Here is a 1,153,433-nt window from a genome sequence, read left to right as displayed (position 1 = left end):
GAGTTCATTAAAAAGAGGTCTCCCCTACATGAAATACTAAAGGGAATTCTGCAGCATGAAAGGAAAAGACAAGAGAGAGAGACTTGGAGTAGAGTGTAGAAATGAAGATTATCAGTAAGGGAAACTAAAAGGGTAAAAAAAGAGAGAAAAAAGATATGACATATAAAAATGAAACAATAAAATGTTTGAAGCAAGTACTGCCTTTACAGTCATAATATTATATGTTAATGAATTAAACTCCCCAATCAAAAGAGATAGATTGGCAGAGAATATAAAAAGTTATTATGCAACTATATGTTGTCTACATGAGACTCCCCTTAGACCCAAAGACATGAATAGGTTTAACGTAAAGGTTGGAAAATATATTCCATACAAACAGTAACAAAAAAGAGCTGGGGTTGCTATAATTATATCAGAAAAAAATAACCTTTAAATACAAAACTGCTATGAGACAGAAAGGACACTATATGTTAATAAAAGAGGCAATCCACCAAGAAGTAATGACAATCATAAATATCTAAGCACATAACCATGGTGCTCCAAAATACACAAGGTCCAAACTGGCAAAAATGAAAGGAGAAATAGATGACACTAGGATAATAGTTGGAGGCTTCAATACACCACTGTCATCAATAGAGAGAACATCTAGACAGAGGATCAATAAGGAAACAGAGAACTTGAATAATATGATAAATGAAATGGATCTAACAGACATATACAAAACATTTTATCCCTAAACAGCAGGACATACATTCTTCTCAAGGGGTCATGCATCATCCTCAAGGATAGACTACATGTTGGCTCACAAAACAAGACTCAATTAATTTAAAATGATTGAAGTTATACATAGATTTTTCTCTGACCATAATGGAATGAAGCTGGAAATCAATAATAGGTGGAAAACAGAAAAATTCACAAATACATGGAAGTTAAATAACACATTCTTAAACAATCAGTGGGTCAAAGAAGACACTGCAAGAGAATTCAGAAAATATCTCAAGATGAGTGAAAATTTAGAGCACTAAATGCCTACATTAAAAAAGAAGAAAGAAGTAAAAATCAAAAACCTAACTAAACACCTGGAAGAAATAGAAAAAGAACAGCAAACTAATCCTGAAGCAAGCAGTAAGAACAAAATAACAAAGATTAGAGCAGAAATAAATAAAATTGAAAATTAAAAAAATAGAATTAACAAAACCAAATTTTGTTTATTTGAGATCAATATAATTGGCAAACTCTTAGCTAGACCCACAAAGAAAAAGAAAGGTAAGATGCAAATAAATAAAATAAGAAATGAGAGGGCAGACATTAGTACTGACCCACAGAAATGAAAGTGATTATAAAATGATACTATGAAGAACTGTATGCCAATAAATTAGACAACATAGATGAAATGAAAAAACTTCCTAGAAACACATGAACACCTATACTGACTCCAGAAAAAATAGAAGACCTCAACAGACCAATTACAAGTAAAGATATTGAATCAGTCATCAAAAACTTTCCGACAAAGAAAAGCCCAAGACCAGATGGCTTCACAGGTGAATTCCACCAATCATTTCAAAAAGAATTAATACCTAGCCTGCTCAAATTCTTCCAAAATATTTAAGAGGAGGGAACAATACCTAATGCATTCTATGAAGCTAACATCACCCTATTACAAAGGCAGATAAAGATACTGTTGAGATAAGAAAATTATCTAATGAATATAGATGCCAAAGTCCTCAATGAAATACTTGCAAATCTAATCCAACAGCACATTAAAAGAATTATACACCATGATCAGCTGGGTTTTATCTCAGGTATGCAAGTATGGTTTAGCACAAGAAATCAATTAATGTAATAACACCACATTAACAAATCAAAGGGCAAAAACCACATGATCATTTTGATTGAGACAGAAAAGGCATTTGACAAAGTCCTACATCTTTCCTTGATTGAAACACTTTGAAAGATAGTAATAGAAAGAAACTGCCTCAACATGATAAGGGTCATATATGAAAAACCCACAGCTAACATTGTACTCAATGGTGAAAAATTGAAAGCTTTCCCTCTAAAATTGGTAACAAGACAAGGATGCCCACTGTCACCACTATCATTTAACACTTTGCTAGAAGTTCTAGCTAGAGCAGTTAGGCAAGAAAAATAAATAAAAGTCATTTAAATTGGAAAGGAAGAAGTAAAACTTTCACTATTTGCAGAAGAAATGATCCCAAATATAGAAAGTCTGGGAAAATCTACCAGAGCTAATAAATGAGTTAAGCAAAGGGGTGGGATACAAGACCAACACAAAAAATTGGTAGTGTTTCTATACACTAGTAAGGAGCAATCTGGGGAGGAAATGAAGTAAAAAAAACAAAAAACAAAAAACAAACAAACAAAAAAACATTTAAATTAGTAACTAAAAGAATCACACATCTAAGGATAGATCTAACCAAGCATGTAAAGGACTTGTACACAGAAAACTACAAAACATTGGTAAAAGAAATCAAAGAACACCTAAATAAATGGAAGGACATTTAGTATTCATGGACTAGAGGACTAAATATAGTTAAGATGCCGATTCTACCCAAATTGATTTACAAATTCAACAAAATCCCAATCAAAATTCTAATAGCCTACTTTGTAGAAATGGAAAAGCCAATTATCCAATTTATTTGGAAGGGTAAGTGGCCCCAAATAGCCAGAAAACACCTTGAAAAAGAAGAGTGAGGTTGGAGGACTCACTTCCCAACTTTAAAGCATATTACAAAGCTACAGTGGTCAAAACAGCATGGTATTGCATGGAATTGAATTGAGAGTTCAGAAATAGATACTCACATCTTTGGACAATTGATATTTGACAAGGATGCCAGGTCCACTCAACTGGGACAGATTAAGCTCTTCAACAGTTTGTGCTGGGAGAACTGGATATCTGTATGCAAAAGAATGAAAGAGGACTGTGCTGTCTTAAATCTATTATGTACCCCCAGAAAAGCCATATTCTTAATCCAATCTTGTGGGGGTAGACCTATTGTGGATGGGATCTTTTGATTAGGTTGTTTCCATGGAGATGTGAACACACAATTGTAGGTAGGACCTTTAGATTAGATTATTTCTATGGAGATGTAACCCTTCCAATTCAAGGTGGGTCTTAATTAGTTTACTGGAGTCCTTAAGAGAGCTCAGGGAGGGATATAGTGCTCAGAGTCGACACAGACTCAGATGCTTGGGGCCAAAGACAGAAAGACATTTGGAGATGCTAAGCTAAGAGATGAAGCCCAGACTTTGCACTGGAGAAGATAAGTGAGAACCCAAAGACACTTAGAGAGAAACGCCCTGGGACAAACAAGCAAGGATGCACAGAAGCTGAGAGAGAGAGGCTAAGACAGAAGCCCAGAGACATTTTGGAGAAAGCAACACAACCTGGGAGCAAAGGACCAGAAGATGCCAGCCACATGCCTTCCCAGCTGAGAGAAATGTTCTGGACACCATCAGCCTTTCTTCAGTAAGGGTATCCTCTTGTTGATGCCTTAGTTTGGACACTTTTATGGCCTTAGAACTGTAAATTTGTGAACTAATAACCCCCCACTATAAAAGCCAGTCCATTTCTGATATATTGCATTTTGGCAGCTTTAGCAAACTGGAACAAGGACCCCTATCTCATACCTTTTACAAAAATTAACTCAAAATGGATCAAAGACCTAAATATAAGAAACAAAAATATAAAACTCCTAGAAGAAAATGTAAGGGAAACATCTTCAAGACCTTGTGGTGGGCAATGGTTTCTTAGATTTCACACCCAAAACACAAGCAAGGAAAGAAAAAAATAGACAAATGGGACCTCTTCACAATTGAAAACTTTGGTGCTTCAAAGAACTTTGTCAAGAAAGTGAATAGGTAATCTACTCAATGGGAGAAAATATTTGGAAACCATGTATCTGGTAAGGGTTTAATTCTAGTAGCTATAAAGAAATCTTACAACTCAACAATAAAAGAAAAAAAAATTTTAAATAGGCAAAAGACTTGAATAGACATTTTTCCAAAGAGGAAACAAAACGGTTAGGAAGCACATGAGAAGATGTTCAACATCACTAGCTATTAAGGAAATGCAAATCAAAACCACAGTGAGATATCATTTCACAACTACTAAAATAGTCACTATTAAACAAACAGAAAAGGGTGTGGAGAATTAGGGACATTCAGTCACGCCTAGTGGGAATGTAAAATGGTGCAGCCACTTTGGAAGACACTTTGATGGTTCCTCAGGAAGCTATGTATAGAATTACCATAAGACCTGGCAATCAGGCTACTAGGTATATACCCAAAAGAACTGAAAACAGGGACTTCAACAGACATTTGCACACTCTATTCATAATGGCATTATACACAATTTGCCAAAAGATGGAAGCAACTCAAGTGTCAATTAACTGATGACTGGATGAATGAAATGTGGTATATACGTACAATGGAATATTATTCAGCTGTAAAAAGCAATGAAGTTCTGATGCATGTGACAAAATGTATGAACCTTGGGGACATTATGTTGAGTGAAATAAGCCAGACACAAAAGGACAAATATTGTAAGATCTCACCATTATGACTTAATTATAATAAGCAAACTCATAGAATTATAACCTGGAATTTAGATTACTAAGGGATAGAATGGTTGTAGAGAATGTGGAGCTAACTTAATTTGTGCAGAATTTCTATTTAGATTGATGGACTATGTTTGGAAATGGATATTGATAATGGTAGTACATTATTGCGAGTGTAATTAACAGCACTGAATTATGTTTGTGAATGTGATTTAAATGGGAAATTTTGGGCCATGTATCTTACTAGAAGGAAAGTTAGAAAGCAAAATACCGGGTCTGTAAAACACAGCAAACCTTGTTGTAGACGATGAACTGTGGTTAATAGTACAAATATAACAATGTTGCTTCCTGAATTATAACAAATGTACGACACTATTTCAAGGTGTTAATAAAAGAATGGTATATGGGGAAAATACACCTAATATAAACTATGGACTCTACTTAATGTTAATTTTTTAATATTCTTTCATCAATTGTAACAAAGGTACCACACTAATGCAAAGTGTCAACAATAGGGGGTATATGGGAATATTGTATTTTTTACATGACTTTTCTGTAAACCTACAACTTCCCTAATTAAACAAATTAAAATAATTTTTAAAAAACATTATGCTATGTGAAAGAAACCAGAAACAAAGTACTACCTATTGTATGATTCCAATTATATAAAATATAAACACATTTATAGAAATTGGATTAGATTAGTGGTTATGTAGGACTGGGGAAGGATAGAGTGATTGATTAGTGACTGCTAAGGGGTATGCAGTTTTTCTTTTTGAAATAATGAAATAAGTGTGAATGCATAACTGTGATTATACTAAAAGCCACTGACTGTACACTTTGGATGGGTTTTATGGTATGTGAATATACCTCAATAAAATAGCTTTAAAAATTTCACATAAAGAAGAGCAAACTGAATCCTCAGTAACCCTGGGCACCCATATGTTTTAAACTCATCCTATGACCAGGCTGACACTTTGGCTTTTATTTCTTCATCTGCTCAGGTGGCGAAATATACCCCTTGCCTATTTTTGAAGTGAGGATTAATGAGATGAGATTTTTAGATGAATTGAAGTGTACCAAATAAGTATTGTAATTTTTCAAGGAAAATATGGGTATTTGTATCATGTATGGTAATGGAAATGGAAATTATTTATTCCAGAGACCCTGGCCACATTATTGTTTAATTATTTGCATCCTGATAAATGATTTGCATGCTTAAAGTGTATTCCCAGAACAGCCTTTCCAAAAGTTTCTCTATAGTTATACTATCAGGTGTATATGATACCATATGATACAAAGATATCAAACCTCAAAGAGTCTTTGGAGTAAACTACCCTTATTTTCCTTTGCAATATGCTTTTAGGGAATTAGTGAATGTTTTATTTTAAATTTGTCAGCTTAGTGCTTACCAGTTTTTCCTAGCTCAATGGGATTTTTCCATCTGTTTATTACTATTATTTTTACTCCTTCCAAAGTTATACCACAACTAGTTACCTTCCTTATTGACAGGATGAGCTGAAGGGCCTTTCTATCTCTGTTAGAATGAAATAAAGATTCAATCGCCTGATAGAAGATTAAGTAATACTCTGTTAGAATTCTTTTCCCACTCCAGTGTTTTGCATTTGACTTTTATCCCTATGCATCCAAAAAAGGAAAACAGAAAAGGAAGCTCTTCTTTAGATTGCAAATAAGGTTTTGCCTATTTGAGTGAATTTCAATGCTTCTGTACTTCTCTCAAGTAATAGTCATTATTCTGATCTTCCCAGAGATAGCATTCCCAATGTCTACCTGGATTCAGCTACTACACTGACAGCACACATTTGATTTGAGATTCTGTAGATATATATTGCAAATAAAAATAAGTTGATCCTCTCAAGGGTATTCTTACACCAGCTAAAATATAACTTGAAAGGTTAGTAGGGAAGGGGTTAGTTCCCTAAGGGAAAAGCTGGTTCCCTCTACTTGCTTGTTGGAGGATGAATCCGCTAATTGGAAAACTAGAAGTTCTGGGGATTTGCAAGTGGAACAGGTGAAAATGTAACTGGTGATAATTAAAGGCTAATTATCTTCAACCCACAATTGGCCACAGGAGGTTCTTTAGAGCCACATAAAATGAGAGCCTGAGAGAAAAAAAGCAACATAGAGAATTCCATACAATTCATTTAGTCACCTGTGCTACTAAATATAAGCAGGGATTGAACCTGTTTAATCATCGATGCTTGATGCCTCCTTTACCCTCCCAGTTACCTACCCTCCCAAACCTTTTCAAGGGTTAGAACACATAGTTTCTGTTAGCATTAACAGGATTTATCTAGTTTTAGGTCCCTCTGTTGTTTAGAAAATAGACACCTCTCTGAAATTTTGAAGAAAACAATTTTTGACATGCAGAGTAATTGTTTTAACACTTCCGGAAATGTCAGGGATATGAACTGCAGATAACATTTTTTATCAATGGTTTGTACAGTATCAAGATCAAGAAAACATAGGCTCTTTACATTTCTGGCTGCATTTGGTTTTAATTAAACACATATCTTAAAAGTGATTCTAGAAAACTTTCTCCAAGAGGATCCACAGTTGGGTGAAGTAAGAGGAGCACCGGTCAAGAGAAATGCTTTGGCAGAATTGTCATTCCAGGAGCAGGGGCTTACTGAGTGCTTCTCTGGCACAGTAGGGGGCACATCATGTACCCCTTACACTGCTGCTTCCTCGTGAGCATCTAAGCAGGTCAAATAACTGCCTATCCTCTCTCCTGGCACCTTTCCCCCCATCCACATGGCCCCTCAGAGAACTAAAATATTCCTGCATGACCCTACTCGTCCCTGACTAGAGTTGAGTGATCCAGAAATAAGCACCAGATCCAAGCCAGGAATATCAGGAAGTTCCCTAGACCCTTTCAAAATGGATCAGAGTGACAGATGTAATCAGTCTCTGGTGGCAAAAGTCTTATGGCATAAACTCAGAAGTTATCAACCACTGTATCTTCTACCATGTGGAGAAAGCTGGTGTAAAGCTGACAAGCAGACAGTAGCAAAAACTAGAGAATAGAGAAGGGAAGTCTTGCTGTCTTTTTAGCCCCCTAGGCTTTTCGGTTCCAAATACATCGGTCTCCCCAATGATTTGGTCATTCAACCTCTCTTTGGATAATGAGCCAAAAATGTCCTTTTTGATTAAATTAATTCAAGTTAGGTTTCTGACATTTCAAATTGAAAGACTTCTAAATGAAGTCACTTGTAATAGAATATAATTTAGGAATATTTACCAAGGTTTTTCGTATGTGTTGTTGTTGCCAATCCACATTTGTCTTACCATCAACAGAACAGAGCATTATCTTCTTTGGCTGAGTCCTAGTTTAATGGGAAGGGGAAACAAGCCAAGTGGGCTTGGAGAGGTCTAAGAACAATGGGGATTTACTTTTTGTCACCCTGGTGATAACTGAGATGGCACCAAGATTTCCAGAGAAGTCCTTTTGTAGTATAGCCATTGTGGAAAACAATCTGGCAGTTCTTAGTGAAATTAAGTGAGAGTATACTTCACTATCCAGCAATCCTATTCCTGAGCATGTATACCAGATTCACAAGCATGTTAATTTCTACATTGCTTGTGGTTATAGGAAATGGGCCACAACCTAGTCATCTGTCTCTAGGGAGGTATATAGTATATAAGTTTAAGTTGAACCATATGAAAAATGTCAATTTCATATAATGCAACCTACTACAAGGTGGTGGACATATGTTATGCAGCAGATAAAAACAATAAACTAGATCTTCCTACAGTGACATGGATATATCTTAAAACAAACATATATAGATAGATAGATAGATAGTTATAGATATATAGGATTTATAGCATAGTGCCACTTACATAAATTAAAAACACATAAGCCGAAATACACTGAATATCTTTCAAGAATAAATACATATAAATGATACCTATCACAGTTAATGGGGTTCCTATTAAGGGATGGAGATAGGAGCAGGAATCTGGGACAAAAAAGAAAGAAAATACAACAGAAATGCCTTACCTGGACCACTGATGTGCCATGGACTGGAGAGTGTGATGAATTCAATTTTCTGCACCTAAGGTCTAATGACAGCAGGAGTTCCTGAAAGTCAAGGAGAGAGAAAGAAAAAGGAAAGCTCCCTGCACCAGCATGGGGCCTCAAAAGAAAGCAGAAATGAGAGGAAACGTGTCTAAGCAGGTGACATGAAACAGTTATCCAAGTATCCCATAGTGCTGGAAAAACTTCTGTCATTTACCTGAATGTTTTCCAGCCTTCTAAAGGGACAGAAAGGACCAGGAATAGCTGACAGGGTCATGCCAGACTTAAGTGGCTGAGGCCTCTTTGTGGTGACAGGGGGACACCATCAGGTGGCATGGACCATAGAAGCTAGGCCACGGTGGGCTGTGGATAGGAGAAGTTGATGCCATAGGAAATAAGACCAGTGATCAAAGACCTGACATTATGATTTACATCTCTACAGAGTCCAGAAGAGGCCAAAGGCTGCCCATGGTCAAGAAATTGCCTGTATTCTCACCATCCATGCCCCTACCTAAATCGGATGGATTACACTAAATCTCCTAATTTAGATGAAATCTGGGGACAAGGGAGAAGAGGCTGTCCTTTGTTTGATGAAAAACCAGAAATGACTAAGTAACATTAATTTGACTGCATTTACTTGGCAGAAACTTGAGTGAGTTGTAAATGGGGGCTTAAGTTATAAATCACTTTTTGTAATAGAAAAACAAGGAAAGTTCAATTTTGCACATTTATGTTTTTTAATTGAAATTTATAACTCATAATGTACATGTGTTCCAGTACTCACTGCCAGTAACTCCTTACAACTATTAAATTTATCTGTCTATAAATTTGTGTTGAATATAGCATATAAGTTTTTACTTACTATGAAATATTTTTTCATGGAGATATATTATTGTCATGCTAGAAACAAAGTTGGACGATTTAATTTAATAGACGTGCCACTAGTATTTTAAAATAAATAATGCATTCATTATAAACTGATATGTCAAAAGCTAATTATGATTCTTGGCTGGTTCTTCACACAGGCAGACTCTTTTAAAAAAAATTTGGAGTGTGCTTTGCAGTTGGAGAAGAGTAGTTCTGCAAATGTGTGTAATACATTAAAGACGAAAGGAACCTCCTTTTAATTAATGGCACAGCTCTAACTTGATACAACTAGAGCAGTATCAGGGCAAGCCAGCAATGTCTCCCTCCTTACATTCCATTTCGTGTTTGCCTTCCATGAAATTTTCTCAGGAGAATACATCCTGGAGTTCAGAGTTTCTGAGTCCAAAGCACACACTTAGAGGACTGAACTAAAAAAAAATTTAGTGCCAAGTGGAAAGATTTGAAAATGCTGATAGGAATAGAAAATCAAAGGAGTATCCCTGGGAGTACATCATTGATTTATAAAATTACATTCAGCTGTATAATCCATCTCAGTTAATATTCAAAGCTGCAATCTAGTGAAGAGAACACATGACATAAGAATGCTCTGACTGAAGTCACTTTAGAGGTGATTGGCAGCCCTGGTGCTCGGACCCAGTGAAACCCTCGGGGAGCCCCCAAAGCTCTGCAACACCCTAAGACTTGGCCAAGCACTTTGAAATGACTGAATAGTAAGTAGTTAAAAAAGGGCAATAACAATAAAACTAATGCCAAGAACAGATTTTTATTTAAATATTAATATGTGTTCAGCCATTAAGTCACATCACTTCATCCATCTTTCCAGCAACTTTAATCCCCACATTACAGATGAACAAACTATGGCTCTGATAGGGTAAGCCAGTTGCCAGTATTACTAAGCTAATTAATGGCAAAGTTGGGATAGCAGTATAGGCTGTCTGGGTCTAAATGTCTGAGCTATTGATCACTTACACTATAGACATTTACATCGGGCAACTTCTTGGTCAGAGATGATGTTGATAGAGAAGAAAAGAAAAACTAAGAAAAGAAGAGGTTTTCTTGGAAGGGCAATGGATGTTGATAGTTCAGGACATGTTATGTGTGAAGTGATTGTAAGATTTCCAGATAGATTTAATTAAGGAATTAGACACAGGGATCAGGAATTCAAGAGAGAGTTTGAAGACATATATTTGAGAGTAACATAGAAGAGATAGTTGAAACCAAGAGTGATATTACATGGAGAGTTAGTCTAAAAAGGGAGGTAAGATAATACAGCCTTAGAGAATATTGGCATTTGAAGAGTGTTTGGAGGAAGAGAATAAGGAAAGAGTAAATTTTTAGACAGCTGGGGAGAAGAAAGTATATAAGCTTGTTGAGGGCAAGACTTTTTCTTCTTCTGTTTTGTTCGCTAATGTGTATGTACTAAACACCTGAAATAGTGTCAGGTACATAGTAGAGGCTTAAGAAATAATTGTTGAAAAAATACTCTAATCAACATCAAGAGTTGCAAGGAGGGAATTATTCTTTTTAGTGTATAGGTAGTGTCTCATTAAAATACTCATTTCAGAAACCTAAATTCATCATAGTCTACATGCTTACAACATTTTTCACACAGTATTTTAAAGGAAGTTAATTGTACAATTTCCTATGACTAAAAATAGTAAATATTTCAGGTATTTCTATATACTTAATATTTTTCAAAAAAGTTTTTTAAAGGAGATAATTACACAATTTCCTGTGAATAACAAATACTAAATATTTATCCATTTCCTCACTAAAAATTCATTTCCTAATGGGAGTCATGGTGGAGTTAACTAATTTATGAAGAAATAAAAGGCTTGAGAATTCTTTTAGCTTTTAGCCTTAAATGTGCCCACTTTTATACACACCTACATGTTAGAGTGTTTTCATAAATTGTTCAGTTGGCCTATGATTTATGAGGCAATTAATATGAATTTAGGAATTATCTCCTTCCCAAAAAATGCATCATAATTTGTATCTAAGTAACAACTGTTTCAAAACAGAAAACCATTGTCATCATTCAGTTGTGTTGGCTGACAAACCTGGAGTAATTAATCTTTGTTTTCACTGAATATTTTATTAAATTAATTTTCAAAAATTTGTGCAAATTAGTTTTAAAAAAAGCTTTTATGTGTGACAGTGAAATGTAATGAAATGTACCCAGGCCCAGACACAACCATCTACCAAGATTTGAAAAATGAACTGCTTTTTTAGTTTTTGACCCAACAAAATCCAGGGGAAAAGGAGTTTGCCAAATGAATAGACAAAGACATGTTTGCGATTATATACTTGTACACATAGTCACTGTTCACCTAAATTTGTTCAAGGCACTGTGGCATGAAATATGTCAGGCTTTGAGGACAGACAAACCTATCTGGCACTTTCTAACTGTCTGACTTTGAACACATCATTTCACTTCTCTGAACTCTTGTTTCCTTACTCAGAAATTGGGCTATGTAAATGCCCATTGCAAGATTGAGCAATAAGTTCCATGAAGACCTAAACTACATCTTTCTGTTCAACATTATAGATCTAGTTCCTAGCATAGTAGTAGTTTAATAAATACTTGTGTTTGTGTTTGATGAATATGCAGGACAATATGTACACACTGCCCGGCGCACAGAGAGTACTCAACAAATGCTGCTTCAATCTCCTCAATTATATACATCAGACTGTCTCTCCCAAATATTTCTGTTACTGGAAACAATATGCATCTTAAGCTTGAATTGTCAAAATCCCCTTCTCAATCCCCTAGTACCTCTTTTCCTTTGGAAATGCAACACCTCTTACATGACAAATAATATCGTTAGTCATCATTTAATGCCCTAATATAATGCTACCCGAATACTGCCCCCAACTCTTTCACAGTAGCAGTAATTACTTTCTTCATTTCCATTAATTCATATGACATCCATAAATTCAGGGTTTAATTATCATAATAAAGTTGAGTTTACCAGTGTTTTTTGGTTAAATAGATAACAAGGCCTGTCAGGCATCCTCACTTTGGTTGTCATGCAAAACATACGCCTCCTCCACAGTAAATTCTACTTATGGTTCTGTTGTCAACAGCAAGTGGTAAAATGAAATACACACTGATTGTTATTGAAATTAGGACAACCAACAAGAAAGATTACAAGTTTATTATCTTACATTAAAACTTTTATAAAATTGAAGTAGTGACACGGTTCAATTTAGCTTTGCATAGAACTATTGATCCTGATTTTTGCACAAAGTCCTTTTGGACGAAAACTCTACACAGAAAATCAATTTGCTTAAAATGCTTCTTTTTATACATAATAGCTTACTCACAGAGGACTGAAATTCTGCATGCGAATAACATTGCAGACTCCTTGCCAATCACTAGAAGCACTATGTAAATTATAATTGGAATATTATGGCAAAAACCTGGAGGCCACAATCCTTCCACAAGATAACTGAATGTCAATAATGATCCAGGAAAACATTTAAAGCTGTACCTCAGTGTGAATATAAATGTTCTGAAATTTAACTTTGAAAGTGTTTCTATTCATTGTGCACTGTACATTCATCCATATATGGGTGAATACAAGCAAGCAGCTACACACTGGAAGCACTTTGGTGCCATATACAAACTTGAGTTTTAGGATTAGAAATACTGTATTCTATCCTAGTTCCAGAAGTATCACTAACTAGCAGCCAGACTTTATGAATTTGAGTGGTTATTTAGCCTCTTTGAATCTGTTTTTTTGTGTTTGTTTGTTTTAAATTTATAAAATTGGAAAGTCTCTCCCAAAATCTGAAAGATTCAATTTCATCAAGAGTTATCTCAACATTTCACAGCTTAAAACTACATATTTTAAATGTTCTTGAAAACAAATAAAAGAACAAATTATTGATTTATTAAAGCTTCAAAGACAAGGCAATAAAACAAGAATCGGGGCATCCACACAGATTTACTTACTCAGAACTTTTAAAAACATATCCTGTTTCATGTGTATTCAAGATAGATTTATTTTATAAATTTTATTTTAGATATAGATTTATTTTAGAAATAGAAATATAAGATCCTATATGGTATTTTCCATATGGTTTAGAAAATAATGTATATTAATTAATTAAATTTAATGAGAAACTTGGAAACAACTTCCAGAATCTGACAAATAAGATTTTTCTATCTGAGTCTGTATCTGTCTTATATGAACTCTAGGATATTAATATGTATTTATAATTTATCCTATGAAAGCTAATGAATTTAATGAATGATAGTACGATATTGACTGTGATTTTAAATATTAATTCCCACTGTAACAAAAATATGTTTACCATGTTCCCTTTAGTTCATCTGGTATAGACTAACTTCCTCTGATATGTCACACAAATTGTATTCCAACTGTAAGGGAGACAGTATAGATTCCATGCACAGATATAAAATATACTCCATAATACTATGCATGAGTGTTCCAATTTGTCTATGATCTGCTTCCATTCAATTTCCTTAAAGCTAATTTCATAAGCATTTTCCCATAAAGATTTAATTGGTAGTGTCTCTGCACTACATATCTAATTATTTCCTACTATACCATGAATATGACACACTTCTAGCCTCACATACCCTAAAGGATTTCAATTAATTCTAGCTTTTGTGAACAATTAGAAAGTTAATTCCTGACCATTGTGCAAAATGCCTAATTTGTATATGTCTAAAGAAATGTGATCTAACATAATCATATTTTACTGGAGCCCAAATAAAGGATGTAAATGTGTTATTGAAAGGCAAATCTTATAAAATTGAAATTTGTTTTTCTTCCTGAGAACAGTTTCTTCAAAAATTATCAGAAACCAGGATTATTCCATTTTATCATGCATAAGGGGGAACAACTAATCCTTTAATTCTAGAAAATAATGGATACATTTTAATATGTTTTTTAAAATTTGATATTAACATAACATAAAGAAACTAGATATTTTTATCAACTACAATATAATATATTAATGAGAAAGTACACTGTCTAAATATTTATAATTTTCTAAATAAATCAGTAACTCAGTAAAAAAAATTAGTACAGTCAACTTGCTTAGCTTATTTGAATAAATAGAATAATGATGGAGAATCTGGTCTCTAGATAAGACTGATCTGGGTTTCTACCTAGCTCTGCTGCTTACTGTCTATGGGAATGTGGGCACATTTCTAATCTCCAAAATCTTAGTATCTTCCCTCTAAGAAATGCAAAATGAAAAAAAAATATTTCTTCATTGGGTTCCTTATAATGGTTTAATAAGATAATGTTTGTAAAGTTGTTAGAAAAGCACCAAGCACCAAGCACTTATTATGTAGGTCAACAGTGAGTAGCTCTCACCCCACAACACCCATTCTGGAGGTGTTCCTAGTTTGGAGGGAAATTTATACAAAGCAAGCACAATGACAATAACCCTGACTGATTCAAGTTAGTCTAGTGTGGGCATGAGATATTAGAGGTGATCCCCAAACCAAATTCCACTCATGGCCCTAGTACAAGGCCACACTCTCTCATTCACCTTACTCTCCAAGGGTGATTAGTGTTTGAACCAGACTCCCTGGGACACCTGGCTCACAATCTCAATAGTCAAATTCCTACTCAATCATCATCTAGCTATACTTCATCTCCCTGTGCTCTATTCAGTATAACCTTGGTCTCATAGAATTTCATGTCGATATTTAACATTCCTCTCCAGCAGGAAATTCTTCTTTATAATTGAGCAAATTCTCCTGATGCAATTAAAGATCATTTGCCCTCTTGTTTAAAATTCATATGGATAAAGCTGGTCAGCATTCTTGGAATAAGAAGTCTTTATACACTTAAATACCAATATTAAGAATGTGACAGCAATCTTAAGAGTTCAGCCTTATGTAATTTTGGCATTATTCCAAACACAAACGAGAGTCTGTTCTATTCTTAAGTTTCAAAAAAAAAAAAAAAAAGATTTTCAACTAGTATCTCAAAATTCATTTAGTTAGGAAATTTTAACCTATGCAAAATTTAAATCCTTTTGTCTACAATGTAAACCTATTCTCCATTGTTTTGTTCTCAACAGATGTGAAGAACAGCTACTCATTGTTCTGTCAGTAGTGTTTAACCTTCTGTAAATTATTTCTCTTTTCTCCTAGTCTTCTATAAAAAGCTACTTGCCTTCTTTAAAATGTCTATGTTTGTAACAGCTCCAAAATACACATGTAAATTGGGATGTACTTAAATAGGAACATTTAATAAAAACACTGAAAACAGATAATTCCCCTGTTCAGTCTCATCATGTGCAACTGGTTGCTATTATATATTGAGAATTTTATATATATAAATACATTCCTGCTTAATATTATGTCATACACACTTCATTTTGAGCAGTTGTTAATAGCAACTCATTTTATTTTTATATTCCTCAATTGTGTTTCATTACATGATTTTAGAATTATTTTACAACACATTATTAGCTTGATTAATTTCATTCTCATAGCTTGAAAATATTTCTAGTTATGCTGTAGTCTAGCTCTTTTGGAATATATTCTTTATTTTAGCATAGGAAAGAGATTGTCCATTTTTCTTAATAGACAAAGTCCCCTTGTAGCACCTCACCTCCTGCTGGTTTTTCAAAATTAGAAGCACCTTCACTCAGTTCACCTAATTAGAATTCCCTCATCTTCCTGACATTCCTTGATCTATCCACAGTTACTCTGTGACTCATTGTCCCTGTAATTGTATCCATTTTCCAAAGACTCTACTACGGTTTCCTTCCTTGAGTAAAGAAAAGAAAAACTGATCAATATCTGTCTCTGAATTTTTACTTTCACTTGAGTATTGCTCTCTTGCTCTGAGTCAGTTGGACCTGGAATTCACAGAGCTAAGAAGCCAGGTGATAACATAGCCAAATCAGCATCAACATAGAAAAACAGAAGTGTTCACTTTTCTTTCAACTCTCCTCTTATGCCAATCTTCCTTAACTCAGAAAGCATCACTATTCTTTCATCAACTTTCCAATTAAAGCCCCCAGAATTATTTTGTCTTTTCTCTATGCTTTACCACTAAATCCATTTAATTGCCAAATGCTGTTTTGTTGTTGTTATCTATTCTAAATACCTACTGTTGTTTTTCTGCTTTCTTTCCCTGTGTTCATAGACTTAATATAGGCTTTGATCTTCCATCTAAGTAACCATACAGTGAATGTTGAAATTTAGTCAATTTGCAGCACTCTCCTGATCAAACCTCTCCAGTGCTCCCTGTTATGCATAGAACAGAGCACAATTAAGATGATCTATAATGCTCCGCAGAAGTTGGATCCTCCCACCCTTCAGACAGAATCACATACTCTTCTCATTCTTTTCCTATATTTCAGCCACCAGGTCCTGCACGCCCTTGTACATCAGTTAGTTTTAACTTAACTAGCTTGGGGATCAGGGCCGTAGAACAAGCTCTTTGGCCTACGCTGGGGGCTCCCTGGTGTCATTTATCAGCTGAACCGCCACCTACTCAGAGAAGCCTCTCCTGACCTCAAAATTGAAAACAGCCACACCTTTCCCCTCCAATAACTCTTTATTATATCACCCTATTTCATTTTCTTTGTATGGTACTTATCACTTTCTGAAATCACCTTGTCATTTACTTGTACATTATTTGTTTACTTTTTATTTATTATTTATTGTTATGCCTTATTTACTATTAATATTGCTTATCTCATTTTTTATTGTGTCTACTTTAGAATTTAAGTTCTATAAGAGCAAGAATCATGACTTTCTTGTATCTCTAATACAGTACCAAGCTGGAAAATACAACATGCCTGAGAAAATGCTAAGAATCCTGTAGGCACTCAGTAAATATATTTTACTGAGACTAGCAAATAGATATTGGGGAATTGTTAAACACAATCCCATTATTGGATACTAAGAAAACTTTTTTGCCTTCAGATATGTTATGGTCTTGTCCTTCTTTTCTCCTTAAACATGTTCACTCTTGGTTATTTTTTCTCTATGATGGCTTATTAATCCTCAAAGTTCATCACTTTGGTATAGAGTATAAAAAAGTGGGGAAGAGTTCAAGTCTTCCAAAAGGGAGAAGAGAAATGAAAAAAAGTAGTTTCAGTGGCTGAGAGATTTCAAATGTAGTTGAAAGGTCATTCTGAAGGTTATTCTTATGCATTATGTAGATACCTCTTTTCAGTTTTTAGTGTACTAGAATAGTTAGAAGGAAATACCTGAAAATGTTTGACTTTAATCCAGTAACCTTGATTCTTCAAGATGAGTGTATAACTATATAGCTTATATGGTGTGAACATGTGATTGGCACAACCTTGTGAACTGCACACCCTTTATCCAGTGTATGGACAGATAAGTAGAAAAGTGGGGACAAAAAAGTAAATTAATAAAAGGGGGGTGTTTGGGGTACTCTTTTTTACTTTCATTTTTATTCTATTTTTATTTTTATTACTTTTTTTGGAGTAATGAAAGTGTTCAAACATTGATTGTGGTGATGAATGCACAACTATATGATGATACTGTGAACAATTGATTGTACATTTTGAAAGATTGTATGGTATGTGACTATATCTCAAAAAAATTGCAGGAAAAAAATCCTGCTAAACAATAAAAAAGAATCAATTTTTAAAAAAAGAGTTCAAGCTTATGTTAGAGGAACTAAATATGAATACATTGAGTGATCCACCTTTACCCTTTTGATTTAAGATACCATCTTTATCAAATAGTAAAGTACCTAATGTATATTCAGTGGTGCTAGACATCCTTTCTTTGATTTTCTTAATTTTTAGTTTTTAGAGTTTTCCTTTCTTTGTATTAGACTGGGCAAGCCACTTGCTATAACAAACATCAACCCTTTATTGGCTTAAAAAAATAGACATTTATTCCTAACTCACATAATATTTAGTCAGTAGTAAGGGGAACTTTGTTCCATGCAAGGATTTAGACTTTCATTCTTAGCTTCTCAGAGGCCCCTCCATTATTCAAGGGATAGAAAAGAGAAGAGGTAGAGATTCATGTAGGAGGTGTTTATGGGCTACTCCTAAAAATGGTGCACATAATATCTGGTGCATATTCTAATGACCAGTCACAGACACCTGACCTGCAAAGAAGGCTAGGAAATATAGGCTTGCTGCATACCTAAGAAGGAAAAATTAAAAAAAAATAACGTTTTGAAGGGAGATCACATATCTGTGTCTGCTACTTTTTTTTTATTTTATTGAAGTATAGTTTATATAAGATAAAAATCACCCATTCTAGTGTAAAATTCCATGAGTTTTGACAAATGCATACAGTATTGCTACTAATACTGCACTCAAGATTTGTAACACTATCATCACCCCCCAAAAATTCTCTTGTCTCCCTTTATAGTCAACACTTCCCTCCATCTCCAGTCTCTGGAAATGATTCATCTGTTTTCTTTCTCTATAGTTTGGCCTTCTCCACCCAAATTTAGTCAAAGTATTAACTTTCTGATTGTTTATTTTTGTAGCATTAAACATGCTGATACTTTCTGGCACATTTGTCAACCTGAATTATGTCCTTAGGCTACTGAGTCTTAAGAATAATGTGCTCAGTGTAATTATTATCTTTCCTACCTTCTTTTCCCATTAACATTTAATTTTTATAAGTTATAGCATTTCTACTTTGAAATAATATATAACTTTGCCTTGCTCTTTCATTCTCATGTCCACATTTATTTTAATCTCAGTCCTATAGTTAAATATGTTCTATGCTCACCACCCATATTTTCTCTACATATTCTCAGTCATTTCTCAGTTGGCTGAGGTTAATGCTTTGGTAGATTCTTCATGGGACATTTGTGAAAACAACATTATTTATGTTCTTCCATATTTAATACTGTTTTTTTCCCCATAACTTATTCACTTGTAGGCAGCTTAAGTTAAAAATCCTTGTTGCACACTTCCTTTCTTAGAGTGTCCGGGCATTTTACTCCATTTTCTACTGTATTGTGTGTTCTGTTTTTAGAAATCTGAGGCCAAAATATTTTATTATTAAAAATGACTTGATACCTGAAACTATCAAACTACAACCCAGAACCCATGAATCTCGAAGACAGTTGTATAAAAATGTAGCTTATGAGGGGTGACAAGGGGATTGGGAAAGCCATAAGGACCACACTCCACTTTGTCTAGTTTATGGATGGATGAGTAGAAAAATAGGGGAAGGAAACAAACAGACAAAGGTACCCAGTGTTCTTTTTTACTTCAATTGCTCCTTTTCACTCTAATTATTATTCTTGTTATTCTTGTGTGTGTGCTAATGAAGGTGTCAGGGATTGATTTGGGTGATGAATGTACAACTATGTAATGGTACTGTGAACAATCGAAAGTACGATTTGTTTTGTATGACTGCGTGGTATATGAATATATCTCAATAAAATGAAGATTTAAAAAAAAAAAAAAAAAAAAAAGACATAATGCTGAGCAAAATAAGCCAGGCACAAAAAGAGAGATATTGTATGTTATCACTAATGTGAATTCTGTGAAAAATGTACAATGTTTTATACTGTAGAATGTAGGGGACCTAGAGATACCAATTAGTGGAGGGGGAATGATAATCTAATAAGAACAGATAAACTATGGAGGGTAATCTCAATGTTATGGGAATGCTCAGGAATGATTATGGTTTGTAAACTTTCTTGGATATAGTAAGATCATGTTGGAAGCAATAGAGTTATTTTAGGTTTTTTTTTTCTCTTATTCCTTTGTTTTCTTAGGGGTTGTTAATTTTCTTGGGGTATGGTAGGAACATGTTGGAAGCAATGTAGTTATTTTAGATTATTTGTTTTTCTTACTCCTCTGTTTGGACATGGTTTATTAATTTTCTTGGGGTATGGTAGGAACATATTGGAAACAAAGTAGTTATTTTAGGTTATTTTTTTTCCTTAATCCATTGCTTTGTTTGAAATGTTGTGGGGTTTTTTTGGTTGTTGTTTGCCTGTTTGTTTTTAATTTTTTGATAAACAAAGTTAAAAAATTGAAAAAAAATCAGTAGAAAAATGGGAGTAAAAACTAAATGACAAATAGGGTGGGATGGGGGGATGGTTTGGGTATTCTCTTTTCACTTTTATTTTTTATTCTTATTCTGATTCTTTCTGATGTAAGGAAAATGTTCAGAAATAGATTGTGGTGATGAACGCATAACTATATGATCATACTGTGAACAGTTGATTGTATACCATGGATGACTGTATGGTTTCTGAATATATTTCAATAAAACTGAATTAAAAAAAAAAAAAAAAAAAAAAAAAGCAGTCAACAAGGCTCCAAGCTTGGTCTATGTGAAGATGCACATAAGTTGGTGGAAGAATGCACACTTGGTCCAGATCCATCTCTAGCCTGGCCAAGGTCTGTTTGACTTGGCTTTGTCGTCACTGTATACAGTAAAATGGAAGAGTCACAAAAAAAAAAAAAAAATTACTTGAAACATTCACCAGAATACTTAAAATTAAAAGACTGATCAGACCTCTCGCCTCTGATCCTTCTTTTATTTGCAAGAGTGCCCGCATGTTCCTCTTCCGTGCATATCTAATAAATTTTCTACCTGCTTACACTATGCTGTACTGTGACCTTGAATTCTTTCTCGTGGCATGGCCAAGAACATGGAAGCCCAAATCCAGCAACAACGTGTCTGCTGGTCTCTCCCTTCTCGTCTGGGTTTCATTACTTTCAGCCTACTACAACAGTTTAATATTTTGCCGGCTTGAGGCTTACCTCATTGGCATGAATCTGTGGTTAGTCCTGGAACTGCTCCACCTTCCCCTGGAGCCTCCTTCAACTTCTCTGACTTCTGGGCCAGAAAACCTACTAGATTATCCCACTCTTAAGAGGACAAGAAAGGTGATGCCTCCACATTTTCTCTGTTGCTTCTTTGGAACTCAGAATGAATCCACTCAGATTGACTATAAGCACCAGGACTTACTTGAGAACCTTATTTCCTCCATGTCTGCCAAAGTCACAAAGACCTGCAGTATTTCCTGGTTGCCATCATAAGTGGAATGTTTGGACAACTCTCATGGCTTTTTCTACTCCTGTTTCCTGAGAAGAAAACAGAATATCTGGGAAGGAGAGAGAGCCTACCCTTGGTATCTTGGCATCCCCGATGGAAGGGCTCCAAGAGACATTTCCAGGAACAAAAACTTGGACCCTGAGCATACCCATTACTTCTTACTTACACCTTCTCACTCCACACTGGGTGACCCCACTCTCAAGTGAGGGCCATACTCCTTCCAACCAGATGCTTTGCCTCTACACATTTTGCTACATTTCCTTCTTTTCTTTCTTCCTTCCATCCATCCTTCTACCCATTCATCTCAAATTGATGACTTACTATGTGCCAGGCTCTGTGCTAAAAACTGACTCTAAAGACAAGAAAGAACAGTCCCTGCCCTCAAGGAGCTTCCAGTCCTGTGGAAGAGGCAGACACAGGCATAAATAACTGTAATACAGTACAGAGGCTAACGTGTGCCAAGAAACCGTGAGTGTTTAGAGGAAGAACATCACCTCCAGCTTTCACCTCCTGTGGTAGACATTCTCTTAAGGTGGCCCATGTAATCCCTACCTCCTGGTGTTCACAACAATGTGATCCTCTATAGTTCTGTATCTATGGGACCCATAACTTGCTTCTAATCAATAAAATACAGCAAAGGTGACAGGATGCATGCAATTACATGTATGTGATCACATGATTATGTTACATAAAATTGCAGTGCCCATCTTGCTGGAGTCTGTCTGTCTCCCTTGCTGGCTTTGAGGAAACAAGTGGCCATGTTAGGGAACCCCACGTGACAAGAAACTGCAGACAGGAGCTGAAGGCAGCCTCTAGCCAACACCAGTAAGAAACTAGAGCCCTCAGTCACACAGCCACAAAGAACTGAATTCTGCCAACAACCTGGGAAGAGAATGCTTCCACAGATAAGCCTCAGATGAGAGCAAGCCCCAGCTGACACCTCAGTTGCAGCCTTACGAGACCCTAAACAGAGGACTTATTTAAGCCATGCTTGAAATCCTGACCCATAGAAACTGTGAGATAATAAATATGTGCTGCTAAAAAAAAAAGGCTGACCAAATATCAAATGTCAAGGATGTGAAACAACTGGTACTCTTATAACCCCATGATGCTGGTGGGAAGATCAAATAGCACAACAACTTTGGAAGAGAGTTTGTCAGTTTCTTTTAAACATGCACCTATTTTTTAGCCTATCAATTCCAGTCCTGGGTATTTACCTAATACAAATGAACACATGTCTATAAAAAGACTTGTACAAGACTATGCATATCCATAGCAGCTATATTGACAATGGTCAAAATCTGGAAGCAATACAAATAGCTTCAGCAGGTGAATGGATAAAACATTTTGAAATATTCACACAATGGAATACCACTCAGCATTATCACAGCATAGATAAATCTCAAAAATATTAGGTGAGGGGAAAAAAGTCAAGCACAAAATGGCACATGCTGTATTATGGCATTACATGAAGTATATAAGATGATAGAAACAAGAACAGTAATTGTTCTAGATGATATTAACTGGAAAGGGGGAAAGGCATGAGAAAAATTTTAGATGGTCTATTCTATATCTTGATTGGAGTAGTTATTAAATGAGTACATATTTGTCAAAAATCATTAAATGGTACCTGCCAATTCTCTGTACAGTATGTAATTTACTTCAGTTAAAATAATGTTAGGCAAAAAAACAGGTGATGATCTTTTGCCTTGTTTGCTGTGGTAATTTGAAACTATTATGTACATCAGAAAAGGACATTTTCTTTTAATCCATTACTGAGAGTGTAGACCTGTTGTATGTGGGATTTTTTATTAGGTTATTTCAGTTGAGACCTGCCCCAGGGTGGGTCTTAAACCTGTTACTGGAGTCCTTTATAAGAGGATAAAGGAGAACCTAAGATGGCGGCTAGGGGAGACAGGGCAAAAAAACACCTCCGTGCAAAATACTAGATAAAAGCCAGAAAGTGACCCAGAACACCAGTTCCAGTGATGCACCAGCTAGACAAGCTCTGCTAAATCCACAGGGACCGTGCATTTGGTGAAACCGGGAGTCTGCATTCTGAAATGAGTGAGTGAGCCAGCTGAAAGTCCAGCGGCCCAGCTGTTGTGTGGCGAAACCATGGGTTGGTGTTTGGAGATGGGCTAGTTCTTTAAAAAAAAAAAAAAAAACAAAAGTGGCTGCGGATATGGCAGCGAGAATGGCGCAGTGAAGCACGGCAGAAGCGGGCTGTGCCAACACCTCAGTGTCTGGCGTAGAGGATAGCCCTTCCCACACCCGCTGCTGATTGTCTTGGGGCCAGGGGAGCAGAGGGGAGCCAAAAGGAGAAAGAAACCATCCCCCTTGCAGCCATCTCCCCGACGAGCTGGGGACACTCCTGCCTGGGGCCGGACCAACAGCCCAGAGCCACACCAAGGGTCCCAGTGTGACAAGGAGTGTTTCCCACAGCACCATACATGCATTACAGTATCAGCCGTGGACAGTGGCCTTTAGTGCACCCACAGCTAATTGTCCTGGAGCTGGGAAGGCGGAGCTGTGCAAAAAGGGGGAAATTAACATGCGTCATTCAGCCATCTTTACAGAAGGCTGGGAACACCCCTGCACAGCCCGTGGCCCAGGGCTTCCCTGGTGGGCCAGTGTGCACTTGTGACGTGGCACAGACTTCCCTCAGCAGAGGTCCTGGAAGAGCATGGCTGGGAAGGGGGACTCGCTCAGAAATCCCAGGGACCATACACCACTACCAAGGACTTGTGGGTCAGCGGCAGAGACAATCTGTGGCAAGACTGAAATGAAGGCTTAGACTCTTGCAACAGCCATAAATCTCCGGGAACACCTGGGAGGTTTGATTATTAAAGCTGCCCTGCCTCCCTAACTGCTCAAACACACACCACTCATTCAGGATGGGCAGCACCAAAAACACACCCAAACTTGGTGCACCAGCTGGATCCCACAAGAATCAGACCCCCACACACCACAAAGACAAAGTTGGGGAGAACTGACTTGAAGGGAATAGGTGACTCGCGGATGCCATCTGCTGGTTAGTTAGAGAAAGTGGATGCCACCAAGCTGTAGATCTGACAAATTAGAGACTGGTATTTTTTATAACCTGAAAGAACCCTATCAAGTAAAGCAAATGCCAAGAGGTCAAAAACAACAGAAAATTTTAAAGCAGGCAATATGGAGAACCCAAACCCAAGCACCCAAATCAAAAGATCAGAAGAGACATAGTACTTGGTGCAATTAATCAAAGAACTAAAGACAAACAACAAGAGCATGGCACAGGATATAAAGGACATAAAAAAGACCCTAGAAGAGCATAAAGAAGAAATTGCAAGAGTAAATGAAAAAATAGATGATCTTATGGAAATAAGAGAAAGAAAAACAGGGAAAGCCAACTAATTCACTTAATGAAATAAAGATAAACTTGAAATATAACTGGAAAAATATAGTAAAATAATAAATTAATCACACTTATGTATGTAGTTTCAAAATCCTAATTAAAATTTAGCAAAAAATATCATGAATGGAAAAGAAAAACAAAAATACTGAATCTCAACAAAATGAGGCTTATCCAGAAATAAAAGAATATTTAAATCTCAGTACATGATTCATGCAATTCATCTTAAAGAAATAGAACATATCATTTTTGCTAAATAATATTTTTAAAAGTCAATATATTAATGGAAACAAGCAATAACTCTTAGAAACCAGGAGGAAAAACAATAACTCTTAGCAAACCAGGAATTAAAGATTATCTTTTGTTTTTTACAAACATTGCCCCTTCCCTCCCATTCCCCCATGACTTCTAATCTACTTTCTATAAAAGGAGATTATTTTAACCATGAATCCAATCTGTCATAATTACAGGAAACTCTAGTAGTATTCCTTTTGAGACTTGGAACAGGAGAAGAATGCCAGGTATTAGTTTTACCATTTAATATTTTCCTGGAATTATTACCCAGTGCATTGACACAAGAAAAATCAATACAAGTTACAGGAATTAGAAATGAAGATATAGTTACTTTCTTCATGAACGAAAGTGAAAACAAACTAATTATCTATATACAAAATTGAAGAGAATCTATAAGTAACTAATAAGAGTGCTCTATCCTACTTTTTGGAAACACAATCAATGCAGAAATATTAGAGCATTCCTATTTAGTCACATTAACTATTTCCACAGTTAATAGAAAAGATTCTATTCAAATAACAGCAAAAACTATGCAGTACCTGATTATAAATCTAGTTAAATATGTGCAAAACTTTAAGGATATTCATAGGAAACAATTTTGAAAGAAGCAAAAGAAGATTTGAATAAATTTAGAAGTGTATCGTGTTCATGGAAGACGTAATAGCAAAGAAATGTCCTATTTTTAAAAATAAATCTATATATTCTCTGAAGTTCCAATCTAAACCCACTAAATATTTTTCATGGAACTTGACAAGTTGATTCTAAAGACCATAAATAAAATCACAGTGTTGAGAATAGTCATAAAAGTATGCAAAACAAGTTCAAGAGGGAGGATTTTTCATAACTTCATATTAAGATTTTTATAAAGCTATAAAATTAAGACAATTTCATATTAACATAGAGGTAGAGAAATGATAAAGTGATCAAACAGAGAGTTGAGAAACAAAGCCAAATATTCAAACATATATGGGATCTTGGAAAACCATTTGAAAATGTTTGGTAGAAAAATGACTAGGCAGTTTATATATATATATATAATTTATAAATTATATTAAAAATAAACTATGCCTGTCATAACAGAAACAAAAATCAGCTCCAAATAAATTACAGAATTAAATAAGGAAAAGAAACAGTAAACACATTTGAAAAAATATAGAATATCTTTGTGCCATGAATGTATAGAAGAATTTCTCCTACACACACACACAAATGAGAAAAGTAGTAAATTTTACTACATTAAAGTAAAAAAGAACAAAAAAATCACAAAAATAAGAAATGGACAACATAATGGGAGAAATAGTTGGAAACTGTCAAATAAAGAACATAACATTACTCAAAATAAATATTTGAACTCCCAAATATTGGGAAGAAAAAGACAAACAGCTCATTTTAGAGCTGCAAAATATGAACAAGCAAATGAAAGAAGAGGTACATGCAATGGTGAATAGAGAGTCAATGTTTCACTTCTTTTTTTAATTTTTACAACCCTCTGTACATGCAAAAATCATTCTTAGTTTGATAGGTGTATAACAAAAAAGGATGCAGGATATATATGGCTCATAAGCAACAGTTTACTCGTCCTGCTTTACAGTAAGTTTCTACAGAGGTTCTAACATCTCACCCTCAATGACTATAGGCTACTTATTGAGACCAACACTCCATTAACAAAGTCATTGAACCATTAACAAAGTCATTGAACCATTAACGCCACTCCTAGGATTTTGATGCAACACATGGGTGAATATAGAGATACCAATAAATTCTTCATTATGCAACCCCATACTTTTTCCACTTTGGTCTCATGCCACACATGCTCCCTAGGTTCCTCCCAGTACAAATTGCCAAGATCCTGCAACTTTTCAGAGTTCATCTTCTCCCAGGTCAGGCTTTCTACTCCTCTGTCTGGACTATGTTGTATTTAACTCACATTATTTTCTAGGAGGCAATGAAGGGTGGAGGGAGTGTCTTGAGGATAATCAAAGACCCCTTGTCAGGTATCCACCCCAGATGAAGTCGTCATATGCAAATGAAGGGGGATACTGTCATTTGGGAAAGGAAGAGCTATTTTTACAGGCAAAGAAGTTTAGGGACAATTAGGATTCAAAGTTCTCAATCTACTCTATGTCTTAAATTTCCCCAAACCAAGCATTAGAGCTCTACTCCTTCCAAATTAGTGCCTTTACTTTAGGATAAGAAACCTGGCTGTTCAACTATTAATTAGAAATGGAATTCTACAACCCTTATATTTAGGGCGTCAGTTTAGTCCTTATCCATCTGTCCTACGGCTACACGAGAAAAGACCTTCCATGAAGGCTACCATGAAGGATTTTTAATTTTACTTCCCTAAGTTGCCTTGGAAATTTAAATTTTAAGTTTATATTTTGTGTGTGTGTATGCTCTCCTAGAATGTCAAATGTAGGCCATCAACACCACTGTCTTGCTAATCACTATTCTGTTATCAGTGCTACAATATGGGTGTTGGAGTGCTATCAGTGATATATATTCCAGACAAGAGAAAGTTTAAAGAAAAAAAAGGAAGGATAAAAGGGTATTTTTCAAGCTGAGTCAACAACCTTTAAGCAGCCTTATCAGAAGTACAGCAAAGTACTTTTTTATACCTCACTGATCAGAATTAAGTGCATGGGAAGATGGGAAATAGTTATAGGTGAGCACATTGTTAACGAAATAAAATAGGAGGGTGGGGTAAAAAATTGGGAGGGAGGGCTTAATTCTTTCTTTAAGTCATTAAAAAAATATTGAAGTGACTATATCATTGAAACAGACATGTACTCTTGCCCTAATCTAGCTTACAGTCTTGTAGGAATTAATAAATCAAATAAATATGAATAACTGAGATGTGTTACAAAAGGAGAAACACATTGGTATGTGAACATATTAAAAGAGAACTTTATTCTACCAGTTGAGATTTTCATAGAAATATCCAACAGAATAAGTTTGATAGATAGTCAAAAAGGGGATGGGGAAGCAACAGGAATGGCTAATCGAACTTAGATAGCTTGCTTTCAAGCATAGCAACTCCACAATTTCAAGAATTTTCTAGCAAATTTAGCAAACCATAGTCTATGGAATCAGAAAAACCAAAAGATGGTAGAACTTCGCCATGGTTAGAGATTGGCTGAAAGGATGTCTAGGCAGAATTGGGAAAGATGCAGAAGTAAAAAGGGCTAACAATTTGGGAGTATAAGAGAAAGGTAAGAGGTCACAGGACATGAATGCATAATACTGAAAGAGAAGAAAAACTGAGAAATAAAGAAATTGAGAAAAGAGAAAGAAAGTGTAGAATTGGAGATGAGTGACAAAAATGATTCCATGTGAGGCCAAGTTCCTTCCAGCTCATGAAAGAGTGGTATAATTAGAGGTCTTTTGATTTGAGGACATTAAGAGACTCTATAGAAATCTTCTGTTATTTTCCAGCCATGATGGAGTAAGTAGAACTAGATTTACCCTACTACCTACAACAACAACAAAAACTGGATAGAATGAATGAATTATTTTCAGATATTGGACAGTAAACAATGCAGAACAGTGATCCCTGAGATTGTTCCAGCTAGTGATTGGAAAAGTATCCAGGCTGTAGTACAGGGAAGAGGAACCCAGTTGTAGCCCAGCAATCATCCTGAATCGTGGAGACAGTAAGAAATAAGAGGCTCGGAGACCAAGGTAGCTGGAGTTGAGATTCAGAGTACCACAGAGGAGAGAGCTGCCTAGAGAAAACTACAGAAATCTGCAGATGGTTCCCCTAAAGTCTTTGTGTACTGATCAGCCCATGCATGTAAGGAACCTACATGAGGTCTGGGAAAGAGCTACTCCAAAAGAGGAGAAGGAATAATCTGTGGAGATTAGTCAGGGCTGGGAATTATGAGTTCCCACAATCAGTAGTGAAAAACATAATTGACAGGGTGTAAGGTGTAGTATTCAGAAGAGAATTGTCTCAGAAATCAGCCAAAAATGGCCATAGATTAAAGGCTACTCTGGTATCACCATTCTAAATTTAAAAACAAGCCTCAAAAGAATCAAAGTTGGAGGACAGGCATTATCTGATTTCAAGACCTTTTAAACCTCTGCAGTATTCAGTGTGGTATTGGCATAAAGATAGACAAATAGATCAATGGGATAGAAGAAAGAGTGCAGAAATAGAACCACACGTATAAAGTCATTTGATTTTTGACAAAAGTGCCAAGGCAATTCAATGGGAAAAGATAATATTTTCAACACATGATGTTGGAACAATTGGAGAGGAAAAAAAAATGGAACATTGACCCTTTCATCATACCATACACAAAATATTAAATTGAAATGGATCATATAGGTAAGAGCTAAACCTATAAAACGTCTATAAGGAAACCTAGGAGAAAATCTTAGTGACCCTGGATTTGGAGATATCCTTAACTACAACACCAAAACATTAAATATAAAACAAAAAAAAAACCAATAAATTGGACTCATCAAAATGAAAAAAAATTTACTTTTCAAAAGACTTTGTTAAGGAAATTAAAAGACAAGTTACAGACTGAAAAATGTTTGCAAAACATATGTCTAACAGAAGATTTGTATCTAGAATATATAAAGGACCCTTACACTTCAATAATAAACAGGCAACACAATAAAAAATCAGCAAAATTTTTGCACAGAAATTTCAACAAAAAACATGTGCAGATGGCAAACAACACATGAAAAGATGCTTGGTACCGCTGTCATTAGGAAAATGTTAATTTAAACCACAAAGAGATGCCACTACATCCCCACTAGCATGGTCAAATTTTAAAAGTCTGACTGTACATAATGGAACACTGTACATTTCCCCCAAACTTTGGAAAACAGTTTTGCAGTTTCTTAAAACACTTAACATACTCTGACCCCATGACTCAACCATTCCATGCCTAAATATTTTCCCAAGAAAAATGAAATCCATAAGTCCACACAAAGACATATGAATATCCATAACAGGTTCATTTGTAATGACCAAAAATTGGAAACAACTCAAATGTCCATCAACAGGTGAGTGGAAAACAAATTGTTGTGTATCCATACAATGGAATAATACTTAGCAATAAAATGGGATGAGCTATTGATACAATTCCACAATATGAAATGTTGTGTATGTATCGAGTGGAAAGAATCAGACACTGCTCCCTCACCACCATCCCTAAAAAGGAGTACATACTGTGTGATTCAGTTTATATACACTTTTAATAAATGCAAAGTACTCTAAAATGATAGACCATTAGTTGTCTTTGGGGAGGCAGGTAAGGCAGGGAAGAGGAGAAGAATGGTATTATGAAAGAGCACAAGGAAACTTTTGTGGTTGTTGAATATGTTCATTATGTTTATTGTGGTGATGGTTTCACAGACATATACATATTCCAAAGGTTATCAAATAATAGCCTTTATATATATACGTATGTATTTTAAATTTTATACTTCAACAAAACTGAAAGAAGAAACTATTTTCAGAATGTTGGCTCATCAATAACTCAAATTCTATAATTGTATAGAGTATGACAAGAAATGGACTGAATAAAGAGAAATACAGAAAAATATATTAAAGTACTGCAAAGACTTAAGTCATCATGTTAAGTGAATTTCATCTGACAAATCAGAAAATATTGATCATGAAAATTAAGATATGATTTCATAAGAAGAAGGTATGGATTTTAGAAGAAAGTTGTTGAAAGTTATGGGTAAAGTTGAAAGAGGGAAGGTGAATGAAGGGCAGTAGTTTCCACGAGTTCATTGATTAATTACAGACTTGACAGAAATTCTTAATTTCCTTACCTGAAAATGGGTTAATACCTACCCTATACCTTTTTTTTTTTTTACAATTAGTTAACATGAGCATTTAATGTCCTTATTATACTATAATTATGCAAAACAAATGCTATCACCATCTAACATGAATGTGCCCTTTATATAAAAGCATTTTAAAATTTATTATCTATTTGTTCAATTGTTTGTAGAGGTCAGACATGAGAATTTACCTTGTGTAGAGTCAGATTCATTAAGCTTAATGGTAAAATAGTTTACTACTGTGGTAGCATGTAATTGAAAACACTATCATTTACAAAAGTGAATTTAAATGTTACAGTAACTCTTGCCAGATTAGTTAACCTTAAAAGCAGTTTCTTTCAATGAAGTGCTAAGATCCTAGTATCTCATTTTATCAATTATACAGTCATTAGATCAACAAACACATTGCTGTCAGAAATATTTTTGGAGTGTATTCAAAGATTGCATCTATTATCTGACCTTTGCCTCAAAAATCATATCCTTCTGACTCGCCTAGTCAGTATATTCTTCATGGTGAAACAAAGATCTAGTCGGTGTGATAGCATAAATATTCAAATCCCAAAACGTCAATGAGAGATTGCACTGAAATGAAAATAAAATATAGCTATATACAAAATAAGGTGGTAATTACACATTAATAAAAATGTACTAAAACTTCAAATAATAAAGAAAAAACACACTACACAATCTAAAGAATACAGTGTATTCATTCATTAAAACAAATATGTGCCAGGTACTATACTAGTCACTTGGAAGATATCAGTGGGGAAACGAAGACAAAATTCCTGCTTTAGAGGGGTTTATATTTTAACAGAGCAATGATAACAATAAATAATATATTAAGAAGTGAAACATATAATATTCTAGAAGGTAGTAAATTCTGTAGGAAAAAATAAATAGAGCAGGAAAAGGGGAACCAGGAGGACATGCAAGGAGGTAGAGGTTGAAATTTTCAATAAAGGTTAAAGTTAAAGAGCAAAATCTTGAAAGAAGTGAAGGATTTAGCCATGCAGATATTCAGGCAGGGTGCAAAAGCCTAACGGTTCCTACAGTGTTCTCAGAGAGCAAAGAGGCTGAGTGGCTGGAGAGAAGGAAGCCATGGGGAAGCAGTAAATGGGAAGGTCAGAGAGGTTGGTTGTGGGGACAAGATCAGGTAAGACTTTGTGTGCCATTGGCTTTGACTGAGTGAAATAGGGACTGTTGTCAAAAGAAGGACATGATCTGATTTCCATCTTAAGAGAATTACTCTGGCTGCACTGTTGGAAATAGAGTGTTAGGGAGATCCAAATGGAAATGGGAAGCTGGAAGTCTATTGCAATAATGCAAGTGAGAGTTGATGGGGCTCAGACTGTAATGGCAGCAGTGAATACAATAAGAAGTTGTATTCTAGATATGCAGAATGTAGAGCTGACAGTATTTTATAATGGATAGGATGTGGGGTATGAGGGATAGAAAGAATTAAGTATAAATCTATAGGTTTTTTTTTAGCCCAAGAGACTAGAGAAGAATAAAGCCATCATTAATAGAGGTGTGAAAGATTTTGGATGAAGCAGGTTTGGGGGTCACACTTCAGGAAAACCAGAATACGGGAACTTCCATTTTATTGAGTGTGTACTTCATGTCTTGCACTATACTGATGATAGATATCCAGCAGTGAACAAAGCATAGTTCCATTCCCAGAGAGCTAACAGACTAGTGGCAGATTAATAAAAACAATTTCCTGAAAAGGAAATTGTCTGTGAGGATTTTTGCCTAACATCTATAACATCATCAAATCTTGGAATATTAAAATGTAAAGACCCAGTATAGCTAAATTTAGAACAAATTAGAGCCCTTGACCTGATCATTAGTGTACTTATGAAGCTAATAGAATTCATTATTAATACTAAATAACAAGAAAGTATAACATCAAGTTAACATATTAAATTTTCTCAAGTGCTTTCTTAGCTTATGTTTTATATTTCCAAGTATTAGCACAAGCTAAAGATATTTCCCAAAATGTGTAAGTAAGTGCATGATGTAAGAGAAATAAAATAATAAATGAAATTACTAATTTGAGAAAATATTCCTACGTTTGATGTTGATCAAGTTTGGAAGGCCAGAAATTGAATGGATGATGCATTTAACTCAAGCTATCTTCTAAAACATAACATTTCATTTAGATTATGGAATAAATTTAAGATTATAGTAGAAATTTTGGAATACAAAGGGAAACACAGAGCTCTGAAAACAAAACAAATTCATTTTTAATCCCATCTCTCAGGATTAACTACTGCTAATATTTTTCTATTTCTCTTAAGATACCATGTGTTAAATGACTATTTCTAAGTCAATGTACAAAAACCCCACACACTTTCATGTTACAATTTACCAATTTATCTCAGAGATGTTTTGGAAGAAAAGAATGAATTATGCCTTTAGGTCACATTTTGATGAAAATTAAGGTAAAAATACTCATTCTAAAATAAAATGTTATTGTAAGAAACACATTTCCAAGGCAAGTATCTCTCTAAAATAAAAAGAATTTGCTATTTCAATCCAAATAATTGTCATTATGTGAATATTTCAGTTTCTTACAAATTTTTTGGCACACATTCTATACTTCAATTGAAATAAACCTCAGTGTTTAATATCTATCTTGTCAGCATTGACTTTTTACCATATAAGATCTTAAAATGTATGATTTGTATTAAGCAGTCATTTCATCCAATTAAAATGTTATGATTAATGTATATTGGTATATATAAGCATGTATACTCCTAAGTACTTCTTTCAGTCACTTGTCAAAGCTAAGTTAATATAATACTTATAAATATAGAGAGCATTATGTAGTTCAATATGTGCCTGACTCTCTTCTAAGTACTTTCTTATTTATTAATTAATGTGAACCTCATAACAGCTCAATGAACTAAGTACTCTTATTATTACCACTTTACTACTGAGGAGAAACAACTCATAGAGAAGTTGAGTGCCTTCCCCTAAGTCACACAGATATGAAATGGCACTGGGTTTCACAAATGGCTATTGGACACTAGAATATGGGCTGTTACCTGTGATGCCCCACTTCCTTGTATTGTATCGGTCAATTTCTGCTTTTTCTATGGAAACGTATTTTTCAAATGACAGTTGTTAAATCTATGTAATTGCAAATAATTACCATCACTCTTAACTCAAAGTCTAGATTTTTAGCCTAAACGTTCTCTGTGAACTTTCTTTTCAGACAATTTATACTTACCAATTGCATTTTACATTTACACAAGCAATTTACATTTCTAATTTTTTCATTAGATCCCAGAAACTTTTCTTAGATTTTAGCACCTCCTGTTATTTTCCAGTATTTATATATTCATGATTTTCCCCCTCAGGCTTGAAAATAAGTTATTTGTAATTCAGCTTTTCTAGTAGCAATTAACAAGTCATTACACTAAGTAAACTAGCTCCATTGTTTCTTAGGGGACTCTTATGTGCTGTACATTATCTTGGTGCTTAAATAAGAAATCGAAGGCATGTCTCCTTCTCTGGAAGAATTTATAGTCTAACTGAAAAATAGACAACCTCTCTTCACAAATAAAAACTGCCATACTAGCATTTCTCAGTTGTTTGAAACACACAATGACTTTCAAGGTTATGCAGTGAATAAAAACTGTGGTTGATGTGTAACTCCTGGTTCACTCACGAAAACATCACACTTTTTTTTCTTTGATATAATACGGTTTTCAACATGTTAGTGAATGAGAGCATTGTCCATACAGAAATCAATTTGAACTGCCCCTACCATTTTTTTCTTTTTAAAGTGTATTGTGGTAGATTGAATTGTGTACGCCAATTTGGATATGCTCTTGGTCTTGGTCTACCTTCTGGTGAGTATGGACCCATTATAAGTAAAATCTTTTCAAGATGTTACTTCAGTTAAGGTGGGGCCCAACTGAATAAGGTAGATTTTAATCTGGATTACTGGAGTTCTTAATAAGCAGAGTGAAAGTAAGAAAGCTGGAAGTCACTGGAACCCTTTTTCTGTCACGGAACAGAAAAGCCAAGGACTAAGGATTGCTGGCAGCCAGCCCCGAAATGCCACAATCTACCAGGAGAAAGCTTTGCCTTGCTGACATCTCAATTTTATTTCTCCTAGCCTCAAAGCCATGAGTCAATAAATTTCTGTTGTTTAAGCCAACTCATTTTATGGTATTTGTTTTAGGAGTTGGAAACTAAACATATATAACTTTTCTTGATTTTCTTTGTTACTAACACATTATTTGCAACTATATCTTGGTTTTGCACAGCCATAAAGTCTTCACTGAGAAGATGAACTTTGAAGGATGTGTATCTTGAACCTTTTGCTGAAATAATACTTTTAAGTTCTATGGTCTCTCCTGTACTTAAACGAAGTATTCTAAAATAAACCATCTTTTAATTTTGTAATTTGCCTAAACAACAAACATCCCATATTAATTTCAAGAATATCCAATGAACTAGTTATATAGCTCTGTATTCAAAACAAGTAGTTTATTGAATTAGTGTTTTACGTATTGATGTGCATAGCTTAGAAAGAGCTTTAACCTTACTAATGATATCATCTGTCTCAATAAACAATATATTGGTGAATATATATGCCCCCTCCACTCCCTTTAGCTTCTCTGTCAGCATTTCCAAAGATGCTCACTCTCTGTTGACAAGCAATTATTAACTACAAAAAAAAAAAAAACTATTTGGAGATGATGTTCAATAAGAAGCACTGGGTTATTTTAAAAAGAACTAAATAGTTGACAGTGTTTTGTAAATTGAAATTATCTTCATCCCAAATGAAACATTTATAACTACCACAATACAATCATTTGCAAATCATAAGTTTGTAGGGAAAAAAATCACTTATTCTAATGAAGAAAATATTTTGACTATTGAGTTCAGCAAATAGAGTTGCACATTAAAAGATTTCATATCTATACCAGGTTTTTTTCTTTAGGTATATTTGGCAGTCTATAGTCATAGGAAATCTAGAAAAACAACTAGATAAGGTTGACAGACTTCCCTTTCAATACTGATTTAAAATCTAATCATGGAATTTTTCATTGACACTTGTATAGTTCTTAAGGCAGTGTTTCTCAGTTGGTCTATATTCGTGGAAATTTTCCTAATTCTGGAATTTTCTGTGGATACCTAGAAGGAATTAAAAGAGTTTAAGAACACAAAAAAGTCAGCAGTGATTATTGTGCAGTGCAATCACTACAACAGCTGAAGAGTATCTGGCAGTTTCTCTTGTCTAGGACACCCTTCCACAGGCTGGGCCCCCTGGTCTTGCTTGAATAAAGTAGTTACTGACCTGCCTGGCTCTTTTATGTCCTCAGGAAGCAATCACTGAATTTGGATCTTTCTGCCCATGGGGACTTGATGTTACACAACCCTCTTACGTTTTATTCTCAACTAGTTATAACCTTCTTAGGGTACCTTATGACCTAATTGACCCAATACCATCATACTCTGTGTTACCGGCTGTAGTATAAGTAAATTTTAAACAGTGATCAAATTTTTGCAACTATAAAGGCTGTGGCATACTTCAGGATCCAGGGAGAACCAATGGACTAAGGTATAGTCTAAGCTGTATATTTTTTCCTTAACAGAGTTTTGTGGACAGTTACAATTTGCCCTATAAACATATCCAAAGCCTAAATGTATTCTGAATGTCTCTCAAAGGTCTATTTTGATACCTTCATTAGCTTTCCTTTTGACCCAGTTTAAGTCTTCCAGTGTTGAAATTTGAAGTCCAGATGACAGATTATTTCATGTCTAATACTTCCATAAATTTGTAAGCATGTGGTATAAAGATCTGGATACTAATTTAATAGAAAATTAGCCTTTGATCTTAGTGCTATAGAAGGCAGGGTGCCAGTCTTAAAATTTATGTGGACCCCTATAAAAGATTTGAGAATAATAAAACACAGCTTCAAATTCTCATGATAGTCATAGGAAACCAACAAGAACAAAAAGTTTCTATAATTCTTGATTGTTCTCCTTAAATGATTATACCCAAAATCAATAGTTTTTATTATTAATGAAGAATACATACCTTAAAACAATGAAATAGTTCAGTTTTATATCTCAGTGGTTCAAATCTCTAGTTTCGTATTCTTATTGGCAGTAGAAAACAGGATAATATTTTCAAGTATCTTCAGGACAATTAGAAATTATAACAATTTAGGTTCATGCATTTCAATTCATCTCAACAGTTTTTAAGTATAACTCATACACAATGTAGGTATAATCTATTACATAGAATTAAATGGTGAATAAAGTCAATTTCTATTCTCTAGAAACTAACGATATTCTGTGGACTTTAGGGTCAGGTCATGGAGCAAAGTTAGAATGTGTCCTGTTTGTATTTATAGTTAAATTTCACATGCTCAATCTAAAATTAAATTGCTTATTATCCTCAATCAAGATTCTATGAAGATAATATCAATTATGATGTTGTCAATCATGATTATATGAAGATACAATCCTTCACAATTGTATGAAGAGAACATTGAATCTTCCCAAAAGGATCAGGGATGCCTGCATGAAGTTGGAGTCACTTAGGATGGACATGGAAAAAGGATTTCCAAGGATAGAAGAATAGCAAGAACAAAGGAATAGAAAGGGGGAAAATGTAGGGCATCTTATAGAATAAGTAGTTCAGTTTACTGGAGATTATAGTATGTATGGGGGAGTACCAAGGGAAAAAAAGAGAGAGAAACTTTAAAGTTACTGGAAAGAAATATTTTCCCATCCTTGAATTCATATTTGAAAACAAAATTTTAGTTGTATAGACAGCAGGAATCCAATTAGGTTTGAAAAAAGGAATGCTAGAATTAGAGTTGTGTTTAGAAACAGAACTATACCTACAGAAGTAAATTTATTTTTCTAGAGTGAGAAGATAGAGAAATCAAGGAGGTCTGCAAAGAGATTATTTTAATTATCCAGAAGAGAAATAATGAAGACTTGAATAAGCCTTACCTTGGTAGGACTAGAGAGAAAGAGGTGGATATTTTAAAAATATGGAAGAGATGTCTGAAGACAAGTATCTAAACATCACGAGACAACATGGAATGAAGAGTTACGGATAACCTTGAGGTTTCTTTGACTGAGAGAATTCTGCTAATATTATAGAACCTAGGGAATCAGAAGCAGAAGCAGGTTGTGAGAAGATTGGCTGAGTTGATTTTAAAGCCTCCTTAGGATCTGAGGCTCTAAGACAGATGAAGACAAGCAGTGTAGAGTCAGGAATCATCTGAACAGTGGTCTTGTGCAGTATAGGCCTGCTACTGCCAAACCTATCTTCAGTATTCCCTGAAGCATTCATTGGTCAATAAATTTATCACAGAGCTGCCCACACATTTTTTCGTTGGGTTTTCACTGCAATGTAAAATAGAAATTATATAATTCCTCTTATTTCATTGAATTTTGCATTCATGATTTCAAATTGGAAAAATGCAACTTCTTCCTTAAGTCACTTGAAACTTAGAGGATTACAAGTTTCTTAGGAACTTGTTTTGAATGCCTATTCTACTCCCACTAACACAAGTAGCATGATTCTGAGTAGGTTATTTAAATACTTTCTTAATTTATAAAATACGAGTACTAATCTCTACCTTGCCTACCTCATAAATGCACATTATTATTAAATGAGGCATGGTATGTAAAAGTATCTTTGCAGTGTAAGCACTATTGGAATGTAAGAAGAAATTATTTTCTCTCTCAACTTCTAGCTTGCATTTCCATGTTAAAATTTTAGGTAACTAGATGGTGGGTACTTTATATGCCAGGTGCCAGGCCTCAAATAAGCTACTATTGGGGCTCAGTAGGTCATGAAACAGAAACCAAGCATGACGATATTGTGCGCATGGGCTATGAGACCTTGGGCAAGAGGCTACTTATACTGAGCCTCTGTTCCCTCCTCTGTAAAACTGAGGTGATGGTAGAACCACTCTCATAAAGTTATTGTAACTACGGAGTCTTCAGATATATTATCTATAGACTATTATTGTGATGGGTTCAAACTTTTAGTCTCAAACTTGGAGTTGCAAAAATGCAATTTTATTTTCTTTAAAATTAAAATTAACTCTTAAGCCTTTATTTCAGCTTTTGGCAACAATATTTCTCATCGTTTCAAGGCAAAAAAATCTGTTCTGGTTTAAAACGAGTTCAATTCAGAATTTTTGCTCAGTTAATTAGGGTTTCCTCTCCTCGTCCCTTTGCATTTATTCATCTCTGTTACTTAATTATAGCCCTGGCATTAGGTCAAGTCAAAGGTGTCTGCTCCAGATACCCACATGCCATCCTCCATCTTGCTGGTCTCCACTTTTGTCTAACATGTTCATCCTGGTACTCATCCTTTTGCACTAACTGCTGACATCCATTATCATTGTAACTTCTGGTCAAGAAGTCCACATACTGTTTCTTTTTCATACTCACCTCTATTGATCAGCTTAGGCTAAGTTTTGCTGCAGCAACAACCCCCAAAATACAGTGTCTTACCCCTTGCTCAGGCTGCTCATTCACCTTAGGTCAGTAGCATTTCTGCTTAAAGTTAATCTGTATTACAAGATACAGTCCAAAGGAGTGGCTTCTATCAAGTGCTTGGCTAATTTCATAGTACAAGGAAAAGAGAGATGGTGGAGCAACATATTGGATTTTAAAGCTTCTGGTACAAAGTAGCTTATATCACTTCAATTTATACCTCTTTGACATTAGGAAATGACAAGGCTTAGTCTGATTTCAACAGCATAGGGAATTTTAATCATTTTTGGAGAAGGAACAGCAAATTTTTTAAATAATGCAATCTACCCCCAACACGTCACGTTTTTTTGGACCCCCCAGATCACTCTCTAGAATAATCATACCTCTCTCAGGCAGCCACATACACTGTTCTTGTGCACTGCCATGCCATGGTCAGGTGAGCAGGATTCTGGGGCTACCCTCATTACATCTGCCTAGACACAACAGAGAGTGAAGTTCTAGACTGGTAGGGATGTACATAGATTCACACTCTCAGATTTCCACTGTTGGAACTCAGATGTCTAATACAGTTTCTAGCATAGAAGATTTTACAACAGGCTTGTCTCTAAATTTGCAGGGCCCAAGGCAAGAGTTCAAATACAGTCTCACATAGCACATGTCCAAATATTGAAAAGTTATCAGATATAATAATAAACTGTTACAGAAAATATGTTCTAAATTTCCACTTTGACAAATAGATCTTCATCAAGTCCAAGAAGCCTAGTATTTCAACAGAACATGGTGGAACAGAGAGAGCCTGCTTAACCCTAGGACACAAGCCCATTTTGAGGGGACTTCCCTTTCTACCTCCAGTTCTGCCACACTGTAAGAGGCCTCATGCCCACACATTAGGACATTCCAGTGAGCCTTTACAGGATTAATCCACATTCCCTGCAAATGGCTGCCCTTTGGCAGCCCACAGTTCTAGAGGCATACTCACCAGCAGTGTGGTCTGTCTTTAGGAGGGTAGAAATGGGGGAAAGGTCCACATAGGCCTTGGAAACAAGCTCAGTGACATTTGAGCTAGAAATTCAGAGGCCCTGGGACTTGTAGCTGAGCCTAGAAGAAGGGACATGGGCTCTGGGTGAGCACATCCCTTTGGACCTTATGACCTCTTCCCATGGGGTATAGCCAGATTTGGAATTTGATAGTTAGTTGATAGTGCCCAGGTGTATGGTCAAGCAAGCACTGGCCTGTTACTACAAGGACATTTGTGGTTGGTTAAGAAATCAGAAGGCTGGTTTATTAAATCACCAGTCAACTGAATGCTTCTGTGGCTGATTACATCAATGAAGGGAGCATCTTCCACAATGAGAGAATTCCATTAGCTGGATTTAATATAATCAGTTGAAGATTTTTAAGGGAGAAGAGACAGAACTTCCACTTCTTCAGCAAGCCAGCCTCTCCTGGGGGATCCATTGAAGACTCTCATCAGTGTGCCAGCTTGCAGCCTACCATATGGAATTTCTCTTCTTCAGGTAGCCTGCCTCTCCTGGGGAGTTCATTGAAGACCTTCATTGAACTGCCCTATGGAATTTGGACTCATGCATCCTGCCCTATGGAATTTGGACTCGTGCATCCCCACAGTTGCATGATTCTGTTTCCCTAGAGAACCCTGACTAATACAAGGGCCAAAGTGGACATGAGTCAGGTGGACTCTCAGCTAGGGTCTAAGAGTGCTACAGTGCTCAATAAAAGTCTGCATAAATTTTAGACCATATAAGCATAAGTTATGCCTGTATCAAAGTATATTTTCACATATTTGCGTATGTTAGTTATAGAATCTAGTCCTAAAAAGAATCTAACAGACTACCTTTGAAGGATATCTGCTCTTTCCAGCTGCAGGAACTGATGCCCTTAGTTGGTATGATTAGCCTCCCCTGATACCTAAGCAAAAGTGACCCAGGCAAGGAGTATTTTAAGAAAGCCCTGTCCATTCTACAAAATATCTATTCTTTTTGATAAAAAAAATCCCTGAGCCATTCTTATAAATGATTGTTTCCTTTAGTACTTTTAAAAGATGCCTTTATTTACAGAACTGTGCACTCTTTAAAGACCTCTGTATCTAATATGTAAAGTAATGTCAATTTGTCTTTGCAAATAACTTAATGCAAATTCTGACTTTTGTCTAAGAGCATGATACTAACTTATCAGCAGGATGTCCATGTCAGTGTGATAGATCACTAGTGACTTATCTGCATTCCTTGGCATGATCGTGTGAGAAGGGAGATTCCTTTTAAACACAGCTGACCAAGATTCAAGGGATGTGCTTACGGCCATGACAAAAAGGTTTCGCTCGGGTGAATTTAAGTGAGACCGGAAGGGTGGCCCCGGTACCCAAACTTCAAATTCTCTGCTCTAAATACCATCACTTACACAATTGCTTAAATGAATATGTGACACTTATGGTTAGGCAAGCAAGTTTTCTTTAGAAAAGCATAGCATAAAAACACTTTACAAATGTGAGTTATCACACAAGTTTGAATTCTGCCTGGTTCCAGAATATCTGTTTTTCAGTATCTTATCACTCACCACAAAGGCAGTTTTTAAGAAACTGTTTGGTTTATCTGATGTGTAGTTAAGTTTTGGATTCTTAATCAGGGAAAACATGAAATAGAAAACCTTCCATGTAACCAAGCTGAAACAAAAAAGAATTACTTTTCCCTAATGAAATGTTTTATTTCCTTAGTTTACTGTTTCATTAATTTCCCAACTTCATTTTATGCTGATCTAGATTTTAGTAGTTTTCCCTGAACACAACTTGAACAAATGATGTTTGGATTAATTCAAAAAAAATTGTGTGTCTGCATTATGAGAGGATTTTTCCTATAGGTAATGGTACTGGGTAACAGTAAAAAACAATTGATATTTCTACTGCTATGGAACTGTTATATTAGAGGTGGGGTAGGGAAGAGTAAATCAGGTAAAAGAAATAAGAATTGAACATAGCAATAATTACTGTGAAGAAAGTGAAAAGGTTTATGTGACAAAGCATGAATGGGGGACCCACAACACCCTCTCTGAAGAGGTAATATTTGAGCTTAGAACTTAATGAGAAAGATGAATTGAAAGTAACATGTAAAAATTTGGAAGGAGGCTCTGACACTAGAGCGCACATCGGCACAAAAGCCTGAAAAAGGGACCAGTTTGTTGTGTTCCATGATTGGAAAAGGAAAGTCATTGTGATGAGGATATAATGAAAAAAAGAAAGTGTCATAGGAAATGAGTAAAGACTAAGACACAGGAGTCAAAGAAATTAGGGTATCCTAATTGATTAGTAGGCTATCACAGGAGGATCCTCAGCTAAGGAGGAATGTGGTACAGTATATACTTTTAGGACATTGCTTTGGTTTCTGAGTGTAGAATGAATTTAGAGCCATGGTGTGAGGCAGTGGGTGAGAAAGCAGGATAGCGCTCAAAGCAGGGAACCAGCTAGTGCACCATTATAGCTTACAGTTTGGATCCATTTCTGACTTTGGGTCTTCCCAGTTAGAAAACTACAACATCATCCAAACTCTGTGTCCATTCACTTTTCTTCTTGGCCTTTGACCTGGGTTCATAGTTCAAACCTTATGTATTTCTTGGTCAAGGACATCTTCCCTCTTATCTGAAGTCTGTCATGAGCTCACTTGCATTTCCTGCCAATATTCAGAACTCCTCCTCTGACCCTGTGTGCAGAGATGTGCAGAATTCTCCTTCTGGAAAAGGCAGCAAAGCACACAGCTATGCACCTGGTGTTTCCAGGTCCTGATGTCTAGATGGATGAGAGTATTTACAGAAGCCACACACTGTTTTCCAGAACTTGCTAAATATTCAAGAGCATATATGTGGTCTAGTGATGTTAGTTCATGGGCAGATGTATTTTACTTTTCACTTTTCCTGACTTAGTCATTAAAAGTCTTTAAACTATAATTGATGAAAAATTAATTTTGTGATCATGGAAATTCTTTCATGGTATGAAAAAGCAAAACAGTCAGAATTTTTCCTCAGGTTTCCCCCTTCTTCCTACCTCCCTCCTCCCCCCCCCCCCACAAAAATATGGGATGCTGGCAGTTGGTAGTACTAAAAAGTTTAGGAACATGCATGTTTTTCAATTTAGTTATCTATTCTTATCATACAGGTCCAGTTTAATTTCTGCAACATCACTTTTGTTGTCAGTTATTACTCTTTCTGAGGTAGAACACTTAGTGGTTTTGGTCCAGTCAATAACTACTCTGGTATTAAAATGGCTTATAAATGCAGACATTCATGTGTGTTCCTTAAACCCATTTCTGGCTGGATGTCTCAGCTTGCCTCTTTTTTAGAGCCATGGTGGTGGTCAACTCCATAGGAATATTTATGGGAAAAAAAGTGTCAGGATTTAATGTACACAGTAAGGCATTTCTCACTTCTGGAAGATGCTGAGTAATTTCTACATTTCCTTTCTTCAAAAATGACCTCATTGTGATTTCTGTACTTTCAGAGATGGATATTTATGGCAGAAATGAGGTTGTAGTTTAGATGGAAAACAAACCATAATTAGGAAGAATTTCAATATTGTCATGATTTCCAATAGATGCTCTCTCTGACTCAGATCTTGAGCCTTTCAAATTATTGAAAGGAACACTTGTAACATCATTTGTACCATCACATCTCAGTAAGGAATAGAAAAAGGAAAAAAAAAAACACTTCAGGCTATCTTTCAGAAATATTCATTGTATTTAGAATTAACTGTTTAATTTGGGGGCAAATATCATAAATGTTAAAATTAAAAAGTCGAATTGACATTTGCTAGCCTCTGTCATGATAGTCTTTTTCCTTTCTTAGGACAGCTGGCTCTTTCTTAAGATTGAGTCCAAATAACCAACCATTCATTTTAGTTCTCTAGGAGGCACTACTTTTTTAAAAAAATTAGTCACATAATTCACTATATGTCAGACTATTTATCAGATATAAACTTGTGTGTTTAAGACTCAGCAACATACATCATGGTGGTTTGAAGCTGTCAGTACCCCAGAAAAATATATTCTTAAATCCAATCCATTCCTGAGTGTAAACCCATTGAAAGTTACACCTTTTGATAAGGTTACTTAAGTTAAGGTGTGAACCATCTCATGTAGGTTGGGCCTTAATCCTATCAATGGAGTCCTTTATAAATGGAATGAAATTCATACAAAGAGAGAGAAAGCTACAGAAGCAAGAGCTGAAAGCAATGGAACCCAGAAGAGAAGGGAGACATCAACAGACACAGCCACATGCCTTCCATGTGGCAGAGGAGCCAAGGATCGCTGGCATCCAGTCTTCAGGAAGAAAGCATTGCTTTGATTATGTCTTGAGTTGGACATTTTCCTGGCCTCAAACTGTAGGCTAATGAATTCCCATTGTTTAAGCCAAGCCATTTCATGTTATCTGCTTTGAGCAGCCTAGGAAACTAAAACATCATGTATTGGCTTGTTCCTTAACCCAAGCTCAGTCTAGAAGAGTGTTATCTTTTACTTCCTTTTTTTCAGTGTCTGGAGGTTGCAGAGAATAAACTGTTTTCACTTGGGACCAAGGACAGTTCCTGGTGGCTAAGACTGGGCTGAATTACCAGCTGACCTGGTAGCAATCTGTTAAAATTGGATTTAATGAGTTAAGAAGCATCAAGCTTGTTTAAGTGGTTAGACGTTAGCCCTGTCACTCTGGATAATATCTACACTGAAATTTCTTCCTTGCAGAACAAAATTGTATTGAAACCTAAATGACTGACTGGTTGGGCTGAGATAACAAAACCCAGAAAAGAAGGGGGAACTAAAGACAAGCAACTAATAAAAGAAAACAAGGACATATTATGGATGGTTGTGATGGGGTAAACATACCAATCATGGAATTCTAGGAAGAGTTCTACTGGGAGCTACTCTGAAAACCTTTTGTCCCAAAGTTTAGAAAGAATTATTTTGGGATGTGGTCTCTAGGACCTTTCAATTCATGCTATATCTAGTACTGGGAATGGGTCAAAACATACTTTTCTCATTGCACACTAAAATCCTATGTGTACTTAAAGCAGAAATGTAATACTTTTATATACATTTTCCTTCAAATCAAATTTTTCCTATATCAGTGGTTATGCCAAAGAAACACATGCCCAAATTCTTTATTCTTTATTTTTCTACCTCATTCTTCCCTACAGGCAAATGTTCATGTTATCATCTAGGTTTGGAAGGCAATTATATGTTTTTGGATGCTTATGATTCAGGTTCTGTTTAAATTGTTTTGTTTTGGATTTGATAAAACTCCAAACACATTTTCTCAGAGTATTTTCCCCCTAAGGACAAATTCTACTGTAAAACAGATTTTTTAACAAAGACATTACAAAATTTAGATTTTGGAATGTGGAAAATGTTTGGAAATGTATTAAAATAGGACTTGGGTGGTAGAATCATACCTCTAAGTGAACAAAGGAAAACAGGGCATATGACATTGTGTTATCTCAGAAATAGTAGAAATGTGTCAAGTGTCAGTAATAGCTGGTATCTGGCTCAGGGACATATGTCAGATAGATAAGGTAAATATGTGAATGCTCTCCTTAGGGCTCTGTATTCAGTGCCCTGCCCCCATATGTGGTGGTAGAGTAAAAACTCAGGGAGTGTGCTGATTTGAAGCTGCTATGTACCCCAGAAATGTCATGTTCTTTTTTTTTAAATACATTTTTTTGTGAACTTTAACATATATACATACAAGTGATAACTTTCAAAGTACGACTTAACAAATACTTAGAGAACAAATTTCAAAGAATATCATGGGGGGACTTCTGGAAAGATGGTGGAGTAGGTGAGGTGGAACAGGCTTCTTCTCCCTGAAAGTAACTAAAAAGGACACCAGGGACTGTGGTTTCAGGCTGTGACCAGCCATAGAGGGTCCCGCACAGTATGTGGAGGGGACACTGACAAAAATGGAGGCGACAAAGTGGTTGGAGGGACACGTGTTCCAGACAGAGGGCCTCTCAGCCCACAGCAGCAAAATCACTGCCAGGCAAGGAAGTGAGCAGAAGCTCTCCACTCCTGTGCACCTACCTTGACAGTTTTCTGGGGGGTAATCCTCCATGTCAGATAGCAGGGAAACCAGGAGGCAATGTTTCTTCTCCCCTCATGGAAGTCCAGGGAGGAGGGTGTGCAATGGCAAGAAATGGGGAAGGGAGAGGTGCCATACTGGCAATTAGGAGACCCTCCAACACCTCAGAGACTTTTGGGTGCAAGGAAGGCAAAGAACTGGTAGGCAAGGCCCATGTTCCATCTGTGGGGTGCCTACCTGCTCAGGGCCCACATCTGGCAGCCCCAAGACAGGCATTCTGCAGTGTACCAGCTGGTAGGTTAGGGAAACTGCACTCCAGCAAACCAAATAAATTGTAAATGCTCAAATAATTCTGCACTTCACAAAATAACCATATCAAGACAAGAAAATGCCCCAAAGCCAACAGAATATTACCAAGAACTTGAAGGATCTAGAAGCTGTGGACAAGCCAAACCAACAAATTAAAAAGCCACAAGAGACACAAAATTTGGAGCAATTACTTGAAGAAGTACAAAAAAAAATCTCCAAAACAATTTCAATGAGATAGCTAAAGACATAAAGGAAATCAAGGAGACTCTACAAGAGCATAAAGAAGAATTTGAAAGAGTAAATAAAAAAAAAGTAGATCTTGTTGAAATAAAAGACACTGTGACTCAAATTAAAAATATACTAGAGGAGGAGGGGCAAGATGGAGGCATAGAGAGGAATGGAATTTAGTTAGTCCCCTGGATCAACTAATAAACAACCAGGAACAACTAGTAAATAATTTGGAATAACTGCTGAGAGACAACTGTGACTGTCCACATATCATACACCAACATGGATTGGGAGTAATGCCTGAGGCCATAGCATAAAATCTGTAAATAAAAGCTATGGCATTGTGCTGAGAGCCCCTCCCCCATGGCAGTCTGAGCTGCAAAACCTTGCTGTGGTAGAAACAAGCTGCACTCTCCAGGCGGAGTGAGCAAATATAGCTCAGCTGAGCTCCAAATGGTTTTTGTTTGTTTGTTTTGCTTTGCTTTTTTTGGTGGAGGGTTGTCTCACACTGCCTGGGCTTGATAAAATCTGCCTGGAGTACCAGCCTCAGTCCAGGCTCTAAATCAGAAACTCTGGTGCCTGGGAGACTCCAGCAGCAATCCTTTTTCATTTATTTTTTTTTGAAAAAATGTCAGTCTTTATAAAGAATACAAATTGGTTTTACAAATAGGGATACAACATAATTATTAAATCAGGAGGAAAAGAGCAAATAGGCAGTACAATTTCTTTCAAAAAATCTTCATAATAATAACAGGAGAGTCAACATTTTATGTAAACACTAGGTTAGGCTAAATAAGTAGAGGTAAAAATGACCTATGTGTTCCAGCAGCCTTGCAGCAATGGGATTCAATCAAGTGAGAATTGCCTGTGTCAGAAATGCTTTCCATCCTAAGTAGTTTCTCAGATGATTTTTTTTTTTTTTGGCACCATTTTAGTTCTGTTAGAAGTAAATGCAAACTTGGTAAATGTTAAGAAATTGCCAATGGCATAATCATAATCATACAAACTTCCCATATGCTATAATTAAAGCTACTCCTTTTTCTAGTAATTTGGGGTGGTATAGAAAGAGAAATTTCTTCAGTCTAGTCATTTTTTTTTAGTTTTACCTCAGATACTGTCTTTGTTTTAATTAACAAATGTGGACTGCTGAATACAGGCTACAAACCCCCAACAATTAGGCAGAGGCTTTTCGTGACAAGTGACCTTAAAAAACCAAAAGACTCATCTGACCTGGGAGGGGGTGCCCAGAAGACCAGGGGTTACTTCTGGCTGATGAGTGAATATGGGAGCCGTGTACTGACTCCAAAAGGGGACTTTCTGTCCCTTTCTCTCTCCATGAACCTGAGAGGCTCAGAAGAGAGAGAACGTTAGTCATTTTCAGTTCCCAACAATCTGACAAAGATAGGGGAAGAGATAGAGTCAGAGAGACAAGAATTCAAATGCAGATGAAAACTCCCAAGAGGATTTCTCTTCTCTAAGAGTAAGGAGGTGGGGCCCAGTTTTTCCTTCAGAAGCAGACCCCAGAGCCTAGGGGAAAACAGCCAAAAAAGAAACTGAAGTGGCCACACCTCCTTACACTTTACACCAGTTGGGAATGACAGGCTGACAAGCACCACCTGCTGGGAAGGTTATGAAAAGCACAGCGACTGGAAACTTCACAGGAAAGTCTGTCATTCCTCTAAGATACACCCTGAATATAGTCCCATTCTGAGACCTGAACCCATTCTGGTCTGGGAAAATCGACTAGGGTAACCAAGGAAACCAGGTACCTAGACAACAGAAAACTACAATCTGTACTAGGAAAAATGAAGATATGGCCCAGTCAAAGGAACAAACTTACAACTCAATCAAGATACAGTGGAGATATTGATTCACTGTAGTGAAGCAATCTACTAAAGATTTTCAAAGAAATATGCTAAGTGAAACAAAAAACCAAATCAATGAGTTCAGGGAAGACATAACAAAAGAGACGAAGGCTATAAAGAAAATGCTGGGAGAACATAAAGTAGAAATCGAAAGTTAAAAAAAAAAAAAAAACTGGAAAATCCATGTAAATGAAAGGCACAACACAAGAGATGAAAAACACAATAGAGACATACAACAGCAGATCCCAAGAGGCAGAAGAAAACACTCAGGAACTGGAGAACAAGACACTTGAGATCCTACACACAAAAGAACAAATAGGAAAAAGAATGGAAAAATATGAGCAACGTCTCAGGGAATTGAAGGATAACATGACAGGCATGAATGTATGTGTCATAGGTGTCCCAGAAGTAGAAGAGAAGGGAAAAGGGGCAGAAACAATAATAGAGGAAATAACCAATGAAAATTTCCCATCTCTTATGAAAGACGTAAAATTGCAGATCCAAGAAGCACAGCATACCCCAAACAGAATAGATCTGAACAAACCTATGCCAAGATACTTAAAAGTCAGATTATCAAATGTCAAAGACAAAGAGAGAATCCTGAAAGCAGCAAGAGAAAAGCAATCCATCACGTACAAAGGAAGCTTGATAAGACTATGTGTGGATTTCTCAGTAGAAACTACGGAGGCAAGAAGGAAGTAGTGTTATGTCTTTAAGATACCGAAAGAGACAAATTGTGAACCAAGAATTCTATATCCAGCAAAACTGTCCTTCAAATAAGAGGGAGAGTTCAAGATATTCTCTGACAGACAATGAGAGAGTTCATGAACAAGATACCTGTTCTACAGGAAATACTAAAGGGAGCACTACAGACAGATAGGAAAAGACAGGAATGAGAGGTTTGGAACACAATTTGGGTGATGGTAGCACAGTAATGTAAGTACACTGAACAAAGATGACTGTGAGTATGGTTGAAAGAGGAAGGTTTGGAGCATGTGGGACACCACAAGGAAAGAGGAAAGGTAAAGACTGGGATTTATAACTCAACAAAACCTAGAGTGCTCAACAATTGTGATAAAATATACAAATATGTTTTTGCATGAGGGAAAACAAATGAATGTCAACCTTGCAAGGTGTTAAAAATAGGGTGGTTTGGAGGAAAAATACAATCGAAGCAAACTAGAGACTATAGTTAACAAAAGCTTTGTATTATGCTTCTTTTAATGTAACAAAGGCAATATACCAAAGCTAAATGCTTATATCAAGGAGACATAAGGGAGTGGTATGGGACTCTTGGCATTGGTGAGTTTGTCTGACTATCATTCTACTTTAGTTTAATTCTATCTTTCCTTTCATTACTTTTTAGTGCCATGGCTTTTTTCTTACTTTTTCTTTTTTCTCTTTACCTTCTTTGACTCTTCTTCCTTCTTTGTGGGAGAAACAGAGATGTCCTTATATAGAGAGTGGTGATGGTGGTGAATAAATAAATATGTAACTATATGGGGAACCACTGAGTGTTTACTTAGGATTGAAAAGTATGATGGGTGAACAAAACTGTCTTTAAAAAAATGAGTTGATGAATAAACCTTGAGGACACTACACTGAGTGAAATAAGTCAGACACATAAGGACAAATATTGCCTGGTCTCACTGATATGAACTAATTATAATATGTAAACACATAGACATGAACTTTAAGTTGACAGGATATAGAATGAGGCTAAAGAATGGGGAACAGCTGCTTATCATAAGCAGAATGTTCAACCAGGCTGAACCTAGTGTTTGGAAGTGGACAGAAGTGACAAGGCACATTGTGAGAATAACTAACAGTGCTGAATGGTACATGAATGTGGCAGAAAGGGGAAGCTTAGAGTCACATAGGTCACCAGAAGGAAAGTTGGAGGTTAAAAGATGAGAATGTATAAAACAGTGAATCTTGTGGTGTACAATCCCCATGACTGTACACATATTAGAAATCTCTTTCATGAACTAGAACAAATGTATGACACTATAACTAGAAGTTAATAATAGAGGGGTACATAGGAAAGAAATTCACCTATTGCAAATTATGTACTACAGCTAGTAGTATTTTAACATTCTTTCATCCACAGTAACAAATATACTATAGCCATACTATGAGCCAATAATGGAGAGGGGGTAGTTAGGGTAGGGAAAGAATTGAGCTTTCTTTTTTGTCTTTCTTTCTTTTCTGGAGTAATGAAAATGTTCTAAAAATTGGAAAAAAAATTAATTGTGGTGATGGATGAACAGCTGTGTGGTGGTGCCATGGGCAATTGATTGTGCACTTTGGATCTTGGGATAATTGTATGGTATGCAAAAAGTCTCAATAAAATTAAATTTAAAATTACATACTAGAAACAAACAATAGATTTGAAGAGGCAGAAGAAAGGATTAGTGAACTTGAGGACAGAGAAATTGAATGTGAGCACACAAAATAACAGATATGAAAAAAAAATCAAAAAATTTGAATGGATCTCAGCAAAATGACAAACTACATAAAGCAAAAAAATATAAGACTCATTGGTGTCTCAGAATGACAACAGAAGGGTAAAGGGCTAAGAAGAGTGTTTCAAGACATAGTTGAGGAAAACTCCAAACCTTCTAAATGACAACAATATGCAAATCAAAAATGCCAATGAACTATAAATAGAACAAATCCAAATAAACCTACTCTGAGACATACACTAATTAGATTGTCAAGTGCTGAAGAGAAGGAGAAACTTTTGAAAGCAGTAAGAGAGAAGTGATTCACCACATACAAGGGAAACAATATAAGACTATAAGTACTGACTACTCAGCAGGCACCATGGAGGTGAAAAGGCAGTGGTATGACATATTTAAGATTGTGAAAGAGAAAAATTGCCAGCCGAGAATTTTTTATCCAGCAAAGCTTTACCTCAAAATTGAGGGAGAGTTTAAAATTTTCACAGCCAAACAATTGCTGAGAGAATTTGTTAACAAGATACCTGCTCTGCAAGAAATTCTAAAATGAGATCTACCAGCTGAGGAAAAAAAAAAAGGAGGGAGAGGTCTGGAGAAGAGCACAGATTTAAAGAGTATTAGTAATAGTAACTTAAAGGAAAAAAAAGAGAGAGAAAAAAATAGGTCTAACAACTAAAAACCAAAGGATAAGATGGCTGGTTCAAGAACTCCCTTCACAGTAATAACTTTGTGAAAGAACTAAAAGATACAAACTGGTAGAATGGTTTAGAAAATATGACCCATCAATATGCTGTTTACAAGTGACTCATCTTAGACCCTGTGACACAAAGAGACTGAAAGTGAAAGGATGGAAAAACATATTCTATGCAAACTGCAATCAAAAGAAAGCTGGGGTAGCTATACTAATATTGGACAAAATAAACTTTAAATGCAAAGATGTCATAAGAGACAAAGAAAGACACTATATATTAATAAAAGGGGCAATCCACCAAGAAGAAATAACAATTATAAATGTTTATGCAACCAATCAAGGAACTCCAAAATACATGAGACAAACATTGACTAAACTGAAGGGACCAATAGACACGTCTACAGTAATAGCAGAAGACTTCAATACACCACTCTCTTCTCTCTTCTACAAATAAAACAACTGGACACAGGACCAACAAGGAAATTGAGAACCTAAACAATATGACAGAATTAGATTTAACAGATATATAGAGAGATTGTTAAATTCCAAAGTACCAGGATATACAGTCTTCTCTAATGGCTATGGAATGTTTTCCAGGATAGATCATATGCTTGGGTGCAAAACAAGTCTTAATAAATTTAAAAACATTGAAATTATTCAAAGCACATACTCTGACCACAATGGAATCCAACTAGAAATCAACAATGACCAAAGAAACAGATCCTTCACAAATACATGGAGGCTAAACAACACACCCCTCAACAACCACTGGTTCAAAGAATAAATTGCAAGAGAAATTGGTAAATATCTAGAGATGAATTGGTAATTATCTAGAGATGAATATCAAAACCTGTGGGATGCAATGAAGGCAGTGCTGGGAATGAAATTTATAGCTCTAAATGCCTATATCAAAAAGCAAGAAAGAGCTAAAATTCAAGACCTAACTGAACAGCTGAAAAGGCTAGAGAATGATCAGGAAACTAACCCTAAAGCAAGCAAGTGAAAAGAAATAACAGAGATTAAAGCAGAAATAAATGAACTGAAGAAGAGAGACAGAAAAAGAGAGAGAGAGAGAGAGAGAAAGAGAGAATAAATAACACCAAAGGTTGGTTATTTGAGAAGATCAACAAGATTGACAGACCCTTAGCTAGACTGACAAAGTCAAAAAGATAGAAGACCCAAATAAGCAGAATCAGAAATGAGAAAGGGATAATTACTACAGATCTCAAAGAAATAAAAAAAAATCATAAGAGAATACTAGACAATTTAGAGGAAATGGACAATTTCCTGGAAACACATGAACAACCTAGACTGAAGAAGAAACAGAAGACCTCAGCAAACCAATCACAAGCAAAGAGATCCAATCAGTTATCAAAAAGCTACCTACAAATAAAAGCCCAGGGCCAGATGACTTCACAAGGGAATTTTACCAAACTTCCAAAAAAAAAAAAAAAAAAAAAAACACAAAAAAAAAAAAAAAAAAAAAAAAAAATGGCACTGTTCCTGCTCAAACTCTTTAAAAAAAAATGAATTAAAAAGGAACACTACATAATACATTTTATGAATTTAATATCACTCTGATACCAAAACTGGATAAAGACACTACAGAAAAAAAAAAAAAAAAGAAAAAGAAAAAAAGAAAACTGTAGGCCAATATCCCTAATGAATATAGATGCAAAAATCCTAAACAAAATACTTGCAAATCAAATCCAAAGGCACATTAAAAGAATTATACACCATAACCAAGGGGTTTCATTCCTGGCATGCAAGGGTGGTTCAACAGAAGAAAATCAATTAATGTAATTCAACACATTAACGAATCAAAAGCAAAAAATCAAATGATCATCTTGATAGATGCTAAAAAAGCACTTGACAAAATTCAACATCCCTTTTTGATAAAAACACTTCAAAGGGTAGGAACTGAAGGAACCTTCCTCAATATGACAAAGGATATATATGAAAAACCTACAGCCAGCACGGTACTCAATTGTGAGAGGCTGAAAGCCTTCCCCTTGAGATAAGGAACAAGGCAAAGATGCCCACTGTCGCCTCTATTATCCAACATTGTGCTAAAAGTTCTAGCCAGAGCAATTCACCAAAAAAAGATAGATATAAATGTTATCCAAGTTGGAAAGGAAGAAGTAAAAATGTCATTATTTGCAGATGATATAACCTTATATTTGAAAAATACTGAGAATTCAACCACAAAGCTACTTGAACTAACAAAAAATTCAGCAGAGTGGCAGGATATAAGATTACTGCACATTAAGTTGATAATGTTCCTATATACTATAATGACCTATCTTAAGAAGCAATCAAAAAAAAACAAAATACCATTCATAAGAGCAACTAAAAAAATCAAGTACCTAGGAATAAACTTAACCAAGGATGTAAAGGATCTCTAAACAGAAAATTACAAAATTTTACTAAAAGAAATAAAAAAGGACCTAAATAGATGGAAAAATATTCCATGCTCATGGATAGGGAGACTGAACATTGTTAAGATGTCAATTCTACCCAAATTGATCTACAGATTCAATGCAATTCCAATCAAAATTCCAACAACCTACTTTTCAGACTTGGAAAAGCTAGTTATCAAATTTATTTGAAAGGGAAAGGGGCCTTGAATTGCCAAAAATATCCTAAAAAAGAAGAATGAAGTTGGAGGACCTACACTTTCAGACTTTGAAGCCTACTCTAAAGCTATAGTGGTCAAGACAGCACGGTATTGGCATAAAGATAGACATAGTGACTGAAAGTTCAGAAATAGAACCCCAAATATATGGTTGACTGGTTTTTGATAAGGCCCCCAAATCCACTGAACTGTGACCAAAGAGTCTCTTCAACAAATGGGGCTGGGAGCACTGGATAGCCATAATAAAAAGAATGAAAAAAGACCCTTACCTTACACCCTATACAAAAATTAACTCAAAGTGGATCAAAGACCTCAATATAAGAGACAGTACCATAAAACTCCTAGATCATGTAGGGAAACATCTTCTAGACCTTGTATTAGGAGGTCGCTTCTTAGATCTTACACCCAAAGCACAAGCAATGAAAGAAAAAATAGATAAATGGGAACTCCTCAAAATCAAAAGCTTCTTTGACTCAAAGGAATTTGTCAAAAAGGTGAAGAGGCAGCCAATGCAATGGGAGAAAATATTTGGAAACCATTTATCTGATAAGAGCCTGATATCTTGCACCTATAAAGAAATCCTACAACTTAAAGACAATCGTACAAACAGCTCAATTATAAAATGGGCAAAAGATATGAAAAGACATTTTTCTGAAGAGGAAATATAAATGGCTAAAAAACACACGAAAAAACACTCATCTTCACTAGCTATTAGCGAGATGCAAATCAAGACCACAATGAGGTATCGTCTCCCACCAATAAGAATGGTTGCCATCAAAGAAACAAGAAACTGCAAATGCTGGAGAGGATGTGGAGAAATTGGAACTCTTATTCGTTGCTGGTGGGACTGTATGATGTTACAGCCACTCTGGAAGACAGTTTGGCAGTTTCTCAGAAAACTAGGTATTTAATTACCTTATGATCTGACAATTGCACTTCTTGGTATATACTCAGAAGATCTGAAAGCAGTGACATGAACAGATGTTTGTACACTGATGTTCATAGCAGCATTGTTCACAATTACCAAGATGGAAACAATCCAGCACCCTTCAACAGACCAGTGGATAAACAAGATGTGGTATATACATTTGATGGAATATGAAGCAATAAGAAGCAACAAGTTCCTGAAACATATGGCAACATGGATGAGGCTTGAAAATATAATTCTGAGTGAAATAAGTCAAGTACAAAAGGAGAGATATAATATGTTACCACTTCTATGAACTATCTGAAAAATGTAAAATCAATATCTTATACTATAGAATATTGGGGACCTAGTGATAGATAGTAGCTAGTGAGGGGAAATGATAATCTAATGTGTTCAGATATGTTAATGAAGGTGAATTCGAAGGTATGCTAATGGATGAGGGTGACAATTGTTTGTTAATAGGATTATAAGTATCAGAGCTATATTGAAGGTGAATAGGATTGCAAGATGTTTAAAGGCATGTTTCCCACAAATCAGTACCATAAATATAGATAGGTGCTTGCATGATATATTTCTAAGATATGACACGAGCACAGAGTTGACAACAGAAGGGTATATGGGAAAAATCTACATATTGCATGCTAGGTACTACAATTAATAGGAATATCATACTGGTATTACACAAATATTAGGGACAAATAATAGTTGATAATAATTAAGGGCTTCTAGATGTTTTGGGTCATGAGAATCGTTTAAAATGGAGAGTGATGAGGATTGTACAACTAAGTGATGATAATGTGAGATATGTATGGACTATCATGGACATAACCTGTACTATGTGAATTTAGTAACCCCCTACTTTATAACTCAAGCCCTTGATATTGAGGCTTGCTTGGGTGAAGCTTATGGTTGCAAAGGGAAGGCTAAGTCCACCTATAATTATGCCTAGGAGTCACCTCCAGAGACCGTCTTTTGTTGGTCAAATGTGGACTCTCTCTCTAAGCCTAACTCTGCAAATAAACTCATTACCCTCCCCCTCGATGTGGGACAGGACCCCAAGATGAATGAGCCTTCCTGGTGATGTGGGACATGGATTCCAGGAATGACACTGACCCTGGCATTGTGAGATTGAGTATACTTTTTGACCAAAGGGAGAAAAAGAAAGGCAGCAAAATAAGGTTTTAGCTGCTAAGATAATTTGAATAGAGTCAAGAGGCTGTTCTGGAGGTTATTCCTATGGAAGCTTCACCTAGATATGACAATGAGCACAATATGATAAGCGCAAGTCAACAGTAGTCCTGAAAACTTGAAAGAATACCCAGATCCTTATCAGAGATTCTATAAAAGTTTCACTCACTCAATTTATTCTTCAGAAACTTAAATCTTTCAGAGAGCTCCTATGTTAGCTTAGTCCTAAAACCCAGAGACAATAGCCTCTTCAAGAGCATCAACCAGATATGTTCCCTTTGCTCTAAAGTTGACACCCCTTTTCAACATGAACAGTTTAGGGTGGTCACTGCCTAGACATCTCTGAAGATGGGGAAAGTGATTAAACTAGAGGAAGGAGTAGCAACAGACAAGAAGGAATTTAACAAAGGATTATGAATACTGAATCTTTATATACAATTTTCTTTTTCTCAGTTGCTAGAGTATTATAGCTAGAAGGAAAGAATTGAAAGGGTGGAACTGTAGCACATAGCATCCTTTGAAATTTGTTCTATAGCTACTTGTTAAATTGTAATTTAAAAGCTATACCTTTTTGTATATATGTTATATTTTACAATAAGGAAATAACTGAAACTATGGTACTAAAACTCATAACAACTTTGGAAATTTCCTATATATCTACTTGTTAAATCATACTTTGAAAGATATTACCTTTTATATATATGTTATATTTCATAATAAGGAAAGAACTGAAACTGTGGAACTGTAACCTATAACATTCTTTGAAACTTGCTCTCTACTTGTTAAATTGCACTTGGAAAGTTATTATTTCTATGTATATATGTTATATTCTACAATAAGAAAATGATAAAAAAAAAAGAATGTCATGGGTCACAGTTCCACAGCTTCAGCTATTTCCATCATTGTAAAATATAACACACATACAGAAAGGTGTTAACTTTTGATGTACAGCTCAACAAGCAGTTATATAAGTAATTTCAAAAATTGTTATGGGTTACAGTTCCATAGTTTCAGTTCTTTCCTTATCATGCCAAATAGGGTATATACAGAAAGGTGAAGACTTTCAAAGCACAAGTCAACCAGTAGCTATAGAGCAAATTTCAAAGGATGTTATATGTTACAGTTCCACCATGTCATTTACCTCTTTCCAGCTATTCCATCTATTCCAACACATTCCAGCTATTCCAAATACCCCAGTACTCATAGACCATTGTCAAATCTTATCTTACTTTTTGCTACCCCTTTCTCTCAATCTCTTTCTCCATCTTCAGAGGTGTCTAGGAAGTGAACACTCGAACTTATTCATATTGAAAGGGGGTGTCGACAGTATGGGGAAGGGGACTGCATCTGATTGTCGTTCTTAAAAAAAGCTGTTGTCTCTGGGTTTTAGGACTTGTCTGGTATAGGAACACTCTGGTGGATTTAAGTTTCTGAGAGATAAAACTTAGTGAGTGAATCTTTTATAGAATCTCAGGTAGGGACCTAGGTATTTGGGGACTACTTTTAGCAAAGCCATGGCATACTCAGGCCATTTGGGATGTCTAGCTGGAGTTTGCATAAGAGAAACCTCCAGGATAGTCTCTCAACTCTATTTGGGATCTCTCAGCCACTGTGACCTCAGCTTGTTGCCTTTCTTTATTCCCCCTTTTGTTCAAGTAGGCAATCTATTACTTCTATTGTTGAAGATGCATAATTTAATGCAAGTACTGTAGTGGGATAAGTGTGCACTATAACATTATTAATGAATTAGTTTTCCAATTTCAAAACTAATTAATGCAGTGGGAAATTCTGAATGTTGGCTGTGGACTCTGGATCAATTTTCCTCTATCAATATTTGCTTCCAATCCAGTTCATGTTTTACTACAAATGACCTTAAAGAAAGAAAATCAGTATCTGTAACTTACATGTGTGTTCTTTTAAAATGAGGAGTCAGCCTAGGCTGGGATTGTGCTATGGTAACAGATAACCCTAAAATTTCAGTGTTTTAAAACAAGAGCTTCTTTCTTGTTCATGATACATGGGAATTGAAAGTAGGCAAGATGTGTCTTGGACATCATGCTCAATAGAGAACTCAGGTGTGCCAGTTTGAATGTATTATGTCCCCCAAAATGCCATTATCTTTGATGCAATCTTGTGTAGGCAGACAGATTAATTAGATTGTAATTCTTTGAGAGTTTCCTTGGTGATGTGCCCTGCTCAACTGTAGGTGATTACTTTGATTGCATGATTTCCATGGAGTTGTGGCCCTGCTCATTCAGCTTTGGCCTTGATTAGTTTACTGGAGCACTATCTAAGCTCAGACAGAAGGAGCGCACTTGCTACAGCCAAGAGGGACACTTTGAAGAATGCACAGGAACTGAGAGAGGAGCTGCAGCTTACAGACATTTTGGAGACAACCTTTGAAAGCAGTCTTTTGCTCCTGAGAAGCTAAGACAGGACAAACACCCCAAGAGCAACTGAGAGTGACATTTTGGAGAGGAGCTGCAGCCTAGAGAGGAAAGTCCTGGGAGAAAGCCATTTTGAAACCAGAACTCTGGAGCAGACACCAGCCGTGTTCCTTCCCAACTAACAGAGGTTTTCCAGATGCCATTGGCCATCCTCCAGTGAAGGTATCTGACTTTTGATGCATTACCTTGGACACTTTATGGTCTTAAGACTATAACTGGGTAACCAAATAACCCCCCTTTATAAAACCCAATCCATTTCTGGTCTTTTGCATTCCAGCAGCAATAGCAAACCAGAACATGAGGCTAAACCAAAAGCTACCTTTTTCAACATTGTCAATCGCTGAGCTGGAAGGAAAAGTGCTCTGTGGGGAGCAATTAAAATATTGTAGCCTACAAATAACACGTGTCAATTCTGCTTACACTTTGGCCACAAGTAGTCACATGGCCCCATCATAACCAAGGGAAGAAGAGGGAAGAACAGGAGTTTTGTTGGGCCTTGTGCCGATTGCAGCAAGGACAATTCTACCCTGTGCCCTAAAGATGGGGAATCGGAAATATTCTGATAATCACTTTAGTGATTACTACAGCAATCCACCACAGACCTTTACTAAGGCTTTCTGTGGTCTGCTTAATTGAGTTTCAAATACATGGTTCCTTCTGGACAGCCTTCTGAGAAATCAGTCCCTGAGGGAAGGCTAGAAGACAAAAGACTGCTGAGCCAAGGAGGGAAAGGGAGAGCAGAGAACCACAACCTCCTTTCTGCCTTGCATTCTGATTAGCTAGAAAATCCAGGCTGGTGTTGGTATTAGTCGCCTTTCTGACACTTGCACAATAGCAACTCCATGAAATGAATTGCCCCAACATATATCCCAACACTGTAGAGACAGAGCATTTTGTTGCATTATGTCTCTGAGATTTCCTGCAGGAGAAGTGAGTTTATCAGTCACTTTTCTGGCATTCACAGTCTTCTGCTTCTCTGTGAAATACTTCAACACCAGGAAATCAAAAACCATTAATAATTTTTCATTTGGAAAGTAGAACAGACTGAAATAAATTTCTGAGTCATCCCTTGGCTTTGCTCAAGGGAATTCCTCTGGCCCTCTCCCATGCAATTGGATTTCATGAAATATGTTAACCATAATCTCAACCTCACTATTAGGCACATGTGTCTACCTTCAACTGGCGACATCTAACTGCTGCACTCTGAGCACTCATCAAGGGTATAAGCTTGAGCTCATTGCTTCTGAAAATTATCAAGAATTCTGCTAAGCCTTTTACTTCCTTCCTTTTAACAACTTTATTGAGGTATAATTGACATACAATAAACTACAAATATTTAAAAGGTGCAATTTGATATGATTTGACTTCCATAAACACCAGTGACACCACCACCTTGATCACAAGAGTGAACATATCTATCACCCCCAAAATTTCCTGGTACCCCTTTATTATTCCTCACTCCAGGCCTCTCTCTTTCCAATCCCCAGGCAATGAATGATCTACTTTCTGTTACTCTAGATTAGTTTGCATTTTCTAGAATTTTATATAAATGGAATCATACAGTATGCACTTTCTTCATCTGACTTCTTTCACTCAGCATAATTATTTTGAGATTTTTCCGTGTTATTGTATGTATCAGTGGTTGATGGCTTTTTTTGCTAACTAGTATTCCATTGTGTGAATATATTTTATTTGTTCATCCATTCATCTTTTGATGGATATTTGGATTGTTTCCAGTTTTTCACTAATAAAAACGAAGCTGCTATGAACATATGTACACAGGTAGACATATGCTTTTATTTCTCTTGGGAAAATGCCTTGGCATGGAATGGTTAGATCCTATGGTAGGTGTATGTTTAGTTTTTTAAGAAATTTCCAAACATTTTTCTAAAATGGCTGCACCATTTTACATCTACCAGCATTGTATAAGACATCCAGTTTGTTCACATCCTCACCGGCTTTTGGTATAATCAAACTTTTTAAATATTAGCCATTCTAAAAGGTGTGTAATTATATCTCATTATGGTTTTAGTTTGCATTTTCCTGAGACTAGTAATGTTGAACATTTTTCTAGGTGCTTATTTGCCATCCAAATATTGTATGCTAGCAACAAAACACTCAAAATGACAATTCTACCAGTAAAGAAAATTTGTCACAATTCCCTATTTTTTTTTTTTTTTTTTTTTTTTGTGGGCAAGTGCAAGTGGGAGGGCTCCAGACATCTGGTTTTCTAATCATCAGTGCATGCCTCTTTCTTAAATGGCTGAGAAACTTTTTGAGTCCTTCAAAAGTACAGTTATTCAAACATAGAAGGACTCAGGAGTCTTACTTATTTCACTTTATGTGACTGTTATGATTTGGTGGTGTTTGTTTGTTTACTTTGGTATTCAAAGCTTACTGAAGAAAAGCGGCAGTAGTTCTCATATACCCAGAAAAATAGCCGAAATTTACCTGTACTTTGCTGACTTTCTTTCTCCATAAGCAGTTTTGTTGTTGGAATTTGTCAGGAATTTTTAATTTCCTTGGAAGCGTTGACTTTCATGCTAAGTGCAAAGAGGGAATTCTGAACACCTGCATTTTGTATACTTCTGTATAGAAATAATAACATCCTGCTTAAAGAATGAAGCTGTTTCCTCTTAACCCTGGTACAAAACTAAACTACAATCCCAATCTTGTAGTCAGGTCTGGTCATGTGACTGGATTTCAGCTAACTGAATTGGAATGGATGTGATACATGCCACTTTCATACCTAGCTCATAAATGCCCACCCTGTGGGATTTTCAATGTTCTTTCACCTTCCTAGACGATCATGTTATTAATGTTGAAGATGGCAGATCAACAAAATGGAAGGAGACTGGGTTCCTTAATCACCATTTGGAAGAGAACCACATGTCGGTCAGGAGCAGCAGTTTGGTAGATCACACGAATGGCTTCCATTGTCTTACACCTCTGAAATTTGTGGCTTTACTCCTACAGCAACTAGCATGACCCTTACTAAAATAGAAATCATTAGAATCAGAAAGATGTGTAATCAGAAAAATTGAGTAATAGGTTTCTCAATTTTTCTACTGGTGCTTCTATCTCCTTGTTCGGACTTCAGGCTTTAAGCCCTTGATGTAATGCTAAAGCCCGCTGAGACGATAGTGCTTGGAGTTTAATTGAAAGGAGTAACTACTGTGCAACAGTCCTTTTAATCAAGATGTTAAAAGGAAACTTTATTAAGCTGTGATTGAATATATAAAATTAAGATGTAATGCATTTTAAATATATTAGCTCAAATTATAAAATATTAAATTAAGATTTAATATATTAAATTAAACACAGATTAAACTAGATTGAAAAAAAAATACTTTAAAAATCTCAAATACACCAGAGGAGTTATTAACCATTTTATTTAAAAGTGAAAGTCTGACAAGTACCAGGGCGATAAAAGTGAAATATTGAGGAGAAACTAGCCATGCTGGGCATACAACAGTTGCTCCACTTTGTAAATGAGAATATCAAAAGACTGAAGCTGAAATTTGGTTCTGAATTAAAGTACGTGAGAATAAGAGCAAAAGGTAATGACATCCACCAGATCCCATGAGACCCCAGTGGCAGTGTCATCCCTGGTGATGAGCACATGGCTCACCTATTTAGAGCTGTTATCTTTTCCTATGCCCATCATCAAAGTCTCTTGGAAGTGATTTTGTTGTTTGTGATTTCATGAGACAGCCTGGCTCTTCACAGATACTGACACTTAGGTCTAGCAGGAGACTTTCCACAGGAGGGAAAATAGGATGATGGGGTATCTAAAACCCAGAAAAATGTCAACTGAAAAAATAAAAAAAGAAATAACAGAAGACTCTATTTCTGTTCTTTAGTCCTGAGGAGAAATAAATGCAAACCTACATTTATGCTGATATTAGTAAGTGTCAGGGACAAAAACCTTTAAATAAATTTTAGCTTATCCTATTTTCACAACAGTCCTATAAGAAAAGTGTTCTTTTTCCAAATATACAGATGAGGAAATTAAAAATCAGAGAGGATAAGTCATTTTCCAGGGATATAACATCTAGAAATTGATGGAACCAGACTTTGTCTTAGTGAAAAGCACACATTTTCCATTAATGTCATACTATATATGTGTGTGCTTGTGTGTGTATGTTGGGCTACAAAAGTGACTGGTATAAATGGCTGGATTCCATCCATAAATTCAAGCAGTTTCTCTAGATGTCAAGTCACTATGCATAATCACTAGGAATTAAATTAAAATAATGATGATAATAATAAATAATAATCACAGCATTTATCATTTATTAAGCACTTAATGGTGTGAGACACAATGATAAATACTTTGCTTGCAAAAATTCATTTGATCTTCTAACAACTTTATGAAATAAGCACTATCAATACTTCCATTCTGTAAGTGAGAAGCCTAAGACTTAAATTAGGAAACATGCCCAAGGTCACAAAGTTTTTAAGTCTCAGAGCTGGAATTCAAACTCCGGACTATCTATTCCCTCTCTACTCCTTGCTCAGGTGGTTCCTTCCTGAGTTCCAATGTCTTAGCACCAACAAGCAACAACAGGTTGATATCCATGGGTGGACATTATCAGGCTGACCTGATATTTGTATCTTAATTCTGAAAAAAGCAATAGAGATACTTTTGGGTAGTATTGCAAGTGCCACACAGGTGAATAAAATCTGTTTTTTTTTTTTAAATATGCTTACTTACTTCTTTGTGTCACTTTTTTCCACTTCACCAAAGGTTATCAATTAATTATTAAATCTCCATGGCCTCTTTTTAAACCTGATTGATTTCCACTACATTTAACATAGTCAAATATCTCATTTTCTCAAAATTCTCTCCTGACCTTCCTTCCAAAACACTCATTTTCCTGGTTTTCCTTCTACCTTTTGGATTGTTCCTTTTCACTCTTTTCACCATTTTCATTTACCCAACCTGGTCAATATATTTCAGTGCTTCTGCATCTGATCTTCTGCCTGAGATATTACATCTCTTCCCCTTGGGTACTATCAGTATACATAATAATGACACTGTTTCTTCTCTGTTGTTTCCCATCTAGGTCAAAGGCATAGCCTTCTAGACAGTCCTTTTGGATGACCTCATCTGCTCCCATGTTTCAAATCTATATGCAGCTATTATATCTATCCTGACCTCTAAAGCCAGATTCCAATCCCTGAATCTTAGGATATTTAGATGTTAACATCTGGATGTAAAGTGTGATATTCTCCAAAGTGATCTCCTCCTAACTAGGGTATGGTTAGGAACACGCACTCTGTAGCCCGATTCTTCATTTACTAGCTGTGACTTTGGACAAGTGAAAACATCTCTATGCCTCATTTTCTTCTGTAGAATGGGAGTAGTTACACTACCTACACCAGAGTCTGACGTGCCTAGACCTAGGCTGACCAACTGATTTGTCTTTGTTAACTCTGGGTCTGATTCCCCTCCATGTCCTATACCAGCATATCTCTGAATTGACACTGTTTTGAATCAGAGCTAACATACTAATAGCCCAAATTTACCATGGCTATCTGCTCATCATCAAATGTTCTACTTTAGGCATAATGGTTTATCAACTGAATTTCTCTGATCCCAGGAAGTGCTTTTTCTAATTTGTTACTCATACTCATAAAAGGTGAAAACTTGAAAGTTCAGTCATTTGGTTCATATGCAGTAAAATGTCTGTTGCAGCAACCTGTTACCTGAGAATGGCTTCATTCAGTATAGTAATGCACCTGTGAAAGAATATAGTCTCTAGATTATAAAGAACCTTCTTCCTATTTTCATGAAGAAGACCAAATTCAAATTAGTTCAAAGTTGATTACACATACACATGCACGCATACAATTTCCATTTTGGTTTCACAGTCAGAAATGCACCTACTTGCCTTATTTAATTCGGTGTTGACTGCTTACCTCACTCTGACTTAGCTGTAGTGTATACCAAAGCTTTAATATTCTACCAGAAGCCCCCAATCCAAGTGCCGGCATTATCCTTTATACTTGCAGTTGTCACCTTCTTCAACATCAAATTTTAACATAGTTCATTTCCTTAAAAAAATGAAAAGATATAGAAGATACTTCTTCAATGCACTCATGATGACTTAGCCAATCATAAAATATTTATCAAATGTATATATTGAACAAGGCATCGTAAAATCGTTGGCAGGGAACAGATGCAAAAAGAACCCTCAAAATTCTGTAGCTTGAAACTTCAAGTAATGTATCTTGAACACATTCCCACATGGTTCTTGATCCCCTTGTAGTAAAATGAAAAATATCAGTATCCACAAATTAAGACAGAGATGTAATTTCAAGAAATTTTAAGTAGCTATCAATGCCTCTGGATAAATTTTAGTCACAAAATATTCAAGTCTTGACCAATAACTCTAAGATATGAAGTATGATTTAATTAAGTTATTAATATATAGTTCTTTTGCTGAACATTGTCAAAGATTGGTGGTTGTGTGCAGGTGGCCCTTTAGCTTTTAATGTCATCCCACCAAAACTTTACCCACAAATATCTAGACCAGTTTATCTACTATATATTTTTCTGCTTCTCTGTCTAAAAATGGAAGAAGGTAGAGTATTGTTTAAAAAGTTACCATAAGGCCACTTCTGGTTATGACATAAAGACATTTCACATTTCTCGAGTAGAGAGATGAAAGGGGAATTATTCACTAGTTGATCATAACTTGGCAGAAAATTGCTAAGTATACAAAAAGCTATTTAAGAACAGAGAAAAAATCTTATTAATGAAATGTCACAAAATATCACGGTTCATTAGTCCTAACTTCCTGATGCCTACTGAACTAACTATAGACTTTTAAATAAATGGTTCCTTTATGCAAACATTATTAAAAATACCAAAAATCTTAATTAACAAGTTCTCTAAATATGACAATTAATAATTATCGAAAAAAGTAATTTTAAAATATCTAAAAGCATCTTACTATAAGATTACAATATGCAAAAATACCTAAATTCAACCAAATTAATTATTATGAAGCAACTAAGCTTTAATTTTAATTCTTGGATTTACTGAACTCAAGAATGTATCTGGCAACCTGTTTATGTGTTATTTATGTTGTAATTAAAGCTGTAAATGTATTCATAAGCACATTTATAAAAATTTTAATGGCACGTGTTTAGAATTTTTGATTTTGTTAACACTGAAGTTAAGAGAAGGGTAAAAAAAAAAACCTTGGAAGTACTATGCCTTTTATCTTCTATCAATTTTAATTCATTTCCTTGTAGTACCTAAGTAAGCCTTATCTTAGTGTTACCATGATTTTTCTTATTGCATAAGTTTCCATATGAACGAGACTTTTCTACTACCTAAGTTTAGGTGTCTTAATCTTTATTGAACTTTTAGTAATATGAGATTAGCTTTAAAATTAAATAAAACAGTGGAATCTTTATGTGAAAATATCCAGGTCTGATCATACCAGCACCATTTCCTTAATTTTGCTCAGAAGCAATAAGGGGAAAATAATTTACTACTTTCCCTTTCTTTCTTTCTCTTTCTAATAGTCTATGTACTAAGTCACCTAGAAATGGAATGAAATAAACAATAAATATTTCTTAGTTATAAAATCAAAGGAAAATATTGTTGACTCTGTAAATTATTTTTCAATCTTCCCTAATAATATCATTTTCACTTTAACATATGCCAGAAAACTAAAATATACCATGAATAATAATATCTCTCCTGAGGATTTCTCTGCATCTACTTTTCATAATTATTTTCTCACATATACACCACCAGGGACCATCTTGCTTATAAGGATTATAATTATAAACATCTTGCTTATAAATATTTTATTTAAAAGAATGAAGTCATGCCTATATCTTTTTTTATGCCATGTAAATATACATATACTTGTATATCAATATCACAGTTCAGTAGTTGCTCACTTAACTAGAGTATTTCTGCTTAGAACAACATAGACTCATATATTCAGAACTTAAGCCTGGAGTTCTGTATCTCAAAATGTAATTTGAATAATAGAAATCAAACTTTTCATTTAGTTTTAGTGGCAAAGCTATTTTCAGGGTCGACGGTGCAGCATTTGCTTAGCAACAAAACTTGCTTCCATTTCATTTTAGAAGGCCTGATCTAGTTAAAAATTTTATATGTATTTTGGCAGAAAGAAAGGTTATCACAGATGTATGCCTTCAGTTTGCAAGAGTGCTTGCAAAAATGTGGCTGTCTGAGCTGAGATCACCGTATCAGATGGTGTAGATATCATTAAAACATTTCCTTTGTGTTTTGTTTAGATGATACTCATTCTATAGTCTGAATATAAAAGCTCATGTCTTCAGGAAAATCTAGAGATAGTTTTCAAAAAGAAAGCCTTCAGAAATTCAGATTTGGCTTGTGGGATTAAGAAGGTAACTGAGGCTAGATGAAATATTGAGTTAGTAATTAGAAAATCAGCACCAATGATCTGAATAAGCGATGTTTACCAAGGAATCCCAAGGAACAGGCTGGCATCAGTAGATGCTCAATAAATGTTTGTTGAATAAATGAACAAATAACTACTCAAGGCTAAAGCAGGCAAAGTTTGATTTACACAGTGTTTGTCTTGCTCTTTTTTTACACCCACTCTGCTTAGAACTCCACAAATGGATAGGTGTAGCTAGGAAGAAGGAAATCACGGGTTCACAAAGCTCTCAATTGTGCAATGGCACAGATGTTAAAATTAACAGAGATTTTTATAGGTACCTTCAGCATATAACACTGAATTTTTTGTAAAGGCAAAAGAAAGTTGTTCAAAAAACTCTCAATTGAATTCTGTGATGCAAAATGAAAATAATTGTGGAAGTATGATAGAAAGTAGTGGATTGCAGGATAAACATTGCCAACTGTTCTCTTGCCCCTGGGAAGTTCAGTATTCACCATTGAGACACACACACAAAGTAGCGACATCTTATATAGTTTAAACAGACAGTTTAAAGGCAGCAGAAACAGAAATAAAATGAAGAATAATTACATTTAATCAAAACAGGATTTTTATCACAGTTGGGAATTTGGTGTGGAGTAGAATGATGAGTAAGGCAATGTGTTAGAAAACGAGTCTGCAGGAAGGTGAAAATTAAAAAAAAAGGAGGGGGAATATTTGTAAACATAAAAATTTGGTGCACCAAATTGTGCAAGGTTTGGAGGAAAATGTAGCATCAGTTGACTCTTTTTTAAGTTCAAGAGTTCACCTTTATTGTAGAACTTTATTTCAACTCAGAAATAAAAAGATACTATGTGGAAAAATAGTTATTAAATGCCATGAAGCAACACTATGCAATATTCAAGGCACAAATTGGAGAAAAGGAATGTATCCAATTGAAAATGTAGGGGGAACTGTGGTGGCAGAAAGTAATTATTCAAATTGGAATCTGTCCAGAATATTGAAGCTGGAAACAGGAGCCATGCAGAGCTCATTACATGAAGTTTGGAGAAAATATATACAAAGCATTTGTGTGAGAGCATGGAGTCATACAAATGCATGTTAGTGACTGTAGATGGCCAGCACACTTGTTTAATTCCACATGAGAAGGTGTTTCTGCGGTTTGTTATACTTTGAGTCAGAAACGAAGACTATTATAGTACTAATCACTGTTCAATAACTGAAAGAGAGTCATTGGATAGCTATTCGCACTCATAAAACAAATCTATCATGTATTTTTTGAGAGACCAAATTTTCTAACCGAACGTCAAGCCCAGCTTCAAACGGATTTCTCTTTGAATAACTAAGCATACATATAAGAAACAAAAAAGAAGGATTAAAATGAAATGTTCTCATAAGAGAAGATATTATTTTTCTTATTTGCATTATGATATACTCCGGTAACAATTAGATACACAATAAAATAAGATTTTTATGTGTTTTTCAATATTTCAACATGTTTATTTTATGAGGACAAAAAGTATAATTTATTTCCAGGTTACCAGAAGGGGCTTTAATGTACATGAATCATTTTCTAATGGTCTCATTATGAAATCAGAGCTGTTAAGCCTTCTTAATATATGAAGGGAGGAAAACCTAGAGGTTCTTGAGTCAGACACCCTGAGTTGAGTCTAGCTTTGCCAAGCAACTAGCAGTTTACCTCTCTGAACTTCAGTCCCCTCATCAGGAATATTTCAATAATAGTATTTAGTCCCACAGGGTTGTTTTGAGAATGTGACAGCTTGTGGTAATTGTTCAATAAATGCTGTGCTGGTACTCAACTAACAAATTATTACTGACCAGCACTGGGCCAACTGCCAGAAACAAAAATAATACACAACTTCCTTCCCCTTTAGAAGTCACTTTCATGTTAAAAAAAAGAGACTGACCAGCAGTTACAATGCAATGAGATAAATTAATAAATACAGCCCTGTCCCTAGTGCTTAGGGGGCCTGGATTCTATATGGAAAGAAAATTCCAAAATCTTCTTCCCATCATAGACTATTCCTCTCTTGCAATTTTCTTGTCCAAAGTGCTACAGTGATCACAGTGGCAATGAGACTGTGTAAAAGTCAAATGAGCTCAAAGCAAATGCCAGCTCCTTTGGAGGTATGAGGACATGGAAAATTTCCATTCCTGTAAAGCTGTGAGATCATGTCTGATTTAAGTCTCAATCCTAAATAAAGCAGGCCTCAAGCTGGTTTCATGCCTGGAGTTTCATGTCCAATCCCTGTAATGAGGTGATAAGGCCTATATCACAGTTAGTCAGTAGCAGGCAATGGCAATTAATAGGATTGCACTGACCTGGAGATGGGCCAACCTGGCAAAAAAAAAAAGGATTAAGAAGTAAATGAAGTGAACAACCATGAACCAGCAAATAGGGCTTAATGGATAGTACAAGTCAGTGAGGCAAAAATGGGCCAATATGCCCTCACTGACTTTCACTGCCCATTGAGCTGCATATTCCTCTTGTGCTTTCTGATACATTTATCTTGGCCTAGGCAAGTTGTCCAGCTGTCATCTTGAGGACAATTCCACTGACCACAACAGCTCCATGAATGGCTAGAGTGGACTGAAGTATAATTCGATCTACAAAGCTCTCTTTCAGGCATTTTAATGTGATGTTCTGATGACTTGAAGAGTCAGAGAAAGAAATTCCAATAAGTTCTTAAAAGATCATATTGGATAAGGAGACTTTAATGAGAAGAATGTTAGTAAATATTCTGGACGTCCATTCAACTTGAGTATTCTGCTTTATTTATAAATAGTTCATCAAAGTAAATGAAAACAATCTACCATTTTCCACTAGTTCTGAATTATCCATAGTAGAAGTGCTAAGTGATTCCTGCTATCCAGAAAAAATACACCTTGATGACCATGTGTTGTTCACTAAATTATGATAAGAGGAAAGCCATGCAGTTACACACATTCTAAAAATAGATAAACTTTAAAGTGGCAAGTAGGCAAATTTTTCATGGTGCCAGGAAACGAAGCAGTATTTCCATCTGTAAATCAACCCTACCTATCCTCTTCTACCCTCTATTCTTCTGTCACCTTCTCTTGTCTCCTTTTGACCGCCCTATTTCTTTTTCTTTTGCTCTATCTCCCCTCTCTTCTTCTTCTTCATCCCTTACTAAATGCTTTCTTCTTTCTTATTCTTCCTAATCCAAAAAGTAAATTAACTACCCACTACATCAAAAGCCGATCAGGGAAATTCACATTTTTGCCTAGGATTATTCAGTGATTATGTTCCAGATAATTTCCCCATAACCCTAAAATATATGTTAATTATTAGAATGAAATCACTTCTGATATTTTACAGGGAAAAACAAAAATCTCTCTCCAGTTTCAAGTGAAACCATATATCTTATCATCAACCGAAGTCAAGTTCCATGTTTTTAAAAGAAACTCAGATGAGACCAAAAAAAAAAAAAAAATAGGTTACCTACATAGTATGAGTATTTTTATTAAGTTTATAGAAGTAGACAACATGCAAAGAGAATTATGGTTGATACTTACCTCAGATTGAATCTTCCTATGGAAGAGGACACATCAGAACCTTCACAGTTCAGAGTCCTTCATCATCACAGGCAGTAGAAGGAATCCACCTTGTCACCATTGCTGCTTGAGGAAGCTTCTGAGTTTCCTTTGGCTGTGCTGGAAGGTCAGACCCTACTTGGCTGATGAAAGCTAATGAGATTCCAGCCTGATGTGAAAAGGCTGCAGACCTGAAAAAGACTTTTTTTTTTTCAAGCTAATAAACAGGTATTTTTCATGAGTCCAGTGAAATAATTTATTTCTCTAGTTGCCATTGTAAACAATACGTCATTAAACTTTTTGGCAGCATGCACACAAACTAAGAAATGATCAGGGAAAACTGGTGAATCTACTACTTGGCCATAAATCTGTGATTCATATGTTTTGTTTAACTATTAACAAGCCAGAAAAAAAAAGAAAGGGTATGGGTAGGTCATGTATGTCACATGGATGTCATATTACCTTTGGTTATTAGGTCTCTCCCTGCCTATGCTTTGCTTCCCAATAGACCATTTTTCTCCCCTTCCATCAAGTAGCTTTGCATTTCTTAGATGTACCTGGGAATCACAAAACCATGTGTTATGGTGCTTTGTTGGGGCTACTACTACTACTGCAGCCAGTAGAAGAGATACAGGGACATTCCAAACTCTACAAAGTGCTAACTGCAGCTTGCTAAACAAAAAAAAAAATTCAGGCTCATACTAGGTTATGCATTGCAAGGCACCATTCATCTGATATGTCCTCATTTGTTTCCATAGCAGCATGTATAACATATCACACTCATATTGTTACCATCCAAAACACTGAGCAGCACACAAGCAAATTTCCAGTTAGAGTCTCCTCCTGGGACACCTGGTGATAACTAAACTTCCAAACACAGAATAACTTTGCTTTAACAAAACAGGAATCTTTTGTGTTGAAATGATCTTAGTTTTTTTGGCTGGATTAATTTATCCTAATATGGACCTTTCTACATATTTTATCATTCCCTTAAACTACTCTTAATATTCTCTGAATCAGGCTCCATTTCTCTCCTTCCTCCTTATCCTACCCATTACATCAGGTTTTCTTCCTAAAAATACAAATTTTGTCTGTATCACTCCTCTACTTGTAAACTATTAATGGTTTCCTCAATGCCATAAAGTTCAGAAGCCTTTGCTTGACATTTAAAATTTTCTACCATCTGGCCTCAATTTGCCTATTGTTGTTGCCTAATTCCTGGTACTTCTCAGCACAAATCTTCTTCAAAGTAGTCTAATCATTGTTTCCCTATCATCCTAATTTCATACCCCTCAACAAAACACCCCAGGAATTTCCTGAATGCCAATTTTCTTTCTCCTTGCTGGAAATAACTCCCCCTTTCCCTTTCTGTGTACCTTATTCCGTGCACCTTCCGTGCACTTGGTCTGGAAGGATTGCTCCTCATCTGCTTAGCTCGTAGGGGTAGTAGAATCCTCTGGGAAGTGTGGTAACGGAGTGGAGAGCAGACAAAAATCTAGGAACTAGAAAGAGGGATGGGTTTTAGTTCCAGTCCTCCTACAAAGCAATAACATGACCTTGAATGAGTCACTTACCCCCCCTGCTTCTCTATTTCCTCATTCTTAAAATGAGCTTAAAAGTAACTGCCTTCCATAACTCATATATAAGAACATGTCTGAAAAAGGTATTTTGAAAATAATAAAGCACTCTTTGAATTTAACATATGGTAGTTTTCTTCTAAACAACTGGCATTTCCTTTGCACTTCTAAAATGTCAGCACTTTTCTACCTAATGCATAACAACCTTATGAGAATGTAACTATTATTATTCATATCCTGTCCTTACCACATCCTCATTACTTCCCCCCAGAGTAATATGAGGTCTTCATCAGCCTCAAGAGTTTGGGATGAAAACTGGGCCTATAAGGCCCAGTCACTTCCCCTCTCTTTTAAGGGTAGACCTACCCTTAGAAAGAATGGTTTCTCAATTGCTACTGATCAAGGGGTCAATTTGGCCATGAAGATCCTGTACTCGTGATGGAGGCTTTTGAATGCTGGGAAATGCTACCTAATTTTGAGTTTCAATTTTGGGAAGCTGGTTTATCTGCATATATAAGACACATTAGCCAATGTCAGCTATATCAGTAATAAAGTTGATATTGTTGTCTCCCATTTGCCTTTCTCTTTTGTCTTATTTTTCAACTGGTTTACAATTCAGGTGTGGAACATGGGAGTTCTTTACTAGCCCCTGAAGCCTCAAACATTTTTCCTATTGTAATTATGTTTACACTATGACGAATTAAAATATATTTCCCATCATGAACAGTTCTATATCACTGTATCTGTGTTTCTTAAGGAATATTGGGTATATACACAAATCTGCACAGAGAAGTTGCTAACTGTAATTATGAAAAAAAAAAGAAAGAAACATTCTGAATCTGCTAAGACACCAAGGGGAATCGTGGTCTCCCTCACCAATGAAAATCACTGTTCTGGTACTTGAATTCTTTCTAGGAGAGAAGAAACATAAACTCACTAAGTTGAAGGTTATCATATTGGAATCTTCAAATTCTCCAGGCAGTCTCTTGCTCAAAAATTTTATTTCCACAGATCCTAACATACTATGTATCTAGTATCTTTTTCATATGACACATGTTTCATGGATCAGCTTATTTCACTTTCCATTGAAAATAAGCGTCTAATGCATATATTGTTGTTTTTCTGCTTTATTAAGTTAAACATTAAGCACAGTGGAAGACAAGTTTAAGTTGAAGTGTCATAGCAGAATGTATCTATTCACTAATCAAACATGATTATAAGTGGCAGAAGGGGTTTGCATTTTCATTTCATAGCATTATAGTGCTATAAAACATATAAGACACTAAACAAATTGCAGTCATATTAAAATATACTTTCAGTGAGAGATGGGAAAATAGTTTCCCATCACTCTATAATTACAATTCTAGGATTTCACTAAGGAACAATCCCAGGGTATCAACTTTTGTTTGAGAGTTTTCATTTTTCATATAGGTTTTCTGTATTTCAGCCATTTTTAATTTTATTTCATCTGGAAAAATATGAGACAATCATAAATGGTATATTATTGCTCATTTCTTTAGTCAATTCTTCATATTGAACTAAAATATTTTTCACCCACATGGATTATGAGTTCAAAACTTTGACAGATATCCATAAATACTTTATATACAAATTATATATTTTTTTTCTTAACCTTAAGAAAGGTAATGCAACTGATGAACTATTTGTAAATATAGAGTATAGAAAATTAACAAATATCTATTGGGTAACTTATCTGTATAAGGTATTGTTATAATACTGTGAAAATTTATGTTCCAGTTTGCTAGTGCTGCCATTATGCAAAATACCAGAAATGGATTCGCTTTTATAAAGGGGGTTATTCAGTTACACAGTTACAGTCTTAAAGCCATAAACTGTCCAAGGTAAGGCATCTATAATAGGGTACTTTCACTGAAGGATGGCCATTGGCATCAAAAACCTCTGTTAGCTGGGAAAGCATGTGGCTGGCATCCGCTTGCTCCCAGGTGGTGTTTCATGTTTCATAATGGCATTTTCCAAAATGTTGCTCTTGGGGTGTTTTGTCCTCTCTTAGCTGCAGCTGCTCTTCAAATTGTCACTCTCAGTTGCTCTGCAGTCCTTCTGTCTGTGAATTATTTTATAGGACTCCAGTGATCCAATTAACACCCACCCTGAATGGGTGGGGTAACGCCTCCATGGAAATTATCCAATCAAACATTTCACTCACAGTTGATTGAATCACATCTCCATGCAGACACTCAATCAAAGAATTTCAATCTAATCAACACAATATGTCTGCCTCCACAAGATTGCATCAAAGATAATGGCGTTTTGGGGGCCATAATACATCCAAACCAGCACAATTTATTTCCACAATTTAGTTTCCACTCAAAATTTCTCAACATCTTCAAAACCTTTATTAAGTCACTCAGTTAACTAAGATACCATGTGGCACCTTTATATTAATTCAATATTCTGCTTTAGTAAGCATTTGAGATTCAATATGTCCCCAAAAGTTATGTTCAATTCCTAACCTCTTGTCTCATGAATGTGATCCTATTTGCAAGTAGAATCTGTGAGGAAGTTATTAGTTGAGAGAAGGATGAACTGCATTGGGTGGGTGATTATGACTGGCATCTCATAAGGGAAGGAAATTTGACAGAGAGAGAGATTACTGACAAGCCACCACCAGGACCCTACAGACTTCAGAGAATGCATGGCCTTTGACACCTCAGTTCAGACTTCTAGCTTCCAAGACTGTGAGACAATACATTTCTGTTGTTTTAAGCTTCCCAGTTTGTGGTACTTTATTACAGCAACCATGGGAATCTTAGACAGCATACGTGAATGATTTCTGTCCTTCATTATGTATATGTATGAGACAATGTTTTTGTATTGAATAAAATGTATCTAACATCTCTCTTTGCACTCACTCTTTCTCTCTATATATGTGCTTCATCTTCAAAATGTATGTAACAGCTGTCAAGTTTATTCAATAAAAAATGTTACTGGACATACTTTTGCATTTATTACAGTACATTTCTATTCTGATGATACTAAAAGTGCAATGACAATAATTTGAGAGCCTGAATTTTTAAATAAACTGTTCAAAAGGTATTACATTGGAAAAGTTTTGATACAAATGGTACAGGCTAATCAATATGGTTAAAAATTATGCCAAACTTACACACCACTTTTCCGTCTTTAATACATTTGGGGAAAAACTCAAAAACTTTGAAAAAAATATGTGAATTTATAACAGAAGGAAAAGAAGATCTCATTAAAAGAAGTAAGAGAGTCCCCCTCATTCAAAAATTTCAACAAATATTTATTCAAAGGCTTCTGGCATGCCTGATAAAAAATTTAAGAAAATTTAAGAAATTAAAAAACTGACCTCAGGTAATTATTTTTTCCCCATTTTGCAGAATTTATTTCACTGGGTTATACTGCTTAAGGTTCCATCATTTAGAAATACACCACACTTAACAAAATGCTTCTGTATTGTAGCCTTGATTCTTGAAGACAATTGTATAACTATATAGTTTATACAGTATGACTGTGTGATTGTGAAAACCTTGTGACTCACACTCCCTTTATCCAGTGTATGGACAAATGAGTAGAAAAATGGGGACAAAAATTAAATGAATAATAGGGAGGTATAGGATATGGGATGTTTGGGTTGTTTTTTTTTACTATTATTTTTATATTTTTGGAGTGATGAAAATGTTCAGAAATTGAGGTGATGAATGAGCAACTATATGATGATACTATGAACAATTGATTGTACACTTTGGATAATTGTACGGTATGTGAATATCTCAATAAAACTGCATTTTAAAAAGGCTTCTGTATTAATCAAAAATCTTTTTCTATTGAAAGTGACTGAAACCCTCCTCAAATTCTGAGAGAAAATTGGCCCTCACCTTCCATTCCCACTTCTTTCTAATGCACCTTTCTCTATAGTAATGGTTGCAAAGCTAAAAACTGCATTTCTCAGACTTCTTTGAACCTTGGCTTCTGGGTGCAAAAGAGATGATTCCAATTAGATGCACTCAGAGGACACTGAGGAGATAGAAGTGGTAGGAATGAGCTCCAGTCAAACACGTAAACTAGAGTAACCGGAATTTCCCCAAGGAAATTTTGGGTGCCATTACTCCAAGAGGGAGAAATACGTGCTTCAAAGCCAAAAAGCAAATGTCCACTGTATCTTTTCTTTAAAACACAAGCATTTCTGGCAGGATTATGATTTTAAGTCACTTATATGTTAGTTGCAATTTGCTCAATCAGATCATATTCTTTCTCATTTTCAATATAAATGGTTAATATCAAAGAATTAATTTAAAATATTCATTAAATTCCTATCATGCTGCAGGAATTTAATGTATAATCGCTAGTATTCTGTAGAAATTGCTCTCAAAAATCTTACAAATCAATAGTAAGGCAAGTTCATAAATCATTACAAGTAGAAAATAATACTATTTTAATAGAAGTAGAGAAAAAATGCTATTTACTGAAGGAAGAGTTACCTGAAGTGGAGAAATTGAGGAAAGGTTCACGGAAACAGTGACGTCTTAGAGCAACCTCACAGGCTAGATTGGGTTTTATCTCATGGAGATTGGAAGAGATCATCACATGGAAACGGTAAATGCAGTGAGAATAATTTACCAAGAACTGTGTATGAAAGGATTTTCTAAGAACTGAAATAATTTCTTCAAAATTACCTTTTCAAAGCCATATGTAGAATAATGACACAGGAATTAAAAAGAAGGAATGAAAAGAATAATTGGAGAGGATAATTCAGCAGGACTTGGTGATTTGCTGTTATTTCTGTTTGTTTTATAATTTATTTATACCTAATTTCATCATAAAAAGGATATGAGGTGGCTGGCCTGGCAATTGAATGGATATGTGCAGCAAGTGAGAAGGAAGAGACAAAGATGACATTCAATAAACATTTGTTGAAAATGAACTAATTTATTGAGTCTGGGTGAATGGGCAATGCAAATGCCATTAGGAGAATTGGGCAAATCAGGATGGAGTTTATTTGTAAAGCTAATGGAAGGAAGGGAGGGGAGGAGAGGGGAGGGAAAAGGATGAAAGAAAGGGGGAAAAAGACAATTTGGTTGCCTTGTGGAACTCTTTACAAACTGTGGCAAATGGTCCCTGTAAACTTCAGTTGTGGACAGAGAGCCCAGTTGAGCAGGGCAACTCATTTCCCTACAGGTGGAACTGATTTGCTTTAGCTACAATGGGACCTACCAATACTCCGTCTTATGTCGCCATAATCAGAACAGTGTTTTGAGCCACATAGGGGCAAGAGGACTTACATTTCATTCTAACAGGCATATCACACTTTCCTTTCCCTTTCTCTCAAAACATGTATTAATGGCCACCCTTCAAGACTCTGGACACCTGTCAATGTCATTGCAAAGATCATCCAAGAAGAAGATTTGGACATTCCATTTGTGAAGCAGCAGATTCAAAATAGTCAAAGCAATGCATCAATATTTTTTAAGTGGAAGAAATAGTCCAAATATTCTAGTAGTACATGTAGGAGGCAGATAGTAGTTGGACTTTGTAGTTTAAAAACAAATAAACACATAAATAGGTTAGAAGGTTAAGAGATATGCTCAGAGTAGCAGGGCAGCTGAAATTTGAGGCATAAATCAGACCTGTTTGCTGACTAAAATCTATGTTTCCTGCTTTGTCCACCACCACGCTTCATACCCAGGCTTTGCCCATAAACAGCAATACAGAAAGAATACACTTATCCTGCTCAATGCTACACAAAACATCTGCAAAGCTGATAATTCTGTTTGGAAGGTTTAGCACAGGGATTACAAATCTAAACTCAAGTCTATAGAATCCAGACAGTCCCAGCCATATGCTTTGTATGGTAATTTAAGCCTTGGTTTTCTCATCTGCAAAATAGTTCTTCATATGATAATATGTTCTTCATATGATAACTAATGTTTACAGAGAGCATGCTGTGTTAAGTGTTGAGCATAGCACCTCAACCCAGTGTGTGCTCTGAAATCAACCATTATTATTCCTAATAAGTTCTTTTTGCTGATAAAAGATATTTCTCTTTTTTTCCTGAGAGATAAGGCTCCAGTTTTAAATACAACGTTTGCTTGTAAATAATTAGCAAGTTTGCAGGGCTCACTATTGTTCATTTTAAAAAGAGTAGTCTCTAACAACAATAAAATAATAACAACAACACTGCGTGGCTTAAATCTTTCACGATTCACTCAAGTATGGTGATTTGGGAAGGATACTTCATTCTCCTTGGATCTAAAAACCAAAATGGGCTCAGCTGCAGACCAAGTATAATATTCAAGTATTTTAAGACTGCTGAATGGGAAACACTGAATAGTGCTTGTGTGATTAATTTCATTGATTTCTATAGAAATGCAGTACTTAGCATCAATCAGTACTGTAGTTCAGTAGATCAGGGAAGTTTACTCTTCCTTTGAAATTCGCAAGGAATATACAGCACAAAGTCAACTTTTTAAGGGTTAGAATGATGATTTACCAAAACTAGATGATACAACATCATCCATGTTCTTTCCACTATTTTAAACAGATTAGACCATCCCATAACCCAACTCTGTGTTTTCAGTCTTACCTTACTTGAAGATTATACTGTGCAATTACTTGCAAACAACTATTGATTACTTTAAAAATAAATAGGGATGCATTACATGGGTTTCTCCACTGTTTCTTTTTTTCCAAAATGGTTTGCTGTCTTCTAGTTGAAATAGTGATGTCTTGTACCTGGTAGATGATAAGCCATTCACTAAAAAAAAATATGGATGCTATTAAAGTAATCAAAAAGCTTAAGTAGAAAACTAGTGGTTAATGGATCCTCATACATAACAGACATGAAACTTGGTGAAACTTTAACTCAATCTATCTTTCCATCTATCAGTCTAATTATTTCCATGGCACCTATGATCAAAGTCATTTAAACAAACTGACAGATATTAGTATTTCAACATAATAAATGGCTGAAAAAAGTTTTCCTCTGTCTATACTTCACTGGAGCCATACTGGGAGTGTCTTAGCGTTAATGACATAATGTCCATAAAATACTCTGAGCTCCTTGGAAGAGAGTCATTACAGAATCCAAAAGGCTAAATTTTTATGCTTACCTTGTTTTCACTTTGGGGTGTCTCTCCTTGCCAACTCAAGAGACATTTGGCCAACTACCTGCTCTCAACAATTTAATAGCCATTATGCTCAAAGTCTAGCAATATTTTTTATTATGCCAGAAGAACAGCAATCTGAGGATTTGTTCTTCAACCTTCCAGTACCAAAGCAAGGCTATTCATAGAGATAAAAGCTGAAGCAAATTGCATGCTTATACTCCTACTTCCATGAAGATCATCATCAGTCAGTGACCAATAGTGCAGTGAGTAATCAATAATTCCAAAATATTTTTTAATAACATTTTCAAGCGTTTGCTCAGATATATGTTAAAAATATAGAACTATTTTCTCAGTGTTTTTCTTATTGTCAAGACTTGCTGATAAAATAAGGATTTACTTTTGTTACGGTATCAGAGGTACTCAGAATTTGAAACTGAAACTCCCAACTGACTGCTCTATTTTCTCTTTTGTATTATACTTGCTCTACTCATTTGTTCTTGTAAGATGATATTAATTAAACAAGTCTCCAGGACAGAGTTCTAGCTATCAGTTGTTGTCCCTTTGCCTTTAGTCATGAGAAATAACTGGTCTTTTTGTCTTTCAGAACCTGTAGCTGATTGAGTCATGCATGCAATATTGAAGGTCAAATGACAGGTCAAATATAGGGCAGCCTGTGGGGCCTTGGTGGATTCTAGGACTCACCCTCACCCGGTCATTGTTACAGAAGTAATATAGAATATTCCTCAAATTTAATCCTTAATTGCTCCTCAGATAGACTTCAGCAAAGCTTTCTCAGGCTTCTGTGGGATTCCATCAAGTTGAATAAACAGGCAATTAATCATTTCATAAGGATTTAGCCACTTGAAGTTTTGGGGCAGCATTGTTTGGATTTTCCATTTGATAATGGAAATGTCTCTGATTGAATAATGTAGAAGATGTTCACTGGAATGTAAGTAAGCTATCTCATTGATTTATTCTATCAGTGATGCATTCAGCTGACACATATTTGCATTCAACAAATACATTACATATTCATCTCTTCCAAGTAACAGAAAACTTTTGTTACAACAGGAGACTGAAAATTTTCATGACAAGCTTAAGTTTCTTCTTTTGTTTGCTACTTCAGATATAGGTCATCAGAGCTAACCTATTTTAAAATGTTGTAATTTTCAGAAATTTTGTAAGTTTTCAGGTGCCTGGAGGTCTTAGACGTTATTTCCATCAAATTCTTTTAATCTGACTTTTTTTTTTTTTTTTTTTTTTTTGCTTTTTTGGCTTTTTTGGCTTTTTGCTGTAATGACATATCAGAAGGCTAAGTGGATACCACTAAAAAACACACTATTTCACTTTTAGGTTCATTGATGTTTTTCAGGTCAACAGATTGTTGAAAGTATTTTGTAATGCATTCATTGCAACAGAAGACCAATGTATGTACAAGCAGGAAGCAGATGCTTTGTTTTTTAAATCTCCTCCCATCCTCTTCAGCTGTCAACTACAAGTCTCCTGTGTACCACTACTTGTTTTTGAATAGTAATAGCAAAATTACTACCAAACCCTCTAGTGTCACACCATGGCCAAAGATCAAATGTCATGGTATGACCATAAATATGTCATACACATTAATTACAAGAGTAAAACAGTTTTGGGATAAGATTATATTTCAAAATCTATTTACTTGGGCAATTACCTGTTGCATGATGTCAGATGACCCTCAGGGTTTCCCTCACAGAGTCCCTCTGTTGTTTCTGGAATGTGTGAGGAGTGGTCATATGCATTGCAAAGTCTGATGGCCATCGTGCTCTCAAGTCATCTCAGGTGCAAATTGTAATGTTTTGTTTTGTTTTTTTTTCTCTTGTGCAAACATGCTCTTAGTATATTTGGAGGAAATGGGACATAGAATACATCATTAATATTGAAAGACAGTCAACAGAGATTTGATTTAAACAAATACTCCATTATGGTGCTCTCTGTAGCAAATTCTATAATTAAAAGTTTTTTTATATTCAATTTTATTGAGATATATTCACATACCATAGAATCATCCAAAGTATACAATCAATTGTTCACATTACCATCATATAGTTGTTCATTCATCACCCCCATCTATTTTTTTGAACATTTTCCTTGTACCTGAAAAAGTAAAATTAAGAATAGGAAAAATTAAGAGTAAAAAAAAGAGAACACCCACATCGTCATCCCCCCCTGCCCTATTTTTCCTTTAGTTTTTTGTCCCCATTTTTCTACTCATCCATCCATACACTGGATAAAGGGGAGTGTGATCCACAAGGCTTTTCCAATCACATTGTCTCCCCTTATAAGCTACATTGTTATACATACATCTTCAAGAGTCAAGTCTATGGGTTGCAGTTTGTTAATTTCAGGTATTTACTTCTAGTTATTCCAATACTTTAAAACCTAAAAAGGGTTATCAATTAGTGCATAAGAGTGCCCACCAGAGTGACCTCTCGACTCCATTTGAAATGTCTCAGCCACTGGAACTTTATTTTGTTACATTTTGCATCCCCCTTTTGGCCAAGAAAATGTTCTCAATCCCTTGATGTTGGGTCCAGAATCATCCTCGGGAGTCACGTCCCACGTTGCCAGGGAGATTTACATCCCTGGGTGTCAGGTCCCATGTAGGGGAGAGGGCAATGATTTCACCCACCAAGTTGGCTTAGGTAGAGAGAAAAGGCCACATCTGAGCAACAAAGAGTTATTCAGGGTGAGACTCTTAGACACAATTATAACCAGATTTAGCCTCTCCTTTGCAATAACAAGCTTCATAAGGGCTTGGCCCATCATCCTGTCAGTCCTCAGTGTTTGTGAGAACATCAATAGCTATCCAAGTGAGGAAACCCAACACCTCTGAATTTTCCCCCAGCTCCTCAGGTGGGCTCTGCATATATTTTTTTTCATTGTATTTTTTTCAATTAACTTTATAAGAAAATTAAAAAAAAAAACAAAACAGACAATAAAAAATATTTCAAACAAAAGCAAAATAAAGAAATAAGAAAAAACTAATAACCTATAATAACTACATTACTTCCAACATGTTCCTACTCTACCCCAAGAGAATATTTAGACTATAACTCAGCAAAGGAATAAGAAAGACAAGTAACCTAAAATAACTACATTTCTGGGAACTTGTTCCTACCATTCCCCCCAGATATTAACAAACCATAGACATTCCTGAGCATTCCCAGAATATTAAATTTACCCATGATAACTTATCTGTTCTTATTAGATTATTGTTTGATGGTCATCGTGATCTGAAGTCATCTCAGGTGTCAGTTGCACTGCTTTTTAATCATTCACTTCTCCCTTTGGTTGTTACTTGGTACTATCCATTTGCCACAGATGAAAATTCTTCCATTTTATGAATTCTACATTTCAGGTAGGTTAGATGTTGGTTTTCTGCCCAAACTAAAGAAATCTCATCAGGTTGGGAAATAAAAATCAAGAAGGCATAGTTATATATGTTACTAGAATAAAAATTTTTAAAACAAAACAAAAAAACATAGGACTGTACAACACAGTGAACTGTAATGTAAACCATGTACTATAGTTAATAGTACAATTATAATAATACTATGTCTTCAGTTGTAACAAATGTACGACACTAATGCAAGTTGTTAATAATGGGGGAGGCTATTTTTCTATAAAACTACTGCTTCTTTAATCAAAGGAAAAAGGAAGGTATTGAAAAAATGTTTGAGGAACATTTGAGTTTGAAGTTGAAGCTCATGGACTTCTGCTTTTGCAACTGATCTGTTGAAGGTATTTGAAAAAGAAGTGTAAATGGAGAATTAGCAGAGACTAACAGGCCTGAGGAGGGGGTGGCTACAAATCTTGGCTGTTTTCTTACAAAGAAAACAGCTTGGTATTGAGAAAGCTTTCCCTTTTTATAGAAAAATCAATAAAAATCATTTGTTACGTACACTTTGGTGGAAGGGACTAACATCTAGGTGAAGTCAAAAGTGAATCAGTTTTCTTTCACAAAATTGTGGAAGACAGTAAGAAGCAAAGTTCATCTTATTCTTTAGTCAAGAGATGTGGCAGAATTCTGGAATGTAAGGTTGCTCAAAAACATCTGTAATTGTCAGCACTTAACCTATGGGAATAAAACCTTTTTTGTAAAAATGATTAGATTTTCTGGGCTTCAAACAAAGTGGCAGCATCTTAATTACTTGAAACATAACTACCCCGGTTGAAAACAAAATATTCAAGGTGAAAACAAGCAGTAGAATTAAGCAGTGTTATTTCAACTTTGTAACTGAAGCATTATCTTATCACAGTATTATCCTGAAATGGAAAACTGAATTTGGGTTCATCAGTATTCCTGAATGAAAATAAGGAAATTGTGGGGATTTTTTAGAACCTTCCTTTTATTTTAAACAAAATTTCATGACCATGACTTAAAAATATTTTGCAGAAGATAAAAGACTTTTACTATTTTGATTAACACAGGCTGATTCTGAGATTTATAACTTATTGAACTTTCTATGCTTAAAACATTTAGGTTAATTTATTTAAATAAATGATTGGATTGTTCTTCTGTTACTGCCTCAGTTGTGCCTGCTTGAACTTTATTTTCCATAAAGTACATTTAGTAATTAGCTGAGTACATCTAAATGCAGTTTGTCTTGAATAAGAAAATCTGAAGATAAATAGCTGTAAACAATTAACTAAGTAGATACATCTCTAACAATGCTAAGGAGAGACACAAAGCTGAGAATTGAATAGATATGAGAGTAGCAAGAATTGAATATTGATTCAGAACTTTAGTTCAGAGTAAACACATCTGCCTATCTTACTTGTTATTTGTTTCATGTTTTTAACCAGGCCAAAACCAAACAAACAAAAAAATGACAAGAAAACCTTTGTCATTTTAACATATAACTGCCTCCGTATCATTTTAGCAATCCTTGTTGCTATATAATGATAACAACCCTGGCCCATGGCTATAGATACCCAGATTTTCCACACCATTTCAGGACACACCAGGCAAAATAGGGCCCCTATCTCTAAATCCCAGACCGATTTTGCAACTGGTAAGACTCTAATTCAGACGAGAATTCTTCCATATAAATCTGTGGCAGAAAACATTCGTAGTCCAATGCAGTTCCAGAGCAACTTAGGTGGCCCAAATTATGAGGATACCATTTAAAGGTTGCCTCATAGCTCTATTTAACTCAAGGATGTAAAACAGGAAATCTGGAGACCTTATTCGAAATAAGGTCAATAGCCTTGTTTTCCCAAAATCCTTCAATAGCCTTATTTCACCAAAATCCTTCAGAGTAGGAATTGAGCTATTATTGGGTACAAAGTAGGTTCCATTTCCTCTGTGCCCTTCTTGAGATCCCCATTTCACTAAGTGGTCAGACAACCAAAGAACCACAGTGAACCTGAAAGTTTGGGCTAATGGCCATAAGAAAATCCATTATACATATTTACCTCTGTGGGATTTCACCTCTCTCATAATCTCTGATATTGTTCATGTTCTCAGGCTGAATGCTCAGCATGTATAAATATCATTATACTTTATTGTTTTCCACTGAATTACAGAAAGATTTATTCAAATTGGGAAACTAGAGCAGGAAAATTACAAGAGTAATGGATCATGGACCAAAGTTCCTGAGGATTGAAAATAGGATTGTTGTTAAACTATGGACATAGGAGAAAAAGGAAAATAGGTTTCGAGCAAATCATGAACTGCTGCAGATTTTTTTCCATTCTTCCAGTATATTAATTGTTTCCAAAATAATATAGCAAAAACCATTCTTACATATTGTAATATTGTTGGGAAGCTCTTAGAATGATCCTTTCTCTATCTGTAGATAAAATGCATAACATGCTGAAGTGCCAATAAAGGGATTTTATAGGACTCAATGCTCTGAGTTAGATTCTACTCAAAAGTAGTTACCTCTTTTGACAGGAGCCCTAGTTCTGAAGACAAAAAAAGTCATATTTTTTCTTGTGGAAATTCTTTATTCTTCTCTGACATTTTACCCTATTGCCCATCTCTCTTCCCAGCTATTTGGTTAGTTCTGCAGCTTAGTTTGATCATGCTTAACACAGTGAGAGATCAGACAAAGCTGGTTTTCTCCTTTTGGATCATTTACTGCAAAATGTTCTAGATCCTACTAAGTTGCAGGATTCCTCTGACAATTGCACACGAGAAGCATCTTTTGACATGTCTTTATCTTTAAACTCCCTTCTAAATATTAAGAGTGAATGCATATGGACTGAGAGATCAAATATCCTGAATGAAATGTATTTAGCTCTAAGTCTTGTGGCATCTTATTAAACATACTTCAGGTAACTCATAAATCACACAAAGGCATATAAATGTATATATGTGTATTTGTATATGAGATACACGGAAGTTAAAAATTGCTTCTAAGTCTGAAAGTATAATGTTTTTAATATGCCTTTGTTTAATCCATTAGAAAATTAAATTTGTTTTGAAATTTTCTCTATGTAATAGGCAAGATATATTGATGTAGTTACTCTATTTAAGCAAATGCTTAGATATTTGAGTTTTTCACCTTTCGATTTTTGGGGGTGTGTTTGGTAGATGTGTGCTTTATGTTTTACCATTGAATATGCATCTTATGATCCTTGCAAATGGAGAGTATTTCTAATTCATGTTTAGCATCATTTTTGATTCAGTGTTATGCCAACATAGCTCCTAAGAAGCCATCATTAAATAAATATATACCTAAATAAATTTGACTTCTTAAGTTGAAATGTTTCAAAATTATTCTAGTCAGTTCAGGTAGGGTAGAAAGTTCTATATGACAAGATTTTTAAAACACATTCATGTTCTGTTATAAACTAATATCCACATTACAAAAGAAAATTGTAGAAAAGAGATACAAATTTTAATTACTGAAATCCTATCCCCTCACTGTTAGTATGTCTGATGTACTTTCTTCCAGCCATTGCATTCAAAAACAGACTGTTTTCTTAATGATAACTCCTCTGGGCACATAGCACAGAGAAAAGTAACAATCCTCTGCTGTTTGAGGAAACTTGAGCTCTCTCAGAGTAACTTTCTGTGCTACTAGCTAAAATGTCCCTTATATCTCAGCACTGTCTGTAACCAGGACCATTATGGTCCCACTTCAGACATCACGCTGCACCTATTATCTCGTTTTGCCCTGTTGTCATCTCTTTTGATTTCCATTTCTTTCCAACTTGCCTCAATTAATTAGCAGTTGATCTGATAAACAGCTTTGTGGCATGATTTTAATGGAAGAAGGCTAATGAGGAGGGTTAATATGTCTCATCCTCCCAGGTAAAGATAAGCTTCTTAACAGAGGCTTGTGGGTAATGGTGTCATTTCAAATGTCATCCTGGAGCGAGGAATCCCTGCAGGCAATCTCTGAACACATTAATAGTATGTATTGTACCCTCATCGGGTATAAAACCCTGTACTAGGATCCTGTAGTACTTGCAAAAGAATAATCAGAGTCTCTGATTTCACTTAGATGGCAATTTAACACCAAGAAAGTTGTATGTCACATCGGTTAAAAAAAAAAAGGGTGGGAAGAGTAAAAGTGTTGTACAAAGAGCTGTGGAGTCAAAGTCAAACACACCTGCATTTGAATTGCAGCTTTATGATGTACCAATTCTGGTGGGGTCACTAAGATTTTCAGAGTCTCATTTTCCCACATATGAAAAGCAGCAGCAGCAGCAGTAGCATTATTGCAATAGATGATAGTTAATGAATGTTTACCATATTGCAGGCATGCTCTTTAGTGCTTTGCAAATGTTAACTCACTTATTCCTTACAGCAACTCTTGGAAGTAAGTATTTCCCCTTTTATAAGTGATGAAATTGAGGCATAGAGGATTAAATAACCTGTCCAAGACCAGGCAGTGAATAAGCTGGGGAGCCAATATTTGATCCCAAGCAGTTTGATCCAATATCTGGATTTAACCTTGATTCTACACTGCCTTTTGAGATCTTTGCGAGAGTTAAATAAAATAACATGTATAAGCTACCTAGCAAAATGCAAAGCCATAACTTCTAAATACCCCCTGGTTCCCCAATGAACTGTGAAGTTTGCAAAAGAGAAAGGTTTACTTGAAAGTGAAACTTGACTTGTGGCTTAGCAGGGGAAAAGGCAATGAAAAGTTGTTCTACTTTTTCTGAGATACAAAGAACTTTTCCGTGAACCTTACTGCACTTCTCTGGATATGAAATTCTTCTTCCTTTTCAGAGTACCTTAATTCTATTCCCAAACAAGAGCATGTTATCCTTCAAATTATTCTACTGAGAGTTTAAAAGATAAAACTGTAAGGTCATTCCTTAGAAATAGTAACAGCTGGGATATCCAGATTTCAACATCGATTTTAGAATACAATTATTTTTGCAAAATACTTGAAGGCAAGGATTATTACTCCTTTTGTTTTTCATTCATATTTTTTTATCAGGAATGTTTATTCATTGAGTAAACATTTATTTATTCATTGTTGATATTTATTAAGCACCTACTATATACCAGAGACAGTACAAATTACTGGGAATACAAAGACATCAACTTATTCACATTGCATTACCACAGGGACGTTTGTGGTTCTTCCTGGTTTTCTATTCTTCTTGAGCCAAGATTATCTCAGTTTGGTTTTGAGAAAACAAGCCGTACTTCTCACTCTTAGCCATGTGATTTAGGAAAACCTGGTATAATCTCCCATGTTCTATTACATGGCATCTCTGGCAATGATCTGTGCAGAGCTTGGTAGGTGAATTAATCCTACCAAATCCTATTGTATTTTGGGTCAAAGACATGGATTTCCTCACACAAAGGGGCGTCACATCCCAGGAGCTTCCAGCAGACATATTTCCATCCTGAGGAAAGCTTACCTTAGTATGAAACCAATCCCATAGATTCCAGAGTGTAAGTATGTGGGGGAAATACAACAAAAACATGACCTTGATGCTATCATTAAAATGCTGTAATAAGCTATACCTGAAATTTCATTTACCTAGTCCTTTCAGTTAGTCCTTTTATTAAAGTAAATTCATTCTATTATTTAAGCCAGTTGAATTTGGATTTTATTTTCTTAGAAATAATACATGTCTTATGCTATAAATTGCTGGTGTGACTATGATCTAAATGTAGCCCTGAGATGCTAGCTAAATCAGTTGTCCTCAGTCTCAAGAGGTCCTGGTATGCATTTTTAGCTCCCTGGATCTCATTGGTACTCAGCTAGTTAGCTACAAAGTATCAACTAATTAGCTTTTTTGCCATTGTTTGGGGCTTTTAGTTTGGGTTTTTAAAGGTGTGTTTTGCTTTTGTTTTGTTTTCTGGTATGGTTGCCAGAGAGAAATCCGAGAAATCTAAACATCTTTATAACTAGTTGGAATGGTTCAGTTGGATATAGCACTTTTGACAACCAAGGACTGAATAATAAGAAACTCCTGGACTGATGTCCTTGGAGATATCTTTAAAGGCATTACACTGTATCTACTATTGTTAAAGTGTCCTACAATACTCTGGCTATCTTAGGAAGAAGAATAACCAAAAGGGGGAAAAAAAACATTTTTTTCTCTATTTTCTCTGACTTCTTCCATTTTTCTCCCCCTCACTTACTCTACCCAACTAAAAACACTAAATCTTTTTTTTTCCTTGAATAAGCCAAGCATGTTCCCACCTTGGAACTCTTAAAGCTCTACCTGGCTCTTCCCTCTATCTGGTAGACAGTTACTTCGATGATGCTGCTTGTTTCTTGTTCCTCTAGATATCCAAAAAGTTCTCTCCCTTGCTTTCCTAAAGTCTTTGCTCAAATATCACTTTCCTATGAAGTGTTGCTGCCATCCCACTTAAAATTGTAAGCACCCCCCTGCAAACCAGCCATCTCTACTCCTTTCCTGCCTTATATTCTCTATAGCATTCATCACCATTTAGCACACTATATACTTTACTTCTTTAATTGTCTCTACCCACTAGAATGTAACCATGATGAGGGCAGGATTTTTGTGTTTTGGTCACAGCTTATCCCCAATGCCTACAAGAGTGCCCAGCACAATTATGTGATAAATGCAAGTTTGTTAAACAGAAGAATCTGACCTTACACCAAATGGAATTATTGATATTCCTAGATGCCACACTGAAGGAAAGCCTCTAACAAGGAGGAAAAAATAGGAGATAGATTTGAGTTACATGTTGAGAAAAATTACACATGAAAAAAGATGAAAATAATTAAGACTAAAGGGGCTATGGTTGAAATATGAAATATTAGAACAAGGAATCATGCCTTAGAGTTTGAAAAAACATACTGTATATGCATTATTTGGAGTGGGCAAGGAAACAAGACTTTAAAGGGTAGATTGCAATATCATGAAAAAGTGTCTGCAAAGTATAATTCCTGTGTGAATAAAGACCAGTTTAATGGTGAGAAGCCTGAAAACTTGCAAGCCTTTCCTTCAGTGAGCCAGGAGCTCTCAAGAAGCAAAGATTTCACTTTGTCTCTCCCATAGATGGTTCAGAGGAAGGATGACGTTTGAAATAGCTCCTCTCTTGGGAATAAAATCACAGGACTGGATTTCAGTTTCCAATTCCTGTCTTCAGAAAAGAGTCAGGAACCATCAGCAAGGGAATAAGGCTATAAGAATTTCATAGGCATCTGTAACCATCATCACTTTCCGAAGTTTGTTATTTTCATCTCCTCAATATTCTTCTCAGAGGAATTAACAGTAAAACCCTTAGATCAAAAGAGGTCTGTGTAATTCTGTTGAAGGTAAGTGAATAAAGGGTCAAGCTGGCAAGACTTCACAAGCTTCTTCCTTCCTTGTTGGTGGATAAAGAACTCCCAAAAGATAGAGAGGGTGGAGTGACTATCTAAAAGAGAAGAAAACTGGCTGAGTTTCTCCAGCATGGAGCAAGGAAAAAAAGAGGTCCTTTTGAGATGGACTTGAAAATGGTCCTTGAGTTGTGCTGTGGAAACATCTTTAGTTCTACCAGCATTTAGAAATTTATCCCCTCTACAAGATAAACAGTTCATATGAAAATGTGTTTAAAGACAGTTTTACAAACCTTTGTGTTATAACTGATGTTAATGCATATTTTAAGCAAATGAATGAAATTTGGTATTCTTTTTGGAGTGTGATGTTATCCAAAGCATCTTTAAGTGCCTCATAACATACATTGGTGACATCAGAGGCCAAATCATAGACTGACTGGATGATTAACCAGTTTGACCAAGTATGGTACATATGACCTTCTATGATTATGTTAAATACTACTTTTAAATGAATATAACAGTGGAAAGCTAGGCTAGTATTTCCTTGGTAGAAGGAAATGTTTCTAAATAAAGCAAAATATTAAATGCATTTGATAATGAAGCAAAATGTTGAATCTCTTCTCTAAAAATGTTCAGAACAATACCTTGACACACCAGTGTCCACAAATGTTATCACCACCTCTTGCCAAATTTGCCAAATGCGTTATTGATGGTGTATCTCTATATAATACTGATAGAACAGTGGTTCTTAATCCGGAGTGATTTTACCTCCCAGGGAACTCTTGGCAATGTCTGGAGGTATTTGGGGATGCTACTGGCATCTGGAGGATAGTGGTCAGAGATGTTCATAAAACATCCTACAATGCACAGGACATCCCTCCCAACAAAATATTCTGTTCAAAATGCCAATAGTGCTGAGGTTGAGAGACACTACTCATAGACAATTAGGCTGTGAAATTAGTAGAATTAAATCAAAACAAAAGTAAAAACCTTCATACAAATGGTATGTCTCAGTTTTAAATTTTACTACAACTTTTACTTTCCAGGGAAATTTTCTTTTAGGTTCACATCATAAAAAGAATGCAGTTGCTTTCAATTTTGTATTATTTAACAATTAATTATATAGCATTTAAGCATATGGTGTCCCCCCCAAATTCTATTAATACATTTTCATTTCTCCCCCATTAATAGAAAAATGATTCTGAATCCCTGGATGGAATGACTCCATGATGTTCTAACTTCTGGCGTGCACATCTAGATACCACATTTTAGATGATCAGTAGCCTGCAGGCAGGTCAAAGCTTTGGTCTCATTGAAGCTTTTCAACAAACAATTTTGTTTATTGACTTCTTGAATGAAAAAATTCTTAGGAAAACTGGGATAGCAGGAAGTGAAGTGCTAAGCAAGGTCTTACACAAACCTGTTGTCTCATGTTGGAATAAATTTTCGATAAAGTGATGAGATGTCTTGTATGGCTGGCCAGACAGATTCCTTGAATGCTGAGACAGGTCCCCAACAATAAGGAAGTGTCCTATCAATCTCTGAGTAGTGTAAAAATATACACGTGTAACTATTCATCCCTAGTTGAGGATTGCTGGTAAAATAATTTGGCCCACTCTTTCAATGCAAACAACTGCAGATACATTCCAGTGTGTCATTTTCAATAAAGACAGGTGGCCTGCTGGTTCTTTAGAGCAGAACTCTGCTTTGTGCTGTGAATAAGATGTAAGCCTCAGTTAAACCTCACATATGTATAAAATATTTATGGAGACATAAATTGGAGACTCTTCAACTGACTTTATATCAAGCATTCCAATTCTCTGCACATTTTGTAGCGTTGTAGTATAGTCCCTCCTTTTTTCCCTAGAGTGCCAACTATTAAAATTTGAATCAGTTACTGGCATGAATGTTATGAATTTTCTCACTAGCAACTGAATTAAGTGGCAGTGCTAATACACAGATAAAGTACCCTGAGTCCCATTCCAAGCCCCAATGATTCACTGTATTCTCTTAATGTTTGCCATTTCATGTGTCACCACTTGTACACCCACCCACATGTTCTTGCAGCAATAAGCCTATGGTTTTGGAGAAAGCTTTTAGGAAGCCAAGCTGGGGTAGTGAAATTATGGAAGATTTGTGTGAGAAGATTCAAAATGATGGTTCTGAAATTGGGGTAGCCTCTCTTCTGGTTATTAATACAGCTATTGGAAACAAGTTTCTCTTCTGTGTTGTCAGTTCCACATTTACCTTGCCAGCGGATAAAGATTAAATAGCTACCAGTCTGTACAACTCAAAAAGGATCATAATCTTGACCCCTGAGCTTATTGTATAGAATTTATTGCTGTGCTAAAATTAACCAAGGTCAACATAGAGAGGCTTTGGATCCAAGACCCATCTCCTGAGGTAAACGGGCACTTGTAAGCTTATGTATATCTGGTAGATGGATGAATGGCATAAAATTGGTCTGAATTTAAAAAATCCTTAATATTCATTCCAATTTTAAAACCAAAGTCAGTCTCTTCAGATTCTTCCCACTACTGTGTGTTCATCAATGTACAAACATACAGGCTTAGGCTGAATTTCCTGTATTCCAGCCCTTAGGAAATACCTCTAGATCCTTGCAAGATGTTACTGTTCCATGTATTGCTTTCTATAACTCTCAATATAAGTCTGGGGACAAGGAGATAAAATTCTACTTGAAAGTGATAGTTTATACAAGCAGCTTATAGCAAAGTCTTAATAGGGGAGTGTAAATATACTATTTCCCCAATTGCTATTAGTCTTGCTATAGTAAATTTTGATGTCTCAACTCTTAAAGAAAGGAGGAGAGTCCCCCAAACTCTGGGCACTTTTGACAATTAAAACTTGATTCAACCCACTTTAAGACTTCAGTCTTGCATCTGCTTCATAGATCTCCTACTTCAAAAGAGGCTCAGCTTCTAGCTTGAAGAGCATGAGTCAAGTCAGAATCACCTGTTGTGCTTTACATACTTCCCCTCCTACCTCCTTTTTATGGTGTTGAGTTAGGGAAGAGAGATAGAAGAAAATGAACTTACATTGTGTTTTGTAACAGGACAAGAGTGCTGCTGTTTCTTTAGCTAGTATTGATAGGCAGTGTGCTCCGTGTCATAACTGTCCAAATACTGACCCTCGTGGGCTGAGAAAACATCCTATGGGCAGCCCGATGGAGCTTCCTCAATACTGGCTCAGACTCAAGCTTGGGCTCAACTCTTCCACTCCAGCCTCAGATACTGAACAAGAGCTAGTGGGGTCTCCTCACCCAGTGTGGGGAACCAGCAAGACAACAACTCAAACTCAGTTAACTTCTATAACGTCCACAGTCTGAAAGGAAGTTCAAATACTAGTACTCGCACCATGTCATATAGTAGAGTGCCAGCTGGAATGAAGGGTTACCTACCATCTTTTGTTTTTGTCTTTGACTTTAACCAAGGGAAAAGTCATATTCGGCATCCTGTATTATTTAAATAGGAGAACTTCAGGAGACATTATTAACGTAGCATCAAATAGCCTGATATAAATGACAGCTCCACAATTTACTGTGTGATTTTGACTGAGTAACTTAATGTTTCTGAGCGTAAGTATCCTCAAATGTAAAACGGTAATAATGATGATTCCGGCTTTATAGATTAGCTTAGCTATACAGATATGTTAGTTTAGCTACATGCATGGCAAAAAATTATTTTTTAAAATTCAGATATCTGTTTATGTGTTAAGATTAAAGCTTCAACAACATGTAGCAAAATGGAAGCAAAGTTTTATTTCTGAAATGATTTCACAACTAGATATTTTCTACTAATGGCATTTATTCTTCTCTGAATGCCTTTCAAACAGAGATTTAAAAAAAAATACTTCTTATTTCCTTGAAGAAATTGTAGTTTTTAAATGACGTAAGCATAACAGCATTTTCTCAGACTTTATTATACCTAAGTATCACTCACAAAACGCATTTAAAATGCATTTTTTTGGTACAACCCTCACATAGTCTGATTTAATAGAATTACAATGGGGACAGGAATCAACATTTTTACCAAACACTTCCCTGCTTCCCAGGTATCTGATAAATGTGACCATTAGATCACATTTAGAGAAACACTGTTTTAAGATGAATGCGAAAATTTTTCTCACTAAGGGATTTCTGTGAATATTGGCAGCTAGGTACACCTTAATTTGCAAGGAATGCCTTGTATTTGACAAAGAGAAAAGACAGGGACTATGAAATTAAAGTTTTGAGCTGATCACTGATTCTGTGAGAGTTACAGAAATTAAGTGATTTTAAAAAAGACTGATAATATTGTATACTTATGCATGGGCAACTCTATTACAAAAAAGGTGTTTCTTAGAGGGTACAGAGGAGAAAACCAACCTCAAAAATACTGCACCACAAAATTATAACTATACCTAGGGGGGAATGGAAAATCTCTACTTTTGTTGTACAAATAATAGACATAGTAAAAAGAAGGAAAAATTATAAAAACAAATTTTTTTTCCTAAGCATTCTGTTTCTTACAAACTTTTTTATTATATTTCTTCTCTTTATATTAAATAAGGTGGCACATTAATAGGTGCTATGCTAAATATTTGCCTGGAAAATATTGAGATTCTCAATTTAAATCTGCAATAGTCTCCCTGTTTCTGGCTATTCTTCTCTTACACATTTCCTGGTATAAGAGCATTTCCCTTGTGCCAGGAACATCTGGAAAATCTCTTTAATATTTTGATACAAATGATTTTTTTTTTTCTTTTTGCATCTCCACCCCTCCCTCTCCCTAACCATCAACCCCCATAGTGCCATTCCCCAACAGGCAAATTGAATGAAATATCCCTGCTCCCAAGTAAGAAATAAATTGAAATGGCCAGTGATAATAAACACACCAGGGATGATAATATTAGAATTTTTAAATAAAATGATGAATTATCTAACCGCTTTTTATGCAGGAAGGAAATGATAGCACAAACAAGCAGATCTTTTGTTTAAGGCAAACTCCCCCTGGTCTCTGATTCAGGCAAAACAGTTCCATCATCCAGAATTCCCTGTGGGGAATGCAAGTGAAATTTAGTTGAAGAAGTCTCAGCTTCTTCTGAAAGTCTGTAGCAACCCATGATTTTGCAACTGGGCTTATTGTCATTTAAAATAATTTTGGGTCTAAGCTAGAAAATTTGTGTTCTCTAGCTCAGGATGATTCCCCATAGCACCTAAAATCAGGAGTAGAAGCATTATATAAAACTGACAAGTTTGTTCTTGTGTCTCTTCATGTACAAAGCATAATTCAGTCCAGTAGTGAGCATGCAGCATTCAGACTACCAAAGGCATGTGTGAACCTTATGTTTTTCTGCCCTTTCCCAAATTTGAAAAGTGATATCTATCTCTTCAAGAGGATAAGTGTTTTCCTAAGTTAAAGAAATTCAGTTCAGGCTTGGCCTGCATTTACTCTATGGAATTCTTCAAATACATACCAGGCTAATGAAGGCTACACTATGGTGGGCTAGATTTTTTGATAAATCTCAAATTCTTCTTTGATCCTGATAACCCACAAATGTTCAGCATGAGTGAGTTTTCATGGTCAGTGTGCAGTGATTTTGATATTTTTCTTAAGCTCTAGCCCAATGTGGTTTATTTTACTGATGTGGATGGTATGCTTAGAACTAAGAAGCAGGAAAAATTGGAAACAGCACAAGGCTACAAGATCTGACATATAAGGCACTTTTTCCCATTTAACAAAGAGTCTGCATCATTTACTTGTGGCTTCAAGGGCTCTTTCTTTGTCTGTGAGTTTATTTGAAATAAAACAAACAAAAGCTCAGAGAACTCTTCTTCATTTATTTGGCCAGTCCCTATCTACATTCTTTTATGAAGCAGGAGCTCTTTCTGCTATTGTGCCAAAAGCTCCTGACCAGAGACTAGGTGTCTTTCTATACCTGGGACTAGAAATCAGGTATCTTCTCAATATCTGGGACTAGAGACAAGGTGTCTTTCTATCGTCTGGTAACAGGAGGCCCAAGAAGGATGAAATGAGGTAGAATGAAGGTATATAAACTGACATGCACCAAAACAATTACCTTCTCTTTATTATTTTTTAATAATAAAAAATAGCAACTCCTGATAAATGCATTGTAAACCCAAAGTCCTTCAGTTTTTCCTGAGTTAGAACATGTCCTATTTGTAGGATTCAATGGAATTCAGGATTCAAATGGAAACAGAGAAATGTACCCTTATAATTTATAAACTATAAAGTAACTTACTCTGTGCTTACATTCATATACTTTTAGAAGACAAGATAGTGGTTACCTCAGGAAGGGTAATAGCTGGAAGGAAGCAAGAGGGAAGCTTCTGGGATGCTGATCGTCTTGTGTTTCTTGATCTTGGTGTTACTTACATGGGAGTATTCAGTTTGTAAAATTTGTTTAAATTGTATATTTTTGATATGTTCATGTTTTGTATACTATACTTCAATAAAAAGAAAAAAATATATATGTACACACATACATACATATATATATAATCTCGTGTTTCTCAACCTCAACATTATTGGCATTTGGACCAGATAATTCTTTGTTGTGGGAACCGGCCTGTGCATTTCAGAAAGTTTAACATCCTTGGCCTCTATCCACTTGATGTCAGTAGACACTCCCCTTCCTATTGTAACAATTAAAAAACATGTCTACACATCATCAAATGTCCCATGGGAAACAAAATCTGGAGAACCTCTGAGGAAACCTAACATTGTGAAAGACTGTAAGTGAGGCATCTAGAAGAAATAATTCTGTAAGATAAGATTATTATAGCGTAATAATGAGGAATATTAGCAGACTTAGAAAAAATTATCTGGATTGGCCTTACTGGAAATTCATGCTGTCTTCATAATTTTTGAAGTTTATTATGGCTTTGATATGCCATTTTCCCCACTGCTTGATGTTCATACATAGCTTCTATAAATCAAATACAGCCAATTCAAAATTGCTTTTGACAACTGATTGATTGATTAATCTCCATTTTGAGCAGAATAATTGGAAAGAAAAAGGAACCCATTAGAGGGCCAAATGATTTACAGAAACAAGAGGGCTCAAAATTACCTGCAAGGTAAATACACCAGGGTATTCTCAGTTCCAATAACAAAACCTGACTTTATAAATGGCTGTGGAAAAAGATAAGTAAGTAATGGAAAAGAATGAAAGTTGTCAAATCTCTGGGCATGAAGAGTTTCTAATACAAGTTCAGATTGTTCACAACAACTGATAAAATTAGTAGTAACTAGGTTATTACAGAGACAAGCCAAACAAGCAATTCTGAGATAAAGTACTGTGGATAATAACGAGGCAAACAAAAGGGTGTTTAAAAAAATGACATTAATATTCTAGGCAAATACTTTAAAAGACTGCAGCACCAGACTCACACATACCGGCAAATCTTGATAACTCTTTTTATTAGGACAAAATACTTTCTGTTTAAAGGGCATCTAACATGTTTTTGTTTGGTTTTTGTTTTTGTTTTGTTTTTTTGCTGTGTATATATTTTTAAGAAAACTTAAGTTTTGAAAAGAAAAATAATGCCATCTGAATTCAATGCTTTACCAAGAACTGTTTATCAATGTTTCATTCTGTGCACTCAGAGCATAAATGCTTTCCTTTTTCCCGAAGCCAGATTTGGATCACTCACTTGAGCAGGGCCTGGGGGAGAAACACAGTGTGTATGATGAGCTGATTAATTACCAGAAATCAAATGCCTTGCAGTCAGGAGCTCTGTGTTTGAAAGAAAGCACTAGGACTGGAGCAGTGGTGATGATCCACATGTATGCTTGGACAGACAGGAACACTTCAGGGACCAAGTTTCACTGTGGCCTGAAACAAAGGACTTAAGAATGATTGTTTATCCTTGAGAGCGTGACCTGTGCCTATTTTTTTTTTTTTAACAAGAGCTTTCGGAGTATGATTTTTAAAGTAAAAGAACCTTTATTCATCAACCTCAGGATTTTGTCATCTTAAAAAAACAAACAAACATGATTTTCTAAATGCTTTTCCATCCCCTTTCACATTCTCCTGGTTAGAGGATCTCCCAGGTTATGTCTAATTAGTAATATACTACACTGGTAATGACAGGAGGTCAACACAAAGACGTCCATGGGATAGTCTTCCAATTATGAAGAAGTCAATAGTTAGATATAAAGATATGCATAGAAAAAATATATTCTTCCTCGAATTTGAAATATAAAATCAATTATTCAATAGCAACAATATTATTGAGCTCTTATTACAGACAGGAAATACCACTGTGAAGACTCAGTGTTTGCCACAAGAAACTTAAAATTTGTTGAATGGAAGAGAAGTCTTCACGAGATATTTATTTACAAAGAAGAATATAATGTACTAAGTTGCTCAAAAATACATGCTCTTTGAGTGGTTTCGTGTACCTTTTAGAACTTTCTGTTTCCCTTTATTGTCCAAGTCACATGGTTTATTCGTCATCAATTTGTCCCAATGTGGTCACTTTCAAACCTTTAAAACATTATATTAAATGAGAACTAAATAGTGAAGTGCTCAGATTATTTATTTTTAAAACGGATTCCATAAGCCCTGTGTGAAAACATAGGGATTTTTTTTTTTCATGGTTCACAAATAAGCTTTAGTGTCTGGAACTTTTTGACATCTTATTTGGGGTCTTAAATGCATTTTCTGCTTGACTGTGCTTTTCTCAACATCAAGGTCACAGGCTGAGTGTTGTCCAATAAGTGTGTTTTTATTGTCATAATCTAACAACTGTATTAATACCTACTGGGTATCTTCACTAATCATCACAATGCTACTTCACTCTTTAGAGACATCCTTCTTCTCTGCAGCCACCACCAAACCATAGGATAGCTTCTAAGAATCTCTCACATGTCTCTTTATTGTTGCATCAACTCACCATCTCTGAAACTGTTGTTTTTTTAAAAATCTTTAACAATCCCTTAACGCTTTATGCACAAGAGTGGGAATATGGCTTGTAGAAATCATTAAATATATGTAAGGTAGCTAGGAAAATCAGCACATGCCCAGAGCCTACATGATAGCAGTGTGTCTGAATCAAACTTCTTTTCACCATTCCACTGCTATATACTCATATGATTAGGGAGTATGCTTGGTAATTTGTACACACTGCTTTGTGTTTCTCTAAAACTAAGTACCATCCATCTATATGCACATTATGATTCATATGTGAACATCCACACATTTACAGAATGTATAAAGAGGGCTAATTTCCCAGCATGGGTTTTTATTCATAATTAAAAGCCTTTTCTTTAAAATGTAATATAAGGCATATTTCAATCTTAATTTAATAAATGAGTCAACCATCTTCCTCCATACTTTTTCTTTTATTTTTAGCCTATGAATCTTCCTTTTCATCTATGCTTCCTTTATTACTATGAAGTCATGAATGTATGTACAAATATACTATCTTTCAAACAGATGATACAATTCCCTTTATTATTTTATTATTATCATATTTTTGTACACAGAGACAGAAATAAAAGCAAAGAGATTTGAAAACTTTGCTTTGGAAAGAACTGAATGTTCTGAGGCAAGCTGCAATATCCACATTGACTACATTCATTAATCAGTACCATTTTTCTACTCTGTTTTGTTTACCTAAACCCAAACTGTCATTTTTACAAAAGTTAAGAATCATTTGTGTGCACTGTTCAGTCTTGTATATGATCAATAATGTGCTTTCTCCTTCACCATTCAAAAATGAATGTATCAGAGCCTTGGGGACAATATACCTTGAGATAAAGTTTAATGCTATATATACCATTGTCCATAGCTCCTCTACTGGCCAATACAGTATCCTCCTTCTCTATGATGAACAGCAAAATATTTAATCATAGTAACATAGGACATATTTTTGAACTGCTTCCTTTCCTTGGAGGGAGAAAAGTTACAAAGCTATGATAATCAAACTAACTTCCTTCACTGTGCTTATACAGTAATTACTTTGAAATATAAACCTTAAAGTGAGAGAATGGAAATTAGAAGATAATCTATTATTGTATTTACTACTAGTATCTACTTTCTTTTTCTTTGAAATTATTAAATCCCCTAAAAGAATTTGTCTTCCCAAGGAGGGGGGGAGAAAAAAAATCATCAACCATTCTAAAAATAGTTTAAAAATAGACTAAGGAACAATTCTTGCCTTTTGTTTTTGACTTGCTGCTCTTGTTGAGAAATGTTGTTGTATTAATTATGCAGATGTGGTGGAAACAAAATGAAGTATGCTCTCTCAGACATAAGTGCACCTGAAAAAGGTCAGGTTTATAGGGCCTGTCATATTTTGTGGTTCTAATTGTTGAAAAGGTAGGAAAAGCCTTATGCACAAGAACTCTTCTTTTTAAGTGTTCTTTCTTCACATTGTTTATAGCCACAATTAAATCAACAAAGAAATGCAGACTCATAAATCTTCATTTGATAAGATGCTTCAAATAATTTTTAAGCACCTACCATGTGCCTTCACTGTTAGAGTTCCTGGCATCTCAATGGGAACAAGGCTTCTTGTCATTAGAGAATATATATTCTTGTGGGATGGGAGGTAAATTGAAAAATAAAATTATTTTTAGATAGTGACAAGTACTATGAAGAATGTAGATAACTAATAGAATAGGCCTAGATGGGGGGAGTCCTATTTAGGGAAAAGTAGTAAGGCAGGCAACTCTGAAAAGATTATATTGAGGCTGAAATCTGACTGATGAGATGAGCTCACCAGGCAAATATCTAGAAAAAGAGCATTCTAGACTTGTGGAACAACAAGTGCAAAGGCTGAGAGAAAATAACTATTTTGGCATGCTTGAAGGAAAGAGAGATGAATAAATTGAACAAGTGCAAAACAGAGGGACTAAAGTCAACAAGTTAGGTAGGAGCCTTGAAAACCATGGTAAGAAGATTTGATTTTATTCTAATATAAAATCCAAAGCCATTGGATGGCTTTAAGTAGGAGAGTGCTATGGTAGGGTTTATATACTTAAAATACTCACTTTAGTGCTGTGTAGAAATGGTACTGTAGGGAAGCAAGAACAGAGATCAGGAAGCTATTGCAGTAGTTCAGGTAAAATATGATAGTAACTTGAACTTGGGTGGTTAAGAGTGAAAATGATGAAAGTAGAGTAGTTCATGAATTGCTCTATGATAGAGCCCAAAGGATTTGCTGATGGGTTGGGTGTAAGGTGTGAGAGAAAGAAAGGAATCTAGATTAGTTCCCTAAGATTTGACCTGGGCAACTTGGCAGATGACAGTTTCATATGGGGAGGCAGGAAAATCAAGAGTTCTGCCTCCTGAAACAAGGATGCCCTCTATTAACTAAGAATGATTCAAGCATGAAACTGTGGTAGCTGTTTGGACACTTTCAAGAGTGGAGCTTCAGTACTTTCAGGGAAGTCCTAAGCACATTACATGCCTAAACACAATTAATTCCCACAGCACTCCCGTGAGAAAAATGCTGTTATTATATTCTCTGTGCAGATAAGAAAATTAAGATTTAGAAAGGTTACATAATTTGTGCAAAACAACATTAAAACAAACAAACAGACAAAAACCACACAACTTTTATGTACTGAGAATTCATGCCCATATCTGGCTGACTCCAGAGCCCAAACTCTGAAACTGTATATTAGATAATATTGTGGGAATTTCCTCTTTATATTGAATTGAAATTTGCCTCCTTACATCTTCACTTTATTTCAACAAATATTTTTTATTGCTTTGTGCAAATCATGTGCTATTAGAAGTGCAAAAATGAACAGTATATGGACATATGTAGCCAAAATTCCATACTGCTGCTCTTTATTGTGAAAATTTCATGGCTGCTGCATAGGTTAAAGGTAATTTGTTCAAGATCACACAAGTAATGTATGATGAGGCCATAAACAAAGACTAGGGAAGACAGATTTCTGACAAGGAAAAAGTCCGCAGTATTGGAAAAAATTTTACCAATAAGATTCCAAGGCAGTGACATCATCAACATGATAATGTAGACATCCCCTGAAAAAGTCTCCCCAGAGAATCAGCAAATAAAAAGACAAATCTCAATTATTTAGAATTCTGGAGGATATTAGAAACTGAAGAAGGACTCCACAAATGCCAGCTCAAAGAAAAAGAAAAGATCAGGTTGGAAATTTCTGTCCTGGACCCACTGGTCTATACCTTTCCCTCTCACTCAGTCACACACAGCTTGGGAGATGCCCAGAAGCAGCAGCCCAGCTCCCTCCTGCCACTGAGGCAGACCATAGTGCCATTCACAGCAGAAAGTTAGAACCCTATGCATATCCAGGCACAAGGACCCAAGTCCACAGAGACCAAGGATGGAACACAAGCCTCTAAGTGATATTGCATACAAAAGGAATCCTGGGGAGGGGGCAGGGGTAGAGGAAAAGAAAGAGACCATGGCAGAACTGTTGACAAGAGATGGGCTCACTCAAAACAGTGTCTGTTGGCTGGACAACATAAATGCAAAACAGACTTTTCTGGACTGACCCAAATTACTGGATTGACCTTATCTGGATCCCTGGGGCAGGATACCCTAACAGGGAAGAAACCAGAGACAGAAAAACCTCAGAGAAAATTTTAAGTGGAGTTGTTAAACTGAACTTCTGTAAGACAGGACAGATAACAGAACTGGAAAGTGTAAGGAAAAGGGGACAGTTAGTGTTTCAGTTTGCTAAAGCTGCTGAAATGCAATATATCAGAAATGGGTTGGCTTTTTCAATGGGGCTTTATTAGGTTACAAATTTACAGTTCTAAGATGATGGGAATGTCCAAAGTAAAACATCAAGAGGAAGACACCTTCTCTGAGGAAAGGTTGCTGGCATCTGGGGTTCCACTGTGAAATGGGAAGGTAAATGGCAACATCTGCTTATCCTTCTCTCCTGGGCCTTGGTTTCAAAATGGTTCTCTCAGATTCTGTGGGTACTTCTTGCTTCTTCCAGAGCATTTTCTTTCTAAGCTCTCTCTCCATGAGCTCTTTTAAAAGACTCCAGTAAAGGATTAAGACCCACCCTGAATGGGCTGGGTCACATCTCCATGGAAACAACCTAATCAAAACATCCCACCCAACAATAGGTCTGCCCCCACAAGAATGGATTAAAAGAACATGGCAATTTCTGTGGTACATAACAGTTCCAAAGCAGTACACTTAGTGAAGAAGATAATAGAAATATATCACAGGTGTTTGGGAGATAATTTGGTACAGAAACAAACAGAACAGTTGAAAGATAGTGGGAGAAGGAACAGAGGAAAGAAAGCTTTCTCCTAGAGGTGAAACAATTGCAGAAAAAGTACAATCTTAAAAAGTGTACCACATACCCAGAGCAAGAATCAGATGAAGAAGAACTTGGAAACTCTGATCAGTTAAACATGGACTATTCTAAAGGTCTAGATTAAGTAGAACCAAGTTTCAGAGAAGAACCTTAACTCAAAGCAATCAACAATAAAACCCTACATGAGAGAGAAACTGACCTTCAGAGTTAACTCATCAATATAATCAGATGCTCAGACATCAGCAAAGAATTACAAGCCATACTAAGAAATAGGAAGATATGGCTCAATCAAGGAACAAATTAAAACTTCAGAGGAGACACAGAATTTAAGACAACTAATCAAAGAAGTCAAAGAAATCTCCTAAGGAGGTGAAAGAATATATGCATAAAGAGATAAAAGATATAAAAAGACAATGTGTGAGCATAAAGCAGACTCTGAAAATATAAAAAGAAACAAAATAGAAATTATAGGATGAAAGGCACAATAGCAAATATTAAAAACACACTAGAGGAAGACAATGCAGATTTGAATAGGCAGAAGAAAGAATCAGTGAACTAGAAGACAAGACAATCAAAATCTTACTGACAGAAGAACAGAGAAAAAAAAGAATGGAAAAAATTGAGCAGTGGCTCAGGTATTAGCGACAGCATGAAGCATGCAAACATATATGTCACAGGTATCCCAGAAGGAGAAGAGACAGGAAAAGGAGCAGAAAGAATATTTGAAGAAATAATGGACAAAAGTTTCCTGATTCTTATGAAAGATATAAATATACATGAACAAGGAGTGAGTGCAGTGTACTCCAAACAGAATAAATCCTAATAGATTTACTGAAAGACACATACTAATCAGAATGGCAAATGCCAAAGATAAGCAATATTCTGAAAGCAGAAAGAAAAAGTGATTCATCACATACAAGGAATCCCCAATAAGACTTTAAGTGCAAATTTCTGATCAGAAATCATGGAGACAGGAAGGCAGTGGTGTGATATATTTAAGGTACATAAAGAGAAAAACTGCCAGACAAATTTTTTTATCCAGCAAAATTGTGCCTCAAAAATGAGTGAGGGTTTAATATATTCAAAGATAAGCAGAAACTGAGACAGCTCATCAAGAGACCTACCCTACAAGGTATATGAAGAGGAATTCTGCAGGCTGAAAGGAAAAGACAGAAGAGAGGTTTGGAGTAGTGTGAAGAAATGAAGATAATCAATAAGAGTATCTAAAAGGGTAAATGCAAAACCCAATAGTACTTTATCCTCAATATACAACTCTACTTTTTAAGGCTTTTAAAAGTCAGAATACAATTGAATAAGTAAAAGGCATATTTTCTGATAATGAATGTGCAAAATATGTTGTGGAAAAGTGGGATGAAAACAACATAAAGAGGAGAAACAAAGGGATATGGGAACAGAGAGTGTATATACTATTGAAGCTAAGTTGGTATCTTTTCAAATTAGTAGGTTATATGTGTAAGTTGTGTAATAGAAACCCTAGGATAACCAAAAAGTAGATATTTAAAAATATGCATAAAATCAGAAATGAGAAAGGTATCTGTCAGATACATCACAAAAGATCAATTATAAAGAAAAGGAGGGTGCAATAAAGGAAAAGAGAGACAAAAAAAAAAAAAAAAGATATGACATATAAAAGCCAAAGGACAAAATGGCTGAAGTAAGCACTGCCTTTATATATATTAACACTTAATGTTAATGGATTAAACTTGCCAATCAAAAGACCTAGATTGGCAGAGTAGATATAAAAGCATTATCCAAATATATGTTGTTTACAAGAGACTACCTTAGACCCAAAGATACAAATATGTTGAAAGAGAAAAGAATGAAAAAGGTACTCCATGCAAATAGTAAGCAAAAAAGAGCTGGGGTTGCTTTAATAATATCAAACAAAATAGACTTTAAGTGAAAATCTTTATAAAAGCAAAGAAGGATGCTAAATATTTATAAAGGGGACAATCCATCAAGAAGAAATGACAATCATAAATATTTATGCACTTAACAATGGTGTGCAACATATGCAAGGCAAACACTGGCAAAACTGAAGGGAGAAATGGGATGGTGGGATGTTTTGGATGTTCTTCTTTACTTTTTATTTTTCTGCTTCTGTTTTTTAGTAATCAACATGTTCAAAGGCTGATTGTGGTGATGAATGCACAACTATATGATGATACTGTGAACTATTGATTGTACATTGTGGATGATTGTATGGTATGTAAGTATATCTCAATAAAATTGTAGGGAAAAAGATAAAAAATCTGAAGGGAGATATAGATATATCTACAATAATAGTTAGAGACTTCAATACACCACACTCATCAATAGATAGGATATCTAGATAGAGAATCAATAAGGAAACAGAGACCTTGGATAATATGATAATGAACAAGAGCTAACAAACATGTACAAAACATTGCATCCCAAAAGAGCAGGATATATTCTTCTCAAATGCACAGGGCTCATTCTCCAGGATAGACCACATGTTGGATGACAAAACAAGCCATAATAAATTTAAAAGATTGAAATTGTAGAAAGCATCTTCTCTGACCATAATGGAAATCAAAAACAGGTAGATAACTGGAAAATTCAGAAATATTTGGAAGTTATAAGAAGAAATTACAAAGGAAATCAATAAATATCTTGAGACAAATGAAAACAAGAACACGACATATCAAAATTAATGAGATGCAGTGAAAGCAGTATTGTGAGGGCAATTTATAGCCCTAAGTGCTTACATTAGAAAAGAAGAAAGAAGTAAAATCAAAGACCTAACTGCACATCTAGAGGAAATAGAAAAAGAACAGCAAACTGATCCTAAAGCAAGTAGGAGGAAAGAAATAACAAAGATTAAAGCATAAATAAATAAAATTAACAAACCCTTAGCTAGGCTGACAAAGAAAAAAAGAAAGAAGTCACAAAAAGATAAAATCGGAAATGAGAGGTAGGATGTTACTACTGACCCCAAAGAAATAAAAAGGATCACAAAAGGATACTATGAACAACAGTATGCCAGCAAATTAGACACTCAAGATGAAATGGACAAATTCCTGGAAACACACAAACAACTACACTGACTCTAGAAGAAATAGATGTCAACAGACCAATTACAGGTAAGGAGATTGGATCAGTCATCAAAAACATCCAAACAGAGAAAAATTCATATCAGATGGATTCACAGGTGTAGTATACTAGTCATTCAAAGAATTAATACTAGTCCTGCTCTAAATTTTCCAAAAAAAAAAATAACAGGAAGGAGTCCTACCTAACTCATTCTATGAGGTCAACATCACCCTAGTACCAAAGCCAAATAAAGATACCGGAAGAAAGAAAATTACAGAACAATTTATCTTATGAATATAGATGCAAAAATCCTCAGCAAAATACTTGCAAATTGACTTCAAAAGCACATTAAAAGTATCATGCACTGTGAACGAATGGGTTTTATCCCAGGTGTGCATATGTGGTTCAATATAAGAAAATCAATTAATGTAATACACCACATCAACAAAAGGAAAGGGAAAACATGATCATCATAATCGATGCAGAAAAGGCATTTGACAAAACCCAGCTTCCTTTCTTGATAAAAACACTTAGAAAAATAGGAATAGAGGGAAACTTCTTCCACGTGATAAAGAGCATATATGAAAAACCCACAGCTAACATTGTACTCAATGGTAAAAGACTAAACACACTCCCTCTAAGACTGGGAACAAGATAAGTATGCCCACTGTCACCACTATTATTTAACATTGTGCTAGAAGTTCCAGCTATAGCAGTTAAGCAAGAAAAATAAATAAAAGGCATCCAAATTGTAAAGGAAGAAGTAAACCTTTACTATCTGCAAATTACATGATCCTATATATAGACAGTCCCAAAAAATCTACAACAAAGCTACTAGAGCTAATAAATAAGTTCAGCAAACTGACAGGATACAAGACCAACATGCAAAAATCAGTAGTGTTTCTATACACCAGTGGGGAGCAATCTGAGGAGGAAATCAGGGAAAAAAAAACTCATTTATATTAACAACTAAAAGTATCAAATATCTAGGACTAAATTTAACCAAGAATGCAAAGAACTTGAACAAAGAAAGCTACAAAACATTGTTAAAAGAAATCAAAGAAGACATAAAGAAATGGAAGGACAGTCTATGTTTATGGATTGGAAGACTAAATATCATTAAGATGACAATTCTACCCAAAATAATTTACAGATTCAACACAATTCAAATCAAAATTCCAACAGCCTACTTTGGAGAAATGGAGAAGCAAAATGCCAAATTTATTTTGAAGAGTAAGAGAAACCAAATAGCTAAAAACATCTTGAAAAAGAAGAACGAAGTTGGAGAACTCAATCTTCCTGAGTTTAAAGCTTCTTACAAAGCTACAGTGGTCAAAACAGCATGGTACTGGTGCAAAAATAGATACATAGTCCTATGAAATCAAACTGAGAATTCAGAAATAGGTCCTCATTTCTACAGCCCATTGATTTTTGACTTGACAATGCCCCCACATCCACTCAATTAAGAAAGAATAGTCTCTTCAACAAATGGTGATGGGAGAAGTGGATATCCATACACAAAAGAAAGAAGGTGGACCCTTATCTCACACCATATACAAAAATTAACTCAAAATGGATCAAAGACCTAAATATAAGACAAGGACTATAAAACTCACAAAAGAAAACATAGGGAAGCATCTTCAGGATCTTGTGGTATATAATGGTTTCTTAGAGTTTATACCCTAAGCACAAACAATGAAAGAAAAAATAGATAAAAGGGACCTTAGCAAAATTAAAATCTTTTGTGCATCAAAGGACTTGGTCATGAAAGTGAAAAGACAACCTACTCAAAGGGAGAAAATATTTGGGAACCACCTATCTGATAAGAGTTTAGCATCCAGAATATATAAACAAATCCTACAACTCAACAATAAAAAGACAAAAAAAATTTAAAAATAGGCAAGAGACTTGAATAGGCATTTCTCCAAAGAGTATATACAAATGGCTAAAAAGTACGTGAAAAATTGTTCAATGTCACTGGCTATTCAGGAAATGCAAATCAAAACCACAATGAGACATCATTTCACACTGACTATAATGGCTACTATTAAAATAAAGAGAGAGAGAGAAAATTACAAGTGTTGGAGAAGATGTGGAGAAATAGGAAGTCCCATTCACTGCTGATAGAAATATAAAATGATGCACCCACTGTGGAAGACAGTTTGGCATTTCCTCAGGGAGTTAAGTAAAGAATTACCATACAACCTAGCAATCCTGCAACTGGGAATATATCCAGATAAATTGAAAGCAGAGACTCAAACAGATATTTGTACACTGATATTTATAGCAGCATACTTCACAATTGCCCAAAGATGGAAGCCACTTAAAGTGTTGTATATGCATGCAATGGAGTATTATTCAGCCATAAAAAGGAATGAAGTTCTCATACATGTGACAGCATGGATGAACCTTGAAGACATTATGCTTAGTAAAATAAGACAGGCACAAAAGGACAAATATTGTATGATCTTACTTGGATGAAATAATTTGAAAAACAAATTAATAGAGTTGGAGTGTAGGTAACCAGCTGATAGATTGGGGGTACAGAATGTGTAGTTATAGTTTGATTTGTACAGAATTTCTATTTAAGTTGATTGTAAAGTTTTGGAAATGGATGGTAGCAATGGTAGCACAATATTGTGATTGTAAAAATCAGCACTGAATTACATAGGTGAATGTGGTTAAAAGGGGAAATTTTAGGTCATATATATGTTATTAGAATTAAAATTAAAAGATAGGGGAGGAGGGGCAAAATGGCAGCATAGGGAGGTGTGGAATTTAGTTTGTCCTCTAACGCAACTAGTATAAAACCAGGAACAACTAATAGTCTGGAACAACTTGTGGGGAACATCCATGACTGGACACACATCACACAACAGTCTGGAATAGGTAGAAGGGCTGGGATTGCAGCAGAGAACTGTAAGTAAATCTCCCCAAACTGTGGAGCTGGCATCCCTCCTCTACTGACATGGCAGGCTGAGCTGAAACATTTCCCTATGGAAAAAAGAAGCAGTCTGCTAGGAGCAAGGGAAAGCAACTCAACCAAGCTCCAACTGTAGTACCAAATTTGGACTACTGAATACAAGTTATGAGTACAGATAAACCCAGAGCAAGCAGGAAAGGAAACCAGAAGTCTCTCCCAGAAGAAAGGAGAAAGGACTGACAGAAAAAAATAATAATAATAAATAAAAACAGATGCTTTTGGAGACAGCTGAGCTCAGAATACTGGGAAATGACTGTGTCCCAAGAAAAGGGGCACATAGAACTGGGTACCAATTCTGGTCGACCAGTGAAACTGCAGGAATGAGGAATGGCTCTGAAAGGGGGATTTCTTTCTTTTTTCTTTTTTCTCTCATTCTAAGTAGCTCATTAGAGAAAGCCTCAGGCATTCTCAACTGTCAGTGGTGACTCAGGCAAGGGTAGAGTTAAAACAGTCAGGGAGACAAAGGAAGATGTTACATGTTGGAGATAATTCCCTAAAGGTCATATTTTCCCTAAGAAAAGGGGGTGGGGCCAGATTAAGTGGCTGCCCTCCATCAGAGAATTCAGACTGCAGCACTTGGGGAGGGGGGGAATAAAAGAGAAACAACGTAGACTTGGCTTCTGACACCCTCAGCCACTGGCAAGGACAGGGTCTGCTTAGAATTAAAGGCACCACACCTCTTTATACCAGTGGAGCTGTGGGCTGATAAGTGGCACATGCTGGGCAGGATAGGAAAAGCACAGAGTCTAGAGGCCTCACAGGAAAGTCTGACAACCTTCTAGGTCTCATCCTCAGGGAAACTGGATACTTAATACAGCCTCCTCCTGAGACCTGGGCCCATATGGTCTGGGAAAATCTGACTGGGGTAAACAAGGAAACCAGATGCCTAGACAATGAAAAATTACTAGTCACACTAGGGAAAAATGAAGATATGGCACAGTCAAAGGAACAAACTTACACTTCAAATGAGTACAGGAGTTGAAACAACTAATTAAAGATGTTTGAACAAATCTTCTAAATCAAATCAACAAGCTGAAGGAAAATGTGGCAAAAGAGATGAAGGCTGTAAAGAAGACACTGAGTGACCATAAAGAAGAATTCATAAGTTTGAAAAACAAACAGCAGAACTTATGAGAATGAAAGGCACATTAGAAGAAATGAAAAACACAATGGAGACATACAACCAGAGATTTGAAGAGGAAGAAGAAAGAATTCAGGCACTGGAGGACAGGACATCTGAAATCCTATACAAAAAAGAACAGATAGGGAAAAGAATGGAAAAATATGAGCAGCGTCTCAGCAAATTGAATGAAAAAAGGAAGCACATGAATACATGCATCATGGATGTCCCAGAAGGAGAAGAGAAGGGGAAAGGGGCAGAAACAATAATGGAAGAAATAATCACTAAAACTTTCCCATCTCTTATGAAAGACATAAAATTTCAGACCCAAGAAGCTCAGGAATAGGTCTGAATAGACCTTCTAATACACTTAATAATCAGATTATCAAATGTCAAAGACAAAGAATTCTGAAAGCAGCAAGAGAAAAGTGATCCATCACATGCAAGGTAAGCTTGATAAGACTATGTGCAGATTTCTCAGTAGAAACCAGAGAGGTGAGAAGGCAGTGGTATGATATATTTAGGATAACAAAACAGAAAAACTGCCAATCAAGAATTCTATATCTGGCAAAACTGTCCTTCAAAAATGAGAGAGAGTTTAAAATATTTTCAGACAAACAGACACTGAGAGAGTTTGTGAACAAGATACCTTCTTTACAAGAAATACTAAAAGGAACACTAAAGGCAGATAGGAAAAGGCAGGAGAGAGAAGTTTGTAGAAGAGTGTAGAAAAGAAGACTATCAGTAAGGAGAGAGAGAGATAAAGAAAGAAAGAAAATAAGATATGACATATAAAATCCAAAAGACAAAGTGGTAGGCAGTACACATTACATTGAGTGAAATTAGCCAGAAGCAGAAGGACAAATACTATATAGTCTCACTAATGAAATAACATTAATGAGTGAACCTAGAAAGTTAAAGTTGAGAACACAGGTTATCAGGAGATAGAAAGAAGGTAGAGATCAGGCATCTGATGTTGAATGTTCAACAGGATTGTTTGTATAGATCCAGAAATAGATAGCACAATGCTGTGTGATGGTAGCACAAAATTGTAAGTACTCTGAACAAAAATGAATATGAGTATGGGTGAAAGAGAAAGGGTAGGGGTATGTGTAATACCAAAAAAAAAGATAGAGGCTAGAGACTGGGACTGTATAACTAGTGAAGCCTAGAGTGGTCAATCATGATGATTAAGTGTACTAATATGGAATGGTTTTACATGAGGGAGAACAAATGAATGTCAACATCGCAAGGTTTTGAAAACTGGATGATATAGGGGAAAAAATAAAATCAATGCAAACTAGAGTCTATAGTTAACAGTAACATTGTAATATGCTTCCATTAATTGTAACAAATATGATAATAAATGTCTATAAGAGGGGGATATAGGAGAGTGGTATGGAATTCTTGGTATTGTTGTTGTTGTTCTATGAACTTTTCATTGGATTTTATTTTACTTCTTTATTTTATTTTATTTTATTATTCTATCTTTTTCATTCATTTTTTTTTCTCCCCTTCCTCTTTCATTGAGGAAGAAATGGAAATTTCCTCATATAGATTGTGGTGGTAAATGCATAACTATGTGACTATACTGGGAGTAATTGACTGTTTACTTAGGATGGATGGTATGGTATATGAATAAAACTGTCTCAAAAATAAACATAGGGATACAAGTGCTGGAGAAAATGTGGAGAGAGAGATGTACCTATTCACTGTTGGTGGGGAAGTAGAATGGTGCAGCCCATCTGGAGGGCAGTGTGGTATTCCCACAGAAAGCTGAATACATACAGTGTTGCCATATGGTCCTGAAACCCTGTTATTGATTGTATACTTGGAGGAGGAACTGAGAGTGGGGACACAAGTGGACATTTGCACACTGGTGTGTGTGGTGGCAGTATTCACAATTTGCAATAGATTGAGGTGGCCTAAAAGTACATCAACTGATACCTGTGAACTGTGGTGTATACATACAATGGAATATTGAGCAGCAGTAAGAAGGAATGAAGTTATCAGGTATACAACAAGGTGAATAGACCTTGAAGACAGTAAGTTGAGTAAAATAAGCCAGAAGTGAAAAGAAAAACATTATAACACCTCACTAATTGGACTAACAATAATGTGAAAACTCCAAGAATTGAATCTGAGAGCATGGGTTATCAGGGGAAGGCTTATGTAAAGGTTCGTGGATTGTTAGCTCTTATACTAGTCACATCTATTCATGAGTCGTAACAGTTATTTCTAAATTCTGAGATGCACAGCTGTTTCTGTGTGACCTGGTCAGTCCCCAGAGCTTTGAGTGTCTGTGTGGCACCTGGAACTCAGAACCAGAGTTTGGCAGCTGTGAGTGTTGGCCTTACCCCATGCAGCAACTGTTAAAGAGGTTGAAAAGGAGATCAGGCTTCAATTGGAGAAATGAACGAAATGGACTTAGTTGAGATTGGGGTAGATCAGACTAAAGGTTAGAGGATGATATTAACTGTGTTTTAAAACTTCAGCTTGTGTGTGCAACCAAAGGAAGAGATGTTTATTTGGTGCAAAATCTATATTTTCTGTAGCACACTGTATAACTTAACTTGTATGGTCAGTTTACTCAAACACCATAATTACATGGAACCTTGAATACAGACTGAGATCTGGTTGGTTTCTACATGTTAGCATGAAGCCCTGATACATCCCTGAGTGATTTGGGCAGAGAATAAAAAGTATTTGCAAAGCCCTCTTGAGGGACTGGGGGAAAATGTGGAAATATTAACCTTCCCTAGCTGGGGAATTCTTGATATTCTCACAAGCACTGGGCACTGCCAGTTAATATTCTGAACCCTCAATCTTGGGGCTTGCCCTTATGAAGCTTGTTACTGCAAAGGAGAGACTAAACCTACTTATAATTGTGTCTGTGAGTCACCCCCAGAGAAACTCTTTTGTTGCTCAGATGTGGCCTCTCTCTCTAGGCAAACTCAGCAGGTGAACTCATTGCCCTCCTCCCTATGTAGGACATGACTTCCAGGGGTGTAAATCTCCCTGGAAATGTGGAGCATAACTCCAGAGGATGAGCCTGGACCTGGCATCATAGGATTGAGAAAGCCTTCTGGACCAAAAGGGGAAGAGAAATGAAGCAAAATAAAGTTTCAGTGGCTTAGAGATTTTAAATGGAGTTAAGAGGTCATTCTGGAGGTAACTCTTTTGCATTACATAGATAACTCTTTTAATTTTTTGTTTATTAGAATAGCTAGAAGGAAATATCTGAAACTGTTGAATTGCAATCCAGTATTCTTGATCCTTGAAGATGACTGTATAACTATATAGCTTATATGATGTGACTGTGATTGTGAAAACCTTATGGCTCACACTCCCTTTACCCAGTGTATGGACAAATGAGTAGAAAAATGGGGAAAAAGACAAAATTAATAATAGGAGAAAGGAGGCATTTGGGCTGTTTTGGGTGTTATTTTTTACTTCTATTTTTATTCTTATTTTTATTTTTTGAAATAATAAAAATTTTCAAAAATTTATTGTGGTGATGAATGCACAACTGTATCATGATACTGTAAACAATGGTACACTTTGGATGAGTATATGGTATACAAATACATATCAATCAAACTGCATTAAAATATTAAAAGATAAAACATAGTTCTGTATAATACCATGAACCCTACTGTAAATGATGGATTATAGTTAATAGTAAAAGTATAAAGAATTTTCTTTCATGAATTATAAAAAATGTATTACACTAACACAAGATGTTAATAATAGGGTGGTATATGGGAAAAATACACCTAATGTAAACTATGAACTATAGTTAATAGTACAATTTTAATATTCTTTAATCAGTTGTAACAAAACTGTTGCAACACTAATGCAAAGTATCAACAATAGAGGGTATATGGAAATGTAGTATTTTTATATGATTTTTCTGTAAACCTACAACTTCACTTATTTAAAAAAATTAAATAATTAAAAAAAAAGAAATTCCAAGGCAAAAAGTAATTCCCAAGTCCTGGGGAGGAATGGACTTGGATTCAGGAGTTTTGGCCATAAGGATCAAGGTAGAATCCAGAAAGAAGATCCAATATCAAAGGGGACTGCCAGCAAAACTGCCTTTTGGCTCTCTCCTGTACCCACTACTAAAGAACATAAATTTCCAGACCCAGGGTAGAATGCTGTTTCAAGAACCAGGGATGGCACTTAATTTGCTGGTTGGCTGTTGAATGATTCCATGGATTGGAAAGATGCTGTTTCAGGAATCATTCATCCAGGTGGAAGGAAATTTACCCTTTTATGCAAAGCAACTACAGGGGAAATCCTGCTTCTGTCAGGCTACGGAGTGCCAGGTCTGAGGCTGGGTAGACTCCAGCTGAGCAGCACCACTTGATACAAAGAGGAGGACTGCCAAATGGACATGAAATCAAATTTTCACTAGTAGATCTGTGAAATATTTGATAACTTTGAGCCTCAGTTTTATCATATATTTAATGAAAATAATCATTTATACCCCATTAAAATGTTCACTCATTCAAGAAATATTTTTGATTGCCTAGTATGTGATAATTAATGAGATGACACTTGTAGGATATTGAGATGAAATAAATTGAATTATTTTCAGAAATCCGAGCTGCTGAGACTGAAGGAATGGATGGTTTATATTTTTATTTTAGAAGTGGGCTGATGTTCATATATTTCATAATGAGTGGGTTGTTTTTTCATTAGATTCTCTTTAGAAAGAGATTTCTTTCCAAAAGGAGTTTAAAGTATCCCCTTCAATTATGATAAAGTGGATACTGTTGCTCACTGTAGGTCAGGCAAGGCAGAGCACTGGGAATTGAAAGAGAAAAACAATTTTAGGGCCCATAAGTTTCTAAGAAAATAAAACATTTTACAGTGCTTGGAGGAAGAATAAACCAAACAATACCATAAAAGTGGCTTATGGTACTACTCCAATTCCTTAGGTGAGGAGACTGAAATATGTATATCTGGACCATACCTTGTAATATATTAATATGACATTAAATTATTTTTTACTATCACTTTCATTAGTTAATTAATTCAACAGATATTGTATTAGTACTTACCAGGCTTCAAACACTGTGCTGGACGTTGGGTACAATGCTGGGACAAGATCTTTTCCCTCTTGGGGTTCACAGGGTGATGGGGAAGTCAAACATGTGAATTGCATATCCAGATAAGTGGAAGGAAGAAGAGACTAAAACTCAGTGGGAGAGAGTGACAAGGAAGACCTAACTTAGACTGAATCATCTAGAAAGGTTTTTCTATGGAGGCAAAATAATTAAGCTAAAGGGCTTGATCAAGCAAAGAGTTAGGGAAGGAGGAAAAACCTGCAGGCTGTCTGGTCTGGTCAAGGACCAACTTGATGAATTAAGGGAATTGAAAACAAAGGGTGTGCCAGAAGGGAGGTGACAGATGAAGGGAAATGAATTTGAGGAGGATGGGCAACATCTTGCAAAGCCTTATTAAGATATATGGGTATTTTAGTTTGTTTCTAAATGAAGAGAAACCAAGAATGTGGCATAATCTGACTTTAAAGAGAACACTGGCTGTTATGTCAATAATAGATTCAAAGGGAGCAAGTGCAGATATAGAGAGACTTATTAGGCTATAATTTCACATGAGGAATGCTGATGACTTAGGCTAAGAAAGATGGTGGCAGTGGAGATGGAAAGGTGTAGATTAGACTTTAATTTTGAAGGTAAAATTAGCAGAGCTTAGTGGTGTATCATTGCAGCTAATCAAGGAGATGAAGCTGAAAAAAAAGAGGCTTGAATCAATGGTAGGTAGAAATTTGGCATCATTAACTCATTATTCTGATTCAATTATTTTTATTTAAATGTTTTATTCTTTCTCTCATTTTTGGCCAAAGGAGAGGCACTTTCCTTAACGACTTCATACAAAGAGAGTGGTCAAGGCTTTGTGCCTTGGAAAACTTTTCTCCTTTGTCCCATGGAAAAATTGGCAGGGTTCTCATCTCATCCCCCCAGCTCTGACCCATAGAGAAGGACTTCTCTGCAGGGAACATGCAGGAGGTGTCCAGTTCAGAGGAATATAGTACTGGCCTGACCTGGGAGTAGTGGGGCTGGATTTCCCAGGAGTTGAGAAGGTTCTTTTGACAATATTGACAGATGCCCATTGTAGTGGGTTGAAGTGCGTATCCCAGTTTGGACATGTTCTTGGTCTTGTTCCACATTCTGGTGGGTGTGGATGCATTGTAAATAGGGTCTCTTGAAGATGTGATTTCAGTTAACTGAATCAGTTTGGGCTTTAATCTGGATTACAGGCATCTTTTTTAAGGAGAATGAAATTCAGACCCAGAGAGAGAAAGCCACAGGAGAAAGCCAGAATTCAACGAAACCCAGAGGAGAAAGAAGACCTTGCCCAGTGCATTGTCATATGACAGAAAAGCCAAGGAGCTAAGGATCCCTGATAGTCAGCTCCAGAATGACACAGGCTTTGTGAAGAAAGCATCACCCTGCTGATGCCTCGATTTTAGATTTCTTCTAGCCTCAAACCCAAGAACAAATAACTTGGCCATTGTTTAAGTCAACCCAATATATGTTCTAGCAACTGAAACTAAGACAAAATGTAAAGACATAAAAGTGTTTCAGAATTACTAACCCAAATGCTGTCTATGTGAGAAACAAATTTTCCAAATGCAAATTTTAATTCAGCAAAAGATTCAACCAGTTTCAAACACAAATAGTGTTTTTCTGTATTCTTGTAACACCTACCTGCCAATGTCACTTCTATCCTCTCCTATCCCTCCCTACAATATAGTAAGTCCTGTGGAGCAGCAGTCTTCAAACTTCTTCATTCATGTACCCCAAAAATAATATACTAAATGGTGTTACTATACAATATGGGAAACTATATTCCTTACACATTAAATTAATATTTTCATCATAAATTTAAATAAATTTAATTCTGATAATAGGGAATAGAAAATATTAAATACTGAAGATAAAAAGAGAAGACAGTCTTTAATTGGAATACATATCATGATGTGATTAATAGAATAAGTTTTAAAAAGCACAGAATTTGAAAAGAGCACATAAAATTTTTATGTTAAAAAATTTGTTCAATGTATCTTGAAACTTTTGGTAGTTCCACCAAAGATTCCAGTTACATTTAAGAGAATCAGTGACACTAATCTCTCTACTGTGTTGGCTGTTCTGAATTTGGAGCATCCCCAAATGGGCCCAGATATCCCAATTCTAACATCAAGCTTTATCCTGAACAGAAATATGCTTAAGACTAACAAAGAGAGGCAGTCCTACAGCTGTAAAGGGCCTTGATTAATTACTAAAGAGGCGTCCTCCAAACACATGAGGTCTTTATACCCCAGGGTAATGTTTAGCAGCAAATTATGGAATGGGTAAAGGACATCTCTCTTTTGTAAAGTAAAGAAGGACTAATGTAAATGCAGGTTTCTTCCCTGGAAAATCAGTTTTAAGAAAGGCTACATATGAAGGTTGAGTTTCTGAAAATGAACTGCATTAAAAATATCCATGTATGCATACCCCTAAGAGAGTCTTTACTTAAAGCCAATTTGAAGACCCTTGCTGTGTATCATACTGCATCTAGTATGCAACTGATCTCCATTCTTATATTTCCAAAGTTTGAGATTTGACTGACTTGAGCCTTCACAGGACTGCCTTATTATGCTAACTTTTGTAGCTGGTGTCCATTTCCAAAGCTTCCTCTCTTACAGAGACAAATTGAGTAGTAATTTATATGATGAATACATTAAACCTTGGTATGAAAGATGACATATAAGGAATAGTACACTGTTTGGCATACAGTAGAAGCTTAATAAATAAATAGAATAGATAGAGCAATGTACATAAATCTAATCTACTCAAAATCCTCCCAGCATTTTTGCATATGAAAATATACACATGTAAAATATGAACAAAAACAATCCTCTATACTGTGACCGCTATGCATTTTATAAGTTCTGTCCAATTTTGGGGGATTCGGTGGCTATTTCTGGTATGATTGCATTTTCAAGAGAAATAACATTTTTCCTTTTTTTCTTTTTTCTTTCTGGGTTTTGTTTAGCTTTGTTTTGTTTTTACTTTATAGCATTATCTTTCTTGGAGCTATCCAATCACTCAAAGAAGAAAATAAAAACAAAGAGATTTTAGTCTAGTTATTAAGAGAGTGCAAAAAAATAAGATTCAGCATTTTTATTTAATAAGTATTTTTCCCTCTCTGGAGCAGAATATGTTGGAAAATTTTTTTTAAGTTTATGTCTTATTTTTGCTCCTTTAGAAATAAGAAATTGAGCTTAGGTCCTATGAGGTAAAAAGATGGTGATTAAAATATGTCCCTAAGCATAGCTGATAGATTTTTAAATGTTCTATTAATCTGTCATATATGTATTTTGTGTGTGTGTCATGTGTGTGTAAGCATGATTTCTTACATGTGCACTTAGATTAAATGAGCGTGGACATTTCTATGCCATACCTTTTGCCGATTTGAAACTCATTCTGAACCTGCTCTTCAACACAATACATTATCTTACCAAAGTTTTCCATATATATATTTACCAATTAGAATAGATACTGAACTCATTTTTGTGATATCCAAGTAAATTAGTTTTCACTGGTTGTGTTGAATAATAATCTCAAAGACCCTTCCTCTCTTGCATATTTGACATGAATTGGAATCTATTTTGGAATTAGCCCAGAATTCAAGTTTGGGTATATTAGAGTGGTTTAATAGGATGGTTAATTAAGTTTTGATCCTCTTGAAGCCTTTTTCTAAGAAAAGCCTATAAAGTATTCATTTTATTATGAGCAGCTGGTTGACATACCAATGGCATTTATTAAGCATGTTGTATGAAGAGAATACAAGGAGCTAAATAGGATTGTGAAGGAAGTAAAGGATTTAATCTTTTGTTAAGGAGGTTACTATCTAATAGAAAAGACAAGTATAGTATCTATTGATCTCAATGTTTCCCACCTATATAACCATTATCAGAAGTGACCATATGCATGAAATCAAAATAATAATTAATCAAGAAGGCTTAAAATTTGAAGGATAAGAAAAGAGGATTAGAGAAAGTGCTCACAGAAGGACGTTAAACATGGTTTACTGTCTGCTTGATTAAGCCTGGTTTATTGGTTCAGTGGATATAAAATTGAAAAAAGCTAATCATAGAGCATAAAATACTTTGATGGGTCCCCTATTTTATACTTTGACTTTTAAGACATAGCCTTCCAAAATCATTCGCCCAGTTAGGAATACACCTATTTAAGATTTAAAGTAAAATGTGGAAATATATTTCATATACTTCAGGTATATGATGGTTAATTTCATGTGTCAACTTGACTAGATTACAGTGTCTCCTTGTCTGGCCTGATTGTTAGCGTGAGGGTATTTCATAGATGGGTTAGCATCTACAGCCACCTGATTGCATCTACTGGCTGACTACATCTAAAATTAAGAAAAGAAGTTGCTCTCATCAATGAAAAGGAGTCTCTTCATCCAATCAGTTGGGGGCCTTAAAGCCAGAACTGAAGATTCCAGAAGTCAGAAAGAATTCTTGTCTCTACTTCAGCTAGCCAGCCTCTCCTGGGGAATTCAATCTCACCTTCATTGGAGTTTCCAACTTATGGCTGTCCTATGGAATTTGGACTTGCAAATCCCAGCGGTTGCATAAGCCAATTGCTATAATTAATCTTGTAATAGTTACATGATAGATTAAATAGATGATAGATAGAGAGAGAGAGAGCTAGATAGATAGATATTCTGTTGGTTCTGATTCTCTGGAGAACCCTGACTAACACAAAGTCCAATCTCCTTCTCAGTTGCTACATTAGAAGCTGTTCACAGTGGTATTCGATCTGTGGAATAAGAGAAAAAAACAATGGTTTAAAGAATTATGGGATCCCCACCAAAAATTTGTCCCCTAAAACAACTGTTACCACACACTCTTGCTCATAGACACACAAACTTACCTACATTCTGTTGCCTTATTTATTTAAATTCTTGGAGTTCATTTTAACTTCTGTACTCCAATTATCTAATTTCCATTTTCATTACTCAGTAAGGGTCTGATCACCCTAGATGTTACACAACCCTCTTGAACATGGGAAAAAATAACCTTTTGTGTCATGATGCCTACTTAAACCTAACTTGAAAACACTGTAGGGGATGCCTACTCAATAAGCATCCACTCATTTGACTGGAGGACAGAGGAGACTAGTGCCATATCCGGAGGCAAAATTGCATATTCATCACTTTTTCAAATTTGTATATACAAATTAATTTATCCATGTTAAATTGCTCAGTGAAGCCTTTCTCAAGAATCCTGTGGAGTCTAAATGATAAAAGGGAATGAAAGGACTCCTTAAAGTTGTAAGCTGCCCTAAGCTGGTCCTTCACTTTGGCCAAATGCAGTTAAGCACACAAGACTCTCTTATATAGCAAGTAAAGATGCAGGGACATTATGAGTAAATGTTATGGTGCAGCATGACCCTCTTTGTAAAGTCTGAGGTATGCATAACAGCTGCTTTCATGACAGAAACATCTTCCAATAAAGTAACTCCTGTTTGTGACTTCTCAGTAGGTCTTGAGTTAAATGTAGTATGTTCTGAATGGTATTTTAAGCAAATGAGTTAGAATAGATTATTATATTTCAATTATTGTATTTGATACTCTAGTACTTCCTAGAAAAAGAAGATTGAGGTTAGATGTTGTATTTTAGACCTAGCCCATCAGGAAATATTACTGGAGACCTAAGGAATGGGTTCCACAACAAAGACAGATGTGGAAAGACTGACAATATCAAGCACTGCCTACATGTCAGATTTGTACTGGGCCAGCCCTGGAATAATGATACTTGGTAGCTGATCATTAAATCTTTGTTGAATAAATGAATGACTTTAACCTCAGAAGACTATATTTTGCCTAAAACCTCTAGGGTTACTTCAAATAAACGTAGAATTAAACCGAAGTGACCATTAGAACTGATTAAAACTAACAACCATTATCAGGAAAACTTTGTCTGGACATCTGCAGCTCCACACTTCTAGTCTTCACTATTTCTCAGGTGGGACAGACAGCATTCTACAGAACTGCCATGGTTGTGGGTGGAATACAAGTTTAAATACATAGATTCTGATCTCAAAAGACCTTTGTCTTGGTTAACTGACCTAGTTGGGGAGAAACGACAAGTTAATAAAAGTATAAGTTACAGAATCTGATGAAGTGCCAAGCATGTGTTAAGACAAGCTCTGTAGGAGTTCAGAGGTGAGGCTGTACTGAGGCAGGGGGTCAGGAGGCAGGGATGGAGAGTGTCTGGAGGCTTGATAGACACTGCAAGGTTTGGACTTGAAGCACTGATAATAATCAGAGGGCTTGAGTCATAAGAACAGAGAAATTCCAGGCCAAAGAATGAATGAGCGAGCAAAAGCACTTATGTGTGAATGCATTAGATGTGTTCAGAGACTAATGAATATATCTGTCTAACTACTGCAGAGGATTTGTAGAAAATGAATTTTTAAAAATGTTTAGCAAGGTAGCTGGAAGCACATGCTAGCCATTGCATACAAATTTTTGCACTGTTCTAAGAGAATCTATTCCACCTCTAGCCTCTCCTAAAGGGATAGGTCTAGCCTACCATGTTTGCATTAGGTGACCCAAACCTGCCCTTCTTTCTCTTTCCCTTTCACTTCCTCAACTGATTGGATCCTGACATGCTGGATGAGTCAGAAATCTGGAATAGGAACGTTGTGAAACTAAGTCACTTAGCTCTTGGAAGCAAAACAGCAAGGTCATGCAACCAGGATAATTGTCATAGCAATCCAAAGGCATATGGAAGCTGAATTCATGGGGTAACAGAGGAAGGATCCTGAAGAGGAAAATTAAATGAATGGTGAGATGGAACCAAAAATACAGAAAAATACAATGGTATAATGTTTAATAGTGTGGTGTCTGGAGCTAAACTGCCAAAAGTCAATCCTAGTTCTCCCTCAATCCTAGTCTCTCTCCTACAGGTGCTGCAATATTGGGATAATTACTAATCATCTCTGTAGAGGATGAAGTAAGATCAGTAATGCCTACATTTGGATTGATGAAAATTAAAGGAAATAACTACAGAAAGTGCTTAGAACAGTGCCAAGCACACAGTGAGTAATGTTAGCTTTATCATTAAACTATGATTTTCCAATCTTGCCTTTATTTCTGGCATATGGTCCTTATATCCTTAAAATTAATTCACCCCTCCAAAAACACTATTTGTTTTTCACTGAGCTACTTTGAGCAGTTTTCTGTTCCCTGCAACCAAATACTTCCCAACTTGAATGACCTGAAAAATAAACTTGAGGCAGACAAGAAAGTCCTTAAGTATTAGGCTAGGAACCTTGAATTCAGACACTGATGTTTCCTTCTTCAATCAACCCATTTCCCAGAATTCACACGTGTACACCCAATTTCCTATTGCCAACAATATCCAATTTGGTGAAATGAAAAAAACTTACCTTAAAAACATAGCAAATCTTTTCATGTTTTTTGCTTTTTCTGAATACAGTTTGAATTTAGGAACTTTGGTGAGCATTTTCTATATTTTTAAAGATTCTTAATAATAAAGAAATTTAATCTAGTCTTTTTTTATGTTGTCATCACAAACCTCCAGTATTCAAGAAACCCAGTCTAACTTTTCATTTCTAGCCAAATACAAGAAACTCAAGTTTTCTGAAGTGGTTTATTCAGGGATTTGTGAGTTCTTCAGTGATCTGTAGCAATGTATTATACTCAGATGTGCTATCACTTTCCAGGTAGACTCCCTGATGGGATCTGGAGTGCATTTTAGCATGCTATTTTAAATGGTTTTATTAAAACAATCAGTTTTCATCAGCTGTTAAATGATATTCCACTTTAAGTATTTTTGCTATTAATTTTGGAGAGACAACTTTTCAAAATTGAATTATTTTTAATTTTTATCTCAGATCTTCATGTGATTTATATTCAGGGAAGAAAATAGTGATCTTAGTATGACCATCTGCAATGGTTTGTGAGTAAAACCAGAAGTCTATAAAGTTGATTATTCTTGATGAATGAAAAAATATAAAGTAGTCATATTTCTAGTATTACAGCTTGATTTGAATATGACTTGAAAAATAAACTTGAGGCAGACAGAGTATGTTAACCATTCATTCATTTCACCCACATTTATTGAGCACGGATTAAGCACTGAAAGAAGTAAGATCAGTAAGACAATATTCCTTGACTCATAGGGCTTTTATTTAGAGAATAATATGCTTTACTTGTATTGTGTTAATTGACTATGAATTATTGAGTTTTGTTGTATGTTTCTGCTCAAACATACCTTGAAAATTCTTATTGCCCTCAAAATAGTTGTGCTCTAAGGGAGCGATATAAAGATATCATAAAAGTTTTGCCTCTGTTACATGAACATATGGCACAACCAGCTCAAAACCCAATTTTTATAAGTTTAGTTTTTATTTAACTGATTCTTTTTCCAGTTTTGTTTTCCACTTTTCTTATGAAGTTGATCATCAATCAAATCAAAAGTATTGAAATGTTTAATAGAATAAGTATTTAATATCAGTTTTCCTTTGCAAAGCTAATCAAAACAATTACAGCAGCTCTATGATAGCAGGAAAAACAGACTTCTCAGCAATCTCAGTCAGAAATGAAATCTTCATACCTATATTTGCTGTATATCCTTGGTATCTTGGCTGCTAATCCATGCCCATCTGTTTAGATGGCAGGTTGCCAACTCATAAGTTGGCTGGCCTCTTGTAGTGTGACATGAGTTCCAGCCAATGATAGCTAACAAAATGCTTCAGGAGGCAGCTCTTCCTATAGGAGGTCCTCTCTCATGCCAAAGTCAGAGAGGCAGTTGGCATCATGCATCCATTTAAACTTTGTTACACCTGTTGACACTTTTGTGCCAAAAGCAGACAATACAACAAATGAACAACAGAAAACACAAAGGATTTAATGAAGCTTAAAAATAACACCTCTTACCCTCCTACAACTAGATGCTCAATTTCGCTGCTGATTAGTTGCACAGTTGACTTTTAATTAATAGTAAGTGAGAATAGCCTTCTAAGTGACCAGAAAAGATTTGCAGTAAGGGATCCTACATTTCCAGGATTTGGGCCCTTAATGCCCTATATTGTGCAATGCAGTGAAAGTCAATAATTACACTAAATATACCTCTTTTGTCTATAGTTTTAAAAAATTGCAAGCATGTGTCAATCAAAGAAGGTCTGCTTTAAGACTGCTTTCTTTTAATGGAAATAAGGTAATTACCTCAATGACAGGCTCCCAAATGCACTGAATTACCTAGATTGTCTCTTTCCTTGAACAGGTTAAGGTTCTTTGGTGGGACAAGGTATTGTAACAGTGTCCCAGAACCTCATTTTAACAAACATCAGGTGATAATGTAAAAAAAAAAAAAAAAAAAAAAATTGGTATTCCAATAAAATTTTATGTTTAAAGATAATAATAAAAATTATAGAATTTGTTTATGTTTGTGTGCATTATTCATATTGTTTTAATAGCCTGTGACTTATGGAGGTTTGCTGTATGTTTTATCATGAACATATCCCTAAAATATGTTTCTGTAGATAAAATGAATTGTGTTTCAACAAGTGCTTAATTAAGACAATACACAACCCACCCCTACTCCCAAGCTTCTCCTTGGACTGACATAAGGCCAGTCAATTTTCTACACAATATCTTAGGAAAGATTCTGAAAAACAGGAAAGTTATTCACCTGTAATAATAATGATAGATTGTTGATAAAATTAACAAGGCATCATGTCACAAAGGTGGTTGGGAATGGAATGGTATCTATTTCCCTGACATGGCCAGCAAGGATTGAAATGATCTCTTGCCTGTTACATAACTAGCCTAAAAACAACAACAAACAATAACAACAACTAGCATTTATTGACATAATTTTTTTCCAGACTTCTATGCTAAATTCCTTAAACTCACCTCAATGAATATTCAGAACACCAAATGAAATAATATTATCTCCATTCACAAATAAGCAACCTAAGTACAGAGAGATTAAATAATGTGCCCCAGTGCAGCAATGAGTGACAGAGTGAAGCTTCAAATCTAACCCGATTGATGTTTGAACCACCACTTGCAACCAGTGTATAACTCCATCTCTTCTCTCGTTGCCTTTATTTCACACTGTGGGTTCCAGCTTTTACTCAACCTTTTAAAGTTCTTCCAACACTGTTCTCACTCAAGCCCAATTCTAAAGCCTGGACTAATTCCCATCAACCCCTCTTCCCCCTATTCACTTCTCAGGTCTGAAGATTGATGTCACTCCCTTCCTTGTTTTGATATCACTTCCCTCTTTGATTCTTTAATTTTAGATTCAGTGTTTCTTTCAAGTGGTCCCATTGTACCTCTGTAAAAGAATCTTTCATTTATAGAGAAAGTGAATGAATAATGTCTTCTTCCAATCTAGATCATAAGTGTTTTGAAGGGGAGGAGTCCATCGAACTTGTTCACTTTGCATCGGCAGCACCTAACATAGCACACAGCACCTAATAGATGCCCTTTATGTATTTTATCTCTCATTCAGTTATTCAGCTTCTAATATATGATAGGCAGTGCTCTAGATCCTGGGGATGCAACTGTGAACATGACAGATAAAATTCTTGACCATGTAGAGCTTATTTTCACGTTGGGCACTGGGCTAAATAATAAATAAAATAAGTAAATCATGCATTAGAAAGTGATAAGTGCTATGGAGAAAAATAAAACAATGAAGTGGGACAGAGAAAGTGGTGAAGTGCAGTGAGGGTTTTATATAGGGAAGTTTCACAGAGAAGGTGACATTGGATAAAAGACTGAGTAGATGAAGTTTAATGATATCTGGGGAAAGACCTGCTCAAAGCAGGAGGAAAATCAAAGTGCTTAAAGCAGGAGCATGAATTGACCTTTGGATTTAAGCCATATTGTGATCATTGGTGACCTTGACAAGAGGAATTTTGGTGGATTGATAGGGGGAACATGACTTGTGTGGGGATAAAGAGTAGAGACAACAAAGAGTTTATCTATAAAGGGCAGCAGAGAAATGGTAGTTGGAGGAGGAAGGGAATTCACAAAATGAATTTTTTAAAGATAGATGGAACACCATGTTTTTATGATGGTGAGGAAATTCCAGTAGAGAGAGAAAACTTGATCATATGGAAGAAAGGAAAGGATTACTAGAGCTAAATGCTTGTATACGTGGGAAAGAGGGTGACTTTACATAGACAATTAATTAGTACTTTAAAAAGATAGAAGTTTGTTTCTCTTCCATGTAATGGTTGAGGTGAAAGCATTTCAGACCTGTGATGTTGGCACCACAGTGGAAGGCTCTCAGGCAAAGATGTTTCTTGGCTTATGTCTTGGCCACTGGTCAGCATTGTCCAAAGTGGCTCTTAGTCACATTCTAGCAAGAAGGGAATGGAAAAATGAGGGTGGTGGTGCATGCTTTTTCTCTTTAAGGTCATGGCCCAGAAGTGGCTTATATTACCTATACCACCATCCTATGGAAGAACGTAAGTACAGATACACATCTAATTGCAAAGACTATTGAAAATGTGATCTTTATTCAAGTATATGTGACTATTTAAAATTTATGGTTTCTTTTCCCATAGAGGAAGGACAGTAGGGATTTGGGGAGAGGGGACAACTGCCTGTCTCTGCTGCATGTAAGATAAAGTTAGTCCGTGTGTCCAGTAGGAGACATTTTCATGCCTTAGGAGAAATAACTTCTCACATGAAAGGACATCAAGTCCACACTTACCCAACACCAAAACATACAGAATTTTTGTCAAAAATATTTTTAGCTCTCATCCATATCATAAATGAAATTGGTCAAACTGTTGTTGGGAAGGTAGTATAGTTGGATAACAAAAGCATGGGCTTTGGGTCAAACAGATTCAGGTTGGGACCACAACTCTCGTACTTATTATTTGTGTGACATTAGTGAAGTTATGTTACTTATATAAGCTTTAGTTTCCTCATGTATGAAGTAGCATTAATAATAATGCCTGCCTCATTTGGTTGTAAGAAAGGCTGAATGTTAAGTAGTTAGCCTATACCTGGCTACATTAAGTCCTCAGATATAATAGCTTAATATGTCAAAACTCCATGTGTAAAATTGGAATCAGCAGTTTTGATTTTGTTTGAGCATCTAAATGACAGTGTTCAGTCTATCATGTGCTTTTGATTCTAAAATTATTGTGAAGATAGTATAAATTATGAGGAAGTTCTGAGAGATGACAGTAACAAGAGTTGCCCAATCATTCCTCTATGAAATATTTTCTGACATTTCCTGCCCACTTAGGAGATCCTTTCTGAATATGTCTTTGAGCTGTTTATACTGCAGGTTGTTAACAACAGCAATTGTTAAATCACATGGTGATTTTTCTATTTACATATTTTCCCATTAGAGACTAAGCTTCTTGAGGACAAAATTGCATCATTTTAATGTGTATTCCCATTGTGTCAAATCCTGGCATGGAGCATATGTTCAGTAAGGAATAAGCAATGAATGACTGGAGTCCTATTAACAAAGGATGAAGGAAAATCTTTGTTTAAAAACTCCAAATGATCAAGTGGCTTTTTTTGAAATCCAGTTTCTTGTTATTTCACAGGAAGAATCCCGATTTCCCCCATTCAGTGTTGTGACACAAAATATCACTATAAAAATATCATGTAATTGTTTTAGCCAAAACTGAAATTCCCCAGCATTGGAACAAGTCATCATTGTTCAAGCTTTTTGTTTACTTTTTTATGAAAACATTTAACTTTCACAAAAGCAGGAAGAATGATCATGAATTTCCACATGCTGAAAATATTCTGCAAAGGGAAATAGCACAGACCTTGCCCACATAAACAGCAGGTACGAACATAAGGACACTGTCTGGCATTATAGAGACATCCCTGTAGTGTGTACTTCACAGTTAAACTCTTGAGGTTTTCTGAGTAAAATAAAAAATAAATAAAATTGTTTTCTTTGATGACCCCAGCAAGCCTACTCAACAACCTCCTGGGCACACGAGCAACTGACAGCTAATTGGTTTACAAAAATAGGTAAAATACAAGTCACTGATTCTAGACTCAATGCAGGAATTATTTTTCCCCTCTCTCCTCTTTTCCTTATAAATCAACCTTTATTCATTGGTGATCGTCTAATGGTTAATTCCATCATTTATGAGTGTTTTTCCATTTGGATAACTAAGTAAATGCCTCTGATTAATTCACTGAAAGTGCTTATCACCCACCTTCAGCAATTATCAACATTTCATCTATCTTTTCATCTACCTCCTCTCCTTTTTTTGTTTTACTTATTTGTTCCTAGAATATCTTAATACAAACCCAGACATCATCATTTCACCAAGTCATATCTCAGAACACATCTCTATCAGTCAAATATTTTTTAACCAAATCATGATACAGATATTACAACAAATAATGTTAACAATTCCCTATTAGCATAAAACATTCTATGATGTTCAATTTTTCCTATTGTTTAAATAGTTTCTTTCTACAGGTGGTTTGCTTGAAGCAGTTTTGAATTTCTTGAAGTAACAATTCAATTTCATCCAACTTCCTAACTTTATTACCAGTTTATGTGCATCTTGGAATGTTATTAGTTTATCAGGTTCATTCCATGCATTACTAGACTTATTTGCCACCTAGTACATTGGCCACTTTGTAAAGCTGAAGATCAAAATTTTGGCTCTAATTTTAGATGCCCAAAAACTATAGTAAATACTACAGTTTTTGATTTTTTTTAAAAAAAGGATGATATAGGTAAATTAGAGACAGAGATAGATTAGACGGATAGATGGATAGATAGATAGATAGATAGATAGATAGATAGATAGATAGATAGATGTAGTCTATAAAATTATATAGAATTGTGTTAAAATTCTGGCTCTATTTTACACAAGTTTTTTGACTAAGGGACTTGTGCTGGTTTGAATGTATTATGTCCCCCAAAATGCCATTATCTTTGATGTAGTCTTGTGTGGGCAGACGTATCAGTGTTGATTGGATTGCAATTCTTTGAGTGTTTCTGTGGCGATGCGCCCCACCCAACTGTGTGTGATGACTCTGATTGGACAATTTCCATGGAGGTGTTACCCCACCCATTCTGGGTGGGTCTAAATTAAATCACTGGACCCATATAAATGAGCTGACAAATGGAGGAAACTCAGTGCAGCTGTGAGTGACATTTTGAAGAGCAGCTGAGAGTGACATTTTAAAGAGAAGCTACAGCCAAAAGGGACACTTTGAAGAATGCACAGAAGCTGAGAGAGGAGCTGCAGATGAGAGACAGTTTGAAGACGGCCATTGAAAGCAAACTCTTGTCTGGAGAAGCAAAGAGAGGACAAATGCCCCAGGAGCAACTGAGAGTGACATTTTGAAGAGGAGCTGTGGCATAGAGAGGAACATCCCAGGAGAAAGCCATTTTGACACCAGAACTTGGAGCAGACACCAGCCACATGCTTCCCAGCTAACAGAGGTTTTCCGGACACTGCTGGCCATCTTCCAGTGAAGGTACCCAATTGTTGATGCCTTACCTTAGACATTTTATGGCCTTCAGACTGTAACTGTGCAATCAAATAAAACCCCTTTTATAAAGGCCAATCCATTTCTGGTGTTTTGCATTCTGGCAGCATTAGCAAACTAGAATAGGACTCATTCTCTCTGGGAATCATTTTATCCATTTGTAAAATGAGGATACTGTCTTTGTAATGTTAGAATTAAATGAAATAGAAAATATTGACTTTTTCATTTAAATCCTGACCTGTGGGATACATAGTGTATTTTAACCAAAGTAATACTCCTTTTAGATTGTAGAGGACATTAAATAGTATATCCTATGAGGTAGAAACTTTGTATCACTCACAACTTTATCCTCAATGCTAAGCACAGTACCTAGAATATAAGGTGCTTAGCAAATATCTGTGAATGATTCTGTGAGTCCATTGGTGGCAGTTTTTACAAGTAGTATTAAAACAAGGCACACTTATTGTGAGAACAATTAACAGTGCTGAATGGTGTGTGAATGTGGTAGAAAGGGGAAGTTTAGAGTCATGTATGTCACCAGAAGAAAAGTTGGAGGTTAAAACATAGAAATGTATAACGCAGTGAATCTCATGTTGGACAATGTGCATGATGAACTGTACAAATATAAAAAAGTTCTTTCATGAACTACAACAAATGTATGACACTATTACAAGGGGTATATGTGGGAAATGTGCCTATTGTAAACTATGGACTATAGTTAACAGTAATATTTTAATGCTCTCTAATCAACAGTAACAAATGTACTACACCAATACTATGGGTCAATAATAGGAGGGATAAGGAGTATGGGAGGATTGAGGTTTAATTATTTTATTTTTATTTCTTTCCTGGAGTAATAAAATTGATCATGGGGTTGTATGCACAACTATGTGATGATACTATGAGCCAGTGATTGTATATTTTGGATGGTTTGTATGGTGTGTGAATATATCTCGGTAAGATAAAACTGTAATTCTAAGTTTCCTGTTAAGTAGCTACTGCTACTAGGCAGGCCCTCCGCTTCATTATTTTTGGCTAACAGTGAGTGATTCCTTATCTTTGTTTATTATATCAGGATGGCCTAATTGATATCATTTGCAGGCAGTTTGCACCAATGCCAAAGGGCTTGAAGGTGTGCAATGGAATATCCTTGTGTTTCTTCTGCCTATTGTACTTGATTAACCTAGCAATTCACTATAACCAGCCCAGAGGATCTGTTTTCATCTGAATTGTGATGCACATTGCTTCAAATAAATAGCCACATCAAGCACCACATCCTTACTGCTGGGAAACCTCTACAGCTAAGTAGAGAGATTCTGGAATGCTGATGCAAATGTCTGAGAGGTTGGTTGTTTATCTGTGACCTCGCCAGTCAATCAGTGGTACTGAAGAATGGAAACTACTACTTCGCAGAATATTAGCTTAATTTTTTTAAAAGGTCCTATTAATGAATCAAAAATGAATTATCTTACATTGAAACTTCAGTCCTTTTGCCTTATTCCAAATATTACATTCTATGTTTGAATCAGTAGTATTTCTGATGTGATATGGTGTAATCCGATGGCCTGAAAAGGTTCACATTTTTGGTGCTAACTACTTATAAAACTTGCCCTCCATTGCAAATTCTTGTCTGTACTACTTTTAAAGCTCTATTTGAAAATTAGCACTTACCTCCAAAAGAAAAAATAAGATATAAATAATTTTCTGAGAATCCTTCAGGAAAAAAATTACAATAGGCTTTTTTAAAAATTCCCATCAGTTATAAATTACCAATTCTGCATTATCGACTTGCCTGCTTTAAAAGAAAGAAGGGAACAATAGAACTTGTTTGTAAACTATGATTTGTATTTGTGCTCAGGTTAGGAAGGAAAATGTATTTTTTAAGTGTATGCATTCCACAGATTTCACTTTCACTAAAAACCCTTTCCTCCCTTCATGCAGCAGGATAAATCTCACTTTTACCCTGAAGGGAAGCTACATTCCAGAAAAAGAAGAAATCAACTAAAAAACAAAACAACAACAAAGGAGACTACATGTCTGATGGTTTTTACTTTTTTCAATGACTTTTTACTAAGAAGGAAAAATTTGACTTTCTCTCTGGGTGAGGTTTTTATGGCTATTTTTTAGTCCATATTTATTACACTTTTATTAACCTCAAAAACAGTTACCATGGTAATAGTTCCATTTATATCTAATCTTAGAGTTGAATTATAGAGAACCTTCCCACTGGGTTACATACAATGCCATTTGACGGTTTCATCCAGCCTATTTAAAATAGCAATTATTTTAAATACTATCAAGTTGTTACATTCTATTCATGATTTTTCTTTTGTAACTCTCAAATTAGTGAAATCTTTTGGCATGTAATTTTGGAAGTACTGTGCTTAATTTCAATACATATTCTTTAATGATTTTTTCTTATTGCTCTTCTTTATATGAACACTTTGTAAGTATAGACATAGGTAACAGTTTGTTTTCTTTTATAACTTAATGCTCAAAAGGACTTATCAAAAAACAATTATTTCAACATAAAATCTGTATTAACTCATTATATTAGCAATATCTAAGGAAATTCAGATATAAGGAAATCACTTTCTCTGAAATATACTCGTAACTTATGGAAAAGAGTCATAAATAAATGAAATGTGACCACAGATCCACAGGTTTTAAAGGAAATTTGATAGAACATCCAGTTATTCTCCCAATTCCAATCTGAACAGAAATTGAATCATCCCATATGGCAGGTTTCTAGAGTACATGCCCTAAAGAAGACTCCTCCATGATAATATACTTCAATGGTTTACAACCCTTATTTCCTCAGAAATCCTTCTCAAGATTAAACTGAAGTGCATCTTGCTGCCATTTTACTACCCCTCCCCTGGTTATATTTGCTCATTGACATCTATAGAATACTACTTAATTACGGAAAGAACTTGCAAAGTCTTCAATATGATTTAAATTGAAATTTTGCTAACTGTAGCAACCTGAATATGAAAAAATGTAAAGATACCAGGCAATGACAAATGGGACTATAAGAATAAAGATGAATCTACCTACTGGAGAGCCTTTAAAAATGGTGACTAGAAGTACTATTTAGAAATGTTCAAAAGTCTTATGATCAATTGTAAAATAATAGAAAAAGGAGACTGTAAAATAACAGAAAAAGGAGACTGTAAAATTGCAGCAAAGTGTTATATAACCATGTTTAGAACCATGTGAATATAGATCTTTGGAACAAGATACATAAAATGATAACTGCTGGCATAAAAATTGAAATGTGAGATTTTATTTTTTTATAATAAGAAAAGAAAAAAAAATGTAATGTATGTGGCAAGGACTATGTAAAGCTAACTCAATATCCATTTCTAACTTTTTCTCTTGTTTGCCTCCACTTTAGAGGCTGAACAAGCCAAATACAATGAAATCCTCCCAGCTGCCTATGAAGGGAGTAATGACTATGGAACAAAGTCGTGGAAAGTGACACATAAGCAGAAGTCTGCCAAAATATCAGAGAAAACTTGTGCTTTCCTGTTTGTTTGTTTGTATGTTTGTTTGTTTGTTTGTTTTTTAAAAGGACGGAGGGGCAATATGGCAGCATAGAGAGGAGTGGAATATAGTCAGTCCCCTGGAACAACTAATAAACAACCAGGAACAACTAGTAAATAATTTGGAATAACTGCTGGGGGACAACTGTGTCTGTCCACACATCGTACATGAACCTGGATTGGGAGGAATGCCAGCATAAAATTTGTAAGTAAAAGCTGTGGAACTGTGCTAGGAGCCCCCACCCACATGGCAGGCTTAGCTGCAAAACCTTGCTATGGTAGAAACTAGCAGCACTCTCCAAGTGAGTGAATATAGCTCAGCTGAGTTCCAACTGGGGTTTTAATTAACAAAAGTGGACTGGTGAATACAAGATATGAATCCCCAACAAGCAGACAGAGGCTTTTCATGATGAGAAGACTCATCTGCACCAGGAGAGGGAGCCCAGAAAACCAGGTGTTACCTCTGGCCAACAAGTGAAACTGGGGGGCTGTGTACTGGCTCCAAAAGGGACTTTCTGCCCCTTTTTCTCTCTCTCAACCTGAGGGACTCAGAGGAGAGAGCTGCAGCCATTTCCAAGTCACAGCGCTCTGACACAGACAGGGATGGAGATAACAGAGTCAGAGACACTATTCAAATGCAAATAACTCCTTAGGGGGTGTATCTTCCCTAAGAGTAAGGAGGTGGGGCCCAGCTTTCCCTTCAGAAACAGACTCCAGAGCCTGGGGAAAAACAGCCAAAACAGAAACTGAAGGGGCCACATCTCCTTACACCAGTCAGGAGTGACAGACTGACAGGTGCCACCTGCTGGGCAGGTTAGGAAAAGCACAGCAACTGGAGACCCCACAGGAAAGTCTGTCATTCTTCTAAGATACACCCTGAATATAATGCCGTTCTGAAACCTGAACCTGTGCTGGTCTGGGAAAATCTGATTGGGTTAACCAAGGTAAGCAGATGCCTAGACAACAGAAAATTAAAATCTACACTAGGAAAAATGAAGATATGGCCCAAAGGAACAAACTTACACCTCAATCAAGATACAGTTGAAATATTGTTTCACTTTAATGAAACAATCTATTAAAGACTTTCAAAGAAATATGCTAAATCAAACCAAAAAACAAATCAATGAGTTCAGGGAAGATATAACAAAAGAGGTGAAGGCTATAAAGAAAACACTGGGCAAACATAAGGTAGAAATCAAAAGTTTGAAAAAACAACTGGCAGAATCTATGGAAATGAAAGGCACAGCACAAGAGATTAAAACACAATGGAGACATACAACAGCAGATCTCAAGAGACAGAAGAAAACACTCAGAAACTGGAGAACAAGACACCTGAGATCCTACACACAAAAGAACAGATAGGAAAAAGAATGGGAAAATATGAGCAATGCCTCAGGGAATTAAATAACAACATGAAGCACATAAATGTATGTGTCATTGGTGTCCCAGAATGAGAAAAGAAGGGAAACAGGGCAGAAGCAATAATAGAGGAAATAATCAATGAAAATTTCCTATCTTTTATGAAAGACATAAAATTACAGCTCCAAGAAGCACAGCATACCCCAAACAGAATAGATCTGAATAGACCTATGCTAAGACACTTAATAATCAGATTATCAAACATCAAAGACAAGGAGAGAATTCTGAAAGCAGCAAAAGAAAAACAATCCATCACATACAAAGGAAGCTTGATAAGACTATGTGCAGATTTCTCAGTAGAAACCATGGAGGCAAGAAGGAAGTGGGGTGATATATTCAAGATACTGAAAGAAAATACCACTAACCAAGAATCCTATATCCGGCAAAACTGTCCTCCTAATATGAAGGAAAGTTTAAAATATTTTCTGACAGACAATGACAGAGTTTGTGAACAAGATACTTGTGCTACAGGAAATACTAAAGGCAGCACTACAGACAGATAGGAAAAGACAGGAGTGAGAGGTTTGGACACAATTTTGGGTGATGGTAACACAGCAATGTAAGTACACTGAACAAAGATGACCATGAGTATGGTTGAAAGAGGAAGGTTAGGAGCATGTGGGACACCACAAGGAGAGAGGAAAGGTAAAGACTGGGGCTGTATAACTCAGTGAAACCTAGAGTGCTCAACAATTATGATAAAATGTACTAACATGTTTTTACATGAGGGAGAAGAAATGAATGTCAACCTTGCAAGTTGTTAAAAATGGGGTGACATTGGGGGGAAAAATACAATCAATGCAAACTAGAGAAAAAAAGACAACTATCCGTAGTCCTTCATTCCCCACCCACACACCTATATTTCCAGCTTTGAGTAGAGACTGAATGCCTGAACTGGAGCCTCTGTCTGAGAACTATGAGACAAAATCTGATGCTGGTCTTGATATCATTTAGCTACTCAATCAATACCAGTAATGTCTAGACTTCTTGTAATGGTAGAAAAGTAAACTATTTGTTTTCAGCCACTACAGTTCATATTTTATGTTTCTGTGCCGAAATAATGTCTCTTTGATACAATATGGTATGTACAATTTCAATGTCATTGTGAGTTTATCTTTGCACTTCTATATGAGAAATCTTCTAACAAATTTAATCCTGCCCCCAAAATTCTTGTAATTCAGGGTAACTAGAACACTTTTGGCTTAAATTTATTGGAGGTATGTTATTTTCTATTATTACTTTCAATAAGCAAAAGAAGAGGAAAGATTTTCCCTTGTTGTAATTTCACATATAGTTAGCTCTTACAAAGAATTTGAAGATGAACAAATAAATAAATCTCAAGTCAATGAGGTTATATGCCACTCAGTTTTACATAATAAAAGAAACAACCTTGGTAAAACACAATTATGATTTACCAAAAGAAAGTCACTTGCATTTGAGTATTTTTGTTTTTGATACTCTTTTACTAGGTTACCACTTTGAAATCATCATTAAGCATGCTCTTTGGAAGATATTTGGGTAACTAGTAAATTATCATTACTGGCATTTACATTGAAGAAGTTCGTCCAAAGTATGTATAAATTATCATTACTGGCATTTACATTGAAGAAATTCATCCAAAGTATGTATATTTCTTATGGATTACTGGGCCATGTTAGCATTAGCTAACTTGATAACGTAAGTTACAGTGTAAGTGATAAAATAATTATGAGATTCCATGCATTTGTTGAGGAATCAATAGCAGAAAAAGAACATAATAAGCCAAGAAAATGCCCTCATTTTTGAACAGCCTTTTGAACTATATTAAAATATGGGATTGCTATTTTTATTTTAACAAGAAAAAGGAGATACTTTCATAATGGAGGTAAGACTAGGATCCTATACAAAATGAAGTATTTCTAACTCCTAGTACCTGTTTCAGTCTTTCTGCCAAAGAAGCAAATGAAAATACTGCTCACCCATTACTGCTGAAGGTTTTTCTGAAGATCATTCAAGCACAGGACTTCCAATGGAATTCTAATACCAATCTGCCTACAACCATTTTGTTTTCCTTGGTGAAATCCGAGGGTTGTGTTTCTTCATCAGCGACATTAACATTCACTTTTCCAACTTTATGCACCTCAGAACAACCTCTTATTCTCCCTCTGCATCTAGCACGCTTGAGAATTGGAAATCCACAATCTCTGGAAATGTTCAAGAGTTAGAATAAAATGCTTCAAAGAAAAAAATCTGAGTTAAAAGATCTATTTCCACTGATATTTTTAAAAAACTTTCTAAATTGCCCTTTGATGCTATCTTTTTTCTTTGCAAAAGGGCATATTTTCCATTCCATTGTATGAGTATTCCTGGAAGATCCTTCTCTTCCTGGTGAAAGTCTAGTGTTGAAGAGTAGTTTCCAAGCCAGGATGAAGAATTCTTACCACAAAAGAGAAAGAGAAAGTGGAGGTATTGGATGGAATTTGATTTTAGGCTCATGGTTACACCAGGCAGTGCTTAAAATATTTTCTTCATTAAATTTTTCAGCATTTAAAAAATATTATTTTACAATTACATACTTATAATCTATTTGTAATAAAACAAATTTCAATTCAGTTTCCAAGGTATATGAAAATCATCTCAATTCATTTACTCTTGTCAACATTTCTCACATGAAAAATAAAGCTAACAAAAAAAGACCAGCAAGGAAGGCACCTGAGAGGAAAATGTCTTGCATTTGAATATTACCTATTTGGGGATCAAAATGTCCCTTTCAACTACAACAGATATCACCAATAGCATGTTCAAAGATGTTTAATTATTCAGTAGCTCACACATAATTTGAAAATCTCCTTTGCTCCCTAGTACTTGCTACAGTACTAACCTACTGAAATATTTATATCACTGCAGGTATGAATAGGCTTACATATTGATGTTTGTATTCCAATAGGTATTAATAAGTTAAACTGATTTTCACTGCCAGGAAAATCAGGTATTTTTTTCTTAGGAACATCTGATGAAGGCAATATATGAAAAATTTGGCACAGGTAATTCTAGGCAAAAAAGAAAACAGTCTTCTATGTTCTTGTTAACAGATAGTTGGTGATGTTTCTGAGTTTTAATAAGCAACATAAATCTTTCTATTAGATAATCTTTAATCACACCTGAGGAATGGGAAAAAAAATGTTCTTCTATAACAGGAACAATGGCTGAATGTGGAATAAAAATTGAGACGACTTTCAGCAAGGAAAAAGAATTCTAGCTGCTGTGTCATCTCTAGCATTTTTTTTTTTTTTTTTATTAGCCACTGGGGTAAATTGAGGGAGGCAGAAGGAAGAATAACTTAAATATATTCTAGGTTCTAATTATCCTGATTGGAAAGGTTTTTGAGTCGAAAATGTGTCAAATTTAGAACTCCAAGAGAGGGTATTTTTCTACTATACTGTATATGAGAGATAAAACAGTATCAGGTAAAATGGGTATTGCTATGTTTGTAAACTTTATTAGAAATTAGCTGTTTCTAAGGAGCTAAAACTGTTCAGCTGATGCCAAGATTGCAGAAGGGATGAGCCTTTGTATTTTGAGAGAACAACGAAACCATAGAGTAGCAGCCAAATTTTGAAGAGAAGTCTAAATGCTGTTTGGGGAAAAGATGACTGAATGAATTACCAGTGGCTGTTTGTCACCTCCCAAAGCTCTGCTCCAGAAAGACAGTACTGAATAGCTTTTATAATCTTTTTTTCTTATCCTTTTCTTTCAAATCAAGTCAAGCAGAATATAGTTAAAGGCTTAATTTCTACTGAAATCTTCTGTGTGAAATTAGACCTTCCGAATCCAATTTTTCCCAGTCTCCTTTTTTTTCTTTCTAAATAATAATTAATCAGTGTTCAACTACTTGACTTTTACATGGTACAGCCTTTGAGACCTTACTGACTTGCTGAGGTTTCAAGGTGCATTGTTCAGAATGTTCTATGACCCTGTATGTCTTGTTAGTATTAGCAAGGCTACAATTAGAAATGGGGAAAGTGAACTGTAGAATGTTCTTCTGGTTTACCATATTAAACAAAATTATTCAATTTTTTATGTGAACCTACACAAGGTATAATGGAAATATACTTCAATGCTTATATTATACTTAAATATACTTCTATAGCTATGATTGAAATTTCATTACCAATGATTGGTGCTTGAAGGTCTTCAGATGAGATATATCCTTTTATGACTACCAAGCAGCAAATAAAGGAAAGCATTGGCAGAGATCCATTTATTTTATCAGAGCAGACAAATATATAATTCAGAACCAAAATATTTGTTTTAACTATTAGTTCTTTTATAATCTATAGGTTTATATTAAGTGCAAATTCTGAAATCAAACTAAAGTTTTACAGATGCAGGCTAGAAGCAGAAGATTTTAAACTGACTAAATTTGAAAGCCATACTACTTTAAAAATTGTTTTACAAGAGTTTGTTTCTTAATTTTAATCAAATATCAAGCAACCAATTAAACCAATTTAAGGAAGGAAATTACAGTGTTCTATCATTAATTACCAATAATAAATTAAAGACTTGTGTATAATCCAGAGAAAACTGAATCAAAAGACTCTGTGTGGTTTTAAACACATGTTATCTCTACCTTACCTGCTCCAAGAATTTGCAACTCACTACACACATGTACACACAAACGCACACATAATAAAAGATCAGATGGTAATTTAAAAAATCAAAAAATACTGGAAATGAGGAGTTTGTCTTGACAAGGGCTTATAAATATAAAATTATTGGCTACTTATTTTGATCTTTATTCTTGTGTTTGATTTTTATTTGTGATGAGCTCTGACCTATTTCTAGTATTTTCTCTCCCCCCCCAAATTTTTTGACCCTTAATGAGATACAGCACCCCCTGCAATCTTAAACACCTCTTCTAATTTTACATAGACAGAAATTCAGTATGCAATATATTTTACAAATGCTTTTCTCAATATCTTAGTGTGTGTCTTAATTCAAATACTTCTTGAATAAGTCCACTAAGATCTTTCTTTTTTCTATAGATATAACTTAGACTGTAAGTTCTTTGAGTGGAGAAAACACGTTATTTTGGTCACTATTCTATCCTCAATGCCTAGGAAACTGCACAATAGAGTACAGGTGATCCATAAATAAATGTTGCATAAAAAAAAATAGGGATTGATCATATTCCTAGCAAATAGACAATATTATTATTTTTCCTTTTTGGAGATAAACTGCTAATATTCTTCTTAGACCTAATCTATACCTACTATGTAAGAAAGCATTTATACAATTTAGTTAGACCTAGCTGTTCTCATGATTTTATTTTATTTTGCTTTCCTACATTTTCTGGTTGTTGTTTTTTGATGTTGTTGTTGTTTTCTGCAATGATGATGTATTGTTTTTGGCATCGGAAAAAACAACTAAAATTTATATAATGGTTAGAACAATTTAAAAAGGAAAAATCTGGAGAAAATATATCTGTTACCTAGAAGGAAGGTAGTTTAAATAGATTAAGAAATCAAAAAGAAAATGGTGCAACTCAGGTATCTACTCTTAACTAACCATGAGAATTTTGCCCATTCCATTTTTAGTGTAATTTTTCCAATGCAGAAATTGCTATTTAATAGCTGTCCCATAGAATTGCCATAAGTTTCAAATTAGATAAAATTAATATAGCTAGCACTGTTTTTGAAGGGAGTAAGCATTTGGAGGAGGAGGAAAGGATAGGGAGGAAGAGAGGAAGGAGGGGGAGGAGGGAGAAGGAGAAAGAAGAGGAAGAAGAAGAAGAATAATCAATAATTTTATATATTATTGCTTTTTCTTTCCCCTTGCAGCTATAAAGAATGTATCTGAATTATCTTTGTTATTCTGGGTTCTTTATTTTTATACACTACTACTACTATTTATAGATATCTCTGATGTCAAATTATGTATTCTACATTTTTAAAAATCTCACTTAATCATTAAATGTGCCCTGTGAGACGGATACTTTCCCATTTTACAGATGAAGGAGCTGAAAATCAGATTTAACTAATTTGCCCAAATTCACACAAAGTGGAGAAATTTAGAATTTAAACTCTAATCGTGTTATATATACATCACTTTTGAAATCTTGAAATAATTTGTTTTCATTTTAAATCTTTTATTTTTTGCCCTTCTAAAGGATAAAGCAAAAAATGTTTAAAACATACATTTGAGGATACAATATGGACAGCAGCAGAAAACACAATTTCAAACTCTTGGTTTTTTTCAGGTTACATTACAGGTATTTGCTTAAATTCAAAAGAGGCAATAATCTTTTTGCAAAGATTTCAACCAAAATAGGAAACAATATTGTTTTAAGTCATCTCACTTCAAATACGGAACATCTCCTCCATTAAAAAATTCCTTTTAATTCTTGCCAAGATGGATATTATAGATTATTCCATTGTTGTTACTTTTGAAATATAAACAAAACCAGGAAAGTAATGAAGAAAACAGTGTACATTTTTTATTCAGATTTTGTTACTTTTATTAAGTTCTCATTGTGTATAATTTTTTCATTTCATTGGAAAAATAATTCCTATTTTCAATACACTTCTCTTTCTATGCCTAAAGGAATATTTTTGACTGCCTAGTATATCTGCAATGATGGATAAAAGCAAAAAGAAATTCTAATTTGCTGCTTAAAAGTCAAACAAAAAGAAATTCTGATTTGCTGCTTAAAAGTCAAAGTCATGAGTAAAATATTGTTTAACCAGTGAATTTTTAAAAATTTTTTATAATTCTTCCCATATTTTAAAAATTATTTTTATTTATTTTTAGTTACCTTTAAGTTAATGTACAGTGTTTCCCAATAAAAGTATAAAATTTATATTCTTCTCTTACCTTCAGTGGTTTTGTAGCTATTGATAATTGGTCACCACATTTGTAAAATTGCCCTTTTCTCAGAAATCTTTTCCTTTTTCAAACAAACAAATACAACTGACATGCATTTTCTTGGTTTAGTCTGTTCTGAAGCTTGAAATAACTTGGAAGCAAACAACTGACCTAATCATCTACACAGTGGAGGTATTTAACAAACAACGTACGATGTCTGTCTTGCTTGACTACAAAATAGAAGCGCTCTGCTGTGTTCTCCTGTTCATGTAGAAGTCATTGCAGTGACAGCATATTACATTAACTATCTGCCTAACACTAATAGATCCTTACATCAGAGACAATGCAATTTGGTGGTAGGGGTTATTCAGTGCAGAAAGGAAATTAAAGCATTCAGAATCTTTTCTGCAATTTGCATTTCTTTTCTTTAAAATAGTTAGCTTTTGGCTTCCTGTTGGTTTTCTTTTGCAAGGTGTCTTAGAGTTCTCCTGGGAGTTGTGGGAGATGGCTGGGGAGAAAGCAGAGCAGGGGATATATTTCATTAAGAATAAAAAAGGAAACAGATAAGCTCTGCTTTCAAAACTACAATATAGGGATAGATATATATCAATGACCTCGGGTGCCCCACCTGAATGACCAGAAAGAAAAGTTACCTGTAACTTTGGGCTGCCGGGCTATGATAAACTATAAAGGGCTTCTGTTCAAAGATGATTTAATACTATTAACAAAGAAAGAAGTCAGCAGGGCATATCCTTTGGAGACTAATATTCCTTATATCTAAAATTCAGCTTTGGTTGAGGACTCCAAAAAAAAGTCTTTAGAGATTGGGAAACTGCAAGTTTGGGCAGTGGAATTTGACAAGCGTGGCACTTTTTGCATATCAAGCATGCCAAGTAGCATTCAGAGAATCCTGGTTGCTTGTAGTTGTTGCTAAATTTCAAGTTATTTAAAAACACACAACTCTTTTTAGATTTTAATTTGGAATACATTTTAAAGCAAGTGAATGGTGAGGGGACAGGGAGTGTAGATCACAAATTGAACACTTTGAAAGCAGAAAGCAATAAAGCTTTCCTAATTTTCCTAGAACCAGGGGGAAAAAAAGTAATTTAAAGTAAGTTTTAAATCCTAACAATAGTACAGATAAGTTCTGAATATATGTCACATAAATGAAAGTTTCTTTCTCTTCAGGATAAATTCCCAAAATTCTTTCTTGGAATCTACTATTTTGAGGTTCCTAAGTTCCTTCTGCCTGAATAGGAAATTTGAACTCCAGTTTACATAGTTAGCATCTATTGACTTTTGTTTTGATTTAGACTTCTGACAGTATTAAAATCTTATATGTAATGTACATGTGTCTATACATATATAATTCATTATAATATGCAATACAAACCTTAATTCTATGAACAAATAATGCCTTTCCTTAGTTGAAAAAGAAAAGAAAATAATAAATGTTATTAAAAAAGAATCAATTTGCAAAATACAATCTGATATTCTGGATAGAAAATATTTGAGACTCTGCTATATCAAATAAGTTACTTTTGTATAATAAAAGATACTTAATTTTGCTCAACTACATGCAATTAAAAAAATCAACTTCTCATGCAGTTAGTTCAAATGTAAATATGTCTACATTCTAAAACATTGAAATAAAAAATATATAATTATTGTATTCCTTCATAATCCAAGGTACTGAAGGAAGATATAAGGATTGATGATTTTGCAGGAAATGTTTTTCAAGTGTCTATGTGAATAGACAAATACAACGGTATTAAGGTCTACTTATAAAAGTATTTCTTACCCAAATATCTTTTAAACCTTTGCCTTCTTTTCTGAAGGTGGGGAAAAAATGTTATTGGACATGCATGAAATAAAATGGTCTGATGAAATTTCCATTCACAGACTATTTAACTTGTTACTTAAATTGTTTGCATGTTAGCAAAAACATTTTAAAAAACTCTCCTGGACATAGAAAAAAATCTGCTTCAGGAATAATTTAGCACAACATTCTATTTGGCTAATATTTTCTAACATGAAATAAAGGCATTAAAATCATAAGTTATTTCTTCTGTAAGAATGTTTGTGATTTTGTAAAGTATGCCTTGCTGATCAAGCCAGCTTTATTTGTCAGGCAGGTTTTTGGGCATAAGCAGTCTAGATCTTTGGAGCTGGAGATTCATACTTGGACTTTTCTGCTTCTAAACTCTGTTCTTTAATCTATTAAAACAGGTCCCAATTTTCCCTGAACTTCGGTAACCAGAGCATCTTCCTCATGAATTAAATAAATTTATGCATGTAAAGAGTTTGTTAGTTTGCCTAGGGCATATTAAATACCATAAATATTTTCTGTTTTTTTTTCTGGAAGCATTTGTTTTACAAGTGGTAAATACTAACAGCTAATTAAGTTTGTGTTTTTTAATTCCCGTAATTTGTTAGTAATTGAAACAAATGTTTGCACATGTTGTTATTTAATATATGCATTCCATAGGATCAGAAGAAATATTTTTGTCTATTATTGATGATATGTGCACTAAAGAAGTACAAAAGGCTCAATGGTTAAAGGTTTGTCTAATTTGCCTCTATTCCCATTCATCTTTCTTGACCATTTTTCTCTCCTTTTTAACTTTGGAGGGAAAAAGTTGATGGCTTTTAACATCTCTCTGTCTGTCCACCTTTTACTTATCAGTTTATTTCTGAGGTGCTTATTATTGTTCTACTGAAGCTCTATCTAGGAAACATTGCAAACTTTGGAGAATCCAGGTTGAAAAGGGAAATTGCAGAAGGCCTAGACTTGGTAAATCCAAAGGGAAAGAACTTTCAGGCATGAGGATCTTTGTTGTCTAGTGAGATAAGAGGACAAAGAAAACATAAAGAGCTTGAGCCAAGAGAGTTCTGAGAAACAGGAAGAAAATACAATATTTAAGTAGAGTTGTCAAATCCCTGGGAGTAGAAGGAAAATTAATGCCACCTCTGCAAACCAAGTAGTTTCCCAAAGAAGACATGCCTCTAATCAAATCTTTACTGATTTGAAAGTTGTCTTTGAAGCAATGTTTTCCATTTGTAGAGGCATGTTATACTATGTATTTTAAAATATTTTTTTAAGTTTTGCATTTGAAAATTTCATAAAGAGACTTTTTGCTTGAATATTTTCTATAGGAAGATATAGGTTAATTGGATTAAAAGTAATTTAAAGCAGTGGAATGTCCTTCAAAAATAAGCTTAAATATTTTGCCTACTTATCAAGATCATTTCAAAAACAGATATTATCATTATTATCATTATTTATTACTATTATTTTTATTATTCACTGAAGGTCACTAGAATGAGCTTCTTCCTGACAAAATAAAATAAAGTAACTTAAAAGAAAAGGACTCAAATACTCTGCCTCCCCAAATACCATACACACTGGAAGAATATAAGGGAATATACATTATTTTCATAAGACAGATGTATTATATGGCTTTGTTTACATATATTTAGTAAACAATGAGGGCCTTTGGCACAATAACATATATTTTAAGTTTTGCAAAATTTAAAATTCTATACCCATTTTACTGCTTTTCAAAAAAAAATATCTTCATGGATTTGTTGTAATGCTTTTAGGGATTCTCTACAGAGCCTTGAGCTATTTGGGTAAGGTGACATTGTTATATTTTAAAAGTGCATTATTATTTAAAGAAGGAAAACTAATTTCAATTCTTTAGCTATTAACTGCAAACATTCAAAATGAAGAAAAAAAAATCTTTAAACTTTTGACCAGTAATTTTGCAAAAACAAGCTTTTGATGGTGTTTATGATAATTGTTGCTAATATTTGTACTCCCTTTTTAAATTGATACAGATTTTTATTTTATATATTCTCTAACTTAACCAGTATTTTATTTCCTTGCTCAGAAATATTGATGATTTCCACTGCTTTCCAAAGGCTGTGCTCATACTCTTTAATTGATCTCTAGATCATGTATCCTCCTTCCTTTCTAGTCTCATTTCTTGCTACAGCTTCCACTGTGCCCTTGGCCACAGAAACCATCATTCCACCCTACTCTAAACCACATCACCACTTCACATGCTCTTGCAGGGCTTTTTACCTGCACTTATTCCCTTCATCCTGAAATGGTAAACCTTCATCTACAGTCCCTGAAATCCTCCTAGTTTCTTAAGACTCATCTAAAATGTCATAGTCTCCAAAAATCTCTGTGCACATACTTAGAAGTTCTCATACTCCACATCCCTGTTCAGGTTCTCTACTGCATTATTTTACACACTTTATCTCATATTGTAGTTAGTTCTCCACATGCAACTCACCCTGAATAAATTCATTGGAATTTTTGCCTAAATTTATTTGTATATGTCATCATTATATTTTCATTCTTACATCTGTAATTTCAAAGTAAATGCAGTTCCCCCCTCCTGTTAATGTAAACACTAATTGAGATGAGTACTTTCATCCTGGGTGTTTAAATAAAATTATGTTTAAAATAAATTTCTGACCAAATTTATAGATCCCACGTGCAGGTTTTGTGTGTAAAAGAGAGAGAATATTGAGTTTTCACTAATTGCACTTTCTGTGAGCCAGGAACTGTGATATCTGTTATGTAAACAATGCCTAATTTATTTTTGACAAAAACTGTATGCATCAGTTACTATTGTAATGAATAGATGAACCCTGGGCAACTGAGGCTCATGAAAGTGAGATAACTGGACTGAAGTCACAGCTAATCTAAGTGCCAGAGGTAAGATTCAAGTGCAGATCTAGGGAGTTATGTAAAGAATTAGAGTGAACTGCAAAGGGTATGTGAGGAAGAAAGGAGGAGGAAAGGGAGATTGGAAAAAAATGGAAACAGGCAGACATAACCAGGGTAAAAAGAGGGTGATGAACTTTTGAACCCTGCTAGTACACAAAGCATACAATAACACCCACCCACCCAATTCCAAAGGTAATACAATCACAGTTCTGAGAGTAAATAATGTCTAATCCCACCAGTGTGTAGTTCAAATAAGAACTTTGTTTCATTGGTATTAGACCGCTATTTTTCCAGTTGTTTCTGAATCGTTTAATTATTTGTATCATCAGAATTGCTCTGGGCTTTGGTGCTGCTAAAGATAAGGTTTAAAACTTTAATCTTGCAATGAAGAACACCTCACAATGAACCAAGGACATAGAATTGTCTAATACATGCTTTTAAATAATAATGGCATTTTCCACTTCTATTTCCCAAATGTAAATTGTGTTTAATTATTTAATGTCAATTAAATAATTCTAGTTGATATGAAAAATTGAGTAAAATAATTATTTTTAAAAATTAAAAAAATAATTTTTTATACCCATTTACTTCATAGTACACAGCTAAGAGAAGAGAAAAACACAGTTGCTGCCTTGTCTTTTTAATATATTCTGGTCTATCTAGCATAGGTTGTTTATTCATTGAATTTTTATCATTTTTAATATTTAATACTATACAAATTTGGCAACTTGCACCAAAATGTAAGAATCATTTTCAGAAAAACAGTGCATAAAAGAAGAGCTATTGTTCACCCTCTTGTCTTTGTCTAAAATATTACCAAGACAGAGGAAAAATCACGTATAAGAAAATATGATGATGAAAAACATACACATGTACTAATAATGGTAACCCTAGCTAACTATGCTAATGTTTACCAATTGCTTACTACTTACCAGCATTTGCTGTGGATTCAGTTCCTCCTCCCTGTAACCTTAGAAGTTGGCTCTATTATTACCTTCCCTTTTTACAAAAGAGAAAAAAAGAGTCATTTGTCCAAGATCATTTGTCTAAGATGCCACACTAGCAATTGTTAGAGCTACGAACATTATACAAGGACACGGGACTTCCTCTGTGGAATATAATTCTTTGTTATTTAAACAAATAAAAATTATGTTTCCTATTCAATGTTCTTGATTTACTGCTTAAGTTATTTAAAAATCATAAATAATAATAAATTAAACTATGAAACTGTTATAAAGTAAATTGAAGGAATTCTCTGTAATACAGGGCGTTTGTTTTTGTCACACAATCTGGCCACACAATGTCAGATTTAGATATATCTATAGAATTTAATTGAAAGCCCAATATATATTACAAAGTTGACGATAACTATTTAGGGGTAAAACAGGCTAGGAACGAATAAGCTATGGAAGAAGATATTATGCTCTACATAGATCGAAATATTACAATTTCATGCATTAGGATTCCTGTATCAAAAATTTTGTATTATATTTAAGGATATTGAGAAATCGAATTTGAAGTATCTTATATAACAATTCTTCTGTATCAATACTGTAAATTAACTGCAGTGTACAAGCAGTGTGAAGCAATTTGTGAAAGTATTTGAGTTATATTTTGGGAAAGGATACAGGTGCTTTCATACATACATACACACACACACATGCCTTCACACATATAAGTCTAATATTTCATTCATATAATATATATCACTTATTTGTGAAATGAATAAGCATACAAATACTTTGCATACATTCTATAAATATATTTTATTACTATATAGTTAAGCATAATATATTTTAATTACCTAATAAATGCATATAGTATGAAATATATGTTATATCTGGTTTACCTGTGAATTGCTTTATTTTTTCCTGTATGTGTAGTAAACACACATATGCACACCACACACACACACAAAAATGTGTCATAATTCAAACATAGCATTGTATGATGTCTGTAATCAAATGGATATTTACCATTTGTAATTTTTTTTGGAAATTACAATAAACTATTGGCCCAGTTTGGTATCTTCACTGGGAATATTTGTTATCTCCAAGCATCAAAGGAAATTTTTAAATATTCTTAAAAACAATCAAAACGCATTTGGAGTTATTTTTAGTATGGTAGGAAGGGAGAAATATTTTGTCCTTAACACTGAAGATTTAATCCTTGTAGGATTACTTTTCGTAACCCTTATGTCATTGTTTTAGTTTGCAGAATTAACTTGAGTTTGTTCAGCTAATATCCTGCCATCGTAAAATGTTACAGCTCCTTTTGACTTGTCCTTAACTTCTTAATTCAGTGACCGTCACTCTTAAATTCCAAAAGATTAGATTATACCATAAGAGAAGCTTTTGATTTTTCACTTCTACTAAGCACTGTACACAATTTCATCATATTGAAAAGTAAAGTAAACATAATAAAATATAAAAGCAAAGAGTTTTTTACTGGGAAATCATCAATGGTGGCATAAACTTAAAAAATAAAAAATCTCTATTAATATCCCAGTATCTAGCATAGTGCTTCACTTGCAGTAAATACAAATAAATATTTATTGAATAAATGTATTTTATGTGAATATAAACTTCATTCAAACCTAGATGAGCAGAAAAAATCTGTAGATAGAATTTGCTTCTGCTTTTACGGTAACTCTAAATATGTGTTAAAGAAGAAAAGGTAACATTTTAGAAGTGAAGTAAGCAAATAAAGTTTTTTAATAATCTTGTCATTTTAAAACCTCTAAAATAATCGATAAATCAATTAAAAACAGTTCCAAATGTTTCAAGAAGTTCAGATACTATGCAGCTATGTTTAAACCAAATATTTGCCATGAAAGATATGAAAGAATAAGTATCAATCAAATCACTGTCTGTGGAAGGTAAATCATAATTTTGAGTAAAATATTTCATTAACACATATGTTTTTCTCTTTTCTTAAATCTATAAAATGTTATTCATCATTATTGTAGTGTATATGATATTTTCTCAGGAAATGCCAAACGTCAACGCTGCATCTTCCAATCCTGTCCTTTCATTCTATAATAAAAATAATTATATACTTAAAATCAGTATAATCCTTTAGAGTCAAATTTCTGCAACTGTAGGATGTTTGTGAACCTAAATGTCTGTACTTTTGCATGTCCCATTCCTCAATAAGACATGTTTTCCTTATCACTAAAGACAGGGAAACCAGGAGCAATACTTTAGGTTTCGTACTGAGTCTTTGACTTAATTCAGACATTATATACTACTGGCAAAAATAAAGATGAACTGGTATTTGGAGTAGGGTAAATTAATATATTTAAATACAATTCAATTTGAATTTATTTTACAAATTATTCACCTCTTTTTTGTTTGTTTGAAAGTATTCTCTTTATATACCTTAGAATAAATTATAATTTTCCATATAACCAGAATGCTATATTTAAAATTTGCACATTTCATATTTTGCAGTTGGGACCCAGATTCTATCTATAAATTTGCATTTTACATTTCTAATCTCAAGACCACAAACGACTATCACAAAAATATCATGCTAATTAATGAATGAGTTAATAATTCTTTCTATAGACAATGACTACTATGCTTGCTTCAGATCAGCTTTTCCTACACTATTTCTCAAAGATAATATAGTTTTATTTCCTTTCTCAGAGTGTCTTAAAAATTTTGGTACAATGACTTCTAAATAGTACTTTTTGTGTGACTACAAAATACAATTCAAAACTAAACATGATACTAACTTGCTCAATGTTATGATTATAAACTGTATAGTATTTCCTCCAAGAGAAGCAAAATGATAGGAGTTCTCTGACAATTTATTAAAAATTACCCAGCACACTATAGGAATGACATATTGCCCTTGACATTTGATGGGTGATTTATATTTTCAAATCAAGTAGATATCCAATCAACATACAGAAATAGCATCACTTTTCAGAAGAAAAAGTAAATCAAGATGATCCTTTTAGAATCACATTTCTGCAGTCATAAGGTATTTATGAACCTCAGTATCTGTATTTGTGCCTGTCCCATTACTGAATAGAATGTCATTTTCTTATTGCAAAGACATGAAAGTTAGGACTTATTATCAGGTGTTCATGTTGAGTCTTCGACATAATCCAGACATTAGATTTGTCTTTTTTATCATACCTTATTAATAAATTTAATAATCAATCATTTCCCTTTTAGAAGTTAAGACCATTTTCTGAAAAGTTTTGTGCTGACAGATGTAAAAATCTTGGAATTTTTAAATGCATGCAAATTTACTTTTTCGGGTATCTATGTTTCATAACTTTTGGGAATGAGGCTATAAAATAACAGTTATTTTTTAAAGTCAGTACCTTTAATGGAACCTGGAAGGATTTTCACTGCCATGTTTTAGAATAACCATTTGTGTTGACTTGAGTTTGCAGAATGTTAACACAAATCACAAGCAATGGAAGAATGAATAAAATGCAACAGTGACTGGAATAAACAAGTAAAAATTTGGAAAAGTCAAAGGACTCCACAAACTAATTGCTGTTAGTAAACCTTAAAAAGTTAACACTGGTATATCTTGTTCTTTTGTGATTGTTTTATGCTACCTGATGTAAACTCAAGCAAATAAGACCTACTGAATAGCTGGTTGTCTCTATGGCATTTCTCAAAAGAAATGTGACAATTCCAGAAGAAGCCGTTCCATACCATTTACTTGGCCTTTCATATACATGGTAAACTTACAATTCCTGTCAGTACTCATGCCACCTCCACACTTCAGTAAACCTTCCTGACATGTGATTTTGTAATGTACTATGACTCTACTAAATTAAATGTTAAAATGTTGCCTTTCTCCTGTTATAAAGCATCCTCAACTTCCTGGGCCTTGTTTTTCAGTCTCTCAGTCTTTTTTTTTTTCAACTAAAAAATTGTTCCCAAGGTTTTTATTTAACTCCTTGAAAACATAAGCGCTATTATTAAAAGACATTCCTATTAATAGCTAGTAGTGATTTACTTACTTTGGTCATGGCAAGTCATTTTCATAATAAAGTTCAAACTTATTAGCATGACTTGGAAATCCTTGATGATGCTGACTTTGCTTTCCTGTTTAGGCTCATCTCTCATGACTTCATCTGGAATTACATTCCACGCAATGCCAAGAAGGATTCATGTGCCTCCTCACTTTCAGGTCTTAGAGAATGCTGCTTCCTCTGCTCAGGACATTGGAGACCCATCTTATCACACTCAAATCCTCACACATACTTTTGCTTGGCTAACTCCAACACACTCATCCTAAACTGATAAGGCACTTTCTCCTTAAAGAGGTCACTGACCTTAAAAACAAAAAAAAAGTTTATTGCCATGCAACTATATAAAAATAGAAAGAATGATATAATGAACCCCAGGTACCTGTCAACAAGTCTAAGTAGTTTTCAGCATTCTGCCATTCAACAGATCATGGTATTTGCCACACTATATTTTAGTTGACTATTTTCTGTATTACCCCTGAACTCTAACTTCAATCATGGGTGGAACCAAGTCAGTTTAAGTCACTATTTTATACCTATTGCCAAACCAGCCTAGTATCTGGCGCAGGTCCAGTTCTCTAAATATATTAAGAATCCATAGGCTTAGGTTGACAAGAGGAGCAGCCTGTGGAACATACTGTGGAGACAACTAGTATCCAAAATAATTCACAACCAACCTTCTTTTCACTATTGATTGATTTATAGTATCTATCTCCTTTAAAATAATTTAAGCATATATATATATACATGCATACATAAATATACAAATATTATATACATTGACACACATATATGTATTTTACACAGGTAAGCTGTCTCAAAATATATGATATATTTTTTGAGGCAGCTCACCTAACACAAAACTAAAATAATTGAAGCTTACAAATCAGGAAACAAAGCTGATAATGTTTTCTAATAGTGTGACTAACATAGATACTTCAAATGAACACCAAAATTTGCTCCTGAGCTTCTTGATAGTCACAGCATAAAGGAGTTCCGTATGAAATATAATTCTAATTATCAGAAAAAGAGATGCTAGGCTTTTGAAAGGGGGTGTACCTTAAATAATAGATGTGATTTAGTTCGCATAATTTACACAGGAGATATTTGAAATTATTAGCATAACTTCGAAAAAACTTAGGTTATTACTTCCTATTATTACTTCAAAGCCGATTATGTCCATGCTATGAACATTTTCTTTTTCAATACAAATAGAGAAGGAAAGCATAAAAGATGCAGAATTTAATTTTAATTTAGTAAGAAATAATGGGATATACATTTATTTAAATACATAGACTATTCCACATGATTTTTAATAGTATTGGACAGTTCCATAAGTTGGGTATCTTAATTTTTGTTCTCCCTGATTAACTTGTCTATAAGTCACCCTAATTACCCAAGACTGATAATTGGCATTCAAAAGGTAGCAGAATGCACCTGCCACTTTGACCACTGCTGACCTTCACCATGGATTAACTAAAAAATCCATGTCAGACAGCTAATTGAATGAAGCCATGGTCTTGTAAGTGGTAATGGTTATGATTAGTGTGCAACATACTACATAACAATAATGATGTAATCTGGATCTCAATAGACCTCAAATTGAAGTCTAAGGTGTCATATTCTAATGAAAAGGAGAATAAATGAGAATAAGAAAACTTTAAATGGACAAACAAAACTCCCTTGTTCCTATCTCCATAAAAAGAAATATTCAACTGGATTTGAGAGGTTGGTGGGTGTTATGCTGCACCCTTGTACTTGATAGCTCATTAAGGTAGATAGACCTGTCAGCACTCTTTTCATTTCAGTCTGAGGAGTTATTCTTCATTTGCAGCAGGGAGTAAGAAGTAGAATTGGAACTGCTGACTGCTGCCTTTCTTAGGAGCCAGTGAATTGTGTTTCAATGAGGTACACGCTGAGCATGGCATGTGGATGTGGAGTGGCTTACCAGTACTTTTTTGTTGCATGTTTTCAGAGCCATTACTGTAATGAGATTAGTGATGCACAAGCAGATCATGCTTTCTTTAGACATTACACTTTGTAGACAAGTGACAAATATGAAGTGAGCAGCCAGAAAATGTCATTTGATAAGAAAACATGACGAATGGTGTTCTGGCTAAGCACACACTGTGTGCAGGAAGGAAGAGCTTTTGTGGGATAGATGAGTCCTGCTGGGCTCTCAGCCCTAGTGCTCTCAGATAAAAAAGAAAGCTGGCCCTGTGTGAAATTTACTCCTGACTCCGGAGCCTATTCCATGCTTGTTAGGATATGACATCTTGTAAATCTGCAGCAAGTCATGTTGCTGAATCTGTAAATGAGAAAAATGAAGCCTTTCATGGCAAATGCGTTGGCCCAGTGACCAGCTTACTAAACAGCAGAAAATGAACATGTGTCCAGAAATGCAAAGAAAGACCTCAGAATGTACTGTCAGTCTAGGATGCTCTTTATGCGGTTGTATTTCTTGGATTCCACTGTATCCTGTGGGGTGTAAATGGGTTGCACTTCTGTTATTCCTTTCTGTAGATTCATATATTTACTGTGTAAGTGATACTTGACGTTAATGGTGACTAGAAAACTGCTTAATGGAACTCAGGAGCAGATCTGAGAAATGGCATTTGGGCTACCAATAGAGTTATTAGAATGGTCACAGATTTGCATCACGGATGCTACATTAACCTTGCAAGTGCACCAACTAATTCCACGAAACCTGGTGTGTTTATACTGTATCCTATCAGTAGGTTTGCAAGCTGTCTGCAATAAAACTGAAGTCACGTTTGGGACTATTACAGGTGCAGCATATGTCTCCTATGTGTAACCAGTGTGAAAGGTAGATGGAATGTTCTTTTTTCTTCAGCAGATACAAAAGCTATGCTAAGAAATGTGTTTTCAGTTGGAGTAGAGATATTGATGAACAAGAAAATTCAAGTTCCTGAACCAGAAGATTAGGAATATGCACAATCAGCAAAAACTGGAAGGGAACATCTTGATTATGGAAAATACAATGAGGTCAGCGGTAATCTCATCAACGTGCAATGCCCAACTTTGTCTTCGTCTTTCAGGATATTCAGGATATTATTTTCAAAATGCAAGTTTGAATTGTTATTAAATGTTTTGAATAACAAGTTCAAGCTAGAGATTTATCCAGCATGTGGAAATTAAAAAAACAAAAAAAAAGGTCATGGCTTGAAAATCATTTAAACTCATTTAAAAATATTGCTTGAAAATAATTTCCTGGAAATTATGCTTGTATTGTAATTATTGATTCCAATCCAATGAATTGAACACATTTAAAATAAGAGGTTTCTCAATTTACTTAATTAAGGTACTAAGGTCAGATTCACATGAAAAAAAATCTGTGTACACAAAATTCCTTTTCCAGCACAGTGGTTTATTTTTAATTATCTATTATTTCCTCATCTGATTAAAAAACACCTAGTAATAAGAGCTTTTTCCCTCTAAAAAGAAAACAATATCACAAATCAAATATTTCACTTTACAAAGTTTTGAAATCAGAATTTAGGGGCGTGTCTTCAAATACTATTTACTCTGATTCTAACTCATTATTTTTTCTCTGTATTTTGTATTCATAAGACACATTTCTATACTCTGGCATATACATATAAATATATCTTTGATTTTGTTGGTCTTTCAGCTAAGTTGCAGACAATAAATGCAAATCAAAGTTGAATAAATAGTGCAATCTATTATTTCCCAAAAAAGTTAGCTTTTTCATTACAGCAGAAATTTGTTAGAATTTCCAGACAAATCATAGAAGAGTCAAGTTGACCACCAGTACTCATTAGAAGTTAATTAAAGCTTTAGGGTGGTTTACAATATTATAGATCAATATGAAATATACTAACCTAGATGCTTGGCCAGAAACTATCATATTAACTGTCTGTGGCTTTAGATAATTCCCAAGATCTTTCAAACCAATGGACCACAAGTGTAATTTAAAGATTGCCAAAATATATTTTACTATGCATTTGATACCTAAAATTTAACATCCTTTTTAATCTGTAACTATTTTAACACATCTAAAGAAAGTTCATGCATATTTATACCTGAAATTTAATTCAATTATTAACTCTGCTTTACCTACAAATTTCATAACCCTATATATGCATCCCTGGATAATATTCACGCTAGTTGGATTGCAATGCATCTTGCACAGAATAGTGCATTAAGCATAAAAGAACTGCCAGCTATACTTTCTACTTTGCTAACCTGTCAGTATTTTTGTAACAGTTTTGAGGGAGGGGAAGGATGTGCATATAAAAACTCATAAGAAAGCAGCTTTATGAAGGGCAGTGCATGGGGAGAAAGCATTAAAAATCCAAAAGGATTTTAAAAATAAAGCATAGCTTGTATGACTTAAGTCACTCAAGGCAGAAACAAAACCAATTTTTTTAAAGCTATGGTACACAATCAGTATTACATCTAACAGGGATAAAGAAACAGTAAATACTACAAAGTTTGAATCCCTCACTATCCAAATATACTTATCTTCTTGTACTAGTTCAATTTCCCTTAGCATATTAATCGAAATTTAAGATTCATCAAGAAAATAGGAAGTTTGATATAAAGTTTGAGGATAAAGAGCAAAATCTTCTCTTGTAAGGATTACTTCAAGGAAAACACTTTATTTCTGGAAAAAAAATTGATAAAATTAATTGGTGTAAAGTAATATTCCCAAGGATATAAATGGCCACCATATTACAAGTGGTTATAAAAGTCATATCTGGGCTTTAGGAATATACTTCTATATCTCAGATAAAAAATCTTTTCAAAATCATCCCCACCACTTTTAAATTTGAAATCTTTTTTAAAAGTTGGATGGGTAAAAATAATATTGTTCTTAGCAAGTAAAGTTTCGTATATTCATGGTGCTTGTATTAATAATTTAATTTTGTTCAATTTTGTGCACTAAAAATGGAAACACCAGACATTCTTCAGAACACATTATTGTAAAATGTTAAGAAACATAAGGAAGTCTTACAACAAATCCACTTGCATTCCCACCATGCACCTAATCAAAAGAACAAGGAACCATTATCACTTATAGGGGCAGATTGTTCACAATTACATCTGCATGGTGGAAAGAACTGCACTTATGTGCTTTAGTGAGCAAACAGTTTAGATGAGACATATCTGGCCTATGTCAAATTTAGTTCTAGACCAGGTTATTCACAACAAAGGCCATGACGCTAGTAAAAGATTGTTCCCTGACAGGCTCAGTGTCTCCCACAGCATCTCTCCACTGCTATTACAATCACCTTAAATCAAACGACCTTCATAAATTTAATTATATACTACAAGTCTTTAGGGCTGAAAAACAAAAATGTAAATAATCATCTTAGTTTTGAAGTAAGTGTGTATCAACTTTGAAAATCTATGATAGTCACATGTTTTATTTCTTAAAATTTGAAGAAATGTGTAATTTTCTGGGAAATACTAATTTAATGTACTTTAAACTTCTGTGTATTTTTATAGTTCTAGCAATCAGTCTGTGTCTACTTGAAACCAAGGAATTATTTGATGAAATTGATCATCTCCTATGTGATTAAAAAAGAGAAACAATGTAGCTACATCTACTTGCTGAAAAATTATTCAGTCTGAAAAATTACTTGGGCAATAGCCCATATTTTAGAAATGACTGAATTTCTGACAGGAATAATCAGTTCTTACTTTTCAATATAATGGTATATCCAAAAGATTATAATTTTTCATATTTTTAAACAACTGAAAATCTGCTTAAACTTACATTAAATACATTTTTAAAAACTCTAATATTTATTCTTTTGATCACAATCTGCTTTTTAAAAAGTTTCTTTTCTTATTTTCCCCCTTACTTTACTGAATTGGATGGTATTTTAGATCTCTTAACTAAGACTTCTTGTTGACCAAGGTAATTTTAAATTTTCTTAAACTGAAGCTTATGTTCCTTCTATATTTTTATTTAATCTCATTTGTATATTATATTTACACATTTTTTCTTTGTTTTCTGAGAGTGCACAACTCTTCTGTGGATAGCAGGTTCAAAAAAATTTATTACTTAATTGCAACTAGTGTATGTATTTAAAGTTAAAAATCATTATGATTTTATTTATATCAAATATAAATATATAAAGTTGTTATATATGAGTAGTCTAAATTACTAAAATAAACACACACATCTCTCTTGTTGTGCAGTTTCCTGTTATTTTTGCTTTTTTCTTTGTTTGTTTGTTGTTAACTTAGCCTATAAATCTACTCCATGTTTTAAAAAAAAAACTTTTCTATGAATTTTACTCATTACGTATCTCAAGGAGGATATTTTTGTTAAAATCATCAAAGCTTTTTCTTTTAGTCTTCTTAATACAGGTATAGGTGCTACCAATCAACTAACAAATTCAGAAAAAAATCTAGTTCATACTATTTCATCCAGATGTCTAAAATTGAAAAGGCACATTTAATTTCTATTTTCTCAGCTTTTTGGGGTTTGGACCATAGACTGCAAATTGGTTATCATAGCAAAAACACTAAAATAAGTATCCTTCATGCCTCCCTTCTGATTCCGTGACATATCTTCAGCCTGCTATTGAGGTAAACACAATTCTTAAATACTTATGTGGATGTTAACAAAAATGAAGTAGGGCATTGCTCCGTGAAGGGGTCAGGGAAGGGAGGGAGAAAGAGAAAGAACCTTCTCTATAATGCTGCTAGCAAGGCTTTATCTTTATGACACTAATGATAATCCCTTGTGTAATTAACTGTAGAGTGGTTATGCATGCAGCATGCAGCCCATGACAAGCCTCATAGAAAATACATCAGCATAGCCACAGGTGAATTCGTTTAGCGAGATTAATGACTGCGCCTGAATTTTAATGTCTGAAAAGGGATGGAACACTGAATCCATAATTAAAAAGTTGAATGACTGGTATGGTTTGTTTAACATCACAAATTTCAATGGAAGAGTTCTGTATTCAAATGAAATATGCAAAAGGAAACTTTCCTTAGAAAGTGATGAAGTAAGAATGAAAAGCAAAAATGTTTTATGTGCTTTACTCTATGTAAATCGATACATGAATCAGTTGCTTTGATATGGATCAAATGTGGCATAATTAGGCTCTTTTCTGTTTACAGTGAATGTGAAGTAAAGAGTTCTTAAGAACATGAGCTGACATTACCCTCGAACCAAGAGAAAGTCAGAGTAAGGGAGCAGTAAAACTGACAATCTTATTCTTTCCTTAATGGGAAGCAGTTTCTTCTTCATTATTATTACACAAAGTTTTTAATGACGAGAAAGTAACCTTGAAAAACAACTTGGTGATGCCATTCCCAGAAGGGTCTTAACTATGCTTTGCAAACTTTTACTGAGTTTGTTAAAGCTTGTTGCAGACAGATTTTCAATCACAATTTTGATCTCCTTTTTTTAAGACTAAGAAGGGGCAACGGAAAGCACGACTAGGGTGTTCTCTCTAGAAGAGAAGGAAATGATTCAAGTGAGTTACTTATCCTCAGGGTAAGAATAGTTAAAAACTGATGTCACATAAGAATGACATAAAATATTACTTTGGCCACTGTTTCCAACTTTTAAAATATTTTCCTATAATTTTCTAATTCCAGAAACAGCTTTAACAAATTCTGATTTGGGGGAAAAAAGTATCCAAGGAATAGAGTGACATAATATCATTGATCTATCCCAGTCAACAATTGACCTAAGTAGTGTAGATGCATATCCAAATTATTTTTTGCTTTTTTAAAAAACTACTTAGTTTTTATTGTCATAATGTGGGATTTTTTCTTCCAAAACTAAGAATATATCTGGTAACTTTATACTAGCCATAGTTTATACGTTGTCTGCATTTCTATTTGTTCTTTGATTCAAAATGGAAATACCACAGAAAATTTACTATAAAAGAAATCAAAGCACATGTAAAATTCCTTCGCCTTTTTATTTTCTAGGTCAGAATGCTGATCACATCCATGGCAAAGTAGATTTTGATGCTCCTTAGCTTCACACGTTGCCTGCTGTACCACTTTTTCTGCCAAGTGAAAGCATGGCTTTTAGTTCTGTGTGCTTTCCAAGGGAACACAGTTTTAATGAAATGCCACTTAGGAATATTTGTTACTTCCTGTAAAAGCTTCTTTCATGGTTTTGTGTGTGTGGAAAAAAAAAAAAAAAAAAGCCTCTTAAAAACGTTGTAGTTGTAACTGTTTCCAGTACTCCAAACAGAAGAGGGGAAGAAAAAAAAGAAGGAAACTCCAGTTTTCACAGATGCATCAGATGTTTTTAATAATGAATTGAAAAAAAATATGCGTTCCATGGACGGCTCGTGTCTCCGAGATACATTATTAAGAAAGTTTATCGCTGCTGATTTCCTTTAGATAAAATTGCCTGTGCCAGAGTGTGAAACAAAGTTATTGGCACATGAACTGTAAATATTTTTCAGAGATTGGGTTTAGTTTTAAAGTAAACATAGACATTTTAGCATAAAGCCAAAACTGAAATGTAAAGAAATGCTAATGATTTGGCAGCCTTTGTCTGCTGAATTCAGTTAATCCGATAGAAGTCAATCTGCAGGATAAGGTTGGAGGAGGTTTAAGGATTAGTAGTGTTAAATACCAGGTAAAATAATTTACAAAGGTGTCCACTAAAGCTGCCAGCAAAATGTTGACGGACAAATAAGGGTTGAGTCTCGATCTGCCCAGAGCTATTCAAATTAAATGTCAGTTAATAATGTCTGTTATAATTTTAGTAAGTAAAATTCTTCAAGTTCAGTTATCAGGCTTTTTCCCAGTTAGGTACCTAAATCTTTTCCCAAACTCATTTAAATCCTCATCACTAAAAGCTCAGCATAGTTTCAATGGCTTCAAAACCATTGCTGTCCTTGTAATTTTCTGAAATTCCAAGAAGCCACGTTTATTCCCACATGAATTAAATCAGAAAAGATAAGGAACTTTCCAACAGAAAAACTATTAAGGATTGAAACAAATCCTTAACACTTAATACTCTTAAGTAATTTATTGCAATTGATTTAAAACTGTCATTCAGAGAGAATGATTGTCAAAGGGGGCATTATTTTTAAAAAATTCACTGAAATACTGCCTTTGGACCATAATGTGAAATAACGCTAAAAATAATATTCGTAAGTATGTAAATTTATATGTACTTTTAAAGTAAATATATATTTGAGATTTCCTCTAAAGATCTTATGTTAAATCCAGTAGTTTCTAATAACTCTTAGAAGAACAATACAACTCTCATGATACATGATAAATTCCTACATCTGTGGCATCTTACTGTGTTCATAAACCAAAACCTGCCACATGCAATCACCTAGGGGATAGGATTTGAACCATTCCCCTTATGGAATGAAGGGATAATATGTTTGCATGTGGGTCTCCCTACCTCTTTCTCTCTCCAAAGCTCAACACTAATTTTTGACATGCAAATATGTACATTATTTTGAATATAGCTTAGAGCTCTTATAATATTTACAGTCTAACTAGAAGACATGCCTATATTTTGATGAAATAATTTAAACACATACATATGTATAAACATAAACATATATGTATGTATAGTTAGTTGTTTTTTAGAAGTACAGAATAAATACAGCAAGTTTTCGCTTTAACTCTGAAAAGTAAGGAGAATGGCACTAGGAAGTAAATACTAATAATTATTGATTATTATTTGCCAGTCACTATATTGGAGGCTTTAAACTTATCTCATTTTGTCCTGAAAATATGCTTGTTATGCGTTTTGTATTAGTTCCATTTTATAGATAAGAAATCTACATTTAAATGTCTTTCTAGTTTTAAAGTGCTGTGTTAAACACAATAAAAAGCTTTTTTTTTTTTTTTTTTTTTAAATTTGCTGTATCTATACCCACTCTTTTTAACTATCTGTCATTGGCTAAGTGAAGAGCAATGAAGTCTTTACTCTAAAATTCTGTAATATTTGTCCTGGAGTTTGTTGGGAGGTTTGTTATGCCATTTGTAGACAAACCTGTGGCAGTGACTGCATAAATAAGCAACTGCATTAAACTGTAACTGCTTTCTCTCTCTGACAGCGATATAACTGGATATGAAGTTTGCAGCACTCACAAGCCACCCTTTCAGTGCTGCACGTAGAAGGCAACAATAGATGTTAGCAACATTTATGGAAACAAACCACAAAGTAAATTAATCAACAAGTTGTTATTTTATTTAGGAACAGGCAAGAATGTGTTTGTTGTTGTTGGTTTTGTTTGCTTGCTTTTAAGCAAACAGGACACAAATTTTGTTTTCCATCAAGCCTTTATCCTGTCTCTCTTCTTTCATTCCAAGTTTGAAGTCCTCAGAGAACTAAGCAAAATGTAAATGACGGTTTCCTTCGTGTGGAAGGATTCCTTTTCGTTACATATTTTGCATGTCTGTAAAATGAAAGCCATTTAAAGATTCAGGGATGAGAGCATGTTTGTTTGTTTGTTTGTTTGTTTTTGACATTTAAAAAGCTTAAAATCAGTACAATTTAATTGTAAATCTAGATGGTGGATATGTGAGTGTTTACTGAAAAACACTTTCAACTTTTCTGTATGCTTGAAACTTTTCGCAGTAAAACGTTGGGTAGGGGAAAACATCAATACAATTAAGTACAACCTAGAAATTATACAGCAAACTGCTAACAGTGATTATCACCGGGAAGGTAGAAATTAATACGACTTTCCCATCATCTGTATTGTTTATATTTTTGGGCAATTGTTTGTGCTAGCAGAAAAAAAGTTATTTGCATTTTATATATTAAGGAAGATACATAGGAAAAGTCATCAGTAAAAGAGAAAATGGATAAACTAGACTGGTTTAAAATTCTGAATCTAAAAAAAAAAAAATTCTGAATCTTTTTGATGCAGAGTGTAAAGGAAAATGATGTCACTCATGTTTGGAGAGGTTTCTTCCCCTGAGTCCTGTTAGAGGAATTATTTTTTTAAATTTAATTAGGGCCAGATAATGAAAAGGTAAAAGAACAATCACAAATGGGGTCTGTTGACACTCTATTATGTGCAAAACTCTGTAAGAGATACGTTGGAGATATATGTAACTTTTCCCTATCTTCAGATTGCATATGTTCTAGTCACAGAGATAAAGCTAACATTTAAAATCAGACTCATTAAACAAAAAGTCAGAGAAGGGTGATCAGACAGAATTAATGTATTTGAAGAAAACTACAGGCGAGGGTCTGAGACTTGAAATACGCCTGAAAACATTTAAACATTTAGATTAGCTTGTCATAACCATTGTTAGGTTGCAATCTATTTTTCTCTCCAGATTTTTTCTTCTATGAAAAAAATACATATCAAAATATATCTATATAGATAGATATCAGGATCATACTACATAAGTGATTTTGTATCCATTTTTGTAAGTATGAATAACATGAGAACTTACTGAATATTTTTCAAACTATGGCTTTTAATTGTTACCTGGTATTCCACCATGTGGGCATATATCATTTTATTTTCAATTTCTTATTTTGTGGAATCATGCCTCGTCAGCATTTAATGAGTATTCTCATGTTGACAAATATCCTTATAGTGAATATTTTGTTATGTTTATATAGCCAAATTCATCACTCTTTTCTTTACTGTTGGTTTTACCTTTGCTTTTATCTTGGAGGTCTGGGATAATGCATGATTTTTATATCATAGATGAGGTTTAGCAACAGATGCTCTGGCTTAAGGAAAAGTCACATATGAAAATCAATTTCTACAAGAGATAGAACTGTGAACAAATTCTTCATTGTATAAGAAAGATGTCCCACAAGGTCTCTTTAAATAGAGAGGACTTAAAGTATACTTCTACTTATAACATTTTAATGTATTTGCTGTAATGTGTAAATTAGTATTGATGCATACACTGAGTTTTTTTTGCTATATATATTTTCTAAAATTTCTTAATTAAAAATTAATTGATACAAATACCATAAACTTTACTTCTAAGTAGTTTTGAATTGATTTTGTTAAGAATAAGCTCCGGTGCATTCTACACCAAAATTATGCTGAAAATTATTTTACTAGCATCCTCAATCCAAACTATTTATATCCAGCATATCAGAAATTCATGCATTAAGGATTAATTGGAAAATAAATTATTGTTATAAATGCAGAGACTGAGTAGGCACTTCCAGGAGGAAAATCCTGTATTGTCATCATGCTTTCCCTGGTAGTGGAAGTATGATATTTCTTTTAAAGATTTAATATTTTTCCAAACATAGCTGTATGAAAAAGCTAAAGTACAGCACTTCCTGTGGAACCATTTGTCATTTACCTACATTTACTGTGTTTACTGTCCTCTGTGTATTGCTAAACTTCACTTTTAATAGGAGAAAATAGGCCTTAAAAGGAAAGCAGTATTTTCCTGCTGAGCCAGAAACTATTTGTATTCCTCTTTCAAAGCCTGCTAGAAGCATGTAAAATGCATCTTGACCAAAGGAGACTGTATGAATATTCATGTGTTTTATGAATCACAGAGTTGAGGCCGTATGGTTTTCCCATTTATCAATTACTGGTTTAGGATTATCCAGCCGAAGAGCTGAACTGATTAACAACGCTCTTTTTGTTTGCTTGGTGTTGAGGTGAAACAGCCCAATGACAACTGTATTATTTCTTGCCTCTTCAGCTGTCCACACTTGTGCAATAAGCTTAACATCCTGTCAGGTTTCATCATGTATCCTCTTTATTATCACGTTGTGAGAATTTGTATGGTTGTAAATCAGAATGACTTTTTAAAGTTTAATTTCTCATTACAATAAAGTCCCCATGGTTGCTACATCTAACAAGCATGACTAACCATGCCCATCATATGTGAGCTCAGGTATACTTGGTATCTGACTGGAAAGTTAAAGTTTTAAAAGTTACTGCCACAGACAGTCGAGAGAAGCAGCTGCACGGAGAGCTGACTGTTGTATAGAATTTGGGACAAATCGGACAAACTTGCCTTGATTGACCAAGTTAGCCTATTTGTTTTAAGTTTAGTCCGCATTTGTAGTTTTTCTTTTCTTTTTCCCTTTAACCTCCTAGTTTAGTTACTGTTTAAAATGTTCACTAGACCACTTCTTCTAGGACTACTGCTACTATTATTACAATTAGAAAGATAACAGTGAGTCCTTTCACGGTTTGAGGACTTTGCTTTTCAGAAACTCTAAATTCTAAACTCTGAAAAAGTAGTTAGTAACCTAGAGGATTGATTTCTTTCCATCTCTCTCCAATTTTTCTCCCTCCTCCCTCCAACTCCGGGTTTCCGCCTCTCCCCCTTCTTCACGTTTATTTTCATTAGTATGCAATGGTAGGTTTTAATGGAATAGTGTGAAAATAGGCAAAGCCTAAAGGGGCTTTCTTGAGTATATTTTCATTTTAAATGCTGAAAAAGCGATTTCTTTTTTCGAGAGAACAATGAACCTGCTCATCCAGTATTTAGCAGCTTAGATGTAGATTCAAACTTCTCCGTTTTGCCCTGCCATGCATTGATTCTTCTTTATCCCTTTTTCTGTGTCTTTGTGGTTTAGTTTGCTGTCTTTGACTAGTGTCATCTATTTTAGTTTGTGTGTATTTGTAAACATCCCCATGCTTTGTTCTCTTCTCAAGTGATAGCCAGTTCAATTGTATAAAAAACTATATCTGTTTATATTTTGAATTATTTCTTAGATTCCTTTTTTTTTGCAAATGTTAGGAAATTAGACTCCCCTTACATTGTACTGAATATCCATCCCAGTGCAATCTGAATGAGCTGGCATTTGAGGTCTTTCTTTTACTGTATGCAACTTTTACTACCAACCTATTTGGAAAAGAGCCAGAGAAGAGAGAGAAACTGCTCTGTACTTGAGTTGTGTACAGTTGACACCTCTACTGAAGTGTGGGAGAATCTATATTTCTTGGTGAATCTGGGACTACATAGGAGACAAGTTAGCGCCTTCTAACTCTGAGGAATTCCTCAAACTGCATTTGCTGACAAAGAGTCTCTGAGTGATTGATAATTTACCCTATGAAGCAAACCTGATACAAACCCACACAGAGTAGTACTCTGTCCCATCAAGACAGACTTTGTCAGTGCTGTTGAATTCCTTCTCTCAGATCCGAGCATATCATTCCACTCAGAATATAAGGCCTGGGCTTTCTAGGATTCTGAAAATTCTGTTTGTGAAGCAATGAACAGTGTCAAATTCTTTGTTCAACATCCTGAACACCAAGTTTCACATTGTGAGTTCTGTTTTTCTGGTTTCTAAATCCTGAGTGGTTGCATGCAGTATACATGTGGGATGGAGATTAGAAAGATTCTTTCTGCATTAGTTCTTATTCCTTCTACAGCATGTGCTTTCCTCAGTGAGTGTGATTTAAAGTAATACTCAAATATATCCATTTTCATTTTTTCTGAGTGAATTACCTTATTTGATTTACATTTTACCAAATATGCTTCTAACATTAAATAAGATCATGAATTCCTTACCAAGATAGAATGAATAAAACACAAAGTAGGTAAATGAACATTAAGAGAGTAAAATAACGGGCAGTAGTTTTCAATATTGGGATTGTTTTTCAGTAAGGTCAACATGTTCTATTGTCTTCCTTTCTCATATGCTTTTCTCTTCTACTTGTTTTCATACCTATATTATGGAACATATAAAAAATATCAACAGCAAGAATCCTATATTTCTACATTGCCATCTTTATAATTCAAAATCTTGCAAATTACTGCCACTAATTCAGCTGCTTAGAGTGAAAAATAATGTATAATTTCCTTACAATTTTCTACATGATAAATTGCTATTTCAGAAGAAGCTGTATTCAGCAAACCATAATGGAAAAAGTTGGCTTAAGATTTTTAAGTTCATGAACTAATAAGTGCAAAATTTAGATAAATGATGGCAAGTGTAAAATCAATCTGAAGCATGAACCCAAACCTCTGAAAAATGCAAATATGTCCTCTCTACTTATATTTACTTTTTATTTGTTAGTAAGCAGAGACAACTCTCAGGTGTTGATTTCTTTGATGCTTTGGAATAAAAATCCTTTTTTTGTTGTTGTTGTTCAGTTTGAAGCCATGATTGGGTGCATTATTCCAAGAGACAAATAGTACTTTCAATTCTGCTAAATATATGATACTAAATGAGTTACTGAAGACATACTGTGTTCAGTGCATAACACAGAAGAGATGCTAAAAGTAACAATTTGAAAAAGGTATAAATAGAAGCACTTGCTGGTTTGTAGCTATAGATTGGCAAATGACTCGCCAGAGATTTAACAGTGAGAATGCAATCTAGCCATACTGGAGGCTTCTCCCACTTCTAATATTGGCAGTTGCTCCTACCTGTGGGTGGACAAAATTCCGGATGTGATCATTCAACACGGAAGCCCTACTTTCTCAATCTTCTTCCTATTGGGAGTATTAAAACTGAAGTTCTACAGAGAAATTAAAATAGAACTTGTCATATCATCTTAAAAGTAAACTATTGTTTTAAGCCAAACAAATCCCAATATACTAGAGCAACAAAATTAACAGCAGAGAAATGAGAGCAGACTAACCCATCTGAAAGACATGCTATTTAGGAATAATACATATTTAGACAGCCCAGGTTTTCAAAATATCATAAGATTATAAACATGCTTAGTCTGTAAATTCAAATGGCGAATCTTTCTAATAGCAGTTCCAGGATGAATACTGATTCTGAATATTAAATACAGTCTGCTGCAGGCATTTTGCTAAGCCCATGAATCAGTAAGATATCTGTCCTGTTTGACCATCCAGGCCTTGAATATTAAATAGGAAAGCTTTAAAAACGTGGGTCCTATATGCTTTCATTTTATTGAAGACAGATGTATTTTTTTTAATGAATCAAGACTACAAGTATTGATTCTATCAAAGACTTCTGGGTACATTAACAGAAAAGAGATGCTCATGATCTCATGTCCCACAACATAATGTGTCCATATAATCCATGTAAGCCATGTATATTTTATGCAATTATTGATGAGAAAAGGGATCCCTTTAAGCCTTTGCTCATTATATGATGTTCCTCCACCATCTTTGTATCTTGTTGCATTGAGGCTTTTCTAAGTGGTTGCTGGATCATATACCTATTCAGCTTTTCTACCAACATCTTCTCGATTCATAGATTTTCCTAAAGCTTGCAGCCAGTCGCTATTGTAATTGACCCCAGTGCTTTCTCCTCTATACCCCTTCTCATCCTACCTTGGTTCCACAAACCAAATCATTGTTGAAGTGTCAATTAAACATTCACAGGCTGCTGCTTTGCAGAAAAATTGGCAGTAAAATAGAAAAGCTGATGCCATCATCAAATTTTTATAACACTTCTGAATGAAGTTTACAATTTCAAGGCCAACAATCTACAGCCAAAAGTAAGTTGTTTTTGTTTATGTTTTCTACTTCATGAAACTACTTTATCACTGCTCAAGTTTTTTTTTTTAGTGCTAGTGATGTTTAAGTCATTTCCTAAAAGAATAATTTCTATCCATTTTTATCTTGATCATTTGTAAACAATTTTGGATAATATCTATGTATCAGTCCTGATACATAAAAAATACCTTATAAGCATTTGTCAAATGAGTGAATGAAGAAAAGGTTTTCATTTGACATTTGGGGTTTTCTTTTCACAAATAAAGCTTTTAATGAAATAAATATGGAGAAGTATTACCAAATCTGTATGTATACATGCCACAAAATACTTGGCTGTTACTATTTCTTTAAGCATTAAATGTACTTTTTGCCTCCCATGTTTATGAGACAGCAACAAGTCTTTAATCTTGGCATAATGTCAAAAGATAGAAGTCTTTGCAAAAAGAAAGGGGCCTTTTTTCATAGCAATACTCTAAAAGGAAGAAGGGATTGGTGGTTTCCATCTGTGTGCTACTTGTTTGAAGGCAGACAGTTACTTAGGGCTCATTGTGTGTGGTTTGAATGGCTAAGAATAGATATGTTCAAAACATAGATATCAATGTCTTAAAAGCCACTCATGGGATAGACAACAGCTTCTTCTTTAAGCCACTTAATTTTTTGTCTTGAAATTAATATTTCATTATTCCTTGGAGCACTTGACATGGTCTTTATGGTTTAAAGATGTACAGCAATCACCATACAAGCTAATATTAAACTGTGTCTTCAAAACCCATGGAGGGAAGGTGCTGGAACTAAATGCTTTAGCGCATAACTGAAGTAATTAACTGTGGTAGACAGATTTAATGCTATAATGGTTTATTTTAAACAAGGACAAAGGTAGGGAGGGGCAGGGCAAGAGAAGGAATGAATACAGTGGAAAAGTAAAAAGTTAAATAAGTGTCATTGTTGCAAATGTCAGGAACAGGGACTTCCTGCTTCTTTCTGTGCTATCAGGTTCAAAGCTGTTGATTTAGGGGCCTGCTGGTAAACATGCTTTTTTATAACTTTGACTCATCCATATTTCACACAAGAGACTTCATAAAAGAGACAGATTTATAATTTTCTGTCACTGAATTCAAGATTGCCAATTATTTCTTTATTGAAATTTTTGCATCCTTTACTAGAATAGGTATTCATAGCTTTATAGACCTTTTCTTTTTCTCCAGTCACTCAAATTAGATCTATGAAGCCTAAGAGTTTTTCTCCTGCAGCAACTCACAAAAACATTCTGCTTCAAATTCGTAGTGCCTCAATCAAGATAATTATTTCCAGGAACACGCCACAAGTTTTAAAATTTATATGCTTTAATAATACTATATTCTTAGGTTATGTAATGATTTTGCATGAATATAAAATGAAGATGTTCAAGAGCAGGATACAGTGAAAGCTTAAAGATCCCTTTGTAGATAATTGGGCACGCATATTTAAAATTTTAACTTTGCGTACAATCCAATATTTAAAACTTTCCAAACGTTATCAACAGAGTACTTTCAGAACAGTAATTCTGTTGAAATATGTAGACATAGTACAGAATTTTAACCCAGATATTACATAGTGAAACTGAAAAAATGAGGATAGGAAAATCTATGAAATATGCATGATCTTTTGACCCAGGGAGCTCATGGGCAATGTCTACAAAAGGATAAACAATATGTCATATCATCTTCTATAGGCACTAACCTCTGTCTTGATAGCTTCATCTCTAGAGTAGTTCTACTACATGGGGCAATTTGTTTGAGTGTTAAAAAATATGACCTGGCAAATTTGCTGTGTAGTAATCTGGGAAATGGTTAATACTGGAAGAAAAACTATCTGAAATAAATTTGGAAGAAGCTGGCTTCTCCTTTCAACTTGAAGAGAAGAGTGATGAGCTCAAAGGAGTAGACTCAGGGTTATCCAATTCTTTGACTTTTGAAGACTGCTGAGAAGAGCACCGAGCTCTGAGCAGTTACAGCCACTACCTTGCCAAGGTAAATGGTCTAGGAGCAGAGTAGAGGCTGGATTTCAACCCTCAGGTTTCTAGATGCCTTGTGCCAGCACTGCTTCCACAGCCTAACGCTGCAGCCCCTTATAAAGCCCAGGCAATTCAATACTAAGTGCAGGTACAGAAAGAAGACTCAGATACCTTTTTTCAGACACCCCACCTGTTATCCTATGCACACTCAACATATACTAATCACTCAGAATGTGAATGTTCAACAGATTTGCTGAATAAATAAATAAAATAGAAGCAAATGTCTATAAAAGCTGAAGAACCACAAATTACTCTCTAAAAGTGAAGGAATATTCAGACCTATACACCAAACTAAATGTTTATATAAAATATATATTCATGTTTATAGTTTATGTAGTGATAAAACTGTACAATGTCACATTCAATATCTTCAAGTTGATCCTCCCAGCAACTGTGTGAGATAGACAGAGTCTGATATTTTCATCTGAATTTTAAAACAAAGGACAGAGGTTCAGAGAGATAAAGTGGCTTGCATGAAGTTGCACAGCTGGTAAGGTAGGAACACACATAGAACTCACCTTCTGAGTACAAAAAGACACAGAAAGTACTATCACTATTCACAAGAGAGAAATTAAATATTTTGAATTTATCTGAGAAGACTTCATGGAATGATTGAAAGCTGAAGCTTTTGCTGTCTATTGATGGACAGTAGAATCCACAGGAAAAATGAAGTGGTTTGCTACAGCTGTGTTAGTGTTTTGTTTTGTTTTGTTTTGTTTTTTAATCTTTTGGGCATTTTCAAAATGTACAGAAACACATTAATTTTGCCATGTTTCTCAAATTTCACTGTTTGTGTAGATGTGATTATGTGAATGTATGTGTGAGGGTATGTGTATAATTTGATATTGGATGCAGGAAAAATTAAAACCCATTGAAGGAATTCCAAATTAGAATAGCTGGATAAAGATTAAAAAAGGTATCTTTGTGGTGAAAATTTCTGATAAAGAAGATAATTTTAAGAAAGTTTCTAAATAATATTATACAATCATTTCTTATCCTTCTCATAAAAAAAAGAGAGTTTTCGTAGACTACCATGAAAAAAAAAAGGGGGCCCACATATGAATGCCTCCTAGTTAAATCATTTTTTCTCTCATCTTTGTCCAAAATTTTAAAATACAAAAACCCTAAATTTCATGGACATAAAGGCTACATACTATATTAAGATGTATAAAATTCAAATGCTAAAATTTTTGAAATGTTAAATGTAGCACAAGAATTGTACATATTCTATTTTACGAGTGATAAGTGTACTGTATATGTAATTATACACATCGCAAATGAATTGAAATTGTGAAATTCTGAGTTTTTCTTTATCCTTAATGGTAAATTGATTTTATATTTTAAAAACATAAATATTATAAAGTACAGTTCAAAGGCTTCTTATAGAGTCAAATTTAGTGATACAAACTCCAAGTTGCTGGAATGTCAAAACCACAATATAACTTGAAAGTAACAAAACAGCAAATCAAGGCAAGAAAATAACAATGCACTTTATGTAAAATATTTTGCCCAATAGTACCCTAGAGTGGGAGAGAAAATTGCTGGACTGTGACATTCACATATTAGTGTTTATGAACATACTAAAAGAAAGATCTGGGATTCACAAAGTCCATCTCAGTCCACTTATTTTTCATCAGTTCTTGGGTCCTTCACTCTATCTTCTAAACAACATACTGAAAAGAAAAGGGGAGACATATAATCAGTGAAGGTTTCAGGATTCATTTTTGAGAAATAAAATCAAGTAAACTCCCTTATATTTTCTAATGTGTAAAACACAATATATTGCATTCTAACTTCTCTTGATGCATTGATTTCATTCCATGTTATTATAGGACAATTTGGCAACTATGTTTAAAGCACAGAAATCTTACATATCAATTTTCATCTGTTTTAATGGCTTAAGAACATGCAGCAATTTTTAATTACTTTTGAAATGAGACACAATAATGCCTAAAGAACAATGAAAGAGAAATCTGGGTGGTAAGAGTTCGAAATGTCAATAAATTAAGCACTTCTGGGTTTCTAACTCTACATTTTTCAGATTTCTTTTTTGAGGAGAAATCTTCTTTTACTCTATTTCTTTCCCTTTTTCATAAGATTTAAGAAATCCTCCGAGGATTCTGCAAGCTCCTTTCGGGGGCTTTTCATAATGACGTCTGCAGGCTGATACTTCAGGTGACTGTGAAATCTTCTTCATACAAGTCAATTGAAATTACGCCGACAGTAATCATGTTGAATTTACCCTGAGAATAGACAGAGCAAATAAATATGTATAGGATCAATTTTTACATTCAATTAAATATTTGCATTTTACGCAAATAATTAACATGAGGATGAAAATTATCTTGTGAAGTGCATTATACAAATTTATATAGCATGCATTGCTTTACCAGGGTTAAAATATTAAAATTATGCCTGATATGCACATGTGGAAACAGATCCTAGGAATGAAACATTTATAGTAAACATCCATATGTTTTAGTAAACACAATTGCTTGCTTTCCAGAGTAGGCAAACGTGAATTCTTTAAACAGTTAGAAAGAATTAAAATAGTCACTCTTTTTATATTCCTTAAAGAAAAAAATAACACCAAGTAGCATGCATTGCATTTGTAACAAAATAAAAATAATGAAAATAATAATGATAAGCACTTATTGGGGCTTAATAAATTTCTTTTTTTATACTGCCAGCACACTAAGCTTACAATTTAGGCCTGATTATACTCAAATTTTACATAAGTCTGACCTTAGAAGAGAGGCTATTTAGTTGTTTTTGGATGAGAAACTGATCTGGTGGAACTTAAGACAAAGCCTTAAAGAAATAGTCAATTATAATAACAGCTAACACTTACATAGTACTTGCCATGTTCCAGGCACTGTTTTTGTTTTTTTTTACTTCCCACTCTTGTTAAGGTTTATGATTTTTACAAAATACAAAGTATTACAAACAGAATTGGGAGTGGGCAATTGCATACACCTGTGTCTTTGGAGAGTGGGAAATTGTCTGCATATGTGTTTTTAAAGTACTCTTAATTTTTTTGTTTTTTTTTGTGTGTTTTTTTGTTGTTTTTTTAATTCAGTTTTACTGAGATACATTCACATACCATATAATCATCCATGTTGTACAATCAGTTGTTCACAGTACCATCTTATAGTTGTGCATTCATCACCCCAATCTATATTTGAACATTTTCCTTACCCCAGAAAGAATCAGAATAAGAATAAAACATAAAAATAAAAAGAGAACACCCAAATCATCCCCCCATCCCACCCTATTTTACAGTTAGGTTTTGTCCCATTTTTCTGCTCATCCATACATACACTGGATAAAGGGAGTGTGATCCACAGAGTTTTCACAATCACACTGTCACCCCTTGTAAGCTACATTGTTACACAATCGTCTTCAAGAGTCAATGCTACTGGATTAGAGTTTGGTAGTTTCAGGTATTTACTTCTAGCCATTCCAATATATTAAAACCTAAAGAGTGTTATCTACATAGTGCATAAGAATGTCTACCAGAGTGACCTCTCAACTCCATTTGAAATCTCTTAGCCACTGAAGCTTTATTTTGTTTCATTTTGCATCCCCCTCTTGGTCAAGAAGATGTTCTCAATCTCATGATGCTGGGTCCAGATTCATCCCGGGAGCCATATTCCAGGCACTGTTTTAAGTGTTTTCCATGTGTTAACTCAGATAATCTACCTTATGAGATTGATCCCATTATTGTCTCCATTTTACTGACAAGGAAACTGAGGCACAGAATGATTAAAAATCTTGCCTAAGGTTACACAGCTAGTAGATGGCAGCAGGGACACAAATGCAGGGATTCAAGGGTAGACATTACAGCTCCAGGATCTGTCTTATCCATGCTTTGGTTTAGATGCAGTTTCTTCAGCTTATGTCACAAGCCTCTTTTTACTATACTTTCCTCTCTGTGTAGAGTATTGGGATTCCCTCCCTTTCAATTAGGGAATTTCCTGTCATAGACCCTTCACATTTTCAGAACTTCATCATCTCATGAGTTCCGGGAAATAAATTAATGTGCCATTCATTAAAAGTGTACTTTTCGGGTAGCTGCCCCTAGTTAATGTAAGATCTTTTAGACTATGTCATAAATTTGTTAGTTTATCTCTTCAGGAGAAAAACATGGGGAACAAGCAATACTTAAAGACATTATTATGAAGAGTAATGAAAACGGTTTCTGTGAAAAAGTTATAGGAATTGAGCAACAGTTAAAGCAAGGAAAGGGGAACTAAATAAACTCAACTGCTTTGTAAGTATCCTGCCAGTATCTTAGAACTGTCACATCCCTAGGCAGCATTTCAGAAAAGTACTGCCAGGGCCCCGAAAATGCCTCTTCCAACATCATTTGACTGGCAGGTTTAGGATGCTGGCCATTTTCTAATCCCAAGCCAGATAAGACTTAGCATCCAGAGGAAGCACGAAACCAGCCAATTTAGGTATTGCTCTCACTTATTTTACTTAAGTGTGGCTACATTTATTACAGCTGTGGGAGCAAAATTCCTAAGTCTCTTGCATGTCTTTCTAATCTGAAGTAAAAGGCCAAAAGAAAGAAAACGGCTTTTTTGGGGCACAAGTGGCTATGCATCTTAAAACCTAGCACTGGAGCCAAATCTCTTTGTTCTTGGGCTGAGCTTCATCTAAAACTTCCAGATATGATTTTTGAAATACCTTTTACCCCTAGCCTCACATCTTCTAGCTTTGGTTCTCGATATAACTGCTTCTCAAAATTCCTCAAACCTCTTTTTAATAGAAATTCTATAATAATTACTTTGAGCTTCTTCTAGACATATTAAAATGTTACTAAATTTTTAAGATACTCACCCAATTTTCACCATAAAATAGTGATAAATGTGTGAGCACCTAAGTAGGAACAGCACTACTTGTTGTATTGAACCCTATACAAAAATTGACACAGTCCCATTCACTTGCACAAAATTGAGTTAATACTGCATGACATTTAAAACCTTGCCCAAATTTTCAGGATTTCTATTTGGTAAAAACACTGCTTCAATATCACCACTGGTATTTCTTATCACTATCTCCCTACTATCTATACAGACCTTTGCAGTTAAGCTGGTGGAAGAAGAGGGGGTGGTATTTGACAACCCAGGGCACAGCAAAAGAAGAAACAAGTTTAGGAGAAAATCATGGTCCAATTTCCTTTCCAAGAAAAGTTAGCAGGACCATGGGAGTTGGAGGAAAAACTGGGCCTGGGGATAACAAGAGTCAAGGCAACCTGGAATGCTCCTCTTTGCTTACTTGGATCTCTTCCCTGCTTTCTTCCCTCCTGGTTGCACTTTAAAATTCATTGTACTGTTGTAAGTACCTAATAAATTGTAAATGTATTGTGTAAATGTTAATAATATTCTTTATACACTAGGATTTAGGGGAAAACGATCTCTGTTCCCATGGCTTGGTTTTCTTTCCCTTCTTCTATGCACTTTACCAGGCCATCTGTATCTTGCCTGGGGTTTTTTCACCCTGGCCCTGTCTTTCTTCACTGACAGTTTTACATAGTCCTACTCTTGAGGCAAAATTTGGCTCCCAGCTTATCTGAGTCCCCTTAATGCTTGGTATATGGCTTTTTTTCAGACAGGATTTCTGATTATCACAATTCTCTGCTATTGGGTAGTTTTTAACAAAATAAGTTGGCAATTCTCAGCTAATTGCCAGATCTGTCAAAATGAATTTTAGTTTCTTTTGCTAAAATAAGGGGAAAATAAGCATTTGAGTCAATGTCTAAGATATACTAGCGGACTCATTTAGCCTTAATTATTTAAATCTTTAGAAGGAATTGATTTAACTCCACTTAAATATATTATTCATGCAAAATTTCATCTTTAGCTAGCCATCAATACGTTCGCTCATATGAAAGACGTCTCTGTAATTAGTCTTATCCCATATAATGGAAAGATACTCTTCAATATGTTTTCCCATACCAGATCAATTCTTCACTCATTCTTTGCATTCAAATGCAATGCTTTTTTTAACAAGTTCCAATCTGTCAGTCTCACTAAAATTCCTCTAATAGCTTTTGACCAAAATGATTTTTTAAATCTTTTATTGTGCCAGTCATTGCACTGATAATAACAGCTAGTGCTTTCATCATCATTATCTTATTGAGAGAAATAAATGAGCTGTTTGCAAAACACTTTGAATAGTGTCTTACCTGTAATAAAGTTCAATATATTCTATCATTATTAATATCATCTCATTGAGTCTTCCCAATAGCCCAATAAAATAGAAAATATTATGATCCCAATTTACAGATGAAAACCCTGAGAGGTGACTTGTCATTGATCAAACAGCTAGTAATTAGTGCTGTCAGGACATAATTGCAGCCATCTCTGACTCAAAAGCCCATGTTTTAAATGAAGCATATGGAAGATTCCACCAAATTTTGCATACTTTTCTATTCACCTGTCCTTTTACAGCTTGTAAATTTCAGAAGAAGAAATATAAACTCATCACCAAAGTGCTTCAGACTAAGAGGAATGATTAAAAGAATTAAAGAGTTACGTGTATACTGACAGCCTTTCAATGAAAACTATTCGATCACAACAAAAGACTCCATACACAGCCCATCTATCCTACCTGATCACTTCTTCCAGGGGAAAATGAATTCAGTGATTCAGTGATAACAATAAAATGTCATCATCTAAGCAAGTGAGCAATGAAGGACGGAAATTATGTAGACATCTGTTTTAGCAATAGGGGGTATAGATTATTCATATTCAAATCACAGTGCATTGGGATTGAATGCTTTGGGGATATTGCAATCTAAAAATACTCTTAGATCAAATACACATGACTACACACTGCAAGCTTAACAAAACATCTGATAAGAAACTGGAATGGTAATGATTAAGCTAGATGAAAAATTAATTTATAATTAAAAAGCAAGGATAATAGCAATTAAAAATCCTGGCCGACTCAAGACACCATTTCTGGTTCACTAGTAACAATTTGTTCTTCCACTAAACAGAGGGAATATTGTCAAGCATTGTCAACACTTCTGATTATAAAACTGAATTAGTCTTCAATAAACTGCTCACTTGATATTTTTGGTTAATAAATACTAAATGGTAATATCATAGGTTACTAGTAAAATAAAATAAAAACCTCTTAGTTATAAATAATCATAAGATAAGTATTAGAATATAGCCTGCTACTTTCTTAAGGATAAAAGGGAATACCTGCAAATTAAATCAATTTGAGGCTCTTCTGGAGGTCTCTTAAAGCCCACCTTTGGGCCCCAGAACATTCTGTGAGGATCAGTGCTATAGAAAATATTTATGTTCCTTTCAAAGGGAGCAAAGTTAAACGACCCTTCTCATTTCGTCTCAATTTATGCTATTTTTTTAAACAACAGTAATTGTTTTTTAAATATCCTGGAACCATGGTGGGCTTTATGGCAAACACAGTAGATAAAATTTCTTCTGAACTTTGAAAAATTCCCCTTGCACCACAACTTTATTTCTCTCCCATCATTCCTCATTTAGTAAAATGGAATCACCATCAACACAGTGAATCAAAACTCTCTTCTCTTTTTTCCGCACATCCAGTCCATGAGCAAATGCTGTCACTTCTGTCTACAAAACGTATCTCATATTTATTCACTACCAGGTTAGTCTAAGTCACGGTTTCTCTTGAGTTCCTACAATAGCTGCCTGATTGGATCCTCAAGTTCCACTTGCGCTTCCCTAATCTCTCTGCTATAGAGTAAGTTTTCAAAAATGAAAATCAGATTGTAACATTTTGAGGGTCTCAACCACCCATGACTTCCCATAACACAGAAAACCAAGGTCCTTCACAATCTGTTTCTTTAGCATTCCTCATCCTTATCCCCCACTCTTCCTCTCCTACTCCCTTTGAACAGTCATATTGCTCCCTTGCTAACCCTCGAACAAAGCAGGAATGCTCTCATCTCTGGGCATTTATACTTGGTATTCTCTCTGTGTGGAATACTTCCCTGGAAATATGTACATGACTTGCAGGTTTGCTGCATTTAGTCTCATTCATATGTCACTTCCTTTGAGATCTCTTCACTCAAGAGCCTCTCCAAAATGCACTCTTCATCAATTTTCCTTTCCTTAGTCTACTTCGTGTTTTTCATCTTTTTGCTTATCACTATGTAACATGATGTTAGACATTTTATTGCTTAAATGCTTATTGACTGTCTCCCCTGCTGCAGTGTGAGGCAGGGACTTTGTTTTCTTCATCTCTGCATCCACAGCTCCTAACAGAGTTCCTAGAATAAAGAGCTTGTCCTTAAATGAATTCACGTCTATTTACAATCCAAGCTTAGGTCATAGTTGGGACCAATTTAGATCATTGCCTAATGCCACAATCAAGTAGCCCATCATTGGAGAGTTTCTCTGGAATTCTTCTTACTTATTTCTAGTACTCCTGATGCTTCTATAGGCTCCTAAGACCCAGTAACCATTTCTAATCTAGGGTGAAAGCAGGAGGTGACAGAGTGGATTTCAGTTCCTCCCCCTCATCTAGCTTGACATCAGCATTCCAGATTTAGTCTATTATTAGAAAAGGAGAGTTATCGCCTCACAGTCACCCCACCCCATTCCCACTTTCAGAGATCTGAACCTCCACCAAAGTGTCTCTTACTCATAATTCTAAATGACATCTATTGTAACCACACTCCACCCCCATTTTTTGCTGCCCCCAGGGAAGAAAATAAATTTTAAGAGCCTGAAACTTTAAAAATCCTCTGCCTTTATTTCATATGACACTTTGACTTGCTAGCTAGAAGGATTGCAAATTGGAACTGAATCATGTTTTAAATGAGCTAAACAGATTCCAGTAGGGGAAAAATTATTTAAAAGACATATCCAGGCAATATCAGCAAATCTAATCACAATAACTTTTTCAACTTCTTAAAATTGAAGAGGTTGGATTTTTTTTTTAAAGAGCCATAACTACAGCTATAGCAAGTCTACCTGCTTCTGCCCTTGACCCCCTACAACCCTTTCGCAGCTGTCCCAATGATGCTTTAAAGAATGAGTCATAACATTCCACTTTCCTGCTCAAAACCTTCGGATGGCTTTTCATCTCTCTTAAAGTAAACTACAAAGTCCTTACTGCGTCCCACAAGGTCATAGATCATGTGGCCCCCACAGCCTCTGATATCATCTCCCTCTTCCTCACACTGGTTTCCTGCTGTTCCTTGAACATGCCCGGCGTGCTCCTTCCCCTGGGCCTTTGCACCTGAAATTCTCTCAACCTGGAATACTTCCTCCAGATATTTGCATGGCTCCTTTCTTTCCCTCTTTGGGTCTTTGCTGAAATGTCAGCTTCTCAGTGAAGCCTTCTCTGGCCACCCAAATTTACCATTGTAGCCCTCACCCCAGCATTCTTTTCTTTCCATTTGTTTCCATAATATTATATACATTTACCTACCAATCAGTTTGTTCCAGCTTCTACCTGATTAAAATATAAGCTACACAGAAGGCATTTTTGTCTGATTTATTCTGATTTTTGTGCCTGATACACAAAAGCTAATAAATATTAATTTAGCTATTATGAAATACTATATAATATAAAGTATTAGTTTAAATATCAGCTTTCATATATATACATAATATATATATTTAAATACCCATGAAAGAACCCTGATGTAGTTTCAATCATTATCTCCATTTTGAAGATGGGAAAACTGAACCGTAGAAAGTTAGGTGAATCACCCAAGTTCACACAGCGGGTTTTGGGGGCAGCAAGTGCGGAACTCAGAATGGATCATCTCCAGAAGCAACGTTCTCAATTATTACACCAGTATAACACACTTCAAAAGCATTAACTGCATAAAGGAAATACAACAACAAAAAGGTGCCATTAATGAGATGTGCAGGTTTAGGAGTATTTGCTCTCCCTTGTGTGTGGAGTTGCCTGTATCTTGTGCTCAGAGAGTAAAGGCATCTGTACGTGTAGATGTGCTGAGAAGAGAATTACCATTCAAGAGCTAAGTCTGGTAGTTTGAGAGGTTTGTTTGTCATCATTGTTTATTATTTTTATTGTTGCCTTTGAAAACAACTTATTCACTGTTGGCCTACGCAGTCTTTTGGTGATAAATAGGACCATTTTCTGCATTGCGGTACAGATCTCAATATGGATAGAGTAAGAGGCATGTCCTTTCTATTTTGCTATTTAATCCATTTGTGAGGCTACTCTGTTCATGCTGTGGAGGGAATGATTGGTTGTCTAATTTTTGTAAAGGATTTACAAATATACCTGAGGTGATATTTAGGTAAAATTGGAGATATGCCGGACAAATTGTGAAGCATGAAACAGAACATTCTGGTGAACTGATGAGCCCCCCAGGCACATCACAGAGAGCGTTATGGTTTTCTTCTTTAAAGTAGTTTCCAGATATTCTGTTATCATGGCAATTCTTCTCAAAGTCTGAATCCTCAGAGTGACCTTTTCCCTGAACTGCCCAAAATAGAAACTTCACTCCATCTCTGCCTGTGACAGGAATAAAACAACCCAAATATTCATCTGCTTCCCAGTTTATACAGTCCATGATAGAATATCATCATAACTTCTTTCCTAAGTAGAATACCCATCCAATTAACCTTGAATATTTCCTAAGAAAGCTCACAATGGAACAGATAATTGCACGGTTGTCAAAAATTATGGCTAACCAGGTAAAATAGACCCCTGTAAAATAATTCCTAGCAAAAGATTAACATTTACCACGTAGCATTAATGAAACATAATTGTAAGATTTTTAAATAAATAACTGGAAAAATAATAAACATTCATTGCATACAAATATGCAACAAAATGAACTAAAATTTGTAGAAAAAATCATTAAATATAATATGTTTCTGAATTTCACATAGGAATATATCTTACCATATAGAAATTATTCTCTCTATATACTTGCTAAAGAAACAGAACAGATGAAAGAAAATGCTTTTCTTCCCCCTTTGTGGTGTCACAATGTTATTCTATGCCCAGATTTCTACAATATCCCCTCACTAAAGGTTAAAGCCTTAAAGGTTCATTCTTCAGTAAGAAATAGTAGGGAAAACCTTCCACACACATAGACACAGAAAAAATTGCTAAAGAAAGGGAAAAAAGCCCCCTTGACAGATAAGCAATAGCTCTGCTTACACAGTAATTTATGGTAATATCAGAAAGCTTTTGATAAAATTTCATACATATTGCAGGGTAGGACATTGGAGAAGATAAAGGACTCAAAGAGATAAGGGAAAATTAAACCATTTATAAGAGGGGGAAGTATCTTGTAAAAAAAAAATTTGGCAATTGGTTTTGATAGTCATGACAATTTATGTAATTTCTATATGGATTGGACACTTGCTATCTGTAAAAGTGGCAGCCTAACATTTCCTCTATTGCTACAAAAAGTCATTTTTAAGAACAATAAATATGGAGAGTTTTTTTAAAAAAATATATGTACAAAACTATTGTAACCCATCTGGTAAGTTTGTGAGCTAATTTTCTATCATGTCTAGTTTAGACCTTTTAAAGTCTTATCTGCATTTTATTTGCTAGCAAATCAATTTTCCAATAAAATAATTTTGCCTTTGGGGTATTATAATCAAAAGCAATTTAAAATATATTTCTATAAATATTGAATATGGAATATTTCTATTCATACTGATATGTGGTAAATAAATGAAGAAATATTCACATAAGTTGCTACTTTTTTTGTTATCTGAAAAATAATGAGCCTTAATTTACATAATTCTCCTTCAACTTCTAAGCCCTTATTAAGGTCAAAGTTGAATATAATATATTATTCTAACAAATTTTATACTGTGAATTTTAAAGCACTATTTGATGCCCTGGTTTCACTTTCTGTATTAAACAAATATAAGTGGCATCATGAAGAACTTTGAAATGAGCTTTTTTATATTCTTCAAGACCAGTTTTAATAAAATGGCCCTCCTTCTTCTGAACTTTAATATATCTTTGGCATGCTATTGTCATTCTTAATCAATGATTTCTAAACTCAGTTTATGACAACAGCTACTGTGGAGACCTTTTTAGGAAACAAAAAAATCTGTCATTCAAAAAGAGCATATTAGAAGGACTCTGTTACTTGTTTTAAAAGAATACAAAGAGGAAAATTCGGAAAAAGAAATTCAAGCCTGTCTCTGTTCTCTCTGACAAATCTCTCCTGAGACAGAGGTTTAAAGAGTAGTTCTGGAAACTTCTTAAACAATATATATCCTTGACCGTGATGGCTGACCCTTTCAAGCTGGCTGATGCTACTCAATGAAGATGCAATCAGAACCTGAAGTCACTGCTTTGAGTTTCTAAAGTATTTTTGTGAAAATATTTTGTGAGAGGGAGAAGCATATTTTAATGCCATTCACATGTTTTCCTGAGAATGAAAGCTGATCTGCAAGGGCGTTGAAAGTATTACAGGCTAATTTCATTGCAATTTCAGGGCCTGGGAGGGAGACTGGAAGGACCAGGAGATGGGTGGGAGTTCAAGAGCATTGAGGTAAATACTGTTGACCCATCAGAAAATCACTAAGTGCTGGAACCCACTCTAGAAGGCTCATGTTTTAGCCTTTACAGCAATTGTGCAGCTCTCTTGAAAATTTACACTGTCATTTTATTTATAATAGATGTCTCTTAAAGCAAACATTTTTACTTTATACTATACAAATCTTACAGAAAATTGCAAACATAATGTGGAGTTTTTGGTCATGCTGTAAAAATCTACAGCATTTTCTATAATGGATTGTGAACAAGAGGGAAAAAAAAAGCCTGATACCGATCTAAGGCTGAAGGAGAAAGGGTAATCAAAACAAGGCTTCTGCAGATGCTTTTATAAAACTTGTTGTAAAAGAAAAGCCAAAAGTTGAAACTGTGGATTAAAACACCTAAATTAAATCATCTTGTATTCAAAATACATTCTGCACCTCAGAACAAAGTGACCAGAAGCCAGTAGAGGCCTTAAGAATGGCACAAAATTGCCTGTACAGTCCACTACCTGGACTATGAAAGAGTAAAGTTTTCTTTGCAATCTCTTAAGTAAAAATTTTACTCATTTCTTGTGTATATCCAATGAAAAAGAAAACCTAAGCATGCAATTCATTTTTCCAGCTAGTTCTGAATTGTAGTTCTCTCATCACTCAGTTTTGACTACGGTGACTTACCTGTATGCCCTGTGGCTGATCAGCAATTGGTAAACTGGTAGAGAAATTTTAGCATCTGAATTTTAGCTGTTAATATAAAAATATATAGTGCAATTAAAGGAGAAAATAAATCCTGCCTGGAAAGTCACACTGGGAAATATAACTAGGAATAGAAGGAGAGATATTACAATTTTATATAAATGAATGTCAGCAACTTTAATTTTCCAAGGAATAGTCTATCCAGGTACAAATATTTACTCTTGTATTTGTTTTCCTAATTAGCCGAGCTCAAAAACGAAGAATTATATAAATTTTAGAAATTGAAATCCAGACCCGTAAAACCTATATTTCTGAGAATGCACTGTTCATTATGCATGGTTTGTAACAATACACATTTCAAAAAGGAAGTCATTAAAGTAATGCGGCTGTTATGTTTTCACAGCCCTTTGTGAGAGTTTAACCAGTACAACAGCATAATCTCTCTGGACTCTGAAAACACAAATCCATGACAAGGACATGAGATTGATGGAATTTGTAATCATGTATTTTTACTTATGTAATAAATTTGTAATTTCAAGGGCATTATTCAAAATGACCCTGCTGCATTACAATGTGTGGATTTCTATCCTGTTTTGCATTAATGTCTGGTGGGAAAATTTTACACTCCTAACAATTTGCTGTTGGTGCTTCAGTAGGTTGCTTACAATTATAATTCTGGTCACAGATAAGGGTTAAAATATCTCTAACCTTTACAAATGTATTATGTAGCACCACTGACATAGCTTTTATTGCAGATAAAATCTATGACAAATTTTCTGTATGACAGAAGGGGAACATGATTTCATATTAAATTCTGATGGTAAAGACATATTTCTCTGCTTGTACTTATGAAATGTTTTGGATATAGTAACAATGGGCAATACTGTCTCTTCCATTTCATCAATAAAATCTCAAAATCCACTTAATTTTTATTGGTCTAGAGCTTCAGTATATATTTCTTAAACACAACTGAAGAACCTACAAAAAATATCCAGAATTCAGCTCATTTCTAACCTTGCTGATAAAACAGACAAAACATTCAGCTGGTAAGACATAATGAAAAGCAGAAAGAGGAGGCCACAAAAAAAGCTGGAAATTGAGTGTTGCCATGAAGGTGTAAGAGCTTGTGCAAAAGTTTCTCAAATATAAGTGTCAAGATAATGGTAGGTCCCACTGACAATCATTTAAAAGAAAGAATAAAGCCTATTATATTAACTTTATGGAGTTATAAAAGCACTTGAGTTTTCAAGAAACCACAGACTTGTAAAATGTTCCTGACATTCCATCAAAAAATTGGTGTTATGACTTTGTCATAATACATAATCATATAGTCAAGGAATGATTGGAAGTAAATCCATAATAACAGATTTTTTTAACAAATTTCACATTACATTCCAGACATCGTCTTTCTCCCTTTCTTTCCTTAGATTTAATAAAGAGACAGACAAAGAAGTACATTGTTTCTCTTGATCTCACTTCCTGACAATTTCTTGGAAAAGATGAGAATTCTGGTTGGTCCACATTTGCTCAGGTTTTGTGGTTCTGAAGAGCTTCAAGGTAAGTCCATATCTGATCACCCAAACTACCAAATATTATTCACCAATGTTACTGTGATGATTAAGTTCACATGTCAACTTGTCTAGGTTATGTGTGTCCAGTTGTTTGGTCAAGTAGGCATTGATCTGATTGTTATTACTGTGAGGATATTTTGTGGACTTAAATCATAAATCAGTCAATTGCTTCTATAGCTGGTTACATCTACAAGCAACAATAGAGATTGCCTTCAGCAATGAGAGAGGGTTCATCAGTTGAAGGCCTTAAAGGGAGAACTGATGATCAGTAGTAAGAAAAAAATTTCTCTCCACTTCAGCCAGCCAGTTTCTCCTGGGGAATTCATCAAAACTTTCATTGGAGTTCCCAATTCATGCCCTGCCCTATATATTCAGAATTGCCAATCACCACAGCTGTATGAGCCAATTCCTATAATAAATCTCATAATATCTTGCTATTTCTGTTTCTCTGGAGAACCCTGACTAATATAAGAGTGAGGTCTTCAGAAAGAATCTAAGGGATGAAATTTCTGGGTTGGTACTGGGGTTTTGGGAGTTGGTTCTCTAATCTGATTAAATTACAAACCACTAATGACTCTATTTCCAATGATCAAGAGGGCACTGATGGTACATGGTGTGAACTGGCAATAAAGATATAAGAAATATCACCGTAGAGTATTGCTACTCAAATGCTTATAAGATGCAAAGCTCTGGGTGACAATATATTCAATACTTTAACAGAGTTTTGTGGAGTTAAGATGTATATTGATGTTGACTGGTTGCTCTTAAATATACGATCTATAGTTGTTAAAGAAACAGATGAGCTCAATGCTTCAAATTCCCACCTCGAGTGTGCATGAGGTTTCTATGTGTGCCCTGAATGAAACTTATTTCTTGTAGCCACTGACTTGAGATTTCTGAAAACCAGCCCCAGAGTCTTGTTGTGCAAGTGGATGAATAACAAGGTTAATTGAGCTCCTAAACTTGCAGGGTGGCTGCTGTTAAAGGGAAAGCATTGATTGAAATAGAATAGGATCCCTGAAAATTAGAATGGGGACATATGGGCTGATAATCATGACAGTAGTTATCATTAACCTATATGCCACTAATGATGATCTAGATGCTACTGAGCCTCCCTTGTCAGATAAGCCTGTAGGGATCTGCCTTGAGGAATCAGTCACCTGACCTCTAGGCTGCCCTGAGGAATCAGCCATCCTACCTCCCCCTGAAGTGATTAACCCTGCTATGCCTGATACACCTGCAAATACCTCCACTGAGGAAACAGCCTTCACACCTCTGTCTGAAGAGGTTAACCTTGTTTCACCAGATGAAACTGTAATGGAATGCACTGAGGTAGTTGGCTGCAAAACACTGCTAATTTCTCTTATGACCCACTCCTACCACCCATCCTTTCTTCCAGACATATAACTAGACTGAAATTCCAACAGGCTCAAAAGATGAGGTATATAGTGTATGGCCCATGAGGAATTGTGTTGTACTTAAAATAACTGCATGAGTTTTGCAATTTATGCAGACAAAAAATCAGAGGAATATCTGTGGTTATTAAGGATGTGAGATAATGGTGGAAAGAACATAAAGTTGAATTACCTGAAGTCAAAATGCCAAAACTACTCTAGCATAATGTAGATTAGGGGATATAAGGGCTTAGACAGACTGGAATGTTAGAGTGGATTTATCATGTAACACCTGCTCTCCCACCCCAGAAATGTCTAGAGGACATATGTTTCACCAGGACTACAAAGAATAAATTTGTGAAAGCAGCTCCATCATTCCTGAATAGCTGTGTCATTGTTCTTCTCTGTAGGTCAGCTATTATTGTGGGAATTGCTGCCACTGAACTTGTTTACTTAAACAGAATGGGGATGACCAGATCCCAGGTTGGAAGGAGTCAAGTGGCAGTTATTACTTGCCAAAGACAATTTGAGCACAGCTACCATAATGGACAGCAGGGTCAAAGCAGTAATCAGAATAGTCTGACTCACAGAGATCTATGGAATTGTCTAGTTGATGATGGGGTATCTAGAAGTGAAATATATGAGCAGTCTACTAAATTCTTATTTCATATGTATAAGCAAAAGAGTTCTAGACCAAGTAAATAAAATTCTTACTTAAATCACAAAAACAGAGATTCACAGCTCTTAAATCAATTCCTAGACTTCAGGCAGTTTACAGACCCAGAACTCCTTGAATTAAGGGAAGGCTAGTCTTGTGGAAAGACCCAGCTGCCTTCCCCAAAGGGACCTATGGCCTTTTACCAGGATGACAGTGCAATAGGGAAACATCATTTTGGGGATTATTAAACACTGGCTGTGAACTGACATTAATTCCAGGAGACCCAAAACATCACTGTGGCTCAATAGTCAGAGCTGGGACTTAGAGAAGTCAGTTGATCAATGGAGTTTTAGCTCAGGTCCATCTCACAATGGGTTCAGTGGATTTCAAACCTTTTCTGTGGTTATTTTCCCAGTTTCAGAATATGTAATTGGAATAGATATACTCTAAGCAACTTGTAGAATCCCCACCTCAGTTCCCTGACTTGTAGAGTGAGGGCTAGGATGATAGGAAAAGCCAAGTGTAAGCTATTAGAACTGTCTCCATTTAGCAAAACAGTAAATCAAAAGCAATAGTGCATTCCTGGAGGAATTGCAGAGATTAGCGCAATCATCAAGGACTTTAAGGATTCAGGGGTACATCCCACCACACCCCCATTCTAGTCTTCTGTTTGGCTTATGCACAAAATAGATGCATCTGGGAGGATCACAGTGGAGTATCCTCAGTTTATTCAGGTGGTGACTCCAATTGCAGTTGCTGTTCCAGATATGGTATTACTTGAGAAAATCAACACATCCCCTGGTACCTGGTATGCAGCTATTGAGCCAGCAAATGCTTTTGTCTCAATACCTGTTAGTAGAGACCACCAGAAGCAATGGTCTTTCATCTAGTAAGGTCAGCAATGCACCTCCACTATCCCACCTCAGGGGTATATCAATTTTCCAGCTGTATGTCATAATCTAGTCCACAGGGACCTTGATTGCCTTTACTTTGCACAAGAAATCATACTGCTCCATTATATTGATGACGTCATGTTGATTGGACCTAGTGAGCAAGAGATAGCACTACTCTAGACTTATTGGTAAGGCATTGGCATGTCACAGGGTAGAAGATAAATCCAACAAAAATTCAAGGGGCCCTCCACTTCAGTGAAATTTCTAGGCTCCAGTCGGGTAGGGCATGCTGAGTTACCCCTTATAAGGTGAATGATAAGCTGTTGCATTTGACCCCTTCTACAACCAAAAAAGGGACACAATGCCTACTTAGTTAGATTTTGGAGACAACATATTCCTCCTTCATTTAAGTGTGCTGCTCCAACCCATTTACTGAGTGACCTGAAAAGCTGCTAGTTTTTAGTGAGGACTAGAACAAGAGGAGGCTCTACAACAGGTCCAGGAGGGCATGCAAGCTGCTCTACCATTTAAGCCATATGATCCAGCAGTTCCAATGGTGCTTGAAGTTTCAGTGGGAAATAGAGATGCTCTTTAGAAACCTTGGCAGGCCCACACAGGAGATTCACAGTGCAAATGCTTAGGATTTTGCAGTGAAGCTTGCCATCCTCTGCAGATAACTACTTTTCTTTTGAGAAACAGCTTTTGTCCTGCTACTGGGCCATTGTAGAGACCTAATGCTTAACCATGGGTCACCAAGTTATCATGAGACCTGAGTTGCCTATCATGTACTGGGTGTTGTCTAACTCACCAAGCCAAAAGTCGGATGTGCACAGCAGCATTCCACCACACAATGTCATGTATGAGATTGGGCTCAAACAGGCCCTGAAGGCACAAGTACGTTACATGAGGAAGTGGTCCAAATGTCAATGGCTACCATTACTGCCACATTGCTTTCTCTTTCCCATCTCACAGCTATGGCCTCTTGGGGAGTTCCCTATGATCAGTTGACTGAGGAAGAAAAAACACAGCCCTGGTTTATAGAGATCTTCATGATATACAAGTACCAGTGGAAAGTGGACAGCTTTACCACTACAGCCCCTTTCTCGTACATCCCTGAAGGACACTGGTGAAGTGAAATCCTCCCAGTGGGCCAAGCATCAAACAGTGTACCTGGTTGTTCATTCTGCTTGTAAGGAGAAATGGCCAATGGTTTTGCTAGACGGTCAAGGACTTGGAAAGAACATGATTGGAAAATTAGTGACAAAGAGGTCTGGGCTAGAGGTAGGTGGATAGGCCTTTCTGATTGGGTGAAATTATTAAGACATTTTTGTCCCTCACCAGAGGGTGATTTTAACAGAGGAGAGTATTAATAATCAAGTGGTTAAGATGAGCCATTCTGTGGATACTAGTCAGCCTCTTTCTCCATTCACTCTCATCATTGCCCAATCGACTCATGAACAAAGAGGTCATGGTAGTAGGGACAGAGGTTATGCAAAGGCTCAGCAACATGTACTTCCACTCACCAAGCCCGACCTGGCTACAGTCACTGCTGAGTGTCCAATCCGTCAGCAGCAGAAAACACTCAGTTCCTGATATGACACCATTCCCTAAGGTGATCAACTTGTTACCTGGTGACAAGTTGATTACATTGAACCATTTCAATCATGAAAGGAGCAACATTTTGTACTTAGTGGAACAGACACATATTCCAGATATGGATTTGCCTTCCCTGCATGCAATGCTTCTGTCAAAACTACCATCCATAGACTTACTGAATGCCTTACTCACCATCATAGTATTCCTTCTGAACAAAGAACCCACTCATAGCAAATGGAGTGTGGGAATGGGTTCATGGAATTCACTGGTCTTACCATGATCCCCATCATCCAGGACCTGGATTGCAAGAACTGTGGAATGGTCTTTTGAGGAATGGTCTTTTGAAGTCTCAATCACAGTGCCAACTGGGTGACAATACCTTGCAAGATTGGGACAGTGTTCTCCAAGATGCTGTACATGTGCTGAATCAGCATCCACTCTATGGTGCTGTTTCTCCCATAGCCAAGATTCATGGGTCCAGGAACCAAGCAGGGAAATGGGAGTGACACCATTCACTATTACCCCTAGCTGTCTACTAGAAAAACAAATGAGTTTCCTGTCCCCATTGCCTTAATCTCTGCTGGTTTACAAGCCTTAGTTACAGAAGTGGGACTATTTCCACCAGGAGACACAACAATGATTCCACTGAACTGGAAATTAAGACTGCCACCTGGCCACTTTGGGATCCTCTTGCTCTGAATCAGCATGCAAAGTAGAGAATTACGGTACTGGCTGGGGTGACTGATCCTGATTATCAAGGGAAATAGGACTTCTCCCACACAATGGTGATAAAGCAGAGTTTGACTGGAATACAGGAGATCCCTTAGGGTGTCTCTTAGCACTACTATGCCATGTGATTAAAGTCAACGGAAAACTGCACCAACCCAATCCAGGAAAGACTACTAATGACCCAGACCTTTCAAGAATGAAGGTTTGGGTCACTCTACCAGGCAAAGAACCAAGACCATCTGAGGAGCTTGCTGAGGGTAAAGGGAATATGGAATGGGAAGTGAAAGAAGGTCATTATAAATATGAGTTACAGACCATGTGACCAGTTGCAGAAATAAGGAGTATAATGCTTATGAGTATTTCTTGTTTTGTTACATTCAAATATATAATATATCTGTGTTTTCTTCCCTATTGTATCTCCTTATCATTTAACATAAGTTGTATTAACTTCTTGTCATAGTATTTAAGTTACAGGATATCAGGTTTAGGAGTGAATATTATCCAAGGTGTTGCATCCTTTTCTGGGGAAAGAGTGCATTCCCAGTTGTACACAGGACAGTTGAATCATGTTAGCTCAAAGGATGACTGTTAAAGTTTCTATTTAGAGATTAAGTATGGTGTAAGGAGATGGGTATGGGTGCCAAGTTGACAAACGGTGGACTGTGAGGTTAAATTCATGTGTCAGTTTGGCCAGGTTATGGTGTCCAGCTGTTTGGTCAAGCAAGTACTGGCCTACTTGTTACCATGAGGGGATTCAGTAGATTTAAATGATAGTTGATTGCATCTATGACTGATTGTATATTCAATCAACAAAGGAAATTGCCTTCAGCAATAAGAGAAGTCTCATTCAATCAACTGAAGCCCTTTAAGGGAGAACTGATGTTTTCAGCAGTAAGAAAGAAGAATTTCTGTCTCTACTTCAGTCAGCCAGCTTCTGCTGGGAAGTTCATCAAAACCTTCATTGGAGTTCCCAATTTGCAGCCTGCTGTATGAAATTTGGTCTATCTAATCCTCAAAGACATATGAGCCAACTGCTGTAATAAATCTCATAATATTTACATCTATCTATCTATATCTATACCTATCTATCTATCTATATATCTGTGTATCTATCTATATCTATAGCTAACTATTTTCTGCCATTTGTTTCTGTTTCTCTGGAGATGACTAAATAATACAGTTACTCAGAAGAAAGTAGCTCTTTAAATTACCAAGATGCCTCACAATATATCCAGGACTGCATAAATTGTGTTTAAGATTCTTAGGGATCTGCTGAGTTTGAGTCTCTATGCATTGCTTTCTCTGTACCTTACTAGAAACTTTCCTAGACCATTTTGCAAATAGACCTTTAACCAGAAGATTACCTGAAACCAGACCCAAGTTTAACATATGGAGTAGCCAACAGTCACATTAAAATGCCAAAAAAAGAGAAAGAAAGGATAAAAGGTAACACGTGGTTTTAATTTAATTTATTTATTCTTTCAATTTATTTTAAAACAATATCCTTGTCCACTGCCTAAGCCTTTGGGCACATGTGCATAATAAAAAACATTGCTGAGCATAAATAATGCATATTAACTGTGTCTATTAGGATTCTCCAAAATAGTCCATCAAAATGACTTATTTTAGAGTCAGGAGTCTCAAATTGAAAATCTATTAGCAAAATAGTTCTATTAAATTGTATGATATTTCAACCATCAATTAATTACATTTATATCCAGCTCTATAGTGTAATGACTTCATAATATTAATTGAGATTTTAATTTAAGAAGAGAACTTCAACATTTGCTTCAATTTTTAGTGTTTAATGGTTTTTCCATATTTAGACTTGTTCCATTTTCTAGTCAAACAACTGGTCATTTCAAACGCTGTATTTTTTAAAGAGCTTTTCCTCTAAATTGACCAATTTAATTTGCCTTTGTGCAGTAAAGAAGCCTAGCATTAGAAAAATCTACAATTAAACTAAAAGTTATAACAGAATAATGTTTGATTTTGGCCATGCACTGTTCACATTGGCCATGACCAGTAACTTTATTTTTATACATAATGGAGTTGGAGTTTCCTATGGCTAAAGCCAATAATGGGGTTTTAAAATAAAGAATTGTCATACTTGACATGAGTTAATAAACCAACTAAGATACGGAAAAGCAAGTATTTTATACTTGTTTAATGCTAAGTTGATTCTTTCCCACCATCAACCAGTTTTACATCGGTTCATTGCAACTAAGAAGTTACACTGGCTCCAAAAATGCCTGAGTCTGGATCTCAGCTCCTCTGTAGGCAGCTCGTCTATCTCTCTGTGACTCAGTTTCATTTACAAGAAAAAGATTGGTGATTAAACGATGTGGTAGACGTAACATGCTTAGAACAGAGTCTTGCACAAGTACTCTCTCAATACATATTTCCTCCCATTATTATAATTCAAGCTTTGCACTTTTAACATGTTATATCCCTTATCTGAAATGACCTCCTCCTTCTGTATCACCTTTTTAAATTCAACAGTTTCTTGATGGCTCAGCTGAGCACCAGCCCAAGGTGATCTCTCTCTTCTCATGTTGACCTTTTATTCCAAATCACAGTTGAAAATATATTATTCTAGAAACATTTCTTTTATCAATAAAGGACAAGTTGCTTTAGAAAGGGGATGGGGTGTTATATTTATTGTGCCCAGATTTGCCACATAATACATGCCCTATAAACATATCACAACTGAAGCTACACAGACCCTAGAGTTAACCACCCAGTTTGTGACATCCTTTATCTTTCCTGGTCAAGTTAGAGAATCACTCTGTTTCAACAAAGACCTCGTATTTTTTTTATTTAGTTTATTTTTGTTTCCTTTGTTTGTGTTTTGCTTAAAAAAAAAATAACTCATGTTCCTTTAATGGTGACTCCATATAATTCTGTATTTAGATTGCACAATATACATTCTTACACACTAACATTCTTTGCATTGAATCCAACAAGGACCCGCATTATATAGTTTTGTTTTTTTTTTCTTCTTTAATGCAATTTCCAAAACAGGTTATACATCTTCATGTTGCATTTCAAATATAAATATAGATTCAGCCTTTCTCAATTCTCTGAAGCCAATATCTACATGTCTACTATTATTGACACAATAAAGGGCTAAAATTATGAGGCATAGTGTTTGCATTCCTGCAATTCTCATTGGCAACATGGCAGCTCCAAGTATTTAAGATTTATATATCTATTTTATTTAAGCCATTAAGTGAGTGGCTTGGATGAAGGGAATGTACTTGGCTGAATGATTAGATGCCTGGAAGATGATTACTTAAATTTTTTAATTACCCCATATTAGTAAAAAATCTGCTTGCATATTAAAATGAAATCCCAAAGAATGTGATTTGACTGCTTATTTTGTTTTCTCACTTTGCTAAAAACATAGCTCTCATCTAGTTATAATTCTTTTCTCCTCATCATAAACCAGAGTCCTTTAGTTCTTCCACTGTGTCATAAAAGATTCAATAAATTCTGATTTGCATTTCAAATTCAGCTCTTTCTTTAGAAGGACATCAGATTCGATGACAATTACATCACTAATCTCTTTAGTACTGACAGTGGGAAGCCAAGCTCAAGTGCCTTCTGACTGCAGTCCTAAAGATGGAAGGTCATATAATGCTCTTCTTTATCAGTAATAGTTAATGTGTTTTGGTGAATTCTTCATTTCTTTTTAATTCATCAATATGTGCTCATTTAAGCCATTTACTTTGGTTAGTGGTTTCACATTATTTGTCTCCTTATATTAAGAAATGTGCTTCCCATTATTTTTGCAAGAACAAGAGGAAACTTTCAGTGTGACTGGCCACAGTAATTTTTGTTGTTGTTATTATTGGTATTCTTGTGGAATTATTACTTGAGGAAATTTTTTCCATCTTGTTTTCAGGGGTATTTTTTCATTTTGTTGTTATTGCTGTTGTTAAAAAAAAAAAATCAAAATGACCAAAATTTTGCAAGCTGAATATTTTATGTATTCATATATGAGTGTTCGTGTATATGTAAAACATATACCAATATTTTTAGAACTAATAACAGGAAGACAAATCTATCTCTTTAGTAAATACTTTCTAAATTAACCATTGTTATTCTAGATTGCGCATAATTTATCCTATGCTTTCAAAGACTTGTCACAGTTGCAGTCAATTATATTGCATTACATTATATTTATGCATAGTTGCATAAATTATTTTTCTAATAACATGTTGCTGACTGTGGTTAAATAAATAATATAGATATGAATGGAAGTCATTATAACAACTTACTACAGATTTTAATAAAAAAGCGACTTTCAAATATCCTCCTATGCATATTACATGGGCACAAATAGAAACTGAAGAGAGTATTTTTTTAAAAAATAAGTAATAACAATTTCCAAACTATTTAGTTATAATATATGCAAGTAGAATAATTTTCTTTTATTTGAAGAATGGAGTTTTCAATTAACAGACTTTTCATATATCAAATTATTTGAAATCCTAATTTCTTTAGTCAATTTAAAACAGAATTTTTAGATGTTTGCGTTATCCAGGCAGTAGCTATGAATTGGTAACCATTTTTAAATAATTTTACAACTAATAAGATTTTTTTGAAAAATTTTTTATATTAGAAAGTATAGGGGCAAGGGTATGTGGGGAAGCACAACCAGATCACAAAAGTAAAGCACAGATGTCATTTCTGTATGTAAATCAATTTCTCTGCTTTGAGTGTACTGAACTGGTTCAACCAAATTGCTATGATAGACACATACAATTTCAAAGATAAAATAGGTAATAAGCACTTTTTATTCAAGATAAATAAAAAGTCAGATAATTTAACATATTTTGACCAAGAAATTCCATTTTTATAGCAGCATAAACTGTTCAAAATAATCAAATCAAACATTTGATGTCACCCACCATTTCAGTTGAAATGTAATGATGTGTATGTGTGTGTGTATATAGATAAAAGTGTAGAAAATTTTAAAAAGCTTAGTGTTAAAGGCAAACCAACTACAAAACAAAACTGAAAATTCAGCGTGAAAGTATATCTAGGTTAATCTAGTGCAAAATGTCTGGCCAAATAAGGACTAGGTAAATGAATACACGGAGCAGGAAGGAAAAGAGCAGGGGAGAGAGGAAGGAAGAGGAATTTAAAAATTGATTAAATAAATAAATATTCATTTGTTAAAAATAGTGTTGATCCTAATAATGTAATAAATAGTAACTTTTTGTGATAAAAAAATTTTAGATTCACACTAACATAAAATTAGATAAAAGTTTCTTTTCTTCCCTCTCTCTTCCTACCTAAATCCTTTGAACATTTTTAAGGGAATAAATCATGAATTTTTCAGTTAGTAATTTGGTGTATAACTGAATGATAAAATAAAATACATTTTGTTAAATGTTAAAACGAGACTATATGAATTTGCCTGTATCACTTTATATTAAAAAGTCTATTTTGTGAGAGAGAGAATAAAATTGAACTTGTGTGATGAACTGAAAGTAACATTTTTATTTCTTGGAATCTATCTGATTATAGAAAAAAATATCAGCAATGAGTTCACAGTACATAAATTAACTGTCTAGTTGTTAATAACACCCATAAAATTGTGTCCACTGACACCAGAATAGCTAAATGGAAAAAAAAATCTACATCATTATCTAAACCATACCCATTCATCCAGATATTAAGAAACACTGAGCTGTTTGATATCTTCAGATTAAACAAATATCTAAATGTTTGGTATCTTCTTGACCAAATAGCTGAATAATTGACTGAATTTTCCAGCAGGATGTATTAACATTATATAGATACAACCAATGAATTACTGTACTTTAAAAAGGCCTGGATGAGTTCCAGGAAGACATATATAGGCACAGTCTGATAGGAATTTTTTACTAAATGTGAACTGAAGACTATAAGTGCGGGGGGGGGTTAAGTTTTCTAATTTTCTGGAAAAAAAATATGTATACATACATTTTTTGTGCAAAATTACCTCCTTCCCTTCAATATATGTAGCCAATGAAAGAGACCAGAAAATGACTCTTAGTGGAAAAATAATAGATCAATGGGAGGACATAGCTGGCAAGCAATAGAAGAAATGGTTGACAGGGCATAAACAGAAAGACCCCAGAGGACAGAAGTGTGTAGGAAAAGCTAGTCATGGATGAAGGGGTTTGTGGGAGTATACAGATTTGGAGAAGACAGACTGTACTGAAAACAGACCGTATCTATTTCCTAGTTCTAAAATACACACATTCACTTGTTCTGGTGCCCTGGATTTCAATATTCTAGACATTAGCTATTACCGTGTTGCTTTGAAAAAGTGCAGAAAGGTAAGCAGATCACAAGTCTCACACACTGAATTAATCAGAAATCTCTGCCTAAATAACTGCCATGGAGAGTTTAAGAAAACATCATTTCGGATGTGTTTTCTTAGGTAGAGGCTAAAATGAAAAGGTAAAGGTTAATATGCCCCAGAGTCAAAAACTATTTTAATGTGCTCCCAGCTATTCACTTTGTAATTTTTCTGCACTTGTAGATTTAGACAGAAAAATAAGTAACTAGAGGAGAAGAATTACTGTCTTCAAGAGAATTCAAGAAGTTAGTTTCAGAAACAGATTTGTATGGACAGACTTTCATGGTAATTCCTGTTTTTTCAAGGAAGAATGTTGGAATTACATAAGTCACTGTTCACACCATTGTTTCACTCTGTCGAAGGAGCTGAGCAATGAATACATCTTTTAAAAACCAGAGCTGCTGCAAATCCTGCAACCACCAACTAGCCACAAAACTTTCCTCCAAAAGTACTACCATTTATTTGTACTTACAGAAATCAGTTAGATGCCTCATGGGCAAGACCTTTACTTGTATATAAATAATAAACACAATGAAAATATGAAATAAACAGAATATAACAATGTTCCGTTAGGCTGCCCATAAGCCTTAGTAGCTTTGTTTTAAAAAAATTCAAACCTTTCCCTTATTGTCTTAAATTCATAATTTTGTGCTTACGTCACCTAAGGAACTTAGCAGACAATCAAACACCTTAAATAACCTAGAGAACAGAAAATAAGTGGATCCATATTCTAGGAAGGTGTCTGAGAAGTGTTTGGTCTATGGTGGTGCTCAACAGTATTAAAACAAATAAGTTACTTATAAAAATAATATTATTAAGCATATTGAACTGATTTTAGTGTAACAGTTTCAAATGTTTTCAACCAGGGACTTCTCTAACATTCAACTGAGTTTCATAGAATTTGCTTTTTGTTTCATTTGCCTTCATACCCCAAGGCCAATATTTAAAATAACTCCAGACTCAGGTTCCCTATATCATCCTCATCTGTGTCCCCTAAGACATTTCTTTTTCCCCAATTCTACCTATATCCTTCACCCATCAAAAGAACTACCCATCTCGTTTTCATTTGCATTACATTCTCACTATGCTGTCCTTGAAATCCAGTCTGTGGGACATGTTCCATGTGAAAGTGTTGTAATTAGATCCTTCTGGTTCATTTGGTAATAAACCCATCTGGATTTGATCCAACATGCACTAGCTTTATACCAAATCCTGACCTATTATGGCTTGAATTACACTAAGGTCCCATTCTACGTTCTTTCTAACTTGAATTGTTCGCAGTCATTCAAGGATTTTAAGCAACAATCTATGAAAACTGTTGACATAAAGATAATTCAGTTAAATGACAGATTATAAAGTGTGACTTTCTTGGGGCACTCTTAGGGCCAAAGACAAATAACTAGGTTTTCATCCTCTTGCTAATTAGGACAGTAGTTCTCAAACTATTTTAACCGGTGCTCATTTAAACAGGCAAATGACTCTGAAATTCACTTCCCACTCCTGTTCTTATTTTCCATTGGATAAATTACTCCTTAATAGCAACGAAATGTCAGTCACTGTACAATTATACCTGGGGATGGAGGTTAGGGTTAGATTGTGTGGGTGATTCCTATATGAATCACAATATGGATCTTAGAGTCTAAATATTATAAGATTAGAAGACAGAAAATTAATGATAAAATTATGCATTGTGTCCCATAATAGGATGAGCTAAATAGACAAAACACAACAAAATGGATAACGATGTGGTTAAATTAGAAAGAACTTATAAATAGAAGCCAAGAATGGTAACAATTGAAATTTATGACCAGTTTAAGACGGGCTTCACAGCATTTGCATCAAGCAGCTTTCCTGAGGATAGTGGAAATGTCACTCACGTCCAGGAGCGTCTCAGGATTGTTAAGAACTGTGTGGCAGCCAGACTACTTAGCAAAAAGAGAAATAACATCCAGCAATCCAGGAATATATGAAGTTTGTCTTATAAATACTCAATCATGGTAACCTTGAATAAGTTACATAGTATTTTACTAGTAACTAGCTTTAGTTGTCCATTAAGATAAAGTCCTATGGAATTGTCTGTCACTGTGTCAAAACAACGAAAAAATGAATTCACATCATTGCAGCAGTTCATAGTGGACCTAGGAACTTAATTTGAAAAAAAAACTGCTTGAGTCCATAGCTTTTCAAAAAATTAGATGTAGTTTTTTTTTCTGCTTTGGTAATCTAAAAATTCATCAGTAATCATATTTTGGATCATCTGGATGACAACCCAATAACCAAATACAATAATTCATTTTTGGCTCCCAAATATTCATTTGTGTTTAGAATATCTCTGGATCAAGTGGTGCCCTTTTATCTCCTAAGGCCAACAAGGGATGTACTTTATAGATAAGTGAAGGTTAGCGAGTGTATAAGGGCCAACCTATGTCATTTGAAATCCTGATAAAGATTTCTTAATAGTTTGAATACAAAAAATTGTGAGAGTTAAGTTATAATAAGCCACAAGATAGCATTGACACTCAAAACTAAGGACCTGATTGTCATTTATGTTGTGAGCAGCAATATAAATTCCACAGAACAACTCCATTTGTCCATTAAATTAATGATCTTAATTTAAATGTTATTAGTTCTGTAGTTTAACAAATTAAACTTATAAAATGGTTTTTCTTATACTTAGTTATATAAAGGCTATAAGCATATAGAGTTCCTACCTATTATGTTTAAATGTGTTTAAGTAATACTATAATAAGAATAATTAAGTCAAAGCTTAGGGTCATTAAGAAACTTTATTTTAAAAGGAGGTTTACACAATGCTGCCCTATTTGGTGGTATAAAGAAGCAGCTATTTGACCTAGTCACAGTTTGTCACAGCTAATCCCTAAAAGAGCAAATACATAAGATGAATGGAGCAGGCTGAACCTGGGGAGAAAATGGGCACACAGTGATAGGGAGAGAAATTAGGAGACATTTCTGTGCTTAGCTGGGAGGATTAGGGTAGGGAATTGCTGAACAAAAAGCTTCCCCACACCCTTTGAAGATTTCTAGAATAATACCTCCATGAAAAACCAAGCAGCTGGCAGTACCTGGTTCTTCTAAAGAGTTTTATAAAGATCTCAAAACAGCTTCCTCAAACTTCCAGAAATTTCCCATTTTGCCAATTCTCATTTGTCCTCATATCGATCAAATACCAAGTCTGTTCACCTTCAAACTCTTATATCATAATTCTCCTCACCCTTTCTTGTGTCTCTACAATTAGTATTGTATATTACAATATATTATTGTTATATTACAAAAACAAAAACAAAAACAAAAAACAAATGTGGCAGCCTTCTCGGTCACTTCGTAAATGGACTGGAGCAATAATCCTAAATGTGCAATATGCTGCCTCCAGGATCTGAAAAGGACTACCAGGAACTATATTTACTTCCTAGAAGGAGGAGTATGAGATACAAGAATGTGTTCTTTACTTTGGAAGGGATGTTCTGGCATACACTGGACCCCTAAATTTGCCACGTCAAATCTGGCATTTCTACTTCTGCTTATTTCATGTCTCCAAAATCTGTTCCAACAGTACATTATCACTGTCTTTTGGAGTTGTGTATCTTGTAGCATGCGGAATTATCCCCATATTGATAATCTTTCCCTTATCAAATTTTATGTTCTGACCCTTTGTTCCAGCATCCTCAGGATTGAATCCCATATATATTCTCCTAGCTGCTACCAATACATGTAAGCTAGGTACTAAACCTCCTTCAAGGTATACTTCTTTTCCTTTCTTAGCAAACTCAGCACTTACTTACCAACCTAATTTACTGTTGTGATTTAACCCTATTTATAGGTCTAGTGGCCAGGAGGAGGTAGGGTTAGATGCAGAGGGCATGGATGCTTCCAAAGCAGAAACCTCTGCATCATCCTCAGGCAATAGCCTTTAAATGGAAAGAGTGGGCCACTTCTGCAGTTGCAGAGAGTTCAGATAATCTAAGGATTCAAGAATTTTAGCACATAAACCCAAATGTCCAGAATCCATATATCACCTTGTGTACTGGTTTGTATATATTATGTCCCCAGAAAAAGCCATGTTCTTTGATGCAATCTATGTGGGCAGACGTTATTGGTGTTGATTAAATTATAATTCTCTGACTGTCCATGGAGATGTGACCCACCCAACTGTAGGTGATAACTCTTCTTGGATAATTTCCATGGACATGTGGCCCTGCCTATTCAGTGTGGGCCTTGATTAGTTTACTAGAGCACTATATAAGCTCAGACACAAGGAGCGAACTTGACACAGCCAAGAGGAACACTTTGAAGAATGCACAGGAGCTGAGAGGCTAGCTGCAGCTAAGAGACATATTTTGAAGACAGGCGTTGGAAGCTGACACTGACATTTTGGAGAACGCCATTTTGAAACGCAACCTAGGAGCAAGCAGATGCCAGCCACATGACTTCCCAGCTAACAGAAGTTTTCAGATGCCATCGGCCATCCTTCAGTGAAGGTACCCTGTGTTGATGCTTTGTCTTGGACACTTTATGGCCTTAAGACTGTAACTTTGTAACCAAATAAATCTCCTTTGTAGAAGCCAATCCATCTCTGGTGCTTTGCATTCCAACACCGTTAGCAAACCATAACATCTTGACATAGCATGTTTGATAAGGTAGAGAATTCAGCTTTCTCTAGAAATTTTTTGTTCTTAAAATTAAGACTTTCAGCTTCTTCTGCCTTCCAACCACAGAAGAGTCTTTTTCATGCTGCCCAGAAGGCTTAGCTTATAGTTGGTGGCTACTCTCAGCTTTCCATTGGCTTTCTCCAATGCATAGATTGCCCCCACCTTCCTATGAACTGCCTCACAACTGTGTTGTCCTTGTCTGTGACACTCTCTATCTTCTCTGTATTTATAGATTACTCTTTCCTTTCATATTTAAAATGTCTTGGATGCAGAATTTGAATCTGATTTATCTTTGAGTTTTTTACTAAGTCTATTCCTGTACTTTCTCATTGTGTAGTCAATATTTGTTTCATATTGCAAACTCATATTTATCCTCAGATCCCAGTTTCCAAACTATTTATTCAAGAAACTTTCCCTAATCTCCTGGATTCAGGAAGGTTATGGGTGTACCAAACAACTTGCACTTGCCTCTCATTGTATTTATTACGATTCTACTTAATTTGATACAGTTGTTGTTTAATAGGTCTCCACTGCTAGGAATAAAAATTCACGAAGGCAAGATCACCTCTCCTGTTCACTATTTTATCTACAGAAATTAGCACAGTACCTGGTGTATACTTGGTTGCTTAATAAATAGGCATTGAGTGAGTGAAAGGATGCATGAATTAATGAATGAATGAGAATTCCTTTCAAAATAACAGCTGCTTGGTAAAGAATGAAAACAAACTGACATTCTTCCATGGACTTGAGTTAGTTAATGTTCTTGCTGTCCCCTTAACCCCTTGCCAAGATCAGCAACATCAAGGGGCTGCTTTGATGAGGAACTGAAGAATAAAAGTATTCAGGTATTTTGATTGTGGGGTAGAGCTGAGTGAAAGCCCCTCCCCCCATGAGCTGGTCATGTGGAAGACCTTGAACCCCTGAGATTTAGGTTAGGATAAGAAGCACATCTGTATGAATGAGGGATGTGGGGAGTGAAATATAGTGTTGAAACCAAATTTAGCCTTGTTTGCTATTTGACTACATCTTTCCACCAATTATCAGAGGCCTACATTTGAGCCATCTCAGGACTCTGATATCTAAGTCACCTCCCTTTGCTTTTAGAAAACAGAGCAAGAGGAACAATGCCCCCATAGGCATTTTTTAAATATGTAAGTTTCCTGCCTGGGTAGCATTGGGGGCAATAAGAAGCACAAGTACTCTCTTCTATAGACTCACAATGAATTTCCTATCACAGTTGACTCATGAACTATGTGTTTTTATACATGTAAATGTATAAGTTCCATGGGTCAATATTTGTTATTTCATTTTAGTATTTAACTTCTTATTACATAAAGCACAGACTTTGGCATCAGAATATCTAGGTTCTAGTACTGCCTAAACTAGAAAGACCATAAAATGAGCTGTCTTTGAAAAATCACTTGGTCTCAGTTTCTTCATCTATAAAACTAAAAATAGGAGAGCTGCCATATAGAGATACTGTAAGGAACAAACTAAGAAATCAGTATAAAAGCACTTTGTATGTGGTAAGTCACCATCCCTGTGATTAGTTGTGATAGTGACAAAGCCATACTCAAAAAATAATGTTGCCAAGGCATTTATTAATATGGCTGCAGGCTTCTTTTTTTCCATACTTTATTTGGGAGAGTTAAAAGATGTGATCAAGGTTTTGGAAGGGAGCCCCTAGTACTAGCAAGGTACTAGCACAGGCACTCAGAACTGCCTGCTGACTGACTGATTGATGTTCATGGAAATTAGACTAGAATTTTTGAGGCATTTTCAGTAGATGTAAAAATAGATCATCACCAAATACCATTTACAATGCCTCCTTTCTTACTGTGTATTGAGATTTAGTATGTAATTGGCTTACTTCTCCAAGTCAAACTACATATTCAGACCTAATCTTATTTCTCATAGTCAAATATAACTTTATTTTTTACATCACTTCTTTATGAAGGGATTCTTAGGGACCACTGCTTGGTCACTGGGTGACTGCATATAAAGCACAGGCTGAGCATCAACAAAGCTATCTTCTCGCCCCAGCCCTTCAAAGTGGTGCTATGAGTTTGGGCATGCCACTCAATATTCTGTGCCTGTGCTCAACTATAAAATTGGGAATCTATTTCAACTAACATTTATCTAGCACCTCTTACAATCAAGGGATAAACAATAATGCCAGGATGTCTTTTGACAGTGGCACAGAACTTAATATCAGTGTTTCATTTTGGAATCTTGTGAATTGTTCCTTCCACTCTCAAACAATTCTCATCACTTTTCTCCATCTTTCCTTCACTCACTTGCATATATGTGTACATGTCTGTGTCCCCCCACTCAAATAAAAACTTCCTTTGAGTGTAGGAACTCTGTTATAATCTTTTTATTCTTTTTACCTCCTATTTGCACCCTCAGCATTCAACAAAGCAGTTTACACACAGTAGGTACTAGTGAAATTTTAAGAATATAAAAATATTAATAACTATTTTCAAAGGAGGAATTAGGTTAAGTGTGATAACAGAAGTTTGAGGAATGTACTCTGAATAATTATTGTTTATTGATTTTCTTTTATATTATTTCATTTAAACCTGGAAATCAATTTTATAATTAAATACACTCATTTTGCATATAAATAACTCAAATTCAGGGTAATCTAATAATATGTAGATTAAACATGGATTTAAATACAAGCAGGGACAATTCTGAATCTTATAATATTTCATCAGAATCATTTTGCTCAGGGGGAACACATAGGAGAAAGAATATGTCCAAGTGAGAAGGATTGGAAAAGGTTTCCTAAAAATGGTCACATTTGAGATAGATCTTGAGATTGGATAGGATTCTGACAAACAGAAATCACAAAAACATATTCTGAAAAGAGGATTTAAATAAAGGCCAGAGCAGGATTGGGGAACAAGTAATTCTTACGGGCTATAGTTTACAGTCTGAGGATCACAGTCAAAAAAATATTTTGATAATAATATCACTAAAAAGTATATCTATTTCTATTATTTGAAAAACATATATATTAAATTACATTAGTCCCTGGCTCACAATGTTCCAAAGACTTCCCATTTCATTCAAAATAAAATCCAAAACACTTGCCGTGTAATCTTCATATCTGCCCCTCTGACCTCAGTAGCTACCACTATTTCTATTTCACTCGATTCCACCCACATTAGCCCTCTTGCTACTTTTGAAGCCCACCAAGGCCCTACTTCACTGCCACTTCTTGGGCTTGAAAATGTCTTTCCCTAGAAAATTTAGGTCTTGATTTCATAATGCATTCCAATTTCAGATTAAATGTCTTCTCATAAAAGAACTTGTCTAGTCAAGCTATCTAAAATAATAGCCCCCTTCACTCCCTAAATCTTCATTCAGACTTATTTTTCTTCATATTACTTGTCTTTATCCAAGATTAAAATAATTTCCAAGGACATCAAAAACAAGGAAAGTCTGAGAAACTGTCACAGCCAAGAGTTGTCTAAGGAAACATGACAACAAAATGTAATGTGGTAGCCAGGATGGGCTCCTAGAATAGAAAAAGGACATTATGTAAAAACTAAAGAAATCTGAATACAGCATGGGCTTCAGTTAATAACAATGTATAAATATTGGTTCATTAATTATGACAAATGACCATAGTGCTAATGTAAGATATTAACAATTGGGGAAACTGGGTGTCTTAGAACAATACCTGGCACATAACAGGTATTTGATAAATATTTGTCTAATTAGTATTATTACCTGTTTCATTTATACCTCACAAGGATCCTAGATGGGCTCCACAATTTTAAGTAATAATTGCTAAGTTAGAAAGAGCAAGTGTCAGATGCAAAATCCAGACTTAATTCAAACCAATTCCAGTGTCTGTGAATTTAATCAGAAGTTTGAAAAAGGAAATTTGAACAGCGTGCTGGGTGGTCCCACAGTCCCACAGATCTGTATCTTGCTTCAACAGTGTTTGAATAGAATGGACCCAGGGCCTATCCACCTAGTCCCCAATCCCCACCCCCACTCTTCAGCTTTGGACCACTCTCCAACTTCCTCTCCAGTTGCAACCTATGGGACCATTTTCTCAGCCATCCCCTGTGTTCCAGTTTGCTAAAGCTGCTGGAAATGCAATATACCAGAAATAGATTGGCTTTTATAAAGGGGATTTATTAGCGTACAAATTTACAGTTCTAAAGCCATAAAAGTGTCCAAACTAAGGCATCAAAAAGAGGATACCTTCACTGAAGAAAGGCTGATGGCATCTGGAACATCTCTGTCAGCTGGGAAGGCATGTGGCTGGCATCTTCTGGTCCTTTGCTCCCAGGTTGTGTTGCTTTCATCTTCTGATTCCAGTGGCTTCTCTTTAAGTGTCTATGGGTTCTCACTTGGCTTCCCTGGGGAAACTCTGGGCTTCATCTCTTAGCTTAGCATCTCCAAACATCTTTCTGTCTGTATCTCTGACAGTCTGGGTCTATGTCAACTCTGAGCTCTGTCTCTCTCTCCCTGAGATCTCTTCAGGAATCCAGTAAACTAATTAAGACTCACCTTGAATGGGCAGGCTCATGTCTCCATGAAAATAATCTAATCAAAAGGTCCCACCCACACTTGGGTTGGTCACATCTCCATAGAAACAACCTGATCAAAAGACCTCACCCCCAGTAAGTCTGCATCCACAAGTTTGATTTAAAAGAATATGGCTTTTCTGGGGTACATAATAGATTCAAACCAGCACACCCTGCTTCCAGGAACAGCGAACACTATTTTTTATTGCTAGCATCTCATTGTCCACCAACCGTGAGCTCCCAGATCTGTCCAAATTATTCCACTGATGTGGAGGCCTCCCTCAACTGCCTGGTCAACCTGCAACTGTGGGCTTCCTCTCTCTGGGCTCCTATTTCCATGGTGATGATATGGCCCTGAAGGGCACTGACCTTTGCTTCCTCAAGTTGGCCAAGGAGAAGTTCATGGGCCCCAAGCATCTCTTGAAGATGCACAACCAATGCAGTAACCATGCCCTCTTCCAAGGGACAAGCAGAAGCCATCCCAGGATGAATAAGATAAAACCTTGTATGCCATAGAAACCACCATGGGACTGGAAAAGAAACTGAACCAGGTCCTTTTTGATCTGCATGCCCCGGGGATCTACCAATTCAGAGCCTCTTTTCTGTGACTTCCTTGACAGCCATTTCCTAGATGAGGAAGTGAAACTCATCAGGAAGATGGGCAACCACCAGACGAACTGCCCATGGGGTGGGCAAGTAGCACTTGGAAAGGCTCACCCTCAAACACGACTAGGAGCCTCCAGAATCCAGAGACCTTTGGAGGCTCCCTCTGCATTCCCCTGGCATCCAGGCTTCTGCCTGAGCCCTTCCCTCCAGCAGGAGGCATGTTTTTAACCAACTACCTTGGAGGCCTCTAAACAAGCCATGGACCAAGTATAAATGATAAAGCTTTTCGCAGCCCTCCAGAAAAGGAAATTGGAATACTGAATTTGTATTTACTGAAGGTGCAGTAGGGAACCATGGAAGGTTTTGAGAGGGATAGTAGCAGAGCGGTTCTTCAAAGTGAAGGATGGGTTAAGAAGGGCAGAGCCAGTGGTGGGAAGTTCAATTTGAAGATTATGACAATGGCACAGATTAAAAGAAATGAGACCTAAGTTCGATGGCAATGGGAATAGAAAGAAATGATTGGAGTAAGTGCAAATCTGGTCTAAGAATCTGTGGGTCTGACAATTGATTCAAGGTAGTGAGCAAGGAAACAAAATCAAGATGAAAGAGAAGTTTAGAAACTGGATGTTGAGAAGAATGTTAGTATAATTAATTGGAATGAGGAATAGAAAATCCTCCCTGATCTTCCTATACATCTACACATTTCATTTGGTTGTCATATACAGCAAATGAAATATAAATATAGGAAATCCCTTGGAAAAGTTAAAATCACTAGACAAAATATAAATTATTTTCAAAATGAATTTTTTAATAAGATTTCTCAGTGAAAAGCTAGAGCGGGAGTTTATTATGCCATCTTAGTATATGCTTAGCTTTATTTGACAGAGTATTGTGAAAGGTTTTCTTTGTTTCATGTCTCAGGAACAAAACTTTGATGATAAAAAAAAAAGCCCTGTAGAAAGCATATTGAGACCTCTGATCTCCACATAAATCTTGGGTTATTAAATGATAATTATTACTATTACTTAGTATCTATATGAGTCCAACAGTGAACCATACAACCTACAGAACAAATGAATGGTGTTACCCTGGAGCAAAGTAATTTTTTTATGATCAATAGTCTATCATTAGCATAATGTTTATATTATGCATTTGCAGACTTTTTATCACCTGTATTGTGGTTTATAAATATTAACCTATTGATCTTTGCTGCTCTTCCATCCGCTATAAGAGTTTCTGATAAACAGCATCATTTCTATATAGGTGAAGGACAAAACAATAAAGCAAATCTCTAGACATCTGATGACTGGACAAAGTTGTAGAAAAATTCAGAATCCAAGGTTGTCTAACCATATAAATTCCTCAAGCTTTCCTAGAAGCTTACCTCTTAGCTTATCCATAAAATCCTAACAGATAATGTGTTCTCTTTTAAATAAAAATGTAGAATGAATCCTATAACATAACATAAATGTTACCCAGAATTGTGACTTGTGACACATATGTTTTACAAATTATCAAATAATATGCTGAAAATGTACTTGATTTGTTTCATAAAAATCTACTGCCATTTATTTTCTTTGCTGTTTTCTCTTTCAAGGTTCAGCAGCAATTTATTAAGCAAGATTTCCTGTATTCTTCCCTGGAAATGTGTGTGTTTGTTTTTTACATTTTGGGGGGAGTTCATTACTCTGGGTAGTAATCTAATTTCATGTGGGTAATGAAGATCAGCTCTTTGAATGACCAAAATTATATACCCTCAAAATAATAAAGAAGCCTAAGAAATCCATTACTTTTCTTGAACTTTGTTTTACTCAGTTAGCGTGGATTCCTAATAGAAAGCTTTATTTGGTCCATTATTTCTTTAATTCATTTCGCTAAAATAAACCTGACACAAGAGGCCTGGGACCAGCATTTGACTATATTTAATGAAAATCTGAAGCACAAAAGCACTTCAATTATTCATGTTTCCTGATTTATACTGAAAAATGGGTGCACATATATGTGTTCCTTTGATAGGGTTCAAATTAGCAGTGAGCTTTTGAAAATCCAATCCTTAGTATCTTCAACAAATGTCTTTTTACCAGCTTATCTTGAGCAAAACAGAGACTTTTAAATCAAACTTCTATTTCATCTATTTCTTTCTTTATTACTGAAATGAATAAAGTAATTTTGTATGAAAACTTAAACACTTATCAAAATTGGGAAGTAATGAGTACAACAATAAAACCATTTGTTAGAAGCTTCGTATATTATTATATTCTGTTATTATGACTGGAGTGATACGTTTGTCTTTTTAGAGGGAGTTACATGGCTTTCTTAAACCAAGAACCCAGGCATAAGTCATGTTTGTGCAAGGCAAGGATCAAAAATTATGGCCAGTTGAATTCAATGAAATTTGTTTATGCAAAGCAGCTTTAAAATGAAGAACAAACAGCCCCCATTTTACCACTTGCAACACAAAAAAGATTCTTAGTAACAAGTCTGATAAATTCACATTTGGCTCCATATGGTCATTTATCCTCCCTATGTCTTTGAAAGTAAAATACTGTGAAGGCAGCATTTGAGATTTTGGTGACAGATTACTTTTCTCAATGGAATCAAAGACTGTGGCCATCTGCAATGAAATAGATGAGCCACAGCTGGCTTTCATAATAATCAATCCTGATTGCAGCAGAACTGTGGCACTTCTGGATTGATTGTGAGGACCTGCTGTGACAAACAATACTGACCAATTCAGTCACGTTGACAACCAGTCATTTCTCATGTTTAGATACGGACTCTACCACATGTCAACAGAGGGAAGGGAAGAATTGAAAATCATCCAATAGACTTGATCAATAGTAGAACCTGAAAATTAAGAAAATCCTTAAATTACATTTGGCAACTAAACTACCCATATGATATGACAATATGGAGACTACATCTACAGTATATCAGTAAAAATTTTACCAGGGATTTCTGTCATTGTCTCCATTATCACAACTCCTTCTGTGTGAATAATTGACCCCTTGACTCCACATTTTTTCTTAGGTTCCCCAAGCATGAGTGATTAGACCAGGAGTGGATCTCTAATGAAAAGGCAGACAGTCTACTGGCATGGAAGTTCCTTAGGAAATTGTGGCCTAAGCCAATCAAATTCTAGTTTGGGTATAAGGAATTGAGCATCTAAGACAGCAAGTTCATTAGCTTTGGAAAACTAGGCCTAAATGTTATATAACCTTCAGTATGGGGTAAGCCATTATAGACCAAATATCAGTAGTAGAGAAGGGAAAATATTGCTAATATATACTGACTACTATGCCAGGCACTATGCTGAATGTTCATCATCCATTATCTCCTTTAACCCTCACATCACTATTAACACTATCAGAAGATGCTTTATACAACTGAAGAGAAATCTGAAATTTGGAGAGTTTAATTCATTTTCACCCATTGTACAGGTGGAAAATAAACACGGAAATGAAGCTCAGTTCTGTTGAACTTCTCTTGATTACTCAGCTGTACAACTGGGAATCTATGAGAAAGATGAAATAGAAGTGACCTTACCACATATCCCAGAGAGTGTGGCCTTCTTTCCCTTACACCTCCAAGCTGCCGTTCCCACAAGGTCTAAATATTCATTGATCTCTGTCCTAACATTCTCATGAACTCCTACTGCATCTCTAGACTGATAGGGTGAATTTTTTTTACCTTGAGACAAACAATTCTAAACAGAACAGAGATCATTATATTTTAGATCTATGGGACATAATACCTTGGTCTTAGCTATCTAGGTAATTAAAGCAAAGGTATATTTGTCCTCATTTCTTTCAGACATTCATTTCAATTTTTAATTCACTTTGATTTCAGAGATTTGATCTTAGCATTGCTGTGTTTTTCTGAACACAGGATAAGTAATTATCTAGTGACTGTAAGTAATGTGAAATTTCGGTTTTGTCAGCAATTTTCTACTTTTCAATTTAATAAGAATACCCAAGACCAACTCAGAAGAGGTTAGTTTATTTATTATTAATAATGGCCATGCTATTTGAATACGTATAGGCTTCCTCCATATTGTGAAATCAAATTTTAAACCCCTTCCAAAAGACTAGGTCACTAATGGCTCCAGTCCATTATAATGTTGCAATCATGTAAATGAGTGCCCTGTTTGGAGATAGCAAAACCAGTCCCTTTTCCCACTCTTTTAGCAATGGGTTAAATTGTTATTATAATAGGACTTGGGGGGTTTATACCCAAACTTCTCTCCTCAAGGCCTGAATAAAACTGGAAATTATAAAGAAGGTCTGGATTATTCAGATAACCCCCAAATTTCTGAAGAAGCTGCTTTCTTACATAGGAGTTACATTCAAAGAAGAATAAAAATTCCGTATTATTTTACAGTGAACTTCATTTGTGCATTTCAGTCCCCTGATTTCATTGTCTCAGGTTGTGTGTGTTTGTTTTGTTGAAGGAGTTTAAGTCCATTGCCAAATTTGGTAAATTCAAGTTTCAGATGTTCAAAGGCCAGATCCTCCAACAGCCCATCCCAAGTCCTGTGGTTTAGTGTGGGTTGACCTCCATACTGTCTGGGAGTCTATCAGCATTTGCTTGTTCCATGTTCCACAAGCAGACAGTACAATAAGCGTTTCTTTTCCAGAGAGTCAACTATTGCTATGTTTGGCAGTAGTTAACTGTTTAAGAAAATCTAGTATACTGAAAGAGCAATTTAAGGTGTATAATGAAACACAGAAATATTTCCTTAACATTTTCTATTACTTTCATAATGTTTCACTATCATTCTCCCTAAAATTGTTTCTCTTTGTTTTTAAAGGTGGGGGGAGGGGAGAAAAGTTTATTTACTGCAAAAATATTGTGTCTGTTATTTTCCTTGATATTATTCACAAATTCTGTGTCATTATAGATAAATTGCTGAAAAGATTTGCAAATAATCTTGTCTTGATTGCCTTAAACTCATTCACTGCATTTTTCCCTCAGAATAATGCCCTCACTATAATGGAATTTCAAATATATTAACAGATACTGCCATTGATCTTTCTTCCTGTTTTAAAAAAAAACTATTAAATATGTATGTTGTTTTCATATAAATAAAATACATAGCCACCATTTAAATATATATATACATTTATATAATTCTACTTATTTCTATAGCATATTGTTAAGGAATAATGACACGTTTTGTATTTCTTTGAGTTGTAGGGCTTCTGTTACGACAAAACAAACAAAGCCTACCTTTTTAAAAAGGCACAGATATAATATATGAACTATTCATTGAACATGTGTGGACTGGAATGTTAAGTATGAGATTCTCTTCTTTCTTAGAGTTTTGTCCAAAGTTCCAAGAGTCAAGATCAACATGCCAGAACTTCTATGCAAGACACATTAAAAGATTGTGAAACTGGTTTAGTAACTTGAAGGTATGTATAAATAAGTCAGGAGATTGATAGAGGATTTCTTTGAAGGTTGTTGTGAATGGGCCCAAATGAAGGGGCCTTCAAGACAGCTATTCAAAACACATGTCTCCGGGAATTGAGGAGCAGCTGCAGGGAGAAGGCTAAAGGAAAGTGGTTGACTTAGCAGAACAGAGAGGAGTAGTGCCTTCAGACGGAGGTGCCTATTCTTCCACAGATGGGGGTGGTGGGTTCAAAAGTGAAGGACAAGAATTTTGTTTGTTTGTTCAAAAGAAGCTTTAAATTAGATCAGAGAATTAAACTTTGGTAATAAACTGAACTAGATTTTAGAATCTGAAAAATGAGATCAGAAACATAAGGAGATATGCCCAAGAGATCATATTAGGGCATAGAAAAGTGATTTCACTGAGTACATTCAAAGAGAAATTGAGGAAAAGAATAAAATTGTTTTCTACTACTATCCTACCAAGTCCAGCTCCTTCATTATATACATACATAGAAACGTCTAATCGGGATTAAACCAAATGTATGCCGATAAACATACACATACACATATATGAACACATATGTATATTAAAGAAGCACACATATATGAACATATATATATATTAAAGAAGTGAGTCTACCAAAGTTATTATGCATATGCACTTCAATTATTTTCAGAAATATTCATTTAATTCTGGTTCGGTTAATATTATAAAGGTAAAACAGAATAAGGGAGATAGAGAGTGACAAAAAGCGAGTGCTAACAGGAACAGTGTCTCTAATAAGGTGCCGTATGAATAGAGATCTGCCTAAGCTGATAGACTATACCTACAATTTAGGGGAGTATCTTTCTACACAGAGGATGCAGCAAGGACAAAGGCCTGAGACCTGCACCTGCTTATCATGTTCAGGGACCAATGAAAAGGCCGGGGGAGTGGAATGGCTGGAAGCAGAAGAGAGGTCTACAGGGTGTGGTCAGAGATATACCAGGTCAAGTAGGGCCTAATAAAAAACGGAAAGGACTTTAGATTCTACTCTGAAGTGAACAGAGAGCTTTGGAGATTTCTAAGTGAAGGAGTAGCATGATTTGATATACATTTTTAAAGGCTCACTTCCACATGTTTTGATTTTCTTAATTACTGTGTATGTTTTGGGGTTGGCAGGGTGTGCCCTGTCCAGTCGGCCACATTGTGCTATGCCTATTGTCTAAAACTAGGCCTGCTTCGTGCATTTACTTTACCTGCTTAGCCCTGAAGGCACTCAAAATTTATAACCCTTATTCCAGGCTCTTACATTTTCTGCCTCTTACTACACAATAGGAAAACACTCATGAAACATAAACTCAAGCTGCTATCCTTCATGTTTTCTTTTCTTCTTTGTTGCACCAGGTTTCAGCAGACATTGCCAAGTTCTCGTTCTGAATTCTGAAGCAATTCTAAATATTTTGAGTCTTCTGGGGTCCCCTGTGGCATTCAGGATCATTTAGGGCTAAGAAATTAGCTACTCCAGAAGGTCTTAAGCTTTTTTCCAATTAGAGAGCAGTTGGTTCTAGAGATCCTTTTAATATATCTTGAAGAACAACCAGGCAAAAATGGAACAGGATTTATGCCCAGCCAAGGACATCCCTAGGGAATGGGGAGCCCAGCCAGAAAACATGATAAAATGTACTCTTTGACTCCAAAACTTATTGTCATAGAAATAAAATCAGTTGAAAATTCACTTCCAAGACAGACTTGAAGAAGGAAAGAAATCTCCAAGGAGCAGCCTAAATATGTTTAGAAGTGGAAAGAAAATGGTGCCAATTTGTTCCAGTAATGGCATGTGGGAGGGCTAAGTTGTGACTCAAAAAAGAATTTCAGGTCTCTTTTTCTCACAACCTCCCCTCCCTTCAACTTCCTCCTTGAGTCTCAGGTACGGCAGGGGAGTTCAGGACTGCTACTACCAAACCAGTACCTGGTAGATACTCCAATTTCGCATTACACAATAGCTCAAATAAGTCATATTTTGGCATTTAGTTTACTCTCTTAAGAGATTCCCAGACCTGGTTTTATATACTCCAGAATTGAGTTCATATAGTCTATATAATTCCCAAAGCAAATTTAATTATTATTTGCTCTGTTTAATATGTGTTACCAGTTAGATTCATTAAGCGTGTACTAGGTGTTAAGTACTCTAGGTCCTGGCTGTTAAGTCTTAGATAAAAGAAGATTAATAGGAACCATTCTGCCCTTGATGAGTGCATGTCCTAGTAGAGTAAACAGAACTATAAATAAATAAATGGTGATGTGGTCTATTAACTGTTATTACAGAGGTAAAAATAAAGTGTGGACACAGAGAGGACACTATCTTGCTGATGGGAGAGGATCACATGAACAATCTAGCACCACACTTTTCACTTGTCACTTTATATTTTAACACATACTAGAATTCAAGAAAAAATAATTTCATGTGTCACAAATCCTAAAGGTTGTAAAGGTAAGATGGCAGAAGGGCTTCAAATGACATCTTAAAGAACTTGAATTGCATGCTATAGTAATGGGAATCCACTAAGGGTGTTTTTAAGCAGATAATTTACTTGATTGTAATTACACTTCCTCATTCATATCTCTAAGCCAGGGTTCTCGTATGAGCAGATTCATATATCCAACAGTCTGCATTCTTCACATCTGCAAGTGGATCTCTCAAGGGTCTTGCAAACATATTATGTTCAAAATTTTCCATTCCCTTCCAATCTAGTTCTTATGTTTCACTGAAAATGACCTAACCAGGATATGAAAGCCAGAAACTTGGAAGTAATTCTTGAGTTTTCTTTTTCCCTCATTCCCCCATCACCACACCCTGTTTTCACCCCTATTCTAGATTGCCTTTGAATCTGTACATTCCTATATATTTCTGTTACTATCATCCCTAGTCCAATCCACCCTCATACTATACCTCTAGTATGGAAATAACTTCATCTTGGTTTTCCCACTTCCACTCATGCCTTGTGTTCCGGTTTGTTAATGCTGCCATTAAGCAAAATACCAGAAATGGATTGACTTTTATAAAGGGGGTTTATTTTGTTATGTAGTTACAGTCTTAAGGCATAAAGTGCCCAAGGTAAGGCAGCAACAATCAGGTACCTTCACTGGAGAATGGCCAATGGCATCCAGGAAACCTCCGTTAGCTGGAAAGGCTCGTGGCTGGAGTATGCTCCAGCATTCTAGTTTCAGAATGGCTTTATCCCAGGATGTTCCTCTCTGGGCTGTTGCTTATTCCTAGGTTGCATTCTCCAAAATGTCTCTGCAGCTATCAAAGGCCATCTTCAAAATGTCTCTCTAAATTGCAGCTCCTCTCTCAGCAACTGTGCGTTCTTCAAAGTGTCCCTCTTGGCTGTAGCAAGCTCGCTCCTTCTGTCTGAGCTTATATAGGGCTCTAGTAAACTAACCAAGGCCCACGCTGAATGGGCAGGGCCACACCTCCATGGAAATTATCTAATCAGAGTTATCACCTACAGTTGGGTGGGTCACATCTCCACAGAAACACTCAATCAAAGAATTGCAATCTAATCAACACTAATACATCTGCCCACACAAGATTGCATGAAAGATAATGGCATTTTGGGGGACATAATACATCCAAACTGGCACACCTTGCCTCAGTCCATCTCCTACAGCAGCCAAGAGTGATCATAACATGAAAACTAGATGAAAACAATCCACCCTACTCCCACCCCATCCTGAGGCAATGGGGATGCAACCCCTCCAAGGTCTTCATATTGTACTTGGAATAAAATTCAGAATTTTACTTTTACTTCAAGTTCCAGAACAGTCTGGCTTTCTTACCTTTCCAATTATACTCAGCCACTCTCTTCCTCAGTCTAAGTTCTAGACCTAGTCTTCTTTTAATTCCTAAGTATGTCAAACATTTTCCCATTTCAAGGTATCATATATGATACTTCCCCTTCCTGCAGTGTTCTTTTCTCCACCCCTCATATGGTGACTTTTCTTATTCTTCAGCTTTTAACTTAAATCTTATCTTGACTGCTCTCTGGCCCCCACTTATTTATATCATAGTACCTAACCTGTATCCTTCATAGCACATTTCACAGACTGTAATTAGTTAGATTAGATTAGATTAGATAGATAGATAGATAGATAGATAGATAGATAGATAGACAGATAGCTATAGATACATAGTGTTCCGGTTTGCTAATACTGCTGTTATACAAAATACCAGGAATGGATTGGCTTTTATACAGGGGGTTTATTTGGTTATAAAGTTGAAGTCTGAAAACCAAGAAAATGTCCAAATGAAGGCATCAACACAAGTATACCTTCACCGAAGGAAGGCCAATGGCATCCGGAAAACCTCTGTTAGCTGAGAAGGCATGTGGCTGGCATTTGCTGATCCTAGATTATGTTCCAGCTCCATTCTCAGCTCCTGTGCACTCTTCTAAGTATCTCTCTTGGCTGTAGCACTCTCCAAAATGTCACTCTCCGTTGCTCTGAGCTCCTTCTGTCTGTGAAATCTTTTTATAGTACTGCAGTGATTTAATAAAGACCCACCCTGGATGGGTGGGGTAACACCTCCATGGAAATTAACCAATCAAAGGTCTTGCCCAGTTGATTGAGTCACATCTCCATGGGAATACTCAATCAAAGATTGCAACCTAATCAACACTAAGATGTCTGCCCCCACAAAATTGCATCAAAGATGATGGCATTTTGGGGGACATAATACATCCCAACTGGCACAGACAGAAATTTCCATGTTAACATTGCCTTCCTCATTAGTCCACTGCAGTCTCCATGAGATCTTTTTTGTTCACCACTGTATCCTCAACATTAGGAGCCCAATAAATTTTTGTTGAATTAATAAAACGCAATTTTTTCTTTTGTTCATCACTTTTCTTTGAAATTATGGAACTAATTTGCATGAATTTCTGAATTATTTTATTTAGATATCTAAAAAACCCACCTTTCTACTAAGTACCAAGAAGCATGAACTAGATACCACCCCATCCAATCTCTTTTCACTGCAAAGCACCAAAAGAGCAATATCACATGACATTTAAATGCTATAATATGGGGTTGTTGTTTTTTTACTCCAATTGTCCACTGAAGTTTTTATATTCCCATATATGATAAATTTCCAGATTTATTGAATTTTTAAATTAAATATATATTTATTCACTATATTCTGCATAAAAAATAGACAGACAGTTGTCTGCTTCTCCATTGTTTGTGTCTTGACCAAAAGAAAAATAGTAATTCCACTTAAACCTTGTTTTAATATATAAAATAGTACAGTTAACTTTTAATTTCAATCACACATATGCATTTTTTTCTAGTGATATTTCACCCCTGGCTTCTAGCCAAAACATAAGGGAAAAAAAAAAAAACCAAAAACCTGTTCTTTCTATCCTTGTAGAATTTTAAGACTTAGTTAAAAAAAGAAAAAAAAGAAAAAAAAAGGACCAATAATCTTTTCAGAGATCCTGTTTGGGTGCTATTCCTAGGCTAATTTTGCAGACCAAGATATTTGGGTAATCCTGGTATGCCAGGGATAAGCAATTGAGGATTCTTATCTGAAACAAACCCAAATTCCATTGAAATACTCATGTTAGACATTGGTTTAGTTGAACTGATTCTACTTCTGGAATACAGTCTCTCATTTATGTTCCTGCTGATTGCTTATACTTTCATTTCAGCTCATCCTTCCTTTACAAAGAATAGAAGTATCGTCCCACTGTTGGTTGCTATGCAAACATCTCTGGAGTTGCATAAAGAAAGCAAAATTACTAAAACTATATAGTATTGATACAGTGATAATAGCTTTGGAAGTGTTTATTATTCATGTTTACCCCTTGAATGATGAAAGATAATACAAAAGACGTCTTATGACTCTTTATTTATGTTGTCCTACACATTTTAGAAAAGGAATACTGCTATATAAATATACACACATACATATACACATACATATAACATTTTAATAGGCAAATAAAGTTGATATTGACAGTATAGCCCATGGTCTCCTACAGAGTAGAAAACTTGACAAAGCATGAACTGGCAAAACTATTGCAAACTCTGTGTTTATAACACCAGGCATCCATGTAATAGCTGCTGAGCAGTTACCAATCTGTAAGGATAAGCCCTAAATTCAATGAAAATCCCACCTAATAGAGTCAGAGAAGGACACCTCTTTTGTATCCTTCATTCCAAGACCTCTTTGCATGCACACCAACCTTTTGATCCTGTTGCCTTCAAACCTTCTAAAAAGCCACTCAGTTTCAACTTGCATTACCTGTTGCTAGCACTGTTGCTGCTATTCCCTCATTACTATTTCACACAGTACTCTGGAACCTAGTATGAAGTCAAATATAAAGTGACAAGTGAAAACCAAGGGGCTTCAAAGTACAAATTGTATATGATCTTCTTGCCATAACAGAATAGTGTCATTGTCTTGTAAAATTAGAGCATCTATGTTCTTCTACCCCAGAGAATAGCAGCATGGATTCTCTTCTGTAGCTAAAAGGAATTCCTGAGTGATTTGGAAATGCTCCCCAGAAGAAGTAGGGGAAGTGGGGAGTTCCCAAATTCTCCATATAAACACATTCCTCAAATGGTAAACATCTCATTTGTTAAACTGAACAGTTATTTACTGGGCATTGATCCTAAATGCTGAGCATAGGGCAATGAGTAAAGTCACAAATCTAACTCTTGTGGCACTTAACATTATCACTGGGAGAGACAGATAAAAGCCAGTGAATAAGTATAAAATATATTGGGCCGGAGCATAAGTACTGTGGAGGAAAGAAGGCAGAGAAGGGAGTTTAGGCTGGGTGGGAGATCAGTGATGGACAGTGGAAACAATTTTCATAGACTAATCAGGGAAGCTTTCAGTATATGAAAGACATTTTGGAAAAGTCCTGAAAGACTCATGCAGATAGAATATCTGGCGGGGGGGGTGGCGAGGAGGGGCATGCTAGGTAGAGTAAATGCAAAGACCCAAAGAGGTCACATACTTTACATGTGTTGGAGGAAGAGCTAGAAGGTCAAAGTGGCTCAAGAGGAGAGAGTAATGAGGATAGCATAGGATGTGTCAGAGGATCAAGCATAGGGGGCAAGAAGTCCAGGTAGGGACATACAAGTCAGTGTAAGAACTGTGGCAGTTATGCTTTTTTTTGAATGGTAAAAGAAGCCATGAGATGGTTTTGAGTAGAGGAGTAGGTGAAAAAAGTTTATAAGGAAGTAGGGAGACAATAGGGCAAAATCCAAGAGACTGTACGAAGCTACAGAAATAATGCAGGTGAGTATGTGGCTGCAGTAATGAAAGTGGTGAGAAATGGTTGGATTCTGGCTATTTCTGATGATAGAAGTGACAAAATTTACCAAGGATTTTATGTGAGATGTAAAACAGAGTAGATCTAGGGATGAATCTAAGTTTTTTTTTCGCCTGAATATCGTTAGTTACATTGATTGCATATGACAGAAATGCCTCCTTTGCTATAAACCTTTTATATCACCTGGGTCAAGGTCATTAGAGAGCTGCTACTCCTCTTTCAAGTCTCATGTTGTATTTCATTTCATTCTGGCAGCCTTCCCTGACATCAATACATCGGATTAACATGTGTCTACTCTCCGCATGCCAAATTTATCCCTATCATAGCTCCTTTCTTCATTTGCATTGATTTGCTTTTGCTACACAACAAACTACCCCAAAAGTTTATGGCCAAAACAAAACAAAACAAAACCAACAGTATTTAGCTCATGCAACATGTATTTAGCTCATGAGTTTGCAGGTTGGCAGTTAGCTTAGCTTCTGGTCTGCAATTAGCTTGTAGGTCAGCAATGGTCAGTTTGTGTATGATGGCCTCATGTAAGATGGCCGAGATGACTGGGCTCTCTCTCCATGTGGTCTTTCAACCTCCAGCAGGCTGATTGGTCTTATTTATACAGCACTCAGTATTTCTGAGTGTGAGAGCAGCAGCTGCAAGGCATCTTGAAGCCTAGGTTCACAACCAGCACAATTTCTCTTCTGTCACATTCTTTTGGTCAAAGGAAGTCATAAACCCTTCCCAGATTCAAGAGATGAAGAAATTGACTTCACCTATCTATAGGGATTACCAAGTATTGTTGCAATTTTTGTAATCTACCGCATCATTTAATGTAATTACTTGTTTTGATGTCTCTCTTCCAGGCTGTAAACTCCACCAGGCAAGGAAACAGGTCTCTTTGTTCACCATTGTATCCCCAGATAATAGACCTTGAATAAATACTGGCTAAAGTAATGACTGAGTGAAAAAAATGAATGTGTGAGAGAATCAAATAGAGGACAAACTAAAATGTCACTCAGTCTGCAAATGTTACGATCATTTGATCTGCCTCCATTCTCTTGAGTTCTACAGCAGAATCAGCATACACTCAATATCTATAGCCTGTTCTTTGCAAGCAGAACAAATTATTGCTTCAAGCAAAAGTCTGAACAAGGGTGGTCATGAGCAAGAGGTGGTCAAATTAAACATCATTTCTTAAATTTTTTAAAAATTACAAATATTTGGGATCATTTTAAAGGGAGTTAGTTATTCATTTCCTTTATATTAGCCTAGAACAATGAACGCTTTTAGTTTTCTTTGGAGTAGTTTTATTTCTACAAGCAGCTTAGCAATATACTTACTTCTTGAATTATAGCAGGTGTTATGTAGACTCATTTTTCTTTAAGTTTAAGAGTTCAGGTAAATGTCTTCCTTGCATAAGTCACTTGGATCTCTTTAGGAATGACTTGCAGAAATAAAATTTTTCAAAAGCATTCTTTTCTTCCCTACTGGTGTTAATCTCAGAATCTAAAATGCAAAGGGTTCATTAATGGCAATATGCCTTTATCGTTAAGCAATGCCATTGTCTGGGAAACTGAATGTTTTACAAATGGAATACAGTGGCAAGTTATTATCCTTCTTTTTGCAGTGGAAACATATAAATGTCTTGGTGATAGAGATAAGAATTGAATTTAAAATCCCAGTATCCAATCATTTTCTCTAATGACTTCATCCTAAAGCTCCATCAATTTTTCTTTTATACTCCATATACCACAAAGAATTCACACCACCAACCAGGAAGCTCCTTTCAGTCTCTGTAACATCTTTCAAACCCTCCTTAATGTGAACTTCTTTCATCACTGAACCTGAACATCTTCCAGAGCCTTATTGTTCTAAGTACATCGTGTTGTTTGTGCTGCTTGTCTGTCTGTTGCTGTTAGTCTAATAAGTCTATTGGACAATTCAATGCTGTGTTTGGTAAAGTGCCTGTATCTATGTTTTGTGCTTAGTACACAGGAGGTGTGGAAACAAAGGAGCAAACTGCAAAGCAATTCAGTGAAAGCAACTCCTGGAGAACCTTTAACTCTCCAAAGAATCTTTTACTGTTCTAAGCCAAAAAACATCTGGGAAGTAGAAATATGGTAAGCCACTGTCCAGGAGTCCAATGAATATATTGAAGACTGAGAGCTCAGTTTTTTGGAAGTTGAAGTTGAAGAGAAGGAAAAAGAAAGAGAGAAAAATTAGTGCTGCCTCAAGTAAAAATTGTTGATTATTAGGACTTGTGTCAGCTGGGAAGCAGACACAGAGGAGTTACGTGTGTAAGCATTTTATCAGGGCTTATGCCTGTGAAAGTTAAAAGATGGTGGAACCAAGGTTGGACAAGGAAAACCCCTTGTCCACAAAGCAATTGTAACAGACCACAAAGCAATTGTAACAGAGTCTTGGCACAGGGAGCCTGGGAGCTGAGATTTCCTATTAGAGGAGTCCTGTATTAGGCAGAAATGGCAGGCCTTGGTGCACCATTATGCTTAGTTGTTGCCTAAGGGGCTCCATTGGAGGTGAATCCCGGAGGTGCTAATAGCTGGAGGCTGTCAACTAATTTCACTCCTTGCAGTAGAACAGCAAAGTTTTTACTTAAATGGACATTCAAGCAACATAATTCCTTGGTAGCCAAAGAACTTTAAGTAGTTTTTAAGTATTTTGGAACAGATGAATGTTGATTTAAACCACTCTTCCCACCACCAACTGGGGAAGATGGTGTGGGACTGTAATACAAAGATAATTTAAAAGAATCCGAATGTATTAAGTCATTCTGTTCATCAGTATAATTTTTTAATCATCTGTAGCTTGGGTGCCCTTTTTGGAGGTTTTCCTTGTCATTGTGCTTATGGGAAATTGACAGTTATTAATTGTTTTTAAGGTTGAACCAGTCCTTATTAGAATTCAAACAAATTTCCCACTGCTGGGTCCAATATGTATGTAATCATTTATCTTACAGTGAATTTTACAGTAAGTGTAGTATTTACAAGAAGCAATTTGTCATTCCTGGGTTAAGCACAGAATTTTCAATATTTTCTGGATAAATATGTCAAAATAACTAAGATTCAAGCAGTAGAAGAGAACAGGAAGTTTATAATACAGCATTTATATTAGGGATGGGAGGCTCACTATCTGATTTGGCTCTGTTTTCGTTATTGTTTTTATAAATATGATTTTCCAATTATTAACCCTCATTAGTATTAATGGCATCAATGCTGGTAATCCGCCTCACTAAGGATTTCAAAGTGCTGTATTTTTTATATGCTAAATGAGTTTTAGCGCTCCAGCAGTGATTCCCATCATGATTTGCTACACCCCAAATTCTCCAAACACAATTAATTTTAATTCATATATGAATATGCTCTACAGCACTTTGGGTAAGGGAAAGGGGTGACAGGCAACACAAACAATTTTGGATTATTTCAACTCCCTGAAGACTAAAATCTCTAATCTAATTGGCACTATACCCCCTTTTTAGTTCCAGGGATAGCACTCTTTGCCATTTGTTTCCAGTCGTGGGTACCTAGATGAACACACACAGGAGGCAAACAGAGGCAGAGGAGGGACAAAGGTTCAAGGCCAAGGCCCAGGAGGTACAAATGATCTATCATGCTCATGCCCTGTGTCTCCTTTCTGGGACTGGCTCCCCAACTCCTTCCTACCATTCCAGTCACATCTTCCCCATTCCCCACTCCTCCATAAATCCTGCTACTCTGGGCTCAGAGCCTGTAGGACTGCCAGTTATTACCCTCTGCTGGCTGTGTTCTCTCAGGCTGCCCTGCCTCTGTGAGAGTCTTCATTCAACCTGGAACACATCTGTAGCTTTCTCCTCCTTCATCCCTTACTTGCTGGACAAAAAGTGGCATACTCTGGAAAGGCCTCCTTAGTTATCCTAAGTGGCTTTTGCCTTCTTTCTTCCATGTTCTTCTCCGCACAGATGTCCAGAATTAGAATCAATCTTTTACATATCTGTTGCCATCATCCCTACTAGAAAGTGGGAGTGGGGACCATATATTTTCATGTATGTAGCCTAGATTCTTGCTAACAAAACACTCAGTGCATTTTTGTTGAATGGATAAATGAATGGATATTTGTTCCTCATTCCACTGTATAAGGAAGCCAGCACCTCCATGCTTTTCTCTGAGTGGTTCTGCAGGTTCCCTCACATACTGGTGACTCCATTGCATACAAGCACAGGTATAGCACCACCCTCACTAGGACTTCATCTCTACACAATGTTAGAGACACTGAATTAGCAGTGTCTCTACCCTCATTGAAGTCTGGCTTTTCCTTAGCATGCTGATCTTCAGCTAACTACAAGGAAGAAAGCATCTCTAATAGAATAATTAAAACTACTATGAATTCATGTGTTACTCTAAGTGCAAATTTGTTAATGTGTTAATTCTCCCAGTGGTATGTGCTTTGAAAAAGAGAACAGGACAACAGTTAAACATCAAAATGAACTCCTAATGATGGCATTTCAGGAAACAGGAGAGGACAGATGGGAAGATATTTCTGAACCAGGGAGCTTCTGGGTACCCTTCATGTTGTACTACACAAGCCATTTCCTATTCCCGTGCAGAAGGTTGGATCTGCTGCTGCAATGCTCTCTAACTCTCCTGAGAATGATATTTCTATTTCTGTCTTTCACAGGATGGTAGAGGCACCATTCCTTCTGACTGTCAGGGACCAGAAAGGCCTCCTCATACAATAGCCAGAAAAATCCAGGAGCAGACAGAGACTCCATCTTCTCTTTTTCTACCCCACAATAGTACTTCCCAGTTCAGAGAGAAACAATCAAGTTCGGTGGGCAGTTATAATAATAGTAACAATAGTTTACACTGATTGCTTACCCCAGTAACAATAGTTTACACTGATTGCTTACCCAGGTGCTATGCTAAGCCTTTTCCTTTATTCCTTACATCAGCCATATAATAAAAGTCCTTTTATTATTCCCATTTTACAAACAAGTTAAATAACTTGGCCAAGGTCTCAAAGCTGATAAATGTCTGTGTCAGCACTGGAGCCCATAAAGTTATGACTCATATCCTTCCAGAAGGCACCTCCTAGCATAAAATGACACCTGAATTGTTTTTGGATGTCAATATGCAATCTAGCACTATTAGTACTGTTATTACTATCCTATACATGATAAGACATTTACATCGTATTTGTTTTTGTATTCCTTTTATTTCATGAGGGTACCAAAATATTATAATTTCTTAATTCAATTTTTACTGGTATAGGGAATATAAATGTTGTGCCATTTTTTTTCAATATCTTTTCCACAAACATTTATGAAACATCTAAATTACATAAAGGACAATTTCCAGTACACAGAGAGATTTTTAAAAGGATATGGTCCCTGACTCCAAGGACTTTACAACCAGAAAAGTAATATTAAGACCTCAATAGCATTCCAACTCTGAGCTGCATCTTTTGTGCAAGCTGTATCCAAATGGTTATAAAAAACCTGACAACTCACCCATCCACTCAGAGAGCAATCAGACTATTGGATGTCAGAGACATGAAATAACTATTGTCTTCACCCCTTCACTTTCAAGCAATTGTTTTCTAAACACTGTTATAATCACTAAGTCTGCACACTTCAGAAATTCTAGATCTGCACTAAATCTCATAGAAATACGTGTTGGCATTTTTCTTGAGATTTCTTTCAAAGTATCACATCAAGTTCTTGTAAGTATTGTGTGTTTAAATTCTTTATCCTTCCTGACAGATTGTGGAGTTCCAACAGTAGTGAAATTCTAATTGAAGTCCTTACTACCCTCTGCAAGTATTGTTCATATTTTTAAATGCCATTTGTTAAAATATACTTAAGTTCCGTCATTTGGATCACACCAAGTTATTGCTAACTGTTTCCATAAGGCCATGATCAATTCAGTCAACCAGCTGGTTTGACTGATTTTTCCTTTGAATTGACCTAATTGCTTGGCTGTTTGGGCATCTGCAGACACTAGAGCACAAAGAGGCTTCATGTTAACTTACTAAATGCGGGTGATTCTTTTCTTCTGAGATCTCCCATGGACTTACTGAGTGGCTGCTGGCAAGGGTTACAATCATACTCCCCCTTTCCTCTTTCTCATTTTAAAAATAAGAATTGGAACGTATAACAACCCCAAAAGCTCAGAATATCCTAATAGAGAAAGTAAGTAATAAGTGTATATTTGAAGATACATCTGCATTGTATAGAAAGAGAGATTTCTTTTATTCTGAAATGCCAGTGAGAAACGACTTGAAAAAAGAAAAAAAAATTAGCAACTTAAAGGGATAAAAACCTCTCTCCCTTTGAGTAGTACATTTGGGAACTTTCAGATAATTAATCATTAATAAATACTCAAATAATATTTTTTTTTACATTGCAGTATACACCACTAGCACTTTAAAAATTAACATGGATTAATTTTCTTTCATATAAATATTCCACTTAACAAATTGTCTACATTCTTTCTCTGACATCCGTGCCACTCAAGTCAAAGCACTGGTCTCATTCAAAACTCAGTTTTATCCAAAATTGTTTACCTGGCTACTTATAAAAGATTTGAGGTATGCCATCTAAAATCCCGATGGTAAAACGGAAAGAATCATAAAATTTTCAAAAAAATCTTATCAGATCGAGCATCGGCTGCTCTGGGTATATTTTTCCCTATGATTAACCAGTTCTTAATGACAGCATTTCTTATCTTACAACTGCGACATGAAGAGGGAGCTGTAGCTCTTCGGAGACACAAGTTCTCCAAGAACCAGCTTATCCACGCTCTCCGATCTCGTGTCTGTTTCTCTTTCTCTCTCCCTCTCTTGCGCTCTCCCTCATTCATTCACCCTTCCATCTTTTTGCCATTGTGCCAGCTCCATTTAAATGTATCTGTTCAAGGGGAGATAATCCATGCAAAGCAGGAGCAGTGGCTTTCAATGCTTGGTTCACAGAGAGGACTCAGCTTGAGGAGGTCACTCGTTCACAGCCGCTCCTCCCATTATATTTTTCCCCTATTGCAGAACTGCTGTATGTATACAGTGACTGAAAGGACTCAATTCACTGCAACTGCTGCCTGGTTTTACTTACAACTTTTTTCTTTATATATATAAAGGAACTTACCTCCATCTGTCTTTTCAAGGTAGGAAGTCTGATTCTTCTAAAGACGTGTGTAATGCCTCCACTGTCTGCTCATTATCAAATGTCACTTGAATGCTTTATATTGTTGCTGGCATTAGGCACAAATGCTGTGATTCCAGGTGCCTCACGCTTTTGTTACTTAATCGTATAGGTACAATTGTTTAAGCGCCGGTATTGTAATGTTTATTTTCCCTGCAGCCAGATTCAGTTTTACAATGCCTGAAAGATTATAGAGTGTCCGCTCTCTAATCTAGAAATACAATCCTCTATCAAGTTTTCCCTCTTGAAAAAAAAAAAGAAAATCTCTCAATATGTTTTAATTTATCATGTACCTGGCCGAAAATAACCCTGTGTAATAGTCAACCGTGTTAAGAATTTTTTTTTTTTTTTTTTTTTTTTTTTTAATCTGGAACCTTCCTGCAGTGTTTTCTGTGAAGGGGGGGAAAAACTAACTGTTGAAATGTTTTTTAACAACAGCAAGAAAAGGATGCATTTTACTTTATTCTGCTCCAAAGCAAGAGGCTGAAGGCCTTATTGCTAACAGGCCTGTCAAATAGATTTATTCTTCGCAATTCATAAATTGTTACTAGGCTATGCAGAAGTATTACAATTGGTTAAGATTCAGTTAATGCCAATGTACATGCTATTATTTATTGTTTTAAGAGTGAACCTGCATTATAAAAAAGTTTAATGTAACAAGGCTAAAAAACCACCTTATATTTATGTAATATTGCTTGGTATCTTTTTAAAGAATGATTTCAATAGTCAAATGGTTAAGTTTTGATTAAAAATGTGTGCAAGAGGTGAACAGCTGATTTATGAAGGCAATTCCTGGGCTTACGTTACTTCATATGTGTTTCCTTGCAGTTGTGTATAATAACATTTGAATCATCCCTTAGTCATTTCAATTTTAAAACACACTAAAATACTATAAAACTACAGGCTCAAAAATCTCTTTTTAGTTAGTACAAATATAATTAAAACATTCCTGTTGCAATATAGATTTCAATAAATGTAATATGTCTTTGGAAGTACTCCTTATTAATATAATTTTACATTGATTACCTTATTTTTCTAAGGTTTTGACATGCTGCTATGACAAGACTATTTAATCTCTTGTATAGGATAGAAATGAACCTAAACAGTAAACAAAGTTGACAGTCCTGAAAAGAAGAAAAAATTATCCTCCGGTATACTGAATAGTTCTGATGACATAAATCTTAGATTTCATCTTCTAGGTAGATACTTGTAGTTAGTAGAGTTTGAGGGGAGAAAATTTATTATCCATATAAAATATCCCAGTGCCAAAAATGTGCAGTTCTTTTTCTTTTTGATACAGTCTTCTATTGAAAAAATGCACTCTGATTTTTGAGTACAGTACAAGGCATGAAGCCCTGTCATTGTTAGCATAAAGAAGACATCTACACAAGTATTACTGTGCAGAGGGCAATCTTCCCGTCTCTGGCATTTGTTAGGTTACTGTACATAGAATTTAACAGATAAATATGTTCTGCTTCGTGGCATTTTAGTGATCCTATTGGTATGCAGGCTACTCGGCTAGGATAGCAACAGAAAAAAACAGATATATGTTTTATAGCAGCAGATAGTAAAAGCCTTCACATTGAAAGAAGAATAATTTGACTTATTTCTTATGCAGTAATTGGAATTTCTTTAAAACTCTTTGAAATACTGAGTTGTAAAGGAAATTGAGTCTTCCCAGGAAGGGCTAATTGAATTTATTTATTTGAACCATGTAGTTGTCCATGAATATCTTCTTCACATACCCTGTCACCGGAGGATTCCATTCACATTTTCAGCATTACAGGGAAAGAAAAGGATTCCTCACTGATGGTGAAGAGTGATTCCTTCATGTTTAAAACCAGTTTGAGAAAAGCACCCTTCTCAGGAAAACATTATCAAATGGAAAGGTGTGTGGTATTGCCTAGTTCTGTGAACTTGAGACCAGTGTGAAACTAAAGGATGCCCTCCCAGAACAAAGGATTGCCATGAAATACTCTGTCAGCAGGCAAGCTAAGGATGAATTTAAAAAAAGTGGCCGAGGAGATCTTTTGGGGACCGAGACAATGCAAACAACTAGGCATTCTCTTTCCAACCCAATTACCAGTATTTGAAAGATATGAGGGCAGTTCCCATGGAATCAAAGTATCATTTCAGAGTTATTTTAAAAGTACATATTTCATAGACTTCCACATTTGTTTGCAAACCTCCTAGAAAACTCTCCAAGGACCTAACTTCTATGCATTGTCAGGTTTTATACTGTGCATTCTAGATGAAATGGTCAGAGCCTTTAATTCCCATGGGTTTCTTGTGCTTCATCTGTAAACTTGCCATTCCTCTAGTAACTCATTCAAGCAACTGTTCAAGATGTTACATTTTACTCCGTTTTAGTGTGCCTTGCAGCAGAATCTATAGAACCGGTAAAACTTGTAGCTGTATATAATACCATGTTCTTATCCCCACCTGCCTCTTTTCTGTTGGTTTTACTGAGTACAGTTAAAAAGATAAATTATCATCTTAAAATGAAGCTATGGAGGATGCTAATAGTTCTCTGTAACTTCAGACGTGCTCAGTAGTGCCAGAGAAACTTGCAACCATGCTTAAGGGGAAATGATGCACTTCATCACAGACATTCAATGCCAATATTACACATAGACATTCAAAATTCCTCAAGAAGAATTCTATCATGCCATATATATTTTCTAAATCTTGGAAGCTATTGCTATGTATAAACTGATTATAATTATCAGTGAAAATTCAGCAGCTACTAATTACTTTGCCTGTATAGATTATTTTAATCTGCACAATACTAGGAGATGAATGGAATCATCATCCCCATTACATAGATAAAGAGACTGAGGTACAGGGAGGGTAAGTAACTTAGCCAAAGGCCACACAGTTGTGTTAGAACTGGGAACTGAACCCATTTATTCTGACCCCGGCTTTGATGAATAAATATGCAACTCCCCCCCCACCCACCTGTATCAAAATCAGACTTATTCATCTATTTGCAGAATTGATTCAAATATCTGAGTTTGATTTTTCAATTCTTTTCATAGTTCCTCACTTTTATACATATTACCATGATAGCAGTTTTTAAAAGTTCTTTCATTAGTGCATGCCAGGAATGGTTACTTTTTCAGAACATTTATCTTTTACCTCAAGGAGTTAAGAAATAAATCAGATCTGTAATTGACTGACTTGTCTACTGACAGCCTTTGAAAAGAACCTCCCCCCCTTTTTTTTTCTGTCTAAAGAACAAGATTGACATCTCTTTATATGTTTGGAATTTTTCAGTGGTGTAAAGTGCTTGGTAATGATGGAAATTAACCCGAGGCTTTATCTAACTACCTTTCCTAGCAACTCCATTGAAGTTCTGGTAACAGCTAAAATTCTGATGCAAACAACTGTTCACATCAGAAAAAATACATTCTTCTGTCTTGTCATACTTTTCTTCAAAATCTCCTGGGTAGTAAAAGGTGGCCCATTTCCTTGCACTGGATGTATTTGAATGAAAATTTCCCCAGGTGAAATATGCCAACACATTAGAAAAGTAGATAAAGAAAACAAATGAAGTGAAAATGCATCTTTAACTGGACAGACTGTGAAACACTGAACATAGTTATCTGTCCTTGTGTCAGAGGATGTTATCTCCTTAAGGAGAAACAAGCAAGAACAGGTCTATACAGGGAAACATTTGTGGCTTTTCTTCTGTCTGTTTATTTGGGATAGCCTTACACTGTTTTTTTCCTCCTCGTATGAGAAGATGAACTATTATACACAGAATCTGATTCTAAGACTGTGCTCGTTTAACCAGTGGATACCAAATATCTAATGTAAAAAAAAATCTGAATAGCATCAACACAAAATCAGATGGCAGAAATGTGGAGAACATGGGCAGCAGCAATTGAGCAAGCCACACTTTTCTCAAGTAACAAATGAAAAACAATTTTGATGCCTTTCTGTGATACCAGCATTCTTTGTAGATCTTATTTGAAGTTATCAGGCAGATAGACTGTCCTATATATCCAGAACACCTATCTCCTGGTAAACAGAAAGCCAGAGAACCTATCTGTAAAGTTATTTTAACATGTCAGTTTTACCCAGATTAGCTAAATTAGACCTGATCATTGGTATAAGCAATAATTTAAATTTGTGCTTACCCTGCCATCTTCTCTCGCTGAGTGAGTTTCTTAGCTTGTAAGACATTCCTTTCAGATTTGATTTCACCATTATTTGGTTGATATTCCCACCTTGAAAGAAAACAAAGGAGGAGACAGGAGAGAGCAAGGGATGGTGGTTATGAGCTGAGTATTGATATAAACATTCAGAGAAGTTAACTGACCTACAACCATTTGAAGAATGTGTCCCTCATTGCGAAGTTCTTTAGCAGTATAACTGAATTCCCTATCTAAAAATATGCCACTTTTCTGAAATAAAAGATCAAATCAAAAGATTTTTCTTACTGAAGTAGGTTTGTGATAGGAGGAGCAATATTCAGACAACGTAAATCTTAAATGTATTAGCAATTGGTCCAGATCGACCAGTTCTCAACACATCAGAACTCAAAAGTAAAACTTCACTAGCTAATAAGATCTATAATCTGGAAAACAAAATCAAAATCTGCACAAGCCTTAAACCAAGATTGTAAAGTCAGGTGTTTCTTTTCTTTCTTTTGCTGTTTTAATTGCTATTGTTACATATATATATATATATATATATATATATATATATATATATATATTTTTTTTTCACTATCTACAGTCATATAGTTTTTTTTCCTATCTATGTATGTGTGTGTGTGTGTGTGTGTGTGTGTGTGTGTGTGTGTGTGTGTATATTTCCTATATATTCCAGTTGTCCCTTCCACAATCATTGAAACCTCTTCCCTACATATTCATAGCACCTAAGTTTACACCACACATCAGCCTCTAACTATGTTCTTTTTTTCATATTTCCCAAGCTGCTTTATGGGTCATATGTTCATATCCCAAGTAGCTTTATAATTTACTTGGGGGATAAAAATTATGCTTTTTCAGTGTCTGTCACAGATTGTTTCAGTGCTGAAACCAGAGCTGATTCTTGCTTAATATTTGAATGATTGATTGAATTTTAAAAAGAAAATATAGTTAGCTTAGGTTATATATATTTCTAGATTCGTTTCAATAGGGAACAGAGGAACATCCATCTATTCAAAACATTTCTTAATATCTAGCTATCTTCCAGACACTGAAGCTATGCTCTGACATCATATGAAAGTTTGCTCAATTTTTAAAATAATAACAGGAAAAAATATTATTAATGGATAAAATAACATACATTATGATTTCTTTAATATTTTGGAAGTTAAAAAAGATGGGTAAGAGACAACTGTTTAAGAAATAAGAGGAAAGGGTGAAAACTGGAGGAGAAAGAGATAGATAAAGGGGAAATAAGGCAATTTAAAATGCAGTGGAGAAAGGGGAAGAGAGATGTTTTGAAAGAAAAGGAGAGAGGAGCTTAGAAGATATTAAAGAATCTTGAGCTTGAATCTCTTATTGGCCATAGTTTATAGCTCTTTAACTTCTATCATTAAATCTTCATATACTATAAATGGAATGGAAATAGTAATTCATCTCAAAGAGAAATTATTCTTTGGCCTGAAGCTTTGGCTCCCTGGGAATGAATAGACCAAGAAAGTTTGAGGCCCGAAGTAAGAAAAAGAGCAAAAAGGAAATAAGGTGGCTTTTAAGACAAACTATAGAATAATCAGTCCTATAAGAACTCCCATGGATGAGGCTTACAACAATAAATCAAAAGGAATTTGGCAAATTCAATCTTACCCAGGCTGAGATCAAAGGAGCTGGTTTCAGGGCATCTTCAAAGGTACAATGAGTGTCAACCAAGGACACGTCTAGAAAAAGGCTGTGATGTGTGGAACAAGACATGGGTCCCAGGAAGCAACATTGGCAGGAACAAAGTAAGAAAACACAGTTTGGGGTCAACCAACTTGGGTAGAAAGCATGTCTCCTGATACATGTCTCTCTTCTGAATGTCAGAGACCAGGGGAAACATAAAGCTCTCAGTTTCTGGGAAGATACAGGGTAAAGGACAAAACGTGGCTTATACTACTCACTGGGGTACTCTGGCCTCATGCTAGTGGCATTTTGTTGTCTCAGCTCTCAGCCATTTCATTTTTCATCCCCCAACCATGGGTATTGTTAGATAATTTCTGCAATTCTTCCAATTAGCAAGTAAAACACCATTGCATACTGGCTACCAGGATTTCACTGGATTCAGAGAAGGACAGAGCAACCTGCAGATGATTGCTGATGCATGTTTCTAATTGATGAAAGGGATCTAGGACTGTGGTTTAAACATCCTCACTCACGATTGGAAAACAAAAATCAAAGGAAATTAAAATCAGGTGGATTAGATTTACAGAGGAAGTATTCTGAAAAAAAAAAAAAAGAGCAGAGGCAGACAGACATGGTTTGGAATTCCAGTTGATGAGAATATTATTTAGTCTGAGTTTCAGCTTCCTTGTCGGCAAACTGGAAATAAAAATACCCACTTCTCAGCTTTATAGTCAAGAAATGAGATAATGTCTGTTATGTTAAGAACAATGTTGAGCATTGTTTGGGGTTTGGGGTCAACCAACTTGGGTAGATATTGTTGAGCAATATTTGAAAGTACTTCCCAATCCTCAGTTAGTTTTCTGTCCAAAATCAAATTTGCATTACCCTGGATCCCACTTACAGACATATGTATTTAGATGTTTCACGGCTTAATTTTATTTTACAGTCAAGCAAAGAAAAGAGATCTGATGCTAACTGTTACTGAATAATCACAGTATACAAGCATAGTCGTACTTAAAATTCTTAGGACTTCGCATGGTGAGGCTGATCACAGCCTTCAGTAGCATATCCTTAAAAAAATGATTCTTCTTATGCTGGGGGTTATGTTTATAATTTGATTAAAATTAATACTTTCACCTAACTCTGCTTCTCACGTCCTGATTTAATATCCTTAAGGCCTGATGCCTATTGATGACCTGTATTAATTTGTATGGCTCTTAAAATGGTTTGCCTGTCAGTGCTTCTAGGTATTTCGGCGATGGGTGCTAGATACAGAGCTTGCTCAATTTCCTTCTGAGAGTTTGTATCTGTGCTAACCCCTGTGAGTTTCAAATACCTGGTTTAAAAGCCAGATTGGGGACCCTGGGAAGAGTTAACTATGAATTAGCAAAACATAAAATCGATCCTAACAGGACCCTTCATTTCTGGCTTGTGTATGAAGTGACCATAGAGCACATACCAGATGAGAAGCAGCATTAGGGCATGAGACAATCAGGAGGATATTTCACAGGTTTGTAAGATTTTTCTAGTTTCTTTGGAAACTATGTAAATGAATTCCTTAAACGCAGACTGCCATTGATTTTTCCTGATGTTCATTGATTCCCTCGTCATTGCTTCATGTATGTGTTCTCCCAAAACATCTAGTATCAATAATCCTCTCCCTCAACTCTGTCCCCAATCCATTGTAAGTATATCATTAAAACCTGTTTAATTTTCTATGAAAGCTTATATTAAGTGCACTTTTAGTGTAATTATGTCAATAGTGGAAGATAAACATGTATTAGGCAGTGCAAAATGCTGATTATCTGTCAGGGTAAATCTGTTTATTTCAGAAATAGCAATCTGACAACCCCCTGGTGTTAATCGTGAAAGTACATGCTCGTGCCAGGTACACTTTGGTGGGGTGCTTACAGCAAAAAAGCTCTCAAAGGCTTCCTGCTGTGACATAAGCGTCATCATATATAAGCCTATGTACATGTGTACCTATATAATAAAACACAGACAGGGAGACCATGTGTTTTAAACATGTGCAGTATTCCTAGATTTTAGTGTTTTTGTATGTATAGAAAACAAGTATGATTTGAGAAGCACCAGTTTGCATTAACAGCACTGTGTAGGATGAAATGGCTTGAGAAAGGACAGCATGGATTATAGGATTAGGCTGTATTTTAGCTTGTGCCCAGGGCAGGTTTGCCCTCAGTAATGTCAGCTCAGAACCATTCGTATTAATCCACAGAAAAAGGGAAGAGCCAGCGGAAAGGAGGGAGTCAGGAGTGGTAGGACTGGCAAAATGCTTCTTTTATTCTTTTAGAATTTTTCCTATATTTTCTAAATTTTCTAAATATCCTAGACACACTACCAATTGCCAGCTGCTACTAGGCTTGAAGTTCCTTTTTAATATGATAAAATAGTATAAGGAAGCCATGCCATGGCTGAATTTCACCAGGTTTTTGTGCAGCAGAAAATGAACTGAAATGAAAATGAGTGAAATATCCAGGCACAGTTTGCCAAACCCTCTGAAAAATAATTTTGTCTGACTTTGTTATATTGTGATAATTTCCTGAATGCCATAACATGCTGAGTAGAATAATAAAAATTGATATGTGTATTGACATTTCAGTTTTCTAAATAGAAGCAGAGAAAATATAAACAGCATTTGGTCTTTGCAACTCTTCCAACCAACCATTTGTATGCTGACTAATTCACTTACTCTCAAATACCTCACTCGGCCTCAATACAAATGTCTCCTGAAATAATTTCTCACCAGTAGATTATGCACATCTTCAATTTGATTCAGAATTTACATGTGTAGTTTGCATATTTTTGCATCAGAGTGTCTGCTTTAAATTAGATAAAGGTCACTGTCATTCATAATCAAGAAGAAGGTGGATTAAAGGTCATGATTCAATAAAAAAACTGATTAGATGTACAGATTTGTTCATGTGATTCAATATCATTGGATAAGTGGAAATCATGAGTCAACAAATTAACCTCAGTATGATGGGTGACTTGCTTCATTGCAATCAAAAAGTATATTCACAGGTTTTTTCCCACATACATAACTTGTTTGTCTCTCTGTAGCAGTGACAGCTATTTCTGTTAATACTTTTACCACTGGATGTCTTTTGTAATGTTATCTGGTTTTCAGAATGATATAAATGACAATTTTATCTGCAAAATAAAGTAGCAAGTTATAAAGAATTAATAATAGACAGTTGTGGATTTGAAAGTCCCTGAGGACCTTAGTTACTTCTACCACTTTTCCCTGAGGTTGTTCCTAGTTCTTCCTCTCTTTTTAAAGGATGGAGCTGTCACCGCACATTTCTTCTCATATATAACTATTTCATACCTCTCACGGACACTTAGCAGTCCCTCTAAACCCTTCTAATCTTGACATCTACTCAGTATTTCTACCTGTGGTTGGAATGGATAAGTATAAAATAAATGTAGCTAGTGCCAGGTAATTAGGTTTTTTCCTATTTGTTGAACTATTTGAGGTATGTTTAACAATGACTTGAATAAATGGAAAGCAGTTGAAAACAAAAAAATGCTAAAGTTCATTATGTATTTATTTTGCCCATAAGTCTTAATCTGAAGACCCGAAAGAAGATAATCACTACACTAATTTTTTTTTTATGTTTGGAGGTTTGGTGTGAATACTCAGGTGTTAACTACACAATGCTTACTATCACAGATCGCACTGCTATTACCACAAAGTCAGGTGTCTGATTTCCTCATCATGCAATGTTTCTTTTTCCTTCTCACTTGTGCTTTTTATTTTAGGGGGAAATTTACTTTCTTTTCTAAATTTTCTGTCTACTCTATTTGCTATATTAGTATCTATGTACTACTGGCATAAGAGCATCTACCAAAAAAGAAAGAAAGAAAGGTAGAAATAGAGATAGAGACAGAGACAGAGACAGAAAGAGAGAGAGAGAGAGAGAGAGAGAGAGAGAGAGAGAGGAAGACAGAGAGAGAAAGGGAAAAGAAATGTAGAAAAAGAGGCACCACCTTTTAATTTTTCCAAAGAAAATCAAACATTTTTAAAGGAACTGTAAAGGTTAAATGGTTTAAGCAGATTATAATTAGTTAATTTTGCTAAACATACATTGGATCAATTTTACATTATTTTAATTACCTTTTGGAATAAATGGTTTGGTGAACAAATTCACTTGATGTTCAGGATCAAACAAAATTACCTTTCCTCTGGGTAGGCTTAAATTTCAAAAAATGATTTGGAAATGACCTCCTTTGCTTTCATCTAAAAATATCTTTGGATTTAGAAAATGATTAAAGTTGGATATATTGTGTTTAAAGCCAATCATATTTCATCATTTTCAAAGCTCTTCTCTCTTTTAAAGAGGAAAATTATGAAATTTCACTAAACAGATGTTCCTCCTTTAAGGAAATCATGAAATTCATGCAGCATCATGATATTTGTAAGGTTGTTTCAGCTCTTATTTCTGCAAGAAGACATATATTGGATTCTGGTAAGTTTGTGATGAAGTGTTTTCTGACAAGACATAGAAATGAAAGCTATACTCTAGATGATCATTAAACATCATGGCCAAATCAGAGATTTTCAGATTTATGTCTCTGTGGCATGTAGGGTGTGTGTGTGTGTGTGTGCATGTGCACACATACATGCACCCATATCCGTACGTATAAATAGGCAGTCTCTGAATTGTAAACACCAGTGATCCAAGGTAGTCAGAAAGTACATAAGAATATCACATACCTATTTCTTATCCACCCCAATTTAGAGCACCTAAGGAGCAGCTTGTTGAGAGAATGCAAATATAATTTGCCCTTTCTTTGACAAGGTGGAGTTAGTAAGTTATTCTATTACTCATGGGTACCTATCTCTTTTTGCTTATACTAGTGGTTTTCAACCAGAGGGGATTTTGCTCCCCAGGGGATATTTGGAGACATTTTTGGTGTGGACTGGGGAGAGTGATACTTATGTTATCTAGTAGGTAAAGCCCAGGAATGCTGCAGTCTATACCATAAAGAACAGTCCCCAAACAAAGACTTACCTGGCCCAAAGTGTCAACAGTGCTGAGATTGAAAAACCTCCTTGGATAGGAAAGAGGCAAATGTTTCTTCATTTCTCTCTCTCTCAATACTACAGCTCCTCCCTCCCCATTCCCACTTCCACATCATCCCTACCTAATTGGACTAACTCTTCTAACTAACACTCCCCCCCCACCCTGCCCAGAACTCTAAGAACATATATCCCCTTATTTGGGAGGGCTCTACTGACTGGTCATCTAATTTGATGGCACTCCTTTGTGTTGCCATGCCATTGGACATATCATACGAGTTATCCCTCTGAACACTCATGATTGGTTTGATATTCTGTATCCCATACTAGGCAATAAATCTCATTAGAGTGGTACTTTGTATCACTAAAATCTAGCATAGTTTATGGTACACAATAACTTTTTTATTAAAATTAGTTATTGAATGAAGTCAAGTTTACCTCTACAAATAATATTCTACATGGTGTTTGAATTTAGTTTAAATAATACTAAAGATATTACTTCAGGCTTTAGAGGTTAAATTGATAAATGTAGTTCCTGGCCTGAAAACATAACTATTTGAAAACAAAAAACCTTTTGAAAAACAACCATTTGATAGTATGGTGTTGGTCTATTTATTTATGTCTATATTACTGAATGTGCTTTAAAACATAATTATATGTTTATGAAACATGGCATGATTATATATGTAGCTAGAGTAGATAGCTAGCTAGCTAGCTAAATAGACAGACAGATTTCAATAAGGTATACATTTTGATGAAGACACTCCAGGACAGTATCATGAATATATATACATGTGCCCAAATGAAACAGATTTCTACATTTAGATCAGTAAATATTTCCAAACTCCAATGACTTCATATTTAATATAAAGTACACAAAATATTATATTTGCAATAAGATAGGGACAAGCACCTTCCAGTTCTAAAGGACATGAGGCCTTTAATAAAATCACTGATATTTCTATGTTTTATGTTTTCTAAATTTCCATGTTTTAGATTATAGATATGGTTAATATGTCAAAATATGAAAATACATCTGTACAATTGAATAATAAGTAGACTGGTTAATTTGTTGATTGACAGTAATCATTACAAGTGTAAGACTACCATTCATATCACTTGTTACATCTTTCAATAGTAATATTGATGATTCTGCATTTTGGCAATGAATGGTATAATCTTGTTATTCTTCCATGAAGAGAGAGTCAAGTCAAAAATCTGGCATATCTCTGACTAATAAAAGTCAATGTAAACCATTAATTTAGATAAATACCAAAGATTTACTTCAATAGAGCTTAGAGATTAAGAGTGTGGCTTTGGAACTGGAAAGATCTATGCTCTAATCGTGGCTCTGACATTTAGAAGCTGTGAGACTTTAAACAAGTTACTTACTTAACCCTCTAATCCTCATGCTCACCTATAAGATTGGGATAATACTAATATCTACTAATACCTACCTCACATGGTTGTTGTGTAGATAAACGAAATGGTATATAAATAGAATTTAGCACACAGACACATAAGTGTATTCAGTAAATGGTGACTATTACCAATATAGTAGTAATTGCAGGAATAGCCATGGTATAACAGCAATGGTAGGGCAGTCTGAACCCAGGGATTTTTTTTAATAATCTAAGAAATATACCTAATAGTATTTCCGTAACTTAAAATTGGATTTATATTGGAAAAGCTATTTTAATTTAAAAAATTCTTCTCATATGTTTTCCTCTTGTAATCCTGTATCAATCAAAAATATATTTAGCATAACACATGCCCTATAAGCCCACTCACCTCTCTTCAAAGGATTCCTTTTTCAACTATTCTAAACTTCTCTCTCTTTTTTTCTTACCTCTCTCCTTCTACTACATGTAACTTTCATTTCATCTCCATTAATTTGTGGTGGTATTTGTTTGTTTGTTTCAAAGAATTTTGATGGCACATTCTGAGCTTGCATTTCTCCAGTAAACCCATCAACATTTTGTCTATGTCCCCATGCTCAGCCATGGCTCATCAGAACAACATAATCTTAAATACAAACCCAGATTTTTGCATGTTTTTTTTTTTTTTAAATTTTTATTGTGGTAACATTATTTACAAAATTTCTCATTTTAACCACTGTTCAGTTTGCTAATGCAGCCGTTAAGCAAAATACCAGAAATGGATTGGCTTTTATAAAGGGGGTTTATTTAGACATAAAGTTACAGTCTTGAGGCCATAAAGTGTCCAAGGTAAGAGGATACCTTCACTGAAGGATGGCCAATGGCATCCGGAAAACCTCTGTTAGCTGTAAAAGCACGTGGCTGGCATCTGCTCCAGAGTTCTGATTTCAAAATGGCTTTCTCCCAGGATGTTCATCTCTAGGCTGCAGCTCCTCAAAAAAGTCACTCTTAATTGTTCTTGGGGTGTTTGTCCTTTCTTAGCTTCTCCAGAGCAAAAGTCTGCTTTCAAAGGCCGTCTCCAAACTGTCTCTGTAAGCTATAGCTCTTCTCTCTGCTCCTATGTGTTCTTCAATGTGTCCCTCTGGGCTGTAGCAAGCTCGCTCCTTCTTTCTGAGCTTATATAGTGCTCTCATAAACTAATCAAGGCCCAAGCTGAATGGGTAGGGCCACACCTCCATGGAAATTATCTAATCAGAGTTATTACCTACAGTTGGGTGGGTAGCATCTCCATGAAAACAAAGAATTACAATCTAATCAACACTAATACCTCTGCCCACACAAGATTGCATCAAAGATAATGGCATTTTGGGGGACATAATACATTCAAACTGGCACAACCACTATCAAGTATACAATTCAGTGATATTAATTTGCATTCACCCTATTGAACTCCCATCACCATCATCCATTGCCAAAATGTTTTCATCATCCCAAACAGAAACTCTGTACCCATTAAGCAGTAACTCCCCATTCCCCACTCCTCCCTCCAGCCCTTGATAATGTGGAATCTACTTTCTGTATCTGAATTTTCTTATTCTAGGTATTTCATCTAAGTGAAATCATACAGTATTTGACCTTTTGTGCCGAGCTCAAATACATTCATCATGATGTCTTCACTGTTAATCATGTTGTTGTGTGTCCCAACACTTCATTTCCTTTTTTTTTATTCAATTTTATTGAGATATATTCACATACCATACAATCATCCAAAGTGTACAATCAATTGTTCACAGGACCATCATATAGTTGTTCATTCATCACCCCAATCTATTTTTTGAACATTTTCCTTGTACCAGAAAAAGTGAAAATAAGAATAAAATATAAAAGTAAAGAGCACCCAAAACACCCCCCCCATTTTTCATTTAGTTTTTTGTCCCCATTTTTCTACTCATCCATCCATACACTGGATAAAGGGAATGTGATCCATAAGGCTTTCACAATCACATTGTCACCTTTTGTAAGCTACATTGTTATACAATCATCTTTAAGAGTCAAGTCTACTGGGTTGCAGTTTGATAGTTTCAGGTATTTACTTCTAGCTATTCCAATACTTTAAAATCTAAAAAGGGTTTTCTATATAGTGCATAAGAATGCCCACTAGAGTGACCCCTCGACTCTATTTGGGATCTCTCCGCCACTGAAACTTTATTTTGTTTCATTTTGCATCCTCCTTTTGGTCAAGAAGATGTTCTTAATCCTGCAATGTTGGGTCCAGAATCATCCCCAGGAGTCATATCTCATGCTGCCAGGGAGATTTACACCCCTGGGACTCAGGTCCCACATAGGAGGGAGGGCAGTAAGTTCACCTGCCAAGTTGAGTTAGCTATAGAAAGAGGGTCACATCTGAGCAATGAAGAGGTACTCAGGGGGAGACTCTTAGGCACAATTATAAGCAGGTTTAGCCTCTCCTTTGCAGTGATGAGCTTCATAAGGGCAAGTCCCGTGATACAGGGCTCAGCACATCAAACTGCCAGTCCCCAATGTTTGTGAGAACACCAGCAACAATCCAGGTGATGAAGCCCAACACCTCTGCATTTTCCCCCAGCTCCTCAAGGAGGCCCTGAATATATATTTTTATTCTCTGTCCAAATTATTTTTGGATGTGTCTCTATTTCACACTAACCTATGCAAACCTACCAGGTCTCACTTCCTATTAGAAGTTCCATTTAATTATGGTATTTGAACAAACTGTACAAGTTAAATTCTTTAGGAAATATAGATCTTGCACCAACTAAACATCTCTTCCCTTGGTCTCACATGGAATTTGAAGTTTTAAAATGCATTGGCCCGATTTGCCCTAGTCCTAACCGCATCTGCTTCATTCATATCTCTAATTGAAGTCTGGATTCTTTTTCAGCTTTTTTAACAGTTGCTATATGTGCTAATACTGACATTCATATCTTCCGAGTTCTAGCTCTGAGTTTCAGGTGTCACACAGACACCCAAATTTCCAGGGATCAATTAGATTATACACAAAGGGATCAGCATCCTGGAATCTGGAGATAGCCATTACAATTCAAGAATAGATGTGACTGCTGTAAGAACTTACAGTCTAGGTACCGTTACAATAAGTTTTACCCTGCTTTGTAGTTAATCCATATTGGTGAGGCATTATAGTGTTTGCCTTTGTTTCCAGTGTAAGGGAACTACTGTCTACGGTTTCCATTCACCTTGTTGCACATCTCACAGCTTCATTCCTTCTCGCAGTAGCTCAATATTTCCTTGTAAGCAAACACAGCAGTTCACCATTCTGTTTCTCAGTCAACGTACCCTTAGGCCACCTCCACCCTTTGCAAATCGTGTATACACTCTCCATAAACACCAGTGTGCAAATGTCCATTCATGTCTCCCAGATTTTTTTTTTTAACAGAGTGCACCATAAGATAGGAGATGCAATGAGATATGCAAATTTCTCATGAAACTAGGCGAATTCCATCTCTTTCTTTCCCATTGATCCCAACAAGCCAATGTGTCAACTTGCGTTTGAGAATAACATTTCTACTGGGCTGATCGTAGAGGTGGTATTCATCAAATGTTTTCTGAATGAAAATGGAATTATGAACATTTCTAGTGAGTGGTCTATAAAGGCTAAAATACTCATGAGTGAAATTATCCTGATGTTTTCTTAAAAATTGCATCCCATTACTATTATTTCTTGGAATAAGGCAACAATTACAAAGGAAAATGAAACCTACATAACATTTTGTCTTCTAGGCCTTCCAAAGTCATTTCTTTAAATAATTCTTTTAAAGGCTGTATGAACATGTACAACTAAATTTCATAAGATACAGTGATTACATGACTTTAACAATTTTAACTTTTTACATTTAATATTAAAATAATGAGGCACAACACTCATTAAAAAACTTAAGGAAATAAAATGCTTTTGAGTATCTTTGGATGGACTACCACCCTTCTATCATCATATCTAAAAAGTAAATGCTGAAAAAAAAATTGTAAAGCTTATTTTAAAAATGTGTTAATATTTATATAAGATACCTATCTATATGATAGAGATAGATAGATAGATAGATAGATAGATAGATAGATAGATAGATAGATAGATGGATATTGATAGATAACTAGAGTGTGAGTCTTTGACCCCTACCTGGGAATGAATGGGAAAGGAGAATTGTTCTCCCTTGCTGCAACATAGATTTCTATCTTTGGCTATCTCCTTTTCTACATTGAATGTGAATAAAGTAAATATATTTGTCTAGATTATGTATGAAACAAAATTGAAAAAATATAATCAATACCATACCTGACAGAAAGCAATAAAATATAACTTAGAACAGGAAAAGTACATAATTATTTACCTCAGTTAAAAACATTAAACATACAATTTTAGAATGGGGCTTTCTAGGTAGAAAACTTAGTTCAGGAGAAAAAGATCTATGGGTTTAGTTAATCCTAAATTTAATGTGTCCTAATGGTGAGATATGCCTTTTAAAAAAAGCATAACACCATCTTAGGTTAAATTAATAAATATTTTAAGTAAGACAGTGGAAAAAAATTGTTCCATTACATTTTCCAACTGGGAGCACATTGAATGTGTTGCAATAGGTCCTCTATAAGAGAACATTAACAAAACACAGTGAGTAAAAAATATAGGTCCAGGTTGGTGAGGGTTTCAAAAACCATTTCATATGAGAAACAGTGAAGGAATTAGAGTGCTTGGCCTAGAAAAGGGAAGACTAAGGGGAGATATAATGAAAAATTGACAAAAGATCGCTATGGTTATTCTTCAACAAATATTTATTGACGCCTACTCTGTAGCAAGCACTGTGCTTAAATATGAGGCAGGAGAAAATAAAAAAATGGCTCCATTTCCTTTATCCCTTTGTTAATGTGCTTTAGACTCAGGAGACAGCAACACACTTTAAATAAATAATCATGCATAATAAACATTTGGTAAGAAAATAGTGATAAGAAAAGAAATGAAAGGCTGCAGTGGAAAAAAATAAACTGATCTGATTTAATTGAGATGGGGCAAATAGGGAAGACTTCTCTAAAGAAACAACTTTTAAATCGGATTAATAAAAAGGGAGGTGGGAGAAGGACACTCCAAGCAATGAGAATCACATACGCAAAATCTCATAATCAAAGCCCTTAAGGTGGAAAAGACCTTAGTAAATGTGAGAAATGGAAGGAGAGTGTGACTAGAGCATAATACCAAATGAGAAGAGAATGGCGTGAGAAGAAGGACAGACGGCCCTAGCCCTTTGAGGCCGTGTTAAGACTTGAAGTCTAAGTGCCAGGAGAAGCTCCCAAGCAAATGTAAGCTTGAGGAGTAAGGTAAGGAAATATGCTTTTTACAAAGATCACTATGGCTTCGTGTGGATAATCTGTTGGAGGGTGGCTAGAGGTGGTGAGTTTAATTGATATGCTATTGCTGTAGAAGAGTCAAGAGAAAAGGGTCATTTGGACTCAAATGGAAGAGATGGAGATTGAATGGAAAGAGAGATTCAAAAGATATCTTGGAGTTAGTAGCAACCAAATTTGATGATGGATTGAATGTGATTGGGGAGGAGGAAATATGGTTTAAGTAAGACCCCTTTTTTTCTGGCATGAGTAACAAGATGAGTTACTTAGGAGAGTGGTGAAGAAACTTTCAGACAGAAGTTCCAGAGCTTTGTTTTGGAAACAATAAGTTTGAGAAGCTGAATCAATTGTTAAAAACAAAACAATCAATAAAACAAACAAACAAAAAAACCTGTAAATATAATTTTCATAGTATTTGGGTAAATATTTGGTGAACTATCACACAGAAGAAAGAGCAGAATTATTTTGTGTTCAAAATACTAGATCCACAGCCACAATGTCAAATCTGCAAGGAGGTCAATTTCAACTCGGTCCAAGGAAGAACTATTTTTAAGACGTAGACTATCTAAAAAGATGTGAACTGCTTTAGAAGGGGATAAGTTTCCTCTTACTGTTGCTGTACTGGCAGACTAAAGTTTACCAGAGAGTTTTGTGGGTTTTTTTAACAAAACAAAAACCAAGATTTCTGCACTGCATGGAAGGCTGTTCTTGAGTCTCTTTCAAAACAACTATCTTCGATTCCAGATACCAAGTTTTAAAACTTTTAGAAGACAACAATGAAGATTCTGACTCAGGTCACTGCAGGTGTTCAGTAAGCCATTTAATTGCTGATGGCTACTGGGCACGTACCTAGCATCTTTCTACCATTAATTATTGATTGCATTAAGCAGCTGTTGGTTCTGTACTGAAACATGTGCTCCTCCCCTCCCGGGTGACTGAAGGGCAGTTCCATGCTAGTAGCGGACTGCAAAGGTTAGAAGCCAAGAGTTCTCTTTCATTATGACCCTAAACTCTCCCCATGCAAATGTTACTCATTTACTATGGCTTACTTTCCGGCTGTGCAGAAACACAGCCTCAAGCCTCCTTCTCAACCAGCACTCGCAGACAATCAATACCCACTGTTAGGCATTGCTATTGGAGATGATATTCAACCCAGTTATCATCCCTGCTCAACCTCGTGAATCACAGTTCTCAAGAGTCTCTACCCTCACTGGTTCTAAGGGGATGTGAAGCTGTGATGATTTCTTCTAGGCCCATAGAATCTCACTAGGAATTCATACCATTTGCCAGTCAGAGCAATCTTTGTTTTGCCAAAAGAACTGCTGCTGCAATAAGAAAGAAGAGACCTTTACTAGCAGTATAACAATTCATGAATTGGGTAACACCAGGTAAAAGCAGATGTTCCAACATGTTCGGGGGGGCATTGGAAATTTATAGTGCAAAAAAAAAAAAAAAAGTCAGTGCTGGAGTTGTGGTTGTCAGCCAAGTTCTATTCTAGAGGCTTATTGGAACATGGAGGCATGGAGGCAATAGGAAACTTGTTTGAAGCTATTGGTCAGAGCTTAGGCTTCTGTTTCTTGTCCTATTTCTACTAAGTTTTAAGTTTTGCTCTCCGAGGCACACATGCCTGACGTCTGATTGCATCAGTGCAGGATGTCCGTCTTCACACACCTCCTTTGCAGGGAACCATTTTGTAACCCAGGGCCTCAAAGTTAATTTAGAGTTCCTTTCACAGTTTCCATTGAGAGTGCTTCATTTTTTTCTTCATAAAGGTTTGTAAATTCAGTGCTGTCTATATAAACAGGTGCAGGTAGGAAGATCACCTTATGGTTAAGTTTGACATAATATGTTGGTATACAAGCCTGCCTTAAAAGGAGAGTGGGGAAAGTGGTGGGGAGAGAATTGGCTGCATTGCCAACCACCCGTGATAGACACTGTGCTTCAACACAGCCAGACATTTGGGGGAAAGCATCCCAGCCCTTAGGAAAAAAAGACATGTTTTTCTTTTCAATATACTTTAGTCTTCAGTAATAATTATGTGTTTGTGATTGTGGTTCAGGGATAGTACCTTTCACATTAGAGTTCAATTTAATATATCTAGAGCTCTTTAATAAGACAGTCTGTTAAGTCTAGGGCACTGACTGATTAATAAGTTGGTTCAAATAGACTTTCATTTGGGTCTCAGGAATAAATGTTCTGTCTAGTTGATAAATTTCCACACTAAACACAAACGTTGTTATTTGTCATATACTAACTGTTTTAATGGGCCATTCTTCATGATCTTTAACATTATCAATTGGTCTCTAGGACTCAGATGTCTCACTGCAATCCAGCTATGTTCAAAAATCTAAGTTTAAGTGAACTACAATATAAAGGAAGAAAAAAAACATTAATTTGCTCAAAGGACAGAAGTATATTAAGCATATTAATGAAGATGGGAGCAACAAGCAGTGACTCAGGGCTGTTATTTTTCGCCACAGCAGAAATATAGTAATCAATCCAGACAGTAATGTCTTCAGATCCTCAGGTTTTAATAAAGGTAAGCTCTAGGAATTCTTTTTAGGCTTTCAGACCATTACATCTTGAACCATCAGAAATAATCAGATATGTTTCAAATCAGCTGGGAGATAAACTAATCGATTTCATACTTGTAAAACATAAACTCTAGAGGTAGCTTAATTTTCACACTCATCATTTGTGATTATTTTTCCAGTTTCTTCTTGCTTTAAAAACGTCATCAAACTCTGATTTCCTTTCAGCAGACTGGCAGGCCCAGACCACTTAATACAAATAAAACCCAAAATGCTTAGAAATGAAGTGAGTTGTTTTTTAAAGAGGTTCAGGACAAGCACTTATGTCCTAAGAGTACAAAGGGATATGTCTACTTCTTTATCTGATAGTCTCCAGTGGCAACATTAGCACATCGATGTTTTATGCATTTCATACATAATGCTCCATGTGAATATAAAATCCAGACTGTAGAGCTGAATTAAGTTTGCTGAGAACAGAATGGGGCGAGGGGGAAGGACATGCACTATTGAGAAAAAATCATCCCATTCCTTTATCTTCCAGGAGATCTGTAGAAGCCTTTCTTTTGGAAAGCGCTCAAAGACAGATAAAATGTGATAATAAAGGTTCACTATCTGAACAGTTCTGCCCTAGAAATAGTGCTTTGGAAATGCAAGGTGGGAAAGAAAGGCAGCTTGTGCCAGAAACTGATTAAATTTCAGTCATCTTTCCAAAGCAGTCCCTAGTTGCTTGTAAAATGCTCCATGTAATTACAGTAACTATGGGTTTAGAGGAATTTACACATTAGCCCATATCATGGGACTTCCTTTGTGGGTGCATTTCTACTTTAAAATCAATATCTCTAAAATAAACTTTAATAAGATTTATTAATTTTATCTTCATGGACATTTTAAAAGTCAATATCAAATATCTTTGTCCAGATTCTTCTTGGCATTTGAAGAAGCTTAGATATAATCAAATGTCATGCCCTCTGTATGTTAAATGATCATTGTTCTAATACTTTGCTCTTGTATACAACTTAGCCCTAGTATAAACTTTGAAAGTGTTGAGAATCAATACCAAAGACCAATTAAAATGTGTGGGTCATCCTGATACATGATTTCAGTGCTGTGTACAAGGCCCATTAGTTGCATCTTGAGCTATATTATCTTGCTCAGTGTTAGTTAGATTTGAATAATCCAGGGAAGTAGTTTGTCAGCCCCAGCTAACCCTGCACCATGGCAGCTAAAATCACTTCTTTGAAATAATCTATAGGCTTCAAGAAAAAAACAAAAAGGCTTTTAGAAAGTAATGTCCTAGAGAAGAACAAGACTACTACCTTTTACTTAAAGTACAGTAAGCAGAGTTTATAGGATACCACAGATATCTTTTTTCCTTTACAGAAGAAACTAAGCTCCAGAATTTATTTACAGTAACCTTCAAAAGAGAAGAATCCCCACAAACTACACACTCAATGTTAGGTCGCTATAATCTCAATCCAGAGAAAGGTGTATTTATATTTTTCATTGGAATGATAGCTTTTGAGGAAGCCAAATGTTAAGATCTTCATTTACACCAGGATAATTCTATCAGTATAGCATAGAGGAAACATAGAATTGTGTTACTACCTGAAAATGAAAACTGATTTAATCTTAATCTTAAATCTCAGACATTTGGAAAGGAAAGGTCAAGTTGCCCCCCACCTCAAAAAAAAAAAAAAAGCAAAACATAGCCTTCGTACTAGATACTAGACTGCAAGCTTATTGAAAGCAATAAAAAGGAGGTCTCCCTTTTTTTCTGTCCCTACTCCCTCATCTTCTATAATGTTTAGTTTCTTGCCATATGGCTTCTGTGTAATCAATATTTTTTTGCTCTCCTGGAAAACATAGTATAGAATGCATTCATAATATTGAAAATGAACTGTACTGCTAAGGCTTACCTTAACAGGATAATTTAGTAGTAAGCCACTGTAAAAAGCACACCATTCCTCTTGGATAAAGGGGACGGTGGAGAGGACAACATTTCAATACTTGCTTGTAAACAGCTATACGGTTATAAGAGCTCCTCAATTCCAATATCTTTATCCACCCAATAAAACAAATAAACTATCTCCAACCACCCTACTCTCTCTCCCAAATACAGAAAAATGCTATTTGACAGGGCATTGGCTGAAAACAGCAAAGGGCACAGAACTACTTAATGACCCTTTTACAGACTGCCCTTTATCTGGACCATTTAAGAGAGGTTTTGATTTCCTTTGTTATTTTCTGGTAAAGGATAATTTACGTGATCTATAGAGGACCTTTTGATCTATATTAGGATTGGACTTAGCTGAACACAATGTAAAACCCAACTAACAATGGCCTAAAGCAGACAGTTTCTTTTTCTTTCATGTAAAAGAAGTCTGGAGGTAATCTGTCCAGAACTACTACGAGGGGTCCGTAGGTGTAAACCATTGTTTGTGCTCCTACTGTCTTTGGGCTCTGCCACCCTGAGTGAATGGCTGCTGTTCTTAAGGATGCCTTTCGGTGGCAAGATAGCACGAAAGCTCTAGCCATTATGTTCCTTTTCCAAATAGCAGAAAGGGGAAGAGAAAGAGGGCAACAGAGTCATCCTGTTGCATCTTCTCAGAAGCCAACTCACCAATACCATACAACCGGAGACTCATATTTATATCTCATTCTCCACCCCTATTTTAAAGGAGGCCAAGAGAGAGTTTTATAGGCAGATGTGTTGCTGTTACCAACAATATTGGGATTCTGTGACTTAGGAAATGGAGGAGAATATGTATTAAGTGGGCAATTAATAGTCTCTGCTGCAGTCTTTAAATTTCCTGCTTAAGTGTGTTCCCAAGGTGACAAATTTGGGGGACCTCAAATCTAACACAAATATTTCTCCAAAAAACTTCATGGAGATTCTGTTAGCTAAGATCTTTTAGCTTTTTATGTCTGCCTAAGGAACACCATATCTTAGAAGTAAAAGCTCTATATTTAAAGCTAAATTTTCAAATGATTTTATTTAATCAAAACTGCTCAAACTACAAACTATTTTTTAGGTTTCAATCTATTCAACTTTTTACTTCTGAAACTTTGATGTGAATGCACCTATGGTTTAAACGACTTTTATTGTTCAAACGTTAAGAAATTCAGAGAGAAAAAATTGTTGGTTTCACTCTCTAAAATGCTCCTATTCGGCTTTATCTGAAATATTGTAGTTACCAGCACATTAATACATTTCTCTAGAAATTGTGATCTTACAAACTAATTGTTATCCTGTCAACTCTACTGGATTTCCTTCTTTTGCTTTGCACATTTCTGATGATCTGTTTTTAAATATTTGAGTCAGTGTGATAGAAGGGAAGTTATTCTTTTGATTATTTGCTCTTAAATAAATGGCAATATTTTCAGTATTCTAAGAAGCTTTTTTTGTTTCTAGCACAAGCTAATAAACTCATGAGATTAAAGACTACTAAAATATTGAGTTTTCCTGACCATGTTTAGTATCTCATCTTCATGATGAGAATGACCAAAACTATCTAAAATATGTTGCTGTTTTATAGAAAAATAGGGTCACAGGATAATCTCCAATACTGACCCAATGGGATTAATTCAAACAGATTTCTAAAACTGTCACATACCACTGAATAAAATACATGTGGTCTATCTCATCTGCAGGTTGTATATGATTAAAGAAAAGGGAGGTCACACGTTTTATATTAACACATATATACACACTTCCTTGGAAATATTCTAGTCCTGGGAAACATATAGAGAATGGAAATTTAACTTCCATCCAAGATAATCTAACATATTTTACTTGATCAGAGTCAAAGTGTGCTACAGAGGTTAGCTAAGTTTTCTGGAAAATGTGGATGTCCTTGGGTCAGAAATTATTATTTTAAACTGGACTATCCTTAAAATTCAGTCAAATAAATGGATCTCTCTTATTATACTATGCCACTGTTAACTAAGTATACAAATGCTGTTAACCCCTGGCATACCTGATCACCGTCGCTATCAGCTCCCAACAGGTGCATCAGTCATCAGCAAATGTATTCTAACTGTGCCCTGGAAAGAACTGTTTCACACCTTTGGAGCTGACATCTGCACCATGTAGAAGTGCAAAAAAGTTGTTTAAGATGTGTTTACTGATACCTTCTATGTGCACTTCAGAAAATATATAAGGATTGCTCTGAAGATCTTTTTGAGGAACCCAAAACACATATTAATAACTGTCATTGCTAACCTTTTAAATTTTAACAACACAGAGTAATTTGGTTAAGTATGTACCTGACTAAATTATAAATTTCACAATTTGCATCTTAAATTTATATGCAGGCCCCATAGTGCCTAGCCCACTGCCTGGTAGATTGTCTGCTCTCAATAAATATTTGGCCCCATAGTGCCTAGCCCACTGCCTGGTAGATTGTCTGCTCTCAATAAATATTTGATGGTAATAAGTATTTTACTTTACATCTACACCACACCAAACATTGAGTTGATGAAAAGAGGAGGATTTTTGAAGTTTAGAACCCTTTACCTCCCTGCACTCGTGCCCTGTTCAATTGAATTTTAAATATATATATATATATATATATATATATATATTAAGGTAGTATGAACTATTCTGAATAATAAGAACTATGTAAAAATGCTAAAGTCATGAGGTAAATTAGAGAGATTTCACATCTGCAAGTAAAATAGATGGTTTGAGAAATAATTCATATTACCAGTTAGGCTCTGAAATAATGATTAGATAAATTTTGACTCCTTGGGATGTGCTATTTTTTCTTTATATTTTGGGACCTGGGTATCCAGGCAGTAGAGATATAGAAAATATATCAAGCCCCAGGCATGATAAAGCAATGAATAATTACTCATCTCTTTCATGATTACTGCCTCTATGTTATATTTATTTCCCACAAAATAATTATTAGCTTTATATAAATAATATACTCTATTCCCTTGCTAGTGGAAAATGATGTTTGACATTATGGAAAGGTCAGGTTTCATGAATGGGAAACCACAATGAGCATTGCCTTTAAGGATTATTGAATTAAGAGATACATGTATTTGACAAAGTATAGAAATCAAATAGCTGTCATGTTAACAGTGCCCTTTTACATTCCATAGATTTATTGGCATTTACTAAATATATAAAAAAATTGAAACTTTGAGTGCTTAGTATGCATTATGATGTAAAACCTAATATCACTTCACTGAAGATTACATAATAGCAGTCTAACCAGGATAAATTCACCAATCAGATTAGAATGTAAATTAAACAAAGATATTTAAGTTTAGAAAGCACAAAAAATTAGTTGTTACTTATGTCAGCCAAGTCATAGAGCCTTTGTTATACCCACATACGCAAATCACACAACTCTTTCTATGGGTAGAGCTTAAGTCATACTTGATGTTTTGATATCACAATGGATTCTGCAATTCCCAAGGATGCTTACTGCTGTAGATGCATGGCAGTAGCTTTCCAGCTGAAATGAGGAGGAAAAAAATTGCCATGCCACTCTGTACCTTTCACTGAAGAGCAAATTCATAATGTGGATTATGTTCAGAATGATCAAAGGATCAAATTAAATGCATGCATTCAAGATTCAAAAACATGTATTCTCATAACTTCATCTTTTATTATTATTTTTTCTCATAGACAATATAGTTTCTGCCCTTAGTTCTGGGCTCTTCCATTATTATCAGTATATTTGATAAGCAAAAGGAATACTTTTTTGCAGAAATCGAAAAAAATAAAATATCAAATCTTTATAGAATTTTCATAGTGCTTCATATGCCAATAAAGTTGAGTAACTAACTAATGGGGGCAACTGAATTTCTATTCATCAGATTTAGTGCTCTCCATGTTCCAAGAAGTTTAGAAACATTACGTTCAGAACTCCTCATGGAAATAAAATTTAGTACAGGTAAATGTTCTTGTTTACTATTGCCTGAATGATTATGTGACCTTTCAAAGTTATACAAGCTTGAAATATAACTAAAGTGTCAGACTCCTCTGAGGAAACATACATTTAAGTCTGTATTGATAATACTTTTATATGAAATTGAACCAAACACCCATCACATATGCACCATTTGCCTTGCTTTCTCTGGTATTACATCAAAGCAAGAAAGTTGGTTTTTAAAGGAGGAAAGGAGAGAGATTTCATCTAAACAATTTGAACACACCTGAGTTCAGACAAGGTTTGTGGTGGTTTTTTAAAATTTCTTTTATATTTTTAGAACCATATGTTTCTTTTTTCTTTCCTCAGAAAAAAATGAATCATCATGGGATCATAATATTTTACATTCAAGTGAGTTTGAGTTCGTATGCCATAAAGAACAAGCCCTGAGAATTAAGAAACTAGTTTCTAAATGAGCTCTACCTCCATATGGTCCGGTTGTATAACTTAGGGCAAGTCACAAAACCTTTCTAGACCTTGTAGACATTCACAGCGCTGTGAAGTGAGGATGTTGGAATAAGTCATTTAAGGAGTTTATGCTTGGGCTTTGCTTAGCATCTAATAGTGTCCAACCACTACATGTAGGACCCAGAAAGAGATAACCCAAATGCATAGATTGTTGTTGTTGTTGTTGTTGTTGTTGTTGTTGTTGTCCTTAGCTGGGATTCATACTGAATTTTGAATTTACAATCCTACCCAGAGAAAGTAGGATGAAAAAATGTAGAAACACTATGAACCCACCTTTTATGTTTCCTTCTTAGAAAGTGAGTCATAGTTGAGTCATAGCACCCAGCCCTTAGCTGCCTTTACCCTGGGCACCTCCCTCGCCTTCCAGAACTGAACTGAGACACACACACACACACACACACACACACACACACACACACAGATGTCACTACCAATTCTAATGGAAAGTTATAAGTAGGATATTGTTCTGAGATAATCCATCCCCCTGGAATATATTTTTTATTCAATTTTATTGAGATATATTCACATACCATACAATCATCCAAAGTGTACAATCAGTTGTTCACCATACCATCAAATAGTTGTGCATTCATCACCCCAATCTATTTTTTGAACATTTTCCTTGTACCAGAAAAAGTGAAAATAAGAATAAAATATAAAAGTAAAGAACACCCAAAACACCCCCCACCCTATTTTTCATTTAGTTATTTGTCCCCATTTTCCTACTCATCCATCCATACACTGGATAAAGGGAGTGTGATCCATAAGGCTTTCACAATCACAATGTCACCTCTTGTAAGCCACATTGTTATACAATCTTCAAGAGTCAAGTCTACTGGGTTGCACTTTGATAGTTTCAGTATTCACTTCTAGCTATTCCAATGCATTAAAACCTAAAAAGGGTTTTCTATATAGTGCATAAAAATGCCCACCAGAATGACCTCTCGACTCCATTTGGAATCTCTCAGCCACTGAAACTTTATTTTGTTTCATTTCACATCCCCTTTTGGTCAAGAAGATGTTCACAATCCCACAATGCTGGGTCCAGTTTCATCCCCGGGAGTCATATCCCATGTTGCCAGGGAGATATACACCCCTGGGAGTCAGATCTCACATAGGGGGAGGGCAGTGAGTTCACCTGCCGAGTTGGCTTAGCTAGAGAGAGAGAGAGGGCCACATCTGAGCAACAAAGAGGCACCAAGGGGGAGACTCTCAGGGACAATTATAACCAGATTTAGACTCTCCTTTGCAGTAACAAGCTTCATAAGGGCAAGTCCTTATGATAGAGGGCTTGGCACATCAAACCGCCAGTCCTCAATGTTTGTGAGAACACTGGTAACAATCCAGGTGAGGAAGCCCAATATTTCTGCATTTTCCCCCAGCTCCTCAGAGAAGCCCTGAATATATATTTCTATTCTCTGTCCAAATTACTTTGGGATGTGTCACTATTTTACACTAACCTATGCAAACCTACCAGGTCTCACTCCCTATTAAAAGTAATTCCATTGGTCAGTATATCTATCCTTATGCCAGTACCATGCTGTTTTGACCACTGTAGTTTTGTAATATGCTTCAAAGTCAGGTAGTGTGTGACCTCCCACTTCGTTCCTCTTTTTCAAGATATTTTTGGCTGTTCGGGGTACCTTGCCCTTCTAAATAAATTTGGTTATTGGTTTTTCTATTTCTGCAAAGTAAGCTGTTGGGATTTTAATTGGTATTGCCTTGAATCTATAAATCAGTTTAGGCAGAAGTGATATCTAAATTATATTTAGTCTTCCAATCCATGAACTCAGAATGTTCTTGCATTTTTTTAGGTCCTGTTTGATTTCTTTGAGCAGTTTCTTGTTGTTTTCTTTGTATAGGTCTTTTGTGGCCTTCGTTAAGTTTATTCCTAAATACTTGATTCTTTTGGTTGCTATGGTAAATGGATTCTTTTTCTTGATTTCTTCCTCTTGTTGCACATTGCTTGTGTATAGGAACACTACAGATTTTTTCATGTTGATCTTCTAGCCTGCCACTTTGCTGTGTTCATTGATTAGTTCTAATAGCTTTGCTGTAGATTTTTTTGGATTTTCTACATATAGAATCATGTCATCTGCAAAGAATGAAAGTTTTACTTCTTCCTCTCCAATTCGTATGCCTTTTATTTCTTTTTCCTGCCTAACTGCTCTGGCTAGAACTTCCAGCACAATGTTGAATAACAATAGTGACAGTTAGCATCTCTGTCTTTCTCACCTCTTGTTTTTCTGTTTCTTGCCCTGTCTCTATGTAGCCTTTTAGTGTGAGGGTCTCCTCAGATATGGTCAATCCCAGTCAGGTTTTTCCAGTCCAGAGGGGCCCAGGTCTCAGGAGGAAGGTATGGAGTTTCCTTGAGAATGAGACCCTCCTGTGAGGCCTTTAGACTCTGTGCTTCTCCTATGCTGTCCAGCAGGTGGTGCTTGCCAGCCTGCAGCTCCCCCACCAGCATAAGGAGGTATGGAGCTGTTATTTCTCCTGATGACCCTGATCCTGTCGGGGCATGGCTGACTGAAGCTGTTTCTAATTCCAGCCCCTGGGGTCTGAGTTCCCCAAAGGACAGCTGCCACTGGAGCTGAGCCACCCACCCCTTTTCTTGGGGAAGCTATGGTTTTTAGCAAATTTTGTCCACCACTAGATTTATTGCCTTGTCTCTCAGAGCTATCTTAGCTCTGCTCTTGTCTGGGCCCAAATTGCAAGTTTTTGAGGCTTTCTGTAATGGGCTACTTAGAATAGTTATTGTAAAAAAAAAAGAGAGAGAGAGAGAAATATTAAAAAAAAAAAAAAAAAAAAAAGGAAAAAAGAAAAAGAAGGGCCCAGTATAGACTATTTAAAGAAAAGCCCTTTAATTCAGTCCTTGCAGTTCTGATGGGCTACTGAAATACAAAAAGACAAGGATATGGAGGTGATTGAGGGACAATCAAGAAACCAGAAAAACCAGCTTTTCAGAGAAGGGCCCTGTACCCCTGGGTTTGCATATATGCCCGATTCTGTTTGAGCCCAGCCCTACTCTGTATTATGTTCACCCCCAACTCCAAAAGTCTCCGTTTTTATTTTTACTTATTTTTATTTTTTTATTTTTTGCTGTTTTTGCTAGCCCTATCTCTTCTCCATTGGGCTGACTGTTCCCAGATTCTCCAGTGTCTGGTCTCAGTTTATCTATGGTTGGAGTTTTTGTTCAGCATTGTGAGTTTGCAATCAGTTCTGTAACTGCAGTTCTCCCTCCTGGTTCTCAGCATGGATGGCCCCTCCTCCCTCAGGATTGTGCCTGGCAGGGAGGGGCGTGGGACCCCTGGCCATGAGAACTTACAGATTTTGCTGATCTCAGCTGCTCCAAGCACTCATGAGTGTTGAATGATGTATGTCCAAACTCAAATTCCTCTGCGGTGTCCAGTCCACAAAGTTCCTGGCTATCTACCAGCTGCCCCAGAAGAGTAACTAAGACCCACACCTCACCACTCTGCCATCTTACCCCGCCTCTCCCCTTGGGATATTTTGACTCTGAACCCTATCAAGGATCTTTTTTTTCTGCCTCCTGCCCCAGAGTTCCATTTGAGTAGTCTAAGTTTGGATAAGAGTATCTCAATATTTACATTTCCAATGACATCTTTAAGCCTTTCAAATTTAAAGCAGAGTGATTAGATGCACAGCTCTGGAGTCAGTCTTGTCCATTTCTTAGTTTGCCATTTATTAGCTGTGTAACTGAGAAAGTTATTTAGTTTCTCTAAGTCACACTTTCCCCATTTGTGAAAGAGAACAGAGAACAGGATTCTTTATATCTCTCCATTCTTCACAGAGTCTTCCATAACAGAGTCAGTCTTTGGCCCCATGTAGCCTTATTTCTATAATCCCTACTCTTTCTCACTACATTGCCTCCCAGCCACCCCATTGTGCCACACTTCCTCCCAATTTCCATGACAGTGATTATCTCTTTGATTTTTCTGATACTTCCTAGAACAGAGCCTAGGGACCATCTGGAATAAGGACTTTTTATTCCTCAAGTACAAGAAAATACAACTTGGATTTGGCATACATTTGAGACCCAATAAAGACTAGTTTCCTTTCTTGCTTTTAGGAGCATCCAGCATAGCACTGTGCCTTGCCCAATACGGACATTTAATATATGTCCAATAAACAAAATCTTCACTTGCTTATTCCCTCATAAGTCAGAGCATGGAGGGTGGCTAGTTGCAACATTTTCCTTAACCACAATGGCTTGCCCAAATCACTATGGTGGGAAGTAGGTTACCCAATCACATGGTCAGAAATGCAGAGAGGTATACCTGGGAAAGAGGTGGAGTTCTCCGCTTTAATTCATCCACCCATCCTTTCATCCATGCAATGAATCTTTACTATTATTATTGACCAGTGAATAATTCTTAGCTCTTACAGATGTTCTAGTAAGGTGAGATATCAATAAATAAGCAAACAAATTTTTTAAAAACATTTAATATCTGATGGTACGTGTTTAGAAGACAGGTTTCTAAAGGGTGATGTGATAGAGTGGGTAAAGTGGAGGGCTACTTCAGGTAAACAAGAAGACCTCTCCGAGGAGGTGACTTTGAGCTAGGATCTAAATGACGAGGAGGAACTGTCACAGAAAGATCTCAGGAGAGAACATTCCATTCAGAGGTATAGAAAGTTAAAGGAAGGCCCTGAGAAAGGCTTGAGCTTGGATTATTTGAAAAAGAGAAAGAAAATCAACGTGCTTGGTGCCAAATGATCCAAGTTGGGTGGATATTGCTAGATGAGGTCAGAGAGGTGAGTAGGGCAAGACCTCTTCAATAAAGGATTGAGAGGCAGAGAAAAGAAGAGGATTTGGTTTAACATAAAGCATGGCTTTTCAGCACATTTGGTTTCAAATCCCTTTTCTACTCCTTGCTAATTATGAGAACTGGGGCAAGTTATTTAACCTCTCTCTGAGCTTCAGTTTTAGTCAGTAGAATGGAAGTAAAAATAACTACTCCTCACAGGTCTTCTAAGTGTTAAATGAGATCATGTATATCCCGATATTATCATTTTAGTGGCTTAAAAGAGATGCCAATTTTACACATATGATTTTCTAGCCAATAAAATTGACACATTAGGTGAACATATATCTCTCCAAAGGTCTAAAAAAAACAAGCAAACAAAAAAAAAAAAACCTAAGGAAAGTGGTTTGTTAACGTTCAAATGGAGTCATCAATGGGTGGTGGGATTTCAGATGACTTTTATTGTCATTCTTTTTTTTTTAATATGGCCTATTAACACTTTTATTTTCCCAGAATTGGCACTTGTAAAAAATGGTTGCTCACCTCTGCCTGAAGTCATTATCACACATTGATTATCAGTCAGCACCTTAGAGGGATTAGTTGCCAGTCAGGGAGAATAAGAATCCACAGAGAATCGATGTGTGGAGGATAGGGGAGGCTGAGAGTCAGGGCAAAGTGTTTCCAAGAAAAAGGAAAAGAAAGATATCTATGGTGAGGAATAATGAGGCAGGGTATGTCAAGAGCTTAACATGTTCCTTGACTCAGTACATTTTCTAGTACTATTGGTGAGCCCCCCTCACTTGTGATTGACTACCACCAATTCCTTTTAATAACTGAGTCCTCACCATAGATATCTGTACATTCCTGCCTTTTTTAAAGGTTCATATATGCAAGAGTTAAAATATGAAAGCAAATTTACTTGAATCCAAAGCCTTATAAATAAGATAACTATATGTTTTTTAAAAAAAATTGCGTATGACTGTGCATTATAAAAAAACTCATGAATCATTTTGATCATCACAAAGTATCTTATTGAATATCATTGTCTCATTTTGTAGATGAAACTGCAAAAGTCACAGTATGCAAGCAATTTAAATCCACATAACCAGAACTGGGTCCTGAACCACAATTTCTGATTCCTAGTCCAGTGTCTTTCCAGTAAATCACATTGCTTTCATTCATTACTTGATTGCATACACAAAAATACCGAAGTTAGGTCTATATAAACCAAGCTCTCGCCCCCAAACCAAAGACAGCTCTTGTTTACATAAGCACACAATTTAGTGCATGAGAAATAAAATTTGTATGCACAAAAGAACTTAAGATCCCTTTCAAATATAGGCTTAAACATAATTTGCATGTATGATTGCATCAGCTCCCTCACACATCCCTCCCACCTCCATTTTCCCCTAACAATGGTCATTCTAAATCAGTTTTGGGAAGGGAATATGATGTTTGTATTTCCTGCACCACTGGTCTCAGTTTTTGCTGATTTCGAGATTTGATCATGCATTCATTCATTCATTTGTTCATGCATTCTATATTTGTTAAATCCTACTTATGGCCAAACTTCTCCCATACCAAGCACTGGGGATATAGAGGTAAAAAAGATACCATCTTTCCCTCACGGATCTTACCAATTCTTATAATGTTGAGTGGAAAAGCTTTGGTTCAATCAATAGCAAAATTAGTGGGAATCTAGGATTCCCAAATTTCCTAAGTATTCCTTCTTTTCAGCAAGTCCTTGTTTTAAGGGCTTCTTCACTGTAGCTATTTGTAAGACAAGGAGAGATTATTATCTTAGCTCTGTTGTGATGACCTTCACTTTATCAATCTTTTCATTCCCCTTAATGATCGGTGGGCTTGTCAGAGTTTCTCCTCTACTCTGCCAATCTGCTGCTTGCAGCCTTGTGTCACCTCCCTTTCTTGCCTGTACCATTCTAAACAGAATTTCTGAAAATCTTTTGTGCAAGCTACAATAATGCTGCTTTTTATAAATATACTGATAAAAATATGAATTTGACTTATTTTGATACTAATCAAAGATTAGAAAAGGGACTAGTTCTACAGTAGCTCATTGTATCTCTGTAAGCCCTCAGTCCACTCTTCTTCATCCCTATGATAAGGTTTGTATTATGGGCAGGACTGTGTCCCCCAAAAAACATGTTGAAGTCCTGAGCCTCAGTACCTCAGAATGGGACCTTATTTGGATATAGGGTTGTTGGGCAAGTTAAAATGAGGTCCCACTGGTGTAGGGTGGGCCTTTAACCAAATATGATTTGTGTCCTTATAAGAAGGACAGAGGACACACTGACAGACACAGAGAGACAAGGTGACTGTATGGCGATGGAGGCAGAGGTTGAGTTATGCCACAAGCCAAGGAACACCAAAGATTTCCAGCCACTGCCAGAAGCCAGGAGAGAGGCATGGAATACATTCTTCCCTACAGACTCCAGAAGGAACTTGACTCTTCCAAGTACTTGACATTTGACCTCTAGCCAAAATACTGTCTATTTATTCTGGACAACAAATTTCTGCTGTTTTAAGCCATCCAGTTTGTGGTTTGTTATAGCAGCCCTAGGAAACTAAGACAAGGTGATATTAAAAATATTCAACAACCAGAATCCTGGCAAATCAGGACAAACATTGGCTGTAACCAACCAATACCCTGTTCCAATGCATGCAGGCTAAACATCAGCTGTGCCTAATGTGAGAATAGCCCTGAGCCTGCCCCTGCAGCCATATGCCCCATCATTATGCTCACTCTGTTCACCTCCCCTCTTTAAACACCCTTCCTATCAACGCTTTGGTTTTTCAATTTTTGTTTTGCCCATTACCCAATAGCAGCAGGACATTTATTATGAAATTACATACTTTCCTCTGTAGTTGGGTTATAAATTGTCCACAAATGTCTACAGATAAGACTATTAACAGACTCTTCACTGCATGTTGATTAAGAATAATTTTCCAGCTTTTACTATTAGCCAGATGCAGAAACAGGTGAGACTGTAGAGGAACCAGTTTATTGTATGTATTTCCTTGATCTTCCATCTGAGCTCAGGATATTTCTTCTTTGTCTGGGTAATTTTCTTGTGATCTGTGCCAGGTCCCTGAGGGTGTTAATTGGAAGTGCTGCTGGTCCTATATATGGCTGTCAACACACAGTGTTATTTTGTCAATACCAGGAACCAGATGAGTGGGGAGATGATTCGCCTGGCCTTGAGAATCTTGACCATTTGATCCTCTTCTGAACAGAGTTCACAAGCCTTTGCATCCTAGCACTATGTCATTTTGGCTATCTTTGTGTCATCCTATATCATCCCATCACTGTGTCATCCTAGTGTCAACCTAGCACTATGAGATCACTTAGAGAAATCACCATTTGCTTTATACTAGAGGAGACCAATTTTACCATGTGTTTACATTGTTGCCAGTATATGGTTTTCTTGCAAGTTCGTCTCCAAGTTATTCCACTGTCCAGGTCTACTTTGTTTTATACACTGCTCTGCTCTTTTTTCAGAATGATTCCCAGAGCATTGGATTGTAAAATGGTCAGTCACAGTCATCTGAGGTTCCATGAAGTAAGTTAGGAATTCTGTGAGCTGCCAAAGTCTTCTGTCAGATAATTTGCAAAAATTCTTGGGTCTGTGAAATATTACTCTCAAATTTCAAATTTTTTTAAATCATCTTCCCTAAGTAGGAAAAATAATGTACCTGATTGCTTAGATGATGAAGGTGGTGCTGATCTCACAATAAAGACTCTTCTTGACATACAGAATAAACTTTTTTGGCATCCGGTCTAGACCAGGAACTAGGAAAAGAACAGAGGGTACAAGGATCAATGAATATACGGTGCCTACCATTGAGCCCACAATGATAGAAATTAAGCGGTTTAACTTTAAAAAAGGCAGGAATGTACAGGGTCCCAAGAAGCTCATTTACAACTGCAAAAGTTACTTCAGGCTAACTGTACCCTAAACCTGGAAATTTAATAAGAATTACTAGTAATCACATAGCATTCAGCACGTACCAGATAATGTTCCGAGTAAATCTTTACTCAATCCTTAGGGAGTATTGCTATCTTTTGTAGATGAGGAAATTCAGGCAGAGAGAAATTCTATCACTTTGACCCAATTTGGACAGCTTGCAAATGGCAAAACTTGAAACTGAACCCCGAATCTTAAAATGCCCTCTTCTTCCCCTTCTTTTGAGAATTTTCTTCTATCTCCCACCTCATTACTCACTATTCTGTCTGGAATGCTCTTCTCCAACTTCTTGGTGGCACTGATTCCTTCTCATCCTACAAAACTCAGCTCATGGTTTACTCTCTTCCTTTAAATTTTAGTCTATTTTATATTACCCTCTTCTGTGTATCATAGTCCCTTGTGTATATATGGGTGTATAATAACTGAAATTTATTGAGCATTAATATGTCAAACATTAAGACCTTTCCACTGATTATTTTGCCCCATCTTTACAACAGTCCTATAACTCACTTAAAGAATAATAAAACAGATATAATTAAGGAACTTAATATTAAATTAATCAATCAATTAATTAATGATAACTGACAAGTTAGGATTCCAATTCAGACATTCTGTCTCTAAACCCCCTGCTCTTAAGCACCACATAAATATGTATGTTGTACACACATGAGCACATACAAAATTTTAATTATAATACTTGCTACATTGTGTTTCCCACACTTACTGAATGTGCCTTGAGAGCCAGAGCCATGAAATATTTGATTTTGTGTTCCCAGTTCCTACCACAGTGCCTGGCAAATAAATAAAGTTTGAATTTTTAAGTGCCATAAATCTTTCTGATTGTTGCCCATTGGTACTCTTCTCTTTCGTCTTTACTCTAACACTTTTTTCATGGTATGCCCAGGACTTCAGTCTCAATCTTTTCACTGTAGAGGAGATTCACTGCTATGGCTTGAGTTCCCATTTGTACCAATACTGACCTCTCCTAGAATTTGTCCTTCTCCCTACCTTGTGCCTACTGATCCTTCTGCCTAGCATGACTTTCTGTCCTTTCTCTGACCTGAAAACTCCAAGTTATTCTTCTGAATTCGGCTCAAAGATGAGCTCTGTTGGGTTCATGTGTTCCTTGCTATATACTTTTATTTCCGTACTTGTATGGTACCAGGACTTGAGATTTGCATCATGTTTTCATATCTCTTCCCCCAGGACACTATCAGAAAGAACTGTGCTAGACTCATTTCAATATGTCAGTGCCTGAAAGAGAGTATCCCATACAGTGTGCTCAAAAAATCATTAGTAAATGAATGAAGTAAAATCTGAAGAATATATTTTGAGTAATGCCAGCAAGATGCTTTTCATTGGGAAGTTATGTGTTAATATTCTATCAATGTTTTCTAATGAGAGTAATTTGAAGCCATCACAAATAGTATGTTAACAATTTTTAAATATAGATTTAATGTAAGAAGATTGATATTTTATTCTGTCTTCTTATGCCTTTTCAGTGTATAATTCACAATAGGAGGACACAATTAATCTTATCACTAATACCCAAGACTCTGCTTTTTGAAGAGTCAAAACCATCTGCCCAACTTTTACTTGCCCTGGGTCACGAGTCCACATTCGTGCTTCTAGTATAGAAGCATTTTTTTTTTCTCTATTAGGGTAGCAGGTCATCTGATTGGACTTTGCGTGGTCCTAGCTGAATAGGAAGGGAATTAAATTGCAGTGTCAAAGGAAATTACTCATTCTAAGAAGCAGTCACACATTATCTATGGCCAAAACCATTTCTGACACTCATTTATGATTAAAATTAAAAGTAAGAAAGAGGGGGCAGTTGGCAGCACTTACATGACAATAAAAATGTGAGGACCAAATTAAATCGATGGTACCAGTCTGTGGCTCACCAGATAAGAAAGTGGTTTTCTCAACAGTGTTTTAAAATTTAGAGGTGTTCCCAGTGAGACAAGGAGAAGAAATGTGTGTCCTGATGGAGAGGGTCCAAATAGAACTTCCTTCTAGAAAAAACCTCCTTAGGGTTAATGCTGATAAGTTCAGATCACACAGCTTCTCACAGGAAGTTGTTAAGAAACAAAGGTCTGAAGCCTAGAGATCTTAAAGCAGAAACATTCTCCGAAATATGCTCATTCCCCCCATTATCGATAAGACTGTACTATAACTTCTCTGCTTAATTTTATTTTTACCATAGTCCCAGTCATATATTTGAAATATGTTTACATGTTCTAGGGTAGTGGGTGGTTATAAGTGGTAGAAAAGATATTAATTTCCTAATGATGCATTCCTGAAATCATATGGAGGTGAGGTGAAATGCATGCATTAAGAAATTTCAAGATTATACAACCTGACTTAAAAATTGTGCTGAATCTTATGCCTGTGGAGGAAATTAAATTAAAACATTAGATTTAAAAGGAAGCTCAATATTGATCGTTAGGAGTAAAAATGTTTTTTGAAAGGCCGCGGAACTATTTTAGTTCCTGGAACAAATATAGGAACAAAAATAGTTTAAACAAAAAAGGCTTCTAGATTTATTTAAGACATGTCATTTCTTTGGCCTCTTCACACAGGGCATCCAGAGAAAAAATGATTTAGCAGCTGGGCTATTTGCCTTTTCTGAAAACTGTGATTTGTTTCTGATATAGGCCTATTTTTATACTTTTATTTTATTGCCTGACGCTTAAACACTTAAGAGTTTTTTTTTCTTCAAACATCAGTTTTCTCAACCTAGCGAGCCTTTATATTCTCCTTGTAAAAGCAGGCTCTTTTCGAGTTTGAGATAATGTTTTACTATTTATTTTATTCTGATTCTTAAGCAGTTTAAGGGAAGTGATGCTTATGTTTACTTTCATGTGATCATACTAATAGATGGTTCTATTTTTCCATAAAAATATGGTGGCGGATCTCACTGGGATTTATTTGCATTTATGAATCTGTTATGTACCTGTCTGCTAAAACCCATCAGCACTAATGGAGAATTAGTACAATTACTCTAGTAAATGCTGGTAACTGTATCTACTTCAGTTCAAAATTTGAATGAGAACAAATATAAATTCAATTTGTACATGTTTTATTTTTCTTTAGGCAGTGTGAATTATAACATAAATTAGCTATTTCCTGAGAAACAAATAGAAAGTGGTCAGTGGCTAAGGTTATTCAGGCAACTGTGTTCAACTCAGACTGCAGAGCTGACTGTCTCTGTAAGTGAAACAGAAATTTCTGAATTAGTGACAGTCATATTTCTTGGACTCTAAACCTGCAAAAGAAAGATTGTTCTGGGCCCATCCAGAAAGCTAGAATTATAATATAACTAATATAGGTATTTAAGAATTGATAACCATTTTAATAACAGCCTAAAATTCCTGCACAAGTTTTTCCCCTTGGTAAAACTCCTTATAAATATCCAAGTGACTCTATTAAATAATATCACTTTAATGTCCACATATTTTAGATCCTGTGTCCATGGAAATTACAAGAATACCAAGGAATTACAATGTCACTGAAATTGACCAAACCCAATTAGATATCTATTCTGATTTTATCACGTGTTCTTTGACAATTTTCTAGTCATTTTATGATGATTTTTGGAAAAAGTCGAATGATCTCATCTGAATTTGGCTATGCTACTAAATGATATCAAGCCACCTTTACTATGAGTCATGGGTCACTTCATCAAACAAGTGACAGCTGAAAAATACTTTCCTCTGGCAATTGGATATAATTTTAAATAGATTCCAGTGGAACTCAAATTTACTTGGCTCAATCACTTCAGCAGGGTAAAAAAAAAAATCAGAGTAGTCCAATCAATCTTAATTTTCCATTAACTTTATTTTTCTTAATTGAGTTCTTAATATATATATTAAGCACTTTACATTTAATATCTTACGCTATCCTTATGATAGCCTGTTGAGGTCAATATTATTATCCCCCTCATTATAGATACATGAAAAAACAAAAAAATCAAGTCTCAGAAATGTTAGCCAAATTTTTCCTGACCTATAGCTACTGAGTTGTGAAGTTTAAATTTGAGTTCAGTAATTTCTCCTTGTAAAGTCTGGCTGTTTATTACAATATCAGTTTTTCCCAAATTGTGCTGTGTTGTATTAGGGATGTTAATAGCTATTCTACAAAAAAAAAAAATGCAGATAACATTTTTTACTAAAATAAATGTTTCAAATTATATATGTAAGGAAAGTAAGTATACTTACAGAGTTGTATTTATATAATAATCTTTCTTTAATAATAAATTATTTGCTTATGGATGTTTGTGAATAATAAAAAATATTTTTAAAAGTCCAGTGAAAGATGAACACAAAATTCAAAACTGTTTCCTCAGGTGGAAAATAATCATGTGATAGTTTATGAGAGTAAAACACAAGAAAATGTAAGTTATTGTCAAAAATCTAGTTCCTGGGTTGTCACAGGTGATCATCATATTGCAAAGAAAATTTAAATGTAAGTGAAGGCCAACTGTATGCCAACAGTGACAGTGTGTCATAAACTAAGGATTATTGTTAATCTAATTTTGTGTGATTGAATTTAGGGGGATGGGAGAAAAAGAGAGGGAGGTCAAGCAGGTGAGAGAGGAGAAAGAGGGAGGGAGGGAAAAGGGAGGAAGGGAGGAATTGTTTGCCATATTGAGAAACCTGAAAATTCAAATTAGCCATCATCTGATTGTCAAAAGGATGGTGTTCAATTTCACATTAAAGCTTGGGCAGCTTTTACGAAGTACCCTGCATATTAATTTTGGAACTGTTCTGTATTTTGTCTTTTAACATCAATGTACATCTGTGGTCATTAATTTTTATCTTATATTAGATATACAACATAAATTTTCCCTTGATTTTGCAGTTGAAAGGACACTTTAAGCAAAAAAGACTTTTGGGTCTGAATCAAATAAGCAAAATTAGAACAATTAAAAATAAGGTCAACAAACTTGGTCTTTAATTTCTCAAAAATCACAAAGTAATTGTTCTACATGACAGAATTATTTTTGAAGAGCTCTAATTCACTGTGCAGATCATGTAATTAGTGATTTTCTTCCCTTTAACAATCTGTTCTTGTATCAAAAAAAACTGAATGATTGCAATCATTTTCTCATTAAAAAGATCATTTTTCTTTGCATGTAAAACTTTCCCCATAAATGTAAAATCAGTTATGGTTTATATTTTATTTTATCTTAATAAAATTTATTGTTCTGTTCTTAAGAAAAAAGTGATTTATTTTCTCATGTTTTTACTGAGTTTGGGGCTCATATAAAGTTTGTATGTGCATTAGTTATCTATTGCTGTATAACAAATTACCTTAAAACAACAATAAACATTTTATATTTCTCATGGTCTTAAAGGGTCAGGAGTCTGGGAGTGGCTTAGCAGGCACCCTGGCTCAGGGTGTCTCATCAGATGGTAGCCAAAATCATATGCAGTCATCAAAATGCCTGACTGGGACTGCAGTAGTCATGTGCTAGAGGTGGTTCAAATAGTTCACATGAGCTGATTGATTGCTAAATATTCTGGAATTTTGCAAGCCTGCTGTTAAATTCAGTCACTATTAAAACTTAAATTATATAAATTTAAAATTAAATAAATGACAAAAGCAAAAGTAATAAATGTTCAAACTTACAATTTCCTAATTATTTTACTATGTTTTTCTATAATCTATGTTTTTGAGGTTATTTACTTCTTTTGTATCTATGGTGGAAATGTTACATAGTGGGGTAGTGCATATCTCTTGCCAACTTCATATTCAGTGACATCCCATTGGTAGAATGAAATTTGCCACAATGAGAGTATTTATACAAGGGTAGTGGGCAAAAGTTACATGCAAGTCTCTAAACTTAGGTCACATACAAGAAAAGGAGAATTGGGAGAGATTTCTCTCTCTCTCTCTTTTGCTACTCTTTTCCAAAATGATATATTTCAACTCAAGAGCAGTTGTTAGTATTCTACCAATGCATAATATCACAGTATTTAAAGAACCCCATGGTCAAATAAGTTTGAGAAGCAGTACATTCTGCTACATTATCCTCTCTATTTGTAATCCCCAAAAAAGTCTTCTTAGAAATAATTAGAAGACTAATAATGTTTTTGATAAAATATCAGAGAGAGAATAGGCAAATTATCCATTAATGCAAGAATGAAAAATATAAATACAGATATAGAATCATTTTCCCTTTATAAATATTAATGTCACAAAATCTGTATAGCATCTGGAAAACTCAGGTGAACTGCTTTTGGTCTACATACCATAACTGCCCTAGATTTAGAAATATTTCGTGAAAGAACAAAAGAGAGTGGAAAGCAGGAGGGAAAACAGGATAGAAGGGAGGAAGAAAAAATCCCTGTATATAAAGGGTAAAATTTAATGCTGAGGAAATTTTTTCACTTATATTCCGAAGTTCATTTTTAAAAATGTAGACATTTAATTGAGTTTATGAAGTTTGAAATATTCATTTTGTATTCTATTCAATTACCTGAGTACCATTTGAAAAGATCTGAGCTTTTGTTGGATCTGCTCTTGAATTCTGAATTTTATGAATAAATAATTTTTTTATATCTCTAGCCTCTATTGTTTCACATTTGATTTTCCGTGACAAGATATAATACAGCAGTGGCAATGCTTTGGTTTTTCATAACAGATTCCACAGCAAGTTTATTAAAGTATTGTCTGTTAACCGAAAGCTAAATCACATGCTGAAAAATATGACAGGCATTTGGTTGGGGTGGGGGTTGTGGATGGGTTAAAGGGAATGAAGAGAGGGATACTCACCTGGGAATACTATGCTTCCTACCCAAGCTTTGTGAAATATTTACAAAATGAAAGTTATCCATCATGCTTGTGTAGAAATAGGTCACAGTCACATTTTTTCAATTGTTACAATCCTTTTCACTAACGTAAATACCCACTCCACATTTTTGGCACTATAATCTCATAATCAGAAGGAACAACTTGGCAAACCACCATTATCTTAAGGATGAGATTTTTACTCAAACCTGCCATACTCCATCCACATCCCAGATTCAATCACTGCAGAATCAGAGTCAAAGCCAGGCAGAGACCTGCACCCAGGGCTGCCATCTCTATGGGTCACGTCATCTTGCTTTCCCACAGCTTTCCATGAAATCGCTTCTTCCTATTCTGAACACCTGTCATGACAACATATTATCACTGTAAGAGCTTCATAAAGAGTTGCCACATAGGAAAATGTGTGGACATGGGGGACACAACCATTTCCACTTCCCCTATAGCTAAGATTCTATATCCCCTCCAAACATGCATCAGTGATTCGATTCAGTTACTAGTGTTTTAAAATAGGATAGTGACAAAAGCATCTTCTGAGATTGCAATTTCCCTTAGTACAGTGCAGAATCTAAGTTCTGAAAAGTAACCCCTCTCCTTTACATCTGCTCCATTTCTCTGGCCTTAAAAACTATAATTAATCAGGGGGAGGGGTGGAATGGGAGGAAGAAGACAACATTATTTAAAGCTTGGGGTGATTTCCCTGAGCCTGGCTGAAAGAAACATGAATTGAGAGCCAGATTACAGAAATGCAGAAAAAAAAAAAAAAAACAAAACAGAAGGAAATGATAATGAACAACAGCAAAAATGCTCTTGCAATGAATGGGTTTAAAAGACTAGTCTTCCTTGCTGTTCTTAAAAAATAAAAAGAAGTTTTGAAAATTAGTACAACATAAAATATGAAGTGGCCCAACTAAGCTTTTCCAGTGTAATACTGGGAAACAGTAAACAATTACATTATATAAACCAGCCATCTGAGCAGAAATGATAATTAAAGTAATGCATCTGTATGCTTCATTGATCTATGAATTTGTTTAATGATTCTTGTTTAGAGTAGCAAAAGCTATTATGCATTCACTGATTTTAAGAGACACTATATAACTGCATGACCTTTTGCTGCACCAGTGGAAATAATCTGCAGCAATACTACCAAAGATTCAAATGGTCACAGTGACTTTTGATTACACTTTAAACCATATATTTTTTTCTTCATTGAAAAAGTTTTATGGTGTGTATTCATAACTATTGATTGTTTTGGAAAGAATCATGGCACCTGAACAAAACTGCCTCCCAAGAGCTAGGGTTAGGCTTAAATCAATGCAAGCAAAGGCATTAACCATTGTAGGGATCTTGGCACCAGACCCCAGCACAGGTCTCACTCCCCAGCCACTGCATGGGGTCTGTTTATTGCTAGGTGCTGCTGGTCAAATGCTAAGTAGACTGGGGTGTTCATTCTCATGAGGGAATTTCTGTGTGTTTACGGTGTTCAGTTTCAAGCTGATCTTTCTATTCATGTTGTTTTGTGGTATAAATGTCCTTGTTTGTTTTCATCTCATTTTAACTTGGGAGCCAGTAAACCTTAGTACACAAGCTAACCTGAGAAGGAAAAATAGGAACTTAAGGCTGAGTGATGACAAGAATGACAGGAATGTAGGAATGGCATTAGTGTTCTGAATGTTGAGCTCTTTAAAAGCTTCCTTCTCTTTCTTTCTCTCTCCTTTTCACCCTGCACCCATCTCTCCAAATATCCAAAGAAAGAGACAGTAAAGAGAGACCAGTTTTGCAAGTTGCATATACACACATACCAGCATTCATTCATTCAATTAAATCCAAGCATTCTCTCATTGGCATGTCCATGCTTGACTGGAAGCAGATAAAAGAAAAATATAGGAGCAACTAACTTGCCATTATAGATCAGTCCACACATTTATCTATTTCTATACCTTGCCTCTGGGAGTGTCTAGTTTCTGATGCTTCATAAAAGGGGAAAGGGGTGGATGAAACAAAAGAAAAAAACACTTTCTTCAACTATGCTTTAAATGCTCATTCCCTGGTCAGGAGAGCACTTCCACAATCTTTTATTTTCGTGCTTTTTAAAAATCTTTTTTTATTCTGTATATCTTGTCCCATATCAAACTTAAATTAATTACAGCAAATCACATCTGAGTAATCCCTGAAATATTTTGGCAAACTTATTGGGCAACTTTCTTTCTTTCTTCTTGTTTTGAGATCTATCTTTGTTGAAAAGCCGATTGTGTTATTAGGAATGGATTTTTAGGAGAAAAACAACAAAGAACACTATACGATAAATAACTCTTTTTGCCTTTACAAGCAAATAGCTATAACTATGCCACATGCCACTTTATCATAGGAAGCATTGTAGTAAATGATGCAGTGATTCACCGTATCTGAGAATGTTCTGATAATAACGTGTACTTACTGCTATGAGAAATCTGCACAGAAAAGTGTATGCAAGAGTTTGAGATTGATTTTATCTGCAAAACTTTTTTGTCCTATAAACTAAAATTAAAGTGGATCTTCAAGGACTTTAGTAAAAATTACCATAAATCATTCTTGAGGAAATTTGAAAAGAATTGCTAAGATTTAAATCTAAAGAAAAATTGGTAAAGAAGCCAATGTAATGACATCAAATATTGAAGAGAAATCAGATGAAAAGATCTGAAAATAGAATTCTTTTCCTAAATATAGAAAAGATTGAATTCCAGTAACAAAATTTTGGAACCAGATTGTATGGATGTATAAAGAAAGCACTGAAATGTAGTCTACCAAGATAAGAATTTTTGGTAGCAAAATTTAATGACAATAAAGCAGGGTTACAATGTTTGGCAATGTTTATTTTTCATATTGCAATTAAAATTTTTAGTTTTTTCTGTTTGGGATTTTGCTTACAAATGTGGATGTGTGGAGGTGACTGAGATGAAATATTAAATAATATGTTTTACATGATGATTTTGTATCAATAAATGGGTTTTATATCTGCTTATTTCTGATGATAGAAAGAAACATTTTGTCTCATTTTTATTGACGTGTCTCAAAGGGATGGTTTTAAACAAACAATGCCCATTACGTTTTCACTGATTTTCATGAATAAATGCAAAGTTACAAAAAATAAAAAAATAAAAAAATTTAAAATCTGGAACATATTTCCCACCAGATCATGACAATTTAAAACTTGGTCACAATTTGACCCTAAATTATTTGACAATGTCCCCTTAAGCCTTTTAAGGGTCATTTAGCATTTCCATTACAAATCTCAGCTTTCAGAGGTTTAAGGCTTGGTAGTTTAAAGTTGCAGGAGTCTGGAACTTATACAAGTTGTTAGACCAGATGTTTTTTATTTATTTGTGTGAGTTCCCGACCCCCTCCCCCACCTCTCTTTTCTGGTTCTCTAGAAGTGTTTCTAAAACTTCCAAAACACACACAAACGAAATTCTTTTGGTATTTTTTTTCTGCACCAGAGCTATAAATACTTTCATTTGAAAATATATATTTAAGGAGATGCTTCCCATCCCATTATGAAAATAAGTCAACCTGATTCCAAAAGCTTTCATATGTATTATGACAAGGACAATAAATCAAGATGAATTTTAAGGAAAAGAAATGAGAAATAGCAATCTGGAGATACTAAGCCAAATTGAAGTAATCTTATTGAATGGACTGGTTATTCAGCACATGTACGATGAAAAAATGATTTCCTATTAATTATGGAAAAGTCCCTGATATCACTTATCCAGTGTGTAAAACCTGCAAGTTTGTGGAAGGAGGTTTGAATCCTAGAGGGAAGGTGCTGAAGACTCATAATCAAGTTCAAATTAAATGATATTTTTAGTGTTACATTTGCTGCCAAAAAAGTATTCCTGTTACAGATGCTGCTTGCTTTTTAAGAACCTGAATGACTGCACAGGTGACAAAGTTATAAACCCTTTCAAATAACTGACAAGTGTCTAAGTCAGTTTAAAAAGATTAAGAGTGGCTCCCTTGTTCTAAAATTATACAAAAGTGCCATTTCACTTTTCAAGCAATTTGAAAGCCATTCATTTCAGTGGCAGGTAGCCAAAACACAGAAGCTAGAGAATGGCAGCAGAGATGTCATATAGGCCTACACACAAGTTTTCCAAAGGGTTATGCTAGTTCTAACCTCAAAGGTACATCCTCAATTGGTTGTATAGAGAAAGGAGTCACAGCAAAGATCTGTGTTAGGTACATGTACGTGGAGTAGACTATAGCTCGCACTGAATCACCTGCTGATTGCCATTCCTTGACTGAACTCCTGAGTCTGGATGACAATGTTAAGTAGTTGCTGGGGACAGTGTAGAATTTGCATCATCTCAGACATCTGTGGTCAAAGTCTCAGAGGACATTCTGATTGACCGTACCTGAGTTATAGTTTATGAAGCCTTCTTGCAGTTTATTTACCTCTGATGTGTCAATTCAAATGCCACAAAACCTTAACAAAATACATGCAAGTTTTGAGGACTTCCAGGGAAGATGGCAGAGTAGAAAACTCCAGGACTCACTCCTTTACAGCTAATAAACAGGCAGGAACTGTCTGAAACAACTGTTCTGGGGCTCTGGAGGCCAGAAGAACACTGTACAGCATCCAGGGAAGAGTGGAAGGAAGAAGCTGATAAACTACTGAAAAGAACTATGTAGTCTATAGTAGTTCTATCTGCTTGGTAGCTGCTGGTTCTCATCCCCCACTCCTGTAGTGGACCATCTCAGGATCCAGTCCCAGGCTAGATGCTGCTGTTAGAAAGTGACATAAAAATCATTTTCCCCAAGAACAGGGTGGAGGTATGGCTGAGCACTGATCATGGCTTTTGATTAGTGTATTAGAATCACTGGGGACTGGCTTTCAGCTACTGTTTCAACCCGCCCTGGAAAAAGATGGTGGTGGCCATTGTTTCAACCCCACCCCCAAAAGGAAGGAAGTGGTGGAGTCTTGAGGACACAGTGCCTCCTCAGGGCTGTGGGGAACAATTTGCTGAAAGGTGCCATATGCTGGGCAGGCCAGGAAAAGGCAGCTTAGGGGAGCCCTCAAAAGGATTTTGGTGTCTTTCCTGACCCATTCCCAGGAAAGGCCACTTTGTAGCCAGTCTGTTCCCCCTTCATAGGTTCTTGGCTGTGCTTTGGCTGCAAAATATTGACTTGGAAGGCCTCTCCAGGGTGAACCTCCACCCAGAATTTGCCCTGCAGGTAAAAGCAGCTAGAGACAACAAAAGGAGTGTTAAAAAACTATAGAGGAAAAAAAAAAACAAACACATCAAATTCCCAGAGAGGGAGCAGTGGAAAGGAAGCCTTCTCCTTGAGGTGAAACAATTGCAAAAACAGTGCAAGCTTAAAAATTGTACTGCATATCCAGGGCAAGAATCAGATGAAGAAGAGCTGAAAAAAATCCGATCAGTTAAATGAAGGCTGATCTAAAGGTCTAACATAAGTTGAACCAAGTGTCAAAGGAGAGCCTTAACACAAAGCCAATCAACAAAATAACCCTAGGCAAGAGAGAGAATCTGGTCTTCAGATAGTCAGATGTCTAGATGTCAGTAAAAAATTGCAAGCCATGCATAGAAATAGGAAGATATAGCCCAGTCAAAGGAACAAATTAAAACTTTGGAGGAGACACAGAATTTGGAACAACTAATCAAAGATGATCAAACAAATCTCCCAAATCAATTCAAGGAGATGAAGGAAAATATGGCTAAAGAGATAAAGGATTGTATTAGTTAGGGTTCTTTAGGGAAACAGAATCAATGAGAGATATCTGTAAATATAAGATTTATAAAAGTGTCTCATGCAACTGTGGGTATACACGAGTTCAAATTCCGTAGGGCAGGCAGCAAACTGGCAACTCCAATGAAAATGTTTGATGAACTCCTCAGGAAATGAACTGGCAACTTCAATGAACTCCTCAGCAAACACTTAGCTGGTCAGCCGAAGAAGAAGTGAAGGTCCTCTATCTGTCTCCCTTAAAAATCTTCAACTGATTGGATTAAATCCAGCTGACTCATTCTTTCATTGTGGAAGACATGCCCTTCGTTGATGTCATCAGTAACAGCTGCAGCCAACTGACTGATGATTTAATAAACTGGCCTGTTGGTGTATTAACCAGCCACAAACACCCTCACAGCAACAGTTTGGCCAGTGCTTGCTTGACAAGACAGCTGGGTACCATCTCCTGGCCAAGTTGACACATGAACCTTACCATCACAAGGATATTAAAAAGACATTGTATGAGCATAAAGAATTTGAAAGTATTACAGGAAACATAGAAATTATGGGAATGAAAATCACAATAGAAGAGATTAAAAATACACAGAAGGCATACAACAACAGATTTGAAAAAAGAAAAAGAAAAAATCAGTAAACTAGAAGACAAGACAATCAAAATCCTACAGACAGAAGAACAGAGAGAGAAAAGAATGGAAAAAATGAGCAAGTTCTCAGGGAATTGAATGACAAGCACAAAGCACACAAACACATGCATCATGGGTGTCCCAGAAGGAGAAGAGATAGGAAAAGGGACAGAAAGAATATTTGAGGAAATAATGGCCAAAAATTTCCCAACTCTTATGAAAGACATAAATACACATGTCCAAGAAGTTCAACATACTCTAAACAGAAAAAATCCTAACAGACCTACTCCAGGACACATACTAATCAGAATGTCATATGCCAAAGATAAAGAAAGAATCCTGAAAGTGGCAAGAAAAAAGTGATTTGTCACATAAAAGGGAACCACATTAAGACTATGTGCCTATTTCTCATCAGAAACCATGGAGACAAGAAGGCAGTGGTATGACATATTTAGGTAATGAAAGAGAAAAACTGACAGTCAAGAATTCTTTATCTGGAAAAACTGTCCTTCAAAAATGAGGGATAGTTTTAAATATTCACAGATAAACAGAAACAGAGAGAGTTCATCAACAAGAGACCCACCCTATAAGAAATACTAAAGGGAGTTCTGCCAGCTGAAAGGAAAAGAAAGGAGAAAGAGGCTTGGAGTAGAGTGTAGAAATAAAGACCATTAGTAAGGGTAATTAAAGGGTAAAAAGAGAAACAAAAAAATAAAAAAAAAGATTTTATATAAAAAAAAGGAATAAAATGATTGAAGTAAGTATTGCCTTTACAGAAATAACACTGAATGAAAATGGATTAAACTCACCAATCAAAAGACACAGATTGGCAGAATGGATAAAAAAGTATTACAAAAAAAAAAAAAAGTATGTTCCAATGATATGCTGTCTACAAGAGACTCATCTTATACCCAAGGATACAAATAGGTTGAAAGTGAAAGTTTGGGAAAAGATATTCCATACAAACAGTAATCAAAAAAGAGCAGGGGCAGCTATAATGATATCAGACAAAATAGACATTAAATATAATACTGTTATAAGAGAAAAAGAAAGATATTATATATTAATAAAAGTAACAAATCCACCAAGAAGAAATAAAAATCATAAATATTTATGCATCTTACCAGGGTGCCCCAAAATACATAAGGCAAACACTGGCAAAAATGAAGGGGGCAATAGACATCTCTGCAATAATAGTTGGAGACTTCAATATGATACTTCCATCAATAGATAGAACATCTAGACAGAGAATCAATAAAGAAACATATTTTGAATATTATGATCAATGAACTGGAACTAACAGACATATACAGAACAATGCACCCCAAAATAGCAGGATAGATATTCTCCTCAATATCTCATGGATCATTCTCCAAAATAGAACACATATTAGGTCACAAAACAAGTCTCAATAAATTTTTAAGATTGAAATTATACAAAGCACTTTTTCTTATCATAATGGAATGAAGCTGGAATTAAATAACAGGTGAAGAACTGCAAAATTCACAAATATATTCAAGTAAAACAATGCACTCTTAAACAGTCAGTGGGTCAAAGAAGAAATTGCAAGAGAAATCAGTAAATATCTTAAGATGAATGAAAATTAGAACACAACATATCAAAACTCAGGGAGTGCAGTGAAGGCAGTGCTGAGAGGGAAATTTATAGCCCTAAATGCTCACATTTAAAAAGAAGAAAGAACTAAAATCAAGACCTAGCTGCACACCTGGAGGAACTATAAAGGAAACAGCAAACTAAATCGCAAAGCAAGCAGAAGAAAGAAATGATTAGAGCAGAAATAAATGTAACTGATAATAATAAACAATAAAGAGAAGTAACAAAACCAAAATTTGGTTCTTTGAGAAGATCAGTAAAACTGACACACCCTTAGCTAGACTGACAAAGAAGAAAAGAGAGAAGAGGCAAATAAATAAAATCAGAAAAGAGAGGGGGGCATTACTACTGACCCTACAAAAATAAAAAGGATGATAAGAATATACTATGAACAACTGTATGCAAACAAATTAGAAAACTTAGATGAAATGGACAAATTCCTAGAAACACATGAAAAACATACACAGACTCTCAAGGAGTTAGAAGATCTTAACAGGCAAATTACCAGTAAAGAGATTGAATCAGTCACCAAAAACTTCCAAACAAAGAAAAGCCCAGGACCAGATGGCTTCACAGGTGAATTCTACTAATAATTCCTAGAAGAATTAATACCAATTATGCTCAAAGTCTTCCAAAAATTTGAACAAGAGGGAACACTCCCTAACTCATTCTATGAAGTCATCATCATAATATCAAAGAAAGATAAAGATACTACAAGGAAAACAAATTGCAGAAAAATTTGTCTAATGAATATAGATTCATAAACCCTCAACAAAATGCTTGTAAATCTAATCCAACAGCACATCAAAATAACTACATACTGTGATTAAGTGGGTTTTATCCCAGGTATGCAAGGGTGGTTCAACACAAGAAAATCAATTAATGTAATATACCACATTAACAAATCGAAGGGGAAAAAAACATGTGATCATCTCAACTGATACAGAAAAAATATTTGACAAAATCCAGCATATTCTCTTGAAAAAAAATACTTAGAAACCTAGGAATAGAAAGACACTTCCTTCACATGAAAATGGGCATATTTGAAAAACCTGCAGCTAACATTGTACTCAATAATGAAAGACTGAAAGTTTTCCCTCTAAGAGTTGGAACAAGACAAGCATGTCCACTGTTATCACTGTTATTCAACATTGTGCTAGAAGTACTAGCTACAGCAGTAATGTAAGAAAAAGAAATAAACAGAAAGGAAGAAGCAAAAATTTCACTATTTGCAAATGACATGATCTTATATAGAGAGAAAGTCCTGAAAAAGCTACAACAAAGCTCCTAGAGCTATAAATGAATTTAGCAACATGGAGGGGTAAAGACCAATATGCAAAAATCAGTAGTGTTTCTATACACTAGTAATGTGGTTGAAAGTGAAATGGAAGTGGTGATGGTAGCACATTATTGTGAGTGTAATCAACAGCACTGAACTATATGGTCGAATATGGTTAAAAGAGGAAGCTTTAGTATGTATGTATTACTAGAATAAAAATTAAAAGTAAAACAGAGGACTGTACAGCACAGTGAACCCTATTGTAGATGATGGACTATAGTTAATAGCACAAGTGTAAGAATGTTTTTTCATGGATTATAACAACTGTATGATACTAATACAAAGTGGTAATAATAGAGTGGTATATGGGAAAAAATACACTCAATATAAATAATGTAAAATACAACTATTCTAAAAGTCTTTCATCAATTGTAACAAAGACAATTATTGTTAAACAAACAAACAAAAAAGCAGTACAACTATAAAAAAAAAAAGTGCTATCATCAATAGTAACAAATGTTCCACACCAGGGCAAGGTATTGGTGGTGGGGTGGTGTGTGCGGGAAACATGTATTTTATACAAGATTGTTTTGAAAATGCACAACTTCTCTAATTAAAAAAAAAATACATGCAAGTATTACTCTATCTTTCCTCCTCACCCAGCGTATTTAAGATAAATCTTCAAACAACCTGCTTAAACTCTAGCTGTCCAAACTTGAGTTAGAACAGCCTGAACTAGTTTAAATAATAGTGGAAGACTTAGGTCAAGCATAGTGCTAGTTCTGGGGATACCAAAGTGGGAAAGAAAGACAATACTGTAAAACTTGAAAAGTTCTTTCAAAGTTCTACCTTAATGTTTTTTAAGCCAAGATATGCTAAGTGTGATGGAAAATTGGTATTTTTTAAAGCTCCCTTATTAAGTCTCATATACCTCTCTAGTGATAGCCATTCATTTGAATCAAGAGACTTTCAATGCAGAAAAGGAGAAAAACATGTAAGTATGTATACAGAGTTAGAACAGTAGCAAAGAAAGTAAAGGGAAAATAATGTTTACATCTGACTGGTTGAGTCAGGAGACTTCACAAATGAGATGACACTTAAACGTAGTCTTTCAGAAATAGGAATAAAAGGTGGTAGTCAGGTCAATGAGTAGGAAGCAGGGAGTGGGATAGGAAACAACACAAAATTTTTTTTAAATATTCAAAGAAATGGTAGTGATGGAATATAAATTGAGTGTTGGGGCATGCAAGGATTACTGGAATTAAGGAGAGTTAAGGTAATGATTGCTTACTACATGTCAGGCAATGTTCTGTGTTTCTTATGTGTATAATATTAATTAATCATCATGAGACTCCTATGGCTAGGAGTTATTATTAACCTTACCCTACTTGCTACACTTTGCACCCAAAGTCCTTCTACAAGACTATGCACTTAACACTACTAAAACTGACTAGTAGCAAAAGATGAGGTTTGTCTGCCTGGGAAGGGACAATCAAGAGCCTCACTTGGCATGACGAACAGTCCAGATTAGATCCTTTTATTCTGCAGTTGTTAGGGAGCCTTTGAAGATTTTTGAGCTGGTGAATGCCATAGTTGGATTTGCTTGTTATCAGAATCAAGGATAGACTGATGAGGAGTAAACTTGGAAGGAGAAGGACCATGGTTTAGGATAGAGTTTCTGATGATGGGACCTCTGAGAGCACCTGAGCTCTGAAAAAATTCAGATTGTCAGGCTCCATACCACACTCACAAGTGAGAATTTCTGGAATAATAAGGAAAACAACAAGAATGATAGAGAAAGAGTAATGGATTTGAAGAGAAATTTGGAAAAAAGTATTTGAATGATATGAAGATTAATCAGCTATGGAAAGATGTGGAAGAGGGAAAAACCTAAGCTGACTCCTACATTTGTGCCTAGAGGCTCACTGGAGAGCAATTTCTCCAAAAAAATTAGAGAATACAAGTGGGAGAAAAGAGTAAAGTGGTATATTTCGATACAATGTGGACATGTCAAAACTGCTTGATTCTGGAGCTCACAAGAGAAGTCTTGAGCAAAGTTACAGTTTGGTAGTTGCAGTGAACAGATGGCAGTTGAAACCACATGAAAAGATGTGGGTGTCCCAGAATAAAACGTGGAGTAATAAAAGAGGGTGAGGCATTAATCCCTGGAAAATGTAGCATGTAATGAGTGGATATCAAAAGAGGAATCTGAGAAAGACCCAGAGAAGTAAGAGAGAAAATGGAGAGTAATAGACCCCCAGTACTATAATATGATATTTGGGAAGTAAGATAAAATGATGCTAAAGGGCATGGACTGTGGAGTCTGACACATCTAGATTCAGAATTATTGGATAATTACTATGAGCCAGGCACCGGGTGAGTACATTATGTGCATTATATGATTTAATCTTCACAAATAGCTGTAAAATGAAGCTACAATTACCATTCTCATCTCACTGATAAGGGAAAAAAAATATTAGAGAGATTAAGGAATTTGCTCAAAGTCTCTAAAGTAATTAACGATGAAACTAGGATTCCACTTTTTTCTCCAGAGCCTAAACTCCTAATCATATGCTAAACTATCCCATAAATCCATACTACAAATACAAGGAGATGTATCTCTTCTTGAACATTGTATTTCCTTACACCTAACACAGTACCTGAAACAGAGTAGGTTCTCAGTAAACATATGTTGAATGAAAAAGAATTGATGTCTGTGTGTCTTTTCTTTCATTACCACTCCCCCCTCCCAAAATGCCTTTCCACTAACTTTATTTGAAACCACCACATGGCTAAACCCACATTCACATCATAAAGCCTTCCCTGTTAACCTCATCCAAAGACAGACCATCTTTCCTGTACTCACTCATTCATTGTCTTGTCTTGTATAAACAAATCTCTTTTTGGGTTCTTATATCTTGCTTCACAAGGTAGCTACAAGCTACAAGGACAGAGGTATATTCCTAAATTTCTCACATCAACTATCCCATGTCTTTTACCAGTTAGGTCTTAGTAAATCTTTGCTAATTGATTTAACTAATTAAAATTAGGATATTAAATGGCACTTAACCCATGGCTGTTTCACAAATACCATGATCCTCCTTTCATCTTTTTCAGAAAGATACCACAGGATATAAAAAATAGACTTTCAGGAAAACAACTGTATAGGGAAAATATACATGCTGGATAGTCACAGTTACTCTCTCTATAATGCTCTTTGCTACTTAACATTGTAGCAAATGGGCTTTTCTTACGTTTTAATAAATCCAAATTTCCATAGTTTTTCTCTCTTAGGCATTTCAAGCTATATCAGATTGAAACTTGGCATGCAATATAACTCCATATAAACTTGTTTGGACTTATGGCACAAAAAGAAAATTACTAAATACTTTAGGTGCCTGGAATAAGATAAAAAATAAAGGGGAATAATTGTCCTTAAAGGTAATGTAATGTCCTCTGGCATTTGGAAAAGAAGCATTGCAGCACCAGAAAGTGTATAGCAGAGGACAAAAAGCAGAAACCTGCATGGGAAGACCAGATGTGATTAGAACCAGGTTCACCCTGGACCCACAGCTTTGCGTGCTCTTACATCCATAGCAGCATCTGAATTCCACAAGTGCTCTGTGGACAGCAAGGGCCTCTTTTTATCTGCCATTACCCAATGAATGGTGACCTCCTCCTTCCCAGCCCACCTTGCCTGCTTCTTTTTAATTCCTGGATTAGACTGTTAATCTGCATTTATAAAGATAACATTCACAACTGCCTAAGACCTTTATCTTGTGCAAAATTTAGAAAACTGTTTATTTACTGCCACATGACATGTTCCGTCCTCCTTTTCTTTTTATCTTGGATAGGGTATGAACATTGTTTGCTTTAGGAATCCTAACCAAATGACTACCAATTGAAATAAAATTATTCCATTGAGTAATGATTGGCCAGTGGGTAGAAATAAAAGGACCTGAGGTAGCACTGCAGGACAATTCTCAAATATTTCTCCTGCTTCCACCCCTAAAAGTTAAAAAATTGCTCTCCTTAGTCAGATTTAAAATTAAATAATGGAAATAGTGTCATCTCTAACAAGGATGTTAAAAAAAATTAGCATGCTAAATTCAACATAAAATTTCACAGAAGGTTAAGTAATACTTTATAAAATACCAGCTTCTTTCATAGAAAAATAAAAAAGAGGAGATGTTATAGATTGAATCATAATCCCCAGAAAGTCATTTTCAGGTCCTAATACCTGGTCCTGTGGATATGAACTCATTCATAAATAGAATTTCTGAAGATGTTTTTAGTTAAGGTGAGTCCAAACTGAATCAGAGTGATCCTTAATCCAATATGACTGGAGTCCTTATAAACAGAGGATATTTTTTTTAACATTTTTATTTTGAAATATATGTGCAGAAAAGTGAAAAAATTCAAAGTACAGCTTAACAGGTAGTTATAGAGCAAATTTAAAAGTATAGTATGGGTTACAGTGCCTCAATTTCTGGAGTTTTCTTCTGGCTGTCCTAATACACTAGAAACTAAAAAGAAATATCCATACAATGATTCAGTACTCATAATCATTTGTTAAATCCTAACCTCTCTGTTACAACTCCTTCCTCTCATTTGATCATTCTCTAAATCTTCGGGGATATTTGGACAATGACCTTTCTAACTTCTTCATGTTGAAAAGGGGTGTTGACATTTTGGGATAGGAGAATGCAACTGGTTGATGTTCTGGGAGAGACTGGTACCTCAAAGTTTTAGGGCTTATCTGGCAAAGGAACAATCTGTTTGTTTTAAGTTTCTGAGAAATAAACTTAATTTAAGTAAAACTTTTATAAAGTCTTAGAAAGAGCCCTGGGTTTTCTTAAGGGTTTTCAGGATTACTGTTGGTTGGGGCTTGACATACTGTGGCAATTTGCAATATCTGACTGAAGCTTGCATAAGAGTAACCTCCAGAATGACCTCTCAACTCTATTTGAGATCAACAGAAGAGATTCGAACATTTTGAGTAAGAGACAGAGGGAAAGAGAGAGACAGCCATATGACAGAGGCAGATTGCTGGCAAGCCACGACCAGAGCTCCACAGATTTCAGGGGAAAAAAAATATGATCCTCCTGACCCCTTGATTCTGGACTTTCGTCTCCCAAACTCTGAGAGAGAAATTCCGGTAAGACAACTAGTCTGTAGTATTTTGTTACAAGAACACTGGTAAACTAAACGAGGAGGAGTTCTCAAATCACATCAAAAGAAGGCAGGGTACAATGAAAAAAATATGGGCTGATGATCAGTCATGTATTCAACTTCTGTCTCCTCGGCTTACTGTCTGACCTTGGACACTTCACTGCGTCTGAAACTAATTCGGGAAAGGTGGGATGGATGAAGAAAATTAGAAAGCAGGAAAGTATAAGGAGAAAGAGGTGAGAGGATCACATCCTACTCTTTGTGAAGGAATCCCTGGTTATTTTCTCAGTGTTATAGAATGCTGTATAGGAGAGTCCCTTCTGACAGAAGCCTTCTAAACATCTTCTCAGAGGGGTGCTTCTGTCTGTCCTCAGAGGAGCATTAACGTTTCCTTTGGAAGCCCATTAAAAAGTCACAGCTTTTCTTTTATCTAAGGTACTAGGTCCTTAAAGCTCATCTGTCCAAGGGATGGCTAAATAATGGCTACACACATCCAAAGACTTTATGAGAAAGAAGTGTAAACATAGCAAGACAAGTTTTCCCAGGTTGACCCTCCTCTTCATTCTGAAGCAAGAATCCCTGAAAGAAGAGCACTGAGAGTCTTTGAGCTTTATTCACATTTTGCCTTACCCCTTGTCTCCTGATTTATATTCATAGGCTGTGAAAGACTAATGTTCTGTGATCTTGCTCCCAGACTCCCTTTCTCTTCAATTTTTAGGTTATAAGCATCATACACCTGGAAAGTACACGTGCCTCTCCCACCCCCATGATTTTTCAGTGCAGCCTCTTTTGCATCCAGTTGATTACTTTGCTAAACCCTATATCTACTAAAGTCAATTATCTTTATCCTTTTACTAGCTGATTCTTTCAAAGTTCCCAGCATATTGGTTAGAATATAATTTATTTTTTTGTTTTTATCCTTGTATTTTTTGTTAGTATAATGATGTTGTGGAAAAAATACTGAACTTGGTATAAAAAAAATGTTAACCTGATTTTGAATATTTTTCTAAAAACTCAGACATGGTTTATTATTTAATCTTTACAAAAATGATATGAGAGAAAGCATATTAACACTATTTGATAGATGAAATAAATGAAGCTTGTTGAGGGTAGAGGATGGGTAGAGGTGGTATGGGAGGCTAATTAGTAATTTGCCCAAAGTCCTACAGGCTTAATAAAATCCTTACACAAACCTAGCTCTACTTGACTCTAATGGGCATTGCCCTTTTCACCAACTATTGTGCCTCTGAAATTATTTAAACTTCTTAAGCTTTAATTCATTCATTTATAAAACGAAGGTGCCAATTTCTGTATATCTCAAAATGATGTTATGAAAAATAAGTGAAAATGCTTGATAAATATTAAAATATTATAGGGATATGATATAATAATAAAGTAAATTGGCACATACTGAATAACAATCATTTTCCTATGAGCCATTTATAGACATTAAACTAAAGTCACTTATTACTATTAGCCTTGTTAACACAGAAGAATCAAGCCACTAAATGTGGAAATTAGACTTCTAATTCCCTTGTCTTCATAACTTATTTTTTAATTACAAAAGCTCACTTATGGAAACAGGGTAAATTTTACACTTTTTAAACTGTGCAATAGAGGGTGAATTTCCAAGGCAATGTGGGAAAAGACAGATTGATCATAAGCAGATATGAGAATATTTTTCCCATATCATGTGAATAAGGTCCAGTGACAGAAAACAATGACCTCGGCCTTTCTTGAAATGAATGTGCCTTGATGACTAAGTAGAAGGTGCCATTGGATGCCCTATGTACTCAGGGTAAAGTACAAGCATTGAATCTAGATTTTGTGGGAGCTGATAGTGCCCTAGATTTTTGTTGTAGTAAATTTAGCCTGAATCCTGAATAATCACAATTCAAAAACAGATTTGTGTGCAGGACAAACTCTGATTTTGTGCTTAATTTCTTCAAAGAGGCAGCATATGACATTTTCTTTCTGGTGTAAATTTCTTTGATAGTTTAATTTCCAGTGGTACAATTAAAAATCAGTCTGAATGAAACAGACTTGTTTTCATCTTGCATTTTTGAGATTCCAAAATTCTTGTCACTTTTGAAATCATGAAAATATTTATATTAAGCACCTAGTGTTGTCCTGGCCCAGATACAATGATGAGAGAAACAAACCTGTTTAAATTAAGGAAAGCAAGATATTAATCAAATAATTAAACATATGTATAAGTAGAAATTTTAATAAATGTTTTGAAAGAGAATTACCAGCGGATTTGAGAGAGATCTACTCAGGGAGATCAAGGAGGGGTCCCTGAAGAAATGATGTTTGTGCTGAGATCTGAGGAATGGTCTAGAGTTAATTAGGAGAAGAGAATGGAAGGCCAGGAAGAAAGAATCTAAGAATCCAGGGGAAGGAGAACAGCATATTTAAAAGCCTTTGGTTCTACCAAAGAGATGAAAAACAAATCTATGTAGTTGGGGGAAAGGGGATGTGGAGGCATGACATGTACAAATGGAGGTCAGATCATGCTTAGTTGCAGACACTTCTGGCTAAGAACAATAAATACGTAGGCTTTCAAAATGACTGTGTTAGCTTAATAGTTACATTTAATTACTTCATTCCTGATGTATTTGAGTGCCAGCCTTTGTGGGACATTATGCTGAAGGGTAAGCTGTAGATCCAGCAGTGAACAAGACAGAAATGGCCCTCAGCCACACAGAGCTTACAATCTATGGTTCCTAACCACCTCTGGTTACCTGTGTTCTTCAAAGGAGAAGGTAACTCTGTGCATTGATTAAAATTCTAAATTTCGGTGAAGCCACGAAAATGTTACATTTTATTTATTTTTTATTCATTCCTTCCTTCCTTCATTTGTTTTGTATCCTCCATTCTGAGAAAACTGATGATGCCTTTGAAATTAAATACATTTCTGATTACGTCTTCAAATAGAGGCTTCACAAACCATCTCCACATACAGATTACTATGTGGGCCAATTCATAACCAAAATTCCTACTCAACCAAAATATATTTTTTACAAGTCAATATGCATGTCTGTGAGAGAACAAGTGAGATAGGAAACTATATCTTTTACACTAAATTTCTCAGATATGGTCTAAGCATCTATTTTACAACTAGATTACAGGCATCTCCAGAAATCTAGATGCAGGTTTCCATTAAGTGTGAGAGGAACTCCCCAGGAGTACACAGTGATTTTTGTCAGGTGGATAGTTAGATCAAATCATTCAAAGTGTGGAGCTCATCAAATTGTGATCATTGGAAAGTGCTGATTGCTTTTTTTGGTTATGAAGTTTTAGGCTATATCCCTAATATTTTCTCCAGGCTATATCCCTAATATTTTCTCCAGTCTTGTGTCGCTGATCATACAAGGAAGAAAGTGAGAGAGCGTGTGAGTATATCGCCTCTCTCAGGTGGTGAATGAGAGGAGGGAGCTGGACTAGCTTTACTTGAAATCTGGGCCTTAATGATTGCACATAAGTAATGTCAGCTTGGTACACAATGTATAGCATTAAATTTAATGCATTTTTTTTTAGTTGGCATGACTATTGTTAACATGACTATTGTTAACATAGCTGCCAGAGTTATCATTTTATAATAATAACCAAATTGTGTCACTCCTTACTTAATCTCTCTTTGTTACTCCAATTACTCTCTTTATTGTCTCTAATTACTTTCTATTTGAAAAAAATGGGACAGCCAACAAGACCTCCCAAACTCTACATGGTCTACTCTTTGCCTAGTTCTCCCACCTCATTTCATACCATGCTTCCTTTTTGTGCTATAAGCTTCACTCGTGTAAGTTACTTTACTATTTCTTGAATAAATCAAACAGGGTCTTTGAACTTGCTGTTTCCTCTGGTTAGAACTCAATGCCCCCACATCTTTGCTCTACTGTTTTTTTTTTCTTTTCTGTCATTTAGGTCTCACCCCCAATATTATTTCATCAGAGACCTTTCTCAACCACGAATATGATGTAGTATATTGCCCATCTAAATCACTCTCTGTAATTTTATCCAGTTTTATTTTATGCACTGTTCTTACTATCCTTCTGATAAGGTGCTTACTTTCTGTCTATTCCAAGTAAACTGTAAATTTTATGAGAACAGGAATCATGTCTGTATATTCTTCTTGTCTATATTTCCAGTCCTTGGAAAACAATCTATAACTATTTATCAAATGGAAAGAAGGAAAAGAGAAAATACACAGTATGTCCAATAAAAAGTTGGTATTCCTGAATTTTCATATCCACTCTTCATACTAAAAATAGTGCTAGGAAAAAGCGTTTTGCTCAAAGCATCCCAAAAACATTTTAATGCAATCTAGGGATACTTACTTAATATCTGTTTGGAACAACTGAGTAGTAAATCTGTATATAACAGAGAAATACAAATTAAAAGATAAACAGAAAAAAGAAAGTCCTAATTTTGCACTGTTGGGCAATGGTAGTTGCATTACCTTGTTTCTTTTTAGTTTTTTTTTTTTTTTTTTTAAAAGGACAGCAAGCCACAATGACAACTCAAATGCACGTTTATTCTGTTGTGTATCATTCATTAGATGGTATGCTGGGCTGCATTTTCACTGTGAGGATTATACCCTCTGAGTGGAACTCCATTGATTTCAAAGTCTCTAAGCTCCCATTTTGGAGACTTCTGAGTGCAAATATTATAATGCCATTTGGGATACTCTAATGTGCTTTCTAGAAAAGTAGTCTCTCAGTAATACTTAAATTTACCCTGATTGGGCTTCGGACTACATTCTTGCAGAGAAAAGATGGCTCTGCTAGCTTTTATGCTTTATTTTCAGCGTTTTAAATTTGACAAACCTTATCAAAATTCTTGCCTAGGACTTTATTGATTCTAAACAAGGTGGAACAAAACCTTGAATAGATCTTTTGGGTAAGCGCTCCCTAAGAACAAGGACCCAACATTATAGATCACTGTATTTGTAACAAAGGAAACGGGTACATTTGAAATAGTAAGGGAGTTTTTGGAAGAATAGATAAATAAATGAATGAATAAATGAATGAATATTAATTTCTAATTTCTTAATAAGAAAAATAGCCCTGGCAATCTTATTTTCCACTTTAGACATCAGAGAATGAAATAGAAACTTGTTTTATAAGTCCAAAAGGGATAAACACTCTAGTCCTTGATCTACTCATAAAACAAACATTTATTAACCACTTGTTATTTGCAAGGCATTGGAATGAGCAAAGAACAATTAAAAATTTTTCTGCCTCCAAAGAAAACCTACAAGAGACACCATGTGAAAGCCCCTACCTATCTTTAGAACTTTTTCCTATCTCCCCAACACTAATTTCCTGCTCTGGTTAAGCACACTTTGTTTTTTTTTTTGTTTCTTCTGTTTTTTTTTTAGGAACCAAATTCCCCTTTAGTGCTGTCCTCCATTCCTGAAAAGCCTTGGTCCTCCTGATCTGTTTATCTAAGGATAAGGAGTTGATTCTTCAAGATTTAATAGACAATATCTCTGGATTGAGGCATCCCAAGAAGCTACACGTTAGGTGGGATTGTTTTGACCCTCGGTAGTATTGCTTTCTCCAACATACTTTAGTGTGATGTATTAGGTTTTCATTAAGAGTTCCTATAGTAAATAGCTGTGGGAATCTCACCTTAACATCTAATGTGGGGAAGTTTTTGAAGCTATTTTTTCCTACTATATCACTGTGTGTCCCTTTTCTCTATAAAGTTGCACATGGGAAGTGGTTTTTTGTTGTTTTTTTTGTTTTTGTTTTTTGTTTTTTTTTTCAAAACAGGTAAATCCTTGCTTCTCCCGAAGAATTCTTTTCATCTTGTTTGAGGTTAATCTTTTAACTGTTGTAGCTGACTTTTTTATTATTTTTTGACTATTAGAAAGCCTTAAGTCAGAAATACAACCAACCTTTAGTCATTACATGGTATTGTATTGCCAACTTCTCCATAAGGGATGAAAAAATAGGAAACTCCAAATTTATATGTAAAATTTCTAAAACTGGAATAAAATTTCAAAAATACATAAGGCATATTTTTCACTTTTTGCAGAGAATAAAGCAGTGATCAGGACAGATTAAAAACTACCTGTCTTCATAAAACTTATATTCTTTGTATTTTTCCATACTATTTTTTTAACTAAAAGAAGTAGTGAAATAGTGCCCATCTTTTGGTTACTTAAATAATCACATATTGCTTATATTTTGTGATATTTTCTTATAACTTGTTTAGTTGTAAGATCTTTCCATGTTATTAAAATCTCTTCTCAAATGATCAAAAAATATTCCATTAGTGGACATACCATAATTTACTTAACCAATCCCAGCATATTAAGTAAGTTGTTTCCTGCTTTTTAATAATTATAAACCTGTACTATTTGGGGAATATCAATCTGTAGAATTTTCCACCACTTTTCCTGTTAGATTATTCCAGTCACATGTATATTACCACTTTATTGTATACACCATAAATGTATTCTTTCATTTAACACCATTTATATACTGCTATATATATTTATATACTAGAAGTTATTTATTAAGCAAAATGAATACTGTAAGTCATTTAAAGTATTTGGATGTAATTATTAATGTGAAAAAATTATATTAAAATAAGAAGACTTAACTTTAGTAATGTGTAGTATTACTGACAGTCATAAAGATCCACAGTAGGCAACTTTGATTTAATCTTGGAAAAAGAGGCTCTCTGTGATATTTCAAGAATACCCTTGCTACAGTGAAGCATGCTAAAGGGTAACTCCGTCATTATTCAAATTAGGCTATTAATGAGTCAATCCTGTGGTAATCCAGCTGAATAATTTTTTCTCTAGAGATGTCTGTACATAACAAATTTTCCATAAAGTTGGACAGTTTTCAAAAAAAAAAGTGTTCTAGTAAAGAATTACCCTCCCTCCGAGGAACCACCAAATTCATAAAATTCTCACATATAAAGAGTCACCAGAGAATTCGAAGCTATGTTAGCCTTATGCCTAAAATTGGTTCATTTGTTGCTGCTAACCAATAAATTCATTTTGTAGCAACAATATTTTAAAGGAGTTTTGTTTTATTTAATTTTTCCCACTTCAGAGAGTAAACTCTTCTGTTTGCTAAGTTAAGAGATTCTCTGAAATATAAATAAGAAGATAAATTTCTGCTCTTGTCTTTGCTGAGAATACTATAGCCCAATAATGGAAACCTATAAATACTTAAACCATAATATATTCCTCAGGCCCCTATGTAAATACTCCATTAATGCATTCTTATCTCTAATAAGAAATGAAAAATCTCTTCAACTAAACTCTATTGTAAATGATTTTATTAAGGTCATTTAATATTGTTGGGTAGCTCTGTTGGGTAGCTCTGTTGTCCAGACACAACCATTCTTAGCATGAAATATAGTAAAACTATTCTTTGAGTACTCAAAAAGTTAAAATTGTACCTTTTATTACTACTGTAAAGGAAGAAAATCATTAAGAAAAATTCTAAGCCATATACCTACAGTAAGTCAACATAATTTTTCACAACCAATAGTATCTTTGCTGAGCCAAGAACAAAAGGATATTGTACATTAATATTTTAAATCTTTAAATCTTTTATTCATCTTATATTTGGATTGGACAATCAATTGCTCCCTGCTTTTATCTGCTTTTATTTGTTTCTCCATCTATTTGACAGTGGACTCACTGGGACTGGAACTCAGGTAGGGATATACTGAAAAAGCCTAACTGGTCTTCTCATTGGGAACTTCCACCAAAGAAGAATACTAAAATTTAACCAAAATACAGTTTCTGTGAGGTCAGTTAAACAGGATCAAGCCAAAAAGAGACAGCAAATCATGAATTGGAAGGTGAAGTAGTGATTTAGACAGTGAGCCACGCTGAATCAGGGTGGAAATTGAAGAGAAGACTGGTAGAATGCAAAGTTGACATGAGGTGAAAAGTTGTTGAAGGGCAGAGAAAGTACGGAATGAAACTTACAGATACTAATCTTCTACTTGTCCTTCCATTCATATTACTAGTTTAGATGTCCCACATGCTCCCTCAGGGTAGATATTAACAAAGGCCATATAAAGAACCCGCCCTCTTCACATCATGGTTTTCCCCAATATCTTAGTGCCCATTTCTATCAAGACTAAAGGAAATCAAGTGCTTTTCTTCTTTTTCAAATCAAAAGAAATGAAAGTCTACAGCTTTGGGAAATAAAGGACATCTATTTATGGCAATGAATTATCTAGTAATATGGATTGGAAACAATAGTGGAGGATCTTTATTTGATGAACACAATGCCCACAAGTATGATTTAGGTGCCATCCACATTCCAACACCCTTGTTCAATTTTGGCAGTTTTTCAATCAAAGTAGAAATCTTGTGGATGTTAAGCAGGGCCACAGATTTTGGAGTATTCAACATTGAGTGATGTCTCCATCACTGACTAGCTATCTGATTTGCAGCACTTAACCTGATTCTCCCAAAGCTTGATTTCCTCATTGGCAAATGAAGTAAAATGCCATAAAGAATTGTTTTAAAGCCTAAATGTGTCCATTAACATAAATGGACACTATTTGCACAGGGAAGACTCTCCATAGGTTCTTAGAGAACAATGGTTTCTTTCTATTCCCTGCTACTCCTGTATTTTTCTTTTCTTCTGCTGAATAGGCAACACTTTAGGGATAGTATATTGTGTTTAACAGGTATCTCACACCTTCCTCTTTAAAATACCTATAAAAGTCTTTAGAGACTGGCTTTTTCAGATGTCAAACATTTCCTGTGTTTTCCTTTTTGAATAACGACTGAAATGGTCACTATAATAATATTTGAGAAAAAGTCTTGTAGGTAGAAGGAATCCCATGCATCTCCATCACCTTCATGAGCTCTTTATTAGGGAAGTCACCTGGATATGATGCATATGGCTCCAGAAAAAGAAATAGTAAATCCAATTTGGCAAGACGTCCTCTTTCTAAAATCAAATTCATTCAAAAAAGCAGGTTCAGTGCACAAATATTTATATGAACATGCCAGAAACCCTAAAAAAAAAAAAAAAGTCACCAGAGAATAGTAAAACAAAGGGCTGTAAAATTCAATGCAGAATTTATTTTATACAGATGTTTTCTTTCTTCACTATTGCCGTCTTTATGCTTTTCACTAACCCAGGATCGCATACTCTTTAATACAGACCAAGAAGATATTTCTCTATTAATCTCTTATACTCTCCAACCTCTGATTTAACATGGGAATATATTTTGCATTAACCTAAATTTCACTCTTGGACTGTGGATTCAACTAATCTTCTTTTGAAATAAAAGAATATGAAATGCCTCAATATTTAAGGTTTAGCCTTATGTATCTCTTTTTAGACTTTGTAACAGATTTGTTTCCTCTCTTCAGATTAATGGTTTGGTTTTTAAAAGCCTCTGATTGCTTCAATTCTATGGTACAAAGCTCTCTTCATTTTTCTTCTACTTCTTTGATCACTTATGTTTCCTCTTCTCCTGTCTATACTTAAGCGTTATTGCATCACTGGTGTTTTATCATCAGCTCTATTCTCTTTTTATGCTACATATTTTCCTGAGATCATCTTAATCACCCTCTGTATTAGTTAGGGTTCTCTAAGGAAACAGAACCAACTGGAGGTATCTGTAAATATGAGATTTTATAAAAATGTCTCAAGCAACTATGTGGATACACAAGTCCAAATTCTGCAGGGCAGGATGCATGAGTCCAAATTCCTTAGGGCAGGCAACAAGCTGGCAACTCCAATGAAGGTCCTCAGTGAACTAACTCCTCAGGAGAGTCTGGATGGCTGAAGAAGAAATAAATGTTCTCTCTCTTCTAGCTGATTGAATTCTCTCCATGTGGAAGGCACACCCTTCATTGATGTAATCAGCCACAGATGCAGTCAGTTGACTGATGATTCAATAAAACAGCCTTCTGATTTATTAACCAGCCACAAATGTCTTTGCAGTAACAGTTAGGCCAGTGCTTGCTTGACCAGACACTGGGTACTATCACCTGGCCAAGTTGACACATGAACTTAACCATCACAGTCCACCTCTTGTCATCTTGGCAGTTATACATATCACTTTAAACCATACTTAATCTCTAAACAGAATACAATAACAGACCTATGTTTTGCCTAACAATACTCAGCTGTCCTGTGCACAACCAGAAATGCACTAAATCTCTCCAGAATAGGGAGCAAGTCCTTGGGTAACATTCACTCTTAAACCTGATGTCCTATAACTTAAATACTATGAAATGAAAAATACAACTTATGTCATATGATAAGGGGATAAGATAGAGAAGAAAACAAAGATATTTGGTTTATGGACAAATACAAACATGCTCATAACAAAATGAGGAAATTTTCATGCCATCATAATCCTTGTTTGTGTAGCTGGTCATGTGGTGGTAGTTCATATTTATCACTACCTTCTTCCACTACCCATTCCACATTCCCTTTACCCTCAGCAAGCACTTCAGCTGGCCACAGTTCTTTGCCTGGTGGGGTGACCCAAACCTTCATTCCTGAAGTTTCTGGGCAGTTGGTAGTCCTGCCTGTATTGAGTTGTTGCAGTTTTCCATTGACTTTAATCACAGGGCATGGTAGTGCTAAGAGACGCCCTAAGGGATCTCCTGTATTCCAGGAAAGCTCTTCTTTACCTCCACTGTGTACATGCAGACGTATTTTCCCTTGATAGTCAGGATCAATCACCCCAGCCAGTACAGTAATCCCCTTCCTTTCCTGTTGATTCAGATGCATGAGAAGCCAAAAGTGGCCAGGTGGCAGTCTTAACTTCCAGTTCAATGGAATTATTGTTGAATCTCCTGGTGGGAGCACTCCTCCTTTTGGAACTAAGACTTGTAGACCAACAGAGCTTAAGGTTGCAGGGACAGGAAGCAAAAATTTTCCTAGTGAATCACTAGGAGTGATAGTGAGTGGGGTCACTCCCATTTCTACCCCTTGATTCCTGGACCTGTGAAACCTGGCTATGGAAGAAAAAGCACCATGGTGTGACACTGAATCAGAGCATATGCAGCCTCCTGGAGAACACTATCTCAGCCCTGCTAGGTATTGCCACCTAGTTGGCACCATAATTCAGTCTTCAAAAGGCCATTCCCCCATTCTATCAACTCAGCTACCTCTGGATGATGGGGAATATGGTAAGACCAAAGAATTCCATGAGCATATGCCCATTCCCTCACTTCATTTGCTGTGAAGTGTGTTCCTTGATCAGAAGCAATGCTGTGTGGAATACAATGATGGTGGATAAGGCATTCCATAAGTCCACAGATGGTAGTTTTGGCTGAAGCATTGCACACAGGGAAGGCAAACCCATATCCAGAGCATGTGTCTATTTCAGTGAGAACAAATCACTGCCTCTTCCGTGATAAATCCACTCTAACATTCCAATCTCTCTAAGCCTTTGTTCCCCTTCCTTTACATTATACCAGGGCAGTTCTGGAATTTCAACCTTAGGTAATGTTGGCTACCTTTTTATCCATGCTTCAGCCAACCACCCAAACTGTTAATGCCCTTTCTAACCCCTCAAGCTGCAACACTGGATGCAGGATCTCTGCTCAGTGGGCCTATTTCAATAAATTCAGCCTGATCCAACTTTATATTCCTTCCATCATAATCCCACACCCTTAATATTCATTCCCACACATATTCCCCTGATTTCTGTCTACATAAATTGGAAAACTCATACAGTTCTTTTGGAGTATAGCATATTTCCTCATGGATCACACTTTGTACCTCACCCTTTGGGGTCTGTTGGGACTTTAGTCTAGTTATAGGTCTTGAAGGAAAGAGTGGTGGTGAGGTTGATCATGAAAAGAATTAGAAGTATCCTTCAAGCCAATGATCTCAGGACATTCTGTTGTGGTTTCATCTGATGAAAAAGAATTAATCTCTCCAGACAGAGGAGTGAGGGCAGCTTCCTCAGGGCAGGCTATTACAGGTTTAGCAGGCACTGAAGGGTTAATATCTTTAGGTGAAGGTTGGATGGCAGGCTTCTCAGGGCAGACTGGAGGTTGGAAATCTCTTTCCTCAAGGCTCGCTGGAGATTGCATAGCTGTCTCCTCAGGGCAGACTGGAGGTGGCAGAGTGGGGAGGGGGCTGCTGTTTCTTCAAGGGCAGACCATTACAGGTATATCTAGCAAAGATGCAGCAGAATCCAGGGATCCAATGTTCCCACTGCCACTAGTATCATCCCATATATCCCCATCCCAATTTTCAGGATCTCATTCTTTTCCAATCAATGCCTTTACTTTAATAACAGACACCTTGTGAGGTTGAGATTTTAGTTTACATTGGAAATCTGCTACTCACACAATGAAACTCTGGGTCTAGTCTTCAGAGATCTCAAGTCTGTAGCCACAGGAAATAAGATTGTCTTTCAGGGTACACATAGAAACCTTTACATCTGTCATATGGCATTTAAGTTTCAAATCTGAAGTCTTCAGCTCATCCCTTTCTCTTATAACTTTACCTAGTATCTAAGAACAATCATCCAATATAATTATTCCTCTTAACTCCACAAAACTCTGTTAAGGTGTTGAAAACACTGTCACCCAGAGCCTTGCCTTATACAAGAGAATAATTAGGAGCATCAAACAGTGATATTTTGCATATCTCCATTGCCAACTTGCACCATGGACTGTCAGTGACATCTTGATTATTGGAAATGGAATCATTAGTGCCTTTGAATCTAATCAGAGTAGAAAACCAATTGTAAAAGCCCATTTTAAGATTTGGTTTCTCAAGAGCCACTCCGCTACCAAACTCTGTCCCAGTTTGCTAAAGCTGCCATTATGCAAAATACCAGAAATGGATTGGCTTTTATAAAGGGGGTTTTATTTGGTTGCAGAGTTACAGTCCAAAGGCCATAAAAGTGTCCAAACTAAGGCATCACCAATAGGGTACCTTCACTGAAGAACTGATGATGGCATCGAGATAACTGCTGTTAGCTGGGAATGCACGTGGTTGGCCCTGGGTTTCTGGTTTCAAAATGGCTTTCTCCAGAACATCTCTGGGCTTGTCTCTGTTAGCTTCTTGAGATCAAACTCTGGGCTAGCATCTCCAAAGCTGTCAGCAGCAGTCTGGGCTTATGATGGCTCTTTTTAAAGGACTCCAGTAAACTAATCAAGACCCACTCTGAATGGGTGGGGCCAAATCTAATCAAAGGTATTACCCACAGTTAGGTGAGTCACATCTCCATGGAGACATTCAATCAAAAGTTTCCACCCAACAAGATTGGATTAAAAGATCAAGGCTCTTTATACAAGACATGATGTATACAAACTGGCACACCCTCTAAATGCGTATAATTTATAAATTATACTTCCATGAACTTTCTTCCAAGTTCTAGACCCCTATTACCAACAGTATAGTTCCATTTAGTTATTTTACGGTCACATAAATTCAAAACGTTCAGCAACTTTTCTGCTGTAGTCAGGCAACAATTCTTTACTCCTTTTTACTTTCCTGCCTTATTTAATCATTTACCACATCAATTTTTTTCCTTAATATATTTTAAAAGGGTTCACTATCTCCTCCTCCATTAACCACTTCCTTAGTTAAGCTGTCCATGTTACTCCTTGCCCCGTTCCTCTCTATTCACCACACACCTGCTGGAGTGATTGATGTAAAATACACATCTGGACATATCAATCCATTGTTTAAAACCCTTTATTGACTCTCTGAAAAAGCCAAAACTCCAAGAATGGCTTTCAAAGCCCATTACTATCCAATCTCAAATTGTTTCAATGTCTGTCGTTAATGTCTCTCCTTTTCATCCTTTACATTCCTACAATAACAAACTGATGGCAGCCTGTCCCACTACTTCTATGCCCCCACTTTCCCAACACATCATTGTTTTACATCCCTCCATCCCATTGAATATACTTCCCTGCTGTATGCAAAGCACTCACTGACATCTCCATTTAGGGAGTTCATTCTTATTTTTTAATTACTTTTCAGGCATAACTTTCCTTACAAAACCTTTCCTGCCACAAAAAAAAAATCCTGCAAGACAATAGCATCCCCACTCCCACCAGAAAATATGAATCTTCTATATATTTTCAACATTGCATCTAACATATATTTTGTTGCAAGAACCCAAAATAACATAATAATTTGAGTGATAGAAGAAAATAAACGTTTGTAGTAGTATGTAGGTGTGAGAGAGAGACAAAGAGACAACAAAAGAAATGCAGGAAGAAGGAGAGAATGTAGAAGCCTACATTTGGGGATTCTAAAATTCAATATTTGGTAATAAGAATAAAATATCATTAAAATATTTACAGTTTGGGCTATAGTTTCTCCTTGAAACAATGCGTTACTAAAGAATTACCAAAAGAAAACTGCTGAGTATTTATAATCAGCAATAGTATAAAGATCTTAATTCATGTATTGATAGCTTAGTTGTAGTTGGTCTTTCACTTGTTTAATGGGTATTTTTAAATTATTAAAGTATTAAATACAATATGCAATATATTTAACTTAATGCATTTTTTGATAAATGACAGTTAATATATGGTAATGTATTATTACTCTTCATCTAGTTGTGTCAGAGATGAAAAAGAATGTGTCTATATGCATACTTAAAAACGCGTATTTACACACACATATACATGTAAACACACATGCTCATTTACACTTTCAGTTACCTGAGACTTCCACTTGGCACAATGCAACATTTCCAGGATTTTTTTGTTGTTGTTTGTGTTTGGGTTAAAGGATTTCTCACAAAGCATTCAGATATAGTCTACTTCTGGCAAAATGCATGCTTCCCTATACAGGGCTATTGTTCAGCTTCTGGAAGCAATCTTGCTTCAACTGAATGGATGACCTTATTCTGAAGTGATTGGCTCATTTGAAAGGCCATGTATACTCATTTTTCCATGAGAAAAAGAAAGCGACACTAAATCAATTTTTATTTCCTATGAACATAAAAAATAAGTCTTTAGCTCAGAAAAGCCATGGCAGAAAAACATGTTAAATAAAACAAGCAATCATGGATCTGAGCACTGATTTGCATGAAGCACTTTTAATCTACAGGAATTGCTAGACATTTCATTTTGGGATTAGGTATTTTAATTTGTTTCATTATCACTAAGATTTTTGGAAGTATTGCAAACTGGACAACAGCTTGTACTGATTTTCAAAGTCGATGGAATAACCTTGAGAGTTTCTTCCTTACAGAGTTGGCATCAGTTAGCCAGTTCCGTTGTGCCCCATACACTACCAAAGTTCCTCTCTGTATTAGTTCTACCTTCACCTGCCAAAAGAGAAGAAAACACACAGCTTCCTTTATTCTATGGTGAAACAAAATGGTTTGGACACAATTTGGAAGAGGACTGCCAGAAAAAACAAAAAAGGGCTTTAACTTAATAACGTTTCCATACATTTAGGTGCTCTTCTAGAATATATGACTTTAATTGATTTTTACCTTTTTATGGAATACAACTGGTATTGTAGAAATTGGACTTTGGCATTGACCCAGAATTTTAAAGGAAATATATAAAACTTTATAACATTCAAAACTATTAAATCAATGCTGGAGGGATTTATTTTTCTTTTTACCTTTCACAAAATAGCACAATGCTTGATCTTAACAGAAAATAAACCTAATTTTATCTGAGGTAATGCTTTTGTCTGTTTTATCTGAGATAAAATTCTAAACAAGAAGATTCATTAAAACCATACTGTATACCAAAGAAACTGAAATAATTGCTATTGTTTCCATAATAAAATTATTGTATTCACAATATTCTTTGTACAACTCAATATAAGCATCTTAAAGATACTTGTGTGTTTTGTTCTCAAAAGCCTGCACCACCTTACCCCCAAAAAAGTTTTCATGTATTAAGCACTGAAGATGGTTAAAACTTGACTTGTCCTCAGAATGCTTAGGGCAGAGTATTTCAGAAATTTTGAATGACTCAAATACTTTTAGGAACACACTGTAGCTCTTAAAATCATCTCATCTCTCATTAAATATGATATTTCCCACTTGTGGCTTTTAAAAAACTTCACTTGTATGTAATAAATTATCATTTTGGAGATGCAAAAAGAATTAAGTATAATAAGTATAATGGAATCATTGATATTAAGATGAGAAAAACGTATTAAGTCTATCCTTTGAAGTCTTATGAAGGACAGTTTTCAATATAGTGTGCGACTTAGTGAGTTCTCTAGTCTAGCATTTAATGGGAATTTTCACTATGTTAATAAAATGTTTTTAAAATTCTATTTGGGTCATGTGTACCCAAGCAAGGCAGATTTACTGAAAAGTGGAATAAGTTCTCATTTTCCATAGTTCATTAATATTGGCCTTGAGTGGAAAAGGCATCATCTTTAGGGTCTTCACCACCCACAAAACCATTAAATCAGCCAAGGCAACTAGAACCAACCACTTCTCCCTTTATTGCTTGTTTGGACCATGATCATAGGGATACAACTTTAGTATTCTGCACAAATTAGAGTAGCTATTGCCTCAAATGCTATTTTTATATACTAAATTAGGTTGGAATAGCATAAGGCAGAGAAATAACCTGGAGCTAGAGAAAGACAATTAAAAGTAAGGAGAGTAAGATAGTTAGAAAGGAAAAAAAATAAATAAATGGAAAGGATGAGTTTGTGGAATTAAACTAAAAACATTAAACATGTCTATTAATATGATCACTTGCTTATTGTGAATATAAAATGAGATAATAAATGTAAAGCTTTTAGCACCATACTTGAATTAGGGTAAGTATTCCATAATTAATGAGCTTTGTTCCTTATAAATGAGTCTCTATCATATGCTACAAGTAAACTGAAATATAGCATAATTTCAGCCTTAAGTATCTATGATAGTTTCAATAGTAATTGCTTACCAGGAAATGTACAGGCCATTTTTCAGGAAGTATGCCATGGTTTTGAGTGGGGAAAATCATGCACTTGATCATGGATTATTTGATTCATTCATCCATTCATTTATTCACTCTTTCAATGAATACATATGGACCAAATTATCAACCTGGCATTGTGTTAGTTACTGGACTTACAGAAAAAGGCAGAAAAACTCCCTATGCTCAAAGTCTAGTGGCAGTTTGAGATATCTAAAACAGACAAAAAAGAAAAAAGAACAAAGGAATAACTGCTGAAACAGAAGTCTGTTGTGGGTACAGCTGAGGGACAGTCATGAGAGAAGGACGGCAGCAAGAGGCTTAAAAAACTAAGGTCTGTCTCCTCCCTTTAGTGAGCTGGAAGTATAGAGATCTGAGATGTCACATACCAATGTGAAACAAAAAACCTATCAATTGTTTATGTGACATGGGGGGCCATCCTTAAATCTGTGATGTCAGTGGAGCCTTACAAACTCTGCATCAATCAATTTAAAAATCAGAAGACCATTACGGCAATACTTCATTTAATGAATTATCTGAAGAGCACATTGAATAAAGCCAAACCCTGTTTAAAAAAATTTTGATCAAAAATCTTGATAAATCAGTCAAAGAATGTTGGTACATGACAGTGCATCAGAGAACTTAGAAACCACGTTCCTTCTAAGATTTAAGAAGCTGGGCAATGCCAAAGTATCCCACTTTGTGTTACGATGGCAAAGTGGGCAAATACAGGGGAGAAATGCTCATGCAGCTAAGTTTGCTTTTCCCATTTTGACCCTACTTTGCTTGCACCAATCCAACCTGGAAAGTTTATCTGTTACTGGATTGGTTGAATATAATTTAGTTTGAGTAAGTTTCAATATGTTACCTCATCAGATGTTTACTTTCTTTGCTATGGCTCTTGGAGTAATCAATTCATTGATTAGTTTGTTTTTTGTTACCCAATCTTATTCCAAAAATATTTTGAGGTAACTAAGTTTCTAATAGTTAAATAATAAACTTTAACTCCTGTTCAAATAAGGTACATCACAGGCAGATAGGGAGACGTTTTCTTTCCATAGAGGGATCTGTGAAACCAAACTATACCCATCTACTTATATGTATGACTATGGCACACAGCCTTATAATATATTTCAATATTATTTTGGTTAATCACTCTGTCCTCTGTTCTCCAAAATCACCTTGGCAAAATTTTTAATAGACTTTTTTCTTTATATAAGTGTCTTATTTCAGTGGTTCTCAAACTTTATTCTGTATCAGAATTACATGGGGGAGGGGAGGACTTGTTAAAATACAGCTTCCAAAAGTTTGTAATTCATTATGTCTGGGGTGGAGCCCCAAAATTTGCATATGTGACAAGTTCCTCAGTGAAGCTGATGCTGCCAATTTGAGTATCATACTTTGAGAGCCACTGTTCTATCCAATACTGATTATAGAACCTGTCTTACTTCTCTAGAGATCTTATGAAAGTGCATAATAAGTATTGAAAACACTGAATGAATCAGTGAACAATTGACCTTGTTTACTCCTTTTAGGAGGAAAGGGTAAATAGATCCTGATCCCAATTTTCAAAATGTTGGCCTTTGAAAAACTCTAAGTTGAATGAACCTGGAAGCAAGACCATAGTGATTGCTGAAAACTTAACCTAGAAATGTCAAACAGCATTTCAATTTTCAATTTCCCCAATGATAGACAAATGAGCTTCACTTAAATCTTTGGAAGACTCAAAACATATTATTAAAGTGATAGGTTGTGAAAACCTAGACAGTGAAGCAGTAAGCACATGAATCTTATGGGTTCATAAAAAAAATAAAATAAAATAAGCAATTTTTTCCCTTAGTAATGTTATTTATGGGGTACATCAGGAAAATACAATAGGCCTAAGGCATTTAGGATCACAACCAAGTCTTGCTTCTCACACATAACCTAGAAAACAGGTAAATTAGATTCCCAGAAAATTGGTTGTAATGAGGACCTAAATGATTATACTGATGTCAGCCTGAAAGATGATCTCTAGTGGAGTGGCACAAGTGTGGCATGTCTTTACTTAACTATAAATGTTTGTTTTCACCAAGTTTTGGGATGATGACATACAGGTTGGGCTACCACAACTGCAGACAATTCAAAGCTTGGAAAAAAGGAAATGATTTAGGAGATAGAATGTGGATATGACAGTATCTGGACAATATGATGCAATAAACTGAAGCAAAGATTATATATTTTTTTATATTTTTATAAATATAAAAATATTTATAAATTATAAATATTTATAAAATATAAATATTATATTTAATAAACTTTATAAAGTAAAAATATAGTAGGTCCAAAAGGTTAATCACATAAACCTCAGATGGCACATTATTAGTTTAATAATTGCATGCATGAGAAAGGTTGATGAACAGCAATAGGTTTAATAGGAGTCAAAAATATATTGGGACCACTTTCAAAATTATATATATGCATATATAATAATATGTCTCAATAATATATATGAATCTTTATACCTTAGCCATACTGAAGTAGACATGTATTGTCTATGTGTGTGTGTCTGTGTGTGTGTGTATGTACACACATACACAGGGAGAGAGAGAGAAAGAAATGTAGCATCATAACGAGTAGGATAGAATTAAATATCCCTTCTGACACCATGGTAGTTAGATTAATCATATTAATCAGAGTACTTAATTGTATCCTTTATACAGTTATTGATTCATTATTAAAGCATACAGCAAAATAACAACATAATACATTGAAGGGAGTGGAAAAATTTAAACTCATAAAATGCAATGTTGCCTTGCTAGGAGACTAATGAAATGACTGGGACAAGCCTGTCCAGCTAATCCACTGACATTGCTTGGGGTCTAGGCACGCAATTCAAATATGTGCAAGTACCAGCTATGAAAGAAGTTGTCTACTCTGACTTACATATCCTTGGGGGCCATTAGGGATCCTGGGACTTCCTGAGACTTCCAGCACAGTGAAAGCTATTTCAGATCTCTTCTGATTATATGGTACCCATTTCATTGACTCCATCAAGGAAGATGAGACAATTGAGTACTGAAGTCCCAGAGATCTATCCTCTGTCTCACTGCTTCCTGAGTCAAGGATGCTTGTTCTTTTCTTAGTTGCCCCTCATTGGAGAGCTGGAGTGGGTGGAAGGCCATGCCCATTGCCAATCATATTATGTCTGCTTTAATGTTTTCATGAGAGGCAGTTATCAAGGGTTTTTGTTCCATACACCATGCTAGCTCCTTAGGCCACACAGTTAACAGGACATTATTTCTGTCCTCAGGGAGCTAGCAGTCGATTAAGATGTGAGTACAGGTAAGATTTAGTTTGACACATGTTTTAGTAAGTGCTTACAATGTGCAGTGGTGGCAACACTGACCACTCAAGTCTAGCAGGGGGAGTCAGGGAAGTATTCACAGAAGAGGTATCTTTTAAGCTCAGAATTAAAAGATGAGAGATGCTTGCTAGAAGATAAATTATCATATTTTGCCATTCAAAGCCAGAAGATGAAGCCAAATAATTAAACAGGACCCAATTATGAAGGGCTTTAAATTTCATACAAAGATATTTAAGGTAATAAACAGTAGAAGGAACTGATCATCTATAATAATATATGTGTATAAGCAAGAGGAGGAATTTTATCAATTAAGAAGCCATGATTCAACTAACTGCAGAAAGAATTATCAGCGGAACATCTGTCTTTTCAAAAACATCTATTCAAATGGAAAGAACATAATACTGCTTGCAGGCATATATTTAGATGACCATCTTTAAGTGAGTCTAACATTCTACTATTAGTTCTAGGATGAGAGAATTTTAAAGTGGAACGTTGCAAGGATATCAACACATGGAATCATTTCCCATTATTTACCCAGCTTTCTAACTTGAATGACTCTTTGGCTATGCTTAAAAGTCATCCCATAGTAAATGGAATTTCCAGACCCCCTCTTATAAAGTCTTGCATTAGATATATGGCATAATATAGTGGCAGCCTCAGGGAAAAATCCAGCTCTGGATCCATCACTTAATGATTTTTTTTAAATGTATCCTTGATGCTATTTTTAAAAGCAGAAATATATCATTTTACATTCTGTTAATTAGAATATTGGTCCTTATACTTAACATGTTCAGTAAAATAAATGAATTCATTTTTTTTAACATAACAACCATCTCATTATCAACACAGCAATGAACACCAGCTTCCACCTGTGGGTGGATTAGCCCCCACCAGTTATGGCATTGGTTTTGATATGTCTTCCCTTTTTAGACTGAACATTATAGTTATCCTGAGCCTTTCTTCCTAGGTCAATTTACAAACTTTTAAAATTCAATTTTAATCAGTTCAAAACTGTAGAGTCTAAAGCTGAGCATACTACTTATTGCTAACCTATTCCAGGGAACTGTTGGGCATTTACCCAGCTGCCTGTGGGGTAACTTTTACCTTTCACTCTTTTCCAGCTCTGAGACAGGAACAGCAGAATGCTGCCAATCAAGGAAACATTGCCGAGTGGCCTGGTAAATCTGGGCATTTTTCCAGCCTGCTTTGTGAAGGCAGCCCAAACTCCGCAGTGTTTCCAGAATGCCTGACTGGGTTGACTAAGCCTATAGTAATTTCACACAATTATAGGTTATAGCCTTGTTAATAGAACAGAATCTCAATACTTCTTCCATTCATTCTCCCCTTCCTCTCTCCCTCCCTTTCTCTTCTCCTCTCATTCTCTCCTTTCCATATATACATTATGCATCCCCCCAGTATTTTGCTCTTTGGCATGAGCTCCACTTTATTTATGTACTACAAGAGAGATTAAGCACCGCAGAAGAATTGGTTGGCCTCTTCACTGGGACCCAACAAGAGTGAATGTGGGCTGCAATTCTTGGAGGCGTAAGGGGTTCAGGAAGGTGTTGCCAGCACTAACAGAACAATGCATAGGCCAAGAAGATAAATGCATAACATTGTATAGTTTTAACCAGAAAACAATCAAACTGGGACAAAGAAACAAAGAATATTTTCAGAAAAAAAAAATCCATCATCAACAAATATATATTGTTTCTCTGGAATGAAGGTAATAAAAATATTATGGTAAGCTTACTCTGAGAGCTGAATGAACAATTAATGCAAATATACAGCACATTGTCTGGCATTTAATAAATGCCCAAAATGGCACCATCACTAGGATTACTATTATTGCCATCCTCATCCTTTAATTATTATTGAGTATAAAAATGAGTAAAATCATAAATTAGGACCTATTTTTTGGTGAAATCATATCCAGATAGCAGTCCCTATTTCACAGATGTTGTTTGGTATACACTCATACTAAGAAAGGTGCTATCCCTGAAGCAGTTTACATTTGAAATCCACAAATTCATGGAGACATATCACCTGTGAGATTACTGGAGGGGACCTTGTTATGCATCACCAGCCTAGGTCCAGGTTGACCTTTAGACTTTCTTTTGGTGTAACAAATTTAAGATTGGACAATATGTGCAAATATTTACTTGCCTGGTAATTTTTCTTCATTTAAAAATATTGTACTTTAAAATGATTTTCCCTAATTTTAAATAAAACTTCTAAAAGAGAAGAATGGTGCATTATCTTTACCCAACCCTAGCACCACATATCTCAGAATGTTAATGTATTTCATTTCAAATTTTTATACATTTTTCAGAGTTGCAATAATAATATAAATGTGCTATCATACCATGCTTTTTCACGTAACGTAAATTACAGTGATTAAGAGCAGGCTTTGGCATCAGAATGTTCAGGTTCAAAACGTGGCTCTATTGTCCATTAGCAGTGTGGTATTTTTGAGTCTCCTAACTTTCCTGAGATTCGCTTTCCCCTTATGTGAAAAAAATGAGGTAGTAATAACAGCAAGGACAACAATATTTACCTCATTGTAAAAACTAAATTAGAGAATCCGGGTAAAGTGCTTCCTGAAATGCCCAGGATGTAGCACTCGATAAATGTTATATACATTTTAAGAGTTGCCAAGTAGTTTCTAATCATTTAATTATCCCTTACTGGTAGGCATTTAGTTAATTCTAATACTTCAGTATTATAAATGATACTTAGGTATCACTCTTAGCCGTTTAACATTCTTCGACTCAACTAAAGGAAATAATGTCATACTTGGCAGGTTTCTTCTCCATCCATGCTCTCTTTTCTTCCCCACCTCCCAGGCACCTGTCCCAAGGCCAACTTATGCCAGAAAACTGCAGAGTATAGCAGGTCAAGAATAGGCTTTCTTCTGTCAACCCATATCTCACACTTACCCTAACACACAGAAACCTGTGGAAACTATGAAAAGTTGTGAGCATGGAGAATGAGTTAGGAATCTACTCTCCTCTTTCTTTAGAAGCTCAAGCTACAGAAACAAACTGTAACTCTTTTTTTCCAATTTAAGTTTAATTTGCATTTCTTTGACTACTAATGAGGTGAACATTTTCCCATATGTTTGTTTACTAGTTGTATTTCTTCTTTTGTGAATTGTCTGTTCATGTCCTGTACCAGTTACTCATGAATTTATATGAGCTTTTTTTAAAAAAAATTACAAAGCTCTTGAGCCTCTATCAAATATAGAGTGAGGATATTGCTTTTGAAATAAGGACTTTTAATGTTTATAAACCAAACTTTTTGGCATTTTTTCCTCTACTGTTGCTTTTTAATCATTTTTAAATTCATAGTCATCTCATATCCAAAAATCTAACTATTTACTTTTATTTTATATAGTTTAACAGTGGTTTGATTTTTTTTTTCCATTTGAACATTTTTATCCAACTGGTACTTATTTTGGAACATAATATGAGGTGAGTAAATACATGGACTTTTTTCCCAATTGCTAACCAATTTATCCAATGCTATTTTTGACTAAGCCTTGTTTGCTCCATTTTATTGATTTGCAAAGACTTTCATATAGAATATTACTATACGTAACATTTATCATTTATATTTATTATGATTATAAACTTATTATAATAAATAATTACTATTTATTATTTTCCCTTTAGCTGTCTACTTTTAAATCAAAACCATGCATTTTCTTATTATAAGTTTATAATGTGTTTTGTTGTTTTGTTTTTGTGGTGGTTAATGGTTGCTTTGAGTTTTCTGTGGTAGTTTTACCTGTTTATTCTTTCCAAGTGAATGTTAGAAATGATGTCTTGAATTCCCCAAAAGTATTTTATTTGAATTACATGAAACACGTAAATAAATGTTGAAATTACCTTAAATTTATAACCAATGAGCTTCAGTTATCTCTTTCCAAATCATGTTTTGTCCTTAATTATAAACCCCAAGAAAATTTTAAATTTTCTTTATATATGTCACTTATATAGACATTAGCTATATTTCTAATTTTCTTTATATATGATTTAGGGATTTTTTTTTAAGATTATTCCTAGATTAGTGATATCTTTTATTGATACTTTGATTGCTATTTCTTTTTAAAATTATATTTCTAACTTTATATTAAATATAATTGTATTTTCAGTTACATTCATAATCTTCTGTTTTATATGACTCTTTGGGCATTAAAATTTTGCCCAATAATTATACCCTATTTTTGGTTTCATGTTATATTGTATTGGTCAGAAGTCCTCAAATAATAGTAAAAAATAATGATGGTAATATGCATCTTGTTTTATTAATTTTTATGGGACTGCCTCTAGGTTTCACCATTAAATAAATACTGGCTGCTGGTTCAAACTAGAGATTCTTTATCATTTTCAAGAAATAGTCTCCTCTTCTTTTTATGGTTTTCAAGAAGAATATCTGTAGAAATTTTTAGTCTCCTTCTCAGCACCCTTTGACATAAACATATGATTTTCTTTTAATATATTGATTTACTATTCCCTGTTAATAGATTTTATAACAACAAATCATGCTTCCTCTCCTGAGATTAAACCTCAGGTAGATTGTGGTAAATTATTTTTCACAACATTCCATGACGGACTTATAGCTTAAGAATTTAAACAATAATAATGGTTGTATCAAATATTTCCCTAAAGTCTGCTCTATAATCCCACATGCCTTCCTTTAGCCACCAATTTGGTAATCCTATAAAAAAAAAATTGAGCTTGTCGACCTGATTTGTGCCAAGGGAGGTCACGCCCTTCCTTGGTATGATTTCTTTGTCCAAAAGTGGCTTAATATTGTTCCAATGTTTTACTAATCATTGACATAAATGGATCTTGTAGATATTCTTTCCAAATATTGGCCTAACTGAGTGTTTCTATGCTTTTTTTAGGTTCTAAATAAGTCTCAATATAGCATGGCGTACATTATATAATCATCATTATATAGTATTTTTTCAGGGAAGTTATTCTGCTGCTCAACAACAGCAATCCCTCAGCTCTCATAGCAAATCACATAACATTCATAGTTATAATGCACGTTTTGTTCTCCTCTGCTGATTAAAAAAAATTGAACATATGGGATATTTCAATATCCCATTATTATTGAGGCCACTATTGTTAGTTGAGTTTAAAATAATAGCAATCTGCATATTCATTAAGTAAGGAATAAACCACAATAGGGGTAGCTGTTGTGAGTTGACCACTTGTTAGGCATAGTGTGTGCTGTGACCCACAAATACCTGAGATAAAAATGAAACATGTTCAAAAGCATGCCATTGTCTATGCTATTTGCTTTTTAATTAGAAAGTTTAAAATTTATTTTTTAAGATTGAAAGAAATTATGAAGCCCTGGAATAAAACAGAGGCAAATAAAAGACATAAACTCAGAAATGAATTTGATCAAAGACAAAACTGCATTTAAACATCCTGGTTCCATTACCCAAGCTGCAAGTCTGCTAAAAATAAACATAGTAAAAAATGAAGAGAAAATTGGATTTCTATAATTGTTCCTATCTTAAGATCCCAGGATTATTAGAAGTAATAGGAAATATGGAAGATTTTATTAAGTGTGTAGGGAGACTCCATTTTGTTCATCTGATAATTATAAATCTTGAATGTTTCCATAAGGACTCCAACTAACATTAATTCAGGGATGTCTGTATTTATTTTTTAAAATCCAGGATCTTCCGCTAAGATAACTCCCTAATTGCTTTACTTACATGTTTTAGCATTCACAATTGTCTATTCAGTCATTTAGCCCATTTGTATTGACCACATGCAGCAAGTCAGGTATTGCCACAGGCTATGGGATATACCAGTGACGATATTTCCCCATGTTCCTGATATTTTTATCATCTACTGCATCTGCTCTTTTTACCTATCACTCCAACTGCCTCTATTGAATCATTTTGGAAGAAAGTCTAGATATAGAGTTTATTCCTTTAGAATTATTCTAAATTATACTCAACTCTTCTAATATTTCTTTTAAATTGATTTTAGTTGTTTTTCCTGGTGATTGACCTGAGCTTCTACCACTGAAACACCTCTCTCAAATGCACTAAAATTGCTTTAAAGGGGATACCAACATTGGTAGATTAAATATTTAAAATAGGCTTTTGGATTGTGAGTATTCCATTTCAGTGTGTGTGAGTGTGAGAAAGAGGGAGAGAAAGAGAGAGAGAGAAAGAGTGAGTGTATGCGTGTGGTTATTTAACAACAAAATGTTCCCTAGAGAATAGTTTGTCAACGATGCTCAACTTCCCTGTTCATTAAAGAAATGAAGATTAAAACAAATATGAAATACCCTTTGTAAAAGTGTAAAGGTTTTTATATTACCCTCTATTGACTAAGTCTTAGGAAAATAGCCTCTCTCCTACACTGTTATTGGAAAAGTAACTTGCTACAACATTTTTGGAGAGGAATTAAATGGTGTCTATCAAAATGCAAAAACCCTTTTACTCAGTATTTTCGTTTCCAGGAATTATTTTATATGAAAACTCTCACATAAATGTGTAAGGATATATGTAAAAAATGCACAACATGGCTTTGTTTGCATAGAAAACAATTAGAAACAACCTAAATACGTATCATTTGGGAACTGGGTAGATAGTTCTCAACAACGGCGTGTCATTCAGCCCTTGAGCTGAGAAAAACCGGTATGTATTATATGCTGGGAAATGTATTTTAGATGTTAAAAAATAAGTTGCTCAAGCATAATACAAATCTCCTTTGCATAGACAAAGTGTGTGTGTGTGTGTGTGTGTGTGTGTGTGTGTGTGTGTGAAAGAGAGGAGGGGAGGCGGAGAGAGAGAGGTAAAGGGAGACAGACAGACAGACAGACAGACTAGAAAACTGCCAGAAAGATATTTAAGAAACTCTTAACGCGTGTTACCTTGTTCAGGAGAGTGGTAGAAAGAAATAGGTCTTTCTTTTTTACTTTTTCTTTTTTACTTTTTCTTTTTTACTTTTCACTTTGTTCAATTCCCGTATGTTTAATTATTTTTACAACTTTAAATTAATTTTTAAATAATGAATCATTTGTTTCTCCTTTTTGAATGGTATAAAATAACAAGTTTATAACAGATGTGAAATTAGAATTATTTCAACCACTTTCATTATAATTTCATATATTATGCACTTTAAAAGAAGTTTTACTTGTATGTGATCTGAAACATTTGACTACCTTCTGAAGATTTAGAACATTATAACTGACGAAGTATTAAATATGCTTCCAAAATGTGGCTTTAAAAGGTTATTTCATAATAGATTATAAATTATAAATTATAAATAGATTAAAGTAAAAGAAACAGCCAAGTTATCAATTTTATCCACTCACCTTAAGAGTAAAAGGTTTCAAAAATAATTTTAGACATATATAATCTCTACAGAATGTTATGCTTGTGAAACAATCACTTCACTTTCTTCTTATTTACTTTAAACCTCATTTCCCCATTGCTGCCATACCTCCACAGTTATCCAACAAGATATCAAGTTTATGGTCACTTCTAGATATGTTGCCTGTGGTCAGGTAGGCTTTGATAAATATATAAAAAGAGAGCATAGTATTCCATTCCTTTGTTCTTCTGCTACAGCTGAAGAGAATACTTAAATTTTATCAATAATACTTCCACTTTTTTTTATTATATGGTCATATAAAAGTCATGGTCCTATAAATTTATTTAAAACCCACTATTTTTCTTTAGTGAGATACAGCTTCGGGGCTTGAGCAAGTACTGGAAAAATCACAAAGCTTTGTGAATATAAGCCTAGCATGGAAATATCATTTTTAGACTGGCTTTATTTTCCAAAGTTGAAATACATTCCAAATGCTATATGAAATCAAAGGCTAGGAAGATGTTCATGTTAATACATTTGTGAAAATTTGATCTTTTCATAATTTCTGGTTGACGTCAAGTAAATTAAATCAAAGGAGAAAGGCAGATGAAATATTATATCAATGAGAAATAATAAACACAAAAGTGATTTAGCTAAGACATGGAGATAGTTCCTAATATGTAGGGCTATTAAATGTTGTTTTGGGGACAGTGGCAAGGAAAAAATCTTTAAATATTACTTTATGAAACTAGAATGCCTGCCCTGGAATTAGAGAAAGTTATTGTAATCATTTAGGAGAACAAACAAGAAAACGAGTTAAGAATGTGTTGATAATTAAATATGTGCTACATTTCATTATGAACTAAAATAAAAACTAAAGCGTTCTGCAAAATTTATACCAAGATGGTTCCCTGCCAAAAAACTAAAGAGATGATTCTACTTTTCTAATCTAGAGTTACTGCTAAGTAAACATGAAGATTTACTCAAAGCAAAAATGGGAATGGTTTCTGGAATTATTGCTAGAGAAAATGAAAGGTCTTCAGAATCCAGGAAAATAAGTGTTAACTTGAAGTCTGAGACTACATAGCTGAATATATTTCTATAATTGGCTAATGTCCTCCAGGAAATTGTGGCTAATTACAAAAAAAAAAAGAAAAAAAAAAAAGGCTCTAGAGCAATCTTAATTTGTTTTCTGTTTAAATAGCACAATCTATTGGGTTTGAATGTCTGTAACTTGAAAAAAATTTTTTTTTTTCCTGAAAAAGAGTCCTTTTCTTTACCATAAAAAATGACAAGTACAAGGTCAAATTCAAAAGTAATCTAATGACATGTCTGACTATTCTTCTGTCTAAATGAAATAAAACAGACACAGTCTCTTTTATAAAGGATTTAATAAAATAAATCTAGTAAGCAGGAAATCATTTCGTTTAGTTTAGTTGATTTGGCCTTGGTTTCAAAGGTGACCAGCAGCCCTTAGTTTGTGGTAAGGTGGTAACTGAGCTAGTTTTATTTGCTAGCTTCCAGTATGTCTTCTTTCACAGCCTTCACTGTATTTATGCACCAAAACATCCTCAAAGTATTTCTTCTTTCTCCCCAGTTTGATAATAGACATAATAACAGATCCCCAAATACGAGCAGATAAATATAATATTGTTCATCGTGATTTTCCTTGCACCATCCTAGAAGCCAGCATTGTCTTTGTCATGGGAATGCACATTTTTGGTGGACATGCCTAACAAAAGCATGCATATTGGGCTAATAAATACATGTTAAAAGAAACAATGTGATATGTATATACTAAGTTTAAAAGGTCCTTTCCCAACTTGATGCAAACAATTGGTACTAAATAAGCACTCACTGAATCAATGATTATTATGAAATATGGCTATTGCTACAACTTTCATTAATAGAACACACTTTGGAATTACACCCTGTTAGATCTTATATCATCTATACTGTCCTTGATGCTGTCTTTTTCTACTTTGTTGTCTATAAATATTCCATCTATATTGTATGAGGACAGCTGAGACCAAACTTTTGTCATTACCTTGAGGAAGTGTTAGGCAATAAGCTACAAATATTAGACAGCTATGGCTTTTTTGGAATTGATTTTGATATAGTTCTAACTTTAATGGAAGTTGGTCCTTATTTTCAGAACTAACATCAGCTAGCATTGCTTGTCATTTGAGATCCCACTGCAAGTTACTTGTTCTCTAGAAACTGATAAAGTTGGCAAAATCGGTCATGGATTGGTGTATATTAAGGCACTTTGGACTTATACTATACCAATATGAATTATCATTGTTGCTTTTGGAGTCTGTGCCAAACCTTGTAGAATATTTTGTTCACCACTATTTTTCTAATTTAATTTGAGAGCACAGAGAAGCAGATTAGACCACCAAGGTACTTCTGTTATAGAGGTAAGCTTTTAGAAAATAAGGAAAATAAATTAAGAAATGTTTCTTGTATAAGTGCTGAATCACTCAACTGGTCATTTTATTTTTTGTGATATAACATAGAAGGTTTTCTTTTTAAGTAGTTTACATTTGTCATTTACTCCCATGTAAGGCACTGTTCCACGTGCTTCAAATCCTTATTTAACCATTCAACAATCAATCATATGTGGTACTATTATTATCCTCTTTTACAGAAGAGGAAATGAAAGCTTAGAGAGATGAAAATAACTTATTCTGTGTCATATGACCAAACAAGTCTCAAAACCCACAGTTTTAACTACCAGGATTAGTTCATCTATTCGAAGTTGATAACCAACTTCTGTATGCTGGGACTGCATTTCATGATGACATAGGCAGGTCTGACTTTCTTTCTATTTATCCTGCCTAGAAATAGGGGTGGGAGGACTGCTGGAATCTATGGATTTGTGTCTTTCTTCAACTGAAAAAAAAATTCTCAACCCTTTTTCTCTTTAAATAATGCCTCTGTTTCATCCTCTCTCAACTCTCCTCTGGAATTCTAAAATGTATTAGAATTCTTTATTCTATGCTCTATATGTTTACCTTTCCCTTCATATTTTACATCTTCTCCTTTCTCTATGCTTTGTTCTGAAAAACTTGTATGTCCTACTATCATCTCTGTTTTATGTGCTGTTAAATCTGCATGTTAAGTTTTAATTTTGATTATTGATGTTTTCTTTCCTAAAAAAAATTTATGTGGTACTTTATCACATATTACTATATTACTTTTACTTTTTATAGTTTTTATAGCTATATACTTTTTATAGCTCCTGTTCTCAACAACTTTTTATAGCTCCTGTTCTCGACAACTCTTTTCAAATTTCTCTTTTAATTCCTTAAGTTTGATGATAATAGTTTCAGACTGTGGTGGATAATTACATTATCTGAAGAAAGTAGGTCTATCTCTTCTGACCAATGTTTCTCCTGGTTCTCACTCATAGTACCTTGTTTCCTTGTGTGTTTAGTCATATGGATTCCTTGAGGCCTAGAATGGAGGTGCCTTCCCCCCAAAGAGAATTTATGTTGATTTCTGCCAGACACATTGGGGCAGTAAGTGTCTGGGACCACCTCAAATCAAGTTCATAGATTGAAGATCCCTGAACCACCAAAGCAATACAGCATGAAGGCTGAAAATCTGTAAAAGTAAAGTGGGAGCTACAACTTCTCTGGGACAGTTTTTCTCTTTCCTTTCCTCTCCTACTCCATGATGTGCCAAACCCAACCTCCCTACTATCTCCTGGGAGTAGAGGATGAAGGATAGAGGTACAGTTACTACTGGCTCCTTTGGGGACTTTGGGGGTCACAGATCAATGTAAGATGTCATTTTACACTCTGGAAGATCCTGCCAAAATTATAACTCCAATTTGGCAGGATGAAAAAATACCATTGGGGTACTACAACTTAAGTACTTCATTGCTCTACTTGCTTATATAGAATGCCACTTTTTCTTAGATTTTTATTCTGTAGATCTTACTGTTTTGTCACCTCTTAGATGCTTTTAAGAAAACTTTTTAACTCAGAATTTTTAGTTGCCTTCAGCAAGGTTTTTCTCAGTAATGGAACTGCCCATTATTGAAAATAGAGACCTGTAAACAATGGAGACCAGGTCTTTTTCATAATAGAGATTACATTCTAACCAGAGAATCATAGCAAACAGAAATAAGTAAAAAGACAAAATTATTTTGAGTTATATTAAGAGCAGTGAAGGGAACAGAAAATGAGCTGACATGGATAACAATGGAGGGCTGCAGAGGAGGGGAATATTGCATAATAGCTTACTATTTTTCCTAAATTTAAAGTAAACTTGAAAAATCAACAATAACCTATAAAGGAACCTCAGATTATATAGACATTAAATTAAAGGCCTTATGAAAAATGACAGGCAAGGTATGATTTAGCCTGTAAAGAGGTCTCGATCGGGAGTCAGGATTTCAGGGATTGGTCCCGTTTGTCATTTAGCTACTGAATGTTCTTGTGAAAGTCATCTAACTTACTTAGTATAATTCAGCCATTAACTAACTGTACATTTGATGATTATCTATGAATACAAGGCACTGTGTTAGGCACTGGATGGGAGTAGTCAAGAAAGGGAATGCAAAGATGAGCAAAGCACAGTCCCTGCCCTTCCTGTAGTGTGTGTGTGTGTGTATATGCACACAAAATTTCACATCAGTAAATCTGAATTGTAATTCCAAATCTGTAGTTAATTACCTTGCTTGACCTTGAGTAAATCTCTTAACCAAATGATGTGATAAAATAGGTCGAGGCAGTGGTTTTCACAGTGGGCTCCCTGGAACATTAAGTGTTTTGTGGAGCCACCGTTCTACTCCCTCACCTGCACTATACGTGCTGCCCCAGAACAAGGGAAGAGGGGAGTTCTGAACCTTCATTCTGGACTCAAAAGAAGAGTTCTGCTTATATCTATTTTAATATTAGGCTTTCCTATAAACTTGCTTGAGCAAGTTCAGCTAACAAACATTTTAAATACCATGGTTAATTGGCTTATTTGTTTGTTTGTTGTAAAAGGTAAATTACATGATGTCTGTATAAGACTGGTATTCATCTTGGTGACCAAATAACTTTGGGAGAGCTGCAGAATTACTACAAAGTGTATGGACATAGAAGTATCTACCAAATGTTAGACATTAACACATTAGCAGAACATATAGGTCTTAGGCAAAGGAAAACACATACACACACACACACACACACACAGATAATACATACATAAGTATATTATTTTATTTTTAAGATACATATAATTTATGCACATGAAGGGAAACTTTAAATCATATAATAGATTATGGTATGAAAAACAAATGCCCCTCTTTCTATCACATTCATTTCAATTTACTGTATATTCTTCCAGTATTTTTCCATACACATAGCAACAGATATGTGTAGTTTTTTCTTATACAAAGGAATTATACTATATGTTCCATGCTGCAATTTGATATTTTACCAGTATATCTTGGACATTTTTTTCTGTATTGGTATATATTGATCTACTGCCCTCTTTTATAGTTCTACATAGTATTTCATTAAATGAATTTGCATAATTTATTTAAACAGTCCACTATGGATGGGCATCTATCATGTTTTCACAATCAGTTTTCAGTTGTTTTGCTATTACAAAGATCCTGCCACAAACACCCTGTATATTACCAGTTTTGAATATATGTGGAAGATGCTTCAGCAGCTGCTGTGTCATGTATTTTCTCAATCAAGAGATAATTCAAGTGCAAATACTCACGAAAAGTTTTGACACTTAAAAGGAAGTCCTCATCCTAAAACGGTTTGATAACTATTGAGTTAGGAATTTGTTTTATATTTTAGTTTAGCTTATGCTGTGTTGAATTATAATAGGCAATCAAATTTGTTAACAAATGACACAAATGAATGCCTTCATCTGGAATTCACCTAAATTGATTCATTTATGCAGCAAACTCATTTTTTTTTTGAGCACTTATTCTGTGCCCAGGATTGGTGAGACAGGAATAAGTTGTGACCCTGTGCTTACATTGCTTGTACTAGAGACAGCCATGTAAACATAAGTTGCAACACACTGTATCAAGTGTTATCATAGAAGCAGTCTGTGTGATTTGGCTATTTTAATGTAAACACTGAAAATGATGAATTAGAGCTGCTACTCTCTCTACCAATGTATATAGTGGCTCTCCAGGCATTTTCAGTAGCTGTTCCATGTTTATTACAGAAGGGAAAATACAGCAAAGCAAAAGCAGAGAACTTGGCAAATAAGCATCAGTTTTCATGTACTTAGCAATCATTTCCTATCTGTGGCTCACATATTTTTCCCTCTAAAATAAAGGTAGGATTTATCTTTCTACCCTTACCTCTCTGGCAAGTTTTTTGCTCCTTTATTTATCTTTATGTGTCCTTTGAATGCAGCCAAGCTTTATTCTTACAGATGTCTTTATATGGCAATCTCAGACTAACACCAGCCAGAATTTAGCCACTTAGACTTCACTCTCTATCCAAACATATGCCACATTGAATGCTATTTAATGTTTTTTCGCTGATCAGAAGATGCCTATCTGGCTTCCTTTTCTCTGAAAGAGAAATAGAGATGATCTAGGAGGAAGTATTTTACTGTGGTGAATGAAGTCTAGGAAGACTTCTAAAAAATAATAATAATAGCTACCATTTATTAAACCCTAACCACCAGGATAAGTATTTTATCTGTTGTACTAAGTACGTTACATATATCACCTTATTTAATTTTCATAGCAATAATTATCCCCAATTTACTCATGAGAAGCATGAGGCATGCAAGAAGGTAACTCACCAAGTCAACCTGCAAACTGCAGAGTCAAGATTTATATCCAGGTCTAATTACATTGTCCTTACCCTGTATCATGACACTATACTGCTTCCTCAATTAAAGGTTGATTTCAAATATGAATAGTATTGATATCTCTAAACCATTGTAAAAGCACCAAATACATACCTCTCTCCTTCCCCACCTCCCCATGCCCCAAAAGCAACTTATCTTGTTTTTAAGAGGCAACCTCCTGCCTGAACACAAATAAAAATAAAATTTATTTCAGGAAAAAGGTTTTGAATATATTTGAGATATTTAAGTTTCATACCTGCCTTCTCATGTAACTTTGCTGCCTTAGGGTCTTTAAGGATACTAAGTCTCATCTATCTTTACCAATTTCTACTAAATTATGCTGTAGGGGCAAGCTAATGCTAACAAAAAAAGCTAGCTTGACAGATAAAGCCCCAAGGAAGCAAAATAAAAAAAAAATTATCTATATTAGAAAAGTATTAGTCTAATCCCACATCCCAAAAATGTCATACTTGGATTAACCAATCTCCCTTAGATAAGCAGGATATAAATTAGCAATGGAAGACTTGGTGCAACCTCTCTGCTGAAAGCATAGTATTAAGAGAGCATGCCCAATAGTATTAGGGAGATACATGTTTGACTATGATCTTGAAATCCAGTGGGAAACAGAGTGCCAACTTGCACAGTTTCTTTTTATTAGTTCAGCCTCTCTTGCTTATACAATGTGGTGGGGCTAAAACCATTCACATTTCATAAAGTCAATCATCTGGTATAGACCACACCTATCACTGAATTAGAAAATCTTTTACAAAATCTTGCTCTGATATTGTCTTAATTTGCTAATGCTGAGGAATGCAAAACACCAGAGATGGATTGGCTTTTATAAAAAGGGGGTTTATTTGGCTATACAGTTACAGTCTTAAGGCCATAAAGTGTCCAAGGTAACATATCAGTAATCGGGTACCTTCACTGGAGGATGGCAAATAGTGTCCGGAAAACCTCTGTTAGCTGGGAAGGCACATGGCTGGCGTCTGCTCCAAAGTTCTGGTTTCAAAATGGCTTCTCCCAGGACATTCCTCTCTAGCAAGCTTGCTCCTCTTCAAAATGTCACTCACAGATGCATTCCGTTCAGTCTCTTTCAGTCAGCATGTTTTATATGGCTCCACTGATCAAGGCCCACCCTGAATGGGTGGGGTCACACCTCCATGGGAGTATCCCACCAAAGTCACCACCCACAGCTGGGTGGGGCACATTCCAAGCAAATCCAACCATCACCAAAACGTCTGCCCCACAAGACCACAAAGATAATGGCATTTGGGGGACACAATACATTCAAACCGGCACAGATATGATCCATCTCATCCTATTGATTCATGATGTTTTTCTCAAAGCAGACGAGTGTAACTTTGTATGTCCCTTCTTACTGAATCACACTTCTATAAAATTGCTACCCTCTTTCATTGTTTGTACACATTTTTGATTGTCTGATAACATCTGCACATGGTAGCGTAAACATCAACATTGTTGATGTTTCCAAACATTTATAAGTTCCAGCTGTTTATCCTTTTCTCTACAATAGAGATCTAACATTACAAAGGGAGAGAAAGAAAAAATATATAGCTAGTTCCCCAGTGTCTCATTACAGAGGAGATGAAATGTTTGGTAAAAAACAAAACAAAACAAAAATGCTATTAACAATCACACTTTTAATGAATCAAAAATTCTCAGAAAGCAATATTTAAGTGTTCTCAGCTGACTTTATCATTTTTAGGGAAAGATCTCTCAGACTAGTTATGTGTTTGGTGATTAAGCCTCAGTATACAGAAGGTTCAGATAAAACACGAAACTCCATGACCCAGAAAAATCACTGTATATATGTTAAATTTCATAAGAGGCATTTTCTTTAAGAACTTTCAAGAACATTTAGAGAGTAAGCACCCATTATTTCATAGGTGTGGTCATAAAGAACCAATCAGCTCCTGTTCTTATTGCCCTCTAAATGGAACACATACCAGTTTAACTTCTGGTAAGGAATATTCTACAAGTTTTTTCTCCCTTTTTAATTATTTGAGGACTACTGTCTGCTTTAATTTAGAAGTGGGGAAGAAATACCAATGATAAGCACATGTGAATCAAGAAGTAGGAAGAAGCTATCAATTGCCCACCTCCATCAGGTAAGAGACTCATAAAATCATCTCACAAAGTTTACTGTTGAGGGGAGCTATACCAAATGGACATATTAGAATTTAAACAGGGAATCTACCCCATATAATAAATATATACCAATCAACCAATTAATAATTGAACACCTATTAGGCTAATACCACTCTCCTGCCCATTTTGACAGTGTTTATACAGCCAGATTTCTGAGAATATTTTTCAATCTATTTCAGGAAATTTCTTAGTCACCCATGAAGTAATTAAGCAGCAGCATCTTCAGCTACTTGCCCTAACTCACTATGCATTAGGGGATTCTCTACTTAGGTCAATAAAACCCATATAATTCGATCCCATTTTGAACTTTTAAATTTAAAAATAAAACAAATCAAAATATATATTATGCCTATATCCCTAGAAACATCCTGCCCTAAAAGTTAATCACCCTTCAGCCATACCAAAGAAACAATCGTCTTCTGCAATTCCAAGAGGAGTAAATTAATGGATATTGCATTGGCAACAGAAGACGTAGTAGATGACAAAGTTCCCAAAACAGGTAACCAAATTAGTCCCTTTCTTCTTTCTCAAATACCAGTGAAATCTAAATGAGAAGATAACTAACTCCCAATACCACTATGTTCTAATAGGATCCTCTCTGTTTCTCTTAGTCTGGTGTTATTCCCATTGAGTGTGTCATACACACAAACAGACAACACAGTGTCTTTGGGAAATTGAGGTCAGGAGGGAATCTGCCACTCTGCCTGCTAGGCTCCCTAGTATGTTATTTCACCTGCTGGGTCCAGAAACTTCTCTACAGAGTTCAACACAGAAAGTGCTTCCTTGATTAATTACATACGATTTGTTGCACCCACGGGTCACTGGGTGACTTCTTGAAACACAGCAAGATAATCTACCATATAAAGGTGATATTACTACTGCAACCAACCCTCCTGGTATACACTGTTCTATACTATAGGTTCTAACCACAGCCAGCTTGTTTTGATAAGATTACAGAGAAAGAACTCAACTCAAACTTCAAAAACACTGTGAAAATCTAAGGAAAAAAAAAAAGCCTCTTGAAATCCCTATACAAACAAAATGAAACAAAATGGTTACTTTGTTTTTTGTTCTTAAGTTGTTCTTGTTTTTTCTATTGTCTGAAAATTTCCAAGTGTTTTCTTTTGTCCATGTTTACTAGTGAAGCAACCATGAAACTGCATTATTTGCAGTGCATTCTTATTTGCACAGCTTCCAAAATGCTACCACCAGTATGCAACCAGTATTTATTTGAATAACTCAAACACCTCCTTCCCCCTTCCCTCCCATCAGCCTTGTCATAGGCCAATGACTTTCCTTTATTCTTTCAGCAAACATTTTATGAGCAGCTATTCCACTCTATGCTAGGTACCCTCCTAGGTGCCAATAATCAGACGATGAGCAAACCAGAAACAATTCCTACATTCACAGAAATTTCAATGAAGGGGAGAAAGAAGATGGCGGCATGGAGAGGAATGGAAGTTAGATAGTCCCCCTGGAAAAACTAATAAACTACCAGAAACAACTAGTTAATAATCTGGAATAACTGCTGGGGGACAAATGTGACTGCCCACACATCATACACCAACCTGGACTGGGAGGAATGCCTGAGATCACAGCATAAAATCTCTAAGTAAAGACTGTGGACCCATACCGAGAGCCCCTCCCCCATGGCAGCCTGAATGCAAAACCTCGCTGTGATAGAGAGCAGCACGCTCTGAACAAGCAAATATACCTCAGTCCAGCTTAAACTGGGGTTTTTATTAACAAACATGGACTGCTCAATACAAGCTACAAATCCCCAACAAGCAGAGGCTTTTAGTGATGAATGACCTCAAAAGAGCCAGAGGACTTCTCTATGCCGGGAAGGGGAGCCCAGAGGACCAGGTGCTATCTCTGGCTGGCGGGTGAAGCTGGGGGGACCGTGGACTGGCCCTGAAGCGGGGCTTTCTATCCTTTTTTCTCTCTCTCAACCTGGGCGGCTCAGTGGAGAAAACCACAGCCATTTTCAGTTCACAGCTGCCTGACACAGACAAGGATGGAGACAGCAGAGCAGAGAGACAAAGAGCCTATTTAAACACAAATGAAAATTCTCCAGGAGTTGTGTATTCCCTAAGAGGAAGGAGGTGGTGCCCAGCCCTACTACCAGCCTCCCATTCAGAACCAGACTCCAGAACCTGGGGGAAAACAGGCAAAACAGAAACTAAGGACTAAGGGGGCCACACATCCTTACACCAGTCAGGAACTACAGGCTGACAGGTGCCACTGCTGGGCAGGACAGGAAAATCACAGAGACTTGAGGCACCACAGGGCCTACCAATCTTCTAAGACACATGCTCAGGGAGACCTCATACTGAATATTGCCCCCTTCTGAGATCTGAGCCCATTCTGGTCTGGGAATACCTGATTGGGGTAACCAAGGAAATCAAATGCCTAGATACCGGAAAACTACAACCTAAACTAAGAAAAACGAAGTTATGGCCCAGTCAAAGGAACAAACTTACACTTCAGTTGAGATACAGGAATTGAAACAACTAATGCTAAATCAATTCAAAAAGTTTAGGGAAGATACGGCAAAAGAGATGAAGTGTATAATGAAAACACTGGGCATACATAAGGTAGAAATCGAAAGTTCGAAACAACAACTGGCAGAATCTATGAAAATGAAAGGCACAACACAAGAGATGAAAGACACAATGGAGACATACAAAAGCAGATCTCAAGAAGCAGAAGAAATCACTCAGGAACTGGAGAACAAGACACCTGAAATCCTATACACAAAAGAACAGATAGGGAAAAGAATGGAAAAATATGAGCAATGTCTCAGGGAATTGAATGACAACATGAAATGCATGGATGTACATGTCATGGGTGTCCCAGAAGGAGAAGAGAAGGGAAAAGGGGCAGAAGCAATAATAGAGGAAATAATCAACAAAAATTTCCCATCTCTTATGAAAGACATAAAATTACAGATCCAAGAAGCACAGCATACCCCAAACAGAATAGATCTGAATAGGCCCACATCAAGACACTTAATAATCAGATTATCAAACATCAAAGACATAGAGAGAATCCTGAAAGCAGCAAGAGAAAAGCGATCCATCGCATACAAAGGAAGCTTGATAAGACTATCTGTGGATTTCTCAGTAGAAACCATGGAGACAAGAGGAAGAGGGGTGACATTTAAGATACTGAACAAGAAAAACCACCAACCAAGAATCCTATATCTGGCGAAACTGTCCTTCAAACATGAGGGAGACTTTAAAATGTTTTCTGACAAACAGACAATGAGAGAGTTTGTGAACAAGATACCTGCTCTACAGGAAATACTAAAGGGAGCACTACAGACAGATAGTAAAAGACAGAAGTGAGAGGTTTGGAACGCAATCTTGGGTGATGATAGCACAGCAATGTAAGTACACTGAACAAAGATGACTATGAGTATGGTTGAAAGAGGAAGGTTGGGAACATGTGGGACACCAGAAGGAAAGAGGAAAGATAAATTCTGGGTCTGTATAACTCAGTGAAACCTAGAGTGCTCAACAATTGTGATAAAATGTACAAATTACATGAGGGAGAACAAATGAATATCAGCCTTGCAAGGTGTTAAAAATAGGGTGGTATTGAGCTAAAAGTACAATCAATGCAAACTAGAGACTATAATTAACAGAAACATTGTTTTATGCTTCCTTTAATGTAACAAAGGCAATATACCAAAACTAAATGCATATAACAGGGGAACATAAGGGAGGGGTATGGGACTCTTGGCACTGGTGATGTTGTCTGACTCTTTATTCTACTTTAGTTTAATGCTATCTTTCCTTTTGTTGCTTCCTAGCTGTCATGTTTTCTTTTGTTTTCTCTTTCTTTTTTCTTTTTCTTTTGTCTGTCTACCTTCTTTACTCTTCCTCCTTCTTTGTGGAAGAAATGGAGATATCCTCATATAGATAGTGGTGAGGGTGGTGAATACATAAATATGTGGCTATATAGGAAACCATTGACTGTTTACTTAGGATGGAATGTATGGGGTGTGAACAAAACCGTCTTAAAAAAAAAGAAACATTGAGGACACTATATTGAGTGAAATAAGTCAGACACATAAAGACAAATATTGCAGGGTCTGACTGATATGAACTAATTATAATATGTAAACTTACAGACATAAAATATGTTACCAGGATATAGAATAAGGCTAAAGAATGGGGAGTGTTTGCTTATTATGAGCAGAATGTTCAACTAGGGTGAACTTAAACGTTTGGAAATGGACAGAGGTGATGGTAGCACATTGTGAGAATAACTAACAGTGCTGAATGGTGTGTGAATGTGGTGGAAAGGGGAAGCTCAGAGTCACGTATGTCACCAGAAGGAAAGGTAGAAGTTAAAAGATGGGAATGTATAAAACAGTGAATCCTGTGGTGGGCAATGTCTGTGATTAACTGTACAAATATTAGAAATATCTTTCATGAACTAGAACAAACGTATGACACTATAACTGGAAGTTAATAGTAGAGGGGCATATAGGGAGAAAAGTATACCTGTTGCAAACTATATACTACAGTTAGTAGCATTTTAGTATTCTTTCATCAACAGTAACAAATGTATTATACCAATACTATGAGTCATTAATGGAGGGGGGTTGGTTAGGAGTATGGGAGGATTTAAGTTTCCTTTTTTTTTTTTTTTTTTTTGGTCTGTATTTCTTTTCTGGAGTAATGAAGATGTTCTAAAAATTCAAAAAAAATAATTGTAGTGATGGATGCACAGCTGTACAATGGTACCATGGGCAATTGATTGTACACTTTGGATTTTTGGATAATTGTATGGATGTGAACAGTCTCAATAAAAGTAAAATAAAGTGAAGTAAAATAAAATAAAATAAAATAAAACAAAATAAAAATTCAATGAAGAGGAGAGGATGCTCATTTTTGAAGCAATCATGTTTGAAATGTGTGATAAAAACTGTGACAAGCATAAAAACGGAACTTTTCGTCCAGTTGAGAGAAGACCTAACCAGTGGGACTGAGCTATGCAGAGGCATCTGTAAAAGTGTCATTGATGAAGTGCTATCGGTAATGAGCAACTAATCCCAAAATTATAACAATAAAAAATAAAAGTATGCATTGGAATTCGTATAACACTTTTCCTTTAATGTCTTTAATGATGATACCTCTAGATTCCCATATCAAAAGTAGCATTACCTTCAAGGAATTTAATAAATATGTACTCTTAGAAAGGAAAAATGGGTTTAAAAATTAGAGTTGCTGGGGACAAAAAAGCACAAGTCTACCGTTTAAGCTTATGTGTTCTATATTTTGACCATTTATCTAGCATGCTTTCCTAGGATAACAGAGATTATAGTCAGTGAAGTCAGTGTCTTTGATTTTTATAAGAAGATAATAGTTTCTTATTCAATAGTTGAATTTTCATGGGTAGACCTCACTTTGCCCATGCTCACTATGCAACCTGGTGAAGCATGTGACCTCTGCTATCTGACATACAGAATACCATTCTCCTTGTCACCACCTACTAGCTGTTTGATCTTAGGTGAGCTGTATAAAGGTTAGGGGCCTCAGGTACCTAGTTTTGTGAGAATTAAATGAGAATATTTTAATAGACATCTATATAGGGCTTAGTATGTCCCAGACACTGTTCCAAGGATTCTCAATATTTACTCAATTAATCCTCATAACAAACCTATGAGGAAGGTTCTATTATGCCTTTTTAACACATTTTCCATAATAGAAAATGGAGGCACAGAAAAGCAAGGTTACTTAGCCAAGGTCATGCAACTAGTATGAGGCAAAGCCCAGAATCAAACTCAGAGCTCACACTCTTAGCTACTTCACTCAGGAGCTGAATGAATACATACAAAGAACTGGCGTATTGTAAACCATGAAAAACATTAATCACTATTCTGTCTTTCTCTGTATCCACGTTCCTCTTAGCCATCATTCCAAATTTCTCCAGACTAATAGTTTTCTCGAGATGGAAAATTAGATCTCCTCTTCTTTCATTTCTTCTCTTTCTCTTCCATCAAAATTATCATACTCTCCCTTTCTTTCTCTCATGTGTGCTCTCATTACCTCCCTCTTACATATAGATATATGGCATCTTATTTTTTATTTGATTACAATAAACCAGTAGACAAATCATTATTACTGTATTAAACTTATAGATTTGTATACTATCTGAATTTGATGGAAATGTGGCCTTTTGCAAAGATACAAAAAACCTAGATTACATTCCAAGACAAATTTTCAGGTATTCCTCAATAGTGTCAAGGTTTCAATATTGGGATTAATCATTCATTGTCTTTTCAGCATAGTAATTACTATACAAGTTTGTGCCTCAAAATACACAAATTGTGCTGTATTTTATGAGTTTCAGCAATGAGCCTAAAAGCATATGTGAGTGTTTTCTGAGGAATGCCCACTCTGGGAGGGGTGCTGGGAGGATATGCTGAAAAATAAATTTCACTGAGATATTATCACTTATTAAGCACCACAAGAAATTTAAAAGAATGTAATCTATTCTTGGCATTTGCCAATAATTCTGCGTTAATTTAGAATTGAACAATTTATTTTGGATAAGACAGGATCTGATTCAAATCTACATCTACATATTCAGGAAAATACTTGAGATTTTGAAATTTACTATTTCATACCTTGAACAAAATATTATAGGCCACATTCTCAAAATAATCATAGAAGTACTATTTTCATAAGGTATTTTTCAACTTCCCAAAAAGTTAAAAAAAATCAACCCTATAATCTCTCCCATTCCCCTTAAAAAGCCATTATGGAATTATGACTATAGCATATAAGGCGATTGTTCTTATATATAATGATTTAATTTCATTTCATTCCTTTTTAAATCCAATAAAGTGTTATCTTGTCATGAAAAGTTATAAAATTTTAGTCCTCTAGAAAAAGATTTTAATTAATCTGAGGTTTCAGATACATGTTTAATCTATTAGTAGAAACTTTTCCCATCTCTGTTGTAATTATGTTGAAAAAATTTAAGGAGAGGATTTTAAGAATCTTTGCCCACATATTCAACACATTTGAATACTGTTCTCTTTTACTGAGAAGAGACCAAGAGGAAGTACACTGTTAGTTGCAGCATGAAAGATTTAGGCTAGAGAGAGAAATGGCCTCCAGTAAAGTTTTTACATCATAGAATATTTTTCATGAGTGGAAATCACAACTTTCTGTGTTGAGTCTTCACAATGGAATTTTCACCTTTCAAATACCATTTAGCTTTAACACTGTTTTGAGATAAGGTCTGACTGAATGACATGGCCAGCATCTTTTGATCCCTCCCCTTGAAGAACCACAAAGGACCATAATAGCATCAACTTAGAGTGAAGTGAGGTCGATTTTGGTAAAACATCTGAAATAGACGCATCTTAAATAGTAACACCTGGTGTACAAGCAATCCCAAGGAGTCTTTGCTCTCAGGAGATTCCCCAACCCAGTTTTCCACCACCCAAGAGGCTTAGATACTACAGCTGAGGTCAGAGGAACTCAGCGATGGGTCAAGCCTCTGGGCTGTTCTTTAAATAAAATTGCTTCTCTGACTTTCCTCATTCCCAAGTTGTGAACCCAATGCAATTTCAACTATTCCTATCGATATTTTTCTGTTAATTAAAAATAACAAAGGATATTGTTGTCTGAGAGGAGTTATGCTCTCCGTGGTGGATGCCACCAGAGGCCAGAAATCACTGACTTTGGGGAAAGCGGAAGTCTGCTCCCCAATCAGCAACATCTGTGATATGAAAAGGGGACTCCAGGGGTTAAAACCAATTTAAGCGTGTCGGTCTCCAGGCAAATGCCACAGAATCTTGAGAAACAGCTTGTGTTGAGGGAGTGTTGAATGGAAATAAGCTCAATCAACCTTCCAGTATGGATCACTGAGAACATCAGAATTTAAAATTTACTTACTTACTTATTGATTGATTGATTGTGGGGGAGGAGGGATTGGGAATTGGGATGGTTTTTTTTTTTTTTTTTTTTTTTTTTTTGGTTATGTTTCGTTTGGGCTCCTTATTCCTTGTATGGTGTCACTTGAAAATATGTGAGTTTCTGTGAGATACATTTCCTCCCATTTAAGAAATCTTGGAAGAGAAGTTTATTGCCACCATCTGTACTTGGTTTAGGAGAGCTTTGATTAATAAGGACCACCCTATTGTTCATTTGTTTGACATGTGGAAATATTTGTAATCTGTTTCTGGCGAGAGAGATTTCAACAAGGACCTGTCTTGACTTTCAAACCCATGTTGCCAATGAAAACCAGTCTCCTGAATCCGGAGGTCAGTGGGGAACAAGCAAAGGTGTTTTATCGTCCGCTCCCCCCTCCCCTCAAACACCAACACCTGTTAGAAGTGAGGTTGAAATGATCCTGTTGGAACTCTGGGAAGGAGACACAATTCCAACCTGAAAGAGGCTCTGATGTATGGCGTATAATGAGAGCTGGAGACTGCCCACTGTTACACATCATTATCATTCAGATCATGAAAGAAAATGAAATGGTTCAAGCAGATAACAGCTGTTTTTATTCTGCTTTTCAAAGATTCTCTTAAACAACCTGATCTCATTGCTTTTATTTAAGGGTGAACACCCAATTGTAAACATAGGAGAGATGCATTCTCATGATGTCAGTAATAAAAGCATGTATAAAGCAGCATGTGTATTCTGGAAAGCTAACTAACCATTAAAGCCAAGAAACATAGTCTGGCACAAATCTTATTATGTGTCTGAGAGGACTTGATGGTATGCACATAAGAAAATGTAATGAAACAGCAGGAAGGAAAAAAAGAAGGGCGGGGGAGGAGCCAGAGGGTTGGGGGTGCACAGTTTCATATCTGTGAGATGTTAGCAAAATCAGAGAAAGGTAAAGCTGTCAAGATCATCTGAGAAAGGGGCTAGCATAGCAATTAGAAATACAAGCAATTTTGTTTCTGTTTCACTATATGCTGTATTGCAGAATCACCTCATTGGATTTTTATCTATTAGTTACAGAGAATGAGGCTGTTAGCAAGACACACAGGAAAAAAGAAAAGGCTCAGTCTTCCTTTTATCAAGAGTTCAGATCTCATTTGGGGCAATGTACATCTATTGTGTTTGTAATTGCTGTGATCATTATCATAAGCATTTGGTCTAGCTTGTAGAGGAATTCAGTACCACATATTGCTCATCAGAATTCTGTAAAAATAAAATTGTTTACAAGGGAATTTTGACAAAGTAAACCTTATACAAAGCCAGTTTAATAGATAGTTGTCATAATTTTTCATATTTGCAAAAATATAGCAAGAAAATAAGCAAATCTCTCCTAGATACACTATGAACTGGCGATGCTCATTTTTTAATGTTTTCCTCTCATTGCAATACAATGGATGTCACCCCTTTTTAAATGGGTCATATGTGTTTTATTAAAGTAGAAATAAATCATTTCTTTACTATAATGGATAATAAATTTTTTTGTGTCTGAAGAAAACATATGTATATATGTGTGTGTGTATATATATATATAAAGTTTACACATATTGCTGATTTATGAACCACATAAATTATAATATTAAGCCAAAAGATGAGTACAACAAGCAGTATAAAATTGGGAATTTGCTCTTCTTCTGCTTCAACTTGTGCTTAAAAAATAAAAGGCATAAAAATGTCAGCTCTACAGATTTGCTGCTAAAAAATCCTTGTTCACCTATGCATAAATGCAGCCATCCCCAAGGGTGTGCAAATTTACAAAAGCAAATTAATCTGTTACCTGCCCAATAAGCAAACTATAATGTATACAGAAATTGAACAATATAAACTATTAAATATGAGATGGTTTTAGACAGCTCTGCCAAAGGAAAACTATAATGCATAGTTGGGGTTCCTAAATTATAGCTGTTTTTTCTGCTGTTAGATGCTCAGTAGTTTATGTGGATAAGACCAAAGAAATGAAGCAGCAATGACTGTCTTATACCAATACATGACTTTCTATTTCTTTTAATCAAATAGAAAAATATGAGGAAATGAATGCTCTTTTGAAATAGTCTTTCCAGTTCTGTAAGAACCAATGTTCAGATTGAACTGCAAAAAGTTTTTCATCAATGTGAAAAATGCTGATTCCTTGAACATGTGTTAAAAGACAGCAGTTGCACAAGAAGGACAAATAACAAATAGGCCTAATAACTTAAACTAATATTCTATCCATCATTGGCTATGACTGTGTTAGTTTTCCGAGCTGTGAATTACTTGGTTTCCAACCTCTGTTCTTTTTCTTTCCTCATCAGCAACTACATAGTGGTCAGGGGTGTATCTACTGCTAAAATACAAGTAAAAATAAAAGGAGAACGTAAAGAAGACCCTTAGCACCCTGGGGAAGAACACAAAAAGCATGCACATTTATACTGGTTAGCAGCTCTAAATATTTGATGTATAAATGCTTTTAAGCAATCAACCAAAATAAATATTTTGAATCTGCAAATATATCTTGAAACACGGAAGCTGCGTAGGTTAGGCCCAGGGTACAGCTTTGAAATTCAGAAGATTGCTTCTATTTATGGCATATTAAATAGTCTCATGGCTACTTAATATGAATTTGAATGCCAAATGAATATCGAATTTGGAGGCTGAGCACCAAGTGACTTCAAACATCTATGAAGTGAAAATATCCCTGTACCAAGGTGTGCTACTGTGTTGAAAACAATTGTGTGACCAATGGTTTTCTTGCTTTCTTGCTTTCCTTGCTTCTTCTGATGGGAGCGTGTGTACGATGGCTTTGTGAATCTTCATTAACCAAATCACCAGTGGACCTCCACATTTTTTGAAAGTTCATGCAAACAAAATTACATCTTAGCATCTCAGAGGAAGAAATCTGTAATCTGTTACTGAGGAAGATAAATTTCACGTTCCCACTTCTCAAGGATTTGAAGTAATCCAAAATCAAGTAAGCAGAGACACTTTGAAAATCTGCCCCTTTACCCCCACCCCCCATGTCTTTGGTATATTAATGACTACAAGATGTTCAATGCATATTTGAGCAGTAAGAAGAACCTGCTTCCCAAAGGGCAAAAGAAACTGAGAACAGACCCAGAGGAACAATAAATTAGTAGACAGATCTAAATAGCTCTGAATATCATTACGTACCAATGCTTACTAAAAAAGCTTAGACTATTGACGGGTCCTACCTCAAAGTCAGTGCAAGCCTTTTCTTTCATTAAGACTTCTAGGGCATGACTTATTTTTCATAAACAATATTTTTCCTAAATTGGAATTCATTCTATGATGCTAACAATTAGCATTCTACGATGACTTTTCTTTGTCGTAGTCATAAAATGTTTTACTAGCCAACTAAGAAAAACAGAGCAAAGAATTAAGAGAGAAGGGAGATTCACATTAGAGGCCATGTATGGAATTTAGGTTCCTCTTTAAAGGATGGGGTAAAACAAAAATGTCCTGCTTTCAAAATGCTTATTCCGATTTTGAGGAACATTTGCCCAGATGCCAGTCTTTCCTTCGTTTACTTTTCTTTCAGTTGTCTCATTTTTCCTCCACACATCCATGATGCAGATTAGCGCAGGCTTCCAAGCCCCAGGCATCAAAGGAATTAGGTCAAACCCAGAAGAAATCAGGTTGTAGGCAAGAAAAAAATTTTAATAAAATAGAAGCTATGCCAGTATGAAATGTCTATACTCCTTCAGGCAGACTCAGAAGCCCTGTCCTTAGATGTAACAGCATTAAGTAATTGGTATGTGGGAGAAAAGCAGAGAAGATGCTTGAGAGACCAAAGATTTTAACAGTATTAGCAACATGAGGGTATGTTGAATTTATTTAAAGCCAGGCTGTACATACTGCTTGGGTTGGCTGGGTTCTCAGCCTTAAAACAATATTTGCAACTAAAAATAATTCTAGGGAAAGATGTACAATATCTGGTTTCCTAAAATTCAGGTTTTTTAAAAAGTCATTTTATATTTGTATTCCACTGGAGACTAGTGGCCTTTTAAAGCATATATTATATCTCTACAGGAAATTCATGATATGTTAACATATTTAATGCTTATTTACTCAAACAGCATTATGTCCTCTTCTTTTGGATTATTCTTAGGACAAAAAAGTAGAGAGAGGTTTTATTAGAAAATGTCCATCCCTACTTCATTCTCCAGATGACCATTTTAGTTGCCATTATTACAGCTTCCAAAATGATTGGAGGAGTAATTCAAATTCAACCTATCACATTATCCAAGGGCATTCTGTGAATAGCTGCAACCCAGAGCAAGCTCTGGCAAACATGCAAAGCCAGCCTATCAAAGTCAGCAATAACATTCAAGAGTGTTTTCCAGAGTTAGCGAATGCAGATGAGAATATTTAAATGAGATCTCTCAAACTATAGAAAGTATTTTGGGAAAGATATTTTTTACAATTCTTAGATTAGTCATTATATATTTTCTAAGCATTTAAAAGCGCTTTGGAGATGATGAAATAAACCCTTGGGTAACGCCATGCATATTTACACATTATCATCCTACTTGATCCTACCAGTGGCCTCAAGAGGGAGACACTGGTGCTGTTAACATCCCCTTTGTGATAAGAAACTGAGGCACAGACATCAAGCAACTTGCCCAAGGCCTCAGAGTTGCCAGGTGACAAAGACATAATTTAAACCCAGAGCATCTGAATAAAGTCCTAATGGTTCCTCCGTCTTGTTGCTTCTTAAAACGAAGGAGTTTTTTAGCAGTTTTATTGAGATACATTCACATACATACAATCCATCCAAAGTGTACAATAAATGACTTTTTGTATAATCAGAGAGTTGTGTCTTCATCACCACAATCAATTTTACAACATTTTCATTACGCCAAAAGAAAAATCCTATACTCCTTAGCAGCTACCTCTCAATCTCTCTATCCTTCCCCAGCTCTACATAACCACTCCTAATTCTGTTTATATAGTTTTATTTATATTTATATTTTATATAAACGGAATCTTACAATATGTGATACTTTGTGTCTGCTTGTTTTAAATTTCACATTCAGTTTCTGAAAATAGTAAATATCAGGTTGTTGTAGCTCTCAGGCATCCCTTCAAAACCAGTATAAGAGTGTTCTAACCAAGGAAAAATATTATCCTAGCTAACATATACTGAGAGAGAATTTTGTGCCAGACAAACAGATGTTTTTCATGTATAAATCCATTTAATACTCACTATAAGAGATATGCTATCATGCTGAATTTATAGAAAGGGAAACTGAGGCAGCAAGAGATTGAATGATTCCCTCCCCCACCCCCACGTTATCAGGTAGGAAGAGTAAGAGAAGTTCCAGGGCCTGGATATGTAACCACTAAGCTCTAAAGCCTCCCCAAGGCATTGCAACTGAATCATTATGCCCTATTGTATGTAAAGGATTGGAGTTTTTAAAAATGATTATTTGTGAATATAAATGAATACCAATTATCAAGGACACTTCACATATGCCAATCCTTTCGTCTAGAATTACCTTTCTTCTTCACTATCTACCTAATTCTTAATACTTGTGTTTTAAAATTCACTTTTACTATCAGATCCACCAGTCTGCTTAACATGCCCTTCTAAAATAATAAGGTAGTGCTATCAGGGCATCTATCATGCTATGTTGTATTGATGTGCTTGACTCCCTCCCCAACTGATCTCTAAGCTCAAGGGAAGGGACTCCATCCTCTATTTGGTCTTTATATCACTAGTAATAGTGCTTGTCATGTAGCAGGAACCCAAAATAGGGTGGATACATAAATGAATGGATGAAATAACTAAATGACTTATAAACACTTGGTTGGGGCATGTATTCATCATACATATCTAGGAAATGTATGAGTCTGTCCAATGTACGTGCCAATGTTAAATAGAAGGAGCTTCCTGGTCATATTTCCAAAAAAGAGAAATATTTTTCAAACCCAATCATTTTCCTATCTTATCTTTAAATACTTTTCTTTCTTTTATTGTTTCCTTATAATGGCCATTAATGATGACTCAGCAAGCTCACGATAAAGTCACACTTACAAGTTTTCTCCACTGTTTTGTTGGTGTACATATCATAGTTTTTGAGCTTGATTTCACACTTCTCAAATCAGACACTGGATCCCCGGTTATCTTTGGGTAGAGGAACGTATTACACTTGCTGCCTCTCTAGCTGGAGCCCTCCACGTCCATCAGCCATTTTCCTGGCAGGGGCTACTTAAAGACTTGGCCTCTGTTACCCCTACTAGATTTAGCGATGAAAGCAGCATGCAATCCTAAATCTACTGCCAAGTATGAATTTTCTACTTCAGAACAGATATATCATCCAGGTCCTAACAAGAAACAGACCACATAATATTTCTAGTAATTTTAATATTATGTCCTCTCCAAGCATCAGATTGTATTTACCTACCTGGCAGAATAAGAAAAAAATGTTTTCCTCATCAATAACCACATTAATTTTGCCTAAAAAAGACATGGAAACTGTAGCCTACTGTCATGGATGCCTTTATGATACAGTTTATGAATGTAATACTTTGTTTAAAATGTAGTTATTGGAGATACATGCTCCCTTAGAGATTTGTGTTTGTTTCTTACCAGAGAAAAATTATCCACTGCTTTGAGAGTTGCATTAGACAATTTCTTGTCAAAATTTGAAAATATAAAGGCAAGTAAAGATTGGCCTTTCTATGTGAGGTTCGCTGATTTTTGTCAAGAAAAAAAGTTTACTGGATTTCCTTTTACACCATCAGACAGCTTTTCATTTGCATCAGATAGACTTATTATTTTCCACAGTGGCATAATTTATCCATCCATTGATTCATCAGATATTTATGGAGAGCCCACCATGAGCCATCCAATGAGGCTGCTGGTCACAAGTAGTACAATGTATTTTCTGAGTACTAGTAAAAAATGTTATTTTCCTCTTCCCGATTTTTGCCTCCAGTGACTTAGTGCTTATGACAACGGACCACATGCACAAATCTCCAAAAAAAATAATATTGGGGGAAAATATATGTGTATGTGAATATATTTTAATTAATAGCAACAGTAGTCCCCCAGCTTACATAATGTTAAACTACTAGAGATTTGAGTCAGCTAAAGAACACGTAAATTCAAATTGTTGATTGTTACTACGGAATGGCGAGAAGGGTGGCTGGAGTCTTGCCATCTTCTGGTTATACGCAAAACCTTTGCTTGATTCATGCTTTAAAATTTCTTAATAAATCAAATATGTGTTTATGAAATTTAGGAACTGCCACAGTATGTGTGTATGTGTATATACATATACACACACACACACACACATACACACGTGTGTTTGTATTTGTATGTGAATATATATTATATATGTGTGTGTATGTATGTGTTTATACATATATTTAAAACCATAACAATGCATTCACCGAGGAAGTATACCCCAAATTCTTTAGGATGCAAACAGCAGGGGAAATAAATTTGAGCTAGAGGGCCACTAAGTGTGAGAAGTTTGTACAAAAATCATCAAAACTTCTAAAGACTCCCAACATAAGCTTCTAAGCCAAATTAGAAATTATATGTTGGAAAATGTTTCCAGGTTACCAAAACATTCTTTACCTCTGGCTCGCTCTGTGCTGTCTCATCCTCTTGCAAGTCTCATCCTGATGCTTCTTAAACATGCTTCACCTTTCTTTCTCCAGTTTCAGGGTAGAAAGGGTCTCTTTAACTCCTGAAGACAGTAAATCACGGTTTGTGTGGTGGTTCTCAAAAGAGTCTTAAAGGACTGAATTGGATGCTCTACATAGCACCCTTGCCAAAAGAGTTTGGAAATGACTTCCAGCTTCCCACAGTAATAAAATGGCACTGTTTGGCATCTTAAAGGTAATAAAAGTGATTTTTTTTTCTATTCTAGTAAGTGAGAAGAGAGGCCTGGTTGTTTTAAAAACTGATTAAAATTCATGTGCTTTCCTCAAATTATGGAGCATGATATGAGCACACTCAGGTGAAGCTCAGACCACCTCAGAACATTATTATACCCGTCTCTAAGGGCAAACAGGAAGTGCTAGTGAGTAGGTGAGGGAGACAGGGAAGGAGTGGTGGGTCAGGTGCTGTGAAGACTGAGGCCGAGATTCAGTAGGTGGCACTCTTCCCTCTGAGTCAGTGAACGAATTCCTTGTGCTATTGGGAGGGTATTGTTTTGCTTGAAGGAAACGTCTTGGAAGTTCCTAAGTGGTTCTGGCACTGTTAACAGCTGCTGAGTCTAGTCACAGACACTGGCTGCATTTTGGTGATGGGAAAAGCTCTAGAAAACAGGTTTCGTGACTTTGAAGAAGGAGGCTTATGTAAGGCTTTATTGTCCTTTGTATATAAGGTTTTTAAAAACTCGGTTTCATTCTCCTTGCTGTTGTCAAAGGAAAATCCATTGTCATTCCTATTTGACTCATAGGGTCTAGGAGGAAGTTTGATCATCTTCCATTTCCCATCTGGTTATTCATAAGGCACCTGCAGCTCAGTGATTTCTCCTAGACTACACAGTGTTACCAACTCACAACAAACATTTTGTAAAGGAAGACCACCTTTTGGAAAAGGAACTGACCTGACCATTTGTTAGTGAACAAAAGGAACAGAATATAGCTTTCTATCCCCTATTTTGACTGTACCAGAAACGTACATTTAAATTACTCTAACAGAATAGAAAAGACAGATACTTTTTACATATAGTCCGACCCACATTTGTCTTTGTTTTACTCTGCAATTAGAAGGATATTACAAACAAATTAGTAGTGTCACAGAAGAATTTCTAATGACTTGCTGCTTTCAATTATTACCAAATACCTTCATCTACCCATCACATTCTTAATTAAGAGACACTAGTGTGCATGTGTTTATATAATTTCTTTATTAAAATTACAGAATAGTGGCCTCCATAGTTAGGGGCTAGCTCATTAATTAAGTAGACAAAACTGTTAAAGAGGTTCAACAGATTATAACAAAAGAAGCAGGATGTAGATCACTCAGTTTAACAATAGCAGGGAGGAAGGGATCCCTAACAAAAGATATGATAAGAGGAAGAGGAAATATTACTGCTGCTCATAGTGCTTGTCTGTAAACACTGGAGTGTTTATTAAGCCTATGACAGCTCAGTCTAACAAAGACAATGAGAGGTAAATGTTAATGCCTTTTGCTCACAAATACTCCCAATGAGTATGACCCAAATCAGAACATCCAACTTCAGTCATAAAAGGGAAACTATTTCCTTCAGGGCTAGCCCAGAGATATAAATGGAAGCAGCATTCCGGCAGTTAGTCACTGTCCTTTACTTCAAGTAAGTTATTTTCCTGTTAAATTATGTGATATCTTCAAGCAGACTCATGGCAGAGATTTAAGAAAGAAAAGTGTAGTCCCTGATACACCACAGATCGTCAATAAAATATTGCACAGCACATTTTGCCCTCATCTCTTTGCCTGTAATTTAGCTATTTCTCTAAGTATTTTAAGCTCTGAGCTTTTCATGGTCATGATCATGTCTTATTTTACTACTCAAAGAGTAGGCAGTCAATAAGTATTTGCTAAACGAATGAATAAGTGAATAAACATGTGAAAACTGGCCTCTCATTTTTTCTCATTGCTAAAATGTAAGTGATCTTACTTTAAGCAAATATGTAAGGGTCAGAACATGAATGTCCTTGATTTGTTCATAGTTTAATAAATTTATCCCTAAAATACAGACACTGTACTGTGCTTGACCTACACAAGCTTCCTGCTTGAAAAGAAAAGAAAAGAAAAAGAAAAAAAACTTTTAATAGCTTGCAAAATCAATATCTGTACCTCATATTAGCAGGGATTTATTAAAAAGTTCATGTTTATACTAAAGTTTTCCCCCACCTTGCTGCCTCATCTCTAACTTAAACTTAAATTATCAATTTACCTTTCCATGTTCCAAATATTATTGTATAATTGTACTAGATGAAATAATCGATTTCCTTTGACTACCTGTAATTGAGATTTCCTATTTTAATGTGTATATTTTCCATACAGATGTTGTCTTTCTGTCATTGTTAAAATTCCATTAATCCATTTAACATATATTGGTTGAGTCCCTACCATGTGCAAGATAATCTACTAAGAGCTGGAATGCAACAGAAAATATTCAGCTTCTCTTTATTCCAAATGTTAAGAATTACCTAATCCTACTGATCGTTCTTAGGCCAAAAATACAGGCTAAAAACTTAACTTTTAAGAGAGTGGTTCTGAAAGTTGCCCATGCTTAAGTAGCATCTGCGACTATGTTTGGAGAAAAACAGTTTCTGAATTTCATTTCCCTGGAAGCAGGCTCAGGAGATTTGGCATAGAGCCCAGGAATCTGGAGCATTTCTAACAATGTTCCCAGGTAATTCTGAGGCTAGTGGTCTTCAGAACATGTATTAAGAATCGCTGCGTAAAGAGTTAAGGAGGTTTTTCTTTCCATGCCATGATTTCTTCTAGGTACAACAAATATCTCCCTTTACTTTGTCTTTATTTTTTCCTCCAAAATACAATGTAAAATTTCCCAAACTATGTTTCATAACTACAACAGAATCTATTGTGACCTAAGAGAAGTACTATAAGGTTATTTTATTCATATAAAAGGGACAGGGATAAACGTGATTTTAAAAAAAAAATGGGAAGAAAAATACCTAAATTGCCATTGTGTAATTCTAAATTGGTAGAACTTAATGATGATAACTCATGGGTGTTGGACATTAACTTTGATTTCCATTTCAAATCATTTTCAGAAATTTCTATTAGGTGCTTTTTTAAATGCTTTCTTTTTATCATTTTCCCTTCAAAATACTCCCTCTGGTCCCAGTGAGTTTTTCCTATGACTTGAGAGGAGAATAAGAGAGGTGAGATGTTTCCTTACTATGTCAATAATCTTTTCCCAGAGCCTCCCTGCATGGATTGTTTCTCTCTACAAGTCCCTGCAGCAATGTGGTACTAAGTCATTGGTGAACACAGCAACATTATTTAAGGTTAGGGCAGATAGAAGTTCTGTGACTATACTTATTCTATTAGGGTTCAACATTCTCCCACAGAAATGTTATGTTATTTCATAATTTGGGCTGCAGACATGGTTTACTTGCTACTAGGCTTGATAGGTCATTTCTTTAAGAAGGTTTGATACATTTCTAATCTTTTCTAATTTGAACATTATCATTGTGTGATCTGGTGATTAAAAAAATATGTCAGTCTACTTTAGAACATTTCAGCTGATAAGAACCCTAACTACCCACACCTTCAATCAAAAGTGACACTACGTGGACACTTACTTTGCATGAAAATATAACCTCTATTTTTGTCTCCCCTTTTATAAAAAAAAAAATTAAGAGGCTTACTTGGAAACAACTCATGGTACTAGTCAATTGTGTAATACTTGGTTTTGTTGAGTGTTCTAGCTACATTCATCTGAGTAATTCAGCTCACTAATGACTGAAATCTATTCAAGATATTTGTGAAAATATAGTGTCCTATTGTAGCTACCCAACAAGTATGTTAGGGTTATCAAAATGGAATGAACCAGAATATCTCCCCCTCTAAAAACAAACAAAAGAAGGAACAGATTTTTATTTTCACAGTTTTAAAAGGCTAAATAAACTTGAAACACCATTTTAAAATGTACACTTCCACATGATAATATGCCCTTGGGCCTGGAAGCAATTATAATAAAATTTTGTGGAGTAAATCTCCCACTGTTTCTCTGGTGGCATTTCTACCATGGTTCAAATTAGACCTCCTATAAATCTTGGTATTGAGCAAATAAGGAAATAAAAATCTCACAAAATACCTGTCTGTGTTCACTCTGAAAGAATGAATTTGGATAAGATTCCAAATCAACCTTTCTAACTTGTGGATTTGATACATTCATACCTATTTCCAACTTGCAGCAACTTATCTAATTTTTCAATGTTAAGATAGATTTTATACATTGATCTTTCATTTCCAAATGGAATCATGATAATTTTGGCCAAATTCTCTATACTCATTTATCGGTTTCCACATGTGGAGTGCTCTTAGACATTGCAAATAAACAAGCAACTAAAAGATTTTCTCCACAAATAACGATGAGGGTGAGAATCCAGGAATCTAATGCACTGGACCTATGGTAGATCAGGCAAAACTCCTCAAAAGTGAATAAAGGAACTTTCTGTAACTAACTTTAGAATGGTAAATGGTAAGGGGGAGCACATTTACACTTTTGACTGTTTCCTTTTCAGCAACTTCATACAGAAAGTCTTATTTATCTTTTAAAATGTCATAATTGCATAATTATAAATATTATATTATTTATGGAATGACAAATACAAAGTACTAAATGCCATCAAACTTTGGAAACTGCATAAATACCTCTAGGACAGTATCTTTCAAATGATACATAGAGGTAAATGCACATCCTTTGAAACCATGAGCAAAGCTTAAAAAAAAAAAAAAAATCTTTAAATAGGAAAATCCCTTAAGGAAAGGATTGACCCTGGCTTTAAGAATGAAACAGGCTAGAGTGAGTGAGAGGGGACCCATACAGTAGTTTTAGTCTGTCTAGTCCCATCAGACTGGACACCTCTAAAGTATATTTCTCACAGTGAAAACATCTGGTCCAACTGCCTTCTCTGTCTTTTAGGAATACATTTTTGGAAATGTATTCTTGGTCTACTATAAGCAGTCAAGGGATTAGACATAATCATAACTGTGCAACAGTGGTTGTTTGGCAGGCCTATAATTATAATGAAAGTTCATAATCCTCTTCTTTCCTTGGAAATATGAACATACAGATGTTAGAACTTTAACCAAAAAAAAAAAAAAAAAAGAAAAGAAGAAAAACGGGGGAAAAAAAAGAAGCACCCTAGCTTATAATCTGCTTTTCAGCCACTCACCAATAATTCCAAAGTGAAAATATATTGAGTGAAGAAATGCTTTTGATGCAAGGAAAAAAAGCATCAAAAACATTTTATGTGTTAACATTAATATCAACATTCTCATCAGCATATTGATATCATCCTCCCTTCAAAAGACTTCAATCTCGTTAGATGTCTGTCCCTTATGCCTTAGTTTTATAAAAGACTTTTTGTTTTAAGTAATTAATCTGTATCTCTCTTCTCTCTCGCCTCTCTTCCTCCCCGCTCCAATCTATTTAAATATCTACATAGATATCTTTTAAAATCAGACGAAATAAGCCTTTTCAAATACCTTAACAGAAAGCTCCCACACTAATAAAAGCAAATACAAATGATAAGAAAATGAATTTTTCTTCCTGTTTGAAACCAGGGACAACTCTACTCTTCTAATCAGGTGATTTTCCATATGCTTTCTGAGTTTTCTCAGTGTTCTTTCGATAATGAAATAAAGTGCATTGTCTTATCATCCAAAGTTCCAGGGTGAAGTAAACACAAGGAATTTTGATTTGAAAATCTCTGTCTGGCATAATTATACATTCTATCCAGGACTCCACTGATGGGAAGTAAACTGTTTTTCTCCTTCACTTGTGCTTAGGGGAAAGGCCAGATGGGTCCAGTAGCTAAAGCTACAAAAGATGTTCTCCTAGGTCGTTGGTGGGAAGTTCAGTGTTATTGCATCCCTAACAGCAGCTGCTTCTGTTTGAACTCAGGGTTATGAGAGATGAACTACATTAAATGGTAAATCATTAAATATCAGCTGAGTAAAAGCACTGTGGTGCGTTTCCCAGCTTAAATCACTAGCATCTGTCTTCTCACATGCAAAGAGTTGCTCTTTACAATCATGCAGTGAAACACTGACATAGAGGCCAAGGCTAAAACCACACAAAAACCTCAAATAGCATCTTTTGGGTTTTCAGTTAGTGAGTAAATGATCATCAGCAAATGTTCAGCGATGGTACTAAAGCACAACATTGCATTTAACATAGCTATAAAATATTTAGGAATACATAATCCCTTGAGAGCCCTCATTTTTCCTCCTGTTATGTGTGTATTCTTCAGGAAAAGAAAAACAACAGCTTAAATTATGTCCACCTAATACCTTATATTTATTGCAAAGCCTAAAATTTGCTGGTTTCCTTTTGCTATTGATCCTCCTCTTATGGGGATGTGACCATAATAACTGGAAATAAAGCTTATACTGATTCAAAACTAAAGTTTTACCGATAATGGATGCTGTACAGTAGGGCTTCCGGGCTGTTGCAAAAATTAGATACTTCTCATCTACTTGAATTAGGCAGCAGAATAATTTCAAATGGCAGTTATAGCTATAAAATTCCACTCTGCTTGCCTTAGATTTATAGGAGTACACTCACAACTGCAAGCGCTTACCATAAGAAAACGGTCTTCCATTATCTGCGTGCAGCATGTGCTTTCAGGGTGCTTTGCTCCACTGTGGGGTTCTCATCTCCACAAAAGTGTTTGAGCTGTCATTACAATGTCATGCTGGATGGCCAGAAGTGGGCTCGTGGCAAGATATTGGAGGTAGCCACAGAACATCTGAATCACAAATTCTTTTTTGCTCCCCTGAATATATCATCATAGAATAAAAAGCAAATGAAAATGTAGAATTCACTTTAAGGTTTCCAATTAGTCATCTCTCTTTGGCAGAAGATAGACTTCAGGGACTCCTACTTTCAAAATTTGGGACAAAAACACGGTGTTTAATTGCAGAGATTATGTTCTACCAGTCATTTTTATGTTTTGCCAATCATTTTTTTTTATGGCATGCTTATTTTGAAAGTGTATTCTGTCATGTCATCCCTACACTTGTCGCAACTGGGAACATATTACCTTCTAGAGACTAGAGAAGGAGGTTCAATAACATTTTCTTAGTAGTTTTACCCGTAGCCTCATTTCACTCAACAGATGAAGGAAGAATTTTCTTTAATTTATATTCATATTAAAGGAAATCATTAAATTATATTTATATTAATTATAAAACAAATGAAATTCTGAGGGGTAAATTATTTGCTAATGCCGTACTTATTACAAAGATACATGAATCCCTCAAAGGATCACACATTTTTGTATCTCTCAAGCTTCCTTTTTGGGTAAGTATTGTATGTGGTATTTTAAAAAATTTAAAGGTACATTTCATTATGAAAATAAATCTTATTTGCCATTGCTTTTTTTTAATTAGTGCCTATATTCAGTAGAAATATCATGGAATATCTTAGATTCACAATATTGTACTATTGTTTACGGAAGAATCAATTATAATCTTATGGGAAATTATGAAAATATAGAAGGCCATCTTACAGTATGATTTTGGGCAAATTATTTATCAACACTGTACCACCATTTTCTCATAGGTAAACTAATAATACTGCCTATCTCACATTTTTGTGGGGCCAAAATATAAAATATGTGAAATACTTATAATGTCTGCACATATTAAGCTCTTACCATAAATGAAATTTATTTTTGTTCCAAAACACATGTAACGTATTTTGAATCTTCCTATTTAGTTAATCATCTTTCCTATAGCCTCCATCCCTGCTGCACCTCCTCCCCCATGAATTTACTAAAAAAGACTCATTTTTAGAGCTTCTGATTGCATGCTTTTTATCTACTGGAAATCTTTCAAAAAGCAACCATTGAAACCAAGTTGCAAATATATTAACAGAAAATATATAAGACATGTGGCTACCTCTTCTGGGATATGAATAGACAAACAGAAAATGTCAGAATGTCATATTTTAGAAGAAATATAAATCTTCACAAACTGCTGGACATGATTTTGCCAACATGAAAAAGGAAAGACAACAATTTTGACAAAATTAAACTTAATCCTGTGGGACATAGTTATCCCCATGTTGGCTGCTTTCAAGATTTTATGGGCCTATATTCATATTTAGGTCAAACTAAAGATAGCGAAGTATTCTTTAGCAGCACTAGAGGGTAGATTGAGCTGGTTAGTGGGCATGCCCAGGACACTATCTGTCTAGAAACAAAGGAGCAGGATGCATACCTATTATTCAACACTATCCTGTCATTGTATTAAAATATGTACATCCTGACAGACCTGAATGTTCACTGGACAGCACTGAGGCTCTGGAAACTAGAAAAGTGTGTAACTCAGAGTAACAAACACAAGTCAGTCATATGGAATCTGTGATTCAGATTCTTAATACTGAACCGTCTGGCACAATTACAAGAATTGTTCACATTGTTTGGCATCTTTTGGTCAGATTCCTATTATTTTCTTTGTCTCATAATGATATTCTACACATATATGTACTGATAAATAATGAAGGGAGAGGTTTAAGTATTTCATGTTAAAATGCTACCTGAAATGTAAAAAGAAACTACTTAATTCCTAAACCACTTAGACCAATTTCATCAAAGATTATGTCATTCAACAAGTTATATCATTATGAAACCACAGTGAAATTGCTCTTTTTAAAAAAATATAAAGCCATTCTTTAAGGAGTTTTACAAAAAAGACTGATGGTAAGATATTGGAGATAGCCTGATGAAAAAGTAATCTATCTACCAATGTATCAGGCTCTCTATATAGTCAGCCATTCTTATATATAGCAGTTAAAAAGTTTCAAAGGACAATACATTTTAGTATTATATTGCACATTTCATTTCCTAAGGGTACTTCAATTTGTCTTCGTTTCTGGAGGAAGATGAATTTTGTCATTGAGCATTCCAGAACCATGTTGCTTGAAAAGAGTCAGTTGCATGCCAGCATTAATGGAAGTCCTGAGCTCAGGCATCAGAAGAACATCCAAAAAAGGATGAAGCATCACCTCACAAGTGCCATCTGTTGAGTGTTTTCCCGACAGCTGTATCTCTGGACCATCACAAGTGCAGATAATCACAAGAGGCACGAAGAAAGTACACAGCCGTCAGACATGGAGGAAAATTCCGTGTTCCTCTGTGAAACAATATTGCTTTTAATTGCACCATAATGATTTTCTAACAGACAACAATGGTATGTAGTGTAGTCTTAGGGCTGATTTAAAGCACACAATAAACCACAGTGCAGCTGAAAAACCAATTGAGACTTCTTAGTGCCAGGAAGGTTTTTGTCCTATGTGAGTACTTAAGAGCATTTTCACCAGCTCCTTTGTCCACAATCCACTTTTACCAAAAATAACTCCCTCTAACATTGTGCCTGGACAATCTTTTAAAGTAAATGAACATGTTTTAAATTTCAAATATCAAAAAAATTAAACCTTGGTTTAATTTTTAACCTTCAAGATACATGATCCTAAAATAAGACAAGTTCCTAGGCTGTGTGATGATCCAAAATCTCACTCTTGCTTTTTTTAAAACCACTTAACATTTTTATTCTTACCCTTCATTGTAAAAGTCTGCCCAACCGTCGTCTGTCTTTACTTCTTACAAAGATTCTCTGGCGTACAGGTTGAGATGATGCCGAGATGGTGGAATTGACTGGTCAGACACTGAAACCCTTGGTTTTTTAATGGGGACAATTAATAACAACTCTAGCAGCTGCTATTATTTGAGGATTCAATATGGGGCAATCAGTCCTCTCAATTCTTTATGTGTTTTGGCTTAAAAGATTCTAGTCAAACTTCACTTTACGCCTTAATACTCTGTTGCTGGGAATTCAGTTGTCAGAATATGACAGATTAATCAGCAGAAGCTTTAAATCCCCTCAGCTCTGTTTCATTCTGTAACAGAAGAAAGAAAGAGAGAGAGAGAAACAAAGAGAGAGGGAGAGAACAAGAGCAAGAAAAAAAAGGAAAAGAAAGAAAAAATGAAGGAAACTTGAAAAATAAAACCTTTCCATTTATTCATCATTATTATAATGACCAATATATATAGACCTTATCATATATATATATACACACACACACACAGCATAGACTCATGCACACATCTTGCATGTATGTATTCTAAACTCTCATTTTCTTCCCCTACTGCCAGTTCTCATTCATTTAGATACCACCTTAATACTACTTCTCACTATTACTCAGAAGAATGGCATCAAGAAAGGATATCGGACCCAAATGCAAAAAAGAAAATTATGTGCTAATCTTGCATTGGGCTCATTCTCTATTTTGGGGGAGGAAAATTCTGCACCAAAATGAGCCCCACATGCCTAGAATTGGTATTTTTAAGGAAAAAAGTCTGAACCACCTTTCCTGGACCATGGATAGCCCAAAATTTGGAATAAAACATTTGAAGCCTACTATCTATATTTATGAATGATCCATAATACATTTTAAAAACAGCTTTTTCTACAATGATGCACTCTTCTTGGTAGTAAGTCTTGTCAGTGAATCTGACTTCCCAGGTCCATCACTTTAGATTGTGAGAGATAATAGTTAATCCCTCTGTCACCTGGAGGCCACTGTACCTTTTTTTTATTATTATTTTTAGCCAATGGATATTTGTACTCAAATAGTAGATAAAACATTCTCTTGTTTAAACAATGGCATACACAATTCAAAATATGTGAAGAGACACAAGGATAAGAAGGCATGCCTAATTTATGTAATTCAGTATTTTGGGGAGGGCATAAATACAATTTAACCCTGCATTAGGAATAATTCTTGCCCCTAAATCAGTAATCAGGCACAATTTCAGCCACTATCATTGTTTGCCGGTCCCAAGATACATAACTTTCCTTGCTGCTATTGGAAATCAGTCGCTGTAACGAATGCATGCACCAAATGTCTACTTCCTTCAGTTGTGCCCTGATCTATGCCGCTAGGGTCTCTTCAGTCTCTTTCTTAAAACAATGGTTTCCATACACCAAGCAGGGCAGGTTCTGCAGACATTTTCTCTGGTCCACGAAAAAAATGAAAAAATAAGGACTATGAAATTGTACACACAGATTAATGGAACAAATATGTGCCAACCAATATTTTGGGTGGTGAGGAAAAGCAGTGAACAAAGGATTGAAAGCTCATGACTTCATGGACTTAAGGTTGTAAGTGGGAGAGAGTGATCATAAGCAAACAAACAAGAAAAGTAAAGCAAGTCGGAGGAATGGAGAGGAATGGAAGTGGAGAAAGGGGAGGGTTTGTTGGTCTAGGGTCAACTCTCCAATGTGGTGAGAGAAGCCTACCTGTTGTATTTAGGTTAGAGTGAGCACTCAGCAAATATCTCAGGGAATAGATTTCCAGTCAGAGTAATGGCTGGTACAAAGGCAATAAGTTGAGAAGGGGCTCGCCATGTTTCAGGAAACTGCTCTTTCTGAAGCTCTTTGTGGTATTTGGTATAGAAGTTGCCAACTCTTTATTCTTAAGCTGTCTTGTATTGCCCCCCTGCCCCCCCCCCCCAACCGCTCACTTCTTACCATGTCCCTCCTTTTAAGAAATGATGTAAGATTTCAATGTTGGTTGTTGTTTGTCTTCGTTTTTTCTATAGCCTTACTTGGCAATATAAAATGTTGGCAACCTTAGCCGTGATTTTTTTTTTTTTTAACTGATTCATGAAATCCAAAACTTTGTAAAATGCTGCCTAAAGACAACATGTGCTGAAAGTGCCAAATCTCCCTCTTTATCCATGGAAAACTCCATCGTAAACGGCTCCTGAGTATTCATTTGTTTGTTTGTTTTACTAAATTTGACACTTCTTATTTTCCAGGTTTATTCTGAAAGAAAAAGAAATGCTGTCCCCCCAAATTCACATTTTATATGTTTGGTTTCTTTTATTTTGTTTTAACATGAAAAAGTGGTAGTGAAATTTATCCCTGATACTTTCATAAAACAGCATGTCAGCAGAACAGGTACAGTGAATGGGGCCCTCCCAAGATCTTTTATAGTCTGACATCAAAATTAAATTGGGATGTTGAGAACATCTGGGCCTCTCGCCTCCTCTCTCTTCCCTCAAGATTTCTAAGGGATATCCGTGTTTGTTTTGTGTTTGTGTTTGGGAGTAGAGTAGGGAGTTTGGAGCAACATTTTCTTTCTTTCTTTTTTTTTTTTTTTTTCCTTTTTCTTTAAGGGAAAAAAGAGAAAACCAGATATTTTCAAGGAAATTGACTACTAGTGGCCAGTATAACAAAGAAACCCCACTAAGCCTAACCACAACCTGACAGAATGAAAAGTGATTCCAGAGCTGCCACTCACCACAAATCCCCATGAAACATGCCAGGAACCAGCTGAAAGCAGTAGAGAGGCTGCTTCTGAAGGGCCACAAATGTGGCCCCCAGAGAATTTTCTGGTCCCATTCAAATTCAAAGTTGTAAAGAGGGGGAGGGGTAGAAACTGGAGAAAGAGTTAGCAGCCCTGTGATCACTTTCAGGGTTATGATTGAATTGATTTAAAATGCAAAACCGCATTCCATTGCAAACAGACAAACTGGAAACAGAAAGGAAATGGGATTTCACTTGGTGATTTTCAACTTTAGGATTGAAATGGGGATGGGAAGAAGAGCACTATTTATTTTTCCAGAACGGAGATTGCCTGTTCTTTTTTGTAAGATCAGTGAACATGGACTGATATATTACTTCTTTCGGGCTTTGATGCTAATAAGGCATATTTCCCACAGAATCTGACAGAAAGGATGAATACCTTGCCCTGCTAATGGTTAATTTGTGGTGGCATGTGTATTTCTTGAATGTTCATGAAGTTTCCTAATTCATCAGCACACAATTGGGCTTTTTTCCTCCCTTTAAACAGAATGAAATGCCGAGAGGCCAAGAGGTGATGCTAGAGATTCAGGGTGTCCTATTATCCTTAGCCGGTGTTTTTACCACCACAAAGTTATTACTAATTTTTTTTTTCTACCTCAAGAACAAAAATTGTTCTTCAGCAAATAATTTAGTACTGACCACACTTTAAAATGTTTATTGCTGTTGAATCTGTCACAGATTCCATCAAGCCACAGAGATGCTAATCTATCCCATGTATTTGAAACTCCTCTGGGAAACATATATTTGGGCTTACTACTGAGTGAACATGACTGCTAGGATTATGGAGACCATACATAGTGAAGAAAAGCAGCTTCGCTTTTCTGACTGGAAAGTAAACAATAGGGCGATTGTCGGCTTACGCTTGGGAGCTAACAGCCCTACTGCTGAGGAGCTGGATGTAAAAACCACGATCAGCAAGCAGTCTTGATGTTTGCTTCTTGGAGCTGGATGTTGTCAAGGATTCAGATGAGCCACCCCAGTGAGTATGCAGGAAACAAAACAGGATATTCTTGTTTAAGGACTGCTTTCTGTAATTATGTTGATTTTTTATGCAACACTTGAACTTTTAAAAACTCAAGGATGCATAAGTACTCCAGAGGAGAATAAATGATTGGGATTTTGTCTTAAGTGAAATGCGTTCTTAACAAAAATTAACTTGTTTGTATTTGTGATTGGGTCTGTGAATTAAGTACTCTTAGGGCTATGTCTGGTTTGTACCCTTCCCTTCTCTCCCGCTACCCCTCCTCCCCATTTTCAAACAGGAGGTCAAATTGTCTTTGGAACACCACATTTCCTGCTTGAAAAAGGCACTGGATTGTATAATAATCTGACAGGAAAGTTTCAAGAGTATCAGGAGTTTCCCCTAGACAGCTTGAGATGGCAGGGGGTGGGGAGGTGGGAGCGGGTGCAGCATCTATTAACTTCTTTCCTTTGAGCTATCATGAGCTGTTCTATTGTTGTATATACAAACTCTTCAGAATGCAGATAGCTAAACTAAACTGTAAATACTCTGAGGAAAAACTTCTTTAGGAATGTGTACCATGGGCTTGCTTGGTATAGTGTCTTTTTATCTGTCCTTCCTTGCTGAGGAAGGAACATTTGGCTCAGCAACTTGCTGGCTAATGCTATCGTGCTACAGACATCCGGTCACTCCTTTCCCATCCAAATATCAGTTCTGGGTATTAGGCTAGGGATGTAACATATTTGAATGCCAAGAAATTTGATTTTGCGACAATTATTTGCCCTTTAACAAAATTACTTTGCGCTCCTTTAATTTGATCAAAATGGCATGCAATTTCCTATTTCACTTGAATAATTTTCATAATTTTATAACACAATGAAAGGATTATAGATTAGTGCAGGTCAATCTCCTCCATATCCTCCTTATTTTTCTTAAGATTCCAATCCACCAAAGGTCATAGACAACATAATGTTTCCGGGCCAAGGGCACTAGAGGTCCCTTTGCTAAATAAAGCACACTGGCAGGCAATCACGTTTGAGTGGAAGTGTGCCCTGAGTTTTAACCACTGTGATTCAAGGAAAAAAATGAAATGTAAACTAGTCAGCACCTGCCAGATTTAGTCAGGGGCACCCTGCAAATTGCTATTCCCACTCTAGGAGTAAGACTCTGTGGGACAGAATTTAAGATGGTGCTTTGGGGTCCACCTGCCTGGGTTTTAATCCAGATTCCTCCAGTTGACAAGCAAATTACTTAAATCTTTCTTTCCCTTGACTTTTAGTGAAAAAAAGACATTATAATTGTTCCAAATATTCATTGCTGCCTAACAAACACCCCAAAACTTGGTGGCTTAAAACAGCAATTTATTATTTTCTCTCACTTTTCTGTTGGGTTGACCGGGCTCAGTTGGGAAGTTCCTACTTGGGATTTGTGATTCTCTTGCCTTCAGACAGTGTCGGGAACTGAATGCTTTTGATGGCTTGACTGGGCTAGCCATACAACAAGTTTCGTTCATATGCTGATTTTGGCTGAGGGCTCTGTTCCGGTGGTTTGTACCCCATGTGGTGGACTTTGTCACAGCATGGAAGCCTTAGAGAAGCCTGACTTCTTACATGGCAGCTCAGAGCTCCAACAGAGCAAGGCGGAAGTTGCTAGTCAATTTAAAGCCTAGGCCTGGACCTAGTATTTTATCAGTTTGGCCACACTATTCATCAAGCAAGGCACTAGAACCAGCTCAGATTCAAAGGGAGAGGAATTGGACTCCATCTTCCAATTAGTGGAGAAGTAAATAATTTGCTGCCATCCTCGATCCTCCACAAACATATCTAACACGTAGAGTTTTGTGAGGATTAAAGGAATTAGTCTATGTAAAGTACTTAGCCCAGTGTCTGGCATGTGTAATATATTTTTAATAAACTGTCAGTTATTATTATTTTCTAGATCCTTAAACTTTCTTCATTGCATTTATCACTATCTGACTTTTCTCTCCCTCCCTTCCTTCCTTCTTCTCTTTCCCCCTCTCTTCCTCTTTTCTCTTTCCTTCCTTCTTTCATTCTTTCTCTTTCCTACCTTCTTTCTCTCTTTCTTTCTTTCATATGCTTATTGGCTTTTCCTCACACAGATAGGGACTTTACAATCATAGGGACTTCATTTTTTTTCCAGGGCCTAGAACAGTGTCTGATACGTAATGAGTGCACCATAAATATTGGTTGGATGAATGAACAAAATGAGTGAATAAATGAATGATACCTTAGTGAAAATAGAAACTGGAGGAAAAAAACAGTTTTGATTTTTGGCTGTGGAAGATGAGATTGAGGATAGGATTGGGGGAAGTAGTTAAAAGTGGAGAGGTTGACATTTTGATTTATTTAAATGTATTTAAAGTTAGCATCAAAATCATATCTCATATGGAGCAGTTTTTAACTGAAACTGCCCAAGGACACAACAAAATATATGACCCAGGTCTATTTTACCTCCCAAATAGCCTACTACAACCAGCACAATTAGGAAACTACACGTTGCCACCCATGGGCCTCAGAATCTGACAGCGCTGGGCTTGAATCCCAGCTGTGCTGTTTAATTGCTGTGTGACATGAAAAGATTTTTTGACTTCTCTGAGTTGTAAAATCAGACAACAAGGCATACTTCATGAGATTCCTGTGAGAACTAGACACGGCTGACAAAGGGTTTCAAAAACAATCCTGGACACAGTTGATAAAAATGTACCAATCCCCGAAAATATTATTAAGGCAACTTTATTGAAGTGAATTTTCTTATACTTTATAGACCTTGCATGGTTTTTCAATTTTCACTTTTCAAAAACTCATCTTTTGTTTCCAAATACATTAAAAATATTAAAGTAACACTATGTTCACTTTTTACTAACTCAACATTCAATCTGTGACTATATTGATCCATAAATCTACTATTTTATCCCACTAGTATTTGACACAGGAAGTGAAACAGAATATTGAATAAGTTTAACAACCCATGTTAAAAATAAATATTTTTATTTATCAAGAGAAATTGTGTCATCAAGGGAAGTAAACATCATGTCCAAAGAACAGCTTCCTAGAATTGAATGGGAAATCCCCCACCCTCAGCCCCCATGGTGAGGATGTCCAAATGTAAATTTCTTAATCAACAGATGGTGGTTGTTGGGAATTGACCAAATTCAAAACACTCAGAACTTTGGGGAGTTTTTAATTGGAATTCACTTTTCTTTGTTTTTTTTTAGGGCTCTCAGTATTTCAAAATAAACTTTTTGACCAAGATGAACTGATAAACATAACATTTTTTTCCTCAAAATACTGAGGATATATATATATATAATCAATTCAAGATTGGCTATTTATAGGTATGCACACACACTTATAAAGTCAAGGTGGGTAAATTGGACAGGAATTTTGTCTATTTTTTTGTTTTAGAAAAGCTGAGAAATATTTCTTACATTGAAAGGCTGCTATAGGACACATGGAAGATGGAAGATAGACAAAGGATAATGTAATAGAGAATCATACTTCTTTTAAGTAAAATATTCAGCACTAATGCTACATACTGCTGGAGATAGACAGTACAACTTACAATCTGTTTTCTAATCAGCAAAACATCAGAACAAGCACATAGCAGGCACAGCTCAGTCCTCCTGAGTAAAGGAGAATGTACTTGCAGAAATCACAGTATAGTATAGTAAAATTTAATTGATTTGTTTCCAGGACAAAATGTACAAATGCAAGACTCATAGGTTTAATTCCAGACCTCTGGCAATACTAAAATTACATATATTTAATGTGCCTGACAGACAACAGTTGATTAGTAAATATTAGTTTTCTATCTTTCCTTCTTTTGAACTATTTTTTTCCCTCCCTTTTTGTGTGTCTGTTACCATAATATCTGGACTCCATAACTAAGAGTGTTGTCACCTGTGCTGGGTCACCTCCTTGTGGTCCTTTTTTCTCAGGTAAACAAGGCTGACCCAATTAGGCACTAACCAGTGACAAGTGATTGTCTCCATCAAGGACTTATATGGGGAGACCAGAGGCCCAGATAATTCATATAAGCATTTCCATCCTTTCATAATTAAACTCTTCAGGATTCATGTATTAGAAAGACATGTATGCCAGTGCATGGTCTGCTTAGTGAACCCTATCTACCAGGAACTGGAGAAAACTCTTGTTCCCTATCGGGATTTGAGTGAATCAGATTGTGTAAGTCCTCTTATCCTTAGGCAGATATTGACATTCCATGCCATGGCCCTTTTTACTATGCAGGGTGCTGGCAAAAGTCATTTGTTTGGTTTTCCCCCTTTGCATACCTTACCCCTTCCAAAAAATGTCTACAATTTCATTCTTTAAAATAGTAAATCCATATGGTAATAATGCTCAATGAAATGTGTTCACAAACATTTACCTATTTCTTTCATATTGGTAGTAATGATAACTAATGCCTATAGTTTGACTTACAATTTGTTCAATATGTCAACCAAGACAACACCCTTCAGAGGAATTTCAGTGTCCAGACTATTATTTAGCCTAATGAACAAAAATATTGTTGCTGCCTAACTTAAAAAGAGTCATTGCAAGGTTTAACAGACAAGTGGGTATCTACAGTGTCCAGGAATCACAAATGTACAAACAAGAGAACTCATTTTTATCTACTGTTTTTACCAAAAAAAAAAAAAAAAGGAATGCTTTTTTTCACACTAGACAAACAGCAACTGGTTTAGTCTCGTAAATTTACATATCCTACGTGGTGTCAGTATCCAGGCAGATTAGATTAGCAGGCCTTGTGTTATCATCCAAGGGAAAAAAGGGAAAATATACCCAAAGTCATCTGGTTAATTGGAGGAGGTGGGGAGATGAAGTTGCTTCCATTTACTTCTTTTGGAACAGTTGCAAGATCCACAAAATCTGTTTTCAGCTCACTCATTCATCCTGTTGGATGTGTGCTGTATTTTCAATTTAATGATAATTGCCCTTACCATTTCTTTGATAATTGCCCTCTCTATTATCATTTATGGAGATTCAAATTATAAATCAAGACAAGACAGCCAGAAAAATATTATGATTGTCCCTTCTGAGGCCACAGCAAACTCAAGTAACACTGCCAAAGCCTGAGTGCTAAAACTATTTTCATTTGCATGTTTCTGAACATTTTATTTTAGGGTCCAATGGTTTTTCTAAAGAGGAGATTGCACAACAATAATAGAACTGAATGATAATGTATATAGAGAATGTAAATTTAGCTTCGATTCAATAGTTATAAACTTGTATTTGAAACAGCAACTTGCTCTCCTGTTTGAAAGCAAAGGTGAAGAGTCAGCCACAAATGTTTGCTATTAATCACAGATGCCGCTGTGGAAGATGTTGCTAGCCCTGCCTCCCACAAGCTCCCTCCTCTCTCTATTCTTGGCCTACTTGGGGAAAAAAACTGCATTCTTCTCACTGAATATGCTTGCTGATCAGTGAGATGTGTGGAAAGAAATGAGCATGCTTTTACCTAGGATTCCAGAAATCATCTTCCAAAATAAAAGCAGAAAAAAATCTTCGACACAGCAAATTGTTTTTGAGATATTAATGGTGGTGTGCTGGAGCCTGATGCTTATGAAAACCTATTGTTAAATTTTCAGGAATTTGGGGAGCTGTTTTTGCCCTGAAGAGTCTTTATTAAAAACCAAATTATATACATTAAGAATGAAATATATTTTATCACAAAGGTAATAAATACACAAAACTCATCACTTCCTAATTAGTTTAGTAAATTTAGTGAATTCAATGTTCTTGAGGTTGTTTTCATCTGTCTGAAGGATGCCCAGATCTCTAGCTCTAATTCCTCCCCTAATTTTTTAATCTTATAGTTCCAACTACTTACTGCCATCTCTGTGAGACTTTTTAACACATCAAATACAATGGACCACACCCAAATTCATCCTTACCTCATCAAACATCTTCTTTCTTTTGGCATCCATATTTCTGTTAATAGCATCCCAATTTCTTCAATGAGGCTCCCAGTTTCTAATTTATCTATGTCTCTTCCCTCTCGCTTACTGTACGTTTTAGCAGTTGCCAGTTCCTATTGATTGTGTCTGAAGTAACTCTTGCATCTTTTTCTTCCTTTTAATTCCCACTGCTACTACCTAGTTTAGGTTCTCATTCATCTCTTTCTTGTCTGGGCTATAACAATAGCCTACTATCCGATTTTCACAGCTTTACACTCAGCTTAAACATAACAAGAAGCATTCTTTTAGAGTTAAACATGCTGCTAACACATGTTCTCTGTCTGTCCCTCTCTCTGTGTTACTTGTGTGATGTTGTCTGTCTTCCCTTTGTAAGAACAGAGACCTGGCCCAACTAGTTCATCTCTGCATCCTCAACACCTAATAGTACCTAGAAGGTGCTAAAAATATTTGTTGGGTCAGTCATTGATTAAATCAGTTGTCTCTCCTTGCTCTGATCTATAATACACATACTTCATCTACCTAAATTGGATTCCCGGTTAATTTACTCCCCCGTTCAAACATCATCAGCACCTCCCAATTGATTGCCTACTATCAAATTGCCCCATCCTGGAATATGAAGTCCACGTTTATCTCTATGAACCCTCCATTCCACTTAGAATATTCTAGATGAATGCTGGGCTCAGGAGTTGTGGTTTTTGTGATTATATTATCAGGAAATTACAATATTAGTTGTGATTTCAAAAGGTTGCTCAGGCTATAACATGCAGAACAATACAGAAAGCAGAAGAGCTAATTTTTCCCTGTCAATAATACCTCATCCTGAAACACGAGGTGCATTGAGAAGTTTACCATCTTACTCTAGGCATGAAGAAACTAGTCATGGAAAAGAGATGTGCATTTTTACGTAACAAAAATATTAAGCCTGTAGCTTTTCCTCAAATTTTTTCTAATTTCTTTTTTAGATGTAAAAGACACCATAATGTGATACTGTAGCTTTCCTCCATTTTACTATCCTCCCTTTTACCTATTTCACTTCACTTCTTCTCTAGATGAGATGCCGTTAGATGTACTTTTTCTCTAAACTGGCTTTTTAAAATTCTTTAATCCTTGATTATTGTTCTTATTTTATTATATACACTTCTTGCAGTGTAGACACACAATGGCACCCTTTTCATTTGCATCTTGATGATTAAAATATCGCTTACATATTACTGGAACATATTTTTTCTTGGATCTCGTAGCTATCCCCCTCACACACAAACACACACACACAAATTACAGTGTAAAGAACATTCTTTCTAAATAAGTTTTTAAAGTCCTGACCTTGTATTTTTTAACATTGATACTACTACAACACAAGGAAAAAGAGTTACTCAGACATCTGACTTATTGAAATGTTAATGTTTTGAAACCTGGGAATTTTTCCAATTTTTCCAGAGAAAGTGATTTCAAAATTTGAGGAAACCATATAAAGAGCAATGTTGTTCAAAATAGTTTTGTTTTTTTTTTCCAACAACTGTAATAAGGGTAACATTCAAGGCAGTCTAGCAAATCCCATTCTGATAAACAAGTCATTCTCAAGCTTTGACAAAAATAGCTTATTTTGCAAAATTGGCTACATTTGGTTAATGCTGCCCTTTATAGGTTTATGAACATTAAAGTCCTATATGTAAAAGGGGAATATAGGAATTACTTCTATTGCAATAATACTTAAATTTTCTGATATGGTGTTCATTGAACCTTTTATTACATAACTAAACTCTAAAGAAATTTTGAAATTTCTTCAAATCCTACATTTTCAAATATGAAGTCCTACTTAAAAAAAATAGAAGTCTGACTATGAGTTTGAAAGCTATATTCATTACTACAAATAACAATTACTCTGAATAACTTTGTAATTCACATCTACAAAAAACTGAACTTTTTATTACAGATGAAAATATATGCCTGCTTCACAAAATTATGCAATCAAGTGTCCATCATTTCACTGAAATGTTAATCTTGTGCCCATTCCTTACCACAAAAATGGAGAAATTGGCAAGAAAAACACCTAAAGTGGTATTTTCTTCCTTTCGCATTTTCAACCATAGCCTAAGATTGTATCCCAGTCTGTAATTGTACTTAACCAAGGGCAGACAAGAATTAGAGATCAATCTGTCTAGGAAATTTTCCTGTTACTCTTTGTGGAACTTTTGCAGCTTTATTGGACTCTAACCATAAAACATGGTGCTAGGGCACAAAATACAGTGTATGAGAGATTTGCCCTACACTGCATCCAAGGGCTGTCATTTTGATACTGTTTTGCTAAGAGCAGGGTCTTATCTGTGAAACCTGGTGAGAGCATTCAGGCAACGTCACATTGTGGAAGGAATGTGTCCATTGCTCATCCACCATTTTAAGGCCAAATTTTGCAACCTCAGTCAGCAATCCAGTCACAGCCTTTGCACTCAGAAAGTACTTCTTCATCCTGTGCCATTCCATGACAAACTTACAGAATAAGCTGAAAAACTAAAAATTACTGGTCTCCAAAAATGTATTCTTTTGCTCTCTCACTAGTAATTTACATAATGTGTAACAGGTCTGTATTCTTCACAATGTAGGTCAATAAAGGATATTAGTGATATTTACAAACCTCTTTAAATTCAATAAAAACTAATAATTAGTTGTTACAATTATAAAATCTTAAAATGGTTAGCTCACCTTTAAATTCTATCGTTCAAAAAAAGTTCACTAATTTTTTTTTTATTTTAATAGGTAGTCATTTCTTGATAAGCTTTCTTGATGAACCTTATTTCAGTTTTAGGTCAGATTCAGTACTTTTTTCCTATTGTATGTTTGAGACTTATCTGATGGAAAATTCACCCATATACATTCTATTTAATTAGGAAATGATTTTTAAGTATTCAGAACCTATATAAATATTGTGACTTTTAAAGACCAAGCTGAACAAGAGAGCAGTAATTAATTAACAGGTGACAAATTGGCTTCACCATTCACTAACTGCTGCATCTCACCATTCCTATTCTAAGTTAGCTTTTTACTGCCTACAAAATGTTGTTGACTGGAGTATGAACACTCAAAGCAGAGGGAAAGATATTTCTTGGTAGCCAAATAAATACTAACTGCTTGAATAGTAATAGTTAATAAATAATAAATATGTATGCCATTAAAAATAAATGAGGTAAATTTAATATATTCATTGCATTAAAAGTGAAATGAATGCTTATATGCTATAAAGTTGGGATGGTCTGGAATCCTCCAATCACGCTTCTGTTGCCAGGGTAGGTGAGTCTCAGAGAGTGAGAAGAAATCAGGAGGCCCATGTATGGCTGGAGTTTGCAGAAGCTGAGAGAAGCGGACAGTAGTTGCTGGGGGAGGGGAGTGTAGATCCTGTCACCAATATATCAAAATTAAAGTTTCTTCTTCTGCCACCAATGGTAAGCAGACACTTGCATTGCTTCTGGGAATATAAAGCATTTCTTTTGGATCTTTTATCATTGGCAGTTGATACCAAAGCAAGTCAGGTAAACTTTTCCTTAAGCTTTCAGGAAAGAATAATTGACCGTTGAAAAAGAACGACTTTCAAAGACCATTAGAGCAAACAAAAATATTTGTATAATCTGTGTTTTTAATATATGACCACTTCAAAATTGAGGGATATAATTACCTAAGAGTAAAGAAAATTCCCTGAGCCATTTTATTTTTTATGTTTAAAATATTTCTTGAGTTCATGTTAATATTAACTTCATAAACTCCTCTTATTTTGGTATATTCATTGCAGACGAAAGCACTCAACCTCCCTTCTACCCGTAAAGACTACCTTCTGACTTGCCCTGACATCTGCGTTTTCCAGAGAAACAGAGGCTCAGCTTTTAAGGGTCGGAGTTTGACCCTTTCCCTCCCACTACTAGAGCACAAAGACACGGGGTTCCTAAGCGATGGTGGCAGCTTTCCAATGGCTAACCTATACTTTTACATTTAAAGTAAGCAGGTGGCATCAATGGACTATCTAATGACTAACAAGATAAGAGAGCAATTGACCTTTTTATTAACCCGTTTCCTCAGATGGGTGGCAGCCTGTTCCTTCCTCCTGGGTTCAGTTGTGTTGCTCAGTTCCAGGAATCAGTTTAGACGCTTTCCCTTTTGGTCTCAGCAAATACCTAAAGCACATGGGGCAAAAACGCTGATATTCCTTCTCACCTAAAATTCTGCCCTCTCCTTACTACCAAATTGGTAAATGCCTTCATAATTTCAGTCTGATAGAAAATAGTATTTTGTTCACATGCTAATGTATCTGCAGTTCTACTGATATTTTTTTTGTGCTGAATATGGACGATGGGTTTGTTTGTCTTCCTTCCAGGTCACAGACCACTTACCCTAAACCCGACAACTAGTTCTGAAGGGCATGGAGCCTACATAAATTCATAAGGTAAATGATTAACTTCAAAACAAGACATACTGGATTCAATTATAGAATGAATTAGAGCATTGTGTAAGTGTGTTGTGTTTTATCTATTGGTGATTTTCTAAGTTATGATATTGGGTCATCTTTAAGTAGAGGGCAGAAGAATGATCCTGGGTAGGGCTTGGGGAAGAAGCCAAGTCTGTGGTTCCCTCTCCTCATAAGGCAGGTTATCTGTTGGTTGTTGCTTAAGTCTGGCTACGTATCTTGCAAAGTATTCTCGTGATCTTAAGAGAGTCCTGCTTTAGAGTGTCCCTGGACATCACAAATCACATGGTCAAATGGAGATTGATTAGAACTGTCATTTTCATATGAGGAAGCCAGGATTATTAAGATGCATTCCTTAGCAGAAGTAGGAAGAGGCACAATATTACCCATTGAATCTGCTTCTACCAGAGTTGGTGTTAGATGAAGAAGTATGGGGTAAGAGATTTGTGGAAGGCAGCCTCATATTTCCACTTCTTTGAATCAGGGTCATCATTTGCTTTCCTGGTTGTTATTAAGGAATTGTATATTCCTAAGTGCTATTGCTTCTATATTAAGGTGAACTCATACAAGATCTTTGATTCTAACTATAGCAAAATGATTAAAAGCCTAGGCTTGGGAGCCAAATTGTCCTAGTTCAAATTGTGGTTCTGCCATGTACTAGCCCTGTGAACAAAGGCTTCAGTTTTCTCATCTGCAAAGTGGGAAAAACAATAATATCTACTTCCAAGAGCTGAGGTGTAGTCTACACAAGTTAGTAGATGTAAAGCACTTAAATATTGCCTGGCACCTAGTGAGCACTAAATTTACTGAGAAACTAAAATGCTTTTGTTCTACCTGCTTACTTTATTTGTTTCACTTTCTCAATTCTCCTTTAGTCCACAAATTTGGTGACGGTGAGAATTATTAAGGGAGTCAAACTCCTTATTCCCTCTTAGCAGCCTCTCTCCTGAAGTATTACCCCTTTCATGTAAATACCAGGAAGGAAAATAATTGGCATCCCATTGTCCTTTAAAGGGGTCCCTGCTAGCCCTAGGTGGTGTGACGTGTAAAATGACCCAAGAGCAGGGCGCCTGCCAGCTCGGCGCACAGTGTAGTCAGAGAATCAATTAGAAAGCTCCTCGCCATTGCAGAAACATGCAAACATCAATTGGCATAGAATTTCAGGAAGCAGAATAAAAAGGAACCTACAAAACAAAAAGCCTTTCAGGGGGATGGAGTCACCATTTCTCTAAATCACAAGCGGATGATTATGATCACTATTAGAGCTTAATGAGCCTGTATATGGCTAATGACTTCATCCCTCCAGCAGATTTGCCAATAATCCACGTTTCCACTGGCATTCGTCCTTCTCTCCTAAGAAGCAATGCTATGGTGCTAATTGGTCAGAAGAGAACAAGTCATTGGATTTCCCCCTCCTCCATCAACAAAAGCATATTTCTCAATTCTACCATCAACATGTTTCCTTTGATGATTAAAGGTATCAGCTCAGATAAAAAAGAAAATAAAATCAGGGTATTGTAGAATCCTGGAACACCTGACTTCACTTCAAAATTAATTAATCATTAACTGGTTTCTGACCTGCTTTTCTTGCCTCCAAATTGTCATTGATCACTATCTTATTTCAAAAGATAATTTTAAAGATAACATATGGAATTGCTCTTTTAACACAATAAAAGTAAGGATATCATTTGTTTCAATTAAGTTAGATGCTTGGTATAAATGCTGTCATTTATTATGCCATATTTTTATTTTAATAACCCAAATGTAGAAGATGATATTTATAAGGTTTGAACAAGTTATCTGCTGAGCCATTTTAGAACTATTAACTAGAAGAAGTCAGGCCTAAGTTGATGTTAGAATCTTTTTTTTTTTTTTAAATTAACAACACTATTACAATGTTTGGTGCTAAATCATTTACAAGGGCAAAACTGATGATATCTTGTGAAGAAAAGGTATTACTAATAGGTTATTTATTGGAAGAGAGAAATTTTTTGTAAGAACAATAGATACCATTTCCATCATGATTCTTACTTGAATTTTCATGTGAATATGTCTTTCATTTTTCAATTTTCAAAATATAATCTAGTAAATATAATAGAGCATAAAGGTATATACTATTAAAAGCAAGGCAAATAATAGTTACCAGAAAAGGGATAATGTAACCTTTAAGACAATACTTTTGTGTAATACTTCTAGAAATTCTACATTATTTTATGTTTCAATGTTCCAGCATAATTTTTCTGGGGTCTTTATGCTATAAATAAACTATGATTGCTATGGTAATGTAAGGAATATGAATGGATAGTGTCTATTCCCTGTGACCAGAATTTCAGCAGAGTATCATGGTTAAAAATACATAGCAGGGATAGCATTTCTGGGTTCTAGTCCCAAATCTGCATCTGTACTCTCTAAGTGATCCTAAGCAATTAACATTGATCTGATTAAAATTTTTGAGATACAATTTGGAGAAATGGATAAAGGGACCTCAAGAATGAAGGCTGATTTTTAGAAAAAACTTCCAAGCCACAAAAATGTTTAGCAGATTGTGACATGCACTAAATCCACCTTCTGCTGTGGACCTTTCCTTACAACTATCCGCCTACTTCCCTTGCCTCTCTGATCCCATCATTTCAAGAACGAAACGGTTAGTTTAAAATGGATCCTCATCATATTCACTGAAAACTAAAAGTCACTAGAAATTGCAAGCAAAATTTAATTTTTAGTGTTATTTTCTTAATGTTAGGAGAAATTTAAAAAAAAACTGATAATTTTTTGGAGGTCTATTATGTGTGCAAAATTGTTCAACAAAGATGTATAAAGAAAATGTAATGTGTGGCCCATACTCTCTGTAATTTATCTGTATAGGTAAAATTGACATATGAAAAATAAATATTAATGTTAGAAAAAATATATATGCTCAACTTATTATTATAAATTCTGAATTTTGTAGGAGTTCTGAGGGAAAAGGTGGCATCCAGGATGGGGTTTAGTAATGAATAGAATTTGGATATGTAGTGCTTCTCTGGGTTAAATAACCAGTGATACTATGGATTTACATTATCCAGGGTCCATGTAATGAGCTGTTTGACCACTTAAAGCAGGCAAAAGACTGATTGGTAGGGCTTGTAAGTCCTAGCAAATAAGTCTTTCACTTTTCTCTATCCAGTGACAGCATGAATCCCCAGCTTAGCTGAAGTTGGAGGCTCTCTCTTCACACCGTAACAGTGAAGATTGCTGGATGGGTGGAAAGAACTAATTCTCTCCTTGAGAACAGCTGAGTTCAGCCCTTTAAAGGCCAAAGTTGGGCTTGGGTACAAAGTCCACTAACTAATACCGTCTCCTTGAAATAAAAACCCAGAATCTGTGACCTTCTCTACTTGATGTATTGACTTCATTAGCTCTCCCCACAGGCCCTCATCAAGCTGCTTTTATTGGGTTTCTGACCAGCCCCAAAATGAACCCGTTGAAAAAGCTGGTACCATTGACCTTGACAGAGAGGGGTTTGAGAAGGAAGAATAGTCTATTTCAGACTAAGTACTATGAATTAACCATTTGCATCTAAGAAAAAACGACATCATTTTCAGATTAAAAATCCAAATGCTTGAGTCACTCAAAGGAAGCTAAAAATTATACATTGGTCTTGAAATGAAAAGTCACATTGTGTTGTGAAAGTAAATTCTAAGCATATAGATGAGATTGATAATCCTAGCTACCATTTATTCAGTTTTTTTATATGCCTGGTATTCAGTTACATTCTTTATTTGATGTATTATCCCATTTGATTCTCACCAAGTTTGTATTTAGAAGGTGGTATTATTCTTGGTTTAAAGACAAAGAAATGAGTCTCAGAAAAGTAATTTGTGCAAGTTTAAGAAGTAGCAAGTGGCAACACCAGGATTTGAATCAACGTCTTTCTGAGGTCAAAGACCATCTCTTTCCATTATGTGTACTGCCTTTCAGACAATGCTGCCTAACAGTCTAATGATGCTTTAGTTATATACTCAGGTATACCAGGAAGCTGGCTGAGTTGACAGTTTTATTGCATGTATGTGCATTAACATCAACCCATACTTATTCTTTAGTCCCATGAAGTCAATGAATGTTTTTCAAGTAGATGGGCTCCAGATTCAGAAAAATCAATGAATATTTGAGTAAGCAAGTGAATCATGAAGAGTAAACGCATTATAGGTGCTTTTTCTTGGAAGTAACAAGAAAGCTATAGTGTTTATAAAGAAGGCCCAATGCCAATGACTTAGAACCCCCAAAGTAGAAATCAATCTGACTCTTTGTTAGGTTGATTTTTCTCATGCCATAAATTTCTTTCCCAATGAAGTTTCTTAATTTTGACATTCAAAATACAGAATCCTGTTCATGGTTCTTTACATTAAAATTCAAGGCCCATTTACTTGCTAATGTCTTCCATTTATTATTCACTTTCATGTGAGGTTACTTTGCTTGTTTTCACAGTTTTCATGCTTCTACACACTTTCTAACAGACTTTTCTCATCTTCCATTGATCTTACCTTTCCTTCCTCATGCCTATCAAATATTCACTGGACTCAGCTTCCAGGATCTGAAATTCTGATTTTTCCCAAAGCTTTCCTGATTAATTAGGTATAAAACACTACAGTGCTTCTATGGAAACCATTTTTCCTATATAGCCAAAGCATTACCGGTGGTAAAATGTATTCATACTGTACACAGCAGTACTTTCAATTTTAAATTGCATTTTTCACTTATCTGTTTTCTTATGGTTATAGTAGAAATGCTATTGTAGAAAATTTGTAAATATCAAAATATACAAGGAAGGAAATAAAAGCCATTGTTTATGCTAAAACCCAAAGAACAGCATTATTAACATTTTGTTGTATTTCTCTCTATCCCTATTTTTTTTCAACGCATTTGGTTGCCCTTTAACTTAAACTCTTCCTGCCTTAATATATTTTTGTTCTGCTTTCTTTCCCCTAGAATCAGAACCACTTAAATTTGGATTCACTCAGGTCCCTGGATTCATCAGTGCCAAGATCTGACAGTTAGTAATCTAGTGAAGCATTGACTTGCAGAAGCCTAGAAGTATTCATATTTCTGGGCTTGTTTACAAAGATATAACTCCTATATGGTCTCTTGGGTGCAAATCCTGGGTAATTCTTCTCTTCCCCTCCATCCTATATCAATTTCTCTTAAATTAAAACTATCCTTTTCTTTATAAGCCAAAGATGCTTCATTTTTATAGAGGCTAAGAAAATATATTAATATTAAATAATAAAACAGTGCATATCGTTATAAAATAATACTTCTATCTTCTTGATTCCTATAAATTATAGATCTAAGAAATTATTTTGTGTTCATGTTGTGTTGTAAATTCCCTCTGTATGTCCTCTCCCCTGTTTGGGCCCATGTCAGCTGTATGGAAGATGAAAGTTTCTTGTTCAGTTTGCACCTTCTAGGTAGCTAGCCTTTAATTGGTATTTTTACCAGCTCATTTAATCAAGACCTCACTGGTTTTTATCTGGTGAACATACATTGTCTGAAATCTTAACTTTCTCCTTCTGGCTTAAGTGCCCATTTTTTAGTTCAAATTTTTATCATTTACCCCTTTAGAAAGGACTTTGCTCATTGACAATTGCTATGCATCACATTTCTTCCACCTATCAAAAATAATGTTTGATTATTACACCCTGTATTTGGGCATTTAAACAGTTTTGTTTTTGTCTTTGTTTTTTTTAAAAAAGTGCATTTAAAATATGACCCTCACTGGAGAAACGACATTACACAGTCTTGCTGAACATCTTTCTCAAAATTCCCCTAATACAAAATGTGTCCCCAGCACCCAGCACAAGTATGTCATCATTAGCTTTTTTTAAATGAGTAAATAATGAACTTCCAGGCATCAAAGCCCATCTTCCAGCAGACAGGAGTGCTGACTTGGAGCTAAAGTTTTCCATGTTTGGATGAGATGCAAAACCCTTCATTCTGCAAAAATATGGAAAATCGCTAAGTATATTCATGCATCTATAGTGTAAATTTTATAGATGAAGATAAAGGAGCTAAGGTTTGCAGCAATGAGGACAAGCCTGAGAAATGAACAGTTGTGAGTTGTGTGAACGGTGAGATTTCTACAATAAGGTTCAAGAAGACAATTGCGAAGTGTCAGGACAATCAAGATACCATATGTATTAGTTAGGGTTCTCTAGGGAAACAGAATCAATGAGAGGTGTCTCTGATTATCAAATTGTAAAAGTGACTCACGCAACTGTGGGTATGCACGAGTCCAAATTCTGTACAGCCGTCAACAAACTGTCAACTCCAAGGAAGATGTCCGATGAACTCTTCAGGAAAAGTACCGGCAACTGCGACGAACTCCTCAGGAAATGAACTGGTATCTTTGACAAACGTGTTCGATGAAGTCCTCAGGAAACGAACCGGCAACTTCGATGAACTCCTCAGGAAATGCTTCACTGGGCAGCTGAAGAAGAAGTGAAGGTCCTCTATCTGTCTTGCTTATAAGTCTTCAACTGATTAATTGGATCAAATCCAACCAATTGCATTCTCTCATTGTGGAAGGCACGCCCTTTGGTGAGTCATCAGTCACAGCTGCAGTCAATTGACTGATGATTTAATAAACCAGCCTGTTGGTTTATTAACCAGCCTCAAACGTCCTCACAGCAATTGTTAGGCCAGTGTTTGCTTGACCAGACAGCTGGGTCACCTGGCCAAGTTGACACATGAACCTAACCATCACAGTCCACCCCTTGTCAACTTGGCAGAGTGGCCCGTACCAAAATCTGTTCTGGTTTGCTAATGCTGCTTGAATGCAAAACACCAGATATGGATTGGCTTTTATAAAAAGAGGGTTTATTTGGCTACACAGTTACAGTCTTAAGGCCATAAAGTGTCCAAGGTAACACATCAGTAATTGGGTACCTTCACTGGAGGATGGCCAATGGCATCTGGAAAACCTCTGTTAGCTGGGAAGGTACGTGGCTGGCGTCTGCTCCAAATTTCTGGTTTCAGAATGGCTTTTTCCCAGGACGTTCCTCTCTAGCAAGCTTGCTCCTCTTCAAAACGTCACTCACAGCTGCACTAAGTTCCTTCTCTTTGAGTCAGATCATTTATATGGCTCCACTGATCAAGGCCCACCCTGAATGGGTGGGGCCATGCCCCCATGGGAATATCCCATCAGAGTCATCACCCACAGCTGGGTGGGGCACATTCCAAGCAAATTTAATCAGCACCAAAACGTCTGCCCCACAAGACTACATCAAAGATAATGGCTTTTGGGGGACACAGTACATTCAAACTGGCACACCATACTATTTTAAACTGCAGGGATTCTGCATCACAGCAGATATTGCCAACAAGAGGAGTGTGTTTTCTTGAAGTCTGAACTAATTCCCCTTGTTTTATGCTACTGAATGGTTCATGCGCTCTGGGATCCCCAGGGGGTAAGGGGAAGAAACAAATTAAGTCAAAACTGTGAAGACTTGTTAAAACTACAAGGTGTATCTCGCTCTCTTATTGTCATATGATACTTCGGGAGAAAAAAAAAGTCTCCGGGAATTCCACCATGACTGACTCCATAACAACACACACATGATTAAGTCAAACTTTGAAACATGCAATGAGAGTACAGGGCAAACCAAATAATATGCAGTAGCATAAACTGATCATGGTTTCCTTTCCTGGAAACTGTGTTGCACAAGAGTGAGAAGTAGATGAAAAAACTCCAGGTAAAACAAAGACATCTCTATGTAAATCAGTAAATTTATTGATTAATGAAGAGCCCAGACTTTTCTGTTAAGCACTTTATACGCAGTGATTATGAACATGTCCCTCCATAACAGTTGCCACTAAAGAGTTCCAAGGGGCAGCTCATATATGTGCCTAGAGAAAAAAGGAAATAGAAACATTTTTGAGTTTTGCACCACATAACATATGCAAAAACACACCCTCTCTTAATCCCTTTCTATAAAACTTTATTTATGTAGTTGTAAATTGGAAAATCTCAACCATAAAACTGTATACTAGTAAATATATAATGTTTTAGTGGACTGGTGACTGTGGCTGGTTTGCTTATTTTTGCTTTTCCTGGAAGCAAATGATGTGAAATGATAGGGAATCCATATCTCTAAAGCTAAAGAATAGCTCCCAGTCATTTGTGACACCATTAGCTATGTTGCGATGTCCCTTAAAGACAAAACACATAAAAGTTCTCATGTCACTTACCATTGTGTCAAGGAGAAAACCAAAATGAACTTGCAAAGTCATGCACCAGCTCAATTTTGGAAAGAAAAAAAATCTTCCTTTGAAGGAAATGAAATCAATCCCCAGTTCAAATTAAATTTAGACTATTCTGTGAAGCTCCAATACACAGCTCGAATATCAATCAGTACTTACGGACTTAAGGTACAGGCAAATAATGTTTCATTTAAAAGAAACTGAATGAGGATTACTGACAGAGAAAGTTTTGATGCTATTTTGTCATTAGTTAAATCAAGCCATTATTGGTTCTGTCTTGAACATCTCTATCCTCCATCGCCTTTTTTTTTTTTTTTTTTTTTTTTTCTTGTTTTTAAATGCAGTAGGAGCCCTTTGCCTGATTGGGCTTGTGTCTTCATCTTATTAAAACCTTGTCATGCAAATGTATCATAAGTGTAGCCTGAAGACCTCTGTCTCATGCAAAATTTAGCTTAAATTCTACTGGCATGAAATACTTTGTTATGCACAAACCTTCTGTTTGGTTTGCTGACATTCTTCTTAGTCGGCTCTCCTGGTGATTCATTATCTTGTGATATAGATTTCCAAGTATCATCTTTGTATTGATTTTTATATCTTTAATAACCACTCCACAGAAGATGGCTCCACTGGTGTCATTGATCGCATCAAAAATTCAAGGCTTACAGAAATACTAGAGGGCTAATTGGTAGCAGAACATTTCAGACTTAATCTTAATGCAGTCTTAATCTTCTGCATTAAACCTACCTGAAGGTTTCCTCTTGGAGTCGACAAAGGGAAGTTTAGTGCTCAGTTGAAAAACACCAGGTGAAAGCATGCAAGACCATCACAATAAAAGGACTACAAACTTGAAAATGTCATATGACAAACATTTAGAAATTAAGAAGATTCCTTTCATCTGGGGCTTCCACACTTGTAGTGTTTCTTGCTTTCCCTTTCTATTGCCCCTGGCTTTCCCAAGCCAGATTTGTTTATACATTTTGAAACAGAAACCTTCAAAGGAAAGTCCCCATAATTCTCTACCACGTGCCACCCTGGTGTTTCATAATTTCCCACTTTAACAAATAGAAGGTCTTCCTCTGCAAAAACACAGAGTGAACATTATGTGTGCTTTAGTGACTTCAAACAACAAAGCTAGGATTGTTGATGTAAGGCCAGAAAACCCAGACACCCACTATATGAGCTGATGTACCTTTCTAGCGCCTTGTTTGCAGAGCAACTAGGACTGCTTTAGGTAATCAGAAACTCGAACCAAGGAAGCAGGTAGTTGCTGCAAACCTTAAGGGTAACTTGATCATGAAGTTGAAACTTGGACATTTTATTCTTTCAAAAAAAGTGTTTGAACATCCTCTATGCCAGTCACTGTATCAAGCACAGATGAGTGGGACCTGGTGCCTGCTGTAAGAGAAACTTATTTTCAGTAGCCTGGGGTTGGAACAAAGACAAGGGCATGTAATATAACTAAGAGGCAGGATATAAAAGGATTAACAATGTGGGCTTGGGAATTGGCTGGACATGGATTCTGTTTCACCTTCAACACTGTGCTCCGTGGCACAGCAAAAGTCACTGTCTCACTGAAAAATGACAACCATTGAAAGTTTTTCCCTGTGAGAATAAAATGTGGCCATGCATGCAATCCCCAGTACTGGGGATATTGTCATGTTCCACAATGGATTAGAGAACTGTAAGGGAGGAAGCATGGTTTTTGTTTTGTTGTGTTTTTCTGTAGGAGTTGACATCATTTAAGAAGAGGTGACATTTAAGTTGATAGATTTTAGAAGTTTAATAGCAAAAAAGGAGAAATTTTTAAAACGGGGTTTTGGCAGGGTTTAGAACAAAGAGTATAACACATGCCCTAGTCTGGTATTATCATAGATAGTCATCACATTATCAAATATTGAAGGAAATTTGGAATTTTCAACGCATTTGGAATTAGAGTGAAGATTTTAGAGAGTCTGCAAACAGGAAAGAATGAATCAAGAATGGAGACCATAATGAGCCATTTTTTATATTGAACATGTGGGTACTTGGATCTTGGGATTCAAAAACTTCTTTCATCAGAATTTATAATTGCAAATTTCAAAGTTTCTAATTTAAAAAACGAGTCAACTTCATAAGCAAAAGAAAACTAAATAAGTGAGGCTTTGTGCAAGTAATTTAAGTACAAATGCACTGTTAGAATTTATTCCTGAGATTACCTTCAAAGTGATACTTACTATTTAAGTGTGGATTTTAAACACTCTACTTAGAATATGGTATTTAAAGAAATGGCACATGCTTGTATTATACAATTTTTTTATTTATTTAAATTGTTATTCCTGTTTAAATTGTTATTCCTGGATCTAGACCTTAGATACATACTTGCTTATGAAATTTCAATTTGTACTTTTATCACATCCTCCTTTCCTTATCAGGCTACTGTTCTCAACCAAGGAGAGCAAACCATTCTCAAGCAGTTGCATAACAGATATTTTGACTTCTTCAAGTGTATCTGCCTTCTGAGCTGCCCTCCCTCAAAAGAGGTTCTGATTCTACTATAGTTTCTTAGAGAACTCATCATCCCACTTCCCTGCCTCTTCCTTTTATCCTTTACTTTCTTTCTCCTTTGTTGTATTTCCTCCCATTTCCTTCCTTCCTATCTTTTGTTCTTTTTCCAAGCTTCTACCACTTTTCTTCTACCTCATTTCTCAATCTCTTATTCTCCCTTCCTCCCTTTCCTTTATGTTATGACCCAAATAGAAATTGAGTGCACAGAGCTGTAAGTTTGATTCAAATGTTTTTTACCCTTTTGGATATTTTAAATAGCAGTTAAAGGGTCCCCCATGTGGTGCTGTTCTAGTTTGCTAATGCTGCCATTATGCAAAATACCAGAAATAGATTGGCTTTTATAAAGAGGTTTTATTAGGTTACAAAGTTACAGTCTGAAGGCCATAAACATGTCCAAACTAAGGCATCAACAACAGGGTACCTTCACTGAAGGAGGGCCAATGCCATTCGGAAATTGTTAGCTGGGAAGGCACGGAGCTGGCGTCTGCTTGCTCCCAGGCTGCATTTCAAAATGGTGTTCTCCAAAATGTCTCTAGGCTTGGCTTCTCGGAGCAAACTCTAGGCTAGTATCACCAAAGGGTCAGCAAAAGTCTACTTTCAATGGCCGTCTTCAACATGTCTCTCTAAGCTGCAGCTCTGAGGTCCTCCTGTTTGTGCTCTTATAGGGCTCCGGTAAACTGATAAAGACTCATGCTGAATGGGCGGGGCCACACCTCCATGGAAATAATCTAATCAAAGGTATTACCCACAGTTGGGTGAGTCACATCTCCATGGAAACAACGTAATCAACACTAAAACATCTGCCCCTACAAGATTGCTTTAAAGAACATGGCATTTGGGGGGACATAATACATCCCAACTGGCACAGGTGCTAAATTCATTTTCCATTTATTACAAGAAAGGAACATGACATAAAAGGAAAATTCTGCTACATTCAGACTCTACAAAATTCTATGAACTACTTTTTCAAGTGCTGAGAAATTTCCTTTTTCCCCTTAATTTTGACTCTTTTCTTTTCTGCAGTAAAACAAACTATTAAAAGTCTCCATGGTCTTCAATATAGAAAAAATAATTTTGGTCAATAGTAAGTTAATGAACATGAGCATCATTTTTCCATTTTGTATTTTAAATAAACTTCAAAATACTACAAAAAGAAAATATGGTTCTCAATTCTTAATACACTGGAAGAGAAAAGACTTTCAACACTAACTAGCTTATTATTTTTCCTTTTTTTTTTTTTTGCAGTATATATCTATTCTCTATCATTGTCAGGAAATTAAATTTTTACTAATTAACACTATAATACTATCAACAGTATTTGATTATTGACCAAAAATCAAAGAATCAGAATGTAGTAAAATGCCACTAACAAAAACATATATTTTTAATTTTCCTTTTGATTAAATTCCTTTTTAATAATTACAAAAACTATATAAGTGAGATTTAACAGAAATTTCCAGCCAAATGAATTTTTAAAATTGAGTTTGTATATAAATCTTACATTTTCATAGCTTTCACTTTTAGGGCTTTCTTCTGGTCACAGCTAGGCACATGTTATACTCTCCAAATAGAACTTCCATGTCATCATTGCACACTGGGAGCCACATTTGGAATCATTATTGATCCCGTTTTTGAGAGCAAATTAAACCATGCCTTTTAATTCGTCACAATGAAATTCAGGGAATGTCAAGTTATCAAACTGGATATCCAAGGAACAAAATTGACATCCTAGCTTCCAGTCAAGTAATAACAATAACTACTATGGTTTGACCTTTCATTTGCAGTGTCTAGACTTCTTACAAAGTCCCAATATGAGAAATACTTATCTTCATTTTACAGATGAGAAAACCAAGAATCAGAGAATTAAGCTACATTGCCCAATTTCACAAAATTAGTAATTACACCATACAGACATTCAGTTCTAACCATTTGCCAAATAGCAATGTCCTACAAAACAGCAATTTGCCAATGGTGCATAAGTGTATAAAATTAATAATTTTAAAAATATATATCAGGGTTTGAGGTAGTACATCAAAGACTGGCTTGTTTGATGTGTACTGGAAATTATTTTGTAAGCATTTCACACCAGATAACTAAAGTAAATGTTTGTTTATTTTTTTTTTAAATCAAAACATCTGATTCACCTCAGCCAACTTAAGAGAAATTCATGAACTGATCCATTTTCAAAGTTAAAACAAAAACTGTATAATTTTACTTTAAAGGACAGACATTCCCAATGTCTGCCTTTGACAGGTTATGTTATAATCTCCTAAAACCTTTAAACTTTCAGATTTCCCGGGCCCCAGAGCACACTACACAGTCAGAATCTTTGGCAGTGGATCTGCAGAAACTGAGTATTTAACAATTTTCCACCACCTACGGAATATGCCTCTAGGGTTTGAAGAGTCAACCCTTTTGCTTTCTAAATGACAGACATAATGGTCAGAACAGGACGAGAAACTTTTGATCTTGACTCCTACCAAGGAGACATTTTCTTACCAAATTGCCTCAGAATGCTGAGCTGCTAACTAGGCAAAAGACATGTAAGATAAAGGCAAGAAGAAACATTTACATGGCTTAAGTCTTCCTGGCAAAATTGCCGGAGATTTCACCGATTCAGGACCATCCATCTATCTTGCAAGCCTCAGTCAGGTGTATATTTTATATCTTGTTCAAAAGGAAACAACAGTAATTGGGTAGATGAATGATGGCATATGGTCAGGATTTAGATGAGTGAATACTTGCACCTGGAAATCAAATATCAGCACAAGCAGACAGACCCCTCCTGTTTGCCCATGACAGCATCCACCTAATGGACAGGAGAGACGGCTGCCAGATCAAACGCAATCCAGATGTCCCTTCTGTCTCCTCTTCCCCATACAACCTTCCATTGTTTTCTTTTTCCTTTGACAGTGTTTACACATTTTTAAAAGAGGAAAGGGGGTCTAGAAAATAGCACTAAACGTGTTAAGAGCAGAACAAACACATTGCCCACCAAGCAGTAAAAGCTTTTTTTGGAAAACTAGTTTGTTTTGGTCTTTTAAAAGGTTTTATTTTCATTATCCTTTTCAGGAACATATCAGATTTTTGTAGCAAAACTTCATCAACTATGTAAAAGAAGAAGGTGTCCTTTTCTGCTTAATTTTCGGATTGGCTAAGGTCATTTTTGAGAAAGTGCCATCTCACATGTCACAGACTGCCAATAACATCCCGGTTGCCTGCACCAATTCTGACTTTTACATACTGTTAACTGTCAGTTTATCACATTTTATACTGAAATCCAGTGTGTTGGCTTGGGGTCGTTCACTAGCAAAGAATCTTGTTTTGGTTTTTCAAAATACTTTCCCCCCTCCCTTAGACATGTCATGTAAACTCTGTACTGTGATATCTGTATGTACCTCAGAGAGATAAAATATTGCTAATGTGTCAATGGCTTCTGATCACTCTGCCATGGTGATTAATCATTCAAAATTTCCCACATAAAAATAGCTTTATAAAATAAAGAAAAGAAAGAAAAAACTGTCCAGGAATTAAGGAATGAAATGAAAGTGAAAACTGGCCAGTAAACATGAATTTTTAAAGCAGAAAAGAATAGCCAATAGGTTTACAAAAAAAGAAAAAGAAAGGGAGAGGCGGGCAGAGAAGGAGGGAAGGAGATAAGGAAAACAGGAAAGAAGGGAAAAACAGAAGAAAAAAGAAATGAAAAATTTGCCTTATTGGTCTGTAATTATACTTCACAGTATGTAGACAAAATGCCCACATAGAAGTAAATTTAAAGAAATGAGAGCTGTCAGTTCCTGATGATTAACTCTTTTCCTACGTGAGCTAAAAATGTGACATTCAACTTAAAATTATTAGGCACATAGTAGTCTGTTTCTAATTTTTGCTCCATTATTCTATTACTAGAATTGGACCTTGTTCACAGTAGCACCTTGCCCCCAAGGATCTCCAAATATATTACTGTTTAAATATTTGATTTTTATCATTTTTTTTTGTCAGTCAGGAGCTAAGAAAGCTTTCCATATTCTGAAAAACAGAACATTGCTTTTATTTTTTAGAAAATCATTTATCAGTGGGAGGTTAAAGAAAATTAAGAAAGAAAAATAAAGCAAGTCATATAAACTTAATAAAAAATATAAATGATCATGGTTTTCAAGTGTGTCTGTAGCAAGGGGCAAATTGCCATCAAATACTGTTGGACTTGAATTCTTACTCCCTTCTTTACTAGCTACACCCCTGCTCTCCCTGAGGCACAATTTCCTCCTTGGTAAAATGGATATCATAGTTTCTGTGAAGTTTACACCACACAGGAGAGAAAGTGTTTGGTACTCAATAAGCCCTTATTAAATGTGATTTCTCCTTGTTAAAAAAGGTTTTTCTTCAAAATTTTCCTATTTGTTTTAGATGTTGGTTTTCCAAACTAATTACTTTTGTCCCAAAGCTGTCCAAAGCCTCAGCCCTGGAAACCCAAACCTGCAGCTGTTGTCTGACTTCACAACAAGAAGACGTTCTCCTCTGGCCTCTTTCCCCATCTCACTGAACTATAAAGGTGTCCCATGTTGCCAACAATTGGGTCTTGTTTTATTTGTCATGGATTCTTTCTTTGTGAGATAGTTACCTAAGTTAGTCAATAAAATATATAGACAGCAAATGAACTAGAAATGCAAAATCCCCTGCCCCGTTGGATGAGGTAGTTTTGAGGCTATTAGATTGTTATGTTTGTGAAGACAGTTTAAATTCTTTGCAGAAGAGTGTTCTTATTGCAATTATTTATAACCGGCAAGAATGAAAATATCACCACTGTTCTCATTAAGAGAAAATTGTATTAAAATCTACTTTAAGCCTGTTTCTCAAGACGCAGATAATGTGGGGGAGAAAAAGGTTTTTTTCTTTTTTTATATACTTTTTGCAAAATGCTTTGCAAAATGAAAGCAGACAAAAATAAATCCTCGCAGTACTTCTATGTCTATTGCAAGAACGTGAGAGCACACACACACACACACACACACAAGGATATTAGTAGTATGTCCCATCAGGAAATCTTGAAATGATTGATATTTAAAATGTTACGGTCTCAGGTGGAAGCTCCATGAAGTACAGATTTACAATAGTTGCATTTTTCCTTCATTTTTTTTCTTTTCCACAAACATACAATATAGACCTAAGGTAGTTACTGGGCTAGCTAGCTTTCTTTTTCTCTAAGTGTCTTCTGCATCCTCTCTCTACCTCTTCTCACTACCCAGCCCCAATTTGTACACACATTCACACCCCACCTACCACCCTGGTCCTCCCCATCCCTAGCAGTGTTAAAATAGAAAAGCATCTGAGTGTCTGGATAGCCTATCAGTTTACTAAGGTTCATTTTAGCTAATCCAGACATCCCGCACAGCAGGGGGAAAACTGCTGTATCTAGTGAAACAAGAGCATGAATAATTAAAACTCTGTTATTAATGAACTTCCAGTCGTTATGTAAATGAAACTGATTTCAAGTCTAATTTGTCAGCCTGGATTCTTTTTCTGTTCTCCCTTTGTCTAGGACAAGAACTCATCATAATGGACTTGATAATAAAGCACTAGTAGACATGCTGTGTGCAATGCCCATCTGAGTTGGAGTTTTTAGCATGGTTAATTGATACAGTTACTCCAGAACAAGTCTATAAGGCATTTTGTATGGCTCCAAGTTTTAAAAGCCGCTCTTTTTTCTCTTTGACAGAGCTGCCTATTCTTTGCACATACCTCATTATCATTTACCTTTACATGAGGGGTGGCATATAATTACTGCCTAGTAAATAGTTTCTTTTGCAATATCCGTGATGTTCAAAGACAGCAGAGTTCAAAAAGGTCCAGGGGAAGGGAAGTCTGTAGTCTTCCAAGAATGACAAATAGCCACCAGAGAGAAAAGAAAAGAAAAGAAAAAGGAATACTTGACAAAGCACAAGACCACTAAGTACCAGTCGCTCACTGTTCCTCCATCAAGAGTCACTCATGCTATTGGTGGCATTGTCGAAGAGATACCCTGATGTCTGTGGTCACATATTTCAGCTACATTGTTTAGATCCACTGTATTGCCTGTGAAATCATTCACTATTAAGTTGACAACTTCAGATACTACCATCTGATTTCCTATAGTTACAAATATTTTACACAACATAAAAGCAATTAATTCCTTCAACAGAAAATTATTCAGCAGTGTCAGCTCATTGAGGATTTACTGAACTGGACTCTTTAGACAGGCATTTTGGGAGTGCTTGCTATATGATCTTTAGGCTAAGTGTGTAAATTAGATAGCAGAAATCAATGACTATTTTGGATATTTAGCTCAGGATTTTATCTTTTTAAGGCAAAGTGTAAATTAAATATTAGAAACTGATGTTTTGTATATCTGTTGCATTAAAATAGTTAATTTTGCTCCATATGAAGGAGAAAAAAAAAAGTTCTCCATGCAGAAAAATTCCTAAATCTTTTAAGCTGCAGATAATAAAATGATTCTTTCTAATCTAATAGATTTCATTATTGGAATCATAGTGCAAAGTGATATTAAGAACTGAAAAACTTTTCTTGATCCTCCAAATATTGGTGTGCCAAATCTTAGGTAGTGTTAGATTCCTATATCAGTATTTACAGTTCCTTTGTATTGTTGAAATTGGGGAAGTGTTGTTTGCATTGTTTAGCTCTGCTATCTTTTGTTATTTTGTACCATTGCTCTGTTTATAGTACCAAAGAGTAAATAGTATCCTAATTACTTCTTTCCAAAAAAAGAAAAAGGGACATCTCAGCCTCTGAGATGATTTAACCAATTATAACCTGAATGATATAATTGATCTTGCAGGGATCAGTCATCAAACTGAACTCACACTTTCAGTCACCTAGAATGTGACTGAAATAAATAAATGCTGCTGAGCTAAGAAATAGAAATAAAAATTTGAAAAGGAAGCAATCCAGGGAGAGGGAAAAAGACCAGTTACCCAATACTTATGACCCACTATGAAAGGTCTTCTTATTGAAGAACATATCATGTACAAAATGCAGAAAGGGTCTGAGAAGCATTCAAAAAGTAAATTGCAGGAAGTCTGTAGATATGATGTTTCAAGGAATATCCTCTTCTTTTCTTTGTCCAAATGGCAAATTATTACATACCCCCTGCCCACAGCCAGTGTTGTCAAATGCAAGGATCTGGTTATAATTTGATTTTTTTTCTTTCTCCTGGATGCAGTATGTAGCAATCCATGCCTCAATTTCTCAGCCAGCAAAAGAATACAGTTCTTCCAAAACATGCCTGGTTTTTGTGGTGTCGAAGAATAAGTTGAAGGTGCAGGTTTTCAGTTCCCTGCGATTTCACAGGAACTTGATTAGACCCATGGCATCACAGCAGGGGCAGCACCATTTGATGTCTGGTGGTGCCCAGCTCAAGTGACTGCCCTACACATATCTGTAAGGCTTGCACTGAAGAGGTTTCATCTCCACCCTGCTTTTGCCAGACCTTGCTATACCCACCATTCATGCTTATATTTTGATAAACCATTGAATTCCTCAAAGCCAATCTGAACCCAACAACCACCTACATTAAAAGACAAAAACAACCCAGTGACAAGCCTAAGATACATGATGGCATGTAAAAAAATCACACACACACACACACACTCACACACACACACCATATCTTTCTGCTTTCTGTTGCTAATACGGTTCATGTGATTAGCAATCCTGTTCATTCTAATTCCAATCCAACAACAGAAGAACTCATAAAAACACGTAATCTGAAATTAAAGTCAATTAAACTACATTACTTCTTTGGAAAGTTAAAAGGAAAATACATGTAGGTAGTAGAAAACAATTATTGTATATTCCCAGGCCTGTTCTTATAAACTGGAAAAGTAATCAATCACTCTAGAGATTTCTACAAGGTAATTACTGTTTATTCTTTAATGATAGTTGCCGTCTTCCTCCTCTTCCTTCACACTAGCCCCCTGCAGGTGCCACCTCGCAGAAAGCAAATAAGCTGCAGTTAAAAACAAAAACAGAAACGGAAGAAAGTTGGTGTTCTGCATAATGTGGACAATAAGACTGCTGAACTCCATCCCCCCTGTGAACCTGAGGCTACTTTACTTTATGGTCCATCATAACTGCTTCTCAGTAATAAATGCCACCATGGCAGGGAGAGGGGTGCACTGCTGCACAGGGAGAATTAACGGAAAATATCTTTCTCGTGGATGTTCAGTCACTTATAAAAGAACGAAGTTTGAAAATAATAACCAGCTGAAAAAGAACATGGGCCAATTAAGATTTTTAAATGACTACCGTCCAAGTCTCTTCTTCCTCTTTAAAAACAAAAGGAGAAAAAAAAATAAAGAGTACAAATAAATGCTGCTGCTGTTATTGAAGGCCAAAAGCACTAACGGAGAGATTTCACAGCACTTCAGTCAGAGCCCGGCTAATGAATATAAGTTACCTTAGCCGGTTTTAGCTGACTTTGAAATTAAAGTCTCAAACCCTTGCATGCAGAGAGAGCTGGACTTGAGCAAAATGGACTTAATAAACTCCATTGTGCGTTTAGATCCCCAGTGAGATTTCCTGCCCATTCGTGAACAATCAGTATTATTTTTTCAGTGACTGGTACTTTTGTGAGCAAGATTGGGGTTTCTGGGAGTGATTAGCACTTTTCATCACTGATTGACAGGTTCAAACAGAAATGAGACAATAGGAGGAGTCATTAGGAATTCAAATGTAAGGTTGGTGTTTGCAGGCTTGGGGACTGATTTTAATAGAAAGGAACTATACATTTTAGGAAAGGAATTAATGTTTAAAATGTTAACTTATAAGGTATAAATTAACCTATTCAAAAAGTGTTTTTTTCAGAATTGAAGTTAATAAAAAATAATAATGGAAATGAAATAGCCATAATTTAGGTGTTTTTTTTTTTCTAGCCATGTTGTCATCCACAGATATATTCATCTCCTTGCTTTAGATATTTAAAAACTGAAGGTTTAAAATCTTAGAGAAATCTTCAGTTGTAAGGGTTTAGGTTTGGTTTTCTCATCAGTTGAAAATCTTTTAGAAAACAGTAAGTATTGTTTTTCTAAAAAAAAAAAACGTAAGATGAAGCTCTCCATTACATCCGGGGAAGATACCTCAGGGAAATAATTATGGTGAATGATTCTAGCATTGACCAGTAATTGATAATTGGCCACAAATAATTAGGGTAGAATATCTTCACTGGTGTAAATTATGCTAATAGCTCAGCCTTGTCCCTAGGTGCTGATGTTGGTTTCTTGTAAGTAATTTTGTTTTAAATTCACATTATAAATTTAGCATACTATACTTGAAAATTTAATCTTGTTTGGCATCAAAGTAAAGGCAGATAACACAGAATTAAACAAGGCTAATTGAAGAAGAAAAATAAGACACACCATAATTTTCCAGTATTTTTAAATAAGGGTTGACTTCTTAAAGGAAAAGAAGTTTCCTGTGACAGCGCTGAACACAAACTGTATTAGAAATGCAAATCCAAAGCAGAACAAAATGTGTTAATTGAAGGCACCTCACAAACTTGAATGGAGCATTTTTGATACCTCATAAATTTTTAATATTTAAAGGACAATAGCATAAATCCAGTACTCTGTGCATGAAATAATCACTGCATCAGATTTTTATGCACATCCTGTGAGTAGCTCAGCATTCACGTTGCAGTTTTGAATATGTTGTGACTAATTTATGCCAAGTTTTCATCAACCTAGCATTTTTTTTTCCTTTTTTTAATTGACATACAAAGGTCTGTAATTCATGTGCTCAGTATGCTAATACACTGAGGTAAGAGCAGAAAAACCAATGTTATCACAATAACTAAAATAAACTCTCAGGGAGTCTGGGTGGAAATAAGGGGTCGAGAAAACAAGTAAATTCCAGTGAGTGGCTAGTGTCAGAATTAGTAAACCACACTTCCATGTCATGAGACAATTTCTGTCACTCTTTTTTTTTTTCTGACCAATCCATCCAGTACCTCCTTTTCAATTTCCTTTGAAAATTTCAAAATTTGCAACTATCGATGGTTCCCACACTTCTACTGTACATTGGAATCACCTGGGGATCTTTGAAAAGTCCTGTTATGCATCACACATTAACATCCTGATAAGCCTTCCCAACACAGACATTATGGTTTCTTCGAGTGGGGTGCAACCAGCACATCGAGAAATTTTATAAGCTCCTCAGATGATTCTAATATGCAGCAAAACTTAAGAAACACTGTTATATACACTTTCTGCCTCAGTTTTCTCTAATGTGGTCTGAAAAGACACCACCTATTCTCATGCGTAGTTATTAAAAGAAATGCTTCTTCATCTTGCAGCTGATTTCAGGCACGAGGCTCCTTGAGCTGCTGTCTTTTCTGAGGTGGTGCACATCGCCAAACCTAGTGCTTCTGCCAGCTCGCTTTCAGCCTCTCATCCCCTCTCAATTTCTTTCTTATTTTCCCTTTTTATACTCTATCATCCCCTAAATTACTACAGATCAACTGTTATCCCTCTGAGTTTTCAGCGCTTATTCAATTTCCTATCTTTAGTTATCTTTGGTATCTTATCGCCAGTTTAAACATGAAAAAGGTTCCTTTTCAATGTTACCTATTTCTTCCCCTTTATCCAAAAACCCACAGGCAGGCTCTATTCCTTTCTTCAATCTTCATCCAAGGGCTAAGTTAAGACTCTTTAGTGATTTTTTTACCTCATTATAGTAGACTTCTCTGTTTCAGACTCTGGTTTTCTGTCTTCTTCCAACAGGCTCATGGCTTTGCTGTACAAAATGCTGCAGTCAGACTTCTTGTCATATCTCTTGCTGGTTATGAAAACCTTGTCAGTATGTTACTTAAAACACATCCTATCCAATTCATCTCTGTGTATTCTCTTTTCCCAAAGGTTCTTCAGTGCCAAGCTAATTCCAAATTCTAGGTCTGGATGAGAGTCAGCCCTGTAGATTAATAACAATGCTTAATAAATGCAAAGGAGTGTGTGCATGGGGCTGTTCCAGAACATGAATGACCAAGGGTCTCTTTATGTTCCCTAAAATTATTTTACACCCTAGAAACACATTTATTCTTTCACCGTTATTCTTTTTCCTTTCCTCAACTCATTTTGTCCAGATTCACATAGCTGACTTCCGCCAGGATCATCCAAAGAACCAGGAAGGAAGACGTGGGTCTAATAATGCAAGACATAAATGCCTGTGTTCTATTTTTTTCTCAGATTACACAAATTGGACATGTATTTGAAAAATTCCAGAAAGAGTGGCTGGCTTTTCTCCTTCCATGTAAGGATCTGTTTCCTACATAAACCAAGTTTCATAAAATCTACTATAATCCCTGTTTTTGTCCCCCAAACCTCCCATCTACCATTTCATCAGATTCTACACCCAGCTTCTCCCTGCCTCCCCTCTTCTCTTTCTTGTCTCCATGCTTTCTTTCAAGTTTTATATTCTCATTTGCCAGTGAGTTACATTCTCAACTCCCTCTTGTAAATTTACTTCTTGCCATGACACTTTTGTCTGACAGCTTTTCAAATAAATCTTCTTCCGGAGGAAAAGAAATAAAACTTTTTTTTAAGTCCAGGAGATAGATATTAGTGAGACAATCCTATTGTTCTTTTTGGATGTATTGTATTTCTGAATCATTTAATACACATATGTGTCATGTGATTATGTACATTAAGACCTGGATGTAGGAACAATCATGTCTGCAAATTAACATGCAAGGAGAATTGCTCAGGAATCAAAAAGCAAGATTCAGTTGTCACAAAAGAATGAAATTTAAAACAAAAATTTTAACTTGCAAGTTAAAAGGAGTGATACAATTACTTTTAATTTATTAATTTTAAATGAAGTCCTTAACCTATAAAACTACTTGTACATTTATATTGCTAAGAGTGGCTTTTCTGGGTTTGGACTTTGGAGTTGGACAAATCTACAGTTTTGCTAGCTGTGTAACCTCAGCAAATTATTTAAGTGTGATAGTCTGTTTCCTCATTGGTGACATAAAGGTGTACATGACATTTTATTCAAAGGATTTTTGCAAGATCTAAATGAGATAAGATCTGCTAAGCCCATTCCAAGGCAAGACATCAGAGAAATTCTGTAAATGGCAGTTGACAATGTTCCTATTTTTATGCCTTGGTAAACCTGTCACCAAGTATCTGGGTATTTTGCCTATATTTCTTTGGCAGCTATAATATGATTTGTTCTTCACATCAATCCAAATCAATCCCTAGCATGTAACATATCAGTGCAAGCAGACTTTATACTTTCCTTAGCACTATTCAGTGTTATGTATACTTTGCCCCTTTTTCATACAACAGATTTTTTAATGGGAAAACATAATACAATGTTTCATGCACTTTCAATATCTGTTATCAGCCTCTGTAGCCACTAGATGTCAATACAATGTTTATCTGGAGAATGTAATAAAGATTCATTAGTATCATATTTAATGAGGAAATAATGTATTCCCTTTGCAAGACATCTTAATATTAAAGGGATTCAGAGTATTTTACCATAATATTTATGGAATTCACTTCACCAACAACTGAAATGCTTTACTATATCCAGGTATAATCAGTTGTTGAATAGAAACATGGAGTCTTAAGCCTGAATAGAATTAAAATAGCTAAGAAAAACATATATAGGCAGCATGTAATTGCCCTAATTGAATATTTCCAAGTACCCTGCTTGCAGAAAGAACATTGAGATCTTTTTTATTGAAAAGCTCAATAAGATCTAGATTTTATATTTCATTTTAAAGGTGGCACCTTACCTTATCGTTGTCACAATAGTAATTCAGAGAGAAGAAATAATCTAAGGTATTTCTAAAATCCTTTCCTTTAGGACATTGGCTATTTTATTAGTGATTTGGCTAAGGATAATTTAAATTCCTGTCAAAACTCAGCTTTAGGAGGCTTGGATATTTACTTATCAAACTTTAACTCTGAAATCACAGTCAATAATTTTTTCCTGAGCACATAAATATTTTTATTATTTTTCAAAGTACTATAGTGATATAAAGAAATGTAATTCAAATCTCCTTTCCTTTGAAGGTAGGGTGTCATGACTTAAATGCAAAATAGGAAGAAAATCATCTCAAAAACAAACAAATAAAGAAGAAGAAGAATGATATTATCTTTACCTAGGGATGATACTAGATGTATTTTTCTGCAACCCCAGCTTTGCCTGATTTTCTCTGAATGTACATTATTTAACCTATTTGTTCATGACTGAGATATTTTTCAAGGACAGGAAAAGAAGATCTATTACGTTTATTGTCTGACTCCCCCATCTGAATTTAATTTAGAATTTAAGCTCCAGGAGGACAGTGTTGATTTTTGTTGTTTTCACTTACGTATTCCAAAGGCCTAAAATAGTACCTGGCACATAGTAGTTGTAAAATAAATATTGGTTGACTCAATGAATAAATGAATCTGACATACTATGATTGAAGGCAGTACTGGGAGGGAAAAATGCTTCAATTAACTCTTCAATAAACTGTACACTTGTGTTAGGAAAAGCAATGCCTATGTCATTTAGTGAGCCTGAAGTGGCTGGTAGATAAGGGGAGGGATTGCGGTCAGTTCAGCAAATGCAGTCCATTTTAAAAATTATAGAGTATAGTCAAATCTCTGCATGATGCTATATTATCAAGAACTGTTTTAAATTTTCCTTGTGAATAGACTCATATTAAGTTTTGTGGTGCTTAAAATATTTCCAGTGCTTTGGAGTTATTGAACCTTTTTCAGTTAGTAAGAGCCTTAGTGAAATTTCTTCTGTCATTCATGGCCAATTACCTTTGTTTTTTCAATTACTGGTCATTTTGCTTGAGATTGAGTTTTGAGTATGATGAACACTTTTCATCATTATTAAGGAGATTGAAGTGACAGTGAGAAATGTCATAACCATGATGAAGATACATACTGCCACCTGGGTAGTTTCTAAACTTTACTAACAAAACACCCTATTAGTTGGTATGTGGTCACTGCTTGGAGTACCCAGAGCTAAAAGCAATTAGGATCAGAATGATTACTCCTATGGGCTCCTAAGAGTTCACTGATATCAGGTACTCAGATATCAGGTACCCATAATAAGGATATAACAAAATGTAAAATATCTAGTTTAAAAAAAAAAATCTGTGCCAGAACATTTTTATAAACTCTACTAGTGATATAAATCTTTATTGTCTCTCCAAGTGGAAAACGGTGATGATCATTTTATTGGGGTATGTGAAATTGACTATTATGCACACATAGTCAGTTCTCTGCCTCCTCCCCAGCACAGGTTGATCAGCTCAGTTTTCATTAATGTTGTCTATGCCAAGACAGCTCTTCCCCTTTCTTCACTGCCCAAAGTCCTTGCTCAAATGTGCCAACTCGTCCTTTCGTGACATAGATGAGATTTTTTTCAAAAGACTTTTAAAACATTTGGGCATATTTAAAAATATTTTGTAAAAGGGAATTAGCAACCTCTGTTTTTTAATTTCATGGTTTGGCCAGTTTCCATCTAATATGTTCCATCATCTGATGCATGGTGGAAAAAGAATGCTGCAACATTTAATAATTTTGTAAATGATTCATTTTTTTTTTAAGGAGAATAACAGCAAGCAACTCATACTAGGTGGGGTATGCTGAGAGAGGAGAAAGGCAGAGAAGTACAAAAGGCAAGGAAAGCAGTGAGGAATAAAGATTGGGATGAGTAGATCAAGTGGCTAGAGAAGGAACAAAGAGTAGAGATACTAAGTTATCGTCAACTCAAATGTCAATTTGGGTTAATAATGGCTTTACTGGAGCAGGTTATTTAGAAAACTTTTGAGGCTATCACAATCTCTGTGGGAAAGCCTGCCATGATCAGTTATCTCTGGCATGGGCACAGGTAGAGTGAAGAGGTGTATAAGTACCATGTATTTCCATTTCAATTCGAGAAGGCAAAGACCTCTGTTACAACACGACAGCCAGTGAGAGAAACCAGAGCTCCAATCAGTATCAGAGAACCATTGAAGAACTAGGTCTGAATTTATTTTTTCCACCGAAGAGAAAACTGTTCACATTAGACTAAAATAAATATATGGTTAGGAAATAACATAAACTGGGAAAAGGAAGAGAGTAAGATCATTTGACTATTTCTGTGCAGTTCATCACTTTGAGGTCTGCATCATTAAGCCTTAAAATACTGCAAACATGATTGGTAGGACACTTTAAGTGAAATTATAAGAACTATGGAGAATAGCAAAAGTGCCAGAAATCTGGGTATGAGGCAAATAGTATTCCAGTGCTCAATAAAAAGAGAGAGAGAGAGAAAAAAAATGGGTTGTATTTACCAAAGAAAAATGTTCTTCTTTCTTTCCAAAGTGGATGCTTTTGCCTCTCCTTATGCCAAGATCCTTCTTCCTTCTCTTCCCAGACAAATTTATTGAAGAATAGTGTACCTAGTTAACCAATTTTTCTTCTCACATCAACCTCCTTACAATAGATTCCACTCCCTTCAATGAATTCCACAAAGTTCCAATTTAAAAGATTTCTAAATGTAGACTCTTCAGCAAATCAATTATTAAACACTTCTCATTACACCTTATTTCATGTGACGTCATATTAGTTTAATATATAAGACCCTATGTTTCTTTCTGCAGTCATCCTACATCTTTCTCAAGCTCCTATTCTTCCCCCTCTCCCTCAAACCCTGCTCTGACTATAGGTATTCTACTAGATTCTGTCTTCAGCTTTCACATGTCAAATGCTTGACTTGGAAATTCTATTGACACTCATCAATTAAATTGTATTCTTCAATCAGCCCAAGTCTACATGCCTAGTCCAGACCCCTTAAATTTTGATCTTGTATTCCAGCTGTCCAGTGGAAATATCTGTGGATGTCTTACACATCCCTCATTTCAACTTGTCCAAAATAAAATTCTTCTCTGTTCACAACCCTCCTTTCCTTCTATTTCCCATATTGGTTGACCATTGCTGCTGACCCCTCTTGAACCAATATTATATACCTACCATGCATTGTGCTGCACCTTTACATGTGTTATATTATAAAATACATGCAACAACCCTCTAAAATGGACTAGTATGCACATTTTAAAGATGAAGAAAAGGAGGCATTAAGAGATTAAGTAACTTGCCCAAAAAAAGACACTTGGCTAATAACTTTTGAAGATAGGACTCCAACCTAGGTCTGAGTATCTAGAGAGCCCAAAACATTTTCATGCCAGCATGAAGAAAACATGTATAACTACATGGAAGTGGATTTATTCTACGGAGGGCCAAACTGGAATTAGTGAACAGAAATTATGTGGCTATAGATTTCAGACAATTTATCAAAGAACCTTTTGAAAAGGGGAGTTATTCAGCAATGAAACAATTTGCCTGACAAAGTAATAGCTTCAGACTCAGGAATGTTGCATAAAAGCCTTTGGGATGGAGAGGAATTTAGACTACACAGACTCCTCAAATTCACAGCAGATTAATATTCTCTGGCACTGCTTCAATTTGTGTAATAGTTTCAGTAGCCTGCTTAAAAATGAAAAACTAAACTAAGATGCACGTGAACATTTAATAAATATACTGCATATTGGATGATCAATGTACTTTATAATGAACAGTCTAAAGTCATAAAGCATTTGTAATCTGAAGTGCTAATTTTAAATAGAAAGAGTCTCTCTCTTTATTTTCATGATTTAGCTGCTTTACGTCATCATCGTGTTCTCTATTTTGAAAAGCAGCTACCAGGGCTGCTGCAAATATTTTTAAATGATCCATCACTATAATGTAATCCTGGATACAGCATCATCTTGTGTGGTTTGGATAGGATGAGGGGTGAAAAGTGTGACTGGAATAAATCTGATGCTATGTTTCAAAACTAAAGAGAATCTTTCTCCTATGTTTAGGGGTGATTTTTGCTTTTTTCCCATGGGTATAATATATCTGTGTTTTATGAGGCTTGGATTTTTGTTTGGTTTTATTTATTTATTTATTTATTTTACATAGATGTTAATCTGTTGTTCTGCTGCAGCTTCCTTTTTTTTGAATCACTTCTTTCAGGAAGGGTTTGTGCTCAACGCTTTCCATCATGTAATAATTATTCCTCCGGAGAATTGGTAAATAGGTGCAAAGGGCAGGGGACATCATCATCTCCAACGAAAACCATAGTGGGAGAAATACGAAACATAAGGTACCATATAAGAGATGCTGGAATTCATGCTTGGTTCAAGTGACTGGACAGGTCCTGCTATAAGCCCAGGCAGGCTGTATCTGATTCTGCAGAGGCCACTGGCAGGTGCCTACAATGAAACTCTGTTCATCCACTTTAATTAGCACCTCATCACTTTCAGCTTAGTGTCACCCAGCTGGCTAGAGCGAGATGACACCTCCAGCTTGAACTGGGCTCCATTCCATTTTCTTGGAGCTCATCAAGACATGTGGTGCTTTCTGTAAGTGCAGCTGGTGCTGGCACTTTCACTGTAAATTTAAATCTCTGTTTGGAAAAAGGTGATAAGAACAGTTTGTTTCAAGTCCCTGGTGTTTAAGCCTTAAGCAATTCCCAGCAAATACATTCAAGGCTCCTTCTGGTTTGATTGGCTACATTCGTAGTCTTCTTCTTAATAGTAGCAGTGTTCAGATTCCCCTTAATGATATGTACCCCAAGGAAGGCTCTACTCGGGCATCACCGTTTCACTGCAGTTCAGAGTTTGTGCTGATTGCTTTTAGCATTTTTTTTTTTTTTTTTTTTTTTTGCTTGTTGATCCACACAAGTTATGGGAAAAATACTGGCATCTGTATGCATTTATCTGAGGTTTTCTTTTTCTTTCTTTCTTGTTTCAATGGGACAAAAAAAATGGGATACTTACTTGATGCATTCTATTTTATTACAGTTCCTTCTCAATAACACAGTGTTACTATCCAAGACTGCATGTGAGCTACATGTGAGAGCTTAATGGTCTTCAGTTTTTCTATACAGTTATTGTACCAACAGTATTCAACTCATTTCTTCATAAATTATCTTGACATACATCACCATGTAATGAAAAGCATTATATAAAATAACATTTTAATCTATTTATAAGCAGTTTGTATATTTCTTGACTTTTGTCTACAAGATTGAGCAAGTTAATTAAAATATTTGCCTTTTCTTTGAATTTTTCTTAAATGCTATTACATATACTCTCTAGGCATCAGATACCTAAGTTTTAGAGACAGGGAATGAAATCATTCAAATTAAAATTACCTCATACTTATGTATGCCAAGCAACCTACCAAAATGTCTTCATTTATTCTCTCAACTTCAAGATCACCCTTTTACTGTCTTCGTTATGTCATAATAATGCCTGAAATTGTGTTCAAAGTGTGTCTTATGGATTATTATCTAATTTGGTTCTCATAACAATTCTAAATTTTATAGGTAAGGAAACTGAAATTCAGACAAGCTAAGTGGTGGTCTGGGGTCACACAGCTGATGACAGCAGAGGCAGGGCCAGAGCCCATATCTGTTACATGGCCCAAGCCTGGCAACCAGCAAAATGGCTCTAGACCGACCTGCCTTCGTCCAGATTCTCTTGCTTTGTCAACTACCAACAACAAGTACTAGGAGGCCTTAGGTAAAAGCACGGGCCTCTGATCTGATCATCCAATTATTGATTGGCCTAGTGGTCGAACTTCTCAGAGACTAGTTTTATCGATGTAAAATAAAAAAATAAAAAAATCATACCAAACTTACCCAACAATTGGGAACAGCAGATAAGGTAAAAGGTCAAGTTTCTAGCACAACAAATGTTAGTTTCCTTCATTTTTTTCTTTTTACCAAAAAAAAAAAAAAAAAAGAATGTAATTACCTAGTCTAGCATTACCAGATTACCAGATGAAACTAACATATTCTCATTCAGTCAATTAAGTACTATGATGATGTTTATCCTGACAATCTGTCCTGAAGCAGAGCAGTATTTCAAGGTATCAGTTTTTCATTTCAGAGCATATAGCATATACCCACCTTCCCTCAGTATAAAACTACAGATGGGAAATATTTTTTAAATGGCAGTAAGTATAAATAAACATATTAGGCAAAGGAAGTATATATTTTTTAAAAACTTTACTTGAATCATTATAATAGCATGATAATACTAGATCAATAGTTATAGCTAACATTGCCTATACAACTATTAACTGTCTTTTATAAACTCAATTTACGTTCACCACAAAATGACCTGATGTATAATTTTATTATACCCATTTTGCAGGTGATGAAACCGAGGTGTAAAAAAGCCAGGTTATCCAGTGCAAGGATGGTTATCAGTCTGGTGATAATGACCACACTCAATTATCACAATATATTGCTCTAAAGTAATTTAACTGCTAGTTGTAATAGTAATTTTATCATCACATATCCTACAGTCATGGAGAGATGCTTCCTGAACTTGTGTATTCCCAGAGAGTTAGAACATATGTATATTTCAGCATTTGTCATTTTTTTACTTGTTAAAATCAGTCTTGTCAATAAAACTACTCATTAAATTTGAAGAGTAGATACAAATTAAAGAAATATAATTCAAACTTTGGATGACACTAAAAATATCTGATCATTAGAATGTTTTCCAATTATTTCTATCAGTGTCTAGTGACAATTATTTTAAACTTTAAAAATAATTGCAGATATTGGAAAATTATTTGTGAAACTAATAGTGAAGCTAATTGAGATTACTAAATTAGGAAATTCTGTAAGCTGTCAATAGGGAAATAATTGCACAAAATTCAGGCTTTAGAAAGCACAACTTTCCTGTTCAGATTCTCCCAGATGTAAAATCACATGAGAAATATTTTTCCCCTGAGGTTAAGCATTGATTCTATAAAGAGAGAGGAATGAAACTGGAAGAGTGCAATAATCACCATCATTTTTAATGCTGTAGTCATCCTCTTGAGATTGTTTCTGGCATCTCTGGTGAGACTGCAGGGAGGATCTGTTTCCCTCAGCTCAGGAGATCTTGTGCAGATGGACAAATGCCTTGGGGCCAGGAGGGAAATGGCTAGGAGGCTTGATTTGGAGGAGAACCAAAAGTTGTGTTTTGTTAATCTGGGTAACCTCATTTTCATCTCATTTAACTAGTGGGAGTTAATTGAACTACCTGCTGAGATCTCTGGCACATAGCTAAATAAGGTGAAATGAGGTTACAGTGTTTCCTAACCCACTTTTGTCCCCATTCACAGTATGAGCTGGTTTTTAAAGAGGGTCAGAAAGCCTTTGAAAATGGCAGGTTACCTTCAACTACTTTAAAGCTACATCTATGTAGATTCCTTGTCATCCAACTCCCTAACTCCACCCCTCCCTAAAGGATTAAATGTTCAGTCCTTCCCTATTTCTTCCACTCCATCTCATCCAGATCCACTTCCCATCTTTTCAAGCCATTACTGGCATATACTTAGGATCTTCCCATCCAGATCTGTGTGTTCTGTGGAGGGTACCAGACACAATTTGTCCACAACATGTAGTCTCTACAACTCTTTGTCTTATGACAGACCTCACTAATCCCCCCTTCAGCCTGGAAAGACTCTACAAGGACAAATGTTGCCTTGACAAATAAAAATCAAACCCAACAACTTATAATCTTTCTCAATATTGAACTGACTGATATTTAGCACTGCTATAACTTGTTTAATTAATTATTTAGCTTTAGAAGAAACAGATATTGGTTATTTCTGACATAGAGATACCCCCTCCCCCCAACAAAAAAAAAGTTTTAATAAAACACCATTTTCTGCATTGTTTTCTCTTGGAGAAGTGCTGTTGGAGTATTTGTTTCATTGACTCAGTATTCCCTTAAAAACATATTATTCTTTTACTATTGAAGTAATATATGTTTATTATAGAATTTTTTTAAAATCAAAAGTGTATAAATAATCACTACCTTTTTTCTTGTCCTGAAACTGCACATATAAATTACTATAAAGAAATGAGGCATATATCCAACTATACCTCATTTTGCCTATGCAATTATGAAATTGAAGCCAAAATGATGAAATTAGGCTTGTATAATAATTGCCATGAATTTCACTTTACATCCTAAGAATTCACCAAGTAGTTTTTCCTTTTAACCTGTGTTTTCAACACTGGGTACTTTATGCCAGTAGAATAATAATAATTATAAAACCATTAAAATAATTCACAGTGTGGATATATCTTTACTTTGTATTTATGAACACAGCAGACATCACATAGTATTCAGTTTGTAAATATAATATAAATACTACCTTCTCATAGATTTATCACTTTAAGCCTTATCCTTGCAGTATACATATACTTACATTTTACATTAAGGAAGTATATGGGGACTTATTATAGACCACTCTAATTTTATTTAAATTGGTCACAATCCCTTCAGTGGTGCCTCCTGCCCTCTCCAATCTACCCAAGTTTGTGTTTGTTTCTTTCTTCTTATTTGGTTTGTCTCCACTTACTGTAGAAAATTTACTACCAAATGACACCATGAGACGGGACAAGCAATCAAAGTTGAAGTGATGGTGTCTTTTATATTGAGTCTTAACCCATTTTAAAAAAAACATCATAGTTATTATATCTAACAAGATAAGATATGTGAGTCAGTCAAGATGAAGAATATGAAGCAGTTAAGATGAGTGCTCAAGCCTCCCTTTGAATTTAGCAGCAAAGACAGTACTGACAAATAATGGAATATTCCTAGGGTCAAGAACAAAAAGGGAAAAGAAAAATGTGCATATTAGCCAATCATTATCTGATAAACAGTGATTTCCATTTCAGGATAATTCAATTCTTTCAGTGATAACACTATATAAAACTCAAAACTGCAGTAAAACAAAACAAAACAAACAAACAAACAAAAAAGGGTTAGCAGTGTGTAAACAGAATCAAGAGACTGGGAACAGCTGCCTTATCCACATTTCCACATTCCACTAGTAACAAAATGATCAGAGTATGAATAAGAGGGATGTTGACCAGATGACTTTTTATGTTGGATATAATACAGTGTTTGAGCTTAAACAAGGTGTTTTCAAGCATGTTTGCTTCCATAAAATTTTTAATAGACATATGAAAATGGAAGGCACGTGTATAACAATTATAATATAAACTCGTTTGAAACTCTCCAGAATAAGACTGAAAGTTCTCTAAAACCATGGTGTCTCTAATTTTCAAAAGACTAAATCAAATCCCCAAACCAAAGCAATTACGATGGAGTTAATTAAGAAAACTTTGTTGCTACATTTGACCATTTTAAAAGGGAATGAGTATAGGTTTTCATGATTTGGGTAAGACTTCAATATTAGGTGGCCATCTCCCTTCACCAGAGGTATATGTACACCTGCTGGAGACTATTTATACACACATACTATGGGAGAATATACCCCCTGTTGATCTGGTTTTTATAAGTCTAAATTAAAGAATGAAAGTCAAAGATTAATTGATAAAATCACCTACCAGATGAAAACCAAAAGCCTGCATTTCCTTGTTAAATGTGAAGATTTAAAGCATGCATTCTTAAATCTTAATCTCTCTCAAAAAATATATTGGACTACAGAGAAACAAAACAACTGCCCATGTCAACAGATCATTTTATTTGGGCTCCAGGTTTCTGGATGAACTTCAACACAGACCCTTGTAGACATCTGAACTCCATAAATCCACAGGTGTTTAAGTAGCCCTACAGGTCGTGTCAGATAGCAGACTTGTTCCACTATGACTTTACAAGGATTTTGTACTGGCTGTGTAAACAACACTTGCAAAGATTCCTCTTTACTGCTGAGTAAGATCAGTAGCAGGAAGAGCCACTTTGGAGTTTTCTTCTGTAAACTATGATGTGGTTCAGTTTTAGTTCAGTTAAGAGTCATACATATTAAGTTATCTTATGTATAACATAGCAAGCATTTTAGTTCTTTGATTCATGGTCAGGACAACTTAACACATAGCACAGCCTCTTAAAGGAGAAAACAGCTGTAGGAGGGAAATGTATGCTGCTAACAATTTTCCACCTTTCCATGTACTGTACTAAGAAAATAATTTTGAAATACCCAAATATCATTTGTTTGATACTCTTTATAACTAGAGAGTTTGCCTATTTGCAGTTACCCTTCTCGTGAGGGGAATTTTAGTGACTTAGTATAAGCAAATAAGAGATTCTGTCTGTAAAATTTCTAGAAAAATCTAGTTTTGCCTTTGATTTGTTTCTTTGGTTTTATTTTAGTAATTAATTACAAGACAGAAACCTAAATCAGGGAGCAAATCCAGAGGAAAAACTAAAATCTTCATTGCTAGCTAGCTGTTCTGATTTGCTAATGCTGCCATTGTGCAAAATACCAGAAATGGACTGGCTTTTATAAAGGGGATTTATTACATTACAAACTTACAGTTCCAAGGCCATAAAAGTGTCCAAACTAAGGCATCAACAAGAGGATGCCTTTACAGAAGAAAGGTCAGTGGCGTCCAGAACACCTCTATAAGCTGGGAAGGCACATGGCTGGCATCAGCTGTTTCTTTGCTCCTGGGTTCTGGTTTCAAAATGGCTTTCTCCAAAATGTCTCTGGGCTTCTGTCTCTCTTAACTTCTCTCTCTCAGCTCCTGTGCATCCTTGCTTGTTCTCCCAGGGCATTTCTCACTAAGCATCTGGGGGTCCTCTCTTAGCTACTCCGGGGCAAACTCTGGGTTCATCTCTTAACTTAGCATCTCCAAACATCCTTCTGTCTGCATCTCCCAGTATCTCCAAGTGTCTGGGTCTGTGTCGACTCTTAACTTCTCCTGGGGGTAAACTCTGGATTACATATCTTAGCTTCTCTCCAGAGTGTCTCTCTCGGTTCCTCTGAACCCCTTTTCTCTGGGAGCTCTTTTAAAGGACTCCAGTGATCTAGTTAAGACCCACCTGGTAGAGGCAAAGATCTAATCTTTTGATTAGATCATTAGAAATGATCTAATCAAAATGTCTCACCTGCAGTTGGGTGGGTCACATCTCCATGGAATCAACCTAATTAAACCAAATGTCCCATCCTAATCAAAAGACTAATAAGTCTGCCCCCACAAGATTGCATTAAGAAACCTGGCTTTTGTGGAGGACATAACAGATTCAAACCAGCACACTAGCAAGCTGTAAGTTCCCAAAATCTCTGCCATAGCATGAAAAATATACAATATGAGTTGAATCCTATGATAAAACTATGATATTCAAATGTCCCTCAATAGAATAATATTAGTTCGATTTAGATTGGGAAATTGAGTCTCAAGAAGACAAGAAAAGGGTTGAAAAGAGAAACTGTGTTCTTGAAGAGAAAAATTAAGGTTTCCAGTGTCTAAGTGGTATATAGTAATTATAAACTGGGGAAAGAAATAAAAAACATTTGGGAATTTTCAAGATCAGAAGAATTAAAAAGGAAAATAGTTGAGGCCTATGAAAGGAAAATTCTTATAAAGGTATAATTAACTGAAATAAAAAGTCTAGCAGCTCCATGTTGCTCCTAATTGAAGATCTAGTGTTTTTAAAAACAGGTTTATAATAGATTTCTGTCACATACTAAAATGGTATACTTTTAAGTATATTTGATATTGAAGCAGAATAAAACATGAACATCAAAATGTTCCTTTATATGGTCTAAATAATATTTCTGGGTCTCGGTTTAAATACAGTATTTTATAAAAAGGTGTTTCTAGGCTGCCTCAAGAACAAGCCTCCTAGGGAAATAATCATTCATTAGACAGCACTGCCATAGAGTACCGAAGAGTCTTGTGAGCTTTCCACATTAAGAAGGTTGCTAAGGAACACTGTCCCTGCCTACACGATGAATAAACAAACATTTGGGAAAGAAAGAACGAGATCCACTCAAGTAAACGTTGATTAGCAGTCCAGTCCAGCTTGATTCGCCTATCAATGAATCATGTATAAATGATGAATCAAGTGAAGGACTGAAGATCAAAGACTATCAGCATGTAGAAGTAAAGACTCAGAGTTAACCATCACAAGACGTCTGCTGAGCTAACACCTTTGCCTGTTCAACACCCTCGTCAGGGTTTGTGTGCATTTACAGCTTCAACAGATTTTGAGCACCTTCTATATACAAGACACTGGGCTAGCTTTTCTATGAAAATTTGCTTAAATTTTTCCTTTGAAAGTGCTCAAGAAGAGGAAAGTGTAATTTCTGAGAGGAGTTTGGTTTTGGAGTTTGGAAACCAGGCAAGAGTTATTTGAAACCTCGTCGAGCAAATCAGATGATAATGCATATGTGATCAAACCTGATGTGTGCACATCCCTCTCTCTGGTCCTTGCTTTATTTTATTGATATCATTTGTTTAGAAGGCTGATGTTCCCACTCAACTACAAGCTTCTCAAGGTCAGGAACCAAGTTTTTTGTTTTTCCTATTTCAACTCCTAGCACATTGCCCATTGGTAAAAAGAGCTAATGTTTTTGTGTGGTTCATAATTGCTCTGAAGGCAATCCTAAAGAAATTTGCAAAGCATTGGCATCTTTGTAAATAAGAATTAACTATTTTGGAGGAAAAAGCGTACACATGCTGGGGTTTTAAGAGCTAAGTCCAGTTATTTAGAGGTCAATGCAGAATATCTCCTACAAACTGACAAAACTTGAATAAAATGTATCATGCTAAAAGGTAGATGAGAATTATTTAAAATGGATATTGAGCTATACAGTTTATTCATTATTTCCTTTTTTCTCCCAGAATACCATATTCATATATGGATTCTGAATTTATTACTTGCCTCTAGAGTTATAGAAATCTTCCCTCATGCCATTTGTTTATTTGGGCAGCACATGGAGATGTATTTCTCATGCTTTGGACATATGAGTTAGAAAAGCTGTCCCATGTTTGGCAGATTTCCAAATGATTGAGTACCTTTACTTCTACTTCTAATTTGTGATTATTGTTTAATGAGGGGAAAAAAATAAACTTCATCAAAATGTATACCTGTTTGAAAGTATTCAAGACATTTACAAATGTAGTGGGAAGTGATAAGGCTAGCTAGATGGAATTAATGGGCAGATTAATTATTGTATGGATTTAAAACAAAGAAATTTAAAAGAGACCAAATCACACCTGAAGTTACAGCAGTATAAATCCTTTTGAAGATATATTAGAAAATGGGGAATATTGTAGAAATACAAAGAAGTTAAAGTTGTATATTCAATACCACTATCAACTCATATAACCATTTAAGATTTTACTCTACAGAGTCTGAGGCAGAAATTATCTGAATACTCATTGATTAAAAAATGGACAGGCTGAAGAGATGTAGAAATATGCATACACATGCCACTCTAAAATACATTTGCCTCACAAATACGTAGAAACTGATGATTTCTTACCTATACATAGTATCATATTTAATTTGGTGATACAGTTAAATAAAGATGATGTATATTATGTATTAATTATAACTGTTTTGTTTGTTTATGATAGGAAATAAAAATGACCAATTCTCTGGTGATATTTCTTTCATCCTTTTTCCAAACTAATGTTTTAATACCTTTGACCTAATATGTTGAATATATGCATGCCTTGCATATGTTATTTGAATTATTTAAAAAAAGGAAGAAGAAGAAAGGCAAGAGATAAATGTTCAGCATATATAGGAGAAGGCATTTTTACATACATTTATTTGTAAAATGACTGAAGTGAAGAGTACTTTAAATTCTAGTCACCTTTTAAATATCAATTTTCAAGTAGTTTTGTGTATATTCCATGGTTCAAAATCAGATAAATGTAAACAACTTTATTCTGATAATGACAGTCTATTGACCCAGATCACAAGGGAATGAGAAATGTAGTAAAACATGGAAACACTTAGATTATTGCTAGAAAAATGTGGTTTGTAGATGAGAAATAGTTGGGCCTAGATGTACATAATAAGACATGTTTCTATTAGCTGAAAATCATCGCTATGCAATATTTCAACTTAAATTAAGAATGCATCATTTCTAAACTTGGAAAAACTGATTTCAAGTGAATAAAATCATCATCAAAGTTGTACATCATATTCAATATTCAAAGTTCAGAAAGAAGTTTGAAACAGCAAGGCATTTAATATTGCCACCCAGATACTATTCTGAACTGCTGATGCAGAATGTACTACTGACGTCAATGGGAAATTTGCCTATGTAGGAGCTGATGAATACACTTCCTTTTAGGATTTCTTCCTCTATCCAGAAACAAAATAAGAAGGTCATTTGTTTTTGGAATACAAGAGTATGTGAGCAGTATAAAATGACCATGGATCATAACTTCATGAGATTGAATACATGATGTACATATATGTACATAGGTATGTATTTATCAGAAATAAATATAAAAGTACATCTAAGTTATACAGAATATGTGCAAAAGAGAAATGAAAAACCTTTTTAAAGAAAATGTAATCCTAGCACTAGCAAGAAATTCTTGCATCTATCTGCTATACAGCTCTAACCATTATAGAAGGCAGGGTCATGCAGCATCAAGGAGATCTGTGAAATGTACATAAGGAGCAAACAAATGTAAAAACCCGAAAAAAAAACCTAAATTCACTAGCCTGATAATTAAGCAGATGCAATATCAAGTTGTCCTGCACATTATAATTACAGTAGCCAACAGTCAAACTCCTAGGGAAAGAATACTTGCTGTCCATCAAACATAGGGCAATGGTTGCATAAATATTTCTCTCCATATATCACTGGCTACTTGCTTATCTGTAATTTCAGATCTTTGAAATTTTATCTCATGAAATATTAAGATATACTTGTGCTCTTCTATTTTTAGTCCTATTTCTCAAAAGTGTTCTATTTGTAAAATACATCAAAAAGGAAGACAGAGTGGTTGTATTCTTCTTCCCTTTGTTGAGATATGTGGAAGGAAGGGAGTGGAGGCTATTTTGGGTGAGAGTTTATCTCTGGTCAGCTGAAACACATCCGTGAGGTAATTTTTATTTAAGTCTTGGCTTTGTCACTCAGATTGTAATAAGTCAGAACTATCAAATAGAAATCAGAACACAAATCAATAATGGTTGCTGGAGAAAATTCACGAAGATGAATGGCATTTCTCAGGCAGGAGGGGAGTGGTCAGTGGTCATTCACAGCACAAGCCACTTCACCAGAATTTTGGGCCACTGCACCATGCATTTGTTCAAAAACCCCTGCAATTTTCTGTTAAAAACACAGGGGCAACTGCGTTACTCTCAGATTCTATATGTAGAGAAAATCAGAGTAGTGATTGGGTGGATAAGACAAGAACAAGGCACTTTTTAAAGCAATTTTACTTTAATAGCTCTCTTCACTTTTAAATGAGCTGAATATCAAAGAGTGTCAACACTCCCAAACTTATGTCTCCTTCATGTTTTGACAATGTGCAGTGACCTAATTGCACCAAGTTTTGCAAACTCTCTAGCCTAAATGCCAATTCTGCATATTAAGTTAGCTCTGTCTTGCAATGGGTGTCAGAATCTTGCTGATTTTCACTCACTAAAGTCTAAGACGTGCTGCAATCAATCAGCAACATTCTTAGCAATTTATCCATCACACGTAAACTGAAACAAGATGCAGTGTCCCGTTTTCAAAATACAGTCTATAAACTCATCATTTTAAAATGTGTAATTGGGAAGCCCTGGGTCCCTCTTCTGAAGGTGGGCAGTTTACTTTGAAATGGGTTTTCCCTGGGCAAGATCAAATACCATGCTAAAGCCAAACCATAAAATAACTTTCCCATCATGTGCAATGTGTTTCATGGGAATAAAAAATAGTTATATGAATTTATGGGTGGAAAAACCTTAAAGATCATGTATTGCATTCATTTTATGCCACCACTAAGGTGACAGAAGCTCAGAGATTAAGTAGCTTCCCTATGGGCACACAGCCCTTTGGTGGATGGCACCCAGAGGTGCTGATACCTAGTCAACCATTCTTGTCAGGACACCTACATGTTACTGAATAAAGTATACATCAACACTCCTCTTTTAGAAATTCTCTCTTTTTCTTTATACCATTTTACTTTTTCCCCTTGGAAAATTCAGAATATTTTCTCGGAAAACTTTGTTTTAATACATCAGGAACCTTAACCTTCCCTCCCTCCCTCCTTCCTTCCTTCCTTCCTTCCTTCCTTCCTTCCTTCCTTCTTTCTTTCCTCTCTCACTTGCTCTCTCTCTCTGCCTGCCTGCCTGTCTGTCCTGCTCAAGGCCATTAATAACAAAAGTGTTCAGAACTGACACTTTCCAAGTAATGAAGCTGCTAACCTGCATTACCATCTATTCTAGTTTGCTAATGCTGCAGAATGCAAAACACCAGAGACAGATTGGCTTTTATAAAAAGGGGGGTTATTTGGCTGCACAGTTACAGTCTTAAGGCCATAAAGTGTCCAAGGTAACACATCAGTACTAGGGTACCTTCGCTGGAGGATGGCCAATGGCATCCGGAAAACCTCTGTTAGCTGGGAAGGCACATGGCTGGCATCTGCTCCAAAGTTCTGGTTTCAAAATGGCTTCCTCTCAGGAAGTTCCTCTCTAGCAAGCTTGCTCCTCTTCGAAATGTCACTCACGGCTGCACTCAATTTCTTCTGTTATGTCAGCTCATTTATATGGCTCCACTGATTAACTTAGACCCACCCCAAATGGGTGGAGCAACACCTCCATGGAAATTATCCAATCAGAGTCATCACCCACAGCTGGGTGAGGCACATTCCAAAGAAACACTCAAAGAATTACAATCTAATCAACACTGATAAAGTCTGCCCACACAAGATTACATCAAAGATAATGGCCTTTGGGGGACACAATACATTCAAACTGGCACACCATCTTTACTTAATAAAATTAATCTGCACATGTAAACCCTGAGTATGCAAGTTTGCACTTAGAATGCATCAGAGAACCACATTTGTGACACAGATAGATAACTGTTAACTCCTTTTAAGCTTTCAAATGCCTTACAATGTCAGAGTAAAGAATCTGAAAAGTGCAGATCTTATTCAAATGAATCAGGATATAGCAGATGGTTGAAGAAGGCACACAAGCAAGAAGGAAATCTCCTGTTCTCCCTTTCTGATTGCTTTGCCCACCGAGGAATAAAGATTCAAAGAAAATCAGTAATCATGGCGGATGTCATTAGCATATTCCCAATAAGGGAACTTAAATAAAAAATTCCCAAAGAAAATGAATGACTGCTTGAAGATCAATGGGTAAAGAACACAATTCCAGCTGCCTCCCTTCTCCCAAAATGTGAGAGATTTAAGACTTTTAAAAATCAAAGTATGTAAAAGAAATGTGCAAATATTCATTGTTGTTTAAACTGATGATGATCATTACAAGCAAAATAAAGCAGGTATATTTGCAATTTTGTCAATGATTATAATGCTTCAGTACCTAATGTTTCACCTTTCTGATTAACTTCCATTTGGGCTGCAACAAAATCCAAAGACCTATGAAAATACTGAATAGCTTTCTTTTACTCACCCCTTTGAAATGGAGGATTAACCAAGCTGTAATAAAGCACCTTTTTGCCTTATTGTAAATTCATGTGTTAAAGTATATTTCCCCCCATACCTGACGATCAGAAATCAGTGAAGTAACTCAACTTTTCTAAAGAAAAATTTGCATGAAAAATTTTGAAGAGGGCAAAAATTTCTAACTTGAGTTATTAAGGACAATGTGCCCATGAAGAGAATATTTTGAAAGATGTGCTTTTGATTAAATGCTAAGCAATAAAATAAGAGATGCTTATGTAAGGTCATATGTTTCAGACCTAAAGAGAATTTGTCATTGGGATACATTTCTCATTACTTCTTTCTCTGGTTTCTAGAATTCTAGTTATGGAGGTGATATGTTTGTGGAGCTGATTATTTAGCCCTCAAACATGAGACTAAATAGTCTTCCCTTTATGGGAAGTCACCAAATATACAAACATTTTTATCAATAATAAATCTCCCTAGTAAATGAACTGTGAGACAATATTGTCAGGTCTTCTTGTTAAATAGAGAGGGTCTAGGGTATTGCCATCATTGATTAGACCAGTAGGAGGCAGATGGTTAAATAACACAATAGGATATGTCACAATAGTTTTAATTTTATTATTGAAACCCAAACTTTCAGTGGCGGTAGACAGATTGCCTTCATTTTTCATCCATAAACCAACCATCTTGAACATTTCATCAAAAAGAACTTTTTTTTTTACATTGGCATTGCAACCAATAAAACCTTTTATGCATGGCAAGTTGGCAGAAACTATTAATAAAATGTCTGTCAACTACGCATCTCTTTTTCTCTTGAGCAAAAAAGGGGAAAAATCATTAATTACAGTTTCTGTCACACACAAAAGACACAATGATTGTTCTGGTTTCTTAACAGACTGAATTCACCTAGTGACCACCTCTTCTGTTGAATTTGAAAAGGGATGAGTTCTTACCATATAAACAAAAAGCTACAGCGCTCTCCTGACACATTGCCTGTGTCTGCCTGGGCAACAAATGTGGTATTTTAGGTTGACTCTGAAAGGAGGATTATGAATATGGATAGAATGCAAATACTTCATCTATCTTAATCAGAGTACAGGAATTCAAGCTGTTGAGGAAAAAAAAAAAAGGCCTTAGAATTCCCATACAAGGAAAGAAATTTTATAGAGCTTATTGAATTTAGAAGACAGAGATTAGAAATGAACTTAATGAATCTGTTCATCAGAAGGCAAAGCAACAGACTTAGCAACAAGTGTAGATCAATTACCCTGATAACAAATAAATATAATGAATTTTCAGTGTGGGAAACAACTGTTCAACACCATGAAAAAAGAAAATTTGTTTTTTTCCTTTGTGTGTTTGATTTATGCTGCCTTTCTACATGATACATTTTTTATCTTCTATTAACCACTTTAAAAACCCTCTCCTTCCCCCTAAAATGATCTTTCCTCCCACAAGTTTTGCAGTGTGTTGTACATACAAGAAAAGAAAGAGCCTAACTTGACAATTTTTGTGACCAAATATAGAGGCAAAAGGGCCAGGAATGACTTGTTTCGGTTCCTGCTGCATTTGCAACAGGATTGTAGCAATAACACCGAGTAGAAAGTTGCCAGTTTTCTTTATTATTTCAATTTGTCTGCTCCAAGTAAGTCAATAAAAAGGTCTAGGTAGCTGGGTTGGCTTTGTCTAGGCTCCCCATTTCCTTTCACTTTTAATGGATTCATTTGCTTCAGGCGCTAGAGTATTGATATGCAAGAGGTGACTTTGTTTATTTAAAGAAACTTTTCAATTTAGTGTACTTCTTAATATGAACACTAATAATTACAAGTCCATGCCACTATGTTTTTTTTCTCTGTGCTATAATTATTTTATGAGGATAACTCAAGTATTTCGTTATCTATGCAGGGTGGGAATAAGTCTAATTTTATGGAACAACAAAGTTTTATAATAATCTATTACCCTTAGAGGATAAAAATAGTTATAGGTTCTTCATCTACAAGTTTATTACAAGTTTTGGTTGTGACATATCTAAATTCAAATCCTAGCCCCATTTGTTATTAAGCAAGTCATTTAACCTCTCTTTGCCTTAGTTTGTTCATTCTCAAAAGAAGGAAAATACCAGTATTATCTCATAAAATGATTAAATGATTTAAAGCTTATAAAGTGCCCAGAATGCTACCAGGACATAGTTTAAGTGCTATATACTTTTTAGCCAATATTATTAATTGTTCTCTTTTTATTTTCTCCAAACCAGATGTGAAAAGATGTGAACTAAATTTAAAATTGAAAAGATTAAAGCATAGACTAGATCTTGACTCAGAATAGTTGTGGTACAAATTTTAATAATAACTTTATCAAATGAAAGTATGAACAACTCATTATGAATGGAGATAATATGAGCAATTATTCCAGTGGCAGGTTGAGGACAATAGAGAACAATACCATCATTTTTTGTTCCAAGTATGTGTTTTTCCTCTCAGTAAGAACAAATGACTACAATAATCAGGCCAGTAGCATGAGTGATATTATCTTATATATAAAGTTAGAATGCATGGTAAGAAGTTACAAGGTTCTTTCTTACTCTATCTGGCATATGCACATATTTTAGATATACATATATATGTCATCTTTGTAATCTTTTTTTAAAAACTTTTATTGAGTAGAACTTTTTATTACCAATGGTTAAAAATGTCATGATATAAATCTGGCAAGCATTCAGAACCATTTAATCTTTCATCAAAGTTTAATCAGAAGAGGTTTATATCTCTTTTGTGCATTGTCAAGTGCCCACCATAATTTGTCTCCTCCAAACTGGACTGACAGATTGAGTGAATAAGCAAAGAGCTGGAACATTTGAGTATAATTGCAGTGTCAGCACTGTTAACTATATTTATGAGAAGAGAGTTAACACTATGACATTAATAATTTCATCAGATTACACATGTTTGCTTGACAAACAAGCAAGCAATTTTCTTTATATTATCTGTGACTAGTGCCATTTTCAGCTGGAGAACAGCCATGGATTCCAGTTTTAAAAGAAAAATAAACTACCAAAACACTATTCAACTTGTGTTGTTATGTTTGGGGGAGGGGGAAAAAATAAGTCTTTAAATATTTGCACTGAGCCAGACTTTATAAATCCTGGTTTCCTGTCAATAAGAAAGGGGAAAAAAAATGGTTAGGAACATGCAACAAAAAAGAAGGGCCAGGAAGTATAATAATTGTGTCTAGTTGTACTGTAGTTCAAAAATAGCTTCAGGCAGAGACATGAAGTCTTTTAGTTTGCCTTGACTTTTTAAACCACTAGATGCTCACCTGCAGTGGTTTCTGTGATTTGTGGTAGCTTACCAAAGGCACAGGATAATAAAGACAGTTTGTTACCCTCTAATTTTGGAGGGGCATAACACATGAAGCTTGTACAGCAATCTCTTACCTACATATTTCACTCCATAAGGGGAAACAATAAGAGAGAACATGACATGTATTAGAGAAGTAAATTACAATGTTGTGCTCTTTGGTCCAATAAACCATTGTGGGCTGTCGTGCTCCTGACTGCTGAAGTGTTGTTTTATGCTACAGCTTAATCAGCTGGGTCTAGGCTGTGCTTTCATATGCCGGTGCCTTAGGCAGAATAAATGCTATGATTCACACCCATGATCACAGGGGCCTAGATGGTGAGGCCCACACATCTGCCATGTAAGTTATTGGCCAGGGTGATGGATCTCCTTGCACTTAATTTAGAAGACGGACTGAGACTTGAACCTGATTGTTAAAATTATCACAAAACATTGGGCCACCTGTTTGTCTGATTTAATAGGAGCATCTTGCTGGTGTTGGTTCTAACAAAGGTAATGTTTCATCATTTGAGCTAGGATGTATGCCCTGGCGAGAACTGTGCAGGCAGGAAGTATCTGTATTTATGAGCTTACATGAGGCAGCAGGATGTGAACCTGAACACAAAAAGTTAAGATATATTGATACCATCACTAGCAAACCCCAAAACAAAGCCCACCACTTCTATAAATACTCACGTAATTGGGTATTAAAAGCAAGAGAGTATTTGGCCTACCGTTAAAAAAATCTGATAATAGTTTAACATTTACTTTCATTATTCTTATAGCAATAGTTATTGTTAATATGATAAAAAATAGTATTATAAGAACAGAAGATTAGACAGATCAACAGATGATAGATAGACAGATAGATAGATATGTAACCTCCAGTTACAAACACATAGAAATGGACTATTAAAATATACCCTGGGAAAATAAAATAATAGATCTGGTTAGAAAGAAAGACTAATGTATCCTTGAGCAAAAAAAAACAAAAAAACTCAACTCTGTATCAGTCACTTAGACGTGAAATTACCAGACTTTTATTTAGAATGAAGGGAAAGAAATATTTTTGAAGAGTAATATGTTCAAGCCAGGCTCCAAATTCCTATGTATTGGATTCATATCCATTGTCTATTCCCAGAGACCACAGGTGCTCATTAGCACTATCAAGACTGTACTACTGTTTCAGGGACAAAGTTCACTGTTGCTGCAATGTTAATTGTTTAGGGATATATCTGATGCCCATATTAAAGAAATGCAAATGTGGAAGTATCTGGACTTATAAAATTTATTCTATTCTCTTCCCTTCAAAACATAGCACATTAACCCTAAACTATTAGGAAAGTTTTATGGGTTTTTATCAAGGACATCTGAATTTGTCTAGAAGTGCTTCCCAATAACTGATAGGTATACTCTTCTGCAATATTTCTGCTATGTGATTTTACTAGCTCTCTGGGTCAGCTCCGCTGCATGTTGAGAGAGCAGTGCAAGTTATTTCTGCTTAAGGCTGTAACTTGAAATCCCATTTTAGTAATAGATCATATTCTGTTTTGAAAATATGCTGTATGCCTTATAATGTTTGAATTTTGGGTCATGCAGCATGGTACACACCATGTCTCTTTGTTTCTACATTAACATCAAGTACAGTTGTAAGATCCAGGAACCTAGAATCAAGAAAATAACAGGTTTTGTTTTAATTTTTTTCACCTACTTCAGTTTTTGTTCTTTTAAAATGGGATCAATATCATTACACTATTGCTGTTAAAATCATTTAGAATATACCAGATTAAGCACAACATGGGGCTAAATATTGTACAAAGATCACTACATGTCAATCGGGTCCTTTCCTTCCTTCTATAAGAGTTCTTGTTCCTCTTCTTGAGAAAGACACACTGGTGAGTCTGCAGAATTATAGGAAATCCAGAACATAGTAAAAGCAACCAAAACAGGAACATTCACTGTGGCATTTGCATCAAACACAAGTCAACAGTAAATTTATTTTAGTGTGAAATGCAAGATCATGTTGAAACTGGAAAGAGCTGGGTCATGAAGGCAGCACCTTTCTAATCAACTCAAGAAAGGCTGCCTCATAAAATATTAAGAACTTGAAGGGGAGGGGTAGATTTTTCTCTGGTAAAAGGTTGATTTAGAATTCTGTGAGGTCAATAAATTACCACTTAACGTGACATTTCCCAAAATGTGTTCCAAAGAATACTTGTTCTAAGAGGGGAAAAAATAAAAAGTTTCATGGTCCAATTAACTTGTGCATTAAATCTCTGTTGGAGTTTGACAATGGATGTTGAGCTATCAAAGGCCCTACTAAATCCTGTAGTAAAGAAAACAGTTTAGATTTGTTTAATCCAGTCTTCCCCAAACTTACATAACCTCCATCCCCTCCTTTTCTTCCTATACATTCATTTATCTAGCAAATGTTTACGGAGCATCTACTCCAGGCCACGTAGTATTCTAGACCCTACAGTGAGGAAAACAAAGGCCCTGCCTTGATGAACAATATTTTTAGGAGACAGACAGTGAACTAATAAATCAAATACGGCATATAACATGTCAGAAATAGTTAAGTGCAATGGTGAAACATTTAAAATTTGCAAGGGAAAAGGGTTTGTTGTTTTGTAGAGGGTGGTCAAGAAAGGCTTGCTTCTCTGATAAGGGGCAAGATGGAATGAGCTAATTTGGTAATTTGCTGAGAGACCAGTGGAAGCCCTGGAGGAATATGAGAGCTAATTCTCCTCTACTGGATGAGCCCCTTACCACTTTCTCCCCAACAGAAGGAAACTTAATATTGATGGGAAACTTCTACGTGGTGGCACTAGCATTAAGGAATTCTAATAAGGGATTGATTTTACCAGTGTGGATGGGTAAATTGCTCATCTTTTGAAAGCAAATTAACTCTTTGAGGACCCTAGGGTATTGCTTATTTACTAAGTCATTTGCAAATTGTTGACTCCTGGGCTTCTAATTAGTGGCATTCTCCTTGGTGATCCTGTGTTTTGAAAGTGGTTACTCACCATTTTGCAATATATGGTGGCTGATTACTTTCCTCCTCAGGAAGGAGACAGCACATGGGAATAGCTGGTCATACATCATCTGTCATAACCAGAAAGAGATCCATCAAGTTGCTGAGCTGTGTTGAGTGTAACAATGATAGGGGACTGACATGTTTGCTGCCAGATTCAAACTCTTGATATCCTAAGAAGGTGCTGCATTTTCTCTTGTTATCAAGATTGAATGGCAATGCTTTGAAGATAAAATAATTTAGAAAGGATTTAAAGTTTATGCTACCTGGGGATATATACACATCCTCATAGAAATATTTCCTACTTTTAGAGCAAGCTATGTAATTTGTGGGGTTCAGAGCAGAATGAAACTGTGGGGTCCTCTGTTCAGAAAGCAGGGGGAAAAGTGGTGTTAAAGGGAGGCTGAGCTGGCCAGGCAGAGTGGGCACAGAATCCTTGGAGATGCTGAGGTGGTGTTTATAATGAGCTGAAGCGATTTCCTGGATTTGGGAGTATAACTTTCAACCTGCATTGTGCTGAATTTGTTGAAACAATCTTTGGTAGATTGACTCTTCCACAACTGCTTTGTGCTAGCATCCTTGGAATTGCTGGGAGATATATATTTTACCAAGCAATATTTGAACAACATTCCAAAGATCAGAAGTTGAAATCGGCCCAAGAATTAGAAGAGAAGTTAATACTACTGTAATGATTACTTAAAGTTCCATTGAAATTATATTTTGACTATAAATAATCTAATAAAAACTTTTCAAATATATTCCAAACATAAGGAGGGAAATGGTTTTAAAGGTACTGTGATACAAAGCTCTTTTTCCTTTCTTCCGAGTTTCTTTCTCCAGATTTGTCATGGGTTTTTTTGTTTGTTTGTTTGTTTTAAGAAATTTTATTTTGAAATAAATTCAAACTTACAGGAACAGTAGGAAAAACAGTACAAACCCCACACATAGAACTCTGGCATACCCCAACCCCCCTCCCCCGATACCCCGATCCACCACCTTTAACATCCTGTCACACCACCATTTCTTTCTTTCCCTCCCTCTCTCCCTATCTCTCTCCCTCCCTATCAGCCATCATCTACTGCTCTGTCCTCTGAACATATGAGAGCAAGTGGCACACATCTTTGAACAAACAATATAATTCACATATACCTTTCCCATGGACAAGAACATTCTTTTATGCAATCCCATTAAGCACAGCCAAGAAGTTCAAGAAATTCAACATTGATACAAAGCTTACATTCTGTATTTCCTTTTTTTTTTCCTTATGTCCCATCTGTGTCCCTTTGAGCCTCCTCTCCTCCATCCTCAGATCCCATCCAGGAGTACCCTTGGCATTTAATTGTCATCTATTTAGACTTTTTTTTTTTTTTTTTTCAATTGTGAAAACATATATACAGCCTAAATCTTCCCGTTCCAACCCCTCCCTAGCATTCCATTAGTGGAATTAATCATATTTAGAATGTTTCAATGCTGTCACCTCCCCCCCATCCATTTCTAGAAGTTTCCCTTCACCCCAAACAGAAACCCTACACTCATTTCTTAACTCCCCATTGCCCCTTCCCCCACCTCTCATAACCCATACTCAACTTTCCATCTCTATGGTCATATTCTCTGGTACTTTCTTTGTGTTTACCATGGGGCTTAAATTTAACCTCTTAAATCTATAACAATATTGTTTTTCTTTGATACCAACTTAACTTCAATATGACACATAAACTATGTTCCTATACTCCTCCATTCCCCCACCTTTATGTAGTTCTTGTCAAAAACTACATATTTTACATTGAGTCTAAAACCACTGATTTATCATTACAGTTTACGTATTTTAGATCCTGTAGGAAGTAAATAGTGGAGTTACAAATCAAGAATACAGTAGTATTGGTATTTATATTTACTATGTGATCTTTACTGGTAATCTTTATTTCTTCATGTAGTTTTAATTGTTCAGTGTCCCTTCCTTTCAGGCTGCTCAACTCCCTTTAGCATTTCTTATAGGAGTGATCTACTGGTGGTGAAGTCCCTTAGCTTTTGATTATCAGGGAATGTTTTCATCTCCCCCTCATTTTTACCCTCCAGGTGTTTGTGATTTCTCCAAGTCTCTGATGGTTGTTGACTTCTATTTGTATTCCATTGTGGTTAGAGAATGTGCTTTGAACAAATTCTTTTTTTTTTTTTTTTTTTTTAAATTTATTGAGGCTTGTTTTATGTCCCAGCCTATGGTCTATTCTGGAGAAAGATCTGTGATCACTAGAAAAGAATGTGTGTCCTGGTGATTTGGGATGTAATGTTCTATATATGTCTGTTAAAATTCTCTGTATCTCTTTCTCCTTTCTTTGTTTCTCTGTCGGTAGGGCTCCCTTTAGTATCTGAAGTAGGGCAGGTCTTTTATTAGCAAAATCTCTCAGCATTTGTTTGTCTGTGAAAAATTTAAACTCTTCCTCAACTTTGAAGGAGAGTTTTGCTGGATAAAGTATTCTTGGTTGGAAATTTTTCTCTCTCAGAATTTTAAATAGGTCATGCCACTGCCTTCTCGCCTCCATGGTGACCGCTGAGTAGTCACTACTTAGTCTTATGTTGTTTCCTTTGTATGTGGTGAAGTGCTTTTCTCTTGCTGCTTTCAGAACTTGCTCCTTTTCTTCAGTATTTGACAGTCTGATCAGAATATGTCTTGGAGTGGGATTATTTGGATTTATTCTATTTGGAGTTCGCTGGGCATTTATGCTTTTGTATTTATATTGTGTAGAAGGTTTGGGAACTTTTCCCCAACAATTTCTTTGAATACTCTTTCTAGACCTTTGCCCTTTTCTTTCCCTTCTGGGACACCAATGAGTCTTAAATGTGGATGTTTTATTTTATCTATCCTATACCTGAGATCCATTTTGATTTTTTCAATTTTTTTCCCAATTCTTTCTTTTGTTCTTTCATTTTCTGTTCTGTGGTCCTCGAGGAGGCTGAGCTGTTGTTCAACTTCCTCTAATCTTGTATTGTGAGTATCCAGAGTCTTTTTAATTTGGCCTACAGTTTCTTTTATTTCCATAAGATCTTCTATTTTTTTATTTACCCTTGCAATTTCTTTTTTATGCTCTTCTAAGGTCTTCTTTATGTCCTTCATATCCTGTGCCATGCTCTTCTTCATGTCCTTTATATCCTGTCCCATGCTCTTGTTGCTTGTCTGTACCTCTTTGATTAACTGTGCCAAATATTGTGTGTCTTCTGATCTTTTGATTTGGGTATTTGGATTTGGTTTCTCCATATCATCTGGTTTTATCATATGCTTTAAGATTTTCTGTTGTTTTTGGCCTCTTGGCATTTGCTTTACTTGATCCCTAATTTGACAGAACTGCAGCTTGGTGGTGTACACTTTCTCTAACTAACCAGCAGATGTCATCCGTGAGTCACCTATTCCCCTCAAGTCAGTTCTCCCCAACTTTGTCTTTGTGGTGTGTGGGGGTCTGATTCTTGTGAGGTCCAATTGGTGCACCAAGTTTGGGTGTGTTGGTGCTGTCCACCCTGAAGGTGGGGTATGTGACTGGGTGGTTAGGGAGGCAGGGCAGCTTTAATAATCAAACCTCCCAGGTGTTCCCAGAGATTTAAGGCTGTTGCAGGATCCTAAGCCTGCATTTCAGTCTTTCCACAGATTGTCTCTGTCACTGACCCACAAGTCCTTGGTATTCATGTCGGGTCCCTGGGATTTCCTAGTGATTCCCCCTTCCCAGCTGTGCTCTTCCAGGACCTCTGCTGAAGGAAGGTTGTGCCATGTCACAAGTGCATGCTTGCCCACCAGGGAAGCCCTGGGTCTGTGGGCCATGCAGGGGTGCTCCCAGCCTGCTTCAAAGATGGTTCAATGGGATGCGTTAACTTTCCTCTTTTTGCAAAGCTCTGGCCTCCCAGCTCTGGGACAATCAGCCATAGGTGCATTAAAGGCCACTGTCCAAGGCCGATATTGTGGCATGTATGCAGTGCTGCGGGAAAAACTCCCTATCACACTGGGTTTCTTGGCGCAGCTCTGGGCTGTGGGTCCAGCCCCAGGCAGGAGCATCCCCCGCCCACTGGGGAGATGGCTGCATGGAATGCGGTTTTTTTTCTCCTTTTGTCTCCCCTCTGCTCCCCTGGTCTCGAGACAATCAGCAGTGGGTGTGGGAAGGGGTATCCTCCATGCCAGACATTGAGGTGTTAGCCCAGTGCACTCCTGCTGTGCTTTACTGAGCAGCTCTCCCTGTCTTATCTGCAGCTGCTCCCAGGCTTTTTTTTTTTTTTTAAAGACCTAGTCCATCTCCAAATGCCAGCCCACCATTTCCCCACACTGCAGTGCAGCTGCTGGACTTTCAGCTGGCTCACTCACTCGTTTCAGAATGCAGGCTCCTGGTTTCACCAAATGCACGGTCCCTGTGGATTTAGCAGACCTTGTCTGGGTGGTTCTATGCTGGAAGTGGTGTTCTGGGTCACTTTCTGGTTTTTATCTAGTATTTTCCATGGAGGTGTTTTTTTGCCCTGTCTCACCTAGCCGCCATCTTAGGTTCTCACTGTCATGGGGTTTTATATTTGCCATTTAATGTCATTCTAAGTAAGAAACAATTTAAATTATTAGCATGAATGTTACCATTCATGATTATATGGTGCAATGCCAATTTTAAATGCAAATATAAGCATTGAGCTCATATACAGAACCACTAAAATTACACAATTCATATTCATAGCTCGTACATTCATATGTGTTTCATTCTTATCAGTACAGTGGAAACACTATACAAAACTAAACTGTTTTTATTTCACTTCTTGATAAGTGCACATTTTGCAACATCTTCTGCCTTCAGCTTACTGACAAGTAAGGAAGTACTGAAAAGAATAGGAATTTTGGGTTGCCCTGTCTTTTAGTTTTATGTCCTCATTTTCAGTGTAAGTGGTTGGCTAACATAGGGAAGTAGCATGAGTGAGAAAGGATATGCAGCCTTCCTTGTTTGCTCATGTTTTGTTGAACTTCATTGCCTTCTTTCTGTATTTGAAGCAAGTTCTGGTTTGAATGGGAAGCAAGGTCTTTTGGAGCTGCCAGAATCCCCACTTTATTAGTTATGAATGCACCACACTTACCTTGTACTTGGTGTCACTGAACTCCCATACCCTATGTGTCCACCAAAATTCTGCGCTCATGAGGCATTGCAAATGCTAAATGTGAAGGGAAGGCAAGGAACAATAGACACACATTGCACATGTCTCCTCTGCCCAAGTACATCCTCCATTGTCCCATCAGATTTCACTTAGAAAACCCAAGGCCGAAGATAAAATTACTAAGAATTTCGAGATAGCAACAGCAGAGCACTAAAGCAAATGTGGAGCCCTTCTGAGCATGAGGCCCTATACATAGTTTGCACAACCATGAAGCTGGTTCTGCCATCTTTTCCCAGAGCATACCAATAGGCAATGTAGGAATCACAAATGAGGGTACAATCATCTCATAAGGAATGTTACGAGTTCTGTTCTTTCATTTATTTTCTAGGTGTACCTCTGACATAACCTTTAGATGGTGAAATATTCACCAAGAATATATATTACGAATTAGTTTGAAAATAGCTTCAGGACTTAGTTTGAACAGTCTGCCTCAAGAAGCTCTCAGTTCGCATGTCCTTTTTCTTTAGGCTCAATTCAAAAAACTTTTGATCCGCTAATGGATGGCTCATCCATCTTTTAATGCATGCAATATAGCTCCTTCTTTCTCTCTTTTCATGCTAAAATCACATTTTGATTAAAGTTGCTCTAGCTTCCTCCTTTCTTTCAACTATTGCCACACTTATTGTGTATCAAATCCCTGTCTTTCAAAATGATTAAAATCTAGAGTAACAGAATACTTCAACTGCCAAAATTAATTGAAGATCAATGCACAAAAATGCACAAATCCAAGGAGTCTGCTAGTAATTCTGACCACCCATTAGCTGCATCTTAGGGTCTGGCTGCCTTTGCTTCTTTTCATGGGGACAATGTAATTCTCATTCCACTCAAGGTGTACTGTCTTCCTTTCATGAGAAATCCCTTAGGAAAAAAAAGTATATAAGTGGCATGGCAAAAAAGGTGCTGCTTGTAGTAGTACAAAACAAAAAGCTGCTTCCCAGCATGTTCTTTTCACCACTCCATCTGCCATCATCCATTGTACTGACCTTCTGCCCTATTCAGACATGTACTTCGTAACCGATGTGGAATATGCAGCATTTTGACACAAAGTTCATATGAATTTACTGTAAATGAAACCTTGTGCCTGCCTTCATTGTGGTAGAAATCATATTACCAGATTCCTAACAAGAACCATTATGATGTTAGAAACTGTTAAAAAAAACATGAATGAAAAAAAAAAAAACAACCCTTTACTCAGAACCTGAAATACTAGTTCAAATAACAAAGCCCTATTTTCCTTCTTTTATGTAAAGCAAAGGATTAACAACTGGCACGAAGCTGAACTGACACCCTGGCTCGCTGTGCCTGGCAGCCTCTCTATTGAATGTTTGCATCAGCCATTTCTTGTGTGCAAACAGGAGGAACTTGTTCACGCAGCAGCCACTCTGAATGGTATGCAAGGATTTAATGAAATACATGCTCAGGACAACTTTCTTAATTCTTGCAAGCCTCCAACCCTTTCATTACACGTAGTCCAGAAAAGAAAGTTTCTGGAGCTTGTTGTATATTTAGTTTATAGTCATCCAACAAACACCACTGTTGGGAGAAAAAGTTAAATAAATGATGGTAATAAACAGTCTGGCAATACCCACTGATTAAACTGTGATGATGCCTCTTTAGAAGTCAAAGGAGTTATCCTGTTAATGAACTAAATTAGACTGAACTAACATTCATGTTAATAATTATTACTTACAGAGCTAGCTGTGTTTGGAGTGATGATGATAATGTGAAAGCTGAATATACTAATAATATTTCTCAGGTGCATCTACTCCAGTTTAAAGCAGATTCAACAAGAATCTGAAGTACCACAGTGGCCCAATTTTGAAGACTAGAGGGAATTTTTCAAAGTCAGGATGGTAGATTAGGTCCTAGGTGAGTAATGAAAGGAAGACTGAAAAAACAAAACCCCTTATTAGAACCAGGAGTGTTAACCTGACAAACACAGTCATTCAAAATATTTAATACCATATATGAAATACATGTGGTACTCATTTTCCCTTAAAATGAGCCATGATAAAAGACAATTTTATATTCTCAAGGCTAGAACCAGAGAAGAGATGCATTGGTGATAATATTGATTTAAAAAATTTACTGTAATGTCGTTATTAGACATAGGTTATAGTTACAATGAAAACTGAGAGGTGCTTTTAATCCCCCGGGGGGGGGGGGAGTTATGTTGGCTCCTTTTTGTCATTGTCATGGTGTAGAAAGAATGAAAAATACTTTGGCATATTTCATTATTAGTACCGTGAATAGTTTGAACTCTCCATTATTGGGGTTGTCTTTTTTCATAGTCAATGCCTTTTTCAGCCTCCTTTTAAAAAACTATTTGACAAGGAAAAAATAGCCTTCTTGGTTTGATATGTGAGTATGTACAAGTTCACACAAGTTTTCACAAGGAAGTAAAAGAAGAGTATGCCCTACAAGCTTAATCATACTAAGTCTAAATCCAATCAAAGCTTCAAATTTTAACTATAGTTTAGAGCTAAGTATCAACAATGAACAAAGGAAATATGGAGATATTTCTTGATCGTGGACAAAAAATAATAATAAATAAATAAAATCTATCCCTACCCCTCAAAATAAAATTTAAATTGTATCTAAAACAATATGAAATATCTCAGCTACAGCCAGATACTGTCACTAGACCATTTTGATTATGGAATAACTCCTTCTAAAATAAGCAATCATAAACAATAAAAATTCTACTGGTACCTTGGGGATGTTGGCTCCCTTTCACTTAAGAATGTATCTGAAGAAGACCGGCATTTTCATAACCCAGATGGTTGGGAGGTTTACAATTGCTTCTTTAATATTTCAGTTCTCTAAAAGTATGGCTGTTAGTAATCATAGATAACTTGCACCTTTATTTGCTTTGCTTAGGGGGACAGAAGTGGCCAAAGACTTTTTCTTTAAGTTAGTAATCTCACTTTTCCCATCAAAGTTTAATTATTTGAAATGATTATATTTTCTACATATTTCTTATGTTCTGCTTTGTCTTTTAAGGCTGGCAAGGTGAGTCAAAAAGAAAATGTTATGTGAATGTTTGACTTTGACCCTATTTGGAACAAATTCTAGAAAAAACAATGTTCTCAAAATTATTTTTTATTAAAGATTTATGAAATATGTCGATAGGCCTTAGTGAATTAAGCAAGCATGTTTTTTCAAATTATTTCAGTAAATGGTGGGGAGGAATTTTTTTTTAATTGCAACATTTTATAATAGCATTTTCCATTTTTTCATGGGTGAATGCTATCTCTTTAATATCTGGGTGTTTGTCCATAAGGTATGTCTGTGTGAATTTAGTATGGGCTTTCCCTCATTGTGTTAACTGAGCATATGAAGAGATTTGAAACACATCTACATTTTAATATGTGAACTTCTAGCCTGTTGTGTACAGTCTTCTACACTTTATAGTGTGATGTTTCACATCAATTAAAAAAAGATGAGAGAATGGTTAGTTGAAGAGTTTGTTTCCTTGTAATCAACTGTAAAGAGGCCAAGGTCATTTAACAGGTCTTCTTTCTTTTTTAGCCAGGAAGACTATGTGAATGCAAAGTACTTTATTGGTGAAGAAATTAAAATTATAAAAATTCAGGCTTTAAGAAGTGCAAAATCAGGGCTGTGTCGGAGCAGGGACAATATAATTGTGGTATGGATTCCCATATGGGACTAAATTATCTAGATTTTAGTAATATCAGCAGTTCTGTGTAGTTGCTGGAATGCTGCCAATGTGCCATATTTGCTTCATTTTTAAAGATGGTTCTGATTCTACACAATTTTAAATATGCAGAAAGCTAAAATTGTTCAGGGTAACTTAGTGGCACTTCTTAGATACATGTCTTTATATGTCTGGAATTTTATTTGACTATTAAGCAGGAAGTGACACTGATATTTTTCTAAACAAAATGCCATTCATTATTATTTCTATCTAGGCTATAAAATCTTCCCAGTAGGAGAAAAAAAAATACCCTCTTCTGTGAGTACATATCAAGGTTGTCTTCCTTTACAGTGTACCATTCAGTAATACTGTTTTGTAGCAACTCAATAAAGCTGATAGTTTTTCTGGGTAATTACCCACAGCCCCCTGCAGGACAAATTAGCATTCATGACCTGAATAATGCTTACTAGAAAGAGTTCAATGGAATTTACTTAATCAGAATCATTGCTTTCTCTTGGCTAATTTTTTTTTTTTTTTTTTTTTTTTAACCTGGTCTTCAATGCCTGCTAAAAGCAAATATCTTTCAAGGCAGTGTTTGGTACCTCACAGAGAAAAAAAGCATGAGTGTTAAAATTTGTAATGTATTTGGGGTCTTGGAAAAATCAATACATTACATATACTGGGTAAAAAATTGGAAAATGAATATTTTATATATACTGAGTAAAAAATTGATATCCGTTTTTCTTAAAATTTTCTAATCGAGTTTGTATGTTTTTTTCTCTTTTTGATGCTTATGGTTTTAGAAAGGAAAAGAAAGTTTGTGCTTTTTTTTCTTTTTCTAATATGCCTTAACAGTTTCTCAGTTTGTTGAGGACAAAGTTAAACTATTGGTTGTGATTTCTGGGTAGAGACTTTGCAATCTGTTTTCTTCGGTATCAAAAATTAGAGAACTTTGTAACAATGGATGTTGTTTTTGATGATTTTGTGTAGAAACCCTACACACAATGTAGTTACTGGGATAATAGTTATTAGGAATGTAGTCATTAGGATATTAGAAGAAATGGAGAGGTGGAAAATAACATTAATTGAGCTTCTACCATGTGCAAAACAGTTTGCCAGGTAAACAGTTTATTCTACGGCACTAGTATTTTCATATTTACAAAAGAGGAAAATGAGTTTCAGAATTTAAGGTACTTATTCCAGTTTATATAACTAGTAGAGAGCAAAACCAAATGCAATTCCAGCATTGCCTGAATCAAAATATGCTTTTTTTGTTTGTTTGCATCTTTATGTGTAATGATATTGCATTTTTATAAAGTTAAGATAATGAAGTCCTAAATCAATTCCATTTACTCAGTATCAAATTAGGGAAAGATTCCTAACCTAGAAGAGATATTTCTACAGTGCAGTTGTAAATCAGTGTGTTTGAAGGACAGTCCACAGCAACCATAGGTAGGAGCAGACATTCTGATAAGAAAAATACCCCATTTCTCACCCTTCCAGTTAACTTCTGTGAACTTCCACAATTCAGCAGAGCAAAAGGCAGGTATGAACTACCAAGACCTGGTGTTCCCCAGTGGAACATGACTGAGAGTTGGGAAATAGTCCAGTCAAATCAAGCTAAAGGACAAAGGTATCAGATATGATCCAAAAATAACAGAGCAAAACCAGGATGGTCCTTCAAAGCTTCTACGTAACTCTGTAGGGTGGGGAGATTTGTCTTGAGGTGTATTTGCATAGCAAGGTCACAGTTTTTACTTAGGTGGTATGGCTGTTGGGGTTTGCATATTGTCTTTGTTTAGAGTGTATTTATTGGAGGTGACTTGGGGGATTTGATGGAGTTTGTGTGGGGTAGTTAGAATCCCAGAAAGAAAGCTCTTCGATCCTTCACTGATTTGATTCTACACCTCAAATGTATTAAAACAGCAATAAAACAGAAAAGGCAGATTCACGCATTCAGGCCCCTGTGTAACGCAGTGCTGAACTGAATTTGGTACTTAATTAAGTTTCCCAGGGTGCAAAATGGTTATCCCATTTCTAAATATAAATAAATCAAAATGTTTTTTCAACTTTGGGGGTTTCAGAAAACCCGCAACACATTTTTGCACAGATTTTCCTTTCAAAACTAGAATATTGCAAGGAAAATTCAATCCATCTGTTTCAGATTTACTTTCAGTTGTATCAAAATCTTGTGTTGCAATTGACATTTGATGTTCATGAAGTTTTCTGAATGCTTTTTATTTGCCTTAACTCAAGAACAGAAAGTTGATTTGTCAAGCTTATATGTACCAAAAACCCCAAAATATTAAATTTGTGTTGAAGACGACAAACTTAAAATCTGCATCAAGCATTAAATTTAATAAAATGTTTGTCTTGCCATCTCTACAACATTGTGTACTTACAGACATGCATATGCCTAGCAATATGGAATATATAGATATACTTTTGATGTTTATACGGTAAAGAGAAAGTAAGACAATAAAAAGCAACAGGGTCAAATGTTTTTTATTCTGGAATTCTTTCCTGCTTGAAATTTTCACAGTATGTTGTTTATAATTTATTGCAAAAATTATGTGTGTTGACAGGCTATATCTGATTTTTTTTCCATCCTTCAAAAATCTCCATTCAGTGCCTGGTTGGCACACGTCCAGTGTGCAGAAGAATTACTCTCTGGTCAGGGGCATGCCCCTTTATATTGCCATGCAGGTGGACGACACTAGGAGGAGGAGAGGCAAGACTGAAAATAAATAATTTAAACTGAAATATTAGGGTGTTAGCATTAGGGGTTGAAATGTGTTCCCCAAAAAGATATGTTCAAGTCCCAATTCCTGGTCCTATGAACGTAACCTCATTTGGAAATAGGCTCTTTGAAGATGTGATGAGTTAAGATAAGGTCTGCTTTAATCCAGTATGGCTCATGTTCTTAAGAAATAGAGGAAAATTAGGATACAGAGACAGACACAAGAGACAAGACAGCCACGTGAAGATGGAGACAGAGATGGAAGTGCTGCAGCTGCAAGCAAAGGAACACCAAGGATTACCAGCCCACAGCCAGAAGCTAGGAAGAGGCAAGGAGAGATTGTCTTCTACAGGTTTTGGGGGGAGCATGGCCCTGCCGACATTTTGATTTCAGACTTCCAGACTCCGGAACTGTGACACCATAAATTTCTGTTGTTTTAAACCACCAGAAACCAAGACATTTAGGAATAATGGTGTAAAAGAATCTGCATTTGTGGCTGTTACCACTATTTTAGATGTTGCTAAAATGACTTCTTCCCTATATTCAAGGCTGATAATATAATTCTGGCTCTGCTTACAGCATGGTACTGATGCTTCCCAATTGGAATCAGTTTGGAGAAGGGCATCACATTTCTAAAAAGCCCAGAACATCAGGGAAAAAAGTCCTCATTAGCCCAACATAAGTAAATCTTGTGACATTTGTTTCTGAGAGTGTCAGCAGACAGTGTAAGAATGGACTATTCACTTTGTTATATGATTTGTATGCTCAGCCTCTTTTTTAGTTTTTATTTTTACATTGAATGTTTTTTTCTTAGAACAAAAATGATATATATTCAATATAGAAAAGTGAGAACATGTATGTAACCAAAAGAAGAAAATAAAAATTGCTGAAATCTCACTTCACAAAGATAACTGCCACTAACATTTGTCATATGTCCCTTCATTGTATTTTCTATACATAATCATGAGTGCATTATACCTTTTTAAAAAATAGGGTCATACAGCATGGGATCATTCAGCATGTACCACATTATTCAGTGGCAGTACAGAACAGTAGAAAATTACATTTAATTTTAAAAGGCTGTATAATATTCCATTGTTGGAATCAAATATTTAATTACCCATATTGACACATATAATTATTACAATATAGTTGTGCTTGTGCCGGTTTGGATATATTATGTACCCCCCCCCCCCAAAAAAAAAGCTGTGATCTTTTAATCCAATCTTGTGGGATATTTGGAATAGGTTGTTCCCATGGACATGTGACTCACCAAAGTGTAGGTGATAATTTTGATTAGATTATTTCCATGGAGGTGTGGCCCCATCTATCCAGCATGGGTCTTGATTACTTTACCAGAGTACTTTAAAAAGAGCCACACAGGCCCAGACGCTTGCTAATACTGAAGCTTAGACATGCTTTTAGATGCAGACAGAAGGACATTTATCTAAGAGATGAAGCCCAGAGTTTGCCTGAAAGAAACTAAGAGAATACCCTCAGATGCTAGAGAGAAATGTCCTGGGAGAAAGCCATTTTGAAACCAGAACCCCGGAACAGATGCCAACTACGTCTTCCCAGCTAACAGAGGTTTTCCGGACACCATTGGCCACCGTTCAGTGAAGGTACCCTATTGTTGATGCTTTAGTTTGGACACTTTTATGGCCTTAGGACGGTAACTTTGTAACCAAATAAACCCCCTTTATGAAAGCCAATCCATTTCTGGTATTTTGCATAATGGCAACATCAGCAAACCAGAACAATAGTCATTCAAAATTGTAATTTCCTGCTTGTTCCAGGATGTTGGTTACATAAAGTAAATAACATCTTTACTTTAAATCTTTGCCAACATCAATAATTATTTCCTTAGGATAAATGTTCAGAGGTGAAATTACTGGTTAAAATGATAAGGGTTTTGAAGCATGTTCCAGTTTGCTAAAGCTGCCATTATGCAAAATACCAGAAATGGATTGGCTTTTATAAAGGAGATTTATAAAATCCCTTAGCTTCTCCTGGTGGCAAACTCTGGATTACATATTTTAGCTTCTCTCCAAAGAGTGCCTTCTCTCCATGGACTCCCTTAAAATACTCCAGCGATCTAATTAAGACTCACACGGAATGGGCGGGGTCACACCCTCCATGGAAATTATCTAATCAAAAAGTCTTACCTACATTTGGGTGGGTCACATCTCCATGGAAACAATCTAATCCAAAGGTCCTACCCTAATCAAAAGACTAATAAGAGTGCCCCCACAAGATTGCATTAAAGAACATGGCTTTTGTGGGGGACGTTATAGATTCAAACCAGCACAAAGCATATTTACAAAAATAGGCATGCGCTTTACATTTTTTTTCTTTCAGTGGATTTATGTCTGTGTCTGCATGCCCTCACCTGATCCTTGTCTGTACCAATAGCCCACCTTTTCAGGATGGCTGAAAGTTGGAGATGTAGAATAGGGTGGGTGGCCATAAGAGAAAATTTGGCTGAGGAGTTCAAAGAGGCTTAAATACATGCTTGTTCCTAGACTACATCTGGGTTTTAGGTTTCTGCATTTCCTTCATTTTTCTGCATTTTCCTACATTACATTCCTGCATCTTACTAAAGGCTTTTATCACTCTTCCAAAGTATCCCTGACCTTCAGTCAGGTGCAGTACTATGAGCTAATGTGTTTTCCATTATGCAAACCATTTTTATGGTGAATCCTAGTAGTTTGATAAAAAAAATATTTAATTTTCATGAAAACTTATGAGTCCATTATCGGTTAACTTCTATTTTGAGCCTTTTGTTTTAAAGGGATGACCCTCTGTGACATTGCTGTCAAGTGAATAAGAAATAAAACACTCAATCCCTACTTATGAAACAAGGTAGGAGACCTAAAAGGAAAAAATTATATATATATTATATATAAACTATGTATTTCAGATAAAGAGCCAAAGTTTATACCCTACACCTCTATTTACTCACTTTCATGACAGTAAGCAAATGACTCAAACTGTCTGAACTTTGGTGTCCTCCTCTGCCAGATGCTGATAATAATTGCTTTGTGCCATTGTATAAGAATTCAGTGATGAGGGTGAAGCATCTTATATACAGTAGGTGCTTAAATTGTAGATACTTTAGACATATTTATACAGGGAAGGTGAGGAGTATTCATTGAAGGCCATCTTAAATGCTTTTAGCCCATCTCAGGCAGAGACAATATCGACTAAGAATTGGGTTTTGCTGCAAGTAACAGAAACTCCCAAAGAAGAACAGCTTCTGAGACTAGGTTTTTAGAAAGAGAATGGAGAACAATCAGCAATGAGCCCTAAGCCAGGAAGGCAGGCTTAGAAATAGGTGAAAGGAAATAAAAAGCAGGAGTGCAATGTAAAGACACAGAGAGGGAGTTGAAGGCTTTTTATAAAATATTAGATAAGCACATCAAAATATCACGTTCTTCACAGCTTGACCTATGAATAGCTCTGATTGCTCTCTTCTCTTTAGTCGTCAACACCTGTGAATATGTCTGATCACACGTAGAACTTTATATCAATACACATATCAGCACAGTAGACCACAAAGAAGAAAGTTAACCCAGTCTGTGTTTGATGCACTGTTAGATACTGCTTCAAGATCCACATTCTGTGAAACTCTGTGCAGCTGTATTAGGACGCATCATCCAAAGAAATAGGAAATGTGGCCCCTTCACCAGGCTGCTATTCAGCTGAGAGTCTTCTGACTTGATGTGTAAGGAGTTAGGATAGGGGCACTCATTTAAACTTTTTTTTTTTTCTTTTTTTTTTTTTTTACACAGTAGAGGCAGTGTGGCATTGTGGTTTTCTAGAACCAGACTGCCTAGGTTCAAATCCACTGTGACTTTTGAAAAGGTATTTAACGTCTCTGTGCCTCAGTATCTTCATCTATAAAATGGCCATAATAATGGTATTTATCTCCTAAATTTGCCATAAGATTAAATGAGTTAATAGAATTTAAGTACTAAGGGTTGTGTCTAGAACCTAGAAGTATTTGCTTTATTGAATTGAAAGCATTCCTTTTTTCTTTCTCAGATATTTTCCTTAGGTACTAATAATATCTCATATTTCCAAGGTGATTACCTATTTACTTATTTGAAGTAATAGGCCATTTTTGTTATCCCCATCTTATCAATGGACAAATGTAGTCAGAGAGATTATATGGCATGCCCAATGTCACAGAGAAGGTGTCAAGGCAGAGACCTAAATCTGGATATTTGAAGACGAGTTCATTGAACTTTCAATTATTCCACATTGTTTTCTATTTGGAAGATAAAGGTTCAATATCATGGCAAAATGAGCATTATCTCAAGATTATTTCCGTTTACATGCATTCACAGTTCCTAAAAGCTGAATCTATCTTTATGTATAACTCAGGTAAAGAGTGTTTGGCTTCCTGATAGCTATGTAATATCTTTGCTATAACAGAAAGAACACAACTTATCCAACTAATAGTCAGTGACCCAATAATTATAATTCTAAAAGTATACCTGTTCTAGTTTGCTAATGCTGCCAAAAAGCAAAACACCAGAGATGGATTCGCTTTTATAAGGGGGGGTTTATTTGTTACACAGTTACAGTCTTAAAGCCATAAAGTGTCCAAGGTAACACATAAACAATCGGGTACCTTCACTGGAGGATGGCTAATGGTGTCCAGAAAACCTCTGTTAGCTGGGAAGGCAGGTGGCTGGCATCTGCTCCAAAGTTCTGGTTTCAAAATGGTTTTCTCCCAGGACGTTCCTCTCTAGGCTGCAGTTCCTCAAAATTGTCACTCTTAGTTGCCCTTGGGGTGTTTGTCCTCTCTTAGCTTCTCCAGAGCAAGAGTCTGCTTTCAACGGCATCTTCAAACTGTCTCTCATCTGCAGCTACTCTCTCAGTTTCTGTGCATTCTTCAAAGTGGCCCTCTTGGCTGTAGCTCCTCTTCAAAATGTCACTCTCAGCTGCACTGAGTTCCTTCTGTTTGTCAGCTCATTTATATGGCTCCAGTGATTTAATTTAGACCCACCCTGAATGGGTGGGGTAACACCTCCATGGAAATTAACCAATCCAAGTCATCACCGACAGTTGGATAGGGCGCATCTCCACGGAAAACACTCGAAGAATTACAATCCAATCAACACTGGTACATCTGCCCACACAAGATTACATCAAAGATAATGGTGTTTTGGGGGACATAATACACTCAAACCAGCACAATAACCTAATAAAAGAATCCTATGCACAGAAAGAAAAAAATGTTGTATAAATGACTGTTAGTTTAGACATATATAATAGCCAAAAACACACACACACACAAATAAACTAAATATTCTTGGTAGAGGATTGGTTAAGTAAGCAATGATACATCAACTCAATGAACTAATGATAGCCATAATACCTACCATATATTGAACACCCAGTAGACACTTCTTTCAAATAGTGTCTCTTTTGTTTCTCTAAGACTTGGGCATTATTGTCACCTCCACTTAATTACATAGATAATGCTGTAAGGGCAGATACAGCTAGTTACTCCTCTTTCAGCTATTCCTGTTCTTTTTTCTTGCCATTGGAACTCTGATTTTGAGAAGTAAGGTGCCAGTTCCAGCAGATGAACCAGGGATAGTCTAAGCTTTAGAGTGGTCCCAATTCCCTCTGCAGGTAATAAGTCTTAAGTCTAGGGATAGGCATATGATACCATTCTGATCAATAAAACTTAAAAATAAACTTGCTAGGGGCTTCTTAAAAATAGCTTCCTCCCTGCCCTTTTTTTCCCCTCCTTTTTCTGCTCTCTTTCTTCCAACTTTTGAACACTTTTATATGAGTGGATGATGGTGCAGGCTGAAGCAGCTATTTGGGGAGCATGAAGGGATTAGAAGCAAAATGATGAGAAGAATGAAGTAAACAAGGAATATGCTATAGGTTCCTAATGACTGGAGTGAGCTGCCAAGCCACCCTGGGATTGCCTGTCTTTGGTTGTTGGTTGTGTGTGTGTGTGTGTGTGTGTGTGTGTGTGTTAAGAGACAATATACATTTCATTAATTTAATATTTGGTACTAAAACCAAATATATTAATTAAGATTAGGTAAAGCTGTGAGTGACTCAGAAACCCCAAACTACCTGGGACTTAAACATACATAAAAGTCTCTCTCATAAAGGCAATAAGGGAAAAATATGGCAATCCCACAAAAGTCCTCAGAGACCCAAGGTTTTCTACTTTTCTATTCTTCCATCCCAAGGTGTGCCTTTATCACTGGGACTAAGATGGCTGCTTGAGCTCCAGCCTTCATGTATACATTCCAGCCACTAAAAAGATGGAAGGAACAAGGGACAGAATGATCCCTCACTCCTAAGCTAATACCAGGAAGTTTCAGAAACCATTTCACTCACCACACATTAGATAGAAGAGCTAGCTGCAGTAAAGGCAAGGGAATATCATCTTCATTTTGAGAGGTCATGCACTCTGCTGAGTATCAGCAATTCAATCAGTAGCGAAAAAAGGGCATCTAGAGGGGAGACACATACAGTTGATGACCTCCCTACATCTGTCTGACTCTAAAGCCATGCATTTATTGCTGATTAAACTATATAATCTTATAGTTTATAATGTCTCTTATAGCTGATTAAACTATATAATGATGTAGAAAATCTATTATATTATTTTCTATATTCTATTTTTAAACTATCCTACAATTTTAATATATTTTAAAAGAAAAACGTTTTTAATATGTTATACAGGATAAAATTGTGTATAGAATATATATAGTTAAAATTATGTTTTGAAAAGACTGGAAAGAGAGATTAGTTTGAATTTGGAAACAAACAAACTGGAGATTTGTTCCTATATTTTCCTATTTTCAAGCTTCTTTCTTTAGCAAATAATAAGTTTATAATGAAAAATCTTATACTCACATAAATATATACTATGTTAAAATCATATAAACCACCTAGTCAGAGAACCTTTTTATATATAGCTACTAAGTAGAGTCTGTAAGTGGTGGATTTTATGTTGAAGAAAAATGATAAATAGCATGTCATTTGATGCTTCATAATTTTTGGTTTTTAACTTTCTGGGTCACTGATTTCTCAAAGAGTTTTCATTCTTTCCGCACATTAGTTAGGTGATTGAGGAAGGTGTCAGGCTACTGAGACATGGGAAAAAATGATGTGGAGGAATTAAATTCTTCTTTTCTTTTGGCTGAGTATACAATATATGCTGTATGATTTAGTAGTCCTTTCCCTGAGTGTATTAACCTCTGTCTGCTATGGTCAGTGTTGAGAAGACACTGGCATTGGCAATGAGATACATAATTTTATAAAGTATTTATCAATTTAATAAAGTCAATGCTAAGAATTGGTGGCATGGTAAGGACTGAGAAACATACAAAAAGGGGGGAAAGAATTGCTTGTTCATTATGTTTAAGAAGTAGGCTGAGATAGGGATAGGAAGAAACATTATTAGAGGAGTATTGTGAACATAATATGTCAGTTCAAGAGATCTTCATCTCCGTTCAGTGAGTACATGTGCATTCGCTGCTTAAGTGATATCAGGAGTTGCCAGCAGCACATATCAAGGAGGAATAGAATCCCAAGATTAGACTTTACTATAAGTATTGCACATCTTAAATTGTATTATGTATATGGTTTAAGCTGTACTTTTATTATCTTTTATGTTTGCATTCTTGTTGACTTTTTAAGGGAAAAAAGGGTCAAAAACTTAATTTTTAAAATGATTTAAACCAGTGAATTAGCATGTAGTGATGATAAGATATATCCATTCTATATTTTAACCACTTAAATTGTTAGAAGTACAATAAGGCTAACTGTTATTTAGTTTTTATCCATTTCACAGTGCAACAAATTGAGTCTATAAGCTTTACTCTAATTCAACAAGAAGTCTATGGCTCATAACTAGAAATTTATTTACATTCAAAAGTTCAATAGAAATTTCATCTCAGAATATGTTCTAAAGAAGACATGCTACTTTTCAATTTTCCAATTATGTCATTCAAAAATTATTAAGTGATTGAAAGTACAATAAAAGTTTAGCTTGCAAAAAGCGATATATAAAACAAAATACCTGGGAAAAATTTAACAAAAAATAAACTCTATATGACAAAAATCTTAAAAAGCTACTGAAGGACAGAAATGACTTCAACAAATCGAAAGTCATGCAATGTTCTTGGATAAGAAAACGCATCATAAGGATGTGAACTACCCCTAAGTTCATCCAGAAAATATATATGGTGGACCTGATACAAAGTATCAATCAAAGTATTTTTGAACTAGATAAGCTGATTCCAAAGTTTATGTGAACTTCATATAAACTTTGAGAGGGGACTAGACCTTCCAGTTATTAAAACATATTTTAGTTGCAATAATTAAAACATGCAAACACACAGAGAAATATGATATAAAAAATTCAGAAAGACACAAAAACCTATCCATAGGAAAAAAAGATGAATTACTTTATAAGCAACATTGAAAAACTAAGGAAGCTATTTGGAAAAAAATAATTTGGATCCATAACTTACCCATACTGTGCAACAACATTTTTAATGATCCAATAAAACACAGGCAACAGAATGTACAGAAATCTCGTAGAATAAAAGTACATTTAAATAAAACAGAAGATGCTCCAGCTCACTCATAAACTGAGAAATTTCGCAAATCAAAATCATCCTGAGTTTTTTTTTCACAGATTAGCAAAGACCCAAAATTTCAGTACCAAGCTATGTTGGTAAGGATGTGGAGAAAACATGAAAACATACAAACCCTTTGAAGTTCAAATAATACTCCTAGGAATTAATCTGACAATGTATCTACAACTATATGCACCCACGTGCAAAACCACATATATAGATTGTCATAATAGGAGCTGTTATTTGTAAAAGTTAATAAATAAAAACACTTCAATATGAGACAGTTTAAAGATATAATTGAACAACCACACTATATAATATTTATGCAGATGTAAGAGAGAATAAGGAAGCTCTTTATCTACAACTATAAAACATTGTCAATATATATAAATGACAACGAATCCAAAATGCAAAACAGTATACAAATTATGATAACATTTTAGTTGAAAATGGACATAGGGAGATATACGCATTTGCCTAGAATAGCTTTGTGTAGATACACAAAACCTGAAAAATTATTTATCTTCTGGGAATAAAACTTGGTGGCTAGGGGTTTGGGGTAATAAAGAGACTTCTCACACATTTTGTACTTTTGAATTAGAACATTGTGAGTAAGGATTACTATTCAAAAAAATAAATTAAAATACAATTAATTTTAAACACCTTAGCTTGTGACCGGCAGTCATACTTCAAATGCTACTGGTTTCAGGCACATATTTTTTAATTAAAAGGAGAGTAACTTGGTTTGTGTTGGAGCCAGTTCGCCTTAAACAAGGTTTAAAATCTAACTACAAATTAGAGAGGCAGGGTTAAAAAGTACCCAGAAAGAGCCTCACATTTTACACATGTAAATATGTCAGCATGGGACTTGAAGTGTACTTTCCAACATAATTTGTAAAATGCCTTCCCACCTTCAGTGCCATTGTGTTTGGGGCTTGAAATCAACTCTGATGGGAGTATGTACATCAAGGAAATTGTCAAAAACCACAAATAAGGGATTTATTTTATTTTTTAAATTAATATTATTTTCATTTTTCTTTGGAGAGCCAATTTTTAGACCTTAACCAGAACATCACTGGTTAGAATATTCTAATTCTTGCCACAGTTTCCTTTGAGACCTTGTGACTACTTGGCTTCACTTTTCTAAAATGTGGTTTGTTACTTATTAGACAGTGATAAGAGATGCATTACAAAGGAGGGGCGGGATAAGCACTACGTGAGTGGACTGCTAATAGTTTTAAAAAATCCTCATCTTGATACCCATTGACACCCATTGAGAAAGAGTGAGAGTGTGCAGACGTCACTTTGTATCTTTCCAGCTTAAGGAATCGAAAATGTTCTATTTCTCATTGTTAGAAAATTACATACAGGCTAGAGAAATAAAATCAGGCAGATTTCCAAGCTTATTTTTGTCTCCTCGTATCATATAGTGCATCTCACTTAATATTTGCTTGTTTTATTAATAATTGAAAGCAACTTTGCAACACATAGGCATACAAAATAACTTTTGACCCTATGGGAATTAATGTCTAGTGACAGTGGTCCACAAATGATACAGCTTACAATAAAAACTCTGGTCAGCTATTTTGCACTTTTACTATGTACTTCACGTATTTCCTTATGAGGGTACTCCCCCTTCATATGGAATTTGTATAACAAATTCATCTATTATAACTTGGTAGGTAGCAAACTACCTATAACATAAGTAGATATATGGCAAGGATGTAAAGTTAACCTTCATTAATAAATATAAAGAAAGAAAAAGCAGAAAATCATTATGCACCATCTAAGGAAAAGTACTAGGAGTGTAAAGAAAAAGAAATGTAATGTTTAACATCATTCTGTGTTAAACTTTTATAAGTCCCAATTAGGGTTCCTTCCTTATTGAAGTTTTTCTCTGAAGTAAATATATGTTTAAGAGGCAGGAAGATCTCATTGTTCAGGAGTGTCTGTATTTTTTCTACTTCAAAAACAGCTCCTGCTTTATGTAAATAAGCCTATTTTTACCAAGCCTATGTCAGTATTGCCCAAAGGAAAGTCTATTTCAAATATACAAACCTCCATATTTGGGAAATGAAAATTAAATCAGATATTTTTGTCTATTGTTTGTTATTAAAATTCTAGCATAAGTTTGCCCAAAGGCAGAGCTGGCACACAGCACACCTACTTATACTGCTGTAATGCACATATTTATTTTATTTGAAAGAATTGTATTGACCATTTCAAAACTCCTCTGGCTGCGACAATCTCTGGCTATCAGTTTAATGGATACGTCTTAGTGGTATTAAAATCAAAAGCCAGCAATCTTTAAATTGTATCTAGTTGTAAAACTTGGAAAAGCAAAAATTAAAATCAATATATGAAAATCAGAATGTTCTCATTCAAGAAATTCAAATTGAGCATTTAATCCATTAGGTACTTCAAGGATCACCAATGAATTGCCAGGATGTTTCTGACTTTTAGGAACTTTAAAGGCAAGGCAGATCATTTATCAGCTGTAGAAACTTGAGCAAGTCACAATTCCTCCCTGTACCTCACTTTCCTCTCCCCAAAATGTTGTTAATTGGATTAAAATAAGGAATATTGATAAGCAAAATGAGTGATCCAATAAAATGCTATAAGAATTAGAAAGGGGGCAATTGAGAGTCTTTAAAATAAAAACATCTTTATTCATATTGATATTCTGAACACCTAGCATAATGCCTGGCATCTAGTAAGTACTCAATAAGCATCTGTTGCAGGATTAGAGTGAATTCGGCTTGTGTAGGTGGAAAACCGTAAGGATAAAATAGAAATTTAACTCCATCTTGAAGAATGGGCAGGATTTGTATTGGTGGTGAAGAATAAGAAAGAATATTATGGTGAGGAAAATAACAGAAGCCAAACCCTGGAGAGGAAAAAGAGGAGAGGGTTTTAAGATGATAATGAATAAGATTTGTAGACTAGAACTAAGAACACATGGAGACCAAAAATGAAATCTAAATGTTGCTAGGAAAGGTGAAAAGCAATTTATGAAGAGTCTTGAAAACCAAGCTGAGGAGTGCCGACTTTATTAGGTAAGTAAATGAGCAGTGGTGGAAAGACATGATGAAAAATGCTGTTTTAGGGAGTTAACTTGGCAATGGTTGGGGATAGAATATAAGGAAGGGGCTGAGGCCCCACGAGGGAATGTCAATGCAGCAAAGCAACTGTTGCTATGGTGCAGAGGTAAAGGGCAATGGAAACAAGAGAACAGAATTGGGAGAAATTATAAAATAAGAATCCAGACCATGTAGTGACTTTGAATATGGCTCATGAGGATGAGGGGCCAGAAGAATAGGATAAAGGTGGTGATAGTAATGAACTGTAGCAACATGGACAGCATGTTTCAGATGGGTCCTGTGGCACTCTTCCAAGAATAATTGCATTATTTGTTACAATGAACAGTCCAGTATATATTAGGCACAATTAGGTATTTTAGGTCATCTGTACTAGGTGCTATGGAAAATACACAGGAAATAAGTCTATGACATGGATATCCTCAAGCTGCTGATTAAGATAAATATTAAAGATATTAAGAGCAACATGTATTAAATATTTAGTATATAACTGACACATTAAACACCTGTTTTGTTTAATCCTCACAAGAACTTCATGAGGCAGGTACTACAATTTATCCCCATTTTACTTCTGAGGAAGCTGAGTTTTCCAGTGGTTAATTAACTTACGCTATGTTAATAGAGCTAGTAAGTAGCAGATTCAAGAATAAAACCCTGGCAGTCTGACACCAAAGCCCACCACTGTACCACATATGAGTTCCATACACGGGAGTATTTAATGGGTAACCTAAGACTAAACGTTATTGAGGAACAAATGCTGTGGTACCCTGAATTTTGTTTTAAGGCTGGAAGGAGAGATGGGACTTACAACAAAAATTGAAATTGCATAAGCAGCTACAAAGGTAGGAATGGTTTTAAAGTGTCCAAGAATGTTCAGAAGTAATGAAAGAAAGAGAGATGAAGGGGGAAATAGGGGCCAGATTATGGAGACAGGGCTAAAAGGCAGGAACAGAAACATGACTCACTATACACTATCAGTCAACTAATAAATACTTACTGATGACCAATCATCCTTCCAGGAGTGGCAGGGCCAGGAGTTCAGGATGATTTGGAGTCGTCCCCCCCGCCAACCTCATATTTTCCAAGCTTCAGCTTTATCAGCATACCAGTAGGGGCCCATGATACAGTCCATCAAGGTCTGCAATTTCCGATCATTTCAAGCTACGTCTTATTCAGGATGGCATGGACTCAAAAACGTTCCTGTGATCTTCAGCATCACACTTGACTTCAACATATTTAGTCTTACTGCCCTAGGACAAAACCTTTAGAGGCTCTGGGTATTGTGAAGAGAGTAATATTTTTAATATCTAGGATAGACTGAAGAGGTGTTTAGAGAGATAGGGTCCCAGCACTCTCTCTGATTCATTCCTGGGTTGCAATGATTATTCATTGAAAGAAGGAAAAATCTTTGAGAAAGTATTCTAGTAAGCTAAGTTTGAGGCAAGAAGGACCTGTGCTGGTTGAAATAGGGAACTAGGAATGTATCAAAAGACAATATTGATATGAAAAATCAACATAATAGATTGGATATATAGTGAAATAAAGAAAAGTCATGGACCATACCAAGTTTTTGAACCTGTATGTTAAAGAGGAAGTAATATATAACTGACAGAAATTCCAAGAATTAGAAGTTTCTTTAGGGTAGGAATTATGTCCCATTCTCTGTTGCCATTTGGAAACTAGCAGTGTGCTTAATACCAGTAGACAGGCAATAAATAATTAGGGTGTTCAATAAATAATATGTTAATTTTAAGAAGAAAACCAAACTCTATATTCTCAAGCTGTGAGTCTCAACTCAGAGCAATGATATTCACTGCTGGGAACTCATGCCTTAATGAGCCACTGTTATGGATAGAATTTTGCTATACCTTTTAATAAGTTAGAGTAGGGAAAAACAGAAAGAAAAAAAAATTGAGGACTACCGCCCTATGCCTGGTACAAATGCCTAGCAGCATTCTAGATTTCAGGTTAGCGCTAGACTTGTTCCCAGAATGAAGGGTCTGGGTTACCTATTAGCTGGACTCCTGAAACCAATACAAAGGTGGATTTATCATGATGCTAAGGAAGGTCAAGATTCAGGGCCTGTCCTTTTCTTGGATCACTACACCTACCATTTTGTGACTTCATAATATTTGTATAAGCTACAGACCACACAAAACCTGTATCTACCTCTGAATCACTAGCCATATACATTAGGTCCAGCTGATACACACCCTTACCCCTACCCCCCCAAAAAAAAAAAAAAATTCTAGCCTCCCTTTTGCTTTTTCATCATCCGAGACTTTGCAACCTAGACTGGATTGAGTTAGAACTGAGTTTGAGTTCTATTTATGCCACTTACAAGCCCCATGACTTTGGTCCACTATTTCATTTCTCTGTGCTTCAGTTTCATCTACTAAATGGGAATACTAATAAATACCCTTCAGGTTCTTATAAAGATTAAATGTGTTGTAGGAATTCAATAAATCACAGCTCTCTTATTATTATGAATTTGTCCAATAGTCCTTCTACTCATTTCTCCCATTTTTTATAATTAAAAGATTGTACATAATTGATATTTCTGTTACAAATCCTAAAGAGCCTACATTAAATAAGAATAGCATAACTTTTCCTTCACTTTTCAAGTTACCCTCCTAAGAGGATTCCAGATACATGACGTACAATAGTTATCTTTTATTATTATTATTATTATTATTATTGCATTTCTGCATCCTCAATATCCATTGAGTGTAAGTCTAACTTAAGCACTCAACTTTTATGAACAGCAATCTGGTCTGCAGAAATTAACTTCCTAACAAATTATTCTAAGGAATTTTTCAAGCTGAACAACAAAAAAAAAAAACCTCATAAAATAGTTTAGTTGTCATTTTTTTTACCATCTGAAAACCAAAAAGAGTCATGAAAACTGCTGAATGCAAGAGCATAATTTGAATCATAACAATCAACAACTAAAGAGTAATACCTGCATAACCATCTTTTTCGAGAAAAGTGGACTCTCACATACTTTTGGCTTTAAATCAGTACCCGTGAATTTGCCTCCCAACTCACCTAATCATTATAGTATTCCAGCACTGGAAAAATAATTCCCATTCTTTTTTAAGGTCTGAGGATTCCTTTCTAATGCCAAAAGCTTTCTCAGAACCACAACAGAAAGCTATATAATTTACATATCCTTAAGTTTTGAAAAACACAAAATAACAAAATCTACTCTGAATTCCATAATGCTTTTAGATGAATTTTATCTGAGTAATCTTAATAGCAGCTACATACATTCAAAGCATAGCAATAAAAATGTGTGTAAGCTATACAATTTATTCTGTCTACAGAGCTTGCCCCCTCCTTCCACCTGCAAACTCATCCCAGGAGTCTGAGGAACACCAGCTGAGAATCATTGTTTTAGGCACTTCAGAGTCAGCTGGCAAAATGTCTTTGGTCCTTCCTGTGAGTCTCCTTCCTGCCCTAAGAGAAAATCATAATATGGATAAAGAAAACAGAACACATGTAACCAGTCTCCAGACAGCCTCTCCACAAAAACCCAAGGACTCTTTTATGGAATATCATAAACTCAAATTCTATTTCTTATCCTGCCATCCATTAAAACATGGGTGAGCCTTGACTACTTAGCCACAGTGGCCATCATTTTCCTTACCTGCTGATTAGGAGTTATATTAGAAGATAATACCTTTTTTATCTGCAGCACGCTTTGCCAGAACTAAAGCTCTTTCACATATATTACCTCATTTTATCTACACAGCACCTTTGAGCTAAGACAAAACAAATAATATTCTTTCCATTTTTCGGATAAGGGAATTAAGACTAAGAGATCCAATGGCTTGTCTAAATTAGATAATTAGCATTTGAGGCAGATGCCTAGCAATGCCTTCTGATTCTTGAACTATTGACTTTCTGACTATACCACTCTGAACCTTCTACTTCTATTAATCTTCAGTGCTAAGAATCATGTCTGTGGTAGAATGAATGTTGTGCCCCCTCAAGGACATGTCCTTCATCTCCATCTGTGTTTTGAAGATATTTTTAGTTAAGGTGGGCCAACTGAATCAGACTAGGTCTTGATGCATATTACTGAAGGCCTCATAAAGTTAAGAAACCAGAGGCAAATCAGAGAAGTCTGCAGGGAGAAGCAGTTGGAAGTCAGCGGAAACTGGAAGAGCTAACACAAGGAGAGAATATCATCATGTGATGGGAGGCAGAGATACAAGTCAAGATAGCTAGCAGCCAGCCCCAGAATGCTACAGACTATAATAGAAAGCAAGTCTTCCTGATATCTTGACTTTGGACTTCGAGCCTCAGAAATGTGAACCAATAAGTTCCTGTTATTAGGCACATCTATTGTGTGGTATTTGTCATAGCAGCAAAGCAAACTAATACAATGTCTCACCTAAGATGTCTGCATGGTTTGTGCCTGAGAATATTTCATGTCTGGTAAGTATAATGTGACTATTCTTAAATAATTTTTTCAAAGGTCACAGAATCAAATCTAAGTTATGTTTAAAGATTCTTTATGAGCTCAAATACTAGATGAATGTTATGATTTTTATTTCAATGATGAGAACATATATTCAAATACCTTCTTCCTTCTCACTTTCCCTTCTTTTTTTTTTTTAACCCAAAATCAGCAGTGTTGCTGATGCTAATTTTTTTGGCATCTTGGAATGAATCTTGGTGATTTGAAATAGCTGCTACTGAGCTGTTGTTTGGTACTTTAGTCCAAGTCTTCTCTAAGTGTGTACAACATAGAAAGAGTTCCTTTCTGAGGACTGAGACTCTAAGCTTCAGGACATGTTGAAGGGTTTTGTTTTCCCAGAGCTGCCAAGTTTCTTTGAAAGGACTGAAAAGAAGCAACAAAGGAAAATGTGAGAGTCATTTAAAAATTTTTAAAATATCTCTCTGGTTCTCCAGCCTTTTCAAATTAAAGTTCTGCTCTTAACCATTCCACAAATGACTTTATCTTTGGAGTATTGCTCTATAAAAATATGGCACTTCTTCGTGTGCGTGTGTGTGTGTGTGTTCTTTCTTTTTCTTTCTTTCAGTCTTTTCTCTGAATGATAAAGGTTTATCAGAAACTGACAATTTCTTATCTTTTGAAAGAATTGAATTTGTAATAAAACTGGTTTGATCTAAAAGGAAAGATGGAGGGGAAGGGGAAATAAAAGTAACATTGGATGAATAATAAGGGAGAAGCAGCAGACAGCAGACCAAAATTGTACTGCAGACAATGTTTAAGTGATTACTTGGGGTTATGTGTTTCTAAAAGCAACATATAAATGCATAACAGGATTTTGGCAGATGAAATTGTGTGGTGTTTACTTTAAGGCACTCGATGATAAACAGTTATTTAGTACAAGTAGTATGCCTGATGGTGAATTAGATATGGTCCCTGCAAAGTAGGTTTGAAATCTAAATACAAATTAAAGAGGCAAGGTATAAAATACCCTGAAAAAACCTAGCATCCTGCACATGTGAAAAATATCATCAGGGTATTCTTAGTGTACTTTCTGGCATAATTGGTAAAAGTTCTTAACTGCACACACAAACATTGTAAGTAGAGTCATATTTACCCAGATTGAATATGTGCACAGATGAAAACACATGAAGTTCAATGTGCAATTTAAGGGTGATACATTACGTTGCTAAATATAGGCATCCACCTGAAAATTGCTACCTTTACTGCTCATCTCCCTTACATTTTTAATTACATTCAACTTCCCTTTTAAATTACAAGTTTGCATAAACATGCAAACATTTGTTGTTTCTAAATAATAAGTGCAATATATATTTGAATGAAATTTCCTCTAAATGGTCACTTTTTATTTTATATGAGGTTTCTGTAGTTGCTGTTTGCTTACTTTATGAAAATATTTTACTACATTATTTTAATTTTCAAAATGGAAAATTGAAGGGTCTTTGAGAAAAACAAACCAAATGTTTCATGTGAACAATCGTTTCACATTGATGTCTTGAAGCAAGAAAGATTTCTGCTATTTATTTACCAGAGATGAGTACAGATAATTTCATTGTGCATCGATTTTCACTAAGGAGGGAGGAAGTGTGGTCAGCTAAAACAAAGCACTGAAATGGGAAATCAGCAGCCACAACTTGTATTCTCATCTCTATCTTTGGAATTTGCTCTGACTTTTAGAAACTCACTTGGCTTCTAAGAGCCCAGATTTTGTTTCTTTGTTTGTTTTTTCCTTTGGTTATTGTTTAGGGTTTTGGAATAATGGTCAGTCTTACCGATAGAATTTTTGAGCTCTTTTGTTGGGGTATTTTAATCAGTCTGATCTATATACACAATATACTGATAAAATGGGAAGTAATACAATTGTACACCACATTTATTAGAGCCTATTGTGTGCAAGACACTGAGCTAGAAACTGAATAAATGTAATTTGGTCCTTAAATCACAAAATAATTATGAAATTATCTTTATGTGAACATACAAACTACCCTGTGCACTTTAAATACAAAGAACGCCTGTGTTTTAGAGAAACATTTATTATAGGCATAAACATTTCAAATTCCTTGACCCAATCTGTTTTTAAATCTGTAGAATATGTCCATTGTATATATTTGAAAACTTAGCATAAATTTTATGTTTATATATGTATATTTACATGTGTATATAAATAGTTTTTTTAAAAAACATCATGCCTATGCAGGAACACAAACTTCTGTGTCTTAAAATTATGAATTAGACTTTATAGTATCATTCTTTCTAATTAAAAAGATTTTATTTTTATTAGGAATGAACCTTCTGCTTTTTTCTGTTCTCAGGTTTTTTTTTTTTAAATCTGTTCTCTCTCCTCGGTTACTGTGAAAGAAAAAGAAAGAGAAAAATAAATAAAGTAAAATACCCCTTTCAAATTGATGTTTTTTGATTCATGCTGGGTTTTTAAAAGTTATTCATTTATCATTGAAAATGTTCTCAGGACTGGATATTTAACACGAAATTTTGTGAATTGTACTAGATTTTATTCTATTTTGTGCTTCTCATCTATATCAGACAGGAACTAGTTCAGTCACTGTAACAAAGAAACCTCAAAACACAGTGGCTCAAACCAGATAAAAATTTATTCTCTCTCAGATAACAGTGTGCATAGGCAGGATAAGTTGGTATATGGCATCTTACAGTGCCAGGGACACATCGTCCCTCTGTTTAGTCACTCAGCCATCCCTAAAATGTGGCTTCCAGCTCCTAATCAAAGATGGCTGCTCCATCTCCAGCCATCTCATCTGCATTCAGCCAGGAAAAGAGAAAGGGGTAGAGGGATGCATGCTTCTTTCTTTTGAAGACATAATCTGAAGTTTACCCACTTAACTTCTGAAATGATGCCTAGTAGATATTCACGCACAGCTACACTAGAACCTAAATATAAGGTCTCTGTGGCTACAGTAGTCTTATGCAGCCTCACACAAGGATGTCATCTTGATGACTCATTACAGGCAACATTGCTGTGAGTGATGTGATTTTTCCAAAATGGTGCACAATTCTTACTAAAGTTTGGAACATGACAACCTGAAAGCTTTCCTCAATTCACATGGTATTTGCATTTTTTGAAAAATCAGTGTGTTAAAATAATGCAAAATAAAAATTAAAAATTTTCTGTTGAATGTAAAACAGAATTAGGTTCTAGGCCTGTATAATTATAAACAGATTTTTTCACCTACATAAATGTCTAGCAGACTATTTGAAAGTCTAGAGAGATGTAGATCAATTCTTTATTGTGTGAGACTGCCTCACTCTTTGTAGGACATTTAGCATCTCTAGACCTGCCCACTAAATTCCCTTCTCCAATTACCATAACAACCAAAAACAGCTCCACAAATTTCTAAAATCATCCCACCCCACCTCACCCCACCCCAGGGATAGTAAAACTACCTTTGACAGCTCTTGGGCTACAAGTTGTTTAGCACCTGGTCTAACTTCCAGTTAATCACAAATAAACATTTACCAAATATTTTGCAATTGTCTAACAAAGAGTCATCAGATTCCCAGTCTCCCATCACCTAATGCTGCATATTTTAGGCTTTTTTTAGGACTGTATCCCACTTCAAGTTACCATATTGTGTGCATGTTATGAGTTCAGGCTGCTATAATAAAAGAATACTAAACTGGACAGAAGTTTATTTCCTTCTCATGAAAAAGGTTTCCTAGGCATTCTAGGACTGATATGGCAGATTGCCAACATGGGGGTCCCCAGCCTCTTTTTTGGTTCTGTCATTCTCAATATACATATAGTCTCCATTTCATGGGTCCAAGATGGCTGGTCTAGCTCTAGCCATCACATCTGTATTACAGCAGAGAAAAGGGAAAAGGGGGGAAAAAAAAAGTAAAAGGTATAGTCCTTCTCTTTAAAAAACTTAGTATTTTTCTTTTTGAGACTTCTAAAACTACAGATTGCTAGTGACTCTAAACATCTAGTAGGTATTATTTTACCAAACAGGCGGCATAGTGAAATTAACCCCAAACTAGAAATTCGAATTCTGGCTCTACTGCTAACTAGCTTCAAAATCCCAGGCATTTCGTTAACTTCTATGGCTGTTTCTTCATCTGTAAAATGAGGAAAGGGGAGTAGAAAAGGCTCTTTCAAATTCCCCAATTCTAAAATTCCAGGGTAGACTCTAATGCCCAGGATTTTTATGTAGACTCAATCTTAAACCATTTTTTTCTTCTAAACATTTTCTAAATTATTCATTGTAAGTGATTGATTTTTATTTTAAGAATGAATTTCAATTTTTCAAAGTACCTTAGGAACATGGAATCTGATGAAAATTTTCGCTTTATATCTACATCATAATTTCTTTAAACAAATATGTATTGAGTACTTATCACATTGCAGATATTGATTAGACACTGGAGATATAATGGCTGGCAAGATTGGCAGAGCTTCTCCCCTCATGGAAAATAAAAACAGATAGAAAATAATTGCAACTTATGGCAAGTGCTATGAAAGAAACATATAAATGTTCAAATAACATAAAAACATAGGTGGCCAATTTTAGAAACAGCAATCATGTAAGACCAAACTGAGACCTTTAGAGTGAGCTGGATGTGCAAACTGTGGAGATAGAGAAAGCATTCCAAGCAGAAGGGACAACTCCAGAAAAGGTACTAAGACCAAGGGAAAAGAAGAATTAAAACAAACAAACAAAAAATATCAGAAGGTTATATATAGTGAGAGAGAGGGAAAATGACCCAAGAAGAAGGTGGAAAAATAAATAGGTTCCAAATCATGCAGGTACTTATAGCCCTGATGAGAAGTTGGGATGTATTCGATTTATTCTCAAGGAAGGGGGAAGAGACACTGAAGGGTTTCAAACAGAATTATGGGAATCAATTTTCAGCTTAACATCAGTTTTGCTTTCTGTGAGAATAAGTTGGAAGGAAGTAAAAGCAAAAGTGAACAGCCAAGTAATCCAGAGAGAAATGGTGTTAGCTAAGATAAAAAGGATGACAACAGAGGGAAAAACCATAACTTACAATGTATAATCCATATGGTCCATATATAACATTATATCTAATGTTATATATAATCAGTCAATGAACAATCACATTTTGAGATCCTATCATCTACCTAGCATACTGGTAAGAACCATGGGAATGTAAAGATGCATGATGTATTGTCCCTGCCATTTGGGAATTCACAGTTCATTTGGGGGAACAACAAACATAGAGGAAACGCTATTAATAATATCATAGGACCTAACTTGACCTATTATACAAAGTCATTTATTTCTTTGGGTTAACGGGAATATGTAAAAGTCTGTGGATAGTATTTTTGCATTATATGATTGTTATATTTAAAGCCTGATTTTCCTGTTCCCATAACCAGAAAGTGAGTAATGTCCAAACAGGTATTTCTTTCTTTTCCACATAATATGTTTTTCTTTATTTAGGCCAGGCCTTGAATGTGGGATAGGTACCAGATTGCAGCAGGTGGTGGGGAGATTAAAAGAACACTCAATTTAGACTTTACCAGTATGTTCCAAGATCTCTCTCACACCTGCCTACGGAGATCCCGAACTCCAACCTCTTCATGCATCCACTTTTGCAAACACTTCTGCCTAAATAAGAGATAAACTCACAGATGGCCAACATGGGCCATTTGCTTTCTAGAAATTATAAGAAACTGATTTAATTTCGAATAAGAAAATAAGATCAAATGTAGCAAATGATCTCATTTTAAACAATCCATGTCCTGTATTAAGAAAATCTTTTTGAAGCAAATGTATTGGAAGAAACAGAATAACTTGCCTCAGACATGAAGGTCCTAAATGAAAGGGATAATACTTCACTACTTAAATTACTCTTTGAAGAAGATTTTTTTAAAATATTGACACTGGGGAACTTCTCGTGATAGCTGCCTGCCAGTGGCATAGGGTTTTCATTGTTAACAGAGTTTTGTATTGTTAACAGTAACCCCAGTTCTTGTCGATGGTAATGTGTATGGCCCTCTGAGCCTTCCAAGAACAACTGGAACAAGGAAAATAAAAAGAGGTCTAATACTCAGGGCCATTACCATTCCCAGAGTGCCTTTTGCAAGAAGAGGGAATGGTAATTCTGATATCCTGGACACATTTTAAACTGAGTAATAACACTTTGCCTACTTAAATGCCCCCTGTAGTTTCGATTAGCTGGCCATGCTTCTGATCATTCTTTTGCTGTTAGGCGAGGCATGGTTACAGCCACACACATTTCTTCAGTGGTGAATAAAAGGGTATCCTCATCAAGTACCAACTTTGCAAACCTGTGCAAGGATAAGAATATCATTTGGACATTTAGGCCCCATTTTACAAGACTTTTTCAGAATATTAGAGTTAATAAAACTTGTACAACATTTCCACTCTTGTAACAGGCATAAAATCTAAGAATATAGTGACCTATTATTTTGATTATTAATTCAAAAAGTAGAATCATGATATTATTGCTATTGAATGCCTAGTTGATAACCACATAATAATACTCCAAAGCTCAAAAGACATATAAATCATATTCATACATTCAGCGATAGATTATTCAGATTTTAAAGTACACATTTCTCAGCAAATAATACTGGTTATAGAAATCATATTTCCCTAACTCAGCATTTCTTCCACTGTACCACAGGGTACTTGTGTCCTTGGAGATCTTAACAGATGTCAATCAACAACAGTTTATGCTATCTAACAAGTTTGGGATATTCTGGATTTAAAAAAAAATGTTTAACTTTATTTTGGAGGATTTGCTGCTTTTGCAAAAACTTCATATACTACTGTCTATGTTGACTTCCAAGAAAGGGGATATAGTTAGATGTATTTCCCAATTCACGCCACTATAGAGTGCTACAACACATATTACCATGTTTTTTTCTATTTAAAGTACACATTTTTTTCTGACTACTTCCTCTCCACTTTAGCTAGAATCACTGTCATCTTTCCTGGATTACTGGAATACCCTCCCTAATTTGTCTCCTAGCTTCTGGCCTTGTCCCCTACAGTCTATTTTCAAGATGTAGTCAATGTGATCTTTTATAAATTTACATGGATCTCTATGATGGCTCTCCAGTGTCCTCAGAACAAAAGCCAAAGTCCTCACAGTGACCTAAAAGCCCTAGGCTATTTCACCTCCCACTCTCCCAAACCTTTTTGAATGCATCAGGAATGCTTTCACCAAGCATCTTTACTCTGGCAATTCTTTCTGCCAGGCAGGCTCCCTCCTAGAAAGCCCCATGGTTCCCACCCTCACTTCCTTCAAGATATTTATTCAAATGGCACTTTTTCACTGCAGCCTGTTCTCATCAACCTGCTTAAAATGGCAAACCCTATCCCTACTCATCTGGCAATCCTGATTTTCCTTATTCTGGTTTACCTTTTGTCTATTGCATTTATCATCTAGTAACATACTATGTAATTAATTCATTTATTATGTTTCTTGTCTGACTCAGACTAGAAAGTAAGCTGCAGGAAGGCAGGGTTTTTTATCTTCATTTTCCTCTGATGTATCCCCATATTTAGAACAGTGTCTACCATATATTAGGTTCTCAATAAACATTTGTTGAATGAAAGAAAGAAAAAACAATGTTTTCCATATATGTTTTTAAGATAAAAAAATAGCATACAAATGATGTTTGCTTTTTTGCATTTATGAAATTTATGATGTATATTATAAACAGTCATAGCTTAGAAGCCAGAAAGTATAAATCAGGGTACACTAGCATTTTTCTGAACTCACTGCTGTCAGAGTTAATTTAATATCTGGTGGGAAAGAAAGAGCTTAATGTCATCCGTGACTTCTCTTTCTCTAACTTCATCACTCTGTCCACCTGAAATTAATTTTTTGCCAAGTTGCAAGTCCTGCCAACTCTACTTCAGTAATAACTTCCTCATTAATTTCCTTCCCTCCTTCCCTACTAGGAAGGGCACACGTAGGGAGACAGCTGGCAATAAGCCTGGAGAGGAGGCCAGAATCCTATCATAGGTGGCCTTCGATGCAATTAGACTTTATGTGGGAAGCAACAGTGAGCCACTGCAGAGTTTTAACTAAGATCAGAAGTTTTGGAAAGATAACTCTGACAATGATATATCAAATGGTCAGCATGGCTCTCATTTGGATCTCTGCACTAAGTTTGATTTCCCTTTCTCTACTGTTCTTTCCATCAATTTCTTATCTGCCTTCTCTTTGGCCACTTACTCACATCTCCAGCCTGGTAGTTTGCCAGGAGTTCAGAATAGGCAACAAAGACATCCCTGGTTCCATCTCCTTTGATGTCTTTATGGATTTTTGCACACACTGCTTAGCAGATAAGAATCGAAGGGAGAAAGGGGAGTAGGAGACAATCTTGACATATCATAATCTCTAATTAATTTCATACAAGATGAATTAGCCCCCTTTACAAATGAGGAAACTATGGATCAAAAAACGTAGACATTTTACCCAGAATCACAGGTAGTGGGATTCAAGCCTAAATCTGTCAGATTCCAAGCCCTAAAGGAGAAAAGAAGACTGTCTGACTTCTAATGAGCCCATTCTAAGCTCTAAGTACTGGGGTGTATACTTTACAGGAATTAGCTCATTCAAATTTCACAACAGCCTTATAAGGAGCTTCAATTGCTATCCTCATTTTACAGAACAACAGACTAAGGTTAGTAAGATTAAGTAACTTGCCTGAGTTCACATAGTTAATAAAGGGTGAATTTAGGACTAGAGCCCATTTTTTTTTTTCCAACTGGAACAAGAGGTCTCATTTCAACCACTATACTATAATCTATGCTTCCCACAATACCACTTTGCCCCCTGTGGCATGGGAAGCAAGAGCCCCCAGGACTCATACTAGCCTTGCCCCGACCATCAGACCATCACTTCATGGGGGTCTCTTGGCCTGGGGTGTCAGTAAGCCCTTGGCCTCCCTGCTGTCAACATGCCTGCAACAACCATTTAGCCTGCCACTGAATTTTTGAGGGGAGACAAAGTAGCTCTGGATGGATTGCTGTCCCTAAAAACAGAAGGCTCCATTTTCTGTATCTTTTCCTGCTTTATTTTTCAAATTTAGATCCCCTTCCACCACCACAACCTTCCCCAATAAAGCTTAAAATGCAAAAATTATAGTTGAATTTCAGACTGTCAAAGCTGAAATGTTTTCTTGAAACCTTTAAATTACCCATTATTTACCTGCCCAGCACCGTGGGTTACTTGTGGAGTTGGCAGCAATTTATTTGGTAACCCAGAGGCTGACTAACCCTGTTCTTCTTTTTTAATACTCATATGAGGTTGAAGCTCTTGGATAGACACCTCTAGTTTAAATAGTTGTTAATTTGTATCAAAGGAGTTATTACTCAGAATACTTCATGACACCAAAACTGGCTCAAATAAAGATTTTTTAAAATTTAATTCCCATAGATATGACATAATAATAATGATAAATTAGAAGCATCACAAATGTACTCAAACTGCCTCAGATGTGCAAAGAAATGGGGTTTCTTTATTTCTTTTTAACTGATCGGGCCTTTTTCATAATCCCATAACCACCAAGTAGTAGAGAAAAATCATTTTAGTTAAATACAGATTCAGTCTTATTTGGTAATTCAACCCTTCTCTTTTAATGCAATTCAGTTTCTGCTTAGATGAGACGGGTAAATGCTTGTCAAAATTCTGTCCTCTACCCCCAGATATAGGTGGGATGAGTGAGCTGTATGTAACCTTAGCGGAGGCGGTATCCTGGAATCTAACAGAGCTCTCCTGTTCTAGCCTATTCCCAGGGCCGATAACCTCTTGGGACTCACTTATCCATCTCCTAGACATTCCCATGCCACCATAGCTAGAAACAGGCTTTTGTGGCATTCATTCATGTTTAGTTCATTCCATTTTGACAATGCTTCAGGGCAATAACAGCCATCTCCCCTTGCTGACTGGGTCCCATGTACATTTTTGCTGACAGTACTTATTCCCAGACACATGATTGTGACTTCTAATTTGACCCTGGACTGGATGACCCAACCTGCCACCCTCACCTACAGAACTGCCTTTTCTCCTTAAGCAAACAGCCTTTGGCAAAGTCAGCAGACCCGTGCTTCAGCTACTTTTAGTCACAGCCTTCTGGTTCATTCCACAGGATACTCAGGAACTTCTGGATATCTTCCATAGCATATGGGAACTGAGGGAGACTCTGAGGGGCTAAACTCAAACCTTACTGTACAAAACCATATTAAGCTACTGAATTTAATTTGATGTGACAGTCCCATGTTTAAGCAGAAGCCTGTAAATTGATAGATTACAATATCTCCTTGGAAAGGCAGAAGCTTCAATCCCCTCAGTATTTCCTTTAATCTCTGTAAAACATCTCTGCAATTTTCCTCTCCCACTCAATCCCCCTGTCTAGGAATTTGGGAAGATAATAGAAATTGGAGCAGCACTAGTCTACCTGTCTGCCTTCTTCTACCCAGAATCCAATGGGACTTGAGGAGCCAAGCATTTTCCACTTTCTTCCTAAGTGAACCTGCACACACTTGCTAAGATTCTGTTGTAAACATTCATCAAGCCAGTTTCTCAAAATGTTCAAGAAGAAGTAGAGGCATTTAGGAAATCCTTTTCTTTCTTACAGCCCAAATTTCCTGACTTTTGTCTTGCTAAAGAGTCAAGAGAATCAGCTTCTGAAATTTAAAACTGATCAATGCATCTTGTTCTACTCTTGGGAATGCCCAGCTTCTCCTTCCCTGGGTCATTATGCTCGAATGGTAGAAGGTTGCACAGGAACTTGCTTTAAGGAGAAGTTTAAGTACTTTGAGTCATTATTTCCAATACTTTTCATTATATCCCCCATTAAAATAACAACATTAGGTTTTCAGTAGGTCAGATACTTTACCAACAGTATTTTAGTGTTTATTGAACCTGTACAAAAATCCTATTTTCAAAGTCCTTTTATACACATTTTCAGAGAGGGAAACAGGCTGAGTGGTCCACACAGTTGGTAAGGGACGTGAGCTTTTTACACAGGTATGTCAGAACCCAACATTCTGGCTCCATGCAGTCTTGACTAGTGTTTTTCAGTTTAACTACAACCCACATTAGAAATACAATTTATGTCTCAATACAAATACACACATAACTGAAGCAAGACTTTCATAGAACAATATTTATTTACATTTGATTTTTTATATCATGTTAAATAGTCTTTAGTCTATTTCTTTATATAACTTATTTTTTTTTCTTTTTTATGCCAGTCACAATCAGCTAAATTGATTTCATGACCTACTAAAAGATTACAACTGACAGTTGAAAAACAGTGCTCCAGCACCTTTTGCATCAATATTGCAGAATTCTAATAGAAATTACATCAAACTATTTAGCCATTTGGAAATTAGGCTAAGGTAATTTTTCATGTACAAGTTGTAATTGGAAAAGCCTGATTACGAAAGACTTAAAGCAAGTAAATAAGTGAGTAAAATGCCAATTAAATAATGCTAAGTAGCTTTAAAAGTACTTAGCAAGAAGAAATCCAGAAGCTGAACAAACATGGACTTGTGGTTGAAAGACTTGCCATTTTTAAGTTGCTTCACAATATCTTCATCTTTAGTTTGACCTCTCAGAACTAATATCTAGATATTTTCACCCTTAATTTTGTTCTGCAGGACTTCATTGTATCCTAGTATTTTAATTTTTGCCCAAAGATTTAGATGGAAATGAAGTATTGGCCCCTTCAAAATTGTGCTCCAATTCTTTATATGGTTTCAGAAAAGACTTTCCTGAGATCCAAATTCTTGGTTGGCAAAGGATTTGCATCAATGAACATTTCTACCTAGGATAAGCAAGATAAATTCAGTATTGATAATGTCAATTAATAATTCAGGGATGAACAAGTGACACTTTACAAAACAGAAGGCTTGGAAAGTGTTCAAGAATTTCACAATTGTACAATTTAGAAAAGAAAAAAGGTGACCAGGTTTCTGCCTTTCAGCCAAGGGATCAGAACAAGGTTGTGTTTGGAGTGCTTTCCTTTAGGCACCTTTCAAGTAAATCAAGATATGACCCCTCTTCCATGTTTATTGCACTTTCTAGTTCTCACTAAATTATACCTTTGACCTCTGAGACATTTGCAATGACACCAGGATGTGGGTACAAATTGGATTAGTATTACCAAGCAGATCCTTTTGACATGCTAGAAGTCCTAGTCCATTAGCTACCTACTGAAGCCAAACGATGACATTAGTAGCAGGATTTCGAGATGTACAACTGGAGGACAAAATGGAATCAATTCAAAACAAGAAAAAGAAACTGTTTAAAAATACAGTAAAGGAAAAGGTACTTGAGAGCTGGAGACTGAGTTCTATTCCTTGATCACCACAAGCTTGTTTTGGAAACCTTACAAAGTTCCTTGACATCTTTAGACTTCAGATTTCTTTCTTATATAATGAATATGCTACATGGTCTCTTACAGCTACTAATGTTATGCCCAATATTTGGGATCACTTTTTTACCCTCAAATTGTCACATTAGATTGAAATAGCCATTTTACAGTCATTTTTTTTTCAATACCCTTATTGGATAAGTACATTGCAGAGCATAATATAGAAAAGCAATCCTCCTGTAATCCAGTGCCATTGAGAAGAACCTAGCACCATGATTTCAGGAGAGGATTGAAAAATAAAAATGTGTCAACAAGATTGTGGCAGGAGAAATCCACATAACCTGCAGGGGGCACTAAGGTACTTTTAGAGAAAGAATCAGATTAATGGGCATGAGAAGTACCTGTTGCCCCAAAAGGGAGAAGCAAATGGGAAGAAAGAATGAGTTACAGAGGTATCTTCATTTATCATTCTTCATACCGTTCTGTTACTGTCTGCCTTCTATCTCCAGTAGACAGCCTAGACAGCAATCGGTGATTTAAAAAGATAACTACCAACTGATAGAAGAAGAAAAAAATTTCCAAAAGAAGCAGCTTCTTTTTAAGTATTTGATAAATGAGTCCTTGCTACCTAATAACTTCAGGATATACCATTTAGGAAGGATTAGAAAAAACAAGAAGAAAATGTTCAGAGATCATGACATAGATTATTGGCAGAGCAAAGGTAAATTACAGGGAGAATCCTAAGAGTCTTGGTTCTTGCTTTATAGGGTAGGGTCAAAAGGATATCAACGACAGAAGATTCAAGTCAATGCCTTATATTGCAGAGTTGCTTGCCAGGAAGGAATGGGTCGGATTAGGAATGATGCCCACAAATGCCCTTTCATTTGTATAATACTTAGCAATTTGTAAAGTCCTTTTTTATAGATATCATGTCATTTGATCCTCATGACAACGACTTTATACTTGAAGATTTAGAGAGGGCAAGAGTGAATTTCAGAGTTGGGTCTTTACTGGAAATACTGATTTCTAGTGATTTTTAACATATCATCATGCTATTTTCTTTTCAAGTGTGTTTTGAGGAGCTTAGTCACAATGGAAAATTCTGTTTGAGCCTAAAAAGATGTCAGTTTATGTTTTAAAGGGAAAAATCCAATGGCAGATATTCACAAAGCAAATAAAAAAAATTTCTCGTCACATGCTTTCTAGCACCAAGAAGCTAACAGGAGTTTTCATAACATCGTCAAGCCAACACAAATGGCTAATCTTAACAGCACACTAAATTGGCAGTCATAGTCTGCCTGATCAACTATCTTGCTGACAATATGCCATGCTCCATGAAATTTATCCTTGTTACAACGGCTCTGGGCCAAGATATCATTTCCAAAGGTCCCTATCAGTAAGTAAATGGGAATTCTAGTAGTAAAAGTTAATAGAAGAGGAGAGACCATGTATGCTTTCCATTCCCTCCCCCTTCCCCCAATAATTTATTACTACCTATGTTCAAGTTAGTGCCCAAGCCAAAGCCACGGGAAGGCAATCTGGAAAGAGACAAAACAGGAAGAGCAAGTTGGGGTGTGAACTCCACAGGAAACCTCAGGCCTCATCATGAGACATAATGATGTCATGAGCTTGAGAAGAGGCTTTGAAGTCAGGCCTGTGTTTGAAATCCAGCTCTGCCACTTAGAAGTATTTAGACTCATTGAGCTTCATTTTCTTATCTGTCAAATGGGAATAAAATACCGATCCTGCAAGTTGATGAAATGTTCAGATTTCATGTAAATGTGTGGAACATCATAAATCCTCAATAAATGGTAACTAGAATTTGGAAAGCCCTGATCCCTAGGAGGAAATGGGGCACAAAGCAATGTTGAAAGCCCTGAAGAGGACTTTGTCCTTTTACCAGGTCTGCCCAAGGCTAGACCAGACACCAGGGCTTACTGTGGGTGTGCATATTCAAAAGACCAAGGACTCTGTCAGAAGCATCCATTGCATGGGTGTCACTTGAAGTTCCCAACTGTAGGCATCTATTGCACTTTGATTTGTGTGATTCCTCCAAGATCAAAGATGTATTCTGAATGTCAGTTTTCAAATGAACAAACAAACAACTGTGGAAATATAAAAGCAAAGCCTCCGATTTGCCTTAGGAATAGCTCATTTGCAAAATCTAATATGCTATTACATTGACATATTCTCTCATTTCAACAATTAAATCTTCCATTTTAGTAAAATTAGTTTGTCACAACCAAAATGCTACAATTATGTACACATATGTACACATCGAATGTGCACAATCTGCCTATAGCATCTGAAAAATGTTGGGTCTGATTTGAAAACACCAGGAAATTAAGGTCCAAATAGGAATTAACAGCCTCAACATTTCGAACATCTCGAGTGCAGCTCCGTAAAATAAATAAAAAATTAAAAAATTAAAAATAAAAAAACCTGAAATATGTAGCTTTTTAAAATCTTAATTGTTCTAGCACGTCAATCAATTAAACTAAAAGTTATTCTTAAAAAAAATGTTCAGTTGAGAAATCTATGAAAAATAGATACCATGAATTAAAGCACAGATTAACTGTGGTATGTTAATGGGCTCTGCTTTTGAGATACTGAATTGGAGGTGGGGAATGAATTTTTCTGTTCCCTGAGCTTTTGTTCTAATCTTCCATCCAGGACTTGGCCTATTTTATTTGAACTTGCCTGCATTTTGCCTGGGGAAAATGTTTATGTAAAGATGGACCTCTCTCTGGGTCTCCCAGCGGCTTGTTTGTGGTAGATGAGCGTACCAGCTCAAAGCCCTCTGTTCACTGTTGACTAAGACCTTGAAGAGTTCTTCAGGCTCCACCAGGCCCGACAAGAGCCATTGAGAGTCTCAGCCCTTTTCTTCCTGCCAAGCTACTTTTTTTATTAGGCTGATAAACTCCTGAATTGTTGAAAAGCAGCTGTTCGAAGAAGGATTTTTTTTATTCTCATAGGGTTTCTGGGAGTGTGGGAGATATATTTGTGTCTGGGATCCACTGGTCCCTAGCACAGTTAGCCCTAGATGACCTCTTTTTCTAGCTCAAAAATGGTTTTTGGAATGTGATGGAAGCAGAGCACTACTTTTCAGAGAAAACCATAGTCACTCAGTCAAATTCCTTTTTCCTCCTGTCCCCCATCTCAATGTGGAGCTCTCTCTACTACTGTTAGTCTTTAAAATTGGGGTATCAGGTAATTTGATTTTTACCAGGTAAATGCTAACCAAAAAAGGGTAAATGCAGCTTTGCTTAAAGAAGAAAAGAAAAAAAAGGAACAACAAAAAAATCCCATCCAAACACCATGAGTTCTGACTAAGGTTAAATGTAGTCAGATGCATGAAAGAGTTTGAACAGTTAATTTTCACATATTGCTCATGTAAGCAAAACTAAAAGCATTTAATTTTTCTAATACTCTCAGACATGGTTTCCTTGTAATGTACTACACAATCTGTATTGATTAACCTGTCTGTGAGACATGCATTTAATAAACATGTATTCTAAAGTGAAGTGTAAAATCAAAGTTTTAAATTACTGTTTTTGAAAGCTACTTTTTTCCCCAGTGTGTCAAAACAAAGTGTCGACTGGGGAGAAAAAAAGAAGACTTACATTTCAATTGTTTCTTGAGAAACTAATTCAAAACAGGCATTGAGATGAACAGGGTAAAAACGGGCAGCAGAGGACCAGAGGAATCAATTCCATACATTTCTGAAGCAAGTTAGATGTAGCAGCTTCTCACAGGAGATTATTTGGGGATAGGAAAGAGCTTAGCAGGAAGTTGTAAAGGGACAATAATTTTTAATGCATCTGAAAACAAATATTTCCAGTATTATTTATTAAATTGGTGAATTGATAAAAATATTTAAATATCAAACACTGATCATAAAGACATAATGATATGCTTTTAGCATTATTTATAAAGGACATTGTTCATGTGTAAGAGCAAATTTCTTTGCCAAATTGAAGCAATCAGTTTTTGAACTTTTAGTATTCCCCAAAGCAATATTTACAACCATGCAAAAATTTTACACATTTTTAATGCTCTTCAGAAGAGGTCTATATAAAGCAAATTGCAAATGTACAAAGTGGTAAATGGAAGGGGCGATTAACAGGAAAAGCGTATTTACATTTGTAGAAGTAGAGGGTACTGTTATTTTTGATTTGTTATATGCCTTAATCTGGCATGCTATTTCACCCTTCATGACACACATCAATATCTTCTTTATGTCTGGCTATTACCACTCATTTAAAAATCTATTTTACATGATTCTTTCAGCCAAAAATGGACCATAATGACACAGAATACAGCATGTGCTTCATAAATTCTGTAAGAATCAATACTTTGGCTGGGAATTTGTCAGTCTCTCAAAGTTATGCATCATTAAACTTTACTGTTATTACAGTGGACTCTTCTTCAAAGTTCAGTACCTAGCTCATATTGGAGAAACACTTTTAGAGCTAGGAAAGGTCGAAAGAAGTAAAATCTGCTTGCAATGGGATATATACCTTCAGATGATGCTTAATTGCAAAATGCAAATAGAATAAAAGCTATTTTGCTTATATGTGGCTAGGTAGTTTGTAAGATTCAGGTTACATTCATTTAAAGGTCACATAGATGATATACAAACAAGTTTGGAGAATATGAAAAATATTCATCTACTGACCAGATTCCACCTCTCTTGCGATATTACAGCCACTACAGCAGACAAGTTAAGAAACAAATAACACCTGGTTTCTTCACCCATTTTACACTACTCCCTGGATTAACTTGTGATGAGAACACCTTGATGATTTTTGTTTTTGTCTGCTGCAAGAGGCACTTGCTCTTCATCATAATGACTGGTCTGTGAAGACAACTTCTTTTTAGCCACACCTATGGGGATTCCAGCTGTAACCATGCCACCTGTGGACAGCTTTGTCAGCTTCGAAGACAAACATTGGCAGAGTGCCTTTATGAGTGGCTCCTGCTTACCTCTCTAGTCTCATCAGTCAGTATCTCACTAGTCTTCTAAACTTAATGAAATAATTAAAGTCCCAGAACACATAGTCTGAGCTCATGCTGCTGGGTTCAAGGCATTAGCTCCTGCAGTTCCCTCCAACTGCCCTGCCCTTTCCCCTCTTAACTCTTACTGTTTTTATGATCTCAGAATACTTGTCACCACCTCTGGGAAGTCCTCTCTGATTACCTTAGATTCAGTTGGGTGCTATCCTCCTGTTTTAATGGTGAGCATACCTGTGTTTCCCTACATTGTATTTATAATGTAATGAAAGACTTCCTCTATATTTGTGACAGTTATAATAGGCACTACATCCTATTTTCCATTGTACTCCTCCCACCCCCAGCTTCCTGCAATAACCCAGTGCCCAGCACATAGTTGGTACTCAAAAAGTAATCCGTGAATGAATGAATGAAGTCTTCCATCTTCAATTAAAAGGGTAAACACTGGAAATAGCAAAGAGTACAAAACTTAGCCCCTGTTCTTGAGTGACTTACAGTAGGATAGAGAAAACAGAGCATGGACAAAGAGTTTTTTTAAAAGAGAAAAAAAGAAAAGGAACTAAGAAAAAAGATCATAAAAATTATTTTTGTCAACTACAAGAAATTATTACTTTGTTCATGATAATACCAAAAGAAGTTTCCTCTCAAATTAGTCATCTGTAGACTACATAAGTATAAAAATAAATGGTCTTTTGAATGAAGGAATAATATGAAATCATAACACTTTTCATAAACATGTTGTCACTTATTCCTGTGGCTGAAATGTATCACCCACTGGTTTATTGACAGTGCCTTCAGGGCTACGTTGCTACATAGGAGAGTCTGAGGTGCAAGATTCCTTTAAATTCATTCCTTCACCTAGTTTTTCAGCTCCAGGTATTTACAAGTTTTACCTAAACTCGTAAAAAGTGTCCCGGAAAAAAAAAAAAAAAAAAAAGCCAGATTCTCACTCCTTAAATAAGTTAATGTAATAAAGCACTTTTAAGAATACCTGGCACATAGCTGATTTTCAATGCCTGTTTGTTATTTTTATTTCATACACCCTGATAGCTTCAAATTACCCCTTCAGAAGCAATGTACCTAAGCCCAAAAACAAGTACAGATTGAAAAGAAAAGTGATACAAATGGACCTTGCAACAAATTCTTGGACTGTTTCATGTGTTTGAAATTATAGTTCAGAGTTTAGGTACTCTAATTGGTTGCCAAACAATAAGGAGTGGTGCCTGGTCTGAGTCAGGTGTAAGTCAGCTGGAATCCAGCACAGGTGGGATCATCACGACACCACCTTTCTGGCCCTGTGCCCTCTTGTACTTCCATCATCTTTATCCCCAATTTTTCTATCAATCTGTGAGTGGTGGGGGTGGGAGTGGTTCATCCCCTGACCACGTGCTGAGAGGCAGCCTGGTAGGAGTAAAAAGTTCCTGAGTTTGAACCTGCCCCCCACCGCATTGGTCTCTGAATTGCCTTCTCTTTATTTGCAAAAATGCAATTAATAACCACTCATACTTTAAAATCTCATGAAGATGAGTACTAATTAATATCAAATTAAAGACAAAGGTATACTCTGATCTTGGTGAGAGAAAAAACTCTTCTAATAGGTAATTGACTAAAGTCATTGGTGATGGCTAAAAATACGATGAAGAATTGGTATCATTTCCTATTCAGTAGTGCTCTGGTGCATCACAATACATGGTGTGCGCCCAATTGGCTATTGCCCATGCTTTTAAAATGTGCCCACCACACAATTTTGCCCTTGGTTACAAGGATAGTTCCAAAAGAATGGCAGAAATATACTCCTAAAATTTAATCTTATCACTGTTCAAATTATAATTTTCAATACTGTTTGAGTTATTTGAGTTCATATGGGAAGATTCTGGGAGTCTATCAATACAGTACCCAAAAAGCCTTGTGAAAAAAGAAATGAGTTTTCTGACCTACAGTGGGGTGTTCTATTTTTAATCTCTAAGGAACAATGTCTTATTATCTTATATAAGACTCACCTAGGGATGTCATGTACAGTACTTCCAGTGATACACTTCACAGGACATCTCATCTAGAGGGCATTATTTATACCATAAACATCTGTAGTATTTTGACTTTCTTATTTATTCTAACTTTGGACCTGCTAATAATTTTGTGTATTTCATATGATGATTTTAAGGCAATGGCAATTAAAGGTCTTGTTTCATAAAGATCAGAATATGATGACAATTTTCTGATAGAAGAAAGTAAAATGCCTTGAGAAAGAAACACCTTTTTCTAATTCATACAAAGACACCATACAATAGGCTTGCAACCTCCTTGTCCCACAACGTGTAACAGTGCTGAGAAAATAGTAGGAGGTTCATAAATGCTTGGTGAATGAACCAGTGAATAAGCAGAACATTTTAAAGAGCATGGATATTGCAAAGGATTATGACAAGAGAAGTCAGTATTGTGAATGTTCAGGAACACAGACTTGGGAGACAAAAACACCTGAGTTTAAATTTTAGTCCTATCACTTACTATCTGTGTCTTAGATGAGTTATTTAGCTATTCTTTGCTTCGTTTTTCTCATCTATAAAATGGAATAATAGCAGCATCCATTACTCATGGTTGCGGTGAAGACTGAGTTAATGCATAACAATTGATATTGAGTCCTGTTCAATAGCAGTCTCGAGCATCATAGTCTATAGTCAGTTTCCAGTAGACTATGATATGTACAGTAGGCACATTTTAAAATTATGCTAGCACACAGTTTGCACATATTTAAAATTCAAGACATATTTTTGGGACTGAATAGAATTGGTGAGAGTAAGAAAGTATGCTTCTAAAATTTTTGAATCTTATTGTTCAAACCAAGTAAGTTTTCAATAGATACTTTGACTATGAAAAGATAATAGTGATGGTGAGGAATAAGAAGGAGGAAGAGGAGAACAATAAGAACAGGGAGTTGGTCAGTTAGGGGAACATTGGGGACATGGTGATACGTGGTCTTTAAAATAACGATAAAGACCATGTAGGCAGAGAGCATGAGTGGGAGAATACTGGTGGTGTGTATAAAACTTGGACAAGAATAGAAGACAAGGACATTTTTATGTCTGGCTGGTTGGCACTATCATCTCTGCCCTGTGTTACTGCAGGAGCCTCCTAACAGGGAGCAGTTTTGTCCTTACTCCCTCACAGTATATTCCCAGCGCAGCAACCAGAATGATGCCACAATGGCCTACAAGTCCCTAAATGATTTGCACCATCACCACCCCTCCCACACACACATTCTTCTCTGAGCTCATCTCCTTTCACCACCACCCCCCTTAGCTACCTCTGTTCCAGCCACATAGGCCTTCTTGCCCTTCCCTGAATGAACAGACATACTCCTGCCTTAGGGATTTCATTGGAGCCATTCTCTCCGTCTCAAATGCCTTTTCTTCAGATATTTGTTGGGCTAATTTCCTCACTTCCTTCAAGGCCTTCCTCAAATATCACTTTCTCAATAGGGCCTACCATGATCCTGTTCGTCATACTACAACCTAGATCACCTCTGCCCTCGCCCTGCCCTCCATACTCACTCTCAATTCCCCTTACTCTGCTCTTTGGCACATTTCACCTTCTAACATATTATATAGTTATTTATTATGTTTATTATTGATTGCCTCTCTCCCTCCACCTAAGTGCCACTTCCCTACTAAGATGTAAGCTCGGTAGTCTTGTTTGTTCTTTTTGTTCACTGATGTAACACAAGGGCCTGGAACACTATCTGACCCACAAAGTAGGTGTTCAATAAATAATAAATGAATAAATAATTGGATTTTAAAGTTCAAGAAATGTATGAATTTTAAAGTTGTCCAAATGAGTTTAAGATTTCTCAATTTTTAGTCCTTTTTACTGTAATTGTTTTTCCCTTCCATTTAAATCCAATCCAAATTTTCACTTTGCACTTGAAATTTCTTTGGTTATAGGATTACCATGAAACAATTAATAATTTCTGCCTTGGTCTCATTCTAATGTGAGCAAAAATCAAACAGAGCTTAAAAGAGCAAAATTTTGTTGTCATTTTGTTTGTTTTGTTGGTTTGTTTTGTTTTGTTATGCTCAGCCCAAAACATCGTGCCTTTTTAGTACCAACTTGCTATCCATAAAATACAGAGGTTTGCATCATTTACATAAAAACCCTTCTGATTCCAATTTTCCGTGAGGAAACAAAAATACTAAAAAAATTAATGTTTAAGGTACAAGAACAAGTGCATACATGGCCTTTCAAGTAACCAAATCAATATTCACAATCATCACATGTATTTCTGACTGCAAAGAAAAGTTCAACCTTATAAATAATGAATAGGAAATGGGGATTACATAAGTAGGGGGACAAATAAATTGGACAAAATAGGGCCCTTTAGGAGGGAAGTACAGAATTAAAATATATGTGAATTAAATATTTCTTGAGGCTTTTAGGTAGCTTAGAGAGGTAATTCAGTTAGAAACACCAGTAACTTTGTTCCATGTATAAATTGACATGTGCTCATATAGACATACACTCCACCCACATGTATTTTTATTTAAAAGGAGACTAGGAAACAGTCATACCCAGACCGTGTTTATTTAATGTACTAAACAACTAACAAACAAATATTGAGAAACTGACCATTTCCCCCCTTAATGCAAACCTCTCTCTATGCATACATTTAAATTTTTCTTTTGCCCATAAATGTAAATAAATTTTATTTGTTTCCCCCCTGCCTCAAGACCCCAAATATTATATTATATACTCTCAGCTGGAAAATATAATTTATATAGAGCTTGTGTTTGTTTGTTTGTTACTATTTCCTAGTATATATTTCTATTGTTAAGTTCTTCTCAGAAAATTTCATTTTAATTTTTCATAAACTGTGAATTCTTCAGTTTAAAGTAAACAGTTTGATGTCAACATTCTGTGCATACTACGAAAATTTGTTTATGTTAACTGCCTTTCTAGTAAAGTATTTAGAGTATTGCTTTTCCTATTTTGTATTATTTATTGTTTCATTTCTAAATCCAAGGGATTAATGTACATAGTATTAAATACTGTTAAAGAAAAATTGATATTTTCATTCACAATCCTGTAATCCTAGGAAGTATTTCATTCATTCATTCGTTTGTTCATTTGCTCATTCATTTTTTTAACAAATATTTCTATATTCCTTTATTACCAAGGCAGAATTTGACCTTTTGACTTTGACTTACACAAGCTTATTGCTAGGTGGATGTCATATTGTGCTTAGTGCTATGATACGTCACATTCAGCTGTCAATATCTATAAACATTTCTCAATATGGCTTGTAAATATTAAACTATTTACAGTATTTCCTGCAATTATCTCTTCAGAAAAGTGACAGAGGAAATGGGCTCATGTCACCTATAGGATTTCAAAAGCCTCTAGTGAAAATCATTGTAACTTCGCGTCTATTTTAAGATGTCAGACGTCAGTTATTATCACGCACTTAGATTATTTTTGTGTCCTCCACAATTTTTTGGAACGTTTTTTATTACTATCCCTTGACATCCTCCTGGTGCTCAGGTCACTATTATTTCCCTTCTGTATGGCAGTTCTTTGAGTATTTAGGAAATAGGACAATATTATTTTGGTGTTAATTACCAGTCTCCTTTGTCGGAAACATTACCTAAAAGAGGAAGAAGTAGAAGAGGAAAAGAAAGGAGAAAAATCTCCAGGAATAAAGAGTATGCAATTAAATTGTTGTGTTTGCCTTATTAATATGACAACCATGATGTAGATGGCATTCTTTTATACACTCATGACTTACAAAGTAGACAGTTACATAACAAGACTTTACATTTAAAAGCTCCTTGCTTTTTTAATGAGGAAACGAAGAGAAAATTAAATTTAAGTCTCCTAATATTTCCTCTATTTTTCTTAATAAATCTCCAACCTGCCTATAAGAGGCTTACCATTTCAAAACTGGAACATCACATTTAATATACATATGAAAATTCCTTTCCATTTATAAACATGCATTTGTGTATGCAAACAAACAACGCAAATATGCATAGTTGTAACAGTTTTTCACCACCACCCAACTGACCATGTCCCTCAACAGTCGACAATATCGATATAAGGGAAGAAGTCTCTTGCCTACTCTATGTGTTCCCTAGTTTCCTCCTCTCCAAATCTATGGCTCAAATTTGTTCATTGATGTTTGCAAAATACTATCAATTGGGTATTAAGTCTTTCCATAATGAAAGTGAATATTTGGAATGCAAAACTAAAACAGGGAGATGTAGTTTATAGACATAAATTCAGACTAAGCAGTAATTGTTTTAAAAACAGGTAACACTTTCCTCAGTGCCTACTAGGTGATAAACATTTTGCTAAAGATTTTGTTTTCATCATCTCATAAAACACACACATATATATGAGTAGGAAGTGTAGGTAGTATTATTTACAAACGAGAAAATGGACTGAAGGCTTCAGTTTCTCTCCATCTATTGGCTGGAGTTCTCCCTCTGTTCTTTCTCACATGGACCTCTCCATATGTCAGCTCGCAGGATGACAGCTGGCTTCCATCAGAACGAGCAAGCAAGAGATCAGAGAGGGTGAACAAGACAGAAGTCAACAGGGATTTCTGTAGTAGTAGTTTATTCATTAAAAGCAGGTCACTAGGTCCAGCCCCCACTGAAGGGAAGGGAATTCACATAACCCCAGGAAGAGGGAGTCACTGAAGCCGTCTTAGAAGCTGCCCACCTCAATCAAGGAAGTCATCTCAGAGACTCTTGAGGATTCTGTTGACTTTGGTCTATGTCTGGCTCTAATAAAATTCCTGAAGCAAGTGCCCTTCAGTAGCTTCCATCCCAAGTCAGGCAGAGTTTAAGAACATGCAAGATGTTGACCTCCAGCATCAGCCAAAGAAATACTGTAATTCTTTCTAAGAGTCATCTAGACCAAAACTCACTTGTTTTCAGAACTAAAAATTTTATTTAAAATATCAGAAAAATTAAAAGGTGGGTATAAGTAATGCTTTCTTTTTTTTAATAACAATGAAAGATGGCAAGTTTGGGAATATTCTGACATGTTTAAAGATACATCTCAAAGATGTCAGTTGTTTGAACACAGGCCACTTCCTTAACCTATCAGAGCCTCAGTTCCCTGATATGTGATTCAGGGACATGCAAACTCTCTCACAATGCTACTATGAAGATTAAATAAGATAATACATGTGACAGTATTTTTTCAACCAGAAAGTGCAGCATATATTGTTGGTGTCCCCCTTTCCTACAGAACATGATAGATTGTTAAGAACAGCTTCTTAGCATACTTAATAATATTAACTATCTTATTAGAATAATAATAGCTATCTTATTAAAATAATAGATATCTGCAGAATATGGATGGTAAATGGAAAGTGTTGTCAAGGCATTCAATGTACTGTTAGCCACATTCACTGTCTATTTATTAGAGGGGGAAGGAAAAAGATTTCCAGCAGCCTTGTTTCAAAGAGGCTCTTGAGTGTGTAGAACTTGCTTGCCTTGGCCAAACTGTGGAGGTTTAGAGGGAGTGCAGGAGCTGTCAGCAGTGTGGAAGCAAAGGGGCAGCACACACTCCCTTCAGCCAGTCTCCCTGGTCACTGCCTATCCACAATTAAACTGTTCCCATTGCATCTGTCTTTGACTTGAGAGAAAACATTTTCCCATTTCATGTAAGAACTACATGGGGTTTAGGCCCCTGATGGACCTGAAGAGTACATTAGCCTTTCTTCTTTAGTGGCCCAGATTGAAATCTCATCTGATGTTTTCCCATTAGAAAGGAGATGGCGAGATATTTTCTGGGAAGTGATTTAGGTACACTAAACCAATCTATAAAGATCTATTGATTAGAAGTAGACTTGACTCAAACTTGATTGGTGTGCAGTGAAGTACCATAGAAGGTGATATGATAGACAGGCAGTGCGGAATAGAGTTGGGGAGGGAATACTTAAAATATTGCAGCTTTGTATAAAGGTGCATGGGCAGAGCTAATCTGTGGAGAACTCTAAATTGAGAAAGAAAAATAAGGAATTTGGAGTACTGCAAGTCTGCAAGGTCTATGGTTTTGATAGTGTATATAAATTCAAACAAAAATAAAAGGATTTCTCATACAGGAGGTTAGAGGAGGAAGAGAATTTCAGGTTGTTTTTATGATCTTTGAAAATATTTCTGTTTCCACAAACATATATTGGTTGCCTAAGTAGTTTTGGTCAATCATCTAGTTCTCAAATAACTTCCAGCAGTTAATAATGTCATTTGCATTGAACTGGCATTACCATTAACATTAAACAAGCTAACAAAGAAAACAACCTGAGTCCAAATGGTATGTGCATAATCTTGTAATAAGTCATGATAAAGAATAGAAAAGAATGAGACTTTCACAATTTAAGTAATAAGGTTATGTCAAATCCTAGCCAGTTGTGAAAATACAGGTGTCTCCAAAATTTTGCATCCAATTTTGCCCCTTCACTTCCTTCAAACTCTCTCCAAAAATTTACTTGGAACCCAAGACATATGTAAGCAACTTCTAAAATAATATATTAGGCACATTTTGACTAGGACAAAGTTTCCCTCCGCTTCAAACAAGTATTTCCTGAAAGAGACCCTAAGAAAGAGAGAACAAGAAAGAGTGACTTCTTCAAGCCTAGCTGATCACTCTATTAGGCAAAACATTAACCATAAAATATTTTCCTTTTCATATACATAGGAAACCATTATCTGATAATATTATATTTATTTTAAAAAATAATTCATGATATTTCAATTTGAAGAAATTTCAAATTAATGGTTTAAGAGTAAGGAAGAAATACAGTTATGTTAAAAATGATAAATTTCAAACAACTAAATTTAAATTAAATTTCGTCTGAGCAGTTCAACTATTTAAAAACAGTAGTTAAATAAATCTCATTTTATCCACATAAATAAAACACTTCAATGGGCAGATATTCCACAGTAAATTTAAATCTATAGCATTTAAAAATAACCCATAGATGGATCTACTTTAGCATTATTAACAATGTAGTGACAAAATAGCAGGAGCTAGAAGTTGGGATGTAAATTATTATGGAATTAGCTGTGTTTTTTAAAAATCTGATCATGAGTTATCTAGTTCTGCACTGTCTAATATGGTGGCCATGTACATTTAAAATAATTAAAATTAGGTAAAATAAAAAATTCAGTTCCTCAGTTGCACCACATTTCAAGAGCTCAACAGCCACATGTAACTAGTAACAACAGTATTGAACAGCAAAGATATACAATATGTTCATCATCACAGAAATTTCTATTGCACAGCACTGAATTCCTACCTCCCATTTGCCATGTCATTATATATGATCTATATCATGAGTAAAATCAGGAAGAAAATGGAAAGCATTGGTATTCTGTCCCAAATGACAATAATTAGATAGCATTTCTCTTCCTCTTTAAAAGTTAATGAATACAAAACACTTCATGGCCCAAGGTGTTCAGTTATACCATGAAAGTTATAACAAAATGAGGGTTGAAAATAGAATTACATATTGGGTTCAGTGAAGCACTGAAATATGTTTATCAAGTCTTCATTGTCCTCTGTGTTTGAAGAGAAGTTAACGGAAAACATATTTCTTAAAACACTGTTTGCATTAAACAAAACAATATTATGAAAGGAAATTCTTAATGTGTGTTGAGATTAGAAGGTTATTGAATGAAAATACCTGATAGAGTGATGTGGGCTTCACTCTATGGGGAAAGATATTTTTTTCTTTCCCATATTCCAATATTTTATTTCTACAAACCTTGAACTGAATTGTGTTTAAATGTTCAAAATCATCAATAATGAAATAAGATATAGTATTTCTTTGTATCAGAGAACTCTATCTGAGGAACTCACAGTAATATATTTATTACATTTCTGTAAAACAAAAAAAATTCAGCCTAATTTTTTGCCTGTTTTTGCTTGTGGTTATAGTGTTAAGTGAAATACAATGGCTTCACAAAGAAAATCAAGAATTCTGAAACCTCAGATTTAACTATTTATATGATTACTTAAATAGAACACAGTTTTTCTCTAAGAAAAATAAATGGTGTTTCTCACTGCAAAAAATAAATAAATAAATAAAAGCTAAAGAAGAAATGGCTGTTATCTGTGTAATGTATTTCTAGAAATGGGGATCATTGTCTCTGTACTTTCTTGACCTTGACCTGTTCTTTTTTGCTAAAGTCATTAAAATTATTAGAACCTCAAGGAGGGTTACAGTGTTGTGGTTTTCTTTTTCTTTTTCTTTTTCTTTTTTTTTTTTTCCCCACGCCTTTTTAACTTACTCTGAACTGAATCAACCGTCTTTAAATCTTGCACATATCCTATTAATCCCATCTTGCTCTTCTGCCTGTCTGGATGAGTTTCTTCAACAGATTCCCTGAATATGCGTTAAAAAACATAAATCACAGGATTAAACTTGTAGAGAATGATGAAAGCTAAATTCGTGTATATACATGTGGTGGGACAAATGGACCCTTTTATTGTTTAACCTGAATGAAAGCAATAAATTTGAAACAGGTTTAACTGATGATATTGGTAATCCACAACAGATTTCATAAGTGTTTTTGAATGAACATTGGTTTTGTTCAATAATCCCTTGGATTAGAGAAGGGTTAGATAATTCAAACAATCTGCAAAGAATCATATTATTTTTTATTTATCTTTTATTTTTACCAAAAACCAATATGTATGATTTAGGCTTCAGAAAATTAGACCAAAAACTACAGTTGTCATTTTGTTTTTTAAAATGTTTGACTGGGGTTAGACTACATAGCTTTTAACCTCTGTTCTTGGGTGGCAGCAGCATTTTCTTCCTATTGCTCATATGTAGTAGATCTTGTTTTCGGGGATACTGACAATGTTCTCTCTTCTTAATTACTTGTTTTATTATAATAGGTCTTCTAGTTTTATAAATCTTGTGTAGTAAAAAATATCTTTTAAAATTCAAATGTGTGTTCACTTAGTTGGCATAAAAAAGGTATGAAATAATTCTTAGGTGGGTACTTGGAATCAATTCTAATAGTAATTAAAAGTAAATAATTGTTAACATTTATTTAGCAATTGCTATATGCCAGGAAATCTTTTCCTTCATTGAATTTATTCATTGAATTCCTTCATTGAATTCCTCAGAAAAATCCTATGAGAAAGGGAAAATATCTATCCCCATTTTTGCAAATGAAAAACACTAAGTAACATGGCTAAGTAATCTGCTCAAGTTCATACATCTGGCAAATGGATTCAAACCCAAGCTGTCTGACCTCAGAACCCATACTTCTCTAAACTATATTAGTTATCTATCACTGCATGACAAATTATCCCAAAAAATAGTGGCTTAAAACAGTGAACATTTATTATGTCACAGGTTCTGTGAGTCAGGAATTTGAGAGTGACTTAGCTGGGTGGTTCTGGCTCAGGGTCTCTCATGAGGTTACAGTCAAGATGTCAGTAGAACCTGTAGTCATCTAAACGCTTGACTGGGGCTTGAGGATGTGCTTCCAGGATGGCTTATTCACATAGGGCTACCTTAGTTCCTCACTGGCTGTTGGCAGGAGGCCCAGTTCCTTGCCACATGGACCATCCAAAGACCTGCTTGAAAGTCCTCTCGACAGAGCATTTGGCTCATTCAGAGCAAGATGGAAGCCACAATGTCTTTTACAATCGAGACTCAGCAGACACACTCCATAATTTCTACAACATCCTGGTTACAAAAGTCAGCCTATTCTGTGTAGGGTGGAACTCCATAAGGGAATGAATGCCAGGAAATAGGGATCACTAGGACCTTCTTGGAGGCTGCAACAACAGTCACTAAGAGTGCTTCCTCCCAAGACAAACTCTATGTTCCCAGAGAACCTAGATATTCCAGTTTTTTCATTTATATTCTTATGGATATGGGACAAAGAAACAGTACTGAAAAGTTACATAGGAAGGACTCCAACAGCTACTAATCCAGATCTTTAAAATATAGGATATTACTTTTGTTAAATAAGAATTCCCAAAATAATATGTCATATTCAAATATAGTAACAAAATCATATCCAAAGGGATATGTTGAATGCTTTTTCATTTATCAGTCCTTTTGCTCACACCCAAATTACCATTTTGATCTTGTTCAAATTACCAAGGGTTGTCTAGACCAGAATATGGCAAAATATTTCTGTAGAAGGCCATATGGTTCCTGTCACAACTACTCAAATTAACTGTTGTAAGATGAAAGCAGCCATAGACAATATGAAAGTGAATAGGTGTGGCTGTGTTCCATTAAAACTTTATTTACAAAAATAAGTGGTGGAATGGATTGGGCCTTGAGGGCATAATTTAGTACCTATTGGTCTAAACCATTCTTTGGATGAACTTTTGAACAGTTATTGCTTTGATTTCATGAAACTAAAATTGTTTTAAATTTCATGTGACAGAATCATATTAAGTAGTTTTTCTGGACCCATAAAATATCACACAATTTTAAGAAAGTTGGCAGCATTGACAAGATGGAAAAAAGATGAACTTCTGTAAAAACAATATAATAGATAAGGCAATTTACACATCAACTCATTGCTCTAAAAATATCAAGACATTCTAGAGAATAAATTGAATTTAGGGAGACAAAAATTTGGATAATTCTTAATTCTGTCTGCATTATGAATATTTCGTTTTTTGCCGACCTTGAATTCTCTATACTTTATTCACTGTGCCCAGCACAAAATAGGCACTCGATAAATATTTGTTAGATGATAAACATCCTAACTCTTTTTCCTTTTCTACATCACAGATTCCTCAACCCCAGGACTTTACCATCTTCTCTTGCCTCTTCACAATCTTTTCTGGGGCATCTTATGATGTTAGTTTGGTTTTAAGTCATTCAACAAAAAGTAAACAGCAGGATAGAAATAGCTGTTAGAAAGATAACTGAAGATATGAAAACTTAAAAACAAAATGAAAAATTATAGAATAGAATGAACATTGTCTTCAAATAGAGCAGCCAACAAGAGCAACGGAGTATCACAAATTAGAATAATTGGTGAGGAATTTAGTGGTTTCTGACAAAGCTATTAAAGATCAGTTCAGTTCAGTCATTCTCACTTTTGTTTCTGTTATTTTTACTTTGCAGCCAAGTGATTATTTTTTAAACTCACATGTGTGGTTATATATATATAGCTTAAAAGATGCCCACTACAGGGTCATCCATTCATTTAAATAAATATTTATTGAATGCTTACAAGATGTCAAACACTATGCAAACTCTCAGAGATAAAATACAATACAATACAATACATGGACCCTGCCCTTTAAGTGCTTTGAGTCTGATGGGGGATACAGAAAAGCAACTGACATGGTAAAAAATGAACAGCCTCTACTCATAAGATAGAAAGCTGACATCCATCTTAACTTTGCATTAAACAGATAACATTAAGTAGTAACATTATTGGTCCCCAAAACATCACCTACCATGCATTTCAGCTAATGCTGCGTTTTTATAACAAAAGCAAAATAAAAAAAAATCGTAAATACTATCACTGGAATACACTGCTTTACAATATTATGTTCTAGAAAATGCAAATTATTAAGAGTGTTTTAAGGGAACAAAAAGTTTCTTAGTCAATTATTTTATAAAATGCCAAATTCAACAAAATTAAACAGGATTTTTCACTAAAGGACTTCTCAGCACCTGTAGTATGGCAATAAGAATTGTGACTCACCCAGAGGGCAAATATGGTTTATAACATTTCTGAAACATTTGATGAGGGCATACTTTTTAAAGGACACCCCTGTTACTATCTAACAGAGCATGGATGTTTTTGGGAACATAGTTTGAGAAATGCTACCACATATAGTCTTATACTTTTCTTAAATACATATTATATTCTAGGAAAGCTAATTTTTGACTGAAATAATAAATCCTTTTGCTAGACGATAGAATGTTTTTGCAAAGCTCTCTAATTTTGATTTTTCAAATTAAGAATTTGGTAGATTTGCTCTTTTTAAAAGAAACATTTGCACATAGTTCCACTGAAGGCTGTCAAGTTTTGCTAGTCCTCAAGTAACCATGTGACAGAACTCAGGAAATCTGGATAAGTAGTGGAGGAATCAGTGACCTCAGCCTGCAGAGGACAGCCACAGGAGGACCAGACTGAACCAACTGATGGTGGCACTCAAATAGTCCCCAACTTAAGCACCCCTTTCTTTCTCCCTTCTTATTTCTTCATAACTTTTGTTTGCTTCTCCACTCTTTCTTTGCTGCTTCTTCCTTTTATTCACCTCCCTTCCAATGACTGAGGTCTATGAGCACCAAAGGTTTAATTTAACCCTGAAGATGGCCATCACAGCAATAAAATTTCAACAGTATTTTATACTTTATGTATGTGAATGGAAATAGTCAAGTAAGCAGCTTATTTAGAGCAATTTTGGAAAGGCTAAAGGAGTTTTTACTATCAGCACATAGTGGCATCTGATTTTCCCATATCCTCTGTGCTGTCATATTTTCCCCACAGACACCTTAATTTGAGTTTCTCATATAATAAGGTACTCTCTCAAATACTTATTTTGAAAAAAAAGTACCATTTAGAGAAGACATGTAAACCTTAAAGAAACTCAAACAACAATTGTTTTGAATTGATAAGGCAGTCTCTAATGGAACTGGTCAAAACAGGAGACAAAAAAAGTTAGCACAGATTTAATAATTATTCCTGGGGGTTGGAAGGGCTTCACAATTGCAAGTACTAGATAATATTGTAAACAAGACTTTATTACAATTACTTTAAAAAGAAATATAGTAAGTAATTACAAAGAGGAGATCAAATAGACACTGATAAAATGAATTATTTTTAAAGTTATAAGCTCATTTAAAAGAAGCCTATGGGAGTCCCTATAGGCCTAAGCAGAAAAATCATCAAACATGCAGTAAATAATTATAGCATGGTTTAAACTAAAGAAGGAAGGAAAATCAAAGATTGGTGACTGACCAAAGGAAGCACCTGCTTTCCGGAAATTAAAATCATGTATTAGGCGGCTCTGATTTAATTGCCAAATGGGGTGAAGCCCAGTCTCTAATGTGAAAGGGTCCCAAATTATAATTGGGCATCATGGATTAAAATTCAATACCTGAAAATTTCCTCAGAAATGAATAGGCAACCGAGACAGACTGCAGAGCCCAGTACAATATGCTTCCCGCAGCTGACACTGGCAGGTCACTTTATTTGGCACCAAATAAAGTTCCCAAGTGGTCTTTAAGGGCATTCAGCTGCTGAGTGCTTATTTCATTCATCCCTTATTGTGCTGCCAGTAGCAGATCCAAAGAAGTAGCATGAATCAGCTCTGTAGATTAAATTTTCTCAGGCTGCGGATGGAGATGCAACTGGACTTCACCGCTTTAGCGGAACCTCTGCTAGTCAGTGATACCCTGAATATAATGGTCTCCACACAGTGTATTTCAGAAATTTGAGAGAGGATGGGATGAAAATGAACACTAGAGCACCTCCAAAATGGCTATCATTTAGTGGGGAAAAAAACCTTTAATGAAAAACATATTTATTTGTCATTACCAAATAAAGTAGAAAATTGTGAGATAAGGTGGTTGTTCCCCATTGTGTTTAGCTCTAGATGCAAAGTAGAGGCTTTCCCTTAAATTTCATACATTTCACATAAAACTCACATGTTGTATTTAGCTCTCTTTAGTTGCTTCTTTTTAAGGTACCTAGAGTAATAAAAGTCAGTTAATTCAATATCTTTACTTTTATATGTACTAATTTCAGTGCATATACTTGATATTGAAGTGTGTTTTGTTGTTTCTGTCAATTCTAGTTAAATTTTCTAATCATAAAATAATATTTCGTGTCCTCCCCCATGCTGGTTTAAGAACTGCAGGAGCTGTAGCAATTCTACAGAGGTCATGAACCTGTCTGATGAAGTGCAGATGAATGTAAAATATTCTTCCAAGCTTAACGGGCCTTATTAATGTGCAGTTCCAGTACACATTTTTTATTTAAATTCATGGAAAGGTTAAAAGGTAGTAGTTTTTATTATTGTTTTGCCTTTGGTTTAGGACAAATTCTGCATGTTTCCAGAGCAGAAACAATCTGCTAATTATTTCATATAAATCACTGTAAGCAGTAGTACCTAATAGTACTACCATCACTGGATAGTTGTGTCTTACATTTCCATTAGAATTAGAAACAAGGGTTAATTATTTCAGTTAAAGCTAAATTTGATCTAAATGGGAAGCATGGGGGCATTTAGTCTAGAATCCTAGGACTGCTACAAAAAGACTGCTTGAGAATAGAGACTAGAAAAACATACACAGAATTTTTTTGTTTCCCATTTTTAGGATAACTTGGTAAGTTACAGTGGGACCCTTAATGGAAGGATAGTAATATAATATAATTAATATAAGATGTTCTATTCTCCTGTGTATGGCCAAATTTTGCAGTATAAAATGCAGAAATCTGCCTAAATAAATATGCACGAGTATCTACATACTTCTCTGAATGGAATTTCTTTTAATTTTTTTATTATGGCAAATACCACATTTATACCAAAGTAAAAATAGCACAATGAATCCCTGTGTACACACTATCTAACATCAACAATTGTCAAATTATTGTCTATCTTGTTTCATCTATATTCTTCCCCCTCCTCAGATGTCTTCTCCTCAGCAGACTAAAAGCAGAAACCAAAAATATGGCTTTAAAAATTGATAGAACTTATTTTACAAACTGGCTCATCCTCAAGTTCAAGTATTTTACCTAGGAGTCATTTTTTCCCGGCTTGCCCAGGAAAAGAGTGACAGGTCCCACCAACAATGTGAAATGATAAATGAGGTAGGTATTTAGTAAATTCAGACTTCAAACACAGGAAATTCAATGATCTGGAATTTTTCATTTTCTATAAATTTTCTAGGTAAATGCTCTTTTTTCACTAACATAATTTCTAGTCTTCCAAGTGTCCCAGTCTAAACCACTTAGCCTTTATTCCTTCCTTCCTTTCGCCCTTTCTTCCCTTATTTATTTATTTTTTGCCTCTCTATAAATCATAGATAATAATAGTTCCCACATCATAGCTTGTTAGATTTTAATGACAGCCTCCAAGGACAGGTGCCAGTTAAATGAAACATATAATTAAAATGTGTGCTATTCTAAAATTGGGTTACTTGGCAATATCAAATCAGAGACTACCCCCATTCAAATGACAGGCAGGTTGTACTCACCTGGGTTACTGGGTGTGTGTGGCAGACTCCATCAAGGCCAGTCTCTGCTGGGTGCCAAAAATGTGATGGAATATTTAGTATGGCATGCTCACAATGAGTTGTTTCTACTTGACATCTGAATAAACTTTCTGCAACTTGGGAATTTTTCAACCAATATACCTGTTCTTGATTAACTCTACAATTTGGGTGAAGGCTATATATGTTTTACCAAGCAATTAATTTAGGTATCTTTAGTATTTAGGTATACTTTCATCATACAATTATCACATTTATCTGATCGGTATGATACCATAAAATTATTTAAGCTGCAGTACTCCATTGCTAAGAAATAGGATCTGTCAGCTTGAGGTAGAGGGAGGCAGAGTCTCAGTCCTAGCCTTGACATAGCATCACCCTGTTGGAGCTCATACTTGTCCTTTCCTACGAGAAATATCTCTTGAAGCATCCTGGCTTGGAGAGGTTCCTGAGAATCTGTCTGCATTGATTCAACAGCAAGCTCTCTGACTTCATTACTGTCCCTGTTAATTCCACTCTGGGTGACTCTTCAAACTTTCACTAGTTGCTATCTCTTTGGATTTACTGTTTGTGCACTGCATCACACTTTTGAGGGAGAGAGATGTTATCTATAGAATTGGAAAAGTCATGATCTTCTCATCTATTGCACTCAATTCTTGACATCCTGCATGAATTTGTGATAGGTAGATTCTGTTGGCCTCATTAACCAGAGAGATGCGTCGCCTTCTTTCATTGCCTTCTACTCTTTGACTCCTGTGTCTCAAATCTGCATGTTACCTGTGGTCCTCTGACACAGGCCACCTCTGCCTGCACAATGCCTCCCAGAAATATGACTTTTCTGACAAGTCTTTCTATGGTCTTGCCTTCTTGGTGATACACTGGCAGACCTGCCAACCCAGACTCAGCTCTCCTCTACAGCTGAGTCTCAGTGATGTTTCTAGCATCCTAACCCTTAAGCCTTCTGCTTTGGCAAATCAGTGATCAGACAAGGACAACTTCTTTTCCCAAACTAAGTGTCACTAGAAGGATTATCTTGTTAGGGAATTAACCCCTTCTTTATGCTCATTTATAGTTTCCGGTTTCAAATCTTTCCCTTCTCCCATTGCTTCAAGGCACAGGAAAAAAATTTTAAGTTGCTACTATTCAACCAGAAATACCTTTATTTTAACATTTGTTAAATGCTCAATATTTCCTGCCTTACTGTGTGTGGGTTTCATTCTTACAAATGTGCTATGGAAAGACTTGGATATATATGTGTGATTTGATTTTCTTTTGAATATTTCTGGATTTTAAAAAAATCAGTAAGAAAAGGCACAAACTGTTAGGAAAGCATTCAGGGTAGATTCATTGCTTATCAAGTTTTCATTCTTTCTTCAAACCATATTGAACCACTTGTTTCACATGAATTCCAAAGGCTGGCACTAGCTTTCATTTTAGGAAATAAATGACACAGGGTATTATATTGCACAGTGGCTTAGAAAACAAGTTATTTAGCCTGGATAACTTTGTAATGGGTATACAGTGGGGAAATTAATTGTTAAATGACCCTCCCACTCATACTTCACATATAATGCTTGGCAAAAAGAGGAAGGAGAAATGAGACTAGCATCCAGGTACACAGGGCGTACCATCTTTGGGATTCTTGTGTTCATTGACCCATGGCTACTGATTAGAAACTATCTTTGCCCAGGCTAATGAAGCTATTTCATTGCTGTTGTCATAATACTAAACCTCTATAATCTGTTACTGAAGTTGCTCTTCTATAAATTGTTATATATTTGAGATAAACAACTGAAGGTAGTTGTAATATTGTTAATGAAATTATTATAATATAAATAATTTAGGAATTATAGCAAGTGGCATTTGAATCTGATGCTTCCGTTGTCTAATTTATCACCTTTCTAACCTTTTCATTTACGTCTTATTAGAACATCTATCAAGGTAATGAAAACTAGATACCAGAATAAAGGCAGAACATGATGACAAATTCCAAAATAACAAGAACAGTAATTCGTATAAATAATTCCTTGGAACAAAATAGCAAACAAAGAAACACGACAGCAACACAAAAACAAACCCCACCTGTTTTTACGATGAAAACCAAACAGCATTTGGGTCTATAAAGAAGAAATAATTGCTTAACTAACCAAACTGATACAGTTCATTATTTTTCTATTGCAAATAAGTTCACATTTATATGGTCCCCCCCCCCCGAAGCACATGCATAATTTGGATTTTTTCACATGATTTACATATGGCACTTGAAGAGAGAGATTTTAGAAAATCATAAAGTGATCTTCCTTGTAAAAGCAATGTCCTTTCTTGTTAATGGCAGGAATGTTTTCCCCAAACACTCATTCTCTGCTCAAGACACTGTAGCTGCTAATGAGGAAAACACGGCAAGTACCTCAGTTGAATGTTTTCCTTTGTTTATCTACAGGGAGTTCATTCTGCAATGGGAAGAATCCCTTAGTATCAATGACTCTGAGTACTCAAATTCTGCCAAGAGGAAAATTATAAAGCTTTGTGTGCCCACAGTTTAATCTAAAGCAATGCAAAAGGAACTCTATCATCTCAAAGAACATCAACCACACTGTTTCCATTGTCTCCATCTATACAACACATCCCATCTTATTTACATGAGCTCCCTTTCTGTTACAGGGTCAACGTTTGACAATACTAAAAGATGCGGATCTAAAATGACAATCTGTGATACTCACACTTGCCACTTGCTAAATATAATCATGTTTTTCAGCCTATTTGGTATTTCCAGAGCTGCTCTCCTTACTGGCAAATCAGTCCTTGAAAACTCCTCCATGCCCAATAATAATGAGCACCTTCAGATAGATTAAAAAAACAAAAAGACAGTGTTAACTCAGAATATAAATTAAGGGAATAGGTTCGATAGTAAAAAGGTACAAACGTACCCACACATTTTAGCTTCATGTATAAAACGCAAATAGCATATGAACTCTCCCTTGTGCCCCCAGAGAAAGCTACAGCTTTTATTTCTGAAGGGTGTTCAAAATACGCTATTTTAAGCATAACAACCTATAAATAAAATACAATGCTTGCCAAAATTATTTTTTCACCCATATGTGGGGCCCTTAGACTCTGTTCTGAACTCTGATTTTCTCCTGAGATGCAATTTAAGAGCTTAAAAAATGTCTTTAAAAGACTTCCTATGAAATAGGCAGTTTTTTTTTAATTTGTGTTTCTATATGGCCAAATTGCTCCAATGCTATAAATACTGTATGTAAAATTACCAGATTGCCTGGCATTCCATTTTTACAGGGATACTGCACCATTAAGCATTGAAAGAATATAACTATTCAAACTGCTTAAAATATTTTGTAACCATAAATTATTATCCAAAAATATTTTTCAAGTAGATAAAAAGAGTTGTCAATTCTGCATAGTGAATGCCTCATAAGGGGCTCGTTTGTGGTTGAAAACTGAATAAAAGTAGTAAATTAAGACCAGACTTAACCGTAGAGAAGCTGTAATCCACTGCAGATTTCCTTGGTGAATGAAGTATTGTTATGTGGATTTATCCTCCTTGCTTGTACAGTTAACCAGCCACATCTGTGGCCAAAGTGCTGTCTGTGCTCACAGACAATGGGGGGTTCACTCACCCCAAGGAGGTAAGCCCATGGTGATTTACACTGTATTGATAAGTGCAAAATAAATTTCACAACTGTTTCACGGGGGATGGGGGTGCAGGGGTCTGGCTGCTACAGGGCAGATAGTATATTAAAGATGAACTATTGTTAAAGGAGGAGAGGAGTATGCAAAATAGGCATGCACTTGAGAAAGTGCAGTTGACACTGGGTGTTCAGATGTCTAAGAGGCATGATGCTAGCAGAGAAGGTCTTGATGAAGCCAAGTCAAAGGTGGGCATGAAAAAGGAAGGAGCTTCTGGGATTTCCTAATACAGTTAAAAGCTGAGAACTGACTGAAGTATATGGTATATTTTAAAGGAGAATCACTCACCAAAAATATTCAATTTCAAGAATTTAAATAGTTTACAGACATAGAAACCCATAGTGAGTATTTGATCCAGTATTGCTGATTGTCCTGTTTTGTCAGCAGCCACCGTAATTAATGAACAAGACCCCGTAAGTCTTGCTGATGAGTTGGTTTAGTCTTAAGTCTGTGTATTTTTCTTTGTTATTACATGCCAATAAAACAACTGATTTGCCTTTTTGAATACTAGACTAAAAAAAGTCAAGTGAGTCAATCTCCTCTATTCATTATATTTCTTTTAGAAACCAATGTTTCCAAGGGACATTAATTTTGATTTTGCTGCTGAAGGATTGAGGCTGCTCCTCATGCTTTACAAAATATTGCCAACCAAGAGCCAAAAAGAAAACTGTAAGCGAACATTATTTCAAAATGTTTTTTTAATTATTTAAGAAAAATGCCCAGATTTCTCTTTAATTTGTTTCAATACATACACTTTGTAAGAGATGTGAGAAAAGAGAAAGAGAGATTGAATAAAAAAGCTTTTTTATTCTAGGAGGGTTGATATTTAAAAGTGCCTAATACTTTTCTAAAACAGATTTACAAATAATATTAGCTTTGCAAGAGAAAAGTTTAATCTTGGACATAAGCAGGTACTTGTACCTTAAGTTACAGTAAAATATATGTCAAGTATGAACATGCTAGCCTGTTACAGTATTTGAATCTCTCAGCTAAAGAAATTTCTGTTTTTCTTCTTGAAATTTTTCAATATTAGAATATTATTTTTATTTAAAAAGAAAAATATTTAGGCTAATGACATCTCAATCAGATTTAGCAGCTTGACTAAAGTGTAAACCTAGGTTTTCTACTCAAGAAAAAGTCATTGGGACTTGACGGTAATATAGATGTCCTTATATCAATAAAGAGATTCTAGAAAGTGCTAGCTCTTCCAAATATGTACTAGATTTCATTTGATTTCTGAAGAATAAAATTTATAATTATCATCTCCACTTAACTAAAGCAAGCTATAACTTGATTATGTTCATTACATCTTTACAAAGGTGTCTGTTTCTGAGGAAAGCACAATCTTAAATTTCTCACATTGTAGGATAATAAATTTCATCAGTACTTTTGGAGTCAGTGGAAAAGGGGTACCATGCTAGTTGGATGTGAGTTTAGCTCAAACTTCCTGCAAATGTTTTACAAGTGCCAGAACTTAAAGACAATATTTCTCCAATCGTAAGTAAGTGATACAACTCCACCCTCACCCCATCCCCAACACACACCCATCTTAGAAGTTAGGAGGAGAAAACTTCAGTAGAAACTGTCATTAACAGTAAATGGCTGGTACTTTGAAGTTATATTTTCTAAAATGGTTGTAGATTTAGTAAAATAAAGATTTAGTTTTGTACTTTCTCATGGCCTTCTGTATTAGAACGATTTAGTAAAGTATTATAGGACTTCCCCTTAAAAGAAAAAAACACGCTCATTAGCGTTTGTGATTTGGTGTTGTGCAGCACCTTACATGTTGTGAAAAGGTTATGGATCCACTCACTGTAGTGCATCAAAAGTGTAAAAGTGAGAGGTGAGATTCTCTTTGTTTCAAGTGCTGAGACATAATCATTTAAAGGTCAGTTGCACTCAAAAAAAGAACATTTGTTTAATAAGTAACTCATTTTGGGATGTGCTGCACTTTTAAAGGTTACAGAATAGACCAATTTGCCAGTGATATCAGCAAGAAGTACTATTAAGTTATTGGTCCTATTAAAATAATCCTTTGCAAAATTCAGAATGCATGCCTTCTCACATATCCCACAGCACATCAAAAAAGTGTCCATAGTGTGGTTTCAAGGAGATGTTGCCTGGTGAATTTTACCTTAATCTAAGTACTCAGCTCTACTTAAAGTCAACAATACAATGTTAGATGGGAAAATATGTGTGTACAACCCACCCCAACACACACACACACACACACACACACACACACACACACAATATCCCATATCTGATTTGTTCTATTTTGCTTCATTCTTTCAGTCTTATTACCTCAAAAAAAACACGCCCATGTGTCATGGTTTATGGGATATCTCATTGCATATCCTGTTGTACTGTGTACCAAGAATTCTCTTGCTAGAAACTCCTATGTAAATGAAAAACAAAAACCAAAACTATTGATTCAGTTATATAAATGAAAATCTTTATTTCTTTCTTCTTCTATACCAAGATCAACTTCCCTCCTCTCCCCCAGAAAAGCCAAAGAAAATTTGGCTTGACAATAAAATGGATACATAGACAAAAAAAGAAGTAACAATAATTTTAACATGTGCAAAAATCTTTTAATATCTGATCTTTTTTCCCCAAGATCTGAAAAAGGGTAATAATTCATTTAATATAATTTTTATACTCTTAAAAGATATTTGCCTTTAGGGGATTGATGCACAAGAAATAAAAGCAGTTTTGCTGTTTTTATATTTAGCATTTTATTCTCTCTTGGTGGAGCAGTGTTTTAAATTGGCAGTAATTTTCTCTAGAAGATTAGAGTATACAAGTAAAAAGAACTTTGAGAAAAGCTCTGTAGGACATGAACCTTTCTGAACTGTTGATTGCTTAAGATTTATATTTTTTACTCTTCACATAGGTGGCAGAGCTCCCAGTTCTGATATTTTGTTGGTGGCAGATAGTGAGTTCTCAGATTTTTATAATAAGTTGGTGTTTAACATAGGCTGAGTCAGAAATTCCATTGCAGTTTGGAAATAATACATTTTCTTGCAAACTTCTAAGGGTCATTATCTGGATTAAAGGAAAAAGACAGCTTATAACTCTTACCCTATTGTAAAGTAAGAACTATCTTTACGTACCTAAGACATTTGCAATTAGAAGAAAATACGACACACCTATTTCAAGAACTTCGCTAAGAATCAAGTTATTCTCTTAATTTGCCATGCTTTTCATTTGAAAGAGAGCAAAATCTATTTCCTGGGCAATTTTGCAGAGCAAAGATATTAATACTTTGGGGTTTAATTGTATCCTGTGTTTAAATACACTGTGGGTGAAACCCCAGACCTCTGCTTAATTGCTGTGAGAAAATAGCCTGATTTCTCTGAGATTAGGCACACGCTTATGTATACTTTGACCCAAGAGTGCCTCCTTCAGAATTAATCTTCTAAGGTAGAGGGATTTGCTTTTATATGTGCACCAGGGCCATTCATGACAAACGGGGCCTAATAAACTAACTTCACCCCTCTAGACCTTGCTTTTGCTGTCAGAGTTTTCATTTATCTGTTCATTTCACACATCTCTTGTCCAGTGGCTTATTAGCAAACAACCCTAAACTAAGCAGAATGAGTAACTTTAATGGCATTTTTTAAATTAGAGGACTTTGAAATTTAAATCAGATACTTCAAAAATAAAGCAGTAAAACTCTTTCAGTTTTGCTAATGAAACAGAAAGTGTTCTAAAATAACTCCATTTATGTAAACATCGCAGTCCTGTGGAAAGACAAACAATTCATATTTACTTAAAATTTTGTTCTACAGCTGTATTTTGCTGGATTCGTCTAATGCATGAAAGTACTTTTTCTTTCCCATCAGCTACATCAGAATTGTTTTTGTAGGATGTAACAGAATGTTCTGGTTTTAAAATATTTATATTAATCAAAGTTAGTGCTGTTTATATTTTTTGGCAATAGAGCTTTTCTTTAAAAGTGATGCACTTCCATTTAACTAAACAAAATTGTTGAAATGGCCTGTCATATAAACTTCAACATAATACAGTTGGTAATAGAAATTCTGAAGACAGGAAGAAAGAGGAGCTAGTTTCTAGGCTTCCAGTTAAACATGGATTAATAAAATGTGCAACACTGGTAATTTCCAAGATTTTCCTGAGGAAATGTCAGTCACTGCCACTTATAAACTCTAGAGTTATCTAGTTGAAAGGTTTGAATCCAAGCTTCTTGCTCTGTTTTCTTGGGACATTAGGAAGTCAAGCCTAAGAGCTGGCTAAAAAATAATGACAAACCACTAAGCCAGGAGCTTACTAAATCATTCAATTAAAAAAAAGAAAAAATCCCTTTATGTTTTATATATTTCCAAACTCCTTTGTTACTTGCCTGCAATCTCCGATATCTGTGAACAGAAATAACTCTAACTAAAGCATTTTTTATGTCAAGCCTCCTGTTATAGTTATTGATATTAGTTTTCATTGTCTGCTACAGAACCATATGGTCTATCTATACTCTCCTAAGACAAATGGAGTCTTTATTAAAGGCCTTTAAACAGTATGCCAACGTTGATTAAATTCATATACAGATGAAATCGTTTCTTTATAGTTCTTTTGTATTTTGGACAAGCCCATATAATCTGAACATTTAGTAAGACTCAGTATTAAATAGATTGGTCTATTTGAGATTTTTGTTGTTGTTGAGACTTTAAAATTTTCATTCAGTAGCTTAAATTGTAATGATTCACTTCTGTAGAAAATAATCCTAAACAGGTAGGGTTGGGCCAAAGGACTTAGTCTTTATCATGGATGTTTAGGTGTTTTTTTTTTCCTTTCAGAGGAAGGTAAATACATATCAAACAAACAGGAGGTATTATACATTGCAGGCAGAAGGGCTAAATGTCTCCTGTTCGAACTTTTGGCCTCTTCAGGAACCCTGATTTTTTTCCATATTTATTTTTTTTTTTTTAGCTTGATAGACGTAATGATCAGAAACTGATTCCCAGAACACCCTTCCTGACATAGTTTTCAAGGGTGATGTGAGATTATTATGCATTTTGAGTTGAAAATGAAAAATCCAACAGTGGCTCCCGGCTAATACACTTCGTGTATGGTCCTTTAATTACCACGTGAGGCAAATTCTTTTCTTTGGCCTTTAGCATTACAACTTCATTTTCAAACTTTAGTTAAAATAATCAGGTGCACACAAACACAGTTAAAGGGGCAAAAATGTGCTGTAAAAAGGAAATAACTAGGATCTTTAATTACCTCATTCAAATTATAAATTGTAAGAGAGGAGAAGGAAAGTTCAAAGTATGGTAAATATAAAATTTAAATCTCTAAATTAATTTATTTTACCAGCTAATGCTGAATAAAATATACATGTATTTCACTATGTTACACCATTATGGATTATTATTAATATCTTCTTTCCAATTTTATGCAATTTTTGTGTAATCCAAATCCATGCATTAGCCTGGGGAGGGGTTTTTGCTTCAGGTAATTGACATTATATAGTCCAAAGCACAGAAAGAAGAAAACATATCCATACTCTTTATCCACTTCTAAACAGAGGGGGATAATCGGACCAGTTCTTCTATTGTGTGATCTCCCTCTTCATGCAGAGTTTCCTTTGAAGTCTGAGGGAGCTAGAGGAGCCAAGGCTGAGAAAGTGGCTGTAGGAAAATAATATTATCAGGTCAGATTCTCATAACCAGTTTTATGCCACATTACCCATTGGGTTTCCTACAATGCAGAAACTTTTATTATTGTTTTACCTTCTGGTTTATTCCAATTACCAAAAATATATTGGGGATTTTTTCTTATGTATGTTTATTTGAACTTCCTAAGGCTAGATCCATGATAAAACTAAAAAAACCAATCTTTTTTAAAAGCTGAAGACCTAAAAAAAAGCATCACTTTGTGATTATATGTAAGTCTACATTAATCATAAACATTGGCCAATTAAGCTGGTATCCAGAGTAACTACAATGCAAAAAGTAAGTTATGAGGTAGGTGTGGGTTTACTTCCTTTTTAAGCAGTTTTCTCTCAGTTCTCTCTTTCTATAATCTTCAGAGATAAAATTTAGGAATGCATTTATGTCATTTAACTAAATTTCAGGTTTTCTACTGACACTTGAAAGCTTATTTTTTAGCCATTATCTGTTATAAATATTTTCTTCATAGGCAGCATGAATGCATATGAATGCATAGCAGGTAAAGTTATACAAACTTATGCAATGATGGACAGTCATCTGACTTAAGTGAGTTGTGCAAAGATTATCTTCAGTTTCAAAATCTTCAGAAAGAGGAAAGTTTCTGTAGACAGGGACTAGACAGATCTAACTTGCCAGGATACGAAGCTAAGCCAAGTTCTTCCTTTAATTAATACACATTTTTTTAAATGTATCATGCTAAATTGTGTGATAGGAATTAGAGATACAGAGAGAGATCACACAGCTCTTGAAAAATTCAAAGTATACTGGGGAAGAAAGACATGTTAATAACAATCACAAAAAAAAATATGACAAGTATCATACACAAGCATGTACTTAATGCTACAGGAACATAGAGAGGGGAGCTTTTAATTCCTCCTGGGGTTTGGAAAAGGTGCTGGGTTGGTCAATACCAGCAAAGAAAAGTGATATACAAACTGTGTCTTAAAGAATAAGTGGGTATTCAACAAACAGAAAAGGAAGGCAGGGGCATTCCAGGAAGAAGGAATAGCATGGATTCAAACCTGGGTGTCTTATTCAGGGAACAAGAAGTTGTCGAGTATGGCTGTAGCATATGGTGTACAGGCTGTATGGCAGGGGGATGAGTCTACCATAATTCAGCTCCAAAACTGCAGCCCAATAAACAAAGCCTTTTATGTTATGCTAAAGAGTTGAGATTTTATCCAGGAAGCAGTGGAGAGTCACCAAAATGTTTTAACTGGGGAGTGACATAATCAGAACTGCATTTTAAAGAATAACTGGCATCAGTATAGAGTATGGCTCAGAGAATAACAAGAGTAGAATAATAGCTATCAATTGCAGAGAGCCTGAGAATTGATCATGAGAGCCTTTGCCATGGTAATGAATTAAGGAGAAAGTTTAGGAGGTAAAATTGTGTATACTATTAGGTTTGGGTCAGAGTGATGTGGGTAGAAAAAGATTTTTCCATTATAGTTAATAGTAGAAGATGGGGGATTTGGGTGGTGTCTTATGCTCTAATCCCTAGAAACATAAGACTACAGTCTTATGAAAATGATTTATTAAGGGAGTGCTCTTGGGAAAACGGGAGCAAGGGAAGCAGAATAGAGCAGAGGAAGACAGCTAAGCCAGGATGCATTTACAGCTAAAAATTAACTTAGCCTGGTCACTGCTAAAGCTCTGAAGCATGAATTGTACCACAGAGTTATCCCCCTTTATCATCAGGTAGGGTAATTCTCAGATGAGGGCAATTTTTTGGGAAAGGTGCTGCCATTAACTGTAAGTAGCCAAACACTCACAGCAGCTGGGAGAGGGGAAGGGCACCAGAAAAACCATTTCAGTCAACCCCTTGTGTTACTTAGACTCACTTGCTTCTAACATTAAGTTTATTCCATCCCTTGCTGCCTTGGGATCCTGGTTGGTCACATTTTCTGGGCTAATGTATAAGAGAAGGCTTAGCAGAACAAACTATTACTCTCCCTACTACAGTTTGTCCCAAGGCCATAACTGATACTCATCAACTCATTCCTCCATCACCCTTCTAGATGCTCCTCCTTACTTGTTAGTAATTCTGCATGTCTAGGTGGATTGCCTGGATGGGTAAACCATATTTTCATTTATACGGCAGTGAGTACCTGGTTATCATGCCCTAATGAGGTGTGGTTGCTGTGATTGCCCATTGCAGTTAAAATAGGGCATGAGAGTAACCAAGATATGCCCTCAGTGGATCACCTGAGTGAACCCTATATCCAATATGTAGCAGCATTTCTTACCTCCTCATAATAATTAAGGTCACTCATCCTTACAATTATAGTAACATTTTTGTGCTAGCTGGTCAATTGCACAAGGAATCCAAAGTAATCTGGCAATAGCCGTAGCTTTCTGTTTACTGAGATTCTTAAACTTTCCTGCATATCCCCTGGTGGAAGTTTTCTTCCTCTGGGTTCTCGGACCTCTAGATGCACAAAGTCTAAAGTTGCAGAGATTTTCATTGGGAATAAGGGTGAGTGGAGTCCCACCTATTTCTACTCCTTGATTCCTAGATTCACGTATTCTACCTATTGGGGACACAGCATCACATGATATCCATCGGTTTGAAGTATACACTAAATCCTGAAAGATGGTGCCCATCCTCACAGAGTGTCATTTCTAAACTGGTGCTTTGGGTGTGCCAGGGTGGTTGGACCAGCAAACCCCAGGCCAGGTGCCCTTTCCCATACCTATTCCTCTGCCATAAAGTGAGTTCTTTGGACCAACTGACATGATGTTATCCACATAATGTACAAATGTAATGCTCTGCAGAGTATTCAGACAGTTCCAGTCCCTTCAGACTATATTTTGATTGAGAACTGAAGATTTAACATAGCACTGAAGCAAGACCATGACCACTTTGTTCCCCCCATAAGAATGCAAACTGCTTGGGATCTTCTTTCCTGATGGGTATTGAAAATAACACATTTGCCAGATCAATAATCACACACTTCATAACCAATTAACTAGCCCTAGTAATTATATCACATACATAGCAGCTGCCACTGGGACTACAACTTAGTTCAGTTGGCAGTAGTCCATTGTCATCTGCCATGATCCATCAGCTTTTGTAGGGTCCAAATTGGTGAATTAAATGGGACTCAGAACTTGCTAAGATCTGGAGACAGAGCAAGAAATCATGACTTCCCACTGACATATTTGGCTTTAGCCTTTTACTCATCTATTTTTTTAAAATCTCTTTTGATTATATATATGAATCAATAACTTTGTTGCTTGCCCATCTATTTTGCCCTTATACAAGTTTGCTTTTCCATTGATTCTTTGGAACAGCCATCACCCCATGCCCACTAACAGCCATTCCAACTTTGTTGCCTATTGAAGTGATTACACCCACTTTGCTTCATTAAGTGCTGCTCTACCCCTTGCTAATCTGGAATACTGTCATCCCCTTGCTACAAGGAACCCATTCCTGACCCTGTCCTAAACAGGGATCTGCTTCTCCACAACATCAGAGTCTTCCTCATGAGCACATTCTTCATTATGTTAGTAAACAATGTCCTGTGAATCCTCCTGAGGAACATAGTCAGGTTTTTTGGTCTTACCTAGTGGACCCATTCTTGCATGCCCCCCCTTTTTTTCTGTTTTTTCTTTCCTTCACAACCTACTATTAGAATGCTGGGATGTCTACTTCATTTTATGTGGCCCATCCTTTTCCAAGCTACCAAGAGATATCCCAGTTGTATGTTAGACCTATCAGCCAGAGCCTTGCTAGGTTGTTAAATTCTGTTAGAGCAGAGTAACCCCATATCAACAAACTGTCCCTTATACAGCTTTATATTCTATCCACCTTCATCCGGCACCTTCAGGACCTACTCCCAGGCACACTCTTGGGACATATGTCAGTGACTAGCAATACTGTACCTACGACCAGTGATAAGGGCTTCATTGCCATCCATCTCCAGAACCTCATCTTAAAGTTGGATTTCTAGAATCACTCCCAATACTATCCATCTTGGCTTGGTTTCCCTAAGAACAAAACCTTAGAAAAGGATTCTTATACAACTGATTAAGTTGTGCTCTTAGGAAAAAGAGAAGTGGAAGGCAGGAGAGAGTAAGGAATGAAAGCTAAGTGAAGATGTGTGCTCGAAGACTGTAGAATCATGGTCCCATAGGAAGCTAGGGTGCACCAAAGTGTATTCCACCCTTGCAGCAAGGGGGTCAATCTTTTGTTCCACTTGTATACGTCACTCATTTACTGCTGGCTACCCCAGTTAAGGTAACGTCCCAAGCAAGGCAGCTTCCCTTCTGTGAAGAAGGGGTAGCTGTAAGCTCTTAGTAACTAACACTCATAGCAGCTGGGGTATGGATGCTTCCCTAGTTCTCCCTGGAAGACCTGAAAGCATTTTCATTAATTTCTATGGCCTGGAAATGGAGTGGTTAAAACACAAAGAATATTAATCTTACCAAAAAGGGTGCAAAATAATACCTGTTAGTTTTTGTTGCATACTTAATAGGTATTGTGGATTATCACTTATAGCCCATTTGTCATAACTAAAACCAACATACTCAAAGTAGATAGAATTTAATGACACTTGGGGAGCAATTAAGAGAAGCATGGGCAATACCAAGATAGCAAACAAATAGCCTCATATATGTGAAAAACCCACAGCTAACCTTATATTCAGTGGTGAAAGACTGAAAGCTGGAATAAAACAAGGATGCCCGCTTTCACCACTGCTATCCAACATTTTACTGGAAGTCCTTGCCAGAGCAATTAGGCAAGGAAAATAAAGCATCCAAACTGGAAAGAAGGAAGTAAAACTATTTCTATTCAAAAATGATATGATCCTTTATATAGAGAGACTATCCCAAAGAACCCACAAGAAAACTACTAGAGCTGATAAACAAATTCAGCAAAGTTGCTGATTACAGGATTAACACCCAAAAATCAGTTATGGTTCTATACATGACCAAAGACTATTCTGAAATGAAAATTGAAAAAAAAAACAAAACAAACAAACAAAAAACCCAATCCCATTCACAATGGCTCAAAAAAGAATAAAATATCTAGAATAAATTTAACTAAGGAGGTGAAGAACTTGCACACTGAAAACTATGAAACATTGCTAAGAGAAATAAAAGAACTAATTAATGGCAAGACATCCTGTGTTCATGGTTAGGAATACTTAATATTATCAAAATGTCAATGTTAACCAAAGCTATCTATAGATTCAATGCAATATCTGTCAAAATCCCAGCAGCCTTTTTTGCAGAAATGGCAAGCCAATCCTCAAATACATATGGAATCACAAGAGTCCCTGAAAAGCTGAATCAATGTTGCAAAGGAAGAACAAAGTTGGAAGCTCACATTTACTGATTTCAAAACTTACTACAAAGCCACCGTAATCAAAACAGTATGGTGTTGGCATAAAGATAGACACACAGACCAATGGAGTAGAATTGAAAGTTCAGAAATAAGTCTATTTATTCAGAAATACACATCTATGGTCAACTGGTTTTTTAAAAGGGTGTCAAATACAGTAATTGGGGAAAGAATAGTCTCTTCAACAAATTTGACACAACTGGATATCCACATGCAAAAGAATGAAGTTTGGCCTGTACCTCATATCATATACAAAAATTTACTCTAAATGAGTTAAAGACTTTAACATGAGAGCTAAAACCACAAAACTCCTAGAAGAAAACACAGGGGAGGAATATTCATAAACTTGGATTTGGTAGTGAATTCTTAGATATGACATCAAAAGCATGAGCAACAAAAGAAAAAAATAGATAAAATGGACTTCAACAAAACAAAAAATTTTATGTCAAAGGACAATATCAAGAAAGTGAAAAGAAGCCTACAGAGTGGGAGTAGATAACCATGAACCATATATCTGATGAGAGTTTAATTTCCAGAATATATAAAGAACTGCTACAACTCAGCAACAAAGAGACGAATGACCCAATTTAAAAAAGGGCAAAAGACTCAAAGTGACATTTCTCTAAAGAAGATAGACAAATGGCCAATAAGCACATGAAAAGATGCTGAACATCACTGGTCTTCATGGAAATGCAAATTAAATCCAGAATGAGATACCACTTCACACTCATTAGGATGACTATCATTTTAAAAATGGAAACTAATAAGTGTTGGTGAGAATACAGAGAAACAGGAACATTTATATATTGCTGGTGATACTGTAGAATGGTACAACCACTGTGGAAATCAGTTTGGCAGTTCCTCAGAAAATTGAAAATAGAATTACTATGTGACCTGGCAATCTCACTTCTTGGTATATACCCCAAAGAATCGAAAGCAGGGATTTGAACAGATACTTGTACACCAATGTTTATGGCAGCAATGTTCACAATACCCAAAAAGTGGAAGCAAACAAATGTCCATCAATGGACAGTTCATAAAAAGGAGTGAAGTTCTGATGCATGCTACAACAAGGATGAATCTTGACGACATGATGTTGAATGAAATAAGCCAGACACAAAAAGACAAATATTGTATGATTTTGCTTATATGAAATACCTAGAAGAAACAAACTTCACAGAGATGTTGATTTATAGACAATCAGGGGCAAGTAGGGGACGGGGCAAGAAGAAGAAACTTTAATTTACCAGGCGACTTATTTCTGTTTCAGGTGATGAAAAAATAAGGGTAATGGATGCCAGCAATGATAGCACAATATCATGAATATAATTAACACTACTGAATTGTACACTTGAATATGGCTAAAATGGGAAATTTTATGCTCTATTATCTATTACTAAAATAAAAAGTTAAATAGCCCCAAATTCTCATTTCATCTGGTGCTCAGTAATAAATAGCATAATAGCAATCACCATGGAGTCCAACTACACCAGTTCCTATCCTATTCTATTCTTTACTAGTTATGTGAACTTGAGTAAGTTAACCTAAATTTCTGTGCCTCAATTTCCTTATCTGTCAAATGGGCATAATACTAGTATCTACCTCATAAGATCACTGTGAGGAAAAAAAATGAACTAACACATGGAAGTATTTACAGTGGTATTTCCTAAGTAGTGCCTACTCAGTAAATGTTAGCTTTATTATTGTTGGTGTCACATTTATTCTGATTACTAACTTACCTACTGTTATATACAAATGTAACTTTTTCAGTGCATACTTACTTTGTGTTATAGGTTCTAATTCCTCTTAGTCCTGCACTTCAGAATGTTAGAAAATAAAATTAGGTTAGTCTGCTCTCAGGCAAAATTCCAAATCTTCCTAGGCCCCAAGAAAAAACTGCAAAGAGCTATATTTTTGAGGCTGTTCTGCAGACATAGATTTGGAAGCGTACATATGCTTCTAAACAAAAACCATAAAGAAAAATGTTTTTCCATCCATGCTCCAATATGAGATAATTATCCTTTAGTAACAAAATCCAAAAAGCTTCCAATTTTGGGTAAGGTAAAAACTATGTTGTAATTTTGTGAAGATTGTTAGCAGGGCTGAGCATAAACCAGAACTTGCAGAGTTTGAAAATAGGCACTTGTGCATATTTCCACACATAGGTGTGTAACTATGTCTATAGGAACACATAAAGAATATTTGTTTGTTGTATATTTATGTATAATGCTTCAGGATATTGCAAGTTTCCAATTTTTAGATTTATAAATGTACTTTTGAAATTATAATAATGCTCACAGTACACGCTTTTGTACCTTGGACTCACATGAAATATATCTGATCCCCATGGTCCCTATGGCACTTCTGCTTCTCTTCATCTTTATAAATCACTGCTCAATAAACAAGGAAATAGGAGCCATGCAACCAGGGAGATTTGGAACAAAGATCACAATTATTTGATGAGCTAAACATCTGGAAAGGGATCACAGCCTCATTATCTTTCAAAAATAGTTAATGAAACTCTTCTTTTAGTCCACTGAAGAATTGTACGTGGAAATGCTTCATCAAACATTAACTAAGAAAATGTATGCCAATGCTTTTGAGAAGTCAAGTTGTCATTCTGCTCCATAAATATTTATTCTGCAGATGGTTTTTAAACCTACCAGTTCCATTTTTATAAGGAAAAGTTAAGCTGGTATTTTTTTTTGGATTATATTACAGAACTTTTCAAAAGTTAGGATTTTTTTTTCATTCAATTCTTTTTCTTATTTAAAATTAGTGGCCTGAATTGAACACATCATGATGTAGAAGAAATTCTCATACTTATCAGAAGAATTGGTCTCAACTGTTATGTTTCTTTCTTAGCAATGTAAAAACCTGTTTTAAAAAAATTAAAAATCTTTTGAATCCAACCTGTCAGAAAGAAAATATTTAAAAACATTAAGCCGTTGGACAATGGCCTTGCAAGATAAACTGAAGACCTAAATTATTTTCAACCATAATATAATTCTGCCTTTCTGGTTTAAAACTTCGTTCTCTCATAATACAAGTATAATATAATAAGTAAGAACTGGTATAATATGAACCAGTAAACACATTAACACACTGCACTGTGTCTATTTGATTTGATCACCACTTATTGAGCACCACTAAATGCTAGAGACTGTAACAGATGCTAAGAATGCAAAAATTAAATGGTAGTTACTGCCCTCAGGGAACTCATAGTCTAATGGAGGTGACAGACACTTTGGCAGCTATTCATAATATAGTATGACAAGTGCTGTACTAGCAGTATCAGCTAAGTATTATGGGAGCAGGAAAAAAAAATCCTTACTGCCAAAATGTGGTTTAAAATTGAGAAATGCAATATTTCTTACGAGACAAAGGTCACAAAGGAATCAGCCACTATATGAATGAAGATTGGAAAAGTCTTTGTGAGAACAAATTTAGAAGAAATGTCCTAACTCTTACCTCCTGGTAAAAATGACAGTAAGATTATTTAGAGAGTCAGCAATGTATTTATTATAATATCTCAAGAATATTTTTATGGGACCTAAATTGTGATTGTAATGACAGGCCTCTTTCTGTATAAAACTATCTTTGTAAACTGCTATGGATGTGCTAAATTTCATTAAAATCATTAACAATACAAAAGATCATTACTTAAACATGGCAGCCAACTACATGTTAAAACTAAATTTGCACTGTGGTACATTCAGTACTGGGGTAAATGTGGTCACAACCGATTAACATCTAAGAAAATTACAGTGTAACAGAAACTGAAACAAAGTGCTCAGCTCTTCATTCAGTTAATAAAACTCATTTTTTCAGCAAGATATAATTATATGAACCTACAATATGAATGCATTGCTTTGGCACTTTCTTTCCTATGTCTTTAGGCTATTAAATATATTACCAAGCACTGTTCTTTATCCAATTTATCTACTCCTCCCCCATTTTCCTTCCAGAATCCTTAGATTTTACTTTATTTTCTAGACAGGTTCTCAAACAAGATGGTTAAAGTATATTAAGCAACAAAAATCTTGGGCTTGACAGATCTTTTTTTCTTGAAGCAGTTCCCACATGTTTTCTTTTATTTGAGGGGTAACACACAGGACTGAATAATCTTTAGTTGTCTGCCTCAATATTCAACTTGGCTTTTGGGTGATGGCCGGACACTACTGGCCAGATGGCTACTTCTTAAACTCTTCCCTCTGTCCTTCCCTTATCTATCTTTGGTCAGAAAATGAAGTTTGCCTTATCTTTCTGAATATTTAAACAACCTGATTAACTTTTAAAGGCATGTACAAAATGAAGATTTAAACACAGTCCCTGCCCTGGGAATTTATAACACAATAAAAAAGGCACCTTACAAACAGAGAAAAGATGGAAAGATATTCTTTCTGAGAAAAGCACATGGCAAAAGGAAAAAGCCAATTGTTTCTTTTCTAATCCTTTGTCTTTGACGTCTGTCATTTTGGGGAGAGGTTATGTGGGTGTTGGGTGTATTAGAGAAACAGCTGAAAAGCTCTCTTCATCCTGTGGTGCCAATTCTTTCCCCCTTGTCAATAACTTTCTAGCTTACATCATTACTTTCAGATATTTTTCTCTTTAGCTCACACAGCATTATATTTGCACATATTTTACATATCTGAATTAAAGTTTCAAAAACAAAATAGCAGCAGCAATCATGATGGCTAAAATATGTGACTTTATCTAGTGTTCAACAATTCTCAAAGCAGGTTTACATGTTTTATCTCATTTGATTCTTCCAATAACCCTGAGGATACTTAGGGCATTTTACAGATGGGAAAACCAAATACTTGATTGGGATCCCCCAGAAGGCTGTTGTAAGTTAGGTATTCAAGCACAAGTAAATTATGTGGAAGCTTATCCCAGGAAAGGGAAGAAAGCCAATAAAAGGTATATTTTCAAGGTAGTTTGCATTTTGGCAATTGATGCTCAGCCCTGCTGGGCCACTCTGAAAGATGGCAGGGAATACAACTCAGCAATAGTCCAGTCAAGGGGCAAGGAACCTTGCATATTAATCTATCCTTCCATCTTTGGTTGAAGTCTGCTTTCAGAAATAACAACCCTTTGGAACTTCCAGCTTGCTTTATGAATACACTGAGCATATTCCCAGAGCCAGAAAAAAGTCCTCAGGCAGAGAGTCACAGGTGTTCACAGTGAGCAGTCTTTGGTGTGCAGAGATGAATGCTGAGGGAACATGGGTAGGGCAGGACAGAGTCTGCTAATGAAACCTCAGCAAGGTTAAGTGATTTATCCATCCAAAGTCCCACAGCCAGGAAAGGACCTAGGCAAGGCCAGGAAAGGACTTAGCCCTTTGACTGCTAGGGCAGATTCCCAGGTACAATAAAATAGACAGCATTCCTAGTACTCAAAGTGTAGGTGAGGAGACAGAGCAGAAAAGGGAAACTATACTAAAACATGAAAAAAAAAAATTCCATGAAAAGGTCTTTCAGTAACTGAAGAGTAATTCACATTGTACATATAATGAAAATTATTCAAAACCTGCAAAGTAATATCAATATACAGTCTGTTACACAACAAACATACTAATACCCTGCCAAAATACATTGCCAAGGTTTTCAGTCAGATTGGAGGCATTTTGCCAGGGACACCAGAACAAATTTTAGTATTTGCAAGTGCCACGATACATTTAAAGGACATGTCTATTGCAGAAAATTATGACACACAAGTGGATTAGCAAACACTATGAGGAAAAGTTACAGCCATCGTGTGTCACTACTTGACAACCTCTTCACATTGGCGTCACTCATTTATCAGTAGTGGTGGGTTCACAATTGTGAAATATTTGCATAGAGAAGTGAAGGTATCCTTATGGCTTACTCAATAAACCAGACTGGGGCTTATGCACCCCTGAGTTTTCAATTAATGTTGTTGACAGAATGAATGGCTATTTATGCCAACTAGCCTTTCATGTTCTTTCATGGTGCACAATAGCTAAGTCTTAAAGATTTCATCTAAATGCCTACCCCCTTAGGAGAGTGCTTACGCATTCCATTGTATATTATATATAGGGTAGCATAAGGTTCAATGATTCTTTCTAATCAGCAGAGTGAACCTTACATTCCAGCAAATGCTGCTGAAGTTTTGTCATGCAATGGGGCATTATCCTACAACTTCTACAATAAGTCGAATGTCTGATTATACAAAGATCTTAGAAAACCAACACCTAAACTTAACTTACCCAAGTAAGCCCCACTCTCACTACACCCTCACCACTCATATATTTGGGAAGAAGATACCTACAAAGGAAAATCTTTTTTCCTATATGTAGCAAATCCATCCATCTGACCACGTGAACAAGGGCCTAGCACATAGTTGGAGCCCAATAAATGTTTGCTGAATATACTCCGACAAGAATATAGCAACACTATCTGCCCTAGCTTCTGTGTGTTCTAAGATTTCTATAGCATGATATAGTTTCCAGGAGGTGGAAGGTGCCCTAGGAAAAGTGAGCAATCCCCCATCACCCCATGCATTCCACAGTCTCCTCAAGCAGGGAAAGAAATTGATAAATGTTATCTCAAAAAGATTTTCCTAGTAGAGTGAAATTCTGCCTTACTAATTTGGATTAGTAATGGAGAATTTCATTGAGGTTAGTCAAATTCAAAATAATAATTTACCTTTCTATGTGGCTTTACTACATAAAAAGGAGCTTTCAAAAGTATCTTATCTTTTTATAGCCACACATTGGCCTTGTAAAGTGGTTAGGGATTGCTGTCCCCATTTATCACACAAGCTTAAGGGATGGTCCCAATGTTATATATTTAGGTGAAAGAAAAGCCAGAATTCCATTCATGTGACATGGGAGATTGGGATACTGGTGCAAGTTTATAAAATGTAATTTAAAATAACATATTTTAAAAGTTCAAACTATGTTTCTCAAGTTTCAAGACTCCAAATATAAAGTGTAGGCACGTTTGTTTACTTCTGCAAAGGAAATTAAATGTGTAGTCCATGCATTATTGATGTATATTATTTTAATTCCTAAGGAGTATGTGTATCAAGTTACATTTACAAGAGAAACTATATTACAACAACTTGTATTTACATGCCTTTTTAGTTTGCATTTCACTATTTACTGCTTAGGACAGTTATGTAACGTGGCACTGTTTTAAAAATCAGACAAACTAGTAACTGTTCCAGTGCACAGATCAGTGTTTGGACACCAAGGAACTTCAGTCTGAAATGTGAATGTCCCTGAGACCAGAGGCTCCTCATTATGGTTGCACACACAAACCAGCAAAGGCTGTGAGACCAAGTGTCAGATCTTAGAGTTTTTACATTTGCCCATAGATTCTAGAAGAATTTCAGTGATTCTACCCCATCTCTAACTTCTTACTTTTTCCAAAGGTAGCTCACTTCTCCCTGAAATCTTTCTGCTGCTCTATGGTTAGTGCAGACAAGAAGAGGCAGACAGGGCTGGAACAGACCCCAGACCTATTGGACCTAATTTAAGGCAAGGCAGATTGACATTCTGAGCAAATTTTCACAAGACATCCCGGGAACTCCAAGACCCCACCAGCAGAGAATGCTGCTGAGCCCAAGTTGCAAGCATTCACTGTGACTAGCAGAATTTTAGACCTGGAAGAGAATTTATAGATTATTTAATATAACATATTCATTGAATAAATTAGGAAATGATTCTCTAAAAAGTTAAGTGTTCTGCCCAAGTCAATGGCAGAGCTAGAGATAACACATACATTGTGAAACACAATATATTTGTTCATTTAAAAACATGACATGTAATCTAGATAGGGCAGTGGTGAGGTTGGTGGACCAGATTTTAAGACATAGTCTTGATTTACTTAGAAGCCTTGAGACAGAATGTTTACAAGTCAAAGTCTAGCTTCCCTGCCTAAATAATGAAGTTAAAATGTATCCCTAAAAGGCTTAGATCTTTCATCTAAATTCCTAAATCATATTCATTCAATGCCATGCTTAAGTATTATAATAATGAAAAGGAACAGCAAGCCTGAAACAGAAATTCTGCTGCTGATAGATGCTAAAATAATGAGTATGCTTCCATCCCACGTATAGGTGATCATTGGTGAGAAAAGGACATGTCCAGCAATTGCTTTTTTCTTGAAATAGTGCAGGTTGAGGACGATGATTTATAAACCTCAACACATTGAAGACCAAAAAGATAAATCATTAAGTAGAATGGTTCATGATTCAACTGTGTCCCCACCCCCACCCCCACCCCACCCCACCCCACCAATGTGAGTAATAAATTGTGTAGGCTTTAATAATTTATAGGAGATGTTATAATGTGAGAATATTCACTTTGGTGAGTCTTTTAATTTGCCTGTGATGTCAGTAGTGTACTGAAGTGTTTCTTCTACAGGAAAGCAGTACCACTTTCCTGCACAATTGTATTTTGACACTTCAGTCAGAGGCTGCTAGGGACTAGATGAGACAGTTCACTTTAGCACTGAGCTTATCAATTTGGTTCATGTCCCTCAGGAATTACATGCCACAGAGAGAATTAAACGGAATGGTTTGAAACCACTTAGAATCATATTAGCACATTCACATACAACACTTTCTCCTCTGTCCTTGTGGGAAGATAACCTGACTAAGGCCATTTTATTTCCACCCAGGATGAATACTCAGGATTGCTACCAAAAAAAAAAAAAAAAAAAAAAAAAAAATTGATACAAGAGAAAATTAAAAACTAAAGGATGGTGATGGATGCATAACACTGTGAATGCCACTGAATTATGCATTTTTAAATTCTTAGGTAAATTTATATTATGTGTATTTACCACAATTTAAAAAACAAACCAAAAAAAAACAAAGGAATGCAACAATAAAAAAGCTGTCAAAATGTTCTAGCTTCATCTGGGAATGCTGCCAATGTCTTCCCAGTCAATAATGTCCTTCCCAGATTTCCTCAGATGTTTTCTCATCATTCCACAAATTACAGTGTGACAATAGCAAACCCCTCGTATTTCAGAAATAACTCTGCACTCTCCTGCCTATATTTTCACTCAGGAACGAAAGAGCCATGTAACAGTTTTAATGACTATCAGAGCCAGAGAAACGGATAATATGAAGCAGAAAGAGGCAGAATGAGAGGAAAGGGAAGAAGCAGCACTTCAAGGGATGATGATTTGGGTAAAGAGGTTGCCTGTGTAACAGGGCAGACAAACATCAGGATCTAGAGAATAAGCCAGGCACCATCCCCAAGGTTTAATTCTAATTTTGAGACTACACCTATAAATGAAAACATACTTCTTTTTGTGTTTCAAACCAAACCTTCAATATATGGTTTTTGTTAATTGTTTTTATTTTAAAATTAAGCAATAAGTTTGAGAGATTAAAATGAAATGGCATGAAGGTATTTCAAAATAAAAAGTTTTAAAAAATGAAGTGACAAATACAGGCAGGAACCTGCAGAATTAGAGAAGCATTGAAATGGAGGTGCTGGTGCTAATAAATTGGCACGTGACAGTAGAAGGTCAATGAATATTTATTGAACTAGTGGATGAATGGACAGAATCAAAGGTTTAAAGCTAGATTCTTCTCTCTCTTTCTGGCTACTCCTACTTTGAATATTTGTTCAAATATTTTCCCATTGGCCTGAAATAATTGCTTCCTCTCTCCAAATCCAATCTAAATTTAGGCTTTCGCATATCCCAAACCCAAGAAATTCTCATCAATCCCATCCCATTTGGCCATTTGTTCTTTATCCATCAGTACTTTATCCTGCTTCCCTCAGGTTCTAGTTCAAGGTTTCGTTCTTTCCGAGTTGTGTGTGTGTGTGTGTGTATATATACATCAACATATAATTACTTGTTTTCCAGAAAATGTAGGTGTGTGCCTATACATTAAATACCTTCATAAATAAATCACCTCACAATAACACCAAGTCCATATGCCAATTCATAGAATGACCCACATGGTACAAAAAAAAAAATTGATATACTTAGGAATTTTTTGAAACTGCCAACTTTTAAAAAATACTGTCTTGTTCTTCACAGTGCCATACATTAATCAACTGCTAACACTGTGAATAATACTTACATGTGGAATGCTACACAGTAATTTGTGCTATTAGAATGGCTGAGAAGGAAGCTGCCCAGGGAGAAAGGACAGTCGGGAGAGTATTTTACTGTTAATCAGCATATGACTACTGGAACGTCATTTTTCCCCCAGGAAAAGAAGAAAACAAGCTAAGGCTACTCTGTCAAAGTCTAATCCTAATCCTCCCATTTCCCTGAATTCAGCCTGGCTTCTTTATTAATGTCTACATGAAATTACTACCTTTGTTAGAGCTATGGTTCTTGAACCTTGTTTAGCAAGGGAACACCTTTCCTCTCGTCAAATCTCACACAGAACCCTCCATCTTATATAGAATATGAATGAACTACTTTGGTTGGAATGGTGAGAGGAGGGCTAGAGCTCCATGTCCTCAACTCCCCATTTTAGATACTCTGTGGAATCCTGGAGTTTAATGAGACACAGCTTGAAAACTCTTGTGTCAGAGATATCACTAAGGTAACAGGGCAAGTTGCATTCAAAACGGAACAAAATAAATATTTAGGTGAATTAAAAAAAAAAATTCAGAGCAATGGAAACAGCGCCAACTGCAGGCAACCATCTCACACTGTTGAGTTTTCATAACTGAGGACTGAGAACTGAGAAGCTGTCAAGCCCAGGCCCAAGAGACTTCTCAGGATGGCAAGATTTTCAGTGCTAAAATCAGGACAGTCCTGGGCAAATCAGAACAATTGGTCACACTCTCTTTGAGAGTCCAGATGACAAGTTAAATCATGCTTTTCAATGTCAAGAGAGCACCAGTAGCAACATCTTCATATAGAGAACTGAGCAATTTAGAATTAGCTGAGCCCTGCATGGCTGTCTTTGGAGAGCTCTAGATTCTTTGATAGGGGAAAAGAATGAGGAAACAATGTAAAAGTACCCCTGTTATAAACCATAACACAGGGGCAGGTATACAACTGCACATGCATACACACACATTTTTAGAAAGACTTAGTATGTTTATTCACATTTATCACCAATCAGCTCTTAAAATAGTTGACAGAACACTTGAACATAATCTCGTTTTGGCCTTGCAAGAGCCCTCCAAGATAGGGAATTTTACAGATGATAAAGTTAAGTCTCAGGTCTTTTCTACTTCAGATTTAGTATCTGGTATTCCACTAACCACATAATCTGGAAATATGATTTAGAGTCACAGATGAAGACAGGCATAGGAGCAGCAATTCCCTCAGATGTTAAAATGCTTGCCATCCAAGGTCAACACAAAGAGCTCTTCTTCCAGGCTGCAAATCCTTCTGTATCAGTCCTGCCTGTGGAGATTGGGCCCTGCTTCACTGCAAGGCTGAATTCTAAATATGCTTGGTGTTTGTCAAGTCAGGAAGAGCAACCTATCCTGTCTGTGATTTACGAGTGCCCAATGACAAACTATATTATTCAAGTGAGAAGAAGAGCAGATGGCCCTCAAACAAGACAGTTATGGCCCACAATTATAATAATTATAGTACCCAGTGGATCTCCAGGATACCAAGAAAGTGAAGAATCTAACAGCCACTCCAAAGATACTTAAAGGAAAAGGAGTTTAAACTAAGCCCTCAAGTTAAAAAAAAAAAAAAATCAAATTGAAACTCTTCTTCATCAAGATGAAAAGGTTTATCTCCTCCCACTAGAAGAGAAGAAGAGAACTTGATAGGCTGCTGAAGTGAGTAAGCCATGGCCCCAGGCAAAAAGAGCATTATCTCTGGGAATGTCACCAACTACTTCAGTAGTTGTAAGGGCATTGCTTTGATTTGAGTTATCTTGGGAGAAACCTAACTTTTCATGGGCTGATTTACATCAGTCATTTTTGTTCCTTATTTCCATCACTAGCAGTCTGGTTCTATTGTCTGTGACGATTAGATTTTGCAGTCTTGAAAATAGCCATGCAAATTACCAAAATGTTTTCCATTTGAGACCCTATACATATTTGAATAAAATCAACTCTAGGCTGTTAAATGGAATTAAATGAAATAGGCTAAATCTGATGGCTGAAATTTAAAAACTACTGCAAGAGGCACCCCCTGTCTCAACCCCTTTATTAATGGCCAGTTGCAAATGACTTTCACAAATGGAAACACCATTTGTCACTTTTTTTAACAAGTACTGCACTGTCTCAACACCCCCCCCATTCAATTGAAGCATCAAGATTTATAGCTTGTCGTGAGCTCCTCTATCTTTCTGTTCCTTCTTTGTACCTCTCCAAATGCTCAAGCAGCTTTTTTTAGAATAAAGTTTGTACTGAACTCAAACTGAGCATTCTGAGACTTGACTTTCAAAAATTTGTAATCTCCCTATTCCCTTGATTCTAGTCTCTCCCACAATATAGCTTTGTGCTCCTTTTCATCTAGCCTAGTATCTCCCATATTCTATATGCACCTACTCTTTCTTTCAAAATCCCATCTTGTGTTTCATATATATATATATATATGCCATTTTGAAACCAAACCATAATCTTGATTGGCCAATAAAGATTTGTTTGCCCCACAGCAACCAACTACACTAAAAATCCCAAACTCTTTCATTTCACTTTATGTTTCTGTAATATGCCACCAAATTTTGGTCATCAGCAAATTGCTTTAGTATGTACTTTACTTCTGTAGAAGACAATGTGATCAAAGATTACAGACACATGATACAACATATACATAGAACACTGGATACAGCAGAACACCAAGAAATGGTCCATACACACACTCTCTCTCTCTCTCTTTCTCTCTCTCTCTCTCTTTCTCGCTCTCTCTCACACACACACAGCCTTCATTTTACCTATAACAATGAAACATCTGTTTGCTGTGGGTTGGTCAATTTATTTACATCAGGAACCAAGACTATGTCTATGAACTATATTTTTTCTCTCTATGCCTGTCTCTATTTCCTTTTTCTTTCTTTCTTTTCTTTCTTCCTTCTTTTCTCTTTCTTTTCATCCTTCTTTTTCACACACATCCATCTAAATATAGCCCTACAAACATACATGCAAATAAATATGTCTCAAGAAAAGCAGCCTAGGACTTTCATTTGCTGACTTATTCATCTTTGGCGTTCACATATATACTTGACCACTACAATCAAGTTTTGTAAGAACATGTTTTGTATGACTAGAAAACCATAAAGCAAACTCTTATACATTTCTATGAGTCAAGCCTCTTAAACAATGAAATGTCTCTTGATCATCTAAAATTTGACTTTTTAACCAAAAGCAATGATTTTATGAAGTGCCTAATTCCCATGAACTTGCAGAACTCAAGATTATTTTATAAACTTTACCTAAGTTCCAAAAGTCTGAAATTAAGCTTTTCTTTGAAATTCTGATAAAGTTACCCTGAAACCAGTCCCAAGAATATCTTTTTCTGGGTGACTAGGACTTTTATTATACGTATGAATATAGAATTAATAATTATGCTGATGTAAGTTTCTCCAAATGTACTTTTGCTTATCAAAATGTAGGTTATACTCTAAGCTAAACCAAAACAATACTAACCAACAAATATTTAATAAGTTTCTATTAGCTGCCAGACAGTTCATTGCATTCTGGGAACTCACCAGTGAATTAGATACATATTCTCCCTCCCTTCATGGAACTTAGAACCTAGTAGTAAATGGGCAATTAAATAAGCAACCAAGTGTGATAAGGGAAGTTACTATGGGGCAACTGACCAGGTTTCTCTAGCCTGGACTAGGCAGGTGATTCGGGAAAGGCTTGCCAAAGTAAATGTCATTTAAACTGAGCAATGAAGGATGAATGGACCTTACTGAGGCTAAAATGAGACCAACAAGTTTCAAGTAGAAATAACAGCCCATATGATGGTCAAAAGAGCACATTCCCTTGGTTATATTTTTCACCTTTGCCTTGATTCATGTGGCCCTTTCTTATTCAAACACTTAACAACATAATTGTACACATTTTGGAGTATTTATATTTTAGGAATCTCTCCCAAAACATATTTGTCTAACTTTCTGAAATGATTTCAATTTTAGTGAGCTAAGGATAATAACAGAAGGAAAACAATCCCCTCCCTTTGGCACTTAGCAAGTTTAGAAAATTTAACAAATTCAGGTGTTTTAGTTGTAGTATTATGGAAAGGAGATATATACAAAATCTATTAAAAGTAACTTCTCTTTTCCTGCCTCTAACAGAATCCTTAGACTTTATTCTCAAGGGCATTCTCAAGGCCATAAACTCATGAACCTTACTAAAGTGAAATACCTTCATAATATTTCCCCAAGGGCCAAGGAAAGGAAGCATTGTGCATGTGTGAGCATTAGGCTGGTCTTTAAAAGGATGTAGTAAGTGGGTTTCACTGCACTGAGAACTCTCATGGGTTCATTTTTTCCCGCTACAATGAGTAGCATGTTCATATCCTATTTTCAGTGCATGATTGCTCCTAGTTATCTCTCAGTATTCCTGCTTCCAAGGTTCAGCCTTTCAGTCCCTCTTCTTTCCTCTGGGTGAGGAATGGGTCAGAAGGTAGAAGCCGACCGACTTGTTTCCCTGACTGCTTCAGAGCCCAGTCAACATGTCCTCCATGCTGCAGGTCCATGGGTAGGAAGGTTACACTCTTGTCCCAAAGCTAGCTCATGAAGTAATGAAAGCACGGGTATTTTCTTTGCCAGTTTCCTATTCACATCCTTGATGTGTTTCTAAATCTTTTTCCAGATTTTGTTAATAAATGTTACAGGGAAAAAGAGCCTCATGCTCAGAAAAGTTTGGGTAGTACTGGGTAAAACAAAGTTAAACAGACTTTGTTTTGTGTTTTGTTTTTTCTTCCCAAAATGTCTCTCAAATTCTTTAGCATGCCTTTGTGCATTGTAGACATTTAAGAGGGAAAGGTTGTATGTATCCCTTATCAATCTTATTTAACCACTAAGTATGTTTTTCTGCATAGCATTTTACAGGGCCAGTCTTCCAAAAGCAGACTTAGGAAAGGACAACTCTACCGTTTTCCTCAGTTGCCTGTTTAAAACTAAGAATTCTTTGATATGCTGACTTCTTTTCCATGCACCTTTCCCTCACTCTTCACCCTACTATCTTCTGCCCCTGCTTTTCTGTTCTGTTCTTCTCTTTACCTTTCCTATCTCTCTCCCTCTTATTCTCTATTGAGAATTTTGAAAACAGGTAGTGAGTGCCTGAAATTAGTGCCTCTGCAGTTCTGAGGTTCCAGTCTCTGTAAAAGTGTCTGGGACTATAGTTATGAAGAAATCACCTAAGATCCCTGCTCTTGAGAGATTTACATGGGGGAGGTGGGGGAGGAGTAACAAGTAAACAAATAAATATACAAGTAAATTCTTAATCTAAGCCAATTTGATTCACACAACTACTGGTTTCTGGTTGGTAGATCATGGTAGCCATTAAAGCTTTGAGATGGATAAGGGTAAGCTATTGCCCCCATAACCTTTCCCTTAGGTTATAATGAAAGCAAACCACACCAAAATCTGCCTACACATAGACTTCTATTAATTAAGATTTATGATCAAGTGGGCACAAGAAAGTTAATACAAACTATTCTGTGCTTGATGGAGTGCTACCTCTCTGTCCTTTTTGATCTTCTCTCCTCCATCTTACATGAAAAATTCATTCAAGACTAATGTGACAGTATTCTAGAGGCAGAATTCTGCTACCCTCCTGGTCTGCATCAGGCAACCTAAAGACTTCTAAACCAATGGCTGGATATGGGAGATTTAGGAGACAAGTTTTGTGTTCTAATCTGAAGAATAAAGGGTTTACTAATTTGCTCTACCTCGTTCATGCCACTGTGGAGATAAGACGAAAATATTTTTGAAACATCCACCTTTAATTTTTGCCACTGAGGGGCCATTTCTAGCATTCATCATGCTAATTTCCCCCAATAAAAATCCACTTCTGACATTCACTATGCTAATTAGCAAAACACCTTTATCAGAGCCCAAGACAGCCTCTAGTAGCCTCCTCTGGAGTGTGGCCCTTCAAGTGCAGTGGTAACAGACTCCCATCCTCCTCTGGGGGAGTGAATTCCTGATTAGAATGCTGCCTGTATCTGGGGCGTAACTTCAACTAAGGCAGCCTTAGTTGAAGGTCTATTCTGATATAATTTATGTAAATTACAATGTGGACTTCCTAAGTTCTATAAAGAAAATAAAACAGGTGAGTGACTTGGAGTTTATATGAGAGACCTTTCTGCTGCATGAGGAGAATGGATTGCAGGGCAGAAGCAAGGAATCCGTGAGACCACCTAGGAGGCCACTGCAGTTCATAAAAGTGATTATGATGGCTAATTTTGGTGATAATTGGAAAGGTGGAGAGGGAAAGATGGAGAGAAATGGAAAACTGCGGGATATAATTGGAGGTAAAATCAATAGGACTTAGTAATGAATAGGAACTGGGAGGCATAGTAAGGGTAAAAGGAACCAAAAGCTTAGTGTTGGGTTTGTGCAGCTAGGTTAATTGTGGTGCCATTTACTAAAATGAGGAGGATTGAGGGAGAAACAGACCATTTTGGGGTGGGTAGGTGGAGTGGTGAAATCATAGAATGAAATTTTTAACATGTAGATCAGGAGCTACCTTTAAGGCCAAAATTTCTAAGCCAATAAATCTCAAGCCAGTTTCTTTCACTAAGCCTGGCAATTTTTTTTCAAAGTTTGTGGAAATTCTAGAAGCATAGGAAAGCCTTTGTGCTATCCATTCCTTTCAGAGGTATTACAATTAAAAAAAAAAAAAAAATCCTACCCTTATCTTAAGAATCCAAAAGCTTTGTGAAAATGAAATGTGGTTCTTCCTCATATAAGTTCCTATTGTAACAGTCATAGGCTATAAGGCATGTGGTGGCTTAGAGTTATGTACCCCATTTAAACATGTTTTTAAACTTAATCCATTTCTGTAGGTGTAAACCCCCGTAAATAGGACCTTTTGATGAGGATACTTTAGCAAAGGTGTGGCCCAGTTGAATCAGGATGGATCTTAACTCTATTACTGAAGGCCTTATAGGAAAGACCACAGAGAAAGAGAGAGAAAGCCACAGGGAACAGCCAGAGGCTGGAAGTCAATGGAACTGAGAAGCCAGGAGAGGCCACCATGTGTGTTGCCATCTGATAGAAAAGCCAAGGACAAGAATTACAAGTAGCCAGCCCCCAAACACCACAGTCTTCTGGGAGAAAGCATTACCTTGATGACACCTTGATTTGGGGCTTATCCTAGCCAAATAAATTCCTATGGTTTAAGCTAGGGAACTAAAACAAGGCAGTTATTGAGGAATGAAAGATATTGCAGCCATTGGATTAAGAAGGTACGGGATCAAATTATGGCTGTGGTCCTGATTAGCACTATAACTTTGGACAAGTCTGGAACTCTCAGTTCTATCATTTGTAAAAGGGGAACAATGATGTTTATGACAAATACATTAAACAAACTAATGTATGTGAAAATTTTTTAAATTTAGTAAATTGCTCTATAATGTTAGGCGTTAATTTTATTACTGTAAAAAACGTTCCTAATAACACAGGCCTCATTTGTGAATATAATAAATATGAAACCTATTTATTGAGCCTACTACATGCAAGGCCCTCATTTTACAAGCTTTAATGTGTATAAATTACCAATTTTAACGAAAATATATTCTCCTGAGCCTTCAAGAAGTGAGCCTGGATAATAAACCACATTATTTCTTAACTAAAAATCATTTAGTCCTTGGTACCCAAAAAAATTCACTGCCACAAAAACACCTAGGGAGCTTTTGAAAAACACTGTTTCTTTGGCTTTGTCCTGGGAATCAGAATCTCTGGGAATGTACTTATCAAATACTCCCCTGGTGATGGTGATGGAGTTGGCCCAACATCCCAAATCTGGGAAGCCAGGTTTTAAGTGAGAAAGTCAAGGTGCAAAAAAGTAAAAACAACTGACCCAGTAGCACTACTGGGTCCAGAGCCATATTTTCTAACTGTTGGAAATAAAGCGGTACCTGTAAGGGAATAAACGCTCACTTGGTTTTGGAGGAGAAAAGAATTTATTTACAATCTTGCAAGATAGGGCGTCCAGCTAAACACATGGAAGGCTGGCGCGCCAGAGGAAGAGAATGGCGATCTTTAAATTTCCTACTCCTAATTCGCAAGTCCCTCCCGTTTCCCCATTGACTGGGTACTACAGAGGTTACAGCCTATCCGAGAACACTAACTAATTCATCTTTTGAGATTTTAATTTGTACAGCCAATCCTAGAGAGCCAACTAGCTCATTATTGAGATTTTGAACTGATCAGCCTATCCCAGAGACTTCATTTAGTTTAAAAAAAGTTTTTCTTTTTGCTGTGAGTTCCCGCCTCTGATTTTACCTCATATTTCTTTACATTCCAGTAACCATGGTTACTTTTCCATATAAGGGGCTGGCAGATTCTTCTCTTTATCATGGGGCTTGTTTAAACTGGTTTTGCCTCCATTTCCCTTATTCCATGCTGCCTCTATGTGAAAACTAAACTTATCCCTTTCTTACATACCAACATGCCTTCCTTTGTATGCTATGGCATCAGGCAGTGCCTTCTTTAAAAAAACCTTGATAGAGAACAGCAAAAAAAGTCAAGCCTCTTTGGTGCGAAAAATAGTGGCTCTCTGTGTTCAATTTAACCCCAAAAATAGCAAGTACCCATGGGACAAAAGCTTAAAGGAAATCAAAATGGGTTCAGGTGAAGCAGATCAATAGACTTAACAAAAATTTAAGAGAGAGCCTACATTTATGCATCTATTTGGCCTCTCCCATATATTTAAGTTGGGGTTCATTGACAATTATTTGTGATAGACTCTTAGAGATATTTAATGCTTGTTTTCTGTTGCATGAGGATAAAAAATGGTGTATGAAAAGGAGTGAGGGCTTTGTATACAAATCTATATAATCTTGAAAATGATACTTGAACCCTCTAAACCTCAAGTTCTCCATTATAAAATAAAGATGGTTTATCTATTTTGCAATGCTTCGTAATGCATACATGTAAAATGTCTAACACATAGTTAGCACTCATTAAACATGAATTACCCATATTGTTATTATTATTAAGCTGTATGTGCTGTTTGAGATACTGTAAATGTTAGATGATCATGATATGCTCCCTGTCCTCAAGAAGCTTACACAACTAGAGGAGGCAGACAGGGAAATAAATTATTATAATACTATCATGTTTAAAAACTTGGACTTCAGAAGCAATTTGAACCCCAGCTCTGCCACTTGCCACCTCTGCCATCTTTGGTAAGTTACTAAACCTACCACAAAATTTTCTTATCTATAGATCTATGATAATTATACTTGCCTCCTAAGGTTGTTGTGATGATTACAAAGATAATGTATGTGAAATACATAGCACAGAGTCCAGAACATAATTAAGTGCTCAACAAATACAGCCATTGTTATTGGAAACTTATTATATTGGAAGTGGGCAAACTGTGATGGAAGACACTAAACTAAACTGAGAAGCAGGGATGGTTTCTGTGCATGAAAGCTTCCTAGAGGAGGCAATGCTAGAACTGAATCCTGAAGGTCATATAGAGATAACCCAGAAAAGAGAAAAGAATAGGTTTTTGAGTAGATGGTGCAGTAAGAAATAAGGTGAGATGTAATCAGGGACCTACAAATAATTTGACATGGACACAATGAGTTGTGCAGAAGGAGACCTGTGGATAAGGTTGGGAAGATGGACAGAAATAGTGATGGACAAAAATGGTGGGGAAGGGCCTCATATGGATCTAAGGAGCTTGAAATGTAGAACCTTTCAAAGACTTTAAAGCAGATAAGTAGTATGATCAGATTTGCGTTTTTAAAAGATAGGGATAAACAGTGTGATCCAATAGAATAAAAATAGCTAGAAGTGGGGAGGGGTTAACACTTATGCATGTGAGCAATGTCTATGAACATTTTCTGGGCTAAATGACTTTTAAAACAATTTCATTGCTGATTTAAGACACTTTGCACAGATGTGAAAAGCACATTTTTTTTTTCTGATGGAATCTCATTTCTGTTCTAAATTCTTGATATCCTTTTGTTTGCCCTCATTTGTGTTTACACCACCTGTCAATTTAGTATAATCTGTGATGTTAATGTGTTTCCCCCCCTTTCCAGATCATTATTAAATGTGCTAAATAAAACCAGACCCATCATGCCTCTAGCACTTCTCTTCCTGAGCACGTCCACCTAGCTCAATATGCAGATTGTTATTGACTTAACATTTCTAAATTACTTGAAACTTCCTTAGTATGCTCTAGTCCATTTCTGTGAACAGGAAACAGAGAAAAAATGTTTTCTCTGTAATAAGGCAAGATCAGTAGCCCTCTAGTTTGGTCCTGTGTATCTTGCCTGCCTTGATTTAACCCCTCAAAAGGATACACCCAGGGAGTCCAAAAAGATTTTACTTGACAAAGCACATGTAAATCGATGGGTTCTCTGGTACAGATGTCCAAATGGATAGACCTAATCAAGCTCTTCATTCTATAGTAGGGTGATTAGTGTGGGGGGTCTGTGTGTTAGGGGGGTGGACTTTTGAAGCCAGAAAACATGGGATCAAATCCTTTCTTCTTTACTGTGGAAAAGGTTGTCTTTCTCCAGTGGTCCAGAGATTCTTCGTGTAAATCTAGAAGTGCATTAGTTATTGTCACCTTAAACCTTCCAGTCACCGCTGCCTCTCCACTCCACCTCCAGTTTTTACCATAGATCTCAGTTCCACAGGAAATCCAAGCCAGGCTTAATGGACATACTGGAATGGCATGTGTAAAAGAAGGGCGAGAAGCTGTCACTACTGTGACATTCTAAAAACAGTTATCACTAAACCAAAAAGCAATGAACACAAACACAAAATCATTGCAGACCACTTTTATCTTGATTGCTAGATTTTGCCTTTCTATTCAGCCCTTCACAAACATTTTTTGAGTCCCCCTCTAAGTATTAGGCACTGCTCTAAGAAACACTAACAATAATAATAATAATAATAATAATAATAATAATAATAATAAAGAATATTTAGTGTCTATCATTAGGAATCTAGTGTTGGGAGTGATGGTTAGGGGGACTTTCATTTTTTCCCATATCCAAAATAGCGTCTCAGAGAGTGGTTCTGTTATAGACATTCCTTCGCATGATTACATTGGGAGTTTTAAAGCACTGACAGCTTTAGATTGCATATACCAGTCATTCCACCATACCCATGCCTTATTCCACCACATAACCATACCTTACCCTCTCCCACTTCCATCCAATGTCAAGACCTGAAACAGAGTCAACTCTTATTCATTGGCCCTATAGTCACTGTCTTAGTTTGTCTGAGCTGCTATTACAAATACCACATAATGGATTTTGGCTTAACAAGAGGTATTTATTATCTCATGGTTTCAGAGGCTAGAAGGCTTGCTTTCTCCCAGGATTGGCAGCATCCTGGTGCTTGCTGCCTGCCATCCTTGGAGTTCCCTGGCTTGTTATTTCTTTCCTCCTGTCACATGACAATAGGTCTCCTTTCTTGCTTCTGTATCTTCCTTGTTCTCTTTATAAAACTTCCAGTAATCTGGATTAAGTCCCAACCTCACTCAATTGGGCCACAACTTAAGTAAACATAACATTTTCAAGAAAGCCTATTTACAATGGGTTCACACCCACAGCAATGTGATTTAAGATAAAGAACATGTTTAAACTGGAGTATATAATTTAATCTACCACAATCACCTGCAGAGTCATCCCTAAAAATGTCTAGTGCTTGGGCGTCTCAGCCCATGCGGGACTTACCCCTTATCACGAAATGTAAAAGGAAGTCACATTCACTGTCTGCCTGACAGAATTTTAAAGCTGAATTTAAATAGCATTCAGAAAAGAGGAACAAGGTACAAAGCTCTCTTCCACCAGGCTTCAAGCACAGAACACAGGTGTCTTATGCCCTAAACATAAGTGGATTCACATAACATCTGAATCCACCTACTATATTTGGAATTTTGCAAAACCTGTCTATTTCTTACCATTGCCCATTTGGGCTCTTTTCTTTTTTTTTTTTTTTTTTTTTTCTCTCTCTCTCTCTCTCTTCAGGTCTTGTCCCTGCACATTCAGCTCTTAGAGGGTAGAAGGGACGTCAGAAAATTTGCACCTTTCTAGTTGTTCATCCCTTACGGCCGGTTTGTCTCAATGCTCTATTTTAGAAAGCTATTAATTTTAAGTCTTCAGCACTGTGAGCCCTTTCACTTTGTACCTGAGGTTGCTTACACACTGGAAACTAATTCTAGTTTTCAAAGAGGTTACGCACACACTTCCAGGGGCAAGTTCATTGAATATCGGGTTTATGTTACTCTTGGAAAGATGGCAGGCAACACCAACCCTCTGCTTGGGTTAACTACTGCAAATTTCCCAAATTGCCTGCAGAGTAGCTTTCTTTCCTGGCTTTTGGTAGTCACCTTAGCTTCCCATTTCCCCATTGGCCTTTGAGTAACTGCCCTCCATCTTGGATGTGAACTATCATGAATTTACGATTATATCACTGATACAGGGCACAAATCCATACCAAGAGCCTGTTTCTTTTCAAAAACAAACTTAGGAAAACAGTTTGGCAGTTCCTCAGAAAGTATAGAATTACCATATGGTCCCTCAATCCCACTTCTAGGTACAAACACCAAAAGATTTGATAGCAGGGACTCAAACAGATACACCAACGGTCACAGTAGCATTATTCGCAGTAGCCAAAAGATGTAAGCAACCCAACTGTCCATCCATGCATAAACAGATAAACCAAATATGGTATATACATGCAATGGAATATTATTTGGCCATTAAAAGGAATGGAGTTCTGATACATGCTACAACATGAGTGAACCTTGAATGCATCAGGTTGAGTGAAAGAAGCCAAGACAAAGAATAAATGTTGTATGATTTCACTTATATGTTATTCATATAAGTTATTTCACTTACATGAAACAACTAGAATATGCAAATTCATAGTCAGAAAGTAGATTTCAGGTTGCCAGGGATGGAGCAGGGTGAGGAGTGGGGAGTTAGAGCTTAATGGGTACAGAATTTCTTTTCAGTGTGATGAAAAAGTTTTGGTAATAAATGGTGTTGAAGGTAAGGCAAAATGGTGAATATGATCACTACCATTGAATTGTATATTAAAAGTGGTTAAAATGGGAAATTTTATGTTGTATATTATATATGTTATCAGGATAAAAAATTTTAAAACAAACAAACAAGCCAAAAAACCCCAGCTTCTTGGCAGTATCAGGAAAGTAGCAGAGTTTTGGTGCTATGTCAAGGTTTCTTTAAATGGCATTTTTCCATTGCAAGAACCAATCCTATAGCATAATCTAAAATATTCCCCCTGGAGTTACTTCTGCAAAAGCACTTCAGTAAGTAGACCCTCACCAGGGTCACTGGGACTAAAATGAACAATGAAGAAATTCCACCCACTATTATTTCTGATGACCTAATGATACCCTTGAAATGTGGAAGATCAACACCCCAGGGGCATAACCTTAGTTGGTTAGGGGACTTCCCCTTGATTATAGTTTCTTTTATTTTCGATTGCTGAATTTTTACAGCTACATAACAAAAAGCTTTATTGTTAAAGACTATGTTGCTTTTTTTTCCCTTCCAATTATAAGGGAATATCTTTGTGTTTGCAGCATAAGGAAGGCAGAGAGGGAGAGTAAAAAATATATATATATGTATATATTTAATAGGTATATTAAGTGTTTTATCTTTATCATAAGTAGTTTGGATTATGGCACTTGATATAGACATTTGACTATATCAAAGCATCAGGAAACAAAGTTTAAATAGTAAAGTTTTAGAAGGAAAAATCAGTTCTTGGTTACCATGTAATAGTTTTGTGTATTTGTTGCCCCTGAATCCCTTGCCATCACTTATAATACACTGTTCCCAGTCCATTCAGAGACTATTGTCTAAACAAGATTGACTATTACAAGGGGAAGAACAGAAATTTTCCCATGTAATGTCGCCAGTTTTTTACATTCTGAGAATCCCTCCCCAGGCACTAGCACAGTTTTAAAGGCAGAAAGGTGACCATATTTTTATGACAGTTTTTTTTCCCTCTTGGTCTGAGGCTGGAGCACAAGAACAAAATAGCTCTTTTTGTTCATTGTACCAAGAAATTCCCTCATGGATCTATCAAGTGTGACTGTTCACCTAGCAAATAGCTTGGACACATCCACACATAAACACCATATGAATAAAACATGTTGCAATTGTTGGATATAGTTATGTTTTTAGAAAGACAAGGTGTTCTGCTCTATACTATCTGCAGAAGTTCATAATAATCATTCTCAACTGTGACACTTTATCTTATTAACTGAATAAAAATACTTTTAATTACCTTAGTTAACTCTGTTTATTGTGACAGTATATGTGTCATTAATTTGAAGTTGTTTTTTTTAACTGTTACTGTAACATGATGGCATGTCTAGGATAAGTTCTGAATTGGTTATAAAAAAAGGTTGAACATTTGGTTTTCACATTTCAACTCAGACATTTATTTATCTATTTTCTTTTTCTGTTAACTTTGAGTGAATTCCTTTAAAATGAAGACCATTTGGGAGGAAAGACCATTAATTCGTCATATCTTGATGTTTTTCTGATAATCAGAAGTTCCACAAAAGAAGCAGTTTTATCTCCTCTGAAATGCTATGCCATGTCTAAAGAAAATCTAATCCCTAAAATAAAATTAATCTAGAACACTCAGGCTGAGATCAGCACCTTGGTTTCCACTCCAAGGAAGAAGCCTGACACATCACAGTTTATGGGTAGAACATTGATGCAAAAACTGCTGTGGATTTTCTTTTTTTAAGGTTTCTGCCTTCAAACCACCTGCAGTGCCTTCAGTACCTCATTGCCCTAGGCTTTGACCCAGTGGAGATTTCCCTGTTCACCAACAACCTGCAACAATTTGCACTTATTGACCCCATAGCAACTAATTGGTCTTCACGACCTGCAAACTTTCTGTAAGGTCAGTTTAAACCACCTTCATTGTGTCAGGGATCACTGTAAAATTCCTCAAATCTGATACACTTTTGCTGTCTAACCCCACTAGAAAGTTGTCTGAAGTTTTCTGAGTTACCTCAATGGGAAGACATCAGACTTATCCAGGCTAAGGTTAAAGATTCTGATATAACACATTTTGTGATCCCTATAAAAGAATGAAATAAAATATACCAATGTATGTTATAGATACCTAGTTAAACCTTATTGAATTATTTCTGCAAATCAGGTCTGATGCTAGGGGTGCAACATGTTTCGTTTTGCATTTAATCCTCAAAATACCAGGTTAAACCAGGGGAGCAGTATATGCAGTAGATAACGGAACAGACCCTGGATTCAGACTGCTGGGTACAGATCCCTGACTCTTGCTCACCAGGTGTGTGACCTTGAGTGAGTTACCTAACTTCTCTGTCCCTTAGTTTCCTTAGCTGAGAAAAAGAGAATGGGCACATTAAATGAATACATATAAAGAACTTGGAACATCACATGGCACATAGTACTTAATAATACCCATTAGTTATTATTATCCTTTTCCTGTGGTTAGGACTCCGAGGGCCAAGAACTGAAAGAGATAGAACCAGATTCTGAGACTAGAAAGGTTTTGCACCATGCAGGTAGTTCCCAAAAAGTTGCATGAGTGTTATTGGTGGTACAGGAAATAATTGTAGGTAGTATGTGGACAATATATTATCTATTTTACATATTATATATTGTATGTGAAATGTTGTGTCTTTTTATATGAAATTGAAAATTCTAAATTGTATAACTAGCACATGAGGTACATGGTTTCACGAATACATTGTTCAGGTCAAGGCCAAGGAAAAGAGTCAATTTAAAGAAAAAATTACATAAATGTTTGTCCAAGAAACAACAGAAATGAGGCAAAAAATAATATAGTTTGGACATGAATATCTAAAGTTTGGGAACACTCTACTACATCATGTTCCCTCCTGAGAGTATTCTCATCTGAAGCAATGATTTTCTGGGTCTAACTTAAGTATCATTATAGAAATGAAGTGCCTGTGCTCTGTTTCTATTTTCTGAGGTTCACCAATTAATGAAGCTAAATTATATACCTGTGGTAAGCCCAACAGTCTGCTTTAACATTACTATAGGATAAGAACTCTGCCTTGGAAGAAGGAATAATTTAGTTGGGATTAATCCAAAAGATCTGAAAGAGAACTCAAAAACTCACTAATTTGTGTGGGGCTCTTTATAAGTAGATATTCAAGTAGGTTCAGGCCAGGGAGAAATTAGTCTGCACTGGAGTAATTAGGAAAGGCTTCATGTGATGATGGAAACAGAGCACGACTTGTGTAGGCTTTAAGTAAGTGAATGGAGAGGGAAAGACTTTCCAAGTGTTAGGAAGTGCTAAACAGACCAACAGAATCAACCACAGAATTTTGAAAAAATAGGAATGCCAAGGTGGTAGTCCAGACTTTCAAATCGAAATCTGCAAAGGAGGTGGGCAGGAGTGTTCTTTATCATTTTTCTCTACCGTAGCAATTTCATTGTGGAGGTGCTGTGTCCTTTTGTAGGTGTTCCTGCTTTCTTGAGGATGAAGAGATTTCCTCCCTTGACTATCTAAGAGAGCAACCTTCACTAGAAAACCCCTGAGGAGGGAGGGACAGGACTTTGGGGTAAAGTCCTTCTTTCCTGCTCTTTCTCTGGTTGTTGCTGGTGATTGGTCAGTGTGCTTTAGTGTGTGGCTTGTGCAGCTGGCAGAATGCCAAGATGGCCCCCATGACCTCCATGCCCTGGTGTTATGACCTGCCCCTGCCCATGAGCGTGGGTGGGACAGGACTTGCTTCTAGTTAATAGAAAATGCAAAGATGATAGAATGTCATTCCATTAATTAGATTATGTAATAAAGACTCTGTCTTAACAAACTTGAAAAATAGATTCTCCTACTGGCCTTGAAGGAGTGAAAAACCATGCTGTGAGCTGCTTACGGAGAGAGCCTTATGCAGGGGCTGCAGTGGACTCCAAGACCTGAGAGCAGCATCTAACTGACAGCTAGTGAGGAGTCTGGGCCCTCAATCCTACGGCTGCAAGGAATGAATCCTTTCCACAACATAAATGAACTTGGAAGCAGATTCTTTTCTAGTCAAGCCTCTAGATGATAATGCAGCACAGCAATAGAAAAGTAATTGCCTGACTTTAGCCTAAACAAATGGTGGGGCAAAATCACACTGGGATAGGGGTGTAAATCTCCCTGGCAATGCAGGATATGACTCCTGGGAATGAATCTGGACCCAGCATCCTGGGATTGAGAACATCTTCTGGACCAAAAGGGGGATGCGAAATGAAACAAAATAATGCTTCAGTGGCTGAGAGATTTCAAATGGAGTCGAGAGGTCACTCTGGTGGACATTCTTATGCACTATGTAGATAACACTTTTTAGCTTTTAATGTATTGGAATAGCTAGAAGTAAATACCTGAAACTATCAAACTCCAACTCAGTAGCCTTGACTCTTGAAGACGATTGTATAACAATGTAGCTTACGAGGGGTGACAACGTGATGGTGAAAACCTTGTGGATTGCACTCCCTTTATCCACTGTATGGAGGGATGAGTAGAAAAATGGGGACAAAATCTAAATGAAAAATAGGGTGGGATGGGGGAATGATTTGGGTGTTTTATTTTTATTTTTTATTCTTATTCTGATTCTGGTATAAGGAAAATGTTCAAAAATAGATTTGGGTGATGAATGCACAACTATATGATGGTACTGTGAACAGCTGATTGTACACCATGGATAATGTGTGGTATGTGAGTATATTTCAATAAAACTGAATTAAAAAAAATCACACTGGGATGTGGACCAAAGACACATATTGACTCCCCCATTTCCTGCTCTTCTCTAGTTGTAATTTGTCAGGCATTTATATATTTCCCATGGTGACTTGAGTGGTTCTCCTATAGGTCAAAACATCTACCTCTTCGAATTGCACCTAAATTCCATCCCATTTCCAATACAGTGGATGACTCTTACAAAGCCGTGGACACAAATTTGCATACATAGGATAGAAGCCAGAATTCTAAATATAACCCTTTTTCACCTTATTACAAAACATAGTATACTACAGAATGTAGTATATGTGTTCATTGTAGGAAGCAAGTCATAAAAAAACTGAGTCATCCAACACAACACCAGAAATATCCAATGTTAATATTGTCTAATATTCCATCATCTTTTTACACACATAAATTCAAATTATGGTGCCATGTGCCCTTTTAAAACATTTTTTTCAATTAACACCATATCATGAAAGTTTTTCCAAGTTATTTAGTGATCTTTGACATCATAGTAAGTCTTATAATATTCCTGACATAGTATCTTATTTTACAGATATGCTTTAGCTCATTTAATCAACATGAATAGGGCCAAAATTTGAAGGGATTTTTTAAATTGCAGACAATTTAGACATTTGGGAAGTATTAAGCTGGCATCACTTGTACTTTGAGCCACATCATAAGAACCACACATAGCATCACCTGGGGACCTTGTTAAAATGCAGATTCTGATTAAGAATCTTGGGTGCATCCAAGATTCTTTATATTTACCAGGTTTGCAGCTGATGCTGATGCTCCTGGTGCTTGGACCACACTTCAAGTAGCAAGGAACTGTATCTTGGAGAGAGGAAAATCAAGAAGACTAAGCTGGTATTGAAGGCTTGACCCAGGATGGATGTCTTGGCAATGGACAGTTAAAGAAGTTGGTAGACATTCCAAAAGAAGAAACAATAGGGTTTGGTGAGAAATTGAATCTAAAGCAGAAGAAGTGGGGTGGAAGAATATAAAAATTGTCTTTGTTTCCTAGCCTGTAAGACTTTAAGATTAGGGATATTACTGACAGAAATGAAAAAGAGTAGTCAATTTCCAAAAAAAAGGAATGAGGTTGCTTTTAGTTGTGTTTTTGATGTAAGAGTAGGTTATCTAACTTTTAAAGTTATGGAAACCGATGTAAGGATGAGATTGAAGAACACATGTCAGGGATAGAGATGTCGATTGTAGAACTTTAGAATAGATATCATAGTTCAAATTTAAATTGTTCAAGGCCCTAAGAAAACAGGCAAAGAGGAAGAAGAACTAAGAGCATAGCCTTGAAAATCATTCAAAGTTGAGGAAACTGAGCATGGAAGTGTGGCAACCCCCTAAAAAAGCCATTTAATGTCTCCAAGTCCCACTATCCAATTCTGCATAAAAGAAAAGTCTGAATTCTTTTGCCGCTCTATTATTTTACATCCCTCATTAAGCTCCTACTTTGGCTAGACACTGGGAAGCTAAAAAGCAGTAACAGGAGAAAACAGAGTATCTTTGGCGATAATGACAATAGGAATAGTTTGTATTGTGTCTTTCTGGGGAGTTCTAAACATTCTTATCTATAATATACTATTAATCCTAACACCTTCACTATGAAACAGAACAAGCATTATCATCATTTAAAGGATAAAGAAACCGAGACACAGGAGAGTTCAGTGAAAAAGATTCTTCAGTGTAATATATTGCTTGAATGAAGCAGAATGCTTATCAGGAGAAAAACTAATGACAATATAAAGAGCATAGAAATACTGGTGGGAAACAACACATTCTCTCACTCCCTTCCTTCTTCTCTCTCTCTCCCTTTCTCTCTCCTCAATCTCTCCTTCCCTCTCTCCATTCCCTCTAAATTTCCTCGCCCTTTATTTGTAAAAATAGATTTCAGTTACAGAATATTTGACACTCTACAAAAGGGAAATAATTGATATGTTGGGTGATCAGGAAAATAGGTGTTTTTCTTCCTGGTTATTTCAAGTGTTTTCCTCCTTAGGGTTAATGAATAAAGAATAGTTATGTTGGATACTCTATCATTTCTGTAAAGCTGTCAGTTTTCTTCAGTCTTTAAGGACTAGAGCAGTTATCAATGGAATTTTATTTACGGAAAGAAACTGCAGAGCTGCCAAATCTGTGTTGTGAGAGTTGAGCCTCATTTTATTCTTTAGAAAAAGCCAATTCTTCAGCTGTCTTACACCTTCAAAAGAGATATTCCCAATGTGCTTCAACAGAGTATTAAAATTTTACCCTTTCTTTATGTTACAGTTACATTCTTTCAGGTGTTGTTATCTAGAAAGTTGAAAAACAACAACAATCAACATCAAATAGTCTGCATTAAAACACACTCCACCAGCAACCAAAACTTCCTTTTGGCAGTAACCATCTTAAGAGCAAGTCGAACTTAAAAACAATGGCATGTCTTCCAATGAGTTGAATTGTGGACTATATATAGTTAAAATTTCTTTGTTTTAAAAAAGCTGTCAGAGAGGAATTTTCATTCTTTCATTTGCCTTTGAAGAGTGACTAGCCTGCAGCAGTCTCAGCTATATTTTTTCCTCTGTGACACAATAACATTCCCAAGTGACACACCCCCTGGATGATTAGAAAGTGTGTTTGGCTGCAGGAACCTGAGACCCAAAACACAGTGTCTTAAACACACTGCCAAAAAGCCCCGTCAGGGATGGGTGGCTGTCTAATGTGGTTTCTAGTGGTAATCCCTAGAAGTATTTCACCCTTTTCCACCCTTGACTGGTAAATACCAAAAACCAACAAGCGTGTTGTTACCAGTCAATGAACAATTGCTTTAATGAACTGCTACACTTTCACAAATGCTATAAAATAGAACAAGTATTATCATTTAAAATATGTAAAAACTCACACATGAAAATTTTAGTTGAAAAGATTCTTTACTATAACACAGGGAAGTGGCCAGGAGTGTGGACTTTTCAGCCCTCTGAGCTGCTGGACTATTTGGTCCATGAAGGAATGGACCCACTCTAGTCCTTTGACCACTGACTCAAGGCCCAAAGAGCACACTTAATAAATAGTTGCTGACATATGAATGAAAGCATTTCTATGTATATTTTACCAGAAGAAAGAGAAAATTGGCAGTGTTACATACATACAATTCAATGATGGTGTACCCGTTTCTAATACCATGATGGTAAGGGGCATGGGTAGGTGGGTGGGGGAGAGTTGAGTTAAAAATAGGTGGAGAGCCTAGCTCTGCTCTTTTTGCTTCAATACATTATTCATGATAGTGATGGTAAACCAGATTCGCATCCCACTTCAAAGGGTTTTTATAGCACCCTTAGTAATTTCGGTAAATGTTAGCTATTCTTATTATTATTATTACTATTCTAGAAATGTAAAATGGGTTATAGAAGTTATGAATACTGAATCCATATTTCTATAGAAAATGTGACTATAGAGGCACATAACCTTGTTTTTTTTTTAAAAAAAAAAGAAAACATATTCCAATATGTATATCCAGTTTATCCAACCATCCTGGTGCCCTTAATGGCTTTCTCATATCCCATAATTTGAGTGCATACACTCTATGAAAGGTTCCCTAACCAAGAATAGTTGCCTAGCACCCACTCCTGGATGGATCCAAGAGGAACAGGCCTCTGATTCCTAGGTATTCGTCTGAACACCAAGATACGTGGGATTGGCTTCAGTTATCATGAATAATAGTAATACTAACTATCATTTACTGAGAGTATTCTAAGAGCCAAGTACCCTACTAAGTGCTTTACTTTCATTATATTATTAAACCTCAGAACAATTCTTCCGGTATGTACTATTATTACCTCCATTTACCCTATGAGGAATCTGAGGCTTAGAGAGGTTGACTAGCTTTTCCTGTGATCATCATGGAACTGTCCCTTTCTGAGTAAAAATGGACCCTGCGCACGAAGGGAAACTTAAAACAGTAATACAGAGAGCTTGAACCGGATCAGAACTATAATTCCAACCATATTTTAGCTAAAACACTTTCTTTTTTTTTTTTTTTTTTTTTTTTTTTTTTAAATCATCATTTTATTGAGATATATTCACATACCACGCAGTCATACAAAACAAATTGTACTTTCGATTGTTTACAGTACCATTACATAGTTGTACATTCATCACCTAAATCAATCCCTGACACCTTCATTAGCACACACACAAAAATAACAAGAATAATAATTAGAGTGAAAAAGAGCAATTGAAGTAAAAAAGAACACTGGGTACCTTTGTCTGTCTGTTTCCCTCCCCTACTTTTCTACACATCCATCCATAAACTAGACAAAGTGGTGTTTGGTCCTTATGGCTTTCCCAATCCCATTGTCACCCCTCATAAGCTACATTTAGCTAAAACACTTTCTAGCATGGAGCCTTGAAAGGTCCCCTGAAGCTCTGGATTTTCACAAGCTCTCAAGCCAATATCTTTGTGCTGCAGCTCACTACAAGATTCCACAGCCTGGCCCGGGCCCACAGCTGTGGTTAGATTCTGAGCATCTGGGTGCCATCTTTGGCCACTTAATGGGAATCACAGTAAGTGGTTTGTCTTCTAAGTGGTCATCTTGGAAAGCCAAGCCAATAGTCTAACAATCATGTTAGTCTCAGTGAATCACAGCATCTTTAAGCAGCTCTTCTGATTTGCCTTCAGGTCCTGTATCACATTGTTCTTAATCCTAAGGTTGAATTGGTCTTTTGGAACCACCCAAAGTCAAGGAGATCAAAGCATGATGAGTAAAGTAGAAATCCAACTGGGTAAATACTATTGTATATCAATCTTCAAATGTCACTATGAAGTAGAAAGACAAATTCTGAGGTCAATTCCCAAACAGGAGTTCTGAAGATGTTCTACATGAGGACATCACTACTCTAGTCTGTGTGTGTGTGGCCTCTCAGGGCTATCATTTGGATGTGTAAGTCCTGACGGGTGTGTAAAAAAATCAGAGTTGATACTTTGCAGTAGTTTCTTATGGTTGGATAACTTCTTTCACCAGACTAGCTGAGTGCTCCCTCTTGATAAATCTTAATTGATTTAAAGCAATATTTACTGTCTACTGAGTGACACTGAGCTAATCACTCAATACTTATGAAGTTGGGATTACTTTCCCATTTTACATATAGGGAATGTGAAATTATAAGCACTCTCTATACCACCTATTCCTTCAGCAGTACAGTTAGTATTTAAAGCACTAAGAGAGTGCTTTCTTTCTACCATTCAAAATCCCTTTGGCTCTGGCCTTTCTAACCATTTTCTAGGCAGAATAATTGGGACAAACAGAGGACTTTGCCGTTTCTAAATCAATCAAATGACACACATTTGTCATAAATTTCTTCTCAAGTAAGAAAATGAATTTCTTTTAGACTCAAAAACTAAAAGTTGTTTTCACAAATGTATATGAACTAATTTATATTTCTTTACTTCTCTAAGAAATAACAAAAAAAAAATGTGATTTATTTTAGATGAAGTTTTAAGATTGCTTAAAAGCTAGTACATTTGGAGGATAGTACCTGAATCACAGATTGTATATTATTCCCAAGTCTCATTAGAGTTTTCAAGGAGAAAGTCATCCTTATATCTACCAGCTAGTAGAGTATCTGCCAATAGAATTTATAGTGCAGGAGTGACCATTAACTCCTACTTCTTTAAAGCACATTTTCTCTTAGAGACCTTGACAGTTTAGACATAGGGCAAAAGCTTCATTTATTGACTTATATTTGAAGAAGCTGAAAGGGTATTTTTGAAAGAAAGAGTAGTAAAAATAAAGGTTGAGTCATATAAACCTTCCAGGAGGAAGATAATTATATGCATATGCTGGTTATATATATATATATATGTGTGTGTGTATATAAATATATATGTGTGTGTATATATGTACATACATATATATATATAATTTCCTTGATCTTAAATATTATATTGAATGCCTGAAGGCATTAACACAAACATCCTTACACCTTATAAAATCAGAACTAACACAGCATTTTCAAATCGATGCTTATAACCCTCAAGTGCATTGTTAGATCAATTTAGTGAGTCATGGAAAACATTTTTTAAAAAATAGAATGGAAGAGATTAGAAAAAGAGAAAAAATAGAAAAGAAAATATTAGAATAGAATAGATCATATCAGCCTACATAACTTATGGTAAGGTTAAGCATTGTATTATGAACGTAAACACAATATTCATTGCTGTTTCCTCATCAAATAGAACACGAATGCTACCTGGCAAATAACAGGCAGTAAATAAATATTTGTTGTTAAATAAATGAATGAATGGATATATATATACACAAACCTTTATTAATAGTTTGTACTGGATCACAATATAAAATGTACTTATTGTAGGACAAAATAAAAATTTGGAAAACTCCATATGTGTGTGTTTGTGTATGTTTAATATATATTTGTATACATATACACATGACATACACATATATACATATATAATGCATGTATAATACATATACAGTGTCTACTACACATACATATAAATGTTTTAAATCAGAATCCCTAAAAGTAGAGGTCAAGACAGGGATCGGGTGTAAGTGACATATTGATAACCCATGAAGGAGGTAGATGAGCAGGATAAGGTAGTGGAGAGAAAGCAAGGCAAGGCTGTAGTTTGCAGAGAAAGTCCAACTTCCCAGACTTCTCCAAAAAAAGGCAGCTCCTATCAGGCAAGAACAATACCCCTCCAGAGTCCTCCCAGACTAAAAGCTGTTAGATGTTCATTAATTTACTAAACAAATGGTTATTGAGAATACATATGCTACAATACTTTTGTATTAGGGAAAGGGATCATTTCCATCACAAATCAGATTCCTTGGATGATCCTCAAGTTTTTTTCATGTCTCAATTATCCCGCGTCTTGACTCTTCACAATCAAAGCAGCACATGCATTTTGAACAAGATGAGATATATGTGAAGCTATATGTTGGGTTCGATTAGCAGCCTAAAGGAATTTTTGAATATACCAATACATTTTTCATGTATGCAAAATGTATTGTAACTTTAAAGGTTTGCAATTGTAAGAATAATTATATACTATTACACAGAAATAAAAAGTTATTTTTCTAAAGAACAGAATTTAGCAGAATCTTAACAAAGTTAACCAAGCAAAACAATTTCTAATCTACTGTTGGCCTCTACACGTTCTAATTTTAGATGATATTTTTAATATTTGGATGATTAAAATAAGCTACATAACCTAATTTTATGAGAATTGTGAACATACAGAAACAGTGAAGTACAGTGAAAGAAAATTCTCACTTGTTCTTGCACTATCTTAACCTCACTGTTGTTTTCTTCAGCAGTGCATTGTGTATGAGCACTCATACTCAATTTGAGCCTGAATTACAGATTTAATCACGTCAATCATCTGCCTCAACACAATCCCTATCTGTGGCTCATTTAAAGTTTGGAAGCAGCCTACTTCCCCAATCCTATCTCCTACCAGTTGCCAAACACTGGATTTAAACCCTGCCTGGTGCCCTGTTCCCTTAACTCTCTGGGCTCTACTCCCCCAACCCCCAGAGGTAAGGCCGTTTGTCTTCCTTTTGTAATCCAGCCCCCGGCTGTGGATGTAATCTTGACCTAAGAAAGCATAGAGGATTTATGGTCTTCTAATTCACCCCAAGGAATTGAGAATTAATAATTTTATCTCCTGCCTACCTCTGACATTGTGACGTATATTAGTGATTCTCAAACTTTAATGTGCATAAAAATCACTGAACTTGTTAAAATGCAGATTCTGACTCAGTAGGTCATGATAGGAACTGTAATTCTCTATTTCTAACATGTTTCCAGATGTTGCCAGAAAGGCCAATTTGGAGATCACACTTGGAACAGCAAAAGCCTAGTTCAGTGAGTCTCAAACTTGACTGCACATTGTAATCATCCATTGATGCCAGGATCCCATCCCTAGATATTCTGACTTTATTGATATGGGGAACAAACTGGTTATAGAGAATTCTAAAATTCCCCCAGTTTTACACATGATTCTAATGTGCAACAAAGGTTGAAAAACACTAGTCTATTATAAACCTGGTATCAAATTCCTAGGATGTACTCCAGTTTGATAATTAGGTCTTTAATAGCTCTATATTGCCTGAGTTCTAGTCTCGATAGTATATACAACATGATTTTTGCCATTCTAGCTTCCTTCTGACCCCACCTCCCCCTCTCAGTCAGTGCTGAGGCCCCGCTAAATTTTGATAGATTTCCTTGGTCTATCAAAGGCTGATCACAGGGCCTGGCTACCTGGATCCTTGAATCTGTGTCCTAAGATTACTGGCTCAGAGATTTCCTTTCATGGCATGTTTCTCCCGTCCATCAAATATTTACTGTGTGGCATTCTATAACCACATAATAAATATTTGCTGACATGAATTCAACAAGAGTCATTCATTTATTCAATAAATCCTTACTGAATACCTTTATGTGCCTGTCAATTTTCTGAGATCTAAGGATACAGCAGTAAACAAAAGAGACCAAGTAAAGCCCGGGCCCAATAAATCTTACATGGTAATAAGGGAGACATAATAAACAAATAAGTAAATAAACTGATCTCAATTAAGGATAAAAGTTGTGAGAAACTTAAGAAGAGTAAAGAGATAAATAATGATAGAGTCTGTTATTTCACATGGGATGTTTAGGAAGGACAAAGGCCAGAGTGGGGCTAAGAAACAAGTCTTGCATGTATCTAGGAGGAATGAGGTTCCAGGCAGAATGAAGGAACAGCAAGGACAAAGGCTCTGAGTGAGAAGCTTGGAACATTTGATGTAACAAGGCCATTATGGGGGGAGCTGAGTGAGCAAGGGGTTAATTTAGGAGAGAAGCTGGACAGTTGGGCATAGTTTATTTCCTGATAGGACATAATAAGGATTTTCATTCTAAGTGCAATGGAAAGTCTATGGAAGGATTTAATCAGAAGATTTAAAAAGGATCAACTTGGCTATAATAGAATTTTTATACCCAAATCTGTTTGACAATGTTTGCCTACCTCTTACAGTTATTGACCTGCCTGTGAATATTTTAGGATATTCTGCACAGGAGTGTTTATTAGCCTATATCATCCTCTACTCGTTCCTAATTTTTTAATGATTAGACAACTGTTCTTCTACTCTCCAGTCCCGATAACCAGAGAGAAACTGAGAGCTTTTATATGTGTTACATCCTCGTAAAATCTTTGCTTGGCTTTTAAATGTGGGTATGAGCTAGTAATTTCTCTTTTAAAATGAGCATTCAAATATCTCATAAAACCTATATGAATGCCCAATAGGCACCTCCTCTTAATAGATCCAAAACAGAACCATTGATTTTCTTTGTCAAACCCACGCCTCCCCATTTCAATAAACAGCACCACTATCTACCCCAGTTGTCCAGCTCAAAACTGAGTTGTCATCTTAGATTCCTCTCTTATCCTCACATCTAATTCATCATTAAGTCCTGTTAGCACTACCTCCAAAATGTTTCATGACTCAACACTTTTCACAATCTCCACTCCCACAACCTAATCCAAGTCACCACCATTTGCAGGAGTGAAGGGAATCAGGAGTTCAGTTTTTGATGTTAGGTTAAAGAGGTAAATCAGACATCCAGAGGGAGATGAAGTTGGTAGATACATAAATGACTCTGGAGTTCAAGAGAAAGTTCTGAACTAGAGATATATGTTTTAACACCTTAAGACTACATGAGGTCACCTAGCGGGTATGGAAAGACAGAAAAAAACTGCCCAGGGAATGAGCCCTAGAGCACTCTTTTAAAAATGAGAGACTGGTTAAGAGTTCCAGAGAGGTAATAGGATAATCAAAAGGAAGTGTTGTTACAAAAGTTCAGGGAAGAAAGTGTTTGAAGAAGGAAGAAGTAAGTGATCAAGTGTGTCAAATAGTGAACATAGATTAAGATGATGACGACTAATTGACCACTGGATCCATTCACAACTCTGAAGTCTTGCCTGGACTACTGCAATAATTTGCTAATCCATTGTCCTACCTCTCTTCTTGCCTCATTACAGGCCGTTTTCCACACACAGTGGAAAACCACAGTGATCTTCCTAAAGCTTAATCATATCACATTATTTCTGATTTCAAACCCCCAATGGCTACTTATTGCAAAGAGACCACTTAGCACCTTAAAACTAACGAAGTCACACATCAACTGGCTTCTGCCTATCTCTCTGAACTCATCTCCCTCCATGTTCCCTTACTATGCGCCAACCAGCTTTGATTGTCCTTATATATTCTGTGAAAAATATTGTTGTTCTGACCTTGTCTCCCCCTCCCCGACTTGCAGCTACAGGTGAAGAGTTTTCAGCATACTGATGGCTTACTATTGAGAGCACCTGTGTTTCTCTTTTTATTTGCTTGAAGGCCTTCTTTCAGTTCCTCAGGAGTTTGATTGACCTCCACAGGCACAATACTGAAGTGCAGGGGAGTTAACACCAGAGAGTAACATGCAACCAGTGGGAAATGGGGACTATAGGCAGATGACCCAGCCTCCCTGCCTTCTGGTAGGATGATGCTGAGATGCATTCTAAATGGTTTCCCAGAGGATCCCCACCCCAGCCGAAACGAGCCCCCATTGTCCATAGCAGTGACCTACTCATAACATTCTTTATTGACTTTTCTCCCACCTTGTCCCACTTTCTCCATTTCCTCTCCAATGCTTCCTGGGTAAACTCCAAAAAAGCTATCCAAACACATGCCAAGGCAGTTCCCATCCTTGGGCTTTTGCAGGTGTTCTGCCTTTGACTTGGAAAGCTCTTCTTTCAAATTTGCATACTGGCCTCTTTATCAAAGGGGCTTCAAACTGAATGTGGCATCCGCAAAGACGCTTCCTTTACTCTCTGGTTCAAGTAGCCCCAACCAGTCACTCTATCCCCTGTTGTATTTTCTTCATAGTATCATATTACTAAAAGTTTTCTTACTTATCATTTCATGAGTTCCTTGGCTGTCTTACCTCTCCCCTCCTCCCACTCAATTCTTACCTCCATCCCCACACGTGCGTTCGTGAGACTCAATATTGCAGAAAGTCCTTAAAGACACAAACTCTCTCTGCCTTCTTGTCTAACCCCTAAAATAGTACCTGGGCTAGAAGAGGTTGTCCATATTTGTACACTGACTGATGTAAGGCCTTGCTTCTGATACTGGGATACATGAACTCCTAGGGGTGCTCATTATTATGCCAGGGAATTGTCATCTATATACCCAATAAACATGTAATACAGCATATCTTTCAGGAGCATAAATTTGATCAGAAAAATGTGTGTGTGCATAGGAAAGTATTAAATCATTTATTTTCAATAATTAACATTTTTATTTTTATATTTAAACAAACAGATATCTTATGGAGTAATGTGGGAGATTCTCTTGGGTTTTCATTATAAAATAAGTTTTCATTGTCTCTTGCTTTAGGGGTACTTTGATGGGAAAGCCTGAAAAGCCTTCCTCTAAGGGACCTGTACTCTAATTGGAAAAAGAGAGTGAACTCTGATGGGAATGGACAGCTACACAAGCTGTCCCTATTTTGTTTTGTTTTTTTTTTGTAAGTTTTTTCCCCTCCTCTCAGGAGCCTTAAAGCCATTACCCAGACTTCTTTTTCTGGCCCAGTTTTCCCCAAAGCGAGTTCTCCAGAAACATTAATTTATCCTCTCTAGAGAATAAAAAAAAAGAAAAAGAAAAAAAAAAAAAAAACTTTGCTAAAATAAAATTGGAAAACATCAGATTAAACCTACTTAGAACATTTAATATGCTAATGTGCATTTTTCCTATAACAAGAGAGCATCAACATATGTAGTCTTCCCTCAAATTTATTTGACCCTGAAATCCTTTATAGGATGCTTTAGAAACAGGTTGGGAAATACTACTATGGCCTAAGAAAAAGATGATGCTATTCCAAATACTGAAAACATGAACCATGCTAAATGCTTTGCATAAGGGTTTGCATACCTATGAGATAAAGGAGTGTTTATTTCATTTAATCCTTAAAAAAAACAACAAAAAAACACTTCAAGGCAGTAATAAGAATTTTCAATTTCTGAAGAGAAAATTGAGAGGTAAAATAATTTGACACATGTTGTTGGTCTGGTTCCAAAAGCCCTTTCTTATATTTTGCTGCACAGCTTATTTAAAAAAAAAAGAAAAAAACAAAAGCTGAAAATGTTCAGAAGAAGCTTATATTAAAGTTAAAGAATAAAATTTCCAGGTGTCTTCCTCAAACAGGGAACCTGGCAAGGGAGGCGGCAAAAAAAGATTTAATTTTTTACAAAGAATTGCTTATTTCAGTTGATATTTTGCACTTGTTTGTAAAATATTGATTTATTTTATATTCTTCTTAGAAATAATTATTTTTAAAAGATGCATGGAATTTTGAAGAAACACAAAATTTCAGTTTAGATGCATTCTATAGAATCTATACACACATTGAAAATTGTTTCTATGTCAGCATTTGAGAAGAATCCATGCACAATTATGAAATACTTATGAAAATATTAACTTAAAAATTAACATACAATAGAACAAGTGAAGGTATAGTTTGCCTGCATAAGCATATAATAAAAGAATAACATTTATCTAATAGCAATGTTAAAATATATACATATATTTTTAATTCCAAATTTTAAAAAGTTTACATTTTTTTTAAACCACCACATGCTCCCCACTTCTCTCCTCCCCTCCCCCCGCCAAACACACAGCTATTTTTTTAATTTTACTAGACAGCTAAACTATAGAACCGTGTAATACCAGTACTGAACATCTGACAACGTTATTGAGAAAAATTAAATAGGAAATAAACTTTAAAATATGTATTTATAGAGTTACTGATGTTGGAATAAGCTAAGTGACAGCACTTAACCACACCAAGGTTCCATAGTCAAGCATTTGACTTTTTGTCTTCCACTCATATATTTGCACCAGTCCGTCTCCAAGAGACCGTGATGTATGTATACTCCCCCATCCCCCATTTGCAGTAAACAATCAGCAGTAGGTTGATTTGATGACCTAACAATTGGTTGAGGAATTGATAGCACATTGTTGGAATAAACAATTCAATCCTCTCACTTAGAGCATTCATTTACATAGTATTATGCAGTTGATACTTTTCTGACATCTTTTAGGGAGCGTGTAGAAAGGCTGCCTTCCTATTTTTCAAAAGAAACCGTCAATGAACTTTCTGAAAAATAAAGCATACAAGTGGTATTCCAAAGATCCAGTTCTCTCCGGAGTGACTTTATGCAAATCATTTAAACTTTCAGGCTCTCAATTCCTGTATCTGTAAAACGAGGCAGTTGGCATCATTGGAAATGTATCTAAATTTCTACAAGCTCCAAAATGCTGTTTTTCTACCCCAGTTTTCCAAAGTATGCTACATCTCCCTCGGTTTTAATTTGCAAAAGTTCTGAAATAAGAGTACTGAAGAAAAGAATAATAAAGTTCAATTCACCAAGAATTCATTGCACATTTTTGACAATACGGTAGGCATTGCCAACTATTTTAGCATATTTCTTTTCACTAACAACCTGGGGAAGAAGGTGTCAATCTTCGCACACCATACTCAGATTTTTGTACAACTTTTTTGTGCAAACTGGGATGTAACCAAGATCTCCTGATTATTCTGGAGTGCACTGTCTACTATATTACAATCAAATGTCTTTAGTCATTTAATTAAACAAATTATAATTATTTTCTTCACAAAGCCATTTTCATTTTTTGGCGGTCATGGAGTTAACTGATATTATTAAAGTGTAAAAGCCATAAAGCACATACCTAAAAGCCATCTTCCTCTGCTTTTCTCTCCCATACTCCTCAGTAGTAACTACTCTAATAGTTGAAAATTTAAAAGAATGATTAAAAATAAACTCTTCTAACGTGTCCCAAGGAAAGGTGTGAACTAGATAAAGCCAGCATTTTATACCTGAAGTCACCCTTTCCCAAAAGTTGCCCCTGCCCTAACCCTATCCCACCTTCATAAGAGGAATAACACCAGACATCTGCATATATGACAAGATATCCTAGCATCCTACGAGTGAGTTCAAAATTGTGGAAGAAGCACTAGAGCTGAAGCACTAGTCCGTCAAGGATGGCCTTCCAATTGAAGCACTAATATGCAATGTGACCTTCAGCAAATTCTTCTTGCTTAAGAAGAAAGGGGTGGCTTTTTTTCAGCTCTCACTTTCAATGATTCACTTTTGATTTCAGAATACCTGTCCATTAGTTCTTAATGTATACACAGTGGATCCCCTCTCTTTCTAAATACATGAGTATATGCCAATAAAAATTCCCAACATTACAGTTCTAGAATCTCCCTCAACTATTCTCCCAAACCCAGACCTAGAGGCTATCACTATTATCCATTTTGAGTGAGACTTCCAGAATTTTTCCATGCGTTTATATGCACATATGAACATATATAAATATATAGTAGGGTTAAAAGGAAAGAGATTTCACATTTTATACTTCACAATATTTATTAGGCATTTTTCCATGTCAGTATATATCGATTGTTCTCATTCTCTACAACTGCTATCTAGTATGTCATGATATAAATGTACTCTGTCCCATTAAATCATTTTCCCTTGCTGGAAATTTAGGCTGTTTCTTTTCAATTTTTTTTTCCAGCATTGGGTATCCTAGCATGTGTCTCTTTGATCATATGTATAACGTTTCTCAATGTTAGATTTTGAGATGAAGTTTAATTTTGATATTTTGCCAACTCATCCTCAAAATGACTACACCGGTTAATTCTTCCCAACAAAGTATGAGAGAACTCCATGCCTTAGCCAATACTCAATATTGTCAAAGATCTTAAGTCAATCTAAGAGACAAAAATGTTGTCTCATCCTTGTTTTCATGCATTTTCTTCTGTACTAGACTTTCTCGTTATAATTTCTGGTCCCCATTCCTTACCAACACTCTTATAGGGGTTTGATGACCTTTGTGGGGATTTGTGTTTTTCAGTGTCCCTGCCTCCAGCTAAATGTTTCCTCCAGAAAAAATCTAGCATCACTTGCCTTAATACAAATACAAGCCAATTAGCTACTGTTCTTTTGAATATTTGCATTTCAAGACATCTCTAATTGCAGAATAAACGACTGTAGCAGCAATTTGAAGAATCATATAAGAGGGGAATTATTTCTTACATTAAGGGCTTCCTCAGAGCCAGAAATTACACTATGTACTCAAGGCCTTGGCCATGGATCCACTAAGAACTACTTATTGATGCATGCATGGAAAATCATGATGTTCTGGTTAGAAAACACTTGTTTATGCTGATTGCTACTCAAATCAGTTCAATATCAGAGGATTCTTCAGGTAGAAAATGTGCTAAACGGTTCTGAAAGGCAAAGTGGTATGGCTGTTGGGTAAAGATGAAATACTAGAATTCTGCAACAAAATTCATTTATATTAAGGGGAACATATATATATCTAAACCCATCAGAAATGTCTTCCTCTAAGATTATGAGAGGAATCAGACATTTTGGCCATCCAGCAGGTCCACTATCTTTTTTGTTAGTAAATATGCTGCCTCTAAGGAAGATCTTTGGGCAGAGGATTCTGGTTGAAGAAATATCTGACATGTTACTCAACCTCTCTGAGCCTCATTTTTCTTATCTATTAAATGAAGCTGAAATGTCTTACCAGCCTCACAAGGTTGTGTGGTATTAAAATGCTATGCCATATGTAAAAGTACTTTTATCAACTATCTAAACGGAGCTGCTATTATTGTTAAGTAAACAAACTAATAAAAATACTTTTGAACACCTATGTCCTTGATACATTTATACTCACAATTATCTTGCAAGATAATTACTGTTGTCCCCAAAAGAAAGTGGAACCTCAGAGAAACTAAGCGTCATCACATAGCTTGATCCAGCAACAGAATTCACACAAAACCTTTTTGAGTCTAAAATGGAGATTCTTTCCAGCACATAATCTACCTAATAGTTCAAGGTTCGGTTCTCTGCCAACAAGACATCTATCAGTGGATCACATGCTAGGAATTTGGACTCACAAAATGGATGGTAGGACTAGCTTAGGAACCAGGAAGCTGCTATTACATGCAGTTTCCCCAGACAGGTGCCAGTATACATTCTGGGGAGATGTGGTAACAGCACATTTTACATCTTCATATGCTAAGACCCAATAAACCTTAGTCTTTCCAGAAGCACAGCCCTGCTTTGGGGTAAAATTGTGGCCACTGATCTACAGTTCAGCTCTGACTTAGCTTTCTGCCCTTTTTCTTTTCATGCAGCCTATTTAGATGTGGTTGGCAAAATGTAAAGCAAACCAAATGTTGAGGATGATAAGAACAGTCAATAAGCCAATATTTGGGAATATCTGCCTCTACATAGAGGGGAAAGCAAGACTTCATAACAAGTGCTAGATTCTAGCAAATCCTAGAACCATCAGTGAGATCAGCACCAAGGGGCTGCTAATTTAGAGCTGAACTAAAACTGCTTTTATAAGGAATGACCAGATCACACCAACTCAGAGGATTAGAGGCACAATCCAGTGAGTCTGACACCTTTGTTTCATAGGAAGTCTAGACAGGGGACACAGCTGGGATTCAAACTCAGAAATCCAGACTCAGTTCAAGGATATCTGCTCCAGAGTACTGCCTTCTGCCACTCACCTCCCTCTCAGCTGCAGCGCCTCCCCGCTGAGTGCATTAACATGTTGGAGCCTAATACTTTATAAATCCTTTATGTTTACTGTGATAAAAACAAAGGAAAGACACATCTTTCTTCTCCCAGAACACTGGGCACAAGATCATGCCCAGATGCTATGGTTAATTGTGGTTAAAATGCAATGCCGTGCTGACAGATTGCACTAGGTGGGGAGTGGGGCCGAAGAGTTAATGGGCTCTGAATTGAGCTGGATTTCTGATCTTGCTTGAAAGGATGGTTTAGCATGGGGATCTGAACAACTCTTAGGAAGCCGCTATTACCTAGTGACACTTCTATAAGCCTGAGGTTTCATTCTAACCAGCCCTTTGAGTAATAGTGGGGATGAGATATTCCTAGGCTTCCTAGTTTGAAATGTTTCAGAAAAGACATATAAAGGTTTAATTTAAATATGAATGCAAGCAGGTTTCAGGGAGAAAACAAGTTCTGCACTCCCAGGAATTTTCTCATTCTACTATACAAAACAAGTGTCTACCTGCATAATCCGTTGCACGCTTGGAGCCATAGAGTACTATGCTGTACTGTAGGGTTTGCCTTAACCAGGTATCCCAGCTCAGGGATCAGCACCATGACAGATGTGCCAAAGTCAAGCCAGGAGATTATTTTTATGACACCAAGCAGTTAACAGACCCAAACAAAATTGCAAATTAAAGAATGTATTTTGGAGCTCTCCCACATTTTCCAGGCTCTTCCCTTCTTTGGAATGCCTTGCCTCTCCTCATCCTAGCACCTGGGATCCTCAGGCCTCCACAATCCAGAAAAAAGATATCCTATCTTCCACCTAATTCTATCTTTTCCAGACCTACCCTACTCCAAAATGCATCAAAATTCCCTTCCTCCTTCCCTCAGTCCTGGAGATCTCAAGGAAGATATTTGACTAAAAAAATTTACAACAGGGTGAATCACTGAGAAATGCTTTCACCTTGCTCTTTCTTCCCCAAAGGATTTGCATTTTAAAAGGTCTGTTGATTTATTCCAAAGGAATCTCTTACTATGTAGAAAAGATATTTTCAAGCTGAGGCTCCAGACTTCTCGAGCATTCCCTTCTCCCAGGACTAGTCCTGACCCATAGGAGGTACTAATGGTTGATTTCCATTTCTATTCTCCCAGAATATCTTATTTCTTTTACTCTACCCATCTAGATTTCTTTAGTTTTTAAGAGTTCTATAAGGAAACTAACAGGTTCATCTTACTTACCCCTTTCTGAATCTGGACCTGTGCTCATCACAAATCTTGTATTTTTTTTTTCTTCTCCACAACCTTATGAGAGAGGTCCTATTATGATTTCCACTTAAGAAGACAGGTGTAGAAGGATTAAATAACTTGCTCAAGGTCATGGTAAGTAGCAGAGCTCACCCCAGTCCTTTGAATTCCAGGACCCACATTCTTAGCCAGTCCACTGTGGTCAGAAAGTCACCATTCTCAGTCAGAAGGCCCAAGTTTGAGTCATAGCCCTTTGCCACTAATCAATGATGATCATCAATTTTCTCCTTTTTCATCTGTAAAATAGGGAGATAACCATAGCTATCAAGGCAGGCCAAGGTGAGAATTAAATGTGAAAAGTGATTTGTAAAATTATACCAAATTTATATGGATATTTCTCATTGACATGAATATGGTGTCTATTCTGTTTGTTTTTCAATTACCTTCCCCCAAGGGAATTTTATTTCTTTGCATATGTGAATTCTACAAAAGATGGACTTAAATGATCTTTGCTTGGAAAATAAAAGAGGAACGAGACAGATGAAGGAGGAAAGCTTTGTTAACTCAGAAGTTGTCACTGGTTTAAAGAAACACTAGTGACTTTTACACATGATGATCTAAGCCTGAGTAGTTAAATAGTGATAATGTGTATTCTGACATCATGTTAAAATGAATGAAATTTTGTGTTCATTTTTAACAAATCAACAGGGTTACTTAAGATTTTACTTGTAGCCCTATTTTCACCTGTGTTTAGCACTATTTAGGCTTGCTAAAGCTACCTTAATCCTACTTGAACTTCCGTACCCCATTTCCCAGTGATTTGCAAGTCTTTAAAAAACTGGCCTATGGAGAACATGTTTGTTTAGTACAGTTCCTTTCCCCACCCCCACCTCCATTTTCTATTTTCGGCTTTCACCCTCCCCTCTTGTACCTGGCATGTTTCCCAAGAAGTGCTTCAGTTGCAAAGAAGGAAAATACTGACAGTGCATAATTTAAATGAGAGAGATGTGCCATGCCACATTTTCATTAAAATTACAGAAAAATCCAAGCTGTGTGGAGTTTAAGGGAGATCAGAATAGAGTCCAAAGTGCTATCATTACATTTTGTAGTGTTTTTTTAGCTCAATAAAGCAGCTGTCCTATATTTGCAAAATAGCTTGGAAATTGTTGGTCGTGGAAAAGGAAAGATGCACACTGGGTTTTTTTCTTCCTTCATTTCAGTTTAGAGTTCTCTACTAGTTATAGGAATTAGAAAAAAAATCAAAAAGAGCACAATTCCTATCATCTCTATTAGCATCTAAATCTGAAACCAAGAGTATGTTGAATACAGCTTCTAAAAGTGGATCGGGACAGAGCCCTGCTAACAGATAAACAAATTCTGACATGCAGATCAAATACTCCATTCACTAATAAGCTTAATACAACAATTGCACTTCTTCATAATGCTTTCCCAGTAAGCAAAAAAATTTCTGCCAACATATGCAAAGCAAGCAAATAAAGATGTGATTATGAAAAAGGAGACCAGAAGCAAATATGGTAAATAAGGAATACCAAAACAATACTAGTTCTCTCAGTAGCTGTAGAGCTCCACCATTCTTGAGCTCAATCATCTTTCACTAGTTTTGGCATCAGTTGGAATAACAGAACATTCTTGTGATTAATCAGGAGATTTTCATCTCAGTAGTTAATAACTTTTTATTAAATAAATAAAAAAATAAATACAAATAAACTACAAATAATTTATTTGCAATTAAACTACATTTCTGTGCCTTTCTAATTCAAATACATAATTCTATATCTCTGAATACCTTATCCTTATACATGTAATTCCATTTTCAGCTTTTCTAACGAGTGGAAGTCTCACTTTAACATAGACATAGAACTTCCATTCCACTAAACTGTCCTATGTATACTAGGTTCCTGTTTTCTCTTTTCAGCGTTTTATTTAATTATACAAATAGTACATGAACACATTGCTGTAAAAAGGGTAAACAATACAGAATATTGAATAATAATTAGAGCCAGTTTGTGCCTCCATTTCACATATTACCAAAATCAACAATTGTTGCTTCCAGACTTTCATTTCTTGAACATTATGTATATATATCAAATTATATACATACAATTATATAAATTACAAACCACATAATTTTAGTTTTTTTTATTTTGTTTCATAAATTAGGTAATAGTAGCAACCATCTTTTCTTTTTGTTTTAATTTCAACTTTTTATTGTTAATTTAATATAAATCCAGAAAATTATATGACACAAATATGCAATTTCTTGAATTTTGAGATGTTACACCTTTGAAGCCACCAGCCACCCTACAAGTGCTCTAGGTGTCCTCTCTCAATCACAGTCCTCTTCCTCTCTCCAGAAACAGCGGATGATCAATCTGTCACTCAAGTGGACATCCTTAAATACTCTAGGTTAGTTTTGCCAGTTTTGAATCTTTAAAATTTTTTTTAAATCGTAGTTCCCCTTCCACCAGCATGTATGTATACAATCCCTCTCTCTCTCTCTCAGTGTCTCTCTCTCCCTCTCTCTCCCTCTCAAATTATTATAATTTGTTTAATAAACTGGATCATTTTATCATTTGTCCTATACAGATCCCTACAGTCTGGATTTTGTTGATATCATTCCCTTGGTGTTATCCAACATATGCCTCTGCCTGCTGTAATTCCTGTAAATTGGTAGTCGATCAAGAGGTTTATTCAGATTCAATGTGTGTGTGTGTGTGTGTGTGTTTTCAAAATAGTTCCTAGGTAGTTGGGTATTCTTCATCAAGATGTTATCTCTTTTCTACGTGTTTTTTTTCACTTAATAGATCTTGGACATTCTTCTCCCCTCAGTACATGTAAGTTTACCTTGATTCATTATTCCATAGAATGACGTAGCATAGTTTCTATTAGCTTTCCCCTCCTGATGGACCTTTAGGTTATTTTCACTTTTATTAACAATGCTATTTAGAACATAAATCTTGTCTGAGGACCTCTACACACACAAGCGAGGGTTTTGTAGGACAATAATGTTTTTAGTTCTTTTTCTCCCATGGACACTGTCAAGAGACCCTGAAAAGAGAAGAATTTCAATCACAGAAGAAGCATAGAAGGTCATTTTATTCAGGGCAATGTATTTAGGCTTTTTTTAAGTGCTGGAATACTTGTGGTCTCCAAAAGAGGGTACATGTCTCCCACTTAGAAGACATCCATTGGGGGAAAAATTTTCAAATTCCTATTTCTATTTGTTGTTCTCTATATGTATTTTTACAATGTAAAGGAGTATGTGCAAATAATTTATAAATAAATCTACATATAATAAGGGTGTGTGCTTGAAATTTTTAATCAATGAAAGTATTCAGAGAAAAAGTTTGGAGACAGCTGCTGTATATTTGTTATACAGATCTGAGTTCCTACAAAGCTGATTGCCCGCTGAGTTTCTCCACCTAAATGATTTGTCATCACCTCAAATTCAACCTGTAAGAAAAGATAATCATCATATTTACCCTCAAGGTCCAGCTTCTTCCCTAATTTCTATCTTTCTATTAATGGCATCAGCAGCTTTCTCCCAGTCATCCAGCCTCGAAAACTTGAGTCATCTTTTGTTTGTTCCACTTCCTTGTCAATCGCTGCAATATCTTTTATATCTGTTTCCTCCATTCTGTCTCCACAGCCACCACCCTTTTTGGGGCCCATTTAATAATATTATAGTAATCTTCTAATTGAGAGCCTTCATTCCTTGGCTTCAAACTTTCCCTCTTCCCCATCTTCCTCCTCCTGCTTTGCCATGCTAATATTTATTCAACTGAGTCCTTATTCTGCACCTGGCACCAGGCTAGGCACATTACAGGTGTTATCTCTTTTAGTCCTTACCATAACCTGTGAGGTAGAAAGAAGACCTTCCTGGTAATGGGGGGGGGGGGGTCTCTGGAGCCAGGACGTCTGGATTCCAATCCCTCTTTTATCAGCTGTGTGATAAGTGACTTGTTGGGCAAGGTTGTTAACCTCTCCTATCTCTAGTCTCCTCATCTGCAAAATTGTGGTAATAATCATCACTATCTCATTGGGTTGTTTTGAAGAGGAAATATGTTAATAATACCTGTAGAGTGCTTAGAACCATGCCTGGCTAAGAGTAAGGGCACCATATAAGTTATTACTCTCATTTTTATTATTACTATTAATATTCCCATTTTCCAGAAGAGAAAACTGAGGCTCATAATTATTGTCTATTCATGCAACTCGTGAGTGTCAGAACAGGAACTCAAACCCACACCTGTCTGACTCCGAAGTCCATGTCTGTCCTTCACCAGTGCTTTACTGTCTCCGATTCTTAAGCCCAGCTCCTTCTACTTCCTGCCTTTGTGCAGTCAAAACTCAAGTTAAGTCAGGTTACTTGCAGTTCTCCAAACTGCTTCATAATTTTTCCTTTCCTTTTCTTTTTCTGCCTTTCTTTTTTTCTATTTTGCCCTTCCTTCTGATCTTTTTCTGCTTAAAATGCATTTCATTCCTCTCCTTCCTCAATTGTGATCTCAGCCCCTTGAAATCCTATGCATTCCTGTGTAAAGGCCACCTTCTTTGTCATACCATTCATGACCCTCTTCTCTATTCCACTGAAACAAGCAACTATGACAAGCAACTATGATTTCTCTCTTATCTAAATGGAATAATGTATTATGGTTTTTCTCTTAGTTGCTCCTTTTATTGCAGGTATTTGTGCACCTACAGGAAAAGCCAGGTCATTATGTTCCTAAGTTCCCTAAAGACCATCTTGCCTAATGATTGTTTTCAGAGCCCCAGGGTTCAATGGAGGCATTCAGGACTGCTGGAGGTATCTGGGAAAGGCCCAGTGGGTGGACCTTTAAGTCCTCCTTACACACACCCATGTCCCTTCCAACAGAGCATCTCCTTTTTATCTGTTTCACATATTGGGGTAAATGTCTACACCCATTCCCATAATAAGTTATTGTCTTCTCTCCCACCAGATCTCCAACATTTTGTGGGAGGAGGGTGTCTGCTGCGTAGTGTGTCCCCAGGAAGAACTAACTCAAGACATTGACAGAGTAGCTGGTTATTTGAAGCAGGTCCACAAAGGGAAGAAAACCCCTCCTATGCATCCCTCCCTGTGTTCAGCATTTTAACACATTCCATCTCAAAGACGTAACCTTTCAACAACTCTGTGGCATAGCTATTATCTCCATTTTAAGGATAGAAAAACAGAAGCCTACCACACAGAAATTAGGAAATCTGCCCTAGCTAGCATAATTCACACTTAGGTGTGTCTGGCTCTGACTTTGAAATTTGATGGACCCAGATTCAAATCTCTGTCTACCTCTAACTGGTTCTGTGATGTGGGCAAGGTATGTAATCTTCCTGAACCTCATCTTTATAATGGACCTAGCCATACCACTAAACACCATTCCTAGGGTTAGTTACAATACTCCAGACATCTGCCTTTCAACAAAAGTTGTCTAAAGTTATTTTCACTCCACTATCTACGAACATCCCCTTCCCCCACCCACCCCCAAAACACACACACACACACACACACACAATGTCTTAAATGTGACTCCTCTTTGGCAGCAGGTACTGAAGAGCAGCATTGAGACATTTGCCATGTACCCCACATGGTTTTAAAATGTTCAGAGACCCATAGATTTTCTGTCAGGGAGAGACAACATTTCGGGGCTTCAATATGAACCTGTGATAGAGCAAGTTCTGTTTTATACCATAGCATGTTATAATTAGGTTTGTTGAATCTGTTGTGCTAAAGGAACTCCCTCATGTTTAAAATAGCCCAAGAGAAGTGGCACTTTTACTCCCTTTCCTCAGAGCCTCTAGGTACACAAGTCTCACTTTTCCTGCCAGGAAGAGCAGAAGTATTTGGGAGCTGTGTGTGTGTGTGTGTGTGTGTGTGTGTTTGAGTGTTTATACAAGTGAATGTAAGTGTGCATGTGTAGACATGGGTACGTATCTGTAAATTTGTGTGTGTGTCTGGCTTTTTGGAAATGTTACCTATGGAAAACATCCCATTTAATTTGTATGCATTCTTAAGAAACCCTGATGTAATTTTTATCTTTCTGTTCTTTTCTTGGGTAATTGGGCAAAATTGTTTTCTGAGAATATCCAGAAACTGCAGGCTATCTCAAAAAGCAATGTAAGAATCTTCTAAAAATGTTAATTAAAATATTAATTTTAACCTATTATAACTATTGTGCATTTGTAATTTTATTATCATATATTATTTTCAACCGTGGAATTTCAACATATAGTATTTGTTCTGATTTCACTGTTATTTGGAAAATCAAGTTACTGTAAAGCTTAAAAATAGAAAGAATGGCAAGTCAAATGCTTCTTTGAACCTGGAGGAATGTTCTTGATAGCCTTTTTTTGTTAGTCTTACACTGCCGTTTAGTTATGCCATTGAATACTATACAGTAAATTCATTGATGATTAACCCTGTCATTATTTCTTTGTATCCATAAATATTGCCAGTTTTAAAATGCTTGCTTCTGATATACAACTTGTTTGATAGAATACCTACTAGTTACATTTCTGAGAAAGCAGTGATGGATATTTGTCACCCCTGTCCCAAAAATGAGCACATTAATGGGAATAAAAGAAGTAAAGCTTGGACCCAGAAGGGAACTCTTCTGCAAAATAGTTTTATATAAGTTTTCTTTTCCATCCACATACTCCCCTTCTAAGAAATGGATTCTGTTCTTATCTGAGAACTCAGTCAAAATAATTGGTTCCTTTTTATCAGTCTTCTCAGAGAATACATTCATTTAAAAAAATGGATTGAGTACAATATGTGCAACATCTATGACACTAGAACTAATATTGCCATGTGCAGAAGGGCACTTAATGAGTATCATTTTGTGATTACTTATGACTTGTAGGTGGCTTTTCACATGTCTCCATTATTTTTCTCATCACATTTTCTTTTAGTGCATCCCACTGGTTTACCACATTCTAATCCAATGCCTCATAAATGAATTTAACATAAGAGAATCTATCAAAAATATTTTGAAATGACTTTCTTTTTCTGGCATTAACTTATGAAATGAGCCATGAATCAATGTTTATTGGAAAAACAAAAAGCATCACATACAATAAATGCCATTTGTGTGTAGGAAAGCACATTTTTCTAAAGAAAACCATTATCTCAACACACAAATATTTCCTGAATCTATCACCTTACATATGCTTAATGTGATCACTAACCAGTGATTTTCAGATTGGTTTTTACCTTTATTGTCAATCTTTTACTAATACCACTGGGCCTTATTTTCTTCCTCCTGAGCAAAGTTTCCAATAATGAATTGGATGCACTCTAAGAATTCAGATTTAAAGTGTCCTCTCTAAGCATGCCCATTTCAGAGCTGTGGAAAATAGACCTAAAGGTCTAAGGGGACAGATGAAAAAAAGTGCACTTCTCAAGTTTATGCTTGTTTGATGGGTTCAATTTGTTTTAGTACTCCGAAAAGTAATAATGTGCTGTCTTTTGTCTATTAGATCTACTGTCAGCTGCTTGTTTTCCAAACTAACAGGTTGTATTCAGTAATCATGCACTTTCTCTGTGATCCAAGACAATTCACTGAGGTTGGAGGTACAATCTACTACTCTGGGGCAGTTTTTTTCTTTGTAAAGCTAATAAAACCTCCAACCTTACCCTTATTAGTGCTGTCCTCTCACCAACCAAGCTAACACCTCTGCAAGTAAACAGATGATTTGCACAGAGCCACATCCACATTCAATTTCCAAACCTGTTCTTCCTGTGTTGTAGTGGAGAGGCATCCGATGATGAAATTTTACAGAACTTTTATTAGCTTGTTTAAGTTTCCTCTTCCAGGTTTTAGTGGAAAAGCATCTTTTAAAAAGGCCAAACATAAATTTTTAAGAGAATAGAACATGACAAAGACCAAATAGAATGCTGATATTCAAATAGAGGTATCTGATTCTATTTCTCTAGGTTTGTCATCAACATAATATCAATTAATTTGGTCAAAAATATTTATTGACTATCTACTTTGGTTCAAACACTGTGCAATTTAGTGATAGAAAAAATAGAGCTGGGTCTTGTAAGGCTTAGAGTCTAATGGACACAGATAAATAAGCAATAGCAATTTAGTGTTATAGGGGAGTTCAGGGTAAAGTTAGGGGTCCTGGGAAGGGTTTCTGAAAGTGTTAGCAAATCATCAAAGACTGAAAGTTTTTCAGTCAAAGAGAACAATTCTCCAGTCAGAGAAAACAATTTATCTTCCATTATATTTACACATTTCTTTGTGCATTATTTTCCCCATTAGGTTTCATTCTATGCTTTCAAGAATCTTACTCCTTCCTCTTTTACTTTGTTTACTGCTACAAAAGTTTAGAAAATAAATACTTAAATTTAAACATCTTAAGTGTTTAAAGTATTTCTGTAAGTGGTCTTTTATTTATCCTTATGCTACCCCTAAATAGTTAACAGTAATACTATCACTTTGTACCAATGAAAAAACTAAGTCAGAAGGAAAATAAGTAGCTTTAGAACCAAAACAATATTGGTCTTTCCATTGGAGCACAAACCTTATGCATCTTATTTATTAATCAATACAAGTTTTTGGTTGCCCAAGAAATTGTATTATGATAAGAATTTCAGATGAGAAAAACTATTAGGAAAAAACAAGTAAAAAAGTAAAGAATCCTGAATTATTATTTGGTAAAAGTATCTCATTTAAACCACTTCATCCTCATCCTCACAGACAATACAGTAGACTGAACTGTTTACAGACGATATGGTGAACTAAACTGTTCTGAGTCAATGACATGATCTTCAAAGGCCAGATAATCAACAATGGGGTCAAAATTTTTTTTTTTTAATTTACCTTATGTAGCTTATGTGTAACAGTGAACTTCGCTAATCTGTTTTAACTTGTTTCAGAACTGTCTAGTTATGGCTAATTATTCACAAGTTGATCATATATCCCACTTCGCCAGAAAAATTCCAGTTTACATCAATTGTCTGGCATATTTAATAACAGCACCCTTTTCATTTGAAAAGCACCCAGTTCCAACAACAAAATACACAATCACTCTGCTCATTCATTATATTCTGGTCAAAACAGCAAGATTGTGATCCCCTCAAAATAGCTCCCTCCAAATCTTCTTATAGTCTGAATGTCAGTACTCAGTAGGTAAGATTAAATTGTGATAGAACACAGGAGAAAAAAGTGCCCAAGAATACAATCTGCCTAAATGTTCTTGAAGTATTGATGGTAAAACTACTTCCATGTCATTTGGTAATAGTACACTGGTCTAATTCTTTTTAACCAATCATTGCAGTTTGGTCCTTTTGCTAAGTTAAGCTTGATTGATTGCAGGAGGGCATGAGCAGGTGGTGGGCACTGTGGCCATTTGGTCTTGCTGTTAACTGTTCCATTTGTAGGATCCAGGCATTTGCTGGTCATACTAATTGCTCAAGTCAAGTACATAAGCATACAAGTATGGCGATGGAAAGTATTATGTTCTTTAACAATTGCCTCATTCTCATTTTCAGTATTTCTTATTTGTGATTTGTAGAATTTTTTCAAGTATGGTAAGTAAATATGATGACCATGAAGTTTTTTAGCATGGTTTTGATTTTTGATAGGAGGAGGATGTCCATTTTTACTTTAGGTTATCATGTGTTTGCAGAGCTAGAAGGATCACTGGTAAACTATACCTCCTGTTGCCCTGAAGCATTACTACAGGTTATAAAATATCTTAACTATCAAAAGGAAATACTATGTCTTTAGGGTATTGTTCTTTTTACTTATTTTTTTTTCATTTGTATTTCTAAATTGTCCATGTCTGGAAACTGTGTATTTTCTCCACTACCTAACACAATGCTGTATAACTAATTCCCAGGTAATATTTATCAAACGGACAAAGGAAAGGCTGACAACTCATTATATCTTAATATATATCTTAGATTTCTAAAATTTCATGATACAGTAAGGTAAACTACATCCCAGATTTATAATAAAAATGTTTTTTTTTCATATTCTAGTAATTGAGGATGTAAGATCTGCATTTATAGGTGAAATCCTCTCAGAAAAGCAGTAAAAAAAAAAAAGGTCCAAGAAGAGCAGCCCATAATCCTACTCTAGTTTCACTATAATATTGTTGATGTGCTTCTTTCTGTAATAATTAGTGGAATTAAAAAAAAAAGCATGCAGTGATTAGAATATGCATTCTGTGTATGATACTAAACCTTTTTGTGAATCAAATTCTTCCTCTACTCAAGAGTTTCCCTAACCAGATATAGATTCAAGAAATTTCTCAGTGATTGCCTTGCTTACCAAGAATGATTAAAAAAAAAATACGCTGTCTCCCAAATCTGAAAGGCTGTCTGAGGGCATAAATAATTGAGACAACTTAAGAAACTACTTTTATTTTAATCTGTGGATGATAGTACCTGCATTATTTTTTCCTTCTTTCTGTCCCTCTCTAGTCCTAGTGTATAAGTAAATATAATGTTTTTGCTTAAATTCATCTACTTTGTCAATTATGTTTATCTAGGTAGAACAATAGACTGAAACTGATTCAATACATGTGGTGTTGGGCCTCATTCATGCACTTAATACATATTTATTGAGTCACTATGATGTACCAGGTACTGAACTTGATGCTGGGAATATAAAAAGAAAGTGAATCTGCATTGTCCCTCCCTTCAAGGATCTCATAGTCAGAGAAAGGAGGAATGTCAAGAAATAATTAAAATAAATACTGTGTGAGCCAAACAGTAAGAAAGGGCTGATCAAGACATAGTGGTGACACAGAGAAGAAAGTGATTCATAAGTAACTTATTGTGGTACTGTCAGAAAAGTCTTCAGAGACAGAATTGGTAGAGTTTGCCAAATAAATATAGGTTCTAAAAACTATTCCAGGTAGAGAACATGCAAAGTTATGATATATTAAGATCATAAGTTCCTAGAACCACAGAGGTAATGTCCAACTATAAGTAGTTATCTTTCCTTTAAAAATTGATATCTTATTTGGTTTCTATGTGTATGTATATTTGAACCTTTCCAACCATTCTTTAAGGTGAGGTGTCCTGCATTTCTCATTCAGCAATGTAGGCAATAAATTCTCATGAAGGCATTAGTAAGCCCAACTCCCAATTTAAAATGTCATTTATCATAGACTTCCATGTTTACATTAGAATGAGTAGCCAGAGTTGACATTGGGTCTCCCATCTCTCTGGGTCGTACTCGAGGAAATGGAGGTTCATTTTCCTATTGAAAAGCATTTTAGGTACATGTGATATTGTCTCTGTATAAAGATTCCTTAGATACCACAAGTCACAAATCTCTGAAAGAGAAACCTATTCTAGAAACCCCAAATATTAATGAGAATGCATGTTGTCCTCTATATGGACATGGTCTAGGTACTTTCCATTTCTAGGATACTGCAACTGACTGATTCCTTTATGAACTGGCAGAGAATCTAGTTTATGCCAACTTCCAGGGTACCTTCTGATATTCTGGGTGATTCAGTATAACCCTCATCATGACACATAATAACAAAGTCAGCCAAACTTAAAGAAATGAATTCCCAGGAATGATCTCACATGTTAATGCCCATATGTTTCCTTCCAATCAGTCAGAAAATAAAAGTTTCTTCCCTAAAGCAAAATGTCTGGGCTAAATAAGGCATGGCTGTGGAAAATTCTTACTAAATACATAAACAAACAAGCAAGCACAACCTATTAAAGCTCCTGCCCTGCCAAAATGTAAGGTGTCCTTTTAAATCAGTTTTGAAATTGACCCTCAAGGAAAGAAAATGCTGCTGCATGTCACAGCATCTGCTAAAGTGTATTTATTTCCAGCAGAAACAAAAGGACAACTCTATTGGCTCTTAGATTACTGAAAGAGACTAAATTGCTAAAAAGACACAATCCATAAACAGACATTTGTAAAGGTTTTTCAACTCCAATGAAGTGGTTTCTGTGGACTCTGCACTTTTTCATGTCCCTCCATATTTCCTCACCCTTTAAGAAATAAAAATAAAAATTAAAATTAAAATTAAAATAAAAAGATGCTGCTGCTAAAATGATGAAATCTTAATATAACCTTTTCAACAAGAGATAAAATCATGTTAACTGGCGACTGCTTAAGGACGTCATTAAACTCTCAATGTTTGATTTCATTTCTTCTTCTCTTACTTTATTTATTTATTTATTATTTGGTCGCCCACAGGCATCTCTGTACTGACTTGACCCTACTAGTTCAATTATTAAAGAATTTCTTTCTCAAAGGAGGCCTGATTTAAATATGATAATCTGTTTGGTGGCTCTTACGATGGCCCATGAATAAAACATATGACAACTCAGTTGGAATAGAAGCGGTTCACTCTGTTACCAAAGAGAATGTTTGGAAGCTTCTGGAAAGCTTCACCATGGTTAATCCCAAAGGCCTGGAATTTTATTCTTGGCTCAAACTAACCTATAAGGACTATGGCTAATCATTGGTCTTATGGTCAACCATCCTATAATAACCTGTTAAACAGGACTCGATTTGAAAGTTTCTCTGTGACTGGATTTGAAAGTTTCTCTGTGACAGAAAGCAAGTGTCTGCTTTTAACAGATATATACCGTATCCTTGAAAATGAAAGGAAACATTGACGAGGTGAGATTTGGCAAGAGAAGTCTGAAAACCAAAGTGAGCTAGAAAGCACTCATATCTATTATGTTCAATAATTCACGCACTGAAATTAAAATGCAAAATTAGCTACTTGGTTCTTTACAATATTATAAAGAAGTGATTGGATATTTTTTGTCTTTGATTACCTGTTGAGATCAAGATAAGTTTATAACTATAACAAAAGAAAGCATTGTGCTATAATCACTGCACTGACAAAACCTGTCCCTTGCTGGGTGGATGTTGTTGGGTGGATACAATCAGAGAGGAATTATTTAATGTGGCCTTTCCCACACAACAAGAGAACAATTGTTATAATTCAGGTTTGTTTTTAAAGCATAGTCATTAAAAAACTGTTTATAACACATTTTTTTCCTGGAAATCTCTCCCTTTGTGAATTGGCTTTGGCCATTAATCCTCTAATTATGTTCCTGCATGTATTTAGTTTTTGATCTCTTGAACAAGGAACCATAAAATGAACATTTTATATAAAGATGGTTTTATATTGTTTCGTAACAGCTGCTATTGACTAAACAACTTTCCTGGGACTGTCTTTCGTCTGTCAACAAGTTCTCCTTATCACCTCTGACATACTTTGTACTTTTTAACATGGTTGTCATTATTCTTTCTTTCAATGAAAAACATGAATGAAATTCTGGATACCAGCAACATCTGAAATTTTAAAATCTGTACTTACATTCCTAGTATACTTAAAAATAAGCATGATTTTGAGGGTATATGTAAGTGTGTGTGGTTTTTGTAAAATTCAGCATTCTATAAAGAGCATTGTTAAAATACAGGTGCATAATTAATGTGAAATTTTAAGTTAAAGTCCAAGATACATCTACTTTTAAAATACTATAAATATTGAACATTTGCATCTACTGCATATTTATAAGACCTATTCTATATTATTTATGCATCTCTGCTGTAAGATTTAGGTGACTTCATTTAAATATAATGTCTCACTCTCAGTAAATCATTATTAAAAAATGTTGAATTTTTAAACTCTTTTAAGTCATAATTAAGTCTCTTTTTCCAACAATTATCTAAAACAGTTAACATGTAAATCTGAAAGTTTTCAGTGAGAAAATTGCAGTAGCGCTTAACTTATCAGTTTAACTTTGGAATAAGGTGTTCCACATATGCAAGTTTTCCTGACAATTATAGCTTGTCCCCTCCTGTATGTTATGTAAATCAAATGAGATGAAATTTAGAAAACTTTATTAACTTCAGAACACTTCATACTGGACACTACTATTATCATTATGCTACAAACTCACTTTTCGGTAATTTATTTCTAAAAATTTTCCAAAATACATTATGTGCTATACTATCCTGCCTCCTTAAACAACATATATGGGATACAATTTTACCCATGTTTTTTTAACAGAGATTTATAAATACCAATATTAAATGTCTGATTCTGAAGTTTTACTAAGGTACCCTGTGGCAATATCTTGCCCCTGATAGTGGTTCCACAGTGTCATGCTCTTTTAATTCTTTTATCTGTGGTGTTTTGTCTTCTCCCTCAGTGAAACTGCCAGTCAAGTAGGACTTTGTTATCCCTTCTTTATTCTCCTCTCTGCCTTCTGTTTCTAGTTTACAATGTGTGTCTGTTGTGGTTTGGGAAAATAAACAAACAAATCCACTTGAATTGTGTCTAAAGAGTAACTAGGTCTGGGTGAGGATCTAGCAAATTCCTCTAAGTCTAGCTGGATGTGCCCTATTCATATATGGGGTATATATTAGGTTACTAAACATTCATTCATTCACAAGTGTTTATTGGGTATCTTCTATGATCCAGGCACATAGTTAGGCAGATATGGCCCTCGTCCTCATGAAGCTAACAATCTGTCTGGAGAGACAAACATAAAACACGTGATGGCCCAAATATTTATTTAATTAGTTTGGATACGCGCTATGAAGGAGAAATACCGGATGCTATGTGAACATTTAACAGAGGGCATATAAACTAGTCTAGGAAGGCTCCCCATTTAAGCTAAGACCTGGAAGAGGGGATAGAATTAAGTGGGTCAGATAAAGAAAACAGCTTATAAGGAAGGTGTGTGATGTTCACAGGCTCTCTGTTTTCAGAATCTTCTAGGTACATGAGATGGCAGATTTAGGAGAGCTCTAAAATACCTTTGATCATTAATTGTAGTTCAATTTATTTTCACCTGCTTCACAATCCAGAACTTGGGGGAACTCTAATTTCTCAGTGCATTTGCTATTTAATTGTGCAGTGTGACTCTTCTGTAACGAGGCCACTTGTGCTGAATTACCTTGAGGACAAATTTCCAATTCTAGACAGTACTCTGCTCTCAATCTGATCGTAGAAGTCCCAGTGATGGCAGTCGGAGCTATGCTTGTATATCTAGGAAAGTACACTGCCCTCTGTGTCACTGTCAGACTCCTCTGGCACGGAGCCTGGAAGCCTGAGTATAAATGTGAGTCTCTAAGGAAACAGAGTTCAGCTCTTGCCTGTATCACACCAGCAGTGGTGTGAATGCGGGCAGAGAAAATAGATGAAAAGGGAGGGCAGGGTGTCTGGTGAGCACCCTTTATCCCATCAACCAGAGGCAGTTGAAGGAGGGGTGAAAGGAATCACAAAACATTTTTTGTTTTTTTAAGACTAGACTCTCTATTTCATAAAATCATCAACTTTGTAGCCACAGATTGATTTTTAATGATAACCACATCGCTAACATATTCGAGGCAAGAATACACATGTTTTTCGAGGCAAGAATACACATGGAGATCCCTTTTGGGCCCGGCTCTGCCTTATTCCCCAACCCTGCTCCCTTCCGTAGGGCAGAGGGCCCCCAGGCATGTGTTTAAGCTCTACTCTCTCCTGCTCCTTACCCCAGAAAGCCACACCCTCTGGAGAACTGACCCTGGGAAGTGGGCTCCACACAGGACAGGAAATTTCTGGGAACATTTGCTCTTAACAACTCACTAAACTATACTGCCTTAGATAACAGGGAAATTTGTCATGGCTTTAAATTAACGATTCATGGAGTTTAAGGAAGACAGAGCTATGCATCCTTTTAAACTTGTTTTTAAATCAGTGCTTCTCAACTTAATACGCACAAGAATTATCTGGGGATCCTGTTAAAATGCAGCTTCTGAGTCAGTAAGTCTGGGGTGGGGCTTGACATACTGAGTCTCTTAACAAGCTCCTAGGTGATGGCCAGTCTATGGCAACACTCTGATTAGCAAGGCCTATGTGAATAATACTGGTTTCAGTTGTGTATGGGTATGCGTCTGTGTGTGCACATGCTTTTACTTTGGGAAGGTAACTTTAAATAGTTGTGTGTAAAAAAAAAAAAAATCACATAGCAGCATAAGTTAAAAATACATAGCTTTTAGATTTATCATTATTTAAGATTCTTGTCTCAGGTGATGTCCCAAACAATGGCCTTTCATACCTATTCCTCCATATTACTCCACTATCAGTGATGTCCCCATATCTTGTCTTTGAATTGGGCTCTCAAGAGTTGCTTTAGCAACCTTCTAAAATTCTACAGATTTCTGAGATACATATTAGAGCCACTGGAAGAATAAATGTCTCCTGGTGTAGAAAAGAGTTTTGATTAGATTTAAACAGCTGTCATCTCTGAAATGGCCCTCTCTAAATCATTTTCTGCTTTCAACAAGCTCTTTGTTTTTTTTTTAAATCTTCATTTTATTGAGATATATTCACATACCACACAGTCATACAAAACAAATCGTACATTCGATTGTTCACAGTACCATTACATAGTTGTACATTCATCACCTAAATCAATCCCTGACACCTTCATTAGCACACACACAAAAATAACAAGAATAATAATTAAAGTGAAAAAGAGCAATTAAAGTAAAAAAGAACACTGGGTACCTTTGTCTGTTTGTTTGTTTGTTTGTTTCCTTCCCCTATTTTTCTACTCATCCATCCATAAACTAGACAAAGGGGAGTGTGGTCCTTATGGCTCTCCCAATCCCTCATAAGCTACATTTTTATACAATTGTCTTTGAGATTCATGGGTTCTGGGTTGTAGTTTGATAGTTTCAGGTATCTACCACCAGCTACCTCAGTTCATCAGAACCTAAAAAGGGTTGTCTAAATTGTGTGTAAGAGTGCCCACCAGAGTGACCTCTCGGCTCCTTTTGGAATCTCTCTGCCACTGAAGCTTATTTCATTTCTTTTCACATCCCCCTTTTGGTCAAGAAGATGTTCTCCATCCCACGATGCCGGGTCTACATTCCTCCCTGGGAGTCATATTCCACGTTGCCAGGGAGATTCACTCCCCTGGGTGTCTGATCCCACGTAGGGGGGAGGGCAGTGATTTCACCTTTCAAGTTGGCTTAGCTAGAGAGAGAGGGCCACATCTGAGCAACAAAGAAGCATTCGGGAGGAGGCTCTTAGGCACAATTATAGGGAGGCCTAGCCTCTCCTTTGCAGCAACAGTCTTCCCACGGGTAAATCCTGTGGTAGAGGGCTCAACCCATCAAACCACCAGTCCGCTATGTCTGTGGTCATGTTAGCAACCATCGAGGTGGGGTAGGCCAATACCCCTGCATTCTCCACAGGCTCCTCAAGGTGGCTCTACATATTTTTTTCCTTGTTTTTTTTTTAACTTTTTTTTTTTTAATCAACTGTATGAAAAAAAAAAATAATAATAATTAAAAAAAAACATACAATAAAGGAACATTTCAAAGAGCCCATAACAAGGGAGTAAGAAAAAGACAACAACCTAAGATAACTACTTTACTTTCAACATGTTCCTACTTTACCCCAAGAAAGTTACCTAATTCTGTGAACTTGTTCCTACTATACCCATCAGAAATTAACAGACCATAGTCATTCCTGGGCATTCTCAGAATGTTAAATTTACCCACGATAGCTTATCTGTTCTTCTTGGATTATTGTTCCCCCTTCCTTAATTGCTCTCTATTGCTAGTTCCCCTACATTCTACATTATAAACCATTTGTTTTACATTTTTCAAAGTTCACATTAGTGGTAGCATATAATATTTCTCTTTTTGTGCCTGGCTTATTTCGCTCAGCATTATGTCTTCAAGGTTCATCCATGTTGTCATATGTTTCATGACATCGTTCCTTCTTACTGCCGTGTAGTATTCCATCGTGTGTATATACCACATTTTATTTATCCACTCATCTGTTGAACGACATTTGGGTTGTTTCCATTTCTTGGCAATTGTGAATAATGCTGCTATGAACATTGGCGTGCAGATATCTGTTCGTGTCACTGCTTTCAGATCTTCCGAGTATATACCGAGAAGTGCAATCGCTGGATCAAAGGGTAACTCTATATCTAGTTTTCTAAGGAACTGCCAGACTGGCTTCCAGAGTGGCTGAACCATTATACAGTCCCACCAACAGTGAATAAGAGTTCCAATTTCTCCACATCCCCTCCAGCATTTGTAGTTTCCTGTTTGTTTAATGGCAGCCATTCTAACCGGTGTTAGATGGTAACTCATTGTGGTTTTAATTTGCATCTCTCTAATAGCTAGTGAAGCTGAACATTTTTTCATGTGTTTCTTGGCCATTTGTATTTCCTCTTCAGAGAACTGTCTTTTCATATCTTTTGCCCATTTTATAATTGGGCTGTCTGTACTATTGTCATTGAGTTGTAGGATTTCTTTATAAATGCAAGATATCAGTCTTTTGTCAGATACATGGTTTCCAAAGATTTTTTCCCATTGAGTTGGCTGCCTCTTTACCTTTTTGACAAATTCCTTTGAGGTACAGAAACTTCTAAGCTTGAGGAGTTCCCATTTATCTATTTTTTCTTTTGTTGCTTGTGCTTTGGGTGTAAAGTCTAGGAAGTAGCCGCCTAATACAAAGTCTTGAAGATGTTTTCCTACATTATCTTCTAGGAGTTTTATGGTACTTTCTTTTATATTGAGATCTTTGGTCCATTTTGAGTTAATTTTTGTGTAGGGTGTGAGGTAGGGGTCCTCTTTCATTCTTTTAGATATGGATATCCAACTCTCCCAGCCCCATTTGCTGAAAAGAACAACATGACCCAGTTCAGTGACTTTGGGGGCCTTATCAAAGATCAGTCGGCCATAGATCTGGGGGTCTATCTCCGAATTCTCAATTCGATTCCATTGATCAATATGTCTATCTTTGTGCCAGTACCATGCTGTTTTGACAACTGTGGCTTTATAATAAGCTTCAAAGTCAGGGAGTGTAAGTCCTCCCACTTCGTTTTTCTTTTTTAGAGTGTCTTTAGCAATTCGAGGCATCTTCCCTTTCCAAATAAATTTGATAACTAGCTTTTCCAAGTCTGCAGAGTAGGTTGTTAGAATTTTGATTGGGATTGCATTGAATCTGTAGATGAGTTTGGGTAGAATTGACATCTTAATGACATTTAGCCATCCTATCCATGAACATGGAATATTTTTCCATCTTTTAAAGTCCCCTTCTATTTCTTTTGGTAGAGTTAGGTAGTTTTCTTTGTATAGGTCTTTTACATCTTTGGTTAAGTTGATTCCTAGGTACTTGATTTTTTTAGTTGCTATTGAAAATGGTATCTTTTTCTTGAGTGTCTCTTCAGTTTGTTCATTTCTAGCATATGGAAACATTACTGACCTATGTGCATTGATCTTGTATCCCGCTACTTTGCTAAATTTGTTTATTAGCTCTAGTAGCTGTATCATCGATTTCTCAGGGTTTTCCAGATATAAGATCATATCATCTGCAAACAATGACAGCTTTACTTCTTCTTTTCCAATTTGGATGCCTTTTATTTCTTTACAACAAGCTTGTATATGTTGCTTTCTTGGGTGGAGGCTGCCCCTGGTGCCCGTCTAACGACTCATGTTAACTGTGTCTTGTGGTATGGAACTGATACATATTTAACCACATCTTCACTAGCTAAAAAAGCACTCAGCTTGGAGAAACTTTACTCTGCTATCTTCACTTCAATAACAACTACTTTTACTTGTATTGAGCAATATTCAACTACATGAAGAAGGGCAATGATGCAGCAGGTTGCACTGCTAAACGTGGTTTTGAAAGCTGCCATAAAATTTATCATTTTTCATTTTACCTCGATGAAATGCAAACCAAAGCATATATGTTTTCAAAAGCAACTTAATCTCAATTATTGAAGTCTCTGGATTTGTGGGAAATAGCAATTAAAATACATCAACATTGAACCAAGATTACCTAATGGAAATTTGACTACTTTAATGTTTTAAGGGTAAATATATTTCTAGATTGTGTTATTCTACATTTTTAAAATAAAATGTGAAATATTCTACTGAGTGTTGGACTAAACCTCCCCTTGAGTGTTTATAGATTATTAACTAAAATGGCAGGTTTCTTGTTAGTCATGATCAAAGTGAATTGAGAATGTCTAAAAACATGTGAAAGTTGATTACACATTTTATTGCTGGCATCACAGTGACTGGCCATCCATATGATGGAGCAATTGTGACTGTGTACTCATTCCAGCTAGCCCCAGGGAAAGACTACACTGGGTTGAGACCTTTAGAAGGCATTTGCTTGCCTCATTTAATCAAATGACTTTTTATAATTTTGCAGCTTTCAGCCTTATTTATTGCACATAATAAGAAAGAAAAATATCTTATTTTTGGCATTTTAAAAAAGAATCTTTGCCATTGTAAAATGTCATCTCAGTCCAGGAATATCTACATTTTATGAGATATAAATGTTCATATATAAATTTATGTTTTATTTTTCAATGAGACAAAAGGCTTACTTAAATAGAGTAATTCTATTGGATCTTAAAGTAACCAGTACTTGTCTTCAGAGTCATATCTGCCTCCCAAAATCCTATTCATTTTTAAAGCCCCAGTAAAACCCCTTCTCTTCCAAGAAGCCTGTATTTCTTTAGTCAGAATTACTCTCTCACTCTTCTGTGCTCTGACAATAGAAATTATGCATATATAATAAAATGTCTTCTATATAATCTTTGTGGAATAGTAAGTGAGCTCCTGGGGAACAGAAATCAAGGTTTTTGTTTTTCATATTTATTTCCCAAAAAAGCCTAACCCAATGCTTTCTAATAATGGAGGTATAGTGTTTATAATGTTTGAATTGAATCTTTATAATGTCATTGACTGTGGATAAATGGATTTTAGGGTGATCCACTTTACTCATTAAGATCACTAAATCATCATACTGACCCTTTAAGAAACGACCCTTGTAAATGATTTTTATAAATTATTAGAAACCTGGCCATATTTCTAAATTTAATAACTGAATACAATTTGGATAAAATATAGTCACAATTTAAAATGTTCTATGTTTCATGAATCTCTCTTTAAAATATAAAATTTTAAGCTTTTAATGGTTATTTTCTTATTTGTAAAGTAAAACATGGTATTTGCTATTCTTGCAGAAACATAAATAAAATTATGTACTGAATGTTCCATTCATAGAATTTGTATTCCTAGTATGTCAAGATAACCCCATTTGCATTCAAAATAGTATTTATATTTTGCAAAATAGTGTATTAACCAAATTAATATTATAGGAAAATAAATACATGTCAGTAGAGAATCAGAGCCAACATTAAACAATGCCTATTTTCAGACAATAGTTTTAATTTTTATTTTTTTGCAATAAAACATATGTTTATATATTTTCTTTGCTGCCTTTCTTTTTTCTTTCAATGGGTGACTTTGACAACTTTTCCATTTTCCCTATTTTTAGAAGATTGTTAAGTCCACAAGCAGCAGGGAAAATATACTCTCTGGAGTATTAAAATTCAAGAAATGAAATAATGGTAATGTATCCTCTCCAATCCAGGGAATTGTTTCACAGTGGCACTAAACAGCTTTCAGATGAGAAAACAAAAATTAGTCATTTAGACGCAGACACTGACGTCAGAAAAACTTGGGTAAAAGACCAGTTCTATCACTTGGTGTTTGAAGGGCCTGGAGAAAGATACTGAGTATCCTTTTATTCTCTAATCTGACACAATGGAAACAATAATATGACAACCTCACAGAGTTGGCTTGAGGACTCTAATGCACATGAACAATTTACCACTGCGTCTGCCATAGAGTCCATCCTGAAATTTAGGTTGCAAGGTGTGGTGGAAAGGGCCTCTTCCTGAGAGCCAAACATTGCCATCCGTCAGCTAGTCAGGCATGTGAACTCTGAGCCTGTGTTTCTGTTTTTGTTTACTCCTTGGCAAAGGGGAACACCAGATTGTAGCAATTAGGAGAGAAAGTGAGAAACCTCAATTCAGAAAAAGAAAATCAAAGCAAAAACTTAATCACTAAATCTTCCAGAAGGTAGAAGAGGAAGAGGAGCTAAAAAACTTGATGGAATCAATTTTGAATGAATTTTCTTAAAAGGAATTTTTTAAGATAAGGGACAATGGAAAGATACCAAGTTACAATAGAAACCCAAGGGCAGGCCTCATGGAAATCAAAGAAACTAAAGCCACAGGCACATTGTAGAATAAGGGAATATTTGAAAAGAGAGGGCTATGTATTTACCATTTTGCTTGATCTACATATCAAAAGCATCCTCCACTGTATATAGAAGATCCTTGCAGGAGAATGTTCTGTATGAAAAATTTTAAAAAGAAACAAAAAGAAAGAAAGAAAAAAGTACTGGAGGCCATGTCATTTTTTAAAATCCTGTTTTCTTTCAGATTTCAGGCACGGTGTGAGTAGCTCATGCAAAGGAATGTGTTCCCTAATCACAGCAGAGACAAAAGAAGATACTATGGAAAACAGCATTCACTACACTGAAATGAAATGACCTAGCTGAGCTGTAGAGATAAACACGAAAAATTTAAGTGGCCTGAACATGAAAAAACTTTTTTTTTTTCTACCTAATAACTTGTTATTTTAAAAAAAGGCCATTGTCCTTATTAGGGAAAAAAGGAAATTTTGCTCAGCTAACTTCAGAAATATTTTTATTTGATAATATACTGCCCAAGGATTTGAATCAGTAATATTGAAAAATTGAAAGTCAAGTCTCCAATGAGTTGAAATTCAAGTGATTAGCTATTTGAAAGCCTTTATTATTCTACCCGTGGATTAGGCCTCATTTCTAGCAGATTCCTTCATGGCAAAGATTTTTCCTTAGCAAAGAGAATTCGATCTCTTTTATTGCATCAGTTAACAGAAATTAAGCTATTTTCTGTGTTGTTGTTGTTTTGGGATTTTTTTTTGTTTGTTTGTTTGTTTAGCAGCAAAGAGATTTGACCAGGTATTTAACCAGAACCAATAAACAACTTTAGAAAAAAAATGATTTAACTGAAGATGTAAATTTTAAATTTGTCGTAACACCTATTAATCCAATTTATGATTTACTTTGATTCAAAACCCATGTCAGGGTTTTAACAGGGGGATTTTATTCGTGCTAACTGAAGATTGTAAATTTGTAGAGAACATACTGGATTTTTAAAGATTCAGGGTCAAATCCTGGCTCCACTGTATTCCAGTGGTGAAACTTGGCAACTGTCTTAACTTTTCTGAGTTTCATATAAAACGGGAGTGAAACTATTGCTTATATCACATCATTATTCTAAGATTTGTCTAAATTAAACTAAGGAAATAGCACAGTTCCTGAAATATTTTGGGTACAACAAAATGTTAGTACCATTTCCCTTTAAGAATACCACCTTATTGACAATTGTTCAAGTTGACCTCTCTCTTACACATGTCCTATTGGTTATCGAGTCCTGTCATCTCTACCCCCTAAATACCTCTCACCTGCATCTTTTTTTCATATTCCCTGGCACTGACTAAATTAAGGCCCTTATTACCTTGACTAAAATAATGGCCTTGTATTTCACCCTTACCTATAGACTCAACCACTGCCAATGCATTTTTATGCTGAATTCTCTTTTTGGAGAATAAAATAATCATATTATCCTTCTGCTTAAAACCTTTAATGACTTCTTGATGCCAATAAAACAGAATTTAATCCCCTGAGTGTGACATACAAGGGCCTTCATCATTAGGTGGCTCGTCATCTTCTACCATTTGTCATCATAAACCCTATACAACAGACAAACTATGCTATCCCCCTTCCCTGAACTTCTATCTTGCTGTTCCCTTTGCCTGTGATGTATTTCCCACCTTCTGACAGTGAACAACTATTCATCTTTAAGACACAGCTAAATGTCACCTCCCATATGTTGCTTTCTCCAAGCACATAGGAAGAATTTATCATTCCTGTAGGACTTATAATTATTTCCATTATACTACAATGTATTTCTTTAATTCCTTGTTTATATGCTTGTCTCTCAACTGTACTGTGAGCTACAGTGTATAGCATAGAGCTGAACATGTGATAGTGTTTGATAAATATTTACTGAACTAATGATTGGGAACAACGTAAATGATAATGTTCCAACGGATCCACTTTTGAATTAGGATGTCCCAAATTTGCAAGTGGCCTTTTATTTTTACATTATATTTGTAGCCTCTGTCTACACAGGTGGCAAGCTGAAGAAATGTAATTGAGACAATTATCTAGGGAAATCTACAAAATACATAAATAAACACGAAGACCAAGAACCCTGTTGAATCAATTATATTGCTATTACAAACAAATGTATCTTTGGCCTAAATTATCAAGTTTAATAGACACTACAGAATTTAGAAGTATTTTTGTTATCCTAGAAAATATAAATTTTAGATGGTCCATTATTCCCCTTACATAACAGCAGAATGGAATGTCAGGGATTTGTGCGATACCACACAGCTTTTTGTATGTGGCTTCATCACTGACTCTCAGAGACGTCTCATTCAACACACTCTGTGTTGTGGTTCCCCCTTCTATAAAACAGTACTAAACCTCTATCTGTAGGATGTTGTTGAATTTAATGAGACGGATAAGTGGCAGTACCATATATATATATAGTCAAGAATATAAAAGAGAAAAATATCTTGGGTTGCAAAGGTAGAAGCCAGATTTCACTAATTGACTTCATTTAGTGCCTAGCATGGTGCTGACAGTGAATAAATGTTCCTTGCTGGTGATGAAATACTAAATATGAGAACCTGTGTTTCTGGTTCTGTGCTGTCATAAAGCTGCTATTATTCAGCATTTATTAGGTACCCACAGAGTATGAGGCATAAACATGACAAGTAGAAAACACACAGACCCTACCCTCTAAACTACAAAAGACAGATGCACAGGAAAGTAGGTGGACCTTGAAATTGCTTCCAAATGGCTGTTGTATGTAGGAGGATTTAGAGAGCAGGAAACTTAAGGGGGGAGGGAAGGGTAGACAGGATGGAATGTAAGGAAATGGGAGGTGTAAGAGGAGTTAGTGTTTTTATAAAAGGAATAGGGTGGGAGGTCAGGCCAATTTCCAGAAGTCCACAGACAACGTGAGAGGTCCACTGATGATAATGAAGACCCCAAGGGAATAAAAAGCAAAGAGTGTTTTTCTATGTCTCTCTAAGTCTTCTTTGCTAGTTGGGGCACAACTTCCAGAGTCCCTGGAAGGGAATAATAGAAAATCATGATTGTTTTAAAATAAGATACTCCCACACTAAATGAATGGTTCTGCCATTTACCAGCTGGATGTCCTCGGATGAGTCACTTGCACTCTTTTAGCCTCAGTTTCCTCATATGTAAAGTGGAACAATAACACCTCAAAGAGTTGACCTAAGAATTAAATGAGATGAAGCATGTAAAGGGCCCACTTCAGTGCCTTGCACATAGTTTGGAAAGCAAATTCAGAGACCTTGGAATTTTAATCCTGTGTTCCAATCTTTGAAGGTTTGGGTTTCCTTGTTTTTCTCACTGTTTCCGTCTGTATGGCAGGAGTATGATATTTTCTAAACAGAGAAGAAGGAGTTTAAACTAGCAATGTTTATTAGTAAATATTGCAAGATTTATATTACCACTAAAGCTCTCTTTCCAACTGAATTTGGGGCCAATGAGTTGTTTTTTTTTTTAAATTCAATTTTATTGAAATATATTAACATACCATACAATCATCCAAAATGTACAATCAGTTGTTCACAGTACCATCATATAGTTGTGCATTCATCACCCTAATCTATTTTTTGAACATTTTCCTCTTACCAAAAAAAGTGAAAATAAGAATAAAAAACAAAAGTAAAGAACACCCAAAACACCCCCCCGCCACCCTATTTTTCGTTTAGTTTTTTGTCCCCATTATTCTACTCATCCATCCATACACTGGATAAAGGGAGTGTGATCCATAAGGCTTTCACAATCACACTGTAACCCCTTGTAAGCTACAATGCTATACAATCATCTTCAAGAGTAAAGGCTACAGGGTTGTAGTTTGATAGTTTCAGATATTTACTTCTAGCTATTCCAATACATGAAAACCTAAAAAGGGTTATCTATATAGTATGTAAGAATGTCCACCAGAGTGACCTCTCAACTCCATCTGAAATCTCTCAGCCACTGAAGCTTTATTTTGTTTCATTTTGCATCCACCTTTTGGTCAAGAAGATGTTCTCAATCCCACAATGCCGGGTCCAAATTCATCCCCAGGAGTCATATCCTGCATTGCCAGGGAGATTTACACCCCTGGGAGTCAGGTTCCACGTGGGGGGGGGGGGCGGGCAGTGAGTTCACCTGGCAGGGTGGCTTAGAGAGAGAGGGCCACATCTGAGCAACAAAGAGGTACTCAGGGGGAGACTCTTAGGTACAATTATAAGCAGGTTTAGCTTCTCCTTTGCAGTAATGAGCTTCATAAGGGCAAGTCCCGTGATAGAGGGCTCGGCACACCAAACCACCAGTCCTCAATGTTTGTGAGAACACCAGCAACAATCCAGATGAGGAAGCCCAACACCTCTGCATTTTCCCCCAGCTCCTCAGCAAGGGGCCAATGAGATTTTAACCTAGTTAGTGTGTGTGTATATATATATATATATAATATGTATGTTTTTACCAATCTTTAGATAGAGACCAAAAAAATCACAATGGGAGTCTTGTAAGCAGTTCTTGGGACCCTCAAGGGCATTTCTCTCAGTCTTTTAGTCAAAAGAACTGGTCTATATCATAAGTCGTATAAAGAGAGGCTTTCAGGCAATTTCACAGTGCTTTTCTCTGAGGCAGCCCCCCAAAAACACATAAACCCAAGGGATTAGTAGCTACTTAAAGGGAAAATAGTGTAAAGTTACACTTGCCTTGATGCACTGTTCCCTTGGGCTCCTATAGTGAATGAAACTTATCTAAGTGGCCCAGTCCACTCCCACACCGCCAGATCCTCAGCCCTTTGTTACAACATACACAAGAGAATTGCTCAAACTCAGGGGGCAGCTGTGTCTGTAATGACCTGCATTGTAGAAACACAGAGGAGTTCACTATCTAGGAACGAAAACCTAAATCTCCTTTTATATTTCTTTGTTGACAGTTGCAAGCCAGGCTGTGTAGTAAATAAAATGTTTATTCTGTCTTCATAGGTGGTTCAGATACATTTATTGAGTAGGGCAGCAGGCTGAAATGGAAATGAAATGGGAATATCATTTGAATGCTATGTAGAAGTCTTAAAGAAAACAGAATATTCCCCAAATGCAACCTTCCTGAGGCTGGCATACTTAACATTGATGATCTCATCAGACCAATAATTAATAAGTGTGAATTAGGCAAATGAAATCAGATAGGGTAATGAAAGGCTGCAACCTAGTTTTTAGCATTGCTATTTTCTCCCTTATTTAATCTCTAACAGAAACTGAATTTACTGCTCAAGATCAAATTGCACCTATTTGACTTCTAAACATTTTTTTAAAATGTACCAAGGAGCCATTAAGAAGGTGTAGTTGTTAAAATATTAAGCTTCTCCACAATGACACTTGCACATTGGGAACATATATCAAAGAGGAACAATTGCAGGCATTTCCTTTCTTAGATAAGACTGAAGAAATCACAAGTTAAGGAAATGATGAAGAAGGATTTCTTTAAGGCTGAGATTTTTAAAAGCCCCCCCCCCCCCCCCAAATAGCAGCTTCTCAGATTTTGTGATACACATGGTTTAGTAAATAATTAACCTAACGTATCTTTCCTATAGGAAAAACCCCATGGTATGATATGGAAAAGTAAATGGGGGTTCAAGAATGAGCCCTCTGTCCTATAATGGAGTTGTAAAGACTTGACCTGTAAAATGGAATGAGGGAAATTCCTTTTCTCTGGTGAGAATTCACAAGCTGTAACTGTTTCTTAAATCTGAAAGAAAAAGGTAGATGTTAGTTTGAGGTGATTTGGTTTCAATTTGAGGCTTCCTTTAAGAAGAAGCTGGAGAATCCACAAAAGGGAATAGGGCAAAAGAGGATGCTTCCCATTCTTCTTTCCAAGTAATGTGGATAAGGGGAGTCCCCAGTGTGAGCTGGAACTCTTTGGGACCCAGTCCAGTGACTTCACATATGCTCATGTCTTCTGTTTGAAAGCAAAAGCCAAAAAAGAGACAGGAAACATGCATTTGTAAGGAAAGGGTTAAACCCAGTAGGACGTGTGGGAAAATTACAGTCTATTTCCTATTTGATAATATTAGATCTATCTTGAGATTACTTATCAGTTGGTTATTGTGCTAATAATTGCCATTAAAACTAATACTACATTTTGGGAATTAGGCAAAGAGCTAACAAGTTTGCTTTTACACAGAGCTTTCCAAAAGCAATCTGGGTAACTTGTTTCTGGAATGCAGCTGTGTAAGTTTCATTAACATCTTGCAGGTGGAGCCTAATTTTAGTTCAGCCTTGAGAAGGGGGAATTGTTTTCCTCATGATACGGCACAACACCGCAACAGCAGCAAGGCAGGTGGGGCTCCACCAAGCGCATGTTTACTTTCCTGTTTTTTAAAAAACAGATGATTCATGTCGTTAATCATACAGTTTCTATTTGATTTTAACATGTCTTTAACAGAATAGTCTAGAGCACATTTGACCTACAGTTACTCAAATGTAAAACAAAAGCAATGAAATGGAAAATAATAAGAAAATGAGCAATGAATCCTAAGTATAGTGGAGAAGCCAGTGAATGAAGTGAAGTAAAATTTAGAAATACATCTGTTTGGCTACAAAAGCATTTTAAAAAGCAACCTTCCAGATTCTAGTTTGGCAATTTGAAGCTGGCTCAGTTAAAAGTTCATTTTTTTTTTCTATCATTGCAAGAAGGAAACTATTGGTGGTGGTGGTGGGGGGAGCTTTTGCTGGGAAGAGGGGAGATGAGGGGTCAAAAAGGATAACTGGGATACAGATGGTTTTCTCTCGGAAGTTCTTCCCTGGCCTTTGAATCTCAGCGAATGGCTGGTAATCAGCTTAAATTTCAGGTCTGAGGAAAAGCATTTAAAAGGATCAGTATGATTAATGATGGTAATTTCTCTTTTAATTTGTTTAGGAAATATCTTAAGATCTATGTTAAATTTTGAGACCACATACCTCATACCTTTGCTGTGTTTAATGAGTTTCACTGCAGAACCTACCATGAACCTACTATGTGTGTTTTGCTTTGGATGTGAGGACAGCATGATGTGTCCATAATAATGCTATGGGTTGGCTGGCTTAAACAAGTTCCTTTGAGTTCTTAAACCCTGTGGGGTATGCATGAAAATTCCATTATCTCCACAGAGAGGGGGCAGCTCCATGTGCACATTTGTTTCTTCCAATTCAGCCTCTTGGAATGGATGGAATTTGTGATTATGCTGCATAGAGTTCTATTGTTGTGAACCTTAAAATAAACATTTTCTTGAAAGCCCTCTTCTGGACCTTGAAGGTCACCATTCAAGGACTTTGCCTTTATGAAATTTCTTAACCTGAGATACAGGTTTGTCCATGAATATGCTTCAGGGTATTCATGAACAAAGTTTTTTTGTTTTTGGAATCAACGTGAAATACGTGCATTTTTCTCAAGAGAGAGTTCATCGCTTTTCTGGAATTCCCAAAAGGATTTGTAACCTCCCAAATGTTAAGAACTATTGCTTTATACAGAATGTTTTCAAATACTAGTTTTAATGTAAAGGTGATGCAGTAGTTTACTTTGGCTAACAATTGTAAATAAAATATAGTATTTGTCAGCCTTGCTCATATTGTGAATGATTGGTCTTAGTCTGATTTAGGAAGATTTGCAATTTAAGTCAGCCCAGTTACTTTTCCTAGGATATCATATTTTTTTTTCTTTCTCTAACCAATACTGATGCTAAATGAGCATCTAAGAGAATATCAGATTTTTTAAAGGTTTGTACATTTATTCAACATAGATTTATTAAGCACCTATTATAAATTCACCTACTTGTGGGAATTCAGAAATATATATGATAAGTCTTCCTTCTAAAGAAGTTCCCAGACCTGTAGCAGGGACAGTCAGCCAGGAAAAGAAACTCGAACCAATTGGTTTGTCTGTAAAGGGGAAAACGTCATGTGAGGCCCATGATTTTCAAAACATATTGCAGACTGTAATATGGAGATGTAAATGCAAAGGATAAGAGCAAATGACTGTGACCCTTTGACAATATATGAACCACACCACGCCCAAACCTGTTTGTTCTGCCATCCCATTCCACCCACTAGGCAACCTGGCTGCACAGGGGGCTGTGTGGGTGACAGAATGGAGCGATGGAACTTTAGCAGAGGCTCCCATGAGTGGAATGGGAGAAAAGGTCATCCAAGGGCAGGAAAGAACCAGCTCGTTTTGAGACTTAGGCTAAATATTTTTGACTGATTTGATCTGACAGACTCCCTAAAGCTTCATCAGATTGTGATTTTGCAACTTCCTTGAGGATAGACCTACAGGGGATTTCACAAACGTAATGGTCTTCGGGTTTTCCAGTAAGAACCAGTCTTTGGATAAGATCTATCTCTTGTAGATACCTGAAACATAGACTGTTGTATTTCTTCCATTTCCCAACATCTGAGGCGCCTCTCTGTCCCTAATTTTTCTTTGACACTTATTCATAGGGAATAGGAGGATCAAGAGAAAGGGAAGTAAGTTCATATGGAGGAGGAATGGAGTTCTAATTTTCTCCCACTGTAACCCACACTTTCAATAGCAGATGCCATCCATTTGAGCTTCCCAATATTCAGTTTGCTTTTAGCCTCATTCAGAATGTAAAATTCAGTATCCAACCCTCTTATATCATATAATTCAGGGGAGTATGAAATGGTGTTGCAGCCCTATTTCCAGAATTTTTAAGTTTTTTTTGGCTATTTTAACAGAGGGCTCATTTTTTGAAATATTCCCGGGTAAAAATTACAGAATTGTCCATCTACCTTTCTCTTTCCTAGGTTTTTCATTTCATTGCAACTTTTTTCTATTCTCCTTTCTAGGCAAACCTACACTTTTGCTGCTGAGATTCCTTTAAGTCATAGAGTAAAATGTCACCTACAGGAAACATGTGATTCAGTTCATTCATGCAGTAGGCACATTCAGAATTCTCCTTCAAGAGGCTTATTTCCCGGTTTTAATCTAAACCTTATTGGGCTGCCTGTAGTGGGAGCCTCAGCCGCAGCTGCTGAAACAGTCTTTACAGAAGCACTTAAAGAAGACTTGGTTTTTCTGGTGCTGCTTCTGAAGATGTTCCAATCAGCAGCAGGGGAAATTTATGAGATTCTTACAGGCTTTTTGGTTTCGTAAGAGTACACATGCCACAGAAAATCTTAATATATTCCATGAAAATTGTACAGTCCTGTTAACTAACACAAGCATATATACAGAAATCTTGAGAGGTCACTGTTTGGCAGTATCATACTAAAGTCATCTCAGACAAATAGATAAATCCTAAAGGTTGAAAGTGAGAGAAAGAGGTTCTGCAGCTTCAGTCAGGGAGCCTTGCTAATATCTAATTGTTATTTTTAGTTCTAGGACCCATTTTTAAGTATTCATTGGTAACAGCTCTGCTTACTTTTTTTAGCATACAAACTGGGTAAGGATAAACAAAGCATTGGCTAAAAACTCTGTAAGTACATGAGAATCTCTGCTTTGTAGAAAATAAATGACAACTGAAAAATAAAGAGTATTTTTATAGCCCATACCAATATGCTTGGGTAATGTCTACTCTTAGTTTTTTTTTTAAGACTTCTGATTATCAAGAGTTATGTGTAGGCTGTGGCAAAATGGCTTTCATACATATATGCATACATATATATCATATATATGATCAAATTAGATAAGGTATTTTAAAACTGTTTAGACCATCCTACTGCCAAGAGAAGATCCAATTACTCAAGTGGATTGAATTATGGCGGCTAACACAGATGCCAACCAATCTTCACCAGCAGCATTGGACCAATTCCTCTGATGTCAGGCCATCATACATCATGCTTTTTTAGAACCTGGATTATTGTTAGACAAAAATGAAGGCGAGAAAAGAACACGCAAGACACAAATAGGCTTGTTGGGAAAAAGAGAATTGGTGACATTAATAATAATGTAAATGATATTTAAATTGCTGTAGCACATTATAATTTTCTAAGTGTTTACCTACAACATGTTTTGATCTTTCTAATAACCTTTTGAGGTAGAAAGAACAAGTATTATCACCTAGTTTTAGAGAAAAGAAAGTTAAATCAGGGGTTGTAGAGTGGCAGCAGGCAGTTTTTGCCAGCATAAAATCTAAATAAACACTAAATTCATTATCAATACTTAAATTGGAGATTTTGTATAAAAATTTGTATATCTGTCTTGCCTAGAAAAGTTGATAGTTCTGATAACACTGGAAAACACTGGGCCTGTAAGCCCCAAGGCAATAGTATCACCACCTCCTACTTCCTTATATCCAGTCTCGTTACTCCTTTACTTTTCCTTGCCTGACCTTTTTAGGCATTTGAGTTTTGAACCCTTGGTGTGAAAGGGTTTTCATAACACCCTGAGGTCAGGGCAGAACAAGGCCTAAAGTGCAGCTGTACTAGCTTCATTATTCTATTATAAAATGTTCACAGAGGTCGAATGTGTAGTAGCATATCTTTCTTTCCTTTCCTCCAAGAGCTCTACTGAGCTCCCTATGGTTGCCCAAGAGGTTATGTGCTCCCCAGGACCTGTATAGCTGGTGCTGCTACCCATGCTTTTCATATTGCATGCCTGCCATTCTGTTTTCTCCAGACTAAACCTTACTCCCAGGGCTAAATTCAAAGGACCCCTGCTCTCTGCAGCCAACTTAGAGCCCACCTGCAGCTTCCTACCTCTCCTTCATGCCAGCATTTATTCAATCACACATTCTTTCAATAAATGTCAGCGGAGTGAATGAAGAAGGAAAGAGTAGTAACAAGCTAATAAATTAGTGTGCACTTGAATTACTCTGCTTCCCAAGTCTGTGTTGTGGGTGATTATATTACTTTCTTCTCTGTTTAAATTTGGGGTCAGATTACTTAGTAATAAAAATTGGTAGGAGGTGGGAGAATGGTATTGGTGTGGTCATCCTTTGGGCAACTTCTCTTTGAGGCATGATTCCAACACAGACCTTGCAGATTCAGCATTTTTAACTCATTTATTTAGCAAAAATGCTCCCTGCTTGAGCAGAGAAGTTCATGTTCCTTTATGTTTGTTTTCATTTTTTATTTTTATTTTTATTTTTATTTTTATTTTTAATTCTTTAGTTGGGTAAACAGGGAATACATTAATTCAAATTCTAGAGAAGGCAATACTCTGCTTTCCCTCAGCAGGACCCAAATTTGCACCTGGCAGAGAAAATTATATGTCATGAAATGACACAGAAAAGATAAGGACTAGCCCCAGTTACTGATTTATTCACCTTTAACACCTACTATGTTCCAGACACCGAGCTAGACCCTAGGGATAAGTAGATCATTATATAAACAGGTGCCATGACTATTACAGGTGTTACAAAGAGCAACCATACAGGGTATGGGGGATGCAAAGGAGATGGTGGTCAGCCCTGCCCAGTGGCATCAGCGAAGTTTCAGAGAAGATGCCCTGAATTGAGTTCTAATGGTACAGATGTGGTCTACACTCAATTTGGATAGGGAATTAGAGACTGCTTAGCATCACAAAATACATTAAGAAAATGTAATATGGAAATATGTCTTTCCTGAGTGAACAGATCATATGAAAAAGACTTAAGAACATAGTGGGCATAAGAGAAGCACCCAGTTAGATGCAAAATAAATGAATAGAGGTATGCAGTTTTCAGATTCTACCTGAGTTTCAATCCTGTCTCAATTATTTGCTAACAGTTTGATCTTGGTCAATTGCTTTACTTCTCTGTGCCTGTTTCCTCCTCTGAAAAAGGAGATGATAATACTACCCACCTCACAGAGTTTTGGTTGTGAGATAATGTGTGTAAAATGCTTAGCATAATACCTGGCACACAGTTATAAAGAAATTAACTATTAGTATTATTATATTACAATGTAGTATAAGCCCATTTACGATTTTTCTTTGAAATAGCCAGTATCAAGAAGAAGATCATATATTTCAAAGCAATATTAAAGAAACTCAGATAATTAAAACAAAACAGAAACCTCAAACCTAATAGACCTTGCATCATTTATGTTTCAGTTTTGCATTTTATTTTCACTCATCTTAGATAATGAAACCAGACCAGGTCTGATAATTGCTGTTCTGCAACTAACTGTTCAGTATTTAGTTTCTTGAATTTTTCAGTGAGGTTCATCTTCCAGCCATAATGCACTAACATAATACTAAGGTGCTGATGCTTCCAATAATGTGTAATACCAAACAGAGACACCCTCAGCTACAAATTTCTACTTTCAAGAATTGATTAAAATTGTGAATCTTAAATATTTTGTTACATAAAAAAAATGCATCTCATTAAAAACAATATAATATAAGTTTACTTTAAACTCTCCATCAGATGGATTTTGTTTATTGAAAAACATATTTTTATTAGGTATATTTTAGGAATATTGAAAATAATATAAATGTGTATGTACACAAAACATACCACTCAAAATAATCTTCTGGAAAAAGTTGCTTTAAAAATCCTTTATTTCCTACTAATTTTTTGATTATTCCTATGAAATTAGTGTGAACCCAATAGCTTTAATCTTTTACAGATAGTGTAAAATTACCTTTTTAATAATCTTTCACATTTTGGGAGCTCCAAAGATTCTTGATAACATACTATCCTTTCATTCTATGCTTACCTCCCAGGAATAATCTTAGGCCTTTCTAGGTAATAAAAAGATGTACTATTCTACAAAAGAATTAATACAGCTCTTGAAAATACAGTATAATGAAAGTATAGTTAGTGAAAATTCATATCAATAGAATATTATAAGAAAATAATGGTTTTATTATTTTCTAATACCCACTCAAACCGGAATAATAAATGATGACAACTAGAAGTTGCTTCCTCTTTTAAAGTATTTATCATTTTACAAAATTGAGATTACCCATTACATTTCCATTTGAAGGAAAGGACCCTTTTTTTTTTTTTTTTAATCTTCATTTTATTGAGATATATTCACATACCACGCAGTCATACAAAACAAATCGTACTTTCGATTGTTAACAGTACCATTACATAGTTGTACATTCATCACCTAAATCAATCCCTGACACCTTCATTAGCACACACACAAAAATAACAAGAATAATAATTAGAGTGAAAAAGAGCAATTGAAGTAAAAAAGAACACTGGGTACCTTTGTCTGTTTGTTTCCTTCCCCTATTTTTCTACTCATCCATCCCTAAACTAGACAAAGTGGAGTGTGGTCCTTATGGCTTTCCCAATCCCATTGTCACCCCTCATAAGCTACATTTTTATACAACTGTCTTCGAGATTCATGGGTTCTGGGTTGTAGTTTGATAGTTTCAGATATCCACCACCAGCTACCCCAATTCTTTAGAACCTAAAAAGGGTTGTCTAAAGTGTGCATAAGAGTGCCCACCAGAGTGACCTCTCGGCTCCTTTTGGAATCTCTCTGCCACTGAAGCTTATTTCATTTCCTTTCACATCCCCCTTTTGGTCAAGAAGATGTTCTCCGTCCCACGATGCCGGGTCTACATTCCTCCCCGGGAGTCATATTCCACGTTGCCAGGGAGATTCACTCCCCTGGGTGTCTGATCCCACGTAGCGGGGAGGGCAGTGATTTCACCTTTCTCAAGTTGGCTTAGCCAGAGAGAGAGGGCCACATCTGAGCAACAAAGAGGCATTCGGGAGGAGGCTCTTAGGCACAACCATAGGGAGGCCTAGCCTCTCCTTTGCAGCAACCGTCTTCCCAAGGGTAAAACCTATGGTAGAGGGCTCAACCCATCAAACCACCAGTCCCCTATGTCTGTGAGGACCCTTTTTTACATGATTGTTTTTGTGTCACTGCTTGGACTAGACAGCACCGAGGCAGGTATGTATTGAGATTCATGTTGAGATTTGAGTGTGCGTGCCTTGAGCACTTCTCTCTGGCCATATTCCTCTGTTGTGTTCTGGACTTTCTGCCATATTCCTGGGCAATACTCACACCACTATCCTTTTCACATCTCCTCCATTCTTCCCATTTCCAGGTCTCATCTCCCAGACTGACAAATTCGTAATTCATTATAGATAAATGTAGCCCTCTCTTTACCCAGCACTTCCTATCAGGCTATGCCTATAGGGACCTTGACTTTCTCAACTTGAGTGTCCCATCCAGATTTATTCAGTTGTTACCTTCAACAAAAGATCCATTCATGTGTGATATGAATGTTGTTCCTCTCCAGAACACAAAAATAGCATCTTTTTTCTTTTTTTAGAAAACAACATTGTGTTTTTTCCCCTCTCTACATTGCATTTTTTTTTCAATGAGTATTTTTGGAGTGATTTGTAAATGTAAGACTTTGTGCTGAAAAATTCAATCTTTACTTTGCTTCCAATGAGCCCTAATATGGGATATGAACCCCAAGAAGGTGAAGCAGCTACAGAAATAATTTCTAGTGTCTTCACAAAAGAAACAACTTCTAATGTGTTTGTGGTACGTCTGTCAATTATTTTTGAGGCATCGTGTGGAATGAAACAGTGGCACAAAGAGTGGAGATGGAGCAGTGCTGACCGGATTTTATTAGGAATCAAAGAAAAATTCTGAGAACCGCAAACCAATGAACTTGACATCAGTCCCTAGCAAAATTTAGACAGGATTATTAAAGTGAAAGTGAGCGTTTTGAGAAGATGGCGGTGATCATTAAGAATCAGTATGGGTTCACTAAGACTAAAGCAGGCCCAACTAAACTAAACTAAATAAACTGAACTCATTTATGTCTATTCTTCAAGAGAGCTTAACCACATTTTGTCATGTCTTTTAATCAAAATACTTGTATGTTCCTAGAAGATAAGATAAAGGTAGTTATAGTATGGTTAGGACATTTCCAAAATGGCAGAATTATCTCTTTAAGAACAGTTAAGAATGCGTAACTTTCATTTCCTCAATTGTAATGAAGGATGAAAATTATCTATGTAATAAGAATGCTATGCTTTTGAAATTACACAATGTACACAAAGTGTTCTTACCAATCATTTAATAAGTGCTCAATAAAAATGATAGATGTTATGTTTTATTCTGATTACCTAAGGCCAATTAACTATTCTCAATCAGAAGAGAGGTCTCTGAAATGTGCAGTTTTTTTGTTTGTTTTTTGTGTGTGGTTTTTTGTGGGGTCTTTTTTTTTTTTTTGCAGTGTTTTGAATTAAAACATGGACAGCATAATAATCATATTGGCAGGCTCCTTGCTATGCTGTGAACTCTTTGAGAAAATGTCTTTCTGATCTTGTTATCACCAATGACTGACATAGTGTCTGGCCCATAGTAACCTGTCAGATGTCCTTTAAAGAATGACGCAAGACTAAATATGATAATGAATAGCAAAATCAGGATTCAAAAATGCCACAAATAGTTAGAACAATGGGCCAGTACCAAAGATGAACTTTGGATGGCTATAAAATCTATTTCCATTTAAAACATCAATTGCAACAAGTTGTAAGAGGTTTGATTAAGCAGTATTTGGTATGAAAAAGACTTCAATAGTGATTTTAGTTTAGTAAATGTTTAAGAACTAAGAATACGATATAATGCCAACCCCTCTTCAGAGTGCATATCCCGCCTCCATCAAATTCTAAAGTATTAGAAATAGAGAACAGAACAAGAAAGGAATCAGTGCCTAAGTCCTTTGTATAATTAGAGCACATATCAAGTAATGCATTCAGTTCTGAGTGCCACATTTAGGACAGACATGGACAAACTGGAATCTAATCCAATGTGGAGACAGGCCTTAAAAGCCATATCATATTAGAATGATTAAAGGAATATTCAGTCTGAGAGAAGAGTAGAGTAACGGGGGAAATGATATCCAGTTTTCAAAGAGTTGAATAACTTTCATGTGGAATAAGGATCAGATTTATTCTCATCTACTTCAGAAATAACTCATACCAAAGAATAAACAATCTGGGAAGGTATTGGTAAAAAATAAGGAAGACCTTGATTTAAAATGAGAATGGGTTGTCTTAGAGGTAGTAATATATTCTCTTCAAAGTTATTTAATTTAATTTATGTAGCAAATGATTATTGTTCACATTTATGTGCCTACCATGTATAAAACCTGTACAGGAAGGAGACCTTCAAGAGTTTGTCAGTGAGTTTATTTATACTGTTTACAATTTCCACATATGCAGTTATAAAGATACCACTAAACACTTACTTAACAAATATTTATTGAACATTATCACCTGCTGATATTCTGTGAAATGGTGGGCAAGCTGAAGCAAAGGCAATGTTACGTAGGAAATTCCTGCTTTGGGTGGGATATTGGACCAAATTTTGACATCTGAAATTAAATCAAAGCCACAGTTTGCTTGATTTAATGTCTTCGAGGAATTGAGAGGTCTGAGAAAATTAATATCCCACCCCTAAAGTACAGTGACTACACACAAAGTAGGTTGAATTGTAAATCAAGACAAGCCCCATATTTTCTAGACTTTGTTCTGATCATATTTGCAATAAGTAGTAATGCACATAATTTTGGCATGTTTCTGAAATCTTGTTTCACCTCTTCATTACCTAATTCCATTCACGCTTGTATATACAGAAAACTATAGCTAATCAACTATTTTAATACCATTAACAATACAAAACATTTAAGTGCCGGCTGTTTACTGCTTCTTAGTGAGAAAAAAGATTCCCTTTCCTTAAGAAGTTTACAGAGCACTTCTATTATCCTTTTCTTTCAAGAAAAGTAAAAGACTCAACCAAGAGATACATTTCATTTACTATCAGAAAATTTAAGAGCAAAGTGTAGAACATATACAGTGACATTCATTTTAATTGTTTGGGGAATTCTGATTTTATTTCTTTGCCTTTTGCTTTGCAACTACATAGTTTTATAAGGGTTGAAATATAACAATTCTCTATCCTAAAAAAAAAAAATCCTTTGTTTTTAAGGAATGAACCTCAAAAAGGATCTATTTTGCTAAATGGAAAACTAAAAGAGAATGGTTTTTCAAAAAGAAACAAACAGAAAGCAGTAGAACTGCCCAGTCCTGCTCAGGGCAGCCCACTCCTGATTCAGCAAATAGGTATTTGCCAGTAGCAATGAGCATTGTGTAGGACAATGACGGTGCTGCTTAACTCGATACTGTTCCCACACCTCAGTGAGTTGGAACCAGTGCGTGGGTAACTCATGAAGTCATCAGATACCTGGGTGAAATATTGAAAGCAATGAAGGTTATGAGGGCTTAGAGACAGGTGGAACTGGCTACATGATCACAGCCACGCCCATCTCTTAAAATGCATTTGGCAACGATATCCATGCCAATATGACACCTGTCTGAGTAGGAAATTCACAAGAGAGAAGGGCAGGCTGTGTTGTGACTGTGATCTCCCCAGAAGCCTCTCCTGGGAAGGCTCAATACTCTTTTTTTCTCTCTTGGATGCCAATTGGACTTTGAAGGGAGCTCAAGAATTGATGTTCTGTGTGGACCCAGAATTACTACTGAGAAGGTAAGGGCAGTTCTCTCTCTTGATTTGATAATTAGAGACTGAGTACAAAGAATTTTCTAGTCGATTTTCTCTTTCAAATGTAGACTTCTGGGGCAATTTTCTTGGCAGTATTCAGTGGCTTGCAGGATCTTGAAATTGAGGGATAGAACTTTTTGGTTCCTGTTCTAAAGAGAGACATGTGGCCCTGCAATAGCTATCTGTACAATTTCTGACTAATGAAATGTAGAGAAAGGTGGAAGATGGTGAGCTGTGGTTGAGTGGCAAGGAGTGATTTGAGAGGAATGTATCGAAGCAGCTCATCTCTGGAGGCCCTACAGGATGATGTTTTAGTAGTCACCTATATTCAGAGATTTAAGTGAAAAAAAAAGAGAACCATAATGATATCTTAATTGCTCTGAGTATGTCTTTTCAAAGGAACTGTCATAGAAACACCTCCTTCAGAGGAACTGAGAAACCAAAGAAGGTAGCTTTATTGCAGAAGAGCCAAGGAAAGCCTATTGCCCTAGAAATTAACATTTATGGATCTTTCTGGCAAATAATAGTCTCCATTTCAATTCCGTTCTGTTTGATGAGGATTCAAAAAGTCTTAATCAAGTCTAGCAGTCTTAGCTGCTTCTATCTCCCCTAATCTCCCTGATCTTGAATTATGAGATCCTTATCTCTTAAAATAAAACACCATTTGTTAAAGCCTTTTCAAAATTAAGACTGAAACCATCTGAACTAATTGTTTGTTAGCACCAAATAAACTTTTTTTTTTTTTTTTTAAGTTTGATAAATTGTTTGCAAGCCGTAATCAAGTGGGTGGAGTCATAAAAATGGGGAGGGAACCTACTGAAACAATATATGTAATTTGTTTGCATTATTATTTGAGATAATTACAAAGCAGGCATTCGAAAGCTGTTCTTTATCTTTATACCAGAAAGGGAGAAAATAGGGAGGAGTGGAAGAGCACTAGAACACCCAGCCATTGTCAGCTCTCTAAAATATTGCCCAATTCACACTTGTCAAATATTAGCATTATGAAGAATGCCAGGGACAGAAGTGTCATGTTGAATGTAGAGTGATGACTTCATAGGAAGGCAAAGCTGAAGATATGACCAGTTTGCAGTCACAGAGAAATCAGCTTTAATTAATTTGAGTGCCAGCTCTGTGTATAATTACACAGCATGAGAGTTTGCATGCAAATGCGGAAATGCTGATTGTTCAAATACTTGCACTTGCTCATTAATACATTGGGAATAAGCAGGGCTGGCAAGCAGACAGGGTACAGCACACACAGTGCCTGCAGGCTAATTTGTATTATACTGTAGTTAGCAAACAGATTTCAGATGTTTCTCCTTTCTTTAAATAATAAGCACAAAAATATGTGTGTCATTTTCATCTGTGACATACCTTGTTTTCTTCTTGATTAAAAGAAAATGTTTGGGGTTTTAAAAAAACTGTTGAGGGTACAATATACATTGGTATAACACTGATTTATAACTATTTGATGTCAGTAACATTCACACCAGTTCTAGGATATTTCTATTTGACATTTTAAGTAATTATCCAAAACGGTCATTTTTCATAATTGGTGAAAATACATTCAAACAAGGAAAAATTATAATTAAATCTGAGAAGGAACAAAGCAGTGGCCACAGTTGAATTGCCTACTTGTCTGTCAAATCTAGTATCTTGTACCCAGCATCAGCTATGGCCAGGGGCTTCAGGAGAAGGATCAGACTACATTGGTTTCTTTGTGAAAGTGCCTAATCCTAAAATGTACTATGGAGGGATTTTTCATTCTGACCTCTGGATCTCTTAGTGGAGATCAGCTTCAACAAAATCCCCAACTTCCTTGACAATGTCCCAGGGAAAAATCTTCCCATGCCACAACCCCAGAAACATCTGGAATTTCCTTCAGAAAAATGGTATAAGAAAATAAGGAATTTGCCCAAGCCTCAAAAATCTGTTACTACTATCAGTGCTATTTATTTTCTTGCCAACATTTCAATATGTTTCAATTCTGCAAATATTCATGGAGCACCTATTTTTGTCTACTCTGGAAAGCAGAGGATATACAATAAGAAGCAAGATAGATAGATATGGTCCCTGCATTCGCCATCTCTCTTTTCTCTCCGGACTTTATCTTAGGAAGGGACCTAATTAAGTCCCTTGGAAATACATGCTATTAGCAATTATTACCTTGGGGAAAGTCCACATTGCAAAAACATGAATCTATGACCTTACGTAAACAGAGTTCTCACGGCCTTTGGGAGACTAACTGCTCTAAGTCAATTCTTCAAACCCATTCTTGTAAAATGAAGGGAACTCTGCCCCTAGGGGTGAATGGAAATTTAGAGGATATGTGAAACAAGATATCAGGCAAGCCCAAAGGTGTTTTAATAGGCTGAAGAGGAAGGTTGACAAATCCCTTTTCTGAAAGCCTGGTTATAACTCTCTCACCCTAAATAAGAAAAATATACAAGAAAGAAAGAAGCCAGAACAATGAAAGAACTCAAGGGTATCTCCATGATGTATAACACCTTAATTTGGAAACAGTGGTTTTCAGGGGCTAACTATGAATTTCAGTATTCCAATCTCAAATATCTCTTCCTCAGAACCCTATCATCAGACACCCATAATCAGAAAACAAAAACAAGAAAGCCACAAAAAAACTTTCTAAAACACATATGAATTAAGAACATTTCATCTAACTGGGACACAAATATTAGAAAATATGTGGTATGTGGGTATATTAGTATCTTTACCACGGAGAGCAAAAAAGATCTTGGAGGGTCTTGCCTGTGGGAATGACTTCCAGTGTGGGATTGTGGTAATGTATGAAAGTACCTTTGTTCATGGATAACACAAGTAATTTCATAGCAATTGAATGTAGGAAGGAAAGAGGAAGGAAAAAAAAAAAAAAACCGTGTAGAGAGGAGAATTTATTCTGAAGACAGAGAGTGTTAGCAGCTTGAGGAAGCTCTAGCCAAAGAGATGAAGAAAGCTTGTAACCCAGTGTGGATGCATAGCACACCAGGGGTGTCAGGATTGTGAACTGTGTTGATTATCACAGAGTCAGAACCCCAGAAGGGCTAAAAAGCAGCTAACAATTCAGCAATGATTAGGCCAACAAGAACTTGTTCCATAGATTCATGAGTACAGAATATGTTTTTTAAGGGGATGAGAAGAATGAAGGTGAGAAAAATTGGAGAGAGTAAATGTGTGGAATCTCAGAGAGCGGAGATTCGACCATGCTTATGGAAAGAGAGAAAAGAGCCAGGAGAGTGGGAGCAATTGGGGTACAAGGGGAAATGTGATCACTAATGGGGCAAGAATGGGGTAGAGTCCGGGTCCATAGGCTAGCTCTAGAGTTTTTTTAAAAGAACCTTACTCCAAGAAAGAAGTAGAGAAAAAAAGGATGTGTCAAGAGGAAATCTGAAGTGGAGTTGAGGAAAGTTGTGAAAGTATATGCTGGATGCCTTTCATCTTTATAAAGATGGTGAGATCATCTTCTGGGAGGGCAGAGGAAAGGGCGAACATGACACAGAGATAACAATGACTTTACTTTCTTGCTGAAAAAAGAGATAGAGCAATATATTTCATAATGGAATTTAGTAAAGAAATGAGGGAGAATTAAGAAATGTAAATTTTACATTGTAAAAGCTTCACTTTAACTTGTGCCAAGGTGAAGTGAGTTATGAGTCTGGACTTGTAATTAGCTAACAATCTGTAAATTTATATTCTCCAGTATCAGCACACATAAAGTCAATTTTTGTAGTTTAGTACTTGTGCATTCTACACTGAGGAGAGAACTGTGGGGAAGATGTCTACACATGACGTAAACGAGACAGGTGATGAACAGAGGAGCTTTGTCTTTGGGGGATATCCTACCATCTCCCAAGCTCCTCATGGCCTTGCTGGTAACAGTTTAAGTTGTATTTATTTAATAGCCAGAGAATAGCCTGTTTGGAGGCTGTCTAGTTTTACCTTTATCATAGAATTTTCCCCCTTTACTCAGCCCCAGATTCCTGTTGTCCCATCCTCTCTGGGTTAGACACCCAAAGCAGGGCATTATCTCTTAAAAGTCACTGTTAAATACAGTACCTATGTATTACTTGGGAAAGAGAGAAGACCCTGACTCTCCATTCAATATATTTGGATTTCCATTAGCACTTTAGGACAGTTTCATTCTTAGGTGTAGCTGGCTATTCTTGGTTTTCCTGCCAGAAGATGAGAACGCAGTCACTGAGTGGCTGCTAATGGGCAGTGGAGGTGGTTGTGGTATAACAGGGTCACTGAGCATTATGAGATTCTGGGAGAGATTGGTGGCTGTGGAATGGGGATGTCTGGGCCCCCAAGAATACACTGAACTCAGTAGGCAAAAGAAGAAGACAATGATTGTTGCAGAGTGCTTCCAGCCTGCCACTTGCCACTTCTTTTAATTTCCTTTTTCTTTGGTCCTCTTTCCTTGCTTGCTGCTGGTCTCCTCCACACTTTTCCTAGATCCTGAATCTAAGGGTTTTATTGGCTGAGTAAAAGAGTTTGTAGCATGAAACAAATAGGAATGTTGAAGATTTTTTTTAAAAAAGGAATATTTAACCTATCCTCGAATCAAAAATCTCTTAAGGATTACTTTATGTCAGGCACTTCAGTGTATATGGGGGGCTTATGGATAAATGTATCAGGCCCTTCCCTTATAGAGCTCACCATCTATTGGGAAGACAAACTTGTTAGACTTTGGATGCTTGATGGTATGGGGGCATCAAAGAGAAGGAGATTTCTTCTGTAAGAATAGAAAAACTTGGCAAAGCCAATTAGGAGAATGCACATAAACATGAGCAAAACTTTATTTAGAGATTTTTCTGGCAGCAATATGTAAAGTCGTTTGGATGCAGAAGAGCCTAACATGCATTTAGGCATCTATTGGGATAGTCTGTTGAACATAGGGGATCAAGAAGATAATATAAATGACAGAGATATCCCAGAGGAAGAATTGACAGGGTTTTGCAATTATTGCAGAAAGGGACAGGGAAGATGTCACACTTGACTTTGAGGTTTCAAATCTCGGTGATGGCATTTTAAAAAACAGAAACAGTAGGAGGTAAAATGTGAGAGGGAAGACACTGAATTCAGTTTGGACATAGTTTTTTTGAGATGCCAGCAGCCTATCCTAGTAGAGAACAGCATGCAGTTGGAAAGGTGGATCTGGCACTCTGAGAAGATGACAGGACCAAAGTCACCATGGTGGAAGGTCTTTTGCAGATAAGCCCAAAGAGCAGCGGAGGCTGTCAAGGAAAAGAGTGGGCAAGGAGAGAAGAGGGTTGAGGAACAAACTTTGAGATCATATATATGGAGAGTGTAAAGAGGAAGAGAGAAGTTGCAATCACACAACTAAAAAGAAACCTGGGACTGTTCATAGACGGGAAGGGTGGACAGTTTCTGGAAGGAGGGCTTCATCAGGAGACAAGGAGGATGAAATCTGAGAACATTGTGTATCACAATTAATTAGTCATTGATAACCAGCAGGAGAGAGATTTCATTAAAATGATGGGAAGGGAAGCCATATTGTTGGATGATAAAAGAATTACCAAATGTCTCTAGTGCATTTGAATATTGAAACTAAAATAAAGCATTAGGCTTCCCAGGAGTTTACCCTTAAATTAGAGGAAGAGAAGATAAGGCAATGAACAGGGACAAATTCAAGGGTGAGTCAAGTAGCACCAGTTCGACTTGGTCTGCTGTACCAATTTACACAACCAGAGGTTTTTTGTAATTCTCGTTTCTCTTAAACTCTTCCTGTTGTCTAGTGAAGGGTTAACAGGGAAGAGATGGCAATGCTCAAAGATGACTAAGGCTGTAAATGACAATCAGGCTCTTCCTACAATTTGTGTTCAAGAATTAAAAGAATTCCTCCCTAAGAAAGCCACCTCCACCCCACCCATTACTCCTGGCCTACTTGTTCTTTTTGAGCATAGAGTTTAGCCTTATAGGTGTGTGTACAAACTTCTGATGTGGCAAGCCAATTTGAAAAGCCCTTGAAGATGTTCCTTTCATGTAAAGGTGTGTTCCTCAGCTACTGGTGACTTTTAAATGTTACAGAATTCTCAGAATAGCTTTGCTATCCATGTGGCAAATCCAGTTTCCCTACTTTATGCTTACCTTAAGAAGCAGACTTATCTAGAAAATACTAAATGAATCTTTCCTAAGCCATTGCATTGATGTGTCCACATATTGTCCACCTACCCAAATCAATATGATAACAAGTACCATATTACCTATGAGTCGTAAATTATTTCTTTGCCTTATTTAAACATTTTATTTGCCACCCACAACTGTACACAGATGGCTGTCTAACTACACAGGCATTTATATCAGCCAAGGGTTGGTATCTGGATTGTTGGAAGAGAATATAATTATGTTTTTACCTACTAGGTAATCCAGTGTTAACATAGAGTAATTTATGGGGAATATGAATTAGCTGTGAGATAATATTAACATAGCATTCAATTTAATAGCATCACCCATAGTTTGTGTTCTTTTCAAAATAAAACTAGCTTTAAGGTATGCCTAGAATTTTTCTTTCTTTTTATTTGTAAGACTATATGTGCCATTATATAATTCTGCAGAATTTTTTTTGCATATATATATGTATATATACACATGTATTCGAGCACTCAGGGAGGCACCTTCATAAACTTGCCCTGCATGCTTGTTGGTTTATCTGACAAAGACATTCATTGTCAAGAGAATGTCTTGCTTTATATGCTTACTAAATTAAAAAAAAAAATGTTTTTCATTATATTATGCAAATGTAACTTGGCTAGCTCATAATTTACCAAAAGTGAGCCCTTTTCAGGGTTATTTCTGATCACTCAGAAAAACATGCCTTTGTGTATTTTGATTATTTAAGGCAATTTTTTTCCATTATACATAGGTGCAGCCAGAACAGCATGACTGTCTTGACTGAGGAAGTGGGAACGCTCTTAATTTTCATATATGCATCTGCGGAAGTACTCTTGATTGTTTAACCAATGTATAGATAATGATGTGGGCATACATGTTTGCACACATTAATTTTCCTGGCATTTCAGAAGAGAGGGTTAATGCAAGGGTAAATTACACATTCTGTAGTTTGCATTAAATATATGCTCAATTATATGCTGAAGAAATGTTTTATACTTTGATGGATAAAACTTAGGATACACTCCTGTGGTGGACTGAATTGTATACCCATTTGGACATGTTCTTGTTCTTCATTCACATACTGGTGGATATGGATCATTGTACATAGGATCTCTTGAAGATGTTACTTCAGATAAGGTGCAATGCCCAAATGAATCAGGTTTATCCGGATTATTGGAGTCCTTTATAAACAGGATGAAATTCAGACATACAGAGAGAAACCATGGTGAGCAGCCAGAAGCGGGATGCCAGCAGAACTCGCAAGAGAGAGAAGATGCTGCCACGTGCACTGCCATGTGATGGCAAAGCCAAGGAAGCTCAAAGATTGCCAGCCAGCCAGAAGATACCAATCCAGGGAGGAAAGCAAGCATTCCAGCCTTTGAAAATGTGAGCCAAATAAATTCCTATTGTTAAGCCCACTCACTGAATGGTATTTGTTTTAGCAGCAAGGAAACTAAGAGAGCCTCCTACATAGAAATCTCTCTCAGTGACTGCATTTTATTTATATGCGTAAGCTAAATAGCATTTTTTACCCCATTGGGCTTAAGTTTTATAACAAACAAAGTTCTCAGGGATCAAATAGTGTCTTTCAAATATAGCTTGCCTTGATGTGTATTAGCTTATTTGCTTTTTAAATGGGTCCATTATTTTCCCTGGGGCCAAGAAAGGAGAACAGAGCCTTTAAGACAAGACATTGGAGAGAGAACACTCTCCTGAATATAGTCTCCCTATATAACTGTAGAATAAAGTTTCATTGGGGTGGGGGGAGACTACCATATTTCATTGAATCTAAAATGTTATCAATAGTATGATGCACCCTTCTTTTATATTCTACAAAGAAATTTTAAAACTCTGACAATGAAACTATATGTCATTGGTTGAACAACATACCCCTATTTCAGAGATGATAAAATGAGGTAAAGAATCATCTTACAATGAATAAAGCCAGGTATATGGAATAACTAGGGAGTTTCAGCTCTTGGGTATAACTTGCTAATGACCTCAACACAACTCAAGATTGCTTCTATAGGGACTAAAGAATGTACTGTGTGTTCGAAACTTTTCACCGTATTTCCATCAGTTGTCAAAACAATGTCCTCTTCCATTAAGAGAGTTGATTTTGGTTTGAAGGAGGCAGAATAGTAATATAAAAACAAACAAACATAGGATTTAGAATTTTTTTTGAAGTTTTGACTTGATTCTTGTTTCTGTGAGACTTTAGTCTATGGGTTAATCTAGGTAAGTTTCAACACTCTGTCTCCTCAGTCCCTGTTTTTCTGCCCATCAGTCTTCCCCTCCATACCTATTCAGGACAAACAGGCATTCAGAATAATTATAGGAAACTGCAGCAGAGGTGGATATTAATTATTCCTTAAAATGCAATTATAAAACGATATAAAAAATGCTCAACCAACTTGCAAAAATCTTCAAAAGGTGTTAAAATAATTCCACCCCCAAAGCCATATGGTCCACACTCCCCTTTGTCCAGTTTATGGATGGATGAGTAGAAAAATGGGAAGGAAAAAAAAAAGGCACCCAATGTTCTTTTTTACTTTAATTGCTCTTTTTCACTTTAATTTTTATTCTTATTATATTTGTGTGTGTGGTAATGAAAATGTCAAAAATTAATTTTGGTGATGAATGCACAACTATATAATGGTACTGTAAACAACTGAATGTACGCTTTGTTTTGTATGACTGCATGGTATGTGAATATATCTCAATAAAAATGAATTTAAAAAAATATCCCACTCCCAACAAATTGCTGTAAATATATAAATTGAATATTAAACACTAAAATTTAATGATTTGGCTGTCAGAGAATTGGCTTTAAAAGAAATAGTCCATATTTTCCTCACCACCACCAATAATAACACAGTACTTGGCAAGTAGTGGTAGTCTTGCAGTGGTATTTCTTGAGGGATTTGATTAATTGTGTCCAAAGAGTCCCCTCCCTTATCTCAATTTTGGAGACAGAATTATATGGCAAGAATCAACTCAAGAGAAAAAAATTAAACTGCATTTTAATTTATTCATTAATTATTGCATATCAATATATTTTCTATAATAGCTTCAGATTCCTCTGGCATTATGTACAATGATAAATTACTCATCAGCCACTCATCTATTAAATAAACATACACACAGCAGATAGTCACAGACTCTCTGTATAGACAGATGAATTATACTGCTCTGAACAGCAACAGTTCTTAAACTTTTTGGTCTCAGGACCCTATTCCACTCTCAAAAAGTTTTGAGGATCCCCAAAAGATTTTGTCTATGTGGGTTATATTTCTCAACATTTATCCCATTAGAAATTAAAATTGAGTATTAAAAATATTTGTTAATTCAATTAAAAAACAACAAATCCAATATATAGTGTAAATAGCAAATTTCTATGAAAAATAACTATGTTTTCAAAAACAAATTAGTCTGAAAAGTGGCATTGTTTATACTTCTTTTGAAAATATCTTTAATGTCTGGCTTAAGAGAGCAGCTGAATTCTCATATCTACCTGTATCAATCTGCTATGACACATTGTTTTGATTGAAGTATATGAAGAAAGTCAGCCTGGCATAGACAAATTGTGGAAAAAGGGAGGAATATTTTAATAGCCTTTTCAGATCAATGTGTTATACCGCTTTGATACTAGACCAAACAAATATTTTGAAAAATAGTAGTTAATTAATGATTAGTTACAGGTAGAATCTGAAACCTTATCAAGGAACTTTAAAAATCTGTTGCATTAAAATACATTGATTTGTCTTAGATTTTAAAGTATCTTTCACACATATATTACATGCATTATTTTGTAACATGCATTGATCATTTGGAAAATATTATTTCACTGAATTATGCAGATTTTCCAAATGTTGACAAATTTCCTAAAACAAAATTTTTATATCACCATGATTAATATAAAAAAAGTCCTTAAGTATGGGGAAGCTGCTAAGTTTAGGATGACAGATGCAAGTTGTTCTTTAGATTGTAATTTTCACTTGAAAGTTTGAACTTTATCATTGGCAATAAATATGGTTAGTATTTTCCTAGAAATGGCTGGCTCTCCATTCATTTTTTAGGAAAATATCTGCCTAATATCCATATTTGAATAACAATGGTTTGTCTGTCAGTTGCTTTTTAAAGTAAAAATGGTGAAAGAAGCAGCTATTTCAGCTTGCAGCTCAATCATTTATCTCACACGTGCTTTTCCTAGAGAAAAACATCATACGTGCCTCGGTATATGGAAGAAGTGCTTTTCAAATACACCCCATTTTGTCACACAAAAATATTTAGAGATTTAGAGTTTATAAAATTAATAATAATTTTTATTTTTATAAGGACATTTAAATTGAAATTCATGCATTTTTGTCTGTTCTCAGTTTTTTATTGCTTTTGTTTTGTTTTTAAAAGTGTGAGATGGTTAAAAATATAAGTACTACAATACAATTTACTACCACTGCCTTAATTATTTGCTCCAAGTTTTATCCACCAATGCTTTTTCATTATCATTGCAGATGTCAACACAGTGAAAAAGGCAAATAATGTCTTAGAATTGTTTTTAAAAAGTTTTGATTTTGCAACTCCCCCTTTAAAGGATCTCAGGAACCCCTGAGGATCTGCTGACCTCACTTTGATAACTGCTACTCTAGAGGCTCAAAGGGTAAGGAATGAGATAGATAAATAAACAAGAATTTTCTGAGGTTTATAATAAATACAGTGATAGAGGAAAGCACAAGTTCTTTTAGGAGCACTTCCCAAAAGAGGATATGTCTGAGTAGGATCCTGAAGGACACCTAAGTGTCAGCCAAGTGAAGAAGGAAGTCTTTGGCTGATTGAATCCTGGGCCGTGAATATTAGTTCTGTTTTCTATTCTAATGCTCTTCTTAAAGTCTAAAGCTATCTCAACCATATGGTTCCTATATGGCAATTGAATTCCAAAAAAACATGCATGCCCAGTCAAGTAAGATTATTAATAAGCTATTACCACCCAGGGTTGAGTTGCTGTGGGAATTTGGAAGCAGGAACCTGGATAGTTGCATGTAATTCCATGTTGCATTACAAAGACATTTTTATGTGGTGAGCCAGATGTCATCTGTTTTATGTGCTTCTGAGGTCTGGGTCCAAAAGGAATAAATTCAAACCAGTCCCCATCAATGTGACCTGGCTAGATATCATTAACCATTTTAACAAACACTAAAAGGTGAAAGGAACTGATGCATTCTATACCTAAAATGTGACTTAGTGACCTTACATAGATGATCACATTAAATTATCAAAATAATTTAATAGGAATTGATAATATGCCTATTTTTAAGACCATGAGACTGAGGTTCAGATGCATTAGATAATATGCCCAGGGTCAGAAAGTGCATAAGTTACTGAACTTGCTTCCAAGCCAACTGTGTCTAATTGGGCAGTCTCTGTTCTTTCTTTGCTCTGTGAGCCTGGGAGCAGACAGGGGTAAATCAAGAAGTCAAATAAAACACAGGGCACATACTGCCCATCCCACTGGACCACCAATTTACCTTGGTGGTTGTGGTGGCTTGGAGCAACATATTCAGAAAAACATGTTCTTCAACTTAATCCATTCTTGTGAGTATGGAGCCTTGTAAAGAGGACCTTTTGATGAGGTTACTTCAGTTAAAGTGAGTTCAAGCTGAATTAGAATGGGTCTTAATCTACCGAAAGCCTTATAGGGAAGGTGAAGGTGAGAAAGAAGGAGCGAGCGAGAGTGAGAGCAAGAGAGAGAGAGAAAGAGAAAGAGGGCCAGAGGAAGCAGCTATAAACTGGGAGTCAACAGATTAGAGAAGTTATGTGACAGAAAAGCCAAAGAACAAGAATCACTGGCAGCCAGCCCCAGAACACTACAGTTTTCTGGGAGAAAGCATAGCCTTGATAACACCTGGATTTTGGACTTCTCCTGGCCTCAAAATCATGAGCCAATAAATTCCCATTGTTTAAGCCAACCCATTGCATGCTATTAGCAGTCAGGAAACTAAAACAGTGGTGTTTATATATATGTATATGTATATGTTTATGTCTTTTTTTTACTTTCTTACTTTTTTAACTTTTTATTTTGGTATACATTCAAACTTACAAGATAATTACAAAAATAATACAAACCCCATACAGAGAACTCCAACATACTCTTCTTCCTCCCTACCTCAGATACCCAGATCCATCAATTTCAACTTTGTCACATTTGCTGTATCTATCTGTCTGTCTGTCTATCTAATCTTTCTATATATATATATTTATCAGTCCATTTTCTGAACATTTGAGTGTTGGTTTTAAATATCATACTCCTTGAATATTTAATACTGCTATGTGCATTTCCTAAGAATAAGGATATTCATTTATGTAACCACCTTAAATGCAGTAATCAAGTTCAAGCAAGTTAACATTGACATAAGGCTTATAGTCTATATTCCATTTTTTTTCATATATCTCAAGAATGTCCCTTTGAGCCTTTTCTCCTCCTTTGCTAGATCCTATCCAGGATCATGTATTGCATTTATTTGTCATTGTCTCTTTAACTATGCAGACATATGTACAATATAAATTTTTCCATCTCCCCAAACAGAAATGCTACACCCATTATGCATTAACTCCCCATTCCTCCTGCCCCATGCAACCTGTACTCTGATTTCCATCTCTATGATATTTTCTTGTAGTTACCATGTGGTTTAAATTTAACATCCTAAATCTATAATAATCTTATTTGCTTTTATACCAACTTAATTTCAATAGTATATGCAAATCTGTCCTTATTCTCCTCCTTTCCTCCACCTTTTAGTAGATCTTGTCACAAATTACACGTTTATACATTATGAGTTCAAAATCATTTATTTATCATTACATGTTATGCATTTGCCTTTTAAATCCTATGGGAAGTAAAAAGTTGGGGTTACAAACCAAAAATACAATACTTCAGGCATTTATATATACCCATATCACTACCCTCACTGGAGATCTTTATTTCTTCATGCAGCTTTGATTTATTGTCTATTGTACTTTCTTTTTAACCTGTAGAATTCTCCTTAGCATCTCTTATAAGTCCTCTCTAGTGCTGATGAACTCTCTCAGCTTTTCTTTATTTGGGAATGTCTGAATCATTTACTTTTGAATGAAAGTTTTACTGGAGTTAGAATTCTTGGCTGGTATTTTTAAAATTTTTTATTATTATTTTTTTCTTTCAGCCCTTTAAATGTGTCATACCACTGCCTTCTTGCTTCCATGGTTTCTAATGAGAAATTGGCACTTAATCTGACTGAAGTTCCCCTGCAGGTGACACATTGCTTCTCTCTTGTGGCTTTCAGTTTTCTCTCTTTATCTTTGGCTTTAAACAATCTGATTATAATATGCTGCAGTGTGGGTCTATTTGGGTTTATCCTGTTTGAAGTTTGTTGAGTGTCTTGGATGTATATATTCATGCTTTCATTAAATTTGGGAAATTTTCAACCATTATTTCCTGTAATATTCTGTCGTCCCTTTCTCTCTTCTCCTTCTGGGACTCCCACAATGCATACGTTGGCATGCTTGATGGTGTCCCACAAGTTCCTCAGGTTCTGTTCACTTTTCTTCATTCTTTCTTCTTTCTACTGAATGAATTCAATTGTCTTATCTTCAGGTTCACTGATTCTTTCTTCTGCCAGTTCCAATCTGCTGTTGAACCCTTCTAAGGAATTTTTAACTTCTGTTACTGTGGTCTTCAGCTCTGTTTGCTTCCTTTTCATAATTTCTATCTCTCCATCAGTATTCTGTTTTTGTTCATCTATCAGTTTCCTGATTTTCATTAGCTCTCTGAGCATATTTAGGACCATTTTTTTTAAGTCTTTGAGTGGTATGTCCCAGGTGTGATCATTTTCATTGATGGTTTCTAATCCTTTGCTTGAGGCATCACTTCCTGTTTCTTTGTATGTTTTTTATTCTTTTATTAAAGGCTGAGCATTCTGATATTTTAATGCGTTATTGCTGAAATGTAGACTCTTCAATTCTGTTCCTGAAGTTTGTATCCAGCTAGTTTTGTGAATGAGTTTTCCTTGAATGGCAGTAGCTATCAAAAAGAAGAGAAGGAAGAAATAAAAACACCTTTCCCAGCTTTGCATATTGACCTTTGCAAGTGCTCTCCTTGAGGACTTACTCATATAATGGGTTGCATGTGAATAACTTCAGGCCAAAATGTAGGGACCTCTCTTATGCTTTCTGTACATGTGTCTTATCCAGGGCATGCAGGTGTGAAACTAGGAATTCATCCATTTACAGCATTGCAAATGTCCCCTCTTTCCTAGGAAACAGTTTTCTCATGATTCCAGGTACTGCACTGTATGTCCTACTGCCAGCAATCCTTTGCCACAGGCAGCATAACTTTACCGCTCTCCCACAATATTCTGTAGGAAAGCTCTTTGAGCTGCCTTCTGCAACATGCAGGGCAAGTTTTGGGAGAGTAAGTCCCTCAGGTCACCAACAGACAGATTGGGCCAGACATACATGCTCCCAGCATGTGCAGAAGGGCTACTCTGTTCTCTCAAGACCAAAAATCTGGGATCCGTACTGGGAGGATCTCTGGTACCAGGAGATTCTATTGCTTTTAAGTAGTGTTTCTTGATTTGATACTTGCCCTGTTGCTGCAGTCCTTGAATTGTTTCCTGGAGCCCTGAGAAAGATGTTTCTGCCAGTTCTTCATGGTTGTTCAGAGTTTCTGTGGGGGATGGGGTCTTCAGCTGTCTCACTCTACCATCTTGTTGTGGGTGAGGCCCTTCATTAGAGTGGTAGATTCTTAAAACATTTTGAAAATTCAAAGCAAAGACAGGTATATAATGGAGTAGAATGGAAAGCATTTGAATTTTTAGGATAAAGCTGGAGACTTGAAAGAAATGTCCTCTCAGGAGGGGAGGAACTGGGATCTGCCTGGATTGTCCAAGATTCTGTGCTCATACTCTTTTGCCCTGAAGGTACTTTTGAAGCTTTATTGAGAATTTCATTTTTTAAAAATATCCAGTATGTATCAGAGTTACAAATTCAAACATTGAAGTGCATGCATTTATAGACATGATGTGATGGAAACCTATTAGTGTGAGAATTCTGAATAAACAGAATATACAATTTGATGAGGAACCTATAAGCTGTTGTTTGTCATCACTGCCTCCATTTTAGGGTGATGGGAATTGGGTGAGTGGAATTTACTAGTTTCATCTGAAAAATTTCCCCTAACCTGATTGAGACATTTATTCTTATATCAAATGAGCCAACATGTTTTACCCAGTAACTAGACCAAATGTCCAGTTAGTGCTCAAAGCTAAGCTGTCTAAAAGTGCTAATAAGTGCCCATAGGTCCTGATTTTTATGGAAGCAAGGCAGATTTCTAAGCATCTTCTGAAGATGTAACATTAGTGAATGCCAGAAGAGATCACGTTAGAAGGGGAGAAGCAGTTAACTCTGATATTTACAAACAGCCACTGATGGCTGATGACAATAATGAGGATGATGATAAGAATGACTGTGATAAAAGCTACGTTTTTTGGTAATACCTACGATGTGCTAAGCACTATGCATGAATGCATCATTCCAAGTAAACTGCACAACAATCTTATCAGGTGATCTTATTATCCCCATTTGTGTATGTACCAGGCATAATACTTGTGCTTTCATGTTATCTCAACAAGTCTATGAGCTATTATTATCCATATGTTGCTGACGACAAAATTGCTCTCAGAGTGGATAAGTAATTGCTCAAGTTCACACCTTAAGTAAATGATGGAAATATGCACAGACCCTGGTGAGCTTGTATCAGAAGCCTTGAGACCATTCCATGCCAGGCTGCCTTGATAATAGGTAGAGTTAACTACGTAATTTATTATCTAAATTTAGATACTTTTGAGAGTAAAAGAGGATGCTATTAATAATTGTGCCAGAGAAAGAGGCATAAATTGGGATTACCCAGACAAACTGGAATAAATGGTTACCTTATTATTAAACAAAGATAATGACTCTGTGGTATCAAATCTCTTAAAAATAAATGTATTGAGATATTTCCTTGTTTTAAAATGTTGACTAAACATTTCAGCTTAAATACATTTTTATAATTTAGGGGGGAAGCCTTTCTGCATATGCTTAATACCTGAGAAAAAAATTTTACTTAGCAGTTTTTAAAATGACTGTAGAGTAAAAAATATGCATCATTTTTGATACATCTTTTATACGCAAAGAAACAGAAATCAGGTCCAAAGTTCTAAAGGGGATAAAGAAGATTCAGAAACTAATTCAGAATTCAAAGTTAATGAATGTGGCACTTGCTGCGTTCTGAAATGTTATAACTTACTGATCGAGGAGAGAATATTCTGAGAATTATGTTACATACTTGACTATTTTCCTATTTCCAGAAATAATCCTGTAACAATAACATGAGACAGTTTTAAATCACTGTGGCAGGTAAGCTACTCCACCTTGATCCAAGTACAGGTTCAGGCATGTTGTTTTTTTTCCTTTAATAGTTGTTTCTACTCGAGTGTATCACAGTTATAAGTCTTAATTTCTTTCCAGTAAAAGAAGAATAGCTTATAATTTCTTTTGTTTCTTTTTCTTTGATGGAAGAGTTCTCTCCTCCCAGTTTTTAACCTGCTTTGTTCAGTCCTTTTTACTGCTCTCATTTTTTTCCTCCGTGGTAGATTTACATAAATCTTAAGTGACTTAAGCTGTGTGTGAAATTATTTTTGGATTTTACTGTTTCTTGCTTTGGCTGCTCTTGATCATATCCAGATTTATTTTCTAGAGGAAGCTAATTTAGTAAAACCTTTTTTTTTTTTTTTTTTTTTGTAAAATAAGTACTGTAAACTTCCAACCAAACAGGCCACTCAAAAGCATAGGAAAAAAAATGTCACATTTGTTCACAAACAGATGGGTTTTCTTTTTTTTTTTTTTTCTTTTTTTATTCTAAAGAGGCATACATATAATCTTGAGTGATACAGTATGTAGCAGCTTTGAACAAACGTTTTATCAAGTCATTGGCTCTAAACAAGAGAAAGAGCAACAACTCAAATAGTATTTTAATAAGAAGAGATTTTTCTGTGCATGCGTGTATGTGTATATATATATACATATTGTAAATTTTTGTGCTTAAAATTACCTTTCAACCTTTTAAAATCATCCTTATGAATCTCTTCAGTTGGCTGGACATAAAAAAAGGTTTTTCTTTTGAATGAATACAAGAGTTATTATGTATTGAGTAAGAGTGTGCTGAGCACTTAATGTGACATGACATGCATGGAACTCCCCACAAGCTTACCTTCAAAAGGATGAGACACAGACAAATATAGATCTGCATGCATGTCAAATTGCCAAGTGCTGGAGGTTTGGGGGTATCCCTTCCCCCCACCTAGCTTTTTCTTTCAGTGTCTCCTCATGTGACCAAGGGAATAGAACATAATGAAGAACAGAAGTCAAAGGAAGCAGAGTTCTCAGGTCCAGAGTAGGCATTAACAGCACCTGGTATTACAATTAATAGCTGAGGTTTTGAGGCCAACCAGATTAAGAAAGATCCTGTTCCCACATGCACCTTTAAACTTGGCAGTGCTCAAGTTAGGGATGGTTTGTCTCTTCCCTTCACTTATGGTACCACCGCCAGGATATTCAAAGCCTACAGTATCATACTTGCTCAATGCTGAAGTATATATACTATGATTTCAAATGAAAATGGGACTCTGCAGACAGAAGAAATATGTAAGTGATAAAAAGGGGAGAAAGGCATTTATGCTATCGTATCTTATACTAATAACCGTCACTCTTCATCTCTAATACAGTCCATCAGATCTTAGAAGTTTATTTCTAACCTCAAAGAAGGTAGCTTGGAACAGTTCATATTCCTGGATATGCAGGCAGTGTAGGAAGGGCACAGCAAGGTCCCTGGAGGCAGAAAGACTTCTGTTTGATCAGAGCTGCTTTAGACTTTGCATGACCATAAGCAAGTTACTTATATTATTTGAGTCTTCACTTCTTTATCTGTAAAATGAGTGAGTGCTGAATGAGTTCATATACCCACAGCCTCTAGCACAGGGCCTGATAGGAGTCCAAGCTCATTCATTGACTATTGTTGTTGTCATTAAAAATTTAATTATATTCCCAGAATCTACATTCTGTTACTGTCAAAATCATATAGACCAACAATAGGCTGAGGAATCGCTATCTTCTCTTTCCCTGTTGTGGTTAGCACTTGTAAAGAAAAATTTCTTAGACGGAAATTAAAGTAGTATAACCAACTGTGATTTGGTTGGGGTTGTACAAAGAAGCTGCATAGTACCACCACCAACAAAATCAGAATCTAAAAGCTGGATGAAAGATTGCTAAAACCCACCACAGGCAGCATAAAAGGGGAAATGAAATCACAAAAATCAATGTATAATCTGTAAGGTATGCATAGCAGGTAAATTATACGATTCGCCCTTTTTTTTTTTTTTTTTTTTTTTTTTAAATGCTGGTGGGGAAGAGTGAAGGGAGAGGCAATATTTAAAGTAGTTAAGAATCCTGGCCATGGATTCAAATCTAACTCTACTACATAGCATTAGCATTTGCTCTTGAGAAAAACTGAGTATTCTCTTTTTGTAAAGCAGTTTGATTGAGATATGTTCACATTCCTCAGTCTTCTCATCTGTAAAATGGGAAGAGTAATAGAACCTACTGTATAGCGTTGCTGTGAGGCTTATTTTGGATATGGTATGTTGGTACGTAAAGCAATCAGTAAAAGCCTTAGCAGTACCACTGTTATCATTACGCTTTAGTCTGTAGCCTCTAACCTCAATTTATGGCATTATCTCCATTTTCTCTTCTGGCTGTTTCCCCAAGTCATCTGGACTTCCCAAAGCAAAGGCCTAGAGTGAGACTGCTTCTATAACACTTGAGTCATTTGAGAGTGCCATGAGAGTAATGCATTCTAGAATGTGAAAGTCATGAGCCAGTCATATATGATTCTCTGAATAGTTTCACAGGAACCCTGGGCTGTGGGACTTCTCTTCTTCGGAGACAGATGACACATGGCTCCCAAAAGGCCAACCACAAGCCAAAGGTCATGCATCATGTTTTGACATTTCACCATCAAAATTTGTCTATCAGTGAGACACAGTTCATATGACTAATCTTGTTTGATTTGGCATTGAGGTGAAATGTCCATAGGTTTCCTATTTTGACTGAAATTATTAAATATACCAAAGGGAATATTACATGTGTGTTAGTCATCCCAGAATAAAGATGAGCATATTTCCTTGGAAAGTTCAGCTATATTAATGGAATAAGGGGTCATCACCAGATTACTTTATATGTAAGATGCATACTTTTTTCACATTCTTGCTTCGCTTGGAGAATTGTGTCACGTTTGCCAAAATCTTGGGTTTCCTTTACCCCATGCCTGTATTCTCCATTGACACTAATGGGAATTTCACTTTCATGCATAAGATAGTATATGAAACTAAAAATGACAATAGCAGAAGGGAAAGAATACATTTTATACATTGTGCTACAGTATATTTTTCTTGAATGTTTCTGTTATAGTCATTTATTGCTAAGAAAGATCCATTTGGAAACCCAAAAACATATTGTCTTTAGGGGCTAGTCTTTTGAAAACACTCTTTTACCCATACATGTCATCACAAATTATATAAAAGAATAATTGTAGATAAATCTACAAAATTTTAATTTTTTGGTGCATTAATGACAGAAGCATATTCCTCTGGCACTGCCATTGTATGTTTGTGTTTCTTTTTTCAATCTGAAGGAGTGGCATTTTAGGGCAAAGACTGTCTATATTTTCTTAAGGAAACATAATGGAAAATTTGCCACTTACTGAATGTTAAAGTATGATGAACTCTTTGTAGTTCACATTCACATTAGCAATTACCTATAGAGATATGAGCTGTTACGATGTAGCATTAAAAAAGAAAACCTATGTGAAAGAAGAAATACAAAGCTCATTTATATGAGTGACCAAATGTCAAAATGTATTAAAACAGTTTAAGATGCTATCCTGTTCATTATTTTGCTGACTTAGAAATCTTGAAGTGTTTTGTATCCATTTCATTTTCTGCAAAAGTATGAACTGTAATGGAATTTACATAAAAATCCTGCTAGAAAGTGGGGACTTTACTGCACAGTCAGCTTTGACTCCTAATCCAATCTTCCCCAATGCAGTGGTACGGTAGTTGCCAAACTCAAACAGCGGGATCTCTTTTGTAAAGAAAATATGAATTTGAGCTGTAAAATGAGCAGAAGTATTTTTCTATTACTCAGATGTCTCCTCTTGCTGAGTTTACATGAGAAGTCTAGCAGGAGGTGTTATTAAATAGCGTCAGAAATTAGCCCCAAAACAATTATCTTGGTCTAGCTATGGAACAAGACACAAGAGGCTTAATGAAAAGAGCATTTGAATTTTCGTGATTGAGTATCTGTTCAACATCTCTGTAGTTGTTAACCCTTATGGGCAGGATTTCAAATTTTTTATTATTTTTAATTGAATTGTGTTTAGAAAGCTGCAGATTAAAAACACTTTTCTCCCCTATAACAGAGATCCCAGGGCAAACTCTGTAATAATGGGTTGTTTAAAAGTTTGGTTTAAATCTTGCTTCATGGCAAGGAGTATAACCTTGTTCAATATAAATTTGGATTTTTATGTTATAATAAATTTATAGAAACACTAAGTGGGGAAGAATGTCATATGATATAGTCCACCACCCATTCCTTCCAATCATCTATGTCCAACCCCCATGGCTTTGTCTGTGTTTTGTCTCAAATTTGCCATGAATATGGGAACTCTAAGTTTATGCATAAATTTTCTGTAAAACTACAACTTATCTTTAAAAAAAAGCCATTGGGGGAAAATTTTTTGCCATAAGTTAAAAACTTCTACATACTTCTTAAGGGAATATTTCAAAAGTTACTATTTTTTTCAGTTTTTCGTTTTTCCCTACCCATAGCCAGAATGTTGGCTTTCTGAGCTGTGTTTCTTTTGCTGTGGTCTTTTACCATTCCAAATAACTTCTCTGTCTCTATAGTATTCACCATTTAAAAATATTTGTTGGCTTTTATCATGTCAAATCTTAGAAGTCACTTAGGCAGTTGCTTTAATCTTTGCTCCCAGATCCCCTCCCAACCTCATCACCCCAGTCACTTCATCATTTAAAAAAAAATTTTTCTCTTAACTCTCTCCAGTCTTCCACATATTTCTGGAACTGAGTTTATTCAAACCGAATGCATTTTTCCAGGTGCATCATATATCATACCCTAAGTCTGGGATGTGATGGTTTTTTTGTATACAGCCCCAATGCTAGTGGAGTTTGTCTTTTTTTCCTGATCATTGTCAGCAGTTTGACTCAGAATGTTTTTGAACATCTCCCACTGATTCTTGAGGGAGCCTTTCTGCAAATGGACTATCTTCTACATGGTTAGTCTACTTTAAGAAATGTGTTATGAAAGAAAACATGATTTTGTGAACTGTGTTAGAAAACACATCCGGTTACCCTACCCCACCCTCTCCTGTTTTTAGAAATAAGTCTATTCTTCTGGTATTTTCTTTTTTGTTAATTATATTGTATTATGCAAATTAAATGGAAATGTATGCAAACAAATTGCTACTAAGGCTAAGTGAAACTGGAGAACTCAACTCAACTCAATTTAAGGCTGAATGATTCTCCTAGCTGTATTACAGTAGTAAAAAAAAAAAAAAAAGTGTGAAAAGGCCTAAACAGAAAAAGTTAAAGATTATTTAATGTTAATAAACTGAACCTTTACATTTTCTTCACCTATTCATTCCAATTCTTTTAAACTACTTTTTCTGGAAATCAATGCATATCAAAGGAGGGACAAAATTGGGAGTGAGAAACAAGAGAAAAGAAATATAAAATTAAATATGGTTCAGCAAAAATTTTAGTAATGTTCAATTTTACAAATTTCTTTCTATAAAATCATAAGAAGTACTACTTAATATTGGTAGTATAAAAAGACTATACAGCTATTGGATGAAAGTTAGCTATACCAAATCAACCATAGCAATTTTAAACAATATAAAAAAAATTACACATCTATGCATCAATAAAATAAATATAGAGAACTTGTAAGCCCCATGAATGGAAAAAAACACAACTTTACTGTCCTCCCTAAGTTTTATATATTAATGCAAATATATAACATATTCAGGAATTCTTAGAGGCTATCACTTATAAGACCCTCTCCCACTGATTTCCTAACAGCTTTTCAGAAAATAGACTACTTTGAATGTATACACACAATTTCTTTTTGCTAAATGACAATAGCATATATTTATCTATATGATTACATATTGTGCCAGTTTGAATGTATTATGTCCCCCAGAAAGGGCCATGTTCTTTGATGCAATCTTGTGGGGCAGACAGAATAGTGGGGATTAAATTGGAATGTTTGGATTAGGTTGTTTGCATGGAGATGTGCCCCACCCAGCTGTGGGTGGTGACTCTGGTGGGATACTCCCATGGAGGCGTGGCCCCACCCATTCGGGGTGGGCGTTGATCAGTGGAGCTATATAAATGAGCTGACACAAAGAGAGGAAACGGAGTGCAGCTGTGAGTAGCGTTTTGAGGAGGAGCAAGCTTGCTAGAGAGGAATGCCCTGGGAGAAAGCCGTTTTGAGGCCGGAGCTTTGGAGCAGACGCCAGCTGCCTTCCTAGCTAACAGAGGTTTTCCGGACGCCGTTGGCCATCCTCCGGTGAAGGTACCCGATTGCTGATGTGTTACCTTGGACACTTTGTGGCCTTAAGACTGTAACTGTAGTGAAATAAACCCCCATTTTATAAAAGCCTATCCATCTCTGGTGTTTTGCATTCTGCAGCATTAGCAAACTAAGACACATATCAATCTCATCTTTAAATCACAAAGTTTCTCTCAAAATCTTTTTTTTAAAATATCCTTGGGATGCTTTTAGGCCTTTATGGAGACATTGAAGAAACAAATGCACTTCATTTCTGTTCGTTTTCCTTTAGTTATCTATCTCAGTTAATGTCCCTTCAGTCACAAATCCAAACAATAGAATAGACCCAAATTATCATGAACAAAAAAGAAGTATTGGGTTTTGTAACTTTAAAATCTGTGGATACAAACACTGAGGACTGCCAGTTTGGTATGCCGAGCCCTCTGTCTTGGGGATTACCCTTATGAAGCTTGTTACTGCAAAGGAGAGGCTAAACCTGCTTATAATTGTGCCTAAGAGTTTCCCCCTGAGTACCTCTTTGTTGCTCACATGTGGCCCTCTCTCTCTAGCTAAACCAACTTGGCAGGTAAACTCACTGCCCTCTCCCCACTACGTGGGATCTGACTCCAAGGGGTGTAAATCTCCCCGGCAGCGCAGGATATGACTCCCAAAGATGAATCTGAACCCGACATCATGGGATTGAGAACATCTTCTTGACCAAAAGGGGGATGCAAAATAAAACAAAATAAAGTTTCAGTGGCTGAGTGATTCCAAATGGAGTCGAGAGTTCACTCTGGTGGGCACTTTTACACACTATATAGATAACCCTTTTTAGGTTTTAATGTATTGGAATAGCTAGAAGCAAATACCTGAAACTATCAAACTGCAACCCAGTAGCCTTGACTCTTGAAGATTACTATACAACAATGTAGCTTACAAGGGGAGACAGTGTGATTGTGAAAGCCTTGTGGATCATACTCCCTTTATCCAGAGTATGAATGGATGAATAGAAAAATGGGGACAAAAACTAAATGAAAAATAGTGTGGGGGGATGATTTGGGTGTTCTTCTTTACTTTTACTTTTTACTCTTATTTTTACTTTTTCTGGTATAAGAAAAATGTTCAAAAAATAGGCTGGGGTGATGAATGCACAACTATAGGATGGTACTGTGAACAGTTGATTGTATACCATGGATGATTGTGTGATATGTGAATATATCTCAATAAAACTGAATTTAAAAAAAAATCTGTGAATAGTCTTCAGGTACTGTTGGCTCATGGACTCCAAAGAATATCGCCATAACCTGATTTCTCTCAATATGCAGGAGCTTTCTCTTCCATGCAGTCTCAGTCTCAGCAGGGAGGTCCTTTGTGGAAACTGCAGTAGCTCCAGATCTCATATCCTCTTGTTTATTCCAGAAGGGTCATGAGAACTTCTCTTCCTCAACCATTACAAAAGTCCTGGGCCTGATCCTCATAACCTGAATTAGGTCATGTGTTCTTCTCTGGACTCATCATTGTGGCAGTCTCATGGGATTCACTGAGGGGCCAAAACCTCACAGTGCTGTCCAAGAGAACTTTTAGCAGTTACAGAATTGCTCTAAAATCTGCATTGTCCGTTAAGGTAGCCACTAGGCACAGGTGGCTACTGATCACTTGCAATGTGCCTAATGCAACCGAGGAACTGAATTTTAAATTTTATTTTATTTTAGGTGATTAAAAAACATATGACTGGCAGTTTCTGTATTGGATAGCACAGTTCTGAACTTTGGTATAAGGGTCAAACCTATTTAGATTACATGGCTGAGAAGTGGTTCTCCAAAGGGAATTTTTTGGAAGGAGTGGGTCCCATTTTACCAGAAATGCAAATATAGATGTAAAGGGGTAAAAACACTGTTCTCCAAAACTTTGTATTGACCCTTTTGGACTAATGGTTAAATTTCACATTATATGGCTCACATTATATTACCTGTAATTTTTCTGTTTTCTTTTGCTTTGTTCATTTGCTGGTTTTTCCTGAATTAAAATTCATTCACTAGGAATTTTGGAAGATAGCTGTTCAGACTCAGTGAGAATCCATCTTGATCTTTTGTTAAGGATCCACTGCCTCTAATTGAATTGTCTTTTATGTACACTGTGCTGTTTCATTTCCTAAGCTTTTCAAAAGACATTGTAAGCAATAAAGATGGATCCAAGCTTAAGTTAAGATTCATACAGCATTCTCAATACAAACAAGTCAACTGAAGAAACAAAACTATTAATCAGGTTGTAGGGATTGTCAATGTCACACACCCAGTGACAATCGCATTACAACTTACTTCTATGCTTGAAGTATAGAAATTTTCTTTATGACAATGATTTGTTCATTGATTCAAATAAGTTCCCAAGACCACCAAGTTTCCTTCCCTCATTGAGCTTATAATTCTCTATTTTAAATATCTGGAAATGGTGAAAAACTATACATCTTAGACTTAAGGCAAAGGTACTCCAGGATTACTGCAGACAGTGTAGAAATATGGAGATGTAATAAGAGAAAAATAAAAATTATCTATATCCCACAATACAAAGACAACTATTCATTACCCTTTTAATACATATTTCATCCAATTAAAGATATATATAGTGTGCAAATATTTATGCATTTTTCATAACCCTACTGGAGTTACTCCTTTATAACCTAATTTTTTTTTAACCTAGGTAAAATATGTGTGTGTGTGTTTGTGTATGTGTGTATAAATAATCCCTTCTTCCTAGTCACATACCTTCCCCCAATGAATTAACACAGCACAACATTTATCTTTTAAGCCTGAGGTTGGTTCTAACAGGATTTAATGTTGCAAAATAAGTAGCAAGAGCCTGCTAAATACATTCATAAACAGCATCATGTTTAATGGCTACATAATATGCATTATGTGAATGCAATATACACAAATCTAAAAAGTATGGCTGTAAACATTTTTAAACATTTTTAAAAATACAATATAAGCTACAAGCAGAAATTTTTGTTTTTTTTTTCCACTGCTGAATTTCAGTGACTAGAATGATGCCTGACAGTGAATAGACCTTTAAAAATTAATTATTTAATGAGTGAATGAGTATTGGTATATTTTCTATCATAATTCAAATGGCCTATTTCCATAAATCATCAACTCTCAGATTTTTTTTCAGTTTTGTAAAGAGAAGATGTTAATTCATTATAGTTTTTATTCTAAATTCTTTACTACTACTGAAAAACAAATTGTGTCAAATCATACCTACTTGGGCAAAAACAAATGTTATAGAGTAAGAATTCTGCAGCCTTATTTTGGTTGAATATCTCAAAATCTTCATGTTTTGCCTAAGCAAAATCTAGAAGGATATTTATGTGTTTGGAAATCATGTTCCAATCTGCTAAGAAAACATACGACTTGGAAGACATCAATAAGCGTACTTCCCTTCATTATTATATTAACATATAAAGATTCTATAAATGCAGGTATTCTGTTTTAATAAACTACCAACAGAGAAAACTAAAAAAGAGAAATGTGATGGCTCCCCCCACTTCTGCAAAACCTAATTCTTTTCTCCATCCCCTAAATTTAAATCATAGTGAAATACTAAAGCATGAAAGAAGTTGATTAATAAAACTATAAGGAAAACTCAAAGAAACCAAGCTTGGGAACTCCAGTCAAACCTCACATGGAACCACAGCCATGATGTACAAAACAACAATATTTCATGGGGGCTGTCTCTAGCATTTTTGCTCTTGCTCCCTACTCAGTCCCTCGCTGTGTCTCTTTCTTTTCCTTCCTCTCTTTCATGTGTTTTTCTCTGCTTCAGCCCAAACATGGCCCTGACTTGCTTCACATCCCTTTTCTATTTGAGCACTTAATTAACTGTTTTTCAGTTCCAAATCCTCTAGAGAGAGAATCAGATCCACCTATCTAAGGGCAGATATCTCTCTTCCCTCTGCCCCCAATCCAATCTGCTGTGGCCATGGGGATAGTATTACCTAGTTCAAACATGAGAGCAAGTTCCCACTATAGATACTGGACGAGTATTCAAAGAAAAGGAGTTAGGACTGGTATACATCCGAAAAGGCTTATGTCACAATATGCCTGCACTTATTAGATACAAAAGATACAAACATAGTAGGAAGTGGCCCGTTCTGTAGAAATTCACTAACCTAATGTAAGTATCCAATTTTTAAAAAATCTTACCATTAATATTTAAAAATCATTTATGATATTCAGATGTTTTAAAAATCTGATTTTATTTCTATTGCTTAGCTTCTCTATATTTATTTTTCAACTTAAGTGTTTTGCCGTTTGTCCATGTCAGAGCTTTGGTTCCATGGCAACACAATTTAAAAAAAAAAGTTTATTTTTTTCTACCAAAGTATATGCGCCATTTTGTAGTTTTTTTAACTGGGATGCTGTTTCTAGCAATTTTAGTGCTTTCTTGCCATACTGTTTTTCTTAAAATTATCTTACTTTGCAAGAATTAAATAAATGAACACAACTACCTTTTCCAATGCCATGTTTCAAGCATTTTTGGAGATAATCCATTATTAGCTATGCTTTCTAGAGCAAAGTGATTCATCTGAATTTGTGATTTGATGATGCGTGTATTTCTCCCATCTCTTGGTTTTCTTTGCATTTCACAATTTTTATACTTCCCCTTCAATTCTGTCATAATTTAAGTCTATTGTGGCATAAGCTAAATCATTTTCTCTTTCTTATTTAACTAATTTCTGACAGTTATGCTTCCCAGTTCTATCTTGAGTTGTTTGGAGGAAAAATAACATAAACTACATTTAAGTTACCCCTATGAATGATAAAGTATTAATTCATGCCATCCCCATCATTAATAGCCATCACCCTGACCATATACTATTGGTCTTGCAATAAATGATAAATGGCTAAATTTACAGGATTGGCCATGTTGTAGTTTCATTGCTTCCACTGTTCAGAGATTTCCTCAAATTGTGGCAACATGCATGAAATAGCAATCTTCCTTAATGACTGATAGGGTTTGTGTTATCATGGTTTGGCTGCCATGATGAGCATCAGTCACAAAGACAGCCAAAGATGTCAAATCTGCTGAGATGCACTTTAATCCTGTGGTCCCAGGAAGTCACAACTGTCAACACAGATCCAAGCAATTGTCTAGATCGTTGGTCCCTAACCTTTTCCATTTAGAAAAATCATATAATCTAAGAAAACATTGTTGAAGAATTCCACTTTTTGTTTTGATTGAAAAAGCATGCATGGACAAAAAGCAGGCACATTGTGCATCTTTTGAGATGCTCGTGCTGCCTAAACTGACCCCTCTTCTCTGAAAGCTGCTACCATTTCTATAGAAGTGGCACTTTATGCTATGTTTGAAGTTAGAAATATTGTAAATGAGCTTGCAATTTACTAACTACAAAAGCACCTACACTTATTTAAAGAAATAAGTGTGAAACTTGCTTATTCTGTCAACAGTGTTGAGTGTTTCTAACAAGATAAGAAAAATTGATCCAGAGTTTGCACTCGTTATAAAATCTCTTACCTTGATGATTCAGATAAACTGAGGGAAAAGTTCGTTTTGTTTTATTCTTTACTTAACATTATTGATCGACTCAATTCTCTACTTCACCTAACATATACAGACAAAGACTGTAATTTTATAGAAAACCATACCTAAGGTACCACAATTACCCTCCCAAGATCTGGGTAGGGTAAAATTATGAGAGTATTTCCCTGAGGTGCAGTGAAATAGTTTATATATTACTACTTCCTCAACATCTCACTAACAGGTGGCTAGATTTTGAAAGATTATTAACTAGACTTGTGTAGGCAAGTCCAATAATTTGACTTCAGGAAGTCATTATCTGAGCCTTCCTCCCTCCTGCTAGGGCCTAAGGATATTATTTACAGAAATGAACCAGTGTATTATGTTTAATACATTCTTAGAACTTTTGTACATATACTATATTAGGTTTTCCTGTTTAAATGTTTCTATGTTGCATGAGTTTATTAAAAATTTTTCTCACATAACTTTGTCCCTTTATCTCGCTAGGCTCTTCAAATTCCTACAGTGGTTTCCTAAACTATCAAATCTGTACCTCTCTGTACCAAATCAGAGCTCTTACTCCTCCAAAATCTGGTTCAAAACTTTTTTCCTCCAAGGACTTTTCACAATAAACTACATCTGATTTTTTACCTCCTCTAGATACATCCTGAACCTGATATCAAATGTTCCTTTATACCATCTTTTTTTGTATGGTGTGTTTGTATACACACACACAACATACTTATATAATCAGTTTGAACTGCTATGTGCTTGATGATATATTTATTTCTTTTTTTGTAGTTGCAGTTATTCCCTTATCTCACAGATGTGTTTATGTGTTTGCTCCTTTCTCTGCATCTTGATAATTCTTTGCTTGAGCCTGAGGCAACATGGTTTATGTGTTGTTATATTTTTCTTTCACCAGACATGGTTCTGTACCATTTATCACTGTTGACTAAATAACTAATACATTTTTCCCAATGAAGAGTGGTGAAGCATTTGTACTTTGTTCATTCACTAATTTACCCATTAAAAATTATTTATTGATCATCTTCTGGGTACCTGGCAGAGTGCTGAACACTGGGGATACAGTGCCAAATGAGACAGAGCCAGACCCCATAGAGCCTTCAATCTAGACTACAACAATGTGCTCAAGGCATTTGAATCACAGAGCTATCCAGTACTGTTCCAATAAGCACATGTTAGCCATACAGACTAGAGTATCACTAGTCCCTGTCTCCACTGCTTTTCATAGTAACTTACTTAGTGCTATTTACAAGTCAAGGCACAGGTAGATTACAGGAACTGTGAAAAATCCATGTTTTCAAATGGAAGTGAACAGTGGATCACATATTCATTTTCTTGACTTTGTAGTAGACACAGAGGAAAGGAATGTTACCTGCTGCCAACAACTGTTAAAAGAGTACAATGTTAAGATCCACCCTGAGCACTACTGATGTATTGCCCTAAATCTCTAGTCATGCCAGCTGTAAGAAATACATCAGATGGATATCTCAATAATAAATATATTTGAAATTATACTTGTCAGAGAAAAGCTTGGGAGAACTATATATGTTTCCTTAATTCATTGTACTTGCTTTATGACTTAGAGTGTGCCAATATCATTACTAATATTTACTGTTAATTGCTTATATATACTACTTTGAATGCCAGCATAGCCTTACAGATGTGCTCTTTTTAATGACAAAAATAACAGTAACTGTAATGGTGATTAAAAATACACTATAAGCTTGGTATCTTCATAAAAATCCCAGAGCTCTTTACAAAAGCAATAAAACAATGAACTGAAAAAACAGCTGCGCTAATCATAAGCTAGTTTAAGAAGATAACACTTGGGAGTTTAGGGGTTTTATAAGCCCATCATTAAAAAGATACAAACTTTCGTGCTTATGAAGACTAACTTTTAGAATTTGCAAATGGGGGATGCTAGAATAGAGACGTGACATACAAGTCAAAATGGTTCTGAAGTTGAAATGGGGAAATACTATGTATATGTCTTAGAACTTTCATTTAATTTTCTTAGCTAAATGGAAAGTAATCAGAGTTTTTTTTAATAAACACTAACTTGCAAAAATAAAGGTATATCATAAGAAAACAAGTTTATAAGAAAGATTTTTATGTTCAGGAAATGTACTCTTTCACCTAAATCCTCTATATCATCTATATTTCACAAAATCATAAGTAACATTCACTGTGATGATCTGAGATACTATAGAATTCCACTTATCGTGCTGCTTGACTATATTCACTGTATTCACAAGGATATCAAACAAAAATTCAGCAAGATGACACTGCCTGTTGCATGAATTAGTATCTGAATAGGAAAGAACAGGAACTTTCCTACTATTTTAAGATTGTTGCAAGCGAGGAATCAATTATCACATTGTAAGGACTCAGATTCAATGTGCATACTGCTGTCCAGAGAAACCTAAAGAAGCTAAAGAAAGTAGGTCAGTCATTAATTATAGGGTTGTAATGGGTTGAATATTGCCTCCCCCACAATATGTCTACCTGCTAGAGTGTGACCTTATTTGGAATAAGGGTCTTTGTAGATGTAATGAAGGTAGGGATCTGGAGACGAAGTCATCCTGGATTAGGGTGGGCTCTCAGTCCACTGATGAGTGTCCTTACAAGAGACAAAAAAGGGGAAGACACAAAGAGACACAGAGGGGAAGACGTTGTGAAGATGGAGGCAGAGATTGGAGTATGCATCTAGAAGTCAAAGGAATGCCAAGCAATGACGGCAGGTACCAGAAACTAGGAGTGAGGCATGGAATGGATTCTACTGCCTCAGAGCCTCCAGAAACTGACACTTTGATTTCAGTCTTCTCACCTCCAGAACTGTGAGAGAATAAACTTCAGTTGTTGTAAGCCTCCCTGTTCTGATAATTTGTTACAGTAGCCCCAAGAAACTAATACACATGTCTGTGATCTCAAACCAGGCTCAAGACATAAATAGCTAACTAATAAATTAACTAAATAACTAAATAGATAAATGTACAACTTCAAAAAGGCCATTTTGTAAAATAATAATTTCCATTCTGTGTGGCTTTCAAGATGAAACATATCACAAAAAATTGTTGCCAGGCAATATATTTCTTAGAAGTCAATAAGATAGTGTTTAATTATTGATATCTTTTACATGAAATGACAAATGATCTCCAAAAACTGAAATAATAAACACGGCCACCATGTACTGGTGACTTCCATGTGCCAGGCACCATACCAAGTATATATTATCCCTTAAATCCTTTAATCAACCATGTGAGATAGATACCATTATACCCTTTTTAAAATAAGGAAACTGAGACAAAACGGTATAAGTCAACTGCTCTGGGATACAGAGAAAGTAAATGACAAAGACAAGATTCAAAACTCTCAGTTTAACTCCACGTTGTGTCCATTCCACTATGCTACACAGAGTTGGAAGACAAGAGTATTTGGGGATTTAATGAATTAAAGATATTTTGCTTGAAGGACTCAGTTTGTTGAGCTTAGGCAGTGACATATGGAGGCAGTATAGAGAAGAATAAGAGGCAAATAGAAGAATTATCTCCCTTTAATGTTATAGGGAATGCCTTGTCCCAGCATCATCCCATCATTAAGGTAAAGGAATGACAGCTCCCTTCTCTCCTAACCTTCCTATATATTCCTATTTCTATTGGGGTTCTTATGATTTACTCTGTTACTCAAGCCTCTGCAGTACCCAATTTCACCTGCATTTCAGTGTTGTAGAGAATGTGCTTTTCCTTAACATGGGTCTAAGAAGCCATATTCAGTTTGCTTTCTCTTAGATCCAGATCTCTGTGCCTCTTAATTCTGTCTTAGTACCTAAAGTCTGATCCCTGGTGGCTTCTTTACTATTCTTGATTGTGAATAGGGACTAAGGTGTCACTGAGGATAAGCAGATCAAGAATAAGGATAGATACAGGGTCTAGAGATTGAGGTGGGTACTCTTGCACCATCTATTTAATAGGTTTTCCTCTACTCCTTTTGTAGCACTAAAAAGGCTCCTTTAACCTCACCACCTCATCAGGACTCTGACTGGTGACTTTTCCTGTGCTGATGGAGCCCAATCTTCCTAACTTATAAGTCTGAACCTTGTAGGAGGGGATAATTCTGTGGCTCAGTCTATTTTCATATATTTGCTTATTTTCAAGGTTAGGGAATACATTTATTTTTCATCTGTCCAGGAGCCGACAATACTACCAGCATGATCTGAGTGCACAAATGGTAGTTGACTAAACAACCAACATAAGGCTTCTAGAATCATCCTGGCAAGTAAAACCTTCAGGTCTGATACTTAAAGTGGAAACAATTAATATCTATTTTTATTCATAGTTAAAAAAACTAAGTGTCCAAATTCCAGAAGGTAATCCAAAAATATAGTTACCTCATGAAATATTTTTGCCAAAACTATCAAACTATCCTTTTATACACTGGATTTAACTAACGACTTGAGGACAGACTGAAACCTAGGTTAGAATTCAAAATACAAAACAGGCTGGTAAGACAGCCATCACAGGACTAAATTTAAATAAATAACAATGCCATAAAATAAACAAACTCAGAGTGTCCTGCAGTGCAGAAAATGTACCAACATTGCCCAATTATGTCCTTATGGTGCCATACAATTTGGCAGGAACTGGGTTTAGTTATGATTGAAAGCTGAGCTTATCAGCTCTATACTAACCAATATCTCCCTTACCTGGGTGTCCCAATTCTCAAGACTGGAAGAATGGCAGATTCTCTGAGCTACCCCTCATCCTTTTACAGTTATTTCTAGCATTACCCTCAGCAACTATTGAAGAAGCTCTCCAGTCTCAATCTGGTTCTCCATTCATAGGACCAGCCCAACACAAGGAAGGTCAGTGAAACAGAATGGAAAAGTGGAAAATAAAAACTTTCCACAAATCCCTAGAGGTAACTCACTAATTTAGGAACTGAAAGTTGAAACTGAGAGATTATATTCACAGTGTTGACTGTCAAGACTTTACAAAGAAAGTATTTAGTTTGGGTCCAGAGGGGTTAACATGGCAGTCATGGTAAACTGCAGAAGTGACCTCTCCAAAGGGTGTGCTTTCCATTGCTCGTTGGACAGTTTGGCTTTTCTCCTTTCTACATAATTATGCTTAACTGTGATGCAACTTTTGTTTTGCTCTTGCAGCTGGCATTCTGACTACACCTGTGTTTCTGACCTCATTTTTCTTATCACTATCTTGGCCTCATCTCAGGCCTTGATGCTTTTTTCTAGGGACCCTTGGCCTGATGACAAACTGATCATTTCTCTGGATGCTACCTTCAAAAAAATTGATTGGGTTGTAGGGCTACCGCTGGCAGGACTTGGGCTACTTCTGTTGATACATATTCCACCGGGTGTTTCTCTATGTCTGCTGCCCCAGGGACCAGTGGCCTCATGTCCTCCTGATAATTATGGTGTTTTTGCTTTTGAATTAACCAGGCCAAGAGAAAGAGCTTTACAAAACAAGCTTTTTGTGCTGGCAACTGTAGACAAAGCAATCCATTCAGAATGAACCAATCCAGAGAAGCCAGCCTGCCAGACAGAAAACAAAACAAAACAACAACCTCATACAACAAGAGTTGAATTAATTAACTCAGTTATTCTAGGGCAACCTTAGTAGTTGAGATTGCAGTCTCTGGAGTCAGATTGCAGGGTTCCAACCCTGGCTCTACCACTTGCTGTATGATATTAGACAAATTATTTAACTCAGGGCCTTATTCCCTCATGTATGAAAAGAGGATATATTTGTTGGGGGGATAAAAATGAAATCATATATCCAAGCATATAGAACAGTGCTGGCACACACTAAGCGTTCAGTAAATTATTAATGGCTTGACAGAGTCTGTAAACCCATTTCCTCCACTTCAGACAAGAAAACATCAGCTCACTCAAGAAAATGCCTTGGCTTAAAGCAGAGATAAGGAGCCAGGGTGAGGTCTTATTGACTGTCTATATTAGTATCTATGTGGACTATTCTCTTTTCTACCCCAGCCCTGCCCTATGGGAGGCAGGGAAAAGTAGAAATTGAGCCTAACCTGTTAACGGTGTTTGATAAATATTGACTGATAAATAAAGCAGGAAAATGGAGAAACAGAGATTCATCTCAGCAAACATCATGCAAATATCAAGGTTAGACTCATTCTTCCCAGAATGCCAAGCAAATCTTCACAATGCTGTAGTGTTCCTGAATAGGAGAACTCTTGGCTTTGTTGATGAGACAACCCCTTATTGATCAGGACTGTCCCAGGCATTGTGGGTGCTTTGATATGCCTGTTTCCTTCCCCAGTCACTTTGACAATGTTGTGTTCTCCACCACACACACACACACACACTTCTAAAGGCTCCTTGGGGGATAACAGCATCCCAGATTGAGAGTCACTGTGGCTACAGAATCACAGGGAACTTTCAGGATAAAGGCCTGTGGAAGAAAACTTGTACTGTGATGATAAAGGGAATATTAGGATTAGCTGAATTCAGCTGTTAGCCCTTTTCTGGGAAAGTAATATCTATTCTTATAGGTCATTAATACTGGGACAAAATCACTTTAAAGAACAGAGTTTGAGTTCATGTGTTTTTCTTCCAAAGAATTCTTTGACAAAAATATTGAGTATTCTGTTTCCATTCACTAAAAAGGGTTTATTAAATGCCTATAGGATGCATAGCACCACTAGACGTATACATTTTAACCCTCAATTCTTTAAATTTGAAAATTTTATTTGAGCCAGATCTAACTTTTAGTCTATTTAGTAGACATGGTTGAAATGGCAACTTATTTTTGAGCTCGAAGTAGTGACCATAAACACAATATAGTTAAAAAGAAGTTATTTTGTTGTTGTTGTTTTTACTTTGGTGAAGCTAAGTCAAACCCTTTGGCTTGGCAATATTTCTGATAGAGCCACAATGCCTTTTGGCCTGAATGATTGCAACAAAGATGAGACAAGCACATTGTTATTCAAAACAGATATGAAATTCAAACATACAAAGGGACGTGACTCAAGGGTTTTGAGTTCCCACAGTGTTTAATATTTGAACTACACAAATTTGCTAGTTGGAGCTCTAGCCAACATTCCACAATTAGTATATGAAGGTTAAAACTTCTGGTGAGGTTTCTCCTCTACATCTTCTTCCTAGATAGGATATCTAGAGGATCAGCTGCTAAGAAGGGAAGTAGGGTTTTGAGAGGGGAAATACAGCAAAAGGGGTGAAAGAGATTCAGACCTCAAAGACAGAGAAGGAGGGTCAGAACACACAAGTTGAGTGTGGAAAAGCAGAGTGACAGATTGTGTAATAGAATGGGGCAAGAAATAGTTGAAGGATTCTATTACTACAGAAGGAAATGCTTCATATGGAAAAATACATATATATGTTATAAACTAGAGAGTTATGTTTTCAGTACACTGAATGGTCTTATACCCTTCTGTGTATTACAGGGTAGAAGCTAATCTCAGGTGAAGATGAGACAAGGTTATAGAATAAAGGTAAAGACAATTTAGATTCAGTTTACTTTCAGAAAACAGACTTATTCGGCAGGATATTTTAACATTTTGAGTGCTAACCACTGAGATACTAAAGCTTAGTTCAGGGAGAACGTCCATATCCTGAGAGCAACTTTAACATAGTAATGATCATATTCAGAACATAATAATTAGCTATTTTCAGTTAAGTTTCATCTAGTATTACCATTAGTTCTTACAAGACTTGGGATGTTTTGCAATTAAAATTAAAAGGTACATGTGAATTTTACACCAACTTATTCATTTTTTCTCTAAAAGCAAATACAATAATAGCTTCTAACTGAATTCCCCTTGGAAGCTACAGTTGTCTTAGTAAGAGAAATTAAATGAGCACAACTTTTAAATATTTCTAATCAAGAGGAATGCAATCTCAGTCAAGTTAATGTTATCATTGTGGTATTATTTGAATATCTTTGATGTCAGAGCCATGCCTCTAAATCACTTGACTTTGAAATCCAAGTATACATGCTTTGTTCCTACTGTAATATGAAATATGGATATTAAAATTTTATCAAAAAATTGAACACACAAAAGGAAAGTGCAAACTTTGTCAAGGATTTTGATAAAAATTTAATTTGTTTTCAAATATCTTATTATCTATAAAATATATAAAACATAAGTTAACCATGAATGTGGCATATATTTTACTACTTATAAAACAAAAGACTGAAGATTTGCTGCCATGAATTTACATTAACATGTGTATTTTAAAAAGGCAGTAGTATGTATTACAATGGGAAAGAAACTGGACCAGGATTTGGAAAACCTATGTCTTAGCCCCAATTCTGCCTCTGTCAACAAGCTGTGTGACTTGTTTAAAATGTTTTCCCTTTAAACAGGAATGCTTCCTAACTAGTTTGTTGGGCATAAAAATGTTTTCTTAAAACTAAATCTTTAAAAATATATGAAATGATTTAGTTATTTAAATGTAGCTCCCTTAGGAGTCATAAGCAACCTCACTCATTAAAGGCTGGTTACCTAATACGTGGCTATATCTCCTATTATTCTCCATCTCCATTCTTCTCCTTGCTTTTATACTGCCAAACTGTTGGACTTTTCTTCTTCTACTGTAAAAAAAAAAAAAACAGGAAAGGGAAAAGAAAGAACTGTTTCACTTTTCAAAACCCCATTCCATTACTATTATGCTTTTAAACTACTCTAATTGAAGATTTTGAGAGAGACAGCAATGTGTTCGACATTTAAAATCAAGTGTTTGATGGTAGATTTTATTTGTACCTTTTGACATCGAATAGCATCATGTGAAGAATTAAGAATGGAAACAAAGAATTGTCAACAAACAATAACTTACTCCATACATGAATTCACCCAAAAATGAGACATTTTACTTGATTATAATTGATAGGGGATAGGGAAAGTTTATGGTACCAATGAATGAATAAATGAATGAATGACTCTATCTTTGCTGGGGAAAAAAAAAAATTTCTATTCTTATCCCTGATCATTTGCAATGGAGTAACTCTTACCACAAAGTTTTCTCTGCCTCTGAGTTGTCTCTTTCCCCTGGATTTTTGAATTGTGATTTGCTGTCATTTTATCAAATGTAGAAAATATAGTCATCTCTTAAACTGTTTGGTAAGTTCAGTAGTAACACTTATCTCTTCCAATTAATCTAGAGGTGAGATTTCCAGAAATAGCTTAAGGACAAGAGGGACAAAACTCAGAGAACTTAAAAATAAAAGGGGGGGGGGGGGGCATTGTCCTTACAAGAGAGTGATATAAAAGGTAAGGAAGAAATAAAACTGAAAAAAAAAATGAGTTTGGAGAGAAAGCTAGCCTTTCACGGAGTAAAAGGAAACAGAAAGATAGAAGTTGTTTTGGCCAGCGATAATGAAGGGTTTTGAAATTGAGGGTCCTTAAAGGAAACCTGGAATTAGAACAAGTTAAAGAAGTAAAGAATGTAGGGAATGAATGAAGAGGGCTTGTTTGTCTAGAGTTGGTGCCTTAATAGAATCAAGGCAGGCCAGCAGCAATGGCTGCAGCTGATAAATTGGCATGCATAAGAATAGAGGAATGAAAGCACATTGCTAATGCCAGTTAAACCTTTTTTTTTTTTTAAAGGAGCACAAACTAATCCAAAGGAGTTACTTAAAATTACAGTTTGCTTTTTCCCTGCCTCTCTTTCTCAGAATTGTTTAAAGGGAAGGAGAGGAAAAGGAAAGGGGTAATTTATGGGATGCACCTTAGGAACTATTATCGGAAGAATAATAAAGAGAACTACTGGCAAATCTAAGTGCATTAGAAATGCAGTAATTAAAAGGTTCTATAAGAAAAGGAACAGATCGCAGCCATTCGTCTTCTATTAACCTCCTGTGACTCACAACTCACATTTCACTTTCTTCTCCCAGTACAAAGTTCCCTTGATACCCATGGATGTCCACGTGTAATTTTTGTTGTTGTTATTATCCCATATATGTAGTAGTGAGTGGATCTTAATTTGTTTCTTTATCTGTCTCTAGTTTACTGGTTTTAATTTTAGGGCAGAATACTTCTTTGTGTTGAGAACCCCCAGGATAGTTACTATGTATTAGCATCTGACGTCTATTTGGTAATATAGAAATTATCAGTAAGCAATAAGGAGAAACAATGAAACACGTTACAACAGTGAAAGAAAATAAAGGGTGAGTATATATGTAACAAGCAATGAAGTGTTTTTATTCTGGGAAAACTGCTATGGGATATAAATGGTGATAAGTGGGAAGTTAAAGTTGTATCTAGGAACTTAAATAGGAATAGATAGATTGCTATCTATTGCAAAGACTGTGATGAATCTGTTTTTAAAGAAATTATTTTAAATTAACCTAAATTCCCGATAGATGTTTAAACATTTTATGAATGCATACGAGCACTTCTAAGTGTTTCTAAACGTTAAACTAAGGTAAGATGCTTACAATTTTATGAGAAATCAATATCCACAAAAATATTGGCAACGTTCTAAATGCTACATAGTTTACCTCAAATAACATAACCCAAAACTATATGTAGTAACTAATATAATTCCCATTTTGCAATTGAGAAACTGATTAATAGAGATGTGAAGCAACTTGCTCAGAATTACAGAGGTAATTAAGTGGCAGTCTGGATGCAACCATAAGTTATTTGATTCCTTGAGCCAGGCACTGGTAGGGTAGCCACTATACCTACCCTCTGTGTTCAGGAGAACGACAGAGAGAAAATGTTACTGTTGAAGTTGAAATTGTTATAAAGAATCCAGTATTTAAGTACTTTATTGGAAAGGCAGCACAGGGGAGGTGAGAAAGATCTTAGTGTTTGTTCTTTACTCCAGAGCTGAAGATTGTCCCTCCTGGTCCAATTGCAGTGCACCATGTGCTGCTCAGAGTTAATACCTCAAAGTACCTAATTTATTACCAAGGAGTGACTGAGACTGATGAAAATAGAGCAGAAGAGCAAAATAGAACAACCAGATATCCCTAAGTAAGTTCCTCTTTCTCCTGCTGTATATATTTTCTAAAATGTCTCTAGTTTCAGCTTAAATAAAATCATATCAAATTATGTTTGAAAAATGTCTGTGCTACTTACCAGACAATAATCTTTCATGAATTTTAAATATCCCCAATAGCACTGGCACCTCATTTGTACCAAGGACATCATAGGAAATAATTTGGGACTACACCAGAGTACTCTAGGAACTTTGCATTTAGGATTGAGTTGGCAATAGAAAAAGCCAGGGATGAGTGATTATGAGTCACCCTGTCGGTTCAGAGAAGAATCGTCTCAGAGATGACAAATATGAAAGTCTGCTGTCCTAAAAACTGGAGTCCTCATTCTTCATTAGTCCTCGGTCTTTAGTGGAAGAAAAGACTTCATAATGGTAATAACAAAAATAGTTTAACTTTTTATAGCACAATGAAATTTACAAAGGACATCAGCAGATACCATATCCCTTGATATGTCTCTCTAAGAGCATATCTGTGTAGCCTTGGAAAAAGTCAGCTACTATTTCTTGAACACAGCATCCTCAACTGTAAGATGGGAAAATTATGATTCCCCTTAGGCAAATGACTTAATCTCTCTGTTCCTCAGTTTCTCCATTTGTAAGACGGAAGGAATAATTGTATTAAGTTGAAATACAATTTTGCTGACAGTTAACTGTTTTTTACCTACAAAATGTCAATTTCATTTGGTTCAATCAATCTTTTACCTATCTTACAGAGTTGTGGCAAGGATTAAACAGATTAATACTTAAAAAACATTTAGGACAGAAACTCCACTCTTGGTACACACCACCCAGTAGGTGTTAGTCACAAAAATATGATCTCATTTCATCCTCAAGATAACCCTGTGATGTTTAATAGGCATCCACCTTTTAATATAAATGTTTGTGGGCAAATGTAAATAGTATTTACGGATTTATAAGGAGGAATAAATGCAGTTTTCAACAAACACTTTGGCAGCATAACCCTGTGATTTCTAGGCTGCTTGGTGATTGTACATTGGGTCTGCCTACTTGTTAGGTCTTTAGACTGCTTCTTCTTCCAGTCCAAATTTGCCATCCAGGTGATGGTTGACTAATTTTGTAGTTGAGTTCTTATTACATTTGCAAGTGACATTTTTTACCTTATAAAATGGCTTGAGTAATCCTAGACTTTTTAATTCAGAAGGGTATAAAAACATGTCAGAATATGACAGGAAATTTTTTAATGGCTTCAGGTACTGCTTGTTTAAAAAGAAATGAAGTAAAATTTAGCATTAAATTGTATTATTACAAATTTATTACAAATAAGATGCAAGCTCAGAGTTATTTGTGTGTTCTGATAATTGTGACAGGTTTTCATTTTGATTTTTATTTCTAAAATAACATTTATACACTTCTTACCAGTGGACATTGTGCCTTTTGCAAATATGTGTGTATACTATGCATGCTAAATAGGCATATATTTAAGGAATGATTTATTAAAATTGATGCTAAATTTTCTGGAGGCAGTTATGAGTAAAAGAAACAAGTATGTAGAAAACTGTTTAATCTGTATTTTCTAAAAAAAAAGACCTTTGAGAGTGAACTAGAGAAATGAAATACATATCAAAATTTCCCCGTGAATTAATGTGCTATTAAAAAATTCAAATATTATTACAATTAATTAAATTTAGTATTATTGAATTTTTATCCAATAATTTAAATGGTATAATAGAGAGCTATGTTGGCTAGAGTATACTAATGAGTATACTAATCAAAATTGTATTTTAAACATTATTTCTTTGAGCAACAATAATGTAGAAAATATCAAGTTTTATTTCATAAAAATGATATTTTTGAATATATGCAACATATAAATTATTAAGATGTAGTCACCTTTGTGGACACTATCTAAGAAATAAAAATCAAAAGAGAAACTATAGTTATTTCTTCTCCCATGTTTCTTTTTCTTTATTATAATCATTTTAGACACTGTGATTTTTGAAAGGATTGAAAGGAACAGAAGAGTAATCTTAGTAAAAGGAATTTCAATATTTGAGTATCTAACATATTCTCTCATTTGACTGAAAAATAATTTCTCCTTTAATACTATATATTTGTGTATGAGACAGAGAGAAATCATGCGAATGTTCAGATGCACACAAGACTGATGGGTATTTTTTTTTAATTTATTGTGGTTTTTTTGTTTGTTTTACTTTAAAAATCTGGTTTCTAAAAGCTGACTTTAGACACAAGCTAAAACTATCCTCATGTTACCAAAGAGAAAAGTGGGTAAAAGAAAGTAGGAGTGATTTGCCTTAGATTACATAATGAGAACAAGTAAGAGCTCAGTCCAAGTCTCAAAATTCCTTCCCAATGCTCTTTCTTTTACTTGCGGAAGCTACTGGCTTCTGTTTAACTCTATCCTAGAATTTAACAATGTTCAGTTTCTAACTTCTTTCCCTCTTTAACTGATATGAGTTATTTAAATTTATAATGGAATCACTGGAGGCGACAGGTGCCTATTGAACTAAGGACTAAAATACCCAATTATTATTTGAAAATAATAGGAGACTATTGGACCATATGCACAATTTTAATTATTAAAATAGAAAGGTAATGAAGCATATTTCTCTGGAAAGTGGTTAATAAACAATAGGCAGATTTATAGATTTTTATGTATTTCAATCACTTCATTTTCCAAACCTTTTTTTAAAGTCATATGAGCACAATAACATAACTTTTGAAATGAAATTCAGCTACAATTAATATATTTTTCAAATAAAAATAGCTTTTAAGAACTATGAAGATACTGTAACTCATGTAGAAAAACCAAGCAATATTTTTAAAAGGTGTTTTTATCCATTTAAATTCATTCAAACTGCTTCCCCAACCAACCCTTTCTTTCCCTTCCGTTTTTGCAGTTTACCATTTTGATTAAATACCTTTCTAGTCTTTACAAAATGATATAAATGTAGATCAGAGTTTGCTATAAATTTGACCCAAATATATTAACAAAAAACCAGCAAATATGATAATAATATATTTTTCATCTTCAGAAGTAGAATCTCATTAGAAAATGACAAACTGATGACAAGAAAAAACTAAACTAACCACGTATATGTTAGCTCACCTATCATCACCACAACTCATTCATACTCCCTCAGCTTTCTTTGCTTTCTTCTCACAGTAATAATAACTTGGAATATCATATATAACCTGTTTATTGTCTTTTGTCCCTTCATTAGATGGTAATCTAAATGTGAACTGGGACGTTGTCTGATAGATTCGTATTTTTATGAACAGTGCCTGGCACATATAGGTGCTTTATAGATATTTGTTGAATGGATAAATAAACTAGAAAATGGGTGTTTGTGGAATATAATTTTAGGCTAATTGAATAAAACTACACTTGTTGAAAAGTCTTCTAAAATATGTCTAGTCAGTGTGGAAATATTTCAATCATGATTGAGTTTCATGGTCTTTTTTTTAGGTTTATAATTGTAAATATCATTTCTCATTATATAGTATAACATATAAGGAATAGAAGTTAGAGTAAAATCCATACTGACTTCATGCCTGTCCCTGTTTTGAATAAATCTTCAATTTAAATGTGATCTCATATAATTGGTCAAATTCCCTGAAAAGAAAGTGAATAAAATATGCAGTTAATTGAGAACTGCAGTTACTTGGGTTTGTACCAAAATTTATTGTGCTGGCACAGAGTAGGACCTCATAAATATTTGTTGAATGAGTAAAGTCTAGTTACTTAAAAAAGGGTTATTATTTGTTTTTAATTTCTCAACTAAAAATGTATAAACAAAATGTGGTATATATATATATACAATGGAATATTATTCAGCCATTGAAAGGAATGAAGTCCTTGATACATGTGACAACATGGATAAACCTTGAAGACATTATGTTAAGTGACATAAGCCAGACACAAAAGGACAAATATTTTATGATCTCACTGATTTGAAATAATTAGAATAAGCAAACTCATAGAGTCAGAACATACAATATAGTTTACCAGGGGACAGGCTGGGGATAGTGAATAGGAAGTTAAGGCTTAAAATGTACATGTTCCTATTTGGAATAATAGAAATGTTTGGTAATGGATTGTGGTGATGGTAGCACAACATCGTGAACATAATTAACAGCAATGAAATAAATATTTGAATATGATTAAAAGGGGAAATGTTAGATTGTATATATGGTGCTGGAGTAAAAATTAAAAAAAAAAAAAATCCATGGAACTACAGTACACAGTGAACCCTAAGTTAAACCATGTACCATAATAATACAATTATAAAAATGTTCTATCATCAATTGTAACAAACGTTCCTCACCAATGCAAGTTGTTAATAATAGGGTAGTATATAAGAATCCTGTGTTTTATGTATGATTGTTCTGTAGACCTGCAATTTCTCTAATAAAGAAAAAAAATGTTCAATTAAATGTGACATGCAAAAACAATGGAGTCCATGTAGCAGATAAGCAAGTTATTTTAAAAATATTCCAAGTCCTTCTTATTGCCTTCTTTATTTTTTTTTTCAACTTCCTTTTCCCTAACCATTCCCTTCCTTTTGTTTATTAAATAATTCAGTCCAAAGCCCATTAAGTGGGACCAAGTGGTGTAGGTATTCATATAGCAAGTGTGGGAAGGGAAGGCTCAGTAGCTTCAAGAGCAGTGTTGGACTTCAGGTAATGTGAAGAAGGCATCTGCTTGGGATTGGGGGTGAGGTGGGGAGGGTGTATGGCAGCAATAGGGTATTGGTTACACAAATAAGTAAATATAGTAAAGATAACGGGAGGTAGGTTTTTCATTGTCAGAGAAAATACGAAAAGGGAGAAATTACATTGAACCCTATGGAATTGTTTGGAACTGGAGGCATCAGTGTGAACTACTGGTTTTATACACACACACATATACACACACATATATAGGTTATATATCATATATGGTAATATATATGTGTATATTTAATATATTTATATATATTTGAAGACAGATAAATTGCTATAGATAGATAGGCAGAATGATACATGATAGCTAGCTAGATAGGTGGACAGACACACAGATTTGCATACATGTACTCCATTGGCTTTGGATCCTGGGAACAATGATACCCCAAATCAGTGGACACATCTAGCTCCCAGATCTTGGTATCTTAAAACCATTCTCAACTGCAAAACTAGGTTTCCTTGGAGAAATAGCTGATTCCAGACCTGAGGAATGAAAAATACAAAAATTAGCCTGGAATATCTTGTGCTGAAGGTAAGGAAGTACTCAAACAATGTCCAGGATATGTCAAAAGAAAGAAAATGCCAGATTATTTTGGGTCACATTGGCCATATCTGAGACATATCTGTGACAATTTGAAAATAAAGTGAGTAGTAATAGATTACAAACCATTCCATAAAATAAAAATCCATGAGTCCATACAGATATAGATAAATGCATGCATAAATAAAAAATAATTTAAAACTTTATATGAAATCAAGTACTTATATAGCCTAAAAGTACTTCCATACAGTATACTTATTAAAAAGGGAAAAAGAGAAATTTCAGTGTTCTGGTTTGCTAATACTGCCATTATGCAAAATACCAGAAATGGATTGGCTTTTCTAAAGGGGGGTTATTTGGTTACAAATTTACAGTTCTACAGCCATAAAAGTGTCCAAACCAAGGCATAAACATGAGTTTACCTTCACTGGAGAAAGGCCGTTGGCCTACAGAGAACTTTACCTCAGAAGGCACGTGGCTGGCATCCGCTTGTGTTTCAGAATAGCATTTTCCAAAATGTCTCTGCATCAGCTTCTTGGGGCAAACTCTGGGCTAGTATCTCCAAAGCATCAGCAAAAGTCTACTTTCAACGGTTGTCTCCAAAATGTTCTTTCAGCCGCAGCACTGAGCTCCTTCTGTCTGAGCTCTTATAGGGCTCCAGTAAACTAATCAAGACCCATGCTGAATGGGCAGGGCCACACCTCCATGGAAACAATCTAACCAACAGGTCACACCCTAATCAAAATTGTCACTCACAGTTGGGTGAGTCACAACTCCATGGAAACACTCAATCAAAAGGTTACAACCTAATCAACACTAATATGTCTGCCCCCACAAGATTCCATTAAAGAACATCATGTTTTGGAGGACATAATACATTCACACTGGCACAAATAGTGATTAACTTAATCATGAGATCAATATTAATACCATACGTAATGTGCTACCTGATAAGATGCAATGAGATGAACACAGCATCATTTTGTGATTTTCCTGCCAAAGATATATAATCTGCATCTAATCATGAGGAAGGAGCAGACAAACCCTATACAAGGGGCATTCTATAAAATAACTAGCTAGTAATCTTTAAAAGTATCAAGCTCATGAAAGTTACGGAAAAACTAAGGAAATCTTACAGATTGAAAGTTACTGAGGAGACATCATAACTAAATGTGATGTTTGATTCTGAACTGCATCCTTTTGCTATAAAGGTGATTACTGGGACAAATGGGTAAACTTAAATGAGTCTGAGGACTAGCTGGTAGTGACATATGAATGCCAGCTTTCTGATTTGGGGAGTTGTAGTTCAGTTATAAAGAAGAATAACCTTGTTTGTAAGAAAAATATGTTAAAGTGTTCAGGAGTAATAGGGCATTGTGTTGGCAAATTAATCTCAAATAATTCAGAAAAAGATATTTATTTATACTGTAGTTGCAACATTTCTGTGATTTGAGATTGTTTCAAATTAAGAAAATAACAAAAAATTCAAATTCAATATCTTCTATGAAATTTAGTCATAATACTGAAGTAGTTTTATATTTCACAAATAATATAATGCAGTCTGAGCTATAAAATGCAGAGGCTATTTTCCAACTTTAAAATTAAGTGGATTCAAGGAAAACTCTGCCACAATAACAGCTGTATGCAAGCTTAAGGAATACAAGACTCAGTCAAAATTTTAGTGATAACACATCAAAATATCAAGATATCCAAGTTTCAACAAAAAATTATAAAACATACAAAGAAACAGGATGTGTTGGCCCAAGCAAAAGAGAAAATTAAAGTATTAGAAATCATCAGTGATGAGAATCAGACCTGGGACATACCAGCAAAGACTTTTTAAAAATGTTCCTAAATATGCTGAAAGAGCTCAAGGAAAACATGAGCAAAGAACTAAAGGAAATCAGGAAAACAACAGATGGACACAAAGAGAATATCAACATAGAAATGGAAATAATGAAAAGGAAGCAAACAGAGCTGAAGACCACAGTAACAAGTTAAAATTTCCTAGAGAGGTTCGACGGAAGATTGGAGCTGGCAGAAGAAAGAATCAGTGAACTAGAAGATAAGAAAATTGAAATCAGTCTGAGGAGCAAAAAGAAGAAAGAATGAAGAAAAGTGAACAAAGTCTGAGGAATCTGTGGGACACTATTAAACATACCATTATATGCATTGTGTGAGTCCCAGAACAGAGAGAAAGAAGCAGAGAGAATATTAAAGGAAATAATGGTTGAAAACTTCCCAAATTTGAAGAGGTCATGAATATAGACATCCAACATGCTCAGTGAACTCCACACAGGATAAACTCAAATAGACCCACACCACAACGTGTTATATCTTTGGCAAATCATCGAATGTCAAAGATAAAGAGAGAATTCTGAAAGCCACAAGAGAGAAGTAACATTTCACATTTAAGGGAGCCTTAATCAGATAAGTGCTGATTTCTCACTGGAAATCACAAAGGCAAGAAGGTAGTGAGGAGTCATATTTAAAGTGCTCAAAGCAAAAAATTGCCAATCAAGAATTCTATGTCCTTCAAAAACGAGTGTATGATTAAGATAATCCCAGATAAACTAAAGTTGAAGGAGTACTTCACCACCAGATCAGCCTTACAAGGGAATTCTGCAGGTTGAAAGGAAAGGACACATGAGACAAGTGGCTGAAGCCACATGAAGAAATAAAGATCTCTGATAAAGATAATGGCATCATAAATATAAATACCAGTACTGTTGTATTTTTGATCTGTATCTCTACTTTTTATTTCCTACAAGCTCTAAAAGGCAAGTGCATAAAATGCAATGATAAATCAGTGGGAAATGGAAAGGAAGAGGGATAGGGAAAGGGAGAGGGAGGGAAAGAATAACATGACAATGTAGCAAAGCATTAGAATTGGTAGATCTCAGTAATGGGGCAGGGAATGGAAGTATGTTGGAGTTCTCTGTATGGGATTTGTATTCTTTTTACAACTGTCCTGTAAGTTTGAAATTATTTCAAAATAAAAAGCTTCACAATAAAATATTTCACACAATTTTGAAATTATGACATTGTAATATCACATTTATCAGTTTGATATTTAAATATTTAAAATTTAGATTAGAATGTTAAGCTCATATAGTAGAATAAGTTGAAATACAAATTCTACTTGTCTTTGATAGCATTTTATTATGGTGGTGTGCTGATATAAACCAAGAAATAACAACAAGGCTTCTTGGACTTCATGGACTCTTAATTTGTGGGAAAGTTAACTCAAAAAGAAATGTACATGTAAGAAAGCACTCAGAATGCAAGCAAGTTAAATACAGTGTAATGGGTTCAAAATCCAGCTTTGCTGCTTTATAGCTATGAAAATTTAAACAATTTAATATCCTTGTGCCTCATTTTCTTCATATGAAAAATGGGGGTAATAATAACACTCAACTTGCAGGGTCATTTTGAGCATTTGTCTTAGTTTTCCAAAGCTGCTATGACAAATACCACACAATGGGTTGGCTTAAAAAATGGGACTTTATTGGCTCACACTTTCAGAGGCTGGAAGGCTTGCTTCTTCCTGGGTCAGTAGGGTTCTGGCTGGCCGTATCCTTGAGTTCCCTGGCTTTTCCATCACATGGCAATGTCCTTTCTTTTTCCTTCAAGGTTCCATTGGCTTTCATCTTCCAGCTCTTCCTGGGAGCTTTCTCTCTTTTCTCTTCAGTTTCTGCTGACTTCTGGATTCCAGCTGTTGTCCCCTGTGTGTGTGTGTGTGTGTGTGTGTGTGTTTGTGTTTCCCCTCTGTATCTGAATTCCCCCTGCTTATAAATGACTCCAGTAATCCTTATTAAGCCCAACCTCATTTAGTTGGGTCACACCTTAATTAAAATAATGTTTTCAAAAGATCCTATTTACAATGGGTCCACTCCCATCAGAATGTTGTACCAAGACTAAGAACATGTCCAAACTAGGGTACACAATTCAATCCACCACAGCATTAAATTAGAAAACTCATGTAACTTGCTTATTAGAGTACTACCTGGAACATAGGAAACACATTAATTGACAGTCATTATTAAAATTATTGGAGCTAAGGAACAAAGATGAAGATACAAGCAATATAGAAGCTACACTAAGGAATTAGTGATTTCAGGGAACACATTTTGATCACTATCTGAATAAATATATTGACCTGCATGTATCATATGCAATATTAGGGCACACAAGTCCTCTTTGTTATTTTTCCATCTCTAAAATGGGTGTGATGGTAAAAGCACCCTCCTTACAGCATTGTTACAAGTATTTAATTTAAAAATTTTTAGTAATATGTCTGTCAGTAACGAAACTTAACACTAGTTGTGCTACTACTGCTAATTATTACTATTATCATTATTATATAAGAGTTTAGAGTATATGAGAAATACATGTGAGGATATAATTATAATTTTATAGTATTATATGAATAAGAGAGCTAACATTTCAAGTCTTTTAAAGAACGAATATAGTTTTTCCAAATGAGAGGAACCAAAGGATGTTCATGGATTCCCCATGTCTTTTTTACCTAAGCTAGATTTGTTTGTAAAAAGTCTCTAAGTCCACAATTATTCCACCATGAATTCGTTTTTTAATTAACTGTATCCATACAAACTAATCAATTAACAGGATGTTGAGCACCAAATTGGTGAAATATGCAGATAAAGTGTAAGACATTCTCTCTCCTGTTTTCTTATATACACATTCACTCTTCTTTAGCACATTTTGCAAGTGCTTGATACACTAATCTCCCTAAAATGCAGTTTCATTATGCCATAACTTCTGGACAATGTCAGTTCTGAAATGTCTGTTGTTTCAAGCCTAAATGACTCTATCTAGCTTTGAAAATCCTCTAAAGTTTTGAAATATGGCATATGGTCCATGGACCAGCATCACCTGGGAACTTGTTAGGAATTTGTTAGAAATGCATAATCTTTTGCCCCAATCCAGACCTACTAAATTACAGTCTGCATTTTCACAAGATCTCCCAGCATGCAAATTGAAGTTTGAGAACCATAGCTTTAAAATATCCATTAATCTAAACCAAACAAAAATCACTAACATGTAACACAACTCCTGCGCTGATGAAGAGGAATTGTCTTTTCTCTAGTATCCTGCATCTCTAGCAATCCCTTCGACATGGTCTTAACTCCACTAGAAAGACTCCATTTCTTTCCCACTTACTATCTAAATCCCATCCATCCTTGAAGGCCTGGTGAAAAGGCCCATATCTCCCATGAAATTAAGACCTTTAAAAACCATACACTAAAATTGTCAAGTATCTCTTGCATTTAGGTGAATACCATTTAATTCCTCTTTTTTATTTATTCATTTATTATTCATTGATTAACTATTTTCTGAATGCTTATTATTGGTTTCTATGCACTGTGGTATTGGCTTGAATACAGATTTTCCCTGTCCCCAGTAAGTTCACAATCAGAGCAATATTGCTTTCCATAGCTGATTGTTTTTTATAGGATGGCAATATGCCTTACTTTATTCATTCGACAACTACCAGATTTGTAAACAGCTCCTATCTGTCCTTCTCTAACTCCTTAAGTTTTAGATATGGTAGGCACTAAATAAATAATTGTTGATTGAAGACAGTCCTTGCTCTCAAGTTGGGGACTAGGTTTTTCACAGATGGAACAACCATTTGCACAAAGCCACTCTTTCCTCCTATTGCTGTTCATGACACAAGGAAATGTTCATGAATTTGCAGTGACACTTTGGTTTACTAGTAGTGTCTTTTGGATCAAAAAGTTCCTCCAGAGTGCCATGGAAGTTTCTGTTTCTGTATAACTAAAGTTTGTGCTCACCAGAGACTCTGTTGGAGAACAGCCAACCAAATGGAATTGGCTAGTGAAAGCTTTGTGGGTAAGCATTTTGGAAACAAGTTTCAAAACCATTTGCTAGCAAAACCTCAGCAGGTGAAATTTTAAGCAACATAAGTTATTATAAAGGTTTGATTTGAAGAGGCCTGAAGAGGTGGCAGAGATAAAATACTTAATGAAATCTGTAATATCCCATATTCTTTGATAGTGAAAATAAAAACAAGCATTTCTTCTTGTTGCAAAACTATTCATCAGCAATTTATGTAGAACAAATGTTTTTGGTAGACAGCCATTCCCCAAGCAACAGCAGTCAGAGTATGTTAAGGTGAGATATTATGCAAGATCTTTTATGAACCCCTTGGTTCCTTCAATGTGATTCAAGAGTGGGATCATAAACAGGAAACTTCCAAACCAAACTAAGTAACACTATTTCCAAGTAACATTTAAACTAGAACTTTACAGAGGATCTGGTGACAGAAAAAGTGCACATTACTTTGATACAAGACTCTGTAATTTGCTAATATTTATAATCTTTAAATTGTTTACAACTTGCTCTTATCTTATTCAGCAATCTTGCTGAAGATGAGCATTCCCACACGATGTGCAATTTTGTCTTCAAACTTTTAATTTCTCTGGGTACAGAAGAAAAGCCCTGGACCCTTAATTGAGCAATTATTATTTCTTAAATGAATATAGAGTTTGAGGATACTGCCAAAATTTTTCTTTCATCCAAAGAACAAGTCTAGCATAGGCAGCTGTATAAGCATTGTCTGGCAAAACCCCAGCTCCAGGTAGAAGAGCCAAGTCAAGACTGAAAGGGGAACTCATTCTTCACCTCTAGTCATTCCCTGGCATCTACTGAGGTTCTTGAATGAGTGCCAGTTAGGACCAATTTACATGTCTCCTTGGAGGTTTTAGATAACTCATCACTAAAAACTGTTTGTTTTTCTCATTTAGACTGTTTCTCCAGAGCAGGATTTGCAAACTTCCTGCTGAATATGCTGTTTTCAGTGCATTGCTAGATTCCCATACCAACATAAAGCACTAATATTTGAAAAATTCAATAAGAAGTGACTCATCTTAACTCCCAGATCGAAATTTGTGGAGTGCTTCTACCACATTTTCTACAACATTGTCCCAGAATTCAAGCAACAGAGGATCAAGAGTTCATATGTGAACATTCATGGAATGTTCCTAGACAAGGAAGTTGTTACATAGTCTGCACCACTGTTTAAGCAATTCCAATTTTTTTTCAGTTTTTCTTTATAATAAGCTAAAATTCACTTTCCTGAAACTCCAACCGTTTGTCTTACTTTTGAAGATACCTACTGTCTTTTTAATCTAAGTCCTTCAAATATTTGAAGATAGGTTCCCTGCTTCTTCTCTCCTTTAGACTTATCTTTCTACTTAAACTTTTCCAGTTCCTTTAGTTACTCCTCAGGATATATGGCTTCACAACTTCATCATTAATAAGAAGTTGTCTTTTAATAACAATGTTTTGAACATAGTCTTCTAATACTCAGTTCAGGTAAAGTTAAAGAAATATAAGAACAGTATTTCAATAATCTTATAAGTTTGGCTAAGTTCTAATTGAAGGCTGTATTTAGCTGTTTCTAATATGTAAGATATAATCTAGAAATTGTATCAGCTACAGAAAGCAACTTTTTAGTTGCCTCTATTAATGAAAATATTACTAGACACTCCTAAATCATGATAAAAAAAACGGTGAAATATTCTATCAGCTACTGTTATAAAACTTCTCACCAGAGAGATATCACACCTTCAAGATAAAATGTGTGTTATTCAAATACAAATTTTAGCAGCCACTAAAATTGTTAGGAAGGTCTTAGATCAATTGGTTTTTTAATAACCGTTTTTAAAAATCAGATATTTTTATTACACAGTATCAATTAAAATAGGTCACTAGTTGCAAAATTTCAAATATTTATGAAAATATAATTAGCTACCACTTTAAATCAGATTTGGAGACAGTTTGACTAATCCCTATATACCTCCCCAAATTTCCCTAGATGTTTACAAAATGCTAAAGTGATGGTGTATTCAACAATGTAGACAGTTAACATTCACCCAAATGACATCAACAATTTAATGCATCATGCTTTTACTTCTCATTAACATTGCTGTATTACTGAAGATTGATCAATTTTTCTTCATGCTTGGCCCTCCATTTATTTTAAGTCAGATTCTCCACAGTTTTCCTGTTATAGTGGATTTTGCTTTGTCTTAACTATTTTCCTACTTCTCTTACCTGTATTCAAGAAATAGAAAATGGCTATTTGATGTGCCAATCTAAAGTATGTTCAGATAAAAGGTAAATAATTCAATAGGCTTGTCAAGGAGGAGTTGATATTTGAACATTGGAGGATATTTCCTTAATCATAGGCTCTCCTAATGGGGTCGTGTGACCCATGGAAGTGACTTGCTGGAGTGAGTTTTGAATTGGAAAAACTTCGAAAAGAAGAATGGTGACAGAAAGACCAAAAACAAAACAAAACAAACAAAAACCAAACAACAACACAACAACAACAAAAAAAAACAAATTAAGAAAGTCCAAATGCATATTCTTATAAAGTCTTACACTTGTACAGTAGTTACCAGCCTCTCTGAAAATACTTATATGTGTGGGTGGAAGCAACTTGCCCATCAAATTCTAAGAGGTGTTAGATTCCTCAGGACTTGGTAGTAAATTTGACTACACAATTTTGGCTTAAAGAGAAACGAGGAAGAAATATCTGATTAAAGTGTGCATTGCTGCTGAGGCAACTGAATGTTGCCATAGCAATTGAGATGAAATGTGCAAGAAGTGAGATAATTAAATCTAACCCCTTTAGTAGTTTTGACAGTCAATGCACTGCCAACAGGAAAAGTTATCTACAGTATTAAGATAAAACACATTCCTCATAGAAAGTCTCCTTGCTAATATTTTGTTGCTCCTTTTCTAAACACATTGCTTTGAGTGTCTAATTTGAATGTTCTCTTTTAGTAATCAAATACAGTTTTGACCTTGGTCTGCAGCTGCCTAGAATTTCTGCTGGTTTATTGTATCATGTGAGCAGACATCTATAAAAAATACCCAATTTTTTCCCCTAGTTCTTAAAAAGAGGATACTAAAGCAGAAGCTGTCATATTTGAGTTTAGAATTCAATAATATCTAGAACGTGCTGCCCTCTTCAGGAGCTGGTGCTTAAAAATACTTGTTTTTTTTTTTTTTTTTAGCATTTCAGAAACTATAAACTGAGTTGTAATATCAACAGTTATGATAATATTTTTATGAGCAGGCCATCACATAAAGTATTTCTAAGTATAAAATTTTCCATTGTAAGTTTCCAGTAAAAAAATACAAAATTTTGTAATAAATTATTAGTATTTATGATTGAATGTTCCTTTAAGAGTAAATGTATCTAAAAAAATAAGATATTTTCTATGTGAAAATCTAAGTAAGACCTTTCAAATCCTAACTTTATTCTTCAGCAAAGAATCTTTGTAAGTTTTGTGAAGATCGGTATTTGTAGCTTGAAATTTTAGCTATAAATTTCATTTACAGAAATACTATATTACTTGAGAAAATTATTCCAAATATACAAAACACATTGTATGTTTTATTCAACATTACTTAACTCAAAAAAAGGTGAAGGGTCTGAAATGCCATTTCCAGAAAATTTAAGTCTATCTTTTTTGCATATGTTATCTATTAAAATTCCCTTAGCCATCATCTGATTTTGACAGAATAATATGAAGTTGTTGTCTTTTTTTCTAAATTAGGTTTATGATATTTTAAAAATATAAAGGAACAGACAATGACCAATACCTAATAACATTAATTATAAGGATGTGAGAAAAGCATATTTTCTTACATCTATACATGTTCCCTTATATTAAAACTACTTATGCTAAGACATATTACTTCATATTTTTTTTTTTTTTTTAATCATCATTTTATTGAGATATATTCACATACCACGCAGTCATACAAAACAAATTGTACTTTCGATTGTTTACAGTACCATTACATAGTTGTACATTCATCACCTAAATCAATCCCTGACACCTTCATTAGCACACACACAAAAATAACAAGAATAATAATTAGAGTGAAAAAGAGCAATTGAAGTAAAAAAGAACACTGGGTACCTTTGTCTGTTTATTTCCTTCCCCTACTTTTCTACACATCCATCCATAAACTAGACAAAGTGGTGTTTGGTCCTTATGGCTTTCCCAATCCCATTGTCACCCCTCATAAGCTACATTTTTATACAACTGTCTTCGAGATTCATGGGTTCTGGGTTGTAGTTTGATAGTTTCAGGTATCCACCACCAGCTACCCCAATTCTTTAGAACCTAAAAAGGGTTGTCTAAAGTGTGCATAAGAGTGCCCACCAGAGTGACCTCTCGGCTCCTTTTGGAATCTCTCTGCCACTGAAGCTTATTTCATTTCCTTTCACATCCCCCTTTTGGTCAAGAAGATGTTCTCCGTCCCACGGTGCCAGGTCTACATTCCTCCCTGGGAGTCATATTCCACGTTGCCAGGGAGATTCACTTCCCTGGGTGTCTGATCCCACGTAGGGGGGAGGGCAGTGATTTCACCTTTCAAGTTGTCTTAGCCAGAGAGAGAGGGCCACATCTGAGCAACAAAGAGGCATTCAGGAGGAGACTCCTAGGCACAAATACAGGGAGGCCTAGCCTCTCCTTTGCAGCAACCGTCCTCCCAAGGGCAAAACCCATGGTAGAGGGCTCAACCCATCAAACCACCAGTCCCCCATGTCTGTGGTCATGTTAGCAACCATGGAGGTGGGGTAGGCGAATACCCCTGCATTCTCCACAGGCTCCTCAAGGGGGCACTACATCTTTTTTTTTTTTTTTTTTTTTTTTAACTTTCCCTTCTTTTTTCAAATCACCTGTATGAAAAAAAAAGTTAAAAAGAAAACAAACATACAATAAAAGAGCATTTCAAAGAGACCATAGCAAGGGAGTAAGAAAAAGACAACTAACCTAAGATAACTGCTTAACTTCCAACATGTTCCTACTTTACCCCAAGAAAGTTACATAATATAGCAACATTTCAGTGAACTTGTTCCTACTACAACCATCAGAAATTAACAGACCATAGTCATTTCTGGGCATCCCCAGAACGTTAAATAGCTTATCTGTTCTTCCTGGATTATTGTTCCCCCTTCCTTAATTGCTCTCTACTGCTAGTTCCCCTACATTCTACATTATAAACCATTTGTTTTACATTTTTCAAAGTTCACATTAGTGGTAGCATATAATATTTCTCTTTTTGTGCCTGGCTTATTTCGCTCAGCATTATGTCTTCAAGGTTCATCCATGTTGTCATATGTTTCACCAGATCGTTCCTTCTTACTGCCGCGTAGTATTCCATCGTGTGTATATACCACATTTTATTTATCCACTCATCTGTTGAAGGACATTTGGGTTGTTTCCATCTCTTGGCAATTGTGAATAATGCTGCTATGAACATTGGCGTGCAGATATCTGTTCGTGTCACTGCTTTCCGATCTTCCGGGTATATACCGAGGAGTGCAATCGCTGGATCGAATGGTAGCTCTATATCTAGTTTTCTAAGGAACTGCCAGACTGACTTCCAGAGTGGCTGAACCATTATACAGTCCCACCAACAATGAATAAGAGTTCCAATTTCTCCACATCCCCTCCAGCATTTGTAGTTTCCTGTTTGTTTAATGGCAGCCATTCTAACCGGTGTTAGATGGTATCTCATTGTGGTCTTAATTTGCATCTCTCTAATAGCTAGTGAAGCTGAACAGTTTTTCATGTGTTTCTTGGCCATTTGTATTTCCTCTTCAGAGAACTGTCTTTTCATATCTTTTGCCCATTTTATAATTGGGCTGTCTGTACTATTGTCATTGAGTTGTAGGATTTCTTTGTATATGCAAGATATCAGTCTTTTGTCAGATACATGGTTTCCAAAAATTTTTTCCCATTGAGTTGGCTGCCTCTTTACCTTTTTGAGAAATTCCTTTGAGGTGCAGAAACTTCTAAGCTTGAGGAGTTCCCATTTATCTATTTTCTCTTTTGTTGCTTGTGCTTTGGGTGTAAAGTCTAGGAAGTGGCCTCCTAATACAAGGTCTTGAAGATGTTTTCCTACATTATCTTCTAGGAGTTTTATGGTACTTTCTTTTATATTGAGATCTTTGGTCCATTTTGAGTTAATTTTTGTGTAGGGGGTGAGGTAGGGGTCCTCTTTCATTCTTTTGGATATGGATATCCAACTCTCCCAGCCCCATTTGTTGAAAAGACCATTATGGCTCAGTTCGGTGACTTTGGGGGCCTTATCAAAGATCAGTCGGCCATAGATCTGAGGGTCTATCTCTGAATTCTCAATTCGATTCCATTGATCTATATGTCTATCTTTGTGCCAGTACCATGCTGTCTTGGCAACTGTGGCTTTATAATAAGCTTCAAAGTCAGGGAGTGTAAGTCCTCCCACTTCGTTTTTCTTTTTTAGAGTGTCTTTAGCAATTCGAGGCATCTTCCCTTTCCAAATAAATTTGATAACTAGCTTTTCCAAGTCTGCAAAGTAGGTTGTTGGAATTTTGATTGGGATTGCATTGAATCTGTAGATGAGTTTGGGTAGAATTGACATCTTAATGACATTTAGCCTTCCTATCCATGAACATGGAATATTTTTCCATCTTTTAAGGTCCCCTTCTATTTCTTTTAGTAGAGTTATGTAGTTTTCTTTGTATAGGTCTTTTACATCTTTGGTTAAGTTGATTCCTAGGTACTTGATTTTTTTAGTTGCTATTGAAAATGGTATCTTTTTCTTGAGTGTCTCTTCAGTTTGTTCATTTCTAGCATATAGAAACATTACTGACTTATGTGCATTAATCTTGTATCCCGCTACTTTGCTAAATTTGTTTATTAGCTCTAGTAGGTGTATCGTTGATTTCTCAGGGTTTTCTAGATATAAGATCATATCATCTGCAAACAATGACAGTTTTACTTCTTCTTTTCCAATTTGGATGCCTTTTATTTCTTTGTCTTGCCGGATTGCCCTGGCTAGCACTTCCAGCACAATGTTGAATAACAGTGGTGACAGCGGGCATCCTTGTCTTGTTCCTGATCTTAGAGGGAAGGCTTTCAGTCTCTCACCATTGAGTACTATGCTGGCTGTGGGTTTTTCATATATGCTCTTTATCATGTTGAGGAAGTTTCCTTCAATTCCTACCTTTTGAAGTGTTTTTATCAAAAAGGGATGTTGGATTTTGTCAAATGCTTTTTCAGCATCTATTGAGATGATCAATTGATTTTTCCCTTTCGAGTTTTTAATGTGTTGTAATACATTGATTGTTTTTCTGATGTTGAACCATCCTTGCATGCCTGGAATGAACCCCACTTGGTCATGGTGTATGATTTTTTTAATGTGTCTTTGGATTCGATTTGCAAGTATTTTGTTGAGGATTTTTGCATCTATATTCATTAGGGAGATTGGCCGGTAGTTTTCCTTTTTTGTAGCATCTTTGCCTGGTTTTGGTATTAGATTGATGTTAGCTTCATAAAATGAGTTAGGTAGTGTTCCATTTTTTTCAATGTTTTGAAAGAGTTTGAGTAAGATTGGTGTCAGTTCTTTCTGGAAAGTTTGGTAGAATTCCCCTGTGAAGCCATCTGGCCCTGGGCATTTATTTGTGGGAAGATTTTTGATGACTGATTGGATCTCTTTGCTTGTGATGGGTTGGTTGAGGTCTTCTATTTCTTCTCTGGTCAGTCTAGGTTGTTCATATGTTTCCAGGAAATTGTCCATTTCTTCTACATTATCCAGTTTGTTGCCATACAGTTGTTCATAATATCCTCTTATAATTTTTTTAATTTCTTCAGGATCTGCAGTTATGTCACCTTTTTCATTCATTATTTTGTTTATATGGGTCTTCTCTCTTTTTGATTTTGTCAGTCTAGCTAGGGGCTTGTCAATCTTGTTGATCTTCTCAAAGAACCAACTTTTGGTGATATTTATCCTTTCTATTGTTTTTTTGTTCTCTATGTCATTTATTTCTGCTTTAATCCTTGTTATTTCTTTTCTTCTACTTGGTTTAGGATTGGTTTGCTGTTCATTTTCTAGCTTCTTCAGTTGATCCATTAGTTCTTTGATTTTGGCTCTTTCTTCCTTTTTAATATATGCGTTTAGTGCTATAAATTTCCCCCTTAGCACTGCTTTTGCTGCATCCCATAGGTTTTGGTATGTTGTGTTCTCATTTTCATTCGTCTCTATATATTTAGCAATTTCTCTTGCTATTTCTTCTTTAACCCACTGATTGTTTAGGAGTGTGTTGTTTAACCTCCAGGTATTTGTGAATTTTCTAAGTCTCTGATGGTTATTGACTTCTAATTGTATTCCATTGTGGTCAGAGAATGTGCTTTGAATAATTTCAATCTTTTTAAATTTATTGAGGCTTGTTTTATGTCCCAGCATATGATCTATTCTGGAGAAAGTTCCGTGAGCACTAGAAAAGTATGTGTATCCTGGTGATTTGGGATGTAATGTCCTGTAGATGTCTGTTAAATCTAATTCATTTATCAGATTGTTTAGGTTTTCAATTTCCTTATTGGTCTTCTGTCTGGTTGATCTATCTATAGGAGAGAGTGATGTGTTGAAGTCTCCCACAATTATTGTGGAAACATCAATTGCTTCCTTTAGTTTTGCCAATGTTTCTCTCATGTATTTTGTGGCACCTTGATTGGGTGCATAGACATTTATGATTGTTATTTCTTCTTGCTGAATTGCCCCTTTTATTAGTATGTAGTGGCCTTCTTTGTCTCTCAAAACATCCCTGCATTTGAAGTCTATTTTATCTGAGATTAATATTGCTACACCTGCTTTCTTTTGGCTGTAGCTTGCATGAAATATTTTTTTCCATCCTTTCACTTTCAATTTCTTTGTGTCCCTGTGTCTAAGATGAGTCTCTTGTATGCAACATATTGATGGTTCATTTTTTTTGATCCATTCTGCGAATCTATATCTTTTAATTGGGGAGTTTAATCCATTTACATTCAACGTTAAAACCGTGAAGGCATTTCTTGAATCGGCCATCTTATCCTTTGGATTATGTTTGCCATATTTTTCCCTCTCTCTATTAATATCCTTTATTGTACCCATACCGAATCTCTTTAGTACTGAACCTTTCTCCAAGTCTCTCTGTCCTGTCTTTGTTTCTCTGTCTGTAGGGCTCCCTTTAGTATCTCCTGTAGGGCAGGTCTCTTATTAGCAAATTCTCTCAGCATTTCTTTGTCTGTGAAAAATTTAAGCTCTCCCTCAAATTTGAAGGAGAGCTTTGCTGGATAAAGTATTCTTGGCTGGAAATTCCTCTCTCTCAGAATTTTAAATATATCGTGCCATTGCCTTCTCGCCTCCATGGTGGCTGCTGAGTAGTCACTACTTAGTCTTATGCTGTTTCCTTTGTATGTGGTGAATTGCTTTTCTCTTGCTGCTTTCAGAACTTGCTCCTTCTCTTCTATGTTTGACAGTGTGATCAGTATATGTCTCGGAGTGGGTTTTTTTGGATTTATTCTATTTGGAGTTCGCTGAGCATTTATGATTTGTGTATTTATGTTGTTTAGAAGATTTGGGAAGTTTTCCCCAACAATTTCTTTGAATACTCTTCCTAGACCTTTACCCTTTTCTTCCCCTTCTGGGACACCAATGAGTCTTATATTCGGACGTTTCATATTATCTACAATATCCCTGAGGTCCATTTCGAGTTTTTCAATTTTTTTCCCCATTCTTTCTTTTATGCTTTCATTTTCCATTCTGTCATCTTCCAGGTCACTGATTCGTTGTTCAACTTCCTCTAGTCTTGTACTATGAGTGTCCAGAATCTTTTTAATTTGGTCAACAGTTTCTTTAATTTCCATAAGATCATCCATTTTTTTATTTAGTCTTGCAATGTCTTCTTTATGCTCTTCTAGGGTCTTCTTGATTTCCTTCATATCCCGTACTAGGGTCTCATTGTTCATCTTTAGTTCTTTGAGTAGCTGCTCTAGGTGTGTCTCTTCTGGTCTTTTGATTTGGGTGCTTGGGCTTGGGTTATCCATATCGTCTGGTTTTTTCATATGCTTTATAATTTTCTGTTGTTTTTGGCCTCGTGGCATTTGCTGTCCTTGATAGGGGTCTTTTAGGGTTTGTAGACCAGTTGTAGTCCTTATCTCTAATTTATCAGATCTACAGCTTCGTGGAGTACACTTTCTCTAACTAACCAGCAGGTGGCGTCCACGAGCCACCTGTTCTCCACAAGCCAGATCTCCCCTGCTTAGCCTTTTTGGTGAGTGGGGGAGTGAGTCTTGTGGGGCCCAATTGGTGTCCCAAGCTTGCGTGTGTAGTTGGTGTTGCCTGCCCTGTATGTGGGGCGTGTTTCTGGGCAGTCGGGGAGGGGGGGTGGCCCTAACAATCAAATCTCCCTGATGATCCTAGAGTTTTAAAGCTACTGCAATAGTCTAATCCTTCAGTTCAGTCCTGCCACAGTTTGTCTCTGCCACTGACCCACAAGTCTTTGGTATTGGCGTATGGCTCCTGAGACTTGCAAGTGGGCCCCTCTTCCAGGCCGTGCACCCCGGGTCCTCTGTTGAGGGATGACTGTGCTATGTCACAGGTGAGTGCCGTCCCCCCAGGGCAGTTCTGGGCTGCTGGGCTGTGTTGGGAGGCTCCCAGTCTGCTCAAATGATGGCTGAATGGGGCTCTGTTAATTCACACTGCTCCCCCTTCCCAGCTCTGGGACATTCAGCTGAGGTTGCAGGGAAGGCTAATGTCCACGCCCAGTTTTGTGGTGTGTGCCTGTTATTTGAAGCACTTCCGTCACACTGGGTTGTCTGGGGCAGCTCTGGGCTATGGGGCTGGCGATGGGCAGGAGTGTTTCCTGTCCACCAGGATGGTGGCTGTGAGCGGACACCCCCCTTTTCTTGGGAAGTTGTGTTGTTTAGTGAATTTTCTCAGCCACTGGATTATTGCCTTTTGTCTCAGAGCTCTCTTATTTCTGCTCTTGACTTGACGTGCCCAAATTTCAATTCTTTGAAGCTTTCTGTATTGAGCTTCTTAGAGTAATTGTTTTAGAAAAAGCAAAAAGGATTTAAAAAAAAAAAAACAAAAAAAAAAACGGCCCTCCTCAGAGATCTAATGGGTTATTGAAATGCTAATAGACAAAGCAACCAGGGCCATTAAGGAAAGGTGCCCTGGGCAGAGAGATCAGACTTGCTTCGGGATTTGCATATGCGCCTCAAGGCCTGATCTCCGCCCTTCCCCTTTCTGTGTTCACCAGAACTCCAAAAATCCTCTGCTTTTACTTTGGAGCTTCTCGTGTTGTTTTCCTTCTATGCCCGTCTCCTCTCTGCTGGGCTGGCTGCTCTCAGAGTCTCTGGTGTCTGGCCTCAGTCTATCTATGGTTGGAGTTTGAATCAGTAGAATGAGTTTCCGATGAGAGCAGCCACTGCAATTCTCCCTTCTCCTTCCTGGAGCTGACAGCCCCTCCTCCCCCGGGACTGAGCCTGGCAGGGAGGGGCGCGGGTCCCCTGGCCGCAAAAACTTACAGATTTCGCTGATCTCAGCAGTTCCACGTTTTCATGAGTGTTGTATGAAGTATGCCCAAAGACAGATTGCTCTGTGGTGTCCAGTCCACGCAGTTCCTGGCTTTTTACCTACTTTCCTGGAGGAGTAACTAAAACATACAGCTCACCAGTCTGCCATCTTGCCCCGCCTCTCATTACTTCATATTAATTACTAAAAATCAAAGTATGTGTTAATAAAAAAAAAATTTTAAGTACACAATGAACTCAAGAATAAATATCTTTTGAAAATACAATTTGTCCTAATTCTTATCATGTGATGTAATTAAAACCTTGTTTTCAATCAAGAGAAAAGAAGATAATGAATGCTTCTTTCTTATTTATTTACTGTGGAAAAGTAGGAAATTGGACTCCTGATTTTGTTTCTTAGCCCTACATCTGACTTTCAGTGCAAGATTCCAAACAGGAAATTTATTTACCTTTAAATGGATATATGGTCATTAATGTTGACTTCGGGAAAGTAGAATGCACTCCAATCTTCCCCTAAAATGTTTATATACAGGTGTTCCATCTATATGAAGGAAAAGTACAACTGAGCTGAAGGGAAGAGAGAGAGAGGAATAATAATAACAATAATAAAAAATTATTGACAATCTTCTCTTAATCCTATAATATTTGTTTTGAGGAAAATAAAACGTTTTATTCCCTGAATTGGAAATACTTATCACAACAGTTACTTAATCAGAAAGTAGCTCTGTCCAAAGGCATGTAATACATGTTGAAGAATTCTTTAGAATACTGGTTTGTGTTTTTTTGCAATAGATTTACTTCATGTTTGTTTTGCTGCTGATGCATTATGTTTGGCAGTTAGGATCCCTGTGGATGGAGGTATAATAAATAATAATATTTTTTTTGCTTTCCAGGGTATTTATGGCACAATGATAAATTTCATCTTCCCCAGAATGGTAAGTAAAGAGCCCTTTCTTTATTTGATATTACTGAACACAAAGGAGAAAAAGTGAATTTCTATAATAAAACTGCAGCTTCATATACTAAATGTATGGAATGATCTGATAATTATAAGGTAGCTCATACTCTTACAAATAAATGGATGCTGCATTCAAATTCTATAAGTATTCCAAAATTCTCACCAAAATATGTTACAGAATCTTCAGAAGGACATTTTGTTTTCTGGAGTAATTTATTTTAAAATATACACAGATACAGAAATAAATGTGGTTTGCATTCTATGAGTAGAAAGAGAAAGCATATCCGTGATACATATTGAGAGTGGGTGAGTAACTGTCCTCTGGAATTTTTACTGTTACATAAAAATTGATTGTAATTTATGTTTGACCAGGGCTTTGCAGCATGTGAATTTAAAAATGTTTATTTTCTGAAAGCATGTATTCTAATGCTAGGCAAGTTAGCTACTGATTTTATTTAAACAAAGAGTTTTGGTTGTCTATGTTTTTATGACTTAAAGGTAATAGTTTTAATCTTGATCATAACTTCTTTACAATCCAAATAACAATAAAAAGCAATCTTATTGAATGGGGAAAGTCAGTGTAAAATGATATTTCTCAGCAAATTATCACTGTACCTTACGAAGTTCTATATTTTTTGGTGGTAGTTGAGTATTCCCTATAAAAGATGGAACTTCTCACTGTAGAAAAAAAATCATCAGAAAGTGTTGATGTTAAGTGAAAAATCAGGGCTTAAAACTATAAACATTATATGGTATGTGCATGTATGATTGTTTGCAGACATCAGAAGGAATTGGGATCATATTGAGGGTGGAGAAAAAAGACTCACAAAAGGTATACAAAATAGTGGGAACATGGTGGTTTAATATTCTTCATTCTTTACTTTCTGAATATCTTATAATAAATATATATTATTTTTATATTAGAACAAAAGCATTATTTGAATAATAAGATATTCAAAACTGTATATTTAATATAAAAGAAATATGTACATACAAAATTGAGGAGATATGTCTGTGCTAACCGGATAACCAAAATTATACAATAAAAAAATATACCTTTCAAATAATCCCAGAAGGAACTAAAAATATAAAATAAGATTAATTATAAAAGCAATGGGTAAAAAAAAAAAAAATGAAACAATGAAGGATATGAAGTGAGGGTAAAGTTATTACTTTCATTAATTTTACCCCAATATAAAAGTGCTCCTAGAATTCAAGCATATTTGAGAAAAAAATAAACATTTTAAAACTAAAAAACATCTACAGTTTCACATTCTTTTTAGTGTTTAAAATTGTAGTATTTTAAGAATTTTTTTCACAAGAAGAGAAGGTCCTGCTAGAAAAAGGTTAAAACATGCAGATGAAACTTTTAAAATAAACTCACACTTTAAGAGTAGACCAAATTACTCAACAATAACAGAAAACTTCGAAATAAAATCTACTGTGTAACTTATCATCTACAATTTCCGACTTTGCAAATTTTACCTCAGAAATTATTTTAAGGTCTAAGATTAAAAGCAAATAAAATATAATAGATCATTAGGCAAGTATAGAGAAATGTCAGCACAAGAATTGCTTTTAATCTATAATAATTTTATGTCATTTATTAATTGTAATAATAATAAATAGTACAACTATTAGAATATATTTGAGATTGAAGAATTCTGCTCAAGAATAGCTTATTAGGGGGTAAAAACTTTTCATAAAAATATAAATTGTAGTTAGACCTCACACATCCATCAACTTTAACTATCTGGTACTAAGCCAATAATTTTAGAAGAAAGAAAAAATAAAGGGGGGAGGGGCTTTAGCGTGTCTCTAATACAGTTCACATAAATGCTTCCCAGGTTCTCACGTCCATTCTACTTGCTCTCAGTTTACAGAAGATTATAATAGATTGGTTCTCTGATTATCCAGCTCACAAACTAGAAGAGGTACTCTAAATGTTGAGAGGGTTAAAAAAGGAATGCATCCATAGGGTAGAGACTGTTTGCAACTATCACTAGCAGTAAGAATTGAGAGACCAAAGACTTGCTGGATGATTTTGAGTAAGATACATCATATTCTTGGGTTTAAAATTCCTAATCTGTTAAGTGTGGGAATTATACTGGCAGATATTTGATAAAACCAAAATCCTTCTAGCCTTAGAACATTACAATATAATGATGTTATCCTATAACTATACTATACAGAGCATAAGATAATATTGCAAGATATAGAGTCTGTTAGGATGAAAAATGCTTTAATGATTGAAGAGGTAAATTTCATTCATTTGCCAAATTCACTTATGTTGAAAGTCTCATCTAAATTACATTGTGTAATGAGGGATCATGTATTGTGTATTTTAATAATGTTCATTCCATATTACTGTTTTAAAAATGTATCTAAAGATTTAACTTGATTTTTCTCTTTACTCTGAATTAGATAACATTATAAATGGGGTGTCAGAGAAAAATTGAGCATCAACCTTTTCTAAAGACTGGGGAGTCAAATTCCTTCCCAGTTTGTTTATGGAAACGTAGCTTTCTAGTAAGTTTGTGTTTTATGAAGCTGCTAATCTGATATATTAGGGAATCAAATACCTTAATTCATAATTTCTTTCTCCTCATCTACTCTATAACATCCTTAATACAACTAACATATCATGACATTCTAAAAAGAAAATAAAGTTAATCGGTCTATACCCAAGGTGAAGGTCAATGTAACAATTAAATTATTAGATAAATAAAAGATCTGCTCATTCAAAAAATTTCTTTCTGACTTATAGGTTTGCAATTTGAGCAAGCAAAGAATTACTCTGTGACTTGAATTAAAATGTTAATAAATATTTTGTTGACATGTATTTATTAAAACTGAACTTTCAAAGAGAATAAATCTGCAGCATTGCCTATCTTTTCTAACAGATTAGTGACAAATAGTAATTAAATAAAGTAATTCTCTAATGTAATCTGTACTTCAACAAAATAGAGCTTCCTTTTCATTCCCAATTCTACTTGGACTTAGTAAATGATTGAATGCACAGTTCTGTGAATAGTTATAGTATCCAGACTAAACCAACAATAAAATTTACTTTATTTCTGTGAATGCTAATAAAACTTTGTTGCTTTATTTCTTTAATGGCAAAAATTCCATATTGGAGTTAACTATAGCCAATAGCCATTTTGTCATTTAACTTTTAAAATTCCACAACTGTTTTCAATCTATACAATTGTAGGTCAGGTAATAATAGTATAAAAGCTTTGTTAACAGGCCAACAGGTTGATTACTTTTAAGATTTTGAAAAAAAGCAAAGATAAAAACAGTCCTTTCCTTTTTCCTTCAATTAAAATTGCAAGCAATTATTCCTGTAGATTATAGATCTCTTTTGGGATTTCTGGTTTCATACAACTTTTTGGTTCATTTCACAGGAATAATATTCATCTTAATTAGCAAAAAACAATTGATGGGCTTTTTACAAGAGGGAGTTCACTTGGTGCACTGATTACTGCCACTAGATTATCCTGTTAAAAAAAAAAAAAAAAGGCCCTGCTTTTTTAAAAGCAGTTAGTTGAATACTTTATCTGTTAGTAGCCATTGCCTTTGAAGACAGGATGTCTTTCTTGCATGAGTGATTGACCCATTTCTTTTTAACCTCCTAACTTCCCTAAGCAAGATGCTAAATTGGCTTCTGAAACAATTTATTCCCATGTTATATCAAGTCAAATACATAAATCACAGTTATTAAATAAATAAAAAGATATTTCTGGCATGTCATTGAATTGTATTGCACAGTTTATAAGATTGAAATACTTGCTTCCTTTTAAAAATGTTTGTTAATATTGAGTAGCAAAAAAATGAAATTTATTGTGTGTGTGTGTATGTGTGTGTGTATATATAATCATGAATACCTGTGTACCCACTACTCATTGGTTGAAGAAAAAGAACATTATGACTTTTCAAGTCCTCTGCATACCCTTCTTCAATTGCATAACCCTCTTCTTTAAGGTTATGCCATAAAATATTATTGTTTGGTTTTCATGTTTGTAAATAATATACAAATAGAAGCATATTATATGTGTTTATAGTCTATAAATATAATTCATTTATATTCTTTAATGTTGATGGATATTTAGGTAGTTTGCAGTTTTTTGTTTTTCTTTTTCACTACTATACATAGCGTTGCTATGAACATTCTTGTACATGTACAGAGGGCATGAACAAAAATTTCTCTAAGGCAGTGGCTCTTACCCTGGCCGATTTCGTCCCTCAGAGGATATTTGGCAATGTTTTGAAACATTTTTGGTTGTCACAACTGGGAGGTGCTACTGATATTTACAACATCCTATAAGGCAAAGGACAGCTTCTCCCTATCCCCAGGACAAAGATAGCGGTCTAAAATATCAGCAGTGTGAAGTTGAAAAATCCTGCTCTAGAGCATATGCTTAAAAATGTAACTGCTGGGTCACAGGGTATGGAATTTTCAACTTTATTAGAAAATTCTACATATTGTAAAAATTATCAATTTTATACTCCCACCAGGAGTGTAAAGATAAATGTTCCAATTGTTCTATACACTTGCTAGCACTTGATCGATTTGGTGGATGTGAAATAAAAAGTTATCATAGTTTTAATTTTCAATCCCTTTTCTTATTTTATTGACAATTAGGGTTTCCTATTCTATGAGTTACTTATTCTTTTTAACTGTTTTTTTTTTTTAAATTGACGTCTTTTCCTAATTCGTAGGAAATAACTATTAACCTGTTGCTCTTTATTTGTGTGGCAAATGTCTTTTTCTAGTAGTGGACTGTGTTTTTACTTCTGTAAAAACTGTTAGGTGCTTTTCTGTGAAGAAGCACTTAACCTTAATGTAGTTAAGTTTAGCAAATTTTCCTTTTATGTTTGTAATTTCATTTCTTACTTAAGGGATTTTTCCTCTTCTAAATGTTTTAGCATTTTGCCTTTCTCATTTAAGTCTTTAATAGATTTTAAAAAGATTTTTGTTATGGTATGAGGTAGAAATAAATTTTTTAAAAATAGAAAACCATAGTCTCAACACCATTTATTGAACAATTCATGTTTTTCCCACTGACCTCTGAAGCTAAGCTTTGCACTTGGCTCCCTATTTTATTCTATTGTTCCATATATCTATCCTTTCATTAATACCACACTGCCTACATTATTATAATTTTATAATAACTTTAAAAATCTGATACATTCGTCTATCTTATTTCTCAGGAATATCGCGGCGGCTAATGTGACCCTTTATTCTTTTATGTAATTCCTGGAGGAAGCATGTTACTGCCTCTCTACCAAACTTGATTGAAATATTTCAGAATCTACATATCAGTCTAAAGAGAACCGATATCTTTATTATGACTTTTAGTTCTCAGATCCATAAATGCATTAACATTTCAATTTATTTAAATTTTCTATAATGTTTTCAGAGTTTCATTTCCTCCATAAATCTGTTAGGCTTATCCCTAATATTTAAAAAATATATTTTAAAATTATATCATTTTAATAATTCCTTTTTTATCATGATAGTTTCTAATGCTGTTTCTGGTGCACAGAAATGCATTTAATTTTTGTATTTCTTTTTATTCCATCAAACTTTTCATACTTTTTAATTAATTCTAATAATTTATCTGTATATTATCTTGGACTTCCTACATAAAAATATCATATTTTCTGTGAGTAATGGCAGTTTTATTTCTTCCTTTCCGATCCTTATACTTTCAGTTTTTCTTGCTGTACTCCATCTATTGTATAGAAATGGTGATAGCAGGCAACTTTGTCTTCTGTTTTTTAAAAGGAAGTGTTTTCAACATTTCACCATTAAGCTGTAGGTTTTCTGTAGATACCCTTTACCAAGTTAGGGAATTTTCTTTTTATTCTTAATTTGCTTTGGATTTTTACCTTTAATGGATGTTGAATTTCATCAAGCACTTTTCTACATTGTTTTTGATGATAATGTGATTTTTCTAACAAAGATCAGTTGAACATTGAAGCACCTTTTTTCTGAAGGGCATTTACTAAAAGGGGTGAGGAGGAACTTCAGTTTTGTTTTTTTTTCAGTGTGGATACTTTTATTAGATTTCATTGATTGATTTATATGAAGAACATTCATTGAGTATACAAGGTTTTTTTTTTTTTTTTTTAGGTCTTATTTATACTGTCTCTTCTCTTAAAACTACTTCCTCACTACTCCTTCCAATTGATGGGTTATGCTGAAAATAACTTTAGAGAAACTTAATTTGTGTGATTTTCATGTCAAACACTTGCTTTCACACAGGGAAACCAAAATGTTTAAGTTTAGTTGGAACTTAAATATGGCATTCATGATCGCTTCTGAGATTGGCAATATGAAAACCACCACTCACAATAAAGTTGAAAGCACTGTTGTGCTAACTTGCATATTAAAGTTTCTAATAGTTACTTAGGTTTTCTCTGTATTATTATATCTGCTATTCACCTTTTTTTTTCTTTATTTATAAAAAAATTAAAAAAAAACAAACAACATTTAAACAATTAAAAGAAACCCCACAACATTTCAAACAAAACAAAGCAAAGGATTAATAACATGCTTCCAACATGTTCCTACCACACCCCAAGAAAATTAACAAACCATAATCAAACAATGTAATAAGAAAAACAAATAATCTAAAATAACTACATTGCTTCCAACATGCTCCTACCATACCCCAAAGGGACTACAGTTTTGATGGCCTGACTGGGCACAGGAGAAAAGTGACAAAGCCTAGGGCTTAGGGCTGGAATCAAAATAGATATATTCTTATAGTTAAAACAATCTAGAAATAAACCCACCCCATAGAGCACTGCAAGTTAAATTACAGATCTTACGTATATGACTGAAGAGAAAACAAAATTCTCTCTTGAAATTTCATAATCATAAACTGATCTCACTGAGTTTTCAGCAAGAATTCACACTATTTCAATAGTCTAAAGACTTCAAGACAAGAATTTGGTTTAAAATGGTCCCTAATTGCGCCTTTTGTGTCCAGGAGATTCAAAAAGAAAACCCTCTCTGGAGAGCCCAACTTTGTTCCATCCCTCCAAGAATTCTCACAGATAAAATTTCATGAGTATAACTCCACAGTCAAATATCACAAACACACTAGAAAAAACAAAACACATATGAGCAAGAATTAGCTGAAAATATAAAAAGCAGAATCATACTCCCAAAGACTTCAAATATTGGGATTACCATTTTCACTCTTTTTTCACTTCTCTATTATTTTTTTCTCATTCTTTGTTGCACATAAAACTATACTCAAAAATATTTTATATTTTAGCTTTTAATTTCGTCTAACAAAACGCATAAACCCTTACTTTTCTATAAAGTTAGAAATTAGTAAGATAGTTAACTTTAACCTTACACTCATATGGAATCTGAGTATGATATTCATTCACCAAGTGATAAGAATTTCAGTGAACAAAGAAGAGTAGAAATAATAATAGGTACTTTTCTATTTTCCTTAAACAAACAACTAATATTATAAAGACTTAAAATGTCAAAACATATATTGAAGACTATTTTATCAGTAATTTTTCAAACTTCAGTATTTTTGTAGACAGTATTTATCTAAATGCTCAAAATAATGAGTAATATTATAAATTATTCGTATCTGCTTTATTTGTGTAGCATGATATTTTCCTGCAAGTCTCAAGGACTTTCAAACATATCAAAAATATCTTTACATTTGTGTTTTGAAAATTTTTAGAAAGGAGCTATATGGTGTTCTTACCTGACTCTGAACCCATGATAATAGCATTGGTCTTATAGTGGCCACCTGGTCAAAGTTGAGCCAATCTTAGTCTGTCCTGGAACTTAAAAAATGGGAAATAAGGAACAGACTCCTGGCAAAGGAAGAACTTATTGGTTGATGAATCCCAAGGAAGTCTGATTCTGAGCCTTAATTCCAGTTATTAAACTTTCTAGGAATCTATGAACCAATAAATTGCCTTTGCTGAAGCATATTTGAGTTAAGTTTCTGTAACTTGCAACCAAATGGTCCTGACAACTACACTTAATATAAATTAAATTCTGAGATGGTTTCCCTGCATGCTGATAGTCATAGAAGGCAATGCATGAATAATCACTTTTCTACTATGAGGGAAGGAACTGGGAAGAGTTCCACACTGTTGAGTTCTTTGGAAGCCCTGCCTTGATCTGAAGAAAACCCTTCCCTCTGATTTATTCCAGAGGCAGGTCAAAGTAAGAAAGATTTCCCAAGATTATTCCTTATGACAAGACTTAGGACCACTAATATTTTGCCAATTAAATTTCTGGCATCTAGAGGGATTCCATCAAGAAACCCTTCCTAGATAGGATGTTATTTTCCAGTTACTTTCTTCTTGAGCTTTTATATGGCCTGAATGGAACACGAAAAGCCTGAAATTTAGGGGAAAATCATAACAATCATTGAGCATTTTACTCTATATCAAGGACCAGGCTGGTCAATTTTATTTTATAGTTTGGTTGTATAGTCTCCTTACTCACAACTCGTTGGACATCAGGGTCTGCAAATCTACCATTTATTTCAAACATCTGCACTCCTCTCTGTTCCCATTATTACTACCTTAGTCTTAGGCTTTATTTTTCTTATTGAAATATTCCAATGACTTTCAGCTTCTCCTCACTCTAATTCAGCATTCATGCTCATATTCATACTCATACTCATGCTAGCAAACCCACTAGATTGTGAGCTTATGTTAGAGCCAGGGGTGCACCCCACTTATCTTCTAATTCACATTGTAGTTCTTGGTTCTCCAAACTGGCTGTGCATCATTAGAATCTTGGAGGGGGAGGGGTTTGAAATGACAGATTTTCAGTTCCCAGACTGTATCTATTGAATCAGAAGCTCCAGGCATGTGTCCCTAAATTGGTATTTTTAATATGTTCCCAAGTTTACCTTATGAATAAAGAACATCTGTTGCTTTTGTTTGCCTGTCTTTTTTAGTAAATTTTTATTAGAGAAAAATTATGTTTACAGAAAAATCATACAGAAAATAGAGTTCCCATATTATCTCCCCCTCCCATTTTTAACACTTTGCATTAGTGTGGTACCTTTGTTACAACTGATGAAAGAATATTATAATGGTACCATTAACCATAATCCATGGTTTACATTATGGTTTATTTTTTCCCCCATATACCATTCTATTATTAACACTTGGCATTAGTGTGATACCTTTGCTGTAATTCATTAAATAACACTTTTATAATTGTACTTTTATTAACTGTAGTACATCGTTTACAATAGGATTCACTGTGTTGTGTGGTCCTATGTTGTTTTTTTTTTTTAATTTTTATTTTAGTAACATAATATGACCTAAAATTTCCCATTTTAACCACACTCACATATGATTCAGTGTTGTTAATTACATTCACAATGTTGTGCTACCATCACCACTATTTCCAAAACTTTACAATCAACCCAAACAGAAATTCTGTACAATTTAAGCATTAACTCCCCATTCCCTACTCCCAACCTAGCTCCTGGTAATGTATATTTTAGATTGTGACTCTATGAGTTTGCTTATTCTAATTATTTCATATCAGTGAGATCATACAATATTGTCCTTTGGTGCCTGGCTTATTTCACTGAACACAATGTTTTCAAGGTTCATTCCTGTTGTCATGTGAGTCAGAACTTCACTCCTTTTTAATGCTGAATAATATTTCATTATATGTATAGATAGCATTTTGTTTATCCATTCATCTGTTAATGGACATATGAGTTGCTTCCATCTTTTGGCAATTGTGAATAATGCCAATTATTATTCACAATGTGTATATACCTAGTAGTGACACTGCCTAGTCATATAGTAATTCTATACTTAGCATTCTGAAGACCTGCCATACTGTCTTTCACAGCAGCTGCACCATTTTACATTTCCACCAGTAATGAATGAGAGTTCCTAGTTCTCCACATCTTCTCCAACACTTGTAATTTTCAATTGCTTTCACAGCAGTCATTCTAATGGGTGTGAAATGGTATTTCACTGTGGTTATTATTTGCCTTTCCCTAATAGCTAGTGATGTTGAGCATCTTTTCATGTGGTTTTTAGTCATTTGTATATCCTCTTTGGAGAAATGTCTATTCAAATCTTTTGCCCGTTTTTAAATTGGGTTGTTTGTCTTTTTATTGTTAAGTTGAAGGATTTCTTTATATACTCTGGATATGAATCCTTTATTGGACATGTTGCTTCCAAGTATTTTCTCCCGTTGAGTTGGTTGTCTTTCACTTTCATGACAAAGTCCTCTGATTGTTTGCCTGTCTTTATTAATGTTGTGTAAAACTTCCCTCAAGCTTCTTACCTTAGCCTTTTATCCTATATTTCTCATTGTGCCTTCCATTATCACAATATTTGTTCAGTAATAAATTTTATTATACTTTTTTGAACTAAAATGGTGGTTCTTTTACATTGGCAAGTATTTCAAAAATTTTCTTGTGGAATTCTATATCTATTGTAGGTTATGATATGTCCATCTCCTGAGAAACTACAAAAATGTCATGAGGAAACATTAATATGTATAATAGTAAAAATAAATGAATCCTATCCAGTTTGTTCACTGTAAAACTGATATGTAGCTTTTAGTACTAGGCTATCTTTTTCACTACTGCCTCCAGTCATGTGAATGAAATTTGGAAAGGGCAGCAGAAACATTTACTTCTCTTATAGTTGTTTTGTGATCCAGCCCTATTCATATTGATACAATATGTGGTAAGACAAGTGATAGTGCATGTAGAGTTCACCTTGAAAAGGAGGAGGTAACATCTCAAATTCTATCTGGTTCCCACATTATAAATCCAATTTATACACTTATCACTTGACAAAAGTTGACAACTTTATACCCTGTAAGGAAAAATCATAGTGCTCTTCTTACTTTAAATAAAAAGCAGCTTGAGTGGCAAAGGAGTGGATAGGAAAGCAGGAATCTAGAAAAGGATAACAAATAATAGCAATCCTTAGAGATAAATTCTGCTGTAGTCTATACTTGAAATCAAAGGCCATCCATAGATAACATACATAGATAATGAAAGAAAAATTTGCTGAATATGTCTGCCAAACTAATTAAATATTTGTTTTGTGTTTATTATATTAAGCATTATATAGTCTGGGGAGATCAAAACAGACATGGTTCCTGCTTTCCTGGGGATTTCAGTTTATTAATAGGAGGTCATGGTTAACAAAGGAAAAAGGAGTGATGATTACAGGGAAGGAATGGAGGCAGGGAGGTAGATTGTATGAGAGGAGGTCATACCCAAATGACACTTTCTGAAGGGACCACTTTGGGCTCAGATCTCAACAGCCAGGAGTACCATGGGACTAGAGGAAACAAATGAGCCCAAGCTCCTCCAGTCTAGTCTTCGCTGCCTGTGTGTATTTTGTAAAAAGGCTCGTACAGGAACTAAATATTATCCATGGGCTATTTTCCTTGTTTGAAATGTATCCATTCATGTTTCATTCCATAAATATTTTCTAAAAGTCCTTATACAACAAAGTCCCTTAAGCAACTGCAAGTCAGAGTATGAAGTGATGATATACTAAACAACTACCTAGTCCTTGGCTTATTTTTTCCTGGTTCATATCTCTAATATTCTGGATCCTTGAGATTATAATCTCAACCACAGAGAACAATAAACTTTTAATGTTTCCAGTTTTAAGGCTAGCATCTCCAGGAACAGGAAGCTCACTATTACTTCTATCAAGGTATTGCCCCTTTGGAAATTTTGACTACAAGTGGTTCTGTTTTTAAACTGAAATATGCTTCTTTATACCTCACAACATCTTAATTCACCCTCTTTGGGGCATTCAGAATATAACAAGTATACTTATTATTATTATTAAAAAAATGTAGGTGGGATTTTTATGCAATTATGATAGGTTTAGTAAGATTTGAAATATTAAATAATGTAGATAAAAGATGAAAATAACTATAGTCCCATACCTAAGTAGAGCCACTCAACATTTTGATATATCTATTTTCTATTTCCTGTCTTTCTACTGTATGTATTTTTTATTTTCTGTCATTTTATATAATCTTATCCCATTTGTAAATATATATGCCACATATTTACATAATCATACATATAGTATACACATACTGAGTATAACAGTTTCTATCTAGTGGGGGAAATCTGATATAGAGGATAAGTGCTAGCAGACACTCGAGAAAGACAGATTTTGCTTCAAATTCAAGCATTATCACTAGCAACTCTTATAGCTTTGAACAGATTATTTAATTTCTATCAGCGTCTATTTCCTAATCTGTAAAATGAGGATAATCTATAACCCACATATTGGGATTGTTGTTAGCATTAATTAATTAATATAAAATGCTTAGCATAGTGTCTAGTCAATGGTAAATGCTGAATAATTATTAAAATTATGTTTACATTATTCCAATATAGTTATCAAATATAATAACTGTCAGGCTAAATACCTTAATCCTTTCAACCCTTTCTCATATGAAATTATTTCAAGTTCCTTTATCATAGAGGCTATTAAATACTGGAAGTTCTGTAATCTGTCCATCTATATCTTTCTCAAAATGTTGCTTCCCAAATCGAACATAGTAATCTATGAATAATTAAAAATGTTATGTCCTCCATTATTCTACATGCACACTAAATTTTTTAATGAAGCCTGAACCTTTTTTTTTTTTTGAAAACCGTATTTTACCACTGTCTCACTGCCAAGAAAGTCCTTTTTTGCCCCCACAAGGACTATAGCTAAGTCACATATGCATAAAAACAATTTTAGGCAGTCAGTGTTTTTGTCCCAAAGCAGGAGGACCTCACAATTTTTCCAAACAAATTTCATATTGTTAGATTTTATACATTTTTTAGTTGTTAAAGCTTTTAGATTCTGATCTTGTAATCCAATATATTTACTCACTTTCTCTATCTCATGTAATCCATATTCTTGATAGACATATTTTCTTATAGCTTTATCCTAGTCATTGATAAATATGTTCACATTGGACAGGATCAAGGACAAAGGCCTGTGGTGTACCTCCTGAAAAAACCTTCCCCCAGGTCGACACATTTTCATTAAAGTTGCCATTGGGTGCAATCATTCATCCAGTTATGAAAACACCTACCAGAGCTATCCCTAAGCCCGAATTTCTCCATCTGGTCCACAAGTTAAAAAAGAACTTATTAAATGCCTTGCTAGAATCCAGATAGTCTATTTCTATCGCCCTGGTATACTGGTTTATTAATACTTGCAGAAAAGAATATATAAAAGTTGGGCTTAATAGCTTATTCTTGTTGAATTTATACTTTTTCCTAGAAAACACTTTTTAAAAATGCTCACAGAATAATTTCTTAACAATATAATCTAGATTATAATATAATCTCTTCCCACCAAGCAACATCAGTTTCATGGATCTGAAATTTGCAGACTTTGCCATTTTTTGAACATAAGATATTTCTCTCTTCCCCCATGCCTACTTCCTTTTTCTCTAAGATAATCAGCAAAACACTCAATAATCTTATTTAGAAAGTCTCTGGTAATAGTTCATAAAGGTCAACATGTTGGCAGTTAGACCAGTTAGGTACGTTTTTCTGAAGTGCTCAGATCCTGGACCTAACAAGGGCTCAAATTCTAGCTCCATACTTCCCTAGGTGCATGATTCTGGGCAAATTATTGAACCTTATAATAATGCTTACTTTATAGAGTTGCTGTGAGGATTAAATTAATGCTTATAAATATTTATTCTACAGCACTGTTTAGGTCCTCAATGAATGTTACCTATATTAAAATTCCTTTATTTTGTCTTTAAATTTTAGCATTTATTCTGACTTTTTTGAGTCCAGAGGCTTTGACCTTCTTTCATTCAACAAATATTTATTGAGTGATATCACACACACACACACACACACGGCATTAGGGATATAGAAGTGAACAAATCAGAGTTCCTGCACTCATGGAGTCTACATTCCAAAGAAGGAAAAAGAAAATACTTAAATACATAAAATAATGGCAGTGATTAGAAGAATGAAAAGTCTAAGAGTAAGAGAATGTCAGAAATAACCATATTAGAAAGCGTGGTCCGGATCCCCTCTGAGGAGGTAACGTGAGCGGAGATGTGAATGAAACAACAGGGAAGAAACATAAAAGAGTAAAGAAGCTTTGCTTTTTCTTTTTCATGAATGAATTCCATATCTTCAACTTCAAAAGGTGGGCCTATTCCTTTGTTGATCTTCCTCCTCATATCATGTTAACAAAAAGCATTTCTGGTTCTTTTTAGCATCTTTCACAAGCCCCAGCTCATTTTGTGCTTTAGTCAGTCTTACTGAGGTTATTTTAATAGGTCTATGCCTCCTTCATATGCCTGTGCTTGATTATGTGTCCCCTTTTACCATCTTTTTCACATGCTGTTTTAAATTCAGAGTCTGTCAGTAGGTCCCTGTGCAGCACACTGGTTTCTTTAGTTTCCTCCCCATTTTCTTGCTCATTAGAATCATTTGTGTTTGCATAGGCAGAACACTGCTTAAATCAAACTCTAAGATTGCATGGTTGCTTTTCCCCAAGGTTTCAATCATTTCCATTTTACCTACTGGTTTCTGTCAGAACTGGGTCCAGAGCAGGAGTTCCCCTTACTGCTTATTCTGCCTTCTGGGAAATGAAATTATCAGCAAGACTGGTCAAGAACTTGTCAGTGTTTTGCTTTCCGAGGAAAAAAAAAATGGCAGATATTTGGAGAAGAAAATCCCTAACATTAAGACATGCTGCTGCTCTACCAATTTTGTGGTGTGTGTTAGAAAAGCATCTTTCAAACTCTCCTCCTGGGCAAAAAGTCTGTAATGCAGTCATATAATGCTATGACTTCTCTTTGTCTTTCATTTAATAGCCATCTAGATTTTCCTCCAGTGTGCCTCCACCCACAGGCTCTTGAATTTGCATCTTGGTTCATAGCTTCTAACCACTCAGGACTATTCATCTCCCTTCCAATCAGTTTGGTCTAATCATAACTAAAAATAGATTGGATTAAAGATTAGATTGTTTATATAATTAAAATGTATGGCAAGAAACCCAAACAATAAGCAGTTAACAAGCAAAATGAAATAGTAGAAAGTTTTGGAATATAAGGTGGCTTCTTTTCTTGACCAAGCTTTTAGTTGTGTTTAAATGCACTTACTTTGTTACTGATTCACAACAATTTGCAGGCTGCATCCCACTGAAGATAGAGACTGAGTTTTGAGATACAGAGGACCAGAGTGGTGATCCTTATTCTGTCCATCACGAGATATGTGATAATACATCCTCTTCAACTATCTGATTGGAAGTTTCTCTCCTGTTACAAACTATTCCTATCTCTTACGGTTGTTGTGAGAACTGACATGGAAAGGTTTAACATCAGTGGTTGTTTTATATATTTTTTTTCTGTGTTTTTCTTCCTCAGATTATGAGTTCCTTGAGGGCAGACTCTATCTTTGTATCCCCAGAGTCTGACATAATAACCACACAGAATGCTTGTGGAATGAATTATTTACCAAGGTGAACAACAAGGAATGGTTCTCAGTGGTTCTGAATATGGCATTTGATAAGTCAATGTTTTTCCAGCTCTCCTCTTAAGAGAACAGCATTGAATTTTGTGGAGGTGCCAACAGTAGTGATGAGGGTGTAGCTGAGGGTGAACTCTTGACAGACTAACATGTTTCTCATTAATATATTGGGCTGTCTTGTAAGGATGTTTTTTGAGAAGGTTTCTCAGATGAAAGAAAGTTGAAACAACGCACATAGCTGGGCAGAACGTGGGCTTCTGAATCTCAAAGACACAGCTTATGATATTTTACTAGTAGGTACTTTAGAGAAGTTAACTCTTCTGTGCCACAATTTCATTTGTCATAGGGTTTATAGCATTTGACATTGGTTACAGACGGGCAAGAAAGGACCACATGCACACTTGCCATTTTCCAACATGTTTAGTTAAACAGACAGAACTTATTTGGATCGAGGTGGTGCTGTGTTTCAGAAGCAGGTGCATGCAGGCACAGCATCCCTCAGCATCCCTCCACTTTGCTTTCCTCTTCCTCCAGTTCCCTATGGGCTACACAGCTGCCAGGGACACTACTGTCAGAGTAGAAAAACCCAAGTTTTGAAACTTAAAGCTGTCATCTCTAGAAGAATTTAGACTCATGGCACAGGCACTTCCATGTAAGAGAATGTTTACAAACATCGAGCTCTCCCAGTTTGAGAACCAAACTAGCCCAAGTGAGACAGCTTCCTCTAGGAAGGGTGGGGAGGAGCAGGCAATATCAGAATCAGGGGTCCCGGAACAGTATACCTGTCTCCCTGGAGGTTTGTTTTGAAGTCTGAATAAAGTAGAGGTGACATTAAAATATTTAAAAATGTATAAATGGTTGGGTTTGGATACCAATAGATCAGAACAGATGCTGGTCATAAACAACCAGCAAGTCTTGCCAGAGCATTCCAGCTGAATGCCAGCTCTGAAATAAAGTAACATTAAAATGTCCTCAATATCTGACACATAGATAGTGCTTGATTAATGTTCATCTCCTTCCCTGAACCCTCCTTCCTCTTGAATAAAATCCAATTAAAAACAAACAAAAAGCTAAATCCAAGAAGATAAATTCCCAAATAATCTGAAAAGTCAAGTTTATTGTTTCATTAGTATAATATATTAATGAGGGGAAATTTTCTAACACCAAAATTCGTTCTGTAGTCTGTAGTAAAATGGATAAACTTAAAAAAAATTAATTGTAAACTATGTCCTGAACTAGAACCCAGCTGTTAACTAGTGTATTATCTTAATTATGCCCAGTGGGCCCATTGTCTTGCTCTACCAAGTTTATAATTTTCCACACCAGGAGGGGTTAATTCATTATTCAAATACTACAGTTGCTTTAAGGCAATGTTTCCCAGTGGTTGGTGGTGGAAACTGGGAACATTCTACTACAATCACTGGTCTTTCCACTCCCCCACCCCAAGTCCTTCCAGAGATTTTGATGTCCTCCCTCTTATTAAGACTCCTTTCCTAGAGTGGGAAGTGTGTGTAGGATTCCTTAGGTGACTCAGTTTAGAAAAAAGTTGAACTGCCCTTTGGGAAGTTTTATTGGGTAGTGATAACAGAGAAAAGAAGGCAGAGGCAAAGCTGGAACGTATCTACTACAGTAGTGGAGAATACAGGGTACAAGAAGGGGCGAGAAGTAGGGAAGGGATATGAAGACAAAAAACTGACCACCTTCACCATTTTGTAAGAATTCTTGCTAGTCTCATCATAAAGTAATGCTTTCTGCTGTGCTTTGGGGATCTTGTAACAGTCCTCATCTTTGTTTGGCTCTTAGAAAGCTTAGAGGCATATTCTGAGCTTAAAAGAAAACTTACAGCATGCATATAGGAATGCATTGCCTGTATTATCTTTTCCTGTCTTTATTTTACTTTTCTGTATTTCTCTTTGCCTCACCATTCATACTTACTCTTAGTTAGTTTTTAACTTCTTCTTGTTTGTAAAACTCCTTAAATAGTTTTTGGAATATGAAGAGTTGTGAATAAATAAATAAAAATTAGGGTTCCTGATAGATAATTGACTGCAATTGTGTTTACATCTTTCAGAGTATAATCAGTTTAACAAGTTTTCTTCTACGGTCCCTTCAAGGTCTGGGAGTAATGGATTTAAGGAAAAACTAACCATTTTTGATTAAAGAAGGATAAAATCATGAACTATTAATTTAACAGAGTGTGCATATCCCTCAAAATGCTAACTTGACATAAAACACTGAAAAATACCAACAACACTGGCATACAAGTAATGATAGAATATTTTATGTAGTCACTATAAAGCTATACTTTTCAAAATATACTTCTGAAGTTCTTCATCATAATACAATCCAGTGTGTAAGACAGAATGTTCAAACTTGTTCCATTATTAGTTAGCACACTTCTAGATATTTATGTGACAGGGCTTTGAAAAGTTGTTAACTATTTTGCTTGCACTGTTAATAACACCAAAATAATAGAAAATGTTTGAGGACTTATGCATCAGGTATATATGAGATCTGTTAAAGATCTTCTTTTTAACAGATTTTTTTTTCAAGGTAAAGGAGAAGAAAGGTTAACCTTCAATATAGTTTCCATTAAAAAAAAAAAGTTTGTGGCTTCTTTGAAAGGATGAGTTTAAGCACTTCACGGCGGTGCTTCAAAATCTTTTGCACAGCAAAGTGATTTCAAATGGTATGATTTAAAATGTGCAAAATTGCCAAATTTTAAGTAAGAAGTGAATATAAATGGTTTCAGCTAGGTATAGCCTCATGGGATGCTTATTAGGCATCAAGAAAAGAAATTCCAGTTCTCAAGGTATGTGCTCTAGGAACAAAAAATAATAGTAAAAATGCTTCATACTTTTTAGTGTGGATACAGACTAAGATAATTAACCAAATTAATTATCCAATTTGCTGAATTGAATACATACACACACACACACACACACACACACACACACCTCCCCCCCACACACATAATTTGCTATCTTTCATTTTGCAGGAAAAATGAAAAGGGAAGATGACAAAATTTGGGGGGAAAAACCTAAAACTATGATTACTAGAAGTTTAATTTAATTTTATTTTTTGCTCACTGCCTTGCTTAGAGTAAAAATGAAAATTTCTATTATGAATGGGATCCCCTCATATATGCCATCAATAGTTTCTAGGTTACACAGGAAATTATTCATGATGATTTTCTTTTAAATGGAGTCTTATCGCAACAATTGACAGTTATAATATTCTAATAAAGTTTTAATGTTGAAGAAGCCTTGTAATTAAAGCATAAAATAAAATAAGGAATAATGATAATAATACCCACTAAAAAACCATAACATAAGACAAATCTGGGATATTAAAAAAATCCTTCCAAATTTAGATTCAGTAGGTGTGCCAGTTTGAATGTATTATGTCTCCCAAATGCCATTATCTTTGATGTAATCTTGTGTGGGCATATGTTATCAGTGTTGATTAGATTGTAATTCTTAGAGTGTTTCTGTGGGAATGCCCCCACCCAACTGTAGGTGATAACTCTGATGAGATATTCCCATGGAGGCATGGCCCCACCCATTCAGGGTGGGCCTTGATCAGTGGAGCCATATAAATGAGCTGACATAACAGAAGGAACTCAGTGCAGCTGTGAGCAACATTTTGAAGAGGAGCTACAGCCAAGAGGGACACTTGAAGAAAGTACAGGAGCTACAGATGAGAGACATTTTGAAGACAGCCGTTGAAAGCAGACTCTTGCTCTGGAGAAGCTAAGAGTGACAACTAAGAGTGACATTTTTGAGGAACTGCAGCCTAGAAAGGAACGTCTTGGGAGAAAGCCATTTGAAACCAGAACTTTGGAACAGATGCCAGCCACATGCCTTCCCAGCTAACAGGTTTTCCGGACACCACTGGTGTCACCATCCAGTGAAGGTACCCAATTGCTGATGCGTTACCCTGGACACTTTATGGCCTTAAGACTGTAACTGTGTAACCAAATAAACCCCCTTTTATAAAAGCCAATCCTTCTCTGGTGTTTTGCATTCTGGCAGCATTGGGAAACTAGAACAGTAGGTAACCTAAATTCTAGTAAAATTTCCCCTTGACAAGCATAATCTTAAGAAAAACTATTCTTTAACATATCTAGAACCATCAATAACTTCTAGTAATTTTTAGTGAAGACGTAAATTGTTTGCCTTAAAAAGTTTTGTGTTTAGCTGTTTCTGCTATATTAAGATGTCTTAATTAACGAAATCCTTTAAACTATTTGTGTTTGATCCATAAAAGGATTCTTGCTTCTGCTTATTTGGTTGGTTGAAAAAAAGAGTAATTCCTTTCATTTTTCCTCCCTTGATGATCTATAATATTGGGATATTAAGTAATACAAAAATGATCAAAATCTTTATTTGTTTCTATCAGGGTGCCTTTCCATGTAAGGAAACTGAACAGGTCACAAAATGAAAAGCAATTGCAAGAACATGCATCAGTGAAAGAATGGTGGGAAGTGTGGCAAGCGGAAAGCAAGAGAGAAAACAAAAACAAAAACCAAAACTCACAATGTGAATCAAAGTAGAGAGGCAATTAAGCCAATTAGTAAAAAGTAAGAAGGCAGTATTACTTCAATATTGAGCTATGTGGTCAGTAAACAAATGAAATGGTATGCTTGCAAATACTTTAAACACAGTAAAACACCATTATTATCCAATACATTTCTTCATGTCTTATAGTATATATTCACAGCATAATTTACACATTTATTCAACATAAAAATTACTGATCACCGAGGCTCAAGAGCTAAAATGCTTATGGGGTAAAGAAGGAAAATTTAATGAGTGAAGAAGGGCAGTTGGGTGAAACATATAGTCCTCTTAATCCTTCCATTTGCCACTTTTGATAGAGGTATGGGTACAGACAGATTTCACTTTTCATTGATACTGCTATTAAAATAGAACACAAAATATTATCACAATTTGGGTGATTCATGACATAAGACATTTGCCTTGGTTTTAGGGAGGTAATAGGGAATGGTGGAGAACGTGATGAGTCAGAGTGCAGGTTTTCTCTGAAAGGGAAAACCTCTCCTGCAGAATGTTGCTATGAGGTAATATATACCAAATGTTGCCAGATCCTTTAATTTTCTTTTCAGAAGCTGAAAATCCATATTTTAATTGGAAACCTCATGATTTCAAAAATTTGACAAACAATAAATTAAAAAAAAACAAAAACAAAAACAAAACACTCTGTGACCCAAAATCTACGAGGCAAACAAACCACATTTGTTGGCTAGATTTTATATGCAGACTCACAGTCTCAGACCTTTATTCATGCTCTGCTAGAAGCTGGGCACACAAAATTTTGTGAGACTGTAAGGAGCTTACAGTCCAGTGGGACAGGACAAGTAAATGAATAAATACAGTGACGTTTGATGAGTGCTATGACAGAGAATCAACACTCTCAACACTGAAAAATTCCATGTTGTCAAAGAAAGGTAAAATGATATTTAGTATGCTTTTCTTAGATAGCAAATAGAATACTAATTTATTTGGAAAGCTTTTTTTTTTTTAAATCGGGACTATAAACAAAAAGAAATGGCATTTGAAGCATCAGCAGGAAATCAGAACATCCCCTTCCTTAATAATTTTGGTTAATTAATTTACTTTCTAAGATATTATTACTAAAATGTTGCTAGTGATTTGGCAGAAAAAAAAAAATTGGTTTAAAAAGGCTTTTTGGCACTTGCATGCAGGGTTCCAGGCCTTGACTGGTAAGTAGATCATTAATAAGTAGGGGACTTTTTACTATAATATTCAGTTCTTCAAAGATGTTTTGCCTTTGAACAAAACTGAAGTGCTAAGATGCAAAACATACCCTTGAAAAGCCACATGTAAGTCCTGCTTATTCTAAGTTATAGGGTTCCCTGGGTACATCTTAATCTTACATAGGTTGTTAGGACAGGAAGGTAGGAGGGAGAAAGGCTGTCCCAGGTGAAAAGGGATGGTCAGCCAAGTTTTCAACTTTTCTGAAATCACAAATTAAAATGCCATAATTTCCTGCTTTCCATTAGCTATTTCCCACCTCCCTAACACGTGCACACACTCACATACACACACAGTAAGATAAATGAATAGTACTCAGGAATTCCTTGGACTATTTGTCTATATTTGTGTTTTTCTACTTAAAAGCATACACACATATTGTTATTAATTTTTTGGAAACCACTCAAATTCTCATTGCAATCACTAATTTGTGCAGATATTTAAATAGTTACATATGGCCTACTAAAATTTAAATAAATTGAGTAAATACATCTATTAATAAATACATTGATATGCATATTTTTATATATACATTTGTGATAGGTACATTTGTAGATTACTAGTTTGAGGTGTACTAGTATCAGCAAAGCAGTACTACAGTGCTATATTGATTTGGTAATATAACATGTAGCCTTATTATTGCACTAAACATTATAATGGGATTCAGGATTATAGGATTCTAACTCATTTGTTCAACGAATATTTATCAATAGCCTACTATAGCTCAGGCTCTTTGCTAGATGTTGGGGAGGCCACTGTTCTTCACAGGCTTCTGAAAGTAGGTGAAGGTTTCAAAAATTACTGCAGTGTGATTTGTGTAAGCCATACTGAATAGTATAAGATGACTTTCTGTGTCATACAATGTTGGAGGTATCTTTGGAGCCATTTACATTTTTAGATGGAAGAATGTGGGCAGAGAGGGAAGTGATTCCAGATAGGAACTTCCAGAAATCTGATCTAGGCATCCAAAACTTTTTCAAGCGTATTGTCTCCCCAAAAGGTGATGAGGCCGCTTTGGTATATTAAGCACTTTTAAAAGTCGTATTGCTGAGGACTTCTCATACCAACTTACCAATGTTTGAGACTATTGTGTGCAATAAATATAAAATGACTGTGTTATAGCTGGGTTTATAGATGGCTGGGTAAGTGTGAGAAGGAATAGAGAAGATAGAGGCTCCAAAATTTTACTTAGTATCACAAATGAGATTGAGATTTTATTATGTGTAAAATTAGATTCTCTCTGATAAATTAAAGCTGAAAAGAATCTGTCAAAGGGATGGGTCACAAAATTGAAGTAAACTTAGAATGATCCCACCCAAACCTGATATAATGGGAAAAGGAATAGGACCAAAAAGGAAAACTGAATGGAGTTTCCAAAGAAAGAGAGTGGAAAGTAAAAATGACAGATGTATGTAAGCTATTAAGTTTGGCTCACTGTTCTAGGAATTGAGACACTTAAGTGAAAAATATTTCATTTTCCTGCATGTTTAAAAATAAAATTGATGAGGACCTGCCCTAGATTTATTCTATAACATCACAGAAGTTGGAGGATTACTTAAACATTTTCATCATTTCTATAGGTAAAAATGCATCATCGGGGGAAAAAAAAACAATAGTAAGATCTATTAGAAAGAAAATTTGGGGAAGTAATAGTCTGTAAGGAAATACAGACTACTAAAATTCCTGAATGCTATGCATTTTAAGCAAATTACAGAAATCTTTATATATGTCCTAACTAGTTTTGTGTTTTTGTTTATACTATTTTATGAATATTCTTACTTATTTTCCATGTGTATTTACCCTTTGTTTCCATAGATGATTTATTTCTCTGGGGAAGGAGTATGTTTACCTCTTTCTAGTGGCACCAAGAGCACTGAATTGAGGAAGGGAGGTTTTCTACGAGTGTTGAATAATTGCCTTTATTATCCTTATATTTTGAAAACTATGTCAGCCCACAATTTCAGTAAAAATACAAAATTAAAAATGAATATAAAAAATAATGTGCAAGCCTTTCTGACATTAAATCACCCTGTTGTGCTAAATGTAGTACAAAGGCCTTCTAACATGGGCCCTATGCAAACAGTGGGTGATCAAAGAACACATGGGCAGCAGCACCAAGTCACACTGGTGGTGTCAAGGACAATATATTCCAAAGTCTACTTTGTATTTCTTCTGTGATATTATGCCAGAACACAAATATATGGACACAGATATATACATATACATGTGCATATATATTTTTTACAGAATTTAAATAATTTATTCAAATAAATTATTTAAAAGATTTAAAAATTCCTTTGTCAAACAGATTAATGGAACCTTGTTATTCAAAAGATAAATCATTTTATATGAAGTGGCAAAGACTTCAAGGGCTAATAAAGGTTTTATGAGAGATCAACTTTTAATGAATACTTTTACATGTGTTTATTTTATATAGATATATAAATATGCACACATATACTTACAATGATATTATATTAACATTTTTCTGACTGATTTTTAAGGAAACAGCATTCACAGTATTTAAAATAAGGCATTTTTATAGATTTGATTTTTAGGAGCTGATGTAATTCACTGAGCAAAGTAGAAGATTTAAATAATCATACTATAAATGTTACTATTTGTGTGATGAGATAAAATATAGTATTTTTTTCTATTTTTAATTTATATGAATGCAGTAACCATTAGTCTTGAACAGTTTTACATAACGTAGTTTTCTAAGGTTTGAAATAATTCAGCACTCTAGTCTTTTTGTTATACAGGTCTTAATCAGAAAGACGCTTTGCCCTAGAAAATTATGGTGAACTAGTATTTGTATAAAAAGACCTTAAGACCCTGAAAAAAATTTTAAGGATTTTTATGAAGCTCTGTATACATTTTTCTGCTAAATTTTGGCATAGTTTCAATTTGAGACTACAGTGAAATTCAATTGGTTTATTTTATAATTAAAAACAAGGAAATCAAAGTAACAAAAATATATAATGTATAGCACTCATGTTTATAATAGAAACACCCATAAAGAAAGAAACATGTTCTAACTTTTCTCATTACCCCAAGGGAATTGCATCTTTAATCACACAAAGCACAACTGCTTTCTAATTTTGTTTAAAGTGTTTCAGTACTTACAAAAACCAGATCAGGTTATTGTAAATCTAGAGCAAATTAGAATCATTGGCCTCTGCTCAGCTGTATGTAAGGGTTCTATGTAAATCATAAATTTAATGGCATACTAAGACACACATCTGTTTCAGTTTTGTAGAAGTTAATAATCTAACTACAGAGTATTTAAACACTTCTTTCATTAACTGGAAAATTGAGGCAAAGATAGACTTCCCTCAGTCATAAGATGTTGTAATATTTTACCTCCATATTTTGATAAACTATTAATTTATATACATAGTTAAGCATACTTTTCTCAGTATTCATCCAGGATCTATTTCTGATGTTATATTCCTCCTGTATAGAAATATTCAATATAAACAAATCATATCAAATCTATACCTGCATAAAATGTTTTGGTGGTGTGTGTGTGTGTATATATATGTATGTATATATATATATATAAAATGTTTAAAATAATTTTGCGATAGGGCATTGGAAAGTAAATATTAAATAATTATATGAAAATGTCAAAATTTATTCTTTTGAATATTTTTCAGATTTCTTATTTGATTATCCATACGTATGATTTTAAATGATAAGTGAGAGTCTTCCTGGGATCCACGTTATTTAAAAATACTTCACATTCTTGGGTTTCTCTAAAATTTACATTTCATAGCGAGCCTTCTTACCCAAATTTTCTCTAATTTTATTTTGACAAAATATAAATAGTTTTTAATGTTATATCCATGACCTCTTTTTTGAAACATGCCACTTCACATATAGCAGTAGCTCAGTATTATAAGGAATTACTGTGTTTTGAGCATCATCAGATAATAAACAGGAAATTAGTTTTTCCTTCAGTGTATTCTACATTGTCTGAACAATAAAAAATATGTGGTTTGAATTTGGGCCATTAATTCAGGTAGTAAGGACACAGTGCTAATTAAGTTGGTGTCATAAATTACATCCCCATAAGGAAGGGGAGAACTCTTTTAAGGCACTAATTATTTATTTTGTAAATATGTGATTTTGTTAAACGGGACAAAAGAACAAGAATATGGACAGTTCAATGAAACACACCTCCATTACTAAAGCAAGACAATTCCAAGAATATATCACCTAAATGATGATTTAGCAAATATTTTTTAATGTAGAATGGCTGTAGGAATTATTTATATGTTTTTATCTTTAAGCTAAATCAGAAATTTTTTTCTCCTGACTTTTTTTCATGGAATATCACTCAACAAAACCTTATCATTATCAAATCATTTATATCTGAGATATAAATGACATTTTAATATAATTCTAAATTTGGATGCTAATTTTAAAGAAAACTGATTCTTTTCTAATGCACTTTCACTAACCACAAAAACATATGCCTTTTACATTATTGTTTGGTCTAGGACCTAAGTGACTGATTTCATAGTGACCTTAATAATACATTGTAAAGAGTTGGTATAAGTTGAAAACCTAATTAAAAGATTAAATTTTTTCTTGAAAATAGAGATGAAACCAGTCTGTTATCTTAAAAAAGAAACTATATGATGAGAGCTAGGTTTAGAAGACAATGTTTCACTTTGCAAATTGCCATTCTAGTTTCCACCTACTCACACAAATTTATTTTCACTGACATATGCACAACAAATAAAAGCCTTAAAAAAAACAGCAAATAAGTGGGGTAAAGAAAATCACAATCATATTAAATAGGGATTTAAAAAAGGAAAAATGGTAGTAACTATAAGATCAGAAGGATCAACAAAATTCAGGGTCAAACATCTTATGTTACACAATTTTAGAGTATAAAATATTTTCAGAAATGAAAAATTTTGTGTTTGAAAAATACTAACACCATATATTAAAAATATTTTACATTACATAATTAAGAAAAATTCAATGTATTCTAAAGTGAAAATATATGAGCTATATAATTGTATCTTTGATTCACTTTCTAAAATGCAGAGGGCATTTGTGAATTTGTTTCCTGCCTCTTAAAAGCCTTTTGCAAGTTTTGCCTTACTACAAGGAGTAATCCAAGACATATTCCCAAAGGTACTACAATTTCAATTTGGACTATTCTGTAGAATTTCTATTTGGTTACCTTCAAGAGTTAAGATTTGATAGCGTGCAGCTGCCTCTACTATTATCCATTACTGTGCTTCTGTTTGAACCCAAGCAATGCACGATGCTTTACCAAGAATGGCCCATTCGAATGCTCCTATTCAAAACAAAGCAATTTAAATTTAGTTTACTCTTAGTTTATCTTCAACAATTTTAAAGAATTTTAAAGAAGTTTCATCTTCATTGATGCCAAAGATGTAAGTCTGCATATATTAAAACGGGATGGGGAACATTTGGTTATTAGTATTCCTGATGAGGAAAATAATTATAATAAGACGTTATAGACAGCTTTGTATAAAATTAGTATTCTTAGTTAGACTTTTTGGTTTGGCAGAAGTAATAATAAAATAAGGTCTATAATACCCAATTATAGAAAATCTTTAAGGTGCAGGGATTAATGAGAGTAATGGGAGCAATCAATGGGAAAGAGTAACTGAGTGGTGTAAGACTTAGTGAAACAATGATTGATGGAGATATCTTTTTTTTTCTAATTTGCTTGCCTTTGAGTATCATAATGGTAATGGCATGAAAATTATGCAATCCTTTACACATAGTTTTATGTATATAATATATATATATATATAACTGAGTATTTATATATACAAATACTCAGAAGTACACAGCTACAGTCATGGTATCAGCTGTATAGATGGATATTTTTTAAAGTATCAATTACAAAATGATAGGTATTTCATTATACATGTAATTATATGCCTCTAAATAATATCATTAAGCACAATACATCATAATCATATTTATACTATGCTTTAAACTGTCATTACTTTTGGAGACTGCATCTCTACATTTTGCATGGGGTTTACCATCTTGGACAAAATTCATTCAGCCTAGAGACAGCCAGGAGAATAGTTAAAAACTTGTTGGCTTTGCCAAATGCTTTCATATGTTTCTGCTCTCATGGAAAATGAGTTTTGATTTCTTTTTAGCCCACATGAATGGCCAAGCTAAGATGAAAAGCAAAACTAGTAATTTTCAACCAGTTCTAGTTGTTTGGTATTCACATATTGCTTTTATCTGCTCTAGAGCTTTAAAATAGTTTATTCTCTAGAATAGGAAAACTAGTTTCAGCACCAAGGATCATCAAACAGTGATGAAGAAGAAAAGAGAAATGATTAAGTTTAGGATGAAATATAGTTAATTTTATTTCTATTTCTGTATTAGAAACTAGACTAGTTTCATGTGGTATTTTGTTTTACTTTAGAATTCAAAGAGCTCTAGTCACAGGCAAAACTACACTCCTCATAATGAATACAACTTCCTTGGTTGGGCAGCTCAAACAACACAGCAATTTTTGGGCATTGTCAAGTCCCAGATTTTGCGCCCCCTTGTAGCCCCTTTTAGAATTGGTTTAGCTTTAGAATTGGTTTTCCAGAGTGGGGCAGTGAAGAAGCTATTGACTGTGTTCTATTGGCTTTCACTACACACAATATTTTACAACCATATCAGTTTTCATTCTTCTTCAGATTCTTTATTACCCAAACTATTGTTACTTATATGTGTATTTTGACAAGTACCCTATCACTTACCTCTAAACAATATGCTTGGATGGTAAACAGCTTTAAAAATTAGCTTAATTTCTGTATCAGAAATATGTGAACCCATTGAATAAAATAATGTTTAGTTTCTTAAAGTTGCTTAAATTAAAAACATGAGTTTCTACAGTTGGAAAAAACATGCATGGCTAAAATGTTTGAAGCCCATCAATCTTTCTAACCACGTAAGCTAATGAGTTCCTTCTGTTTTCCTTGAATGAAATCACCATGAGTGGTTAGATGTTGATTTAACATAAAACAAATGGAAATGGGTGTTTCCTTAGCTCTTTGTAGAATTTATTTTTAAAAACAATTAGCAAGTATTATGAATAAGTCAATGATGTTGCCATTACTTAAATAATAATATAGATTAAGTAGTTAAATTGATCGGATTGTAGGGAATGCATAACACACTCCAACCCCTTAACTTGTTAACATCTGCAGATATTATTAAGCTTCTCGTTTTATTTTTCCTCCAAGAACACATGTATTGTTATAAATTATGTTTTGAATTGTCATGAAGTGTTAAGCAAATTATGTTTTCTGGATGTGGATATACTCTGCAGTGTGTGTCACTTGAGTGTTCCTTTGTAATGGCAGGTTTGTGACTAACAGCTTAATCCTGAATATATAAATGCAATTGAAAGCCCCAGTTCAATTCTTCTTTGTGTATATGTGTTATTATGTCTAAAGTGTGGGGAAAGATTAAAAAATTCTTTAGTGTTCAAAACATTATCAAAGAGAAGAAATACTTTTAGCTTTAATTTTTGGAACATACTATGCTTCTTATATTCTTAGATGAAAGTGCTGAATCCTTTGAATGAGACTGCATACACATGCTATTGAATTAAAATTAAAAACGTACATGAGGCATTTTCTACTCCCTATAGTTTTAACTCTCTTTTGACAACTCTTTCCCTTTTCCATGCATCCTCCTCTTGTGGTATAGTCAAGAGTGGAGAATGACTCACTGTTTCCTGAGCATCAAAGGATGTCAGGCCTATAAAAGGTAAACAGTAGGTGATTCCAAAGATTATTTCTGTGAGAGTTAAATAAATAAGTAAATGAGCCAACATATGGCTAGTCTAATTCAGGCAAAAGTTCCTATTGATTACTTACTAAGCTCACTAAATAAAAACTTTAGCCCAAGTCTTGCCTCCCAAAAGAAAACAGGATTAGACTGATCTGTGCACTCATAGGGACTTCTTGTGAATCATGCCCAGTTGGCTGAAAACCTTTCAAGGATGAACAAAATAAAGGGCTAACATTTTTGGTAAAGGCAAATTATGATTTGTTTCACATATTAATTTTGATTTACATTCCTGAATAAAATAATTTTAAATTCCAAAGGAGACTACAATATATAAATGATCTCTGAGGATTGAGAATTCTATAATTTTGCCATCTTTCCAACTACTTTAAGTAGCCTGATTTAATTTGCCTCAGTAGATCTGTTGTATGTATAGGTTTTGACAGATGTAAAAACTTAGGTAAGTTATAAGGCTTCACACCAGCTCTGCATATGTGTATTTTTTTCTAGACTAGATTATATGCTGCATCAATATTTGTATTATATTTTCTAAGAAATTCCAAGTATAAGTTGTTGTGTAGTTTAAAGCCTAAATATTCTAAGTTACTCCTCTTTATCTTTTGTAATGGTGAGAATATTAAAACATCAGTACATCAAGTAGAAAGAAATTTGATTATCAGATTGTTTTAATCTGTGAATTATAATGAAGCAACCAAAAAAAGCATGCTTCACTTATTTTCACATATGTATCTTTAAATTATGATTTTTTCAAGAGGAGAAACAAACTTGACCAATAGTTGGATTTAGTTTAGTACTACAGTATCTGGCTTTGTGCCAAAATACTAACATATTTAGAATCTTCACGTCTTTTGAACAATCTGATGTTGACATTTTACTAACATTGCTGTTTGAAACGATTTTTGAAGTATGATGACGGCAATACGCCCGCAGCTAAAAAACGACGTATTTCTGAAAGTGAAGAAGCTCAAATTTCATCCTGTTATCTAGAGGTTTTACATTTTGGTGAATCAGTTTTTCTTGAAAACCAGTGCAAACATGCTTCTTTAAACGACGCTGCATTCATTAATAAAATCAATGAGTTAGGAATATATCAGAAAACTTCGTCACTTTCAGTTCAGAAATTTTGTAATTAAGAAGTAATCCAGGTTGATTTAACTCGTATGCACGAGGACACTTAACTGGCTTTTAAACGTTATTCGAGCATGATTTGCCCTGTCGAAGTCTGTCTTCTTAAACCTAGCTGTCTGCTGACTACCAACAGAGAGGGGCAAGGAAGTGTGTTCCGAGGACAAGAGCAAAAGCAGTTTCAATGTAAGGAAATGAGGGAAACAGACCTAAGAGCACGATGAATGCACTTGCAAGTAAAGAGCCTTGTAGTCTCCTTTCCTTCCTTTGCTTATCCTGGTGAGTTTAATCAAAAACAAAACACTCGTGAAATATAGTCAAAGTTTAGCTAGCTCTAGGTAACTACAAAGAAGAAGTCATCGCAATTAAAAAAAAAAAAAAAAGTAACTTTCATTAACATGCGGGCCGGAAATCTCAGGTATCAAAGACGCATTAACCCTGGAGCGTCCCCCCCGTGCGTCGCAGCCTGACGGAGGCAGCCGCAGCGAACAGACGTTCTTTTTCCCTCCTAACAGTCACACAAAAGGAGGGCTGCGGAAACTAAAAGTTTCGGGGCCTCCGGCTTGGTGCGTGGAGAAAAGGGAAAACCTGGAGACGGGGTGGGTAAAAGACGCATCCTAGGCGCCTCTTCGAAGTCCAGGCAAGGAGAAAGCTCCCTGGCCCGGAGGAAGGGGTGGGGGATGTGGGGGCAGCTCAAGCCTTTGGTCAGCCCACTGCGACCCGCCTCAGAGGTTGGAGCGCTGCATTCCACAGCGTTCTCCCAAATACCCTTCACCCCATTCCAAAAATAAAATAAATATTTTAAAAGTACGTGTGTGTGGACAGGATGGAGAGCGCGAGCCGGTGGAGCGCGCGGAGGACGGAGCGCGCAGTAAGTGGAGTTTGGGGGTTGGGGGCTGGACGGGTGTGTTGAAAGGGGGAGAAGGAAGGATGGATGCGGAGTCCCCGGACCAGGTGGTGGGGAGGTCGCAAGCCGCGAGGGAAGAAGAGGGGGTGCGAGCCGGAGCAGGCCGCCTCTCCAGCGCGTTCCGCGGCCGTGCGCGCGCGTCCCTCGCCGCCGCCGCCACCGCCGCCGTGGTCAGGACAGCCCTGAGGCCGCCCCACCGGCGGATCTGGGCCGGAGCCTGGGCCGGCCAGTCCTTGAGTGGCTAATCGGCCACCTACACCGCCGCTCGAACGGCTTCAGTCCGTAAGTGTCCCCTTTCGCTCCCCCTGCTAGAGTGCACCGGCGCCGCAGCTGCTGAAATGGAGTGGAAAATGGCCATTGGGCGGCAATGAGTTATAGATTATCTGCTCCACGTTTTGTACTTAGCTGCCTGTAATCTTCTTTTGAGTTTGCCTGAGCCCCTTGCTGGAAAAATCAGGAGGGGGAGATTTGTTCTTTGCCGCTGTACACGCTAATATGTTTATATGATTAGCCGAACTCCGAGAGCGGGGGTGTGGGGGTAGGTGAGGATTTGAGGAGGAGGAGGCTGGAGGTGACTCCAGTTCAGACCTCGTCGAGAGTCTGTGTCAGGACTTCGCACTCCCCCGTCTCTCCCTCTCCCCTCTCTCTCCCTCTCTCTCTCTCTCTAGCTCTCTCTCTCTCTCACTCTCTCTGCTCACACACGCACGCAGAGGTGCCGGAGCGAAATCGGGAGCGTGCCGGAGCGAAATCGGGAGCTTACCGGAGAATTCCTTGGAATTGTTGGGGGGCATCTCCTCTCCGCTGCTGTGCGTGGTGTGGCTCTTCCCTTCTCCTCTTTGCTTATCCAAGCCTGAGTCCTCGCCTTCAGCCTTTCGTGGGGGCAGCGGCCACCGCTCAGCCTCAGCCCAGAGATCCGAAATGTGAGGAGGGGCCGCTGCTGTCTCCTGCCCCAGGCCGCAGGGTCGGCTTGAGGGATGGTCGGCGCGGACCGCGGGCTGAGGGGCTTCGCCTGACAAACTGAGTTGGCCTCGCGCCGCGGCGTCTGGTGGTCCCCCCCACCTCACCCCCAGCCCTCCACCCCGTGGCCGCCGCTCTGAGGGGACTCCCAAGTCTGCGCACCTCTGCCGGGCTCTTTTGCCTTCAACACCCCTTTTGCTCTGAATTTTGAATTTTTTTTTAAGGGAGCGTGTGGCCTGGGGGTGTGTGCGTGTTTGTGAAAGACCCCTCTCGCGGAGCGGACTGTGGGAAACTGCGGGAAAATGTTGACTTAACCCCAGGAGCCGCCCGGCGCTGGCTGCTTGGCTGGCTGGAGGCGGCGGCGGCAGCGGCCGAGCAGGAAGACGGGCCGAGCAGCGGCGCCGTGTCCCGCCGGCGAGCCGCGGCGTTGCCTCCCGGGCGGACTCGGCGGCCGGCGCCCCGGACGGGCTCTGCTCGCCGCGCGCTCCCGGCCGGCCTCGGCCTTCGCTGGCTGGGGTTGCTGCTGCCCTCTGCGCCTCTCCCCGCGCAGCCCCCGCGTCAGACGGCCCTCCCCGGGGCGCGCTCGCCGACCGAGGTAAGAGCCGCCGGAGCGAACAATGTGCCTCTGTGCCGGGCTTCGGAGACCTGTTTGCTTTGCGCCTCCTGCCTGGGGGTGGATGCTGGAGGTGGAAAGGCACGGGTTAGTTCGGGCTTGACTATTTGTTTATATTCGTCCCGGCCAAGGGGGAGACCCCACGCTCGCTGGAGCTGCTCGCCCCCTCCCCTTCTCCTCCCTCCTCCTCTTCTCAGAAATCGATAGGAACAACTCTCAGTCCCGTCCAGCTACGTCTTCTTTTCTCGTGGAGCCTATCGTAATGCTCAAGGCCATCTAGTTGCTGGGGCGGCGGCGGGGGTGGGGAGTGGCGCGGTAGCATTGGGTTGTGCATTTTTTTGATTTCCTAAATGCTTGGGGTGGGTCGGAAGGTGCTGCTCGCCCTTTCACAGCTGGGCTGGGGAGGAGTGTGAGGCGCATTCTCGGCGGGGCTGCTCGGGTTGCTCCGGGTGGAGGCCCGGCGGGAGCGCGCCCCTGCTGTCCTCCCACCCCCTGCCGCTGGGCTTGTCCCGGTCAGTAAGTGGAGCGCGGAGGGAGAGCGCTGCAAGCTAGTTGAGGGGAAGTGGACGGTGGGGGAGGACTCGGATGAGTTGTTGGCGGGTTGTTGTTTCTTCTTTTCCGTGATTAGGTGGTGTGGGGAGGCGAGGATGACAGAAGAGCGCAGCCACACGATTAGGGGCGGCGGGCTGCCGTTGCCCTGGCGGCCCCGAGGGGCAGGAGGGTGGCGCGGCTGCGAATCCGGCGGGCAGCCAGGAGGGCAGAGAACCTCCCGGACCCGCAGTGAGAGGGCAGCAGCGGGCCGCGTTGGGCCTGCGGGTGAAGTTACGGGTGTGAGCTTCTGGTTTGCTGTAGGGCTTGAGAGCCCACTGGGAGCCTGGTTTGTAGGATAAGGTTGCGGGGGTGGGGAGGGGCGCGAGGATATCTAACGGAGCGTCATCTCCTTTATATTGGCTGGAGCGGACCCTTTGGCGTAGGTGCGAGGGCGAGCGAAATGGAGCGCTCAGACAGTTCGGAGAGAGAGGCACGCTTACAGGACTCCTTCGCTTGGAACCAGTAAAGTTTGATCCTTTCGTGGAACTACGGGGTTTGTGTTAGAAGTCGCTGGAAGCTTTACTTAGTACTAAAGGAGCATATCCCTTTCATTTTATTAAACATTTATTTTATTTTATTTTTTATTCTCTGTTCACTCTGTCCTCTAAAAGCATAGTTGGAGGGATAAATCCTGCGGTGTCTGTTTTCTTTCTTGGTGTTCTAGGGATTCCCCCCCCCCTTCTTTCTATACCCCTTTTCTGGCCCCCTCATACCGTTCTTCTGATGCAAACTGTTGTCTCAGATTCAGACCGAGAAAAATGTTTCCTCCTGTTTCTTGAAAGGTGCCAGGCTGCTTAGCAGCTTCTCCAAGCAGCTTGGGAGCGTCTGAGCCGCAGCCACCAACCATATGGTTCCCGTTACAAAGGCCAGCCAGGTTCTAAGGCACTCTCCTCCCCACCCCGCCACCAATTCTTAGATTTTGTTCTGCATTTTTGCAGTATGTGTACTTCTGTCTTCCCTTTCCATAGGCCGTAGAATTTAACGGACGTAGTTGGTTCATTCATTTCCTGTGTTTATCTCTGGAAGGGGCCCCACCGAGTGTGCTCTTTGCTCACCTCGAGTTGCACAATGAAGTCACATCCGTTTGTTAAATAATTATCTGTTGGGATATCTCTTACTAAATCGGTTTTGATTCTGGGCGAGATCCTTAGAAGATAGAGCTAATGAGGTAGTATACGTTCATAGCAGAAAAATAGAATAGCTTTGCTGTGTCTTTGGCAGGCTACATTTCAAGTTGTGATAGGACCTTTTTGACCTAGGTGAAGGTAACTTTGTAACTTTAAACTTAGTATCCGTGTAATACTTAAAACCCTTGATAGAAAGTCTACTTCTATTCAGGTGTGTTAAGGACTTTTTACAGTCCCATCCTCCACCTTCCAATAAATATATGCATGATAGAAAGAATACTGCAGAACAGATGCTCTGTTGTTTAATTTCTTCAGACATTCCGATTCTTTCCTTTTGTTGCTTGCCTCTAAAAGAGGTGCCATTTCACATCATTCTGCACAAATTGTTTGAATTAATGCAAGTGTGAATTCTTACCGTTTGAAGGGGACTATTAGCATATCAAAGGTTTCTTAGCTTCAGCGCAATTGAGAAAACTTCAGCCTGTCTTCCATTGCTTCCAAGCAGAGGGCCCAAAGGGCAATGAGAATTATAAAGGGTAAAAATAGGGAGGTGGATTCAGGCTGTTTCTGAACTTTTACTGTTTTGTAATTATGTGAGTGAAAAACATTGTCTATTGCTGTGGAGCCCTTGCAAATGGCAAGACAATTATTTTCTATTGATAAATGGTTTGTTCCTAGAAAAAGGGTGACCTTTTATGATGGTCACTGTTGCCTCTCTTTTGGGGTCACTTCAGTGGAAGTGTTAGAAAGTCCTTCTAACTTCATAATTTTCTAGGGCCTACACTGTTGTTGTATTAGTAAAATGAAAAAGAAAGACTTTTAATTAACCCATAAAACAATTGAAATCTTGTGATAAAAGGACACTCATTTCTATACCTAGGGAGATTTATTTTTAATTTAATGCTAAATTAATAGGAAAAAAGTCAGTGGAAGATGTGCAAATAAAAAACTCAACATCAACTCTGTTAATGTAATTTTTATTGCAAATGTAAATTTGAAAAAAGATTTCTAAGTGATAAAGACCCCAATTTTTATTAATACTATTTAAATGCAGATAATTCTGTTTAAATATCTATTGTCTTATTTAAAAATCTTCATATTTTAGCAAACACAGTAGACTCTAGGATTAAGTTTAAAATTGGTTTATTTTTCTTTATAGCTTATTTGCTCTTGCTTTTCTACATTTGCAGAGAGATATGTTCTTTGTATTTCTTTTAACAACTCTGTCCATGTATGAAGGAACAAGTAAGAACAAGTACTTGGGTCATTTGGGTCATTTTATGGAGAGCAGATGGGTCAAGGGAAAAGAACTTTTGTCTTTAACTTATGGGAAAGAACTAGTTTTGTTTAAGCTTAAGATTTATAAAACCTAGTTCTAACATGAAAATTAAATTCAAGGAAGGATTTGGAAATTTGTAAGTCTTTATGTTTTATAGTTTTGCCTTTGTTGATTGGTTGCTTTTGAATGTGAATTGATATCCCTTCATTAGTGGATGTATTTGTACTGATGTTCAGAAGAACTCCTTGTTTTTATTTTAGAGTGAAAATGAGCTCTGTAGTGTAACAGTTTTATAGAAAAATATCATTAATTGCCTAACATTTTAAATCTTTTGTTTAATAGGGTGATAATTTTTTTTATTCAGCTTGAGTTGAGGTTCTTTAGTGCTATTCAAATTGTGTATCATTACCCCCAAATCATTTTATGATAGTTTATTTATCTCATCCCTAGAGTTGTCTTAGAAGTACTTTCATGTTTTTTTTTTTTTTAAATAAGCCCACATTGATGTAATTACTATTATTGCACTTAAGTTGCTGTTAACTAGTCTGCTTTGAATGCAGAGTGTAACAAAAGCACATTATCCTTTGAGCTATTAGTGATAATTTAAAAATTGTCTTGAAAACGTTTCTCTTCATTTTATATGTTGGTGATCCTGAATTTAGCAAATCACCAAAGGTGTAAAGTGCAGTGAAAAGAAGAGTTTTCAACATTTAGATGACAAAATTGGATTAGAGAAAAATTAATGTGGTATAGAAGCACTTCAGCTGCCATTTTCAGTCACTATGGGTTACTCTGTGTTGGCAACAGAAAATGAATTTAGAAATTCAGGTTGCTCTGGGAGCAGATAGTTGGGGAAATCAGAATATTGAATCATATGGGTAGAACAAACCGATTACTTCAGGTTTTGACTTGAGAATTTCCAATAAATATAATTTTTCCAGGCATCTGACTCTGCTCTGTTAATGGACTAACATCAAAGCAAACAAAACTTCCAAATGTTGTAAAAACTAATATAAATATACAGATCTCGCATGCAGTACTACAAGTCTTAATTTAAGACAAGCAGTTGGAGTTTTTATTGCTGCAGTTTTCACAATGAACAAAAATGTTAACACTAGGCTTTTGGGTGTTTCCATTCTTCAAATGAGCGAGAGGAGAGCTTTAAAACCAAGGTTGACTTAGGGTTAGATCCTTATTTGTACATTATGGAAGCATTGTGTGTTTTATTAAAGATCTTAAAATAGCATTGATGCTTAAGTAATACAGAAATATGTGAACTAAGATTACTGTGTCAGGAAGGTCAAGAGGTAAATAAAATCTCCAAACCATAGTAATAAAATATTGTTCTGTTTTCTATCAAAATATTTATATGACCAACTTTTGGAATAAATATTCAAATAACACTTAGCTTCTTGATAGGTCAGCACTGAAGGAAGAGAGCTTATAGTTTGTTTCAAGGTATGGGCTAAACATATTTGTATCTAAGAGAAATCTCCGTTTTCATTTTAACATGGTCCGAACCTCTTGCCTAATTGCTGATATGTGAAGCACGCTCATTAAGTGTACTTAGATCAGGAATGAAATATAGTTTTGGAAACAGAAGAATTATATAAGGTTGCTGTTTTTATAAAAAAGTTTCCAAAAGACTGTAGCACTTTTGCCTATGATGTTTCATTGTATCAGATTTTGAGTCTTGAAGGGAGGAGCACACATTTGGCATCCATCTGCTTTTCTACAGAAAAGGTTCTTGTAAAACTAAAGTAGAATTATTTTATTCAAGTTAAGTTTTAGAAATAAAATCCATAATTATTTTTAAAAGTTCATCAAATTATTTGCAAAAATGCCTAGCTTGCAGATTTATGATTCTGACAGTGTTAAAAATGAGAACATTACCTAAATAGATAACCGTTTTCTACTTATTTTCCAGAAAGATGAAGCCATATCAGAAGACATATTAAATTACAGGTTAGCTAATGTCTGTCTTACCTTACACTACTTACTCTGTAGCCCCACCCAAATAATCATCTCTCCAAACAATTCTTAAAAGATTGAAGGTTGAAAGGTTGAAAAGTATTTAATCATTTAGATTTCTGTAATTGTGTCAGAAAAATATATTGACTTTTCTCAAAAGTTTTTTTGCCACTCGAGATGCTCTGAAATATCGATCAAGTAGTGATTGTTATTGTTTTTAATACTTTTAAGAAAAAGCTTAAGGAAATGGTTTGTTGAGCATAGAGATACATAGTTAATTATTGGATTTAGGGAATTAGAATCCCTAAGTGTGATAACTTTTAAAGGAGCTGTTAGTCCTAAATTTTATTTGGTATGGTATTTTGAATTTAGTATAGGTTTGAAGTTTATGTTTTAAACTTTGAAAATCCATTAATGCTATTTTGATGTAAGTAGATATTTTTTAGTGTTGTATCATAAGCACAGATCCTGTTAAACCAAAAATACTTAAAATCTTCTATATGGTCATTTATCTAGTGGAGTAAAGGTAGGAATAATTTACAAATACTTTCTAATATATCCTTTCTGACAGTTTTTAAAAAATTCCCAAATTTGGCAAAAAAATTTTTAAAAAGTAGTCTGAAGGAAGAAACCAAGCACTCAATACCTGCAGCTTACAGCAAAATGCTATTGATTATTTCGGGAAGCACAGAGCAGGTTTAAATATGATTTGTTTAATTACAACAAAAATGCAGTTTTATGAAGTAATATAGTTTGTCTTCATAGAGGATTTTATGCATTGTGTGGTGGTAAGTAAAATCCCATCACTGTGGTATAAATTTGCTCAATTACCAGAATGGCTAAAAGAAAAAAAAATCAATTTACATTGAAAGGCAACAGAAATTAGATCACCTTGCATAGTAGGAACTTGCTAGCAGTGTCTAAACTGCTTAATAATATCAAAATTTACCATGTTTCACATTCTGAGAATATTGGTGCCTGTTTTAATATGCATACATCTTCTTAAGAGACTTGTGTGAACAATTTTTTTTTGCCTTTTGCATGGAAATTTGATATACAAGAAAGCATTTCCACTTACATACTCTTGTAAGCTTTAGAGGTTTAAGTAGTTGCTTTTCTACATTTCTAGAATTTGTAATCAGTTTATATTTCAGATCAGTGCAGTGAAATATCATGTAATTTTATGAATCATAGGAACCTAATATATCAGGAGGGATAAGTAGGCTATTATTAGCAAAAGAAATGCATTTTAGTAATTTTATCACTGATTCTAGAATTATACCAAATTCGGAATCTTAAATTCTTGTACCAATAAAGTGGCATGGGCTCTATCATAGCAGATAGATAGGCACCTGTTTTATTACCACTTTGATTCGTTCTGGCACCCAGATTTACCGAAGTGCAAGAATAGGTGCAACCACTCAAAGCCACCCAGCTGTTTTTAGGTCGTGGAGTCAACTTCCTGGAATTTTGGGGGAAACCAGTAGAAAAGGGAGTACAAATGTCACTTTAAATAGAGATGTTTAAATCAGATTTCTGCCTGAGGGTAAAATTTCAGTCTGTTTTAGCCCAGATGTAATGTCTCCCTCTACAGAGCACAGCATTAATCACTACCTGACAAGAGAACGTATGCTGAGCATAAAGGGCCCCTGTTGATCTTGTCATTGATTTCTCCAGTCTGTGAGGAGTACATTGTAAACATTAAAATTCACATGTAGGGATTATACTTAATCTCTGAAATTCAGTGTCTAAATTAGTTGTCTGAAGAGAAGCCTATTTAAAACAAAATATTTGCAGGATGTATTTTTAGGATAGATTCAATACTTTAATAAACATAGAATATAAGATTAAAAAGCAGGCAGGTTGAAGAAAAGTTAACTTCCTCAAATATGTGACCAAGTCTTAATTCTGTTTGAAAATCCACTAAGTAATTTTGAAAATATGGTGTGTGTGTATGTGTGAATGTGTATGTGTGTATTTAATGTGATAGAAAAAAGAGACATAAAAATGAAGTCTTAGTTCTTGGGCAGGAGAGATGGGAGAAGGTATAAAGATTATTGGCTTTAGACATTTCATAAATTCAAAAGTTATTTTGTTAAAACAAAAAGTAATACTACACTGTATATTTTTTTCTGGATGAAAAATGAAATCTTCAGCCTTTTTAGTAGTGAAGAAGAATGCACCATGAGGTTCCTAATAAAAGAAAAAAGGGCTTAGTTTTGCTCTATTGGTTATTAGATAATACTCTTTAACACCTTTCTTTGCCATATACATACGTGTGTGTGTATAAGTACACAATTTATATTCTGTTAGCTTGCATATTGATCTTTGTTAACAGTTATTGACAAAAAAAAGCATACAAAATCATACAAAACAAATGATTAGAGTATCTTTTTAAACTGATTTTGAAAATAATATGAGTTATTTGGTCTTTATTTTGCTCTTAAAGGTATTCCTATGTTTGGAATTGCTTTACAGTCCACACTTTGCATCCTTTGTTTAGTTATTTTTGCATTGGTCCACACCTCGGACTGATTATTGCTCTGGGTTTACATGACAGAATAATCTAACCCAGTTACAGTCAGAAGTGGTCCTTGGCTGCCCAGGTGGGCTAGGTGACCTTGCTTTTGATAATGCCTTCTCTTGTAGAGGATAGTAAGTAGTGTCTGTCTATAGATAGAGCAAAAGAGGGTTTTCTCTGTTTTGTTCGTAAAGTAATGTCTAATTTTAATAATTTATTTTTAAAATTTTGAGTACTATGTCAGTTCTCCGTATAATGGTTGAATCATTTCAAGATTTTAGATAAGGTCTTTAGCTGTTCTGTTTTAGGTAGATTATATTTATTTAATCAGTTCTCAACTGCAATTTATATGAGAAAGAATCCTGTTAAAATGTTTTCCCTGTGTTTTTAAATCAAATTTGGACTTGTGCATACCCACAGTTGCCTGAAACGCTTTTCTAAATCTTATATTTATAGATATCTCTTGTTGATTCTATTTCCCTAGTGAACCCTAACTAATACATCTCCCATGTGGAAATTTTTTATCTTTGCATTAAAAGCCTACCCTTTTTCAGTGTTCACTACTGTGGTTATTGATTGGAAATTACAGAACGCATTTCTCGTACAGCATTTTCTCCACTCATCTCTGTATTCTTAATCTCAGGATGCCTGTGTTGTATTTTAATTCTTAAAATTCCTGGTTTTCCAATGGTTAATGTCCAGGACAGTTTGGGAAATTCTAATTTTGGTAATGTTGTATACTTACACATTGATGAGAGTGTATTAAATGTATTAAATGACAGAACTGAGGTACTGAAGATATATGTCTTGTTTTCCATTTTTTCAAAGATGGGCATAATTAATTAAAACTTCATTTGATTTGTATGCATCAACAAATAAAAGTTATATTAAAATTATTATTTCCTAAACATTTTCACTGTTATTAAGCACACAACTATTTTTGTCCTTTTTTCAGACGTCTTTCTGTCATGAGAAAGGTAATATTTGGATATTAGGTGCTTCTTGATAGTCTATAGACGAACCATATAGCCGGTCGCCTTTTGCTTTTCCTGCTGTAAGTGCCAGGATACCCATTTGAAATCTCTTTTCAAATCATTACTGGTTTTAAACTATGTTCACAGCCTAGATATTTAAAATATTTGCTTCTCTTAAGCAAGAAAATCCACTAAAACCATTCGTTGCCTTTCTCTTTACCTTATTTTAGTTGTTTTATTGGAAAAAAAGAAGTATAACTGTTACCTATTTCTGTATGTTTTAGCATACAAGTTAGCATATCTTTTATAATTTTCAATTTAATGTGAATCTTAATTTTTAACAAATCACTTTTTATAAGTCTATCAGTTCATTTATATGTAGGCCAGTTGGATTTGCCTTAAATTTCTCATCACAGCTTACGTGTTTTAAAGGTGGTGTGTATATGTTGGAAGGGAGAATTCTTACAGAAGCTTCAGACATTCTCCGGCAACATTTTTTTGGTAACCCACTTTCCAAGACTTTGAAACTGTTCTTAACTTTGTTTTTTCTGTTTTGTCAGAGATGCACCATATCACTATGTATCTCAGGAAAGGAATATGGCAAAGGAGGACATTGAGTAACAGAAATCTAAAATTCTGAAATCTAAACAAATTCTGAAAAAATACTATGAAAGGATAAAGACCATATTTGCAGCCCAAATCAGCCTTTTTTTCCCAGTTGCATTGAATTAACAGAAGTATACAAATTTAGTTTTCTGAAGTAAATACTCTCCAGGTTTAAGTTTTAGAATTTCTTAAAATGGGAAGCAAATGTACTTGTTACTGCTATCATATAAAATGGATCTTTTATCTGTCATCATAGATAGATTCTAAGGTGCCACCTTTGTTTAACCTGTATTTAGAAGATGAGTCAGATGAATGGGTCGGGTAATCTGGTTTTGGGTGGTCTATCGTTTCAGGTCGGTGCTGTGTAAGCCAAGGGTAATGCTTTCTTTTCCTTGAAATATACTTTGTGTAAGTAGCTCTTAGGTGACTTTGTGGAAGTTTGTGTATTCTGCCTGTTAAAGGTGCATTCTTGACCAGGATAGAGGACAAGAATAATCATATTGAGCAACCAATCTTTAGGAGCAGTTACATTAATCAGGAAAGGAAGAGGTAACAAAAGTGGTGTGTATATGTTGGAAGGGAGAATTCTTGCATTTTTATGCAGGCAACTGCCTACATTTTTTCAGATATTTTTGCTAACCCTTGTTATTACCTGCAGAGGGAGCTTGTATATGAGATAAAATAATCAAGGCATAATTTCCCTTTTGAAAATTATTGTATTAAAATATTTTTTAAAAATATTAAAAAAATTTTTTGTTTGAGAAATATTGTTCTAAGGAAAGTAAGGCATTTGAGATTAGGCAAATTATAGTGAAATTTAATATACCTAATGCCAAGTATTTATCATTTCCTGGATTGACAGATTATAAATTTACCTTTATCTTTTCTTATTTAGTAAAAATAACTTGAAAAATAACAGAGATATCAGATTCATTTGAGATGTTTATTTATTTATTTATTTTGATGATTGACTATAGCTCTGGGAGAATGACTGGAATTGTCTCATTTAAACGTCTGGTGGTTGTTAAAAGAGAGGACCCAGCTTTCTAGATAATTTTCTAGATTATGTAAAATATAGACATGATCAGTACAGACACACTAGTAAATGACATTCTTCTACATTTATTTAATAGATCAAATTACATGAGTTTCAGATGCTGTTTCGAAAACCAAAAATTATCACTTTAAATTAATGACTTTTAATTGCAATAATGAACCAATTAGTGCAGTGACACTTGAACACGGAAACTACCAGTAAGGATCTAATATTAAATGATTTAGAAAACTGCTGACTAACTTTGAAAAAAATGAATGCAGGCAAAATATGCAGTACTTGACCAAAAACTGATTTTATGAATTCTGTGCCAACTGAGAATTTGTAAGAATGTAAGGCTGATAATCAGAAATACCTTGAGTTTTAACATTCAGATGTTTGGTAATCAGTTAAGGTGATAAGCCTTTTGGAGCATTCAGATCTTTTTAGTGAGCCTTCAGATCTTTTTAGTGAGCAGAATAGATCACATTGCATGCATATACTTAATAGAGCCAGGAAATCTAAAGATGGAATAGTATATTAAATTCTAAAAATTATTCCAGTGTTTTAATTTTTACGTTTTGGTATAGTAATGTTTTTTCAGAAATTTCTTGTAACCTTAAAAAGAGATGTAATAGTCCCCTTTTCCCCTCAGTTTACCAAAGAATATGACAAATAATAATTCACTTTGCATTTTTAAAAGGTTTGTTCCTTAATGAAATTCATTGTTTTAGATTTGTTATGTTATTAGCTAATCTTTACTAATGTGTGAAGTCAGCTTGTTATTGTTATACAAAATAGTCCTCTAAGTAAGCAAACCATTGTTTAATAAAGAGATTTATGGTACTGGCATGGACTATTGTATAAGTATTACCTTCTCAGCATGGTCCTGTATTATCTTAACAAGTCTGTGCTACATTTATGCAGAGCATTTTCACAACAGGGTAAGAATATTAGCAACAGCAACTATACTTCAGTAGGATTTCGATGGTATGTTGGACAAAAGTGTACAAATGTCATTGTCCATAGAATCATTGATAGGTATCCTTTACTGCCAAGTTTACTTTGTATTAAATAATATGATGAAAGTAGATTCTGATCATGGTTGATACTAAATATGATAGGTACTGGAAAATGGAATCCAATATTGCAGTTCATTACCCTTTCCCCCCTAATACCACACCTCCCTTCACAGTGAGGTAAGGGTTACTAGAGAATTCATTCCAGGAAAATTGTTATGGGAAGCCCAGTAACTGTCACAGAGTGCATAACTTCGGTGATGTTACTGGAAAGGCACAGTTAGGGTAAGTTCTACTTGTTTTGTCTTGAATTTGGAGATAGACTACTGAGTGGTTTTTAAATTGTGACATTTGAATCTATTACAAATAAAAAATATATGATTTACAATTATTGCCTTTGCAAAAGTATTTTTTTTTATTATATTGGAGATGTTGACAAAGAAGTTAACTGATATCTGCTTTTCCATTTAAAATAACCCTGTCATTCTTTATAAATTGTAAAGAGATTTTTATTAAATATTCTTGAATTAATAAAGAAGAATAGGAATTATGATAACATACTATGCTCATTTGTATATATGTCATTTTATTAAGAGCAAGTGTGAATGTATTATTCCTGCTTCTATTTGAGCAGATTTGTTTTTTAAAATAAACTATATTATGAATGGATTATATTATGAAGAATACTCTTCCAAATACGGTTAATGTATGTTAAGAGTATAGATTTAAAGTAATCTTTTTAATATTAATTTTATAAAAATGGAAGTTTCTTGTAAAAAAGAATTTATATGTGTTATACTGTTCTTTAACCCAAAGTTGAATATTTTAACATGTTAAACACTTTAAGTGGAAGTTAACAATATGGATATATATAAACCATTAATAATATATATTCAAAATTTTATGTGTACCTATATGAAGAGTCTGGGATGCAAAATTACGAATCTGCATGTATTACTAGCTGAATTGGAAAAAAATAAAAATGCACAAATATTTTAAATTGCATGGTTACAAACAGGGATTTAAAAACTAATGTTTTCATCTTGATTATAAAATAAACAATAATAATTTCTTTTTGCTTTTAGTGTGTTACAAAGTATTCCTTTTGTCTACTTGATACATTTCCTAAAATAGAAATGTAGTAAAGATTTAAAAAGACTATTTTTATATGCTTTTTATATAGTAGATTCTGTGACATTCATGTATTGTTTATTCAGAGCTTCATTTAAGAGTGAAAAATGTTAAAATCTTAGAATATCAACCTTTCATTAATTTTTAAAGGGTAAATTACAGAATTTCACAGATTTTTTCCAGTAGTTTAAACATGATTGTATTACCTTTATGTAAAAGTTAGTATCTAAGGAAACATCTGAGAAGTCCTGATGCTTTCCACTCACGGATACTTTTGTTTCTAATATTTGTGGCATTTCCATATTTTAATATAAATATGATTAGTAAAACTTCCTGTTTCAAGATTCATATTTAAGAAAGAAAAGTGAAAACTCACTCTGTAAAATTATTTAATTAATGAATTTTTATGCCATATAGTTTTTAAAAATTAGTTTCTATTTTCTACTCTTTAAATGAGGATTATTGATTCAAAAAGCAATTTTGTTTTAGCCAGATATAAGTCAAGGCAGAAAATTAGTCCTTACTATTCATTTCAGAGGCCCTAACTAAAAAGTTAGCTTTGGTTCAAGGAAATGGTTTAGCACAGCATTTTACTGCTTATCAGAGCATCATAACAAATGTTTTGTTATCTCTAATAACTTGCCCACAATAGCTATTGGCCAACGCAAAAATAAATACCCATACCTTTGAAATTATTCAAATTACACTTCAAGAAAATCTTTGCTGTTTAAGATTCAGGTAACAGCTGCAACATCTTAAAGTATTTAAGAATACTTTCTAAAACCACATTTTTATCATTGTCAACTTTATAGTAATTTAGGGTTGATTAGTGCTTATAAAAATCCTGTAAAATTATGGTGAAAGAATTATAAACAAACTAGTGTTCTCACTTGATGGTCAGGTATAACTTTTAGACTTTGCCTATTTTATTAACGTAGTTGCACCTCACAATCTCCAAAGTGTTTTTATTTATTTATTTTTTTTACTAATTTTCTTATACTGTATTACTAATTGGTTAAGAAGTACATAAGTTCTCCTGGCATTTCAAGCTGGAAACCTGTAACTGATTTCATTAAATTAGAATGGATTTCTTTTAAAATAATTGTTATCCAGTTAATAATATTATTTGATTAAAAAATTCAAAAATAAAGCTTAAGTAATTTAGACCTCACATTTTCTAGAGTTGCTTTTTTAAAAAACATTTATGATTGGTTTCTAATAGTGTAGAAATATTCCTAAAAAAATTAGAGAATACGTATTAGTTCTTTTTAACAATGCTAAATTGAATATCTTGTGTTATAATCATCCCTTAATTATTTAAGAATATTGAGTCATATAGATTGCAAACACTAATAGCCTCATCCTCTATTGCCTGTAAATTCTGTGAAAATCAAGAGGAGCATACAGAGAACGTTAACTTTTTTGTGGGGGTGGGAGGTGGCGAGTCTTAGAATAATTTCAGTTCTAAGATTCAGGTAGTAAACCAAATTGTGTCCCCCAGAATGTTAATTTTTAATTGAAACTAGACTAACATATAGCCTTAATTTGTTAGTTTACTTTATTAAAATTGACATGCCATCCTGCTTTATTTTATATTGATGTGTTACAACCACATTTATGGAAGGAAAAAACAATATATATATATAAAATTTTCATTAGTTCTTGGCCAAGATTTAGCATTGTCCTGATCTCATTTTTTTAGCTGAATATTTGGCTCTGTTATCTAAACTTCTAAATTAATTGTATTATTGTAGGACATAAAAATATTGATTTTCCTCTCATCTCCTTTTCTATAAGATTCAAAGGCTTAGGTAAATTTTTGTTGTAATTTTACTATTTTGATTTGTTGATATTATTCAGTAATTAAAATATGTTAGGAAGGATTCCATGAAACAACATATAATTTGAGCTAAATAGTTAAAATTTTCATTAACATTCCTTTATAGAGGTTAATATTTGTTAAGCATTGCAGCTGTAGCACTCTGTATTTTTAAAGCTCTGCTTATCTATTTAAATATTATTTCCTTACTTATCAGTTTGACTTTTTAATGCTGAGTGCTTATGAAAGATTCAATATTTTGCATTGTTTTAACAATCAAAAATTGGTGAAATTTAAGTGTTATCATTTAGATTAAAATTTTTGGAAATATACCATGATGGTGATAAGGAAACAGCTTTTTAAGTTAGGACTTCAGTCCATACATATTTTTTGCAATATTTATTAATGTATTGCAAAGTACTTTACAAAAAAAATTCAGTGGGAGGTGGAAGCTCCTTATGATTGGTAGTGAGCTTCCTGTGTGTGAACTTTGAGTTTTATTGATTCTATGTGTGCACAACAGATAATGAGTTGGATAATGGTTCTAGAATAGCTGTTTTTGGCTTAATATACGTAAATATACACTAATTTGCAAATTCTTAATTATAATCAGAATTTATCTTTCAAAATATATTACAGGTAGCTAATGACATATTTGGTTGTTTAGCTGAGAAGCAGGTGTTTCCTTCTTTGGAATTAACTTACATTCAGGACTCTATTAATTTGACTAAAACTCTTTAAACCAATTTTTCAAGACTTTGACCTTACAGGAAATTAGCTGTGACATTTACAGGGTAAAACTAAGATCATAAAAGTAAATTCAAATGAAGTAAATCTTGATTTTTGGCAGCCTTGTCATCCCTCTTTGTTCTGCAAGTTACACTTTTTCTCAGGGTCACAAGATATCAAGCCAGGATGATTCAAGTTTTGCTATTTTCCCACCTCTCACACCCAGGTTTGATAAATTAAAATATATAAGTTGTACAGTAATAGGCAATTCTTGCTACATAAAAGAAAACTTCGAATTTGTGTCCTATTGAAAAATAAAAGTCATACCCAAATTATCTTTTGAAAAAATTGATATTTCATGTGTGGGTACATTCTCTTAAAATAAAGTATGCTTTTGTTGTTCAGAGCAGCCATTTCTAACAATGTTGTATGCATGTAAGTGACAGATAAAGGCTTAAATTTTCTTTAATAATTCATGGTGTGTGTGTGTGTGTGTGTGTGTGTGTGTGTGTGTGTGTATATGTCTTTGGATTTTGAGATGTTATTTCTGGTTTCCTACAATGCCACAGAGGTTATTGTGGCAGCACATGTGGTTTTAAAATGTGACCTTTATGGTACATAGTTTGCCAGAATTACCAGATCAAAGTATGTATTTGCGTGCATTGGTCTTTAAGTCTGTATTTATAAATATTGGTGTTTTTTCCCCATTTCCAAGAAAAATTTTACCTATAAATCCATTTCATCTAGTTAAAGATTAATATCTGGGCTTTAATTCTGTTCATTTTAGTTTAAAATCATTTATTGAGACCCAGCCTGGTGAGATGTATTGGATAAGGGTTGTGCTCTCCAGGTACTTAAAATCTCCTGAGAGAAACTGAATTTGCACAAATAATTTTAATGTAAAATATACTATAATGACAAACCAAAATGAACTATACAGGAAGGGCTGTGGAAATACAGTAGGCCAAGTGAACTCAAAATGAGTAGTATGGAAAAAGAAATATGGTGCCTTGGTGTGAGTGTGTGTGTGTGTGTGTGTGTGTGTGTGTGTGTCTAACAGTATGAACAGCAAAGAAAGTGGAAAGAGATGAAACCAGGCCTGCTGTGCTAAAATTAGACTTTATCATGTAGGCCACATGGGCTAATATTTTTGAGAAAATCTTATGTTTCAATAGGCATTGTAACCAATGAATTAAAATGGCGGAATGCTGGAAAGACTAATTATAATATCTGGACAATCGTCCAGGTGAAAGGCAAAGGATGTGACAGATGTGAGATATAATAGGATAGTATTTGACAGTTGATTGAACGTGGAGGAGAAGAAGAGCCAAAAACCAAAGCCTAGACTCAAGATTTTGACCAAATCACTCATTCATGCCATTAGTCTGATTAGGAATAAGGGAAGAGGATTGAGCCCATTTTTCTGGTGATACTTCAAGGTACATGCATTAAGCCTAAAGAATACCAGCTGCTAAAAAGCAAAATGTGGTTAGAGTTGACATGTTTATTTTTTAATGTGATCTTTGAAAAATAATTTTGCTTCCTTTATAAAGGTTTCTCAACATATTCGTGAGTAGATTTGCATATGTATAAATGATAAGTCATATTTTTTTCAAATGCTGATGTAAAGTTAAAAAAAAAAATGTGGGTTTAAGGCAATGAGGCTTAGGTTTTTGGTTTATCTGTATTTTATATGAGGTGTCCACTAGGTAATCCAGACTTCTTAAAAACCGGCTATTATAATTTGGTTAGAGAGAAATCTTTCTTTTGCTAAAGAATACCTTTGTCAAGATTAGACCTGTTGAGATATTCTTCATTGTTCAGGGGCATTTCAGTAACATTCTTAATAGCTCTTTAACCAGCAGATTTTATATTCTTAGATTTCCTTGGATACCAACCTGCCCTTTTCAGAAAGCTTCAGTGTTTCTGTGCCCTCAGAGGTTTTTAAAATTTATTTTTATATTTTTTATTCATTGCAATTTCCCTTTACTGTGTCTTTCTCTTTTGTTATCATGAAATTCTAATATTATATTTTTATTTTATTGACATCTAGGAAATTTCAATGGCTTTTCAGTTCTTTATACCCAACAGTACATTTTAGATTTTTTAGCTGATCCTTTGTATCATGTTAATTATATGTGACAAGCCTGAACAACAACCAAAAGCACCTATCAGTGCCTGTCAGCTGATTACTTCAAAGTAGGCTGTCAATATATTTTTGAATAAATGTTTATGCATTGATAGACTTAACCAGTTTTAGGTTCATCTCATGAATATAGAAACAGTAAAGATGATAATGAAAGAGCTATAGTAGTGATTTTTCTGTGCTAATCCAAAAGTGTTCTTGCTTCTTTTTATAGAGTGCTTAATACAGCTTAATATTACATGGAAAGCCTCTCAGTTAATGTTTATTATCATTATTGATATAGATTAAATCTAGTAAACTTTGATTCACATATTTAAGTGGCATCTGTTTTGACACCTTTCTTCACTCTGCAAATTTGTTTTATTTAAATTTTTCTCCCATTAGAAATAAAAGAAACATATATATGTCAGGCCATGTTTATTGGAGTCGTAGGTGAAATTTTCATATCCTTTTAGGTCCCCTACCTCCCCTGTTGAGACGTTGCCTATTCAGTGGCTTGAACTTTAAGTAATACAACTCAAGTCCTCATCATTGATACTTATTTTGATATACTCTCTCTTCTGTTTCTCAATACTGCTTAGGCTTTTCTATTATTGTTGCTACATTGTTGTAGATGATAAATCAGTGACTTACCTGACCGACCTTTATCAAAACTGATGCTCTGATACTGAAAACAGGAAGTATTGATGTCTTCCTGTCTACTTGAAAGTATCAGTACTTTCTGCCACTTTGGTAAAAAAGATTAATGGTTTTGGTTCTTTTACTTTTATAATCTGACACTTGACTGAATTACCATAGAGAAAACATGCAAATAGGATTATGATTTTTTTTTTGTAGTTCTTTTCCCTAGCCTACAATTAGAGCTCTCAAACCCCCACCTGCAAATCATCCCAAACATTAGAATCCTCCCACGTACTAACAGTTTTAAAAGGAAGTCAGCAGAGAATACTAGTCAGAACTGTATCCAGGTTTGAAGGCTTGCTTTTCCTTCTTTCTACTGGTGTATGATTCATGCTGAAGACTTAGTTTCATAAGGTAATCAGCGTAAAATAAAGGGAGATGAACTAAATGTGGTGTATTGATACTGTAGTCTGAATTTTATTTTGGTTAAGGCATAGAAATACTTAAAGAGAAAATTTTAATTATAAGAAATATGTAAAGAAAATGGATTTTGACAAATATTTTAACAAATCCATGGTTGAACTGTTATTTTCTGAAATGATCTGGTCATTTTAGCAACATGAGAAACAATGGCATTGAATATCTTATAACCTCATTTGAGCAAAAGTGGCCCAAATTTTAGCTCAGGGAACAATTTCTGGTGTGCAAGGAGCCATTCTTCCATAATTTATTTCTTTAATGGGTGATTGGATATCACAAGTGGGTTATATTTTTCTTTAAATTGTGAAATAATAGTTGTTTTTTGGGGAGGAGAGTCTGGTTGTCTGCCTTCCAAAAAGTCTTCTAGAAATTAAAATCTTACTGTATTCTTGCATTTGTAGCAGAGACTGCTGAAAATCACCTTATATGAAACTGAATAGCTATGGTTTGATTTAACATATTAGTAATATTAAAATTTGTATATTCTAGCTGGAGGGATTCAAGATTTTAATTTAGTGAAATGCCAGAACAATTTCTTGTATTTGGTTTGACAAATGTGAAAAGTGTGCCTTACAAAATCAGGACAGACATATATATAAACACCATTTTCAGAGTAATTATTAAAATCTGTTAAATTTTTATTTAACATTTAGGTATCTTTCTGGAAATGAGGTTTTTTGATTCATATATTAAAGTCAACTAAATTACAAATGCTGATCTGAGGGACTGTGGAAACTTAGAATTTAGAGATAGCCATGGTTTTTCAACCATGTTGAAATCATAAATACAAAAAAGAATTAATCCACAGTGTCGTGTACATTATAGGCTGTATCAGAAACCTCAGTTGTAAAGTAAGGCAGAAGTTTTAATTCCAGTGTGAAAATTTATTTGTTTTTCATAGAGAGATGAGATATAAGCCCAAGATTAGCTGTTGAACAGAGTGCTAAGGTCAGTTTAGTATTTTTGGAGGAGACACAAAGGTGTGGACTTTGATTTTCTCCTTCTTTGTCCTGAATGGTAATAAAATTGTATTCTACCCAAATGTTGACCTCTTTCAAAAAGATTTCACTGTTAAGAGGAGTTTTACTGAAGAAAACTTTTCTTTCAAATTCAAAGCATTGCTCTGAAAATGTTTAGATACGGAAGTGATCTTGTCAAAAAGATTTACAAGAATAAATTGTCTTGTATTTTTGGTGTACTTTGAAAACAAATGTATTTGCTTGTTTACATAATCCCCAATTTTTATTTAAAAAAAACAATTATCAGATATAGTCAACATATATAATTTCAAATTTCATAATATTTTTAAATGTTTTAAATTCATTTAAATATTGCAAATCCTACAATGTTTTTGTAGGTACTATTAAATTTTCAAGTATTTTCTTTTTAAAGTCATTTATTCAGCATCATGATCAGACGGTTCCATTCAGCAGTAAACAGCATGGGTGCAGAAAAAAAACCAAAAAGCTGCATTTAGTAACCTTTGTTGGAATGCTTTACACTTTCCATACAACATAAACTAAATCAAGTATTTTAATGAAAAGCTTCATCAAGGATTATTCTCCTGGAGGTGGGGTCTAGGTTCCAGGTTTAGTTTCCCCTCTAATTGTGACCCTATTGCTTCCTCACTTCCTCGCTTTCCCTGCCTCCCTCCCTTCTTTCCTTCCCATCAAAAACGTTTATTATGTGTCGGCTATTTGCCAGGCTTTATGCAACAGTTCCTGGCACTGAGGTTATAGTTTTAGGGTTCTGTTTTCACTTAACTCATAATCTTTTAAGAGTAATACTTTGTTAGATAGTGTAAGCACATGGTACTGTGGGCACCACATGGCGGTGTACTCCTGGTGTGTTTGAGGTTTAGGGAGGAAGGGAGGTAGATAGTCAAGTGAAGGTTCTGAACTGAGTCTTAGAAAAGGAGTAGCAGCTGGCCATGCGACAAGTGTCAGAGATGATTCTAGGGAGAAGGAACAGCATAAGTATGCCGAGAAAAGCCAGCAAAGTATGCCAAGAAGTGAGGCTAACCTCATGTGGTCCAAGAACATTAAATCCAATTACTTTAACATTTTAAACAAAGAAAACCAGGAAATAAATACGGATGGCCATTCTCAAATTTAGATACTAGCTAAAAAAGAAACCATTAAAAATTATAACAAATTTTCAGAAAGATGGCTAATAATTTATTTTGTATTCATTGTATTAATCACCAGGTTATCACACTACTCACCAAAATCAAGATAAAATGTGAGGAGTAAAAGTCATGGTCCATAGGAGCTGCTCCTCTTTGAAATATGTTGAAGTTATCTGCCCATTTGCCTCTTTTCCTTATTTTCTGCTTCACTGTATTGCTTCAGTGCCTTGAACAAAGTATGTATCCAGGAAATATTTTTTTTTTACTTGATTTGAAGAGACAGTGTTGAAGAAAGACAAACCTTGAGGATTTCAACAAAATAAATTTTAAAATAATTTAAAAGCTTAATTGAAGAGGATACATAAGATAGTCCAATAACAACTGCCGGATGATGACTAGGAATTCAGTACGAAGATTTTTTTCAGTTTGAGGTGGTCAGGTTGGCTCTATGGCATGGGTGACGCTTGAACTGTATCGAGTGTGTATGGAATTTCTTTAGGGAGAAAGATGAGAAATTTTTTCTGTGGATGTTAGAAAATCTTGAGTAAAAGTTGATTTGAAAGGCATATTCAGAATTAATGAGTAAATACATTTGGCAGAAGCAGAGGGTTAGATTAAGTATTTTTGAAGTTAGATCTATTTGGGAGGTATTCTAGCTTTTTTTTTTGTTGCTTTTTTTTTTTTTTTTAAACTTCGTTTCCCACCAACCTGAAGAACAATGTACCTATTGATAAAATGGAGATGGGTATGTTTTGATGATTAAGTTACAATGAGAATAATATATGTACTCCTGTGGAAAAAAATCAGTCGTTCTAAGATTTGTCAAAATCACAACCCCAAATGTTTTATTTTTCTTACATATAAAATGATCTCTAAGATTGGTTCCAGTTTTACACATTTTTGTGTTTTTAGGGTGAAATGAGGAAGGTTAGTATGATGGAGATTGTTAAGGTGGATGGGGAGTGAGAAATTAGATATGAGGATTTGGCAGAAGTTACTGAGGAGGGAATTAAAAGAATGGGAAGGGGATTAAGTGATATCAGAGTAATACATCAATGCAACAGTGAAGGTGTATCACCTTAAAATGAAGTACCTTTTGTATTGACAGCTGTATTTGATCCAAACTCAAGATGAGTAATGCTTTTACTTATGAAGAAGCTCCAGAGGATTTTTGGTTTTAAAAACTATTAGAAAATTGGCTAATTTCATTTGTGTGTGTATGTATATGCATGCACATATGCACATTTAGTAAGCTTGATTCAAAGAAAGTCTTTTATTTCATGATAGATGGAATTTTTTTTCCTTTTATGATTTCAGACTAATGTTTTCCTTTGTTATTGTGAATAAGTCACCAGTTGAAGAATATATGTATAATTCATGCTAAATCAGTGTATTGGTCTAGAAGGTTTTTCAGGAGACTAATGATGGAGTAGAGACTTCTTTAATATATGTGACTATATAAAATATTATTAATGTTAACAAATGTTGCACTTTAATCCCCTAGAATGATTGTTTGTTACCAGCAGATTTATTAAGCCTGAATTGTGTGAAATTGTGTGTGCATAAGCTGCTACTTAGATTCTAAAAATGCTATTGAAAACTGTTAAGAAGTTTTACGTATAATTGGCAGAGCAGTATTAAGTATACTAAAAGAAGTTTGTATATATGGTTGGCCAATGTACCTTAACCTTTTTATTGTTTGTCTTCTTGTATTAATGTCATCAAATTATTAATTCATGAACTAGGGTGGAAAGGGTGAAGGCACCATTTAAATGTGTGTGGCAAATTTATCCTTATCACTAGAGACATGAAAAAAAACAAATTTTGTGTTATCTGTAAAATGGAAAGCACTTTTTAAAATTTAATTTACAGTAATCCACTTCACTTCCAGTAAAACACCTAGATTATTACTACCATAATATAATGTTTTTATTAAAAATTTGTAACCTCCATGTTTTTGTCTAATATAAATAGTATTGATGGAAAAGTTTAGCCTTCATTTATTTAACATGATACCTATTAATTGTCGCATAGAAATACTCTTGTGAATGGTTTGTTATAGCATGACTATTAAATTTTATGAAACATGAGATTTGCAGAAAGTATTGTAATAATAAAGTAGTATTATTGGAGGGAGTCTAGATATAGGGAATTGGAAAGCTCTAGAAATACTTTTTTTCTAAGAGGAAGGGGTACATTTAGTTTGACTTTATAATTATTTGGAATAAAGTTGGTGATTTTGGCCTTGTGGACTTTGTAGCTTTATAGCAGAAAATCATTAAATTAAATTAAATTTTAACAGTTTCCTGTTGCATACAACATGGAACTGTGATAGATTCAGTATTTCATATGGGTGACTAGCAGTGGTGACAGAAATTTCAGGACTTTAAGCCACTTTTACCAAGAGCTATTTGAAACCATAATGCTAATGGTAGAATACCTCAGGGGTCTTGTCCAAACCTCATTACTTTTCAGTCTCCTGTTACTTACTGTTTTGATTGGTTTTAAATTCTCTCCTGCCAAACGAAGTAGTAGGAAATGTTACTGTGGTAATGTCCTTTGTTTTCTTTTTTGGAGTTTACCCCCGTACGCTGTAAGCTGTATACGATTCTTACACACACGCCTAAACACAAATTTGTTTTGACCAGTAAAAATAATGCTGCTTTTTGTTGTGTTTTGCTAATTCCAGTATGGTTAATTTACATTGACATTTGATTTCTTAAAGTAATAGCCTGAAGTTGGTTTGATTATTTTGGCAGACATTAACAGTTATTAATTCGTTACTTGACTGAACTGCATCCAGCTATGTTGATATTGTGTTTGTTCATCTTTAGCAGGGATTGGCCAACAGTAGCTGACCCATTGTTTTTATAAATAAAGTTTTATTGGCACACATTCATGGTCATTTGTTTAGGCATTGGCTGGCTGCTTTTGTGCTACAACAGCAGAGTTGTGTGGTTGTGACAGAGACCGTGTGACTTGCAAAGCCTAAAATATTTACTCTGGTCATTTATAGAAAAAGTCTGTTGACCCCTGATCTATAGTATCAGTCTACATAATTCCTTGCTTCTCATCTTTTCAAATGTAAGGAAATACTGTTGGTCAATTTAACCTTAAGAGATCTGAAAATCACTAGTAACATTGGCAGTTATTCTTATTAAGAACAGTTTTTTGCTTTCTTTTTCATTTGGAATAGCAGCAAGTAATTTTTTTTTTCTTAATGTTCTCTGAATTGAAACATTTTGAAAAATTGTTAAAATGTTGCAAAAATACATTAGTCTTTTACCAAAGGAGGAAATCTTAGCAAGTAATTCATTCTTCCAGTCATTTTTCTCTGCTTTTTATAACCTATATTTTTATTAAACAGCACTGTTTTATGACTGATATTTTAATAGAAGCTATACAATTACATTTTTAAGTTGACAATCCCTTTTTCTAAAAACCACATTTACTTTCCCAACTTGCTTGAGTAAAGAAGAACTAACACATAAAACTTGATATGTTTTACTTTTTGAAAGAACTAAAGTTTTGTTTTAAATTTTTTTATATTATTTACCATTCATTCCAAATTATTTAGACTGTTGCTTTTTTCTTAATGGTTGTGCTCATGAATATTTCTCTTGCTTTCCGTCCTTGTCTTCTAATGCTCTTTGGAGAAATCAGCTACACCAGCCACTCAGAATCTCAGCCTGACACTGGAAGAAAGAGTATTCTTTTCATTGACTTACTATAACTTTATCCCTAATGTTGTTAAATAAGTTATTATTCAGAAACCATTGATGTATTTGTTTTCTTACAATCCCAGAATATTATTTTGAGATTTAATTACACAGATATAAAAAGTATGGAACATAGGGTATGAAATGTGTGAGCTGAATAACTCTGAGGTTATTTTATTATGGCTGTCAGTGTAATAATCTGTTATTATTAATCTGTAGGTTTTCTCCCCCCAATTTTTTTTTCAGAAATAGCCAATTCTTTAGATGTAATTTGAAAAAAATGAATGTTATAATAATTGCTCAGGCATATTTTAAGAGAAGATGCAGGCCTCTAAAGTCATATTACTTAAGATGAAATCAGGATATATATGTATAATGGGAATAATTGGAAAAGTAATGGAATCATAGGTTTATTGTCTATTTCTACCCTAGTATATGGTTGCTGAACTTGAGGCTTAAATGCTTGTGAATTGCCGCTACCCTCATAGTGGCAGATTAAACGATTCTACTGTCTGTACTTCTCATCTCAATCTTCTATTCTTTAAATCAAGATGAAACTAGTTGATTTAAGTTCGTATCTCAGTCCAGAAACTGTTCCTGTGTTATTTAAGTTTTGAGGAGTTTAATAATTATTTAATGTATATTTTGGGCCTTAGTAATTTACTTGCGTATTTAATTCTCCTTTGAAGATTGTTAACTTCTTGAAGATAGCAGCCATATCCTAATCTGTTTTAGAATCCCTTTAGAACCTATCATAGGACCAACTGATATGTAAGGTTAAAATAAATAAATAAGTATGGAACATTCATATTTCAGCACTCGATGTCAAAATACTAGGACATACTCTCTAGATATTCATTGACTTGAATTGACATACACATAGTTATGTTGCTAATACCTACTTTATTTTAAAAGTAAGAATTGCAAGTTCAGGTGACATCGCATAGTTTGCAAATGAAGTGTATCATTTATTGATTACTAAAGGCAGTATGCTATACTTCAAAATTTTATTCAGCTTCTTACTGTGTATTCTTTATAGTTAATTTTTCATATTTATTTTTAAGATCATTTGATATATTTTACTCAGATTAACTCTAAGAAAACTCTTATGGTAATATTGATAATCTAATATATGACAGATCCTGGGTCATTATTATTTCATTTAGTGGTTGTATGTATAGACCAAGAGGGAATGTGAATATTGATACAGGGAATGGCTAGTAACAGTGATTTATGAACAGAGGATCCAGTGCAGTGAGCTAAACATAAGATTGCATCTTATGAGTCACACTGGATTTTTTTTAAATTTTCCTGGATAGTGTATAGTCCATAATCTTATTGATGTTAACATTAAAAACATTCCTTCCATGGCTATTAAAATGCAACTCTAATTATATTGGAAGAAATATTTATGTATTTCTTTTTCTGACATGTTTTAGCACATCTCAGGTAATTTGGCTGATAAGATTTATCAATCTAGAATATTTGTTAATTTGTAATATATATTGTAAGCACTTTAAATAGCAATATAAATGAGTAAAATTAAGATAGCTCAGTTGGAAATACTAATAATTAAGTTAACATTTAGCTGTCATTACCTGAGGAATGTAGTTTTGCTCCTGTAAACATTTCTAAAACCAATTCATTATTCTTTGGATATTTCATCACTTTCATAATCCCAAATGACTTTGTTCTGTTTCCATTTTGTATCTAAAGGAAAAGCCAATAAAACATATAAAGTGAGTAAATTTATCTGATCTACCTAATTAGTGGGAATAGTGGTTTTAGAACATGGACTTGGTTCCCAGTCCTGCTTTTTACTTACTGTCCTTGAGCAGGTTAAGTAGTCTCATTTTAAAATAAAATGGGGATAATTAAGATATATTTCTCCAGGGTAAGATTACATGAAATTCTGTGAGTTAACTGTTTAGTTTATCAAGTTTGCTGTCATATTTTGTGAATCTAACTATGTGCCGGAAAACACACACTTTTTATAAGGAAATTGATGATGAATGTAATCTCCCTATGTGTGAGGGTTTTGACTCCTTTGTTCCTCAGTACACAGCACATAATAGGTGTTCAGTAAACGTTGAATGAATGATTTGGTGACTAGTGGAAAGAATGGCTTTGTAGTTAACCTTGATTGGAATCCAACCTATGCCACTTACTGGCGAGTTACTCTACCTTTCTGAGCCTCAAATTTATGACCTTTTAATATCGACTTTTGTAATATCGACCTTTGTAATATCGGATTAGTGACGTCTCTCTATATTATTTGGCGCATAGTACCCACTCTGGAAATGGTTGCTTAGAAGGAAAAGAATAGTTCTGGGCATAGTACTCATAATTTGTATTCAGCTCTAAAAAATTGCATGAGCAGTCTTGACTGTTATGAAGTTAGGAGGAAATATAATGACTTCTAAAATTGGAGAGGACTGCCCATTTAAAAATTTTTCCTTCCTCCAAAGGGGAAAACTACTAACTTCTCTGTTGTAGATGTTATTTTTTTCTAATAATAATAACAAAATATTTTAAATAAATAGATTTTTGCTTTTCTTCCTGTGAAAGTTGGGGAAGCCATTAACCTTCATGGTATGTAAGGTAATATTTTGGCTAGGCATGAGTTTCATTTTTATTTTTTAAACTTCAGCCACAATTTTGTGCTCAGTCATAAAATTGGTTTGAAAATGACAGCTATTTGTTTTTGTTTAACTTGTAGGATTTTAATGAAGAGAATGGCATACAACAATAGACTGTGCCTCTATTATCTGTAGCTCCAAGCCTCTTTTGCATGCTCAGCCTGATTCCTAGATATTACAGCAGATAACGCATGTAATTTACTTGGAGCATTCCTGAATGCTTCTCCTTGCTACTTCTCCTCTAAGCCCTCTAATAGGAGAATTTATTTCTTCACATTGAAGAAGTTTCAGTAAAAGGGTAAGAACAATAATGGTAAAGGAACTTTAGTATAATAGTTTAATTCAGGTACTCCAGACTTGATACCAGTGTGCACTGCAATGAAACAGAGAAAAAGGGTGATGGTTGGCCACTTGGTTTTAAAATCTCTTATCAGTATTCCCAGCTCCATTGCTTTCCTTGTGAAGAGGAAGAAAATAGACTCAAACTTGGTAAAAGTTGGTTGAATGCCTGGAGCCAAAAAAGCCTTTCTGATTAGCGATAGCAAGGGTTTACTTAGCCTGCTGACTGAAGGAAAACTCTTAAGGGTGTCAGTGTTTTCTCCTATGTTAACATGCGGGAGAATTGTAGCCTGTAAGGACTGCACATAAAATGTTTCTGAAAGATGAACACCCTGAATGAGGTTTAGCCAAATTGAAATGAATCTAATTTATTTTTCATTTTCTAAGCCTTTGCATGGAGTGCATGGAGGTAGAGTGGAATTTGTGTCATCCTTTTGTGTGTTTGTGTTTGATAAAATATAGAAAAACAGCTTTCTTTTGTATGTAAAGTCTGTCCCATAATGATTGTAATTTTACACCCCAAATTTGATCAGAAAGACTGATTTTGTAAAGCTAGCTTTAGTTTTCATTTAAAGTTGATATATTTATCACATAGAATCTTAGGCTTATGAAAAGCATAATGTTTCACTTTATGTAGCAATAGTGCATAATAAAAAGGATGGGTGACTTTGGAAGGTCTTATGCTTTGATGGCTCTTTTCTTTCCCTGTTCTCCTTGTGCACATAGTTGTCTTGGGTTGAATATCCAGTGTGCACAGTGGTACATTTCCATGAGTAGAAATAAAAAATAAAGCTTTAGATATGAATATTTATGTGGCTTTTCTCTTAATAGACTGTTAACCTTAGTTAACCAGTTTTAGAAAATTCTAGTTTAAGTTTTCCTCTTATCCCATTAATTTGAAGCATGTTACATACAGTATGCTCTTTTAATTGATGCTTATCAATAAATTTTATTTTTTCTTTCTGTTTTTGCCAAATAGGCATCATCACATACAAGGTTTAATATAATTTCCTGATAATGCAACATAAAAAAAAAAAATGTGACTGTTAAAACTGATTAAGTGGGGTTTTCCTTTTAAATAATTTTGCTGACAGTTTAAGGCATGGGATATTTAGTGAAACTAGTAAATATAAGCAAGTTACTCTCTGAAAGACTGTAGTTGACTGTACCTTGTAAGTCATGTATAAAATATTGAGGGCTGTTGGGATATAAACAATGCTGAAGCTTATTCCTGGAAGTCACTGTTCAGCTGTAGAAGGTTTAGTAGTTATGCATTAATTGACTTTTTGCATGACAGAGTGAAAGGATACTTACATCTAAAAAAAAAACACATGGCAAAGGTTTGGTAGACAATGGCTTGTGATTTATAGAAAGAGATAGGAAGAAATTGTTTGAATCTTTATTTGAAGGATTAGACAGAAGTGAAGATAGGAGCAGTTTGCACAATAAAAGTGGCCTGGGTTTTTAAAAATCATAAGTCATTTATAGTTTAAGTAGAAATGTTCTTTTACTGTTTTTAGTAAGAAATGAGCTGTTATTTATCATTAAGGAGACTTGCTATCTGTGTTCTGTGCTTCTACATTCCTAATTTCTCTTGCACTCCATATTAAGCTCCCTGAAGTTCTTAGAAACAAGTTTCTTAAAAATCTAAAGACAAAGAGGTTAGTAATGTAGGGAATGTCTTAAAATAATCTTTTCAGTGTGTTGAAAGGAAATTTAATAGCCCTTTTCCAGTATTTTTCTTGATTTTGTTTTTGGTATCGAGATGCTTTTATTGGGCCTCATCTTGCTGGTAATTACAGAGTTTGGAGGAGGAGTCTACAACTATCTATGTGTGTATTTTGGCTCTAATTTGATTTAGGGGCAACATTTCTTGGGAAATGTTTCACCATATTTTATTATATATGTTTACGTTCATTCTACTTTTAGCAGATAGTGGTTTGCTAAGAATTGCAGTTTTCATTAACATTAGTTTAATGGAGGGTTGTTTTTAATTTGGATCACAGCGGTAAAATCTTTTGCATTAGTTTTCAAAGTTGTGTTTAAAGTTTGAGATTTAAAACTAATTTTATTTAATGTGAAAGTTATTGCCTATGTATTGTAGAAGTGAGAAAAAGGAATATATATTTTTTATTTGCTCACTGCACAGGCAGATGGACTTAAACTTTATCTGCATAATAGAAGCCATGATTTTATAAATTCCAGATCCTGTTTCTCTTTGACAGAAGCAATCATTTATACTAAATCTCATAATTGATTGGAGTGTATTTTTAAAAATTGTGTTTCACATTCTCAAACCTTAAGTTAGGCATACATTGAATTTTTAGTATAGTTAAAATCTGTTCATGGAGTATTCAGTCCTGGCCAAAGACCACAAAAAAAGTCTTGGTTGTGTGGTTTCCCCCTCCTTTTCCCCTCACTAACAGAGGTTTTCCTATCTTGGCAGCTGTTTCCTACAAGGCAGTCATCAGTCCCTGATTTCTTCCTTCCCTTTTTTCCCACAAACAAGGACTCTTTGAAATAGTGGATGACTGAAGACAGACTGATCTTGGATCACTTTAGGAAAGTAGAAATGTGTTCAAGAGTTGTACATGTGGGCAAGCAGCCCGCAGGCATTAGCTCATTGAAATGAAAGTGCTCATTACAGCCAAAACTTGGATAGTCAAGATTCTTTGCTTGAATCAGAAGCAATCCAAAGGCTGACTTAGTTTTACTTGTAGCGAATTAATGCACTTCAATCACACATTGAAATTCTAATTTGAGTAGTCGGAAGGATATAAGACATTGTTGACTGATTAGCCTTTTGGATGTGACAGACTGTAAAATCATTTGACTTCCTGTGCTTTGTATAGACTAGGTGCAGTTTTAAGAAAGGTACTTTGCTACAGCATATGTAAACCGCATGTTTACTCTTGGTTTTGTGTTCTAAACAGTCTATAGGAACTCAGAGGGAAAAATGAACGGAGAGAGCCAGCTGGTTCTCTAGGGATGTGTGCCATGTGCCTCCGTCAGATTAATTTTTGATGTATCATTCTTTTAATATTTTTGGCATTCAGAGGAGGAAGTTTGCTCCTCTCTTTTGTTTCTGTACTGTTTATTTTTGGACAGAAAAGAATCTGAGGTGGTCTCAAAAATGGGCAACACCAACTGTGTCCTCCCTCATTATGACCTAAAAGGTCTTACTTCTAGAGAGAGTTGAAAAAATTGGGCTGATAGAGGTCATGGAGGGGAAGATAGGGAAGCACTTTTAACTCTGAAATTATAGGCGTAATAAAACAAACCCATTATTACAGAAATATTTCACTAGTTTCAAATGTGATTTTATGGGCCTTCATACTTAAACGCTAGAAAATAGCTTCAGATTAATTTTTCACATTCTTTTTGGTGTGTTTGCTGGTAAAGCAACATAGTAACTTTATAGTGTGATGAGTGTTTCCTTTTAGAATCTGATTGCTTTCCCATTGAAATTACATTCCAGTGAACTGAAAGATTATATTGAGCTGATAATAGAATCACATGACACATTGAACATCTAGTAAATGTAAAGTAGTTCAGATAACGTGAAATAGAGAACTCAGAGTTACCCATAAAATTTTTATTTTCTAAATATTCCTTTATGTTTTACTGGCATTTATCAACTTTTTGTGCAGATTCATTTTATTTGAGTTATATAGACAACTTCAGAATGGGGTAGGTATTTGCCTTGCTGTCCCATTTGATAAAACTTTTTAGTTTGCAACAAGTTAACTAAGAGTGGCTTGAGGAAACTTGGCAAGAGTATTAATACCTAGAAGAAAATAATGGGAAATTAATATGAGGAAACAGTAAGATGTCACTTTAAAGGGAAAACTTGTAATTTCTTTTCTCTCAGAGGTAGACCAGCAGACTAAATAAATTTGGGAATTGATTGCATTTTATATATATCATAAAGCTAGTATTAACTCTGCATCTTCCCAGTACTGCCCTAGAATGAAGTAAAATGCTTGAATGGAACCCAACAAATGACCTGGTCTTATATGATCCTAGAATTTGACTAAGTTAGACTCCTGAAATTTTTGTACTCTGCAATTTGGAAAGCTGGGTCCTAATGGTTAGTCAAAATTAGTCTTGGCTTGGATTTTTTATTCTTGGCCACCTCTCATTTCCTCCCCCTTTAATTGTGTTGGCATTCTTTGAGATATAATCATAGTCTTGGTTTTTATTTTGGTCCGGGGGAATCAAGGGTTTGATCTTATTAAGTTATACCTTGCTGTAAGGAAAAACTATATGAAAATCTAAAACTTTAAAATGAGTTTGTGATTTTATTAAAGCACTTTCTCTATGAATAACCAGCAACCAGAAATAACGGTTTGATATATAATGTTTAGCAATGTGGAGTTTTAGGAATGCCTTTAGTATACAAATTAAAGTATATCCATATGTCCTTACTAGCCTTGTATAGGAAAAAAACAAGTTTGATTACATCTCTAATCTACCTTACACCATCCCTGGATAAAATAATAGATGATATTGCTGTTATCATCACTAGGAACTAATGTATACGCAATTAGAAATTTTTATTTAGAGTCATTACATGCAAAAGCTAGTACTTGGATAAAGTTACTGTACGTCATGGGAGACATATGCTGTATTTTTCTGGAATGATTTTCTGCTTTAGATGGCTTGCTAAGAAAAATTCAGTATCAGGAATTTATATAACTATTGTATGCATCTATGTCATGTTTATATATACTTTTTTTTTTTTCCTTTGGCTTTATCCATTTTGAGAAATACAAGGTTTAGATCTCTGGTGTATATGAATATCTTCCATATTGGATTTAGGATTAAAGTATACTGTATACCATTATTTTTTATACTCAAGAGAAGGATGAGGGAGGAGGAAAAAAGGGAGAGTTGTTGGCATTATTGTTTTTGCCTTTTTTTTTTTTTTTCCTTGATGTAGCAGGGCCATGGAGTAAATGATGGATTTGTTTGTTTTTCAGATATGAGGATCAATGATGCACACTGCTGGTTTCCATGAAGTTGGACATTTATAACAAGATTCATTAAGGAATACAAAGAAAATATTTAAAGGGATCAATAATGATGTCTTCTGGTTGCAGAATGCGAAGTCTGTGGTTTACCATTATAATCATCATCTTACCGAATACAGAAGGTAAGCTTCAGTTGAAATTTTTTAAAACCAGTAGAAAAACTGTTACATTTCTTTGTATGGAAGTGGTTAGAATCAACATTATTTTATTATTTTAAAAATATGAGTTAGAAAATTTCCAGAGTGAGGAGTTCTTTGGGTGGTCAACATTATTTTCATTACAAAACAAGAGAAATCTGAATTCATATTTTACATAAATTTATAAAATACAGTTATTCCACATAATTCTAATGGAATGAATTGAAAGCTCTGTTTTGGTGTATATATTTCACATTTATTTACTAAATTTATTCTAGTAAAATTGAAAGTGTTTTGTGACAGGTCTTTCAATTCAAATTTAATTTGTCTGTGTCTTAAATGAGGTCATAGATCTAAAACTCCTAAAAAATTTTTGTGTATCTTCTGAAAAAAAATGTGTTTTGAACTGCTCCCTTTTTAATGCTATTTATATATTTAACAATGTATGTTTTCCTTACCATATGAAATTTGTAGAAGTGTAACTATTTTCCTGTAGACTTAACAAGAGTTGTGGAATTTCTCTCAAGCAGCATTATTTGAAAGATTTTTTTTTAAAGCTTGAAATAGTAGTGAGGATATTTTTGAAGAAATATCTGATTTTTGAAGAAGTTTGTCTTTTGAGGCTTAATGAAATAATTGGAGCCATCATTAATTAATTAATATATTGATTTCCTGGTGTCCATTATTACTTTAGTTGAATATTACATCCATGTGAAAACAGAGCAAAACAGAAAACAGACATCTGCCCAGGTGCTTTTTACAGAGCAGGTTAGGAGTTAATATGGAGCTAAGATGCATAAATTTTACAGTTAGTTGATAGTGGTCATTACTGTATTCTGTGTGAAAATATATTAATACTGTAAAACGTGGGAAGACTATGAAACCTCTGAGAAATGCATTTAAAATAAAATGTATTTTTTTCAGTCCCAATTAAATATTGTTGAAGAAAATGTTATAGAATTTTCAAATTGGCCTTACGTATACTTTTAAATGATTCCATGTATACGTAACGGTAAAATGAGAGGTGGGTGCAAGAGACATACTATTAACTAATAAATAAGAACTACTTTGGTTAAAAGTCTTCAAAATATTAACATTTTAATTTTGTAGAAAGAGTTTTATTTGAATTGCTTATTCCAAAGTCATATTTTGTTATTTTCTCTTTGACCTACCAGTCCGCTTACATTCAATATATTGAAATAATTTACTATAACTTAAATAAAAAATTTAGATTTTTCAAAAATAAGAATTTCTATATTCTGAAAGTAAGTTACACTTGAAAAATTACAAATGAGTAAATTTTTTTTAGATTGCATTGCTCTTTTCATGAGAATTAAGATTTGTGAAGTCTGACTTTTTTAATGTATTTATTGTAATGATAAAAATGAGCAGCAACTGAGTTTAATATAAATCTCTGACTTGTGTTGTTATGAAAATCATGTATAGTCTGTAATTTTGCATCTGATTTTGGGTGGAGAACCTAACTGAATTCCTGCTGTTACATTTTGAATGTTTTTATACATTTAAAAAGATTCCAGGTGTGGACCAATGGCTCATTAGCCCACATAATGAAAAATTTTCCAATCAGGATAGAGGCAACTTACTGGCACAGTAGCTTAGCTCAGTGGGGGACTAGCAAACAGAGACTTTTTCATGAGCTACTGCAGTTTTATTTCCAGTGTCACCTGTTAGGTCAGGATTCATATCTGCTGTTAAAAGAAATTTCATTTTTGGCACATCAGGCCAGTGGGTATTGCTTTTGAAGCAGTTCCCTCCTACGGGTATAAAGTACCTGGGAAGAACTCACATTGCTAGCTGCAAGAGTATACGGGGTTAGAGCATTGATCCAGCATCACATGGTTTGTCTTAGAAAAGTTTTACATGGTGTGATAGAATTCCATTGTCAGAAAGCAGATAATACTCTGTGAACACCTACAGTGAAAACCAATCAAAGTTAGGTATGAAGGCAGAGGAAAGGAGATATAAATTTAACCATTCAGCCATTAAGTTTCTTCTGGGCCTTCACATGATTGTTCCCTATTAAAATCTTATCACAATGTGCTCTTTTTTGTACAGTTCCCAGATTCTTGCAGATAAACTCAGATGAGGTTTTCTAGGTAGTTTCCTCCCTTCTTCCTCATTTATTAAGTTACTAAGGTGAGTCAGGTGCTTAGGATTCAGAGTGCACAAGGCATGGTTCCTGTTGTTGAGGAGCTCAAAACTCCAAGCAAGTAAAGTGGCTGAGAGCAGCAGGCCAATCGGTGTCTGCGGCAGACAGGAGAGTTGTGAACCATGATAGTGTCCCAGCATGTAGCTTGGTCTTGCCGGGCTTCTGGCTAAAATCGGATGTTAGATTTTTAAGTAATGGCATATTCAGGCACTTTGTTAAAAAAAAAACAAGTCTGTATCATTGTCTTCAACTATGGGCCATCTCTTTCTTTTTCAGAACGTTCTTTTCTCATGTTTACAGTAGTGGCATTTCCACATTCCATCGATAATTTTCATTCTGCTATGCACTACCCAGTTCAGAAAATATATGAGTCAATAGATATTAAGTGTTTCTATTTTTTTTTAACCTTGGTATATGATTTTAAAGAATTCATATAATTTTGTATTTGTTTTAAATCTATAAATATGAGGAGAAAATTTCCAACTTTGCAAGAAGGGCTGACCTGTTATATTTACAGATAAACATTGTGAATATTGCATTTTCCATGCATAATAAAGAGCAAATCACAAAGCATTTTTAAAGCTTTACTGTGGCAGAATCTATATATAGGTTTATTAGAATTAGCTTATTTATCTAACCAATCAGTTTTTAAGAATCAAGTCTTGCCCATTAAAATGTACTTGTTTTTGCAAAATAAGAGCAATGTTTTATATATTCTTAAATTCTCTCCTCCTCTGTGTATTTTTGACAATTATACTGAGAATTACCAAATAAATTATTTTTTAACAGCCAGACTTTCAAATTATTTTGTAAACTTTTCTTAGAATTCATTTTATTCCTAGAGAACTAACCACAAGACTTATAAAATAGTTTTGTTGAGAAACTGGTATGCTTTGATTCCTTTGGCCAATTTTTTATAAACGCAGTAACCCACTGTGAAATCATGTATCAGTAAGTAGGCAAGTAAATTGAATTTTCGTGTCCTAGAGAATTAAGTTATGCTATATAATGGAGCCCTGGCAAGCGTAAGTCAGACATATGTAGGCTTGCTTAAGTGACAATTTACAAATAATAGTACTTTTCAGCAAGGTCGGTAATATGGATTTCAGTTTGAATTCCTCATGCAGTGACTAAATAACCAGTTCCATTAGTCAAAATTTTGCTTAATTAACTCAGATTACATTGTTGTTTATCTTTATTTTAAAGAAAAAATTTTTACCCTATATAAAAATGATATTAAGAACTTTGCTTTAAATACTTATTTTATGTAAAGAAAGAAAATTTAAGAACATAGCTATAGAAATAGTATCTTATGTTTTTCATGTACTTTTAAATTCTCCAAGCACATTTTACACTGACTTTTTGAGTTAATGATGTATTACTAGAAAATAATGTGTGACTAGAGTCTTTTCACTTAGCAGGGAGGCAGAAAAGGGCAGGTTTAGGGATAAATATAACTTAGCAAAATTATTTTCATTTAAATATTTCCTTCAGGAAAGGTCTATAATTTGATGGAAGATATAGTAGCTTTCTTAAACTTAGGAAGAATTAAAATACTTCAGACCATTATATCCATTCACTCTTTTTTTTTTCTTTTTATCATTCTCTCGTTTATATACCTGTAAAGGAAAATGCATCTATTATTCATAAAATACATGTATACATAGTATATCAACTTCACTGATGTATCCAAGAGCCTAGAACAATGCTTGGCATATAGTAAGGACTCAACTTTTATCCGTCAGGTAAATAGCATCACATAAATAATCTTAAAGTGAGGGAGGGGACAAGAAGCAGCTACAATACAAGTTGATACAGACTATGAGATGGTATTCACAGGGGCATCTGGATGAGGGATAGTTGAGTAGTTGGGGTATATGTCAGAAAAGCCTTCCAGCTGGAAGTGGCGATGATGCTTGATTTGAGTCTCAGTGTGAACTGATTACACTAGGCAAAGGCAATGATAAGCATGGTAGTTCAGGAAAAATCTAGGAGGAGACAACAGCATGGATGTGAAATAAAGCAGCATTGTTGTGGGTTTTGAACATTAGGTGCAGCAGAATCGTCTGGAAAGACTGGAGTTTTGATTCAGTACATCTGGTGTGGGGCCCAGGCATTTTCATATCTGACAGATTCTGAGTGATGCTGAGGATCTTGCTGGGCCTTACATTTTGAGAACCACTGCAGTTTTGCATGGGTGGGGGTGGCTGAGTGTAGGGGTAGAGGTATATGATATTTAGCCAGTAATAGTATTGGGAATTGCTATCTGTACCTTTCCAAATCACTCTTTATTCTGCTGATTAGACTCCAGAGGCATCTGAAAAATTTGACTTCAAACCTTTTCTCCTAAACCTCTATTTAGCCTTATAGAACAGAAAAAATTATTAGTCAGATTTGATGTAGGTTACAGAAGTGTAGCATGTTTATCATTTCCATCTGTTTCAATACTAAATCCTGTTTTTTTCAATTTATAAAAATATGCTGTTCATTTGATGAAGCAAGAGTAACCATATCACCTTCCTTGGACATAATTTTATGTTTGCAAACAGGATTTTTTTTTTTTTTAAACTTGTTTTAGGCAATATACTGAGAAAGGAAAAAAATAAAAGTTTGAAAAGTTAGCTCCAGATTGGAAAAAAGCAGAACATATTTTCTGAGGGTAAATTTTACATTTTCAGAGCCCTCTAAACTCTTGTTTCAATTTGTCTCTCTTCATTGTGATAACCTTGTTCTTTTCCTCATTGGAAATAGCTGCATCACTATTGCTGTGATAACACTGAATTGACTTACTATAGGGACTTTAGATTCCCAGTCCAGCAAAATTGACTACTTCTGTTCATTTTAGTACTTTTGATTAGTTGGAGGCTAGAGGTAAATTTTCAGCAAAATACATTGGGATTTGGCGAAATGACTCCTATTAAACTTAATGGGAGTCATAATTCCCATTAAACTAATTGGAATTGTACAGCATATCTATGTTTGCTACATAGCAAATGAAACCTTATTTTTTAAATCCACAAATCAGGTAAATTAACATCATTCTAAACAATGTATCACTATATTTTTTAATGATTTTATTAATTTTTTAGTGTAGACCGATGTAATTTTGCTTCTTAAGAAAGTACTTAATTATAGCTCTTAGGATACTTTAAATATTCTTTTGTGATATGTGAGAGTAATGCAGTTTGATTGCAGCAGCTTTCTTCTCCATAGGTAGTGATGTAATTTAGTTTTAAAAATATAAATATTAATTTACAAATCATCTAAGGTTGCCTCTTATCTTGCAAAAACCAAATGGCTCAGAGTATCACTTCCAAGATTTAGGAGCAAGGTATAGCTGTTCTAAATGTGACTCCAAGTTAAAACAACAACTAAATTTAATCAGATACTCTGGCATCCTATAAAAGTTAATTTGAAACATACCTTGGTCATTTCTATGTATATATTTCATATTTCATAATTGAGGATTAAATTCAAGTGCTTGATGACTTTTTTTCTTCCTACTTTCTCTGAAACTTTTTTACCCTACTCCATCGCTCCTTGATTCTTTTCCAGTGGTGGAAAAGGTTTTTTCATCTACCGCCTCTTTTGATTCACCAGTGGGTCCTATTGCTGGTGGGGAAAAAAAAAGTTGCAAATAAGTTTGTCATACACAACAGCCACGCAACAGACTTCAGTAACATCATATTGCTTGGCTGTTTAACTTTTGTAAACCTCGATTTTCTGATATAAAACACTGATTATTTAATAAATAGATCTGTTATGAAATAATTTGCTTAAAGTGAAAAGTATAAATTTGTCCAGACTAGAGCAATTTGTTGAAATACTGCTTTTACATGCATGTTAGGCATTTATCATACTTATTGTTATATTTTAAAAGAATCAGTAATTATTAAAGGTAGCTTAATTGAAAGCACAGGAGGCATTTAAATCTCCTTAATTTTGCAGAACTTGTAATTCTGTTAATTACTAATTAGTTTCAATTTTGATGACGCTCTTGGCTTAGTTTTTTTTTTTTTTTTTAATCATCATTTTATTGAGATATATTCACATACCACGCAGTCATGCAAAACAAATTGTACTTTCGATTGTTAACAGTACCATTACATAGTTGTACATTCATCACCTAAATCAATCCCTGACACCTTCATTAGCACACACACAAAAATAACAAGAATAATAATTAGAGTGAAAAAGAGCAATTGAAGTAAAAAAGAACACTGGGTACCTTTGTCTGTTTGTTTCCTTCCCCTACTTTTCTACACATCCATCCATAAACTAGACAAAGTGGAGTTTGGTCCTTATGGCATTCCCAATCCCACTGTCACCCCTCATAAGCTACATTTTTATACAACTGTCTTCGAGATTCATGGGTTCTGGGTTGTAGTTTAATAGTTTCAGGTATCCACCACCAGCTACCCCAATTCTTTAGAACCTGAAAAAGGTTGTCTAAAGTGTGCGTAAGAGTGCCCACCAGAGTGATCTCTCGGCTCGTTTTGGAATCTCTCTGCCACTGAAGCTTATTTCATTTCCTTTCACATCCCCCTTTTGGTCAAGAAGATGTTCTCCATCCCACGATGCCGGGTCTACATTCCTCCCCGGGAGTCATATTCCACGTTGCCAGGGAGATTCACTTCCCTGGGTGTCTGATCCCACGTAGGGGGGAGGGCAGTGATTTCACCTTTCAAGTTGGCTTAGCCAGAGAGAGAGGGCCACATCTGAGCAACAAAGAGGCATTCAGGAGGAGACTCTTAGGCACAAATATAGGGAGGCCTAGCCTCTCCTTTGCAGCAACCGTCTTCCCAAGGGTAAAACCTGTGGTAGAGGGCTCAACCCATCAAACCACCAGTCCCCTGTGTCTGTGGTCATGTTAGTAACCATGGAGGTGGGGTAGGCGAATACCCCTGCATTCTCCACAGGCTCCTCAAGGGGGCACTACATCTTTTTTTTTTTTTTTCCTTGTTTGTCTTTTTCTTTTCTTTTTTTTTTTTAACTTTCCCTTCTTTTTTAAATCAACTGTATGAAAAAAAAAGTTAAAAAGAAAACAAACATACAATAAAAGAACATTTCAAAGAGACCATAACAAGGGAGTAAGAAAAAGACAACTAACCTAAGATAACTGCTTAACTTCCAACATGTTCCTACTTTACCCCAAGAAAGTTACATAATATAGCAACATTTCAGTGAACTTGTTCCTACTACATCCATCAGAAATTAACAGACCATAGTCATTTCTGGGCATCCCCAGAACGTTAAATAGCTTATCTGTTCTTCTTGGATTATTGTTCCCCCCTTCCTTAATTGCTCTCTACTGCTAGTTCCCCTACATTCTACATTATAAACCATTTGTTTTACATTTTTCAAAGTTCACATTAGTGGTAGCATATAATATTTCTCTTTTTGTGCCTGGCTTATTTCGCTCAGCATTATGTCTTCAAGGTTCATTCATGTTGTCATATGTTTCACAAGATCGTTCCTTCTTACTGCCGCGTAGTATTCCATCGTGTGTATATACCACATTTTATTTATCCACTCATCTGTTGAAGGACATTTGGGTTGTTTCCATCTCTTGGCAATTGTGAATAATGCTGCTATGAACATTGGCGTGCAGATATCTGTTCGTGTCACTGCTTTCCGATCTTCCGGGTATATACCGAGAAGTGCAATCGCCGGATCGAATGGTAGCTCTATATCTAGTTTTCTAAGGAACTGCCAGACTGACTTCCAGAGTGGCTGAACCATTATACAGTCCCACCAACAATGAATAAGAGTTCCAATTTCTCCACATCCCCTCCAGCATTTGTAGTTTCCTGTTTGTTTAATGGCAGCCATTCTAACCGGTGTTAGATGGTATCTCATTGTGGTCTTAATTTGCATCTCTCTAATAGCTAGTGAAGCTGAACAGTTTTTCATGTGTTTCTTGGCCATTTGTATTTCCTCTTCAGAGAACTGTCTTTTCATATCTTTTGCCCATTTTATAATTGGGCTGTCTGTACTATTGTCATTGAGTTGTAGGATTTCTTTGTATATGCAAGATATCAGTCTTTTGTCAGATACATGGTTTCCAAAAATTTTTTCCCATTGAGTTGGCTGCCTCTTTACCTTTTTGAGAAATTCCTTTGAGGTGCAGAAACTTCTAAGCTTGAGGAGTTCCCATTTATCTATTTTCTCTTTTGTTGCTTGTGCTTTGGGTGTAAAGTCTAGGAAGTGGCCTCCTAATACAAGGTCTTGAAGATGTTTTCCTACATTATCTTCTAGGAGTTTAATGGTACTTTCTTTTATATTGAGATCTTTGGTCCATTTTGAGTTAATTTTTGTGTAGGGGGTGAGGTAGGGGTCCTCTTTCATTCTTTTGGATATGGATATCCAACTCTCCCAGCCCCATTTGTTGAAAAGACCATTATGGCTCAGTTCGGTGACATTGGGGGCCTTATCAAAGATCAGTCGGCCATAGATCTGAGGGTCTATCTCTGAATTCTTAATTCGATTCCATTGATCTATATGTCTATCTTTGTGCCAGTACCATGCTGTTTTGGCAACTGTGGCTTTATAATAAGCTTCAAAGTCAGGGAGTGTAAGTCCTCCCACTTCGTTTTTCTTTTTTAGAGTGTCTTTAGCAATTCGAGGCATCTTCCCTTTCCAAATAAATTTGATAACTAGCTTTTCCAAGTCTGCAAAGTAGGTTGTTGGAATTTTGATTGGGATTGCATTGAATCTGTAGATGAGTTTGGGTAGAATTGACATCTTAATGACATTTAGCCTTCCTATCCATGAACATGGAATATTTTTCCATCTTTTAAGGACCCCTTCTATTTCTTTTAGTAGAGTTATGTAGTTTTCTTTGTATAGGTCTTTTACATCTTTGGTTAAGTTTATTCCTAGGTACTTGATTTTTTTAGTTGCTATTGAAAATGGTATCTTTTTCTTGAGTGTCTCTTCAGTTTGTTCATTTCTAGCATATAGAAACATTACTGACTTATGTGCATTAATCTTGTATCCCGCTACTTTGCTAAATTTGTTTATTAGCTCTAGTAGGTATATCGTTGATTTCTCAGGGTTTTCTAGATATAAGATCATATCATCTGCAAACAATGACAGTTTTACTTCTTCTTTTCCAATTTGGATGCCTTTTATTTCTTTGTCTTGCCGGATTGCCCTGGCCAGCACTTCCAGCACAATGTTGAATAACAGTGGTGACAGCGGGCATCCTTGTCTTGTTCCTGATCTTAAAGGGAAGGCTTTCAGTCTCTCACCATTGAGTACTATGCTGGCTGTGGGTTTTTCATATATGCTCTTTATCATGTTGAGGAAGTTTCCTTCAATTCCTACCTTTTGAAGTGTTTTTATCAAAAAGGGATGTTGGATTTTGTCAGATGCTTTTTCAGCATCTATTGAGATGATCAATTGATTTTTCCCTTTCGAGTTTTTAATGTGTTGTAATACATTGATTGTTTTTCTTATGTTGAACCATCCTTGCATGCCTGGAATGAACCCCACTTGGTCATGGTGTATGATTTTTTTAATGTGTCTTTGGATTCGATTTGCAAGTATTTTGTTGAGGATTTTTGCCTCTATATTCATTAGGGAGATTGGCCGGTAGTTTTCCTTTTTTGTAGCATCTTTGCCTGGTTTTGGTATTAGATTGATGTTAGCTTCATAAAATGAGTTAGGTAGTGTTCCATTTTTTTCAATGTTTTGAAAGAGTTTGAGTAAGATTGGTGTCAGTTCTTTCTGGAAAGTTTGGTAGAATTCCCCTGTGAAGCCATCTGGCCCTGGGCATTTATTTGTGGGAAGATTTTTGATGACTGATTGGATCTCTTTGCTTGTGATGGGTTGGTTGAGGTCTTCTATTTCTTCTCTGGTCAGTCTAGGTTGTTCATATGTTTCCAGGAAATTGTCCATTTCTTCTACATTATCCAGTTTGTTGCCATACAGTTGTTCATAATATCCTCTTATAATTTTTTTAATTTCTTCAGGATCTGCAGTTATGTCACCTTTTTCATTCATTATTTTGTTTATATGGGTCTTCTCTCTTTTTGATTTTGTCAGTCTAGCTAGGGGCTTATCAATCTTGTTGATCTTCTCAAAGAACCAACTTTTGGTGATATTTATCCTCTCTATTGTTTTTTTGTTCTCTATGTCATTTATTTCTGCTTTAATCCTTGTTATTTCTTTTCTTGTACTTGGTTTAGGATTGGTTTGCTGTTCATTTTCTAGCTTCTTCAGTTGATCCATTAGTTCTTTGATTTTGGCTCTTTCTTCCTTTTTAATATATGCGTTTAGTGCTATAAATTTCCCCCTTAGCACTGCTTTTGCTGCATCCCATAGGTTTTGGTATGTTGTGTTCTCATTTTCATTCGTCTATATATATTTAGCAATTTCTCTTGCTATTTCTTCTTTAACCCACTGATTGTTTAGGAGTGTGTTGTTTAACCTCCAGGTATTTGTGAATTTTCTAAGTCTCTGATGGTTATTGACTTCTAATTGTATTCCATTGTGGTCAGAGAATGTGCTTTGAATAATTTCAATCTTTTTAAATTTATTGAGGCTTGTTTTATGTCCCAGCATATGATCTATTCTGGAGAAAGTTCCGTGAGCACTAGAAAAGTATGTGTATCCTGGTGATTTGGGATGTAATGTCCTGTAGATGTCTGTTAAATCTAATTCATTTATCAGATTGTTTAGGTTTTCAATTTCCTTATTGGTCTTCTGTCTGGTTGATCTATCTATAGGAGAGAGTGATGTGTTGAAGTCTCCCACAATTATTGTGGAAACATCAATTGCTTCCTTTAGTTTTGCCAGTGTTTCTCTCATGTATTTTGTGGCACCTTGATTGGGTGCATAGACATTTACGATTGTTATTTCTTCTTGCTGAATTGCCCCTTTTATTAGTATGTAGTGGCCTTCTTTGTCTCTCAAAACATCCCTGCATTTGAAGTCTATTTTATCTGAGATTAATATTGCTACACCTGCTTTCTTTTGGCTGTAGCTTGCATGAAATATTTTTTTCCATCCTTTCACTTTCAGTTTCTTTGTGTCCCTGTGTCTAAGATGAGTCTCTTGTATGCAACATATTGATGGTTCATTTTTTTTGATCCATTCTGCGAATCTATATCTTTTAATTGGGGAGTTTAATCCATTTACATTCAACGTTAAAACCGTGAAGGCATTTCTTGCATCGGCCTTCTTATCCTTTGGATTATGTTTGCCATATTTTTCCCTCTCTCTATTAATATCCTTTATTGTACCCATACCGAATCTCTTTAGTACTGAACCTTTCTCCAAGTCTCTCTGTCCTGTCTTTGTTTCTCTGTCTGTAGGGCTCCCTTTAGTATCTCCAGTAGGGCAGGTCTCTTGTTAGCAGATTCTCTCAGCACTTCTTTGTCTGTGAAAAATTTAAGCTCTCCCTCAAATTTGAAGGAGAGCTTTGCTGGATAAAGTATTCTTGGCTGGAAATTCCTCTCACTCAGAATTTTAAATATATCGTGCCACTGCCTTCTTGCCTCCATGGTAGCTGCTGAGTAGTCACTACTTAGTCTTATGCTGTTTCCTTTGTATGTGGTGAATTGCTTTTCTCTTGCTGCTTTCAGAACTTGCTCCTTCTCTTCTATGTTTGACAGTGTGATCAGTATATGTCTCGGAGTGGGTTTTTTTGGATTTATTCTATTTGGAGTTCGCTGAGCATTTATGATTTGTGTATTTATGTTGTTTAGAAGATTTGGGAAGTTTTCCCCAACAATTTCTTTGAATACTCTTCCTAGACCTTTACCCTTTTCTTCCCCTTCTGGGACACCAATGAGTCTTATATTCGGATGTTTCATATTGTCTATCATATCCCTGAGGTCCATTTCGAGTTTTTCAATTTTTTTCCCCATTCTTTCTTTTATGCTTTCATTTTCCATTCTGTCATCTTCCAGGTCACTGATTCGTTGTTCAACTTCCTCTATTCTTGTACTATGAGTGTCCAGAATCTTTTTAATTTGGTCAACAGTTTCTTTAATTTCCATAAGATCATCCATTTTTTTATTTAGTCTTGCAATGTCTTCTTTATGCTCTTCTAGGGTCTTCTTGATTTCCTTCATATCCCGTACTAGGGTCTCATTGTTCATCTTTAGTTCTTTGAGTAGCTGCTCTAGGTGCTGTGTCTCTTCTGGTCTTTTGATTTGGGTGCTTGGGCTTGGGTTATCCATATCGTCTGGTTTTTTCATATGCTTTATAATTTTCTGTTGTTTTTGGCCTCGTGGCATTTGCTGAACTTGATAGGTTCTTTTAGGGTTTGTAGACCTATTGAAGTCCTTATCTCTAATTTATCAGATCTACAGCTTCGTGGAGTAGACTTTCTCTAACTAACCAGCAGGTGGCGTCCACGAGCCACCTGTTCTCCACAAGCCAGATCTCCCCTGCTTAGCCTTTTTGGTGAGTGGGGGAGTGAGTCTTGTGGGGCCCAATTGGTGTACCAAGCTTGCGTGTGTAGTTGGTGTTGCCTGCCCTGTATGTGGGGCGTGTTTCTGGGCAGTCGGGGAGGGGGGGTGGCCCTAACAATCAAATCTCCCTGATGATCCTAGAGTTTTAAAGCTGCTGCAGTAGTCTAATCCTTCAGTTCAGTCCTGCCACAGTTTGTCTCTGCCACTGACCCACAAGTCTTTGGTATTGGCGTATGGCTCCTGAGACTTGCAAGTGGGCCCCTCTTCCAGGCTGTGCACCCCGGGTCCTCTGTTGAGGGATGACTGTGCTATGTCACAGGTGAGTGCCGTCCCCCCAGGGCAGTTCTGGGCTGCTGGGCTGTGTAGGGAGGCTCCCAGTCTGCTGAAATGATGGCTGAATGGGGCTTTGTTAATTCACACTGCTCCACCTTCCCAGCTCTGGGACATTCAGCTGAGGTTGCAGGGAAGGCTAATGTCCACGCCCAGTTTTGTGGTGTGTGCCTGTTATTTGAAGCACTTCCGTCACACTGGGTTGTCTGGGGCAGCTCTGGGCTATGGGGCTGGCGATGGGCAGGAGTGTTTCCTGTCCACCAGGATGGTGGCTGTGAGCGGACACCCCCCTTTTCTTGGGAAGTTGTGTTGTTTAGTGAATTTTCTCAGCCACTGGATTATTGCCTTTTGTCTCAGAGCTCTCTTAGTTCTGCTCTTGACTTGATGTGCCCAAATTGCAATTCTTTGAAGCTTTCTGTATTGAGCTTCTTAGAGTAAGTGTTTTAGAAAAAGCAAAAAGGATTTAAAAAAAAAAAAACAAAAAAAAACGGCCCTCCTCAGAGATCTAATGGGTTATTGAAATGCTAATAGACAAAGCAACCAGGGCCATTAAGGAAAGGTGCACAGGGCAGAGAGATCAGCTTTGCTTCGGGATTTGCATATGCGCCTCAAGGCCTGATCTCCGCCCTTCCCCTTTCTGTGTTCACCAGAACTCCAAAAATCCTCTGCTTTTATTTTGGAGTTTTTCGTGTTGTTTTTTTCCTATGCCTGTCTCCTCTCTGCTGGGCTGGCTGCTCTCAGAGTCTCTGGTGTCTGGTCTCAGTCTATCTATGGTTGGAGTTTGAATCAGTAGAATGAGTTTTCGATAAGAGCAGCCACTGCAGTTCTCCCTTCTCCTTCCCGGAGCTGACAGCCCCTCCTCCCCCGGGAGTGAGCCTGGCAGGGAGGGACGCGGGTCCCCTGGCCACAAAAACTTACAGATTTCGCTGATCTCAGCAGTTCCACGTTTTCATGAGTGTTGTATGAAGTATGCCCAAAGACAGATTGCTCTGTGGTGTCCAGTCCACGCAGTTCCTGGCTTTTTACCTACTTTCCTGGAGGAGTAACTAAAACTTACAGCTCACCAGTCTGCCATCTTGCCCCGCCTCGCATCTTGGCTTAGTTTTTGAATTAATACACCTCTTACACTTTTTATACAATATTCTTAGGTTGCATTACTACAGAATAAGATAATGAATAATTGAGTACATCTGTGTATTAATGGAGAACTGGAATGTCTTGAAGAACCGATTTATATGCCATATTAGTAAAGGAGTACCTTACTGAAACATGCTTGGTACCCTCTGGTACTCTTTATTTTCTTTTCACCTCCTCTGCATGACAAAAGAATGACATATGACAGCCATGCGGGATACATGTATTAGACATCAATGTGGATTAGTGAATATCTCATGACGTCTTTCAACCTTTTTCATGAACTCCTTTTGTCAACTTGACAGAAGTGATTCCAGGAGAATACCTAGCCCTAGCCCTGGGATCTCTGGACTAAAATGTAAGACCGAGAAGGGGATTCCATATCAGAGCTGCAGAAAGCAAGAGCAACTTTTCTAATCTCTCTTTATCAGCATGGGACTTCTTGAGTTTGATTTTTAGGTCCACCACGATTCTTGCTTTCAGGGGCTATTTTTCTTAAGAGCTAAGTTTTTTTTTTCTTGCACTTGTTTAATTTCTTGCAAGTATAGGTAAAATAAATATGTCTAATAAGACTTTTTCTTTGCATTTGGTTATTCTCTGAGACTAGAATTCTTGAATTATGGTAATTTTATCAGAGATGTTGACATCTTCAAAATTGGCTTTTTTGAAGGGTTTTACCAGTGCTCATTTGATTATTAGTGATTTGCGAGTACCAGTCTTTACCAGAACTGATTTTAAATTAAAAAAATGATTGCTAACTTTCATAGTGAAAAGGGTATCTGGCTGTAATTTGAATTTGTAAACTGAAGTTACTTGTAAGAACTAAAACCTTTTTCATAGATTTCTTAATTGGCCAGTTATAATTTTGATGTGATTTTTTTTTTCCCCACTAAGGTTGGCCAGTTTTTCTGTTTGCATCATTGTTTCTTTTCTTAGTTATTCAGATCATAGATGATAGTATCTTTTTGTCATTTTTATTACACAAAATGTGATCTGGTTTGCCTGTTCGCTTTTGTGCTTAAATTTTGTAATAAAACTTTCAAACATAGAAGAATTGTGTAATGTAACACTAATCACATAGGTTTAACAATTATCATGATTTGATTTTATTTGCTTTATTAATCCCTTTTTCTTGTTTTCTTACTTTTCATTGTATTGCTATTTTCTTTTTTAAGATCTTCTGTTATTTTTATGGTTAGAGATTTGCCATCTTGATCAGTTAAATATTTGTTGATTTGCGTTTCCTTGTGCTCTTAAATGTTTTCATTTAAATTTTTAATCTGTAGTAATTAACTTTGTTAAAGTTAAGGTAAAATTTTTACTGAGACATAAAGTCTTTAGTCAGTTAATTTAAAATGAGGCAAACTGATAACAAACTATTTGTTATCAATCAAATCTTAAGTAACAATGTAGCTGAAGTTGACACAGATTAAAAATGGATGATAGACAATAATTAGAAGAAGAAAAAAGAAGTGAACACCATTTAAATCCACACATATTGGAGTTTGTATGAATATGCCACTGGTCTGATTCCAGTTAATATCATTATGATCTTTTTGATTAAATGATTTCATTTTGCATTGTGTATTATTAAGTATTTAAAGGGTTTTTTTTTTTGGTTATACAGCTTATATATACACACATAAACAGAGAAAGAAACATGAATAAGTATCAACATGGCTATAGTGATTAAAATACTCCATAGTGAAGATAAAAGTAAGCATTTTAAGAATTCTGGAGTGTCAAGAAACACAAGGAATTTCTTGGAAATAGAGGTGTTCTGATAAAGCGGAGTTTTGTTTTGCCCCAAGATTTTATCTAAAATGGAGATGTTATGTAAAATTCTCATTTATTTTGCTGCTTATTTATTGGGTGCTTCTTACCCTTGTCTTGTGCTCATCTCTTTGCATCTAATTGGTGTGTGTTTGCATATAAATCATTAGTTCTCTCTTCCTTCCAGATTTTTCTCTTTCTCTTTGTGATATTAAAACCTAAGCCAGGTGGTATGTATGTCTGATATTAAGTTCAGGTTTTCATTGGTGGGAATTTAATGTGTTGACAAGAATCAGGGACTTCAGTCACACATAGAAAGGATGGGTGTAGCATTGCTCGTGGTAATGAGGACAGCCTGTGGGATTTCAAGAAACTTCTTTTAAATGTTAGAATGCTGTGCTGAGGTGACCGGGGCAGGCAATTAAAAAAGTTGGTAAGTGAAGCCAAGGATAGGTGGTGTAGGTTAAGTGTATTCCATTGCTTAAGGAAAGTATTTTTATAAATTTTTTTTGGTTGCTTTTAGATTTGTTGGATTCCTGAATTTGTTTCTGGGCAGAGGAAAAGGAAATAGAACCCAGTGCAGGGGCAGAAAAGCTCATCTAGTAGAGAGAGAATGCATATTATGATTCAGGAGAGAGGTAGATTCAGGAAGAGATATGTTCAGAAGAAGAAGAAATTTAAAGGAGGTCATACTTGATGGTTTTAATCTTTTCATGTATCTAGAACAGTGCTCGTTAAAATTTAATGCACGTATAAATCCCTTGGATCTGGTTTAAATGTAGATTCTGATTCAGTAATCTGGGATGGGCCTTGAGAGTCTGCATTTCTTATAAGCTCTGAGGTGATGCTGAGGTTGCTGGTCTATGACAGAGCTCCTCTATCGAGGAATTTTTATTATTAAAATGCTTAGTCTAGAAAATCAGATTTTGCATGACAGTGATTTTCACCATTGCAAATCAAGGTTTGTTTCTTAGCAAAATAATGTAGTTGAAATATAGAAATAACATCACTTTCAGTTTTATAACTTGTTTTATTTGAAAAAAGGAACTATACCTTGAAACTTGACTGAACAATTTTGTTTTGTTACACTTCTAATCCTATTTCATATATGCTTTCTATTGACCTTTTATCTGATGATTTGTTTTGAAAAATCCCTGAGCCACAGTGCAACCTGACCCTTTTTCCCTAATATTTCCCATCTATTTCCCCATCCGTCTGTCCTACTTTCATTGTCTTAAATGGAAACATTATTTTTAAAAGCATTTTAAACAAATGTGTTTTTATTTAAAGTAACACTATAAAATCATTTAATGCAAAGTATATGACACTTGTCTTAAACCATTTAGAAAAAGTTAAATTTTATTATTTATACTAATTTTGTTAAAATCAAAATATATTTTAAAAACTAAGAATAGTTGTCATTTTTACTTCAGTGTTAATGTCCTGACATATTTGTATCATAAAGAGTATAGGATAGGAGGATTTGAATATAATCCAGTCATCTGAAACATATCTGTTAAAGGTTATCTAGTAATTTTCCCAATCTGTAGTATTATGCATAATCAAAGACATTATTTCATCTTAGGACTGGACATAATCTGCTTTTGCTTTTCTGTCAGGGATAATGATAGGTTAATGATATGATTTATTTTAGTTTTGTGATAATACAAATCACAAATTACGGTTATTTCTTCATGAAGCTCGTTAGACTCTTCAGCCTTTTCAGACAGATAAGAAAAAAAATAGCAAATTTTAAACAGAGAAAATTCTACATGGGCATCTTAGTAGTCAAAATACATATTTTAAAATCTTTTCTTCTGGAATTTAAGAATTTTAGACTTGGAATCACAACTTGGAGGTTTGCAGTGCAGTTTTTACCTTACAGAAACTAAGGCCTGCAAAGATTGTCCCTGTGTCATGTTTTACTTAACTGCCAGTCCATTATTCTTTCTGTAGAACTTTATATTTTGCTTTAGATCCTTGGTGTGCTTTCCTTCCTCATGACTGTTACTCAAAAATATTTAAAGTGTATTTTTAAATATATAGTATATTTTTAAATATTGTAACATGGTTAACTTAATGATGATGCCCCCAAAAAGATTATTCATTTCAGTTTTGTAACTATTCATTACAATTTCAGATTAAAATCTATATTAAGATTGACTTTGTATTGTAATACATGAAAGAAATATAATTATTGGAGGACCAATTTTGCCAACTTTGTAACTTTCAAACAGTCTTCAGAAGTTGTATAGCCCCATGTATATATATATTTTAAAAAGAACGTTTAGTTTCTCTTTGAAGGTACCAGCAATTGCAGAGAATACGGATGAACTGTATTAATTATAATATGAATATAACAATAATTTTAACTTTTCCCATATTTCGTTATTAGTTCACATTGATGCCAGTCATCATTAAATTAATTAAAGGCAAGCCTTCTTAGCCCTTTCTTCAGGTATGGGTCTTGGATATTATCTTTTCCATTTTGTTTGCTTACAATAGGAAGCTCCTTTAATCCTTTGCTTTGTTTTAGAGTTTAAGTATAGAGACCATCCCATTTGCTTTCAAGAGCTCTTACTTTTATTGTGTTAATGACACTCACAGTAGATTCCATGATCCTGCTTTATTTACCAGAAAGCTTGTCTTTGAGATCTGTCACTCCATTCTGTCAATAATGTTAATTGATAGCAAAGATTGAGTGGAAAACTTTTAGTGACAAAAGACTGGGGATAGGTGTGACTCCAGTCTAAGGCTGGTGAATCTTTGTTTCTTGATCCCACTTCTGTTTATACTAAAATACTAAATAGGAACTAGAGAACAAAGTGCGTTTAAAAGCATTCAGAAATGTTAAGCAATAATAAAACCTCCTAACCATTTAAATGACACCAGCTAACTATTTGAATTAACTTTGTGTTTGGCTTAATTTGGGGTCCTAATTATTCCTAACTTATGTGAGTAGATTTCAATTATAGTATCCTGCAGGGATTTGTAGCTAAGGCAACTAAAAGAATCATTTTACATAAAGTACTTTTGTTAAACTGATTAGTCAAGTAAAACGTAGCGATAGAAGATTGAAACCCTTCTGACAAGGTCCCAACGAATGTTTTTAGTAATATCATTTTTAAAAAAATGAAGTAAGTTTAATTTTAAACATTATTTGGTCTTTTGGGAAGAATGACTTCATTGTAATATTGATAAATATGTAAATTTGTGTCTTAAGATCACGTTTTAGTAAAGTAATAAAACTTCAAAGATAAGGACAGATTTGTCACAGTGGAAACCTTCCTATTAATGTTTCCCAGTAATATTCCTAGATAATGTTTATTGCCTTTAAAATCCCTGATATGCAATTTGACAAGTCTAAATACATAGGTTTAGAAAAGGAATACAGATGAGCAATTTGAATGACAAGCACTTCTAAAATTTTTTATTATGGAATGTATTTCTGTTGAACACACATCAGAGACTCATTTACAGATTTGAAATGCTATATAGCAACAAGCTCTAGGACAGACTGTGTGCCTGACATTTTGCTACTATCAGTGGACGGACTCCATATTTAACTCTTCCTAAATACTCCTCTCCACTAAAAGAGCCCAAATTAATTTTGAACACCTATAGGAGACCAAAGCTACTTGCTGGTAACTGTTAGATGTTACTTTGTTTCCTTATTAATCTGTTTATTGGAGCAATGCGTTTTTAAAAAAAGCGTTTTCTGGTCTTAATAGACCGTTTTGAGGCTCACACACGCCATTTGACTAGGGTATTATAGCTGTCTAATATTAGTCTAGACTGGTGAATGAAGTTATGATTCAGCATCTCTGTTTTATTCTCTTCTCAGCCTCCCACTCCTTGTCTTCCCTCCTTAAATCCTCTTCCCCATTCTTTATTCTCTCCTCCAGTTGCTGGACATTTACTGTATGTTAGTCATTATTGTTTTGTATTTATATAGTCAATAATTCCTTTAATAGTGTAAATTCTAGATTAGTTTTCACTGAGTAAAACAAAATCTTAAAGTCAGCCTAAAATTCACAGACTTGTAGTGTCTGACTCCAAAGTGGATTTTTTTCTGTGACTTTACATGTGACATAGCTGCAGGCAAACTATATTACTAATTATTCCTCCAAAACACTGCCAAGAAAGTCACCCTTCTACCTATTTAGTTTCTGTTTCTTCTTTACGATACTCTTAAAAAGCCACTACTTATAGGAGACTTTTTCTCATGTAAGCGGGAATCCTCTGAATTTTTGTATAGTAGCATAGTCCAGTACAGTAAGCAACTAGCCACATGTGGCCATGGAGTGCTTCAATATGCCTAATATGACTGAGGAAGTACATTTTCAAATTTTTTTGATGCTAATTAATTTAAATTTAAGTAGCAACAAGGGGCCACCATATTTGACAGAGCAGTTTATAGCATTTTTGTTCTTGTTATGGCACTTTTCTTTTTCTTCATGCAAGGCTTTTTGTTCTGTTTTGTTTTGCTCATCTCTGTACCTCTTTTAGTGAGTTCTTTGAGGGCAAAGACTGTGTTCTGTTTATTTATGAATTTTTCATAGTTCTTAGGCACTAAGAAAAATATTTTAATTAATTGAGAAGCACATTAAAGGAGAGTTAGTAGCAAAGAAACATCTTATATATGTTCTTAATTCATGGGACAGCAGTTTCAACACCTAAAAAAATGAGTTTGTAACTGAATACAGAAAACAAAAAAATGTAGATAGATATACATAGTGTGCAGTGCATAGGAATGGAGTCTTTGGGATTAACAGCTAAATATACTTTAAAGACTTAACAGTAGCAATGCTAGTGACTTACTGCAACTTTAGTTTTTCTGTGATTTTGATAGTTCTTTACACTGTATAGATAGTAATAACCGAAATCTAAGTCAGCTAATATTGGCTTCCTTGTTGAGATCCAATAATGAACCTAGCTGATATTGACATTTCTTATCCAATCTTAGTCTTGTCTATGGTTTGAGAAAATGCTTTAGAAGATAAGTAATTGTGAAGGCATCAGTTTGAAAAATGATGGGTATTGATTAAATACCGTCATTTTGAAAATTTTGTGATCTTGTTTTTGTGAATTCCTTCTTTAGGTAACTAGAAAATCACACTTGAAAATATTACTGCTTTGGTTAATACTTTTTAATGACTATTATTAACATTAAATGCTAATTACAGCTTTTAATTATTAAAATTGCTGTATTTGTGAGAGGAATTGTCATAAATGCGTTTTAATTTTGTAAAGTTTAATTTAGAAGTGGGATAAATAGTACAACTAAAGGATGTATTTTCTATATCATTAATCTTAAAGATGAAAGTTTTGTTATTTAGAATTTTGTAAAAAATTATTATATTTTCTACTTGTACTAAATAGTCTAGTCTGAAATACTTTGTAACTGATAGGTTTGCTCAGAAAATTTAAAAAGTTTTCATTGTCGTGTTCAACACTTATTTGAGGTTTTAGAATTGTTAGTTTCTGAGCCTTACATCTAATATTTTTATTACCACTTTTATTTTATAACAATAATAGTATTTCTCAGATCAAAACATTATTTTATCAAACTTGGTCCTGAATGGTTTATCTTTATTTTAGAAAGTCAATTCTTAGAATGAAAGCTTAGCACTACTGAAAATAATTGAAAAGAATGTTGTCATTTCTTAGGAAAAATATAAAAATAGAGCTTCAGAAATTTTTGAACAGTGGCTGCATTATTAGAAGGAATGAACAATCTTCCAGGTTGACTACCTGGAAAGAAAGGGTATAGTCTATTATATATAGAGAGATTTTTAATATAATTTGGTATGTATGTTGAAAATGACAAAAACAGTAATGCTATGAAGCATACTTCATATATTTGTCATTTAAGTATGAAGGGAATAAAAAATCATCAAATAAAAAATAATTTCCTGACTATAATATTGACATAATTGCCTTTTTATTATAATTCTTCAAAATATGATTACATGAAAATATCTAGAGGAAAATAAAACTTACATGGATTTGTGATTTTAAGTTGATTTTGAGTTAAATTTTCTTGTTGTTTCTTTTATTTAGCATTTGCAAATGGATATTCTAGTTACCATGCTGTCTCTCTCTGTCAACTTAGTAATATATTCTATATTTAGTACAAATATATACTTTCTTGGTTTTGGCAGCTGAGAAGTACTATGCTATATAAAGATATACTGACAGTGATTTTTTTTTTTTTTTTTTTTTTTTACAACTTCTTTAAATTATTTCCCGTACCATGGTTAAGAAAATCTTATTGGTACTTATTCTTCATGAGGATCTGATACTTTAAATTTACCCTATGAAAGTCAATTTTTTTTTTGTATAGTAAAAAAGTTACCCAACTGTCAGTCCATTCCAAGAGTGAGAAAGGCAGATGCAGCTGGTCCAGAGGAGGGGGTCTGGTTGGGGCATAAAAAATTCATGTCAGCATTTTGACACATGCATTCTTGTGGGGTATCTGTTATCACTGAATAGGAAACTGTTTCACATTGACAGGCAGACAGAATGTTGTGCTGAATGTGTAAATTGGAATTATCACATCTAGCAATTCCCTTCACCAGGTGCCTACTTGGAACTCCTGTTCTACACTAATGTCGAGAGAGTGCCAGGAATAGTTTTATTTGCTAATTATCCCTCATCTTTTCCAGTGTATAGTTTTTTTTAGTAAACAGCTTGCCCAGGTGTTTCTAGGAATGCCTAGCAGGACAGTGCAAGACTGCAGGTGCTTATGTGGCAATATGATGCCATGCAGAAACTGAAAACTTCCATATCTGTCTTTGTGAAAAAGATTAGTGCTTTCAAGGGTTTTACTCCCTAATGTCCTGAGAACAGTACTTGTCAGTATTTTATTAGCTCTGAGATACTGATGAGGTAAAAAAAAGTGGGATTGATGTTTGTATTTGTCAGAAAATTTTAAAAAGCAAGAACATTTAATTAGGCTTTATACTTGAGTCTCTCAAACTTTATAATTTGCAGCCTGTGAGAATAAACAGTGAAGTTTCAAAGAATGTAAAAATTGAAAGCAAAATAAGTATTAATAAAGGAACAGTAAAGATTTTTTTGTTTGTTTCTTCAGGCTTTTTGATCTACTGGAAAGATTTACTACTACATGGTGTAATTGTTATGTTTTTCGTTCTCTTGTTTTTTGATGTTTGAAAACAATATTTAGAATTTTATGCTTTTAAGAATTGCTGTATAAACAAGCTGTTGCTAAGTACTGCACAACTTAATGTATACTTGAAGCATTTATGATGTTACTTTTCTTGAAATTTGAGAAGTTGGATCACAGAATTTTCCTTTAATTAGTTCTATTAATTGTGTTTTCTTGGCTGTCAAATATTTGTCTTAAAGAGTTTTTGTTCTATCTTTTGCCTATCCTACGGGCATTGAAAATTAATATATTTTCCACTACAAATATCTTTTTCATTTTCTTTTTTCTAATCATCCTTCTACGATTGTGATAAGATAATGAAGGAAGTGCTAAGTGCTCAACATATGAAGGTTTTATGAAGTTTCTTATAATATTCCTTGGACTGTGAAAGTTGTTTTGACATTTCTATAGCCAGTCACATTTCAGTGATCCTGCTGAACAGTTCACAGGACTTATCCTGTCAGCTTTGATTTAGGATTAGTCATTATTGTCGTTTGTATTGACTTCATCTCTGTTTCCTTTCACTGACAAATCCTATCGTGAAATAGCATTTATACCAGAACTAAATTTCCCGTATGGAGAGAGAAAGAGTATCTTTTCAAAGGCTCAAGTTTTGTTTTAAAGTCAGTTGGTTCAAATTCTAACCCTTTACATAACAGTTTTGTGACCATGGGCAAGTTATTTAACTTCTTTAAGTCTGCATTCAAATAATATCTGCTTTTTAGAACCCTTGATGCTTATAAATCATATGTTTGAAAAATAATTTATTCATCAGTCATTATTGAACATGTGCCAGGACTGTGCTAGATGTTAGACATGGTTGTTGCCCTTAAGGACCTTATCTATAACTATGGTATGTCATGATTCCTAGAAGGGAACTAGAAAGAGCTAGTACCCAGCTGACACAGGCAGGGTATGTCAAAGAAGTTTTCTGGCAGAGATAACTGAATGTATAAGAATGGGCCAGCTGAAGGAATATGGGAAAAGAATTCTAGGAGATGGAGTAGAGTGTGCAAAAACATAACGGCTTTAAAATGTGGTGAGCTGTCACCAGGTGTCCTTTTGAGAGTGACATCGTCTTTAAACCCTGCGTGGCAATCCCTGACGCACCGCCGTGATGCCCAGGGAAGACAGGGCGACCTGGAAGTCCAACTACTTCCTAAAGATCATCCAGCTTCTGGATGATTATCCAAAATGCTTCATTGTGGGAGCAGACAATGTGGGCTCCAAGCAGATGCAGCAGATCCGCATGTCCCTCCGTGGGAAGGCTGTGGTGCTGATGGGCAAGAACACCATGATGCGCAAGGCCGTGCAAGGGCGTCTGGGAAACAACCCGGCCCTGGAGAAACTTTTGCCTCATATCCGGGGGAATGTGGGCTTTGTGTTCATCAAGGAGGACCTCACTGAGATCAGGGACATGCTGATGGCCAACAAGGTGCCAGCTGCCGCCCGTGCTGGTGCCATTGCCCCATGCGAAGTCACTGTGCCTGCCCAGAACACTGGGCTGGGTCCCGAGAAGACCTCCTTCTTCCAGGCTTTAGGCATCACCACTAAGATCTCCAGGGGTACCACTGAAATCCTGCGTGATGTGCAGCTTATCAAGACTGGAGACAAAGTGGGAGCCAGCGAAGCCACGCTGCTGAACATGCTGAACATCTCTCCCTTCTCCTTTGGGCTGATCATCCAGCAGGTGTTTGACAATGGCAGCATCTACAACCCTGAAGTACTTGACATCACAGAGGAAACTCTGCACTCTTGCTTCCTGGAGGTACATACTGCCAGGCCCTTCCATAAATTGTTGAGAGCCCGACAAGTGTCAGATTGAATAATGGCTGTGCTGCTTAAATTAGATGTATAACCACGAATGGTTTAATCTGTCCACCTCAGTTTCTTCATCTGTAAAATGGCAATAATATGTGATTATTGAAGGATTTAATGAATTAGTGAACGTAAAGCCTTAGAACTGTGCTGGGCACATGGTAAGGGCTGTTCTAGGCGCTGCAATAATAGGTGAGATTTTGGGTAGTCATGACAAACTCATGAAGACAATTTAATGCTTGCTTTCCTATATAAGTGTTCACATAAGATTACCAAGTATCCTTTCTTGGGAGTACTGAAATTCCTTTTTCTGGCACTGTCTTTAACTTTTACTGCTAAGGTGTCTTAATAAGTAATGGTGATAGAAGGTACATTGTTTCTTTATTGGTCAAATATTTTTTACTTTATTGCAATTAAATAAAATCCTAAATAGCACCAATTTTAAAAAAAATCTCCATGAGTATATAAAATTCAGTCTGAAATTAAAAAAAAAAAATGTGGTGAACTGCAAGTCGTTCAACATATGTGTAAGGTGAGACAAAAGATTGTGATGGATAAAGAAGTCAGGGCCAGATTAAAAGGGCTTTGTATGTCATGTGAAAGTTACGATTTTATGATGCAGGTGATGGATATTCTCTGAGTAATTTCAAGGGTGATTATAGATTTTTATTCAAGAAGTATTTGTTTGGGTTGGGGGTTTTGAGTAATGTAACAGAAAAGGCTTTGAATAAGTTCCCATAGACTTAGGCAATTAACGAAAACAAGTGAAGCAGGCAGAGTATAAAGAAATTAAACAAAACTGAGGAGTGCAGTTCATGCTTACCTATAGAAGTCAGCTGCTACTGCGCTCCAGGTGATTATTTTGTCATATGGGAATCTGAGTATGTTGTCAATTCTGTTTTTTTTTTTTTTTTTTTTTTCCCCAAGAAAAGTTAGAAATTGGATTTTAATAAAATAGCTCCATATTTTAAAATGTTGGCAACTAATTTTTAAAAAATCTTCAAATACTGGGGATGCCGAATATAACAAAGCTGTGGCTAGAGTCATCCTGAGGTCTGCCCTTTTGCGCCCTTTTTCTTAAATAAGAGACTGTTACAGTGATCCAGATGAGAAAGAATGAGTGACTGGAAAAAAGTTACAGTAAGATTAGATAGGAAGGAATGTATTGATGAGATTTCAAAAGTAAAATTCTGGTGTAGAATTGGTGGGATTTGGTAAATCACTGGATAAGGAAAGGGTGATTTAGTCAAGCTTTGTTAGTAGTAAGGAACAGACTCCCTCAAGACAATTCAAATAATGGATGTTTTATTGTGTGTTTCAGAATCTTGTAAACTGGGCTCTCTCAGGAATCCAGGGATAATCATATTGCCTGACTGGCCCTTATAGATTTGGAAGATGAAGTGGAAATTAAGCAGCATGTTTCTGAGACTCTTTTGTTCACTTGCCTTAGTTTTTTGCCCCATGGGTTCCTTCTCCCTGCTACCAACTAGGTTTTCTTTCCCTCTGCTCTTCTCGTTTTTCCCCTTGCTGATTCATGTTACTCATAGTTTCTGTTCCCTCACAGATTTGTCTTTAGGGTGACTTCTGGTGTACTCCACCCAACCTTGTACCACTTTACCTCTTCCTCTTAACTCTGGAATTGCCCCATGTTTCTCAATTCAATTCTTAGGAAAGAGAGAAACTTATGGACCTCACTCATCTTTTTTCTATGAAGCCACATCATGCATTGCTCTCTGGTTCAAGGACTGAATATCGTTGAACTGAAGTCTTTCCAACCAACTGTGCTGGTGGATGTTAGGATCTCAGTCACATTGCATTTCCCACAGTGTTCCAAGAGAACACATTCAGTTAGAATGAAGTCAGTGCTGGCTGAAATGATGATTTATATATCTATGTTTGATGAGAGATGAATAGGGGAAGTAAAGGCAGGTTGTGCATTCACCAAAATAAGCAAAAAGAGAAGTGGACTTGAAGGATAGGTTCTGAAAACAGTTTAGTAAAATTACTACCATTAAAACAAAATTATTAACACTCATTCATTGCTGGTGGGAATATAAAATGGTGCAGCTCTGTGGAAAATATTTAGCCGATCCTCAGAAGGTTACATGAGTTGGCAATCCTACTTCTAGGTATATACGCGAAAGAATGTAAAGCAGGGACTCACACAGATACTTGCACACTGATGTTCATAGCGGCATTATTCACAATTGTCAAAAGGTGGAAGCAACCCAAGTTACTTGATGAATGGATAAACAAAATGTGGTATATACACACAATGGAATATTATTTAACCCTGAAAAGGAATGAAGTTCTAATAAACACAAAATATTGGATGAACCTTGAAGACATTATGCTTAGTGGTATAAGCCAGACATAAAAGGACAAATATTGTATGGTCTCAGTTATCTGAAATAATGAGAATAAGAAAATTAGTAGAGAATTTTAGAAAATAGGTTACAAGGGGATGGGGTTAGTTAAGGAATGGAAAGTTAAGGCTTAAAATGTACAGAGTTTGTATTTAGGATGATGGAAAATTTTGATAATGGATGGTGGTGATAGTAACAACATTTTGAATGTAATTAACAGCGCTGAGTTATACATTTGATTGTGGTTTAAAGGAGAAATTTTAGGTTGTGTATATATTCCTAGAATAAAAATTTAGGAAAAAAAAAAACAAAAAAAAACCCCATGGAACTGCACAGCACAGTGAACCCTAAGTTAAACTATGGACTATAGTTAATAGTACTATTATAAGAATGTATTATCATCAGTGGTAACAAATGTACCATACCAATGCACAGTGTTAATAATAGTGTGGTATACTGGAACACTCTATTTTATGCATGATTTTTCTGTAAGCCTGCAAAGTCTCTAAAAAAAAATTAATAGTAATATGCTGAGGCTTAGACAATCTTGTTCATAGGTTATACTCAATTACAGAATTAAAATATTTTTTTAATCTTCATTTTATTGAGATATATTCACATACCACGCAGTCATACAAAACAAATCGTACTTTCGATTGTTCACAGTACCATTACATAGTTGTACATTCATCACCTAAATCAATCCCTGACACCTTCATTAGCACACACACAAAAATAACAAGAATAATAATTAGAGTGAAAAAGAGCAATTGAAGTAAAAAAGAACACTGGGTACCTTTGTCTGTTTGTTTCCTTCCCCTATTTTTCTACTCATCCATCCATAAACTAGACCAAGTGGAGTGTGGTCCTTATGGCTTTCCCAATCCCATTGTCACCCCTCATAAGCTACATTTTTATACAACTGTCTTCGAGATTCATGGGTTCTGGGTTGTAGTTTGATAGTTTCAGGTATCCACCACCAGCTACCCCAATTCTTTAGAACCTAAAAAGGGTTGTCTAAAGTGTGTGTAAGAGTGCCCACCAGAGTGACCTCTCGGCTCCTTTTGGAATCTCTCTGCCACTGAAGCTTATTTCATTTCCTTTCACATCCCCCTTTTGGTCAAGAAGATGTTCTCCGTCCCACGATGCCAGGTCTACATTCCTTCCCGGGAGTCATATTCCACGTTGCCAGGGAGATTCACTCCCCTGGGTGTCTGATCCCACGTAGGGGGGAGGGCAGTGATTTCACCTTTCAAGTTAGCTTAGCCAGAGAGAGAGGGCCACATCTGAGCAACAAAGAGGCATTCGGGAGGAGGCTCTTAGGCAGAACCATAGGGAGGCCTAGCCTCTCCTTTGCAGCAACCATCTTCCCAAGGGTAAAACCTATGGTAGAGGGCTCAACCCATCAAACCACCAGTCCCCTATGTATGTGGTCATGTTAGCAACCATGGAGGTGGGGTAGGCGAATACCCCTGCCTTCTCCACAGGCTCCTCAAGAGGGCACTACATCTTTTTTTTTCCTTGTTTTTCTTTAGAATTAAAATATTTTTATGGCTTTAAATTTCATAATTTATATTGAGCACTTAGCATGTGGTTTTCTTTAATCATTAAAGAATGATTAAAGCTCTATGAGGTTTGTGTTTTCTCAACTTTGTAGGTAAGTTGATAATAAATGCAGAAAAGATTCATTAAATCCCAGGACTGTCTGACTCATATAAGTCATGACGTTTTAAAATTTATGTAGTAATGAAACCCATCTGTATTTTAAATTTTAGAATATTTCCAAGTGTCTACAGTGTGTTGTCTTATGATTTAGCATTCATAATTTCAACAGCACATGTTTGTAAAAAGGGGATTGCTTTAGAGATTCATAAATTTACAAGCACTGTTTTCAGTGAGGGTAGGTCTACTTTATGCCAGACAGCCAATTGAGAAATGGAAAATGTAAGCATTCAACATATGCTTTTGTCTCTGGTGCCAGACATCTTATTTAACTTTCTTTTTTAACTCCATTGACTAGATATTTTGGCATTGTGCATTGTGTAGACACATTGATAGAAAAGCCTTTATCAGCCTACATATCGTTCTTTCCCATAGCAACCTTTATATAATGTTAGTTGCCTCATACTAAAATTTGCTATCCATTGACAGTTTGTATGGAGAGAAGGTTTTGTTCCTAATCAATAAACCTACTCTTGAAAGATTATATTGTGACTTGAATAAACCACTATTTTTTTAATTTGAAATGTCTGGGTTCTTTGCATATGAAAGTATTTAAATAAGTAGTTATTGAATAAATGAATATATTTTGTGCCATTTTTGGAAGACTATCACAGGCTGTTTATACCTTTGATGCAACCATCTATGACCTAGTGAGAAGAATTTTTCTTGTGTTTATACAGCAAATAATCTTCCTTATCCTCACTGCTGTCAACTAAATCTTTACTGTTATATTGGCATTTTAAGGATGGTCCTTGAAAATGTATAGGGATGGTAAAAGATTTTTCCTCAAATGGAAAATTAAAATTAATGGTTATTTGGGACTATAGAAATAAGTAAATACAAATGCTAAAGATGGCTGTAATTGGACCAATGGAAATGAAACTGGAAATCAGGGAGGATGAAGGTAAAATATTATAATACCCTAACTCTTTGAGTCACAAGCAGCTGAAACCACAGTTATTCTCCTAGGATAAAAATGAAGTTGATTTAAATGAAACAACATCTAGAAAATTTGAAAATTATAAATATAGAGATGTCTGATGGGGGGAAGCTATCACTTAGGACATAGAATTAACTTCTAGAATTGATTTATTAATAGTTATTCATCATTTTACTCAGCGAGTACTATGTATATTGAGCTGTTACTGTGTAGTTTTGTGTGTGTGTGTGTGTGTGTGTGTGTGTGTGTGTGGTGGGTAGTGTGATGAACTAAAATTAAGAAGAATAAACTTCATTTTACGTATTCCCATAAACTTCCTCTTAGCGTGAAAACAAAGGTGTAAAAATGTTCAGTGCTAAGACTTAAGACACAGTACCTAGAAATCTTATCTTTGCTGTCTTCCCAAGCATGATATGTACTCAATTCCATAGAGATGCAGCTTGTTGAACAGAAGGGGACAGGGTCAGTATTTTACTTAGCTTTCTTACTTCTGAAATTCTCAAAATTGGGGATGATTTCTTAGATCAGAGTCAGTGAAATTTTAGCACCCTTTAAAAACAAGTGTAAAAAGGCTTTAAAAAACAATCATTGGCAAAATAAAAAAATCCACATGAAATACACTGTAGACATGTCTAAATTTTTCCCCAGTTGTAATGTAAGTGTACAGTTTGTAATATAGAATGCTTATTTTCTATTGGCTGTGTTTTTTCTTTCTCCCCCCCCCTTTTTTTTTTTTTTAAGAATCCTGCTATGGAGTATTTATTTTAACCTGCCATGGAGGTGATAATCATATAGTATATCATCATTTTGGAAAATGATGACTAAATAAATACAGTTATATGTACCTCTGTGAAATTAATTGTCCACAAATTATGTGTCACAAGTATTAAATCACCTCTAGACTCTTGTAGTTCCTTAGCACAGGAATTAAATTATTTAAGTAATTGTGATCAAATATTCATATTATTTTGATAATTAGTAAGAAGGCCTGATAAATAAGAAGCTATTGATAAAAATGTAAATAACTGATAGTTTAATATAACAAAAATTCAGCCATGAATTTTATAATATTTTAATAGTTGAGCATCAAGTTAAGTTAAAGCATTTGCTACTTTACTTATGACACTTTGTATATATGTTCCTTTATTTTTAAAAAGAGACATTGTGGCTTTAATAATTTGTTTTACTTCAACAGTAGTATTTTTGTCTCTATTGTTGTTCTACCTCTACATGATTAGGAAGTCTCTTTTCAGTAAAAATGACCCCAAAAACAAAGCTGTTAATGTAATTTGATTAATGCTCATTTTTTTATTTGTCATTTGGATTTAATATTGTATGAGGCAATTTTTGATAAATGTTTTAATGACTTGAATTCTAAGAAAATGCAAGCATTAGAAAGAAAACATGATTTGAAATCCTGATATCAGAAATTAACATTTTTAAATCTTAGTAATTTTTTAAAATAAAAGTACACCTGTTTCGTTTTCTAAAATTTAAAGACCAAATAATAGGCTAATATTATTTGAAGTCCTTTTTTTTTTTTTTTTTGGTATATGTTAAAATCTTAAATGTGCAATATCTATCAAATGTTATAATCACACAGTCACTTAAGTCTCTATGTTAACTGGAAAAATGGTCTATAATAACATGGCATAAGAAGTGCTTTGGGAAAGGAAAAAAATATTTTCTAGGAAACTAGAGATTTGGGTTCTTGACCTGTCTCTGAGTGTAGTTAGGTAATTCTGTAGGTCCAAGTTCCTGCATCTTAAAAATTAAGAAATCAGTCTAGGAGGGAGCCAGTATCTGTGCTGACTCTGAACTGTGAGATAATCCATTAAAGCACAATGTTGTTTTCTAACTTTAAAAATTTGATGGCCTTTAGTATACTTTTTTTATTCATTATTGCTTTTCATTTTGTTTTACAATTACCATTTTCAGCATGTGATAGGTGATTGTTCTTAAGTGTATACAGTTGTCTGTCTCATTTTGATAATTCTCATTACATATCCCTATTAATTTAGAACATGTGCACATTTTACTGACATTTTAATAGACATTTAAAAATGTCACAAGTTTCATAGTAGCTAATTTGGCAAAGATGTGAAATGATTTCAAAAATATTAAATCAGTTTAAGAAACTGCTACTTGATAAAGATTTCAGAATGTCATGGTATGTTCCACATATTTGATTTAAGATGGTGTTGTACAGGCTTATAGCCTTAGAAGCTTTCATTTTATTGATTCTGTAACCATCACTTCTAAAATATTTTCAACATCTGATATTGTTTATCAACAAACAAGAATGAACTTCATTTAGACGTTGATCATTTTCTATCATGTGTTTTTATTATAAAAGAATATACACTTAGTATTTTTGCCGTACAGCAGTGTGTATTTGCTTTTGGCGTCATAGAATTTGGTAGAAGGTGATTAAACAACAACAAAAACAACAACAACAATGAAACAAATTACATTTACCCTGGAATTTTATTTCTTTTGCCAAGATTAAAACTCACAAGGTTGGAAGCTTAGAGAAAAGCAAATTAATATAGTGAAATAACATTATTATGTGGATTTGCAACACTTTATTGGTTATCTAGGAAGAAAAAAAAACTGGAAGGTAGGATGGTTGAGAGAGAAATTAAAAAAAAAAAAAGACTTTTATATTCTTATTTTATCCCATAGGTAAATCCTGAAGTGGGGGGAGGGTCAGCTTGTTCATAACAAGCCAATCTTTTAACAATTCTTGCTTCCCTTTTTATTTGTTGCCACCAAATTTTTGAACTTTCTTTTGGCCACATAGTATTCCCTTTCAGTTTTCTTCATCTTCTTCTGGAGTTCACTTTAGGTCTCTGACAGTTACTATGTAACTACTCTTCTCATGTTGCAAATGGTCTATCTTGTTTTTTAATGTGATTTAAAGCTAGTTTTATGTTTGATAATTCCTTTTCCTTAGCCCTCCTCACCTACCTTAAACTTTTGCTATAAGTAACATGCCCCCCCCCCCCCAAAAAATAAGCAGATTAAAAGGTGACAGGTGGAAAACGTCAGACTCTTGCAACTATTTAAATTTGATTTACTGTGAGATTAACTGTTTATGTTAGGACCAGTTGCGGTGGGGTGGGGGGGAAGCAGGAAACCAGGATATTGAGAACTTGCTACAGAATAAAAGATCATGCTTTACTAACACACATAACAGTAGTTGGATTATATACATTTAGTTGTAAAAAAAAAAATAATGAAGTTGTCTGAAAAGATTAGAAGTCAATATATTTGACTCAAACTTATTGAGTTATGTGTCACAAGTATTAAATCACCTCTAGACTCTTGTAGTTCCTTAGCACAGGAATTAAGTTAATGTAGATAACAGCAGATATTTTTTAACAGTAGTTTTAAGTGTTTATAGGAACAACATTAAAAGATAATTACAGTTTTCTGATATAAGTAGCAGTCTGTTGTGGAGGAAGAGCTACAAAATATATAATTCCATTTTTCTTTTTTACAAATCACTAAAACAATATGAAAATGACATTACATTTTCAATATCATTTCTCTTGGGACTGTGTACTTCTTTTTCGTAGATATGAGTTAAAAATGGTATAGCATAAACATTCCTAAATAGTGAATTGTCTAATGTATTTCATGACTTAATTCCTTCTACCCTTTTATAAATAATGTACTCAGTGTGAGTCTCAAAACCAATCAAGCATGAAGATTTTGTTGTATTGGGAATTAAGTGCCATCTGATAGGTCTGAAGGCAGCCTATCACTTAGCAAGTATGTACACATTTAGCAAGGACCTGCTTCTAATAAGAAGGAATTAAATATATTTCTGATAGCATTTAGACACTGTGTGTGTGTGTGTATCCTGAATAGTTACCATTGATACTTTTGAATATCACATAAGAGAATGAATTTGACCAGTGGCTTATTAAGGGTAAAATAAAAGAAAAATTTGTATGCAATAATTTCTGTTGATTTTGACAGCCCCATTTGCCTCTTTATTAATATGAAACTTTTAATCATTATAAATATATTTACACAGTGAAGTAGCAAAATGGGATTTTTCTACCTCCTTCATTTGATTATCTTATTTTACTAGTATCTCTACCCTTTTTTCTCTAAAAGATTTTGGATGCTTATTTACTCTCCAATCAAGTAGGCTTTAATATTTAAAAGAGTTATTAAGGTAGCCAAAATGTTTCATTGTCTTTCAACTTCTCTTCTATATTAAAAAATTATACCCTTAAATTAACTTTGTTTTTCTGAAATTTAAAAATAATTTTAACTGGTAGATAAAACTTCAGTTGTGACATTAACCGACATTTTCATTTGCTACCAAGCATGTAGTTTTTTTTCACAGATTAGTTCTTAGGACACAGCATATTCTGTAATTACTGTTTCAGTGAATGGATTCAGCTTTTTACATGTTGTGACTTTTTATGAAGAGATAAACAAGTGCTATTTCCTCAAAAAATGCTTAAAAGATAATTAAAACCGCACTTCAATTTTAATTTTGAGTGCTACTGTGACAGTCAAAAGTTATTTTAAAGAAATAATAACTTATGTATACATTTCCATGAAAATTGTTGGAAATTCTTACTGAAACTATCCTTTACTGGTGTAAGACCTTTTGTAATCTTGCATTCATTATCCACACAAAATCCGTTTCTCTATAAGCGTATTTTAATGATTGCTTTATTAATTTGATTGTGTATCATACAACAAAGAAAGAAAACTCTCACTGATGATTTGGGATTTATGTGATTCCTTTCTGGACATAAAATAGGTACTGTAGACTTTGCCTGCAGTACGTGTAGGGATCTTCTCTGACTCTTAACAGATATTAACCAAGGGTGAGCTGGGAGTGTAAACTTAATAGTGGCAAGTAAATGCTTTCATTGCTAGGAAATAAATTGTGATCTGTGATTACAAATAAAGTACACAAAGTTACCTAGGGAACTGCATTATGTTTTTTAAAGGAAGGTTTTGAGATCTATGTTAGAATAAATGTTAAATAAATGTTAAATGTTAGAATAAATGTTAAATGTTACTTTTAAGCATTGGGAAATAGCAAAAAAGCAAAAACAAAACAGAACAAAATCCCACAAATTTAAATTGCTTTTATTAAGTAAATTTAAGTAGGAGCTTTTCTCTATTAGCCTCATGATAGAGGAGATCCAGGAGAAAAAAAACCTTGCAAATATGTTTCTAGTGATCTAAAAGTAGCCAGTAGCTTTCATTTCTAGGATTACATTATTTTTACATTTCAAAATTCTTATGCATCTCATTTGACCTTGAGAAATAAGTGACTAGTCTTATGATTAGCGTTTGATTATTACTAAACTCTCAGTGTTTTGAAATATCTACTTTCTAAAAATAACTAAAGACAGCGTGAATATAATAGCATTTTGCTATACCGGTGGGCAGGATAGGGTCGTTACTTTGCTCTAAGGGAAGAAGGTTTTGCTGTTTTGGGTGTCTGTACAAACAAACCAGACTCCTTCCCTGGGGTATTCTGCCTTCCTTTGCTGTGTGCTCATGGGCCTGTGCCATGTTGATCTTTTTAGATCTATAGCAGAGAGTCAGAGGGTAGGAGGCAGCTCTAGTGATATATATGACAGAGAAAACAATAGCTTCTGTTTAATATTTAATCCTATGCTTGAAAGTCACTCTGTAGTTAAGTAACTGTGCTAAACAATTTTTATCCACAAACATAAAAAAAGGAAGTATGATTGTCAGCCTCCCTTCATTACTTGGAATTGCTAATAGTACCAAAATTAGCTATAACTATAAAGGAAAACCAAATATTTCATTGAAAAATCAAGAATAAGTAATTAAAAAACAAACAAAAAGAAAACAAAGAAACCTGTATACATGTTCGCACTTTATTTGAGTGAATAATTAAGAGTTAACTTAGCCATCCTTCTATGAAGTGTGTACAAGGCAGATTCTATTTCATTTCCTGTTCTACTTTTGACTGTTATTCCTTTATGGTCTATAACAACTCTGTCTTCTAGATTTATAGTCAGGTGTAGGCTTTAGTGGTTCTTAAAAGTTTTGGGTTTTTGTATTCCTTGGAGAACCTGATAAAACCTGGGCTTCCCAAAAAAACGTCTGGCAAACATGGGCACAAAATATACCCTTGGAATCCCTATCATAATAAAGCTCCTTTTTGGATAGATGTATGTATATGATAAAAATTATTGACTTTTTTCTTACACATTTTTAATAGTTTCATTGATAATATTCACATGCCACAGTTATGTGCCGGGCACTGTGCTAGGCGCTACTGATATTTGTTTTAATCAGGATTCTCTAGGGAAACAAAATCAACATGATATTTATATTATATATGAGGGTATGTAAATATTGCGATTTATTATCATTATGTGTGTTGTTCATGTACTTAGGGGTTTGACAAGTCCAAATTCTGTAAGGCAGGCCTCAAGTTGGAACCTCTGATGAAGGTTTTGATGAGTTCCCCAGGAGAAGCTGGCTGGTTGAAGCAGAGATAGAAAGTCTTCTGAGTCCTGAAATCATCAGTTCTACCTTAAAGGCCTTCAACCGATTGGATGAGACTTCTCATTGCTTAAGGCAGTCTCCTGTGTTGATCATAGTTGTAATGAGCCAAAGAAGCAATCAATTGACTATGATTTAAATCCATGAAATGCCTTCACAGTAACAATCAGGCCAGTGGTTGCTTCATCAAACAACTGGACACCATAACCTAGACAGGTTGACACATGAACTTAACCATCACAGTATTTTTGAAGAAAAGCCAGACAGGGTTCCTGCCTTCATTGAGCTTACACTTAGCTAAACCGTGGGTGAGACATACATTAAATAAAAAGCCAAGTGGGTTAGATGCTACAAAGTTGCTTGATTCATGTCTCCTGTTTGCCCACTCATTCTCTATAGTTTAGCAAAAGTGAACTTTGTGAAGTATAAATTGGATTGCTTTCTTTTCCTATTAAAAACCTTGGTGGCCTCAACTGGTACAAAGCCCTTAGTGATGTAGTTCCTGATTCTCTTTCCAACTTGTCATGGAACCATTTTTCATTAGACTCTCTTGACTCCAGGCATACCAGTCTTATTTTAGTTCCTCTATACCTATAGGTTCTGTTGCCCAGAATCATTTTTCCCTCCATGTCACATGATTACTTCTTTTTTCATTTTTAGATTAAAATTTAAGTGTTTTTATCTCAGAGAAATGAAAAACCCCTTCCACTTAACCCCTCTCCCACACATCCACAAATGCACCACAATAGTAACTCCTTACTTATTTATCATACTTATTACATGAACCTATATCAATTTTACTTATATATATTTACATATATATACAAAACATACATATTTTTAGTCTTATTTGTACTAGAATGGTTGACTCCACATGGCCAGGAATCCTGTCTTTGTTTTTAACCAGCTCCTTGCATATAGTATGCTGTCAGTATTTACTAAATATAAAGATAAATAGGGGTGTCCAATAGGGACTCAAGTAATCGTTGGTGTACAGAACTGAAGTGTGAATGGTATATTTGACTAATTGAAAGAAAATGTAGCTAGTGGGCTCAAAGGAACTTGTGCCCAAACCAAAGGAGACCTTGTGGCTTACATTCAGGATTTGCATCTATATTCTAAGAACTGGTTGTAATCAGGAGGTTCGCCTGATCAGAGTGTTTGGAAAGATCATTAGGGTTGTGATGAGGTGAAAGGATTGTGAAGAGGGAAGAGGGAAGTGTGAAAGAAAGCTGTAGGAATAGTGGAATCATCATGAAATCTATTATCTTGCTAAAAGTAGAGACAGGAAAGGGAACAGTTTGTAAATACTTAAAACTTCAAAATCAGTCATAGTTGGGGATGGGAGAGGCAGTGTCAAGGAGGACTCTTGGATTTCTGGCCTGTGAAACCTAGATAAAATGGTGGTAGTGTTGACGGATAACAGGAAAGCACAAAATTGCAGTTATGAATAAAGTGCTTTGGTTTTTATTACAAGTATCCTTCCCCCACCCCTTCTTCAAAGTGTTTATCTTAAGCTATTTTCAAATGCTGGTTGAATAGAAAAGTTTAGCCCTATTGGCTGATCAGAGTTCTCTGATTATAAACAAACACACTTATTTTTTTATTTACAAGGACTGCGATATCCTTGAGCTACATTTCTTTAAACTATAATGTAAGGATATACAGGTCAATTTATTTTTTAATGGAGACTGCTCTTGCTATTTATCTAAAAGAAAACCTAGTAATGTTGTTTACCTTGTTATTAGTATAATGACTTCCAGCCCTGGTAAATGTACCCGAATACACATATGGAAACATCAAGATAGGAAAGTACTATTATATGGGTATAGTTTGAATATGCCACCAGTTTCTTACAAACAATAAGAAATTGTTCTTCTTAAACTACAAAATTTAAAATGTCTTTGTTTTATAGATATAGATAGATAAATGATGAATGTCATTGATTATCAAAACTATTGATTTATTTAGATGTCTATAAATATAAAATGCATATTTTGTGACTTCAAATTGAAAAGATACAGATATATTCAGATGCATCCTTTCTGTTTATTTAGGTAGAGATCCTAGCTTTTTTTGTTTTTTAAATGGGAAATGTGAGTCCATATAACATCAAGTTTAATTTTGAATTCCTTTGCTTTCACTTGTTAACCATTTTAAACACAACATTTGACAATGTATACGTTGTCAAATGCTGTGTTTAATGGCTACATATATTGAAAATAGGTGCTTTATCATGTCGAAATTGAAAAAGTAGAAAATGTACATTTTGCTTTCTGAAACAACAAAAAAAATCAGTAACACTCATGAGATTTCTATGAAGTTAAAGACTTGGCTTGTGCCACCCAATTATTCAGAGTTAATTTCATACATATTGGTATATGTATCTGCATATAAAACTTGTAATACATATTCATGAGATTTTTTAGAAGGAGAAGAAAATATGGTTAATTTATTACATATACAATTTTTGATAACCTGACATTTGTTGAAAGTGAAGATTTGTGCAAAAACTTTCATTTGCTTCTAATTATCTAAATTGGAATACTTGTATTCGTTAGATCTTATTTAGCATATCTACTCAGTTTATAAACAAAGGATAACCAATATTCCTTTCCTATTTACAACTTTAAATGATGTAAAAACAAAATGAAGTGTTCTTGTTTATTTTTTCTTGAAACATTTTGATGTATATTAACATGATATATGACTTTACAAGGTAACATTTTGAATTTAATGGATCACTTTTTTAACCATAATTTTATTGAAATATGTTCACAGACCATATATAATCCATCCACAGTATACCATCAGTGGTTCACAGTATCATCACATATTTGTGCATTCATCACCATGATCATTTTTAGAACATTTGTGTTACTCCAGTAAAAGAAAAAAAAAGAAAAAAGAAGACCCCAAACATCCCATACCCCTTCCCTTATTGATCACTAGTATTGCACTCTACCCAATTTTAAGACTTACAATAGAGGTAGGTTACGTAAGACAGTGTAATATTGTCAGAGATAGATATATCGATCAGTGGAACAAAACAGAACATCCAGAAGTAGATGAATGGATCACTTTTAAATTTAAAAAGCAGGAATAAAATGGAGACTTCCTGTTAGTTTCGAATAATAGCTTCACGTGTTTTGGGCAGTACCCATAATGATAATCTAATTTTGACATAGTTAAAGGCTATGATTACTTTCAAGATAAAGCAATATAAACTATATTTTAAATTTTCAGACCAATTAGTCCTAATAAAAGCATTCTCACAGTTTTTTGCAGACAAAGAATAGTTGTGAAATGATCAAGGTTTGGTTTTTAGTGATGTTGACACTGTTGTAATAAAGATGGGTTCAACCTCTACTTTGACATGTTAGCATAAAGAACGAAAAACATTTATTTTTATTGGTTTTCCATCCTTCTGTTCAGGAAAATTTGTAGTTATTATTATTATTTCTATTACACTGCTATTTTTATCTTAGTGTCTTTTTACCTAGTTAAAGCTTCAGTAAATTCTATTCTTCTGTCCTATGTTTAAAAGACAGAAAGAAATTTAGGTGCATGTAATATAGATTGCATTTTTGGTGGAAAATGAAAAAGTGTAACTTTTCAAGTCACATAGTGTTCTGATAACTCTCATTGATTTTAAATATTATAAAAATCATTAGACACTAAGAGCCAGAGAGATCAAAGTTTTAGAAATTAAATTTAACCTCCTTTGTTCAAGATGAAGATGTGTGTTGGTTTGTTCCCTACCTATTTTGTAATCTCAGAAGAAGAGCACCAGGCCAAAGTTTGTGATAAAAACTTAAAAGTTAAGCTGAATTGTAAGTTTCCATGGATGTGGGAACACAGTTCCTTCGAAATATTGACATTAATCAGAATTAAGTGTAAATAGTAGAACCCCCCCACCAAGTTATTATAATTAAAAATATGTAGGTGATTTTAATCTTCCTTGTATTTAATTTGAAAAAAAATTGTAATGCTGTTTGTAACTTATTTGTTTTGGCATATTCCTAGCTTGAGGATTGTTTTATTCACACTCTGTCAAGTATCGGTGACATTTATGTTCCCGTCTGGCTTTTGTAATACGTGTATCAGACTGAGTAGAAGAAAGCATATGTCCTTGGAAGGTATTTCAGTTCATATATAGCTTTATTTGTAAAAAACACCTAGATATTTTTTACATGTATCTACATATTTTTCTAGGTGTTGTAGAGCCAGAACATAGGCAATAGAATCATGTTTTTTCCTACTGTAATGGCGTTAAATATGTATTTCAGTGTTCATCAGTGTAAAGGATTGCTGAGAAGTCTGTTTTTTTGTGCAAAAATAAGTAAAGTAAAATTTCAGAAACAATTTTTACTAGAGACTTTGTCAGCTGTATTGTATTAAGTCTGAATAACGTTCAACCCTTTGGAAAACATACAGGATTAAAATGAGTAAATTTAGATGATGAGACCAGTATAGGGAAAGCAGATTAAAATGAGTACAAACTAAGTAATATTTATTCTGTATTATTGCACCTTGTAGAGAAAATGACAAAGTTAAAGCTCAAGTTTATTTTTAATTCAAGTTCTTGACTGGAATTTAAAAACATTTTAAACCACCTACTATTTCAAAGATGGTATGGATATAGACCACCTGCTGTCAATATGCTGTAAGGAAAATGGAGAAATGTAAATGAGTTTTGGTGATTTGCCTGCCTTTGAATATAAATGAAGCTGAAAATCTTCTGTCTTGTACTCTTAATAGTGAACTACTAGTGTGTTCAAGTTCTTGTGACAAGAGTAAAGCCTGTCATGAAGGATTAACATTAACCTCTTATTTTTTTGTTTTGTGAATGCTTGTTAGAACTGAATAATTTGAATATAGTTCAGTTATAATGCTCACTCTTTAATATATCTCTAAATATGGTACTTTGTAAATGTGCCTTGACATTAAGGAGGTAATTCTGATTGAAATGTAGAAAAACTATTTTACTTACACATCATGAATAAATAATGGCTGAGAATAACAGAGAGAAAATAGAGTAGCCTTTACAAGGTGTGCAAAGCCAACCTAGCTTAGATAGTAAACATAGTTTTAGAATTGAAATGCTTTCCCCATGAGAAAAGAAATGTGAAATTTGCCAAGTCTATTAGATGTCAAGATGCTGAAATTTTTTTTTTTTAGCTTGAATAGTGTATTTGGTGAAGATTATTGTAATCTTTAAGTAGAGAATAAGGTAAATTGGGATAATCACTTAATTCTTAATTTTCCCCCAATGTGGAAATATCTAATTCTTACCACTGAACACATCCAAAGTGTCAGTGTTCCTGAAAACAATTTCAGTTTTGTTTTAGCTTCGTATTAGTAAAGGATTAAAATTTATCATCGGCTCATGTTCCTTCTGATGGTTTTATATCAGGATGAGGAAAATGTGCTAAGTGTTTTGATTTTAGAAAAGTGGAATTATGAGAAGTTGTATTTGTGCTGTAAAATAGTTTATAACTACTTAAGTGTTGACTCCAGATTTCTGTGTGACATTTAGGTGATTTTATTCCGAGAATGTGTAAAGAGTTTCCTAGGTCTTTTCCCACTCGTAAACTTTAAACACCGCAAAATCATGATTCATTTATGATGGATAGCTTGCTCCAACATGCTCTGTTTCTTCACATTCATCCATGGCATTGAAAACTTGCCATTCCACTCTTTCTGCATGCCTCTCTTTGGAAATGACTTAATTGTATGAAATCTTCAGAATGTGATTTTAAGCCCTTCCGAGGATCATAGGTCAAGTTGAAAATGAAAGGGGAACCTTACTTTATATTGTTAATTATACCTGTTGGAGCATTGGTAGAATATTGATCAAACATTTTAATAAGTTTCAGCCTATCTTAAATCACATGTTTAGTAAATTTCATTAAAGGTAACAATCAACATAGAATTAAATTAAGAAAATTTTTATTCTCGAGATCCTTGCCTTTTCTACCCTAATGAAATTAGTCAAATGAAAATTTTATTGAAATTTAAAACAAAGATAAAACTCAAGATTCTATCTTCAAGTTTTCCAAAAATGTTTTTCCAGTTGCTGTTTTCTACATCTGAATTGTGAGCAACATCTTAGTATTTATTAATATTTCCTTGTTAATATTATTTTGTGATAAAATCTTATACAACTTTCATACAGATTTAATGGAAAGAGGATTTATGGAAAAGTGATTTGCTTTTGTGATATTGTTTTAGGTGTTTGAAATAAGAATTAAAAGTATAACTTGCTCATTGAATATTAATTAATTAATTAATTTTTAAGGTCTTGATATGCTTGTGTTCCAAAAAGAAAAATAGCTGGTTAACCAGTGTCCTAAATTCTTAATTCTTTAGGCTACACACCCTTTCTCCCCCAAATTCCGCCAGAAAGTGACCTTGTCAAACAAAAGTGTGGAATAATGGGAGGCAGCCCAGGGATGGTGGCTCATTTACAAACAGCTGTTTGCTGCTGTCAGAACAAAGGCAAATCAGAGTTGCGCTAAAGGGATATGACAGGCAGAGTGAACAATTGCCGGCCCCCTTCCCTCTTAATAGTTATTATGTTTGTTTGGTTGAAAAACTGATTGGCTTGAGTAGTTATTCATAAAGGTATGGGGTGAAAATATATAAGGAAATAAAAATTCATTTCTATCTTAAAAAATATAGAAATATGAAGTAAAATTTTGTTAAAGCATCCCTATGATACTTTTGAGCAACAGAGACATTATGAAATGTTCCTATCACTTTTAATTCCATTGTTCATTGTTATGTAAGATTTTAACTATGATATATTTGAATCTATTTAATATTGTACCTTCAGTGTTGTTACTAGGTTCTTGATGTACTTTGGTAAATTAGGAACAATGCTTAAATCTTATTATTTAAAATGGTAATTGAGTGCATTAGCTTCCTTATATGTCCACAATGAAATATGTGGCTTGATATATGGTCTGCCCTTTGGTTACTGATTTTGAAGGGAACCTCAGGAGTTTATTGTGTGACCTATGTGTTAATGGAAAATGGAGAGCATTACTTGTTTCCGGCATTTGCATTTTTTGTTCCAGAGAGGTACATTTCTTCCACCCTGTCTCTCTCATGCACAGTTAATAATGTGCCCTTCCCTTGAACTTTTTTCTCAATAAATCAGTTATACATTTGCTGTAGTAAACTTTTTTTTTTTAGTTGCATCTTTTTTTTTAATCATCATTTTATTGAGATATATTCACATACCACGCAGTCATGCAAAACAAATTGTACTTTCGATTGTTTACAGTACCATTACATAGTTGTACATTCATCACCTAAATCAATCCCTGACACCTTCATTAGCACACACACAAAAATAACAAGAATAATAATTAGAGTGAAAAAGAGCAATTGAAGTAAAAAAGAACACTGGGTACCTTTGTCTGTTTGTTTCCTTCCCCTACTTTTCTACACATCCATCCACAAACTAGACAAAGTGGAGTTTGGTCCTTATGGCATTCCCAATCCCATTGTCACCCCCCACAAGCTACATTTTTATACAACTGTCTTCGAGATTCATGGGTTCTGGGTTGTAGTTTAATAGTTTCAGGTATCCACCACCAGCTACCCCAATTCTTTAGAACCTAAAAAAGGTTGTCTAAAGTGTGCGTAAGAGTGCCCACCAGAGTGATCTCTCGGCTCGTTTTGGAATCTCTCTGCCACTGAAGCTTATTTCATTTCCTTTCACATCCCCCTTTTGGTCAAGAAGATGTTCTCCATCCCACGATGCCGGGTCTACATTCCTCTCCGGGAGTCATATTCCACGTTGCCAGGGAGATTCACTCCCCTGGGTGTCTGGTCCCACGTAGGGGGGAGGGCAGTGATTTCACCTTTCAAGTTGGCTTAGCCAGAGAGAGAGGGCCACATCTGAGCAACAAAGAGGCATTCAGGAGGAGACTCTTAGGCACAAATATAGGGAGGCCTAGCCTCTCCTTTGCAGCAACCGTCTTCCCAAGGGTAAAACTTATGGTAGAGGGCTCAACCCATCAAACCACCAGTCCCCTATGTCTGTGGTCATGTTAGCAACCATGGAGGTGGGGTAGGCGAATACCCCTGTGTAGTAAACTTTTTAAGGTGCATAAAGGAAACTGTATTAAATGCTTGTGGATTAAGTCTTACCGGTTTGATTAAGATTCTATACCTTGAGAATTATTACATTTTTGTGTCTTTCAATTATCAGTTAATGTGGTTTAAAAAGTTGACATTTAAAAAATATATAGCATATTTGAGCCAATTATTGGAATACTAAACAAAAACCCAAACTATCAAAAAGCTTCCCACATATGATTTTACATGATATAAATGCATTAAAAAGTGAGGATTTCTTAATTGCATGGTGGAAAATGATAGTCATTTTGCTTTTGTTGTGTGCTTTGAATGTGTTGTTGAAGTACTTTTTAAGCAGATACTTCTTTATTGATAACTTCTATTATTTTGATCATAACTTTGTCTATACTGTCATGAAATAATATCCCAGTTTTTGTTTTGAGGGCTTTGTCTGTTACTTTGCAAGTATTTATTTTGTTGTAAATCCTTTACTAATAGATAATAAAGGACAATAAGTGATCTTTTACACTGATTCAAAATATGCTATAAAATTACTTTTTCATTGATTCTTTTGGACTACTTCAGACCACTAGAGGAATTCCTGATTGGTACTTAACACATCTTTTCATGTAATAACAAGTAGAATTACCTCTCAATAAATGCTTGTTTAATTTAAGTTGATATGTGAGTCTAGAAGTTAGAGACAACTTTGTAAATAATCTAATCCAACCCCCTCATTTTGGATTTGAGGAATATGATTTGGGTAGTTCATGAGTTCCTTTTCTGAGTTGGGATTCTGTAGGGGCTCTTAATCAATACTCACTAGCCCTCATCTTACAATATTGAGTCTTATCTCCTGTTCTTTTGTCTCCCCAATCACCCTTAATTTTTTTTTTTTTTTGAGAGTACTAATGAAGTAACATTTTATGGTAGATGTTTTCATTTTTCTCAGGATTGACATTCAAACTAAAAAGAGTTTGCCTTCATCTCTGTGCATCATAAGTTTTCGTTGCAGTTGACATGACTTAGGAGTGCTTATGAGATGCTCTAGAGCCAGACTGGGTGGGTGTGAATCAAAGTTCTGCTGTTTTTAACTGTGGTCCACTTAACCTTTTTGTCAGTTATATTTAAAATGAGGATTGTGAAGAGTAATGGAAAGAGTAAGGAAATTAATATTTGTAAAGCTCAAAGAGTAGTACCTTAGATAGACAGTAGATGCTCCATGAGTGTTAAATAATGGAAGGATCCAATGAATTATTTCAGTGTTTTAATGTGCCTGTAATTGGAGTACTGTAGATACTACAGGAATGAGACAAATTCCTATCCTGAAGTACATGAACCTGGGATACATGTTTTTAGAGCCACGTTTTACCAAAACTATAAGCCTATAGCAACTTTAGGGCCGAAGATGGCTTTTTGTTTTAAGACCCTCAGTTCATTAAAAACACTTATATATATATACATATTTTTTTTTTGAGGGGGTGGCAGGGGGTTAGCGATCTTTTTGGTACTGGTTTTATTAGTATTTATATGGACACCATGCCCCTAAAAGTCATGGTAGTTTATCTGCTTAATAGCCTTTTAAAATGTTTAGCAGGTATTAATCATGTGTCAGGTGTGACAAAAGCAGTTTAATCTTATTTGAAAGAAGGAAAAATCTCTGTAAGTCATGTGCAGGAATTAAAAAAAAAAAACTGACTTGTAATGTTTAATTATAAAAATATGTAATTTTCCATTTTTTTTTACCATATTTTAATACCATGTAATTTTAGTGAATAAGGCTTTACAATTCCTGTTCTCAAAATTTGTACTACAATTTACGGTGAGTTTATTCTCATTTGATAATTTCCCCCAAGAGATTCAGGGATGTCATAGTTTTCCAGTTGAGTAAATCTCTCTCATCCAAGTCTTCTTGTCCCTAAGACGAGGGCTTAGGGGCACCCCCATGATCTGGAAAATCCACTTAAATTTTTTTTTCAGGGTTTCAGGAAACTCCTTAGCTGTCTCTTGATCAGCAAATTCTGCTTCTCCCCTTGCTTTTACATTGCATAGGTTTATCTTTTTTTTTTTTTTTTTAAATTTCAAATCCAACTTTGATGGCATCAAAATCCTTAGGGGTAGACCCTTCACCTTCATGTTCCTTTACAGAATCATATAAGGACTTAGCCTTTTCTCTTATTTTGATGCCAAAGTCTACTGGAATGCCTTTTTTAATAACAATCCTGCACCCAAAAGAATGTTCCACTTTCTATGCATGGAGATGTGAATCTCATGGTTTATGCAAGTGCTTTCCAGTTGTTGATGTAGTTGCAGCAATGTCTTCCCAGATTTCCTTCTCTTTTTTTCTTGATATGCCTTACGTTAGACTCATTAACGCTGTAATGGCGGCTTCAGCAAAACTCCCCCAAAAGTCCCATTTGATTTCTTATGCTGACCTGTGATATATTGAAACTGCAGTGGGGAAAATCATGATGTGGAAAGGATAACTGTATAGCAAATATTTATTTATTTATTTATATAGCGTTTTTATGATAATTTATTTGTAAATAAATATTTATTTACCCAAATTGTTGAATACATCTAACATACATTTTGGAAAATATTTCAAAACACATGGAAAAATTATAGCAACCGATGAAATTTAAGTTATTATGCATATGTTTTCTAAATTATATGTGTATATGTTTATGTTATCCTATCAATATATGGATGTTCAAGAAATCATAGGAGAGGAATTGATAGGAAGTTTGATTTTTAGCTGTTTGCTTTATAAAATATTTCTTGCCTTAATGTAAAAAAATAGATTTTAGAAGATATATTTATACTACTAATTAAAGCATTCATTTAAAAATTATTCTGTTGTTAGGTCAAGTTGATTGAATAATTAATTAAAAAAAAGCTTTTTACATGGTGCTGAATAAATCTGTTAGTTTCATGTTTTTTTCCTGGTCACTTTCTTACAGCAAAGTAGAACATTTATTCATTACTTTGCCTGAATATTATTAACATACTAGCAGATGGTCAGTTTCCTACTGGTTTGTCTTCAAAAAAGAAATTTAAGTATTATAGTGCCAGAGAAAGATTTTTTAATGTGTCCCTTTTAAATTAAGAGGTCATTCTTTTCACAACTATTTTATAATTATAAAATAGCTTAATGTCGCATAAAAAGTTAAAACTAGAATAAATGGCATCATGGGAAATTTGAAATAAATGCAATTCTATATGGTTTATCGTCCTTTTTTTGAACGTAGTAGGAATATATTTCTTTTCTTAAAAAGCTCCACATTATTTGTTGTGGTATCATTTTGATTCTACTAGATTCAGGTAAAATTAGTTCATATACAAATTAGCAGTTGTCTTAAAACATGTATCTATATGTATATGTAATTTCGTAAGAAGAAACTTCTCCCAAATCGCTTGTAAGTATGTTGAATATATTATTAAACAGATCTGTTTACCTACTAATGAAATGAAAACCAAATATGAAAGTAATTTCTCTGCTTCTCCTTCCCCCTCCTTCCTCCAAAATGACCAATACCTATGATAACCATAAAGTAGACTGCTGAATTATTTCCATGTCTAGGACCAGACTGAAAGTAGCACTGTGGGAGTAGGAATAGAAATGCAACATATATATGAGTAGATTTGGAGTCAGTGTGAATGGGAAATGTCTGGAGAAACTGAGCTATTCTTAAAACACAGAGTCATTGTTGACAAATTCAGGAAAAATCTAATAATACATGTGAGTAAATGTTTGAAGAAACTAAAAAATAGTAATAATTGTTTTGACCTTTCACTGTCTCTAAATTGCTATGTATCCTTGGTTAGTCACTTACATCTGAGCTGTCATTTCTTTATCAAAAATGTTAACCAACTGAATTAAATTAAGTTTAAATTAAATAAGTTTAAATAAGTTTAAGGCCTTATGACTATTTGGTGATTAATCATTCAACCTAGAAAAAAAGATGCTGAAAATGCATTTGCCCAGGTGAACTGTGTATATTTGTAATGAAATGGAAGGGGAGGTCTTATAATCACTATTCTTTACAGTGATGGTTAAAAAATCAGGTGTTATAGAAACTAAAATGTAAAATTTCCAGTTTTATTAATCACTAGCACTGTGAGCAAAAGAGTCATTCGAATATGCTGTGTGATTTGGTTGCTTGTCTTGACAATGGAAATAATAATAATTAATTTCATTAACTCAGTATGTCTACAGTGATATCTGGAAGTTTTGCTTTCTTTCAAAGAGCAATAATTTGAATATCCTTATTAGTGTCCTTGTTAGAATGCTTTCCAGTGTATTACTTGCCTCATGTGCTTCATTTGTCAAGGGAATAATTTCTCAAATAGTTGGTCTTTCTCTGTCTACTCAAAAGATCTGAGACTACCTTCTATGATTTGTATGGTGAACCTAAAATTCTTTCTTCATAGAGTTTTTGTAGAAAATTTATCTTTTTGTCCTCTCCTACAAGCCCTAACTTAAGCCAGAACAGTAGCATCTTGCCTTCTTTAACATTGTGGTGGTATTACTCCCCTCAACCCTTTGTCCCATTTCTAAATACCAGTATACTCAGATTGTATATATAGGGGAAAATCGGTTTACAAGCTGAAATGTGAAAATTATATATTGTTAAGAATTTGAGTATTTTGATGGATCTGGGCTCAGCAATGAATATTAGTATTCATATTTTTGGTAAGGCATTAATTCCTGAGTTATTTATTTCAGTATTAGCCACATGTTAATGTTTGGATTTTTCCTGTCATGTCTCTTTTTGTTGTTTTTAAGGAGTCACAAATAGTACTTTAGAAAAAAAAAGAAACCTGTTTTGAGATTGTTCTTTCCTCATGTTTTGTCTTTTGCTCATTCTTCAAGTTTAAGCTGAGATCTAACCTTCTTCTTTCATAGCTCCAGTTCTTACTAATCTTCCTTCATTTCTAGTTCCTACAACACTTACAATCTGAACATACACAATTAAATAATTACTTACATACTTCCTTGTGTGCTTTGGTGATGTCTCCTGTGTTCCTGTACTCCATCAAGAGAACTTATACTATCTAAGGATGAAGACGGTGTCTTCTGTCACCGAATTTACCTCAGACTCTGCTAAAGCTGTGTTCCATGGACACTTGGTTTATAAGTGAGCTCCCTTTTCCCACTACACATTTTCTTTCACTGAGGGTGAAAATTGCCTAGAGAGCACCCATTATTTTTTCTGTGTTGAGTATTACAACTGACCTTTCTGCTTTACTGGTGTGCAAAGTTAGATGTACTCCAGAAGCTATAGGTTACTTAGAATTTGTACAATTTGTTTCTTGATTTTAGGCATATGAGAAAAATGTAAATATAGAGACATGATGATTCATGACAAATTATTCTCATATGAGAAAAATGTAAATATAGAGACATGATGATTCATGACAAATTATTCTAACTAGAAATGAGAAAGTTAAGCACCCACAAATCAAGTTGGTGTTAAATAGGCAGGGTGTATGTGTGTGTTATTATTCTTATTATTTCTGATCCTTATGGTTTACAGTTTATTGCTGTAACCCAGAGACTGAGAATAATTAAATTGTCCCCTGTAAATTCCAACCCTTTTGGTATTCATCAGAGAGAAAGTTAATTTTATCTAAAAAATTACAATAAGCTTTTTGCAATGCATGTACCAATAGACAGAGTTGTTTGTATGGATAATGACACAGTAAATGTTAAAGCAGTTTGAAAAATTAGAAACGTTATAAACATATAAGTTAATATTTGGTAGAAGAGACTCCAGAGAGAGGGTTTGATTCTCTTTAGTGTCTATGACATCTTTCAAACTGAAAAATGTGGAGTCTGTGTTTATAGTTCATAAGATGATCTGCCAGCCCTTCCCAAATAGTACTGGTAGGTTAATTGAGCCCTAATGCATCCATTGTATGCAGTGAATCAGCTTCTTTCCAATGCATCAAGGATAGGGGGGATTGGGAAAATGCACTTTAAAATCATTTTATGTAGGGTTTAATTCTCCTGAACCTTGGTTGAGAAAGTATGAAAACAATTCATTTTTTAATGCGATTTTCTTGAGTTATATTCACACATGAGACAAATCATCCGAAGTATACAATCAGTGGCTCACAGTGTCATCACATAGTTTTGTGTTCATCACCCTGATCAATTTTAGAACATTTTCATTTCTTCAGAAAAGAAATAAAAATTAAGAAAACCTAATCATCCATACCTTTTATTCCCCCCTCCCCCTATTATTGATTCATAGTATTTATGTGGTACATTTGTTACTGTTGATAAAAGAATATTAAGATATTACTGTTAACTATAGTCTGTGGTTTTTGCAATAGGTACCTTTTTCCCCATATACCCCTCTATTATTCATTCCTTGTAATAATGTTCTCACAATAATGTACTACTACTATCCCATTCCAAACATTTAAGTTCGACCTAGTTGAACATTCTGCACATATTAAGCAAGTGGTCCACATTTATTAGCCTCATTTTATATCCTGGTAATGCATATTCTATAGTTTATGTCTATGAGTTTACATATTATAATTAGTTTGTATCAGTGATATCATATAATATTTGTCCTTTTGTGTCTGACTTATTTCACTTAACTTAATGTCCTCAGGGTTTATCCATGTTGTCACTTGCTTCAGGAGTTCATTCCTTCTGACTGCTTAATAATATTTGGTTGTTTGCGTCTTTTGGCAATTGCAAATAATGCTGCTGTGAACATTGGTGTGCAAATGTCTGTTCACATCCCTGCTTTCACATCTTCTGGGTATATGCCGGGCAGTGGGATTGCCAGTCATAAAGCAACTGGAAGCTTCCTGAGGAGCTGCGGAACTGTCCTTCACAGTGGCTGTACCATTTTACATTCCTACCAGCAGTGAATAGTGTTCCTATTTCTCCACATTCTCTCCGATCTTTGGAGTTTCTTGTTTGTTTAATAGCAACCATTCTAGTAGATGTGAAATGATACCTCATTGTGGTTTTGATTTGCATTTCCCTAGTAGCTAGTGAAGCTGAGCATCTTTTCATTGCTTTTTAGCCACCTGTATTTCCCCTGTTGGAAAGGACTGTTTGTCTTTCTGTTGTTGAGTTGTAGGATTTCTTTATATATTCTGCATATGAAACCCTTAGTAGATATGTGATTTCCAAATATTTTTTCCCATTTAGTCAGCTGCCTTTTCACCCTTTTGACAAAGTTCTTTGAAGCACCAAAATACTCAGTTTTGAGGAGTTCCTGTTTATCTCTTTTTTGTTTCGTTGCTTATGCTTTGGGTGTAAACTGTAAGAAACTACCACCTGACACTAGATATTGGAGATGTTTCTCTACATTTTCTTCTAGGAGTTTTATGGTAATGGTTCTTATATTTAGGTCTTTGATCTATTTGTGAATTAGTTTTTGTAAAGGGGTCCTCTTTCATTCTTTTGATTACAGATATTCAGTTCCCCCAACACCATTTATTGAAGAGACTGTTCTGTCTCAGTTGAGTGGACCTGGGAGCCTTATCAAAAATCAATTGATCACAGATCTCCCACTTCTTTCTTTTAGTTGCTATTGTAAATGAAATGTTTTTCTTGATTACTTCCTTGGATAACTCATTACTGGTGTGTAGAAGCACCACTGTTTTTTGCGTGTTGATCTTGTATCCTGCCACTTTGCTGAACTTGTTTATTAGCTCAAGTAGCTTTGTCATAGTTTTTCTGGGATTTTCTAAATGGAGGATCATATCATCTGTAAATAATGAGAATTTTACTTCTTCCTTTCCAATTTGGATGCCTTTTATTTTTTTTAATTTCCCTGTTTTTTTTTCTTGCCTAATTGCTCTGGCTAGAACTTCTAGCAAAATGTTGAATAATAGTGTTTGCAGTGGGCATCCTGTCTCATTCCTGATCTTAGAGGGAAGGCTTTCAGTCTCTCACCTTTGAGTATGATGTTAGCTTTGTTTTTTTTTATATATGCCCTTTATCATGTTAAGGAAGTTTCCTTCAATTCCTACCTTTTGAAGTGTTTTGTCAAGAAAGGATGCTGAATTTGTCAAATGTCTTTTCTGCATCATCTAGACGATCATCTGGTTTTTTCCTTTTGACTTTTTAATGTGGTGTATTGCATTTATTTTCTTGTGTTGAACCACCCTTGCATACCTGGAATAAAACCCACTTGGTCTTGGTGTATGATTCTTTATTATGCTGTTGGATTCGATTTGCAAGTGTTTTGTTGAGGATTTTTGTATTTATATTCATTGGAGAGATTGATCTGTAGTTTTCTTGTCTTGTAGTATCTTTGGTAGGCTTTGGTATAAGGGTGATGTTGGCTTCATAGAATGAGTTAGGTAGTGTTCCCTTTTCTTCAATTTTCTGGTAAAATTTGAGTAGGAGTGGTATTAATTCTTCTTGGAATGCTTCATAAAATTTGTCTGCAAAGCCATCTGATCCTGGGCTTTTCTTTGTTGGTAAGTTTGTGATGACTGATTCAATCTCTTTCTTTGTATTTGGTCTGTTGAGATCTTTGATTTCCTCTAGTGTCAGTATTGGTTGTTCCTGTATTTCTAGCAAGTAGTCCATTTCATCTAAGTTGTCTAGTTTGTTGGAATACAGTTGTAAAAAAAAATCCATTTTAATTGTCACTTAAATAAAACCTTATCCCTCCAAACAAACATGTTTGAACAACTTTCCACTCTAGATTATTCTTATGTGACCCAATTGGTTAGTAGTTTTAAGAAGGCAGTGACTGTACAATATATTCCCAGTCTGTTTGGTCCTATTTGTTTTCCAAAGTTTGAAATGTTGTATCCATGTTATATTGACAGCATTTTTTCTGCTTAATTATGTCTTTTGTTGACACCTCAAACTGTCTCTATTTACACTTACTTAGAATGCAGCTGGCAACAGCAGTTGGTTTGTGAAACCAAAGCACATAGTTAACTTCTCCAGTTAAGGTATGGTTTGTTTCAGTGGGAGGGAAAGAATTTTATGGGATATAGTGCATGTTTCTCAGAAGTTATGCAGTTTATTTTCATTTGTTGTATTTTATGTGCAAGAATTAAAGCAGAGAATTAAAAAAATTCTGTAAACATTTTGGCACTATTTGGGTATTACTTAGAGTGTTACAAAAAATACTTTAATTTTGTTTTAAGTTTTTGTTTGAACCAAGAGAATCAGACACCAATATTCAGTATAAATTTGGACTAATACAGTGGGGTCAATAGGACCATCTGTACCATGGTCTTACGTCTTGTATGAGTAATCAAGCTTTGACTGTATTTTTATGTAGCGTTTTAAAGAAATGTAAATACATTCTTTTCCTATGTTCAAGGAGTTACTATTTATACTTACTATTTCTAACAGAGAATAAGAATCTATGTGACATAAGATAAAATATGGAGATAAAATATTTAAACAACAAGTTTCTTACTGTCAGATTTCTTAATATGGCCTTGCTAGTTGTTTTTTTAACCCAATATGCAACCCTGGATGTTCCAATACTATACCAAACTTTCATTCTAGATCCACTTTTCTGAGAAATCAGCCAGTTCAAATTTTAATATTTTTCCTTTTCTAACATTTTTCTTGAATCCATATAATTATTCCTTCTGTTATTAACTACTTTTCTTGCTTACCTATTTAGACCATGTTTTTTCCTTCCTTCCTCTCTCCCTCCGTTTCTCCCTCTCTCCCTCCTTCCCATTCCTTCTGTTCATCTTCTTCCTTTCTCTTCCTTTCTTTCCTTTCTTTCTTTCACTACAGTACATGGTATTTTTAAGATGAGAGCTACAGCTATAGTAGTGGCACACTACTAATATTGAAAGGAAAAGTCCCTAGTTGGCAATTTTTTAGGCTCATAAGCTCTATGGACTAAGAAATCTTTCTCTGTTTTCAGTTGAAATAGGTTTCTTTGTTGCCCAACCCATGAGAACAATCCTAGTTTGGGAGCTATTTTTAAAGACTGTTTCCATTTTTTTTCCTTCTGGAATTTATGAATTGGATATAGTTTCCTAAAAGATATTTAAAAAAATTTTTTTACCAAAATTTTGTCAAACTTCATGACCCACTGTTAGAAAATTTTATAATTTACTACCTGATATTTTATTTTTAAATTAAAAATGAGGAAATTGTTAATATGCTGAAGGCTAAAATTTATTGAATACTTTCTGACTAAACATGTACAGAACAGAATTAAGTGCTATGTATTCATTATTTCATGTAATGGTATAGAAAATATTATGACATAGCATTATAGATGATAAAACAAGCTCATAAACATAAAATAATTTGCCCATTTTCACTTAGCTAAGTAAGTGACTAGCTCTAGAGAAAGCTGGTATGTGTGTGAACCATATTGAGTTTAAGTACATGAAACAGAAAGAATGAATACACTATATCATGGCAATAATTCTGATGAAGAAGATAATTTATTTTCAATGTAAATTGATAGAATTTTTGAAAATATAGCTAATGTTGCATAAGATGTTTAGTAGTAAAGATTTCAGTTTCAAAATTGAGTGATTTAACACTGCCCTCCCCACTACGTGGGATCAGACACCCAAGGGAGTGAATCTCCCTGGCAATGTGGAATATGACTCCCGGGGAGGAATGTAGACCCGGCATCGTGGGACGGAGAACATCTTCTTGACCAAAAGGGGGATGTGAAAGGAAATGAAATAAGCTTCAGTGGCAGAGAGAATCCAAAAGGAGCCGAGAGGTCACTGTTAGGCACTCTTATGCTCAATTTAGACAACCCTTTTTAGGTTCTAATGAATTGGGGTAGCTGGTGGTGGATACCTGAAACTATCAAACTACAACCCAGAACCCATGAATCTTGAAGACAATTGTATAAAAATGTAGCTTATGAGGGGTGACAATGTGATTGGGAAAGCCATAAGGACCACACTCCCCTTTGTCTAGTTTATGGATGGATGAGTAGAAAAATAGGGGAAGGAAACAAACAAACAAACAAACAGACAAAGGTACCCAGTGTTCTTTTTTACTTTAATTGCCCTTTTTCACTTTAATTATTATTCTTGTTATTTTTGTGTGTGTGCTAATGAAGGTGTCAGGGATTGATTTAGGTGATGAATGTACTGTGAACAATCGAATGTGCGATTTGTTTTGTATGACTGTGTGGTATGCGAATATATCTCAATAAAATGAAGATTTAAAAAAAAAATTGAGTGATTTAAAAAGGCTGTTCCTAAATAACATTGCAAAATAAACTAAAGGGGTATTTTTGAAAATGAATAGAATTATATTGGAAAACAAGTGTGTTTTAATGGAGAATACAGTTAAGGAAAGTAAAATAATTAATAGAAAATAACCGAGGCAATTTATAGTATTTTAGATGCAAAATACAGGTTAGTTTCTTTGCAATTACCTTTGTAATTGGAATTTGACACATAAATTTGCCAGTTTCCATCCTCCCAGTATTTTATTTTATAGTAGCTAGTATTCTAAAAATGACCAATATAATCAAATAGACATAAGGTAAGCTCTTGAAATGGTAAAAACTATTTTGACCTTTTATTTTTTGCTGTGATTAAATTTGGCTTATAAATGTTAAATGTTCTGTTTTAACTTAAATATTTATGCTTATTTTATATATGTCTTTGAGCCCTAATGTTTCATTTCTATTCTCAAGAGGAATTTTTTAATAAATTGATTTTAACTTTAAGAAATTAGTGATTCCTGGTTCACAAACAGATTTTCTGGTAATGAATTAGTAAAAACTTACTATAAACGAAGCTGCTGAAACCTGCCAAGGCGCCTAGCACCTGATGGAAATATACTGCAGCTTACTAGTTAATTACTGTCTCCAGATAGAAAAGGAAAGGCCTTGAATTCAGCATTTGTATGGTTGCATGACCCTGTTCAGTCAAGCTCAATGCATGTTACATGATTGCCTGAGAGGCATAGAAAAGCTACTTTCTCAGTCTCTGACCAGAATCCATGATAAGGCTTGGTGTCACAAAGGGCACGATGGGGATCACAGCAATTATGGCAGAGGCAAACTAGTTTCCTTGACAACCAGATTGAAGATTCATTGTGATTTATTATTTACTACTTCAAAACCTCATTCTGTGATTTAATTAGGAATTGGGATTTCCATAAAATCTGTCTTCTACAAATTTGAATGCCCTGTTAGTATTGTTGAGATGTACACCAAAACAGTCCAAAACTGACATTACTCTAAAACAGGGACAAATTAGGCTTAGCCTGTAGCTTTGTGAAAATCTAGGCAGGTCACTCAGACAACAGTTAACTGAAATTAAATGGATCTTCTATTGGGTGATGTTTTTAATAAACACTTAATAATAACTTAATAACTATGACCCACCTGAATATCTTCAGAGCAGCCCGGTTGCAACAAGTGAGTTTTCCCTTTTTATTGAAAGCAGTTTTATATAGTTTGGAACCTGATTTGTATTTCAGTGTATCATATTTTAGATGTGAAATGTACATCTTAGCTTCTTTACAATTACCTACATAATAATATATATTTTATATTGCCCAAATCATAGTCTTTTAAATTTGGTAGTAATTAGATAATTTTTTATCACAAAGCAAAAAGTTTATCTTCTTAGTGATAGTTAACCACTATATACATTCCTATTTCCTGTTTCCTCTTCCCAAGTATTCCTCAAGATGCTTATTACCTTTGCAGATAAAACTCTAATTTCACTACTTATTCTAGATTAATTACTAATCAAAATGTGATAAGCTTTTTGACATGATTTTTATTTAAATCACAAAACCTTCTGAATAAAAATATTTAAAAATATTTATTGAATTCCTATTCAAAATGAAATATCTGCATGTATTCTTTAATTAAAATAATGTCTCCTTAGCTTGTTTACATCCTTTCTGTCAGGATCTCTGCCTGAGGAATCTATATATAATTAATGTAAGAACAACAAGAGGGTAATCCCTTGGTAGAAAACTGGTAATGGATTAAAAGACCATAGCTCTGAAATACCAGGAATGTGACACACTTTCTCAGAAAGATGCACTTAAGCCTGAAGTCTAGTTATTGAAAAGTGCCCCCTAGTGTAATTAGCCAAAGATTCTGAGTATATTTTCTTGTATGTTTAATAGGGATTTTTATAACTAAATTTATAACTGATTATATGTATGATTTGAGGAGAATTATTGCCTTCTTTGCATGGAGAGCTGCTTTGAGTACCCATTGGGAGCTGCAGATTTCTTACTGAATCAACTGATAGAATACACAGAATGCATATTGAGAATGTACAGAACAATTGCCTAGGCAGCATGACCAGTGTCTTAGGAAATAGTGCCTAACATTAACTAGTCCAGGAACCTCAGGGAATGTGCATGACCTTCCTATGCTTCAGTTTCTTTTTTTTTTTTCATTTTTATTGAGATTGTTCAGATACCATACAATTATCCAAAGATCCAAAGTGTGCAATCACTTGCCCCTGGGTACCCTCATACAGCTGTGCATCCGTCACACTTAATTTTTGTTCAATTTTTAGAAACTTTTCATTACTCCAGACAAAAATAAAGTGAAAGATGAAAAAAGAAAAAAAGAAAAGGAAACTCTAATCCTCCCATATCCCTAACCAACCCCCCTCAATTGTTGACTCCTGGTATTGATATAGTACGTTTGTTACTGTTTATGAAAAAATGTTGAAATACTACTAACTGTAGTATATAGTTTGTAATAGGTATATAGTTCTTCCCTATATGCCCCTCTATTATTAACTTCTAATTGTATTGTCATACATTTGTTCTGGTTCATGAAGTGATTTCTAGTATTTGTACAGTTAATCATGGACACTGCACACCATAGGATTCAGTTTTATACATTTCCATCTTTTGACCTCCAACTTTCCTTCTGGTGACATATATGACTCTGAGCTTCCCCTTTCCACCTCATTCACACACCATTCGGTGCTGTTAGTTATTCTCACATCTTGCTACCAACACCCCTGTTCATTTCCAAACATTTAAGTTCATCCTAATTGAACATTCTGCTCATACTAAGCAACCACTCCCCATTCTTAAGCCTCGTCCTATATCTTGGTACCTTATATTTCATGTCTGTGAGTTTACATATTGTAATTAGTTCCTATCAGTGAGACCTTGCAATAATTGTCCTTATGTGTCTGGCTTATTTCACTCAGTATATTGCCCTCGAGATTTTGTCATCAACCCATTTTTTTTAATATGGTTTTGTTCACTCACCATATATTCCATCCCAAGTAAATAATCGATGGTTCTCTGCATGGTCATACATTTATGTGTTCACCACCTTCACCACTATCTATATAAGAGCATCTACATTTCTTCCACAAGGCAGGAGGGAGAGTCAAAGAAGGTAGAGAGGCAAAAGAAAGAGGAAAAAAAATGACAGCTAGGAAGCAGCAAAAGGAAAAATAACCTTAAATCAAAGTAGAATAAAGAATCAGACAAAACCACCAAGGTCAAGTGTCTAACATGCCTCCCCTATCCCCCCCTCTTATCTGCATTCACCTTGGTATATCACCTTTGTTACATTAAAGGAAGCATAATACAATGATTCTATTAGTTACAGTCTCTAGTTTATGCTGATTGCATCCCTCCCCCAATGCCTCCCCATTTTTAACACCTTGCAAGGTTGACATTTGCTTGTTCTCCCTCGTAAAAAATATATTTGTACCTTTTATCACAATTGTTGAATACTCTAGATTTCACCAAGTTACACAGTCCCAGTCGTTATCTTTCCTCCTTTCTTGTGGTGTCTCACATGCTCCCCATCTTCCTCTCTCAACCGTATTCATAGTTACCTTTGTTCAGTGTACTTACATTGTTGTGCTACCATCTCCCAAAATTGTGTTCCAAACCACACACTCCTGTCTTCTATCACCTTGTAGTGCTCCCTTCAGTATTTCCTATAGGACAGGTGTCTTGTTCACAAAGTCTCTCATTGTCTGTTTGTCAGAAAATATTTTGAGCTCTCCCTCATATTTGAAGGACAGCTTTCCTGGATACAGGATTCTTGGTTGGTGGTTTTTCTCTTTCAGTATCTTAAATATATCACACCACTTCCTTCTTGCCTTCATGGTTTCTGCTGAGAGATCCGCACATAGTCTTATTAAGCTTCCTTTGTATGTAATGGATTGCTTTTCTCTTGCTGCTTTCAGGATTCTCTCTTTGTCTTTGACATTTGATAATCTGATTATTAAGTGTCTTGGTGTAGGCCTATTCAGTTCTCTTCTGTTTGGAGTACGCTGCGCTTCTTGGATCTGTAATTTTATGTCTTTCATAAGAGATGGGAAATTTTCATTAATTATTTCCTCTGTTATTGCTTCTGCCCCCTTTCCCTTCTCTTCTCCTTCTGGGACACCAATGATACATACATTATTGTACTTTGTTTCATCCTTGAGTTCCCGGAGACGTTGCTCATATTTTTTCATTCTTTTCTCCATCTGCTCCTTTGCGTGTAGGCTTTCAGGTGTTTTGTTCTCCAGTTCCTGAGTGTTTTCTTCTGCCTCTTGAGATCTGCTGTTGTATGTTTCCATTGTGTCTTTCATCTCTTGTGTTGTGCCTTTCATTTCCATAGATTCTACTAGTAGGTTTTTTGAACTTTTGATTTCTGCCGTATACATGCCCAGTGCTTCCTTTACAGCCTCTATCTCTTTTGCAATATCTTCTCTAAACTTTTTGAACTGATTTAGCATTAGTTGTTTAAATTCCTGTATCTCAGTTGAAGTGTACGTTTGTTCCTTTGACTGGGCCATAACTTTGTTTTTCTTAGTGTAGGTTGTAATTTTCTGTTGTCTAGGCATGTTTTCCTTGGTTATCCAAATCAGGTTTTCCCAGACCAGAACAGGCTCAGGTCCCAGAGGGAAGAAATATTCAGTATCTGGTTTCCCTGTGGGTGTGTCTTAGAAAATTGCTCCACCCTGTGATGCCTCAGGTCACTGTGCTTTTCTTCCGGGCAGGTGACGCCTGTTAGCCTATAATTCTTGACTGGTGTGAGGAGGTATGTCCGTGTTCCCCCAGGCTCTGGGGTCTGGTTCTGAATGGAAAGGACCCCACCCCTTTCCTCCTAGAGAAGACAGACCCCTCAGGTGGAGGTCATTAGCATTTCAATGGTCTCACTCTCTGCTTGTGCTGTCTCCACCCTTCCCCGAGTCACAGCCCTGGAAACTGAAAATGACTGGGGCTTTCTCCACTGAGCCAAAAAAGAAACAGATAGTCCCCTTCAGACCCAGTCCAAGGCGACCCTCCGGCTCTCCCAGGTCAGTCGTCACCCAAAGCCTCTGTCTGTTTTTTGGGGCTGCGTACCTGTAGTGAGCAGTTCACACTTGCTACTTAAAACCCCAGTTGGAGCTCAGCTGAGCTGTATTCGCTTGCTGGGAGAGAGCTTCTCTGTGGCACCACGTGGCTCCGCAGCTCAGGCTATGGGGGAGGGGGTCTCCCGACCTGGTTCCGCAGGTTTTACTTACAGATTTTATGCTGTGTTCTCGGGCATTCCTCCCAATTCAGGTTGGTGTATGATGAATGGATGGTCTCGTTTGTCCCCCCGCAGTTATTCTGGATTATTTACTAGTTGTTTCTGTTTTTTTGTAGTTGTTCCAGGGGGACTACTTAGCTTCCACTCCTCTCTATGCCGCCATCTTGCCCCCTCCTCTGTGCTTCAGTTTCTTCATTTAAGGGTTTGGACTAGATCAGTGCTTTCCAGATTCTGGGTTACAACCCATTATCAGGTGATGAAGTCAGTAATTAGTGGGTTGCAGTCAGAACTTAAATGAAGTAGAATATAAATATCAAAATACATTGCCTAAGTTCCTTAGAAAACTAGATATAGAGCTACCATTCGATCCAGCGATTGCACTTCTCGGTATATACCCGGAAGATCGGAAAGCAGTGACACGAACAGATATCTGCACGCCAATGTTCATAGCAGCATTATTCACAATTGCCAAGAGATGGAAACAACCCAAATGTCCTTCAACAGATGAGTGGATAAATAAAATGTGGTATATACACACGATGGAATACTACGCGGCAGTAAGAAGGAACGATCTGGTGAAACATATGACAACATGGATGAACCTTGAAGACATAATGCTGAGCGAAATAAGCCAGGCACAAAAAGAGAAATATTATATGCTACCACTAATGTGAACTTTGAAAAATGTAAAACAAATGGTTTATAATGTAGAATGTAGGGGAACTAGCAGTAGAGAGCAATTAAGGAAGGGGGAACAATAATCCAAGAAGAACAGATAAGCTATTTAACGTTCTGGGGATGCCCAGAAATGACTATGGTCTGTTAATTTCTGATGGATGTAGTAGGAACAAGTTCACTGAAATGTTGCTATATTATGTAACTTTCTTGGGGTAAAGTAGGAACATGTTGGAAGTTAAGCAGTTATCTTAGGTTAGTTGTCTTTTTCTTACTCCCTTGTTATGGTCTCTTTGAAATGTTCTTTTATTGTATGTTTGTTTTCTTTTTAACTTTTTTTTTCATACAGTTGATTTAAAAAAGAAGGGAAAGTTAAAAAAAAAAAAAAGAAAAAAGACAAACAAGGAAAAAAAAAAAAAAGATGTAGTGCCCCCTTGAGGAGCCTGTGGAGAATGCAGGGGTATTCGCCTACCCCACCTCCATGGTTGCTAACATGACCACAGACATAGGGGACTGGTGGTTTGATGGGTTGAGCCCTCTACCATAAGTTTTACCCTTGGGAAGACGGTTGCTGCAAAGGAGAGGCTAGGCCTCCCTGTATTTGTGCCTAAGAGTCTCCTCCTGAATGCCTCTTTGTTGCTCAGATGTGGCCCTGTCTCTCTGGCTAAGCCAACTTGAAAGGTGAAATCACTGCCCTCCCCCCTACGTGGGATCAGACACCCAGGGGAGTGAATCTCCCTGGCAACGTGGAATATGACTCCCGGGGAGGAATGTAGACCCGGCATCGTGGGACGGAGAACATCTTCTTGATCAAAAGGGGGATGTGAAAGGAAATGAAATAAGCTTCAGTGGCAGAGAGATTCCAAAACGAGCCGAGAGATCACTCTGGTGGGCACTCTTACGCACACTTTAGACAACCTTTTTTAGGTTCTAAAGAATTGGGGTAGCTGGTGGTGGATACCTGAAACTTTTAAACTACAACCCAGAACCCATGAATCTCGAAGACAGTTGTATAAAAATGTAGCTTATGAGGGGTGACAGTGGGATTGGGAATGCCTTAAGGACCAAACTCCACTTTGTCTAGTTTATGGATGGATGTGTAGAAAAGTAGGGGAAGCAAACAAACAGACAAAGGTACCCAGTGTTCTTTTTTACTTCAATTGCTCTTTTTCACTCTAATTATTATTCTTGTTATTTTTGTGTGTGTGCTAATGAAGGTGTCAGGGATTGATTTAGGTGATGAATGTACAACTATGTAATGGTACTGTAAACAATCGAAAGTACAATTTGTTTTGTATGACTGCGTGGTATGTGAATATATCTCAATAAAATGATGATAAAAAAAAATAAAAGGGAAGCAGAGGAATTTTTGTGATAGAACAGCTCTGAATCTTGACTGTGGCAGTGGTGGTGACACAAATCTACACGTGATAAAATTTCATAAAACTAAGTTCACACACAAACACATACAAAAATAAGTATGTGGATTGTGTCAGTGACAACTCCTGCTCGTGATATTGTGCTGTATCTATGAAAGATGTTACCACTGGGAGAAACTGGGTAAAGGGTACACTGGATCTCTCTGAAGTATTGCTTATAATTGTATATGATTCTATAATTATTTCAAAATAGAAAGCTAAAACAAACAAAAAAAAAAAATACATTGCCTAGAGTGAGAGTGTTTTCACATGAAATTTTCTAATTGTATGTGCCCCTAATCATATATATATGTGTACTGCATTTGGACATAAAGAGTCATACCTATTGGATATAGTTAAAAAAAAATAAAAAAGAAATACTGGGCTGGGTGATCCTCAGTCTTTTCGAATTCCAACCTCCCCAAATGAAATTTTAAAATGTTTTGACCTTTCTTAGAGATTTTTTAAAATAGAATTTATCATGTATAGATACTTGTTATGGATAAAAAGATAAATAGGAAGGGTACAAGACTTAATAATGAGCTTTTAATCTGAGATACTATTACCTGTATAAATTGTAGTTATTCATAATTACTAAGTGTGATACTTTAGGCCTGCATGAAATGCTATGAAAGCATAGAGAAGCAAATGATTAGTTCTATTGTTAAACTTAGAAAATACCTCATGACATTAGAGTATTTCCTTAAAAGATGAGTATGATTTCATTTATTTGGGGTAGAAAATTCAGGTTGATGAGTCTGGACACTTTGGATGTGGCTGAGAGGTAAAGAGGTCTTGTATGCCATACTTGGTATATCAGTTTTATTTTGAAAAACAGAGAGAGCCGTCAAAACCATTAAGCCTGCTGGAGTCTTATCTGCTTTTAGAAAGATAATGGTAGCAGAATGGTTGTTGAACCGAAATGGAGAGAAATTCAAGGTATGGAGATGATGAGATTTAAGAGAATTTCAGAGGAGCACCTCTTGAGGTCAGTCAGGAGGTGTACAAATAGTGAGACAGAAACTGTAAATAACTACTGTTTATCAAAACAGTAAAATAAATTAATTTGGCAGTCTTTTACAATGCAGTAATTGAATTTCATTGAGTTTTGCAGCACATCGAGTTTCATTTTAGTATTTGCGAAATACTGGAGCAGCTTTCAGTACCTTTGCAAAGAACCCAAGTAAATACATGTGAAATGTTATGATTGAAATGAGGCTAGCATTTATTGATTGATTAAACAAAACTATTGAGAAAAACATTTTGACTGGATACTTTCTGCTATGTATTCCATATATTGTAGTATTTTTAAAATGAATATTCTTAGAGTTAAGAAATAATAGTTATAGTGTAAAAAATGACCTTTACGTGATCTTTCAGTCATTTCACTTCTGGTAACCTTACCTGTTTCAGTTTGTGTTCTTGATATTCTTGATAGTGGGATCTTAAATATGTTACTTTTCCAGGGGAAATATTTCAGGTATCCTCTCTATCAAGATAGTTTTCTGTGTCTTGTGGTCTCATAATATATGAAGGCCCTCACATTTTTCTCATTGTATGCTGTGCTCCCACTTCACTATTTTAAGACTGAGCTGCTTAAAAGGAGAAACTATGCAAAGTTCATTTTGCTAGAACAGATGATTGCTAAGTAAATGTTTGAGTGATGAACAAATGAGCTAAAAAAAAAAAAAAAACCACCCAAAGTAGGAAAAGTAATAGGAAATTGATTTTAAGAAATTAAAAATGGAACTAAAAATCTAAATTTGGTTTAATAAAATATGTGTATGTGATAGGTTATTGGTGAGATAACAATATTTATTAGTTTCCCACTTTATAAGGTGCCATGATTAAGGTAGTGACAGAATGGATCTTCTCTGTACCCTCATACAGACCAACTTCCATCATCAGGCAACCAGCACATGAATTCAAATTACAACATGATGGACACTGGAAAGGTTATCATGAAGAAATTCCTAATTATACCTGAAAAAATAAATAGTGGAGTTGCTGATTAAAGATAGGTATATAATTTATTTAATTAAAGTTACAGTTAATACATATATTAAGTTTGAAAAAGTGAGTGGTTAAGGATATTTGGAAATAGTAGAGATACTGTTCTGATTGTTTTGGTTCAGGCAAAGTTAGTGAAATAGGGGGTGGAGATAGAAGGCTAGTCAAGACATCCACCTGAAAAAAAAAAAAAATCTAAGTAGTAGTTTCCCAGTATCAGAAAGCATGCTCTGCTACGTTCTCCAGAGCTCTGTATGGATGAGGAAAACTGTATAAACTGCTCCTCTGTAGAACAGTCCATTTCTTTCCAATTTCCTCAGAGATTATCTGTACAGACTTCCAGGATATGTGTATTACTCTGTAGAGTAATGTGTAGGCAAGCATATTTCTTCAAAAATAATGAAATGAAATTTTAGTAAGATGATTAATTTATTTAACAAACTGACTCTGTTTCAGACACTGAAAACAGAGGTGACCAAGGAAACAGATCTAACCATAGAATGTTTTAGTCTATTTTCTTTGCATCCTGTGGGGGTTTCACAGTATTTGATCATTTGGTTTGGGTAATAAAAAATGCCTACAGTTGAATGTTCGAAATAAATTGTAATAATGTTACAGGTAATGAAGTTTTCATTAATAAAATGTATGTTTTTTAGCTTTTGGATCACTTTGAAATTTGGCCTGTCAAATTTACAGATAAAATCTCAAGTTGTAACAAATATGTTTCTAGTCTAGGGAATTATAATTCCAAAATATTTTACAAAATAAATTTAGAGGAACCTGTGGAAAATATTTTAAAATGATCAGTTTCTCTTTAAATTGAATTTAATGATTTAATTTAAATGCCTGGGAAACGTTTTAAAGGAGTTAGGATTGCAATGATGTCCATTGTAAAATAGACCAAAAGAGTACTGTAGTGAAGCGGCCTGGAAGTTGAAAAATTAATTGCTGATAGGATTTGGCAATGCACAGGGCTATGGTGAAAGGAGAATTAAAGCCAGTTATTAGATTCCCTTTGTAGTAAACATGACCTTGGATAAAATACTCCTGGGCTTCCTTTTTCTGAGCTGTGAAATTAACGTATCATGTTTTGAGTATTTACTTCATGCTAGCCACTGTGCTAGATGTTTGGGGTGCATGAATATCTATTTCTACCTTCAAGACTTTTATTGTCTTAAAAGGACAAATGCATAAATTGATAATTAATTACATGTTATAAGTGCAGGGAATATTTCTATGCAACTGTTACAAGAATTATGACACAGATTTGGAAATGAGGGTGGGAGAGTTTGGGTATATGGTCAGAGAAAATTCCCCACAAGAGATTTTTCCTGATTCTAATCTTAAAAAGGGATGAGTAAGAATCAAGCAGTCAAGATATTCTGCAGATTCAGCCAGGGTCATTGTGAGAATTAAGTGAGAGAATATACACCATGACTGTAATACAAGTGATGGTCCTTTTTCTTGACCTGTCCGCTAGCATAATGCACACATATACATGCACAATTGGCAAATAAACTTTGTGCTCTTGAAGAAAATCTAGGGAAGAGAGAAGGAAAAACTGGCACTAGCTTATTTCTAATTACCAATGATTATGATTTCATAGTCTGCAATATCTACATATAGTGAGTTATCCAATTATATATAGTATACAATTTACCAATTAGCTTGTTTCCTTAGTTGGCTGGAGATGGAAACCAGAATCTTATCAAATTCCACTAATGAAGGTGGAATGACCAGGTGTCAAATTCACCACTTTTTTAAGAAAAGTATGCTGTCAAAATTGAGCACTTCAAGGTTGCCAGGCTGAACTTGAAAGGTGAAATCACTGTCCTCCCCGCTACATGGGATCAGACACCCAGGGGGGTGAATCTCCCTGGCAACGTGGAATATGACTCCTGGGGAGGAATGTAGACCTGGCATCGTGGGATGGAGAACATCTTGACCAAAAGGGGGGTGTGAAAGGAAATGAAATAAGCTTCAGTGGCAGAGAAATTCCAAAAGGAGCCGAGAGGTCACTCTGGTGGGCACTCTTATGCACAATTTAGACAACCCTTTTTAGGTTCTACTGAATTGGGGTAGCTGGTGGTAGATACCTGAAACTATCAAACTACAACCCAGAACCCATGAATCTCGAAGACAGTTGTATAAAAATATAGCTTATGAGGGGTGACAGTGGGATTGGGAAAGCCATAAGGACCACACTCCCCTTTGTCTAGTTTATGGATGGATGAGTAGAAAAATAGGGGAAGGAAACAAACAGACAGACAAAGGTACCCAGTGTTCTTTTTTACTTTAATTGCTCTTTTTCACTTTAATTACTATTCTTGTTATTTTTGTGTATGTGCTAATGAAGTTGTCAGGGATTGATTTAGGTGATGAATGTACAACTATGTAATGGTACTGTGAACAATCGAATGTACGATTTGTTTTGTATGACTGTGTGGTGTGTGACTATATCTCAATAAAATGAAGATTAAAAAAAAAAAGTTGCCAGGCTGGATTGTTCTGATTTACATTTATTAGTTTATTTAATCCTTACAAAACCCTATAAGACAAAAAAGATATTATTATCCCAATTTTACAGACAGGAGAACTGAAGTAAAGAGTTGGGCCCCTGAGCAAAGTCATCCACCTATTAAATAGCCCAGGTTCCAACCCAGATGGTCTGTGTTGGAGAGTGCTCATCTGTAAAGTAGCATAGTGGTTAAGAAGTTCTTAGAAATACTTTCCTGTCCCCAAAGACGAAGACTTACAAAATATATGTATAGCTAACAACTAGGTTATAAAGCACATTGGAACTAAGCAAATTAGCTAGCCTGTAGAAGAAGAATGAATATTTTTCTACCAGTTCATTTAGTCGACAAACTTGCAGAAGACTCTTTCAGAGCAGAACAGAGTAAACACCAGAAGTCAGAAATCAACATCACCTGGGAGATGGAAAGAGCATCTCAATAAGGGCAGGCCTGGTCCTTTCCCTCTGCATTCTTGGGGCATCCTAAGGAATTTAGATGTGCTGGCTCTACTTTTTTGCCTTTTCAGTACTACAATGCAGAAGAATCACCACTATAACAAGTCTCACCTCCTTTTTTGCTCATTTCCTTTGGGAATAAATTATTTCTCATTAAGAAACATAACATTTGTTAGTGTGTTTTGGGGGGACTTGTGCATGTAATTTGTGTAAATGCAAAACTTGTCTCTGAATTGAGTGCCTTTTGATAGTTTCATGAAAGTTGCATACTGTGTCTTTTCTTGCTAGGGAAGGCTCTAATGTGGAGCTAATTCTTGAACCCTACAGGAAAGGGGCAGGGGAGAATGGATAGAAATGTATGTGAAAGAGGGATTTCCAAGTGGGGAGAAGGGTGTGAAGAAAGTTACCAGGAATGCACATACTAGGTTTTAGATAATTGACATTTTTTAAGCCTCAATTCCATAGTGTAAATGGATTAATTTTGTATTTTAGTGAATTACTGCATTTTTCTTCATAGACCCTTGATGCCGCAGGAACCTTTTGCTTCTCTCTTTTATAGAAATAGTTTATTTTAAGTAAAATAGTTCACTCATCCACCTTTCAGCAGTAAACAATAACAACAGCAAAGTGCTGGCCATGGAACATACTGGGAAGCAGCCTTAAGAATGAGTTGGGGGAAATGGAAACAGGTGGCAAGAAAGTAATTATGAGTTGGGAGTAGGGAAAACTGATTCAGTCTAAAGGAAAAAGTTTCCTGCTTTAGCAAACTACTTCTCTACTTATTGAATAAATGTGTTTTGAGGCAGTGGTCATCCAAAAGAAATATATCTCAGATGCAGTGAGGAAAAAGGGGTGTAGAAAGTAGGGATATATGCAGTTTTCGGAAAAGCTGTCATAATCTCCATGTCCATATGGGCAATTTATATACATTAGCTCAAACTGGAAAGGTCAAGGACACTTTGTGTATTGAGGAATATTTTCACTTCAGTCCTCAGGGTGGGAAATAGTATATGTTTAGATCATCCTCATAAAAGGGACAGGATTTCCTTTCCCCCCTCCCCGCACTATGCCAAGTACCATTTTGTTCACCTACCTTCCCACGTTCTGCTTCTTGGTACCTCAGGGTTGGTGGCCAATTTTCATCAGCTCTCTGATTTCTGGGCCCAATTGATTTAGAAGAACTGGTCCTTGCTATGCCAAAAGATTTCCACCTCCTGTTTTTATGTTTTGTTTTATTTTTCTATGTGAATAAATATTGAAATGATTTATAATTCTTTTGCATACTTCTCTGGGACCAGATTCCCACATCACTAAATATTATTTGAAAATATGTTTTATGGTTGCATCATATTTCATTTCATTGATGTATTTTTTTTTTTTTTTTTTTTTTTACCATTTCCCTATTGTAGATCTTAAACCTCAAATTTTTATTACTATCAATTTTTTTAATCCAAATATTTGCCAAATTTTTTGATCCTTTTTTAGGGAGACATTTTTACAAAAGAGATATGGTTAACTCTTTTCAGAAAGATGGTCCCAGTTTGTAGTCTAGGAAACAGATGAATTGTTTTACTGTAGCCAAACAAATAAGTATTTGCTAATTTGATAGGAGAAAATTTTACCAAATTTTTATTTTCTGCTTTCTTTTTATCTTTACCAATTAAAGTGAGCATTTTATGTGTTTATTGGCTACTTACATTTATTCTATTTTCTGGTTTTTACTTTACCTACTTTGAAATTTATATTCTATTCATTTGTAAGTAATTTTATTTGAAATATTTAATCTTTTGCTGTTTAAGTGCTTAGATAGTTTATATTGGTTCACTTGTTGGTGTTTGGTTTTTTATGAAGCTTTTCAATGTGCGGAATGTTTCCGTTTGAGATAGATCGATTGCTCTTTTCTTTAGTGGCTTTTATTTTATGAATAGGAATTCACTGCTATTTTGAAATCAGATTTACCCATATTTCTTGTTCGAGCAGTGAAGTTAGTTAACCCATTTATATTTGGAAGTCTTTTGTGACCAGAAGTTAGTATTTTAGGGAAGATAATAAATGCACCTGATACGAGTATATGTGTTTTTCAAGTGTCATAATTTTAGAGTTGCTTTATCTCAGTTTCTAATGAATTTCAGTTTCTACTCGGATAGTGATTAGGTGAAAGTATATTTTGATATCTGTAAATCTTTGCAGTTAATTAAATATATCAGAAATGAATCAACTGAATGTCATACTTATTTTTCAAATGGAGAAACTAAAACACTGATATTTGAAGTCGTTTGCCCAATGTCACAGAGCTCTTAAAGGATAGAGCAGGAATGCCAAGTCAGGTGACTTCTTGTCCAGAATTGTTTGCTGAAAAACTGTTACCCATTTTATGACTAAACAGATCAGATTTAAGTAGTTTGGTCTCAATTACATCTGTCCTGATAATTAAATTCATGTATTAGGAGGAAGTATGACTTAAAAGGAGCATTTTTTTAAATGGGAGCATCTGTGTAGTTACAAATGCCCGCCCCCATATTAGCATTTGCAAGCAAAGAACCTGTTCTAAAGATCTTGTGTAATTAGCACTGTGATAAACTTGAACCACAAGAATCAGGTTACACTATCTTCAATCTGGTTCTACTCAATATCAAAACAACCACTGAGAAGAGGAAGAAAGTATAGTCCATTCACTGATTTGTCTAAATGATTTAGAACAGTGGTCAGCAAACTTTTTCTGTTAATGACCAAATAGTAAATATTTTAGACTTTGCAGACCAAGAGGCAAAATCAAGAATGTTGCATGGATTCTTACATAACAAGAAAGAATATGAATATCCATAAATTGTTTACTGACAAAATTCATTATGGACACTGAAATTTTAATTTCATGTGATTTTCACATCATAAAATATTATTATTCCTTTGTTTTCCCCCAAATGTTTAAAATGTAAACGCCATTCTTAGCTTATAGTCCATATAAAACCAGTGGCCAAACCCTATAGAGCATGTGGGTATCTGATAGACACAGACTTGAATTTCATTTGTAGAACATTTGAGTACCTTCTATATATTGTATCATTTGTAATATTAATATCATAACAATTTTATGAACAAGCTAAAGTTCATTTGTAAAACTTGTTTAAATTTTGTCATGTTAGTAAATGGCAGAACTAGAATTCAAAACTAATTGTGTTTTCAAGGTTTAAGTTCTTTCACTGCTCTTATGTTCCAGACACTGAGTGCATACTACCATGAAAAAGACAGGGTTCCTGCTCTTAAGTAGTTATGAGTCATAATGCTGTGCAGATTTGGAAGATGTAATTTTGTTAAAAGTACCTGTTGTCAGCATCATTCAAATTCACCTAAACTTAACTCTCACTTTGTGATAAGAAACATTTGCTTTTTGGGGAGAAGACTCTTATCAAATGTTTCTTATTCTTATTTTATTTTATTATTTTTCTGTAAGAGTAAGGACACTTTTTAAATCTGGTGATACTCAGCTTCATAAAGATGAAATTAAAAGTAGTTTAATTCAAAATACTTTATTTAAATAAATATTTAAAGTACAAAGGAAGAGCATATAGGACATTACACCAGGGCATAGCAAACACTTGCTCAAACGGGTTCCCATGAGTCTTTTTTCCTACTCCTCCTTATATTTGTTAGAATTTCTGGATCCAGTAGTTGGAATTGCTCAGTTGCCTTTGCACTATTGGTACTTGTAGGAAACAAGTATGAAAGAAGACAATGGACTGTAGTGTGTAGGGACAGGGCCTATATGTTGGATCTGCTACCGTGCTATTTCTCAGTTACCTTGATTGTCAGTTTGGCAGTTAAATACAAGAGGGAATATATTTTAATTCTGAAAAAAAAAAAAGGGTAGGGGGAGTATTATTTTGCTTTTAAGGCAACATTTTTTGCCCTTACAATGTCAGATTAAATTTATCTCTCTCTCTTCTTCCTTCCCACTATCCCCGAATGTTCTGGTGACAAATATTTAAAAATACCTTGAGTTTGTTCTTTAAAACCTCATCTTTTCATTAAAAATTGAGCAAACCTTAACATCAGAAACACAAAAGTGACACACCAAAACCAACATGAAATTAAAGTCATTATTGTCATTAAAGAATAATTTTATAAGCTTCATGCCATTTTGGGATGCAGTTACAGTTACTCCTTGTAAGTCACCTCTGCTTTAGGGAGAACTTGTACCAGTGAGTGCACTTTCTCCAGTTTATCGAAGTAGTGGAGTTGCCTCTAAATTGAGTATTGTTAGTATCTTTGGATTATTCCAGAATGGAACAATTAGAATGTGCTAAGGACACAAATATGTAATGTATGAAAGAGCAATAAATGTCTTGAGGTTGCCAAAAGTAACCAAAGGTAAGCCAAAGTTTGCAAAAGATAATGTTAAAATGCTATTTTCCATTAGGTGGGTTTGATTATTTTGAGTTTGCATCTATTGCATTTTGAGGTGAAGTTCAAGGAGTTTAACAGTGAACAAAATTGACTCACTATTGCATTTGATCTCACTCATTATGGCATTTTCCAGTTTTTAATTGATCCAGGGGCATTTATTGAAAATCACAGTAGAACAACATTCAATAGAGTAATTTTTTTTCATATAGCTTTTTGCCCACTGGTTAGTTATTACCACAGGTTCCATGTATCTTTTAGCTTTATAACTCTTCATGATATGAAACTGACATTCAATTATAAAGAAACAGCCATATATTTTAGTAGCAATAGCCTAGATCTTGGTTTTAAAGACTTACACATGGAATAAGTACTCTGCAATTTAGAAAAAAAATTTTAAGCATTGTTTATGGGGAAAAACAAGAAGTTTTGAAAATCAGCTTTGGTCTCATAAGTTCTTTCTAGAAGTGGTAAAGAACTTTTGTAAGCTTTTTTTTTTTTAAAAAAAATCCTGAGAAGCCTCTTGTAAAATGCTTTCTCAGCCCTAGCAGAAAAGCTGCCTTTCTACTAGCTTTGATAGTGTGTGTGTGCTCAATGAAAAAACAACAACAATAAAATCCATAACTTTCCGAAGTCCTTTGAGGTTTTAGGGAAAGAGTGCCTTTTAAAGAAAAACGTGAAATTATTGCCTTTGTCACTGGGAAAAGGTTCAGTGGCTGGCACTTTTTAAATGATGGAAGTGTTAGTATGGGTGACAATTTGTGAAAAGTCAAGAGAAGAGTTGAGACTGGTTTCAGGCTCTGTTAAATCTTTCATACGAAGTGAGAAATAAATAGTTCATAGGAATGTTTATGGTTAAATAATGCCTTTCCCTTCTGAGACACTTGTTTGAGTCAGCAGTGGTTGAATGTGGTTACCTTTGGATTTCAGTTTGGGAATAAGAGAAATGAGTGGGTGGTTTCAGTGCAGTTTCAGTGTTGTTAATTCACATGTGATCTAGAGTTGGTATTAATTGGCCCTCTTGTAGATACCTTTAATGAGGAAGCCAGTTGTACAGGTAACTTCTTTACGCCTTTAGAGGTCATTGTTGCCTAAAAAAGTTCTTAGTTTAGAACTCTTATGTGCATGTACTGTTGTTCTCCCTGTGAGGTTACATAAATGTGCCTTTTTAAAAATAAAATTTTGATTCGGCATTTTTTGTTTGGTGGTTTGCTATTTTCTGCTGTTGTTTATGTTTAAATATAACAAGGTAATAACAAAAAGATTTACAATCCAAATTTTGACTCTTTGATCTGGGAGATCTGCCTGGGGAATACTTCAAATGAGGAAAGGAATAAAATATTTTCTCCAACATGGCTTGCTGTGAGTCTCTAGATGGAGGAACAAATCTCACATTTCTGCATTTTTCCTTCTTGCTTAATTGCTTTTAAGAACTATGTGAGCCTGAGGAGAGCAAATGGAATTTCTGATAACAGAAGGGTCGTTAAAAACTCACAAAATAATGTATTAAATAATCAGTGTAGAGTAGAAAGAAATTTTTGTACCTTAGGAGATGATGATATTGTTCAGTTACTTATTCTGTGATTATTCTCTGTTTTCTTTGTTGTGAATAAATTATACAGGATTACTTAAGAATTTTAATTTGAATAGTATATTGTGAATGACTTGAAGTTATGCTCCTGATAACTTGTTAATGTTAAACTGTTTTTAACCAGTTATATAAAATAAAATAAACAAAAAGAGTATTTCCTAGTTCCCTGAAGGGGGAAAAATGAGAAAACGAGTGTTAGTTACTAATCTGTTTTTTGTGATTCATTTAGTTGACTTAACCACCAAAACATCATGATGATTTTGAACTTTAGCAGGTGGTCCCTCATTTAAAGGTACATTTTTACAGTTAAGTTCACTGAGTTGGGAACTCTGGTGGAGAAGTCATCTTTGTCATGTTTACATTCTTTATCTGTTGGCATCTGGATTATGTTATCAAATGTGTTCTAATAATATGTACAGCTTAATACTTAAAAACTAGAAACTTTAAAACTAATATAGAAAAGATACAACTTTTTTTAGACTGACAACAATTTCATTTTATGTTCTTGTGTATATTTGACATTATAAGTATAGAATAAAAGAAAAAAAAACATATTGCGTATTGAATGCCTATTATGTGCCAGGTACTGTGCTGGAAACCAAGGATACAAAAGTAAATAGGGTTTAATTCTTATCATTAAGGAGCTCCTGTTACAATAGGGGAGGGATATAAATAAAGAGACACTTAGAAGAGTGTGTTTTAACTGCTCTGATAGGGAGGTCATAATTGTTCATTTATTCTATAAATTCATACATCCATTTATTTAGCAAATTTTTATTTCACACCCTCTATAAGCAGAGCACTATAAGCTGACAGTTTCCTAGATTTGGGGATTATAATGGTGACTAAGATAGATAATGATACCTTATTTCATGGAGGACCAGCCCCTCATGTTATTTACCAAGGCACAGGGATCGTTGTTATTTTTGTTCACTGCTATATTCCAAGTCTAGAATAGTGCTGGGCACATAGTAGGCATTCAAGACATTTTTATTGGAAGAAGGAAAACAGATGACTCAAACCTGAGTTTAGGCTCTCTATTCTCCATTGTCAGAGAAGCCTTGAGCTGAATCTTGAAGGGTAATTGTTTCCTGAGACAACAGTAAATAGAGTATCTGGTGCTGAAGGAGTAGTTTAAACATAGACACTGAGTGGTATGGCTTATATTGATACTTAGTATGAAATTTACTGTTTTTTTTTTTTTAAAGTAGGTCAGAAGTATTCTGTATTTATGAACTTCAGAAAAGTTATATGCTGAGACTAGTAAGAGCATGTCTTCCTGTGGCATATATTATTTTTTATGGGCATGCTTAGCAGGAATTTTTCTTTTAGAGTTCAATATTAAACTGCTAGTATTTTATAACTTTTAAAATTGCTCTATTTTAATGGTACTTGTGAATTATTAATCAGTAGTAGATAATTCAGAAGTTTAATTGTTAGAGATCAATTTCTTTCTAATACTGAATTTAATCCCAAAATGTTTTGAAGGACTCATAATGCATACTTTTTCCTTAAAATAGAGACTTTTCAGGAGTACTAATATTTGTCCCTAACAGCTGTTGGCATTCTAAAAGTACGTTTTTCCTTTAGAATTTCCAAAGTGTCCAGAATTTTATGACTCTTAGTGAATCTTAAAGAGGAAGTTTTTTTCCCCTTGTAGTTTGTGTAATTGGTTATAAATATGTATTAATTTTTCATCATGCATTTATTTTTTAGGAATTATTGATGTGCTTCCAAATGTAAATCACAGTGTTTTGTATTTAAATTGATTTTGTTTAATAAGATATTGTAAAAGATATAACTAAACTCGAAACATTCTTCTTAGAAAAAAAAATTCATTTGAAATGTTTCATAATTTAAAACACATCCAAGATAGAAAAAAGCTTCTAAAGCAAAATGACACAGAAGCTGAATTGTTTTGTAGTTGCTGATCTTACATAGTTGGAATATTTTCTCTTGCAACCATTTTATATTTCTGTAAGGATTTGTTTGGTGTTTCATGCTAACAAACTTATACACAAATTGCTACGTTTTCAACACCTGTGTGCTTATGCTGGAAAATGATACTTTATTCCTTTATTTTCCTTACTCTCATCATGAAAAGAAGTTTAGAGGTGAAAATAGGGTTTTTTGTTTTGTTTTGTTTTTTAAATCTACATATGTCATAGTTTATGTTCTTTGCATAATACTTAGCATCAAAATAATTTTATGGTAATGAACACAGGTATTAGATGCTTATTGGGTTTGATTGAATTAGATTAGTTATTTCTTAAATGGAACTAAGTGAGTAACTAAAACAACAATGAGATTCTGCAGACTTACATGAAGTAGCTTTCTAACATACCGTCTTTTAGTATAGAAAGAAATTTTATTATACATCCTTGATTTTAAAAATTTTATTTGGTTGGTGCTATAAATATAAAGAGATAAAAAGTTGAACTATTATTAGTGAACTATTTTATCTTTACTTTTAGTATTCTCTTTTCCTCTAAATTCTTAATAAATAAAAAATGAACTGGAAATAGGTTTTCTGGAAGCTTGTGCACTCAGGTTCAGCCTGGTTGAAATCATGTCCCCTTCTCATTAACTATTTTCCTCATCTCCATTTTAGGGAGAAATCTCATTAACATATATAAGCAAGACTAAATCAGGATTTCATATGCCAGCACTGGTAATAGACTGTGGCCTCTGTTAATGTTTCAACAGAGCTTGAAGTCACAGACTCAGTCCCTTAGAGGTCCCTGATAATCAAGAGGCATGGTGCTTCCCAGGACCCTCAGAGAGCATGAAGAGTAGCATCCATGACAGGGTATAGTTCAAAGTAATTAAGAAAAACAGTTCTAGAAAATTTGAAGTTTTATATTACGGCTTATTAAGATGATTTTTATAGGAATGCATGATTTTACAGAAATGTACAAAGAGCAGACTGGAATGGAGACAATGATAGAAACAGAGTAGAGTGTTCCTAATCAACTGCTTAAAGCCCATCACAAGTATAAGCTTGCAACAGAGGGTACTATTTATTGCCATAGCAGCATATTTTCTTGCAAAAATGCTCATAAATGATGCAAAATCCAGTGATAGAATTCCAATCCTGGCCTTTCAAATTCCCATCCAGAAGTGCATCTGCTTATTAGGAGTTATCCCCTGAATGTGAATGATTTCAGTCCTAAGTCACTGCACCTATTGCTGGGAGGTATTTATTCCAATCACTAGCCTAAAGCACAGAGAGTGATTGTTTGACATTTTATAGCTTGGGGGGAAAAACTGTCTTTTCAAAATCATTTGTTCAGAGAGTAGAAATGGAGCAAAACAGTTCATTTTACTCTAAACATCACTATTTGGCAGTATTCATATTTGCACAGCACAAATCTGCAATATTGATTTTTTGCTCGCAGGCCTCCCATCAGTTCTTTCTTCAGTTGTCAGGGTTGCAAGATGGATTGGATTACACTTTACGTATTGAAGTCCCTTTTTTCCCTTTGTTGAAATAGAAATAGATTGAAAATGCAGCTTAGAATAAATGTCATAGTAATAGTATGGTTAAAAGGCTTTAATTTGGGGATTTCTTTATGTTGATTATGTTGACTGAGCAATTTCATTGAATACTTGATCTCAGGCACAGTGTTTCATTTCATGCTCCTTTTCTCCCATTACTGGCAGCATGCATCATAACGAACTATACCCTGTACAACAGCGGTCCCCAAGCCTGCTGCTGATTGTCATGATCACTTAGAAAGGCATTAAAGTAACATTTAAGAACATGAACCATGGAGTTAAATTGCTGGGGTTCAAGCTTTGATTTCACTCTTACTGGATGCATGACCATAGACAACTTAGTTAATCTTTATGCACCCTAGTTTCCTCCTCTGTAAAATGGTGATACTATCTATGTCATTTGGTAGTTTTGAAGATTTATAGTCAGTAAACATTTGTAAAGTCTTTATAGGGACTTCTGGCAATGGTGGGGTGAAGGAAGTGGCAAATCCTCTCCCTCAGAAGCATGGAAAATACTGGATAAAATTGCCGACAGCAAGCATTACAGAGCTCTGGAGATTAACCAAAGGCAGAGAACAAATTGAGAAGCATTTACTCATGAAAAGCTGCCAGAACTTTTGGTAAAAATAGTGGAAGTTTCAAGTCTTCTTTTCTGGGCTGCTCGCACTCTTAACCCCCATATCTTAGCTTTGTCATTTTGGTAGTTTTGCCAGGGCAGAATGGCTGTGAAAAGCAGCAGCTTTGCTGCCAAGCGGAGTTGACTTGATTTGGAGCAGAGGGTGAAAAGCCAGGCCCAACAGTGTTGTCAGTAAAAGTAGTAAATGCTGGAGAAAACAAACAGGAACAACCCACAGCTTCTGCTTGTTTGAGATTACCATTCCAATTACCATTCCCATTGAGGAGAGTAGAGGGCCAGTCTGAAACATTTATGAAAAATCTTGGAAATGAAAACTATAAAATCTCCATGCATTGTTGACTAACTGGGAAACTGCACACACACACAAATAAGTTTATTTTAGAACTTTTGGGGGAAGAAATCCCTTTTAAAAGGTTAGCCTATTTACCATTTGCCTTGGCTTTTTCCCAGCTTTGTTTTCCTTCTCAATTGATAATGAGCCTCTCCACATACTTATAGTACTCTCATAATCCCATAAACTTTCTTAGTGTAAACTTACCAAGATTGAGGTTTGCCACAATCCCTAGAGATTGCCCTGCTTCTAATTGTGTGTAGTTTTCATTCCCTTTTAATTCCAGTTACACCTTTAGCTTTCTCAGTGGAACTGTTCTGAATGATAAAGACAGTGTTTAAGAGAGTTTTTATTCCTTTGAACAAATGGAAATTGTTACTTGATTAATTGTTGCAGTCTAAACTTGTCACTTTCAGTTGCTTAAATATTTAAGTTTTCTTTGGGTTTATTGAAAACAAACCATTTAATTTCTGATTGTGACTGGGTTATACGAAAAATTTTGTTAGAATAATTTTTAAATGTGTTTTGAAAATGAAGAGTCCAAATAGAGATACATAAAAGAAAAATATGTAATATTTACTTTTCTGGCACATAATAAAAAATCAGAAAATCATTTAATAAATGCATGTGTATCAAAACATACCTTGACATCTCTTGAGTATAGACATGAATCTTATTACTTAAATGCCTTCTTATGAAGTAATTATTATAATTTTACATACTATTGTTGATTTCTACTTATAAAATTATTAACAATATTCAAATCTATGTCATTTTAATAGAGATTTATATGATATGTCAGGAGTATAATGTACATTTTAAAATTATATATATCATAAAATAAAGTAATATAACATTTCATATATGAATGTTTAATTTTCTTTTCTTTCTTTCTTTCTTTCTTTCTTTCTTTCTTTCTTTCTTTCTTTCTAAGGTTTCAGCAGAGCGGCTTTACCATTTGGATTAGTTAGGCGAGAATTATCCTGTGAAGGTTATTCTATAGACCTGCGATGTCCAGGCAGTGATGTCATCATGATTGAGAGCGCTAACTATGGTCGGACAGACGACAAGATTTGTGATGCTGATCCATTTCAGATGGAAAATACAGACTGCTACCTCCCAGATGCCTTCAAGATTATGACACAAAGGTAAATATTCAAATGTTAATATCCCATTTTTAGCTACTACATGCAAACTAATAATTATAATTCTAAAGTGGATGGATACATTCCATGTCTCATCTGTTATTTTTAAATCTAATTAAGGTTAGGGACTATAGATAAAATCCTTTTAACAGATTAAAAAACTTTTGGCTCTCCTTCCTAGGAGATGCAGCTTTACTTGGTGTTCTTTATACTACCTTGGTTAGAAAGGTAGTATTGAGTTAAGAGAGGGCCATCAGTGAAACAAATGTGTTAGGCAAGGTGGAGAATATATTTCTGAATAGTAAATGGGATTTCTATCATCTTCAAATACTATACAGATAGTTAGGGTAAACATACTCTAATTAGATTCTACTTGTTATAATTCAAACCAATGCTTTCTCTTCTCTTTCCCTGTGCTTTGTTCAAGATGACTTTAAAGATAAGACAAGAGATGAATTGTCTTTTCTTTAAAATTCAGATTTGAGTAAATTTTTGCCCACCATTGTATGGCACTTGGCACCTAACAGGTGTCTAGTAAATATTTTGTGGCTGTCTGAAGAATTGACCTAGTAGATTCTGACGGGGTTTATGGTTTAATAGTAAATCAGAGTGAGAAATTTGGTTGAGGTATTTTGTGTTTCTACTGTGTGCAGTTAAGTTTTCTTCGTGTATCAGTAACTAGTGTCCATTGATTTCTTAGGTCCCAGGTTTTTTCCTTTTTTCTCCATATTCACACGGAACAGGAATGCCTTAGACTAAAATAGAAATGCTTAGTTTTACAAATTATTGTGGTTTTTGTTTTCCCACAGGGAGTGAATTCAGTAGCTCCCTCTGAAATCAGACCACCCTGGTAATAACTGAACCTGGACAGTTGGCTTCCCACGTACAGATACTATACAAAAAACTGATGACCATGTCTATTGCTTTTCCTGTCTCCTAGACACAGATCACCTAAATCTTGGCATCTTAATTTGAATTTTCCTACATATGAGATATTAAAATGGTAGTTAATTATAATTGTGATCAAACTAACACAATAATATCTCACTTCTTCAGACTTTCCTGTGGAGTAATCTTAGTTTTTTGGACCATAGAGATACTGTGAAGGGACATCTAAGTATCATAGAGTTGTTTATGCATTATAGCTTTTATATTTCGTTTCCTAGGAAAATCCTTCATCTCTCTATTCAAAGCCTGGTCTCCCCTCACATACAATCACCACTATCCTTCCCCCCCACTTCTGACTATTCTTTATTTAAAATTTTGACTAGCTTTTTGACTTATTTATTCATCCACCTTAGAGCAGAATAGCAAATTTTCTGGGCAGGGAGCTGGTTAGTACAGGCACAATGAAAACATTAAAAGGTGAAGGAAAATATGTATTTCTTAAAAAATACATGACGTAAGAGTATGGGTGCATTGCTGTAAAGTCTCAGAATTTCCAGAGAACATGTATTATGATATCTTTATTGATAAGTCAAGATATTTTTAAGAAATCATGAAACATACATAATACTTTAGAAAAATTTCCATTAAAATGTTTTTACTTTTTGTTCTTAAGGGGTAGTTATTAGATAATTAATTCAAAATCTCATTTTCATGTATGGTACTTGATAAGGTATTCTTATTTATAATTTAAGTCTTCATGGACTATATAGGATTCAAAGTCTGACCTGTGAAATACAGCATTATCTATAACTTATTTTCTTTTGGAAAATGGATTCAGTGCTCCATTAAAATTGTAATTGAACATTTTGCACATAGTATTTCAAAATTTGGGAACTGCCAGTGTTAGGGAGACAATATGGTAAACACTAGTAATCTTCCATCTATCTATTTCTGCTTGCTTATCCACCTGTTCAATGGTAGTAGTATGATTTGGGCATCCAGAAATAGTCTGGCAAGAAACAAGAAGTGAAAAAATGACTATTTGCAATTAGCCATTGTTACTAGATTGACAAACAAATATTGGTACAAAGAGAGAATCTGGAAGAGCTAGGCTCAACGGATTATACATTGTAGGCAGCTTATCTTTGTTTGCAGGGTTATACATTTAAATATATGCCAAATATCTAGCCAAATATTTCTCATCTTACTTGTTATAGGAATTACATGTTACATGTTAATTACATGTTATAGGAACCATACAAGATAATGTAGCAAATTATTTTCATTTCATTATTTCATAAAAACAAGTCTGCATTGTTTTGATAATACTTTTTAAAGGGCTATTTAAATTCTGTGAGAATGAACAAGTGTTCACTCTATGTTCATTATGAAAATCTTCAAACAGTGTATGTGTATTGACACAAACAGGGATAACTGTGGCTGTAGAAATCCCGTTTTTTAATTGTTGTTTTGTACTAATGTAATAATTATTTAATCAGCACAGTGACAGTTTAAACAGTACCACTTTATTAAAAAGGAGGACAATGTTGAGATGTCGTAGAAGTGAATTTCATAGAAGATACGTTATATGTACCCCGTTCTATCTATGTCAGAATATAAAACTTTATATTTGACTGGCAGATGTTTCACATAGTTTGAGAAAAACAGGTAGACAATATTTTTGCAGCCGAAAGTACTATTGAATTATTTAGTATATAATATACATGGTGTTCTACAAACTTTTTTTTACTTTAAAATTTCTCCTTCAGTATTTACAAATAAATTTGGTTATTTTTAGTAAGCCCTTAGAAACTTGACTTTTTTTCCCCCCATTTATAATCCTCAAAAGAATGTGGTATTCAATAAAGGAGAAAAGATAGATATATATTTTCCTTAATTTAAAAAAAATTATCTGCAAAACTCAAATAAAAGCATTAGAATTTTTCCATGAAGTCTGAAAGTGCCCTTTCTCTATATGATGATGAAGATAGGCACAGAAATTTCAATACCATAAAAATATGTTTGTATTATATTGTAAAGCTTCTTCACTTCTGTCCCCCATTGACATCACTTCAGCAGTTGAGAATCAAATAAATAAATTTACTAGTAATTCAAGACTGTGGTGTGGGTAAAATTATTGATAACTGCTATTTATTCTCAGTGTTCTATTTCCTGCTCATTTAAACATAAGACCCCAAGGCTCTGTTAGTAACTGATAGTATACTTGTCTTATAAGTGCACTAAAGGCATATCCTAAAAAGTGAAAAATGAATTTATTTCCTAAAATGATGCATATTTTAATATGTTGTGCATTAATTGCCATCACAGATGGTTTTTTTATTTTTTATTTTTTTCTTATTCTTTTTTAGCACTCTGAAGATAATCGTAGTGGGGCAACTTAAAAATATAAAATAGTTGTAACAGTTGGAATTCATAAAAACAAAACAAAAAAACCACTATTACTACTCTGAAGTATTTGATGTGTAATAAATTAGGATTTTGCCGACAATAATGGTTCACTGCAGCTTTCTGGTAAAATCTAGTTAGATGTGCCAAATTGTATGTGAGTTCCTGTTTTTTATGTTTGATTCTGGTATTTATAACTGTTGCTTTGCTCATGTTTCATACCCTTAAGAACCTGCCCATTTCATCAAGTTAGTATGCTTCTTGAGGTTATGCTTTGTTTTTTTAAAGTTTTTTTAGCATTCTGGCCTAGAGATCCATAAGTAATTAAGTATATAAGTATTTACTGTTTTTTTTTTAAAAATTAACTGTAAAGTTAATGTGCATGAACAGATAATGTCTTATGGTTTTAATTCAGAGTATCATATATATAGCAGTGTACCTCTGAAAATACAAAGAACTACTAAAAAGTAATATGTACTCCTCTCAAGCAGATAGTGAGAATGTAACAATTCCGTTATTCCCTTTGGAAGAAAAGATGTATTTAGTGTAATTGATTGAAAACTATCCCCACCCCAATCCCCACCTTTTTTAGTGAAATTGCACAAGGAAAGTACAGTTATAACCTAGACTTAAGGAACTAGTCTGGCTGCTTCAAAGCTTTTAGTCAATTTTTTTTTTTTTAGCCCACTTAAAGATAGCAGCTGACTAGAACCTCATAGCATAATTATGGTAGTTTTCTTGTTTTATTAAATATAATTCAGTACATTTGTGATGGTCATTCTACCCATCTAAACTCCTTTCAATTCATTTGGGAACAGGATAGAATATAAATATAGTTTGGCAGGCAGTAGTTTATGCACATTTGGTACTCACAAGAGTGGTCAAAAAGGAGCATGAGGATGAAGCAGATCTTCATGTTTATACATTAAATTGATAGTTGCATAGGAATAGATGGTATTACTCACAGAAATAATGTAATATGAGCATGAAAAAGCCCTAAAGAGTGCCTGAATTTAAGGGGCAAAGGTCAAATTGCCATTAAGGACCTGTAACAGCTATAGGAGCATAAAGTCTTATAAGGCAGTAGTGAAGGCTAAGAGTCACAGATACATTATTTTTCTCATTGTTGTTTCAGACTTTTATTCTATTCAGACAGTTTCAAATAAAGGAACACATTAGAATTTTAGAAATGGGGAAGTTTCAGGATAGAAATCAAGATAGCATTCAGCTTTACATAGGTTAGTAAGGATTAGTTAGAACTATAGTCAAACAGAAACCTGACAGTGAATAAATTTGTCATCTAAATGTATAGAGTAGAGGTAATATTCCTGGGTTTTTATCTTAAAGGAAAAACAGTCTAGCTTCTAGAATTTGGGTACAATTTAATTAACTGAAATTAATCTAAGTAAGTGACAGAGCTGATTTCAGAGCCTAGATCTTTTCCAGGGAGATTGGGATGTTGGAAGTAGGTCTTAATATATAGGCATCAGATTAGTCTACATCCATCCTTTACCCCATTCCATAACTTTGATCTTCCCTTTTCTCAAGTTATCAATTTTTCCCAACTTCTTTTCTCTAGCTATAATAGTTACATATTATTTAATATTTTGAACAATTTAAGATGTAACAGTTTCTTATGTGCAAGAGTGTTTGAAGGAATGCTTCATTACGTGCATTAGTTTTCCTGGTCTGTGGTTCTTTATGTTACAGTTGGTGCACAGTGAGACTAGAAAATTGACTGCATACTTGCTTTGTGTTGGTAGAAGTGTGCTGCATGCAAAGGACAGTTGGAATAAGCAGAATGATCTTTTCCTCTGTCCTGTCACCTCCCATTCTTGCTGCCAGGCAAGGCACATAACTAGGACCTTCTATGGAAAAGAAAAACATAGGCCATTACTTCTATTTTAAGAGTTATTGAATATCAGATTGTTAGAGCTGCAGAGGAACTTTGGGCTCATTGTATTTTAACTCCCTTTCATTACACATGGGAAATCAACTGTCATTGCTCTCAGTACACTTTGTACACATGACACCATGTATATTCTCCTCACTTATTTTAAAAATATCCCTGGGAAGGAAAAGTAATATGATGTTCTTTTTACTTTGTAAACCTTTTAAAAAGGTTGAAGTATTTTCTACAGGGGCGATCTCAGATTGTCTGTACCTAGAACCTCATTAATTAATATCTTTGTGGTGTGAAAATGTATTCTTAAATAGCTGAATTTCAATCCTGTTATCTAGGTTTTTGACATACTTCTGTTATTTTCAAATATGCTAATAGATATTAAGTGTGATAAAATGTTTAAAGAAAGGAGATTTTTAAATACACACACACCAAACCTAGCTATGAGAAATGGGAGATATTAGAACCTTCTCAGAATTTAAAGAAGAAAATCCATTAAAATGCAGTCATAGTTCTGCCAGATTATAGATTTCAGTATTGGTGTACCCCTTTTGACATACAGCACTCTCAACTTTTATACTGATCATTCAGTCTTTGTAAATATCCTTTGAATCCAAGTAGTGTAATATGAAAGGGTTGATTATTTCATTAATGTTTGTTTCCTGATTTCTCTTCCCAGGGAACAGTAAACTTTATTTTTTTTTTTTTTTTTTTTTTTAGTTTAAAAAATTTTAATCAAGTATTTTTCATCCAAGATAACTGGGAAGTCCAAGACAGGAAATGTTTTAACAAACAGGGCACAAACTAAAGTGAAACCTGAAAAGCTGGAAAAATCAACTCTTCAATTCAGTAGCAACATTTTGATAAGCAAAATATATGAAAACCTCAGCTTAGTGCTTTCTTGAACAAGGCCTTTAATAAAGGGCTTTACAGGGAGAACCCCATAAAAATACTCCCTTCTGTATCTACAGACTGTGTGTTGAGGGAATATGGCTAGACGGCAGCATGACGTAAACACATTTATCCTACAAGACAAGTGACTACATCTTATGGAAGATGTAGCAGCTACTATTTGGTTCATTTGACCTTCTACATCATTAGATGTTATCCCCCATTTTCCAGATTGGGAAATAAGAGCAAGGAAGGCTAATAAAATTGCTAAAAAACCATAAAGTAAATTACTAACGTGTCCTAAGACAGAACACAAACTGCCTGAAAACATCTCCCATCGACACGAACAGTCCCGCCTCCCAAGTCGACACGTTACACTACATTGAATTTAAGTCTTAATACTCTGTAACAATTCCTCACAAAGGTCAAGTTTTCAAAGGCTTAAAAATCACTTAGTATAAGTGAAAGATTCTGCCAAAATAGAAAATTACAAAGCAGTGCAATATTCCAGGGATCTATTTCCTGCACTATTTATACCCAGGGTTGAGAAGTTCAGGTTCCACGTGCGGAATTTCTCCAGCTGACAAGATGGCCCCCAGCGTTCAGGAACAGTAAGACCCTGTTGAGGTTCCATTCACCGGTTCCATGTTCTTCAGGGCAGACTGAGGGGCTCGGCTATGAGCTAAGATGCACCAGGAGCTGCTCTCCCCTGAAGAAGCAGCCCACTGTTCTTGAGTTGTGGGCCAATTTTCTTCAGTAAGAAACACGCATTTCGTATGTTATCTCTGATGTCCAAGGGCACTTCAACGGGTAGGGCTTGAGTTTGGGTGTTGCAGTTGATGCTGTTAAACACTCGATGAGGAGTGTCCAATGCCAACACGGTGATCTGAGCTTACCCAGCCTTCACCTGCTGCTCTCGCCTCAGACTCATGAGGAGCCAAGCAGTGAAAAGCAATGTGAAACACAGGAAGCTTTACCGATTCGGAAGTGAGCATTTTCAGAGGGATGTCTCATGCAGCCTCTGTCTTGTCACAAATCCAACTTCTTCAGTTGCTCATAGGTCACAAAGAAAATGATATTCCAAGGACCAAGTCTCAACCAATTTGGCCAAAATCCTTTATATAGAGCAAAAAATCCTTCATTCTTCCATGTCTGCAGCAAGCAGTCCAGGGTACCCACATAGCCAGGGCACCTGCCCTCTGGAAGGACTCTCTGGTTCATCATCCGTGTTCGCACCACGTCCACAGGGTTCGAGGCCAGGGCTCCCGCCAGCCCACAGGTGAAGCTTGAGAGGAAGTGGGTATAGACAGTGTCTCCCATTAGGCGGGAGAGAATGAGATGCTTCTTGGTGATGTCGTAGACAGGCAGTTCCACACCAACCACGATGGCTGCCCTCTGGGCAGTGAGGGACACCCCCTTCCACAGCCCTCTTGTTCCCTCCTGCTGGTAAATGTTGATGAAGTTCCCAATCATTCCTCCTTGGATGTTGCTATTTTGTGCTTGCATCCGGATTTTCAAAACATCAGTTGGACTGGCGATGGATGAGGAGATGACTCCAGAGAGGATTCCACAGATGACATTTATCAGCAGGGTTTCATCTTCTGGCCGCTCGACGAACAGTCGCTTCAGGCTCTGGTAAGTGCCTATCTTGATGGTGCCGTAGGAAGCCTGGCGGAGCATGGCGGGGGCGATTCCCGAATACAATGCTTTCAGCTTCTTCTCTCCCTATCCGCACTAATGCGTGCAACATGCCTCGATACCGAATTTCTTTAAACTTGGCATCATTTGCCTGGCCTTGAATCTGGAGGCGTGTCTTGGTTAAATCAATTGGAAATGTGCCACATTCTGCTGTGATGGAAGCCAGGCCCCCGTACACAAACGGCTTCCAGTTGAGTGCCGACATTCTCACTGATGCCCCTTCTCCTCCGATTTACAGAAGCATAGCTCCAACGGGTTTTCCCGGCGGCGGCGGCGGCCCTGCGGCTCCTCCTCCCTGAGCTGCGTTAAAGTCGAAGCCGGCGGTCGCCCAAAAAGTAGAGAAAAGGGGAACAGTAAACTTTAAATCTATCTTTCCAAGGTCTTCACATCCCTCCCTCAAAAATGGCATTTTTTTCAGAGGCAAAAAAAAGTGAAAAGAATCTGTCTTTTCACCTACTATGGTGTTTCATAATATTTTGGATATTGGTATATTTTATTCTTGCATTAGTATTAATGCTTACTGGTCCAGGGGTATTCGTCTTTTAATTAGTATATTTGTTCAGTGAACCTGGATAGGATGTAACCCTTCAGAGAAACTACGGTTTTGCCCTTCCGTTGATTATCCCATGTGTGTTTACCTAATTATGTTGTCAGGTTTATCATTCATTTGTCCATTTGAATGAAATGAATCTGGAGAAAAATAAATAATTCAGATGCTACTAATTTATCTCTGTGTGATGTACTTTTCTGTTAAGTGATGGATTTCCATGAATTTTCTCATTCTTTGCTGGGTTGTTTTAAGACAGCTAACTAGAATTGCGATCACCTAGGCTTTGAGAGAAGACAGCTAACTAGAATTGCAATCACCTAGACTTTGAGAGGTTACTAGTATAGTAATAAATAACCATTAAAACTCTCATTGTTATATCTAATAGGATGCATACTTTGCATGTTGTTTTCTGATGGACATTTAAACCAAAGCACTCATTACTGAAAGAGGAGACTATTGGCTATAACAAATATGAAGCATATTAAACATTCACATTTAGTGTGCAAGAAAGACTAATAAATTCTAAAGTGACTTAGAAGGCATCTAAATATCCCTTACGACTTTACTTATCAAATATAGAAAAAAAAAAACAATATAACATACAAGGTTCTGCCTTACAGTATTCTGTTTCTCTCCTTTTTAATGAAAATTAGAAAGATGAATCTCCTACTTGATAATAACTCTGAGAGTACAAGTGTGAATTACCACTATTTACTGGTAGTAGTGTGGAGTTTTACCTTGTATATTATGTCTATTGGTCTAGGAAGCCAGGACTGTTTTCCCTAAGGGAGAAACATACAGTTCTGGTCTTGAGTGTTCCCTAAGGATTATTCATTGAAATCCAAAGGCTTGACTAATACCTTAAAAGCTTGAATTTGCTTTTCTTTTGGACAGATGTGGATAGGAGGAGGGGAAAGCAAGTCAGTTTTTAAAAGCAAAGCTGTATCTCATTTTAACTTCGGTGATTTTGTTCCAGTTTTTCAATATGATTGTCTTTATTTTAGAAATCAAAGTAGAGGTAAGGAAATAGGATAAAAATCAGTTAATATGAACATGCACATTTCATTTGACCTATACATTTTAATATGATCATACTGCTTTTCATGATCTTAGAGATTATTTATTCCAGCTTCCTCAATTGATAGTATTCTGGATGACAGTGGTATTTAATTAGTATATGTATTGTTACATACCTTAGAGTTTTTACTCAGAACATTCCCCTATCATACACTAAAGTTTGTTTCTATGTATGTATTGTTATATACCTTAGGGTTTTTACTCACTTAGAACATCCCCCTATTAAATACTGAAAAGTTTGTTTCTGTTGACAACAGAAACAGTACAAATTTATACGACTTAGCTATGTTAATTGAGAGAAACTTTGTCTAATTCACTGTTACATGACTGAAACATACTGGATACTAGACAATCAAATGTTAAATGAAAGGACACTAGATGTGCTTACACAAGACTAGTTTCAGATACCAATTTGAGTATTCTTGTTTTGTACCTAATGTGTGATTTATTTTTAATGTGTGCTTGCACTTTCTGATGTCCAACTACCAAGTATCAATATAATAAATCTGGCTTACAAGCATCCCTTTAAAAAGTTACACTTAGAAGAAGTAAGAATAGATTTTTATCCACAGCTGTAGAGAATCGAAATGAAATTCTGTTATGAGAGTTTCAAATCAAGGCATGGTCACTATTTTTTTGTATTTGGCTTTCTCCCCCCACCCCCTCCCAAAAAAAGAAAACTCTCACAGCCAAATGCTACTAGAATTTATATAATGCATATTTCTTATTAGTGTAATAATGAACGATGAATTATGAATTGTAACTTCAAGACTTTGGAATTATTTTTAGTAAGCAGTACAATTTTATCTTGACATTTTATTACCAGATAATGAATACATAAATTCATTGAAGCTTTAGAATAATTTTACTGCATGAATATATGCTGTTTACTGTTTAATACCTTTTATAATCTAATAAATATTGATCAGATATAATACTGGTAACATTAAGACTATGCCTTTCTAATCATCCTTGCAGATTTTAGTGCAATTCAAAAATAAGCAAAAATTTCCTGTATATTATATGGTAGAGAAAAACACCTATTTTCCTCATATCCTTATTTTGTTTTCTTATTAGCAATTTAGGAACTTTAGTTTGCCGTATCAAAAGCAGAATAGCAGTGGTGAGTCAGTGTTAATCAAAATAAACTCCATTTATTGGTTAATTTTGTTAAGTAAAGAGAAAAATCTGTGATTAGTAGAAAGTGGCTTAAACTTTCGTTTATTATGACCCTACTAATTTTTCCGTATGTCATATAATGAAATTGCAAACCTAAGCCATCAAACCTAAGCCATATTAGCAATAGTATCAACAAAAAACACCAGTATTGTTGCAGGTCTTTGTAGATTGTCTATAGAAAATTATTGTGGGTGATTAAAGTTGCTGATGGCATTTTACTAGCATGTTTATTCATCTCAGTCTTGCAGATTTTAAAGACCCATTTCCTTGTAGTTTGCTATGTATTTTCCTTAGATATATTACAATATTTTAGTTACATTTCTTAGTACTGTTTGTAATTCCACAATTAGGTTTAGAATTATTATGTATCTATCAGGTATTTCCAGGAAAAATCTGGTTATGAAGAAATACAAAGAAGTGCATGGTTCTCTAGTCTACTGTTTGTTTATTTCATGTAAATCAATCTACTATATTGTATAATTGATACATGTCTCAGTTCTCCCTGTATTTCTTCACATGTCATATGCAAACAATCAAGAAGTGGTCGAAAATCTCACCTTAACACACTCCCCATGACCTTGAAAGGAGAGTTGTTCTATTTAAGTCGGCTTGAGATTACAAAATACCAGTCGTCTTTCTGTTCATTTTTTTCAGACCATAGATCTGTCACTTGTATTTTTGAAAATATTCTGTAAAGGTGGGTTTCCATGAAGCTAATGAAGCTTAAACTTCAGAGCTCTTTGCTTGCACAGACATCTTCAAAAGTCTTGTTAGGACTTCTGGCAACATGTTCACAGGGTCATATGTTTTTGTAAACTTGTAGAAATAAAATATTTAAAGCATACTCTTTTAAGGTTTCTATTCCACCCTACTCTGAGTACTTCTCTGTCACACTTCCCCTCATTTATGGTTGCTTAGGAGTAGCCAGGAGCATTTTGGGATCCTGTTAATTGGAAGTTCAGTTGGTGATAAATTCAGTTTGGGTTTAATGGGGTATTTTTATGTGGCTTGCAGACACTTGGTATACAGTTAGCTATTCTGGTGAAGAAATGACCTCCAGAAATAGTCATATTACTCACTATACTGCCTTACTGATCTATGACATAAATGTGGAAGGCCAGATGTCATATTGCAATTTGAATGTGTCCCATGGCACCTGAAATATGTGGGTAGTGAAGGAGAAATATCGTTTGAAATGTATGGAGCCAGAAGTTAGTCGGTGGATATTCTTCCAGTCATTGAATATGTAAAATAGTAAGGAGAGGATTTGGGTCTCATAAATACCTAGTCAAAACAGAAGTTCTCTCCAACATATTTTTGATGGGAGAATCAAGAGTAAGTGGAACCCGTATCAATTATAGGACTTGCAATTATAAATGTGGTACATTTTCCCCCTCTTTTGACAAGTGTCATGTAAAATAGAATTTCTCAGAATACCTGTGTCTGTGGGGTACAGGCCATTGCAGTGCAGCGTGTGGGAATGTACATGCAATGTTTTATGCATCCCAACTATCAATAATAAAAAAAATTGATCAGGTTTTCCAGAGGAAAGGCAAAATTACAGAAAATAATACTATGAGATTGTTATATGAAGAGACAATCACAGAATACGCACTGAAAAAGATTAATAAAGAAAATATTATAAAGGAATGTCAGTCAATTAATGAATTAAAATATTGTGCTCATGTTCTGGATTTTGTTTTGTGGTACTTGTTGGCTTTTAAATATTTGTTGTTTCTTTCTTTCTTACTAAATGACTCTTCACATTGGTACCTGAGTTAGTATTGTTTTTCTGAAAGAGAACATTGAATCCACCTCTGCCTATCTTGTTTTATAATGTTGCCATTTCAAGAAATTTTCACCAATGATATTCGACAGTGCATTGGCATAGTGTTCCTCTTGACGTTGATAGGCTGATGTATATGCATTTTAGGGTATTTCTTAGTATCTTTTTGATATCTCCTTTGTATTCCAAAGATTTAAGATTTAAAAGAAGGGTGACTAAAAACTTAACAATTTAAAACATGCAGTGGTATTAATTGAGTACATTATTTATTCATTCAGTAAAAAATTTTAGGTAGACTGATTCATTTTCAGAGTTTATATTAAATAAACACTTGGTCTAAAACCTTGCTATTGTTATATGGACTAAACTAAAATGAGTTGTAAATGAATTTTACTAATGTGCTTTTCTGTTATATCTCCACTAATCCCATTCCCCATTTTTGAAAGTCACTCCTGCCCCCACCTCCCATTACACGCTTTGTGTGTAGAAAATTTTTATTGTAGTTACTTTTCTTTAGTAATAATTTCAATGGGTTTCCATAAGGTCCATAATAAAAATTACTTTTAGTAAATTTAGTGAAGGGAGTTTTTTGTTTTTTTTTTTCCTTTCTTGTTGCTCCTGAAACTTGCCAAAACAATACAGTAATAGGAGGCCAAGGAATATATGCTGACTTTTCTAGGGCTTTTTATAATTTGGTGATTTTTCCCCATATTTTAAATTATTTTATGAACCAGTCCTAAAATACTCTCAATCATTAATTCATGAAATTCTGTATATGTAATTTAAAACAATGTTTATAAGTAACTTCTCAAGTCAAATTATGGGTTGTTTTGTAAATAAGACCATACTTTATATATATATGTATATATAAAAACAGGTACATTGGATAAGTAGATGATAGATTAATAGATAATATTCATATTATCTGATAAGTTGATTTAGGATATTTATATGTGCACCACCATTTATTTCAATACTTGATGAGTAGACTTTTATTAAGCTGTGATGATTACTGAATATGAAATGTAACCAAGATTTTTAATTCAAATATAATTTAAATATTCATCAAAGAGAAGTTATGCTTGAGTGTGACAGAGACTATTAACATCAAAAAATATAATTAACTGCATTGGGTATCATGAAGCAGACTTAGCCAAATAGCCAAGAGGTCTAATTGCTCTAGAGTTTGAGAAGCAATGGTTTTATTTTATGCTGTAGCTACAGAATTAATAGTAATGTGGTTTCCTATGTGGGCCAATTAAAAGCTGCCTGTTAAAGTTCATTGCTTTATAGGAAACCCATTGAATATCGCTTAGTAAACAAGATTGATACGTCAGGGTATACAAGAAGAAAAAATAGAATAAAAACCATGAAAATGAGAAGTAGTTTTAAAAGATCTGGTTTTGAAAACAGTTCATAAAACACTTTACAATCACAGTGTTGTAGCGGATGTTGGGATGTGCTCCCCAGATTCCCTCTTTAGGACTCTTCTCCCCAGTTGCCCGGAGAGTTGCCTGCTAATGGGCTCACAGCTGGAGTCCTTCCCCAGGTACTGCGCTGGGTTGAAATGATCTGCTATCAAACCCCCTCCCCAGGGGAAAACTGCATCAAATGTCAGGGCATAGAGGCTCAGCCCCCTCAACCCATTTCTTCATGTCAGAATATCTCTGAAGAGTTCTCCCAACTCCAAGGGCTCCCTCCTTGAGGGATTTGCTGGGCCTTTGTTGCACTGGAGTTCTACTTCTTACTCTACTCAGTCCTGTTTCCCTCATCCTCTAAGAGAGCTCCCATAGAAATCTCTGCCAAAATGCCTGCTTCCCAGGTTACCCACATAAGAAAGGTATTACTATTAAAAATAAAAACAAGTCCTGACAGTAGTATTTGTTACAGAGATTTTAGGAATCTGACAATTAAATGTAAAAGCTAAAATAGTTTTAAAGACAAAAGTTGGTGGAGTTTTAAGAAGAAAGTTGTCTAAATTGTCTTTGCTTTACATTCTAAAAGTTTATTTTTGTCCTGTGATCCTTTTTCTTTAATAAAAATAATATACTGACCTTTGCGAGCTCTATTAAGCTTTTTAGCTGAATGCACAAAGAAAGCATTCCTGATTGAACCCAGAAGATTTTGCATTGTCCAGGCTGTAGAGATTTAAAAGTAGGCAGACATTCTAAAGGCATTTTGACATTAATGAGGTTGCTGAAATGGAAGAGTTTAAGGGTCATAGATAAGAACAGTAGTAAGATCTTTTTGCGTTTTTTTCTTAATGATATATGAAATATGCTTAATAAATTGAGCATGATTCCTAACATAAAGTACATCATGGTATGTGTGAGTATCCTGCTTTAAGATCAATATTATAATGCTTTGCAAATAAAAATAATTCTATAACTCTCTAGTTATGAAATATACCACATCGAAAGTGGTTTATTAAATTAAAAATTTCTTTTAGCTTTAACTTTTATAAGACATGTAAACATCTTAAAATTGGTTAATAGATTTTAATATGTACAATATGACTTAAATCTGCAGTGATAAAAATGTTTTTCTAATCATCCATTATTTAATATGTGTACCCTTTTTATATCTGTGGCATAAGAGTACATGTTAGCTTTTCAGAAGAGCACAGTGTTTGCTGCTTTGCTGCTTTGCTGCTTCACAGCACACAGCCCTGACCTCCCAAGCATGCACATGGTGTTAGCGATATTTAAAGTAATTGAGTCTTAACATTTTATAGGTTATGATAAAATGAGCCTTTCAGATAAGTTACTCTGATAGGAAGACAATTCAGGCAAGTAGTATAATGTGGAAAGGAAGCCTTCTGCATCCATTGTAATTTAAAAAAAAAATATGAAACTGCGTAAAACAAAAGTTTAAATTTCTTTTTTTTTCCATGTGGTAATGGAACTATGCTTGACTTCTGAATTTTATTTTTATCTTTCACTCATTGACTTCTGCTTACAAACGATTACTGAGTTCTACCATTTGCAAGCTAATGTGCCAAGCACACTAAAGGATTTTATGAACACCTGGGTGAGAATATGTATTTTCCAAGTCTACAGACTGGTGTTTATTGAGTTTATAAATTTTAGAATAAGGGACAGCATTCTGCACTGCAGATGGTTCAGAGATTTTTAAAACAATCACTAACCCCTCAATGATATTATAATCTGAAGAAGATGAAATATATACAGAAGTAACAGTGATACGTAATCTCTCTTAGCACAACAGACTTCCAAAATCTCATGGAGAAGGTGATGAGCAATGGCCTGAGGTGGGAAAATGCACTATATGTAGAGTGAATACTGGTTAGGTCTCTTAAGGAAGCTATTCAAGTTCTTGCCCTCGTGCTTTCAAACTTAATATTCCACTAGGAACCTCAGCTTTCTTCTATCTTTTTGAGCATTTTGTATTCTCTTCTTGCACTTAGGTTAGTGAGAAAGGCACTTTGCAATAGTGTATTTTTCATATTTCTCAAAATTAAGGAATAGTTCTATAAAATATTATAATATTTTAAATAAAATTGTTTTGACTCTAAATGACAGCATGGCAAATAGCACTATGTTTTGGACCCTTCACATTAACTCTGAAACAAATGGGTCACTCTTGTCGTGCCAGAGAGGAGGAGCACACTTCCATGTCCTTTTGTTCGTTTTCTTCGCATATTGTTCTAACGTGGCATATTTAGTGTGTTACTGTGTTTCCAAATTTGTAGGTTTTTCTACATCTAGGATATAGCAGTAGATAATGTCTTCTCTTGTCTCTGTTTCTAGTGCCACAATCTCAGATGGTATAAAATTTTTTTTTCTCTCTTAATCTCTCTTCCCGTCTCCCGCCCTATTCCCCCTCACCCTGCCCATTACCTAGTTACATATCTTTCTTAGATAATTTCTTGCCTTTGTAACTGAGATGCAGCAAAGGGACACTCCCTTGATCCACATTTAAAAACAGCTCTTTGGGTTATATGTGTATACTGCATGCTTATGGATTTGCCTTCAGTTATCTAGAATGCCATCAGCAATGCCTTGTTGCTTCCTTATCAGCTACTTCCTGCTGTCAGCCTCACAATTTATTTCAATAGAAAAGGATTTGCAACAAATGTAATGCTGTGTTATATACAGCCAACCTGGGGTTTTTAATTGTGCAAACACATGAGACTCCTGCAGTGGTAGTCAATTTGATAAAAGGATTAGATTATGAATATTTTGCCATGATTAAAGATTAGTTCTGATTTATCAGAAAGAAGCCAGTGAAATTTACCATATCTTTTATCAGTCAGATGAGACTTCATTAAATTTGAGAATCACAAAGTATCCATCTCTTTATAAGTCTCTGGTGAATCTGATCATTTATATTGAGATTATGGGCATTAGGATTGTTTTTGGCCTGCCACACCTGTTTAATTGCTCAGAATATCCCAAGAGCCTGTGTTTCCAGCTTTTGGCCTTTATTATTTTTTTGTCTCATGGCTTACAGTGTGATTAGGTAAATATCTATACAAAATTTCTGCAGTTTTTTTTTAAGGAAATGCCAACTAGTATGTATTGACAAGAAATTTTGCGTTTCTTCTAGCGCAAAACCTTCAATAAAATATAGAAGAATGAGAAGTCCAGTTTAGAAAGCATTCATTGAGTTAATACTTCTTGCCTTAAACAGAATTGGACATTCAGGATGGATTTAAAAGAGTCCTAAAAACAATTAAAGGGCCCTGTATGAGAGACTTGATTCATACAATTAAGTGTCCAGCACTATTTGGGGTGTTTGGAGAATACTTGGAGAATATTTGGTTAGTTAAATAATTTACAGCTATAAAACAAAATTCAGAAGAGATGCCACAAAGCACAGTGTGTTTAATTGCCACAGTTATATAGAAAATTTTCACATTACCTGTCCATAGGCCAAGGACAGACAGATCACTTCAGGTTTGGGTAGTCAGGGAAGAATTTAATACTTCTTGGCCAGCATAGTTTATGTGTTTTCTTTCTCTAAATCACCAGCTTTACTGCCTATGTGTGTGTCTCCCTCAAGTATATAACAAGTACGTAACGAGGAGTTGCTCCTTTAGGTTTGCATGGTAGATGCTGCAGCGAGTTGGAAAACAGCAGGTTGTCAGACCAGAAGCCTGGCCTCCTAAGCTCTGAAAATTTTCTACTTCAGAGACTTAAGGGCCTACAAATGGATCTTAGTATTAAGGAAGAAATGTACATAGACAGTCATTTCTGCAAGAATTCAGTTCAGAAGGTATTCAATGAGTGTCAGCTCACCTGGGCTCTCTGTTTCAGGCCAAGTCGTTACCAACATTCTCAAAATGTACATAGAAAAGGTTGTCCCTGTTAGAATGTTTTTGTAGAAACAAACACTGAATCATGCATATGGAGTAATGGTGTAGTGGAGAGATGCTGAGGGGAGAGAGAGATCTCTGCCAGGGTGACTCCCTTGGGGTGTGGTTTGGCAGTTCCCTCAGATTCTCTGGGCCTTAGTTTCTTATCTCTATTATTGAGGAATTAGATTAATTCAGTGATTTTTAAGCTGAATTTGCTGGGCTGACTGGGGTACAGACCAAGGGAGAGCAAAGGGAGTATGTGAGGGCATGGAGAAGAATTTGAGCTTCTTCAAAGCTGTCTCCACCACCATTGTTAATCCACTGTACTGCAGTTAGGCAGCTTTCTCTCTGTCCCTCTTTTTTAGATAAAATTTCTCTTGACAAAGAGATTTCTTTGCTAGAAAAATTTGGTACTGCCGTATTTGGTGACGGGCTCAATTATACTGCATAGCACATATGTGCTAATAAAATTTTAAGTGGGAGAGCAATCCTATATTAGAAGAGAATAATTGGATAAAAATTCCTGGGATAAATTGGGATATAATTTGACCATGAGGGCAGAATTGCAGTAAGTGGATGATAAATTGAATTCTTTCTACATTGGAAAGAACAGCATAAGGAAAGCACAGATCATGATTTCTGTGATGTACAAAGTTAAAACTAGATAGTAGAAAGATATTCATGGGTTTCAGAATAATCGTCTGACACTTTCTTTTAAAATGAGTGTTTTTGCTTGAACCGTTGTACTTTGTTGAAACTTTGGAGAAACATTAACTCTACATATTTCTCTTGTCTTTGAACATTAATTTATATTATTAAAATATTATTTGCTCAGTCTTTTGACCCTTTGTTTACTACACGAAGTATTCCTATTTATTTGTTCATGAACTGTCATACATTTTATACCAAAATATTTTAGAAGATGGATGAGAAAAATAAGTTTAAGATAAAGTAATAATCAGAAAAACACATTTATCTGAAAAATAGGCTTGATGAGAAAATATAGTATCTGGAAATACTTTTTTTGAAGTGCTCCCCCCAAATAATTAGATCCAGAATTCACTTTAGGTATAGCAGTGCTTTCTTGCCTGAAGATGAAAAAAACAAAACAAAGCACTGTAGAATGTAGAATCATTTTTATTTTAATTAAAAATGGAAAACTCTTCCTGAGTAAATTAAATACGTTAACAAAGATCTGCACCTTGTCTCAAGTTTTGTATAGATGCAAAATTAAAAAGCCACATTAACAAAAGTTACATGATTTTGAGAAAATTCTATTAGCATTTATTGTCATGCTGTAAACAAAGTGAAGTCTAAAAAAAGGGAAATTATATTAGCTATCCAGTGGACTGAAAATTCATTTGTTTTATATGCAGATATTTATAATACTGAGTAAATGACATTCCATTCTGACCTTGATGCAGCATATTTTTTCCTGTTTATCAAAATCATATCAAAATTTGGGGAATAATCTTTAAGGTGAATTTAAAACAGCACCAAAAAAAATCTAGTTTATTCAATTTTGCCCTCTAAAACTCCTTTCAGTTGCAGGTTCTTTTGTATTATTTCAAACACTAATCCTCTGAGTGGGTAATTAACGGACCAGAGAAGCCGTTTGTGGAAAAGAAGAGCCATAAGGCTGGAAATATTTCTTCACTGAATTATCTTTAAGAAATAAATGATTATGAAAGGAAAAGATTTGGGATGACCAGTCTAAATCTGAGGATAATTAGAAGGAATAGAAGTATGAAAATCAAAATGCTTGGCATGTACAATACTTCTCGTATCATAATAAGACTAATTAAATATTTAGAAACCAAAAATCCCCTCACAATTTGAAGGAAAATAACCCATGACAAAAGAGTCTGTAACTTTGCAGATAATTAGTAAGGGTTATGGGAAGGAAAAGAAATCACAGATTGGCTCCAAGGTTCTGCAAGGTCATGTCTTATTATGCTGTGTCTTTTATATGGTCTGGTAACAAGTTTCTTGCTAATTTAATCGAACTAGGGCTTCCCATGGTGAATTTCCCATTTCCCTTGTTAAAAATGTGGTAGTTTCTGTAAGTGCAAACTACAGTAGGTTACCATTTTTATAAATAATTGCTCCTAGTTGATACAGGTCATAATAATTTTTTGAATTATTAATAGTGAAAGTATTGAAAGTTTGGACACAGAAGCGATTTCAAGTATTTCATCATATTATGGTTTTTTTTCCTCTGTTTAAATTATCTTGTTCTTTTCATTAAGTAGTTAGTCCTGATGACCCTGTGAATGAAACTTAGTCTCAGTGGTATTATTTGTAAATAAATACTTCTTACTTTGCTAATAAAAGCAAGTGCATTTATGTTGAATGTGCATTTTTGCAAACGAGATTTTGTGCTATATTAATGAGGCAGTGAGTGAGTCGAGACTAATTTGCATTAAACTGACCCCAAGGTCCAGTAAAAGCTGCAAGGAATTCCAAAGGTTTCTAAAACATAGAAAGTTGTTTTTAGCACATCAGCATTGCCATTTCAAAATGCATATTTTAGTAATTAGTGTGGAATTTTGGAGGAAATTTTTGATGTATTCTTAGATGCAGAGTAACTTTAAATAGTTAAGTGATTTTGTGATTGTCATTCCTAGCACAACATTTTGTTCAGATACATGATTATGGATGTTTCACTTTTTATTATTCATATTTTCAACAATTTGAAAAACAGTATGACATATAGGTATAAGCTTAAAAAGGATTTCACTGTCAAGCTTCAAGCTTTTGATGACTCCACGGAAAATTACCTGCTATTTATTTTTTGCCTTTCTGTTTCTCTTATACTATACTCTTTTTTCAGTCAAATAGGTTTATGTTTCTATATTGATAATACAGAAAGATATTTTGTATTTTTGCTTATGATTATTTAAATGCTAAATTGGCTTTTCTAGAATTTTTGTAGCTAATTACAGCAATTAATTAATAGTTGCAATTTAAAAAAAAATCAGGATTGTATTTAAAACTTCTGCAAATGCCAATATACAGGAGATTGAAGGGAATACTATTTATTTATTTATTTATTATCTATCTATCTATGCTTACAAATTATGTATCCATGCATATAACAATATTGAAGCATGTTATGCTGGAGGCTTTATTTTAACGATGATTTCAAATGACTTTAAATAATAATTATTCTATAATGCTTAGAGAGTTAAATTCTATGTGATGGGTAGAAATCTAGATTACACAAATTATTAAATAAATAATGAGAACATGGTTATGTGACAAATGAGAACATTACTATAGAGCACCTTTTTTTTGCTATTAATTGTGTATTAATTACACACAATTTAGCTTCCTAATGTTATGTTTACCTAGCAATTAGTTAGGCTCACAAATCATCATTAATAATTAAAGAAAGCAGGACCCAGTTTAGTTGATGCTACAGAACAGACATTTAGATGATAAAAGAGCATCTCATTATGAAGTAAAAAAATAAAAATAAAACAAAGATATGATTTAACTTTCAGCTCAGTTTCCCTTTTGCATCTGTGAGGTTGATTATAACTTGTTATCTTGGCATATAGTTTCTTTTTGTCCGCTATCAGTTTGTCTGATTACTTTGCTTGAGGACAACTCTTTGCTTTGGGTCTTATCTATCTAATTCTAGTCTGTCTGTATAAAAATTATTCTAAATTTGCACTCAAACTGACAAATGTGGTGGTGGTTGTAGAGGACCACGTTTATTGGTCATTTGCAATTGTTATGGAGAAGTGATTTGGAAACTTTTAGAGTACTTTTTTTTCCTTCCCCTTAAATACATAAGCCATCTCTTAGGTGTTTCATTATTAACTTTCATGATTACAAACTATGTCCAAATTGGCAGAATTCTCTAAGAATCAGGTGTAGCTGACTGAAACAAAATTGAATGTCTGTTGTTTATATTCTATGCACTATGTTTATTTAAGCACAGAAATAACAGGTTAAGCATTCACCATTATTTAGTTCATTCAAAAACTGAACTCCTATTATGTTCTAGGCAAATAATCACATCCATTAGGAATTATAGGTTGGCAGCTTCTCTTTTCTTTCTTTCTTTTCTCTTTTTTTTTCCTTGCCATACAGGTAAGTTCTAAATTTTTAAAATTCATCCACTTCAATAGAATGTAATTTACTTATTGAAATATAATAATTTCCCTTTAGTAATTGAGGCTTAGTAATTAATCCCTCCATTATTTAAAGAATGGATAATATTTGTAATAATTCAATTGGGGATATTTTGTTCAATTGGAATATGTTATACACATGTGAATGTAGTTTAAACTCTTCCACAGTACTCCTGAATGCTTTGCTTATACTTGGCACTTTTGGAAAGGTATAACTTTACATAATGTCCATATCTTGACAGCATTTAATTCATCTTCAAAGAGTGAGCAGTTTAGTTAAACAGAAGGTAACAGTTCTATTATTGCTATTATTTTATGATTGGACTGGAAAAATATCAGATGCTACTAAGACACTGAAATTGTTGAAACAATTTTCATTGAACTTAAAGACTCAAAAAGTATTGGACTAATTCTAGAGGATGACTCCAAATTTCTGCAAACTTGAATTTTTAGTTTCTGTCATGATATATTGAGCTGTTCATTTGAATGCTGAAATATTTGTTCATGTTGGTAGATTTTGCATTTCTTATCTTCCTTAGAACTGGTGAATAATGGCCTCTGGCTGGAGATAATGAAATTTTCTTAATTTATATTTTCAAGCAGACGCTTCAATTGAAAATGGCATCCCATGGCCTGGAGACATAGCTCTAGTACAAGTTTCAGGGGAGCTGCAATAATAATGCAGTGCCATCGGTGACGGAGAATGATAGGATAGTGAGGAAGTAATTTAAGAAAGAAAAGAGAATGTACCAAAGCTTTATTGCAGCATATCTAATGATCTTCTGAAGATTCCCAATGGTTTTTGGAACATGACTGGAGAAACTAATGTTATCTTGCCAAAACAGAAGCCCTTGCTGAATCAGCAGAACAAGACTATTGATTAAAACATCTCTCACAATAGGTTACACATGGAATCTCATCTCCATACTTTGCACTTGGTAAAGTGTAATAATGAGTATAAGATAATCAGAAGAAGAGTAAAAGCAATTTGTGGGGTATTGTACAATTGAAGATTAGAGTTGGAATGGAAACAAATTTGCATTAATAGTTCAGCCTATTTTTAAAGCTGTACATAGGAAAGAATATGCATAGTAAAGGACTACTTTGGAAGAATAAAAGACATTCTGTCTCTTTAAGATTTGCAAATCTATGCCCATCTTTTATGAGACCACTCACCGTTACTATTGTTGTTTTTGTTGTTGTTCCTAATTCATATTTATTGAGGTCTGTGATCCAGCCAGGCATTGTGCAAAGAGCTTGCATGCATTCACATTTAACCTTAACAACAAACTATACAGAAGATATCATTACATTTTATAGATGAGAAATCTGCGGTTGAAAAGGTCTAGTGAATTGTCTATGGAACCAAAACTAAGTACCCAGCCGAGCTAAAACTTGATTCCCAGTACTTTCTGATTCTGAAGGCTCTGCTTTTAATCACTCATCATCTGAATTAGCAGATGATTTTGCTTCTTTCAACAGTTAGATGGTATATTATATTTTTGTTTTTATACAGTTTATTCTCAGATTAAGAAAAGTAATGCTTGCATTGTGCCGTTAAACTTTTGCTTAAGGTTTCAAGAGATTATGGGAAAACAACCTATTAATAGCTTGTTTGTGTTGTTAATATTTCATTTTAATGAAGCCAACAGTGAAAAGTTCTTTCTTCAAAATACTGCTGTTACTCTGTACATGACAATTCCTGAGTAAGATCTGTATACAATATATAAATTTAATGGTAATACATTTTATAAAGTGCCTTTTTATCAGTTATACATTTTTTAGAGAAAATTTAAAATTCTTGATTTTTAAAAATGACTGTAGGTGCCTAGGAGTTAGTATTGATACATTGAGAACACTGAATGCATCTGGAAGATAAAATATGCTAATTATGAAATTTTTAACTTATTACCATTTTTTAATTGTGATGGCTGAGATTCATTAGATATCCTTTAAAGGAGTTTTCAAAGTTTATTTTCTTACATATTGTGCACAGCCTGGACAATATCAATGACTTTAAATATTTATTCTAATTTTTGCTATTATATATTATATATTGATATTTCCCTTGCACAGGAAGTGATAATAAGCTATTAATATCCCAAATTATTTCCTTTAGCTTTTGAGTTGTTCACTTGGCTTCATTCCTGAATAGAATCCCCCTTCCCTATAGAAATGAGTTTTTAAATAATTTTTAAAATTCAAGTTTTTTTGCAGCTAATTTAGAATTTTCTTTAGTTAAGTTTTATGAATATTAATGTCAGAAATAATTTGTTTATTCTGGTATTTGCACTTGATAATGTTAGAAAGCATTTATTATTAGGTTTATTTTTAGTTATATATGGAATATACTGTACTTCAATGTTGTGGATGTATGATTTAGAATAGTTGAAAAGGTAGGGGAAGAAATGTTTAATATGGTAGTCAGAAAGTTGCAGCCAAAAATAATACATAGAAACAATATAAGGAGGTATTTTTGATAGTTTTTCACTATCAAAATAGCTTTTTGTCTATATAGGTTTTAAATGCCAGTTTTTGAAAATGTTTGTAAATGTGGTTAGAAGAATATTAAAAATGATTAAACCTTTATAATTTGGGACTGAGTACTTAGGTTCTTTGGTATTTTTTTTTTCCTAGGTAGTGTTAAATCATGGATTATACTCTAGAAATTGCTTAGACAGTATTGGCAAGACCTGCCTTGTTCTTTTTGAGTTCTCTATGAAAAATAAGTATATCTTGTATTGTTGCCTTCCTCTAGTTGATCTACTTCCTTTAAATTTATTTAAATAAGTAAGTCAAAGGTCGAATACAGAAAGAATTGCAATTTTTACAGTGAACCATATTTTTCTCTTATTTTTGATGACAGTGCCCTTCTATGAAACATAATATATTTCTACAGTTTGTCAAAATTTATTTCTAGATTTATTTAGGGTTAGAAATTTTCATTAGCAAATTCTTAGGGAAATATTATACTTTCCCTATATCTGTTAAAAATGGTTTTATATGTGTACTTAAAAATTGTGCTTATTTAGATGACTCAGGAAAAAAGGTAGCCTGCTTGCTCAACATTAGAGTTACTAAAACCTTTGATTCTAATCATTAAAATTAGTCAGAGAGGACATGTTAACACTGTAAAATGTATTCCCTGCATAAATTGTATTCATTACTTGTTTTCTATTGCACCTGTATTTTATTAAAATTTTGTGGTGCAAAATCAAGTGTTGTCATACATATTTATCTTTACTAAAGTAACTAAACCAAGTTCCCAGTTAATGCCGGTGCTCCTTGTCTCAGGAACACATTTTGAGAACCACTGCTTTAACCTATCCTAAGTCATTTGTGCATCTCTACAAATATAAAATATGAGAAATCTTTGAAAGTTGAAGTGTATAAAATATATCTAGAATCCCTTTTCTTTAAGATGAATAGTATAATTGTATTTCCATCAAAATGTAGTCAAAGATTCACCTACTTTTAAAAACCCTATTTAGTCTTTCGGCCTTTTCTCATTCATCCTCGAATTTCTAAGAAAAAGTAGGTGGCTAAAATAATGAATCCATGTTATGTCCAAAACATAAAATGTTTTATTAATGCAGTAATACCTTTACTGATAAAGAAGTCTTTTTCTGTGGAAGGAGAAGGAGAAAATCATCCCAGGAACTATGCCCAGGGTTGAGAATACAAACAATGGAATAAATGCCTTTCCTTTCTTGGCTTAGTTTTGCCTTTTCATGTTCATTAGAATGAAAACATGAAGCAGAGCAGTTGGTGGGAATTTACTTTGCTTCTGTAGTTAAGTAATTGCTTTCTTTTCCCTCATCTTCTTAAGTGATAGCATTTTACAGTTTTACAATCTTACCAACAGTGTGTTGATTAAAGAATTTTCAGAATTTTTTTAGTACTACCAGTTCACATTGTGGTATTTCCTTCCCTCTTGTGTCCCCAACTATTATTCCATCTTTTTGGAAACTTTAAGGCATTTGCTTCATTCATATTTCTGTAGTTTGGTCCTCTAAAAGCATAGATTCTTTTTCATGAATCAAGATACTGGTATGCAAAGCTCTGATTTTCTTATACATTTTACAGTGGTTTCTTCTTCTGCTGACCCTTTAGTGTTTTAGCCCTCAAATTCCAAATTTTCTCAAGATAATCTGTTGTGTCTCTGATACATATTAGAAAATTTCAAATGTAAAATTAACATTTTAACACCTTGGTAAGCCATGAATTCTTGAAATGTACATAATTTTAATTGCAGGAATTCCATTAGGTCTCCTTACCTTCAATTTTACCTAAGATAATAGCCATAAAATTAACACTTTTTACAGTCTTAAAGTGAATGCTTCGTGTGATGTGATTGTTAAAAGAAATGAAAGTTATGTGGCTGGTATAATTATGGTAGTTTCTTTCAACATTAATTTGAACTTGTAATTCTGGTCAGAATATTATTGCAGAGTTGTTCAGAAAAAGTAAATATGGCAGTTATTTTTCATTTTATGGTGTTGGTCTTCTTTCAAACAAAATACAGTGGAATCAGGAATACTTATATCCCCTGTATACTTCTTGCAAAATTTACTGTGACATTGACAATTATAAAATTATGAAATTTTAAATCTTGTGTTAACATCGTATTTATTCATCTGCTTTCCTAGTAAAATAAACAATTGGGTAATTTTTTAACATATCTTTTTTCTTTTTTTTTTTAAGTTGTGATAAATCCCCAAACCCTTTGAGCTACTTCCTACTTCACTTTGATCCAGAGCCCTTTATGTTTTTGGTCCATTTCAACCTTGAGTACAACCTCCTTTCTTTTCCACCTGTTCCTAGTTGGGTTGTGTGAGGAGCCTTTAGTGGGAAGGGAGGGTGATGGAATGTAGGAAATATTTACTCATAAGTGGAATTCAGTCTGATTTTATAGAATTTCTATAGTGAGTATATTTTAGATGTGTTTGAAATCCATTGGCAACAAAGCAGGGCTTTGTAGAGTGGTCATAAAATATATACAAAAGGAGTAGAAGAGTTTATATTTCCTTCTGCTGAGAGGTGTGAGGGTGGGATGAAGGGAGGAGCCCTGTAGATATGAATAAATAAATAAGAGGGTCTTTAGTTTTTGATGGGGAACAGTAGAGTGGTTGAGGATCCCTTGGAGATTAAGCCTCTGGTTATGCAGAATTTAAGAAAGAAGAAAAGTGAAATATCGGAATTATGTTCCTAGATTCCTTGAGTAATAGATAATGAACTATTGGTATACATTAAAAACAAACCGCTTCATAATTTTAGAATATGAAATAGGTTCTGTGATTCATGTTAAGGTAATTAATTTATAGAACTTGGAGAACCATTGGCAAATTTCTTCAACCAATTGACCAATTTAAAAGAACTACAAAAATGAGAAGAAAACATGATTCTGCAGAAGAACATGACATTATCCTATTTGCATTATCCATGCTGTTGAATATTATTGCATATGGCATGTTTTGTAGGGAAAAAATAGGGCATAGTATATTATAAATTAATCATGTTAGAAATTATTATTTTGTTTTTTTGTACAAGCAATATTAGTTATAGCTTTTTTAATATTTCAGACTTTCCTTTGAAGTTTATTGTATTACACTTTAGACTATAAAATTTATCTGAAGATTGATCCTGGAGAAGTTTTCCAGTTTTGCTGCTGTTCAAAGAAAAAAATAATCCACTTTTGAGATTATATTTAAAATGGCACTGTTCTAGTTTGCTAATGCTGCTGCAATGCAAAACAGCAGAAATGGACTGACTTTTATAAAAGGGGATTTATTTGGTTACACAGTTATAGTCTTAAGGCCATAAAGTCTCCATCAACAAAGGGTACCTTTGCTGGAGGATGGCCAGTGGTGTCCAGGAAACCTCTGTTAGCTGGGAAGGCACGTGGCTGGTGTCTGCTTGATCCCAGGTTGCGTTTCAAGATGGCATTCTCCAAAATGTCTGCATCAGCTTCCAACGGCCATCTTCAAAATGTCTGTCTCACCTCCAGCTCGCTATGAGCTCCTTCTATCTGAGCTTATATAGGGCTCCAGTAAACTAAACAAGACCCATGCTGAATGGGTGGGGTCACGCCTCCATGGAAATTAACCAATCAGAGTTATCACCTACAGTTGGGTGAGTCACATCTCCATGGACACTGAACCAACAGGTTCCAACCCAATCTACACTAATACTTATGCCCCCACAAGAATGCATTAAAGAATATGGCTTTTTCTGGGGAACATAAATATACAAACCAGCACAGGCACCAAGGTGCATAACTTAATGTACCTCCCCCAACATGATTCTGCTTCCATTGTCCTTTAGTTAGCTGTTATGCTGGGAACTGGCTGTTTTTTCATTCTTCATTTTGCTATTTTATAGTTCAGTTATTTTATGTGCTGTAGAATATCTGGTATTCAAATTATTAAATAAATTTTGTTTGTAATGTTCTTCTTTCTGCTTGCTTAGCCTTTTTAATTTATAAACTATCAGAAAAAATGTAATGAAAACCCTGCAAATATTACCCTCCATTGGGTTGTAATCAAATCAAATTATTAAGGAAATATTTCCTGCCTTTACAAAGCTTAGTGTTGACAGACATTATAAAAAGACTGTTTGTAAAATTTCATAGAACTTAAATAAATATCAGGTTGCTTAAAATACTAACATGTTAGAATTGTATTGAATAAATGACAACATAAAAATAAGAGAATACTTCCATATAATTGAACAAATATATACAACATTATAGGGATTAGGTTAGTGGCATTCTTTTAAGACAAGATGGCTAGTTTAATGCTCACATGATAAGAAGCCTGGAGTTGGAGTGATTCCAGGGTTGGTTTTTTCTGTCATCCAATGACCTCACGAGGGACCCAGGTTCTTTCCATCTTTCCTCTCTGACGTCCTCCACTTGTCAGCTGCTCCCCTCATGGTCATAAGATGGCTGCAGGAGCTCCAGGCATCACTTTAAGATCAAGGAGACATTTCCCAGAAATCCTTCAGCAAACTTTCTCTTGTGTCTCACTGGCTAGAATGGCATCCTAGTCTCATTCCTAGACAGTTAGTGACCAGAGGGGTAGAATGACCTCAACTGGCTTTAGACCAAACAAAATATACTCCCAGAGAGCATTCATGAACAAAATTGGGCTTCTGTAAGTGAGGCAGAGGGGGAATGCTGTGGGGTAGTTAACCCACAGAGAATGCCACATCATGCTCAGACTTGCTATATATCCTAAGAGGATCGTGTATTTGAGAAAGACCAGAAAATTTCCCCACAGTTAGAAACATTTACCTGTTTCTGTGCTTTCCTTTTGTTTCCAGGGTAGTTGGGTTTGGCTTACAGTGGGTGGGTTAGGTGGGTGTGGTGATGAGCTGCTATCTCCTGTGTATGCCTTTCTGGTATGGAGGAAGGAAGGCACTTCCCTTTCTTGGGTCCAAACATTTAAAGAGTGAAATCTTCATTTTCTTCTCACTTTACTCATGGGGTTGAGGAGTTGAGGTGGGGGGGGACTAATTTAGAAGAACCCAGGTGTATAATCATATCATCCTGATAGTGTAAACACATTGATCTATGTAAGTAACAAGAGTAACAACAGTACTTAGACATTCAATATGTGCCAGGCACTGTGCTAAATGCTTTAAATATATTCTATCATTTTTGCAGAGCATGTCACATAAGGCCAGATCTGTTGGCCTAGTATCTGGTATTCAAGAGTGCTAAAAGTGACTGTAATAGAAAAACTAACACAGAACTGGATTTAGAGGATAAACTTCAAAACCTGTCTTCCCTTTATTTTAGCATGTTGTCAAAACTTAACTTCCGAACTATTTAGTTTATGACTATGTTTCTGTTCAGAATCATATTGCCATATAACAGCAAGTATCCTGGTAAGTTGTTTGCCTCCCCCACCCCAGTATATGTTGACTATATTGAAACTTCAAATTAAAATTTATAATACAATAATTGAGAAAAGTTATCTGTTTTCTGTTTAAGTCATAATTTAGTGCCATCTGTGATACAGAAATATTATAGCATAAAGAAAATACATAACTTTTGTAAGTTTAAGAATGTAGAATGATACAATATCAGTGGAAATTTTTGTTTAATGGTTTGAGTTGCTTAAAGAAAATACAAATCAGTTCTGTTTTATTTCTTTCATAAAAATGAATGAACAGATTACCACGTGACACAAGTATGATTCATTTTGTTTTCCAGGTGCAACAATCGAACACAGTGTATAGTAGTTACTGGGTCGGATGTATTTCCTGACCCATGCCCTGGAACATACAAATACCTTGAAGTCCAATATGAATGTGTCCCTTATAGTAAGTATGAAGTTTTTACTTTTCACTTTCTCCAGCATTTCTCGTTGATTCTGAAAGACTACACATGTGAAAGAAGCATATGTTTATGGCCTACAAGACTATTATGCATGCAGAGCACTAACAGACTTGGGCCTCCAATTAGCTTCATGAAGTGTGGAAGGAAGCCATAGTGTGATGCTGGCCAAGTGTCTGTCTGTGTTCTTAAGTGTTTGGCTTTTAAGGCTAGTGTTTTTCCAGAAAACAAACTTGAATTAGCTATTCAATAGGGCAGATAGAAATTTGTACTTTTGCCCAATACCAGTTACTGACAAATTGGTTTGGCTCACAGTTTTCTAAAGAAGGAATTGACTTCAGTTTTAATCATGAGCTACTTGAATGGCTACCTAATATTGTGGTAACTTTAGTGCCTGGTAAAAGCTACCATTGCAGTAACTGAGGATAAAATGTTTTTCTTTTTTAGTTCTGTTGTGGTTAAGATTTCTTTATCAGATTCAGTGGTGAAATCTTCACATTAAATAAAATTGATAGGTGTGACAAAACCTTGCAGATATTTCTACTTTTAATTTTGTTACATCATTTTTAGTAGGATCTTACAAAGGGATATTTAAAGCTCACGTGTTATCTAAGGAGGTTTCAACTAATGCTCTAATTCTGTGTAGGTTTCCTCCTAATCTTAAAACTCATACTTCTAAATTATATGTTGTATTTCCAACAGAAAAATTACTTAACATTTTAGATAACTTAAAAGATTGAATATATTACCTTATTTTCATAAACTAGTTCAATAGTGTTCTTTGATTTCTTTCCTGTTAAATTTAAAAAAAAAAAGGCCTTCACCTTAATTCAAAGGCATCTGAAGGAAAAGTTCTTTAGCAGCAATTTTACTGATTTGAAACCATTCTTGCACAGCTCTCTCTTAAAAATATAATGAATTTACAAATAAAGAAATTGCTGTTTCCAGAACCTCAAAAACGGGATCTTGAAATTCTGACAGATTCATGCCCAAACAAACCATCTATTTCTAAAAGCAAAGGGCCAAATTCTGGTAGATGTGTTATCTCCAATTTGGTAGTAATATTTTCTTACACACACTGTGAAGGCACTGTCTGTCTCCTCTCTGCCATAGTTTTGATATACTGACTTTTTGTGGGGTATCAGTTAAAGGCCAAACACAGATTATCTTTTTTTTTCATCCCTTCTCTGTGTTCCTGTGAAATGGATGCTTTTTTGTTTTCAGTTTCTTCTAAACCATTTGTAGGATTGGAAGCCTACTGAGTGTACTGATCTTTATATCGTTTCTCCCATGTATAGTGTTGGTGGCCTACATAATCCTTGTGCCACTAGAGGAACGTATGTTGTTTGGACCTAACCAAAATTATTTTGTTCCATAAAGTACATGGTTTCTGTTCTCAAATTAGAAAATGAATACAACATCCATTCCAAAACAGTGGAATCAGTCAGAGCTGCCAAGAATTGTGTCTTTCTGGAGTGAGTTCCTGAAACCTAGTCTATAGTCCAAGAACAGTGTTCTTCAAATATTATTTTCAGACTCTTAAGTTTTTCCTTGCACTTTTTAAGAAGGGAAAATGTGGATATCTTCTGGAACATCTAACTTTCAAAATTTTACTTTTTCAGTCCTCCAGAAGTATTGTACATTGTGCACTAAACTTCCACATTGCTAAACTCAGAGAAGTATTTGTTCTTTTAGTTTTTGTCCTTTTTTTTCAACACAACACCCAATAATTAATTTGTTGTTGCCTTTCTAGATGTTTGCACAAGGCATAAATAAGTCTGGCTTTTTTTTTTTTCCACCACTCCTCGCTAAAGAATAGTAGCAAGTATGATTCCTATATACTGTACAGTAGTGACACACTATGTATGTTTTACATATTAAAACTTAATGCAAGGAATCTTTTAAAATTATTCTAATCTTAAGAGGGACTCTGTATATACTCATTATCCCTTTTCACTGTTTTCCTCCCTTTTGTTTCTTTATCCCTTTGACCAATATCCCCACCCCATGTATTTGCTTTTATGTTAAGTCTCTAGCTTTCACTTTCCTCTTGTTTTAATAGTTTTTTACATTGTGACATTTGTATACGCTTTTTATACTTCACTCAGTTGATAAAAATTGTATTATCAGGTATCATTTATTATGTGTTTCTTACTACTTGGCTTTATGCCAACATCTATCCAGAGCAAATCCTCCATGAGTGTGTATATTCTAAATTATTTCTTCCTACTGTAAAACAATTTCAGATATATTCTGTCATTTCTTAATTTTTTTATAATAAATTTGCTCAAGAGAAACGATTAGGAATGCTGCCATTTATAAACAGACACATGCATTATATGTAACCGCTATACATGCCCATATAATGTCTGTCAAAAATGTATGTTTACAAGGCATACTTTATCATTAATAGAAATGTCCTAACAAATCATTAGGATGTTGGAGAATAAAGAAGAGTAATCAGATTTGAATTTTATATTCTACAGGTAGGGATTTTTTTACCCTCTTTTACTTCAAACTATCATTATATTTTAATAATTATACCATAAGTTTAGCTACAAGTTTTATTTGAGGAAAATAATAATCATTACTATTGACTAAATTATTAATGAATAGACATCTGAGATTATTCAGAATGAAATAGTGTGTCACTTCAAATACAGAGAATGTAGGCTTTAGTTTGTTTGGGTTGGTTTCTTGTTTTGCATACCCATGTAGTCCTCCACTGATGTTGGTGGGTCATGTATTTGTGTTTGGTCTATAGAAAAATAAATGTTTCATTATGAATTAGTTCATACAGTCTTTTAAGACAAGTTGCTGTATATATTGGGCAAGTGATGAAGAACGCAGATTTTGTTAATTTTTTTGTGTCTTTATATTCTCAATTGATCAAATTTTGGAATGTTCTTGCGAGGTTGATTTGAAAAATATCTGTCCTTTGGGTTCTCATAAAATAATAATGTAGGGACTTGTACTTTTGTTTTAAAAATCTACATTTTATTGATTCATCAGACATCAAAGGTTTTATTTGGTTATTTTTACATTTGGGTTTCACCAAAATATTAAATTATATATTATCCATACCCATTTTCTTTTCCTTTAAAATTAAGTGATAGTCAAATCACAAAGCAATGAAGACATCCCTATTTGATATGTTGCTCAGTAACTGCGCTGTCATTTTAGTATATCAAATGATGAAATCCAGCCATTTTCAGTTAATGGAAAACAAAATATACTTTCTACACCCTTTTTGAACTTGTTATAAGTTCTTTTATTAATACATAAACTTATTTTAAAGTGTATTATTCCCTTTGTTTGCATTTAATTAATCAATTCCAGTAAAACCATCCTTTCCTTAAAAAAAAAACAAACAAAAAACATACAGCTGTATGTAAGGGTACTCTGAGCAGTCACAACACTAATGATTTCTCTTATCCTCATTTTCCCACCATGCCCTTCCGTTATTGATTCTAAGCAGGTATAATATTGCTCTTCACTGAGGAGTAATTTTAGGACCAGTGGTTTATTTCAAAAAGAATTGTCTCCAGGTTGATAACACTGAATTTCTTCTATTTAACAAGATATAGCAAGAATTACAGTTACCAGAACAAGTATGTTTCCTGAAAGTGGTTAAATAGACTGAGTTGGATGGGAGAGGTGATAGCTCAACGTGGAAGGTTATATGCTATTCTTATGGCAAAATGTTTGCATGGTATGTTTCTCCCAAAGGTATTTCAGGAGGTCAATATTTAATCTTGATGAATTATTGCAATTTTTAAAAATTAATCAAGCTAAGACATCTTAATGAAATTTGCACCTACAGTTTCTTCGAGTAATCAGTTTGGAAATGTAGTATTAACACAATCTAATGCATTTTAATCAGGGAGGAGGGAGAAGCACAGGCATTAATCTGATCCTTTTATGAAATTCAGGCAACATACTTCAAAGCCTCAAAGCCTATAGAAAATCCAAAATAGTGTTTGTGGTTTTGTAATTAAAAAACTATTTACCAGCAAGATTCTTACAGTACCTTTACTTCATAATCTATTTCTTTAAACTTTTTGGAGGGGAGATTTTTTTGTCATTTAAGTCTACTAATCAGGTTTGTTTTACGAAAGCATTTAACTTTTTGGGGGTCTGTGAATAGAGATATTTGCTCTGAATGCTCAGTATGATTGTCATTGCATGCTAGCTTGCTTTTTGTGTAAACTGATGATGGTAGAAAATGTCAAAATAAGCTAACCATAATTCTTTCTTCCTTTTTCTCCTTGCCTACTGTGCTTGCTTTTCCCTTGTATGTATTTTGCTTACTTTTTTTAAAATAGATTTAGTAATAAAGTTTGGGATATATGATATAGAGAATTTAAGAAGAATTTCATATTATTAAGTATATGTAAACCTAAGAAAGTTAATTTGCTGATTCTTATTGGGGAGGAAAAGGCATTAGCTTACTCCACCCTATCAAAATCTCTACTGGGTTGGTTGGGTAATTTATATATTCCTGAAAAGGAGGCATTTTTTTAATATATATTTAAGATGCATTGTTATAGAAATAGAAAATAATAGAAAAACTGTTAAAACATTGTACATTTTGAAATGCATGATCATATGGATCAAACTTAAATATCTTTGAAAAATTGTGACATATCAGTACTTATTAAATTTGACCTGAACTACAAAATTGAGTTGTCATTTTTATAAATGTGTTTTCCTATTTTTATTCTTACCTAATTTGGGTCAATTTAATAATTGAGTTCACATGATAAATGGGGATGAATACACCTATGCATGCATTTATGTCTACAGCATACATATATAAAGTAAGACTTGATAAGAATGCTGACTGACTTTCGAAAAGCAAGAGTATATATACCATGCATTAGTGAAGAGTTTCATTATTTATTCAGGTACACTAAGTGAAGCAACATGCCAACATATTGTATTGCCTCCTTAATCTACTAAAATGATTGATCCATGTTCTTTTATGTAACATTAGAGTCTTTCTCCTGCTAGGTTTTCCTGTTGTGTGTTTCTTTTTATCCGAAGTAGTGCAGCTCTTATTCTTCCTATATTTAGCATCTATTACAAATTCAGTCTTAGACTAATATTCAATTTATTTTAATCTTTTTTCTTTTTTTTCTTGCACATTTTTTATTTTTCTTCCGATGCTTAAAATAGAAGTGGAGCAAAAAGGTAAATAACGTATACAGTCTGAACCCCAGCTCCTTGTTATGTGCCTTATGGATGTTAACCTCCTCCCTTCCCTTCCCCTTCAACACTCCTGATATTAAAATAACCAGCAGGATCTCATAAATGCACCTCATAAAGAAGTCGACTGTTTACAATGAAATTATTTGACTGCTAAATCTGGTGATGGGGTATAAGTTGTGGAGTCGGCAGGGGGGGGGGATTTGTCCTTTCTCTGTTTTCTTTTTCACCCTTTATCTCTTTTTCTGATACCCTTGGATATTTTCTTATTATTAAAGTGTCATCTTGCCTGGCTTCCAGAACCCTGTCCATAGCATGCCATGGCTACAGGGTTTCCTGGTGATTTCATCCACAGCTTTCCCTGTATTTACTCTTCTCTGTTCCTAATTGCATTTCCTGAATATTTATGTTTTTTAATTCAAAGCACCTTTGTTTTCAGTCTAGCTTTCTTAAAAGTTCTAAATAGACCTCCACTTTGGATTTTCTGTTCTCTGTGTTTTCTTTTTGGGTTTTGTTTTTCGGTGCTTATGTGTGGGCTAGGGGAGGGTGCGAAGATTGATTCTACTGAAATGAAGTGATATTCTTTGAAATAAATCGAAAATTGTTATTTACAGACTTAAGCATAAGTTACCAAATTGTATGATAAAAACACACAGCAAAATTTAAACTGTCAGCCCAATTATGGATGATCTTAAACTGGTTTCTGTTTGTGAGAGTATACCTTGTGCGCTTTGTATGCTGATACATTGATTATGCTAACTTCATGAAAAAATAGTACTTATATTAAATATAAAATAATTATACAATTGAGTGCCAATAAAATTAATTTTTCTGTCATTTATAATTATTAAAACATGTTTGCTTATGTAATTTTTTAACTTGGCTTAATTCTTGTCTTTTCTCTATGACTGTTAGTTTTTGTGTGCCCTGGAACCTTGAAAGCAATTGTGGACTCACCATGTATATATGAAGCTGAACAAAAGGCAGGTGCTTGGTGCAAGGACCCTCTTCAGGCTGCAGATAAAATTTATTTCATGCCCTGGACTCCCTATCGTACTGATACTTTGATAGAATATGCTTCTTTAGAAGATTTCCAAAACAGTCGCCAAACAACAACATATAAACTTCCAAATCGAGTAGATGGAACTGGATTTGTAGTATATGATGGTGCGGTCTTCTTTAACAAAGAAAGAACAAGAAATATTGTGAAATTTGACTTGAGGACTAGAATTAAGAGTGGCGAGGCCATAATTAATTATGCCAACTACCACGATACCTCACCATATAGATGGGGAGGAAAGACTGATATCGACCTAGCAGTTGATGAAAATGGTTTATGGGTCATTTATGCCACTGAGCAGAACAACGGAATGATAGTTATTAGCCAACTGAATCCATACACTCTTCGATTTGAAGCAACGTGGGAGACTGTATATGACAAACGTGCTGCATCAAATGCTTTTATGATATGTGGAGTCCTCTATGTGGTCAGGTCAGTTTATCAAGACAATGAAAGTGAAACAGGCAAGAATGCAATTGATTACATTTACAATACCAGATTAAACCGAGGAGAATATGTAGATGTTCCCTTCCCCAACCAGTACCAGTATATTGCTGCAGTGGATTACAATCCAAGAGATAATCAACTCTATGTATGGAACAATAACTTCATTTTACGATATTCTTTGGAGTTTGGTCCACCTGATCCAGCCCAAGGTAAGAATGTTTGCTTGTGAATTCTTATGTCATTTTGAGAACAGCTTACTTTTAAAAGACTTTTTTTTTTGTCTGTTTATTTTCCATCACTGTCTTCCCCTTTACACAGTTAAAGCACAAAGGATAATGTTGTGGCAAATCATATTGTCACATAGCTTGTACATTTTAGCCTTATTTTGGCCCAATTTCCTTTTCTGAGTTTCTTCATTAAAATGTTGTCTTTTAAAAACTGTAGCATCATTGAGTAGTTTGGTTTTTCTCTGCTAAAAATATAATCCCAGGTACAAACCTGTTTTCTTTGTTTGTCCTACCTGACTTCTGCATTGATTACAATCTACATGCAGACCTTTTAACTTCTTGGCGCCAGTGGTTAGGGGAATGTGTGTTAGAAATCCCAGGTGAATTGGTAAGCTTGATGTACAATGCCAGCCATAAATGTGAAGTTTTGGAGTCTGCTCTCTGTATCAGACTCATCCCAACATCTTTCTAGATCATCATGTAAAATTATGCATTCTTATTTCCTGATAAATTAATATTTCTGCGACTTTAACTATCATATATGAATTAAGCATTAAATTATCCCAGATGATTTACAGAAAACAGACCTCTTAACGTTTTGATTGTTTGTTTGTTTTTATGCCTTTAGGTATCTTTTTAAAGGATCATTACTTTTGAAAAGTAATGCTAAATCTTTGAAACTATATTTTAGTTTATCAAATGAGTTCAATTCTTTGGGAAATAATTTTTGAGAGTAAATTAACTGAATATTTCATTAAAACACAAGTACCTCATATGCAAGATAATATAGTAAGCTATTGATATGTTATTATAGAGATCACACTAATGACAAGAATTTTCTATTTGAACAGAGATGTTTGTGTTCTTAAGATCTGAATATTTCAATTTAGTGAGTTAATTGGAATTTTCAAATTATTGAGTTACTTCAAATTTTTTAGGAACCAGAAGCTTCTTTGGAGTGATTGTGTCTTCAACAGGGTGGAAGAGAGATTGATATCAGTTTCTTCTATTAAAGAAGTACAAATACATATACTTAAACATACAACTACAAACATATACCCACATGGACCTTAAGACAGATTATTATTGAGTTCTAAATATTGTCATAGAGTCTGGCCTAAAAGCAGAAGCCACTGTCTTTCATAATTGAGTTTCTAATTTGAATTATGATGGAATACCAAAGTACATGCTTTTTGTTCATAAAATAAGAGCAATAATGACATACTGACTTAGTACCAGTTTCATCTGTAGAAAAAAGCGAAAGAAAATGCTATAAAAGTTGCAAATCCATAATCAGACAACTCTTGAAGGATTGTGATTGAAGTTGAGGAAAGATTCAATTTGACAAAGAATCATTGCCCATCTACTTGGTGCAAAATACTTTAGTGAATACAAAACGAGTCATTAACGTCATTCGCCACATGTGGCTTATATTCTAGTAGATAATTTGATAATTTTTCAGAAAGAATGCAGATGCTTCTTTGGCAAGAACAGTTAGCACCTTTGAAAGTGAGAACTTAGACATACAGAGCAACTGTGTGTTCCTGCAACGGTGTTTTGTTGTCTAAAATATCTATTCTTAAATCTTGCTAGAAAGTGAAAATTCATATTGACCTCTTATTTAACCCTTGATGATAAAAAGTTTTACCTGACTTAAATTTTTCTTGCTGTAGTTTGACCCATAATCTCTGGTTCTCTACCTCCTTATAGTTTATTTTTATATGCTTTTAGAGACTCCTGTCTCTCTGATCCACAGATCTGTGCTGATACCTATATGCATATATGTGGGGCTTTGCAGAACTAAATTTAATTCAAACCAGGAAGCCACAGTTTGCTTTCCAGAAGCAAGTTCCAAGGAATTGGTGGTAGAGAATGATCAGAGAAATCAGGTCTTTGCCTTTCTTAAAGCAGTGATTTGACTGGTCTGGTTGAAATTCACAGTTAAAATCTTATACACTGGATTTGCTTGCATGTATGTGGCCAAGGCATAAATTGTGAGGTAAAGTTATCCATTCCTTTCATCTTTCATTGTGGGCTGTTTCACAGTGTATTAGCATCAACACTTTTCATAACTAACAGCACAAACAAGCATATTATTTCTGTGTCCTGATTATGGTTTTCAAATCAATCTTTTTTCCTTTGAATTTTTAGCTTTATGTTATCTCTGCATAATTCATTTGCCCCATCCCCCTAAATTAATTCTGTTTTTCCTCTTTGACCGTTTCCCTCTCTACTACAGGCTTAGGAAAAACCCTTTTAAGTCCTATTTTAAACTCTTTTTATTTCTTAATTTGGTTTGCTTTAGATTTCCTTAATCCACTTGCAAATTTGATATCCCATGTGTTATGGGAAAATGTTGCATCTTTACTTGGGTTTTGACAGTTTCTGAATATTTATCTTAGACTCATTATGAAATAAGGTACCTCAGTAACATGAGGGGAAATTTTTAGCAAGAGAACCAGTTATGTTTATTTACTGAGGAAGTGTTTACCATAGAGTACTTATTTCCTGAAACATCTTTCCCCTGATAGTGAATGCTCAGTAGAAGATGATCAGTATTTTAGGCAATGAATAAAGATAATTTAATGAATACTCATTTTTGCCTTACCAGGCTGCAGACTCACCCTAGATTGAGTTCATTCAGTGAAAAAAGTATGAGTTCTCTGACCTGAGTGAGGGAAAAATTATCCTTAGCATAAATGGATATTGTTATAAAACCCTTTACTGCAAGAAAAAGCTGTTAAAAAATAGTAAGTTCTTAGTAAACACCACAATAATAAATTGAACTTATTAATTATTATTTTTTGTCAGAGTCTTCATGGGTACCTATTAAATATGCTTATTAGTACCATTCCGGTTCTCTGTTCTAAAAAATGATAAATGGTAGGCAGAATGCTAAGTCAATTAATCTGGGTGCCTGATGTGTTATCCCTGATAACTCGAGGACAGAGCTCTGTAAATCAAAGTTTGAATTTGAGATATAATCCTATTATTATAATAAGAATTGACATGTTTTATAATGCCATTCATAGGATATTCTTGAGTTTTGAGCCTTTTGCCACGTATTTTTCATAATGAAAGTTTTATTGTTTATTGCTTTAGTACCTTATGTTATCTTCCCATGTCTTTTCTCCTTTTAGAGATTTAAACAGAACACTGTCAGTTAATGTGTTCCAAATAAGGGCAAGTTGTTTTGTGGGATTTCAGAGTCTGTGAAAATCTTTTACCTAGAAAAGTAAGAACATAGCATTTAAGAGTGTGGACAAGTTACCTACAGTCAATTACTTAATTTCTCTGTGCCCTAGTTTCCTCGTCTGTAAAAGGAAGATAATCATAGCGCCTGCTTCTGGGGTTGTGGTAAGATGATTCATGAATGGGATTAGCATAGCATCTGGCACATGAATGCTGAATAAGTGTAAAGTATTACTATTACTAGATGCTCTCTTGGGACATGACTTCACCTGTGGAAAGATATCACTTTTTAGAACTACCTCTGCATTTCTAGCTTCAACATTAGAAAAATTGTTTTCTTCAAAACCTTCATTTCTCTGGTTAAATGTCAACTTTGCAAAATATAAGCCATTCTAATTGGCCCCCAAAAGAGTAATTTTGTCACTAACGTTTACTTTAATGTTTGTTTTCACAATATCCCAATATTTTGCTGATTTCCCTTTGAAGAATGTGTTAATTTGATTCACTTTAAACTTCTTTTGATGATCATAAGGTGGAAAGGTATGAACATATCCTCAGAACACTTAAAAACATGACTACAAAATGTTGCATGAAATTTTATGCATTTAATGTGGACATTGTATTACTTACCCTAACTCAGTTGCTATGAAACTTTAGTGATGCTTAGCTGACAAATCACTAATTGCAGTGTTGTTAATAGATGTTTCATTGATTGCGTATGTACTCATAAGTACAGTGTCAGGCAATACATAAGATGGTGTAGCACTAAACCATATTGCTCTGCCCTTTTCTTTTTTTTTTTTTGCTCCGATTCTCTACTTCCCTTTAAGACTTGATGCAGCAGCAGTTATTTGACACTTCAGCAAAAGATTGTGATGCTTTTGACAAATGTTAATTGAGAAAGCACTGAAAGCCTGACTGCATTGTAATCAAAATAAAATTACAGAGGTTTAACAAGATGTCAGGCAAATGCTTTACAGAAAAAGATAGACAGGTTTGAATACATTTCTGCAGCAGCTGGCTAGGCATGGAGTTTGACTAACGTGCATAGGCATCTCTCATATGGTCAATAAATTATGTCTTGGAAATAAAACATGTGCTTAAGAAGTTTCTCTTGAAATAGAACAAGAAAGGAGTAGAAAGTGCACTTACTGATAACAAGAAGTATGGCAAGAAGTCACTACTGAACAACTAGGAACAAATACATACTTTGTTCTGATAAATTTAGTATAATCTGTCAATAGGGTCAGACTTATATAAGCAAATATTTATGGACCAAAGCTTAAAATATTAAACATATCTGTGGCAATCTGAACTTATTTTCTAATGAGTTTTAGTGTTCTAGTTTGGACCTTTAGTTTGTTTCTCAGCTATACACAAAGCATAAAGTAAGCTAATGCTTTAAAAAGTATTTTTACAATTTGTTCTACTCTAGAAATTTAAATTTAAGTTTCTAAGAGCCAGAAATCCATAAATGTCCATAAAATGTTAGTGTGGTCCAGTACATTTTAAATAACATTAAATGTGTACAGATTTTGTTGTAATTTAAATGAAAACATTAAATGTGGAAAAATTTTTGTTTAATAATTAACAACTAGAACATTAAACTCATATTTTAACACAGTGGACTTAACAGTTTTAAAGTACTTTCAGAAGGCAAAAATCACTTTTTAAAAATAAAAAATAGTGGCTCCTTTTACACTCTCAGTTAGCTAATAAAATACGTAGCGTTGGCTTCAAATTAGGCATGATTGGATCTAATCCATTATCTTGCTTAGAGATTGATACCTCTGACTAGAACTAATTTCTTCATACCTATGTTTTCAAAAGTAAAGATGCCAAAGCTTGAGAAGCTTCCTTACTAAAACAGCACAAGCATGCCAAGCTTATTTTTTATTTGGATCTAATTGGGCATGCACAAAAATCTCTCAGGCAAGAATGGCAGCTGGGTAGAAAGATGTTACAAAATATATTTTCCTGCAAGGTGTAGAGTGGGTGATTTGAAATTTTTCATTGGCCTGATTATAAATAATGGTCAGAGTTTTAATACTGTGAATTTGGTTGTTTATAGAGTATGACTTCATATAAGAGCAGATTTTTTTCTAAGTTATTTAGTAGTGACACAATGTATTTACTAGATACAGTGAAACTTAATGTAAAATTCTCCTTTATTTCCTGTGAAGATGATACATGATGAAATCATGCTTAAACTATACTATGAGATATTTCACTGAGAAGTAAACACTTGGAATCATACAGCAAAATCTATAGTACAGCCTAAGCTACCATCTCTTAGACAAGAATATGAATAAGTTGGAATAAATGAAGACCCTTAATCTTCTCCCCACTCTACTGATGTTCTTAGTACTTCTGATTTTGTTGGTTTAGGGTAGTTGTATGGGTGGGGTTTTGTGTGTGTGTACACACATTCACATATGCATGGCTGTGAGTGTGAGTGTGTGTCTGAGATTAACATACTCATCTTCTTTCCATAGTGCCTACCACAGCTGTGACAATAACTTCTTCAGCTGAGCTGTTCAAAACCACAGTATCAACCACAAGCACTACTTCACAGAAAGGCCCCATGAGCACAACTGTAGCTGGATCGCAGGAAGGAAGCAAAGGGACAAAACCACCTCCAGCAGTTTCTACAACCAAAATTCCTCCTGTAACAAATATTTTTCCCCTGCCAGAGAGATTCTGCGAAGCGTTAGAAGCGAGGGGGATATGGTGGCCTCAGACACAAAGGGGAATGATGGTTGAACGACCGTGTCCCAAAGGAACAAGAGGTATTTCCTGTAAAATGCCACACAAACATTTTTAACTTCAGTAAATAGATCCTAAATTATTCCAAAGTGATTTTATTTACAATGGCTAAATTTATTATTTTTACCATTTTGGTAATGTGACATCATTTAAGAGCTTAAAGACTTTTAAACTATAAAAGTCATTCAAGGTCAGGTGCTGAATTCTTCTCCCTCTCAAAGACCGAGGTCAAACCTGAGCTCTTTGCCCAAGGACTCTAGTGAGGCTTCTTTACAAGCTATCTTTCCCATTACAAGCTTCACTTTCGATAAGTCCTAAGGAAATCAGGGGCTTTTTGTTTGTTTACCATAAATGTCTCATATTTCTATGTTGACTTTTTATTTACTGTTTACAATCTGCGTTATACCCAACTTTTTGTCAGTCTTTGTGAACTGCTTCCATTAGCATTTATTCAAAATTTAACACACAGAGCAGGATCATCATCATAGCTGACAACGAATGCATGCAGAAAAATGGTTTCAATTTCACTGTTGTTTTCTACATCTGTTTTAGGAACTGCCTCGTATCTCTGCGTGGTTTCCACTGGAACATGGAACCCTAAGGGCCCCGATCTTAGCAATTGCACCTCACACTGGGTAAATCAGCTGGCTCAGAAGGTTAGTTGGAACCTTTTAAATATGATACATATGAGTGATTAAGGGCTTTAACTTCTAACGTAAATAATTTAGCTTTGTATGTTAAAACCAGCTTCATTGTTCTTTTTCAGCATAAAAGTAAAAAAAAATTATGCATATTTATATCTGTAAACTATTGAAAATTAAACTTACATATGTTTTGGAATATGCTGTTTTCTGTGTTAAGCTTTTTAATGAGTGCATGCTTGCGTAATTTCATTCATATTTAGTTTATTCAGGTTCTTTTGATGTTCATAAGACAAATAGTGCTTTGGCCTAATAAATCAAATATCATTAAGTTTGCAACTGAATCCACAGAGTGCAAGCAGATGTTTCTATAGCAGATGATTGATATCATTAAGTAAAAATGAATATGAGACATTAGTAACTAGTATTTCATTGTACTGCAGTACACTGTTTAGTTTCTCTTCCTTTATCTACCTTTCTGAAATGTAAATGCTAGTTAATAATCCTCAGTATCATAATGATTAAATTCTGATTTAAATTTCTGGATCACTGGAAGAAATAAATAGATTTTATAATAGTTTAAAAATGGGTCAGTGTAATAAGAAAGCTGAAGGAAATTCTTTAAAAAGGATTTCTGGTTTTTGTTTTTGTTTTTTTTTTCTTTTGTTTCTTTTAAATGTCAGTTTAAGTATTTCTTTTGTGTGCTGAGGATCTAAGAACTTTTAATCTTCTGACAGGAAGAAAATGTTTTGATCTCAATTAGTTGCAGATTTTTATATACTTGCAAATATTTTTTTTTTTTCACCACAGCAAAGATACTCAAGGAGAACTAGAAGCCACAAACAGAACAAGAAATATTACTGAGGTCATATGCATTGTCATTTCAGATCAGAAGTGGAGAAAATGCTGCTAGTCTTGCCAATGAACTGGCTAAACATACCAAAGGGCCTGTGTTTGCTGGGGATGTGAGTTCTTCAGTGAGATTGATGGAACAGTTGGTGGACATTCTTGATGCACAGCTGCAGGAACTGAAACCTAGTGAAAAGGATTCAGCTGGACGGAGTTATAACAAGGTAGTAGAAAAGTTCTGTTGTTTTCAATTAGGCATTTTCTGTGGCAGCTTTTGATTATTTTAGCATTTGGTAGCCAAATCCCTAGCCCCTCTTTATATGCACCTAGAAACACAACTTCTAATTTGGTTAATTTCCCTAGAAAGAATTATAGTTAAGAAAGGAGCAACAGCGTATGATCTAAATAATATCAGTTACCTGAGGGAGATTTTAGTTGGTGGTAGACTTCATAGGTCTGATTGTGGTCACTACTGTCACTTTAGAATTCATTGTATGTACTTGGAGAAATTATGTTTTTTATATTTGTATTGGCTCCTTCTCATTGCAGTGAAATTGTGACACATAGAGGAATATTAGTTATTGAAATATTGCTTTCAGTGACAGATTTGGGGTGAGTGGTGTGTTTGTCTTTCTAGAAATATATTGTATCAATGCTATTACTTTTTCCTACTATGACAAAAAATTAAGTTACTTTTGACCACTCTGTCACTATACGTGTTTACATGAGATTTATATGAATCTAAATCTGTGGCTTAATATGGTTCTACAGGATTAAAAAATGGACCATTTTTAAAACTACAATATCTATTTTGTCTCTAGTTTTATCAAGCTACTTTGGCTAGTATACCTAATAAAATACACCTAAAAATGTAAATGAGCAGTGTTGGCAGTTAGCAATAGGCTCACAGAGATCCAGAGAACTTACTATACATAATAAACTTTGAGCTCAGGAACACAACTTAAATTTTGAGGATTTCTTTTTTTCCTCATTTTCAACAGATAAAAAAATCTAACCTCTAATTTTCTTTTCTTTTACTAAAAAGCTCCAAAAACGAGAGAAGACATGCAGGGCTTACCTTAAGGTATCTCTCCTGTGCTGTCACCCTGCTTTCTCCCTTCTTCAGCTACCTGCCACGCTTTATCATCTTGCTGCATGATCCAATGTATTTCAGTCTTTGATAATTATATAATGTGCCCCATATCAGCTGTACAAATGTTGACTTTTCACAGGTATATTACTCTCAGAATAAGCAAATAATTTATATTTTTCCCATTTTTCCATTCACCCTAAAGTATAAGAACTTTAACGAAATACCCTCTAAATTGGAAAATAATTATATAGTTTCTGTTTCCCGTTGTCATCTCTGTGGATTAAAAAGCAAGTAAAACAGCTATGATATATTCTTGGCAGTTTATCATATCAAAGACTGCATGGTCATAATGTATGTGCATGAAAAAGCCACTGCTCTCTTATCTCTGTGGTGTACTTTTAAATTAAAAAAAAAGGAAGTTTTTAGGAGTCATTTCAAGAATCAGGTTGATATGGGGATGGGTTACTAGAAATGAAATATAATTAATGTGACAATGATATCAATATATTTTACATGTTGCTTTTTATTAGGGTAGTAGGAACATAAAGCCACTGTTTGGCTCAGACCTCCCTAACCACTTTAGCCTGTTTTTCTTCCTGGTATATCCAAGTAATAGGAAATAAGCTATGGCTAACAGTGGAATTATACCATGCTAGTTCTGCATGATAGATCAAAACACTAATACCAAATGTCATTATGTTTTGTTCTGGGAACTTTAGAAGTTACTTTTGGGGGGATAGTTATTTTCTAACCTTAATCTTCTGGGGACCATACTCATGATAAATCAAACCTTGAAGAACTAATCCATGTTCTCTGACAACAAAACAGAAGAACTTTTGTAACGTCATTGAATAGAGGTTATTCAAAAGCCATGACTTCACCAATTTTATTTGGCAAGGTTTAGGAAAAAAAAAAAGAATGGCATCTTGCCACTTAGTAAGAGACATTGTTGGACCTGAGAATTTGATAAGAAAAGCGGTAAGAGAGTGCTTTCACTAGTAATATTCTGAAACTTCCTTTTTAGCCTGGTTAATGGGGGCAAAGAAGTAACCGCTGAAGTGTACAGAATTTTTCATACTCAAATTTTCAGTTCACCTTTAAGGTATTGGTTAATGTGTGAAATGTAGTAATTGGTATTTTGCCCAGGATATATGTCTCATTGGGAAAAGAATAGCCTTTTTTTCTTTGGCAAGGAGAGAGTACTTCATGAATATGATTAGGCTATGATCATTTTGGTCCTGCTAGAGAAGTACAAATGATAATAAATAAGGAATGTTTCAAATTAATAAAATCCTGTCATCAGCGAGTTATGTGTATACATAGTAAATTTCAGCATGACCTTAATTTCTGACCAGTGTCATTTTCAGTATGTCTCAAATGAGCTTCTCTGTTCCGATTAGACTAATAAAACTCCTTAAATTACAAATCAGAAGCTGACTTACACTATGCAAATGAAGCAAGTTCCCACTTTGTGACAGAGGATTCGTTTGTTACTTAGATTAGAGGCTCCAGTCTGTATTTCTTGGTGACTAATGAATCTGGCCCTCAGCAGACCAGTTCCTTTTCCACTCTAGTTAATGGCTGCAGCAGTATCAGTGTGAGCATTTTGACTATTCTATCTCCCATTAAAGAGAGAAAAAGGCCTTTAACGCCACTTGGAAGTATCTTCCACCTGCCAGGAAATTCGTGGTGGCTCACAAGGCAGACAGAAAGAGGATATTAAGATGGATTAGGCTAATTAATCTTACAACTTTTCCCCCTGCTCATTTCAATACGGTACCTCAAACTAGCAGTTTTTGTTTTTGTTCTTTGTACAATGTATGTTCTTTTTTTCCTCAGTGATTACCAATAAATCAAACAATTTATATATGGGCTTAATGCAACATTATGACCTGGTACTTGGGGTAAACAGTGATTTCAGCTATGCAAGGCATAGTCAGAACATAGCTACAGCAAATATCAGTTTAAGAGCCTGCTTTCAATTGATTAGCTGATCAGTATAATTGGGTTATATTTTAATTTAATGTTATTTTGCATGTTAATAACCTACATATATGCATAGTTACAAGTAACAGATGTTCATGAAGATTTTACTCTGCTTTTTTCTTTTCATTAAATTTTCAGTATGGGCTTTAAATGTATTGATTTCTTTATGTTTATGAATTAAGGTATACTTCAATTTTTTTGTTTTGTTTTTTAAGATGGACAGGGAATTGGAAGAGTGAAAATGTTTATAGATAATTTATAAATTTGAAAATCACTTTGTTTCTTTACAAATGGGCTACTAAGTAGACTGTAAGTCACAATTTTGGTAACTTTTTAGTTCACATTCCAAAAGGCAATATAGTTTCATTTTGAAGCATAAATATTAGTCTACTCCAAAGACACCAGGGTTTCTTATTTAGAACATTTAAGTCTTGAGATTATAGGTAAATTGAACTTAGTAGTTGTAACAAAACATGTAAGAGTAATGCCTCAGGTTAAGAGCTGACACCGGTTGCTGTATTTCTCTTCAACGATTGAAGTGAGATTAAATAAACAGAAACAAGCCATCTTTCTACACTTATTCTTCTCTTTATAATCAGGTAGTAGTCTGCTAATCTTCAGTCATTCCTATTTTGAAATGGTTAGGTATATGTTAACTAAATATATGTGGGCCTGGTGTTCTTCTATCTTGAAATATGAAATCATCATGACAGTTAAATATTGCAATTGCACTCACTAATCAGTGATTGAAAATCACGTTAGTGCTAGAAACAGTCAGAATTAATGATAGTTTTCTAACGGATGCAGGCAATTGTTGACACAGTGGACAACCTTCTGAGACCTGAAGCTTTGGAATCATGGAAACATATGAATTCTTCTGAACAAGCACATACTGCAACAATGTTACTCGATACACTGGAAGAAGGAGCTTTTGTCCTGGCTGACAATCTCTTAGAACCAACGAGGGTCTCAATGCCCACAGATAATATTGGTAAGTGATTCTATTACCAGATTTAATGATTTAATGTTGGTTTAGAAGATAACTGTTTAAAAGAATGGCATTTCTTTTCTGAATCAGAGTTATTTTCCTGTACCAAATTTCTCTTCTAACAAATTGTTTTTGACTGTTAGCAAGACAAATTATTGATCACACCTTGCAAAATTAATGCAAAAGCCTAAATCTACTTTATATCTTTTAAAAGTTGGTTTTATGTGGCTTTTCTTTCAAATTGGAAAACCAAAGAAAAAAAGTGTTGAGTGCTTAAATGCTGGAATATGGATTGCTTAAGTAATGAAAGTGCTTGCTATAGAACTGTGGTAACTGCTTTTCCATTTTATATAATATATTCCTAATGAATTTAAATTACTTTCTGGAATGTGTTCTCCCAGTCAAATATTTTAGGCACAAAGAACTTGAGCCAAATGTTTATATTAAATACAACTGCCTTCAGGTGAAAATGCGGTTAGTGGACTACATCTCCTATAATGCAGAATGTCCATGCTTTGTAGATTGCAAAATAGCTACAGATAGTTTTGAAGCATAATTTAGAATTTAATTGCTGGCACTGAGAATTAGGAATTCACTTTTGAAAAGATATGAAAGAACTACAGTGAATTATATTAATTTAGGCTTGTCATTTAGAATTGTTGGTTATTCAGTGAGGCTAAGCTAAAATGAGGGTTACAGGATTCCTTAGTGAAAAGTTTCCCAAGCATAAATATAAACAAAAAAAAAAAAAAAGGAAAAAAAAAACTGGGATACTGACCACTCTTCCACCAAAAAGAGTGCTAACTTCATTAGAGCAGCAGATATTGAAATCTTGCTTTCTGCAGTGCCATTTCTTATAGCTTAATTGTGTCCGTAGGTCATTTAAATGCAGAATAAAAATGGGTATAGAAAAAATGGACCTTATTTAGAATATGATTAATACCTGGATTTAAATTTTAAACTTTAAATGTATTTTAAATAACTGAATTTTTAAAAAGATATAAAATATTAAACTCATTTGTTCTTATTTACTATAATTTTATGGGATGATAAATCACTTTATAACTTGAAACTAAGTGAAGTCCTGATTTATTTGGCTTCTGTCATCTGGGGTACCGGTCATGATGAAAACTATATTCTACCCTGTCTTAGTAGTAATAGAAAATGAATAAAGCTCTCCCTTTCCATCTCAGGCTTTCATTTTGAGTGTAATTTAATTACTGATCTATTAAAATTCCTAATATATATAAGAATAATTCTCGAATATTTCCACTGACATACCTTTAAGGATAAAGACTGTGAACTTCATCATCTTAGAGGATAAGTCATGGAAAATATTACCTGAAATATTACACTGTGACCTCAATTCAATTCTTAAATCTTATAAAAGGTTATATATCCTTGAAATTTCCCTCATCTGTCCTTTCAAATTCACAGGAAAAGTTGATGGGCCAGGATCACATTCCATGTTCTTATCAGTCTCACATATGGAGAACACACTGAATTTTACACTTTATTATACATTACATACATTTTGTCTCAGCTATTTTCATACCACTTTGAGACATAATCTTAAAAATTAAATGTCCAAGAATATATATTCTTCTGAAAATTTTCACAGTTCTGAGGGATTATTCTTCATATTAAATTTTTTTTCATTTTTAATTTAAAGTGAATATGATGCATGGAGATTTTTTAGAGAGTGTTGTATACATTTTACTGACTTCTCAACAATAAGGTACTGAACTTAATGTACCCACATACTGATTACCCTAGAATTTTCAATGTGAAAAGCATGTTATATGTTCTAATATAATTATGTCTTTCTGATTTCTTAAGGTATAAACTATTTGTGGATAAGAATTATCCATGATTTAGAATTAAGGAAAACATTCAAGTATTAGGATTTTTATTATTCTCTTTTCAGACATAACCCATTATCCCTTTATGTCCTTAGTCTTTTGAAGCTCTTACCTAAATATAAGGCATGACTACAATGTCTTCGGTTATTAAAACAACCTGATTTTCTCCTTATGGTTTCTCTTTATATCCTTAGTCTAACTATGCAGCATGACTTACCCTTATAGTAAAGTGGCCCTATAAAAATGGCATAATTATATCTGATTGTAGTTTTTTAAAATCAACTTTGAGATATATTTTATATATAATAAAAACATGTATTTTAAGTTTACAGATTAAGTTTTGACACAAGTATACCCAAATAACCACCACCATGGTCAATAATTTCTATACTCAAAAGGGTCCCTCATGTGCCTTTGCAGTGCACCCCCAATCCCATGCCCCAGGAAACTATTGCTGTCTGTCATTATAGATTACTTTTGCCTTTCCTAGACCTTCAGGTGAATGGAATCAGTCATACAGTATGTATTCTTCTGGTCTGGCTTCTTTTATTCAGAATAATATTTTTGAGAATTATGTTGCTGTGAGCATCAGTCATTTAATCTTTTTATTGCTGAGTAATGTTCCATTGTAAAATATAACACAATTTGTTTATTCATTCATTTTTTAATGAACATGTGGGTTGTTTCCACATTTTGGCTTTTATCCACAAAGCTGCTATTTCCCAAGTGGTTGTGCCATTCTGTACTTAAAATGTTTGATAGTTCCAGTTGCTCTACATCCTCATCAGCATTTAGGATGGACTAGCAGTCTTTTTAATTTTAGCCATTTTAGTGGGTGTGTAGAGGTGCATTGTGCTTTTATTTTGCATTTCTCCAATGGCTAAAAATTACATTTTTCTGATACTATTGAGCTTCTTTTCATGAGCTTATTGACCATTCTTATATCTTTTGTGTCTTTTCAAATCTTTGCCCATTTTTAATTGTGTTGTTGTCTTCTTACTAAAAGTTATAAGGATTCTTTATACATTCTGGATAAAGTCTTTTGTCAGATAGATGCTTTTCCTTTTATTTTGTTAATGATATATTGGGAAGATGGGAAGTTTTTAATTTTGACTTAAAAAAATCCCCATTACCCAGTTTCAACACCACCTAACTAATCCTGTTTCACCTAAATCCTTCACCACTGTATTACTTTAAAACAACTCCTGACATCATAATTATTTCTGTGACTACTTTAATATGTATGTCATTAAAAAAAAAACACAATACCATTAAACATATTTTAAAACATTAATTAAAATAGGTTCAAGAAATTTAAAAAATGTGTTCATGTTTAATGTGTTTACCTGATATTTGTCAATTTGTTAACATTTAGATTGCTTGAATCAGGATACAAACAAATCCACATTTTATATTTGACTGTTGTGTCGCTTGAGTTTCTTTCAATTAAAAATCATTTCTCTTTACTTCTTTTTAAAACCTTTTTCATTTTTGTTTAAGAAACCAGGTATATGATTTGTCCTATAGAATTTCCCGCATTCTGGATTTGGCTTATTCGTCCCTATTGTATAATTTAACTAGTCTTCATATATACTGATAATTAGATTTAGATGCTTCATCAAGTTTATTATTTTTTTTCCCCAAGAACTTTCTATTGCAACATATCAGTAAGCATAGGTGGTGATTTGAAGCTGTGTGTTCCCCAGAAAAACATGACCTTAACTCTAATCCATTCCCATGGGTGTGAACCCATTTTAAGTAGGAGCTTTCAATGATATTATTTCAGTTAATTGTGGCCCAGCCCGGTCATGAGGGGTCTTAATCCTATCACTGGAGTCCATTATGAATGTAATGAATTCAGACATGAGAGAGAAAGCCACAGGAAGCAAGCAGCTTCCTGGTAGAGAAAGGGAGACCAGCAGACACTGCCATGTGCCTTGCTATGTGACAAGCTGAAGACCAAGAATCACCAGCAGCCAGCCCCCAGAACGCCCCAGTCCTTGGGAAGAAAGCTTCACCTTGATGATGCCTGGATTTGGACTTTTCCCATGCCTCAACTTGTGAGGAAATAAATTCCCATTGTTTGATCCTACTCTTTTCATTTTATTTGCTTGAATAACCTAAGAAACTAAAACAGCTTATCATATTTGGTTGTCTTTCTTTGTGATCTTCAGATTAGTTAGACAGTTCAGGTGTTATCGGCATGATTCAGCTATTACAAAATTCCATATCGTTTCTTCTTCAGGTGGTTAGAGTAGCCAGTGATTGTACACAATAATTACAATGATTGGTGATTGTAACCATCAATTTAGGCTTAGCTATATTGCAGTAACTAAAATTCCAAAGCCACAATGCCTTACAACAGCAAATGTTTATTACTCTCCTATATGTTATGTAACCACTGAGGCTGAGCTTTGGCTTTGCTCCATGTCAACTTCAGTTCTGCCCCAAGTCATCTTTACCCAGGGACCCAGAGCCCTTACCTGGAATAGTGCAGGTCTTGTGGTAGAAGTTATAGTTTTTCTTATATGTTCTCTTACTAATCTTTCACTTTCCTCTCTTCTCATTGTATCCTCTGCTGTGCTATTAATTTGAAAAATAGAAGGACAGATAAATATATTAATTTATATCTATGGCATTAGCTGTGATGAAATTCTGGGTGGCTCTCCAGTCAATCAACCATGTTCACTTTCAGGAAATCTGTTAAAGAAGGCATATATTATGTTCAAGCATATAGAAGGTGTAAAGAATAGCATAGCCACCTTCCTAACTCACTTCTTAATATTTTACCATATTTTCTTCAGTGTTTTGGGGAAGAAAGAGTTATAAATAATGTGGAAGTCCCATGGGTATACCCGCCTTTCTGATCAGATCAAGAAGAGGGTAATCATCATCCTTAATTTATTTGTTAGTATTGTTAAGTTTTTTAAATTTTGATCTAGATGTTTATATTTTTAAGGATGACTTTTAATATTTTTAATATTAATAATTTCATACTGTATATAATTACAGAATTTTTCCTTATTGTATTTTTCATATTTATGCCTGCTGATGTGCATTTGTAATTCATTAATTTGGTCTGTTAATTTGATCTAATTATGAGTAAACCATAATTATTTAGCTATTCTACTAATAATAGGCATTTTAATGACTTAGCCTTTTTCACTGATAAAAGGAAAACTGGTGAAACTTTTGGTGTCTTCTTGCTCATGTTTTTGTCTTTCTAGACACATACACAAACAAATACACATACAGTCACACCTAGAAATAGAATTTTTGAGTGATAGAGCAAGCCCATCTTCAACTTTACTAAATATTGTCAAATTCCACTTCATATATTCCTTTGTAGGAGAATTATATAGTTGGCAAATATTTATCCTTTCTGTGTCTTTTCTTTTTTACTTTATGTATGGTATCTTTTACAGAATAGCAAAAGTCAGATGTATCAGTGTATTCCCTTTAGGGTGGGTGCTAAAAAAAGGTTGGGTATCCTTTTTAAGGGTTGATATCCTTCTTAAGAATATTTTCCCTACTTTGAGTCTATAAAGTTCTTATACTTTCTTTAGAAATGTTAAATTTTTGCCTTTTTCTTTTATGTCTTAATGCACCTGAAATTTATTTTTGTTTGATATGAAGGAGGGAACTCATTTAATTTTTTTCTAAGTGAATAACTAGATGTGTTAATACTTTTAGTGTGTAATCCATTCCTTACCCCAATTATTTGTAATGTCATGTCAGTCTTAAAGCAAATTTCTGTACATGTTAGGAGGGTCTGTTATTGGTTGTTTTTTTATCGTTTTAGTAATATTAATATCTGGTAAGATGAATGTTTTAACTTTTCGCTGTAGGACTGCCTTGGCTGTTCATGTGATTTGTTTGTTTGTTTTGTTTTGTTTTGTTCATGTGATTTTAAAATCAGTTTTGTCAAGGGTTCACATACCCCAAAAAAGTCTTGTTGGAATTTTTATTAGAATTAGATTGAATTTGTAGATTAATTTTGAATGAATTGCAATTTTTACCTTTTGAGTTCTCTCAAATGGGAACATGATATAATTTTCCATTTATTATTAGGTCTACTAATAATGGTCTCTTTTCTCCATAATGTCTTGCACTTTCTAAATCAGGTTTTATTTCTAGGTAACTTACAGTTTTTGTTTTTATTGTAAATGGTATCTATTTTTAAATCATATTGTCTAATTATTCATTGCTTTATGTATAGGAACACAATTGATTTTTGCTGTATTGATAGCAGCCTTGCTAAATTCTTATTAGTTCTGATAGTTTGTCTCCAGAGTCCCTCATGCTTGCTCTGTAGTTCATTATCTGTGAATAATGACAGTTTTGCCTTTTCCTTCCAGTCTTTATGACTTTTATTTATTTTGCTTTATTTTCTCTATTGACCAGACCCTGTAGTAAAATGCCAAATAAAGCCTGCAATAGTGGGATCATTTTGATTTTAAATCCTTTTTCTGTTAATAACTCTTTTCTTCTTTAATTTCTTAATTTGATAAACTACATACCTTTTGTAACGTTTTCTCTTCTGTGTTTTTTGAGTTAAACTCAATTTGTTTAGATTGTTGTATTTCAAGTTCTTATTAAAGAACTTTGCCTCATTTTAATAAGTTAGAATAACTTACTTCTTTGTGCTGTTTTATACATCTATGTTATACAAGCCATGTGAAATAAATTGGGAAATATTATTTTTCTATTTTCTATTTTCTGGAGCAGTTTGCATACAGTTCAGCCTATAGTTAACTGTTGGTTCATTTTCTTTAATGGTCTTAGAGTTATGGTTTTTGTTTTATTTTCTTTAGTCAGTTTTTTTCCCTGGGAAATTTTCCATTCTGTCCACTTTAAATTTATTGGTATAAAGTTGACTATTATATTCTCCTATGGTTTAAGAAATATCTGTTTTTAAAATTTCAAACAGAAAATGTTTTTCTTTACTATGGACATGGCTTATTAACCTCTTGGCAATAAATATCTGTTGAATGAAATTAACATTTGAAAGGTAAGTATTTTATTGAATGAAATGAACTCTTTATAGTTGGGATTTTTCATGAAAACATAAAGGATTTCCTCATTCATCATATGTCTTGTTTTAAAAATAATAATCAAGAGCCCCATTCAAGTATGAGGAAGAAGGAAGTATATATTAGATGTGTATTTTTGTTCCTCTTTCCCTCCACCCCCAACCCCACACACAAGTAATCTGGTGTGAGAAGAGGAGATCATCCCATCATCTACCCACTTAATCTTTCCAATCTTATCAATGAAATAAATGTTTCAGCAGTTTCTGAAGCTTACACAATGCCAGGAGATATTTGACTCTCACTGTGAACTTGTATATGAGGGGCTTGTCATTTGGACTGAAAACTTAACAAAAATCTTCTCCAGATACTATGTTTTCATATTTATGGTTAAATCTATATTTAATTTACAAATTTATGAAAGATTAAAAATATAATAATATCTAAGAGTTATACCGTAATGTAATGAATTCATCTTTGCAAAAAGAAAAGGGACATATATATGTATATACACACGAACATACATGGCTGACTAAGCGCAGAAATAGCTATGCAAGGGTATATACCATGAGAAAAGGTGAAATTCAGAGAAAAATTTGTGGACTGTATTTACTGAATTATTATTAAGAGTATGTGGTATCTTTTTTATTTCAAATATCTGAAATTAATGAAGTTTTCATGTGAAGTCCCCTCATTTCATCAATAAAATGACACATTCTAATTGCTATGATAAGATAGTTAATTTTAATAGCAACAAAAATACTTTCCCATTTAAAGAAAATTAAATGAATATTGAGATAAAATACTATGATCTTTATTGGAATAACAATAGTATTCTGTTAAGGTTGATGGCAGTTTCTATCAGTTATATTTTTGAAACAAAATTAAACAACATTAGCCTTGTTGGTCAGATAAATGTTCTTAATTTTTCCTTACATGTTTCCAATTTTGCTACTTAAACTTTTGAACTTTGGATTAGATTGCAGAAGTTGGCAAGCATTTTCTGCAGAGTCAGATAGCATGTACTTGAGGCTTTGCAGGCCAAGCAGTCTCTGTTGCAAATATTTGACTGCCGTACTAGCACTAAAGCAACCACAGACAGTAAGTAAATGAATGAATAGGTTGTATTCCAATAGAACTTTATTTTCAAAATCAGGTTTTGCCCTGATTTTGTCCTGTTTTGCCCTAAAAAAGTCCTGTTTTGCCCTAAGTCTTAAATATGTAAAAATTGATGGTTACTATTGGGACTTAATTGGAATTTTAACATAATACCAGACATTTTCTCATAAATATGCTGTGCTAATCAGACCACTTTTAGAAATTAAATAAAATCTATCACTATAAAGGTGCTTATGTAATCTTACTTATTAAAGTGTATCATGTATATGGACAATGGTATATACATGCAGTTAATTATTTAAATGAAATTTTAAAAGTTATTTATTATAAATTAATGTACTATTCACATTTACAGGCTAAGTCTGAAATTAGCTCATAATAAAGGATATAAAATATGAACAAATTGTTAAAATGATTATGCAAAAATGTTTAGAGAAGTCAAGATTTAAGACCTCTTAGAGTAATTTAGCTTTTCATTCATGGTTTTGTTGAAATCTACTAGTAAAGTTTTATAATAGAAGAATGAAACAGTTTCCCCACACAGTTATCTTTTGCATCTTTTTATTTTAACTTTTTAAAAAATATTTTAATTTTAAAGAATGTACTTCTTTGCATCCTCCTTTATTCTTTCACCCAGTTCTGGAAGTTGCAGTACTCAGTACAGAAGGACAAGTCCAAGACTTTAAATTTCCTCTGGGCATCAAAGGATCAGGCAGCTCAATCCAACTCTCTGCCAATACTGTTAAACAGAACAGCAGGAATGGTAAGATGGAACACATTACTTTAAAAATTGAAAGTTTTATTTGGTAAAACCTATTAATTCTGTGTATTTGACTCTGAATATAATAAAAACAGCTTAAATTTAAAATAATGCCTTACTTTTCCCTAATAAACTTAATCTAAATTGATTCCATAAGGATTTTTTTCAGTTATTCTTATTTTATTCTTATTATTTTGATTCTTATTTCAGCATTTTTACTGTAAAATCATATGACCATTTTCACCTTTTTAGGGCTTGCAAAGTTGGTGTTCATCATTTATCGGAGTCTGGGACAGTTCCTTAGTACAGAAAATGCAACTATAAAACTGGGTGTTGACTTTATAGGTCGCAATAGTACAATTGCAGTGAATTCCCACGTCATTTCAGTTTCAATCAATAAGGAGTCCAGCCGAGTCTACCTGACTGATCCTGTGCTTTTTACTCTCCCACACATTGATGTAAGTTACATATGCTAATGAATTAATGGGAAGGTTATAAAACCAGTGAGGAAGGAAAACAAAACTGACCTACTAGAGTTGGGAGATAGGGAGATGGAAGAGAGGAAAGAAAAGTCCTTTCCATGTGAATTTTAGATGTTGGCCTAGGTCAGAGACACAAGTTTATTTAAGACTGTGAACATAAAATTAAATGAGCCTGGTTCAATGATTATTAGAACTTAAGTGTATTCTTAATGAAAGCTAATTCAGTCATCAACATGAAAATGTAAATGACTCTAATTTGTTTTAGAGTGAAAATTAACTCTTACCTTAGCAGTGGGATAGCTGATTATTAACTCTTAGAACTAGCATTTTAGTATGGCAAATCATTTTTTTAATTAGTATTACTGATCACCAACCACTGTATTTAAAAAAATTTAGCATCAAGAAGATGAAATTTCTCCTCTGCTGTGCCTTAGATTTACAAGTCAGTGGTTAAATGAATCCATTGTGTTAGAGGATTGTGCAGAATTTTGCACTGTTAATATAAGTAGATTGAATAAATGCCCTCTGATTGCCAAGTGGATCTCCAGAATTAGCTAAGAAAAATAAATTTGCATGGTGTTATGCTCCTCTTAGATCTGCTTCAGTTGATTTACTCTTTTAAGAGCCTTAAGGTACTAACTACATGATTCAAACTGTTGCTGTGTTGCTTAGAACTAACCAGAAATGGGCCCAAAATTAAAAATGGATTTTAAAACACTTGGTCCTCAGAACAAATTCATGGCGTTAATTTTGTCAGAAAGGAATGATTCTAACATACCATCAGTATGTAAAATCATAAGATGGAAATTGTAATTGTGTAAAGTGGGTCTTTGGTAATTTAGAGTACACTTTAGAGTGTTTGGGACTATAAAGCCCCTTTTAAGCTAGATATCTGCCTTGTATAACATAGTCCACAATTTTGCTGATGAAAAACTTTATAGTCCGAAACATGCAAAGTTTAATCTAAATTACCTTTTATAAATATTAAACAATTGCTGTTGCCATCTTAGAATGTAAAATCCTAATTTTATCTTGTCATTTTATTTCCCAGCCTGACAATTATTTCAATGCAAACTGCTCCTTCTGGAATTACTCAGAGAGAACTATGATGGGATATTGGTCTACCCAGGGCTGCAAGCTGGTTGACACTAATAAAACTCGTACAACGTGTGCATGCAGCCACCTAACCAATTTTGCAATTCTCATGGCCCACAGGGAAATTGCAGTAAGTATTTGCACTTCTAATTAGTAGCAGAGAAAAACCTCAGAGATGCAAAACAGCTTGTGTAATAGTCCCTTCTTTGGGTGCTTATAGTAACTAAAAAGCAAACATACTAATTTGGAATTCTAATTGTTTCTACACTGTCCATATATTTTTAAGAAATCTTGGCACTATATTATTACTTTTCAAAGCCATGTATTCTAATCTCACTTTACAGACTCATTCTAAATTTTTCTTTGTTGGGCCTGTATCTGGGGGAGGCAGGCAGGAGTGTAAAAAATGGAAAGCAATACAGAAGAGCCATAGGGCTCTAAAGTTTTCGTGCCCCCTATGTTGCAGATGTTTGAATCTTATTTGACCACCTGTCCTTGTAATTTCTTGATACCTTGTCACTGTAATTGCACACACTGCAAAACTGCAGATTTTGAAAATTCAGAATGGTTTCTGGAACATTTCTTAATGTTCTTTTTTGTGATTAAGAGAATAAGAGGCAGTTGATTCTTGAAGACAATTGTATAACTATGTAGCTTACATGGTGTGACTGTGTGATTGTGAAAACCTTGTGGCTCATACTCTCTTTATCCAGTGTATGGACAGATAAGTAGAAAAATGGTAACAAACATTGAATGCATATTATAGGGGTGGGAGGGATGGGATGTTTGGGGTGTTCTTCTTGTCTTATACTTTTATTCTTGTTTTTTTTTTAATTTTTTAAAATTTTTATTTTATTTTATTTTTTTGGAGTAATGAAAATGTTCAAAAATCGGTCTTGGTGATGAATGCACAACTATATGATGGTACTATGAACAATTGATTGTACACTGTCAATGACTATAGAGTATGTGAATGTATCAATAAAACTGAATTTTTTAAAAAAGAGAATGAGAGGCAGAAGATAAAATTATTTAAAGAAATATAGCATAAAATCTCCCAGAGCTATTATGTACTTGAGTTTAATATGTAAATACACATATAGAAAATCAAGAAGGAAATAAAAACTTAAAATTTGGCTTATTTGTTGGCCTAGAAAATTATTAACATGACAATTATTTTTTAACATAGCCAAGTATTCCTTATTACTCTATCATGTAAAGATTTTCCATATGTTTATGTAGGTAATGGTTTCAGTCATTATTTTGATATTACTGGGCTCTTACATTATTTTGTAGGTAAAAATCTTCCTCTTTCATAGGTCATTCTTTGGATAAAAAGTCTATAAGATAATATAGAACTTTATTATATGGTTAAAATGTCTTCTTAGTATTGAGCCTTATCTGAATATACATGAATATTATTCTTCAGAGAAGTTCAATATTAAATGATGCACTATTACATGTGAAAGCTATCTTTCCTTTAGTTTATATGATGCACGAAGATTAATGTTCCTCATATCTTTTTTGTCTAGTTCAAAGATGGAGTTCATGAATTACTCCTTACAGTCATCACCTGGGTGGGAATTGTTATTTCCCTTGTTTGCCTGGCTATCTGCATCTTCACTTTCTGCTTTTTCCGTGGTCTACAGAGTGACCGTAATACTATTCACAAGAACCTTTGCATCAACCTTTTCATTGCTGAATTTATTTTCTTGATAGGCATTGATAAAACAAAATATATGGTAAGCATCCCTTCGGTTTGTTCACCTTGGTTCTCTAAAAAATGATTATAATAGGTGTTAATCCACGCATAATGCTGATGTTAATCTTTGACCCTGTAACTTGACATAATTGACATGGCAATACTGAAAGGATACTTTCTAATAAATTAAAAGGCAGCCAAATCATTAAGCAATATTGTTATGTGATAAAAATATCATCCAAAACCTGCCTATTCACTTCGTGTATTAAGGTAGAGTTGCATTTTTCTGGGTTGTTATTAAGTAATGTAATTTCAATAAAGGAGTGCTGGGAATACTGAAATTAAAAGATCCTTTTCAAAAATTCTTGTTTTGCTTATACAGTCACTTTGGCTGGTAATCAATCATGTCTGTATATTCAAAGCAATTTATTCATCACAAGGTCTCAATGTCAGAAACAGAACTTAATAAATAGATAATATTTCTCCCTAAATTTCTCTGAACCAGGATGAATTTAAGAATGTTCCAGATGATGGAAAATAATCATAGGTAATTAGAGTCAGGATATATGTCATTAAAGGAAATTTTTAAAATTCGGTTATATAAAAATAGTAATAATATATTTGCAAACAACCGTTTTAAGACTTGTGAAACCAATCATCAACAAATAGAATATTCAGATTTTGTCATGGATAATCCAAGAAGAGAAATTAAGATTTATTTTATTAGATACTTAATTTCATTAAAAAGTGATGAAATTTCTACCATACCTGACATTCTGTAACCATTATATGCCCTGATAAAATTTTGCATTGTTTATAACTCATTTCCCTCTCTGTATAAAATATTTTGAGGAAGTAATAGTGTACTCTAAATAGTGATGCACTTTAAAGAAAATAGTAAGTACTGCCAGGGAATATTTTGCAATTTTGAAGTAGGCTGGTTGTATTCATGTGGTTTATTTTCTTTTATTTATTTTTTGTTCTTTTTTTTTATAGATTGCATGTCCAATATTTGCAGGACTTTTACACTTTTTCTTTTTGGCCGCTTTTACTTGGATGTGCCTAGAAGGTGTACAACTCTATCTAATGTTAGTTGAAGTGTTTGAAAGTGAATATTCAAGGAAGAGATACTACTATGTTGCTGGTTACTTGTTTCCTGCCACAGTAGTTGGCGTTTCAGCTGCTATTGACTATAAGAGCTATGGAACAGAAAAAGCGTAAGTAATTGCAAGTGACCTGAGTGTTTTTCAAGTGAATAATTTTTTAAAGCCTGAAAGCTGTCAGTGAGGGTCCCTGACAGACTAAAATAGCATCTGAAAGCTTTATTGGTAAGAGAATGGGCATGCTGTGCACAAATTACAATCAAGTCTTTTGTAATTTTCTAGGTTCAGAGGATTTGTACTCGAGTGAGGCAGATTCTAAATTATAGACTTTCTTTTTAACACAAAAGATTGACCTGAAACAAATTGAAAAAGTAAATAACTTTTTAGCCTTAGAGAAATATTAAGTAAAAATTCTACTGAACTTAAAGCATCTGACAGGTTTAACTACTCAGTTTTAAGCCATTGCTTCATTAGCTGCTTTGTGCAGCCAACCCTCTAGCTGACTCTCATTCTGAATTGTGACAGTAGCACATTCCTTCCCATATGTTTTACTTTGATAATATTTTATCAGGCAGTGTGAAAGTATTAAAATAAGTCACAGTCTTTCATTTATAAAACTATAGATATTTATGGAAAGTGACAGAAGATAGACATAGCCATGTTTTCTAAGGATTTGATTTGCTACAGGCAGGAATTTGCCTTCAATTTTGTTTATTTTTCTTCCTTTGATAAAATTAGTTATATAAAGATCCTTTGGACTAAAGAAAGCTTTCTGATGACTACATATGATAACAGACAAATAAAAGAAATTCAGTGGAGATTCAATGTTATTTCAAAAATAAACTAAGTAAAATCCATACTAATAAGTTTATCATACATGCTAACAGTGCATGAGTTCTGTACTTTGATTCTGTTTTTTCTGGTATTCATGCATTCCCAGTTGAGGTATTAGATTTATGCTACACTGTTTTGCAGCAAACATGACACCTGCACAGTTTTTTGTCTGTTTTGTCCCATAGGATTAAGCACTTTTCTTCATACATAGAGATAAAAGGCAAATTTTGAAGATTACCTATAGAGCTTAAGAAATGATGAAAAAAATTGGGATATTGAGTTTTAAGTTTTTCTTAAATTTGGGAGTAGTGTGGAGTTTGTTGTTTTCCCTTGTACGAGCATAGTTATTTATGCTTTTGTCAAGTATGAAACCTGAAATGAAAAAACAGGAGGTTGAAGTAAATAAATCACACTACTTACTCTTTAAGTCAAAGCCAGCTCAGAATTATTAGAATTGTTCTTACCCATGATCCATGAAATTTCAAAGGTACACATACAAATAGTTTTGTTGTTAGATTTTGAAAATTCTGTTTTCTTTGTGATCTTAAGAATTCATTGTAGCTGCTAAATAATACATATTCTTTACTTTTCATAATAGTTGCTGGCTTCATGTTGATAACTATTTTATATGGAGTTTCATTGGACCCGTTACCTTCATTATTGTGGTAAGCAGGCTCTATTTTTCTCTTCCTTTTTGCTTGCTGTTTTGGCAGTTCTAGTCAAACACAGATAGTATGTTTTATTGTTAAGTTTTGCATTCAAAAGATACATACATGTCTATCTTCAAAGATAGAATTATATAGTATATTTCAAACATTATGCCATTTTTGAGAGTTCATAAACTTGCTTTTAATACTCTTTCTGAAAATCATGTTCCTCTTAAAAGTATTTTCCCATTTTTAATTCAGTATTCTAAAAGATAATGTCATAATCTAAAAAATAAGCTTTCACATAAGCCATGTTAGGATTGTGTGGATTGAAACTAGTCTGATAATTAGAAAAGAATAACTAATGGGTATAGCATATTTTCTTTGGAATAGTGTATTTTCTCACTAAGAGACCTAGTTTAGAAAGTTTTTGTATCTTCAAAATCTATATTATTGGCCCTGTACCAGCCTATATAGCATTTATGAATGATTCTTAGATGAATCATTTAAGAATGATTTTAGAAGTAAAAGAACATTAATGTTTATCTTAATTTCTGCATAGTAATTTATTACCCGTTATTAAAAATGTTGACATCATCATTCCTTTTTAGAGCACAAAAAGTTTTAAGCAGCCTAGATTAGAAAATTAATATTAAAACAATTTTTAAATAATTAGAAAAAAATTTACTTTTCTGAGACTTAAAATACCAAATAAAAATGCTGGTTTTTAAGAAATATTTTAAAATTGAATTTGACACAATTAAGTATAGTGACATTAAAGGTAATTTTTGCATCTTACATAATCTTTAACCATATATTTGACATATAGTTTTAGTAAAATAATGTAGTCAAAATATTTTATTTCACTATTTACACCTTATCACTCAGCTATAGCATTATGCTGATAGAAATGGATGTTATTGATCATTATAAAATTGAAAAAGAAACAAATTTAAATATTACCTATATCTTTATTCTTTTTCTTTAAGGATTTTTTTTTTTTTTTTTTTTTTTTAATGATGTAAGTGAGCTTCTTAGGAGACTTCTATGGTTAACTGGTGTTTCATAAAATTTGAGAAAAAATTTTAGTAGTTGAAGGAAAGTTAAAACCATTTTAAATATACGTATGTTTGTCATTAAAATTAATTACTTTACAAAATTACTTAGGCAAAGCAAACTGAAAATTTGAGGTGAATGTCTGCATGAATCAAACCAGTAATACATTCTCAAGTGTTCCTAGGAAAGCTGATTTTTCGGCTGAATTATTCAATCCAGATGATTGTTCCAGTGTTGTTATACTTATGGTAACATAGCCTATGTCCATCTAGAATTAACAGCTGACATGAAGAGGTATGATTCTTAAAAAGACCGTCTTCTTTTTTCGCCTAAGCACTTGGGCAGACACATTTATTCTTTGAAAAATATCAAGACCACTTTAGGGATATTTGATCTATAAAAATATCACCTGTCATTGCTGTTGTACTGTAGCTTTGTATATTTTGTATCCTGAAGATAAGTACTGGCTTTAAAGCATTAAAAAAAAACAAAAAAAAACAAAACATATCACTTGATGAAAGGAGTTAATGTTCACATATACTCAGGTTAGAATGTAAGACAATGTAAAGGACATTTTATTATATTGACCATTTACTGTGAGAATCCACTATGATCTATTAGTCTTGTCATTATTATCATCTAACAAAACATTTAGATTGAAATGTAAAGGGCTTTTGGGAACAGTTTTCCCGACTTAAAAAAATAATAAGAATGAAATAGCAGGTAGCAATCACAGTACAGATCCTGGAAATTATTCTTCTTCAATTGCTTTGCCCTCTAGTCATCCCAACTCAGAGACGAAGAGTGCAAAACAGTATGTTGCATGTAACCTAAATGAAGATATGCTGTGATTGGACAGCATGATTGTTGAAATAATGCATTTACCTACAGATATTTTTATGGTGTTGAAAGACATTTAAAACTCAATTCAGACACAAATCTTAAGCATGAATTCATATAAATTAATGGTATACTACTATTTTAAGGCATTTTCCTATAAGAAAAATTAAATATTGGCATTCCTCAGAAGTACAGTTTTGCATTTCCAACTTTTATGAATCAACCAGGAAACTAGTGGTATTCAATAGTAATAGTAGTATTAAATAGCTGTGCATTTTATATAATAATGATTTCATGAAGAAAAATAATATGCTAAGGAAGATAAAACTTCCTACTTCTTCATTTCTATGGGATGTCTTGCCTACAGGCACTAAAGTTATTATATCTATGAGAAAAGTGCTTGTAAGTAATGAGCAGTGGGAAACCATTAGTATGCCTGAAATGGTTTAATGAAAGCTTGGATCATGACACGTCAGGAGCTGTTCTTATCATTTGGACAGCTCCATCTGCATTGTTAATAATTAATTCAGTTCAGTAAAAGTTCAGCTCACACATTCATTTAGAAGTCTTCTTCAGAGAACACCTCTCTAGCTGCTATAGCATTCCCAGGGAGAAATAGGTTTCTGCTTGGCTAACAGTAAAGATTTGGAGATACAAGTGAAGTTTTAGAGCTGCATTTGCCAGGTAGCAAATGCTCCAAGGAGGACAAAAAGGGTCAGAACATGTGCAGTTCAGCTAGGTTACTTCAGAGTGGTATTTCTGTTCTTCTGTCTTATCATATCCATGTCAGCACTGCAGGCTGTGGAAAGAATTTTAAGTTGCTGAGCACAGATGGATGTGATTCAATTGAGCAGGTTGATGTTTATAAAACAAACAGTGCACTCCTGTGATCTGTGATGTCTTCCCCCAGCCCTTTTCTTTTTTTAGAATTCCTTTGTATTTTCATGTTCACCTATATGGATGATCTATGCCAAATTATTCAATATTGATGAATTTTATCAGCAAATACTGGCAGAAATTATTTAAACAGTAATTTATGAAATTATTATTTTGGGGTAGGTTAAAAAAGAGTGATATTCATCAGTGGAAGAGAAAGTGTTCCCCGATTAGATGATTCACTCTTTCATCAAAATAGGGAATTTTTTTTCTTCTGAACTCGCTCCCACTCTTTCACATAAAATTCTATTAAGAGATATCCATCTACATAGTTTCATGTACTTCCACACACATTCAGCAGTTAAAATGTGATTAATTCCTGGGCGAGTTGCCTCACCTTAATGTTAACCATCAGTATAACCATTAGGCTGATGGGCTGTTACAGTCTGTAACACAATCCTATTACTTATTAGCAGCTTCAATATGTGAAATAGAGTTTGCAAGTTACCAGGTTTAGACAAATCTCTGTGTGTGTAGGTGTAACTCCACCCTTTTCCTCTCTCACATCCTTTCATCTGTCCCCAAATACTGTGTTTTAAACTTAGTATTATTTATATTGGAAAGGGAAACTAAAGAACAAGAGGGGTAAAAAGTGACTGCTCTGGAATTCAAGGAAGAACAGCACTTGGACACAGTGGAGACATTCTTTTCCTGTCTCTTTGCCTCCTTTCCAATGAAGAATAGGGAAAATTCTATGTTTGCTTGTTGTGCTTTCTTAAAAACAACAAAGGAAAAAGGCATACCAAAGGTAGGAAAATAAACTAGGAAGAAGTAAAAACATGAGGGGAAATAACGTACTTATTTTAATGGGAATAAAAGATAGAAATGCAGAAGTTTATGGAGGAAAGAGCCATTTATGTCATGTGAAGAATGCAAAAAATGGGGCTTCAGATTTACAGCCAGTAATCCATTTGAAACCAACCCCTTTAGTCTTCAAATAAGTACCTTGCACTGTAGATTTTATCAAAGATATTTTTATGTGTCCCTCTTTCTCTTGTTCTGATTCCCACAGTTGTATTTTAAGAAAACAAGAAAAGAGTAGAAGAGAGAAGGGAAAAAATCAATTGAAATATTTTACACTAAAAAATCGTCATTCTTATTAAGAGTCTTACCTCTTGCAACAGAGCATAACAACATTTGTTCTACAAAACTAAAAACTTAACTTTTATATTTTTCAAGATTTGGAAAAAATAAGAGATCTTTGAAACCATATTTAAAAATAATTGTTTAAGCTTGAGTTTGTGTTCTATTTATTTACAGAAAATATTTCATTGTCATGTATGTTGGAGGTAACATACTATAATGTTCACTATCTAAAGGTTATATTCATTTTTCTAATAAGACTAGTAAATAAAATTTGGGTATTAGTGTTTTAATTTTTTATGTGGAGTTGGAGAAAAGAAAATTATTTTGGAGTCACTGAATGCTCCTTTACTATTTTGGTTAGCATTTTCTGCCATCTTATTTTATGATTCACAATATGTCTTGCATGATTTTTTTCATAATTACTTTATTGAAATATTAAAAACCTTCGTTGGGTGAGGGGAAGAGAAGAGAAGGAGAGGAGTGCATCTAACAGTCTGGTTTTATATGTACCAATTTTCTCATTATTTGTATACCTTTAGTCTTATTTCAAAGGCTAAATTAGTATTGGATTAACTATAGAATTCTTGACAGTCTAAATATTAGGGCATTGTCTGTAATTTTTATTTTCAGTTTCTTTAAAATGGAGAATTTACAGACATTTATGAAACAGTGTGAGTGCAGAATCTTTCTATGGCTTTATGATTATTTCCAGTATTTGCAGTTGTCTTTAAAGAAAATGTTAAAGGTTCTTGTGAAACATTTAAATTTAGTTATGTTAGAAACAACGGTTTTCTTTTTTACACTTGTATTTCATGGGTTTGTGTGATACTTATGTGATTACAAAAATAAGAACTGACATATACAGGTTTAGAGGAATTAAAACTAACTTATGTTAAGCAACAGTTTGACTAGTGGGAATGAGTGTGTGGATGTTTCAGTGAGGTGCTGATTCTGGGATGGTAGTATATTAGGAAGGAAATGTAGAATTAGTTATTTTAAGTCCATCAAGTGGAGTTATTTTAAGAACATTCCTATTATGTTATTCAAGATTCCTCTGAGGCTGTATTTTATATATTTATTGCTTTCAAAACATTCATCATATCTTTATGCTTTCTAAAGTAGATTATTCTTTATTGAAATGGTATCTTATATATACAAAACTATTATATCTTTGTTTTGTTAGAAGATTCTTAACTTTTCTCATCTTGACTCAATTGTTAATTTTATTTAGAAAGACTGTGGGCTATGGAGCCAGACCATATAGTATTGCATCTCAGCACTAATATTTTAGTAGCTAAAATGATATTTCCCAAGATATTTAGCACCTCAGTAATTTGTAAAATGGGCATACAAGTGTCTGCTCCCTCTAGAAGGTAGGAATGTAGGTGTTTGGTTTGGGATTTTTTTGGTAATTTTCTGAACAGTGTATTGTGAATGTACTGCATTTGTAACTAGAAAGAAACACTAAATACACATATACAATATTAAAAACCTTCGTTGGGTGAGGAGAAGAGAAGGAGAGGAGTGCATCTAACAGTCTGGTTTGTTTTAGGTCTAAATGAAATAATGTTTTCCTGCAGCATATCATAGCCACTCCATTTGGTTAGTCCTCAGTTTTAGCTAGAAAGAGTATCTTTGCATCATATTTAAGCTTTGATTGTATTTATATATAGGTAGATTTCTTTTTTCCATTTTATTGGAAAATGTTTTAGTTCCTAAATGATTTTTACCTGCTTTCCTTCATGAAAAAATATCCCAATGGGTTCACTCTCAAGACCATATTTCCTACTTTCTAATCATAACATAATACTTCATACATACTTATTTTTTCTCTCTTTACTTGTAATTTTATACATTACAGTCATAATTAATAACTTTTTAAAAACTTTCTGGAAGACACTACTATAACTATTTTGTTCCTGAAGGGATCAGAGGACAATTGTATTTATTGGTTTGAAAACATTGAATACCTAATTGTGCATCTGTACAATTCAGGAAATTAAGAGGGAGGGAAAACATAGATCCAATAGTTTGGAATAAAAAGTTTCTTACCAGGGTCATTCAAAAAGAAGAGGAAAAAAGTTTAAAAGACTCCACAAAGTAGGACATGAGAACCTAATTTTCAACAAATAACAGCCATTCTTATCTGAGAAAACCAGTACGTTTGTCCATGAACATGTTTTTCTGTTTATTTGTTCAGGGGATATTTATAGCGATTATTACTTTTAATCATTCCTTAATTTTACTAGTTAAGGCCCCTGCTGCATAAAATAAAGTAAAAACACTGTGGCTTTTGGCTTTAAAAAAAAAAAAAATCAAATATTTACAATAGGACTCTTTGTCCAGGGCAGAAATTGTGTCTTACATATCCACAATATAATAAGCACATCTTTGTGTGGAGCATGAAAGTCAGTAAATATTTGTTGAACGAAATTTATGTTGTAAATATCCCTGAAAATGCAAGCATTTATTTATATTGCAGTCAACTGGAATCATCTTCAGAAAATAATGCTAGAAATCATTCCCATGAGCTTATTTTCTGTAGATATGTATTTTAAGAAATTAATTTTTAACACCATTAGTTAAAACCAGGTTTCCTTTATCTTCAGTTAATTAAGAGCCACAGATAGAATGCTATCTGAAAACACATGCAAATTATGCCCATTAACCTCATTTTATCCCTTAAGAGGAAATGTTACATCTAAGACAAATAATAAGGCACAGTAAACAAAATGACTGATATGTAGCTTAAAGATCTCACTCTGTTCCTAAATTCATTATTAGGAAGGACTTGGAAATTTTAATTTATTGCCCTGTATCATTCTTCCTCATTATAAAATTAGAAGTAGTAATGAATGAGTAAAATAATGCTATCATATGGTATTGTGACTAGGTAAAAGCAATTATATTACTCTTAACAGAGTTATGTTGATGATCTGTCACTGAGGAATTTGAATTCATCCCCATGTAGAAAAGATCCTTTTCTGAATATACCATTTGTTCTTGCACTTTCAGATTGTCATGTTAAACTCACAAAATAACTTTTTTTTTTTATTTTTTTAAAGCAATAATCCAAAAGTAAATAAAATGTCAAAATGTCCAGGGGCAATCTAGCTTAATTCCATTTTTTAGGACATAAAAATGAAACTACCTCCCCTCAGTCCAACATTCTGTCAGAGGTCTGTAAAAGCAGATGCAATTACAGACCTTTGTCTCTCCTCAGTCAGAATAAACTCCTTTCTTTTGAGTTCACTCTTTTTTACTTCCCCGAATCCCAAACCTTCCTTTAGTGTCAGGTTCCAACTCCCCCAATTGGCTTTTGTTTGCACCTAGATTCTTTGCAGAGTTGAATCTTTTGAAAGACTCAAAACAGCCTTTCTTCAGAATTCATCTTCTTCCATACAATATAGAGAATTGAAAAACAAACTGACAGCTTTTTTAATAGAATATTGCTAAATTACATACACGTATATGTATATAAATAAAATTTTATTTTATATAACTAATGAATACTTTTCATATATTTTCTTTCATTTGATTCTCACAATTGCCTTAGAAATAGATTTTTTAGATGTTATTATGCTCAATTAGGGATAATCAAAATCAAGCACTAGAATTCCAACCAAGTCTTATGGTTCCAAACTGAGGGTTCCATCCATTATAAATTACTTGATGTAAATGCCTCTTCTAAGGAATCCAGATCAATGGTTCCATCATAAGGCTTTCAGGACCTAGAGTACCTCTAACTAATGAAACTAATTTAGGTTTACTAATTTATTTAATCATTATCACATGATACTGACTTACTGAGGTTGCAGTTTCCTATCAAATGAACTGTTAAAGAACCAAACCATCATACCTAACCAGTATTTTTATATATACTTGGCTTAATCATTGAACATGTAAGTAAAATGGAATCATTGTCTACCATATATGCACGCCATTGATCATTAATTCATTAAATATATTTGCAAAAACTTATTCATTGTTTATTCCTTGTTCATAGTGGTCTAATTCTTTCTTTGTTACAACAGCTAAATATTATCTTCCTGGTGATCACATTGTGCAAAATGGTGAAGCACTCAAATACTTTGAAACCAGATTCTAGCAGGTTGGAAAACATTAAGTAAGTGTTTTGCATTTTAATTTTAATACTTGGAAAAACTGTTCTCCACAGGGAACACACGAATACCTTCTGTCAACTCTAGAAATTATCCATCGTGAAATTTTACTGATCAAAGTCAAACTTCACTGTTGCCATGTTACAGAGATTAGTCAAAAATTAGATAATTCTTTCCTGACCTAGAGCCAAGAAATTGTTTCAGTGACTTCATAGAAATTCCATATCACTGTAGCATTTTCATTTGAATTTAAAATACAGTTTGAAATGATGGTCCTCTTTGCATGCTGCTATTATTATATTAGGTTTGTTTTGTTAAATGATTTTTTGATTTAAGGATTCTGAACAGTTTCTACTCCTAATCCTGTTCTCCTAGGAGAATTTACTCTATTACTATTGTTAACTTGAAGATTATCTGTTGTTTTCATGCTAATTAAACAAATGTGTACTTTTTCTCAATGCTGAATAAAAACTTCAATATCCTATCAATGGAAAAACTAATTAACAAAAAAATAATAGCTGTTGCTTCATGAGATCATCTTGTGGAAGCATTTTCAGTTATTTTTTAAAATATGAATCTTTTAATTTAAAACTTGAGGAAGTATTATCCCAGTTGGTTTTAATGAGATTGTGGAAAATAATATTTTAATGTAAAAAATGGCAGATCTAGAGTGAGGGTTAATATATTAACAAATTAGATGTTTTAGATAGGTTAGTGCCAGCTTCATTGCATGTTGCATGGTAAGAGAGAGAGCTAATCTTTAGCATCTCTCTCTTTTCTTCCTTTTCCTCTTTCTGTCTTCTCATCCACACCAGTAATTACCGTGTTTGTGATGGCTACTATAATACGGACTTACCTGGGTAAGGTAGAATCCTACATTAACAAGTTTATGGCATGATTTATATTTTTTACAAATCCGTCAGTATCATGAATTGCCCTTAATTTTTATAATTATTTTGGAGTATCTGATTTGCTAGAGTATTTTTAAACTATAATATGCCTTTATTTTTTAATTGCTTGCCTCTGCATTTTGACTTAATTTTGACTAATTTATAAAATATATAAATGCTTTCTTATTACTTCCTATTTTAATTCTGTCTAATAATTTTGTTTCTCTTTTCTGCTTATAATGCTTTCTAGCTATGAAGATAATAAGCCATTTATCAAGTAAGATCATTAGTTAGACATGGAATGCACTGACTCTAAATCCTTCTCATTCCGTCCTATTCTCTACAGTTCTTTTCTCTTTAAGCTATTCATGATGAAATCTCTCCAAAATTATTTTATTTTGAAGTTGTTCTCATGGTTTTGTCCCATTTCAGCTAGGTTTCTTCATGCTTTAGTTATAAACCTTAGGTCCACCTAAGATTAGTTTATTAGAATCTGAAGATTAGGTGTTAAGTGATTATCTGCCATTTAACCTTTCTGTATGTGTCACATTATTCAGTGTCATATGAGTACACCACAGGAATAAAAATATAGGAGTAAACTAATTAAGGACTCCTTGATTTCTTTTATCAAAATGCACATGAAAGGGTTTGATTTTTTTTTTTTTTTTAACAAAAATGCACATAAAAGGGGGTTGTTTTACACCTTGTATTTTAACATAGTTTGATACCTTGCTTATTCTGGAGTAAGGAAAGGTCATACCTGCTGTTGCTGTTATCACTGGAGGCTGCAGTACTAAATGCTGTTATTCTTTCTTTAATAAATGAAAGGTTAAAGCCAAAATGCTGTTGAATATGAATGTGAACATAGAAAGTCAACTGCTACTACTGAAATGTAAATATTTAAATGTGCTGTTTCTTTTTCCCTCCCATTGAGCCTGTTAATAAAGGCCACTTTATTTTTTCAGGTCTTGGGTGCTTGGCGCATTTGCTCTTCTGTGTCTTCTTGGCCTAACCTGGTCATTTGGATTACTTTTTATTAATGAGGAGACTGTTGTGATGGCGTATCTCTTCACCATCTTTAATGCTTTCCAGGGAGTGTTCATTTTCATCTTTCACTGTGCTCTCCAAAAGAAAGTAAGTGATTGAAAACACTTCAGTGCTCTGCTTGCTTGTTCTTTGATTTGAAAATAAATAGATATAATAGAGAATATTTAAGCGATAGCTGGACTTGATATTAAATAGCATCATATTTTTTACCTTAAATTAATTTTAATAACTTTCTGGAAATTCAGGCTTCACATATAAATACTTCAATAACAATCATCTTTTGGATTTCAATTTGTGAGTGTAAAGATTTCTGTTTTGTCAGGGGGTCTACAAAGTACATTATGCGAAAGATATACAAGGTAAAGAAAAGGTCACATAAATTCATTCTTTGCTCTACAAAGGGAATGCAGTGGGCCTAAATGAAATCGAGTATAAGGATAAATGACCTTAACTTTAAAAAAGTTAATAATTATGTTACCTTTTGAGTAATTTTGAAAGACCTCAAACCCATTAATACAATACCACATATCTTATTATTTTATCCTGATTTTATGTTAAGTGCTGTCAGCAAAAATGATTCAAAAGTTAAAGTTGAGGACGAAAAACAGTAATGTTTAGCAGGAAGATAAAAACCTGAGAGAATGGCTTAGCTGTCATTTAACTTCAAAATTTCCAAACCTTTCGCTAGGTACCATCCTATCCCTGTCTGCATATCTAATATAGTCTTTTTATTTTGTTATTACTAGTTGGTCACTAAATTGAACAGAGAAATAGAATTGTGAAAGTGAAAACTATTATGTTTTCAGTGCTGACAAAATGATAGTGTTGTTACTTCCATCAGTTTTGAATAAGCTGTAATTTCGAGATAATGACAGTGGAATGTGCAATACTGACAGATAATGTACATTCACAGTAATATAGGCATTAGGCAAAACCAACACTGGAGGGTATTATTTGTATAAAATACCATTTTGATTGCTATCGTATTGGTTATACAGAACTTCAGAATAGTAAATAGCTCTTAAATGCACAGAAATTTTTTGAGGTATGTGATATTTAATAACAATGAACTTTAACTTTCTAAATATTATACAGGGATAACCTTAATAATTAAGTTTTCTTTTTATATATTTCCTACATTAATGAGCATTTTGTATAATGTGATCACATATTCATACATTTCTGTGTTGTGTTACCAAACATCTTTGCAGAAAGCATAAATTTAGACGGTAAAAGGAGGAAGTAGTCATTTCCTGTTATAGCTATGTGTATTAATTGCACAAAGATTTTTTACTATGCCTTTTTAATGAACAATTATGTTTTAAAATAATCGTGTTGCCCTTCTTTTGAAAATGTTCTGCTTAGTCTTGGAGACATCCTATTGGGTGCTGCAAGATGGTTTGTTAATAATATGATTTAAATAATTAAGTTAAAATCATTGTTCTTACTGCTTGAGTGAGCATATTTAAGCACAGAAAATGCTTTGAAAGCTCAGCTCCATTGTTATTTGTTCTACTAGGTGTAATTAAATACAGCTAAAAGGATGAAAATTCAACTGTACTTAGATTTGAAAGGTCACCTAGTTACTTTAATTCTTCAGTTTTGCAAGGAATAAGTGTCAAAGTTGTGGTTTTTGCAGGCAGATACGGAACTAAAATTGTAAGGAAAAACAAGTGTTTGGGTGTTTTTTGTAACCTACTAGAAAAAGTATTTTCTTATGCAACTTCTTGTCTGTCTTGTAATTTCAAAGTCTGGCTCAGAGCCACAACGAAACATGCTTATATGCAAATTTAGCTGCATAAAACCCAGCCCACACACTTTACCCCTCTCATTACCCCTCACTGTGCCCCCTGCCTTCTAGGTATGGCCCTGTCATTTAGCAGTTGTTTGGGTGTCTTTTTTTAAAGTTTAGTTAAAATTTGTTTTTTAGGCCTAACAACTTTTCTTTCTATTCATATATCCAGGCTTCAGGGGAAAAGGGAGATTACATGGGTAACTCATTAATGTGAATGGAAATTGCATAAATAGTTCCTTTGTGTGCTAATGATGTGAGTAGACAGACTAGACTCTCTACACTAAATGTAAAAGCTAGACACATCAGAAAATGAAGAAAACATTCCATCCTAATTAATGGTATCTGTTCCAGCTTGCTAATGCTGCTGGAATGCAAAACACCGGAAATAAATTGGCTTTTATAAAAGGGGGTTTATTTGGTTACGCAGTTACAGTCTTAAGGCCATAAAGTGTCCAGGGTAAGGCATCAATAGGGTACCTTCACTGGAGGATGGCCAATGGCATCTGGAAAACCTCTATTAGCTGGGAAGGCACGTGGCAGGCATCTGCTCCGGAGTTTTGGTTTCAAAGTGGCTCTCTCCGAAATGTCAGTGTCAGCTTCCAAAGAACATCTTCAAAATGTGTTTCTCAGCTGCAGTTAGCTTCTGGGCCTGTGTGGCTCTTTTTAAAATACTCCAGTAACCAATCAAGGCCCACACTGAATGGGCGGGTCCACACCTCCATAGAAATTATCCAATCAGAGTTATCACCTACAGTTGGGTGGATCACATCTCCATGGAAACACTCAGTCGAAGAATTCCAATCAAATCAACACTAAATACATCTGCCCGCACAAGACTGTATCAAAGAACATGGCATTTAGGGGACATAATGCATCCAAACCAGCACAGTATCAGAGTTCTTTTTTTCTTTATTCTTGGCCAGAGGAGTCGTGTCTTTCACCAAATTATGCAATCCAGTAAAAGAGGTTTAAGTACCTTAAGAGAACATGAGGTGTACAAAACTTAAATGACTGAATTACAGAATGTTTAAATGTAACTAAATAAGGAAAATACTAATTTTTGTCCTACTTTCCTAGCCTGAAATTTAAGATTGAGTTTACTAAGTGTATAGATAGCTAAGTTTTAAAAGAATACCATTGTATTAATGAATAATTAGTGTTTACATCATAGCAACAAGGTATAAAACATTTCTGTATGTTATATCACATTAGAAAGATCCTACTAATCAGCCTAGTGGGCAGAGATATTTTTCTAATTACTGTTTTGGCAATTTCAGTTGAACTTGATTTTGCAATTTCAGTTTATTTTCTCCGTGGATAAGTCTTATTGGAACTTCCATTCTTTTCATTTGTCTCCTACTCTCGTTCAAGTAAAGAGAGAGAACGAGAGAGCACAGATATGTTCATATTAATCCCTTGTTCTCATGGTTATTCAATGCAGGTACGAAAAGAGTATGGGAAGTGCTTCAGACACTCCTATTGCTGTGGTGGCCTCCCAACCGAGAGCCCCCACAGTTCAGTGAAGGCATCAACCACCAGGACCAGCGCGCGTTATTCCTCTGGCACACAGGTAACTAAGAGTTTGACAGCGTCTTTAATTAACCTTATTTATAGAAAGCCTGCTGAGACATGTTCTGCCCAGATGCACTAATTGTGTTCTCATTATAATGATCTAGAGGGCAAATTACCTGCTTTTTATTTCTTTTTAAATATTTCTTGAAGTTGTTTCTTTAGGTGTGAACATCCATTTTTGAGGGGAGTTCTTTAAGTACCATGTCTTCTTCATTATGGTATCCTGAGTTCATGTAGCACAGTACGTGGCTCATAATGGGCACTCCGTAAACATTGGTTGGCTAACCAATCATCTCCACATTAGAATAAAAAGAAACATTTTTAAGGGTGGAAGAGTAAATGCCCCTTAGGAGAGAAGCAACAGAGCAATAGACTTCCTTAATTTTAGTCCAGAAACAACACACATTCTTTAAAAGTCCAAAAGATAAGCTTACACATACTGCTTAGGTTAAATCTTTATATGTCTTTAATAAGATAAGCTTGGGGAAACTAACATAAATATCTGTCTTGCTATTTTATATCAATAGAGTCGTATAAGAAGGATGTGGAATGACACTGTGAGAAAACAATCTGAATCTTCTTTTATCTCAGGTGACATCAATAGTACTTCAACACTTAATCAAGGTCAGTTACTAGGAAAATTTGAGTTTGCAATATAAATTTTGTATTTTTGCCAACTTACAATAATTCCAGAGAAAATGCTTAACTTTTCTCTCAAATGGGTTTACATCACAAGCGCTTAATCTTCTTGAGTCAGCTTTTACTATCATTGATTAAAGTACATGTAAATTCTTTTTACTCAGTAATGTAATGCAAAAATATAGTTTTAAACTCCTCATTAATAAGGTAAGACTGGAAAAAAGTAAAAATTGAGAATGGACTTCCTCATAGATTAAAATGTTTTCCTAGTGAGTTTAAATTTATCCTTTCTAACTGAGAGACACTTGGGAAGTTTTCTTCTTAAAACAATTAGAATAATTATTCTTCACATTAAACAGTGTCAATTTTTGCTCTGAGAATTCTTGTAAAGTTCTTAAATTTTTACATTTTTTTAAAAAAATGAAACATGAATCTTAAAAACATTGCAGTAAATATCTTTAAACAAAATTTAAATACAGGAAAGAATTTATGTAAAAAATTGCATGAAGTTTTTTTTTTCTTTTTTCTATATGAGTTACTGTTTTTGGATGTCAGTATACTTGCAAATTTAAATTTATAGTATAAAACAGTATAATTATTTAAAATAAGCTGGGAAATGAAACAATTTAGCAATATAAGGGCACTTGCACACTTATTCCTTAGTAAAAGCTTAGAAAATTTCAATTTGATATGAAAAAACATATGTTATTGTTTATATACTTAGAATTTATGCAGGTAACTTCAGTTTTGATATGCTGATTTGTAATATAACAAATTATGTTTATCACAGTAAATATGAAAGCCATTTTTTTTATTGTTGGCACTGTTCTGACAAGATTTTGGTTTAAAATGAAAAAGCAGTATATATGGCATCAAAACCAACTTGAATTTTAAAACATTTTTAGTTAAATTACATTAGCTATGCAAAAGATATGTTTGGTAAGTGTTGAAAGGTTTGTAATTTGTCCATTAGAATGGGGGAAAGATGTTTTATTTCACTGCTCTGATGCTTTCCCTAATTCTGTTAAGATGACTATCAAAAAAATAGACGAATTATTCAATGATTCATTTTTGAAACCTGGCAAATAAGATTACAGGATGAAACTTCTTGCTATTTAGAATTTGTGAATGATCTAATAATTCGTTACACACAGTGCTTTTTTTTTCTTGGCATGACTTCGTTTGCATATACTAAAACAAGCTTTTGCAATGTATCATACTTTTTACCTGTTTGTGAAAGTTGTTTTTCCTCCTGCTTGTATCAAAGTTGGTATTAACACAGATGTTTCCATGAGGGATAATCCCACACCTGTAAATTCAGAAAATTTGAGATTCCCTCTTCTGGGCCTCAGTGGTTAAGTTTTTAATATTAAGCAGTAACATCTTGGAACATAATGTTGATCTCTTTGCATTTAATTGCCATTTTTGTTTAACAGTGATTTTGTATAAATTAGTAAATGTCATCCTCAGCAGGTGTTTACTTGGGGGACTTAGAAAGCACCTGTGAATTACTGAAATTTAACTTCCCTCTCCCCTTTCTACTTCAAATTAGTAGTTCAAATACAGTCAGAAAATTTCAGCAGATTTTGCATTGCCAATGTGTCCACTCCCCTTGATGAACACAAAAACGACTTTACTGCAAACTGCAACACTAAAATAAAAGAACTGATGTATTTTTTTTTTTTTTTTTCTGTTTCTTTGCTTTAGGAATGACTGGCAATTACCTACTAACAAACCCTCTTCTTCGACCCCACGGCACTAACAACCCCTATAACACATTGCTCGCTGAAACAGTTGTATGTAATGCCCCTTCAGCTCCTGTATTTAACTCACCAGGTGTGCTTATACTTACGAATAAAACTACATTTCTTTGCTGCTAAACAGAACTCTGATCTTTGCCCTTTTTCTAAAATAAAGGCCCTCAAGTTGGTCTGTGTTTATTATTACATGCTGAGTTTCTCAATTAAAATAAAATTACGGTATCACCCATGCCAGGCTTCTAAAACTGCACTATATTATAGTAAAACCAGTTATGATAGTATATATCAATAATTATCCATGTTTTTAACACAGGTGGCATAAATCTTAATATATTATTACAGGACTGACATCACATGGTCCGAGAGCCCATCTTCAAGATTTATATCATTTAGAGGTATCCTATCTATGTAATATACTGTTGAGTTAACTCTAAAGCTTGCTGACAAAATTTGCTTCTGAAATGAATTAGCTAAGAAAGATATTTTGGATTTCTAGGTATAGAAAACTCTGTTCAGCATTATCAATATAACCAAACTATAGTATAGTGCAGCTTTATGGTAGTTTTCCTTTATTCTTAAGAAAACTCTGAGAATAAAGTTAGTATAAGTCAGTTTATATCTATAGTTTTTTATTGGGGGAGGGAAGAGATGATCATTATCCAATCCTATATTACCATATTTTCTAATAGCTTATCATTTTTTAAAAAAATCATATATATCCAATATTAAAAATATTTCAAGATTTTGGTAAAAGTAATCTTATAGTTACTGCTAGTATGTAATCTTTATTTGTGATTAATATTTGACACTAAATTAAACACAAAACTTTGTTTCCTTTTTTTTTCTTAAAATTCTTTTTTTAACGTAACTGCAGCTTTTCTTTTCATTCTCTTGTTTTCTTACTTTCCTTATGCTTTCCTCTAGCAACCTACAGAGAGACAAGTATGGGAGTAAAACTTAACTTTGCCTATCAAATGTAAATTTTTTCAGCATGATTTTTAACGGGCACAATTAAAACATAACTAGCAGTCATGAAGTAGACTCAGCGGGCAAGTGGTTCACAATTTGCAACTAAAATGTTACCAAATTCAAACAGTGTATCCATACTGCCTTTTGTCAGTAAAAGAGGTCTGTAGCAAATGTTGTCCATACTTAAATGCAATGCTGAAATAATTTGCTCTTTAAAGCCTGAAGTACTGTCAACCAAAATGCTTAATAATTGACTCATTTCTGCATTCCCACAGTATTCTTGCTACAGGCTGGGGAAAGTCTTCAAGTGAATTACCTGAACTTGGGCAGAAAGAGTTGCCTCTTCAAAACCAGTCAAAAATGTGCTTAAATCTGCAGTATATCATAGAAAACACCTTCTGGAATATCTAGTATACATTTTTATATTTATTAAACAACAATAGAATGAAAAGGAAAGTGTTTGGCAAGATAGAATTTAGACAGTGGAAAGGAATGCTAGTATGTGATCCATGTATCACCTGTAACTTAAAATGCCAAATGTTTTGTAGTGGTAGTCTTACAAATAAAGTTTGTGGCACAATGCATAAATTTATATAGCTAGAGAATTGTGTCAACAAAGCTAAAGGGAGCCTTACAAATAACCATCATAACTTTGTTTTACATGGAACCTGATACAAATTGGGTCATCAGTTTTTCAAATGTAGGAGCTGGGTCGGGGTTTTTTAAATAGCACAAGTTATTTTAAACAAACACAGCCCCTTCATTTTCTCATTTACTGCTAACAATAATTTATCCAATAATTATCAGACATTTGTTGGTCATGAAGTTTGTGCCAGACTATACAAAGATTTTTTTTATCTGAGAGAAATTGAGTTTTCTAGGATAATCTGCAGCTTTAAGAGTGGAGTGAGCACAAAAAAGGGAAATTTCTTACTTTTTCTAAGAATTAAATTTTTTCCAAAACTCCTCCAAGCCTTGCATACAATGCAGCAGCCTCACAGTGGTCAGTTTCATTTCAATAACATCATTTCATTCTTTTTTTTTTCCAGACCTATCTGTAGACAAGTGATTTTTTTTTTTCTCTAGGATTTTTAGAATGAATAACCTAACTTTCCATGGTACAGATCATTTAATTTTCTCTAAAATCTTTTTTTTTTCATTTGCCTGCGAAGCACTGTGATGTCTTAGTTTACATGTTTATGTGTCTGTAGAAAATACACTCTGATTCAAAAAGAGCATGTTACCATATTTTTTTTCCTCCTAAACCTCTTTTCATGTCTTCAGCAGATTTATTCAATCTTTCATTCCTTTAGCTATAAAAATATATTAGCCAAGGCTGACACCCTTCTCCCATTCCACAGTTAATAATTATTCTTGGTTTAATTTCTGTGACCCATACTTAAGAAATCTCTAACATTTCTGCGTTTGACCTCCATGCCCATGGTGTCTATGGGCCAAGTTCGTATAGTAGACTCTGCTGGTTCATTCGGTGCTGTCACTGTGACTGATGCAGACTGCAGGGCTGCAGGCCAACTTTGACCATTAGAAGCCTGGGGCCATTGCTATTAGAGAGTTTATTAATATCAAAAGAATCAAAATGATAAAAAATATTAAATGTAAAAAGGCTGCTATTGCTGGTAATCTAATTTGTTGAACCCTTGCTCTAAGTTGCTGAGAAGCTTAGAAATTCTTCATCATGTTACAATAAATCATTTTACTTTCTTTTATATATCAGCTACTCTTAGGCCAGATAGCCTGAGCAGACAGACATGATGTGAGTTGTCCAAAGTGAGTCATTCCACCTGCTGTCTATCATGTTGTTGGATGGTGCTTGTGGGCCCCTGGTCCAGTTAGTATGAGAGATGGCTGTCTTTGTTTAACATGAATTCTTTGTATCTGTCCATTTTTTCATTCTTTTTATTTTTTTTTTACTTCATCTTCAGAAAAAGGAAATGTTAGAATGTTGTTTAAAAAGTTGCTTGCCAGTTCTGTGGGTTTATGTTGTACATTTGCCTTCAGTTTTTGTATGTGACTTGTTCCTTTTTAATTTAGTGTTGTTTAGGACAAATTCTGTTAATTTCATTTTTATAAACCATAGTCTTGTACTTTAAAATGTAAATGTCACTAATGAATTGCTTTGCATTAACTATGCAAGGGCATGGAGTGAAGTCTTCTATGTAACAGTGTCAGAGATTCTACCAAAAATCAATTAATAACTACTGTCTCCTCGAAATTGATAATAATTTGTATGCCATCTTCCCTCCCTGGAAAACAGTATTATTCTTTAACACTTTTTCCTGTTATCTAAAGGGTGACAACTGTTTACAGTTGGGAATGCTGGAAAGCCTGGCACTTTTCAAGTGTTAGCTTTCAAATACAACTTTGTCCTGAACGACATTAAAAAGTTTTGTACAAAAGCAAATGCAAATTCTTTAGCAGGAATAGCGGCAGTAATAGACACTCCCCCTTTTCTGTTTCAGGACATTCACTGAACAATGCCAGGGATACAAGTGCCATGGATACTCTACCGCTAAATGGTAATTTCAACAACAGCTACTCACTGCGCAAGGGGGACTATAATGACAGCGTTCAAGTTGTAGACTGTGGACTAAGTCTGAATGATACTGCTTTTGAGAAAATGATCATTTCAGAATTAGTGCACAACAACCTACGGGGAAGTAGCAAGACTCAGAACCTCGAGCTTAAACTACCAGTCAAGCCTGTGATTGGAGGCAGCAGCAGTGAAGATGATGCTATTGTGGCAGATGCTTCATCTTTAATGCACGGCGACAACCCAGGGCTGGAACTCCATCACAAAGAACTGGAGGCCCCGCTCATTCCTCAGCGGACTCACTCCCTTCTGTACCAACCCCAGAAGAAAGTGAAGCTCGAAGGAACTGACAGCTATGTCTCACAGCTGACAGCTGAGGCTGAGGACCACCTCCAGTCCCCCAACAGAGACTCTCTCTATACAAGCATGCCCAATCTCAGAGACTCTCCCTATCAAGAGAGCAGCCCCGATGTGGAAGAAGACCTCTCTCCTTCCAGGAGGAGTGAGAATGAGGACATTTACTATAAAAGCATGCCGAACCTTGGAGCTGGCCATCAGCTTCAGATGTGCTACCAGATCAGCAGGGGCAATAGTGATGGTTATATAATCCCCATTAACAAAGAAGGGTGTATCCCAGAAGGAGATGTTAGGGAAGGACAAATGCAGCTGGTAACAAGTCTTTAATAGTGCAGCTGAGAGATTCCAGTGGCCATATGCAAGTATTAATAAATAGAAAGACACCACCAATGGCCCTGTGCAGCCCCCTCAGAATCTGCTTGAAGAGACGACTCTTGACCTGTGGTTCTCCAGTGTAAAAAAGATGACTGAACCTTGCAGTTCTGTGAATTTTTATAAAACATGCAAAAACTTTGTATATAAAAGAATATACTAAAATGAATTATTTGTTACAAAGAAAAGAGATGCCAACCAGGTATTTTAAGATTCTGCTGCTGTTTAGAGAAATTGTGAGACAAGCAAAACAAAACTTTCCAGCCATTTTACTGCAGCAGTTTGTGAAGTAAATTTGTAAATATGGCTGCACCATTTTTGTAGGCCTGCATTGTATTATATACAAGACGTAGGCTTTAAAATCCTGTGGGACAAATTTACTGTACCTTACTGTTCCTGACAAGACTTGGAAACGCAGGAGAAATATTCTGCATCAGTTTGCAGTTCACTGCAAATCTTTTACATTAAGGCAAAGATTGAAAACATGTTTAACCACTAGCAATCAAGCCACAGGCCTTATTTCATATGTTTCCTCAACTGTACAATGAACTATTCTCATGAAAATGGCTAAAGAAATTATATTTTGTTCTATTGCTAGGGTAAAATAAATACGTTTGTGTCCAATTGAAATATAATTGTCATTAAAATAATTTTAAAGAGTTGGAAGAAAATATTGTGAAAAGCTCTTGGTTGCACATATGTCATGAAATGTTTTTTCTTACACTTTGTCATGGTAAGTTCTACCCATTTTCACTAATTTTCCACTGTATACAGTGTTCTGCTTTGACAAGTTAGTCTTTATTACATTTAAATTTCTTATTGCCAAAAGAACGTATTTTATGGGGGGAAAACTCTTTGAAGCCAGTTATGCCATGCCTTGCACAAATGTGGTGAAATCTAGAAAAGAGTGTGTATCACCCCTCTGTTCATTCTTGAACAGAGGGCAAAGAGGGCACTGGGCACTTCTCACAAACTTTCTAGTGAACAAAAGGTGCCTATTTTTTAAAAAATAAAATAAAACATAAATATTACTCTTCCATACTCCTTCTGCGTATGTTTAGTAATTTATTTTATTAAAATTCTAATGAAATGTAAATTGTTTCAGCAAAATTCTGCTTTTCTTTTCATCCCTTTGTGTAAACCTGTTAATAATGAGCCCATCACTAATATCCAGTGTAAAGTTTAACACGGTTTGACAGTAAATAAATGTGAATTTTTTTCAAGTAGTTAATGTGCACTTTAATGTATGATACATAATTGGCTTTAACACACTGGTTCTTTCCAACCCTAGCCCCTTTACATACCTTCATACTATATAACTCGTATGTGAAAGGCTACAATATGTTGCCAGTTTGTTCTGTATGCTGAACAGCATATAATATATTTGTATTCTAATTACCCATTACACATGCACAATAACAGCAGATAAATTTCAGTAGAGAAATAGACTGAAAGTATTTTATTTTTGTTTGTTGCATTGCACCAGAACTAAAAAAAAAAAAAGAAAACTAAAAAAAATGAGAAGTAGAATTGGAAATTCTACAACCAAATTTGGGCATCATAAAGAAAACGGATTTTTCATCAGTATTGAGGAGAAATTCCTAAAATATACTTGTATGATTTGAGGATTGTAAGTATCCTTATAGGCAGTTGCAGGTGACAATATTTGTTGTCATGGAAAGTTTTTACTCCAAATTCAAAAATTGTATAGAGTTAGTGATTCTATGAAGTGCTTCCACTAAGTTAGAAATCACTTTAGTTTTTGTGAATACACTTAGTCATGCCTTTTGTGTTTAATGAGTCAAAGGAAAAAAATATGTGGGGATATAGTAAGGTAGACACTAAATAATGAAGCATTATATATATTCAGAAATAAGGTAGAAAAAAAAAAGGTGCACTCACTCTAGTTAATAATACCTAACTAGTTGAAGATTAACTGTATAGGAAATTATATTCACATTCAAACAGATTTAATTGTATTTCTGTTGCTAAAATCCTTCAGGAATTTACAAAATTATTTGCTAGAAGGAGACATTAATATAGTTATTTTAATTATCTGTTTTGTTACACTTTTTCATTTCAAAGCCTGAAACTACAATATTGTATGATATATGCTTCCCAGGATATAAGCTAAGTAACGTCAGGCTTTTTAAGTAATGAATTATCAAAAAAAAAAAAGGCATTGATTATTCAGTTGGTGCTAGTTGTGTCTCTTGATGCAGTTCTCAAATGAAACACTGATATGACATGTACAAGGACATAAATACATTCTACCTAAGTGGTTAATGTTCTCTTTAGAAGAAGTAATTTATCATGAGTATCCTAAAGAATACAATTTGGAAGCCATTATTCATCTTTGCCACTAAAAGCGGAACTGTTTTTAAACAGACTTCTTTTTAAAATATATATAAATCTTACCTTAAATTCCATTCAGAATTTAAGGACAAGATAGTTGCTTAAATTTAAAACTTTTAATACACTGTCTTTGTTTTGTTTTGTTTCTGACTGCCTTTTAATACTAATGCTTTAAATCCATTGATTAGCCCTGTTTCTTTGGGTCTGCCCAGGATCACCTGGATAGGCAATTTCCACATCCTTGATTATTCTCTTCTATAGTCACATCTGTGAGCTTGTATAAAGTCACATTGTCTTAGGTCTTCCCAGGGACAGTTATTCTACTGAGCTATTAATAATAAAGAAATCTTGCTTCTATTTATTTTAGATGTGACTTGTACAGGTTAGGTCAGATTCTCTTATTTTATTTTAAAATACAGACTTGTGTTTACTCCATTTGCTATAAAGAAATTATACCTTTTACGGCTTACCTATTCATCTAATAGGCTTTTAAAATCATTTATGTGGAAGAAAACCCATACAAACCTTTATTACTTAAATGTGTTAACTCCAACTCATTTACATTCATTTGAGGATAACTATATGTAAGAGTTTAATCAGTTAAAAATAAAATGTTTGACAGAAAAGCACCACCACTATACTCCCCCAAAAAGGAAAAGCATTAGGCATAAATTCATTGCTAAATTTCAAAAGCAAAAGTCATGTGCATTTGTTTTAGGGCTATATTCAGAATGCTTTATTTATTTAAATGGGGAAAGGGAGAATGTACTTTTCCATACTTCAGTCTTGAATAGCAGTCTTAAAACTAATTTTTAAGATTTTCTACTGGGATAGGATATTTTGTAAAAATTTTAACTCTAAAATTTTTATTGCACTTATAACCCTCTTAAGCACAAAAGCTTGAAAGGATATATAGAAGTTGAATTTCTGAAATTAAAACAGCTCTTGAGAATTTCTTGAGACCGAAATTTTCTTTAAAGGCAGTACTTAACTGCAGTGTTCTACAATTAAAACTTAGTACCCAGAGCTCTCACCATCCTTTGTTCCAGATATTTTTCTTTCCATTAAATTGTTGTACTAAATCTTGGATATCAGAATGAAAACTTACTGGCATGTTGAATATAGATGAGAATTTCTTCACAGTGTAATAAAATTAGCATGCATTTTGGTGAAAATGCTGTATCACCTGCTTCCTGCTAGTGACCATCAAAGTCAATTTTGAGTTATCCTTAAATAGTGTTGGCTAATTGGAAACATTAATGCTAAAGGAATAATGAATAGTAGCGGATTTGGAGATTAATTCTCCAGTGTTAATTATCATTTGAATTGTTTGGAATGAGAATTTTTTTTATGTTGGTTATATTCTTTCTCCAAGTAATCATAGAAACATAGTATGTTAGCTGAATGTACCAAGCAGAAAACTTTAAGAAAATTTTAATCCCTGTGTACTTTGTGCATGTCACTGGTGCCTTGCTTCAAAATGTTACAGGGCTATGGAGACTCCTTTAAGTTATCCAAGTTCATTTTAAGGCACTATAGCCAGTAAGCTTTCAAGGCCCAAGTAACATATCTCTTGTTAGAGGGCATTAATAATAAGCTGTGAGTGCACCATGTAGGCTAATTAAATGTACTATAAACGTTTTTCAAATATTGGCAATAGACCACTCCTCATCTCTTAATAAGGCTTCTCTAGGGTCTTCATCCTTTTCCTGATGGCATTGTTGTTTACTGAGTGCGCATTTTGTGAGAAGGAAAATCTTCAGTGGCCAGTTTGATTTTTAAAGCCTATTGCTTTAAATGGTGAATATTTTGTGAATTGATACATTGTGAAATGCTGTTAGATATAATGGAATTTAACATTATAGATCACTGGATGAAATAAAGCAATAGAAAAGGTAACCCAATGACAATTGAGCTCACCAAGGGGGAAAAAACTGCCCATAACTCTTTTTTTTTTTTTTTTTTTTTTTTTTTTTTGCTATTTAAGCTCTTGTTACTTCTTTTTTTTTTAAATCTTCATTTTATTGAGATATATTCACATACCACGCAGTCATACAAAACAAATCGTACTTTTGATTGTTTACAGTACCATTACATAGTTGTACATTCATCACCTAAATCAATCCCTGACACCTTCATTAGCACACACACAAAAATAACAAGAATAATAATTAGAGTGAAAAAGAGCAATTGAAGTAAAAAAGAACACTGGGTACCTTTTTCTGTTTGTTTCCTTCCCCTATTTTTCTACTCATCCATCCATAAACTAGACAAAGTGGAGTGTGGTCCTTATGGCTTTCCCAATCCCATTGTCACGCCTCATAAGCTACATTTTTATACAACTGTCTTCGAGATTCATGGGTTCTGGGTTGTAGTTTGATAGTTTCAGGTATCCACCACCAGCTACCCCAATTCTTTAGAACCGAAAAAGGGTTATCTAAAGTGTGCGTAAGAGTGCCCACCAGAGTGACCTCTCGGCTCCTTTTGGAATCTCTCTGCCACTGAAGCTTATTTCATTTCCTTTCACATCCCCCTTTTGGTCAAGAAGATGTTCTCCGTCCCACGATGCCGGGTCTACATTCCTCCCCGGGAGTCATATTCCACGTTGCCAGGGAGATTCACTCCCCTGGGTGTCTGATCCCACGTAGAGGGGAGGGCAGTGATTTCACCTTTCAAGTTGGCTTAGCCAGAGAGAGATGCCCATAACTCTTTTACACATTTCTTATATTGCAGGTATAAAAAAACTCTTAGAAATTTTTAAAAGTTAATCTTCAGCAAACCAATGTCATGTGAGCATAAAAGACTGGCCATGAATATAAATTTGTGAGTAGTTTTCCGAAGGTGTTTTTCATAGGATTTTAAAACCATGTCAGAACTAAGCTTCTTAAAAAGCATTTTGGTTGCAGTATCATGACTTTCTTGTTTGATTTTATTAGGCAAAAATGACTGATCTTTTGATATTCTTTTAGAAAGGCTGACAGTTACTATACTGAACCACCCAGGAAAACTAATGATAGATAACAGAGATACTGATAAGATGAAAGATCCATTTATGTGTTTCTGCTGAAATATAAATCTTAATAAACACAGGAATTTTAAACCAAACAGCACTAGCAAACAGTAAGTTCCTTTAAAACTGTCAGGAAGGAGCTACAAAAGAATTTGTAATTTTTTAAAAACGTCTCAAACTGAATGTTTCTGTCCTAGTTACTAATTGCACATATTGCAACAGAAATAAAGGTGCTGGCAACTGCCATTAAATGCGTGCTCAATATATGGCAATCTCTGTATCAAATTTTATGTGCTTTATTGCATTTAATCCTCTGAACAACCCTCTGAGAAGGGTATTCATATTACCCAATTTTGCGAAGGAAGAAAAAAAAATATTGTTCACCATCTCCCAGCTGGTGAACGGCAGAGTTTAAACTTAGAATGAAACCTGTTTGACTACCGCATCTGAGCATTTAACCATCATGTATCACCTCTGGTTTTACTTGGAATTCTGAGTTTTCCTTCATGGACTGTCACTGTTGGTAGTTGCAGAGGATTTGGTTGGTTTTGTTCATTTTGTTGCCTTTTTTTTTTCTTCTATAGTGCTGTAAAGTGTGAAGGGAAATGAGGTACTACGTTAATTGGTTTAAATAAATGAAAGTGTTTCAGAAGAAGCTACCCTTGCTAAAAGATAATCTACCTCTAAAAGGTAAATTCTAAGCAGAAGTGAGCCCATTAGCTGGGTAGAAGTCAAATGTAAAGTTTATTGTTTGTTGTTTTATTTGCCCCTTTAGGAGATAAACAAAAGACCATCAGAAGGAATTAAAGTGGGGGAAAAAGTCACAAGATTTTTTATTCAAGCCACCCAAGTCCTCACCCCATCAATAAGTTAATACTGGTGTACTCGTTCAGCAGTCTAATCTGTGTTTGAGTCAACTAAGTTGAATCAATAAGCATAAAAACAAACAATTTAAAGTGAATATTGTTTTAAAATTCCTGTGTGTGTGTGTGTTTATGTGTATCAGTATTTAGGACTTTTAGACTTCATAATCTAGACCTGTCTTTAACAATTGGGCAAAGACAATTCTTTTTCTCTGAAAAAATGAATTTGAACTAAAATAGTATTTTCCCCCAAAATGTGTCCTGCAGATCCCTGGAATTATAACAGGGAGCTCAGAAGGGTAAGCTGAGGGGAAGGGGGGGGGGGCGGTATTCCTCTGTGAGTTTAGTTGTCAGAAGTTTAGTCCACTAAAGCAGGCAATATGCTGGTCACTATACAAAATTACTGCATTTGTTCTAACAACTGTCTAAGATAAGAATTATTACAAATAAGGAAACCTAGGCTTAAAAAAGTTAAGTACTTCAATTTAGGCAACCACAAAATGGTAAGGTCAGAATTCAAACTTAGCACGTAGGCACTGTGTTCTGGCTCTAGGGACAGGGCTGCCTGGCTAGAGCCCCCAGGAGCTCACAGTTGTTACTTAGCACGAAGGAGTCACGTGTGTTGAGTTTCCGGGGACCTCCTCTTTACGTAGCTGGTCCTGGCATCAAGGAGGTCAAGGAAGAGCACATAAGAGATAATGACTGTATGCCTGGGTAGACGCTAGCTCCTTGGGCTCCCCTGAGGACTGCCTGAATGAAGTCAGTGCTGGTGCCTTCCATTCTCTCTCGGACTCCTGCCTGCATCTGTTCCTTCCTACTTTCCTTCCTCTGTTTCTTTCCTCTTCAAGCTTTTTGATTTATTTTCCTCTTAATTTTCCCCCACTTTTTAAATTGTTATTTATTTAGTTTTTAAAACCTTTTTAGTTCTTAATCAGGTCTACTTTTATATATCATCTTTTCATTTCACAGAGTTTAGACATTTTTCTTAATCGTGTATATAATTTAGTCTGAGGGTTTAGCCTTTCATCTCTTCTTCTAACCTTTTATATGCTTTTATAAAATCTCATATTTTATATAATTTCTTGATTTTAACTTTTTAACCTCAGTTCTCCAGTTTCTCAAATGTACAGACAGCCCCAAACCTGTTTGCAGCTATACTGGCTATTGTAATTACACAATTTAAATACTATATATTGATTAAATAAGTATAAGGAAAAAAAAAAACATGAGAGTAGAAATTTATTGTTAAATTAGGTGTAGACAAAACAACTGAAAAGGACTAGATAAATTAATAATAAAACACTAGAAGGATTCTGCACTCCAATCACCCCACAAATTTCTTCAGATTTTCTTCATTTAAAGAAAGAGAAACTAGACAATGTAAATGTTTCAGTATGGGTAGGGTATATGCAAGAAAAACAGTTTGGGACTCCAATCAGCAAACCGATACTCAAAGAAGAACCTATGCACCTGCATAAACTTTTTTGATTAACCAGCCAATGTCCTGTTCAAATTGAATAAAAGGACTTTTGCTGAATGAGAAGTCATCTAATGCAATATATTTACCTTCATAGGTAATTATCCAATATAGTTATTTTTGTATCTGAAGAATTTATCATGTATTTCAACATAGAAGAAGGATTTATATCCATTTCTTATATATTTACCCCAATTTTAGTGTTCATGTTGTGTGGCATGATACTCATATCAATAATTTAATGAAGAAGAGGCATTATGGTTATGAAACTTTTGATTCACATAGACATAGGTTTAAGCCTTTGCTCTCTCTTGGGCAAATTACTTAACCTCTCTCAAATTGTTTCCTCCTCCATAAAATTGGAATCAGCCTACCTTGTCAAGGGTTGCTGTGCGGATTAGAAATAATGTATGTAAAGTGCCTTAGCACAGCGTCTGGCGCGTGATAGGCACTCAATAGATGGTGGCTGTCTTTCTTTAGAAAGATATATTGTGGGTAATTTAAACATCTTGTGACTTTTAATTTTAGAAAAATAGTTATCAGGACTTCAGCTGGATTGTCATTATCTTCCCCAAGCCATGTGGCCAGGATATATCAGTAATACTTCTATGAAAAAATGCACCAGGCTCACGTTAATAAGGGGTGGGTTTCTGCCTGGGACTCGAGGGAATCCTCCGTTTCATGTTGTGAACAAGGTCAATGAAAGCCAAGGTGAACCGGCCTCTGACTCTCCTTTTGGAATATTAATTTAACTAATCAATATATATATATATATATCCTATTCAGAGAAGTGTCACTCAGTTTTTCCACTTCACTGTATTTTCCCATTTCCTTCTTTATGCCTTCTTTTTCCTACAAAGCAGCAGACAGGCTTCTTGCTTTACTTATTTAATTGTATGTTTCCTCTTTCTTTCATGTGATAAATATTGGTTGAGTCTCTATGTGTTTCATGAAAAAAAGTGTAGAAGGAAGAGAAAGACTGTGACTGCACTTGAAATATAATGGTAATGACTAATATTTATGATCACCAGCTGTTCACAAAATTCTGTCTTTACACCCTTCATGAACATCATCTTATTTTTAAAATTCCAATTCTTGTAAAAATCCTATGGCATAAATATTACTATTATTTGCATATTAAAGATGAGGAAACTAAGGTTTAGCAAGGTGACATAACTTACTAAAGATCAAAGATCTAGTCATTGGGGAACCTGAGAACTAATGATCATGTTATGATACAACTGACAGGGCTTAAAATTGAAGGAGATATTTAAAAGGATAATTATGACCCAAGAAGATAAAGGCTTTACTTTTATGAGAACATAAAAGAGAGAGTGATTGATTCTGAAAGGGGTGCTGAGAAATGGATTATAGAGGAGGTGGTGCTGGAGCTGAGTTTTGAAGGGGAAGTAGGAGTTTGCTAGGTGAGCAAAGTGGAGAGAAATCATTCTAGGTAGAGGGAAAAAAACTTGTGCAAAGTGAACTGGTGTAAAAGGACATGAGATGATCTGAGTGAGATGGTCAGTTTGACTGGAAAAGTATAATGTGTCTGATGGAGTGGGGTGGACCAAAAGTCTGGGGAAACAGATGGAGGCCAGATTGAGAAGGGTCTTCAGTGCCTTGAGGCTGCTGGAACTGATGTCTGCTGTTTTGTGCACATGTTGGTATAACGGAAAGGAGTTAGTCAATTAGTCTTACTCTTGAGTGAGTTCTCTTATGTGACAGCTACTACCCTTCATGCTTTATTTACATTATTTCATTTAATTCTCGTCACCATACAAAGAAGGCTTGTTTTTCCCTTAAAGTATACACATTAAAAGAGCAGCACTCACTAAGTTTTCACAAATGAATATATCAATGTAACTAGCACCCAGATCAAGAAACAGAACAATAGGGAACCACAGAAGCCGCTGTGTCTTTTTCTAGTCATTACACCCCCAAGAATAACACTATTCTGACTTCTACCATCATTGTTTAACTTTGCCTGTTTCTTACATTACATAATAATGGAATCTTGCAATACACAATATTTGTGTGTGGCTTCTTTTCTTCAACATTATGTATGTGAAATTCTTTCACACAGTCATATAGAGTTGTAGTTCACTCTTTTTCATTGAATAATATTCCATTGATGAATACATCAAAACTTAATTTATGCAGACATGGAGTGGTTGTTATCTCCATTTCACAAATGATAAAACCAAGACTTGAAGAGATAAAATAACTGGTTTTAAATCACAGAGCTATAATGGCATAACTAAGACTCTCATCCAGTATAATTTTTTTATTAAATTCAGTTTTATTGAAATACATTCACACACCATACAATCATCCATGATATACAATCCACTGTCCACAGTATGATAGCATAGTTATGCGTTCATCACCACAATCTATCTCTGAACATTTTCCTTACATCAGAAAGAACCAGAACAAGAATAAAAAATAAAAGTGAAAAAAGAGCACCCAAATCATCCCCCCATCCCACCCCATTTGTCCTTTAGTTTTTATCCCCATTTTTCTAATCATCCATACACTAGATAAAGGGGGTGTGATCCACAAGGTCTTCACAATCACACTGTCACCCCTTCTAATCTACATTATTATATAATTGTCTTCAGGAGTCCAGACTGCTGGGTTGGAGTTTGGTAGTTTCAGGTATTTACTTCTAGCTATTCCAATACACTGAAGCCTAAGAGGTGTTATCTATATAGTGCATAAGAATGTCCACCAGAGTGACCTCTCAACTCCATTTGAAATCTCTCAGCCACTGAAACTATTTCATCTCATTTTGCATCCCCCTTTTGGTCAAGAAGATACTCTCAGTCCCACGATGCCAGGTCCACATTCATCCCCGGGAGTCATATTCTGCATTGCCAGGGAGATTTACACCCCTGGGAGTCGGGTCCCACGTAGTGGGGAGGGCAGCGAGTTCACCTGTCGAGATGGCTCAGTTAGAGAGAGAGAGGGCCACATTTGAGCAACAAAGAGGTACTCAGGGGGAGACTCTTAGGCACCATTACATACAAGTTTAGACTCTCCTTTGTGGTAATGAGCTTCATAAGGGCAAGTCCCATGCTCGAGGGCTCAGCACATCAAACCGCCAGTCCCAATGTTTGTGACAACATCAACACCAGTCCAGGTGAGGATGTCCAACACATCCGCACCTTCCCCCAGATCCTCGGGGCTGGGGAGGGGGAGGCTGTAAATATATTTTTTATTATCTGCCCAAATTACTCTAGGATGTGTCACTATTTCACTCCAGCCTATACTAACCTACCGTATCTCACTTCCTATTCAAAGTTCCATGCAATTGTGGTGTTTGAACAAATCAACTGTAGAGTTGTACCGTTTAGAAAATTTAGATCCTGTACCAAATAGATATCTATTCCCTTGGTCTCATATGAAAGTTGAAGTTTTAAAACACAATCAGTTTCAACCTTTACCCTTTGGCCTGGCTTGCCCTGGTCTTAACCAGACCTGCTTCATTCATATCACTAATTGAAGTCTGGGCTCTTTTTCAGCTTTTTTTTTTTTTTTTTGACAGTGGCTGTATGCACTAATACTGACATTCATATCTGCCGAGCTCTAGCTCTGTGTTTCAGGTGTCTCAGAGATATGCATTGTTCCAGAGACCAATCAGGTTATATGCTAGGGGATCAGCATCTCAAAGTTTAGAGATAGGCCTTACAATTCAGGGATAGAGTTAACTGCTGTAAGAGCTTACAAGCTAGGGACTATTACAATTATTGTGTCCACGTTAGGCTATGTTCTAAGATTCAATTCTGAGTTTACACATTGTAGTTAGTCCATATTGGTGAGGCATCATCCCTCTCACCATGTTTTCTCCAACACTTTTACTCCTATATATATATTTTCCTACAATTTTATAGAGTTATGTTCACATACCATACATTTATCCACAGTGTACAATCAGTTGTTCATGGTATCATCATACAGTTGTACATTTATCACCACAATCAGCACTTGAACATACTGATTACTACAAGAAAAATTGTTTTTTTTTTTTAGCAATAAGAAAAAATGATAAAAAGAAAAATAACGTGTCATACAATACAATATACTACTAAGGACAGCAAATAACACCACTACTAAGAATCCCATATTGCTCCCCTATATCCCCCTCTCATATACATTTAGCATTGGCATATTGCCTTTGTTACATTTAATGGAGGTATATTACAATGTTACTGTTGACCATGGACTCCAGTTTGCTTTGATTATGTTTTTTCGTGAATACCATCCCTTTTTCAAATTTCTACATGGTTGACATTCATTTGCTTTCCCACTTGCAAAAACATTTTTATATTTGTATATTTAGTAACAGTCATTGGCCACTCCAGTTTTTGCCACGTTATACAGTCCCAGTCTTTTTCATCTATCTTTACCTCTGGTGTCATACATTCTCCTATCCCACCTCTTTCAGCTTTACTCACAGACATCTTTGTTCAGTGTACTTAGAATACCGTGCTACCATCACACAGTATTATACTATCTATTTCTGGATCTATGCAATCAATCCTAAGCATTCTGTAGTCCTTCAGCATCAAATGGCTGATCTCTGCCCTCTTTCTATCTCCTGCATCCAGTATAATTTTAATCTAAAGCCTGATAGGAAGTGTAATGTGGGGTTTGAATCATTTGGTCTCTAATTAATAAAAATTTGTTAAGTAACCACTTAATATGTATCAGTTACCTTTCTAGTTGCTGAGGGCATCGTAAGGAACAAGGCAGATTCCTTGACCTCATAATAAGCATATAAACATGCAAAAATACAACCTCAGTTACCAATAAGTGTTATGAAGAAGACAATATTAAAAACATAAAATACTGACTTTGTGCCATGCCCTGTTCTAAGTTCTTTTCCTGTATTACTTCACATAATTCTCAAACCTTTGAGATAGGTACAACAGCTGTCTTCATGACCCCTATTTTGCAGATGTAGAAGCTGAGGCATGAGGGAATTTAAGTAAATTGTCTTACATCCCACAATTAGTAAACAGAGGAATCAGGGTTCAAATTCTGGCAACTGGCCCCAGAGCCTGTGCACATAAACACAGAGCTATCAAGGGTACAGTGGCAAAGATGAAGGCAATGGAATACCACTCTAGCTAGTATGTTAGGAAGGGACGTTTGAGTTGGAGACCTTACCAGTGAAGAAGAGGTATTTGTTAATGATTTGGAGGAAAAACATCCCAAGTATAAGGAACAACAAGTAGAAAGGCCCTGAGTCAGTTATGAGCTTGGCATCTTTAATGATCAGAAGGAAGGGGGAGAGTGGAGGCAAATGAGGCCTTAGCCAAGCACAGTTTGGGAGCTGTAGAGAAATGAGTTGGAATTATCACCTTCAACACATTTTAAATGTTATTTTTCATTCTATGTTGGTATTTCCTGATCAAATGCATTGGTCTCTTGGGTGGAGTAAATACGATGATCGATATTAAGGCTTAGAACGCTGACAGGCAAGTAGTAAGTGTACAAAACTTTGCTTCTTCCTGTTCGTGCTCTACTCCAGTGCTACCCCTAAACTGATAGCAGTGGTGAAACATTAAATGACTGGAGTCTAGTAAGTTGTGAAGGAAGGTGACTGACTTGTATTTTCTCAGAGTTTCCTGTCTGCTATTTATTGATACTGATTGCAAATCACCAAACTGGGGTTTGGTGATGCCATAAAAGACCTCCCAGGTCGGAATCCTTTCCACATGTGTGTATCAGATGTGGGCAAGAGTGAAAGAGTGAAAGGAGAAGAGGACAAAAAGAGCAGGAGGTTCAATGAAACGTTACCAGGATGCCTCTGAAGTCCAGAACTGCATTTTCAGGGAAGCTAGCAGTCTATTAGGATGCATTTCAAATTTAAAAACTGCCTCTATTTGGGATTAGTTATTATTTTAGAGACAGGATGCTCTGCACTGTTTCAAGGTGAAACAATGTTATGTGTTGCTCGTAGTTATGAGCCTGTTCTAATTATATGCTTCCTTGATTATTGTTCTGCAGATTGATTAGAACCATATTCAAGACATTTGTAGATCATAGTTCCTGGACACTTCTATATGTTAGCAAATCAAGTATGATTTATCCCTGGAATTACTGGTTAGGGATGGCTTCTTTTTTTCAATGCATGTTCTCTCTAGCTTATAATTTTAATTAGCACTTGCTCCCAGTTCACACTGAGAATGGGGATGATTGTCACTTCAGCACTGATGCGCAGCCTTAGCTTATAATGCAACTTTTACTTTGCGTTCAGATTCCCTAATCAATGCTGGATGTAGGATAAGAGAAACTGCTGAATTAAAGTTATAGTGCAATAGGAAATTGAATAGACATTCAATTTAGGACATGAATTTGACTTAGATTACTGATAGGCAAAGCTGGATTTGACAGTGCCAGATATCCTTATTCACCATGCCCAATTCCAGATATATGTAAATATCATCCTTCTCCCATACCCACTTCCCCACCCCGAATTGCAAAGGAAAAGACGCGTATGCTGGAGAAGGAAGGCCCAGTGTAACTAGGGAAACCCCATGTTCTTCCTCTCTGTTGCTTGCAGCTTCTTAAAAAAATGAGTAGCAGCTATCATTGCCATGCTATCATAGCAGGTTTTGCTGTTCACACTGCCTCATCCTCTTTGTCCCTGCCATACAGAGACATCAAATTTTCTCCCTCTTTTCTTTTGCATTGAGGTTAGTAAACAGATGCTTCCTTGGCAGTTCTCTGTTTTTTGGCTGGGGCGAATGTCTGTGTGTGGGAGAAGCATAATTACTTCCTGAAAATGTAAAATAACAGTAAGAACAAACTGCTTTGAATTTCCACCCAAGATAATATTGTATTGTTTCTTTAAAGATCTAGTATTTTGAACTGGATAATTATATTCCTCCTAATACTCAAGTAGAACTTTCCCTCTGTGAAATACAGGAATGCTACCTATTTCAGCAAGATTTAAGTTCAAATTTAATCACTTTGTCTATGAACTTCAACTGAAATTTCGTTATCATTGCCTTAACTTATATCAACTAATACACAAACAGTGCCAATGAGTGCAGGAAAGTGAGAATTTGTGCTAATGAAAATAAAGAGCTGAGAGGAGTTTGACAGAGGTTTAGAAGTTTCAAAAATGCAAACAGTTTCAGCAAATTTAAGCTCTTTTCTTCCTAAATTTGCAATTGATATTAAAATACAATAGTTGGCAGTACAAATATGAATATTTAACTGTAACAAGTTGATGCAGTTTAAATGTTCCTGTGCCCAGATTTAAAAGAATTTTGTAAGGAAGATTTACTTTCATGTAGTGAAAGTAAGTGTTTGAAATGAAGTAGAGTGTCCTTGAGGTTTTTTTTATCACCCACTAAAGCTTAGAGGAAGCTGTTTTATCCTAGAGTGGAGTTATATGGTCAGAAATCAGTATAAACTTTGCCCTAAACAAACAGTCCAGTAAGAAAAGGATTTCCTTAAGTTTAATTAATGTGTCCACATTTGTTGATGACAATTTTTGTGGTGTCTATATTCAATCTGAGATATTTTCAAAGTATTATTTTGTTGGCCTTTTTCATTTTTGCTTTATTTTTAAATATTTTAAATCTTAGGACTCATTATGTCAGAATCAATAATTACTGTGAAATGGATGGGAATTTTAGGAGTAAGGAAAATGTAAGCAAACTAATAATTTGGGGGATGATGGGTGCTGTGATGGAACTGCTCATGATAGAATTAATGCAGCTGAAATAGAAGTCTTTTGCTCTTCTCATTCTTTTGTCACCTATACCCAGTAATTCACCAAGTCTCAGTTTAATTCCCTTTCCATGAAGGAATGTAAAAGAAAACTAATATTTATTATGTGACTTACTTTGCTAGTCACAATGCTAAGTCCTTAAACATATAATTTTAATTAATATATCTGAAATATACCCTTTCTTCTTAATTTCTGTTACCACTGTCTTAGTATAGATGCCATTGTATCATACTTTCCTACAAAATGTCCTGCATAACAAACAGACAAAGGTACCTAGTGTTCTTTTTTACTTCAATTGCTCTTTTTCACTCTAATTATTATTCTTGTTATTTTTGTGTGTGTGCTAATGAAGGTGTCAGGGATTGATTTAGGTGATGAATGTACAACTATGTAATGGTACTGTAAACAATCGAAAGTACAATTTGTTTTGTATGACTGCGTGGTATGTGAATATATCTCAATAAAATGATGATTAAAAAAAAAAAAAAAAAAAAAAAATCCAAAGGACAAAAAAAAAAAAAAAAAAAAAAAAAAAAAAAAAAAAAAAAAAAAAAAATGTCCTGCATTCCATTCTGCAGGCACCAACACAGTTACTATATTACACCAGGTATACTTTTCCAAGGCTTTCCATTCCCTTGCTTCCTAGGACTGAAAATTTCAAAATAAAATTTTCATTCTTGACCTTCAAAGCTCTCTATAATCTGACAACATCCAACATAGCCAAATTATTCATATGCATTTCCACTATGAATTAACACTATTTCTCTATCTCAGCTGGGTTATTTGGTGACAACTTCAAGTCCTGCTTCCATCTATCTATATCCTACCCATCATCTTTTCTTGGAGATTTCTCTTACTTCCAAACCCATGATCTAAAATCGGATGGATCCCTTAAGCAACTGTTATCTGTGCATTGAATGATCTTCTGTTTCAGGCAAGATGAAGATGAAAGATGAAGCCTATAGAGTTTAAACTAATCTAAAATGAATACTGAAACCAAATTTTGCCTCATCCTTCAAGCACATGTATCAAATCTGGGAAATATGAACTTTTGTCTTCAAGGTATATTGAGGCCTGAAAACAATGTGAGGGCTCATAAACTTCAAACTAGCTCTCATATGGGTTTGCACCTCAAAATCATTGGGAAAATCTCAAGTTGATAAGTGTTTTGAAAAGATCCTGTTTACGTAAAGGAGTAAAAAGTTGTCCTGCCCTAAATAAGTGCCCCTAAACCACCCAGAATATCAAGGGGCTTATTGTCTCATGTGCAGGCCTTGCTTTTTGATGCATCATGAGTACTGAAACTACCCTCATTTTTATTTCTCTTTCTAAATTCATTCAGTTAAAAAATTAACAAAGAGAAAATTGAAATGGCAATAGCACATTGCATTTTGAGAGATACAATGTCCATCAGTCATGTACTTTTTGTGGCCAGAGAGTCAGGAAGAGCCACGACATCAGTGAGTCTTGTAGACCGTCATTTTTCATGAGTTCCATCTGATTAAAACACCAGAGGACCTGTAATTGCGTGGCCCTGCCTCAGTCCAGGAGAGCTGTTTCCCAAGAATACATGGGATTTTGGCTAGAAATTATATACTTCCTCCTGCCCACTAGCTGAGAATCTCAAGAGAGTGCCCCTAGGGAGGCAATCAATGGGGGCCAATGGCAACCACACATTCTATGAGGTAAATGAGAAAAACAGCCAGCATTATGATAAAACGTAGCTTGAAGGGAAAAAAATGTCATCCTTCTATTAAAAAGTTATCTGATCTTTTAATCCCGTTTTTTTTTTAAGTAAAATGTTGATCCGTATATTAAATATTTATTTAATCTGCCTAAACTGGTATAAAATAGACCCAGAGATCTATTGAAAATAATATTTTCCCCTGAAGTAGATCTTTGATCTAAATGAAACCTTACTATATAAAAAGGAATATCATAGAATTGTAGAAAATATTTTGACTTCTTAGAAAACAGAAATGAATAGAGTCTCACCTCAAATAACATGCAAAAAACAAAAATAAAAAATCTCCACAAAATCATGAGCAATCAAGAGTTAAATATAAAATCTGAAATTTTTAAAGTTAAAAATCTAGATAAAGATGTTTGGATATGGAAAATTTTTGTAATCATAGGAGCAATGAAATAAGTCATGAGATAAATTAGATTACATGAAAACATAAAACTATATAAAAATTATGAAGAAAAATATGATAAAATATGATAGAAACATCCAAAAACTATTCAAGTGAATTAAAGTTTATTAGTATCAAGGAGATACAAATTATTACCGGAGTGGTTGGTCTGTTAATGAAGTAGGCATTGCCAAAATCATAGCAAAATATCTAACTTGAGAGCCTGAATTACTATTCTTACTAAATTCACCAACACTCAAGCCAGGGTATTCTGTAAATTTTGGGACTTTTCAAATTTATGTGGGACATTTTTGGACAAAGTCAGTGAAAAGGAGCAGAGACAATTAGACTGTGAAAACCTACACAGCAAACCCAAGAAGCTGATAGTTATTGAATATAATAAAAGGGGTTACTCAAACTGAAAAAGTGGAATTATTACTATATTGCAGGGTCCTATTTGGTTTCATTTCTACAGAAGAAAGAAAACCAGGAAGTAGATCTTGCAGCGTAATTTTTACTACTGTAAGTTCATTTTGGATATACTGAGACACCAATTTTGCAGTAGGTTATGAAAGGTGGTTTGAAAATGTTTTCTGATATTTAAAACAGGACTGATTTTCTTCCATCTTACATAGTTCTGGTTTAATTTAGAAACTCTGCTAAAAGCTTTCTCAGGGACCCTGTGGTGATTTGAAGCTGTATGTACCCTGGAAAAACATCTTCTTAAATCTAATCCATTCCTGTGGGTTTGAACCCTTTGTAAGAAGGACATTTGGTGAGGTTACTTCAGTTAAGAAGGTGTAGCGCACCTAAATCAGAATGGATCGTAATCGTTTTACTGGAGTCCTTTTAAAGTAGAGTGAAATTCGGACAGAGAGAGAGAAAGCTATAGGAAGCAAGAGGCTGAACATCGATAGGACCTGGAAGAGAAGGGAGAAACCAGGAGATGCCGCCATGTGCCTTCCCATGCCATGGAGCCAAGGATCACTGGCACCTAATGCTCGAATGCCACAGAGTCTTCCGGGAGAAACCATTGCCTTGATATGTCTTGATTTGGGCTTTCTTTTAGCCTCAAAACTGTAAGCTAATGAATCCCCATTGTTTAAGCCAACCCATTTCATGGTATTTGCTTGAGCAGTCTAGGAAACTAAATCAGACCCTTTTAGAGTTGTGGTTCAAAATCCAGCTTTTATGCAATGTAGCATTAAAAAGCATATTTTAAATAGATCTCACTGCTTGATAAAACCAGCTTTCATGCTTTCAATTGAAATGTTCTTCTAATGTTACAGGACCACTTATACATGGTACTTGATTTGTTACAAGGTCAAATGAATGGAGAAAATTATTTGTTACACTAAAAGATCCTTCTTAGGGTTCTTTGATAAACAGGTATACTCAGGGTTTATATGAAGCAGATGAAATGACATACCAGTTTGAAAATACCTAACCCAGTGCCTGATCATAAGAAGTATCTGTCTTAGTTTGCCTGAGCTGCTATCACAAATACCACAAACTGGTTTGGGCTTAAACAATGGGAATTTACTGGCTTATGGTTTTGAGGCAAGAAATCCAAAATTTAGATATTGGCAAGGCTCATGTTCTCCCTGAAGACTGCAGCGTTCTGAGGATGACAGTCTTCCATCACATGGCGATGTCCTTGGTCTTCTCCTGTGGCCTCTCTCTGACTTCTAGATTCTCTTTGTAAAGCCTCCAGTAATCCAGGTAAAAACCCACCCTCATTCCACTGGGCCACACTTTAACTAAAACTAACATCTTCATGAGGCTATTTAGGATGGATCCATACTCACATGAATGTGGATTATTATTAAAAGCATGACTAAGTTGGGAGCATAGTTCAATCTACCACAGTATCTCAGCAAAGGACTTGCTACACCAGCAGAAAATATACTTGAGAATGGGGAAAATGATATATATTCAAAACTGGATAATAATAATAATACAGATAATGCATACTATGTGCCAGATACTCATTTAATCCTTCAGTAACCCTGTGAAGGACATACTATTATTATCCCTTTCTAAAATGAAGAAACTAAGGCACGGAATGGTTAAGAGATTTGTCACAAGTAACATAGCTCATAATCCCAACTGGCATCCAGGCAGTCTGACTCCAGTGTCCACAGACTTAACTCAGCTATTGTGCTACATATGATAAATGAAAACTTCAGTCCATAAGTAGCATGTCTTTATTAGTGTTTCTCAAGGTACAATCATCATTTTACATGCATTGCAGTCTCTTGGATAATTTTTTTTAAATGCAGATACTTGGGTCTTGGGTCTAACCCAGGATCTACTCTATCTGGTTCTTTGAGGCTGGTGCCTAGGATTCTGGATTTCAAACAAGCTTCATAGATTATTTTTACATTTTGCTAAGTTTAGATTTGGTAGACACATAAATAGCCACTTGCTTTTTCTTAAGTGCATAGATATTTAATTTGCTTTTGTTTGTTGTGTTATTATTTTGATTTTATAAATATAACAGGTTTCTAAAAGAGTCAATGCTAAGAACTATTAGGTATTTAAACCATCATACCATTAGACCACTGAAGATATTTTTGAAGTGTTGAATTGTGAATAGATTTAGCTCTATTTTGAAGCATTTCTGCATTGATATTTTAGGCCATTTTTAAAAAGCAGAAAAATTCAGTACTATGTAAGTTGCAAATAAGGTATATTAAGATTTATGCTGAAGAATGACTTTTTTCAGTGCACTTTTCACTTTTCCACTAATTGCACATAAATTATTACAATAATTATTGGAATAGAGACAAACTTCTGACATGAGAGCATGAGGTGCTCCACTACCCACTCCCTAGGTAAACTGATGAAAATTATTAAAAAACAAAAACACTCAAAGCCTCTGGAAGTGGTCCTGAGGTGAGGTCAAATAGCAAACGAAGAAATATCTTTTCATAATCCACGAAAATTTGGTTAGAAATGCTAGTGTCTGTGGTATTTGAACCAAGACCAGCCCCTCCTCCACCCCTTTCCCAGCTTGGTAAGTCAGATACTCCACTCCAGACTGCTAGAGCCAAGATCCTGGGGCTCCCCCTCCTCCCAGCTCCCAGATGGAGGGCTTTCTTCTAGGGAGAGCAGGACTACAGCTTGTCTTTTCCTGCTCCCAGCTGCCTTTGGCTGGGGTTAAGTCCTGGATTACAGGCTTTAACGTGGGTATGATATGCTGAGAATACTGGTGCCCCAGTAGCCCTTCCCCCAGGTTGTGAGGCGGTGTTTCCATGCCAGAAGACCTTAAGCTACTGCTCTCTCCTGCCATCACTCACGCAGCACCCAGAGCAGCGATGTCACTCAGAGAGAAGCCTGCCATTGTCCCCATCCTCTGCCCCAGAGTCCTACGTCATAAATTTTACCTGTGGGTAAAGTAGGCCCCAAACAGGTAAACTCCTAATCTTTTCCCAAAGAAACAGATTTCATCTGTAGCACAGGATGGAAAAGTTTAAACCTAGGGCACTCTCGAGAATAATGGAGGTTGTAGTGGGGGACAAGATTAGTGAATCTGATGAAGATATAGCCTGGACTGTGGACTGGCTAATTTGCAGTAGACAACTGGTCAGAACAAATATCAAATACTGACCTCAGAGGCTATTCCTTCAAGGGAGCCACAATTTAATAGTGTTAGTTTATAGAGTATTTTATGCCCCAGAGAACTGTGGTAAACAATAGAGCAATCTGACAGCAATTAGTGAAGTTGAATAGCTGGGTGTGGTCATGGAAAGAATAGAAGAGAACCCTACCAGTACCATTGCCATCCAAGGGTGAACTTGGGCATACACAAAACTGCCTACATGAGGAGCAACTTCAGAGGTTTAACATCTTGGGAGGGTGGGAGAATAGGCTTTACTAAAATAACCTTCCAGGCACCAAGCAAATAAACAAGCAAATAACAATAACAAGCTCTGGGCCAGAGAGGGGAAGAGATCAGGACCCAGAGTTGCTAAAATATATTATCCAAAATGTCTAGTTACAGACAAAAAATTATGAGGCATGTGAAGACAGAAAGTATCACCCATATACTGTAAAACAAAAACAAAAACAAAATAAAACAAACAAACAAAAAAAAAACAAAAAACACAAACAGCATATGAGAACAACCAGATATTAGATTTAACTGGAAAATATTTCAAAGTAGCCACTAACATGTGTTCCTAGAACAAATGGAAAGCATGATTAAAGAAGTAAAATATGATAGTAACATTGCTTCCAAAAAAGAATATCAGTAGAGATATTAATTATAAAAAAGAATCAAATGGAAATTCTGGAATGTAAAAGTGCAAAAATTGAAATAAGAAATTCACTAGAGGGGCTTAACAAGAGATTTGAACTGACAGAAAAAAGAATTAGTGAACTTGAAGACAGAGCAGTAGAGATCATGCAAACTAAAGAACAGAGAGCAAAAAGAATGAAGAAAAATGAACAGAGTCTCATTGAAGTGTGGGACACCATAATTTCAGAGATTACAGAGGAAGGATTTACAGGACTTGGTTGCTAATTTTATGTCTGGGAGAGGGAAAGAGAAGTTGAGTATATTTTCTCTTTATTCACTTAATGAAAACAATAGGATTGCATTTCATGATAATATCCACACACAGTTGGCCATAATTTCTGGAATGCATTGATTATATGGGTCATTAACTTTCATAAGTTTTTAGTTTGTTTACTCACATTTTAAATATCCTGCCCCAAACCCAGATCCTCTTAATACATGAAACACAAAGCCAAGCATATATTCAAATTTGTGACTAAATCACAAAGAGATTCAAATTAACTCCGGGGTTAATGAAACATTTAGCTCAATAAATGTTAAGTGAATGAATGAGTCAAGGAGGTAAGCTGACCGTCCCTCCCAGATCATTATGGTAAACTCTTCTAAAGTTGAGGACTTTCTTCTTGGCAACTCTTTGAGTCTAATAAAATGTTCAAATGACTAAAACAGTCACAGGATTTAGAGACCCATAATTCCCAAGAAAATAGAGGAAAAGAAGTAACTTGAGCATCATTCCTTCAAACTGTGCACACAAGGAAATAGGGGCACCCTGCAGCCTGCTAGTGTGACCAGAGCCCCAGGACCAACTCTCAAGGGCTTTCTTCCAGCTATTCTAGTTTTTCTTGGCATCCTAATCTCTTGACCCATTCTTCTCTCTCCTCCCATACTAATTTTCTTACCACTCAATTCAATTTTACGCCCTTCATTCAGTTCCTGCTCTCCTTCATTCTGGAGACACCAATTTTCTTCTAATTGCATACTTTTGTGCCTTCCCCTCCCTGTGTCTAGAGTACTTCCCTTGCCTGCATTTGTGAAATACCTTCCCTTCCAGCTTTCAAAGGTCTCTTTCCTTTTTCTTTCCTCCATGTAGCCCGCCAGTACTAAATGTATGTGATATTGAATCTCTCCTTTATTCTAACTTGCTACTTGCCCACTCCACAAAAACCACAACTGCTGAACTCAAAGCCTTACATAACTCTAAGCCTCACTTAGAATAGGCTTGCTTTTGCTCTAATTCACCCAGGCTGGATAATTCTGTGATGACATTAACACTGTGTGGTCTGAAATGTAGTCATGTAAACAATAAAAATAGATTTTATTTAACTCACTTAGAAGAGCAGAAGTATAGCACAAGGGGACTAAATGCACTATTAATAAGCACTGCAGTGGGTACCATTTTGTAACACTGATACTAAGTATCAGACTAAGGCTTTGTGCAAAATGGCCATATTCTTATTGTGTATATCTGTGTTTCATGATGCATCATGGGTGTAAAGGGGTTCTATTGAGGTCAGAGATTGTGACTTGGAACAAGAAAAAGGAAAAGAACATGAAAATCACATTTATCTTATGAAACGCCACCTAGCAAGTCTGCCCACTCATCCAATTGGGAATGTAATATTTCTTCCTAATATCCCTGTTCAGGCTGCTGTCATTTCTTCTCACATACTTGCCACTTTGCTTCATTAGCTGATCATAGAGCAAGAGCTGTTCCACCAGCATGCACTGTTTCTTCTAGCTCTGCAAGTAAAGCTAGCACTCACTGCTTAATCACTTTTATCTCAACAGGTAAGGATAATAAAACAGTGGGGAAAATGACAGAATTTAGTGTGCCATTTTCTGTGTTAGGAGTCACGCTCTAACTTTTTCTTTGACGTTCAATCACTTACTCTAGCACAGCAAGAAGTTCAAGCAGGTGAGACCTCAGCATCATCAGTCCTGAAATAGGAATAAGCAATCTCCTCCAGTTCAAATCCTGGGCTGGCATTGCCCACAGTACTGACTATGAGATGGCAGTAGAGGATTGAGCAAAAAATCCTTGGGCTGTCTGTTTTGCAGGTCTTCCATAGCTGTCAGTGTAATTGAGGCAAAAACGATGACATGGAGATTTGGAAGGGACACTTAGAGATGTCATCAAATCCAGTGCTCTATCAATAGATTGAGAAACCAAGGCCCATGTGGTTGAAGTAATTTTCCAAAGTCAGACTGCTGTAATGTGAACTGAGTCCTGTCAATTACTGGATTACTGGATTAAATAGCATCAGTGGTCTCTGGTGAATATTTCAGGTTTTAATTTATTATATTCCAGGTAAACACACTTTTCTTAAAACATAAAATATTGACAAACAAAAGCTGCCTGATGTATGTGAATTATAAATAGATTATGGTAGACATTGCCATCGTTCTGCAATATAAAGTTCTCCTCTCTTCCTAAAACCACTGAAGACTACACTTTCCAGTCTCCTTGCAGCTGGGCAAAGCCATACTCCTAAAAGTCACATATGTCCCTTGTGGGGTGAGATTGTGAACAACTTTTAAATGATACTCCTAGCTCTCTCTCTGGCTTTCTCCCTCTATTGTCTAGGATGGAACCAATGTGTTAAGATGGCTGAACCTCAGGACTGAAACAGCCTGGATTACTTAGTCTTAACACGGATGACGGATTTTCTAGAGAATTGCCTGAAGGAGAAAACAACTTGCGTTTTAAGTGACTGAAATTTTTGGACTGTTTGTTACTGCAGTGTAAGTGTAGCCCACTCTGACTAAATCCAAAGATATTGATATATTTCTGAGTATGTCTGCTATTATTCTCACTATTTAATATTATTCTGTCTAAACAGTATATATTATTATTTATGTCAGAAAAATAGTGATCCAAAAGAAATTTTCAATGACATATATTTTCTTTTGTGGCTCCCTGCTGAACGGATCCTTTGCCCACACTCTGTGATTTTTCCATAAGGCCTGCTTACCTGTTGGTGATGGCATTCTCTCTTAGCACCAGTTTTTTAGAAGAGTGCAATCCCAAAGAAGTAGAATGAGGCAAAAGGAAGGAAAGAAGAAAAATATAAGGAAATAAATGTTGGAGGCAGCCACAGCTTTGTGGTGAGCTGACTGCTTGGTTTGTCAGAACAACCTTCAGAGAAGCTGAATGAAGATACTGTGACTCCAAACAGTATGGAAGGTGGAAAAGAAGAGAGAAAAATATATCCTTTATTTCCCATCTCACATAGGACAAAGTTTGCCTCGTGGTGCTTGAAGACCCTGACATTTCTGATTTGCATACACATGGGTGTGCACTGTCTCATGATTCATGGCAATAGGAAAGCCCCAGGGTAAGAGGTGAGGCCAATGAGCAGGGCTCGAAGCAATGTATGAGTCTGGGAGGATCTGCACAGCAGGCAGCTTGGGACCAGCTCCAAGACGGTGGAAGTAGAGCTATTGCTTTAATCACTCCAGGTAGATGGCATGGCAAATAAGCAGATCATAGGTGGTATATAAACTGAATTATTTTTATAACATTGAAGGACAAAAATATATGGTTGATTCAAGGATTAAAATTTATGGTATATAAAGTGCTTAGCCCAGGACGTGGTAGAAACTAAATAATAATTGGAAACCAAAAAATAACTTGTTAATAATATAACTTTGTTAAATGTGCATGGGACTTTTGATCATTTATTATCTTTTTTTTTTTTTTTTTTTTAATAGATTCCTGAGTACATACCCAAGGCCAGTCAGGGCAAGGTGGTAGAGCTGGAGGATCTGAGAATAGAAGCCCAATTTCCCATTACCAACATATCTAGTTCCCTTTCTTTTAGACTATTTTAATTCATAAGTCACCATTAATTTTTTCCAGTAATGTAATTAGCAATAAATAGACAATAAAACGCCCACAATGTTTTACTGGCATTTCAATTTTTGCTCAATATCTGGACTTGCGCTATTTGTCTTAGTTTCCTTGTTGCAAAAGCAAATACCATGCAATGTATTGGCTTAAACAATGGGAATTTACTGGTTCATGTTTTTGAAGCTAGGAGAAGTCCAAATAAAGGTGTCATCAAGGTGATACTTTCTTCCTGAAGTCTAGTATTCTGGGGCTGGCTGCTAGTGATCCTTGGTCCTTGGCTCCTCTGTCACATGGCAATGCACATGGCAGCCTCTCCTGATCTTCCCCTTCTCTTTCAGGTTCTGTTGACTTTCAGCTTCTTTCTGCATCTTCTGGGATGTTATCTGTGTTTATAATAGACTCCAGAAATCCTGTATGAAAGACAAACCTGAGTCATTTGGGCCACACCATAACCGAAGTGCACTTTAAGTGATCTTACTTACAATGTGTTCACACTCACAGGAATGGATTAAGTTTAAGAACATATTTTTCTGGGGTATATAACTCCAAGCCACCACAATAGCCATAAGGAGCTAAATCTTCCTAAAAAGAAGGAATTCTTTCAAAGAACAGCTAACTATCAATTCATATCAGATATATAAGGTCAATGTGTCTGGAGAGACTAATAAAATAAAATACTGTGGAAAAGCAAAATGCAGATTTATTTTCCAATCATTTTTTCATTTAAAAAAATTAAAATTATCAATAGCTATTTTTTAAGAAAAGAAATAAAGGGAAATCTTGAGAATCTGACCAAAAAACATGATGCAAATTCTGACACCATGAACATTTAAATTTCAATACATTTTTTTCATAAAATACAATATTTTGCTTGTGAGCCATATACAATTATATAAGAAAATAAGCAGAGATAACAAAAAAAGAAAAGTCTCAATACCCAGAATTAACTTGACTTAAACATTTAGATCTCTTTCCCTTTCTTCCTACCCACCCCTTTCTCCTTTTTTTATTTCCTCCTTCGTTCTCTGTTCTCATACAAAAATATTATGCATTTTAACTCACCTTTAATACTCAACATTATTACTCATAACATTTTAAATTTAGGGGCAAGTTTCATTTCTACAAATTTCTACTGCTTTACCTATTTTAGCTAGTAATTCTCAGAACATCTCTAATTAGAGGATTCTACTTGAGAGTTGTACAAGTTAGGCTCAGAGTTATTTTGCTTAAGGTCACATAGTCTGATATCCTAAGCACTTGGGAGAATTCTTTCATACACTGAGAATCATCAGTTCAATTGATTATACCTTATCTACAGTGAGCTGTGAGTGATTCAGAAGCAGTGGCTCTACTCACACCCCATTAGCAAAAGCATCAGGGATTTGCATTCTTTGAAGTTGATACGTTGATTTATCCAATCGCAGTATTGTAAAGTTTCAGGTACATTATTTTTAGAATTTCTGAGATTTTGAGAATGCTACTAAAATTGATTGACTATGCTAAGAGAAAATATCACACCATTAGATTTGAATAGTAACAAACATCAGCCTTGAAGATTTTAGAAATCATTCAGGAAATATCCCCCAAATTTTAAAGTGACTCCTAGAATAAGTTTGGAGTAACAGCGTCTCCTGTGTTTTTGTAGCTTGTGCCATTCTGTCCATGGTTTGTGCAGGCAAGTGGCATCATGAGAGAACAGCTCTTCCATTGAAAAGGTGCACAGGGGTAATTTATGACACCTTTGCAAACACACAGGGGACTGGAACAATTTCACTTTCAGCCACTAGCGTGTAGGAGAAGCAAAGGAAAAGTATTAATGTGATACATCATTGCCTTTGGAAATTGGGAGAATAATTAAGTTCCTTGCTCTATCCTATTAACAGTTTGCCATTTGCTATAACAATCCATCCCCTACACATACCTTGGAGTGATTACTTTATGAAAAAGACAATGAGGAACCCCAAAAGTTGTGGCAAAAAAAAATGTAAAAAATGTTGTCTGAGAATGCCATTAGTAATCAAACAACATATTTGGTGGCCCTGCTGTATACCACTTAATGGTTGCAAATAATATATTTGAATTGCATTTGAATGTTGTGTAGCCAGACTTAGTATATTATCAATCAGCTACACTGTTAAAAATAATAAGCAATTTTGCTGAACAATTCTGTCAGTCCAATCAAAATGATCAATCTAGTTGTAAGTATAATCACAATCATGGATGTATTTCTTAAGGTTCTTGTACAGCCTGTGTTACTTGGAATAAGGGAAGGCCAATTCGAGAAGCATTTATCAAGTACCTACTATGTGTCAGGCTTTGACTAATTATAGAAGTACTAGATTGTCTACCCTTGAGGGACTTTCAATTAATATTTAACAGAAATGAAATGGGTGTGAAGAATAGAGTGCAAGGTGTAAGTCCCAAGTAAGTAGAAATATTGGAGGAATTTAGAAGTGGCTGAGAACAGGTATCATGGAATGGTCAGGCAAACCTCACCAAAAGAGCAAGACCTGAGTAGGAACTGGACGGCTCCTTAAATTATAGCCACAGTTCAGAGAAAGGAAAAACAGCAATGGAGAGTAGAGCAAAAGGGAAACGACCCATGAGAAAATGAGAGGGATCAAGGCGATTAGTTTACTCAATTTATTTATCAATTATTTACAAATGATTTGTATATGCCACATTCTACCAGGTGCTGGAGAGACAGAGGCCAACAGGACAGACATCAGTTCTTTCCCTGTGGAGATTTCAGGGAAACATGAAGAAGTATGTTTGCTGCAGAGTAGAATGAGATAAAGTTGGAAGAATGGTCAAGTCAGTTAAAATCCTGCCCTCTCATATTATATTCCTTCTCTCTACCTACAGCCAGGAATATATGCCAGAGTGATTTATAATGGTAGGTCAATATTGACACTGGGAGCAAACCTGCCATGCAATGTTTTTATGTACAATGTACGTCTCAGAGTGGAACATATGGCATCGTGATTGTCTTTGAATTGGCTCTCTTGAATGTTGCTTGTCCCTACCTTAAGCGTGCAATGATGGCGAAAGAAGGAAATTTTTTGACTTTCTATTCTATGCCAGGTGCTGTGCTAGATGTTTCATATTCACAGCAATGTATTTATTAATATTATTGCAACAATGCTATTGCTATTGCTGCTATATAGATGAAGAAACCAAGGCTCAGAGAGAAGTGGTAGCTTACATATCAACATACAGCTCATTAAATGGGGGAGCCCAACTTGTAACTCAGAGACAATTAATTCTCTACTCATTATTCACCTCTCTCACTATGTTGCAATGTTGCTGTTGAGAAACATGGTGTTAGGAACAGAAATCATTTTAAGGCAGAATAGAATGAATATAGCAATAAAATTTAGAATCCTATTCTCCACTCTTAGCTATAAACTTCTGGTGTAAGGGATGTGGGTTAATAATAATAGTTGGGTAAGAGAAATAAAAAGAAAAGTTAAGAAAAAAACCCATAAAGGTACTAATAATTAAATTTTAACAAGAAAGGTCTGTATTGACAAAAAAACAATTACATTTGGCTAACTAAATAAATACTTGCATCTTTTGAAATAACTTCAGAAGTATGGATTTGACTTTGAACAAAAACCTCGTGGAGGCTATGCTTTTGAGTCTTCTTCCATTGGCAAAGGCCACATATGGTAAGCAGAATAAGGGCTCTCAAGAGATGTTGCTATTCTAACCCCGAAACCTGTGAATATTTGAAACCTGGAACTTTGGAGATGTAATAAAGTTAAGAATCTTGGTAAGGGGAGATTGTCTTGGATTATCTAGTTGGGCCCAATGTCTTCCCCTCCCCCAGTTGGCAGTTTATTTTAGAAAACATCACCCCAGTAATAACATTTTCTTCCTTGTCCATCATTTCCTTAACAGAAAAATTTGCAAAACTGGGGAGGGGAGGTAAGCTATCTTTGAAGGCTGACTCACTTGCAGAGGAACCATGAATGATGATGATTCAAAAGCTCCGATTTTTTTTTTTAATTAAGTTTTATTAAGATATATTCACATACCATAAAACCATCCATGGTGTACAATCAACTGTTCACAGTACCATCCTATAGTTGTGCATTCATCACCCCAATCTATTTTTGAACATTTTCCTTACACCAGAAAGAATCAGAATAAGAATAAAAAATAACAATAAAAAAAGAACACCCAAAACACCCCCCCCCATCCCACCCTATTTTTCATTTAGGTTTTGTCCCCATTTTTCTACTCATCCATCCATATACTGGATAAAGGGAGTGGGATCCACAAGGTTTTCACAATCACACTGCCATCCATTGAAGGCTACACTGTTATACAATTGTCTTCAAGAGTCAAGGCTACTGGGTTGGAGTTTGGTAGTTTCAGGTATTTACTTCTAGCTATTCCAATATATTAAAACCTAAAAAGTGTAATCTATATAGTGTGTAAGAATGTCCCCCAGAGTGACCTCTTGACTCTGTTTGAAATCACTCAGCCACTGAAGCTTTGTTTCATTTCATTTTGCATCCCCCTTTTGGTCAAGAAGATGTTCTCAATCCCACAATGTCATGTCCAGATTCATTGCCGGGAGTCATATCCTGCATTGCCAAGGAGATTTACACCCTGGGAGTCAGGTCCCACATAGGGGACAGGGCAGTGAGATCACCCTCCACAGTGGCTTAGTTAGACAAAGAGGGCCACATCTGAGCAACAAAGAGGCACTCAGGGGGAGATTCTTATGCACAGGGGGAGACTCTTAGGCACAATTATAAGCAGATTTAGTCTCTCCTTGCAGCAACAAGCTTCATAGGGGTCAGCCCCAAGACAGAAGGCTCAGCACATCAAGACATCAGTCCCCAATGTTTGTGAGAACATCATCAACAATCCAGGTGAGGAAGTCCAACACCTTTGCATTCTCCCCCAGCTCTTCAAGGGGCCCCCGAATATATATTTTTATTCTCCACCCAAATTACTTTAGGATGTGTTGCTATTTCATTCTAATCTATACATACCTACCATAGCTCACTTCCTATTCAAAGTTCCATGTAATTGCAGTGTTTGAACAAACTGACCATAGACGTTATATTGTTTAGAAAATATAGATCCTACACCAAATAAACATCTCTTCCCTTGGTTTCACATGGAAGTCAAAGTTTGAACACAGTCAGTTTCAACCTTTACCCTTTGGCCCAATTTGCTCTAGTCTTAACCAGATCTGCTTTATTCATATCTCTAATTGAAGTCTGGGGTCTATTTCAGCTTTTTTTTTTTTTTTTTTTCTTTTTTTTTTAACAGTTGCTGTATGTGTTAATACTGATATTCATATCTGCTGAACTCTAGCTCTGAGTTTCAGGTATAACACAGATACCCAATGTTCCAGAGACCAATCAGGTTATACATTAAGGGATCAGCATCTCAGAGTTTGGAGACAGCTATTACAATACAGGAATAGATTTGACTACTGTAAGAGCTTACAATCTAGGGAACATTACAATAATCATTTCCTGGTTAGGCTGTGCTCTAAGATTCAATTCTGAGTTTACACATTGTAGTTAGTCCATATTGGTGAGGCATCATAGTGTTTGCCTTGGTTTCTGGAATACTTCACTCAACATGCTGTCTACAGGATCCCTTCACCTTGTTGCATGTCTCACAGCTTCACTCCTTCTCCTGGTTGCTCAATATTCCATTGCATGCATACACCACAGTTCACCATTCTGTTCTTGAGTCAGTGTACCCTTAGGCCACCTCCACCCATCACAAATCATGAATATTGCCTCCATAAACACAGTGTGCAAGTGTCCATTCATGTCTCTGCTCTCGGATCTTCCAAATACATACCCCAAAATGAGGTTGTAGGGCTTTATGGCCCCCACATACTTAGCTTCTTGTGGAGCCACCACAGTGACCTCCAGAAAGGTTACACCATTCTGACTCCTTATCAACAGTAAATAGGTACATCCCTCTCTCCATGTTTTCTCCAGCACTTTTACATCTATTTTTTCCTACAATCTTACAGCAATCTCATAGCCAAAGCTCCAAGTTTTAATCCTGAATCAGGCAAAGAGTAAATGACAATATAAGAACAAATTTTGTTTACAGCAATATCATATTACAACATTGAATTATTACAGTGCAGTGGTTATAATACACTATAGAATATTCTTTAGCCCAAATACCAGACAAACTAAAATCACTCACCTGCTCACAGACCTGTCGAATTAGTGCAAGCAGTTGTTCTCTAAATAATAAAACCCAAAAGTGATAAGGCTTTTCTGGCAGTGGGACTTTGACACTAAAAACTTCTTCTCCTGAGAGCGGAGCGTTCGGCTCAGAGAGGACCGGTGCCACCCTCACTTTGAGTCCTGGTCTTTTCATTTAAAAAAGGAAGGAGCAGATCCCCAGCTCTTTCAGTTCTTCTACGAGGTCCCCGTTCTGGTGCATCTGCAGAAGAAAGTCACAGCCACCCACAAACTCACCGTTGAGGTACACCGGAGCTCGAGCTCGTCCAGCACGTTGTAGGCCGCGTAGTTGCGGACACCGGGCAGCCGCACGATTTGCACCACGGCGTTGCTGAAGCCACATGGGGCTGCTCCTGCATGCCCTTGAGGAAGATCACCACCTTGTCCTTCCTCACCAGCGCGTCTAGTTGCTCCGCCGAGCTGCTGCCGCCACCTGCGCCCGAGCCCGCCGCTCGCATGCCTGGGCCCAGCAGGCAGCCGCCGTCGCCAGCGCCGCGTCCCCAGCGAAGCAGGGCCTCTGGCCATTCCGCCCAGGGAGCCGCTCATTCCCGCGCGCCCACCGGAGCCCTCGTTGGTCACGAGGGTTCTTATAAGAGGGATGCAGGAGAGTCAGGGAAGGCCATGTGACAGGGGAACACAGGAAATGTGACCATGTGATGCAGGACCACGAGCTCAGGAATGCCAGCAGCCTGTAGACGCTAGAAGAGGGAAGGAACCCCCAGAAGGAATGCAACCCTGCCGACCCATTTTAGACTTCAGACCTCCAAAATTGTAAACCAAATAAGTGTTTGCTTTAAGCCATTCAGTTTGTGATAATTTGTTACAGCTGCAACAGGAAACTAATGCAATATGATATATCTCGTAAGAATTGGGGCTCTATCTAAATTTTTTCCTGAAATCCTAAGCTTAAGTTGACTGTGGATGAGATAGATGTTGTGTCTACAGGGTTTAGGGCAATGTTGCAGGTCAGTGAGACATGGTACTTACCTCAGGCATGCTAAAACTCCATTTAGAGCAGTAAGACTAATTCTGGTGCTAAGGAGCCCACTGAGTTGCCTGCCTTGGCTAGGATTAGCTCAGTACCGAGGAGAAAAGAGATGAAGGGCAAAATCTTTGGTAGTTGTGGCATGGGCAGATAGGACCAGCCTTACTCTGGATCTCCATCTTACATATGCCTTCCTCACAGTGGAATATTCCAGTGGTAAACTACACAAGTGAAAAATGTTGAACTTGCTCTCTTTTGATTTCCCTATTTTAGGTCTGTGAAAAATCCCAGAACATCAGCAGTCTGACACCGGCCTTCCTCACCAAGACTGTGACAAACATAATCCAGGGGTAACTTTGCTGGAGCTTTTTCTTCCCAGGGACATGGGCACTGTGATTGGGACTTTGCAATGGGATCAGTGACTCAGCAGTAACAGTACAGAATAACCATTGAATGGTGATGAGCATGTGAGGAGTGGGCTTGATGGTGAAAATAGGGGGTTTAATGGTGACACTCTCCAAAGGATATGTCTACATCCCAACCCCCAGAACCTGTGAATGTGATCTTATTTGGTAAAAAGGGTCTTTGCAGATATAATTAAGTTAAGCATCTCAAGATGAGATCATCTTGGATTATCTGGGTGGTCCCTACATCTAAAGATAAGTATCATTATAAGAGATTCACAGACTCAAGGACCAAAAGATAAACAACTCAATTTAAAAATTAGCAAAGAACTTGAACAAACATTTCTCCAAGGAAGATACACAAATGCCAATAAGCAGAAGAAAGGATATGCAACATCATCAGCCCTCAAGGAAATGCAAATTGAAATGTCAATGAGTACTGAGTCATACCCACTAGGATGGCTATAGTAAAAGACAATCCACAACAACAGTGTTAGCAAGGACCTGAAGAAATAGGAACACTTGTACATTGTTGTGCGGATGTATAATGGTGCAGCCACTGTGGAAAACAGTTCAACAATTCCTCAGAAAGTTAGACATAGAATTGCTGTATGATCTGGCGATTCCACTTCTTGGTATATACACCAAAGAACTGAAAAACAGTAACGTGAATAAATATTTGTACACCAATGTTCACAGCAACATTATTTACAATAGAGAAAATTAGGTGGAAGCAATCCAAATGTCCACCAACTGATGAATGGATAAACAAAATATGGAACATACATACTATGGAATATTATTCAGCTATACAGAAAATGAAGTTCTGATATATGCTACAATGTGAATGACCTGTGAAGACAGCATGTTGAGTAAAGTAAGTCAGACCCAAAAGGAGAAATAGTATATGATTCACTTATATGGACTACCTAGAATGAGCTAATTCATAGAGACAGAAAGCAAATTACTACAGGTTACCAGGGGCTGGGGAGAAGGGAGAAAAGGGGATTATCGCTTAATGTGAGTACACAGTTTCTATTTGGTGTGATGAAAACGTTTTGATTATGGAAGGTAGCACAATATTGTGAAATTAATGTCACTGAAATGTACACTTAAAAATGGTTAAAATGGGAAATTTTGTGTTTTATATCTGTTGCCACAATAAAAGAGAGAGACTTACCTAGTTGAGATGCCCAGAGAGGAGCACCCTGTGAAGACAGAGCAGAGGTTGGAGTTAAACAGCAACAAGGCAAGGAGTGCCAGAAGCTACCAGAAGCTGGGAGAGGCCTTCAGAGGGAGGTGTCCCTGCCAACACTAGTTCAGAGTCCTGCCCTCCAGAACTGGGAGAGAATAAATTTCTGTTCTTTTAAGCCACTAAATTTGTGGTAAACTGTTAACGGCAGCCCCAGGAAATGAATATAGGATCATATGAATGCATGAATTCAAGGGATTTGTTACATTTTCCCCTTACATTACAAAATATATTAATTCACTTTCACAGACTTCTAGTTAGTTTCCCTTTTAGCCCTCTCGACTAACTATTCAGATTACAATCATTGTGAATAGCACAAAGAATGCAATGTGCTATCAAGAAGGAAAAGCCGTAACAATAAGTAAGATAAATAAATTTATTGTTTAGTTAATACTATACAAGGTGCTACGCTTATAATTTCTAAAAGAGCTGAAAAAGAAAAATCTCTAGGAGCTTTGAATTTTACTTCCCCAATAAACATGTCTTTTAAGTGCAAAAGAAGGTTAACAGGGGTTTATTTACAACCTTGTAGTCAATGTACATGCCAACCTTGGAACCAAAAGTAATGCTTAAAGTTGTGACAAAGTTTTAAAATTCACAACTAATATTAACCATAAATATTTGTTCTAAAAATAAGTACCAAATTGACAATTATTCAATAAACTCAAAGTAAAACATGAATCTGAATAATTAATGCTGCAAGTAATATTTGGGTTATTTTGCTAGCCCAAATTATTCAAACATTATCTACTCTATGCTTCTTTTCTGACTTCCTCTGGTTTTATAGGTTGATTAATTTTTTCCCTATTTTTAAACATAAGCATCAATTTTTTCATCTTTCGAATCTTTGTTAGATGTCACAGGTAAGAGTTTACCAGCTTCTCTCCAGGGTAGCCTGAGAACACTGCCACTCTTAGTCTACTGTCAATTTCAGCCCATTCCATGCTATTCAATTGGCAAGAAATGTCAACCCCTATATTCAGAAGAGGAAAATTATATTGTTAGTGGATAATCTTCATTTTCACTTAGTATGCAAATTAAACAAAACACTCTCTAGTTCAAAATCATATTTTAAATTTGCATTTGGAAAAAGGTTGGTAAAGTTATTTAGATGGTGGATGTACCTCAGAATCATGGGTTTAGGAATATGAACTCTCAGGCAATTCTGACATTGATAATTCAGAAGGCTTTTGTTAAATCATCCGACCATTCTGAATTGTAAAATGACAATCATAGGACCTGTATTCCTAGCTCCCCAGTTTTTTGTTTTGTTTTTATTTATTTTTTTTTGTTTTAAAGGCTCTTTGAGAATGAATATGACAGAGCTATTGAATATTAGGAATTATTGTCATTTGACAGCTTATCTGACTATGTAACCAAATGCAGCATACTTATGCCATCAGAACACTCTTCACTCAGTAGATTTACTTCATTGTTAAGTGTGATGTGATGACTTTTTTTGCATTTAATACATCAATTGTAGTTTGTTTAAAACTAACCATAAGAACCTAGATGAGTTTTCTTTTGTTACTTTAGTTTATGCGATTTTATTGGGATATATTCACATACTATACAATCATCCAGAGTGTACAATCAATTGTTCATTATCATCATATAGTTGTGCATTTATCAGCACAATAAATTTTGAACATTTTCATTACTCCAAGAAATAAAAATAAAAAAGAACACCCAAAACATCCCATACCCCTCTCCCGCCTATTATTCATTCACTTTTTGTCCCCGTTTTTCTACTCATCTTATGAGTACACTGGATAAAGGGAATGGGAGCCACAAGGTTTTCACAATCACACAGTCACACCTTATAAGCTATATAGTTATATGACCATCTTCAAGAATCAAGGATACTGGATTGCAGTTCAAGTTACTTTTGATAGCAATAAGTGACCAAAATTCTAATAGGGCAAATTAGGTCTTGGATGTAACATTTTGAGTGTGAACTCTGTGGTATTCCTGGCCCCCAATACCTTTAATATTTGCTCTTAAGTTATAGTCAGCGGATTTTTTCAGAAAAAATTTTGGCTTACTGACAAGAGACTCTGGACCTCTTTTAGCTTCCTAGCTGCCTTTGTATATCTGAACCAGAGGAGACCTATATAATTGTTCCTCCAGATGCTTTTTATAATCACAGTTTTAGGAAGGGAGAATGGACTCTGGTGGATTTACTAAGTGATTCGTGTTTCTCCTCCATGGGCTATTATTTTCCCACTCTTCTGACTTTTGAATTGTTGCCAACCTGTCAAGGCTCAGCTGTGACACCCCATCCCCTGTCCAACCTTTGCTTGTACAGTTAGAAACTCATGCCTCTTGGTGTTCATATCACTTCTTATGGATTGCTGGTAAATCACTTAACAAACTAGACTGTAATTACTATTTTTTTGGTCCTGCTTCTCTCATTTGTCTTTGAGGGCAGGGGCTATGTCTTTTGTTTGTTTCTCTGATAGTGACTCTCCAAGGATGCAAGCAAAAATGAAAGCTGAATGTATACATGAATGGATGGATTACCTCTAATTTTACAGTTACTATGAATTTGGGGTCAATATTTTTATACCTTGTCCAATCTGGAGCTCTCAAGGTCACATGGCAGAGACAGGGACAGAAGAACTGATCAAACAATCCAACTGACCACAAGCACATAGAGTTCATGGATTCCTACACATAAATGGAGTAAATAGTTGACCTGAGGTTTTTCAAATTCATTTAATGAATAGCTAAATAAAAATGGGTTTTTAATATTTTAAAAATTAAAACTATAACTATGGAGGTAATTATTCTAAAAAAACAATGTAGTATAATGCCCAAAAGTAATGACTTCGATTTCTTGGTATATTAGATTATACTTTCAAAAATAGCTAATGCAATTCCTTAATTGCTTTAGGAAGGTAATTCTTACTCCAGATAACTATAAAATACCATAAACAAATAACACCACCTCCTTATGCTCCCAAACAAACAAGATAATCTTTCATCCCAAAAGTGATGCTGTTGTTGGAGCCTGAGAGTTTCCAGTCCTTTGGGCAGGTGAAGAGTGGGATAATCCTTTAAAACCTCTTGGTGCCTTTCTCACTGGCTTGAGAGCATTCTGGGCTTCCTCTCTGCCTCACCTGCCCCAGTGCCTCTCTCAGTTCTCCATGTTTGCTGCCACTGTTCTGAGACCTGAAAGACCTCTTTCCTCCCCTTCTCTGCCAGTCATATTCCAGGGTCCCTGGGGCCGTCCATCTACCTTCCACCATTATTCACTCTGCTGTGCCAGTCACATGCTCGTGCACAGGAGTAAAGCCTTCAGCTTTAGTACTGCCCCTGCCTGGAGGGACTCCCTTCTCCTGTCCCAGGCTGACACGGCACCTACAGGTAGCTCTGTGTGAACCCATGGTTTGAATCTGAAGAGGTCAGGGTTCTTAAATGAGCTGCCTGTTTGCTTTCTGAAATACAAAACCCCAATCCATAGAAGGCAGGAGTGTCCAAAGAATACAAAACATTTCTCAAACAGTGGGCACAATTTCCTAAAATTATGCTGAGCTTACTGGAAATGTGTATAAATCAGCCTTAAATTCTTTGGAATATGCCATTCCCACCTTCTAATAGGTTTTTAACTTAATTCTCATATTAGAATATATAATATTCTACAGGCAAAAGGCAGCCTTGCCAACATAATTTCAAGGTGACTGCATCTTTTATGTAACATATGTCTAATGCCATGGGTATAATAACTACTACTGTGTAACATCCCCTAAATTTCCATGGGTAATTAATTGATAACTGCTCTGTGGATGTTATATAAACCCTTTATTAAAACACATAATTCAATAAAGAGAGATTGGAGTCCAAATCACAGTGAAGGACAGCATTTGGGCTTCTCTGATTCCACATATAGTTAAATTGGGGCTGCTAGGTTGGGACCACTGACCTCTGCAAGGATGGGTGCAGTCCTGGGGAAAAGAAAGAAACAATTGGACATTGGTCCTTTTATATAACAACTGCAAATTAAACTGTGAAAAGCACAGCCATCCGGAAGGTGTGTCCTCTGGCTGGGGTTAGCCTCTGTGGTTGGCACTAGGAACTTTCTGTAATGAGAAACAAATTAGCACATTGCACATACAAACAGGGGAATCGATGAAACCAAAAAGAAGCTGCCACAAGAAAATGAAGATTAAATGGGAGATAAAGAATGATGTCCTCAAATATTGGAAATACTCCTCACCAAATGAAAGACTCCTCTGTTATTGTTTTGCTAAAGCCGACCATAATTTTGATGTTTCATAAAAATTTAAGTGGAGATTTTGTTTCCACAGTAGACATAAATCTCCTGGAGGAAAGATTTTATATGTAATTCCAATTCTGTGGTGCTAAGAAAACAAAGAACAGGTGAAGATTTTACTGCAAGTAATTTTGTAAATTATTAAAGAAAAAAACTTCCATCACCATGCTATAAACACACTCTCTATAGAAGCTAAAATAGCAAATCAACAATGCCTTTTTTAGGTGTTGTAAATACAATACCCAAACCCTAAACTAGAAATAAAACTGTCTATAAATATTTACTGGCAAGATGACTCTGTGATAATAAATAGCTCTTTCAAACCAATGCAGAAAATATCAAAATGCTGAAATGTACTTGTGACTGAATATGTAAAATAACTGCAATCTAATATATGCAGCTCGTACTAAAATGTTTGCTAAGACTTTTCTGAAAACTGCATTTTTCAGAGTTTAAATTATTTAAGGGGCATTAAATAGTTCATTACAAATCTTTTTTTAAGAAAGTACAGAATTAGATGTATAATGGGTTCATTCATAAGGTTTAAGGGGCAAGTTTTATTAAAATTTTTTTGAGATGGCATGTGTATACCTCAAGAACTTTCCCATGTGTGAAAAACAGTGTCTGTACTTGGCAGCTTGCTAACTTCCACCTTTCCAAAGAAAGCGAAAGAAATTGGCATGAAGAAATATTACTTGAAACAAATTTAAAGGATCTGAGATAGGTTGATCAACATATTTTTCTTTTTATAACAAAATTCATCATAATAGATTGTTTACTTCCCTCAATCTTTAGAGCGAGGTAAAAGGAAATTATGCTTGAAGCCCAATTTATTGTTAGAAATAGTTTAATTCTGACAGTTTGTGTCCTACTCTGGTCTAGTACCTACCTGCTCTTTTCTATCAAATGAAGCCATCATGCCAATTATATAAAGCCAGGAACATCTTACAGAGCTTTGGAGAAATCAGAGATACACTGGAAAAGAGAAACAGAGGCAAGGGAAGGCAGAGAGATGGGGACAGAGAGAGTCAGGGAATAGAAAAATCTTCCATGTGAGCTACTGAGAGACTTTTTTTGCTTTCAAGGTTAATTTAACAATCCTTACCAAGGTAGCATGAATTTAATGTGATTGGTGGCCTGATTCACATTTTTGGTTATCATATGATTATGAATATATTTTATGGGCAATTTGTTATGTCAGTCTGCTGCTCACCATTCCTCATCTTTGGCGTCCTCTGCACAGCAGAAGATTTTAAAAGAAAACAGAAAATGTAAAAGAAGCTCATTTCACATCCCCTTGCCATCCAGCCCCAGAATGAAGCACATTACTCAATGGTTTACCTAAAAACCCAGAGGGTGCAGCTTATTAATAGGGAATCTATCTTATGCCTGGCTCACTTGGTCAGGCCCCTGGGGGTCTCATCTGAGACTGGCAGTCATGGTGTTTGAAGAAGACTGCTGCAGCTGTTTCTGGTAAGGATCCCATGGGGCCTGGTGCCAGCTTGAGTCAATCTGTCGGTGGTTTCGTCTGATCTAGGGTTACAGTCAGAGCCTCCTAATCAGGCCACTTCACCCTCACTTTCTTCCCATTACCTGCCAATACATAGGGTAAGCTAGAAGCCAAGAGGATGTCCCATAGGCTACTGTACCAGACAACCTGCACAGAGCGGAACTTCATGAAGTAGCTAGTGTCAGGCTGACATGGAATTCCTCTTTGCTACTCTAGAGGAAGTGATTTAGAGCCTACAAATGGGAATGCTACACAATATGCTATCTTTATGGATATTCCTTAGTTCTGGTAATGGGTTCATAAATTCAAAATGACTCCCCAAAAGCCAGTCTAACTCTTGCTGGACTATGAGGGTATGCTGATGGTAAGACTAGAGGCATCCGCTGTGCATATAAAGCAAGCAGAAGATCCAATTTCACTACGAGAAGGTCAGTCAACTCCATGCTTCCCATAATGACAATGCTTTTAAACTTTATTCTCAGCCAAATTTTACTGGAGGATTGATTTTATTTGATTTTTCTCACCAGATTTCACTGTTTGTTTTTTTTTTTAAATATTCCACTTCTTTATGTGTCAAAGAAATTTGAGAGCTTTCTCATGTTTTGATCTGAAAAAATGGTTTTTGACCAACCTAATCCAACCAGCCACCTCTGTCTCAACTCCCCACACTTCTCTCTGGAAATATCTTCTAAGTTTTAAATGTTCAGGTTTCTCCCCATGCTGCTCTGTCCACAGAGTCTTCTTCGCTCAGCCTGCATGGCCATACCTACTCATCATTGTTCAAGTTTACCTCCTCCTAACACCTGCGTTGACCAACCCTCCCTCCCCTCATCTTCTGTGGCACAGACACTTCTACCTCCAATAGACTTGCATCCTAGGAGGTAGCTGTTGGTTATTGGAGTGTTTGAATTCTTAGGAGTGTTTGAATTCCCAGTATAGGCCCAGGAACATAATAGGTGTGCAATAAAATAAATGTACCCTGCATGAATGTATGAAATTAGTGGAAAGAGCTTAGGTTTGGACTCAGATCTGTGTGTGAAAACCTAACGTTATCACTTATTACCCATGTGAACTTGACAAGTTACTTAAAGCTTTTTAGTTATATTATTGGCATTTGTGAAATGAGGCTAACAGTAGCTCCCTCCTAGGGTTCCTGTAAAGCTTAAATAAGATGAATACATCAAGTTTCTGGCACATAATAAGTAGTAAATAAAGTGTAGTCCTCCCTTCCCTGGGAATATATAAATACGTGAATTTGTGTTCATGCAACAAAGACTGAAATGGCCAAATTCGGTGGAAGCATCTATAAACCTGCGAATTCAGCTGTGTCTAGAAACCTTCCCTGCTCCCCACCTTCCCACCAGCCACAGGCGTAATTTCTGATGATTATGTGAAATGTTTCTGTCTAATTGAATAAATTCCTGGAGATTTAGAAATTTATCTTTAATGCTTGAAACAGCTCTTATTCACTTTCTCATTTCCTAAAATGGTCAGTTAAGAACTAATATATTTAACCTTCTTCAGTCATTTATTTTGAAGAAGGTATTTAATTAGCATGTTTTAAAAATTTACAAATGTCATGATGAATTTTCTTGTCACCTCCACAACTTACTCTATCATGTGTGGCTTCTGGAAATGTTCATTATTTGACTGACAGTATTTAGATTGTGGTAGTAATAGCACTAAGAATAAATAATCAGTAATATACAAGATGAAGCTAGAGATAGGGTGTTTAAAAATAAATAAAAAAAAGAATGAGTTTTTAAAAATGTTTCATTCAACAACTAAAACACCCAAACTATCAGAGAGATTTAATGGCTCATCTTATAGCTACTGAGAAGAAAGAAATAATCTATTCATATGTGGCCCTGAATACAGAAGAGTAAAAATACAAAGCTTTGTAATATTTCAAGCATCTTTAGTTTGTGTTCTGGAAGATAGAAATGGAGCTATGTATTGTTCATCTAAAACAGGAAATACTGGAAAATGAGAGTCTGAATAACAATAATTAATAATAAATTCTTGCAATTGCAAAGCATCTTTCATCCCAACATCCTTAAGAGTTTAATATTTTTCCCAAAGGCACCATTTAATGCTCCTCTCATGCAATTGACTTACAGCATACTGACATGGAGAATCAAAGGCAAAATAGCACTTAACATTGAAAGATTGAGCCACTACAGCATGGCCAAACACAAAGCTCATCTAGTAAACTCCAATTTTTTTCTTTAAAAAATATTGTTTTTTAGAAGCTAATAAAACCCGCTAAAGCTTTTAGCGTCTTTCCACAGTCATTGCTCTGCAACTTGGAGTAGCCCTTTTTGTTGCCACAATAGGTCAAATTAATTCTTCATTTTTATGCACAATCATGGCCCTTCTCTTTGCTGGCCCACTGGAACATATATTAATCATATTTTAATAGCCCGTTAGGTGGAGTCATATCCTGTGGCAACCCAGGTCTCTATTAATTTCAAAGTCTTTAGCTTTATGCAGCATATCCAATAATACATTTTGCCATCTGCTCAGGTAAAGAGTGAGCTGAGAGATAATGGTCAAAACAGTGCTCTGTAGGTTTTCATTAGCTCATATGCTTTTTTTTGGGTGGGAAGGAGGCAATACACTAAATTATATGTAACTATACAGAATATAATAGGATCATTATTACAAGTAAAAATGCCAGTAGATTATTCAAAGCATAGTTGCTAGTCCAACATCTATGTAATAGATACAAACTGAATAAATATGCATACATTACATTCCTGTTGGACCTCCATAAACCTGTTTCTAATAAATAACAGTCTTGTAGTGTCTAAAAGGCTCCCTTTTTCTGAAACTTGATTCATGGACTGCATAATGCTTAGTACTTACAACTGGGATATGGAACATATTAAATTTCAGCATAGTAGTATCAGTTTGGTTCAAAAGAGAACTGGCATTTATTGAATATCACTATGCTTGGCCCATTATCTCAGGTAATTGTCACAACAAGAGGTAGGCATTATTGTTAATTTTGGCAATAAGAAACCTGAGCTGCAGAATGGCAAATGACCTGATTGAACCGAATGATTTTCCCAAGATCATTCAACTGATAGAATAAGACAAGCTGAAATTTCAATTTGTAGTCAAGGAATTTCCTAGAGGTAATACAGTATAAAAGAAGATAAAACTTAAGAACCTTGTTTTACAACTAGACCACAGTCTCCACGATCGCAGGGATTGTGTCTATCTTATTTATCATTGTATCCACTGTGTGTACATAGTGTCTGGCAGAGGTTAGCTGAATAAATACATGCAGAACAAATGAATGAATGAAAGCCATCCTTTATGGTCATGCCTGTTACCTTATAAATGACCACATATGTAGATGTTTCCTAGGTCGAACTATGCCTTAATTTTATCCTTTAAGGAGAAATAAAGCTCATTTATTATATCAGAAATATCAGAACAAATCAATCTTCATAAATTATGTGAAACGTTGCTCTCTTTGAAAATGCTCAACCTGTTTCTGATAGATTGCACACTGGTACAATTGTGATTTCATGAATTCAGCAGATAGTTTTGTTGCTATGCTGGATAGTAGATACATAAAGATGAATAAGATAGTGACATTATCTGTAGTAACTGGCCTGACATAATGGAAAACAATTGAAAGCTGGGGTTTGGAGAAAACCACGTAGAAACCTGTGATCTTGGGCACATCAATTTGCTTAGCCCAGACTTGGTTTTCTCATTTCTCTTAACTGTTGACTCTCTGTATCCTTATGTTTTAGGGATGTCTCTTGTAAATAACACATCGTTGTATTTTTCTTTAACGCAATATAATTTTTTGGGGGAGTTAAGGCAATTTATAGTAATATATTTGAATAATTTCTACTTTCTTTCTTGTTCTGTGCTTTCTAATTCTTTCTTTTTCTGTTACTTTTTCCTGCTCCTTTGACTGCCTTATTTTGTACTGACTGTTTCATTCCTCCCATCCACCCCCCATTCTCCTCTTTTAAAATTTTATGTTTTATGTTTATTCCTTTAGTAGCTTCATAGCTACTTTAATGTGCATATTTATCAAAGTCTAAAATTATCAAATATTTAATCAGTCTCCCAAGCAATACAAGACTTCATTGAGTTAAATAAGCTTTAACTCTTTCAACCCCTTGTCAACTTATAAGCTGTTTTTTTTTTTTAGTTTTTATAATAGAGTACATTTATACATAGTTTTATGTGCATTAAAAGATAAAAGACTTCGGGAAGGGTACACACTAAACTCATAGTAGTAGTGATTTCCAGAGTGGCTTAAACAACACGAATTTGTTGTCTCAGTTCTGGAGACTAGAAGTCTGATTCAAAGTGTGGGCAGGGCCATGATTCCTCTGATGTATAAAGGGCTCTGGCCATGGCCATCCATCCATGATGTTCCTTGCTATGGTAGTTTGAAGCTGTTCTGTACCCTGAAAAGGCCATGTTCTTTTAATCCATTCCTGAAAGTGCAGACCTATTATAGTTGGGACCTTTTTGGTTAGGTTATTTCAACTGAGGTGTGACCCATCCCATTCAATGTGGGTCTTAATTCTTTTAACTGGGGCTTTTAATGAGAGGATAAGGATACAGAAAAAGCCCAGAGAGCTCAGAGAGAAGCCCCAGAGAAGTTGAGAGACAAGGACAAATTCACAGAAGCTGAGAGAGCCTGAAGTCAGAAGCTGAAAGCAATGAAACCTGGGAGAGAAGGACCGGCAGACACTGGCCATGTGTCTTCCCATGTGACAGAGGATCCCAGATTCTAGCAGCCTTTCCTCAGGGAGGCAATCCTCCTGTTGATGCCTTAATTTGGACATTTCCATGGCCTTAGAATTGTATCTTGTAAGCTAATAAATCCCCATTGTTAAAAGCCAGTCCATTTCTGATATATTGCATTTCGACAGCTTTAGCAAGCCAAAACACATGGCTTCTGGCATAATGCAATCTCTGCTCTGTCACACATCTGTCTCATGCTCTCTCTACCTCATTTTAGCTGTATCCAAATTTCCTCTTCTTATAAGAACATTAGTAATACTGGATTAGGACCCATCCTAATCCAGTTTTGCCTCATCTTTTTTTATTTATTAACTCTTATTTATTTATTTAAAATTAGAGAAATTGACAGTTTGTAGAAAAATCATGTAAAAATTACAGCATTCTCATATAGCTCCTGTTGTTGACACTTTACATTAACATACCTTTGTTATAATTGACAAGAGAATATTAAAAGTGTGCTATTAACTATAATCCATTGTTTACATTAAGTATTTTTTCTCCATATACCACCTTACTATTAACACCTTGTTTTAGGGTGCTACATTTGTTACACTTCATGAAAGAGCATTTTTAATGCCCATCATTTACAATAGGGCTCACTGTGATGCAAAGTCCTATGTTTCATCTTTCAATTTTAATTCTAGTAACATATATATATACACACACACTTAAAATTTCCTCTTTGAACCATATTCACATACATTATTCAGTGCCATTAAGTACACTCACAATAATTTGGTACGTCATTAACATCCACTTCCAAAACTTTACAATCAACCTAAGTAAGCATTCTGTACAAACCAAGCATTATCTCCCCATTCTCTACTCTCAACCCAGCACCTGGTAACCAGTTCTAGATTCTAATGCTTCAAATTATTTCATGTCAGTGAGATCATACAATATTTGATGTTTTGTGTCTGCTTATTTCACAAAGCATAATATCTTCAAGGTTCGTTCATGTTGTCGTATGTATCAGGACTTCATTCCTTTTTATGGCTGAATAATATTCCATTATATGTATAAACCACATTTTGTCTGTTCATTCATTGGGTTGCTTCCATCTTTTGGCAATTGCCAGTAATGCCATTGTAAACTTTGGTGTGTAAATATCTGTTGGAGTCCCTGCTTTCAATTCTTTAGTATATGCCAAGTAGAGGAATTGCCAAGTTGTATGGTAATTCTATACTTAACTTTCTGAGGAAGTGCAAAACTATCTTTCACAGAGGCTGCACCTTTTTACATTCCCACCAGCAATGAATAGTGTTGCTATTTCTCCACATCCTCTCCATCACTTGTAATTTTCTGGTTTTTTAAATAGTAGCCATTCTAGTGGGTGTGAAAGGATATCTCATTGTGGTTTTGATTTGCATTTTCCTAATAACTAGTACATTTTTTCATGTGCTTTTTAGCCTTTTATATATCATCTTTGGAGAAATATCTATTCAAGTCAAGTCTACTGCCCAGTTTTTACATTGGGTTGTTTGTATTTTTATTTGTTGAGTTGTAAGATTTCTTTATATATTCTTGACATAAAACTATTATCAAATATGTGGTTTCCAAATATATCCCCCCATGAGTAGGTTGTCTTTCCACTTTTGTGACAAAGTCCTTTTATGTACAAAAGTTTTAAATTTTGAGTAGGTCCCATTTATCTATTTTTTTTTTCTTTCATTGATTGTGCTTTCTGTATAAAGTCTAAGAAAACGTTGCCTAACACAAGATTCTAAAGATGCTCCCCTACATTTTCTTCTAGGAGTTTTAGAGTCCTGATTCTTATATTCAGGCCTTTGATCCATTTTGAGTTAATTTTTGTACATATGTCCTTTTTCATTCTATTGTATATGGATATCCAGTTCTCCCAGTACCATCTGTTGAAGAGACTATTCTTTCCCAATTGAGTGGACTTAGGAGGCTTATCAGAAATCAATTGGCCAAAGGGTAAAAGTCGAAACTGTGTTTTAAAACTTCAACTTCCATGTGAGACCAAGGGAAGAGATGTCTATTTGGTGCAGGTTCTATGTTTTCTAAACAGTATAACTCTACAGTCGGTTTGTTCAAATACCACAATTACATGGAACTTTGTATAGAAAGTGAGATATGGTAGGTTAGTATAAGTTAGAGTGAAATAGTGACACGTCCCAAAGTAATTTGGGCAGAGAATAAAAAATATATTTAGATTCCCCCTCCCACCCCCCTGAGGAGCTGGGGGAAAGTGCAGAAATGTTGGACTTCCTCACCTGGACTGATGCTGATGTTGTCGCAAACATTGATGACTGGCGGTTTGATGTGCCGAGGCCTCTATCATGGGACTTGCCCTTATGAAGCTTGTTACTGCAAAGGAGAGGCTAAACTTGCATATAATTGTGCCTAAGAGTCTCCCCCTGAGTATCTCTTTGTTGCTCAGATATGGCCCTCTCTCTCTCTAACTGAGCCACCTCCACAGGTCATCTCACTGACCTCCCCACTACGTGGGACCTGACTCCCAGGGGTGTGAATCTCCCTGGCAATGCAGGATATGACTCCTGGGGAGGAATCTGGACCCAGCATCATGGGATTGAGAATGTCTTCTTGACCAAAAGGGGGATGCAAAATGAGACAAAATACTTTCAGTGGCTGAGAGATTTCAAATGGAGTCGAGAGGTCACTCTGGTGGACATTCTTATGCACTATATAGATAACACCTCTTAGGTTTTATTGTATTGGAATAGCTAGAAGTAAATACCTGAAACTACCAAACTCCAACCCAGTAGTCTGGACTTCTGAAGACGATTGTATAGCAATGTAGATTAGAAGGGGTGACAGTGTGATTGTGAGAACCTTGTGGATCACACTCCCTTTATCTAGTATATGGATGGCTGAGTGGAAAAATGGGGACAAAAACTAAATGAAAAATAGGGTGGGATGGGGGGGATGGTTTGGGTGTTCTTTTTTACTTCTATTTTTTATTCTTATTCTGATTCTTTCTGATGTAAGGAAAATGTTCAGAAATAAATTGTGGTGACGAATGCATAATTATATGATCGTACTGTGAACAGTTGATTGTACACCATGGATGATTGTATGGTATGTGAATATATTTCAATAAAACTGAATTTAATTAAAAAAATCAATTGGCCATAGATGCGAGGGTCTATTTCTGAACTCTCAATTCAATTCCATTGGTTGATATATCAATTAAATTTATTCCTAGGTATTTGATTCTTTTAGTTTTTATTGTAAATGGAATTTTGTTCTTGATTTCCTCCTCATATTGTTCATTACTAGTGTATAGAAACACCACTGATTTTTACATGTTGATCTTGTACCCTGCCACATTGCAGAATTTATTAGCTCTAGTAACTTTGCTGTAGATTTATTTTGACTCCATAAATATAGGATCATGTCATCTGCAAGTAGCAAAAATTTTACTTCTTCCTTTCCAATTTGGGTGCCTTTTATTCCTATTTTTTATCTAACTGCCCTGGCTGGAACTTTCAGTACAATGTTAAATTACAGTGGTGACAGTGGGCATCCTTGTCTTGTTTTAGATCTTAGAGGGAAAGATCAGTTTTTCACTGTTGAATGCAATGTTAGCTGTGGGTTTTTCATATATGCCCTTTATCATATTGAGGAAATTTCCTTCTATTTCTATATTTCTAAGTGTTTTTACCAAGAAAGGATGCTGGATTTTGTCAAATGCTTTTTCTACATCAATTCAGATTGTTAATGTGGTGTATTATGTTAATTGATTTTCTTATGTTGAAACATTCTTTTACACATAGGATAAAATCCACTTGATTATGGTGTATAATTCTGTTACGGTGTTTTGGATTCGATTTGCGAGTATTTTTGTTGAGGCTTTTTGCCTCTATATACATTCATAAAAGAATTGGTCTGTAATTTTCTTTTCTTTTTTGTTTTTTTTTTGTAGTGTCTTTATCCAGCTTTGGTATTAGGGCAATGTTGGCCTCATAGAATGAGTTAGGTAGTGTTCCCAACTCTTCAAATTCTGGATGATTTTGAACAGGATTGGTATTATTTCTTCTTGGAATGATTGGTAGAATCACCTGTGAAGACACCTATTCCTGGGCTTTTCTTTGTTGGCAGGTTGTGTGTATGTGTTTTGATGCACTTTTATTGAGATATATTCACCCATCATAATCTATCCAAAGTATACAATCAATGGCTTACAATATATCACATAGTTGTGCATTCATCACCACAATCAATTTTAGAACGTTTTCATTACTCCAAAAAAAAAAAAAGAAAGAAAAATTTAAAAGAAAACCCAAAGTATCTCATACCGTTTATCCTACCCTATTTTTTTTTAACAGCTTTATCCACACACCATACAATCCATCCTAGGTGCACAATCAATGGTATAGACTTGGTATAATCACATAGTTATGCATTCACTACTATAGTTAATATAAGAACATTTTCATTTCTTCTGCAGAAAAACATCCTAACCCCCTTTTAGTCCCCTTTTTTTGACGTTTAGCTTTGGTATAGTGCCTTTGTTACCACTAATGCAAGAATATTACAATGTCACTGTTAACTATAGATCTTAGTTTACATTAATTGTATTTTCTCCCATATACCATCCTATTATTAACACCTTATAATAGTGATGTATGTTTGTTCCAGTTTTCTAATATTTGTACAATTAATCATCATTATTATCCACTCTAGGTTTCACTAAGTTATACAGTCCCGGTTTTTATCCTCTAGGTTTCCTTCTGGTGCAAAATACAACTCGAACCTTCTTCTTTCAACCATACTCATACACAGCTTTGTTAATTACACTTACAGTATTTTGCTACCATTACACAGTATTGTGTTGTCCATTTCTGAACATTTACAATCAACCTTATTGAACATTCTGTACTCCTTAATCATCAATTTCCCAATCTCTGCCCTCTTTCTATCTCCTGAAAAACTGTGCTCTCTATCTAATTCAACTTTCAGAGTTTGTTCATTATAGTTAGTTCATATGAGTGAGACCATTCAATATTTGTTCTTTTGTTTCCGGCTTATTTTGCTCAACATAATGTCCTCAAGATTCATCTACATTGTTGTATGCAGCATGACTTTATTCTGTCTTACAGCTGCATAATGTTCCATTATATGTATATACCACAATATACTTATCCAATCATCAGTTGATGGACATTTGGGTTGTTTCCATCTGTTGGCAATCACGAAGAATGCTGCTATAAACATTAGTGTGCAAATGTCTGTTCCCTGCTTTCAATTCTTCCAAGTATATACCTAGAAATGGGATTGCTGGATCATATGGCAATACTAATACTCATCTTCCTGAGAAACTACCAAACTGCTTTCTAGAGTGACTGCACCATTCGATAATCCCACCAACATTAATAAATGTACCTGTTTCTCCACATCCTCTCCAGCACTTGTAGTTCTCTGTTTTTTTGATAATGGCCATTCTTGTAGGTGTAAGATGGTATCTCATTATGGTTTGATTTGCATTTCCCTTATAGCTAGTGATGTCAAGCATCTTTTCATGTGCATTTGAGACATTTGTATTTCCTCTTTAAAAAAGTGTCTGTCCAAGTCTTTTGCCCAATTTTAAGTTGGGTTGTTTGTCTTTTTGTTGTTGAGAGGTTTCTGATGACTGATTCAATCTCTTTACTTGTAATTGGTCTGTTGAGATCTTTTATTTCTTCTAGGTAAGTGTATGCTGTTCATGTGTTTCTAGGACTCTGTCCCTAGGAATCTGTCTATTTCATCTAGGTTGTCTAATTTGTTGGCATGCAGTTGTTCATAATATCCACTTGTGATCCTTTTATTTCTGTGGTGTCAGTAATGATGCCCCCCCCATCTATGATTTTATTTATTTATGTCTTCTCTCTTTTTTTCTTTGTCAATCTAACTAAGGGGTTGCCAATTTTATTTATCTTTTCAAAGAACCAACTTTTGGTTTTGTTAACGCTTTTTATTGTTTTCTATAATATTCGATTTCATCTATTTCTGCTCTAATCTTTGTTATGTCTTTCCTTCTACTTGCTTTGAGTTCAGTATGCTGTTCTTTTTCTAGTTCCTCCAGGAGTGTAGTTAGGTCTTTGATTTTAGCTCTTTCTACTTTTTTTAATGAAAGTGTTGGGGGCTATAAATTTCCCTCTTAGCGCTGCCTTCACTGCCTCCCATAAGTTTTGATTTGGTGTGTTCTAGTTTTCATTTATCTCAAGATATTTACTGATTTCTCTTATAATTTCTTATTTGACCCACTGATTATTTAATAGAGTGTATTTGTGCATTTTCCAGTTCTTTGCCTGTTATTGATTTCCAGCTTCATTCCATTATGGTCAGAGTAGATGCTTTGTAGAATTTCAATCTTTTAAATTTATTAAGACTTGTTTTGTGATCCAATGTGTGGTCTATCCTGGAGAATGATCCATGTGCACTTGAGAAGAATGTGTATCCTGCTTTTGGGGGGTGTAATGTTCTGTGTATGGCTGTTAGGTCTAGTTCATTTATCATAGTATTCAAGTTCTCTATTTCCTAATTGATCTTCTGTCTAGCTGTTTTAGCTATTGATGAGAGTGGTGTGCTGAAGTCTCCAACTATTATTGTAAAGATGTCTACTTGTCCTTTCAGTTTTGCCAGTGTTTGCCTCATGTGTTTTGGGCCCCATACTTGGGTGCATAAATGCATCGTTATTTGTTATTTCTTATTGGTGGATTTGCCTTTAATTAATAATAGTGTCCTTCTCTCTCTCTGTCTTTCTCTCTGTCTCTGTCTCTGTCTCTCTCTCTCTCTCTCCCTCTCTCTCTTTTTGGTTAAGTTTTTATTTCATGATCATAAACTTAACTCTGCAATCTGGCTAGACTTGGAAGGGAGAGGATAATGTAGAACCCAAAGAACTGCAGTGAGGGCACATAGACGATAGGATGCTGAATGCAAACCAAGTGAGGTGTGATGCTACAGAAGGAACGTTCTAGCGGTTAAGACAAAACACAGATCAAATTTATTAGACTTTTCCACAGTTGGCAATTGTGATCTTCTAGCTGGTCTTGTCATTCTTGGACCCAAAGTGTTCCATGGCTTCCACAATATGCATGCCCTCTTTCACTTTGCCGAAGACTACATGCTTGCTGCTCAGTCTTAGAAGTACAGATAAAAAAACTGGGAACCATTTGTGTTGGGTCCAGAATTGTACATGGACAAGATACTGGGACCTGTATGCTTTAGGATGAAGTTCTTGTCATCATCAAACGTCTCCCCATAGATGGACTTGCCACTATTGCTTTTAAGGTGTGTGAATTCACCATGCTGGCACATAAACTGAGGAATAATTTTTTGAAAGCAGGAACACTTATAACCAAATCCTTTCTCCCCAGTGCTCAGAGCATGAAAACTTTCTGCTGGAACTTTGAAACTGCCTGCAAACAGCTCGAAGAAGATGCAGCCCAAGGGCTCGCTTTCAGGCAAAGGACTGCAGCAGCATGCAGTGGCGTCTGCAAGGCCCCTACTTTGTCTCTTATAACAGCTTTAGACTTAAAGTCTATTTTGTCTGATATTAGTATAGCTACCCTAGCTCTTTTTTTGGTTACTATTTGAATAGAATATCTTTTTCTTTCCTTCTGCTTTCAACCTATTTGTGTCTTTGGGTCTAAGGTGAGCCTCTTGTAAACAACGTATAATTGGATCATGCTTTTTTTTTTATCTATGCTACCAATCTCTGTTTTTTGATTGGAGTGTTTAATCCATTAACATTCTATGCTATTACTGTAAAGACAGTCCGTACTTCAGTTATTCTGTCTTTTGGTTTTTTTTTTTTTTTTTTTTAATCATCATTTTATTGAGATATATTCACATACCACGCAGTCATACAAAACAAATTGTACTTTCGACTGTTTGCAGTACCATTACATAGTTGTACATTCATCACCTAAATCAATCCCTGACACCTTCATTAGCACACACACAAAAATAACAAGAATAATAATTAGAGTGAAAAAGAGCAATTGAAGTAAAAAAGAACACTGGGTACCTTTGTCTGCTTGTTTCCTTCCCCTATTTTTCTACTCATCCATCCAAAATCCAAAGTGGAGTTTGGTCCTTATGGCTTTCCCAATCCCATTGTCACCCCTCATAAGCTACATTTTTATACAACTGTCTTCGAGATTCATGGGTTCTGGGTTGTAGTTTGATAGTTTCAGGTATCCACCACCAGCTACCCCAATTCTTTAGAACCTAAAAAGGGTTGTCTAAAGTGTGCGTAAGAGTGCCCACCAGAGTGATCTCTCCGCTCGTTTTGGAATCTCTCTGCCACTGAAGCTTATTTCATTTCCTTTCACATCCCCCTTTTGGTCAAGAAGATGTTCTCCGTCCCACGATGCCGGGTCTACATTCCTCCCTGGGAGTCATATTCCACGTTGCCAGGGAGATTCACTCCCCTGGGTGTCTGATCCCACGTAGGGGGGAGGGCAGTGATTTCACCTTTCAAGTTGGCTTAGCCAGAGAGAGAGGGCCACATCTGAGCAACAAAGAGGCATTCAGGAGGAGACTCTTAGGCACAAATATAGGGAGGCCTAGCCTCTCCTTTGCAGCAACCGTCTTCCCAAGGGTAAAACTTATGGTAGAGGGCTCAACCCATCAAACCACCAGTCCCCTATGTCTGTGGTCATGTTAGCAACCATGGAGGTGGGGTAGGCGAATACCCCTACATTCTCCACAGGCTCCTCAAGGGGGCACTACATCTTTTTTTTTTCCTTGTTTTTCTTTCTTTTTTTTTTTTTTTAACTTTCCCTTCTTTTTTAAATCAACTGTATGAAAAAAAAAGTTAAAAAGAAAACAAACATACAATAAAAGAACATTTCAAAGAGACCATAACAAGGGAGTAAGAAAAAGACAACTAACCTAAGATAACTGCTTAACTTCCAACATGTTCCTACTTTACCCCAAGAAAGTTACCTAATATAGCAACATTTCTGTGAACTTGTTCCTACTATATCCATCAGAAATTAACAGACCATAGTCATTTCTGGGCATCCCCAGAACGTTAAATAGCTTATCTGTTCTTCTTGGATTATTGTTCCCCCTTCCTTAATTGCTCTCTACTGCTAGTTCTCCTACATTCTACATTATAAACCATTTGTTTTACATTTTTCAAAGTTCACATTAGTGGTAGCATATAATATTTCTCTTTTTGTGCCTGGCTTATTTTGCTCAGCATTATGTCTTCAAGGTTCATCCATGTTGTCATATGTTTCACGAGATCGTTCCTTCTTACTGCCGCGTAGTATTCCATCGTGTGTATATACCACATTTTATTTATCCACTCATCTGTTGAAGGACATTTGGGTTGTTTCCATCTCTTGGCAATTGTGAATAATGCTGCTATGAACATTGGCGTGCAGATATCTGTTCCTGTCACTGCTTTCCCATCTTCCGGGTATATACCGAGAAGTGCAATCGCTGGATTGAATGGTAGCTCTATATCTAGTTTTCTAAGGAACTGCCAGACTGACTTCCAGAGTGGCTGAACCATTATACAGTCCCACCAACAATGAATAAGAGTTCCAATTTCTCCACATCCCCTCCAGCATTTGTAGTTTCCTGTTTGTTTAATGGCAGCCATTCTAACCGGTGTTAGATGGTATCTCATTGTGGTCTTAATTTGCATCTCTCTAATAGCTAGTGAAGCTGAACATTTTTTCATGTGTTTCTTGGCCATTTGTATTTCCTCTTCAGAGAACTGTCTTTTCATATCTTTTGCCCATTTTATAATTGGGCTGTCTGTATTATTGTCATTGAGTTGTAGGATTTCTTTGTATATGCAAGATATCAGTCTTTTGTCAGATACATGGTTTCCAAAAATTTTTTCCCATTGAGTTGGCTGCCTCTTTACCTTTTTGAGAAATTCCTTTGAGGTGCAGAAACTTCTAAGCTTGAGGAGTTCCCATTTATCTATTTTCTCTTTTGTTGCTTGTGCTTTGGGTGTAAAGTCTAGGAAGTGGCCGCCTAATACAAGGTCTTGAAGATGTTTTCCTACATTATCTTCTAGGAGTTTTATGGTACTTTCTTTTATATTGAGATCTTTGGTCCATTTTGAGTTAATTTTTGTGTAGGGGGTGAGGTAGGGGTCCTCTTTCATTCTTTTGGATATGGATATCCAACTCTCCCAGCCCCATTTGTTGAAAAGACCATTATGGCTCAGTTCAGTGACTTTGGGGGCCTTATCAAAGATCAGTCGGCCATAGATCTGAGGGTCTATCTCTGAATTCTCAATTCGATTCCATTGATCTATATGTCTATCTTTGTGCCAGTACCATGCTGTTTTGGCAACTGTGGCTTTATAATAAGCTTCAAAGTCAGGGAGTGTAAGTCCTCCCACTTCTTTTTTCTTTTTTAGAGTGTCTTTAGCAATTCGAGGCATCTTCCCTTTCCAAATAAATTTGGTAACTAGCTTTTCCAAGTCTGCAAAGTAGGTTGTTGGAATTTTGATTGGGATTGCATTGAATCTGTAGATGAGTTTGGGTATAATTGACATCTTAATGACATTTAGCCTTCCTATCCATGAACATGGAATATTTTTCCATCTTTTAAGGTCCCCTTCTATTTCTTTTAGTAGAGTTATGTAGTTTTCTTTGTATAGGTCTTTTACATCTTTGGTTAAGTTGATTCCTAGGTACTTGATTTTTTTAGTTGCTATTGAAAATGGTATCTTTTTCTTGAGTGTCTCTTCAGTTTGTTCATTTCTAGCATATAGAAACATTACTGACTTATGTGCATTAATCTTGTATCCCGCTACTTTGCTAAATTTGTTTATTAGCTCTAGTAGGTGTATCGTTGATTTCTCAGGGTTTTCTAGATATAAGATCATATCATCTGCAAACAATGACAGTTTTACTTCTTCTTTTCCAATTTGGATGCCTTTTATTTCTTTGTCTTGCCGGATTGCCCTGGCTAGCACTTCCAGCACAATGTTGAATAACAGTGGTGACAGCGGGCATCCTTGTCTTGTTCCTGATCTTAGAGGGAAGGCTTTCAGTCTCTCACCATTGAGTACTATGCTGGCTGTGGGTTTTTCATATATGCTCTTTATCATGTTGAGGAAGTTTCCTTCAATTCCTACCTTTTGAAGTGTTTTTATCAAAAAGGGATGTTGGATTTTGTCAAATGCTTTTTCAGCATCTATTGAGATGATCAATTGATTTTTCCCTTTCGAGTTTTTAATGTGTTGTAATACATTGATTGTTTTTCTTATGTTGAACCATCCTTGCATGCCTGGTATGAACCCCACTTGGTCATGGTGTATGATTTTTTTAATGTGTCTTTGGATTCGATTTGCAAGTAATTTGTTGAGGATTTTTGCATGTATATTCATTAGGGAGATTGGCCGGTAGTTTTCCTTTTTTGTAGCATCTTTGCCTGGTTTTGGTATTAGATTGATGTTAGCTTCATAAAATGAGTTAGGTAGTGTTCCATTTTTTTCAATGTTTTGAAAGAGTTTGAGTAAGATTGGTGTCAGTTCTTTCTGGAAAGTTTGGTAGAATTCCCCTGTGAAGCCATCTGGCCCTGGGCATTTATTTGTGGGAAGATTTTTGATGACTGATTGGATCTCTTTGCTTGTGATGGGTTGGTTGAGGTCTTCTATTTCTGCTCTGGTCAGTCTAAGTTGTTCATATGTTTCCAGGAAATTGTCCATTTCTTCTACATTATCCAGTTTGTTGCCATACAGTTGTTCATAATATCCTCTTATAATTTTTTTAATTTCTTCAGGATCTGCAGTTATGTCACCTTTTACATTCATTATTTTGTTTATATGGGTCTTCTCTCTTTTTGATTTTGTCAGTCTAGCTAGGGGCTTGTCAATCTTGTTGATCTTCTCAAAGAACCAACTTTTGGTGATATTTATCCTCTCTATTGTTTTTTTGTTCTCTATGTCATTTATTTCTGCTTTAATCCTTGTTATTTCTTTTCTTCTACTTGGTTTAGGATTGGTTTGCTGTTCATTTTCTAGCTTCTTCAGTTGATCCATTAGTTCTTTGATTTTGGCTCTTTCTTCCTTTTTAATATATGCGTTTAGTGCTATAAATTTCCCCCTTAGCACTGCTTTTGCTGCATCCCATAGGTTTTGGTGTGTTGTGTTCTCATTTTCATTCGTCTCTATATATTTAGCAATTTCTCTTGCTATTTCTTCTTTAACCCACTGATTGTTTAGCAGTGTGTTGTTTAACCTCCAGGTATTTGTGAATTTTCTAAGCCTCTGATGGTTATTGACTTCTAATTGTATTCCATTGTGGTCAGAGAATGTGCTTTGAATAATTTCAATCTTTTTAAATTTATTGAGGCTTGTTTTATGTCCCAGCATATGATCTATTCTGGAGAAAGTTCCATGAGCACTAGAAAAGTATGTGTATCCTGGTGATTTGGGATGTAATGTCCTGTATATGTCTGTTAAATCTTATTCATTTATCAGATTGTTTAGGTTTTCAATTTCCTTACTGGTCTTCTGTCTGGTTGATCTATCTATAGGAGAGAGTGATGTGTTGAAGTCTCCCACAATTATTGTGGAAACATCAATTGCTTCCTTTAGTTTTGCCAGTGTTTCTCTCATGTATTGTGTGGCACCTTGATTGGGTGCATAGACATTTACGATTGTTATTTCTTCTTGCTGAATTGCCCCTTTTATTAGTATGTAGTGGCCTTCTTTGTCTCTCAAAACATCCCTGCATTTGAAGTCTATTTTATCTGAGATTAATATTGCTACACCTGCTTTCTTTTGGCTGTAGCTTGCATGAAATATTTTTTTCCATCCTTTCACTTTCAGTTTCTTTGTGTCCCTGTGTCTAAGATGAGTCTCTTGTATGCAACATATTGATGGTTCATTTTGTTTGATCCATTCTGCGAATCTATATCTTTTAATTGGGGAGTTTAATCCATTTACATTCAACGTTAAAACCGTGAAGGCATGTCTTGAATCGGCCATCTTATCCTTTGGATTATGTTTGCCATATTTTTCCCTCTCTCTATTAATATCCTTTATTGTACCCATACCGAATCTCTTTAATACTGAACCTTTCTCCAAGTCTCTCTGTCCTGTCTTTGTTTCTCTGTCTGTAGGGCTCCCTTTAGTATCTCCAGTAGGGCAGGTCTCTTGTTAGCAAATTCTCTCAGCATTTGTTTGTCTGTGAAAAATTTAAGCTCTCCCTCAAATTTGAAGGAGAGCTTTGCTGGATAAAGTATTCTTGGCTGGAAATTTTTCTCACTCAGAATTTTAAATATATTGTGCCACTGCCTTCTTGCCTCCATGGTGGCTGCTGAGTAGTCACTACTTAGTCTTATGCTGTTTCCTTTGTATGTGGTGAATTGCTTTTCTCTTGCTGCTTTCAGAACTTGCTCCTTCTCTTCTGTGTTTGACAGTGTGATCAGTATATGTCTCGGAGTGGGTTTATTTGGATTTATTCTATTTGGAGTTCGCTGAGCATTTATGATTTGTGTATTTATGTTGTTTAGAAGATTTGGGAAGTTTTCCCCAACAATTTCTTTGAATACTCTTCCTAGACCTTTACCCTTTTCTTCCCCTTCTGGGACACCAATGAGTCTTATATTTGGACATTTCATATTATCTATGATATCCCTGAGGTCCATTTCGATTTTTTCAATTTTTTTCCCCCATTCTTTCTTTTATGCTTTCATTTTCCATTCTGTCATCTTCCAGGTCACTGATTCGTTGTTCAACTTCCTCTAGTCTTGTACTATGAGTGTCCAGAATCTTTTTAATTTGGTCAACAGTTTCTTTAATTTCCATAAGGTCATCCATTTTTTTATTTAGTCTTGCAATGTCTTCTTTATGCTCTTCTAGAGTCTTCTTGATTTCCTTCATATCCCGTACTATGGTCTCATTGTTCATCTTTAGTTCTTTGAGTAGCTGCTCTAGGTGCTGTGTCTCTTCTGGTCTTTTGATTTGGGTGCTTGGGCTTGGGTTATCCATATCGTCTGTTTTTTTCATATGCTTTATAATTTTCTGTTGTTTTTGGCCTCGTGGCATTTGCTGAACTTGATAGGGTTCTTTTAGGGTTTGTAGACCTATTGAAGTCCTTATCTCTAATTTATCAGATCTACAGCTTCATGGAGTACACTTTCTCTAACTAACCAGCAGGTGGCATCCGCGAGCCACCTGTTCTCCACAAGCCAGTTCTCCCCTGCTTAGCCTTTTTGGTGAGTGGGGGAGTGAGTCTTGTGGGGCCCAATTGGTGTACCAAGCTTGCGTGTGTAGTTGGTGTTGCCTGCCCTGTATGTGGGGAGTTTTTCTGGGCAGTCGGGGAGGGGGGGGTGGCCCTAACAATCAAATCTCCCTGATGATCCTAGAGTTTTAAAGCTGCTGCAATAGTCTAATCCTTCAGTTCAGTCCTGCCACAGTTTGTCTCTGCCACTGACCCACAAGTCTTTGGTATTGGCGTATGGCTCCTGAGACTTGCAAGTGGGCCCCTCTTCCAGGCTGTGCACCCCAGGTCCTCTGTTGAGGGATGACTGTGCTATGTCACAGGTGAGTGCCGTCCCCCCAGGGCAGTTCTGGGCTGCTGGGCTGTGTAGGGAGGCTCCCAGTCTGCTGAAATGATGGCTGAATGGGGCTTTGTTAATTCACACTGCTCTACCTTCCCAGCTCTGGGACAATCAGCTGAGGTTGCAGGGAAGGCTAATGTCCATGCCCAATTTTGTGGTGTGTGCCTGTTATTTGAAGCACTTCCGTCACACTGGGTTGTCTGGGGCAGCTCTGGGCTATGGGGCTGGCGATGGGCAGGAGTGTTTCCTGTCCACCAGGATGGTGGCTGTGAGCGGACAACCCCCTTTTCTTGGGAAGTTGTGGTGTTTAGTGAATTTTCTTAGCCACTGGATTATTGCCTTTTGTCTCAGAGCTCTCTTAGTTCTGCTCTTGACTTGACATGCCCAAATTGCAATTCTTTGAAGCTTTCTGTATTGGGCTTCTTAGAGTAATTGTTTTAGAAAAAGAAAAAAGGATTAAAAAAAAAAAAAAAAAAGGGCCCTCCTCAGAGATCTAATGGGTTATTGAAATGCTAATAGACAAAGCAACCAGGGCCATTAAGGAAAGGTCTACAGGGCAGAGAGATCAGCTTTTCTTCGGGATTTGCATATGCGCCTCAAGGCCTGAGCTCTGCCCTTCCCCTTTCTGTGTTCACCAGAACTCCAAAAATCCTCTGCTTTTATTTTGGAGTTTTTCGTGTTATTTTTTTTTTTCTATGCCTGTCTCCTCTCTGCTGGGCTGGCAGCTCTCAGATTCTCTGGTGTCTGGTCTCAGTCTATCTATGGTTGGAGTATGGATTAGTAGAATGAGTTTCCGAGATTGGCTGCCACTGCAGTTCTCCCTTCTCCTTCCCGGAGCTGGCAGCCCCTCCTCCCACGGGACTGAGCCTGGCAGGGAGGGGCGCGGGTCCCCTGGCCGCAAAAACTTACAGATTTCGCTGATCTCAGCAGTTCGACATTTTCATGAGTGTTGTATGAAGTATGCCCAAAGTCAGATTGCTCTGTGGTGTCCAGTCCACACAGTTCCTGGCTTTCTACCTACTTTCCTGGAGGAGTAACTAAAACTTACAGCTCACCAGTCTGCCATCTTGCCCCGCCTCCTCTTTTGGTTTTTATATCTTTTTTTTTTTTTTTTTATTTTGGTCTCTCTTTTCCTTTATTGCACTCTCCTTTTCTATATAGTTGATCTTCTGTAAGGTATCTGACTGGTCCGTTTCTCATTTCTGTTCCTGTATATTTTTAAAATACTTTCTTTGTTTTTACCCTGGGGTTTATATTACACACCTTCATCTATTACTTATTAAGTTGAAAAGACAGAAACTTAGGTTCAATAACATACAGTTCTCTGCTCACATACCCCTCTGTTTCCCCTTTTTATGCTGTTTTGTTCCCACTTTCCCACTTCATATTTTGAAAGTCTGTTATCAGGAAATATCTTTTCTTTTTCAATTGTATTCTAACTCTTAAAAGATTTAAAGGGTAGAATTGCATATTAAGTATACAGAACTACGGAGTTTTGCATTTACGCTTTTATTTACCCTTACTGATGATCTTCATATAGTCACACTACTCCAAGTCACTCTCTCGTCTTTTCCTTTCAACCTGCAGAACTCCCTTTAGTAATTCTTGTAGGGCAGGCCTTTTGCTCATGAACGCTCTCAGTTTCTGTTGATCTGTAAATATCTTATACTCTCCCTCATTTAAAAATTTTTTTTTTATTTTTTGTTTTATTATAGCAGTTGTAGATTTAAAGAAAAGTCATGCGGAAAGTAGAGTTCCCATATATCTTCCCTCACACACACATATTTCCCTAATATTAACATTTTGCATTAGTGTGGGATCTTTGTTACAACTAATGACACAACGTTATTATAATTATGCTAGTAACTTTAGCCCACTGTTTACATTTGGGTTCACTCTTTGTGCTGTACAATTCTATGGATTTGTTTTGTGGTAACATATACAACCTAAAATTTCCCTTTTATCCCTTTTCAAATAAAGAATTCAGTGTTGTTAATCACATATGCAAAGTTGTGCCTCTGTCAACATCATCCATTGCCATAACTTTGCCATCAACCCAAACAGAAACTCCATACAAATTAAACACTAACTCCCCATTCCCCTCCCCAACCCCACCCCGGCAACCTGTATTCTAGTTTCCAATTTTATAAATATGCATATTCTGCTTATTTCATGTAAGTGAGATCATACAGTATTTGTCCTTTTGTGTCTGGCTTCTTTGATTCAACTCAATGTCCTCAAGTTCATCCATGTTGTAGCATGCATCAGAACTTCATTCCTTTGAACAGACAAATAATATTTCATTGTTTGTATATACCACATTTTGTTTATCCATTCATCTGTTGAGGGATGTTTGGGTTGCATCCACCTTTCGGCAATTGTGAATAACACTGCTATAAGCAACGGTGTGCAAACATCTGTTTGAGTTCCCACTTTCAATTCTTTTGGGTATAGACCTAGAAGTGGGATTGCTGGGTCATATGGTAATTCAATATTTAACTTTCTGAGTAATTGCCAAACTGTTTTCCAAAGTGACCTCACCATTTTACATCCCTACCAACAATGTATGAGGGTTTCTATTACACCACATCTTCTCTGACACTTGATATTTTCTGCTTTTTTAATAGTAGCCATTCTATTGCATGTGAGGTGGTATCTCATTATGGAGTTGAATATGCATTTCCCTGATGGCTAATGACATTAGATATCTTTTCATGTATTTATTGGCTATTTATAGATCTTCTTTGGAAAAATGTTCATTTGAGTCTTTTTCCCATTTCTAAATAGATTGTGTTACTGTTGTTGACTTGTAGAATTTCTTCATATATTCTGGCTATTAAACCCTTAACAGATGTATGATTTCCAAATATTTTCTCCCATTAGGTAGGTTGTCTTTTTACTTTCATGATAAAGTCCTTTGGTGCACAAATGTTTTACATTTTTAAGAAGTTCCATTTATCTATTTTTTCTTATATTGCTCATGCTTTTGGTATAAAATCTAAGAAACCATAGCTTAACACAAGGTCCTGAAAATGTTTCCCTATGTTTTCTTATAGGAATTTTATAGTTTTAGTTCATATATTTAGATCTTTGATCTGTTTTGAGTTAATTTTTATATATAGTATGAGCCAGGGGTTCACCTTCATTCTTTTGTATGTAGATATTCAGTTCTCCCAGCACAATTTATTGAAGAGACTATTTTTTCCCCACCGAATGGACTAGGCACCCTTGTCAAAATCAATTGGCCAAAGGTGTAAGGGTTTATTTCTGAACTCTCAATTCTATTCCATTGGTCTCTCTTTTTGCCAGTACCACATGCTTTGATAACTTTACCTTTGTATTAAGTTTAAAAATCAGGAAGTGTAGGTCCTCCAGATTTGTTCTTTTATTTCAAGGTGGTTTGGGCTATTTGGGGCCTCTTATCCTACCATGAAAATTTGATGATTGGCTTTTCCATTTCTGAAAAGAAGTCTGTTAAAATTTTGACTGGAATTGCATTGAATCTGAATCTTGCTTTGGGTACAATTGACATCTTAACAATATTTAGTCTTCCAATCCATGAACATGGAATACCATTCCATTTATTTAGGTCTCCTTTAATTTCTCTCAGTGACATTTTGTAGTTTTCCATGTACAAGATGGTACACATTTTGGGCTGTTACCTGAATCTGTACTCCCCAATTTGCAATTCTAAGACCCAAAATAGATGTCTTTGTTTCCTTGTAGCTTAGTTTGCTATTTCTCAGTTAACAGATAAAAGCAGCTTGGAGAGCCAGAGGGTGGCAGCAGACTGGCCCTGAAGGGGGCTTTCTGTCCCTTTTTCAGCTCAGTGAAGAAAGTCTCAGCCAGTTTCAGTTCCCAGCACTCCCTCCCTCATTTTTGAAGGACAGTTTTGGTGGATAAAAAATCTTTGGCTGGCAGTTTTTCTCTTTCAATACCTTAAATATATCATACCACTGCTTTCTCACCTCCGTGGTTCTGATGAGAAATCAGCATTTATTGATATTGAGGATTTCTCATATGAATCATTTTTCTCTTTCTGCTTTCAAAATTTTCTATCTTTGGCATTTGACATTCTGATTAGGATGTGTTTTGGAGTAGGTATATTAGGATTTATTATGTTTGGAGTATGTTGTGCTTCTTGGACATGTCTATTTATGTCTTTCATAAGAGTTGGGACATTTTTGGCCATTATTTCCTCAAATATTCTTTCTGTCCCTTTTCCCTTCTTTTCTCTTTCTGGGATAATCGTGATGCATATGCTTGTGCACTTCAAGCTATCACTCAGATACCTGAGATGGTGCTCAACTTCTTCTATTTTTTTCTCTATTTATTCTGTCTGTATGATTTCTAGTCTCCCATCTTCTAATTTGCTGATTCTTTCTTCTGCTTGTTCAAAGCTGCTGTCGTATGCTTCAGGTGTATTTTTAATCTCTACTATTGTGACTTTCCCCATAATTTCTGTTATGTTTCTTTTTATATTCAAATTCTTCTTTGTACTCACACATTATTTTCTTAATATCCTTGATCTCTTTATTCATATTTTCCTTTTTCTCCTTGAATTGATTTATGAGATTTGTTTGAAATTTTTGATTAGTTGTTCCAAATTCTGTGCCTTTAAAGTTTTAATTTGTTCCCTTGACTGAGCCATATCTTCCTGTTTCTTAGTATGGCTTGTAATTTTTTGCTGATATTTAGGCATTTGATTAACTTGATGAGGTAACTCTGTAGGTTAGTTTTTCACTCTTGTCTAGGGTTTTATTGTTAATTGGCTTTGGATTAAGCCTCCTCTTTAAAATAGCCCACACTTAACTGTTCAGATTTTCTCAGCTCTTCTGCCTCTGATTCTTGCCCTGGGAATGTGATACAAATTTAAGACTGCACTTTTTGTGCAACTGTTTCATCTCCAGGAGAAAGATTCCTTTCTCCTGTTCTGTTCTATATATTTTTTGTGTGTGTGCAGAATTTTTTCCCAAGCTCCTATGATTTGTTTAAATTTTACCCTTCACTCAGTGCCCCATTTTCCTTACATCTATGAGTTCTCTGACCATCCTGTCTTACAATAGTTCAGTTCAGCACCACTTCCTTTTTTTCTGTGAGGATTTTCTGCCTCCAGTTTCTTCCCTGTTAGGGAACCAGGTGGGTCAATCCAGAAAAGGTGGTTCATTCTAGAAAAGTCTGTTTTGCATTTAGGTAGTCCAGCCAATAGAAACTGGCTTTAATAAGTGCACCTCTTGCCAACAGTTCTGCCATTGTATCTCCCCATCCCCCAGGGTCCGTTTTGTAGGCAGCACAGTTTAGCGGCTTGTGTTCTGCTCTGCATCTCTATGGACTTGGTCCCTGTGTTTGGATATTGTCGGGGTTTGAACTTGCTGCTGTGATGACTCTATATTCTGTGTCCATGGTAGGGGGGAGATGGGTCCTGGCGCATCTGTGCAACTCAAGCTGCGTGGGACCAAATGAGGGAGAGGGGTACAGACTGGCATGTCTGGAATGAAAATTTCCTACCTGCTCTTGTAGATTATTCTTCCTTTTCTTCCATTTAGCATTTGTGGAGTCATTCTCCAGCCTCTATCATCCTCGAAAGTTCTAAGCAAGTTGATTTGTCCTTTTGTTAGCTGATTCTGATGGAAGACCTTCCAAGGGATGTCTTATGTTGCCATGTTGATGACTTCACCTATACGCTGTTGTTTTGAAGTATCTTTGACCTACATTTTTCCTTGATTCCTCCACCTCCAAGAAATTAGTCATTATCATTGTTTTATATATTTGTCTTAACCTGGGTTTCCCAGAAAGCAAAGACTGAGACAAAAAGTCAAGAGTAAATTATTTATTTGTCAGTGTGTTAGCTGAGAGATGTTGAAGTGAAACAGGGAAGAAGGGAGAGTCAATATTAAGACAGTTTGTTGAGTTGTCCACCAGTAGAGATGACTGGGTCCTCAATATTTTAGGTCCATATGATAAGCATTGTTAAATGAATTTCAGAGTGGTTGCTTTGGGGAAGAAAGATGGAAGCATTATCCACTGGTTTGCAGCTCCTTTTGGTCAAGAGTTGTGTTATCTTCTGGGGCATTAATTACTTGATAATCCTGAGTTGAGTATGTATGGGAATCCTCAGGGCAAGAAGTGAGAGGCACAGGGCTGTCAGACTGAAGCTGTGTGAAGCTGGTTGAAGTCTACATAGAACTGGTTGGTACATCTATGTCTGGAATAAAAATTATGACCAAGAAAATCTGAAGAGTTGCACAAGATGGTGATACAGAGAAGTTAGCCATCAATTTAATTGCTTTCTTTCTTTGTAAAAGAGCTGTCATTTTAATTTTCTTTCATTTTTCTATGTCTGCATTTAAGTTCTTCTCTTTTACTTTGTATGGTACTGTTTCATTCTGATTTTTCTAGGTGTGATGACTTTATAATTCCCTGCTTGGGATTTTTTGAGCTTTCTTCATCAATTCTGGGAATTTCTCAGCCATTATCCCTTTGATTTTTGAACCTTACCCATTTTCTTTATTAAATCTATCTGAAACATTGATTAGACATATTATAAGTCTTCCCATTTGTGTGTCAGCCACACTTTGTCCATATTTTCTATTTCTTTATTCCTCTTGAGTATATTCTGGATAGTTTCTTTGTATCTATCTTCCAGTTCACAATTTTCTCTTCAATGGAGAATGGGGTACATATTCTACTGCTTAATCCATCCATTGATTCCTGTAATGTAAAAAATTGTATTTTTCATTTATAGACATTCTCTTTCAGGTTTCTCAAATATGTTTGGTCATTCTTTTAATCTCATTTGCTGATCATATTTTCATGCTTTTATTTATTTAAACATATCAATATTATTTTATATTCTGTTTATGACTATCAATTTCTGAAAGTCTTGTAATTCTGATTTCCATTATTTCTCATGTTCTCATGATTCTCATTCATAGTGTTTTCTTTTTAAGTACATTTTATGATTTTATTTTTTTTTTACTGTGAATGTCCTATCTTCCTTATAGTTAAGATTCAATACTATTCAATTCCAAGGACCAAGTTCAAATTTAATTCCTGAGAGAGGATTTATATTTGTACCTGGAAGTTTCCTGTTGGCACTACCAATCCTGGATCTCTTTTTATTAAATTAAAGTATCCATTTCTGTTTATTAGGATCATAAAGGTACCAATGATTTGAACCATTATCTTCTATGACAGCTAACTTGTATTTACAAACTCTCAGGGTAAATTTTGGTTTTCTTCCATCCAGAACCAGGATTAGGGCAGGAAAGTCTCTTTGTTGACCACTGTTGTACAGCATATTTTATTTCAATTGCACTCTTACATTGAAGGCAGAGATGTTTGGGATCCCATCTCAATGCATGCATCTTCCATCTTGGACCATCTTGGATTTATGTCCTGTTTGCTACTCAGACTGCATCTGTCAAAGATGAAGCTTAAGATTTCCAAGGTGTCACAGAAACTCTCAGGGCAAAAGTCACATGTTGAACCCATTCCACTCCAGGGGTCCTTTGTTTTCAGTTGTATGCATACTTTAATTCATGCCTGCTCAACAACACATTTTTTAAAAAGTCTTTTATATTCTATCTAACATTTTGGTTGTTTTAATCAGGAATGTTTTCAGGATATATAGTTTTCATCATGTTGGAAACAGTGCTGCCTCCAATTTTTTCCCTTCTAAATTTACCTTTTTAAAATTATTTTTTATTGAGATTGTTCACATACCATACAATTATCCAAAGATACAAAGTGTACAATCAGTTACCCCTGGTACCATTATACAGCTGTACATCCATCACCACAATTATTTTTTTTTTCAATTTTTAGAACATTTTCATTACTCCAGAAAAGAAATGAAGACAACAAAAGGAAACTCAGATCCTCCCATACCCCTAACCACACCCCCTCCATTATTGATTCATATTTTTGGTATAGTACACTTGTTACTGTTGATGAAAGAATGTTAAAATACTACTAACTGTAGTATAGTTTTCAATAGGTATATCTTTTTTTCCTACATGCCTCTCTATTATTAACTTCTAGTTATAGGGACATACATTTGTTATAAATTTCTAATATTTGTACAGTTAATCATGGACATTGTCCACCACAAGATTCACTGTTTTATGCATTCCCATCTTTCAACCTCCAACTTTCCTTCTGGTAACATATGTGATTCTGAGCTTCCCCTTTCCACTACCTTCACACACCATTCAGCACTGTTAGTTATTCTCACAATGTGCTACCATCACCTCTGTCCATTTCCAAACTTTTAAGTTCACCCTAGTTGAACATTCTTCTCTTAATAAGCAACCACTCTCCATTCTTTAGCTTCATTCTCTATCCTGTTAACTTATATTTCATGTCAATGAGTTTACATATCATAATTAGTTCATATCAGTGAGACCCCGCAATATTTGTCCTTATGTGTCTGTCTTATTTCACTCAGTATAGTGCCCTCAAGATTTCTTCATCAACCCATTTTTTAAGATTGTTTTGTTCATACACCATACCTTCTGTTCTAAGTAAACAATCATTGGTTCCCTGTATAGTCATGCATTTATGTATTCAACATCATTGCCACTATCTATATAAGGACATCTCCATTTCTTCCACAGAGAAGGAGGAAGAGTTAAAGAAGGTAGAGGGACAAAAGAAAAAGAAAAAGAGAGAGAGTGACAGAGAGAGAGAGAGAGAGAAACATGACAGATAGAAACAACAAAAGGAAAGATAGCATTAAACTAGAGTAGAATAAAAAGTCAAACAACATCACCAATGCCAGGAGTCCCATACCCTTCTCCTATGTCCCCCCGTCATATGCATTTAGCTTTGGTATATAGCCTTTGTTATATTAAAGGAAGCATTATACAATGATTTTGTTAATTATAGTCTCTAGTTTTCATTGATTGTATTTTTGCCACCCTATTTTGCCACCCTATTTTTAACACCTTGCAATGTTGACACTCATTTGTTCTACCTCACGTAAAAACATATTTATACTATACTTACCTGGCAGGAGAGACACCATGATCACAAAGGTGGTTTTTTCAGGGCAAGGCTTATCCATTGCACTCCGGATGTGCTGACTCCTGAGATTTCCCCAAATGTGGGAAACTCAACTGCATAATTTGTGGTAGTGGGGGACTGTGTTCATGCTCTCCCCTAAAAAACAAAAAACAAACAAAAAAAACATATTTGTATCTTTTGCTACAATCATTGAGCACCCTAGGTTTCACTGAGTTATACAGTCCCAGTCTTTATCTTTCCTCTTTCATTCTAGTGACCCACATAGTCCTAACCTTCCTCTTTCAACCATGTTCACAGTCATCTTGGTTCAGTGTACTTACATTGTTGTGCTACTATCTACCAAAATTGTTTTCCAAACCTCTCATTCCTGTCTTTTCCTTTCTGTCTGCAGGGCTTCCTTTAGTGTTTCCTGTAAAACAGGTATCTTGTTCACAAACTGTCATTGTCTGCTTGTCAGAAAATATTTTACGCTCTCCCTTATATTTGAAGGACAGTCTTGCTGGATATAGGATTCTTGGTTGGTGGTTTTCCTCTTTCAGCATCTTAACTATATCACCCCACTTCCTTCTTGCCTCCATGGTTTCTATTGAGAAATCTGCATATACTCTTATCAAGCTTCATTTGTATGTGATGGATCACTTTTCTCTTGCTGCTTTCAGGATTCTCTCTTTATCTTTAATGTTTGATAATCTGATTATTAAGTGTCTTGGAGTAGGCCTATTCAGATCTATTCTGTTTGGGTTATGCTGAGCTTCTTAGATCCGTAACTTTATGTCTTTCATAAGAGATGGGAAATTTTCATTGATTATTTCCTCTATTATTGCTTCTACCCCTTTCCCCTTCTCTTCTCCTTCTGGGACACGAATGACATGTACATTCCTGCATTTCATTTTATCCTTAAGTTCCCAGAGACGTTGATCATATTTTTCCATTCTTTTCTTTATGTGTTCTTTTGTGTGTATGCTTTCAGGTGCCTTGTTCTCCAGTTCCTGAGTGTTTTCTTCTGCCTCTTGAGATCTGCTGCTGTATGTCTCCATTGTGTCTTTCATTTCTTGTGTTGTGCCTTTCATTTGCATAGATTCTGCCAGTTGCTTTTTTGAACTTTTGATTTCTACCTTATGTATGCCCAGTGTTTTCATTATATACTGCATCTCTTTTGCCATATCTTCCCTAAACTTTTTGAACTGATTCAGCATAAGTTGTTTCAATTCCTGTATCTCAGCTGAAGTGTATGTGTTCCTTTGATTGGGCCATAACTTGTTTTTTCTTAGTGTAGGTTGTAGTTTTCTGTTGTCTAGGCATCTGGTTTCCTTGGTTACCCCAATCAGGTTTTCCCAGACCAGAATGGGCTCAGGTCTTGGAAGGAGGAAATAGTATCTGGTTTCCCTGAGGGTATCTTAGAAGATTGGTATACTCTGTGAGGTCTCAAGTCACTGTATTTTTCTGCCCAGCAGGTGGTGCCTGTCAGCCTGTAGCTCCAGACTAGTGTAAGGAGGTGTGGCCTGTGGCTGTTTTCCCTGAGGCTCTTGGGTCTGGTTCTGAATAGAAGGTGGGTAGTAGAGCTTGGCACCGCCCTCTTCCTCTTAGGGAAGATACACCCCCTAGGGAGAGGTCATTTACATTTGAGTAGTCTCTCTGTGTGTTATCTCTACCTTTGTCTGCGTCAGACTGCTGGGAACTGAAAATGGCTGAGGCTTTCTCCACTGAGTCAAAAAGGGACAGAAATCCCCCTTCAGGGCCGGTCCACAGCCACCCTCTGGCTCTCCAAAGTCAGTCAACACCAAAAACCTCTGTCTGCTTGTTGGGGATTCATAGCTTGTATTGAACAGTCCACATTTGTTAATTAAAACCCCAGCTGGAGCTCAGCTGAGCTATATTCGCTTGCTGGAAGAGTGCTGCTCTCTAGCACTGTGAGGCTTTGCAGTTCAGGCTGTGGGGGGAGGGGGCTCCTGGCTTAGATCCACAGTTTTTACTTGCAGATTTTATGCTGCAATCTTGGACATTCCTCCCAACTTAGGTTGTTGTATGATGAGTGGAAAGTCATGTTTGTCCCCTCACAGTTATTCCAGATTATTTGCTAGCTGTTCCTGGTTGCTTATTAGTTGTTCCAGGGGGACAAACTAGCCTCCACTCCTCTCTATGCTGCCGTCTTCTACTGTCTCCTAAATTTACCCTTTAAAAGTGGATGCAGGGAGAACCTAAGATGGCAGCTTGCTGAGACATGGCAAAAAAAACACCTGCATTAAAAATACTAGATAAAAACCAGAAGGTGACCCAGAATACTGGTTTCAGTGATGCACCAGCTTGACAAGGTCTGCTAGAACCACAGAGGCTGTACACTTCATGAAACTGGGAGTCTGCATTCTGAAATGAGAGAGTAAGCCAGCTGAAAGACCCACAGACATGCTGCAGCATGGGGAAGCCAGGGGTTAGTGTTTGGAGATGGACTGGTTCCTTAAAAAAAAAAAAAAAGGGAAAAACCCAGAAGCGGCTGCAGTTGCGACAGTGGGAACCACTCAGTGAAGCATGGCAGGAGCAGGCTGAGCCGGCGTCTCAATGTCTGGCATGGAGGACAGCCCACTGCAGCTTCCCTCAGGGCCAGAGGAGTGGAGGGGAGAGCCAGAAGGAGAAAGAAACCCCGCTGCTTGCAGCTGGCTCCCCAGTGGGCTGGAGACACTCCTGCTTGGGGCTGTGCTCACAGCCCAGAGCTGCTCCAGTTGTCCTGGAACTGGGAAGAGGAACTGTGTGAGGACGGGGGGGTTGAGACCCCTCATTCAGCCATCTTTGCATCAGGCTGCGAGCACCCCTGCACAGCCCAGTGGCCCGGGGCTTCCCTTGAGGGATGGCGTGCACTTGTGACATAGCACAGCCTTCCCTCAGCAGAGGTCCTGGAAGATCACAGCTGAGAAGGGGGCCTGCTCAGAAAACCCAGGGATGCTACATCAATGCTGGTGGTTTGTGAGTCAGCGACAGAGAGGGTCTGGGACAGAACTGAAATGAAGGCTTAGACTCTTGCAGTGGCCTTGAATCTCCAGGAATTCCTGGGGGGTTTGAATATTAAAGCTGCCCTTCCTCCCTATCCACCCAGACACACGCCCCACATTCAGGGCAGACGGCTCCAGCAATGCACCCAAACTGAGTTCACCAACTGAACCCCACAAGAATCGTTTCCCCACACATCACAAGGACAAAGTTGAGAACTGACTTGAAGGGTATAGGTGACTCACAGATACCATCTGCTGATTAGTTAAAGTGTATGCCACCAACTTGTATTTCTGAAAAATTAGATTGGTATTTTTTTTTTTTTTTTTTTTTTTTACAAATTGAAAGAACCCTATCAAGCAAAGCAAATGCCAAAAGGCCAAAAACAACAGAAAATCTTAAAGCATATGATAAAACCAGATGATATGGAGAACCCAATTCCAAACACCCAAATCAAAATATCAGACAAGACACAGTACTTGGCACAATTAATCAAAGAACTACAATTGAGGAATGAAAACATGGCAAAGTATATAAAGGACATGAAGAAGACCATGGCACAGGATATGAGGGACATAAAGAAGACCCTAGAAGAGCATAAAGAAGAAATTGCAAGAGTAAATAAATAAATAGAAGATCTTATGGAAATAAAAGAAACTGTTGGCCAAATTAAAAAGACTCTGGATACTCATAATACAAGATTAGAAGAAGTTGAACAACGACTCAGTGTCCTAGAATTCCACAGAACAGAAAATGAAAGAACAAAAGAAAGAATGGAGAAAAAAATTGAAAAAATCAAAATGGATCTCAGGGATATGATAGATAAAATAAAATGTCCAAACTTAAGACTCATTGGTGTCCCAGAAGGGGAAGAAAAGGGTAAAGGTCTAGAAAGAGTATTCAAAGAAATTGTTGGGGAAAACTTCCCCAACCCTCTACACAATATAAATACACAAAGCATAAATGCCCAGTGAACTCCAAATAGAATAAATCCAAATAAACCCACTCCAAGACATATTCTGATCAGAGTATCAGATACTGAAGAGAAGGAGCAAGTTCTGAAAGCAGCAAGAGAAAAGCAATTCACCACGTACAAAGGAAACAACATAAGACTAAGTAGTGACTACTCAGAGACCACCATGGAGGTGAGAAGGCAGTGGCATGACATATTTAAAATTCTGAGAGAGAAAAATTTCCAATCAAGAATACTTTATCCAGCAAAACTCTCCTTCAAATTTGAGGAGAGCTTAAATTTTTCACAAACAAATGCTGAGAGACTTTGCCAATAAAAGACCTGCCCTACTTCAGATACTAAAGGGAGCCCTACCAACAGAGAAACAAAGAAAGGAGAAAGAGATATAGAGAATTTTATCAGACATATATAGAACCTTATATCCCAAATCACCAGGACACTCATTTTTCTCTAGTGATCATGGATCTTTCTCCAGAATGGACCATATGCTGGGACATAAAACAAGCCTCAATAAATTAAAAAAAAAAATGAATATATTCAAAGCACAATCTCTGACCACAATGGAATACAAATGGAAGTCACTAATTTTTGAATTGTAACTCCACTATTTACTTCCTACATGATATAAAATACACAAACTCTAATGACAAATCAGTGGCTTTGAACTCAATGCAAAAGATGTAATTTTTGACAAGAACTATATAAAGGTGGGGGAATGGAGGAGTATAGGAACATAGTTTATGTGTCCTATTGAAGTTAAGTTGGTATCAAAGAAAAACAAGATTGTTATGGATTTAAGAGGTTAATTTTAAGCCCCACAGTAAACACAAAGAAATTATCAGAGAATATGACCATAGAGATGAAAAGTAGAGTATGGGTTAAGAGAAATGGGGGAAGGGGCAATGAGGAGTTAAGAAATGAGTGTAGGGTTGGTGTTTGAGGTGAAGGGAAATTTCTAGTAATGGATGATGGGAAAGAGATAACATTACAACATTCTAAATGTGATTAATCCCACTAATGGAATGCAAAAGAGTGGGTGGAATGGGAAGATTTAGGCTGTATATATGTTTCCACAATTGAGGAAAAAAAAAAAAAAAGACAGTCTAAATAGATGACAATTGAATGCCAAAGATGACCCTGGATGGGATCTGAGGATGGAGGACAGGAGGCTCAAATGGACACAGTTGAGACATAAGGAAAAAAAAAAAAAAAAAAAAGGAAATATAGAATGTAAGCTTTGTATCAATGTTGAATCTCTTGTACTTCTTAGCTGCGTTTAATGGGATTGCATAAAAGAATGTTCTTGTTCATGGGAATTGTATATGTGAATTATAGTGTTTGTTCAAGGATGTGTGCAGCTAGCTCTCATATGTTCAGAAGACAGAGCAATAGATGATGGGTGATAGGGAAAGAAATAGCGGTGTGACAGCATGTTAAAGTTGGTGGATTGGGCTATCGGGGGAGCGGGGTCAGGGTATGCTGGAGTTCTGTGTATGGGGTTTGTATTGTTTTTGCAACTGTTCCTATAACTTTGAATTTATTTCAAAATAAAATAAAATTAAATTAAATTTTAAAAAAAGTGGATGCAATGTTAATCATTTAAACTCAGTTTAAACACCCTAATTCTCTTCTTTCTGGTCGTCTTTTTTCTCTAGGCTGTTCTTCCTTCTGCATCCTTATGGTTAGTTCCCTGCTTTTGTTATCCTTTACCTTCCTTGTTAAAATCAAAACTGGAAATATGTACTATCAATGATTTACATTTGGTGATAGATTGCTTTATAACATTTTAATGTAGTTTTAAACTTTCAAAAGTTTTACATACTTTTGTCTGTTAAATAAAAAGGAGTACTTTCTTCCCTCTTGTTTGCTGATATTTGAAATTCTTTTAATAAGGCTTTGGGGCATGATTGCTACTGAAACTCATCCACAATTCTAACTGAGGATAAATGTAATTTGATATTTTAGCTGTAATAATACTTTCTTCTGTTGAACACCTGGTACTTGCCAATTCCTTTGCTAGACTCCTTACCTATATGATTTCAAATTTTCATAACCACCTGGAAGGTAAATATAATTGCCTTTATTTTATTGATGAGGAAACTGAAGCTCAAAGCCAGTGAGGTTATTTAGCTAAATTTCCATAGTTGGTAAGTGGGATCCTAATTCTGCTGTCCATATTTCTTTGAAGACCTAGAAGTCTATCTAAAAAAATCCCCCTGCTTTCAGATTTTCCCCAACTCAAAATTTCACACCTTCTTTTTTTTTTAAATGCATTTTTAAATATACATGCTTAACATATATACTTAACAGTGATAACTTTCAAAGTATGATTTAACAAGTAGTTAGAGAGCAAATTTTAAAGAATGTCATGGGTCACAGTTCCAAAACTTCAGCTATTTCCATATTGTAAAATATAACATACATACAGAAAGTTGTTAACTTTCAATGTACAGCCCAAGAAGCAGTTATATATGTACTTTCAAAAATTGTTATGGGTTGCAGTTCCACAGTTTCATTTCTTTCCTTATTATGCAATATAGAGTATATACAGAAAGGTGAAGACTTTCAAAGCACAATTCAATGAGTAGTTACAGAACAAATTTCAAAGAATGTTATAGGTTACAGTTCCTCCATGTCATTTATCTCCTTCTAGCTATTCCAACACCCCAGCATCTAAAAAAAATACATGTTTATATAAAGTTTCAGTATGCATAGACCTTTGTTAAGTCTTACCTTGTTGGTTGCTGCCCCTTCCTCTCACTTAATCTCTTCCTCCATCTTCAGGGGTGTGTAGGCAGTGAGCACCCTAACTTGTTCATATTGAAAGGGGATGTCAACAGTATGGGGAAGGGGGCTGCATCTGATTGTTGCTCTTAAAAAGGGTGTTGCCTCTGGGTTTTACGACTTGTCTGGTGTAGGGACACTCTAGTGGATTTAAGTTTCTGAGATAAAACTTAGCGAGTGAATATTTTATAGAATCTCAGGTAGGGACCCAGGTTTTTGGGGACTACTTTTGTTAAGGGTGTGGCATACTGTGTCCATTCCAGATGTCTAGCTGGAGCTAGCATAAGAGAAACCTCCAGGATAGCTTCTCGACTCTATTTGGGATCTCTCAGTCACTGTAACCTCAGCTTGTTACCTTCCTTTTTCCCCCCTTTTGGTCAACTAGGCATTTTCAATCCCTCACTGCCAGGGCCAGGATCATTCCTGGGAGTCATGTCCCACATCGCCAGGGAGATTTATTCCCCTTGGAGAATGAATTTATTTGCTGAGTTCTCACCCCTTCTTTTGACAAAGGACTCTCTGAGACATAATATTGCTTTCTAGAATATCTGATGTTATTTCAGTTAGTGTTGATATAATCAGACCACAATGGCTCCTTTACTGACATCTAGAGTATATACTTAATGCTTCATATAGTATTTCAAATTCTGATAATGAAGTTTCTGACAATAAATTGAACATAGCCTCTTCAGTAATAGACAAGTTATTCTATTTCCTTAACAAAACTCTTTCTAGATGAAAATAACAGTGGGCCAGTCTTATGCTGAAATTTTCTATGTTCACTCCATAGGGTTCTGCAGCACTGCTTTTTAAAATTCAGTTACTGCCTTCCCATCAGGTAAATGGGAACAAATGCCTTGTCTTTGATCTCCCTAGATGATTAAGGTGTTAAATGGGTAGATGGAAAGGTCAATTAAATGCTTTCAATTCCAAAGACAAACTATTATAAGTCAAGTTACCATGATTATAAAAGAGTTTATTACATTTTTGCAAAGAACAAATTTAAGTAAATGGTAGAAACTGTTTAACTTGCATAGTTTATATAAACATGATATCAAGCTACATGTACATAAACAGCTGAATAGTATAAAGTATTTTATTTGATTACAGCTTTCCTGTTTTAAATGTGTAAAATAACACCTTCTCAGCTGCTCACCTAATTTGCTATTGTCTATGTTCTAAGCAATAGTTTGATGTGAGGAAGATTTACAGAAGAAAGGTAGGAAAGCCTGAAGTTGGGTGAAAGCATGGTGGTCAGATCTGTCCTTTTCTTCTTTGCGGTCATATCCAGGAGTGTTGGTGTAACTCTCGGGACAAGCAATATTTAGCTGAAATGGCAAATTTAGCTCTGCAGCATTGTGGTTGTCCAAGATATGTGCTGTTCATTAATTTGGGAAGAATTAATGGTGCATCGATCCCATGCTGGGAGCTGGGGATGCAGAGATGATTAAGATGCAGTTGTTGCCTTCAGAGAGACCCAGATATGACACCAAATTATAATAGAATGGGGTAATCTCTTCACTGGAGCTATGGACAAAGATACATGATAGGAAGGAAGGGAAAATTCCTACCCGGGAGGGTAATGGAAGGTGAATGCAGATGACTATGAGTAAAAATTTACAGTAAGACTAAAATAAAATCCAATACTGCTTGGCTGCTATACGTCTGGTTACTGCACCTATCAATGAACCCACATTTACATTTTCTTAGCTTATATGAACCCACATTTAAATCTTCTTAGCTTCAATGCAGGGAAAACAAAGCAAGCAAAACTATTACAAAAACCGACAAAAAATTCAAACCAAATGTGTGTGTGTGTGACCAGGGAAGGAAAATTCAGTCTACTGCCAGCCCCCTATCTTCTCCAGTGCCCCAAACCCTTAAAAAGGAGCTCAATCTGCATAAAGAAGTTGAAACCCGACACTCTTGCTCTAAACACACACTTGGTAACCAAATCGTAAAACAAAGCAGTCCAGGCATTTGATTCTTTATTGGCATACTTTCTCTGTATACAAAGCAGCTACTCTCATTAGGTGACATCCACCCACCTCAAGGGAAAAAGAAAGCCTTTGACTTTTCACACATTGTCCTTAAGAGCTTCTCTTCCTTTCTGTTTCCTTTCTTAGTTCTGTTATACTTACGGCACTTTGAAGCATTGCCCCACTAACCAGACTTCCCTTATTTGGTGGATCACATGAGCTTTTCTCTATTCAAGTGTCTAGCAGGAAATGCATGAAGCTGGACTTTATGGGAAGACTTAAAAATACCTTCTTTCACATAGGGATTTTACAAAGAGGAATAGAATTTGCTAATTTTAGCCAATTCTCAAGAGAGAATGCTTGCATAGATGCGTCTTTGTAGGGTCAAAGGCAATGGTGCTTTTGTGGACTGACTATCAGCATCTTGCTTCCCTTGTCTTGTGACACTCTAGGTTGCTGCTCTCCCTTAGATAAAATTGACACAACATCTTGTGTTTTTGACTGGAGTAGAATTGGAAAAGGAAAGGATGTTCCAGGATGTAAATAAAGGTCCACTGATCTGATATTTATTTTTAGAGAGCTCCTTGAGACAGTTCATTGCTTGTCTCCAGAGTCCTGGTGTCTTCTTTCAGCAAGGGCTGGGTGTCTGGACCAACTTTAAAGCTTCCTGAATTTTGATGCGGTGCTGGAACAGAAGCTTTGACGCTGCAAGCTGCTGACTGCAGAGGAAATGGAGGGTTTGAAGCTTATCAGCAGATGTCTAGAACATGTAATATTCAGAAATTCTCCACCCCACCACCACTAGTAGGAACACTGGCAATTTCATAGGTTCCATGCTAGCAAAGGTCAGATTAAATATGTTATACAGAGTGCTCAAGAATCACTGCCTGCTTCCCTATCTCCTAGCATCCCCTGCTGCCACTCACAGGTTTTCACCTTCCTGAACTCAAGCCAGTAATGGGAGAATGTTTTGTTTCTAGTCATTTGCCCCTGGAATGCTGCTACTCTTCTCTTCCCCCACCTCCTTCGTTTTTGGCTGGGGTTTGGCGTGGGGGTGAGGTGGGGAGTAGAGGGGAGGCTGGCTAATATCTTCTCTGAGATCTCGGCTTCTATACAATCTTTGTGAACCCCCAAGTTGAGATTAAATACTCTTTCTGTGAATTTAGCACTTTGTACTTAGCCCCATGCTTGAACTTAATATACTGTGTTGTAATTGCCTTTTAATTGTTTGTCTTCTGTAAGAAATTATAAACTTTTTAAAGTCAAGGGCTTTTTATATGTCTAGAGGTTAGCACAGTGCTTAGAATAGAGGGAGCACTCACTGAACTCATCCTAGCGAAGATATGAAGTGAGAAAATAATTTTCTGCATCTGTGATTTTGCAAGATGTTTAGCATTTACAGTGTTATGTTACTTTAAATAATAAAACATTTTTATCAATTTACTAAAGAGATTATTTGATCTGAAAATGACAAAATGGCTGTGCTTTGCCTTGGTAAGGAGAATTTGCAGTGAGTCATGATCAAATCTGAGAAGTGAGAGGGTTGATTTGAGCATTTCCACAGACCCTTTTATAGAAGATGAATTGGACAGAGGCTTCGGACAAGTGTCCCTGTAATAATGGGGTGTGAAGGAATGAATGTTGTTGAGGTAATTAGAGCCTTGGGCAGCTAGTCCAAAAAGCTGGCTGCTACTCCTAACTCACCCTGGATTCACCATGGTCTCCTGCAAATCACTTACCTCCCAAGGCTCTTTTAAGTGAGCTTTAAAAAACAAGGATGGCAATGGTGACCACATAAACATATGGGATGTGCTGAGGACTAATTTCTAGGACAAGGGTTTAAAGAGATTTTCATGAAAGCTATTATTTACCTTAAATGTTGTGAACATTATGAACTGGCAATCTGGTAATATCAGCTGAAACAAAAAAAGGTAAACCAATTTGAATGAGTAGATTCAACTTCAGTAAGTTTAGAAGCAAATGCTATTTCTCTGGTAAATAAAGCCAGATGTATATAAGGCAGACTGCTTTATAAAAAGAAATGCATGATTCATTCCAACGTTTTTTTTCCTTGATCCATTTTTTTCTAGCTTTAGAGAATTAAGTGGAAAGTTGATCCTTGCAGAGAGGCTGGATGGCAACCAAAATAGCAGAAGTGGAGAGTTTAAGGGAGGTAGAGTCGACTTCACCAGTCCCTGGAGGATTTTCACAGAGAAAATGGAACTAGAGACTATACTCTACTATCTGCATGAATTTCAGAGGAAAGTCACAGCAGTAGCTCCAGCATTTCTTATTGTTGTAAAAAGTACTGATAGCAGGGATGCTTGAATTTGTGCCTGTAGAGTGATTTATATTAGATTATAAAAGTAAATATAGACATTTCAAAGGATAGTAGGGTGGAACTGACAGAGATTATAGAAATAGGCCTAAAGCCCCCAGTTTCTCCCTATAACTACCACTGGATACAAAGCCAACAAAAGGAATTAGTTGGTAGGAGAAGCATACAACTATAGACTCAGATTCATCCCAACTGAAAATGATGCTCCCTCTGTTCTTTTTGAGCATTTACGCTGAAGGAAACAAATAATACATTTGGATTTCTACGGTAATTTTTCTGATTTCCTCTGAAACTAAGAGTTAATCAAATGATCTATATATTCAAATGCAGATATTGACCAACTATGCTTTGCTCTACACTGTATTAAGTGGTGTGGGACTATTCGAAAAAGGGAAGGTTTAGAAACTATGAGACATTGTCCCTGCTACCAAATTGTTTATGCTTTAGCTAGAGAGGCTAGTGGGTGACAGAAAGAAACAATTGGAGTATAACACAGAAAATGTAAATTCTGTGGTCAATTATGGGAAGTTAATAAATGTAGCTGAATATGAAAGGAGAGACTTTAGGGATAAGAGTGTTCAAGAAATGCATGGAAAATATGAGTATTTAACTGGCTTTTATGGAGATTTGAGTTGGTTGAGGGGAAGGGTAGGCCAAGGATGGAAAACAGCTGTATCATCACACCCACGGTCTCTTTGTCCGTGGCAAACATTGTTTATCAATGACCCCATAGCAAATTTTCCGTTAGAGAACTACACACATTCTGCTTTCTTAAATTAATTTAAAGAATTGGCTTATCTCCCTGTCAAACTTCAGACTTCTCTAGCGTAAAGGTTAAATCTTGTTTATACCTACTCAAATTTCTATATAGAAGAGGCTCATTGTGGCAGCCACAGAGGTGTGGCGCCAGGATTTCTTTTCGAGAAAGAACTTCCTATTCAGCTGCAGAGAGTGCAGTTAACTGACAGTCTCCAACTGCAGTGCTTTAGAGATATGCTGCAGCAACTGAGCGGAGGCCACACTCTTCTGGGCAACCTGCAGCCAATGACTGGAGCATGGTGGGACCTGGCCATTTCTGCTGTATGTGGAACATTTCTAAAGTGCAATCTTAGCTCTGGAACTCCCCATTGAGTTCGCTGAGCATTTTATCAGATGTGCATTGTATTCTGATACTCTCCCTGCCCAATCCTACTTCCTCTCTCTTTATCTTTCACAGGCATCACTCCCCAGCTAACCTTTTGTACTCCTAACTAGGTTTCACCATCTGCTCCCTGGAGGACTTAACTTGAAACACTCAACAAAAGTTTCTGGCATTGCATTGCAGTGGTGAGGAGTTTTCACTTGATCATCCAATCTGTGTTGTCTAGTTCCAAGTTGGGGACTTCCTTCTTTCATTCTACAAATATTTTGAACACCAACAAAGTTTGGGGCTCTGAGACATTTAGTGGAAATTCAAAGATGAATAAGGCTAATACCTTTCTTTGACGAGGCAGACAAATAAATGTGAATGTAGAAACTGGGGCTCAAGAGATGAGTGAATTGTTCAAGGCCATTCTCCTAAGTAGGCAGATGAGTTTTGAATCCAAGAAGGGGTTTTGGATTCAAATGACCAATCCTTTCTACACTGCCTTTCTGTTCTATAACAGGTATGTTAGAACAAGCACAATTAAACACACCAGCTTTCACATTACTTTGTCCTAGTTCAGTGATTACCATAGTGGGCTCTTTGGAACACTAATCCCTCAGGTGTGCTTCATGGATAGAACATGTATATTAGTACAGGTTTCTTGACTGGGGCTTGGGAGAGTCTTTCATATGCTAAGGTGCGCCTATACATTTCTAAGAACAATACTTTCCAAACTTATTTGACTAGGGAATTCTTTCACAGAATACGTTCGAGAAATGCTAACATTCCAGTTAAATCAAATGATGGTTTATTATTCACTACTGGTAATAGCTAACATTCAGTCAGCATTTTCTATCTGCTAGTCATTGCCATCCTGTTACGGAAGCATTATCATTAAGCCATTTTTCAGATGAGGAAACCGAGGCACAGAGGATTAAATAACTTCCCCTAAATTACAAAGGTGGTCAGTGGGCCATGCCCTGCCCCATCATCCTGTACTGCCCAGCACTCTCCTGCCTCTCAGTGTCTTTGGCGCATTGAGACCAGTGAGCTCAATTCACTGTGGACACAGGATAGTGCATGTGAAAGAATTAAAACTGCTTTGCTCAACTATAGGAACAGTGGGTTTTGTACAATTTGGTGAGGTATAAGCACCTGAAAGAAGTATGGTTTGGATGATGCTTAATGAACTGGCCAAGCATTAATATTTCCATGTGGCAGTCTGGCAAAGGGTACACTCTGTTCAGAAGGCATATCCAGGACTGATTCTCCTTTCTCTCTGGTGCCCCTTCACCTTCCTTTTTCATGCTCTGCTCTATTTTCAAATGTCCTCATTGTCCCCCAATACCTCCCCACCAGATAGCAGCCAACAGATACAGTGGGAGCATGCACTTTCCAATCCCACACTTCCATCTTGCCTGTATCCCTTACCAATCATTCAAGCTTCTTAATTTTTGTAAGTCTCAGTTTTCACTTGAGTAAAAGTACCATCATATAAAAAAGTCTTCTTTATGAGATTATTGGAATGAGTCAAGGAAATAATATATGTAAATTACCTGGTACATACTAGGCCTTTAGCAAATGGCATTGGCTATGGTTTTCTCCCCGTAGCTGTTTCTGAAATCTAATAGCAACCTCTTATATTGTCTGTTCTTCCAAATCTGAGGGATGAAAAAGAATTTAATTTCAGGCACCATGGAAGAGTGTAGAGAAAGGAGGAAATATTTTGCAAGAGGAAGTGGCTTTTAGAGCCTACACAAGCAACCCCGTAAGTGCATGGTCACTGCATGTAAGTCTCACCTGTAAAAGAGACCCTGGCTTTAGTTTACTTTGTGATGACTTCTGGCACAGCAGTACCAGATCCTCTTCATATGCTTAGTGGGTTTGCTGGCCATAAGCCCATGTTTACTTAAGACTTGCCACTGTCACCTCAAAACCTTGCTGGTAATTTGAGTCTTTGAAGAGGTAGACAATGAGGGTTTTAGTCACCTCTAATGTCTATTCTGTGGCTTTATGTGCCTCTTTCCCAGAGATTGTGCATTTGTGTCTATGGGCATAAGATTGATTACTGCATTGTGCAGTGGAAATGAAAGGGAAACATTCTTTCTTTCCTCTTGAGCTCTGCCTGGCATCGCCTGTACCCCCTCACTTAGCAAATGGCCTTGTCTAAGCCATCACACGTCATGAGCGCGTGGACACAGCAACTGTAGTTGCACAGTTATCTCTGAGACAAAAAATAAATGAAGTTTCTATCTAATTTATTCAGATAGCTCTCAAAGTGCAGCATTTCATGTGGCAATTTGATTTCCGGGAACTAAAAGGTAACTATGAATGCTTTGTTAGGAAAATTACTTCAGCTCCAAATGATGCCTCTTTTTTTTTTTTCCCAGCCATAGTAACTAATAGCTTAAGATATAAGATAAAAATAACGTATTTTGTAATTAATATTTTAATTTACTAAGAAGAGAGCTAAACGGTGACTAGACCTGTATTCCCCTTGATAATAATGAACCTAGCCAATTCCAAACGAAGAAGAGCAGCCAGGAGTTTAATACCTTTGATTAAGAACATGTTTCCATAGTGGCTATTATGTTCCTATTTAAAAGAGCAAAAACAAAACTCAGGCTTATTTTATTTTGGAACTGCAGGGGCTCTTATGGCATCAAAAGAAGGGGAGAAAATGTTTAAGGATAATTAAAGGCAATTTGCCTCATCAGGACTTTTTTCTCCTCCCTTTACTTCTTCCCCTCCTTCTCCCCACAATAGTTGCTAATTGCCGCTTCAATGACCTGAGGATTTTTTTCTCTTCAACTAACTTGCCTATTTGGCCATTGCCCACACTTATAATTGACAGCATAAATCACCGTATCTCCATTACTTAATTTAAAAAACAGAACATGAGTTTCTTCCCAGTCTTATCTTGCTGGCCAGTTAGACATGAGGAAAGCTAAAGGTAAGGCACTTAGAAGCCTGAGGGCCAGCTGAGTGCCAGGTGCTTTGCCAGCTGTGTTAAGTCATTTAAGCTTCAAAAGGTCTAGCCTGCTAAGGGTCACATTATTTAGGGTGAGACTGGAACTCCAGGTTTTTATTTTATTTTATTTTCTCAGTTAAGCTTCCTCTATCTTTTTATTCATTTAAAAACTTTCCATTTAGAATTCTCATTCCTTGCATCAATTGGAATGCTTCTGGCACACATGCAAGCTTGCAGCACTGAGGTAGGGTTAGAATTAGGGTGGTGGCTGCCTGAGCAAAGGGAAAATTGCCAGAAGCCCTCGGGCCTCAGGGAGAAAGATATATCACTGAGGAGAACAGCAATAAACGGCACCTGGGGGCCGAACAACCCCCAACCGAGTGAGTCATCTACCATTAAGCATCTACCGAGGAGGAAAAGGGGAGGGTAGTAAAATAGTTAATAAAAATTACAAAAAGAACAAAAATCTATAAAAGCAGATTGCCCCCACAGTGTTGGGGCCTCTTGTCTCTCACCTCTGCCTTTGCGAGAATGCCCGTTTGTCCTCTCATGCGCTCCGAATAAACTTGCCACCCTCTTTCTCTACGCGGCGCTGTGCCCTTGAATTCTTGCCTGCGGCATGGCCAGGAACCCAGGAACCGAATCCAGCAACAGCACGAAGGCTGCAAAAAGTGGACTTGGTGACTTTTAGAAAAGGCATTGTGAAAAGTCATTCCCAGCAGCTTCCCTGGGGACTGAGAAAACTCAGTCACCCTTGGGAAATTTTTAGCCAAAGTTTTAAAATAACATAACCTAGGGTAGGAAATGAGCTCTTAAAATGGAAAGCATTTTAATTTTGATGGTATGTTTTTGACTCTGAAATTGTTAATAAATGACATCACACTCTCAGATAAAGTTGCCTTCTGGGAAAAGGAGTGATCCAGCAACTTTTGACCTCAAAGTTTATGAATTTTTTTTTTTTTTTAATCTCAAGTGAATTGAATAGTATGGTCCAAAAGGTCACCTGCTGAGTAAGTTCAGGAAAAGTGATGCTGAATTAAATGAAGGATTAAGTTGTATCTTACAGCAGGAAATCCCACAATGGTTAAATATTTAGAATGGGGGGATTTTACTACAGTTTGGAGAAGGGGAGCTCAAGAGAGAAGAGGCAAGGAACAATGGTTGCATATTTATTCTTTTGCTAGATAGAATGTAGGAAAAAAGAGAAAAACCCTGAATCTGATCAAATATATGTGTCTGAGAGGTTAGAAGTAGTTTGATTCCCCCTTCCAGATTTGCTTACTGCTGGCAACTCCCCACTATAACCAAACACACAACACACAACACTCCCAATTAATGTGTACAGATTCTGGGTTTTTAAGAATTTTGGTTTGATGTTACAGCTTTGATTTTCAACTTCATTTTCCACAAACAAACAGCCAAATATTTGCATGTGAAGCACATTTGTTCCAAGCTCTACTTTCAAGAGATGTTAAAACCAAATATTTGAAATTAAGGAAGGCTTTGGAGAGTAACACAAGTGAGAAAGGATGGTGGAATCCCCTGGAATGTTCCTGAGGATTAGCCCAATCACTTTAGATACTAACGATAAGGAGGCAGGGCGTAACTTTTAACCTGAACATCCTCAGAAAGGGAGAAAGAAAAATGAACCTGATTCTAGCTCTGTTCCTCTTTGACCCTTTATTTTATGCCCTGGAAGGTATTTTCAATCTCTAGAATCGTGTAAAACATTTTATATCCAAGGAACTCTACTTAGCTCCTGATGGGCTGGATCTAAGTTAACCCAACCCTGGAACCAATAAGATTAATATATATATATTAAGCTTACATTATCTATTTATCTATCTATCATCTATCTATCTATTGAGATATTTATTATAGGAATTGGCTCATGCGACCATGGGGATTGGTAAATCCAAATTCCAAAGGGCAAGTTGCAGTTTTTCCTGATGAAAATGAAGCTGTATTCTCCAGGAGCAGCTCTTGGCTGCAGAAGGACAGAAATTCTTCTTTCTGACTTCTGAAATCCTCGGTTCTGGCTTTAAGGTTTCTAACTGATTGGATGAAGACACTCCCCTCAGTGCTGAGGGCAAGATACTTTGTAGATTTTAGATATAATCAGCCATAGATGTAATCAAATGAGTAATATGACTGTGATATCATCTACAAAGTGCCACAGTGACATTTCAGGCCAGTGCTTGCTTGACCAAACAACAGGGCACCATAACCTAGCCAAGCTGACATGTGAAATGAGCCATCACACTGGGATTGGTCACAATTGAGAGGGTATCTGTGAATTGAGAAGGTAGAGCCTCTTTGAATGATGAACTGGAAATAAAATAGTAGCCTGGGTTAATTTTGAAGTCCCATGTGTCCTAAATATGGCATGGTTTTGGATAATGGTAACTTTATGCCGAGAGGTGGATCCTGAACATGCTGGCTATTTTCTGCCATTCCAGTCCCATTGCTGCCATCCTCTTCCTCACTTCCTTGGCTCTGGCCACACTGGTCATCTTTCAGCTTCTTCAGTGTGACAGGCTTCTTTGCACCCAGCCCTGGTACACACTGTCCCCTCGATTTAGTGTACTTCTCTGGATTCCTTGAACTCCCTTTGGGGGTTAATTACTGGTTATTTGTCAGGTGACTAATTAAAATGTTTCTTGTTTTATTTTCAAATCACTTTGTATTTTTCTTTATAGGACATACAACCATAATTGAAATCACTTGCAGAATTCTTGCTGTAATATCAGTCTCTCTTGACAGATTTAAGAGTCATGAGGATAGAGGCCATAATTGTCTTGGATAGTAGTTCTAGACCATAGCCAGTCCTTGGTAAATCATTGTTGTATGAATGAATATATAATTGGTACTGGGACTTCATAAATAGAATGAATATTTACCTACCTGAGGCAATGGAGGTGGAAGTCACATCTAAGCATTGGGGATGAAATAGCCCCAACATTTTAAATGCTACAAGAGGAGGCACAGGGGTGTCCAACATACATCAAACAGTGAGGAGTGTTGGGGAAGACAGGAGACAGGCAATTTGCCATTTAGGCAGAGAACAAAACCAAGGTTCACCTGAGGACATTACATGTCAGGTAATGGCAGGGGGCTGGTGGGTAGAACCACGTTAATGGTAACTTACCGAAGGCCCCTGGTATCAAACATGCTACTCTTGGTAAATCAAATCTAAAGCGTGACGGTTTGAATTTGCACCACTGCTCATTGGTTACCTGGCTTTAAGAAAGTCAGTGAGCCTCAGTTCTTCAAGTGGAAATTGGGGTTACTGTAACTTTGCTTCTCAGAGAGAATACAATACAATAGTGAACAGGAAAGCACTTAGTTAATTGTAGAGAGGTAGTACAATGGCTTTTATTATCTAAAGTTGATAATGAAGACCATAACTAGGCAATTGTTAATGATAAGCTCATGGACAGTGGTATAGGAGAATTTTTTTTTTTAAACATCCATGGCTTCCATCATTTAAGTCAGCCTCCCTGTTTGTCCTTCCCCTCACCTTTCCTGAGAATAACCTTGCTTATTGCAGACAGTGGTGAAGCCTTCTTTTTGCTGAGGTTGGAATGTTTATTCACCCTGTGAGTCTGGGTGATGATACAGCTTCACCTGTCTGTGAACATTCCTGCTTTTAAATTCCTGTGACAGGCTCTAGGCCTTTGCATAGCAAAGGTGTATTAGTGAACAGATGTGCCCGATGCTATTTTGTTAGCCTATCTTTGGAATTAGGAATTTAAAAATTTGAGGGTGGGGGTTGGGAGGGACACTGAAGATATTTGAAACTTTCTCTTCTGTATTTTAAATTCCATTAGTTTATTTGGTGCAGAGCCCCTGCTTATCGAGTCATGACGTCTTTTGCCAAGAACAAAGGCGACAGTGTTCAGCTTTTGGACTCCAAAACAAGTTCTTGAAGCTAATTTCAGAGACAATAGTTGTGAAAAGCCAAGGTATTCACTTGCAAAACCTCGGCTTGTCGAAAGAGAAATCATGAGCTTTCCTTTAAATATTAAAATTCCTTTAAAATATTAAGAGGTTAGAGAACTGAAGGAAGAAAGATTTACTGTAAGCCATAGAATAGAAAATATGCAGGGTGTGACACAGGGATAATTTTCAGATACTCCGGGAAGAAGAAAGCTGGTGGAGAAGAGCCTGGAGAGAAAGGGTGAGAGGAAAGCAAGATTACTGACCCATGGATTGGAGCTAGTTCCTGGGCTTGGATGCACTAGAGATCCCAAGTAACTTTGGAAATCATTGATTTGGGGGACTTGGCTCCCACATCTTGTCTAGAACTCTGGTTGGAGGAAGCTTCTAAGTAAAATAAAATGGCCATCTATATTGGGTGTCGCTTGGAGAAGACCTCTTTCTGAGGAGGAGGTTTCCAAAAGACAAAGACAACTGACCTGCAGGGTTTTCCCAAGAAAATGGAACAGCACCCTACAGAGTTGCTAATCAGCAACACCTGGCGATAAACCTGGTTTCAGTCCAGTAGAGACAGCTTATCAGAATGGACAAGCATAGCATACTAATCAATGAATATTTGGTCCCCTCTTTGTAAAAGCGCCCCCCTTATGTAAAATGGAAAGTGAATGTAAGCCAATCAGAACATTTTCTCAGTTGCTTTCATGTTCACCTGATATGAACTTCCCTTTCCACCTCCTACTAGAGTTCTCTTCTGCTTTCTGAGTGGGATGCTGCCCAATTCATGAATCAGCCAATAAAGCTGTGAGATCCTAAACTGCATGAAAATTTTTTCTTTTATCACTGCCTTAAAAAGGGCATTCTCAGTAGAGCAGAAATTGTGGTGTTGTGTATATAAGATAACAGGGTCTGAGATAGTCGCCATCCCCCCAAGTCTCCTAGGAACCCAGAGAAAAGATCCAGGGAAGTTCCCATTTGGGAATTGGGGCATGGATAATATTTGAGAATTAGACATCAGCATATCTTTTAGGAGGATGCTATAGCTTAAACAGGAAATTGCAGATTGGACAGCTCAAAGTAGGGGCATATGTAGTATGTGGTTGAATTTCAAATTGTCAATTGAACCAGTAAGTGGTTAGGTGAAAGCTTGATGGAAACTACCACCCCATCACAATGTGAAGAGATGGGACCACTGGTAGCATCACACACTTCCACGAAGTGACAGGGATTGGTTGGTGCTCAGATACCAAGCTAGGAAGGGATTTATGCCCTTTCTCTAATGGCATGACAATTCATAAGCTCCATAGGGGTAGGAGAAAGATGTTGGAGAAAAATCCTGAATTTGAATACCCAAAAGAGATTGTCTGAAAAAAAAGAGGAGTCTAGGTTACTTTGAAATAGCAAGATCTAGGTTTGCTTCTATCATTGGTGGAAATGAGGATTCATGAGTATGATAAGTTTAGATCTGCATCTTGGAATATAAATTTTAACACCACAGTATCACTATTCAAAAGACAGTGGGTGGCTTATGCCTATTTGACCCCCTGAATTTAGGTGAATTCCTTCTTTCTTTGTGCTCCATCTAAAACATCTGCATTACATCATGTATGTATAGGTCTATCTCACCTTAATTGTAAACTTTCAAGGTAACTTCATGAACTCTCCTGACATAGGGTGACCCATACTTATCCTTCAAGAAATGTCTGTTGAATGAATCCATGATGACAAGCCAATTGGATAAATTGTGGAAAAGTCTATAAAACACTATCTGTAGAATTCTAGAAAATCAACCTGATGATTCTTCAATGGAGTTAATAGAATCAACTGTAATTTTGGCTGTACTGTGGAGACAGAGCTTATTTTTTAATAATTGAGAAATGACAACTATGTGCATTGCGTTAAGCACCTTTCAAAAACAAACTATTTAATATTTCTCACAACCCTATGGTGTTGGTCTTGTTGCCCTCGCTTTATAGATGAGGAGACTGAAATCTGAAGAGGTTAACAAATTGGCCCGTGATTACACAGTTCCAGATACAAATTCGGGATCTAGCCTTTGTTCTCATCCACTATACTATATCTGACTGTAAACTGATCGATGAGAGTGTCCTCACATGGAGGTGGTCACAATATTTGTATTAGGGAACAGTGACAGGATAGCATTCCTGTGTAGAGTGCATATACTTCATCCATGCGTATGCTCAAAGCACTATTTTTAGGAAAGTCATCAAGTATTTCAACAAATGACAAGAATCCTTACTAGCAATGAAGAAAAGATGACATGTTTATAAGGTTTCTTTGCAACAAAAAATACTACCAGGAACTTGTCATTGTCTTCTTCTTTCATGTGTGGAAGGTGCTAGTGATCTCAGACAGGGATGTGGAACCGTCCTCTACAGGCCCTCCCCTGCAGTTCCTCTGGGGAGCTTTCTCACGCAGCTGCCTGGAGACTGGCTCTAGGTTCCTATACCACACAATTCTTGGAAAAGCCCTGGCTTTCTGTGCAATGAGATGGGTTTTTTGGGAGGGAGGAAGAAGGAGCAAGAAACCATGGAAATGTAATTGTGTATTGGGCAGCTTATCACTGTCTGAGGTTCTTTGTTTTTGTCCATAATAATAGCTCATCTGACCATTAACAAGTTCAAGAGAATATAATCCACTCGATAAAAGTATATCAGTTAAGAATCAAGCCTTAGCAACCATTCAATTAAACCTTCAGCACAAATCAGTGGAAAAGCAATAGACCCAGAACTACATAGAGATGTGGATTAATCATCAACAGTACATCCATCAACAGTACATTGTGCATGCACCTGTAATACTCGGTACTATGACTGCCTTTTATTTTTCAGCCTACGTGTCACATCCCTGTTGTTGGAACCTCAGACAGTGGTGGCCCCCTACTGAGGCCCCCTACTGGGGGCCCAGGTAGGGGTAGGGTACTTGAATCAGGTGACTTTCCCACTCCAGCAGTGTGCAGAATAGAGTGACTATCTCTCCTGGAATAAATCTCAGGCCAGGTGTCATTTTGAGAGCCTGCGCTTACATTGTGCATGCCGAGAGGGACTACGAAAGCTAATAGTGGGTAGAGGCTTGGGAATCCCTGTAATATGAAACTACAGCAGGGACTATAGTGACTACAGGAAACTTGGGCACATTTTTGAGAAATGTGGGAACTGGGAACTGAATCATTGGCTAACCCAATACCCAAAAGAAAAGTCATCTCTAATATTTGGGGATTACTTCAAAAGGCTTTAGGAGTTTCAGGTTACTTCAATAGGCACCACTAAGACTGTAGTTGATTTTTAACAAGTTTTATCCATTTTAGTTGTTCTGTACCTGTGCCACATTGGCTTTTAATATTTTGAATGACACCCCTGGCCTTAGAAGAAAGGAAGTTGCCAGCAAAGCACTAGTACTATGAGAATACATTGAAACACAGTCTGTTTTATTTCTTAGTTTGTTTTTTTTTCCCCATAATTTTTCTCGGCTCACTGTAGAACGATTATAAACATCAAAGCCAGCCTAGTCAATGATCTTTTTCCAGAGATATGACGAGACAAGCCCTCTTTCATTGGTGACTTGGAGGAAGTGTATTCCCAGGGGGAGAGAGGAACATTAAACCACATGCCTGTCGTTCTGTAGGAATGGAAATGTTGGTTTCTCTGGTTGTAATAATTTAGAGATTAAGTGTTGGCCATGCAATTGCAGGAAGGCCATGACTTGTTTCCTAAATAATAAAATCTTGTTTCCATTTCTCATCCTGCAACCAACTCCTTTGGAAACCCATCTGATTGTACATTGTGCCATTGTGTGAAATTGTGTCAGTGAGTTTGTGGACCTCCCAATCAATCATGGCACATAGAGCTTGCCTTCCTAAGCCAATCCACCACCTGGCCACAATCCCCAGAAAAAGAATATGCTTTGTTACATGTGATTGGAAACTTCCAAATTGGTCTTCGCTATTTTCTGTTACTTAGGTCCTTCTACCTTTCCCTTAGCTATTGCAGAAAAGTTGCCTTTGCTATTCTTACCAGCATTTAGTGCCCTGAAACTTTATCAGAAGGAATACTCTCTAATCATTTTCAGTTGTTTGAAGGTCTGGAACCTGACTTCTGATCACCTGTAATACTTGGTACTATGACTGCCTTTTATTTTCCAGCCTACTTGTCACATCCCTGTTGTTGGAACATAATATCTGTGGCTCGCAAAAGCCCAAATCCAATCAAGTGATGGATGTACTGTTGATGATTAATCCACATCTCTATGTAGTTCTGAGTCTATTGCTTTTCCATTTATTTGTGCTGAAGTTTTAATTGAATGGCTGCTAAAGCTTGATTCTTAACTGATATACTTTTTTCGAGTGGATTATATTCTCTTGAACTTGTTAATGGTCAGATGAGCTATTATTATGGACAAAAACAAAACAAAACAAAAACAAACCAAAACAAAAACTACTTAAAATAAGAATATACAAACTAATTACACACGTCAAGACCAGAGAGGGCTGTCATTCTCTCCTTTCTCTTTTTCCTCTTGGATCTCAGATGTGGAGTATTTAGTTAATCATTCTCCTGAGTTCCAGCAGGCACATTAGCATCTGTCTAGTGCAAAAACACTCTCTTATTTGTTTATTTGATCATTATGCCCTTTTATCCCTACCCTACCCATACCTCAGAGCAGAGGCAGCTAGAATGGAAGGGGCCCCCTGAGACTTTGTTTCAGGAAACTTACCCTGTCAAAACTGGGGTTGTCCTCCCAGGGCGGTTTGAATGGGATCAGAAAATCCCTGGGTCATTCAGATGTTTTATTCAAAGTTTACATTACCACAGGAAACTATCACAATATGCATCTTTTTGTTTCATTTAAAAAATTGTTTTGTATATACATATTTTAATTGATGATATCAGGTTGTATGTTTCATTCTGTTTTTATACCTTTTATTTTTAAGGCCCATCCATGTTTCTATGAACACATCTCATCTGTTTCTAATTGTTACATGAGCTCCGTGATGTGTATGCAGCACATTTTGCTCATCCCAATGATGGACACACAGGTTGCTTCCAATTGCCCCTTTCACCACTGCACCCCACCCCCCCCCCCAGCCAATCACAACCAATGCTGCAAGAAACAGTCTCAGCTAAATGTGTTTACCAATTAACTGGTGATTTCCTTCTTAAATGTGTTTTCTTATGTTTATGAAAAACTGAATTTATGAGATAAATTTCAGTTTTTGTTTCAGTTCTTTTTCCCCTTCTAAAAAAATCCTTAAAATGTTTCATATAATGCTTTATAGTATAAAGACTACTTATAGATTACTGATACTCTTTGCTCACAATTGATCTGTTTTCTCTTCTCATTTAAATTTACAGATCATCGTTTTCTATGATATGCTTGCTGGGTGACCTACAGGTTGCAGAGCATAACCATTTTTGTCATGGTAACAGTATCATTTCTATAGTAATTCAAAATGCAAATTAACAAAATCCAACACTGCAACAGTCAGTGATTAATCTGTAGAAGGTTGCAGGTGCCATCTAAAAAAATTCTATGAGTGACTGAAATATGTTTTTCACATATTTTTCTTTGTCTTAAAGAATTCATCTCTTAGCTCTGCAATGGGTGCCTAACCCTATGGTTCAATATTATCCTAGTCTCGAGAATATTAAATTAACACTACACTGAAAATAACAAATGTGGCTCTATTCATTATTTTAAAAATCCTCACAACTATTGGAAAGGTATCTCTGAAACTGTGGGATTTTGCCATGACCAAGGTTGACTTTTGAGCTAAGCTACCACAGGTGAGTCATTGAGTGTGCAATGTCATATGACCTTCAGCAATTCTGGGTGTCATGGACTGTATTAGGAGTATGTGTCTCACTAAGGCAGCCATATATAGGTTGAGCAGTGACCTATGAAGGGGCCCAATAGGATAACTTGGCCCCAGGTAGTGCTTTAATTGGATAGTGACTAGCTGAACCAATCAGATCTTCTGTCTGGGGGCTTGTGAAGCTGGACCACGAAGAAGCTGATAAAAAGAGAAATAAATAGGTAGTTTGAAAAGGGAATATTGGTTGAATTTCTGTGGTATCCTAAAAAAAAGCCTCCAGTTTTCCTTAGATCTCTTTGAATATTGAGAGAGTTTCCTGTATGGGATTCTGTCCCTAGAATACGAATTTTTCTTAAAAAAGTCAAAACAGCCCCAAATAAAATCATTCAAGAAGCCAAAAATAAAAGTTGAAAGTGGTCATAAACACCATGTAGATTCTAATTTTAGTAATTTATATTGTAAATATAAGAATGTAAAGAGATTATTTCACCAATGAAAACAGGTTGAAGTTCTGAATTTCTGTAAAGGGAAAAATACATTAAGCTCCTATTGTTCACATGCCAAAAATAGATTACAAAATTCACAACTGATTTTTCTAGTACAATAGCTACTAAACACTGTGCTTGGACACTGTAATATGCTGAAGTAAGGGAAGGACATTGCCCAAGGCCAAAAACTTTGAAATCGGGCTAAGTGATTGTCACAGGCAATAGTATTTACCAAATGTCCGGATACTCCTCTATATTTTGCAGCTTTCCTTGTAGTTAGGTTGAGATATGTGATGAGTTCTGGCCAATGGCCTGTGGTCAGTGTGATTTGTCAATTTTTTGTTTATGATACATGGAGGTGTGAGTTCCTCTAGCTCTCCCTTCCTTGGTCTTGGAGAACCTGGAAGGCATTGAGATGGTAGAGCAAAAAGTAAAATCTGGAAGAATCCATGATTCACTGCTGGAAGTCAGCTGCTCTGAGAGCACCTAGACTTGCAGGGATTTTGTTCAAGTGAGAAATAGACTTTTATGTTTAGAACTCCTGAGATTCTTGAGGTTGTTTGTTACCATCAGACTCAAGCCTGGGGGGGATTTGAATCCTGGCCAATTGTTATACTAGAAATATTATATTCTTTTACCACATCATAGTTGCTTAAGTCAAAAGGAGGGCTTGTTTGGATGTTTCTGCTTTGTTTCCTCCAGAAACAGGGAAAATGAACCCTATCCTGTAGGGATGTTATGAAATCTGAGAGAATATTCAGGAAAATTACCTAAGTGAGTATCTGGCACAAACTAAGTACTAGAATTAATTCAAAAACAGATTGAAGGAGCAAGTTGGAAACCTAGTAGACCAGTTAGGAGATGTTTGCAGAGCATACTATCAATCTATTCTCTGTATCTCAAAGATGCTCTCCTAGAATGTGTTTTTAATTATGTTACTTCTCTTTTTTTAAAAAATGCTAAATTAGTATATTCTTTTCTCCCTGTTTGGGTTATTCTAGCCTTTACATTTTTCAGGATAAATCCTATTCATTTTTCAGGTCTCAGTGAATGACATTTCCTGTAGAAGAACTTACCTCAGTCCCACCCATCCCACCCCCATCCTATGCCCCCTCCTCCATCAGGTCTGGATAAAGGCCCTTCTACACAGCCCCACATCACTCTGTTTACATCCGTCTTCCCACAGTGTAGGAATTTCATCTTTATTTGTCTGTACACCCTCATTAGCCAGGAGGCAACAGGAAGGCGGAGATATTTTAAGAGTTCCCTCCTTGAGCCTAGATTAAATCCTGTTACAGTAAACTCTCACTGCACCAAAATTCTCCTTTGTAGCATCAATAAATTTTATTTGTAATAGTACCTATTCAATGTTTGTCTTGTCTTCAACTGTTTGCTTCTGAAAGATCTGTCTTGTTTATTGCTATAGTTCTAACACTGTGAACAGTGCCTGAATATGGAACTTGCTCAGTGCATGTTTGTAGAATGACTGACAGGCACAACTTGAGTCTGTCTGGTTTTTCTTCATACTCTTTGTGCCCATAATAAATGCTCAATAAAAATTATTTGAATAAAAGCAAGTATAAATCCTCATAAAAATCCTTTAAAGTAGATCTTGTTGTAAGTACTTTTAAGGGTAAGGACATAGATACTCAGGAGTTGAAAACCTACTTACAAAAGTGCTCAGCAAGATGTAGGCACACCTGGGACCCATCCTCAGTTCTTCCTACTACAGCAGTTGTTTTCCCTCTGCACAATGCCCAGTCCCAAGGAGCAGCCTGATTTGACAACAGTGGTTAAGTTCAGTGCTTCTAGCATTTTAATGTACATACAAATCACCTGGGAATCTTGAGCAACTGTAGACTGTGAATCAGTAGGTCTGAGTGTGGAACCTTACATTCTACAGTTCTAACAAACTCTCAGGTGTTGCTAAGGCAGCTGGTACAGGGACCACACTTTGAGTAGAAAAGATGTAGATTATGTGCAGATTGATTCTATCATGTATGTCTATAGTTTCAAATGAGAAATAAAGTAAAAATAAAGAAGAAAATTTATCAGGCTAAATATTTCTTCATTATTAAGGGATGGGAGTATTCAAGCAAGATTAGTTATCTAAATTGATTAAATTAATAGACAGTTGTCAATTCCCTACCTAATTTTGCTTCTGGGAATAGGTGGTCTATGGCTCTGAAACATGGGCTCTTGTTTTGGCTTTAACATCAATAAGATTGTTTAAAACAAAGTGATTTCAGTTGACCTGAACTATAAGGTCAGTATGGACTTCTTATTTGATGGTACAATTGTATTGTCTCAGGATAGATTCATTGGGAAAGAGTCTGCGGCAGATTTGCATGAGGAGGTTTCCTGGGTGTGAGGGAGGCAAGATGGGTAGAGGGAGAAGTTGAACTGCAGTGCATTTGCAGCAGAGCCTCAGCAAATCCCATGGGAGCTCTGGAACTGAAATGGCCCTCAGAATTGTCCCAAATCAAGGCAAGAGGGCTGGTCTTTAAGCCCCTGTGCTGACCAGTCATTGGGTATAGCAGACATCCTGTGTAACTTGGGCTAGGCGGCTTCACTGAGGGCGATTCACAGGAAGGGACTCAGCCTTGAGAAATCAGCAACCATCACTCCCAGCAGGTGGCGGAATGAAAGCTTCATCAGTGAAGGGGTATTTGGGAGGGCCTCACAGCATCTACTACATACAATGGTACTAGAACATAGACAATTCTAATAAATATCTTTAGCACTAGCCCTGAATTTTGTTAAGTAGTGGCTCTGTATACTCCCCAGAGTAAAAGGCTTTTTGATATGAAAAGCTGGAGGGTATTAGAAGGGATAGGGAGTGAGTTAGAAAGGCAGCGGTATTATACCACCTAGATTTATTGTAAGCAGATATTCAAAGAGCCCTCAAATAATTATGACTGCAAAAATTACATTAAACTCACAGGCATCTCAATTGGCTCTACCCACATATCCACTTCTTATATTTGTCTAGTTTTTTCCCTCTCAGTTTCTCTACCATAAAATGAGGAGTTTCAAATAGATGATCTATAAAATCCCAGACAGTTTTAATAAAATTCTGATTATATAACTCTTACTCCTTCTAAATCCCTCCCCTTATCAACTGGCTCAGAGAAGAGAAACCTGGCCTAATCTAGATATGTATTTTTGCCCACAAACATCAATTCTAAGCCTCAAGAATTACCTAAAAGGAAAAAGGAACAATTGGATTCAACATGGGTCATTTTATATCACAAATCACTTTTAAATTTATTTTTAATTTTTTAAAATATTTGGAATTCAGATAGAAGGTCAAAAAAATCAACTACCTTAACAAATCTGTTAACATTTGATTGTATTTCTATTTTCTACTTTTTTGTATAACTAAAATCATATAATCATGAAATTTTGTTTCTCATTCTTTTAATTTAACACTGAAATATAAAATATTCTCATAGGTATTGAAAGTTCTTTGCAATAAAATTTAAATATATTTATAATATTTGAAACAAAATAAATTAAAATTTATTTAATTCTTTTAATTTGGGAGATTTCTCTTATTTCCATTATACTTTTTTATTTTTAAATTTTTATGTGTTTCTTTTAAGAGAGAAGTTGTGATTTTACAGAAAATCATATATAAAATACAAGTTTCCCATATACCACCCTATTATTAACACCTTGCCTTGGTGTGGTACATTTGTTACAACTGAAGAAAGCAAGTGTTTGTAATTACAGTATTAACTATAATCCATGGTTCAACTTAGGGATCACAGTTTGTATTGGGCAGTTCCATAGATTTTTTTTTTTTTTAATATTTATTCTAGTAGCATATATACAACCTAAAATTTCTCCTTCTAACCACATTGAAATATATAATTCAATGCTGTTAGTTACATGCACAATGTGCTACCATCACCAAGGTCCATTACCAAAAGTTTTTCAGTGTCTCTGTGGCAGTTTGGAGCTATGTACCCAATAAAAACATGTTCTTAAACTTGCTCTGTTCCTGTAGGGGTGAACCCTTTTAAATAGGACTTTTGGTGAGGTTACTTTAGATAATGTGTGGCTCAGGATGGGTCTTAACCTTAATACTGAAGGTCTTATAGGAAAGGTCACAGAGGGAGAAAGACACAGAGAAAACAGCCAGAAGCTGAAAGTTAATGGAAACAGAAGAGAAGTGAGAGGCCCGAAGAGGCTGGCATGTGCATTGACATGTGACAGAAAAGCCAAGACCAAGGATTCTCAGCAGCCATCCCCAGGATGCCAGACTTCAGGAAGAAAGCATTGCCTTGATGATGATGCCTTGATTTGGACTTCTAGCCTCAAAACCATGAGCCAAAAAATTCCCATGGTTTAAGCATGGCATTTGCATTAGCAGTGAAGAAAATAAAACAGTCCCGAGTAGAAACTGTGTACATTTTAAGCCATACTTCCTATTCCCTCCCTCCACCTCATCCCTTGGTAACTTATATTTCAGATTCTGACTTTATGAGTTTGCTTATTCTAATTATTTCATGCCAGTGATAAACATATAATATTTCTTCTTTTGTGTGTCTGGCTTATTTCACTCAACATGATGTCTTCAAGGTTCATTCATGTGGTCTCACATGTATCAGAACTTCATTCCTTTTTATGATAGAATAATATTCCATTGTTTGTATATACCACATTTTGTTTATCCATTCATTGGCTGATGGACACTTGAATAGCTTCCATCTTTTGGCAAATGTGAATAATGCTGCTATGAACATTGGCGTCAAATATCTGTTCGAGTCCCTGCTTTCAATTCTTTTGGGTATATACCTAGAAATGGGATTCCTAGGTTATATGGTCATTCTATACTTAACTTTTGGAGAAACTGCCAAGCCATTTCCACAGAAGCTGCACCATTTTACATTTCCACCAGCAATGAATGAGTGCTCCTATTATTCCACATCCTCTCCAACACTTGCAACTTTCTGTTTTTTTTAATTTTAATTTAATTTAATGTTATTTTAATAGTAGCCATTCTAGTGGGTATGGAATGGTACCTCAATGTCATTTTGATTTTTATTTCCTGAATGTCTAATGGTATTGAGCATCTTTTCATGTGCTTTCTGGCCATTTGTATATCTTCTTTGGAGAAATGTCTATCCAAATCTTTTGCCCAGTTTTTCATTTTTTTTTTTTTTTGTCTTTTTGTTGTTGAACTGATGGACTTCTTTATTCTAAATATCAAACCCTTATCAGACATGTGGTTTTCAAATATTATCTCTAATTGTGTAGGTTGTTTCACTTTCATGACGAAGTCCTTCGGTACGCAAACATTTTTAGTTTTGATGAGGTCCCATTTATCTGTTTATTCGTTTGTTACTTGTGCTTTGGGTGTAAAATCTAAGAAACCATTACCTAATATCAGGTCCTGAAGATGCTTCCCTGCATATTTTTCTAGGAATTTTATAGTAATGGCTCTTACATTTAGGTCTTTGTTCTATTTTGAGATGATTTTTATATATGGTGTGAGGTAGGGGTCCACCTTCATTCTTTGGCAAATGGAGATCCAGTTTTCCCAGCACCATTTGTTGAGGAGTCTATTCTTTCCCAATTGAGTGGTTTTTGCCCCCTTATCAAAAATCAGTTGGCCATAAATGTGAGGGTTGATTTCTGAACTTTCAGTTCAATTCCATTGGTCTATATGTCTGTCCTTGTTCCAGAACCATGATGTTTTGAATACCATGGCTTTGTAATAAGTTTTAAAATTGGGATGTGTGAGTCCTCTAACTTTGACCTTCTTTTTCAAGAAGGCTTTATTTATTCAAGGCCCCTATGCTTCCATAGAAATTTGATGATTGGCTTTTCCATTTCTGCAAAGAAGGTTGTCATTGGAATTTTGATTGAGATTGTGTTGAATCCATAAATTGCTTTGGATAGAGTTGACATGTTAACAATATTTAGTCTTCTATTCCATGAACATGGAATGTCCTTCCATTTATTTAAGTCTTCTTTGATTTCTTTTAGCAATAGTAGTTTTCTTTGTACAAGTCCTTAACATGCTTGGTTAGATATTTGATTCTTTCAGTTGCTATTGTAAATGGGTTCTTTGTTCTTGATTTCTTCTTCTGATTGTTCATTATTAATGTATAGGAGCTACTGATTTAGGGGTGTTGATCTTGTACTTTGTTGAATTTATTTATTAACTCCAGTTACTTTGTTATGGATTTTTCAGGATTTTCTGTATGTAGGATCATGTCATCTGAAAATAAGGAAAGTTTTAACTCTTTCTTTCCAATTTGCATGCTTTTATTTCTTTTTCTACCCTAATTGCTCTGGCTAGAACTTACAGTACAATGTTGAATAGCAGTGGTGATAGTGCAAATTTTTGTCTTGTTCCTGGTCTTAGAATGAAAGCTTTCAGTCTTTCACCATTAAGTTTGATGCAGCTGTATGTTTTACATATTGGACCTTTATCATGTTTAGGAAATTTCCATCTATTGCTAGCTTTCTAAGTGTTTTTATCAAGAAAGGATTTTATCAAATACCTTTTCTGCATCAATTGAGATAATCATGTGTTTCTTTATTCTTCATTCTGTTAATGTACTGTATTATATTAATTGATTTTCTTATGTTGAACCACTCTTGCATACCTGGGATAAATTCCAGTTGATCATGGTGTGTAATTCTTCTAATGTGCTATTGAGTTGCTTTGCTATTATTTTGGTCTGCAATTTTCTTTCTTTTGTTATCTTTATCTGGCTTTGGCTATGAAGGTGATGTTGGCCTCATGGAAGGAATTAGGGAGTGGTCTCTCTTCTTCAGTTTTTTGGAAAATTTTGGGAAGGGTTTGTGTTAATCCTTCTTGGAATGTCTGGTAAAATTTCCCTGTGGAGCTGTCTTATCCTGGGCTTTTCTTTATTGTGAGGTTTTTGATTGCTACATCAATCTCTTTACCAGTTATTGGTTTCTTCTTGAGTCAGTGTAGGTAGATTGTGTGTTTCTAGGAATTTGTTCATTTCTTCTACGTTATCTAATTTGTTGGTGTACAACTGTTCATAGTATCTTCGTATAATACTTTTATTTCTATTGGGTTGGTAGTAATATCCTCCTTTTCTTGTCTGATTTTAGTCATTTATGTTCTGTTTTTTTTCTTTCATCAGGCTAGCTAAAGTTTTGTCAATTTTATTGATCTTTTCAAAGAATCAAATTTTGGTTTTGTTGATTTTCTCTATTATTTTTTAAAATTTTCCATTGTATTTGTCTCCATTTTAAACTTGTTATTTCTTTCCTTCTGTTTGATTTGGGTTTAGTTTTCTTCTTTTTCTACTTATTCCCAGTTTTGATGTGGGGTCTGTGATTTGAAAGCCTTCTTTTTTTATTTATATAGTTAACAGAAACATTGTATTATGCCTCCTTTAATGTAACAAAGGATATTGAGTGAAATAAGTCAGACACATAAGGACAAATATTGCATGGTCTCACTGATATGAACTAATTACAATATGTAAACTCATAGACATGAAATATAAATTAACAGGATATAGAACAAAGTGAAAGAATGGGGAGCCATTGCTTCTTATGAAGAGACTGTTCAACTAGGTTGAACTTAAGTGTTTGGAAATGGACAGAGGTGATGGTAGCACGTTATTGTGAGAATAACTAACAGTGCTGAATGGTGTGTAAATGTAGTGGAAAGGGGAAGCTTAGAGTCATGCATGTCACCAGAAGGAAAGTTGGAGGTTAAAAGATGGAAATGTATAAAACATGAATCTTGTGGTGGACAATGTCCATGATTAACTGTACAAATATTAGAAATCCCTTTCATGAACTAGAACAAATGTATGACACTATAACTAGAAGTTAATAATAGAGGGGTACATGGGAAAAATATATCTGTTGCAAACTGTATGAAAGCCGCCTTCTTTTTTTTTTTTAATTAAATTCAGTTTTATTGCAATACATTCACATACCATACAATCATCCATGGTATACAATCCACTGTCCACAGTATGATAACATAGTTATGTGTTCATCACCACGATCTATCTCTGAACATTTTCCTTATATCAGAAAGAACCAGAACAAGAATAAAAAATAAAAGTGAAAAAAGAACACCCAAATCAACCCCCCCATCCCACCCCATTTGTCCTTTAGTTTTTATCCCCATTTTTCTACTCATCCATACACTAGATAAAGGGGGTGTGAGCCACAAGGTCTTCACAATCACACTGTCACCCCTTGTAATCTACATTATTATATAATTGTCTTCAGGAGTCCAGACTGCTGGGTTGGAGTTTGATAGTTTCAGGTATTTACTTCTAGCTATTCCAATACATTGAAGCCTAGGAGGTGTTATCTATATAGTGCATAAGAATGTCCACCAGAGTGACCTCTCAACTCCATTTGAAATCTCTCAGCCACTGAAACTATTTCGTCTCATTTTGCATCCCCCTTTTGGTCAAGAAGATACTCTCAGTCCCATGATGCCGGGTCCACATTCATCCCTGGGAGTCATATTCTGCATTGCCAGGGAGATTTACACCCCTGGGTGTCGGGTCCCACATAGTGGGGAAGGCAGTGAGTTCACCTGTTGAGATGGCACAGTTAGAGAGAGAGAGGGCCACATCTGAGCAACAAAGAGGTACTCAGGGGGAGACTCTTAGGCACCATTACATGCAAGTTTAGACTCTCCTTTGTGGTAATGAGGAAAGCCTTTTTTTTAATGTGAGCATTTAGAGCTATAAACTTCCCTCTCAGTACTGCCTTTGCTGCATCCCATAAGTTTTGGTATGTTGTATTTTCATTTTCATTCGCTGCAAGATATTTCCTGATTTCTCTTTAACCCATTGGTTGTTTACAAGTCTGCTGTTTTAATTTCCAAATTTTTGTGAATTTTCCATTTTTCCTTCTGTAATTGATTTCTAGCTCCATTCCACTGTGGCCAGAAAAAATTACATGGTATAATTTCAGTATTTTTTCATCTATTGAAACTTGTTTTGTGACCCAAGATATGTTCTATCCTGGAGAATGTTCCATGGGCATTTGAGAAGAATGTGTATTCTGTTGTTGGGTGAAGTGTTCTATATATGTCAGGTCTAGCTGGTTTAGAAAATTGTTCAATTCTTCTATTTCCTTATTTATCTTTTGTCTATCCCTGTCTATCCTAATAGATGTCATATCCATTACTAAAAGTGATACATTAAAATATCTTACTGTTTATGTAGAACTGTCAATTTCTCCTTTCAAATCAGTCAGTATTTGCTTCAGATACTTTAGGGCTCTACTCTTAGGTGCATATATATTTATAACCATTGTGTCTATATTTAATGACTGTCTTTGCCCCTCATAACAGTTTTTTACTTAAAGTCAATTTTATCTTATATTAGTATAGCTGCCTCTGCTCTTTTCTGGTTACTGTTCTCATGGTATAATTTTTTCCCCATTTTTTCAATTCCAACTTATTTTTGTGTTTGAACTTAAGGTGAGTATATGTAAACATAGCTGGGTCATGCTTTTTTTTTTTTATAATTTGCCAATCTCTGCCTTTGGAATGGAAACTTTAATTCATTTACATTTAAAATCACTACTAATAATGCAGGACTTTCTGCTGCCATTTTACTATTTAACCCTTGTAAGTCTTATATACTTTTTGCCTTCAATTCTTCCCTTAATTTTATTTGATTTTTTTATATTGTACCATATTGAGTCCCTTCTCATTTCTATCTGGATATATTTTCCTTTTGGTTTTTACATCCCAAATGTATAACAATAATATTTGATTTTATCCCTACTTGACTTCAGTAGCACACTCACACATTGTTCCTACACCCTCTAGTTTAGAGTATAGGAAACCCAGGATCTGTTTTCTATAGGTGTTTACAAGTGATAACTTTGTACATTGTATGTCCAAAGCCATAGATTCAACATTACTCTTTACAATCTGAATTTTAACCATTTAGGAAGTAAGAAGTGGAGTTACACACCAAAAATTACCATACAATAGTACTGGCATTTGTATTTACACAAATTGTTACCTTTACTGGAGACCTTTATTTCTTTATGCCACTTTGAGCCACTGTCTAGTGTCCTTTTCTTTCAGTCAGAAGAATTCCTATTAGTATTGCTTGTAGGGCAGGTCTAGTGCTAATGAGCTATCTCAGCTTCTGCTTAACTAGGGATGTCTTAATCTCTCCCTCGTTTTTGAAAGAAAGTCTTGCCAGATATAAGACCTTGGTTGGCTATTGTTTTCTTTCAGAACTTTAAGTACTCACCCTACTGCCTTTTTCCTCCATCGTTTCTTATAAGAAATTGGAACTGAATCTAATTGGGACTCTCTTATACATAGCACCATGATATTCTCTTGCAGCTTTCAGAACTCTGTCTTTGTCATTTGCATTAGGCAGTTTGATTAGTATGTGACAGGGAATTTTTTTGAAGTTTATCCTTTATGGTGTTCTCTGGGCTTCTTGGATATGCATATTCACATATTTTGTTATGTTTTGGAAGTTTTCTGTCATTATTTCTTTGAATGTTCCTTCTGCCTTTTTCTTTCTTCTTCTGCATATAATGCACATATTGGTACACTTGTTGGTGTCTTAGAGTTCTCTTAGAGTATTTTCACTTATTGTAATTATTTTTTCTCACTGCTTCTCAGCCTGATTCATTTATATTGTATTGTCTTTGAGTTCACTGATTATTTCTTCTGCCAGATCCATTCTACTGTTGAAACCCTCATTTGAATTTTTCATTTCAGTTGTGGTGATCTTCAACTCCAGTAGTTCTCTTTGGTTCCTCCTTAAAATTTCTATGTCTTTATTGAGATTCTCATATTGTTCATTCATTGTTTTCCTGATATCCATTAGTTCTTTCTCTGTATTTTCCTTCATCTCCTTGAGCATACTGAAGATCACTTTTTTAAAAGCCTTTTTCCCCAGTCTGGTTTTCTTCAGTGATGTCTTCTAGAATTTTATCCTCTCCCTTTGGATGGGACATTGTATCCATTTCTTTGTTTCTCTTGTAATCTTTTGTTTCACAGTGTACATTTTAATATTTTAAAATGTTAACTCTGGGCTTTATTCCCTGAGATGTGTGTTTCTTGAGTTCATAACTAGCTGGTGATATGACAGACATTTTCTTTAGTGTCAAGAGCTAGCAGTACCAAGCAAACTAAGCAAAAAATATCTTTCACCATCTTTACTAACTGGCTTTGCATTAACTGGTACTCTCAGTTGGAGTTCAGCCTTCCTATAGGAGATGTTAGCACAAGGTGAATGCAAAGTGCAGGATCCCCCCTGTCTTTTCTGGGCCTGTGTCTTGTCCTGGGTTTGTGCTTGCTAGTGACCTTAAGAGTTCCCATGTTCACAGGAGTTTGGATGTCCCCTCTCCTGGGTGTTTCACTATAGGTTTTAAAGCAGCTAAACCTTTGCCCCAGACTGTCCACCTTAACTGTTTCTTACACTGCTTTCCTTTTCTCAAGATGCTTTTGCCTGGAAGGAAAATTCTAGAAGCAGCTGGATCCGGGCCAGGGAACCACAAAGGGAGTGCTGGCCAGCTCCAAACTGCCCTGGGGAAGGGATGAGGGAGGGGCCAGGAAGGGTGCCAGGAGCATCTTCTATGGCTCTCTAAAGCTGCACTTGCTTGACTAAGTTTCTATCCAGCAAATGCAGCCCTTCAACTGTCCTCCACAGCTCTGAGGGAGGATACTGTTTTGGAGTCTCCTCTGCCATCTTTGTTTGGAGCAAGCTGGAACAATGGTCCCCCTCAGAACCATGCCCTCAGAGACAGATCCCCAGCCATCTGAAGTAGCTAATCAAGAGCAGTGATAAATGATTGGCCTCTGCTGATCTTGGGGAAGTGGATTCTTGTGTCCCTTTCTGGCACCAGCAAGTTATGCCAGGGGCTAGACAACACTGTTTTCTGCCACTACAGTAGGAGACGGTTGACAGTAACTGCCATGTGGAGAGAGCAATTTATTGGTATTTACCATAATTTACCAGCCTCTTCCTCCTGCTATTCCTTGAATGCTATACAGTGTTCTACTGGACTCTGGAGTTTTAAAATAGTTGATTCTGACAGTTCCTGCCTACCTAATAGTTTTTCTGGCAGAGGGACTGATTTCTGGAGCTTCTTACTCTACTGTCTTCCCACAATTTCCCTATTTTCAAAAGCTTTGCTCACAAATATAGCTTTGTCTACAGCTTTCTTTAAAATTTTGATTATGACTTAGGCTAGAATTCTAGAAGAGGAAAATGAAGGAGTTTCAATGTCAAAGACAGACAGTTGATCAGGGAAACAGAAAAGACCAAGCCTGGAAGCTATTGTTATATCCATAGGGCTGCCTTCTTCCATACTTAGGTTTGAGGATGACATTTATTAATAACCGGTCTACAATCTGATGTTTTGGAAGGTACAAGATTGGCAGTAAACACCATGAAAAATGTAAGAGAAAAGAAAAGAAGGAAGGGAGGATGAAAGTACAAAATAAAGAACAAACCTGCATTATTCTTACACATTTATGGGTCTTGTAATTTGATCTGTTTTATTCCTCAACTAAATGACACCTTATTTGGGGGCAACATAATCAAACAATATCACTTTATATTCTCCTTTTGCAAAAGTCTTTGTGTGGTGAACAAGGAGACAGGTTATGGAAGTCATTCTGCACCCCGGGCAGGATAGTATTCCTAATATGTGGTTTGGAACTAGGGTGTGAAATTCTCTTTCATTGGAGGCTTACAGGAGAATGGAATGTTATTTCTCATTCGGGAACACAATTTTGGAAGAAGAATGATCCTCTTTCCCAAACAAATCCTCTTCCACTACTAAAAATTAATAAACTAAAGGAAAAGGGCAAAGTCTTATATTTCATCTAGTGTTTTTCTTCTTTCTTTTATCAAAACTCCCTTGTGTTCTACAGATCTTTCTCTTTTCAGTATATGTATGCCCCTATTTCTCAGTTCCACAGTTTCTCTCACTCTTTTAATTCTATTTGGCAAGAGTGACCAGCAATACCACATAATCTTTGAAAAATAGCCTTGGGAAATTTCCAAGATGCTATAGATAATTTCATGGACTCTGTCTGCCTAACTGGTATAAATAACAGGTTAAACCTAGGGCCACTGGGTAATGTCTAATTGCTTTTTGGCATAGCTCAACCAAGGCATAAATACCAGAAGCAGGATTTGGACTTAGTATTCATGGATGCACTATTTCTTCTTCATATATATTCTCAATTCAGGTCAATGCAAGTCATCCCAGAGAAGTAAACTCAGTAGAATAGAAAAAAAAAATTAGTGCTAGTAATCATACAACCATTGCCTCTGTGACTCCATTGCTCATAAGGGAAAGTAGGCTAGTGAGCTAAGAAAACCATGGTGCATGATTGTGAGTTCTTTTTCAGCAGCTGCTGAAACTTCCTTTGCGCAGATCACTTAATTTCTTAGAATTTCAGTTTATGGCTCTGTAAAAATGAGTACAGCAATCCTAAATGACATCTAAAGGTGATTTGGTGTAGTACTAATAAAAATGATGAAAAAACAAATATCAAGTGCTAGACAAATATTTCGTGTTAATTTCCTCCTACTTAATGGTTTTTGAGCTCCTGAGCTTTTCTCTATTTTCTGAATGATCTCGCCTTCTCTGTACCATCCTTTATAGTGTGGTGCCGTGCCTAATAAACATTAGCTAAATATTTTGTGTTGGAGATGCCTGCTCCTCTTCTTAAATGCTCTTAGTCTGCAGCCCATAGCATTCCTAGGAATGATCTAATCACTATTACACAAAACTTTCAGGAGTGTACATTTTCAATAGAGCAAGAAGTATGGTTTCGGCTATCCACAGACTTTATCTGCAAGGAAAAAGAAAACCTAAAAAATAATACCCAAGACTGGTAATAGCATATTTCAAATCATTTGGATTCTAGAAAATGCTTGTTTCTGGAGCTTTCATTGATTTATTCATTCAACAGTTATATATTAATGCACAATTTGTATTCCCTGGTTTTATGTTCTGAGAACTAAGGATATAGAAGTTAAGAAAAGAAGTAAAGTCTCTTAATGGGGAGACATATACATAATCAGGTAAAATAAATTATCCAACAAACAATGTTAAAAAAAGTCATAAGATAATAAATAGGAATTGGTGAGACAAGATGAAGCAAGTGCTAGTTCTTGTATTAAGTGGTCAAGGAAGGCTCTTTGAGGATTGGCAACTGAGCTAAGACCTGAATGATAAAGAAAACTTAACCAACAGATGAGAAATTTCCATCTGTTGCTACCACCACATCTATCAGCCTCATGAACTCTGCCCACCTCCCTTTTGCTATAGATGAACTCTTCTGTTCCAAAATGACTCACTTGCCAACTGGATTTCATTGTCTCTTTCCTACTAAAGAGAATCACACAGCAATTATTTCCTTGCTCTACTGCAAAACCAATTTTCTTCTTGCTAGTGGTTCATTCTCATTGACACATAAATATATTGCAATTTCTTCTATCTTAACACAGCTTTGACTCTACATCTTTCTCTAGCTACCACTTCAATTATCTCTGCTCCCCTTTAGAAAAAAAATTCCTTAAAATAGTTGTTTCCTTTTCATCTTTACATTCTCTTTTGGAGTCACTCTGAACATGCTTTCATCCTCAGCACTTACGGAAGCAGTGCTTATCAAGGTCACAGATGATCACAATATTGAGAAGGCTAGTGGTCAATTTTCAGTCATCTCATCTGACCTATCAGTACCATGTGACAGAGTCGCTCACACTCTTTGAAACACCTGTCTCATGTGAAATATATAAGCTATCACCTGTATCCTGATATCCTATATCCTATCTGCATTACTAGATCAACTTCACATCTCCTTTGATAATTTCCTCTCATATACTCAGTGTGTTGGAGTTCTCTGAGGCTCATCTCTCACACATCTTCTCTTCTCTATCTATATTCACCAGTTAGGTAACTTCATGGATTTAAATTCCATCTCTATGTTGATGACTCTCCAGTTTCTATCTCCAGCCTGGAGGCCCAGACTCTTACATCCAAATGTTTGCCTGATATATCCAAATGCAAGCCTATTAGTTTCTCAACTTAACACATCCAAAATATCCTTGTGGCCTTAAAGAACAATACCTCCCTTTGGCCAATAGGGAAAAAATGGGAGAAGAAACAGTTTTGTGAGAGAATCTGAAGCATTCAGATTTGGACCAACATCCCCAGATTTGTTGGGTATGTTGGGGCAAAAGTTCAAGAGACTGTCAGGGTCAGAGTTGGAGTTGGGGAATGTTTCTGATTTTCACAGCAGTAAAACTTCAGGGATATGATTTTTGGTCTGTCATCTGCCAGTGGGATCTTGGGAATCTAGAAAAGAACAAAGTTTGTATTTTTTTAAGTGTGTTTTATTATATTTCAAAACCAGCCTGAGTCATTTGGGGAAGAGGCAATATATGATAAATAAGGTAGCAAAATTGGGTTTGCCATCCTATTTAATTGTACAGTAAGCATTTATATTACTAAAGAGGTATTATCTTATTTAAGAATTATATCATATAAGAATTATTTCTAAACTCCAAATAATCACTCACCTTTTGGTAGTTATTGAAAATATAAAATACTGTGATGCTATATCTGATTTTTAAAAGCTTAAAATCTCTTAGACAAAAATAAATAGTGTTATAAATAGAATCAATAGTAGTAGGTATTTCAGGCAATTTATCAAGTGTAATTTGATATGAATATGAATAACTTTTAGCCCTAAATAATTATAATATACCAGGAGGCTGTAGTCTTATGTTACCTAAAGGATGTGAAATTTGCTATTGTAAGTCAGCATCTCCTAAAATAATTCCAACAGAGATAACAACTGTGTGATATGCCAAATTTAGATATTCTTTGGGTTCATTATAAAAATTAAATTGCTTTTTATTGGTTAGATTGATATGAAATATGATATTCAATTTGAAAATATCTGGGGGAAATTCAGAAAGCCAAACCTGTAAGGTATATATCCATGTAATTCTAACTAAAGAATTGGTTTGTATTCTATTTCTATTTAATGCAATACAAAATGAAGAACATTAACAGTCTCCTTCATGAAAAGATTTAAGGTAAATAAAGAAATGAGAAATTTTTGCATAGATGAACTTACTCCTTTTAATTATAATTTTTAAAGGAAAGAGCCAATTGAACTTAGAAACACCAAACACTTGGATACTACACTCATGTGTTTTTTAAAAATGCTTCAAGTTCCCCAAGTTTATGAACTCAGAACAAATGCAATCCAAGTCATTGGGGGAAAGATGCTCGAGTTATTTTAAGTTACATACAGCTTCTAATAAGTCAAAGTTTGATACATTCAGGAAACTTAGCTTATAGAAACATGTAGTATCAGGGGGATGCAAATGGGGACTGAGCAAAGCTTGTGACCACTGACTAGCATATCCCATACTCTCAATCATCCTTGATATTGAGTCCCTGGTTTTTATATACAAAGATTTGGCCATTTGGCTAGACCAAGATTCACCTGCTAAATCATGTACAACTTCTCATTAACTTTTTGAAGGCTTTCTCATTATGTTTGTATTCTGGGGGAAACATGCTTTTTTGGTCTCCTTCAGCTACTTGTGGATTTGGGAAACAATGCTGAACTCTTCTGGAACATGTTGCCATAGCTCCAAGCCAGTAGTGAGGGCTCTCTCAATTTTCTCTTGTGATAAATGTCTCCCTCAGTCCTCTTTAGTGGCTTTCCATCTCTGGGGCTCCCCTGGCAGCCCTCTTGACATCTGCTTCAAGCCTCTGCTTCCAGTCTCTGGAGGGCAGCTGGGAGTTTTGATTTGTAAAGTGGTGCTTTTCACTGAAGCCAGAGTTCCTTTGTGGCTTTCGAATACAGCCTTATCTGTCTCTGGAAATGTGATCTGTAAGATGAATGTGAACAAATGAGTTGAGTGATCTGCTATTTCTTCTCATTGGATCATCAGTTTTTCCCCAGTTGACTGGTAAATTTGCAGATTTCTACAGAGCCCACACTTTCAGTGGGAAAGGAAGTGAGTCCTAGGTTATGGCTGGCTAGAAGCATGTAGTGGGTGAAATGTTACAGTACACATTGTAAATGCATAACAGAAGAGAATAACATTCTCCTCTAAGTGCTGTGCTTTTACTGAATTGCCATTTCCCTCATTCTGTTGTTCCTGTCTTCCCTTCTGTCTGAAGCTCTCTTTGTGAAATACCGATCTTCCTCTCATTTGTCCCGGAGAGCCATAGTCAAACAGCATGAAAAACCATTGGGAAGTAAAAATGTCTTTAACTCAGAGGGCTAATCAGCAGGGATCCAGGATTTCAAATCTCTGCCAGGAAGTAGCTTCAGACATTTGGAGCCTGAAGATAGAAAATCCTAACCCTTGGTGTTGCTTCAGGTTCCAGCAAGTAGGGAGGGAGTTCCCATAAAACGGAACTGAAGTTCCTGGCAGAGTGCAAAGGGTTAAGGTGACGTGACCAGAATTGACCTGCGTGCCCTTCTGGTCCCATCTCAGAGGCAGGGTAATTGGCCAGGTCCAAGCCTCTTCCTTCACCCTTGTGACTTTCTGTTTTTAATTGTAAGTTATCCTTCCTTCTTTCATTTTCCATTTTCCTTGTGTCAGTGGAGCAATTCAAAGAAAAGTGCTGGGACTGAGTTCTTGCTGAAAAAAAACAGTTCTCAGTGCCTATGAGGGTCTGCTCACACCGGGCGCTGGAACTGGTGACATTATGGAGCTTGTTAACTTCAAATCTCCTTCGTTTTACATTTTTTTTGTGATACATTTTACAGAAACCCACCCTGGGGAGAGAAGGGCCAGTTGCCTCTTTATTACACTGTAGAAGAGCCACATTAGCGTTCCAGTCTATATATTATGAAATTAAGTGGATACCCTTGGGGTTAATTCCTTGTTGTAATTGTAATGAAAAGAAACAATTTCTAACCCTCCATTTAAGATCTATAACTATTAAAATCCACTAGTCTTAGTGACTCCTGGGGCCAGTGGAGTGCTTCAGTGTGTATGGAAAAGGGCACTCCTACAGTGTCCAATATCAGTAATTTAAAGAATAACAACCTCCAAGTGGGAAAACTAACAAATGAGTTTTCCATTTAGCCCCTCCCTGCTGTTTACCCATGGTGTGTTATATTCATCAGTTGCATGAAATTATATGCATATTAAAATTATGGACCTGTGTTCTCATATTTTGGTTAACCTAGAGGAGGGGAAGGGTACAGTGTGATGATCTTCAGGATAAAATTCCAAGTGAATCATCATAAAGGACTATTTGAAAGAATTGGGAAAAAGGACCATGCTGAAGGAAACCAGTTCCCTGCCCACTCCCCTGCCGCCTCCACAGTGTCTTCTGCTGATCTTAGTAGTGCTTTTAACATGTGCTTTCATTTACAAACAGATACGTATTTTGCTTTGTAATATTTAGCCTGCTATAATTCAGTTTATTGTTAGCTGCAAAAACATGTACATTCTGCCTGTGACATCTGATTTAATTTCTTTATTAGAGCAATTATAGCCAGCGAAATACCAAATTTCCTAGTGTATTGTCATCTGACACAACTTAAATCACTGGTTGGAACATGCAGAGGGGATGATGACAATTTAAAATAAAGGAAGGGGCCATTTCAGTTCAGAATAGAGTTAGTATATGAAAAAGAATGGAACTTTGTGGGGCTTCTAAGATTTCTGGTGGGAGTTCTTTTTAAGTAAATGTATTTGTTCAGTTGTGGCTGACATGATCATAGCTCTTTTTATTTCTCTCCTTTCACTCATCATAACATGAACTCTTTCAGAAGAAAGGAAAAGCAGTTGCATGCTTGACAGAAAAAGAGAAAATTAAGAAATAATTGTTGTTTTAAAAAAATTCCATTCTATTGCCTCAGGAAATGTGATGAAAGCTTTTATTTAGAGGTTTGCTTGTCGTTTTTTTTTTTTTTTTTTTTTTTTTGTCTCTCATAATGCATTGCATTGCTTGTCACAACTTACAACTTACTGGGGGAAAAAGTTTTATTTTGGGTGAATAGTCTTGGTGAGTTTATATATGTATGTATGTCAGGTATCTCAGAATGTATGCAAAAAGTCATTACTCCTCTGCTGTTTGCCATTTGCAAATCTCGTCATTCCCAAATCTGTCTCCTATGTAGTCGTTTGAGAATGCCAGCAGAGACTGGTAATGGCCCATCATGTTTAGGTCACTGGCTTGAATCGGAACCAGGCAGGTGGTCTGAGTGAAATTAGCAGGCCTGTCTCAATTCAATTCCCAGCTTTCTCCAGTCCATTCAGTCAAAACGTTTCACCAGTTTCGTGACGAAGCTTCCCACTTGTCCCTAATGGTCCACTTTGGAGAGAAGCTTTTGAGATTCTCAAACATGAATACGGTAATATGAGAACTACTGTGTATTGAAGTCTACCTGGAAGTATCTAACTTCTTTTATGATAGGTTGTTTTATTTGTTTATGTTTAACTTCTTATTTTGAAATAATTTTAAACTTACAAAAAATTTGTAAAAACTGTACAGGCAGTTCATGCATACACCCCTCACCCAGCTTCCCTTAAAATTAACAACTCATATAACCATAATATGATTATCAAAACCAGAAAATTAACATTGGTACAATACTAGTAACAATTATAGTTTATTCAAATTTCTTCAAGTTTTAGTTTATTCAAATGTCAACAGCTTTCCCCCGATGTCTTTTATCTGCTCCAAGATCCAATTAAGAAATCCACATTGCATTTAGCTGATATTTGTTCTTAGTCACCCCCCAGTCTATGACAGATCATCAGTCCTGCCTAGTCTTTCATGATCTTCATACTTTCGCAGTATACTGGTCAGTTATTCTGAAGAACATCTCTCAGATTTGATTTATCTGATGTTTTTTCATGATTGGATTGAGGTTATGCATTTTTGGCAAGAATGCTTCAGAAGTGATGATGTGTTCTCCACGCATCTTATCAGTGGTACCTGATGTAGTTAAGTCTTATTAGTGGTGAGTTTGGCCATCACCACTTGGGTAAGATAGTGTCTGCTGGGATTTTCCACTCTAGAGTTACCATTTTTCCTGAGACAGTAGTTTTAACATTCAACAATTTAAGGCCATTGCAAGTGTTCTGATTTGCTAATGCTGCCAGATTGGATTGCAAAACACCAGAAATGGATTGCTTTTATAAAGGGGGTTTATTTGTTACACAGTTACAGTCTTAAGGCCATAAAGTGTCCAAGATAATGCATCAACAATAGGGTACCTTCTCTGGAGGATGGCCAATGGCGTCCGGAAAACCTGTGTTAGCTGGGAAGGCACGTGGCTGGCATCTGCTCCAAGTTCTGGTTTCAAAATGGCTTTCTCCCAGGATGTTCCTCTCTAGGCTGCAGTTCCTCAAAAATGTCACTCTTAGTTGCTCTTGGGGTGTTTGTCCTCTCTTAGCTTCTCCAGAGCATGAGTCTGCTTTCAACGGCCATCTTAAAACTGTCTCTCATCAGCAGCTCCTCTGTCAGCTCACGTGCATTCTTCAAAGTGTTCCTCTTGGCTGCAGCAAGCAAGTTCCTTCTGTCTGAACTTATATAGTACTCCACTAAACTAATCAAGGCCCAGGCTGAATGGGTGGGGCCACACCTCCATGGAAATTATCCAGTCAGTTATCACCTGCAGTTGGGTGGGGTGCATTTCCATGGAAACAACCTAATCCAAATGTTCCAACTTAATCCCCACTAATATGCTGCCCCCACAAGATTGCATCAAAGAACATGGCTTTTTCTGGGGGACATAATATATACAAACTGGTACAGCAAAGAAGTATGCATTTGTGTGTGTGTTTCAAGGAGGAAAAAAGAAGAGCTGCCCTTTTCTCTAAGTTTTGTATTAAATGACTCTAAACTGTTTTTCCACAAACAATCTGCATTTTGCTCTCCAGTAAATATTGAAGATGCTCAAATAACTGAGGTCAATTATCATTGGTTGACAAAATATAATGATGGAGGGATCATAAGAACTATGCAAGCCATGACCTGGGCTTATGGGCAAGGAATATGTGAACTGGTCAGTGGCAGATGTTGGCATCAATTGCTGGGCCAGGCAGATGCATGCAATTTTGAGGACAACATGAGCTGTACTCCAAAGACCACTTTTTTTCCCTCTAATATTTGTCGTTGCTTTTTGTATGTGTCTGTCTTTCCCCCTGGACTGTGAGCCCCAGGAGGTTGGAGGATAGTGTTCCACCTCTCTTTGAAACTCCAATACATGGCAAAATACCTGCTATACCATGTGACTAATATATGTTTGTTAGACAGAAGAATATATGCTCAGAAAGGAGAAAGTGGAAGTTAGAGAGACCAGAATGTAGCCAAAGAAATCTATGACTAGAAATAAGGCAATGATATGCATCACCGTAGAGTGTGTCTTGTAAACTTAAGGAGGAAAGGACCTCATTTACCCTGTTCACTGCTTTATCTCTAGTTCTCAGAACTGTTACATAGAACATACTAGGCAAATGACGGATGTTGGCTGTATTAGATTTCTACTGCTGCAGTAGAAATTACAACAAACTTAGTGGCTTAAAACAGCACAAATTTGTTATCTTACAGTCCTGTAGGTCAGAAGTCTGAAATGGGTCTCCCTGGGTTAAAATCAAGGTATTTTGTTCCTTTCTGGGGGATCTAGGGGAGAATCTATTTCCTTGCTCATTAAGGTATTGGTAGAACTCAGTGGCTTGTGACTTTTAGACTGAGATCCCCATTTCCTTGCTGGCTGTCCACTAAGGACTGTTTCCATCTTCTAGGTTTGCTTCTATGTTTTGGCTTGTGACTCCTTCCCCTATCTCCAAATCCAGCAACCATGTGTTGTGTCTCTCTCATGCTTTGAAGCTCTCCTACCTCTTTTTCTGGCATTGCATTTCCACGACCCTTCTAACTTCCTCTTTCACTTTTAAGGGCCCATGTGATTATATTGGGCCCACCTGTATAACCTAGGATAATCTCTGTATTTTAAAGTCTGTGTGATAGGCAGGATAATAACCTCCCAAGAATGTCCATGTCCTAATTCCCAGAACCTGTGAATATGTTAAATTACATGGCAAAGGGAAATTCAAGGTACCACATGGAATTAAGGTTGCTAATCAGCTGAATTTAAGATAGAGAGATTATTCTGGATTATCCAGCTGGGTCCAATGTAATCCTGAAGGTCTTAATGTGGAAAAGAGCAGCAGAACAGTCAGTATCGGAGTGATATGATATGAGACAGACTCAATTTACCATTTCTGTCTTTGAATTTGGAAGGGGCCCTGTCTTAGTTTGCCAGGCTGCTAAACACAGTGGCTCAGCTTAAACAATGGGAAATTTATTAGCTCACAGTTTTGAGGCTAGGAGAAGTCTAAAATTGAGGTATCAGGAAAGGAATGTTTTCTCCCCAAGGTCTGTAACATTCTGGTGCTGGCTTCAGGCAGTCTTGAGGTTCCCTGACTTTCCCATCACATGGCAACTTTCTCTTCTCTTTCTCTTTCAGGAACTCACTGACTTCCAGCTTCCCTCTGTGGGCGTCTCTTTATAAGGCCTCCAGTGATAGGATTAAGACCCATCCTGATTTAGTTGGCCACACCTTACACTAAAAATAACATCTTCAAAAGGTTGTAGTTACAATGGGTTCACACCCCCAGGAATGGACTAAGATTAAACATATGTTCTTTTCTGGGGTACATAACTCAATCTGCCACAGGGACCATGAAACAAGGAATGTGGGAACCCTCTAGGTTCTGGAAAAGGCAAGAAGATGGATTGTTGCCTAGAGCCACCCGAAAGGAACTCGGTCCTACTAACAACTTGATTTTAGCCCAGTGAGACCAATTTTGGACTTGTGACATCTAGAATTGTAAAGTCACTAATTTGTGTTAAGTCACTAAAATTATGATTACTTGGTATAGCAGCAACAGAAAATGAATATAGTCCATAATGTTAATTCCATCCTTGAAGTTTCTTTTGTCATGTAACATAACATAATCACAGGTTGCTTTTTTTTTTTCTTTAATGGGAAGGCATTATTTGGCCTACCACATTTACCAAGGGATTGAATGAGACTAACATTGTTAGTAGGAGAATAACAATATTATTAATAGAATTAATAGCAAGAGGCAATAACCTCTTCCTGCTCTTTTTTTGGAGGTGTATTACATGTTAGGTGTTCTGTGTGTAAATTTTACATATTATACACTAGATTGGTTTTACTCTTTGTATTTTTCAGAAATGGAAACTGAGGATCAGAGTGATTTAAGTAACTGGCATAGCCAATAGGTGGTAGAGTTAGAATTTTAATCTTTGACTTTTAAACCCAGCCTCCTATCCCCCTTTTAAAAAATGTGGATCTGATAGAGCACATAAAACACAGAGAATGGTAAAGTTTCCCTCTGGCTCAATCTTCTTTCTGCCTTTCTATTAGAAAAATAACCTTTTAAGTCTTGGAATGCCAAATTTGAACTGAAAGGTAAAAATGACCAGGATAGATCAAATGGGCTATAAATCAAGAAAGTAAAAATAAATCAAATAATCTTATTATTGTTTTAAAATGAGAAAGTGAATACAAGAGTAATTTAAACACTAGATTTTCCTTCTAGGGGCTTCATGAAATTTTTAAGTCACTATTGCCTCTTCAAATTATATAGGTTGCCTTGGAACTGAATTGGATCTGTAAGTAAAGGAGGTTAATTATGAAATTAATATAATTGTAGTTGAATATTTCAAAGGGTGGAGAAAAATTTTGAGAAATAATAAATTCAGAGAAAGTATAACTATATTAAAGTCCTGCATCAAGTTGCTATGGAAACTCATACAAATGTTCTGAAAAGGAGGTTACAACCATAGGATTGTATCATGCAGTTATTACAACTAAAGTCACATTTATCAGACTGGGCAAGGATTGTCTTTCTTTTAGACTGGAGCACTGGAAACTCATGCTTTTCCCCCTCAGTATTTCCTGTTTCTTCTGAGGTACGCATTATTTCTCTACATGGCACTGTTGACATCCTCAGTGGCCAGCAGTTGGTGAAATCCATCCAACCACCGAACAAAGAGCCTTCTCAGAGCAGCTAACAGATTATGTGCCAGATCATTTCTGTCTCTGATATTCTGCCAGGTCCACCGTATAGGGAACTTTGTAGATATCTAAAGGCTACCTTTCATTCATGGTCCCTTTGATCAGAGCTAATATTTCTGACACGTACTTCAGCTATTGGAAATTGTCTCAGTTTCCAAATACAGGGGCTACAAAGTCCTACTGCAGCTTCTGTAACTACTTCTTTTTCCTCAGTGCTCTTTTGAAAAATCTTCAGAGCTTCTTAAGTGAAACTTTCTATAAATGTACTTTTTAAAAAATTTTGAGGTTTAATTGCTGCTTGCATAAAGTTTTTGATAACCCCCCACCCTTTCAGGTATACATGTCTGATATGGAAGGACACTATTGCTTATAGGGTTTGTAAGATTGAGTCTAATTCAGGATCCCTTGAGGCAGGTCAAGGAGTCTAGGAGAATAATAACTCCTATTTAGAGCTTGTGACTTGTGATCCTCTCAAGTAGACAGATGTATGACAGGAATAACACATGTTAATCCAAACAGAATTACACTTCCAATCATTCCTGAATGATTTAATTCTTCATCTTGATGGCCATTCAGCTTTTCCCAGAAATATCAAGTCTAAATAACTCTCTGGATTTATAGACAAATCAAAGAATAAAAAGCTCAGAAATGAATAAAACTGGCTATGTATAAATTGAGAAATTTAGGGCTTTTGAATTTGCATTGTAATTGCCATGAGAGTTCACAAACTGGAACATGTCTTTTGGCCTTGTCTCTGAGCACAGTTTTTTTGACCTATAAACCAGCCACTCCATTCAACAAAACCAAGAACTAGATGATTATGTTTTCCTAAATGTGTGGGCCAACTCAGTCAAACAAAATTATATACTTCAAGTGGACACTCCCCAACAAATCTATAAAATGAGGAAAGCCAAACCATCTTCCTATGTAATGATGACTATCTTAGTTCTTCAGGGCTGGTATGATATATACTACACAATGGGTTGGCTTAAACAGCAGGAATTTATTGGCTTACAGTTCTGAGGTCAGAGTTCCAAAATCAACATATTAGCTAGGCTTGCATTCTTCCAGGCTCCACAGGGTTCTAGTGCTGGCTGCCAGCAATCCTTGGGGTCCCTTGGCTTGTTATCTCTGCCTCCTGTCACATGACAATACCTCTCCTTTTTGGCTTTTGTGATTTCCAGGTTCTCTTTGTATGGCCTCCAGTCTTACGGATTAAAACCCACCATGATTCAGTCTGCCACACCTTAGCTAAAACCAACATCTTGAAAAGGTCCTGTTTACAATGGGTTCACACTCACAGGGACATACATTACGATTAAGAACATGTGTTTGTTGGAGTATATAGTTCAACCTACCACCGTGACAAAGGGTTGAGTATTCTAAGTGTTTAAACACCTTACATTTTACAAATTATGAGCTCAATCCCAGCAGACTGTCCAGTGTACCGCTTTTTTCTTTAAGCATTAGAATATGAGACAGAGTTCAGGTAACATCAGTAGTTGAAGAGGCAAGGAATGGCGAGATGCTTGCTTCCCCATTCGACATAAATCTCAAAGACTAACACAGGCATTGCTATACTTTATGAAAATTGAAGAGGCAGGGTATGTGGAAGTCTATAGTCTATGATGTTTTCTAGTTTATAATTCTTTCTGAGGGTAGCCCTGTATTCTTGCTAAGCCATGTCTGTCTCATAACTCTTTTTGCTTTTTGGAAGTCCTCTTGTGTCTAGCTTGTAAAGGATGCTGTAAGCCTATTCTCTGCAGTCACTGATGCAGTCACACAGCCTCTCCCTGTGACTCCATCAGCTCATGTTGCTTGTTGATTGTCATTCTGTGGGCATCTGAGGAGAAGACACCATGGATCCTATTCCTAAATGCTGAAGAAAATGACGATTAGAGGGAGAAGTGTTGGTAAGTGATTGTGGAAAATGATTTTCCTGTAAGTAATAAGAAGTGTGTTGTTGCAGATTTTACACTCAAGCATACCACCAAGACCCTGACTATTCAGAGTATATCTGGTGGTTTTCAAAAGAAGAGATGAGCTCAGTGGGATTCCTGAGTGTTATGCATCCAATTTTAAATAGATTTTTGAGGAGAAAAAAATAGCACTTAGTTATTTCAGAGTTTGAAGTCTAACAAAAAGATATTTTATTTGTAAATGCTTAAACTTTGAATAATCTGCCTAAATTTTCATTTCATTCTTTTCTATTACCCTTGCTGATCAACTTATCTTCTTTCTTGGAGTACTATTAGTAATTGATTTGTAGCATTCAAAACCCATATTCCTACAACCCTACCACCAAAACACAATTAACATCTCTCTCTGACTCTATCTAAAATTTATCTGTATTATGTATGTGTCTATATGGTTGTAATAAAATCTCATATCATTTTAAGATTTCAAAGCTTCATATTTGGTCCCATCAAGTCTTCCATCTTCTTCCTTTGGGAAAAATTTCTATTCCCGCTCTAGTTTTTATCCATTACCAGTCAAGATTCAATGGTAAAACTAGCATGCATGATAATCAAGCAGTTTCTGTTTCTTCCATCAACTTAAGTAAATATCACTTGATGAACTGTTGTCATAGAGGTGATCAAAATGCCTTGCAAACTCATTCAAATAAGAAGGTTGCTGAGGTGAGCTGAGTGCTATTCCAATTGGATATTATATAGATGTATATTTATATTTTTATAGAGAAATACACTTCTGTGGAAAATCTGTTACATGCAGTAACTTTTGATTTGACCTTGAGGAGGGACTGCTTTAGTGAAAAATTGTCTTTTAAAATATTCTTTTAGAAAAGAATATGGTAGACCCTGCACTCTATTTTTTAAGGACAGAGAGATTTGCAAAATAATGATTAAACTCCTTAGGCCAGGTGATGTTTGGATGCTTAGTGAAGTCTGTTAATGCCTCTAAATTGACAAATATATTTTAAGTAAAATAAATTTTGATTTTGGATCTTGGTGCCAGAAGACATCATTGAGGGTAGAAACATATGGTCATGGCCAGCATCTGGTTAAGGGCAGTGAAATTTTAAAATCCTAATGCTTTCTGCATAAACTGGGCACTGAGAAGGGAAACGAGAGAATTATCCTTTCTTGATACCCCAGCATACTACACTATCAAGTGCATTATGGTGGTTTTATACCTCCTCAAGAGGATCATTAGTCTATTTCTCTACAACAATTTTTATGTTTTTTAATGTATGTCAGTGTGGAAGGGATATCTAACTAACCTATTTATAGGGATCATAAAAGAATTTTCTTCCCTCTTAAAATTATATTATAAAAAAATGAATCTTCCCACTGTTTTATGACTGGATGTGTTTCCAAGATATTTACTTTTTATTTTTTGAAACATTTATTTTCTCTTAAAAAAGACTAGTCACTTTACTCATCCTTTCTCATTAAAGAAAAAAGAGCCAATATTAAGAGTGGTTTGAGAAGAAAGCAAACTTCTAAGCTCTCTCCAGGCACAGTGAATTTAACCACAAATTTACCTGCAAACCTAGAACTAGCTACAATAAGAAGGATTTTCCTATTCATAACTGGAGATAAATCTAAGATTCAAAGTAAGAAAATTACTGAAAAAAGGTTTAAAAGGTCTAATTTGGCAGTAACCAGTTCATGTAAAAAAATATATTCTTATTCTAATTCTGTCAGAATTACCTGTTTTACTCCCGTAACGTTAAGTACATTGTGAGAAACGTGCAACCCTTAAGGAATTAACTTTCTGCTGTGACTTTTTGAGAGCTGCTGTGTTATCAAAGGGTGGATAATGTGCAACTTTATGTATCTTCTAGGATGGACTTGTTATGCTGTAGTAACAAACAATTTAAAATTTGTATTGGCTAAATATGTCAAATTAACTTCTCTCCCAACGCAGATCATCAGGGAGCTGTGCTCTTTGTAGTTACTCAGGAACCCAACCTACATAAATTCTATTTTAACCATGTTTGCACCACTACTGAGGCAGGGGAAAGGTGAATCTGGCATTAGCTCTTAAGTCTTGTGCCTGCAGTTGATGCATTTCACTCCCTTTCACATAGTAAATAGGATCACCCCTGTTTTCAAAGGGGACAAGAAAGAACAGATTTGATGAAGAGTACTGACGACTGTGATAGCAAAATATTTATATGTATGTGTATGTGTAAGCATGAATCTCTGATAGAAAGCAAGCAAGCTCTGATATGAAGGAGCTGATGGTTATAATGGAAGTAAGATGCAGACAAATTCCATGGGTTGAAGAGTTGAAATATTTTAGAACAGTTTTAAATTTACAAAAAATTGCAAAGATGCTAGAGTTCCCATACAACCTACATCCAGTTCTACCTTTTATTAACATCTTACATTAGTATGACAATTAATGATCAAATAGCAATGCCTTATTATTAACTAAAGTCCATATTTTATTCAGATTTCCTTAGTTTTTTTTTTTTTTTTTTTTTTTTAAGATTTCCTTAGTTTTTATCTAATTTAGTTGTCATACGTCCTTAGGTTCTTCTTGACTATGACAGTTTGTCACACTTTACCTTGTTTTTGATGACTCTTGGACAGTTTTGAGGAATACTGGTCAGGTTTTTTAGATTGTCCCTCATCTGGGATTTGTCTGGTGCTTTTCTCATGACTAGGCTGCAGTTATGGGGTTTTGGGAGGAAGACCACAGAGGTTCAGTGCCATTTTCATCACATGATATCTACATGACTTGTTTTAATGCTGACCTTGATCACCTTGATCACATTGAGCGTTTCAAACTGCCACTGACTTAAAGCACAGTAAATTAAACAACAAAACAACTTTTTCTAAAAGGGATTATAAACTCTCCAAACAAAAAGATGCTGCAGTGCTAAAAGATCTTGTTTGGCAAAGATAGTTATTTCTATTCTATCATGACTGACTATCTGCTAGTAGTAGCATTTGTAGGAATAACAATCAAATAGGCTGTTGTAGTGTTTGTCAAATTTCTCCGCTGTGAAGTTCCTCTCTTATCCCCCTTTCCACTGTGTACCTTTGAGAAGAAGTTGCTATACACGGTCCACACTTAAGGAATAGGAAGTTATGCTCCACATCCATGAGGGTAGAGTGTCTACAAGTATCTATATAAATTATTTGGAATTCTTCTGCATGGGAGATTTGTCTCTTCTCCCCTATTTATTTTTTTAGTCATTTACAACAATATGGATGCATGGATATTTACTTTATACTTTGGGCTATAATTCAATACTACTTTTGTTTATTTTACTGCTCAAATTGGTCATTGGTAGCTCCTGTATTACTTTGTCCTACAGCCATCATCATTGTGTGTGTGTGATATCACCATCATCTTTGTGTTTGCATGTTTTAGCTCTTCCTTACTCTCTAGCATGGTTGTAGAGATTAATCCTCTAGAAAGCTACCCATCCAGATGTTCCACTTCTTAAAATAATTTCAAATATTTCATGTTTCTCTGTTCCACTTTGCTGCCTGGTCTTTACTTTCTAAGAAACATAAGCAGGTATTAAAATACTTGTCAGATACATTGAGCGTTTCAAACTGCCACTGACTTAAAGCACAGTAAATTAAACAACAAAACAACTTTTTCTAAAAGGGATTATAAACTCTCCAAACAAAAAGATGCTGCAGTGCTAAAAGAGCTTGTTTGGCAAAGATAGTTATTTCTATTCTATCATGACTGACTATCTGCTAGTAGTAGCATTTGTAGGAATAACAATCAAATAGTCTTTCCCACTGTCTAGAATGTTTCCAGGAAAAAGCTATAACCTATATTAAGATATCCAGTGCACTGACTACTTTTTTTTTAATATAGCATGGATTCTTTTAACTGAGATTCTGTATAAGGTGCATCAGTAGTGCAATTCAATAAATTATGCCAAATAATGATAAAAATGTATATATTTGTTCTGGAGAGTGGAGGTTTTTTTAAAAAAATCTTTCCTCCATTTTTTTGTCACATGGTGCTAGTAGAGTGCAATCTCTCACTGTCTCTCTTGCTTTCTCTGTTATAAAGAAACTAATTGGCAAAAGCTGTTCATATAAATGAAAGGCTGTTTATCAAATACGTATTTCGATTGTGACCTGGTGTTGCCAGTAGCACGGACTGTCACTGTCAGCTTGGGTAGTTATGCCTTTGGAAACTGTTAGAAAGTAATCACCACTGATCTGCGCTAGATTTTTAAATTGTCATTTCAGGCCTAGAGAACTCTGACTTGCTTTCCCTCTGCCAGCAGATCTCCTTAGGCATGGGAATATCACTACTACCGGAATACATTAATTTCTCATGCAAAATATTAGAACTGTACCAAGGGGGCATGAGATAAAATGACTTTTATTTTAACTGAGATAAGGGTCATTGAATGGAAACCATGAGGAATGGTCAGAACAGTGGGGTTTCTTTTTACTGGCAAAATAGTTCAGAACTGCTTCACACTGGGGAGTGCTCTTGGAATTGGGTGAGAAGAAATAAGGGCTAGCGATAGACCCTCGAGCCTGCAAGCAAACATTTCTGGAGAGATTTATTCTTCCATTTGCACTGTAGAAAAGCAAAGGGAATGTGGCATAATGTGCAGTATCAGTTGGCTTCTTCCATAGCTGATTCCTACATTATTAGGCCTTCGAAAATCAAACAGGATTTTAAATCGGTTGCTAAGTTGTGCTAGTAGTCCGCACAGGGAAAAAAGATTTTGGGCGCATGCGTTCTTGGCGGTGTATGCTGCCTTATAAGAGGGTTGATGTTTTCCACACCAGATGAAAATTCTCTGTAACCACCTATGCCATGCACCATTACCAATCCCCTCAGCGCTAGGACTCCTTTAGTGGCTCAAAAGACCTCTTTACTAGCACTGGATTTGAAAAGTCTTGAAAGGCCTCCAAGAGGCACTGCAGAGAATCTGCAGTTAGAATTAAATGCCTTTTAGTCCAGGAGAGCCAGTTTCCCACTGATTTCTGAACCTGGAAATCTTAGCATTTTTTTCCCCTAGGAGATAGGGTGTTGAAATCAGATTGCTGAAACTGTGTTACATGAATGAGAGCTTAAAAAAAGATTAAAGAAGTTTAAGGCAAAGTTCAGATATATCTTTACTATCTTCCTCAGCACATTGACACAAAGGATTAAATGCAGTTTAACAGAAAAGTGGAAAAATGATTTTAATAGAATATGGTCAGAATTTGGGAACTCTAAGATTGCTATCTATCTGCCTGAAAGTAGAGTATTCTCACATAAAATAGAGGAGTCATTGAAATTGTCTTCTTCTATAATGACATTCTGAAAAATTCCTTTTTATTTTTACCTGAGAGGAGTTAGGAAAAGAAAAAAACAAAAAAAACTCTCCTAAGAACCAATATTTGATTTCATATTCTTCCTGACTGACAATCACACCTGATTTACTATTACGATCTACTGGTGGCTAAGGTTGTTTTAGACCTTGAGCTGTCCTTAATGTATCATTTATAATAATTGCAAAATAAATATTTCTAACTGATATTTGTATTGGTTAGACTGGAAAAAAGAAAAAAGCCTTATTGGAAGGCAAACCCCTTAATATCTTAAATATGTAATCTCTAGAATTTAAATGAGCTTGCTTTCCTGGTACTTACTTTATAAAATTAAATTAAGACCAAGATGACACTTTAAGACATTGTACTTTGATGGTACTTGGAGGAGGAAAAAAATGTCCCCAAAGTGCCTAGCTTGAAGAGCCCCATGAGATTCTCTGAGAAATACACTTTTTGAATACTTCAACTTACTAGTGTCTTTTCAGTACTCAATTAGCATAATTTGACACAATTATAGGTATAAACATTTTATAAGCATTTGGTATCAGGAGTGTCAAAAAAGTGTTGATCTCCATCAGCTCATACTGGCAAACACTCACTTAGTTCTAGCATGACACTTGAATGAGCGGTGAAATATGCTCCATACTATTAATAAAATTCAAAGCATATTTCATCTTGACACCATATCACAAGTTTGACACTGTGGTTCCTCTCTGAGGAATTTTGAGTCATGGAGACATCCCCTTGCTACATCCCCATCTCAACTAGATGGTAATTTGATTCAGACTTTTTCAATACATGCCAATATGTATATCTCCTGTGCAGAATGGGGGCATACCCATAGAGAAAAAGAAAGTATAACTGACAGGTCAATATCATTTTTGTGAAGTGGTACCTTAGTGGTTTAAAAAAATACTTAAATATGACTTACCTTTACCAATTCTCCTTCCTTCATGCTTTATCAGCAGAACCTTCAAGAATACGAAATTGAATGAAATGAAGAAATTATTATTTTTAACTGTCTTGCTAAGATTCTACTTTTTAATGAATTTTTGAAAAAAAAATCACCTCTTGAAAGAGGTGATTTAAGCAACATAAAATGTTTCCAAATCAAACAGCATCAAGATTTATTGACATTGGTAATTTCATACAAGCGTTTGGTTTCACTTGTTTTCTAAACATCCAGCCTTTTTGTGGATGTCTGACTTCAAATAATTAAAGAGGAAAGAATGAATGATAAGTACAAAATGTATGGGAGAAAGAAACTCAAATAATAGGGGAAAGAGGAAGAAAATGCAGAGATGTGTCATTTTGTCAACTGTATTTTCCCTCATTGCTAATTATTACTTTCAGATTTACCTCAATTGAGATGAAACCCATTGGTTTAACACCATTTTACCTGTGACTTAGCAGTTGTGATTAAAATCGATGGCTAATAAAAATAAACTGATTCATCCCAATACTATCGAAAATAGAAAAAAAGTCCTTTCAGACTTAATATTATTTTAGGTCAACAAAATCAACCATGCTAGCCATTCCACTTTTTAAAAATGGTAGTTCATGATAAGTTGCTCCCATTTTTGGAAACTGATGTTTAGAAAGAGACATATTCTCATAAATCTCCTCTGAACAATCATTTTTACAGGACTCAGAGTATTTTCTTTTATTTTTTCTTCTTAATTTCAAATTTACATCATCAATATGATATTTAGAATGAAGACATTATCCTAGGGATAGTTTCCACTTAGTAACCTCTAACATTATTGTGACTAATATTTTGTCATGTCTGTAGAATTATATACAGTTTTTGAAGTACTTTGACATATTATTTCAGTTGATATTCATAATAACCCTAATAAGTAGGCAGAACAAGTATCAGAAAGTGTGACAATATTTTTCAATAATTAAAAACTAAAAGATACTCTTGGGATTCTGACCATGTAGTTGAATTACACCACACATGTATTTATACCTCCCAAAGTCAGCACAATTATTATCCCCATTTTACAGATGGAAAAAAAAGAAAACCTGAAGTTTGGGATAGTTGGACAATTTGATTAAAGTCACAAGGCAGTGAGTGCCAGAGTTTGAATTTGAACTCAAGTGTCTCTGATTCCAGAGACTTAACTTCCAATCTCTACTCTAACCAGTCTCTTTTTTTAGTGCATTTTTTAAATTGTGAACTTTAATATGTACATAACAGTGATAATGTTCAAAGTACGATTCAATAAATAGTTAGAGAGTAAATTTGGAAGAATATCATGGGTTGCTGTTCCACAACTTCAGTTATTTCCATTAATGTAAAATACAACATACATACAGAAAGGTGTTAACTTTTCATGTACAGCTCAACAGGAAGTTAAATAGGTAATTTCAAAAATTGTTATGGGTTACAGTTCCACAGTTTCAGTTCTTGCCTTACTATGGAATATAGGGTATATACAGAAAGGTGAAGATTTTCAAAGCACAATTCAACTAGTAGCTATAAGCAAATTTCAAAGAATGTTTTAGGTTACAGTTCCACCATGTTATTTACCTTCTTTTAGCTATTCCAACACCCTAGCATCTAAATATCTATCTACCTAACTACCTATCTATCTATCTATCTATCTATCTATCAAGTTTCAATATTCATAGACCTTTGTTAAATCTTATCTTGTTTGTTGCTACCCCTTTCTCTCAATCTTTTTCTCCATCTTCAGGGGTGTCTAGGCAGTGAGCACCATAACTTGTTCATATTGAAAGGGGGTGTCAACAGCCTGGGGAAGGGGGCTGCATCTGATTGTTGTTCTTAAAAAGGTTGTTGTCTCTGGATTTTAAGACTTGTCTGGTATAGGAAAACTCTGGTGGATTTAAGTTTCTGAGAGGTAAAACTTAGTGAGTGAATCTTTTATAGAATCTCAGGTAGGGACCTAGATATTTGGGGACTACTTTTGGTAAGGGCATGGCTTACTGTGGTCATTTGGGATGTCTAGCTGTAGTTTGCATAAGAGAAACCTCCAGGACAGCCTCTTGACTCTATTTGGAATCTCTCAGCCACTGTGACCTCAGCTTGTTACTTTCCTTTTTTCCCCCTTTTGGTCAAGTAGGCATGTGCCGGTTTGAATGTATTGTGTCCCCCAAATGCCATTAGCTTTGTAGTCTTGACGGGGCAGATGTTTGGTGCTGGTTAGATTTGCTTGGAATGTGCCCCACCCAGCTGTGGGTAATGATTTGGATGAGATGTTCCCATGGAGGCGGCCCCGTTCATTCCGGGTGGGCCCTGATCAGTGGAGCCATGTAAATGAGCTGACTTGGAGAGAGGGAACTAATGGAGTGCAGCTGGGAGTGATGTTTTGAAGAGGAGCAAGCTTGCTAGAGAGGAACGTCCTGGGAGAAAGCCGTTTTGAGGCTGGAGCTTTGGAGCAGACACCAGCTGCCTTCCTAGCTAACAGAGGTTTTCCGGACGCCATTGGCCATCCTCTGGTGAAGGTACCCGATTGCTGAGGTGTTACCTTAGACGCTTTGTGGCCTTAAGACTGTAACTGTGTAGTGAAATAAACCCCCATTTTATAAAAGCCTATCCATCTCTGGTGTTTTGCATTCTGCAGCATTAGCAAACTAGGACAAGGCATTTTTAATCCCTCACTGCCAGGGCCAGGATCATTCCTGGGAGTCATGTCCCACATCACCAGGAGATTCATTCCTCTGGAAGTCATGTCCCTTATAGGTGTGGGGGAGGTTAATGAATTTATGTACCAAGCTGGGCTTAGAGAGAGAAAGGCCACATCTGAACAGCAAAAGAGGTTCCCTGGAGGTGCCTCTTAGGCATAATTATAGGAGGGCTCAGCCTCCCATTTACAGCCCAAAGTTTCAGAAGAGAAAGCCTCAAGTCGAGGGCCTGATTTATTATGTAGTGGGTTCCTAATTTCACTTAATATATAGTCTATCCCAAGATAAATGGTCAGTTTCCTACATTATCTTCACTTAGTTGTACAGTCATCATCACTCTCAACTTGAAACAATTATCATAACATGAAACATCCCAGAGCTCTTATCAGCTGCAGGTTTGTGGTCTACTCTGTGTTACATGTCTTTAAACAGCCGTTTACAAACTTGTTCCCCTTCAGTGCATCACTGATACTTATAATCCCATCAACGAACCATAGTCACACCTGACAATTACGGTACCATTAAGTTCACCCTCATTATCATATCTGTGCCTATTAGATTATCATTCTCCCTTCACTAGCTTCCGTCTATCTCTAGGTCCCCTATGTTCTACATTATAAGACACTTATATTACATTTTTCACAGAATTCACATTAGTGGTAACATACAATATCTCTCCTATTGTATCTTAACCAGTCTCTTTTGAGAGCTGCTCACCCAACTCACTTTTCAGATTAAGGAACTTGAGTCTCAGAAAGGCAAAGTGTTTTGGACCAAATTTCTTAGCCATTTAGAAACTGGGATTTGAAAGTTGATGTTAGATATCTGAGGATGCCGGAATTCTGCTGCTTACATTGTTCTCTCATTTGTACAACTCCATGCATGATCACTGCATAGGTGAAGCAGTTAACACTACTCTAATGCATTTGATAATTAATAGTAATTAGAGGTGATTTCTTACCTGTGCTTTCTGAATGAGATGTTACAGAGCTGACATTAGTACAGATTTATTCTCCAGCTCAGATGGGACTTGAGCTTGTCGTGATCACTTAGCTATATGGCTCAAATCATACTTTCTGAATGCCATTCCTCCTTGATGTGCTATCCCTTTACCTACACTGATCAATGGGCCTCTGGTTATAAAGATAGGATTGGAAGTGATTTCTTTGATTTCCCTTGATGATTTCAAAGGCATTAAAGGATACTACCCCTTTTTGTGGGTCCTTGGGCTAAGGGTGAGGGGATGGTGCACACTGTGATAGTCAGCCAAGCCAGTCCTGACCTTTCTTTGCTGTTCCTTGAATGAGATTTTGAAGCAGACACAGACAAAGAGAGAAGGACATACTGTAGAACAATATAGCTTTTAACATCTATGGCACACTTCAGGAAGACCACAGGGGAGCTGAAGCTGAGGGAGGAATAGCAGCAGTGATCCTTTAGATCAGTGATCGGTGACAAAAATAGAGAAGGAAGGAAGGGAGGATGGCAAAGGGGGGAAAGATGACCAACAGATTATATGGTTATATAGTTAACTGGAGGTCCTCCAGATTATCTTTTACCATCTCCATGTTTATTTGCTTCTTTAGTTGTGTGTGTGTGTATTTTGAAGAAAGGTAAGTGACAGCACAAAACTGGTGTGGGGCATTAACTGCTTTACAAACAGTCATATCCCAAATAGTTACCTTTGGATCATTTTTGCAACTAGAAAGCTTGTATCAATGACTTTAAAACCAGATGGTGAGCAAGAATTACTCAGAATTCTAGCAGACCTTGACTATGTATGTATGTATATATTTCACATCAATCAATCAATCAATCAATCGGAGTCTCCTTTGGAAATTCTGATAATAGCTATGGACTCTTTCCCTAGAAAAAATGCACATATGCCCACGGCCCTGAGTTTTAAATTTTTACATATACTTTCAGGTTTACAGGATCCTGAATTCCTGGTTAAAGAACCTTTGGTTAGTCAGTCACAGCAGACTACATAAAGAGAGCACAGAAATCGTGAGCAGATGGGTACTTTTGGAGAGGTAGAAAGATTAAATGTAGGGCACGTGGAAAGTGCTCAGTAATATTGGTGAAATAGAATGAATGATCGAGTTGAGAGTTCTTCCTCCAGCTCCCAGCCTCTCTCCCTCTTTTTTTCCCCGCTACTTAAAGATTAAGTCAGCTTGGTAAAGATTTGTACCTTTCACCATCCACTCCTTCCTTTTCTTTCTTTACTCACCTCTAAAGATCGAAACTCTGCTAGGAACTAGCAGTGAGACTGGAAATGCCTCAGAGCCTAATAGCTACTTACGTCAGCTGTGGTAATAAAATGGTTACAGCAGCCCTATGTTTCTGGGAAATGTGTACTCAGCTTTAACTGAACAGCCCATCTTTTAGGCCAGTGCTTCTCAAACTTTAATGTGCGTGCATCTCTCCTGGGGATCCTGGTAAAATGAAGATTCTGGTTCTGTAGGTCTTGGGTGAGTTGGGGTCTGCATTTCTAACAAGCTCCGAGACGTTAGTGCTGCTGCTGCTGCCGCTGCTACTCCACGGACCACACTTTGAACAGCAAGGCTATAGTTTGCTTAGGATTATAACAAAGTTATGTTCATAATTGGGAGGTTACATTTGTGTCAAATAAGCTAAGTTTACTTTCCCAGAAATGCGATTTGATAAATATGATCCCTTTAAAGAAGATTATGAGTAAAGAAGAGGAAGTAGAGAATTATTTTATTTTTGAAAATCTGAACTTTTTCAGAAAATTGAGAATTGGCTCTTTGGTCTGGTTAAATGGAGTCTGAGATATGTACAACAATATATCCTGTAGCTTCTGGTGTAAGAATAGTACAGATACAGATCCACATACAGATCCACAGATACACAGATCAACATATGATACGTACAGATACATACACAGATACACAGTACAGAGACAAATGCACTCTCTCCATGACTAACTAGAAGTAACTACAGGAAGTTTGCTCTACTTGCACAATAAAACATCAGTTTCAGATATATAGTTGTATATAAAGGTGTAATTTTTGAATTAAATTGGAAGCTATTTCCTCATACTCATTTTAAGTGCTAAAATACAAAAAATTACTATATTTTATTGATTCTAATGTACATATTCTTCACATTTTAACATATTGAAATTTGGATGTGACTTATACTCAAGGATGTTTTTCAACTGTTGTTGACCAGGTGGCAGTTGTAACGAAGTTGTCATTGTGTGTACAGGGTATACTTGGTTGTTATCCTTGAGGGCATGGCCAGACAATGGAACCCCCTTGACATTTCGGTAAAAAAATTTCAGGACTATTTGAAAAAGGAATTTGATTGCAGAATGGGTGTCAGCAAGCAGCTTGGAAGGAAATCCTGGGGACAATAAAGACGACCTAAGAAATATCACATCGTAAATGCTCTTGAATTCATAGAGGCTGATATCATGAGACATGTCATCTATGGCTCTGAGATGAAATGTAAATCAGGAGAGTTGGATTCTATGCATGCAGCAGTTTTTCGAACTACTATTACAAATATGATTTGCTTGTATCTTCCTTTTAATCTATGAGCAAGAGTAATGCATGGTAAAATCCACTTGTAAATGAGTCTGAAAAAAACTTTCACTAAGTATGAAATAAAATTCTAAGTAGTAAGATAGTACTGTATCATAGTTTGTCATCTTTTTAGTCTTTCTTAGTGGTGCATCTTACAATTAATGGCAACTTGATTTGATGAAATACTGCAGGTTACAACTTACATGTGGGGAAATGAAGTTATCCCAAATCAAAAACTGTAGATAAATAGAATCAAAGACAAATCTAAGAAATTATCTTCAGTCAGTGAATGTCTAAATCAACCAAGACACACAGAGGCCAAGGAACAGTTGAAAATAGTGGATGTTACTATGAACTGAGAATTTGAAAATCTTGGTAGTAGTTTCGTATTGATACTGAGCAGCAGTATGACCTTGAGCAAGTCTTTTTAACTCCGAATCTCAGTTTCCTAACCTATAAAATGAAGACTATGTCTTAGATAATCTCCAATATCCTTTCAAGCTCTTGAATTCTATACACTTAAAAAAATGCTATGGATAGAATGTTAACCTCACCTACTCTTTATTGTTTCATCCCCCTTATAATAATGGAATTTTTCCTGATGTGCAACTGATAAGTTTTAGCTTAACCCTGTGCAGGTCCTGTTTAGGTAAAGAACAACTGGTCAAGCTCTTAATAATTCTGTGGACACTGGAAAGTGTAAGCAATAGACTCCTTGGTTTTCTCTTTTCCAGAAAAAAATAATCTTAAATCCTTTAACTTTTCCTTAGAGAATAAAACTGCAATCCTGTAATAATTTCAGTTATACCTCACATCCACCATTTGTTTTGTTTTTCTGCCTAACAGTCATTGTCCATTCCAAACAGTGCGCTGATTTCTTACTGAAGAATGACCTCTTCCCACTCTGTTGGGTCTTGCCAGGGTTATAAATAAGGGTCTCTGCATTTCATTAGCCAAAAGATGGGTATGTTACCCAGGCAAAACCAATCATTTTATTTCTTTGAGGATGCTGAATCTAGAGTCAAGGATTACAAGGATATAAGAGACAGTTGGAGCCTGCTCATTCCCATTCAGTGCCCTGAAGAGATGGTTTAGGGGGTCCTGCCTCCTGAATGACCAAAGTGGGACTGGTTCCTGGCGTGATGCTGGGGCTGTCTCCAAGCCTGGCTTGCAGGCTTGTGTCCATGTTGAGCTTCCCAAAATCACTCTTGTAGATTCCCTTTTTATTTAAATTAACCAGTATTGTTTTCTGATGCTTACAATCAAGGAACCATAACAAGTACAGGGACGGAATCTGTGCAGGGGAGCTCCTGGACTCCAATAGTTAGATCTGATTCACCAAGCCTCTCAGCGTTGTGATGAATGAACTGTGAAGATGGTAGAGGGACACTTTTAGGACTCCAGTGTCTTACCATGTGCCACATGAAAATAGTCCTTTTAGGATTCTGCCATGTCTTACTATATACTGCATGAAAAGGCTCCAGACTTATTGACTAGTGCAAATACATGTAATATAAAACTAAAAGTCTTTACATACTGTTTTTTACTTTTACTTTAGATTTCCCAAAGCCTTTTACTCTGTGTGACAGGCTCTGGTTTTGACACAAATTACATCTCCAAATAGAATTTCAAAATGCAATTTTGACTCATCTATCCTTCTGTCCATAAGTAGGAATAATTGTATTCTTTCCTTGACTGATTGCAAAACATAGTGTATGAAAAAATATTCAAGAAAGAAAGCCATTAAAAGTTTGTTTTATTGTATTTGAATGTCTCTTTACAGAAGAAGAAAAAGCATAGTAGGGTTTGTTTTGTGCTGTGATGGTTCCATTTGTTAGTTAAAATATTTTGCTAAATTTTTCACAAGCAAAGCTTCTGTTCCTTTGGAAACTTGCTGCTACTATTCCAGATATTAGAAAACTCGGATTATTTAAATGGAAAGAAATACAGAGGCAAAAGTTAGAAAACACTTATAGAAAGCAGCTTATAGCTCACTGAGTTACCTCTCTAGGCAACGTATACTCTGGAGAATTGAAAATGCCTTTTCATGTCTTTCTCACCTCTTACTCCACCACTTCCAATGGCTCTGGATTGGCTTTCTCTGCTTCTACCCCTGCATCAAGAGACGTATTCCTGTGAACATTAATGAACAGATGGAAAAACGTAATGAAGATAGATTTTTTTAATTGTATTTTACTAGAAAAGTTGTAAGTTCACAGACAGATCGCACAGAAAATATTGTTCCCATATACCCACCTCACACACAGTTTTCCCTATTATTAACAAATTGCACCTTTATTACAATAGGTGAAAAAATATTATTAAAATTATACTATTGACTATAGCCCATAGTTAAAGTTCATTGTTTGAGTTGTATAGTCATCTGTTGCTGCTATTGTTGTTTTTAATTTTATTCTAGTAACATATATGCAACTTAAAATTTCCCTTTAACCTCATTCAAATATATAATTTAGTGATGTTAATTGCGTTCACAATTTTGTGGACCATTACCACCATCCATCACTGAAAGTTTACCATTACCCCAAGTAGAAAATCTGTACCAATTAAGCATTAATTTCCCATTCCCTACCCCAAACCTAGTCCCTGGTAACCTGTATTCTACTTTCTGACTCTGAATTTGTTTATACTGATTATTTCATATCAGTGAAACCACACAATATTTGTCACTATTTGCTGGCTTTCTTCACTCAACATGATGTCTTCAAGGTTCTTCCATGTTGTTCAATGTATCAGAACTTCATTCCTTTTTATAGCTGAATAATATTCCATTGTGTGCATATACCAAATTTTGTTTATCCATTCCTCTGTTGACAGACCCTTGGATTGGTTCCGTCTTTTGGCAATTGTGAATAATGCCACTATAACCATCGGTTTGAAAATATCTGTTCAAGTGCCTGCTTGTGATTCTTTTGGGTATATATCTAGAAGTGAGTTTTGTAGGGTCATATGGTAGTTCTATATTTAACTTTCTGAGGAACTGCCAAACTGTTTCCACAGCAGCTGCACCAACAGTTTTACATTCTCATTGACAATAAATGAGTGTTCCTATTTCTCCACATCCTCTCCAAAACTTGTAGTTTAACATTTCTTAAAGAGTAGTCATTCTAGTGGGTTTGAAATGGTATCTTATAGTGGTTTTAATTTTCAGTTCCCTAATGGCTAATGATGTTGAACATCTTTTCATGTGCTTATTGGAGATTTGTATTTTTTCTTTGAAGAAATGTTTATTCAAGTCTTTTTCCCGTTTTTAAAATAGGGTTGTTTGTCTTCTTGTTGTTGAGTTGTAAGATTTCTTTGTATATTCTGGATATTAAACCCTTATCAGACATGTGGTTTCCAAATATTTCCCCTATTGTGTAGGTGGCCTTTTTATTGTCATGATGAAGTCTGTGATGCACAAAAGTTTTTAAATTGTGGATGTCCCATTTATCTATTTTTAATTTGTTGCTCATACTTTTGGTGTAAAATCTAAGAAACCCTTGCCAAACACAAGGAACTGTTTTCTTTTAGGCATTTTATAGTTTTTGTTCTTATAATTAGGTCTTTGGTCCATTTTGAGTAAATTTTTTTATATGGTGTGAGGTAACAGTTCACTTTGATTCTTTTGCATATGGATAACAAGTTTTCCAGTCCCATCATTGAAGAAATTATTCTTTCACCATTGAGTGGCCATGGATGTGAGGGTTTATTTATGAACACTCCATTTGATTCCATTGGTCTATATGTCTGTCCTCATGTCAGCACCATACTGTTTTGATTGCTATAGCTTTGGATAAGTTTTTAAATTGGAACATGTGAGTATTCCAACTTTGTTCTTTTACAAGATGATTTTGCCTATTTGGGGCCCCTCACCCTCCCTTCCATATAAACTTGAGATTGGCTTTTACATTTCTGCAAAGAAGACTGTTGAAATTCTGATTAGGATTATGTTGAATCTGTAAACTGCTTTTGGTAGATTTGACATCTCAACAATAATTAGTCTTCCAATCCATGAACATGGCATGTACTTCCGTTTTTACTTAGGTCTTTTTAAAATTTATTTCAGTAATGTTTTGCACTTTTCCATGTGCAAGTCCTTTGCATCTTTGATTATATTTATTCCGAGATATTTGATTCTTCTAGTTGCTATTGGAAATGGAATTTTTTCTTGATTTCCTTTCCAGATTGTTCATTACTAATGTGTAGAAACACTACTGGTTTTTGGATATCATTCTTTTACCCTGCCAGTTTCCAGAATTTAATAGTTCTAGTAGTTTTGTTGTTGTTTTTCCAGGAATTTCTCTATATAGGAGCATGCCACCCGAAAAAGGGAAAGTTTTAATTCTTCCTTTCCAATTTAGATGCCTTTTATTTCTTTTTTCTTGCCTAATTGCTCTGGCTAGAACTTCCAGTACAGTGCTGAATGACAGTGGTGACAATGAGCATCCTTGTCTTGTTCCTGATCTTAGAGGTAAAGCTTTCAGTGTTTCATGATTAAGTATGATATTAGCTGTTGGTTTTAATATATGACCTTTATCATGTTGAGGAAGTTTCCTTCTATTCCTAGTTTTCTAAGCATTATAAAGAAGTTGTGCTGGGGTTTGTCAAATGCCTTTTCTGTGTCAATTGAGATGATCATGTATTTTATATTCTTCATTCTGTTAATGTGGTGTATTATATTAATTGATTTTCTTATTCTGGATCTCCCTTGCATACCTGGAATAAATCCTAATTGATGGTTTTATAATTCTTTTAATGTGTTGTTGGACTCAGTTTCCTAGTATTTAGTTAAGGATTTTTGCAACTATCTATAGTCATAAGGGATATTGGTTTGTAATTTCCTTTCCTTGCTTTATCTTTATTTGACTTTGGTACTGATAATATTGACCTCATACGACGAGTTAGGAAGTGCTTCCTCTTCTTCTATTTTTTGGATTCTTTGGTAAAATTCACTACTGAAGCCATCTGGTCTGGGATTTTGTTTGTTGGGAGGTGTTTTTTTTTTTTTTTTTTTTTTTTTTTGAAATAAATTCAAACTTACAGGAACAGTTGTAAAAACAATACAAACCCCATACACAGAACTCCAGCATACCCGGACCCCCCTCCCCCAATACCCCGATCCACCAACTTTAACATACTGTCACACCAACATTTCTTTGTTTCCCTCCCTCCCTCTCTCCCTATCTATCATCCATCATCTATTGCTCTGTTCTCTGAACATATGAGAGCAAGCTGCACACATCCTTGAACAAACAATATAATTCACATATACATTTCCCATGAACAAGAACATTCATTTATGCAATCCCATTAAGCAAGCTAAGAAGTTCAAGAAATTCAACACTGATACAAAGCTTACATTCTATATTTCTTTTTTTTTTCCTTATGTCCCAACTGTATCCCTTTGAGCCTCCTCTCCTCCATCTTCAGATCCCATCCAGGATCATCCTTGGCATTTAATTGTCATCTATTTAGACTGTCTTTTTTTTTTTTTTCAATTGTGGAAACATATATACAGCCTAAATCTTCTCATTCCAACCCCTCCTTTGCATTCCATTAGTGGGATTAATCACACTTAGAATGTTGCAATGCTATCACCTTCCCACCATCCATTACTAGAAATTTCCCTTCACCCCAAACAGAAACCCTACACTCATTTCTTAACTCCCCATTGACCCTTCCCCCACTTCTCGTAACCCATACTCTACTATTCATCTCTATAGTCATATTCTCTGGTACTCTCTTTGTGTTTACCATGGGGCTTAAATTTAAACTCTTAAATCTCTAACAATCTTGTTTTCCTTTGATACCAACTTAATTTCAATAGGACTCATAAACTATGTTCCTATACTCCACCATTCTCCCACCTTTATGTAGTTCTTGTCAAAAATTATATATTTTACATTGAGTCCAAAACCACTGATTTATCATTACAGTTTATGTATTTTAGATCCTGTAGGAAGGAAATAGTGGAGTTACAAATCAAAAATACAGTAGTATTAGTATTTATATACACCATGTGATCTTTACTAGAAATCTTTATTTCTTCATGTAGTTTCAGTCAATTGTTTAGTGTCCCTTCCTTTCAGCCTGCTCAACTCCCTTTATCATTTCTTATAAGACTGATCTACTGGTGATGAAGTCCCTCAGCTTTTGATTATCCGGGAGTGTTTTCATCTCCCCCTCATTTTTACCCTCCAGGTGTTTGTGAATTCTCCAAGTCTCTGATGGTTATTGACTTCTATCTGTATTCCATTGTGGTCAGAGAATGTGCTTTGAATAAATACAGTTTTTTTTTTTTTTTTTTTTTTTTTTTTTTTAATTTATTGAGGCTTGTTTTATGTCCCAGCATATGGTCCACTCTGGAGAAAGATCTGTGATCACTAAACAAGAATGTATTTCCTGGTGCCCTGGGATGTAATGTTCTATGTATATCTGTTAAAATTCTCTGTATCTCTCTCTCCTTTCTTTGTTTCTCTGTTGGTAGGGCTCCCTTTAGTATCTGAAGTAGGGCAGGTCTTCTATTAGCAAAATCTCTCAGCATTTGTTTGTCTGTGAAAAATTTAAGCTCTCCTCAAATTTGTAGGAGAGTTTTGCTGGATAAAGTATTCTTGGTTGGAAATTTTTCTCTCTCAGAATTTTAAATATGTCATGCCACTGCCTTCTTGCCTCCATGGTGGCTGCTGAGTAGTCACTATTTAGTCTTATGTTGTTTCCTTTGTATGTGGTGAATTGCTTTTCTCTTGCTGCTTTCAGAACTTGCTCCTTCTCTTCAGTATTTGATACTCTGATCAGAATATGTCTTGGAGTGGGTTTATTTGGATTTATTCTATTTGGAGTTTGCTGGGCATTTATGCTTTGTGTATTTATATTGTGTAGAAGGTTTGGGAAGTTTTCCCCAACAATTTCTTTGAATACTCTTTCTAGACCTTTACCCTTCTCTTTCCCTTCTGGGACACCGAGTCTTAAATTTGTATGTTTTATTTTATCTATCATATCTCTGAGATCCATTTTGATTTTTTTCCCCATTCTTTCTTTTGTTCTTTCATTTTCTGTTCTGTGCTCCTCAAGGAGGCTGAGTTGTTGTTCAACTTCCTCTAATCTTGTATTATGAGTATCCAGAGTCTTTTTAATTTGGCCAACAGTTCTTTTATTTCCATAAGATCTTCTATTTTTTAATTTATTCTTGCACTGTCTTCTTTATGCTCTTCTAGGGTCTTCTTTCTGTCCTTTATATCCTGTGCCATGCTCTTCTTCATGTCCTTTATATCCTGTGCCATACTCTCATTGTCTGTCTTTAGTTCTTTGATTAATTGTGCCAAGTACTGTGTCTCTTCTGATCTTTTGATTTGGGTGTTTGGGTTTGGGTTCTCCATATCTTCTTGTTTTATCATATGCTTTAAGATTTTCTGTTGTTTTTGGCCTCTTGACATTTGCTTTACTTCATTTCTAATTTGTCAGAACTACAGCTAGGTGGTGTACACTTTCTCTAACTAACCATCATATGGCATCCGCAAGTCACCTATTCCCCTCAAGTCAGTTCTCCCCAACTTTGTCTTTGTGGTGTGTGGGGATCTGATTCTTGTGGGGTTCAATTGGTGCACTAAATTTGGTGTGTTGTTGGTGCTGTCCACCCTGAATGTGGGGCATGTGTCTGGGTGGTTAGGGAGGCAGGGCAGCTTTAATTATCAAACCTCCCAGGTGTTCCCAGAGATTTAAGGCTGTTGCAAGAGCCTAAACCTTCATTTCAGTCTTACCACACATTGTCTCTGTCACTGACCCTCAAGTCCTTGGTATTGGCATAGGGTCCCTGGGTTTTCTGAACTGTCCCCCTTCTCAGTCGTGCTCTTCCAGGACCTCTGCTGAGGGAAGGTTGTGCCATGTCACAAGTGTGCACTGGCCTGCCATGGAAGCCATGGGCCTCCAGGCCATGCAGCGGAGTTCCCAGCCTGCTGTAAAGATGGCTGAATGGGGTGTGTTAATTTCCCCCTTTTCATGCAGCTCCGCCTTCCCAGCTCTGGGACAATTAGCTGTGGGGGCACTAAGGGCCACTGTCTGCGACCGATATTGTGGCGTGTGCATGGTCCTGTGGGAAAGACTCCCAGTCACATTGGGTTTCTTGGCGTGGCTTTGGGCTATGGGCCGGCCCCGGGCAGGAGTGTCCCCAGCCCACCAGGGAGATGGCTGCAAAGGGTGCGGTTTCTTTCTCCTTTTGGCTCCCCTCTGCTCCCCTGGCCCCTAGACAATCAGCAGCGGTTGTGGAAAGGGCTGTCCTCCATGCCAGACACCGAGGCATTGGCCCAGCCCACTCCCACTGTGCTTCACTGTGCGGTTCTTCCCGTCGTATCCACAGCTGCTCCCGGGTTTGTTTTTTTTTTTTAAGAACTAGTCTGTCTCCAAACACCAACCCACCATTTCCCCACACCACAGCGCAGCTGCCAGACTTTCAGCTGGCTCACTCACTTGTTTCAGAAAGCAGACTCCCGATTTCACCAAATATATGGTCCTTGTGGATTTAGCAGAACTTGTCTGACTGGTGCATCACTGGAACTGGTGTTCTGGGTCACTTTCTGGTTTTTATCTAGTGTTTTTCACAGAGGTTTTTTTTTGCCCTGTCTCACCTAGCTGCCATCTTAGGTTCTCCCCTTTTGGGAGGTTTTGATTACAGATTCAATCTCTTTATTTGCTGTTGGTTTGTTGAGAACTTCTATTTCTTCTTGAGTGATTATAGGTAGTTTGTGTGTTTCTAGGAATTTGCATATTTCATCTAGGTAATTGAATTTGTTGGTGTACAGTTGTTCATAATATCCTCTCATAGTCCCTTTTATTTCTATGGAGTTAGTAGTAATGTCCCCTCTTTCATTTCTGATTTGTGTTTTTTGTGTCCTCTCTTTTTTTTTTTGGCAATCTAGCTAAGGGTTTGCCAGTTTTATTGATCTTTTCAAAGAACCAAATTTGCTGATTCAGTAGTTTTAAAAAATTTTTAAATTATAAAAGTTGTGAGTTAACAGAAAAATAATGCATCAAATACAGTATTCCCATATACCACTTCACCACCAATACCTTGCATTGGTGTGGAACATTTGTTACAATTAATGACAGCATATTTTTATGATTATACTATTAATTAAAGCCCATGGTTCAACTTAGCATTCACGGTTTGTGTAATGTACTTCCATGGATTTTTTAAAAAGAATTTTATTCTGTTACCTTATCTACAATCTAACCTTTCCTCTTTTAATTGTATTCAGATATATATTTCAGTGCTGTTAATCACATTCACAATGTTGTGCCACTATCACCAGCATCCATTACCAAAATATTTACATCATTCCAGATAGGAATCCTGTATATCCTAAGCTTTAACTTCCCATTCTCTATCTCCCTCCCCCAACCCATCCTTGGCAACCTATATTCTAGATTCTGACTGCATGAGTCTCCTTATTCTAATTGTTTCAAAACAGTGAAATCATACATTATTTGTCCTTTTGTATCTGGCTTATTTCACTTAATATGATGTCTTCAGGGTTCATCCATGTTGTCACATGTATTAGAACTTTGCTCCTTTTTATGGTTGAAGAATATTCCATTGTATGTGTAGACCACATTTTATTTATCCATTCATTGGTTGATAGACACTTGGGTTGCTTCCATCTTTTAGCAATTGTGAATAATATCCTTATGGACACTAGTGTGTACATATCTGTTTGAGTCCCTGCTTTCAGTTCTTCCAGGTATATTCCTAGTAGAGGGATTGCCAGGTAATATGTTAGTTCTATGCTTAGCTTTCTGAAGAACCACAAAACTGTCTTCCACAGCAGCTGCACCATTTTGCATTATGAATGAATGAATGTTCCTATTTCTCCACATCCTCTCCAACATTGTTATTTTCCATTTTTGTTTTTCATAGCAGCTATATAAGGGGTGTGGTATGGTACCTCACTGTGATTTCAGTTTATCCAGGTTGAAGCTTGGGGTAAGCTGTGGTGAAATCTGTAGGTCGTTTGTATGAATAACAAAGCATGACAGATTTTCTTTTTTATGGGATATATCATAAAGGTTTGAAGCAGTGGCTGCATGACCTTTTTAAAAAGTGTATAGACTTATTGAACTTCAGTTTCCCTCTCTGTAATATTGATATTGTAAGGTTCCTATGGGATACTTCTATTTGGATATGACTGTAAGGTATCAGTTTAAGGATTATCTGCATTGAGATGAGAGTTAAAGCATGAAATTGTAGATCATATTTTTCTTTACCTAGTTTCTTGAAAAATTTTTAATTTTATTTCTAGATGCCCAGGTTGTTTAAGAAACTGTTGGAAAAAAGCAGAAAGCATGTTCAAAAGGCAAGAAAACCTGTCTCCTCCTTCATTCTTCTCTACAGTACTTCCAGATCAGATACAGGGCACATGGATGTAACCAAAGAAATTGGTAAACAATAAACTCATAGTCCAGTAGCTTAAAAGTTTTATATAACATATATAAAAGTACAGAAAATAAGGTTAATTTCAAGGGATAAATATATAAGGGGATAATTTGTCTGTATCAGAAATAGAAACCTTAGGTATAAAAATACTGAGGAAAGCTTTGTAATTTATACACGTGCATAAACCATTCTCAACGAAATATAAGCACTATCATTAAGCATGTAAATTTGTTGTTGCAAGCATACACTTCAATTGTGTGCACATAATCGTCCACTTATATACACAATTTATTGATTTGCATTCTCAGCTAAAAAGGCTCAGATATTATCTGAGTGTCACTTAAATGTCCATGGTTTGTAAGTTTAGAGCTGTTCAAAATAAAAAGATTTACTTCTGTAGCAGGCATACTGCTCTACCTTACCGTGCTTACATTTTAATATAACATAGTGCTTACAGCTTATTTCTTTCAAACTTCTGTATTTAATTTTATAGGGTTATTTTTTTCCCTGTTTTTATCTGCTACAAAGTAAATAGGTTTTATTTTATTTTACTGATAGTGGCTGTGCTGCATCATATTAAATCATTGTATCCTTGTTTTACAGGCTGTGGAGTTTGAACTCAACTGCACTGAATAGTATATTTTAATTTTTGGTATTTTAACTTATGGATGGTATCTCTGTAGTGTGGCATTTCAAACTTCGAGGACAGGTTTTAGGTTAAAAATAAGGAATTTGAAAATTTATAGCCTTTCTCTAATTTTCATCCTCAAGTGTTTATTTTTGGTACCTGATAGCTTAGATTTTGAGGCCACCCAGGGTTGAATTCATATCTTTTGTATTTTTGCAATCCACATATAGCGAGTTTTTTTGGCAGAAAATTTTGGTAGCAGAGGTGTGTATAGGGATAGATTTGTGATTAGCTGTTTGGCAAAATAGGAAAAAAATCTGGGAATAGGAGCAAATTACAGTGTTCTCTTCAGTGGCTTACATAAGATGGACTCTGCTCTTCTTTTCCTTTTGGTTTGTCCACTTGAAATATTTCTTTAAAATGTTTCAAATCCACTCCACATAGAGGTTGACAGCAGAATGGTCAAGTGTCTGTTCTTGGGCCAGGAGATTGAAGCACTGGACATGCTAATCTCTATCTAAGGAACAATAAGCAACTTTCCTACCCTATGCAATTTTTCAAACAACAATCCCCTGATGCAATTGTTAGGATTAGTGATATTATGCTTAGGAATCACTTAAAAATAGGGAGCAAATATTTGTTTTTATTATTAGTTTTAGAGTTGCCATTTCTCCCAAAGTAAGTCATGGCTTCATCAGAATTTTCACTGGCTCATCCAAATGATACCTTTTTATTTGAACACATTTCTATAATGATTTTTTTTCATAGCCCTTATTAAGATTTCTAAACTTTAAAAAACTTTTAGGAATTTTTTTTTTTGAAAAGGCTTCTGCATGGAAAAAAAGAAAGAAAGGGAAAAAGAAAGACCACTCTCTAATACATACTATTGGGGAGTCTAAAGTGACAGACTAGTGGGTCATTCTCATATGAATATGTATCATAAGCTTTTCATGAAATACAGATTTTAAATCTTACAGTAATTCTGCAAGGTGGATATTATTATTATTTCCATTTTATTAATGTGAAAATTGACTCATCAAGGTAAAATATCTTTCCCAAGATCAGAGAGCTAAATATTGTACATTCTGGAATGTATCTGTTGTTCAGAGTCTGAACTTTTTTGTTACATGAAGTCATTCTTTTTAGTTGCATTTGTTAAAAAGCACAAGCATTTGTGAATTAAAAGAAAAAATCCTAAGAATGAGAACTATACACTCCCGATTTCTGTCAACAACTGTAGGTTAGGCATATTTACTGATTGAACATATTGTGAAATGAGAATAAAATGGGGTACATATGAACAATCTTTCTTCAATTTTGAGAGTATAAATATTCCTCTAAAAAGGAAAAAGCCACCTTCTCCAAAATTTAACTACTTACTTTAAGACACAATGAATTTTTCTTCTCAATTTTTCTTTATTCACTCACTGAAATGGTATTAGGTTGAAATTGTTCAAATGAATAAATAAGTCTATTTTTTTCCCATTAACTTGTCATCATGGAAAAAGGCCAGGTGATTTATTTACTTCAGTAATCAATTTGGAGGTAATTCTTCTAGATCTACTGCAATTTTTAATTCTTCTCGACTCTGAAATTGGCAAGGCAATAATCTCTGTTTGGTTTTCCTAGCTTTGAAGTTCTTCCCCAAACAGCTTCAGTAACATGAATTAGATATATTTCTGTTATTTGTTTTAGCAAAGATATTGTTAATAAAAAGGAAAAGCAGAAAATATAATGACAAGAAATTTTCAACTGTCATTTAACTTTGAACTACATGGCATTTTGAAAAATAGAGAAAATACATAAAAGTCAATAGGCCTGGAGAAACTAAGATGGCAGCTAGGTGAGACAGGGTGAAAAAACGCTTCCGTGAAAAACACTAGCTAAAAACCAGAAAGTGACCCAGAATACCGGTTACAGCGATGCGCCAGATGGACGAGGGCTCCTAGTTCCAGAGGGGCCGTGTACTTGGTGAAACTGGGAGTCTGCATTCTGAAATGAGTGAGTAAGCTGGCTAGAAGACCCACAGCCGCGCGACAGTCTGGGGAAGCCAGGGTTCGGCATTTGGAGACCGGCTGGCTCTTTTTTTTTTTTAAAAAAAGGGAAAAACCCAGGAGCGGCTGCAGCTGCAGTAGTGGGAACCATGCAGTAAAACACAGCAAGAGGGGGCTGGGCCAGCCTCTCGGTGTCTGGCCGGGAAGATAGCCCACTGCAGATACCCTTGTGTCCAGGGGAACGGAGGGGAGAGCCAGAAGCAGAAAGAAACCCTGTGGCTAGCAGCTGGCCCCCTGGAGGGCTGGATAAACTCTTGCCCAGGGCCGTGCCCACAGCCCAAAGTCCCGCCAGTTGTCCTGGAGCTGGGAAGGAGGAACTGTGGGAGGAGGAGGGGATTGAGATGCCCTGTTCGGCCATTTTTGCTTCAGGCTGAGAGCATGCCGCTGCACGGCCCGGCAGCCCGGGGCTTCCTTTGAGGGACGGCATGCACTGGTGACATATCATGGCATTCCCTCGGCTGAGCTCCTGGAGGATCGCGGCTGGGAGGGGAGACCCACTCGGGGAACCCAAGGACGCTACGCCAAGTCTGGTGGTTTGTGGGTCTGGAGCTGAATTGAAATGAAGGCTTAGACTCTTGCGACAGCCTTGAATCTCCTGGAACCTGGGGGATTTGATCATTAAAACTGCCCTTCCTCCCTAGCCACCCATACACATGCCCCACATTCAGGGTGGACGGCTCCAGCAACACACCCAAACTGAGTTCTCCAACTGAACCCCACAAGAAACATTTACCAACACAATGCAATAACAAGGTTGAGAACTGACTTGAGGGATATAGGTGACTCACAGACACCATGTGCTGGTTGGTTAGAGAAAGTGTACATCATCAAACTGTGTTTCTGAAAAATTAGATCGATATTCTTTTTTTTTACAACTTGAAAGAAACTTATCAAGCAAAACAAATGCCAAGAGGTCAAAAACAACAGAAAATCTTAATGCATATGATAAAACCAGATGATATGGAGACTCCAACTCCAAACACACAAATCAAGATATCGGAAGACACACTGTACCTCGCACAATTAATCAAAGAACTACAATCGAGGAACAAAAACATGGCAAAGGATTTAAAGGACATCAAGAAGACCATGGCCCAGGAAATAAGTGACATAAAGAAGACCCTAGAAGAGCATAAAGAAGACATTGCAAGAGTAAATAAAAAAATAGAAGATCTTATGGAAATAAAATAAACTGTTGGCCAAATTAAAAAGACTCTGGATATTCACAATATAAGACTAGAGGAAGCTGAACAACATCTCAGTGTCCTAGAAGTCTGCAGAACAGAAAATGAAAGAACAAAAGAAAGAATGGAGAAAAAAATTGAAAAAATCGAAATGGATCTCAGGGATACGATAGATAAAATAAAACGTCCAAATATAAGACTCATTGGTGTCCCAGAAGGGGAAGAGAAGGGTAAAGGTCTAGAAAGAGTATTCAAAGAAATTGTTGGGGAAAACTTCCCCAGCCCTCTACACAATATAAATACACAAAGCATAAATGCTCAGTGAACTCCAAATAGAATAAATCCAAATAAACCCACTCCAAGACATATTCTGATCAGAGTATCAAATACTGAAGAGAAGGAGCAAGTTCTGAAAGCAGCAAGAGAAAAGCAATTCACCACATACAAAGGAAACAACATAAGACTATGTAGTGACTATTCAGTGGCCACCATGGAGGTGAGAAGGCAGTGGCATGACATATTTAAAATTCTGAGAGAGAAAAATTTCCAACCAAGAATACTTTATCCAGCAAAACTCTCCTTCAAATTTGAGGAGAGCTTAAATTTTTCACAGACAAACAAATGCTGAGAGACTTTGCCAATAAAAGACCTGCTCTACTTCAGATACTAAAGGAAGCCCTACCAACAGAGAAACAAAGAAAGGAGAAAGAGATACAGAGAATTTTAACAGACATATATAGTACCTTACATCCCAAATCACTAGGACACTCATTTTTGTCTAGTGATCACAGATCTTTCTCCAGAAGGGACCATAAGCTGGGACATAAAACAAGCTTCAAGAAATTAAAAAAAAAAAATTGAATATACTCAAAGCACATTCTCCAACCACAATGGAATACAAATAGAAGTCAATAATTTTTGAACTGTAACTCCACTATTTACTTCCTACATGATATAAAATACACAAACTCTAATGACAAATCAGTGGTTTTGAACTCAATGTAAAATATGTAATTTTAGTCAACTATATAAAGGTGGGGGAATGAAGGAGTATAGGAACATAGTTTATGTGTACTATTGAAGTGAAGGTGGTATCAAAGAAAAACAAGATTGATATGGATTTAAGAGGTTAATTTTAAGCCCCACAGTAAACACAAAGAAATTATCAGAGAATATAACCATAGAGATGAAAAGTAGAGTTTGGGTTAAGAGAAATGGGGGAAGGGGCAATGGGGAGTTAAGAAATGAGTGTAGGGTTGCTGTTTGAGGTGAAGGGAAATTTCTAGTAATGGATGGTGGGGAAGAGCATTACAACATTCTAAATGTGACTAATCCCACTAATGGAAGGCTAGGGATGGGGTGGAATGGGAAGATTAAGGCTGTATATATGTTTCCACAACTGAAAAAAAAAAAAAAAAAAGACAGGCTAACTAGATGACAATTGAATGCTAAGGATGAACTTGGAGGGGATTGGAGGATAGAGAACAGGTGGCTCAAAGGGACACAGTTGAGACATAAGGAAAAGGAAATATAGAATGTAAGCTTTGTATCATTGCTGAATCTCCTGTACTTCTTAGCTGAGCTTAATGGAATTGCATAAAAGAATGTTCTTGTTCATGGGAATTGTATAAGTGAATTATAGTGTATGTTCAAGGATGTGTGCAGCTAGCTCTCATATGTTCAGAAGACAGAGCAATAGATGATGGATGATAGGGAGGGAAAGAAATAGCGATGTGACAGCATGTTAAAGTTGGTGGATTGAGCTATTGGGGGAGGGGGGTCAGGGTATGATGGAAATCTGTGTATGGGTTTAGTATTGTTTTTGCAACTGTTCCTATAACTTTGAATTCATTTCAAAATAAATTAAAAAAAAGCCACTTTAAAAAAAAAAAAGTCAATAGGCCAGTCTTTGGAGGTAAATTTGATTGTCCAAAGAGCAAGAGTAAATACGTATATTATAGTGATATCTGTGGAGATAGGCAGAGATAAGGAGTGAGAAAAAGAAAGAGAAGGAGAGAGAGGGAGAAAGACGGAAAGAGACTGGAGGCAGAGAAGCTAGAGAAAATATAGGATTAAGAACTGTGTTTTAGAAGCTGAACTTTATTTGTATAAGTGCCCCTTCCTTTATTACTAACTTATGTGTTGGGGGAACCAGAGCATAAAACCCTGTGTATGTTTGCAAATAGACTACTTCATTAATATATCATATCATATCATATTGTATCATATATCATATCACTATTTCATTTGATGTGTGAACTTTAAAAATATCTTATACATGGGGTAGTCTTTTTGCAGCCATATCACAGTCAAAAGATGGCATCTTTTTAAATTTGAAAACATCTACCTTACCAATTTACTCATTACTATTAACAAGATCAAGTCATAGCAATATCTGACTCAGCAGGCATTTATTTACTGTCTCTATTAAAAAAATGTCTGGTGCTGCAGAGAAATAAAAAAGACTTGTAGAAATAATAATAATAATAAAAATGACTCACTGGGAACCTACTATGCACCAGAATTTTACAAATATTTTTTCCATCTTAAATACAACCCAGCAATGAAGGCAAAGAAACTGATGCTTAGAGAAATTGAGCCACTTTTTTAATAGATATGTAGTAAGTTCTCATATAAGGGCTTGAGGTCTCATCTGCCTTAAGTCTTAGCTTCTTTGTCTCTTACACTGACCTGATGTACCTAAAATAAAATTTTTATTAGTATATAAATTGCATATATGTAAAATTGTGTATATAAAATCAACTATCTCATATATGTCAATAACCATATCCATATCCATATACACACACACTCCCATCCTCTATATATCTCTACCTCTCCATCTAGTTGCATGATTATTCTACATCTTACCTCTCTGCAGGTCTGCAATATCCCATTCCCATTACTCAGTCTGACTTGATACCCTTATTTCTTTTTTTTTTCCACTGAGAATATGAAAGCTATGAGAGGAAATTTCCATATGCTCCATCCATCGGAACTCCTCCTCCTCCTGCATTTGAACCCATGGAGTGTCTTCCTTTCTTCCTGCATGGAGGATGAAATGTTAAGTCCAGTTTCTTCCTTGTGCATTGCATCCTGTCCCCAATTGTTTATTCAAAGCCACGTCAACAACAATTGTCCCTTCTTTCTCCTATGATATAAACGTCTCCTTTTCTACTGGTTCATACCCATGAAAACATGGTATTGTATTTCCCATAAGAAACAAGAATACAGGCTACCAGGGGCCGGGATGGGAGTAGAGAATGGGGCATTAATGCCTAATCGGTACAGAGTTTCTGTTTGGGATAATGGAAAAGCTTTGGTAATGGATGGTGGTGATGGTAGCACAGCATTGTGAATATAATTAACACCACAGAATTATATATTTGAATGTGGTTAAGAGGGCAATTTTTAGGTTGTATATATGTCACTAGAATAAAAATAAAATAAAATAAACATCATGAACCCTATTGTAAGCTATTGACTATAGTACAATTATAATAATATTTGCATCTATTATAACAAAGGTACCACACTAATGGCAAATTTAATTATACCAGGTATATATGAGAAATCTGTATTTTCTGCTTGAATTTTCTGTAAACCTACAACTTCTCTAATTAAAAAAAAATATTGAAGAAAGAAACAAACAATGAAACCAAAAACCAAAGGAATAAAACTTTCCCTTGGGAATTTACTTCAACGATTGCTTCACTTCTGTGATTTCCTTCACAGCAAAACTTCTTGAACAAGTTGCTTGTATTTGCTGTCTCTAATTTCCCTCTTCCTGTTTTCTCTTGAATCCAGTTCTTTCAAGCTTTAGTAGCTTCATTCCAGTGACAGTTCTCTGGGTATCTTTACCAATACTGATGTCCAGAGGTTTTGACTTAATAGCCCAGGATGGGACCTGGGACGCCTTGTACTGTGTAGGTGCCCAGTTGATTATAAAGTGTTGTAGGGATTGAGGACTGGGCTATATCTTCCAAGTAAGGACCAGATCCCTCAGCATTCTTCAACTTCCATCATGGTGCTGGCTACCTCTGAGGCCCTGCTTCAGATATCTACTCAGCAGTTCTAAAGCTCAAATAGGATGATTATTTGAATTATTCTTTGTGACAAGTGTTACTGCAGAGTACTCTTAAAGAGAAAGCTTGAAATATATTTTAAAATAAGATTATTGTTTTAAAAAAATGATTCATTTGTGCATCTTCTGGAACAGCTATTGCATTAGGCAAGGTACATATTTATTTCTGTCTTTTGTAGATGCTTGGATGCCTTTATAAATTAATCATCAGAAAGACTATGGGACATAAGCAAATCATTAAAATAACTGTATCTTTTTGCACAAAACATCTCTCAAGCAATTTAAAGTGTTTAAATTGTATTTGTAGGACAATACTTGACATGTATTTTTGAATTGAAATATTTGCCCAGACTGCTAAAAATTCATAGATGCCCTTACGCTGAGGGTTCTTTTCTTGTGAGCACAAACACCTTTGAGGAGTTAAGTGTTATGTGTTGAAAAATGTAATGGTGGGCAAATTTTCTATCTATCAGTCTCTGGGTCTGTCATCTACTTCCACAGTGCTTATCACTCTATCATCTCTAAGCTACATATTTTCTCAAGATACCCGATTTTTACTTTTCTCTATAGTTATGGCACATAATGATTTTTGATGTTTCTCTGTTCCTATTTCTCTTTTGAGAAAGATCAAGATAACATCAATGTACAGTATTGAAAAGAATGAAATAGATGACTTTTCAACATCCCATAAAAACTTTGAAGATCAAACAAGCAGCTGAATAATCTAAGAAGTCTGATTTGCAATCACAGGAGTGAGAAGAGATCCAAACTGGTGCTAGACTTGGGCTCGAGTCTTAGGTGGGACACTGATTAAACAGGTGACCTCAGACAATGCTCCAAGCCCCAATTTCCTCAGCTCTAAAAGGAGTAACTTTCAGGTAACTCCAAGGTGCTTGAGATTTTATAAAGTTTTATTTAATAGATGTAACTGGGAAACAGTAACCTATACTTAAGGACATTAATCTCTAGTAAAAGAATGGGGAAAATGTTATATTAGCTGTGAATAAACCCTGTTTTAGTTAGTGTTAAAATGAATTAATTTAGTAATATTTCTTTATAAAAAGTGCCGGAAAAATTAGATCTGTCTTTGAGCAGAAACACGAGATTCAAAAGAACAGTGAATGCAATTTTAATTTCATTCATCTCCTTTCAGAGACTGGGGACAAGCTTGGGCCTCTTCCAAAACATCCAAGTAAACAGAGAGGAAATTTTGGAAGATTGAATCAGAGCCAGGATAAACTAGAATTTCTAATTTATATGACAGATATTGCAAAGGGGACCAAAAAATGGTTCAAGGAGATTAATTTAGATGTGGAAATCAGGCCAAGCTGTTTTAATTAATAATTTTCAAAATTAGGACATAGAATTTGTATCAATATTGATCTGTATGAAAATCTACTAAGGATATTTGGAAAGGGTAATTTGACCAATGATTATTTTCCCTACAGTAGTAAAATTAAATGAAAAAATAATCAAATCAACTTCATGCAATTGTTTAGTATATTAAAATAAAGTTTGCATTAAAAATTTTTATGGTTGTTTTGGTTTTGTCCTTGAGAAGAAATGAAACAATTTTACTTTTTAATAGAATTTTAGAAGATCCTTTGTAAGTTGTAGTGAAGGCATGCAGAACAATTAAAAAGAAATAAAGATCAGTGGGATCAACATACTATTAAACTAGGTCTTGATGTCTGATGTTTAATTAGCCCAACAGAAAAAAAAAAAAAAAAGAAAAGAAAAGACAAGAAAAGAAAAAAAGCTTGGTGACATTGGCCCTGCCACAGCAGAATTCTAAAAAAACCATCCTTCACTCTTAAAATGAAAAGTGGCCCTAATTATTCAGTCTGACTTTCTTACTTGTTTCTGGTCAGATTTGCTTAGAGTCATTTCATGTTCAGAAAACAGGTTTTCTACCTTTTAAAGTCTGGTCAGTTGACTAGTGATGCCAAGATTATAGTTAGAGAAGAATTAGTAATAGTAGATGGGTAAAATACTGAACTTGGATGAGCTCTCAGCAGATATGTATTACAACTCAATAAGAATTTTCTCCTGATTTTTAGAAAAATGATAGAAACTCTTGAATGAACAAGATTCTAAACAGCAATAGAAAATACCTCAGCATATTAAAAGGATTCTGTAGGAACTAGTGAATAATACACTATGATTTGTGTTCTGGAGTTATTGAGAAGTAAGAAACTGTCTTCTAAACTGCCTACGATTCACCAGCTATAACAACATGAATCAAATAAATTGAAGAAGATGAAAATTATTATAAGATATTAGAACTGACACCTTTTTCTTAAAATTATTTAACATTTTAAGCTTTTAGCTAGATATTCATTTATAGTTATTTATAATAATCCTGATAATATTTTCAGGAATTAAGTGGAATTGCAGCATATTTTGTAGAAGTAAATTTGCATTTTGTAGAAGTAAATTAGTTTTGTATTTTGTAGAAGTAAATTTGTATTTTGTAGAAGTAAATTATTTTGTAGAAGTAAATTTTGCAGCATATTTTTTAGAAGTAAATTTGAATCTCATTCATTTATTCAATAAATATTTGCTGACTTTCTACTATGGTGAGATGCTTTATTAGAAGACGAGTATTTTTCTACTTTTTCTATTCTTACTTGGTCTAAATATAAAACTTATGTTTTATTCTCCAGTATCATCCATTCAATGCACATATGAATTTATGCTGGCATAAAAATAAATACTTCAAGAGATTGTTTTTTAAAAATATACTTTTTCTTTAGCTTGCACATTGAACAATGCATAGGCTCATGAGTTTTATTTTGGGTTCTCTGGAATTCTGCTAGATTTACCTGTTCCATTGACTTCATATGCAGTGGCTCAGATGGAAACAGAGGTAGGAGGGCTTTGTAGGACCACCTGGAAGCTTGATTAACCCCTCCCTCCTTACTCCATGGTAATGTCAGGTTCATAGCCTGCCCTTTATAAGAATTTCCATTTGCATCTGAAAAATATGAAATGGGGAGTAAACAAATATTTGGAGCAAAACTATGTTTATGGATTTGTTTTGCCTCATATAGGTAGCACCTGTAAAATTGGCTTGATATTTTAGAATCATGTAGCTAGAAACTAGGGACTTATAAAAACACAAAATTCCCATGCTGGTCAGTGTTGTGGCAAATCCACTCCAATATTTTGGTAGGAAAAGTGTACAAATTAAAGGGGCTTAAAACTACAATGGCAATGAGATTTGTAGCAACACGGATCTGGGTTTGAATCCTTTGTGAACTTGATGGTCAAGTTACTTAACCAGAAATTATTGGCAAAATTTAAATGAACATTTCTATTTTATACAGTTATTTAAGATTAAATGGAATAATGAAAGCAAGGTGTTTATTCACAGTGATTCATCTGTGGTTTTAAAAGTAATTGATCAAATTCTATCTTTTTAGGTATGTATTCCAGAATCTTTATTTGGTATGTTTTATGTGCCAGGGTCCCTCTCCTGTGTTGGAGGTACAAGGCTGAATGTCATTTGGTAGGAGAGAGAAGAGATAAATTAATATATATAGTAGAATGTACATATACATGAATCATACTGAATTACATTGCAGGCATATATTTCCATTTATGCGCAGGGTATCATTTTCATATTTTTTTTATTTTAACATTTTTCTTGGTAATACCATGCAAACTTTGTTTTACACCACAATATGTACAAAGACAAGAGGACAAAAAGATTAAAAGCAGAGCTCTGGAATTGGACTGCCTGGATTTCAGTTCTGGCTTTATCATCTATTTGCTACTTGGGCTATTTACCTTTCTCTGTCTCCGTTTCCTCAACTGTAAAAAGATGATAATAATATTACCAGTTTCTTAGGATTGTTGTAAGGTCTAAATGTTAAAATACATATAAAACTTTTTAAAGCAGCTCCTGGCATGTTGTGAGAACTCAGTATATGTTGGCTATTACTAACATTGTGTATCACATACAATTTAAATATAAAACCATTTTTTTTGGTGTATATATGTGTGTGTGTGTATTAGTACTTAGACCTATGAAGCACTACGTAAGGCAAATAATATTAGCATTCTCTATTCCATACATTTGTCTTTACCAGGTTTAATAATATATCCAATAACTATCTATGTTCAGTAATACATTTAGTCATAGGGATAACAGTGTCAGGTATAAATGGCACAATTAAAAGCACTACAGGAGCTAAGCTGTTCAGAAAGTTGCAATGCAAAAGTCCTTTCCTAAGAGGCTTGCAAATGCACAATGAGAAAAAATGAGGGTATCTCATTTTATTCCCTAGTGGGAATCTATCCACTTCAAATACACTGCATAACTGCACGTGGGCAACCTCTGCTGAGACTCCCTGCCTCATCATACAGGCTTTCTGGAGAAGGAAATTGATGGGCATTGATTTCATTTTTAAAGGAGTCAATACATTATAAGTCCAAGTTAAAAGTAGAAGCATCACATGATTCTCTGAATATTTTGGGGTATGTCTAGTAGAAGTGTGCTAATTAACACACACTTGGAGCTAAGTTTACAAATCATTGTCAAATGAACTTTCTGTTACATCCAAAAACTGTTTCAAAATGACATTTATTCAGTTTATTCCAAAGCTGTGAAATTAATTTTTCATTCGTTTACTGAAAAATCATTTATTAGGTATTCATGATGTAGTAAGCATTATACTAGGTGCTGGGATACAAACTTTGATTGCGTTTCCCTAGCCTCAAGGGCCTGACCATCTACTGGGGAGAAAGACCAAAAAACAAAAACAAAAACAAAACAAATAAACAAAAAAACCTACCTTTTAAACAGTATGTTAGATTTGTATAGAGGGATTTAGAAAACAGAGGACAGGTTTCCAATTGAGATCAGAGTGGGTGTCAGCAAAAACTTCCAAGAGTTGAATCTCAAAGTGCTGGCTGAGTAAGTTTGTGGGTGCATATGTTGGACAGGAGGGTGGAAGCAAGTGGTAGAAGACAGGTATACTCCAGGCAAAAAGAACAGCTTATGGGAAGGCTCAAGGTGTGAAACAGCATGAACCACTTGGGAACAGCAATTATTCCATGTGGATGCGTGGATGGAGAACAGGGATCGATGAATTTATAGAGGCAGTTCAGTGCCCCATTCCAGGAAGGTAGAAACTGGGTGGGTGCTGAGGGAGACTGGAGGACAGTGTCAGGGGAGCCTGGATCAGGAGTAGGGGCCAAATGTCCTTTACCCACAAGTCCCAGTGTGCAGAGCACAAGGTGATTAGGGAGACTGTACTTGGGAGCAAAGGAGAAATTGAAAAAGCCAGCAGATCTTACATCAGAGGAGGCAGCCAGACAGCATTCAGGTCAGGGGCAGCTGAAAGGAAACCTGGGACTTGGGATGACAGCAGAGGTTCAAAGCTGCGACGGGGGTGTGATGTGAAGCTTGGAGGAATTTCCTGAACAGCCAGAATGTAGTTGCAGCAGATTTTTATAAGGCATTTGCAGCCTCCTGAATGGGCGGGGAGGGAGCTGTTAAGGGCACTGATCTGGCTCAGCCACAGATCACGGAGGGCCTCGAACTAAACTGACGAATTTTAACTGTATCCTGAAAGCTTTGGGGAGTCATTGAGGGGTTTTAAGCAGGGCGATGGCATGATCAGATTTGCCTTTTAAAAAGATCTTGTTGGCTGCTGCAGATGAGTGGGAAGCTTGTGAGCTGAAGGCAGAGAGATCAGCACAGAGACTTTTTTAAATTAAAATTTTTATTTTATTTATTTATTTTTACAAGATGAGAGATGAAAAGAGCCTGATCTAAGGCATTGCTGTGGAAATGGACAGGGGAGGAGAGATTGGGGAGAGACTTGGAAAGTGGGAAGGAGAAGACTAGTTAAGAGAAAGAGCAGAGCCTAGGAATCCATCTAATGTTTCTGAATTGGATACCTGGGTTTGGTAATTGTGCCACTCCTCACAGCAGGGAACATGGAAAGAGGTGCTGAGGAGGAGGAAACCCTGATTTCAGGTGTGGGCGGGGTTGAGTCAGAAGGTCCTGTGGAACAGCTAGGTGAAGACATCTGAAAAGAATGCTACAGAGAAGTCTAAAATTTAGGGGAAAAAGCCTAGGTTAGGAATAAAGATCCAGGGTTCATAAAGTTTTCCATGGTAATTGAAGCTGATAGGTTTGAATGAAATGTATAATGAGGAAAAAGGAGAGTGCAGGTAAACATTGAAATTTAGGAGAGATTGGAGGGATAAGATTCTTGCAATTGAGAAATAATGGCCAGAAAGAGAGAAGGAAAATGAAGACTAGTGATCAAGACAAAGGGAGAGCTGCAGAAGAGTTAAGTGTGATGAATAATTCTACTATAAATGTAAAGGGTAAGACAAAATTGCACTAATTTTGCCAGAAATTTTACATGTAGTAGCTCATTTAATCCTCATAACAAATCTGTGAGTTAGATACTGCTATTATCCCCATGCTACAGATGGAACTGCCAAGGCACAGCAGGGCTAAATGGCATACCCCACATTATAAAGTGAGTGTTGGAGGTCCAGACACATTAACAATGAGCTCTGTCAATGCTGAAGTTCTAAAAAACGAAAAGCAATTGCAGTGAGGTGAGGAAGGTTCTGTAAGTTAGGAAGTAGAAACAATGATTGATCTCTCTCTCAAGGATTTCCCATAAAGTAAACCGGTGAGGCCCTAGCTAGAGGGGAGGTAGGGTTGAGGGGAAATTTTCTTTTTTTTTTAAGATTGGAAAGATTTGAGATACATATTGAGTTAATAGAGAGGGTAAAGGTATGGATACATGATGAAGCAAGTCTTCTGAGGAGGCAGGAGGGGTTCAGATCAAGAATATAGATACAGACATTAATCTTGAACGAATATTCACTGACCACACACTCTGTGCTTGGTCCTGTATAGGTGCAAAGATATGTAATATATGGCAATTAGCCCACATAGAGCTCAAAGTTGAACTGGAGACAGGCATTTTTAATATAATATGAGCCAGGAAAGGATCACCAGTGGACTGACTCTGAGGTAATGGAGAGTGGAGAAATTTGGGAGTGAAAGCTCATCTCCTACTACTTTAGCCCATGGTTTTATGCTCCAGTCACACTGACCTCCTTTTAATTTCTAAATGGGCCAAGCTCCTTCTTGTCTCAAGGATTCACATACTTGGTCCCTTCTCATCTTCAAGCCTCAGTTTAAATGTCACCTCTCCATAGAGTTCTTCCCTGACCACCTTGTCCAAAATAAGGCTCTCCCATGCTTTATTCTTTCTCACTTCACCCAGTTTACTTCTCTCCCAGCTGTTTTCACAACCAGTAATTATCTTGCTTATTTATGTATTTGTCTATTGGGTTTCTACTACTGGATAAGCTCCCTGAGGGTAGGGACAATGTTGTTCACCACTGTCTCTCTAGTCCTAGACAATGCCTAGCACATAGGAGATAGTCAATCTGCTTTTGAATATAAGAATTAATAGAAGACATAATATTTTGGCAGAGTCCTGAAGGGTAGTTATGCACTAGGTGGACAAGGTGGGGAATGTCATCATAGAGAAGTAGAGATGCATGTGCAGTGTCATACCAGTGTGAACCAGCATGGCATAACAAGTAACAACCAATAGCCTGTCACATTACACCATAACATGAAATGACTGAATGGTGGTGGTGGTGAGGGGAGTGGACAAGGGAGAGCGTTGGTAACTGAAGGGCATGTATGGACCAGATAGGGAAAGACCCTGTAGGCCAGGCTAAAGATTCTGTCGACAATGGATGGTCCACTGAAACACTGACTGTGGAAATCAAATCTTAAAAAACCAATTCTGTATGAATTTAGCTGTTAACCTAACATTTATACTAAAATTATGACTAGAAAGTCTTCTGTTTATTGAGTTCTGTCTTGATATAATTATGATCACACAATGCAAACTACTGACCTAATTCCTTCATCAGAAAATTTTTTTTGAAAAACTGAGGATTTCTGCTTAGTGTGTGTCACATGTTTTCTTGTGATCACTGCCTAGTAAATCAGTAGCCAGAGAATAAAAGGCTTTGTCATTATATGAAGACATCAGTATTCATTAAAACATTTGGGCTGATCTTTGTAAGTATGGTAATGGAAATCTGCAAGCTTGTTTCACCAAAGATCAAACAACCTAATTAAATGTTAGTCATTAATAATAATAACCTCTTTTTTTTTTTCTGGTAAGAAATGGCAAATGATAGAAAACAGCAGAAGAAGCAAGCAAGCAACATTCACTGAAGAACTGGTCTTTGTTTTTTATGAATTACTAGATTAGGGAAATGACCTTTACTGAGGAAAATAACAGATCATTTAATGGAATTGCCAAAGGTTTTTCGAGCCTCCAGAGAATTTAAGAAATGAGCTAAAAATGATCAAAACTAATGTTAGAAGCTAGCATTTTTGCTAATTTGATAGCTTATATGAGCTTTTAAACAACAGAATATGAGCAAAGAATGACTGTAATTGGGGAAAATATTCTATATTACATCACTATTTGCTGCTTCAGTCATCCAAGTTATTTCCATGAGCTGGTAATTATTGCCTTGATGGAAACTTTGGTAGAATAGATATCGCTAGGTGTATTAGTCAGGGTTCTCTAGGGAAACATAACCAACAGGAGATATCTGTAAATACAATGAGATTTTATAAAAGTTTCTCATGCTACTGTGAGGATGCATGAGTCCAAATTTCCTTAGGGCAGGCTACAAGCTGGCACTCCGATGAAGGTCTTCGATGAATTGCCCAGGAGAGTCTGGTTGGCTCAAGTAGAGATGAAAGTTCTGGCTTCTGACTGCTGAAGCTATCAACTCCCCATTAAAAGCCTTTAACTGATTAGATTAAACTTCCCTCACTGTAGAAGACACTTCCCTTGGCCTGACTGCAGATATAATGAGCCACAGATGCAATCAATGTACTGATGATTTAAGTTCACAAAATGTCCTTGCAGCAATAGATAGGTCAGTGCTTGCTTGACCAGACAACTGGGCACCATCACCTGGCCAAGTGACATATGAACCTAACCATCACACTAGCTATATGTTTGGAGACAATTTGCAATTTACACCATAAATTCAATCACTTGTCTAGAATAATATATTACTTTATGTGAACATCGCTTTATAACTTGCATAACTACTAATGAAAATAAAAGAGAGAGAATAATATCAAGAGTACAAGTAGTATCTTTTCCACTTTTAGCAAATTTGCTAAATATATTTTGCCTTCTGTTTTTGAGGTACATATCCAGCTTAACAGTCTTGTTCTTTGAATTTGCATTTAAAATTTGTGTTCTTGTCCTAGATCATTCACTAAACTGTAGGATCTACTGTAGCACTTGCAGTTTCTTTCCTTTATTCAGCATGATTGATGAACTAGACCATCACTGCCTGCATATGCCTTTTCCATCACAGTAGGGTGCAAAGAAGCTTCTCTTGGCCTTTGCTAACTGCAGGTCACTGGACGATAAATCCCCAATGGATTGAAGAGGGTGAATTTTCAGGTTTCACGTGTGGGAAAATGATCATGCTTCACTCAGGGGTCAACAAATTATAGTGAATGGGCTATGTATGGCCTGCTGCCTGTTTTTGTCAATAAAGCTTTATTGGAACACAGTCACACCCATTCACTTATGTATTGTTTATGGCTGCTTGCATACTACAGCAGCAGGGTTGAGTAGTTGCTGCAAAGAACCTGTGGCCTACAAAGGCTTAATTATTTTCTTCTTGGCTGTTTACAGCCCTCTACTTTAGTACAAGGTTTCCCTAAATAGTTTCATGAGACAATAGTTAAAGGGTAGTTTAGTGGGTGAGATCAGTAAAAGATCAAATAGTTAGGGAAACAATTGGTTAAACAATTTTTTTTCCTTACTGTGGTATTTTTCAGAGTGATTTCTATACTAATACACATTTTGACTCTTTTAGAGGTAAGTATTATATTAGTATTTCCCCAAATTATTTGATCATCATATCTTTACCTTGTGGACTATGTGCAGGATTAGTGATCTGTGAAAAACACTTTTGGAAAAGCTCACATATATGTTTCTTTTATGATTTTCTATTTCTAAATTCTGCTTCACTGCTTGCGAGGACTGTCAATTCCTTTTTTCTCCTTAGTAGACACTGTGAGAGTTATTAAACTTAATGTAATGCACACCTTGCTCCTACTATTTCAACAAGATCCCAATATGGATTATTTTCATGTCTGATCTTATTTTTAAAGGAAACTTTTTTCATGCTTTTGAACAATTTTAAACTTAACTTGAACATAGTGTATATTGAATAGTTATATAATTGCATGGCTTTTCTCTACACCACTGAAGTTAGAAAATATTTGAAAGCAGGCAGTATAAATTAGCCGTTCTGGAAAAGTTAAATTTGCACCTAGCATCTTCATGGACATTTTTCGACAGTAGATAGTACAAAGTTTACAACTTGTCTTTATTTGCGCAGAAGTAATTGTTTACAAAAGAGGCAATACACATAGGCCATATATTCAGTATAACAGTGTGTTTTTTCCCCTTAAGTGTAAGAAATAATTTAGATCAATAAAAAGGAACAGCTGAAGATTGTGTTTATACATTTTAGTTAAGCTCATTACAGATGACATTTTTTGTTAAAATTTCGTCTTGCATTTGTTTCAATTTTCTTCAGTCATAAAATACACGGTCTCACAGAGCAGAGGATATAAGATAAACTGAGGGTTTGGCATTGGGTACATCCAAGTAGAGAGAATGGGATAATCATGTAATTATAAAGAACATAGTGGGAGAATACTAGGTAGATAATGAAGTTAAGTAGAATTTTATTCCTAATATCACCAAACTCTTTGTTCTGTGGACAACAATTATAGAAGACAAAGTTTGGACAATTTCTTTAGGAAGATATAGGTAGTTAAATGTTTTAGAGAGCAATTCCCCTCTTAAAAGTGGCTAAAATGATTAATTTTTGGTTTTATGTATGTACCAGATGTGCCAGTTTCAATGTATTAGGTCCCCCAAAATACCATTATTTTTGATGCAATCTTGTGTGGGCAGACATATTAGTGTTGATTAGATTTTAATTCTTTGATTGAGTGTTTCCACAGAGATGTAACCCACCCAACTGTAGGTGATAACTCTGATTAGATGACTTCCATGGAGGTGTGGCCCCACCCATTCAGCTTGGGCCTTGATTAGTTTACTAGAGCACTATATAAGCTCAGACAGAAGGAGCAAGCTTGTTACAGCCAAGAGGGACATTTGAAGACTGTACAGGAGCTGAGAGAGGAGCTGCAGCGTACAGAGACATTTTAAAGTCTGCCTTTGAAAGCAGACTTTGCTCAGGAGAAGCTAAGAGAGGACAAACGCCCCAAGAGCAACTGAGAGTGACATTTTTGAGGAGCTGCAGCCTAGAGAGGAATGTCCTGGGAGAAAGCCATTCTGAAACCAGAACTCTGGAGCAGACGCCAGCCAGGTGCCTTCCTAGCTAACAGAGGTTTTCCAGACACCATTGGCCATCCTCCAGTGAAGGTACCCAATTGTTGATGCCTTATCATCGACACTTTATGGCCTTAAGATTGTAACTTTGTAACCAGATGAACCCCCTTTATAAAAGCTGATCCATTTCTAGTGTTTTGCCAAAAGACAGCATTAGCAAACCAGAACACCACAATACAACTATACAACACAAAGAGTTAACCCTCATGTAAACTATGGTCTATAGTTAATAATACAATTATAGCAATAATGCTTCATCAATTGTAACAAAGTTGCCACACTAATGCAAAATATTAATAATGGGGCAAACTGTATGTGGGGGGTGGGGTAGACATATGAGAATGCTATACTTTCTACATCATTTTTCTGTAAACCTACAACTGCTGTAATTGAAAAAAAAAAAAAAAAAAAAAGCAAGGGCCAAGCCCCAATGAAGATGGTAGAGTGAGATGCATCAGGGCTTTGACCTCTCACAGAAGATTCAACACCAGCAAGAATGACAGAAACATCTTTCTTAGGGCTCCAGAAAACAGCTAAAGGACTTCAGTAACAGGGTTTTTGGTTTGTTAAAGTTGACAAAATGCAATATACCAGAAATGGGTTGGGTTTTACAATGGGGATTTATTAACTTACAATTTACACTTCCTAGTCATGAAAACTGCACAAATTAAGGCATCAACAAGACAGTACCTTCTCTGAAGATTGGCTACCAGTGCGCTTGGGCTCCTCTCTCAGATAGCAAGGCTCATGGTGATGTCTGCTGGTCCTTATCTCCTGGGTTTTGTTACTTCTAGCTTCTGGCTTCAGTAGCTTCTCTCAGCTTCTCTGGGGCTTTTTCTGTGAGCTTCTCTTGATTTCATCTCTTAGCTTCTGTGTGTGTTTTTATTCTCTCATAAAGGATTCTATTAAGGGGATTAAGACCCACCTTGAATGAGGTGGGTCACACCTCAATTGAAATAACCTAATCAAAAGGTCCCTCCCACACCAGGTCTATACCCACAGGAATGGCTTAAAAGAACTTGGCCTTTTCTGGGATACAAACAGCTTCAAACTACCACACAGCGTGAGTATCAAATCAAGAAAAAGGCCTTCTGAAAGAGATAGGATTTTGTGGCACTCCCTGGTGTTTACTCCCTCACTCCTCCCCAGTTTCAGCGAGGAGCTGGCCTGTACTTCTTGGTGCAGATCCCTTGTCCTGGTTTCAGAAGGAGCAGAGTCACCCACTTGCACATGCCAGGAATATGTATGTCTGGTCAAATCTGTCTGGTGGTGTCTTAAGTGACTCACTATCCCAGAACCTCCCCTGCATGGAGAAGGCAGCTTAGAGAGCTCTCCTACCTAATGCTATGGGTCAACAGTCAAATCGTGCTGCCTGGGGCAAAGGATTGCTGGCTGTAGAACATAAAGTGCAATGTCTAGGACCATGGGCAAAGTGTTTCCTAAAGGGAGAGGGGAAATTTGTAACCATGTAAATAGAAATTTCTAGGGTCACATGTACATACTTCAGACTGGATGCATGAGTAGAAAGAATCAGGGAGACCTCTATGCTTTGGCTTGGAGGTATGCTTATATAATCCATTGTATGAATAAGCTCTGAGAGAGAGCACTTGCACAGGTCAATCTGCAAAGACTGGGAAAGGTGTTTCATTTTGTCCTTCTTTTTTGTATTAGCTACTGGCATTCAAGGAAAACTAACATTAGCTGGATACAAGCTTAAGGAACAAATGTGGCATAGGCTAAGTATCAGCAAATACACATTAAAAATAGCAAAATATCCAGGTTTCAACAAAAGATTACAAAACATACAAGGAAACAGGAAGTGATAACCCAGGCAAAACATAGGAAAACATCAAGAACTACCAGCAAGGTGAACCAGACTTGGGCCATGCTAGAAAAGACTTAAGAAAAAAAAATTCTAAACATGCTCAAGATGCTAAAGGAAAACATGAACAAAGAGTTAAAGGAAGTCAGGAAAATAATAGATGACACAAAGTAAATACCAATAGAGATGAAAATTATGAAAAGGAACCAAATAGAGCTGAAGACCACATTAACAGAAGTTAAAAATTCCCTAGAGGTGTTCAACAGCAGATTGGAGCTGGCAGAAGAAACAATCAGTGAATTGAAATAAGATTGTTGAAATCATTCATTCTGAGGAACAGAAAAAGGAAAGAATGAAGGTAAGTGAACAGAGGCTGAGGGACCTATGGGACATTATCAAGTGTACCAATATACAAATGTGGGAGTCCCAAAAGGAGAAGAAAGAGAGAAAGGGGCAGAGAGAGTATTCAAGGAAATAATGGATGAAAACTTCCCAAATTTAATGAAAGACATGAATATGCACATCCAAGACACCCAAAGAACTCTAGACAAGATAAGTTCAAATAGACCTGAGCAGCAGCATATTACAATCAGACTGTTGAATAACCAAAATAAAGACAGAATTCCAAAAGTGGCAAGAGAGAAGCAATGAGTCATATACAAAGGAGCTTCAATAAGATTTATGTGCAGATTTCTCATCTGAAACTGTGGAGGCAAGAAGGCTGTGGGGTGTCATATTTAATGTGCTGAAAGCAAAAAATTGCCTCTCAAGAATTCTATATCTGGCAAAGCAGTCTTACAAAAATGATGGAGATACTGAGATATATCTAGATAACCAAAAGCTGAGGGCATTTGTCACCACTGACCAGCCCCATAAGAGATGCTAAAGAGAGTTCTTCAGATTGAAAGGAAAGGACAATAAAAGATAGAACAAAGCCACATGAAGACATAAAGATCTTTGTTGAGAGCAATGGCATAGGTAAATAGAAATGTTGTTACTATTGTATTTTTGTCTTTTAACTCCATTTTAAACTTACTCCAGGATCTGAAAGACAAATGCATAAAATGTAGTTATAAATCAATGGTTTTGGACTCATAATGTATAAACACATAATTTGTGGCAAGAACTATAGAAATGTGGGGGAAAGAGGGGTTTAGGAACATAGTTTGTGTATACTATTGGAGTTGAGTTGGTATCAAAGAAAACGAGATTGTTGTGAATTTAGGAGGGTAAATTTAAGCTCCATGGTAACTACAAAGAAAATGTCAGAGAATATACAAGCTTACAGAGACAGAAATTGGAATACAGGTTGCCAGGGACAGGGGGTAGGGAGAATGAGTAATTAATGCCTGATAGATGTAGGGTTTCTATTTGGGGAGGTTGGAAGGTTTTAGTAAAGGAAGGTGGTGGGGGTGCTATGATATTGTGAATGTGATTAATCCCAATGAATGGTATGCTTAGGAGTGGTTGAAGTGAGAAGGTTTATATTGTATACATGCTCCCACAATTAAAAAAGAAAAGAAAGAACAGCTAAAGAGACAATGACAAATAAATGCAATACCTGATTGTGGATGTGATCTAGCAAGGCAGGAGAAAAATCTTACAGGGATACTATTGGGACATATGAAAAAATCAGAATATAGACTGTAAGCTGGATATAATGTTAATTTGCTTGAACTTGGTAACTATATTTAAGATGGTTACATAAGTGAATATCCTTGTTTTAGGAAATGTACATGACAGTATTAAGTGGTCAGGGAGTGTGATGTATACAACCTACACTCACATGTTCAGAAAATGGATTGATAAATAGATGATAGATGAATATGTAGGTAGAAGTATACAGCAAATGTGGCAAAAAGTTAAAATTGTTGGATCTGGGTATGTGGGAGATAGAGGTATGTTGGAGTTCTCTGTATGGAGTTTGTATTATTTTTGTAACTGTCCTACAAGTTTGAATGTATTTCAAAATAAAATATTAAATAAAAAGAGGGGAAAATGTACTTGTTAGTATAATTGTTCAATAAATGTTACATGCTGTTAATATTAGTTTTGTGCTCTATTTTAACTTTATATCTCCTTCTAATATGTATTTTATGCCTGGAGGGAAGTTTAGGCCAGTGGTACAGAGCATGTGTTTGGGCATTAGAAAGATCTTGAGTCACTTCTTCACCTCTGACACTAATAACCTCATATTTGAAATAGGAAAATGCATAAAATGTAGTTATAAATCAATGGTTTTGGACTCATAATGTATAAACACATAATTTGTGGCAAGAACTATAGAAATGTGGGGGAAAGAGGGGTTTAGGAACACAGTTTGTGTATACTATTGGAGTTGAGTATGAAGGAATAATATCTCCTTCATAGAGCTGTGTGAGAATTTGGTGTGATAGTATATTGAGCACTTAGTATAGCATATAATGAATAGAGTAAGTACTTTAAAATTGTACCTATTTTATTTCTGCATCATTAGTGCTTTGCACATATAAAGTATTTGATGACTGTTTAGTAAATTGCCAGGTTTTAATTTGGAGAAAACTATCCTTGTTTGAGAAGACTTAAAGAGGTTATGTCTTATTGTCTTAATAGCAGTGATCTTCAGGATATTATGGGATGCAATATGAGACTATTACGAAACTCAGTCATTTGAAATGAAGTCAAGACATTGCAATATAAGGTAATCATATACATTTGGCCATCAGCTAATTCTAGTTCAGTCTCTACCATTAAGCTGCTAGTCTGAAAATTTATATTTCAATTGACTCAAAGTCTTATGCATTTATTTAATTATATTAAATTAAATAAACTGTGTTGAAATCATAGTTTTATTTAATTTCTGAATTAAATTAGATACCACAGTTGGCATTCGATGGGCATTGTCAATTTATTTGCATGAATTATTTATTAGTGTCTGTTTCCCACACTGCACTGTAATTTCCATGAAGGCAAAGACTTTATTTGTGTATGCTTAGCACAAAGTAGGGTCTGGCTAATATTCATTATAAGAATTAATTTCAATTATTGCCAATAACTCTTTCAATTGACCAAAATAAGTTAGATATTTATAATTTATATCATATAGGGAAGTATATCCAGATATGTTTCTTTGATTTTTGATCATTCTAAATCAGGGGTAAGCAACTATGGCCCATAGGCAAAGTCAGGTTCATTGCTTCTTTTTGTAAGTCCTGCCATCTAAAAATGATATTTACATTTTAAAATGTTTTTTTTTTTTTTTTAATGTCACCATTTAGTGATGTGCAAATTATCGGAAATTCAAATTTCACTGTCCATAAATAATTTTACTGGAACACAGCCATGCTCATTCATTTCTGTATTACCCATGGTTGGTTTTGCCCTGCAATGGCAGAGATGAGCAAATACAACCAAGACCGTATGGCTCCCAAGGTAAAATATTTCTTATCTGATATATCTGTAAAATTTCCTTTACAGAAAACAGTTTTGCTAACAACTACTCTAAACAAAACAGAAAAGAGGCACTATATCATTCAACTTGCTTAAGCTTTTGAAAAATTAAGATGAATGGCCACATGAATATTTTAGTCCTTTATTAATGATAAATTATATTTAGATAATTTGCTATCAATCATAAGCCTAAAGTTATAATCTTTAGAAATTTTTAAACTAAATCCCGCCATATGAAAATGAACCAGTGTTAAATACACACATTACTTAATGTCAAATGAAATAATTCATATTTTAAAACTTTTTGTTCTCACTCATTTTCATTTACATATCCTTAAAATGACTCATACAGATGTATAATTATGAATATTCTTGACAATAAAAGCATTTAGAGCTTAAAGTCTAAATTTAGGCTTTCTGGGAGTGTAATTATTCTATTAATTTCAGAAATATTCTTTCCTCTTTTGTTTTATTGCTCTTTTCCTTCCCTATCTCAACTAATAAGCTTTAGGTCAGCTAATTATTACAATGTGAAAAAGAAAAAGTCTTTGGTTAATAATAATATAAGTGACCATATTTATTTGGGTAACATATTGTATTTACATTTTTTTCCCAAAAATGTTCACATACATATGGAAACCTACCTAACTTACTAAAACTTTACAAGTTAAGAAATGGTAAGTTTTCACTCATGGAATCCACAGGACAGTGGTTATAATAGAGATGAACAAACTTTTTTATGAAATTTTATTGAGATATACCCACATACCCTACAATCATCTAAAGTGTACAATCAATTAACATTATTGTAATAAAGTTGTGCATTCATCACAATCAATTTTTGAACATTTTCATTACTCCAAAAAATTGAAATAAAAATAAGAAAATAAAAATAAAAAAGAACACCCAAAACATCACATGCCCCTCCTCCCTCTATTTTAATTTACTTTTTGTCCCCATTTTTCTATTCATCTGTCCTTACAATTGATAAAGGGAGTGTTAGCCACAAGGTTTTCACAATTACACGGTCACACCATATACGCTATATAATTTTATGGTCATCTTCAAGAATCATGGATACTGGATTACAGTTCAACAGTTTCAGATATTTCCTTCTAGCTATTTTAATACACTGAAAACTAAAAGGGATATCTATATAATGTGTAAGAATAACCTCCAAAATGACCTTTCAATTCTGTTTGAAATCTCTCAGCTGAAACTTTATTTCATTTCATTTCTCATCCCCCTTTTGGTTCAGAAGGCTTTCTCAATCCTATGATGCTGGGTCCAGATTCATCACCAGGAGACACACTTTTATATGTAGGCTTTGCAGTTACAAGCTTCCTAAGGGCAAGCCCCAATATCAAGGGCTTGGCCTACTAAACTGGTAGTCCCCAGTCCTTGTGAGAATATCAGAAATTCCCCTGGTGGGGAAGTTTAATATTTCCACATTTCCCCCCAGTCCTTCAAGGGGGCTTTGCAAATACTTTTTATTCTCTCCCAAATTGCTCTGGGATATTTTGGGGCTTCATGCTAACCTGTACAAACTAACCAGATCTCACACCCTATTCAAGGTTCCACATAATTATGGCATTTGAATAAAATGACCATACAAGTTAAATTGTATAGCGCATTACAGAAAATATAGACTTTGCACCAAATAAACATCTTTTCCTTCAGTTTCACACAAAAGTTGAAGTTTTAAAACACAGTCAATATCACCTTTTAGTCTGATTTACCTTAGTCCTACCCAGGTCCATTTCATTCACATCTCTTATTGAAGTCTAATCTCTTTTTTCAGCTTCTTTAACACTATGAATGTAATGCTGACATTCATAGCTGCTGAACTTTGGTTCTGAGTCTCAGGTGTCACACAGATACCTGAAATTCTGGACTGATCAGTCATAAACAAGAGCTCGGCATCTCAGAATTTAGAAATAACTGTTACAACTCATGAATAGATGGGACTGCTGTAAGAGCTTATAATCTAGGAACCTTTACAATAAACCTTCCCCTGATAACCTATGCTCTCGGATTCAATTCTCAGAGTTTGCACGTTATAGTTAGTCCATACTAGTGAGACATTATAGTGTTTGTCTTTTTGTTTCTGGCTTATTTCATTTAACATAATGTCCTCAAGTTCCATTCACCTAGGTGTATACCTCACAACTTCATTTCTTCTTGCCACCACTCAATATTCCATTGTTTGTATACACCATAGTTCACCATTCTGTTTATTAGTCAGTACTTAGGCTACCTCCATCCATTGAACATTCTCAATACTGCCACCATAAAGACCAGTGTGCAAATGTCCTTTTGTGTCCTGCTCTCAGTTCTTCCAATAACAGGGTTGCAGGACCATATGGCAATCCCATACTGAGCTTACAGTGGAACCACCACATTGACCTCCAGATGGGCTCCACCATTCTACTTCTCCACCGACAGTGAATAGATACAAACCTCTCTCCACATTTTCTCCAGCACTTGTATCCCTCTGTTTATTTTTTAAACAGTTTTATTCACACACCATACAATCAATCCTAAGTAAACAATGATTCCTGTTATAATCACAGTTATGCATTCACCACTTCAATCTATATGAGAATATTCTCATTTCTTCTGCAAAGAGAAAGAGGAGAAAAAAATGAAGAATAAAAAATAAAAGATAGAGGAAAAATAAAATAAAATAAAATACAATGAAAAGGTCAGACAACACCACCACCAAGAATCCCATACCATTCCCTTATATCCCTCTCTTATAGACATTTAGCTTTGGTATATTGCCTTTGTTGCAATTAATGGAAGCATATTACAATGTTACTATTAACCATAGATTCTAGTTTGCATTGATTGTATTTTTCCCCTATACCATCCAATTTTCATCACCTTGCAATGTTAACATTCATTTGTTCTCCCTCATGTAAATAGATTCTTATTTTGTACACTTAATCACTATCATTGACCACTCCAGGTTTCACTAAGTTATATGATCACTGTCTTTATCTTCTTTCCTTCTGGTATCATACATGCCCCAGCCTTCCTCTTTCAAGTGTATTCACACTCATATTTGTTCAGAGTATTTATAGTATTGTGCTACCATCACACAGTATTGTGCTAACCATTTCTGGATCTATATAATCAATCCTGTTAAACATTATATACTCCTTCAGTATCAAATGCCTGATCTCTAACTTCTTTCTATCTTCTCATAACTTCAACTCTCAAAATTTGCTCCTTAATGTTAGTTCATATTAGTGAGACCATACAGGATTTATTCTTTTATTTCTAGATAATTCACTCAATGTAATGAGAGATGAACAAATTTTTAATACTACCTTTTTTTTTTAGGCTATTAATTCCTTACTAATGCCAACAACTGTCTACGTGAATAGAAACAGAGAAGATGAAAGGCTGTTCTTGAATTTTAGCAGTTAAAAGTAACATCATAAGTAATTGTAATTAGATTTTTAAAAAATTTGTAAATTAAATTGTAAAGTAACATGCAACCATTTTCCATTTTCATGTAGAGTAAATATTTGAACACAAACTATGTTTAAATTTATTTATGTTTTCTCAAGTTAAGGAGATTTTGAAAAGGAGGCGAAGACTAATTTCCCTGCTTGAAATCTATGAGTGCAAAATTTGTTTAATCCTTGATGTTTCCAAATTGTATAGACTTGTAATGTTATCCTTCTTTTATACACATTGGGGAACCTTGAGATACCTCCTAATACTCTCAGAGATTCATGCGGTGTTAAGATTCTTCCTAGCTACCTCTCGTTTCTTGTTTTTGTGTTCTTCCACTGAATTTTACATGTCTCTAAAGACCTTGACTCCTTTTCTCTGATCTCAAAGTGGAATAATACCAGCCCTCCTCCCCCTTTGTCTTTTTCTTTTTCCAAAGCAGCAATGGGCAACAGACTCATTTGTGAATGGAGCTTCATTGCTAGTTTAGGGCTGCGTGTGTGTGTGTGTGTGTGTGTGTGTGTGTGTATCTAGTAAACTAATTTATATTTAATATTAGATATTAGTCATCATTGTCATAAAAATCTTGGCAGTTCCAGTCATATGGAATTTTTCATTTGCTTAGTATCTTTGATAACCACTCTCACCAGTTTTTTCCTCCCTAATAGGAACTGTATTAGTTTGGGTACATGCTAAAATGCTATGACAAGAAGATTCAGAAATAGTGATTTAAAAAGTAAAATATATTTCTCTTACAACAATCTAGAATTAAAGAATCCAAACTAGTAAATAGATGCCGCCATCCTCAATATGTAGCTTTCTTCTCTAGCGTGGCTGTTCCAGTTGTGATCATCTTCAAAGAAGAGGAGAAAAAGACATGGGAGCACATGCACATACTTTTTATGGACAAGGTCTCAAATTGGCAGATGTATCACTTGTGCTCTCATCCTATTACCTAGAACCAAGGCAAATGACAATACCAACTACAGGGTATACAGGCTATAGCTGAGAGGACGTTTGCCAGGTTTAACTCAGTCCTAAGGAGAGAGTGGATATCAATGGGTCACTAGTAGTCTTTGTCACACATGGTTCTGCCCATTTATATATCAATCTATGCTGATCAATTGATAGATATGGATGCAAACATAGGTTTTTCTACCTTTTACTAACAGAAAAGCTGTATAGATATAAATTTGTTCAGACCAACTTGGTTTTCAGGTACCAAAATATTTCCATAATATCATACACAATCAAATATCCATAAACAGTCTTTCTATAAGCTGATTATAAGGCCATTTCTTAACTTTGAACCACTTTGCATGAAACATATTTGAATAGAGAGCACTCCAAATGGGTAAGGATGTATGAGTTTAGGCCAGTTCCCTACAGGCCCACAGATAAACAAGAGGGGACCTATAGATTCCAGTTTATTAGGAAAGAGAGATTTATAAATTCTCAAAGCCAAAAATAGTTTCAAAAATTATAGATACAAAATAACCCTTACTAATATTATATTAATAATTTAAATGTACCAGAATTCAGCACAGTTAATTTAATAGTATAAACAATCTGGCTTGAAAATTTTTTGATAGAAGGATGAAGATTCTATAGAGGGTTAGTGACTGTTAATACTATTGGGTTTATTTTCCAATGCTATTTAAAAATTAGCTTGCAAACTTTAGGAAACCTAGGATACTGTCCATCTAATTAACACACATTTTAGGTGAGTTTCAGTAATTTTCAAGGATAAACTCAGCAGAACTCATTAATTTCTAAATTTTAAGTGATTCCTGTGGCTATGCCTTTTCTTGGATGAGTAGTTCCTCTAGCAAGTATACTAATATTAGACTGTCTCTTGAAGTTTTAAACTGACTTATTAAGAAAAAAGGCTTGAGTGAGAAAAATCATAGTATTGCCAAACCATCTTTTTTACTTACTATTAAGCTAATGATGGAAGCCTAATATTTCATGTTATTAACAATGCCCAAAGTCAAAGGTTTGTGATTAAATGAAGGCTACCAAAGGACTGCCATATTTAAAACATCATTTAATTTTTTTAGAAGAATGGAAATCAAAGACTAGAATCTAAGCCCAAAAGAAAATTTTATTTAACCGTATTTGAATTTCTGTTCAGTTCCATTTAACCCTCAGGTTTTTTTTCTTGCCTTCTGATAAACTTTTGCCCTCTGGCCTGCTGTGAAAGGAACAATGAAGCAGCCACCAATGCTGCCTAAACTCTCCAAGTGACTCTTCCTGAGCCATTAATCCTTCAGCCTCCATAAGTAGCATGCAAATCTCCTTTCTACCTCTCACCCCAGGAATCCAACGTAAAGCATTGCACTTGATGTCATGTAGAGCAGAAATCAAGAAAACACAGGGCCCATCTGCGTACAACTTGCATGCTGAATGGAAAACATGATCACTATTATAAATTAATGGGACTCGATCTAGCTAAGGCTCTTCCTCACACCATGTGGGTGATGTGGCAAAGCTCTGAGACTTCCATGGAATGATTGCCCCGAGTCTGGCCTCTACCAGTGCTAAGAATGGGAGCCAGCGCAATTTTCAGGGACTGACTTGGGCTGTGAATCTGCTTGCTGTGCTGGCACAGTCTTTGTGCTTTAAATTTCTAGTTTTTCATCAAAAGAAGAAAAAAGACAAAAAGAGGAGAAAAGTTCCAAGACAGCAATTTAAATTTCAGGATTGAAGATGTGATACTGCTCTTCTACCTCCTCCCTGCCTTTTTTGACAAGAAGCCAAAGTCTCATTTTTCAAATGTAGTTTCTCTGCTTTTTGTCAACTCATTAGCCTGGGAGTACGGAGTAGGTTTTCTTCTAGGAATCAGGCTTCAAATTCCAGGAACATCAGTGATTCTATAAGGGGACAAACCATTACCCAAACCCTGCATACTGCCTTCTAATAAGCCTGCATTCTCAGTGGGAAATTCGGGGCTTTGTGAGACAATATTGGTCTTAGCTTCCTAGTACAGTATTTATTAGCATATGCAGTCATTCATTTACTTGATCAGAATAAGAAGATTATGAATCCAAACAATAGCTGGAGGAGGAATATATATTTAACCCGCTTACTAGCAAAGGTGCATGTTTTACAGATGACATACCTGGATATCTTCTGTGAAAAAATACTTCCACTACATCTTATGCTTTCCACCCACATGCCTGCTTTCCCCGTTTAATTAGCCAAATGCCCATTCCTGACCTTTACACTTTTTACTCTGATTATCTACTCTGTTCGCATCTCTTTTTTCCCCTGCCACAATCAATCCTTGCAACTACCTCCTAATTAGCACATGGTAAGTCTCCTCCATAAAAATACATATTTACTAAATTATACACAGGCGTTTTGTCTTATAAATCTGCAAGGTGGTGAAGGGTCTCTATTATCTGTCACTTATATGACAGTAAAGTTAATTGCAATTGTCACCTATGGTGTCACTATGTCTATCATTAGTACTTATTCATATTCATGCTTTAAATTTCTGTTGATAAGTTCATATTTGCTCTTCTTTCTGGAAAGGAAGGTGCCAAAACTCCGTGGTATTTCTCTTCCTCCATCCCTCTCCATCTTTCTCAAATTTCTAATTGGGATAGCAATGAAAAGATTAATAAAAAAAAGCTCTTTGAATAAATCTATTCATTTACAGGTATTTCTGCTGATGTTTTTCTCTTTTCAGTAGTAGGTCAAACTGAATATTGATTAAGAGAAAAGCAACTGTAACTGCTTCTGTAACTGTTTTCACAATGATTTGGTTCAGAAATTACAGCTTGCATAAAAGTCAATTATTAAATGGCAGAATTTGAAATGATGTTGCTTAATTAGTGGACATAGTATCTGCCAACTTGGTTTTCAGATCCAATGTTTCTCCTAGATAGGGATGCACAAAACCAGTGAATATCCCTACCCACTCTTTCTAAAAATCCATTGTGGTAGTGCCATAAGCAAATAATAGCATAATTGTCATTTGGTATGATATCTTTTGAAATCTATAACTTCTTGTTGCAGAAGTTTTGTCTGAACATCATTCCTCTGTGTTGTCTTCTCTAATTTCCAAGGGGTGAGTTACCTGAAATTAATCGCTAATGCCCAAGACAGAGCAACCAAAAAGAAAGAGGAGGGAAATTTCCATGTAGCAAACTCTATAAATGTAAAAATATTCAACATCAAGCTAGATATTCCTGTTACCCAAGTTATTCTGAATCAAAGCCTGGCTTCTCACTCAATTAGGACATTTTGCAAATATTAATCTGTCCTGCAAAGTCTATTTAAAGATATTAAGGCCTGAAATGAAATATCTTTCTTGTCAAAAAACCTGTAGTGCTCTATTTCAGTATTTAACAACGGCTAATATAAAGCAATGAATTTTGAGCTTCAAATTTGATTAAGGGCACATCTATACATTTTAGCCTAGAGAATGGATATTTTATGTTGAAATAATTATTAACATTTGAAAGACATGTAAACCCCGATTTTAAGTTTTAGAATATTGTTAAAATCAGTTTTTAATTAATTAAAATTGGCAGATGAGACAGTGATGTGATACCAGCATATAATCCATGGTTTTTAAAAATTCATCTTTTGGTAGACTCACTTTAAACTTGCATCTAATTAATATAAAAGATAAATATATGAAACAATTCAGAATAAAAATGAACTCTGTAGCAAAATTAAATTTCTCTTGTAGGCAAATGCATTTGTCATATGATTAGATTTAAAGAAATTAATGCCATATACAGAATATCTATTTATCAACTGTTTACCAAGCAAGAATACCAAGATAAATCATATAAACATAACTAAAACACATATTGCCCAGAGTACACATGAGAAAATTAAAATCTATTGAAGTTGTTTAACATTTAAAGTCTTGTGTAACTTTGGAGAGGAACTTCCATGGATGTAAATCTTTTAATACTAGTGATCAAAAGGAAATATATATTGATAGTAGTTACCTGATATCAGAAACTTTCCAAAAAGAAGAGTTTTTTTTTTTTTTTTTTTTTTTTTTGCTCATTTGATTAAACTTTTATTTTGAGATAATTGTAGATTTGCATGCAGTTGTAAGAACTAATGTCGAGAGATCTAACATATCCTTCACCCACGAAATTTACTGTGATACAATTCACCAAACTTATTCATATTCATATATCACCAGCTTTACATACAATCATTTGTGTGTGTATTTAATTTTATGCAGTTTTATCACATGTGTAGGGTCACCACCACTACAGTTAAGATACAAAACAGTTTAATCATCTCAAGGGTCTCTCATGCTACTCTTTTTTTTTTTTTTTTTTTTTTTTTTAATCATCATTTTATTGAGATATATTCACATACCACGCAGTCATAGAAAACAAATTGTACTTTCGATTGTTTACAGTACCATTACATAGTTGTACATTCATCACCTAAATCAATCCCTGACACCTTCATTAGCACACACACAAAAATAAAAAGAATAATAATTAGAGTGAAAAAGAGCAATTGAAGTAAAAAAGAACACTGGGTACCTTTGTCTGTTTGTTTCCTTCCCCTACTTTTCTACACATCCATCCATAAACTAGACAAAGTGGAGTTTGGTCCTTATGGCATTCCCAATCCCACTGTCACCCCTCATAAGCTACATTTTTATACAACTGTCTTCGAGATTCATGGGTTCTGGGTTGTAGTTTAATAGTTTCAGGTATCCACCACCTGCTACCCCAATTCTTTAGAACCTAAAAAAGGTTGTCTAAAGTGTGCGTAAGAGTGCCCACCAGAGTGATCTCTCGGCTCGTTTTGGAATCTCTCTGCCACTGAAGCTTATTTCATTTCCTTTCACATCCCCCTTTTGGTCAAGAAGATGTTCTCCATCCCACGATGCCGGGTCTACATTCCTCCCCGGGAGTCATATTCCACGTTGCCAGGGAGATTCACTTCCCTGGGTGTCTGATCCCACGTAGGGGGGAGGGCAGTGATTTCACCTTTCAAGTTGGCTTAGCCAGAGAGAGAGGGCCACATCTGAGCAACAAAGAGGCATTCAGGAGGAGACTCTTAGGCACAAATACAGGGAGGCCTAGCCTCTCCTTTGCAGCAACCGTCTTCCCAAGGGTAAAACTTATGGTAGAGGGCTCAACCCATCAAACCACCAGTCCCCTATGTCTGTGGTCATGTTAGCAACCATGGAGGTGGGGTAGGCGAATACCCCTGCATTCTCCACAGGCTCCTCAAGGGGGCACTACATCTTTTTTTTTTTTTTTTTCCTTGTTTGTCTTTTTTCTTTTTTCTTTTTTTTTTTAACTTTCCCTTCTTTTTTAAATCAACTGTATGAAAAAAAAAGTTAAAAAGAAAACAAACATACAATAAAAGAACATTTCAAAGAGACCATAACAAGGGAGTAAGAAAAAGACAACTAACCTAAGATAACTGCTTAACTTCCAACATGTTCCTACTTTACCCCAAGAAAGTTACATAATATAGCAACATTTCAGTGAACTTGTTCCTACTACATCCATCAGAAATTAACAGACCATAGTCATTTCTGGGCATCCCCAGAACGTTAAATAGCTTATCTGTTCTTCTTGGATTATTGTTCCCCCTTCCTTAATTGCTCTCTACTGCTAGTTCCCCTACATTCTACATTATAAACCATTTGTTTTACATTTTTCAGAGTTCACATTAGTGGTAGCATATAATATTTCTCTTTTTGTGCCTGGCTTATTTCGCTCAGCATTATGTCTTCAAGGTTCATCCATGTTGTCATATGTTTCACCAGATCGTTCCTTCTTACTGCCGTGTAGTATTCCATCGTGTGTATATACCACATTTTATTTATCCACTCATCTGTTGAAGGACATTTGGGTTGTTTCCATCTCTTGGCAATTGTGAATAATGCTGATATGAACATTGGCGTGCAGATATCTGTTCGTGTCACTGCTTTCCGATCTTCCGGGTATATACCGAGAAGTGCAATCGCTGGATCGAATGGTAGCTCTATATCTAGTTTTCTAAGGAACTGCCAGACTGACTTCCAGAGTGGCTGAACCATTATACAGTCCCACCAACAATGAATAAGAGTTCCAATTTCTCCACATCCCCTCCAGCATTTGTAGTTTCCTGTTTGTTTAATGGCAGCCATTCTAACCGGTGTTAGATGGTATCTCATTGTGGTCTTAATTTGCATCTCTCTAATAGCTAGTGAAGCTGAACATTTTTTCATGTGTTTCTTGGCCATTTGTATTTCCTCTTCAGAGAACTGTCTTTTCATATCTTTTGCCCATTTTATAATTGGGCTGTCTGTACTATTGTCATTGAGTTGTAGGATTTCTTTGTATATGCAAGATATCAGTCTTTTGTCAGATACATGGTTTCCAAAAATTTTTTCCCATTGAGTTGGCTGCCTCTTTACCTTTTTGAGAAATTCCTTTGAGGTGCAGAAACTTCTAAGCTTGAGGAGTTCCCATTTATCTATTTTCTCTTTTGTTGCTTGTGCTTTGGGTGTAAAGTCTAGGAAGTGGCCTCCTAATACAAGGTCTTGAAGATGTTTTCCTACATTATCTTCTAGGAGTTTAATGGTACTTTCTTTTATATTGAGATCTTTGGTCCATTTTGAGTTAATTTTTGTGTAGGGGGTGAGGTAGGGGTCCTCTTTCATTCTTTTGGATATGGATATCCAACTCTCCCAGCCCCATTTGTTGAAAAGACCATTATGGCTCAGTTCGGTGACTTTGGGGGCCTTATCAAAGATCAGTCGGCCATAGATCTGAGGGTCTATCTCTGAATTATCAATTCGATTCCATTGATCTATATGTCTATCTTTGTGTCAGTACCATGCTGTTTTGGCAACTGTGGCTTTATAATAAGCTTCAAAGTCAGGGAGTGTAAGTCCTCCCACTTCGTTTTTCTTTTTTAGAGTGTCTTTAGCAATTCGAGGCATCTTCCCTTTCCAAATAAATTTGATAACTAGCTCTTCCAAGTCTGCAAAGTAGGTTGTTGGAATTTTGATTGGGATTGCATTGAATCTGTAGATGAGTTTGGGTAGAATTGACATCTTAATGACATTTAGCCTTCCTATCCATGAACATGGAATATTTTTCCATCTTTTAAGGTCCCCTTCTATTTCTTTTAGTAGAGTTATGTAGTTTTCTTTGTATAGGTCTTTTACATCTTTGGTTAAGTTGATTCCTAGGTACTTGATTTTTTTAGTTGCTATTGAAAATGGTATCTTTTTCTTGAGTGTCTCTTCAGTTTGTTCATTTCTAGCATATAGAAACATTACTGACTTATGTGCATTAATCTTGTATCCCGCTACTTTGCTAAATTTGTTTATTAGCTCTAGTAGGTGTATCGTTGATTTCTCAGGGTTTTCTAGATATAAGATCATATCATCTGCAAACAATGACAGTTTTACTTCTTCTTTTCCAATTTGGATGCCTTTTATTTCTTTGCCTTGCCGGATTGCCCTGGCTAGCACTTCCAGCACAATGTTGAATAACAGTGGTGACAGCGGGCATCCTTGTCTTGTTCCTGATCTTAGAGGGAAGGCTTTCAGTCTCTCACCATTGAGTACTATGCTGGCTGTGGGTTTTTCATATATGCTCTTTATCATGTTGAGGAAGTTTCCTTCAATTCCTACCTTTTGAAGTGTTTTTATCAAAAAGGGATGTTGGATTTTGTCAAATGCTTTTTCAGCATCTATTGAGATGATCAATTGATTTTTCCCTTTCGAGTTTTTAATGTGTTGTAATACATTGATTGTTTTTCTTATGTTGAACCATCCTTGCATGCCTGGAATGAACCCCACTTGGTCATGGTGTATGATTTTTTTAATGTGTCTTTGGATTCGATTTGCAAGTATTTTGTTGAGGATTTTTGCATCTATATTCATTAGGGAGATTGGCCGGTAGTTTTCTGTTTTTGTAGCATCTTTGCCTGGTTTTGGTATTAGATTGATGTTAGCTTCATAAAATGAGTTAGGTAGTGTTCCATTTTCTTCAATGTTTTGAAAGCGTTTGAGTAAGATTGGTGTCAGTTCTTTCTGGAAAGTTTGGTAGAATTCCCCTGTGAAGCCATCTGGCCCTGGGCATTTATTTGTGGGAAGATTTTTGATGACTGATTGGATCTCTTTGCTTGTGATGGGTTGGTTGAGGTCTTCTATTTCTTCTCTGGTCAGTCTAGGTTGTTCATATGTTTCCAGGAAATTGTCCATTTCTTCTACATTATCCAGTTTGTTGCCATACAGTTGTTCATAATATCCTCTTATAATTTTTTTAATTTCTTCAGGATCTGCAGTTATGTCACCTTTTTCATTCATTATTTTGTTTATATGGGTCTTCTCTCTTTTTGATTTTGTCAGTCTAGCTAGGGGCTTGTCAATCTTGTTGATCTTCTCAAAGAACCAACTTTTGGTGATATTTATCCTCTCTATTGTTTTTTTGTTCTCTATGTCATTTATTTCTGCTTTAATCCTTGTTATTTCTTTTCTTGTACTTGGTTTAGGATTGGTTTGCTGTTCATTTTCTAGCTTCTTCAGTTGATCCATTAGTTCTTTGATTTTGGCTCTTTCTTCCTTTTTAATATATGCATTTAGTGCTATAAATTTCCCCCTTAGCACTGCTTTTGCTGCATCCCATAGGTTTTGGTATGTTGTGTTCTCATTTTCATTCGTCTCTATATATTTAGCAATTTCTCTTGCTATTTCTTCTTTAACCCACTGATTGTTTAGGAGTGTGTTGTTTAACCTCCAGGTATTTGTGAATTTTCTAAGTCTCTGATGGTTATTGACTTCTAATTGTATTCCATTGTGGTCAGAGAATGTGCTTTGAATAATTTCAATCTTTTTAAATTTATTGAGGCTTGTTTTATGTCCCAGCATATGATCTATTCTGGAGAAAGTTCCGTGAGCACTAGAAAAGTATGTGTATCCCGGTGATTTGGGATGTAATGTCCTGTAGATGTCTGTTAAATCTAATTCATTTATCAGATTGTTTAGGTTTTCAGTTTCCTTATTGGTCTTCTGTCTGGTTGATCTATCTATAGGAGAGAGTGATGTGTTGAAGTCTCCCACAATTATTGTGGAAACATCAATTGCTTCCTTTAGTTTTGCCAGTGTTTCTCTCATGTATTTTGTGGCACCTTGATTGGGTGCATAGACATTTACGATTGTTATTTCTTCTTGCTGAATTGCCCATTTTATTTGTATGTAGTGGCCTTCTTTGTCTCTCAAAACATCCCTGCATTTGAAGTCTATTTTATCTGAGATTAATATTGCTACACCTGCTTTCTTTTGGCTGTAGCTTGCATGAAATATTTTTTTCCATCCTTTCACTTTCAGTTTCTTTGTGTCCCTGTGTCTAAGATGAGTCTCTTGTATGCAACATATTGATGGTTCATTTTTTTTGATCCATTCTGCGAATCTATATCTTTTAATTGGGGAGTTTAATCCATTTACATTCAACGTTAAAACCGTGAAGGCATTTCTTGAATCGGCCATCTTATCCTTTGGATTATGTTTGCCATATTTTTCCCTCTCTCTATTAATATCCTTTATTGTACCCATACCGAATCTCTTTAGTACTGAACCTTTCTCCAAGTCTCTCTGTCCTGTCTTTGTTTCTCTGTCTGTAGGGCTCCCTTTAGTATCTCCAGTAGGGCAGTTCTCTTGTTAGCAAATTCTCTCAGCATTTCTTTGTCTGTGAAAAATTTAAGCTCTCCCTCAAATTTGAAGGAGAGCTTTGCTGGATAAAGTATTCTTGGCTGGAAATTCCTCTCACTCAGAATTTTAAATATATCGTGCCACTGCCTTCTTGCCTCCATGGTGGCTGCTGAGTAGTCACTACTTAGTCTTATGCTGTTTCCTTTGTATGTGGTGAATTGCTTTTCTCTTGCTGCTTTCAGAACTTGCTCCTTCTCTTCTATGTTTGACAGTGTGATCAGTATATGTCTCGGAGTGGGTTTATTTGGATTTATTCTATTTGGAGTTCGCTGAGCATTTATGATTTGTGTATTTATGTTGTTTAGAAGATTTGGGAAGTTTTCCCCAACAATTTCTTTGAATACTCTTCCTAGACCTTTACCCTTTTCTTCCCCTTCTGGGACACCAATGAGTCTTATATTTGGACGTTTCATATTATCTATCATATCCCTGAGGTCCATTTCGAGTTTTTCAATTTTTTTCCCCATTCTTTCTTTTATGCTTTCATTTTCCATTCTGTCATCTTCCAGGTCACTGATTCGTTGTTCAACTTCCTCTAGTCTTGTACTATGAGTGTCCAGAATCTTTTTAATTTGGTCAACAGTTTCTTTAATTTCCATAAGATCATCCATTTTTTTATTTAGTCTTGCAATGTCTTCTTTATGCTCTTCTAGGGTCTTCTTGATTTCCTTCATATCCCGTACTATGGTCTCATTGTTCATCTTTAGTTCTTTGAGTAGCTGCTCTAGGTGCTGTGTCTCTTCTGGTCTTTTGATTTGGGTGCTTGGGCTTGGGTTATCCATATTGTCTGGTTTTTTCATATGCTTTATAATTTTCTGTTGTTTTTGGCCTCGTGGCATTTGCTGAACTTGATAGGGTTCTTTTAGGGTTTGTAGACCTATTGAAGTCCTTATCTCTAATTTATCAGATCTACAGCTTCGTGGAGTAGACTTTCTCTAACTAACCAGCAGGTGGCGTCCACGAGCCACCTGTTCTCCACAAGCCAGATCTCCCCTGCTTAGCCTTTTTGGTGAGTGGGGGAGTGAGTCTTGTGGGGCCCAATTGGTGTACCAAGCTTGCGTGTGTAGTTGGTGTTGCCTGCCCTGTATGTGGGGCGTGTTTCTGGGCAGTCGGGGAGGGGGGGTGGCCCTAACAATCAAATCTCCCTGATGATCCTAGAGTTTTAAAGCTGCTGCAATAGTCTAATCCTTCAGTTCAGTCCTGCCACAGTTTGTCTCTGCCACTGACCCACAAGTCTTTGGTATTGGCATATGGCTCCTGAGACTTGCAAGTGGGCCCCTCTTCCAGGCTGTGCACCCCGGGTCCTCTGTTGAGGGATGACTGTGCTATGTCACAGGTGAGTGCCGTCCCCCCAGGGCAGTTCTGGGCTGCTGGGCTGTGTAGGGAGGCTCCCAGTCTGCTGAAATGATGGCTGAATGGGGCTTTGTTAATTCACACTGCTCCACCTTCCCAGCTCTGGGACATTCAGCTGAGGTTGCAGGGAAGGCTAATGTCCACGCCCAGTTTTGTGGTGTGTGCCTGTTATTTGAAGCACTTCCGTCACACTGGGTTGTCTGGGGCAGCTCTGGGCTATGGGGCTGGCGATGGGCAGGAGTGTTTCCTGTCCACCAGGATGGTGGCTGTGAGCGGACACCCCCCTTTTCTTGGGAAGTTGTGTTGTTTAGTGAATTTTCTCAGCCACTGGATTATTGCCTTTTGTCTCAGAGCTCTCTTAGTTCTGCTCTTGACTTGACGTGCCCAAATTGCAATTCTTTGAAGCTTTCTGTATTGAGCTTCTTAGAGTAATTGTTTTAGAAAAAGCAAAAAGGATTTAAAAAAAAAAAAAACGGCCCTCCTCAGAGATCTAATGGGTTATTGAAATGCTAATAGACAAAGCAACCAAGGCCATTAAGGAAAGTTGCACAGGGCAGAGAGATCAGCTTTGCTTTGGGATTTGCATATGCGCCTCGAAGCCTGAGCTCCGCCCTTCCCCTTTCTGTGTTCACCAGAACTCCAAAACTCCTCTGCTTTTATTTTGGAGTTTTTCGTGTTGTTTTTTTTTCTATGCCTGTCTCCTCTCTGCTGGGCTGGCTGCTCTCAGAGTCTCTGGTGTCTGGTCTCAGTCTATCTATGGTTGGAGTTTGAATCAGTAGAATGAGTTTTCGATAAGAGCAGCCACTGCAGTTCTCCCTTCTCCTTCCCGGAGCTGACAGCCCCTCCTCCCCCGGGACTGAGCCTGGCAGGGAGGGGCGCGGGTCCCCTGGCTGCAAAAACTTACAGATTTCGCTGATCTCAGCAGTTCCACGTTTTCATGAGTGTTGTATGAAGTATGCCCAAAGACAGATTGCTCTGTGGTGTCCAGTCCACGCAGTTCCTGGCTTTTTACCTACTTTCCTGGAGGAGTAACCAAAACTTACAGCTCACCAGTCTGCCATCTTGCCCCGCCTCCAAAAAGAAGAGTTTTATTAAATCAAATGGGTAATAAGAAAGGGAGTCTTTGGAAAGTCATGTGTGCCTCTCTACTCTAACAAACAGCCAATAAAAGTGTCACAATCCTGGGATAAGCAGGGTTTGGTCCACTTTAATTACAGTGTCTTTTATTTGGGTAGGGGATTATTGTATATACAGGCATTATTGAAAAATGTTGCAGGGTGGTGGAAAAATAATTAAAAATTTCAAATTCGCAAACTCCACTTTTTATAAAAATTAGACCAGAAATTATTTACTAAATGAAATGAATTTCTTTGCCCTGGAAGTTTAAGTTAACACATATTAAATGTTTTCCAAATCTCAGAAAATGCATTTTAATTTCTCCTTAACAGGTTTTACTTAAAAGAAGCAAAAAATGAGAGAAAAAATATAAAATACCTTAATTCCAAAAGAAAGAAAGAAAGAAAAGATATAGAAGAAAAAAAAAAAAACTCTAATAGAACCATTTGCTGTGTTTACCAAAGGTAATATTTACATGCGTTGTATTTTTTTGTCATCTACAAGGGAGCAGCGTGACTGAGTTTTGGATGGCACTGTTATATTCCACAAATAGTTACATAAGTAAAATGAATAATTCTTTCAGAATCATATTCATTTAACAGACATTTATTGAGCATCTACTAGGCACTAAGCACATTATACCTTCTGCCAAGAACATACAGTCATATTCGTAGGTGGCCATGGCCAATATTTTATGAAATGATTATATCAGAAGTCACTCTTAGGACACTGAAGTTATATATTTCTAGACTCCCCTTATTAATAATATGAGATGCTCTTCAAATCAGTTTCTTGATGTTGATACAAGCTGCATGACATCTTTCTATTTCCAAGAACGATTACATTATTAATTTCTCTTAGGCTTCTAAGTTTCCATGTTTAAATTTACAACTTAGAAAGAAATTGTTTATACTTTGGGTATTTAACAAAAGCAATAGATTCAGAATTAGGTCATCTGAGTTAGTGACCCACAACTGCCACCTGACGTTAGGCAAATTACTTGACCTCTAGCTCTGGGGTTCCTTGCCTTTCAAATGAATATGCATTATTTACTCTATAGGGCTGTTGTAAAAATCAGTGAGAACATGCATGTTAAAGCATTTTGTAAACTGTAGAGGCCATTCAAAATGTGAAATATCTTAAGTGTCTTGGTTGTGAACTTGTGAAATATTCCCCAAATTTATGGGGGAAACTGTTGAATTTTCTGAAATGGAGATGTACTGAGGGGGGGAATATGTAGTTATACCAGTTTTGTAAATGAAAACTTGAATACTGAGCCAAGACTTTTGCCTAAGGGGCTGACAAATGTAAAAGAGGCAGCTTGCGAGAAAAAGACAAAATATAGTGATGAATTTCTTTATGTTGATTGAATATATTTTCCTTGTGAATTAGATTCATTTCCCATCAACTCTACTTCTACTGTACTTTCATAAGCAGGTGCTTATAAAAATAAAAAATAAGTTATGAGTTGGACCATGACAACTTGAAAGGAACATGGAAAAGTTGGAGAGATTTCTAAGAGTCATAAATACAATTAAAGAGTTTGGGTATAGGACCTATGGGGGGAAGTTCTGGATTATTCATTTTGCTAAGGACAAGGCTAAATGTGGGAATGTGTAATATACTAAGGACAAAAGAACATCTGTTTTCTATGTCTAACAAAAATCCGATAGCTTGGCTTAAGCTATAAGAAAACAAATTTGAATTAGCAACAAGAAAGAATTTCCTGACAGTGAGGGCTGCTGGGCATAGAAAGACTTTTTGGAATCTCCTTTGTACATATTTTAAAAAGTATTTTCAATAAAATGGAATGGTGTAGGTGTTGACCTTCCTGGATGTAGGAGAGTGGATCAAATAGCTTTCAAATAACATTTCTAACTTATAATTCCTTAATTGTTAAGTCTTGTTACTCTGGTAAAACAAAGGAGAACCCTGGCAAAACTTGTTCAGAAGAAAAGTTTCTTTAACTATTTGCATGAAATGAAAAAAATGCATTTGATGCTAGTTTGCCTATAACGTATGTTGTATGATAGCTAAATTATTGTTTAGAACATTTTAGAATATGGAATGTGTCATTTTCGCAAAGATCTAATGGAAGTCTCCTAAAAAATTTCCTTTTTATAAATTCTCTACCTCTGAACACTCTCAAATCTGGGATGGAACGGAATAGGAAAAGTGGAAAAGACTTTCAGCTATTCATCTCATACTTATTTCCCACTTTTCCTGTGCTAGATGATATTTCCCAGCCTCCTTTCTACTGAGGTGTGATAATATGTTTGATTCCCACCGATGGATATGGTGGATGTGATATGTGCCATTTCTGGGCCAAGGCTTTTTTTTTTTTTTTTTTAAAAATTCAGTTTTGTTGACATATATTCACATACCACACAGTCATCCATGGTGTACAATCAACTGTTCACAGTACTATCATAAAGTTGTGCATTCCTCACCCCAATCTATTTTTTTAGTAGAATTTTTCAAAAATTCAATTTTATTGAGATATATTCACATACCATACAATCATCCAAAGTGTACACTCAGATGTTCACAGTACCATCATATAGGTGTGCATTTATCACCTCAATCTATTTTTTGAACATTTTCCTTGTACCAGAAAGAGTAAAAAGTAAGAATAAAAATAAAAGTAAAACATCATCCCTCTCATCCCACCCTGTTTTTCATTTAGTGTTTTGTCCTCATTTTTCTACTCATCCATCCATACACTGGAGTGTGATCCATAAGGTTTTCACAATCATACTGTCACCCCTGTAAGCTACATAGTTATACTACTGTCTTCAAGAGTCAAGGCTACTGGGTTAGAGTTTGATAGTTTCAGGTATTTACTTCTAGCTGTTGCAATACACTAAAACCTAAAAACGGACATCTGTATAGTGCATAAGAATGCCCACCAGAGTGACCTCTCGGCTCCATTTGAAATCTCTCAGCCACAGAGACTTTATTTTGTTTCATTTCACTTCCTGCTTTTGGTCAAGAAGATGTTCTCAATCCCACGATGCCGGGTCCAGATTCATCCTCGGGAGTCATATTTTGCATTGCTAGGGAGATATACACCCCTGAGAGTCAGCTCCCACGTTGGGGGGAGTGGGGAGCAGTGAGCTCACCCGCTGAGCTGGCTTAGCTAGAGAGAAGGCCACATCTGAGCAACGAAGAGGTACTCAGGGGGAGACTCTTAGGCACAATTATAAGCAGGTTTAGCCTCTCCTTTGCAGTAACGAGCTTCATAAGGGCAAGTCAAACCGTCAGTCCTCAATGTTTGTGAGAACATCAGCAACAACCCAGGTGAGGAAGTTCAACACCTCTGCATTTTCCCCCAGCTCCTCAGGGGTGCCCTGCATATATATTTTTATTCTCTGCCCAAATTACTTTGGGATGTGTCGCTATTTTACTCTAACCTTCACAAACCTACCATATCTCACTTCCTATTCAAAGTTCCATGTAGTTATGGTGTTTGAACAAACTGACTGTGCAAGTTAAATTGCTTAGAAAATTTAGATCCTGCACCAAATAAACATCTCTTCCCTTGGTTTCACGTGGAAGTTGAAGTTTTAAAACACTATCAGTATAGTCCTTTACCCTTTGGCCCGATTTGCCCTAGTCTTAACCAGATCTGCTTCATTCATATCTCTAATTTAAGTCTGGACTCTTTTTCAGCTTTTTCAACAGTTTAGCCAAGGCTTTTAAGAAATGGATGTACCCACCTCCATTCTGTCTTCCTCTCTGCCTGCTGTGAGCAGACCATGATGAGGTACTATGGGATGGCTGTGCCACTAGTTGAAAGGGGCCCCAGTCCCTGAGTTTCCACGCGGACGGTCACACATCTGCTTTAGCCTGTTATGTGAGTGAGAAAGCAACTTCCTTTTTATTTGTATCATTCGACATTATTTAGATTTGTTTCTTCTGCAGATGTGACTGAGACTTTGAGTTGTCAAGCACATTTTATTGCTAATTTTTTTCTCAGATCTTGGTCAAATACTTTTCCTTCCTTGTTTAGGTTTATTTTCCGTAAAATAGTGAGAACAATGAACTCACTTTTTTTTCCCTTATTGGTATGATGAATGATATTGCGTCCTGAACGTAGTTTTCTTATTTAATCTAAAACATCAGAATATTATCCAATAGTTGAATAATTATATTAGAATGTATTTGTTACAATATGGACAATTATCACCTATTTTTCTCTATCTTCAAAGAAAAACAGAGGGAGAGCTTTAAAATATAGGGAGAGGGCCAAAGGTTTATAACAAAGAACTGCTTGCAAATGAATTTTTCAAACAAACTCTGTTAAAAGCGTGGTGTCTTTTTAACTGGAAAGATTTTTTTTTCAGTGTGATTAGTAAATGGTCATTCATTAGAAAGCTGTATTTAATTTACAGCTGTTAGTTTAAATTTTACATACCATTTTTTAAACCAGGGAACCAATTCAGTCAATACCTTTACAAAGAAACACCTTTTTGCGTAATATTTAACAACTTTTTTCTGAAATTGAAATAGAAACTGAAGGAACACTAATGAGCTTTCTAAATATTTTTCCTGATTACAGACATTGGAGGACACAAATATGGAGAAATATTTGTATGGTAATTAGTGGAATAGGTTATTCATAAGGTGTCTTCTGTGTTCTACTCTTGAGGATTTTGAAAACTGGTAATAGAAATTTAATATGCTACATCTAGTTCTAGATAAAGGTATATAGATTTGCATTAAGATTAAAGGACATAATAAATAGTCTCTTAGACTCCTCTGGCTCCCTAGTTCTTTTTAAAACCAAATCCTCCATTCATTTGGAGGTAATAGTATGTGTTATTCAAGAGCTTGGGCTCTGCAGCTAGCATAATGCCTGAGCTTACATTCTGGCTCTTCTGCTAACTGTTACCTCTCTGTTCTCAGTCCCCTTGTCTTTCAAAATGAGGCTGAAAATAGCACCTATGGTATATAATTCTTGTGTGGAATAATAACCTAGGGCCTGGTACATAGCAAATAATCAATAACTCATAGCTATTATTTAATAAATATTTATTGAGTGTCTGCTAGAATACAAAGTACAATATATTAAATTCTCACTACACATCAGACAATGCACTTCACCCTTTAAAAATTATCTCCTTAGATTCTAACCATCCCTCTGTGAGGTAGGTATTATGATGCTAATTGTACAGACGAAGTAACTAAAATTCTCAGAAGTTAAGGAACTCGTTCAAAGTCACACAATTAGCAATTGGCAAAGTCAGGATTTAAAAAACAGGTCTACTAAATTCCAAAGCATTGCACATAGAATAATGGGGATATGTGCAAAGATGAAAGTTATACAGTCCAGAAGAAATCGGTTTAATTATGGCAGATAGATAAAAAGAACATGAACCTTCCTAAGTGTTAAAATAAAAATGTAAGTGATGTATGGTGGGAAGAAACCTGGTATGGTTTTTCATTGTGTTTATTACAAAATGGTGTATTTTCCTGATATTTGGTTGTTAAAGATTGTTGCTAATAAGATAATTGCTAGGGACTTGATCCTTGACTGGTTTACTTTGTGTCCCTTGATTCTATTCCACATGTCTATCCTAATCCTGCCAGTCATCTCATGAGCACATGTGAAGGAGGTAGAAAAATCCAGGAAACTGTGGTGGAAATAAGCAAAGTCATCACTGCTATTGGAAAAGCCACTCAAAATGGACAGCAGGTGAATAGTGTAATACTCAAATGCAAGTAGGCTTTTCCATTATTGCCCAGACTTGCTATACCTTTGATTGGTCTCTGCATTGGGACTAAACTAGATTCGAGGTCAAGGTGACATTTAGTGTTTTCTACTGGCATACCCCTGGCTCTGCACAATCTAAAACTTGTCTCTACTTAATTTGATTTCCCTGCCTGCAGTTGAAGCTAGGGTACATTCACTCCTTTGTGTGGGTGATTTATTTAGGGAGGTAAGAAGTGGTAGTAACCATTAGTTAATCATTGAATTATGAAGTCAGAAGGGACCTCGGAGAGCATCTAATCCAATGTCCTTAGAGTGTCAGTGAGGGAAACGAACTTAGAGAGAGTAAATAACTTTATCTCAACCACACAGTTTATTGATCACAGAGCTTGGTCTAAAAACTAGGTCTTCTCATCATCTTGCTCAAATTGCCATATTGACTTGGGCAACAAGACCCATTATGTTCTTAGTTATTTCTGATATCCAAACCCTCCTCTACAATTTCATTGCCTCCGCCCTTGTCTTAGCTCCAACAGGAAAGCCAGCTGGGTGTGGCTTGGAGAGAACAGAAAAGATTAAAATCAACAGCACTGGGATCAGTTTAGTACTCAGCCAACTTCAACAGAGCAACTCCATCTCCTGCAGCAGCCAGATTTTTCTCCCATGGATCAGAGCTGGAACTTACTTCTGTCTCCAGTCAGGTCCTGTGCTGAATCTGCTACCTCTGGAATAATTTGACCCTGATGAAAGAAATTGCTTTAAGAGGAGAGAAGGAAGATGGTGAGGAGCCACTGGAGCAAATTTCAGGATTTAAAGCTGAGAGGAACATTAGAGATCGTCTCATCTACCCATCTCATTCTACAGAGGGTAAAACTGAGTCCTGGAGGAGTTGAGTGACTTTTGAGGCTACATGGTACTGAGGCTAGAATTTGTCTCTTTATTCCAAGTAATTATTTTATTATATAAGAGGCATAATAGATAAAATTTATTGAGCACATATTTTGTGTCTGGTATTATGCTAATACATGTATTACATCATATTTACATAATATAATATGTATACAATGCTTATAATGCTTCTGGTTGGCCTCACTTGATTGCTGATTAAACTGAAGCTGAGAAAGTTTCAGTAATCTTCTCAACATGACATAATTAGTAAGCAGCAGAACCAAGTTTCCAATATGGGCCTTGCTAATTGCTGTGAAATGTCTGAGATTTTAACCTCCTTGCAAGCTAATAGGTTAGCCTGCTATAGTTTCACAGATGTTGGCAGAAGACACAAGACTCCTGGGTCAAAGACAAAGGACTTTATTATTCATATCAATAACAATAGAGTATTAGCATTTTCTTGCACCAGTTCACTAAGCATCGGTTCCCATAGGCTGATGGAAAGAAGGCCAGTTGTGACCTGTGTGCACACATACATGCGTGCGCATGCACACACACACACACACACACACACACACACACACACATAGAGCTACACTGCATGAGAGGGATTCTGAGCTTAGGAAATATGACTCTTTTATAATGGGCAGGAAGTATGACTGCTTTTTGCTATCTCTATCTTCCAAGATTGTTTGCTATTTAAACATCCTTGACAATATAATCTGAAGCAGACAGTGAGTGCTATTGCTTTCAAGACATGCAGAAAAGTAAGAAACCTACGGAGAATTGTTTCCCAACATCCTTTTGACTGCAAAGCTCATACTATCAATCACTACACTATAGTGACTCTCTAATAGTGCAACCAGCAGGAAAACATGATGTTGATATGGTTTGCTGTTGAAATGGAAGTATTTCCATAATATAGATTTCTGTCATTGAAATGACATTGGTTGTCAGCCCATTGCATAGTAGGATGAATCACATCAAGTGAGGTGCATTTAGAGGCATTAGATATATAATTGGGGATGATTCCTAAAACGACTTTAAGCATTTATCCTCCCTATTTTAACTGTTTACTTGAAGGAGTTAAAATAGAAAGAGTAAAAAATAGAAGAGTCAAAAGACTAAACACAGTTTGAAGAGAACAAGCTTTCTAGTCTATAGACAGTCACTGCATGCCAGTCTTTACACGTTATTGCTGATGTTGTTTGGGTCCATTCACGTTACGAAAAAGAGACAGTATTATTAGTGTGGAAAGAGCCGGGACTTTGATGTTTGGTTCCTGGAATATGAATAAATTCTGCTTTCTCCCTGGGGTCCTTGGATGACTTTCACTCTCGTAAATGAGAGTTTCATTAGGCATGAGACAAGAATGACCCATATTAAATTCGTAGTACAGTACCTGGAAAATAATAAGTAATCAGCTAACTTTAATTATTATTATTAAAAGTAGGAAAAGTCTGGTATGAGTAAAGTTAATACTAAAAGACACTTTTAATACCTGGAAACCCTGTAAGAAATATCACTTTGAGCTAAAAGTCAGTACAAGGAGGAATTTTAAATTGACAAAGTGAATTTTTATCATTTAAAAAAGAAGTAATATTTGTGATGATAATGTTAATGCTACTGCCTTTAAATCCCAGAATGAAACTCAACTGCCTTCATTTATCCATTCCAAAAAAGGAACCCTTTTGTTAAGCCTCTCTTAGTCCATCTTAACGCACCTTTCAGTCAAAGAACAGCTTCTCATTAAGGGAAAAATGATTATTAACATCCTCATTTTGCTTCCTCTTGTGAATTATTTGCATTCAGAAATGTGCATGGCATTAGTTTCAGGGTAAATGCAAATATGACAGCGGGATTTCTCACCAAGCTCTTTTTTATTATTAGCTTTTTTTATGTACTCCATTTATTATTCCCTCATCATTTTTCACATTGTATTAAAATGTTAGATTTCTTAAAACAATAATATTTCTTTCATGCAGTAATTGCCTCAGCCCTGTCTACAGCAGTCTACATTTCAGAATGCCCATCTGTAATTTGGAATGGCTTATACTGGCTGTTTGTCTTTGCTTAGGAGAGGCCCAGGAATTAGCTCGCATGGTAACTGAATCCCCTCTCCCACCGAGAATGTGATTACTCCAGGTGAGTGAGGTTCATGGGATTAGGAGAGAGGGCAGTGGTGTGAAGAAACCTCTGCTGTGAGCATCCGCAGTATATTTACAGTCTGGGGCTTGAAGATAAATTAAGATTTTTTCTCCTCAGCTTTGAGCAGTGTCCATCCCCAATGCTTTTTAAATACAATAACTCACACTATATTCTTCTCTTGATGTTGTGAAGTCGTTTTGTGAGAAACGTTTGTTTCCTGTGTCCAGTGTTCTCCCTATAGGAGTGAATGAGTTGGGGGCCTAAGTATTCTTAGCCAAAGGAGAGTGGGCACAGCTTGACTGGACCGAATCATGGGAAAAGGGGTGTACTTTCCATCAGGTCTGCCTTGATAAACTGATTATAATTACTTTGTTTTTTTTCCCTGGTCATAAAAAAAAAAAAAGGTAATAGATCTGACTAATAAAACCAAACTAATAAAATCATTTGATCATTTTGATTCACTGCACTTCACTGTGCCAAGCTTCCCTGTTGACTCACAAATTGTTGCTGTCAAATCGTTTTATATTTGTTTCTTTCGGATATGATTTAATGTCTCCTTTTCTCTCCCCTCCTTACTGTCCATCATTCCACTACTCCCTTCCAGGGAGCAGGGAAAATGATCAATGATCAAGGCTCAAAGCAAGACATCCAGGAGGTCATAGAAACATGTCTGTTTTTAAAATGGCACAGTAAGCAACTTGTAGATACTTTGATAAGGCTTTTACATAGGATCTGCTTCTTTGTGCATTACTAACTACAGGATATAGTGATTAGCTTTCATACTTTTGTTGTGTGATATGTCAATATTTACTTTGTGCATTATGAGATGAAAGAGTACTGAGTTCACCACGACCTGAAAGATAGTAACAGGAGCTAGCATTCAACTCACAGTTCTGCTGGTACAAACTCAGGGTCAGATCAGTTCTTCTAGCAATTTTATAATGTCTACCTTGCATCAATTTTATTAAAAATCCTTGAGCTGCATTTGGGGAGTGGGAAAGGGGTTATTAAGTGTTTCTCATAAGTACTAATGGACCACTGGGCAACATCCCTATGTAGCCTAAATTAGGTAAGTTTATTTGGGGTGGTTACTATGAGCCCAGCAGTTGATATGAATTTTAGCATCATTACTTCATGACATTTTTCACAACAATGCTGTACATGTATTATAATAATCCTATATTAATATAATATAGAATAATAATCCTATATTATCTACATTATCAAAGATGAAGTTGAAATTCAAAGAGATTAATCAGAATTTCCCAACTTTTTCGTGTCATAGAGCACCTCGAATATTATATCTCTCTGGCACACTGAGGGAAGTGGATGAGGATGAACTTGCTGTTGTTGGCAATCAATTGAATGTCCCAGTTATGTCAGGCCCCAGTCTCTGGACAGGTGAGTCGGTGATTCGCATGTACTGGAAATTTGCATACCCCATTAATAGTGGAATTCTTCCCTCCTTCCCCCGCCTCTCTCCCTCTTCTCTCTCTCTCTCTCTCTCTCTCTCTCTCTCTCTCTCTCTCTCTCTCTCTCTCTCATATTTCTTCTTTCTGGAATTGTCAATTCATATCCATGGCCTTTTTTTTCCCTGTAAGGAGAAGTTTCTCTATTCCTGATTTATTCGTAAAACCTCTTTAGAGTACAGAGTGTTGATCGAGGTCACAGGGAGACGCCTGATTCCTGCACGGTCACTGTTCAATTTGCATCCATGTTCTATCACTTGTTAGTGATGGATGACTAACGGCAAGTTATTTAGCTGCCTTTCTTGTAGTGTCCTCACCTGTGAAATGACGATTATAACAGAACCTACCCTTCCTTGGGGTTGTTACGAAATTTACGTGGAAACTACTTAGAAAGGTTTCTATTACATAGGAAGCACTCATAAATGTTAGCTATATATCATGGATATAAGCACTTTCTTGCATATATTGCAAATATTTTTCCAATTTATCTTCCTCATGCCAACTTCATTTGTGAGGCTTTTGATGTCTGTAACTTCTGGTGATGAGTGACTTTGAAACAAATCCATAACATTTAAAAGTACCTATTAAAAATGCTTGTTTAAAAAGGTATGCAGTTAGTAGCAGTGATAAAATTTGTACATAAAAAGATAACCACAACTATGCTGATGACATTTTATTTTATTCTTTTCACTGTATATCCCAAGTATTTCTTACAGTGGAATAAAGCAAATAATCTATATTACATTTACCAGTTTATTTCTTTAGGCTTTTTCCCTCATCCAGGTTCATCTCTTGACGGATAAGCGAAGGAAGCATTTTTATCTTAGAGAAACTGCAAGGATCAGGATGTTTAACTTTGATGACCTCACAGTACAGCAGTATGATACACTCAGTGTCATCACTCATAACCTTGGGCAATTGTATTAGGACCCCCAGAGCACAGGGGTTACAGCAACTGCCACCCAGCAACCACCCAGGGGGACTGGACCATGAGATTGAGAGACGGTGCCACGTTGAAGGATGATCCCCATATCAGTGTTGTTATGTGTATTATGTGAACGACAGGCTAATACAATTCCTCACCCACAGAGAGTTGGTAAGAAAAATATCCTCCAAATGGAACTGCTAAGAATCATCATTTGGTCAGAAGGTGAATTGTCATCATTTTTTCTTTTCAATCTAAAGTAATGGTCTCTTGACATATATATTTTTTTTTCTAAGAAGGGCAACTACTTAATTAAAAATGATGGTTTTCCTATTTATTATACAATGTACTACATGTGATGTACTATACGTGATAATTTGCCTGTTTGGGTGATCTGTGCTAGACCAACCACAGCTTTTTCAAAGGAAAATTTGAGAGGTCTAGATCCAAAAAAAGAAAGCAACAATGAAAGGCACAGGGGCCTCTGATCTCTGGCAGTGGCATTCGTGTTGGCTTGAAGCTTTTTAAGATAGTTCATTCTTTAGGGATCCCTGGGAACTTAAAAGGGTTCCCATCACCCCAGTGTCCAATAAGGTACACATGATTTTTATTCTTAACAACTGTACATGACAATAAAGAAAATTATATATGCCAATGTTTTATACAGCAATAAAGAAAATTATACTGTCTGGACAATTTTTAAACATGGTTGAAAATTATTAAATGTGGTCTATCAACAGATAGAGTAAGTTAATCAGTATTTGGAAGCCCAGGGTGTTGTCCATATGTTCTCAATTCTTTAGGTGGTTCTGTCATCCATTGATCAAGTACCAAACCAAAGAATCCTTCAAGTCACATGAATCAGTCAGACGGGAACTGGCAAGGATCTTCTCATTTTGTTACAGCTTGGCTGGGGGCCAGTGTATAAAGCTATATGAGTAAACATATGAATAAATCTGTCTATATCAAAAAGGAGTAGTTATTATCAGCATAAATTTGGTCCCCAGGCAATGTCTGGCTTAAGCTTATTATGATAATCTGGCCAGTGTTGAGAAACTTTGGCTGATAGGCCAGTAAAATACAGTCACTTACATATTAAAAAGTTAAGGGAATATTATAATTATTGAAATAATGCAATAAACATCCATCTGAAGTGTTATTAGCATTGCTGGTTTGTACACATTTGAGTTAAATATAAACAGATTCCTCAAGCTGAAAAGCTTAATATGACTGGCATATGCATAAACAGATTGAAAGATACACAGACAAATGCCAACATCAACCAAAAAGGAAATTGAACCAAAAATTTACTTGATGAGCAAGCAATTATATAATGCTTGGTGATATTCGAGATGTGAAATATACCTATCAGAATATCTGTTATGGGGGGCAGGGGATGATTTCATCGTCTCGATTACTAATGGGGCACTTTTTAAGACCCTCTCTTCTTCTTCCACCCCCTAAATAAATTCCAAAGAGCTGATACGTGATCTAGTTTATTGTATATATACTCAGTAAATGCTTGCAGAAGGAAGGAAAGGTAAGTTTGGAAAGAAAGAGGGTTTTGACTGCGTGTGGTAATATTTAAAGCTTAAGAATAATGGACAATCTGACATTCCTGAGAAAATATATGTTTAAAAAAAAATGCAAATAAGCGGAATCTTAGAGTGATGAGAGATGGGGTGCAAAAAATAAAATTCAATTTTAGTTAAATGCATCTCAGATTTTGATAAATGTTTCAGCTTAATTGTATAAATAACATGCATTTGACAAACTTAATAATGATTAATTGACTAACACCAGATGGTAAAAAATGATGAAATTGCTTGCCCTCTTTTTAAAGTTAAAAATTTCCAAACTATGGTTCTCTCTCATTTGGAAAGGGGGGACCTTTTGGCAGAACATGATATAGGAGTGGTATTGAGAGTTTGACTTTCCCCATTTGATGTCATGTCTCTAGAAAAGCCTATTGGGAAGAGCTAAAGAGACTGGGAATTGTTAATTTTCTCTTGTCCGATTATACCTTTATCGGGATGTATAAGAAGCTTTTTCCAAACTGTTGCAGTACTGCACTGCCAGATGGGGAGTGTGTGCATTCCAGTGGGACTTGCTCACAAGAAGTGTGGCCAATCGTGATGCCAGGGTTGTCTTGGTTGTTTCTGATGTTGAGAAATTCATCCCCAGCCCGGACAATGAGGACAGTGTGAGCACTGCCTTGTTTGGGCTGGGCCCCTGTCAAAGCCCCGAAGGAACAAAGGCAGGAAAGATGGACACTGCCAGAAGTGGAAGAAACCACCAGAACCACCTGAATTTCAAAAAGAAGGAAGTCACCCAAACAAACCAATGATCAGTCTCTTTGATTACAAACAAACAACACCCAGACCCCCCGCCACAACCTCCCCAAAGATAAAACACACACACATACACACAACTATACAGCTTTTAAATTCCATTCCCAGTCCAAAAACAAACCAAGGAAACAAAAAACAGAATCCCATTCCTCAAAGTGGTCATTTTGAAAATCTTGTATTTTGTGATCTGAGTTTTCCCTTTCTACTGCCTATTAAGTTAGGTTTTCAGAGTTCTGAAAGATATTGAAGTGCAATAAATGACAAGCCCTTCCCCTCCCACAGAAGCATGCATTGCATCATGCTCTAATTAAGAGAGCATGGACCTTGGAATCAGACTCAAGTTAAAATTCCAGCTTTTTTCAATAATAGTTATGCGACTTTGGGCAATTTACTTAACCTCCTGGAGTCTCACTTTCTTCTCTGTAAAGTGGAAATAATGTTATCTATCAAACTAAGGATTATTTTGAGGACTTGAATTTATAAAAGCACCTAGGACTAGTGCCTGTGAGATGTTAGTTTTATTTCTGAAGAAGAAAGTGGAAAGTAAGAACTCACTTTTAAGTGATAATTGATATTATTTAATTAGATTTAAACCTTCTATGCATTTTTACAGTTTCAACAACATAGTGCTGTGATATAGTGATGTTCAATAATAAACCAAATCTAGAAATTTAGCCAAAGGAAATAATCATGATATTGTACGAATATTTATCTAAGAGAATGTCACTTGTAGTTTTGTTCAAGATGGTGAAAATTATAAGTAATCTGCATGTTCAACACGGGAATGCTTAAACAGATTATGGTAAATTCAGATGATAATACTAAGCAATCATTAAAAATATTTTGTAGCTGGTACTTAAAGTCATGGGAAAATGTTTATAGTATTTCACTGAAAAATAAAAACATACTATGCAACTGCATCACCAGAGGGAATCCCAATTTTAAATTTTAAAAATTATGCAAGCATTAAAAAAAGGGAAAGCAATACAACTACACATTAAAGCTCTTATCTCTTTGTGGTATTGTGGGTGATTTTATTTATTTTGTATTTATTTATTTTTGGTGTTTCCTGATTTTTTAACAGTGGAAAAAATTAAATTTTGTAATAAAATATTTTTAAGCAATCATTCTTTGGCTTATACTTTAAATAGCATTATGAATGGTGGCACAGTTCCCTAAATCGCAAGGACCAAAAGATATTAAATAGTCAAATAATTATTGAGAATTATCTTTTGGCATATATTTGAAGTAAAATAGGTAAATTTGTTAAGTTGATGCAATTATAAGGATATCTGACTTATTCATGGCTTATAAAGATAATTTTATGTTATACCTCATAACAGCCATGAGAATTTTTTTAAATATTAGAATTACCTCCTATAAATGAGACAAGACAAAAGAGTTGAATGCTTGGTTTTGATTTGGTCATTTATATAAAGAGTTGTTTTGTTGTTTGACTGAGAATGTCAAGAAATAGATCTTGCTTTTGTCTACAAAATTAAATACACATGAAATCTCCTAATATAGAAGCTAATTGATTAAAACGTGTTTATTGAATTTGAATCCACTGGAAAATAATAGTGGTTTTGAAAATGCTTTCGTTCATTTACTCATTAATTTATTCTTTTACAAATTATATCTTTCTTCCCTTCAAAAGTAATTGTAGTTCAAAATAAAAACATATTACAGAGCTTTTAAAACATATTTCTAAAAGTAATAATGTAGGAACAACAATATTTTTACTAATCTCCAGCTTCATTTTCAACTAATGAAGTCACGCAACTAAAAGACAAAGAATGATACTCATGAACTTGCTTAAAATTCATTCTATTAATATCTTATAATAGTGACCTTTGTGTTAAGAAAAATAACCTATTAATCTCATTAGGATAGTTAATAAATTGGAAAATTTAGTGGGACCGATTCCATTGTGATAGTGAAGTTAAAATTGCTCTGTTTAATTTGAGTCTGGCTGATACATGGCATTATTTATTGGTACTGCTGTTGAAGGAAACATTTTTAGTTTTTTCCCTCCTAGGTAGTTCCATGAATGATTTCTGCAAAATCACTTTTATTAACTATGAGGCAGATCTGATTTGTCCATTTGGAGGACTAAAAACGTAAGAACACTGGAAATTCAACACATTGATGTAGGCCTTAAGAGTAAAGACAGTTAATGAAGAATACACAACAAGGAATGTGGACACAGCCTCCAATAGACACAATAATACATCGTACTAACCCTAATCCTAACCCTAACCCTAACCCTAACAAAGATACAAAGAATTCATAGGTGACATAACTCTAGATTGCAGTTGACACTAATTGTCATAGATGTCTTTTACTGCTATCAGGTGCTTAGTGGACAATTTAAAATAAAATATACTTATTTTGAATTTTGTAAACAACACATTCATATTTGTAAAAAACAGAATATATACAAAATAGTATAAGAAAAAGAATATTACAGGAAAAAGAATAATCATGCAAAGGTAATCTCTGTTAACATTTTGTCATGTTCCCTTAATAAAAAATTTCTTTCCCTCTCTTTCTCTCCACATAAGTAAATAAATAAATACACATATGCATATACATTCTCATCATACTCATATAAATATTCAGATTTTCCAGTAAAAAAATTGCAAATCCTGCTGGTTCTTATCCACATAATATTAGGTTCTATAATTCATTACATCATGTACCATCCCATACCATTGGATGGATATTCCAATATATTTTTTCCATTAAATATTATTAGTGGTAGCATAATATTCTATTATATGGATAAGCTATGATTTACTAAACTGTTTTTTATAGTTTAATATTCAGGTTTTATTTATTTTACTATTATAAATAGTATTCTGATGAACATGTTTAGCTCAAATGTTTGTCTACTTTTTGCTGTGCCAAATTTCTTATATGTATATCAATTTTACTAAATACATCCTTAGGGTCTAGACTCATCTCTTTCAGAGAGTCATAACTCATGTATGCTATGTGTGAAACTTTCTAAATGCACTTTAAATAATATAGCAACATTCATGATTCATTTAAGAAGAGTCTGTTGAGTGCTTGCTGTATGTCTGTACTGTTCTAGGTGCTGGAGATAAATTCTTTCAGTACCCATTTATACTGATGTTGTTGAAACTGCTCCTGTCAAGGTTACTGCTAGACTCTATTTTGCAAAGTCCAATGGATAATTTTCATCTCTTAATCTTAATTGACTTGTGAGCAACATTTGATACAATTATTTAACCACTCTTCTTCGAATACATTATTTTCTTTGTTTCTGAGATCCAATTCTAAATTGATTTCCCTCCCATTTCTTGGCTGCTCTTTTCTAGAGTTTTCCATGCTCTTCATGTTCTTGCCCTACACATATTTTAGTGACACAGCACTCACTTCTCAAACTTCTGTATAGTCCTCACTACCTAGATGATCTCACCTGTCCGATAGCTTTAACTAACATCTATTCTTTGACATGATTCAAATTAATTTCTTCATGTATGACTTTCCCTTAAACTCCACACATACATGTGCAACTGTCAATTTGAGCTCTCTACTTGAATATTTAGTAGGTATTTCAAACTTAACCTGTCTAAAACTCAACTATTGACTCAACACTCTCGCACTAACGAAACAGGCAAATTAACAAACCACATTTCCTCTGTCTTTTTTCCCCTCTCTCTCAATAAATGACAATTCCACTCATCTAATTTATCTGTTCAAAACCTTGGAGAAATTTTAAGATTTTATCATTTATTTAACAAAAAATTATTGGGTGACCATTATATTCTAGGTTTTATTTTAGGTGCTAGGGTCTATCAGTGAAACACCTGCACATCTGTCATAATGGAGATTACATTCTTGTGAACTTGATTTCTGTCTCTTTCAGCCCCCATCCATTCTATCAGCAATCCTGTTGATTCTGCATTCATAATATGTCTGAATCTGATTACCTTCCATAGCCTCTATCCCTTGCCATTCTTCTAGTCTAAACCATCGTCATTTCTCCAGGACTATTGGATTAGCCTTCAAACTGATAGCCTCTGCTTCTGTCTTTGCTCCAGCAGTTTCTTGCCAATACATCTCCTGGAGTGTCCTCTTAAAACAGAAATCAGATCATATTGTTCTGTAAGTGTAAAATCCTTCCCATTTAAAAATAAATTCCAGTCCTTCCCATGACCTTCCTTGCCCATAATATGAACCTGATCAATATTTATGATTATTGATTGGATGAAAGGGTGACAGGATACAACTCATAGTCCCTATGTGCCAATCCCCCCAACTGAATGATTTCCAAGCCATTATCATACCTTTGGTGTTGGTTGTTGTTGGTGGTGGACTGCACTGTGTTAACACAGATCTCCGAGAATTTGATTGACAAATAGTCAATCTAGTTTTTGACAATAAAACCAATCTGGTTAGACAAGGCCATGGCTTCTCTAGGAATAAGAAAAATACCAAACTGAATCTTTTCAGGAGGAAGGAGATTGATTTGATGTAAGAACTTTGCTCTTAGCCTTTTACCATCCTCTTTTATGTGGCATTGAAGAGCTATGAATTCAGATGCTCAAGTTATGATTCAATCTACCCATATAAAATTCTTGATTTATTTGAATCATATGGATCTATTGCCCAATAGTTATGGATATCATTCACTCTGCACTCACCTCATCTGTTATCGTTAACAGTATTCGGTTGACCAACCTTGGCAAGTTACCCAGACTTTTATCCATAAGTGGAAACAAGGGGAAAAAAAAATCAATTCTTTTTGGTTTATATGTGTGAAATTAAAACACTTCTAGTTTAAAATACTCTGCCTTGGCAAAAACAACTAAGTTTGCCTCACTATCATTTTTTAAATAGGAACGTTTGTCACAACTTTCCTGTTGATATGTTGATCAGTAGCAAAATTCACTTAGTGGTATTCAGAATTAATTTTAGTAGCTAGCTCAGTGGCTGGCCTTACTAAGGGGCTATTTGCTGCTTTCTTTCTTTTAAAAAATGGGAGCAATTATTTGTGCTTATGAGAGCGATGGGAGCAACCACACACCAAAAATAGAAATTATGAAATTAGCCACAGGCAAATTACTGAGCAGGGACAAGTGTGTGAACATTTTCTCCGACTGGCTTGCTGCTGACCTTTTCTTGAAGTGGACAGGCTATTTACCTGAATGGATGACATATTGGAGAGCCCCCTTCCTTCACCCAGCTCCATGTCTCTCTAGCTCAAAATGCCAATTGAGGGCTTAGTTTGATGCTGCACTTTGGTTCCAGAGACAAACCTATTAGAACCATAGCTGAGGGTAGAAAATGCATTATGTCAAGGCCACTTGTTAAATTTGAGCCATAACCTTTGGACTGGGTGACAATTTTGTGGTTTTCATTTCTACTTTCATGTCTTTGAACTCTAAGATGCTTCTGTGCAAAGTTACTCTCAATTGATATACTTAATGCAGGAAAATGTTTTGAATCGGAGAAGTGTTATTTGCCATTACCCAAAATATCTGTATCCATCTCCTCAAAGAAGTCAAACAAACAAACAAACAAACCTGATTCATCTTTGGAGAAGAGAAAGAGGAAAAAGAAATAATACATCGGGGGAAAAAGCTCTAAGTAAAACCACATTTAGTGATCACATTTTCTGTTTTGTTGTGTTGCTGTTGCCAAGGCATCTGTGATTATTATCCTTTTTGTATCAGGATGAATACATGGAAGCAAACAGAATTTGCACTTAGTAAAATGAAATGTAACAATCGTTTTGGTGTAGGTGGAAAGCAAGCTATAGAGTTCAGAGGAACAGATGTTCTAAGAGTTATTAAAACTTTTCAGAATGAAATTTCATACCCTGCCTCTAATTACTGCAATGCTCCTCTCGTATCCTGATGAATAAAACCTGCTAAAATTCTTGAAAAGAGTGAAGAGAAATGGCATGTAGAACCCAAAGAAACTTCATGATGCCCTACAGCTTTTAGCCCAAGGCACAATGACCTTTTCTCTCTTCAGCTGATCATCTGCAGTGCCACAGCACTGTCCACAGAAATGACAGAAAAGAGCTCTTGTGACTGCATGTTTTGCATCCCTCAAGAACATTATTAGAATTCCCTCTCTGAAAAGCCCCTGCTATATTGTTACACTCAAAATAAGTGCTCTTTGATTTGTCTGATTTTGTGTTTGCAATACCCTAAAACTTAGATTCCATTTTGTTCTCCAGTGTCAAGTTATCTGAGCGTGCATTTTCCTTCCATGCAAAATTAGGCTTTCTACACCCATAGATTGGGAGCTAAGTGCTTCATATTTATTATCTTTAAGGGGCTGTGTTAATGAAAGAATTTTAATCATTGACATTGCTCTGTGAATTATGTATTACAAAAACCCCTGCTGGTGAGTTAGACAAAATTAACCTACTGTAAGGGGCATTAAAAAAAAAAAAAAAATCACAGCTAATTAGTAAGCCAACAGGAACAAAGCAAATGTAAAACAAAGATGTTGAGAACAAGACATTTAGGTAGGAACTGCTGCCTCTGTTTCAAACGTGGCTGTTTCTTTCATTTGGGCTACATTTGTAATACCACCTGCCATTGCTGGAATCTTCTTCCAATCTGATAAGATCCATTAGACTAGAGCATTTTTATGTTTTGTAATTAGTTTTCCAAGCTACAGTCTCTTCACTTTTTCAAACTGTGGAAATCCAAAGGCTCATAATAGAAAATGGGAGATATTTTTAAATGCTTTTAAATTATTTCCCAGGCGATCTATATTAGAGATGTAAGGCAATTCGCGGGGATTATAATGGGAAATGATTTCCATCACTTTTTTTCCCCTTGAATCACTCTGTATGCGCATCATATATCCTGCATCCATTCCTGTATTTTAGAGTAGAAAAGCTTTGTCCAGGCTCCCTTCCTGATGCAATTCCATGTGGCACGGACAAAGGCAGGCATGGGTTTAAATCATAGGCCACTTGCCTTCCCAGATCCTCTTCATACTGACATTCACCAGCCATGCATCACTTTGCTGGTGCAGGAGCTGGGAGGAGACAATTGACCCTGAGAGCTGCCAGGGAGGTACTCATGCTGGGCCCCATTTGTTTCTAATTGCTCTTTCTAAGATATAGGTGGACATAAAGCAACCAAAATGGGACAAGCAGAAGCAAGAGACAACAATAATGTCTATTTCAATTTTTCCCTGCTCAACAGAGGCCCGGAGCATTAAAAAGGATAAACCAGTTCTTTGACCTTTCATTTTCTTCTGGATTATTTCTTTGTATTTTCCTGATGTTAAAGTTTCTCTGTTACTCAATAGCATCTGAGACCACTGTCTTTCTAATAAGTTTTTTCTTCAGAGAAACAGTTGTTAATCTTTCCTCTTCCATTCTCTGAGTTTACTGTTGGAATGAACTCTGAATGTTGAATTATTTGAAACAAAAGCAAACGAAATAATTTTTAAAAATCTCATCTTTTGTAAGCAAAAGGAATGGGCAAAGAATTCATAGGAAGGAGAAGTTCCTATTTTAAAGTGGCACAAAGCACAGAAGGATACAGGATGTCAGAAATAGGATGTGGGAGCCTCATGGGGGAATATTGGCTCATGGTACATTCAACTTTGAGTAGCTGGTATCTCTTTCATGTTATTCTTTACTGCTTCTTCTGGGCTTAGAGAACTTAAAGAATTGTTCTGTGCTTAAATTCTGATGGGTTGCTCTTTTATTGTAAACTCTGTGCAAACAGGTTGGAAAACTTTAATAAATTGGAATGCCCTTAAGTCTAAGAGCTCTCTTCCTTAAGCCTTCTGCTTCCATCTTCAGGTTAAAAGAGGAAGCCTCTCCACCACTATCTGTCCTGAATCCACCATGCTCTTTTTTTCTTGTTTATGGCAGTCATCGCAACAGCCCTGACATTGCAAGTCAACCCTTGTTTCCCACACCTTACTCCCCACAATGCTTGCCCTTATCCCACTCTTCCTCCAAACTTCTGGTATCCTTCCGATGTGATTTCCCAAGTACTCCCAACTTCATCTCTAAACATTCCCTTCTCATTTTTTTTAAAGGAAATCTGAATTTCCTGAGGACTACTTTCATTCTTTTAGTCTCCCCACAACTTTCTCAGTACTGGCCTTGATATGGAGTAAGTGTTCTTGCTCTTTCTTACCTCTTACAGATCAGTCTCCTTCCTCTGTTCCATAAAAGACCCCAACTTTCATATCAATTCGTTAGCTCCCTCCCCTACCCTCAACCCCCCCACCCATCCCCACCCCGCCCTTTGCTACTGACACTTCCTGAAACCCTTTTCACTTGAAGGTTTTTGCTCCCAGCTCATTGCCACTCTCTTCAGCATTACTTACAACTTCATGATTTCATTCATGGTGATTTGAAGATTCATAGAGCCGATCTTTCTAACACCTAGCTTCCCAGTTCCTTGACCTCTCCTCTAATTTTGCCTCCCCCTTCTAAGGTCAGATCTTTAGGGGCTAGACCTGATCATTAGCAATCAAAACAACTCTCCATTATCTCAGTTTTATGCCTTCCATTTTCTGACCACTGCCTTCTATCTTTACAGTTTTCTACCCCCCAAGCACCTTTCCCCATCTCAATGATTCTTTGGCCTCACAGTGATCTTTTATCCATTGGGATGATTTCTTTGCACTCTTCTTACCAACCCAATGTCCTTGCTCCCTTCTTTATTCAGTTTAAATCAATCAGCATACCTCTTGCCTAACCCCACTCTTGCTTTGTTGTATTTATTTGCTTGTGAAAATTACATCCTTGATTCTGTCCAATACTATGCCTTCTTCATGCTTGCACCCATACAGCTGAATAAGATTAGAAGAAAAACAGGAAGTTATATAGAATGGTTTCACTTCAAATTCATGACCAAGAACATCAGGTGGACCTTGACAGTTACAGAGTAAGCTTACATTATGTATCCAGTGCATGCCTTCTCCCACTCTCCTGTGTGACTCACACTTTCTCCTCTCCTGTTTAATATCATGTGTAATATATTAAACCATACCAGACTCTCGGTCATTTCATAAACATAGTCTTTCAGGCTTTCTGATAGCTTTATCACATCATGGCTATGGTACCTGGGACAAGTTGCATAACTTCTTGTACCTCAGCTTCCTCATCTACAAAATGAATATATTATAAATATATTATTGGATTGTTTTGAGGATTAATTGGAAAAGTATCTAGAAAGTCCTTAGCACACTACACAATACTTAGTTGAGGCTCAAAAAATGTTGGCTTGTATTATTACAACATTTAATTCTTTGGTCCAGGGACTCCCTCTTTCTGCTTCTATACCTGATAAACTCCTACTCATTTTTAAAGTCCTTGACATGAGTTTTTCCCTTCTAATGAATTCATCACCCAGTCTTCTATACTACCCTAGCATCCTGTGAACACCTTTTATATTATTTATTATGTTGCATTGTAATGGTTTCTTTTTATGCCTGGCTCCTCAGCTAAAGTGTCTCCTCCTCGATAACACTTCATATGTCTTACTTAAATTTGCATCTAGATGCTAGCTGTGTGAATAAAAGAGGTATTGATATTTTCAATATTAGTTCAATACCTCTCCTATGTCAAGATTTATTGCCAAAATAGTTCTTAAAAAACAAAATGATTTTCATTAAGAATTATTTGAAAACTAAGATAACAGTAGAATTTGAATCCTGTTCAACATCCACATATACAAAAATTACATCTAATTAGTCCAGATAGTTGAAGCAATTGAATATTGAATAAATTGAATACTTAGACCATCATCAGAGCCGAGGTTGGATCTAAGACCCTATGAAACACCATCCTACTCTCTAACACGAGGCACTGTCAAATTAACACAGTTTTAGCCCTGTGTGTGCTTTTCAGAGTTCTGCTGTTCCCATTGTTAATTCTGCAACAAATTTGACACAGAAAGGCACTCATTACTTCCCTATATAAACTAAATTTCAGACTTCAGTAGAGGCATCTATCTTCCCTTTGGGATTTCCATAGTGCCCTTTCTTTGAAAAACTCTCCTCCTTTGGAATCATCTTAGTTCATAAGATGCTAGAAAATTAAATATTTGGTTTGGGTTGGCTGGGAACAGAATATCCCGCTACTATTCTATTTGATACATTTGTATGGTAAATTTGTAGCTTTATCTCTTTGGGAAAATTAACAGAAGTCACACAAATATATGTCATTGTATATATTTTACTGATAAAACATGTGAAAAAGAGAGAGTAAGCTATTTGGCCTCATGCATAAGTAAGCCATCCTCAGCTATGGGGATAGTTGCTTGGGAGCCTCAACACACTTTCCTTGCTGTTTCGTATTTTCATCACTCGGGGCTTGAATCATGTTGGAAAGAACTATTATTTTTATTTTATGTTTAGACACATCACTTTTTTAAGGGAAGGTGGGAGAACAATGAACAAACTGTCTGTAGATGTTGTCACCACTTATAAACAGTTTTGCTGAGGGCATTACAAGGTGCAAAAAATTGTCAGATGAAAGGAAATCTATTGGCTCTCTGGCTTTCCTGCACCTGGAAAAGAACAGAGTGGCCAGTTGAAACCTCATACCATGCAAAATTGTATTTGATTTTTCATATTTACTTCACTCTCCTTCCTGCTCCTTTCTGAATGGAGAACCCCTGCAGGGCCTTTTCCAATCCCCCTCCACACACGGGCCGGGCCAACAGATCATCTGAAACTCTCTTAGGGCACTTCCTAAGGAATTACACAAAGAAATACTGTGTATGTAAAAATGCTAGAAGGGAACCATGCAAATATCTGCATTCATTTAGGAACTTAAAAATCCAGGAAAAGCTGCTGCCAAGACTTGAGTGCCCCCAGCTTACAAGTAAGTTTTAAGTAACTGACATGTCCTTATGGTTGGTCAGTTAATCTGTTGTATAACAGTAGAAAACAGGCAAAGAACCAGGAGCTCTTAAACAAGGCAGTCCTTTGTTACTTGTAAACTACTATCTTCTTCCTTGAAACTGCAGTTACTGCCCCATGAACTACAGGATGACAAAAATACCAACACTGCAAACACTGGACAACAAAAATGGAGAGCTACATAACACAAAGACTTCAGGCCACTTGTCTTTACAATAATCATGAGAATAACACTATTAGCAACTGCTATTATTTACCATTTGATTTCTAAGTGCCAGCTTCTGTGCTAAACAATTAAGTACACACAGATATATCACTTAATCTTCCTAAGAACCCAGTGAGGTTGCTCTGTTATTACTGCTTTATAGAAGAGGAGACTGGAACTCACAGAGGTGAAGTCACTTGCTAATGTTGCTTAGAGAGTAAAGAAGTGTGATATTGACCCAAAGCCTCTATTTTCAGCATCATTCTCTCTTCCTGCTTCCCAGATCCTGACAAAGCTAGAGATTAGATGTGCTCCATGACCAGAAAACAGCCTTGGGAGAGCCCAAAACATCAGGTTTGCACATGACATTACGGTAAATTTTAAAGTCAGCAAACTTTGAACTGAACAAATGTGGCTATATACTGAACACAAATCCAGTAATGTTCTGAACTCTGGATGAGACTAAGTGCTTGGTGGGTGGGGTGGAGAAATTTGAATCACTCTATTCTTGTCCTCAGTCCTCTGCCAAATAGTGAAGTATTCAGCTACCTCCTGGCACGGATTGAATCATGTCCCCCAAAATGACATATTCAAGTCCTAACCTCTGGCCCTGTGAGTGTGAACATATCTGTAAATGGGATCTTTGAAGAAGTTTTTAGTCAAGATGAGGCCAAACTGGATTAGGGTGACTCCTGATCCAATATGCCTGGTGTCCCTATAAGAAGAAGATATTTGGATGCATGCAGAGAGGCAGAGACAGAGAGAGGAGATAGCCATGTGATGGAGGCAGAGACCCAGGTATGCCACAGATAGCCTGTAAGCCACCACCAGGACTCTGCAAACTTCAGAGGAAGCATAACCTTGCTGAAAGTGCTATTGCTCCAAGCCACTTGGTCAGTGATGCTTTTTACGGCCGCTCCTGGCAAACAAGGACACCTCCCAACCCAAGCCACCCACAAACATGGTTCCTATCACCAAAGTCTGAAACATTCATTTGGGTAGGGAGACCATACATTCCAATTTGTCCTGGACAGTATTGAGCTACAGCTGTCTTTCTGGTGTATTGTTAATAGCACTCATTGCTTTGTCAAAAGTGTCCTGGTTTGAACAATAACAAATATGATCACCTTAAGTTTAGGTGTTTGTCATCAGGTAGGGAAATGTTAACACAAAATGTTAACATAACTGGTAATGAGTTTTTTCCACTCAGCGTCTTATCCATGCAAAACTGTTTGGGAAAGAGCATAAGAAGAATGGGAAAAAGACTGTAGGTGTTTATAGGATATGTGGAATTACCAGGTAGACTACATTGCTGGATCTCCTTCTGCCCGGTCATCAGGTCACCCAGAGGTGCTTGATCCTTAGGCTGGTATATGTAAGGGTGGTAGGCAATTGCATGCCTTTCAGCTTTCCAAGATCTGCAGGAGAAAGTTATTTCCTAACTAAGGTGGGACCTTTTGATTAGATAAGCTTCAAATCAGTTTCTGATTAACCACGCAAGCCTCAGAATCGATGCCTAAACTCTTTTTTGAATTTGACACTTGGGCAGCATCTGCGCTCTTAGAAACAAGCGAACAACTAGACATTCCAACCCTTGGGCAGAGCAGCTGATGCCGCAGCTGGGAGCAGGCATCCTGCCTTGGTCTCCTGTGCTGGGCAGCGGTGTCAGATGGGAACAGTTGTTGGGCTTTCAGACACCTTTCTCCTTCCTTTCCCTGCTCAGCCCTCCACCCCTCTTCTTTCATAAAAATGGAGAGAGCTTGCAAGGATGAATAACTTATTTCTTGATCCTGAATGAACACGGGGTTTTCACCTATAAAAGTGACTGAATGAATTAAAACTTAATTTAGATCGAGAAATTCAAAAATAGTCATAGTGCTGCCAAAATGCCACCTTTATTGGAAGCTTAGGTTGAAATGTCAGGATTCTCTTTGCAGTCTGGATGAGTATTTTGAACTGTGAGTCATTTCCATGACTGTTTTAATGTGTTTTTCGTAAAGCCTGGCAAAATTATATAAATAAAAGGTCTTCAGATTTTCATCTTTGCTCAGCTGTGTTACAAAGGGGTAATCAGACCCCACTGCAAGCACAATGGAAAAGCACAGCTCAGCTGATAAATTAGTGGTATTTGGTGCTAATATTACTAATTCAACATTTGGAAGGGTTGCTCACTGGGGAGAAATAACATGTTCTATAAGTCACAGGGGAAACTAGGGAGATAGTTAATGGGTGTTGGCTCGGCTACACATATTGCTCACAATACTCTGCAAACTGCTGCTGACTTCCTGCCAATAGATGTGGAAGTCATTGTCAACAAGATTTATTGTTACTTTCACATTTACACAGCGAGCGAGAAAGGTTGAAAGAGTTCTGTGAAGTTTAGTACCGACTTCTACTGAACCATAGCAACATACCCTGATTATCCCTAATGTGTGCTACAGAAAGAATTTTGCATCATTTGAGACCTTAAAGTCATTCTTCTTGTCAGATGCAAATTCCCCCACCATCCCCAGTGATTTCTCCTAAATTCAATGAGCTGAGTGTTGGGTTTTTTCTTTCTCTTTTTTTTTCCTTTTCCATGGCAAACAGTTATTTTGCACAGTGTGAGGCAGAATTATTCAGCTATTGAATTAGGAGGATTTAGAGGGTGACTAAGTCACCCCAGCCTGCAGAATTAAAAGAAAAAAAAACCTAACGAGAAAGAGGAGGGAGATTTTAATTTTGAAAGGAAAGGGCTTTGCTTGCCAATTGAGGAGACATTGGTGAAGGGATGTTCTTGGTTAAAGATGCCAATGAATATTCAGGAACTTCTATAGTAACATTCTTTCCATTTCAATCTACTGTAGGGATACCTGGTTGGCACGGACTGATAAGTTTCTCTTTCTTTCTCTTCCTTCAAATGGGTTTATCTCTACAGAAGTAAAATTAAGACTATGAGATTGCAATTTCCCACAATTTGGACACATATTTCTAAGAGTGAGGAGAAAATGCATGAGTGTCAAGAAATATGCCCATAGAATGTAGGTTTCTCAGAATATGTGAACAATTAAACCCACATATGCTGCTAGCACCACACAGAAGATTATTTCTTCCTTGAATTTCAGGATGACATTTCCAGGCACAAGAAGCACCTGTTGGTAGAATTTCTCCCAGTAATGAAGGCCATCTGGATAGGAGACAAAAGTAGGGCATGAGTACTCTGATAAGTGGAGAAAGAGCCCTTGGTACTGATTGAGGCAGCAACTGCTCTGAGAAATCTTAACAACTGTTGGGGAACAAACACATCAGACAAGGAGTCATTTATCTAAGCAGTATTTACACAGGCAGCAGGCATTTGAAAAGGAATGGATTGGATTATGAAACTTTTTTTTTCCCTTGCAGAAAATAGGTGTGATCCAGGAAATATGAAACCTCCCGGCAACCCCCCACCCTTGACATTTGAACATTTAACGTGGTGCTTGTTTTCATACCATTGACCGCTTATCCCTTGATTACTTTTTGGGAGGGGAGGAGACTGGATAGAAAGGGACCTATCATTTTAAAAGCCACCTTTCAAAATTTAGATAAAAGTGGGGCAGAAGCAGTATTGATGAGTGATGCTAGTAATATTAGATGTTAGAATAGAACATAGACCTTTCTGTACCGAACTGATGAAGTGGCCTATTCAGCTTTGTATTTTGTATCTTAGAGTGGCACAAAAAAGTATTTCCTGGGAGGCTACGGTGACTTTACATGACATGAAATTGGAAATGAGGGGGAAGTGAAATTGACATCTCCTTGGCCTTCTCGATTGCTCTTTGAGGATTAGTCATCCAGGAATTCAAGAAATCCTCTGTTGTTTATATATTTTTTCAGTGCTCCATACTCTTACCAGAAGATATTAATTAGTTTATTTAACAAATATTTATTAAGCCCTTACTCTGTGCTAAGCATTGCTCTAGGCACTGGGGATACAGCAACGAAGAAAACGTAAAAATCCCTTCCCTCGTTGGGCTTATATTCCAAAGAAGACAGATGATAATAATAAAATATTAAAATAAATGGTAATAAGTGAGCCAAGGGGAAAAGTAAAGCAGGGACAGGGGCATACATGGTATGAGGAGAGGGAGATTATAGCTTTAAGTTGGATGTAGGATTTCTTCTCATATAGTGCTCACTCTCCAGTGAGAACTTGAATAATAACTGCCTTTTCTCTATCACTATTGCCAGTATGATAATTTGGGTCCAAATGATCAAACTCTCAGTAATTTGCCATTTCCATCCTTTCTAATTGTGACCACCCTGCATATCACCACTGCAGTAATTAAAAGCAGTCCTTTCCTTTCACGCCCCTTTTCTGCTTAATAACATATTATGGATTCTCTATTTTTCTTAAGTTGCTAGAACTCTCTAAACTAGGTTTTTGAAGAATAATAGAAGCATGGTTAATTCACTATTCTGAAAATGTTGCACAATGCTCCAACTAGAAAACTCAAGTAATGGCTTATTATTATTATTGGACGTAAACTAAGAAATTTCTCCTTGTAAAATTTTTAGATAAAAACAAAACAAAACAAAACAAACACCCAGTTCACCACTCCCCCTGGGAGAAATTATCTTTTCCACAGACAGGTATCTATGTAAAGTTTTCAAGATACTGCTGCATCTTTCCTGCTATTAAAAAAAATATTTCTCGTTAAGATTTTCAAGGCAGATGTCTCTCATAGTTAACTTAACACTGGACATTCTCAGTAGAGACAAACAGTGAGTATTGGAATAAGAGCAATTAGTAGAGAGAGTAGGAAAAAAAAAGGTTCGATTCTGTATTGTTTTGAAAATGATTCTGTTACAATTATCATTTTTATTTGCATAGCTATGTAAGGAGAAAAGGCATTTTTCTAAATTCCAGGTTAGTTCATTTCATAAAGATCAGGTCAGTCACACTGGACTAAATATTATAAAGTTGATGAATAAATTAAATTTAATCAATCAAATATGTAACAAATAAATATAATTTACCACAATATACAAGTAAAACAATCATCATAGTCTTGAGATTAACGATGTATAACATTGTAACTTAAAAAGCTAGGATGTCAAGGGAGAACATTCCTATAAATGTACAGCTAGAGTTTAATTTCATAATGGCAAGACACAGATTAAATATAAAATAGATGAAAAAGGACTTTGAACCCAACCTACCTATTAATTATATCCTTACCTGTCTTGAGTCATCCAACTGGCATATATTCTCCAGGCTCCTTTTTTTTAAACTTATAACAAGATATTAAAGGTTAGCTCAATACTCTGTATTCTTAAAGTATTTGGGTCAATAATTCTTTTCATTTTCTCAAAGTTACTGTTATTGAAACCAATTATCTCTACTTCCAACTCAATTAAATTAAAATATTTGGATATTGTTATTCTTAATTGCCACAAGAGCTCTGGCCTTCTGCTTCTGTATCAGGCAGAGTAAGATGTGGAGCAGAGAACAAGGAGCTTGTAAACAAAAGAGTTGGGTTTGAGTCTTTGCTTCTTAATCTCTCCATAACTTACTGCTTATTTAACCTTAGCCTCTTTATCAGTTCTAAGGGCTGCTTGGGGAATTAAATAAGATAATTTGCAGAGTTGAAAGAGTTATGTAAATGGCAAGAATTCGAGGAAATTTGGCTTGTAAAATTGAAGATATTACTATAAATCAAGGGTCTGTGAACCATGGCCTGGGTCGTCTTGTCTGCTGCCTAGGTTTATGAATAAAATTTTATTGGAATAAACTGTACCCATTCATTTATTTGTTGTTTTGTATGTAAATGTCTTTGCACTACAAGGGCAGAATTGAGTAGTTAGAGGTTGTTTGGCCTGAAAAGCCTAAAATATCTATCATTTGACACTTTACAGATAAAGTTTGCTGAACCCTCTAAACCACTATAAAGATCACCACTGTCAATAGTTGGCATTCCCTTTGCAAATCATCTGAATATTTCACAGGTTGGAAATACAGATTCATATTTGAGAGAATTCTGATCCTGTTTCTTTAAAAATGGCAAGGAAAGAAAGATAAAACAAAAACAACAAATAACAAAGAAAGAGACTTAGTCCCAATCTACAGATGACTAGAATTTGTTTGTTGCCAGAGGCAAAGGAACTCAACACACAATAAGTTTGGAGCTTGCTGTTAAATTTGGCATCACTAATTTTCAAGTGGTTCAAAACGTGAAAAAGAGCTTCCTTCCATAATAATATATATGGGTCTTTTTGCCTGAAGTGCATGACAAATATTAATTAAGCTTCCTTTCTGCACAAACTTGTCCCTCAGAGAAAAAGTGAATACTCTCTCCATTGTCTCACTATCCTGAGATTAAAAAATAAGCAGATGCACATAAGGGTAATGGATGTATTTCATTAGATTTAAATCTGTTCTTCCTCTGTCATGTAAAGAGCTTTTAACAATGCTTGGCACATAGAAAACGCCAAAATGCAATTTGCTATTATTATGATTACTATTCTAGAGCTTAGCTTTTATCAGGAGCCATTTGTTCCAGTGCTGACATGTCAAGTTTTGTTTCTAAGTGAGATATGCCTCATATTTTCAGTAAGGGAAAAAAAAATTACACTCCTATCAATTGATATGGTTATTTCTGATTCAATAAAATGCAGTTGATATTATTTACCTAGTACAGTGCCAGATAGCTAGTGATTAAAAAAAAGTGACATCATTCCTGTAATCTAGTAGGAGATAAAATATGCACACATAAAACAATTAGGGACCAATTCAGCAGTAGCATCATCCTCATTATTTCATCATCTGCCTTCTACTTGTTGATCACCTACTCCTGCTAGATTCTACAATGCTGTTTTACATGCATTACCATAGTAAATCCTTACACACCAATCCTGCAATGAGATATTATTAATCCTGTTTAATAAATGAAGAAATCATAGCTCCAAGAAGCTACTTGACTTTCCTAAAGTCATAAATAGAGTAACACACTGTGTGTAGCCATGACAAAATATATATATATATATATATATATATATATATATACACATATATATGTCAAAAATTCTCCCTTACCAGACATTTCCACAATATTTTAAATAAGAACATTAATTTTGGTTTAAAGATGACTCTATTCATTTGGGTGGGTGTGAGTAATATTGGGGAATATCAATGATTTGTAATTTGTCCTTTTATACTGGCTTATTAAACTGAATACAGTCAGGTTCATAATAAATGATATGAACTAACAATATGGGCTATGTGCTTTGGAAGTTAGCAATAAGAATATGCAAGATTGAAGAAAATTAATGGGAAGGCTTTGTGGAGATTTCAGTGGTGATTTTTTGTGATTATTTTAATTCAATGCCATTGCTTTTTTTATGTTCAAAGACCTGCTCTTGAAGATCAGACATACATTTAAATATACCCTAACGAGCTTGGGAAATGTCACTCTGTTGTACCATGTGGGTTCATTTTGCTTTATGCAATACAAGCATTTTAAAAATAAATTGAAACATGATCTCTTGGCAGGTAGTGGGTGCTTAATAAATACTAGCTAATAAAAAGAATGAATGAATACATTTACATTGAATTACATTGTAATTTCAAAGCTGCTTTATTTTCATTTGTGATTCATACTTAATTGGTTGTGGCCTTGTCATTCTAACTTTATTTCTGTCCCAGTGGACTCCATGGCAAGTAATGCTAAGTGAATACACACTTACATATCTGAGATCCTGCTATTCAAGGCACTCCAAAGTGCAACCTTGTGAAAAACAAATACTCTTGTAATGGAAAGAAAAACAAACAAACAACAAAACAAAAACACTTTGATATATTTAGTCCCTAGCTCCAGTGTTTTTATATATTTTATTCTCTTAAAGATGTTTTTCATAATATTAGAGGTAAGATTCAGCAAGTTGTTATTAAAGTGGGGGAAAATGGAAAGACGTGTGTATGTATGTGTGTGCACCTGGGGTACAATGCTCTTAGCTGTAAAAGATGTGTGCCCAGAGAGGACATGAGATTTATGTAATTATATTGAGGATTTGATAAGAAAAAAAAAAAGGAAGCAAAACATCATTAATCATTCCTTCAGTCCAATGTTTTCCTATGTATGCTTTGAGACCCACTTGTATGGGGGTTACTGAGACATCTATTAAAATGCACCTTCCTGGGCCCCATTTCAGACATTTAGAAGCAAAATATCTAAGGGTCAGTCCCTAAATCATGCATTGTTAACAAGTACACATTAAGTGCAAGAATTACTTTTTCAATCCTAAAGAAGCCTGCAACATAAGATTAGCCAGATCCAATAAATCCTGTGAAACTGAAAGTTCAATAACATATTTGCTAATATGTAATCTACATTCTTCAAACAAAAATCTATATTTACAGAACATTGCAAATCCTTTCCAAGTAAAAGTTTGATAATTTAATATAGAATATGGGATATTCAGTGAAGAATGAATAACCTAATTGGAATGGTGATGTGATAATTAGCATTTATCTCTAAAAGTTAAAATATTGTGAAGTTTCCATTTGTACATCTTTACCACTGCAGAAGGGAAAGACAGTAAGAAGTTTAAATTTGACGAGATGAAATTAGTACTTTCTAATTCCTATACAAACTGTGATTTCCTTTCCAAAGTTTCCTGCCATTTAGAGTTGAACATATTTGGCTTCTGCTTAAAATCTTCATGATTATTATAAGGCATTTTAAAGAATAAAAATGGCATAGAGCTACAAATAAGGTTATGGGTCAGAGTCAGAATGTATTTTCTCTTATAAGTCCTGTCTCTGGTGACTAAATACTTTTTCACTGATACTCAGGATAATTTTTGGCAACCTCCCCAAATCAAAAGAGACAATGATGATTCTTTTTATTTATGATGTTAATTGCTATAAATACTGAGTGTTTACATTTCATCAGGCTTTCTGGTTTGCGTATTATGTCATTTATGCATTTTTTTTTCAGTGAATTCTCAAAATCAGCTTCCAAGTGGGCATTGTTACTTGGATTTTGCAGATGATGAGATGGCTATTTAGAGAGGTTAAATATCTTACTTGATGCCACACAGCTGTTGGGGGCAGAGCTGGGAGTGAACTCAGGCACATCTGACTCGAGAGCCTGGGAGTTAAAAAAACATCTTGCCATATCTGAAAACCTATTCAAAATTTGGTAAGAGGGGTTGTAACATGGTACTTTAATGAACTAAAGCAAAAAGTCTATTCTTCATGTGCTGAATCCCTTTGCCTGCTATTTTCACCTTCTTAGCCTATGGAGTCAATTTGTCTCTCGTTTCGTCACTTGACCTAGAGAACTTGCCATGTCTGACTTGCAAATTCGGTATCTAAGATGCCTGTGTGTGCAGGCATGCAATAGTGCATTTCTATCATCTACAGAAGACCTTAAGACTAGGCACTGGCATTCATCAGGTCAAGCTGAGTAGACAATATTATGTCAGGTCTGGATAGATTCTGGAAACTGTCTCTGTTAAAAAGTTCCTGAATCGTGGAAGGCTGAGCTTCATCAGAATTGACATAATGTTTGGGGCACTGAGCCTAGTTTCTACGTCATCCATACCTTGGACAGACTCCGTGTTCTATTTCCTGTCACAAAATTGAGAGAAAATAAAATCTCTTTCTCAGGAGTGGAGTTTTAAACCAAGTATCTGAGGAATAATCCTGACATTTTTCCAACTGGAATAAAAAACTGACTGAACTCCAAGGGAATCAGATGCCAATTTGAGAAAGGAAGGTTAGAGGAGAGGAGCAGAGAAAGTCATGATTTCTGAAATGAAAAGTGTCAGTATAGGCAAACTTGGAATTTTTCTGCATTCTGATGAAACCAGTTGAGTGTGTAAACTGGAATGGGGTTTATGATGTTTACAGTTTGTACTAATATAATCAAATAATTCAGTGAAGAACATAGGTACAATAGCAACCACTGAGTGAGCAAATGGAAAACAAAGAACATGATGTTTGAAAGGGAATAAAAAAAAAAAAAAACTTGAAGAAAAGACTTGAGGGCAGACTTTTCTGAATTATGGCAATGGATAAAAGGGAGTATAAGCTTCTAGTTGCCTATGACACAAAGTATTGTAGGACTTGAGCATCATCAGAAATTGTTTATTGGTGGCCTTCTACCACCAGGCAATCATTAACCCAAGATGTCAGTTCCTCCTGGGACTCATTTTTTCCACCAGCATTTTCCTTGTACTGAAACTCGGAGGACATTTTGGAAGATGATGCCAGAATTTGCATTGCTGTAGACATTCCAGAGAGACAGACCTATTTCTACGAAATTCTCTGGTTGGGTGGCAACTTAAGATTAAGGACCACAGTTTATACAAAGACCAGGCACAGCATCTTCTGGAGGATCCAGTGGCTTTATATATATATTATAGCGCCATTTAACAGTAGCTGCCAATGACTTTCTTTTACTGCCCAAGGGGCTTGACCTGGAGAAACAGGGTTAATTTAACTGGAAGTTTTCTAGGGAAAAGCCAAGGGTGATTTGTTTTTCTGAATTTATCTCAGTGTAATTCTTTGGGCCAATATTATCTTCACTTGTAAGTGAATTTGCAAAGTCATGCATGTAAAATTGGTTATTCATGGAAGGAAAAAAGTCTGTTTTCTGTTTAAATATTTGTAGCTTGTACTATAAATAGGATTTGTACTTTCTAGAGAGGTTTTCTAAAGTAAAATTGAACTATATATTATTATTTGTTTTAATTCTGCATTGATACTAGGTTGAAAGGACTATATTTCATGCTGGTGGGAAGGAATTATCAAACTATGTTGAAGAATTTGCATTTGAAATAGTCCAGGATAATATATGTACAACACATTTTGCCCAAACATAACTTAAATGTGCATAAGGTCATATGAATGATTAAACACACACATTCTCTCTCTCTCAAAACTCCAGCAGAAACAAAGGGATTTTTAAAATCTGTAAACACATGAGTGAAAAGTAGAAGAGAAGGCAATAGTAGACCATGAACTGTGGGAAGATGGAGAGAAAATTGAGGACTGAATCTGACTTAGCCAAGGTGAGAGTGGTACAAAATAAACACCTGCAGAAGAGGATGCTGAAGAGAGAGGATTAAATTCACTCTGTGGAACTCCAGAAAAAAATGACACCAGTCATCATGAGAGTTATGAAAGAGGATGAGAATGCACACAAAGAGTCTGCATGTGGAACGATTAGTCCCCCCTGTCACCTTCCCAACCTTATCCATTCCGTGACTCTGACTCCCCCCACTTCTTGCCCCCACCAATCCCTAACCTTTATACTTGGTGAAACATTCAATTTCTCTAAGAAATCAAACTAGTAAGTCTCTGATTTCAGGTACTACACACCTAGCTGAGGGTAGAGTCAATTTTAGTGCTGGAAACAGGATGAAGAATTGACATCTGTATGTTAAAAGGCGGGATAGCCAGCTGTCTATCTCCTTTTCTAGAATGCAGAGACTCAGGAGGACACCCCCTCCCACCTCCCATCCCCACATAGGAGGCTGGAGAGCTTTTCTCTGAAAAACCAGAATGGCCCTAAAGGAAAAAACTAATCTCTAAATCTGGACCTTTATGGGATCTCCAGAAAAAACAAAAAACAAAAAACAAAACAAAAAACAACAAAAAAAACAAAAAATGGCTTGTCACTCAAATACTTTTTAATGAAGTGCAACAGTTAACAAGTCCCACCCTTATATACAGAACATCCAATGGGTGTTTAAAATATCTTCCTCTTGAACATGTAGAAGTGTACAGCCAAGGTCAACAGAAAATGGAGCAAAACTTCTGACACGAATGAGAAAACACCAAAGCAATCTGTGAAATGGAACTTATAGGAATCAAAAACAATGAAAAAAGCAGAATACTTTGAAAAACTCCATCATAATATTTTCAGAGAAATAACCAAAGATGTGTCCATGAAGAAAAAAGTGTGCTGAAAAGAAAGAAACAATAAAAGAAAAGGAAAGAGGCTTTAGCTATATAACAATTAACATAAAATTTGGGTGTGTCACATCTCCATGGAAACACTCAATCAAAAGCTTCCACTCAACAAGATTGGGTTAAAAGATCATGGCTCTTCTGGGGCCCATAACAGTTTCAAACCGGCACAGCTGTAAAGGAGCTTTCACCATGTAGGGAAATGAAGTGTTCTTAAGACAGAGTTAGAACCTTAAGTGAGGGAGAGGTTTGGGGAGAATGAGACTAGAGTTAGAACATGCTTCACTTCAGGTATCCAGTACTTTATAGGTGGATGGGTGATGTCGACAGCAAAAAGGCAGAAAACTCTGTAAGGCTGAGGCAAAAATCTAAAGCAGAAAGGGCTTCTTTAGGACTCTGGAAAGAGACACAGACTTCATGGGGAGCAGTAGAAAACTCATAATTGTATTTGTTTGGGTACGTATGCTTTGACTTGAATACCCCAAATTTTTCCTCAACTGAATGGTAGATTGGAGCAATCCATAATTTTCCACGAAATCCCTTTAGGGGATGCAGATGGTAGCTGAGAGTGCTGGATGGTGACTTTATCCAGGTGGTTTGGCAAGGCAAGAATTGAAGTTACTTTTGGTTATGTGCTTCAGGGAGATCTCTCAGGCAATTCTTAAACAGGAATTGCAGCCAGACCTCACAAGATCTCTGAAGAGTTAGTCAGCAGGGGAATGTGCTGAGTTCCCGGAACTAGTGGGTGAATTCCCTTGGGAGCATTCACAGCACTTCTCTTCACAGAGAAAACAGACCCCAATTTGAGTCTGAAACAATTGTGTATGTGTGTGCCTGCATGTACAAGAGTGAAAGAGAGGGGAAAGGAGAAAGGGAGAGAGAGCTGCTTTGGGGATATAATCCCAGATTCCATCTTGGGAAGGGGAATAAAAACCTGTTGAGAAGTAGACCTGATAATGAATTTGAGCTTTGAATTGATCAGGAAATGAGACCAACAGAAACAGAGAGAGATTATCTGAATCCAGAAGGGAATGAATCACCTTTGACTAGCAGCTTTAAGTGAATTGTTCCTCACCTTCCCACTACCTTTTAGAAATGGCAACTACGAAGCAAGTTGAAATGTGTTATAAAAATATTTTTAACAGCAATATTTTTGTCTCCATAAAGATATAAGTCATAATATTAGAGCTCATTCCATATTTATTTCTCTATTGTTATTAATTTAGCCTATTCCTCTAGTGTGTTCATTAGCCTATTGCAAGAGTTATGACACATGTTTGTTCACATTTTAACATTTCTAGAATCAGGATGCTATTTTACAAAGGATGGTCTCTTAGAATTGTAATTGGCCATGTTTTTTCTTCCTTAGTAGTATATAAAATGATGGTATGCAATGATGTCTTCTTAGATTAAAAAAAATCACCATACACTGTTGTAATTAATTCAGTGATTAATATCATTATTGAATATGCACCAAGGCTAAATTCCTAGAAGTGGAATTTAAGTCAAAGTCTTTTGATAAGTTGCTGCCAGGTGACTCCGCAAGGGTTGTCTTGATCTGCATCCCTTCAACCAACCTTTGTAGGTGCCTATTTCTTTGAACCTTTGCCAACATAGTGTTTATTTCTTTATAACTGCCATTTTAGTTTTGGCTAAAATGACTTTATGATTTTTTTTTAACCATTGATTCATATGATTTCTATCAATGCTAAAAAAACTTTTGTTACATTCTTCTTCTTATGGCAATTTTCTGTTCATCTAATGTCACCAATCTTCATAGAATGGTGTTGGATTGTTATATTGACAGATATAAATTCTTTAGTTATTATTACCAGTAGCTCATGTTTTCAAATGCTTGTTGCTTGATTTAGTTCAGATTTATAACATGTTTTTTTTATTATTTTATTTTTTTATAATAAATTTTATTTTGAAATTAGTTCAATCTTACAGGAACAGTTGTAAAAACAGTACAAACCACATTCATAGAACTCCATCATACCCCGACCCCCCTCCCCCAATACCTTGATCCATCACCTTTAAGATCCTGTCACACCACTGTCTCTTTCTTTCCCTCCCTCTCTCCCTTCCTCCCTCCCTCCCTAACACCCATCATCTATTGCTCTGTCCTCTGAACATATGAGAGTAAGCTGCACATATCTTTGAACAAACAATATAATTCACATATACCTTTCCCATGGACAAGAACATTATTTTATGCAATCTCATTAAACGCAGCTAAGAAGTACAACATGTTTTTACATGTAGAAATTCACATTTTTATATAGTCAAATCTGCAATCTTCTCATTTATGGATTTTGCCTTTCAGTATTTTTTAAAGCCTAAATTCTCTTCCAAATTAAGAAAAATTGAATAAAAAGAATACTATGAAATGCAGTAGTTCATCTTAATATATTATTAGTAAACATGACAAAGAGTGAGGAGAAATAGAAGCTAAAAAATATATAGAAAGAAACATAAAGACATAAAAAGAGAAAGACGTAGAGAGGCAGACTGTGGCCTTAACTTATTTATTCCAGTGTTTCCAGTGCTAAGCATACTGTCTGAACCCTAAATATTTACTCATGAAGAAGAACACAGAAAAGATGTTAACAAGATGGATTTAGAAAGATATTCTAAGGAGACGAGTAAATGGATGTGGATGAGTCAACATGTTCAGCTTTTGATATTTCGTATTTTATTATTAGACATAATATACTGTTACATTTTCACAACATTAGGCATAAACATCAATATTGCTGCTTGATACTTGACCCAGGAACTGGATAAAATTAAATCCAGGCCTGCCTGGATTCAACTCTTCAGATTGATAACTTCCCATTCTTATATTCTAATTAGTTATATATTAGTTATATATAACTAATTAGCATATATTCTAATTAGTTGAGAAAATGGATTAGTGGTTTGTGAAAAATTACAAAGACCTATCTTTTGCAGGATTTAAGGGAGACAATATTAAGAGATGGAAGGAAATTTTGTTCCAGTTATGAAACATAGGCCATAAAAAGCTGGGATATAAGCCAGAAAAATATTGGCCTGAGTAATGAAAAAAATAGGATTCTTCTGAAAGATGAAAATCATGAGGCAGAATTAGGACTGTTGATTGAAGCACAAATTTTAACAATAAATGTTTGGAGGGAAGAGAATTTCAGCTGAATAACTCATAGCCTGGGCTATGAGTATAATCACATATGCTAGAATATAGAAAGAAAGAAATGTTATTAGAGTTTTTCTCTCAGTAAATGGTAAGGAACCCTAAGGATTATATGAGAAGTCTACTATAATGATATAAATATATATAAATTTGGGGGGGTTATAGAGCTTCCAACTCAAATCCTGTTGAGATTTGCTCATCAGTAGTTGTTAAGCCTTCAATATATTTTAATACTAGAATGTAATGATAATTATTGTATTTATGTACTTGCAGAATCCTCAACTATGATACACAGAAAGTAAGGAAGAGGAAAAATCATTTTGTGTATTTTATTAACTCATTCATTATATGAGGTGACACTTCTTATATCAAGATTGTATAATAACCTATTCTAAAGTATGGATTTTTTTTTCATAAAACAGCATGAGTGTATCATGCCAAAGTAATATGAATGTGAGAGAATATCCATCATAGAGTAATAAAGGAAGGATAAAATCATTTTACAAAACAAGACAGAATTCATTTGCACAAGTAGCTGCCAGTTGGTTGTCTAATAAAAGAGCTAATACATAAGAGCCAGGTTATAGACTTTTGTATTAATGGTAAAGATGGCATTTCAGCCTCGTTGGGCGATATGCCATAGGCAGTACAATGTGTGTGGATGGGTTCATTTTGAATATAGTAACTCTGCCTCCAGTATTGAATTCTGATTCTAGCTTTGTCTGTGTGGTGTGAGTCATTCCTATCACTTTACCTGTCTGGGACATAATGAGCCATAATTTCTTTGTTAGTGAAATGAGGGGGTTGGACAAGATCCTCTTCAAATTTCAAAATATCATTATCTCATGATTTTAACTGAAGGAGGGGCGCAGTTAACAAACTGCAGCTATGAGAATTGACTACTTCTGCTGATCAATTTCAAGAGGTCACTCTCTAACCAACAGGAAGAACTATGGAAAATGCTTACTAGCAATTGTGTAAAGGCTGCTTGAGAAGGATAAAAGAGACTCACAGTGTCTCTGACTCCCAGCTATGTGGAGATAATGGGGAGTATTTGAATCAATTGGCTAACCTTGTCAGAGGAGGTCATTTAGAAAGCTCTTACTGGATTAAAGGAGCAGGAAGAAGAGGATCTTGTGGTAAAGAAAGCTTATGGCAGGAAAGAGAAGCAGAGGGCAAAGTGTGTGTATGTGAGTATATTGCACATGCACATGCACTTAGGTGCACAGATTGGTACCCATGTTCCTGTGCAGATTTCTGTACACACGTGTGTTCCCATGTTCCTGCTGAGAAGCAAAAGATTGAACTAAATCATAGTTCTTTTGCTTTCCTTGCATCACTTTGCAGGAGTTTCATTTGAATATTCAAAACTGAAAAAGGTTCAGCATTTTCTCTGTTGAAACATAGGTAGAGGTAAATTTCTTGTTCATTTCAGACTATTGTTATAATTGCAGGACTGTAAAATCCCGGCTTTTAAAAGTAAAGTTTGAAATCAGTCAATCTTGTAAAAAAATATTTCTCTATGTTTTTCTACTATACTTGGCAAGTAAAACATGGTTTCAGTTTCCTAGGCTACTCAAGCAAGTACCATGCAATGGTTCAGCTTAAACAATGGGAATTTATTTGCCTACTGTTTTGCTGCTAAGAGAACATCCAAATGAAGGCATCATCATGGTGATGCTTTCTCTGCAAAGACTGTGGTGTTCTGAAACTGGCTGCTGGCAATCCTTGGTCCTTATTTTGTCACATGGCAGTGCACATGGTAGCATCTTCTGATCTTTGCCTTGTCTTCTGGTTTCCGTTGATGTTCACTTTCTGGCTGCTCCCTCTGGCTTTCTCTTTCTCTGTCTGAATTTCATTCTTCTTATAAAGATCTCCAGTAATAGTATTGAGACCCATCCTAAATGAGGTGGGCTACAACCTTAACTGAAGTAACCTCATCAAAATCTCCCACTTACAATGGGTTCACACCCACAGGAATGGATGACATTTAAGAACATGTTTTTCTGGGGCACATACAGCTTCAAACCAGCACACTCCACCTTCTGGACCACAAAAAGACATGTTCTTTCTACATTCCATCACAATATCCCAGAAGCCTTAAGTCGTTTCAGAGACAATGCTTAATACAAATTCTCATCAAATGGGTTATGTGTGTGGTCTGTCTTGGGGCATAATTCCCCACTGTCTGTGGACCTGTGAAACTTTATAAACAAGTTATCTGCTAGCAACATGTAATGGAGGAACAGGCATAGGATAGATATTCTCATTCCAATAGGGAGCAATTGGAAGGAAAACAGGGGTCACAGTTTCCAAACAATTCAGAAACCTATCAGGGCACACTGCATCAGATTTGAGAGTCATCTATAGAATGATATTTTGTCCTCCAGGTTGCATGCAGTGGCAGCCCAACTCCTCCCAAGTGCTTGCTCAGCTATACTTTCCTCAAACACTGGGATGAGGCTCCACCCCCTCTAAAATCAGGATGGCAGCCAGGCTCTCCTCAATCCCTGGAGCTTAGGTCCCACCCCTTCTGAGCACTGGGTTGCTCATGTACTCTTTGAATGCTAGAGCTCAGGCTCCACCATTACCAGGGATTGGGGTGGCAGCACTCTTCCTGGACAATAGAGTAGAAAGCCTGCTCTCTCCAAGTGCTGGGACAGACTCACCCTTTCCACACACATTGGTGGGCCTACTGTCTTGGCCAGAGGAGATATCTTCGGTCCAGACCCTGGCTCCCATGGTTCTGTCATTGAATTTACTCTCTTCTTCAATTTGTCCCTTCTCTGTCTGCTTTAGTGCAGGTTAGCAGTAGTTCCATTAATACAAATTATGCAAAATCCTTGTACACCTTGTTTGTGGGTCCAAACCATCAGACAATAGAACATCTGTACATCTTTCCTGCATAGCTCCATTTCCAACCCTGACTTCCCCTGAAATGGCTGATTGGTTCCATGTTCAGTTAAACCCTCACATAGAGTGCTTTTCTCTGGGGACTCACTTTCTGCAAGTTCAGAATTTTCCAAACCATCCATTTCTGGTGTCTTCATGCCCAGGAGCTCAGTTCTCAGCTTATTCCATTCTTCTCACATTTTACTATAAGCTGCATGGTGAAACAAGGTTGGATTTTGCACACTTAGCTTGGAAATCTTGTCACCTAAATATCCAAGTTCTTCGCTTTCAAATTCTGCCTTCCATCCCACAGCAGAACTCAATTTTGCCAAGTTCTCTGCCACTTTAAAACAAGGATCACCTTGCCTCGAATTTCCAATAACACATTCATCATTTTCTTTTAAGGCCTTATCAGAAGTATCATTAGATCCATGTTTCTACCAACAGTCTCTTCAAAACAATCTAGGCATTTCCCACCACGTGCCTCAGAATTCTTCCAGCCTCTACATTAATCAACTCCAAAACCATTTCCACATTTTTTGGTATTTGTAATAGCAGCACCTCACCCTCCTGGTACCAAAATCTCTTTTAGTTTCTTAGGCTGCTCAAACAAATACCATGCAATGTTTAGACTTGAACAATGGGAATTTATTTGCTTATGTTTTGTGGCTAAAAGGACAACCAAATCAAAGGTATCATCAAGGCAATGTCTTCTCCCCAAACGATGTGGCATTCTGGGGCTGGCTGCTGGTGATCCTTGGTCCTTAGTTTGTCACATGGCAAGGCTCATGGTGGCATCTCCTGGTGTCTCCCTTGTCTTTAGGTTTCCTTGATGTTCAGCTTCTGGCTGTTGCCTCTGACTTTCTCTATTTATCTTTGTATTTCACTCCACTTATAAAGGACTGCAGTAATAGGATTAAGACCTATCCTTTTTGAGGTGGGCCACACCTGAACTGAAGTAGCCTCCACAAACAGTTTCTATAGAGGCAAGGTTTCATATTTAATTCAATTTTTAAAAATATGTTTCATCTATTTTAAAAACTTTAACCAAAAAAAAAAAAAAAAAAAAAATAGAAACCCAACAATAACAACAACAAACTCATGGAAAAGTGGTATTTGCCAATTTTTAGTGCTTTGCAGACTATGAAGCATATCATGTGCATTGAGTTTAGCTTGTTTTCATGCATGTTTTAGACTAATGCTCTTTCTGTCTATTTATGCATATACAGTATTTGACCTTTCTACAGATGTGTAATTAATTAGGAAGGAGGAGCTTTTGCTCTTTCTGGTCTTTCTTTGAATTCAAGCCTGCACATGTTCATTCATGTAAAGTTATACAAATGAGTTCACTAGTTCAGCACATGTGTACTATGCTCAATTAAATGCCAAGCAAAGTTCAGTCACATCTGTTCAGCTCATGCTCTTATCTTCGCTTATTAGACAATTGTGCAATAACAAGTGAATGCTACATACTGTATCATGTCCATATAGTATTAAGGATAGCATCAGATGTTATTTGCCTAAATTAAATATGCACATAAATGTAACTTAAAATTGAAGTGAAATAATTGCTGTTTAAACTAGAAATCATTCACTAATTAAAAACAGGACATTCCAAAAGAAAATAAAATTTCTTGTTAGATATGATGAAAATTATCAGGATCCGGTGTTATCAGTCAAGCTATACCAGCATTCTCTACACAAAGTCCATATTGTGTTTGTAAAATTAAAATTTGCAAAGTTTTGTTCTGTGTGTTCTGAGAAGTTGTGGTCTTTTGAAATAAAGGATTGGCCATAAAAATAAGTAACTCAGCTCCTTTTAGTATGATTTAAACTCCTTAGTGTTCTTGAAAAAATATGCTTATCAATGTCAATCTGTCAATAAAAATATATAGCACCTTTCAAAGTTATCCCATTATACATGAGAGAGAACTATTTGATATAAGGAAAATACTCATTCAACCCCATGTTATTGATTTTTCAAGGATCATGGTAGATGAGCAAACAATGAACACATATTCATTACCTGTGCTTTAAAATATTGAATAAAAAGCACAAGAAATTGTTTATGAATTGTTTATTTTACAATAAGAAATTAAGTGAAACCACTACAATTCAAATATTTCGAGGTATGATTATGGTGCATTACACTATTTTGCTTGTTTTTGAAAAATGTGTCCATACAAGAAAATAAAAGAATATATATTATTTGGTCAAGCAATTGAAGCACAAACAGCAGGAAAATTATTTCAGCTTTATTTTAATTTAAAAAATATAGCAACAAATAGGTTGTCCAAAATGTATTGGTATTGAAATTAGCATTTGGAAAGTAATGGATAGAAAAACCATATGAGCTGTGGTACATATAAGGGCATTGTCAAAATGAGTTTAGGTAATTGTGGTAGGTTGTATGGACAACCAATGACTATTAAGCAAATTAATGAGCATCTTTTGAAACATTGGTTCTGTGACAGAAATTTCCAGTTTTTTAAGGTGTATGCTTTATAGTGCAGAATATTCTGCATTATTTATGGTTATAGACAATAAATTCCAAAATTCACTTTTTCAACTGAAGTTAGTTGGTTCTGTTAAGGCCAAATCCTGTTACAATTCTTTAAATGAAACAAAAGATTTTTTTCCAAATGGTATTAGCACCATTAACAAGCCCTTTCACAAAACATGGTTGTGCTTTCTTGTGTCTCTTGTTGACATGTTTAGCAAACTGAAAGAATGCAATATAATAATAATGCTATTCTGCCATGTCAACCTGATTTATAATTGCATGTAAAGTACTAGTAATAAAATTGAAAATTAAAGTTTGAATTCAATGTGAAAAATAAAATAAATTTGAGTCTTATCAAACTCTAAGAGAAAACTGTTAAAGAAGTGCATTGACATATATAAGAAGATTGCTTTTTCTTAACTTTTTATTTTGAAATACTTTCAAACTAATAGGACAGTTACAAAAATAATACAAATCCTTACCGAGGACATGAGCATACCCTTACCCCACCCCCCACCCAAATACACAGACCCACCAATTTCAAAATGTTGCCACATTTGCCATATTGTTCTTTCATTCTATCATCTACCTATTTATCTGTCCATCCATCCATCCATCCATCCATCCATCCAACCATCCATTTATCAGTCTATCTATCCATTTTCTGAACATATGAATATAGGCTATATACATCATGCTGCATGAACATTTATACTGTTATGTATATTTCTATGAACAGAGATATTCACCTATGTAATAAATTCAGTTTTGAAATATATTCCAATAATGTCCTTTTGAGCTTTTTCTCCTCCCTTGCTAGACCCCATCCAGGATCATGTACTGTATTTAATTGTCACTGCCTCTGCAGTTGCTCTTTCTTTCTTTTTTTTTAAATTGTGGGCACATATGTACAACATAAATGTTCCCATCTCAACCACTCCCAAGCGTACCATTCAATGGGACTAATCACTTTCACAATACTGCGGCACCCTTACCACCTTCCATTACTAAAATTTTCCCATCTCCCCAAACAGAAACCCTACACTTATTATGCATTAATCCCTCATTCCTTCTGCACTGGGCCCCAGGCCACCCATGATCTAATTTCTGTCTTTATGAACTTGTATACTCTTTCATATTTGCTTTGTGGTTACCATGAGGCTTAAATCTATAACAATCTCATTTTCTTTGATATCAACTCAACTTCAATAGCATACACAAGCAATGTTCCTAAACCCCTCTGCTCCCACTTTTATGTAGTTCCTATCACAAATTGCATGTTTATATATTATGGGTCTAAAATCACTTATTTATCATTACATTTTATGCATTTACCTTATAGATCCTGTAGTAAGTAAAAAGTAGAGTTAAAAACTGAAAATGCAATAGTACTGGCATTTATATTTGCCCACACCAATATAAATTGGCTCTCAACAGAGATTTTTATTTCTTCATGCAGTTTTGATCTATTGTCTACTGTCCTTTCCTTTCAACCTGTAGAACTCTCTTTAGCATCTCTTGTAGGTTGGTCTAGTGGTAGCAATCACCCTCAGCTTTTGTTTATCTGGGAATGTCTTATTATCTCCCTCATTTTTAAAAACAGTTTTGCCAGATACAGAATTCTTGAGTGGCACTTTTTTTTTTTTTTTTTTTTTTTTTTTTGCTTTTAGCACTCTAAATATGTCATTCCACTATCTTCTTACCTCCATGATTTCCAATGAGAAATAGGCACTTAATCTTATTGACGCTCCCTGCATGTCACATTGCTTCTCTCTTGTCACTTGCAGAATTCTTTCTTTATCTTTGATATTAAATAATTTTATTATAATGGTGTTGAACCATTTGGGCTTATCCTATATTCAGTTTTTTGAGCATCTTGAATGTGTATATTCTTTATCTTTCATTAAATTTGGGATGTTTTCAGCCATTGTTTCTTGAATATTCCCTCCGACCCTTTCTCTCTTTTTTCTCCTTCTGGGAATACATATATTTGTGTGCTTGGTGGTATTCCACATGTTCCTCAGTCTCTGTTTTCTTTCCTTTGTTCTTTTTTCTTTCTGCTGCTCAGACTGAATGAGTACAATTGTCGTATCTTCAGTTTCACTGATTTTTTCTTCTGCCAGCTCCAATTTGCTGTCTAACCTCTCTAGGGAATTTTTAATTTATGTTGCTATGGTCTTCATCTCTGTTTGGTTCCTTTTCATAATTTCCATCTCTCTGTTGATATTCTCTTTCTATTCATCTACTGTTTTCCTGATTTCCTTTACTTTTTTCTCCATATTTTCCTTTAATTCTTTGAGCATATTTAGGATCATTTTTAAAAAGTCTTTTTTTGGTATGTCCCAGGTCTGGTTCTTCTCATTGATGGTTTCTAAAGCTTTGATGTTCTCCTTTGCCTGGACCATTGCTTCCTGTTTATTTGTTTGGTTTGTAATCTTTCTTCCTGTTTCTTTACTTGATTTGTTGAAACCTGGACATTTTGATATTTTAATGTGGTATCACTGAAATTTAGACTCTGAAGCATCTGTTCCTTAAATTTGTATCCAGCTAGTATTATGACTGAGTTTACCTTAAAAGAAGAAGGGGAAGGAACAAAAGAAAGTACATTTTGCAGGTTGGTCTCTGTGAGTGCTTTCAGGGCTAACCTATACAATGAGTTTAGAAAATATCTCCAGGCTAAAGGGTAGGGACCTCCCTGTTTCTTTCTGTGCATGCATGTTTTCTTGGATATGCAGATGTGGCCCTAGGAATTCCCATATTTATACAGTTGAAAACATCTCCTCTTCCTAGGAAACAGTATCCTCACAGTCCTAAACACTGTACTGTATGACCTACAGCCAGAAATCCCTTGTCCCAGGTGGCATGTCTTGACTAGTCTCTCACAGCATTTTGGAAGAGAGTTCTGTGAACTGCCTTATACATACATGGTGAGTTCTGGGATTGTGAGTTCCCAGGCTAAGACCAGAAAGATTGTGGTAAACATACATGCTCCCAATATGTACATGAGTTTACTCTGCTCCCTCCAAAACTGGAACCAGGAACTTCACTGGGAACATGGGCCAGTTCCAGGCTGTACTGGTAAGTGGTAGGAAAGAGCCTAGCCAGGGCTCTACGAGACTGTTCCATTTTTAAGTAGTCTTATTCTTGATTTGGCACTCTCTGTTGCTACAGTCCCCTAACTGTTTTCTGGAGCTTTAAGAAAGACGTTTCTGCCAGTTTTTTCAGGCTATTCAAAGCTTCTATTGGGAGATGGGGCCCTGAAGCATCTCACTCCATCATCTTGATTTGGGCAGGGCCCCATATATGAGAATTTAAAATGACATCATAGAATATCTCAAAATTTTTCAAGATATGTATATCTTATATGTATATGTATATCTATTTATATATACCAATAAAGATTTAAACTTATTAGGAAAACTACTCACATATTTAATTCTGTGATATTGCTAGTTATTTGAATTGCAAGGAAAAAATTTTACTATCCATCTTTGAACTTTTTGGTGTGTTTGGATGAAGACATATCTGAGACTACAAAGTAAGGTGTTAAAAAAATCCATTAGTCAACTGCGTAAGTCAGGATTTTCTCTATCCTATGCAATCAAAACAAACATGGTAATAAATTGGATATTCTGGCTGAAATCAGATCACAACCATCAGTCATAGCACCTAGTTACAAATTTCATGTATAGTTTAATAATCTAATTTTATTATTGATTGACTTTTGAGTAGATTTTGTGAATTCAGACTTCTTTCATTCATATTTATTGAACATCTACTGTGTGCCTGGTTGTCAATATTCTAGGTCCTGGGATTCAAGGGTGAACAAAACAGACAAGATCCCAGATTGCATGGAACTTACATTCCTTTAGGAGAAAAAAAAAAGAAAAAAAAAAACTACTGTTTTTTGGCCCTAAACTTTCATTTCTACAAGGAGGATCTAATCTGAATCTGAAAATTCTTTTTTCTGGAAATGCTTGGCCATGGAGCACTTCTCCTGTAGATGTGTGGAACTGAGCAGCAAGTGGACTTTAGACTTATGACAGAGGGAGTACTGTATATATTTGAGTCAGAGTGATTTGCCCAGAACCTAAGCCTAAAAGTCTAGAATTTTCTATGTGGGGCCAGAAGAAAAAAAGACTTTATTATCTAAAAGCTTCCCTGGTGTTTTGCATAACCCTAACCACAGTGGTGGTAGCTGCTGCAGTTGGTAGTAGTTTAAAATTTCTGAACTTGACCAAAAAAAGGAATCAACAACTATTTATTAATTATCAGCAGCATTTTGCTAGGTATTGTATGAGAAATATATTTAAAAAATTAGAAATTTTCTTCACCCTTAAGAAGTTTGAGAACTAACCCTATAACAAAACTATTCATTCATCATTCCAGAAACAACCAGACACAAACTGTAAAGTTTCATATTGAATCTAAAGGATATCCTCTATCCTAAGGATGGATGCAGTTGGAGATTACTATATATGACATAGACTATGATAAGAACCATTTTGCTGGATTGAATATGTTATGTATCCCATAAAAGACTATGTTCTTTTAAACCACTCTTGTGGGGGCAGAACTTTTGTGGGTGGGATCTTTTGATTAGGTTGCTTCCATGGAGATGTGACCCACCCAATTGTGGATGAGAACTTTTGATTAGATTTTTCCATGGAGATGTGACCCCACCCATTCAATGTGGGTCTTAATTAATTTACTGGAGTCCTTAAGAGAGCTCAGGGAGAGAGAAAGCTTAGTGCCAACACAGACCCAGACACTTGAAGATGCAGACAGAAAGGCATTTGGAGATGCAAAGCTAAGAGATGAAGACCAGAGTTTACCCTGGAGAAGCTAAGTGAGGACCCACAGTCACTTAAGACAAAGCCACTGGAACAGAATTTGGTAGAAGAGGAGTGGGATGTTGCTGAGTTTGCAAGTACCAAACATGTTGGAGCAGCTCTTTAAATGGATAAGTGGAAGAATTGTGAGGTGCTTGAGAGAAAAGGTCTAGATTGCTTTGAAGATATTTTTGGTAGAAACATGGACTCTAAAGATACTTCTGATGAGGCCTGAAACAGAAGTGATGAATGTGTCATTGTCAACTGGAAAAAAAGGTGACCCTTGTTTTAAAGTGGCAGAGAATTTGGCAAAATTGAGTCCTGATGTTGCATGGAAGGCAGAATTTGAAAGTGATGAGCTGGGATACTTAGCTGAAGACATCTTCAAACTAAATGTGGAAAATGTAGACCTGGCTTGTCCTTGCAGCTTATAGTAAAATGTAAGAGGAAATACATAAGCTGAGAAATGAACTCTTGGGTTTAAAGAAACCAGAAATTGATGGTCTGGAACACTCTGGGCTTCCAGAAAGTGAAACCCCAGAAACAACTGCCCCATATGAGAATTTAATGAAACCTGAAACCATCCAGCCATTTCAGTACCAGCCAGGATTGGAGATGGAGTTATCCAGAAAGGATTTGTGGGAAGTCCTATTATCTGACATTTTTGACTCCTGCCAAGCCAACAAATTTTTTGTGAGCGCTGTATCAATGGGACCACTGCCAGTCCTGGACTAAAATGGATAGATAGAAGGAAAAATTTCTTCAGAGAAGGCAGAACCATGGAAGCCAAGGTCTGAAGCCAAGAAATCTTGGGCAAGGAGAGCAGAGCAACCCATGCATGTGGAAAGGGTGAGTTTGCCCTGGAGGCAGAGGGGGCCTTCTGCCTCAATGCTCAGGAAAAGTGCTGCCACCCCAGGCTTCAGAGAGGGTGGAGTACATTTCCTGGGGATTGGGGAAAGCCTGGCCACCACCCCACTGTTCTGAAGGAGTTGAGCATGTGCCCCAGAAATGGAGGAGAGTCTGGGTGCCGCCTCTTGAGGAGGGTGGGGCCAAGAAGAAGGTGGTCTACCCAATGTGTGGATATGTTAGAGCACTCACCCCAGCATTTGGAGAGAAAAAGGGCTCTGCATAAGCCTTTGGAAAGGGTGGTACTGCTGCTCTCTCAAGCCCCAAGGATTTTGAAATCTAATGATGTTTGCCCTGCAGGTTTTAGGAACCATTTTGAACCTTTGAACTCTGTTTTCCTTTCAATTTCTCCCTATGGTAATGGGAATATTTATCCTATGACTGTCCCACCTTTGTATGTTGGAAGCAGAAAGCCTGTTCTGAGTTTCACAGGTCCACAGCTAGAGGTGAATGCTAAGACATTGTACTTATATTTTGTTGGAATGAATGTAGTTTTGCATTTGGAAAGAACATGTCTTTTTGGGATCAATGGGGTGGAATGTGCCAATTTGGATATTTGTGTCCCCCTAAAGGCCATGTTCTTTTATGCAGTCTTGTGGGGCAGATTTCTAAGTCTTTTGATTAGGGTGGAGCCTTTTGATTGTTTCCATGGAGATTTACTCACCCAACTGTGGGTAGTACTTTTGATTAGATTATTTTCATGGAGGTGTGGCCCCACCTATTCAGGGTGGGTCTTGATTAGTTCACTGGAGTATTTAAGAGAAAATCTAAGAGCCAACACAGAACCAGATGCTTGCTGACTCTTAGAGATGGTTGGAGATGTGGAGAGAAGGATGTTTGGAGATGCTAAGCTAAGAGATGAAGCCCAGTTTTGCCCCAGAGAAGCTAAGAGAGGACTCCCAGGTGCTTGGAGAGAAATACCCCAGGAAAACCAAGCAGAGAGCTGAGAGAAGCTAAGAGAGACAGAAGGCCAGAGACATTTTGGAGAAACCTATTTTGAAATGCAACCCAGGAGCAGAGGACAAGCAGATGCCAGTCACATGCCTTCCCAGATGATAGAGGTGTCCCAGACACTGTTGGCCTTTCTTCAATGAAGGTATCCTTCTTTTGTTGATGCCTTAGTTTAGATACTTTTATGGCCTTAGGGCTGTAAATCTGTAAACTAATAAATCCCCTTTATAAAAGCCAATTCATTTCTGGTATTTTGCATAATGGCAGCTCTAGCAAACCGGAACAAGGTAGAAGGATAACATCTGGGTCAGTAGTATGCTGGAGCTGGCTCATATGATCTCCCAGGAGACAGCCATGCAAATTTTGTCCTGACTTTATAAGTATTTACAACATGGAAAATGGCAACACTGCAAATCCAGGTTTTCTCCTTTCTTTATTTCTTTTCTCTTTCCTGTAGATCTGACTGATAAATATTTACCAGTACTCTACTGGTCTACTTGGATGTGTAGAGGTAAGAGAGTGAAGATTTTCACCTGCTGAATATGAACATGGATCTATGTTAGTCACTATTTCTTGATGAGCTTAGCAAACTTTTGCACATAAGATAAATGTTAACTTGGAAAAATAACAAGAAAAGGAAATCTTGAGTCCAGACCAACTCTGTAGCAAATTTATGATATAGGTGAAAATTGTTTTCCTCATTTTTCCATTTCCAATGGAGATATTCTCTTGTCCTTAGGTATCTTTACATTTCTCTACATATGTCCAGTACCTCTGTTTCTCATCTGTGTTAGACTCAGATGTATCTTCCCTCTCCTGGCCTTCATCATTTAATCATTCCTCAGTCCCCTTCCCTAAAACATTTGCACCAGAAGCTAATCTCATCATCACTTCTTATCAAAGTGTTGGGTAGCTTATAAGGGCTCAATGTAATAAGCTTTCCTTCAGATTACTCTTAGGCTATAACACTGAGGAAAGAAGGATAGAAATTTTAGAATAAACAAGCCCCTCTGGCAGAAATATATTGGGCAGAGGGGCTAATTTTGTCCCTGAAAATGTCACAAATGATGCTACCCACCTGACTTGTGAGGAACAGTTGGCCTAGTTGAAATAGTTAAAAAAATAACTACAAAGAAAACTGAACATAAAAGAAAACAAAAAAATGTTTCTAAGGTGTCAGATTTCCTGGCAAAGACTAGGAAATCAAATACAATTCCATCAGTAGATTCCTACATTGCTGTTCATCAGAACCAAAACAGACATCGGTTCAACTAGCCAACTAAAACATCTACTAGTATATAATTTTTCCTTTCTTCATCACAATAGCCTTTGTACTTTTCTAAATATCAGAATTCAGTTTTAATTAATGAGAATTAAGGTTAATTTTGGAAATAGGATTCTGAATTTATTTCTTATTTAATAATAACTAAATAAAATACATCTTATTGCCATTTAAACCAATATTTAACCTTCCCATCATTATAATTTGTCACTGTTCTCACAGAGATTGAGCAAGAGAAAAGCAGTGAAAAATGAAAGAAAAAGTAAGGACTTAAGGTATGTAGATTTGGGATCAAATAAAAAACAGAGTCACAATTTGAGCCCAAGTTATTAAGGTATCTGGGCTTCGGTTTCCTTATTTGCTAAATGGGAGTTAATAATACTCATTTCAAAAGAGTGAGACATAAATGAGGTAAGTGTATGGGGAATCTAACAATATTCCTGGCACCCAGTAAATGGAAGCTATCATTAGTTTGTCTGGTATTATATATAAATATACATGCACTCATAAATTTAGATTTCCAAACTTTATGTAAGTTTTTATGTTCTTTTATTATCTATCTTAAAATTTCCTTTATGTTATAAATGAGACAATGTTTTATCTACCTCCACAGAGGTTTTGAGGAAGCATGGCTATCCCCATTTGTGCTGAGATATATGTTTGGGGAAAGATGGTTAGTTACATTTGCCTGATAAAAAATGTGAAGAAATCTATAGGAAAAGTTTAGAAATAATTCTTCAGGTTTGGGTTTGAAGTTAGGCCAAACTGAGATATCACCCAGATTGAAGACTGTACTTCTATCTATTTTTATACAGATTTCTATTTTCCTTGTAGACAATCAGAATTGCGTACATGCTTTTATTTGGATGCCAGAATTTAAGCGTGGTGGGCACTCTGCAACTTGGGCTCACTCTTAAAGGGACAATGGAGCTGTCAAGCATCATCATGCACATCAATATAATAGGGATACTACTTTTAAGATACTAAACCAATGTATTTTTTCAGCCTTAAAACATGTTTCCTCTTAGCAGTCCATTTCCAAGGCTGACCTGGGAGGAGTATTGCCCGGGAAAAAGGGAGAGAGTGGCTCCTTCCTGGAACACAGGAGTCACTGAGGCACTGTCATGAGTACAAGGTAATCACAGTGAAATCCAGGCAATATCAAAAGAGAAAAGGATTTTCTAAATTCCTTTAGCCCTTATATACAAACTTCAGATCTGGATTACTAGACTGTAGAATTTTTTGTGTAAGTCTTGGGTAGAGAAAAGTGCAGGATATGACCTAGAGGAAGTAGAACACCTACCCTTTCTGTGTTGGTGAATTACTGGAAAAGTGAGACTGAGGTCAAGCAAAGAATTAGGCTTTGAATTCTTTCTTGTTCTCCTTTTGGGGTGGAAATTCAAGGAAGGAATTTCAAGGAAATATCCATATATTATGAAGATGTGTATTTCTATAAATGAGTATGTGTGTGTCTGTATATGTTTATGTATATGTATGTGTGTACTTGCTAGCATAACTTCCCAGGTTGTACAACCAAAGGTTGCAAACCTCTAGCTTGGGGATTGGCAAACATCTTTTTGGAGTTATACAGTAAATATTTTAGACTACATGGGTCACATAGTCTCTGTTGCATTTTAGCATGGTAGCAGGTATAGACAAGATATCAGTGAATGGGTGTCACTGTGTTCCAATGAAAACTTTATCAAGTTGAGTGGCTGACCAGATTTGCCCATAGGCCATAGATTTCCAACTACTACTCTAGGAGACACTTTAGATGTGGCTATTTCCAACATGAACCAGGGCATCTGTGAGGGTATGCTAGAGTGCTGTGAGAGTTTGTGGTTCACTGCCTGGATCCTAGATAGCATCCTATCAAGGATCGAGACAGAGAAATCACTGTTTGGGGGCACTGGAAATTTATGACTGGTACTATAACAAAACCTCCAAATGGCAGATGGGTATGGGGGCCTCTCTGTCATCAGTAGCCCAAAGATTAGAACAGACTATCAGGTAGTAATATCAGGTAGACTATCATGTAGTAATAGCAAGAGTCCAGAGGAAACCATGGCACCAGAGACCTCCTTCACTTACAGGCCTTGCTGTTGTATAAGCTCCATCACCTGCTTGGCCACTGTATGCCCAGTCACCATCCTGGCAAGAAGCAGGGAAGGGAGGGAATACAAATAACTGAGCATTTGTGAATGGACTGAGCTACACAAATTAGATCAGACTGAGTTTACTGTACTGCATTTTATTTCACTCCCTAACCCCTGCTACCCAGTAGAGAGGGAGTGATGGTGAATATTTAGTGGCTTATAGGAAAGTTGATATAAATAACAGAGAAATAAATAATCCATTCTCTTTTCCTGTAAGAGTACAGTCTTAGTAAATGTTTACCTTGCTAGTAGTGTTTTATTAACCCTGGAAAAGCCCAGTCCCCTTTGATGGACATACTCATGTTAGACCTTACCCTGTCCTCACTCCCAATCCATATTTTGATACTGCTGGAGGAAGGGCAGGGGAAGAGAAGGAAGGAGAAGAAATATCTTTTACTCATTCCCACCAGGCAACAATGTATTGATGAGCTTTTACTTTCTATCTTTAGTATTAGATAGTTTCATAAAATTCTAATATTTAATGTAGTTTTTAAAAACTACAAGTGCCTCCTTTGATTCTGATGCTGATACCTCCAGGAAGCTTCTAGTCCCTCCACCGTACCCCCAACTCTTCCTTGATCTGCTCACCCATTCCACTGAACCCCCAGTCAGCTGAGAATCACTGGACTGTCTATATATTGCTCAACCAACGATTTTACACAGTGGAAAGAGAATTTTTCAAGGGAACATACTTCTATTCGGATAGATCATTAATGTTTTCAGAAGTAGTTTAATCCCTTTAGATATTTTTCACTGAAGAATATTCAAAATTCAGGATTTGAATCATCTGAATCATTAAGAGCCAATGTTTCCAAATGAGTAAGTATGACCAAAGTTTCACCATGATTCACTCTTGTAACTCCTACCTAGCCCTTGTTAGGCATCTTATTGAACACACTGAACCAATTGTACAGATTTCCACCCACTTCTGAGTAAAAAAACTATTTCTAATGGTACTCATGCAAGAGTATATATCACAAATGAAAAAATTCATCAAATGCCTTCCACTTTTTTTTTTTTTTTTAGGGCAGGGTTTCTGGGCATGGATTTAACCTTGGGTTGCTGGGTCTCAAAGTTTGGGAAATATGCCTCAAAGTAATGCAGGGAGCTGCCAACCCTGATACTTTTTTTCCCCTTTACTAAATTTTTGGCGTTTCTTCCCTGAAGCCATAAGACAAATGCCTTATCTTCAGAGTGAAAGAGAAATGTAGAGTGGGTAATTATCCTGTTAATTTTAAGGGTATAATTTTAGGCCCTAAGGTGGATACATTTTATTGGTATTATCTAGTCTGGTTGAGTATAGAAAGCCAAAGAAAACACAAATATGACAGACTGTAATTTGGTTCCAAATCTGTGGCTTCTGCCCTCTCAGAGAGTAATTTGTGCTTTGAGGATGAATTCTATGTGTTGCCCTTAGTGTACGGGATATTCTTGTGCTATTCTTTAGCATTCATGCAATGGTATTGTGTAAGGGGCACCGTGGGGAACAAGGCATGATTAAAAACATTTATGGTTCATTGTTAAATATAGAAATCATTATAATTGGATTAATTTCGGAAATATACAGTGAAGCCTGAGTTTCCCCTTGAGAGCCAAATGTACATTAAGGGTTCAAAAAGTACCAAGTTGACTTTCTTTCATTAAAAAATTATGGATTCAAAAGTCAAACTCCCTTAATAACCCCAGGCCTCACTAAAGAAAGTATAGCATCTACACACACTGTTGGGTGACATGTTTGGTTGAGTCAAATCCATCTTCTCTAAAAACTCTGAATATGGATTTCTGCAGGGAAATCTTGGACCATGAAAACTTGGTCCTAGAGGTACAAGTGGACCTTTGAAAATGCCACTAGAAGGAGTTACATCAATCCTAGTGGAAGAAAGCAAAGTAGCTGATGCGGGAAATCTAAGTGATGGAATAGTCATTTAACTAAATACTTTCAACATATCTTTTGTTAAGCAATGCTACCCATGACATGCTATCAGTAATATTGTCAGAGGCTGTAACTGAAGAGATATATTAATTATTATCAATCACCTCCATCACTCTTATGCCTTTATAAATTGATGACACTGATGTTGCCTGGTGCTCAGAAGCAGCAGAGATGAGATTTTTTTTTGCTGCAGGTATAGGTGATCTGGATTGAATTTCCTTTTAGCATTCCTAAATTCCTTGATAGAAGAACCACTGGAGATGAAATATCCAACTTTCATCTTGCATTCCTTCTCCCTTCTTTCAGTCCTGTTTTGGGAAAAGAAAAACTAAGAACATGTCATGGTTAACAAGCCTAGTGGCAAGGGTTGGGAGGACTGACGCGGGTAAAAACTCTTCAGCTGGATTCCTTCTTCAGCTCGTCTGAGTTGCTGCGATATTCAGCTGCCTAGTTCTCGGCCTCCTGCCCACCCTCCCATTCTGCATGTCAGCACATAACAAGCTGAGATAAATTAAGGCAGTTCAGAGCCTGTCCCTTGTTTTCACCATCTCCTCACTTACAAGCTGCAATTTCGTGGAGACAGGTAGTGGGTTGTTACAACAAAGTAATAGATTCCCCACATATTGGAAAAGCCATTTTTATATTCTGCTGTTTTTTTTTTCTTTAATTGAAATTGGGAAAAATATGTTCAGGACAAAATCTGGTTATTTCAACTTCATTCTTCTTCCCAATAATTTGAGATAGTGTCTGGAATTATAATAAACTCTCTCATATTCCATGTCTTAGGTCTATTTGGCATACATGGGAGTCAAAACAATTATTTCCAATCAGCAGCAACAGTGTGATATCAGTGCTGCTATAAGCATGTTCCCAAATTATGTGAAATGATCCCAGCTGGATGAGATGGAAAATAGAGAAGCGCTGCTGGAAGGATTGAGTCCTTGGAAATCCCTGGAGCAAGGATGGGGGGCAAAAGTGATGGGGAAGTGTAACTTTATCCTTTAGAAGGTCCTTTCTATTTAGATATATGTTGCTTTTCCTGGAATCACTCTTCTGTCATTACCTTCTGGTAGCTCCTAACAATTTGTAGTTACTGAAAACTTAGATAAGTAGATTTGGAGCTAAAAGTGTTCTTTTATTGTATGAAACCAAGCTGAATGGGGAAAAAAAGCAACTAGCAGTTGACTAGCTTTTGATGAGGACTTGATCTTGGCCAGATATTTGATTACTCACTAATGGAATTTTTTTTAGTTGTCAAAATCACTAGCTTAGGTTGGTAATCTAATTATAAAATTATTACATTATTAAAACTTGATCTTCACTTTTATCAGCCACGCGATGCCACAAACCCAGATTTGGAATGTGACCATTCTGCAGCATTGGTGCTGAATGTGGGGTCCCACATCTGAACAAAGTGCTGCTCAGTGGATTCCTGGACCCCCAAGTTGCAGGGGATAAAGCCCTGGAATTCACCACACCAGAGTTCTTCCAGTTTGCTAATCCTGCCATTACGCAAAACACCGGAAACACGTTGGCTTTTATAAAGGGGTTTATTAGGTCACAAATTTACAGCTCTGAGGCCATGAAAGTGTCCAAACCAAGGCATCAACAAGAAGATACCTTCACTGAAGAAAGACTGATGGTGTCTGGAACACCTCTGTCAGCTGGCATCTGTGGCTGGCATCTGCTGGTCCTTTGCTCCTGGGTTGTGTTTCAAAATGGCTTTCTCCAAAATATCTCTGGGCTTGTCTCTCTTAGCTTCTTCAGCTCCTGTGCGTTTAAGCATTAGGGTTTCTCTCAGATTCTCCAGAGCTAACTCTGGGCTAGCATCTCCAAACATCTCCAAGCATCTGAAAGCATCAGCAAGTGTCTCTCCAAAATTCTCCCATAGCTGATCTCTTATAGGACTCCAGTGATTTAATTAAGACCCACCCTTAATGGGCATGGTCCACATCTCCATGGAAATAATTTAATCAAACATTTCCACCCTAATCAACCGACTAATCAGTTTGCCCCCACAAGATTGCATTAAAGAATATGGATTTTGGGGGGACATAATATACCCAAACTGGCACAAGAATGAAGCTGCAACTGTTCCAGGATGGAGACACACCTTCTGTTAGCTGAAAAGCTGTGGTGACAGTAAATCTTCCTGATAATCCAGAACATAAGTATACTTGTGACCCTCTGGATGCCTAAAATATTTGTTTAGAAAAAAAATCATCCTGGTCTAATTAGTTATAATGTTCCTTGTTATCTATTTTTCCATAACTTTAATGTGCCCTTTAATAGCAACCTGCAAAAGTAATCTTTCCTTTCAAGGGGCCTATTCATATGCAGCTTCTATGAACCAGTCTTACTGCTAGATTTCTATCCAGCTGCCTGTCTCTAGTGTCTCTAACTTGCCATGGTGGATATCCCCCTTACAGGGGACAGACTAAATAGCTGTCAATCATTAGTAACTGATTGTAAAGTAGCCTTAAAATGTAACCTTCAAAGCTGGAAACAGGCTATAATGAGAGCTCTTAGTCTCACAAAGGAACACTGTAAATGTAAAGTCTGCAGCAGTATGTAAACGTAAAATCTGCACCCAGACCTGAATAAGCTTTAATCTATTGCCCCAAAACTCATAGATATGAATAAGCCTTTCATCTATCTCTCTAGACTGGGAGGCATCTTTCCCAGGTGTCACAGGATGTAAATCCTGAAGGAAGTAGGACAAACTACTGAAATTCTCCAAACCTCTGTTACCTGTTAACTAAGATGATTATCTCATTATCTCTCTATCTCTGATGGGTGTAAAAGTCAATTGAAAAAGCACTTCAGTGAGGCTGATTTGGGAAATTTCCCCCCCTTCCTCCCGCCAGTGTAAATAAACCCTCTTTTCCTCCTCAAGAAAACAACAAAAAACTTTGATCTTCAGTGTTTCAGGCTATCTATCAAAACTATACTTTAAAAAAATCACAGATTCATTTATTTTGAAGGTGTTCACTTTTATATTGAAATCTGAGCAAATGTTGAAGCAGCACAGATATCTCAGCACTCATTTGTATGTCCCTAAGTGATCCTTGGACAGAGATATTGTTGTTCTTACAGGTTTTATGCCTTCCTTCTCCCTGTTATTTCTCCCACACCTGCTTGCAAATACATATTGCAAACAAGTGATTGTAAAGTTTTGCTAATTTTTGCTAATACTTCCCTGCTAGCCCACCTGGTTGCAAAATGTTTTGATGCTAAAATTCATCATTCACTTCAAAGAAAGAAGAGTTTATTTTCCCAAAGTATTTGGTATTTGAAAATTCCTTTGTGGAGCCTTTAAAGTTCTCCATGTGATCTGTTCAGGATCATTAAAAATATTAATCCACCACAATCTTTCATGTCTTCCAAAGGAATTTAAAAAGTAATTCTGTTCTTCAAAACCTCAGAACACTGAATGTTATACTTCTTTCCTAAAACCTTCACTCAAAAACTCAAGGAATTGAAAAATTAAATTGTCTAAATTATTATTTTTTATTTGTTTTCCCACATGAGCACCATTTCTTTTCAACAATAATCTTGTCTTTTATGGACTTATTTCTGCCGATACACATTTTGCCTTCAGTATATGAAACACGCCATTTGAAAATTTTGGAGCAGTCTGAAATAGGTGTTTATAGGAATTCAAATATCCTTCACCCTTAATTCATGGTTTCACAATGTCACTTCCTTACTTCAATTGCATTATGGCAATACAGAAGTACCAAGAGGCAGTATAGTATAGCGGTTAACAAAACATATTTTGAAGTTTGAAGACTAACGTAGAAATCCTGGTCAGTTCATTTTGAACAAATTATTTAATGTCTCTTTTCTTCCATTTTTCTCATCCATAAAGATAAAGATAATGATGATTTTGATATCTTTGCCATGCTTATTAAAATAGATAATACAAATAAAATGCATCACACATAATAACCACTCACTAAAGGTAAGATATTAAGAAGGTGGCTTTTCACTAAAAAGATGATAGAGATTCTGTCCAGAAATGGAAATTTCTTTGTGGGGCATGTTATTTTACTTTCCTAATATAATTTATTATTTGGGAACTATCACTCTAAATTATACCACAGTTAGTCCTTACCTCTGATATGGGCATTTTTCAATTGTAATGTGGAAATCACAGTTTATCACAGCATGTGTGCAAAGGTAATTTCATTAAAAGGGACAAGGGAGGCCTCTGAGGTAATAAACATGGGTATGTGATATGTGTGCACACACACGTGTTTATTTACAAATTCTAAATCCAAATCTCACAATTAGCTTTTCATGCCCTCCACTGGATAAGCAGGGACTTTTGAGACTGTTTTGACTCTTGACTCTGTAAGAAGGCATTCTGAGGGAAATGAGAAAGACAATTCTGGGGCAGTGAAAGGAGTACTGAACTTAGATTCAAATTCTATCTAGTCACTTTATGTATGGGTTTTTTTGGACAAGTTAACTTCTTGGAGCTTTGGTTTCTACATCTATAGAATAAGGTGATAATACTTCATGGTGGTGGTTTTAGAATTATTAGAAATAAATATATAAAATTTGTTAGAACCATATTCAGCATAATTAAAGACTTAATATTAGTTAAATCTAAAAAAAAAATCACAAACTCCACTGAGTGTATAGGTGAATTGTCTTTTCTAAGATTTTACTTGTTATAAGTGAACCAGGTGGTGCTTAGCTATGTGCAAATACTTTTCACCTCTTTTTTCTTAAGACTCAGACTTGACTTGTGTCATTCCTCTGGACATGGACCTGCTTTGCAACTAGGGGATTCATATTTGGGGAAGCTACTTGTGTTGGAATTCCTCACCACTTGCTCTGTGATTGGCAGAGTCTGTGGATCTGTCTGGAAGCTGTGGACAAAGAAGAATTTTACCCAGTATGAACTGCTCTGCCATGCTGGATAGATTAAAATATATTTAATATAATTCAACAAATTTAATCAAATCCATGCTGCCTTTGATTTTAAAAAGACAGCCAGATTTCAGCACATGTGCATCACAGAATCCATGAAATATGGTAAATATCAGTTTTCAAGTGTATATTCTCTTTGGGAATTAACTATGCTTTGTGATTCAAGCCTCCGCTTCCGTCATCATGGCCAGCCTAATGGCGTGATTGGCATTTAGAAGGACGAGAAGGTTTAAGAAACAAGCTTTGACAAATATTTTTGGATCCCTTTGTTAAGAGTTGAGAAAGTTCACTTCATTTCCAAGGGAATTATTTTAAGGTTACATTAAGATAATTTCATTTATTAAACAAAAGACAGTGTAATAATCCTTTCTATGAAATATGACTGAATGTAGCCATTCTATTGTGTTGGAGGATAGGACATGGCTTATAATAATTGTTATATATATGATGAAAATAGAGACACTTTATTATATCCCCTTCATTTCTTGAAGGTTTCTGCGCCTGGTTTATTGTTTCTCTACCAATTCTGTCATAACCGTTGGTGTTTTCCATATCCTCATATATGGTCCTTCTAATATAGCAACCTCTCAGCCCCTTGACCTCTTCTCCTCCAAAGGTATTGCCCCCCAGTTTACTGCAATTGCTCATTCATTCCTAGGGTCACACCATAAACCTTCTCATTACCCCAAATTGCAGCCTCTCCCAATTTCATGTATCCTACTCAATAACCACCACCTCTTACTTTTTTGGCTCAATCTGTCTAGTATATTGAATCCAACAATCCTTAAATCCGGTGACCACATCCATCGAGTTTCCTGGTTTTTACTGTCCTTTACCCATCTCATGTCTTCATCTCCCTCCCTTACCAGCTTTCATTTCATTTTCAGTCATCCATCCTCAACTTTTCACTTAGTTATGGAAGGGTTGGTTTGGTAGACATGGGAAGATGTGCTGCTCAGATCCTCTTTCAAAAAAGAACTCCTTGCTCAGAGTGGTTACCTGGTAGCCAAGAGCTTTTAACACCTTTGGGTCTGCTGTTAACATCTGGGAGTGGCCGTAGCCAATGACTATACAAGGCATCAGTGGTACAAAGTTCTAGCGAATTCTGCTCAATACAGGACTTCTTTATGGGCAGTCTTTGTCCCAGAGCTTCTGGTTCTGCTGGCTTCCTTTTCCATTTGTCTGTTTGCATCATGGTCTGCCGGTTCTCTCTTCCCAACTATGCTTCCTCCCTTTTCCTTTCAGAGGCATTAATCTCCAATATACTTTTTACATTCCTAATTCCATATCAACACCTGCTTTCCAGAGGACCCAGCTGGAACAGCTGGCAAAAGTACAACCCTGCTTAAGCATCTCTCTGCTGATTCTGTACTTACACCTGGGCATTGCTATATAGCTTCATTTTAAATTTATGATTGAGTAGACTGAATGGGTCCTTTGTGCTGCCAGACAATCATATAAATTTTCTTTGTCCATTTACTACCCCACTCTCCTAGACCATTATTTCATGGCCTCTATTTTTTTCTTCCCCATCTATATACTGATAACTCTCAAATTTGTATCTCTAGCCCAGACTTTACTGTTTATCTAAATATCCATCTACCAACCTTATTTGAATGTTTAAAAGGCCTCTTGATTAGGTCCAAAATAGAACTACTAATTTCCCCACACCCTGCTCCAAACTTGCTCCTCTGGTACTTTTCCCCAACTCAGTTAATGGTGATGTCACCATTTCAATTGATTATGCCAAGAACATTATAATCATCCTTGGTGCTTTGCTTTTTCATATAATTCACATCCATCATGCTAGCAAATGCAAATATGGAGGATGCTCTATATTTTACTTATTTATTGGGCTTATTACATGTCTCTTATATTGGACTATAAGCTCATTGAGGCAGGAATTTTGGGCCTATTTTTTTACCATTCTATTTTTAGTGCACAGAGTATCTTTACATAGTAGGTACTCAAAGACATCTGCTGAATTAAAAAAAAAATAAAACAACAAATTTATCATATGTCTGCTGTAGATTCCCAGAATCCTGTTTGGAACTGTAGGGAGTAGAAATGAAATGCATACCTAGTTTATGCCTATGATCTTTTTATTACCTGGCTAGACAGGTTTACACTGCCTTGCATATACAAGGAAATTATATTTTATTATAGCCACTACTAATATAGGTTTGGAAGTTGTAAGTATGTTAGAATTACAGACATATTGTCCACCTTTTATACCACAAAGCAACACTTGGTCTTTGATGTTATGCATTTTAGCACTTGGTAATGTTTAATTTAAACTTTAATTTATGTTTTGGTGTGATTGTTTAATAGCTTTATGTGGTTAATTCTCATTTTCAAAACAGTAACATAACTGTCTAGTTGAAATCAAGACTGTGTTACTTAATCTAGAACAAGGGATATTGCAAGCATCCAGAATCTTGAGTATTTGAGTTAATTAAAATGATTTTCTGTAGTAGCAACTCTGATTAAAGCTGAAGGTCTAAATAATTAGCTTTCAGATGGAAGTTTAAAGAGGAATTTGTAATTCATAAATTTCTTTGTTGACCTATTGCCATTTATATAATTATGACTTCCAAAACTGTCTCCAGCTCAGATCCCAACTGAGTGCCTGACTCAGACTCATATACTCCTCTACCTACTAGATATCTCCACCTGGTTGTTCCATTGGCATCTCAGGCACGTGGTCTAGCTCCACATCCTGTAGCTTTCTTTATTTCTTATTTCAGTGAATGACACCACCATCTACCCAGCTGCCCAAAACAGAAACTTGGGTGCCATCTCTATGTGTATGGTACTATGCTAGATGCTGAAAATACAAAGTTGATTAAGATATTCATCCTATCACTGAGTAGGTTACATCTAATAGGCTAAATCGACATAGAATTGTAATTTCACTTTATTATGGGACATGGTGGAAATGCTATAGAAAAAGACCTTTTAGATTAGATTGAGAATTTCCTGAAAGTTTTCCTATGCTGAGTATTGAAGGATGAATCTTGTAGTCGAAGAGACATAGGAAGAATATGTGTAACAGAGAGAAAAATCAAAGCAAGGACATTGACACATTAGAACTCTTAAAGATGAAAGTGCAGTGTGTATCATTTGTATAACAAGAAATAAATATAATGCATAAGGTGTTAAGGATGGGTAGATATGGACAAGGCTATAGTGGGCCTTGCATACCTACTAAGATGTAGTGGGAAACGGGGGACTCAGAATTAGGTTCATGTGTCAACTTGGCTAGGTTATGGTATCCAGTTGTTTGGTCAAGCAAGCAATGGCCTGTTGTCACTGTGAGTGTGTTCATGGATTTAAATCATTAGTCAGTTGATTGAATTTAGGGCTGATTACATCTACAATCAACAAAGGAGACTGGCTTCAGCAATGAGAGAAGTCACCTCATTCAATCAATTGAAGGCTTTAAAGGAAGAACTGATAAGCTCAACAGTCAGTAAGAAGAATTTCTATCTCTAGTTCAGCCAGCCAGCTTTTCCTGGGAAGTTCATGGAGTTCCCAATTTGTGGCCTGCTCTTTGAAATTCAGAGTTGCCAATCCCCATGTTCATGTGAGCAATTCCTGTAATAAATCTCATAATATTTACATATCTATCTCCTGTGAGTTCTGTTTCTCTGGAGAACCCTGACTAATACAGGAACTAGTGAAAGATTTCAAGCATAGTAACGCATGATAAGACTTGATAAAACTTGATTTTAGATTCACCACTTAAGCTGTTGTGGGAGGATGTGGCAGGATGTAGGAAAGACTGGAGGGAACAAATTCAAAGGCTGTTTCCTCAGTCCAAGGAGACAGAAAGGACTGATCCAGGGAAGTGATAGTAAGAATTGAAAGCAGGTGACAGATACAAGAAATGTTCAGGAGAAAAAATTCTAATTATCAGGTGATTAATCAGATGGTGGGTGATGGAAAGGAAAGAGTTAGAAAGACTATGTTTTCTTTGTTGGCTATTGAGGAGAATTTTGTGCTACTATTTAAGAGTAGGGTGAGTACTTTTGGGGGATACGATGAGCCCCCCTTTCGGATATGCTCATTTAAAAATAATCATGGGACATCCAATTTCATATATATAACAGGCAGGTGAATATGCACATCTGGAACTTAGAGATAAAGTCAAGGATATAAGAATGGAAGTCATCAGCATACAGCAGACTTAAAATCACCTGAGCTGACTGCCAAAAAAGAAAGTGTAAAGAGAGAAATAATTGTCAAGAACAGAAACCTAGGAGAAGAATAGGCTGTGGGTAGAATACAAGCCCATGAAGAATATAAAAAGAGGAATGGTCAAATAGATACAGAGAACCAGGAGAGGAAATAGAGTGTTCAATTAGTCACTGAGAGGTCAGTAGAGCTAAATGCTATGAATAGGATCTCTAAGATGTGGGCTGAAATGTGTCTTTTGAATCTGGCCATAGAACTTATGGGCAACTTGGGCAAGACAGTTTTAGTTATGGAGGGAAAAATAGAAGCTAGATTATAATATTTTGATTGTATGAATCTGTGTAGAAAAATGAATGCATACTGCTCATTCAAGAAGCTAGGGTAAGAAGAAAATAAATGAAACTGGGTTTTAGTTAGGGGCATTCTACTTTGTGAGCATTCTATAGATGAGGAAACCAATACCTAGAAAGGAATTTGTCCAAGGACACCTGAATGTAAGGGCTGCACTCAAAGTCATTACTTTGGACTCTAAAACTTATTCTTGCTTTAAACCAACTAGACAACGTAATGTCAACAACATAAATCACAATGCGATCAATAATATCATTCCCTTAATATCTTATTTTTCCCACTATACCACATTTCCTTGCAGCTGTAGTTGAACCTTGTTTCAGAAAGATAATCAGGGTAACAAAGGAGAGGATGTAGTGAACAAGAGAGACGCTACAGGCAGCCAAAGGGAGGTGAGGGAGAAAGAGTTGTCAGAGATGACTTCAGGGTTTGTAGCTTGGTTGACTGAATTAATGGTGATGTTGTTAAAAGGAAAAAGGCAGCAGGACAATGGAACAACATATGGGAAAAAAGGGAGGAATGGGGTGGATGGAGAAGACTGTGGCAGTAAATCCTTACAGTCTCTTGGCATCTGACAACCTTGATATTTTTAACCTACAATAATGCAACTGAGAATTCTATAACACTTGACCAATTTTTCATTAGTGACCATGAATTTCTATATTGCTGCTGCACCAACCAAAATTTAAATGGGAAACTAAATTTTACCAGCAACCAGTTATGTAGAACTGGCTGTTTTGGACCAGTGTAATTATTAGCATAAATTATTAGCTAAGACTTTAAGTGGTAGATGGTCCTAATGAGAATAAATTGTGAATGAAATGTTTTTTTAATGAACATTTATTGGAAGAGAAATTTGTGCAGAGTAATGAATGGCTTGATTGGAACCACTGAAAAAACTTGTGTGTTGCCTAGTTTTCCAGGTTAAAACAAAACTTGTCTTTCCTCTAGATAGAGAAACTTGATAGCTTAATCTTCATCTTTGCCAGAGCCTAAATAGTATGATATGAAGCTCCTTACCTGGAATTAGTCTGGGTGGCACTGGGAAATTTGCAGAAAATAAAGAAGGGTGATGGATAATGGAAACTTTTAATCCACTATTATACCAATAAAACTGGAAGTTAACTTTATAGTTGATGCCCATTTGTTTTGAATCCTGAGGCTTGAAAAATAGGTATCCATTCAAACCTTTAGATCTAAAAGACTGAATAGAAGAAAACAAAAGAATATACATCGCAATTAAAATTTTTAAAAATAATTTCAAAATAAATATCCCTGACTTCATGTCAACAGCTCCATTGGTGGGTGCTTCAGAAAACACAAAACAAAACACAAAAAGACAGCACTCACAAAAAGACAGCACTAAAATTAGGACTATTTAATAAAGAGATACATTTTTTTTTCATTTTTATCTTGAATCAGGGAAATGGCATATAAGTACATAGTTCAAGCACTTCAGAAATGAGTTTGAATGTCTTAGTGCCCACCTTATATTTGTAAAGTGTGGCTATATCCCTATGGCAACATCTGTATCCATGGCCTTTCTCTCTACTACCCTGAAGGATTAAGATCAGAACAGTGGCAGCAATCATTTGTAAGGCAAAAGCCTAGTTCTTAGAATTTCAGCTATGCATTTGTTCTCCTGATAGTCTTCCCTAAAATTGCCATGAGAGCCACCAGTAAAGAAAGGGTCAATATTAATTACAGCAGGTTTAGCTTTCCTGCATATTGCATGAGACTTGAGGATAATAATAGTCTCCTACCTTCCTACTTTTGCATTATGTTAATGAGTATCAGAAAGGCAATGTGCCAGGAAGACTACACAGCCCTCTCCTTTTTGCCTGAGGTATCTGTGTTTTAATCCAAAATGTCTATGTTTAAATTTCAAATCCCAGAAGAGACCCCATGAGTCTATTCCATCTTATGAAACACTTCATTGCGCCAGCAAGTGGATCTTCATGCTGTGGAACAGTCGGGCGCATTCCAGTTCTACAGCAAGTATTCCTTAAAGAGATGCTTCTGTTCTTTGCTTCCTCACTGTATATAGCTTTGGCAGTGGTCCAGTGAGACTGAGAAAATACTCTCAAATTAGGCACAGACTGGTGATAATTGCTAATTATTGAATGTCAATGGGTGAGAAAAGAAAAATCCATGGAATGGCAAAGAGATGGCATGTAAAAATGCCAACCCCATTGTCATAGTATTCAATCCATCAGTCTTTATAAATAGAGGGCAAATTCAATTAGGCTAAGTAGATGGTTATTTAACAATAGTCAGTAAAATATTTCTTTATAGTAAATAAGACTTATATTTAACCACAGCTTAGTATATTCCAATTTTACTACCAGGGCAGTTTGTTTTCATAGCTTGATCTAAACAGCACTTTATGTTGACACTTCAATTGTGCATTTAATGAACTCATATCAAATATGCATGGCAAATAAATACTATGTTCCTGGTAAACCTTTATTCCTTCCCTACTCTCTTGATCTTTTTAAGTAAAGTAACATACTTTTCACAATATATTTCTTCTCTCATAAAAATGCATATCACAACATTGTATCTAAGTCTTATTTCAATATTTTTGCAAGACAGGCAAGAGAAATCTAGACCGTTGTTAAGTCTAGACTTGCTGTTGTTTGAAAATGCTGCTCTGAGCTCTACCTCAGTTGACCTCGGAGCAGCCAGTTCACTGAGAGTCACCTTTTCTCACAAAAAAGATGATGCCTTTTTGAAAGTCCTTAACCTGCTGTCCATATGTAAAAGCACTGTGGCAATGCATGTGATGCTGCCAATGAGAATCAGGGGTGGCAGTGATGGCTGCTCTTAGCTTTATATATATGAAAGCATATAGAAAATGGAGCTGCAATGTGACTTTGCAAACCTCTCCCAAGAAAAAAACTAGGAATATTAGAGGCCAGAAATTAGGGTGGGTGTGCCTTCACTGTGTCATGAGGTTGATACAAAATTGTATTACAAGTAACTGGATTTCAGAAACTTGAAAGGGTCAAAAAATTGGTAGGCCTCTTAATCTCTTATTTCTTTCATTACTTGAAGCACAAGTAAAAGCTCAACAGTGGAATGAAATAGATGGATACATGCACAGTCAATGTACTGCCTCCCAATTTCTCTCAAAGTAGTGTTTGGGTTGTGAGTACTGCCACAAATGAATGTCACTTTCGCCGAGGGACAGAGGATGGCAATTCTCTCCCCAAGTTTTTATAACTGGCATGTGGTACAGCTCCACAGAGACCAACAGGGTGATTTCTTCCTTTTTCTGCAGACAAGTATGAAGACAGAAACTGCTCTGCAGTGCTTGTCTCACTCAGAGACAGTGTATGATCTGTAAGGGTTTTCCTGGTAATTAAGTTTTGTAAAGGATATGAATCCTTCTATTTATATTTGGTAACTTTGTGACCAGAGATAACAAATGTTTGATTCTTTAGTTCAATGGACTTTGAAATAAATGCTTATTTTTGTTCAGCTCCAGCTTTGGGTAGTTTTTGAATTGCAGCTTTAAAGCTAGCCTTCCTTGTAATTCACTATGGGATGTCTTTATACACCGCTGACAGTAATACAACTCATTTTGGGTGATTAACTTAACCCCCAGTATTGCAAGTGTCGTGCTGTATTAGCATATCTTTCAAGGAATAGTTGCAGTGTGAGAAAATTGCCTATAGGATTATTTGCAACTAGGAGCCTGTGAAATGTAAAATAAAATTGAAGACTATAAAGTAAAACATCAAAGCTACCTAAAATATTAATAGCCAGCACTCTAAAAAGTAATTTAGAAGATTGCATGCTGTAGTGAAAATTACTAATTTAAAAACAAAATTAAAGAAAACAAAAGAAGCAGGCAGGGGTCTAGAACAAACAATGGACAATAGAAATTCATTTTGTTCATACTATGAAAGGAGTTCAAGAGTTATTGAAACCTTATCAGTGGAGAGGGTCCAAAGTTCAATATTTGACTATCATAAACTGAAAAAAAAATTTAAAGCATTTTTTCCTCCACTTCAAAATTGAGGGGGAAATATAGGGGGGTACCCTTAGTAAAATAGTATGGCTGATTCACAGGAGCATGTTTAACCTCTCACCCCCACCCCACCCCCCACCCCCGGAAAATCTGTCTCATTGAAGCATTTCTTTCTGCCTGTGGTCCAGAGGTCATTTGATTAGCTATTTCTTAGGCATTTTCCAGGTTCAAAGCCAATTCTTGAGCATTCTGTCATTCTCCCACATTATTGTGAGAATAACTAACAGCGCAGAATGGTGTGTGAACATGGTGGAAAGAGGAAGCTTAGAGTCATGTACGTCACCAAAAGGAAAGTTGGAGGTTAAAAGATGGGAATGTATAAAACAGTGAATCTTGTGGTGGACAATGTCCATGATATTAGAAATCTCTTTCATGAACTAGAACAAATGTATGACACTATAACTAGAAGTTAATAATAGAGGGGTATATAGGGAAAAAAATATACCTATTGCAAATGATGTACTACAGTTAGTAGTATTTTAACATTCTTTCATCAACAGTAACAAATGTACTACACCAATATTTTGAGTTAATAATGGAGGGGAGTGGTTAGAGGTATGGGAGGATTTAAGTTTTTATTTTTATTTTTATTTCTTTTCTGGAGTAATGAAAAGTTTCTAAAAATTGAGAAAAAAATTAATTGTGGTGATGAATGCACAACTATATAATGGTCCCATGAACAATTAATTCTGCACTTTGGATGATTGTATGTTACGCAAACAATCTCAGTAAAATTGAATTAAAAAAAAAATAGACAGGAAAAAAAGGAAAAAACCAAAACATCTTATTCAAAAATTGGCAATTAAAAGGAAAGAATTAAGCATTTATTTTGCCTTTTCAGATATGAGCCATATTTCAGGATTACCAAATGGCCCTGGTTTATGAGGGGAACCTCATTACAGAATTCAAGGTAATGTAATGGAAAGAATAATAGACTTAAAAAATTATCATTGTGTAACCCCTGAAGAATTAATTGATTTGGGCAACAATCATTAATGGATAAAATATTTACATAAAAGGTTGATGGGGAACTTTGAAACAGCAGTGTCAGGCTTAAATACCTGAATCCATTAACTAATCACAGCATCACTAAAGTAGGAAAAGTAGATATTCTATGCACTCAGCATGATCTATCAAGTAATCTTGCAAATAAATAAAAAAGCTAAACCTGAATGTAATCATGCATCTAGAATTTGAGTGGAAATGTACAAGAAATACAGGAAATAATAGAACATGGAAACAAACAGAATTTGGAACATTCTGCAGGACAGCTGACCTAGCTCTGTAATGACTCAATGGCATGAAAAAAAAGGAGTGAAAGCGTGGAAGACTTTTCTAGATTGAAAGCCTTAAGAGACATAACAACCAAATGTAAAGTACATACCTTATCTGGATCATGATTCAAAGAAAACTATTGCAAAAAGACAAATAAAGGGGATACATGGTTATGAATTGAGTATTAGAAGATATAAAGAAATTATTAGTAATTTTGTTACTGGTAAAATGGCTACTATGAAAACATTCATATTTTTAGAAACTCATGCTGGAGAATACTTGTGTGAAATTACTTGATGGCTGTTACTTGAGTAAAAAAAAGACAAAAGGAATGAAGCAAACATGGCAACATCTCAATTATGGTTGAATCCAGTTTATAGATATATGGGGGTTCATTGTATTATACACATTGTATTACAGAAATTTTATTATGCATGTATTTTGTGTATATTAGTAAATGTTCATAATAAAACATTGAAAAGAATAGTAAAAAAACCTACAAGTCAAAAAATAAATGATTTCACTTCATAAAAATAAAGATCATCTGCAGAGTAAAAAAAATGCCTTACAGAGAAACAAAAGAAATAAAGAAGGAATGAAAGAAAGAAAAGAATGAAGAAAGAAAGAAATCATGTATGTGAAAGGGGTTTAACAAAGAACTAAAAAAAAGCCAACAACTCAGAACAAGGATGATGGAGAGAATAATAATAATGATAATAGTTTTCTTTTCATGAATGTGGACTTTGTACCAAGCAGTTTAGTTATGGTGATTTCTTTTTTAATCTTACAGTAACTTTGAATAAACGTCTTATAATTTCTATTTTAAAGGTAGGGAAATAGGTCCAGAAATATGTAATTTTTCCAAGATAAAGAACATTTAGGAAATCTGGGGTTTAGAAAATATGACTGAAATACTTTTTAAGCTATTGGCATCCATTGAGATCATATTACATAACTTGAAGAAACCAGGTTAAGAAAAGAAACTAGGATAAGAAAAGTCACTATGAAAGTAGTTATAAAGTTTGAACTTAAACCATTTAAAGTCCATTGAATTAGAACAAGAATATTCTTAATCATTTCATATATCTCATGGCTACCATATACATATATCATATCTTTAAAAATAAAGATCATCTGCAGAGTAGAAAATGTCTTAAGCAAGGGCAAAATTCAATGGACAAATTATAAATGCAACCAGAATTTCAAACAAATGGGTTAAACTCTTAAACTACAAAAATAGCTCATAGATAACTGTTAAGAGAGAGACAAACAACTCAAAGAAGAATGGAGAAAGGATATGAACTCATAGATCACTGAAAAGGGAATACAAATGGTTCTTAGGCCTATGAAGATTTACTTAACCTCACCTCACTCATGATAAGGAAAATGCAAATTCAAACTACACTGACATATCATTTTTCAATTATTTAAGCCAGGAATGGAGCCCCCCCCACCCCGCCCCCCACCACACACAAATGGCCTAACTCCAAAGGAATGTTCAGATAAAGTTACAGAAGAAATGCGAATGGACATTGGGTAGCAAGCAACAGCAACAACAAAAATCAACCATCCAGGACAGGCCCTAAAACTACACCATGTCATCACATCATCCTGAGTACTTTATTCCTTGGATGTTTCTAATGAAGAGGTTATATGTATGGGAAAGGTTTGACATATTTTGAGTATAAAAATCTGTTTCAATCAAGATGGAGTAATAGGATCAGTTTAACCCTCCTGCCTGAAACAACTGAAAGACTGGACAAAATGTATCATACCAGAGTTTTCAGGACATTGGACATTAAGAAATGAAGGACAGTGATAGCTAAAAGTCAGAAAACAAATGAGGTAAACCCTACAATTGCCCCAGCTTACTACCTTAAGCATTTCTAGGCCTCAGTGCATGGAGGATGAAACCAGGTAGTACCCAGCAGATTTCCTGTTTGAGAAGCTGCTGATAGTCCAGGGAGACCCAGGTGGCTAGAGTTTATATTGCCGAATACTGTAGAGGAGAGAGGTACACAGAGAGAAAAGAAACTCCAGGTATCTGCAGAGAGTCTTCCTCCAGCAACCAGCAAACTACTGCTCAGCAAATACGTGTGAGGTAACTAACTACTCTGGGCCATGGAAAGAACTTCCTGATAGGATGTGAAGTAATGGCACTCAGAGAGCTTACACAGGGCCAAGAGTAGCTTCTATTCTCCACCCATACTGGAAAAACCTTGTAATTCACAGTGAACAGTGTAGTGGACCCAGAAAGATCTTTCCTCAGCAGAGGGAAGAAATTATACTACTAAATGCTATTCTACTTCAGCCTAACAAATATTAAAAGCAAGCCTGAAAAGGACCAAGCTGTTTCTAAATAACTTAACTGAGACCCAGAACAACGCTCAAGAATTTTAAAGGAATGCAAAGATAACCAGCATGCAACAAAGTACAATTCATAATTTCTGGCATGCAACCAACAAATTACCAGGCATGAATACAAGCAGGAAAGCAAAAATTAATCAAATAAAACCAGCCCAGAACAGAAGTAGATGTTAAAATTAGCGGACAAGGACATTTAAACAGTTATTATCACTGTATTCTGTACATTCAAGAAACTAAAAGAATGATGGCAAATGTGATGTACAGACATGGAACATCTAAAGAAGATCAAAATTAAACTTCTAGAGATGAAAACTGCAATGTCTGAGATGAAAAATACGTCAGCTGGGATTAATGGAAGATGAGATATTTCATAAGAAAATATTAGTGAACTTTAAGATTAGCAAAAGACACTATCCAAATGAAAGACAGAGAGGAAAACACTAAAAAAAAAAAATAGGGCATCAGTGAGCTGTGGTACAACTACACATAACCTAATATGTGTGTAATTGGAGTCTCTGATGGAGAGGAGAGAGGAGGAGATAGATAAAATAAATATGTGAAGAAATAATGCCAAAATTCTCTAAATTTGATGAAAACTAGAAACCCACAGATCCCAAATCACAATGAATCCCAAGTAGAAAACCATACTAAGGCACCTAATAATCTATGTACTCAAAATGAGTTGTAAAAAAGTCTTAAAACAGTCAGATAAAAAGACATATTACCTACAGAGGAACACAAATAAAGATGACTATAGATTTCTTATCAGAAACAATGCAAGTGAGCAGACAGTGGAACACCATTTTTAAAGTAAGGAGAGAAGAGAAACTGTCAACCTGGAATTCTATCTATAATCAGGCCAGCTTCTATTTCAGCTTGGAAATGGGGAAAGTTGGAAATAACACTGCAACAAGAAAAATACCAGGAAAACTGCAAATTAATGATTTTTCTTGAGCTCAACAGAGGATTAGGGTTGCAGGGCAACCTGAAATCTTGGAAGAGTCAGGCATCTACAGAAAGAAACAGGATTCCAGGATTTGTTCACCTGGGACAGACACTCCTGGCTACTAGAAATACCAATAATAAGATACAACCACAAAGTGTTAAGAAGTTCTAAAGGCAGTATGTGGACAGACAGAACAGTGAAATATCCCTGGAGGCTGCAGGTATTACAGTATTCTCACCCTCTTGCAGGTGTTTCCTCCATTTAACCCATGAGGTATTAACAGGGATGATGGTGGAGAATTTTGAGATAGATTTTCTAGTGGTGCTAGCTGGGGAAGGGAAAGTGCAGACACTGTCAAAACTCCACTGCAGAACCAATTTTTTTCTGTCTCCCCTAAGATCAAAAGCCTTAATTGTAGTTTTGAAAAAGCAATTAAAAAAAAAAGCACTATTAATGGGGGAGGAATAGAATACACTCCAGTGTCAACAGTGGGAGCATTTGTGAAGGACAGTCCCCACCCCCACCCCAGACACTGTATCTGCCTAAGATTGAGGCTTAATCAGAGCATTAGCGAATACTCCCCAACTCCCCACACCCCTTCATTACCAGCAGACTAGCAAGTGTTGAGTAAAAAGAACAGTGGAGTACAGCTGGGAGAGGTGCAAGAAACAGATTCTCTCTGGGGAGCAATGCAATGGGAAAAGACAAACGAAAAGGAGAGCATAGATTGAAAATAATAACCTCTGGTTCCCACCTTACCCTAAACCCAAGGTAATACTAGAGGAGTTTGAATCCTGTGCTGAACTGAGGCTAATCCTAACAACAACAAATCTCAAACCCAGTACAACTCCTAACTAGAGCAACATAAATACCAAGCTCCTGGGCTTTCAGAAAGAAGCTGTGCTCATCTCCACACCTAAAAGAATTTACCTCAGTATCTACTGTCCTACATGAGATGTCTGGCATTCAACAAAAAATTGTATGCCATAAAAAAAGCAAGAAAATAACACTATGAAGAGACAAAGCAATTATAAGACAAGACTCAGATATGACATAGATATTAGAATTATTTGACAGAAAAATTAAAATAACTATGATTAATATATTAAACTCTCTAATGGAAAAGGGAGACAGCATGTAAGAGCAGATGGATAATTTCAACAGAGATAAAAACTAACAGAAAAAATCAAATGGAAATAGTAGAAATAAAAAACATGGTACCAGACATAAGGGATGCCTTTTATGGGCTGTAGACTTGACACAGCCAAGGAAAGAAACAGTGAATTGTCCAATAGATTGGACAACTGAAATATAAAGCAAAAAGAGTGGGGTGGGGTTTGGGGAGAAGAAAAACAGGACAGAACATCCAAGAGTTGTGGGACAATATCAAATGTTTTAACATAGAAATGGAATTCCAGAAGGAGAAGAGAGAGAGAATGGAGCTGTAGAAATATTTGAAGGAATAAAGCTGAAATTTTCCCAAAATTAATAAAAGGCATTACACCACTGATCAAAGAAGCTCAAACACCAAGTTGGAGAAATACCATAAAACCACACCTAGGCATTTCATATTCATGTTGTTGAAAATGAATTGCAAAGAGACAATCTTAAAGGCAGTCAGAGAGCAAAAAGCACATTGCCTAAGAGGAACAGAATACTAATCATAGCAGACTTCTCATATGAAATGATGTGAGCAAGAAGACAACAGAGTGATGTTTTACAGTGCTGGGAAAAAAAATACTGTCAACCCAAATTCCTATGCCCAGCAAAAACATCCTTTTATTGTGAATTAATCCAAGCAGAACTACTTTAAAAAGCATTGTAAAGGAAGTTTTCAGGCAGAAGAAATATTATATCAATCTGACACAATGAGGAGTGCTGAAAATGAAAAAATTAAGATAAAATTTATTTTTTCTTATCTTTAATAACTCTAAAAGATACCTAAATGTCTAAAGCAAAAATAGTTACCATGTAATATGTGTTTAGAACATATGTTTAGAAATATGACAATAGTACAAATGATGTGAGGGATGAATTGGGCATATACTCATAAAATTTTAACACTACAGAAGAAGTGGTATATTATTTGAAGATAGGCTCAAATTGTTTAAAAATGTATATTTAAAAAACCCTATCACAATCACTGCAAACTTAAAAAGTGAATAAATAATAATTTAATAGCAGAGATAAAACGGAATCATAAAAACTGAACAATTAACCCAAGAGAAGGTAGAAAAGTATAGAAAAGAAACAAAGAAAAATTTGATCCAGCATTCTACTCCTTGGTATTCATCCAAGCAAAATAAAAACCTGTGCACACAAAGATTTGTATAAAAATGTTCATACAAAAAACTGGAAACAAACCAAACATCCATCAATGGATGAATAGATAGGAAAATTGTGGTATATCCTTACAGTGGAATATTACTCAGCAATCAAAAGGAATGAACTATTGCTACATACAGCATGTATGAATCTCAAAATAATTATGATGAAGGAAGCCACTCAAAAAGGAACATGTTTTTATTTATATAAAATTCTAGAGAAGTCAAACTAATCTATAATGACAAAAAGTAGATTTTTGGTTGCCTAGTATGGGGGTGAGCACAGATGGGTAGAGTATGGGAGAGCATGGTGTGGCAGGAGATAAATTTTGAGTGTGTTGTATATGTTTACCTTAATATGATGGTTTCATGAGCATATGTCAAAACTATCAAACTGTACCAATTAAATATGTGCAGTTTGTTGTATGTCAATTAGACCTCAATAAAGCTGTTCAGAAAATATGTTTTAGGTGGCAAGCACATGTTCTGCTTATAACAATTGTATTTTTAATTTCCTTCCAATTTTAATATACTTCTATAAATTTCTTCTGCTACTTTTCTGATGCAGGACCAGAATATCATTCCTATTTTACTTATGCAAAACCTGTGGTCCAAAATATTAAAAGATTTGCACCAAATCACACACAATTTAATAGTACCACAAAGTCTGAAATTCTGGCTTCTGATTTCCTTCTAGTGCTCTTTCCACTGAGTCATTACGTGGCTAGCTGCTCACCAAGTCCCATTCTTCTTCTTTCTGGACACAGCTAGACTATAGTTCTTATCTTCTCTTATAGCAAGATGTGGCCACATGAATGGATTCTAGCCAATGGCATGTTAGCAGAGGTGATAAGCACCACTTCCAGATCTGACCCTTCAACCCCTCATGTACATGCCCATCCTTCCTTTTCCCCATTGTCTGGCTGAATGAAGACCCCTCCAAGGCCCTGGAGAGCCACAATATCAAAAAACCTTTGTCTGTAAATTGCAACGTGGAGAACTGACTGCTAACCAGAGACAGTGGAATTAGATTGTTATATGAGTCCTGAATAAAATTTTATCAGGTTAAGCCATGAAATTTGGCTGTTGGTTTGTTACAGTATCCATGTTATCGTACCTAATATGCATTGTTAATTTTTACTAGCATCAGTGGAAGCAATAGTGGTGACCCTTAAAATGACATATATGAAAACAGCTTGAACAAATTTTTTGTGCTGTTTTCATATATGTTACTATGGTGCCAGATTATCAATAGATATTTAAAGCAGTTTTTTTTTTTTTACTCCTGACTTATTTTTTTGTCCTTTTCTTCTTGAAATACAGCAACAACAACAACAAAAAGAAAATACACTTTTTTTTTGGTTTCAATTAGCATTTTATTTATGACAAAGTTAGAAAGTAAGTTTTAGAAGTTCTGTCAATAGAGTTGTGTCCCAGTAGCTTTCTCTATTCTTAAGAATAAGAATCATATACCATCGTTATTGAGAGAAATAATTACTATTGAAACAGAGTGCATGTAAGGATTTGTAGTTACTTGCAGAAAACTTATTCACATTTTTGATCAAAATTCCATTATACAATTCCAAATTATGTTTTCAAAAACAAATCACAAAACAAAATATTCTTTAGTGCAAAAGCATCTTGTAAAGGGATTATTTTCATGAACAGTGATATTTCATTTCAATTGGTGGCTGTTATTTCTAAAGAAACTATTAAGAGATTCTGTTTCTCTACAGGATTTAGTGAAACAAACTTGACTACATGAATGCAGAGTAATATAGCCATTTGGTTCTACAGTCCAACTAACAGGTAATTGCTGAAAGGGCTACCCATGGTGTTCCTTTTCTGGGTAGATGCAGTAGCTGCAATACCACCTTCTCTAGGTGCTCACTTTACCTTGCGTGTGCTATAACCACAGGCTGCAAATTCAACATGAACCCCAGAGGAGGAAAAAAGGAGTCTCTTCTCAAATTGAGAGAAATAGCCTTTCTAGAGAAATTACTGCAATCATAGCAGAATGGCTATTTCTTTAAGGAATCAAAAAGGAATGTATGTGGATACTTGGAAGGCTGTGGAGTTTAGAGCGGGAAGTGGGAAATGGCTACTCCGAAATTTAGGAAAGCTCTTCCTTTGCAGTGCATTGTTGAATCATGCCCTTACTTGGCAAGAACAGATAGCTCTGAAAAAGCTGCAAGCTAACTCATTCATAGGGTAGTGTTACCTGGAGGCTGTGTACTTTACAGATCACAGATGTTTGACATGTATTGAGGTATTTTTGATGAAGGTCTATCCATACTACTTTGCTTATTTATTAGAGATACCTATTAACTAGAGAAGTAGGCACATGTTTGATAACACATCACCTTATTCCATAAATACTGAAAGTGAAATCAAAAGTGTGGAGAGTTTAAGAGAGTACTCAAATACGTTGGGAATACCCCAAAGAGAAGTTGAATAGAGAGCCTTGAGGCAGTCCACAGGTCACAGACCTTCAGATAAGTGAGGAGTCACTTAAAACCGCCCTCTGTACCTTACTCAAAATATATCAGTGGACTTAATGTGAATAAATCAACTCCATTCTTCTTCCCTGAAAGATCATAAATAGAAAATCAAAGAGTAAAATCAGAGGGCTAAAAAGGACTTAGAGAAGTCACAGAGTTCACCCGTTTGCCTCCCAGCATAGGATGGCATCTAAGTCTAGCTAGCAAGGCAGGTGATGAATATTCTTAAAGGTAGCTGGCAGTTTGCACTGTTCAAATGGATGTCCAACTACCATTTATTTATTAAAAGAAAGAACCTCTTCTTTTCTTTTATTTCATTCATACTAGTCACAGAACCACTCCAACTAAAATAAGTGTTAAACATCAGAAGCCACCAATGTTCTTATATTTCTGGAACTTCTCAGTAATATTAGGCAGTATGATTTTAAATTGTGACTATTAAATCACTTATTCATGCACTGATGGTACGGACTTTTTTTTCTAATTATTTTTTGTCTTTTTCCTACCTTCCTGTCCACCAGCATGTGTAGCTGGGCACACACTCTCTCTCTTTTTTTCCTATTTCTTTTTCCTCTCCCTCTATCTTAATGGGGTCAAGATTTGGAATTACAAAATTTTTGTATAAAGGAGAGATCCTTGCACAAGAGTCAGGAGATTCAGATTCTATTTTTAGCTGCATCATACATTTTGAGACTTTGGGAAATTCATTTGATCTCTCTGAGTGAGTTGGGAAGACCTCAAAAGTAACTTTAATACTATCAAAAGGTATTTGTTGAAAACCTATTATGTGCCAGTCTCCTTGGAAATATGCTCATTTAATGCCAAAACAACTTGTCCAATGCCACACTGTGAGCAAATGGCAGTGTGGTATTCAAATACTGTCTTAGTTTGCTAATGCTGCAGAATGCAAAACACCAGAGATGGACTGGCTTTTATAAAAAGGGGGTTTATTTGGCTATACAGTTACAGTCTTAAGGCCATAAGGTGTCCAAGGTAACACATCAGTAATCAGGTACCTTCACTGGAGGATGGCAAATGGCATCCTGAAAACCTCTGTTAGCTGGGAAGGCACATGGCTGGCGTCTGCTCCAAAGTTCTGGTTTCAAAATGGCTTTCTCCCAGGACATTCCTCTCTAGCAAGCTTGCTCGTCTTCAAAACGTCACTCACAGCTGCACTCCGTTCAGTCTCTTTGAGTCAGCATGTCTTATATGGCTCCACTGATCAAGGCCCACCCTGAATGGGTGGGGTCACGCCTCCATGGGAGTATCCCACCAAAGTCACCCCCCACAGCTGGGTGGGGCACATTCCAAGCAAATCTAACCAGCACCAAAACGTCTGTCCCACAAGACCACAAAGATAATGGCATTTGGGGGACACAATACATTCAAACCGGCACAAATACTCTCTTCACTGACCAAGGTACCTCCTAACCCTATTGTTAGCCTGGGAATGGAAGGCGTTAGGAGCATGTGAAAGACAAAAATTTTTGTCTTTGACTAATAGTGTTTCTACCATGAAACAAAATCACCAAAAACAAGGAAACTCTTTATTTCCTGTTCTAATCCCTCAGGTACAGAAGACTGAGGTTTACTTAAAATGGATTTATGTGACTTTGAAAACACTAAGATATTGGAAATAAAACAAAAGGAGTTGTAAAAAGTCTTCATTACTTTCCTAGCTTTGCTGTGTTTAAATTGAATGTGTTAGAAATCTTACATAGATAACATATACTGATTAGGTTCTGTCCCACGATAATTGTTGGCACTAAACAATAGCTTAAGTCAGTGGATCTCAACTGAGGGAGATTTTGCCCCATCTCCTCTCCCCCAGGGACATTGGCAATGTTTAGAGACTTTTTTGATGGTGACATCTGCGGAGTGGGTGTACTACTAGCATCTAGTGAATAGAGGCAAGAGATGCTGCTAAATACGCTGTAATGAAACGGATAGCCCCTTCCAACAAAGAATTATCTGGTCCAAAATGTCAAAAGTGCTAAGGCTGAGAAACTCTGGTTTAGTTTAAAGTATCTGGGTGTGCCAACTTTGTATCAGACACTGTGCTAGTTGCTGGGGATGTAAAATGAATAAGACATAATCAGAGTCCCTGAGAGTTGTCTGCCCACGGTTTGGAGGTAGTGTGGTAGAGGCTCTGGTGGAGGCATGTGCAGCAAATCACAGAATGGGCTAGTGGACCCTTATTGAAGAGTTAAGGAGAATATCTGGGAAGTGATGTGGCTGGGAAACCAGGGCACAGGAAACAGCATAAGTAAAGTCATGAGGCTGTTAAACAGTCTATTCAGTGTTTGGGAATCAGTTGTCATTACTGAAGCTCTAGGAATAGGTGAGGATGTAGAGGGATTTATATCCATAAGAAGAGGCTTTTGGATACCACCAGCAGCTACATGTTACCAGAAGTTAATCTTTCTATTGACTCTTTTCCATGAGATTAATGTAGGAAATGGCTAGCAGGGGCACAAAGGTTAGAGGGGCTGTTATGGCCATATTTGGAACCAGACGGGTTGACTCCCAAGAAAGGAACCCAAGAGAATAATAAATACACTTTCACAATCCAGCTCAACTGATTTTTCTCTCAGGGGTGAATTCTGATGTGTTATCCTTCTACCCAGAATAGTCATCATCTCTAGGATTTAAACAGCTGTGTCTGCAGTTCAAATTTTGGTGGCAAGACTCACTTTAACTCAGATCAAAGGTTGACCTGAATTTAAGAGAAGGAGACATGGTTGTTACACAACCAGAAATCTAACTGGTTGGCAGAATTCTATTGTCACACAAGGCAAAGAAATCCCAAGCCATTTGAGAGACTACATGTCCCTCCACTCCATCCCAATCCAGTGCAGTTTAGCTTTGCATCAGTTCCTTAATATGCTAACAAGAGTCATGGTACCCCTAGTACTGATATGTTCTTTGAGATACCCTTTCTTTGTAGCTAGCCTGGGCTACACAGTGAGTTCCAAAGTTATTGGAACTTGTTGCAAATTGCAAAGTCAATCTCCTTTAATGATAGTGCATTAGAATAAGTTTTATCTATAACTGGGAATGAGAATAATCCAGTTGGAAATGAGTTTCAGAAGGTTCATGCAGCAAAGAAGTAGAAGCCAATTGGACTCCTTCATCGTTACCACGGCAGCATAAATGTTGAAAGTGCAGGAAGCTACCTTAGTTGACATTCATCTTGTATTCATGTTTACTCCAGGCTAAGTAGAGAAAGAATAGTAAGAACAATGTAAAGACAAGAGGTATCTGGATCTTCCCCTAGAATCCTACAGTCACTTGTATACCCCCAAAAATTGAAGTGTTATGCCAGATCTGGCTTGAATCAAGGCTCATAATGAAATATTTTCCCAAAAATAAAAATAAACAAATAAACAAAATTTCAGAAAGGAAGGAAGGAAGGAAGAAAAGAAGGAAAGAAGGAAGGAAAAGTCTCCAGTCTCAATTCCACCTTCTCAGAATTCCAATGAGGCCTGGGTTTCTGTTTTAGCAGTCAATCTAAGTTGGTGTTCTAATGTTCATCTTCTGCTACATGATGGGAGAGCTTTTTTTTTCTTCATCTTGGACTTCCATAACTGCTTGAATCATGACTGGAGAGGAAGAACTTTTTAGGACAATGGACCTTGCCTGAGCTCTATTAGTTTTGCAAGGTTGCCATTGCAAACAAATTACCACAAACTTGGTGGCTTATTCTCTTACATTTCAGGAAATCAAAAGTCCCAAGATCTCTCTGTGCCCTTTTCTGTCTCTTCAAGGAAAAACGCATTGGATTTAGGGGCCTCCCTAATCCAATAGGATCTTATCTTGATCCTTACCATAAATATATCTGTAAGGATCCTATTTCCAAATAAGGTCATATTCTGAGGTCAAATCCATATTCCATGCATTTTGGGAGGACACTGTATTCAATGGTAGTTAAAAATTTGTTGTTAATTAGGCCTCTTTAGTAGTTCCAACTTCCCATAGGCAGAAATGCTGGAGCTCTGCAATAGACTTCCCCCACGTGCATAAACCCATTTCTATAAGTATCTTCCAAACTCCTCTAGGCCCCCAGAAATAATGAGCATATGTAATGGTGTGTTTGAAAAGGAGAAAGAACTGATTTGCAAGGAAAGGTGCTGAAGGTCAAGAGCTAGTGCTATCAGGCCTCATTTCACTTTTTACTATGTGTTTCAGTTTGCTAATGCTGATGGAATACAATATACCAGAAATGGGTTGGCTTTTACAATGGGGATTTATTAGTTTATAAATTAACAGTTCTAAGTTCCCGATTAAGGTATCAACAGGACGATACCATCCCGGAAGAAAGGCTGCTGGCATCCAGGTTTTCTGTGTCAGATAGCAAGGCACATGGCTGGTGTTTGCTGGTCCTTTGCTCCTGGGTTTTGTTGCTTTCAGCTCCTGGATCCAGTGGCCTCCTCTCTGAGCTTCTGTGGGTCCTCTCTTAGCATCTCCGGGGCTTTCCTCTCTCAGCTCTCTCCAAACTTCTCAGGGTGTTTCTCTCTCAGCTCTCTGGGCTTTTGCTGTGTTCCTTACCCTCTCAAAAAGGACTCCAGTAAAGGATGAAGACCCACCTTGAACTGAGTGGGTCACATCTCAGTTGAAACAATCTAATCCAAAGGTCCCACCTCCAGAAGGTCTGCACCAACAGGAATGGATTAAAAGAACATGGCATTTTCTGGAGTGCATAACAGCTTCAAACCAGCACACCAGGTAAACACGGAGTCAATGAAGTTATTTTTGAAGTGAAAATATATTGTCTGAAGTCTATTCCATATAAAATAATTCTATTTGAAGACTATATTTTAAAGCACCTATTAGCAATTTAAGCTATTAATTTTGAAAGGATTTTTCTAGCAGTGTAGTTTAAGAAACAAATCCTCTTAGACATATTAATCGATAAGCCAAGTTCTACAATTCTTGATTTGTAAGGGATAAGTTATTTTCCATATAATTGTAGTTTCTTCTTCAGATTTAGGATCAGAGTACAATTCCTTAATTTTTAAGACTATGGATGTCACCATTAAGATTTATTAGTTAGCTTCCAGGTTACTATTTTTGTTAATATGGATTTTCAAAAACAAAGTGGTCAGAAAAGAACTAATTATACTATGTGATAAAAGAGGTTTATATTTTTCTCACCCAAAAGTATTGTGCTGAAATTACAATTTTCATTTTATTTTTCAAATTGCAAAAATTAAAGGCAGATTTTATGACAAATAATTATCTCATCATACAGTTTTCTTCTCTGTTCCAAGTTTTCATTGCTTATGATAGATGATGTCGGTTCAGTAAGACAGTTTTGTTGTTTAACTTGATATCCTGTCATTCTAATGTCTTTATCAGGACATTTGCTTGTCCCAAATCTCTTTATGGTGTTTTCTGGAAGAGACAGAGTAAAAAATCCATGCCTCTTTAAGCTGTCATTCTGTTTACCTCCTCCTATGTAATTACATTTGCATGCATAATACATCATAACAAATTATATGTTGCAAAGACACATGACAGGAATTTTGCAAACTTGTGGCATGAGTTATTGCTGATGTAGTAGGAGAGGAGGAGATTAGAGGTTAAGGTAAGGAAGAAAAAGAAAAGTAACAAATGAAATCTACTGTAGAAAATGGCAGCTGAAATCTGTCTTCTCATCTTTTTAAGGCAAGTAATCAATTGCAGACAAGTCAATGAGAAGGGAAAACACAAAACCAGATTTGTTGCTTTAGCTGTCTGCTAGAAGATTAAGATTAAACAATGTATTTGGCTCTAGAGAGGAAGATGTTCATTGTTTTTTTAGGCAGTAAAATAACTCTGACATTGAGGAAAACACTTTATTTCACATGTTAACCTGACAAAAGGAAAAAAGAAAGATATTAGGGTTGTAATTCTGGCTTATTGGAAGTGTTTTCTAGGAGAGTAGAAACAATCTTTTTGACTGACTGAACCTAGGCTGAAATTACAGCTATACCCATAAACACCACAGCCACCCTGTGCTGCTCCTACCTTATAATGACTGGATTAAAGTGTTTTCCTTATGTGATTGTATGTCTTCTGGCCTCCTGACACATGAAATTGGCCAATTTAGAAGCACTAGGAACTGATGGTCATTGAATGACCATTGTCCCCTGAAGTGCTATTAGTACATGTCATACCTTGGCCAATAACCAGTGCAAGGAGCAAGTCCTTCACTTAAAGGTTTGAATAGCCTCTTTCAAGATAGTGAGGATCAGCCAATATCTACTGATGATTTTAAGTGTTTTACTTGTCCGGACAAAAGCAGAAGAAACAGGAATTAGATTCACTGTCCCCTCAGTTATTTTTCTCTCTCTCTCTTTGTTTTTTTTTTTTTTTTTCCTCTTTTCATTTTTATGACTCATTTGCTGTGTTTTCTACACATATATTAAGGGAAATAATAAATTTCTAGTAACATGGAAGTTGGATTAAGCTCAGTAAAGGCCCAGAATATTAGAATGGTTAAGTTACATACAATAAACTTTCTTTTCTGTCCTGCTCTGTTTGGGTTTTATTTCCTTCGCTTCCTCTCGGGCCTTTTACTTCTCCCCTCACCACAGGCCCCGAGTCCCACTCTGCAAGGAGGAATGTAACAGATTGCTTCAGTGAAGCATTTGCCATTCTCCAGGTTTTTCCTCATCATTCTCTTACAGCCTTTTTCCAAGGCTCCTAACAATGTGGAAGAGCTCCCCAGCCAATCATTTTCTGGCATTCTGTTGGTTCCATGGCGGGATCCAAGGAAGCCAATCAGCCTCTGCTAGGCTGATAACCATCATTGCTTCTAATGTGTGCTTTGGATTTCTCATCACAGCAGGCATCTGTTGGGGTAAAAGGAGAGATTTACAAATATATAATCAGCAGATGTATGAAGGCTGTTGTGGCAAAGAAGACTAAGAAGGAAGCATAGTCACATTTTCTTGGGGTAAGAGTAGATAAACGTGCTGGCTTTCATGTGATTAGGTCATTACTAACACCTGGAGGCTGCCTCGTCCTTGGAGAAAAACCATGGGGAATGTTTGGTAACGAACACATTTGGTTCACAGAGGGGGATATTCTGAGCCAGATTGGAAAACATTTTAAAATGGAATATTGCCGGCATAAAAGAGGCAGATATTTCAGCTCTGCTACATAACAGGAGTTCTCTAGTGGATCCTTCTACATAATGGAGCCGTATGGTATGTCTATGGAATATCACACTCTGATGTCAGAAAAGCATACACATCCTTAGCTTCCTGGTTGCCAAATGTTTGCATGTGCATTAGAGCACATGCTGTATTATTTAATCACTTTCTCATGGGCCCTTGTGTACCTGCTCCACAGTCCCAATTGCATAAGGAACCTCACTTAAAACCAGTGGGGTTTCTGAATGCTAATGGAGAGTTTTCATAACTCTAGTCTTTTAAATGTTATTTGAGGTCTGCTTCCTGCTACTCTCTAGCATCCTTTTAAAAATTCTTCCTAGGTGAAAAACATGGAAAATTTTGGGAACTATTAGAATAAATATCAAAATAATTTCCTATGTGAGACATTCCTTTTACCTTAACTAATACCAAAGTGATAGATATTATAGAATCTCCTCATAAAACGATTTTCGTTAATGAACTTTTTCAGCGTATCTGTTGGAAGGCACAATGTTTAAGAAAGGGAAACAGGACAAACCCTAAACCTGCGAGGAAAGAAAAACTACTCAGAAATTAATTATCTAACCTGTGCTTGGCAACAAGAAAAACTTAGTGTAGTGATTTCTCACCATGGATCCAGACTTCTAGAAAACTATTCATAACCAAGAGAGACTCTGGGGTCACACTAAGTCATCAGGATATTGGGAGGTTGCATTAGGATGACACTGTCCGACAGAGAGGAATTGCCTACTCTGGTAAGAGATTAAAAATTTAATACTGTAGGATATTATGTCATTCCAGGTCTCACTCTATTCGTGTCTGCTTTCTCTCTCATATTGCCTAGTTGTTTCCTCCTTTCTGCTCTATCTGTACTAAAAATCTTGCACTCTTCTTATTTTTAATTTTTAAAGAATTTGTCAACCTTTTCCTTTTGTAAACTGATCATCTATGTGAGCTAGGCTTCCTTAAGTCTGAAACTTTCCTCTCTATATTCTGGAATCAGAGAAAAATTCTTGGGTGCTGAGTACTGTGTCTGCATCAAAGTAAAATGACGGTGGCTTGAATGAATAAAGAGAGTAAAATATGAGTGGCACAGAATAATGTCAATAATGTCAATACCAACGTCAGACATGCTGGCTTCTTTGGTTTAATATTACCTAAGCTATTTTAATGATTACAAATCTTCTTTCATCTCCAGAGTGAGATGAAAAAGAAATTGTATCTGTTTTTCTTTATTGTCTAAAATGTATAAGCATAATTTATATGATAAACATGTGGCAAGCAACTGGCACATAAATGATTCAGGAATGTTGAACAGGGGATGCATTACAGAATGCCATTCTCCACCTCCTACCTCACCGGTTCCCGTTCCCCATCTGCAGTACTCAATATCGGTATGAGATACATTGAGCAGGCATGTTCAGTCTGTAATTTAGGGAACTTCTCACATTCTAACTCACATTCTAACTCCAGAAAAACAAAACAAAATGAAATGAAACAAAACTTGTTCCCTCATTTTTAAAGTACTAAATTCCCTTTTTAAGAGACAAGTTTAAACTGTCTTCCGGCCTAAAGATTTTGAAATTCAGATAAAGCTGAATCGGGAGAGGATTTCTCTTTGTCCACTTACATCCTACAACATAGAATTTCTATGAGTCATGTTGTTTTAAGGTTTCACAACAAATATATGCTTGGTATCGTACCAGTTTAATGTTCCAAAGGAAACATTCACTCTTGAGAATCTTCTAATATGCTGCATTTGGATTCAATGAAAAGAGTTTATGTTCATAACTTTTGCTGTCTTATGGGATTTTCTTTGTGGCCTGCCTTATGACAGTTTTGGAATGAGAAAGGAAATGAGAATCAATATTGTATTATCAATTTCTGTTAATCACCATCAGCCTTATGTCCCTCCCCTAACACATTTTCATCCACAAAATCTTATCCTTTTTTGGCATTAGTGTATGATAATAGCTCAAACATAGTATTTTTGAGGAAAAGGGGAAAAATGGTATTTCAGAACAACTGTTGGTTTAGCAGCTGAATTTTTTTGATGAAAGAAATAAAAATTGCCACAATTCTAATTTCTCATACATTAAATACCTAATTACATTATGATTTTATTTGACAGATATGCTTATTTTATCTGATAGAAATGACTATTCTATGCATAATTTGGATGTAAATTTTGAACACTGAAAAGAAAATATTAAAAAGATTCAGAAGTTTATAACATTGTAGTATCTTATATGCATGCAGCTTTCCCTTTGTGTTGGTATTGATGAGCAGATACTAACAGTAACATTCAAAGAACTTTATTATCCAATTTTGTGTGCATTCAATAGTATTATGAGTTTTTGATCACACAAGTGCAATAGAGATTTGGCAGTAACAGGAAGTAACATAGTTCTGAAAGCATAATTTCCATTTTATTAATCTGATATAGAACTACTTTTTCCAAATTGCTGCACAGCTTGAATTATCTCTTCAGCTTTCTCTGTTCATTCTTTGCAACACTAACTTCAGAGTGTTGTGTTTTACATAAATTCAAAATCCTATGAAATCTTGGCAGTTAAAAACTTACGGATGCTATCCAGATGACTAAGTTGGAGCCCATAATATTTTTAAGTTTCTCTGTGGGTAGTCTCTGTTACTCTTGGTTATTGACCTTTGCAAGTTATAAGCGATGAAGACTCTAGAGATTTATTTAAGGTAAATAATTTTAATAACTTACAAATTTACTAAATGCACCTTTGAAATTCATGCTGAAATCTTCTATATCTATGAGAAGCCCTTAACTTCATCAACTAAAACCCCTTGAAGGGATCAACCAAGTTTTAATTCTACTCCAGGTCAATGCAGTGATTGGAAAGTTTCTAGAGTAAAAGCTGTTAAAAATGGGTGAAAGTCTGGAATTCCCTGCCCTAGCTTTCCCATTGCCTCTTTCACACCATGTTATCTTTATACAAAATACACTGAGGCTCACATCATCTAGATGTGCCCTCTGGTTATCATGTGCCAAATATTCCAGTCAATAGTCTCCTTACTGAGGGAGTTGGTATCATCTCACAGTCCTCCTCTTCACCCTTACTCTTGCCACCATCGTGGATGACTTCAACCTCCATGTGGATCATCACCTGACAACCTAACTTCAATGTGTTTTTTTGTTTGTTTTGTTTTTTTAGCTTCTTCCTTTTAACAACCCTCTCCCAAGGTCACAACCGATCTTTGTCTGTACCCAGAACTCTTCTACTTCATTATCCCACCTGTTGACAACAACCTATTAGCCCTCCAGTTCCTTCACTCCCTTAATCTCCACTACAATTTCTCTTCCATCTTATTAGTATCTCCAGTTCTCTGACCCACCCCCAGCCCCTCATTTTCTCCCAGTCTACCATTATCTCTCCACCTGCAACTTCAAGTTGCATAACATAAAGACCTCTTTTGCTGAACCCCTCAAATTTCTCTCATCTCTTTTCACATGTCCACTCCACAATTCTCCAGCTTGCCACAATTCTCCAACCTGAGCGCAGGAGTTGTATTTGATTTGATTTGAATTGTCTACAAGCATTGGCAATAGCAATATAGTGCTAAGTTACTGTTTCACTTAGCTGAAGTGGAAACAGTAGATGAGAGGTAGAATTTAATGAATTAAACCCAATCTCAAGTTTCCAGCCTTGATGACTGGGTTAAGTTTAATGGTATCAGTGTCAGAAATAGAGAAGTTTTCTAGAGGGCTAGATTGTGGTAGGTTGCAGTGAAGAACTGTCAGCTCAGTTGTTGGATTTGAGTGATTGTGAACATCCAACTTGAAATGTACCTTAGAAATAAAAATGTAACACTAGAAATTGGTAGAGAGATAAGGATTGATGATAGCGATCTGGAAGCTGCTTGAAAAGATGTCACTCCACAACAATAACAGTAAGGGAGGTTGATTCAGCACATGCTATTTTTAATGCTCTGCCATAAGTTCTTTTATAAACATTATCTTATTTAATTTTCATAGCTACTGAAAGGGAAGATATTATTATTTCCATTTTACAGACCAGGAAACTGAAGCTTAGGAGATGTATGCATACAGCTATAAGATACCTTCTTGGAAAAGTATAGAGGGAACCATGTCCAAGGGACATAAGAGATTTTAATGTAAGTATTTTCTCAGCAAATACTTGTTGGTTAATGGAATTAAGAGTGCCACCAAAACAAAGGGCAAAGAGAACTTAAAGAAAAATAAGGCAGTTTTTTAATACCAAATGTTCCAGGTAGGTAAAGGAGGATGAATACTGAGAAGAAATAGTTTTGGTATACCAAACTTACTCACTGGTGATCCTTGAGAATGCAGACTCAGTAGAGAGAAGAGAACCAAAAATAATCTGATGGCACAGGAAACCGCAATTTACAGAAATATGATAGTGAACGGATGGCAAGTTTGAAAGGTCGGGAGATTTAAGTGAAGATTTGTCGTATTGGCCCTGACTTATTGTGATGGTTAATTTCATGTGTCAGCTTGGCTAGGTTATGGTGTCCAGCTGTTTGGTCAAACAAGCACTAGCCTGATTGTTATTGTAAGAGTATTTTTGTAGATGGATTAGTCAGTTGATCGTATCTATGGCTGATTGTATCTAAAATGAACAAAGGAGATTGTCCTCAGCAATGAGGGAAGTTTCTTCATCCAAGTAGTTGGAAGTATTAAGGCAAGAACTGAGGATTCCAAAAGCCAGAAGAAGAAGAATTCCTGTTTTTTCTTTAGCCAGCTAGCTTCTCCTTGTGAGTACAACTTCATTTTCATTGGAGTTTTCAGCTTGGGACCAGTCCTACAGAATTCAGATATGCCAGAATTTCAGAATCACCTTTGTTTGATGTTTCCAGCTTGTGTACAGAATATGGACTTACCAATCCCCAATGGTTGTGTATATATATCTCCTTTTGGGTCTGTTTCTCTTGAGACCCCAGGGAAAATGTAGGGGAACATGCACATATTTGGTAAGCATAGCTATCTCTGCCACATGAGTGAAGCTGATCATATTACTTACTGAGATCTGAAAACTACAGCATAGAGGTTTGAATTTACAACAGACTGGACCACTGTAGTTTGAACGTGGTGATCTTAGAATGACAGACATGTTCTGTCTGGAAGTTTCTCCAAGTTAAGGTGACCTTTCCTCATTCCTTGTGGCGATGTCTTTCTCCCCTTAAAATTAAGATAGGAACAAATGATTTGGATGATTTGGAAGACTTGCGTATTTTTTTATAAACAAAATATATGGCAGCAGTTGGCAATGTTGTATGATTTGGCATGGGATTGGGTAGCTTGCTGGTCTGCGTAGACAGAGGCTGAAAGGTAGTATTACATCAGTGTTAAGAGAGGTAAATAGAAAATAATAAACAGATCAGCAATAATTAACTGGTTTGCTCCCCTACTTCTGGGATTGAAGCTTTATGTTTTATTTTCCTATGTTACCTTTTACAGGTTTTCCAAGTTCCCTTCTATTGCTTATTGTGCTGGTTTGAATGTGTTATGTCCCCCAGAAAAAGCCATATTCTTTGATGCAATCTTGTGGGGCAGACATATTAGTGGGGATTAAGTTGGAACATTTGGATTAGGTTGTTTGCATGGAAATGCACCCTACCCAACTGTAGGTGATAATTCTGATGAGATATTTCTATGGAGGTGTTGCCCCACCCATTGAGGGTGGGCCTTGATCAGTGGAGCCATATAAATGAGCTGATGGGCAGAGGGAACTCAGTGCAGCTGTGAGTGACATTTCGAAGAGGAGGTGCAGCCAAGAGGGACACTTTGAAGAAAGCACAGGAGCTGCAGATGAGAAACAGTTTGGGGATGGCTGTTGAGGGCAGACTTTTGCTCCAGAGAGGCTGGGAGAGGATGGATACCCCAAGGGCAACTAGGAGTTACACTTTTGAGGAACTATGGCCTGGAGAGGAGCATCCTGGGAGAAAGCCATTTTGAAGCCAGAACTTTGGAGCGGACGCTGGCCACGTGCCTTTCCAGCTAACATTGGTTTTCCAGACACCATTGGCCATCCTCCAGTGGGGGTGCCCAATTGCTGATGTGTTACCTTGGACACTTTGTGGCCTTGAGACTGTAACTGTGTAACCAAGTAGGTCCCCTTTTATAGGAGCCAATCCATCTCTGGTGTTTTGCGTTCCAGCAGCATTAGCAAACTAAAACACTTATCAATGTTAATCTTCATTCAGCTGGGCCGAGGGACAGAGCATCGGTCAGTGGGGGAGGGCAAAGTTGTGCCCTTCTAACTTCCTCTGAGACAGCTGGTGGTCACCCACACTGATTTTTCAGTCTGGAGATGGATCTCAACACTTAGATTTCCCTAGTGTACAATATGCACAGTCGTTGCTACTCCTCTTTCCCCAGATCTCAGACTACCACAAACCAGCCTGAACAAAGCCCTGGAAGCAATAAAAAGGCCTTAAAACTCAGAAAGGAGAACCTGAGGAGGTACCACCACAGTTAAGGCAAACTAGTATCACCCAATGGAAAGAGAAGGCTTGTCCTTCCATGAAGGGGCTTCTCACACGCATGCCTCTTGAGTCATCACAGATTTCCCAAGGCCCTGTGGACCATGGAGTTAGGCCCCATTTTAAGAAAAATATTTGTTATAATCTGATTTTTACAGGCAAGCAGACAGCAAAGAAAACAACGATAATCTCTCAAAAAACAGAACACAATGTTCTGCTAAAACAGAAGAAAATGTGAATGAAGACCATATATCAATAACCTTATGGCTAATGGAAAACAGTTCCCCTGCTCCATGCCCTGCCTTCCTTGAATCTGGAAGAATCCTTTCTTCCAAAGGAAGTAAGAGTGCACCTGCTCTGGCTTAGTGGCAGAGGAAGGGTGGGTATGATAGTGGAACAGTGCTGCTGGCCATCCCCGCCCTCCTCTCTACACCTAACCAGCCTCCAGCCCTGCTCAGGCTACTCTTGAGAAGTCTAGGGGTCTGCAGAGCACAGTGCAAAAATCACTGATCTCCAGCAAAGGTGTATGGTATCATAATACAATTTAAATTTTGCATTCAGATAAAAGGAGTTTATATATAGAATTCTGGATTTCTTTCTGTCCATGTTAAAGATTTTTCCATCTGTTCCAAATCTTTGATCCCTCAGTTCCTATGTGATCTTGCTTCTCCCTATATTTCTAATCTCCCCCAGACCCAATTGGCCCCTTATGTTCTATGTGTCAAGGTTTTATCCAGGTTGCTTCCTCCGTCTGGAACACTCTTTCCCTTTGTGTTCATCTGGGTAACCTCTATTCATTCTTCAGGTCTCAGCTTAAATGACATTTCCTCAGAGAACTTCACCAAAACCCAAAGTGTGGTTTAGGTCTTTTTTTATATTCTCAAACTGTACTTTCGTTCATAACACTTTATCTTGATTTCAACTATATGATTAGTGTAATTATCTGCTGAATATCCAGTTCCCCCTGTTAGATCCTAAGTTCCATGAAAGCAAGTTTATATATGTCATATTAATCACTTTGCAACCAGAAACTAAAATGGCTGGAATGTGATAAAAATTCAGTAAAGATTTGTTGAATGAATAAATGTCATTACCAGATGAGGCTTTATTTCCATTACCTACTCTTGAAGGCCATATAAAAAGGTTGCATATTTAAAGTGCTAGTATATGTTTCCAGTATAAATCTTATAGACCCAAAATCAAATTTTTTTTGCGTAAATAACAGTTCTATGTATCTAGATGGTGCTTTATGCTTTCATGAAAATGTCTTTCCTTGCAAGGTAAAATTAAATTCTTATACCAAGTCTGTGAGGACTGTCAGTTATTATTATTATTACCTTGTGCATAAGGGAACTGCTAAATAACCTAAATGGTTGGAACTTGCCTAAACTTCTAAAGCTAATTAGTGACCAAACTAGAATAAGACCCACAATCGCTAGCCCAGTGGTAATTTTACAAATTACATAAAAACTTGGAGCCTATTCTATAAATAGCTCAGGAAACCAAATCCATATTATATTTCAGTTGAAGTCAGTGCCATTGATTCACATTTTTCACTTTAGTTTGTCGTTTAACTATTGGAGTGAACAAATGTCTACTCTTCAAGAGGGTTTCTGGATTTATAGTCAGATTGTCATTTTATATACATCTTTAGATAAATAGAAATATATTGTCTTCTCTTCACAAATCCAAATGTGGCAATGAGAAGCTGTTTTTTTTTTTTTTTTTTGCTGTAACATAAGGCAATAACAACTGGGGACATCCCATTTAACCACTGTATCCCAAATACTATGACAAAAATAAGTTTTGTACCCCCTATGAAACTATCTAGTGAGTAGAATTTCAGTTAAAAAATTAAAAGATATTCAGAGGAAGCCTTGTTAAAGGAATTAGTAATGGGATATGGAGCTTGTTACCTTCAATTTGTGGGCAAGAGTCCAGATTCAATTATTAGTAACCAGCAATTGATTTCATTTGGGAATTTTTAGAGACTCTGGTGGAATAATTTAGGATGGAGTGCCTCTGTTTAAAGGATCATTGTACATTGGCATTTTTATTTTAAAAAACATTTTCCACACCTCCTTTTTACTTATTGTCAAACAGGTACTTCTCATGACTTACTGTTCTTATATTGTTTCATGCTCTGTTTGTGATACGTTGAAACTTCACTTTAAGGCTATTTGGTTCTGAAAATACCTTCATAATTAAAACAAATCCTTTCTGGTTCCCACCCAAGAGAATTTTATTTCTAAGAAAGTAATTGCTTCTTGTTCCATGCAGTCTTACTTGAAGGGATTTCCAAAGTCCTGGGACTCCAAAGACAGTTTCGTAAGAAAGCACCACTGAGTTCTCTTAGCATTTGGAAAGATTGTGTGGCACATTAAGATAGAGCTCATTTTGGGCTCTCTTATATCACTGGGCCAGCCCCAAGGTTGTTAGGTAGGAAAATGGTTCATTTGGCCAAAGAAGAGTTCAGAAAGAATGCTGAGAGAAAAATAAGACAAGGCCAAGGAAAGAGCTGTTGGCATTAGCCTTGTTCAAACCATCCTCAACACACCATTTCTGTTTTAGTTGGAGGGCACCAAGGGGTCCCTGTGACATTGATGGCTCTGGGCCAAGGAAAGAAGGAAATAAGTAAAATTATATGAGGTAATCCATTTGAGAAGTAACGTGTTGATTTCCAGGCCTAGCTGATTCTGAAAAAAACATGATTTGAATTGGGGGTTTTACAAGACAATATAAAAAAATAGTTCAAGAAATATAGGGCCACAGAGGCTCAGTTTTATCAATCCTTAGAAAGAGATCATCTGGATTAAGATTATGGCAAATAGTAGAATTTGGGGAAGTTTTTAACACCTTGAATACCACTTTCTCTGTTGAACCTGTTCACTGGTGACACAGAGGATCTCACTCAGGAGAACAAACACCTTCCGTGAGCACTCAATTTACTTGTTTAAAAAAGTAATTGGAGAAAAACAAAGAGATTCTTGTTTGGTCTGAAATTCCGGAGAAACTTGCCAACCTTATGAATGATGAGAGTTCTACTTTCCATGTTGAAATTGCTGGCCCTATTGCTGATATCCATAAATTAAGCAGCTGGGTTGTTAGTGTTTTTTTTTTTTTTTTTTCTTTTTGCAATTAAGCACGCAGTACTCACAATGCACAATAGGTCCCTTAGAAGTGTGTCTAATCTGTCAATTCCCATTAAAAAAAACTAGATACAGGATCATAAACAAAGAGTCAGTTACAGTACATCTGTAGAAAGCTGGAGAGTTGAGTTCCAAGAGGATTTACATTGGGAAAAATCCCCAAAGCAATAAAAGAGACAAGCGCAAACGAGTCCACTCTCCAAATAGTGAGGCAAAGCCTGCTCCCAAGCCAACATGCTATTTCAAAGGATTGGAGAGTTTGTGTTCAATAAAACATAATTCAAATAGCATTCACAATATCACAGGTTGCTTGTAACTACTGCTTCAGTGAGGAGGGACTACATGAAATGTAATATGCTAATTTAAAATTTCCACCTTCTTCCCATAGTAGTCTTATGATTTGCAGACTACATCAACCAGCAGACAGTTGATTTCCCCGACTCCGGTAAAGCCTCAGAGTAGACGTTTAACCAAGCTGTGAGACTTGAGCTTCTTTATGATAATGATAGACCTCCATCACCATATTATTCTTTTAAATTTTAGGGTAGCAAGCACCTTTAATATCTTGGTTCAGGTCTAGCTATTTATTTAGAGAAGAAGTTGATGCAGCCACAGTCTTCCAGCTGGGGAGATAAGGCCGTCTCTGGTTCACCTTCGCCTCAGCATGCTGGAACAGGCAGCAACCTGGAACATTCACTGGGGGATGAGGATTGGCTGTGTTTTTAAGCAACACCTGTGTTTATCTGAGCTTAGCACTGCCAGATACCCCTTTGTCAAAAAATAGCAAAGCTTCCACTGATATGCTAGTCATTTTCTGAGGAGGGCTTATGTATTGTTTTGTTTTCCAGAGAACCGGCTTTCTCAAGCTTTCTACATTTAGTTAGACTTGAATAGAATTAGAAATGTTCAGAATCAATAATTTAAGGGCTGAATTTCTAAACCTAAGTGAGAGAAACAGCAATTTAAAAATGATAATCCTCTTAGTTTATTAAAGAGAGAGATTTGTATCTCCTTTATCCTGTTCTTTTTTTCTTCTTCTCCTCAAGCAATCATGCTTGTTTTTGGAGGCATCTCCAGAAATGGATACATTGAAATGCCTCGCTACTGTGATTTCAGTTCAGGGTTACTTTGGACCTTGAGCTCATTAGGGAAATATCTGACATCTCAACTCCAATTATTTAGTAGTCACCATGCTGCAAAGGCCACACAAAACTGCCTGCAACTGGTTATAATTGGCGAGGATAAGAAAAGATATAGCAGGGAATTGCATATCTCTTAATCTCCAAAAACAACAATACTTCGGGTCATGGTTCCTTTCCAAAGTATACTGAAATGCTGGAAAACAATAGCAGTCCTTTCAGATTAAAGGCAAACAAAATATTTCTGTGGACTGGAAGCATTAAAAGTCATCTCAGGAAAGTCTTATAGACCTGTATTTGTCTATTTTTTTTTTTTAACTTTGTATATAAAACATTCTCATTTTTTTTTTTCCTGAAAGATTCAGTTAATGAATAGTTACATGATTCTTCCTCCCCTTTGTTCTCGTATAGCTCATCATTGTCCGCAATCGAGTCTTGAGTCCAAGTCAGCCTGCCAGATGTTTCGTTGCCAAGGGCAGACATTTGTTTCCCAATAATTTTGTTTGTGAAAAGAAACCATTTCTTCACTTAAACTATTTCTTTAAAAATTATTTTTTTCTTCTGCTGTTCTGTAGTTGAACTATTATTATCAATATATCAGCTGGCTTTACCTTCTTGGAGGTTTTATTTTATCAACACCTATTTTGCTTTCATGGAGTCCTTGCAGTTTCCATGGTTTTGTGAAGAGAGTAGCACTTACCTTCAAATCATTAGTTTTCATTATAAATATATATTTTCAGAGAGGAAAAAAACAAAAAATAAATTTATATGTGACATCTTATTGTATTAATTTTTTCTCACAACATAGCTGCATTTCCTTTTCTCTCAACACTTTAGCTTAATAATTCCCCTATTTCTTTTCTGTTTTTGTGTGTCAAATGAGAGCATAATGAACTCCCTATGTACTTAATCACTCCACTTCAACAGTTACATCCATTTAGACAATCTTGTTTCACCTTCCTCTCCATTTTAAACCTTACAAAATATTACAACACCTTTATAAGATTCTTCTCCTATTGTTGGGTACTAGAGTGTTTCTAGTTTTCCAATATTTGAACAAATCCCGTAATTAACAACTTTGTACATGCTTTACCTCTTCACATTTATGTTTATTTCCTTTAGGTCAAAGGTGTTTTTTATATTTTTGACATATATTGTTAAATTACTTTCCAAAAGCTATGTACCAATTTATACTCTCAACTACAACTTTATTTTACACAATTGAAAAGTTATAGGTTAAAGATTGCTTCTCTTTGGTTTACTTGGTGTTTCTTTCATTAGTAGAAATCCTGAACAGTTTTCCTTAGTTTTCATTCTAGTTTTACTTCCTTATGTGTGATCTCTTTAGTTCATTGCTTAGCTACTTATTGGGTTCTTGGTAAATTTCAAGTCCCTTTTTATCGCTGTGTAATAAGATATTAATCATCTGAGAGTAGTCATTTTTAAAGACCAAAACTATATACAATATGTTTATTTATTGTTTTTTTTTAGTGAAAAGCTAATACTAAGACATATTAAATCTATAGAGACTTGACTTGTCCATTGTTTGAGCAGAACTGGCTGAACATAATAGATGATTTTATGGGTCAGCAGTGTTCTTAGAGGAGGAATTTCCCCTAGGATCATGACAAATCCTTCATTTCTCCACACTGGATTGCAGATCTATGAAAAAATGTGGACACATTTATTGAAAACTATATTGAGAAATTTAACCTTCAAACTTGGACTTGTTATTAAAATGCATTTAAAAATATTTCCCAAAAAACTCTCATCTACCTTTTGCTACTCTGTTTAAGTTCAGGGTGGACAAGGAGGACTTTTCAGAAAAGAGCACGTGAAAGGTGGTTTGTGATCCTAGGAGCTGGTGCAGTATGAGCTATGCTATCATGACCGGCACCAGCCCTGGACCTGCCTTTGATATTTAGGTGATTGTTTACCCACAGATAAGCAATTATTGTTTATAAATGAAAATTGCACTTTTTGCTGCCACTTCCGCCTCATTTCCCCCTCAGCCATTAGAAAGAAGAGTAACTAAGAATAGAACTTCAAAGAAGCAAAGGTGACAGAAAATACACTCTGAAGGCATGTGTGGTTGGCACCTTGAGAGATAGCCCTGTACGTTCTGAAAAGGGGAAGCGGGACTCTGCTGGGGACAAACCCTTGCTCACGCCATGGGGTGAGAAAATATCTGTCTGATTGCAATGTTAAGTGCGTTAATGCATTTTATGGCCATTTCTACCAGCCTTGAGAAAAACCTGGCAGAATAAATTCAAGTGTGTATTTTAGGGATACCAAACCTACAAAAGCTCTTATTCCTTCTCTTTTCCTTCCTCTAATACCAAATTTAACGTTCTTTAAGGATCTACTTGATGATTATAGGTAATTGGTTAAAGAGAATTATAGAATGATATTAATGGCTTATAATGATTTAATGGGTTACACCTCCACCCTCAATAACAGTAGTTTTGGCAAGAGACTTTGATGCCTCAACTCAAGAAAATGAGTCATGGTGTGAATTTAAGGACTCTGAAATGGTGGTGATAGTTGTTGTGGTAATAGGGTTATAGTCAGATTTTGACAGAGAATTTATTGTAGTTTTTCAAATTTTCTACTGTTCCTCATATACTATATATATATACAGAGACAGAAAGAGAGAATGTGGGGACAGCAGAGAAAGAGCCACTTCAAAATTAATATAGACCTTAGGTTAAAAATGCCTGTAAGAAAACTTAAGTTTAACTCTCTTTTACTCCAGTTCACATAATTTTTTAAATGGATATATTAAAATTAATAGAAAACATTAAAATAGATAAATTCATTTGTTCTTATTTCAATTGGCCATCTTGCCAATGCCTAACTTCTCAGAGCCTCAGTTTACTTATCTGCAAAAAGAATCAATACCTGTCATAGAGGATTGCTTTGAGAATTAATTGAGATATTATATATTATTATACTATGTATACCTTAATAGACTGCTGATAGCATATTTGATGATAAAGCTGGAGTGTGATAATGGCAATTAAAAATGAACAAGGATTGGGAAATTTTGACAAACTGAATTCTTTTCACTATTGTTTTGTTAGCAGTAGTTATATTAAAGGTGATAAAACCTTAAAGACTAGATATGTTAAAGATATATAGTTGATGATATCTAAAAGAAACACTGAAGTTCATAAGATTAGAGGAATGGGTTTTAGGTGGTTGCATTCCTTGTACTATGTTTGCTTGAATATTGTGAGTGACTTTTAGTATCTGCCTGTCAGGAGAACTGACTTGTTAACATATTCCAGGGGCAGTTGTGAAGATGAAAGCCGTCAGTAACTTATCATTAAGTTCCAAGCTTCAGTGCTAGTCTCAGTGATGGATGGTTCTTCCCAAATGCAGCATTTGAAAAGGCTCTCTATTGTGAATGGTTAATCTTATTGAGTTAAAATCGAGATTTCCTCAGGATTTGCATATCATTTTAATTTTGAAAGCTGATCCAACTATCACTGGAATGTTTAGGACTCAATTATTTTAACCACACTTTTTATATACTATGAAAGATGGAGTTTATAAAAGATATTTTTGTATTTTGCAAAAAAAAAAAACAAAATAGTGTGGTTTTAGAGGAGGGCTCTCTATCAAATCAGTAAATTTCTTTTGAGGACAGAATTATTTCATTAACACACTTGAAATAATGTAACAAATAAGTAGAAATTAAACATTACCCTCTACTTGATCATTTTAAGTAAGTGCAGGCTTCTTTAATTGTTTTGGTTAACTGATGGGTGTTAAAAGAATCACAGCCAAGGGTTTGATCTTTCACGGAGATAGTTCCCATTTGAAATTGCATCAGTGGGATATTCCTCAGATAAAATCTGGGAGGAGTTTTGCTGCTATGGTTTAATGAGTGTGAAACCTTTCAGACAGATGCTGAAGGAGTTGCTGTGGTCTGATTCTTTCGCCAGGTTGATGGAGTTAATATGTTTGTCACATGAGTAAAATGAGTTAATCTCTTGGGTCCTTTGGAGCCTCGAATGTAGAAGGCCTGTGTGCGGCCTTGTTAGTGAGTACCCTTCATAGGTGGATTCTTAATAAACACCGACAGATCAGCTACTTCCTCACAATGTGCCATGGAACTGGGGTGTTCTGGATATTTGCCTAAAGTAGTTGGATGAATTGATAGTTCTTACGAGAGATGATCCCACAAGTCTTGAAATTTAATGATGGGTACCAGGCATAGTGGTTAAGTACTGGGGCTTTGGACTAAAAAGATTTTGGTGCAAATTTCAGCCCTATCACTCTGTCACTCAATGACCTTGGGCAAGTGGCTAAATGGTCTCCATCTTTATTTTCATGTCTATAAAACAGGAGTAACAGTACCTACCTCTAAGTGTTTTTAGGATTAAGTGAGTTAAAATGAATTGCCTAATCTAATCCTAGAATATAGTTGGCATGCAATAAACTATGGTTTCTTTATGTATTTACTTCCCTAAGTAAATTTTTCCCTCATTTAATAATCCTCTTCCCTTTCCCGACTATTATGGGCTACCAGAAAGAATCCTATTTGGGGTATAATAGAAAATCTTTCTGATTTTCTTCCCACAGAGAAAAAAGAATATAGCGAAAGGACCTCTATTCTTGGGCCATCATTATCCTCAGAGCCTGACTGACGTGGAGCAAATGTATGGCCATATTTGAATGCCCCACTCTTTCCTACAGCAGCAGCCAAGGTCAGAGTGAACTATTGGCCATCAAAAGTATAATCTGTTGGATCTTGAAAGGCTTTAACTAGAAATTCTTCCCCTTCTCATATGCACCACCCTAAAGGCCAGTCTCAAAGCTTTTTAGTTTCCCTTTAGACTTTTATTTTCAGTCCTACATACCGTTAGTGTGCATATCTTTGAACTATTTGAGGTTCATTGTTTACTTTCTTCCTTTTTGGAGTGTGTTTCAAGCATGTTATTCTTAGTGGTCTTTTGTTAAGACTCTCAGAGGCCTTCAGGCTCTAAGACAACAATGAATTAAAAGTTAATATGTTATTATTTTTTCCTCACTGTACTTCCATCTTAGTGTTTGAGATGGCTTCACCCAGGAGTGCCAAAGCTTTCAAATACCTGACACTAAACCTGCCACAACATTTCAAATGTCTCTCAGAATTTTCAAAGACCCCTAAATGAACCAGCTGAATGACTTTCCCCACATTGTAGATTCTGAAACCAAAAGCGTTTAACCCCTGAAAAGTTGTACAGGGAATTATGGACAGAATGGTAAATGTTGAGCTTTCCTGGTACAACAATGCCTTTTGACAAATGATAGCTGCTTTCACATTATTTGTATACATATCTCATTTGTGTGTTTGTTTTTCTAAATAAACTTTAATGTCCATAGCTTTCCTTTTTAGGAAAGAAAAAAACATATATTCCTCCTTTAACACTGATCTCAAGCTACAGGGGATACTAAAGAATGATCAATTTTAAAATTTAGAAGAAACAAAGATTATTATTTCTCCTACAGGATACACATACACACAGGATATACACACACACAAACTACACATATATATATATATACACACACACACACATATATATATATACACACATATGCCAAACCATCTGTATAGAAGAGATATCTAAACTTTTGTACCATATAGTATACTAGGTATAGTCAAAGCTGAAATAATGTATCTCAACCTTAAACTATTTAATTATTAATTTTATTTAGAAGTTAAATTAGTATCTTTAATTTGTCATATCTTGACTCAGTTTCATGGATGGAATATCCTTAACACTGATCAATTACATCTTTGACTCCATTTTTAAAACCTATATATGCCCAAAATTCTACTGATGGATTATCCTGTGATATTACAGATTTAGGAAAGGAACAGTAAGACCCAGATTGTACAGTTTCCATAGAGCTCCTGCAAAGGCAGGGAATGCAGTCATAACCAAACAATGAGGGACACTTACAACGTATCAGGTGCACTACTGGATACTTTGTTTTCATGCTTAGTACCGTGGACTGAAATTTTGATCATGAGTATCAGAAGGGGTTTCAAAGGGTGCATTTATAAAATCTTTAGGAACTGTTAGTTGATGTCTACATCTCTGGGTCCAAATGCCGCCCATTTTACTAAAATACTACATCCAATGACATTCAATATTTCAAAAATAAAACAGCATAGATTATGAAAAAAATCAATTTCATGTCATAACATTTTGCAGTATAGAATGTTGCTCCAACCCAGATAGTGCAACATGTTTGCATTATAAAGCTTTCAATTCTAATGAAAGATGGTTCAGGTATTGTGGAACATTACATTTACACACTTCAAAATGACTAGAGAGTTTCCTTTTTTATGTAAAAAATACTCAGAAAAAAGCAAGAAGAGAATTTGTTGGGATTGTGACAGAAGTTGAGAAACTGGAATTAAAACAAAACTGCCCTGATTGTAACTGATCTATTTGTGATGGGTGCAAAGAAATAGAGGAATTCATTTTTTGCTGACTTCTAGAACTGGTAGCCTTCCTCCCAACTCCATTTCCAGATCGCGACCAAAATGTTCTGATGATACCTGCTTGTTTTCTGTATTATATAACCATTGGTCTGCAATCCATCTTCAGAAGACTGTCTAAAGGCCTATAAATCACAGTGGCCACTTAACAACCATCAGCATTGGATATTTAATTATTCATTCACCTAATTGTTTACCTTAAATGTCTACCTTCCCAGTTTTCTCTAACTTTGTTGGTTCTTTCTTTATGAGGAAACCTAAGTGGTAATTTTGCTTAATTCTTATACAATCAAATACTGTTTTAGGCAGAGTCAGTGACCCAGAAACCAAGATTCTTAACAAAGACATTTACCAATAATGCTTAGCTTTGTTTAGCTTGTTTTAGAGAGCAAAAAAAGGGAACAATGACACATGAAAACTGATCACTAAATAAGAGCCTTATTTAGTTAATTTCATGAAGAATTTGGTAAACAACTTTGTACTTTAAATAGTTATTTACAAATGATTATTAGTTAACCTGTTATGTTTCCTCAATATTTTCATATTGTACTCCATTTTATAAGTAAAATATGACACTTGAAAACACAAAGATAAAAAGCATTGTTCTCGGCTTTTACACCACTCTTTACTTTATTAGTAAATAATAAACATTTGGCCATTTGAGATCAGTGCCAGGTAAATAAATTAATTGACGGAGTATAAATGTATATGGCTCTTTTACAATCTCTTGAATACAATGAAACTGTAGAAGACAATAGAACTTGCAGCAGTGACAGTGAAATGGCTTTCTGAAGTGAATTAGCGGGTTGCACCAGATTTCATCTAGCTCTTTAACATATGTTTATCTATCCAGCTATCTATCTATCGAATGTGTGTGTTTACAGACAATACATAAATGTTATGCAAAAAGTATATAGAAGCAGATGCCTTACAAAGATTAAATGCTATTTTTTATATGTCTCTAAAGTCTGTGTCTCATATTAATACAATGGATTGTCAGATTTTTCCATTGTTCCACTTCAAAGCATGCAATTATATTGCCTTAATTGGAAGCACTGATGTGTTTTCACCAAGGATGTTTATTTGTATTCTGACTACTGAGATATAAATATGGGACCATTTGCTATTTTTAGTTTTCTACCAACATGGATTTTTTTTTTAACTTTTTATCTTTACAAACAGGCACATTGAGTTTATTGTCAGTGCAAGACTCTGAATTCGTAGTGGAATCATATAAAAATCTCACTAGTTATAGCTTGTACTGAAACGAATCTTTATTCAAGGGCTATGATAATACATTGCAGAAAGCACAAAAGACAAATCCTGGGACTTGCTGACTTATGTATTACCACAAATCAACTGGCATGGATTTTATCCAATAAAGCTTTGGTGTCCACTTGACCAGAACATCCCTAAATGTGTGTGTGTGTGTGTGTGTGTGTGTGTGTGTGTGTATTTATCTCTGATCAGTTTGGTCAGCATGGATTTAAAATAACTTTTTGATAGTCACATTTTAGTGAAAATACAGCTTATTCCAGAACTTTTTGAGGATATAATCTCCCCATGGATTTTAGTGGAACAGCATTTTCATCTTGTTAGGTAATATCGGTATCAAATTATACTAAGTCTCACCTAATAGGAAATATAGACTTTTCTTTAATCTTGTGTATGACAGCAGGGTCCTGTTGACCAAAGCTTCATAAATTCTGCCCTTTTCGCTGTAACTCCAGCCTCAGTGAGATGAATTAATCTGAATCAATGGATTAATTCTGGAAATGCCATATTTAGCGCTGACTATACTCCAGGTATCATTGTAGGCACTTTACATGTAAAACGTCATTTAATCTTTACAATACACATAATGTAGACAGGATTAGCTCCCTCATTTCATATTAGAGGGAACCCAGGCGAAGGGAGGTAAAGGCAGTGTTTGCAACAGCACCATTAAGGCAATTTTTCTTTAATTACCAAAGATCATTCATATTTATTGAGCATTCTTTCAGGGACCAACCACTTTCTATGCAATATTTCATTTACATTTTTACAATAAGTCTGTGGTATCTACCCCTATTCAAGGCTGAGAAAAGAATCAACCCTTCCTCTCCCCATCATTGTCTTATCTAAATGGCAATGTAGTGGAAAGGTTTCTTTAAAATGGAATCAGTTGTGAAATGACAAACATTGTTCATTCATTCTGTTATTCATTCAACGAATACTGTATTTATTGAATTTCTGTTTATAAAGTATCTGCTCTGTGCCGGTAAATATGCTTCTATATACATAAAGTATCTGCTGTATTTCAGATACTTTCCTAGGCATGAGGTTGCAAAGGATGAAAGAGCCACAAGAAGAATAAAGTATATTATATTATACAACCAATAAATAAGATCAGTTCAGATTATGGTATGTGTTAAGAAAACACAGTAGATACTGGAATAAAAAATGCCAGAACAGATTTCCTTTAGATAAGAGTAGTCAAAAAATTTTGCCTGAAGAGGTTGCCTTTCAAATGACCTAAGGAGAAAGAACTGTCCTGTGAAGAGCCAGGAGAAAGGTATCATCAAGAAGCTGATGGAAACAAGAGCCTAGAATGTTCCAGGAGCTTAGGGAGGGCCAGAGTGGCTGGAGCCCAGCACTGAGTGAGGGCAATATATCTGAGATAAGGCTCTAGAGAGTGAAGCAGCCAGCTCTTGATAGAACAGCAGAAGCTGCTTTACCAAGTGCTCCTGTGACTGTCCTGACAGTGTTCATCAGCACAACATAACTGCAATGGCCCTGACATTGTTTGTACCTGGTAGAGCAGTTTCCATGGGTGTGGCAGGAGCTCAGATTTCCTAAACACAGCATGTATGGTAAACCTGGTATTAGATATTTACATATGTTTTCTCACTTGATGTCCACAGTCCTGTATGTAAAATGCACCTGTGCACAGAAATGGATCTAGATTACTGGAGTAATTTATCCAAGGTCACAAGGCCAGTAGTGAATAATGGAGCCTAGGCTTGACCCCAAAGCTTGAGGTCTTTCTACCTATGCCACGCTGTCTCTCTGTGACAGTGACAGGGCCAAGGTGGAGAGGATAAAATTGAGCAACCTCATGCAAAATTTTCCAACACAGAGGAGTCAAGAGGTTCCAGGAAGATGTGATGGCTCCACTCAGAGATTTGTTGGGTGTCTTGGCCCATATTAGACATTTATAAGAAGCAGATGCTGAGGAATACAATGTAGAATACAGAGCTTCTTTGGACCAGGGTGGAGGTTTGGAGATGACCCTGGAAATGGTTTATCAGCCATCATTGGGAGGAGTGGTAGGTAGAAATGAGGTAGTATCAGTGCAGCTGCAATTAAACTTAGTCTAGATCTCATCCTTCATTTAGTAGCTTCACTTCTGACCATTCAAAGCAACCAAATATGTGAGCATAGCCTGAGGGTCAGAGAATGTTCTAAGAAAAATGACTTTGGACTGTGTGTGCAATGACATACCTAATAGACTTAAAAAGCTAAGTGGGGATTTCTACTTGATTTGGACTAAAAAGACAGAAACTTTGTAGTTCTCCCTTGGTATTTAACGTAATTCCCTCCTTTTGTATTCAAGTTACATATGTATAATTCTTTTAAAAAAACTGGGTCATTTGCTTTTTCTTTCCAGAAATCTGAGCACCAATATCATATACTTAGTTGTTTCATGGGAAAAGATGGATTACAAATGTATGAATTCAAATGGTGACCTATTGCTGCTTTTTAAATCATCAGGTTCCTGAATATCAATTTCACATGTGTACATCTTAAACTCTAATTAAATTGAACAGCAATCTGAGAGAAGGTTCCACCTTGTAATACTTAGCCCTTATTTTCAGACTCCTTTGGGATACTACAGTTTTCGTTCGCTACTCAACATTTCCCACCCTTCATCTGATACACTTCTTTTGGATCATATATTTCCATGCAGTTATTTTAATTTAGGAGCTTTGTTGTGGAAATAGATTCCGCTCTTTTGGACCAGCCTACTAGCATGAATAAAAATTGTGTGGAGGAGTGGATTGGTTTGTACAGAGAGCCATTTATAACTAGGTTCCTGGCTGGTGATATACTTTGTGAATTTACTTAATTAATACTTGTAGACTGATTGACTCTAATGCTAGAAGAGAGAGAAACAAAAGAGAGAAAAATTGCATGCCATGTTTTCCATTTTCCCTTTTTAAAAATGAGCTTTGTATGGAATTGTGAATTGAAAAAGTTCTTCAGGCAACTACAGTTTTCCT

The 1,153,433-nt window shown here is 35.6% G+C and overlaps 3 protein-coding genes, 1 non-coding gene and 2 pseudogenes across 33 annotated transcripts; 4 read left to right on the top strand and 2 right to left on the bottom strand.

Moving 5' to 3' along the window:
- The first annotated feature begins 186,797 nt into the window (after window positions 1-186,797).
- On the top strand, window positions 186,798-190,620 carry LOC119513738 (annotated as a pseudogene).
- Window positions 190,621-359,426: 168,806 nt separating this feature from the next.
- Window positions 359,427-861,438, top strand: ADGRL2 (adhesion G protein-coupled receptor L2). Of its 30 annotated transcripts, XM_037826813.1 has the most exons (25): window positions 664,433-665,288; window positions 697,161-697,333; window positions 776,739-776,952; window positions 807,008-807,117; window positions 812,309-812,323; window positions 813,254-814,054; window positions 819,760-820,053; window positions 820,583-820,686; window positions 821,559-821,744; window positions 822,566-822,604; window positions 825,407-825,590; window positions 834,236-834,361; window positions 834,611-834,816; window positions 835,892-836,065; window positions 837,468-837,677; window positions 838,634-838,854; window positions 840,173-840,239; window positions 848,174-848,265; window positions 850,116-850,284; window positions 853,434-853,562; window positions 854,092-854,188; window positions 855,911-856,039; window positions 856,888-856,905; window positions 858,668-858,720; window positions 859,413-859,551. In XM_037826813.1, the coding sequence occupies exons 2-24, from the start codon at window positions 697,261-697,263 to the stop codon at window positions 858,703-858,705; spliced, it is 3,696 nt and encodes a 1,231-aa protein (XP_037682741.1). In that variant the 5' UTR covers window positions 664,433-665,288; window positions 697,161-697,260; the 3' UTR covers window positions 858,706-858,720; window positions 859,413-859,551. The 30 variants fall into 30 exon arrangements, with proteins under 30 accessions (XP_037682722.1, XP_037682723.1, XP_037682741.1 ...); XM_037826794.1 differs by lacking the exons at window positions 664,433-665,288; window positions 856,888-856,905; window positions 858,668-858,720 and adding exons at window positions 359,427-359,484; window positions 632,500-632,541 and having other exon boundaries at window positions 859,413-861,438; XM_037826822.1 differs by lacking the exons at window positions 856,888-856,905; window positions 858,668-858,720 and adding an exon at window positions 849,076-849,120 and having other exon boundaries at window positions 812,312-812,323; window positions 859,413-861,438.
- On the top strand, window positions 721,386-722,190 carry LOC119527125 (60S acidic ribosomal protein P0-like). Its single transcript, XM_037826824.1, has one exon. The coding sequence runs from the start codon at window positions 721,468-721,470 to the stop codon at window positions 722,173-722,175; it is 708 nt and encodes a 235-aa protein (XP_037682752.1). The 5' UTR covers window positions 721,386-721,467; the 3' UTR covers window positions 722,176-722,190.
- On the bottom strand, window positions 783,699-785,053 carry LOC119527124 (kidney mitochondrial carrier protein 1-like). The gene is given in 2 exon segments (XM_037826823.1): window positions 783,699-784,751; window positions 784,753-785,053. Coding segments are annotated over 2 exon segments (873 nt in total). The 5' UTR covers window positions 784,941-785,053; the 3' UTR covers window positions 783,699-784,066.
- Window positions 861,439-892,305: 30,867 nt separating the features above from the next.
- LOC119518763 lies at window positions 892,306-892,740 on the bottom strand (annotated as a pseudogene).
- A 36,184-nt stretch (window positions 892,741-928,924) lies between these two features.
- On the top strand, window positions 928,925-929,088 carry LOC119528260. The gene has a single exon (XR_005215580.1). It is a non-coding gene; the product is annotated as a U1 spliceosomal RNA (small nuclear RNA).
- Window positions 929,089-1,153,433: the final 224,345 nt, after the last annotated feature.

This window comes from Choloepus didactylus, chromosome 2, assembly GCF_015220235.1.
Source record: "Choloepus didactylus isolate mChoDid1 chromosome 2, mChoDid1.pri, whole genome shotgun sequence".
Taxonomy (NCBI): Eukaryota; Metazoa; Chordata; class Mammalia; order Pilosa; family Megalonychidae; genus Choloepus; species Choloepus didactylus.
The sequence above is the reverse complement of the archived record's forward strand: the minus strand, read 5'-3'. Positions and strand labels throughout refer to the sequence as shown.

What these genes read in the sequence shown, in the direction of transcription:
- ADGRL2 (XM_037826822.1), top strand. Translation starts at nt 697,261, where the DNA reads ATGATGTCTTCTGGTTGCAGAATGCGAAGTCTGTGGTTTACCATTATA. An exon ending in CATGCAGGGCTTACCTTAAG is followed by an intron (nt 822,605 to 825,406) that starts GTATCTCTCCTG and finishes TAACGGATGCAG; the next exon opens with GCAATTGTTGACACAGTGGA. An exon ending in AGCAGGTTGGAAAACATTAA is followed by an intron (nt 848,266 to 849,075) that starts GTAAGTGTTTTG and finishes CATCCACACCAG; the next exon opens with TAATTACCGTGTTTGTGATG.
- LOC119527125 (XM_037826824.1), top strand. Translation starts at nt 721,468, where the DNA reads ATGCCCAGGGAAGACAGGGCGACCTGGAAGTCCAACTACTTCCTAAAG.